The sequence below is a fragment of the Plutella xylostella genome, chromosome 27 (genome assembly GCF_932276165.1).
Source record: "Plutella xylostella chromosome 27, ilPluXylo3.1, whole genome shotgun sequence".
Lineage (NCBI taxonomy): Eukaryota > Metazoa > Arthropoda > Insecta > Lepidoptera > Plutellidae > Plutella > Plutella xylostella.
In genome coordinates, this window is record NC_064007.1 from 1,560,765 (window position 1) to 2,658,954 (window position 1,098,190).

The 1,098,190-nt window shown below is 37.9% G+C and overlaps 27 protein-coding genes, 1 long non-coding RNA gene and 2 other non-coding genes across 64 annotated transcripts; 13 read left to right on the forward strand and 17 right to left on the reverse strand.

Moving 5' to 3' along the window:
* Nucleotides 1-3,838: 3,838 nt before the first annotated feature.
* LOC105390876 (transcriptional activator protein Pur-alpha) lies at nucleotides 3,839-26,733 on the reverse strand. Of its 2 annotated transcripts, none has more exons than XM_048630874.1 (10): nucleotides 26,580-26,733; nucleotides 15,861-15,908; nucleotides 13,334-13,446; nucleotides 11,733-11,897; nucleotides 11,235-11,348; nucleotides 10,680-10,744; nucleotides 8,683-8,788; nucleotides 8,084-8,191; nucleotides 7,710-7,760; nucleotides 3,839-7,372 (listed from the first exon to the last, which is right to left on the reverse strand). In XM_048630874.1, exons 1-10 carry the CDS (start codon nucleotides 26,620-26,622, stop codon nucleotides 7,337-7,339), a joined length of 849 nt encoding a protein of 282 aa, XP_048486831.1. In that variant the 5' UTR covers nucleotides 26,623-26,733; the 3' UTR covers nucleotides 3,839-7,336. The 2 variants fall into 2 exon arrangements, with proteins under 2 accessions (XP_048486831.1, XP_048486830.1); XM_048630873.1 differs by lacking the exon at nucleotides 26,580-26,733 and adding an exon at nucleotides 25,935-26,531.
* Nucleotides 26,734-28,147: 1,414 nt separating this feature from the next.
* Nucleotides 28,148-79,520, reverse strand: LOC105390882 (trithorax group protein osa). Of its 11 annotated transcripts, none has more exons than XM_048631070.1 (22): nucleotides 79,451-79,520; nucleotides 77,452-78,560; nucleotides 66,032-66,260; nucleotides 65,143-65,552; nucleotides 50,610-50,766; nucleotides 49,927-50,058; nucleotides 49,097-49,327; nucleotides 48,425-48,618; nucleotides 45,192-45,363; nucleotides 44,204-44,338; nucleotides 43,189-43,306; nucleotides 42,412-42,523; nucleotides 41,744-41,843; nucleotides 41,078-41,218; nucleotides 40,382-40,549; nucleotides 39,039-39,170; nucleotides 38,460-38,589; nucleotides 37,497-37,575; nucleotides 36,566-36,660; nucleotides 35,883-36,144; nucleotides 34,612-34,725; nucleotides 28,148-34,277 (listed from the first exon to the last, which is right to left on the reverse strand). In XM_048631070.1, the coding sequence occupies exons 2-22, from the start codon at nucleotides 77,487-77,489 to the stop codon at nucleotides 34,112-34,114; spliced, it is 3,315 nt and encodes a 1,104-aa protein (XP_048487027.1). In that variant the 5' UTR covers nucleotides 77,490-78,560; nucleotides 79,451-79,520; the 3' UTR covers nucleotides 28,148-34,111. The 11 variants fall into 11 exon arrangements, with proteins under 11 accessions (XP_048487027.1, XP_048487031.1, XP_048487024.1 ...); XM_048631074.1 differs by lacking the exon at nucleotides 79,451-79,520 and adding an exon at nucleotides 76,440-76,886 and having other exon boundaries at nucleotides 77,452-79,415; XM_048631067.1 differs by lacking the exon at nucleotides 79,451-79,520 and adding an exon at nucleotides 79,127-79,414.
* Nucleotides 79,521-84,380: 4,860 nt separating this feature from the next.
* Nucleotides 84,381-93,302, forward strand: LOC105387422 (histone-lysine N-methyltransferase PRDM9). The gene is made up of 10 exons (XM_048630939.1): nucleotides 84,381-84,589; nucleotides 84,669-84,772; nucleotides 84,888-85,580; nucleotides 85,898-85,991; nucleotides 87,510-87,630; nucleotides 88,544-88,634; nucleotides 89,604-89,840; nucleotides 91,346-91,480; nucleotides 92,269-92,399; nucleotides 92,856-93,302. The coding sequence occupies exons 1-9, from the start codon at nucleotides 84,482-84,484 to the stop codon at nucleotides 92,366-92,368; spliced, it is 1,683 nt and encodes a 560-aa protein (XP_048486896.1). The 5' UTR covers nucleotides 84,381-84,481; the 3' UTR covers nucleotides 92,369-92,399; nucleotides 92,856-93,302.
* Nucleotides 93,303-97,049: 3,747 nt separating this feature from the next.
* Nucleotides 97,050-114,947, forward strand: LOC105397357 (hexokinase HKDC1). Its single transcript, XM_038110377.2, has 11 exons — nucleotides 97,050-97,216; nucleotides 103,896-103,992; nucleotides 108,271-108,424; nucleotides 109,128-109,239; nucleotides 109,772-109,878; nucleotides 110,157-110,377; nucleotides 110,768-110,976; nucleotides 111,276-111,413; nucleotides 111,717-111,874; nucleotides 113,189-113,322; nucleotides 113,648-114,947. Exons 2-11 carry the CDS (start codon nucleotides 103,906-103,908, stop codon nucleotides 113,732-113,734), a joined length of 1,407 nt encoding a protein of 468 aa, XP_037966305.2. The 5' UTR covers nucleotides 97,050-97,216; nucleotides 103,896-103,905; the 3' UTR covers nucleotides 113,735-114,947.
* LOC105387420 (epidermal growth factor receptor kinase substrate 8-like protein 1) lies at nucleotides 113,968-131,302 on the reverse strand. Its single transcript, XM_048630729.1, has 16 exons — nucleotides 131,151-131,302; nucleotides 125,022-125,296; nucleotides 124,511-124,581; nucleotides 123,613-123,833; nucleotides 122,363-122,465; nucleotides 120,510-121,093; nucleotides 120,233-120,325; nucleotides 119,746-119,892; nucleotides 119,332-119,420; nucleotides 118,893-119,017; nucleotides 118,127-118,255; nucleotides 117,629-117,683; nucleotides 116,483-116,569; nucleotides 116,156-116,283; nucleotides 115,735-115,933; nucleotides 113,968-115,392 (listed from the first exon to the last, which is right to left on the reverse strand). The coding sequence occupies exons 2-16, from the start codon at nucleotides 125,254-125,256 to the stop codon at nucleotides 115,211-115,213; spliced, it is 2,448 nt and encodes an 815-aa protein (XP_048486686.1). The 5' UTR covers nucleotides 125,257-125,296; nucleotides 131,151-131,302; the 3' UTR covers nucleotides 113,968-115,210.
* A 30-nt stretch (nucleotides 131,303-131,332) lies between these two features.
* Nucleotides 131,333-132,505, forward strand: LOC119691850 (Na(+)/H(+) exchange regulatory cofactor NHE-RF1). The gene has a single exon (XM_038110378.2). The coding sequence runs from the start codon at nucleotides 131,354-131,356 to the stop codon at nucleotides 131,831-131,833; it is 480 nt and encodes a 159-aa protein (XP_037966306.2). The 5' UTR covers nucleotides 131,333-131,353; the 3' UTR covers nucleotides 131,834-132,505.
* Nucleotides 132,506-157,518: 25,013 nt separating this feature from the next.
* Nucleotides 157,519-160,530, reverse strand: LOC105390877. The gene is made up of 6 exons (XM_011562245.3): nucleotides 160,307-160,530; nucleotides 159,493-159,831; nucleotides 159,119-159,143; nucleotides 158,847-158,974; nucleotides 158,552-158,668; nucleotides 157,519-157,918 (listed from the first exon to the last, which is right to left on the reverse strand). The coding sequence occupies exons 1-6, from the start codon at nucleotides 160,406-160,408 to the stop codon at nucleotides 157,583-157,585; spliced, it is 1,047 nt and encodes a 348-aa protein (XP_011560547.3). The 5' UTR covers nucleotides 160,409-160,530; the 3' UTR covers nucleotides 157,519-157,582.
* Nucleotides 160,531-169,125: 8,595 nt separating this feature from the next.
* On the forward strand, nucleotides 169,126-700,344 carry LOC105382892. 3 transcript variants are annotated; one of them, XM_038110292.2, is made up of 7 exons: nucleotides 169,126-169,439; nucleotides 347,263-347,499; nucleotides 689,579-689,714; nucleotides 693,661-693,806; nucleotides 694,344-694,444; nucleotides 695,007-695,111; nucleotides 695,831-700,344. In XM_038110292.2, exons 2-7 carry the CDS (start codon nucleotides 347,304-347,306, stop codon nucleotides 698,312-698,314), a joined length of 3,168 nt encoding a protein of 1,055 aa, XP_037966220.2. In that variant the 5' UTR covers nucleotides 169,126-169,439; nucleotides 347,263-347,303; the 3' UTR covers nucleotides 698,315-700,344. The 3 variants fall into 3 exon arrangements, with proteins under 3 accessions (XP_037966220.2, XP_048486713.1, XP_037966221.2); XM_048630756.1 differs by lacking the exon at nucleotides 169,126-169,439 and adding an exon at nucleotides 343,179-343,312; XM_038110293.2 differs by lacking the exons at nucleotides 169,126-169,439; nucleotides 347,263-347,499 and adding an exon at nucleotides 670,938-671,498.
* On the reverse strand, nucleotides 220,510-221,127 carry LOC125490780. The gene has a single exon (XM_048631093.1). It carries the CDS (start codon nucleotides 221,125-221,127, stop codon nucleotides 220,510-220,512), a length of 618 nt encoding a protein of 205 aa, XP_048487050.1.
* On the reverse strand, nucleotides 399,479-400,399 carry LOC125490708. The gene is made up of 4 exons (XR_007267856.1): nucleotides 400,289-400,399; nucleotides 400,147-400,212; nucleotides 399,960-400,026; nucleotides 399,479-399,714 (listed from the first exon to the last, which is right to left on the reverse strand). It is a non-coding gene; the product is annotated as an uncharacterized LOC125490708 (long non-coding RNA).
* LOC125490707 lies at nucleotides 504,212-514,801 on the reverse strand. The gene is made up of 2 exons (XM_048630762.1): nucleotides 514,739-514,801; nucleotides 504,212-505,508 (listed from the first exon to the last, which is right to left on the reverse strand). Exon 2 carries the CDS (start codon nucleotides 505,486-505,488, stop codon nucleotides 504,223-504,225), a length of 1,266 nt encoding a protein of 421 aa, XP_048486719.1. The 5' UTR covers nucleotides 505,489-505,508; nucleotides 514,739-514,801; the 3' UTR covers nucleotides 504,212-504,222.
* Nucleotides 621,196-626,930, reverse strand: LOC105392544. Of its 4 annotated transcripts, none has more exons than XM_048630761.1 (3): nucleotides 626,720-626,930; nucleotides 625,799-626,107; nucleotides 621,196-625,157 (listed from the first exon to the last, which is right to left on the reverse strand). In XM_048630761.1, exons 1-3 carry the CDS (start codon nucleotides 626,766-626,768, stop codon nucleotides 625,141-625,143), a joined length of 375 nt encoding a protein of 124 aa, XP_048486718.1. In that variant the 5' UTR covers nucleotides 626,769-626,930; the 3' UTR covers nucleotides 621,196-625,140. The 4 variants fall into 4 exon arrangements, with proteins under 4 accessions (XP_048486718.1, XP_048486717.1, XP_048486714.1 ...); XM_048630760.1 differs by having other exon boundaries at nucleotides 625,799-626,104; nucleotides 626,720-626,920; XM_048630757.1 differs by having other exon boundaries at nucleotides 626,720-626,920.
* A 3,137-nt stretch (nucleotides 700,345-703,481) lies between the features above and the next one.
* LOC105382893 lies at nucleotides 703,482-708,781 on the reverse strand. Its single transcript, XM_011552868.3, has 8 exons — nucleotides 708,454-708,781; nucleotides 708,239-708,369; nucleotides 707,798-707,920; nucleotides 706,792-707,488; nucleotides 706,287-706,464; nucleotides 705,626-705,817; nucleotides 704,955-705,062; nucleotides 703,482-703,760 (listed from the first exon to the last, which is right to left on the reverse strand). Exons 1-8 carry the CDS (start codon nucleotides 708,488-708,490, stop codon nucleotides 703,499-703,501), a joined length of 1,728 nt encoding a protein of 575 aa, XP_011551170.3. The 5' UTR covers nucleotides 708,491-708,781; the 3' UTR covers nucleotides 703,482-703,498.
* Nucleotides 708,782-711,785: 3,004 nt separating this feature from the next.
* On the reverse strand, nucleotides 711,786-711,867 carry Trnal-aag. The gene has a single exon. It is a non-coding gene; the product is annotated as a tRNA-Leu (tRNA).
* An 11,389-nt stretch (nucleotides 711,868-723,256) lies between these two features.
* On the forward strand, nucleotides 723,257-775,685 carry LOC105382906 (solute carrier family 41 member 1). Of its 4 annotated transcripts, XM_048631079.1 has the most exons (13): nucleotides 723,257-723,294; nucleotides 723,447-723,534; nucleotides 738,008-738,100; nucleotides 752,399-752,523; nucleotides 760,269-760,373; nucleotides 761,291-761,357; nucleotides 763,594-763,706; nucleotides 767,663-767,807; nucleotides 768,977-769,123; nucleotides 770,127-770,274; nucleotides 770,518-770,723; nucleotides 771,081-771,229; nucleotides 771,981-775,685. In XM_048631079.1, the coding sequence occupies exons 3-13, from the start codon at nucleotides 738,010-738,012 to the stop codon at nucleotides 772,164-772,166; spliced, it is 1,482 nt and encodes a 493-aa protein (XP_048487036.1). In that variant the 5' UTR covers nucleotides 723,257-723,294; nucleotides 723,447-723,534; nucleotides 738,008-738,009; the 3' UTR covers nucleotides 772,167-775,685. The 4 variants fall into 4 exon arrangements, with proteins under 4 accessions (XP_048487036.1, XP_048487037.1, XP_048487038.1 ...); XM_048631080.1 differs by lacking the exons at nucleotides 723,257-723,294; nucleotides 723,447-723,534 and adding an exon at nucleotides 734,781-734,785; XM_048631081.1 differs by lacking the exons at nucleotides 723,257-723,294; nucleotides 723,447-723,534; nucleotides 738,008-738,100 and adding an exon at nucleotides 744,734-744,816.
* A 29,745-nt stretch (nucleotides 775,686-805,430) lies between these two features.
* LOC105381280 (plasma membrane calcium-transporting ATPase 3) lies at nucleotides 805,431-928,143 on the forward strand. 13 transcript variants are annotated; one of them, XM_048630782.1, is made up of 26 exons: nucleotides 805,431-805,582; nucleotides 851,843-851,910; nucleotides 868,532-868,742; nucleotides 890,026-890,226; nucleotides 890,713-890,721; nucleotides 892,640-892,760; nucleotides 893,269-893,434; nucleotides 896,735-896,828; nucleotides 897,300-897,416; nucleotides 899,394-899,441; nucleotides 900,770-900,930; nucleotides 901,366-901,581; nucleotides 901,869-902,111; nucleotides 902,481-902,602; nucleotides 903,285-903,398; nucleotides 904,288-904,450; nucleotides 905,007-905,108; nucleotides 905,475-905,654; nucleotides 905,915-906,109; nucleotides 906,505-906,711; nucleotides 907,505-907,703; nucleotides 908,737-908,948; nucleotides 913,550-913,701; nucleotides 914,174-914,300; nucleotides 924,960-925,028; nucleotides 926,518-928,143. In XM_048630782.1, exons 3-26 carry the CDS (start codon nucleotides 868,586-868,588, stop codon nucleotides 926,728-926,730), a joined length of 3,588 nt encoding a protein of 1,195 aa, XP_048486739.1. In that variant the 5' UTR covers nucleotides 805,431-805,582; nucleotides 851,843-851,910; nucleotides 868,532-868,585; the 3' UTR covers nucleotides 926,731-928,143. The 13 variants fall into 13 exon arrangements, with proteins under 13 accessions (XP_048486739.1, XP_048486738.1, XP_048486740.1 ...); XM_048630781.1 differs by lacking the exon at nucleotides 805,431-805,582 and adding an exon at nucleotides 815,636-816,094; XM_048630783.1 differs by lacking the exon at nucleotides 805,431-805,582 and adding an exon at nucleotides 847,473-847,701.
* Nucleotides 928,144-928,312: 169 nt separating this feature from the next.
* Nucleotides 928,313-944,872, reverse strand: LOC105381281 (calponin homology domain-containing protein DDB_G0272472). The gene is made up of 20 exons (XM_048630809.1): nucleotides 944,600-944,872; nucleotides 944,123-944,318; nucleotides 943,401-943,514; nucleotides 941,471-941,638; nucleotides 938,660-940,136; nucleotides 937,098-937,235; nucleotides 936,293-936,634; nucleotides 935,630-935,794; nucleotides 934,864-934,999; nucleotides 934,362-934,509; nucleotides 933,550-934,088; nucleotides 932,859-933,182; nucleotides 932,367-932,493; nucleotides 931,764-931,866; nucleotides 931,268-931,407; nucleotides 930,969-931,035; nucleotides 930,620-930,716; nucleotides 929,736-929,937; nucleotides 929,114-929,195; nucleotides 928,313-928,608 (listed from the first exon to the last, which is right to left on the reverse strand). The coding sequence occupies exons 1-19, from the start codon at nucleotides 944,690-944,692 to the stop codon at nucleotides 929,131-929,133; spliced, it is 4,641 nt and encodes a 1,546-aa protein (XP_048486766.1). The 5' UTR covers nucleotides 944,693-944,872; the 3' UTR covers nucleotides 928,313-928,608; nucleotides 929,114-929,130.
* On the forward strand, nucleotides 937,993-955,264 carry LOC105381247 (facilitated trehalose transporter Tret1). Of its 4 annotated transcripts, none has more exons than XM_048630808.1 (3): nucleotides 937,993-938,125; nucleotides 953,405-953,543; nucleotides 953,700-955,263. In XM_048630808.1, the coding sequence occupies exons 1-3, from the start codon at nucleotides 938,102-938,104 to the stop codon at nucleotides 954,986-954,988; spliced, it is 1,452 nt and encodes a 483-aa protein (XP_048486765.1). In that variant the 5' UTR covers nucleotides 937,993-938,101; the 3' UTR covers nucleotides 954,989-955,263. The 4 variants fall into 4 exon arrangements, with proteins under 4 accessions (XP_048486765.1, XP_037966287.2, XP_011549237.3 ...); XM_038110359.2 differs by lacking the exons at nucleotides 953,405-953,543; nucleotides 953,700-955,263 and adding exons at nucleotides 949,867-950,005; nucleotides 950,200-951,504; XM_011550935.3 differs by lacking the exons at nucleotides 937,993-938,125; nucleotides 953,405-953,543; nucleotides 953,700-955,263 and adding exons at nucleotides 949,526-949,709; nucleotides 949,867-950,005; nucleotides 950,200-951,504.
* Nucleotides 945,438-947,568, reverse strand: LOC105381248 (heat shock protein 68). The gene has a single exon (XM_011550936.3). It carries the CDS (start codon nucleotides 947,483-947,485, stop codon nucleotides 945,506-945,508), a length of 1,980 nt encoding a protein of 659 aa, XP_011549238.3. The 5' UTR covers nucleotides 947,486-947,568; the 3' UTR covers nucleotides 945,438-945,505.
* A 1,368-nt stretch (nucleotides 955,265-956,632) lies between the features above and the next one.
* LOC125490776 (facilitated trehalose transporter Tret1-like) lies at nucleotides 956,633-959,097 on the forward strand. Its single transcript, XM_048631078.1, has 3 exons — nucleotides 956,633-956,800; nucleotides 956,987-957,125; nucleotides 957,273-959,097. Exons 1-3 carry the CDS (start codon nucleotides 956,768-956,770, stop codon nucleotides 958,553-958,555), a joined length of 1,455 nt encoding a protein of 484 aa, XP_048487035.1. The 5' UTR covers nucleotides 956,633-956,767; the 3' UTR covers nucleotides 958,556-959,097.
* Nucleotides 959,098-962,051: 2,954 nt separating this feature from the next.
* Nucleotides 962,052-962,124, forward strand: Trnar-acg. Its single transcript has one exon. It is a non-coding gene; the product is annotated as a tRNA-Arg (tRNA).
* A 290-nt stretch (nucleotides 962,125-962,414) lies between these two features.
* Nucleotides 962,415-966,397, reverse strand: LOC105381250. The gene is made up of 6 exons (XM_011550939.3): nucleotides 966,119-966,397; nucleotides 965,745-965,917; nucleotides 965,238-965,416; nucleotides 963,984-964,172; nucleotides 963,040-963,259; nucleotides 962,415-962,826 (listed from the first exon to the last, which is right to left on the reverse strand). Exons 1-6 carry the CDS (start codon nucleotides 966,208-966,210, stop codon nucleotides 962,765-962,767), a joined length of 915 nt encoding a protein of 304 aa, XP_011549241.3. The 5' UTR covers nucleotides 966,211-966,397; the 3' UTR covers nucleotides 962,415-962,764.
* Nucleotides 966,398-967,402: 1,005 nt separating this feature from the next.
* Nucleotides 967,403-967,939, reverse strand: LOC105381252 (protein lethal(2)essential for life-like). Its single transcript, NM_001309117.1, is given in 1 exon segment — nucleotides 967,403-967,939. A coding segment is annotated over 1 exon segment (537 nt).
* Nucleotides 967,940-970,165: 2,226 nt separating this feature from the next.
* LOC105381253 (protein lethal(2)essential for life) lies at nucleotides 970,166-971,001 on the forward strand. Its single transcript, XM_011550941.3, has one exon. The coding sequence runs from the start codon at nucleotides 970,303-970,305 to the stop codon at nucleotides 970,843-970,845; it is 543 nt and encodes a 180-aa protein (XP_011549243.2). The 5' UTR covers nucleotides 970,166-970,302; the 3' UTR covers nucleotides 970,846-971,001.
* Nucleotides 971,002-973,412: 2,411 nt separating this feature from the next.
* On the forward strand, nucleotides 973,413-974,246 carry LOC125490774 (protein lethal(2)essential for life-like). The gene has a single exon (XM_048631057.1). The coding sequence runs from the start codon at nucleotides 973,547-973,549 to the stop codon at nucleotides 974,087-974,089; it is 543 nt and encodes a 180-aa protein (XP_048487014.1). The 5' UTR covers nucleotides 973,413-973,546; the 3' UTR covers nucleotides 974,090-974,246.
* Nucleotides 974,247-976,406: 2,160 nt separating this feature from the next.
* LOC105381254 (protein lethal(2)essential for life-like) lies at nucleotides 976,407-977,208 on the forward strand. The gene has a single exon (XM_048631061.1). It carries the CDS (start codon nucleotides 976,539-976,541, stop codon nucleotides 977,082-977,084), a length of 546 nt encoding a protein of 181 aa, XP_048487018.1. The 5' UTR covers nucleotides 976,407-976,538; the 3' UTR covers nucleotides 977,085-977,208.
* Nucleotides 977,209-979,410: 2,202 nt separating this feature from the next.
* Nucleotides 979,411-980,264, reverse strand: LOC105381283 (protein lethal(2)essential for life). The gene has a single exon (XM_038110386.2). It carries the CDS (start codon nucleotides 980,150-980,152, stop codon nucleotides 979,604-979,606), a length of 549 nt encoding a protein of 182 aa, XP_037966314.2. The 5' UTR covers nucleotides 980,153-980,264; the 3' UTR covers nucleotides 979,411-979,603.
* A 4,681-nt stretch (nucleotides 980,265-984,945) lies between these two features.
* On the reverse strand, nucleotides 984,946-985,892 carry LOC105381255 (protein lethal(2)essential for life). The gene has a single exon (XM_011550944.3). The coding sequence runs from the start codon at nucleotides 985,724-985,726 to the stop codon at nucleotides 985,082-985,084; it is 645 nt and encodes a 214-aa protein (XP_011549246.3). The 5' UTR covers nucleotides 985,727-985,892; the 3' UTR covers nucleotides 984,946-985,081.
* Nucleotides 985,893-993,541: 7,649 nt separating this feature from the next.
* Nucleotides 993,542-1,028,724, reverse strand: LOC105381284. Its single transcript, XM_048631094.1, has 23 exons — nucleotides 1,028,451-1,028,724; nucleotides 1,020,310-1,021,044; nucleotides 1,019,763-1,019,942; nucleotides 1,019,307-1,019,458; nucleotides 1,018,391-1,018,498; nucleotides 1,017,855-1,018,003; nucleotides 1,009,102-1,009,202; nucleotides 1,008,259-1,008,418; nucleotides 1,007,607-1,007,716; nucleotides 1,007,061-1,007,247; nucleotides 1,004,955-1,005,121; nucleotides 1,004,390-1,004,553; nucleotides 1,003,162-1,003,317; nucleotides 1,003,019-1,003,051; nucleotides 1,002,329-1,002,418; nucleotides 1,001,901-1,001,959; nucleotides 1,000,883-1,001,512; nucleotides 1,000,482-1,000,593; nucleotides 999,950-1,000,082; nucleotides 998,063-998,220; nucleotides 995,705-996,603; nucleotides 993,888-994,091; nucleotides 993,542-993,748 (listed from the first exon to the last, which is right to left on the reverse strand). Exons 1-22 carry the CDS (start codon nucleotides 1,028,548-1,028,550, stop codon nucleotides 993,890-993,892), a joined length of 4,785 nt encoding a protein of 1,594 aa, XP_048487051.1. The 5' UTR covers nucleotides 1,028,551-1,028,724; the 3' UTR covers nucleotides 993,542-993,748; nucleotides 993,888-993,889.
* A 13,124-nt stretch (nucleotides 1,028,725-1,041,848) lies between these two features.
* On the forward strand, nucleotides 1,041,849-1,076,527 carry LOC105391616 (tyrosine-protein phosphatase 69D). Its single transcript, XM_048631095.1, has 30 exons — nucleotides 1,041,849-1,041,854; nucleotides 1,042,112-1,042,248; nucleotides 1,043,053-1,043,324; nucleotides 1,043,851-1,044,593; nucleotides 1,045,722-1,045,916; nucleotides 1,047,848-1,047,954; nucleotides 1,048,277-1,048,421; nucleotides 1,048,784-1,048,863; nucleotides 1,049,047-1,049,184; nucleotides 1,049,943-1,050,093; nucleotides 1,050,627-1,050,722; nucleotides 1,052,365-1,052,482; nucleotides 1,056,073-1,056,182; nucleotides 1,057,247-1,057,374; nucleotides 1,057,692-1,057,842; nucleotides 1,060,137-1,060,313; nucleotides 1,061,218-1,061,339; nucleotides 1,061,772-1,061,861; nucleotides 1,062,210-1,062,310; nucleotides 1,064,463-1,064,474; nucleotides 1,066,376-1,066,506; nucleotides 1,067,200-1,067,283; nucleotides 1,067,811-1,067,918; nucleotides 1,068,443-1,068,592; nucleotides 1,069,517-1,069,694; nucleotides 1,070,052-1,070,167; nucleotides 1,070,559-1,070,696; nucleotides 1,072,453-1,072,598; nucleotides 1,075,472-1,075,607; nucleotides 1,076,113-1,076,527. The coding sequence occupies exons 1-30, from the start codon at nucleotides 1,041,849-1,041,851 to the stop codon at nucleotides 1,076,182-1,076,184; spliced, it is 4,338 nt and encodes a 1,445-aa protein (XP_048487052.1). The 3' UTR covers nucleotides 1,076,185-1,076,527.
* Nucleotides 1,076,528-1,098,190: the final 21,663 nt, after the last annotated feature.

Consider the following 1,098,190-nt stretch of genomic DNA (forward strand, 5'->3'; position numbering starts at 1 on the left):
CACAACACCCAATATGCCAAACCTATGTACCTAACACCACATAATTACATTGCGAATGCATTCTAAATTTTACATCTTATCTTTCGCGATCGCTCGCGGCTTTTTCGCGGCGGCGGCCATTTTGCCCGACAAACAAGATGGCGGACAAGATGGCCGCCGCCGGCACTCCTATCTAACGTCTTCCCATCTCGATACGCTACAAAGAACACAACTTGTATCCATCTTTTTTTTACCTAAGAGAAACATTGACTTGCAGGCAGAATGTTCAAAATGCTTGTCGATAATTTTTATTTTGCGCAGAATTTTAATGTGCGAACCGTGATTTTGAACAATATCTTGCCACGAAGTTTTTTTTTTAAATTTTATATCGATACTATACATGAAATATTGAAATATTTTGAATCAAATATTTCCGAAAATTTTAAATCCTACATACTCGTCATCCCTTTATATTACAAACCTATACTCAACTGGCAGTATCATCGCTCTCCCTCCCTCTGATATCTCCGTCTCCTTCTTACTTGTTACAACACTTCCAAATGGCGTTATACAAATGTCATTGATACGATAAGCTTATATAAAAAAGAAACATTTCCTAACCATATCACTGCGATACATTCCCCAACCGTTCCGAAGGCAGAAATTAATCGAAAGCTCTTTATCAAGAAATCTACCTTCAATTGGACGTACACACAAAGATTTCCTTACAAAATACGTATTACTCAAAGCCTACTTATAGGGGTTTTAAAAATTCCAACGCTACATGATTTTATAATCACAATACTTCGTCATTACAAACGTCAAGATTCTGTACAAATGATGCGATGCGGGTGGCACCGTCGCCATCTCCTTACTGTCTGTCATATACCCTCAGCCTTATTACCACAACGTAAAGGATAAATATTGCATCGTAATGCAATGTAGAGGCTGTTTCAAGATAGCCTGAGCGTGGAAAATGGAATTTCTCAAAACATTGTGGTACTAAAACCAGGGGTTCTAGCCAGATATAGCGACCCACCCCAGACAGTATGGCAAGTCACTTGTGTTCCCTTCAACCATATCATTTACCCTAAATTTTAGCCCCACCAAAATGCTCTGTCATATTTCATCGTTCTAGACATTAGACATTCTTATTTTAAGTTCACAAATCAAATATAGGTAGTTATTTAAGATTGCTATGACCCCATCCATTACAATTCTTGTTTTCATTTCTATTTAGTTTAAACATTGCAAATATTTTAGGTATTACGTTTCAATATACATTGTGTCACACAAATACATACTCATGGCTCTTATTCATACTGGGTAAAATTTCCAGTTAAGCGGAAAACGTTTAAACTTCTGAACTCAGCGTTTACAATTAACTTACAATTACAATCGACCATGCCATAGAAAAAATAGTAAGTATACAAAATAAAGTAGAATCCAATTTCATCCCATCGTAACCCAAACCTGTTTCTGTATCTATTTGCAGCGCACACCAAAACCAAAACCACCACAATTCACTTGTTAATACCGATCAAAGAATTACACGATAGATGGCGCTATTAGTTACGCTTAAACTTCTTATAAATCGATATTGCTTCGCAGTGTCCAATCTATTACGTTTTAAATCTTCTTATTTTTTTTTCAGGTACTGTGGTATTGCTTATAGTATGTAAAAATATGTATTATTTTGTGGCTAGTAATTGGTGTGGTCAGTATATTATAGTAATTATGTGACGTAAGTATTGTTTGTGTCATGTGTAGGCCGCGCCTGCGACGACGACCGTTGAACGCAACACTACCCGATAACTAACTCATCTTCAGTATTATTACTTTTAGCAAAACATCAATAACTAATTAATGTCAGAAATATAATTAAAACTAACGCACTATTATAATTCTCTTGAAACTTTAAAGAGTTTTTAAAAATTAGATTTTACGCAGAGTCGTTTCGTAAATGACCTATTTGTAATTTTTATAATAACATTATTGACGTCAGGGGCGGTGGGTGGTCGCGTCAAGTGGGAGCCAGCGACTCCATATTAGCGAGCTAATATTCGTGACGGAAGGTTCTACTGGCTACAACAAGTGTTAGTTCCGGCCGCTAGATGTCGCCACTCCCACTGGACGCGCGATGCGAGTATGAGCGAACAATATAATAATAATAATTGACTATTACTTGCAATCGTCGTAGATACATCGGGATATTATTTGTAAACTAATTTCCAACTCCTTTGCTACTTCACAAAATGTCTTTTTAGTCACATTGTCAGCAAAGAACCAATGAAAGTTTAGTTTACAAATATTATCAATAAAAACACGAGACAACGCCATCTATATCCCTTATGAAAGAAGCTTACTAAGGACGCGGTTGCCGACCGTCGGTTACCAACTATGGATCACCAACAGTCGACCAATCGCAAAACAAATAACTATAACAACAACGGAGCAAAGCGAGTGATTTCGTCGACTAGTGTTTATCGGAACTGTCAAGAGATGGCGTAAAACATAACTTCCTATTATGGCAATTATTCTATTCTACTCCATTAAGGGCATATGGCATGAGGCGTCCACTAGTGCAACGCGAAGCGTTTGACTTAAAGCGGTGCAGAGAGCGGTGGGTGGCAGTAGGGTTATTATATGACCCCGGGGTAATTGTGGGACCCAGGGGTAAACTTGGGACCCGGGGGTAAATATGGGACCCGGGGGTAAACTAGGGACCCGGCGTAAACTTAGGACCCGGGGGTAAACTTGGGACCCGGAGGCAAATATGGGTTCCGGGGGTACATTAGGGACCCGGGAGGCAGCGAGGGGCGCGCGGTATCACAGGAGGCAGCAACACGAGCACTCGGCACGAGACCACTGCTTCTAAACCAACGGCCAAATTAATCAATAATTAACATTGTAAGACCAAGTTACACGCGAAGGATATTTATTGGGTTATCTTACGAAAAAAGGAATATTCCGCAGAATAAACTCGACTGCAAAGTAGGATGAGGAAAATTATCCTTCAGATTTAAAATTGCTTTTCACTCTATAAGTACAAGTGCTGCCATCTAGTAGCACAACTGAGGAACTGAGGAAGCGGAAGGGGGGGGGGGGGGGGGATAAAGCACAAAATGGCCGCCGGTCGAACCCAACGAGAGAAAATCCAATGAAACGCAAAGTTCCTGTCACAGTCGCGCCCGACGGCTAGTGCCGACGTTAATTCCACACAATACAAACACACAACACACTTCAATTTATACATACGTAATATATATTTATAACTATTTAATTCTTTCTGCTCTAAATATAGATTTAAATCTCTCAACTCTATACTTAGGTCTATGGAACTAAATTTATATATCGCTTTTTCACAATCATATATATTTTTGTACCATAAGTTGTTGTTACAAATTAAGCCGCGCGGCTTGGGGAAACCCGCACAGAAATAAACCAAAAATGGAGGATATCGTCTATTTACAGAATAGATTCAAAGTCATAGACAAACCAAACAAAAAAGTTTGCCACCATTAAACTTTGTACACCGAACAGTCCGTCATACGGACGCCATTTTGAAAAACTTGCAACTTCTTTCTATGGACGGAGAGAAATGAAACACCCGACTACGGTAAGGAGGTTATACGTTTGAGGATGTGTGTGCGGGTCCCACCGCATCTAGAACATACATACAATCGTCTTCACACCGGTCCGAAAAGCGCGCCCGCTCGCCGCCATTTTAATAGCCACAAATTTAATTCTAACACAAATATACTTATGAAATATTGAGGCCAATGCTTGCTTATTTGTTTTAAGGTGTTTGTTGATTATATTGGCATATGTACCGTACTGAAATTTAAACAAATTTAAGTTCAAACACTGGCCCCAATGTGTATAAAATAAAACATAACGTTAATGTTTATAACATAGGGGTAGCCGACGGTAGCTAAATATTCGTAGTATTTCATCTATTTTCTATGACTTATATTGAGGAACTAAAATACTCTATCCGCTAAATTCTTTAATACTTTAGCTAGCTAGATACTTAACTCTGAATTTTTATATTTAGTTTTTAAAGAGTGGAAACACTCCCCTCATATTCTTCAAACAACTTATAAACGAACCGTTTTTCCAAAGACTAACTGTCCAGTTTTTTATTAACGTCCAATAATTATTGTGAGAAAGAAAGAGATATGATTTCTTTGAGTTTTGTCGATTGTAAGACAACGGAAGGCCCAAAAAATATGAGGAGAGGACATAAACTTATCAAGAACCTAACAGCATTTTAAATCTATTAATAACATCTGTTACAGCGCCGTCGGCCCCCGTTAGAAATGAATCTATCCTAACTTATGTGTTAATGTCCGCGCCGCCCCTGACGACTCCATAGATTTCTATATTCTGAATTAATAGAGAACTGCATTTTTTATTTATATATTTTATCTCTTTTTTTGTCTTTTTCTCTAGGTATATATTTATATATTATGTAACAGCGGATCGGACGTCACCAGCTTATTTGTTGCGTGATCTGTGTCGATTACAAGGCACGAAATAAGAGTTGGGGGAACGAAGGTTGACTGGTAGAAATCGTAAGACTTACCATGTCGAAAGTTGTGATATATATAAATATGTAATTATTAATAAAAGATTGAGTATAAATTATCAGGATGTGAATTTGCTTAACATTTTTAATGTGATAGCATCTTGAAGGCAGTGGTAGGTATCTTGGAAATATTTAAGTAAATTAAGAAGTTTTGTTCATATTCATATTATATTCCTCCAACTCTACATTTGTAGACTTGTACTAAACAATCACCTATGGAGATACCATATTGAAATCCATTTATTTTCTCGATGGCACAATGCAACTCGATCAAGACAATAAATGAATTTAATCACTATCAACTGATTTGAATCTATGTAGGTATATTCTAAGAGCCTTAATTTTGAAGATACGCTATTTTACAGTTAAGACATGGCTGCGCCAAAATATTGTGGATTTTTGAATAAAGCTGGTGGGGAAAGGCTAAAATAACTGTGGTCCAAACCTAGCGAAAGCGATAGAGGACTCGTAAAGAAAAAAAATATACTACGTATGTATTTAGTTAGTCAAATAAACCTGTTTTTACATGTATGTTGTTAGCTTCCACACATTGGAAGAGTTTTCACAAACGCTCCATGATTGTAAAACACGAAAACTTAGGCATAAAAGAGGTTTTTTCCAATGCGTGAGCACTTAGAAAATAATTTTGAATTTGAGGCGTGAGGAACGGAGCAAAAGGGGGCTAATAAACCGTGTTTGTATACGTAATATTTGAATAACCGTACCCTATCTACAAAGACTTATGTTTACAACTCAAGTGAAAGATTGCCCCGTCCACTTATGCATGACGATGCCAAAGCTACAAAAACAAAAGATGAAAACCCCCAGAGAGTTTAGTTACTTTACTTTTTAATAATTATAAAAAAAAAACAAGAAAAAAAATGCATAAATACATTACAAGGCACGCCTGACGCCTGATGTAGTTCTGTGACTAACATTCTGTGCGTCCGCGCACACACATACATATATACACACACACACACATATCCGACGTGTACTGAGCTGTTATCCGTTATCAATGTGAGATCCGAAACAAATTTTGAATTTAGAACGGAAACGCCACAGCCGCACGCCGGAACCGGAAACACTGGGTGCTTACGTGACCTCACTAAAACTAAACCGACCTCCTCGCACATTCGGTCTACCTGTCTCGCTCCCGCTCACAGCGGCAGACAGAGACAGGCAATCCTAATCTATCAGTCATACTAATATCGTACGGATCTGACCCAATATCACAGCTTTTCTTCACTTATGCATAGATTCGAGATGCACCGCTATAGCTTGACCCTTGACAAAGGTTTTTTAAACCAAAAATAGCCGAGGCTTTGATACAATTTGTAGGATAATAGGCGGGTCAAACTATACTAGCAATTCCATTCCTTGTAAACACCCATTGTCTAAATACGAAGACCAGCCCGATTCATGAAATGGTTCTTTTTACGGAAAATATAATTATGTGCAAAATAAAATTAAAGTTGATTTAAATACAATAAAAAACGTTGGTGTTAAAATGTGATCGTTACGATTTATAAGTTGTAAAATAGGTCTTGAAGCAAAAGGTTTAAAGAATTAAACATTAGACCTTCATTTATCGAGCTAGACCTCAACCACTCCCCTCACATGCCCCAAAAAAGTAAACAGACAAAAACATAGTTAAATAATTGATATTAAAAAAACACACATACACCTACAAACTAGAAAGTGGCATTTTATAATTACCTTAATTTTTTCAAAAGTTTATTTTTTATTTATTATGTATTTTTTTATAGAATCGCTAGTCCAGGCGGGGCTTTACGTATTTTTTCCTTTTTTTAAGAATTTCCTTGCGATTTTTTGCCCGTTTTTTTTCTACTCCTACCGCCCGGACTTTCACTAAAACCTAACAAAAATAAAATGACTTATAACTGGAATTATAATTCCATCTCGATGCGACATCGCTCGGTACATACCCATCTCCCTCGTTGCCGAAAAACAAAAAAAAATACCTTTACACATTAAAAATAAAGCCGCTATCTAATGTAGCCCCACACGTAAAAAAAACCGAATGTGTAAAACCTGCACGTCAATTAATAATTTAGATTAAAAAGGCCACGGTACGTGCAAACTTTCCAAATTAGATTTCATATATACTTAATCAAAAAACAAGGGGTAATTTTAAATTACGAATTTATAAACCAATAAAAAAACGGCAGCACTGCCTTGACAATCCTTATTCTCTGTTCGTCGCGCCCCCTATCACATTGTTATATTATCATATAATTAATTATATTAACAGGAAATAAAATGTATCCCACGAGCGGTTTCACCGACCGCGGGTCAAATACATAATACTCGTCAAATTACACAAAAATAAACGATAAAGCTCAAACATAGTTTGTTATCACATTACCTTACATCTAACAAGTCGAGAGCCACTACAAAGACGAAATTTCGATAAAGGAAACCGAATTTACTTCAACAGAACTGTCATTTAGAGCTGTCAAAACCTTATGAACCAATCACAGGCCTTTCTGTGTTAATTCTGACAGTTCCAAACCGAGCTATTCAAACTTCGAACATTCTCATTTCAAACGCGTACGAAAATCGGAATGTCCCGAAACGGATAGCGGCTAACATACACCTACTACATACATAGATATATACACATATACATACATAACTCGCGAGAGTGCGACGGGGTTCTATAGAGCTGCGACTGTGTGGGTGAGTGTGAGTGTGTGGGTGGGGGTAGTCGTCAGTTCAGTAGAAGAGGTCATCGCCCTCGCATCAAATCCTGTGAGTCGCGCCGCTTGAAAACACGTCCTGGAAAGAGGAGACGGAGTATAAGTTATGGACCATGAACCAAGTACCTATTGTATTATATGATGTATCTTGTTACACATAAAAAGGTTCCTACTACTCTATGCAATCAATCGTAAATTCTTCTCTTATATGGGACTTCATACATGATGAAAAAAAGTTGACGGTCTGGTGCAAAAAGGGTGTAAGCTGAAAGCGTATTTCCAAAAAAATTCGAACAAAAGTTGTTCAGAATTAGGTACTCCCTGAGTTACCCAGTTTCAACGATATTGATATTCGATTTGATATTGCGCCGATTTCCTAAATGAAACATAGATAGAGAAGGACAGAAGATACTCACTATATCTGTGGGGAGCGGGATGGGCTGACCGCTCGAGCGCGCGCCGCCGCCCTGGAAACAACACAAACAATCGATCATTACATCGGACATGCCAATCCTTATAACCACGGTGGCAAAACCTATCGTAAATTTTCTTTAACAAACGAGTACTGAATCGTTTTATAGCTTTGGTATTGGCCCAGGCAATTTATTACTGCGTGGCTATTGGTCCTAACAATGACCCTTCTCACTCTGTCAATATCGGAAATGTGAAAGAGACATAGTCAGTACTAGTTTGTAAAAAAAAACTATAGGTATAGTTGATGCGTGGTGATCCTCCTTTCGTACACCCCAGTGGATGATTTACGGGCTGATGATGATGATAATGATGATACCTGCGAGTGCTCGGGCTGCATCTTGTCGCAGTAGTCGGCCAGGATGTCGCGGAAGCGCGCCCAGCACTTCTCCGGGACAGTGATGGCCGTGCGGAAGTTACTCTTCACCTGGAACGAACAATTAATTAAATTTATTTATTTCAGATAACATGATAACAAAGTACTATCAGAATCTGATATCCTTAGTTGAATTTCATTACAAAACCATGTCTAGCTTCAGACATAGTAGATTCTTTAGCGGCATTGTAGCTTATTTTTTTGTCAGGTATTAGCAATAGCTGACTAGAAAATAAGTTACAATGCAGCCAATATAGTATATTATAGCAATCACGGGATAAAGCAATTACACACTCAAGTCAAGACACACAGGGGTGGCTTCATATTTTATAATTACGTACTTAAGTTTTAGTATTATATTTTTATTGTAAACTTGTATATCGAATTGGTTTAGCTGTAAAGGTATATATAATTTATTAAAATAAATATTCTAAATATAGCATAATGTTGGCGAATGTATATCTCATGTCTAGCTAATCTAGCTTGTATAATATAGTATGATGGTATAATTCAATGGTCAGATAAAATTGTGTAGTACTGACCTCGCTAACTTTCATGTAGATGCCGCGGTTGTTCTGTCCAATGTCGAAGTAGAAGTTCTTGTTGTCCACGCGCAGGTGCCGGCCCTCCGGCAGCTCGCCCTTGTAGCTGCAACGAGATACACACAGACTTAGAGCCTAGCCCAAGGACTTTTTTCACATCGATACAGTCGCGATGCTGTGTGCCCTAGCCTACGTAATCACGATTTAATCGCGATGCGAACGCGATACCGTCGCGATGCAAACGTGATCAAGACACGGTTTTCCACTTACGCTCCACCCTCCCTCCATTCTGTCTCCGATGCCGTCCGACACGGTCGCGCGTTTGCATCGTCACATCGTCAGTCGCGATCTCGCGATGCTGTAGAGCGTTAGCATCGCTTCTGTAGCGTGTTGCAAATGCGACTAACGCGCGTTAGTAGCGATGCGACAGCCAAATTCTCGACAGGGAATCTGCGAAACCCGCGACAGCATCGCTACAAAATATCACCGTGGGCGAGGGCTCTTAGGCCGCGGCCACCGACGCCAGAGATGCGGTTTCGAATCCTGGCCATTTTTAGTAGTAGTATTAATAACAATTAAATTGATAGATTTCCATGAAGCTGACGACGACAGCGTCACGCATCACAACAGTTATTTGAACATTCACCACAAATGTACCTTACGCATAGGAAGAATGTTTGCTTCGTAATGAAATAGTGGTACACGCCAGAAATGCCCAATATTGTACATTTCATAATTATACAACACCGACAGATACCAAAACTCAGCTCCCAGTTCTAGATTAAGAAGTTGTACAATGTAAATTATGTAACTTTATGCATGCAAAAGAACATCATACACAGTAATGATAATATTTTAGCCCCAAAAAAATAATCCGGGAGCATAATATCACATAGAAGAAGACAGATAAGACATCGAATATTATTAGTATAGGTAAAATATCCGTGACATACATTTTGTATCGGAGGCTGGCAGACCTACGGGCAACAAACAATGTATTTATAAGGATATATTTAAAGGTTTATATTTACACATGTTAAATCAGAAGAAACAAGGAGTAATATACATTTATATTTTTAAACATACATTAAATAAGCGGCCAAGTTTGATTTTGACTCGCCCATGAAGGGTTCCGTATGAAACATAAAGTCTTTCGTCGGCAAAAGATACTTGGTAATAGAAATTACAGACGAACGGACGGGCAAGCAGACATGACAAATTATATAGGTACTTATATACGGCTACGGAACCCTAAACAAAAAATAAGAAACTGGGAGCATGTAACATAGAAGAAGATAGAATGAAAGAGACAACGAGACGACATCAAATATTAGTATAAAAATGCGTAACGTACATTTTTTTGTGGAACATGAAAGACCTAGGGGGATCAACAGACGATTGGTATCACACAGTGCAATATCTTGGTGAAACATGAAAAAAACCATCAGTTATTATATAATATAGGGACGATTACATCACAAGATAAAGAGACAAGACAGAAAGTGCATAACCACCGATGTATGTTTGAAATAGTTGATCACGAATGATATAAGAATTTCCGTTGTCGATGAGGAACGGATACAGATTACAGATAATAATATGTAGGTATCTGTAATCGAGAACGGAAATTCTCGTAGTCTTAGAAAGCCCTCAAACGAATATATCAAAATAAGCAGCGACTTTAAAAGCACCACTTTTAAATTTGCGGCGATTATTAATATTATGTGCATATCTGGTCATCATCATCAATCTGCCACGGCATTCTTCATCCGGCCACTACCGGCAACCTGTCTTGTCGGCCTAGCTGATCGGGGTATCATTTTTGGTCAAATCACGTGAATAACAGTATATTTCTATGTTACATAACTTATCAATCTTATCATCATCACAACCCATCATGTCCCCAACTGCTAGGGCTCGGATCTCCTTCAATGAAATAAGGGTTTTGAAGGTAACTTATAGTTTAGTATTATTTTTAGTATTATTGTGTATCATACCCTCCGTCGTCGGTGCCGAAGTCATCGAGTAGATCTGTGAGCGCGTCGCGGAACTCAATCATACCCTGCAGACAATACAGATATTATGTAGTTGGTTCAAACTGTCAATCATGAGGTTACCTACTCCGCAGTGCCAACGGGCTGCGCTGGACGGCCCTCTAAAGCCACGTCCACTGCCAGCTAAACTAAGTCAACCGCCTTAGTTTGCGGTGGGCGCACATGTATGAAAACTGGCTCAACTATGTGAAGCTAAGCTAAACTAACTTAGTTTAGCTCGTAGTGGACGTTCGGCTTAAGACCCTATACAGAAAGAAAGCGCCAAAGATAATCGCTTATCAGCGCTGGTTCCGAAATAGTATTAACATAACAGCATACTGCAACTTCATCATCAGCCTATAGCAGTCCACTATCAGTCAGTACGGGTTGGTGGAGCAAGCTTGTGCTGAGAGAGTTGTCGGGTAAGTGGGCATCCCCACTGTCAGTTGTTTTCAAGCCGCCCGAAGGCCTCTGACTAGGCTTAACGACATAGGTAAGTACTTAATAAGAGTAAGTTACCTGCGCCGGCAGCGCCACCTGGCTGCGCGGGCCGCCGCGCGTGATGGTCTGCGACACGCGCAGGAAGCGCCCGCGAGAGTTCTCCTTCAGGTCCAGGTAATAACGGCGATTGTCCTGCGAACAGAGTGGGAGTGAGAGGTTAGTTGTGGTGCATATTGTAGTGAATGATTCAATTTAATTTAATTTTGAACGTAAAAATGGCATAAATTATTCTTAATTGTTGACAGTTCAGATATGTTTTTAGTTTTTACACTTAAAAAAACAATTTTTTGCCTTCAGAATCGGCTCCAGAAATCACTGGTAGGTATATTTTTCTACTTAGATAACCATCATTATGTCTGTAGCAATCAACCCCATCATCGTTTTGGTCATTCGAGCCGGACCTCAGGCAGCGGCCGCCTACTACAACCTGTTTTTCCCTTCGTCTTTAAACTTCAAACTGATCCGCTATTCTAAAACACATAATATAATAATTTATAAACACACTATCCCAATTACCTTCAGCATCATCTCAGACTTGAGCTTCCCGTCGTCGGGCACGTTGTCGGGGTTGGGCGGGCCGAGCGACGAGTAGTAGTCGCTGAACGAGGACAGGTGGTCGCGGAACTCCGCCGCCGTCGACATGGCCAGGAAGATCTGGCTGCGGCGCCCGTCCGCGCCGATCTGGGGAGGTAGATAAAAAAATAAATATTAATAGATAAAATAATATGTGGGTCTGGGGACTCTCACACACGGCCATCCGATTCCAATGCTGAGGCTAATGTCAGATAATCGCCAACAAACATAGATAGAATAGATACCTACATCGGTCGTAGACCAGTTGGCCGCCCCAAATATCTGGAGCTGAGCGCAAGGACCTGCGCCAACTACAGGCAGGCGACTGGAGAGCGACCGTGCAGGATAGAGACAAGAGGCTGAGGCCAAGATCCGCTTCGGGTCGCTGAGCCAGCGGAGTAAGTAAGTAAGTAAGATACCTACATACAGGATACAGGTCAAACTAAAAACCTCCTTTGAAGTCGGTTAACGGTCGTACCTATTTAAACATTTTGCTATAAAACTATATAACAAGGAAAGTTATACCGAAGGCCGGCGAATTTTATTATTAAGAAATCAGGCAATGTACTATATTCTTTATGGTCCTTCGAGAAGTCCTCTGGAAAGTTACTTATTTAAATATAAGACTTCTTAAATCTACTTTATTTACTTAGTTTCATGGTTAATATTGAAAGTAAGATTGAAATGGGACTTTTAAGAAATACATAAAATACTGATGTTTCTATTTATGCGAATTCCTTAAACGCTTAGAACTAAAGTTTAGAATGACGTCTTTCTAAGCCGTTCGGATTTCAAATGCCTTCATATTTTTCAAACTGTAGGAAATGCTTGAGGCTGCCAAAGACAGATACGATGCAGATACAATGCAGGGGCGATCAATACACGCTTTCAGACAAACCAGAGAGGCACTATAATTAGCTGCCTTAATTAATACTAACAATACACTAATGGATATGCTAGAGAAATGGACTCGTCAAAACGGGTTCCACTAATCGAGCCTTCTCTAGTATCTCCCTGTAGGTACCTTATTTTATAATTTTCTCTGTATTTATAAATCATAGTGCGTAAAAGGAACATCCCCATTGAATGACGTATCAACCGTACTTTCTATATATACAACACCTACATATGTCCGGCGCACCCTGGGCAATCAGCGTTGACGCGAATCTGATAGCGAATCCTTGAATCACGGTGACAAACGCTATTTAGCTATTTATGTATCTGTCACCGACACGATAAGAATGGAATATTGATGTTGCAAGTGGTATAAGCTAACATTATTCAGGCAAACAAAACTATTCTAAAGCTGCTTTCCCAGTAGACAAACAGCTCACTCGCTACGGCGCGCGTAACGCCGCTAATTGCGTAGAGTGAGGGCAAAACTGACAAACTGTGAAGGCTCAGCATACTAAACCGACACGTCGCTAACTCAGCGGCGAACAGTCTTCCTACTGGGGATGCGGCCTCGTACTAAACACGGGCGCAAGACACGCAAAACAAGGCGTGCTCGGTATATGCTGGGAATGTTACTCGTATCTTCTTACCTCTGCAACTTTGATAAACCTCCCCCGCCTGTTCTGCTTCACGTCGAGGTAGAACCTTTTGGACTGGATCTGCAGCATTTTCGTCGCCAGCTCCTGCTCCTGGGCCTGCTGACCTGCGGGGCATCATCATCATCATCGTCAGTTAAAAATGATCAGCACGAGCGAGACATTAAGGTCTAGTTTCATCATACTCTATTAGATCATTATCACCATAACAAGGGATTAGTTGTTGACTTTTGACACGTCTGTCAAGAATTCAATATATAATTTATTTTAGATGACAATGTAACAGCGGTGTTAACAATCTAAAATAATATGGTGAAACTAGGCCTAATGTTTATAATTATCATAGTTTATTACTATTATTTTATACAGTCACGAGCATAGAAAAATTTCCATGTGCCATTGACGTGAGGGTATGAATTTAAAATGAATTTGAAACATTATACTATATATAGGCTAAACTTAATGCTATACTGATTTCTGTTAAATGTGTATTAAATACTTAAGTCATATAATACAGGATTACACGCTTGTTCATATTTTAAAACTCTACATAATGGTTATGGTGGTAGTTAAGGAAGGTTCCCTGTGAACTCCCAGTATAATAATATTAAAAGGCTTGTATTTAAACCTCCACCAGAAATTATATGATACTGCCGCCAATAAATTCGAAATCTCCGCCAAAACGGATAAATCATCACCAAATCATGCTTCCCAAAATATTTTTGAAATGAACCAAATTATTTTTTACTGCATACTGTAAAACTATATTGACACCATTAAAATTTATTTCTAACCAAATAAAGTATATCATCGCTATATAGATGTAACCAATATATTCTTTTATCAGTATCATTTTAATAATCGTTTCTAACCAAAAAAAGTAAAAGTAAATATTAAAAATTAAGTTTATACCAAATAATAAATAGCTTATCCCAAAACAAAGTCACTTTTTAAATTGCTTTATGAATTAATTATATCATTAGTATGTGCCTAGTAAAATCTATCCGTTACGCCATCTCGACTCCCATTCGTGTGGCCGAGGGTTTGAATTTTGCCATGTACCAATAAATTCTATAGAAATAAGGAATTGAAATACAATTTATTATAGTTAAGTGCTTGGTGCTTGGGGTTTCTCTGATGGATCGTATCAGAAATGAGGTTATCTGTCAGAGGACTAAGGTTATTGACATAGCTGTCAAAATATGCAAGCTGAAATGGCAGTGGGCTGGTCATATCTGCCGAAGAACCGATAACTGTTGGGGTAGACGAGTTCTCGAGTAGAGACCTCGAACAGGCAAACGCAGCGTGGGACGCCCTCCTGCCCGCTGGACTGACGACCTTAGGCGGGTTGTGGTTGGATGAGGAAGGCCGAGGACCGAGTGTTGTGGCGCTCCTTGGGAGAGGCCTATGTCCAGCAGTGGATGATTATTGGCTGATGATCATGATGATGATAGGTAAATGTATGTATATGAGTATGCGGGCGCGGGGGGATGGCGCCGCTCAAATTTGACCTTGTCCAGAAGGGGTGAATTTGCCGCGATGTATTGAGGTCGATGTACTAGACATCAATACATTGCGTCCACAAGCATCGCGCAAATTCAAAATTCATGCCGCACCACTCTTAAAGCCGTAAATGCCTACATTTTAAAATTAACAGGTAAATCGATTACCTATATACTATATTTTATATTGTTTTTGGGTAGGATAATTTGGTGATATAAAAAAAATTGAACGCTTAGTTTTGGTGTCAATGTTTATATTTTAGTATAGCATAATTTGGTGATGATTTATCCGTTTTGGCGACGAAAAAGATTTTCTATTGTAAACTTGCAATTATTTGGAGGCGTGTTTATTTATTTTGGAACGTAAACGTTTTTTTTTGGGGTTTCGATTTTGGAGTTGATTTAATTAATTTGGTTTTAATTATTTTTTTTGGTGCAATGTATTAGCGTACAATAATATTTTTTGGTGATGATTTAAATTGTACCCATATTAAAAAGTATTGATAGGATGCATTTTACCTCTATGCCTCTACGCACACTTTAAGACTATTCTATCTAAGCTACAGTGTTCCATAGTTTCATAGGTTACATTTACAATATTAATTCAACATAGATGTAAGTATGAATTATTAATAAATTCATAGAATAAAAACACAGACATTGAGTACAAGTCGTTATTAACACACGTAATCCAACCGGCGCCTCGCTCCATCGAACAAATAACCTAGATACATATGTACTATTGTATATAGAGGCACATACCTAAGCTAACATATAGAGGCACATACCAGGTACTCACGCACCTACATAATATTGTGTTATGTATTTGCACAGAAGGCACCAATCATGATTATATCTAGAGCGCTAGTTAAAGAACAAATGAAATCGACAACCATCCAAAAAAGTATTTGAAGCTGACACGACGTGAGTTTTCATAATCAAAATATTGTCATAGTAGGTACATCTACATAACCAATTTGGAGATTAGACTATGAAGTACATATTATTGTTAAACTTACCGGAGTCAAAATTATTTCCCCCTGAATCCATGCCTTGACCATGATATTCTGAAAACAAATAATGGAAAACCATCAGTAATTAAATTACAATAAAATATGATGTTATTGGTTATTGTGGAAATGGGGTAAAGAAATAAATTAGCTCAATGAAATTAGCCTTCCAGAGTGACGTATCAACTGTACTTTATGTAGGTACATCTCTTTATTTAGAGATTTTATTTAATGGGCTGACAGATCTTTGAAAAAAAAAATTTCAACAATCTAGCAGTGGGGAGGTACTATTTATGGACACCATCAATGTATGATGATATATATTTCAATTGTTTATTTTTCAGTCTGTATACTACAGTGAAAGCATTCCTTTCTGTGAAACAGTCAGTAAAATAAGCCTTTTGAAGGGCCACTTAAACATTTAGATTAAAGGGCCCAAGGGCTTCAGTATTGACCTCTATGTAAGAATAATAATTGCTTAGGATGGCTCCTATTGATTAAAGGATATTATGTTATTTTTGCGTACCTAAGGTTGCCTGTAACAAGTATTTTAGGCTGTAATAAAATCACTTTGACAAAAACAATTTTAGATAAACGAAACCAAATTGAGTCCTTTGTCAAAGAAATAAACACAATATAAAATAATAATTTAAAAAAATAAAAAACCGACTTCAAAAAACCACTAAAATGTAAGTAATAATTTAAGGTTTACACAAATTATATGTGACAGTACATTTTTGTCCTCCGTATACAGTACACGGGACCTCTTTGGAAGAATTATAACTCCATCACTTGGTGATTTAGAGGTGCCGTGTCTGACGGAGGCCAAGAATGCATGGCTGAATGCTGCTGGTCCCGGGCAAGATTTCCCGACAGACACGACGTCACAGAGGCTATGGGACGCGCCACTTTGCGCAAAAAAAGAAAACCAACTATTGGAAACCGCAACCGATGCAGCAGACCGAGCCCGTCTCCTGGCCTCCAGCACTCCACAGTCGGGATATTGGCTGAATGCCTACCCTTCGGCAAATCTAGGCACGTTGCTGGACAGAACTACTTTGACAGTGGCCATCAGCCTGAGACTAGGGCTTCAAACCAATGAGCCACATCGCTGCCGCTGTGGGGAACATGCTGACCGCCGCGGTCACCACGGCTTATCGTGCGGCCGCAGTGCCGGGCGTATAGCGCGCCATGCCGCACTCAATGACACCATCCGCCGGGCCCTTGCCAGTGCAAACGTTCCCGCTACGTTAGAGCCAAGCGGGATCATGCGGGACGACGGCAAGAGACCCGACGGCATGAGTCTGGTGCCATGGAAGAGGGGCCGACTGCTGGTGTGGGACGCAACATGCGTGGACACACTAGCACCGTCCCATCTTCCATCTACCTCCAGAGAGGCTGGCGCTGCGGCCGGGCGGGCGGAGATGATGAAGGGCCGCAAATATGCATCCCTAGGAGAGGGGTACATGTTTGTGCCTTTCGGAGTCGAAACCCTAGGGCCGTGGGGACCGGAGGCACGTCAGCTTTTTAAAGACATCAGCAGCAGACTAATAGAAGTCTCAAGGGACCCTAGGGCTGGCTCTTACCTCGCACAAAGGCTAAGCATCGCTATACAGCGGGGTAACGAAGCCAGCGTCTTGGGTACCCTACCCGACAGTGGCAGCGATCTGGCCAGCATTTTCTTTTTAGTTTAATTTTAATTTTATATTAGTTATTTAGATTGTATTGTGTACATAGCTAAAACACTTGAAACATTAAAAACATTCTGTTTAAAAAGACAGTTCAAATATACCTAAGCAGGAACTGTTCTTTTTTGATGTTGGTGCAGTGACAAAGTAATCTGAAGAAATATGGCACCAACTTCAAAAAAGAACAGTTCCTGCTTAGGTATATTTGTACTGTCACATATAATTTGTGTAAACCTTAAATTATTACTTACATTTAAGTGGTTTTTTGAAGTCGGTTTTTTATTTTTTTAAATTATTATTTTATTTTATAGTTTTTAGTTTATTTGCAATAATTTTTAATCAAAAGTAAGATGCAAATGATACCAAAAAGTCCTACTAATCAATACGAATCATTCAAGCCTAAACACGAGGTAGTTGCTATATACCGTTGAGGAGTTCCCTTGACTGCCTTCCGTTTCCATCATCAGATCAGCTCAAGGTCACCATCATATTTTATTGTTATAAGAACTATATTTACGTTCTTAATTTCATTAGAATCGGTTAATATGTGTCCAAAATGGAAATTCATACCCTGTTTTTACCCCTTTACCCACCCTTAGGGGTGAGATAAAATTCTGAAAAAGGGACCACCTGGAAGCTCAACCCAATACAACAAAAAAAGAATTTTCAAAATCGGTTCATAAACGGCGGAGTTATCGGTGAACATACATAAAAAAAAAATTAAAAAAAAATATATATCCCGACGAATTGAGAACCTCCTCCTTTTTTTGAAGTCGGTTAAAAATCAAATGGTCTTATAGTGATATAGGTACGTTTATCTACGTAGATAACGAACCCGTGCAGCGGCAGCTGTAGTGCTGTAAATATTATTCTATTGTTCTCTGTTATTTGAAAAGTTGTTAAAGCTAGAGCTTGGCTTCAAACGTGAAACTCATTTTGCTCTGAGTTATTTGTCCGTTCAAAGAGACAAAACGCGGCATTCCAACAATACCTACACGAAGTTAATTTCATAATAATTAAAACCATATGCTGGCTGTAACGAGGTATTTTAAATAGGTGTTATAATTCACCTCCGCTCGTAATAACCTACGGCCGGCGGCCTCGCTCGCACGCAATACGCTATGCGTCCCCCCATTACCAGTATATTACTATGTAGTATGTCATGACCCAATGATTTGCTTGTGATAGTATCATTGGATCTCTATGGTTTTAGGAGAAGCAGTATGTCGTACCACCCTCTGCAACATTGGTCTTCGCTCATTATATTTCGTTGTTATTGAGACGAGAAAAGAAGAATCAGCACTGCTAGACCCTTTCCCAAGGGTCACAATGCTTTTGTCTCCTGTCCGTCACTAATACCGGCTGAAAGCCTAGCACGGGGCGCAAGACACGCACGCCAGGATGTGACCGTCTTATACCCCGTGCTAGGCCTTCTGAATGTCATCCAAGGAGCTGGCTTGCCAGCTTGAGGTCTCCTCTCGAGATCTTATCTAACCCTGGTCACTAGACAATCACATTTGCGAATCCTTTCACCATGACCACAAACCTAGCGGAGCTCTTTCACCAGCCCTGTGGGGTAACCTGCTTATCCTTAAGCGGCGTCGCTCGTTTGTCAAATCGAACGTAACTTTTATGGATCTGACAGATGTTTGACACTGCTTATGGATTGTTAATTGCTAATGTGTCGGTGGTGGTACGGTAGCAGCATTTAATCAAGGCTCTGAAATAAATAGACAATTTAAAAAGCATTTTAAAACGCTTACATCTGAAGTAAAAGTTAATTTACAGATAGTTAGTGCTGAAAGCATAAAGCTGACCTAGTTTTCAGAGGTCACCTAACAAATAAGCTTTGTATAATTCGTTTTATTTCACAGAATGATGAAAGGGATAAAGCAGGGGCAAATGGAACTGCGACTTTCAGGAAAACTGATTGTGAAGGCCAGTTAAGCTTAGTGCAGTTTGTGATTTTTTTATTACGACGTCAGATTTGAAAACCTTTTAAAAAAAATCATGTACAGAATTGAAGATTCTAGCAATTTCTCTCAGTCAGTGTCAGTATTGTATGATAATAACCACCAGTCATCCGTGGATGGAGTTAATTGAACAAGTCAATATACTCATTACACTATTCCTTATTTCCAAAGATAAATTTCCCGACATAAAAAAACGCCTTAAAATACTATAACTAAAATCGACTGCTCGATCTAGCCATACACTCGAACAGTGCAAATCTAATGGGAATATCCTTCAAGAGCAATCAAGAGTCCGAGTCTCCGGTTACGGGCGACACCGCAGCCCTAGCGCTTGCATAACGACGCTCAGACCGGTTGCTCAATACTCGGCGGGGTCACACTGAGTTATCAGAAAAAAGTTAAAACCAGGGTACCACCACCAAACATTAGCAATTAACAATACTTCGCGTCGCTCCCTTGTCAAATTTGACGTTGCTTGTATGGATCTGACAGTTGTTTGACCGGCGAGCGACGGCTAATCAGGTTTATCCATGGAAGTAATAATACAACAGGAATGCGCACTGCACCAAAAAAACGAGCCGACAAAGATAGTCAGCACGGAGCCCTCCATCTCTTTCTATTTTTGGTGACCATCATTTTAGGTAATTCATGAGACATCACTTCTAATCTATCATGTCGCGAATAGGTGTCGATGGTCTCAAAGTCACCTATTATTCGAATAATTCGATTGCAATGTAGGTACGAATGTATTTTGGTGATATGACAATTGAGTAAACAAATGGGGTGAAGGTAAAATTTGTATAGATATGTTGTTGCAGCGCAAACTGCAATGTAATATTGATATGTTTTTTTTCCATATCAATTAGATATTCCCAAGGTTTGAACTACCAACAACAATCTGTCTTTTTACCAAATTCTACTAAGATGGACTGGTTTTAATTAGAGAGTTAGGATTGACGTAAATAATAAGAAATCAAAGAACACACATTTTTATAATAAGTATAATACAATGTATTTATTGGATCTTCTTTATTTACACGTTACTATTCTATTCTATTTTCTGTGGGGTAAGTAGGTACCTTATTAAATTAAATTAAATTAAATCTGTCCTTCAATACGCTCCGCAAGGTTAAAGTTTCAACCAAAGAGAATAAAAATGTTCAATATCACTTCTGTCAATCTAAAGTGTAAATATTCACTGAGTCACGATTTTGATGACGTCAACGGCTGCACGGAAGCCAATGACGTCATTAATTCGTCGAAGAGCCGATCTTTAAATTTTTTTATTAAATTAACGAGAGCAGTAAAATAAAAAATATTCAATTTAGTGTCTCGGTATACATCGTACTTAAATTCAAAGAACTCATTGGTAAGTACATGTCAGCACCGGGATTCGATACCCGCGTTCTGGCGTGAGAAGCGGGCGCTTAACTAAAAGATTTCAAAAAAAATATCTTAACCTAAGTGCTTCCGCCGGTTTTAAGCTTGATAAATTATCATATAATAATCATATCTATCACCAAAAAAATCAACAGCTCATAACTCTTTACCAGCCTTATAAGATAACAGCCACAATAATACCTAATGATACTTAGGTATAAAATAAAACAAAAAGTTGAATGAAACAGGTCCTAATTAATGGAAAGTGATTCAAAAGTACGAATGAATGGTCACCCTAACCATAACGTCTCTCACAACAGTATAAACGTCATCCGTCATCTTGACAACTTCGGTCTTGTCGTAAAGTATTTAGAAAAACTACCGATATTTTTTATGAAATTATTATTCATACAAATACCAAATATTTAATTAAAATTACATGTTTATAATGATTTATTATAAATTTGTTTTTGAAAATGATGTGATATACAGTAGTCTATGAGTTAATTTAATATTGTTTTTGCATAGCTCTCTTCGTTCAAAATCTACTAAAGTTTACACAACTAAATCCTGGCAATTGTTAGAAAGAGAGGAAGGGCTCTGTGGTAACCCTCTCTATCGGCTCGCGGCCTCTTTCACTTCAAGTATAAATCTTAAGGTGAATTCGTTAGGTCTATTTTTGTTTGTATCATTTTGGTGAGTGCGCATTCCTGTTGTATTATTACTTCCATGGGTTTATCGGGATTTTGGCTGATGCTTTATGAGATTATGATTTTTCACAGAGCACCGTAACTCTGTGATAGTACAAATAACACGGTATTTAGAACAATAAGTAGGCTCGTATATTATATATAAAATTATTCGGCTACAAATGATAATTAAACTCTCGCACATTGGATATAAATTCACGCGAAATCGAAGTATTCTGGCAATTCTAATAGCGGTATAGTAATAACTTGCTAAACCCATGTTTAATTCATTCATTCATTATGTACTTACTACGAATTGTCCGTAGATTCTGTATGAATGAGGTGTTAAATTATTTAAAAACTTCAAATATGCCGTACTGGAATTAAACCTTTGTACACACTTTAGTAAAACATCCAAGATTCAATAGCAAATTTAATACAATCAATATGATACCGTTCGCTTCGAACGTATCGGTAGAGAGCTCTATTACTAATAATTGAATACCTACGACCTAGGTCTCTACTCAGCTACGACCTAGGTTTCAACTCGGCAACTGTTCATTAGCGTGTATTGATGTTCTGTTTGTACAGAAATAAATCCTAGGAATCATCCCCTGGAGAGGGATTTCTAGGTATTTATTCTGAAGTAGTGGACTAAATAAATTGTGATAATGTTCTCAGAATAATATTTTACAAGGATGATACGATCCCGTGGTACTATTTAAATCTACTTATTTATTTTACTGTTCCAAGAAATTAAACATCAAAAGGTTTGTATGAAAAGAATTAGTATATTTTATTCGTATTATCTATCAGCGCAACGACTCGCTGGGATCTAGTCTAGATAATCCAGCAATAACTTTATGTGAGGTGAGGACATCTCACATACGGAAATCCGACCTCAAAACGGTAGATCCAACCGTGAATACTTTTTGACACCTGAATGCCTGAAGCATGGGGAGCAAGATGCTCGTCAAGACGTGAGAAAAGTTATCCGTCGCACTCGCTCTCGAAGCCGCGTGTTATGAGTGCGCGACGAAAAACATTTGTCATTCCTTGGCGTGTGCGTCTTGCGCCCCATGTTAGGCCTTCCGATAAATATCATATTTATAGATAAATAACAAACAGATTCAAGTGTTCATAGCACGAATGTTGTTCCCTCACTCGGTAAGCAGGTTCCTACCGACTGAGCTGCAAAGTCGTCTAAAGGAAGCTTTGAGATGTACGATAAGGGAAATGTTTTTATTTATAGGTAAAGAAACAAACGGAAAAGCATCGATTATGCAAAGAATCATCATCATAATAGCTACCTTACGTCTAGTACAAGTTTTGCAGTTTACAAAAACGAAAAAAGTTTTCATCTGTCATCTGCTATAAGATTGTACTCGTATGTTTTAAACGAACATTCCTATTCTCAAAATCTCGACCAACAGGTTGGTAGGCAAGTACTTGCCTGAGGATCACATTTATTGCACAATAGCCGTTAACAAACCGTCGAAAGATCATAGAAAATTGCCACAATTTGAGGCAAGGCCACATTCATGTGCAAAACGAAGGTCCGTGCAAGGCCTTGCCAAAAGCTGCTTCAAATTCACTCGTCTGTTGCGAATGAGATAAATAATCGATAAACGTGCACTCTGGGAACAAAGAAATTCGGCAAACCGTTGTTACTGGACTCCACTACGTAGACATAACAAAAAACCATCACATACTTGATCAGTTTTGCAAAAATTCGCCTCTGAAACTGTCAGACAAGGGCAATCCATCAAATTCAATAGAATCGTCTAAATATACTCGTATGTTTGGTGCGCGGGCGGGGGCGGGGCGCGGGGGCGGCGCGCTCAGTTTTGAAGGTCAACGACCCGTCTACGGGTGATCGGACCCTTTAATCGTGATAAATTTTATCACTTCTAAACATAGATTAGCGAAACGAGTCGGCGGCGTTCCGTCCTTCTCTCACGCACAGGATGAGAACGAGACAGCCTGCGTTTTTGAATGCGCAAAAAATGGGCAGTCGCCCGCTAAATACACGAAACTATCAGACTGTATCCAGATGGGTGAAGTCTGCCGATACCTATGAGGTACGGCGAAGTGGTTCAAGGAGGGTCACTGACCCGGGCCCAGACAAGAGCCAGACGCGCAAAAAAGTGAAATCTAGTTTTTGTATTCTTTATGTACCCACCGCAGAGCAGCCTCGGCTCAATTGATGCCTGTTTGTTATGAAAGACCTAGCTCGGACTCGGGCCTCGATTCGCAACACGCGGAATCGAATCAAAATTTTAAATTCGGTTCGAGACGAGCGTTTAAACGTGTTATGTGAATAGATAACCTTGTGCGAACACACAATAACGTTTTAATGTAAGAAACATCTGTATGGCAGGTTTTGCGAAATTATATGTATTATATCTGAAAACTTTATACCTACTTTACATAATACACACACAGGACGTAATAAAGAGAGGGTTGGCCAAAGCAGAAATGACGAGCATATTCATCCAAATTGAACTGTACTTGAAATGTAAATTCTTCATTAACTAATTTTAAATATTTATAAAAAAACACCCTCACTGACAATAATTATGATTGAAAATAAAAGTAAGAAATAGATAGATGGGGTGATGACTTGCAAAAGGTGGCTACTAAAGATTTTATGCGCTATATAGATTGCATCCAGTGGCATGCTTTGGGAGAGGCCTACATCCAGCAGTGGACTGCTATAGGCTGATGATGATGAAAGAAAACATGCATTGGTTTGTAAAACAGCTGGACGGCATTGTTAGTATTGCCACTAATTAGCATTTGTCTGTCAAAATGTTACACTACCATATTAATACTAATGTTACCCAACTGGATATGGGCTATAAGCAAGCTTATTTATGCATGCAGTTATTATATGACTGCAGATATTGGGCACTGTGCCTTTTAAACAGTTTTGGTACTACATTATGTATGCTTTTCATTGCAGTAGGCAGAATCTAACTCTATTTCACCTCTGTGAACCTTTCAACAGCCTACAGTTCTCTGTCAATTCAAAGTTCACACCACTCTGGGTATGTAAACATACACAACATACATCCAGATTCTTTGGATGCAATGAAATAAAGACTACCCTGTGGGTCTGTAAAATAAATATTGAAATAATATTCCTAAAATCCATTCAAAAACCCTCCATTCTCCGAAAATCGTCCCAAATCTACTCTGGTAAAGCTAGATGTACTGAATTGCTCAGGAAAAACCAGTAGCATAATATAAATCACTTCTTGGCAACTCACTGTCTATTATATCCATATTTTAATCTTAGGCCTGGCCTGAAGTTTTCAAAGATAGCCAGTGTCATTAACCTATACACAAAGATAAGCCGTTTAAAGATTATTACTGTAGATACTTGTGAAGACTGGCCTATCACATAATCAGATGGTTAATTTATTTTTACCCCTGCAGAGTGGGTAGGAATGACAGCTTTGGAAGACAATTATACACATTAGGCACTCATGCTAGAAACATAGAGTAATAGTGGAAAGAAATGGGAGCTTTGGAAGGCAATTTTGACATAAAACACTCAGGTATGGTGGAAAGGTTCCATTCAAGTGAGCCAGGTGTAGTTGCCCTTACAGAATAGAGTATAATAGAAGTAGTCCAGTACCCCACTAAAACAGCGGCAAATTCAATCGATGATCATGTTACCTATTATTAATCAGAAGCCAACAAGACTGACCAGACTATTTAGATTCTATATCTATGAAAGAATTGTTAGATTCTATTAAATAAATTCCAGGCTAGGCCTAAAACCCTTCCTTCAATGGAAGGAGACCCATGCCCCAGCAATGGATGGGTTGTGATGAAATACTGGATGTGCGGACATAGTAGTGAATATTGAACAGTAGGTACAATCTATGTGCATGTCTAGAATGAACTTTGCAATGAAATCAGTGTTTCAATAGCCATAACAGTAGGAAGTTGAAATGTTAGTTGAGCATGATATTTATTTTATAAGCTTGAAAATCATGAAGAAGTCCGTAAATCAAAATGTCTGGTTGTATTTAGTAGTATTCATCATCCTACATCCATATTCATACTTTTTTAGGGTTTTCATCATACATTATTTTATTTAGCTACATTTTCAACCGTCAGGGCTGTAGTTGTATTATATCAGCAACAAGGCAACTTCTAATAGCAATCATGTAAGAATTAATCATAGTGTTACTTACTCAGACAGTTGGATGGATTGCACAATATTTCCAAAAACCATGTTACCTCCTTGTTCAAACATAACATGAAAGAGCTCCTTATGAAACAAAAGGATTCCCAAATGTTATATCACAAAGGCAATCCAATACCTCCGGAGTTACCAACCAGACATGCTGCTCCACATGGTGTCCTCCATCTCACCAGCCCCCGAGAGGCTTCCCCGGCGCATCAGTGCTTCCGGCACATCTTCACAACACTTCACAAACACCAGCTGATATGTTTACAGTCCACAGCACTCACTGCACAGAGATTGTGTAACTTCACACTTCAATAGGCGGCGCGCGGCTGCGGCTGCTAATTGGATTGCGAGGGGCTGGCCAGCACCCGGTGACCGCGCCAGGGTGTCCTGGCAGTGACAGCACCGGCGGCAATGGCCGCCGCGGCCTCCTCTCAGCTGACCGCGCGCTGCCAGCGGGGCGCCCGGCCGGGCCGAGGCTCTGACCTGCTGCCGGCTGCAGCCCTCCCGCCAACGGGAGGTCACAGACAAAAAAATCGATAGGTCGACAACCTCTCCCGTCGGGCCCCAGTCGGCCCCGGCCGAGCCTCCCGCCGCGCCTGCTCGTCGCGCCGCGCCAGACCCCTCGCCGGCCGCCGATCCAGACTCACAACCAAACTGTATTCGCCATTTTGAAACGGGAACAATGAGATATTTACTTTTGTAAGACCTAGGAGTCTGGCCGAGAGAACACACACAACGGGCGCGGGAGGCAAGGCGTCCCGGACGGTAAACCACTGTAAATAAATACGTACTCTGACTAGAAATTCCTTCGTCACCGCTGCCGATATCCGACATCTCAATCCACTCCAATTTCTACAAGCAATCCACAATCTTTTCGGGCCAACTCTCGGACAACTTAATTTGTCGATGGTATGAAAGCCATCAAAAATAAGTTTTTCAATGTGCACTGTCAGATTGCGTTTGGAAACTAATGAAAATCAAAAATCATGTACGAGTTTATACATCAAATAATATTTTAGTTAACCGAAAAGAATAAACATGAAGAAAATTACTTGTTTTATTTGAATTTTGCTCTATTTTTGTAAGGAAACTATAAAATATTATTCATATTAAGAATAACAAAATACTGTACTTTGAAAGACCTTCAAAGTTTTTGTTGCTGCGTTCTTTGAATGTGACATCCTTTGTCATTTCTTTGTCAGATGCTTCGTAAAGTTCATAAAGCTAAAATATCAAGTTGTTAACTATTTAATTTCGGTAATTTATGTTTAGAGACTGATTAAAATAAATTTTGCAACTAATAACTAGTCATGTAAAAAATATTTCTGTAATTTTTCATTATCAAAATGATTATTCTAAGAATCTTTGCCTTAAAAATCCATAGACATTTTTGACTTGGATCTCAGAACAACGGCTTCGTTTAGGTACTTGTACTTGGTTTCATCATAGATTCTCTACCTGCAAAGCTGCAAAGCGAGTGAGATGATGAGACCCACTGAACAAATTTAACTAATGAGATCTATGAATAGTTCTTTGTGCTAGATGCTCCAGATCAGATCCAGTTGTAAAGCTTGTTTGCATTGTTTCGGGACTGGTAGTACCAGTCACCGACCGGTAGATAGAGTTATTGAAACTGGCAGTTAGTAACTTTGTGGAACTTAGGTAGGTACACCCTCTACCCGCTGCCGTCGCTGCACTTACTAGGGAAAGGTGAGGAAACTATGTTATTTTGCGGCTGGTATTTTGGGGTAATCGTGAAGGAGAATGCCCCGTTACAACTCGTCTCAGCTACAAAACCATTTTCTAGTAGATTTGTTAGCATATAAAACCTGTCCTAAATGATTCAACCTGGGGGCTAGTTAGCCAAGCCGATAATAATTTAGAAATAGAATCGTAAATAGTTACTAGATGGCGCTACCTACACTATATTTTGTTCTGAGTCATTAAATAGTAGTATCTCTATTTCTTCTTCTTCTTGTAGTGCCTCTCCACTACTGGAAGGTGGCGATCAACTGTGCATACTCCTCGCTATTCTTTGCCAAGCGCATCAGCTGTTCTACGCTGACCACTCCATCTCTATATTTGTCTGTGGTAAATAGACGCTAGATGGCGCTACCTACACTGTATGTATTTGTTAACTTGTCTCAATCAATATAAAAAGAGCGATGTATGATGGATGTATAGTAGTGGCAGGCCAATGCTTAGAGAAGAACTTATGTTCCTTGCCAATTTCACCTTGAAGACAAATAATCGAATAAATAAATAAATGTAGTTTTTTTGTAATTAGGTAACTGCTGGATAGTTCACCGCCTAAAAAAATACCAGTATCTTGGAAAAGGATCAGAATGAAACAAGGATAAATATTACAAATGACTATAATTTTGTCACAATTTTTCCATACAATGTTAATAACTTTTTACCTTACTCCTATTTATAATACATTACTTAAACCATTATTAATGTTGTATTTTAAAATTCTTCCTGTTTAATTAATTACTAATATATTATATTCCACGGAGTCAGTTGCAGATGAGACATTACGTTACTTAAGTTAAATAAAAAACGCACAAAGAATGGTACAAAGTTAAAGAAATTTTAGAAAAACCTCGATTAACTTTATCATACACTAAAATGTAATTCGATTAGATCTTATTATGCTAAAAAATATTTCTTGCTTACATCACTATGAGAAGTATCGTTAAAAACTGTACAAACACGTTACCGCTAGCGTTTCAGAACCGAACCCAGGTACCGCCCGAGCCCAACAGAAGCTATAATATTATATAATTAATAATAGAGGTTAATCAAAATATCATTAAGTTGTACTTTAAAAGCGCGTACGGCGGCAGCGAGCGATAATTGACACGTCAACGTTGAGCCAACGTTGACCCAAAGTTGGGCCGACGTTGGCCGCCCCCAGCACCGTCCAAATGCGAGTTCGTCGAGTTGGTGAGTCCTCCCTAACATGTACGTTCAACAACAGAGTTTAATACAGAAAGAAAACAACTATATTAGGATCAACGGTAATCAACAAGCGAGTACAAATACATAATAATTATCAATAAAATTGAGCTAGAAGTCAACTCCGTCGCCTTACCCACCGAGGGTAGGCGGGACTATAGAATTCAGTATTATTTATTACTTGTACGATGCAACTTAGATCTCTAAGCACTCGGATTTGTAGAACCGACATTGTGGTGGTTTTTACAGACAGCGCCATCTGTTGCAGCCACGACTCAACACGGGAACCCCAATAATACGTTCGGAACACGCTGAAACATATTCTTTAAGATGCTACAAGAACATTGTACGCATTTTATTCATTATAGCTATAAAAAATATTACTAAACAAATAAAATTTCAAAACGAAAATCTTCGCACGTGATTGAAAAATATATTTATCCACGAATTGGGTTTCCCGGTTTTCAATGGCCGCTTTTAACCAAGTGCCACAGTTTCATAGCCGCACTTTATAGCAATTAGTTAACGGTTGGTTAACGGTAACTCGGGTGTACAAAACGCTACGATTGGCCGGACAATATGGCAAACGGCCGGTAAACTGTCTAATTATGGCCGAAAAAGCGCCTAAGCAGTAAGTACGAATGAAATGACTAGCACAAAAAGTATTTAGTTCTACATTTTGTTGTGAAGTTAACTAATGAGTACAGGCCGACGGATAGTTTATTTTTTAAAGATTTATTGCTTATTATCTTGAGATTACTTTACATTGCTCTCAACCTGCGCTGGGTTTCTAAAATTGAACATTCAATTCCTTCCTTCAATACTTTAAATACTCAAAATGTTCATCAAAGAAATATAGAGCTAATTTTTGAGATTTAAAGTAGTTACTATACATATACTAGCTATAAGACTTATATGTCTCAGGGTTGGAATTGAATGCTTAATTTCAGAGTTCGTTTGGCACGCAAAAGTCACCTTAGGTCTAGGTGAGGCTTCAGATAGGGACAGCAAATGTTTCACAACCAAGCTTCGTAGGGCCACCCCTTACACCGTGTTAATACTTTAGAAAGCATTTAGTATACAAAAAAAACTCATAATTACAAGAAACACAGTAACAACAATTGTACTAAGTTTACATACAACATTAGAGACTTTAAAAATTTTCATTTATTAAATATTGCCACCAGTTAGAATGAATTTTACAAAAATATACACACTGTACAAATAGTTGAGCGATCTACGCTGCACCGGCCGGCGCGGCCTGGCTCTTATTGCGCACGCAATACGGCGCATTTCGCCTCGGCGCCTAATCTAGCGGTAATACCTCTTATGACAAGTGGGTAAAGTCTAACACTAACTCGTTGATAGAGACTTATACTAGTAGCTAACGTTACTCCCTTCCGACTCGACACTCGTTTAATATACAATATTATGCACCTCCTAGGAAAGTCGACAGTTCAGACCCGATTCAGGGCCGCCTGGCGGTCGGAAACGCGTCGAACTCGCTATCACATGCTCAAACTGAAATACTGAGTTTTGAATTCGACGCGTCCGCGACCGCTTCGCTACTTGAATCGGGATGAGATTTTACTAAAATCAAATGTCACCTTGATACAGTCAATGTTGCGTTTGATTTTAATAACATTCAATCTAAAAGTAAGGATACTCTAATAATAATACACAAGTAAAAAACCAATGTTAACAATACATAGATATATATATATAACTAATTGTATCAACTGACAGGACTGTTAACTCCCACTTTGCGTCCCGTAACGGGATTGGCCAAGTCTATTTGTGTAGAGAGAGTAAGAGAGAGTGTTAAAAGGAGAGAAAAAACACAATCTAACAATCACAAAGTCTATTCGAGTCTCCAAAGTAAATTAGTGCGTTGACAGCTGCCTGCGCCAAGCCAAACTGGTGTTTAACACTATGGTAGAAGTGTTAGTTTGCGTTGGCACAGAACAGGCTAAGGTAATGGGCTAGCACCGAACTATATAACTTAATGGAAGCATCTATGTAGGCCTTCACTTTCGTTAAGTAAATAGCGCTTATATACAGAAACATAATTGTAAAATGATATTACAGTTTCTTAAGGCAAAAATCTTAAATCGGATCATTTGGTAGGTATGTTGATACCTATTGCCAGATTAAAATGTAGGTTTTTGCCTTGAGAATGCTGAAATGGTTCTGTAGATTGATGTCCAGTTGATAATAACATTGCAAAGGTGTCAACCATTTCACGTATAAAATCATCTCAATACTTTAGATACAGTTGGTTTTTAGGCATTGTTGAGGCAATTTCCATAGTTATAAATACCAAATTTCATCTAACAGTATTTTGTTTTTAACCTCCCTATAGAAAATAAGGGGTGTTACATAATATAAGGTAATTTTTATGTACATTGCATGAGATTTAATATTTAAACATAAATGGTTGACACCATTTGTATAATTTACACAAAATAAGTGACACTGATCATTCACCCGTTCACTAAATATTAATATTGCTTTAAAACTACCCTCATATCGTTGTTATTCGAGAATTAATACTACATTATTTCAGTCGATATCAAAGTTACGTACACATAGAAGGTACATAAAAAGTATTTTTAGTATAACACATTGGATTAACAAAATGATTTTAACAAAAACTATATCATAAGTACTCAATTCATTTAGAAATATTATTAATAAGGTAAAAGGAGCTAATACATATTAAATATTTATAATTATTGGTGCACAGCCCAAAAAAATATAAATGAAATCCATCAAGGTAAATAAACTTATTCAAGTACATAGGTATGATAATTTTCATTTAATTAAGTAACTAAGTCCCAGCTTAAACTCTGATCACTGCCACTTATTCCGCAAAATAGAAACATGTTTTAACCAGATTCTGCTAACTGTACACACAATAATAATATTGTACAAAAAACATTTGATGGAAAATATAAAATACCTATCAAAAAGCGTACTTAAGCACTCGCGAGTTTTATATACAAAAAAGCGACGGTAAAAAAAGTTATAAGTATCGAGCGCAAAAAATCGACAAAAAAATATCATGGTGAAGTTTTTTTTGCTGACTGTAACATCTGAACTTGGTTAGCCATTGCATTTACTGGTTTCAGTAGTTGACTAGCTAATTTAGTTATCTAATACTGTGTTTTGAATCAAATATAAGCACCGAACTAGGTTTTAGGCAGTGACGCAGTTTAAACTAATAAAATAAGTTTCAATGCGTATATTTGAGACCCAACTCTCGCTATTTTCCTAAGCGGTTTTCGAAAATTCATAATAAATCATATGTAGGATTGGTAACTGTGGTATTTACGCGAGATTAGTTTCGTAGTTTTAGAAAAACACAATGGCGACCGATTGTTCAGACAAATTAATTATAAACTAAAAAAAATAAGTAAGTACATAACTCTAGTAACACGAAGCGCGAACGCACACCAAAATATAATCAAAAATAAATATAAAATAATAAATCTTAAGCAATCTTAAATACCCTGTTGATTTCATTTTGAAACTCATTTTTCTGAATCAAAAATAAATAAAATTTACGCCCCGAAACAGTGACGCATCGGCGACTAGGCTACGATCGATTATAGCCACTATCCCAGGGCGCTAAGAGCGATTATCGTAAGATTGAGCACGAGTCGTGGCCACCGATACGGCCTAACATCACACACCATATTATTTATAAATTCTTTCACATAAACCTATTTTATTTAACGTATATGTCTTTCTTACGTATGTTATTTTCGTTTTTTTCACTTACATTTAAGATTTTTTCCCTTATTTGTGCAAAGAAAAGGATTTACTAAGTTTAAAATGGTTTTTGTACAAGTTTTCTTTCTAAACCCCCCCGTTCCCCTTCAATTTAAGGACATTTTGTTACTCTCGGCTTATTCCACAGCGAGTGCGAAACATAAAAAAATACAAACGTATGACTTTAAATTTTTCAAGTTTGCCAACAAAACAGACACGGTGCACTGAGATATAAAACGTCACAAAAAACAAGATTCACTAATCACGCAACACGCAATCAAAAACACACTACACCTCATGAAATTAAGTGTGTTTTAGTTTGATGTTCAATATTCATGGTCGATATTCGAGCCGTACCTAATATGGTTATAATGGTAAATTAAAAATACCCCTCGCGACGAATTGGGCACTTATTGTATAAACGTTCATGTAACTGGTCGGGTAACATTAAGTAAAATGCACATTGCAGATGGCAGAATAGGCTAGAATCCCACTGACTTTTGTCAATAAACAACAACTCATATACTTGCACACCGGCGAAAACAATTCGATAATTAATTACATAGGATATGTAGGTAAGGTATGTATAACTTGTAAATAAGTATACTATAGCAAAACAAAAACTTGAATTCATTAAGTTTGATTTGACAAAAATCAGTAAAAGTAATAGCAATAAGTACATAAAAAACATAGCTCCGTAAAAAGACAGCATGTTTTAAATAAGTACATACAAAAATAGTTCAGTGTGTTAGTTTATAGTTCGGGAGGCGGGGCGCAGCAGCTCGAGACATTGACTAGCCGACATTGTAGTGACTAGAACTAAACAACTCCATTGGCAAGACTCAAAAACGGACCATCCGAGCCCAATTCATAATTTACATAACCACCATTTTCGAAAGAAAACGGCATTCCCTATCACATAATTTTATTTTCACTATTTCATTCACTAATTTAGTTCATTTCCGTTTCCAGAAAACAGATCAAAATCCAACCAATCTCGGAGCCATTTTGTTTTTTTAGATATGGCAATATCCATGGCCATAGACTACGCGATCACAGATCAAACCGAAAAAAATATAAAAAATTAAGTACGATATAAGCGAACCCGCCTCCCGCGCTACTCCTTTAACACATTCCGACAACAACAACAAAACCGCGTGATGTATAAAAAACAAAATCAATCGATTACTAAATTAATCATGTGATGGACAAAGTAAACAATACAATATTTACAAATAAACATCTACAAATTAAGCTCATAGATCAGTTTGAAACACGATTTACAGACTACATTGCTTCGCGACTCCACACAGTCGAATTCACCTACTTACATTATAGGAAACTATAGAAATACTATATTTAGAGATGTACTTAACTAGGCAATTAATTAAAAATATAAACTGTCCACAGTATTTTTCACACCACAATCCTCATCCTCCCCATTAAAAACACAGTTTTCCCCTCACATTTTTATCATTCCACCAGGGTAACTAGCACAGAGATTCATCATCACCACTCACAATCCATTTACCTCACCAATCCTCGTGCCCGGTTACTCCCCGTCCGTCCGGGGCGGGCTGGCACTGGGCTAACAGAAGCCGGGGAAGCCGACACTGGGCACGGAGGGCACGGCCGGCACGCCACCCTCTTGCTTGTGTAGGTCGAGGAGGGGCGGCGCGCCCAGGTACTGCTGGTGGTGGGCGGGCGGCGGGCCCGCGTAGCCGTTGTAGTAGGGCGTGTTGTAGGGGGCGTAGCTGTGGAGGCGATGATCACAGGTTAGGTTCAAGGCTTCTTGGTTGAAAGGATCATTAAACTACATGAGCAGTTGATGGAGCTACTTGCTCACTATCTAAACTTTTAAGATATAAAGAGTGGTTTTCACTGAAGAGCTTATTCGTGTCTAAATCTGCTGATAGTTTTGGGACTGATTTTAGATACAATGGTAATCCTCTGACTGCTGCATGCGTTTACACATTCCACGCTCCCCTAGGAACCTAAAAAGCGCCTTTTGCGAGGCGAATCACCTAATTTCACTTGCATTCCCTTGGGAGGGCGTCCCACGCTACCCTACTCATAGAAGATACATACCCTGGGGCTACTCCAGCTCCATACCCGTACTGCCAGTCGGACAGGTAGCCGGGCGTGGGCCGCATCAGCTGCCCGCCCCAGCCGCCGCCGTAGCCCACGAACGGGGCGCCGTATCTGGAATTATAATGGAGAGAGGTTAGGTAAAAAGTTTCATGAGTGTATAGGAGCCTCGGAATCACACATACAGCTAGTAAAATATAGTCAACTTCAGGACATGGGCCTTCTCTTAGAGCCACCACCAGTCAGAGATGATACTTGGGACTCTCAGCACTGCAGCCTGAGTCACTAACCAAAGCACTATCTGGTCTTCAAATATAATGATGGTAGATTAATTTTGGTTTCTACTGTTAAACATAATACCCCATTTACATTCAGCCCCTGCCGCTGCCCCTCGCGCTGCCGGCAATAATTCCCTAAATATTGCTGTAGCAGGATCGAGAGGAGTGTGTGTTCACATACTGCCCTACCACTCACTTCGCTTTCAAGTGTCGGCAATGGCAGACGTCGAAATAATTACATCCGCCGCGGTCTCATTTAAAGCTGCGTACAGACCGGGCCAACGTACGCCCAACGAACGCCAACGGTTATCCCAACGATGGATATTTATCATACATATACAGGGCAGATTGCAGCAACGAAGGTCAACGAAACTCGTTCGTTGGCGTTCGTTGGGCCGGTCTGTACGCGGCTTTATATAGGGGGAAAAAATGTATAGGCAAAAAAATGAAACGAACACTAAGGAGCGACACAACATTATCTGATGCATTAAAATCGGTTCAGTCGTTGCAATTACCTAAACGATCACTATCCGTAGTAGAAATAAAAGACACATGCGTTACTCGAATGTACCCATAGTACCTACTTAAGAAATTAGCTCTTGATAAAAAATGTTAAAACCCCGAAATTTATTAGACAATCAACTTAAGTCAAGTGAACCTCCTCCAGGCGCTCGGCGAGTACTGAGCGTCGGAGCTGAATGTAAACACGCACTGCCGCTCGCGCTGCCGATCCTTTGACTTCCGCACAAAAAACCGCCATTTAGGGGAGCGCCGGGCAGCGCGAGTGGCAATGTCAGCGGCATGAGAAGTATCGCGTTTACACACTGCCCTGCCCACTTCCCTGCCGCCTTCCCTGCCCACTTCGCTGCTCACTTCGGCTGAATGTAAACGAGGTATAAGAAGTATGCAATAAAAAATATAGTTCATGTCGTTATTAAAATTAGAAGCGCAGTTCTCCATAACAACCAACCAACAAAATTCAATCCAACTCACCCATTATTCCCATACGCCGCGGCAGCCGCGCCCCCATACGCGCCGTACGGGCCGTATATCGACGGCGGGTACTCAGCCAACGCTGGCGGGGGGGCGGCAACCGGCTCCGCCCCCGGCTGCGCGCTCCCGCCCGCCGCGTTGCCGCCCCCATCCGCTATCGACGGGATCTGGTCCACTAGGGATTCGAGACCCGAGAGAGACTTGGACGCTACGTCTTGAGGTTTCGGTTTGGGTTGTTGCTGGTATTCGCCGCCTGGTGAACCTGGGGGTAAGAGATTATATAAGTTAAGGTACTGATAAAGTCGTGTGGGGTGCCGCATTGAGTTAGGTCTTCACATATATACGGCTGACAAAGCCTGGATGTAAACAGGTTCTATGTAATTGTATGCACTGTCGAGCCGTGGCCTACTTCTAGCAGTTCTGTTGTGTTGTTGTTAATAATAATTGTCTTGTGATGATCTAAATGAAGAAAACGGCACCCAGCCCGTTTAAAAGACGGCGACGAAGGACAAGGAACGATTATTAGCTACATAACACATGAGTTCATAAATAAAAATAAGTGAAATAGCTTTTTATCTTCTGAATTATAGTTGAATATGATTAAGTTTACGATTAGCTTTATTTACTCAAGTGAGAAACTGCTGATGATGAGAAGCTATAACTAATATAAATATTATTCTTACCAGGATGCGCATCAGGCGGTCTGAACGCGTGCGCGCTGAACGGGGACCCTACTCCGGAGGGCGTGGCGCCACCGCCTGAGCTCTCGGGGGTCGATCTGTGGAGGGAACGGTCAGGTTATAGAGAGTGTTCCAAAAAGTATAGTAAGCCGAAAAGAGGTGATTCAGGGAGTTATTCTAATAACACTAATTTTGGTCTACGACTTTTGATTCGTGAAGTAAATTATTCCAAAGGTTGTAGAACAAAAGAAAGATTTTCAGAATGACCTCCTGAGTCACGCCCTTTTAACTTACTATACCACTTTAACAAGACCCTATAGAGTCAACGTGTAGCTTGAATTGAATGTGTTTTCGATCTTATAATACGTAATACCCAAGCGATTTTCTAATGGTATCTCTTTCGGATCAGCTTCATAACAAATATTTCATTCAGTGTCCATTTATCTACATGCTGAGTTTAACTTGGGTATACGTATGGTATATGATAGAAGCATGTGTGTGATGTAATATAAAACAAAAATAAGGGTTTATAAAAGGAAGAGGGAAGTTTATGAGTGGCTAATTGAAAGCGAATGGTTAAATTAATCACAAAGTTACATACTTCTCGAAATTCGATCAAATCCAGTAGCTCAAATCACTATTTACATTTTAGTGAAAAAAGTGAAACGCGTACACTTATCAATCACATATTTGACTATATTCTTTGTTATTTAACTATATTTCCAACAATAGGAATTCGTTATATTTACGCATCCACCACACACTACACGTTAAATGAGTGTGCAAAACTGGATAATCGTAACATTTCACATAGCTACGAAATTCACATTTGAAAACCATAATAATTCTGTCTGATACAAAGAAAGCTTGCAGCATCGAAGTGGTATGAAGTATGGGCGTGACAAGGTATGGGTAAAACAAATAATAAAGATACCTGTTGAAATTATTTCCGTACATGGAAGGATGCTGGTGTTGGTGCATCTGGTCTAACTGCGGGCTGCCTGCCACTTGACCTGGGAAACAAGATATAGAGGTTAGTTAATTCATATTTTGATATAGAATAACTATAGAAAGGATATGGTATACATAGATAGACTTTACAGTCGAAGCAGAGTCTTGGAGTGAAATCAAACGCGAAGCTTCAAGACCGGTTGTGATGGAGTCACTGGAAACCCTCTGCCCAATCTAGGGGCATAGGACCAAGTCAAATATAAGTCAGTCATCATACCTTTATCACGACCCATCACGTCCCCACTGCTGGGGCACGGGTCTCCTTCCAATGAAGACAGGGTTGTAGGCCTAGTCCACCAAGCTGGCCTAGTGCGGGTTGGTGGACCCCAACACAAGCAAGCTTGTGCTGAGAGAGTTGTCGGGTAAGTGGGCAACCCGACTGACAAATGTTTTCAAGCTGCCCGAAGGTCTCTGACTAGGCTTAACGACGACTGCCGAAGCAGCAACCGGGACCCACGGCTAAACTTGCCGTCTGAAGCACGGAAGCATCATACCTTGGTTCTGGTAGTGGTCTCGGGGACTGTCGAGGCGCCCGTGGCGGCGGTAGGGAGCGGCGAAGGGGCATCTCACTACTAAACTTACTGACACCTCTGACAAGACGTCACTTAGACATGTCATACATAACTGAGCTAAAACTGTATTACCACGAACCACTTTAAACCTAGTTTAACAGGTGTCTAAAACGAAAAATGTTTAGTGCTGTCAAAAGCCTAATAAATTTCCTAATTTCGTTTTAAACACCTGTTAAACTTGGTTTAAAGGGAATTACCACAAAAGCTTAGACAGATGATGACAGATATTTAACAGATGTTTAGCGCTGTCAAACGCCTACAAACTGTTTTAAACACCTGTTAAACACTGTTTAAAGTGTTTAGTGTGTTAGTACCTTGGTCCTGGTAGTGGTCTCGGGGGCTGTCCAGGCGCCCGTGGCGGCGGTAGGGCGCGTCGAAGGGGCGCGCGGGGGCGGGCGGCGCGCACGACCCGCCCACCGACATCTCGCTGCCTACTGATGACGTCTGTGGAGAGAGGGGAGTGTTAGTGTGTGTTAGCTATAGGTCGTTTGGTGGAAAGTTACATGCTGTATGCAAAATGCATGAGCACTCTGATGAGTTACCAACTATACAACGTCATAGGTAGAACGACGGAGATCTACAGACAATGCGCTCTTATGACGTGCTATATTCCATATATATTATAATCATATTATTATACAGGTTGTTGCAAAAAGAGTATAAAGCCAAAACCTACATGTGCAGCATGTTATATCTAAGTCCGAAAATGGAATTTAAAAATTCGCGTAAAAATATATCAATTTCTATAGAAACTTGGTTGGTCACGTGACTTTTTAAAAAGCATAGTAAATAGTTACTATGCTTTTTTTTCGCGAATTTAGACATTCTGATTTAATTTTCGGGCTTTGATATATAACCCTGTATACATATTTTATACTAGGCTACATCCTGACCTGGTTCTCCTGCTGGTCGGCGGGCGAGGGCGGGGAGAAGTCCAGTGCGCAGGGCGGGGAGCGTGAGTCCATGTCCGCTGATAGCTCGCCGCAGAGGTTGCCGGCGCCCGGCGCGGCTGGGGTTGGGGTTGTCTGGAAATGGAAGGGGGATTGTTTATTACCTAATACACTCTTTGTCGCGAGTTTTATAGTTTGTCAAACGATTTAAAATTTAAATTACCGGAATTCTTTAATAAATTAATATTACGGGGTAAAAAGTATCTATGTGTTAATCGAGAACTCAGCTTGCTACATGCTAAATTTCAGAAAAATTTGTCTAGTTGTCTTTGCGTAGCAAATATCAAACCATCCATCCATACTTACCAACTTTCACGTTTACAATATTTATAGGATGAACCATTTGCTAACCGTAGAATCAGCAACATTTTAAAATGTCAATAAATTTTATCGTCAGAGAACTTTGGTTACCACCTAGGCTATAGTGGTAACCATAGTTCTAAGCTAAGCTATTAGCTTTTATAATCTAAGTAAGCTGAAACAGCAGTGGGCCATGTCTGCAAAACAACCGACGACCTCTGGGGTAGACTAATCGTGGCACTCCTCACGTAGACTAGACGTGTCGTGTCTCAGGAGACTCGTGGAGTGAGTCACCGGCGACTCACCTGCGCAGCGGCGTAGTGCGGGGTCCGAGGCGCGGGCGAGCTGTGCGTCGAGTAGGCGGGCGAGGCGGAGTAGCTGCGAGCTGCAGGCGACAGTGAGCCACCGGCGACCAATGATTTCAAAAGGAAGGAACCTAACCCTTCAGAATCTAACCTTCAGAACCCTAAGAATCTAACCCTTCAGAACATTTTACTCAAACCTTCTTCATACATGCAAAATAACTGCCATCTGTCATAATTTGTTGGAACTATGTCAGAGCCGAGCTACTTATCCTGACGACGCAACCTTGTACGTGCGTTCATATTTTACCGTCACCGGACAGTAGGTACATAATAATGTGAGTGAGTTGCATGCGAACGTCCGTACAAGGTTACATCGTGCGGCCATTGTAGACTTTGGTAGTAAAATAATTATCGCTTTAAAATGTGTTTATTTATTAATTAAGGATGATACGATATTCCATATTCCTTTTTGACCTTCGTATCATAGTTTTTGTAGGCTTTCACAACAAAAATAGACATATTTACACAAGAAACAAAGACTCATCTCTCCGTCACACTCCGTCCGACTGATGACCGTTGGCCCTAAAATGTCTATTTTAGGGACAAAGCGCGGGTGCCATTTTCTTGAGTGGTTTGGCGTGTCCTTACGCAGTAATATATATGTCAATGCCGGCGACTGACCTGCGCGGCGGCGTAGTGCGGGGTGCGAGGCGCGGGCGAGCTGTGCGTCGAGTAGGCGGGCGAGGCGGAGTAGCTGCGAGCTGCGGGCGACATCGTGAACGAGTTGGCGGCGGGCGACGCGGCCGGGAACGGCGCGGGGCCGGGCGAGCGCGAGAACGGTCGGAGTGGCTGAGGGAAGAGATAATTATAAATAAGAGAGGGGCAAACAATCGAGGCGAGCTATAAATATCAGAAAAATATAGATGTTGGGGTAGAAAACATAAAACTAAGAAAATTTATGTATTTATGTATTAACTGGTCGAACTGGGTTCCGGAATAGGTCGAAGTGGCTGCAAAAATAAAAAGGGTGAGAATGTTCACGAATGGTTACATGAAGAATATAGGCAGGATGTTCCTGGTGGATACAAGTCACCGTATCCTATGAAATGACATAATTGAAGAATTGTTTGACGAAGATTAGGGCTCTAAAAAGCTCTGGAGTCGTAGTGCGGGTGGTAAACGGGAGCCGGAAAGTACTGCTGGGGCTATGTCCACTGCAGGGTCTATGTGCTACAATACTTACCAGACATTGATAACCGAATGGTGTAGCGGGCGCCCCTGACTTGCTATGCCGAAGTCCCGTTTTCGATTCCTTCTTTGTATTTATAAAGTTTTTCGGGTATGTTATTGTCATTTTACTATTTTATTATTAGTTACCTGTGGCGCGGGCTCCCTAGAGTCGTAGTGCGGGTGGTGGAAGGGCGCCGGGGGGTACTGCGGGGGGTAGGGGGGCGCGGCGCCGGCGGGGGCGTAGCGCGGCGGCGACGGCTGGGAGAAGGCCGCTGGCGATTGCGGGAACTGTGGGTACGGAAACATTTAGGTATAGTGATTATTTGTAACAGTGTGAGAGAGTAATGTAGAGAGAAATAAGCATTCTTTGGTTCTATGTAGAATTTGCAACCGTGGTGAAGGGATTATAAAGTGATAAAAGTGTTCCGTTTCTTTATAAGATAGGTACACTTGATACATAACCAAATATACCAAGTGCTCTTATGGTGCGGAAAACATCGTGAAAAAACTTACATATCTATAATCTTGAGTGCACTGTAACTATTAACCTCTGTCTACACCTTCTTATTACTTTTTCGTTCTCGTTTCGTTCCGTTTCACGCAGAGGTGCACAGAGGAAAGTTAAGCTAATGTCGAACTTAAATGTATTGCTGCCTTACTTTAACAGGATACGGACAGAAAATGGCAGACATACATTTAGTTGCTTAAAGTTCCTTTCAGCAACCTGGTATTAATCGTTTTCTTGTATTCACAAAATGTGTCTATGATAATATTTGATGGCATTTTTGTTGAGCTAATGTGAAAGTTAGGCACCTGTGGTTGCGGCGTGCCGGCTGGCCTGGGCGAGTAAGTGGGCGTAGACGCCCCCGCGCCCGCGCCCGCCCCGGCCGGGCTGTGTGCGAATTGTGCATGTCTGCAAATAGGAATTAAAAAACATAAATATAAGAGAGTGTAGAGTGAAAGAGGATATGACACAGGGTAACATGGCGTGACATAACGCACAAAGTCGACCTAATTAAGGAAAAGGCTAGAAAGACACAAAAGGAGGAGTGGATTTAAGGCCCTTAGTTGAAGCATTGGTTTTTTCGCCGTCAAAATCTACAAACTCTACGGTTTATATGCCGCGCCGTAACGAAGACACGGTGGTTAATGATCCATTCATTATGAGAGTTTGTTGGGAAAACTACGGCACACACGACAATACATTTATTGTATTGAATAGCAATATGGGCCTTCCGTAAAACCGTTCAACTCAAATCGTCACAGGAATCATCTTAAGCTGCGTACAGACCGGCGCAACGAACACCAACGCACGGGTTTCGTTGACCTTCGTTGCTGTAATCTGCCCTGTATTATGTATGATAAATATCCATCGTTGGGATTACCGTTGGCGTTCGTTGGCCCGGTCTGTACGCAGCTTTAGCTGAATTGAAACGAAGTACATAATGTTTTAGTATCAATGTAGTAGTAGTAATTATTACCTGGGCTGCGCGGGTGAGTAGACGGCTCTCGGCTCGATGTACGACGGTGCCGGGTTCGACGCCGGCACGGGCGTCTGGCGCGCGTAGCCCAGTGAACCGTCCATGCTGTTTCCTGTGGTATAAGAATAAAATAGTGTAAATTATGTTACCGCAGTACAAATTATTTATACTTTGTTATGTTATTAAGATGAGGCAAAGGTTATGAGGATGGAGTGGGAGGATCTCGCAGCCGCTGCCCAAGATCGAGCCAGATGGAGAAATCTTCTCAAAGCCCTTTGTCCCTGCTGAGGGACGTCAGGATGGATGTATGTATGTATGTATGTTATTAAGATAGATTATTTTCTGGACGCTTCCGTGCTTCGGACGGCACGTTAAGCCGTGGGTCCCGGTTGCTGCTTCCTAGTCAGAGACTTTCGGGCAGCTTGAAACATCTGACAGTCGGGTTGCCCACTTACCAGACAACTTCATTGCATTGTACACATTCAAAAACGGCGATACGCGACCTATACAAATGTATCGCGAAAAGCGGGTGACTCTTCTTCTTCCTCACCTCTGACTTCTTCTTCTTCTATTGTGTAAGTAAATGCACTAATCTAACTTCCTCCATTTTATGCTACCCCTTCGGGTATTACAGTCGTGGGCATAATTATGTATGTATGTAGGTACAGTAAGGGGCAGAGATACCTGACTCTCGTCAGAAGCGTTGTTACTATGAGAGGGGGGTCAGGTTTCTCTGCACCTGACCGTACATATTTATGTATGTATGTAGGTACATACCGGCATTCTGCTGCTGATAATATGTGTTGGCGTCGCCGGCGGGCGCGTCGTACATCATGCCGCCCCCGCCCAGCTCCGCGCCGCCCAGCCCCGCGCCGAACGAAGACTGCTCCTGTTGCTGTAGACACTATCACAGACCAATACCGGCGTCCATAGTCGAGCTGGCTTCCGTGACAGTAACTGATCATTGGTGAAGGAACACATGGCACCATTGGATGGGTGACCGATTTCAAGTGGTTCTTTTCTGGACGCTTCCGTGCTTCGGACGGCACGTTAAGCCGTGGGTCCCGGTTGCTGCTTCCTAGTCAGAGGCCTTCGTTCAGCTTGAAAACATCTGAATGTCGGATTGCCCACTTACCTGACAACTTCAGTGTATTGAACACTTTCAAAAACGGCGATCTATCAAGTGAGTACAGCGAAAAGTGACTCGCTTGGGAGTTACCTCTGACTACCTCTTCGGGTATTACAGTCGTGAGCATATTATTATGTATATAATTAGGTACATACCGGCATTCTGCTGCTGATAATACGTGCTGGCGTCGCCGGCGGGCGCGTCGTACATCATGCCGCCCCCGCCCAGCTCCGCGCCGCCCAGCCCCGCGCCGAACGAAGACTGCTCTTGTTGCTGCAACAGAAATTAGAACAATTATTAGTACTATAGAAATCGTAGAGCAAAAGAACTACAATTTAGTAATGGGGAGTAGTTTATTTGACTTTCATTAATAATAAGGAAATAAATACGAAATGAGGTCTCTTTGCGCTACAGTTGTGAACAAATGATAAGAAAGCATTCAAAGCGGCGTAGAACAATAGCACGCGAGCGGCATAGCGCGGACCAATGACGTGGCTTGGGCTCCTAAGAATGATTTTGAGAAGGTACCACCTATACCTACCCACCTTTAATAGGCATTTGGTTTACCAGTTTAGTCGGCCTAAAAGCGTTCGATAACATAGAAAAGCTTGCATAGAAACCATATTTGAGAAAAAGTATTAGTATAGTATTATTATTACTCACCACGTTCTCCGCCTGCCCGTGCGGCATGAGCTGGTGGTGCAGGTACGGCTGCTCCAGCGGCTGCTGCTGCTGCATGAGGAACTGCTGGTCCTCGGGACGGACCTTCTTGGGACGACCGCGCTTCTTTTTTGGGGGCTGTGGAAGTGGGGGTTGAGTTAGTTGATCAAGTTTAATGGTGGAGTTAAAGGTAAATATTGAGAGTATGCAATGCTGCAAAATAACCCGGCAATTTAGAAAATGATGGCAGTATTAAATGATAACGTGTATTAGGATACGTATAGTTATAGTCAGTGCTGTTTTTAGGGTAGCGTTATGGATCGTACAAATTTTTATATAAAATCATAGAGTAACTTTTGCGATGCGGACCGTCGTTAAACCATACACCGCATAGATGAATTAGCTTATTTTTATGACATCGTTTTCGCCTGTGACCGATGTGGCAAGTAGTGTACCTAAGGCCCGTATAGGGCTGTTCACTTGTTCAGTAACAGGATGTGTTGTCTAATGTATCACTCAAAACCCACGGCCGCTGTAACAAAAATCTGCCAAGGCAGCCCCCCTCTCACCTGCTCCCCATCAGCTAAGGGCGCGGGCCTGGGCGGGCGCGGGCGGCACCGCCCCGTTCTCCAGCTTCACCTTCTTGGGCCGCCCCCTCTCCTTCTTCAGAGACTCACCAAGACATCCACATCCGTGATGGTACAACATGCATTTGCGAGATTTATGCTAACTATGCTGCTTTTGTTCTCCGACACTGGAAAAGTCGCGTAATCTTCTATTTTCACACACTGTTGCTTACTTATCAATGTGGGGAGTACATTTTCTACACACCTAGAACGCGCAAGTCAAGACGGCAAACTTTTGCCAGGCGCTCGCTCTATTTGTCTTTTACTTCTTGCACCCCGTTCCTATATTATACAGATTGTGCTTCTAACTCACCCCCTTTCTGCTTACTTTACCACTATAGCACATAATTATCTTATGTTCTCACCTGCTCCCCATCAGCCAGAGGCGCTGGTCGGGGCGGGCGCGGGCGCGGCGCGGGCGGCACCGCCCCGTTCTCCAGCTTCACCTTCTTGGGCCGCCCCCTCTTCTTCTTCAGCGGCACCTCGGTGCCGTCCTCGAGGATCATGGTCTCGCCCGGCTCCGGCTCCTGGGTCAGCCTGCAACCACCGCTAAGTGTTAGAGAAAGATAACGCTGGGTTATTGGCATTTGTTCGGTTGCTACTGGTGTTTGGGTGTGATAGTGTTTCACGGGCACTGAAAGCAGGGATGGGTTTGTAAGTGAATGAACTAGCCTCATTTTCGTGAAAAAAATTCGCATCTTTGTTTATTTCATTATTGAAATACTAACAGAGTCATTAATAATAAACTGATGAGTGATAATAGGCCAATAACAGAGTAATGCAAAAAAAAATGGTATATTTTTGACTTTTTGAAAGACGTTTCAATTTACTTTTTAGGGTTCCGTAGCCAAAATGGCAAAAACGGAACCCTTATAGTTTCGTCATGTCCGTCTGTCCGTCTGTCCGTCTGTCACAGCCGATTTACTCGGAAACTATAAGTACTACAGTGATGAAATTTGATGGGAATATGTGTTGTATGAACCGCTACAAAAATATGACACTAAATAGTAAAAAAAAGAATTGGGGGTGGAGCCCCCCATACATGTAACTGAGGGATGAAATTTTTTTTTTCGATGTACATACCCGTGTGGGGTATCAATGGAAAGGTCTTTTAAAATGATATAAAGTTTTCTAAAAAACATTTTTCTTAAAGTGAACGGTTTTTGAGATATCAGCTCTCAAAGTCGTAAAAAGTATGTCCCCCCCCCTCTATTTTTATAACTACGGGGTATAAAATTCTAAAAAAAATAGAGGTGATGCATGCTAATTAACTCTTTCAACGATTTTTGGTTTGATCAAAGTATCTCTTATAGTTTTTGAGATAGGTTGATTTAACTGTAATTTTGGTTAAGTTATTGTGCTTACACTGAAAACGATGGCTGAACCTTATAAGATAGATCAAAAAATAAATTGACATAATAAGTTTATTATATTTGCTGCTACGGAACCCTTTGTGCGCGAGCCCGACTCGCACTTGGCCGGTTTTTCATCGTTATCCTCACAAAACAAAGAGCTCGTTCCATTCGGATAGTAGCGGTAGTCCGGCCTGCGGTGGATGGGGAATGCGGCTTGCGTGATCAGGCGACAATTTTGAAACATAGGTATATCATTCGCATTGTTTTCGTATAAAGAAATCACGATTAGCGCCTTCCCGCATGCTATACGTCTCGCGCTCCCTTGCCAGTCAGAGAGTTAAACTTAAAGTACACGATGGATCTACATAGACCAATCTTATCTCCATCCGCGATTAAACCATAAACTGATATTTGGGAGTGGATAAAACGATACATATTTTCTTTCTTTCCATACTTCCGTATTTCCAGCTCATCCTGCGGCCGTCGGCTAGTCGTGTCCGGGAACACCAGCTCCGACTCCTCAATATGAGCGACCAGGCCGTTGAGGCAGTCCCTAACTACTGAACTACCGGGTACAGACTACGCGAGCGACTTTATACACGCTATCGAAAAACGCGGGGTGTTTGTAATCTAGGAAACTAATGGTCATTTATACGCGTGGTTTTTGTTAGACTGCTGACTAAATCAAACCTATACCCACCTATAGCTACATTTCATCAAAATCGGTTCAGCACTTCAAAAGATGAGATGAGCCACTAAGCCGATCAGGCAGTCCCTAACTACTGAACCACCGGCTACAGACTACGCGAACGACTTTATAACGTTTGTTTTGATCACGTCGATGTCACGAAATTATTAAAGGACATATTAATTTTACGCCAAGAAATTGCTAATATCAAATGCAATTATGCCACTAACGAACAACTTGAAAACGTAAGAGCTAAAATTAATACGGATAAATCGAGCCACTGTCGATACTTAGGTATTGGTATAGTAGTCAGCGTAATACTGTGAAATGGGTTAGCTCGCAATCCGATGTGTACCGGCTGGAGTGCGGGGTAAGACAGGGGGGGCTGAGCTCGCCCCGCCTCTTCAACTTTTATATAAATAAGCTAATCGTTGAGCTCAGCAGCGCCAATATCGGATGTCATGTTGACGGAGTCTGCATCAATAACATCAGTTATGCTGATGATATGGTGCTGCTGAGCCCATCGATTGAAGCTCTGAATAGACTGATCAGTATCTGCGAGTCATATGCGGCGGCTCAGGGGCTCAAATATAACGTTACAAAGAGCGAGTTCATGGTCTTCAGGGCGAGAGGCATGGAATATGACAGTATTCCGTGTGTCTCGCTCTGCGGATCATCCTTGCGCAGAGTTACCCAGTTTAAATATTTGGGCCACTGGGTGACGGATGACCTCAAAGATAACTGTGACATTGAACGGGAGCGTAGGTCGCTGGCTGTCCGCTGCAACATGTTAGCCCGTAGGTTTGCACGGTGTACGAAGCCAGTTAAAGTAACGCTGTTTAAAGCTTACTGTCAATCATTCTACACCTGCAGCCTATGGGTGGACTTTACCCAGCGGACATACAGCGACCTGCGTGTCCAGTATAATAATGCACTGAGGGTTCTGTTGGGGCTGCCGTGGCGATGTAGTGCTTCGGGGATGTTTATGGAAGCAAGTATAAATGGTTTTGCCGCCATCATTAGGAACAGATGTGCATCTCTGATGGCTCGCATCCGCTGCAGTACCAACAGCATCCTCAGTGTCTTTGCTGATCGATGGGACTCTCCATTGACTCAGAGATGGATGCGGTTACACACCAATTAACATATTCTTGTTGTATATATATGCCTACTAACACTAGATGTAAGAACATTGTATTACTAACTGCTATGGACTTCTTGTCTGATAATAAAATAAATAATAATAATAAAAATAATAATAATAACCGCTATCGAAATATGGGGACTATTTCTAGCCGTGTAGCTCCGAAACAGATACCCCGATTTGGAAGCGGTTGCTTTTGTTTGAAAGCTGTCTAAATCGACACTATTTATATTTCATCAAAAATCGATCCATCCGTAAAAAGACTATTCGCTAATTTGACATAACTAAGCCTACCATTGTCTTTAAACCGAACGAACGAATGAATGAACGACAGTTAAGTTCAACGTTTTTTTTCTGTCTGTCTCCTAAACGGATGAACCGATTTTAACCTTCTCATTTATGACCACATACCTCCGTATCTCCAGCTCATCCTGCGGCCGTCGGCTAGTCGTGTCCGGGAACACCAGCTCCGACTCCTCAATATGAGCGACTAGTCCATTCAGATAGTCTCGGAACTTCTTGAGGGCTGCGTAGAAGGGCACCTTGTCTGCTGCTCGGGGAAGTTGGGCGCAGCGAGCCGAGGAGGACGGCATTACCCACATGTACTGGGAGAGAAAGAGATGGTTAGAGTGCTGGTATTTCCACTGTGTATGGCTGTATGTGGGTTAGAGGTAAGGGGAGTTGAGTGAAGCGGGCAGAGGAGGATGGCATCACCCACATGTACTGTGGGGGAGAGAGATGGTTAGATGTTTAATTGTTTCTACAAATATAATAATATGTAGATTAGACGTAGAAAGTTGGTTATCATATAAAAAAATAATCTCTCCTAGAGGTGTACGGTCAGCTTCTTACACTACACAGACTGAACCTTATTTACATCAAATAGTTAAATAAAATGGATCCTGACCAAGCATCAAGGATTTACTGTTATTTTTATTTTATCGTTCTAGAAACGGTTGGGATTTCGCATGTATTATAAGTTTCAGATGGGAGGGTATTAAAATTCAATAGTTCAGTACTTTTTGTATGAAAGCATAAGAAATACACATACATAATGTAAGAACAAAACCACATCATACTCACAGTATTAGTCCCAGTGATCGTATCCGGTTGCTTTCCAAAACAGAAGTCCTTCTTCCCCGAGAACACCTCATATATCAGCTTGCCATTAAACACGGCGACTTTAGGCCGGAACGTCTGTAGCTTCTCGAGCAGGATCGCGGAACCCTCCTTTATTTCCCGTCTGGTTAAGTCTGCGGAACCCTTGGTGGCGCGCGCCACCATGTTCGTGAAGCCTATGCCGAAGTTTAGCAGCTGGGGAAGAAAATTATAATGTTATTGCAAATATAGATAGATAAACGAAGAGTATTACTAATAGGTTTCTCAAGCAGTGAACCATTAATGTTGTGGAGAAAAAGATAGGTAATGAAGATGCTGAGAGAAAAGTGTTGTTACATTAATTTTAAGAATGGGAAGGACAACTTATGCCGAGTTGCAGAAAGGGACTTTACGCTAATGTCGACATTAAATCTATGTTTATCTCTTTCTGTCCGTATACTGTCAAAGCAAGGCAACAATACATTTAATGCCGACATTAACTTAAAGATCCTTTCTGCAACTCAGTGTTAGGTATTTTTTTATTTACCTACTGCTCGAATATTTAAATTGCTATTTGCAGCAACAAAAATGAAATTTCCATCCATATTGTCAGATTTGATGGAAGATAGCCTCTCTTGTTGTATTGTATTGTTTTATAACTGTGATGAAAGAGTGCTAATGTATACTGTGAACATATCTTTTATTTATGCACACTAATCAAGTCAAACATTATTTGGACGCTATAATATACACCTGCTTAAAATCTGGCAGTCTTTGACCAATGACCTTGGTCGAAATTCGACCAGCAACTTTACCTTATAATCCTCATCAGCGCTCATCTGCTCCCGCGTGAGGCCGGACAGGTACAGACACTTCCAGAAGTGGTTGCCCGGCCCGGCGTAGTGGTGGCCCTTGTACGCCGCGAAGAGACCAGGGTTTATGCCGATCTGTGGAGGTTGGATGAGGTTAGGTGATGTTTAGAGGTGGAGTGTATGTGAGTAAGTCAAATGATATATTTCTTAAATATTAGTATTATTGATTGCCAAAATACTAGCTGTTGACTTGGGGATTCTGGGAAATACTAGGTCATTGTGATAGGTAATAACAAATTTAATGACATAAGTAACTTATTACTTATTAAATTATTTATTGGAAACATAAAAGGTGTTGCAAAAGGATATACTAAGCCTACGTGTGCAGCATGTTATATGTAAGCTCGAAAATGAATCAGAATATCAAAATTCGGCTTAGTATACCCTTTTTGCAACACCCTATATAAAGGGATATAATACTAAAAACATCTTCTACCAGCATACACGACGCCTACAAATATTTCTACAAAGCATGAACAATACAGCTATGCTACTAGAATAACGCAGCACTCAACCGAAAAGCTACCACAGTTTCTAGTCCTACAAAACAAGAACAACACAGCGTGCACACTAAACTACTGCTACAACATTGTACAACAAGAGTATCGCATCGATATCATACTCACAATGATGATATCCAGGTTCTCCTGCAGATGGTCGGGCAGGGTGCGCCGAGACACCTCCTCCTCGCTCATGCCGTTGAACCGGTCGTGCTTCTTCCTCTCCTTGACCACGCGAGGGACTAAGGCTCCTTCCATGCCGGGCTCCACTTTGATCTCCATGCTGGGGAGGTGGGGGGATGGTTAAGAGTTGTAGGTGTGAAGGAAACTTGGAACAAATAAGAGGATTATGTGAAATGGATGCAGAAATGGGTAGAGAATGATTTATTTATTTAATTTTAGAAATAAATGTACAATGGCTTAATGCTAAGAGCTTTTTCTACAAATTATAGATAATGTGTAAGAATTCCGACTAATTCTGTCTCTGTTTCAAAGTTATTCAATATTTTTTTAGAAGACTCGTCAAAGAACTGCAGGAAAGTTAATACTTTTTATACTATTCGTTTAGGTACGTATAGCAAAGACAACTACTAATCTTAAAACAAGACACAAATAGCGCTAATAATTCAATATGTAAGAGTCAAATTTGAACTGGCACCCCTGGTAGCCTATTCAATACTACAGAGTAATTTCAAAGCGATATTGCTTAGCATTAAGCCCACCTTTTGTGCATTTATTATACAGGGTGTTAACTAGAATGCGTTTGAGCGGGAAATGGGGGTTAGTATTAGTCTAACCAAGCACGTTTCTAAGAAAAAAAACATCAGAATCTCGAATATTTATGTTTAAAGTCTAAAGTAAAGTGGAAAGTTTTACCTTAATCAAAAACATGGTCACCCTACACAAACACATAACCAATGAGACATTCGATTGCAAAAGAACACACACTGTAAATTTGTTATCAACTTCACTTTTCATAATTTATTTGATGTAACTATGATTGTAATTAATTACACAGTAAGTAATAACAATTATTAAATAAAATTGAAATTATTCATGGTAATTAATGACATACTAATCAACAATTAAACAGCTGATGTGCATAAAGTTTCATAGATCGTACAGAATATAATTTATGACTTTCTAGGAGCTCAGAACAATAATTAAACCTTTTTACTCAGAATAAGGTAGGCGTTTAGTATTCACCCTTGATACTCACCACGTTTTATTTTTCTTTTAGTACCTAAAGATGCGTACAGACCGGCCGGCCCAACGAACGCCCACCGATGGACATTTATCATACATAATACAGGGGGAGATTGAGCAACGAAGGTCAACGAAACCCGTTCGTTGGCGTTCGTTTGGCCGGTCTGTACGCAGCTAAAGATAAAAGACCACAATGCATAACAGGATGATAACGGGGTCTGGTGGTTTACTTACACTCGCTCATCTCGATTTGTGTTGTGTACTTGCGATTGAGACGTCTTTGATGACGAATAGTACGGAAATCCTCATAATAAGTATGGCCTCACTTTGAATACCAGTAGAATAATAACAATCTCGCGTATCATAACAATCGAGTATTTATAATAGTCATTACCTTCTCTGTGGATCTAGTCTGTCAGTCAGTCATTGTTGTTTACTTGTTTACAATCATTTTTTACAATTATTACCTAAAAGGGAAAAGGTACCTACAATTCTATCTTTTGATTACCAAGCCTTGTTCCTCATCTCGTTTTATGTTGTGCTGTGCTGTGAATACGTGTGACCTATGTTATGAAGCATAAAATGAAACTGTTCTGTATTCATGAAAGATAATTATTGTGTATGAATGAAGTGATACTTATGGAGTAAAATGAAATGTCTACAATTGATTGGGTACTTTGAGTACCCAAAATCTCGGTAGGTACCTTGACGATGTGGCTCCAAGTGTGGTGCTGATGCACGCATACTTTTTTATTGACCTTGGCTTTGATTTTTTTGGCATTGACCTTGGCTTTCAAGTTCATGGTCATTCTGTCAAACGTACCTAAACATGAATAGGGTGACTATGAAATTTTAAAATGAACTAAATAAAACTGTTTTATGTTGGTCAGCTTAAAGCAAATAAAATACGTTTTTTAATGTCTTATCGTGTTCAGTATCATCAGCTGTATCTACCATTTCCCGCTCCAACGCAATCAAGTTAACACCCTGTATATTTGTGCAATAAAGAATTAAATAAATAAAAAATAAATAAATATTGTAGCGAGAATTCGAAGTACTAATTATGTACATCAAGGCCTATTTCCTTTGCAGCAAGAGAGACCATACGAACTCACTATTTACTAATTTATTTACTTTTTAACACTGGTTTAAAATAATTGTACATAGATTGTCTTTACTAGCGTAGTTTTTGAAGTACCGTGGTTTCTATTTGAATTTGTTACCATCATCATCATCATCAGCCTATAGCAGTCCACTGCTGGACGTGGGCCTCTCCCAAAGCAAGCCACTGGATGCGATCCATTATTACGATTACATTATTATTATTATATTTATCGTTTTAGAATCGCCCCCAGTAACCCAGAATAGGTATCCTATTCAGTAGTGAGATTCCGCGCAGTGTTTACGTCGCGGGGTATTTCTGTCCGCACGCGACGACAGCCTACTCCGACGCGGAGGGTGCACTCCGGTTTAGCGATTGTAATGTTGTGCGGCATTGCGTACAAAATAATAATCATATTTGAGTATACCTTTGAGAATATTTGATAAAACATAGCTAGAGTGCAAAAACTGGCAGATAGATATTTTTTTTCAGTAACTGGTGGGCTGTAAATGAATGAAAAAGAGAACCACATCTTCTTCTTCTTCTTCTTCATGTGCCATCTACTATCGTAGGTCGGCTATCATTATGGCCACTTGGGCCCGGGAAGTCGCAGCTCGGAATAGCTCTATGGTGGACATCCTCAGTATCAGAAATTACAAAAAAGTTTATTCAGTGTTGGCACTTGTTTCTGTTAGCGTTTTCGGAGTGTAGCTACGAACACTTTCGATCAAAAGTTTTTTTTTGGTTTGTAGATTTTCTATACAGATCATCTCTACACATCCTTTCGGTCTACAGTACCCTTTTTTAACACCCTACATACATTATACATACCTATGTATATTCGATGAAACGTTCAGTCAGATTATAAGACAGGTTCACCGAACTATTAACTTGGCATCAACCCGACCCAACTACTGAGGTGGCCTAATAACTGCTGGTATTTTGTATCCGAAATGCCAGAACCCATTTTCTGACAGCTCTTAATATGCTCAGCTGAGGGGTGATACACTAAACGTTGAGAAAGGTTATCCTAGTGGAGAGTTGGTATAGTCTGCCAGACAGAAACCTGGCCCCCTCCCCACATGATTTAATTTAAGTAGGTACTTGGCAGACTGTGATTTGCTCTTGAAGAGTCACCAAGGACTCTGGTGACTCAGTAGGGAACTCTTAAGGCATAAATTTCTGTATTATGACTGACTTACTCTCATCATCATCAGCCCATAGCAGTCCACTGCTGGACGTAGGTCTCTCCCAAAGCACGCCACTGCATGCGATCTACAGCTTTCTTGATTTACTCTATGTTCAGTAAATTGCTAAATGTATGTTCTTCGAAGGACTGCAGAAAACTGAGCGGATTGTTAACTTCAGCCCCTATTCTATCATCATCATCATCAGCCAACAGTCAGTCATATCACGAAGCTCAACACTGCTAAATCAGCCGCTCTCTTCTAGTTGTTCTGTCTCTTTAGGTAATCCCTTGTTTATATTCTCTGGTCGTTTCGTTTTTGTAAAGAACAACTACGGAAATTGGAACTTCATCCCAAGAACATCAATCTATGATTTAATATTATTTTACATAGATGTTCCCGCGCGCTTCGCTTCGCCTTAAAAAGTTTTCCCGTGGGAATTCCGGGATAAAAAGTAGCCTAAGTTCTTTCCCAGGGTCTAGACCATATGTATACCAAATTTCATTCAAATCCGTTCATTAGTTTTGGCGTGAAAGAGTAACAGACAGACAGACAGACACAGTTACTTTCGCATTTATAATATTAGTTAATATTTAAAACAAACCATTCATAACAGATGACACGAACTAATCTACTCACGCTTATCTTTCAGTTTCATTCATTTACTTGGGCATTTTATGTTGGGAGCCCACCAGTTCTTTACATACTTGGATTAACAATATACGCACAAGATGAAGTTTAAGTGCAAAATAAACGTCTCGACAAATAAGAAACCACTACTAGCTCTTATTTTGAATTATTTCGGTTAGACGATTTGTGACTTCATTCATTGATACAATGATTGTCATTAGGTTGAAATTAAAACTGAAGGGCTAGCACGGGCCGCAATTAAAAGGCAACAAACGTTTGGATCGCGCTCACTCACATTGCACAGCCTCATGAGTGAGCGCGACGGAGAACTTTTGTCACGTCTTAAATGCGGCCCGTGCTAGCGCCTCTGGTCGACAGTAACCAAAATGGGGACAGTTTTCTGCTTTGTTTTTGTATGTGACACTCCATCTAGTTTGTATATTATAAATCTAAGCATACATCTCACCGCTGTGGCATGTCGCCAACACTATTCGATGTAACCTACGCACTTCGCAGTCATCCAAATACTCGTTTGTCCCAAAATCTAGTGCTGCATTCTGGTGAAATTATTTTTAACTATTTCACATTCAAATTGGATTTGCGATTTTTTTACTCGTCCTTATAAGCTTTCTTTGAATTAAATCGGTTTCCCTTTAAATACTCCTCTTGCCTTTGCCCGGTACACTTACATTGTTTAGAGACAAGTTCGTCTAGTTCTACATTTTAGTCAGAAAACATTTGTATGGAAATAACATCGGAAATTTTTTGGATTCTACCAGAAATTATTCGTTTTTTTTTGGCTAAAAACCATCCTTTGGCTTTAATTTAAACGGACATAAAATTGGTCCAGGCGTTGCTGAGTTATGCGCATACCATAGATAGTGAATACATTATAAAAATGCAATTTATAATTAGTAAAACAATGCAACCAACTCATAACTTTTTTCAACACTCATAGAAAGAATGCTAATCTTAGTTCTTCTTTTCACTTTTTATGCAAATGCGTAGACACAGTAATTGGCTCGCTTATTAAATGTTAATTCTGCACCTGGTTTCATTACTATTGTTATTCTTGACCTAGACAGTTTTTAGTTCTTATCATACAGTCTAAAAGCCTACAACTTACTTTCCGGATATAAAGTTTTAAGTTATTTAATCGGTAACTGAATTAGCTTTAGGTCTAAGGCAGCATCCTAACTAATATTATAAATGCGAAAGTTACTGTGTCTGTCTGTCTGTTACTCTTTCACGCCAAAACTACTGAACGGATTTGAATGAAATTTGGTAAACATACGGTCTAGACCCTGGGAAAGAACTGGCTACCCGGAATTCCTACGGGAAAACTTTTTAAGGCGAAGCGAAGCTCGCGGGAACAGCTAGGTAGTAATATATAAATTAATTAATCCTTAACTTGAAAAATATAATAAAAAAACTTCACTATGAATACTATTATCATGAATGGTTGGTCATTATTACTCTTAAAAACGTTCTCAACACCCATATTTTTTCCATACAATCTATGAAACAGCTGTTTTTAACCTTGCATTCTTAACAGCTATGTTATGCTACGACTTTCATTGCTCGTAGAAGTAATAATAAGTATTAATGTAGGGCAATGAGCTCCCCTAGATATTATAAATAATCATAAGTAGACGTTGTTGTTATTTATAAATGTATATTTATAAACATCAATTGCTAGTCGGCATTAATATTGATGACACCGGTATGTTATTAAGTTTGTGATGCAGTTCTACATTGCCAGCGATTCTCCTTTAAATAGTTTTCCCGTGGGAATTCTGGGATAAAAAATAGAAAGTAAACCCTTGAACCCTACGAACCGGGTGTCAAAAAAACAGCTGATTTAATTTATTTTAATATTACTAAATTTTATGTCTAATTACGTATAAAACTAGTGTTAACTTAAAGAATATAGTGTTATACAGCTGTGCAAATGAAGACAAGCCTTCAAACCCTGAAATAAAACACTTACGGGACTCGGATATTTGAAGCAGCGGCACCTGTCAAAGTTCGAATTTGCCAACGGATATCTATCAGGGGAGTATTGTTAAAATTACATATTTTTACTAGTATGACTCATTTAAAATCATAATCACTAAATTATTTAATCATTATTCATTAGTTTGCTGCATACGTGAAATGTTTTTCACACTTCCTTAACCCACTTTTAGACTTTGTCATTTTCAAACTTTGTTGTTTTCATTTCTAATTTCAAACTTTCTATTAGCTTTTGTATCCCTTATTCCCTATTCTTACTATATCATAGTCTCCACCTACTTAATTGCTATTAGTACTTCATTGAATAATGATCAAGTGATTGTGTTTTGGCTTAAAGTTTACATAATTCTAAGTCAATAATACCACTGAGTACCTATTCATTAAAGTAACATATTATGCATATTACTCCCTCCCCACCCATAGTTTGTGTTCATGACTACATTGTTTATGATAACTAACAAATAAGTTACCTTTTGATCATTTTTACATAGACTTACAATATATTACTTAATAATTATTATAACCTATTGGTATCTGGTTTGATCAAGTTATACCTAAAGAGGGTTATTTTGTGTCTTGGATAATCATCTTCTCGGTTCTACCTATCAAGATACTAACGGGTAACCCCGGGTGGTTTCAGATATGTCGAGGATGACAACCCGGAAGGTGCAGAGCCGTGACCTGGAGATCCAGCTGAGGACAGCTTTGGAGGATCTCAAGGCGTCTCGTGACCTCTCAAGCCAACTGATGGCAGAGCGGGAGGACAACGAAAAGGAATTTGATTCCCTTTTGAAAAAGAACACCGACTTAAAGAATGTCATCGCTGAAATGGACATCCAATACCAAGACTTACAAGGCAAATGTGATGAGCTGGAGATTGTACTGAGATCAAACACAGAGTGTCAGGATTTATATGAAGCTGCCTTGACAAAGATCTGCAGCCTGGAGCATCAACTGGCTGAAGCACACACAGAAATCCAGCAAATAAATGAAGCACATGCAAGCGAAGAAACAAATAAGACAATGGCATTGTACGATGAATTAGTCACCCTACATCACACCCCTATGCCAACAATAGACCTCACCACTCCAAGAAAATCAATCAATATCAAAGGTGCAAACAGGCTTAAAAAATATATTAAAATAAATAAATATATTAGGAAGTCTGAGCGAGCATTGAAAAAGCATAAGACGTACCTTCCATTGAAAAAGGATAGAGTAAGACTACAACTACTAGTGAATAAATATGAAGAAGAGATGTCGGACTACAACCAGAAACTCGCAGACAACAACCAAGAATGCGAGTTCAACATGGCTATGCTACAGTCTAGGCTGGCCACCTTGAAGTCTGTCCTAGACCAGAGAACTGTGGAGTATGAAAACCAGCTGCTGGTGCTGAGAAGTGTGGGCTTAGTTCGGGTTGAGATGCTGCCGGAGAAGTCTTCACCTGCTGAAGCCTCCACCGCATCTCCGGAGGCCACCACCACCACCTCGGAGGCCACAAATAGCATCCCGTCGGCCACCACTGAACTCACCACTGGTCTCTCGAGGACCACCACCGGACTCTCGGGGACCACCACCATCCTCCCGGGGGCCACCACCAGACTCCTGGCGGCCACCACCAGCATCCCGTTGGCCACCACTGGACTCACCACTGGTCTCTCGAGGACCACCACCGGACTCTCGGGGACCACCACCATTCTCCCGAGGGCCACCACCAGACTCCTGGCGGCCACCACCAGCCTCCCGACGGCCGCGCCATCCTCAGAGGTCATCCAGAGCGGATCGGCGGCAGCAGATGTTTTTCAGGCCTCCACTAAGAAATTTCATAGGAAACCCACCTATGCTCAGGCAGCTAGTAGAATAGTAGGTAATAAGCAGTTACCTAAGATGTCACCCACTTCCTTGACAAGGCTTACTACAAGTATAGTAGCAATTCAAGCGAGGATTACAGCTCAGTTATATATTCCGATAGGCTTGGCAAGGATTTCGGGCACATGTTGGGTAATCATGTAAATGGAAAAGTTGTTAATTATTGTTACCCAGAACTTACATTCGGACAAATAGTTGAATTGATTTCAGAGAGGTCACACACTGACAAAACAACTATATTTATTATGGTGGGAAATAGTTTAGGGGTGTCAAAGTCTGACATACATAGAAGTTTTGCTATATTAGAAGGCCTTCCTACAAAACATGTATTTGTTTGTGCATTTCCTTACTCATGCACACTGCCTGACAAATGCAATTATATGACATGTAGCCTCAATAAAACAATGTACAATGCATGTTGTAAATCTGATTGTATCAATTTTTTTGATACTAATTTGTACGTAGATAATTTTAAGTTGACTTGGAACAGTTTATTTTTGTCCTCAAATCAGAAACGACGTCTAGCTACAGAAGTAGCTCATCTTATTAACTCAGTTATAAGCATTATAACGAAGAAAACTTGTGTCCCTATTGACACCGTCAGTAGTAATACTGATAATAGTAATAGTACAGTAGATTTAAATTAGATTCTCAGACAACGGGAGAGCATCATAGCGTTGATATAAAGATTGATTCAGTTCACTGCTCTCTCGGCTCAAAACTATTAAAGGACAAGACATTTAAGAATGAATTTAAATTAGTACATCAGAATATTCAGAGTCTTTCTTCTAAATTGTTAGAAATAGAACTATTTTCGGAAAAATTTAACATTGATTGTTTATGTATCACAGAACATTGGTTAGACGAGAATAAAATGATGTTCCAATTGAAAAATTACAAACTTATAAGCTGTTTTAACAGAAAGTGCAACGAGCATGGCGGGTCACTTATATTTCTTAAAGAAAATTGTAAATGTAAAGAACGAAAGGACATAGTTGCTCTTTCTGTTAAACACCATATAGAAATTTCATGTGCAGAGCTAAACAAGTATATAATAGTATGTACCTACAGGCCACCTACTGGTGATTTCATTACCTTTGAGACTGTCATGGAGGATGTTCTAAGGTTAGCTTCCAATAGTAAAAAGGAAGTAATAGTGTGTGGTGACTTTAATGTTGACCTATTAGGTGACTCTCCTAATAGGTCGAAATTACTGTTACTTTTTAAATCATTTAATCTTTTTAATGTCTTTCTGGAACCAACTAGAATTACATCCACGTCGGCCACTTGTCTAGATAACATATTCTGTAACTGTGAGTTTAAAGACAGTAGTGTGATAAATTGTCTGAGGTCAGACCACAGTGGGCAGACCATTACCTTAGTAAACACTGACAAGACAAATAAAACTAAGGTGAGATGCAGACCGATTACTACAAAGAAAATTGACAATTACTTGAAGAAACTAGACGAAAAACTTCCGAAGGTTAAAGTAGATTGCAATTCTAATGAGATGTATACTAACTTATTTAAGATAATAGCTGATGAGTTTGAGAGTAATTTTGAAACGAAGGAAGTTTTGATAGACAATAAAATTAAATTTTGTGACTGGGCTACAGATGGTATTCGCAAAAGCAGGGCGACATTATATGATCTGTATGAGATGAAAACATTCATACTCCGCCCTGACTTTCAATCTTATGTGAAGAAATATAGCAAAATGTACAAATGTGTCTGTCACTGTGCGAAGACAATTTTTATTAATAACAAGATTAAAGACTCGGCTAACAAATCTAAGGCCATTTGGAATATTATTAATAACGAAACGGGGAAGAATCGAACACGCGAGACTAATTTATCTTTAAAGGTAGGCAATGACATAATAACATCAAATGACGAGGTGGCGAGAGTCTTTGAAGAGTTTTTTACGAACATTCCTTTAGAAACTACTTGCAACCTAGATTCTTCAGCTACATTAGCTGAAACCCTGATGAAGGAGAACGCACCTTCAACCGATAAGGAATTTAAATTCAGATATATTAATACATTAACTATTATAAAAACATTTAAGTCCTTAAATATGAAGAAAACTGAAGACTTGTGGGGAATGTCAGTTAAATTTGTTCTTTCTATTATTAATAAAATCGCCCCAATTTTGGCTAACATTTTTAATAAATGTATCGCTGAAGGTGTGTTCCCAGATCTTATGAAATTGAGTAAAATTATACCTCTGTTCAAGAGTGGGGATATGGAGGACCCTGCAAATTTCAGACCTGTCTCGGTTCTTCCAGTTTTGAGTAAAATATTTGAGAGGGTCATACTCAATCAGATGCTTTTGCATTTCAATGAAGCTCGATTGTTTCATAGCCAGCAGTATGGTTTTACAAAAGGCAAATCAACAACCGATGCCGGTACTGCGTTAATTAAGCACATATTTGACGCCTGGGAAGACCATCACGATGCTATTGGAGTCTTCTGTGATCTGTCGAAGGCGTTTGATTGTGTAGACCATCAGACTTTAATTTCGAAACTGAGATACTATGGAATAGGAGGAAAGGCTTTAGATTTGATAGCTTCATATTTAGACAAGAGGCAACAAAGGGTCGATATTAACAATACTAAATCACAGGGGGCTCATGTAAAGATAGGCGTCCCTCAAGGATCTATTCTAGGACCATTTTTATTCCTCATTTATATTAATGACTTGCCTTTTATGGTTGAAAAATTGACTAATATAGTTTTATTTGCTGACGATACTTCTTTGCTTTTTAAAGTTAAAAGAAGTGAAAATAATTTTTATGAAATTAATTCTATTCTATCTGACATACACGATTGGTTTACCGTAAATAATCTTTTATTGAATTCTAAGAAAACGAAATGTATTAAATTTACACTGCCGAATGTTAGACAATGCGATACTAACATTATTCTAGATGGGAATAAATTGGACCTAGTTAATGATACTGTCTTTCTTGGTATGACTATAGATTCAAAGTTGCAGTGGGGACCTCACATTGCCAAATTGGCTGGAAGGTTGAGCTCCGCAGCTTTTGCTGTACGGAAAATTAGACAACTGACCGGCGTTGAAACCGCCAGATTAGTTTACTTTAGTTATTTCCACAGCTTATTGTCGTATGGCATTTTGCTTTGGGGTAGAGCCGCTGATATTGAAACTATATTTGTATTACAGAAAAGAGCCATCCGCTCTATATACAAACTTGGTTCCAGGGATTCATTGAGAGAACTATTTAAAGAAATTAACATCCTTACAGTTCCATGTCAGTTCATTTTTGCCAATTTAATGTATGTACGAAAGAATATTTCCACTTTTGATACAATTGGCAGTAATCATGACATTAATACTAGGAACAAGCATAAGCTGGCTTTTCCAGCGATGCGTCTGGCGAAAGTTAATAAATCGTTTTTAGGGTACTGTATTAGATTTTATAATAAGCTTCCAACAGAAGTTGCTCAAATGCCAGAGAATAAGTTTAAGTGTTACATTAAAGAGAAACTCAGTAAAAAAGCTTATTATAAAATTGATGATTACTTAGAGGACGTTAATGCATGGCTGTGATAAGTAGTTAGCTCTGCTCATATTATTATAATAATTATTATTAAGCTTATATGTATTGTATACCAACTAGTTTTAAGTCTTTTTTTGAAAAGATGGCTCAGGAGTTTCTTGCCTCCGTTCTTCTCCTTAGACAGAAAGAGCCCCCCCTTATCCGAACGGAGAGTAATTTGTAAAAATTGACGTTCATCAGAAAATTTTATATTTGTACGATGAATAAAAAATTTTGACTTTGACTTTGACTTTGAAGTATATGTTAATCCAGGGTGCCAGCTCCCTACATACGAAATTTCATCAAAATCCGTTGAGTAGTTTTAGTGTGAGAGAGGAACAAACATCCATGCCAAATTTCGCGTTTAGGTATTTTACTTAGTACAATATAATTTATGGCCTAATTGGTTTATTAATAGGTATTACTGGTTAACTATTAACGGCGCTGAGTATTAATTGTTGCATGAGTGTACGCGCGTTTATTATTTTTAGCTCCCATACTGTTTAGAGTAGAATTTTATCAGTTATCGAGCCGAAGGCATCTAACGTCCACTGGTCATCGTTTACCCAGATCAGGAAAAAAACTGTAAGATTTTTAGCTACCAACTGCATTTCACAGAACCCTGGGGTTCTGTGAGAGCACCTCAGGGGTTCCGCACTTAAATCAAGGACTTGTAGCGCAAATAGGTGAATGGCAATAGGTTGAAGGCCTAGGGTTCCGTAGATAAAGTCCTCAGACACCGCTGCCCTAGAAAACTCTCGTTCTGTTAGAGGACCTCAGGGGTTCCGCACTTAAACCAAGGACTTGTAGCGTAAATAGGTGTTAGGCAATAGGTTCAAGGCCTAGGGTTCCGTAGCTAATTCTTCAGACACCGCTGCCCTAGAAAACTCTCGTCTGAAATCTGTGTAAAACAATAATTTTTCGCATAATTTCGGCGGACGCGTAGCTCTTTCGCGCTCGGGCAGTGTGCGAACTGGGTCGGCACTAAATCCGTTCGGGTCGTCGACCTCCACGCTGTGGGCCCATGGCTGCCATGGCTGATCGATGCAGGGAGTCATGAATGAATGGGGGGAGACGGGACGGTGCAGTGGTGATGACTTTTTTTTGTTATTATAAGTTATTTATTTATAAGTTACTAGCTGTTCCCGCGCGCTTCGCTTCGCCTTAAAAAGTTTTCCCGTGGGAATTCCGGGATAAAAAGTAGCCTATGTTCTTTCCCAGGGTCTAAACCGTATGTATACCAAATTTCATTCAAATCCGTTCAGTAGTTTTGGCGTGAAAGAGTAACAGACAGACAGACAGACACAGTTACTTTCGCATTTATAATATTAGTTAGGATTTATGTTTTTAGTTGGATCGCGGCGGCAGCGACAAAACTACTGATTTATTTTTGCTGAGATCTCAAATACATAACTTCACTTTTATTCATACTGTATATAACAGTTAATATCCCTCCCAAATTTATATCTATTATGGATGGCAATGAGCGCGTTTTGAACAGCTGATTTTGATGAATCACTAGATAAGTCAACGCTCAAAATATGTTTCAATGATACGATAACACAGAACTTATAACACTTTATTTTCGCTAGAGGGTAAAGAATCACTCATCATGTTCTGCATCAGAAAACCCTCTCATGTTTGAAATGTTAAATCGTTGTTTTGGGCAATTAATTGTACTGCAAGTGAATGTGTGTCTGCTTTCAGGGAATTTGTTCACTTTGATTCAATTAAAGTAAATTATGTTGGAGCGGTTACTTAGTTACATTTTTAAGTTATTTAAGCAATTTTAATCATTAATTGAATATGATAATTATGTAGTTCATACATACAAAGCTTAGAAGGTCCAGGATTCGATACTCTGGGGATATTCCCAAATAAAACATTTTCAATAGGCATTTCAGAATTAACATGAATTATGTATGACTACTTTTAACACTGACTGACGATAATTGGGTGCACCAATGTTCTGGTAATCCAAGAGGAATTATTCAGCGTCTCGGTGGTATCCTTTGCCTTCCGTCTGATGACTGATAAAATTCAACCTTGTACAAAAAAATAATTCTATTCATACAAAAAAAAACATTTGGTTTCGTTTGGATCCCACAAACAATGGGGGTCAGGCTAACCCTACATATACCTATACCTACCTTTGTATATTTATATACCTAACCGGTTTGAAAGAAACGCGTTTTTATCACAGGAAATAGGTTACAAAGTTGCAATGCTTATTCTGTGCCCCAAATCGATGGTGGAGAGTTCGTATTACATTGCTTCCCAAACAAGCGGTTGCTACTCTTGACTCAACGGTCGAGCGTCGATGTACTCCGAATTCAGGTTACGAAACGCTAAGTATTATACCACTTCTGATTATGGTACCAGGTATTCTATGCTCCTGATACCTCAGCCTCTCTAAAGAGATAGACAATCCTAGATATATCGACGCTAAAGCGTGACAGCGGTTGCAGAAACCTGTATGCCGCGCAGCAATGCACTACGAATTTCAGTATCGCTTAGTAAATGCTGAGTTGGCGGGAATAAGTCACTTGTTCAGTGAGATACGTACGCTTTCTTGCAAGAACGCAACATTTGCATACGCTTATTAGATATGCCATTGAAAGTTATTGTTTTGGCTCGAATTTCCATACGCATTCTATCTATTCTGTAGGAATAATTTATTGAGAGACTCTTGTTGTGAAACCTTCACGGATGTATTTGAACGTTTGGTTTTATCGCCACTGGACTTAGGCCTATTTTGGTTACTTTTGCAAGCTAGTCAACTATTTTTGTACCATTCTCGAAAACGTAATATTGATTCCTCTCGCTTTAAGGCCAATTGTGATAATCATGTCTGCATGTCGGCAGCAAAAGAACTTCATGGGATATTTGTATAGAATATAGAAGTTACACATCAATGTATCACTAGAATACACCTAGAAATACAAGTCTCGTAGACAAAGAAACAATATGACAATGGCGGCCGGACTTATAACTTATCTCCCTACTCGTAGGATCCCTTATGGAACGACTGCCATTCCCATAGTTTCTTCACCTACCTCCTCCAAACAGTCAAAACAACTCACCCATTCTCATCCTTAATCTTCTTCTTCCTCCCCCTCTTCTTCGGCTGATTCAACATCATTTGCTGCGCGTGCATCATCTGGTGGTGCTGATGCGCATCGTGGTGCTGCTGATGATGAAGATGCGGAGGCATCTGACCCTGGGGACCTCCCAGCATCGCACACATCGCCTCCTCCTCGACAAACGAGTAAGGGTCTTCGCACTCCCGTTTGATGCCGTTGTATAGCGGGTCATCATCGCGTTTGGGAGCGTAGTGCTGTTGCGACATGTCGTAAGGAGCATCGTTTTCTCTCTTGAAGTATTGTTCTGGTGCTCCGTATTTGGGGAAGGGGAAGTGGTGGTAGGGCTCGTGGTCTTGAGGCGGCTGCTCGTGCTGTGGCGGCTCGTAAGGTCTGTATTGGGGGTACACCTGCTGGAGGGATAGTGAGGGTTAGTTACAGTTGTGGGGAAGGTTTTTGATGACCGGGAAATTATCTGACAAGATGGATTCTTTTAAGCGGTTCGGAGTCATACACCAGAGCTCGACTGAGGATTGTCGCTGCGGTGGATGGATTAGCCAGTAGATTAGTGTCAGTCGTTGACTGCCCAGGGAACCCCGGATGAATAGTTGGTAGTTGATACACTCTCTCCGGAAGGGACTCTTTTCGTTAACCCTAAGAATGGCTTTTTGCATTGAAGGTTGCCTTTGTGTGTACTGTTTGAGTTATTACCATTCTGGACTAGTTCAGGACAACCCGATGGCTGATGGTCAAAATGCCGGCTTTATGTCCAGACATATTTATTTATCTATATCCAGGTAATTTATCTGTACCTCAGAGGTAAACAGTCTTTGGCGTGTGAGTTGTGACTACGAACAAACATAACTTTCACAAAAACTCCTTCAACCCTCACCTGCTGCTGCTGCTGCTGCTGCTGCATCTGCTGCGGGTGCTCATGCTGCGGCAACATCTCGTGGTGCTCATGATGCCCTGGATGCTCGTAGTGGTGCTCGGGCGGCTCAGGGGGCGCGGGCGGGGGCGTCCCGCGCTCGCTCGGCGGCTTGGGCCGCTCGCCGCTGTTGGACGTCTCGTAGCCGTCGTCTTGGGGTTCCGCCGCCTTCGGCTTGTCGCCGGCGTCTGACCTGGAAGCCGTGGCCGAGGATGTTAGCTAAGGGTTCGGGGTGGTTTAGGAGTGCTGACAAAATGGCTGCCGTCTACTGTTGAGAAAGAAATGGCACAACTTTTTGACTTTCTGAGCCAACATGCGTTTGTAAAATGTGCACGCACGATGGGTGTAAAAGATTGTGATTGATAAAAGAGCAATCAGAGCGCTATAATGCAGCTATAGATACATAGTAAACTGAAGGCGTGGCTTCGTCCTGACGCATTCCGCCCGTGCCTTCAAGGAGAAATAACAATGCCTCCTGCCCGGTGGTCAACATACGTGAATGTAACTGTAATTTGCTATAAAATTATAATCAGCAATTTACACTAGTAAATTAGATTATAAAATGGTATAAATAATCAAACTCAAACTCAAAACTCAAATTTTTTTATTCATCGTACAAATATAAAATTTTCTGATGAACGTCAATTTTTACAAATTACTCTCCGTTCGGATAAGGGGGGGCTCTTTCTGTCTAAGGAGAAGAACGGAGGCAAGAAACTCCTGAGCCATCTTTTCAAAAAAAGACGATTTATATATAATTTAAATCTAAAAGGGTTGAAGGGAAACTCAGCTCGTAAATCCAGTATGCCTAAATACTGCTTGAAACGAAAATAAGAACAACTGAAGAGCAATGGATCAACATGAAATGTGGTTATTTTCACCCCTAATCATCACAGCTAGGGGTGCGAATCCGCCAATGACCCAATAATAAACTAGGGTGATTCTACGGTAAAGATCAAGGGACGTTATTCGTTGTTTCGACGGAGAATGTAAAACGATTATGACATCAGATGGAAAATTAGGGGCGCTATACGTTTGAGGGCATCTTGTTAGCTCCGAAACTCAAGTTATGTGATAATTTGTCACAAACTAGTATGTACACGTTTTTTTTCAGGGACTTTGTGAAAAAATTAATTATCTTTATACCTACTATTTAGTTTACTTTTATTAATAGTCGATTGCGATACCAGTTTACGGAGCAATCCGCGTGATGGACACAGCTACATTTTAGAATAAGCGGAGCGAAACCACATTTCCTTGCTAGGAACTAGTCGGTTTTTGTCAAAGCCACGCAAATTTTCCACCAGCTTTCAATGGTAACGCCAACCAATTTGAATAATCTATATACACAACACAACACAACAGTCCTCCAAGGTGAAGGCATGCAAAATCACCGTAGAGCAGTGTAGAAAAACTTATGTCCACCTATCAGAATACACAACCCGACAGTTTTAACCGGGCTTTAAACACTAATCGGTGGTTTAAACCCAACGAAAGAGACAGAACATAATAAAGGTATTAGAAACACAGCAGACAGTGTAAAACAACTTTATTGGTCACAACAAACTTTTCCTAACACTGGAGGCAATCTAGCTTGACAAAAAATTAAAAACTGCTATGTAATCGGTACGTTCAATGCAACAAGATAGAGTCTTTAACGAAGCAGCGCATCGAAACTTTGTTTTTCGTAATCTAAAGTGACCCATTCAGTCATGTAAATAAAACACACACACCAAAGTCCCCGTGTGTTCATTCAATAAATGGTTTAAAGTTCGCGTCCCGAATTAATTTCACTATCCAACATTGTTGCCGCTCGCGTACGTTAGACATAAACACTTAAAACTTCGCTCGGCCACGATAAACTAGTTTCAGAACGAACGAACGTTGGATATTGAGACTTATTTCAAGGACACGACCTGTATTCCAAAGTTGTAACTTTCCAAATGTACACGAATAGAAGAGAAGAACGCCGGCTACGGCTATTCAGTCTGCGGTCGGTCTAGATTTTACATTTACAAGCGAGCTGAGTCACTGATCGTTAAAAAAACGCTCATTAGAGGAGAGAAAAAAGACGCGCTGTAATTAATTACCTTGCCACAGTGGCGCCCCCACAGGCGCGCTTACGGGAACTAAGAGTATAAAGCTATAAGTTACTTGAAGAAGAAGAAATAAATTCTTCGTTCAATCCATTGACTATCGCACCTTAGTACAATAATAAATTCACGTCGAGTCTTGTATAAAACATTTCTCTGGAGCCGTGAATGGAACTCATTCATACACAAACACTAACACAATTCAACATTCAGCTGTCCATATAAAATAGAGCGGCGGTTCTGTTTGAGAAATATGCGAGCAATAAAGTGTTTTAATATCGTTAATTATGAGTTATGCCCCTATCTGTTTAAGCTAATGACTTATTAACGGCGTATTAATATATATTGATTCATAAAAAAGTTGAATGTCTTATTTAGCTGTCTCTCTCTGACACATGTAGACAAAACGTGTGAAAGACAAGAATTATAAATAAATAAACAATAATTTATATTTAAAATTATTATTATTTCTCAAATATAGGTAGTAAAGTTACGCACACTGGCATATAAAATATAGTAACGTTCATCAACAGTCGATTGTCCCGCAAATAGAACGATACGTCGTAAATTTAGTGCCAATTTCACCATAGCGGGTTAGAGCATAACCAGGGATTATTGGTTGAATTTTGACACATCTTTAATGTGGAGTTGACGTACAATTGATGAATCAATCCCTGGTTACGATCTAACCGACTATGGCGAAATTGGAGTTTAGTATCTGAGATTAAAAAACAGACTTTAGTGGTCTTAACTCTTAATTCCTTCCAGCTATAATATGTTTCTTGAAGCTCACCAGCGGCCCTCGTTGGGCGGAAGCCGGGATATTTTTACAACTAGCCGGCTAAGAATGTGTGCGACCCACGATAACCTTCGCTTTATGACCAGTGCAGTAAGGTTCAAGATAACCGCGTTTGTACAGGTTTTCCTGTTCATGTGGCTTGCAACTAGGAATCCGCGAGGAGTGAGCGGTTTTGTGATATTGACCTATATATTGCAATTATTTAAGTGTTTGCGCTTTTATTATGTCGATGTTAAATCTTAAGTGCGATTAGGTATACACAAAAAATACTATCATACTTCCATAGATTTTGTGTTTAAAACGACTACAAAATGTATTTATCACAAATACACACCTATTAAAATATCCCCACAATTAAACATACAACTTTCTCACGAGTACAAAATGTACAGCGAAAAGCGAGTGGCTCGCTTGAGAGTCACCTCTGATCACTCCTTCGGAGATCGACCATTAAACGTAGCTATGCATTACGAATTCACCACCTATCGCTTTGAAATCCCTAAGTTGGCAGGAATTGTGTACATATAAAGGATATCTATAAATCTATCTATCCCAAGTGACTCAGCCCAACGATATAATCACAAAGACACACCACCTATGAATACTGCATCAAGACCTCTTCAACTCTTCACTACTGCATGCGGAGTGCAAGTTTTTACACGGGTAGTGTATAGTTAACGAATAGGTAAATTTGTAATTCACGGAAGAATCGCCACCTAGCCATAAACTGATTACCTAACCTACCTAGTAGAGTGGCGAATACAGATTACACCTACCTAATAGTAGAGTGGCGAGACAGTATTATCCTCGGCCGAACGTTGTAGTAGTAGTGACAGGTCGAGGGCTACAGTTGAGCTTCAAGAAATATATTACAGTTGGAAGTAATTAAGACCACTTGTATCGCTGAGACGGATATATGTTTGATAGGATGTGGTCGTGGCTAGATGAGGAAGGCCGAGGACAGAGTGTTGTCCAGCAAACAGCCCGTAATCGCCCACTGCTGGACATAGGCCTCCCTCAAGTAGTACTCGGTAGGCGTAATCAGGGTATTACAATCTGGCGTTTATAGAGCTTCCACTATGTTATTTTGATTTTTTCACGTTTCCTTATGTCTGATAAGTAAAGTTGGTTGTCCTTTGCAATCGTCAAATATGTATGGGATTTCGAATGTCAAAAAACCAATAATATAATGCACAGAGTATAGTTAGCACTGTTCACACAGTGAGTAACCCTCCCACCAGCACTGGGCAGCGAGTGCAAGTGATGGTCCTGACGCGGAGGCGACCCACTTCTGCCAGATAACTTGCACCGCGGTATTGACACACTGATTGTGCCATTACTCACGCGGGGCCGGTCCGGTAAACAGTGAGAGGAGGGTTTTGCACACAACAAAAATGGCCACAATAAACTTAAAGTTTTTGAAAAGAATTTACGAATTTTGTTATGTATAGTATGTTACGTTCGTTGTCAGGAAGAAATAAATTTTCTAAAAGGGCTCCTTTCAGTTATATTCATTAAGATATATCAAAATATATATGCGGAATCTTTTCTTCCGTAAACCTTTAAGATTGAATGACAGAATAGGAAGGCATAAGGGTTGAATGAAGGAATAAGGGTTGGAAGGCTGGATAAAGTTGGGCTTGGGTGAAGAAACTATAAATAAACAAGCCTAATTTCGACCTATAGCCGCAATCTTATTGTAGATAAAGACATTACATTGATATAGCATGGAATGGAATCTACCAAACTACACAATACAATTATAAAAATACACACCAAAACCCTAGTTTAAATTCATGGGCATTTAACATTATTCACGGGGCCCTAAGTATATCTTGACAATGCAATGAATGGCCGTAATCCCTGCTCTACCTACCCCTCCGGGAGACAGGTGTCATGCGTTCGTGTGTGTGTGCGTCTTACGCTAGACTGCACAGACAATAGAATAGACCCTACCCACACATAGAATAGAAGGGATCTTTCGCAGAACTTGCTAGACAGTTTTGGCTGGGTTTTGACCTCTAATATGCTTGAAATCGTGGATTCACACTAAAGATCTTTTTTAATATTAATCGTAATAATAAGCCTTATTTAAAGCCTAAGGGAGTTTAATTCGATGCCTCTAATGTGGCACAGCCAAGCGAAGCCTTTGTGGTTGTTCTGACAATGTTATGGCATTTAGGTTGTATTATCGTCTATTCCATTATCTATGGGGGCGTTATAGTCCCTGCTTCTGGGTCACTCGAATGAAACCTAAGCTTGGATTATCTCTCTATGTACAATGGGGTTGCGGGTTGGTGGTAATTCTATCTATGTAGTAATATAAAGGTCCTTTCCTCATTAGGGCATTAATAAATAGTAGAGGCGACTCTAATTCTTGGGGATTAGTCACGATAAGGACACGCATTGACTGCTAGACTATACTTCTTACTTTTTCTACATAGATATCGCGTATTGTGCGCGAATGATTATAAGCAAGAAGTCTTGGTGACTTGGGTGTGATGAGTATACTCAGAGAGAAAAAAAAGCACTACTTTAAGCATACTAATGGAAAAGGGCCAAAGTATTACCGCAGCTCTCCTTCGCTTCACATAATCAATAGTCTTGCGATTTGCGATAGACAGCTTTTCGTGAACGCTATGCTGGACTTTCTTAATGAAATATACATGTAAAAAACCTCCTTCGTCAGTCGGGTAAAGATGCAACACTGAATAGTACACCCAATGACTAGTTAGGACAAAGAACAATAACGCATATTGTTGAAAGTTCAAGGACTATTCTACGTTGGATCTGTCTGATATCGTTAGTGTTGTGGAAGACAACAACGACAATCAACAAACGAATGAAGATTTTAATAAGAAACAAAATCCCAAAAACTGCATGAACCTTTACCACAATCACATATTAATACAAACGTATGTCATAATAATAATAATGAGTGTCAATGTCATGATTACAGTCTTTACTGAGTGAGCACGCAGTGCAACTTTTGCGCAGAAACCACATTAGCGGAATCGCGCCACTTGACACGTACCTACCGCCGTATATTATATATATGTATACCTACTGTTCATGCAGTTAGGTATATACCTAGGTACCTACAGCGCGTTAGGTCATCAACTTGGGCTAATGATGCGAGTCCGGTCAACAAGAGCCAACGTTTTGCTTTTATCTCGGATGGATGACGTTGCGTAGGAATATTATTTTAAGCTTTTGTGCAACGGGGCTGTGATTCTGGGAGTTTCTTAGCTCTATTTGCATACTGTATCTTGAAGGCCCTGTAGAATGCTATGGCGCTTGAATCCTAGTCAAAGTGAACATATTGTTTTGCGCCAGACATGGACTTTCCACTAATCAACTCTGTCAATCTTCACTAGTTATACACGTCCAAATACCGTGTCACACTCCAGTCAAACCAAAGATGGTATTTAGCTTTTTGTTGGAATGGAGTCAAGTATCAGGGAACACAACATTATAATACCTATTTTTTTTAAAGAATAAGGAAGGGCTGAAGACAGTGTTGGTTGTTGCGACCTTTGGGTGAGGCCTATACATGTGGAGTGAACTATTATTGGTTATCTAGATTTTCGGGATTAATACTAGTCTATGTGTTAATGCAAGTTGTCAGATTCTTAGATACCATTCATCGAAATTTCCCCAGCCGTATTTCCGTGAAAGAGAAAAAAACATCAATCCCCATCAATTTCCCGATTATATTTAAGTGTGATGACGAAGGTACCGAGACCTTTGTCACCACAGTCCAGCTAACCTCTGTTGCTCTATCCGATGATTAGAACGTAAATTCTACGCTATAGGACTATCATGGCCCACATTTCATAGCTATTGTTTGTTTTATGGCCTTTATGGGTGGTGTTTATTGGATCACTACCCATAACATTATGTAAGTATGTATCTGTCAAGTCTTCACTCTATCCAATATTGAAAATAGCACACGAAATATTGTTTTTATATCGATAGATTTAGCTCATGGTAGGTATATCCTCTGATTAGTTTTGTAATAGTTTTGAGCTTCAGCCTAACAAAACATACCTACATCAAGATTGTTTACATCTTTTATGTAAGTATTTAAATAAGAAGATGGCTAAACTATAATTAAGGAAGACTAATAACAGTTATTAGAATATAACAACATAGTTTTTAGGTGATATCTGATCACAAGGATCAACATATCAACAACACTAAAATTAAATACACATGTGACAAAGTGTTTATTCATATTCTTGGAAATCTAATTTAAGATTTATTGGATGCTTGGGTTTGGCCTATGACTATTCTTGACATCTGTTAGGTATTTCGATAAGTACTGTCATAAACATGTTTAGTGCCTATTTCTCCATAGTCGGTTAGAGCATAACCACGTATTAGTGGTTGACTTTTGACACATCTGTCAAGAATTTTATATGGTGATGATGTATAATTGATGAACCAATCTTTGGTTGGTTAGATAACCGACTATGGAGAAATTGGGGCTTAACTATTTAAAAGAAGATCAGATGTAATGATTAGAACAGAAAAGTGCTGAAGTTCAATCAGTTTTACCTCAACTTTTATTAATGTATAGCACTTTCCCAAAATACTGGAGCTAAGTATTAACATATTATACGTTCAATGTGTTGGTACCCAGTTTACTGTTTCACATTATTATTACTCTACAATTTACATTGTTATAATACCTCTTTACCTACATCTCAATTTTCAACTGAATCTGAGCTTCACCACTGTAAGGTTTCCAATATCATGTTATTAAGCTCAATATAATCAAAAACTATTTACTGATTCTCCTATACACAATTTTAATGTTAGCACTATCTAAACTTAAAATGGAATATAATGGAAAAAGAGGTTTATGCAGTCAATCATAAAATATTATCCATTTACACAATGAATATAACATTTTGAATTTGATAGTGCTAAATTGAAAATGTGCCCTCAGTATTGCTACCAATAAAAGCAAATAAATATCTTTAAAAAAATAGTGTAAACAAAGTTTATTTAGTTTTACATGAGTTATACATGGTTATACATAGCTTTAGAAAGCGTTAAGCTATTATTCTAGATGGCGTTAGCATCGCCAAATGTATCCATGTACCACATAAATATAACACATCCACTGCAGCTTCTGGAAAACTGTGAGGCTAAAATAGAGACTTTTGTTTAATTTAAGCAAGGCATTTTCACGAAATTATAAAAAGTGCCATTTTTATTTAATCAGCAAAAACTATTGTTTCCTTAGTCATATATTATGTATGTATGTATTATAAATTATAAGATGATATTAAAAAATCTTTTGCAACAAGTCCTCAATCTCTCCCATTCTTTATTTCATTCATTATTGCTCTTTCACACAAAAACTGCCGAACGGATTTTGATGAATTAAGGTATCCAGGAAGCTGACACTCTGGATTAACACAGGCTAGAATAACAACGGAAAAACTTTTTGAGGCAAATAGAAGCTTGCAGGCAAGAGTTAACAATAATGTATGATGCAATAATAATAATGTTTACAAACATTAATATTTCAGGATCAAACTATTTGGCCTAGGGGGTATATTTATCTCTTTGGTTGTCTGTACATGTGAATTAGGCTGTAACAGTACTAAGGTTGGAAATATGACAAGTTCTTTAGGCTCGCCCTGAGGTCACAGCCGTGACCTTTAAGTCATACTTCTCATGCTCAGGGCATTGAGCCGACTCTAGCTGCCAGATAGATAATCACAGGACTGAAAATAGTTCTAAGATAACTGAAGACTCTTGTGTTGACGAATATATACAGACAGAGTTATTGTGAAAGTATGGATTCATGGAAAGGTGACTCAGGGGTTCAGAGATAGAATCTTGTTTGTCACATGGCTTTTTAGTAAGGTGAGTATACTCTTTTTTTTAAGTACCTAATTTCCCCTCTGTTACTGTATTTTGTTGGCTCCATATTTCCAGATACAGATGTATTGATGCAGTCTTCTGTCAAAGGTCTGGGATGACTTTATTATTATTACAGTCGATTTTTAAGATGGTTTCCTTTGTGTTTTTTTCTTCTTCTGAATTTGTTGGACAAATCCAAGAGGTTTTATCACTGTGGTGATAGGATTATGTACTTACTGTGTTTTAGATTTCTTGTATTATGAAAACAGGTCAGACCCCTATTAGAAATGTAATACTGACAGAGATATTGTTGTAGAGACAATTTTATTGAAGATGTGTGACTTTATATTGCTTTAGTTTGTTTTCTATTATGGAAACATAGGCTTTATAGATAGATATGAAACTGGTTAACTCTAAAATTATGTTATTTACTTATGATCACTAATTAATCAAAACTGAATGTAAAGAATTACTTAAATGCCTTCACAATGTGGGTTGCACAATAGTAGAGGCTTGACACTAAAATGTCACATAACATTGAGCAAAGCAATTGATCTTATCCTCCATTTCTTCATAGGAAACCAACATAATCATTTAGATAGGCAGATATCACTACTAACTTAGTATTAAAGTAATTAAAATATGGGTTTTCAAGTAAAGCTTTAAGATGGGATGGATGCTTAATTAAACATTTGTGAAGGTTCCATTTTGAGTGTGCCACACTGAAAATCTACATCCCCTACATTTGAGAATGTAAAAAAGGCTTTGTATCTAGGTATTTATTTTTTGTATCTATGTTACATTATTTGTATAATGTTTGGTAAGATGAAGAATACCACACAATAATCATGACAAATTCTATGAGGGAGCATCAATGTCTTCTGCTTTTGATGATGATTATAAAGTAAAACATGTATGGTGAAGAAAATGGTGCCAAGGGTACTTGGTAGGCTTCCTTGATCCCACCACATTGTCAGTATCATCAAATCACAGTGCCTGGTATCAAAACCCAAGCCGAACACATACCAGTGAGATACAAGAGATGGGCTATTATAAAAATGCTTCTATTTTTAACTATTTAAGATCTTGTGTTATTCTAATTATTCATCAAGATCACACTATACTTGTTACATCAACCTGCATCCAGTTTTGAGATCATTGCACAGGATAAGTGGTTATAATGTCACCAGAAGTCAGAATGCATGACCCGAACACTTGGGTCTTTGTTTAAAAGCCTAATTTTAATACTAATTCACACTAAACCAGTTTCTTTATCTGAACTTCATGGATTACTGATTTCACCACAATATGCCGGCAACAATAGCACAATTAATGGATCACTTGGATTTGAATCACAGTAATGTGTTTACTTATACCCTTGCCATTATGTTCTAATGTTTTGACAGAAAATCATCAGGCAGAGACACTGCAATAGTGTTGAAATAACATTTTCATGCTCAATCTGACATGTTTTGGAATCTATTCACACTGAATAGGCTTAGATTGTATCTGTAGACTAGAGTGGTTAGTTTCAACACTGCATTGTTGCACGGCAAGCAAAGGAATCATTGTCAAGTGTAGCGCAAACATTATACTTCACCTCAGCATGTTGTGTCTCCGTCACATCAACACCAGCAATCCATGAGACATACAAACACACACACTCACTACTAATCACTGTAATCACCGCCACAACCAACTGAAACTTCAATGAATATTCAACATGTAATCACTACTTTTTGTCCACTCACAACACAAGTCACAGAGAAAGCACCCTGCATCTCAACATTACACTTGGTTCTGCACAAAAACATTGTAAATCCACCACAAAGAACATTTCTCATCCTTGCTAGATGTGAACAGTCACTCTGTAGAGAAAACTGTGGAACTAATTCACAACCTAACCTCAAAGTTGACAGTATCACTGAACAATTCACAATAAGACATGTTTGTAAACTGATTAAGGGCTGAGTGACATCAGAGACACTGGACGACACTGTGGGCCCGGGATGCGAGCTCGCGCGGGTCAGGGGGAGGCACTATGGATCTGTGGGCAGAGTGCTTTGTTTGAGTAGGTAGAGCCTTCACTGCACACAACTATACGTCGACGTATATAGCTATACGTGTGTCGTGTAGTGTGCAGTGCAGTATATGCACTAGCCATAACTCAGTCGGGCGGATCGTGAGCGCCGCACTCAAGGACGAGGGCCGAGCTCCCCGCGCCCTTTGTCCGCGGGGCGAGCGCGAGCGACGGACGCTCCAACAAAAACTGTAAACACAGCGTGATTTACGATGTTTACCCTCTTGGGTCGGGGCGCGGGCGCTGGCGCGGCGTCACGCTCCGCCGAGCTGATAGCATCGGGCGCGGCGCCCTGCCTGACGACGTCGCCGTGTCCTCGGATGCGACCGTTTCGTAATGGCGTAACGCGACGGAGGCCGTGACACCACACGGCCGAGAGAATGTCGACGGAGCACGGGGCAAGAGAATCGAGCGCGGACGGGACGTTTCGCAACCTCGGACTGGCTCAACGCGGCCGCGGACCAAAATAATCCGCGACGTAGGCAGCGCTGGTGGAGCACGGCACAGGGCGGCGGGGCGGGCGGATACTCACGGCAGGGCCTGGCGCAGCGGCTCGCCGGCAGCGTCCATCGCGGCCCCAGGCTGGCCTGGCGGCCCACACGAGAGACGCGCTCTCACTTCGATCTCACTCGGGGCGCGACGAAAGGCACCGTCGCGACATCACGACCACGCACCGCGTCCACACCGTCACTTCTATACGCGTATAAACACTCCACGAACGGTGTTTTGTTACATCGGTTGACTTTTCTTTGAAAAATCAATATACATTTTCCCAGAGTTTAGAGATACCCGAGTCGATGTCCAGCGCAGGTTAGGTGCGTGAAGTTTGCAAGCTTTTTTAGCGCACCGGTGTTACCAACATTTTTTTGCCCATTTTTTGTTTTGGGTGCTGTGATTTTTTTTCTTGTGATTTGTGATGCACTTCACACTGGTTCGTACTACTTTGGGTCTTCCTGAATACTCGCATGCGCGATAGTAGCGACAGTGGCGCCAACATTTAATTTAAGACTGCAATGCTTTTCAAATAAATGACTAGACTTTTCCTTCTCATTGCATTGCAATGTATTGTGTTTTCTTTTCCTTACCTAAAGGTGTATTATTTTATTATTTAAATGATTTATCATTATCATCAATAACTCTATTCTTCATCCTTACCTGCATTAACTACTGAGATATCAAATATACAAATATTATAAAGCATATAAAAAGCATGTTAAATAAAAAATAACAAATGAAATTAAATATTTTTATTTCATAAAAAAATACAGGCATACAACATTATAATAAGTCATACAAGTTGTTAATAAAAACGCTGACGATGGCTCCAATGTTCCAATTTTCGACGAATGTGCGAATCCGGATTAAGTTGGAGGAGTTGAATCTCACTTTAATGTAAAAAAGTGAAGAGATCACACCTCCACTTAACCCTTCATGCGTCTAGATGAAGTAGCGTCACGTGAGCGATGATGGCGTGTGTTGATTGGCGGTGGTTGTCGTCTGGCGATGGTGGCGTGGCGCGTCCGTGGGTTGGCTCCACGCGTGAGCTGGAAAGTTAGATCTGGCAGAAGTATGCTGCGAACTGTCTAGATCCCCTGTCCAACTCAGACGTGGAGCCTTGCGTGTCGTCGCCTCCACAGCTCTCTGTAAAAGACAGTAATATTATACGATATGAATTATAACTGGCGCGTGTTTGTTCAGTGTGACAATCGAAGTGCGCCCGATACGGCACCGCGGGGCGCGCTATCACCGCTCAAAAAGGTGCGGCTAACGCTCTCTGATAAGAGCACCGCTTTTTCCCTATCACGTCAGCTATTCGACATGGCTGTTTTATGAATGTATTTTGTAGTATTAAAATTAGTAACAGGAGGATAATTAGATGAAGTCAAGCCTGCGCCTCACATGGAATTGAACACATGTGTGTGAAACAAAGCTACCATATGTCATTATGTAATAATGTTGAACGATTTTATTCAGCTGTAAAAATTACGTTATTATTACCACACAAAAGTAAAGCAGACTATTCTCTTGTCCATGTACGAATATGCACAAATTGAATGAAATATCTACTTTTTGATAAATTAAAATTGTAATAATCACTCTACAAAATAGCTTAATTAACTAGGAAGCTTTGTTACTACGTATTTAACCTGCATCATCAAAAAAGTCTGATAAGATACCACCAATACCACATCACTGTACAATTTTACCAGCTACTCCTGAACAGGATCCACAATCACCAGAAGGCCACAGTCTATTCTAATCACGACTCACACTCCGATAGAGACCCGATCGATCGATGGTCCCATATTTATAGTTTCGATTATATCTCTAATATCATATCAGGGAATCGACACGAGGAGTGAATGTCCACGGCAACTCTGATAAGATTTTGTGGATCAGGGAATCGATTGGTCCCCGTCGATATCGCAAACACTTCACGCGACCAATCACCGGTCTATCGATGATAAGTAGGCACCGATAGTAGGTTGATAAGTTTGATAACGAGTGACTAAAGCCCTGGTGTGACATACCGGAGACTAGCAGGACCTGTGTCCCGGACTCGCGTCTGTAGCCCACTATCTGCCACGCCGGCCCCGTCACAATCTCACAATGACTGCTCGCTGTTGACACTAGAGATACACCTTTATTACGTTATAATCTCACAATCATACATTACACACTTTTTAAAGTTATCCTGACAGTTACAATGAAATAAGAGTTCTTTTCCTACTTCTACGTACCTACTACGTATTACTAAAATTGAGTTGTTATTGCAATAAAATTCTATTATTATTATTTTGGAACCCAACGCTCTCTTTCAAACGTTAAATTTTTCGTTTAATTTATCAAAATATAAGAATCTTTTTTACTCCAAAAAACGATAAGGCTTCGTGAAATAGTAGGATATTTTGATACGTGGAAATATTTCGACATTATAGATAAGGTACTAGCAGGCAAGAACATATCAAACGGTGTCATTAGATAAGACACAAGGTGCGAGCAGTTTCTGGGACGCTTTGATACCAGTACAGGTGTACTATCATAAGCATGTATAGGTATACTTACTTTTATACATTAAAATTATTACATAAAATAGGTATGTTTTTGCAATATCTTGATATTGCAAACATAGGTAACATCAAACTCATGCTTCCCCTTGGGGAGTTAAGTCTATTTAAATGACAATGACTTAGGAATCTTGGGATCGCTTCAATATTGTTCCTTTTACTAGAGGACTAGTTTCTCATTTGGCTAGAAGTTTTGGATTGTGATCAAACACGTGAACTACTTTTGCTGGCTGGGTTTTAAATTGGCTCCATAATCCGTCATTACCTACACTGGACTACCGTCCCCTGGTATACATGCCTATAAAGGTACTTAAGTATATTTATATCATGAAACAATTATAGCTTATAGGTATCGTATCATCGGTGAGTATTCGATGTAGGTATTAAGCAATAGATTATCCGAGATTGCCCCCGATTTTAACCATACAAAAAGAAAGACTTATAACTATTTAATTATTATCACTTAGCCGATTTAAACCCTTACGATATAACATGTACATATTACGTATAATAATAGTTAACGATTAAAACAAGAGGCCTATGCTACGCTGATTATTGAAATTGAATACCACCACGATCTAAAAATACCTATTATATATAGATAAGTAAGTAAAGCATATAAAAATATCAACCTAGATAAATTTAATATTCCTAATGGTCTTCAATTCTATAGGTATCTATCTACTATAAAAACTCTATCCTTAATATCAACTTTGTCTTAAAAAGGGCATTCGGAGAGAATCTTAGAATAAATAACAGTATTAAACCACATTAATAAAGGACATTAGAAAGGGTTTTGTGATATAGACTACATTTACCTAAGTACCTATTGATAATAAAAAAATAAGGTTCGCAGATCCATGTCATATTTGGGTACCTTTTACCTGCTTACAAGATACATTCTATATTATAAACAAAACATTGTCTAAGTATTGGAGCAGCTTCAGCTGATCTTTTCAGTGTAATAATGATCCGTTTAGTTGGCAAGAGTGAAAGCAAACCCTTGCGGGTGGAGAACTTTAGCAATAGCTGGTAAAGTTAGTGAGCCGCGGGTGTGTCGCGGGGGCACGCGGGGGCTGCGCGGGGCGAGGGGTGCCTCCCGTCTCCACCCACTGCCTCCTCCACCACCCCCGCGCACCCCGCATCCCCCGCAGCACCCGCGATGGGTCGCCGTGCGGCCGTGAACTGAGAACTTCGGAAACTTCTGCCGTATTGTGTTTACATTGAACTTTGTTATGTGGGTTAAAGTTAAGTCAGAGTTCAGTGGCGTGAAGTGAGCATGTGTGGCTTCATCTTGTTCGATTTGCGAACTTTAACCTCCGGTACCAACTTTGTCATATCGATTTCCTGTTCCAATTAATTCTTTCAAGGTCATGTACATGGGTGTGCAAGTGGTTCAATATCCCTAGAAGAGAAGTTTCGATGTATGAAGTAACTTATTAAGCAATGCGTAGCCGCGCCGCTGCCGTCGTCGTCGCGTCATATTGCGCAAACGCACACGCAATAGTCAAGTTAGAGATGAGAGATGAGTCCTAATTACTGTAGTTAACTACTGACTTTCAAGTTTCAATTATATAATTACAACAAAAAAACTGATTTAATAAGATGTGGTAAAACTGATGTCCTCCTAATTTATTAGGTCGATATGAAGCTCGTGTTAAAGATAGGTTACTTGTACCTACTGGGTTTACCAAGCTATGCGGGCCATATCAATAATGATAGCAGCCACACCTGAGCCTACTTTTTACTTATCTTTAGGACAGGTTCCTGATAAGTTTTCACACAAAGTGTAAGTGAAATATTATAAAATGATACCTACCTTTTTACTTTTTTAAATAAATTCACTTATATTTCATACAATAAAACTTGTCAATCGTTAACACAGATGCTCCGATCAAGTGCGATCCCATATCATTAATTAATTAATTGGGGTGCACGAAAGTAAATTCCTTCCCCAGTGACATATCAACTAACTGTAGACAGTATGGGGTATGGGCAGTCAATGATTGACACTATTCCAATGTCGAAAGAACACTATTCTTAGTGGCTATCCTTCCACCACGGTGACAAAATGGTCTAGGAATACCAACCCATCAGAAAGAAGCCTCTGGAAAGTCTTAGAAGTCTCTCAATTATCGATCATCAGTATAACTGATAGCTAAGCTGTGGTACCCATGATACATAATAATATATATTAATATTTATCTCGGCCCAGAAATAAGCTACAGATATGACTGTTTTACCAGATTGTAGAGAATGATCAGTAGAATGCAAAATTTTTTTTTTTTTTTTGCGATTTTGCAAAATATGACGGTTCGGATTGTCATGTGCGATATATTATTATAAAATTTACAAACCGTATTCTTTACTTGAGACGAGCGAATAGACCAACTTTGCAGTTCAACACTCTATTCCGACAATATAAGATGGGTACCTAACTAAGTTATAGCACTGAATACTGTCCACTTCCTTGGGAAAGACTTAGGGCAGCAAAGAACAAATACCTATATTAAATTAAACAATAACTACTATTTGCTGATGATGTTTATAGTAAGGTATAAAATCGCTATGCCTTCTATAATAATATGATTAAGAACAGTGCTTTTCCAAATAGGTACATACAATACAAGCAACATTTGTGAGCTTTCTCACACTCAAATTTTCATTAGCTATATAGGTATGGTGGTGTTAGATGGATATCGATAAGTAGGTACCATCAATATAATTTGAGGCAATTTGATTGAAAATTACTCTTTATTTATTACTTTAGGTTGGTATAATATAAGTTCTTCAATATTTAATTTTATTCTATTATAGGATAACATTAAATTGAATAAGTAAAACGATCTCTTTCATACAAAGGGAGATTGATAGGTATAACATACATTATTTATATTTTTAGTGCATTTTTTAAAGTACTTATAAGTTGAAAATATGCTGGAGCATAAGTCACTGCAGCGAATTTTATTGACGATATCTGTGATGAATAATAAATGAGAAATTAGGTAATCTATCAATGAAATATAAGTAACTATCTACCAAAAATCGGTTTAGATAGATGAGTCCTCAAGTAGGAACAGACTATCGTGGTATAAGACAAGTACTTATTCTTGAGCAGATGCATTTTTCAACTTCAGTTGAAGGGATGCTAAATATGTAACGCTAGGTAGTAGGTACCTATTTAAGACTTACCCTACGGCTACGGTAAAAGGGGCCTTTTTATAATCGGTTGAGTTACGCATCAGTTCTTGCAGTACCTACATACCTTGGCCTTATCTCGTATACACTTTATTTGTTGAAGGCGCACGATAAAGATAAAGATAAGTGGTAGTCAACGTCTTTATCGCAAGCTATCGCGCGAAAACAGTTCGCTTTAGGAAGTAACACTATGTTGGACTCTGACATGCTCTATATTAAACAATAATAATTACCTGCCCGCTGACTGGATTCACACCAACGTTATTAATAGGGAACAAATTAGTACTTTAAAGCCCATGCATTCGATATTGTATAGTAGCTAACTATAATGGATAATATAGTTTTAGACCTGATAAAATTATGTGACCTATTTTGAAGTGCCCAAAACGATTCCAAGTTGAAAAGTCGCAATCGTAGTAGTCGTAATAGTATTTATATTTATAAAATTTCAGCCATACCTATTCTCATAAATGACGGGCAAGAAATGCAACAAGTATTTTACGAACACCGATTGTGAAAAGTTTGCAATGTGTTCAATAATTCAGGTTTAGCGAAAGTAAAGTTAACTTTACATCGTATTCATTAATCAAAAGTTTGGCGCAGTGCCGCCACCACCCCTCTCCATCTCCAGTATCCTCCAGTCCACTTTCTATGTCAACTATTTATAGAGAATTTTATATATATTTTAGGTCTTCCTGAATAATGTTTAAAAGAGTTCAAAAGCTGGCAACATTAAAAATGAAAGTCAATATTTTAGCGCAGTCCAAATAACGCAATAAACAACGCAATCTCAAACATGCTTTTTCATAAAGATTTAAATTTATATGCCTTGTATTTATACAGCTACAGCTTGCATATAAGTAGTAAAGTTTGAGTTTTTTGAATAATCACGGTCATAATAATATGATGTACCTTATGATCTTTTTCTAAAATATTAAAACTGCTCTTCCTAACGTAGTACTTCTATACAAAGAAATGTACAATTTATACTTTTAAAAATAAAGAGACAAAACCTATCATCCTCCTCTTTTTAAGCTATATATTTAATGTTTCAATTTAATATTAAATGTATAAAGAATGAATTTTTTCTTACAATTTGGACTGCATTTATTACTATTTTTGAACTACACAGACTTAGAATAATAACAGCCTCACTGCAGACAGATTATACTAAACTTCTATCAACTGACGTAACTAATCTGTGTGTAAAATGGCTGCGGTCTGTCATTGCGCCAGGCAGGACGAATAACGCCGTTCGTAGATTTATTAAAATATAAATTTATGATCTAGTAAACAATGGACGAAATATGCCGACTGTGTTGCTCGTCTGGTTTTGTGAAGAATTACATATTTGATGAGGAGACAGCATTGCACTTGAAGATGTCTCTTTATATGCCGATCAAGGTGAGAGCAGTATTATTTTTGTTACAATACACACAAGTTTTCTATGCTGATCCGCTAATACTTACGTTAATATATGCAGGTATTGAAGGATGATCGTCTGCCGCAGAAGATCTGTGACAAATGCAGCTGTAAAGTGAATGATCTTTATCAGTTTTGCAACGAAGCTATAGAAGTTCAGAACAGGTAAGTTTTGTTCCTACCAGCTAACTATTGAATAAATTTAGTTGTTTACTTATTTCTATCCTGAATGAAAGGTTAATCTATACTTAATCTTATTTGAAAACATGAAAAATTTCAGATTGCAAGCTGCTACAATATTGCCAGGTTTAGTGGAGGACAGCAACGGAGTGCCCCCTGTAAAGCACTGCCTGTCGCCACCTCCGGACACATCCCTCCTGTTCCCTCTCAGCACCATCACTCACTGTGACCAGGGCACGCAGACCGAACTGTGTCCGGAACCACTGAAGGATCCGTATCTTTCACAATTAGACTCAACACAAAACAAATCTGACTTTAAGGACTTGGCAGTAAAAATCAAAGAGGAGCCAGAGGAAGAAGACTACGTACTAGAAGTCAAACCGGAAAGCAGCCCCAACCACTTCTCTCCGCACAGACCGTCTGATGACAGTGATGATAACATGTCACTGGAAACACTAAAAATGCAGAAAAGGAAACGGAAGCATAAAAAAGGCAAGACCTCCTTGACAAACGGTGATGTAAATACAAAAACAAAGAAAAGAAAAAATAAGGCATCAAACGAATGGGAGATGCTCGTGAAGGCTCTGCCTGTCGGTACAACTATAGGTGTGGTGAATAAGTCTGAAGAAGTAAAACTGCCGGAGGTGAAGAAAGAAGAAGATTCTGACGGTCTTGAAGATTTAGACATGTTCCCAGATCTTTCTAAGAAAGTGAAGCAGGAGCCAAAGACTTTCAACTGCTGTATGTGCTTCATGAAGTGTTTTAATAAACAACAGATGCTTGAGCACTATAGGTTTGTTGTTATCATTGTAACATTTTTAAACTAAATAATAGAAATTCCACCTTATTATTGCATATTTTTTTGACAATAAGAGAATCTTTTTTAGATATGCAGGGTTTTTGGAAAAACAACCAGGGCTTGTGTTGACATGGTGCCTAATTGATGGTTTTTAATCACATGACCTCTGTCCTGAAAATGAGGAAGAGCATATTAGCTGTCTACTTTCAATACTGTCTAAAATGTGGTGCCTAACATGGAAAAGTTCTTCTGATAAACATAGTACACTGAAAATGAAATTTTTTCACAGCAAAGATTTGTAAACATTCCAGGTGTCATGCAGATGACACGGATCTAGAGCTGGGGCCTCCGCCGCCGCCACCCATACCCGAGGACGGACCTCCCAAGTGCACTAGGTGTAACAAGGTAATTCAATAATTATGATTCAAAACAGTAGTGTCGACTATTCGGTTTTTTTTCACTAATTTCCAAAAGTCCAAAAACAAGAGTTGTATAGAATGTGTCCTTTACTTTGGCTTTCTATACCCTGGCTTAATGTCTTAACACCTCTCCTGACTGTGTTCTGTCAACGTAACTGCAAGCTTCTCTCGTGTGCCGCTGTTGGCTATTTTTTTTTTTGTCCTCTTTCTCATCTGCCATCGACATTCTGTCTTCATCAGATTGTATGTTCATTATCCCTCGTTTTTTTGGGTGATGGTCCAGTGAACATCATCTCCTTGGTTTCTGGTTTATGAACCGATTTTGAAAATTCTTTTTTTGTTGTATTGGGTTGAGCTTCCAGGTGGTCCCATTTTTTTTTCAGAATTTTATCTCACCCCCAAGGGTGGGTAAAGGGGTAAAAACAGGGTATGAATTTCCATTTTGGGCACATATTAACCGATTCTAATGAAATTAAGAACGTAAATATAGTTCTTATAACAAAAAAATATGATGGTGACCTTGAGCTGATCTGATGATGGAAACGGAAGGCAGTCAGGGGAACTCCTCAACGGTATATAGCAACTATACTTCGTGTTTAGGCTTGAATGATTCGTATTGATTAGTAGGACTTTTTGGTATCATTTGCACCTTACTTTTGATTGAAAATTATTTGCAAATAAACTAAAAACTATAAAATAAAATAATAATTAAAAAAGTTAAAAAACCGACTTCAAAAAACCACTAAAATGTAAGAAATAATTTAAGGTTTACACAAATTCTACTCGTATGTGACAGTACAAATATACCTAAGCAGGAACTGTTCTTTTTTGAAGTTGGTGCCATATTTCTTTAGATTACTTTGTCACCGCACCAACATCAAAAAAGAACAGTTCCTGCTTAGGTATATTTGTACTGTCACATACGAGTAGAATTTGTGTAAACCTTAAATTATTATTCATTAGTATTGAGTAGATATTGTTGCCATCATCATGGTTTTGATGTATTTGGATGTTTGGCTGCGGTCTGGTTGAATCAACAGCTGGTGATGATGATGATGATAGTGGATTTGTTTCTTAAACAGGTTTGTTTATCGTAGCATCTCTGTAGGACATAGCAGTTGTGTTCTTGTTTTGTTCCATGGAGACAGGTACGCTGCTTCTAGATACAGTTTCCTTTACTTTGTCCGCTGTATGCTTCAAAGTGTTACGTTTGGTTTTCCTATTCATCATTTCAACATACACATTGCATCCCTTATAATTGGCCGGGTGTTCGCCTTCACATAAGGTGCACTTGGCAGGGGTGTTGTTACTCTTTGTGCATTCTGTAGTTTTATGATCCTCGGCACATTTTACACATTTGTATGGCCTCTTACAATTATTTTTTGTATGACCATACTTTTGGCACCTTGTACACTGAGGAATACACTATTTTTAAGTCCCATTTTTGTAACTGTGTTTTTTAAGTATACAATAAAGTGTTTATAAATAAATAAATATTTCCCAGGTGGTGGAGCCAGAGCTGTGGGCGGCGCACTGGCAGCGGCACTGGGAGCGCGACAAGCGCCCCTACCGCTGCGCGCGCTGCGAGCGGGCCTTCCGCGACGCTAATGCTATACTGAAGCATGGTGAGTGGACTACACCCTGTATAAACGCTTAAGGGCCACTTGCAGAAACATAAATTTAGTGTTAAATCTCGATTTAATCCATAAATTTTTATGGATTGACGTTCCTTAAATCGAGATTTGACACTAAATCTAGATTTAATATGTTTGTACAACGGGCCCTAAACATGCTAAGGGCCACTTGCAGAAACATATTAAATCTAGATTTAGTGTTAAATCTCGATTTAGTGTCAAATTTTATATGGACTGACGTTTCTTAAATCGACATTTGACACTAAATCTAGATTTAATTTGTTGGTGCAAGGGGCCCCAAGTGTTGTTGAGAATGTCAAGTTTATGGTGGCTGAAGTGGGGGCGCATGAATGAATTATAGAATAGCAGTTGGAGCCCATCAGACCCCTTCACGTTCACGATGAAAATTCATGCTAGGGGGTCAGTGCTGTAACAGATGGCGATAAAAATATGTACATTTAGCTCATTAGTCAAGTTACGTAAATCGACAAGCGGGCCTTCCGCGACGCCAACGCTATACTGAAGCATGGTGAGTGGACTGTTGGGTTAATGGATGATTGCCACTGCAAGGAAAAGAAATGAAGACCAAGAAAAAGTTATGTAGACCAACTGAAGAGTAAGGAAAAGGTAGTTTCATACAAATATATGATGAATGATGATAACAGACCATGGTTATTGCCACAATATGACAATACTCATAGTGATTTAGATCCTTGTTTCATAAGAAAATAATGACTTTGTTAATGATTGATCAATAAACTAAAGTTATACTATTATTACATCTGCAAGCTGACCTGGCAATGAGGCGGCTATAGTCTCATGACTGAAATCCTCCAAGCGATAGTAGTCATAAAATTATACTCTAGTAATATTATAAATATTAATCATTTTCTATAAATTGCAGGCGTCAGTCATGATGAAGAGGCGGACTCGGAGACACAGAGGAACAAGCGCTTCCTGTGCGACCAGTGTCCCGAGGGGTTCTTCTATATGAGGTCAGTGTCCACCATCATCATCATCATCAGTCCCTAAGGATGCCTGTCCACCAGAGTGGAGCTGTGTGCAAGGTAAAAATTTACTAATGAAATTGCGTAAAAACTCTGCTCATGCAAATTAATTGGTCGATTTTTGCATCGCACACCGCTCCGCTAGCCTTCTCTGCTCTGGTGGGGACAGGCAGCCTAATTGTCCACTGCTGGACATATATTATATGATCACCACAACACTCTGTCCTCAGTCTTCCTCATCCATCCACTACCCGCCAGCTGTCGAAGGTCGTTGGTCCAGCAGTCGGGTAGCAATCGGCATGTAAAAGATACTTTAGGGTGTCTGGCTTTGTATTTTTTACGTTTCTATAGACATTACATAAATTGAAACCGTTGTTAAAACCCTGAACATGGCACATAATCGAAAGATTTTTCATAATTGTTTGTAAATCTCTATAAAATTACGCAAACTATGATAACTCTGGTGATAATGTAGCAATTGTAGCATTTTTTCTTCGTACAGGGACGGCACCCCTATTGTTTGTGGTCTCAACTTGTTAACCTAATTCCCAGATTCCTTTACTTACTTACTCAGCAACCCGGAGTAGATCTTGGCCTGAGACACAAGGAGTCGTCACTGGTATTTTCCTAGTCACATGCCTGTTTAATTCCATCATCATCATCATCACCATCAGAATCCCTAATCAGGGACAAAGGGCTCGGAGTGTAGATTTCCGGTCTGACCGGTCCTGTGCCACGCCTTGGACTTCCTGCCAGCTCATGCCGAGGGCGGCTGCCTCCTGCACGATATTGCGACGCCACGTGGTTTATTGGTGGACTGTTTCATCATCATCATCATTAGCCTATAGCAGTCCATTGCTGGACGTAGGCCTCTCCCAAAGCACGCCACTGGATGCGATCTTTAGCTTTCCGCATCCAATCATAACTGCGGACTATTTAATTTAATGTAATTTCCAGATACCTCCTCTCGCACCGAGCTCGCGCCCACCCGGCCGCCTCGGCCGAACCCTTAGCCCTGCGCTGCGCCGAGTGTGACCGCACCTTCGCGCACCTCAACTCTCTCCGCCGCCACCAGAGGGCGCATTCGGGAGAAAAGAACCATCTGTGCAATGTTTGTGGAAAGGCACTGTCTTCTAGGGAGCATCTGAAGTTCCATATAAGGATACATACGGGATATAAACCGAACGTTTGCAAGTAAGTCGAGTTTAGACAAAGAAAAAACCATAAAAAAAATACTTTTGAGTGTGAGGACGACCTACTATAGAGCCTTGATCGTACTAGGTTAGTAATTTAGTCAAATGGAGAGTAATTTAGTTACTACATCATTGGCCAAACTCACGTTTAGTTACTAAATTAGCTGTTTAGATATCAAATTAGCCGTTTAGTTACTTAATTTGCTGATAGCAAGATATAGTAACTAAACTACCCTCCACTAGCCTACATGCCTAGTGTAGTTCCCTCCGCCGCCACCAGAGGGCGCATTCGGGGGAGAAGAACCACCTGTGCAATGTGTGTGGAAAGGCACTGTCGTCAAGGGAACACTTGAAGTTCCATATAAGGATACATACGGGCTACAAGCCCAATGTCTGCAAGTGAGTGTGATGGCCAGTCGACAAGCACAGAGAAAATCGAACGTTGACCTTTGCATCTACAACTAATCACAGTCTTTGCCGCGTGCCGTCAAAATTACTGTGCGCGTGTGACAGAGATAAATATAAAAAGGGCAATGCCCGTTTTTCGCTGTGCTAAGCGACCGTGCTTGTAAGTATGGATGTTTGTTACTGTTTGACGTGAAAACGGCTGGGGTCAATTTTGACATCTAAAGTATGACCTACTTGCTTTAGGACTACAATGCATCTACTATTCTTTTCTACCCAGACACTCCTGACAATAGATGACGACGACGTTGCGGCAATGTATTTTATATCATTAAGTCAAATTCAAATTCAAATTCAAATGGTTTAATCGACGTAAAATTTTACAATTATTTGTCGATAGTCATCTACCACCATTTCACAAAGGCCCCGTCATTGAGAAGGAAAGAAATGGCGAAAGAAACTCCTCGAGCATCTTTTCAACTTGTTTCTTATAATCTATTACAATTTTTACTTATATCTAGTACCTACAATTTTACTTAAGTACCTATATCCATTTCATTTTTTCAATAGCCTTAGCTGAGGTGGACAAGACCACGCGTTCTTGTCGTTTAAATAATCATTTATACTATAGTAAGCTTTACTACATAATGTAGCTTTAACATAATTCTTAAATTTTTGCTCAGTAAGGCTTATTGCTTCATTTGATAATTTATTATAAAAACGTATACAGTTCCCCATGAATGATGTGTTTGTTTTCGAAAGTCTGAGTGTGGGGAAAAGCAACCTATTTTTGTTTCTGGTCTCAATACCGTGAGTGGCTCCTACTTTACTAAATGAATTTAAGTTTTTACGAACATACATAATATTTTCATAGATATATTGGCATGGAACAGTTAGTATACCTATTTCCTTAAACGTATCTCTTAGTAGTCTCTTAGTAGTAGTAGTTCCCACTTTTGCCGTAAGACTTCAGTGGTGGCTCCGAGCAGACTCCACTTCGCTGAGCTACTTATAATTCCGACATGACCGACCTTTGAGTCACCCCCTTACTCTACCACTCTTCCAAAACCCTGTTTATAACAACATCCCTTTTGTCCCCAGAACCTGCGGCAAGGGCTTCGTCAAAAAGTGCAACCTGACGCTCCACGAACGAACTCACTCCGGCGAGAAGCCACACGTGTGTCAACACTGCAGCAAGGCATTCAGCCAGCGGTCCACCCTCGTCATACACGAGCGGTACGTGCTACACCCTGTATATATAGAGACTAGGCCGCACTGTGCCACACTGCAGCAAGGCATTCAGCCAGCGGTCCACCCTCGTCATACACGAGCGGTACGTGCACACCCTGTATATATAGAGACTAGGCCGCACTGTGCCACACTGCAGCAAGGCATTCAGCCAGCGGTCCACCCTCGTCATACACGAGCGGTACGTGCACACCCTGTATATATAGAGACTAGGCCGCACTGTGCCACACTGCAGCAAGGCATTCAGCCAGCGGTCCACCCTCGTCATACACGAGCGGTACGTGCACACCCTGTATATATAGAGACTAGGCCGCACTGTGCCACACTGCAGCAAGGCATTCAGCCAGCGGTCCACCCTCGTCATACACGAGCGGTACGTGCACACCCTGTATATATAGAGACTAGGCCGCACTGTGCCACACTGCAGCAAGGCATTCAGCCAGCGGTCCACCCTCGTCATACACGAGCGGTACGTGCACACCCTGTATATATAGAGACTAGGCCGCACTGTGCAAGCATTTGTGTTTGCACTGAACACGTGGGCACCGGCCAGGCTTCAAGAAGTGTTAAGATATAAAGAACTTTAGTGTCAATTAAAAAAATATGTATAAGAAAAAGAGCTAGCCGAAAGCTTAGTTACCCCTTTTGGCTCAATATTTTTTTTCTCATTACCGAAATCTGCGTACTACAGCACCCTGTATACATATTATTTATAATATTTGTACAATAAAGAGTTAAATTAATAAATAAATATTAATCAATAATCTTTCTTACAGATACCACAGCGGCGCGCGGCCCTACGTGTGTGGTCTGTGCGGGCGCGGCTTCGTGGCTAAGGGGCTGCTCTCCATGCATCTCAAGACCACCTGCATATAGCGACTAACCACGCTCGCTTTTGAGTAGACTTGTACGTATATACTGTATCATTTAGGGCTGATTTTTCAATGGTCAGATATGTAAGTGCTATCTGAAGAAAAAAAAAATTGTTGTCACTGTCTAATACTGACATTCAGTCGCGACAGTATCAGAATTATTCCCTAGATAACCCTTATCTGACCATTAAAAAATCAATCCCATTGTTACGTAAATATTGATGAACAAAACTTTATTCGGTGTCCAACACCACACACTAAAAATACAATAAAGAAGTTAGAGACATCAGTCTTAATGTCTAAGCATCGCTATAAAGCGCCCAAGGCAGTCAGCGACAGACCATAATTCTCATTGACTTTTTTGACCAATTTGCCAAAGTCTTAAAACATTGTTCAGAATAACACCCAGAGTCTCCCTCTTTCGGCTTAGTGTACCTCTTTTGCAAAACCCTGTAGCAAAATTTTACAGATAATATATTATTTTGTTTCAGGCTCAAATGCTACAGCCATTGCCAGTGAAAGTGATGTGAACTACAATTTCCAGACCTCAGACTATTCTGTTTTAAGTATGTGATAATATTATAATACCATAATATTAAATTAGTGAGTTACATTAATTAAGTGAGTTACATTAATTAAGTGAGTTCTTAAATTTGTATATCCGTTGAAAATGGGCACAAGTATGAAGTTACTATGTTCTAGCAAAGACCTTTTATCAATTTATTAATAAAATGTTAGCTACAATGTTACTTATTGTAATTATAATAATTGTAAATAACTATTAAGGAAAATAAGTACTTTTAATTTAAGTTTTTGTTTTTTGTTCAAGAGTTTTTTTAAATGCTGAAACGTACAAAATCATATTAAACTTTGTCATTTACTACCTATTATACCTACTGTGAATCTCGATTCACACAGGATCTCGATCCTACTCTGACTTTTCACTATAACCCGATTCTTTTGACAGCCGTCATATTATTATAGTTAACCTTAAATTAAAAATCCTGGCCAAAAATAAATAGTTATGTTTTACAAGTGCGTTTGTCTGATGTCTGTGTAGCCTTAGCTTTATATCATGATTAAAAAAAAGCCGTAAATTCATTAAGTCAGAGTAGAGTTCTACAATTATGTAGTTAGTAAAAAATAAAAGACCATTCTGCCCAAATATACACACAAAAATAATGTACCTAAAGTAGGTAAACTAGGCATATTACCTGAGTCATTTGAATTATAACTATAATTCAATTTCCAGTTTTAATACGTGAATTTAATTACCAACTAATTTTAGTTAGGAGAGAAAAATTAAATTCCTACCTAAATTAATAAGGTTGACATTTGGCATTTTTCAGATGGTTCTTTATAAGCCACGCTAATAAAGAAACTAATCAAACATGGTGGCCGTACGATGTCCTGTTTTTGTGTACAAATAGTATAGAATATTTAGCTTACTATAATGCGTGCAGATAAAGTAAAATTATTATGAAAATGACGGCTATTTATTACATACGTGGGAATAAGGGTTACTTGCACCAAACATTTAAACGAAATTAATTATATTACTGTCTTACTCTGCCACCATACTGTAATGTAAAAGCAAGCGAGCAATATAATATTTGAATACGTCTACCCTAAGAGAGAAAACCTACTTACAGACATAGCTACGATTACATTCACATAAAGCGAGAGAGCATGAATCCGTCTGTCATTTTCATAATTATAGTTTCTTTATCGCACTCGTTATAGATGTGAGACTCTGAGCAAGTAAGAAGGAATAAATTTGTGAGTGTCGCCATTAAGATTCTCTTCTTTATTGGCGCGGCTTATACGAACATGATGAATGTTTAACATGCGTCCGAATTCATAGAATGAACTGTTAGTTTACAAGATGCTTACAAGCTTTTCAAAGACTCTTTCTGTACTACCACAAAAAACTTTAAACACTGTTTAACAAGTGTTTAAAATGAAATTTTTCAGATAATGTAGACGTTTGACAACGCCAAACACCTGTTAAATACTGTCTTAGTTTTGTGGTTAGGCCCTTTATGTTAGGCAGAAAGTCAAAATTCCAGTCATTTAAAAAGAAAGGATGCGCCCGACAGAACATTTTGCTTGAGCTGCGTACAGACCGGCCAAACGAACGCCAACGAACGGGCTTCGTTGGCCTTCGTTGCTGCAATCTGCCCTGTATTATGTATGATAAATATCCATCGTTTGGCGTTCGTTAGGCCGCCGGTCTGTACGCAGCTTTAAAGTAAATGACACCCGCGCGCTGGCCCCAATTCAAACAAATTATGACAGATATATGAGATTTTAGGACCAGCGCAAAGGTGTCATTTTATTCAGCGGTTGGCCCTGTCGAGACGCACATAATATTTTCACCACGTGTTCTCCTAGTCATACTGACCAACTTTCATTATGGAGCCAACCCTGAAATCGCGAAAAAAAACAGCTGTTCCATACATTTTGGTCGAGTAGGTGTTGACATTCAATATGGAACAGCTGTTTTTTTTTGTAAAGTCACCCAGTATAAGTCAATGCAAAATTCCAAGCCTCTTGTTAACTGACAATACGTTCAATGAATTTAGGGGTAAATATTTTGAACGTATTTACCTACTTAAATAATAGTAGGTAGTATGTAATGGCTACCAACCATCAAAAAGTATATGCCGAGTGGCTACTGTTGTTGAATTTAAAAAAGTAATGTAAATTGAGAAAAACATGTTTTGTGTATAATAGAATAATGTTTTATGTTAAGTCGGTGTCAACAACTGAAAATAAACTAAATGTCGTTGACTGTAACGTTGCTTTTTGTTTAATACTATTTTCCTACCCTTTTTTTTACTTACAATTAGGTACTTACCCCCTTATTCATAAAAAAGTTACTGGACGGATTAGCTATTGAACTGTTTTGTCACTCTCTGTCAAAGAACAAATTGTTCTCTGTCAGAGAGGGACAGAACAGTTCAATAGTTAATCCGTCCAGTAACTTTTTTATGAATAAGGGGGTTAGCCTATAGCTGTATGAAAAGAATAGGTACGTCCGTTACCTTAACTATCGTGCTATTTCTTATTATATGTATTTTAAGTATTATAAACCTAATCTATCTTAAATACCTACAGCACTCACAAACTTACGTAAAATTAATTATCATTTAAAATATAGGTAGGTACTTCGCAGTTGGTCTAAGGGTGACTTGCACCAAATATTTAAACGTATTTAAATCTATTGCCGTCTTGTTCTGCCACTATCCTATCAAGGCAAGAGAGCCATAGATTTAAATACGATAAAATGTTTTGTACAAAGAAAGCCAAACAAAAATCCATTAACACTCGGGTCAAAAAACATCACTATCAACAGTCAAGTAGGTATAGGTACTTATATATTTTAATTTGCTAATGGAATGAACTTGTACTACCTAAATAAAAACAATAACAACCAATAAAAAATAAACAACACGTTTTAAGATAGATTGTCAGATGTTGCGTAGGTAGGTAGGTAGCTTTCGTAAATATTAATTTATAACTACTTACAAGTTATCGTTACATGCTTTAACTAAAATGAATTGAATGCAATTTCTTACAAGTAATGTAACATCTAAATGTACAGTATTCATAGATCAAGTAAAAAAATAACTTGGATTTTCCATAGTCGTAGACCAAAACGTATTTCATAATGACCAACTGAGTCTTTTGTCTTACTATAGTATACAGAATGTTGCAAAACGGGTATTCTAAAGTAAAGTAAAAGTAATTATTCTTTTTTTCTACTTCGATGACTTCGGCTTAGTAATACCTTTTTGCAACACCCTGTATATACCAGTTTTACAATACCCTCTACTAGATAGACTGTAGATACCTTCTTAAGTACCTACCTATGAGTGTCTCAAGAACACCACTTTACTCAGCACATTCCAGTGACACCCACAAGGGACAGGAAAAACCTGCTTGAACGCCATAGGAGCTGCCCTAGCCATAGCCACCATGCTTATTCTATAGGTACGTAGGATTAGTAGTTACTTACGAAATTATAGTGGTTCTAATGTTTATGTAGGAATTGTATGTAGGATTGTTCTGATGTTACACTCACGGGCAATGAAAAGGTTCCACTGAGAAAAGCACCAAATTACTCCTAAACGCAAAAGGCTAGCTTAATGACGCCTTCTGCAACATTGAAGTACATTTAACAGAGCATCAGGATATTACCAACTAAAAACAATAATATTTTATCCTGTCAGTATTTTGTGAGTGGAACTTTTTGATTGCCCGTGAGTGAAATTCTTAGTCCTTAGGTAAGATTTCCAGAAATTTTAAATAATTAACTATTACGAGAAAACTTGTAATTGGCTTTATATTGTTTAAATTTTATACTGTAGACAACCAACAGAATAAAATTAAAACAGTGTAAGTAATTTCAGAAAAGCTTATACTTAAAAGTTTAACAGAGATTTTATGAAACGAATAAAGTACCTAAGTAAAAATATCGTTAATCGTTGCTAAATATATGTACTTACCTACCTAACTATAGCCATTAAATTCAGGATTAATCTAGATTTAAAACTTGCCGGCAACCGGCTTTCGCTACGCAAAGTTGACAAAATTGTTTTCGGTTTTATCGGTCGACGAGTTCACCAATCACCAAACATTTGTGCACGTTGGCTGTTGGGCTCGAGGCGCCACGGCCAATGTCATAGGATATCAGTGCTCAGCTGGAAGCACCAGCTCCAAGTCGTCATTGGCCGTCAGTCGTGCGCGAACACTCACACTAGACACACGTTAAACTACGTTAAATTTTATCTCCGTGCCGACCTTGACGCTATTTCGACGCCACACGCCGGTTCAACGCTTGATCAATGTGAGTATACAAACAGACAACTATAAAAAAATATCTAGTCATCTGTGCAATCGAAATAGTTTTGATGTTTACTTGCAACATCTACAGTGTCGCAGTTTCCTAGCAATCATAGGACATTTTATTCTCATGGTTGAAATTAGACAGTCATGCATTAGAATCGCACCTATTACAGTTTATTTTACATAATTTAAAACAGATTTAAAAGTACTTAGCATGAAGTGTGTGAATTTTCTCTGAAAACAAATTTTTTGGTGTACCTAGGTACCCTTGCAAAAACGCCAACTACATAAATAAGTATATCTGATGATAAGAATATTAATGATATATAGAGGCGGACCTAAACTTGACCCCTGGGGGGAGCCAATGAAAACATTTCACGTAACCGGTTGCTAAATGTAAACAACGATTAACATTCGTTTTATTTATCTAAGTGATTCGAATAATCTACTCATAATGTGAAAAATTATAATGCAAATACTCGTGTTATACTAAAATACATAACACATACGAGTAGAATGCTTTACTATGCGTGTAAAATCGTTTCGATAAAGGTAAATTAGATTTGACAATACTTATCTGAAGAAATAAGTAATTAATCTGCGTCTACCAGATAAAACGGGCCACATTTAGATACCCCGAAGCTATTTTATCATGTGTAGACCATCAGCGAACATTATCGGTGACTGACTTGTTATTCATGTGGTGGCAAACGACAGGGGGTGTACTTACAAAATACGAAGTTTATGATCGCTTAGCACGACTCTACTCTATGATCCCGTTTTCTTAATTAACGTGTTAATCACCCCTTGTTGTTTTTATTAATGTTAGTTATCCTACTTATCCTTAACGTAACCTTGTAAGTACCATGACTTCTCTTATTTCGTAATCATTACCAGACTACTTAGTCCACTGCTGGATATAAGTACTTAGGAACCATTCTCCGAAAGTATTACCACAAAACTCCAGCTTTTTCTCTCATCATCACATCACGACCCATCACGTCCCCACTGCTGGGGCACGGGTCTCCTTCCGATGAATGAAGGGTTTTAGGCCTAGTCCACCACGCTGGCCAAGTGCGGGTTGGTGGACCCCAAAACAAGCAAGCTTGTGCTGAGAGAGTTGTCGGGTAAGTGGGCAACCCGACTGTCAGATGTTTTCAAGCTGCCCGAAGGCATAGCTTAAAGCATTTTCTCTCATAATAAATGTTAACTACACTACACCACACAAATCACAATGCACAGCAATAAACATGGCACTACGGATGTCAGTTAAAGTCCCATATATCATGATCAGTTGATTGAGTGTGGACTGCAGTAATTGAGTACTATTGCACTTAAATAAACTTTAATTGAAAAGGTCCAGTAGAGCAATGGAAGAGGTGTGCTATCTTCCTACAAACACTAGAGTAGGAGTAGGGTTTGTCACCGTAGTAAACCAGTGACATTATTTTTGTCAATCGCTTATAGCTGGAGGCATACCTAACAAGAGGTAGGGCTATGTTATTTATTTATTTACCATCACACTATGACGTTATGACGTATCGCATCACGTTATGTACCTATGTTAGTGCCCTGTACCTGTTTTTAGATGTTACAATACAATAGGCGGCCCTATCGCTAAAAGCGATCTCTTCTTGGCAACCTTGATTGAAACACAAATTGCATAAATGACGTACACGTATTGCATTGGAATAAAAGTACTAGAGACTACTATTGTTAGTGAGAGTCTTTTCTAAACCATAAATACAGGGTGTTGCAAAAAGGGTATACTAAGCCGAAACCTACATGTGCAGCATGTTATATCTAAACCCGAAACAGAAATGAGAAATAAAAAATTCGCGAAAAAAAATATATTTTCCATAGAAACTTTGTTGGTCACGTGACTTTTTACTATGGAAAATGTTTTTTTTTTTCTCGAATTTCCAAATTCTGATTTCAGTTTCGGGCTTAGATATACCATGCTGCACATGTAGGTTTCGGCTTAGTATACCAATTTTGCAACAACTGTATAAGCTAATGCAAGAATCTGCGAAGGCATAGTGAGTATACAGAATGATAACTAGGTACGTAGTAACTAGTAGTAAGCAAACGAAGATGTGCGTGAATCTTGCTACGGGCTAACTAATTTGTTTCAATGAAGCCAAAAATGTTATCGTGAAGATAAAGAAAGTCAAACATTGTACTCGTAGTAAGTACATAGCTTCTTAGTTTTATTTTCTTTCGAACTTTGTGTGCTCAAAAAAATCAGAAAAAGGTGGTGTCTGAGTGTGAGAATTACTATGAAAGTTACACGCAGCACACAGGTATAATCAATTACAAAACTAGTTTGACTAGAGGGACAAGTACTTACCTATTACTTATTTAGCTTAGTGGTTATTCAGACCGAGGTCTTATGGCTAGACTAGTATGGTCTATGCATGCTGAGCCATTGATGTCGATTCTGAAGACAGAAATTCTAATTTTAACGCTGTCAAACTAAAAAAAATTGCTAGCATAAAATGACATTTACGTAAACAATCATAGAGTCGAATTTTAAACAAAGAAATTCAGGTTTTGACATCTCTAAATTTAGAATTTCTGCCTTCAGAATCGACATCATTGATGAGTTAAGTTAGTAGATATTAGGTTTTAGTTACGAGGTTTCACTATAATTTCTGACAGAAAATAGAATAGGTGTAAGTTTGACGTGTGTATGTTCAATTCTGTGTGTCTGTTATCGTAGGTCCAAAATGGATGGACGAATTTATGCGAATATCACAATTGATTCAGCTATTTACCAGATATGCGTGCATTGCTAACTAAATATAGCCACAACTAATTGCGAAATATAAATTGAAAAAAAAAACAATCGTTTTGTTGAATGAAATATTGCAATGAAAACAAAAAATGCATTCCAATCAGAACATCCCATTCAGAGCTATGGGATACACACAAATACTCACGTGAAAAATATAAGACTCATCCAATAATATATATTCTATATGTCAATGGACTCATCTTAATTCTTGGTATACAAAGCATGCAAAAGCAGTTTTTCATCTCCCTATACCTTATTTCACGGGGAAAGACATGTGATACAAACAATAACTACCCTTATTCGAATGTAATAAGGGTCCTGTCAGATATCTTTCCTCGTGAAAAAGGGTATAAGGGTTGGTAAAGGTTTTATACGGAGACTCCGTAACGGAGTGTTGTAAAAATCACGGTGTTATAAGAAGGTTAATTAAGCTCATAGCTTATTACGTCCCGCCTAGGTATTCAATATAACTTCAGAGGCAATTAACCTAGATAGGTACAAGGAATAATGCTTTTTGTTCTGAATGCTTTGTAAGATTTAACAGCCATAGATTTCCGGAATGTTATACCTATTACTTACTTACTTAAGTAAGTATTAAGTATATCATTTTATAGCTATTAATTCAGGTATATTTATTTCTAATTAGCAAAGTTGGTTTTAATTACTTTCTTGATTATCTGCCACAGTAGATACTAATAGGTAACTAGGTACTCAAAGTTGTGAAATGTTTTGAATCAATGTGATCTTGCACACAAAAACTCGCTTAGAAAATGTTTTAAAACAAAACTCTCCACAAATAAAATGTGTGTCAGTCACACCGATATTACCGAAAACTCACAGGAATAGAATACTAAAGAAAGAAACACCCTTTATATTCACTTTGTATCGGTGTGGCCGAAGTTATTTATTACTATTAAGTAACTGATTGTGCAAGTGTCTTTAAAGGTACCTAATTTAATTATTTATGAAATAATCAAATCCACATTTTAGCATCGCACGCAACGGATGCTGCAGCCGGCATGCATCGTATTCAGTATTCTTCGTGCATTCATGCGTTCGTGCGTTTATTCTTCGGGCATTGCCGGCGCCGTTTCTCCATACATTTATGACAATCCGTTTGGTGCGATACGTACGATACCGATAGGTAGACGCTAACCTTAATAGTAGACAGACAAAGTACTTACCTACGTACATAAACCAAATCGTCATAGAAACAAAAATAAGTACCCATGTATCTCGATAAAATATAATTGCTATTATCTGTTCATAGCGATAGCGTACAGATATAACTATGGATTTCGGAAACTCTTATCAAAAACGTTATTTATATTTAAGTAGAATATTAGCATATTTTACCACCAACAAAAAATGCCTCACAGACCTCTGAAATAGTGTTTAGTGCACCTAATTAAAAAGTTCAGAAAAAAAAAACAAAAAACTAAAACATATTCCGCAAAAACACTCAGAGGGTGTCAATAAAACTTGTTTTTCTCCTCCGTCCCCCGCACCCTGGGGTACGACGAGGCAGGGAGGGGGGGGAGGGGGGTCACCAGATAGCAGCTGATAACCCTGACTGTGACCCAGATTGCAGAGACATCAGCGAGGGTCAGGGGTGACAGGGAATCTGAGATGAGAAATGGGAGAGTGGCGCTTGAAGGATTTTTTTGGCACGGCTGTGGCTGGTTAAAGGTTTTTAGAGTAAATAATGGCTCTGGATGTTGTATTAAAAAAAAAAACAGAGTAAATAATTGCAGGTAGGGCTACACGGGTAAGACATCAACGTCCGTTTATAAACTCGTTTAATCGTCAAATTCGTCCTACCAATCACAGTGCCGTATTTTTGATTAATCGCGATATAGTGACGTTTATCTACGTCGGTAACGAGCGCCGTAGGTCTATTATATAGGTAGGTACTGATAGAGATCGGCCTTTTTTCAGCTGTATCACCGATAAATATTCACTCTGTAGGATATTATGTAGGGCACAGCAGTTTTACGCTCTCGATTTTAATTTCAACGTTATTTATTTTTAAACGCAGACAGTAGAAAAATATACAAAAATAAATACTACTTAATCAATTCAAATACATTCAGATTTAAGTACTTAATTCAGTTCTTACGTAAGTTGCTTGTAGACTTTATTGAAGATGCGTTGTTTACGAGTTTTACATTCTATGTCTGTCCAATGTTGGGTCCAGTGTTTGTCTGAGTGTTGGCCCAACATAGTGGGCGGTGGGCGCGCGGTGGGCTTGTTGTGACGTCACAATCGTAAACATGACATGTGTTAAATGTGCATACATTTTCATGGTTTTCCATCACATCAGCGCTCGCTAGACTGTGTGTTGATTAAAAATGATTTATTTATATTGTATGAAGCGGCAATCATTGTAGTACCTAGTGTACCTATGTAATTTATACATGGTAGTCGCTATTTGTAACTAGTATAATAGTAATTAAGTACAAGTAATGATTTTTTCACCTGACTGTACCAAAGACTTCTAGTCCTAGTATACAGAAAGAACTGTTTGAATCTACCATTAGTTTGCTTCAGTGAATCTAGATATACAGGGTGTTGCAAAAAAGGGTATAGTAGCCCCCTGAGTCTAACCACCTTTTAGCTTACCATACCATTTTTGCAACCCTCTGTAGATTAGATACGAGGTCATTTTTCCACGATTTTTTTCTTTCACATGGTTGACCTTATGTTGTAGTTAATTAAGAAACGAGATCGCCGATTCTTCCATCCAATCTGGAGGTTATCAAAAGTTTTATTGTTTTGTTGACGCGAAACAGACATTCAACTTGATAACTAGGAATACCTACGTTTAAAAACAGTGGTGCCTGCGTCATTAATACTTTTATAATTAATTAAAGTGCCCGTCAGAGAACAGAACTTATGGCTGTAAAGAAAAACAGGGGTCGGAAGATGGATGATAGTTGGTGTCTCCTATAGTGCTACCATGCAGGAGTAAACAGTTCCATTTTACTTATACAGAGTGTTAAAAAAGGGCGAGCTCTGGTCTAAACAATAGGCACAAAGGGTTATTTTAGTTTAGACTACCTACGTTAGTTCTACGACTTTTGAAAATTCGCGGAAAACTCGCACTCCGCATGAACTTAATCGGTCTTTAAAATAATAATTAATATTACCTATACGGATTTAAGTAGGTAAGCCGTAGCTAATTATATTTTACATAAAACGTGCCAATTTCATTCTGAATATAATATAGTGCAATAACATACATAACATAGTTAAGTACCATAATATACACAATATCCTACCGTCTGGTGAGTAGATATCCTTGATGCTGCTCTAAGGTCTCGTCTTAGATTAACGATTGACTCAATCAGTTAAGACACCCGTGTGAATCATCGTGACTTACATACATACTTATATGTCCCATCATCCATACGTTATAAGTATAAGGTATAACATAGGTAGGTACTTGAACTTACTACGAAACAACTTTTTTTCTTATTTATTTCAGATTTGATCCATAATGTTTTCTAGAAAAAATCACTGTCAATGATAAGATCATAATTTTAACAAATTAAGTTCTATAAACGTCAGACTGCATTTTTTGTGAACAAATTAAGTACCGTACCTGGAACGGTGGCGGTGGTAGCTCAGTCGGGTAAGCTCCCGTTTCTCACGCCAGAGATGCGGTTTCGAATCCCGGCGCTGAAATGTACCAATGAGTTCTTTTAACTTAAGTACAATGTATATCATGGCTCTTAGGGTGAAGGAAAACATCGTGAGGAAACCTGCATTACTGGATATGCACAAAGATTCTATTCGAGAGAGCCAGGTGCAGGTATCTATACCCCCACAGAGAATAGAATAGAAGTACCTTACCTCATACAAATCATCTGTTCTCCCACAGAGCGGTGGTGATGATGAACGGGCGCGCCGACCCCGGCTGGGACCAGCAGTTCCTGGCGCCGCCGCTGAAGATCAGCGACGCCGTGAGGGCGCAGAAGGTCAGTAGGGGTTCCACTTCTTCAGCCTAATATGTACATTGAAGAGAATATATGACTTTAATAGCTGTTCCCGCGAGCTTGGCTTCGCCTTATAAAGTTTTCCCGTGGGAATTCCGCGTTAAAATGAAGCCATGGTTTAATCCAGGGTGTCAGCTAAGCTCAGTACAAAATTTTGTTAAAATCGGTTCAGCCGTTTTGACGTGAAGAACTAACAAACATACACACACACATACTCACAAACTTTCGCCTTTATAATTTAAATAGGATTGGTCACTCACCACAAATAGCAAAGCATACAAAAAATACTTATTATAAACTAGAATAGAAGCAATGAACAATACGCGGCCTTATCGCTAAGAGCGATCTCTTACAAGTTGTCCCGTAAATAGTGGATCAAAAGAAAGTTTTGTTCTATGACGTCGTGGCCAATTACTGTGGAGAAGTAAATATTTTTTTCGTGAATTTCCAAAAGTCATAGAACGAAAATTGTATCAGATTGATCGCCTGAGTCACCCCTTTCCATTGGACGGGACACACTGTATAGTCGGCTCCACACCGGACAATCCAACGATATCCGTTTGTTTACCTACTTGTTTATTTGTATTAAGTATACTCGTATTAAAACTATTTAAGAATTAAAACATAATACCTACATAGCCTACCCCACCATCATAAGAAGACATACAGATATTAGTAATCCGTTTATGTGTATTGTATTTAAAGTATATTACAATACCTAGTAGGTATAGGCACTATAATATTATCATGCACATCATACAAAGTCACTGCAAGTGATATTTACTTAGATTAACAATATACGAACAAGATACAACAAACTGTCCGCATTTTGTTTATTGTCAAATCATTTTAAGTTTAATCTAAAGAAACCAATAAATAAAGTCACAAATCATTTAACAAAACTAATTCAAAATAAGAGCTCAGTGGTAGAAGTAGGGGTGTATTATTGTTAAGACGTTTCTTTTGTACTGACACTCCATTTATTTATTTATTCTTCATTGCACAATATACAAAAGTAATTATGTACAATTAGATGGACTTAATGCTAAAAGCATTTTCTACCAGTCAACCTACAGGAGGTAACAGGGAGTAAATTGTATGGGAGTGCAAAAAAAAAAAGAACTTAGTTAAGACAATTTCAGCGAGGAAAACTAAATATGTACTACTTAAATATAATATCCTACAACAATTTATACTTAGTATCCATCCATTCCATCTAGTTCGTATTAAAACATCGTTGGGTATTTAGGTATAAAACACAATATATATTATACCAAGTAGCTTTACCACACTGATATTATGATGTTTGTCGCCTGCACTGGTTATAAAACCGTATTATATAAGCCAGTTATAAAGATAATTTTATGGATCTCGTCGGCAATTTTGCGCTTATCAACCTAGAAGTGTTCCGTTGTAAATATCTTTGCGCGACGCGAACTGAAAGTTTTCTACTAAGTATGTGGACTGTCAAATGATATACACAAATACACACTTACACATGTATTATTACCACAACAAAGTTTGAGTAGGTTTATATCGAAGTGGTATTTTTGTTACACTACGAAGAATCTGCTTAGCTAAAATAGCATTTAAGTATGCTTAACTAGATATTGGTAGAATATTTTGATATTTGCTCAAAAAAGGGCGGAAAACTATATTTGTTTTATCGTTGATTACTTGATTCTCTTTTTGCCGAGTGATAAACAGTATAATGCCATAATAACTTACTTTGTATTCGTGTATGACTTCTTGAGCGACACGAGGCAATGTTTACGACGGACTTGACGTGACGTTTCGATTCACTTCACACACCCACACTCACTACACTATAATTATTACTATGACAGACTAGTCATGAGAAATAAATTAAGAAAACGGGTAGTGTTGCCCTTAAGATTTATGAAATATCAGAGATAGATAGTTAGTCAGAGGTACATAGTTAACAACAGTAAACCATAGAACAACGCGGTCTGAGGTGTACCCTCAGTAACCCATACAAATCGAGCACACATTTGTATCATCGTGTATCATTCAGGTTCGAAAGGGATACTAACTAGCGCCTTTAGCGGCCACTATGATTAAACAAATTCCTGAAGAAGTCATGCCAAGGAACAGTACCTAACTACTTCTGTAACGAGAAGAGTCATGCTATGAACATTGGGTGCAGATGATAACGCAATAAATAGCAATATCTATTTGCGTAAATTATTAAAACTCACAAACAAACAAACTGACGACCGAATGGCGTAGTGGTTAGTGACCTGACTACTGAGCCGATGGTCCCGGGTTCGATTCCCGGCTGGGGCAGATATTTGTTTAAACACAGATATTTGTTCTTGGGTCTTGGATGTGCCCGTTACATGGCAATAGGCCCGCCCCCTATTACATTGGGACTAACATAACACTCTGGCGAAAAGTGGGTGCAGCAATGCACCTCTGCCTACCCCGCAAGGGAGTACATTAGTACAAGGCGTGAGTGCGTGTTTTTTTTTTTTTTTTTTTTATTAAAACTCACACTCAAGTTATTAGTAAGTATGTACTTAGGTATTTTTCGTTTTCTGACTGAACCGGTAGGTAGATTCAAAAGTTACAATAATATAATAATAATAATAATAATATGTGGAGACATCTCACACACGGCCATCCGACCCCAAGCTAGGCAGAACCTGTGTTATGGGTGTCGGACAGCTGATATATCTACACAAATACATAGATAGATAGATACTAAATATAAATATCAACACCCAAGACCCGAGAACAAATATCTGTGTTTAAACAAATATCTGCCCCAGCCGGGAATCGAACCCGGGACCTTCGGCTCAGTAGTCAGGGTCACTAACCACTACGCCATTCGGTCGTCGAATATATATACCTACTACAGAAAATCATGAAGTGCTAATATGTAGGCACGTGAAGTTGACACGTTGCAGTAGTTACACACTTTCCCGCGATAACCCACCGCCACGGTTTCATCTTGAAACAGTTACTGCCTTCTGCTTGATAACCCTCGCATCTCGTCAGTTGATTAATAAGTGCGTAGAAACTGCAAGAGTTAAAAATAATTATGTATTAGTATGTATGTTGAGATAAGCTTAGGATTGTCAAGTCATCAAATGTAATGTAGCGATTAAATATGTCCGGTACATAATGTACGTCCGTGTACATAATACATAAACACCATAGCTGCTGTTATCTGATGGATTGTAACTACCAGAGCGCTAATATATTTCAAATAAATATATTTGTATTAGGTAGATGAAATGAAAAAAATACCAAAGCTTCTTCCTAAATTAGATCAGTATATTTGTTATAGAAACTGTTTCTGACGTCATTTTTACATATGCGTTCAGTTGTAGGGGCTCTCGCGATTTTATCAGTAGGTATTGTTTGACATGAGGGTTGTATCTTGACGATCTAGTCGTTTAATGAGGTGACGAATGACGTAGAGGGAAAGCGAAAATAGTCAGCTATATCTTAGCTTATATTCACACAAAAACACATTCCGAAAGGACAAACCAAGGGACTTTCCCATCTTTATTATTATTATTATTGTTAGACCGTATGGGTTAGAAACAAACTTCTGTAAGTATTTCGAACTCGAGTAAATAATGTAATTGATGATGGCATCCATCACCCGGCTACTAATGAGAATCGAAAGTTAAGATTCGATTAAAAATTAAAAGTTTATCGATCCAAGTTTGCTCAACTTGATGTCGCTTTAATATCGCTGGGATAGGAAGGTACTTTTTTACCTACCTACCAAACGGATTTAACTGAGAAAATGCTGACCCGTGTTTTTTTCCTGATTGTACCTATCTTGTACAGAATTTTGCATGTATATAAATGCTGGAGGCCTACTTTTGCCCAGACTGTATTTGACTACCCAATCCTTTGGCTACGGTGAAAAACACAGGCTTAGCAATGGGGCGCAAGACGCGAAGACGTAATAAAAGTTTACGCCAAGACGTTTCAATAGTCAGTAGTAGCTCACTCACATCGGATAACTTTTGTCACGTCTTGACGTGCGCGTCTTGCGTTCCGTGCTAAACCTTCTGATCTAAGTACCTCTTCTGTTTGTCACCTACACAATAAGAATCAAAAGCAATCATGTCGGTACTCCCACATCACTCAACCCTGAATCCCTCACTCCAGATAGCAGTCCAAGAATCCAAAGCCATCATTTCCATACTCCCCACATCAATCAAACCTCAACCAGGGATATGTGGTTTACTTGTCTAAGCCGTCAACTCCTCTCTCCAGATAGCAGTCCGGCTCCAAGGTCTGCAAGTGAATGGTGCAGTGCTCCGGAAGACCGCTGCGGTGTTCGCGGCCGAGCTGGAGGCGGGGCTGCAGGAGAGGCCCTCCAGTCTGCAGATGGAGAACACTTATGTGCCGGAGTTGCCTGATGGCACTGGTAGGTGATATGGAGACTTTATTCATCGTGATATGGAGGAACTCAATTTGACCAAACCCTAAATTATGTCGGCTAATGTTCACAAATACATCCATTTGAATTGATAACGCTGTCCATTTTATATATACAATTTTCTTGTGCGGTCTAAATTTTTAAAGAGTTCTTTAGTATAGCTACTTTATGCTAAGAAGCTCAAATGGCTTTAGACAAGAGAAAAGTTCATGGTCTTATTATAGGAAGCCAGTGATCGTTAGGTACTTAACAAACGATAAGTATCTCTGAACAGTTTGCACGAATAAAATACGGCTACATTTTCACCTACTTATGTAATTTGTGCATTTTTAACTGTTGATCATACTGATCATACATCACATCTCACACACGGCCATCCGACCCTAAGCTACGCAGAGCCTGTGATATGGGTATCGGTCAGATGATACATGTACACAGATACAATAGGTACATATTTTTATACATATTAACACCCAAGAACCGAGTACAAATATCTGTCTTTAAACACATATCTGTCCCGACCGGGAATCGAACCCGAGACCTTCACCATAGCAGCCAGGGTCACTAATCACTACGCCATTCAGTCGTCATGATTAAAGTAAAAGTTAGCTTAGATAACCTTGAACCCCATCAAACCTTCACGGCTTCGGCTCAGTCCCTACTAAAATCCTCACCTAATCTCCATCCTCAGAGCAAGGAGTGTTCCTGGCGCTGGACCTGGGCGGCACCAACTTCCGCGTGCTGCTGCTGGAGCTGGAGGCGGGCCGGCTGGTGCGGGAGGACGTCAAGCAGTACCACATCAGGTGAGGGGATCCTTCGTTTGTTTTGGTACCATTCTAATATGGCGATATCAGATCGATCTATCATCGATATGTTATTATTGATATAGGTAGTCATTATCATTACCATCGTAATGTGGCTAGATCTAAGTTCGATATGGGCAAGCTAACAAGTCAAGATATGGATCCTTCGAAGATATACCGAAGACTACTATGCAAGAAGCACGTCCTACATGTCAGTAGTAGTAGTCAGTGTCATAGATGCTATAAGTACAAATCCAGACATCCAGCTTCGCCTGAGGATCAAGGGTTGGCTGGAAGAAATTGCTTCTTGGCAATAAGCCCGCCTTCGTGTACTTCTTACTTTTTCTGTCTTTGTTTTGTGTATACAATAAAGTGTCTATAAATAAATAAATAAATCTTTCCTTCTGAATGGAGGAGGTTTTTTCTCTTCCATAACTTTGTAAAGTTTTGAGAGATAGAGCCCCTTTCGTTCTGAGCTTGCGATATCATAATGAACTATGCGAAATTATAATTATAATTTGCCTGCTTCCAGTGACGAGCTCCGCCTGGGCCCCGGGGTGGACCTCTTCAACTTCCTCGCCGACTGCGTGCAGGACTTCGTCATCACTGAGGGACTGGAGAAGGAGGAAATGCCATTAGGTGAGTAAAGTTATCAACCTCCTGTCGTAGGAGGACCTAGTCTACACAGCGAAATCTACACTCAGTGTCAGGGATCTCAGCAAATTCATACTCTCTCTTCCTAGTAGCTAGCTGGCTTCATTATAGCATTTCCCCTTACCCCTCCGTCATCCAATGCAATAATCTAGAGTAGACTTACAGTTGCTCGGAGATCAAATAACCTTACAATCTTACCGAACTTATAACACGACTTTTCTATAAAAACAAATTAAATTTCAATTCAACCACTACCATTCCAGGCTTCACATTCTCCTTCCCCATGAAGCTCCACAACATCTCCTCCGGAGAGCTCATAACCTGGACTAAGAGCTTCAACTGCGCGGGCATGGCGGGCGTGGACGTGGCGGCGCTGCTGCAGACCTGTCTCCGGGAGCGAGGGCTGAAGGTCACGGTGCAGGTGCTGCTGAATGATACCACGGGGACCTTGGTTGCGGGGGCGCAGCTGAATCCTGATGTTGGGGTAAGGGTTTTGATGCCATGGCGTGCTAAAACGTCTGACTTCGGTTTTTAATTTTACCTATTTATTACTAAAATCGGCTAATTCGTTTGAGAACTACGCAGGTACGATACTACAGGTGTACTTGTAAATACGACAAAAAATACTCTGTTCCTACAGATGGGTTCATGCCGGGGATTAATAGCCTATTCATTTTACAATACCACTTTAGAGCAGAATTTGGATTTATTATCGTGATAAAAATAATAGCCAACGAGTGAAGAACACTTGCTTACTCTGCTCTGTGGGCGCTGGACCCATGAGATCAGCTTTCGCTCCAGTACGCCATAGGACTTAACTATCCGATCACATTTTACAATAAATTTATCATAATTTTATAATCCCCCATTCCAGATCGGCGTGATCCTAGGCACGGGCTCCAACGGCTGCTACATGGAGAAGGCGAGCCGCGTGACACACTGGGAGACAGAACACGAGAGGGTCAGCGACGTGGTGGTGGACGTGGAGTGGGGCGCGTTCGGGGACAACGGCTGTCTCGACTACCTGAGGACTGAGTATGATGATGAGGTGGACGCGCGGTCGCTGCTGGCTACTAGTTTTACGTGAGTTTGTTGTTTTTGGACTTTGTGTGTGTTTCAGTTATCTTTGATTCCTTCCTTCCAGTTTTCGTTCAATTTAAGTCGCTTACGAGTACTAGTTGGGTTGTGATATTATTGGAAGAGCTATACGCTACGGCTACGGCGCTAAGGTATTAGACACATTCTTGAGTCGCGAATAGTTCAAATCAATTTTATAGATGCAGATAACTCTTTCAGTGTATTATTCATTATTCTATCAGTACGTCCATTCTGTCCTCAGCTTTCCTTTGGTAACTTGTCTTATACTCATGTTAACATTTTAGATTCGAAAAGTACATCGGTGGAAAGTACCTGGGTGACCTGCTGTCTTCTGCTCTCCGTCGTCTAGCGAGAGACGAGCTATTCCCCGCCGCTCCAGAGCGCCTGCACCTTCTTACTGCCCACCTTAGCCTTTTTGAAGAGTACGTACAGATTGTATTGCATGAATTTATCAAACTCATCACGGTCTATTGTTAATTTTACTTGTATATGGAATAAAAGTGGTCCTAAAATCGAGCCATGTGGGACATTCATACTGACAGTCAGTTGACCTCGTTCTGTTATTGGTGTTCTGTCTGTTTCTGAAGTAAATTTTAAAAGAGGCATAATGACTGTTTAGTCTTTACGTAGTATTAACATCTTTTATCATAATTTTATGATCATATCAAATACCTACGTTAGGTCGCAAACCTCTTATCTAATTATAATTAAAATCTGTTTCTCAGAGAGAACGAAGCCGGCGGCACGGCGCGGACACTGGCGGTGCTACAGGAGGTGTGCGGGGCGGAGGGCGCGGGCGCGCGGTGGAGCCGCGACGACGCACTCGTCGCGCAACACGTTGCTAGACTGATCTCAAACCGCGCTGCGCAACTTGTTGCTGTTTGTAAGTGGATCCTCCGTCCTCAGGACAGATTGTTGATGTTGCAGATGTTGAAACTTATGGGTTTATACGTGGTGGGAAATGGCCAAGCTTAGGAAGGCTGTTTAGACCTTGGGGATATGCACAAAGATGCCATTCGAGAAAAATTCCAACGTTACGAACCAATCGTAACCATTACAAATGTAAGATAGCTCGTGTGTGTTTTAAATTAAAATTAAAATTAAAATTAAAATTAAAATTAAAATTAAAATTAAAATTAAAATTAAAATTAAAATTAAAATTAAAATTAAAATTAAAATTAAAATTAAAATTAAAATTAAAATTAAAATTAAAATTAAAATTAAAATTAAAATTAAAATTAAAATTAAAATTAAAATTAAAATTAAAATTAAAATTAAAATTAAAATTAAAATTAAAATTAAAATTAAAATTAAAATTAAAATTAAAATTAAAATTAAAATTAAAATTAAAATTAAAATTAAAATTAAAATTAAAATTAAAATTAAAATTAAAATTAAAATTAAAATTAAAATTAAAATTAAAATTAAAATTAAAATTAAAATTAAAATTAAAATTAAAATTAAAATTAAAATTAAAATTAAAATTAAAATTAAAATTAAAATTAAAATTAAAATTAAAATTAAAATTAAAATTAAAATTAAAATTAAAATTAAAATTAAAATTAAAATTAAAATTAAAATTAAAATTAAAATTAAAATTAAAATTAAAATTAAAATTAAAATTAAAATTAAAATTAAAATTAAAATTAAAATTAAAATTAAAATTAAAATTAAAATTAAAATTAAAATTAAAATTAAAATTAAAATTAAAATTAAAATTAAAATTAAAATTAAAATTAAAATTAAAATTAAAATTAAAATTAAAATTAAAATTAAAATTAAAATTAAAATTAAAATTAAAATTAAAATTAAAATTAAAATTAAAATTAAAATTAAAATTAAAATTAAAATTAAAATTAAAATTAAAATTAAAATTAAAATTAAAATTAAAATTAAAATTAAAATTAAAATTAAAATTAAAATTAAATTAGCTACATGATGTACCTAGTTCAGATTTTTTTTAAAAATGAGGTATGTGACTTCGTTTCTAGCTTATTTTAATAGACACACATGTGAAGGATTATGAATTTACTTTGTTTACGAGACACTGTAGAGTTATAGACTTTACATATCCCGTCCCTCCTGCACATAATAGGTGCTAATAACTATAATAGGCACTGTACCTAAATTAAATGACCAAAGTACGGAAGTTCTTACTAATTTGTACTAACCTAAATACCCGTATGATTGTCACCAGGCATATCGACTCTGATCCAGCGGATGGACCGCGAGCACGTAGCCGTGGCGGTGGACGGCTCGGTCTACAAGCGGCATCCTCGACTCAAGGGGCTGCTGCAGAAGTACATACAACTACTCGCTCCAGACCATTCGGTACGTTAATAGTCTTATTTAACATTAACCGGATTTATTTAGATAGCTGTTGCTTGATCTTGAATAAGGTTTTTATCAAATTGAATCATCGCAAATAGTTCTGTTCGGGAAGTCATCGAAGTTTAGTTTTATTTCATTTATATTTCATATGTGTGGAGATTGATGTGATAAAAGCAGTGGCTAGATATTAATAACTTGTGTTTGATCAGTTTGAATTCATTCAAAATCAAACCTTCCATTTATATGGATGATATGATAATATTTTCCGTTTTCGTTTTGTAGTACCCTAGTACCCATATTAAATTATTCATTTACCCCATTACAGTTTTCCCTAATGAGTGCAGAAGACGGCAGTGGCAAAGGATCAGCCCTGACAGCTGCCATTGCTGCTCGCATTGCCCACCGGAGCTAATAGCTGCAAGACGCAGATGCAATAGAGTAAGAGTTTGAGTTAGAATTGAAACTAGCCGGGCTAAAGGAAGAAAATAATGAGGCGTAACAATCGAACGGAAAGGTACTGTGCTTGTTTAATTCAACTGGACGTTAAGTTCAATTGTTTAGCTGAATCACATATTTTATGGGTACATTATCTTATTTCTTTGTATCGTCTCGTTGGCGCTTTTTAGTTAGGTTGTGAAAAAAATATTTTGGTTTTACGATGATTTGGTTGTACATAATGGATTTGGCATGTATTCGCCTAATCAGTTGTAGTAACCATAGGTACTTTTAAAAATTTTCTTTATAAATAAACCCCGTATTCATAGAACCAATTGCAAGATTAGAAGAGGCTTGCAAATCGCCGATATGTTTGACTTTTTGACTGACAAGACTCTCAAACAACTATTAGTTAAACCTTTTGCAACCTAGAAAGTATATTTTAAACACAAATGTAGCCCTGAGAGCAGCTGTATAGAATAGTAATAAGTACATAATACGTAGTAAAGCAATTGATATATTATTTTGGGTCGCAAAAGCACATATTTAATATGGATACTGTGACTATGTACATGTGGCATTTAAAAATGATGATGATTTATAATACAGGGACAATGTATTTTTTGTAAATGGGAGTTATCTGGATATATGTATAGAAATACTTCTTTGAGTATTGCGTACGCCTGAATATTTTATTTTATATTGTTTATAAAAATTGGGACAGAAATACACAAATAACACATAACTATTAAACATTATATTTACAACAAAATACTCTAGATTATAGTTAGGTATCTAGTTAAATAATATGAAACATATCGTGCCATACTCATTATATTTATATTATTTACTTGTAAATAAGTATATTTTTTGTAGCTGAGTACAAAAGGGTACCTACTTTAAGTTTAAGTATGAATTAAACTATTTTTATAAATCAAGGTAATATTCCATAAAATTTCCTTGATATGTTAAGTATCTAGATAATAATGAGTAAGTCGGGAATAGTGCAATGCACTCTTTTGTTGTTGTTATAGTAAGTAGGTTTGTCTTTTAGTTTTTTTGTTATCTATATTTTTTACTTTTTGTGAAAACATATTATATGTAGAATGGTCACGATCATGAATAAATCTATCTTATTTTACAATATTTTTAAGAGTTTGATACAAATATACTGTTATGTTTTACTGTTACAGGTGTTTTAATTATTATTTATTCATACATGTAATATACTTACAGTAGCAATTTCATTTAATAAAGTGTTATTACAACCAGTTACAACCAGTGGGTTGTCCCGAAAATGATTTTTTAAATGGAATGTTTTGGCAGATTGGATCCCAATTCTGGTAACTTCGGAGACCCTGGAGATTACTTCAGATTACCTCCGGAATCACCAGAATTGGGTCCTTGTACTTAATTAAATTTGTATAAAACCTAAATAATTAACATAAATATGTCAGCAAGTCGACTCCACATCACTGGGTGCATATCGTCTGTCACGTGACTGAACCGCCATCTTTGTTCCTTCACTTTTTGCTCTCGAGGTAATGATACCGCGTATTATATTTACGAAACCTCGACTTTCTCTCTTACTTTCCTCAAGATACTCTGCAGTTCCGATGCTGATGTTGTCTTGTACTGCAATTAAACAAACAAAAACAAATTTAATATTATATAAATCTGCCTTACTAATATTATGAACATGAAATGAAAGTTTGTAAGTTAGGGGGTGGATAACTGGATGTTTATTACCTACTCTTTCAAGGGAAAAAGGATGGTACAATTTTGATCACATTTTCCACGTAGAATGCTTACACCCCCGGGTATTTTGGCTATATACATAGGCTACTGTTTAAGGTAAAGCGAGGCTCTTGGCAAGAGCTAGTCAATAACAACCATAGCGTAAATATGGCTTAAAACTAAGAGGAACCAAAAGACACACACACTACAACAGAGCCGAATAGCTCGCCTATCCCTCACCGTGACTCACCCCGCTCACGTTCCTCTGGACCAGGACCTGGCTGTACAGACGCTTGCCTTCCTCAACTCCAACCAACAGCTCCAGTTGAGCTCGACTCAGTGCGAATAGCTCGTGGCCGGCCATTCGTAGCTTGCGTTGGGTGGCTGCACTGAAGCCCTTCGCTTCAAGCCACGCTGCGATTTCATCTGGACTTGATGTCTGGAAAAAGTATTGGTAATTTATAATATCGTGGAGCGATCGATTTAGAGCTAGCCTGCTGTTTTTCTGCTAGATTTACTAGAAGTTAATTAACCTTTATGGGATCCTAGTACTCTTGATTATTTTATAGGTGAAATCGGTGAAAGAGGTGCATTCGTCAGATTTAAGTATAGATTGAAGTAATTTAGTCATGCTTAGTTGTGGAAATGGCGCATAACTCACTTTTTGTATGAATATGTCCGGAGTTTTCTTTATATCGAGTTTGTTCTTCCTTTGCTGATAAAGTGTGAGTACAGCTTTCAACTCCTCTTGCATATCTCCCTCGCCCATACTTATCATTGAACGTGTTGCTGGAAACAAAAAGGTAAAATTTACTTCCACAACTCAAATTGATTAAAATTAATGTGTACAGATAATTTTCGGAGGTTTAACACTAGATACTAAAGTTGAATGTATTACTGCTGGCTGCATTAAAATTAACTATGGTAAGAGAGGAATAAATTAAAAGAATTTATGCATAAGAAAGGATGGTTCCTAATAAAAACTTACATTTAATAGTATCGGTGTTCCGTGGGGCTGGTTCAGGCGTCGGAGGCAGAGGGGGCGGCGGCGGAGGCGGGGGCGGTACCACGGTGTCTGGAATACACAGCAGACTATGTACACACCAATGGTTAATGAATTAGTTACATAAAGCACAAACAGTTAGCGACACTTACCATACACACACAAGCTTGAAGCTAAACACCACTTAGAATTTATTTTATAATTTTGATATTGGTTTTGGAATGTTGGTAAATAGTGTTGCTTAAATTTAGTGATTAGGTATACTTGAATTAGGTACTTATCAGTTAAAATATTCAAAGAGATAATTATTTATCTTAATCAGTTTATGGGCGTCAATGAGGATTAACAATCACACACAATATTTCGATAAAAAATTTAATGTATAAAATGTAAATAGGTACAACAAGGAGTATTAACTAATTTGTTTACAAGGAGTGGATGCTCTGCAGCTTTGAAAGTTTAAAAATCTACCTTAAATACGATATTATGCTTTAAAATTAAGTACACTTCATTATTATTATTATTTGTTTTATGGTGCAGAGCACCCACCCCGTTACATGATATATTAATTTATATTTTATGAATATAAGTATTATACTCATAAACTATACATTTGCATCAAAAACTTTTTAGCTTTGAATATATTATTGTAATTATGCATCGTAAATAAGTAAAACGTATTTCAGAACAGTGAAATTCAGACAGTAATTAAATTACAGTTTGTAATGATTGTTGTAAATTGAAGACTCGCTTTTATAGAACAAGTTGCCTAGAACACCGCGTAGCACAATCCACATTAGCACACCCACGCATACAAGCGTTGGAAACACTCACAAACGGGCAGCGATGCACACACACACTCTCAAAACGACGAGTCCACATACTTGATACCGCCATTATGAATGCAATAAATAGTTAATCAGGCGTTATAGATAAACTATGACTATGTCTTTATGCTTGAGAGCACTTTGGTTGGCGGCTAAAAGTATCGGAACTCGCCCTTCTTGCCAAGACGTTCGCGGCGCACCCAGTCGGCGCCCGCGTCACCCCCCGCCGCGCCCCGCTCCCCTCCCCTCTCTGCCCTCTCCCCTCCCCTCTCCGCCCTCTCCCCACCCCGCTCCCCCCGCCTACCCGCACCGCCGCTCGCTGTCGGCGAACTGCCGCCAGAACCACGACCGCCGGTATCCTGAAATACACGATATGGATTTAGCTCAAGGTTATTATCAAATTGTAATAGTAGAAGAACACATATTTTACACAATTTACTAGATTTACTCATAAATATTTCTAAACGGAAATACCCGTATTGGTCTACATAGAAGGTAGTCCAAGGAGATAGGTACCTAAGTAAATTTATGTATTAACACAGTCAAATAAACTATTTTTTTAATACATGGATGACATAATAGTTAACGACAACGACATTGAAACATCGCAATCAAATATCGTAACACACATGAAATTTTCGCTCAATCGACATAATCTCAACGCATGATATATTTCGTAAGTTACTTACAATATTTCAGTTCAAATACGAAATAACTTTGAGTAGGTACTAGCAAATGTCGAGTGAGCGAAAATTCAGAGCCAAAAGCTCGCAGTGAGTAGAAGCCAGCGAGCGTGCATTACCTGATAGTGCGTGTAGATGGGGTTGGGGTACAGACTGGGCTCGTCTGGGGCCACGATGGTGTGGGGCACGTGCGCCGTGACCCCGCGGCGGTTGCGCGCCTTCCACCACTTGCGCGAGTCGTCCAGCACCTGCAACCCAGTCGCCTTAGCTGTGGGCCTAAGCTTGCGTGCGCGTTTGTGCTCTCAGATGTACATTGGGTCGTATGTGGATAATATTTATAGGGGTTTCTTTGGTATTTTCAAAATCATAAAAATTATAATAACAAGGAAATTGAGTAATTTTAGATGATCATGATTCATGATTAATAGTTGGTTTACTTGGGGAGAAAAAACGGGTCTTAATAACATTTGCAATGTGAATTCAGTAAAACTATTCAAAGATTCAATAGCAAATGTAGGGATAATCTTTAAAAAACAAATAAAAGGTTCTTATGGGGAGGAATGTTAACAGTTTACTAAAGTTAGTTAAAATAGACATGGTAATATTAGTAATGTAAGAATACATAAATAAATAACCTTCATAAATATAAAAGCAAAAGCGTCTCATATGTAGAAAAGGCGCCATTGAAGAAATAGAGTAAGAGTAAGAGAGTATAATACAGAAAAGAGCAAAAAACTTAATCCTTAATAAGGCAATAGGAGAAATGATTCCACATTGATTTGAACCACACACCAATGATTTGAGGACGAAAACCTTTTTATTTTTTCGTTCCTATGCCTAGGATTAAACGTTAAACCAAGAAGAAGACATCAAACTCATGCTTACCTCAAGGTATTCCCCTCTGACGACAGTAAGTTCCTTGTCATTATTAGCAGTCCGCGGGTAGGTGACGCGCACCACGCGACCGCCGCGCGCCGCCACGCCTCGCGCCCACGCTTCTCCTAGGTCATCTGGAAATGTGGGGGAAAAAGAGGATTAAGAGTTTGTAAAATGGCATCAAAAACAATGAAATGTTAAGTCCAAATTGAAATGAACATATTTGTCATGCTAAAAATATTAATGTTGAAATTATAACCAGCGCCAACGTAAGTATGATAAGTTGAGGAAGAGAGAGAGAGCTAGAGAGATAGGTACTGCAGTGCACGTTGCTGGTGGCTGATAATGAATAAGTACATAAAGCTGTTCATGACATTCTAGTTGAGATTGTTAAAAGTAACTATTATAAACATAAATAGTAGGTATGGTATGTAGTATCTTAACTTACCATCATCTCGATCGGAGCGGTAAGTGGGCTCTCTTTCTGGAGACGACGCTATGGATCCTGAGTCACCTCGCCCAAGGGGTCTCGTATTTCTGTAAATTGATAAAAGCCATACTTTAATAACATATATTTTGTAGTTATTATTCGTAGTAAAATTCTAATAATTTAATTCTTGTTCGTGACCGAAAAGAGTCGCAAATAGTCGCAATAAACCCTACATATGTTCTTAGTAAAAATCTATTTTGCTGTAAATTATTTATACCTACATATGGATATGTTGAGTAATGGTAACATATTTATCAGAACTACTTAAAATTAAGATAAGAGACATGCGTCATACACATTTGAATGCAATTTGCTTACAAAACACAACACAACAAGACACACCGCACAAAACAAACAAAAGACGCCACAAACCTTGGATACGGTGCATACTGCTCTCCATAAAGATCAGGTTCGTCCCTCTCATAGCTGTACCCGGGTTCGGCCCCCGCCCCCGCCGCGTCCCCCGCGGCCGCCCGCGCCTCACCCCCGCGACCCCCGCCCGGGCTGCGTGGTGATGGTCTAGACATACACAAGGACAGTTGTACAAATGGTAGATGAGGCACAAGAGATTTGTTGGGTGGTCCAGATGGTAGTTGAGGGTTATGGTGAAACACTGAACAGACAAGGGTACTGAGATATTTAAAATGACGGGATGTAATGTCATGAAAATGAAACAGTTTTGCGATGATTGCGATGATGGCGAAGAAAAAATAATAAATCGAGACATGAATCACAAAGAGTACTTAATGAAAACCGTAATTCATATTGATTTCATGGGGCTAAAATTTGAAGTGACAGCATTTGGAACACTTAAAACATACATCGAATTCAATCATTATGAAATGGTAAGTTAGGTTACCTGCGTAGGGGTTGGTCATCTACTTGGTAGTCTGGAGACCAGCCATCCATGAATACTGGCTGGTATGGAGGAATCGAAGTCTTCCATTGCTCTCTGGAATAGAAACAACAACAAAATTATCAAAGGCATTCGTTTAATAAGTATCACTTTAGGTAACATTGAGTTAACACGTGTTTATCATGATCAGATAAGTAAACATTAAAATATCTTTAACACAAGTGACATTCCGTGTTAGAATAATTTATGAACTACGATAAAATCTAACCAATAATCTCACCTGGGTATTAACCACGCGTCACCAAGGCTGTGCCAAAGTTCAGTTTCTTTGCTCGTCACGCAGTTTGCTAGTAGATTCAGGGCATCTCTGGTCAGCAAAGGCTGTACCACTCTCGGAGGCAACGGACGTTCTGCAGCATCTTGAGCTGCATCCACAATCAGCGCTAAAGGCGTGAAGAGGAAATGCACCAGCTCCGGAGCATTAGGGTCATGGATGTGCGCGCGCAGTCGAGCGAGCAAATTGAAGGAGAGTTTAAACTTTTGGAGGACATCGACAAAGTCCCGTTCTGGCGGTGGTCTGGTGCGGAGGGCGAGCATGCCGTCTCCTGTGGCCTGTTGTCTTCGGCCTCCGCCTCTGGCACGCCGCCTTCTCTCGAGCTCTCTAGAAGCGGCGGCGGCGTGTTGTAGACGGGCGATGAATTTTTCTATATCATCGAAGCAACGGTTCAAGATGGCGATGTCCTGTTCATAGAGCCGCTCGGAGCCGGTGCTGGAGGCGTCGTCGCGCTCGCCCCCCGCCGACCCGCCCCGCTCCCCGCGCTCGCCCCGCTCCGGACGCTCCCCGCGGAGCTGCGCTGACATTTGCTGGAAACAAAACGGCGAATATAAGTTTTTCTCACATGGCAATTATAACTCTTGCTCTGAAAGAAGGTGACATTTACGTGAATAGAGGCATGAAATAGCTCTTTTATGGCCTGGAAATGTCGCTGAGGCGCCAAACCCTGCCTCGGGCACGAAATAAACGGCTTTGGCCCCTTGGGTGAAAAAGAACTATTGTGGGCAATATAACTGTGGTTCCTAATGATACAGTTAACCTTATTGATAAACCAGATGTTAATCTAGTATCTGACGAGGATGAAATGAAGGAAGAAATCAAAATAGTGATTTTGATGACAAATGGCGGTGAAACTTACACTAAGCACAGCCTCCCATTGGGTCCTAGTGTAAGTGTGGAACATTCGCGCCATGTTGACCGTCTGTTCGATTCACCACACTAAATGATCATCAGTCAGTGCCGTCGTCGGCCCTCGAATGAAGCGAAACAGCTGATAAAACCCCCACTTATCTACTGATATCACCCTCAGTTGATTGTATCCAAAAAGCCGACACGGATCAACGGATTAATGTAAATCCTTTATGGAAATATCTGCTTTAGATTCCGTTCCGAACATTTAATTCAGACCAACCTTTGTGGTGTTCGAAAAAATTCGGTACGATCGAAGAAATATCTGTTTGTGAAATAGACAACGAGTAAATGGGACAAGATATACGTAATATTGGTGCAAATGCTAATGGATTTAAATTTCTCGATTTAAGCTTTATTATTTCGATATAAGTCTCATTATTTCATTTCGCAGGAATTCGAAAGATACTTACTTAAATTTGTTATAATAAATATATTCAAATAACGTCTTCATTATTTAAAAATATACCTATACATTGATCGTTTTCGTAACAGACCTAAGTAAATAAAACTCTAGAATTATCGGTGACGGTTTAATCTTTTATCAGCCGATCGCTCTGATAAATAGTACTGTTGTATATCAACTGAATGAATAGGTACCTATCAAGGCACTTTCAGTTCGGTAAAATACAGGAACAGGTAATCCCAAGTAGATCGGTCTGCATGTTATTGTTTAATTCTTAATTATACCCACTTGGTTAACACACGCGTAACACTAACAATAACCCAATAAACACTTTACCTAATCAATATTATCATGGATGTATATTCCCTATACTAAAGTCACGTGAACAACAAACACGCAAATCATTCCAATCCCAATAACAAAATCATGGCTTACCCTTCTCTAGCAATCAGTTGTTGAAAATGTAATTTTCATTGAAACTCACCTGTCTGCGAGGTCTCTCTATTTCGGTTTCTCTCTCCCTCTCTCTTTCTCTCTCTATGATGAAGTCCCTGGCTCCTTCTCCCGAGCCCCCGCTGCCGCCTCCCCTGAAACAATCAACATTATTTTTAATTTCACCAATTTCCATGTGTACCTATCATTTATTTAGATTGTTGGTGTTTTAAGATTCTACAACAACAATGTCAATCACTTCTTATTCTATTGATGGCATATTTGTTACTTCGCCGTTGTCTGAAATATTTACTACAAAACTATACTCGTAGAAGGGTCTAAACACACTGTTCCGGAATATGGTTAGGCCTCAGAACTTCGCTCACGTCTTTAGACACTGGGGATATTTCCATAATAACATTTTAAAACTCTTAATACTGCCCTACCTGTAAAAAGTATAAGCTGCTACGGGTAATGCAAAGGTGCCTTTAATGTACATCATCTTTCATCTGTGATTTTTCTCACTAAAGTCTTAACACCAACTATTCACTTCCATAGCCACAAAACTACTGTCTTAAGATTACCATTGATCTAAAAGAGGATGCTATAATCTTTTGATTAGATAAAATATAAAACAATTGTAGAACGTTCAAGGCTGTAGGATGCATTTATCTCAGGAATTGACTGAAATGATAATTCACTACATAGGATTGAAGATGATGATGAAGAACATGATTCAAAGTGTGAATTTGTTTGCTGTCATCATATAGATACATCTATCTAGCACTAATTATCAGTTTTCATAATTTATTTCAGCATTAGGCATATAGACGTGACATTATAGACTCTAGAGGTTGTAATCTACTACTCGACAAGATAAAAATTCTGCATTCGGTGTACCACACACTAATAATAAACAAAGAAATAGAAAAAAATAAAAAAAACACGCACTCACGCCTTGTACTAATGTACTCCCTTGCGGGGTAGGCAGAGGTGCATTGCTGCACCCACTTTTCGCCAGAGTGTTATGTTAGTCCCAATGTAATAGGGGGCGGGCCTATTGCCATTTTACGGGCACATCCAAGACCCGAGAACAAATATCTGTGTTTAAACAAATATCAAACAAAGAAATAGAATAGGTCAGACAAAAAACTTATAAATTCTACGTCGCTACGTTTCCCTGTTCGTAGTCTCCACTTCAGAACTTCTGTCTACCCCAACAACGGTTATGACTAGCTGCTACTAGCAATACATATCAGTTACCTAAATCATCCGCCCAATAACCTCATCCCCAAAACTCACTTAAGCGCGTTCAACTCCTCAACCAGCGTATGCGCGGCGACATCGTGACACTGGAAGATGTGGAGTTCCCTCCTTGGCGCCGGAGCGTCCTCAGCCCCTGGCGAGGGGGCCGGGGGGCCTACCACGAAGGCTAACACGTTGTTGTAGAGCTCTGCCGGCTCTGGAGAGGTGAAGGCGGTGGGGGAATGCACGTAGCCTCCGGGGAAACGCTCCATGATTGACTGTGGGTGAAAGGGGAGGTTAGATTGTGTTGGTTGGAGTGGTGTTGGGATGTGAGAGGATGTAAGTAATGATTGTTAGATCGTATTGCTGTGAATTGATCTACCCGAAGATCGATTTAGATCGGGAATCCCTAATTGGTACCTGTTCCATGTCCTGTTGAATGTACCTAACTGTTCTACCAAATTCATGGCAAAACACCTGTGACAGCTGGGTGCTTGAACTTATTGACCTTATCGTTGGCTCATACATGTATTTCAATGTCAAAATACATAACGTTGATTATTTCTTACACATTCATCAATAATGCACATACTTTTATGTAGGTAAGTAACTGGAATTTAACCAATAACTTCGATTATTTTGCGTTGTATACCTTTATGTAGACCTATGAATTATGTTGTTTAGTTAAGCAAGTCACTAACAAAATACCACTCTGTGTAAAGTGAGCGGGGAATATCCTCATTAACAGACTTTCTTTCTGTCGTGGGTCGCGAACGCGACAGGTTTGCTCTCTAATGATGTGTCGGGTAATTGGTTTCTTCCCGACACAAATTCACCACTTTTTGCAGGCTGGAGAGATTGAGTTGTTAAGTGTACGTGTAGAAAATGCTACGAGTATTAAGTTTGCATATTTATAGACTTACTTACCTAGTATTAAAATAAATAAATTTCTTACCCCAGTCTCATAGTCCATTACTAGCACCCACTGCCCTTCCACGCATAATTGCATCTTTTGACTCCATATTCCTGTAAAGAAAGCGATTTGTATTTGTTACTTCAGTAAATTTTTACTTGTTTTTCATTGTCGGATACAAAATTACTCAATGTTTTAATTGCAATATATGGTGATACAATAAAGGTATCTACATAAACCTATACCTACTAAAGTCCTGGGAATTTCATGTCATTCCACCAAAGTTAAGACTCGCTAAAATGTCGGTGACAAACACTGTACCTGAACTAGGGCTTGTCACCGTGCTGAAACGATTGGCTAGTCTGTCCAGGATTTGTCGGACGTATAGGTCACGTCCTCACGACCCATCACGTCCCCACTGCTGGGGCACGGGCCTCCATCCAATGAAGGAAGGGTTTAGGTCTAGTCCATCACGATGGCCGTGTGCGGGTTGGTGGAGACGCGTGGAACGTAGGTACAGTTGGTTAATAAGTTAACTGCAAAAACCTCTCACCATTAGTCTTCTCCAGCTGCAACAGTCTCCTCATGCCATCAGCCGGGTACACGATCCCGGTCTCCCTCGTCACCGTGAAGGTGGCCAGATGCTCCACGCTATACGCCCCCCGCTCCCCACCCCTGTCCGCCCCCCGCAGCCCCGCCAGTTCGTCGAACTCATCGAGCGCGCGTTGCGTCGAACGCGACGTGTCGGTGCGTTCGTTGCGTTCGGTGCGACTGGAACGCAGCGCCATTTTGTTGAGTTCGGCTTATGCAGACATGCCGGTGTAGAAACTGTGGGAGGGAATTGTTGATGGTTAATAATGGTATATGGTTAATATAAAAGAGGATAAGTTGTGAAGATTGTTACTATGATGTTCTAATGTAAAAAAGGAATTGACATAAACAAGTACTGAAATTATTGAAGGTTATTAAAAGGTTGCACTGATTGTGACAACGATATTCTTAAAGGCGGTTTGCGAGGTGTAATATAACATTTTATATATATTTTTGCAGTCAGTAGGTACGTAGTGTTACGGGGAAACCAGCGAGCAACGAGCCGATAATTTATATCACAGCGTTGCGTAACATGCTCGCTGGGAATGTTACATTACAGTCCGTAACGTTTGTCAGTACCTATGTACCTACCTTAATGTAAAAAAAGGGATTGACATAATATTGTAAATAATATTAATATTACATTTGGGTTGAATCTTTGTAACAGGATATGTAATATGTATCCAAACTTCATTTAAACTAGTACATGAGTAAGTGTTGGAACTAAAAAATATGCTAGTAAAAGAGTGATCAAATTGTAGAATTTAAAATCATGAATGAATATAAAAAAACACATCAAGTAGGTACATACATATGCTTGATGAATGATTGATTTCCTAAAATTATTTTTTACAAACACAGACAGCGCGAAACAGATTCACGATAAGAGTCAAATGATTTGACGTAACATTGGAATGTGGTCTGTAGCCTTGGTATAAATGGTTGGAGGTCACGTCTCGTACCGACATTAGAACATAAAACGAACACAACCATCTCCTCGAAATGGGTGTTAAATACAGCTATTTACACAGATTTAGCAAGCTTTCGACAGTGTTGACACGTTACTCGACTATGATGTCATAGCTAACTAATGATAAATATGTAATAGTACGACAACATAGCAGTGTTTTTTTATTGCATAGTATATAGAGGTTCGATTTTATTAAGTTAATTTTTTATATTAATAATTTAATTAATTTATCAATCGATAGCTGAGTATTGTGGCACTCCTTGGGATATTGGGTGAGGCCTTTATGCAACAGTAGGTACACAAGGTTGACTAAAGATGATTTACATATTTATCGATAAAAACATACAAAGGAAATTTATGATTTTAATTATCACAAAGCAAAAAGGACTTCAAGTTATCGTATCAATGAATAAATCAATATGATTAACCTTTATCTCGTAGGTATAATTTAAAATAGTTATTTTTAAACATACATACATGTAAGTATCTAATTAATACTGAGAATAATAAAGTAAGTTATTAAAATTAATAATTTAACTCCAAATAAAATAATAAGTACGAAATATATTACATTCAGGAAGATCCCCACTGTATAACCAACAACTGAATCTCTAAAACTGAGTCATTTCAATAAACTTACTCATTCTATTAAACATAAAGTAAAGCCGTTAGTGAAAGTTATACGTATATGTGTATGGCACACGATTGAAACAAAAATTACCACATTTTCATTCATTTTAGAATAGAACTTACTTTTTCTGGTATCTCGTTGAACTCTTTTACAGGAACAACCAAAACGGTTCCGAATTTAAATATTTTTCTTAACTTTCACTGAGACAAATTGCAAGGAATTTTAAATAATTATTACGTTATCAAATAGATGCGATATCGCAGCGATGACTTTTATCAATGTTCGTTGTTAGTGGCTGGAATGCTACTTTGATAATGTTGTTAGATTAGGTAATGAAATATAGCGTTTAATCCCAGTGCATAAGGGCCACGTTGTGATTGGTCGGTGTGTAGTGACGCAACCACATACCTGCGCAGGAGTCGGTGCATTAGCGATGTCGGCATCGGACGGTGTCTCTCTAAATATCTCGTCATTTCACTAACGACGACGATTCGCCAATACCTACATTCCACGATGATTTTGACGAAAGTTTGCACATTTCACTTAAGATTGCTATGTGTTATTTCTATGGTTATATCATACTATATTGTGCAGTGGGGTTGACACCACTGAAAACTATCATTTAACAATCCTTAAGCAGTGTTGCTCGCTTGTCAAATCTGACGTAACTTGTATGGATCTGACAGATGTTATGCAGGTCGGCGGTGGTACAGTAGCAGTATGAAGTGCATTGACCTGCTCAGCTCGATCACTAGTAAACTACATTTTGGTATATAAGTTTACCTACACACTACACACGATATTGCAAAGTGGTATAGGTACTGAAACAGGCAGGTATTGAAAGGGGGTGACTCATTTACAAATGTTGTTCAAAATCACCAAGCTACTAGACTTTGCACCTTTTGCAATGTAACACCCTGTGTATATTGTTGCGATGGAACTCAAGGGCACAAACACCTATCAACAGGAGATTTAGTATGAAATAAATTCATTGGAAGGGATCGTCGCATAGCTATGCAAATTGCAGGCAATGCCTCAGTATTGAAGGCCGTTTCTACACAGATGTCGATGAGTGTGTCGCGAGTGGGAGATTTATTAGTAGGGTTACCAGAAGTTTTGCACTAGGTACTTGGAACATGGTATGAAAATGAAAATTTAGATTTTTAAATTTTATTTTTGGTTAATGCCAAGGTAGGTATACTCAAAAAAACTATAAGTAGAATGTGGGTAAACAATCCAATCATAGGATAGAATACTCTTCATTTGTACACCAAAAAAAACAATATTTTTTACAAGTTGTAACTTAATTAATGTACAAAAGGCAGTCTTATCACTTAAAGCGATCTCTGCCAGATAACCTTTGGATGGAGGGAATAAGATATTAAGATATCATCTCTAAGAAACGGATATCATTATAGTTTCTGTTACTTGTGTAAATCTGACAGCGCATGGCAATGCAAATATTGTAGATACATACCTTCAATTTAATAAATTATTACTAACATTCATGGACACCCTAGTAATGTGGGAATAACAAGTGAAGTTTGACTGATGTGATGTGATGGATGACTGAGCTCTAGTGGGTTCAACAGTTTATGAGTGTTTACTGAAATGTGTAATACAATAGAACAGATAGCTAGAATTACCGTGGGCTGACTTTTACGCATAATTTAAAGTTATTATTGATTTTACAAGAATATACGTTTAAATAATGTTTTGAAAACATAAATAACTGTGTATTATCGCTACCATTGAGTGTTTATAATAATTATAAAGATAGTTATAAATACATATAAGTACTTAAGCGGTGTTCACATACGAGCGGACTACACTCAACACTAAGACAGAGACCCTTTATCATGTGAAACCGGCTTTACTTTGGTATTTGCGAATAATGATTGCTAAATTACTACTTTTATTGTATTATAAGACGTTGTCTCTATGCTTTTTAACATTATTTATTGCCTCATCTCACCTAATCTCTCGTGACTGACACTTCACGCTCCATAAAGCTTTTCATTCATAATTAGTCGATCAAGAATAAAATTTATGCCTTCGACAAGTCTTAGTAATGTGATTCGCCAAAGATTGCAGACTAAATAAATTAATTTGGCTTTCTTTGGTTTAGTACCTAAGACTTAATACATAAGAAAATGTTGGAAATGAGAGTCTGAAGGAAGGCGTAATGAGAGGAAGACCGAGACAAGATGTGATGGAAAATTGCGTCAAATGAAATATGAAATAGTGTGGGTTAATGAGGGTGTGATAGAGGACAGGGTAAAATGGCATGACATGACGCATAAAGCTGAACCTAAATAGGGAGAATCCGACAGCCATTTATAGCAAAACATTAATTTAAGACAAATAGGATAGGTTACTTGCTAGGTGATTCATAGAAACTCATCGAAGGCTTATCGCTGAATTCCACCAATTTCAATGTCAAAACATAATAATATGAAGAATGTTTTGATTGACATTCGTCGATGAGTCAACAATGTTCTTTTTATAGAATTACCTAGCTGGGTTACTACGATACAGAAGAAAAATCTTTATCAAATCAAATGAAATGCTATATAAATCTTTACAAAGTCAGAACGGTGGACGGAAGCGGAAATGGCTGGTCACGCGGTAACTTGCCATGACACAGACTGACAGACAGTATACATGACACATCATTGAGCATTGAATAGACCTGTCAAAACATCCATGTCGTCTCAAACGCATTCTTTTGAATGAGTTTGTTAACAATGTCAACAATCGTGAGATGTGTCGACTTTAGAATTACATATACGTGAGTAAAAGCTGTATAACTATTGATGAAAAGGTAAAAGTTAGTTTGGTTCATTTGTTTTGATTCGTAGGTACTAGATATCGTGTGTGTCCTTAAAAAACGTGTGTAAATTGTCAGTAGCAACTATCATTAGGTATACAATATTATTTGTGCCATGTACAGACTTTGTGCCATACATAAAGTTTTCCATAGTCAAAATAATATTCATGTCCCTAAATCCATGGGGTGGTAGGTGGTAGATTCCTTTCCTACATTTAAAGTGACCCAGCAAATCAGAGAGAGTGAACGGTAATTATCGATTCTTTTTGGAATTGTATTATTTTTTCACATTCCACTTACTTCCTTACTAACAGAAAACAAAACATGACGAATGGTGATGACTTATCTGCTAAGAATCAAGAGATATCCAACATTAGAGAGAGTGTGCAAACACTCACTAATCTTGTCAGAGTTGTTAAAATATTTCATATGAGAATTGTTATCGGTTGTTAAAACCTCGATGTTGATAAATATGGCATCGAAACATTCCAATATTGTTATCAAATACATTTCACTCGTAAAAGCGTATTGTTTCGCAATTTAGAAATTCATTTAATAAATGGCATTCTCTACGAGGAATTATTTTAAAAGGCCCTTAATAGTGTGGATGCGCATTGTAATTATCATCAACAAGAATGGGGCCTTTCCCTGCTACACTATTAGTGAAAACAAAGGCTGGCGCAACCATGAATTAATTATGTTGTAGCTGTAAATCAACTAGTATCATGAGAACGGTGTACATTCATTAACAAGTTCAACTAAAATTGAGTGAATCAGTTCTTTCGCCAACTGTGTGTGACCCACTGCGGTGGCAGCGTCTATCAGAGGAATCCATCGATTCAAAGAAAATATGAAAGGTCAAGAACTTTCTCATGAAACCAGTTCTCGTACCCCTGTAGACGAAGAAACCACTAGTGCTGTTGACAATATGCACTTGAGCATTTTCACCGCTATCGAGGCTAGTAATAACTATTCAATGAGGTTTCTCCATAGAGGAGTAATCTATATCGTCATTAGTCGGGTCACGTCCTATGCGGATGTCACTGCCGTTAGGGTGTGGGCACAGGAACTGCTTTATGGGCATCCTGGGTGCTGACTACTCCTGACACATCAACGGAGCTTCTTGGAACCTGATTTCTCTCGGTCAGAGTGTTACCGAATTGTTCTCAAAGGCTTCATTATCATCTGGCGGAGGTGAAGTAGGTGCGAGTGAATGCGGAGCAACGACCGTGTGTGCGCCGCCGCGCCATCTAGCGGCCTGAATGCGGCACTAGCTCCTCCCTTGCACAATACACTTTGTTTTCTGCGTGTTTTTACACGAAATCCTCGAACGATAACAGTTTTTCTGGTTTTGACGCGTACACAATAACATTCGTAGTCCTCCGAACACTTTGAAACGCCTTTGTTTATCCTTAAATTGGATGTTTCACAGGGAGCTGCTGATGAGTTGTAAACCGTTAGTATCTGAGTTCACGCACTGTCGACTCCAGCTGAGCAGTTTTCCCCAGGTTCCCACAATTGGTTGCGGGATCCTGGTGCTGTGGGGGCTCGGCGGGTGCACGCCGCGTGTCTCCTGCGAGGGGGAAAGCTCCTCGCGAGCTCTCTCCCGTCCCATGCGCGCGCGCCGTGACGTGTCCCCGCGACCCACGCGTCGACTCACCTGTGACTCCCGTGCGGGTCCCGTGTCCCGAGTGCGGTCAGTCGTCGTGTCACTGTAACTATCACACGCCGCGTCAACAGCTCGCAGCTAGCCGGCGCGGGACACACTGGCGCGCCTCACCTGTGCGCGGGGCGGGGGGGCGCGGGGGGCGGAGGGGGCGCGGGGGCGGGGCTCGGCCGCGCCGCGCTCGCGTCACTCTCACGATGGCGGGCAACGGGACGACGGGCGCGCCGCGGCTGTGCCTCGTGCGCAAGGTGCCCACGTTCGACGGCTACGGCTTCAACCTGCACGCGGAGAAGGGCAAGCCGGGGCAGTACATCGGCAAGGTGGACGAGGGCTCGCCGGCGGAGACCGCGGGGCTGAAGCGGGGGGACCGCATCCTGGAGGTGAACGGCGCGCCGATAGCGGGCGAGTCGCACAAGCAGGTGGTGGCGCGGATCAAGGAGCGCGCGGACGAGGCGGAGCTGCTGGTGGCGGCGCCGGCGCCGGGGGACGCGCTGCCCGACCTGGAGGCCCCCGCGACCCCCGCGCCCCCCGAGGCCCCCGCGGCCCCCGCGCCCGCCCTCAACCTGCACATGACCGCGGCGGAGATGCGCGCGCAGCTCGCCGCCAAGAAGAAGGTCGACCCCAAGAAAGTGCCAATGGACCTCAAGTCCAAGTTTGACATCGTGAAGAAACTGTGAGTGTGTGTGTCGCGTGCCGCTGTTGTTACACGAGTATGTAATGTAATGGTTTGTACATAATGGGTCGTGTTATGTTATTAGTCGGCGACTGTGTATGTTCCCGCCGTGCGCGCAGGGCTCGGGTGGCCGCGGCCACCTGTGCGCGGATTATGTGACAAGTGTTCCACTTTTTGCCTCCGATAAGTTGTAAGGATTTGGAGCCGCCGGTCGTCGGTCGCAGGCTGTTATCAGCTGCTAGGTACATGATATTGGTGTCAAGAGAACAGACTGAAGGTTGTTCTCTTTGTTATCACATCGGTGGTGTGCGTGTGAGTCGTGTGTGCACACGCTGGATGTGTGTGTGTGTGTGGGGAACCTGTCCACACACACACACACACACAGCGTGCGCAGGCGCAGCCTCTGCCTCCAAGCCTCTTTTGAACGCTCAAACGTTCGTTTTCTTTTCATTTCACTTAAACATAAATTGTTGAATTTGTTTTATATTTATACGTAAAAATAAGTACCTTAATTACTTAATAATATAATTGAATGATGTAAGTAAATCAATGCAATATGGAAATTTGTATAAATGAAATTGTTTTACATATAAATATGTAGGTGTATACTTTATCTTTTATTGTGTGATTGTACTGCAATATTTGTAAGTAGACTAATAAATACGTACAAATGAGACATTAACGAGTTTCTGTTAGCTGCTACGACGACAATAGCTTATTTACCTATTAGGTCATTATGTTTCTATGTGTATGCAATAAAGAGTTTAAATAAATAAAGTAAATAAATACCGCAATGCAAGCTGAATATGTCGTCTCGAAGAGAGACACAGAATAATAATGTATTAGTTAGTTAGGATTGTTAGGAACGTACAACAAAAAGTTTAAACCATATTTAACAGCAGTACATAGGTATTTGACAGCTCTATAAACATCTGTTCTACGTGGCCTAGTTTTTGGTACTAAGACCGATATATTGTAATCATCCGAAGGTGTTTAAAAACATGAATAATTCTCACGAAGCCACACCGATTACTGTAAATATTAAGTATTGCTCAATTACTCATCTAAGTCGACCTCGACACAACTAAACCTACAGTAAACTGAAGGTCGAATATCTGCCATTTAATAATGATGCCATAATTATTATCGCTATACCGGCTCGGTGACTCATTTATGCTTCAATACATTTTCCCTTCACAACAAAAAATATGGGTATTCTGGCAGTTTCCACGATAGATTGCATCACCGTAAAGGTGTTATTTGGTGGCGAACGACATTAGCGTTGCAGTAACTTGTCGTCACGTCTCCACTGGTTTCTGTGTCGTCGACTGACATGTCACTAGCCGTCAAATGGATCCTTTGATGAACTAGATGGAGTGTCACTTCTGAAACTACTGAGCTCTCGTCGTCATTACGGTTTGACAGTCAACAAAACGCGGAGTTTTTGCAGATGCTTCTTTTTAGTATGTGATACACCATCTTGTTTGTATATTGTTAATCTAAGAATGAATCCCATTCCCATAGAAAGCAAGAGTTAGTGATAAGCGACACGTCGTCGACTGCAACCTTATGTCGCCGGCTACCAATTTTCACCTTTAGTCGCAGCGGATACTTTAATTAAAATTGTTTGTGTATCGGCTACGTACCTACTCATCCATATCTGATCTGATAAATAGTACCTACCTACGATAATTCGTATCATGTTATTAATGATTTCGAATTGAACGTTGATCAGCATTCCTGACTAATCCGAGTAAAAACAACTAGGTAATCTGGGATTAACCAATTTGCATGCCACTGGTGTTAGGCAATGTATAATGAGCGCTGACAAGAATTAGTGCTTAGCTTAGCAGTTAACAACTAATGGAGTAAACTTGCCACTCTGTAGAACGTGTTATGTTGCAACAATGCTGGTTAGCTTCGTCGAATACGTGGTCAATCTTATTTTCATTGGCATCAAACTTTGTTTTGTAGCTTACGCAAAACTAAATTTGGGAGTCCTTATATTGTAAAGCTAGAGTAAGCCTCTAGTTGCACCTTTTGTTATAACAAAATTCGAATTATCTGAGAGCGCCCGCGCCATCATGCCATCGATAAAATAGGGTAAAAGTTGACTGATAGATAATAAGGCCGCCTTTTTTAACTGTTTTACTTATAGTTGTAATTTTTTAACATTTTATTTCATAGTGCCAACGAACTCAAAATTAAAAGTAGGTATTCCATTCTAGTCTAGGGTAGCAGCTCAAACACTGCGAATTCCGTCAAGCAAGAGTAACCCCGCTGAATCCGCGGAATGTCACCGTGAACACCGCGATAGCTGTGATTTTGTGCCTCAGAATAATGAGCCGGAAGACTGAATGATTGTTGCTCTCTGATGATTGTTTGGGAAACTCGGTGTCCTTCACATGACTCTAACATCCGGCTACTCTCAGGCTGAACCACGTGCAAGGAGGTCACTCTACGTGGCGAAAACGTAAAACTTATGGTCTCTGTTTTTTTCGACGGTTCATCAACAGTCGATTGTCGCGCCAATAGAACGATACGTCACTTAATCGCGGGACAATCGTCTGTCGATGAACGGTTCAGAATCTGTCAATTTAGTATCTGAGATAAAAAAACCGACTATAGATAGGTGTACCAAAAACACTATTTAAAAAAACAGACTGTAGTTTGAGAGCACTCCTGCGCAAGCCACGACTCTATCTCGTTGTTTCAAACGTGGTGAATTCACGACAGAGGCCGCCATAAAAATTTGCCTTTTAATTTCACTTCTCGATAGGTGATGTTGCTCGTTTGTATTTTCGTCAGTATCGAGTAACCCTCCAGATAAATATAAACGCGATAATTAAAGTGATTTCGCATCGGAAATGAGCGCCATTCGAGCGAAAATGAATCTTAAGAGCCGTGGGACTGGTATAATACCAGATAACATGCAATGGTTAGCGTTCACTGCACATCGTATGGTGAGAATGTGGTGACGTTTAAGCCATAAATTAAGTATAATTTTTGCTATGACTTGATTGGCCTGCGATTGGTCATTAAGTAATCCTGTTATAATCTTACTCAACGACTTAGGTGAACAAAAAAATACCTCTCCTTACCTTTATTTTAAGTTTATATGTATATCTGTTGCAGCGTGAAAATTTGGTACACTCACGAGGAATGAAGAATATTGCAGACTTAGTGCCAATTTCTCCAAAGTCGGTTATCTAACCGACAGGGATTGATTTATAAATTAAAAGTCATCTCCATATAAAATTCATGACAGATGTGTCAAAAGTCAACCACTACTCTCTGGTTATGCTCTAACCGACTATGGAGAAATTGGCACTTAAGCTAATCTTTTCCGTTTAGGAGTAATGCGGTACGATAGGTACCTACTATTGTCACTGGAACTTTTTCATTGCTCGTGAGTGTATTTCAAGAGTTTCATATTTTAGCACATCATCATCAGCCAATAATCATTCACTGCTGGACATAGGCCTCTCCCAAGGAGCGCCACAACACTCGGTCCTCGGCCTTCCTCATCCAACCACTACCCGCCACCCGCCTAAGGTCGTCAGTCCATTTTAGCACTGTTATTGATAGATTTGTGAAATTAAGCCAAGACCTTGTAACAGTCGGACCTACATGTTAATTCAATTCAATGTTGCAGTGTTCAACCCAGTTCTGATATCGTCAACAAACATTGCATAAGAAAAGCATTATGTCATGAGTTTATCGAAAGTAAAATTCTTAAATATACAAATATTTAAGATCTATAGACAACTATAGATCTGCTATATTAAATTAAAGTACTTATAGCTAAGAAAATTCGGGTTAACGTTATCTATGATCAGAACGAAAATCAGTAGGTACAGCCGTTTGGGAGCTACCCTACTATAGACAGATTTACAAACACACAGACACGTTATAACACCTAATTATAGCAACTTATAACACCCCAATTTATCCATCGGTGGTTAAAAATTGAGTAAACATAAAGTTAAAACAAATTTCTACCAGCCAACCTGTGACCTCCTAACACAGTGTTTGTGTAGCAAGCCGTAGCGTGCAGGTTCGACATTAAAATTGTAATTCGAATGTTTCAACAACAATTTGCTGGTCAAATGGACAATGGTCGGTGCGACAGCGACCAGTCACTGTGACGGACCGTGGCATACATTGTAGCTGGGGTTACTCTTTACTGACGAAAAACAACGAGAGCTGTCGCTGCTGAATCTGCTGATGCGTCCGTCAGAACATTTTGCCTAAAAAAATGACACCCGCGCGCTGGTCCAAATTATGACAGATCTATATATGAGATTTTAGGGCCAGCGGCAGCGCGAGGGTGCCATTTTATGGACCAGTTGGGCATGTCCTTAGGTATATACGTAAGTAATATATAAGTCAGTGGCTGTCGTGCAATCGGCAGGTTTAAAACAACGAGACAGGGTCGTGGCTCTGACGCGCAGCACTCTGAAACTTTTTTCGTCATATAGAGTGCCCCCCCCCTGGTCAAAGTTACTTATAATATTGCTTACTTCACTATTTCATGCATCACTGGAATGGGCCCTGGCTAGGTCGACAGTGGATTCAGAAAAAAATACTTATTTACTTACTAAAAAGTTGAGAGCTCTTGATCAAAACCAACTGACATCTAGCTTTTCAAGTCTTTTTATAGGTCGGTTTATTAAAAAATATAACAAAAGCCATGTGATAGCTTTCAGTCTTTACATATCTGTTCAGGATAAAGTTTATCTTCTTGCATAAATCTATGAAACATTTCCTATGCAAAAACAAACCTCAGGGTAAAAACCGAATCCTGTCTGACCGATGGTAGTATTATGGTCACCCTATTATAGACTACGGCTGCTAGGTGAGTGATTCTAATTTTATAATTGTATAGCCCCTGGGAAACTCGAGCTATTCATTCGATGACGTCCAATGTCAACTGAATAGTATTGTAATGGTTCAGCTATGCAGCAAGCATCTAATTTTCGCCCTTGACTAACCGGCGAAGTAAAAAGGTGACTACCGGCGAACTGCATGTGTAAAGACGTCGGTCTAGCGGATTAGAGGTCGTTCCAACACTACCCTTACCTGTACCCGTATCACGAAAATTCGAGCTAGCGAATAGAATCGAATGCGAGTGCGACTATTGTCAACTTGACAGCACTTTCGAACACTTTTTACCTTTCGAATGAGTTTCGAAAAGAATGACCACAGAGTACATAATATTATTCTGACAATGACCTATGGAATGATAGCTGTCAAACTTTCGCAAATCTATACACCGCCATTTTGTTGTTGACAGGTTGACAGCACTTTCGAATAGACTATCGAATAGAATGTGCTGCGTTTTTTCCGGATCGCTCTACTGTGCAGCACATAGATTCGATACTATTTTCGAATCTACGCAAACATATGGAAAAATAACAGTATCGTCAACTGTTACTGTCAAAATGTAAGGCAAAGTCAGTTCCAAAAGTGACATTTGTTTTTTACACATGTTTGCATAGATTCGAAAATAGTACGAATCCTGTGATCGCTGCACTGTTCGTGGTCTCCACTCGAGAACTTGTCCACCCAAATCCGACTTACTGCCACATCAGCCCTCAGACTATGCTGGTGACCTTAGTTTCCAGATGACCTTTGAATACAATAGAATAGCCTTTATTTTGCACCACGAAAGAGTCACAACAAACTTAAAGACATCAAGAAAACTGTACAAAAGGCGGCCTTATTGTTTAAAGCAATCTCTACCAGACAACCTTTTGATGGATATTCATTAAGACAACCTCAGTACCTTAAAATTCTTACAATGTAGGATGTAGGTAACACCGATAAATTAAAGAAGAATTACCTATAATTAAACAAACTAGGTAATTAAAGTTAAGTTTTACCGGATAATTGTTTTACAACAAGGTCTTCACTGGACGCCTGCAGACATCTATTATGAATGAAGATCTCTGCGTAGATGGAAATCATTCTTTTACAAAAGAAGGAAATTTTGATACGTCACTCAAAGAAGCTTCTTTTCTGCACCCACCATAACGCCTGAAAGTCTTAAGAATGGGAAGGCAAGTAAGTGATAACAACAAGAAAATTTGCACTTTTTCATAACGAATATCATTAAACGTTGCAAAAAAAGAAATATGGCCGAGTGACATAAATTCTTACATGAGTATAAAATATACTTTTATAAAAACTTATACTTACGTCATGCAATGTAAAATACGATATTTTTCACGTAGGTGTTAGTCATTGTTTCCTAGTGGGTTAGTTTAATATACTATACTTACATTATTATACTTATATGTAGGTACACGCTTGATGACTAACAGTATTGTGCAATTTGTGCAAATAGCGATAATACCTACCTACAGTTTAAAACAATATAACAAATAATTATTAAATGATGATGCTATACATGTTATTGCATACATGTTGTACATAGGATGTTACAGTATATTATAAGAACGGTGCAGTAAAGTTTAAACTTTCGTACCTACTTACTTGTAAACGTGTACTTACCTAGGTCTAGCTACTCTAGCTAGATACCCTACCTAAGTCATGAACCTGACTCCATAGTGAGTTTGAAAACCCACATAATAAATGCATATCTGACTCATCCTTTCATTTTCAAGATGAATTATTATAGAGTCTCATCTCATCCTAACACTGCGGTGTCTTCGTCCCGCGAGGGCGTCCCACTTATGATTACGTTGTATGTGGGTTGCCCCAAGTAGGTACTACAGAATTGGCCTACCAGACTGCTACCGTACAACCACGAACACACTAGCAAATTAACAATGAATAAGATGCGTCAATCGCTTGTCACATCCATACTAAGTGCCAATTTCACCATTCTCTGTTAGAGCATAACCAGGGAGTAATGGTTAACTTTTGACACATCTGTCATGAATTTTATATGGAGATGACGTTTAATTTATAAATCAATCCCTGTCGGTTAGATAACCGAGAATGGTGAAATTGGCACTAAGTAAGTCACATTTGACAAGCAAACAACTCTGCTAAGGATTTTTATTGCTAATTTCGGTGGTAGTAACCCAAAGGGCCTGCCGAACTGGACAGAGTGTTAAGACACGCATTGGCAGTGCCCGTATTCAGTAGTCCACGATATGTGGGAAGCCCTGCGACCCCCTGGATGACCTTAGACAGGTAGCCGGTAGTGGCTGGATGAGGAAGGCCGAGGACAGAGTGTTGTGGCGCTCTTCGGGTTGGGAGAGGCATATGTGTGTCATTGCAGTTTTATATAAATCACGTATTTACGTGATTTTTTCACTAGGTACGTGACACAAGTAGCACTCTTATGCATTTTTTGTGTACAATACAAAGGTACCTACATAGCAACAAAGTGATAATCCATGTCCCGGTATTTTGCTAACAATAGGGTATTTTAGATAAGTACTGGCTACTTATAGGCACTTGAGTATAATTCCTTCAGACATTTAAACTAAACACAGTGTATGAAGTAAAGAGCGGTGGCTGGCTCTTACATACACGTTATTCTAAGTTTTTATTTAATGTACTATACAGGGTGGCTTGCACAACAAAGTTAATCAAAATTAAATGTTTGTCTCTTGCTCTGACAGTATACAATACAATACAATACAATACTCTTTATTTGCACCAAAATAGAACATACAAAAAAAAAACTTAAAAATAAAAACAGTACATAAAGGCGGCCTTATTGCTTATAGCAATCTCTACCAGACAACCTTTGGATGGAAGAGAGAGTATAATGTCAGAGTAAGAGGTCATGTATTTAATTTTGAACTTTGTTGTGCAAGACACTCGTAGACTATGACAGACTAGTGAAGTGGTTGGTGACTCTGACTGAAGTACTGAAAACCTAGGATTCGCTTCCGGGCTGAGACAAATAATGTTGTTCTCAGGTTCTGGATGTCGCTGAAGAATCATATCTTGTCCGGTAGGAAGATTTTGGCAGGTTTTTTTCGTTTAGTTTAAACGTGTCTAAAGCTAGATCACTTATTAGATTATTAGGCCCTGACCACAAAAAATAGGCAGTATTTAGCGGGTGTTTAGTACTGTCAAATGCCTAAAAAATCTGTCAAATTTCGTTTTAAACACTTGTTAAATAGTATTTAAAGTTTTTTGTGGTAGCGCAGTTAGTACTTAACTTAAGTTACACTGGAACCTTCTAGTAATACGATCTATAAGAATAAGTATATCTAGGTATGTACTATAAGCATTATTGATTGCCGTATGTAAGACGATATCATAACACTAAGCGTTATTGATTGAATATGTGACTACACACAACACGTTATCATCAAGTCAGTGAGTACGTACTCAGGTATTATACCTACTCTGACTGATAAGAATGTGTAGTATTATGTACTGAAACCAGTGCAGTGCATTTTCAGCTAAGATGATCGCTGTGACAGATCCAAATTACGCACATTCGTAAATCACAAAACCCGTATATTATAAAATTATTTAATTCTTTATTGCACAAATATTAAAAATACATATTCAAAAGGTGGGCTTAATGCTAAGAGCATTTTCTACCAGCCAACCTACAGGAGTATACTATATGCCCTGTCATCTGAGTAGGTCCTAACCTAAAGCAAAGTTAGCAGGCAAAATTTATAAAATACATAATTTTAAATGCATAGCTTTGATTATGTCTCTGATAATGTTATCGTTATCGAAATGATATGGCAAATGCAATGAACTAAATGGCAAAACAAAAGCATTAAACATAAAAATTGCACACTGACACTTTTATTAGGTAGGTACAGTCAGCAATAGATATTATTGTATGCCACGTCTCAATCTCAATGCATTATCTCCGAAAAACATTCGAATTGTAGTAAGTAACTAGGTAGGTAGTAGAATGAATTTTTAGGCTGACCCATACAAACTCAGGTAATCCAGGAATATACATGCATCATACAAACACAGACAGGGGTTCACTCTAGATTACGAAAAACTTGAGTTTTGTCTGGTAGAGATTGATATAAGCATAGACTAACACACATAAGCAATAAGGCCGCCTTTTTGTACTGTTTTTTTTTTTTTTTATTGTTTCTGTTTTTTTTTGGTGTGTTGTGTACTCTATCTCGTTGCATTATACATACCGACGACTGTTTGTGAAATCTCGTTTATTAGTTTTATGTAAAGATAGAGTAACCCTACACAGGTACCTTGGCTTGCTACCTGTACCCTTCGTGACGTCATTTAGTTCTGAGAAACAGAAAACAATTGAATGTCTAATGTTGCCAGACTGTCTGACAATAGCCAGATATTGTGATAAAACCGTCAAAAACAAATAATCAATGTAGCAAAAAAAAGTTAGATATTTGCTGGTAGATAATAGTAACTAGCCTACGTACGTCATTCACCATTTTCTTACATACAAAGTTCCAGCTGTAGTGTAATGATCTAATGATGATGCTTAGTTAACGGTTATAGGTAGTATAGGTAGTGATTGCTGGTAGTTACTGCTCTGTCACCAGAGGTTTTTTAGAACTTGATATGTATAAGAGTTGGGTAACATTTTAACTATACTGGCCACTGAATTCAACCACGCATTTAACTGGCCAGTTAGAAGAAAAGGAAAAAGAAAGAATCATAATTCTTGTTATAAGCTATAGTGAATCCAGCTTATCTCCAGCCATCAGCTTAATATATCATTTGAGAAAACTGTATAAGTATAAATTGTTGTAGGATATTATACCTATTTATTTGTTGTACTTATTTAGTTTTTTGCTAAAATCGTGTTAAGTTTTTTTTTTGTTTTGCACTCCCATACAATTTGCTCCCTGTACCTACTGCAGGTTGACTGGTAGAAAATGCTTTTAGCATTAAGTCCACCTGATTGTACATTATAATTACTTCTGTATATTGTGCAATAAAAGCATAAATAAAAATAAAATAAAAAAATACACTGCGGAAGACTCCGTAGAATGGCAAAATGCACAGTATTCACGTCAACTAGGGTCAATTCAGACGTACCACAACCACACCACAACCACGCGATGTGGTCGGGCGTATATTTTGTATTGACAATGAATAATCCAATTCACACGTGCCACATTTTGCCGTTGTTATTGACCATCTGTGTAATACGACCACATCGCAACCACATCGCAACCACAACGCAACCACATCGCAACGGCACCGCGGCAACCTGTTCTCCGTATTAACTGCACACGACGACGTGGTTACCACATCGCAATGACAGCGACAACGCAACCACATCGACATTTTGTCGCTGCCACAACGCAATTGCAAAAAGCCGCTGTCACACTATTCACACGTAACCACAGCTTGACCACATTTTGTCGCTGCGACGTGGTGTGGTTGTGGTACGTGTGAATTGACGCTAATAGTTAGAATATTTACATAGGTAATTATAATCATGGTGAAAGACAATGTTAACAAACCTAATAAGATAAAATAAGTACCTACTTACCTATAAATCAATTTAACATAGGCAAAAAAGTCATCAAATTCCATTTCCGATTCCTTCACTTATTTTCCACTTGCCAAGGCTGCGACGAAAGCCTATGTACTTTTGAAAATGAAAGTGAATTTCTCATATCGATTTCCACAACACAGCGTCGCATACCTGCTCTGAAACTTAGAGAAGTGTTTAAACGAATTGGTATTCATCAACTTGACGACCATAATTGGCATGCAACTGGCACAAATGGCCGGGAGTCGAACCCGGAACCTCGAGCACTCGGCGCTCACACACAAACAGCAGACGCGACAACTTTACATTAACATATTTAAGCAATACTTGCAACTAGGCATACTGCTGAAATGTTAGCCGAATTATACAGTGTGTTGTTTTTCGGACCCGACAAACTTTAAGGGTGGATTCTACGAGTAATTTCATCGAGAAAAAACCCCCTTATAACTAAAGCGGGGTCTAAGTAACTTAAATTAGATTTACTTCTTCTTTTAGAAATGTTACATAAAAAAGTTCAAAGCAACATTAAAATGGCCGGCATTTCTAGAATATTGAGATTTGACCCCACATATGGGGTTTTTTTCTAGATGAAATTACTCGTAGAATCCACCCTTAAAGTTTGTCGGGTCCGAAAAACAACACACATTAGAGGTACTTACGTGAAGTTCACGAACGGAGCGGTGTGCGAGGTAAAAATCAACCAACTGCATAAAAACTCCGCTCATGAAAAAAAAGTGGACGCTTAGTTAACTTTAAGAAACAAAAATCAAAATTATCACACATACTTACTAATCAAGCCCACTCTACAAGTCATTCAAATCAACTCACATAGTTCAAAACCAAAACACAGTTTTGATTGATTAATATTTTGACCTCCGAGTCTCGAGTAAAGATCCGCACGATTTTAATTTTAAACCATAGACATACGAGGTACCATAGACTATATCTGGATCTTTTATTCGACGGAATTCTGACAGTTATCTACTTTTGACATGTCAGAGATCACAAACCTTTTTTGGCTGAGCCCTTTTTTCAATACGAGTCTGGAGGGCCACTACCAAAATCAAACGAACGAACGAACAAGAGCTCGGCTCTATCTCGTTGTATTAAGCGTGCCGATTGCGTGACAATTCTTGTTCGTTCGTTCGTCGATTTAGAGAGACCCCCCTGAACATCTAAGTCTAAACTACTCTATACATTTTATTTGTTAGTGAATGTACCTATCCATTTTATTAAGTGCGGCGCTCCAAATTAAAAGGGGATATACCTACGGTGATTAATAATGACGTCCCTTTACATCACAAAAATAATATACTTAATTAAAGTATTAATTAATAAATGAAGAAAAAATATAATTGATTATTAAAATATCTATTCGATTATTAAATAATAATAAGAGCGGTGGTAGCTCTGTCGAGTAAGCGCCCGCTTCTCACGCAAGAGATGCGGGTTCGAATCCCGGCGCTGACATGTACCAATGAGTTCTTTTAACTTTAAGTACAATGTATACCATCGCTCTTACGGTGAAGGAAAACATCGTGAGGAAACCTGCAATATCTAGATTTAGCACATCTAGATATGTGAACCCACCAACCCACAGTGGACCAGCGTGGTGGGAAATGGTCCAAGCTTAGGAACGCAGTTTAGACCTTGGGGATATGCACAAAGGTTCCACTCGAGAGAGCCAGGTGCAGGTACTTACATCCCCAAAGGGAATAGAATAGAATATCTAATCATTATTAATACAAACCGATTATGATGATACTTAGACTGCTCAATGTAAGCCATTAAAAAAATTAATAGTGGCAATTGGTTCAATCGTTTCGGAGATATGCGTGGACAAACATTATAAACATACATACATCTATAAAATTTTGCAAGTATATTGGTTTGTTGTGCAGTCCCAATAATTTTACATAAGTACATACAAGTATGTACCGAATATAGAATCTTTTTTTGAAATCGATTAAAAAGGTTTACTATCCCTGAATTTAGTAGGAAGTGATGCCAGCTAAAGAATAAAATAAAGTAATTACAGTGCCACAAACTTATCTGTTCCGGTGAGAGCGAACTAAATTGATCCATATCTCATTATTTACTAATAAATTATATATTAATATAGATTAGATGGGTTAATTCAAACCACAAGAGCGAATTACCACTACTGGCAAACTTAAAATCTTATAGAATGAAGAAATATTACACATTTACGTGAGCTGTCACCGGAACAGATAAGTTTGTGGCACTATAATATGAATTCCATACATTATCTGTCATTTTATTTTTTTATTGCCCAGAAATGGATCCAAATTTTTCCTTTTTTCGGTTAAGAGCTTTTTAAGTAACATCACTTTTGAAATGTCAGAATTCCGTCGAATAAAAGATCCAGGTATAATACACACAGGTATAGTGCCACGTGCCACAAACTTATCTGTTCCGGTAAGAGTTTAAGTAAATGTCTAATTTTTCTTCATCATATAAGATTTTAAGTTCGCCCGTAGTGGTAATTTGCCCTTGAGGTTTTAATAAAACCATCTAATCTATATCAATATATAATTAATTAGTAAGTAATGAGATATGGATCAATTTAGTTCGCTCTCACCGGAGCAGATAAGTTTGTGGCACTATACTATGTACTGGGGCCATATCGTGAAGACATTTTGAATCCGAAAATCGTTGTCAAATCAATTTCGCGATAGATTAATGGCCTTATTAGATAGACTTATCCCTAGCCATGCCGTCTCGGTATGCGTAGGCCTTAAGAAAAATGATATAAAAATAAAAAGTTTTAACCATTTAGTTTTATTACTGTTATGGTTTCAATTTCAATAGTACTCCTTTGGTAGATTGTTTAGTGACATTGTATGTTGTTTTGTCATCGTGAGAACTTTTGGGTGTGTAAAGTAGGTATAGTTTAGTTTATGTATACAAATAAGTAGTTAATTCGAGGCTAGATTCAATCCACCATATTATAGTATACAATAAGAAAAAGTAAGTGCCTATACCCATTGAGTATGAATGGTCTGGAGACGAAATAGGCAGACGTTCCCCTCTGCCGGGGTAGTGGGCCAGAAAGGCCCACCGATTTATAAAAACTAGTTGCAGTCAAAAAATTTACTAGACTCAATCTAGTTGGCAAAGCGTTCGTTTCATAGAAAATGATTTGTTCACATACTAAAATGACGGCTTTATTTCATAGAATATTCGGATTTCCGGATTTGTTCATAGATTTGATCGCCTTCGGTCATGGTTTATTGTTATTAGCCGTTACCTAGCAACCAATGTCAAAAAAATGCAATAGTGATGTACCGGTGTGCAGATAATATGTATTTATCGACAAAAGGACATAAGTAGTTGGGAAGCGTCCGTAGTCGAGTTGGCTTCAGTGATGGCTGGGGTTAAGCAGCAACTGGCACGGTCAGCTATTGGATGGGTGACCGATTTCAAATGGTTGTCTTTTCTGGTCGTTTCCGTGCTTCGGGTGTACGGCACGTTAAGCCGTGGGTCCCGGGTGCTGCTTCGGCAGGGCAGCTTGAAAACATCTGACAGTCGGGTTGCCCACTTACATTCGACATACCACTTGCATTGTACTCATCAAAAACAGCGATACGGCTTGCGACCTATCACGTGAGTACAAATGTAGTACCAAAAAACTACTGAGTATATGTGCGTCATTTATTTTTTACTTAAGTATTCGTTTTAAGGATAAGTTATTTAAATAAAGGCTTCGTTTAATAATCATTCATAATTTATCTAATTTATAATTAGTATTTCCAACCCATGTTCTCGAATTCATCGATAACACTTATCGATAATTGTTACATCCATTGGCAAGAAAAATGAAAACACTGTGTTCATTATTAAATGTCACTTCGCGTAACTCTTATTGCTGGGAATTAAAACTCATAATGGCATGTCAAATGGGACATAATCAAGGTAAACGGTAAAATTTCCCCCCGCAAAAATTGGCAGACTTTTTTGTATCAAGAAAGATCGCTATGACGCTTCCCGAGGGTACACCCGAGTCCGCGTTGTTCTATGGCCTATACCTATAGAAGAAATGTTAAAGTTAGTCATTTAAACAATGCTCACAACATCTAACTACTATCGACACTATAGCAATGAAAAAGTTCCAATGCCGACACCAAAATAAGCTCAAATTTTAAAAGATTTAATTCAGGATTGAACACAATATTTACGTTTATAGTTGACCCACCTAATACTCTGATGCGGCGCTAAAGTACAGTAAAACTATAAAGTCCTGAAAACGGAAATGGATTCTAACAAATTTTTACAGACCGTATTTAATCGATGTATTATAATTATTAAAGGACAAATCCGCTAAAAAGCCATACCCAAATGGTATTTTATTTTTAAAATGCATGTAAATAACGTTGGACTGTAGGTACATACTTCAATATTACAGACGGCGGCGTTAGTTTAACTTTTTAGTTATATGTGAGTGCATTATATTTACTTCTAGAAGCTATAGGTAGGTACCTAGGTACTACATTGAACAAACATGGAAGATTCAGGGGTGTCCTGTATCAGTATTTATGGCAGGTGGTCCAGCCATGATCTAGATATCCAGATCTAGACTGGCCTCGGCTAGGTAACTGATGTGTATGACCTACTGACGTTAAGATATCCTCTCTTAGATATAAGTACCTACTTATTTAATCAATATATGGGCCATTATTTTATTTTGGGTACAATTTGGCATACGTTTACAGATATTTTTTTCAAAAATAAACTTATTATATATTAACCGTTAAAGTTTTATTTATGTTAATTAATATTTATATTTTTCATTACACACATTTGCAGCGATGTTTTCTTGCTGTTTCTTAAAGATATTGGCGTTTAATCGAGGAACGATGTGAAAAAAATACTACTGCGTTACTTTCATACAAAATATTTTTTTTATTGTTAGGAACATGTATTTTCGTTCGTAAACATATATCAGATAAAAAGAAAGAAAAAAACATTAATCAAACAGTTTAAATTACAAAATGTTCTCAGTCTTGTTATTCATTTTATTATAAAGTTTCCCACTGCGTTACCAATCAATACATTTAAATGCAATTCTTTTCGAAAAAAGGACTAAATCATCATTATTTTTTTATTACATTTTTTAAAATAGCTCCAAAGAAGGTTAATTATTAAAATTATATTTAGTTTAAGTTTTTTTTTAATATAGAATAGCTAATATGTTTGTGAATACTCTCAGGAAACGGGGGACAAATAGATAACGCAGTGGTTAATTGGTAACACAGCGGTATCTCAGTCACAGTCTTTATACTTTCTTCAATTAAAACTAATCATAATGTGAAAAAAACAATCAAACTAAAATAAACAGAACTCTTAGTTAAATAACAAATATTAAAATCGCTGAAAATATAACTACTTAATACTTATAAATATTTCTCTTTTTTTGCGTATAAAGCCGTGGTTTTTCAGCCGCTGTTAACGCCATTGAGTCCGAAATGTTATACTGTAACAATATAATGTGCTCAAATGTTATATTTATACCATAAATTGAGTAACAGATATGTGTAAACTATAAGAAAAACCCCTGAGTTACTATAGCTACAACTGCGTTACTTAAAAAGTAACGAAGTGTAGCGGTAACGCAGTTGTAAAACAATAACCTATTTGGAGTTAGTACTTAAATGAATACACATACATAGGATATCAAAATGCCCTCATAATTGTTACTTATTATTACATATATTGCATGAAACAAAATAATAAATATCGAGAAAACTCACCGTAGGTATGTCGCCGGTAACTCAGTGGCGTCACAATAAATACACGCTCATTTTATCCGTCCCGCTCTCCTTCCTGCACTCCGATACAAATACACAGCCGTTCAAACGATCTTAGGTGTAAGAAAGTGTGAGCCCCTTCGATACGACTCACAACTATAACGAATTCCGGATGGTACGAACTTAAAAGAAAACACCAGTATTACTATCACTATTCACTTCGAGTGTCTCTGGAGAAGTTCACTATTCGAGCTTGATGTTTACTGTTTGACTGTTACTATTAAACTGAACTTAATGTGCGCCGGACACCTCGCTTTATATAGGCCGGCGAGCGATCTTCCCGAAAGTTCCAGAGATACTCGAGGTCACACTATTTATTATTATTATTACTAAGTAGGTATAAACAATCCATACTTATCTACTAACTATAAGTACCTAACTTAGCATCTAGAAAGTTCGCGGACGTTGTGGAACATTCCCTAACTATTGTTCTAGAAGCTTCCAGACTATTGTAGATATATTGAATCCATACTAATCCTTCTAGAACTTTATCGAAACTACTGGAAAGTGATAGAATGTTCCAGAACCTTCGCGAGTTATCTATTCTATCTATCGATTGTCGCGAACATTACTCCCGCCGCAGCTCTTGTAGCTGAACTATCCGCGGTGGCGACATTTTCGTCGATGGGCAGCTCCTCGGTCATCTCCATGGTAGGCGCCCGCAGGATTCATGACGTCTCCTTGCTGCTGAGAATCTCGCACATACTTCTCCATCCATCGTGCCCAATACTTGTCCGTTAATCTCTTGTCTATGAGATCCAGTCTTCTAACTGCCAAGTCACTCTTGCTGCATTCACAATTTTTCCGCAGCAGTCCGGTCTCTCCCGCCGGTAATACCTTAATTTTGTCCTCTAGTAACGGCAGCGCATGCCGTTCTATCTCACTATCTGTAGGACTATCGAATTCTGTAGGGAGATGAACCGTTTTTATGGCACTCACACTCATCCTACGATTCTCTAGACTACGATCTTCAGTCGTGTCTATGGATGGCGTGAGTGCTACGACGACTTCAGCTGAGGGCGGCGATGTAGGCCCCTCACTTTCAGCACTGACTGGCTCACTTGTCGATGTTACACTATTTACAAGAGCCACTCTATTTCCCTGCAGCGGTTCGTTCCGCTGTGGCTCCCGCCGGTTTTCACTGGCGACGACTACTTCCGCAGGTTCAGGCGTAACTCCGCTGGCGACAACATTTCCCGCAGGTTCAGGCGGGACTTGGCACGTGGTGACGTCTTGCGATGCGCGTGCGAGTGCACTTCTCCGAACCCGTGCTTGTTTTATATCTTCTTCTAGTGCAGCGACCTTGGCTTCAGCCAATTCAGCTTTTAATTCTTCTTCCTCAGCTTTAGCTTTAGCTGCAGCTATGGCCACCAGAGCGTTAGCTTTAGCCATCTTCTTTTGTTGCTCAAGAAGTTCCAAGCGGGCCTGTAATTCTCGGCGCCGTGCACGAGAATCAATGGGGAGTGATAAAATTGGTGGATGTGAAGTTCCGTTCTTCGACGATCTAGACTCGTAGACACTTCCTTCTATTTGCTCCTCTTCCGAGTCCTCCTCTAGAGCGGCGACCTTGGCTGCAGCCAATTTGACATCAAACATAGCTGCCTCAGCTTTAGCTATGGCCACCTCTTTTCGTCGCTCGAGAAGTTCCAATCGAGCTTGGGCCAATTCTCTTCGCCGTGCACGAGAAGCAGTGGAGCGCGACGAACATGGAAGACATGATCTTCCCTGATTTGTCGATGTTGACTCGACACTATCTAGTGCAGCGCTGACTGCGGCGGCGGGGGCAACGGCAGTTGTGACACCGGCAACGACTATAGGACAGGGTGGCAACAATGGAGGGGACAGCGTCTCCGTCGTCGGCTCTGACGGCGGTTGTGGACCTGGTGTACCTCCTGTGGTTGCACCCCATGCCGATGCGTACTCCGTTGCATCTGCAGACCTCATCGTGGAGACGGCAGATTTCTCGTCCGTAGTCCTCTTCACTGCGTACGACTTCTGAGACCTCGTTACAGGCATCTTCTTTTCTTCCAATCCGGATGCACGAATGACCATAAATGTAAGGTCACTTCACGAACGAATGCCGGTTCGACTATAACTATCCGGCTCGAAGGACCATAAATGTGAGCCCCTTCGATACGACTCACAACTATAACGAATTCCGGATGGTACGAACTTAAAAGAAAACACCAGTATTACTATCACTATTCACTTCGAGTGTCTCTGGAGAAGTTCACTATTCGAGCTTGATGTTTACTGTTTGACTGTTACTATTAAACTGAACTTAATGTGCGCCGGACACCTCGCTTTATATAGGCCGGCGAGCGATCTTCCCGAAAGTTCCAGAGATACTCGAGGTCACACTATTTATTATTATTATTACTAAGTAGGTATAAACAATCCATACTTATCTACTAACTATAAGTACCTAACTTAGCATCTAGAAAGTTCGCGGACGTTGTGGAACATTCCCTAACTATTGTTCTAGAAGCTTCCAGACTATTGTAGATATATTGAATCCATACTAATCCTTCTAGAACTTTATCGAAACTACTGGAAAGTGATAGAATGTTCCAGAACCTTCGCAAGTTATCTATTCTATCTATCGATTGTCGCGAACAGAAAGTTAAAAAAAAGTTTATTTATGATTGAATTTCCTATGGTAACCTAGTGTAGGTGTAGCTTAGGCTTGGGGACTCGGCCAAGAATATTAATTGACCCATAATATGTTGTTTTAAAATCATTCTTATTACCGTGAAGTGAAGTTTAACTAATGACATATTCGTTATAATATTCAAAAACATTGTTTTCATTATAATTTTTTACACACGTTGTGCTTGTTTCATATGACTCGCTTCGAGGGACAGACAATTTTTATATGAAAAACAATTGCGTTACCAAAAACAACAACAGAGTTACCGTAATTTGTAAATAAATAAAGTATTTTTCTTAAATTTATAATATTTTATGTGACCGGTGTCTTATTTGATTGCTGCAGACGGTAGCTTTATTCCTGAACTTCATTATTTAATATTTTAAAAATCTTTCTTTGTAGGGGACCGATAATGGTACCCAAAATAAAATAATGGCCCATATTACAGTTGCCGAGCACATATCAGCATAACTAGAAACCTTTACAAGTGTAGAGAAAATAGTTGTAAGGATAAATAAAGTTATTGAAGTAAACTTTACTCACCCACCAAATGAGCATCGCTAGTCTCTTAATTTCTAGATCCGCCGTAGAATTTTATTGTTTACTAGCTGTTCCCGCGCGCTTCGCTTCGCCTTAAAAAGTTTTCCCGTGGGAATTCCGGGATAATAATTAGCCTATGTTCTTTCCCAGGGTCTAGACAGTATGTATACCAAATTCCATTCAAATCCGTTCAGTAGTTTTGGCGTGAAAGAGTAACAGACAGACAGACAGACACAGTTACTTTCGCATTTATAATATTAGTTTGGATTAGTTTGGATTTGGATGTCTGCAGTCCGCACCTATGGTCCGAAACTCCGCACATTAGTTGTTGCACAAAAACTTAATAAATAATAACATAAATAATAAAAAAATCTTTATTTCAGGCAATAAACCCATAGTTACATAATTATTTACAGTGTGCCAAAATTATAATATAATAAATAATATTTTTAATTTAAATTTAAAAATTAGTCATTATCTTATCTTAATGTTATCCGCATTACATTTTGAGTCGTATTTACATGGTATTTACTCAGAAAACATATTATTAATTAACACAATGTAATAATTTTCTTAATTTTCCGATGCCGCCAAAAACCGTTCTTCTTTTGTTTCATGAGGCAAAGGATTGTGGCTCACACAGCCTATTGCCCAAGTATAAAGATAAAATATACAAGGCGGGCGAGATAACTAGACACCTGGGTTAAATGACATTTGTCTTTAGTACTGAGTGCAAAAAAGTAATATCGATATTACCAAATATTTCTTTTCATCCTCTTTGCTATCAGTATTTTTATAATGAAGGTCGGAAAAATAATAAACCTCGCCATACTGCGCAGTTTTAATGAACTAATTTTATAAATAAAATAATATACATGTAGCGCCCCGATATTTAAAATTATTCTGGTTATCAAATACCCGCATGCGAAAACATACTTACCTGACTTTTGTTATATTGTAATAAAATGTATAAATATTTGTTTATGCAGGCAAAAAGCTTTTGTTGCAACAAGGGTATACTAAGCCGAAACCTACATGTGCAGCATGGTAAATCTAAGCCCGAAACTAAAATCAGAATTAAAAAAAACCATTCTCCATAGTAAAAAAGTCACGTGACCAACAAAGTTTCTGTAGGTTTCGGCTTAGTATACCCTTTATGCAACAACCTGTATAAGTCCTGGCTGTCCACGACACAGGCCTGGGTGTTGCAATAGCTGAGCCCTTGTTATATCACCACCTTTTAATTTTTACCAAACACTGCAATCTATATTTTTTGTAACTTTCATAATCTTTAGTTTAATTTTTTTTTTCATTTTTTCATTTCAAGTATTCAAGTTGTTACCTACTTGTTAAAGTAGTAACAAAAAGTATGCGATAAAAAATATTTATTGTTAATCGTCTGATAATTCTTATGCTAACGCTACAAAAGGACGAGAGCGGGGCCACGCGCGGGGAAGAGGGAGTGGGTTAGATTTTTTGGCCAGGTGTCTAGAAACTTTGCGCGGGTAGTAGTTATACAGGGTGTCCCAAAAGTCAACGATATGCCTTGGAGGGCTGATAGACCAGCTCATGAGTAGCCAGAATATCATAATATGACGTCAGTAAAAATTCGATAGTTTTCGAGATATTGACACTTAATTATATAAATAACTTACATTACTTACTTACATTAATTTTGTATCGGCGGCACGCAAAAAACTGATAAAAGGTGTCGATTTTCACCAAAATTATAAAAGTGTCAATATCTCGAAAACTATCGAATTTTTACTGAGGTCATATTATGATATTCTGGCTACTCATGAGCTGGTCTATCAGCCCTCCAAGGCATATCGTTGACTTTTGGGACACCCTGTATATTTATAATGAGGTGTTATGTTAATGCAATGTGAATGTGAAATGAATGGAAAGTGTTTATGGCAAGGAACATAAATATACACATTATATACACTCACGAGCAATGAAGAAGTTCCACTTCAAAATGCCGACATCAAACGACCTTAATGGTTTCAAACATTTAATTTAAAATTTTAACAAAATATTACCGTTTTTAGTTGGTAATATCCTGATCCTGATGCTCTCTAAAATGTACTTCAATATTGCAAATTCGTCATCATCGCGTCATTATCATTAAGCTAACCTTTTTCGTTTAGGAGTAGGTAATTTGGTGCTTTTTTCAGTGGAACCTTTTCATTGCCCGTGAGTGTATAAGTGGTACTTCTCTAGTGTTTATGTTCTTTTTAAATTTTACTTAGGTATTATGTGTTTTATGTGCAAATAAACAATTTTTACTTTTTTTTTTTTTTATATAGCCTCATATAAAACTCACACTACCAAAGTTTTATTTGTGCCAAAATTGTCTGATTTTAACTCCACATTTAAAGTTTCACATAGATCCTTACTTATTAAGAAACAGGAAAAGGATATTATCAATGGATGATGTAACGAGCAGTGTGTGGATTATGTAAAGTAGCTGGTTAATAATGTGGTCTGGTATTTACATACTTATTGGCTCAGCAGCTACTTAGGTCGGCCGTACACGACCGGTTTTTTATCAGGTTTTTGGAACTTTTTAGGAGACTGCTTTTCTTCTTAAGTTATGTATTTGGCATCACCTTTCAGTCAGGATAAAAAGTAATTAAGTATAGTACCTACATATCTATGGTAGACTAGGTAGTTACAACTAGGTACTACGTTTGTGCTCTATGCCTTATGACATAATCCACGAGAAACATTAGTAAGCTAGAAAGTGTGTGCAGTCTACACAGACATATTATTTTATCTTGGTATCTTCTGTTCGCATTCCTCACTGATAAAACTGATGATAAAGTTTGCCATACAGTGCCTTAATATTATTCGGGTTCTGGATGATAAATAAACCCTTTCTTCAATGGAAGGAGACACGTGCCCCAGCAGTGGGGACGTGATGGGTCGGATGATGATGATGCTGGACGATATCTGACTTTTGGACCTATCTACTGGACTAAACCCACTGCACTCTGCTTGTAGGTCAGCCATTTAGGATTTCATAAAAATAATACAGATTACAGTAGTAAAAGCATGTAGTTAAGTATCTAGATTATAGCTGCAGATATACCTACATATTATAGCTTCATGAGGATACCTAATCTTAAATAATTAAATTAACGTACAAGTATTTCTTATGACATTAATTTGACGTGGTCTTACCAATCTTTGTCAATGGGTCTTACACCTAAATGTGACAGCTACCTTTTTATCATCCACAAGCATTCAGAATGTTTGATGTAGCTTGCATAGTATGCACAAGTAAGGTTTCATTTTATGATTACTATCAGCATGCCAAGCATAATGACCTTTTATAGTTACGAAGCCACATACAAATTGCAGATACAGTTGCTATGCTACCCATTTATACGCACGTGATATTATGTTTAAAAGAAGGCTTGAATCTCGGGGGTTTTAAACGTTGGCTAGGTTATAAAACCTGTGAGCCAGTGTATTTAACCACTTTGGATAAGTACCATTCAATTCTTAAGAATAGGAGGATAACTATTCATTACCATACTGATAGTATATCATTCACTGTTCTACATGGACCTGATCATCATCATCAGCCTATAATCATCCACTGCAGGACATAGGCCTCTCCCAAGAAGCGCCACAACACTCGGTCTTCGACCTTCCTCATCCAACCACTACCGGCTACCCGCCTAAGGTCGTCAGTCCAGCGGGCAGGAGGTTATACAAAAACATAAATACTTGCATGATTGGGATATCCTCAGCTTTAGGTTTTAGAACATTGTCAAACTTACCAACTGCCTATTCATTCATGCAAACGTTCACGGTTTGTAAAGTATAGGTTGTTTGACAAGGTACAAAAGTGTACAAATTTTGTCGCCTAAAACACGACAACATCTCATCAACAAAATTGATTTTAAATACTTATATTTTATTTGATGACGATTAGGTATATAAATTATAGTTAGTTTAGTATATTTTGTATTATTAGTATGTATTAGGTACCTATATTATAATATAATGTAGGAATATATGTATATGTAGGTATATAATTTGTATCGTTATTATGTATAAGTAAGTATATCTCTGTGTTTCGTTTTAAGTAGATAAACTTCTCTCCTCTCAGCCTATCGGACTACCAACCACTTTCTCGACATCACCAAGGTTAACTGGTAGAGAATGCTACTAGCATTAAGTTCGCCTTTGTACAATGTTTTTTATGTGCAATAAAGAATTTATAACAATAATAATAACAGCGTGTTTTGAAACTATACAAGGCCAGAACGCACCCATAGTGTACTAGCACTGTATACTTTCAAGTGAAAAAAAATAATATCTTACTTGAAAATATACACGATTTGTGCGTACTAATCGCGTATACTTTCAAGTTGGGATTTACTGAATCGTTCTTGAAAATATACATTGCTATTACGCACATTGCTTGATTGGCGTACTTGTCGCATATAATTTATACCTACATGCTGATTTTGATTTACTTAACTATTTCGGTAAATGTACATGACTACAATTTACTTGTTCTGCCTGTCATAGACCTATAGAATGTTAATAAATAAAGATGAACAAGCTCTAATTTGATTGATAAATTGATAATTATAGCAATAATACTTGCAAGTAAGAATACTAATATATTATTATTTATATGAATTAAGAGTAATACCTACTACACTCACGAGCAATGAAAAAGTTCCAGTGATGATAGCTCCTGAACTTAAAAGACTAGCTTAATGACGCCGTCGCCGTCGGCAATATATTAAAGTAAATTTAACAGCGCATCAAAATATAGGTAACCAACTAAAAACGAAAATTTTGATCAAATCCTAAATTAAATGTTTTAAAAAAATTGTGGTCATTTGGTGTTGAGTATTTACTACTTGGACTTATTCATTGCTCGTAAGTGTAGATGGAGTAGGTATTACCCAATAGACCTATTACATACATATTTTTCATCAAGTTTTGAATGGACCATAATTGTATTTTATGAATTGTTCTACACCCTCTTCTGAGATAATTTTTACTATTAACAACAGTTCTACAGTTTAATTTAAATCAATTTACTTTTTAACTGTACGATGTAAACAAAAAACACGTTACGAAAACAATGCCAAGTGCGGAATGATGATACAATGTTTAGAAAGCAATAGACTTATTACTACTTCGCATGAAAGAAAGAGAGAGCAACAATTCAAAAGGGCTACCTGGTAACTAATCACGTATAGTTTCAAGTGCTTGCATTGCCGCTTGGCACTTGAAAATATACACGATTAGTACGCAGTGGTAACTGCTGCAGTATATTTTCAAGCCATAATTTTGGCCCAACTTACTTGAAAATATACGCGATTAGTGCGTAATGGCCTTGTATATTTTCAAGTAAATCATGGCGCTATTTTAATTTGAAAATATACGCGAGCAGTCCCAACCTCTGCGTTCTGGCCTTGTATAGTTTCAAAACACGCATAATAACATCTAAATTGTAAACTGTTTCTAAAAACGTTCACTACAAATTTAATACGAACAAAAGGCACTAGTAATTTTTAAAAAACAGGTAAAATTTATTAACATAGAAAACACTATTAAATTTCAAGAGATAGGTATTATAAAATAATCAAAGATAATAATAGGTACTTATAGCTATTCAAAATGTGATCTAAGTATTTAAAAAAAAACTATTTTTAGGTGCTATGCTGGTAACTTCACACTCGTGAAAAGCCATTCGAGTATAAAAGTCAGAGTTCTAGTAACAGTTTTTCACACTGTTCCAACACTTTGTATAGCGGTTCAGTTCAGACAGTTCAAAGCCTGTACCGATAGATGGCGATTCCCCCACACCACATTAAAATAAAAAGGTTTATTTGGTATAAGTACCTCATTGCTTTACATTTTGGGTTCTTGGCTATAAACTAGGATTCCCTGTGGTATGGGTAGTCGCAGGTAGCCAGGCATTTTTAGTGTACTTAAATCAAGTACTAAGGTACTTACTTACAGGTTCACCACAGAATAGCAGACATTTAGAACTAGTACCTAAGTACATATAAGTATTTAACAGAAAAGTTCACGTTCAAATTCAAATCTTCTGGGAATCAAGGGCCAGACGGATCTAAGTATAATGTAGGGCCGATTTATCAATGGTCAGACAAAGGTTATCCAGGGGAGGAATGGCACTACGGCACTGGACCTGACTGACATGAACCCACTTATGTGCAATGCAATATCCTGTATGTAAGTACTCAAACTTGCCCAAATGTATTGGTCAAAATTGCCCAAAATCTATCAACTAGCTGCCGCTTGCTCTTGCAACAGTCTCTGAACTATTTGCCCCTGAAATTTTATACACGTACTTCTAGGCAGAAACCTCATCAACGCCGAAACGTATAAACCAAACCTGTCTAACCCTTGCGCCCATTCGGATAAGCCTTGGGTGTAACCGCTAATGTTTTCTCTCTGGTCAGTGAATATATTTGTATGGGAGGCCTTGCGTTTTTTTCTAGGAGTGCTTTCTACAGGCATGTCGTCGTTTAAGTAAACCTCTTCCATGTTGGTGTCATCGTTGGATGCAACGCTGGAATTCGAATCGGCGGCGGTGACTCCATTTTCGAATTCTGCATCCTGGAAATTATTTAAGCAACAATGAGTTATAATGAAAATGAACCGACGATTTAAGACAGGTGGCGGGTAGTGGCTGGATGAGGAAGGCCGAGGATAGTGTTGCGGCGCTCCTTGGGAGGGGTCATGTCCAGCAGTGGACGTCTATGGGCTGATGATGATGATGAGTTAGAATTATGATAATATATATTATGCTCTGGCTGCGAGTGGCTCCTACATATTCTTCAATGTGTTTTAACCTTAGATCAATGTCATTAAGTTTAAATTAATATGTTACCAATATTCCTATTGCTCTAAGGTTAAGTTGGCTGTACCCAATAATGTAAAGACTGGAAAAGCTGTGGTGGGATACGGATACACAGATACGGATCAAGTTCTAAGACAAACCACCGTGGGTTCAATTCCTGGCAGGTTTACGAAAGAATTATTTTTAAATAACCATTTTCTCTTTAGGTGAACAAAAAGATCGTGACGATACCTGCACATGTAGATGCTATGTGTGAACTGATGGTGGAAGATGTCCCAAAGGATATGCGTACCATTCGAGTAAGCCTTAGACAATATCTCTGGAGTAGTTAAGCCAATGCCGGCGCTAACTCCACGACAGAGAATATAATTGTTTAAAAAATTACTTACATCATCTTTAAAAAGTGTAGCAGGGTGATATGCAGTCAAGTGATCCTTCAGCATGGATAAATTTGTCCAATTTATTACATCCTTGCAAATTGTACACGTGGCGACATCTACTGATACCTGAAAAATACACAATGACATTAATTTATTACACAAAAACAATAAGGCAACCGATAATTTTTACTTCACAATAAGTTATAAAAAGAGTCAAATGAATTAACTGGCGACATCTATTGACCAATATTGAAACTAAATAACTGGCGACATCTATTGACCAACGTAAGTACAAACTAAATACCTCGAAGTAGTTCCAGTAAGGCAAATGCTGCGAACTCCGCAACGCACAGTCTTGGGAGTGCTCGTTCCCCTCTGCATCTGAAGAAGCCGCACAGTTGCATTGCAAGACTTCACCTTTTATTCGGGTTTCTGTAAATTGTATAGAAAATAATATTATCATACTGAGCGTGTTTTAGTCTGGCAACATTTGTTGTGTTTTGATTTAGTTCGGCTACTCAAAGATAGATGGCGTTTACAATAACCTTTAAAAAATCTGCATACTTTAAATCTTACCTCCTCGATTTGTTGTGCCCGTTTTCTGAAAAAAAAAATTACAGATTAGGCCCAGCTTGGGCACAGCTTAGTTACAAATACACGTGAAGATACTGTTAGGATCTGGATACCTACTTATACCATTACCATACCTGTAAAACGAAATCCATAGTAGACTTGATGAGGTAGACTGTTAAATTTAATGTTATGTGGCAAATATTTGAAAGAGATCTACCTATATGCCGTATAATGTTACCATAGAATAACAAATACAGTAGTAGTACTCGTGCAAAAAATAAATAACTTAACCTATAGGTACATCAGTGGATTTTAGTTGAGTAGCTTAGGAATAATTTATACTTAATAAGTGCATACTCATTTAATGTTACACTTACCTTGTCCACAGCAACATCTTTATCATTCAAATGCTTAGCAATATACTTGGAGGTAATCTTTTTCTTGTCACTGCTGGGAAAGGGTATCAAATTGATGATTTCTCTGAACGCATAGTCATCGAAAAGTGACAGCGGTCTTCCGTGGTGTTTGACTAGGTTCACGCAAAACCGTTTCAGGAGGCTGAAGGTGTCTTGACGGAGTCTAGGCTGTTGGCTGGACCCTGGTGGTTTCCAGTCGGAGCATTCCTCAGGTTTGGCGCCATTTTTTTCGACAATTTCGACGTAGACCTCCGAATGGTGGACGGCGAAGTGGCGTAGCAGGTTGGAACCGTGCTTGCCCTGGAATAGGAGGTAATGGTTGGTGTTAGCATAAGTCAGTAGGTAATAAGTATAATTGTACTTACCTACCTACAACATAATGCTGGTAAGTAAAAGTAGGTAACTACTAACGCACAATTTATAAATATTAAAGGACCTTTTTTATATCTTTAAAAGGGAGTCAGATATTAGGTTCTTCATGAAGTACTTACCTATTTCTAAAGTTTGGCTAATTTATATCTATTTAGTTAGGTATGTACAGGTATGTACTAACTAGGACTACTAGATAGCTAGATTGGTAGACCAGATATACTTACCTCTCTCTCTCAACCTTCTATAATCCACTGTTGGACATATGCCTCTCCTAAACGATCGAGTATACTTACCTACTTGTTGTAAAATGATTTCGGTAAGAGTACAAAATACCGGTTTTTTTAACTGTAACAATAGGGAGAGAAATTATAATGTTCGTAGAAAGAGCACAGAAACGTCTCACCTTCAATACCGTTGTGCAATCTTGCATCAAACATCTCGACGTGTCCATAGCCTCATCGTATTCGACATATTCATGCACGTGATTTGTTCTTTTGCGACCCATTTTCCACGACAATCACTAAACAAAACACTTATTTTCACGGCAAGGAAAACGTTATCAACGAACGCAAAGCAAAGCGTGAAGGAATTGTGGAACCCAAAACCAAAATGGCAGACTCGATACCGAACGTAATTTCACTTAGTTTCACCGGAAACACCCGATCGTTGGCGTGAAAGAGAGAGACTATCAACAAAGGTGTGCGAGCGAAGGAGAAAGTAGGAGGTGGCGCGCGTAGCTGCCAATGACCTTGAATGAGCTAGTGTGGACAGTCGAAAACCGGTATTTGGGTATGGTATAAAATGTTAAGGTAAGGACCTACTTATAAATACATAATAGGTATGTAGTTTTATTAACTTATCCAATCATGTTGTTTAATTAAAACATGGTAGGTCTTTTCTGAAATGTCCAGTAAAAAAAACCTATACTTTAAAGTTTTGGTACATAACACGTCGAGACTACTGCAATGAAAATTTAGAAAAATTTAAAAAATATATAGATAGTCTTTCTTTTTGTGACGTCTACGACTCTAACGACACTAATACTGCCTATAATAAATTTATTGAAACCTTCAAACTCTTCCATGACCTTTGTTTTCCGTTGAGAAAAATAAAAATTTCTATTAGAAAAAAACAGAAGTGGATCTCTGAAGGTATAAAAAAGTGTAGTAAAATAAAAAGAAAACACTTATGGGCATACCGAACGCATCCCACCACACAAAACAAAATGACCCTCACATCCTATTCGAAAAGATTCAAGAAAGTTGTGCAATATACTCAAAGGACTCAAAACAACCATTACATAAACTCAGCTAAATGCAAATCAAGGGCAGTATGGCAAACCATAAACAAGTATAAAACCAGCAATATAAAAGAAAACATAACAAATATTCTTCACCACCAGGAAATCATCACAGATCCGTATAGAATTGCCAATGCCTTCAATGATTTTTTCATTGATGAACCGCAATTAAATACATCTCAATCTATTCATGAAAACTATAAACTTGACAGTAGGCCAAATACCTTCTTTATGGCACCTAACTTACCCACTGACATACTTAAAATAATAAAAAACTTGAATAACACGAATAGCGTAGGTTATGATGACATATCTACCTCAGCAATTAAAGTAGTAGCCGAAGCCATATCATTTCCACTGAGTCATATTATCAACTTAAGCATAACAGAAGGAGCTTTCCCAACTAAATTGAAAACTACGATTATAAAACCTATACACAAAAAAGAAAATAAAGAGTTGATGAAGTATTATCGCCCAATAGCACTAATAAGTATATTCTCAAAGATTTTTGAAAAAACCTACTACAACTCACTTTATAAATACCTAGAAAAGTTCAATATCTTAGTTAAAGAGCAAACCGGTTTCCGTAAGAACGTGTCTATAAATATGGCTTTCTATAATTTTTTACAAAAAACCCTCTACAACATGGACAAGAAAAAGACCACTTGCGCCGTTTTAATGGACATGAAAAAGGCGTTCGATTTGGTTGATCATAGAATTCTTCTGAATAAACTTGAGGCTTACGGAATACGAGGTAATACTTTGAAACTGCTAGAATCTTATCTAAGCGGCAGAAACCAACTGGTGGAAGTAACACAAATTGATTTGCAAACAAAGCATGAAATAAAGTACCAGTCTAAACTAAGAACTATTAATCGCGGTGTGCCTCAAGGTAGTACATTGGGCCCACTTCTGTTTCTGCTCTATATCAACGATTTTCCCTCCTGCGTAAAATATCCAATGGTCCTCTTTGCCGACGATAGCACTCTCATAGTAGAAGGCAACGATTCAAAAAAATACGAGAGAGATATAAATGAATCTCTACAAAAGATTAGTGAATGGCTGGAAAAAAATTCCCTTATTTTAAGCGCAGAAAAAACTAAATTGATGCATTTTTATCAAAGAATAATACCATCCCCAGTAAATGTTACCTGCTTGGGAGTACCAATAGAAACCACAAATGTTGCACGTTTCCTTGGTTTGATGATTGATAGCAATTTAACATGGAGGGCTCATATAGAGCATGTCTGTAAAAGACTAAGTCGGTCTGCCTATGCTCTTCGGAAACGAACACAAGTAGTTGATATAAGTACAGTTATCATTGCCTACCACGGATATGTAGCTTCCATAATTCGCTATGGCATTATATTCTGGGGAAACTCTACAAACAAAGACATTTGTTTTAAAGCTCAAAAAAAATGCCTCAGATCGATGTTTAGACTCAAACAAACTGATTCTTGTAAACCATATTTTATTAAGTACAAACTTTTAACTCTACCATGTCTATTTATTCTTGAAATGACAATGTTTATTAAATCAAATCCAAACCTTTTTAAAACTATGACATGTGTGAATAATAGGCAAGGTCGCGATAGGGATAGGTTATACACGGAGCCATCTAACACCACCTTGCTACGAAAGAGCTTCATCTGTCTAGGACCTAAGATATATAATAAGTTGCCAGAGTCTATAAGAAAACTTGAAATAACTAAATTTAAAACTACACTGACATCAATCCTTCTAATTAAATGTTATTATTCAATTCAAGCGGGCGTAGTCGAGCGGGCCTCAGTGATCGTAACTGATCGCTGAGGTTAAGACCTGGTTTCTCATGATTCTGTTAGTTACAGTCTAAATCACGCATTTGCTGACGACGCGGTTAAGGATTATTACCCCTGTTCATTGGATGAGTCCCATGACGAAAATCTAACAGACCTTTCATAAATCAAGCACTATGTGAATCATTCACTCACACTTCATTCAATATTCTGTCATATTCATTGAAATTGGTGTCTATGTCTCTATAATGTCAAACAACCTCAAACAATCAAACTTTTTGGTTTTGAGGTTGCCATGGTTACTATTTCTATCGAGGTTGTTTTTTGACATCCGTCATTGAAAATAATATTATTACGCCATGCCCTTTGAAAAAGAATACAACGAACTAGATGGAGTGTCAGTGCAAAAGAAACGTCTCAGCTATAACATATCAATTTCCAAGTAAGGTCTTATTTTAAACTATTTTGATAGAAGATTTTTGACTTAATTCAATAGTTGTCATTACGTCATTAGGTTAAACTTCCTGAATCTACCTCTGTGGTCTAGTGGTAGAAGCTCAGCTTCATCACCCAGGGATCCCGGGTTCGATTTCCAGGTAGGGCCATCAATTTGTGTTTCTCTATTGCGGTTCCAAGTTAGGTTAGGACATTAAATTTAAACTTTTATCTCGGTTTGACATTATATAAAACCCAGACAGTATTTCGCTTCATTTTTTATGTCACACAACATCTAGTTCGTATATTGTTTATCAAAGGCTCTGTTCATTTTTCCATCTTGAATCTTGACAGAATGAGTGACAAGTAAACAACCCGTTGCCTGGTTACCGGTCTTAACCAAGTCTTAGCGGAACCCCACAGCAGCAATCAAGTTTATCACCCGATTAAGGGAGTTAACCCCGTGATTTAGCATGGTGGGACACTCACTAACCTTAACGGCCCAAGATGTAACCAAACCGAGGTATTTTTAACCTAACCGAATGGTGTGAAATTAGGCCTAAGCAACAACTGACACGGTCAGCCATTGGATGGGTGACCAATTTCAAGTGGTGCTTTTCTGGACGCTTCCGTGCTTCGGACGGCACGTTAAGCCGAGGGTCCCGGTTGCTGCTTCGGCAGCAGTCGTTAAGCCTAGTCAGAGGCCTTCGGGCGGCTTGAAAACATCTGACAGTCGGGTTGCCCACTTACCCGACAACTCTCTCAGCACAAGCTTGCTTGTGTTGGGGTCCACCAACCCGCACTTGGCCAGCGTGGTGGACTAGGCCTAAACCCTTCCTTCATTGGAAGGAGACCCGTGCCCCAGCAGTGGGGACGTAATGGGTCGTGATGATGATGATGATGATGATTCAATTCAACAATACCTCAATGACCAGACATCTTTTTATCTTGACTAGCCTATTATTTTGTTTTTATTTTGTTTTTTTTAATTGAATACTATTTTATGAACCTTTGACTTGTGTGATATTTTATCTTTTATTATTTTTTTAAAATTATTGTGATTTTTTGTACATTTTTTTCTAATATTTGTCAATTTATAAATTCCTTGTAAATAAATTTGTACGCCATAAGTATGGCAAAACATAGAGAAACTAACAATTTATATTTAAGACCATTGTATTACTAACCTATGTTTACAAATAAATACTTTGACTTTGACTTTGACTTTGACTTTGACTTGTAAAAACTATCACCATAGACTAATTATTAGACTACTTATTAGACATAATATTAGTGTATTAGGTATTAGTCTATGCTATCACTTATAGGGCTTAGAGTAGCCAGAGGCAGTAAGTTGTCCAGATTGTTGTTCAGTTTTACCAGTAGATCATGATAAATATAATAATGTTACTTACTACTCGCGTAATTCGTTACCACCCGCCTATGAGGTGCAGATTTTAAACCTTTAATTAACCATACAGACTGTAGGTGTAGGTTTAAATAAAATGGTCTTGATATTCTTGTTTTTTACTGTCTCACATCACACGTTACTTTAGGTACCTACCTACACATTTTCATTTCAAAAAGTAATTTTCAAAATGTAGATGTCGCTCGCGATACGACGGACGACGACGAAGTTTGTACAGGGTGTCAGGGAGTTTTAAACATGTCTAATTGAAATTCGTCGGAAGTTAATTTTTTTATCAACATCCTGACTGCCAGGACGAGGGTTTGCTCGTAACAATGCGAAATTCCCAACTTTCCGGCGGCGGCACCCGATTTTTTAACAAGTTTCAAATATATTTTGGACGTGTCGACAGAATTTTGCGTGCTACTGTGTAGGTACCTACATAGTTAGGTATTTTGGTGGAGTCGTTGAATCAACTCTGAATATTTTTAATTGGCTGAAACAACACTTTCGGTAGGTAGGTGGATGGAATGTGTTATTGTTTTGTATGATTTAGATTTAAATAAATGTATAATATCTACATAGATACAGTAAGCAAACAAGGAAACCAGAAACCCCTACTCTTGAAAGGCAATGTATTGTGTCTGTCTTGCGATCTTCTCTCAGTAGTCAGTGGAAATGTCACTGTAAGAGGGGTCAGGATTCTGTGCATGCCTCTCTCTGTATACACATCTACTCATCCATAAAAACAAATTGGCATTTGAGTTTCTATGGAAATGTTGACCTAATAAAGAAGATCAAACTAATAACATAAGCAAACTCCAATTAAATAGACTGAATGCAAAAGAAAGAAAAGGAAAAATAAAAGAATTATATCTACCATTGTGAGATTTGAATTATTTCGGGGCAATTTATTTTATTTGAATTTGTTGAGAGGGCGTTAAAGCGGAATTAAGTTGTTGGGGAATCATCCATTTCCCTTCATTTTCCTTCAGAAGTCTGTCTTAAAAGGACTCGGAATTATCGGAATTTACCCTGGAGAACCATTGCTCTTATTTTGTAATGACTAAAATGAACCGTCCAAAATTAAATTCCATAAAATGAAAATAAAAAAAGTTGTCATAATCCAAATTACCTACCAGCCACTAATTCACTATAAGAAAGGTCCATAACTTAACCAACGTTAAAAATCCCCGACATACAACACTACAAGACGGCTGATCCGATTTTCAGGATACATGGCTAAGAATATTAGGGGTAACATTACCTGTGACCCTACAAAAACAAAATAAAAATCTTTTAAAATCGGTCGTTTTGAAGCTATGCTACCACAGACAGACACACTGAAAATACAGATACTTACATAGGCACACTAAAATTATAACATCCTATATACCTTTCGTCGGGGGTTAAAAAGGAATAGAAGTAGACGACAGTTAGACGTAGAACCTTCTGGGTATTTATTCGACTCATTGAGGATTTGTTGATGTGATGTGCGTTGGTGGAAGCATAGAATAACGAGTACTAGTACCATACTACTGTACCTGTTATTCTATGGTGGTAGATACGGTACGGGAGCTTGTATGTAAATTTATCCTGAAAATCTGGGCGATCTGCCGGGATGTTTCATTTCCTGTGCTGGAGAGGAAAATTCATCTCATTTCCCTGTTTGTATATCCCAGTGGTTTGCGTCTCCTACATACTGAGTTGATGGGACAGTGCAAAGGTATATCTACTTTACTCGTAGTTCTGTCTATTGAAGATTGCTCCTTTATATTTAGCAACTTTCACGTGACTTTCGTTCTTTTATTTTGACTTACGAGTACTATACAAGTTTTGCAACACTCTGTATTTTATAGAAATAATAAAATAAGTAGGTACTTAGTTTAATACATATTATTAATTATCATCATCATCAGGGTGGTAAGGTTCAGTCACAGAACATCAATAAGTATAATGAATAAATAAGTAATAAACATATCATTTATAGTACCTAAGTACCTAAATAATAAATAAACAAACATACTCGTAACAAACTCTGTTGGTGTTCCAGTTTAGATAAATAAATATATCTAATTCCCAATAGCCAAGACTAGTTTCAGACACACAATTGACTCAGAAAAGTCAATTTCAGTTTTTAATAGTTCTAACACAACTTTTGTACAACGCAACGAGACGAAATTGGATTTCTAAAGTTTTTGTATAAAATGGTTTTCTAAAGATTATTATTAGTATTATAATCCTACCTACCAATAATAGTTTTTGGCAGCTAAACTATAATTTATAATACTTACCTATATAATTATTGGTATTGTTGTATTTCTTGTTGTTGAACCATCGCTGGCCATCAACCATCTAATAACAAATTTTTTTTTGTTCGATACGTCACATTTCATGACTATGGAGCCACATTGATAAGAACATTAGATCAATTACATTGCTACAAGATATTTACTGCTTGCAAAAACTAAAGAAGTTTACCTAACGTTATCTCGCATACAAAGTGGCGCCTCTAGTGTAAAATTATGAAAGTTTTGAGATACAATGACTGTGTGGAGAAACAAAAACTCGAATGTTTTAGTAAAGATTTTTAACCGACTTCGAAAAAAGGAGGAGGTTCTCAATTCGTCTGTATGTAATATGTATATATTTTTTTGTTTATGTATGTTCACCGATTACTCCGCCATTTTTTTTTATTCCACCCCCAAGGCTGGGTAAAGGGGTAAAAACAGGGTATGAATTTCCATTTGGGTACCTATTAACAGATTCTAATGAAATTTAAAACGTAAATATAGTTCTTATAACAAAAAAATATGATGGTGACCTTGAGCTGATCTGATGATGGAAACGGAATGCAGTCAAGGGAACTTCTCAACGGTATATAGCAACTACCTCGTGTTTAGGCTTGAATGATTCGTATTGACTAGTAGGACTTTTTGGTATCATTTGCATCTTAATTTTGATTGACAAATATTGCAAATAAACTTAAAACCATTAAATAAAATAATAATTAAAAGAAATAAAAAACCGACTTCAAAAAACCACTAAAAAGTAAGAAATAATTTAAGGTTTAGATACCTACCTGATTAGATTTTTTTTTAAACTAACGAAATGGTGGAGTTTTGGATCACCATATACATTATTTAGATACCTATGGAGAAATCGCAAATGCCTTAGTGAAAAAGCCATATCATCATCATCAGCCAATAATCATCCACTGCTGGACATAGGCCTCTCCCAAGGAGCGCCACAACACTCGGTCCTCGGCCTTCCTCATCCAACCACTACCCGCCACCCGCCTAAGGTCGTCAGTCCAGCGGGCAGGAGGGCGTCCCACGCTGCGTTTATCGGTTCACCACCACCCCAACGGTTATCGGTTCTTCGGCAGATATGACCAGCCCACTGCCACTTCAGCTTGCATATTTTGACAGCTATGTCGGTAACCTTAGTCCTCTGACGGATAACCTTATTTCTGATACGATCCATCAGAGAAACCCCAAGCATAGCTCTCTCCATAGCACGCTGAGCGACTTTAAATCGGTGGACCAGTCCTACCGTCAGTGTCCACGTCTCTGCACCATACGTCATCACTGGCAGGACGCACTGGTTGAAGACTTTTGTCTTCAGGCTCTGAGGAATGGCCGAGGAGAATATGTGACGAAGTTTCCCGAATGCAGCCCAACCCAGTTGGATGCGCCTTGCAGCCTCCTTGTCGAAGTTGCTTCTGCCTAGCCGAATAGTCTGCCCGAGGTAGACATATTCTTGCACAACTTCGATTGTTGCCTCACCAACGGCGACCGGCTCCGGTTTGATGTGAGCATTGTACATGACATAAAAGCCATATAGGCAGAGATAATTACATTGAATAACCAATCATTCTCTACGTATACCTCTGAAATGAAATCCTGTAGCCTGGTAGGTACCTATCTTATAGAGAGTGATAAAAAGTTTCCCGAAGTACTATAATATATATCCGAGGTTTAGCCGAAAAGAAAAGTATTATTCAGGCAAAATCAATGGAGATTGCAACACCAATAAATGGTGCAGTGCAGTATTGCCATTACAAAAAATATAAAGTTGCTTTAAAATATTAAGCTTAATTTTAAGTTCATAATCATAGTATTGTCACGTATTTTCCGAATCTATACATAATGTTAGGTAACATAATCTTTTCATAATGAACCCACCCATACAAACAATAATATTTCTATACCAAGGGTTACGTACATAAATAAACACGATGAGAGTTCATATGAGATACATGCACTGCCCTCTAGTGTTCACAATGTGCACTACGTCGCTTTCGGCGAAAATGGCCGACGTGCGCCGAGTGTAGCTCTGCTTGTTTATAGCGAATTTAAAAGTTTTTACGAGATAAAACGTGCTTTATGAATGTAAAACTTGTGGTTTCAAATAATTATAAGTTAATACTGTTACTCTGAGTGAGTTTCTGCCGTGTTTATGTGAAAAAATAATAGAAAAACTGATTTAACAACAGTGAGTGTGTGAGAAGTTACAAGTTTTGTGTGTTACTCAGGAATGCTGGTTTAAAATCTAAGTGGATTGTGTGTTTGAATGCGGATTCTGGATAGCTTTCGTCTTTGAGCATCAAAAGGTAAGTTTATTTTGGTTTCAGCAAGTTAGTGTGAACTTCGGTAACTTTAGTTTGTTTACTTCGTAAAGCTCTACAGCGCATGTGTGCTTCTCTTTGGTAGAAACTTTCGGACTCCTGTGAGTTGGATATAATGTTAATCCTGCTATACACACGCCTGTTGCAGCCTTGCAGGTCATCTAAACACGTAACTTATGCTCAAACCATGTAGCTAGTAAGTTATAGACTCAGAAATTACCAAACAAAAGTTCAAGTAGAAACAGTAAAACTCATTCCTATTTCCAGTAAGTTTCGAAGTAGAAATTCAAAATTAGAATACCTTCCTACTATCATTCCATTTAATTCATTTACGAAGTATGCTATAACTTTAGTTCATTAGTGAGAAAGAAAACAGATAAACCAACTTGAAGTGTTCTAAGGTTCGTTACTGATACATTGTTGTGGCGAGGTCAACGCGCCTTGTCGTGATCGCGTACAGCCTCTTTGGACGAAGCCTCTTTTCTTTCTCGAGTTGTTTCTGCAACCTTGTTTTTTAAAATTCAAATGGTTTTTTACTTCTATAGGCATATTCTTAGCTGTTGGATTAGATATTCCAGTTTAGTTATTGATTAAATTGGTAAGTAGTACCTAGTTATTATCTAATTTTACAAAACAATTGAATTTAAAAACAACAATTAGGCACCTAGTTAGTTAGATTTTAGATTAGAGTACTTATGTATTTAGGTAAAGACCTAGTAGTAGAGAATGAGAACTAGTTAACACACATAAAACTATTTACCCATAAAAATTACAGTATACTGACCAATCTCAATTTTAAATATTTTGCAGAGTCAAACATACCTTCTTATCACAACTAGTACAGTAAATGAAGATGAGAAAAAATAAATAAATTGTATCAAATTCTATTGTTTATTATTAGCTGTGCAATGGTTTTTTTATTTAATGAAATAGTTATGAGATTTATCAATCTTTAACATAAAAAAAATTGTCAAGTTATCACAATTCATGATACATACAACACATTGATCATATAATAATTGCCAGCTCATACAATCCGGTGGATCTATTCATTTCTATGCATCCCATGTATTCTATCACAATTGGTACCCCATAAGTACACTTGTAACCAGCCGGCCTGTCCTGAATCATAATCAAGCAATCATATTTAAATAAAGTATTCTTTAGTTTCCATAAGCACAATTGTTTATTTCAAATCAAGATAAGTATTAAACTTTCCCGGCTTGCCTTGCAGCATTTGGTTTCAGTATCTTAGATATTCTTACAGCCTGTTTCATAATGCTATCACTGACCGAAGCATATATTGTCTTCTACTACATAGTTGATTTTTATTAAACATATACTCACTATTTTACTTCAGTAATAGTAATAGTGTTCAGGGTCTAAGTATGTTGATGATAAACCGTAATCCAGTGAGCTAGGGTATACATAATGTAATAGTGTTCAGGGTCTAAGTATGTTGATGATAAACCGTAATCCAGTGAGCTAGGGTATACATAATGTAAGTTATTTTAGTTCATTGTGTGAAAAACCAATGCTTTATGGAATCATACCAAGCTAAATCTTACTTATATATATATATATAGAGCTAATTAAAGATTTTACATGGACATAATTTAACAATTATTAATTTATTTTATTTCATAATTTTGAATACTAGAGTTTAGTCCATCATAAACTAGGGGTCAATGGAACTCATTAAACTGGTACCCACCTACTATTTGTTTTAGGTATTATTTACCTTTAGTAGGTAGGTAGGTTATTTACATAAAGGTATAAGGTAGCTTTTATTTCAGGTTACTGGAGTTCTCAAATGCCTCAGAAAATTTAATATAACTATGGGCTGCTTTTTCAATAGCCAGATAATAATTATCTGGGAAATAATTCTGATGCCAATGACAGCAACAATCATGTGTTTAAATAACAAAAAATATGTGAACGCCTGCAAAATATTTTTTGTAAGGCACAGTTTTATTAGCTTTGATACATGTAGACAGTGCGTTTGATGTTTTAGAAGCCGTAATTAATACTCATTACTCAATTATTTATTGCATCCATAAGTTTTACAGGTGTTCAATGCGGTTAGGTTAACATTTATTTAGCCTGTAAGTATAACAAGACTATCTTTATTTTGCCTTCCTCTAATTTGAAGCTACCCCAATTTAGATTATCTTCAGGCATTTTAAACAAACTAAAGACGCCAAATAATCCTTTATTTAATTACCTAAAGACGTGAGAACTAATCTGTCAAAGGCGGCAACTTTGAAATGACTCTTGTCACTGTTGAATTAAAGTTTATAATTGAAGGCTAGAGTACCAACGAGTTCCAAGTTGAAAGGCGCTAACTAATTGTTTAATTGGCTTGTAATCACGATTTGTTCCGCGAGCTTTGATAACGACACTGCTTTTTGAATTTCGAACCGAGAGGAGTTTTGTTTCTTTTTAATCTTTCTAGGCTGCCATGATCTACACCAGTACTAACAAAGTCTGTTTTTAAACTCAGATACTAAATTGACAGATTCTGAACGGGTCATCAACAGTCGATTTTCCCGCCAATAGAACGATACGTCACTTAATCGCCGGACCATCAACTGTTGATGAGTCTTTCAGAATCTGTCAATTTAGTATCTGAGATTAAAAAACAGACTTTAATCTACTAACTAACCTACATGTTGTACATGTGATTAGTTTAAGAAACCCGATTATGTGACATGTAGGTACCAAATAAGTTTTTTAAATAAAACTTATTTAAGTGAATGCAAATACGGTTAATGGTTTAAACTTTAAACACTCAAGTAATAAGTATGCTCTTTCCGATCCCCAAACAGGTTTGAGTTTGCGCGTGTTTTGTTCTCGAGCAAAAAATATTTTAATACATTACCCAGTTCGTCTAATGCCTATTGTTTGTTCTAGGATAAGGCTAGATATGCTATGCTATTCACTCGTAATTAACTCGTTTAATCATCATCATAATGATCTGAGCTCCCTAAAAACGAATCATTCTTTTAATTTCACAATTCTTAAGGGAATAAAACATACATAAATAATATGGTCAATTTCTGCAATTATGTTTCATTATCATTATCATCATCATCATCATCAGCAGCCAATAATAATCCACTGCTGGACATAGGCCTCTCCGAAGCAGCGCCACCACACTCGGTCCTCGGCCTTCCTCATCCAACCACTACCGGCTACCCGCCTAAGGTCGTCAGTCCAGCGGGCAGGAATTATGTTTACAGCAGGTAGTTTTATCACACATAGGTTTAACTTCACTCCAGAAATCGTGCATTTATATATTAAATGTAGTTTCTCGTCTTGACTATCTACAAAACGGAAAATTCTACTCTGAATCATCTTTATTTAATCTCAAAAGACGAAATACTTCATCATTAACGCGATCATAATCCAGATTTTGTGTCCATCACAATAATTAATAACTTTGCCAAAAACATGGCATTAAACCTGATACGATCTTTTTTTTTTTTTTTTTTTTTTTTTTTTCACTTTTCATTTGTTTGCATCATTGCAATCTATAGCAGTGGGCTATAATAAGCAATCTCTTTCTCTACTTTGTATCTCCTTGGGTTGTTGTAGTAGCAGAGTGAGGCCCATTGACCTCCATCCTCCTTTTTTGTTACCATTCATGGGAAGGTTCCACTATAATTTCAGTTCAAGTATGTTCTTTTTCTTAAGTCGTGTAAATTTCGGCGCATTATCTGTTAGCAGTGCTGATGCGAGCTCATTAGGGTGATGGAAAAGTCGTGACTGATAGGTCAGGCTGGCTTTCTTTATTTCTTCTGCCACTGTAGGTATCTTTAAGTCCATATACATGAGATTGTTTGCTATATGCCATGGTATCCCAAGTATCCGTCTCAATGTTTTTGTCTGAAACCGCTCAAGGATGGCAATGTTGGACTTACATGCTGTTCCCCATAATTGGATACCATAGGTCCATATGGGTTTAATAATGGCCTTATAGACCAGAATTTTACATTCTGCTGATAATTGTGACCTGCGTCCTATTAGCCAGTCCATGGATCTCAATCTGCAGTCAAGTTGCTTTCGTTTTGTCCAGATGTGTTTTCTCCAGGTGAGTCGTCTGTCTAGATGCATTCCTAGATATTTTGCATCTTCTGCTTTTGGTATGGGTTGCGCATTCAGGTAGACCGTGGGGCAAGTTTCTCGTCTGAGAGTGAATGTTACATGTACAGACTTGGATTCGTTAGCCTTGATTCTCCATTTGTTGCACCATTTTTCCATTTTATAGAGGGCAGTTTGCAGGTTCTGTGATGCAATTTCTGGATCTTTGTGACTAGCAAGATAAGCTGTGTCATCAGCAAATGTACCTGCCACTGTTTCTTCTGTCGTAGGGAGGTCTGACGTGAACAGTATATATAGCACGGGACCAAGCACACTACCTTGTGGTATTCCTGATTCTATTGGATATAAGCTGGATAATTCATCATCATGTCTTACTTGGAAGCATCGGTTGGATAGGTAGGAGTTGAGTACTGAGTAAATGGGGTGTGGTAGTTGGTTCTTTAGCTTGTGTTTCAGTCCCAAGTGCCAAACTTTATCAAAAGCTTGGGATATATCCAGAAAGGCTGCTGAACAGTATTCCTTGTTTTCCAGTGTTGATGTAATTTCATTTACAAGCCTATGCACCTGCTCTATAGTGGCATGTTTCTCACGAAAACCGAATTGGTGCTGAGGGATTATGTCTACCAGGTAAGGTTTTATTCTTGCTAGTAGCACTTTCTCGAACACTTTCGATATTATTGGTAGCAAGCTTAGTGGTCTATAAGAGGTGGCTTCATTTGGTTGTTTTCCTGGCTTAGCTATCATTAATATTTGTGCAATTTTCCACTGTGCTGGATAATGCCCTGTCCTTAAGATAGCATTGATAATAGTGGTGAGCAGTACTACAGCTTTTCGTGGTAAGCGTTTTAGCATTAATGGAGTTATAAGATCATATCCAGGAGCTTTCTTGATCTTTAGGTTCGACAAGACTCTATGCACTTCCGCTGGCCTGGCTGGTTTTATAGGCCTGGACATTTGGAACGGAGCTGTTATTAGTTCTTTAATTTCTTCGGTGTGTTCTCTTGCTTCATCAGTTGCTGGTTCATTAGGTCTAAATACATTAGCAAGGTGTGCGCCAAATGTGTCTGCCTTTTCTTTGCTGCTTCTAGCCCAGCTCCTATCCATGTTCCTGATGGGTGGAATTGCTAGAGTCGGCTGCTTCAACTTTTTCGTGGCTTTCCATATGGAATTATCTGAGCTGGTGTTGGGTTCAACTTTTGACAGGTATTTTTGGATTGTTTCATTTTTTGATTTCTCTATTAGTACTGACAGATGTCTTGAGGCCCTGTTTAGAGCTCTTTTATCTTCTGGATTTCTAGTTTGATGCCAAGTTCGTCTGAGGTTCCTTCTTTCAGAAATCTTTTTTCGAATATCCCAGGGGTAGTCAGCTTGATTGAACGTGTTCTTTACTTCGGGTGTAGCAAGGTACGCAGCTGACACTACTGTGTTGTTCAGGTGCTCTACAGCTCTCTCTATGTCTTCCTGACTTTTTAGTGGAATATTGAGTTTTAGATTATCTTCTATATGGCTTTGAAAGGTGGTCCAGTCCGTATGGTTGTTGGTAAGATGTAATATAGTCTCTTTCAGTATTATTTCAGAGCTTACATTTATTATAATGGGAGAATGGTCAGAAGATAAGTCATCAGCTGGTTGTACTAAACTGTGTTCTTTCGTGATGTTTCTGGTGATGAAAAAATCTAGTAGATCTGGAATTTTATTTGGGTCTGTAGGCCAATAAGTTGGTTTCCCAGTAGACATGCTATTACAATGGTTTTCAGTTATAGCCTCGTATAGTTGTCTTCCTCTATGTAGTGTGAGTCTGGATCCCCAATACACATGTTTCGCATTCCAGTCTCCACCTGCTATGAATTTAGGCCCCAGACTTTTTAGGTATTTGTTGAATTCAGCTTTACATATCTTATGTTTTGGTGGGCAGTACGTTGCTGAGACGGTTATTGGACCTTGGTTAGTCTCCACTATAACAGATGTCGCTTGTAGGAAATCTTTTTCATATTTTTCTATCTCATAATGCTTGATTTTTGATTTTATAATGACTGCTGTTCCCCCATGTGTATTTCCAGATGGATGGTTAGTTAGGTATGTAGAGTAGGCAGGTATCTTTAAGTAATTCTTTACTGTATATCTTGTTTCAGCTATTAATACTATGTCTAATTTATTTGAGTATATGAATGTTTCTAGTTCTTGTCTTCTATCTGACAATCCGTTGGCATTCCATTCTGCAATTCGAAGGAGCTGGATCATTTGGAGTTGATGACGGTGGTGACTAGATGGATCATACGATCCATTATTTTGTCTAACATTTTTTCGAGGGTTCGTTCAAATCTACTAAACATTGCTTCCATGATCTTTGCAGTGTCACTTGTTTCAGTTGGAGATTGTTGTGTTTGAGGGAAAGTAGCACTACTGCCAGCATTCGACCTTGCAGCTACATTTGCATAAGTTTGTGTGGATGTTGGATGGCTATATCTCATTTGTATCAGATTCTTGTCTACAATTGAGGTTGGCTCTGCTGATTGTTCTTTAATATTATTCTGGGTGTTTGGTTTAGGGTTGCTTTTCTTATATATTTGGTTTTTGTACTCATTGTACTTTGTGCATCCTTTATAGCTGGCTGGGTGGCTACCTTCACAGTTAATACAGAATGCAGGAGTATCACGTGACTTGGTGCATGTAGTAGTTGGGTGGTCATTTCCGCATTTTACGCATCTAAATGTTCTATTACACATGTTTTTTGTGTGCCCGAACCTTTGGCATCGCTTACATTGTACAACCTCTTTCTTTTTATATGGTGCCTCTACCTTTACTATCATATTAATTAGGTGTTTGATGTTATAAACATCTTTGTTATTTGGCTTCGGCTCAAGGTTGACATAGTATAGTGGAAGTGGCTCCTTGGTCTGCCTATGAAGTGCATTGGTGACACTTCTGACTGTGTGGCCCAGTGATTCGAGTTCCATCTTGATGTTGTTCACATCTTCTGATGCGTGTATGCCTCTTATGATAACACGGTAGGGTTTTTCATGTTTCAGCTGGTATGTGTAGTGGCTAACATTCATTGAGATGAAATTATTCCTAATGATCTTATATGTTTCTACATCTGCAGGTATTATTTTGATAATGTGGCCGGATCTTAGAGTGGTCAATTTATATTTACTAACATCTTGTAACATTTGATGTAGGCTTTCTTTAAGTTTTATCACATCTGTGACTCCGGTGACAAATATTGGCTCCGGTTTCGGGATAAATAAACTTTCTTGGGCTGAGGTCGGGTCCGGGGATTCGTTGACTTCCAATATTTCAAAGCTATTTGCTGTTGGAATATTGCTTTTGGTTACCTTAGTGTCATTGGTGTTATAATCTGGGCTAGACTCCATTCTTTTGCGCTTAGCATTAGGAACCTGGTCATTTTGCCAAGGCATAGTATTTGCTTGTCTTGTCGATGACGATGATGATGATGATGATGTTGAAGCACGGGGCTCCCCTGTAGGCAAATGTGCCCCTAGGCTGTTGGCTCTCGGTCTAGGTACAAACATGGCTTTGTGAAAGACTTGCTGGATTAGTTTTTGTGGATCTTTGTTGTTAGTACTGGATTTCTCAGTATTCTGTTCGTTTGCAGTGGTATTTCGATTTTCTTGATGGAGGTCTGGGGACATGCTTATTGACTCTTCCATGATGGTAGTTTTTAATTTAGGATGGCAACTCTATCAAGTAATTGGAGTACTTGTTCTAAGGATTGACAACATGGTGGTTAATCTGTGACAAAATTGATTTTGAAACACAGTAATATGTTGGAAAAACGAGGGTAGATTTGTTAGTTTATTTTTATTTTGATGGCATGTATTGTGGGTATAGTGAAGATTGTTATTGGTTTTGTGATATTAATTGTGTATTTGCAGCTGGTTTTGCGCAGAGATAACGTTTGCACTGGTGAATTATCACATCACAATCACTTTAACACTATTTTCACAATCACAACTGAAATGTTTATAGCACAAGGCAATATTTTTCACAGCTATTCAAATTCGTGACTTTTGACAGTTGACAGATATTGTAAATGGTGATACGATCTTGATTAATCCGAACTCAATTAATTGGTTTTGGTTGCGAGTTTTTTTTTAGTAAAACGACCCACTTTTCTGCTTAATATTCAGTTAATTTCTTACTTTGGATAGCCTGTATTACATGTCTGGTTTATATCCAATTCCAAATGCTATTACGATATTAAAGAGCATAAGTAAGTAAGATGTTGAATAGAAAATGTAAAGTAAAGTAACACAGGAAGAAGTATGTGAGGTTCGTGGCACGTGTAATTCCATAGTCTATGCCTACCTCTCTGGGAGACAGGCGTGCGTATATTATGTATGTTAGTAACCTATAAACACAATCAACAAAAACATAATAACCCATCCTCAGCGCAAACAGTTTGAGGATAGATATTAAAATCAAAGAATATTACTTCGACATGTATGTAATAATGGTTGTCCTCTCATACGAGTAATACAGTTGCTGCAAGATTTCGGATCTTAATTAGAAATCTGAAAAATACTCGTAATCCATACAGCGATAAGTCCGAGAGCGGTGGTAGCTCAGTCGGGTAAGCGCCCGCTTCTCACGCAAGAGATGCGGGTTCAAATCCCGGCGCTGACATGTACCAATGAGTTCTTTGAATTTAAGTACAATGTATACCATCGCTCTTACGGTGAAGGAAAACGTCGTGAGGAAACCTGCATATCTAGATTTAACACATCTAGATATGTGAACCCATCAAACCGCAGTGGACCAGCGTGGTGGGAAATGGTCCAAGCTTAGGAAGGCAGTTTAGACCTTGGGCATATGTACAAAGGTTCCATTCGAGACAGCCAGGTGCAGGTACTGAAACCCCCACAGAGAATAGAATAGCGGTAAGTCCACATTTTGTATACTTATACAAATATAACCTTATAAATAATAAAATAATTACAGAAAAAGATATTGAAGATCTGCAAAAAGATCAGAAAAAACTGTCTCTAGGTTCGTCAAGATCAAAAATCAAAATATGTAAAGTTTTAATGGTGTCCAATAAATAACAATCAGCTCTCGTTTTGTCACTGTAAATCCCACAGTTCTAGTTTGTTTATTTACATACACAGTTTGCATTTAAACTTGTTAATCCAAGTTGACTCCCCCGTACCACTCAACATCCATTCGTTTATACAAAGTTTCTAGCAGTCTTATTCTGGAAGTTTTAGAACATTCTACGCTACTATCATTCTATAATTATGTCCCGTTTGATTTTTATCCCTCATAAAAGACGCTGCGATTCGGAAGATAACAGTAAAATGGGGTCAATCCTGATTCAATCTCAATGAATTCAAACTCAATAGTTGGAGTAAAAGACTGGCACGCGCTACGCACTACGAACGTGAATGTTAGTGACGCAGTCAGAAAAAATGTTATCAGGATTCACAGGAACACGATAATTACCTACAGAAACTCATAATTTTAGCAGAAGAATAACCCTTATTGTTGTACATAATTATCATCAGTCCAGTCGTCACTACTGGATATAGGCCTCTCTCTTACACATAATAATGTGACTATATCGCAATAACAATAATTTAAGATAATCATAGACACATTGTTTACCATAGTTGCATATCCAGAATCTATTCTCTCCCAGAATACGGCTGGCATATCTATGCCAGTAAGCGATGCAGCGTTACTTACGACTTTTTAACTAAAACCAGTTTGAAGAGAAACAACTTGGAAGTGTCCCGAGCATCTGTTTTGTGTCAACATATGGAATATGGATGGAGTTCGGGCGAGAGAAGGATGAATAATGTTTTTGAGTGTTTATACTTTGTACGCTCCCGAGCGAGTCGCTTCGATCGCAGTAAAGTTCGGAAGTTTTGCTGTTTGACTAGGTTAAGTGTATGCGAGTTTAAGCGCTGACTGGAAAAGAGTTATAATTCAAGTTGAAATACCTAATGGATTTGTTTTGGTTTATTCGAAAACGAATGGACCTCAATGTGTTTTTGAGGTGACGTTATGGAGGCCAAAAATTATAACTAAGGACACAAAAGGTTTGTTAACTTGTTTACCGCAGGAAGCCTGACTGGCCGAAAAGGGCTTACAGAACTTACAGTACACGTATCAGTGAAGTAATACACGAAATAAAATACCAGCTGAAGCAAAAACTGTGCTAAAAAAAACAACTTAAAATCATCCATTAGATACCCCCCCCCAAAACCGAGTAAAGGCAAACAAAAAAAACAGCAACACTAGCAAAAATCACGCTTCCCCCGAATCTATCCTATTCTACATTCGGTTTGTTTACGGGCGATTCCATCCCAATATTTTATGCAACAGTGGCGACTTGTTTCCTCGGGGTAACTAAAAAGACGTCCAACCTTCCAACTTAGGGGGACTTTGTGGCCAACAAACTTATTACTACCGCACATGTGGCGACAGGACGTGTCACGGTTTTGTCCTCAACAATTTCAGAAGATATTGGCACTTGGAGAGTCGACGAAGGTTTTGTTTCGTTATGAGAACTAGGACCGAACAATCATATTGCTAAAGTTGCGAATTTGTAAACAAATAGGTACATGGACAGATATAACTTAAGTTATTAGTTTCAGTGGCTGTTTTCAAGGAAACCTACAGTTTATATTAAGACATCATGTTATGAAACAGACAATTATTAAACAGTTGAAAAAAATAACCATAACAGAGGCAACCTGTGATATTAAGACAAATTAATGCATATTCTTTTGAGTTCTTTAGGAACTATCTATAATTTTTTGAAATACTTACCTACGTAATAGTCGTTTCGAACTTTTGGATTTTCTTTGAAAGTATGAGTGGAAAATTATAGTAAAAGTATAGTTTCAAAGGCTTCTTAGAACATAAAGAAATGAAATAGCTTTAACAGTTCACTGCTATCTCGACTTGAAGAGAGAGCCAGATTACAAAAGTTTCAATAATGTCTGTAAAGTTATGCTGGAATTATTTTTATGACGACTTCTAGATATTTGAAAAGTTGTCCAATGGATTTCAGCTAGGTAGTAAAATATGTGAGTACTTTTATACATACAAGTATACATATAAATCATTGGTACTCAACATTTTTTTTAACTATTATAAAGCGATGTAAACTAACAAATAATATAAAAAACACATGCCTATATTTCACATACCGATTACTCGGTGAAACATGACTGTCACTTTACTGATTACTGTATTTAATAACTTATGTATACCTTGTTTCTCGTGAATAAATTAATTCTATTCTATTCTATATACTACTCTGTGTAAAAAATATCGAGATTAGATCAATAAAACAAAAAATTGCTAAGATTTTGTATTATTAGAAAGATTGTGCTAAGACTTTTTATCTTTTTCAGTTATTTATTTACATTAATATACATTTTAAAAATAAAATACCAATTGATAATGGCTTTGAATCGATTAAATACGGTCTTAAACAATTAGTTATAATCCACTCCCGTTTTCAGGACTTTATAGGTTGTACTGTACGCCATCACAACATTTATTTAAACGCTGTTTCCAGAGTTGTGTTTAGTACTCGCGGCAAATTTTTCTTTTTGTCTTCTATCGGTTGTTAGTTAAAGTCATGATGACTGTTTTCTTTGACTGTCGTGGTTTTGTGCACTGGGAATTCTTGCTAGAAAATAAAAAGGTAGGAAAATATTATTGTTTGCGGGTTACGTAGAATTTAATACAACAAATTCGACAAAAATGTGTGGAAAAAAAATCGAGAAAAGATTTTGCACCACGATATCGTGCCTTGCGCACAAGGATCATCATTGTAAATGAATTTTTGAGCAAACACTCGACAAATACCATCGAGCATCCACCATATTAACCAGATATGGCTGCAGCTCACAGCTCTAGCTTCTTTTTTTCCTAAACTCAAATTACAACTTCGAGGCACTGTTTTCAATCGATAGAAGACAATACGGAAAAATCGCCACGAGTACTAAACACAACTCTGAAAACAGCGTTTAAAAAATGTTGTGATGATTAGATAATTCGTTGGCGTATGTGTATCGTTTCTGAAGGAGCAAACTTTGAAGGTGATAAAATAAATTTGGACGAATAACAAACATTTTTTGTTTAATGGATATACCTAATCCCGATACTTTTTACACAGAATTATATTCTCTATTATGTCTTATGGCACGCGGGCCACTGATAAAGGCCCGGCGGGCCACATGCGGCCCGCGGGCCGCAGTTTGAGTATAGCTGATATAAATTATATAAGACATGAGTCATAGAATAGTTTTAATGTGTGCAGTTAGGTGTTTTATGGGTTATTATCTACTATTCTCGTTTGGGTTACGGGTAATATACGTATTAACTCCAGCTGATGAAAAATATACATAGCGATGCCTTTACAAATTTCAAGAGTTACGTCTAAAATATCAAAAGTGTTCAAACCATTTCAAACAAAGCAATTACTTTCCTTTCTATCATTAATTCAGCAATGACAGTGCTGAAATACATACATACTCAACTGACATTCTTTTTGTGAAACTGACAGTACTCCAAAAGTATAGCTTTGACTAGGCCTTGACAGTCCAGCTAGAAGGCTAGATCTAGATGCCTGTGAAGACAAAGTTACAGATTATCAACAAACGACACACGCTCCGGAGTTTCACAATAGTAAAACCCTTCTAGTTACAGCTGGCAAAGTATATTCTTATCTAGCAGCCAGCAAAATGCTGTATAAAATGTCGTCGGCGCATTCCGCACAGAGTAAAATTGCGACTCCTTCAGCATCCAGAATTTAGAATATGTGGGTCGCACATGCATGTTTAAACTTTGAAAGTGAATGGTGCAACTTTGTGTCCCACTTCTAACGTTTTCTCATAAAGAAAACCTTCTCCAAAAACATAAATTACGGTTCAAATTATTTTTTTTAATCATATCCGCGAACATTTTCATAATCTCGCCCTAGGCGCAATAAATATTGTATACTATGGGGTTACAACATGTTATTTGCCAAAACTCTCAACCCCAGCTCCTGTACAGGGTTTTGTTTCCATTCATAATACGACTAAAAGTGAAATTGCAAACATTATTCACTCGACACGTACCTTTATATGCTTGGATTTAAAGCAGCATTTGCTGCGAAATGGCGCTCTAGTCTTAGCACCCCAAAATTTATGCTCCTTATTACATTTTACACGCGTGAAATGAGCACGCGTCTGCTGATGTATGCGAATTGCGCCTTTATTTCTATTGCCGTAGAGATTCTGGTCACTTATGCAAAAAATGCTGCGGTTCGGCATCTGTATTGACGTGGCACCCCTTTGTCGTTGAGGTCGTAAATTATCTACTTAGATTTTGATTTGGCGATAAATTAGTTTTTATTCTTTATTCAATCGTGAAATAGTGATATGTCAACACTGTAATATTATATCCTCTTATTATAAACTTACATATAATTAATACGGTTCAGACCAGACGGAAATAATAATAGAACTAAGTATGAAGGTAACTTAAAAGCCAGACAAATGTGGCACTCGCAAACAGAAAAATGCTTTCCATTGTAACATTAGCGTCATGTTAAAGTAAGATTTCAACGGTTCCGGAACATCCGGCCAGTGAAAAAGCGAGTAGACACAAAAAGTACAGTTTAAAAATGCTGTGTCCATTGCAGCCGGACACTGAGCTAAATTACAGCGAATGCGTTCCGTGCCGCGTTGTAGCGCGCGCTCATAAACATATTAATTTCTGGACGAACCGGCGGATTCCACGAGCGTTTTGAAACTCCCCAACTGTTGAGTGCATTCGGAGCAACGGCCGTAAGAAATGCCGATGCTATCCATAAGTTATTAGTCCACGATGCGACTTATCAGCCGCATCAGCTGTACTTGTACTTACCTAATCTTTTCGTCTGCTATCTCGTGGGTCATAGGCCAGACGATACCGTAAGCCGCCGCACAAAGGCGGAACTTTACCAAGTAACAACGGACCGCAGTGTTACGCCACTAAGGTTAATTTTTCTTCGGGCCACAGCTGTCGAAGCAAGATCGATGTGGAACTTTAACTGATCCACATTTCGAGGAGTTCATTTTAAAGAAGTCTGTATGAGGCCCCGACCCAGTTCCGACGTTGATGGATGATAGCTCTCTATATTTTCAGCGGAAGGGTTGCCGTGTTATTGACTTCATTTTTAATAAGTACCTAAGTTCGGTGGTAGAAAGTAGCCTTTAGTATGAAATATAAAATAATAAAGACCGTAATAGTAACATAAATAGGTAATTATTTATGATTTATTTATTTCAGGCAAAAGTAATTGTTTTAATTAAGAACACTATCTATCTTCTTAAAGTAGAATCAATTAAGTAATTATATCGCACAGAACTATAGGAAACAGCATTGTAAACAACGAGTAGGTGGGATTGGCTCAATGATCACAGTCTTCTTGCATTCAAAAAACAACCTCATTACATTATCTGAATCCATTCCTTCATGAACTAGGCATTCAATAATTATTGGCTACAAATTTACATGTAAATCTACGAATCAAGAATCTACCCAAGCGCCTTAACAGTTTTATGTCGCATTTAAAATTCGAAATTAAATAAAATCTGAATAATACATAGTATTGTAAGATGAAGATCCTTTATTTATGTAGCGTTTTATTGTGTATTTATGCGGTCGATTTCTCAGTAGCGTCGTTATGTGTCTAACCTTCACTTTTATGTTCTCAACCGTAAAATTTCTTGAGTGTCGAAAGCTCACTGCTTAATTTCAAATCTCCCTCGCTCAGGCTTATTGTAATAAAAATTAAATATGATATCCAAGACACTGACACACAAGCGGGATTCAATTTAAATATGATGGAGCCGTGCGGAGCTGTCAAGTATATCCTTACCATTTTTCCGGTTGAAAGCGTCCGGTTGTCCAAACAATTAGCCTGTTCTTTCTTGTACTCCGTTTTTTTTTCTCTTTTACTTCCCCGAGGAGTATGACTTAATTTTGTTCAGTGCAAATATCATTATTTTTTATGTTCACGGAGCCGTCTTGCGTTGAAATTAAAGATATGGTTTTGTTGCCTTATTTTTTTTTAAAATAAGTAATGCTTACTCCGGGTATTTCGTAATTATTAATGGCGGGTATTTCGTGATTAACTGAAGTCCTTGAGCTTAGGAAGCAATCTTTAGCTAAGTACTTGATGGTGAGTCATAATATCTTAATCCATAATTAAAGCAGAATCCTTCTAGTACACATAGCGTAGTCCAGTACCTAACACGTCACCCCCACAAAACACTGGATGAGGACACAAAATGCTGTCGTTAATTAAAAAAAACCAACCTAGAAATACTGGAAGATTGAAAAGTTCCCAGTGAAAGCACAATAGATAAAGCGGAAAGCGTTTAAGACGACTGTTCATTAGCCAAGCCATTAACTTCGAAACTCTTAGTAAAGACGAGAAGTTAATCTTCGCCTTCAGAACGTGTTTTAAGTTTTTTAAACCTGAGTTTGACATTTTCTGTGTGCATCGCTGAGTTATTACCACTAAAATAACCGACCCTTGGTTCTATAAATACGGACGCCATGACAGATTGATAGGGTGTTAGGAGTTTTGAGGGTTTAGTGATAGTTTAATTCGGTTTAGCGTATTTTATGAATAGGTAAACATAGTTTAGGATTCTGACGGTTGCTGGATGAGATAGGCCGAGGATATTTGCTGTAGATCTAATTTTTAGCCGTTGTTCAGTAGTGGTGGTTCGTTAATAATCTTTGTATTTAGCTTCCTGGTTACCTTAAAGATTTTTCAGCGAGCGGTTACTGTGAAACTTTCAACTGTTTTCTTTCAGCTTAAAAACGCATTACACGTGCGAGAGAAAAATGTTAAGTTTCTTCTAGTGTTTTTAAAAGGTCATCTTCTCGGTAAAAAATATTGCATCAAGGAAGATAAATGATGCCGAGATTAAAACTTCTTGCTTTGTTTGTATTTGTTTTTTTTGCTTATGGTGGTAAAATTGCTAACCCAGACAAACATAGATGAAAAGATGGTTCAGGAGTTTTACTTCTTCCAATGACAATAAAAAAAAATAAATGAAATTCTACTCCAAGAACGGCGTGGTGCACTCTCGTGAAGGCCCTCTGTACCACTGGGGTACCTTAGACAACAACAACATAGGTACAAAAATGTCGGCCTTATCACTAAAAGAGTTTTTTTCAAAACAGCCTTTGGGTGGAATGATATAGTACTGTTGTTTACCAATAATATCGATACTATCGTGAATTCTTCAACTATCAATAGTAGCCTATCGAGCGGCAACACATAAACACATCATCAGTAATTTATCCATTACTTTGACTGCTCCACTGCAGGCATTGCAGCATTCTCCACTTGGATGAGGACAATGACCTCGAGTTGAGGGGCATTTCTGATCGAAATACTGAAATGTACCGGCTCTCTTTGTATAGTAACTTATCTCATTATAACTATGCACAATAAAGACATAGGTACTATTAATGTTGTGCTAATGTTTTTCTACGATGTCTAACGCAAGCGTCCACGTTTCGGCATCTTACGACAACGAACGCATGGCATTCGGTATTCTTTGTATAGTAATTCAAACAGGTGCGTCCACTTCATCATTTTCTCCATACATTTATGAAAATCCGTTAGGTATTGGATCTAACGATACGACCTGTACGATACCAATAGGCAGACACTTACCTTTCATTGTTCTCTGCTGGGCATAAGGCTCTGCCAAGGAGCACCGTATATTGTTTTCACATCCATTTTCGGATTAAAAAAATTATCATTAATTTGACACGAACTTCGTAAATGTTATTTAGTTTTGAATTCGCGATTCGCGATACCTCCCCTGTCCTCAAGTTTCGTCATCGAGACTCTACCTGGCTATTTTTAGCCATCATTAGTACACAAACCTGAGAGTCAGGCAGAAAATCACCATCCAACATCTGTCAGTCTCTATCTGGTTACGTTTTCGACGTGATTGTGATTGATGACTTCTTTAGGGCTTGAGCTTCTTTAGCTTGAGAAATAGAGAGGGAACACAATTCAAGTAGTTTAGGTACCATTATAATCTTCTCCGGTTACTGATAGTCACATTTCTAATCTATTCTATCTTTCTATTTTTTATTCAGGAATTCCCACAGCTATAAAATGCTGGAGTAACAAGGATGGTTACTTAATTTCATCAATATATTTTTATTTTTACAATCGAATGGTGCTTTCATGCTTTGTTACCCTGACTGTTATGCTGAAGGTCCCGGGTTTGATTCCCAGCCGGAGCCGTCTATGTGTCTGTGTACAGGCTCTGCCTAGCTTGAGGTCAGATGGCCGTGTGTGAGATGCCCTAATATATTATTATTTTTATTTGGGTAAATAGATCGAGTCAGACCATTACCGTATGTCCACTGATATTCATGATAGCCTAGTAGATAAAAAGTATTCAACATTACAATAGTCGTATATCGAGTGTGTACTTTTCGATTCCCGTGAAACGTTCCATTCTTGTCTTCAATCAATATTTGTGTGTTTGAGTTTAGTGCGATAGCGGTTATCGACTTCCATTCAAACAGTTCCATTTCCTATAAGTGCTTGGCAACTTTATCAGTGTTTACCTCTATGTGTGACTGTACTTATTGTAAGTATATTGATTTTATCATGTATATTTAGGTACCTACTAAAAATAAGTTTAAGAAGCTCTTTAGTTAAATTTGACTGTAAGCGGTAACTTGACCTGATGACAAAATAGGTACACGTGCCCTTTCTAAAGCGTCATTATTCCTATATATTAGTCGCTAGTTAAAGCATTATTTGTAACGATCAGGAGCCCAAGTAGGTACGACTCATAAAGGGCGCTTTAGTAACCTTGTAACTTCGAGTCCTCATAAATCCCATTCAAACCAAAGCTACAGTAGGCTCGGTTGGACATGCCTAGAGCATGTAGATGCAAATTTCACATCATTCGGATCTGTTGGCCAATTAGTTTGACAGCTGACGAGGTTTGGAAAGGGCCCTTGGGCAGTTATCGCCCGCTAGGGTTGTGCAAACAGTTTTTACGGCCACTCTGGGGCAGATGGCACCACACGCCTTGTTTGCTAGGGTTATCTTTAAGCCTACAGCTATGTTTGAGGGACGATTTACTTATTAAATGTATTTTGGTACAGAGTTAGAGAACATCATGCTGCACTAGTTTTATTATAATGTGGTACAAATGTGCAATTATGGATGGTGTAACAACGATCAACATTGGCAAATATTAATATTATTATTACTGTAAGAAATTAGTCTAGAAATACAAAAAAAAATTCTGATATTCACCGATGAGCTTACGATGTTTTTTTTGCAGAATCATCCAACAGGCTCCTAGTAACTGTCACACCGTACTTTTAAGGTTCCTTGTACTTATGTAGTAACTTAGCTAGATGTGTTCGGAACTTCAATGACTCAAACTCTCATTTAAATGCAAAGTTAAGAGCAACAACGAAATACCTGTCATCAGAGTTTCTAATTTATGTACAAATTCAGAAGTAAGTAACTCATTTCAAAAGTCGAAAGTAATAAGCTGGGCTTACGTTTTATATTAGTTCCTGAGCAGCCGCTGTATGAATACAGAATTCTGGGGAAAGTTTCATTCCTAAGGGTAACTTAAATATTCCCAGTGCGTTTGTCACTAGTACTCCGTAGTTATACGGTACGCTAGCAGGCACCTTTGTTTTTTGAAACCAAGAGGAAACCACTTTGAGTAAACGCTTTATGTTTCTACATTAAATTTTCAGTTTTTTCCTAGATGAGTTGCCTCAAAAATAGTCAAAAATGAAGCTATCCACAAAGCTTATTTTTAATAAGTATAGCATTTTTGTTGCATACTCATAAGGCACCAAATTTATTACAGTCTAAAACTAAAATGCTTTTTTTCAATATCAATATTATGAGTCGGTGTCTAAAAGTTAGCAAGATATACTTATGACAGTGATAAAATAAAACTCTACGCTTTGAGAATCGCTAGCCAATCATGTCCTTAAATTCTGAAACTAGTTTGTTGCCACGTAATTGAAAACGGCCACAAAACAAAGCAAAACTACTCACCCGCTGGCAACAAAATAAGTAATTATCTCATTTCTAAATTGAATCGTAGCAATTGCATTGTCCAAACAGAGTGGAGCCATTGCAACTCTTGAGATTTCCTCGAGAGGCTCCCGAGAAATCCTTGAAGAATGCGAGATTCCATTTTTAAGGTAAACACTGTTGGAATAGGTAGCCATTGTTCTGAGTAAATGTAGGGGGTAGAAGCCCTTTTGTTAAAGAAGGATTAATTTCCACTTTCCACCAGGATACGGGTCGGGGTCACCATAATTCGGTCTGCAAGGCTTCCAGATTACAAAGCGAGAAGTTATGTCGTTACTTCATTAGAAAGGTACTTTCGACGAAATATGGCGACAGTTTAAGGTCTTGTCTTGTACCTACCTACGGTTTGTTTCGCTGAATTCTGCTTAATACCTATAACTAGTTGGGTAAAGTAGACGGGTAATAAAATAATTTAGTCTGATATTCATAAAAACTTTGTTCTCCATCTGTACCATCTTTTATCGGAGGCTGGCAATCATTTGGGTTGTAAAAGCACATATTTGTGATTCTTACCGATCTTTACATATGTTATTTTAAAATGCTTTTTACTCTATGTACAAGTAAAATGCATGTTAAGATGACACCGAACCATTTTTCAAGCGTTTTGTACCTACGTAGCGCTCTCAAAGATCATCTTAATATTCTCAGAAGAAAGATTTGCATGTCAAAGTTATATGAAACACGCGACGTTTACGCACAACATTTGCTGTGTTATCTCATGAAATATACGAGTGACAGTTACCCCGCAAAAGGATATGTTATGAAAATAGTCGTCTGAGTAACGCTTCGTATGTTTGCAGACAGAATAGGTTTATCTTTGAGGATACATCTGATTTGTGGCGTATTTTTTGTACCGCATAACAGTTATGTGTCTTTTTTACCAGAAAAGAACACGGATTTGATGCTTGTATGATACTTAACTTAGTACTAACTTAAGTAATAATAACTTTTACAGTTTTTAATCTAGTAAGTAAATACTATAAATAAGCTGTTATTTAAATATTTTTTATTTAATTAATGCTTCTATCATCAAATCATAATAGTTATATCCTACTTAACATAATAAAAAAACAACCAACTCTCATCGGCTGCACATTTTAAAAAGAATATGCCGTCTTGAGGTGCACTTAGCAATTTATTGGATCCGCCCGATAGCTAGAACATCTTGGCTGTATACCAAGGGGAATTTGAAAAAATGAAACGGCAAAAATACTCTCATATTCAGCCACTTCAAAAACTTTATTGGGTTAAGTAAGTGCTTTGACTGGTCATTGATAGAAGGAAGCGAGCGAACGCCCGAGATTCTGCCAAGTTCCAAGATTTGACTCTGAAAGCTTGGCATGCCGACGCGTTTTCTCTCTCATTTGTTTTAGATTCGCATCTTTATCATTGTCAGACTCTCGGGCCGACAATTTTCCCAGGGAATTCGGCAAATCGTCGAGCGATTACCTCAATAGCGAGTACCTCCAAGCACGATCAATTGAGGGCGAGTTAGGGTTTTTCTAACGGCACTGCTCAAGAACGAGATACATCGGAATGGGATTTTGGATAAAAACTAAGAGAAAAAAGACAGCACTTTGTAGATACCTGCCGCTGCCACGCCCCTCCCGCCGCCATTATTAAAGAACATGTGTTCCGGGCCAACCTTGTAATTTCCGCCCGATACTTCTCATTATACGCTTAATTTTACGCCTTTATACGAAGCGAGCGTATTGATATCGCCTGTTATTTTCTGCACGAAATTGATTGCGAACGATCGATTTGAAAGGATTCCATTCATTTTTGGTTCTCAAGGGACTGTAAGGAATTCTTTGTGGTTAGCTGAGATACAATGTTGTGTCTGTCCTGTGATCCGTGGTTTTTGTAATATACATTTTTATTTTTTTTATTTTATTTATTAGGACAAACAACAGTAATAAACTTTACAAAACATAAATTAAAAACAAGTAATACATAGTAAGCTTATTACCCTAAACGTTTACCACTAAGACACATATTTATATTGAAAAAAGTTCGTGATACCAAAAAATAAAAATAATTATGAGTATATTATAACTAACATATCCTTAACTTAACAATATATGCTTGGATATTTCCTTTCTAAACATAGTTTTTTTGTTCTTAAATATGTCTATTATTTACATTATACATAGTTTATATATACGATACAAAATGATTGAGGTATACCTAAATTAGGTCATTAGGTGAAAGACGATTTAGTAGCGGTTCTAAATTGTGTCAATATCAACATGGAAGTATTGCTATAGCATGTCATGTTATAGACCATAGGTCTCATAGGTATTGGCTATCCTTAGAAACTTAGGTATATGTATTTTTTGTATTTCATTGATATGATGAGCATTGGTATTTCTTAATTAGTGGTTTGTAATTGGCAGTTAATGAAAGCCGACTGTAAATTCATTGTTAAAAGCAGCAATTCAGACATCACAATATCTAGACTTATAAGGATGTTATAATGAAGATAGAGAAAAGTAAAAAGAACTTCTAGATGAGTACCTATATGTATAGGTACCTACTATTATATCTGCGGCATAATATCATCATCATCATCATCATCAGCCTATAGCAGTCCACTGCTGGACGTAGGCCTCTCACAAAGCACGCCACTGGATGAGATCTATGATTGGATGCGGAAAGCTAAAGATCGCATCCAGTGGCGGCATAATAGCGCGGCAATAATTTCAGATTTGACCAACTGGCCTTTGACGATGGTATTGCAGACTAGCATGGCTGTCAGGATAGCTTGTGACAGACACGTCCATTAACCCTTTGAGAAAAGGGCCACGTGTTCTGAAAAACCCCACTATGGTTAATATTTGAACGGTAAACCCAGGGAGGTTCATAATTGCTACCTTCTATAAATTATAGCAAAAAATATCGAGGCTTGCAATTTTATATCGCTGCTTTTTATTAATAGGTTATACCTAACTACCTATCTATTAGAAGTATAGGTTGGTGTGTTTTGAGTAAGTATTTGAAATCTATTGTAGATACAATTTGAAACCAATATGCTATTCATAGTTTTACAAACTCAAATATTCCATTTCGCTGCCTGGTTTCTTAACAAAAGTTCACATTGTAGAGGATTTTATCTCCGCAAGTAAGTACCTTTTTCAGCTCAGTCAGAATTCCCACGACGGATCGAAAGTGCATCGCGTTCTCTTAGCTCCACAGCCTTAGCTTAAACCTATTTAATTTTTCATCCCCTCAGCTACATCGCCGACTTCATTCGATTTTGTATAATAAAACAGAAATGTTTATTGTTACCCGTCCCTGAGCAAATACCTAGGCATCCAAACAGGTTCAGGCCATGAATACAATATCAATTTCTAACAATATATACTTATCCAATATATAGGTATTTTTATAGACTGCCAGCGTCGCCAATAAAATACTAATAAATCCTCAAAAGTTTAAATATCAACCAAAAAGGTGTATTGTCAATGCATGACTGGCCACTAACAAAAATAGAGCGGAATATTTAGAGAAAAAAAGTGCCATGCATAAAATATTGAAGGGCGATGCCGATGCTAATGTATGAGCGTGCCAAACCCGTGCTAAAGGGGCGGGCGGCCATTAGCATAATGCCTTTCAACGCCGCTTTTCACTAGAATCATATCTCAAACAACTCCTACTAGTCTATGCGCTCGCGACAACGCAGGCGAAATACGTTGGCAAGAAAATACACTGTGTGTTTAGGAAAACATTTGTCGTTTGTGGCGAGCATTACACTGTTTAATTTTGTTAGCTGTTTCTGTTCGTTACTTTGACTCGGGGAAGCCAGTGCTGCATTTTTAGCTTGGTAAAGGTACTAAGGTATTGGTTTTTAGGTAGGCAAGGCATAGATAAAAAGGAAATGGGCCAGGCGGGGATGTCTTGGGCGGATGTCTCTGAGCTGGCCCAAGATCGTAAAGAATGGCGGCGCTTCACTTCGGCCCTTTGCTCCCCAGCGGAGATTGGGAATAAGTAAGTAAGTAAGTAAGGCATAGATAGTTGGTCAATGCGTTTTTAGTCATTTATATCAATTATAATATCAAATCGATGATAGTAAATCGCATTCGACATCGATGAAAATCTATTTGTTGTAGGTACTTATTCGATGTACCTACCTATGTATTTTTTTATTATGCTATTGTGGATTTTATAAGTACATCGTTAATGTTTTAGGTTTATGATTATGTTTGAGGCTTAATTTAGTTATAGAAATAATGGAGTCCTTACAATCAGCGCTTAAAACACATTAAAAGTTATACAATTGCTTCATTAGTATGTAAGTACGAACAATAATTTAATGTTGATCCCAAAGGAATTTCAGTTCAGCGTATACAAATTAGGGACTTGCTTTATTCAGCGAAATTAATGTTTGAAAGCGACGAAGACATAATTACTCCTTATTCCTGTTTCCACATGAAAATATCTTTGATTACAGTAATTAAAAAATAGAGGTCTCATAAGTTTTACGGTTGTCATAATAATATGTAGCCACACAGGTGAAAAATTTAAAATATTTATAGAGTTTTTTTTATCCTATATCTTTTCGTATAGGATCAGATTATGATGTAGGTCTTCAGATAGGTATTACATTTAAATGTGACGTTGTCTTAATAATCTTTGAACTTATTAACTTACATAGCTGAGAAACACTGCAACGTTCCCAGTTTCCTAATTAAGTTTGCCGATGTTGCTTGAGTGGCTGACACCATGTATGATTTCAAATTAGGCACGTGAGGCAATTTGTAATCAAATCATCTACCTTGCGGTATGCTCCGCCATACGTCATACGAGATAAAGCTAATTTTACCGTGAAAAGCTTCGATCTAACATGACATTTTCTTTTATGGATACATTGTACGATAGAGAATTCACGCTTTATTGCAAAATTCGACCATAATGAATTTACATAGAGACGCTCATAAATTGCGTTGCCACGAGCGTAAATTAAATGCTAAATATAAATTCAAAGTCATCTCGCCGTTTTAACATAACGAACAGTCAAACATTTAACGTCGCAAACAAATTCGCGAAGGAGCTGGCAACATTGTGACAACTCTCGCGCCTGATTCAAATTTAGAATTAGAACTCCCGCCGCAATTTAGAGTTTAAACATGGCGCCTGGATTGCCAGCTAGAGAGTCAGCCATTGTCACGTCACGGCGAAGACCGCATATTTTGCGATTATGCAAAACACTGTTAATCGTGTTAAGAGTCGCGCGGCGCAGCCATTACGCGTTCAAAATGTGTTTGACGCGTAATTTCATTATTTTATTGCGGTACAATTGAATTACTTTATAGCACTCTCGGTCGAGTTTTGGCTGAAATTTGATTAAGCTCATTTTTGCATCATTCTGCGCTGAGTTGAATTGTGTTTCGTTCACATAATAGTCGAGCTTCGTGTGGATCCCGTATAATTAATATGGCGTGATGCTTTTGAAATAAACGGAAATTTCGTGTCGGCATATCATTAACTGTATGAATATTTACTCTCCTATAATGATTTTATTGACCTACTTACTTCTGTTTGTGTCGTAAAAGCCAGGTTGGATTTAATTTCATATATACCTATACAACAAAGTAACAATTACAATACAATTAAATACAATACAATGTAATTTGTCTGCATTAAAATGACAGGCAGGACACACATTACTGTAGAGCCTAAACAGTAGAGACGATGCTAAAGACGGCCTTAAGGCTAAGAGTGATCCATTCCAGGCCACCAATTCAATGAATAACAAATTTTACTTTGTGAGTTTAAAATTTAAAATACGTAACGAACTACCTACTCAGAAAATCTAGTTTGCCAAATGTAAAGATATCGCGTGGCAGGAGAGTTAGTTTCGTACTATTAATAGGTAAGTACATAAGTATAGCACGAATTCAGCAGCAGAAAAAAAAATACCTACTTACACTTTTTATGATGTGTATTTATGATTCCAACAATCAATATTTTTCTAGTTTTTCCGAGCTTGTCATCTTTAAAGTTCAGGGAATCCCTGGGAATTCTGGGATTAAAAAATAACTATAAACTATAGGTACTAAGTATTGGTTCCGGAGCCCATACAATACAATCAAATCCCTACACTTTATAGTACCTAATACACTCGCGAGAAACGGAAGTGGCTAGCTTGGTGTCGGCTTCTGCCATACCAAAATACATGTGACAGCGCAACACGCTATTACCAACTAAATATTGTGTTTAAATTTTAAATAAAATGTATTGGGACCATGGCGGATGGATCTTTTTCGCGTGTACCTTACTGATATGTTATGACTTTTTAATCCCAACGGTGTCAATCAAAATGGCGGAAAACCAAATCAGATTAGTGTTGCCATTTGTGAAATTGCGTAAGCCCTAAATCCGGGACTCCCGCCCAGCTAATGCATGACACAATAAGTTTGTACAAATGTGACCTACATCTGTTCATTTGATACAATTATCCGAGCGGATTATTTTAGTGACATGAGCGATGGTTTAACTTCGTTGGAATTATTGAACAAAGTGATACCTGATAATTATGTAGGTATGTGAAGTATCTACTAAGCCAAGTTAACAGTCGTCAAAATAAAAATAAATACTTATACATATATTTATATACATAAATATATGTTAAACCTATATAAATAAATATATATATTTCCAGATTCTATTCTATTCTCTGTGGGAGTGTAAGTAAGTACCTAGTTGTACCTGGTGGATCTCTCGAGTGAAACCTTTGTGCATATGTCCAAGGTCTAAACTGCCTTCCTAAGCTTGGACCATTTCCCGCCACGCAGCTCCACTGCGGGTTAGTAGTATTTATTTGAAGTAGGATATGATGCCCTGACCCTGACATATTTTGTTTATTTATTGATTTATGCGCGCAGCATTGCCACGTCTCAAAGTTTACGCTTTACATCCCACAGAAACACGTTGCTAATTTACAAGCAGAGGTCCATACCCTAACCGAGAGATGGCGTGACAGATCGGATCAGCAATTCAGAACTCTCAATTCCAGTGTCATTACGGCTTTATTTACCTTCCGAAAAATAAACCGAAGTGACCTGTTGCCTTATCCACCGGAGTTAATTCAACACACGACATTACTGCAGTTGAACGACACTGACGGCTGAGTTGCTACGTACTAACTGATTAGCACCACGCGAACCCCACTTAAGGCAGTTAAGGGCTAACGCTGACAATTGTAAAATAAAACATTACTGCTTATCAAAAAGTTGTTTTAGATAGATAGATACGTTATTTATTTACTTAACACAACACATACACAGGTTACACAGCAAGATTACTAACATTTTTTTAAAGGTGTCAGAATGAAATTTATGTAGTAGGTACTTACTTGTCTCTATTCAAATTTGAAGGACCTAGAGCTAAGGAGCTAGAATCTGTGTAAGTCCATATAATTGAAGCAATTTTTGTGTTTTACAGAAAGGGTCTTTAGTGCTAAAAAATGTATTGGCATTTTTTTGGAAACAAGAATTATCAATTGATGTTTTTTTTCAAATGGCGGTTCCAGTTAGCTCTTGCGACCGCCTTAAGTGCAGTGCTCTCGTGATAATGTGCTCGTCAGGGACCCGCACTCTCCTGCTTTCTTTCCTGTGTTTACAACTGGTCCCATTAATTAGACATGCGGGCTTATGCAGTGTGAAGCGTCATTTCTGAACGCGCTTCGTTACAACAACCTATGAAGTGGAAGTAGTAATAACATAAGATAAAGATTATAAACACACACAAACAGACACATTTATTTTTTAAATGATTCTAGTTAGACTTCAAATTATTTGTGCTGCGACCTTATGTGGGGTTGGAACTTTAGTTGTATTTGAAATCAGACACAATAAAAATCTATTGTCTCGTGCGATATCTCGCATATTTGGAAGCTCACTGGTTAAAATTGGTGGCCTCAGAATCGTCCTATTGACTCTGAAATTTCGTTATGAAAGTTTTGCACTTCGATTACAAAACAATCCTCTAAAAATCACCTCAAGTTTATTTATGCAAAACATTCTGAACCCACTTATACTGGCAACACTGAGCACGTTCTGTCAACTGGCAAGTCCGTACTCCAATTATACGACTGCGTCCATTCACGTTCCACCTTGTCCCATAGTGTCACCGGAATCCACACGAAATTGCTCTCTATTCGGTCTTAATTAGAGCGTCAATCGTGAGTCCTAATTGTCTGTGAAAGGACAAGGCGCAGTAAATGTAGAGTATACAAGAGACATGTACAACTTGTGCTCTAATGAAGAGAGGGTGGAGAGTTGTGTGAACGCAGCTTAAGATCTCTGCAATGTCCGGGATACGTCTTAGTGCCTTCAATTTGCTTTCAGTATGGGGCTGCTGTAGTGTAGACCTGTCTTACTGTGTACTATGTACTGGTGACAGCTGGTATTGTGAATCTGAGGACGAGATTGTGGGATATTCAGAATTGTACGCTGTGGATGACGAAACTAAGTTTCGAAGCGCTGCTACACGAGCCACGATTCCATCTCGTGGTAATAAACGTGCCGATTGCACGACAGCACTCGTTTGTTCATTTTTCGTCAGTATACAGGGTGTTGCAAAAAAATATTCATTTTTCATAGAAAGTTGGTCACGTGACTTTTTACTATGGAGAATGAATATTTTTTTTCGCGAATTTTGTAATTCTGATTTCAGTTTCGGGCTTAGATATACCATGCTGCACATGTAGCTTTCAGCTTAGTACCTATACCCTTTTTGCAACACCCTGTAGAGTAACCCGCCAGTCGCAATAAAATACATTTATTTATGTATAATAACCCTAGCGGAAACACTTAAATTTTAACTAACGGGTGACAGGTGTCATGAAAAATACTTAATTGATATATGTAGAATAGAACATGTTTGTAAATACCTACATAGGGATAAAATATTTAAAATATTTGTATATCCATTTATTTACTGACTATAACACTGTTATGTTTAAATCGAAACACAAGTAAACATATTAGATAATTCAGTAGGTAAATATTTACCTAGAAATACTCAACCTCTATAGTTGTATAGTAAGTTATATACAATTTATAATAATAAGCAAGGAACAGCAAACCTCAAAGCTTAATTAGAAAATGGAGATGCTAACCCAATTAACTCCGATATGTAAACATAACAGGAATAATTATTAATTCAACGTGTTTAGGTAGCTAAGATACCAACTAATCGGCTGTTAAGTGATTTCAGCTAAGTTATATTATTATCTAAGTATATTACGCATAGGTTAATCAACATCCCGTATAAGGCCGGATTATAAAGATAAATAGAACTCTTTATTTTACAATTCTTTGTTGACTAGCTGTTCCCGCTAGCTTCGCTTCGCCTTAAAAAGTTTTCCAGTCGTGGGTATTCCGCGATAAAAAGTAGCATGTGTCTATGTATCCAGGGTGTCAGCTAACTTCATACCGAATTTCATTAAAATCGGTTCAGCCGTTTTGACGTCACAAAATTTGTTACATACACACTCACACACACATACTCACAAACTTTTGCTTTTATAAAATTAGTAGGATTTGTCAAGCAAGATGATGAGTCAAAGTAGGCCAAATATTCACAGTTTGCTAGTTTTGCGCTCATTCTACGCAATTCGCAATGTTTATCGTTTCTAGTAGCGGGCGAACAGTTTCCCTACTGGAAAGGCAGCCTAATCATAATAACTAAACACTCAGTAAGCACCTATCCACTTGAATAAGTAAAGATAGCGCGAATCACATTACTAAAGCCAATACGCACAGGATGATTGATTTTGTCAATCTGAATTGTATATTTCGTGATGTGTTTGTAACCTACCATAACATGATAGTGTTGATATGGGATAGATCATTCGTAGGTAATACATATCCGTAATTACAATTTTGTTTGTTATTATATTATACAATATGTATACATACATACATACTATGAGTATTATTAATCAATTCACGTGCAAATTATAACCTGCCACCTATATTAAAATTTGTACGTTGAAGCTAAGTACCTAAATCTTAAACTGCAAGTATTTTAGTTTAGTACCTACCTACTTACCATAGTTATACTAGGATGGTACAGACAGCGAAATAAATTTTATTTAATATGATATCGATCTATACATAGCGTAAATATCGGTGACATAAAAAACCATACATATTTACAGAAGAATTGATAACCTCCTCCTTTTTTTCGAAGTTGGTTTAAACGCAGTGCTCTTACGAGTATAATGGTTTTACTAGCGCCGCGCCATCTATGATTTAGTTCTTTATTTAGAAGAGCTTCAAAAATCTTTTATTATTAAACCGTATTTATTTATAAGTTGGCAACACTGCCCATCTGTCATCCACTCTATTTGCACTCGGCACATCACATCCGGTAAAAAGGACGACAACGAGTGAAGTGTCACCCACGCCTTACTCCAAGTTATAACGACAGAGTGTTAAATGAAATCAGGCACGCGTTTCCCTTAAAATCTCAAGTGAGTTATTTATGAGTATTTGTCGGAGGTACAGCTACCGTGCTACCGATGTTTGTATGGATTTGACACATACCTACGTTTTGTAGTAAACATAATGGCGTTTTACGTCATTTGTTTAGCCGTAATGTGAAATTGGGCGAACCAATTAAATATATAAATTTTTATTTACGATTCTCAAACTAAATCTATAAACTTACATGTAATTAGATTAGATTCTTAATTATCTATAGTTAATGAAGTATTTTCCGATTCAGCTCTGGTTATATTCTTCGTTTGGACAATACCACAGAATAATAACTAGTACCAGGTACAGAAGTCCATCTTCGCAATGGCTTGCAAAGAAATATGACTCCCATAAGCAATAAGATCTAATTTAGATCGCGTTCCAGCCGCACACGTTTTTATTTACTTACCTACCAATTAATTTTTGAGGGAATATGCGCCTTATTTCACTGGACTACGGTGCATAATAAGTTATACGTGGTTATACGCATTGAAAAAGAAGCCACCTTAGGGTTGCCTCAGCACCACAGACAGACTACAACGTTTACTAAGCAACGGTCTGACTTTGTAAAATGAAAGAAGAAGAATGTCATGTTTTAAAACAAAATTTATTTTAATTTAGAATACAAAGCTATTCCAAACTTTTTTTCTATTGGAAATAACCAGTAAAAACAATAACAATTTCATAGTTAAGATATTTTGAAGTAGGTACATAAAATATGTATGAATCTAAGTACCTAAAGCATTTAATTTTGTGAAAACATGTTTTTTTTCGTTATATTATGGATATAATTTATATTATGATACAGAACGTGTTAGTTTCGTTAAGCACTAATCCCACTCAGCGCACATTTTATAATCGATTCATTAATACATTTTGAAGGTGAAGTTGTGTCTGTAAATTTAATATTTTAACGAAAACAAAATTGGAATAGACTTTGTTCAACATGGAGAAAAAAAGGGTTTGTAGTTCGGATTAATTTCATTTCAAATAAGGAACGTAGAAGAAATCAATAAAATACTTAGATTAGTTTTACCTGTCAGCATCTTTTAGTAATCTAAAAAAAAAAATATTTGGATCACGATCCGTATTTAAGCAATTAAATACGGCACAGTAATTTTTTGCTGTTTTTTTTCTTTTTATGTCCGTTTTTCTATTCATAAATTTTAATAAATACCTAAATACGACATTTATAAACTAGTACGAAATAGGAACAAATAGCGCGCGCGTGTATCGTCTTCCGCTTGCGGCAGCCGACTACATTCGCCCCCTCGAGGCGGCAGGCGCCAGGCTGGCGCCTGCGCCGCCCACGCGCGGAGTGACACAGGCCTGACAATACCAACTTCGTTCGATAAAAATAATCGCTTCATATTTACATAATCTATTCTAGGATATTTCATAAGTGTCGGGTTCAAAGTGACTGTATCTTCTTCATCCAATTATCAGGGTGTAGTGTTGCAAACTTAACTTATTCCCGGATTAAGAGATTTGATATGTAGCGAGAATTGACTGAGAATTTCTTGGTACATAATATTTAGTCTGGCGATAACTTGTTGCTTCCTGCGCCAATTTCAATTAGGTATGATAGATAAGTATCTATAGGAAATAAGAAGATGTAGATTGAACAGAGCTTTGAATAAATTATTTGAATAAAAATTGTAGTAGGTACTACGGTTTGCACTATATCATAATCATAACAACACTGTCGAAGTTAAAATATAAAATATTAACTTAGCTACAACATAGGCTAGCTTAGATTAGTTAAACGAAGGTCTTCTGCGGTTTACGAGACTAGGCCACCGGAGTCTAAATAGTGCTCAAGTTTATAGCTGTTGTTAGTCTAGTGTCTAGACTTCGGTTAAGAACTAAAGTTTTGTGTTCCGGAAAGTTTCGTAATATGGTGGTGAGTCGTTGATGTTGGCTTTGTTTCTTGAAGATGTTTCGGTTTACTGGCCTTTTCGACAACTCATTTTAATATCTTGGTGAAGTAAGGAATATACCGACGTACTTAAATTTATAATGTGGGAGTCTTGGTTTAGGTTTATACTATAAGTTACTGGAGCTGGTGCGTATATACAATGTATGGATTCAATGTTGTATCATAACATAACTATCTTTCATCAGCAGTGCATTTAACACTGGAAGGTTAAGTATATGTATACCTATCTTCTTTGCTCATTGTAGAGTTACATATTTGTCAATAAAATAGATTGATTGAAAGAGCTGAGTATTTTTTAAATATATATGTCTCCAAAATATTAAGGAATACTTTATGGCACCGTAAGTACATATTTTGAATCCGAAAATTGTTGTGAAAATAAGTCAGGATATACCTATGCGTCACGGTAATTAGTAAAATACGAAATTGTTCATTCTTACCGCGACCGCCGAGCCGTACGCACGTATCTCAGGTCGCTCGTAAAAACACCCGACACTTTTATTGTCGTTTTTACAGCTCTTTATTGTTGACCGGAGTGTTAAGTAAATTTTCAGACTGTGACCGTATTTATTCGTTTTTTACAGGTTCGATTGTAAAAATCTCGACCCTCTATTACGTTGACGGGGCGGCGAATGTTTCCCGCACGCCGCTAAAAGCCGCCATTTGCATTTTTATTGCGTGTTTTTTTTATTAGAAAAATTGTTGGAGCAACTTTTGGCGATAAATTCAGTGTTTTGGTCGAGGTTACGAATTGAAGATGAAACCGCTGGTTCTTTATTACAACGTGGATCTCAGAATAATGACTTCACCTCATCATCGCTTACGTTCGATGTCTTTTACAAAGATCTCTGGTAGTTAGGTACTTGTAGTTACTGCGAGGTATGGAAAGATATGTAGCAAACAGGTCGATTCAAGAAACTGCGTTGCGCAGCCTTAATGCGTGTTGGTCTTGGTATCCCCCACTCCCACATTTTATCTTATCTGAGGACTTTAGATAACCGTCCATCTCTCGGCATCGTACGCAACAACAGAAGCATCACATTCGGTATTCTTTGTATAGAAATTCACACAAGTCCTTCCACCTCAACGGAATTGCCGACGCTGTTTCTCCATACATTTATGACAATCCGTTTGGTGCGATGTATACGATACCGATAGGTACACGCTTACATTCAGTGGGAGTTTTTACGATGTTCAAGAAGTCATAACTAAACGAGCTAGTAACCACGTAGCATTACACACTGCATGATGCATTAGCGCCGTAAATTTTCGCGGTAATGGGTCGATTACACCTAACGAGTACAATGGCGAGTCCGTGTCCTCGGCCGCGCACTCGGTCACTTGCTAGCCGCTCATTGGTCGAGGATCGGCCGAGGTTACTGTCTCACCACTGTGTAGGTACTCGTTAGGAGAAATAGACCCATAGCATTTCACTGCTCGAACGGTGATAAGAAAACTCCCACTAAGGCTTCAGATGTACTTATTTAGATAGGTACCTACATAACATTTGCGTATATTTCCCCGGGGCACATGCGGTTGCTTCCCACTGGTATATTAAGGTTGAGGGCTCAGTAATCGCGGATGGGCTTCGCAGAATACGCAGGGTGGAAAAAAATCAGTGATACAGCTAGACTAGTTACGTTGACAATTCAGTATTACTACATAATTTATAAGATCATTTACCGGCTGAACTTTTAGCGGTAGTGGCGTAACGTAAGTTCCTTTCATTCGACAGATTGTAGGTTCAAATCCTGGCATGTCAAATGCAATTGTACAGTCTGAGGAAAATAAATCTGACCGCTAGAGGGTTTTTTTAGATGTAATTGGTTTAAACCTAAACAATCTGTGGCCTCTTACAAAGAAAGGGTCAAAATGCACTACCTACAGTCACTGACTAACTAGTTGAATATAATATTATGTAATGTGTATTATTTATGTAAGTATATTATAGTTATTAGATATGTATTTGTTGTTTTATTTATTTAGTGTATGTACTGTTTAAGTAGTATATATTTTATGTATATATACTTGCACCACAACTACCTCACAATCATATAGACTTACTCTCTTCCATCCAAAGGTTGTCTGGTAGAGATTGCTATAAGCAATAAGGCCGCCTCTTTGTACTGTTTTATTTTTAAGTTTTGTTTTATGTTATTTTTGTTCTTGGTGCAAATAAAGTGTTTTGTATTGTAATAGATTTACATACCTATTCATGTATTTCTTTTAGGTTATGCTATTTAGTACCGTCAGGGGCAGAGAAACCTGACCCTCCTGTCATGTTGGATTAATTGGATACATTGAACTTGCCTTTAACTGGAGCACTAATAAAATCCAAGCCTGTAAGTATCATATTATTGTTTGCCGAATTACACATGATGGGTGAAGAAAATGGCCGACAGAATTAAAACGTATATATCTTGTAGGTTTGTTGGTCTAGATTTAAACTAAGCTTTGCTTAGGGTTCAAGTGGAAATGACCTAAATTTAAGACGTATTCAGTTCAGTTTATTATTTACTAGCTTTCATATTAAGGATTTTCCCAGAAAATTCTGGGATAACTAAACTGACATACTTACGGTTTTTATACAAAAAAATGTTTCCTAATTCATATTTATATAAGTATATCCAATCCATACATAAGATTATTAATAATATAATACATAGAAATTTCATCATTATGTTAACGGTAAAGTAAAAGTATACGATTTCAAAGTCCTTTGTTTTTATCCCGAAAACAAATTTTGTGTAGCAAAAACCCTTGATTTATTCTAAATGTGGTTCAGTCATTAGGATTTTACAAAATAAATAGGGGCCGCTGGAGTGAACTGTTTTTTCTCATTAGGCTGAGGTTGATAAAAATAAACCTTTGTTAATCGAAATAAAAGGGTAGAATTTTCCGGGGATTGTTTTACCTTTTAAATGTGTATTGTACGTTATTTATCCTAACAAATATTATAATTGCGAAAGTAACTGTGCCTGTCTGTCTGTTACTCTTTCATGCCGAAACTATGTACTCAACGGATTTGAATGAAATTTGGTATACATACATATGGTATAGACCCTGAGAAAGAACATAGGTTACTTTTTATCCCGGAATTCTCACGGGAAAACTTTTAAGGCGAGAAGAAGCTCGCGGGACCAGCTAGTAATTTATATTATTGCCTAATGACTTGCTCTAATTAAAGCTTACGTTAACTTGGTAGACGAAATTGTGTTCCTTTATCTTGTCTATGGACTTCCAACATGGCTGACTTGTATTTTATCGAGTTTATAATAAATAGCTGTTCCCGCCCGCTTCGCTTCGCATTAAAAAGTTTTCCCGTGGGAATTCCGGGATAAAAATAGCCTATGTTCTTTCTCAGGGTCTAGAGTCTAGACCATAATTATGTATACCAAATTTCATTCAAAACCGTTCAGTACTTTTGGCGTGAAAGAGTAACAGACAGACAGACACAGTTACTTTCGCATTTATAATATTAGTTAGGATTAGAGAAGGGTGTTATATTCTTGATTTAACCAGTTATTTGAATTGGCCCTTTCAATACGTGTTCCTTTGGTGCCAAATGTCCTCTATAACGGTGAGTAGGTAGGTACTTTAAATAAACACTGGAGGTTACTTAGTGAATCTTTTTGTTATGGTTAAACAGTTGGTTAAGTTAATGCCTTTAGCTAGTAGTTGTTGAGCATTACTCATCCAACAGCGAATTTCTAAAGTCAAAAAAGTTACCAAACATAAAAGACCCAACCCATTCGTATACCAATTCCAACTAGCCATCAAACAAAATCTAAGGCATTACGCCGCTCATGTTCATAAGTTAACAGATCAGTCAATGTCATTCACAGAGCAGAAAATTGTGAGAACACAGAGTGTAGGTACCGAAATAATAACATTGTTTGCCGGGGCCCACAAATTGCTTCTTCGGAGAACGGCTACCGTGAAAAATGCATAACTACACACATACTAGCGTGTACTCGTTATGAAAGGTGTTATACAGTAACGGTAACATGGGAGTAAGCGTATGGTGTGATATTCTCCAAATACTTTATGTACGTTTACTATGATTAAATACCTAGTACAGCCAAAATATGTTGCCTTTGGTTGTTTGTTATTTAGTAGTATGTGTAGTGAATTTCGAAGAAAACGAATATTCGTAAAGTGCCTTGAATTATGACTGTAACACGGTGGTACACAATATGATGTTCCGAACGAAATAAGTATATTCTAGTATTTATAGATATTTAAACGAACTTAACTTCTTTCGCATCAGCCTCTATCACTATGTACCTATTACTTTCTCCACAACACCCAAGGTTAACTGTAAGCATTATTAAGGGATATATATGACTAAGTTCGCCTTTGTATAAATGTATTTACAAATGTACAATAAATGATTTAATAATAATAATAACGTGAACTAACATGGACTTATTACTCGGCCACTCTCGGACAACACCGTCCTTTACTAATGTGTTTCGTCTATTACCCATGCTAATACAAGTTAAACCCGAGACAAATGCAAACCATACGAAATCATTAGTGTCTGATGGACATTTTTTTAACTGGGGTTATTATCTTTTTGGTAACTGCTCTTTCGATTATGTTTGTAAAATACGGTAGTTTGGTTTTTTTAATTCTCTCTTATTCTTACATAGTAAACCGTTCGAATTAAATGTAAAATTAATCGATAAAATACAAAAGATTTGTGATGGCAGCATCAGTTGAAAAGAGCGAGCAATGTATGCAATAAAAATGGTGCCATCTTTATGTCATATTGCGAATAAAAATCCCGCTTCATTTACTGAAAGTTTATAGTGACTATTATCAATTTTTATTGCACAATATCGCCAGTGAATCGCTTGAATGAATCTGTAAGGATTGTATAAAAATTGGAATAAAATCGCCATTTTCCTTTATGGTCTATAGTTACGTTTAAGGAAATGTGAAATGTTTCGCTTCAAATCGACTTTTGAAAAAGCAGCAACTTATATTGTGCTACCACAAAAAAACTTTAAACACTGTTTAACAAGTGTTTAAAACGAAATTTGACAGATTTTGTAGGCGTTTGACAGCGCTAAACACCTGTTAAATACTGTCTATAGTGCCACAAACTTATCTGTTCCGGTGAGAGCGAACTAAATTGGTCCATATAATCTATGTCAATTCAATATGAAATTCATTAGTAAGTAATGAGGTATGGACCAATTTAGTTCGCTCTCACCGGAACAGATAAGTTTGTGGCACTATAAGTTTTTGTGATAAGGCCCTTTATATTCTTGGCCCGTTTTAAATTAAGAATGTTAATGTATTTACGACGTACGTATTACGTACCTATCACCACCTTACCTTCTGTACCTACTTCATTTAAGTGACTATTTAGGAGGAAGCTCACAAAACTATGTTTATTATCTGCCGAAATTATCTTTTCCTTAATAAGGTCCCGCCTTAATCTAAAAATAATGGTTCGTTTGTAACAATTATTATTGTGTGCTAGCATTTTTGACCACTTTTTACGGACCGTTGCATATGGAGTCTTCCATTTCGGATCATTGACCATTTTAAAATATATTTTATGGTTTATGGCCGTTCAGTGTCTAACGATACAGAACATAAAAACAGATAATACTGTTAGTCCAACATAAATAGGTAATAATAAATATGTTATTGCTTATAGTAAGTGTATAATAATTTATGATAAAATGCAGGAGACCTTATTACATTTAGCCCCAATTTCTCCATAGTCGGTTATCTAACCGACCAGGATTGGTTCATCAATTATACGTCATCTCCATATAAAATTCTTGAACGATGTGTCAAAAGTCAACCACTAATACCTGGTTATGCTCTAACCGACTATTGAGAAATTAGGAACTTAGGAAGTAAAATTAGTGTCACAGTCATTCCAAATTCAAAATCTTCTTAGTAAAAGTATTCCAATATGTCTTTGGATGCGATTATTTTCTTCCGAAAAGGTTTCTGTCTGTAAGTTTAAAAAGTTCACCGTAATTTGTACCATTTAAGAATAACCCTGAGCCCTTGGCTTTCCGTGGGTGGAGCCGTATTCCTCAAGAAAGGTTGGGCGTCACTAATGTCAGATTAGATTACATTTTATTGGATCGCCTCTTTTTAATACCTTGTCTTGAGTATTTTTTATATATGATAATTGTTTATAAGTAATTCCCTGTATCTCCCAGTAGGGTAGGCAGATTGATACTTAGTGACGCAATTTATGTTTCTACAATCTATGCAAAAGTTTGCTTTGATGTTAATAAATCTTTCCCGGGGAAACGGCTGAACCAATTTAAATAAAATTTGGTTCTTAAGACGAAGTGAAACTCGTAGAACAGTGAACGTGTATCATAAATAATTAATTAATTTAAAATTACTGACAGACCTACTAATGTTAAGAAACTTTAGGAACTGGTTCCTGACACACAGGTCACCCTAGTTTAGGAACCAGGGCTACCCCACCTTGTATGTTTTTACTTATTACAATAAAGATATGTTTATGTTTATGTTTACGTGGGATGAACTGAATTGACTGTTTTTTTCATAGATATTTTTATCCTAAAGATTTTATCTTTGAACCACCAGTTAATTCTTACTTTCCATGCAAATAGATTATTTTATCGTTATTCTTCTCTAAAAGTGGAATTTCTCGATAGAATTTCAATAGAAATGACTTGTCTAATGTTTTAAAGAATCTCTATGTTCTGTTTCCTTTTCGTTTGGGCCAATTTACAATCAAAAGTTTTAGCTTACCTAACTTCGGAATGACAATGCTACGAGATAGGGCAGGTTTATTTGTCAGGACTGTACCTAACACCTTAAACTAAGTACCTACATAAAAGACACGTGCTGTGAAATAGGTATCTTATCTAAATTCTCGCTAAATCTGGCCATCATGCTGTCTGTCCATTTAAAGTTTATAGAAACGTTAAAAAACCCTATCCCTAATTTGTTTAATATTTAGGTTTTTAATCCTAACTATCCTATCCTAACTAATATTATAAATGCGAAAGTAACTGTGTCTGTCTGTCTGTCTGTCTGTTACTCTTTCACGCCAAAACTACTGGACGGATTTGAATGAAATTTGGTATACATATGGTCTAGACCCTGGGAAAGAACATAGGCTACTTTTTATCCCGGAATTCCCACGGGAAAACTTTTTAAGGCGAAGCGAAGCTCGCGGGAACAGCTAGTTGGTAATATTCTGATGCGCTGTAAAGCCAGTAGGTATTGCAGACGGCGTCTTATCTAACTATTTATAACTAATTTGGTGCTATTGTCACTGGAACTTTTTCTTTACATAGCACATAATTATTCATTAGGTCGCACTAACTTTACGTTTAAAACATTTCTGCGCTCTCCACACACTATGTTGCTGCATTAGGGTGAGGCCACATGAGCGTAATTTTGTGAGTTGTGAGTCGCGCATTTTCGGTCGCGTTATATCATAGAAAAGTCCTATTTGACTCACACGGCGACGCAAAATGAATTGTCTGCCGACTCACACGCACAATTCCGACAGAATTCGAGAACACGAGACAACTCACAAAATTACGCTCGTGTGACCTTACCCATAAACGTTGGAAAAGAAAAAAATGCACCCGTTTGGCAGCCCAACCGAATTTCTGCTGGGCAGAATTTCTGCGACCGAAATTACGCGACACACAACTCACAAAATTACGCTCGTGTGGCCTCACCCTTAAACATATCGATTGCATGACAGCTATCCCTAACTTCGTATTTCGTAAATCAAGAATAGCCCTGCTTGTTTCCTTCCCAGTTCCTTAGAATAATACACCTCAATATTTATAATGTTACGGAACACAAAAGATTACTTACTGAGTTACGCCTACATTCATCCCGCGACATGAATAATTCTATTCCCATTTTACGATCGGAATTACGGGAATAGCTTAGAATAATGTATTACTATTGCGTTGATATGTTAGATTGGGATGGATGGTTTGATTCACGTATTAAAATGTAATCTTCCGTAACATACTACTAATAATAGTGAATGTGGATGTACCTAAGTAAATTTTTCAAGGAATGAAACACACCACACATACGAATTTACAAAACTCGTAGAACAAAAGTTGTTCACAATTACTCCCTGAGTCACCCCCTTTCGGCTTAGCTTATACCCTTTTTGCAACATGTATAATTATTATAATAGTCACGATAAATGCACCTACTTTGACTTGTCTACAAAGGAAGGTATAAAGCTGGGTACAGACCGGCCAAACGAACGCCAACGAACGGGTTTCGTTGGCCTTTGTTGGTGCAATCTGCCCTGTATTATGTATGATAAATATCCATCGTTGGCCGTTCGTTGGCTGTTCGTTGGGCCGGTCTGTACGCAGCTCAAGGCTAAGAAATATATAGGTATAGATAATGTAAATTTTACGGCCGGCTTTTCAGAATTCCATCAAAAGTTTCGAGTACTTTGTTATAAGGCAAATTAAAGTATAGCTATAAAAGATTTAAGAAATTCCATTTATGTATCCCGAAGACTTGGGATAACTTAAAAAGTAATAAAGCGTAATTTTACGATTGTTATTAAAAACTTTTCATGTGACATAATATTAATTTGAAGTAAATCTAAGTCAGTAATGCTCAAGTTTCTCATTTCAGCAATTCTGCCTAAGCATGAACTTTAAGATGACAGCTTTTCTGAATATTTAAGTTGTAGATACTTAATTTAAGGTTCTACCTTGTGAAAAATCGAGGGATAAGGAATTAAACTATAAGTATGAAATATAGTCCTGAGTAGAAGAATATTAACTTCCAAAATATCAGCTAAATAAAAATCTATTAATTTACATAAAAATACTCTTGATTTTTACATCAAAGTATTACTTATTCTTATTACTATACTATTACAATATATTTTACAAGTAATCCACCGTATAACGGCACCTAAAAACGTATTTTCTTACCCAATACGTGTCTCCGAAACTTGGGGCCCACTCCATCCCTCATTTGGGTATAACTTGGGCCCATCAAAGAGTCTTCAGTCAAGGAGCTCCTTACGTCATCCAACTGTTGTTTGTACTTGAGTACCTCGTGAGTTTTTCAGGCGAACATGTGTTGACGTACTGCCGGTTTCATAACTGAGAATGTCAAGTTAAGCTGAACTTAGATATGTCGTGTCGTTTGCGTATTTGCCCATATAACAAACTGGGTCTTAAGTATAGATATTCAAAAGGGGTGGTCAGTAGTGGATTCATTATTAAAATCTAGTGAAATACATGTGCTTTTTTTTACTCTTTTTATTTATATACATTTTGTAATAACATATCCCATATCCCTGGAAGTATAATAGTACCTCTGTACTTTCAGTTTGGCTTCCTAGAGTGTTCCCGAAACAGTGTTCATTTCACAAAAGCTCATTAATTTAGTTACGAATAACTTTTGTTTTCGTGAAGTGTAATTCCATTCCATGTATCTTTTTATATTATCAAATAGACTTCCTTATCCATTCACCGAGCGGTGGTAGCTCAGTTGGGTTAGCGCCCGCTTCTCACGCAAGAGATGCGGGTTCGAATCCCTGACATGTACCAATGAGTTCTTTTAACTTAAGTACAATGTATACCATCGTTCTTACGGTGAAGGAAAACATCGTGAGGAAATCTGCATATCTAGATTTAGCACATCTAGATAAGTGAACCCACCAACCCGCAGTCGATCAGCGTGGTGGGAAAGGGTCCAAAACTCCAAACTTAGGAAGGCAGTTTAGACCTCGGGGATATGCACAAAGGTTCCACTCGAGAGAGACAGGTGCAGGTACTTACACCCCCACAGATAATAGAATAGAATATGAATCCATTCACCATCTATCAATACAGCATTCATTGTATCCCACTCCACCAGGTATCATTTGAGCCTGCATACAAATTGGTGGGTTTTAGCGAAAAAATGCAATTTCACCGCTTCTATCCGGCAACTATCCGGTTATTTACCGGGCCGTTGTCTGAAGAATTCCGTTTTCCTCTATAAACATTGACCGGAGAGTGTGGGCCACGCCTCAGGAACTAGCGGGTTTAGGCTTTTGAGGATACGAAGTTGTTAAACCATCCCCACTGGGGAAATCCAAAGGGAGAATCCTACAATCAAAGCCGTACTTACTGGTTTGTAATTTAGGAAAACGAATAAGTTTGTCTTTTCTCCTAAAAGTTTCATGACAGTTTCCGCTAAAGGAGCAACTTTGTATGCGAGAAACGTAAACATATCGTTTTCGGCAAACTATCGAACCTGTACCAGATGTACAGTCCCCAGGTGGTGTTGCCTAACGGACAGCTAATAGCTTAAAATTAATGTTTTAAAGACGATAGGAATTGTCACATTGAAATACGCTATTCTCTTCGCACTTGAAGGAAAACCTATTAGGAAGGAGCGGGAAGGAGGAAAGAAAAAAAAGCGGAAGGCCTCTGCGGCGCTCGAATACAAATCGTACAGGGTAGAGTAACGTTGCTGAAAATATAAATCGTTATTTAACGAAAAGTTGCCGTTGTTGAAAAAATATTTGCTGCTTAAAATAAATATGTGTAAGTACCCCATTAGGGTCGCGGGTTTTCAGATATTTTTAACCGGTTTCGAAAAAGGAGGAGGTTGTCTATTCGTTTATGTCCCATGTCCATTGTCCACCGATTTTTTTGAAAGTTTCCGATTTTGATAATACATATTTTTATTTTGATGTACCTAGGTAGGTAGGTATTAGGTTTAACTCAGGGTTGGTCCCATCTTATTTTTTAAATAACCTTTAAATAGATTCTAATTAAATTTGAACCCAAATATAGTGGTTAATAACAAAACAATATGATGGTGTGTCGCGAGCATAGGATTCGATACTATTTTCGAATCTACACGAAGGGTCACTTTTACCAAACACTAAACGTATTTAAATCAAATTTTAAATACATTTTGTACTAACTGACAGACGTATGACAGGCTACTAAATACGTTTAGCGTTTGGTGAAATTCCACCTAACATATGGAAAAAACAAATGTCACTTTTAGAACTAACTTTGCCTTACATTTTGACAGTGACAGTTGACGATACGCAACGTTAACGGAGGATCGAAACTTGTGCTCACGACTCTGGAATGGATTTGAATGAAAACTCTCTTATATTCTCTTCTAGCCTTTTTAGGTAAATATTATTATAGTAATACGTGTTATATTCCCTGTTGACTTTTCAGATTTTTCTCATTTCCAGTAATACCATTCATATATTTGTCGTTATTTTCATGATTCGGTGAGCCGTTATTACGGTCACAAACATTCAGTCACAATGGAATAGTCAGAACCCAGAATCGACCCCGAATTCCCTAGTGTTTCCTTGTATTTCTGGTATTGTTATTTTAGTTAAACAAGAATTTAGCTAAAAGAGAACGTTAGACTAAGGAATGCTGATATATGGAGACTCCTCTCCTATACTGTCACAGTATTGTTTGTTTTGGCGTGAAGTATCTGTTCTTTGGGATTAAAATTAACTGCAAGGAATTTTTCTTTTGGGAAGGACAGATTTTGTAATACTGTTGGAACGTTAACAATTTTTGTGTCATGCCTTTCTACCCATTGTAGTACAATTTATGGATTTAGTATCAGAAATGTATGTAGTTCCTAGTACTGGTACTAGTACAGTCTGAGGCAAATAAATCTTAACCACTCAGGAGGGGTTAGCTTTATTTGGCGCAGACTGTACATATAAGGTTAGTACTTAATTACAAGGTCCAAAAGTGTACATAAGTACGGTCAGCTGCATAAGTACTACTACACTTCTGTACCATGTCAAACTGACGAACCGTCAATGTTTCAATGAATGGATAGGCTGTTTGTTATATTGACAAGGTACAAAAGTGTATCGCTACTTATGCAGCTGACTGTACATATTTATGGAGTCGACTGTACAATAATAGTGCCATAGCGTGAATAATTAAAAAAATACACGACAATACCTAATACGAGCGATTACAAGAAATAATTCGTAGTTTTGTTTTTCTCGTGAGAATGGTAACATAACGGATTTAACGATTTGCCGCTACTGTCGTGTCTACTCAAGTCATTATATTATTTACTTTAAGAAACAAACTTCTTATATGCTTTTAACAATAATAAACAATGTTCAGTTCAGTGTATGTTTTTTGTATGTCTGATTTATGTGGTGTTCAATAAAGCTATATGCTAGGTATTCTATTCAATTCTATGCATTAATTTATAATATATTTGACAGTTCATCAAATCCATAGAAAAAAAAACATCAAAAGTATCAGCTGTTAGCTAAGCTAATAGCTCTGTATAAGGGTGTACCACAGAATCTTTATAATTAGCCACATATGGGGAGTACGAACGAAAGAAGCCTTCTTGAGTAACGCACTCAACATATATTTTGGACAGTCGGCTACTACCTTACTACCTAATAATACTCATACCTAATCATCATCACGACCCATGACGTCCCTTCCAATGAAGCAAGGGTTTAGGACTAGTCCTAATCTAATCTGACTGGTCAATCATATCACCACGGTGACACGGTGGTGGTATAGTGGAGCTGTAATGTTTGTTACCAATACGCTACGTAAACGCTAAACCGAAATTTTAGTTTAGTTTAGTATAAAGAAAGAAAGAAAGAAAAGAAAGAAAAAACATTTATTGCCACATAATCGGGAAAACACAATAAAACACAAATACAAAAATTAACTTAAGATTAAAAGGTGGCAAAAGGACAAACTCAGCAATGCTGCGAGTTATACCTCGTATAATCTATGCAGCGCTGGTTTTCAGTATGCCCTGAACTTAGGTGCTAAATTATATACTTATAAATTAATTAAACTAGTTACACAAGCTTAATTTGATAATAAATGGTATAGTTTTATATATAAATAAATACTTTATAATAAATATTATAGTTTTATTTACAAATAAATAATAATTACATATACAGGGTGTCCCAAAAGTCAACGTCATCCCTTAAAGGGCTGATAGGTCAGCACATGAGAGGCCAGAATATCACAATATGACCTTAGTAAAAACTCGATAATTTTCGAGATATTGACACTTTTATAAATTTGCTGAAAATCGACACCTTGGATCAGTTTTTTGCGTGCCGCCGGTACAAAAATCCATATTGTTAGAATTTGTTTGGTGTTGCATCACCCTGTATAGCCCTGCTATTGATCGCAGTCAAAAAAAATATCGAGTAATGCTGTATGTTTAAAAAAAACACGGTTTTCAAAGTCATAAAAGGTAATCGTATTTTTTTATAAACAACTTTGACTCTACATACTGTAAAAAAAATATACCACGCAAACCTGGCACCTTATTTGAAAAGATTGCTCATTTAATGCAGTTTCCAAAATGGTATGAAACGTTGCTATTGTTTCAATTAACAAAAACTTATTGCTATTTTAGTACAAAACGACCTCGATGTAAAAATTTTGATGGAAATTTATCTGACTGAATTTATTAGTCCAACAACGTTATGCATGTAGCATGTACATGTATGTAGGTACATTATGTAGATGTATAGTAACAAAGTAGATTAGTCCGTCTGTTTGTCATCATCAAACGAGGCAAATGACGAAGCAACTCGTTCGCTTACGAGCCTCATTTCAATAGAGTTTGGGACTAGTGATGGGAAGTTGCAGTTGTCGATATCGGGATTGCGGGTTAGTTAAAACTTACGTTCATGTAATTTTCTTATCTGGGTGGTCGCAAAATGTATTTAAATATCTATTCTATTCTGGTAGGGGGCGAAGTTCCTGTACGTGGCTCTCTCGAGTGGAACCTTTGTACATATCCCCTTGATTTCAGCTCAGCCAGCCTAGCTCCCGAGTAAACATGTAACGTTTAAATTTCTAATTAATCCACATAAAAATAGGGGTGTTATAATTTTAACATGTTTGTGTATCTATGTGTCTGTGTATTCGTGTGTGTGAATTGTCATATGTCTATCGCGTTGTCAAACGGTTGAACCAATTTTCGATTATTATTTTTTAAATCAAAATCGGCTTAGCAGTTCAAACGTTATGCGACTTTTAGTATTGAATATCGAAGGTTGTTAACGTTGGTTAGGTTATGTCATGCAAAGCCACGGCAATGGCAGGTGGAACTTTTTCTCGTGAGTGAATATGAAAACGGACCAAAGGTTTTATTCAGTAGCCTGTCCAACTTTACTCAATATGTCTGCCATGTCCCATCCCTAGGCATCTATCATTAATGCGACGTCCCCATCAAGTAATCCCTTTACTATGGGCTTGTGTCGTACTAATTGTTTCTATCGCCAACCTATGTACATGCAGGCTAGCACTTTGTAACGTTCTTAATTTGTACGTAGCAAGAGTTAAAATAGAACAAACAAGAGTGCTTTTTCGGTGGAGTTTAGGTTACCTACTGGGAGTTGTAGGTAATTATTTGGAGCTTTCTTTCATTATTTATTTATGAAGGGTCTGGTTGGTAGGGACTTGTTGAGTTGCAAAACCTGCATTACGGTTCTATTCTATATTTATTCTATTTGAGAAACCGGTGTTTCTACCAAAGTGAATATTGGCTTAAGATTTTAAAGACTTAAAGAAAAGAAAGAAAGATAAAACTTTGTTTGACAATGACAGCAATCATACTTAATTATACACCATAATACAGAAGCTACGTATAAATTTGCTGTCCGCCAAAAAAGCCTTCCACTCAGCTATTGCAGCGCCCTTGGCCACAGCCAAGGACTTCCTGATTTGTTACTAGTACAGGTACCATATAGAATAAAATACATAAATACCTATTAGTAACGGCCGGATACCACAGAGAGATTAGCAATCAAAAATTCTAAAGCACATATCTGTCAATGCATATAATTTTTGTCAGTTTTGACAGATTGGTAAGACTGCAGGAATTTTGATTGCTAATGTGCGGTGGTGGCACAGTAGCTATACCATTGTCTAATTACAAATGAAACATGTGAACAGTTATATTAATGTACTTAGGTAGACAAGTGACATTCTAGTACCAACTAATCCTCGGAATAGTCCCTAGGGTCAGGATGGCTCAGGAGTTTCTTGCCTCCGTTCTTCTCCTTAGACAGAAAGAGCTCCCCCTTATCCGAACGGAGAGTAATTTGTAAAAATTGACGTTCATCAAAAAATTTTATATTTTTACGATGAATAAAAATTTTTGACTTTGGTCAGAAGGGTTACTCTATACTGACGAAAAAGTGAACGAGAGCTGCTGTGCAATCGGCACGTTTAATACAACGAGATAAGAACTGTAGCTAGAACAGTAGCGCTCCGAAACTTCGCTCCGTTTTTCGTCACATAGAGTGACCCCCTGTACTAATAAACAGTCCGTGGGTTAACTACATCATCGTTAGCGCTAATGTGCTTTATCCAATATTATCTCGCATCTCCGCCACTGTTACGATTTAACCTGTGATCAATTGTATTTATTACTGAATGTGTTAACTGCCTTAGTGCCAATTTTTCCATAGTCGGTTAGAGCATAACCAGGGAGTAGTGGTTGACTTTTGACACATCTGTCATGAATTTTATATGGAGATGACGTTTAATTTATCAATCAATCCCTGTCGGTTAGATAACCGACTATGGAGGAATTGGCACTTAAGCGGTTTTCACAGTGATTATTGCGTGTCTGAAAGTTTCTTGTTAATATCTCCGTTTGTATAGAAAACACACACACCGAACCACGCTTATACAGATCACGCACAGATATATGCGGAGGGAGCGGTGGTAGCTCAAGCGGGTAAGCGCCCGCTTCTCACGCAAGAGATGCGGGTTCGAATCCCGGCGCTGACATGTACCAATGAGTTCTTTTAACTTAAGTACATTGTATACCATCGCTCTTACGGTGAAGGAAAACATCGTGAGGAAACCTGCATATCTAGATTTAGCACATCTAGATATGTGAACCCACCAACCCGCAGTGGACCAGCGTGGTGGGAAATGGTCCAAGCTTAGGAAGGCAGTTTAGACCTTGGGGATATGCACAAAGGTTCCACTCGAGAGAGCCAGGTGCGGGTACTTACACCCCCACAGAGAATAGAATAGAATAGAATAGATATATGCGGAGAAACACGCACCGACACGCGTAAGTCCCGCACAGTTTTGTTCTAAGACATTTGGAAATTCGCAAACAAAATGCTTCTCCATTTGCTGCACATTATAATTGGAACAGGGCATAACTTTTTTAATTTCCTGGATTATTATTTTTTGGTGGAAAACAACATAAATATTTCGCTGGTCAGATAAAGTTTAGAAGAATTTCATCAATGCAAAATTTACCCTTAGGTTCAGAGGAATTCTAATTTTATAATTCAATCCAAGATAAACATATATTTCATTAGAATTATATCTTTGTATTTACTTTTTAATCATCCATTTGGGAACACTCGCGTACTAGGACGGCAACATACAGGGATCAAAAATGCAGACAGTACCTAGAGGCTGCCCTCAGGGTTCTATTTTGAGTCCTCTGCTGTTTGTACTGTATACTGCCGATTTGGTCAAATGTATTAAGCACTGCAAAGTACATCTTTATGCAGACGACACTCAGCTGTATTATTCTTTCAACCCTAAAAACATTAATGAAGCTATTATTAAAATTAACGAAGATCTGCACGCGATTTTCACTTGGTCTTGTAAAAATTCTTTAGCACTCAATCCGCAAAAATCAAAATTTATGATCTTAGGAACTAAACATCAAGTGAACGCTATACATCAGAATAACCCTCAAATATTGATTAATGACATCATCATAGATAAAGTTATGTCAGCCAGAAACTTGGGGCTCCTTATGGATAGTGAACTACGGTATATAGAACATGTAAATTTAAAGACCAGAAACGCGTTTTACAGACTGAAGGTACTATACGGAATCCGTGAATTTATCTCTGAGACGGTACGGGTTTTGCTAGTTGAGTCGTTGGTTTTATCCCTCTTTAACTTTTGTGACGTGGTATATGGACCTAGAATATTTGCGAAAACCGAACGAGCAATACAAAGGGTACAAAACGCATGTGCACGGTTTTGCTATAAGATACCGAAAAGGGCCCATATAACGCCTTTTTTGAATGAAAAGGGCGTTCTTAAAATGGCTGCCCGTAGGAAACTGCATCTAGCCAACCTGGTGCATAAAATCGTTCACAAAGAAAGGCCAGCATACCTGTATGACAAATTGAGATGGAAAAAGGAAGCTCACCAATATAATACTCGTAGTAGGGCGCGAAATAATGCATGCATACCACAACATAGGACAGTTGGGTTCAAAGGCGGTTTCAAATACGCTGCTTCAAAAATTTGGAACGACTTACCCCCGCCTTTTCAGAAGAATATGTCACGCATCTCTTTTAAATATAAATTAAAAAATATTTTAAAACAAAAACAAAACTCAGATGCGGCAAGGACATATATATTTAAAAAAATAAAAATGAACCTAACTGATAAAACAGACTGGCTTCAATGACACTGCAAGTTGACTTATAACAATCTACTCTACTTCTAGTTGCGTTTATACATATATGAACAATATTTAATTTAATTCATATTTATAAAACTATAATATTTAAGTATTATTATTTATTTGTATATAAAACTATAATATTTATTATAAAGTATTTATTTATATATAAAACGATACCATTTATTATCAAATTAAGCTTGTGTAACTAGTTTAATTAATTTATTAGTATATAATTTAGCACCTAAGTTCAGGGCATACTGAAAACCAGCGCTGCATAGATTATACGAGGTATAACTCGCAGCATTGCTGAGTTTGTCCTTTTGCCACCTTTTAATCTTAAGTTAATTTTTGTATTTTTGTTTTATTGTGTTTTCCCGATTATGTGGCAATAAATGTTTTTTCTTTCTTCTTTCTTTCTTCTTTCTACTAAAGGCTGATTCACACACTGTTTAGTGCGAGTGTTTAGTAGACGTACATTGCTGGGCTTGTTATACAATATTTTCAAAACTTTGGAATCTGCCATACATACTCAGAAATGTACGTCTACTAAACACTCGCACTAAACCGTGTGTGAATCGGCCTTAATTGACATTATCTACAGGGTAGGCAATAGGCAAGTAGTTGTAATTCAATTTAATTTCTGCATTCAGTTTTCGCAAATGTAAAAAGAAGCAAGCCTACCACTTACTATCGGGCACAGGCCTATCTAACGGGTCTCGAATCCCGCAAACCCGGTCTTCAGTCAAAGTCGAGGCCTTAATTGAATAAAACCCGAAAATGGATTCTCAAGGACCGCCAAGATTTTTAAATAAGAATGCCCCGAATCGGGTCTAAGTCCTCAAAACTTCGACGGGGCACTAATAGTATTTCGTAAACTTGAGATTGGTCTGCGAAAATGAGTATTAAAGTACTCTCAAGAGTTCACAACATAATCGCTCTCAGCTAGAAGTATGGGCTTAGGGTAGGGATGTCTGCAGGATGGTTTAGTATAGAAAATATTTTTTTAAATTAGATTTATGTAGATGAGACAATTTACTCAATGGGAAAACATAAAATAATTATTATTTGTTAGAAATTCAACTTTATAAATGACAGCGTGAATATAAAAAACTTAATACTATTTAAGTGTTATTTTTATTATTGCTAACAGAATAGACTGAATCAGGGAGATATAATAAAATTATGTACCAACCTGCACCTGTTAATCAATATTCCCGTAACAAAGGATATGTTTATCACTTATTTTCTATCAGTGTTGGTATATAACAGTGTGTGATGCAGTGAGAAGCCTACAGTCATGTTTCACAACCTTACAACCGCTCTTGCGGTCTTCTGCCTGATACTGGTAAATACTATTAATTTTATTAATCAATTTTGATGTTATTGTAGTAAGTGAAAAAAGTTAGGTTACTGAATATTCAATATGATATTCATACATCATTAGAGAGAGAGATGGAAATATACACAAAGACTTAGGGTGGCTTGCATAACAAAGTTAATCAAAATTAAATCTATGACCTCTTGCTCTGACATTATAGTGTCAGAGCAAGAGAAAAACTATTTAATTTTGATTAACTTTGTTATGCAAGCCACCCTTAGTGATCTAACCGTGATATCTTTAATTTGTGAATTAACAGCAAAAAAAAACATTAAAATTTCAGCTTATGACAGAGTGTGGCAGCGCGGCCTCATGCTATGGCAACTGCGGGTACCCATGCTACCCGCCACCTTTCTTCTACCCATACTACCCGGCCAGTACACCCTCGACCCCGGCCAGTACAACCCCAATCCAGCCCAGTACGAGCATCCCAACCTGCCAGTGTGCCAATAAACTATCCATCCCTCTAGGATGCGGATGCACATATACGATTACTGCAGGTCAACAGTCAGGCCCAACGCCAGACCCAAAGCCCAAACCAAATCCTAAGCCAAAAGACCCAATGCCACAGCCAGTGCCACAGCAACCGCAACTACCTCAACCAGAGCCGGCTCCGACACCAACACCTCAACCAGAGCCGGCTCCGACACCCACTCCTCAACCAGAGCCGGCTCCGACACCCACACCTCAACCAGAGCCGGCACCGCCACCAACACCTCAACCAGAGCCGGCTCCGACACCAACACCTCAACCAGAGCCGGCTCCGACACCCACACCTCAACCAGAGCCGGCTCCGACACCAACCCCTCAACCAGAGCCGGCTCCGACACCAACACCTCAACCAGAGCCGGCTCCGACACCCACACCTCAACCAGAGCCGGCACCGCCACCAACACCTCAACCAGAGCCGGCTCCGACACCAACACCTCAACCAGAGCCGGCTCCGACACCAACACCTCAACCAGAGCCGGCTCCGACACCAACCCCTCAACCAGAGCCGGCTCCGACACCAACACCTCAACCAGAGCCGGCTCCGACACCCACACCTCAACCAGAGCCGGCTCCGACACCAAAGCCGCAACAGCCTGAACCGCAACCGCCACAGAACGGGTCACAACCACCGCCACGGCCACAGCCACCACCACGGCCACAGCAGCCACCATCACGGCCTAACCGGCCTTAATAGTCAAAAAGCACAAAAAAAACCAAATAACCTTAGAAAAAAGAAGAACAAGCCATAGAATAATATGGACTCGTCTTGAAAATAAGTACCTATGTTTTTATATAAAGTTTAAGTAATTATATTTAAATCATGTTTTAATTTGTATACTTATTAACACGATGAAATAGTAATCTAAGATAAATACCCACTCCTTATTGCACGCATAATCCGATTCTGAAAGCACAAAGTTTTCCTGCAATACGCCCGCTCTAACCCTGGCATTCGCAATATTCACATCCCTAATCGAATGAACCCACCAACTTTAAATTAGACTTGTCTCCCTTCATCCACCGAAGAACGGTTACTCTGCGTTTTCAAGAAAAAAATGAATGAAAAACTTATACGTATGAAGGGTTCCTTTCTAAGGGAAAGTTTTCCAACTTATCTATTAATCATAGCGAATATTTAATAGCAAGGGGATGCTGACGGGTGTTTTTGGCAGTAGCCTCTGTGTCCCGGATAAAACTTTTAACTGTAAGCTCTGTTTTGTTTTCTAACTGTTCCCGGGATTTATTTTAAGGTTTGTGTCATATGGATATAGCGCCACGATCCCTTCCAGAGGTGCAGTTAATGCTGTACTGTGATGATGAAATAGAAAATTAAATTATTACAATCGCAGTACAGTGTACATGTACATAGGAGTCCCTCCCAAAGAGGACCACAAAATTTTCATCCTCATCCAAGCTACATGTCCCAGGATTCCATTTCAGACTAGTAGCAGTGAGTTAGAGGGCGAAAAATCATTCATAACGTATCTGCAAAGCCCTACATAAAATCTAAATAAAACCAAAATCAACACGACTTTTACGCATCATCATGCGATCCCTGAAATCCGGGTGGATCCGTCCCGGACCTCCGAGTTCGACCCAGAGGCAGCCAGGCGTTGCCCCACTCGACTTTTATGCATACACAATAAGGGTCCAACCCCGGGGTAATTCCATTTAAAAAAGATGGAAATTCGTCCGAAGCGGGAGCGTGTTAACGCGATTTTAATTTTTGGGTAAATCGAGTTTGTCTCGAGTGTTTTATTTGTTGTTTTTTTAGGTTATACCACGTTATACTTAGATATGTACAATGATGTTGCGATATTTTTGACCGTCCGACCTAAAAAGTGACATAATTTTTATTTGTGTGAGTTGTGTGACCCATAGCTGCGAAACGGACGGACGTGCTGTAAAATATTAAAATTAACCAATTTACAAATACAATATAACTTTATTGAAAAAATACACTAGATAAATTACATTATAAAGAAAGAGTAAACACAATAGGCGGCCTTATGTCGAAAAGCGATCTCTCCCAGGCAACCTTTGGGTGAATGAAAGACTTATGGAGTAAATGAGGAAGGTGTACACTAGGGTTTCGTTTTTCCCGACCTTTTTCTGTTCCCGGGAAACGGGAATTATTTTGAAGATTTCCCGGGAATTCCCGGGAAACGGGAATTTATTTTCAATGCTTAGTTTTGCTATTTTCGGGTATTAAAAGTCTATAAAATAGTCTATTAAAACTCTTACATTAAATCAAATATACTTTTATCACTCGTATAGGTAGCAAAAAGCAACAGTCAGATAAATTAACAACCAAAATTACATATTATGATTTTATGGACATGCCAAATCATTTTTTTTTCTTAATTGTAGATTAAACAATAACAAAGGTATTATAATTAACAGTTTGAAAATAATATTATTATGACATATAAAATAAAAATAGAAAATTAATTACACATGAGGTACTTAATGTTTTAGAAAAAATAATTAATTCAAAGATTTATCGCTCAACCTACTTCTTATTTTGGTTTTTTCTATGAGTTAGTAATTTTATAAAAAATACGCGGACATAAAACGAGGACAGTCATAAAAAAAAATATGACAGGTGTCACACTAGTGTTAGCTTTTACATACTCTTTGGTCACATATGTAAAAGCCGATCAATTGTTTGGTTTTAGGTACGATAAAAGATGAAAGTATTGAATCAGGAAGAGGTGAAACAAGGTGATGTAAATGAGTCATTTATCTTTGCAATGAAGCTGCGCGAAAACAATAACACGTATGATTTTCCAATAATTTACAACAAAACCGAGTTTCTGATCGTAGACGACAAACCTGCCGATATTTTTTTTGTTTTAAGGTAGGAGAAACAGATAGATAAAGACGAAAATATGGCATAAAATCGTTTAAAAAATTAAAACCCGGGAATTCCCGGAAATGCTATTTTTTTCCCGGTTTCGGGAAGGACAAATTCGGAATTCCCGGGAAAGCGGGAACGAAACCCTAGTGTACACGTATTACACGCACAAAAGTCAGCCTCATTGCTTATAGTAGGTAATCTCTACCAGACAATCTCTCACATACACTTTACCTCTATTAACATCAAATTTATTTGTTTCAGGTAACAACCTACTACCCACTACCTACAGATGTAATTCTTGATCGAATCTTCACATAAAAGAGCCAAACTGCGAGGTAACACCGTGTTTCTGTGGAGAAATATTGATACAAGGAGATGCGAGGCCCACCGACACATAAATAAAGAGTAAGCGATGGGCCGAGCGCCGAGCTACCTACACGATCACGAGTCTGGGCTCTTCGCGTGTCGTCTAAACTTTACTTATGTACGGGCTGCTTGCACCAAATATTTAATCAAAATAACTCTATTGATGTCTAGCTTTGACAGTATACTATCAGAACAAGACAGCAATATATTTAATTATGATGAAATACTTGGTGCAAGCTGCCCTAACTGTCTGCTTGTTCTTCTTCGTCTTATAGTGTCTTTCTGAAGCCATTTAGTGAATGACTGTCGCTGGCATTTGCGAGGAGCTATTGTGGTGTGGACATTATTATGAATCCCTAGCTTTATCCGGAATATCCGTATGTGTTTTAGCGTCACTCTAGGGTCTGTTTCACTACGTCAGACATTGTGAAACAGACCCTAAGCGAACAAAAATAATATGTTCTCGCGTAAACTTGAAATTTTGACCGTGACATTAATTTAATAACATGATTCTAGTTTTCTTCCTCTTTTACTGTACCTGCAGTAGTGAAGAATAAACAAGAGAAATATAGTTATTTTATTATTCTTCCACTGTTGCCAGCATCCGGTCCCGTATTTCTTTTCCTTTCATCACATGTTTACTCACACTTACGGCCCAGTTTCAATAGCTTTTCTATTGCCATCTCGACTGGTCTTTTCATTGCTTGAATACGTAAGGCGCGCTTAAATCTGGACCATAGAATAGAGGAGCACAGGAGAAGCGTCCGGGAGTCGTATCATAAAAATGTAAATTTCCGGACTGAACGGCGGACATATTTGTCCGTCAACGATCGGTAATGTTCGGCGTTTCCGAACTAGTCACGAGCTCGAATTTAAAAATAGAATGGGCTAGTCTGCGGGAGATCGAGAAGAGTGATTTGGCAGAAAATTTGCTTCTGCAGTGGTACCAACTTAACCGCCATCACATTAATAACGTTACATCTTTCTGTGGTGTGATGTATTTGCTACTTTCACGGACAAACAGCTGAACAAATTTTTAAACTGTTTGAAAATGACTACCTATAAATTATTTTATTGGCCCAAGAACTCTTTGTAGGTCCTCGATAATAGATTTAGGCCCTGTTCCACAATGTCTGGTTAGTGGCTACTTGTGAGATAAAATACAAGCTGTCACTCTCTGTTATTATATTTTTGACAGTGACAGCATGTATTTTATCTCACAAGTAGCCACTAACCAGACATTGTGGAACAGGGCCTAAGGATTAGGTCCCCACAATCCATTATTTCAATTTGGCAACCGATGCACCAAACACCCTGTATAGAACCCTGGCTTGAAGAAAAGCTATAATGTAATGTCTGACACAGTTTTAAATATTACATGAAGATTAAATCTGGCCCATTCTTCAGTAGCAACGAAAGTTTTACACATTTATTAGGTGCTGACATTTTCAGGAATTCGTTTTTCCGTTTCAAACTGAATTCTTGCATAATATTGATGACAGTTTTATTAAGTTTATTTGTTAGTAGGTAATTCTGTAATATTTTAATAAAACTTATAAGAATCTTAAATAGACAGATTGATATAGCACAGCAAACAGGAGATGATATTTGCCACTTTAACGGGTAAACCGATTTTAAAATACTTGGCCAAGAAAATTGAATTTCTTTATCAGAAAAAAATACATCACCCATCCGTTTTGGAGTCTTCAGATAGACACATAACTATTATAAGAGTATAGTACTCTTTTAACTCTTCTGATGCTCTTAAAGATACTTAATGGTAATGTGAGGCTGTATCGATGTCTGGCTCCGATTAATGCGTGTATTAATTAGATATTATTCTTATTATACGATATGTTAAAATATTAATATAAAACCAAACACAACCCACAAAAGCCCGACGCTTTCAACAAAACCATTTTCCCTCTTGCTAAAACCGGGCAGTTTTCAAATAGAACAATCCTGACTAGCAGACCAAGGAGAGACATAACTTTACTGCAACATACATAAATTATTAACGCGCCCCTAACTTACGCAGTAAAGTATGTATATTTGGCCTGGAGCCATAAGTCTGCTGTTTTAGATATCTCAGATTTTGATATTTGAGGCGGAAAATTGAGGTGGTTTTTACCTTAGATTCTAGATCTATTGTGCCGAGTTGAACAAACGTAAAAGGTAGATTGATCTTTTATATACCTATAGCTGTCACTTTCTGTCCGTATACTGTCAAAGCAAGTCAGCTGTAGATTTAAGGTCGACCTAAGTAGAGTTATGCATTCGTTCTTGTAGTTGCAGAGCAAATGTTGTTCAGATTGAGCACCTGAGTCACCCACTTACGATTACTGTGACACTTTTGCAACACTTTGCTGTAACTACATGCAAATATACCCATATATGTACAATGTAGGTACATGTAAGGATATGTATGTGTATATTTGCATATTACCTGCTTCATTACCAGTTGATTATAATGCTGTGTCGCAGCGTAATCACCTTCGATTAATACATCAAAGGGAACTACTCTATTTAGCGTACTGATCCATTCCTTAAGGGCTACAGAATCCATTACGCATAAACGCCTTACACTCATGCTATGGCACCTCAAGGCTTAGAGCTAAATGCAACCAAAAAGATAAATGTCCTGTCAAAATGACAGTAAAAAGCAAAAAAAAACACAATATTCCGTATTCATATTTTCCTAGGTCTTCCTTTATTTACGCTAGAAATAAAAATTACACAAAATCACCAAATTAAATTACTTCGAATGTATAAGGGCAGGGGCAGATTTAGCGTAAAAAGCAATTTATTAATGGAAATGTCATGAAGGAATCAATTTTACAAATCGCTCGGGGGTGGACCACCCTCTGTGTACAGAAATTTATGTCAAATATACGATCCCCTTCTGCGTTTTTTTAAAAGAATGAATTTTTTGTTTTACTATTACCTACCTAGGTATATTTTTGTTGAAGATTTAAACTAGTACTTAAGTGCGTTTACAGCGAAAGATTTATTATAAGAACTTTTAAGTATCTTCCTGTTTTTGCACAAGTGAAAAGTAACTAGATCTGGCCTAATAAATATATAAATCTCGTTTTAGTCCTTATTCAATTGACTACAGCAGCTAGACAATGTTAATGTTAAGATTTTTTACACAGAAGTTTTCTCTCCCAAAAAGTGAACTTATTAGTCCACCTCTGAGGTAATAAATATAAATAAGAATATTAAAAAAAAATCAAGCTTCTCTTCAACAGAAGGATGATGATTACACAGCTCAGCGTGTCCCTATAATCGATAAAGTATCGACAGCGTTGTAAGCGATAAAGTATCGATAAGTTTACCGCGTCGTCGAAGAGTTATCGACTTGTTTGCCGCCGGCTACAAAAGTTTACAACTTGTGGACAGCTCATCGATAATTTGTTAAATTCCGGTGTCCCTAATTTATTGCTCGACACTGTAACTTTGCAAGCTTGCGATTGTATTAGATTTCTATGACTAGCTGGGTGATGGAGGTTATTATGGGACTAGTGCACAGTGCATTGGAGAAGCCAACGATCTTATTCACAACAGAACAACAATGTGACTTTGTAAGATTTTTTTTTGTAGTATCGTGGTGGTAGTATCATACCTATATTGAAAAAGTTATTTTTAAAACGCGACGCCCGCGAAGTAAAAGTTATTACACCGGTAGGCAAACGAACCTGAGACTTTGAAGGCTTTAATCAGCGTATACCGCTCTACCGTCTCGTCCTCAATACCTATGTATATAATATACCATACCTCGTATAATATAATATACCTCGTCCGTTGCCCTGCACTGATAGTCATCACATTTCGTCACATTCGCCTTAAAAAGTAACTCGGCCTGAATTATAAAAAAATACGATAAAAATCGCGAAAAGCAATCAAATTTTATTACCAATAATTATAGCTCGTTGTATAAGTTGAGTTATCTGTATCAAATAATATTTTAAGCTGAATTTTACATATGAAGTCGGTACAGTCAACCTTGTGCTTATGTTGCGTTTTATCAGGAGCACTCTTAATTCTAGTGTTTTAAGAGTTACATTTATTTTTGCACTTGGGTAGTGTTCACCATATAGGTAAGGGAAACGAGATATTATGCAGGTATATTTTGAACCATTTTTGTAAAAAAAAAAATGAAGTGTCTTTTTGCATCAGAGAAGAAATGCACATAATAATAATATTAAGTACCTAAACCGTCCCTTTCCCGTGGAAATTCTTATAGTAGTTATCAATAGCCCATCCAACATAAAGTTTTACATACAAACTAGTCTCATTTATAAAGTAGATGTTTACCACGTATGTCAACTCTTTATGAATTTAATACGCACATCCGCAGATTTATTGATTGATGTCAAAATCTCGCACAAAATTTTCTCCGCTGCTATAGAACTCTTAAGGGCTTTCCTCTACACTATAGGCTCTATAGTGGCTCTATAATATTCTCTGGGCCCACATTGGAAACCGCGAGAGACTTTCAGTATAATTAACGTGGTACATTAAGTTCCGAATTCGCAACACTGTGCCAAACGCAGTTTAATCTATGGGGAGTTTCTACTATTAAATGGTATGAAGTTAGTGTGCCGGTGGTAACTAGAACACCTACTTACAGTTTTACTACTTTTTTTCTATGCGGGAACCTGTTAATGGCATCAAGTTGTTAAGTATTATCTATACATAATACTTTTCGGATAGCCTCAAAGGTTCAGTTTAGAGTTTCCATTTTCTTATATTGTTCTTTGGTTCCATGTATTACAGGTATTACTATAATCCTAAAAAGGTACTTGATTTATTTCCACAGCCACCTCCTAACTATTTTTAAACCCACTCTTCCGTCCAAAGGTTGTCTGGTAGACATCCCTAAGGCAATAATGCCGTCTTTTTGCACTATTTTCCTTTTTAATTATACTCTTTGTATTTCAACAATTTTTTGGTGCTACGATAAAGTGTAAGTAACCATTGTATTGTATTTTTAGTAGAATGGTAGTGTGTCATTCCCTGAGGGCCCGTTCAAAACATAGTTTAAATTTAAACCCGTTCAGAAGCCAACATATGCCCATTACTGTGTGGATTGTGCTATTTACTTACATAATGGCCTATTTATCGTGCATTTTATGTACATATGATGTGTTTATCAGTTGACTATTTAGGAGTTAAAATCATCATTAGTTTCTATAATACCTAAATCTCTATTTTATCGAAATCTCTACAATAAGTAGGTACATTTAAAGATACTTAAAACTAAATTACAACTGCATACAGCGATACATATGCATATAAATTATACATATCTTATGTAAAATGATATCCATCACAAAACTGCATCAAATAAATTCTACGAAAATCCTTTAAAACAACTCGTATATTCTATCAAATATTCATAGTTAAATTACTCGTATAAAATTGATAGCTTTAGATAACAATCAGTTATTAAATTAACGCCTTGCAACAGTATTCATTGTTATTTTATCACCCTGTACAATCTCGATTACGATGATAATAATATTATTTTACAATTAATTCAGTAACTAAATTGATTGTTAAGTAAGGCTCACCCCTACTTTCTATTGTGAACTGTGCCCTATTGTATAATTTCATAATCGTACCTACTGTGTTTTTTTATAAAATAGGAAGAAATAATTATTTTAGTTTACCTACCTAAAAAGTGAAAAAGCCATCAAATTATGTTATGATATGACTTACTTTATAACACGACTTTAATATAATATAATATGACGTTAATATGCATGACTTGAACGGCTGAACTAATTTTGATAAAACATGAACATGAAAAATATTTGCCGAGCTTCGAAATTCAGAATTGCATTTTCATCGTCAAAATCTGCCGTACAAACCGTTCAAATGAGTCTAAAATATGACTCATTATTATTAAAAGTTCAAGCGATCATATCAGTAACTACCTCCAATGCCATATTGTAACCCGAATCCGAAACCTCTTCTACATAATTAACAAATAATTCCTTCAACAAATTACATCATCAACTCCTACTATCTGGAAACAGTAACAAAGTGAACATTTCCGGGCTTCTGTATCGAGTTGCGATGTTGGGGCGATATGGGGGCATTTTCTATTAATGACTTACTTTCCTTTCCCTTGTTCATTTCAACGCCCCTTATTGTATTCACCCCCTGTAGATTAGAGGTTATGAATTTGAAGAGTTGCCACTGTGTTGCGTTCCGTTCACGGAATAATAACTTCCTCGTGTTATACCTAGGTGATGTAGTTACATTTACACAACAATGAGTGTTAATAAATTTTAATATCGATCTAAACTAATCTAGTATTTTGGAGTCGTGTTGTTGTAGATAAGTAGGTATTGTCTATAAATTCATAAGTACTTATCAAAAAAAGAAAGATGTTATTAATATTTACAAAACTTATACCTATACTTAAGTTTGAAGCCATACTTAGTGATCAGTATCGCACGATAATGTTAATGTAACAATCAATATCAGTACCTATATGTTTTTCTATTTAAATATCAAACTTAAACACTTAGATAAACTGGCCAGCGAATAAAACGATCACAAAACGAATAAAAACACTTTACAAATAAACAAACATTTGTTGCAATTGCAAGTTATACAACGTCGAATAAATATTGAATTTCCGAACGTATATATATGCCCGATAATGATCTTATCTGAATCCAACGATCTTACACCAATACCAATAAAATATCCAACAAAGTCCATGGGTTGGAATCATTGCCGAATTACTCAAAGGAAAAAAAGTTCTTTTTTTCTTCAAAGGCCGATTATAGCGCCAAATCAGCTGTCACTAATCGAAAATTTTGGGGGAATTTAGTTTGTCAATTTTAATCTTTATAACAAACTTTTAAAGCTTAATATTGAAATGACGATTGCGGTGGTTGATTTTAATATCTACATCTACAACAGTCAGTAGTTTTTGATGTTTCCTACACAACCCTACATGATTTGAAGAAATCATTGCGTTTTATGATGAGGAAATCTTTCGATTTTGGCTTTCAGTGTTCAATGAAGGGCATTGGGCTCGTCCAATTTGTCAGCGACATTATAAAAAAAAAGTCTTACTTCTTTAACGCAGCGTCACAATATATTTTATGTACATTTATTCGTAAAAAATGCATCAATTCTGCGAGGGTGGTTTATTACTTTTTATGTAAAAGTACCTGCTATAACTATGTAAGTATATACATATTTACCAACAACAATGAAAGATACCTATGGTGAATGTACTCTAATCCAAATCATGGTATTTTAAACGCAGCCAATATCCAAAGCTTAGTAGGTAGTTAGCATTGCCTCACAGAGCGACCTAAGCCGACTTAACCGTGTCGCGGCGTGCAATTGACGGGGAAACAGCAAAGGAAAGATATCAAAGTAGCAGCAGATTAATATGCTAATTGCATTGCATTGAAGGGTTAACTGGGTACGGATTGGTAGGGGCGTTGCGATTAATTTATTATCAAAAGAAAGTGTATTATTATTTGTAGTTAGATCCGCGAAGTCAGGATGTTTTAAGTAGATATTATTATGCACCTAGGATTCTGTGACCTAGGTAAGTTTACCTAAATATTTTAAATCGTATCCCTAGTTTAAAGTCAATGAGAATTGAGAAAATACCTATAATATAATAATATACCCATACTTTTATCTATGATGTAAATAGTTAAAACTAGTATCAAAATTTATATCAAATTTCCTTAACGCAAACAATACTTTGGTACAGACTGCCGACTAATAATACTAACTACATACTCATTCACACGTCACCCCTGCGTGCATTGTACTACATGAGTACAAGACATTCCTCACTCATCGTACGCCCCCCCATTAGTGTAGGTACATCTACATATCCATGCATAAATGTACATAATTTATCACAATCAAATCGGGGCTGAGTAATCTGAGATAACAGTAAATTGTTTTTGACCCCTACTTGTAATAGAAAAGGCTATGGGCCCGGTTTCAACTTAAGCTAGGGATACACTGTGGGTTGAAACGAGCTTGCTTTTTTTCAAACGTGGACCGACAAATACTGTGGCTAGTAGCTCACATAATATTGTATGATCTTATTAGTCATGTTGTATCGTATGCTTTAATTATTCGGAAGCATGCAGAAATCATCACAAGTTACGTATTAACTGTATATTATGTATATACCATACTGTACATAGTGTACATACGTCCGGCGCACCCTAGGAAGTGAGCCACTGACAAATGCCAATAAGGATGGCTTATCCATTCACCGCAGAGGGAAAATAGTCTGACTGACTAACTGACTAAACTAGTCCAGTTCTTGAATCTTCATTTATTTATTTAAACACTTTATTGTACACAGAAACATAATATAAACACACAACAATTGGAAAACACAGTAAAACATACAATGGTGATTTAGTTGCCGATACATGAAGAAGAAGAGTTTCAAAACTAGTAAAATTTAGGCTAATGGTCCTTGCTTTTAAATAGTAAGAAAGCATGCTACGAGCATTATAAGGAAGCATGCAATTAAATTGCCATTGTATGTCTTGGCTGTTACATTAGAAGGGGCTAGCGGGCCCCATGGCTTAGCCGTTGAAGTGGTACCTTCCCTGACTGACTGATTATGTTCCCATTGATTTATTAATGAGGTTGAACGTTTAATGGATTACGTAGGGTTAATTACTATAATCATATGTGGGTAGGTTCTTAATAATTGTTTATGAAATAGAGTGTTATAGAAATTTAATTGAACCTTACAGGATGTGGTAGGCTTTCAGAGGAGCGCCGATAAACTCTGTCCTCAGCCTTCCTCATCCATCGTCTACCTGTTTAAATACTAGTTACGACCATTTTACTCTATATCTATCGAAGATCTAAAGATGTTGGCTTAATACGATTTGGACTCATAACAAAAGGTTTTAACAAATTGAAAAAATCGTGAAAATCTCACCGAAACTACTATTCAGTTATTGAAACAGTCAGTTAATTCCTCACTGTCAACCTTGTCGGTAAAGTTAGAGAATACCTCAACTATAACCAGTTGTGTAACTGAATCCTTTTGTAACTTGTCAAACAGGCTCTATTGTACTGATGGTTACAATGAGGAGGCATTTAATTATTGTTTAAACTAGTTTTCGACTGCTGTATTACAATTACAAGGTGTTATTTAAGAAAGGTCTTGTTTGCTAAAATATACATTGAAAATTTGCAGATTTTGTAATTTTAGATTTTATAGACTCATATAGGTGATATGTTACCAAGAGTGTTTGTTACTAAGAACTTCTTAGCCATATTTTATCTAAATTGGCTTAGCCGCTTAAAAGTTATGTGTATTTTAGTATTGAATATGTCGGGGGTTTTAAGTTTGGTTAGCTTATTTTTAATCTCCCTTTCCCCTCAACTGAGCCATGCAGAAATTAACATCCAACAGGGAAAAGAATAACCCGTTACCCCAAAAAGAGGAGTGTTACAAGTTCAAAGTAATCAAATAAAATACGCGCGTTGGGCTACACCCGCACTTAGATTATTATTTTTGCGACACGACGTCAAAATAACCCCGGTCATATTATATTCTATTCTATTCTCTGTGGGGGTGTAAGTACCTGCACCTGGCTCTCTCGAGTGGAACCTTTGTGCATGTCCCCAAGATCTAAACTGCCTTCCTAAGCTTGGACCCTTTCCCACCACGCTGGTCCACTGCGGGTTAGTGGGTTGACATATCTAGATATGCTAGACCCTGTTCATATAATTTCCCAGCGATTTTTTTGATTGCATATGCACTCACTCATTTATTAACACATACGTTTATAAAACGTTATTGTTATGTCCGCCAAACCATCCTAAGCAATTCAACATTGGCTCATTCACAACGCCACCGGGTATCGAACCTGCGACCGGCACGGCTCATTAACCGCCGGTCATTAGGGCAGAATTTACGGGCGTCGCCCATAATGACCCGGCGATGGCCGTCAGCGCGATTACTCTATTGAGTGCGTGATCAACATTTTTGATAGGCGTGTTATGGTGAGAATAGCGTACGAATTTTTGAGCATACAGTAAAACTTTAAAGTCCTGAAAACGGAAGTGGATTCTAACTAATTGTTACAGACCGTATTTAATCAATGTATTATATTTATTAAAGGCCAATTCCGTTAAACAAAAGGTATTTTACTTTTAAAATGTATGTAAATGTAAGTAAATAACTGATAATGATAAAAAGTCTTAGCAAAATCGCAGTCTTTATTGTCATCATCATCATCATCATCAGCCAATAATCATCCACTGCTGGACATAGGCCTCTCCCAAGGAGCGCCACAACACTCGGTCCTCGGCCTTCCTCATCCAACCACTACCCGCCACCCGCCTAAGGTCGTCTGTCCAGCGGGCAGGAGGGCGTCCCACGCTGCGTTTGCCTGTTCGTGGTCTCCACTCGAGAACTCGTCTACCCCAATGGTTATCGGTTCTTCGGCAGATATGACCAGCCCACTGCCACTTCAGCTTGCATATTTTGACAGCTATGTCGGTAACCTTAGTCCTCTGACGGATAACCTCATTTCTGATACGATCCATCAGAGAAACCCCAAGCATAGCTCTCTCCATAGCACGCTGAGCGACTTTAAATCGGTGGACCAGTCCTACCGTCAGTGTCCACGTCTCTGCACCATACGTCATCACTGGCAGGACGCACTGGTTGAAGACTTTTGTCTTCAGGCTCTGAGGAATGGCCGAGGAGAATATGTGACGAAGTTTCCCGAATGCAGCCCAACCCAGTTGGATGCGCCTTGCAGCCTTAAGTCTTTATTGTCAGGACTCTATAATTGGACATTACATATACCTAATGTAATCCCCGAAGATGCAGTCAGAGGTGAGTCACAAGCGAGCCATCCGCTTATATGAACTACATGTACAGTGCCACAAACTTATCTGTTCCGGTGAGAGCTAACGTAAATCCTAACTAATATTATAAATGCGAAAGTAACTGTGTCTGTCTGTCTTTCTGTCTGTCTGTCTGTCTGTCTGTTACTCTTTCACGCCAAAACTACTGAACGGATTTGAATGAAATTTGGTATACATATGGTATAGACCCTGGGAAAGAACATAGGCTACTTTTTATCCCGGAATTCCCACGGGAAAACTTTTTAAGGCGAAGCGAAGCTCGCGGGAACAGCTAGTGTCTAATATTTCTTCATTCTATAAGAATTTAAGTTTGCCAGTAGTGGTAATGGTAATTCGCTCTGGTGGTTTTAATAAACCCATCTAATCTATATCAATATATAATTAATTAGTAAGTAATGAGATATGGATAAATTTAGTTCGCTTTCACCGGAACAGATAAGTTTGTCGCACTGTACATTGTACCTACAGCAACTGACAGTGACTTAACTGGCCAATCTGGTCACCACGGAGACAAACGCTAAGAACTAGTAGATGCACTCACGACACGAGCAATGAAAGGTTCCACTTACAAAATGTCGACACCAAATGACCCCAAGTTGGCAATATTCTGATACGCTTTTAAATGTAAGTACTTCAATATTGCAGACAGCTTATTAAGCTAGCCTTGTCCATTTAGAAGTAATTTGGTACTGTGGTCACTGGAACCTTTTCATTGCTCTTGAGTGTATTTTGTAAATTTTCGCTACAACATACCTACCATCATGAAACCAATTTCTTGGAAACAAAAAGGTTAAGCACTCAAACTGACCCAAATCCAGAATGTCTCCTATTGACACCTCCCAGCTATAAATTAGGCGAACTTTCGACTAAAATATAGTTGTTACACAAACTTTAATCCACCAGAGGGCGTTTCGTTTAATTTATAGTACAACAAATAACAAACAAACATAAGAAACTGTTTGCCTTTTCTCGTGTTCTGAGGCTCAGTTTAATATCTTAATTTGATCGTGTGAGTTATTTGACGTGAAGTATCGCTTATTGTGAAACTGAAAGGATCATTTTACCCTTTTATCTTTATTGGCAAGTTTCAAAATTAGGTCAAAAGGTTCAAAATAGTTATTGCATAAATCACGTTTACTATCACAATTATTAATGGGACTCGAATTTGACTGTTCCATGAATAGAGGGGTAGTTTAACATACATACATATACATATGCACTCACGACTGTAATCCCTGAAGGAGTAGTCAGAGGTGGCTCACAAAGCGAGCCATCAACTTTTCGCAGCACATTTGTACTCACGTGATAGATTGCGAACCATATCACCGTTTTCGGATAAGTATAATGCACTTAGGATTCACATCTATAATCTAGATGTGGAGGTTTCCTCACGATGTTTTCCATATAGTATAACAGTACTGACGAGATTACTACAGGACTGAGAGCGGTGGTAGCTCAGTCGGGTAAGCGCTTGCCTCTCACTGCGGAGATGCGGGTTCGAATCCCGCCGCTGACATGTACCAATGAGTTCGTTGGAACTTAAGTACAATGTACACCATTGCTCTTACGATAAAGGAAAACATCGAGAAAAAACCTGCATTTAGGACATCTAGATATGTGAACCCACGAACCCGCAATGGATTAGCGTGGTGGGAAATGGTCCAAGCTTAGGAAGGGAGTATAGAACTTTGGGAAATGCACAAAAGTTCTACCTGAGAGATCTAGGTACAGTACACTCTCACGGAGAATAGAATAGAAATAGAATACAGCACTGACAACTCACCTAAAGACAGCTAGATGTCGTTGTATTTCGAAACAAACAAATTATTGCATTCGATAAGCAACGGTGGTGGCGGAGCGGGTACAGTAAACAAACGTATATTATAGAGTTATGGGTCAATTTTATTGTTATTTCCGTTATTATTGTAACGTATTGGACTTCTATTGTTTTGGTATTGATTAGTTGGTATCTTGGTTACCTGTTGTCTTCCCTTTACACAGGGTAACCTAGATAAAAAGATCTCGAACTTATAAATACTACTTAAAAAATTGTGCCTCTGTTTTAGTTTAATCTTATCTAGAAACCCTAAAAGTGGGTGCAGCAATGCACCTTTGCCTACCCCGCAATGGAGTACATTAGTACAAGGTGTGAGTGTTTATTTTGTTTTTTTTTGTAAACACAGAAAATACTTAACAATTTTACTACCTATTATACTACATACAGGGTGTCCCAAAAGTCAACGTCATCCCTTAAAGGGCTGATAGGTCAGCTCATGAGAGGCCAGAATATCACAATATGACCTTAGTAAAAACTCGATAATTTTCGAGATATTGACACTTTTATAAATTTGCTGAAAATCGACACCTTGGATCAGTTTTTTGCGTGCCGCCGGTACAAAAATCCATATTGTTAGAATTTGTTTGGTGTTGCATCACCCTGTATAGGCCTGCTATTTATCGCAGTCAAAAAAATATCGAGTAATGCTGTATGTTTAAAAAAAACACGGTTTTCAAAGTCATAAAAGGTAATCGTATTTTTTCATAAACAACTTTGACTCTACATACTGTAAAAAAAATATACCACGCAAACCTGGCACCTTATTTGAAAAGATTGCTCATTTAATGCAGTTTCCAAAATGGTATAAAACGTTGCTATTGTTTCAATTAACAAAAAAGTTATTGCTATTTTAGTACAAAACGACCTCGATGTAAAATTGTTTGAAGGAAATTTATCTGACTGAATTTATTAAGGGTAAGTCATGTTGGAATGAGTAAAAGTAAAATAGGTGGTGTGGCCGGGAGTGGGAGAAGAGACAACGTTGTCACAGTTAATGAAAAAAACGCATTTTGAGTATATTTCTCTAAAAAAGTGGACTATAGCAACTCCACATTCCCCATAAATGTAGCGCATGGTAACGTACATTCCTGGGTAGTGCTAATGTGTGATATTGTACAAGTAAAACGCATGTACATTGTACACCCACAGTATCCAAAAAAGGGACAGATCAGTTTGTCATTAACATTACCTCTAATTACTTGTTATTTATTTTAAAGTTATTTTTAAACAAAACCAAACTCTCAAAATTATGATTATGACCATTAATGAGTATTATTTTTTGCTGATTATGTACTTAATATAATAATGTGGTGTTATAATTTTGAGAAATAAAAATAAAAGTCAATAAATGTTTGTTTTTTTTTTCAATAAGGTGTAAAAAACGCAAAATATGTTTTATAAGAGTTTGGTATGTTTTTTCTTAGCTACTTTTGCGTCATCTATGTTGCCACGGCTGACCCCACCACCTATTTTACTTTTACTCATTCCAACATGACTTACCCTTAATAAATTCAGTCAGATAAATTTCCTTCAAACAATTTTACATCGAGGTCGTTTTGTACTAAAATAGCAATAACTTTTTTGTTAATTGAAACAATAGCAACGTTTTATACCATTTTGGAAACTGCATTAAATGAGCAATCTTTTCAAATAAGGTGCCAGGTTTGCGTGGTATATTTTTTTTACAGTATGTAGAGTCAAAGTTGTTTATGAAAAAATACGATTACCTTTTATGACTTTGAAAACCGTGTTTTTTTTAAACATACAGCATTACTCGATATTTTTTTGACTGCGATAAATAGCAGGCCTATACAGGGTGATGCAACACCAAACAAATTCTAACAATATGGATTTTTGTACCGGCGGCACGCAAAAAACTGATCCAAGGTGTCGATTTTCAGCAAATTTATAAAAGTGTCAATATCTCGAAAATTATCGAGTTTTTACTAAGGTCATATTGTGATATTCTGGCCTCTCATGAGCTGACCTATCAGCCCTTTAAGGGATGACGTTGACTTTTGGGACACCCTGTATAAAACTCGAATTAACGTTCAATACTTGGTTTCTGAACAGAAATTGAACGAAACTCGATAGAGTATCAATTTATTGTTATTAATGTGGTATCGCTCGATCTCAATTAGATTTTACACGTTCTTACATAGATCGGAACTGGAGGGTTAATCTAGAATAGAATAGAATGTTCTTTATTTGTACACACACATAAAATAAACTTACATAACTTAAATACTAACACATATGTACAAAAATGAGTGCAATGAGTTGTCATGCAATCGGTACATTTAATATGACAAGATTTTTTAAATGACTACTGCATTTTTTAAATGTTGTTTTTTTTTTTTTGAAGATTTTCAATTTTATTTATTTATTGACTAATATTGTACAACATTACCTACAGAAAAACTCATTCGTTATACAAATAAAACATAAGAATAACCAAATACTAACTAGCTAAAATGGTTTCTCAAGCAATTATTTTTTAAGTTGTAGGTAGTGTATTTATTTTGTAATATTTCGATAAAAGACACACTAAGATCTCCGGCGCCGTGGAAGACCTAGGCGGAGATGGCGGGACGACTTGGACAAGTTCCTACGTGAGTGGTCCAAAGTGGCGGAGGATCGCGATCGTTGGACCAAATATAAGGCATTTGCCCAGCAGTGGGACACAAATCAGGCTATTAAAAAAAATGTTAGTCGACCTTAGTTTCTCCTAAGCTAGAGTGACGCCCTGGTTCGAAGTATGAGCTATCATTTTTCATATCGAATGCCTTTTTATACGTATAAACCTGTCGTCTTTGCTAATAACAGGGTTCTGTATGGAAGTAAAACTTACACTCAAAGCGATAAGACCACCTTTTGTAACGCAAATTAGGTACGGTTGAATTATACAATACAATACAATACTCTTTATTTGCACCAAAAAAACAGAAACAATACAAAAAAACTTAAAAATAAGAACAGTGCAAAAAGGCTTATAGCAATCTCAACCAGACAACCTTTGTATTATTAATGTACCGTAATTATGAATGAATTATTATGTTGAAAAAAATATAATTGTAACCTTTACCCTTTCCTCCAAAAATATCACCATAGACGAACTGAACAAATACACTGGAACTTTCCTCGTATCCTATGATTTGTTATAGCTCAGCCCTATTATTTTCCGCTATTGGCTCGTTTGCGTCTATACCCATGTTTCATGTCTGCAGTTATGCGTCGATTCTTTATTCTTTGATGTCGATTGTGCCGTTTCTGATGTTTACTTACTCTTTGTCATTGGAGCGGTAAATTGTAGCTGTAATCGAAATAGAAGGGTAATTTCAGATGGAATAAGACCTTAGATTAATAATATACGAGATACAGATAGAGTGTCAGTACAAAAGTAACGTCCCGAAAAATAACATCCCATTTGTGCCACTGAGCTTTTATTTTGAATTGGTTCGGTTAGAAGATTTGTGACTTTATTCATGGGTACATTGGTTGTCATTAGGTTAAACTTAAAACGGTCAGATAGTAAACAGAATTTAGACAGTTTTGTGCTGAATTTTTTTAAGTGACTCATCTTGTTCGTAATTTTGTTAATCAAAGTATAAGACTGATAATAAACTATACGTTATATTCCTACCTAATTTAGATAAGATGTGCCGTATGACTAAAAGGCTCCTATTTTATATCGATATCCCTCGGGATTTTATAAGGCGGGAGGCAGTTCAGGGTATCATTTTTCAAAACCTTTGTTAAACAAAAGTTACGAAGCATATACGTTTTATAACTGCAGCTATGGTAGATAAAAACAAGAAAGGAAAGAATTCCTATTAGGTACTGCACTAAAAACAAAAGGTACTATTTCACATTTCAGCAAAGAACAGTCACAGGCAGTCTATAAAATGATCATCTACATTTTAGAAAATTAACTTGTTCATAAAAAATAATAAAAATGGCGGCGATATTATCTGCCAGCCAGCAGCTGGGGTTGCTAGCGGAAAAAATGCTTCTGAGCTATTTTCTTAAATGTAACATTGCTGCGTTTTTGTTTTTTTACGGCCTAGTTTAAATGGTTTTATAAAAGTGCCAGGATTGCAGATAACCTTTTTAAGAATTAAAATTGGATTGTTGCATTTCGTATTATAACAACATAAGATTGGAGTTGTTGTAGACTTTATTATGTTGATTTTATTATATAGTAGGTATTTTATTTATTTCAATGTTAAGTTGTAAACTCTGAGGATTACTTATAAGTAAGTAAATTAATATTTTTTTAATGGAATAAATTATTATGTTGTTTCGGTGGGATCTATTTTTTATTGCTATTACCTATTATTCATCTAATATGATAACTTAAGCCTAAAAATTAAGAAGACACTGTGTTTCAAACTAAACTACCTTGAGAGGGCTATTTAATCTTTTTTCTAAACTAAAAAAATATTAGTTAAGTGTTTTGGAGAGAAGTAGGTACTCCAACAACACAATATTTTTAGAACACTCTCTTCCTTTCTGGAGTTTAATGTAGGTACTCTCTAATTATGAATATTATGACCACTTTCACAGCTGTTGAGATGTAGAACAGAATAAATGTTTGACATATCATATCTAAAATTACACCGTAACGACTCCAATTAAACTTTAAGAGTTCAAACAGACTTTGTATAGAAATTCATAAAGTTTGCGTCCACTTCATCGGCATTGCCGACGCCTTTCTCCATACAATTATGACAATCCGTTTGATGCTAAATGTACGGTGGCCTGCGCCTAAAAGTATACAGGCGGAGTTTTGATAATGAAGGGACCAGCTACATCTGTTATAAATCCGGGGACGTGTGGAGTGTGATGTGTGTAGCAGTGGTGTTTATGTGGATGTGCTTGAGCAGCATGTGAGCTTGAGATCGCTATTTTAAAAACTCCGCCTGTATACTTTTAGGCGCAGGCCACCGTACCATACCTATAGGTGTATGCTTACTAGTCACGCAAATTACTTTAAAATTTATAATATAACTTTTTTATATACTAGGTATTTACTTAAACTTAAAATTTTCAACATTAAACTCTACCAGCCAAGTGCACTTGTCTGAAATTTCCAGGTATTTCAGTAATAGCTACCTCATTATGGAAATAGGCCAAGTACCAAGTTCAAGAAGGAAATCTACATAGACCCACAAGTTTCATACTCTGTTTCAGGTTTGTGGCCATCTCGGTAGGTTTACAGTTAGGTATGTTTTATGATACAGTGTCTTGAAGAATTTGGTTCTTTGCAATTTCGAATTATCATACCATAGAATAGAATAAAATAGAATATAACTTTATTGGTCACCACAAATACTTCATTGTTTCGATTTAAAAGCTAATGACTTAGCTACAAGCAGCATCGCCCGCTTGTCAAATCTGACGCAACATGTATGGATCTGACAGATGTTTAACAGGCGAGCGACGCTGTTTATGGAGCGGTGGTAGCTCAGTCGGGTGAGCGGTGGTAGCTCAGTCGGGTGAGCGCCCGCTTCTCAATCAAGAGATGCGGGTTCGAATCCCGGCGCTGACATGTACCAATGAGTTCTTTTCTGAATTTAAGTACAATGTATACCATCGCTCTTACGGTGAAGGAAAACATCGTGAGGAAACCTGCATATCTAGATTTAGCACATCAATCTAGATATGTGAACCCACCAACCCGCATTGGACCAGTGTGGTGGGAAATGGTCCAAGCTTAGGAAGGCAGTTTAGACCTTGGGGATATGCACAAAGGTTCCATTCGAGAGAGCCAGGTGCAGGTACTTACACCCCCACAGAGAATAGAATAGAATAGAATAGACGCTGTTTATGGATTTTTAAATGGTTATTTGTCGGTGGTGGTACGGTAGCTGTTGATAGAATGCTTAGGGAAGCTGCTTTTGTACACACTAGTATATTTTCAGTACGTGACATCACGATTATTAGTACTACCGAATCGGAAACAACCCTGAAGATTGTGACTGAAAGATTATAAAAGTTACGAGCATGAAAGACATAAAATTTAATCTAAGTCGCAGCAGTTAAACGATTAAATGGTTCCGTAGTCTTCAATAATAGCTCAACTTGGTAACTTTGCGATTTAGAAGCGGAACCCTGAAAATGGAGCGCGCCAATAAAATAACGCCTTCCTATTGGTCCAGAATTCATAGTGGTGTTTAAATGTTGATAAACAAAAATGAAGATTACAAAAAGTTGACAGTTAAGGGGCGAATTGCAAAAACATATAAAATCTACATTTAAGGCCACTTGCACCAACATATTAAATCTAGATTTAGTGTTAAATCTCGATTTAGTGTCAAATTTTATATGGATGGACGTTTCTTAAATCGAGATTTGACACTAAATCTAGATTTAAATGTTTGTGCAAGTGGTCCTTAGTGTTAAATCTCGATTTAAGTCATAAATTTGTATGGATTGACGTTTCTTAAATCGACGTTTGACACTAAAGAAACGTAAGAAACGTCAGTCCATATAAAATTTGACACTAAATCGAGATTTAACACTAAATCTAGATTTAATATGTTTCTGCAAGTGGCCCTAGGTGGTCAAAGTGTTCCCTCTAGTGCCGAAGGTTCCAGGTTCGAATCCCGTTTAGGATCTATATTTGTTTACATTGTAGTGATTTGATGAGTATGGCCGAGAACAGAGTAGGTATAGGTACTTACTTAAACGTTCTTTTAGAAATGACTATGTCCAACAATGGCCGTATGTTAGCAGATGAAAGAATACTTTTCAAGCCTACCTTTAGAAATTTCGGTAAATAAAGTTGAATAGCTATAGCCAACGTCTGTATTTTACTAATTTAGACTTTTTCCCTTCTTTGCAGGTACTTAAACTTTAGAGAAGTAATGAATGAATGAATGAATGAATGAATGCACCCACCCAGCCAGGAGTCACCCTGTATCACGGAAAGTGCCGCGCCTACTGGGGGGCGCTCAGTTTTTAAGGGGGGGGGGAACACACGCTCGAGGAAAGGGTAGGAATGGAGTATAATCGACCGAGTATGCACCCTAATTAGCCAATATAGGATGTTAGGTAGAGGAAGGAGTTGGGTTTTGTGGAGAGCGTAAGTTGGTAGCCTTCTCGGCACTTTCTTCATTTGGAGTTCGCGTCCTATTGTCTTTTTCTTGATGTAAGGGTGATTTGGTCCGTAGCAGCTTCACAATAGTTCGGGCTTGGTTATTGTGTTTTATGTTTCTGATCCTGCTGTGTAGTGACTTTCATAGTCCGATGTTTCGTCGTTACTGTCAGTTTCGCTTTCATTCAAGGCCTCGTATGCTGCAGCCTTGAAGATGTCTCTATGTGGGGCTAGGCTGACCCATTCATCCGTGGTTTTATTGTAGGTAGCTAGGCTTTGTGTTAGTGAATCTTTCCAGGTATAGATGGGTCGTCCTACCTTTTTTTCACGTGCTTGATATTTTAGTGCCGCGTGTAGTAAGTGCGGTCGTTCTCGCCTGAGAACGTGCCCGTAGTAGCATATTCTGTGACATTTCAGCCTTTTGGTTATTGTTTTTCCCTGTAATACATCTTTGGCTTTCCTTATAGGGGGCTTGTCGCGGGCGTGTTGTAGTAGGTCCCAAAGAATTAGTCTTTCGTACCTTCGGAGGCGCGATCTGTTGGCTTTTGTAAGTGCTGCTACCTTCAGTCCGTATAGCATACCGGGCACAATTACCATCTTGTATATGGTACGGACAGTTTGCCAATCCATTTTTGCTTCTTTTACAAACTGAATTAAAGCCTTTCCATTTTTTTCTGCTTGTTTGCAGCGGTTTCTTATTGTACTTTTTCTGCATAGTCCAGATGTTATGTAGGTACCTAAATATTTAATTTCCTCCACTGGTTGAAGGGCAGCGCCGTCGACCGTAATGAATTGCGGTTGTTTTGCTAGAAAAGGATCCCTAATTAGTATTTTGGTTTTTCCATTGTTTACCTTTAGGCCCACGCTGTATAATAGAACTTTAATTTTTTGCATTATCTCTTCGAGTTTGTCGAAGTCGTTTGAGAGTAATATTAGGTCGTCTGCAAAAGATAGTATAATCGGCAGCTGAATTGCATCGTCCTGATTCAGTTTTAGACCTGAGACTTCCTCTTCCAACGTCTTTAAAACATCATCAATTAGAATCGTAAATAGACGTGGCGATAGTGGACAACCTTGCTTGACTCCCTTGCCTTTTGTTATTTCGCTGGTTTGTTGACCTAACCATTTTATAGAGGTGTATTCATTCATGCAAACTTTAACGATGCGGTTTGTTAAGGCTATGTTGGTTCTGGAGAGTAGTATATCTCGTAGCGCTGTGAGATCTACTGTATCGAATGCTTTCTCGAGGTCTATTGCCATTACGTATAGTCTTTTGCCTTCTCGCCACTCTTCGTCGAGAACTCGGCGAAGTGTGAATATGTGGTCGTCGGTAGATCGGTTTTGCAGGAAGGCGGCTTGATAGTTACCTGGTTGTTCGATCAATGAGTCGAGGCGGTCTAGTAAAAAGTTTGCATATATACGGTATATGTTATTGCAGATTGAGATCCGTCTGTAGTCATTTACTAGTTTCGGGTTTGTGGTTTTCGGTATTGGTACCTGTACTGTTCGATTCCATGAGTCGGGTGTTATGTTATAGAGAAAAGCTTGTTGTAAATGTTTAGTTATTTCCTCTATCATTTTGGGAGGAAGTGCTTTGAATAATTCAATAACTATTTGGTCCTCTCCAGGGGCTGTTCGGTTTCGCATTTTTTTAATTATATCTTCTACATCTTCCATGGTTGGTGGGCTGCCTAGCTTCGTTGTGTCTTCATCCGGTAGTAGTGGGACTCTGGGTCCTTCAGATTCCTTTAATTCCAGTTCCCATTTTGACATGGGGATGTAGTTAGGTTTTTTCTTTCTCTTCATGTCCAATTTGTGGTCTCTGTAAAATAGGTAGATAATCTGCATACGTTTAGATGGGTGCTTCTTTTGAAGGTCCGAGAAGAACATTTCACATGCTTTCTTTTTGTCTTCATCTTTTGCTTTTTGCAGCTTTGCTCTGCAATCCTTTAAGATTCTGTTATGTTTTGCATTGGTCGGGTATTTCTTCCTAAGAAATTTTGCTTTTTGTAAGTTAGCCGTAGCAATTCTAATTGGTTTCGAGTTCATAAATCTTATGTTGAGCGACTCCCTTGCTGCTGATCTTATTGCTTCTGTTATTGATTCCCATTCCATCGAAGGATTGTCATCCTCTTTGTTCTGATTAGACGTAGGCATGCGGCTTAGAATTCCACTTTGGTATTTCATTCTTGTTGGTATGTTGGAGAGTGCTTCATAGTTAAATTGCTTATGATTGAATCCTGGTTGTTTATTATTAGGTGTTTTTGGGGATTGGTTTTCTTGCGTAGTTGGTGTGTTGTTCGTTTCAGTGTATAAGGTTTCTCCCCAGATAAGTTTGTGGTCCGATATCGTGTTTCGTTTACCGGCCCATTCTCCTTTAATGAATTTGAATCTTGGGTTGAATGGGTTTGTCGAAATTATATGGTCAATCTGTGATGTGTTTTTGCCAGATTTCCAGGTTGTTTTACAGGAAGGTCGGGCGGTACTGGTTTCTAATAGGAGGTTTTCATTTTCTATGGTATCTATAAGAATATCCCCATTAGGATTGTTATATTCATGGAATAGGTTATTTCCAACGTGTCGTTTCTTTAGTAGTTTTTTTGTATCTACGTAGCCAATGTGGGAGTTGAAGTCGCCTAGGATTATCGTATTTCGATTTTTAGGACTATTTCTTATGAGGAATCTGAGATTATTGAATGATTTTAACGCCATTTGGTTGTTGCTGGGGATGTGTGCCGTAATAATATGCCAATTTACGTAGTTGTTTTTCTCGTTCAAGGTTTTTAGGGAGACATACATAACATTTTTATCTGTTATAGTTTTCTCCAGGGTGATGTTATGGTTTTTACTTATGAGGATAGCGAGACCTCTATGAGCTGTGGTTTTCACTCCACTCAGGTGCCACGTGTAGTTTTTAGACTCGAAGATACCAGATGTCATTTTTGTTTCTTGTATAGCTGCTACGTGTATGTTTCTTAGTGCAAGTTCATGATCAATTCTTGATTTTTTTACTGGTGAGGACGTTCCTCTCACGTTCCATGTTGCTATAGTAAGGCTGTTAACTAGGTATTTTTTGATATACGATGATTTTGTTCTTATTAGTGTATATCCCGTGTTGTCAGCTACATCCTCAGCACTGTTAACTGATATTTGCGTTTCGGTTTGTGTTATTGATTGTGCTTTGATCGGCGATTGGCCGTTGCTTAGGCTGTCAGGTTCCAATATTAGGCTATCATAGTGGTTATTTTCGAAAAATATGTTTATATCCCCTACGGGTTCAGTAGGTTTTTCTGGCCTGTAGGTCAGCATGCAGTCTTTCTGGTGGACGTTTACATTAATTATGTAATAGTTTGCGGCTGCAATAATAACTTCTTCACCTGCCCAAATGCCATCGTTGTAGAGGCTTTTAAGATAGCGAGACCGGCCAATTTCATCCTGAATGTTTATGGCTAATTCAATATTTAGATCTTGGTGGTGTTCGTTAACGTACCTAGCTAGATCTCTTCGTATCGCGGCGTGGTCAAAAGTTAGATGGAACAGTTCATTTATTTGGTGCGCTAAAGCTCTGAACAAACAGTTTCCGTCCCCGAGCATCTTTATGATTTCCATTGTGAATTTAAAGTATTGGTTTTCGTTTTGAAAGTTTTATTGCCTAGGGTTGCGTTATTCCTCTTGTTTGTTAATTGATTTTTCTGGTTATTGTTTTCGTATCGGCAGTGTTGCGTCGCTTTCTTGTTTATGACTTGCAGATGTTGAGCAATTTCTGGGTATTGTTTCGGGTTCTTTCTCTGCTGGACTCTTGGAATGTGTTTATTTTACCTAGGTTCAATGTTGCTTTGTTTTTATTTTATAGTTTGCATCTGGTTAAGTTTGCGCTTTACGTTTTTGTTAATTTTTTTTTTAAATGCTTTTCACTGAATCTTTTTCTGTTTTTGTGTATCTGTAAGAGGGCTTAATACTAAGAAGTTTCTTCGCTGTGGGGTAATACATATTAGTTAATGTTAGCGAGTCTGCACATGTCGCAGGATATTTGTGAGTATAGGTATGTTATATTTCCAGGGCTTGATTAGGTAAATAATATTGTCTACAGAAAGGTCAATAAAACAAAGCGCGATTGTTTAGGGTGTGGTATTGTTTATGTTATAATGTATCTACACACTACTTGTTATGTTATTATCACCACATGAAGGGATGTATTAATAGTTACCTAAGTTAGTATACCTAATAGTACAAAATGACAACGGAACTGAATCTGTAGGTTGTTCGAAAACCTAGTTAAAGGCTTTGTGCCTATTGTCTAGCACGATGTGAAGGTTTTGGTTTTATTTATAGGGGCTTTTGATGAGATATGAGCCGCTGGTATTATGTTTCAGATGCCTGTGACTGTGTTGACGATTTAGTGTTTATTGGCTGCCCTACCTCTTGACTGTTGATTATGTTATTCTGATGGTTGGCTGGCGTTTTCACGTTGTCCTCGGGGGTTAAACATCTAAGGATTCTAAGGTATTAAACAGTATGGATTTATCTTCACCAGCGTTTTGTTTAGATTTGGCGCGTCGCTGCTTCTGGCTGGCAGAGAGTGTCGTCGTATGTCACCCGGAAAGATTAACACTATAATTATAACTAAATGATAACACTACACATTTAGACGGTTCCTAGGAATTTGGGCAGCGTCACCAATCAAAACATCAATTACTAGCGCTACTCCTGATTTGTTCTTCGTAGGCGGTATCTAGATCGTATGTATTGGAATTCTCTCACCAAATTTTCGCACGGTTCTGCTTCTGGGTGTAGCGTTGAGCTGGGTAGAGACCTTCCGTCGCGCCTGTGGGGGAGCTGTATCACTCTGCCCAGGAACACACTTCACAACGAACACTAACACTAGATGCACGATCGTTAAATTGTAGCCCGGTATACAATTAATAAAGTAGAGGACTTTAGTAACATTTACAATCAAGGAAGAGATCACTTTGTTAGCACTTGTTTAGGCGTTTTCGTTTTAGGCAATAAACGAAGGCCCGCGAGACAAAGGGTTTTTTTTTATGTGCGGCGGGTATTGCACAGCGGCCGACGGTTCGCACGTGTTGGGGTCTAGGAGCGGTCAGCGGACACGTCTGTTCACCTCGGCTGTTCGACAGCAAACCCCTTAAACTTTAGAGAAGTAATGAAGAAAAAACCGTCGGAAGGACATTTGGAGGAGTTTTTTTCCTGTTTAAAAAGTTTGTTCAATTTGGTAAGAGACAAGATAATTTGCCGCCAACTTTATAACGAGATATAAAGAATTAGGGAGGCGAGTTTATGAAACCAACCCACGGAGTGTCTTGGCTTCTGGGACTCACTTCTCAGCTAGAAATATTTGATTAGGTTAGTAGGTATACTTTTATGAAGGAATACAATAAAACTTGCAGTTAAAAAACAACACAAATGATTCTACTCGCACTGAGGGAATTTCACTAATTTTTTTTAGGGGAGAAGACGAATGGTTGGCGATATGTATCAAAATTCAAAATTCAAAATTCAAAATCATTTATTTGCATGAACGTAGGTACACAAAGATGTTACAGAAAAACAGAGAAGACCTGCTACATTCTACCCTTGTAGGGCGTGCAAACATATTATTAGTGTGAAATCATGCGTGTCTGAGAATAAAATTGTAAATGTCAAAGATATACCTAAATAATAATAATAATAATAAAAAAAAATGAAAATAATAAACATGCATGTCAGTAGGTAGTATTTACATTAAAATTTGTCATTAAAAAAATCATCTATACTATAGTATGTTTTGGCTACTAGAAGTTTATTTAGTTTATGTTTAAACAAATCTACATCATCAGTCTCTCTTATTTCTTTGGGGATATTATTAAAAATTCTAGTAGCCATCCCGTATACACTTTTATCGAAGAGCGCTGTTGCTCTCGAAAATGCACTGACCTTATATTTGTATCTTTCACTTCTATATGTATTAAAAAGATTAGGATTGTTTTTTACAAATAAGGAAATTTCCAAGATGTACAACGACGGTAATGTGAGAATTGACAGCTTATTGAAATAGGGTTTGCAACTATCTCTTCTTTTTAGCCTACATATAGCACGGATACATCTTTTCTGTGCTATAAATACTCTTTCCTTATCTGTTGAATTGCCCCAAAATATAAGACCATATCTGTCGCAGGCATCTGGTTTAATCTCCTGTTTGATTGAACCGCTAGCCCATTCATTGGATGACGCTATTCAGTTGTATGACTAGGCCGAACGTTGATTGTACAAGCGTCACAAAACGTCCAACTAGTTAGCGGACTTAAAATCAGTCAGGTGGTGAATAAAACAAATATGGCGTCTAACAGCGAACAGCTGACACAAAAAGCACTTGTATTGTTATTTTTTGCAAATAAATTAGCTTTAAAGTGCGATATTTATGTTAAAATAGTGTGACAACATGGATTTCCCTATTATTACACCGCCGGCGGATAGTTTCAAAGAAAAAATGTGCTGAAACTGGATAATTATGAACAACAATATCATGGTACGTTTATTGTTATTGTTTAGTTAAATTGTGAGATGAGAGCTTTGTAACATAGTCTTTTTGTTGACTCTTGTCTGGTCATGTTCATCCTAACCAGACATTACAAAGTTGCTATACTATATCCCATTTAACGACTTCGCTGAATAACGTTCAGTCAAGACGTTGGACGTTACAGTCAACCACTTGACGAGTTGTTCTTTAGTCATTCAACTGAGTAGCGTCATCCAATGAACGGGCTAGCGGTTCAATCAAACAGGAGATTAAACCAGATGCCTGCGACATATCTATGTAGGTTCATGCATTCAGTAACGAAAGAAAAGGCGAAATCCATACTTCTAGTAAGATGGAGTACTCTTTATTAGTACTTACACAAAAATATACTAAATTTAATAACAAATTACAATTTAATTTGGGTACAAACGTACAAAAGGCTAATTAGATTCGCTTTTTCGCATTCCAACCTGAAAGTTTTATCCTTTTGTGTTTCTCACAATAGTAATTTCACAGCTCTTAATTTGTATTATAAAAATCTTGTCCAATACAAACCTGTATAAAATATTTTCACGACAGTTAGTAATAAAATTAATTAGTTTTGCTCTAAATCTATTGCTCTGCGTCTTAATTAAATATTGCGAACAAATCAAGTATTCAAATTTAATATCAGAAAGAGAAAAAAAGACCGAATTAATATTTTTTGGGCAAACATGAAAATGTCAACAAGGCCCTAAGAGCAGCGTACGGTACAATATCGTCGGGAAACATTATTAAAAATTTACAAAACAATCTTCTTTCCACTCCATTTTTACAAAGAACACGAAACAGCGTCGTTTCGTGTGCGAAACGTGGACGAATCCATGTTTTATCGTCGTCCAGGGGAGCTTTCTGTTAACGTGATACGTTTGGACTAGTATTTCCTTAGAATACGGATCCACTATTGTATAGTTAGAAAGCCACATCATCATCATCATCATCGACATAGGCCTCTCGCAAGGCTCTGTCCTCGGAGACCTGCCTGTTTGTGGTCTCCACTCGAGAACTCGTTTACTCCACCGGTCTTCGGCATATACGGCCACTGCCACTCCAACTTACAGATTATAAGAACTCTTTGTAAGAAAGGCACACAACAAATCCTTATAAAAAAAAGTATTGTGTAGTAATTGGCACAATAGTAAAAGTTGTTAGCAATTCTTAGTAAATTACTTGTAGTTGTAGTCTGGGACAACCTGGAAAAACCTCACCCGTCACGTTTGTTTTGCCAGACTGTAGTTACGGTATCTCAGATTTTTAAGTCCACAGATTTCTAAACAATCACAGATTCATAATTGATAGTCTTATATCGTTGGCAGCCCATCGTCAACCGATGCTTCCCTTTCTTCCACATGACTGGTTTTAGAAACAAACTCCTTTCACTACTTTGGTGAACTCTGAATCATGTATGAAAATATACGGATAGTAAATATTTCTAACATCCCTATAACATAACCAACATACATTATTAGTCGGCTTATCGTAGTATCTGACATAATAGCCCACTAGAACCTTCTACGCGCGTAAACCCAGTAATAACAAGGAAAAAGTAATTTATTACATAATGACAATATTATTCAAATGTCTGGGGAAGAATTTTCGGCTATAACTCACTGGGATCTACAGGGGGAGTCCTTAATTAACGATGTAAACTCGCCAAGTTTCACCCTAATCTGTTTTTGTTGCATTTTTGGCGCACCCTGTTTTTTAACCGCTGCGGCGAATGCCCCAGGATTTATTAAATGGGCCAAGTCTTAGTACAAAGCTTATTTTCAAGGAAATTATTCCTCTTTTTATCGTTTCGGTGAGAAATACAAGAGCTAGACTATGGTTTGTCACACCGTGAAAGAAGTGGTTAGTCAGATTAGCGCCAACTGACTGTCCAGGGTGCGGCGATCGTGCTTCGTAAGGAATTACTCTAATAACAAATAAAATAACGCTAGGGAAACAAAAAAAAATGAGATCCTTTTTTCAATTACAAATCGATAATATACACTTACGGGTAATGAAAAGGTTCCATTCAGAAAATCACTAAATTGCACTGAAACGGAAAAAAACTAACTTTGACTCCTTCTGCAATATTTAATTGCATTTATCGGCGCATCAGAATATTACCAACTAAAAACATAAACATTTTATTAAAATTTCCTGTTCAATGTTTGAAAAAATTGACGCCATTTTGTAATTGTAACTGTTTCTTTCCCCGTGAGTATACTTACTACTTACCTATATATACCGACATTTCACATACAAAAAGCCGCGAATGCTTATGCGTTTAGAAACATGAAATATTTAGTAATTATTCTGAAACTTACATAGCTACCTAATTACTGAACGAAAATCACTACACACCTAACAACATTTCTCCGCCTTCCAATGTTTTTGAACGATTCTCCTCTTTCTAGCTAATAACAATAAATATCAAGGCACTCCCCCTCGCAATTGTCACATAACTTATTTCGACAAAGTAAAATGTTTTATTTTTCTGTTCTATTTAATGACACTTTTGTACTAATGCAAGTTAGAAGTTTTCGCTGAAATCCCTATGTTTTATTGTAGAGGGGAAATGCAAGGGGCTGGATAAGGAATGTGTATTTGCCTACTTTTCACTTATACTATGTGAGTTTGTTAGATATAGAGCTCTAACAAAAAATATTTAGGATATCAAATATGTTGTAGGTTCGCTCCGAAACTCAACAATACAAAACCTCTGCAAAACAAAACTGCAATATTATCCATGACTCTATCTCGTTCGTTTGATCGCACCATGTGCTGACAGCAACTGACAACCGTTCTGACTGGCTAATCTCTCGCCACGGTGACAAGTCCTAGTTCAGCCCTGGTGCTTGTCACCGATACTATTAGAAGTGAAAACGGAACGTGCCGTGTTATTGAAAACATCACCTTGTTTGTTCGTCCGAGATTTATTACTGATATACAAGTAATTACCGCTGTGATGTTACGGGAAAGCAATTAAAAATACAGTGACATGTATATTTGTTGCCAATCTATTGGAAGATGGGAAGAAGCAGTACGTTTTAGTGAGTAAACAGGTCATTTATTGAACACTGTGAGAGTGAGCTAAGACAGTAACGGTCAAGAACCAGAAAGGGACAGCGATATTTGCATCTCATCGACGGCCTTGTTGAGTGACGCTGTCAAACCAAGCGGCCAATCAAATCTCTTCGCGCACTGTCAGTGTCACTTGTCACTTGTCAAATTTGACGTCTGTGACGGATGACGCTCCATTCCACGCAGTCAAATATACATTCTGTTGGTGCCTCGGTCCGTGTGATGTGATACCCAGAGATGTCTCGCGGCGAATTCACCCAGTGCCGGTGGGTTACCAGTGCTTTCCGTTGCTATGCATAGACAATGCTTTCTTATGCGGTCAATGCTTGTTTGCTTCATGGACAATGCTTTGATCTTAGTTAGACTCTGATTTTTGGTTTTATTAATTAAGTAATCTATATTGTACCGCCTCTTGCTTAAATGGCTATGCTTTTGTTTTCCATTGTGAATTGACATTTAAATATTATTTTAGAATTTTATTGTTTAATTTAATGAATTTTTATGTATTTACTTAAAGACTTTAATATATTTTGACTTTTTATAATGATGAATGAATAATAATTATATTAGTAATCTGTATTCAGACTTTTTTGGTTTGAGCATAAGGTACTGAAATTCATATAAGTATATATTATTATTATTTTTATTTTTTTTTATGTTTGTGTTCGGTCTAGTTTGACAATTAATTAATGTGACATTTTTGTTAAAAACAAATAGTATAAATATACCTTTTTTGTTATTTATCGAATATTATGAATGTTTCTAGGGCGGTTTGTCCCCACTGCCCCGGCTCCTCAAGACAGTTTGTGATTCCCAGAGGGTTGAATGTTCATATAAGCCGAGTGCATAGGGATGTTGCTTCCCAGCCTTCAGTGGATGTTCAGGGTGATGATGCCAGTAATTCGCGTTCCTTGTTTGAGGATTTGCCTATGTGGAAAAAAAGGGTCCGTATCCTTAAACATATCCCGAAAGGCGCGAGATGTTTGGCTGCAGAAAAGTTGTCTCAGGCTATTGAGAAGTGTATTCAGTCAAACACCACCCAGGATTGGTTTGAATTGCAGTCATTTGCTTACACATGCCTGAGAGTCCCCTCTTCCGCAGACAGGGGCAGGTCTCTGACGTCCAAGGTAAAAGAAAACCTCACGGCTGGTGGCTTGGGTGTGCCTTTGCCCACTGACGTCACGTCGCGGTGTGTATCGGCGAGCGGAAGGGCTCTGTATAAGCTAGTTGAGACCAAAGTTTTCGATGGTGATGTTAGTGGTGCGGTACGTATTTTACTGTCTGACTCTTCTTTGGCGGATGATAGCGATGCTACGGTAGAGGCACTTCGGCTTAAGCACCCGATACCGAGTAGGGACTTACAGTTTCCACCTGAACCGAACCTTTCTAGTGTATTTCTGACTGTGGAGGTGAAGGACGTTGCGCAGGCGATTGAATCGTTCAATAGTGGTTCGGCAGGCGGCTTGGACGGTATTCGCCCCGGTCATCTCAAGGAATTGACTTCACCTGCGGCTGGTGATGCTGGTGCGACTCTTTTACGCTCGTTATGCTCATTGGCGAATTTTATGCTGAAGGGAATGGTCAATAGAGAGGTATGCCCTTTTTTATATGGAGCCTCGCTATGCGCCTTAAATAAAAAGGATGGTGGTATCCGACCCATCGCCGTAGGTAGTGTGTTTCGCCGTCTCGTGGCCAAGCTCGGCTGCAGCGCTGTCAGAGAAGAAATGTCTGAATACCTGCAGCCTTTGCAGTTGGGGTTTGGTGTGCCTTTAGGGTGCGAGGCGGCCATTCACGCCGCTCGGTCTTTTGCCTATTTAAGGGATGGATCGGATAGCATCATTTTCAAGGTTGATTTAGAAAATGCGTTTAACATGGTGGAGCGGGACGTATTTTTAAAAAGGGTCTTAGAGCGCGTTCCGTCTCTCTTCCCGTTTCTCCACCAATGTTACGCAAGGCCCTCAAACTTATTCTTTGGAACTATCCCTGTCGAGTCTCAAGTAGGGGCGCAGCAGGGTGACCCTACGCCCCCTAATTTTTAGCCTGGCCATACATGACGTGGTGTCTTCCCTCCGGTCGCCGTTGAACCTATGGTACTTAGACGATGGCACCGTGGGGGGTGACGCAGATGAGGTTTTGAGCGACATTGAATCTCTGGTTCAGGGCTTGGCTGCATTGGGCTTGCGAATTAATCCACGGAAGTCAGAGGTGTTTGCGTGTGCTGGTCAGTTGTCGCCGGCTACCCAGGAACGGCTGGACGTGTTGGTGCCAGGTGCTAAGGTTTTGGACAGGACAACATTCATGCTTTTGGGTGCGCCAATTTTTCCCGAAGGAGTGCCAGCTCTGGTTCTGTCCAAGATGCGTACGTTGGCTGAAACCAAGTCGCACCTCTGCCAGCTTTCAGCACACGTGGCGCTTTCCATCTTGCGGGGCTGTTTGTCCATACCGAGGCTGACATATTCGCTGCGTACAGCCCCAGTTTGGCTGCATAGAGAGGAGTCCAAGCAGTACGATGAGGTGTTGAAGGACCTCCTGGAGGCTATTGTCAACATCAGCATGTCCAATGAGCAGTGGTCTCAAGCGGCGCTTCCTGTGAGGTATGGTGGGCTGGGTTTAAGGCGCTTGGAGGACACTCAACTGCCGGCTTTTCTGGCGTCGTCGTGTGGGGTGCTGCGGCTTGTCACTCGCATTTTACATGTTAATGGTGATGAGTTCAGTATTCCCCACGCGGCAGAGGCCCTGGAGTTATGGCAGTCTGTGTGTCCTGAGAGTGCTGTGCCGGTGCAGCCTGAGCGTCAGCGTGTTTGGGACGAGGAGCAGTGTCGCTTGCAGTTGAACACGCTGATGCTGCACAATACCGGGGCTGAGTTGGCGCGTTTGCGGGCGGTCTCTCAGCCAGAGTCAGGGTTGTGGCTGCATGCTTTGCCATCGCCGCAGTTGGGAACGTTGTTAGACAACGATTCCTTGCGGGTGGCGGTGGCTCTGCGTCTCGGCTGCACTGTGGTGGAACCCCATGTTTGTGTCTGCGGCGCGCGGGTGGATCAATCGGGACGTCACGGGTTACACTGTGTGCGTAGTGCGGGCAGGTTCTCACGGCACCATGCTATCAATGACATCGTCCGGAGAGCTCTTGTTTCTGCGGATGTCCCGGCGGTCCTGGAGCCACCAGGGTTGTCCCGGGCTGATGGCAAGCGTCCGGATGGACTCACCATGGTGCCGTGGGAGAAGGGCCGCAGTTTACTCTGGGACGCGACGTGCGTCTGCACCCTCGCGCCGTCTCACGTGCAGTCTACAGCGGCCAAAGCGGGTGCCGCTGCTGAAGCCGCGGCTCGGCTTAAAAAACTTAAATATAGCCAGCTAATGCAGCGGTATCTATTTGTGCCCATGGCTGTGGAGACGATGGGGGTGTGGGGAGAAGAGGGCAGGGCCTTCTTAAGGGAAATCACCAGACGCTTGAGGAGTCGTGGTCTGGGATCTTCTTCCGGGGCACACCTGATGCAGAGGCTATCCCTGGCTGTGCAGCGTGGTAACGCTGCCAGTGTCATGGGTACCTTTGGGTCGGGTGTGGCTCGGAGGGGTATTTTTGATTAGGTAGTTATAATAAGTAAGTAGTAAGTATATTTGTAGGTATATTATAATTATTATTAATTTTTTTTTTTGACGAAACTTCTAGTGGATATAATGCATGTTTGTGACTTATATGTTTTTATGAATAAATTATAATTAATTAGAAGTGTGTACAGTGCCACAAACTTATCTGTTCCGGTGACAGCTCACATAAATGACTAATATTTCTTAATTCTATAAGATTTTAAGTTTGCTCGTATTGTTTATTCGCTCTTGCGGTGTTAATAAACCCATCTAATCATTTACAATATACAATTCATTAGTAAGTAATGAGATATGGATCAATTTAGTTCGCTCTCACCGGAACAGATAAGTTTGTCACACTATAGGTATATGCGTCTTAGCTCGCGTAGAAAATAAACAACAAAACCAAACGAAGAAAGGCACCGTTTAATCTACAAATAAGTCTAAGATGGTAAGACATGGATCTTTAAAAGCTTTTCTAGGTAACCTAAGATAAACCTAGAATTTTTCCTCGGCCTATAGATGGTTGGCTTTGCAGATAAAGATTCTTAGGTGAACCAAGATTAGGGTTCAAAAGGTAATGTCGTAAATTTGGATTGGTTCTTCAGGTACGGTTTAAGTGCTTTTTGATGCTTAGTTCCTTGCTAGGACTGTGTACAATTCCTAGGCATATACTTAACTAGGCTGGTTCAAAAGTATAAGATCAAAATAGATTGGTAATTTTGGAGGGGTATTTGCTCACATTAATTCCTTCATTCGGTCGTTAAGCCTAGTCAGAGGCCTTCGGGCGGCTTGAAAACATCTGACAGTCGGTTGCCCACTTACCCGACAACTCTCTCAGCACAAGCTTGCTTGTGTTGAGGTCCACCAACCCGCACAAGGCCAGCGTGGTGGACTAGGCTTAAAACCCTTCCTTCATTGGAAGGAGACCCGAGCCCCAGCAGTGGGGTTGTAATGGGTCGTGATGACGTGATGAATTCCTTCATAAATGCAAAATAAAATAACCCCATTATGCTAATTAAACGTTAACAGACCACAAAACCAATAAATAAAAACATCACTTCATTACTTAAATTCCATTAAAAGGTTCATAGCAAGAGCAGTGTATACTTTGTATCTTTCCGCGCAATTAACCGTGGGCCGGCGCGGTCAGTCAGACCCAACCATTCATTTGTGCAATTTTTAATTAATCAATATCAGATGCGAACGGGTGCTGATACGTGGCGTGTCCCAGCTGATCACTGTCGGCGATAATTGAAGGATATCGTGTTGTAAATGGGTTACAATGTGTTGTAGATTCGTGGATGATAAGATGGAATGATAGTGCCAATGTTTGTAAAATGATGAGTAAATGTAGATTGGTAATATACCTGTTCAGATCGTGTAAGTTTTTAATATACTCGTATTGCACTTACTACAGTCATATTATTTAATTTTTTTTATTACTAACCCCATATTCTGAATTTAAGTGCTATAAAATAAATGGATTTGGGCTAAAGTGACTGATATAATTTTAAACTATAGCATCTTCCCACATTTTCTTGAATCCCATACACAGAATACTCAATTGTTATTCATTAAATACGTACGTATTCTATTCTATTATATTCTCTGTGGGGGTGTAGGTACCTGCACCTGGCTCTCTCGAGTGGAACCTTTGTGCATTTCCCAAGGTCTAAACTGCCTTCCTAAGCTTGGACCATTTCCCACCACGCTGGTCCACTGCGGGTTGGTGGGTTCACATATCTAGATATGCTAAATCTAGATATGCAGGTTTCCTCACGATGTTTTCCTTCACCATAAGAGCGATGGTATACATTGTACTTAAGTTAAAAGAACTCATTGGTACATGTCAGCGCCGGGATTCGAACCCGCATCTCTTGTGTGAGAAGCGGGCGCTTACCCGACTGAGCTACCACCGCTCCAATACGTACGTATCAACGTCTATAAATTTAAAAAATACAGAAAAATAAAAGAGTGAAACCCAAAGAATACAATCCTAATCCGAATTCACAAACTGTACAAGATCAGTCAGTCCCAACCCGTCAGCACGTGTTAAAATTTTAATTTGTCAGATAATATCGGATGGGCGTTGATCAGTATCGGGCCGTGTGCTTCGTGATTTTCGCATAATTAGCCGTTGGCTTCGACGGGTTAATTCCAAATTTGAATTTTTAAATTGGCGGTCAACTGTCAACTTCGTTGATGGTTTTTAATGGAATCTTTTACGCTGCGTTTTGTTGGGTTGTCTCTTGTTTGTATGCTTAATTTGCGGAAGGGTTATGAAATTATGGGTAAAATTATAGCATAGAGTGAAGTAGTGGTTAGGTGGGGAATGCCGAGGTATTATTGCTGATATTGAGAGAGGCCTATGTCAGGAGTGGAGGATTACGGGCTGATGATGACGATGTCAAATTTTAGAAAGAATATTTTTACAGAAAAAGTTTCGTATTTCGCTATAGCTTCGATAAAGCTATTCACTGTTGTACAGGTTGTACCTTGCCAAACTAACAAACCGCGTATTCATTCATTCAAATATTGACGGTTTGTTAGTTTGGCAAGGTACAAAAGTATAGCTACTTAAGAAGCTGGTCGTGCCCTATTTGAAATAGAAAATTTCAATGGAAATTTTAGATTTGCTCGTGCAATGAATAGAGTAACGGGAGGTAGGATCCAGGGGTCACTCTAGATTACGTAGCGCTGCTGAACGACTATTCAATATTCTCCCGTTTTAGTTGTAGGCAGGTTACTAACCTAAGTGCCAATTTCTCCATAGTCGGTTAGAGCATAACCAGGGAGTAGTGGTTGTATTTTGACACATCCGTCATGAATTTGATATAGATGAGGATTAATTTATAAATCAATACTTGTCGGTTAGATAACCAACTATGGAGAAATTGGCACTTAGTCAAATATTCGGCTAAACAGAGAGCTGAGCCGCTCAACACCACGTCAATGCCCATAACGCACCGATTTCATGGCATCTCTCTTTAAGCCCCTACAAAAAAAGGGGTGTTATAGGTTGAACGAGTCCGTGTATCTAACTGTGCTAGTGTATCTCCCAAACGGCTGGACCGATTCTCGATATGTTTTAGGTCATATGTAATGACCTAAAAAAACATCCATAGCCATATTTTATCAAAATCGACTCAGCCGTTCAATAGTTTCATAACTTTTAGTGTTAAATGTCGGGGGTTTTTAACGTTGGTTAGGTTATGCGAAGGTAAAGTAACCCTCCAGTGCAATCTGCGCCCGGCATCTGCCTACAATGGCCCTCAAACCAGTTCTAAGGTCTTCACGCAATTATCTACGCTCAAATGCAGTTGGTCTACCCCATTTGTGCAGAATGTGGGGATATTCCTTGGTGTGGGACGTTTTGTGTGAATGTTGGGTGAATTTCAGGTGTGAGGTATTTGTGAGCGTTTGAGAGCTCAAGTGTTGTGTAATCCTTCGGGGAACAGATTGGAATTTGGTGTTCTCATAACTTGAATTACCCACGCCGAATGTTTTGATATCTTAACTGACTGGCTAATGTTTTTGCTACGGTGTCTGGTCTGGTGGTTTGAATAAGCTTTAAATAAATAAATTATTTAATTCTAAGGATTATTACATTTATTCATCACATTTAGATCACATACCTACATATCTAGGTACATCATAATATATGTTCACGATTCTTACCCAGAAGGGGTAGTCAGAGGTGACTCAGGTGACTCGTAAGCGGGTCACCCGTATTTCCCTGTACATTTGTACTCGCGTGATTCGCGAGTTCGCGAGTTGTTTTTTCTAAAGATTACTTACTACATTATCTAATAATAATGTCCTCCTAGCCGAATTTCGACTACGGCGGCCAATCTCAATTGAGATCAGCCATCTACGCAGGAGTAGATTATAGTGCCCAAGTGTGTGCGCAGTACACAGGAGCACTCTCTGTTCCATCACTCTCATAGCCCAATGGGACGGATTGACCGACACGACTGGAGAGAGCTAGGCGCAGGACCGACTGCTTTACATGCCCATCCGACAGCATGGATCGTTTCACTGTTTCGGACATCAGGTGATCAGCCTTCTATGTCCTAACCAAACTTAGAACCACAATTTAGAAACACAAATTGATGGTCCCACCCGGGAATCGAACCCGGGACCTCTGGGTCGTGAAGCGAAGCTTCTACCACTAGACCACAGAGGCAGTTATCTACGAAACATGTCAAGCAGTGATCACTAAATACAAAAGTAGGCTGCATTATTAAAATCATTTTCATTTCCACCCCATTTAGTGTTTCGAACCAAAACCATACACACATCTAGCCATTAAAAAAATGCAAACTAAATTAGTTATTCGTATAAGCGTGGAGCTAGGAAGTCACTTTAGTTTACGAAAAACAAAGTATCGCAGCCCTGCTGCGCTATCCAAGATTCTATTTCGTCGCGTTAAGCTCCAATTTCTCCATAGTCGGTTGGATCGTAACATGCAAAGGTTGATCAATTAAATGTCATCTCCATATTAAATACTTGACAGATGTGTCAAAAGTCAAGCAATAATCCCTGGTTATTCTCTAACCCACTACGGCGAGATTGGGACTAAACGTGCTAATTATATAACAGTAGGGTACACCACACTTAAGAAGTTAAAAATCCTCGCTTGTCACATGTGACATAACTTGTATGGATCTGACAGATGTTTGACACGGTAGCAGTGCCCGTTCGTTCGTTTTTGGTGAAGCTAGAGAAGCCCTGCTGTTTCGCGGACGAAGCGGCACAAAATGTTGCATTATCATGTTTTGTTGGGCACAGAGTGGCATATTTCCCCCTCCCGGACTAGGGATGGGGGGACTGAGCTAAATGAGCTAGTTTTGTTGACCCACTGTGTCTAGGTCCAGCCGTGGACTGCTATGATGATGATGATGATGACTGTGTCGGGTATTCAGGATAAATTATCTGGTCTAGAGCTGTTAGTTTATTTCATTCCTTATTGCGCAAGTACAACCCAGTCAGCGTAAAAAGTTTCTGCCCAGTCAACCCACAGGAGGTTCAGTAAAAATAAAAAGTGACGCATATGATTTAGATTTGCTTGTCTATAGAAACTTTGAATTTTCAAACATCTTTGAACAAAATTCGTTCAGAATGACCCCCTGAGTCACCCTTTTCGGCTTACCTTACCACTTTTGCAACATCCTGTATACAGAATGGTCATATCTGCCGAAGAACCGATAACCGTTGGGGTAGACGAGTTCTCGAGTGGAGACCACGGACAGGCAAACGTAGCGTGGGACGCCCTCCTGCCCGCTGGACTGACGACCTTAGGCGGGTGGCGGGTAGTGGTTGGATGAGGAAGGCCGAGGACCGAGTGTTGTGGCGCTCCTTGGGAGAGGCCTATGTCCAGCAGTGGATGATTATTGGCTGATGATGATGTATACAGAAGTGATCAGTACCAGTAGCTGCAAGCTGCAACTGTCCCATCCCTACATTTTAATTGCACTTTTTGTCGGTCCGACACTTAATTGGGCGGCACTGGAAACTCAGTTAAAACTGTATGACGGCGTTAATGTGGCCTTATAATTTACATTCAGTTATTTATCGCCGCGTATATCACTGAAATGATGTGGGATGTGGCACGAAAACTGCATATTTGCTCAGGCTGAAAAAGAGTGGTGTGATACGATCAAAATGTTTACTTTGACACCTTTGCTTTTGGCTTTTTTTACATTTTTTATGGTGTTAGTAGGCCTATCTAATGAGCCAGAAGCTCTTTAGCTTATCTTAGATTGGACTAGTCTTCGCTTCGCCTTAAAAAGCCAATGTGTTATAATCCAGGGTGTCAGCTAACTCTATACTTAATTTTATTAAAGTCGGTTCAGCCGTTTTGACGTGAAGAAGTAACAAACATACACACGAAGACATCAAGCAAAATCATAGATTCTATTATTTATATCGTATTTTTTTTAATGAGCTTTTAGAAAACCTCTTATACAATTCGCCTGCTGCAATTTCATATAGCCGGCGGAAAATAGCACCTTAATTTACTAATACTTTGCCATTAATATTTACCAACAATGCCTGAGCACTGGGCTTGCATTTATGACATACATAATTATAAAACGTCAATGTGGTCATTAGGCGGTTAGCTCTTAGTCTAAACTCTAAACCCTGGGCACGATAGACCTAGGCTGACCCGCGTGGTAGAAGATGAAGCGGACAATTAATTTTGTTTTTACACACATAGTAGTTTTTAAATTGTTTTTTTTCGTAACTATACCACCATATTTTGAAAACATCTGACAGTCGGGTTGCCCGCTTACCCGACAACTATCTCAGCATAAGCTTGCTTGTGTTGGGGTCCACCAACCCACATTAGGCCAGCGTGGTGGACTAGGCCTAAAATCCTTCCTTCATTGGAAGGATACATGTGCCCCAGCAGTGGGGACGTGATGGGTCATGATGATGAGCGCCATGGCACAAAAAGGTATCACACGGCGACGGATCACATGAGGTTTCATCATAGAACAACGCGGTTTCGGTCGTACGGTTTCGTCAACATCTCTTTCGAACGAGAGTAATCACATAATCGACACATTTAATCATTGTTTAGTTAATGTAACGAAATAAATAGTTGTATTTGGCTCCTATACGTCGTTTGCCCTAAACTTAGCCCTTATCTAACCACGGCTCTATCTTGTTGTATTAAGAGCACCTACTGCATGACAGCTGCCGCTACACGGATTCGTTATCGACGTAGATAAACGTCACTATATCGCGATTCACCATAAATACGGCTTTTTGATGGGTAAACGGGAATTAAACGAGTTTATCGACGTCGATAACAAACCCGTATAACGGCCGCTGGTCTCGTTAGTTCATTCGGTGTTTTTACTGACTCCCTGATATTTTTTTCCCAATATAACTCTTCCTTCATGTCTTGGACCACCGCCGAAGCTCTTTCCACGTCCGAGCGATAAATAATGGCCGCCTTGGACGCCATTATACCGTCTCTAACTTACACCACACCGGGCACTATACTGATGCCGCTCAACACTCGCTTATTGCACACACATATACCTACCTACTTAATCGGGACACTACAGAAGTCGAACGAAGCTTATACAGAATATAGTGCAAGTTTTTTTTCCGCAACTTTTGACATCCTGATTTCATTTTCGGGCTTAGATATAACATGCTGCACATGTAGGTTTCGACTTAGTATACCCTTTTTGCATCACCCTGTATAGGAAAACTACAACTGCACTAACCACGTTTCTATCTCGTTGCATTACCGTACCGATTGAGTGACAACCTCGTTCGTACGTTCGTGGATTTATAGAAAGAAAGAAAGAAAGAAAATTTATTTATTTCTAACACACACAGAAACAACACATACATTTACAAGAAAAAGGTTATAAAGTAAATATAGAGTTACCCCCCTGTTACTAGCGATAGCGGTGACTATGTTTTTCTCCTTCTTTTCATCATGGCTCTGACTAACAGTAGAGCTTGACTAGGTTTTGTCACCGTGGTGACAGGATTAGCTTGGTAGATTAGCGCCAGTCGCTGACCAACCAGAGGCTGCTACACGGGTTCCTTATCGACGCGTATAATCGACACTATAACGCGATTCGCCGTAAATACTGCGCTGTGATTCGTGGAACACGAGTTGATCGACGTCGATAACGAACCCGTGTAGCGGCCGGGGATGTATAGATCAGAGAAAGAGAGGGACAGAATTACATACATATAACACACGTCTTTTGCAATCAGGGGTTAAAAACGCTTAACCCCTGCCAGAAAAACGCTAAATTTCAGAGCCATTAGGTAAATCAGGTGTAACCTGTAGCTAAGAGGCTATAAAGTAACGTAAATCCTTGCTGATTCAGGGAATTTCAGGACAGTTTTTTATCAGGTCATTTGTTCCTGAATCCTGAACGTAAGGTTCTTTTCAGCCCTTTGGCTACCTATGCTGATTCATTTTATACAAGACTAGTAGTACCCTTAGGGCCAGTTTTTTGATCCCTAGTTAACTCAACCATTGGTCAAAAATGGCGACCATTAGTTAAAAACCAGCCAAATTTGTATGCAGCTGTCATGCTTGACAAGTGACTTGACTAATGGTTAAAGTTGACCACGGATCAAAAAACTGGCCCTTAATTTGATGAATAAGTGTGCTTGTACCAAAAAGTTGGTCAAAATTAAATGTATGATCTCTTGCTCTGACATTATACTGTCCTAGCAAGACAGCATTTGATTTAGGTAAGTTTGGTTAAATGATTGGTGCAAGCAACCCTAAGTAGGAATCTTAAATTTTTCTAAAATTATTTCTAAAAACCATTATGTTGCCATGAAACATGTTTTCCGAAACGTAACATCTTATTACCATACAACTACAGAATGGAATTAACAAACACAAGCCGAAACTCCTCAGACTGAGAACTTTTCAACAACAATGTTACAAAATACTTTAGTACCTGTTGTCTTAAACCAAGAACTTTCAAAACTATTTGGAGAATACCGGGAATTTTATCAACGTCGACGAAATCTTGCCTTTTAAACCAGAGCCGTAAGGTTTAAATTTGTATGTAGATTCGTTGTTCGGAGTAAAATTTAGTAACGCAATAAAAATAGTTAATTTATCTATTCGTTTTTTGTTTTTGTCGTAGGTAGCACGCTCTTACGGAATACCGGGTGTCTCGGGCTAAAGTGCATGTTGGAAAGATAGTGACACAACTCGTCATTCTGAACAATTTTAGTTTAAGTAAGTCTGGTCCTCATAGCACAGGAAATCCTAGTTTTAGGACAAAGTTTATATTAAAACTGTGCCTATACTTAATGTTTTATGAAACAAACATTTTTTTTAATTTATTTATTTTACATAAGTGTGGAAAGTTAAACGAAAATGAAGTGGAAAGAAAAAAGTCACGTGACTAAAAAAATTCTATGAAGTAGAAAAAAACGCGATTTGTAAAAGTCTTACAACAAATATTGTTTTATGGTCATTCTTACTAATTGTGTCACTATTTTTCGGATATGCACTTTAAGCTGGAACAACCTGTATAATGCATATAAGTACATTTAAGTACCTAGTTGGCATGGGCCGAGAATCGAACTAGTGACTCCCAACTGGGAGCCTGACAGCTGTCTGTCGCCCACGCCGGATCATCGCTTTAAATTTTGAACCATTTTAAATAAGATTTAAGCCAGATTTAACCTACTGATAAGTCTGAGATTTATAACTTTAATTTATTTATATTTGATAGTCTCTTATAAATTTTCCTTAGGAGACATTCATTTAAGTACTTGTTATAAGATATTTATCGTGCAGTTTAGATTGAATTTTATATCAGTTAGTAGGTAAGTTATTGCCTACTTATTAAGTAGCTCTTTATCGGCTTTATATACTTCTATGTTATGTAAATATTTAAATAATAACTTGCTAGCTGCGCTTTTCCTTAAGGATTTCCCGTGAAATTAAACATAGATTTCGGGTATAAAAAGTGCATGTCTGTTTCATTTTATAAAAATTGGTTCAGCCGTTTTCCCGTGAAAGATTGAAAAACAAAACATCCATCCATATTATATACTTAGAAACTTTCACGTTTATAGTATGTAGAATAGAATAGAATATTGCTTTATTGAACACCACATAAATCAGCCATACAAAAAAACATACTTATAGACTAGAACTAATGTACAATAGGCGGCCTTATCGCTGAGAGCGATCTCTTACAGGCAACCTTATATGTTGCGGAAACAAAGTGACAAATTAGAGGGCGGTGTACCAATAATAACAAAATAATAATAATATAACTAACTATATACCTACTTAGGTATAATAGCCTAATATAAACTTATAATACTGTAATACATACCATAAACAATACATACTATACATATAATATGTATATATATACATAACTACATATATATTAAATACCATAATTATACGAGTACTATACAAATTATAAAAAGATATATAGACACGGACTACTTACGAGTACAATGACAGATAATGATATGTAGGTATTTGTAGAATTTTTTCAGAACGACATCAAATAAAAACTTTGCGTTTTGAGTGGTGCTCTCAATACAATAGTTTATAAGAAACTACTAGCTGTTCCCGCGAGCTTCGCTTCCCCTTAAAAAGTTTTTCCGTGGGAATTCCGGGATAAAAAGTAGCTAAATGTTAAATGCTAAATGTTCTTTCTCAAGGTCCAGACCATATGTATACCAAATTTAATTCAAATCCGTTGAGTAGTTTTGGCGTGAAAGAGTAACAGACAGACAGACAGACACAGTTACTTTCGCATTTATAATATTAGTTAGGATGTACATTGTACAAAGAGCATTATGGCCGACTATGTATGTATATGGAGTGGGTCTATCGAAAGCTACATTTAAATTTGTAATGAGAAGCAGCGCTTCCTGGTTTGGTAGTCTTCAAGTTGGTTCTGGATCAAATCAATTCTATCCTGAATGTTCCTTTCAAATAAGCGTTCATATTTTAATAGATAATTTTTATTTATTTATTTGATACTTTATTGCACAAATATGAAATATAAGTGTACAAAAGGTGGACTTAATGCTAAAAGCATTTTCTGGCTGGTAGAAAATGCTTTTATATATATATATATATATATATATATACGAATACCAATTATATATTATAATAATACATACAAAATTATAATATTCAAAGAGGTACAAGAAAATGCTACTTATCTAACTTGCTGAGATAATGAGCACGGGTTAGTCGCTTGAAGACATTGCGGGAAGGAGCTTTCCTAATGTTCTCGGGAAGATTATTCCATAATCTTCTCATAGTTTAGGTAATAATGTTATTTCTTTATTTATGTGAGCGGTGGTGGGGTAATGGATAAGGCCTCGTCCTCTCAATCGAGAGGCCTGGGTTCAAATCCTGGCCTGTACCAATGAATTCTTTCAATTGTCTTTTCAATTAAGGAGTTTAAGTACAATAATACCACGTGCTCTTACGGTGATGGAAACTATCGTGAGGAAACCTGCACATCTAGATTCTAGATGTGTATCCCAAGTGCATATTGTACTTATACCAAAACGGCGATATGGTTCGCAACCTATCATGTGAGTACAAATGTGCTGCGAAAAGTGGCCACCTCTGACTACCCCTTCGGGGATACAGTCGTGAGTGCATATGTCTATATATTTATTTAAGTACTTGTGAAATTGATTGATACTATGTCGCCCTTATTGTATTTTAGATTTTAAGTATTAAATGTTATTTTAATTGTTTTATGTACAATAAAGTTATACCACTACTGCTATTAATTTTTTTCTGTTATGTATATATTAAATCATTTAATTTGCGTACTAAACATCATATTTTCGCATAAAACAAACAAAGTGCTCCATAAGCGATGTGTTGCGGATAGGAGGCCCCATAACTAGTCATTCTAATACACGGTTATTCTATAATAGAATTGGCTAAACTTTTACCTACTAACTAAAAAGTAATGTACATATACACTCACGGGCAATGAAAAGGTTCCACTCAGAAAAACACCAAATTACTCCTAAACGGAAAACGCTAGCTTAATGACTCCTTCTGCAACTTAGAAGTACATTTAACAGTGCAACAGGATATAATGAACAAAAATCAATAATATTTTTTTCAAATTTTAAATCAAATGTTCGAAAAAATTGGGGTTTATTGATGTTGTCATTTTGTGAGTGGAACTTTTTCATTTCCCGGGAGTGTAGATAAAAATCGGCTCAGATCGATTCGTAAATTTAAAAATACTACAATAGGTACTATAAAAATACGCTACACTTAAATACAAAGTAGAATAGTGTCGATTTGGGCTATAGTCTTGCTTTTAGAAGCTAGGGCACTATCGCCATCCATTCAGCCTTACGTAGGTGTGACGGCGTCCATTCTAACGCTAGATCGTGCACGAATTAGAATAAACCTTTATTCGACGGTCAGGTGCAGAGAAACGTGACCCCCCTCTCATAGTAACAATGCTTCGGAGGGGAGTCAGGTTTCTCTGCCACTTACTGTACATAGTACATGTACCTACATACTACTACATACCCATAGCATAGACTCATTTTTTCATGGCAACCTTCGGGTGCAAGTATATTTATAAACAAATAGGGTCAAGTTAACTTTTAGGAATTCAAAAATACTATAGTATTAGGTATATAAGTACTATAAAAATACGCTTAAAAACTAAATGTATTAATAATAGTTACGTGAAATTTGAACAGAACATTCAAGCATAGATTAAAGACTCGCTAAGGTTTATACCCGTAAAAAAAAAGCATTCATAAATATAGTATATAGTGCGACAAACATATATTATCTGTTCCGGTGAGAGTGAACTAAATTCATCCATATCTTATAAATTACCTATGGATTATATATTCATATAGATTAGATGGGTTCATTAAAACCGAAAGGGTGAAATACCACTACTATACCTACAGGCTAACTTAAAATTTTATAGAATCAAGAAATATTACACATTTACGTGAGCTGTCACCGGAACAGATAAGTTTGTGGCACTGTAGCAACTTTAGCAGTCTATACAGTGCCACAAACTTATCTGTTCCCGTGAGAGCTCACGTATTTTTTTTATATTTCTTCATTCTTTAAGATGTTAACTTTTCCCGTAATGGTAATTTACCCTTGCGGTTTTAATAAACCCATCTAATCTATATCAATATATAATTTATTAATTAATAATGAGATATGGACCAATTTAGTTAACCGTCACCGGAACAGATAAGTGTGTCGCACTATATACACTGGTCCAGTGTCTATGAATGTCACTGTCCATGTTGACACTGGCTAGTGACAGCTGCAGTACATATGGCAGCTGTCAACTTGAGAGCACGAGCGTCGCTCTGTGGCACGAGCTGTTGAAGAAAAGATGACCTGTTCTGTGGTCCAAGCGACGCGCGAAGACGTTATTATTCAGAGGATCGGACACACACAAGTATAGAAGAATTTCCATTTAAAAATGCCATCACTTCAATTTTGTAAAACCTGAATTTGATTAAAATATTTACGTTTTTAGTTGCTAATATTCTGATGCGCTTTTAAATGAACTTCAATGATGCAGACAGCGTCATTAAGCTAGCCTTTTTCGTTTTGGAGTAATTTGAGGACTTTTTCATTGCTGCTGAGTGTATATCTGAAATTTTTTATAGTTGGTTTTGGCTAAACATAACCGCTGTCTGTTATGACATAAGGCTGTGTTCACACGGTGGTGTAAAACAAGCCGACGACTCACGACATCTTTAATATAAGAACATGCCACTTGTCCACTGCACCCGACATTAAAGATAAGCGTCCACCTATCCGTATCGTACGTATCGGACCAAACGGATTGTCAGAAATGTATGGTCGGCAATCCCGAAGAAGTGGACGCACTTGTGTGTGTGTGTGTGTGTGTCTATACTTACAAATAATACTAGGTAAATGTGATGCGTCCGTTGTACCTATACCTACATATTTTTTTATCAATCTCACAGAGGAACAAAATCGCTACAAATCGCTGAAGTAGATTTGCATGCTCAAAAATTCACAAGGTACCTTCGTAGTACCCACCTGCCTGCATTCAGTGCAAGCCTTACCGACAGCTACTTTAGGCCCTACCGTAGATAGGAACAGTAAAACCACTTTTTCTCTCAAGACTTTCCTATCTTCCATCGCTGTACCGTAACTTGGCTATCACCCGTGGGGTCACTCTCTAAATGACGGACGAACGAACGAGGATTGTCACGCAATCGGCACGCTTAATACAACGAGATAGAGTCGTGGTTTGCGATGCGGTTTTGTTTTTCTGAAGCTTCGGAGCGCTGAGATAACCACGACACCGTTCTTTGCACTATACCACTGCGTCCGACATACCTCGAACTAGTTGTTACAAGTCTGTGGAAAAATGCTTTAAGCGAAGTTACAAAAGAAATTTATAATTTTCTTGAACAATCTTTCCGCTTCATGAAGATATTACAGAAGAAAAGTTGAGACGTTTAATTTGCTTTGTGGTCGTGAAGGGATTCGTTTGTAGTTGATAGCTTGGAAAGTAAAAACCTTCAGGAAATAGTTTGCAAATACTATCTAGTTTTTATTTATCTTACAAGATACGGATGTTGTATTTATTTACAAGAGCAATTAAAAAGATCAACTAACAAAATCACCTCATTTTTTTCAAACATTTAATTTGATAATAATATTTAGGTTTTAATTTGTTATATTTTGATACGCTATAACAGACGGCGTCATTAAGCTTGCCTTTTCCGTTTTGGCGTAATTTGGTGCTAAAGATAAAGATAAAAAAAACTCTGTGCTTTTCTCATTGGAACTTTTTCATTGCACGTAAGTAAATAAATACGGCAGCCGTGTCGGCGGCGGTGGTAAAAGCCGGTTCTCGAATCGTGACGTGATAATCTGAGGCGATCGGTGCATTCCATCGGGTACGAGATCGACTTCTGGACGATATGCGTTTAGAAACAGGACAGAGCTCCTGTCGGCTTGCGTTTAGGAACTGAGGAATTTCTGAACGGGAAGTGTCTTTCTTTCTAGACTGAAATGCAACGTTCTGTTATTCCATCGAGTATAACATAGACTTCTGGACCATATGCGTTTAGAAACGTGACGTGGCTGCTGCCGGATTCCGTTTAGGAACTGAAGAATTTCTGAACTGATAGTGTCTATCTTTTTCCACTGAAGATATTAGATAAAACATTTATTTGTTCCTCTTTCTTACATACACAACAAATCACTATTACAGAGAAAGATACACATAAGTAGTGCTTATAACTAGGTAGTACCAGGCTAAGTGCCAATTTCGCCATAGTGGGTTAGAGCATAACCAGGGATTATTGCTTTACTTTTGACTTCTGTCGAGAATTTAATATGATGATGACGTAGAGAATTCAATATGACCCTGGTTACGATCTAACCGACTATGGAGAAATTGGAGCTTAGTTGAGCATTCAAGCAGATCAAATGGTATATTTTTTTATTAGGTTTCAATAACAAGCTGTTTTCTCAAGGGCCACCGGCCAGCAGCCCACCATCAAAACATAGACACAACGCTAAATCAATCGGGATTGTCGAAAATATTATAAATACATTTTCAAAATTCGTTCTTTGCAGTCTTAACACCCGTTAAACGAGGTTTAATATTTTTGATCTCATCACAGCAGGAAACTAAACTGATTTATTTAACATAACTTTTTAACATAGGTATATACCTACATAATGTACAAAATGAAACAAAAACGGTTTCCTAAAACAAACCATAAACAATAGAAGAAAGTTGCCCGCAACAACGGTTCGTAAGTCCTAGTTCTAGGTACCGCTACCCAGATAGGTAATCACGTGCCCTAGGGCTCCTAGTTTCTATCTAGGAATGTCCATCGAGCGGATACCTGGACGCAGGTCGACTGGGTTAAGACCTAGGGCCTTGTTGCACGGATAATTAGGCTGAGGTCTAACATTTTGATTCCTTTTAGGTGCCGGACAAAGAATTTATAGTCCAATACATTATCAATATAATTTAATGACGCCGTCTGCAATATTGATAAGAGTATTACAAACTAAAAACAAAAACATTGTGATCAAATTTATTAAATGTTTTCAATAATTGGGGCTATTTGGTGTCGTCAATTTAACTTTTTTATTGCTCGTGACTGTCAAATAAAATAATCATAACAAGTAAACATAAGCACTCAACATCGAAACGCTTAAGTAAAATGCAATTTACAGATAACATTTTAAAGGTCAATAATTAAAATGGACGGTCGGTCGTTACACTCAATTTTGCTTTTCATACGCCACCAACGTTACTGAAAGCAAATTAAAATACTTGCAATTATGAGCATTGATCGTAATTCACTGCACCACATGATAGCGCTTCGTCACGCTTCGGCTAGGAAACGAAAATTCGGCTAAGTTTCGACTAGGAGAAATGACTATGAGAGCGGTGGTAGCTCGGTCGGGTGAGCGCCCGCTGCTCAATCAAGAGATGCGGGTTCGAATCCCGGCGCTGATATGTACCAATGAATTCTTTGAATTTATGTACAATGTATACCATCGCTCTTACGGTGAAGGAAAACATCATGAGGAAACCATGCATATCTAGATTTAAAATGATTTTTTTATAAATGCGAGTCTTTGTCTCCCGCCAAACTGAACTGCAGTTTGGGAGTATATATGTAATTATGTAAGTTATACTCTGGTCAATAAATCAAAGTTAAAAAAAATATATGTGAACCCACAAACCCTCATTGGACCAGCGTGGTGGGAAAAGGTCCAAGCTTAGGAAGGCAGTTTAAACCTTGAAGATATGCACAAAGGTTCCATTCGAGAGAGCCAGGTTCAGGGTACTTACACCCCGCCAGAGAGTAGAATAGAATAGAATAGACTAGGAGAAATACAAGAAAAGCCTTCATCCTAAATCCTAAATAATATTATAAATGCGAAAGTAACTGTGTCTGTCTGTCTGTCTGTCTGTCTGTTACTCTTTCACGCCAAAACTACTGAACGGATTTGAATGAAATTTGGTATACGTACGGTCTAGACCCTGGGAAAGAACATAGGCTACTTTTTATCCCGGAATTCCCACGGGAAAACTTTTTAAGGCGAAGCGAAGCGCGCGGGAACAGCTAGTAAGTATGATAATTTCAATGATACATATTATATGAAATCGTAATGTAACACCCAGCATGTCTTTTTTCCGACAGGTACCCATTATCCAGATATTGTGCGACAAGCCCTAAGTATTGTTTAAGATAGGTAATGAATAAAGTAATATAGTAATATAGCATGGAGTCCCGGAGTCCCTAACGCTTCATCGGTGTAAACCGATTTACAGTGCCTAAAATAAGAGATTAAATTTGTAATTTTAGGTATGCTAAATATTGTTATTGTTGAAGGAATAGATAAATGTAAGTACCTTAAAGCCAAGCCCGTTTTTAATAAACTATAAAATGAGAAAAAAAATATGAAGATATTTTTTCGGCCATTTCAAATAAATTAGCCGAAAGTCGAAGCAGTGTCCCACCACCAAACTTAACTATAGTAATTGAAATCATACGAATCGAGTCGGAGGCGCACAGGCGAGTTGTTTCAAACCTGTTTCTTTGTGAATCGAGTACTCGTAATAATAATCGGACGGATCGTGCAGCAGGACAGTGAGATGATGGCTGGTTGTTTTGTACGATTCATTCAATTGCTATTTAATTAAAGCCGTGGATTTTATTGCTGTAATGTTGTTGCCGTACGTATTATAAACAAGCAACGTTTCTCCGTTTTTATCAATATTAGGTAGGTACTAAAGGTTGTACCTAAAACTAAAAAACGCCGCCGCCAATTAAAAAAAATCATAACTTAGACCTACCTGCTCTGCTCCTAATACATAGAGTCTAGAAGTACGTAAAAAAAACATTAAAATGTCCGTTTCTAGCGCTTTGGTTGTTAAGATTAGTGAACCAGACATAATATTTAAACGGATTTGTAAAGAAAAAAACAAGTGAATTGAAACCTCAGCATTATTTAAAGTCAGTTAAACAGATGACCCTGTACACTACACATAAAAATGTAATGTTTGTTTGTTTTGTTGTAGAGAATAGTGTAATACGATACCCAGCCATTCAGACAGGCATAAAATTAAATGTTATTTTAAACTCGACTTTTTATTCATCGAACCTTAATCTTATTGGTTTTGGTTTTATTTTAGAAGTTATACTTATGTTATTATTATGTTTGAGTGCTAGCTTTTGCCCGTGAGCTTTGCAATTTCGTTTGCTAAAACATTTTGCGATTTATCAGGACAAATTCTGTTGTCCAGAATGACCCCCTGAGTCACCCCCTTTCGGCTTACCCTTATACTCTATATTACATAAGTTATAAATATTGTATACCCTTTTACCCTATACCCTTTTTACAACAAAATTTATTGATAATCCTTTCAAATAGTAAGTGTTATAACACTTCCAATTTTCAATCGGGAGCTAAACATATCTTTTAACTCTCGATAATACATCTAAATGGGTAAACTATTCAAAACAAACCCATTGAAATTCCATCCTTGATCGTCACCCCTCCCTAAACCACAACTGGAGGGCTACTCCCACTTCACGAAATGCGAAGTTTCGGAGACCTGTCATGCAATCAAGTGACCCACGACTGATAGTCGCTAATCGACTATAAAATCATCATCATTGGCCACGACATCTTGATCAGATGATAGTTGCAGCGTCAATGCATTCGATGGGAAGAGGTTTGTGCGCATCTTTTTCTATGGTTGTAGAGTCCGATTTGAGTCGATAGAACGTATTGATTGCCATAGTGCAACACACATCATCATTGGTCGCTGCATCTTGACAGATGTTTGTTACAGGGGCTGTGGGTTTTAACAGCCACATTTTTTCCTGTGACTGTACACTGTACAGCCCTATACGGACCTTAAACTGCTTGCCACATCGGTCACAGGCGTAATTCGGCACTCGGGCGGTGCTTCCAGATGTTGGTGAAGCGTCTTTGTTTGTTTTCTAGAAAAAAATAACAAAAATAGTATGTAAGTCTGAAGAATCAGCCAGATTGTCAGTTCTATAAAAGTCAGGCGTGTGCGGGCACCCTAATGCGAAACTTTCTATTTCGTAAAACTAGAGTAGGCCCCCTTGACTTGGCGATAATGCTGTCCCATGGGACTCCCGGGATCGAGGGGGAAACGGAGAATTAAATAGTTATTTCGTGTCAAGTGTCAAGTGAGATTCTGTGGAACGGTTTATATTTGCTTGTGGCAATAGATTTAAAGTGCTCGAGATTTTGAGAAGGTTAGGGTGAGAAGTTGTACGTGAATTGTTGTTTTTATAAGAAATATGTTGTGACTTGAACATTATGACAAATACTTACAACTTTCAAGACAAGGGGCAAATCTGTAAAGAGCTTTCTTTATATTTTCAGATAACATCTGCTACTAACAAATGTTGTGTATAAACCAAAACCAGTCGAACAAAGCACCAAAAACACATTCAACCTAAAAAACAAAACCGCACAAAAAGTCAGCCTTATTGATAAAAGCACTGTCTACTACACAGCAAATTCACTTTGTCCAACAAGCCCCGCGCTTACACCTTACATCCCCTAATAAAATCACTGTTCTCACATCCCATAATCGCGTCATTAGGCTATCAGCTACCGGCACGCGACAACGCATCGCTAACGGTTCAGCAGCGGCTGATATATTTCAGGAAGCTCGTACCATTATTCTGCGTCAGAGGCACTGGAGTACTGAGGACCAGTAGCGCTCAAACTGTTAGGTTTAAAACCCGGAATGATATAAAATTTAGGGAATTTAGGTGTTTGTAGTGTCGCGGGTTTAAAAAAATTGGAATTAGCATGAAGAGGGCGTGGAACTCGGCAGTTTTGGTTTTTCAAACGGAAAAAAAACACACGCACTCACGCCTTGTACTAATGTACTCCCTTGCGGGGTAGGAAGAGGTGCATTGCTGCACCCACTTTTCGCCAGAGTGTGTTCAAACGAAAGTTATGATTTTTTTATACTGGCAGCGCTAGTTTACCTTACACTTAATCTTAAACGTTACGTGTATTACGAATAAAAAACACGTTTACGTACCTATAAGTTTGACAGCTTTAAACATGTGTCTTTGTTTTGATTATTAGAATTTGATAAGGCCCTTCAGGGATTTTTCTTTATTGCATAAAAACAGTACCGTAACTTTACTTGTTCCTTTTTTCTTTCGCAAAAAACAGCTATTTTACAAAAAACGCTAATTCAATTAGACATCAAAGAGAAACTACCGACGTAGAAAATATAAACTGAAACACATAGAGATAAATTTAAAATATATTATGTACACGCATCATTGAGCACATAATTTATTTATAATTTCTCACTTGAATAAACCTAGACTGCTTCTGTTTACACTCCAGTCTAGAATCTAGCTTTATCTAGGTCACGTTTCTTCACGTCCCGCGCTATTAGGCTACATATGACTTAACACATGTTGAACGCATGTTGAATAATTCTGTGTTATTTCTTGTTAGGTCTTGTAAGTTTGTTTGATCTGCGCGGTAAAGCGGAAAATGTATTGTGAATAATTAAACTTTGTTATCAGTAACTGCGTCTTGATGATGGCGGTTCATACATTCTAGGTACATCTATCACTATTTTCATTCAAAAATGTTTAGTGGTAAAAACACACTCACAAGCAATGAAATAATTCCGGTGACATTAGTACCAAATTAGTTCTAAACGGAAAAGACTAGCTTAATGACGCCGTCTGCAACATTGAAGTACATTTAACAGGGCATGCCATATTACCATATTACCAACTAAAGATGTAAATAGGTATATTGTGCTCAAATTTTAAATGAAATGTTTTAAAAAACAGATTATTTGGTGTCGCCATTTTGTGAGTGGAACTATTTCATTGCTCGCTCGCTTCAAAGGTTGAGAACCAGTAAAGCTGGTTACACACGGCGTGGTAATAAGTCTGGATCACCCCCCGGTGTGTCGTGCCTCGCTGTTACTATGTTCTTAGAGATTTGGAGGGAAGTGAGGGTAGTAGAGAAACAGTGGGGTCACTCTATAACGAACAATACAAAAATACGCAATCGGCTCGCTTAATTCAACGAGATAGAGTTGTGGTTTTTCAGAAACGCAGAGCGCAGTTGCTGGCAGTAGTGAAGCTGCTTCCGAAGCTAGGGGCCGCGGGTTCGAATCCCGCCCACGGCAAACTTTCGTGTTAAAAGCACTTGTGTTTGCCTTGTGTCTGGTTGTCGTAAATCTATTTAATATATATCTATCTATGTATCTGTGTAGATATATCAGCTGTCCGACACTCATAAAACAGGTTCTGCCTAGCTTGGGGTCGGATGGCCGTGTGTGAGATGTCCCCAAATACTTAAATACTTATTAAGCGTGCCGATTTCTTGACAATTCTCGTTCGTTCGTTAGTTGATTTAGGCCGAGTTTTTTGATCCGTGGTCAACTTTAACCATTAGTCAAGTCACTTGTCAAACATGACAGCTGCATACGAATTTTCTTGGTTTTTAACTAATGGTAGCCATTTTTGACTAATGGTTAAGTTAACTAGGGATCAAAAAACTGGCCCTTAGAGAGTGGCCCTCCAACATCGGAATCGCTTTTACATAGCATTAAATAAATATCAACGCTGGTGAAATCGGGAACGGTTTCAAGTGAGGTTTTTACTTTACTTTTTCTTTCAGCTTTTTTCTATATTTTAAAGTGTAATACAACTCAAAATCAATTATTTTTGAATGTATCTGGTTAAATTATGACTTATGAAAGAGGGACAATAGTTATGTTTGTAAATAATGAATTATAAAACAGATATTTTTTGATTAATTATTTAATGTCTTTTACAGGTAAGCGAGAAGTCTAACATCGCCCTGGAAATTAGAAAGTATTCAAATCTCAGTACTCTTTGTAAAATGTAGCATGTTAGTCCTATGACAGCTGTCTAATCCATTAATTTTGTCAATCTCTGGCGATATGAAACATTCATCTCTATAATCTATTTTTTCTTACTTTGTAACGTTATTTATTTCTTCCAAATAAATAACTTACATCATAGTAATTAACTTAATAATTTAATTGTAAATTCCCTTTTAAAGTATCGACTTTATCGATAACTTAATCTTCGCGTCGATAATTCTTCAAATTATCGACGCGTTCCCATCCCTAGACAGCGAAGCGGTCTTTTGTTCTTGTCCCCACCTATCGCGGCAGCCCCACTCGGTGACCACTGGCTCTCGATCATTCGTCCACGGGCTACGGCATCGACTGCGCGTGACCCTACCTCACGGCAGTCCTCTAGGTGCCTAGCCCGCTCTAAAGTGTCGAATGACCTAGACTTTACCAGTGGTGCCTTGTGCGTGTCTTCCCCAATATCAGGTAAGTGTGATCAGACTTGCTTAGCTCATTTTAGGAACCTATTTGTGTTTTAAACGTGTACTACTGTATTTTAAAAGTGTTAATTTCAATTTGTTTAACGTAGCTTCCTTTCTTGTTTTATTCGCTTGCTTACGCGCTAGCTAACTTAACTTACTGCGCACTTATAACAGCCAAGATGGCGGATATGCAATTACGCATTATCATTTAGATGTTTCATCAGCGTTCTTGTTTCTTTTATTTTATCTTTTTGAATACGCTAGCTTGCCTAGATGCATTACTTTTATTCAAATTATGCTGCAGCTAGTCTACCGCTTTCGGCCTTTTGTAATAATTTCTAGTATTTCTTAAATTCATGTTAGGTATTCCGTTCTGGTTTCCACTGCCGCCTCAATCAAGCTAGATTAGGTACTCTGCTGTAGGTCTTGATGACGGTATGTGGAACCTAGACGATAACGGTGTACTGATGCGTTGGATTTCCATCTTTTCCAGGGTCCAAGGTCCACGCTACCACTCCAAGGTCCACGCTTACGTCCACGGTACGTGTTTCTACGGCTCGCCCTCTACGTGCTGGTTCGGCAACCCCCTGCCTTCGTGTTGCTGACCACGCCGCGCAGCCGACCTACACGCCACGCGCACGCAACGGCCACGTGACCTGCCTGCCTACCTACCTGGGCACTGGAGAAGAGGACTTCCACGCCGATCGCGTTATCGGGATTCCACGCCGATACTCTTCGACTCAGGGGAGTCCCTATCCGTGCCAACTGAAAATTGACTGATCGTGTAGTGTAGGCCTAACCCACGTTGACCTATAAATAAATTTGTGTCAAGCTGAACCCTGGCTTCTCATTTCTACCTCTCCGTTAGCTAGCCATTTTTTTATAAGCGCGACACTGGCGCCCTCCACGTGGTTCTAACGGTCAGTCATTTCTTGGTTGGTAACGTAGCTTGTTTTGTGTGCGTGCAACTTGTAAAGACTTCTTTTTGTCAATTTATGTTATTCCCGCTACACCTCGTAACTGTGGTACTGTGTTTTTAATCTAGTGCTGTAGTTTATTCAAAACTTCTGATATCGATAATATTTTACTTTTAAAAATATTTATTTGATTGTTACCTTTAAATTTTATTGTTGTTTGACACAGTACAATAGTTGCATTTTCTTTTCAGCTGCATCTTTTATGCTTTGCTTTTATAATTTATTGTGTACTTGAAAAAACTGTCTACTTTAATTGATTTTGTAACAGAACGGAATCAATGAGTTCAGTGGACCTGATCACACAACCTGCGAGTAGGAATTTAATTATGTTCTAGTCTTTTTACTTCATAAAAATGACTACTCCCTTTATCGTTTTAGATTTTCGGATAGAATCCATTTTTTAATTATTTAAAACCTATTGACATCTACCCTATATCCCTTGTTTTAAATTTATTGACTTAAAATCGTTAACTTTCTTTTATAATTGTACCCTCAGTCTAGAATATTTTCTTTTTAAATAATGATTCTACTTGAGTAAGCAAATTATTATATTTGCTGCCTCTTTGAATGAAAGGTGGCCTTATTATTCTCTAAATCTATGATAAGGCTTATTATGATTGAAAGTATGAAAGATTTTTGCAAGAGAAGTATGAATGTGTATGTAGTTTCTTTAGTTACAAAGAAGTATTAAGCTGCGGATTTTGACTTTTAGGAGGTCAAAATCCTTGGGCAGAAAGGGGGGTAATGTAACGTTATTTATTTCTTCCAAATAAATAACTTACATCATAGTAATTAACTTAATAATTTAATTGTAAATTCCCTTTTAAAGTATCGACTTTATCGATAACTTAATCTTCGCGTCGATAATTCTTCAAATTATCGACGCGTTCCCATCCCTAGACAGCGAAGCGGTCTTTTGTTCTTGTCCCCACCTATCGCGGCAGCCCCACTCGGTGACCACTGGCTCTCGATCATTCGTCCACGGGCTACGGCATCGACTGCGCGTGACCCTACCTCACGGCAGTCCTCTAGGTGCCTAGCCCGCTCTAAAGTGTCGAATGACCTAGACTTTACCAGTGGTGCCTTGTGCGTGTCTTCCCCAATATCAGGTAAGTGTGATCAGACTTGCTTAGCTCATTTTAGGAACCTATTTGTGTTTTAAACGTGTACTACTGTATTTTAAAAGTGTTAATTTCAATTTGTTTAACGTAGCTTCCTTTCTTGTTTTATTCGCTTGCTTACGCGCTAGCTAACTTAACTTACTGCGCACTTATAACAGCCAAGATGGCGGATATGCAATTACGCATTATCATTTAGATGTTTCATCAGCGTTCTTGTTTCTTTTATTTTATCTTTTTGAATACGCTAGCTTGCCTAGATGCATTACTTTTATTCAAATTATGCTGCAGCTAGTCTACCGCTTTCGGCCTTTTGTAATAATTTCTAGTATTTCTTAAATTCATGTTAGGTATTCCGTTCTGGTTTCCACTGCCGCCTCAATCAAGCTAGATTAGGTACTCTGCTGTAGGTCTTGATGACGGTATGTGGAACCTAGACGATAACGGTGTACTGATGCGTTGGATTTCCATCTTTTCCAGGGTCCAAGGTCCACGCTACCACTCCAAGGTCCACGCTTACGTCCACGGTACGTGTTTCTACGGCTCGCCCTCTACGTGCTGGTTCGGCAACCCCCTGCCTTCGTGTTGCTGACCACGCCGCGCAGCCGACCTACACGCCACGCGCACGCAACGGCCACGTGACCTGCCTGCCTACCTACCTGGGCACTGGAGAAGAGGACTTCCACGCCGATCGCGTTATCGGGATTCCACGCCGATACTCTTCGACTCAGGGGAGTCCCTATCCGTGCCAACTGAAAATTGACTGATCGTGTAGTGTAGGCCTAACCCACGTTGACCTATAAATAAATTTGTGTCAAGCTGAACCCTGGCTTCTCATTTCTACCTCTCCGTTAGCTAGCCATTTTTTTATAAGCGCGACAACTTGTCGTAGATTTTGAGAAGTCTTTGAGTGTCTTTTTATTTGAATTAATTTAAAAACTAAGTTATAAAATAAAACATAATGACAAATGAAATACTTACAAGAAAAATGATTGATTTCGTAATTAAACCATTTATTTTTCCCGTAGTTTATTTGTTTAATACTTAGTATTTTAATTAAAAAGACACACAATAATTGTTTACCTTGTGTGCCAAATAAGAATGAATACAGTATAGTCTCCATAATAACCAAATAACTTATAACTCTTGCGATATCCGGTCACGCTCAGCATCCGCCACGCTAAGTCTCCTAAAGCCCCGAACACATTAGCAGCTCGCCAAATATGCATCATACGCCGTCGATCATAAATCTGAGTAGCAACATACATACATAGCAACAGCTTAACCCCTGTGCCGCAAGTCTGCTAGTCTGTGAAAATATAATGGTCATAATTCAATTTTATTCAAAACCAACGTTAAAAAGTTTAAAAACCCTCCGAAATTCAACACTCATAGTCATAATAATAATAATAACGACGAAAATCGGTTCAGCCGTTTGGGAGCAACGCAACCTCAGACAAATAAACAGACACTTTAAACTTATAACACCACTCTTTTCCGTCGGGTGTTAAAAAACGCTACCCATGAAGCACCAATTCGCTGCATCTAATTAAAAGTTCAACTATAATAAAGTCACGGGCAATAAAAAGGTTCCACTGAGAAAAGCACCAAATTACTTCTAAACGGAAAATGCTATCTTAATGACGCCTTCTGCAACTTTGATGTACATTTAACAGAGCATCAGGATATTACCAACTGAATACGGCAAAATAATATATTGTGTTCTAATTTAAAATTAAATGTTTGAAAAAATTTGGGCCGTTCGGTGTTGGCATTTTGTGAGTGGAACTTTTTCATTGCCCGTGAGTGTAGATGTGTCGTCGTCGTATCGTCGTCGTATCGTCACAGTATCCTCGCTGAGTCGTTCAAACAGCGGACTGGACACACAGCTTACCAATGTCGGGCGGAGGCCGCGAGAATATGGGATTATTGCCTTCCCTCTCTAATCTGTGATAGTGATGGGTTAACGCATATACTGAAGCTGTTTTTGATGAGTTGTCGACTGAATTTTGACAGACGAAAACTCATAAGTCCAGTATGGCGATACACGAACCTCCGTTTACGTTGCGTATCGTCAACTTGCACTGCCAAAATGTAAGACAAATTTGTTAGTTCCCGACGAATTGAGAACCTCCTCCTTTTTTTGAAGTCGGTTAAAAAATGACATTTCTTTTCAATATGTTTGTGTACTCGTAGTATCGAAAATACATAGTATCTGCAAGTCATTGCTTCGATACGACACAGCTTTTAATGACCATTACTTCGACAGACGATTATACGACACACAATACTTAGACAACACACATCTTCAAATTACCACTTCTTATAATTCTGTGGCGTGACGACCGGATGGTATAGTCTTCTTCTTCTTAGCGTGTCGGTGAGAAACACTAGAGCTAGTTTAAGTTTTGTCACCGTAGTGCTTTAAAAGAAAAGAAAGAAAGAAAGATACATTTATTTGACACACTGGGACGGAATAATAAGACAGAAAAAAGAAAAAGAAACAATAACAAAATAAAGAGAATACTTAATACAGAACAAACAAATAAAGGATGCTGTCCAGAGTGTCAAAACGACACCAGCTCAGCATACAGCTTTCACTATTACAGTGCTGATTCTTTGATCGGCCAGTCAGAAAAGCGTCAGTCACTGACTGCACAGGGTGCGCCGGGAGGAGGTATATATGTATGTATGTATATTGTATACAGACAGTTGCAAAAAAGGTATAGAAAAGGTTTTGTTCTATGACTTTCACATTCAGCTTTTAACACTTTTGCAACAACCCGCATAGATTACGAGATTCTTCAAAAACGCCCAGTTTTATAACTCGGACCATACGCAACAAATCGTGGTCAATCTTTTCGGGGATATCCGGGCAACAGCCGGGTCCATGCGCGCCTCCATCCCCTCTGGCTACTGAACTCTGATGTGCCTTCAATAGATGTGAAAACTGTGCAGGAGGCAAGCTTCTAACTTTGTAATTTTCTTCTACCTAAGCGTGTTGATGACACAATACTATATATTGTCTATTACGGGTTATGCAATTTAAGAAAACGATTACGAAAAAGGTGTTCGTTTTCTTCTGTCATCTGCACACATTATCCGTCAAAAGTTTCATGGTAGTTTCCGCTAGAGGCGCAACTATATATGTGAGAAAACATAAACTTTTATAGCTTTCGACAAACTATCATATCTGTTCTAGACTTGCAGTATATTAGCACCCACATAAGTTTAAACTCTGGATGTAAGCTCTAAAGTGTTCATAAATAAATAAGCTTAACTTCTGTACTGTCTCTGTTTAATTTGCCTTAAATTTGTTACAGCCACATAGACTAATTGCATGACGCAGCCATAAGAAGATTATGCGGGGAGGGTTATAAGCAATTTTGGCCGACTGTACTTGGGGTTGCAACAGGGGGGTCGCTCTATAAACATGCGAATGAACGTGACTTGTCACGCAATCGGCACGCTTAATACAACGATATAGAGCCGGGTTTCGCGAAGCTTTTAAAAAACAAATGCAGAGCTAACCACGAGCTGTCTCGTTGTATTAAGCGTGCCGATTGCGCGACAATACTTATTTAATATGCATGTGATTCAAATAAAGGTCAAATATTATTTTTAATCAAATTTGTTATTTCAGAATTATGCCTCCATCAATTTTTTTCATTATAATTCATTTTTGAGCGATTAAATAATTGAAAAGTATCAAAAAACTTCGGTAACTCTTTGAAACGTGACGGATTTTCTTAGAGCGGATGTGACGATGTGCCAATCTCAGAATTATCTATGCGCATAGAACTGAGCGTCGCACTCTCACACAAAGTTTTGGGCGTTTATAGTGGAATTGGTGGTTATACATTTTTAACTTTCTTTAAAATACTTACCTTAAATTACTTTTTTGGCATTTTTTTTACTATAATAAAGCGATGTAAAACTATCAAATAAGAATATAAAAACATATATGCATATTCCCTATTCTCGTTTGTCGGTTTAGAGAGTAACCCCAAGATTAGAAGTGTAAGTAGCTTGTGTAGTTAGCAGTTGGTTAATTTATGGGCAGGATTAATTTGTGGTGGTTTGTCTTGTCTATGTTATGATTATGATGCAAATAAGAGGGAGCGCCGCCTCTAGTTACAAAGCTGTTGCTAAGTCTGTGGTATACGTTTTTGATTAGGAACGTGATTGATTTAATTATCTTAGATTTACAATAAAAGTCAGTTTTTAAAGTCAAAACCAGTAGCGTCAATTGTGTACTCACAAACACAATTCCAACAATTATGAAAACGGCTGAACTAATTTTGAAGCTTTTAGCTTTTAAACTACTCGGCAAAAAGCCTTATATTTTAAGAAAAAAACCGCATTCAAAGTCTGCTATTGGTTAGTTTTCAGGTTAATATTACCTAAGAGCAACTCTTTTTTCGACGCGAGAGCATATTTCAGCATTCAGCAATAAAAAAGCAAACTGCAATTGGGTAATAATAATAATACATTCGTTCTACCAATCGGATCGCTGCGTTCCGTTTCATCGCCGCATAAAAAAAAACGAAAGAGAAACTCAATTAAAATAGTTCCCGGTGAAATCCAATAAAAATTATGCAAACAGATAGACGGGCGGAATGAAATAGTTATAGCTGGAGACAATGGGCGGGGTGAAATTCGTTTCGTTGTATTGTGCGCTGCTGGCTGGCTGCAGTCTGACCAACGTTTGTGTGATGGCGGAGGTTTTAAGCATTTCTTAACCCATCACGCCCCTATTGCTGGGGCACGGGTATCCTTCCACTGAAGGAAGGATTTTAGGCGTAGTCCACCAAGCTGGTTTATTGCGGGTTGGTGAACCCCAACACGATGACAAACGCAATTCCTGTGGGGTTATCACCAAATAACATTTCCGAAGTAATTATTGATACAACACTGTAGAACTACCCTCATTAAGGGAACTGTACTCTGACCAAATAGTTAATTATCTAGAAGTATGGCGCTGAATCGAATGTGTCAGTAGCAAACTCTAGAGCTGGCCTCTATCGCAAAATTGTATGGAAAACGATTTTCGAATTCAAATTTTATTAAATTTGCCACCATCAATTTTGAATTCGAATTCGAATTTGAATTCGAAAATCGTTTTCCATACAATTTTGCGATAGAGGCCAGCTCTAGAGTTTGCTACTGACACATTCGATTCAGCGCCATACTTCTAGATAAGTAACTATTTGGTCAGAGTACAGTTCCCTTAATGAGGGTAGTTCTACAGTGTTGTATCAATAATTACTTCGGAAATGTTATTTGGTGATAACCCCACAGGAATTGCGTTTGTCATCGTGTTGGGGTTCACCAACGCCATCAGATTCAATTAGTGGCAAATTTAATAAAATTTGAATTCGAAAATCGTTTTCCATACAATTTTGCGATAGAGGCCAGCTCTAGAGTTTGCTACTGACACATTCGATTCAGCGCCATACTTCTAGATAATTAACTATTTGGTCAGAGTACAGTTCCCTTAATGAGGGTAGTTCTACAGTGTTGTATCATCCGCTTTTACTGTACAGGTGTTTGAACTGCTCGTCTTGAGAAGAAGACAGGCTTATGGACTGACCTGAAGGATGAAAGAGATAGAAATACAGTGGCAGTCAGATAATTAGTGTCATTTATTTCATGAGAAGATGTTATTCTTTTATGTCAACGTTGGCGGTTGTCATACACAGATTTGTTGTTATGAGTACAAAGGATTTTTGGGGAAACGTACATACATACATAACATGTTGCTTTTGATAATAATTATTTTTATTATTTACCTACAGGAGGTATAGGAAAATTATTTATAAGGCGTAATATTGTTAATAGCATAATGATTATTCATTATGGTATTAACTATATTAATTTCATTCTATCAATAATCACATAAATGTAATCTGATAATTAAAATGGTTGCAGTCACTCTCTAATATTAAAAACCATTCAGATGCGACAGTATTAGATACATTCTCTAATAATCCTCTTATAATTTTTATATCTGACCACTGAAAAATCAGCCTTTAGATACATAAATTTATAACCATTAACCGTTTTAGGACCTTTCCCTCATTGGAACAAGGGATCGACTCACCGTAGTACCTTAATCATGTTATATGCATAATCATAACATTAGGATCCGCTCATAAATACAGTGAAATTTTGATTTCAATCCGAAAATAATACTTATCACTCCTGAAAAGTCTAAAAGCCCTTTCATCAAACATATACATTTACATACAGGACCTGACAAACTTATAAAATTATGAGGTTTCAGACTAGCGTATTTATACGAGCTTAAAAGCACGTATTTGAAAGCGCATATACGCGTCTATACACGCGTGTTTTATTCGTTGCTTTCCGGCTGCATTAGTTTTTCATACATTACCTATTATGCTTTTCAAACAACGATTTTTTGTAGCGCTATATTTTTGTCGCAAAAATATGACATAGGTATGAGTTCAATTATGCTTTTAGCATTAAGTCCACCTAATTGTACATAATTACTTTTGTATATTGTGCAATGAAGAATAAATAAATAAATTATGTAATTTATGTATGTCGATATAAAAAGGCGACATATTCGTGTCGCAAAAAAAATCGCAGTCAGCCTTAGCCAGAAAAGAGTCTCAATATTCGCTGTAGAATATACCAATATAATTTATAAAAAAAATACCTAAATTTGTTTGACTATGAATCGAAAACCCGTCGCCTTTTTGTCCCTAACGATGTTTGTGGACAAGAATTACCGTAAATTTCAGGATTTCAGGTTACGATGTGTCCGGTGCGGACCAAGGTATTGGACCCTTTCATCCACAAGTTATTAATAATAATAATATGTGGGGACATCTCACACACGGCCATCCGACGCGACACCAAACAAGGCAGAGCCTTTAAATATGGGTATCGGATAACTGATATAATATATCTACACACATAGGTACATAATATACCTAGATAAATACATAAAACAAGTTAAACATTCCGATTGCATGACACCTCTATAAAACTACAACAGTACAGTTGCATAGTAGCAACAGTTGTCCCTTATCAGGTCCAAACGGGTCCACTTCTGGACCATCTCACAATTGCGTTAGTTCTCTTCCGGCCACCTGATTGATCCCCGAGGGCCTGTGTTGGCTTAAATAAAATTGTTTCGTCAAACCTCTATTGGAATAACCTTTGATCGCAAATTGCGTTTGCTAGTCTTGTAGTGACTACAGGTTGCCTGGTGGAAAATGCTTTTAGCATTAGGTCGAGGTACGTCCTTCTCATATTAGTCCTCGGAAAAACTTACAAAGACATCTTATATCCTTTTTTGAAGAAGCGATCTCTTCCAGTCCACCTTTGTACGGAGAAAATAGTTGCATACGGGATTATCATTATCTTCACCTATCATTATTTGAAAGGCGTCGACCTTTGATAGAAGCGTCCGACGAAATACAATAAAGAATTCTAAATTCACACTAAAGCTTAGAATATATTATAAAAAACGCTTGTAAAATGAGATATAATTAATTTAATTATTCGAACAAGTGGCGGTGTCATGAAGAAAAACTACGGCTTTTTCATTCTTTTAATTAAAACGTCATCTGTGTTTCTCCGTTATTTTTGTCTAAATATATATTTTTGCTTTGCTTGACTTTGACATCATCGCGTGGCTGACCAGGGAATCGATTCAGTGAAATGCCCTGTCGCCATGGAACACGCTGTATATAAACCTGTGTACTTACACTCAGGAGCAATGAAAAAAAAGTGCGGAAAAGCCTAGTTCATTGACGCCGCCTGCAATATTGAAGTACATTTTACAGCGCATCAGATATTGAATATTACAAACTAAAAACGTAAATATTTTGGAAGTAGGTATTTTTTCAACATTTTGTACGTGGAAATTTTTCATTGCTCATTAGTGAACATAGCTTTACTTTTATGCATCAATGCATGCCATTTCTAGTATTTCAAAGTCATTTCTTATTGTGTTTCTTCTTCGGTATTCCAAATTTGAAAATATTCTCGCCACACGGTGGCGTTCGGAAGCGCTTATAAAATACCGGAGCGGATCTTTCGCCTTATTTCTCCTGTAAAGCATTTACGCTGGAATGCCTCCAGTGTTGCCAGCACCAAAAATAAAGAAAATTGCAGAATTACCGGCTGCCCGTGTGAAGTATAAAATTGGATGTTTACGTTCGTTTGTTTTCTAACCACGTTTAAATAAAGGTTTGCGATATTGTTCACGCCTGGTTGAAATAGTGCTATAACGGGTATATATAGGGGTTTGCTGCCATGAACATAATTTTTGTATGATTGGCTCCATATTTTGGTGTATGTGTTAGGGATTTTTGCCAGTTTGTTCATTTTAAATATATAGACAACTCTTATTCATAATCTTTATGTATTTCTCACTAAATTTAATAAATAATTAGGTCTGAGTAGGTGGCAATCATACTATAGTACAATTTGATTACATAAATATGGTACAGGGAAAATTGGATCAATGTTATCGTTAATATTCAAAGGGTCATTAATATCATACTTTAGTTGTCAAAGAGCAGAAAACCCCTAACCGTATCCCTTTGTTCCCAGCCAGTCACACCTCAACCAGTCACACTGTTACTCGTTGGGAATTTTATGTATAAAATTCCCATCAGTCCACACTCTGTTACTCGTTGAAACACCCTTTTTCCTTCATTCCCAACGTGTCACATACAACTGTAACACTGTAACTAGTTGGGACTATGAAAATAAAAATTCCCAACAAGTCACAGTAACTTGTTGGGATTATCAATTTATAATTTTCCACCATAGACCAAACCGATTATAGAATAGAATACACTTTATTTGTACACCCCAAAAGAATAATAAAATATACAAGTTGTAACCTAATTTGGATGCGGAAAGCTAAATATCACATCCAGTGCTTTGGGAGAGGCCTACGTCCAGCAGTGGACTGCTATAGGCTAAAGATGATGAACCTAATTAGGGTACAAAAGGCGGTCCTATCACTAAAAGCGATCTCTGCCAGACAACCTTTGGATGGAGCGAATAAGAGATTAAGGTAGATGGCGCTAGTGAAACCTCATCATGTCTTTTGAGCCAACACAAGAGTCCAATGGATCTGAATTCCACCATATGCGATAACTATAACTACTACATGGCTGTTATGCAAATTAGTAATATTAAGTTTTAACTATAAATAAGTACGTAAGTACTACATCGGTGTTGGTCCCCATAATTTTCGCCATTATTTTGAGATCATCTGCATCTTCCGTCTATGTCCGAGGCGCGCCCGCGGTGTAAGCCCCAGATCATCATTAATCTGCGGTAGTTACTTCGGAAGTACCTAATTATTTCTTCACCAGCAGAGCAGATATGAGTCGATAAGTAAATATCAAACAGCCATAAAGTCACCTCCACGCAAAATTTGGGAAATGAAAGTTTTCATTTTCTCTATTATTTTGTGGCTACTGCTGTACTACCCACCCAGTATCTATCTATCATTCATAGAAAAAAAATGATTGGATTTTACAATTCGGTTTTGATTTTATAATTTTATTGTTAGTTAACTAGTTTAATAAAACTTATTTGATTGTTCGGAATAATTATTTCTATTTTCATACTTTTTCAAGAAACGAAAATAAAAAAAAATCGTAATATTAAATACTTATACAGTGTGTTGTTTTTCGGACCCGACAAACTTTAAGGGTTTCTACGAGTAATATCATCGAGAAAAAACCCCCGTATGTGGGGGTCTAAGTAACTTAAATTACATTTTCTTCTTCGTTTAGAAAATCATCTCGAGATTTAAACGCCTTACGGACATGAAATAAAATGCTATTATCCGCAAAAAGTCATCTCTATTCATTTAAAATATTCACAACTGCTTAAAAGTTACATAAAAAAAGTTCAAAGCAACTTTAAAATGGCCGCCATTTCTAGAATATTGAGATTTGACCCCACATATGGGGGTTTTTTCTCGATGAAATTACTCGTAGAATCCACCCTTAAAGTTTGTCGGGTCCGAAAAACAACACACTGTATAAGTCACAGTACCTATCACTGGTTAGGCATCATCATCATTCATCATCACTGAACCAATCTTAACGAGTAACGGGAGAACAGTTGGGAATTTTCTAGTTTATGTTCCCATCCAGTTACAGCGGCTGGTTTGGAATTCAGAAATAAATCATTCCCAACGAGTAACACTCCCATCGAGTAACACTGTGACTAGATGGCACACTTTTCATGAAGAATTCCCAACCAAGGTGGTATTAAGCACTAAGTTTTTCATACGAGCTTTACACGGCCGTTTAAGGGATTCCCGTGGATTTTCCGGGATAAAAAATAGCCTATTATAGCATTCAAGGTTATTAGCTTCTTCATCATCACCCTGTACATAGGCCGCTCCCAAGGGCCATTACATTCCATCAACGATGTTGTTGGTTCAGCGGGGCGGAAGGCGCCCCACGCCACGCTTGCCTCTTCGTGGTCTCCATTCGAGTACGCTTTTACAGGTTAGACGTCCATCTTACGGCATCAAACGCAACGGAAGCATCACATTTGTTTCATATCGATATCGTCTTCATAAAGGAATAAGGCTGTCAGTGCAATATCATACATTTCTTTTAACCGTTACTTTTATTTATCAAATCCTTTTATTTTGTAATTAATTGAATTCTTATGTCGTGGCTGCAATTATTATGAAAGCTCGGAAAGTATAACTCAGAGTCGAAGAATATTTATATTACTTATTGCTTAGTTAGCTTGCTCGAAAAGGAAGTGACCATGCTTGGTGAATGGTGTGTTTCACTTTCAACCTTGATATTGGACCCAAGGACCGATATAATAAGATTTTTTACCCTTGGGGTTTTTGTCCTTTCAATTTAATTATATTATCTGCGGGTGTGGTTAGTGCCTTGAAAACTCCAAAAAACAATTGCGCAAAATCGCTTAAGGTCTAATCTGCCGTCCACCAAGTTAAATTGTGGTTCGTGGGTTCATACATCTATCTATGTATGTATTGAATATGTTAAATCTAGATGTAAATGTTTTCTTTTGAGCACGGACTTCAGTTTCCATTTGAAAATAATTCTTTGGTATATTGTTTAAAAACCACAGCCTTTCGTAAAGTATTTCAGTATTTCCGGACCACGGATAAAATAATGAATATAATACGTAAAAATACAGATAGAATATATGTATCTCTCTCTAACATAAGAGGTATTTGCCCATCAGTAGGATACTGTAGCTACATAAAAAGCCTTCCATTGCCATGATGGGGGCTCCTTTCATGAATTCCAATTATTTATAGGACGAACGTTGTGGGCCCAAGAGGAACACTGGCCAAGTTTCGCTTGAACATAAATTCGATCAAGAATTCCTTTGTTTTGTCTTAAGCTTATTTATACCGTTCAATACGTTCGAGTCACTTCCTTTTAATATTTATTATTTTCTTTTTTTCCCTCGTTCCGTTCTCTGTAAAGGAAGGCGATATGTTTATTGGGTATTTGTCAGGAACGAAGATTTTAATGCGATTAATTTTTATTGTTGTAAAACTGCGAATTTCGACTAACAGTAGGTACCTTTTCAGGTGTTTTTTTTTTGTTTAAGTGCCTGGTAACTAACTTCAGTACCAGCAAATACAAGAGAACAACCGAACACACATACCAGGCAAACATAATAACCCTCCTAGGTTCGCAGTAGCCGGTTAAAAAACTCGCAAGTCTGTTTCCTAACAAAAGATTCTCTACAAGAGCCCAATATATTGCGGAACCACTCCAGGGGGTCACTCTATTTGAAAAAACTAAGTTTCGGAGCGCTGCCGCTGCTGCGCGAACCACGACTCCATCTCGTTGTATTAAACGTGCTAATTGCACGACAGCTTTCGTTCGTTTGTTTTTCGTCAGTATAGAGTGACCCCCCAGCTCTAGTCTTGAGATCATAATTATTTCACAAGATTAGATCTCCTTCTGTATGCTCTTTGAGAGGACTGTTCCTGTATTCTGCAGCCTTTTATTTATTCAATTCGCTTAGCGATTAGTTTACCATTGATCTAGCGGAGAAGATAAAAAAAACAATACCGTATTGGAAATGGACGTAGGTACTTAGCAGTTTATTTGTTACCTTTTTAAGTTATTGGAAACTGAACTTTTTCCAATGTGGTGGTAGGTTACTTGTTTATGTAAATGACATTTTTGAATATTATTTTGTTACCAATTAATTATTTCAATGTGATAAACAGATTATAATTTACACTGTAAAAGATGTTTATAAAACAGTTCTGCAAAAATCAGACATGTAAAACACAATTATGGACAATAAAAACTAAACCTCTAGTCTGTCCTCAGCTTTCCCCATCGATTACCCCTCATCTCATTCCACAACAATATCCCTTTTTGAATTTTCCCCAACACCGTTGGAGCATTACAGCGTTACCCGAGCGTAATGTTAAAATGGCTTCTTTATTTATTCCCTTTATCTAAGTTTTAACAAAGCGCTAGACCGAGTTTAAAACTCAGTTTGAAACTGAGTCGAGATACGGCGCGGCGTAAACAACAACCCAGCTATCACTCGTAACTTCTAGACTCACTCGCCTTAAGGGGAAGTTATGCGTAAACTGTTCAAACTGCAGGTCTTCTGTTGCTGCCAGTACAGACTACACCTGCCTCTAGTTCTTTCTTGTTGAAAACTCTATTAGTTCGGTGCGTTTGTTTGAAGCTTCGATTGAAGTTGTGTTGTCTGTACGCAGATCATTGTGGTAGAACGAAACCATATTTTTAAGCTAAGGTATCACCTATGTTAGTACCTAACCCCCTTATTCATAAAAAAAGTTATAGGAAATGAATATTTTTAAATAAATGTTTTGTCCCTCTCTGTCAAAGAACAAATTGTTCTCTGTCAGAGAGTGACAGAACAGTTCAATAGCTAAAGCGTCCAGTAACTTTTTTATGAATAAGGGGGTAAGTCTTTAAAGCTAGATACGACAAATATTAACTTTTTTTACGTCAAGGGTAAATTAATAGCAATTTATCAAGGCATGATAGTTAAATAACACCGTTACATTTATTTAATACTGGCAGTTGCTCACAAGCTCCGCTGCGCCTTAAATTTGTCCCGTGGGAATTTGGAGAAATTAGCCTATATGTCAATCCAGCGAGTCAGAAATGTTGAATTTCATCCAAGTTACAAACTTTCGTGTTTTTAATACCTACTTATTACAAGTATTTTTACCGTACTATCCCTGCGTCCTGTTACCAAAAACCTAAAACAACTGACTCTTAAAACGATAACAGCTAAAACAGATATTAAAATTCATTCCGTTATGTTGACGGCTTCAACTTCCGTTTCCGGGTAAAGCATATTATTAAAAGTTTCCGTTTATTTAAAACCTCTTTTTTATTTCTTTTTCTTGTTTCTATATTACGCGAATGCGCATTTTTCTACACTTTAAGTTTGACCTATATTGTATGATACCCTGTCTCCCAAACTTATATAACTTAAACATAATACTAACACCAAATAATCCCAATTTTTAAAAACATTTGATAGAAAATTAAACGAAAATATATTTACGTTTTTAGTTGGTAATATTCTGATGCGTCTTTAAATGTACTTAAATATTGGAGACGACGTCATTAAGTTAGGTACTTTTTTCCGCTTAGGAGTAATTTGGTGCTTTTCTCACTGGAACTTTTTCTTTGCCCGTTCTATTCTTTTCTATTCTATTCTCTGTGGGGGTGTCAGTACCTGCACCTGGCTCTCTCGAGTGGAACCTTTGTGCATATCCCCAAGGTCTAAACTGCCTTCCTAAGCTTGGACCATTTCCCACCACGCTGGTCCACTGCGGGTTGGTGGGTTCACATATCTAGATGTGCTAAATCTAGATATGCAGGTTTCCTCACGATGTTTTCCTTCACCGTAAGAGCGATGGTATACATTGTACTTAAGTTAAAAGAACTCATTGGTACATGTCAGCGCCGGGATCGAACCCGCATCTCTTGCTTGAGAAGCGGGCGCTTACCCGACTGAGCTACCACCAATAATAACTAATGCAAGTTAGGTATGTTTATTGTTAAAATATAGTTGATAAAAGTTACCAATGGTATCTAACAACCGTAAACCTACTTAGGTAGGTATTACTTTTATTATCATAATTATTGATGTTACAAACGCATGTTGTGTTAAACAAAACGTGTGTACCTACCAACTCAGCAAATTATGTTAGTTAAAATTACTTAGTAGTTTCTATACATGTATATGTCGCAGGCAACTGGTTTAATCTCCTGTTTGATTGAACCACTAGCCCGTTCATTGGATGGCGCTGTTCAGTTGTATGACTAGGCCGAACGTTGATTGTACAAGCGTCACAAAACGTCCAACTAGTTAGCTGACTTAAAATCAGTCAGGTGGTGAATAAAACAAATATGGCGTCTAACAGCTAACAGCTGACACAAAAAGCACCTATATTGTTAGTTTTTTGCAAATAAATTAGCTTTAAAGTGCGTTATTTGTGTTAAAATAGTGTGACAACATGGATTTATCTATTATTACGCCGCGGGCGGATAGTTTCAAAGAAAAAAAGTGGCGAAGCTGGATAATTATGAACAACAATATGAAGGTACGTTTATTGTTATTGTTTAGTTTATTTGTGAGATAAGAGCTTTGTAACATAGTATTTTGTTGACTCTTGTCTGGTGATGTTTACCCTAACCGAATAGTACAAAGTTGCTATACTATATCCCATTCAACGACTTCGCTGAATGATGTTCAGTCAAGACGTCGAATGTTACAATCAACGACTTGACGAGTTGTCCTTTAGTCATACAACTGAATAGCGCCATCCAATGAACGGGCTAGTGGTTCAATCAAACAGGAGATTAAACCAGTTGCCTGCGACATATATACCCTTTTTATATTATCAGTTTAAAGTTTTAATAGACATTGAGGGTCTTACCACAAAAACTTAGACAGTATTTAACAGATGTTTAGCGCTGTCAAACGCCCAATAAATCTGTCAAATCTCGTTTTTTCACTTGCTAAACAATGTTTTACCTTTTTTTGTGGTAGTACTATGAATGTCTAACTATTGTCTAACGTTGTTACCGTAAGTTTTGTTGTTTAATCTTATGTCACATGTAACTTTCTATGCCAATAAAGATATTTTAAAAATAAAAATCAAATAGCATATCACTACTACGAATACACGGAGAGGAAGAGGTAGTCCATGAATTGTTTATTTATGTCAACAGTTATAAATAAATATATAAATATGTGGGGACATCTCACACACGGCCATCCGACCCCAAGCTAGGCAGAGCCTGTGTTATGGGTATCGGACAGCTGATATATCTACACAAATACATAGATAGATAGGTACTAAATATAAATATCAACACCCAAGACCCGAGTACAAATATCTGTCTTTAAACAAATATCTGCCCCAGCCGGGAATCGAACCCGGGACCTTCGGCATAGCAGTCAGGGCCACTAACCACTACGCCATTCGACCGTCAAAGTTGGTCTGGTGAATAATGCGATCCGTATCATTGTGTATAACCAGCACCAGCGCTTGGTTTCCAAGACACTTAATTCCAGATCCCATTTCGCTGTGTCTTGATAGAATAAGATAGCGGGCTATGAATTATTCAGTTTTTTTCCCGTTGACAAGGTGTTTGCCGAATTACAAAGAGGGTCAGGTGTTCAAAGTCATAGACCAATTCATCGTAAAAAAATCGTTTTGGCCAAGAACTGGCAAACGAGGAATAGGCAGACCGCCCGCCCGATGGTCTGATGACATTGTTAAAGTGACACTGGACTAGACTCGCACAGGACCGGAAGAGATGGCGTGATAGGAAAGAGGCTTATACCCAGCAGTGGGCAGATACGGGCTGAAAATGATGATGATGATACATACGTATACATTACATTATACTCACGACTATTATCCTCGAAGGGGTGGACAGAGGTGCCTCGCAAGCGAGTCACCCGCTTTTTGCTGTACATTTCCACTCACGTGTAAATAATTTATTTAGCAAAGCGATTTCATAACGCAAATCAGCAAAAATATGTTACGCAGCATGTTTAGCATGTTACGTTTGCAAACTTTTTGCTTTTATTTGAAAGCTTTAGGTAAATTTATTTTGTTTGAAGTTTATTCTTGTTGTGTGTATTATCCGCTATTTTCAGCAATATTTTGTATGTTGTTTCAGGCTGTTTGACCTCAACCTTTGCATGTTTGGCGGACGAATGGAAAAAGCAATGATTTTTCGGTCAAGGGATTCTATTTTTGTACATAACCGAAAGCCATATTTGGTTTCTTTTAAGCAATATTTTCTTCTATCCGTTACTGATGGGATACTATTGATGCGTGCATTCCGTAAATCGCTTTTCCTCTATTCAAAGTTTAGTTTGTAGTTTTTACTTACGAATATTTTTTTCATTTCACGTATAAAGTAACTGTTCTTTATATTCTATGTTTAACTAAATTTGTAATTGTGCATTTATTATGTACTAGCCGTTCCCGCGCGCTTCGCTTCGCCTTAAAAAGTTTTCCCGTGGGAATTCCGGAATAAAAAGTAGCCTATGTTCTTTCCCAGGGTCTAGACCGTATGTATACCAAATTTCATTCAAATCCGTTCAGTAGTTTTGGCGTGAAAGAGTAACAGACAGACAGACAGACAGACAGACAGACACAGTTACTTTCGCATTTATAATATTAGTTAGGATTTGTGCAATAAAGAATTAAATAAATAATAATAATAAATGTTTTCTAACAAACCAGCTCGATGGCTTAATTCGCTAATGCACTTTACACATTAATATTACTCAGTAAACTAAAGCCGTATTAAAATCAGTCCCCTAAATCGTCTAGCGAAATGGCAGTGAGCCCAACTTGTTAAATCTTAGATAGCTAAATCCAAGCTTAAATTACTTAGGTGCCATATATCCAGTTAAGTTGTAAGCTAAGGTCCTCTGAAGATAGTGTAAATCCCCCTTTATACCTGCGATTCCGACTGTTTTATGTGATGTACGACCTTTAGGTCAAAGAGCGTATAGTTTTCAGATAGGTCATGGGAATATAATACACTCACGGGCAATGAAAAGGTTCCACTCAGAAAAGCACAAAATTACTTCTAAACGGAAAAGGCTAACTTAATACCGTGTTCTGCAACATTGAAGTACATTTAACAGAGCCTCAGGATATTAACAACTAGAAACGGTAATATTTTGTTCCAATTTAAAATTAAATCTTTGAAAACATTGGGGTCTTTTGGAATCAGAATTTTGTGAGTGGAACTATTTCATTGCCCGGGAGTGTAAAATTGTACGTATAACTTTCAATCAATCATCGGTGCCATTAAAAAAAACATGACCTAATGTTCTTGGACTTTCCAAGTAGGTAAAGTAGGTATCCGCGATTAGTCATCGTGAATCGTGAAAACTTTACAGTAAAATATTCATTTTCTTGTCCGGGAACCATACAGTTCTATTACACAGATTACACTATGGGTATGTAGGCACACTTCCAACAGAACAGTCTATGTAAAAGAGCGCCACAACACTCGGTCCTCGGCCTTCCTAATCCAACCACTACCCGCCTAAGGATGTCAGTCCAGCGGGCAGGAGGGCGTCTGTTTACCTGTTCGTGGTCTCCACTCGAGAACTCGCCTACCCCAACGGTTATCGGTTCTTCGGCAGCTATGACCAGCCCACTGCCACTTCAGCTTGCATATTTTGACAGCTATGTCAAATCGACTGGCGCTATATCGAGGAGTCTATGTGCCATCTGCAAAATCGGTGATCTATATTTAATAGAGTCATACACTGGGCTCACGGTACGGTTTACTACCAGAATAAAACTTTTATAGACAACATGGAACGGCTATGTTGATTGTTATATTTCATATATAAAATAGTTTTATATACGAGTTTACTAGATTTCTGTGCATGGCCTCGGAATATTTAATTAACTAGCTTTTCCAATAATCTAGATAATTATGTATCAAAAATATGTATATCAGTTATAATCAGCATTTTTTCCGCGTCCGGCAATTATAATATATTACCTTCAAATTACGAAAAAATATGCCGTTCTATTTAGATATTATATTCGTTCCCTCTTGTTGTTTAGATCTTGTTAAGACTTTTAAGTTTTTCACAAGAATATCTTTTACTTAAGTTCTACGTACCTACTTACTTCCGATACAATCGCTTGTTTCCCCCTTAATTTCGATGATCGGATCTCAATTCGTTTTCGGAATTTATGACCGATACGGACACTAAATTTCACGTTGAAACGTCGAGAATTTTCGCATTCTCGTTTATAATCGATTCAGACTCGATTGCAGGCTGGAGATTAAAGAATCGGGACGCTGTTTTTCTTTATTTAAATTTTTTCGACATTATAAAAACTGTTTTAAGCTCCACCTAATGACAAACCATTATAACAATGAATAACTAGAAAGAAAGAAAGAAAAACTTTATTTGTCTTAGACATCAATATTCATTTACATATACAAAGGGATATAAATATAGGTAATTAACTCTCAAAACTTCTAACCGAACTAATCCTAATCCTAACTATATTATATAATATAATATAATATAATAATATTATAAATGCGAAAGTAACTGTGTCTGTCTGTCTGTCTGTTACTCTTTCACGCCAAAACTACTGAACGGATTTGAATGAAATTTGGTATACATACGGTCTAGACTCTGGGAAATAACATAGGCTACTTTTTATCCCGGTATTCCCACGGGAATACTTTTTAAGGCGAAGCGAAGCGCGCGGGAACAGCTAGTTATAAATAAGACCTCAGTGGTGCAAGTGGGGTGTTATTCATCTAGTTCGTAATAAAATATCGTTGGTTATTGCTATTTGCGTAACACTCGTTGGGGCGTTTGAAAAGTAAAATTTACTGAGAAACTTACCGGGGGTATTGCTGGCAAGTTTCGTGAAAGAATAGTGATGGACGCTTGAGTCTCTCTGCTCGCTGTCTAGGGATGGGAAATACCTGTCTACAACATTATGGCACTATTTAAAGTATTTACCTACAATAAGAGGGCTATCGCGAAGTCAAAATCCAGTAATACACTCACGAGCAATGAAAAAGTTCCAGTGAGGAAAGCACAAAATTACTCCTAGACTGAATAAACTAGCTTAATGCCGCGCCGTCTGCAATATTGAAGTACATTTATGAGGGCATCAGAAATAATGAGAATAAGAAATAATGTTGCCAACAAAAAACTTAAATATTGTGTTAAAAATTCAATTTACTAAATTTATTGAAGATTTCGGCCATTTAGTGTCGTGATTTTGTTAGTGGAACGTTTATAGACGGCTGAATTGTGTAGTGGTTAGTGACCATGACTGCTATGCCGAAGGTCCCGGGTTCGATTCGTGGTTGGGGCAGATATTTATTTAAAGACAGATATTTGAACTCGGATCTTGGTTGTTGATATTTATATTTAGTATCTATCTATATATGTATTTGTGTTGATATATCAGCTGTCCGACACCCATAACACAGGTTCTGCCTAGCTTGGTGTGTAGCCGTGTGTGAGATGTCCCCACATATTACATATATTATTATTATTACATTGATCGCGAGTGTATATTTTTCTGGCTGACGTGTACATTCTTTGTTTATGCTTCCAACACTATTTGTCCGTAATGCCTCGACGGGCTATAATTGCTGCAAGTTTGCAGTGGAAAGCAAATTGCAACTTCGAAACAACTTAGTTCCACGGACGTCTTACTTAGTAGGTAAGTACTTACTCCTATTTATGAATATTTTATTTTTTCTACCGACTTCAAGGAAGGAAATAGCTCCACTTTTGTAAAATTTGGTTTCGACGGAAAAATAGATGTTATAAGTTTAACATGTCGGTGTATATCTGTGTGTGTATCTGTCTGTGGTTGAGTAGCTTCCAAACGGCTGAACCAATTTAAGTTTTGTTCAGTTTAGGGTGATCTTGACCCGAGTGTTCTTAGCTGTATTTTACTCAATTTTAAACAATCTTTAATTTAATTAGTAGTGTAAGTAACGTATAAATAAATAAAATGACCACTCCCTTAAATCTTCTCATTGCATTGGAATCTACCAAACGACTGACATTCAATTTGCTATAAAAGGAAATACAGAATTACAACTGCATAACACCATTAAATGTGTATAACGATAATAGATATTGTTTCAGAGATATCTTTATAACTCTATCATCATAATAGCCAGTCGGGAAGTAAATAGCACACAACTGTTATTTAATATTGTTATTTAGCCATTAAAGTCTAGATGTAGGCAGAGAATAGTAATTTGATAGGATAATGCATGGTCTGTTAACTAGAATTTAATGCCATTTAAAGGGATGTTGTTTAATGTTGACTATAAAGAGTGAAGTCATAGATACTTCCGCCTTTTGTACTGTGGATTAAGGGGAAGTTACCAACTCTTTTTTATTATGAATGTATATAAACATTAATTACTACCAAAAGTTTTATAAATATAAACCATATAAAAAATATTTTTTATGGTATTATATTAGAGAGATCTTTGCATAGCAGTGGGACATAATAGGTTAATTAAAAACTGTAAGCTTTAGGAAACACCAAATACAATAATCACTTACACACTAGGTTAATTTTTACAATATATAACTCACGGGCAATGAAAAGGTTCCCCTGAGATAAACACCAAATTACTCCTAAACTGAAAAGGCTAGCTTAATGATGCCGTCTGCTATATTGAAGTACATTTAACAGAGCCTCAGGATATTACCAACAAATAACGGTAATATTTTGTACAAATTTCAAATTAAATGTTTGAAATAATTGGGGTCGTTTGGTGTCGACATTTTGTGTGTGGAACTGTTTCATTCCCCGTGAGTGTAGTATACCCTAGGTTTAAATAATAACTTGCCCTTTATAAAATCTATATCCTTTTAGGTTTCACACTAAGTAACTCGATATTAGTCTTTCTTCTAGTGTCAATCTAGACTTGTGTGGGAGGACGCTGTTGTGACGTGAAAGACCTAGGTGCACTAATGGGTCAACTTGATACTTCCTTGTTTAGTTTCTTCATTATAGTGGAACTTTTCTGATTCATTCATTATAGATACAACAAAGGAAATGGAAAGCTTTCAGAACTCTGGAAAAAAACATAAAATGTACTTACTACTTATAGGGACGACCATTACACCCGAGTCCGTTTTGTTCTATGGTGACGACTTCTTCTTCTTCTTCCGTGCCTTATCCTTATTTAAGGTCGGCTTTGTTCGTCATGTCACGCCATTTTACCCTATCCTCTGTCATAACCTCATTCGCTCCACACTCTCACGTCTTTCTTGGTCTTCCTATCTTACGCCTTCCTTCGGGTCTCATTTCCGCGTGTTTTGAAACTATACAAGGCCAGAACGCACCCATAGTGTACTAGTACTGTATAGTTTCAAGTGTAAAAAAATAATATTTTACTTGAAAATATACACGATTTGTGCGTACTAATCGCGTATACTTTCAAGTTGGGATTTACTGAATCGTTCTTGAAAATATACAATGCTATTACGCACATTGCTTGATTGGCGTACTTGTCGCATATAATTTATACCTTAATGCTGATTCTGATTTACTTAACAATTTCTGTAAATGTACATGACTACCATTTACTTGTTCTGCCTGTCATACCTATAGAATGTTAATAAATAAAGATGAACAAGCTCTAATTTGATTGATAAATTGATATTTATAGCAATCATACTTGCAAGTAAGAATACTTATATCTTATTATTTATATGAATTAATAGTAATACATACTACACTCACGATGAATGAAAAAGTTCCAGTGACGATAGCTCCTGAACTGAAAAGACTAGCTTAATGACGCCGTCGGTAATATTTAAGTACCTACATTTTACAGCGCATCAAATATTATTATATTAACCAACTAGAATCGTAAATTTAGATCAAATTCTAAATTAAATGTTATAAAAAATTGAGGACTACTACTACTACTACTAGTACTAAATATAACATTTTCTTAAACTTCATAACATTTATAATACCATCTTAACCGAAACTCATTACTCTAAAGCCTATTTACTAAACAATAACAGACATAATAAAGTTTTAAACCTTTCCTCTCAAGCTACGAGCTAAAAGCTAAAACAGAAATGTTAAGTCGCGTGCGCTTCATATTTATGAGCATATATTTTAAAGCCAAAAGCTACAGTGCCCTCTGGCTAGTTCTCAGTCCTAGGGCTTAAGAGGGAAGTACTTGCTCGTCCATACAAAAAGAGAAAACGTTTAACTACTTCTAAATATTATACAATCTCCATGATTTTTTAGTATGTTGTTGACACAAGGAATGACTAGGTTTATAGCTTTAAAATCAAAGAGATTGGTTGATATTTCGTTAGTGTAAAACGTTTTCTCCCGTAACCAGAATTTCAGCAAGAAAAGTACCTATTGTCAGTCGCGTTATGCTATGCAGTGCATCTCTATCGCACCCGTGCCCGGGGCATAAGAGCACGAGCGATACCAAATGGTTTCCTAAATACCTACGTAGCTATTTCGCTAGAATCGAGTTGGTATACCTACTCTCCTCTTAATCCAGGATACATGGCAGAATGCGCTTTTAGACTGAAGAAAGAAAGGAAAACTCCACTCAACATTTGCTTAGTTTCAGTGGACACTTGGTTATCTAATGTTTCAGTGGACACTCTCATCCTAAAACGAAAATTAATCATAGTGGGTGGAAAATGTTGTGTTGCTGGGCTTAACATAAGTAAACTCTTGCTATATCCCTTTACGGTGCTAGGCAAAGATAATTTTGGCTGGTTTGTTTATAAGTGTATAAAATTTGAATAAGCAGTTATCACCTAATTAAAATGTAGGTACTTTTCAAATGTTGCACCTTTTAAGTCATCCGGAAGGAATCAACGAAAGCCTCCTTAGACAGTTTCCAAAAACATGGCAGCCTCGTTCAAACACCGCGGTAAACCGGAAAATATACGGAAATGGGATAAAATTCCTGCTTAAATACCGTGAAAATAAATACATAAGTAATCCGTATTACACTGCTTGTATGTGAGTAGGACGTGCTAGGCGCTAGGGATGGGACAGTCACGGGTAATCGGGATTGTATAAATCGAAAGACAGTTCTTTCGGTTTTTTAACGTAACGTTGGAGGATTTATTCACAAATACACCGTAAAAATCTAGGATTCGAACCAAAGACTTCGTGCTGCACAGCCAATTACCAACCCAACAACATACAACATGAAATAGTATTTGTAATCTGCGTGTATACTGCTTGATATGCACAATAAAATAAAACAGTTATAAAATTTCCGATTGATAACGTACAAACAAACGGTGATCTTTTAGCTTATAGTGATCTCTTCCAAACTACATTTGCATCTATGGACTCACGGAAATGATAAATAACTTAGTAAATAGTATAATTTAAATGAAACCCTGTAAACTAATATTCTTTTTCTGACGTCACCTAAAAATATATAATTTGTTATTTGACGTCTCATGTCGTGCCAGCTGTGGCTGTGGGTATTGGGGCAATACCATTTTTCTGCGCTTATAAGCATTAATACCTGTTTTCCCGGTATTCGTTTCCCCATCACTACGGTATTTGGTCGGATCAGAAGTTGCTCGAAGGGATTTCACGTGTGGATCTCCACAATCCCCTTCTATCTTAATAAGCTTTTGTTTTCATCCTGTATTTCTTTATTAATACCACTTTTAACGCGCTGTGTTTGGCGTGACCTAGTTTTGTCTGCTATAGTCCTAAGGTTTACGCTTAGTGTCTCTATTGTTTGTTTCGTTATAACAAAATGGGGATTAAATAAAAAAAAATAGTAAATTTAAACATAAGATAATGACAAAAAACTACTTCTTCATATTTTGTTGTTTATAATTAAATTGGTGTTGTAATATTATGTTTTTTGTGTTTCAGGTAATTTTTAAAGACATTGACGTCAAACCCGTAATCCTCGAATTCAATCAACATTCTGGTAATGTATGGCAAGATATTTGATAACCGCAAGATATGTTTTTTTCCAAAAACAACGAAAAGACAAAACCTGTTATCTGACACCATCTAGAATCGAATCAACAGAATAAAAACATTCTCTGCAAAGGATACGATATAAAAAAAGTATTTGTATTTATCTCTATCGACATAAATCGATATTAAACCGATTTTCGAGGGCGCGAAATGTGATAGTTTTTTTCATTGCTTAGCGATTTTTGTAACTTGATATTTTTCGCATTGTTTCTTGTGGTTTTCTCTTCTAGTATTTTAGTATTCATCGGTATAGGTTTTTAATAAATCGGCTGCTTGACATACATGTTCTAACTGACTTCAAGAAAGTAGATAGATACCTATAGAGTAAATTACATAATTGAGTATTAAGAGTCTACCTACAAAGAAAGTTATGACTTGAAAATATATTTTGATTATATATATATATATATATATATATATATATATATATATATATATATATATATATTTCTTTAGTCCATAAATATAAATTGTGACAAAAAAGTGACGCCTAGCTCTAAAAATTGGTAAATTCTTTCGTTGGCAATTCCCAACGCTAACAGAAAAACACTATCCAGGTAGTTAGTGCCCGAATAGAAGCCACTCATACAAAACTAACAGTTTTTCATTTGGTCAATCCAACGATATTTTGATACGAACTAGATGGAGTGTCAGTGCAAAATAAACGACTCTACAAATAACACCCCACCTCTACCACTGAGCTCCTATTTTGAATTAGTTCGGTTAGACGATTTGTGAGTTTATTCATTGGTACAATGCTTGTCACTTGAACTTAAAACGGTTTCCCAGTAAACAAAGTACTGTTTGATAGTTTTTTTGCTTTATTTTTGTATGTGACACACCATCTAATTCGTATATTGTTAGTCTGAGGGTCCATCCATTCGTTGTGCACCAGTTTTTGTTTCAGTTATTTAGATAAACCGCTGTTCGTTCTCATTGGTCGTTTTGAGTCCGGCGACTGAGTTCACTCAATTAAAATGGCGGCCGCGGGGTGAAACTAAAGCGAAAAAATGGTCGCCTCCTTTCTATTCCGTGGCGAACGACAGAGGGTGGTATAAGTTTGACTGTCTGTGGTGGACGATGTCAGATGGTCACCCTCCTTGGGAAAGATCTGTATGCCAGCTACCCAGCAATGGAAGATTACGGGCTGATGATAGTTAAACTATCTTATTATAAGTTCTTCTTCGTGTGATTGGAATCCTACGGCCTACTAAAAGTATTTACAGTATGTTTCAATAAATCTGCCTTCTAATGGCTACTGACGTTAACTGCTAGTCATCGGTAGATAGCTGAAATTTTATCCCGAAACTTTTAAAGCAAACCCCACGAGTTTACCAATATTTTTGAATATCAATAAGATGACAAGGATTTTGTGAAAGTACCCTCGAAATAAAAGCAAATTGTTATCTAATAATATGCCCTTTTCCTAAGCCACGTGGATCAAATTCTAGTTTATTATTTTATTGTTATACTCCCTCGAAGGTTCGTATTACAATTTTATTGATGCTTTGTGAAATTATTGCTGGGTATATTAGATTTCATAAACTATTGAATGGCCGACGCATAATAAGTGCATGGTAAATTACCACTGTAAAGATGTCCTGTGAAGTTACCTAAGTACGATTCGGACTTGCGCGCAAAGGGTTCCTTCCGTACCGAAAAGTAAAAGTAATTAAATATGTAGGTTTTACTTTTTTTTCTCTCAGTGGGCTGAGTCACACCCTTTTGGCTTAGTATGCTCATTCCAACACCATGTATAAATGAACCTTAGGCAGTACCAAGTGTGTATTTTGCAGTTACCATGCTGGTATAAAATATATATAAATATGTGGGGACATCTCACACACGGCCATCCGACCCCAAGCTAGGCAGAGCCTGTGTTATGGGTATCGGACAGCTGAAGGGCTAGTACGGGGCGCATTTAAGACGTGACAAGAGTTTTGCATCGCGCTCACTCACATCGCACAGCCTCAAGAGCGAGTGCGATGGAGAACTTTTGTCACGTCTTAAGAGTGCCCCGTGCTACATGGCCTGATATATCTACAAAAATACATAGATAGATACCTCTATACATATACATAATATATATGTATTCAAAATACAAACACAAATACTTGTCCGTTATTTTGAATTTGATAAAGCGAATATGCATTGTTAAACTTTTGACACAACTCACAGGTGGGTACGTGGACTCTTATACCATGAAGGTAGGACCCATGGTATTTTAAATATAAAAATAAAATTAAAGATAACAGGAAATATTTTATAAACCCTTACCATGTTGGAATACCCGTTTGTAGAAACACCAAAATAAAATGCCCATTTTGCAACATCCTACATGATATAAGTCTAGGTTTTTGTCACTTTTCAGTAAAAGTTGAAAAGTTGTTTTTCAGTCGACGCGTTGCTTCAGCCATGGTAAAGCTGTGGAAGCTCGACAATAAACTCACCGTCTAAATTTAACTCTTATGACTATTAAATTAAGAACTACATAGTCTATTGTTTGTTACGTGTAGTGAGTCTCTGCCCTGACTGTACCTGGTTTGACGGCTGTTTTAAAAACACGAATGCTACTGAAATGGGAAAGTGAAAAACATTGAAACTATGCACCCTCTATTATGAAATTATTAACTGAACTGAACTATTTCGTTATTGCATACTTACATTATTATAATAATTGTAAGATTTACATATAAAACACATACCTACCTAATACACAAAAAACGACGTCGTAAACTATAGGTAAATAAAAAAGTTATCATCCTTTCTTAGGATCCTGTAAAAGTCACAAAACATAAAATAACGCCATTTTAAACAATTTCTCCCCAGGACACGACATAAAATATTTTCTGCCAATCCTTATACAGAATTTAATCCACCCAGCAAGGCGGCACGCTACAAAAGAATACTTTTCTTCAAAAGACCTCGAACATGAAAAAGAGCTAAATAATAGAAAAACCTGTCTAATTCTGTAACAATGTAAAAAAGACTTCGAACATCTGTATGGAAATTATCTAGCTCAGACTTCCACCGAGCTGTACTAGACTTTAAAACAATGGAGGAGAGATTGAGTTAGCATGCGGGCTCCCCCGCTTCACAGATTAAGGAACGGTCGTGCATGGTCTGTGGAAAATAACATAAAAGGTGGTCTGTGAAAATAATACAAAACTTGGCCGCCTGTTGCGGCGCTGCTGTTCTTGTTTTAGTCTTGTACCGACGCTCGATACGTAGGGATGTGCTGTGGCTGTCGATGCTTTAAACCAAACATATTCTATGTAGGCAATGATAGGTTTAAGTGGATTACCTAAATAAATATTATACGGGGTTGCACAGGAGAACCTTTGAGCCCTCACAAGTAACGTATTACTGTGCTTTAAACAGTGTTAGTAATAAAGCTGCGTACACACCGGGCCAACGAACGCCCAACGAACGCCAACGGTTATCCCAACGATGGATATTAACATACATAATACAGGTCAGATTGCAGAAACGAAGGCCAACGAAAAACGTTCGTTGGCGTTCGTAGGCCCGGTGTGTACGCGGCTTAAGTAGAATCTTTTTTTTCCTGAATTTTCTTATGTCGTCAAAAGTATACCTATGTATAAATAACTCTGATAATTCCTCATGTGAATAACGATAGCGTCGCTATACCGCAAAAAGTAATGAGGTACATCCTGTGGTATAAAAAACAAGATCTCACTGTCTAATGTACAATTACATAGTTTATCCGACAGGTAATCATTTTTCAGATATTGTGAAACAGGCCCTAAAGAGCGTAAACACCGAAGTAGTACTGTACTGATAATTAGTTTTGAGCAAATTTCGAGATAAACTGCATTTATACTTGGCACAAAAGATAACAATCTTAGTGCGTCTTTTTATATAAATTTATTTAAAATTGTATGGCTAAGATTGTTTTTATCGATATCGATAAAAAATAAACCCCATCACTAGCGACACAAGCGCACATTCTTACAATGCAGGTGTAGTGCTAAAGCCTTCGTGATGTACTCTTTAGCTGTGCAATTAGTTAGCTACTTAAAACATTATGTTACGTTATAGCAAGCTCAGATTAGCTTCATCATCATCATTGTAATTGCGAAAAGCTATTCTCTGTTACACCATCAGTATACGGCTATACAGGGTGTAGTCAAAGTGGTATAAAAAAAACACACACGCACTCACGCCTTGTACTAATGTCCTCCCTTGCGGGGTAGGCAGAGGTGCATTGCTGCACCCACTTTTCGCCAGAGTGTTATGTTAGTCCCAATGTAATAGGGGGCGGGCCTATTGCCATTTTACGGGCACATCCAAGACCCGAGAACAAATATCTGTGTTTAAACAAATATCTGCCCCAGCCGGGAATCGAACCCGGGACCTTCGGCTCAGTAGTCAGGGTCACTAACCACTACGCCATTCGGTCGTCTGTAAAAGTGGTATAGTGAGTCGAAATAAGGTGATTCAGTGAGTCATTCTAAACAACTTGTATGCTAGAACTTATTGTGTGTAATTCGTGAAAATAAATCCTCATTCTCGATTACTACAGCTTTTTTGCAACTTCCTGTATAATATGCGTTTACAAAAGCCCCGAGAAACTATTTTCGTGAATAAATCGATAGATATTTCTCGCCTAAAAACGTATTTTCGTAGGAGTTAATCCTTTTTTTTTTTGCTTTTGGCCAATTATTATTAGTATTAGTTATTAAAGTATACATAATGTCTTTCGAATTCAGAATATTACATTTACAGTTGTTTGTCTCACAAAACTGTTTTATATAGTTTGTCTGTTTAGTCAGAGTCTCTTGAATACACAGGACAAACGTTTAACACCTCTCTTTCTACCGAGGCACAACATTCAATGAAAAATAGCTTATTTCGTCATCAGAGCTCTGGAATCGATGGCGCCTGAACAAATATTTACTCTATCCGACTTATCTATATTTTATTGCGAGCAATCAAATTAGTTGCAGTACTACGTAAACACCCGAGCTTTTCTTGCTAATATATTCGATAAAATACCGGCTTTTATACATAATTTGTTTGCTGCATGGAAAAAAAATCTTTAGTCCATAAAGTTGTACAATTATTTAATATTCTGTTAGTTTAATGTTAAAGTTATTTTATGAGGATAAGAAGATAGGCACTTTATTGCGACTTATGAAACACGCGAATCGCTTATCAAACCTTAGAATGGACCCATTAAACTCAGATAGTATACATGTCAAATTTAGAAGACCTCTCTTTGTGGACACAAGGTTAAGTTATGGATGATCGGACGGACATACTGATAATAACTATTTGCTTTTATAGACCACATCAAACCAAATGTGTTTTCGGTTAATGTAGGATCTGGTTGAAGGTAAATATAATTTTATATGTTTAGTTTGCGTCATCTTAAGCGGGTCATCCTCATCCAGCCTCTTTGGGCAACCTAATTATGTAAAATAAATAAATATGTGGGGACATCTCACACACGGCCATCCGACCCCAAGCTAGGCAGAACCTGTGTTATGGGTGTCGGACAGCTGATATATCTACACAAATACATAGATAGATAGATACTAAATATAAATATCAACACCCAAGACCCGAGTACCAATATCTGTCTTTAAACAAATATCTGCCCCAGCCGGGAATCGAACCCGGGACCATCGGCTCAGTAGTCAGGTCACTAACCACTACGCCATTCGGTCGTCGTATGTCGCCGGCTGTAGGGCATCCCACGCTTGCTTGTTCGTGGTTTCCACCCAAAAACTCTTTTACCTCACCAGTCATCGGTTCTTCAGCAGATATGGCCGCCCTACCGCCACCATTTTAGAGCAATCTCCAGATTTTAAGTCAGTAAAAAAACACGACACTAACTACAACTCATAAAAAGTTCGTATGTGTCTTTTTGGTCAGAAAATCAATTTATTTTAGCCAACCAAAATTGTCATGTCAGGCGCATGTTTAACGATCGTTGGACGTTATAATTTTTGTCTCTAACGAGCAGTGTAAATGTAAATTATTCGTTAAGTCGTAAAACTTGGCGATCGCATGCGGTCTTTGTAAATTGTCGTAAAGAACTTTTTATGAGAAGCGAAGAGATGCCACTGTAAAGAAAGAATAAACATTGAATTAAGTATTGACAAAATATATGGTTTTTTATTTTTTATTTATTCTATTCTATAGAAACACAAAACGGTGCTATATACAAAACAATACAATAATGACAGGGTTACAGCTTAGATCTAGTATCAGAACGTATATATAACGTATGTATGAACTGCCTGACTAAGTTAGTACACAATATAAATTAAAAATTAAAACTAATTAACTCAGGTTAATTGTGACCGTCCACCTATCAGTATCGTACGTATCGCACCAAACGGATTGGTCCAATAACCTAACCAAGGTTAAAAGCCCCGATATTCAACACTAAAAGTCGCATAACTTGGAATAGCTAAGCCTATTTGGACAAACATAACTAAGAACACTTGGGATAAAATACTAAAAAACAAAACTGAAATTATTGGTTCAGCCGTTTGAGACTTACCACATACAGATACATACTGACACACATACACAGAAGCGTTAATCTTATAACACCCCTCTTTATCCATCCAGGGTTGAAATGAGTAGTTTTTAGGGTTCCGTAGCCAAAATGGCAAAAACGGAACCCTTATAGTTTCGTCATGTCCGTCTGTCCGTCTGTCCGTCTGTCACAGCCGATTTACTCGGAAACTATAAGTACTACAGTGATGAAATTTGATGGGAATATGTGTTGTATGAACCGCTACAAAAATATGACACTAAATAGTAAAAAAAAGAATTGGGGGTGGGGCCCCCCATACATGTAACTGAGGGATGAAATTTTTTTTTTCGATGTACATACCCGTGTGGGGTATCAATGGAAAGGTCTTTTAAAATGATATAAAGTTTTCTAAAAAACATTTTTCTTAAAGTGAACGGTTTTTGAGATATCAGCTCTCAAAGTCGTAAAAAGTATGTATGAAAGTATGTCATAAATATCAAAAACCGGCCAAGTGCGAGTCGGGCTCGCACACAAAGGGTTCCGTAGCAGCAAATATAAAACCAAAATTACAGTTAAATCAACCTATCTCAAAAACTATAAGAGATACTTTGATCAAACCAAAAATCGTTGAAAGAGTTAATTAGCATGCATCACCTCTATTTTTTTTAGAATTTTATACCCCGCACTTGGCCGGTTTTTGATATTTATGTTGCATGTATTAGTTTAGCGTCGGTGTGGTCGCCTTTTAGTTGATTTTATGAAACTTTTATATCTCTCGTTAGCGGCTGGATTACAAACAAGTTTTTTTTAGCAATTTTAGCAATTTCGGTCGAACTTTTTTGGATGAACTTGGGTAAAAAATTTTAACTATCAAATTTTGCTTTATGTTTTACTTGTTTGGATAATATAGAGTAGGTACGTATAATTAATTTGTGATGTGTAATTGTTAATTATTTCGTATATCTATACATTTTTTTTGTTTCGATTCCCGGCTAGGGCAGATATTTGTTTAAACACAGATATTTGTTCTCGGGTCTTGGATGTGCCCATAAAATGGCAATAGGCCCGCCCCCTATTACATTGGGACTAACATAACACTCTGGCGAAAAGTGGGTGCAGCAATGCACCTCCTGCCTACCCCGCAAGGGAGTACATTAGTACAAGGCGTGAGTGTGTGTGTGTTTTTTTTTTATAATAATATTGTTAACTGTTGTACGCAGTGTTGCAGGTTGTCATAATTTTGTAAGTAAAGCATTTGTCTTGAAACTTTATTGAATGCGGTATTGAAAAAAGGTAAATCTGGAAACATACAGTATAGAACAAAACGAGACGAATAGAATCAATAACCCAAATTTCAGAAAATATGGTCTTAGGTGGGATTTTACAATCATGTATTCGGTTAACATATGTTGACAGATTAACCTATGTGTGTACATGTGTATGCTGAGTAGTTAATTGTCAGTTAATTTGGTAGGCACATGAAATTATGCGCAGATAATGGGGTGAAGTATTGCATTTTAGATACGGCATTCTAATGCATGGAAGCTGAAATTTTGCAACTAAAAGCAAAACATTCAAAGTAGTATACTTCTACATATATCTATTGTATGTTTTATATTTTAATAATTGTAACTATAAATCACAAAATATCAGTTTCAAACTGTCAACTGAAAGTACATAATTTATTTGTTGTGTGATGCTTTTCGATCATATGTGTGATGAGACTTCTCAAAAATCTAAACATTATTAGATGGTGCATTCCCAACCGCCCCCCGATCTCGTCACCGCTGGCGCGCCACTCCCAATATTTGCGATGACGCCCGCGGCTGCAAACATTTAGGTTAATAGCCGCGGGGAGCTGCCAGAATTTACATACAACTGGCTGGAAGCAAGGCTTTCTGGACGTGTATGTATTGAAAAAAAAAAAATTTTTTTGTTTTTTTTGCCGTTTGGTTCACAAATCTGTTCAAATTAATTATTCTTATTATTATACAAGGTGTTGCACGAAGGAAATACTAAGCCGAAACGTGGTCAAAATTTGCGTTTTTTTGGGTTGTCATAGGTAATGTTACGCCGAGTGCTATTAACAATAACTTATTAAAATCGGCCGTTCAAAAGTTCTGCGTTTTTTAGTGTTGAATGTCGGGAGTTTTAACGTTGGTTAGGTTATCCAGGTATTCAGTGGGCCGGTGTAAAAACCGTGGAAGAAATATTTAAACTGGCCAAGAATAGAGAGCCCTGCAAAGAGCTGACTGCCAACCTCCAATGATGGAGAAGCACTATAAGAAGAAGAAGGTTATTCAAGCTAGAGTACCTAACCCTCCTATAAAGTGCGTACGTACGTACGGTAGTGAACGGCTGTGGTTCTCTCGATGGGGAATAAATGACCGAAAGATTTTTACTACCACTTTTAATTACAAACGCATAAAATGGTCCAGTCGTAAAGTGCAACTGCATCCTTCAGGCTATTTACCCAACTGGTCAAAAATAGATACTTAGAAGTTACGTTTCGTAATGGAAACGTGTGCCAATGGTGAGATATATTGTATATACATAGGTTTCGATTAAAAATATACGGACATGATGGAGTATCAGTGAAAAAAAGGTCTCGGCAAATAAAACCCCACTTCTATCACTGAGCTCTGTTCTGAATAGTATCTTTAGGTGATTTTTGACCTTATTCATTATTTGTCAGAAAATAGAAACCACGTGAAGTCCAAAGTGAAGTTTCCCCCCCTGTACTAATAAGTGTATCACAAAAACCTAACAAAACGGCGCACCCTGTAAACGCATTAACCCTTTAACAAACCCGCCTTTGTCACCTGATATGAGTTTCTAACTCCCCGAATTACGACGAGACAAATTAACAACACCGACGGTTCTAGGGTTAAGTGTGAAGGTATGCGAGTTTCAACTCCATTGCTATCGACTTAAGGTCGGTATTACATTAGGGGTTTTTGAAGGTTGCTCCGAATGAGTTTACGGAACTTGTTCTAAGATTAAAGGAGATTAAAATTGTATTTACTAGTTTAAGCTTGTGAATGTTTTAATGAATATGTTATTTTCCACAATCGGCTATGCAAAAGAACAAACCGGGAGAATGCACAAAATCCCATTCTCGCCATTACAAAAATAAACAGTCTTCAGAATTAATTATGCAATTGGAACCACCCACGCTCGGGAACACCGTAAACTAAACTGAATTCTAATGTTAGCGTCTTAAGGTGGAAATTGTGCTTTCTCCTTTGATTAACCCATCTAGTTTGCACACCTTAGAAGTTTATTATCAAATCAAACAACGTAAGTGAGGGTTGGCAGGCTCGTGTCGTGACGTCACGCCTTGGCTTTAGTAGCTGTGCTTCTTTTTATGGTCACAGAGCCCCTATCACAGGCTAACGTGGCAAAACGCTAGCGTTGTACGATACTGCACAAACATATGGAAAAAGAACAGCACCAACGTAGTCACTTTTGGAACATTATACATTGTGACAGTGACGAAGTGACATAATAAAGGTCACCGCACATATAAACGGATCCGTACGCTTATAGCCTGAAGACAGAAGTCTTCAACCAGTGCGTCCTGCCAGTGATGACGTGTGGTGCAGAGACGTGGACACTGAGGGTAGGACTGGTCCACCGATTTAAAGTCGCTCAGCGTGCTATGGAGAGAGCTATGCTTGGGGTTTCTCTGATGGATCGTATCAGAAATGAGGTTATCCGTCAGAGGACTAAGGTTACCGACATAGCTGTCAAAATATGCAAGCTGAAGTGGCAGTGGGCTGGTCATATCTGCCGAAGAACCGATAACCGTTGGGGTAGACGAGTTCTCGAGTGGAGACCACGAACAGGCAAACGCAGCGTGGGACGCCCTCCTGCCCGCTGGACTGACGACCTTGGGCGGGTGGCGGGTAGTGGTTGGATGAGGAAGGCCGAGGACCGAGTGTTGTGGCGCTCCTTGGGAGAGGCCTATGTCCAGCAGTGGATGATTATTGGCTGATGATGATGTACGCTTATATGTGCTGTGACCTTTATCGTGTCGGTGACAAACACTAGAGCTACTAGAGTTAGTCATGAATGCCAGTTCTATATAGAGAGCAATTGAAAGGTCAGTCACAAAATTCCGACACCAAATGGCTCAAATTTTTTCAACAATTTCAATTTAAATTTTATCACTATCTATATTTATGTACTTCAAATATGCAGATGTCGTCATTAAGCTAGTTTTCTCCGTTTTTGAGTATTTTTTTGGTATTGTCCCTGGAACTTGTTCATTGCTCGTGAGTGTAGAGTGTAAATATTGAAGCCAGAATACTATTCAAATAAAATCAGTAAGTGGTTTTAAAAAGCAACCATTTAATTATTATTCAGCAGGTACAGTCGTCGACTGAATGCAATCATTGGATTTCTTTTTAAATGCAAATCCACCTGCATATCAACGCAAATGAGAGCTGTTTAAAAAAAAACGATCTTTTTTATCGTAGGTACTTTTAGGGTTCCGTACCTCAAGGGGTAAAATTACGTTATAAAATCACTTAGTTAAATATAAAAATAAATAAATATGTGGGGACATCTCACACACGGCCATCCGACCCCAAGCTAGGCAGAACCTGTGTTATGGGTGTCGGACAGCTGATATATCTACACAAATACATAGATAGATATATACTAAATATAAATATCAACAAGACCCGAGTACAAATATCTGTCTTTAAACAAATATCTGCCCCAGCCGGGAATCGAACCCGGGACCATCGGCTCAGTAGTCAGGTCACTAACCACTACGCCATTCGGTCGTCAGTTGTCCGTCCGTCCATTTGTTCGTCTGTCTATCAAGACGAGATTAGCATTGCAGTGCGGTAAAATAATAATTTATGAGGGTATATACCTACTCGAGACAAAATTTTACTGTACTTACACTTAGATAATAAAATTTTCAAATTATTGTGATAAGAGATAACCTATCCCAATCTTAGATTTTAGAATAAGATAAAAAATAAACACATTTAGGGCTGATTTTTCAATGGCCCGATAACTTTTATCTGACAATTGAAAAATCAGCCTTTAAACTAATTTGATTTAATTTAACCCTATCAGGTATCAGCAGTAAATTTAAAAAAAAAACTACAAACGTGAAGCAACCCGCCGTGACGAACAGGAATGCTGCAGTTAAAGTTATAGCCTTCGCCCAGACATTTATTAAAAAGAACAAAATAGAGCACCGACTGCAACACGCTGCGCTGATGTTATTAAATTATTGTAAACTAGAAAGTTTTTGGAATTGTTGCAGAAACGTTTGTTTATGAAAATTTCATAACTTTTGTAACGCGACGACGAATAGTATTTTTTTAACAAATAGAATAGAATTTTTCTTATTACCGTTTGTTGCTAAAAGAATATCATAGCCGAACGAATAACATTCTATATCTATGTATATTAATAATATTACTTTATATACTTAATAATCTACGACTATAAGTTAATACCATAAGTACCGAGCAACATATAAAACTAAAAATAATAATAATAATTTATTTATTTAAATTGACAACTTAGGCCAAATGCATACAATAGTAAAATAAATTACAATACAACAATGTACATATGCAATGATAAAATTTAATATATAACAGCCATCTCCCAACTGCCAGGTTAATTTAGATATCCTTATCAGTTTTGGCCAAACGCCTAAACCCCTAAATTTACATCTTAGGTCAGCTCATCTAAAACCATCTTAACACTCTATTAAGTTTGTGTAACTTGAGGTTTCAACTGTATAAGGCAATATATTCATGTTGGTATAGAGGTGCACTAAGTGAACAGTTTGGAGACAGCTTGATATTTATTTACAAAGATAACTTCTGTATAGAGTATCATGAAACTTTTGACATTTGATGACTGAGCCTTTATGAAATGGTGGTAGACTTATAGTCTTGATCAACAAATTCCTAATCGTATAATAATAATTGAATTAAATTATATCCTTTTGTAATCTTTTCTAAAAAGTATCTTTTTCTGTTTAACTATTTATAAGTCCGGCTACAATACTAACACGGTCTCTTAACAGCAACCGTACCACCACTGAACATTAATTAATTAAAAATCCATAAGCAGCAAAACTCGCCTGTCAAACATCTGACATGTAACTGATGTTACATGAAAGTTACGTCACACTTAACAACCTTGACACTGCTTATGGATTGTTAATTACTAATGTTCAGTGGTGGTACGGTGGCACCGTGTTAATAAACCGTGTGTCAGTATTGTAGCCTGCCCTATAATTTGTAAACAGAAAAAAAATACTTTTGAGAAAAGTTCAGTGGTGGTAGCCCCACTGTTCGTGCTTACACTCATCTGTAGCCGTCCACCCGTCTAAGGGAGATAACATCTGACCGCCTCTCTAGCTGCTCCCCGCGGCTTGGCCTGTCGCCAGCTCGGCTATACTTTGTACATTAGTGTTTATGCTTGCCACTGGACTATGTTTAGTTGTAAATTGTGTAAAGTAGGGGGTCACGACCAAGCTTACTATACGAAGTTGTCATTACTTACTTACTTACTTATTCCCAATCTCCGCTGGGGAGCAACATTGCATGACGAACTTGTCATACAATGACAAAATTTCAGAAATCACCATTTGAATCACGCACTGCTGACTTAGTATTATCATCATCATAATCATCACAGCCCATCACGTTCCTACTGCTGGGGCACGGGTCTCCTTCCAATGAAGGAAGGCCTTAGGCCTATTCCAAGGCATGTCTGCGGGTTGGTGGACTGGACTTCAAAACAACATCAGTCTTCGGAATGCAAAGTTTACAAAACCAACACTATGTTGTCTCACAACCTAATTAGTTGTAACTATTCCAACTCATCAGACTCCTCATAATTCCATTAACGAGCACAGCGAACCAAGCAGCATCGCCATCACAAGGGGTTCACTCTATACATATAATGAAAAACTAAGTTTTGAATCGCTACTGTGTGAACCACGACTCTGTGTCGTTGTATGAAACGTGCCGATCGCTCTCGTTAGTTTTTTTTCAGTATAAAGTGTTGGGATTATTTCAGTGGACTATATCCATAGGCTTCAGATCCGGCTCGAAGGACCAATCTTAGGATCTTCTTAGTGGACTGTAATTAGCTTGATAGATGAAGAAAACTGCACTTTTATAATTTAACTATTATTTATTGCTAGCACAGTTCAATGGGTTGGTGGTAGAAGAGAATGTTGCCCGATATGAAAAATCCTAGCATACTTTATGTAACATAATTATTTGTTTCCAATATAAAGTAACCCTCCAGGTCCATTATAGAAGCCATTTCATTGATTGGTGCATGTCCATTTATCGTTACTGCGAACCGAAACGAGCGATCATGAATCCGCTGCGGAAATTCATTACGCCATCTTAACCACCGGTACAATAGTACTGAGATATGGTAGAGGAATAAGGGGTAGATTCGTAGAATAATAATATAATCCTTTACACGTAAACCCTTACAAATAGCCACTATTCTTAATACTTACCGAAAAGTGTGCAAGTTTATACAACCTAACCTAACCAACCCCCAATTGGCTTGAGCCCGTGTTGTTCATTATACCAATTATGTTTCTTAAAGGAAAAAAAAATGTTGGGACACCTCACACACAGCCATCCGACCTCAGCCATACGGCTATCTGGTCTGTAATATGGGCATCGGATAGCTGATATAAATAGCTGTCTTTAAACAAATATCGGTCCCTGCCGGGGATCGAACCCGGTACCTTTGGCATAGCAGTCAGGGCCACTAACCACTACACCATACGGTCGTCTAGAAAACTTTCTAGCATGTAAGTGTAGGGTGCTGGACTAGGGTTAAGGGGATAAAGGACTATAGATAAGCACAAGTCACACGCCGATATACAGGATGTTGCAAAAAGAGTAAACGATGCGAGTAACTCAGAGGGTCATTCAAAATATCATTTTTTCGAGGACTTTCGAAAATTAGCATACTTTTTTTTTGAGTCAGTGCACCAGTGAAAGGTCTTCTTAAGGCATGTGTGTAAATATTTTTTTTGAGTAACCTCTGTAACCCAGTAGAGAAACGTCACAAATACATAAAGTGTATGTTTATTGTCCTCAAAGGTACACAGTTTTTTAGCGACTCCTCAGCTTAGCTCATACAACCTATCTATCTCTCCCTAATATCATTATCTTTAGCTATCGCAAGCAAACAGGCATTTGCGTATACGGGCACGCCAAATGTTCTTGGCGGGCAGCCAACGCTACCGCGTCCCCAACTTGGATGGGTGTACCGGTTTAAGACCAAGGCTTTGTAGGTTTTACGGTAGTTTCCTGTAATAGACTTTTTCTGATGAGTCGCGATTGCTGACGTAAAAATCTTGTTTATTCCGGTTTACTCTCTGATTTTTAATTGGAAAGAATTCTGACATTTTATAAGTGATGCTACTAAAAAAGTTCTTTACCGAAAAAATGAAAAATTGCGATCCATTTCTGGGCAATAATTTTTTCTTAATATTTTTATACAAAAAGATAAATCTAAATATTTACTTGCTCAAGTAAACTAATACAAAAATAACCAATATTTCAATATAATAGCTGTTCCCGCGAGCTTCGCTTCGCCTTAATAAGTTTTCCCGTGGGAATTCCGCGATAAAAAGTAACATATGTGTTAATCCAGGGTGTCAGCTAACTTCGTTCCAAATTTCATTAAAATCGGTTCAGCCGTTTTGACGTGAAGAAATAACAAACATACACACATACATACATACATACATACACATATACACTTACAAACTTTCGCATTTATAATATGAAGTAGGATCACGACTCACGACCCATGTATCGAATTAATTTTAATTGCTTTATTTTATTCTTTAGCATGGCATCACTTCCTACTAAATTCAGGGATAATAAACCTTTTTAATCAATTTCAAAAAAAGATTGTCTATTCGGTAAGTACATATAATATGTTCGGTATGTATGTAAGATTATTGGAACTGCACCATATTGACATATGACAATATACGAGTATTAGGGCTAATAAACAAATATTCAAAATTTTATAAATGTTTATGTACCTATGTACGTTTATATGCTTGTTGGTATGTATGTTTGTCCACGCATATCTCCGAAACGATTGACCCGATTGTCACTATTCTTTTTGAGGGTTCCGTACCTCAAAAGGAAAAAAAGGAACCCTTATAAGATCACACTTTGTTGTCACCACCTTTTTTCTCGGAAACGGGTAAAGATATCAAGCTGATATTTCGTATAGATGTACATAATTATGATGAAATTAAAAGGAAAACTACCTCAGGTAATTAAGTATACTTGTACGGAACACTCACTGCGCGAGTCCAACTGGCTCAGTCGGGTAAGCGCCCGCTTCTCAAGCAAGAGATGCGGGTTCGAATCTCGGCGCTGACATGTAGGTAACAATGAGTTCTTTGAATTTAAGTACAATGTATACCATCGCTCTTACGGAGAAGGAAAACATCTGTGATCATATGTGAACCCACCAACACCGCAGTGGTCTTCTCGTCGCCCATACCACAAAGTCTCAAGACGAAAGTCTTTGATCAGTGTGTCCTACCGGTTATGACCTATGGGGCTGAAACGTGGACACTTACAGTGGAACTGGTTCACAAACTGAAGGTCACTCAGCGAGCTATGGAAAGAGCTATGCTCGGAGCTATGCTTGAAAGATCGCATCCGGGACGAAGTAATCTGACAGAGAACTAAAGTCACCGACATAGCTCACCGAGTTAGTAAGCTTAAGTGGCAGTGGGCTGGTCACATCTGTCGAAGAACCGATGACCGATGGGGTAAACGTGTTCTGCTGTCAGCGATGAGTCGCTGACACAATTTCACCTGTATCGCTAATTTGGTACCTCCACCGCACATTTTAGACTCACAGTTTGCTGTGACGACACGCAAGCCAGTCAGTGCACACAATACAATTTTATAGAGCGACATCTCTTTTTTTTACCTCTATTCAAATACGAACGCAACATCGCCCTGACATCGGCGCGGCTACCGTTTCAAAAATAATTACTAGTTGTTTTAGATATATTTTCTACGACAGCGATAATTATATAAGATAATTGAGATTATCTTTAATTGTATTTTTCACTGTTTGTAATATATTTAGGTAGGTACGGTAATTATTTCTCACCGTAGGTAAATCCCCTTTTAATTTGGAGCGCCGCACTTAATAAAATGGATACAGGGACTAAAAAAAATATATTATAGTCTCAGATGTCCAGACTCGTATTGAAAAAGTGCCCAGCCCAAAAAGGATGGGATCTCTGATTTGTCTAAAATTGATAACTGTCAGAATTCCGTAAGATTACTAATAACAGTGTAGGGACTCTAAGTGGCTTGTAAAAAAATACTTCCCTGCTTACCCTTGTTTCATGTAAGAAACTAGCTATTTTGTGGCAGGTATATTAGGTGAAATTCTATCAGTGATATTGCGGATCCGAGGGCAAATGTACCCATAATGAAAGTTAATCAGTAAGACGGGTAAAGTTAATCAGTAAGACGGGTAAAGTTAATCAGTAAGACGGGTAAAGTTAATCAGTAAGACGGGTAAAGTTAATCAGTAAGACGGGTAAAGTTAATCGGTAAGACGGGTAAAGGTAAGCGTCCACCTATCGGTATATCGTACGTACATCACCAAAAGTATTGACATAAATGTATGGAGAAACGGCGTCGGCAATGCCGATGAAGTGGACGCACTTGTGTGGAAATACTGAATGTGATGCGTTCCGTTGCGTACGAAGCCGAAGGGTGTTTACTTACTGTTAATTACTGTTAGGCTTCCTATACATCTATTTAGGTATTTTTCGGAAGCAAGGAAAACCGCTGGTTCGCTAAACAATTCCTATATTAAATAAGATTGTAAAAAAATAACAAAAACGTAAAAACCATAAATACAAAATGTCAATATTATAAGTACTTAAAAAATATAAAATATATCAAAATAATGATTGGCAACACTTACCTTCAATGTATATGTACCTACCCATAATGAAAAATACTCTGTCAGACGGGAAAACGTGTAAAATTCGGGCAAAGTATCCATACTAAGCGCTTACTGCGCTTATAAGTTTCCAGATTTTTTCTTTCTATATAGTGCCAAAAGGTTTCTTTCTGTATACGGATAACGGATCCCACGAAATCATCTTCTAAAACGTCAGCCGTCGCTTATTCAGTCAAATGAAAAACGAATAAATAATCGAATAAATATTAAAACGCTTGTCGGTCAGCTCCGGATCATGTCTAAAGCCGATCAATCAACGTCCCTGGTACAGAGGAATTTGTTCAATCAAATTATACACGGGCACAGGTGATGAATTAATTTGTTTAATTTGTTTAACCCGTAATTAAAAATTGTGTGCACTTGAGTGTTTTTCATTTGTGTGTTTCGTCTAAACATTTTTATGTTTTGTTTGGTTAGGGTACGTTCGTTTATATTATTAAATGGGTCCAGAAATATCATAAAGAACACCAGAAACAATAACATACATTTACGTATATTTAATCCATCTTAAATCGTGAAAATAACAGCGATTGTTACCTCGTCAACGCAGCGGCAATAATCAAATGTATATTTACTGAACATAAAAACATTTTCATCGACGCATAAAACATCAGCATCATAATAAAAAGCCGCAAATAAACCTCGTTGCAGATCGTAATATAGCTCATAAAGTTTAAATACCCAGCAAACCCTGCAGTCCGCAGCCCGTGAAGGCATTGCGACGTCTTATCTGGCCCAAGTGAATTATAAGTGCTTAAATTGCGAAATTAATTTACTGTGCAGTGTGCATCCTCACGCGAGTGTCATTTATAGGGGCTTTTACCCTATTTTATTTGTTTGCCAGTTTCGTGCTGGGCTTTTATGTTTAATTGATAATTTAAAAGATAAAAATATGTAACTTTTTTTATGTCTACACATTGAGAGTCTCGCTAACAACAACAGCTCTTCGACTGTTCATAGAATTATTATACCCTACATAATAAGCATGCCTTGTGTCATAACCCCTTTGCGTGGCAGGCAAAGATACATTGCTATACTTTTCGCCGTGGGAGTTTTTACACCATATACATCTTTTTAGCGTTTCAGTGACAAATACTATTATAGAGCTGGATACAGTATACTATCATAGTTTTTCATTACAAAACCCCAACCTACCTATCGAGAACTTGTTTTGAATTTGACAGAAATGACTTCGTAAATGTTATTTCGTTTTGACTTCGCGATAGGGTCCCAGTTGTCAGTCTCGGATATCTACCCAATCTAAACAACCAGCGATTTAATAACAATACGTAATCTAAAGACTACAAGTGCGGATAGAAGAGGAACTTTCCCAACACCACACAGCAAACAGGAGCAAGTGAGGGTAGTTGTGAAGTCTCAAAGTTCAAACAGGTTAACCCGCGAGTTACCAACTCGCCTTAAGTAACCCACGCTAGAGCGGTGAGCTATTGAGTCGATCAGTGAGTGAGTGAGTGAGTGAGTCAATGAACTAAATACCACAACTCGCAAGATATCGTCGTGACTCGTAACGGAATCGAAAAGGCATAGCAATTGCCAGCTGAAAAACAGGATTGTTGCCTTATTGTCCACAATACATGCTGAGCTGGTACCTTTTTAACGCTCTGTCAATCATTTTCTGTTTTGTTGGGTCAAGTAAATGTTTCGTTATTTATTTCATTGTATCCATAACCACTCACAATAACAGCCCGGACTCGCTGCGATTGCACAACGAGCTCGCAGCGATGTTATGACGTTTCGTGCGCATTCAATCACTCATCGCATCGCAGCGATAATATCGAGCCTTCTATGAGAGTAAACAAATGAAGCATGACGATATAGTATCGTGCCGATTGCGTGACAACTCTAGTTCGTTGGTTGATTTAGAGATTGACTCACCTGAATCATTCAACTCTTCGTCGCATGTTCCCAACACTAGCCCGGACGCGGTAGGTTGCAACTTATAATTGTGTAATTGATTTACGAAGTTCTCTCCACTGGATGCAGTTTAGTTCCGACCGCATACTTAGCGGTGTTGAGAGTTTTTCGCACTTCCCAGGACTACAAAGGTTCGGTACAGTGCAAAGTTTTTCGAAGAGGTGATTTGTTGATGTAAAAAATGCTATACTGATTTCTAATACCTACTACTTCTTTTTCTGCTTAGTGTGTCGGTGATTAACACTATAGTGCGGTTAAGGGTTTATCACCGTGGTGAAAGGAAGCCTGTCAGATTAGCCTCGTTCGATAAATCTAACTATACAGCCAATCACAGCCCTGCATTCCATACAGAAGTTCTCAGGTTTAAAACTTATGAATACATATATTATATGATGTATTCACCTTATGATGTTTTCTCAGAATTTCCGTGGGAATACTTCGTGAGGTAAATCGCAGGCACTAAGGGTACTTTAATAAAGTTATGAGTAGATAAATATTATTCTATCGTATGCCTACCAGTCATTCATAAGCATACTTTTCTGTTCGTACAAAGACATGTTTTCGTCCAGCTGAAATTATAAATGCGTCCTTTCAAGGACCTTGTTCCTCTGTTGAATATGTATCACGTAGAGGGATGGTCGAGAATGGAATTATTGTAATGTGACATGGTCCTTGGGATTCCGGGGTGGTTAAGGCTTCAGAAATGCGAAAAATTGTATGTCTAAATTAATTCCTGCAATTTCATAGAATCAACGAGTATTTATTTTCGAAAACTGACAATACAATACCTGAACACCCTACCCCGCAAAGTCATACGAAGCATAAATTTAATATGTTTGTTTATAATAAATATCATTTTTTAAATTATATTTTCATTTGTTCTCAGGTAAATAAGGAAACTGCGCTAAAACTGGAGTGACCTTCCTAGTAAGTCAGGAGAAGAGCCCAGGCTTAATACATATATCCTATAGATAAAATTAATATAGGTATCCATTCGCTATTGTCTTGAGATTAATTTATATGTACCTACTGATATTTCAAATCAGACAGGCACTTTCCACCCTATAATACAACTAAGGGCTGATTTTTCAATGGTCAGATAAATGTTATCTGAGGAATTAAATTGTTGCTGTCACTGTCTAATACAAACATTCAGTTGCGACAGCATCAGAGTTATCCCTCAGATAACTTTTATCTCACTATTGAAAAATCAACCCTAAAACATATATTTAAGTATTTAAAAAGAGGTTTTCTTTCTTTTTTTAAATATAGGTTGTATTTCCATTTTCAAACTGGAGCAGACAACTCGTTACTCAGTCCGTTTCCATAAACAAATCAAACAAATGAATAGATTTAATCCACTTTGTGGCCGTTGAGGAGAACCGAGCCAGATTAGTTGATGCATTTAAAACATCTACATAATATAAGGCTTTTAATAGAATATAAGGCTTATTGAATTGCCTCTGTGGTCTAGTTATAGGATCTTTCCTAGAAAACTGGCTCCCTTATTATAAAATGTAGACTACATGCCTGTTAAAACCTATCTAACAATGTGTTTTCAACAGAACAAGATGACCTTTCCTCCGACAAATCTTCTGTGTGCCTTTTCCTAAATAAAAGCCAATAAAAACAAATTCGCAAAGCCAAAAAGCTGCCACCCTTTGCAACGCAAACCTATTCGACCAATAATTTAAACAAAACATTTTAAACCGTAACCAGGAAACCGAAGTTTCGCGCCAAAATTTACTGCACCACATACATCTCAGTTAGTGTAAAACCACAGACAAAATGTTTGAGCACTCAACACCTGTTCCGTAGTAAAGTGTCCGGTAGTGATGCCGAAAAGTCGATAGTTTTGCAATAGTTTGTTCGGCCCTATCAGTGTGCCAATCACGAATATTGTCGACTCTAGTCGATAATTTGTATGATATCTACACCAGCCCCCATCGGTAACGTTAGAAACTAATATAAAATAATACAAATATACATTTAACAGAGAATCAGGATACTACCAATTGAAACGGTAATATTTTGTTCAATTTTTAAATTAAAAGTTTGAAAAAATTGGGGTTGTTTTGTGTCGTAATTTATTGAGTGGAACTTTTTCTTTGCCTGTAAGTGTATATTTGTACTCGTATACCATTTAGTCATCATTAAAAATATGGCTGTTTAGTTGTTTACTTAGCAAGAATATGGATAACATCGATAGACGATACATAATACTATCGTGATTCCCTGAACTATCGATAGTCGATAGTGGACTATCGATAGGCAGCACTAGCTCGTTTGTTACAAATCGTTTCTAGACTGTAACGGAGATGGGGAGGAGCAGGGTGCGGGTAGTTCAGGTCTTTGATCAATATAAAACATACCCTGAGAATTGAGCTCTTTCGTATTTATTCAGGGTCTAGACCATAAAATATGTATACCAAATTTCATTCAAATCCGTTCAGTAGTTTTGGCGTGAAAGAGTTACAGACAGACAGACAGACAAACACAGTTACTTTCGCATTTATAATATTAGTTAGGATTGCACAATTTACTAAAGTAATAATGTACAATCAGGTGGACTTAATGCTAAAAGCATTTTCTGCCAGTCAACCTGCAGGAGGTACAATTAGTAAATAGTATGGGTGTGCAAATAAAATAATAATAATATCAAAACATAATTATGATTGTGAAATTCTACCTAACCTAAACCCTAAATTCTAACCTAAACCCTAAATCTATGTAACTACATATGTGTACCTACTATAATACTAATACTAAAGCTTTCGTAGCTGGATGTAAAAGACTTATGTCCTGTAGTGGATGATAAGGTGCTGATGATGATAGCTTTGAAACACGATTAAATCACTTATCCTCTAGAAATTCAATAAAATTAGGCCATGATTTTGGTTGTAAATTTATAACACCCTTCTCTTCTGTCTGGCATTATTCACAGTAGGTATAAACATTTTAATACGGAGAGTCATGTGATGAATAATAAATGTATGATAAAGTAAGGCACTATCATAATGTATAAACTTTTGTCAAAGACATTGAAAACCGAAAAAATATTTTCTCTAACTCAAATGGATTTTCAGGCAATATTTTATATATTTCTAACTTCTATCTTAGAAAGCCAGACAGATAAATCTAATGTGTACCTTAGCTTTTCTATCGATCACAATTCGGCTTTATTCCATATTTTTTAAGTTTTTTCTATGTCATTGATTTATTAAGCTTCGTGGAATGAATGAAGATATCGGCTCTAAACCTTTTTGAAAACTGAAAAGTCGCGATATTTTTTTTTATTTTCGTGATTTTACTAAGTAAGTTTTTATACTTTGGTTGATTTCTAGTCAGTTTATTTGTCTGGGAATTGGAATGTATTATTTTGCGGCTTTGTTGGTTTGTCGTCAATACGCTAAGAAGAAAAAAAAAAACAACACTCACACCTTGTACTAATGTACTCTCTTGCGGGGTAGGCAGAGGTGCTTTGCTGCACCCACTTTTCGCCAATGTAATATGGGGCGGGCCCATTGCCATTTTACGGGCACATCCAAGACCCGAGAACAAATATCTGTGTTTTAAACAAATATCTGCCCTAGCCGGGAATCGAACCCGGGACCTTCGGCTCAGTAGTCAGAGGCACTAACCACTACGCCATTCGGCCGTCTCGTTTTCAAGATCCCTTTTGCTTTATTATATAGTCACTTCATCTAATTTATATTCCGCCTAGCCGTTCTTTGGTAAACAGACAGAAACAACATTCAGACGATCAGTATCATTAGTTCTACCCTCTAATTGAAAATCGGTGTTCAATGCAAAGTAATATGTACTTAGGCCCTTAATAATCAGGATTCGAACCCGGGCCGGCTTATGCATATTCAGTACAATGCAATTATTTGTATCCCTATTTATGTATAAGTAAGGATATAAGGATTTAAATAATTGGATTTGTAGATTAAGTTGGTTGGAAGATCTTAGACCATAGAAATAAATACATAATTAAATTACGCAAATTTTTGTATTTGTGGCCTGGGCGGGATTCGAACTCGAGGCCCCGTTCTCCGGAAGCATTGTCACTACAGCCTGAACTTACTATTTCAATCTGCAATGAAACTTTTTCTAGTAAAAAGTCACGTTTCAATCAACAAAATATTTATTTATTTATTTAATTCTTTATTGCACTAATTTTTTTAAAAACACAAAAGGTAAGGTAGGCTTAATGCTAAGAGCATTTTCTACCAGCCAACCTACAGGAGGTACAGGAAAACTGGTACAATGATGTACAGAAAAAAAGTGTGTAAGATGAAAGAACTAAAAACGTCACTCAATAATTAATTAATTAATAATATTCTGAGATAGTAGATACTGTACCTATTGTATCTACCTGAAAATAATGAGGGTTCTCTCATGAAAATTTCAGCTCATTCTCTCGCTACATTTATAAACAAACTGTGGCATTAGAATCATTAGCATCCAAACACTCCATTCGGAATTTAACTATTCATTTATACGAAAACTCGGTGTTGTCCAAACTGATCATTCAATAAATTATTGCCTTTTGTCTGTAACAATATTCATTTGGTACATAACTAAATGTACTAAGTATGCTGTCTGTTTTTCAATAGGTAAATAAATAAATATCCAACCTCATTTTTAGCCAGCATGTAGAATCGATTTCCCCACATATGACCAGATAAATTTGAACAAGGGGTTGTAGTACTGCTCAGTAACAGAAAAATAGCTCAGTAAGCCGAAAGGTGGCTCAGCTTATAATTATATACAACTTTTGTTCTACGACTTTTAGGCTCCATTGCCATTATTGCCATGGCTGAGAATCTCAGTTCATGGAATTATTATTATTATTTATTTACCTTACGGTTTTCATTGAAGTATTTTTTTAGTCTCCGATATTTATTCAGGCTTCATTGTGTCTTTACTCGTGTTCAACTCAAAGAAATAATATCTCACTTACACTCAATGCATTGCATTGAAGCGTCCGTAGTCGAGCGGGCCTCAGTGATCGTAACTGATCGCTGAGGTTCAGCAACAACTGACACGGTCAGCCATTGGATGGGTGACCAATTTCAAGTGGTGCTTTTCTGGACGCTTCCGTGCTTCGGACGGCACGTTAAGCCGTGGGTCCCGGTTGCTGCTTCGGCAGCAGTCGTTAAGCCTAGTCAGAGGCCTTCGGGCGGCTTGAAAACATCTGACAGTCGGGTTGCCCACTTACCCGACAACAGCTCTCTCAGCACAAGCTTGCTTGTGATGGGGTCCACCAACCCGCACTAGGCCAGCGTGGTGGACTAGGCCTAAAAGCCCTTCCTTCATTGGAAGGAGACCCGTGCCCCAGCAGTGGGGACGTAATGGGTCGTGATGATGACTCAATGCATTCATTGAGTGTAAGGAGTAAGTGAGAGGTATAACAGGGAGTATGATTGGGTTGATATCTCAGTGATACAACTGGGATATATTCGTTACTCAAGTCTACTTCCATCAGTACAGTTGAGTTTGAAAAACATTATAATCGCGAATTGAACTGAATGGCGTAGTGGTTAGTGACCCTGACTACTGAGCCGAAGGTCCCGGGTTCGATTCCCGGCTGGGGCAGATATTTGTTTAAACACAGGTATTTGTTCTCGGGTCTTTGATGTGCCCGTAAAATGGCAATAGGCCCGCCTCATATTACATTGGGAGATTGGGACGAACATACATAACACTGGCGAAAAGTGGGTGCAGCAATGCACCTCTGCCTACCCCGCAAGGGAGTAGGTACATTAGTAGGTACAAGGTGTGAGTGTTTGTTTTTTTTTTCAGTACAGTAGAGTGTTTGGTCTCAGATATTAATGCTACTAATCTACGGCCATCAAAGGAAGCACAGAAGCAGGTGTGGATAACTGAAGACATTCTAGAATTGATTCAGAAACGCCGACTCTACAAAAATTCAGACGAAGATAGGTACAGAAGTCTACAAAAAGAAATTCGCCGTAAATGTCGTAATGCTAGATCGAAATGGTACGAAGAACGATGCGAACATGTGGAGTCCTTGTTAGCGAAGCATGACTCATTTAATCTCCACAAGGAGATAAAGAATATGGCCGGCATTCACAAAAAGCGCCAGCAATCTTTCCTGGCCGATGGTAGTGGCAAAATTATACTGGACGTGCAAGTTAAGAAACAACAATGGGCACAGTACATAAAAGAGCTTTTCAGCGACGATACCCGAAGCTGCACTCAAGACTTAGGTGTTGCTGAAGGTCCTAGTATTCTAAAGTCGGAAGTGCTCAGCGCCTTGCATAAAGCCAAATCGGGAAAGGCAGTTGGTCCAGATAAAGTTAATATAGAAATCCTGAAACTACTAGAATCAGATAACATAGCTGCTCTTGTAGATCTCTACAACTACGTGTACGACTCTGGCGATATACCTGAAGACTGGTTGAAATCTACCTTCATCACTCTACCTAAGAAACAGGGCGCAAAGAAATGCCAAGATTTCCGTACCATAAGCCTCATGAGCCAAGTGTTAAAAGTGTTTTTAAGCATTATACACAATCGCATCAGAACTAAATGCGAAGATCAGCTCGAGGAAAGTCAGTTTGGTTTCCGCGCTGGCATGGGTACGAGAGAGGCTCAATTCGCACTCAACGTGCTAGTTCAAAAGTGTAGGGAAATGCAGCAAACTGTGTTTCTTTGCTTTATAGACTACGAGAAAGCTTTCGACCGTGTACAACACGAGGTACTTATTAAACAACTCGTAGCTATCGGCCTAGACAGCAAAGACATACGCATCATCAGCAACCTATACTGGAGGCAATCAGCAACGGTATTGGTGGATGGAGAGGAAACAGGTGCCGTTGGTATTCAACGAGGTGTCCGTCAAGGATGCATCTTGTCCCCGTTGCTCTTCAATCTATACTCCGAATCAATCATACGAGAAGCACTGGAAGACGTGGAAGCAGGAGTCGTCGTCAACGGTCGCGTGGTCAACAACCTGCGTTACGCGGACGACACTGTCCTATTAGCATCCACCCAAGAAGGTCTCCAACAGATTGTAGACAGAGTTTACGAGTGCAGCAGAAGAGTTGGGTTGAACATGAATGTGTCCAAGACGAAGTTTATGGTAGTCGCGAATGAGCCCAAAACGACGACAGACTTACGCATAGGAGCGAACATCATTGAAAGAGTCGACAAATACAAGTATCTTGGGTCATGGCTGACGGACTCATGGGGGAGTGATACTGAAATACGAGTGCGTATCGAAATTGCCCGAGCGTCATTCATGAATCTGAAAAAAGTTCTGTGTTGTCGACAACTTTCTATAAAACTCCGTACCAAGATTCTGAAGTGCTACGTGTGGCCCATCGTCCTTTATGGGTGCGAGTCATGGACCATAAAGGAAAACTTCAAGAAAAAACTTGAAGCTTTCGAGATGTGGTGTTACCGACGCATGCTTCGAATCAGTTGGACCGATAAAGTCACCAATGTCGAAGTTCTGAAACGAATGCATAAGCAAGTGGAACTCGTGCGTACCATTAAGCAGCGCAAAGTAGCCTACTTAGGACACGTTTTGCGTAATAAACGATACCAGCTGCTACATACCATAATAATGGGCAAAGTGGAAGGAAAGAGAAGGCCTGGAAGGAGAAAATTGACGTGGCTGTGCAACATCAAAGAGTGGACCGGTGTAAAAACCGTGGAAGAATTATTTAAAACAGCCAGAAATAGAGAGCGCTGCAAAGAGCTGACTGCCAACCTTCAATGATGGAGAGGCACTATAAGAAGAAGAAGAGTTTAAAAAGGGTAGCAATAAAACGAGTGACTGTAAATTACAGTTCTAAGTGTCAAAAATAATTAATTTGGGTTATAGAATTACTAAGTGAGCGACTGACTGCGAGTGACGAGAAATCAACAGAACAGCAACTTACAAACATTAATTTGAGTTACATAAAATACAAAATGAGCAGCTTCATAATATTTGAGCGACCTAATATTTGTTTGAGTGTCAACTTTACGTCCTGCTTTTTTTTCAATATTTGGCAAATGTATTTTTTATACTGAGCGGCATTTTATCTTAAATGAAGTGTTTCGAATACAAAAACCACTTTGAAAAATACACTAATGAGCAGATGATACTCTGCGTATAATGAGCTCACATTTAAAAAATAAAAATAATATGAAATAACTATTTGAAGAAACACTATTCTATTAGTTGAGAAATTTTATTATTGAAATATAAGGGTAATTAAATAAAACAATGTACTCCGTAAAATTAAAGTAATATGCATGCATTTATTTCAATCAAATGAACAAAAAATAAAATAAGACGCTTCAGTCAACTAAAAAAAACTTCTTATTAATAGTAAGAAACATTGATAGGTATAAGGAGCCCTACTACAACTCATCTGACTGCAACGATTCGTCGCCCCGCCCGCGCCCCCATTGGAATTCGCGCGCATTTAAAAATCTGTAGTTTTCATTAAAAAAGCGTATCAAAATAAAAAACATAAGCCCTCAAATAGAATATCAGTAACCAATAATCATTAATAAAGCAGCATACACAACTTTGCTCAAAGTGAACTTTTTAGTAGTTCGATAGTATAACCTCACTTAGAAAAATCGAATCTATCTTAATATTGAAGTTGCCCTCTCTGTATTTCCAGTCGCTCACTTAGTAATTAAGTCGCTCGGATATAATTTTAATATCTGAAATGGATATATCACAATCCACTTTTTGTAAGCTCGTTCTGGATTTTATTATAAATCAATATTCGTCGTCAGTTTAGTTAATTTTTCGCTTACTCAAATTCATACCGCTCAAGTTATTAAAACAATATGTCATCATCAGTCGCAAAGTTTTTTTTTGTTCGCTCGTTTTATAATTCCCCGTTTAAAAATACCTTAGGTAATTTCGATGATCAGTTGGGACGGCGCAAACTTGCTCACTATTTAGGCATTCCAGATTACCCGTACATTTGCATTCGCTCCGCACTTCTGTTTGCGGACTACTCGAAAAAGCAACTTCTTAATCCGACAGGCTGCTCCGATGGTAAATTGTAAATTGCAGCGGTCTCGGACGCCTTGAACCTCGAGTTTGGACCACATTTTTTTTAAAAGGACCTAAGACTTATTTGTTTGTGTTTAACTGTACTTGTGTTTTACTTGTCTTGAGGTTTAAATTTGCTTTAAACCCTTTACTTTTAAATCGAATCCAATTTTGACTAGATTATATTACTTATCTAGTCTATGCTCATAAGCTAAGTTGACACCTTTTTGACGATGAGAACAAATTTAATCAGTTATTTATTTATGTCTTATGATATTTGTGTCTGTCTAAAATAAAGATTTTTCTTTCTTTCTGTTCTTTCCTTGGCGCTGCAGGAGTTGTAAGCTAGAGTGGACCCTCTGCCCTACTTTGAAGTCATTCGTCAGCTAGCCCATAAATCAGTAGCCGACCAATCAGTAGGCTCAGCGTGACCGTAATGAGTTGACTGAGCAATTAGAGCCACGTGATTGGTCACTCGCTAATCAGCTACCGTACCGCCGTCGCACAATATCCTTAGATTAACAATATACGAACAAGATGATCAGTAATTGGTCACATACAAAATCCAAGAAAAAAGCTGTCAGGATTTTATTGACTGTCTACTAACTACATTCAAACTACCTAATGAAAACCACTGTCTTCTTCTTCTTCATTCCCGCTACTCCTTCGAGGAGTCTGGGGCTAACACCAGGTGCTTCCATCCTTCTTTGTCGGTGGCCAGCAAGTTGAGCCACTGTACCAATTAATAAAGTCACAAATCTTCTTTCGTATATTGTTAATCTAAGGCTCCTAAGCTGGTGTCTACCAACTTATTTTGTTTAATACACTATCAGCAAGACGGGACTTACTGTGAAAGTTTAATGGAGTGTTAGGTTTTAGTGGGGCAACCACGAGTCGGCTACTTCCCAACGTCTGTGCAGAACAATCTATTATGAATAATATTAGTTTCTTATTTATAAAAAAATATATTACACTAGCTGTACCCGCGAGCTTCGCTTCGCCTTAAAAAGTTTTCCCGTGTGAATTCCGGGATAAAAATTAGCCTTTGTTCTTTCTCAGGGTCTAGACCATATGTATACCAAATTTCATTCAAATCCGTTGAGTCGTTTTGGCGTGAAAGAGTAACAGACAGACACAGTTACTTTCGCATTTATAATATTAAATTAGGATTAGGATTGATAGATGATAATAATTTTAATTTTGTGATGATAGTAAATACGAAAGACGCTCTACGTACTTAAAGCGATTTGCAATGGCATGACTTTTTAGTTACTATTTTTATTAAAAAAATATTTAATAAAGATAAGATTGTAGTTAGGTGCTGAGTTCAGGAAGTTCCTAATAAAAGTTTCAAATAATTACTTAGATACATGACTCATATTATTATATTGTTAGTCTTGGTATGGAGTTAAATGACATAATTGCATGATACATCTGACAATGACATGGTTTGATAAAAGTAAGAGTTCTTCTGAAGAACTCTCTTCAAAAATCAAAGCGAAGCGAAGCTAAGTGACTCTTTCTCTTACAGTAATGAACCAGGCAAAATGCCTACAATACGTATGGAAGGAAAAACCAAACCATACCGCGATGTAGACGGCGCCTCTACAGAGCCATCTAGCGACAATCCTCAGTACTACAAATTTATTTTAGTTCAGTTGTTGGAGTTTTAACTGATTTTGTATGAGTAGGTACTATAAAACAGCTGTGTTTAGAACGTAGGTTGATCTCAACTTTCTTCATCCAGTCTATGGCTAATATAATTATACAGGGTTTAAAAGAAAGGAACAGTAAGACAAGCGGTCATTCTAAACAAAAAATGATATTTTTATGACTATTACTATGAAAAGTTTTTTTAATGTATTTTTCTGTTTAGAATGAACTTAGAATCAACTCCTGTATTATTTGCCCTTTTTAACATCTCGTATAAGCTTTGGGTCCTATACTTCGAATAGGAACCGCCCATATCTAAACTATAGGGTCGATATGGTAATACTATCATTGCAATGTTGCAGAAAACTAGATTTTAGCCAACTAATGCTATCCAATAAAAGTTGGTCAAAGTTGGTGCTAGTTGGCGTATGTGCCCAACGTTGGCCACAACAATTTCTGACCTCAAAGCTAGTTAAAGTTTTTCTCTTTAATTTAGCAACGGGAGCACTAAAACTTTTATAGCGCTTTTAGCGTTTTTGTATTGCGTTTTACGACTAGTTGTTTTCAGTGAGTTAAAACTGCTGATTACTGTTGGAAATGTCGGAAATGTCAAACTCAGTTTAGTGCCAATTTCTCCATAGTCGGCCATCTAACCGACAGGGATTGATTTATAAATTAAACGTGATCTCCATATAAAATTCATGACAGATGTGTCAAAAGTCAACCACTACTCCATGGTTATGCTCGAACCTACTATGGAGAAATTGGCACGAGTTGAAAAAAACTAAACAGATTAAAACTATTATTAAAATCAATCTATCTTTTTGTGACTATGCCTCATACCACAGGTAGGTAAGCGTCCACCTTTCGGCATCGTGCTCAACGGACGCAACGGACGCAACGGATTCAGTATTCTTTGAATAGAAATTCACATAAGTGTCATAGTTAATTTTATTTCTTAATTTATTTTACAGTATTAGGTAAACTTAACTAATTTAATATGTAGGTAAATATGAAAAAGTATAAAAGATGTTTTAACTTTAAACAGTCTTTTAATGAGTTAAAATTCACAGCGAAAAGTTTTACAAAACAACAATCATATTCTTGAGAGTTGACAGAGATTGAGTGAAAAAACAACCATAGACATTCCTAGAGCGGGCGGGGACGTGTAGCTGTCATGTGTGTATCTATGGTTTGGGCGGCGATATTATTCTGAGGGAAAGGCTCGCGTTACAAAAGTTACACAAGTTTCCACCTCAAGGTATATGATTTTCAAGTATAGAGAAACGGCGTGGGCTATGCCGATGAAGTGGTCGCACTTGTGTCAATTTCTATACAAACAATACTAAATGTGTTTCCAAGAATACATCTGTAAGTATAACAAACCCAGCTGAAAGCCACTTCCTGAAAACATTACCTGAACAAGGTAGAGGTGATAAATGAGATTTTCTTTATTTTTTACTCCTTGCCCCGTAGAACCCATTTATCAGCCTCCCAAGTAGACGTGACAGGTTCGAGCCCGGCCCAGGTCGATATGTTCGGCTCTTAACGAAAAACAATCGGGGATAGGGAAGAAAAATGTGGCGAAAAAAATGAATTATGGAAAGGCGAATGTTATCTGGGAACTTTCGTTTGCAGTTAAAAGTCAAAGTACTTAAAAAAAGCTCTTCTTCACGTTATTTTGGGAGTTAGAAGAGACTTGAGTCAATGGTATTGTAATAGAAACTAGATGGAGCGTCAATGCACAAGAAACGTCTAGACAAATTACACCCCACTTCTAACACACAGCTTTTATTTTGAACTAGCTTTCCCGCGAGCTTCGCTTTGCCTTGAAAAGTTTTCCCGTGGGAATTCCGGGATAAAAAGTAGCCTATGTTCTTTCTGAGGGTCTAGACCATATGCATACCAAATCCGTTGAGTAGTTTTGGCGTGAAAGTAACAGACAGACAGACACAGTTACTTTCGCATTTATAATATTAGTTAGGATTAGTTCGGTTAGAAGATTTGGTACAATGTCATTAGGTTGAACTTAAAACGTTTTGACAGTAAACAGAATGCAAACAGTTTTTTGCTTTGTTTTTGTGTATGGTACACCGTCTTGTCAGTATACGTATACGGTTAATCTAAGCTTGCAATATCCTAATCCTAACTAATATTATAAATGCGAAAGTAACTGTGTCTGTCTGTCTGTTACTCTTTCACGCCAAAACTACTGAACGGATTTGAATGAAATTTGGTATACAGATAGTCTAGACCCTGAGAAAGATCATAGGCATACTTTTTATCGCGGTATTCCCACGGGAAAACTTTTTAAGGCGAAGCGGAGCGCGCGGGATCAGCTAGTACTTAAATATATTTGAATTTGGAATAGAACAAAGATTCCTCGTTTGACCTGTTTGTTATAATTTATAATTTCCAACATTTTATATTGTGAACTCCAAATTAACCGACGAAGTCATAAAATGAAGTGCCCATGTCCAGGGTACTCTAGAGTATGTCACATAATTATGATTGTGTCACGGTGACTCATATAAAGGAGGAGTATGTTAGTGTAGGGTGACCAAAACTCTGGTTTTCTTTGGAACTTACCTAATTTTATCATAAACATGGAAAAAAAGTTACACTCAGTATCACATTCTCACACACACAGATCTCAGATACATTCGGTATCATAATGAAAACCTTAATGTTAAGTAAAATGCAAATAAATTAATTACTATATCTCCTTTCTTATAGCAGTGGCCGTTTGTAAGTTGAAACTTCATCACATCATCATCACGTCCCTGTTAGTTAGTGCGGGTTGATGGACCCCAACACAAGCAAGCTTGTGCTGAGAGAGTTGTCGGGTAAGTGGGCAACCCTACTGTCAGATGTTTTCAAGCTGCCCGAAGGTCTCTAACTAGGCTGAAACATAATACCTCAAAATTAATGCGATCCGCCGTATGGTTAGAAAAAAAGACAAATTGCTAACGTATGGTTACCCTACACTTCGTTTCGACTCCATAATGGATGGTTCACGTTGTTATTAGAGATGACTTAACAAAATTATAACGGTCAGAGCGAGTGACCGTACACGATCGATATTTTCAAATTTAGAACTTTGTTCTCTTCGATAAAGCTGGTGGCCAGTGAGTGTCGTAAATCGTTGTTCGAGATTCGAAATGTGACGTCTAGAACTAACGGTTTTTTAAAACATTACATAAATATGATCATAAATATAACTAAATAGCCTACTTAAATACCTAAACTTACCTTCTTAAAATATAATAAAAATAAAATATAATGGAAAACAACCTTCCTAAAATAATTAACGATATTGACAACTTTGCGGTATCTAAACCATATATATGTAGTCCAGATAACTGTAAAACGTATTTGAATAATAATAATAAACACTTTAATATACTTACACAAAACATTCGGAGTATATCCTGTAATTTTGATGGTTTCAACCTCTTCTTAAACCAACTACAGGTAAAAATAGGGATTATTGTTCTAACGGAATGCTGGTTAAATAGCCCTACTAATCAAACAGTTCCAAATATTGAGGGTTACAACCAGGTTGCAACCACAAACAATAGCAACCAAAATGAAGGTGTTGTAGTTTACATAAAAGATGACCTAATTTCAACTAGTTATGAACCTACCTTTTCACAGGGAAATTGCCTCATAACAATATTAAATAAAGAAACTGCCATCGTATCAATATATCGATCACCTTCATATAAAAAAACGGATAATTTCATTGAATCCTTAAATAATACCCTAAATGACCTTTGTATGTACAAAAGTATTATTTTAATAGGCGACATAAATATTAATATAGAAAAAACTTCTGACGACAACAATGCCCAACCTTACCTGGATCTCCTAGCTTATCATGGATTGTTACCAGCTCACACGTTTCCAACCCGTAAAAAGTCGTGTCTCGACCACATCATGCTGAAAACAAATATTCAGTCAACTACTTTGGTGATTAGTCATAGCTTAACAGACCATGACTCTGCTCTACTATCACTGGATTTAAAACAACATACCACCCAAAATTTAACCATCACTAAGGTGAACCTCGAAGGTGTCACCGATGATATTAAAAATACAGACTTTCAGCCTATAATGGAATGTAATGACTGCGATGCCGCTGCAGACCTATTTACAACCAAATTGATGACCATTATTCAAAAAAATAGTAAAACCGTAAATATACCTAAAAGACGTGTCACACTGAAACCATGGGTTACTCCTGGTCTCCTAAGGTGCATTAAAAACCGAGATCGTATGCACAAAAATCTTAAATCTAATCCTAACGACCTTACTCTGGCTACAACCTACCGTCGATACCGCAACTTTTGCAATAACCTCCTAAAAAAACTCAAAAGACACTTTGAACGTTCCGAACTTGATAAGGCTAGCAAATGCAACATAAAACAAACCTGGCAGATAATTAACAATATAACTAATTATAAAAAAGTTAAATCATCATCGCGTGACCTACTGTCGTCAGCTGACACCCCCAAAAATGCTGTAAACCTGGCAAACAAATACTTCTCGCAGGTGGGTGAAAAACTTGCTGCTGCAATCAGAGACAAGCATAAAAAAAACACACAAACGACCACACCTAAAAAACAAATTCAAAATTCATTCTTGTTATTAGAAACAGATATTACGGAAATAATTGGAATCATAAAATCTTTAAAAAACACAAACTCTTGCGGCTGGGATCTAATATCAGCCAAAATACTAAAACTAAATATTCACACTCTTGCTGCAATAATTACACATATTTGCAACCTAACAATAAATACAGGCGTATTTCCAAACGCTTTCAAAAAATCAATCATAACACCGATACATAAATCGGGGGACAAATACAACATTAATAACTACAGACCAATCTCAATATTGCCTACTTTATCAAAAATCATAGAGCGTGTCATAAACAATCAACTTATTAAATACCTAGAATCATACAAAATCCTATCAGAAAACCAATACGGCTTTCGAAGCGGCAGATCCACCTCTGATGCGGTCTCTAAATTAACTGAATCTATAGTAGCAAGTCTGGACAAGAGTGAAAAATGCCTAGCAGTGTTTTTGGACCTTCGTAAAGCTTTTGACACCATATCAATTCCTATCCTACTTGAAAAGTTAGAGTATCTTGGAATACGAGGACTGCCGTTGAAACTACTTTCCGACTACCTCACAAATAGAAGCCAATGTGTAAAACTATTTAACTATACAAGTGATTCTTTGCCAGTAAACTATGGTGCCCCTCAAGGCAGTGTATTGGCTCCGACGCTATTCTTAGCGTATATAAACGATTTATGCGATCTAAATATTGCCAACGGACAAGTAGTGTCTTTTGCTGACGACACAGCACTTGTTTTCAAAGGTGTAAACTGGAACAATGCGTTTGAAAATGCCCAACGCGGAGTAAATAAAGCTATCGAATGGCTAGACAATAATCTCCTGAGTTTAAATGAGGAAAAAACTAAATACCTTACATTTTCCATCACGGATAGATCACAGCCGAAAGCTAATAAACACAAGATAACCATACACTCTGGCTCCTGCCAAGATCCTCCTTCATCTAGCTGCGTAAACTGCATTGACCTTGAAAATGTGAAATCTATTAAATACCTTGGTATAATAATAGATAACCAACTAAACTTTAAAGAACACATAGCTGCGCTGTCAAACCGTACTCGGAAACTAATAGTAATTTTTAAAAAACTTAGACATATTGCAGAAGTCAACCACCTAAGATTAGTATATACATCTCTGTGTCAGTCAATTCTAACTTATTGCATTGGAGTATGGGGCGGAGCGGCTCAGACCCATCTGATACGACTGGAGCGCGCCCAACGAGCTCTGCTCAAAGTAGCTCACTTTTTACCAATGCTGCACCCTACCTCACAGGTATACAATAAAGTTCAAGTCTTAAGTGTGAGAAAACTGTATGTGCTAAATATAATAACAGGCCAACACAAAAAATCACCAGACACCAATCTTAAAGACAAGCGGCGAAAAGATTTAGTTTTCAACATTGCTAGATGTAATACTGTGTTTGCACAAAGATTTAAAACATTCTTAAGCGCTCATGTTTATAACAAATTAAATAGAATATTAAACATTTATAACTGTAATAACTTAGAATGTAAACAAACTGTGCATAAGTATCTGTTAGAAATTAGCCAAGTAGATACGGAAGATCTACTGCATACAGCTAAATAGTGAGTGATACACCACACAACACAACATACATCCAAACACAAACATACCCACACCCACACACATACACACACACACACACACACACACCCACACACACACACACACACACACACACACACACACACACACACACACACACACACACACACACACACACACACACACACACACACACACACACACACACACACACACACACACACACACACACACACATACCACTTCAAAAACATCTGAAAATAATTTATACCACTAACTAAACAGAAGCTACTGAGCACAACATGTACGGTATTGTCTTAACGTAACTAAATACTTCACATACAAGGCTTATTTTTATATATTTTTTGTATCACAAGTTTGGGGCACCAGCAGCTGTAACACAGGTTTCCACCTAGTACGGTTGCTGGAAGCTACATCATATCTGTATAAATACAGCCTACTTTGTTTTAACCATGCATATAGATATCCACTCAATTGTACAATAGCATTGTAAGTTGTGTTAAATTTTGAAATAAAAATATATTCAAATTCAAATATTCAAATATGTGATATTATTTTACTGGCCAGACACTGACTGAACTCGAATATACAGGGAGTCTTTAGTTTGTCTCTGCCTTTCCAACGGGACGATACAGACAGACATTGGCTTTAAATCATATACTTTTGTGTATATAATAATTAATTTAAATGGTTTTCCAAAAGGTAAAACAAGAATTATAGGCAACTTATATAGACTGATAGCTTATCTGAGTGGGTAATATTTTCACCACGGTGACAGACCCTGTACCAGCCTAATGTTGGTGACCGACACGCTTAGATGAATACTAATTATTAATTTTAATTGATTAAGTAATTCCATTGCTTTGTATTATTATGTCACTGTCCACTTGCTGTTTGAGTGAAGGTCACTGATGCCTATCTTACAGCTTATAACCTAGTTTACGAATCAGAGTATTACACTGAAATAATCACAGTTCATCAAAGTCATACTTTAACATAATCCCATGCTTGTGCTTCGCAATTGTTTATGTACCTACTTGTAGTATAATATAAGATATAAGCAACATAGGTATAATTTCCATTTAATTTTATCTACTGTGTCTACCTTTTGGCCAATAAAGACTTATTTCTATTACTATTAATTTATACGCAAGTACATTTGTGTTGTTTTTCAAAAGAAAAAATGCATTTTAGCCACATATTTTGTCAGTTCTAATCCGTTGTAAATACAACCTAAAACCTCAAGAACTTTTAAGCTGAATAAGTTAAATTAAGTTCATTGTAAAAGGCTTCTATTCGAGTAAGTACCCAATTCAGTTTGATAATCCTTTCGTTGGAAAGCGATTTAATCGTTCTTAAAACATACTGTGACGATGACGACATAATGCGGTGAAGTATTACAGAAAGTGGGTTGGAAATGTTAAGTTAAAAGTTATGTTTTTAGTCAAGGGCATCGAAAGTTGAAGAATTCGCAGGATTTATAACTCACCCAAAGCACCGAATACAAGCTTATACCTACCCAACTATCACCCAAGTGGGGTATTCCTTATATATATAAAAAAAAACAAATGAGCCCCTTTACGGTAAATACACATGGTCCAAATTCAAACCATCTTCCAAATTCGAACGTCAAAAAAACAAAAAAGGGCCGCAGGCAGGTAGAAATCCCGGCACAAAAGATGCGTTCCGTTCAACAGACAATACTCTGCACCGACGAAAAAGTCCGGAATCGTCAACAAAAGCGTCCAATGAGTTGTATGTGTAAAGGCGTAAAGTTCATTTCTGTCTGCATGTAATCGATACTAGCGCCACTCGGGATAGTTTGGCTTCGTATGGGACTTGTTGAATTTGGGAGCATAAATTTTTACGGCCCCCAAAAGTTTACGTTCGGGATGTGTGGTAACGGAACGCAATGAATGCACATTTTTAGGTTAGTTTCCGTCCGATGGCGTCCTAGGGCGATGCGTCTGAGTTTTTAGTGTTGTTTTTAATCAGTTTCAGTGGTATTCTGTGTGAAAAGTGCTTGTGTTTTCGTGTCTTTGGATTGATTATAACTTTATCAAGGTATTGTAAGTGTTTTCTAAGGTTGGAAGTTAGTTTGTTGGGCTAGAACTTAGTTTTAAAGTGGGTATGGATCTACTGATCGATAGTTTTTTTGTTGATAATGCAGCGGAGTGCGTTCTGTATCTAACGTTGCATGGTTGTTGGTTTATGATTTCTGTATTAGAGATAAGTAGGTGGTTGTGCCATAAAATATATTTTATATCTGTATTTGAACTCACTACGTTTTGCCTACAAATTCAATGTTTTGTTTACATACTTACTTACCTTTACCGATATCATGAGATATAGGTAACGTGTAAGTATACGTTTAAATCTATGACTTCAAGATTATTACATTTAAGTAAATATACCGAATTCGCTTTTCTGATTAAAATCATATGAATTGATGATTTAAATACTTATAATATAATATATAGAACTAAGAATAGGTGCTGTAATGTACTTACTGATGTAAGTACATAATATATCAAGTTTGTATATAGGTGAGTATTATTATATAACTATAAGTAACCTATGAACATGAATCAGATAGTTAGATAGAACACTCCCTATTAGTCCACCAAAAAGTATAATGAAATTTACAAGTTGTAACTTAATTAGGGTACAAAAGGCGTTCTTTCAGATAGATTTCATATGAAACTTATGTATATTGATATTTATTTCATGCCTAATTAAAACGAAATTTGTCAAGTCTTGTATGTAACTTGTATATAAATATTGTATAGGTACATATCGCTAATACGACCTACAGACAACTTTGCCTAACCAACCCTTAATTATATTAAAATTTGGTTACAAGTCTTCAAAGTTAATAGAATTGGGCTTTTGCGTTCGAAGCATACCTAGCTACTTACACACACATTAAAAACATGTAGGTAATAGGTAGGTATACTTAGGGTCTTGAATGTTTTGTGATCCACATGAGGACTAAAATATAATACATAAAATGTCCAATAATATAAAATAATACAGGGAATAATTGTTATTTAAACGACGTAAATCATACGTTTTTTTTTTCAAAAGTCTCATGATGATTACACTTGCAACTATTGCAAGTCTTTTGTCAACTGATCAGTTCCTTCTAGTTATGAATTTGCATGTAAAGCTTATGTGAAGGAATTCCATCATTACTTATCAGTTATCAGTTATGATGGAATTCCTTCAAAAAAGCTTTTATATTTACATAGGTATTATACAGGGTGTTGCAAAAAGGGTATACAAAGCCGAGTCGGGCTTAGAATACCATGCTGCACATGTAGGTTTCGGCTTAGTATACCCTTTTTGCAACAACCTGTATATATATACACAGAACACATTTCTACATTAAAAATATCAAATTGTAGTATCTAGTGAAGCGCCAAGTTAAATTAAAAGGAGAAAGTAAAAACGGAAACTTAACTTACTCAAAGAAAACGAAGAGAAATTTAATATTCATTACGAACAAACGTTTGTGGTTCCGATGAAATGGGGCATGAGACGGGAAAATGTTTCCAGATATTTATTTTAAACGCTAGACCGAAAAAAGATGCTATAATATAAATATAGAATAGAATAGAATAGAATAGAAAAACTTTATTCGACACAAAAACAACAACATGGACAGTAAAACAGGTAACAAAAATACTTAATTACTAGAAAAATAAATATTAATAAATTAGTAGGTAGGGTACACTAGGTGCTAGTTGCTGCTAAGTGTCGAAAAGGACTCAAGACTCAGCATGTGCTATAATCCCGGGGACTATAGCGCTGGTTTTCAGCTGGATCCTTTGCGAACGGAACGCCGTAGAGTAGGAGTGCGATCGTTTGAATTAACCAATTACAAAGCATACAACAAAAAATAAACAAACAAGTAAGTGAACAAACAAGTGTTAGTTAGGTACTACAATAAAAGATATTATAAACAGTGAAACAACAATTATACATTTAGATTTAAGGGTAGGTTTAACATTTTGTGTAGGCACATACATATTATATAGGCATTAACCAAACTCAAAAAGATGTAGGTACTCATGGAATACTTCATGACTGCAACTTTTGTAACAAGATATAAATATGTTGGGACATCTCACACACGGCCATCCGACCCCAAGCTTGGTAGAACCTGTGTTATGGGTGTCGGACAGCTGATATATCTACACAAATACATAGCTATATAGATACATACTAAATATAAATATCAACACCCAAGACCCGAGTACAAATATCTGTCTTTTGAACAAATATCTGCCCCATCCGGGAATCGAGGACCTTCGGCATAGCAGTCAGGGCCACTAACCATAACCACTACACCATTCAGCCATCCATTATGCTCAGCTACCTCCAGTGTCACTGTGACGTGCCACTTATGAGACACCCTGTATGTATGATACATAATGGCGTCCGCTCCCAATTTTCACCTCAATCGTGATAACACGACACAAATTCGGCGCGAAATAATCTCAATGATCTTTCATTTCTTAATTGAGTTGATGCATAACAATGTTCGTCTAAATGGTCGACAACCAGCAGTTAATAAAAGCGATCCTAAATGAATTTATTCAGGACGCTGCCCATTTCTTCAGAGAAAAACGTTTTGCTTTCTGAACATAGAGTTTGGGAGAAGTGACTTAGTGCGCCTTCAAATTTGTTGAGCAAAGGCGGTCGCGTTACTAGAGGGGGTATCGCGAAATCAATACGCAGTAAAATTTATGAAGTAATTAGTGTCAAATTCAATACATTTTGTATCCAAATATCATTCACAAAACAATTTTGCGATCGAAACGATTTGAGAATAGATCGATAAATTGAAGAGCGGCTATAGCAAGTCTTATTCAGTAAACTTCTTTGTATTTTCGTCATAATTATAAAGCCTAGGAACGGACAGGAGTTAGTAATAAATATTGAACACCAACAAAAAAAAATATTTTTCTACGATGAATATGAAAAATGCATTTTACTTCTCTCTATTCTATTCTATTCTATTCTCTGTGGGGGTAACAGTACCTGCACATGGCTCTCTCGAATGGAACCTTTGTGCATATCCCCAAGATCTAAACTGCCTTCCTAAGCTTGGACCATTTTCCCACCACGCTGGTCCACTGCGGGTTGGTGGGTTCACATATCTAGATGTGCTAAATCTAGATATGCAGGTTTCCTCACGATGTTTTCCTTCACCGTAAGAGCGATGGTATACATTGTACTTAAATTCAGAAAAGAACTCATTGGTACATGTCAGCGCCGGGATTCGAACCCGCATCTCTGGCGTGAGAAGCGGGCGCTTACCCGACTGAGCTACCACCGCTCTTACTTTTGAATGCATATTTTTTGTCGTGCTCTCTTCCACTGAAGCCAGTGTTCCGGCCATAGCCCTGTTTAATATTAAACGATTCTCCTTTGATGATGTTATCACCATTTAATTACGTATTTAATTTCGCCAAGGAAAAAAGGCAAGGCCTGAGCTGTTGACGTGAAAGAGATAGTTTAGATAAGAAATGTTAAGGCCTCCTTGTGCCGAATTCCGAGATTTTTCGGCAAATTTTCGAGTAAAATCGGTAGTTTCTTGAGTAAGATTGCGGGGAATTAATAGTCCTGTATTTAAGAATTAGCATCGCTTTATTGTTGGTGTTAAATATATTTATGCTTATATATTAATTAGGAGGGTGAAATTGGAAGATATTAATAATTATATATGTGGGGATATCTCACACACGGCCATCCGACCCCAAGCTAGGCAGAGCCTGTGTTATGGGTATCGGACAGCTGATATATCTACACAAATACATAGATAGATACATATTAAATAATATCAACACCCAAGACCCGAGTACAAATATCTGTCTTTGAACAAATATCTGCCCCAGCCGGGAATCGATCCCGGGACCTTCGGCTCGGCAGTCTTATGATACATGAAAACTGCCGAACCGTTAATGCAATTCCTTTCTCTAATCCAACAATAATTTCCTTCTTTCCAGATGGCCCGTTCCCTACAACGCGCAATGTAGACGGCCCAACAATGGCGATCTTGCCAATGTTTGTCCCAATATTGGCCGGAAGAAACAGGCTTGTGTTTGTGTGTGTGTTGGTGCTAGTGTTGGTCAGTGATGGTGCTAGTGGGAAACAAATGAGTGAGACGCTGCAGAGGGCGTTGTCGGCGGTCCGGGGACCCAGTCCTGGAGCCAAGAAGCTGCTCAACATTCCTGAGGATGGAGGTGAGTGGAATTGTCTGTCACTAACTTACCATACGGTAGAACGGTTCCTTCTACTAGCATTATTGAGCATTTAAGGCATTAGGCTACTAAATATAAATGTTTTTTCCCTTATTTTTTACCTATATATATATAAATCGTATGAAATAACCCATACATCGACTTAATTTAAACAATAATGACAACACACAAACACAATGTTAACGTTCAACATAATTTAGGCTCCCCTATATTTTAGGCTAGGTGTAGGGATACACCGACTACGGGTTAAATAAGGTTTGACATACGTAACCCTCAGCCATAGTAAGTTAGCTTATCTCCTTTAAATTACACAGTCATGTAACTTCTGCCACGGAACGGGTCACTGTTTAAAGAAAGAATAAGTTTTAAACGTCTTCTGCAATCTTGGGCGTTCTGTGCCATTTTATTTTCCCGCAACACAATTCCATTAGCTAGGAATAACAGAGAAACACCCGCGTTGCAGCTAGTTACAATAACTGGGTAATTTTCAATTTGACCAGCGACCGTTTAGTTGGCGAAATGACCAGCTTTTCTTGCTAGCGAATGACTGCCGCATTTTGCTGTGTATGTAGGTTTTACTTTTATGTTATTAAATGAAATGAAATGGATTCAGTATAAAAATCTCTAATGCGACTAAAATAAGAAATCTTTTATTTTAAAAAACAAATTACAGATTAAAAATACTTTACCCATTATATAGGGATTTTTCTTTTTCATTTCGTAGGTGTGGTCTTAAAAAGACCAATTACCATAATGCCAAAACCAACTGAACTTCAAATCAGTATGCAAAACACCTAATAGTATTGTCTATCTAATCAAAAATATCAAAGAGGAAATCGGTCTTATGACTTACACACTCGTAGATACTCGTACACAGTACAGAAGATGTTAGACGCTGTCAAATTGCGTATCAAACATCATTAAAACGTTGTGGTATTACAGAAAATGTTTAGTTTACTACATGACATAAACTATAAACTAAACTAAATATTAAATACTTTCCGACTTAACGTAAAAAGGGTCCAAGTGCTCTTAAAACCTTACAACGGTATTTACCGACATCCAAAGCTACCGATGGCTAATATTTACCAAACTATTCCTAGTTTAACTTTTAACTGTCTGTTTACATATTTACCTTAACATTTACCAGGTCAGTGAGGCACATGTCAGCACCGTCTGGCCAGTGTAAACACGCCTTTATTTATAGGGATGTGTTGTGTGTAGACGTAGCTTTATATTTATAGGTCGTTGTGAAATGTATTGATAAGTTGAGATACAATATAGCTACCCTTTGAAGTCTGGAAAATATGAACCTATTACGACAACGACGACGTTACACTACTTACACTCATTGACGTATAAAATACTCACAAGCAATGAAAAGGTTTCAGTGACAATAGCACCAATACATTATTTATTTATTTGATACTTTATTGCACATTACTCCTAGACGAAAAAGACTACTTTAAAAACGTAAATTATACACATGTGCAATAAATAAATAGTTTGAACAAATTCATAATTAAATGTTCTTAAAAATTTGTTCATTTTGATGTCAACATTTTGTAAGTGGGACTTTTTAATTTTCTGAGTGAATTTATCCTCGGGTGTTATCTTGTTATGATTATGAATACAAATCACACTAAGCGGTTCTTTAATAAGAAATTTTTAAGGTTGAATTACAGAATGTACAAAGATTTATAAAGTACACATTTGCGGAAATTCTTAGAATTCTTCCGAAAGTTTTCCCCAAAAGCCAGCCATAGAGTTGAGAAATGTCTCACTGTAATGTCGAACAAACAGGCCGGGGGCTAACGTTGTATTTAACCCACGATCCAAAAAGAGGAGTATTACAAGTTCGATTTGTATGTACAAATGTGTGCCTGTGACTTCAAATTCACACCCCTGACAATCACACATGATTATAACCTATATTTTTTTTAACCACACTTAATTAAACTTCTATTTATCTATCTATCCATGCCATAAGCGGCGACAGACAGATACATTTCAACTCGAACTTTATACACCTATTTTTTTGCACCGTGGTTAACTCCCGGACTGCCCTAATGCAGTTCCGCACAATACGTATTTGAATGAGATGAATGGCTCAACTCTCGGCTTCTACAACGTATATTGGTAAAACGTACTCCATCTTACTAAACCCAAACTGTTCAATTTTGACCCTTATGACCCATAAATTAGGAACCAAGTAAAAGCCCCAGTCACTCGCAGTACAATCCGACATCCTTCCTCTTACCAAAGAACATAAGCTAAAAGATATTGCTACAAGGCTTGGTAAAGAAATTTCGAGAAAGCTGTAAAATGTTTAAAATTTTGGCAAGACTTTGCAGGCCTGATTTAGATGGGATGACTGTGTTACATGGGTAGGTACGTGTAGGGATTATTGTGCCCTAGATTGAACTCAGTTAATACTAAGCCGGCATTATACAGGGTGTTGCAAAAAGGGTATACTGAGCCGAAACCTACATGTGCAGCATGGTATATCTAAGCCCGAAACTGAAATCAGAATTTGAAAATTCACGAAAAAAAAATTTCATTTTCCATAGAAACTTTGTTGGTCACGTGACTTTTACTATGGAAAAAAATATTTATTTTTCGCGTTTTGCCAAATTCTGATTTCAGTTTCGGGCTTACATATAACATGCTGCACATGTAGGATTCGGCTTAGTATACCAATTTTGCAACACCCTGTAGTCCTTGAAATATAGCGTGATACGAGTATCTGACTGCTGTCATTAAAACGAGACCCGTGTTGTTTTGTTTTGGATGACGTGTGTGATGTCTGTCAAATAGGAACAAAAATTTATACCTACTATAAAATCAAACTATAAGATTCTTTAATGACATGTACCTATTGTGTCACCGAACTAATATAAACGCTTTTTCAACAATTTCCAAAACAGATTCAGAATGCTACTACCTACTGGGAAGGCACACATGATCGAGTAAAATTTCAGCCATTTCGTACATTTTAAGTCAACCTTCTGTTGCGAAAAAGGTCAGAAACCCTTTGGATATTAATTCGTTTTATAAAGAGCCTTGTGTCGATAGAATTAAGTATTCTCAGGCAAGTATTAATCGGACCAATGTGTTTTTGTCACGGGAGCCGAGGAAAGGGAACGCGAATGTATTCTGGATCGTTTTGTGGATCGGAACGCATTATTCGTAAATATGTCGCACAGAGAGGCGTGTGATCCTATTTAATATCATAAATGCGAAAGTAACTGTGTCTGTCTGTCTGTTACTCTTTCACGCCAAAACAACTGAACGGATTTGAATGAAATTTGGTATACATATGGTCTAAACCCTGAGAAAGAACATAGGAAATAGGAAACTTTTTAAGGCGAAGCGAAGCTCGCGGGAACAGCTAGTCTGAAAATAATTGACTGTATGACCTTAATTTTAATTATTTTTAATTAAATCATCAGCATCAATCTCAAAGTAGGATAACCTTCCAAACGTTTAGTTCCGTCCTTTTGGTGTGGTAGTAAGTTGCCGTGTCGTTTTATTTTTCTTTAAACAAAAAAATACATTGTACCTATATGTAATAGAGTGGCATAGTTGCTTTTTAACATAGAAGGTACAGAATAACCCTTCAGCTCATAGATAAACAAGCTTTAGCAGAAGCCTCGAAGCCTTTTGGCGCCGCCGCATACTAAATATGGCACTATTTGTCTAGTCTTTGCACTTTACACTTTACTTTACATTTTGTAACAGTTATGATTTTAGTGGAATTCGGCACTGAACATAAAGCCAATGGTTTTTAAACATTATCATATCAGTTTTTCATTTTTTTCTTTCAACTATCCAAATGCAGCTAAATTTAGTAATAAAAAACTATCAAATATATGTGAAATGAAACTGTAATAATTAAACAGAACCCGAATAAGTTATTTGAAATCGAACCCAAATTGTGTTTCGCAGAAAGAAATGCCCCGTGTCCGCTCGTGGGGTCTAAATAGGTTCAATTGATTTCTGGACTCAGACGAATGGGGGTATTATGTGTGTTCCCTTCGGTTTCCGATACAAGTGTGAGTTTTCTTACTTTATTCTCGATCAACGTAAAGTTTACTATACTTCAATAAATCTGTAAAAACAATAAAAACTTGGTATAAAAAAACATAGATGATTATATTATGTTTTTTATTAGAAAGAAATATAGATTGAAAGGGTCAACCATCTACTTATGTTATCTATTAAGTTTCATATACATAGAAAATATAGAACAAAACACTTATTTATTTAATTTTTTGTACTTACAAAAAATAGAGATATTACAAAACACAGGTTAACAGACTTCCAATAATAACAAGCCAATCTTATTCTATCGTGGAGAACACAAAGTTACAAAGGTAACGCATATGCGTAAGTATGTTACAGAGCTCTTCATTCTGAACAACTTTTGTTATACCTTGGGATAAATCGAAAAAAAAATGTTTGTTTACGAGACACTGTGTATGGGGAGTAGATTTTTTTTTTTCAAGAATATCCCAAGGTCATTATAACAAAAGTTGTTCAGAATGAAGAGCTCTGTAACCTACTTCCGCATATGCACCTACGAAAGACTCACCCTGTATTATCGTACTTACCTAATTCCCGTTTCCCAAAGAAACCATCCAATAAATGATTACCATGGAAATCTAATTACAATCCTTCACTGAAGTTATCTTAGAGAGCCTCTCCCAAGACTTGTATTTACCAAACAGATACGAAACAATTCACTTCAACAAAGTGGAGAGTCCCCAAAAATTCCCAATTCCGATGTTAACTGAAAACTTGTAATTGGATGATTAATTAATAGGCAAGTGTAAGGCTGGTTCACCAGTTAAAGCTATACTAGATAGGCAACGATGACGTAGTAAGGTTTATATTGTTTATGGAAGTGACAGTTTTCTTATACTGATGCGGTCTGTACAGTGCCACAAACTTATCTGTTCCGGTGAGAGCGAACTAAATTGATCCATATCTCATTACTTACTAATGAATTGTATATTATAAAAGATTAGATGGGTTTATTAACACCGCAAGAGCGAATTAACAATACGAGCAAACATAAAATCTTATAGAATTATGAAATATTAGACATTTATGTGAGCTGTCACCGGAACAGATAAGTTTGTGGCACTATAACCTTAAATTAACGTTAGGATGCATAAATACTTATTTCCATTGACATACTCGTATAATATAATACTTGACTTGTTTCAAATTAAATCAATTTCCAATAAGTATTTATAATCGAATCGTACAAAAAACTTTACGCAAGAATCCTCAAATATATGTACCTACTTGAGTTTATATCCTTACTAATATTATAAATGAGAAAGTAACTGTGTCTGTCTGTCTGTCTGTCTGTTACTCTTTCACGACAAAACTACTGAACGGATTTGAATGAAATTTGGTATACATATGGTATAGACCCTGGGAAAGAACATAGGCTACTTTTTATCCCGGAATTCCCACGGGAAAACTTTTTAAGGCGAAGCGAAGCGCGCGGGAACAGCTAGTTAAAAATAAAGATTTAAAATTACCTGGTTATTTACGTAGTAAATACGTACGTCGCGTCGTCAACTTTAATACGAAAATAACATAGTTTAAGCTCACTCTGGACACTGTCCCGTACACAAATGAATTAAGCCTTCGTTTATGGGATTTATTTTGTTCGAACCCTTTATTTATTACAAGATTAGCCGAAGGATCGCCGAATACGACAACTTTCTAATGACAAATGTCACTTCTAGTTAAATTTTCGTCCGCCAAGTTTTGATTTACTTCATTTAGGGGATCAAGTTTTTAATTATGTCAAATGATTGTTTGGGTATCTGTCGGAATAAGTTTGGGATTTCGGGTACTTTTCCATTTAATTTGGCGGATTTATGAAAAACATTATTTACAGGAGCACGGTTATTGGATAGTGTAGTTGGTGAAATCTGAAAGCTGAAGTGTTGATGCACAGTATGCATGACACATTATCAATTAAAAATCCATAAGCAGTGTCGCTCGCCTGTCAAACATCAGTATCCATAAAAGTTACTTCAGATTTGTCAAGCGGGTGTTGAGCGGGTGACGCTGCTACTGACGTCAATTGGTAACGTTTGGTAGTGATACCTAACCCCACAGCTCTCAATTGACCCATTAAAGGTAGCGTGGGACACCCTTCCTCTGAAATCCGAGGACAGTACCTATAGTGCAGCGCTAACATTCGCTATCCAGAAGTCAGATACAAAATTATATACTAGCCTTCATTAATAACAGCGCCGAATGAATAATAAATGAAATTGAATTTTCAAACAAACGTTGGTTCATTAATGTAGTTAATACAACTAACTCTGCACAGCGCGGCGCCTGCATTGCTAACAATGCAATACGCAATCGGATACGTTTTGTCATAATAAATAACAAACATACCGGGGTATTAATGTTGCACACAGTAATACAACTCAATACATGATGTATTGGATACTGGATGGTACATTTAGGGCTGATTTTTCAATAGTCAAATAAAAGTTGTCTGGGAAACAATTCTAATGCGGTCGCGTCTAAATGTTTGTATTAGACAGTAACAGTTTTATTCCTCAGATATGATAGTATTTATAAGATGTTATAGGTACTTTGAAAAAAAGGGGATGATAAATTAATATTTTTTACCTATACCTATATCAAATTTTAAAATTTAGAATTGTTTTTTTTGTCCATCCCATTCTCAAAGAATGTAGTTATTTATGCATAAAACGCCGGTACAATAAGTTTAGCTAAATCGAAAAAAAAACAGAAACGACGATGACTATACAAACACAAACAAGCTAGCTAGCTTTAAGCTTAGGGTTTCTCACTACGGCGAAAAGACTAGCTACATTAATTCATATTTTATTTTAGTTTTTTTCTATTCCAAATGGCCTTACAGTGCCTTAGACCATGTGAAGAGTGACCCTACTGCCATCTCATCGGGCTACTCAATGAACGTGTCTCCCGGCCCAGTATATCATCTCAGACTGAATTATCTAGGAAATAATTTAGTTCTGCACGGAAGCATATTACGGCGTTCGAGATTAATGCTTTCAATCCGGCGCTATTCTGGGATGGGGTTCTATTTACTACTTGAGCTTGCTAATTTTCACACGTATGTTGTTCAACCTTAGCAGTGGAACTCTAGAGCGGTTAGCAATAAAGCGATTTACAAAAACTACCCTCAGACCTGGACTAAGGTTTGTCACCATGGTGAAAGGATGGGCCGGTCAGGTTAGCGTCAGACGCTGGCTACCCAGGGAGCGCGGTATGTGTTATTTGGAACTGTGGGTGTTCAGTTTAATAAATTCATAGTAACTAAGTCTCATATATAGTGCTCATAGATGGCGCTGTAGGTAGTCGTCTAGATCGCGGTATGGTTTCGTTTTAGCTGATGTCTTTATTTTTGTGTATGAGTTTGTAGTAAAGTCCTCGAAAACAACCAATAAACGACTATATTCTAAGATACGAGGTTTTATTGTGATATGGTTCTTAAAAGCTTATAATTAGAGTTTACAGTGGGGTTTCCACCACCGAACATTAAGCAATTAACAATCCACAAGCAACGTCGCTTTCCTATCAAATCTGACGTAGTTTTTATCTGACAGATCGTAAGACAAACGAGCGACGCTGCTTAAGGATTGTTAATTGCTAATGTGTCGTTGGTGGTACGGTAGCTGGTTTAACATCATTGTAGACGTCCTTTTGTCCATAATTATATCCTACTAGCTGTTCCCGCGCGCCTCGCTTCGCCTTAAAAAGTTTTCCCGCGGGAATTCCGGGATAAAAAGTAGCCTATGTTCTTTCCCAGGGTCTATACCGTATGTATACCAAATTTCATTCAAATCCGTTGAGTAGTTTTGGCGTGAAAGAGTAACAGACAGACAGACAGACAGACAGACAGACAGACAGACACAGTTACTTTCGCATTTATAATATTAGTTAGGATAGTTAGGATTAGTTAGGATAGTGGCCGTATTTATTTAGGGTCCCGTGCACCAGAATACCGCTCCCGGCTCCGTACACAGAATAATCCGAACACGAATATGAACAAACGTGTTAAGGAATAAATTAAGACTCCTTTGATACACTGTGCCGGTATTGTTATTGCATTGTTCTAGACTTCAGCGCTAGTCTAGCTTAGACTTTACGCTCTAGTAGTTCTAGATTCGGGTGGGGTTATTCAGGGTTGTGCTGAAGCTTTTTAAAGATCTTGTGGGTTTGTGGATCCTTACACCTTGCAAAACAGATATTCGATTAGACTAGGTAAAGTGATCATCATAAGTATAGGCTATACCTACGCTTTTCTACCTTGTCAAACTCACAAATCTCTGTTAATTCATTCAAACATGTCACAAAATTGGTCACCACAAATAGTAAAACATACAAAAAATACTTATAAACTAGGTACAATGAACAATAGGCGGCCTTATCGCTAAGAACGCACTTTATGTATAAAAAGGCGTAAAAAACTAGCTATATTCTGTGTTCTTAATAATATCAGAGTACACTGTCCAACAAAACTACTCAAACTTAGATCGCCACAATTTTTCGAAAACTCGCAACTTCGAAAGAAACACTTATGTTTTCGATTGTTGACCGGATTGTCCAATTTCGACGATATATTGCGAATATCGTCTGTAACACTTTCAAATACACTTAAAAGTTAGAATCGTTGCGGACCATAAGGGGCCCGCAGAAGGCAATAAAAGTTGCCGTTTTTCACATGACGCCGCCCGATTCTGGACTTTCTGTGGGTGGGTATGGGGAATATTGAAAATCCTATGGGAAATACGGGGTTTTTAATCTGTGTGCCTCTTTTAGGCCACATAGAAGGTACCTAGCTTGTTTTATTTCATTCAACAATAACATCATTCTGTCTCATCATAACTGAGCCTAGATACTTGCAAATTTACTTTGCTAAATACTATTTATTGACAGTTTCAAAAACTCTTTCGATACTTTCATACGAAGTTGACAGAATGCAACATTTTATGTGTCAAAATCGTATGTTAGATACAGTTATTGAAACTGAAAGTTAATAGTTGTCATAGGGAGCTCGATCAGACCTAAGGTTAGGCTATTTTATTGTGAGGAAGCGTAGTCGAGCGGGCCTCAGTGATCGTAACTGATCGCTTAGGTTAAGCAACAACTGACACGGTCAGCCATTGGATGGGTGACCAATTTCAAGTGGTGCTTTTCTGGACGCTTCCGTGCTTCAGACGGTACGTTAAGCCGTGGGTCCCGGTTGCTGCTTCGGCAGCAGTCGTTAAGCCTAGTCAGAGGCCTTCGGGCGGCTTGAAAACATCTGACAGTCGGGTTGCCCACTTACCCGACAACTCTCTCAGCACAAGCTTGCTTGTGTTGGGGTCCACCAACCCGCACTTGGCCAGCGTGGTGGACTATGCCTAAACCCTTCCTTCATTGGAAGGAGACCTGTGCCCCAGCAGTGGGGACGTAATGGGTCGTGATGATTGTGAGGAAGGAGACTATAGGTAAAGAAAATTTCATAACGTAAATACATTAGTCATCTGATCACTTAGACTCGTCAAACATATAACACTTCTATATCTCCATCAGAATTAAATCTATTTCATAGCAGAATAGTCCCGGCAACTTATCGACAACAGTTGCAGACTTGTTCTTTCAAGTCTAGGGACATCTGCTAAGAACTTTCGCACGCGACTGTCCGCCTGCGTGTGACGATGTCGCTTGTGCACTCGACTGTACCAACAGCTGACGCTAAAGCTGGGCTATTTGAATAAGAAAACGCAGTCAGCGTGTTGAATGTTGATGTTGACCAACGATTTTTTATTTTTTTTTATTTTACACGAACTAGATGGAGTATTAAAAGAAACCTAACAATAAGAAATTCTACCAATAAGCTCTTATTTTTTGTAATTTGTACTATTATTGCTCGCCAGTCAAATTTTTAGTTTTCTACCAGTTAAAGGCGTTGCCCGTTAGCATAGCGTATTCCATGGAACAAGTTAACTTCCGGCTGGGTATTTCAATTCATGTATTCATTCAAGGGTTAAAATCCATTTAAAAGTAAAATTGCACTGCGGCGTCTAACACAAACACACAAAAAACACCTTAGAATGGCTACCGAGCGAGCAATTTCCGGGGAAAAACCTCAACAAACAATTTGTTCGCTGCAACGATACCGTTCCTGATTCAAAAACGTCGATGACTGAAACGCGCTCGACGTTGCTCGTCAAAGGCAACGCTAGGGGGTCACTCTAGGTTGCGAAAAACTAAGTTTTGGAGCGCATGTCTCTCTATTCTTCTATATTGTACTTGTACAAATTTAATACAGACGTACATAAGTGTACAAAAGATGGAATTATTGCTTAAAATCAGTAACATAATTATATGTACCTAATGTTATTGGTTAGGTTATTTATTGTATGTACATTTATCAATAAATTGATTAAGATACAGAATAAAGGGGCTGGTTCATTAATTTTTTGTCAAGGTAGACTAACCCTCGCCCCGATTAAAAAACGTCGACAAACGAAACGCGCTCGGCCCGGCTCGACAAAGCTCCGTTCATTAGAGGCACCTTTGCAAAACAGGTCATCTGTCTACTCTATTGTTTTCTACGTTCTCTTGACAGACTGTGTTTTTTTTTCGTAGAGATATTATTAGTGGAGATGGGTTGGTGGGTGAAAAGGGAGGTTGTAATTTTAGACGTACGCCTTTGTGACTGTCTGTAGCCCGTTCATTGTGTTTTTGACAACAAAATTCATTCATTTCAAACACACACAACAGCAACAACACAAACTTAAGTAATGAAAATACATCAAAAGTGTAAGAAGTAATTAAAAAATAATGCGTGAGTCTTGCTTCCCGCTGCTAAAACGAGTCTAACTCAGTTTGATACTATGGTAAGCCATAGCGCTGGTTTTCAGCTATATATCACATATCTTTGTGACAGCAATCCTCGAGGGATAATCAAAACAGAAGAGCTAGCATGGGGCGCATATAAGACGTGACGATTAATGCTATAAGTAAAGAACGATAATATTCGCGCAACTGTGTTTGTGACATGAGAATCTAAGCTCTGACTAAACGCAACACCAGTACAACACGACATCTCTGGCAGTGTCGTGACACACATTCGCTTCGGTACTCGTTCAGGCAAAACTGCTCCTGAAACGAATAGGCAGATTAAAAACACTTTCAACGCCTGAAAAAGAGTATGTTCCTGAATGTGTGAACGCATTTTATAGAAATTAAAAAGCATTTTAGCAGGGTAGATTTTAATGAGTGACATACCCATTATAAAGAAAGTTCCTTAAAAATATCACTAGTATTTAAATGCAATACGTGTACACCTTCCTCTTTTACTCAATAAATCTCTCATTCACCCAATGGTTGCCTGGAAGAGATCGCTTTTAGCGATAAGGCCGCCTATTGTGCTCACTACTTTTGTTATTTAATGTATGTTGTGTGTTTTGTTCAATAAAGTTATATTGTATTCTATTGTTCCTCAGTGTGACGTCACAGTCACATGGAAACAGGAATATCAGTGATAAAGTTCCATCCCGTACAACAATAATTTACGTATGTTTTTTGAGCTGTACGCTTTCAATTCCATTTCTGAAGACCCCTAGACCGAATCCAGGACTAAACGCAGCAAATAAACCTGGAATCTTAAAACGAAATCGAATTACATTCAACGCAAATTGGGGTCAATTCTCGTAGCGAAGAAATCAGGCCCAGGTTTATTCGTTTGTGGTTTTTCTTAGAAATGTCGGGCGTAGGTCGTCATTGAGAGACGACACGGCTGGCTGCGTGTCAATAAGGCCTCGGAATACCCCCCTTTTTGTGAAATTAGATTGAGTCCTTTGGACCTGGCCTCGCTCTGATTGGGACCTATTTGTTGGAATGTTTGTAATATTTATTATTTGAACAATAATTAGGAAAGAAAACTTTTACGAGGGATATACCTATTTAGATGAATAACGGTTTTATGTTAGCGTTGTTGCTTTTGTCAACAATATTTCATTCATTTTCTTAGACTAAAGCTGAGAAGCACATACTTAATACTTTGAGGCATCAGCCATTTTGCACTGAAAGGACTAAACACAAAATATTTATGCATAATATTTGGACGATTGAACCATTTCCAGATAATCCTACCGGTCCAAACTTTACCTTTAACCGGAAAAAGACCTGGACCTTTTTGTGGAACCCTTTCTATTCTGTCCCTCGGGAGAGATCGCCCCCTAATGGCGGATAGTGTTGTAGACAGCTCTCATTGTATCAATAATTAAGTTGAGTTTTATAATACTGGTCGTTTTCGGCCTCACGGACCTTGAATGCCTTGTTAGTAAACAAACGGAATTGATTATAGGGCGCCCCACGCTCCGGCCGATGTGATGAGGATTCGGCGATGAATCGGGGTGATTTTGAAAAATAATACAGTGATTTCATTAAATCACCACGGGTGTGAAGTTAACATTGTAAAGATTGACATGTTTGTTGTGGTTGATGACACTTAAAAGAATAAACCTTGGGTTAAATAACAAGATAAATGTTATAGCTACTTGAGTTCTACTTTATTTCGCTTCATAGTTTATTAAATAGCTCTAAATCAATAGATAAGGTTTTATAAAAATCGAAAACGCAGTTAACAGGATATTTTACAATACCTGTACCATGTTCCGTTCCTAAAAAGTAAAAAAGGAATCCTTTATAATGAAATAACATTTAAATTACGATTACTTTTAAAGTTTATCCTGAAAACAATGTACCACTTGCGAATTACATCATCAATTAATTATATTATTATTTAAAAATACGAGATGATTCAGAAAATACGATCCGTACACAGCAGCCCGATTTAAACACAAAAGTACTGGCCAGCAAAATAAATAATAAACCATTGAACGTTTTCTGAAACCACAATTAATTTACGCATAAATTTAATTCGACTTTACCGGTAAATCTGAATCACAACCTTTATTCTGCAAAAACCAGCCAAGAGCTTATTAAACGCGTTGGGTTCTGTACTTAAAATCCAGTTAATATTATAAAAGCAAATAATAATACTGTATAATGTATGTATTGTAGTAAAAATGGTATGCCGTAGACTGATACGCACAACAGATGAACTGAGTTTATGCCGAACACTCTCGATCAAGCTGCATTCAAACTGATCCATCCGTTCCGAAGCTACATCCTAGTAATCCAATTTATATTCTCTGGTACTCTATTCTATTCTGAGAGGGGGCTTTGTCATGTACGTGGCTCTCTCGAGTGGAACCTTTGTACACACGGCAACGTTAAATGGTTGGCAGGGCACACTAACTTAGGTAGTGTATGTGTGTGTCAGCGACGTCGACGTAATTATTTAGTTCTGGGCAACCCACACACGGATATTGTAAGCATGTAGTTGTGCCAGTGACAATGATTCATTGTTTTTATGATATGAAGCAAAATTTTGCAAGGCATTGTAATTGATTGAATGGCTCAGTTGGTATGATACAAGACTTACAATGATCGGTATGGTGGTTCAAATCCCACTGATCTTTACAATATTCCTTTTTTGTTTTTTTTTATAGATTTAATTTATTTTTAAGATGGTTAATAATAGTATTGTAGTATATACGAATAAAAGCAACACAGAAAGTAAATGAAACAAGTTATTAAGTGTTAAAATTAATGGACGGTCGAATGGCGTAGTGGTTAGTGGCCCTGACTGCTATGCCGAAGGTCCCGGGTTCGATTCCCGGCTGGGGCAGATATTTGTTTAAAGACAGATATTTGTACTCGGGTCTTGGGTGTTGATATTTATATTTAGTATCTATCTATCTATGTATTTGTGTAGATATATCAGCCGTCCGATACCCATAACACAGGTTCTGCCTAGCTTGGGGTCGGATGGCCGTGTGTGAGATGTCCCCACATATTTATATTATATTTATATTATTTATAAAATTACCAAATTTATTCTTGCCGTAACATAAACATTAAGGATGTTACGTTTTAGTTGTTTTTCGTTTTAAAACATAGTTGTAGTTTATATTAATAAGGAAAATATTCAATTAGCAGTTTTAAATCATAATAAACATCAGAAAAGGATGGACTGGCTGTTTTTCTAAAGTAAATAGGCAAGTCATTAGTTATATGAATCAACATGTTAATTAGCTAGAAATAAGATAACTTATTCCAACCTCAGTAACAATAACATCATTAACACATTGGCTTACCCATAATTGTAAATAATAATAAGTCTTTAACAAAATAACTAAAATCTTATACAAATGGAAAAATAAAAATTACTGAGCTAACCCCAATAATTATAATTTTCACCACTTTTTCGCCATAATGTCTTACGTCCATCCTTGTCTGACTTAAAGGACTTTTCATCACTAAATATCACCACATTGTTGCACCAATCAAAGTTTAAAATAGTCAGTCGCAAAACGCACTCTGTTTCGACATCGTCGGATCTGATCGGTTAGAGCAATTTTCTTCGTCGGCTTCCGACACCGCAACCCAGCAGCACGCAAGTGAACCCGTACGGTTTGTAGGGATAGATTATGTGTTGTGGCCGTAGAACGGGTGCTGCAGAACGGATCAGCGCTATGTGCAGCTACGATATCTCGATGGCGTGGTGATGCATCCGTATAGACGACTACTGGCTACATGTCCCGAATCTGCGTATCGGTGAACCCATAATTGAACAGTTCTCCTCTGCAAACAAAAAAAAACAAATACTTAGCTTATACAAATACAAATATTCTAACAGTCAAATAAAATATTTACAATTCTATGTTACTTACCGTTAAACGTCTTGCGATTTCACTAATTGTAATGTTTTGTTCATATAAATACGATTATCTCCGCCTTTTTGAACATGGTTAAGTGACTTTCCATACTGACTGCGAAGAGTAATTAATTAAATTGACAAATCACAAAGTGAATCACTTTGCAGACGCAGAGGTGAATTGTCACTAAAACTAAAAACAAATTTCGTTTATTCATATTGTATGAGGGTAGAATGGTTTTAATTCTCAAATGAAGAACGAATCATATATTTTTGGCGAAGAGAAATAGTCGACAGCTATGCAGCTTGTAGTCATTTGTCAGTTTCAAATATATTAATTTTATACTCAACAGCGTTTAAATTAACGCAAAATTTGAATTAAGTTAAATAAAAATAACCATCCGTGGACTCGAACTCACGACCTATGTTTCATTAGTCTAACATTCTACCAATGAGCTACGAAGTGTATAGACACAGGTAGTGAAATTTTGCTTCACATCAATTTTATAACTATTTCACTAACACTACCGGTTGATATTTTTATGTCACAGCTGGTATACGGGCGTTTGCCTACGCGCAAACTCGTTTGTGCTGTTGTGTGTGTGTGTGTGTGTGGTTTGTTACTGGTGTGTAAACCGATTTCTGCGTTTATGCACACATAGACAACGTTAGTGTGCACACATACACTACGTTAGTGTGCCCTGCCGACCATTTGATGTTGCCGTGTGTACATATCCCCTTGATTTCAGCTCAGCCAACCTCTGTGGTACTCTTTTTCGTTAGGTTTAAAAACTAATTAAGAACACATTGCGTGCTAGTGTTTACTGCAAGCACTGAGTAATAAATCCGCCTCGTAGGACCAATAAAATGGCTCTACAAAAGCGCGGCAAGTAGCATCCGCCCTTAGATTTACAATATACTAACCAGATGGTGGGTCACATACAAAAACACAGAAAAACTGTCGGCATTTTGTTTACTGTCAAACCATTTTATGTTCAAGCTGATGACAAATTGTATCACAGAGTAAAATCACAAATCTTCTTACCGAACTAATTCAAAATGGAGAGCTCAGTGGTAGAAGTGGGTGTTTTTGTCGAGACGTTTCTTTTGCACTGACCCTCCGTATCCGTATCTAGTCCGTATATTGTTAATCTAAGCATCCGCCATTATTAAAAAGTATGACAGTGTGACCAGCGCACGAGAATTGTAGGGCGCCGCGTGAAATGTTGCCAGCTTTAAAGTTGTTTATTGCTTTTGTTGGTTGAATTGGTTAGCTTTAATTCTATTGTGATTTATGTTTTGAATAAGTGAAATTGTTCACTTGTAGAATTCAATTTAAACTCATGTGCATTGGTAGGTATCTGTATAAAGGTGCGTAATTTATCTGGTAGTTTGTAGGAATTGTTGGTTTTTCGGTTGCTGCTTCGGCAGCAGTCGTTAAGCCTAGTCAGAGGCCTCCGGGCGGCTTGAAAACATCTGACAGTCGGGTTGCCCACTTACCCGACAACTCTCTCAGCACAAGCTTGCTTGTGTTGGGGTCCACCAACCCGCACTAGGACAGCGTGGTGGACTAGGCCTAAAACCCTTCCTTCATTGGAAGGAGACCTGTGCCCCAGCAGTGGGGACGTGATGGGTCGTGATGATACAGTTATTTTTGTACGTTGAAAAAGCATCGGCTATTTATCCCTAAAGACGCTATATTTCTCGGTTCTAACGCCAGAATTATATTTTAAATGATTCATGAGAATCTTGAGACAAATTATGAGGTCGCGTGCGGGAGCGCTATTCTTTCCTTCTCAGCGTGTCAGTGACAAACAGCTGAGCTGAACTAGTCAGTCATCGTGATCACAGGATAAGCCAGCCAAAATAGTTATCGGACTCTTTGTGAGTATATCGGGCGTATGATACATAGATACATACATACATACATACATATGCACTCACGACTGTAATCCCCGAAGGGGTAGTCAGAGGTGGCTCACAAAGCGAGCCACCCACTTTTCGCAGCACATTTGTACTCACGTGATAGGTTGCGAACCATATCGCCGGTTTGGAATAAGTACAATGCACTTAGGATACACATCTGGAATCTAGATAATTATTACAATTTACAGGTGATACGTCATTCAGGGAGGCTACTTTAGGAACCAAATTTGTTTAAATACAAAAATATCATAAAGACAACCTCCAATGTAATAGACAATCTATAGTTCCTAAGTTCACTTGTAACTTGTGAAGTTTTTTTCACGTGGTATTCCAACCCTGGAAGAGATGATCAATAGTTTCCAAAGTTGACTTGAAACTTGTAACTTTTTAAAGTGATAAGACCTATGAATATTCTATCTATCTAGGTATCCAATCTATCTAACATTTTTTCACAAAAAGTTCTAGAATAAGGCCGCCCGCATAGGCCCGATGGTCACGTCCGTCGCCGGTGATTTATCAGGCAAGTTTCGGCGAGCGCTCGTCCTTAAAACTCCTTATTGCTGCTACAGATCCGGCGGATTGAGTTTGCGTTTTTTTTTACTGGTAGCCTTAAATAGCAAGGCTACTTTGTTATGTAGGTCAGGATGCCAACTCGTGGATGTCAAATAGAATAAATCAAAAAAGGTAATAAAGTCAGTTTTGATATTTTTTTGAAAACAATAAAAGTCTAGGTTTTCTCGCGCACAGTGGCGCCTCTAGCGGAACCTATCAAGAAACTTTTGCCCGATAATGTATGCAGATGACAGAAGAAAACCTAATCTTTTTTTGTTTTCGTTAATTGCAACAACCCGTACTAGAGAATCTGTATAGTCTCAATGTCATGACTTTTTGAGTATATTAGCCTTGAAATTAACCCTGTTGGCTAGTACATTCTAACTAATATTATAAATGCGAAAGTAACTGTGTCTGTCTGTTACTCTTTCACGCCAAAACTACTGAACGGATTTGAATGAAATTTGGTATACATACGGTTTAGACCCTGGGAAAGAACATAGGCTACTTTTTTCCCGGAATTCCCACGGGAAAACTTTTTAAGGCGAAGCGAAGCGCGCGGGAACAGCTAGTAAGATATAATCGCTATATACAGCATGTTCATGGCACAAGTATCGGCTCCGTATGTCTAGTGTACGATTTCACAGTCGCCCGATCTCGTTCCAAGTTGCCCGTATTAAATTCTAATATGTTTGTCGGAGTCGCGATTGGGTCTCCCGTTCGTAATACCAATTATATCGAACGGTACCCATATATATTTGAAGTTGTTCGGTTTCCGGAGGGTTACTCTACAGGGTGTTGCAAAAAGGGTATAGTAAACCGAAAAAAAACATTCTGCATAGTAAATATTCACGTGACCAACAAAGTTTATATGAAAAAAATATTTTTTTTCGCTAATTTTGAAATTCCGATTTCAGTTTTGGGCTTAGATATACCATGCTGCACATGTAGGTTTCGGCTTAGTATACCCTTTTTGCAACACCCTGTATATTGATGAAAATCGAACCAGAGCTGTCGTGCAATCGGTATGTTTAATACAACGAGATAGAGTCGTGGCTCGCACAGCGGCGCTCCGAAACTTAGTTTTTTGCCTTATAGAATAACCCCCCTGTTTTCGGGTTCTTTTGTGTTGTGGAAAACTTTAGATTTCCCGGAGATGGAGGGGAGTTGATGAATTTGTTGTTTTTTGAGTTTTTAACTTTTAATAGCCTGTCGAAAAAAAAACGTATCTCAGTCACCTTTCTAAGCTCTGTAAATTATACTAGAGATAATAATTTTATTCTTGCATCAAAATATTGTAGTCCCAAATATAACTTGACTTCTAATGACTTCAACTTTCCACCCACAATGTAAATTACGTCAACCGTTTCCAAACCCAAAATCCTAACTCTAGTTTACCTAGCGTTTACACAAAGAAAGCTAATTTACCACCTACGTTCACGTCAAAATCAGCTCAGCACGTTTCCAAAACAAATACACCTACTTACGCAACAGTCGAGTCTAATGGAGGTAGAGGATTTCATTTCCAAGATATTTCCTCGAAATCAGCATAACTCTAGATGTGCGCCCTGATTCCAGATGCCGTCAACTTGTGCAGGTGTAGGAAGTGGAACAGTGAAATGGTGCAATTGAATATAATTATTATAGTCAATATAAAACGAGCAAGGTAAATGTTCCAGTTTAAATACCTAGGTTGCACTGTCACGGATACGAACACTCGCGACGAGGAAATCGATACCCGCATCCAAAGCTTCCTGCGCTGCAGTGCCGCTTTGCATAAAGTGTTGACGTCTAGGCTTCTGAGCAGAAACACCAAACTCAGAATTTACAAAACGGTAATAAGACCGATACTGATGTACGGGTGTGAGGCCTGGACGTTAACGCAGAAAGAAGAGAGCGAACTGCTGGTGGCGGAACGGAAGGTCCTAAGGAAGATCTTTGGCCCAAGACAGAGACCCGATGGAAGCAGGAGAGTCCTGAAAAACGCCGAACTGGAAGATCTGATGGCGGGGGCTAACATAGTGGGAGAAACAAAAGCCCACAGACTTCGCTGGCTAGGCCATCTCCAGAGAATGGGAGAAGATCGTAGCGCAAAAAGAGCCTACATGGGCCGTCCGACGGGGTGCCGACCGGTGGGCCGGCCCAGGTACCGCTGGAGTGACGCGGTGGAGGCGGACCTGCGCGAGCTACAAGTCGTTGACTGGCGGGAGACTGCACTGGACCGTCAGAAGTGGCGATCTCTTGTACCTATCGGAGGCCAAGACTCACTTTGGGTCGCTGAGCCAGCGGAGTAAGTAAGTAAGTAAATGTTCCAGTTACAATAGCACTGAAATACTCCTAAGCCGAAAGCCGTAACCACTTAAAAATTCTAAATTACAATTAATTTTTAAAAAATAGCCTTATTTGGTGTTGTTATTTTATAAGCGGAACTTTTTCCTTGCTTGTGAGTTTATAATGATATAACAATGTTCGTTACTGAAAGCGCTTACCTTACCATGTGATATACAAGTTTTGCGGCGATAAGTGAAATGGTATCCTCTAATTTCGGCTTTTATCTAAATAGGCCCTGCACTTACATATATACATACGTATATACGTAGGTGTATACCATTCATATTGATTATTATCTACGCTTTAAACTCACTGTCCGCTGACTCCCACTCAGCCCGCACTGCTAGCTCCGTTTACGGATCTAATTTAAAACGAAAACTTACTCCTACGTACAGTCGGCTCAGATTCCTTCAGGTTCACGGCTGTTGGATGCGATGCATGTGATGATGCATCCAACTGTCTCTTACTACTTCCACTGGATGTATGACTTTTTTTTAAGAATAAAAAAAGTTGTTTGCAGCTTGTTGTAGAAAACTTTGTGCAGCACAATAATTTTGCTTTAGCTCAAACACGGCAGATATCAAACAGGAATTTCACAAAATATAACACCGTCAGCACTTGCTGTTCTGAGTTATTCAAACACTCGAAATATTTCATTAGAATTTGCCAACACCCGAGTGAGGGACGACCTCAAAAATTTACATAATACCGTCTAGTATATGTGACATTATGAAAATCGAGCGTAGTTAAGTAACTTCGCAATTATTCTGCGTCTGAATTCTAGTTATTCCGGAGGGTTACTCTATACTGGCGAAAAACGAACGAAGGAAAACCGCCATGCAATCGGCTTGTTTAAAACAACGAGATAGAGTCGTGGCTCGCGCAGCAGCGCTAAGAAACGTAGATTTTCGTTATGTAGAGTGACCCCACTTGCCGGCGTTAAATTTCCATCATGTTTCACCTCACTTCCTGAGATGCCTGGCTCCCTGGTACCTCGCGTAGGCAACCGTATAGTTTTGAATAGTTTCCATCTTAGCACAGAGTAATTTGGCGATGATGCCAGAGTCAATCAAAAGGTTCCACTGAGAAAAACACCTAATTAATCTTAAAAAGGAAAAGGCTAGCTTAATGATGTCTTCAACAACATCGAAGTACATTTAACAGAGCATCAGGATATTACCAACAAAGTACGGTAATGTTTTGTAGAAATTTTAAATTAAATGTTTTAAAAAGTTGGGGTCGTTTGGTGTCGCCATTTTGTGAGTGGAACTATTTCATTGCCCGTGATTGTATTTAATGCAATGGTGGTAATATTTCAGCCCCTGTCTGTAGAAGTGTTAAACCGATGATATAAGGCAATTGAAAAAATATTGGGTAGACATGGTGAATGTGTTACATAGAAACATCAACAAATTTATCACTCAAAAAATAATATCAGGCCTTTGAAAAATCAGCCGTAAGGCCTGTTTCAGTAAGGGAACTATATTTCTTGCCAGCAAAGTTTATTTTTGTCATCAACTTGTATCAGCAAATTAATAGATCAACCGCAACAATATATTTTTGTCCTCAAATAAATAAAAAGTGTCCTCTGGTATGAATCAGCAAATAATATCAATACAAAAATCTAAAATAATAGATGGATTGCCAAAAAATTTGAGTTCATTACATAAATAAAAACTTTGTATGCAGAATATTATTTTTGCTCCTCAAATAATAACTGCGCCCGCAGAATAGTAGATTTGCCAGCAAATATATTGACTCTTGGTCGCATGTTGCGATTTCTTTTTAATTCATATTTTATCAGCATTGCAGTAGTTACATTATGATTGGTCCAGTTATTAAAACATTATAATTCGTTTGCAATTTAATACATGAGTTTACAAATTAGCGGAGACGGTGCTATGGAGAGAGCTATGCTTGGAGTTTCTCTGATGGATCGTATCAGAAATGAGATTATCCGTCAGAGGACCAAGGTTACCGACATACTTAGCTGTCAAAATATGCAAGCTGAAGAGGCAGTGGGCTGGTCATATCTGCCGAAGAACCGTTAACCGTTGGGGTAGACGAGTTCTCGAGTCGAGACCACGAACAGGCAAACGGAGCGTGGGACGCCCTCCTGCCCGCTGGACTGACGATCTTAGGCGGATAGCCGATAGTGGTTGGATGAGGAAGGCAGAGGACCGAATGTTGTGGCACTCCTTGGGAGCGGATCTATCCCCACCAGTGGATGATTATTGGCTGATGATGATGATGATGAAAAGAGGAAGTTTAAGTTTTAATTAAAATAAGATTGCTTTTGATTAGAAGAAGATTAAGGTTTAAGTTATAATTAGAAGAAGGTTGTTTATGTTGTTTTTAATTAAGAATATTGATGATTTAAACTTAATTTTTTGTTTCATTTAAATATTAAACATAACATCGAGTTATGTGGACATACCTATTAAAATATATACATAAATGTTAACTTGCCACTTGATCATAAATCCCGGCAATTTTAAGTGATTAATTGTTGAATTGATTTAAAATTGTTTGGGGGCAAAAATTTGCTGGCAAATCTACTATTTTGCCTTCAAACCTATTATTTAGCAAATTCAAAACGGATTTAATTGGCGATCGTTTAAATGACACCCTTTCAGTAATCTCATTTATGGTCTTCTTATCGCGATTTTAGAGAGTAGGTATTATCACCACACTTGTACTTACCTCAAAACGGCGATATGGTTCGCAACCTATCACGTGAATACCTCTGACTACCGCTTCGGGGATTACAGTCGTGAGTGCATATGTATTATGTATGTACCTATATGTATCACCACCCATCACCATAATATAGAGTAGCCTGTGTTCCTTCCACCATATTCTGTGTTCTAGAAAATGACGCATGAGTAAGTATAACTCGCGAATAATGCGATACAGCTCTGTCCCGCAACTACCGTCATTGTTCTAAGCTGGGCTTTTCAGACTTTGACTTTCTCTTCTACCTGCCTGCAGCATGGCTCTGGTGAATATTTTATATGTAAGTTACGGGTAAGGCGCCACAATGATTGGTTTGAGGTCGAAGCTGCTTGAAGACTTTAAATTATTTAATGAGTTTGAAAGTCTTTCGAATGGAGTGATCAAATTTTGATTCGTTGTTCTAGGGTGAAATATTTCAAAATTTAGATTTTTATCGACCTTAGGATAATAAAAATGCAAGTATAATATGAGATTATTATAAAATATTTTGGTGGAAATTCTCAATGTTATCTTTAACGACCGAATGGCGTAGTGTTTAGTGACCCTGAACAGTAGCCGAAGGTCCCGGGTTCGATTCCCGGCTGGGGCAGATATTTGTTTAATGCGGGTTCGATGCCCGTAAAATGGCAATAGGCCCGCCCCTATTACATATTGGGACTAACATAACACTCTGGCGAAAAGTGGGTGCAGCAATGCACCTCTGTCTACCCCGCAAGGAAGTACATTAGTACAAGGCGTGAGTGAGTGTTTCTGTTATCTTTACTTCACAAATAATGTCAAGATGTCGACTTAAAAATAACATAGCGAAAAAAAAAAACATCGTTAACCAAAATTTCTAACTTCAAACTTTTAATAACTCAGAACAAAACTTCAAACATTTGTCCTTTTAACAGGAAAGTGTTATATTACTTTTCTCGTTATTTTTACGATTTTTTGCAAAAGTCGGGGGTGATCTTCTTACGGACTTTTGAGGTTGAATTTTATCAGTGATTGGGCAGATTATTATTCCAATGGATGTCAGAAAACACCTACAAACCCGTGATTGAGTCATACAATCGGTACAGCTGCACAAGTAGCTGTACACTTTTGTACCTTGTCAAACTCACAAACTGCCTATTCAATCATTGACGGTTTGTTATGTAGTCAGTTTGACAAAGTACATAAGTTTTTAGCTACTTATGCAGCTGACCGTAAATATACCTAGTCGTGGTTAGATAGTCTAGACCCTGGGAAAGAACATTAGGCTACCCCGGAATTCCCACGGGAAAACTTTTTAAGGCGAAGCGAAGCTCGCGGGAACAGCTATTACGTTATATATATCTCTTCCCCTTATCTCGCCTAAGAAAAGCCGCGTCAAAGTTACTTGTTGTAACTTGACTTATTTCGCCGTGATTTCAGCGACTTTGAGTCCTTATTAATTAACAAAAGTCTTATAATTAAGGCTACAGGTGACCTCCGGGCTTCTCTTGTAAATTAGTGATTCCAACTTTCGTCAAGACTCTCTCCTTTTCTTGTGACACTCGGATTTCTTAGCCAAATTAAAAGGTTTTGTTGTACACTGGCCTGCCAAATTAGGTACTTAGTACATTTTTTATTTATCTTTTTCTCCTAAACCATAGTAGTTTTTACAAAAGTGATTGCATTAAATTGTCAGAACAAAGCGCATAAACCAACTCGTAACTCGAAACACCGACACTGTGAAGTGTGTTTTGAAAAACGTATCAAACGTTTTCTTCATAAAAAATGTTTCATAAGAACTTTTAAAACATTTTTTTAAAACATTATTGAATGGTTTTTTCAGTCCTTTTTATTTGAAAAGCGTATCTTTCCATTTTAAAGTGCATACTTATTTTTCATGCCAGTGTAGTTGAGGCTTAATGCTTTGTTTTAATAATGGCTTCTGCGTAATTTACTTAGTAGTTCGCTGTAGTAACTAGATGAATAGATTTTATATGTGAAAAACTGTGAAGTAATTACGAGGAAACACCAAGGAATAAATTATTCAGGGGCAAATTCAGTGAAAAGTGTTTTGCGCGTAGATATTCAGGGTAGGTATTTATTATTAGGGCAAACCACTCTCCGTATTAATCTCCGACTACACTACTTAATCTATGCTAAGAGCTGATTTTTCAATGGACAGATAAGTGTTATCTAAAGAATAAAATTGTTGCTGTCACTGTCTAATACAAACAGTCAGATGCGACAGCAACAATTTTATTCCTCTGATAACATTTATCTTCTGACTATTGAAAAATCAGCTCTAAATTAATGCAAGGGTTGTTATAAAAAGTTAATACTTACATTGTGTACGCACAGATTTCATTTAATTTAAAACCATTTTAGGCTAAGCAAAGCTCGCAGGCTACAACTAGTCTTCCCTATATCAGTATTCCACACTCGCATAGCCATAACAAGCAATAGGGAATTTATGGCATTCCCTTCCCTCTCATAGTTCAAAATATTTACGACTCTTTAATTTAGCAGTCATAGGTTTTAACTTGTGTACTTTATCGGTGATATTTAGTAGTCATAAAGAACTTAAAAGCCGTTATAACCTACGTGTATATGACTAAGCTTAAAATATGTTGTGTCGTATCTTGCAGCGCTGGACACAATCTAAAGGTTAGGCTTTAATACCTGTAGGTATTATTATTTACGTATTGATGAGATAGTACCGCTATTTTCACCTGAAGTACATCATACATCAAGGGTGAAAATCACAGCATTTCTATCAGCTATTTCAAAGAAAAAAAATACTAAGATATAGGTACTAATCCCAGAACGTTGGCTAATACAATAGTGTCCCGGGTTCGAATTCCAGGGCAAATATTTGTTGAAAGTAATTTATAGAAACATATTTTGTTATCATGCCTTTTTCTTAATTATAATAAAAGTCTTAAGTGTTATCGCTAAGAAATTAAATTACGCATACTAACTCTGAGGCAATAAAGTTAATAACTTGACAAAGTAGGAAAGTTTAGAAATGATGTCAAAAGTAATATGTTTAAGAGGAAATAGCATTACAATTATAAGTTGAGAGTTCTTCCATGTTACTTTATGACAACTAGCTTTTGCCCGCGAGTGTCGCTTAAAATATTTTTAACCCGACTAAAACGAGTGATGTTATAAGTTTAAAGTGTCGTGTATCTGCGTGCGTGTGTGTGTGTACGGTTGAACTGATCTCTGTTTTTTGGGTCCCGAATGACGTTGGCCTTAATTTTATCAAAATCAGCTTAGCCGTTCAAAAGTAATGCGACTTTTGTTGAATGTCGGGGGTTTTTAACGTTGGTTAGGTTGGTTTATTTCTACTGTAAGTATCGAAAACTCTTAGAACTGTAAGTAACGAAATCTCTTTCGTTTAGTTCTCTGCTGCTTAAAGACTTATCCTAAGGAGCTTCATTTAGGTACTTTCTGTTATTATCATAATAATATACTGTTGGTCTACGAATTGATAGTGCCAGAATAAAAAACCAACCATACACTTATACAGTAAATTATTTACTAGCTAACGACTCTTACTATAAACCTACCGTAGTTTAACGTCCTATAAGTGGGCCTTTCGAGGAAAAATAAATAAATAAATAGTTATCACTTACTAATGGTTCTTTTATTTGTTGTTGTTTGCCGAGATTTAGAGGAAAAGTTTAGTGGGGGCTGGCAGTAGTTTTGTATAAAAAATAATAATTATGGCATGTTTACAATTCCATGTGATATTGTTTCTTCCTTATTTTGAAGAATAGTTAAGTTTTTTTATTTATTTAACTTCATTTTATTGCACAGAAAATTTAATTTTACCCAAAAAGTTTTGTGAACATACTTACATAAATATCGTAGCATTCGATCTTCTTAAAACTTTTATAAAATGTACTAAATAAAATAAAATGCTCTGCTAAAAAGCTCTCCCACATTTATCTTCTTTACACTTGATCAGCAGCAAAGCGCAGGGATCTTTTAAATGGATTCGCCGGGAATCGAACTTGTACCCTACTTTACGTCGTTGACAGATTTAATTGAACGCGTCTGTCTGAATACTTTGTAAGTACTCTGTGTTATAATATCTGAACAATAGAGTCAAAGGCATTTATTTGCTAAATATAGGTGACATAGGTCATAATTAATTGTAACGAAGATCTAATATACAGGGTGTTGCAAAATTGGTATACGAAGCCGAATCCAAAATGTGCAGCATGTTATATCTAAGCCCGAAACTGAAATCAGAATTTGGAAAATCGCGAAAAAAAAAAAATTTTTCCATAGTAAAAAGTCACGTGACCAACAAAGTTTCTATGAAAAAATGAATTTTTTTTTCGCGAATTTTCAAATTCTGATTTCAGTTTCGGGCTTAGATATAACATGCTGCACATGTAGGTTTCGGCTTAGTATACCCTTTTTGCAACACCCTGTATACTACCAATATTTCATTAATACAAAACAGAAAAAGAAGACAATATCGAGATTAAAAATAAAAAAACATTTCTATCAACCCTATTCACAGCCATAAAAAACATAACTGATATTTGTCTGATGAATTGTACCTAATTGTACATATCAAATTCCAACATATAGCATGTTGGTATAAAATTGAAAGCGAGATTGATTTCCGAAACAAAAACAAAAATTGATTAAAAAATCACTACAATACAATCAGATAAATAAACAAAAAAAAATGTCTCGTCACTCCACTATTCCTAATTTGAATAAAATCCAAGCCGCGTCTATTCCAACAAAAACTGGTATCTGAAAACCGAAACAAACACAGAACAAAACAGTGAAACGTTGAAAAAAAACTATCGATTAAACAAACAAAGCTTTGTAAAGCAAAACGATCGGCGACTCGTTAAGCGACAGAAATAACGGAATAACGGTTTTTCAGTTATTTTTTAAAACGATTTCTCGATTCACAATAGGATTCTCTTTAAAAGAATTGCGTTTTTCCGAGGTAGGGAATGTCTTTCATGATTACATTTCGTTTTGAAATACATTGTTAACGAATTCTGATCAAGTTTTATTTAAGTATTTAGTTCTACAGTCGTGTCCTTATATTCACTTATTTGTTCAAATACTTACGTTCTAAATTGAATATCTGGCTTACAAATTTTCGGTTATTGGTAGGTATTTAAATCGTAAATGGACCCTAAAAATATTATCAGACTTTGATTTGGACAAATATGGCTCAAAATGATTTAGATGGTCTATACTAGTGCTTAATGCTTTGCACCCAGCTTCTAAACATCATGTATAAGTATCCCGGATATCCTAAAGAATATATATACAGGGTGGCCCAAAGAGTGACGTCCAAAGGAAAATGTTTGATTCCTTAGGTCAAGGGGTAGCCAAATCACCCCCATGTATGTTCAGCAATTTTTAGTAGTTTAGGAGTTATGATTTTTTTAACTAATTTTCTACGAAAATCGACCTCAGTGGATCAATTATGTTTTATTATTTTTTTGGATAACTTTTTTAAATTATTTTTTATTTTTGTGTCATCCTCTTAAGTTGTTCTTTTAACCATAAAAGTTTCAGCTTCCTAGCTGTAATGTAAGTTAGTTATTTTTATATCGAAAGTTCAAATTATATCATTGAGCTAGACTGCTCTGAATTTTCAACTTGAAATTAAAAATTGAACTAGATATTCTCATGGTGCCTTATTAATTTTAAAAACTCCGCAAGGTTCCAATATAACATTAAAATAAAAATAAACTATTGCTTAATGGGGTATTATTTGCAGAAAACAGCCTTCAAAGGTACTTGGGTGGAAATTACCTAATTAGTAATTTTTTCAGAAAGTTGAAAGATTCCTGTTATGTCATTACTAAGGACTAATTCAGTTAGAAAATGTATCAAATTAAAGGGAAAATAAAATTATTTACTATTATTTTTTATTTAAGTTACATTTTTGAATGTAAATTCTTAGTAAAATGTTTATGTCTGAGTTGTAAGATTTATGAGATAATTGTATTATTAATACTAAGTAAATAAACTCAAATAATTATATTACACATTTACTCACAATAAATTTTCAAAATGGCGACCTCCCACAGCAATACACACTACCCACATCTACGCAAGAAACGGGCTAGCGTTTCAATCAAACAGGAGATTAAACCAGATGACTGCGACATGTATGTCGTGAGTGCATATATATGCACTCACGACTGTAATCCCCGAAGGGGTAGTCAGAGGTGACTCACAAGCGAGCCACCCACTTTTCGCAGCACATTTGTACTCACGTGATAGGTTGCGAACCATATTGCCGTTTTTGGAATAAGTACAATGCACTAAGGATACACATCTAGAATCTAGATAATATGCAGGTTTCCTCACGATGTTTTCGATCACCGTAAGAGCACGTGGTATTATTGTAATTAAACTCCTTTAATTGAAAACACAATTGAAAAAAATCATTGTTACAGGCCAGGATTTGAACCCACGGCCTCTCGATTGAGAGGACGAGGCCTTATCCATTACGCCACCACCGCTCTAATATCCTAAAGAAAAACTATTAATTATTTTCCATATATCAATCACAGAGTCTGACAAAAGAGTTCCGTAAACAGTCTGTGAATTCCGGAGATGACTTGAGGGCTGAGACTGCGGCTCTGAAAGCGGAAAAAGCTTTGATAGACAATAAACGAACTAGATAGAGTGTTAGTGCAAAGGAAACGTCTCGACAAATACCTAACAAAAAACACTTTCCAACTGTTTTTTTATTAGTTCAGTTGGAAGATTGCTGACTATTAATTGGTGCAATGGCTGTTATTTATTAACCTAATGGTTGAACTAAAAACATAATTATTATTTATGAACACAGTGTTTAGCTTGGTTTTCTATATGATACTCTATCTTGTTCGTTTATTGTTTGTCAAAGGTAATCTAAAAAAGTCCAGAAACAATTTCCATGTAAGATTAATCTTTCAGTCGACGTCAGCTTCTCTCATGCTTAAGTAGTATGCAGAGTGTATCTTAGGGTGTGGGCCAAGTTAACAGCTATACGCAATAAAGTTAAAAGGCTAAGGGCTGATTTTTCAATGGTCAGATAAGGGCTATCTGAGGAATCATTCTGATGCTGTCGCGTCTGAATGTTTGTATTTGACAGTGACAGCAACAAATTTATTCATCAGATAACGTTTATCTGAACATTGAAAAATCAGCCCTAAACTAAATAATGACAAGCAGTTCGGTGTGTAAATTAATTAGACTTAGGGCCTGCTTCACAATGTCTGGTTAGTAGCTACCTGTGAGATAAAATACATGCTGTCACTCTCTGTAATTAGAATTATATAGAATATTAGACAGTGACAGCATGTATTTTATCTCACAGGTAGCCACTAACCAAACATTGTGAAACAGGTCCTTATAGTTATTCATTGCTACTTCGTCATTCAGTTCATGTCAATTAAAAGTAAGCATCCACTTATCGGTATCGTTCGTATCGCACCAAACGGATTGTAATAAATGTGTGTAATAAATCTATATTAAGAAAACTGAATGCGATTTGTCCGTTGCGTGGGATGCCGAAAGTTGTCTTGTCGCTTACCTATATAACTCTAAACTACGCGCCAAAGCCGAGAATAAACAAACAAAATCCCTACATCTACTTACTTGGACCATCACCCCTTCAGTCCTAAGGTACTCCCATTTACCCTCCCACCTGCAAGTGACTCCAGGGCCCTCTGAAGGGCATTGTGCAAGCCAGACACCCCCACCCCCCACAACCCTTGTGACATGCGTGAAAAAATAAGAGGGGGGGTCTGAAGGAAGTTTTTGAGGATAAAAGATTGATGTGATGAGTTTTTGAAAGGTTTCAGAGATTCTTTACTGCGTTCGTTGTTGCGTAGGTGTAATGATGTGTGCGTGTTTTTTTATCTACTTTTAATACTTATTTCTAGTCTTCTATTACATATATGTATGTTTCGGTTCATATTATATTTATTTATATGCAAAAACACTTTGTCACACACAAAATTGGTAAAAAATACACAAAAGAATGAATGAGTGAATGTAAAACGATGACGACGAACGACAACCAGACAACTTTTCTTTGGCACTACTTATTATTTTGGCTGTAATTGTTATTCTAATAGCGTCTTAAACGTACTGTTTTATGTTTTCAGATCTCAGTATAAATTCACCTACTAATATTTTTGTATACGTTGGTACATTATTCATTTTTATTCAAAGTCATGTTCGTTATAAAAACGTAGATTTTTACAAATAACAAAAATAAAATAAAACCTACCTACCTGAAATTTTGAAACAAAAAGTAGACAAATTCGTCGTTCACTGACCGTGTAGCCCCCAGGCGCTAGTCATCAATGGCCAGCAATTTAAACTAAAATACAATTCTGTATTCCTAACTAACAAACCGCAAATTTATCTACAAAACCGAACTATAGCTAACATCTAAGCTGCAAATATTCTACTGTCAACGCATTAAGTCCACCTGATTGTACATAATTGCTTTTGTATATTGTGCAATAAAATAAATAAATATACGCCCAATAATAGCGACATTTTGTTGTTTAAAATGATGTGTCTCGACACTTGAATAAGGAAATCGTAGGAGGCACCTACTCGGTACAGTACAGTATAGAAGTCAGCAAAAATCAATAATATAGGTATTTTTATATATTTTTATGTATTTGGTCAAAATCAAACTTCACAAGCTACTAATGAAGTAAGTAATATACCAGCGCAGTGTCCTTTGACCTAGCCAAAGGCACTGCATTAGCTGAGTGGACATCTTTTTGACGATGACAGCAAATAATTTATGTATAAATATAATTTATGTAGTTAACTTAATTAGTATTGCTGTCTGTGTCAAATAGAGTTTTTTCTTTCTTTCTTTCTAATAAAAGTTTTATATTTCGACAATGTACAAAAGTGTCCACTTATACTTGTGGTCGACAGTCCTCGCCTGGAAGGGACGCAGGTTCGATTTCCTGTCTAGACGGTTTGCCGCTCGTCTGCCGGTCTTGTCCACTGATTTCCATAGAACAAGGATCCTAATTTGAGAACTGGATTGGTGTTCCGGGGGATTACCCGTATGGACATCATCATTTTAAGGCCATGTTTTTCTTACCCTCTCAGGGATTACATGCATAATGTAGCTGTTATTCAGTAACAATACGAAAGTATAGTCTGATGAGTGTCAAATTCAAAAGTTTTATTTTGAATTTACAGGGTGACTTTTAAGTTGCCATTTATTGTGTAATTGAATTTATATACACTCGCGAGCAACCAAATCGACTCAAGCCTTGACGGCGCAAACATACATTAATACAAGTAAAATTATGAATAGAAATAATAAAAATGATATGTCATTTAAAAGCTTAAGATGTCAGCTTTAATTTGATATCATTATTATTGAAATCCATTCATCATTTTTGAAATAAATGATGTCTGAACGCAATTGTAGGAAAAACGGGAATTTAGGAAAAAAGGGTATGGGTATCGTATTATACAAATTAAACAAAAAATGTTAAGATAAAAATTTATTTATTTAAATCAATACTTTGTATTGCCCCCTCTTGCCCTAATTACAGCCTGCAGCCTGTTTCTCATAGACCTTATCAACTTTTTGACAGTTTCCTGAGGAATGCCGTCCCACTCCTCTAATAAAGCTGTCTTCAGCTCGTCCACGCTTGCAGGGACTGGATTCCTGGCCCGAACTCTTCTTTTGAGCTCGTCCCATAAGTGTTCGATGGGATTCAGGTCAGGACTGAGCGCAGGCCAGTCCATCGTGCGCAATTCCTTCTCTCTCAGAAACTGCCGACTGACTCGTGCCGTGTGGCAGCGGGCATTGTCGTGCATTAGCACGAAGTCTTCACCGACAAATTCTGCATAGGGCACAACATGACCGAGTAGAATGTCGGTGATGTACCGATCAGCTGTTAACCCGCCTCCTCGGCCGCCTCCAGGCACGAAAACAAGTGCGGTTTTTCCCTCTAGAGAAATACCAGCCCACATCATGCAGGAACCGCCGCCATATGCTACTGTTTCAGCGAAACAACATTGGGCAAATCGTTCCCCCGGACGCCGGTAGACCCGGCCTCTCCTGTCACTGCCATGCAGACACACTCTGCACTCATCAGTAAACAGGACCGACCGCCATTGCGCAATGCTCCAATCGAGATGCTCTCGAGCAAACTGAAGACGCGCTTGTCGGTGGCCTGCAGTCAATTTGGGGCCTGATGCAGGTCTTTTTGGTGTCAAGTTGGCTTCCTTCAAGCGTCTTCTCACTGTCCACTCGCTGACAGCCACTTGTCGTACACGTCTCAGTTCTTGCTGCACATCAACGCCCGTAAGGTGTCGATTGCGCAGCGAGGTTGAGACAATGAAGCGGTCGTCTCTCTCTGAAGTGCAGCGGTGGCGGCCCGTTCTTGGTCTTCGATTGAAGGCACCAGTCTCTTGGAACCGTCTGTATACTCGGGATACAGCAGACTGGCTCAAGTGGAGCTGGGCAGCGACTGCTCGCTGACTTAACCCTTGTTGCAGCAAGGCAACAACTTGAGCAGCTTCTTCTGGTGTGGTATCCATGGGTTTGCGAAAACAAGGAATACAATGCAACGAGATGTGTACCGGTCAACTTGCAACAAGCGACTGATAAGGTACACCGGATGTGGAAAGGTTTTATAGCGGGATCAGGTAGCGCAAGGCGTGGATTCCTAATGAGGTAATTAACACTGACGGGCAATTAAAATGCGTCATTAAATCTGCGCTTAGTTTTTTTTTATGGTATTGATCTTAATTGAAAGCCTAATTCTTCAGCTTTCGAATGACATATCACTTTTATATTTACCATTTATCGTTTTAGGAAAATCAATGTATATGTGCGCCGTGAAGGCTTGAGTCGATTTGGTTGCTCGCGAGTGTAGAATAATGGGAAACACCCTTCATTACCTTTGCAACACCAAATAAGTTCATTAGAGCAAGAATTATTTGTGTAATTTTTGACACTGACGTGGTATGTCCCTTCCCTCTTCATTTTAAGGGTTATCAGTAAATAAATAAAAAAACTCCCATTTGTTACCCGTTCCAAAGTTAGCGTTGCCGGTCTCTATATAATGAATAAAACTCTGTATATTTCATACATAAAAATTGCATAAAATACACATTAACCTAGACCACTTGCAATGTCCTAGTTGGTCTATCCCCGACAGTTTCGGGTTCTAATGTGACAAAGTTCCAAAGGGTTGGCCGCTTCGTACTTCCGGCCTGTGACGTCACTCGTTGACTTCCGGTTTGCAGTCGCATTATGTTGTTGTGGCCGGATTCGCTTTGATTTTAATCGTCCTGTTGGTATGAAACTAACTCCATGAGTATTAATATATATTTTAATATGTTATATATTATGATGCTAGGTATATAAATTATGTATGTAAATATATTCTAGGTAGTATGTTTTGGTATATTAAATATTTATAGTATATTCTTTATTCCTGCTACACTTTACCCTTTACATCTAAATATCCTTCCACCCAAAGGTTGTCTGGAAGAAATCGCTTTAAGCGATAAGACCGCCATTTGCACATATGTGTTAGATTAAGTTTTGTATTGTTGTCCATATTTTTGTGTGCAAATAAAGAATCTCTCTCTCTCTCTCTCTCTCAGCCTTCCGTAGTCCACTGTTGGACATAGGCCTCTCCTAACGATCGCCACCCCAAACGGTCACCCGCCATCTGCATCCAGCGGCTTCCCGCTACCTTCCGCAGATCATCAGACCAACGGGTTGGGGGGCGACCGACACGCCGTTTGCCGACACGGGGTCTCCACTCCAGAACCTTTCTACTCCAGCGGTCGTCGGCTCTGCGGGCTACGTGGCCAGCCCATTGCCACTTCAGCGTGCTAATCCTTTTGGCTATGTCGGTAACTTTAGTTCTCCTGCGGATTTCTTCATTACGAATCCTATCTCGCAGGGACACGCCTAACATAGCCCTTTCCATAGCACGCTGAGCAACTCTGAGCTTGTGGATAAGCCCTTTGGTGAAGCACCACGTCTCGGCTCCGTAAGTCATCACTGGCAACACGCACTGATTGAAAACTTTTGTTTTCAGACACTGAGGTATGTTTTCAGTGAAGATGTGTCGTAATTTCCCGAACGCTGCCCATCCGAGTTGGATTCTACGAGCTACCTCTTTATCGAAGTTGGATTTTCCTAATCGGATCACTTGTCCTAGGTAGGGATACTGATCAACAACTTCGATGGTGACACCTCCTACAGTTACGGGCGATGATGAAACATGTTCGTTCGACATGACCTTTGTCTTGTCCATGTTCATTTTCAGCCCAACTTGTTTAGAGGCATCATTGAGGTCTGTGAGCATTTCGCCTAACTCCTCCAGCGTTTCCGCCATAATAACTATGTCATCAGCAAATCGTAGATGAGAGATATATTCGCCATTGACGTTAATGCCCAGTCTTTTCCACTCTACAAGCTTAAAAACATCTTCCAGTGCACAGGTGAACAGTTTCGGAGAAATAACATCTCCCTGTCTCACGCCCCTTTGCAACTGGATCGGTTTTGTGCTATGTTCGTGTAATCGAACTGACATTGTGGCAGCATTGTACATACATCTCAACACCTCGATATAGCGATAGTCTATATGGCACCGCTGAAGGGATTGAAGCATCGCCCAGAGCTCGATAGAATCAAAGGCTTTCTCATAGTCCACAAACGCTAGACATAAAGGTAGATTACACTCCTCGGTCTTCTGTATAACCTGCCGAAGCGTGTGTATGTGATCTATGGTACTATAGCCTTTTCGGAACCCGGCTTGTTCGGGTGGCTGGAAGTCGTCGAGTCTTTGCTCGAGACGATTCGTAATAGCTCTCGAAAACAGCTTGTACACATGGCTCAGAAGTGCAATGGGTCTATAATTCTTCAATAGGGCTTTGTTGCCTTTCTTGAAGAACAAAGTCACTACACTTCTGCTCCATGCCTCCGGGCTTGTGCCTTCGAGTATGACGGAATTAAACAGCCTCCGAAGTGCTATTAAAATCGGTCTACCGCCGGCTTTCAGAAGTTCTGTCGTTATTCCATCATCTCCCGGAGCTTTGTTGTTTTTTAGCTGTTTGAGAGCTATACTAATCTCGTCTAGACTGACGTCCGGAATATCTTCGGTATAGTGTCGGGTTAGTGGCGCTCGGCTGTCGTGAGCACCGCTGGTAATAGGGTTTTGTGTTGTGGTGTATAACTGTCCGTAGAATCTCTCAATTTCTCCCAGAATTTCAACAGAGTCTGCCGAACAGATCGATCTCTAGCAAAGACTTTGGAGCCCTTGTTTTGCTCTATTGCGCCGCTTGCAATTGTAGCGTCTCATATCGCAACGTCTTGCTTTGGCGATCTGTCTGTTTAGACGTCTGTATTCGACCATATCAACTGAAGACTGCAACCTCATTTCTCTCCGTTCTCTTATGAGACTCAGAGTCCCATCTGAGAGTTTTTGAGGTCCTCGGTTGGTTCGGGACGAAAAATATTTCGATCCTACCTCTCGGACAGTTTCCACAAACCTATTATTAAATAAAGAATATCTTATCTTATCTTATCTTATCCATGAGCGTATAGTTGTTGCTTATACAGGGTGTTGCAAAAAGTGTATACTGAGCCGAAACCTACATGTGCAGCATGGTATATCTAAGCCCGAAACTGAAATCAGAATTTCAAAATTCGCAGAAACAAAACATTCTCCATAGTAAAAAAGTCACGTGACCAACAAAGTTTCATTTTTACAACACCCTGTAGAATAGAAAGTTATACACTTTATTGAACAAAAATTAAGTAAAAAAAATATACTTAGGTAGTTTTCTTCAAGTTTCTTAGTTTTGTCTCAAAAAACAAATACTAAAACATTTTTTGTTTTTTTCAGGTATGTAAGATTAGCCAATATATTATGGTCAAAGAGTTCTGCAGTACGAGAGTCAGGTAATGTAAGCCTATATTAAGTCCACCTTTTGTACACTTATATCTCATATTTGTGCAATAAAGTATTACTTAAATCCTAACTAATATTATAAATGCGAAAGTAACTGTGTCTGTCTGTCTGTCTGTCTGTCTGTCTGTCTGTTACTCTTTCACACCAAAACTACCGAACGGACTTGAATGAAATTTAGTATACATATGGTATAGACCCTGGGAAAGAACATAGGCTACTTTTTATCCCGGAAATCCCACGGGAAAACTTTTTAAGGCGAAGCGAAGCTCGCGGGAACAGCTAGTAAATAAATAAAGGTGTAACTTTCATATACTGTAGTTAAATACCTTAGTGTGAATCCAAGACAATCAGAAATCTTAATCCATCGAGACGCATCAACATAATGTAAATAATATAATACATAAGGTACCAACAACCCAAGACATGTCCCTGACATCCCCTCACTGTCAGACAGATAGGCAGATTGTCAATTGTTCTCACGTAGGGGGTGTTGAGGGTGCTTGAAAATTTTGATAATTTACATTCCCCTGTCTCCCCTTTACCGCTAGACTTATGAACTATTCAGACATTCGCTATATAAGGTATAGGCTATAATGTGCACGGTGTTTTTCTTTTTAATATAGCTGTTAAATAGGTTATAGTACCTAAGCGGAAGGGCGGTGAGGTAGGTTTGGTTAATCTAAAGAACTTTGTTTCTAAGATTGTTGAAAAATTTCTTTTTTATCCAGCAATTACTCCTTGAGTTATTTTCTTTCAGCTTGGTATACCACTGTTGTAACACTCTGTATAATCCATTGAATAGAAGAATAGAATAGAAATCATTTATTTGACACACAGAAAAAAAAAGAAAAAACAAAAATACATTTACTTTCAAAAACAGCTAAGTATATATAAAGAGAACTGAAGTAATAATTAAATTAAACAAAAAAATATATATATTGTAAAAATTGATATAGGTACCAGTACAAAACAATGAACAATATGCTGCGTGTCAAAAAGGCACATCCACTCAGCTATTGCTGCGCCATTGGTATATCTAACACACGACCTCTGGAATGAGACGAATATATCAAATCTGGCAATACAGCTTCGCACGAGTATAGGTGTGTGCTTACCCTGGCTGTAAATATTTTTATCGAAATAGGTTCAGCGATATTTCTTGTATTTCTGACATGCTGCCCTACCTGTCATTTATTTCTGTAATTTTAATAAAAAAAACTCATCAGATATTTGCGAGGAATCCACTTTTCATGTTATTTGTGCATTTTAGGAAGGCCGGTGCAATATGTTCTTATATTAACATTGATGAAGATACAGATGTTATTTGATTTCTTTGTATAAAGGTCACTATTTTTATATTGTTTAGATTTAGAGGTATTATGTACGGCGCAGTTCGAATAAACAATTCCTGAGGCATCGAGATTTTTCTGAGTTTCAAAATTGCCACAGACTTTAAAATTTAGATAATATAACGATATTAGCTGAAAAATATGAAGTGAACAATATTATTAATTGACCCTGTACCTACATTATTGTCAGAAAATACATAGTCCGAATGTAATCCCATACCTCTAACTTTCACAACTTAACCATTACCTTTAAAAAAAACCCTTTACCATTTACTGTCTCTCTCTCACTCTTTCAGCCTGATTCTTATTCCGAGGGTTATACCGAACAGCCGCCATTACAATCCCTCGGCATCAAGAATCATGTGAGGTGGATATCAATTTTCGTTTACACGTAATAAAACAGATTACGACCGACGCGGCCAGGGTAACCATGATTCTGTGCTTTGGGGAGACACCAGCGATATTTAATACGCACTAGATGGAGTGTCAGTGGAAAGAAACGTCTAGACAAAAATAAAATGTGTGTGTTTTACTCTCTCTGCGGTAATACCGCGTTGTTTTATGCATAGCTTCGTAAATTCAACTGAGTTCCGTTTTGTGGTGACAATAAAATAAAGTGTGAGAAAAAAACCAATGAGTAATCTTTCTCAAATGAGTTTGAAGAATAATCCACTTTTTATGTTAGAAGGAGAGGTTTCAAATCACAGACAATGAAATAATATAATGGCGACAATATTGCCGATACGCGATTATGCGATAGTAGACGCTGTAGGAAACGTGCATAAATATATAAATCCTGTAGGTTGGCTGGTAAAAAATGCTTTTAGCACTAAGTCAAAAGGTGTACACTCATATGTCATATTTGTGCAATAAAGTATTAAATAAATAAATAGGTATACAGTAATGCACTATAGATTATCATAAAATTATTTAATGTTTACGTCAAAGTATTTGCCTGTCAGTGATTCAGTTATGTCAAAACAGATAATTTCAAAATCCAAATATAATGTCACCCTAACACACTTTTCAATTTTACACCAATCTGAACGATATCAGCTATAAGGATATCTGGAATAGAAAAATGATCCATTTTGAGTAAAAGTCATTTTATTTTACACCTTATCGATGATGGTGCAGACACAAATTGAGAAATCCTTTAATAGTGGTATAATTTTTTTATCTTTATCTTTAAGCAGGAACTAGTGAAAATTTTATATGTAAAAGACGAACCTACTTATGTATTAAATATTGCATAAATTACTTACTAGTCTTACTACTGACACGATTTTGGTGACCCAATAACTAATAAGATAGAATAGTAATAGTCACAATCGATAAAGTTGCCATAAATCGCATCAAAGTAGATTCATCCCAAAAAGACACATACTTCAAAATTATATCACCTCTTTTATTCCTTCAGGAGTTAATGAACTGAAAATTCCGTTCATTATTATAACGGTTATTCTCCATCATTGCATAATCGAATGTACTCGTTGTTTCATGATGTAGTGGATAGATGAAAATTAAAGTATTTACCGGCGAGCAGTCCGCACTGGTTTCAGCTTAAAAATAAACTTAAGATACGTTATTTCAGGGCATTATCACGTTAAATACACTCACGGGCAATGAAAAGGTTTCACTGAGAAAAGTACCAAATTACTTCTTAACGGAAAAGTCTCTAGCTAAATGCCGACTTCTGCAACATTGAAGTACATATAACGAAGCATCAGGATATTACCAACTAAAATCGGTAATATTTTGTTCCAATTTTAAATTAGTTTTTTTTTTAAATGAGGGTCGTTTGTTGTCGTAATTTTGTGACTAATTAAATAAGGGACCATGAGAATATCTATTTCAATTTTTAATTTCAAGTTGAAAATTCAGAGCTGTCTAGCTCGATTATATAATTTGAACTTTCAATATAAAAATAACTAACTGACATTACAGCTAGGAAGCTGAAACTTTTATGGTTAAAAGAACAACTTAAGAGGATGACACAAAAATAAAAAAATATTTAAAAAAGTTATCCAAAAAATAATAAAACATCATTGATCCACTGAGGTCGATTATCGTAGAAAATTAGTTAAAAAAATCATAACTCCTAAACTACTAAAAATTGCTGAACATACATGGGGTGATTTGGCTACCCCTTGACCTAAGGAATCAAACATTTTCCTTTGGACGTCACTCTTTGGGCCACCCTGTATATATATGTAGACTTGAATGTATGGTTAAAATTTCTTAATTTCTCATATAGTCTTACCCCTAAATTCATAGAGCTTTTTGACAGTTTACAATAGGTTTCAAATTGACGTTGTGATAAACGAATTTCAACTTTTAGATCGACGTAAAGAGCTGAAACTCGTGTGTAAGTTTTAACCATATTATTGTAATATACAATACTGTCTATGAATTTGAGGGTTAATTTACAAGAAACCTTAAAAATGGCCACCATTTCTCCTGCAACGTAACTCCAACGTTGCATCTCTGTGTTTGCGTCGCATTTTAGATTATAAAATGCAATTTTCCACCTTAATTGTCTAGAGGAAATACCCCGTTCGGGAGCTTTCTAGTTTAATTCGTAATTTTAGTCCATTGTTAGCTGTTCCGAGCGAGATACCCGACTAAGTAACAACGATGTTACCTACTTCCCGTTACTGACTAAATAGGTAACAGTTTTAAATCAGAAGGGTTACTTTTTACTCGACTCTCAGTCGATTCGAATGCTGCTATGGGATTCTGTCAAAATAGTAGAGTATCGTAGAGTCATCGATAATGTTATAAAACATTGTCATATATTTTGCTAGTGACACTGATGAAATTAAGCGACATGTTATGTCATTAAAAAATACAGAAGGTCGGGTGACATACGGTTTCAAATGTTTCTAGCAATTTTTAATAAAAATTCTAAAGAAAACAAAAAATATTTCACAGATTTCTCTGAAACCTCGCCATAATCGGAAAGGCCATAAAAACAGTGCAACATCAACATTCCTCATCGTTAGCAAACAGAGGCGACTTCCGAATCGCATAGCGTTGCGTTCACAATTCCACCGTTGGCCCACCGTTGGATTTGGGCCAGATTTTTGCCCTACTTAATTGATTCGGCTTGGCCTGCCAAAATGCGGTTTACACGGTGTTTGGGGGCGTGTGGATTGGAAATTGGAAATCTGCGATGTTATTATATTACGTGCTGACTCTAACTGCAGCCTCTTTGGAGGCTTGTGGGAAGCTGGAAACTGTTCGGCGGACATTGCAATTGGCTTCATCGCAATAAGCCATATCTCGGCGCCATTTTTGTTTTAATAAATTTTATTTTCGCTGTATATCTGTCGTCAAATATAAGTAGGTAGTGTAGGTACTAGTGATGTAACGAATGTGTGTTTTTGGACATTCGCGAATGCGAATGCGAATGCGAATATCTGAAATCGACATTCGCGAATGCGAATGCGAATGCGAATATTCAGTTTGTGTTCAAATTTGGCGTTATTTGTATGGTTTGGTGGTAGCCTCGTACTGAACGAGGTACGTTCCGGTCTAGGCGCATTCTGAATCAGAATAAACAATACTAGACTCAATTTTTTTTTAAATGTTATTTAGCTCCGTAACACTTACGACACATTGCGACTGTGTGCAGTTTCTGAGGACGATTTACACCAAACATTTAAATGTATGGCTGTCTTGCTCTGACTCTATAATGTCAAAATACGCTTTTTGTTTGTTTATTTACACTCACGGGCAATGAAAATGATCCATTAAGAAAAACACCAAATTACTCTACTTACGTGTGTGGACTGAAACTGAATGATAGGATAAGGAATAGTGTTATAAGAGATCGAGTTGGAGTAAAAGAAGACGTAGTGACCAAAATTGAAAAGGGAATGTTGAGATGGTTTGGTCACATTGAAAGGATGGATGAAAGAAGACTGACGAAAGAAATTTATTGTGCGGAGATGTATGGTTGTGTCGGTAGAGGACGTCCTAGGCGAAAGTATGTCGACCAGATAGGCGACATACTCAAGAAGAGCCAAATTAGGAGTTTCCGAAACCGACGTGCGTGTATGAAGAGACTTATGAATGTGGAGGAAGCGAAAGAAGTATGTCAGGATCGTGGCACGTGGAGATCCATAGTCTCTGCCTACCCCTCTGGGAGACAGGCGTGAGCATATGTATGTATGTACCGAATTACTCCTAAGCGCAAAAAAAAAAACTTAATGACGACTTCTGCAATTTTTAAGTTAATTTAACGACGAATCAGAATATTACCAACTAAAAACGTTAATATTTTATTAAAATTTTCTATTAAATGTTTAAAAAAATAGGGGCTATTTGGTGTCTGTATTTTTTAAGTAGAACTATTTCTTTGCACGTGAGTGTATGTTTAGGTCTTATGAAACTACAAGGTGGACCAATAGAAGTCATCCGATGTTGTTTGGCTCTCATTTTTTTATGAAAAACTTGGATTCTGTTTTTTGATTATGTTTATTTAAACCTTTACAATTTTATTGGTAAAGTCTAGAAGATGATATCGGAAAAATGGGCGCCGTCACAATTGATTGCCATACGGGCTCCTTTTATGGCATTTCTCATCACTCCAGCGAGAACTTCGGCCGAGAGGTTCTCGCACTCGCCTTAGGGCTTCCAGAGACACGGGATTATTCACATAAACACGGGTCTTCAAAAAAACCCCTCAAAACCGTCACAAACGGCAAAATCGGGCGATTTTGCAGGGAAAAATTACAGATAAAACAAAAAAAAGGCGTCCCGAAAACTGATTAAGTATACACAATTATTCCGCGATCTTGGGGAGTATATCACTCCATTGGCTCTGAACTTGTATTCTGCATTTGTCTAGTCCACCAATATCAAAACAAATTTGAAATTGGCGTCCATTTGTACAAATGAGAGCAACTTCCAATATGGTGATTACTTTTGGCCCACCTTGTATTAACTATTTCTAAAGTTTCATTGCCCAAAAAAATAATGAAATAAATACCAAATGAAAAAAGTACCTAATGAGATTAAGAGGATAACTTGTAATAAATGGTTATAGACGAATGGATTTTGATTTTGTTAACCTACCATTATTTTAAAATACTTTTTCTAATAAGTACTGATATTCGCAACACATTCGCACAAAATTTTGCGAATGCGAATGCGAATGCGAATATCCAAAAATGTGCGAATATTCGCGAATGCGAATGGGAATGCGAATATTCGTTACATCACTAGTAGGTACCTATCTAATTATTATTTATTTATTTATTTAATACTTTATTGCACAAATATGAGATGTAAGTGCAATATTTACCTACCTATGTAATGATAAAATAAAACTTTATAATTAATAAAAATATTTGTAGTTGGTAGATTTTGGGGAATGTGATAACAATTTACCTATCTGTAATGTAAGGTAATGAAAATTTAATAACATAATCACAGCGAACGCTCTTAATTTTTGTAAAGTAAAAGCGAAAGAAAAATTTAAAGAAACCATGGGAAAACCATTGAAGCTCGCGCAAAAACCTATTAAAATATAAAACGCTGAATTCTAACGCAGATTATACTCGTACGTATAATTATATTTAAGTTTATTTAATCAGTGTAACAGAAGTTTTCCGTTTCTGAGATACATTCTTTTCCATTCTATTTGGACAGTACACGGCTGCTGTTGCATACACAATAACATCGCACTAATGAACAAAGCCAAGCCAAACAGAATGGCGGATTGCACAAAAAATATCCCGCCCGAATTACTAACGAAGATTCGAATGGAGAAGAAACAAAAATAATTTACAAAAACCAACTAAAACCCCGAGCTGTTACAAATTAAACGAATCCCACGTTCGACAGAATTTAAACTCAGAAAATGGTAAACCAATTTTATCAAATACAAAGTAGAGAAACAAATCCACTTACGCTACTTTTTGAATTAGTATTTTTGCCGTGTATGCTAAATGTTAAACCTAGATTAAAAACCCCGCCGATGAAGAAGCATAGGTAATCAAATTAATTACCTATGCTTCTTCATCGGCGGGGTTTTTAATCTAGGTTATTGAATAACCTGAGCAACTTTAAAAACCCTTGAAATTCAACAATAGAAAATATTTTTTATCCATTAAGGTAGGTAGTTAGGTAGTTTTATAATATCTTAACATTTATAGGTACTATTTTAGTTTAGGTTTATTAGTCGTAGATCACATTTTATTCCGTTTTATTTAATGAATATAATAAACAATCGAAGTCGCATAACTTTTGAACGGCTGAATTGAGTTTAACTTATAACACCCTTGTTTTCTGTGGGGGTTAAAAAGCACAGTTAAAACAGATTATTCATACTTGTAAGAAATTATTTGAACACCATACTTCCTCCAAACTCCGTTCCGGGGTGTACAAAAGGAGTCACCTCGAATGATGGATCACCGCTTCCATACATATATATATACAGGTGTTGCATTAGTGATATAGTGAGCCGAAAGGGGGCGACGAATCGTAGTCTAGCTATTGTATTTTCCACACTACAAGAAGATTCCATAAAACTAAAGTATGTGCACAACAATAGTAACATTACGACCATAAAAGTATACCACAAACACTGACCATTTCATCTCTACAAATACTATATTTACCTCAAACATTATTCCCCTTAAACCCCGGCTGACTTAAACACCAATAACACTGTACCATAAACAGCTTAGTTACATTCGCGCCTGCGTTTCCTGGGGTTTTCTACGGAACCCTTGCATTAAAGCGAAAACTCCTCATATATCGAAGGCATGGGCGCTGTAGCGTAGACTCTTCAGTCGGTAAATCATAGCTGGGTTGTACAGAGATAGGAAATATAGTATACATAGACATGCCACGTGAAAGTAGGTACATGTAAGATATTTTTTTTTGTAAATGAATTGAAAGGTAATCCTATTTTAGGATGGTTAATTATTTACAAGGTGGTGAGTAGGTACCTACTCCTGTTTTTGTTAAATCCTTCCTTTCCATAGTGCATACTTACCCTCTTATTCATAAAAAAGTTAGTGGACGCTTTTATTTGAATAAGGGGCCTAGTCATTGCGTCAAAATGATAGTTGATTGATGTGCCATAGAAAGATGACACTAGCTGGCTAGATAATAGTTAATAGCATATAGGTACAGCGTCAAAAGCATTATCCAGGAAACTCAGAAAAAGAAAAAGTGCCTTTTGTATCCATTTTTATAAAATAGAAGTAGTTGTCCCTTGTACCAAATTATTTTACGTCCATTCTATAAGTTACCATAGTCTGTGGTATGTGAGCTCGACCGCTAAATTAGATTCCGGATCTGGTAGGGAAAAGCCATGGATTTATTTTTTGTACCACTGGTTCAAGGTTACTTAATATAGCCACTTTAGTTACTTTTTTAGTCACTCATCTACATATTTTCCTTTCACTAGTAAGAAGCTCGATGACCAACTTTTTTATTATTTTGTTTATCTTGTACGATGCTGCATAAAAAAGCTCTTTCTATCTTTTCCGATTTATAAGGTTAAAAAAGTAGCAAAACACTGGAGGAAGCTAGCTTAGTGCATTTTACACGATAGAAGAAGAAGAAGAAGAAGGTTAAGTAAGTTTCGTAAAACAAACTTTTTGTTATTACAAAACTAAAAAAAAACACTCACACCTTGTACTAATGTACTCCCTTGCGGGGTAGGCAGAGGTGCATTGCTGCGCCCACTTACATTACAAAACTAACTTCCACATTAGCGTGCCTCTAATGTTAAAAGATAAGCCTTGGCTAATTAAAGTCCTCTTTAAACTTTCAAGTACCTATTTTAAACATTACCGCCATCTACTGGCAAAAAGAGAACTAATTACTTATCACCCTCGGTGAATATTCTATAACTAGCTGTTCCCGCGAGCTTCACTTCGCCTTTAAAAGTCTTCCCGTGGGAATTCCGGGATGAAAAGTATATTTCTTTCTCAGGGTCTAGACCATATGTATACCAAATTTCATTCAAATCCGTTCAGTAGTTTTGGCGTGAAAGAGTATCAGACTGACAGACAGACAGATAGACAGACAGATAAAGTTACTTTCGCATTTATAATATTAGTTAGGATGGGCCCCGAAGTTTAGCAGCTATCGCCATACTTACTATAATCGTTTTGTCGGCCTTCCTGTCGGATTATTTAATTTTCTCCAGTGGCTATTAGCTCTTAACGACTAGTGCCTAAAGCTTAGTTTCCTACGTAATGGTTATGGGGTAAGTTTCTCGGTGCTTATGTCTGGACTGTGGTCTGTTTTTGAAACGAGTTTTGAAAGGATACTTTTTAGATTATTTTAGTTATAACGTTGATTATTATTTAGTTTTTCTATTTTTGCATGGGTAATATTATTTAAATTAATATAAAAATGTATGCATTACATAGAGTAAATCGCTTGAATAACTGCAATTTTTTTTGCAACACCCTGTATATTTGAATGCTTTTATCTTCTCCTTTTAAATAATACACAGTATGATAGTAGTACCTGTTATTTTTCTTCATTCATTCATTTATGGCTACCAGAAAAAAAACGTTGCGATCTTTTTCTATAGTGTAGGCCCTTACGAGATAAAGTTATCCTTATTTGAACCTTTCTGTCGTGTTCTGTACCTACCTGGATAATTATAGGTAGTATAAGATGCGAAAGACATTTGGTGGCCGGGCCATAACGGCTAATAGGGCAAGTTTCACCTATTCCCTGTTATTAGATACACAATGGTTTGTTTGTTTTGTTAATAAACCTTTTTTGTAGGTGTGGGTATACAAATAATAAACTAAACTTAAATTATAATTATACATTTTCGATCACCCATATAGTATACATTTTCGATCACACATATAAAGTTTTGTAGCCACAAAAAAATTTGTGTATTCGATAAAAAATATTGCAAGGGCATGTTTTTTTTCGAAAATTACCGATATAGCTAGCTAGCCTAGTGCCTTAGAATAACAAGAACAGTAGTAGTAGTACTCGTTATTCTATGCTATAGTGCTTATAAAAACTAGGCTAGAATCAGACGATTAAAGGCTAAATGTACGTCCCTAGAATGAGACAAATGGCGGCTGGAACTATTTAGTGGATCCTAAATCTGTCGAGCTGACTACAACGTTTATTTCGGCCCGGTGCGGTATTCTTTTAATTAAAACCATTTCAATGCGATCGTAATACGATACTACTCATCATGGACACCCCTAGTGTGTATTTTTATGTCTCAAGATTTAACCCGAAGTTTTACAAATTATAGCTGACTAGGAGTATATATTCACTCGCGAACATTGAACTAGAGCAGGGACGTTGCACCGAATTACTACTTATCGGAAAAGGCTAGCTAAATGATTCCGCCTACAATATTCAACAATATTAAAAATATCTAAAGGTTTAAATTTTAAAATTAATGTTTCAAAAAATTGGGCCTATTTGTGTATGGAACTCTTTTGTTGCTTACAACATCAATTTCGCCCAAAACGCATGTTTTCGCCTAAAATTCATTGTCAAATACTTGCGACAAACGTTGGAGAGTTTAAAGTTATTGGAACAGATCGCTTTAAAAATGCAGAATTCACAACAATCGCGTTGAGGTCTCAATACATCTGCTTCACTCTACAGAATAGCTTTTCTGCTTTATGGCTCACTATAGGAAATCCCTGTTTTAGTCCAGACAAAGTGCTTAATCTAAGCTCTAGTATGTATAACACAGCTGACATGTATTAGGTAGGGGGGGTATTTATCAACGAGTACCTACGTACTTTTATGTGTACTTACTTACATAATGTTCCTAGAACTAGAACAAATTTTGACATCCATTATCAGATCCGAAAACAATCAATAATGTTCTTTACAATGCAATTTTGAATTTGGAATCGCTTTGACAACTTTTTAGATAATTTGTGGGTTTGAATAGGTATTTGATGGACCTCCTGATATAGAAATCTCTATGTACTTATGTAATAATGGTGGATGGTAATAGATCGACAAGTATCTGTCTAGGACAGTAATTGAATCTTGAACCTTCAGCGTTTTAGTCCAAGCAATATACGTGCCACCATAGGATCAACAAATCCCAACCTTTTTTTATACACGTTTTTAATTAATTGGTTCGTATTTTATAAATTAAATTAAATCTGTAAAGGTCCGCATTGGACGCCCCTGGATAATCTAAGGTAGGTATTAATTAGAAATTGTTTGAAGTTAATTACTAAGAAGTAAATTAAATTTGTCGTTTCTATTCAATTTAAACCTGTCATTTGTTTTTCTGGAATCTTATGTTTTTTTTTATTTAAGTAAATTAAGTGTAGTGTACTTGATGGCAATAAAATATTTGATTTGATTTAAGCATAAAATTCGTAGTGAAAAATCCCTTGATTTATCTAGTTTATGGCAAAATAAACTCCTCAAAAACCTTCTGGTATTGGAGGAGGATCATATCCTGACGTGAACATTACGAAATTAGTAAGTTTTTTGGTTGTGTTGGATGATACTGTTATAGTTACATTCAATACAGGTGTCACATGAAAAACTAAAACCATGTCACAGATAAATCATATTTTTTCAGCCCAAGGTAACCCAATTTGGGGGGAAATTGCAACCCTGTCGCTTTTTCTCCATTCCCAAGGAGGCGTTCATTTTTCTCCATAAAACAAATGATACTAAGCGTCACATGGTCATCACGGGAAAAAAGGTTGCTGCCTTATTTTTATAAAGAGTTATTGCGTGTTTTTTTTTGTATGATACCCACGTAGAGTGAAGTGGAGGACCTCCACTGGAGGTGTGATGAGCGTGGGACACCTCTCGGTGGGATGAAGACTTGCACAATATACAGGGTGTAGACAACAGTGTGACACTACTTTAGTATTGCCAATCAAATTATCTTACTAACATGAGGCAACGCTGCTAGCGCCTTAGGGACCTTTTGAGTCTAATATCTACGAATTTCTCAAAAATTTTCACAATTGCAATTTACGGAATTCGATATTCGAAAAATAATTTATTATTCGTTGACATTTTACTTATTTCAAATAAATCAAGCATTAACATGACAATAATTCCGCCATAAATGCCCTGTAATTAATTTAATTTGATCGTTAAAATGATCATTGTCAGCCGGCATAAAATTATTGTTCCCAATTAAATAAGTAATGTGCAAATTATTTATTAATCGTTGAAACCATAAAAAGCATTTAATAAAATCATTATGAATGCAGGATAACCTTAAGGCGAAAAATCGTTATTTATGTGTTGTCGAATTCGGGCAGATAATTATGATCTAAGTGTACAGAAAGGTACCTATTTGTTTATTTTTTTTTACTCTAGAACTTCACTGTGGCTGAACATTTAAAAACTAAAATGACTCATATCTCGGTTGATCATTAACTGCCTAGTTTATGTTTGTAAAATAGACTCGCCCCTTTTTACATTTGTTTGGTAAAAATTGTTGAAGATATTATCACAGAATATAGCCACATGCATTTACAAAAATCCATAGAGTACCTATTTTTGAAAATGCGCCGGTGGTGATTCACAAGTGAGCCATTCACTAGCCGTTGAATGACTTAGTGACGATAAGGTCTATTATTGGTACTATTGGGGCGAGGTTGGTTTGCTAAATAAATTCTTCCGCGTTTGGTGGCGCTGCTGTCTTTTTAGGGTGACGTTTACCAAACGCTAAAATTATATTCAAATTTTTAATAATTTTTGTAATAACTTACAGACTTTTGACAAGCGACTTTATTTGTTTAATTTTTGGTGTAAACTTTAACTTTGTCTTAACCAATATGTTTGTTTATAAAATGAAAAATACCTAACTACATATGTATAAATCAGTGATTGGACTTAATTTTGTGTATACCTAGCAAAAATAAGTGAGAAAATTTTAAAGCTATTTTACATTACTCCCTAACCCTTCTTCTTCTTCTTTCGTGTCAGTGAAATGCGATTTTTTATATTTGTCCAGACCAAAAAGAAGCAACTTTGATAGCATTCTGGTTGGCCTGGAGTAAGTCTTCCCGTGTGCAGGTGGAAGGGCACAGGGGACAGGAGAGTAAATGCTCCATAGTCTGGGGGGCGGTACCACAGTCGCGTACCGCAGTCCCTAACCCTTTTAAATAAGTTACCTAATTGCTTATTATTAAAAAGTAGTTAAATCAACTCTACCATAAAGTGGCAGCCCCGTTGATCATAGTAATCAGACTGAATTCTTGAATTGATTGCAGTATGCCTTTTTTCTCGGAAAATCTTTATTATTAGGTGCAGCTTGTTATAAGCTAGTTAAATTTAAATATCAAATACATAAATAGCTTCATCATCATTAGCCATACATCTACTTCTGGACATAGGTCTCTCCCAAGGAGCGCCACAACACTCGGTCCTAAGCCTTCCTCATCCAGCCAGTACCGACTACCCGCCTATAAAGTCGTCGTTCCATAAATAGCTTCCACCAACAAAAAAATAGCCTTAAATTAATATTGTAACAAAAAAAAATAACCCTAAATTAATATTGTAATTCTTAATTAAATTATAATAATAAAACATACTGGTTTATTTTTAATACACGTTTGCTAATTTTCGCCCATATTACACTATTTCATTTTAAATAATCTTAACCTCTAGTTCCAAGTCAATCCGTTATGCACAATCGTTGGTCAACCTATACCTACATACACTATTGTTGATAATTCCGTTGGCATTGTCCCGTGGGCTTGGCAGGTAGGCTGGAGATATTTTTGGTTCAAAGTCCTTACTTGTTTGTGTTAAAATATCTTTATTGTATTTCCCGGTACCTGTATTGTAAGGGAGACGTGGGCTTCATTGTAAGTCATCGCTTTGTAATAACTTCATAAATAAAATTACCGAGAGCTGGTTTCGTATATAATAATGTTAATAATATGAATCGTAATCACTTATTGTGTTGTGAAGTAGTAGGTAGGTAGGTACTAGGTTATGAGAAGTCATTTCATTAAGGTCTGAAACGAAACGGAGAGTTTAAAAGCTTTTTGGTTATAGACACACATGTGATCCAGGTATATCAAACGCATAACACCTCTGTTTTCAACGTTTGTGCTTGACACCGTTATAAAATATGTTTCAAACAATATGAGCAATTCCAGATAGCTATATATTAATAGCCTCAAGCCGGCGTCACAATAACTTACTAATGCGATAATCTTGTTCCATTGTAATGAAGTATTTTTGAAATATATTTTATTTTTTTGTGAACGATTTCAGCTGATTATGTTTTTAATGATACGTCTCTCTCTGAGACGTGGACTAAAATTCGTAACTAGAACTAGAATTACTAAGACATATTTTGTGGTTAGTTTAGCATTTTTAGGTTAAATTTGAATGATGTAAAAACTGTAATGAAATATAATATAGGCTACGTTTATCCCAGAAAACATTACCATTTTTTATTATTTCTTCAGTTTTCTGAAACATCAATGCATAAAGAGAACAAATCGTTTTTCGTTGTATTAAACAAAAGTTGTTCAGTTTGACCACCTGAGTCACCCCCTTTCGGCTTCCTATACCAATTTTGCAACACCCTGTATAACATTTAAGTTACGATTTTTAAGCACATTATACGTTCACATTTCGTAAATAGCACCTTAGTGGACACCTCACACGATCGGTTACATGATAATTGGTTACAAACCACGACCGAAACCGAATGCAATGATATGTATGTGAGGAGAACGGGTAAGTACGTCACGATTCTCGTTGGGCTATTCTGCTGTACAATACATTAAAGTTGAGGAAATTTTCGAGTTTACTACTTGAGTTTTGAGTTTTAGCGTCTGGTACTACTACATGTATTAGTTATTATTCTATGGTAGCGTCTAGAAAAAGAGAAACTCATATACTACTTAAATGAGACCAGGGATTAAGTCCTTATAATTGTCTGGTTGAAGTACACAAGGTATTGCAAGGAAATTATATAAGAGTGGAGAAACCAAGGTTCTACCACTGCGTTTCACGCCACAGGGGTAGAAAGATGGTATTAACCACAGAGAAACTCATACTACTTAAATGAGACCAGGGATTAAGTCCTTCTAATTGTCTGGTTGAAGTACACAAGGTATTGCAAGGAAATTATATAAGAGTGGAGAAACCAAGGTTCTACCACTGCGTTTCACGCCACAGGGGTAGAAAGATGGTATTAACCACAGAGAAACTCATATACTACTTAAATGGGATAGCAGTAGAACGTTAAGGCCTTGTGAACAAAGGACGTTGACAGCCCAGCGCCTACAAGATGATCAAAGTGTAATTTAGACACTACCGCCCGTTCTAACGGGGCTCCCTAAGTAAAGAAAAATAAAATAAAAGTTTTAACCCGCTAGAGTCCACCCGGGTTCTGCCTTTGCAATCCTACATTCAGCAGCGGCGTTAGAAGGCTGATGCCGCTGAAGATTAATGGAAATCCTAAGGAAATTCCTCAGTATCCGCTCAACGAACATACAACGGCCAACCTGGACTGCTGGACGGGGCCAGGACAGGAGCTCCGGACGGCTCGTGGCTCGCTGACGGCTCTGGTCACCAACGACACCTTCTGGAATCGCGAGAAACAGCCTTGGGTCAAGGATGGGTCGGTAAGTACAGCGAAGGCCTAGCTAACATGTCTCAAGTGACGTGTCTTGAATGGCCCCTGGGTATTTCTAACCTAAAACCTACGGTCAATCACTAATCAAACGATTATGGGAAGGTTAGAGCTTGTCTCAAAGGCGGTAGCTTTGCTGTTTAAACGTGACACTTGCAAAATAACCTAATTGACACGTGGAAGGTCATGGCGCTTACCTTGGAGGTTGGGGTCAGGTGACACGCGTCTGGCAATCGCACGCTTCACCGGGCAGGATTGAAATTGCTGTAAAAGAAATACGCGAGAGTTAGACGTTGCTACGTGTAGAGATGAAGACAAGGCAGATGGCTTTCGAAATCCAAAGTCATCGGAAATCGAATAACAACGAAATGCTAGTTTACTCACTCGGCAATTCTGGTTAGGTACACGTGGTGTGATGCTGCGTGGGTGTCTGTGGCACGTATCTGGTAACTGCAAAGAAACAACTTAGTCAGAATCTATCTCGTAGACCAATCAGATAACCTGAACCCACGATCGAAATACACACCAGGAAATATGAAGCAAGGAACTTGGTACCAATACGGCCTGTGCCACGCGGACCGGGAAGAAAAATCTAACACACACTCACTCGAGACGTTCTGACAGAGAATGGCTCGCCTCCTTGCCAGTTCCGAAAAGCCGTCCACCGGGGATGCCAGCTCGTCGTCGGGACCAGCTCACAAAACTACTCTGTGGCCAGTCAACACCATCATTGTTCTGAGCGTCATATCGCCACTGACCACTGTCCGATGACGATCTAGCACGAGTTTTCTCAAAAGACCACAGACAACAACTGAAACTATATCCTGTGTGTCGAATTTGACAGCTGATACTTGACAAGACTAACAAAGTAAACAACAAACAGAATGTTTATTGTAAACAATAAACGAAATGTTAAGTTACAAAAATAATGGGGTTACAGTACCTAACGTTAAACTTTGGAACTTCTGAACCGATTTTCATGAAACATGGCTAAAAACACTCGAGGTAACTTTATCTACGACCCTAAAATTACAAAACGAACATCGGCTCAGCCATTTTGGAGCTACGCTACCACTGACAGATACACAGACACGTTAAACTTATAACGTTACTAGCTGTTCCCGCGCGCTTCGCTTCGCCTTAAAAAGTTTTCCCGTGGGAATTCTGGGATAAAAAGTAGCCTATGTTCTTTCCCAGGGTCTATAGACCGTATATATACCAAATCTCATTCAAATCCGTTCAGTAGTTTTGGCGTGAAAGAGTAACAGACAGACATACAGACAGACAGACAGACACAGTTACTTTCGCATTTATAATATTAGTTAGGAAGTTAGGATTAGGATTAGTTAGGATTAGTTAGGATTAGGGTAACACAATTTTTTCTGTCGGTGGTTAAAAGTTGCAGAATGTCCCCGCTCCAGCCCAGGTAACTAATGGTGTTGTCCGTGCGACAGCCGTCGTGACAGACAGACGGACCGACACACCGACACGCCTGATTAACGGTGCGGGTTCGATTTTTGAATTACCATCGCTCTTGCGATCGTTATCGCGCTTTCCGTGGCGACATTTTGAATTTTGACGTTCGGAAAGATGTGTAGTATTGGAGATAGTCATGAAGTTATGTAGCAAAAATATAATAAGGGGGTGACTCAGGGAATCCATTAGAACTTTTGGAAATTCACGAAAAAAAAAACCTAATATGTCACGTGACGTAAAGTTATTTTTTTCGAATTTCCAAAAATCGTAGAACAGACCCATAACGTAAGTAACGTGGTTTTTAACGACATCAAGAATCTATTCCTTATCGTAACGAAATAACGAGCTAACCTGGCCCTGTAGCACGGGACACTATTAAAACGTGACAAAAGTTCTCCGTCGCGTTCGCTCTTGAAGCTGCGCGATGTGAGTGAGCGCGATGCAAAACTCTTGTCACGTCTTAAATGCGCCCCGTACTAGCCCTTCAGAAAGTTGTACGATAACGATACGATACGGCAGCCAATTACGATAAATAAATAAACAATAAACAAACACTCGCACCTTGTACTAATGTACTCCCTTGCGGGGTAGGCAGAGGTGCATTACTGCACCCACTTTTCGCCAGTGTTATGTTAGTCCCAATTACGATACGATCACAAAATCGTGCGTTACATAACAGTTGTCAGCCACCCGCTTTAACATACAACATACTTATCATAATACTTTGGGTAACCCCTCTAATCTCCCGTCACACGCGTGAAAGTCGGTTAAGCTGTATTCTTATACTTCTGATCATCGGTTTTTGTTATCAGGTGGGAAATTTTGGGAGGACTAGCATTTTTTTAATGCAAACTTTGATTTGGTAACAGTAACACATGGTCCTTTGTCGACGTTGCGCTCTAATTTTAAAGATATCACATATCACATAAAAATTAAGATTCAAGACCCGAGAACTAAACTTCTAATAGGAATATGCCTCGGCCGGGATTTGAACCAGGGACCTTCAGCACAAGAGTTAGAGTTACTAACCGCTGCGCCATCCAGTAAAAACTCTGCCAAAACCAGATAAACATGATCCGTTTAGACATTGCGTTTAAAACTTACAACAAACAAAGTAGCCGTGCCGTATCTCTGATCTTGTGAGACATGAGACCGTCCTTTCTGTAATACATGGATACCCTACTGGTAAAGTGTTGGGAATTACCTCGTAAGTCAGTTTTCTTGGTCACCCTACTGAGGCGGGGTAGCCTTTTCCAATTTAGCAACGCTATCGTCAGTGTTTGTTGGTGCTTCTTTTGTGGTGTTATAATATTTAAAGCGTGGCGAGATTCTTGGTTGAAAGTTAACGAATTGGTCGCTTGCTTTTCTCTAAGATGATTTGTCTGGAGATTTGATCTAATGAATTAAATTATAAAATTTCGAAACAAAATGTAGAAAAAAATTTCGCCGGAGGTATTTTTAAATATAAACTTAATGAAATAAAAGCATTACAAACGAATGCTTCAGGTTGTGACGTGAATGTCAGTCGTTAGTCGACATCAGTAGCAAAAAAATAATAATATTTTTGTGAAAATATTTTAATAGGAGTACAATACAATATGTCCGCACATGTTACCGTATTTGAAACAAATATTTTAAAAGGGCTTTGTTTGCAAAAATATGTACCTGCAGGCGCAATTTTTTATACAGCTATATTGGATTTTCTATCGGAGTGAAAAATAAAAATAAATATACATACATAATTATGAAAAGTAGTGACACTTTAGATTACAGGACTATAGTTGGAGGTGATAACCAATCGATTAATCATAGGTATACCTCCACTTTAAGTATAAATCTAGAAAGTATACCTAAGTAAGTTTAAAGGTTTCCTTACAATGTTATTTTCTTAATAACTAACCCCCTTATTCATAAAAAGTTAGTGGATGCTTTAGCTATCGAACTGTTTTGTCCGTATCTGTCAAAGAACAAATTGTTCTCTGTCAGAGAGTGACAAAACAGTTCAATAGCTAAAGCGTCCAGTAAGTTATTTATGAATAAGGGGGTAAGTCTATTGCTTCATGAGTACGAGGCAGCATAGAGTAAGACTACCCTAGTATTTTTGTCATCGTGGTTAAAGAATCGACTAGTCAGATTAGCCCTCGCTGACGTATTCAAGTGTATAAGTAATCCTTACGATGCTTCCATCATCATACTGTTATCTAACTGACATGGAAGATATCGCTTTTAGCGATATGGCTGCATATTGCGTTGTATCCACTGTATTATAAATTGTTATTTGTGTCCTTTGAAGTCAATAAAGTAGTATTCTATTCTATTCTATAAATTTCAATACCTAAGCATATTATTATAGGTTCAAGAACAATATCGTTGTTAAGCATTCTTTATTTCATTTATCCATCTGAAATACTAGCTAAATTAAATACCACCTTAATAAAGCATAAAGCATTTTACAAAACTTAATTCATGCCGTCCTCAAAGAGCATCTCATCCGCACGGCACAACTTTTCGGACGTCACAGCGCATTTCGCTGGCTATTCGACAAACTTTAGCGAGCTCCGTAAACTGGGGTCACTCTATAAAGCTGCGTACAGACCGGCCCAACGACCACCCAACGATGGATATTTATCATACATAATACAGTTCAGATTGCAGCAACGAAGGTCAACGAAACCCGTTCGTTGGCGTTCGTTTGGCCGGTCTGTACGCAGCTTAAACTGACGAACCAACGTACAAGAATGAGCCGTTTTTCTTGACAGCTGCCAGTTGAGTTTTCGTCTTAGTCAAAAGATGGCGTAGGAGGCAAAATGTAAGAACAATACTGGTAGTCACTCAGAATAAGGTATGAGTGACCGAACACAAAATTTTCAATTTTTTTAAACATACGCGTCATTGCTACTTGTTCGTCACGCTTAATACAACGAGATCGAGAACGCTGTAAAACTTCGCCAAATTAAATTTGCAGACAGCGCTAACCATGACTCTACCTAGTTAAGGGTTGATTTTTCAACACTTATCTGAGTGTTATCTGAAGAATAAAATTGTTGTTGTCATTTTAAATTGTCTAATACAAACATTCAGTCGCGACAGTATCAGAATTATTCCTCAGATAACTTTTATCTGCCCTAATTGTATTGCATTGAGTGACAGTTGTCGTTCGTTCGTTCGTCTAGACTCTAGACTCTAGAGAGTGACCCCACTGGCAGCGTTCGCGGAGTTGCCTAGACGTTTGTCAGCGGCGGATTGTCATCGTGCTCCGTACACGCGACTTGTTCCTCACCTGGAATAGTTTTGGCTCTGTAAATGCACATTGCACGGGTACAACTTCGGCCCTACCGCGGGTTTGTCGGTTTGACGAATAAGTATTTATGACGTCTTTTGCGTCATCACACATTCACAACCCATCACGTTCCCACTGTTAGGGCGCGGGGTCTCCTTCCAATGAAGGAAGTGCTTTTTAGGCCTAGTCCACCTGGCCTAGGGCAAGTTGGTGGCCTTTTGCATAAATAAAAAAAATTAATGTATTCTAAGTTAATAAGTTAATAAATAGTATTTTATAAACCTTTTCATTTCAGTATAATATATGTCCTGTAAATAAATATAAAAAAGTACTTAACAAACATCCATCCACTAATACTTACAAACTTGCGCGTTTATAATAATAGTAGGATAGAATATTCTATACTACTTTGTGCAAGAACAAAAACTGTAATAAAAAGTCATCTAGCTAGACGATTCGAATCGAGTTCAGAAATGTTGGTAGCGGCAAAATCTAGATCTCGCTTCAAATTTGCATTCTGTAACTTTCGCAAGAGTACGTCGACAGTCGTGATACCGGCATTTTATATACAGGGTGTCTCCTAACACGTGAACCGAGACTTTATTAAGGACTCAGCATACCGTATAATAATACCCAATATACGTTGTTGTTGAAATACAGTATATTACACCGAAAATTACAACATCGCTTTAGCAACAATCTTCATAATATTATCTCATCGATCTAGTATTGTACTTATATTATAATAATTATGCCCCTTAAATATATTATTTAGATTAGGGAAACTTAAATACTCATTTTGCGCCAAACTAGGGTTTTTTCCAACAACGTTGGTTATGTAAACGATCTATTTATCTAATAGTGGTGAGCAAAGCAAGTAGGCGATCTAGGTGACTGAAGGTATTTGTCAGTAAAGGTATCACCCTGTACATTTTCATAAGCAAACGCGAAATTTCATACACCTCGCGCGGCGCGGGTGCGTTTACGGACTAAACTAGTCTTTTTGCAGAAAGTCTAGCACTAAACTAGTCTTTTTGCAGAAAGTCTAGTTTACTAGCTGCAGCACTGACCTTATTAGAGCGGGGAAATGCACCGTAACATTTGCATTCGCATCTCTGCTACTTTACAGTTTATTTATATGATACAAGCCGTTTCGCACTGTGAGCTGAGGCATTTAAAGATTTTCCTCTAAGAATTCTGGAAAACTTCTCAATGTATCAGATTTGTGATTAACGTGTTATGACATGTAGACAGGTTATTACAAAAGTGGTATACTAAAAGCTGTAAGAGGGTGACTCTTGGGGTCCTCCTGAACAACTTATCGCGTAAAAAGTCACGTGACCAACGAACTTTCTGTGGAAAAGCAAATAAGTACTATATTTTTTCGCGAATTTCCAATAGTACCTATAGTATATGTACCTAATATAATTGATGTTTCCCTCTCTACATAAATCCTCCTCAAATCATACCCAATAATAACCTATCCCGATATTTAACCTAAAAATTTTTTTTTCGCCGCCAATTTGCGAAATCAAACAAATACCCCGTTATCGCCACTGCGAATCGTCGCGCAAATATAAAGCCGCGACCACACTCGCGCCGCCGTGATAAGGCACGAACACCACTCGAAAAGTTTAATTAATTGAGCACACTCCACACACGTGTGAACGTGACCTAACAAATTGATAGGACTCATAGATTCTAGATAGGTTGTGATGTGACGTGGCTACGGTTTTTTGATTTCATTTTTAAATGGTTCTTTATTAATATTAGTTTAACATGTCATAGTATAAAGCTTTTTGGCTGTAATGATAATAATGCCAGTCGATAAAAAATATTTAACATGTCATAGGTAATGTTACCCAGTGTTCTTAGCCATATTTTTAACCGACTTCAAAAAAAGGAGAACTTAATGAACTGAAGCTGCCATTTACTCGATACATACTTTTAAAGAAATAATAGTTAATATAATCGTGGTTGGCTCAGCAGTGCTTTGAATTTTCGTATTTCGTAAGGTAAAGAGAGCCTTATGGCTATACGGCGGCGTTTGGGTTAAAGGTGTGAGTGTTTCATGTTTATATTATGCAATGATCTGACTTGTAGCCAGTGAAACCGCATGTCCATAGCCAGCTGCATAGTAAGTAAAGTTAAAGAAATATTTAATTAACTCACTGACACCAACAATTAAAAATACAGAAAGTAATACACTATACAAAACTTAAAATGACACTACAGGTGGCTGTTCAGAGTGTCAAAAACCATAATCATAGCGAACTAATTCTTATACCTACCGTTAAACTTCTGTAGTGTCTTCCATAGTCCATATTTCAAAGGTATTGAATTTTAACAAAACGGCAAGGTGTGCCTTGGGAAAAGCTCTAGCGAAGCACAGCACGTGAATTGGCTGGTAATGCTGAAATAAAATGCTTTTTTACATTTTTAATTAATAAATGAATTGAGTATTATTATGAGGCTGTTATTTACGTTGAAAATATGAACTATGCGGGAAAAATTAATAAAATACATTCGTTTTTTGTTTCAGGTATGTAAATATTTTGTTCTGCTGCATTATGGATACAATAAAGAGTGAGTAAACGTCAGTTTTTGCTGGAAAAATCTCTCTCTGTGTGTGTGATGAATGATGCATATTGCATTTCGTACGTAGTATTTTTATTGTTCCCTAGAACTCTACTGAAAAATTAAAAACATGGTCATCGATACTGCAATACTTTTATTAATAACTTATATAACAAGCCTGTCAACAGTACCAGGAAAGCATAAAGCTCAAGAACTATTTCTTGGTTCAATTTCCAAGTTTACATATCACTATTGGTCGACTGCTCAAACGTAAGGGACCTAACCAACCAGCCTCCTCTACTATCCTTTACTCCTGGTACATTCATGTATCAGCATTGTTATTATCCGCTTGCGGTTGAGCCTGTTGACAGCTTGTGTCTCCTGTCAGCACCTCGGAGCTTAACTGAAGCAGTACGAGTGCTTTGTGCAAAGAAATACAGTTTAAATTGCAATGAATTGAGGTTTCGAAATTGGAGTCCGTTATTTTAGAGTTGGATTATTGCTATGTTCGATATTTTCGACTTGAACGGTCTAGTGGTGTAAAAACGGCTTCGTGTAACGTAGCTTAAACTAATAGGATTTACATGGCATACACTTACATGAACAAACGCACGGACTCATTATCATCACGACCCATCACTTCCCCACTGCTGAGGCACGGATCTCCTTTCAATGAAGAAATGGTTTTAGGCCTAGTCCAGCAGTCCAACTGTGCGAGTTGTTGGACACGCACACAACGCACGGACTACTGGCTGTAAATAAAATGAATAGTGGTTTCAGTACTGTCTCATTTCACATGGTATATTCTGCCGTAATGAAATTTTAGTCAGCGTCGTTATGGTTGCATCACTGCAATATCGGGTGCCGTTGCTTCTGCTTTATGAAAGCCTGTTCGTTATGTAACGGGTCGGTCCAACGGAAATTAGCTTACACATAGTGTGGTCAATGATCCTTGATGTGGAAGCTAAATTTCGTATTATTCGCGTTGAAAATTCCAAGCGAATTGACCTGAGAAGTAATGATCTGAAATGAAGGGAGAAAAATATGTGGTCGTATCCTTTGAAGAGCTCTATCTACCTGACATGAAAAAATGCGCTCGAAAGTTAATAAAAGTGAAGTTGTGGTTTCATTACCTCATTACGGGGGAGCTTACCATATTAAGCATCCTCATGATAGAACTCTCCCAAGGAACAACACAACTCTGTCCTCAGCCTTCCTCATCCAGCCAGTACCGGCTACATGTCTAAGGTTGGTTGATCGTTGGTCCAGCGTTCCGGTTCGTGACCAGATAACTATTATAGACAGACTCATACTTACGACCTTTTCTGAGGTGGGGTGATCTGTTTTCATAATAATTACTCCTTAAATAAATACTCCTACTATCTAACCTATCTGTATTTCCATAATCTATATTGTATCTGTGTAATCTTTGACTTATTAATAAAGGAACCGGCGTTGAATAAGGCCGTATCATTTGACCCAACTTAGCAACACCTCAATATACACCATATCATCTTATAAAGACCTAACTCAACACGTATTTTAGTATTCAAACATACCTAGGTATTCTAGACCGCACCTCCAATGCGTTTGAATAACCTTTGACAGCAGTAAATGTTGAATATGCAAGCCGTAATGTAATGTAATGAATGACTGATCGTTGCATTCATTGGGCATGATTCGACATAGTAATGACGGCGAGATAGCATTACGAAGTCTATCATCGACGTCGAACACTATATCGTGATTCTAGATGCTTATCTAAACTTCCTAGATTGCAAATCGGCTTTGTACGATTAGCTGGTGCATATATAGTTTGACAGGTGTCCATGATGGTTATGCGTATGTATGTGGGTATACATACCCACATACATACTACATATTCTATGATGGGATAGGATGACTAAGAGAAGTAGAGAAGAGCCACCAAGTAAAATTCATTTGTTCACAAGTGGTCTAAATAAATACATATGTATTGTCCCCGTATTCATAGACCGGCCAGGTTTCAAAACTTTTTCCAGGGGACAAAAAGTGTTATTATTTACATACCTTGGAAAAGAGATATGGTCTAGGTATCTATAGGAATAGGTATTTACATTTTAGGTACACTACACCTCTTATGGTCGCGATACCTGTTCTTATATTATGAGTTAAAATTCATTGCAAACTTCTCTCATTGTACCTGCTTACATGTTGAAGAACTGTTTGCATACACACGCTTTCTGTACTTCAAAAGATGTTTGCTATCATTTATTTAAGTATTTCATGTGCAGAACGAAAAGGGAATACAAAACAGGCATGGGACAGGACAATTTGAGTTCGAAACTAGCACCATGTGCTTTCGCTTTCAATTCGATACTAGTTTTTGTGCTTTCACATTATATAACAGCCATGGTACATAGGAATAATTATATATTCGCTGTATCAAAATTGGGAAAAGATCGGGAAACACGGAGGCCATATCTTGGTAGTCATAGATGTTACGCATCTTGACGCTTTTCGAAAAATTACTTCTGTGTAACTTTCACTCTAGACGTCAAAAAAAGTCATCACGTCCATTACGTCCCCACTGTTGGGGCACGGGTCTCCTTCCAATGAAGAAAGGGTTTAGGTCTAGTCCACCACGCTGGCCCAGTGCGGGTTGGTGGACCCCAACACAACCAAACTTATACTGAGACCATTTTTTTACAAAATATTTTACTTTATGTGCAAAAAACATTGAGTTTAGTTCGAGAGCGAGCAGTAGCGCTAGTTCAGTGACATCATGCAAAAGAGCCAGTTCGATGCCCGTCGCCGTATGAATATTTAAGAGGGCAAAATTTACAGTACAACTCTTTCGCGAATTCCGTGGGATGCCTGCGCAACGCACGCGCGAGTTGACTGACAATGATAGTCAAGCAGAAACTAAGCAGCTTTCATGGCTTTACCTAAGTCACTTTAACCTTTAGCTAGCAGAAAAGTTATTTCATTGGCTTTGGACCTTAGGGCCGGTTTTTTGATCCGTGGTCAATTTTAATCATTAGTCAAGTCAATGTGTCAAGCATGACAGTTGTATACGAATTTCGATAGTTTATAAGTAATGGTTGCAATTTTGAGCCAATGTTTGAGTTAACTAAGGATAAAAAAAGACTCTTAATAGCATAAATATCAAAATATTGTGGCTATATTTCGACCACTACCTTCTAAAATAGTTGTCGTATGATGTGCTGAGGTCACTTTACTAATATCTATAACTGAAATTTATAGTGATATGACTTAATAACAGACCTATCACGTGAGCACAAATGTACAGCGAAAAGCGGGTGGCCCGTATGTGAGCCACCACTGACAATCCTTTCGGGTATTACAATATTATAATATTATAAAATTCTCTGCATCATCGATCGAATGGCGTAGTGGTTAGTGACCCTGACTACTGAGCCGATGGTCCCGGGTTCGATTCCCGGCTGGGGCAGATATTTGTTTAAACACAGATATTTGTTCTCGGGTCTTGGATGTGCCCGTTAAATGGCAATAGGCCCGCCCCCTATTACATTGGGACTAACATAACACTCTGGCGAAAAGTGGGTGCAGCAATGCACCTCTGCCTACCCCGCAAGGGAGTACATTAGTACAAGGCGTGAGTGCGTGTTTTTTTTTTCTCTGCATCATCACACCATCGACTAATAGTCTTCCATTGCTAGACAGGAACTCCCTAGCTACGTCAGAAAAGGTCCTCAATAGCTGAATAAAACATCAAAACGACTTTCTCTCCATTCATCTTAAATAAATTGCTATCCTCAACTATATCATGAAACTCATGAATGATTAATTCAAGCATCCACTTTTGTATTCACAAACAAATTGTTATTTTGATCCTATTTATTCACCTAAGAACCTACCCTTGCTGTATTTCCTGTGTCAACGAAACACATTATCCCCTTCTGTGAATGTTTAATAAACTAGGTATTTGCCCTTGACCGCTCTGCCAGGTTGCTTTTGCGTTTCCCATCTTTATTTTATTTCGTTTTATCGTTGTTTCTATCTCGATTTTCCGAAAAAGGAGGTAAGTAGATTATTAATATAATAATAAGTGGTGGGAAATGGCCCAAGCTCAGGAAAGCAGTCTAACCTTGGGGATATGCACAAAGGTTCCATTCGAGAGAGCCAGGTGCAAGTACTTACACTCCCGCACAGAATAGAATAGATTGGTAGCTAAGACTGAACAACGGAATAGTTAGTATATTGTAAAACCTAGGTTTTTTGTAGACAGAATTGTGTCTAGACTCTAGACGCATGTAAATGCGAGATTAACTCGAAAAGCGATTTAATCTCAATCAGACGAGAATCACCATGCAACTGCACGTGAGTAAAATACATATATGAGTAAAGTGTGAATAAAATAAAATCAACCTTATACTATACAGGATGTTCAAACACTGGTATTGCAAGCCAAAAGGGGGTGGCTCAACTCTCCACTTTAAAAATGTTGTCTCCAGCAGATTGCCCAGTAGAAAATGCTTTTAGCATCAAGTCCACCTGTTTGTAAACTACCTATTACTTATGGAAATTGTGCACGTTAGGTTACACTACTTTCACGTAAAAAAAACTGTATTATGATCTATATAAGGGAATACACCAGCTTTATTTATTTTATCTATATAATGCCTATAACCAAATAAAGCCTACACATCTACATGATCACATCAACACTAATAAAAACCTGTATAACCAGCTAAGATTAGACTCGCGTATCACACCATAGTTTTTTGTACGAAATTTCTTATTTTCTGGCCATAAAAGTCATAACATGTCACATTAATTACCAGATATTGCTCGTATTATCTTAATAATGCTAGTTAAGATAACTCTAGATTGCGAAGTAGGTACTGTTAATGTTTCTGATTCTAATAATACCGTTATTAATCTACATAATACTAATATCATAACGAGGAAATATTTGTTGGTTTGTTCGTATTGAAAAGGGTCTCAGCACTGAAAAACACGGGTGCCGTCTCCCGGGATAACAAGTAGTTTTTAATACTCAAGAATGTGTCATTATAAAATAAAAAAAAAAAATAAAAAAATCGGTTTCTTTATAACTATGCTATGTGATGCCCGCGACGTAAAGCTAGTTCAATATACCTATAATATGATGAGTACTTCCCACGCAAAAGCTCAACTCAACGTATGAATAATTGAATAATTCTTATTCGTTAAAGAGCATAATATACTTTCTTATTCGTACAAGATGGAAAGCTAAAATAAACTTCCCACTCTATTATGAATTTGGATTAAAAATCATTTTCCATGCTTACATCATTTGCAATATTATTTTCAAGTTTGTCAATTCATACAATATGAATTTTATTAAATAATTAATAATCTTTTTTTACGATATAAGTACAATGAAAACGCACACATAATTTTAATTCCGAATTTAAGCTGAACTAAGGGCCATCGTATTTATTTATACAATACCCCTTATATTTAGACAATACCCCTTATGCAACACCCTGTATATAGTAAGTCAATGTAATTCGTGATATTCTTCACGAATTGCAACAAATTGTATATGTAGTTATCAATATCATACAAGTAATGTATCATCATGTTAGCACAAGTTGCCCAAGGAGGCTGCATATTACCTCACTGTAAGTGAAAGGAACTAACCTCATCTGACCACGACCTCTGACCTCACTGCACTGGCTGGATGTACTGTAGTTTTGAAATAATAGTTTAATAACATTCACTCGTATGGTGTACGAACATAGAGTTAATAATGGGTTGTAGCTTTGGTTTGCTGCGAAAATGTTTATGATGGTTTTGTTTTTGTAAATGATTCGGATCTTTATACCATTGTCTAAAGTGACTCAAATCTGGTATTTTTTCAAGACCTTCTGATTATTAAAGTTTTTTTAATAAGTATTCTAATTATATGTATAAAGCTTTTCTCCTCAAATCAACGTTTTATTCATAATTCATATTCTAGTCACAACTAAAAAACTAAGTATTCAACCTCAACAGTGGCTGTTCTATGGATCAGTCTACTAAAAATTTCATTAGCAAATAGATAGATGATTTTTTTTTGCACTCCAAGAAAATCACAATATTTTAGATTACAGCTTAATTAGGGTACAAAAGTAGTTCACCAAATGTGATACAAAACATGCAAATTTCCAGTGTCAGCTCCAAATGGCTCATATCGCATAAAATCTGTTTAATTCACGCGACTAATTAGCAACAGACAGACGTAGACTGACAGACGTTATGACGAGTTTTATGACGCTAAAGAATTTATGTACAAACGCACTCTGTTCGGATTCAACTGGTCTTGGACCGTGGAGTTAGGCCTCGGAAATTAATAAAAGATCTATCTAAGGTAGAATTAATTTTTATGGACACTAAAAAAAATTCTAATAACATTGTAAATTATTATAATAAGTTGTAACTTAATTAGGGTACAACACTAAAAGCGATCTCTGCCAGACCACCTTTGGATGTTGGAAATAAGAACAGAATTTGTGGTGCAGCAAATAGTAACACGGGGCACTATCGCCAAGTCAAAACGAAATTACATTTACGAAGTAATTAGTGACAAAATGAAGCAATATACTTTGAATCCCAAAATGGCCGTCAAAAAAAGTTCGTAGTACTTACACTGACTCTTATGCCGAAGGTTCGGTTTCGTTCGCGTTCGAATGGAACTTTTTCATTGCTCAGGATTGTACAATGTACATGGACCAAGAGTTTATGAGTGTTTGTGGCAGCTTCGAAATGTGGCCACACAATAACGAGCTGTCAAACTAATTGTACGACCGCAAACTTCGACAAAACACGTTTTTGCATCACGGTGGGGCAAAAACCACGTCCCAGTGCGTCCAACTCCCTATTCATGTCACCGCGCTTTGTTTGGGAACCTTTTAGGTTATAAAATGTTGACATCGTTTGTCATCCTGATTTGGATCTTCGTTTTTGTGTTTGCGCATTTGTCGTTGTTTTATTTTGACTTCGCGAAGTTTAGATAAAAGAGTGGACTGAAATTTTAAAGATAAAATGGTCGAGATAGAGTTGTACACATACTACCGACATAGGGTCAAATAGAAATATTAAGCTTAACTAGGCTAAGCTAATATCTAATTACATAAATACATATATCTGTTTGGGTAATTCTCAGGTTACAGAGCTGTAACCTGTAGCTCAACATTTTCAGCCCGTTGCAAAGTAAACGTTACCAGACCAATCTGGATACTTAACAACACAACACTGCTTCTAGAATTTAATACATTTAGCTATTAATGTTGATCATGTGATCGGTATTAACTTAACTAATGCTATAAATTATGGCCACATACGGCCAATTGATTATGTCAAATTAGGCCATAAATTATAAAACTACACTACTGTATGCCAGTAGCGGCATATGGCAGACATTGCTATAATATTGGGCTAACAATGAAGATAAAAAAATAATAAAATCTTGTGGAAAATACAGAATGAAATTTTATTAGTAACCTTCCCGTTGGCATGTATGTACCTGAGATATTGATGAATTTTTATGTATTAATCGGAATAAATACGAAAAATTTAATCAAATCTGAGTTTATAAATGTAATGAGTTTAAGTTTGAGTTTAAATTTCTATAGTTTTTATAAAGTTTAAATAAACCTTAAACTATTTATATATTTTACAAATAAAAAAATAATAATATAAAATATGTACTTATAATAACATCCTGGCCTGGAAATACCTACCCTACCCTTAATAAACAGGAGTTGATGAAATTAGTTTAAATATGTATGTTATTCGTTGAAATTAGTCAATGATTTCATTTTGAAAAAGAAAAATCTTATATTTTTATTTAGTTATCTACCATTTTTTATGTCCATAATTGGTCTGAATTATTAAAAATTCTCAAATCCATCTCAATGTTTAAAAGCTTACAGATGATATAGCGCAGCAACCTGCCGCCATATTGGATTCGAAGCCAAATGAGTTCATCCATAACGATTCCCTGAAAAATCCTCATTTCCGAAAATTTATCACATTTTTCTAATTTATCCATAGAAACAAAATAGATTGAGCGAAAAATTCTACGGCGTCTTAATCAGAATTTATTATTCATCCTCTACACTCTAATGTGCACTTTATCTATCTGGCATAGGGTTGAGATTGCCTGATAGTGATAAGGGGCTGTAGAGACAAAATTTACTACTACGGTGTGTATGACCTTAAGTGAATGAAATATGGGGTCAATCTTTATTCATAAGAATAGAACCTTATGGCAATTTGTTTTGGATCGCCCCATAGCGGTTGTCAAATGTCTGAATAATGTGAGACGAATTATGGGAGAATTTATTAGTACCTATTAACAGTTTTTATATGACTTTTGATTTGACATTTATATCGATTTTATTATGATTTGGGCGTTAGGATGATTAGGTATATTGACATTAATATTATACCGACTACGCGTACATACTTTAAATTATAACATTCAGCATGTCATAGAATTCAATAATTAATTGTACTAATAGGTCAATAAAATTACTTGCCTATTTTTTATCCAAAAATTTCTCCAACTCCAATGAAGACCTATCCTGTCGCCCAAATAGTTCCAATTGACCAATAAAATCCAATTTAAAAGTCCAATCAAGTTCCAAAGACCAAATTGCCGTACTATGACGTCACGCATCAGTTACGTCCTATTGTGCTCTAAGAACTTAATTCTCTATTGTTTCTTCATTATCAATTGTTTTCTGACCCAAAACATGCCTTTGTCGGGGTCGAACCCCGGACATGCCTGGCTGGTAATAAAATTACTCATTTATGTTCAATAAATCAGCGCCATTAAATCTAGTGAAGTACTGTCAAAGTTCAAAGGTTTAGGCTGAGTTCACACATTCTGCATAGAGTGAACACAAAACTACCAAATTTTTGCGCTCGACACACTAATCCGAGACCACCATCCAGTCAACATTTTTGAACTTAATGCTGTCAATGTACATTACACTTTCCGTTGATCCAAAGGTCCCTGGGTCCCAGGTACGCGATCCCTATCGGGACAGATAAAAATTCAGGGCGATTATGTAACATCCTGTATATGTTAAAGACACACGTACACAAACACTTCTCCTTTAAGCGTTAGCCAGTTTCAAATCAAACTAGGTAAGTATTCGAAAATTATTGTAATATGAAGTCTACTATAAATATACTACGATCGTTTTCTTCGCATAGTACATTTATTTCATGTGTTGCGCTAAATGGATCGTTAAATTGCTATAATTTATGACTCGTTAGTTTAACTTTGCACCAAGTTTTATATATGGTAACAAGACGTATAATACATATAAAAATAGTTTTAAGTTTTAAAGAACCCCACGAATAGCTTAAATAAACCAGGTTGGGTTGCATTAAATCCTTATCGGCGTCACCTTAATCCCGCGAATCGCGATATAGTGACGTTTATCTAGGTTGATAACTGTGCCGCGCAACCGGACAGGGGTACACTCACAGGGGGTCACTGTATATGACGAAAAACCAAGTTTCGGAGTGCTACTGCACTAACAACGACTCTTAACCCTTCACCTGTTAACCCCGAGTATACTTGGGATCGGCAGTTGGCGCTATTTGCCAAGCACGAGAATTCTCGGGCCACTTTGTGACGATCTATATATGAAAAGCATTTAACTTTGGCAAAAAATTGAAATAAAACAATAAGTAATTGAAAAATATCTAATTAACTTCCAAAAAAAAATAATCAACTTCTTATTTTACAGGTAATTTAGTACCAAAATTCACGAATTATTTAGCTGTATCACTTAATTATGGATAATGGTGACGTCTGAAACAGTCGTGTAAACAAAAGGGAGGCCTGCTTGGACAAAGTGGGCAAAAAAAACTATTTTTTTGCCTTTAACTATGTATAGCGCGGGCTAGGCATTGAGTGAGTTTTTCCATCCTATTGCCAAGCCCGAGTTTTCTCGTGGTTACTATTTTGTACTGTGGCAATTCAACCAAACAACCATAAAAATGTTGGCAGCTAAAGGGTTAAGTCGTTGTATTAAACATGCCAATTGTACGGCCGCTCTCGTCCGTTCGTTTTTCGTCAGTATAGAGTAACCCTTCAGGTCCGTAACCTTTTGTCTAACAGTGCTAAGTATGTACATACATAACTAGTTCCCATTCGATATCTCAATAAGCCTGAGGGCTACAATGGCGGGGCCATACTCAAATGGACGTTCAACTGGCATGGCCTAAGGATATTTAGCTACACTAGTGATGGGCGAGCAAGGTAATGTCGATAATATACATTACATGTTGCAAAGAAAGTGTTGGAAATTAGACCTTCAGGAAGGCGTAAGAGAGGAAGACCAAGAAAGACGTGGCTTGATTGTGTGAAAGAAAATATGAGAGAGTGTGGAGTGAATGAGGATATGACAGAGGATAGGGTAAAATGGCGTGACATGACGCACAAGCTGACCCTAAATAAGGAAAAGGCTAGGAAGAAGAAGAAGATACATTACATGAAGTAGCCTCCCTGCGTGATATCATTTGGGGCCCCATCACGAAGTCAAAACGAAGTAAGATATACCAAGTAATTACTGTCAAATTAAATAATATTTGAACCCGAAAATCGTTGACATATTCGCGATTGGAGTCAGTTCCTTATATACAGCCTGCGCACCCTGAGTAGTCAGACTGAAGCTGATCTGACTGGCTAATTTATTGAACGCGGTGACAAAACCTAAGCTTTAGAGTTAGACTTTGTCACCGACTACCTGAGAAGGATAATAAACATTGAAAGTGGAGGGTTATTATGAACTAAAATAAATAATCAATGGTGCTGTAATTGTAATCATAATCATTAAAATAATGACAAATTTATAATTGATGTGCTTCACATGTTCATGGATTCGAACTCACGAGTATTTTTCGGGAAGCCCGTAGTTCTCCGGCTTTCCCATCGAAAACCATTTAAAATTTTAATAATATCGATAAATCTACATGTCTTCTCTACGTATTAGTTGAACAATATGGATGTAATTCTATATTCTGAAGTTATTATAATGTAATGCCACATGTTTGTCTACTATAGACTAGCTCTAGGTCATAATATTATGAATCTAACTTAATCAACTACCAAATTGGATTATTAATTATGGTGAAGTTAGGTTTAAATAGAATACCTACCCGTATACTGTTTTGTAAATTGTTGTGTCAGAATATTACATAAGTGTATGCTATTTTCTTTTTTCTAAGATCCATAATCGTTAGTAACAAAATACATTTATTTTCATGACAACATCAAATTTCATTATTCAATTTACAGCCAAAGCGAGTCACGACTCTAATAAAACTGTGATACTATAATGAGGATGAAAAACTTCGTTAGCATGGACTTTTATAACGCCATTAGGCAGCACTGGCCACTGAAAAACATAGCATAAACGTTAAACAAAATCCAAATTCAAAATTCCCGCTGACTCATGCTCAGAATGCAATTCGAAAATTGAAATATTATTTGTTTTTAATTCTTCACAGAGCATACCAGCCAGGAAATTAGCTGTAAATCATTATTGCGATACACCTGCCCGGATCGCTTCGAGCGATTCCCGATTCGATTAACTGCTCGATAACGAGTCAAATCGATGCATCGAGTTAAGCAATGCATTGTTTATACGCCATTTGCTTTTGTTGTGACTTTATTGCGTTGAATTGTTGCGAATTGCGAGCTTTTTTTTTCTGAGTTTTGGTATTTTGCAAAGGCCAGAGTTGTTGTTAAGCGACAAAGGCCTTCGTAACTTTAGTTAAGGTTAAGCCACGATAATTACAGTGTAATATCACATAAAGTACCTAGAGTAAATTTTATTAGTTTTCCTAATAAACTATTGTCGCTATATTGTTTACCTATTTCTTAGCTCTTTTCACGTCCACACTGCCTGGCTAAATATGATTCTTTATGTTGACTTCATTTATCAAAAAGTTATAAATAGAACTCTAAATAATATATAGATATATAGAATTCTCTTTGTTCACCAATAATAATAAGTTCTTATAGATAGTACAAAAGCTATATTTATTTAAAGTTGAATTTAGATACTTAACATTTTTTAATTATCCTTTAATACATTTTTTGCGTATTTCACAACTATGAATAAAAAGTGAAGCTCCCCGGCAACTATTTAAGTTATAAAAAGTTCAAACAGTTTCGCCTTAATTGAGCAGTGACCAGGAGGTTTGGATTCTTAAAATAACTTGCATGTTATCGCTCCTTCGTTTCGAAATAATCGGATTTTAATGTCACTTGCTAAGTTACAAAGCTGAGTTCCTTAAACTTAACCCTCGCAGCTTTAATGAATCTAGGTTTTACGCTTGCCTATTCCTGGTCTATCTTCGAGAACTCGTTTACACAATATTTATCACTTTTTCGGCAGATAAAAGACACAACCTGTACTACCACAAAAACTTTACACACTGTTTAACAAGGGTTTAAAACATAATTTGACAGATTTTGAAGGCGTTTGACAGCGCTAAACACCTGTTAAATACTGTCTAAGTTTTTGTGTTAAGGCCCAACAGGTCTATAGATTACTAACTTCGTTACCTACCTACGACCTAAAATCGAAAAGATGCGCAGTTTCAAATTGAACGCATCGCTTCGCAACGCAACGTTCTAAATTTCTGAACGTATTCAATATCGGTTCGGCTTTCAGCTCACAAAGGGATTGCTAGACGTGCCCGTTTCAGAACTGAGCTGGCCGCTATGAAAACACGAGCTTGGAACAATGACAGGACACTGGCCGGTTGGAACACTGTTCTTAATTTGAATCTCGTGTTGAATTTTTTACGTTTTTTGTTTTATTGTAAAGTTTTTTACCAATATGAGTATATTTTGTGCTTTTCTAAGGATGAAAAACTACATATTTAAACAAATTGAAAAAATAACAATAAAATGTATTTGTAACCATATACCTACTGTATATTTGGTATGACGAAATCGTAGTAGTCTCAGGTTTCTTTAAAATGTAGGTATAGATATGTGTGTTGATAAATATTTTATTTTTTAGCTGCAGGATAAGATATGATTAGATTACTCTCAGTGCCATAACTATAACAAAAGTTCTTACCCCCATGTTGTTCTTCTTATTACATAAATATATTTCTGTTATTTAACCAGAAACTTACGCGGATTATGTACAGGTTATATTTATCTTCCGGTACTCCTGGGACTGTTCTTGTTTTCTATATAATATTGAACAAACATAAACTATAACATAAGCTTTCTCCCCAAACCCCAACGCTTAGATTAACGATTTACGAAGAAGATGGTGTGTGACATACAAAAACAAATAAAAAAAACTGTACGTATTTTGCTTACTGTCAAACCGTTAACCTGTTAACCTACAGACAAGCATTGTACCAATGAATGAAGACACAAATCAAAATCTAGAGAATGTATTTTGGGAAATAATATTTAGAGAAACAGATACTTAGTCAGTTCGGTAAGGCGCGTGTTTCACCCCCTTGCATTTCTTTTAGAATACAGAAACACAAAGCTATATTTGTGTACTATATCAGAATTGGAAGAAACCTTTACGTTTGAATATCAGGCGTTCCCCAGGGGCTGTCGAGTTGAGGCGGGTTAAGGGGTGTAGGCAGGCAACGTGTTAAGAGCACGTGTGTTACAGTACACATGCGCCGTTAAGGTGTTAATTAAGAAACGAAGATGTGAAAAAACTAGATTTGGTTTGACAGACGTCAAATACAAACGAAGTGTAAATTCATTGACGACCGAATGGCGTAGTGGTTAGTGACCCTGACTACTGAGCCGATGGTCCCGGGTTCGATTCCCGGCTGGGGCAGATATTTGTTTAAACACAGATATTTGTTCTCGGGTCTTGGATGTGCCCGTAAAATGGCAATAGGCCCGCCCCCTATTACATTGGGACTAACATACACTCTGGCGAAAAGTGGGTGCAGCAATGCACCTCTGCCTACCCCGCAAGGGAGTACATTAGTACAAGGCGTAAGTGCGTGTTTTTTTTTTTTGTAAATTCATTGACCCTATCTGCATTGGCAGATAGGGTCAATGAATTTACAAAAAAAAAAAATCTGGTGCCTAGTGTTTCATATTTTTATGAGTTTATACTCTCAACCAAATTCCCGATAATCACTTGTCTCAAGAGTGAAACCCGTTTGAATTTGAGTCGAAAAGTGTCAATGCGTTGTTTGTCCATTTATTAATATGCCGTAGGTACCTACCTACTACTTAACAGAAAAATAACATGATTAAGACAAAAATAAAAATGAATATTTGGAATACCCCTAAACTTCGAGTATAATATCAATGATATGACACTCAAGTTTTAAACGTTCCCATGGATGAAAACCAACTTTTGACGAATTAGTGATTCGACCAACACGACCTACTATAAATCTTACAAGACTGACACGTATATACAAAAGCTAAACTTATATACCCCCTCTTTTTCGTCGTGTGGTAAAACGCCCATTCTTCGCCCGCATGTGCTACACACACATAGCTTGCAGTGCTTAGGCATTCATAGAATAGTGATATTCAGAGATCTTTTGCCTTCCATATACATTTGAAATTCTCGAGTACCCCGAATTTGAACCCTACGCCCCAAGTGTTAGGGATAGTGCTCCATTGGGCGAGTATAGACGGAATTGGTTATATTCAAAGGGGCAACTATCGGGGAATCCTTACAAATCCTCAGGTTATGAAGTCCGAAATGTATTGGTTGGTAAATAGCGGTTTTTGAACCCCAAACGAAAAATAAGGAGTGTTGGTTAGTTTCTGTGTGATGATTTTTATTTTATATTATACAAACAAGATAATATCATTCTCTCGCCTTGTATTGATGAAATAGCACTGCATATTTTAAAAAAAATGAACTTGAAATTCACGGTAAAAGGTAGTAAGTAGGTATTGTACGAATTTCTATCAAAACTTTTCTCGTTATCAGCTAAAAATAACATGAATTTAAAACATTATGTTGTACAAAACGCTAATATTGTTTTTTATGTTTGTTTCAGGTTTGTAGAAAAACACATAATTAAGCTGTTTCGACTGAAAAAGAAAAACGGTAACCTCAGCATTTAGGAAATATTAATTGGGATATAATTCTATTTATTAAAAGGTAGGTATATAATGATTTCAATTGTACATATTTACATTGTAAATTTCAGCAATGAAATCTTTGCCAAAATGAATAAATAAATAAATTAATGGGGCAGAATAAAACAGCATGTGGCATAAATGCTTTTGTAAGCCAAAACGGTAAGCCATAGCTAGTAACTGTGTAAATGTTTTGTTATACAAACACACCCTGTAATGGGGACTACCGTTTTTTTGCTCACCAGTTGGCGCCACTGTTGACTGAGGTCAAGAGGTACCATAGCTGTCAAACTTATCAAAGGCGACGAAACCAGCGCCCCTAGCGGCAAATTCACACGCGTTACTCCCCATTAGTCAATAGCAGGACACGGCCCTCCGCCAAGACGGGAGGGTTATTGTCATAAGCTATGGCCCCATGGCGGACAGACCCCTTAGCATGAATTTTCATCGTGAACGTGAAGTAGAATTCATCGAGTAATTTTGTATGAAAATATGAACAGCGCCCCTAGCGGTCGGTAGCAGAACTAAAATTTCCCTACAAAATTCATCGAGTAATTTCACGTCACGTTCACGATGAAAATTCATGCTAAGGGGTCTGAGTCTATGAACCCGGGACTAGTAATTTATCTCGGGAAGGATGAGTGTCAACATTTTTGCGACAGCGTCATTAATATTCGGTTATCGCGAGACACACCTGGCTAGCCGAACGCAAGGGTTTGGGGAAGCCATTTTCTTTGTGGAAAACCGGAAACAGAAAACATATCCGTTACACAAAAAGATTATTCTTGTACTTAGTATATTTACTTATGTTGTCGATTCAGACAGAAGACTACGGCACAAATAATAATTTAAGCAATTTGAATGGAAACTATAGGTATATTTTGTTAAAAGATTTACGGAAATATTCATACAGTACTTATATTTTTTGTATAAAAAAATCGTTAAAACTTTAACATTTAACGTTAAATTTAAAGTTGTTGCCTTTTAAATCGACGTTTATAACGTAATAGTACAGTTAATTAAAAGTACGTATAAAAGTTATGTTTTTAATCAAAATAACGTAGTTTAATCCCAGCTTATCAAGAACTGTTAAATGCATATTTATCAACATTCAAAAGCGCAGTCCATAGAGCTAGGGCGGTGTAGAAATGGCATACAGAAGCCCTACAAAGCCTGATAGAGGCGGCACTTAGATTAAATTCCTTTGATCGCATACACAAAAGGTGGCAAGATTTCTTTACGCGTTTTATCTTGAGGAAGAGTTTAGCGGCCATTTTGTGAAATCGTCTTTTTATTTCGCAGTTACGGCCTCAATTGGGTGGAATATTGAGACGGATGTGTTTTAGGCACGGTTCATAAAGCCATGTTTGGGCAGGTAGAATAATATGTTGAGTTAGAATGAGAAGAGTTAGCGAGAATAATATGAATAGTTCGAGTATGTAAAATCCCATATATCCATAGTCCGAAAGTTCTACAAAATAATAATAAATTAATTGAAACAATAAAAACCCTACCGAAATAAGTTTTACGGTATATTTTTTATACATTCAACCAGTATTCATGAGACACTCAAAAAAGTCATTCAAATCAGTCCTTCCTATTTAAAGAAAAAAACATAACCACCACCCACTTTTCGCAGCACATTTGTACTCACGTAATAGGTTGCGAACCATATCGCCGTTTTGGAATAAGTACAATGCACATCTAGAATCTAGATGTCCAGGTTTCCTCACGATATTTTCCATCACCATAAGGGCACGTGGTATTATTGTACTTAAACTCCTTAATTGAAAAGACAATTGAAATAATTCATAGGCCAGGATTTGAACCCACGGCCTTACAATTGAGAGGACGAGGCCTTATCCATTATGCCACCACCGCTCTAACACACACGCATCGCCAATAAATCAATATGGAAGTATTAAATAAAATTCCTAACCCATATATTATATTACGGGCCCTTTGCACACCCCAACTTGCCCTATATTGTGTGTAGGAAGTGAAATTGGTGATTTCTTCCACTTTATTGGTCATTTTGATAAATTGATACGCATTAGGAATAAGCGTTAAGCTACATACCCGTGGGAGATAGTCGAAAGCACTTGCACTTATTAACCTATGGCTACAATCAAACCAAGCACATCAGTTCTATTTATTGGAATAAATAAAACTTATGTCCTTACCAATGAATGAATTACAATGATACCACATTCTCTTACGATAAAGGAAAACATCTTGAGGAAACCTGCACATCTAGATGTGTGAACCTACCAACCCGAACTGGCCCAGCGTAGTGGGAAATGAGGTCCAAGCTTAGAACTATTAGCTTATAATATGCACAGAGGTTCCGCTTGAGAAGTCCAGACCCGAGACCCAGAGTACTTTCACACCCTCAGAGAATAGAATAGAATACACTTCTATGCAGTTTTAGCTGTAACAAAACCCCTGAGGACCAAATAAATTAAATGACACAGAATACAAGTGACCAATTTTGTAAATATCACTGCAGTATATAGCAATATTCCGTACAGTAATTTACAAAATTGTTTACAATCACGCTAATAGCTTTATTATAACAATTCAGTAGTCAGTCTTTATATTACTTAAAAGGTCAAACAGAACTTGTTTTTAGTTTTTACCCTAATGTTCTTTTAATAACGTGTCTATAGAATTGGGCTGTAAAGTGTGATTTAGTATCATGGATTAATTAACTTTCGTCATGGTTGTTAACGATTTTATACGGGCTTACTACACTATTAATAGATGTACCGAAAGCGTTTTTTACTGAACATGAATGGATTATTGCAAGATCTCTATAAATAAAAGAGGTAGATGTAGAACTAATATTATTTGGGTAACAGCTTTCTTCAAAGTATTAACTTATTATTATACACGCACTCACTCACGCCTTGTACTAATGTACTCTCTTGCGGGGTAGGCAGAGGTGCATTGCTGCACCCACTTTTCGCCAGAGTGTTATTTTAGTCCCAATGTAATAGGGGGCGGGCCTATTGCCATTTTACGGGCACATCCAAGACCCGAGAACAAATATCTGTGTTTAAACAAATATCTGCCCCAGCCGGGAATCGAACCCGGGACCATCGGCTCAGTAGTCAGGGTCACTAACCACTACGCCATTCGGTCGCCTTATTATTATACCTATCTTTATATCTTCAGGTATACAGAGGTGGCATTTTTTCAGTGTCTTTCTCGTCTTAATATAGCCATAATATTGAGCAATTGGCACTTAGACGGGTATCAGTGACACATCTACATAAAAGTTCACCTGTATAAGACATTATTTCGTAAGAAGTCAATGATCTCTGCCCATTACCGTAAGTCATTGTCTTAAACTTATTCTGGCAATAAATATCATTAAACAAGGTATACACACAACGCATGCATATTCAAATGGGTACATAAGCTCTTCTCTACATCACCATATAAAGAAGTGATTATTTTTTTTGGATAAGGCTTTCGTACTTTAAGACAAAGTATACCCATGATCCTTGGGTCTGACCTATGCTATGCTGTGAATAATGTAGTTTATGATGATGATGACATAGAGATTACTCCTTGATGGATATTTTTCCTACATACCTGATCAGAATTACGTTCTCTAATGAAAACCAAATAAAAACATTGCGAAACTTCTCTAAATAAGTCTTAACATAATTATAATAATTAAGTAGGTACTTACACATTTTTTCACTGCTGCTATGATAATCCTATTTTATTTTTATTTTAAACTCTCTTCCATCCATAGATTCTCTGGTAGAGATTGCTATAAGCAATAAGGCCACCTTTTTGTACAGTTTTTATTTTTATGCTTTATTTTGTTTTTTTTCTGTTTTTGGTGCAAATAAAGAGGATTGTATTGTATTAAATTAATAATTCCTGCGGCCGCGGCACGGGTCTGTCGTGTTGCGGCAGCTGGTCAATTTTTGAGTTCATTTCCATCAAATAACCTGCTGCTCAGCATATCTTCGTTTGGTCACCTCCCTTCGTATCTCCACGTGTTTCTCCTACTGTTGACTATTAATTAATTCTGTAATTTATGCATTTGGGTAAATTGCTACGACTATGTGCGATCTATCACGCAGCAGTGATCTATGGTAGTCTGTGGTACCTATCTCCGACTTCTAGCAACATTTTCGTTTTAAATTCTGTTTCACTGGCAACAGCGTTTCAGCGCGTTCGTGTAAACTTATATTACCTATTGTGGCTATGAGTGGTGAAGTAATGTTTTCATTAATATACTATTTCATAAGCAAATAATAGCATGCAGCCCGTTACTTACTTTAGAACGAAGACTGGATAAAGTCAAGCCCATATAATACGGGTTTATTGGTATAAATTGTCTATCTGTGTGTTAGTGTTGTTTTTACCCGACTGCCGAAGGAGGAGGGTAATTTTTCATTTTAAAGAGATTTAATACTAGGCAAAATAGACAATGGGCTTGTAGATAGATTAATCAAAATCGGCAAAGCCATTTCAAAAATTATCTTCATTTACTTTTTAACTTCGGTAAAAATATATTGTCACTGAGCTGGCTAGATGTTTAAAGAAGAATAGAATAGAATTCATTTATTCACCAGAAACAAGGTATACAGTTAGTTCTTCAAGTACAATTTGTTGAGACAATCATGTTTCACCGAGCAGTCGGTATGTGAAAAACAACTTTTATGTTAGTATAGGTACAATTTTAATTTCATGCAATTTATTTATACAAGGTGTTGCAAAATGGGTATACTAAGCCGAAAGGGGGTGACTCAGGGAGTCATCCTGAACAACTTTTTTTCGGACTCCACCTTTGGATTAGTATACATACCCTTTTTGCAACGCCCTGTATAATGAGTTAGAATAGGGCATTACAAATACGCAATCCTCATTACAATAGGGCGAGGACCCCACACGGGTGCTATTCTGGTTAACTTGAATTAATCGCGAATAACAATTATCGAATCGGTCCGATACGAGATTTGTTAATGCAAATGGCTCATTTGCATAGTCTCCAATAGGTGCCGCTTTAGTGCCGATCTGCAATTATAGTGGCCGGCCATTTGTTATGTTGCTTAGCTCTGGAATGAGAATATATAATCCACTAGCTGTTCCCGCGAGATTCGCTTCGCCTTAAAAAGTACCCTTTGTTCTTTCTCAGGGTCTAGACTATTTATATACCAAATTTCATTCAAATCCGTTTAGTAGTTTTGGCGTGAAAGAGTAACAGACAGATAGACAGACACAGTTACTTTCGCATTTATAATATTAAGTTAGGATGTTAGGTCGTATTACAAGGACTATAATAAGCTCAGAGGAAGCCACAGTACCTATGCTCTTGATAAAATATGTTTTTTAAGATTTTAATTCCAGTAAGTTCTTTTCTTGTTCGGATAACTTAGGATACGTAGGTACTTACCACTTTTTTAACATCCTGTATAAGTGCACAACCCATAACACAGTCATCAGAATCAGTACAAGCTAATTTGTCACGCACAAACACACAAATACATCAACATCTTTCGCGTCGTTAAAATTATTAGCTTTTATTTTTCCGCAAACATTCTACAGAAATGAGTTATGGGGACACGGAATTCAGAATATTTATTCCGAAGCGACATTTTTCGTGTTTTTCGTTTCTAGAATCGGGCATTATTTTTGTTTCATTACAAATTTGTTTGTTTGACCCTTTATTGTGATGATTTGGGGTGTTTGTTTACTTTTCGTAGGTGTATGTTTGCAGTATGTATACATATCAGACGTTGTGGACTTTTCGTGATTTTCATTATAATTCACTTGGATACAATACATATAATAATTTATGTAAATGATTTATGTTTTATTACATTGAGCAACAACTATAATTAGTTAGTGCAATTTAGTGTTAAAAAATAAAATAAATAAATAAAATTAACTATCTGGGATTTACATTTACTGTGGAAAAATGCCATCCATCATACCTACATTTACATATTTCATTGAAATTATTTTACTCTCATGATGCCCAAATTCAGCTACATGTACCATCGGTCTCTCATATTCGTCCGGCACATCCTGGGCAATTAAAGTGCGACAAACTTATCTGTTCCGGTAAGAGCGAACTAAATTGATCCATATCTCATAACTTACCAATGAATTATACATTCATATAAATTAGATGGGTTTATTATAACCGCAAGGGTGAATTACCATTACAGGATAACTTAAAATATTATAAAATCAAGAAATATTAGACATTTACGTGAGCTCTCACCGGAACAGATAAGTTTGTGGCACTATAGCGACTGACAACTAGTCTCACTGGCTAATCTGTCACCACGGTGACAAGACTAGTGTTTGTCACCGAAACGCTATAAGAAGAAACGACCTGTAATACCATAACGTAATGCACCACGAGTCTCATACTACACTGTGGTGTCTATTGACTTGGAAATGGTACCTTATACCTACTCTCTTCAATTCAACCTTACCTTAGATTAAAACAATGATAATGTGTCATGTCACATAAAAATACTCAAAAATCTTCTAACCGAACTACACTGCCGGGCAATGAAAAGGTTCCACTCAGAAAAGCACTAAATTACTTCTAAACGGAAAAGGCTAGCTAAATGCCGTCTTCTGCAACATTGAAGTACATTTATCAGAGCATTAGGATATTACCAACTAAAATCGGTAATATTTTGTTCCAATTTAAAATTGAATCTTTGAAAAAATTGGGGTCGTTTGTTGTCGGAATTTTTTGAGTGGAACTTTTTCATTGCCCGGTAGTGTAATTCAAAATAAGACTTCAGTGGTAGAAGTGGGGCGTTATTGTCAATCTGAGAATTCGACTGAAAAGCCAAATTTGATTTAAAAACCACCAACCTTCGACGGAAAAAGCCTTGTTTACTTTCTTCCGTCTCGGCGTTTTTTTATAGGTTTAAAAAAGACACCACTCAAATCACGGGAATTCATTTATCACGAGGAATAAGGAAGTCGTAACTCCATTCCGAATGATAAATTCATCTTTTGAAACTTTGTAGACGATTTCTCTTAGTGTCAGAGTTAGGTGTCCTTTACTACTAAAGGATATGTACATGTATAATATAAAGTCTTGTACTTATCCCGAAACGGCGATATGGTTCGCAACCTATCACGTGAGTACAAATGTGCTGCGAAAAGTGGGTGGCTCGCTTGTGAGCCACCTCTGACTACCCCTTCGGGGATCACAGTCGTGAGTGCATGCATATGTATGTATTATAAAGTCACAGTTTTTGCTGTTAGTAGGTAAATACCTATATTTTAATGGTTTTTTCATGTTCATTCGCAGTGGGTCATAAACAATGCAATATAAAGCGCATTAAAAAAAAACAGTTGGTGTGTTTGACATGTCTTTCAGTTTTTCCTCATTGAATTTGTATTTTTTATTTTTACCGAAGGGCACAGAGGAATACGAAATTCATGTAGCATCTTTATCTGACAGTTTAATTTTATCGGTACATACAATTATTTTTAAATCCTTTGTTCCACGTAAGCAATACAATCCTTTAATTCCATACCTATAAAAAATATATTTAGTATAAATTTTGGCCTTTACTATTGTAAATATCTTTTTAAAGAGTCATTTTCTTGTTATATTTCTTAAATTCAAAATTCTCATTCACATTTCTGTCAAACGAGTCATGCTTTTGACCCACCTTCTCTTTCAATGACGAACAGAACAGAACAGTCACAAACTCAAATAACTATGCTAATTGAGATAAAAACTCAATTGAATTCTTCGGTTAGTAGCGAGCAACAATCAAAAACAATAAAAAACCCTATGATTGATGTGGCCCCATGAGTCAGGATGAAAATATACGTTTTTATGCGAAATACAGCGAAACAGTTTATCTGAAATTGGCAACAATTTGCGTCGACCGAGTGTGACTAAGGCGGCAATTCGCTTTGCAATCACGTTTTTAACATCGTTCATTTGGTTTGAGTGTACTTTTGAGTTTCGTATGACACATAAACGTTCATGGGGTGATGAGAACTTTTAATGGAGTAGGTTTGTATTGCATACAGATGCGTGACCGCCTGTTTTAGCTCAGTACCTACTTATTCCTTTTTTAGCCCATCACAAAAAGAGGGGTAGGTATATGGAATACTAGCTGTTCCCGCGAGCTTCGCTTCGCCTTAAAAAGTTTTCTTGCGGGAATTCCGGGATAAAAAGTTGCCTATGTTCTTTCTCAGGGTCTAGACCATATGTATGCCAAATTTTATTCATATCCGTTCAGTAGTTTTGGCATGAAAGAGTAACAGACAGACAGACACAGTTACTTTCGCATTTATAATATTAGTTAGGATTAGGATATGTCATTGGAACTTTTTCATTGCACGTGAGTGTATAGTGCGTCAAACTTATCTGTTCCGGTGAGAGCGAACTAAATTGATCCATATCTCATTATTTACTAATGAATTACTTATATATTTATATAGATTAGATGGGTTTATTGAAACCACAAGAGCGAATTACCACTACTGGCAAACTTAAAATCTTATGGAATGAAGAAATATTACACATTTACGTGAGCTGTCACCGGAACAGATAAGTTTGTGGCACTGTATTTCAGAAGAATATGTCAATTTCGCACACTATAAGCATCCGTAGACAAAGACTGCCTCAAGACAAGATCTCAACACAAACATTTCATTCTAAATAAGTATACGTACAACATTTGAATTGTAAATCTGAGCGTATTTCAATTCGCACTGCCTTTGATTGCCCATGTGGATACAGTGTACCTAACTCACGTACACTCGTGAGCTATGATAAAAATCCACTTACCACCATTATTGTTTTACTTTTAATTTAAAATTTTAACAAAATATTTAGTTTTTCGTTGGTAATATTCTGTAGGCAATTAAATTTACTTCTGTTTCAATATTGCAGACGACGTCATTAACCTAGCATTTTCCGTTTATAGGAATAATTTGGTGCTTTTCTCACTGTTACTGTTTCATTGCTTGTGAGTGCATATTTTCAGGAAATACCTGTTAAATTATGTATTTCCCCCTGAATCATGAAAGTCGGCAGCACAATTACAGGAAAGGTGTGATTATAAAAAGCTATGAGTCACAGGTTTTGTTGGAAAGTTTTATATGGAAACGTTTTTCGATTGGTGATTGATGTGAGAAGTCGTGTGGTATAATTTGCGTTTCGCGATAAATACCAATGGAGCCTTTTTGTGTTCACAGTGTGTTGCATAAATAGTATAGTAGGTAATCTGAAAGGAAGTGACTCAGCTTGACATTGTGAATAACTTTTGTTGTACGACATATTTGGCACAAGTTGACAAGTCACTTGGGGTGGCTCCAAGTATACATATACCAAAGTATAAAAACCTTAACAAATTTTGCGCGATCGAAACACAGGTACCTACATAGTACAAACCGCCCACTCTCTTCATCAATCCTACGTTATGTAAATACTTCGTAACTCTTTGTAATGTAACTTTAATTACAGCTTCTTACAAATAATAATTAATTGCAAACATTCTGCTCATGTGGTGTGTGACATTCATAATGTTAAAATAATCATACACCGTGCAATGCAAGAAAGTTGTACATTTTATAAGGTTCGTCCTCCATTTTAATTAATTTATTATGTGGTTCTCGCTTCTGTGTTTGTACTATGTTATTGGCAATTAGTTATTGAATACTCCGTAAGTTACTAGTGAACTCGTACTAAATTTATAAGTCAGTGTTTTTTACATACATACAGTTCTCGTGGCTCTGCTCTGACAACCCCCTCGGGGATTACAGTCGTGAGCATAATATATACATGTAGGTGTGTATTTAAAATTACTTGGTGAAGATTTGTGCTTTGTGGTCACCCTACTATGTCTATAAGAACCAAGAACCAATTGAGATAATAAACATTCTTTCTGAGTTCATCGTTCTATTGACAGCGATGTGTTGTCAGTTATCGGCGAGTCGCGCTGCCACGGACGCGGCCTACTAGCTATAAGCGGAAGCGTTTTTAACTACCTAACCATATACATATAAGGCTTTATCAGTATTAGGTACCTATATCGTGACAGCGGACTGTACATTTATGCTGAAGCACCGATGACAATATAGAAACGAGTTTTTGAGTGAAGACCACGATCAGGCAAACGTAGCTTGAAAGTTTTAAAAAAAATATCATCATAGTGTACCTATTTAAATATTTTACAAAAATACTAATCTACTTCAAACCGTATTGAAAATAAATTGATTTCAATTAACTAAATATAATTCAATTAACTGAACGAAATCACTCTACATTAGCCTAGTGCTCGAAATAGGAACTCAAAATAATTATGACTGGCATTTTTATAAATTGTATCCAACTTTGTACATTTCGCTATTTAAAAATAGATAGATAGATAATTACCTACTCTTTATTTGTACACCAAGAAATAATTAACAATTTTACATAGACACTTAACTAGGGTACAAATTCGGTCTTATCGCTTATAGCGATCTCTTCCAGTCAACCTTTGGATGGATGGACTAGAGATATAAAAGGGGTACAGTGTACTTACTTAAGGAATATAGTTTAATTTAAGAAATTATTATCTAACTACACACTAAATAAAAATATATATTCTAGCAACATGATTATAATGTATCTAGCATTTATACGATCACTTAGTGTTTCTTTTATCGATCTTCAAGAATTTAGGTAGGTGTCGTTTAATGGTCAATTCATTGCCATTCAGTATTTTACTGTCGACGAAATAAGGCTCAAATTACAACTACTTGTTTAGGTCTTTCTCGATTGACAGATTTATTAATGGTTTAAAAATCGTTTGTAAATTGTTTAAATAGGGCTAATGACAATTAAATCTTCTCTTATGTGTTTTTGCTTAGGTTTTTGGTGTCTTATAATATCACGAGACACATTTTTCAAAGTTTACAAATAATAGAATAGACGGCATTATGGCTAAAACCAATCCATTCCAGCCCACCTTTAGCTAGAGGAATAACTTATTCTATCATATTCTATTATATTATTGTCTGTGGGGTGTAAGTAGCTGCACCTGGCTCTCTCGAGTGGAACCTTTGTGCATATCCCCAAGGTCTAAACTGCCTTCCTACTGCTGGTCCACTGCGGGTTGGTAGGTTCACATTTATCTAGATGTGCTAAATCTAGATATGCATGTTTCCTCACGATGTTTTCCTTCACCGTAAGAGCGATGGTATACATTGTAGGTACTTAAGTTAAAAGAACTCATTGGTACATGTCAGCGCCGGGATTCGAACCCGCATCTCTGGCGTGAGAAGCGGGCGCTTACCCGACTGAGCTATTAACACGATAAACTAAGCCATCAGACTTCTCAGAACCGGGTGAGGTTTCTGGAGCCTTATATAACCCGAATTATGCCTTCGGATTGAATTAGTGAACTCTAGTTGGTTGTAGACAGGGAGTGGTATCGACTTGATTAATCTAATAGTAAGATTTGTCAAGATATAGATCTATTTCAATGTTTCCTAGAAGGTAAAGGTCAATTTGTAAATTGTTGGCAGCGTAGCCACAGGAAGGTGTATAAATAAACCTAGATGACGAAACGCAGAGTGGGACGCCCTCCTGCCCGCTGGACTGACGACCTTAGGCGGGTAGCCCGTAGTGGTTGGATGAGGAAGGCCGAGGACCGAGTGTTGTGGCGCTCCTTGGGAGAGGCCTATGACCAGCAGTGGATGATTATTGGCTGATGATGAAGATGAAGAATATAATCAGATAAAGACTAAAAGCATTTAATTTAATTTTTAATTTGAATTTACTTCACGTTTACATCACCATTCATTATTCGTAATTCAATTTTAATAACTGTAATTTTAGTAAGTGACAAAACATTAAAAAAATTACCATGAAACGCCGGAGGGGTAACACTGAAATGACGGGTTTACATTTACCTGAACCGGTTTATATAATCCTTACTATATTATTATTATTATTATATTATTATATATAATCCTAACTAATATTATAAATGCGAAAGTAACTGTGTCTGTCTGTCTGTCTGTCTGTTACTCTTTCACGCCAAAACTACTGAACGGATTTGAATGAAATTTGGTATACATATGGTATAGACCCTGGGAAAGAACATAGGCTACTTTTTATCCCGGAATTCCCACGGGAAAACTTTTTAAGGCGAAGCGAAGCTCGCGGGCACTCCTAGTAATATAAGTGTGAAAGTAACTGTGTCTGTCTGTCTATCTGTCTGTCTGTTACTCTTTCACGCCAAAACTACTGAACGGCTTTGAATGAAATTTGGTATAAAGATCGTCTAGACCCTGAGAAAGAGCATAAGCTACTTTTTATCGCGGAATTCCCACGAGAAAACTTTTTAAGGCGAAGCGAAGCTCGCGGGAACAGCTAGTAAATAATATAAGTCAAAAATATCCGAAAACGATACAATATACGCTCACGTAAAAAGAAACAGTTCCAAAATACAGACCAAATGGACCAAATTTTTAAAACATTTCATCAGAAATTTGAACAAAGATTTTTTCATCGGTATCCTTTTTAGTTGGTAATATTCTGATGCGCCGTTAACAAGTAAATGCGCTTTTTATTGAATGAAATATTAGTATGAGTAGCGGAAACATGAAAGAGTAGTAACTCTTTGACTTGTCAGTGCCAAGTTCCTATATACTAGTGATGAGAATATTACCCTGTTATAAAACGATAAGTACCTACCTACTTATCGTTTGGTCAGTGGGTACGTGTGGGATAAAATACATGCTGTCACTGTCAAAAAATAATAATAGAGAAAAGAACAGCATGTATTTTATCTCACAGGTAGCCATTAACCAGACATTGTGAAACAGGGCCTAAATGTTGTAATGTTATAATAATATTTATTCAGAAAGCACTAGTAATTAACAATAATATCCACTTTTAGTGCTAAAGGTAGGTAAAAGTACTGTTTTTTGATAGGAAATAACAGTTTTTTTTCCTGTATTTCAGATGGAAAAGCTCTACATTTTTTTTAAATGTCTTTATAAACAATCCTTTACATATAAGATTTTTTTTCCGAAAGAGAACCTACTTAGTTATATTTGACTTTCGTTAAGAATTGTTTTCTTTCTACAATAAAAATAAATATGTTTTACTTTGTTCTTTCTTTCTTTCTCAATATATTCCACCCCTAACGCAAATTTCTTCAGAATATGACGGAGAGTTTAAGGGTTTTTCACCTAAGATTATACTCGTGGCTCCGACATTGTTGAATTGCCGAGTTATTCCAGTCTTGCGACCATTAACCCGGTACCTCCAAGTACCTCCAAGGTCTCATAGATTAATCAAGAAAGTGGGAGGTAGATGTGACAGTCGTTAGGAATACATTTAATATGTAAATTGTACGCTTCGACCCTGAGAGGAAATGGTGGCTATTTATAACAATTTTATTGAATGAATTATTTGGTTTAAATACACATTTGTGTTTATTGATATGTGCACATGTTTAATCATCATCAACAACCGTGAAGTTTAAAGGCACCATGCCATAAACAGTCATATACAGGGTGTTGCAAAAAGGGTATACTAAGCCGAAACCAGCACGTGCAGCATGTTATATCTAAGCCCAAATCTGAACATCAGACTAGAATCAGATTCAGTTTCGGCTTAGTATACCCTTTTTGCAACACCCTGTAGGACATCGCCGCTTAACCAGTTTTAAACACATAGACAGTACGTACAATGTGCAAACTTAAAAGACCAAATTTCAAAGCAGTATCTAATCTACATTTTTTATCCTTCCACTCTTTGCCACCAGTTTAAGAGGGCGGTCCTTAACAGATAAGGGGGTTTTAATTAACTCCGAATTCTCTCCAGAGAAATATATACGTTGTATCATGTAATTAAAGATTCGTGCGCTCGACAACGCAGGTTCGAATCTCGTGAGGGACTAAACAGTGGGCAGACACTTTTTGTTGTTTTTTTCGGTAACTGTATCGATTTAAATACGGGTTTAGGTGTTGTGGCTGTTATTAGTGAAGGTAAATGGGGCTTAAATGTGTTTTTTCTTTAGATCATTAGAGTAGGTATACGCTTATTTAGCCGCAGATAAAAGCCTGATGTAAGAGTCATTATAACTTACTTTAATACTAAACTTTTTTTAAATAAATCGATAAACCCAGTCGATATGATCAATGTGAGACGTATCTAGATATAACCTTAATATTTTTATCGTTGCACAGATGATAATATATCTAAAAGAACAAAACATTGATATTTTCTTATGTGTGCACATATTTACTGTGCTCAGTGTGACAGGGTGTTCAAGACGAAGTTCGGACTTGCCAGCCACATAAGAGCACATAACAGAGTGTAGCAAGAGTCGCTGTTGTCGGATACGACGAAGAGGACATCATCATCATCATCATCACATATTTACGTACATATTAAACATTCTATAGGTACAACGACAATAAACAGATGCCATCTTACCCTTTAAACTGGACATACGTAAAACCGACTTTACGTTCTGGATGCAAATATACACATATCGTGTCAAACTCCCGTAAAACCAGGTTTGGCTTCTCCTGTGGTAATACAGTTGATATTTTGTTTCTGACAAACTGAAGGACCCAGCTTATCCCACAGGATTTACAACGCATGTTTAAAGAACCCTTCCGAAGTCAACAGAGCCTTAAGGGATAACTGCCCCATGGGACTTTTAAATAACTTGAACAAAACCCGACAAGCGAGGATATATGCTACTCTTGTATACTCCGCGAAACCTTGGCGAACTCTCCTGAAGGGCTAGCACGGGCCGCAATTAAGACGTGACAAAAGTTTTGCATCGCACTCACTTACATCGATCAGCCTGAAGAGCGACCGCGACGGAGAACTTTTGTCCCGTCTAAATTGCGCCCCGTGCTAGCCCTTCTGGTATAATCTTAAAAGACAACGCTGGTGGATGGATATTGGAATGGACTTAAATATTCTGCACTGTTGATGAGTTAATCCACACCTTCTAACATACAAAAAACCCCAACGAACACATCACTTAACAAAAAGACGTCGTCCACAAAGAGAATAACAAACAAAAAGCTCATTTTTTCACGACAGGAATTTCATAATCCAGTTTTTAAAATGTAATACCGGCGCCCGTAAAGTTTTAAATTGTTGTTACTCGCGCGAAGAGGGTTCCGTAAGTATAACAATGTGTCGTAAAACGAAACGCGTTTTAGAGGTCCGCAATCAAATGGAGGATCGTAAGGATGGGACAGGGCTACAGGTGAGCTTGTCTATGAATGGTGCATCATGTCAGTAACCGAAGCGATAAAAAAAAGTTGTATAGATTCTAGGGTTAAATATCTTTAAAGTGCTAGTCTGTTCGTGATGATTATTCTTTAAACATAATAGGTATATCTCGTACATATAATTCAGACTTTAGATATATGTAGGTGTTTTGATCCGACCTTATGTATGAATTAAGGGCCAAGGTACTAACCTTTGCCTGATGTCTATAAAAACAAATATCTGTTGTAAAGCCTTTTAACTAACCATTTGGCAATTAATTATTTTAACATTTCAACGATTTTGAATGGCTAACAAGAAAATGTAGGTATACGAAAAGTCACATAGTAAGATCAATATTTATTTAAATTATCGATAAATTCGCCGTTTTCTGATTCCCATCACTATCGCAAACCATGAACAGTTGGTTCACAGCTGTAGATTTTCATGCTCAAGACGCTACGCCTTTTATTTTGATTGTTTAAAGTATTATAGGGTTCATTTTTAGAGTTGTAATAATCATATTTTGAAACAGCTTTCGCTACACGTATTTAAGGGCATGCCTAAGAGTAAAGTGCTGTACCGTTAGCCGTTTCATCCATACCTTTATTCGTATCTCTAGAGTTTAACATCCAAGAGTCTCCCCAAGTATATCAACTGTACCTAATAGGTATACCTCCGCCGCAGCCTGAGCAATCAGCGACTGACGTTATTCTCACTGCTTATTTTTTCAGCACGACAACAAACTGAGCAACAAACCCTAGAACAGCTCTAGTGTCTGTCACCAATAAAAAAGAAGAATATCTGCATATTTTTATAAAATTTTGTACCATCAGAAAGTAGAAAATTAATTATGAAAACTTCATTAATATGTAATATGTGGGCACATCTCACACACGGCCATCCGACCCCAAGCTAGGTAGAACCTGTGTTATGGGTGTCGGACAGCTGATATATCTACACAAATACATAGATAGATACTAAATATAAATATCAACACCCAAGACCCGAGAACAAATATCTGTGTTTAAACAAATATCTGCCCCAGCCGGGAATCGAACCCGGGACCTTCGGCTCAGTAGTCAGGGTCACTAACCACTACGCCAATTCGGTCGTCTTAGGCGTTGGCGGTTAGAATAATAATTATCCACGTTTGTTAATTTCAATACGGGGTATGATATTATTGTACCTAAAGGACATGATGGCTGGTTTAGACAGTAATAAGGCCGACGATTGTACTATTTATTTTCTGTTCTATATTATTTATGAAACTGTTTCTGTTTGTGTTCAATGAAAAATACTTTAGCTTTATCTTTATAAGTGTACAGTTTTAAATTGATGTAGAGTAATAGAGTCCATCTGCTCTCTTTTAAATCGTTACAGAATACAAAATATTTATCATTACGAATTTTCCGCGCAAGTTCTAGTGAATACAGTGTTGCCAGATAAAACCTCATTAATCTGAGTCGGTCAGGTTCCTTCATTATAACTTCAGCGTTGCCCTGATTTATTCGAGTTCTGTGCGAATTTTCGACCCTCGACTGTAGTATAGAGGAGGTACAGTTTGGCACTTTTCGATTCGCATTTTTTTAGTCATATATGTTTTATGGACGTGGTCTGAATTTTTTTTATTCTATTCTATATATATAACCGTTATGTGTATTAGAGGAAATATTTTAAAAAAAACGTAGAACTACCATTTGGGCATGTCCCTCAACTTCTTTATTTATTAGCATGGATTTCTTTCCATATATTTTAAAAACTGTATCTTAACTGCAAATTCATTTTATTTTAAACAAAAATAGTTTGGTATAGCTAAGCTTTGTAATTTCTGTGTTTGTGGGCAATAACGAATTATCTATCCGTCTGAATATGCAAGTAACGAGTAGAAAGTAGTTTATAAAAAATTGACGTTCATCATTTAACATTACGCATCGTACATTTGACTTTTACTTTTACTTTAAGGCTAAAGTACTGTAACTCCACTATATAGTCTCTAACTCCAGGACACAAAAGATATTCTTGCTGGGAGTATCGGGTTTGCGGCGAAACAGCTTCCAATTCAATTCATAGATAGGCAATTATGCCGACCAAGTTCTGCCTGGGTCCGTCGCGTTGTATTTTTGTATCCCCAATCGAAAAAGAGTGGTGTTATAGGTATAGGTAGATTTTGGAAGGTGACCAGAAATTTGATTGGTTATGTTCCTCAGAAAAAGGTCAGGCAAACGCACCGTGGGACGCCCTCCTGCATGCCCGCTGGACTGACGACCTTAGGCGGGTAGCCAGTGGATGAGGAAGGCCGAGGACCGAGTGTTGTGGCGCTCCTTGGGAGAGGCCTATGTCCAGCAGTGGATTATTATTGGCTGATGATGATGTTGATGTTTTAAGATACATGTTAGACATTAGTACAATCGTTCCTTTTCGTCAAGTGGTATACTAAGCCGCAAAGGGGTGACCTGGTGGTCAATATGAACAGCTTTTGGAAATACACGAAAAATAATGGGTCATGTGGCTTTTCCTCAGAAAAAGTCACATGACCATTAAAGTTCACGTGATCATAAAGAAGGGATATTTTTTCGATAATGTACAAAATATGTAGATCAATAATTGTTTAGATTGACCACCTTTCGGCTTAGTACCTATACCACTTAGGCAACCCCCCATTTTGTATTGTTCTTTAACAGTTATTGCAATGAAAGTCAGCTGATTATAGTAACTTCCAACTTACTCGTATCTAAGTTTGCTGGTTACTTCATGTTGCCTCTACATAAGCTTCATATTAACTTTAATACAGGGGGTTCGATAATATTCAGCGGATCTCTAATAACTAGGGAACACCGCCGATCTATTGAGCACGTATACGAAACCACTTGCAGACCAACTAACTATTAGCACTAGTGTTGGGGTAGAAGTATTTTATATCCGAATTTTCTTTCAATGGCCGAAAAGATATTTTTTGTTACAAATTGGTAAAAAAAGAGATTTACAATGCGATTTTTATTTGTGTTTTAACTATTGAACTGTCCGGATATTAATTTGTCGTCAAATTGAACAATTTTCAGTATGAAACCAACTGTATTGTACTCATCATCATCATGACCCATTACGTCCCCACTGCTGGGGCACGGGTCTCCTTCCATGAAGGAAGGGTTTAGGCCTAGTCCATTATAGTCCATACTATACTCGTACCAGTGAATAAAGTCACAAATCAAATTCTTATCTCACTTAGAAACCAACTCTAAAGGTACCATTCCGTGCATCGCGACAGTAGGCCGTGTAGCGTAGGCCGCGAATAGTACCTTAAAAGCTATCCAATGCGTCAAATTGTGTCCAAATCAACCGATAACCGTGGTTTAATTTTTAAGATGCTAATACGGTTATGATTTTAGCCGAAATGAGAATAATAATACGCAACTCTAGTACCAAACTTTGCCCTAACTTGTTCCGCCAAGCTGGTGAAGTTGGTAACACTTTTTGTTAAACGAAAATTAGCATGCGTAAATTGAATTGTCAAGTTCGTACCACTGTTGTGTGTTTTGGCTTATTTCTCGCTCAAGAAAGAAGTTTGTAGGGAAAAACAAGATAAATTTCTTTCTTTCGGCCAAATTAAGTAATCAAATGAGGATTTCTCTCACGTTTCTGCTTAAAAACGTGCTATTTACCCTACTAGGTGTTTGTTGAATGAAATAAATAATTACATAATGTTAAGGTTCTATAATGAATAATTTGTATCAAAATCTCACCCTATTATCTCAACCGTTTTCATCTAGGTAAAATAATTATTAATCATCATAAATCAATTAATTTGATGATTTCATGTAAATTTTATGTCTTTTCCAAAAACGTCGTTTTTCAAATATTTCAGTTAAAATGGTTGAGCTGCTAGCCGAATTTTGACCACGTACGCAGTCGGACAATATAGGTGTCCCGACTATACAGGAGTACATTATAGTGTTTACACAAGAGCACTCTCTGTTCCATCGTGGTCCCATCACTCTCATAACCGGATAGGACGGATGACACGACTGGAGAGAGTCCTGAGTACCTATACCTACCGAATATATACCTACAGGGTGCTACGAAAGTGGTATACTAAGCCAAAGGCGAGGCTCATTCTCCCTCTTCAAAAAAGAGGGGAGCTATAATGATGTCTGTGTATATGTGTACCTGTGTCTTTGGTAACGTAGCTCCCAAACGACTAAATCAATTTTTGTTTTATTTTATAATGGTCGTAGATAATGTTACCCCGACTGTTCTAAGCCTTGTTTCATGAAAATCGGATCAGCAGTTGAAAATCTATGCGACTTTTAGTTGAATGACGGGGTTTTTAACGATTCTTATTGTACTCGTATCTACGATCCATCTATATCTGTGCTTGCCGTACGTCAAATACTCCAAACACTAAGGCCCTGTTTCACAATGTCTGGTTAGTGGCTACCTGTGAGATAAAATACATGCTGTCACTCTCTGTTATTAGTTTTTTGACAGTGACAGAATGTATTTTATCCCACGGGTAGTCACTAACCAGACATTGTGAAACAGGCCCTAAACCTTTTCTTGGACACTTCGCATTATTGCGAGCAGTTTAGTCGGTCCTAAATGGCTAATTCGGCTATTAGGGGACGGAAAAACTACTATTTATCGTAGGGTCAGGTTTATGATCCAGAGGGGTGGTCGGACACGATTCTGTAGTGATATAAACATGTGTAGTTGTAATTGAACTCTTAAGATACCCTGTATTAAGGACGGTTAAACGTAACACCCCAAAAACCTTTATATATTATTTTTTTTGGACTATTTACCGATACTGTTTTGGAATGTCATAAAAAGGCGTTGAATAAAAATTCCGGTGAACTGCATATCGAATTACCTATCGACGAGTGCCTATTTTTTAAATACACTATATTTATTATTTATTTATTTAATTATAGGTAAAATACATAAGAAAAAACAAGCTTAAAGATACTACAATAATCCTCGCAGGATTGTGCGCAGCACCTTCATTCTGCGTATAATTTATATACAATTAACAACTTGTGTCTATTAGTAGGTATCTATTTGAAAGTTTGTATAACATGATTCAATTAGGTAGGTACTTAACATTCATAGCAAGCAACAAAGCAATATATTCGGCCTTCCTTATGCAACCACTACAGGTCACATGTCTAAGATATTAGCATTAATATTTAATTATTCTATAGGCTTACTAGTAATTCATGATTTTAGTACTGAGCCGAGCGTCTTGTACAGAGCTAAAAAATAAATATTAAAACTTATTTATCGTGGGAAGATGTTTGCTAAATAAACGCCCAATAAGGGCTGAAATTACACAGGAACGAAGGCTGTAGAAGAAAACGTGTGAGGTATTTGCCCAGCTGCGGGAAAACATATTCATAAAACATTCTATAAAAATAAAAACAAGAACATACTTCAGCAGGTAGTTATTGCAACAAAACTGTAGGTACCAACTTAAAAGAACAAAATAAACTAATCTCAAACTTTTCCCAGTGTTCTACTTGAAAAGATCTCTTTTTTCAAAAAGCTCGTTTCAGGTATAAAGTTGGGAATATCTCTGTAAGAATTCCTTCACTCCAAAGCGTTTGGCAACCGTTTAATATTTATTCATTTCTCTTTTGCAGGTAAGTTGGAGTTTAATTCGTCTGTTTTCTGCAAAGCCTTTTATGTAAGTTGCGAGTGAATTATGAAAACGCTACTGTTTCGAGAGATTATGAGGTAATTCCTATGACTATTTACCCTTTGCTGTTCTCTTTAAAAATACGGTTTGCTGAATAAAAACTGCAAACCAGGACGCCCGCGGCTATTCACCGGTTTAATCCTTACACTTGCCCCTCCAATGAAAGAGATCGCTTTTTGCGATAAGACTATAATATCTTATCTTTCTTTGGTGTCTCATCTCTTCTTCTTCTTCTTCTTCTTAGCTTGTCGGTGACAAACACTAAAGCTATCGCAGCAGCATTATCGTCACCATGGGGAAAGGATTTGCCTACTCAGTCCTATTTATACCATCATTTGTGTATAACTAGCTGTTCCCGCGAGATTCGCTTTGCCTTAAAAAGTTATTCCAGGGTGTCAGCTAACTCCATACCAAATTTCATTGAAATCGATTCAGCCGTTTTGACGTAAAAGAGGTAACAAAATACAAACACACACACACACATTCTTACAAACTTTCGCCGTTATAATTTTAATAGGATATACAGCTGATACGTCACTCAGGGTGGCTCCTTTTATGCATAAAGTAGTTTTAGCTCTAGGATTCAATGTTTTTTTCGATTTTGGTTCGCACTGAACAACTGAGCACTAGGTATAATAACTTCACATATTGGGTATGAGCTTAGATTAGTGCATATAATTATTATAAACTCAACAAAATGCCTAATGAGATGCATTACGAGTACCACCCGTCACAAATCAGATTTAGCAAAATCTAGCGCAGCCACATGTCAAATGTTTGAAATGAATTATTAATATGCAATTCGCTAATTATAATTAGCTGCTCTCGCCCCAAGGGACGTATGACAATGTAATTTGTCTAACAACGAATGCTTACATATAATTATCGCTACGGTGAGTTTGCGACAGAAAGTCGGACTTACATGGAGTTATATGGTCAGTTCTAGCCTGTAAAATAATGATTATATTAGAGGCTATACCGTGTTTGTTAATCTTAGATACTAAATTGACAGATTCTGAACGATTCATCAACAATCGATTGTCCCGCGATTAAGTGACGTATTGTTCTATTGGCGGTATAATCGACTGGTGATGAACCGTTCAAAATCTGTCAATTAAGTATGTGTGCTTAAAAACTTAAAAACAGACTTTAGAGCTGATTTCTTTACGATGATTTCTTTCACCGTAAGAGCACGTGGTATAATTAGTATATGGCTGGATTAGAACCCGCGACCTCACGAATAAAAGTCGAGAGACTTATCCGTTACACCACCACAACCATTAAAAAATATGTCACATGAAATCGTTTGAATCATTTAGGTAATTTAAAAACTAAACTTATTTTGATGCAACATAAATCGCAACATATTAGTAGTAAGATAGACTAGAAGACTGTAAGATAGTATAAGTAGTTAAATAAATAAATAAACATAGCGCCATGTAAACCGAACATTACATTTTAGAATTGTGATAATATATGTGACTGCACAGTAGGTACAACTCTGATATTGTTATGAAATGCATTTCAAATTGCAATTTAATTGTTAGAATCCGCGACGGTATTCGCCATTTAGTTTTTGTTAAATTACTCGTAGGTACTTCTAATGAATGAATAAAATGTGGCGTATAGGTAGCAGGGATTCTGGGTCATAATACACTCACGGGCAATGAAAAAGTTCCACTCACAAAATGCCGACACCAAACGACCCCGATTTTGTCAAACATTTAATTTAAAATTTAAACTAAATATTTCCGTTTTTAGTATTGGTCTGTTAAATCCTGATGCTCTGTTAAATTTACTTCTATGTTTAAGAAGGCGCCATTAAGCTACCTTTTTTCGTTTAGGAGTAATTTGGTGCTTTTCTCTGTGTAACCATTTCATTGCCCGTGAGTTTATATACCATTTTTATCCCGGAAATTCCACTAAAATCTTTTTAATTGGGATATATCAATCACAACGTTTTCGTTCCCTCCAATGGTGGATAACCACATCTTAGGAATTCGAAAACAGAATAATAAATGATATTAAAATGGAGTGAAATTTGTACAGAGTGAAGTCTATTTGCGCGGCATTTTCAAAAATAGAACTCCGTTTTTTTACTTCTTTTCTGTGAAGGCTGGTTTTTCAACGTTTTCGAGTCTCTATTAGTGGTTTTAAAAGTGTTTTTGCTTCAGTTTGTGTAGGTATTATTTATTCAATGAGAGGATTTTAGTATGTTCCGTTACTACATACAGCAATGTATGTTAACATTACTTATTCCCGCCAAGCATTTTTTGCTGATGGGCATTTTTAAATAATTATATGTATTTTTAATACATTTTCCTTTTAGTAGGTACCTATATAGTCTTGAAAACTCAGTAAAAAGCAGCAAACCCAAAGAATTCAGCCCGAAAACACACGTCGCGAACACAAGCACTCCCTTTCAGCATACGGCAGTACGTGAAAATTGTGATATAAAATTTTATCAGCTGTTCGGGGACATTCTTGCTGAATTTCATGCTCCAGGACAAGACGGCTGAAATGTGTACTGTTAGTGGGGGGTGGGGGTGACACTGGAGGGAAAGTGTGGAGGTGGCATTTTATTTTGGTTTTTAACCTTAGACTGAAAACGAGGGGTGTTATATGTTTAACGTGTTTGTGTATATCCGTGTGTGTATCTGTCTGTGGTAGCGTAGCTTCCGAACGGTGAAACCGATTTTCGATTATTTTTTAATTTTAATTGGTTCAGCTTTTCAAAAGATATGCGACTTTTACTGTTGAATGTCGGGGTTTTTAACCTTACTGAGTTAGGTTATTTACCACAGTATACCTACGGATTGTCCCTTAAAGCCTATGCAAAGCAGAAAGGCTAGTCAAATATAGCTGTGTTATGTGTCTATGAACGTATAGTGTACCTAGATAACAAGGACTATGCATGCGAGATAATCTGGGATGATTAGCCGTCCAATGTACTTACTCACACGGGTTTGAGCTGATGTCGTTATGGCGGGCATGCATCGATGCATACATACATTATGTTACATTCATCATCACGACCCATTACGTCCCCACTGCTGGGGCACGGGTCTCCTTCCAATCAAGGAAGGGTTTCGGGCCTAGTCCACCACGCTGGCCAAGTGCGGGTTGGTGGACCCCAACACAAGCAAGCTTGTGCTGAGAGAGTTGTCGGGTAAGTGGGCAACCCGACTGTCAGATGTTCTCAAGCCGCCCGAAGGCCTCTGACTAGGCTTAACGACATGTTACATTAACGTTGTTTATTTTATATCTACGTTAACTTTGACTTTGCCTTCTCCAAGCCTTCCTTCTCCCTGCTCACGACCGCAGGTGCATGCTGCCAACAGTTTTCATGGCCCGGTGACACACTCTCCCCCCTACCTTGTAAAATGTTTGTTTACTAAGTATGCCGGTGCCTTTATTAACATGTTAGGACAGGTAAAGGTTGATTGGAAAGGAATGCTGATTGCTTTACCGGCAAGCCACTATTGTTTTGTATGATATTAGAGGGGGGTTATTTGTCAGATAACCTTCATTGGACATGGACAGTATTAGAATAAGGGCCTGTTCCACAATGACTACCTTTGAGTTTATCCCAGTGACAGCAAGACAGCAGTGACAGCATGTCTTTGACTGGCCGTTTTTTTATCCCAAAGATGTTTTAGGTATGGACATAGTATAGTGAAAAAAGTGGCTTATTCTTATAATTGGTTTCTATTCTCAGTACAAAAACTTTCGCTTTTGACCAAGCTTTAAGTTTTCAGCTTCAAACTCCAAGTTAAATCTCGTGAAGACTCTGGGGGGTCACTCCCTAAATTCACGAACGAACAAACGAGAATTGTCACGCAGAGATTGTCACGTAGAGTGCTGGTTAGCGCTGCAGTTTTGTTTAATCCAACGCTGCGCAAACTACGGCTCTATCTCGTTGTATTAAGCGTGCCGATTGCGTGACAATTCTCTTTCGTTCGTTTTTATCAGTATAGAGTAACCCCCTGAACCGACCGCGGAACACTTAGTTCCGGAACCTCACTCATTAATTTGGCATAACCTTTTGAAACTTTATGAAGATTGTGCCTGAACAACCATTCAAATTAAGTAAGCTATTTTAGGAAAATGTTTAGAATACTTATCGAATTCAGACAATCAATTTTACCTTTTGTGCCTGTTTCTTTCAGAGTCAAGGAAAAAATGTGCAGCTCAAATTTTAAATACAAGAAACAAAGCATTTAAGATTACTTGTTTTTCAAATTCTCCATTTGTCATTTTGGGGACAAAATACTCGTACCTAACTAACTTAATACCTAATCGCGCACAAATACAAATACTTACAGGTCAAAAAGAGAACCTCCTTTTTTGAAGCCAGTTAAAATCTCGCTCAACTTAAGCCACAAAATCAATCTTTCAACATCAACTAGAAGATTTATAGAAACACGGAGTGGGCAAAGGCCAACAATCGTCCGAACAAATGTTCTCCAAATGTTTCTATTGTACTATACCTCATTAACACCGTCCATTATAACCTGAGCTGGGAGGGACGAGAAGCTATCAGGAAATGGCTGGAGAATGAGAGTGGACAATGCCGAGTGGCAGGTCCTTATTAGCTGGCTGTGATGACTGTTGTACGGAGAGGTTGTTGGTAAGAGGCGTTTGTTTTGGTTGCTAAACGTAGGTTCTTATGTCGGGGAAGCTTATTGTATGTCTTCTATTGGCAGTGATAATAATGATTTGCATCCAGTTTTTTCTTGGTTGGATTTCTGTTTGTGCCTTTTTTTTCAACCCTTAATTAATTGGGCACAACAATTTTCATTGGTTTTCGTCGTTAACTCTATCGCGATATAATGACGTTTATCAACTTCCATAACGAACCCAAGTAACTGTATGAAATGGACTTGAGCATAATATTATGAAAATTCATAAGATCTTTTCACACAAACACACAACGTTACTTAACACCACACTCTCTTTACTATGAAAGGAAAGTTTTTCGAATTCACTTCCTGAAGATAAGACCGAGGTTTCGGGGTTCAGTCGTAAAAGTGCTATTTGATGAATGGTCTGTTTTCGTTCATTTGCATTTTGGTACGGCCTTTTTCCCGTGCGCCGTCGACTGGGAAAATAAGTTAAGCCCGGTTCACATCGGGCCGTCATTCGGCCAAATAGTCTACGTAATATACATTTATGTTTATTAAAAGAAAAAAATACAAATATTATCACTGTTATTTTCATAATATTATTATTTAAGCCGGTATTAGATAAATGGAAATATAATGCTTATGTAAATAACAGTCAAAATAGAATAGCACACTTTTTCACTTAAAAACAAGTAAAACTAACGCCTTGAGACATAATTTCCCGATCTCTTCAGCCCTACAATGTTAACAAGAAAAAAACTGAAACGTTATCCCTCTCTAGGGGAATTACTGTCATCCAACATCATGTTAGATAATACTGAAACATATTTAGAAAAAAATCCCAGGCCTCCCCAAGCAAATCTTGGTTTTGAAAAAACTTGCCACGGAATCGTAAGCCGTACCCGTTTGGATTTGAGATTGTTTTTCTCTGGATTTTGTTGTATTTTGGAAGTGTGTAGTGAAGTCAAGGGTACGTATTCGGGAAACACTCGTCGAAATTGCTCTTGTTGATGTTTTGTATTGGATATTCGAGACTATTCTTGAACATCGGACATCGAATTATGTTACATCAAATATCTATTGGAAAACATTTCCTTAAGTATGAATCCACCAAACCAATTCTCAGAAAACCGTTAATCATTTATCTATTACCCTCCTGACTTTTGCAGGCCTTAATAGTAAATGCAGCATCTAGACAAGACTAGTAAAGTTATTGATGCAAAGGAGAATACATAAAATATAAATTAAAACTTATATGCGCCGAAATTAAGTCACTCCATAGTACTTTTAACATGAGTTACACTTGCTAGCAGTATTTCCTTATATTTTTTTTTTTTTTTTAAGAAATTGTTATCACTCCACAGACTTTATGTCCGTGCCTTTTGAAGAGTGGTAATTTTTATGAGATAGTTTTTAATTCTTTTATCTACTTTCTACTCGGTAAGGAAGTTTCATTTATATATAGGTATATATATTCTATCTTTTATATATATATTGTTCTTTTTTTTTTTCTTTTTCTTCCTTTTTTTTTTCCACTGCTGGGGGAAAATCCACATGGACACCTGGGAAGAGGACCCAGGTAGTGTCGGGCGTTAACCGACTAAAAACCCCCAGCCGTGTATCTCATTATACAAGATTTTTTTTTTTTTTTTTTTCCTTATATTTTGTGAATAACTGTAATATTTTTTATCATATGTAATTATATAAATAAACGGACGTAAATACGATAGTGTTCATAGTGTTGTGTGTGTTCTACCTGCATTAAATAGATTCAAAAACGTAAAAAAAATATATTACTGTGTATATATGAAAACCATCGCTATATAACATCTCGTGATTATTAACTATTCACGCCAAAACACTTAACAACTAAGCTTAAAGTCTAAAATGCATTTCGCAACCTCAATACACCGTTTTTAAAACGTAGTTGCAACAGAGGTCAGTTTAAAAGTGTTATACCTAAGTGGTTCCTTTTGTTTACCGTCACGGCTCCGTTATACAGCATCCATTACGATCATGATACTGATCAGTTATGATCATGATCACGACTTATCTTGAGAATCTACCGATCGTTTCGAACCTGCATATTGGAACTTCTTATGTAGGTCAAGCAATTGATTGTTGATTTGGCGTTGGCCGATTTTAGTTTTTAATGTTGTTTTTGCGTCCTAATAAGACGTTCTATGATTTAGGCTTTTTATTGTATAACTGAGTAGGTGTCTGTAGACCGATAAATTGAATTTTGTTGGTTGTTTGTTGATCCAAAATTTTGTAATCCATATTTCATTAATTTCTTTTAGTAAACTTATGAGTATAATATCTAACTAGGTACAATACACTTAGGGTACACTTATAGAATCTGAAATCTGAAAGTGCAGGTTTCCTCACGATGTTTTACAGCCCACTTTTTCACCTACTGAAGGGGAGTATTCCAGTAACTTTTATACAAGGTATCGAAGGTATTGAAACTCAGCTCACGCGAATGTCGAATGGGGAACCTCACTCAATTATACACGGCTTTGTCCGCAAAGGAAAAAATCACATTCCAGTTTTAAAATGGCTTTCGGAATTTTTTGAACGGAATTTAAGTCTGAGGGCTCTGTTGTGTGGCGATAGGGGGTGTAATTGTGGGGTGGTCATGTCTGTCTGAAAACCGATAATCGTTGGAGTAGATAGACTCTTAGGTGCCATGGTAGATTTGTTTGTTTACAGTTAATAATTACCTAACTGATCACAACACAACACACGCACTCACGCCTTGTACTAATGTACTCCCTTGCGGGGTAGGCAGAGGTGCATTGCTGCACCCACTTTTCGCCAGAGTGTTATGTTAGTCCCAATGTAATAGGGGGCGGGCCTATTGCCATTTTACGGGCACATCCAAGACCCGAGAACAAATATCTGTGTTTAAACAAATATCTGCCCCAGCCGGGAATCGAACCCGGGACCATCGGCTCAGTAGTCAGGGTCACTAACCACTACGCCATTCGGTCGTCTTTTGTAAGTAAGTAAGTATTTTGTAAGTATTTTGAATTACTTTGGTTACATACAACATAGTACAACAGTATATTGTACTTGATTTGAATATTATGTATCATCTTCTGTTGCTAAGTTAAGTTATCTGATATGTTTCGAAGTCGATCACAAGGACATAATGTATAGTATTACATAACATACATGGTAACATTAATGTGCGATGAGGTAACTTACTCAGAAGTTATAGTATTGTTATCTACTATCTACGCATAAAGGGAGAATCCAATTTCGAGATAACTATTGTAATATTAATTAATGTGACTTAAATTACAATTATTCAATAGTAGATGCTTTGTGATTGGTGCAGAGGCGCTAATTACAGTCAAAAAGGTGTATGTATGGTAGATAATATACAATGACCCTTTTATAACAGACAGAATGCTAGCTAAAAGTGGGACTAGTAATTTAACTCTTTCTAGCCAATATTTATTAATTTATTTATTATAACACTTTATTGTATACTAAATACATACTTAGTTACAATAAAATATGAGGAGAAATAAACTTAACTACCTAGTATACAATAAGGGAGTGCATTAGTCAAATCGTGAGTGCTTTACAGGGTGTTGCAAAACTGGTATAGGTACCTACTTAGCCGAAAGGGGGTGGCTCAGTGGGTTAGTCTTAACAACCTTTGTTCTTCGATTTGCAAAAAAAAATAGGTTTTGCATTTATCTATTTATATAATCTAACGATTACAATGGCATTTCTCATTCGTCTGTTTTTTGCTAAGCTGGTGTTGCCCTCCTGACCCAAAGATATCTTGGATATGTACCTATATACGTAGCTGTTATGTGCCTCTAACCTATACGATGAATTGTGATAGAGTGGAAGACAATTTGTATACGATACGCTTCGGCTAAACTTTGCAACGGGCAAAATATTGAAAGCGGTTTCGGATTTAAAATTTTGATCAATATGGTATAAATTCGGTTTTGGATCTTAGTAGCTGGATTTAAGTAAGTATTTTATTGATCCTAGCCGAAAACTAAAACAACACAATTTCACGTAAATCTTTAATTACATATTATAAATATCTCAGCAACACTCTACAATATAATCTAAACCTCGTCAAATATTTTATAAACGTTTTCAAAAATAAATTGGCCGAAGGAAGCCGAAAACTAAAAGGTAACCTTTGACAACTCTAAACAGTTTCGATAGATTTAAATTCGAATTTGAGGGTTTGGGTTTGTAATCGAATTAGAGTAAGATAGATCCAGGACTAACCTTTGTTTGTGGTCGGATAATGACATGGATTAGGTTCACGTGATGGATTACGTACTGTCCGCAAAATAGATACATATCCACCCGGGTGCAAATGTTTTCCTATCAAAATCTACTGTTGAATGTTAGCTGATACGAAGAGCACTTATTTTGAAAGAAAAATAAGTTTTTTCAATAGTATTCTTTATTTTCGACTTATTTATATTTCTTCTGTGATTTTTATGATTATACTGTTTGCACTGGAGGTTTATCTTTTGTTGATTGTACAATGTAGGTACATTGTATATACGGATTCTGTAATACATTTTACATTGGCCTTAGAATGAGATTTTAAATCTGTCTGTCTGTTACTCTTTCACGCCAAAACTACTGAACGGATTTGAACGAAATTTAGTATACATATGGTCTAGACCCTGAGAAAGAACATAGGCTACTTTTTAACCCGTAATTCCCACGGGAAAACTTTTTAAGGCGAAGCGAAGCTCGCGGGACCAGCTAGTATTTTATAAAAACGACCACCAAGTTTATCAAGCCGACCGACCAAAAAAAAGTTTGTTTCTTTAAGTCGGTTCAAAGAGGCGTAAGTCCAAAATACCCCGCGGCGGCGGGTCAGGCGCGCGCCTCGATAAATCCTGTCGGCGTTGATCGCTCTCATTAATTATTTATGTATTTTCGAAATACGCTTCCCGTCACCCGAGCGGCGAGCGGAGCGGGTGAGGGTTTCGAATTTACCCGCACTTAGAAACCGATAATTGTAGGAAAAAATAGGATAAAATTACAAGCATAAATTGTTTAAATTATTTTATTACCATGGCTACTGCAATCCCATGTTGTGCTCTGAAAAATGGCACCTTAATACGCAGCCTTATAAATTACACCATCTCGCATCATTTGGGTAACAATTTACCAAGGTTCGACCAAGAAACTAAAAACTTAAACTGACTTAAGTAGAAAAGTAAAACCAAAAACATTAGTATTGGACGTTAAATTAATTAATAGGACAAAGTAAAAAACATGATATATATGCCATATTTTGAACACTATACATAAGGGTTTTTTTATATTATTTTATTGCACAGTATACAAAAGTAATTAGGTATATACAATCAGGTGGACTTAATGATAGAACCATTTTCTACCAGTCAACCTGCAGAGTTAACTCGCTAACAACTTAAGTCCATAGCCTCTGCAACATACGTAGACTTCTCGCATTACTCACAGATGTACCGTCGGCCGGTCTGTCCGTTTGTTTTGTATGTAAAGAGGTAAAAACCAACGAGGATTGTCATTGTAGCTTTCTGATGCGCTTTGAAGACGCTTTGTTGGCCTTTTGTGGGCGTATTTTACGCACTTACAGTGGGTGTAGCTGGATTAATGGAGTCGTTTTGTTATTTCAGTTATTTGTCATAATACACTCTCGGCTCACGGGCAATGAAAAGGTTCCAAATTACTCCTAAAAGGAAAAGGCTACCTTAATGACGCCTTCTGCAACATTGAAGTACATTAAACCGAGCATCAGGATATTACCAACTAAGAACAGTAATATTTTGTACAAATTATAAATGAAATGTTTGAATATTGGGGTCGTTTGGAGTCGGCATTTTGTGAGTGGAACTTTTTCATTGCCCGTGAGTGTATTATGGATACTTACCTATCTATGAAGGATAACAAGAACGATTGCAAAAATAAAATATGAATTTGATTTTTCAGCGAAAGTCGTTAAAATCAAATAGATTAAAGCTGTAGGTACTTATGAGAAAAAATCATATGCCTAAGCTGTAGAGCTTCCACTATATTATTGTATTTTTGACGTTTCCTTATGTCTGGTAAGTAAAGTTTTAGTTGGATTTGGAATGTCAAAAAACCAATAATATAATGGACAGAGTATAAAGTCTCGGTTTTTGGCTTAATACTAAGATACTTCAGTAAACCACGAGCAAAATTATTCCCACTGTCGCCATCTTGAATCTTACGTCAACTGGAATATGTGTCTTTGTTCCATCGATTAATGGCGACTCTTGCATTTTATTTGTCAACCCCGTTGTCTGATGTCGACCTAATTGCTGCCATAAATAAGGGCGAGAATCCCTCGTGTCCAGTATTAGCATTCCTGCTTTGATACTTAAAAAAGGTTGTTTGATACAGACGTAGAATAAAGATGGCATTTGGCCGCTGTCTATACAGGATGTTGCACTTTGTCCACAAAGGCTTAGAAAATTTTGAAAAGTCTCGACTTCAAGACCTTGACGTGAAACGCCACTCTCGGAAGACACGCTCTAAGCCCTCCTACAACTACACATACAACAGGATGGGACAGCTCTACTGTGCTCAGTGTGACAGGGTGTTCAAGACGAAGTTCGGACTTGCCAGCCACATAACAGAGTGTAGCAAGAGTCGCTGTTGTCGGATACGACGAAGAGGACATCATCATCATCATACAGGATGTTGCAAAAAGGGTAAGTATACTAAGCTTTTGCAACATCCTGTATATGTAGGTATAATAATATGTTACCTCTTACCTCCTAAACGGTAAGGTTTAGTTTGTGGTGACCTAGAAAGTTCTTAGCCATGTTTAACATAAAATATTCCAAGTACATAACAGCTGTTGTACTATGTCACCTGTTAGTATTGTGTTACAAATAGGGCTCATTGTTGGTCAGAGTTTACACTTGCCAATATATGGTTGCAGCTTTCAAAACACAACATCTATAGAGAGATGCACGTTACTTTGCGAGTTGTCGACAGTGTCAAATATGTCTGAATAATCCTAATCCTAACTGATATTATAAATGCGAAAGTAACTGTGTCTGTCTGTCTGTTACTCTTTCACGCCAAAGCTATTGAACGGATTTGATTGAAATTTGGTATACATATGGTATAGACACTCTAGACCCTAAGAAAGAACATAGGCTAAAATATAGGGATAAAATCCCGAAATTCCCATGGGAAAACTTTTTAAGGCGAAGCGAAACTCGCGGGTACAGTTTGTTTATAATAATCATGGGCTTTTTAAAATACCCAGTTTTCCGTCCAGAAAAACAAACGCAGAAATGATCTAAATGGGACAGAGATATATCAACGACTAACTATGATAGTTTCAAACATTATCGCGTTATATTTTCTTTGCAACTTTGTGACAACTATTCCAACTAGTGATGCACTTTTAGACTCTTATCGATCATTCCATTTCGAAACTATTTCATAATTAATAATGACTATTATGAAAGCAAATATATAAAATACTATATTTATGTATTCTGCTACTACTGCATAAATGCATCTTTCTTTCTTCTTTCTTTCTACTGCTAGAAAACAACATTTATAAAATAAAATACTAATATACCTATTTATTTACGTTTTGTCATACTTAAGAATCTAATGGTGCCTTCAAAATTGCTACCAATATTTTCCTAGTAAAAAAACGCTACCCTCTTGTTCAATTTTTAGGGTTCCGTAGCCAAAATGGCAAAAACGGAACCCTTATAGTTTCGTCATGTCCGTCTGTCCGTCTGTCCGTCTGTCCGTCTGTCACAGCCGATTTACTCGGAAACTATAAGTACTACAGTGATGAAATTTGATGGGAATATGTGTTGTATGAACCGCTACAAAAATATGACACTAAATAGTAAAAAAAAGAATTGGGGGTTGGGCGTGTAATATGTAACTGAGGGATGAAATTTTTTTTTTCGATGTACATACCCGTGTGGGGTATCAATGGAAAGGTCTTTTAAAATGATATAAAGTTTTCTAAAAAACATTTTTCTTAAAGTGAACGGTTTTTGAGATATCAGCTCTCAAAGTCGTAAAAAGTATGTCCCCCCCCCTCTATTTTTATAACTACGGGGTATAAAATTCTAAAAAAAATAGAGGTGATGCATGCTAATTAACTCTTTCAACGATTTTTGGTTTGATCAAAGTATCTCTTATAGTTTTTGAGATAGGTTGATTTAACTGTAATATTATATTTGCTGCTACGGAACCCTTTGTGCGCGAGCCCGACTCGCACTTGGCCGGTTTTTAATATTAATGCCAAACAACCGAGGAAAAATAGGGGGGAAATATGCAATAAATACGTTGTATACTCAACAATTTCTCAAGCCAGGGCTATCTGGGCGCCGCAGTCAGAAATTATTGGTGATATTTTTCACGCCACCGACCGAATGGCGTAGTGGTTAGCGACCCTGACTACTGAGCCGTAGGTCCCGGGTTCGATTCCCGGCTGGGGCAGATATTTGTTCTCGTGTCTTGGATGTGCCCGTAAAATGGCAATAGGCCTGCCCCCAATTACATTGGGACTTACATAACTCTGGCGAAAAGTGGGTGCAGCAATGCACCTCTGCCCCCGCAAGGGAGTAGATTAGTACAAGGTGTGAGTGTTTTTTTTTATATTTCACGCCCTCATCGTGTCAAATACATTACACTCCCGACCCGACTGAAGTTTGCTTGTCCATTATTAATCTGTGGCGCAACATCGATAAAAACAAGGCTTGGGGTCACAACACTTAATCTCCAGTGTTTTGAGGTACTAAAAGTAAGGGGGGGGGGGGGAGTTTAAGGAAGGGATTTCTTTAAACTTGGGCGGTTCTTGCGATGATTTTTGTGCGAATATAGGTACCTACACAAGAAGTTTTAATTAAATTATGTATATATATCTTTGAGGTTTAGCACCTTTGTTAAGGGATTGGTAATAATTTCTATATAAAGTATCTTATAATTCACTGTTACAGTAATCACTATTTCATATCCCTAAAATCTTTGTAAATAACATTTTCTACGTACGTGTATGTATAAAAAATATATGTCTATGTACAAAACTAACGTAAACATAATATATATTTTTGATCGCTAAACTGTACTTGTATAACCCCGCCTGATTTTGCGAAAACTTTCTCAAGTTCAATATGTCCCTAAGGATTCTTGGTTTAGCTTGCTTTTCAAAGATACATTTTGATAAAGTAAATATAAATATAACAGACAGCCATAATCATAAATATTGCGCGCAAACACAGTTACACGGATAATGACGGCTAGATTGAAAGCGTGGAGCCCCAAGGGAAGAAAGGGTAACAGAAAAATATCGATATCGATAAATCGCTCATCCCTAGTGTTCGGCCATCGCCGGAGGTAATGAAAAATGTTTCTCGCGAGTCCCTTGACAAATGTCCCGCTTCAACTCTGGGGGGTCACTTTACCTTACGAATAACCTCCACGAAAGTCCACTGTTGGACATAGGCCTCTCCTAACGAATAACCTAACCAACGTTAACAAACCCCGATATTCAACACTGAAAGTAGCATAACTTTTGAACGGCTTTGCCGATTTTGATCAAATACGGCTAAGAACACTCGGGGTAACATTACCTATGACCCAGAAAAAACGAATCGAAAATCGGTTCAGCCATTTGAGAGCTACGCCACCACACAGATCCACAGACACGTTAAACTTAATAATAACGGGTAATAATAAGACCGGGTAAAAACGTAGTTTCATAGTGATGCTGCTCTTTCCACGACTCTATCTCTTATCTCTATTCTATTCTATTCTCTGTGGGGGTGTAAGTACCTGCACCTGGCTCTCTCGAATGGAACCTTTGTGCATATCCCCAAGGTCTAAACTGCCTTCCAAAGCTTGGACCATTTCCCACCACGCTGGTCTACTGCGGGTTGGTGGGTTCACATATCTAGATGTGCTACATCTAGATATGCAGGTTTCCTCAAGATGTTTTCCTTCACCGTAAGAGCGATGGTATACATTGTACTTAAATTCAGAAAAGAACTCATTGGTACATGTCAGCGCCGGAATTCGAACCCGCATCTCTGGCGTGAGAAGCGGGCGCCTACCCGACTGAGCTACCACCGCTCCCGACTGAGCTACCACCGCTCCCGACTGAGCTACCACCGCTCCCGACTGAGCTACCACCGCTCCTCTCTTATCTCTAGTAAAGGTAGTGTTTGCATGACAGTAAAGTTCTTCCTTCATCCGTTTCTTGTGAAGCTAGAACAAGGCTCTAGATCCGAAGTGCAATTTTGCGACTGCAATTCCCGCCGAAGTTTTTCAGTATTAATCATTGTACTTCTTGGAGAAAAAAGGAATACAATTTTTGTGCAGAGCAAGGCGAAATGATGTTTTTGATGGTTGCAATTTTTTGTGCAATACCTATTTGTTAGCGATATTTAAAATTACAATTGTTTTACATAATAACTACCTATCAAGTGTATTGATGCTGTTATGAATTCGTCATGTGTATTTTGCGAGCAAATTAAATAATAAGGTGTCTGTATGTATAACATATTCATATAATAAATATAATTACCTATTATGTGAGGCAGTACAGAAGCTACAAATCAATTTTGCCAAAGAAACTTCTATCTCAACTAACTGAAAAATTTGTTTTTGTTATTGTGAAGTTTTTTCTATTTATAATTGCTTACCTATTGTCCTTAGCTATCTTGGGCAATGCTTCAAAAATAATCTTTTATTGTCCAATATATTTATTTTCCGGAAACCTAATATTTGTATCCTCTTAACCGTTAGTTAAGCTTCTTATTGAGAGCATCAATATGTTTACAGTTTAGTTTTTGTGGAATCTAAGGAACAAGTTTATTATAATAATCACAAATAAAAAACATAATAACATTTCAGGACGGATTGTTACGGAAACAGTAATAGTCAATAATAGTAGGGTAACATGTATGTGTTGTTTTTACTGTTATCTCTCACATTGTTAGGTTATTCTTTAGTTTAGATTAAGTACCTATAATGAGGCTTATATATGAGTATTTTATAATAAGAAATACCTTTGTATTATTTTCCTTAATAAATAAATAGTCATAATTATGTAGGTCATTTATATACGTTAATCTGTTTCAAATAGAATAAAATTGGGACAGTTGAGGGGTTAATGATTTTCGACTAGATACTAGCAAAGACATTACAAGTGCTGATCTGAAATCAAACTTACAATAAAATATTACTTTATTGATCAAACAGAACACAGAAATATTAAAATACAGTTAAAATTACAGAATATGCGAAAGCGATCCGATTACTGACACTATCAATAACTCTATCTACCTATGATTAACGGTACTTGTACGGTTTAAATACTCATACATAAATAACATAATTCTATTCTATTTCTATTCTATTCTCATAGGGGGTGAAGTTCCTGTACGTGGCTCTCTCGAGTGGAACCTTTGTACATATCCCCTTGATTTCAGCTCAGCCAGCCTAGCTCCCGAGTAAACTGGAGTAGCAGGCCTGGGTGTTGTAATAGCTGAGATAAATTACATAATATTATGCTTACGACTGTAATCAAGCAAGCAAGCGAGCCACCCGCATTTTCTGCTGTACTCACGTGATAGGTCGCGAGCCGTATCGTCATTTTAATGAGTACAATGCTCTTAGGGTACACATCTAGAGTAAGGATATGCTGGTTTCCTCCCAATGTTTTTCTGCACCGTAAGAGTACATAGATACATACATAAATAAATAAGGTTGGTTGGAAGAAATTGCTTCTTGGCAATAAGCCCGCCTTTGTATACACTACTTTTGTCCCATTTTTGTAACTGTGTTTTCTGAGTATACAATAAAGTGTTTATAAATAAATATTCTATAAGCGCCTCGCATCACAAAGTGCCGTAGTATGTATACAGGGTGTTGCAAAAAGGGTATACTAAGCCGAAACCTACATGTGCAGCATGGTATGTCTAAGCCTGAAACTGAAATCAGAATTTGAAAATTCGCGATTTTTTTTTTTTTCATTTTGCATAGAAACTTTGTTGGTCACGTGACTTTTTACTATGGGAAAATAATATTTTTTTTCGCGAATTTCCAAATTCTGATTTCAGATTCGGGCTTAGATATAACATGCTGCACATGTAGGTTTCGGCTTAGTATACCAATTTTGCAACACCCTGTATATACCGTCACGTTTTGTCTACGTGCATAAAAAAACACAATATTCTCCTCAGTAACATGTGTTGGGGCGGGGGCGGAAGCTGTATATTATATATTGTGAACGCCCCCTGTCAAGTCGACGCTTGTCCCTAAGGTCCTTCAGGTATACAGCGACTGTATAGGAGTCAAGCTCCTTACAGCTTATCATACTTTTGTCTTTTAACTAAGCCCAGACGGAGAAAGAGGTGTTTTTTGGGTGATGATTATAATATTATAATCCCATGCTTCATGAAAATCGGGTTAGCCGTTAAAAAGTTATGCGGCTTTTAGTGTTGAATGTCGGGGGTTTTAAACGTTAGTTAGGTTATTCATAGAATCAAACTCTTAAGACCTATAGGTATTTGATTAGTGTAGACAACAAAAGCTACAGTAGTTGTACAACCCCAACGCCTCTGTTAAAAAGGCGTTCTCAGCTTCTCAGATTATTGCCCGCTCCTCACAGCTAAAGTTCAGATATTTCACGAATTTTTCGCACTATTTATTTCAAGCTTGACTTCTGTATTCCGTCTGTAGTGCTTCAACGGTCCTTCGAGCGAGATTTTGTATTTATTTAGCTTATTATATCGACGCTCAATTTATAATTTCAGCGAGTGGGCGTTCGTTGTTTTGTGATAATTTAACAGGTTTTAAGTATTTATTGCGCGTAGGTGTGCTCAGAACGTCATCTCGGGCTATGGTATTTTAGAGTTATGTCACTGTTGGTAGGTATAAGGTATAATTTATAACCTGTAAAAATACTTTTGTTTTTTTAAATTGTTTATTTTTAGTGGCTCTTATAACTAAACGCTCTGTCCTACTATATGTGACCCGCGGATGCTATGAGCATTTTGTTGTTTTTAAAATATATCCGAAATGATATAATGGCCGCCAACCCTCTAAGCTATATTATAAACACTCACGGACCATAAAAAGGTTCTATTGAGAAAAACACCAAATTACTCCTAAACGGAAAAGGCTAGCTTAATGACGCCTTCTGCAAAAATACACATAACTGTATGTGTCCTTCCTACAACGCAACAGTGCACCTTTCAATAAATAAAAACGGTAAACAATTCCTTCACTGTTAGTGGACCGTTTCTGAGCGTCATAGTCGGGGGTCGCAATCTCTGCCCCGCAGGCACCCGGGGGCATTTGCGGGGGCACCGTGCACCCGGGGCAGTGGGGGCACTGCAGGCAATAGCCAATGTACATTTACCTTTATTCTTCAGTATACAAAAGTAATTAGGTACGTACAACGTACAATCAGGTGGACTTAATGCTATAAGCATTTTCTACTAGTCAACCTGCAGGGGGTACAGAAAGGAAAATGTATTATAGGAGTGTAAAAGTCATCTTGAACTTCTAGATCCTAGATAAAGAGTCATGTAAAGAATTAACTCTGTGTTTCCAATATGTGGTTAATTGATTTCTGAAAATGATGGTCAAAATAATTACTATCAAAATTATACGTAAAATGCAATAAGCATAACAACAGATATTTTTAATTTTTACCTTGAGTCGTTCTACTGTTTCGGTTTCACCTCGATATTGCATCGTATTGGGCGTTTATTTAGCTGCAAAATTGAAATTTAAAAACGATGTTTTGTTCTTGCTCTCAATAAAATTTAGCTTAGACCCTGGTTTATGAGGCGTGTGCTATTGAACTAAAACTCAATTATATTTCACGATCCAATTGCTTTTGAAGCTTTATCATACAACATATTGTTATGTGTATTGTATACCTACTGACTTTTCGGCAAGATCCGTTTTGGTTTAAATGGTTTTCCCGTGGAAATTCCTAAATATAAAGTAGCTCTTTCCCTTTCATATGAATTTATATTCTAAATCTTTGACTATCTATGACTTTTAAAGCTCCGATGATGTGGTATTTAAGAGCAGATTCATCATTTGTCCATACTGATCTAAAGCAGCCACCCTGTACAACTGAAGAGGACCTAATAATCGTCCCAACAGATCACATTATTTAGTCGGTAGCAGTCACGATCACGATAAACCCGGGTGACGTAATCTGACCCCGATTCACGCACGTCGACACTGTGACAGCCTGTGATCCGTCACGAGAACTCCAATCTTGACAAGTAGGTGCCGTATTCTGGGCACAGGTGCTATAGCTAAGCTAGAGTTGGGTGAATCACGAATTTGGTCATCGGCATCGTTACTATATTACAGATAACATTTGAATTTGACAAGAATTTGACAAAAAATATGGTCAAATTAATTAAAATAGCTATCGATATTGATACAAAGAATCAAATTAAGTAAAATTAAAAATTTGCACTGTATTGTTTATGAATTATGTTACATGAGAGCATATTGTATAGATGTATGCGTGTGTTATGAAAAAGCCATTGCTTATACCATATACATATTTATAGGTACTCTCTGAGGACTCTGAGCAATATACCTGGATGATTTCGGTTCTATGGCAAACTCCTGTCTGAATGTCAATGTCCTTACGTTACAAAATATTGTTTATCGTTTTGCATATTCTCTCGTGTCCTGAATAGGCTGAGATTCCTCGAATGACACAGTCGGTTCAAGAGGCTGTCAGACAGAAGACAGAGCTGGATTGTGATTGGCTGTTAGATGCTGGACTCTGATTGGATACAGCCGTGTTAATTTGTTTTGATCTTCGATTATAGACGTGAATGGAAACTAGATGTTATGGCAATTAATGTCTTTGAATATTAGCGAATGGAGGTGTTCTGTCGCGGGAAAATGTCTCCAAAATATAATTAAATCGTGGGTATGTTTGTTGTTAGCATTGTAGCTCTAAAACGGATGGTCGGATTTTAATGTCACAACATAATCTAAACACTCAATATGAGTACATAGGATGCGTGTCCTAATGCAGCTGCAATAATTATCACAACGTTAGGTATATCCGCACCTAGTCATGTTAGAATAATGATTATTGAGCCGAAATCACCAGATTCGAATCCCGCTCGGGCATTTAATATATTGTTTCAAGTGTAGGAGACTATGTGTGCGTATATACGTATCGTGTATGTATGTCTGTGTGTGTGACCTATAAATAACCGAACTGAAGCAACAATTTTAAATGATCGGTTAGGAATTCGTCCTCATATCTCATGTGTCATGTCAACTCGAAAATGAGTTGCTTCTGATCACAATCAATCGATGATGTATGGACACGCTTATAAATATGTGAAAAGTTATGTTCGTTGACATTTTTGTTAATTATCTTGTCACAGTGCGTTGCTTTTGCTGTCGGTACCGCATTTCGTTCTCGATAATGATCTCTACTCGCTTGCATATAGAGGTTATTACGAAATGGCGTTATTATATCGAAAGTTTGTATTAAAATCTCGGCGGGAACTGCCTTTTTGTTTACTCTGGCGAGCGTAATGTCAAAAATAATGAACGATAATAATCATATGATTATAATGCTTACCGCTGCTACCGTAATTTTCATTAATATTACCCACTCATAAGTCAGTATAAGTGGGCCCTCAAGGCAATTCGCATTTTTTACTTAACGTCATTAGCCTTTTTACTCACTGTTTTACACAGGCAACTTTTTTTTTTTGCCAGAAAAACGAAAGGTGTTATAAGTTTGACGTGTGTCGTACAAACGCCACGTAAAACTAAAATAATTTTGGACTTTCGTTATAAAGGAGGCAAGAACCACATTTATCAAAAACACCTCTCAATCAACAAACAAGTGAAAAGGTACGGACAAACACACATAAATACCGTTCGTTAAAATTATAATACTATGCTTTTTCGGTGGCGGCGCGGCGGTCTTAAAGTACAATGACACAATAATGAACAAGGGACTTAGCTCCTTCAAGTGACTATCACTCAATTGTCACTCCCAAGTTGTTATTAAAAAGTAATCAATAATAATGTGGGGTTGACACATCTGTGAACTGAATTCAATCGCTGATGCACTCTAAGTAAATCCTTAGATTAATAATATAGGAAGAAGATGGAGTGTCAGTGCAAAAGAAACGAATAGACACTAAGGCCCCTTTCCGGACAGCGAATATTTCGCCGCGCGAATTTATTCCGCGTTCAAAGTTCGTCTGTTCACATGGCGATTTTTTTTCCGCAAGTGCCCAGCAGTGGGATACAAATTTGGCTACTTAAAAAAATAATTGCGTATACTCCTATAGTATTCAATGTGTTACAGAATTTGCGAAAAAATATTCGCGCGGCGAAATATTCGCGGTGCGTACAGGGCCTAACAACCTGGCCATGTAGCACTGGGCGCTATTAAGACGTGACAAAAGTTCTCCGTCGCGCTCGCTCTTGAGACTATGCGATGCATGTGAGTGAGCAAGATGCAAAACTCTTGTCACGTCTTAAATGCGCCCCGTACTAGCCCTTCTGAGCTCTTATTTTGAGTTGGTTCTGTTAGAAGATTCGTCACTTTATTAATTACAGTACAATGGTTGGTAGGTCGAACTTAAAACGGTTTGACAGTAAACAAAATGCAGACAGTTTGGACTTTGCATTTGTATGTGACACACCATCTGTTCGTATATCGTTACTCTAAAGTAAAACCGGTTTAATTCATCTGGTGAATTGAAAACTGTCGCTCAGACCTCAAATAAATATGATTGAGACTGCGTCTGGGGATAACATCGGCATTAAAAGCATTTTATATTATTAATAATAAGTAAAAAATGCACATTTTATGTATGTTTAATACTTACATTACCACAAAAAAACTTTAAAAATTATTTTGCATTTGTTTAAAACGGAATTTGACGGATTTCTTAGGCGTTTGACAGCGCCGAAAATCTGTTAAATACTGTCGTAAGTTTTTGTAGTAAAGCCCTGTAATTTTTTAAATTTAGATATTAATTTAGATTTTCAGTAAGAATAACCATCACTAAAATTGCAGGTTGTTTTTAATATTTTCCAACCGGAAAAGTGTCAGTGTTACCAGCTTTTCGCTCGTTAAAAACATAGCTTTTAAAAAAAACGCAACAGCAAAAAATGTCTTACTCCTTAAGATTCAACAAACGGATCTAGTAAATCCAAAGAGCCAAGTCATATTTTTTTACGGAAAAATAAGGTTGCGACCTTTGAATACAGAATACTTTCAGAAGAGCCATTTAAAGGTAAGCGTCCACCTTTCGGCTTCGTACGCAACGGACGCGTCGCATTCAGTATTCTTCGTATAGAAAAGTACGTCCACTTCAGTGGCATTGCCAATGCCAACGCCATTTCTCCATACATTTATGAAAATCCGTTTGGTCCGATAAGTGCCTCCCACGATTAAGCTTGCCGTCAAGCTTGCAGAATATTCTATTCATTTAGGGCGACTTGCACCAGATTTAGTGTCTAATCTGGATTTAAGAAAAGTCAACCCATTCAAATGGCATAAAAAAAATGCATTAAATGAAACATTCCATATTTGATATAATTATTACAAGACTGCCCATGAAATGTGCCCATTCTGTAGTTATTCCTTATTCTGAGGTTGTGACTGAAACCCCGTTTCTCAACGCTTTAACCGAACTGGGGGGCGTCAGCAAAAAGGTTACTACGATTGGTGGTGAAGTTTATTTTCCTCTTTTTATATTGCCTTTTTATTTTATCTCACTGCAACGTAAGTATCGTTAGCGGAAGAGGAATAAAATGTGGAATTTATTTTCACTGGAGAGTTAATGTGTGTAGCGGTTAAACCAATGTGTGCTTAAATGATTTTTTAACGGCACAAATAGCTTTTGGCGATTTTAAAGTGGAATCCAAAAGTATACTGTAGTATCACTTGAATATGCTGGTAGAAAATACCAATAATTTATTGCAAGGAAGATATTGCTATTAGATGTAAGGCCAACAGTATTTTATTGTAATATAAGTATTGTATTGTATTTCTATGAACCAGTCAAATCCGGTTATCATCGTTGTTGCGTCCAGTACTTGTCAGCTTGGCATGCCCACCACACCTCAGGGTGATCCATCTTTCGCCATCATTTGTCACGGCGGGATCACGCAGTTTTCACAACACCCTGTGTCGCGGTGCAGGCGCGATTCCCGCCTGTTCACGATGTGACTGGGTTTCAAAACTTTACCGCGACGTGGGATTAGGGCTTAGACTTAGTTGAATTCTGGTGAAATAGTAAACGCCTTGTGTAATGCGATTCACGAAAGATGATCAAAAATTACAATAGTATAGTATAATATATAATAGTACCTACCTGAAAAACCTGCCTTCGTGAAACTCACACTTTGGGTGGTTTGTAGTCCGTGGTTTGTAGTCCGTTTTATAATTGATTTTATATCTACTAGAAACTACGCACAAATTCGTTATTGTAATTACTATATGCCAAACAGTACTAATTTGTTTATTTTTTGTTCCAGGTATGTCAACACAAAATGATATTGAAGTTTTCTAATATGGATACCACTTAGAAACGTACCTGATAAATGTGTCGAGGTAGGAATAATTTAAGTTCTTAGGTCTGAAAGATAACACGGATATGCCAATTAAAAAAACATGATGCTTTCCCATCTGATCATAAAATTGACAAAAGCAATTATAATAATATTTAGTAAATGGCTAACTTTGATGATTTGATCTTTGGTGGATAACCTGATTTAAATTGACAATGGGCAGATTGGGACCACCCTCCAATAGCATTAAGACTAACATCGTTGGATAGGTCTTGTCAATAGGAATAACTTTTGCTATGACAGCTTTGTTGTCACAGTTGTCCGTTCAGAGATATTTGACTTATAAGTTCCGATACTCGTCAGTTCATCTTACTGCTATTAGAGGCTGGACCACCCTCCAATAGCAGTAAGACTAATGTCGTTGGATAGGTCTTGTCAATAGGAATAACTTTTGCTTTGACAGCTTTGTTGTCACAGTTGTCCGTTCAGAGATATTTGACTTATAAGTTCCGATACTCGTCAGTTCATCTTACTGCTACTGGAGGCTGGACCACCCTGCAATAGCAGTAAGACTAATGTCGTTGGATAGGTCTTGTCAATAGGAATAACCTTTGCTTTGACAGCTTTGTTGTCACAGTTGTCCGTTCAGAGATATATGACTTATAAGTTCCGATACTCGTCAGTTCATCTTACTGCTATTGGAGGCTGGACCACCCTCCAATAGCAGTAAGACTAACATCGTTGGATAGGTCTTGTCAATAGGAATAACTTTTGCTATGACAGCTTTGTTGTCACAGTTGTCCGTTCAGAGATATTTGACTTATAAGTTCCAATACTCGTCAGTTCATCTTACTGCTATTGGAGGCTGGACCACCCTGCAATAGCAGTAAGACTAATGTCGTTGGATAGGTCTTGTCAATAGGAATAACTTTTGCTTTGACAGCTTTGTTGTCACAGTTGTCCGTTCAGAGATATTTGACTTATAAGTTCCGATACTCGTCAGTTCATCTTACTGCTATTGGAGGCTGGACCACCCTGCAATAGCAGTAAGACTAATGTCGTTGGATAGGTCTTGTCAATAGGAATAACCTTTGCTTTGACAGCTTTGTTGCCACAGTTGTCCGTTCAGAGATATTTGACTTATAAGTTCCGATACTCGTCAGTTCATCTTACTGCTATTAGAGGCTGGACCACCCTCCAATAGCATTAAGACTAACATCGTTGGATAGGTCTTGTCAATAGGAATAACTTTTGCTATGACCAGGGGCGTATTTAAAGATTTCGCGCCCTGGGCTGCTGTAGTTTTCCGCCCCAAAAAGAATGAATGAAAACCAAAAGAGCAGCCAGTGTAGAGTACCTACCGATCTACATAAATGTATAAGAACATTGTGGTGATAGATTTGCATAGATAATAATATCTTCCGAACAAAAAAAAAGATTTTTCTGCATAGACGAGTAGTACATTTTAGAACGTTTAGAAATAAACTTGTACAGAGCGACTGAGTGAGGCAATTTCTTTTTTCTTTAGATATCCTTCAAAAAAATACATAGGCGGAAAAAATATACTATTCCACCGGTTCAGAAAAGAACAAATGCCGGCTTTCATACTTAAAAAATCCAGCGCTGCTCGTCACTAAAATACCTCGGAGTGATCCTGGATAGAAACCTCACATACAAAACTCAGTGCCAAAACACCAAGAAAAAAGTCAGTTCCCGAAACAACCTTCTGCTGCGACGGCTTACGTCTATCAGCTGGGGCGCCTCTCCGCAAGTTCTACGAACAAGTAGCCTAGCACTCTGCTTTTCAGCCGAATTTGCCTGCCCCATATGAGCAAGATTCCCATTCCTCAAAGCCTGAAGACAGAAGTCTTCAACCAGTGCGTCCTGCCAGTGATGACGTATGGTGCAGAGACGTGGACAGACGGTAGGACTGGTCCACCGATTTAAAGTCGCTCAGCGTGCTATGGAGACAGCTATGCTTGGGGTTTCTCTGATGGATCGTATCAGAAATGAGTTTATCCGTCAGAGGACTAAGGTTACCGACACAGCTGTCAAAATATGCAAGCTGAAGTGGCAGTGGGCTGGTCATATCTGCCGAAGAACCGATAGCCGTTGAGGTAGACGAGTTCTTGAGTGGAGACCACGAACAGGCAAACGCAGCGTGGGACGCCCTCCTACCCGCTGGACTGACGACCTTAGGCGCGTAGTGCCGGTAGTGGTTGGATGAGGAAAACCGAGGACCGAGTGTTGTGGCGCTACTTGGGAGAGGCCTATGTCCAGCAGTGGATGATTATTGGCTGATGATGATGATGATATGGGCAAGGTCCACGCATGCTAGAGAAGTAGATTTTGCTCTTAACGACACAGTTCGTATAGTAACGGGATGCCTCTAACCGACACCGCTCTATAGAAAGTCTACTCTCTGGCTGGGATAGCATCCCCTAGCATACGGCGAAAAGTGGCATGTTCTGTTGAAAGCCAAATAAGAAGCGACTCCAGACATCCACTGTGAGTAATCACATACTGCCGCCCTTCCCGCTTTAAGAGCCGCAAAGCGTTTCTAAATAGTGAGGGATCCTTAACGGATGAAAACACACAAAACGCAGGGCTAAAAGCAGCCCCAGGATCCTTTCCTACCTCTTGCTCCCGGTAACAGTCTCCCCTGGCACATTTGGAAGACTCTAAATCGGTAGCGAGCAGAGGTAGACTGCTGCAAGGCAAATCTTTGCAAGTGGGGCTATACCGTTGGTACCAACCTATGTGACTATGTGGTACCGCCCCCTTAATATGGAGCATTTACTCTCCTGTCCCTTGTGCCCTTCCACCTGCACACGGGAAGACTTACTCCAGGCCAACCAGAATGCTATCAAAGATGCTTCTTTTTGGTCTGGACAAATTTAAAAATTCGCATATTCACTGACATGAAAGAAGAAGAAGTCTAGTGTGTACCTACCGACCTACATAAATGTATAAGAACAAATGCAAATCTATCACCACAAGTGATAGATTTGCATAGATAATGATATCTTCCGAACAAAAAAAAAGATTTTTCTGGATGTCTATCCAGAGTACGTTTTAGAACGCTTAGAAATAAACTTGTGCAGGGCGACTGAGTGAGGCAATTATTTTTGGCTTTACGTTTCCTTTAAAAAATACCGAGGCGGAAAAAAATTTACTATTCCAACGAAGGCTGGTCAACATGTGGAAAGATGGCTCAGGGCCGTTCTAGGCTTACGACCTAAAATATTGTTCTGTACTTTTTTAATCCTCCAACCTAAAGTCTAAGGGCGGCCTGCCGGCCGCCCCTGGGCCGCCCTTCGCCGCCTGCCGCCCCGGGCTGTAGCCCTTTTAGCCCTAGGGTAAATACGCCCCTGGCTATGACAGCTTTGTTGTCACAGTTGTCCGTTCAGAGATATTTGACTTATAAGTTCCGATACTCGTCAGTTCATCTTACTGCTATTAGAGGCTGGACCACCCTCCAATAGCATTAAGACTAACATCGTTGGATAGGTCTTGTCAATAGGAATAACTTTTGCTATGACAGCTTTGTTGTCACAGTTGTCCGTTCAGAGATATTTGACTTATAAGTTCCAATACTCGTCAGTTCATCTTACTGCTATTGGAGGCTGGACCACCCTGCAATAGCAGTAAGACTAATGTCGTTGGATAGGTCTTGTCAATAGGAATAACCTTTGCTTTGACAGCTTTGTTGTCACAGTTGTCCGTTCAGAGATATTTGACTTATAAGTTCCGATACTCGTCAGTTCATCTTACTGCTATTAGACGCTGGACCACCCTCCAATAGCAGTAAGACTAATGTCGTTGGATAGGTCTTGTCAATAGGAATAACTTTTGCTTTGACAGCTTTGTTGTCACAGTTGTCCGTTCAGAGATATTTGACTTATAAGTTCCGATACTCGTCAGTTCATCTTACTGCTATTGGAGGCTGGACCACCCTCCAATAGCAGTAAGACTAATGTCGTTGGATAGGTCTTGTCAATAGGAATAACCTTTGCTTTGACAGCTTTGTTGTCACAGTGGTCCGTTCAGAGATATTTGACTTATAAGTTCCGATAGGGAGTTAATTAAATATTTTCTTGGGAAATAATACACGGTGATTATTTAATTATTTATTATTATAATTACACTATCTACACTATCAGACGACGTAACAGAAGTTACGGGCAGAATACACCTCCACCGCGGCCCTTTTTGTTTTTTATCGTCAGTTATTGTCATCCAATATGCCCAGATCTCGTCTGATAGTGTAGATAGTGTTATTATAATAATAAATAATTCCCATATATTTTTGCCCATCCTCTTTTGCGATATAATTATTATGTTAGCTTGCAATGTACTATCTAACTAATATTGTTTTACAATTAAGTATTTATTCAGTTCTGCCGTAGGAAACGGGCCAGTACATAAATAATAACATGAGATATGAACTACATTATATGGGAGATTTATTATTCTTGTCCCAAGCTCAGTGTAGGCGATAAATCTAGCAGGCGTTTAGGGTGAAATAAAGAGAATATTTGATTTTACGCTGTTACCAGTAATAATGCAATAGAATCACAAGCATATTTCATTTTGGCGACTCTGTCATCGCTAACTTTAGCGAGTTATAATGTATTAATTTGTACAGTTAGGATTTTGTATGCTCTTTGACAATATAAGCTTCATTTTGATGAGTCAATTTTATTTTAACGTGCTAACATAAATAAACCCGTTATATTTTCGCCATAATCACATCTATTACATGACGTAGGGTTCAACCAAAAGGAGCCTGAATACTCTTAAATGACAGATTTCTGTTTCAGCTGGTAGGTACTGTAAACCTGTGATGGGAAAAAAAGTATTTTATTTATTCCACTTTTTTCAAGTTTTTTTAATGACATTTTTTTATAATTTAATAGATCCCACTGCTGTAACGAGAGTCTATGTCGGTACTCATGCGTTCAGGCCTCGGTTTTCGTCTTCTTAATGAGATAGATCGGATGTCCAGATACAACCTTGTTCTTCTTCACACACTCAAATGAAAATACAGACTTTGGTCTGAATTGTTCGCAAATATTCGTGTTTAGACAACATTGTAACAATAAAAATCGTACATTGTTTTTGCTTCTATTATGAAATTATGATAAGTATTGAATTTCTGGTGTTGTATTATTAGGCAGCTTTTTGATTATAAATATATCCAAGATAAGATTAATTGTATTGATATATATTTTGTTTAATTCAATCTGCTTCTGTAATATTAATGTTATTTATAAATAACCTACAAAGGAACCCTAAAATCTCGTTTGAGCAAATGCGCAAATAAAAAATAAAATTCTCATTTCGTTTGTAAAAGATTAAACTTACTGTCCCTGGCAGATATTATCAGACGATAACGATTTGTTGTTATCCGGTAGCTTTATTCTTTCCAAGAAAATAATGACTAATATTTTTTTTGCTAAAAAAAACGTTATTTTAAGCGTTTGTTTAAAGCTCTTGAGAGCAGTGAATCAGGAGTATTTGTAGGTTAAGGCAAATGAGTCGATCGATGGTTTATCTACCAATCTCTAAGGCCACTTGCACAAAAATGTTAAATCTCTAGATTTTGTGTCAAATCTCGATTTTAGAAACGTCAATCCATACAAATGTATGGCTTAAATCGAGATTTAACACTAAATCTAGATTATATGTTTGTGCAAGTCGCCCTAAATTAAAATATACTGGGAAAATCAAACTTCCAAAGCACTTTAATTCCACATAGGTATAAAAACTATTGTCCACAGTAAGAGTATTTTCGTCGTTCCCAAAGAAGCGAAGTGCCCTTAACAAAAAGCTACGGAGAAAAACAGTTTTCCCGTCAAAAGCTGTGCAAACCTACTTTGTTGTCTATTGACTTTTTTCAAAGAATATTTGCACAGTTCGCTCACTGTCACACGGTTTTAGTTCTCTCGATGTTGAAGTAGGATATGACTGGAAAGAAACATTTTATTACCCTTTGAATTATGTAGATTTGAGTGTGATGCAATGTGCTGTTTTGTATGTACCAGAGTCGAAGTGAAGCTCGCTACCTCCAATCCAACTTTAGTCTGTATGCGATGTATTATGTTACTGGGCTAACATAGTTTACAGGTGGACGCTATTTTGGTCAATTTACATGGTAGCTAGTGTAACTAAAACAGGATTCGGGAGTTATCTGGGTGATATATGATAGGTATCAAGTGTCAGATCAAGAGTAGAGAGTAGTATTCCTTAAATCACTGGCATGAATAATCTGCCTTTCCTAGAGATACACTATTTCATCTTGAAGAAAGTGTAAGAAGATAGGTCTCTTAAAAAAGAAGTAGAATAGAATACTTTTACAATAATTTGTTGATTGTCAAGATTATAAGTCTACCACCCTTTCACAAAGGCTCAGTCACTAAGGAAAAGACAGCGCCGTGCCACATGATATCGTTTAACAAAATAGTGCACGAACTGTAAGTGCGTATTTAGGTTAAGGACGAATAGAAATGGAGTTTGTCATTCAATATTAGTGTCGGGTGATGCAGCAGAGCCGATAGTAAACCCTGAAGGCTATAACTATTGGCAGATGAAATTGGATAACCCAATCATAACACGACAAAGCACGTTATAGAGAATGCTTTAATACACGTATCAAATCTAGGCTTAGATTTTTTTACAGCTTTATAGCAGTTTTTTTTTTGCTTTTATGAAGCAAGTAATATTTAATTTTGCGGTTTTGCGTCGCGGATATGTATGAACAGTCGGTGTAGGGAATTAAAAAGTCCAGCTGGGTATGAAATATGTGGGAGAGCATAAAGCCGTCTCACAGTATGCCCATTGCCGCGTCATAAAAGTGAAATATAGTGATGTAGAGAAATCGGTTTAATCTGTCGATATATTATTGTATCGATACTCCCGTATGGGATCTGGCATGTTTTTATATTCTTGTAATATGTATAGCCATTGTACGTGTATATTGTTTTCTATGGGAGGCATAAAAAATCAATAACGTTTTGCGATTTTTGATGGGAATGCCATTTCTATTACATGTAAGAAACATCAGAATAAACATAAACATTTTATGTACAAAAATAATTTCATAAAATCATTATGAAATAAAATTAAAACACCTCGCTTCTGATATAATGTAAATATTTATCGACAAAATATCTAAAGAACCACCCTAAGAAACAAGTAAAACATAATATATATTTCGTTACGCTAATTCGACAAAAAGCCATAGAGTTTTAACTCCAACATAACATTTTCGACCTCGCGTTTGAAAACATAAATCATAGTGACTTTTCCTTTTTTCGTTGTCTAAGGATGTGTGTGATGAAACGTTATTTTTCGCTGCACCAAAAGTAAGTTCAAATATAAGTTTTAAAACTGTGGTTTCATAAAAGAGAGTGAATTTTACCGACAAACTTTGGCACGTCTCGGTTTAATGTTTCGAGTGTTGAAGAAAGCTGAGTGAATGGTACCGAATATGCTTTTAGATTGAAAATTGGTTTCTTCAGAAGTACGATTATTATGCATGCAGAAGTCTTATTTGAATGCTATAAACTATAAAAGATATTCTTTACATGTTTTGGAGTATGAAGTTAACTTTGAATATGATAGTTGCTTTCGTTCTACCTACTTACCATAGTTACCTTACTAGTAATTTATTGTTTCAAAGACAATTGACTTTTTGATTGATTGGCGGCCAATGCGGGTGCCGCTGCTGAAGCCGCGGCTCGGCTTAAAAAACTTAAATATAGCCAGCTGATGCAGCGGTATCTGTTTGTGCCCTTGGCTGTGGAGACGATGGGGGTGTGGGGAGAAGAGGGCAGGGCCTTCTTAAGGGAAATCACCAGACGCTTGAGGAGTCGTGGTCTGGGATCTTCTTCCGGGGCACACCTGATGCAGAGGCTATCCCTGGCTGTGCAGCGTGGTAACGCTGCCAGTGTCATGGGTACCTTTGGGTCGGGTGTGGCTCGGAGGGGTATTTTTGATTAATTAGTTATAATAAGTAAGTAGTAAGTATATTTGTAGTTATATTATAATAATAATTATTAATTTTTTTTTGACGAAACTTCTAGTGGATATAATGCATGTTTGTGACTTATATGTTTTTATGAATAAATGGACTATGAGTATTGACTTTTCTATTCATGCCTGCTAAGACTACCTATACAAGATAATATAAAAGGTGTCAAAACATGAAAGGTAAAACTTTATGTCGACTATAAAGAAAATCGTTCGATGTCCGCAACGCGACGTGGGCGGGTTTCCACACTGATATTATATTTGTAACTTTTGATGATCAGATAGGACAAACTAAAAAATATATTTAATCATTGCACGAAAAAATATTTAAAAGGAAATATGTATTAATTTAATAAAATTAGGTACCTATATTATCTCGATGGATATAGTCACAATAATAAACTCTATTCCATCTGTAATGTTAGTCACCGTCACCGTGATGCTAAGTAAAATTAATTTTTTTATCCCTTCTTGGTTCTGATGGAGATATTATTTTATTTAAAATACCTACTATAATCGAGTCACTATCGCGATCACGGAATTCGATATCGGATTAAAATGATCGGAAACATGATCCGTTCGGATATTTTATCAGATTTTTTACGAGATGTAAAGGACATTTTGTTATGGTCGTGTAATTCGACCGTTTTACGAAAGGATATCTAAATTTTACATCGTAAATTTTTATGCCGTTAAAGTATTTTGAGCATTTAAACTTGAACAATTTCAATAAGCGTGACAAATCGAGACACGGATAATTTAAATCACGAAATGAAAGAATGTTTTAACTCCAGGCTACAAAAGTAGGATCTATTCTTTGTCTTATATATATTTAGTGGTTTAATAGTCATGCTTTTCACCTAAGTAGATGGTTTTGGTTTATTAAATGCTAAATTTTATTACCTACTGTAACATTTTTGCCGAATTTATTCTACAATGGAATTCAGCCAATTTAATTTCAACATACACTATATAATAATTCAGTTAAGGGCACATCCAATATGGTGTAGCCTAATGAAATAAAATTCAGAATCACCCTAAAGGTAAGCGTCCACCTTTCGGGCATCAGTATTCTTTGTACAGAAATTCACACAAGTGCGTCCACTTCATCGGCATTGCTGACTCCGTTTCTCCATACATTTATGACAATCCGTCTTGTCAGATACGTACGATACCAATAGGTTTAACGCTTACTTTCACACATACACCTTCAACAAAGTCTAGCACTAGCCCAGACTTGTTCTATCGGCTGTCCGGGCCACGTCCGTCCGGTCCATATCTGTTTGACCCCAATAAATCGCGCTCCAAATATCGACTAACGCCTGCACTGGTCGACTGTACACACAATTCAACTTTTACATAAATTTGGGGCCACACATAACGGACTAGTTGGATCCGCGCCAAAGCCTAGACCGACGCGGGCGACAGTGTTTTGTCTTCTAAATCATCAGATAGCGTCCACTGCTGGACATATAAGCCTTTGGAGTGTTAACGCGAAGTCAAAACGAAATAACATTTACGAAGTAATTAGTGTCGAAACGTCTCAAAAAATAACACCCCGATTCTGCCTCTGAGCTCTTATTTAAAATAAGTTTGGTTAGAATATTTTGTGATTTTATTTATTGGTCCAATTGTTGTCATTACGATGAACTTAAAACGGTTTGACAGTAAACAAAATGCGGACTGTTTTTTGCTTTGTTTTTGTATATTAAAATCTCCATCTCGTTCATGTATTGTTTCTCTAAGTGTGCATTTATTGAAATGGATGTTTGAACATGTAACACTGACCTCGCTTCACTGCATCGAGAGTAACTTTTCATTTTAGAATTGTCGCCCGGTTTTTTTCTCTTCTCGCTGGTCCACTGCAATGATTAAGTGTCTTTGTCCAATTATTTCCATTCTCGATGGTGTTCAGTGTTTCTCGTATCTCTCTTCCATCCTAAAGTTGTCTGGTAGGGTTTTCTATAAGAAATAAGGCTGGCCATTCCTTTCTCCATGGTGACAAACCCTAGTATATAGCCCTTGTGTTTATCAAAGACACGAACATGATGGTATGGCTTAAAATTTAAGGAGCTATACAGGGTGTCAGATAAATTGTAAGCCGAAAGATGGTTCAGGTGGTCATTTCAAACAAGTCTTTTTCTATGATTCATTGTAATTCTTGAAGATCTGAGTGATCCATTTTTTATACCATTTTTGCTATTCCAAGTTTATAGGTATTTATACGATCCCATTTCATGCGCATTTGTTTTTAATTATGACCATATTGTCAATCTTAAATTCAACCACAATTAAACGGTACAAACATGTAAATCCCTTGCGCATTCACATACAGGGTGTGACTGTGAACACAGCTCGAAACAATCGCACAATCAGCGGCGCATCGCTCGCATCGCCGCCCGCCATTGTCCGGCGTATCATAATCGATAATCATAATCGGTTCTCGCACAATCGAGTTTGCCTTGTCTCGATTCTAATTATACGCTTCAAAACGCACGAATTAAGCTTCGTTAACTAGGCACGTAATTGCATCAGTGCTTGTGTTGGTACTGTAGGGACATGGGATAATTACACGTAGGTTTGGGTGAAAATATGTTAAGTGTTGGTGTAATATTTTGTGATCTTTACTTGCGTTACCACAGGTAAACAGTATTTTGCTTCGAAGCATTCCTGTGGGGTTACAACCACCAAACATCAAACATCTGTCAGATCCAAAAAGTTACGTCAGATTTCATAAGCAAGCGATGCTGCTTAATGATTGTTATTTGCTAATATGTCGGTGGTGGTGCGATCTTCTTCGTACTTCTTAGCACATAACATTTTTATACTTATTTACCTGTTATACATGCAACTTTTCTTTAATATCAGTTACATTAGGTACATAAAGTATTGGCATAATGTCGTTGTTGTTTTCTCACTTTAATATCTATTGCGATTGCGAAATTATGCATTTATGATGTAAGTAGTAACCTATGTGTAAAATAAACATCCGAATGACCTTCAAATAAAAAGATCTTCCCTTAAAAATCCAATAACTATCATCACACTTATTCCATCTACCGAGCTTTATGTAGCTATATACAACTAGCTGATCCCGCAAGCTTCGCTTCGCCTTAAAAAGTGTACCTGTGGGAATTCCGCGAAAAAAATGGCGCACTTTATTGTGTTAATTCAGAGTGTCAGCTAACTCCATACCATATTAAAATCTGTTCAGCCATTTAACGTCAAGAAGTAGCCAACATACACATACACTCACAAACTTTCGCTTTTATAATATCAGTGGGAAGTACCCAACAGAGTACAATATATTATATAAGCATTGCTCTCAAACACGCTAAGGTTTGTTTCTGTTTCCAAAACACAATTTTGCACACCCTGTGTGTGGCGGCGGCACGCACCATTCGATATATTGTTTCGCGCATCAAAGTCTAGAGATTTCGTACTTAAGATGCGTTATTATAAAACATAGACTAAATAGTCCAAATTTTTCATACAAATCAGGAGTCTAAAGTCGTGTTTAAACCAGATCAGCCTATAGTCTTCTTTTTATGATAAAAGGGGTTGTGTCCGTGTTTTCAACCGACTTAAAAAAGGAGGGTGTTCACCATTCATCTGTACCTATGTATTTTTGTGTATGTATATATACGTTCACTGCATGGTAGTTGCTAGAACTGGTATACTACCCAGCCATGGTCACCCTGAACAAATTTTGAAAATTCACGAAAAATATATTAGTTCCCCATAGTGAAAAGTCACGTGTCCAACAAGTTTCAGTTTCAGTGGAGAAATAAAAGTAAAAGCTAAAAAAACTAACGCATCTAAACCGGGTCGGTTAAAAATCCTAGAGAGCGAATAGATGCGAAGATGGAATACACTTCCGATTTCCCCCGTGGCTGTCGAAATCGGGGCGTGTGTATAAATGAATTTTGTGACGATAGAAAGGTTATTTGATCCTCTCGCCAGCCTCCGCAGTCTACTTTACAGCTTAAAGTGAACTTTGTGTCAGAAAAATATCGAAATATCAGAATAACGGCTTCGATCTTTAATCCCTCTCGAAAGATTTGACAGGCCAAAGTCGAGCGATTCAAATCGCATTTCATATTTCGAAATTCGAATGCTCCGCGGGTATTTTTACAACCGCTAACCGAATTACTGGACGGAAAGAATTCGCGCGCGTTTTTTACTTTTTTATTTTAATTTGTTGCCTGCCTGCGACGTTTATGAACGTGCTGTCAATATTCAATTTTCAGTTTGATATACACGGGCCGCGGGGCCGCGGGCTGTCGCATGTATAAATTCTTTTTTCGAATTTCGCAACGGCCAGTGCATCTGACGTTTCAGCCGCAAAGAGGTGACCCAAATTTGTACCAATGTGCGTTCGACGTGTCTGTTCTTTTTTCTGTAGGTGAAAACTCTTTTCTAGTGTGCCAGTGTCATATCCGTTGCTACGCCTGTATGCGAGTGATTTTCACTTGCGTTTAACTGAAGCCGTGCCGTGCAGTCTATTATCGACTGCAAAACTTTCAGGTATCGAATCGACACCGAATCGGATCTGAATCCATCGAATCTGCAAAAAAAGTTACGAATTTATAAAAATAATAATATACAATATCTTCCATTCAAAGGTTGTCTGGTAGAGAAGAGATTGCTTTATGCAAATAGGCCGCCTTTTTGTTCTTTCTTTTCAGTTTATAAGCTGTTTGTGTATAGTATTGTAAACAGTATTGTATTGTATTTTTCCATAAACGTACTTGTGTATATTTAACAAAACACCTTCAGTTCAACACTGAACTTTCCAACAATATGTCGGCTACCGCATTAGTATGACTTGCAGTGCGGAGTGTAGACCCAATTTTCATAAGTCCCACACTTAATTTCCCAGTTGGCTTACCGAATTGGCTGCCGAAATTCTTGTGTTCTACTCTAACCTTACCGGTTTATGTCCGTTTTGTTTTCATGGTTTGTTTTACGGTTCTCACTATAGTTGATCGGTCCATAATCGTCGACGATGCCCGTGGGATTTCTGGGATAATCTACTACTAGGGTTGGCCGATCGATTAGGCGTAAGTAATACGATTGACAAGGTGATATATCTAGTGACTTTAACAACGGACAGAACTTTTTTTTTTTTAATTTCACCGCTTTTTCAACGCTTTAAACAGAAAACAATGCAATTCAATAATAATATTTAGTTATTAATTTTAAAAACTAAACCAAAAGTTGGGTGACTTTTGGTTTTGTTTTTAAAATTAATAACTACATAAAAAACCGGCCAAGTGCGAGTCGGGCTCGCGCACAAAGGGTTCCGTAGCAGCAAATATAATATTACAGTTAAATCAACCTATCTCAAAAACTATAAGAGATACTTTGATCAAACCAAAAATCGTTGAAAGAGTTAATTAGCATGCATCACCTCTATTTTTTTTAGAATTTTATACCCCGTAGTTATAAAAATAGAGGGGGGGGGGGGACATACTTTTTACGACTTTGAGAGCTGATATCTCAAAAACCGTTCACTTTAAGAAAAATTTTTTTAGAAAACTTTATATCATTTTAAAAGACCTTTCCATTGATACCCCACACGGGTATGTACATCGAAAAAAAAAATTTCATCCCTCAGTTACATGTATGGGGGGCCCCACCCCCAATTCTTTTTTTTACTATTTAGTGTCATATTTTTGTGGCGGTTCATACAACACATATTCCCATCAAATTTCATCACTGTAGTACTTATAGTTTCCGAGTAAATCGGCTGTGACAGACGGACAGACGGACAGACGGACAGACGGACATGACGAAACTATAAGGGTTCCGTTTTTACCATTTTGGCTACGGAACCCTAAAAATGGTAGACGCGATATTTTTCCGTAATCTTTGTTTAAGCCGGTATTATTAAAAAGGGGGAACTGCTGGGTATTCATAATAATTATTTCGCTATTATCGTTGAGTGTTCGTATAAATCATGGCAGCCTTTTAGGATGGGGGAAGCCATTTTTTTATAGTAGGTACTGTGGGTCAGTACCTAGGACCTATAACAAGGTCGTGGTTGGTACGGTTCGCAACCACGAGGTAATGAAATAAGTGTTCTCGAGTGACATACCATGGTATGGTATCAGCTGTTAGGGTGAGGCCCCATTGCTGCGGTGCTATTTTTTATGCAAGAAACAATGCAGCGCAGCGACGCACCGCAGCAATGGGGCGTTGCCCTTACTCTAGTTAATGGCTGATAGCTTATCTGACTGGGTAATCCTTTTACGTGAGAGACGCGTATAGTCTCCGAATTACTGTCTTTGATAATATAAATAACAATTTAAAACACAATGTTTACCTGGTCTTCCTTTAAATCGTACAATATCCTTAATGTAAGGCCAATTAAATAGTAGCAGGCTCTGCAAAGTGCAATATAGGCAGCTTAAAGGTGAGGCTTCAGTACCAATTTTTCCCATCTAGCGACCGACGCATAAAATCCCGTAATATTCTGAAGAAAACTTAATTTATTCATGGGTGATATTTAAGTTTATGGTCCGCCATTATTAAGCGGAAACATTTTGATTCGTATCTCCTTGCAGTAAGGTAGACAGTGGCTCGCTGTAGGCTTGGTTACCTGTACACTTCATTATAAATGATAGAGGTCTCAAGTCCGTCGGTGTATAAAGGAAAAGTTTCAGTGTAATGTAGAGGAGGTAAATTGTTCCAAAAACGTATTACAATTACAAATTAACACATGGCACGGTCACTCATTGGACCATTGGATGGGTGACAGATTTCAAGTGGTTGTTTCCTGGACGCTTCCGTGCTTTGGACGGCAACCTTTAAGCTTAGGCCTTCGGACAGCTTGAAAACCTCTGACAGTCTGGTTGCGCACTTACCCGACAACTCTCTCAGCACAAGCTTGCTTGTGTTGGGGTACATCAACCCACACAAGGCTCGCGTGGTGGACTAGGCCTAAACCCTTCCTTCATTGGAAGGAGACCCGTGCCTCAGCAGTGGGGACATGATGATGACATGTAATTGAAATCTTCATTCATCATAAAATATTATATTTTATGATGTTTGACATCGACCAAAATAGCATACTTATCCAAACCAACCTATGCAGGTTCGTAGCTCCACAATGCTCTATTTTAATATCCTCCTCCACAAAGGAGGCATGGAAAGGTCTCAGCCCCTTCAAAGGCCGACATTTTCGTCATTTTTGACATGAAACTACTCCCAGAGATATTAGTGACCGAATGCGAGTGACATTCGACAAACTACTTTATTTGACAACGGGTGTTTTACCGTCAAAAAGTGAGAGGTTATAAGTTTTATCAACATCCAAGTTGCAAAAATCTTTTTAAAAACTAAGCTTGAAATTAAGTCTATGTATTGCTGTCATGCTTTGAATGTACTTATTTCTAATTCAGACAGAAAGTGCCGGAAATAGACGTTTAAAGTAATGAACCCAGTGTAATCTAGGGTTACTTACAATTGTTTCCAATGTATTATATAGTAAGTACACAATAATATAAGTTTTTTAGCGACATTGTAAGACTTGTAAAATGGACACAGACTGGACGGAAGGAACCCCAATATTCGCCAACCTGTCTAAGGTTAGAGGTTCGAAGGCTTCATTCGGGATTTATGAATTGTCAATTTGCGTTGAGATAGGTTAAGGTCAATAAATCAGCCACATAAATTATTACTTTTCTTAGAAACCAAAGGAAAATTGGTTTCCTATCACGATTACTAAAACATTATGTTGTAATCATATTTAGTATTAACAAGTTACCCGTGGGAATTTCGGGAGAAAAAGAAGACAAACCTTCACGTGAAAGACTGTGTCAATGCCAAGTATGAAAAAATGCAGTACGTATACAAAAGCATCCACAAAACATACACGATGCAGCCAACACAAGCCATAATGGAAGTAGACTGTTGAGCTTCAAAGAGATAATCTAATATGGCCTTATTGATAGGCATCCCAAATTGTGAATAGTTTGATGGGTATTTCGTATTAAATTCTCTCGTCTAGCTTTTAGTTAGGGGGAGTGAACCGTAATTTCAGGCTTAGGTACAGGTGAAATATTTCACCGTAGACGAAATTGGCATTGACACACTATAATATAGTTCGATTACAGTTTATCGTTCTATAATATGGTGTAGAACCGAGCTTTACCGCAGGCCCAAAAAAGATGTCTTATCGTATACCTATTATGATTTTAAGTAGCGATATTCCGGTCACTCCTAAGCGGGCCTATCATTATCAGCCACCAAAGGCATCACGTTGACTTTTGGAAAACCCTGTACAGATCATAAGTCTAGCTGTGGCCACATAATGGCTTTATGACAGTAAATCAATCCAATAATAGCTAATATGTAAAGTTAATAAAAAATAAATATAATAAGTTTTTTCTTTTATGACTTTAGTGTGTGTTAGTCCATAATAAAAGTATCTCAGTCTGCGAGTACATCTATCTAGCCACGGGAAGTTCATTCATAAAATTCCAGCCTGTATAATGTCTGCCGCACCTAGAACCTAGGTTTGTGAAGATATTTACCTAAGTATTTGTAGCCTCGAGGCGCGCAGCGTGTGAACACAGGCTAGCCAAGCGGGCGCGGGCTATACGTTCATGTAAAACTGTCTGTCTGTCTGTTTGATTACAGACAACTCGATAAGTGTGATTTTTTTCTCTAACTCCACGATGAGCAAAGGCCCCCTCAGTCCTTCTCCAGACATTCCTTGGGATCTACCACTCGATGGTTGGTATAGAAGTATAGACACATAATTTTGGAATCAACAATAGGCTAGCGATGGTGAAGGTAGGCTAAAATACCTATTTTATTTTTTTCATAAAATAGTAGGTTCTTTATTGTTTTGCGGTACAATGCACTACTTCAATAAATTAAAATACTAGTAAAAACTGAACTTTTTGGATTTTGAATTCGATAATTTTTGCTATATTTGATAAAGGTGTTTTTCGTAAAATTTATTACTTATTTCTTAATAACGCAAAACCGACTGAATAGCTTAGTATCTAAGAATAATAGACAATAAGTATAGATTATTATGCAGGTGTTAAGCAGATAGGCAATTTGTCGACAATTTGTATCGTTCTTTGACTGAGTGTATTATTAGTACAAATCTAGTGGTTTCAGCGCATGGCTATTGTACTTTAACTTTATGTAATCTTACATGTATTAAATAAATAAAGATAAAAAAAATTGTACTCAACTCGTTTCTTCACGTAATCATCATCATTATGTCATTTAACGAGCGATAATTAATAGGATTGGCTGTGGTTGTAATAAAAAAGATTTAGGTAAAGTACATCTGATTCTGTAGACGCTTTTTAAATAATTATTTTAAGGATCATACTGATTGATCCTTTGCACGGGTTTACCTAATCTGCTGAAAGACTTACTTTATTTATTTACTTTGGATTAACAAATACATTTTTGCCAAATCTCCCAAACACACACAGTGATAAATTTTGTATGGGATATCACGTATAAAAGATCGCAAGAAAAAACCTGCATAATTTTTATTAAAATAAATTAATTACAAAAACAAACAAAAAAGAAAAACTATCACCTTTCTTCTTCCATGTACTAGGAGCGCATAAATCACTAGGAGGAACGCAAGCAAATGTCGTGTGGATTTTAAACACTGGAGGTGAAGCTGATATGGCTAATGACTTCTTTCCACAAGAAATTTTCCATCCTAGCACTTGAGACTTAAAGTTGGTTTTCCTCGAAAGCCTTGTGGGTGGGGTAACCGATAACCTAATAGGTCTGTGCTATTTTTCGCGCCTTTTCTTTATGGTGTTTGCCGCCATTTTGTCGCGTCCGTAACGCGGTTTGTTCGTATTAGAAAATGTTTTATACATTTTTCAGTTCATTCTTTCCACCTTGGTGTATTTTTTGTTCTTTTGAAATTGAATAACAGTTGTTAGCTAAATTTGCTTAGCTTAGGTATTCGATATTCAGAAGGTATTTGTGTAAACACCTGTAAAAATTACTTATGGATGCAATAAACGATTGAGTATTGAGTATTGAGTGGTATGGTTCCGCACTTGGGCAGCTTAGTGAACTAAGTCCTAAAACCCTTCCTTTATTGGAAGGAGACCCGTGCCCCAGCTGTGGGGACGTGATGAGTTGTGATGATGATGCATAGGTAGCTAGTTGCAATAATGTCATCGTTGGATCTACAGGTATTCTCATTGTATAGTTACATACTTACCTCTGTGTATGAATAAATAAGTAACATTGTAAAAGTTATAAAACATAATATACTTTCAGCTTTATAAAGAGCTTTTATGACATAACAGAGAGAAACTTTAAACAATAGAACTAAAACATGATAGCTATTGTTCAGAACTGTCAACTTCAGGCGAAGCGAAATACACATATTATTATATGTATATGCATTGAGTATGAATGGTCTGGAGACGAAATAGGCAGACGTTCCCCTCTGGCGGGGTGGTAGGCCAGAAAGGCCCACCGATTTATAAAAACTAGTTTCAGTCTCCATTTTCACTAGACTCAATCTAGTTGGCAAAGCGTTCGTTTCATAGAAAATGATTTGTTTACATACTAAAATGACAGCTTCAATTCATAGAATATCCGGATTCCGGATTTGATCACAGATTTGGTCATGGTTTATTGTTATTAGCTGTTTCCTAGCAACCAATGTCAAAAAAATGCAATAGTGATGTACCGGTATGTAGATAATTATGTATTAATCGACAAAAAAGGTCATAGTTGGGAAGCGTCCGTAGTCGAATTGGCTTCAGTAATCGTAACTGATCACTGAGGTTAAGCAACAACTGACACGGTCAGCCATTGGTAGGTACAGCATGAGTTACCGATTTCAAATGGTTCTTTTCTGGACGCTTCCGTGCTTCAGACGGGACGTTAAGCCGTGGGTCCCGGTTGCTGCTTCGGCAGCAGTCGTTAAGCCTAGTCAGAGGCCGCCCGAAGGGGCGGCTTGAAAGCATCTGACCGTCGGGTTGCCCACTTACTCGACAACTTCAGTGCATTGTACCTACTCATTCAAAAACGGCGATACGGCTCGCGACCTATCACGTTAGTATAAATATACAGCGAAAAGCGGGTGACTTCGTTTATTAATCATTCCTAATTAAATTTAACTATACCTAATTAATTTGAAATTAGTATTTCTAACCCATGTTCTCGAATTCATCGATAACACTTATCGATAATTGTTACATCCATGGGCAAGAAAAATGAAGACACTGTGTTCATTATTAAATGTCACTTCACGTAACCCTTATTGCTGGGAATTAAAACTCATATGTCCCATGAGACATAATCATGGTAAAGGGTTAAATTTCCCCCCGCAAAAATTGGCAGACTTTTTTGTATCAAGAAAGATCGCCATGGCTTCCCGAGGGTACACCCGAGTCCGCGAACTTTTGACAGATATAATGTATGCAGGTGACTGAAGAAAACAAAAACTTTTTTCGTTTACGTTAATTGCAAAACCCATACTAGAGGCCCAGTTTACGTTTTTTGCCATATCAAGTGGAGTCTCTAGTGAAAACTATCATTTCCGTTTGGCAGAAAAAAATACCATAGACAGAAGAACACTAAGGTAAACTTTTTAGTTAGATAAATTGAACAGTGAACCTGTAAACAGAATATAAGTTGATACTTTGCTTTCCTCATCCATCCACTACCGGTTACTATCTTCGGTCTTTTGAGCCTACGCTCTTAATTCAAGCGTCGTAAGAGTTAAGTTAAGTTTTCAAATACAAGTGCTTAGTCCCTTGTCTGTACATTACAGTATATATGTCGCAGCCGGATCGTATAACCCGCCGTATTACATGACGGCTAGCCGCATTACAAGACAGGGCCGCTTTGTAATGAGGCGTATCAACGTTTAGCCGTATTGAATACGGCTGAATGAAAATGCGCCGGATTGTATTCGACATCATACGTCATTCAATACGGCTGGCCGTTATGTAATACGGCGAGAGATTAGCCGCCGCTTTGAAAGATTTTAGTTTTGATTTTTAACACTCGTGGCGCTGCTTGACATAACAACAATAATGGCGTTGGATACAGATATTTGATGATGATTAAAACGAAGAAATCGTGTTAAATATGCTAGTAAACAGTACTTCAAGAACAATTTTCACGTGAAATTAAATAATTTCTATTCCGATCAATGCGGTACAGTGAAAAACGTACAAAAGATATAACGCACATCAATCAGCTAAAGTGACCATGGATTCTGCTGGTCGGCGGATTTCCAGATAATACTACTGGGTCAAAAAATATAAATGTGGTCGATAAAGGTTATTTGATCTTGAAGAGACTGCGACGAGGCAAACGTAGTGTGGGACGCCCTCAGGCTAAATGGGGTGATGACTTGCGACAGGTGGCTGGTTATGATTGGATGTGGAATGCTGTAGATTGCATCCAGTGGTGTGCTTTGGGAGAGGCCTACATCCAGAAGTGATGTTGATGATGAATAATAATAATTCCGAAGATCCTACAATCCGAGTAGTGCCCATTAACAGTATTTTGATACTTTAATGGAAGTCCATATGATAGATTTACTCTATTATGATTACAAAATAACCTTCACCTGTAATGTCATGCTTAGTATGGACATGGCTACCCTACAATTCAGTAGTAGTACGATGCGGCTAAACGTGGGCCGCCGTATTGAAGAACGTATTGAAATGACAATGCGGCTAAACGTTGATCCGGCGCATTACAAAGCGGCCCTGTGTTGTAATGCGGCCAGCCGTAATGTAATACGGCGGATTATACGATCCGGCTGCGACATATATATCACGGTGCGACCACCTTAGATTAACAATATACCAACAATATGAAGTGTCAGTGCAAACGAAACGACTCGACCAATAACATCCCTCTTTAACCTATGAGCTCTTATTCAAACTAAATCATTAGTTCGGTTAGACGATTTGTGACTTTATTCATTGGTATAATGGTTATCATTGGTTGAACTTAAAACGGTTTGACAGTAAACAAAATGTGGACAGTTTTTTGTGGCATACCATCTGGTTCCTATATTGATTGTCTAAGGCTACCACCATTATCCTGGTAAACGCGGGAAGTGCGTTTTTCTTTTCAATTTACGACCCTCGACGATATTCGGTAATTAATTGCCGATCCCTTGTTGGTGTTGGGAGTTTGTTTAAGAGCGGTGGTAGCTCAGTCGGGTAAGTGCCCGCTTCTCAAGCCAGAGATGCGGGTTCGAATCCCGGCGGTGACATGTACCAATGAGTTCTTTTGACATAAGTACAATGTATACCATCGCTCTTACGGTGAAGGAAAACATCGTGAGGAAACCTGCATATCTAGATTTAGCACATCTAGGTATGTGGACCAGCCTGGTGGGAAATGGTCCAAGCTTAGGAAGGCAGTTTAGACCTTGGGGATATGCACAAAGGTTCCATTCGAGAGAGCCAGGTGCAGGTACTGACATCCTCACAGAAAATAGAATAATAGAATGGATAATTGCCGATCCCATGTTGGTGTTGGGAGTTTGTTTGCCTTCTCTCTGGTTCGTTTCGGTTGGAGTCGCCGAAAACATCGTTTTGTCTTGCAATGCCAATGTCTGTTTTAGAGGTAATAAAATCTGACTCTCAACAAATATTTGCCCGAGCCGTGGATCGAAACCGGGACCTTCGAGTCCATCGACATAGCAGTCAGGCTCACTATCCACTACTACATTATTTGTTCGACAATTAATATAAAAAATACATGCAGTCGAATTGAGAATCTCCTCAATTTTTCGTAAAAAGTAGCTCACTAGCCACTACTACATCATTTGTTCGACAATTAATATAAACAAAATACATGCAGACGAATTGAGAATCTCCAAAATTTTTCGTAAAAAGTAGGTATGCATTTGAATAGCATATTCAGAGCTTTGAAAAAAACTACCCTTCTCACATCTTATCGCGTACGTTTCACAACAAGACAACCGCTTTAAACTTGCGCAGTCGGGTAAGGAGATAACGTAACGTCTTTTGTCTTCTGTGGCCGAGCCCTTACCTTTTCCACAGAATAATAACTAGTACCAGACATTTTCTCATATTTTAATATGTATATTTTGGGGCTGAAATAGTCCGGGTCATTTTAACGTGGCCGTTACGTGGGTGGCTATAAGCGTAAGGGTTTTAACAGTTTATCTTACTTTGTAACGTAACAAGAATCTCGTATAGGTATGTTAGTATTTAAGCACTCAAATGTTTTTCTCAAAAGGGTGGATGCTTTTCTATGACCTAGACAGAGTCTGTAATATGGGTGTCAGACAGTTGATAATAATATATTATCTACACAGATACATAAATAGGTATATACTTAAGTAGCTAATCCTTACACCACTGTGACAACAAACCCAATATCAGCTCTATTAAGCGTCCACTTATCGACATTGTATTACATATATCAAATCAAAAATATTTCCATAAATGTATGGAGAAACGGCTTGGGCAACGCCGATGAAGTGGACGCACTTGTGTGAATTTCTATACAAAGAAAGCTGAATGCGATGCGTCCGTTGTGTACGATGCTGAAAGGTAGACGCTTATCTTAAACCCCCTTTTTTAACTCAATGCTGCATCAATCATATACTCTAGAAACTGCTGTAGACTTTGCATAGAAGACAGATTTTGAAAATTACTTTTGAAACTTACTTCTCTGCCCTCGCAGTGACATAAAACTCAGGGCCCATTCCACCATCCAGAACACGACTGTCAAATAAATCATGTTTTATAGCGTTATCAAGTTTAATACACCCCTAATTAGGGTCATTTTACCTTGCAGGGGTAGTAAACCTGAGGTTAGGGTGGGACACTGGGATTCTACTGTCTCTTCTCTAAAGGTTAAGGATTAGATTTGTGTGTGGTTTTTTTATTTATGCAATGTGTCTTAAGGGATACTATACCTTGATTGGTTTTTTGTTGTAAAACTTGGTGGGAGGTATTTTATTTTAAATATTGAGTTATTTGGGCCATGTTTCCGTTAAAAATATATCTATCAAGGTATTTTACTAGGGTTTTTAACCTTTTAAAACTACTACTTGGGTGTGTTCGTATAATTTCGAAGTACCTAATATTAAAATAACCTAACTAACCATTTTATGTTAATTTGTTCACAGGTAAGTCAAGTTTTCTCTACAGATGAACCGCAATCAATTTATGTAAGTTAAGAAAATACCTAAGTGCATTGTGCTCATTCCAAAACGGCGATACGGCTCGCGACCTACTATCACGTGAATGTACAGTGAAAAGCGGGTGACTCGCGAGTGATTTCTCTGACTATATTATACAGGGTGTTGCAAAAAGGGTATACTAAGCCGAAACCTACATGTGCAGCATGGTATATCTAAGCCCGAAACTGAAAGGAGAATTTTTAAATTCGCGAAAAAAAAAACCTCCATAGTAAAAAGTCACGTTTTTTTCCGCGAATTTCGCTGCACATGTAGGTTTCGGCTTAGTATACCCTTTTTGCAACACCCTGTATAATTCCTTATAGCCTTCGGGAATTACAATCGCGAGCATGTGTATACAATTATGTATGTGTAAATTAACCTCATACACACACTCATGAAATTTTCACTCATTATGTGTCAACTTAATGTCTTGCCACGTTGATGACGTCATCATCCCTGATGTACGACGTGTGACGTCATAGTCGTGCCTTCCTAAGTAAAGTACCTACTTACAGAGTGTGAAAAATAGGAAATGACATTGATAACTGGGCAGTTCTTCTTTTTAACCTACATAATGGATAAAAAATTATCCCGAATTTGAAAAAAATAACTTTAGCTTTTTGGTGAACTCTTATAATTTTTATGATAGCTACATTTCTATTCTATCGAAAAAGGTGGTTGGCCGCGAAGTTTAAGTATTTTTTCAAGATTTTCAGAACATAATACGTGGATAAGGCAAAGAAAATTACACCTTCGTCACAGAATCTTTTATTTTATTTTAACGAAATAGTCTTCGTCGATTAAAATGAAACTTTTTTGATACGTTAATAAACAAAATACCATTTTAGAAAACATATGAAAGAATGGATTTTTAGTTATAACAAAATATTTATTAAGTAGTTATTACCACTCTGTCACAATTTCAGCTAAAATGAAGCTTGTTTTTGCGATAAATATTTTTTCGCTACTAATTACAGTAAAAAATTAACAGCATAGACGTTAACATCAATGACTAAATTTAATATGATTTTTCCAAAGTTGCACTATTTATAACATAACATATAAACGACCAAAAATAAGTTGACTACCAGGAGACACCAATCGTTACAGAGTGGTAAACGATGTGACATAGTTGTTATTCTATTAAATATGCGGCAGCGTTTTGGAATAAAACAGTTTTATTTAAAAATATTAATTTAGTAACTTACATATAAATCATTATGGTTTCAAGTTAGTCAAAAAAATTACTGGAGATATCTTTATTATTAGTATAACTAATGAAATCACACTTGAGAACCTCTGGAGAGTGAAATATCCGTATTTCAGGAACTTAAAGGACAAATTTGTTCCAACTACATAAAATAAGCACAATTAATATTTTCGGCAACCTAAAATTTAAGTAACATAATGAAAATTACGTAATTTGTTAAAGTTTTAATCAGCCATATTTCGAAAATACAGCAGTGGCTCTTAGAACTTGAAAAAAATACTCTTTCCTTTTTTAATTACCTTAGAAGCTGGAAGGACTTTAATGTTATCATCAAACATCCGATAAATCATTCTCCACCATATTAAACAGTCTACCACATTCATCGTCTGTTCTTGAGAACAATAGCACGAAATTAGCTTTTTCACTAACGAAACTTTTTATTAATGAAGCGCAAGTGTATTGGACGTTCTTTTCGCTTCGTACTTTAACCAAAACGTGTAGTTTCTCTTCAATTTTTCTTTGATGAATATTCTCAGGTTGGAGTGTTTGGTAAGAATGTGACAGATTTGTCGTGTGACAGAGGGGTAAAATGTGTTGCAAAGTCGATTAGCATTTAAACAGTAACATAAAGTGTAATATTCACATGTTGATTTCAAAGTAATTGTTATTACTAATGAGTAAATAACAAAATAATAATTTCATTGTATTTTATTTTAACGATTACCTACGTGACGAAGCTGTCACCGAATAAACACACGCACCTCCTGTCACACTTTGCGGGTGGCCGATACGCGGTGTCTGGATCTCAAAGGGGAAATCTTACCAAGGGGAAAAGGAGACCTTAAACTCAGATCGATGGCAATAAGCACGAGTGGCTCAAACAAATATTTTAAATGGCAACCTACGTGACAGAATGCTACTACTAAAACATTAGGTAGTAAGAGACAAATTTTCAACAATTTTTTTAAATATTTCAGAAATCATTTAAAAATATATATTTTGTTTTACTAAATAGGTAATATCTTCTGGAGTTTAAATAAATTTTTATATTTTATGTTGTCATATATATTTTTTGTAACATTATCGAATATGCGCAGGATGAAGTGGCGGGAGACAGCCAAGATTCGTATGAAATACTCCTCTGTCACGCGGATTTACCACTCTGTAACGTAATTTTAAATACAAAAATATAAATTTATATTTTTGTAAACGTGCACAGCCGTTGTGTTTTTTGTACAATGCACGCTGAAATATAAATAAATAAATAAATATTTGTAAAACTCATGTTTTTTTCTTCACAACTGATGGAGACCAAGTTATGTAGGTTAAAAAGAAGAACTGCCCAACTCCCCGCTATGGCTGCGTCTTATCTAAATTACATGTTGTGACATGTAAAATTACATAGCATGTATGAATTTGGCAGATGGCTATCGTTTTTGTATATATATACATATATGAATCGTTAATCGCAGGACAATTATTTACAGGCATTATTACACAAAGCGATACTCTATATAAATAAAACAGCGTTAGATGGACATGCGCGTCACCCTAAACAGATTCAAACTAAAACCACTTAAAACAAACCATGTAGGTAGGTACCATACCAACACTCCATCTAAAACTCAAGAAAAATCTTAGCCCACAAAACACGAATAGACAAAACCCTTCAACAAAAACTCGTTTCTGTTTGCGGGTTAAAAGATGAAATCAGTATCTGAAGTCGCGCCTACCGCCCAATCAGCGTAAACGTGGTATCGCGGATCGCACACATGTCTTGCAGAGAGGTGTATGTGCAATTTCCACGATAACATCTAGCCGCAGGCTGAGGAGGTGGAGGCGAGGCAGTGTGGGAGCTTTGGAGTCCTTTGGTAACTTATTCATATGAAATATTTTGCTAATGCGTAATAGTTTTGAACTCAAGTATAAAGTTGCGTTTAAATAGAGGTATTTGTCCAAGCTATCAAGCTAAGTGCCATTTTCTCCATAGTCGTTTATCTAACCGACTGGGATTGATTTATAAATTTAACTCCATCTCCATATAAAATTCATGACAGATGTGTCAAAAGTTAACCACTACTCCCTGGCAACACTAACCGACTATGGAGAAATTGGCACTAAACTGACTGGATAATCCTTTCACCACGGTGACAAGAGTTAGCATGGGATGCAAGACGGAGAACTTTTATCACGTCTTGCGCCCCGTGCTTGGCTAGCAGCTCTAGTGATTGTCACTCACACGCTAAGCACGCTGGAAACAAAAATAGGTATTAAAACGTTAATATAAGCTGTATTACTGTGACAAATTTACCACTCCGAATTCGTATAAGCGCGAAAGACGATGGCGCTTATTCAAATAAGACCTGGAGCATATCTGTGATTGTACATTTGTAAATTTTCGCGCACGCAGCTGTATTTGTACAGTGGCGGTGGGAAAAATGGAGGATTTTTGCTGAAAACATTGATATTTGCCGTGTGCTGAAAATTCGGAGATTGCACGCGCCTTTTCAGTTTGATAGTGGCCTCGAGGCTTTAGCGGAACTGCTATGAGAGGTTTTAACATTTTGTACGTATGTTTACTGCGTGTTATACGGTTTTCAGGTTTTGAATGCCCGTATTAGACATAGCTCAAATAGCTCGATAGACACAAATGTAAATATCTCAAAGCGTAACAGCAATTCAATTGACTAACTCAGATTCATAATTATAATAAGACATCACAAAATTTGCATACCTAGGTATGTAAATAAATAAAATAACCACGAGTGCTTGTTACACGATGGATTTCAAGAAACAATTCTATACGCCATGCGTGAGAAACAAGAACACCGTATTCCCTGCAAACTGCGTCATCATAGTCTGCGTGAGCCACTTGCGACACGCAATATAGAGGGGTCACTATATAAATCGACGATCGAACGAACGAGAATCGTCACGCAATCGGCACGCTTAATACAACGAGATAGAGCCGTGGTTAGCCGAAGCTTAGTAACAACAAAAACTGATGCGCTAACTTCTACTCTATTCCGTTGCATTAACCTTGCCGATTGCGTGACAATTCTTGTTCGTTCGTTCGTCGATTTAAGCTGCGTATAGACCGGCCAAACGAACGCCAACGAACGGGTCTCGTTGACCTTCGTTGCTGTAATCTGCCCTGTATTATGTATGATAAATATCCATCGTTTGCCGGGCCGGTCTGTACGCAGCTTTAGAGAGTGACCGCCCTGTAGTCCTGTACCGTATTTTATATCCTGTGGTTTTTTAGACACCCCGGAACGTATAATTAAAAAATAAAAGCAAAGGTGGCTATTTGTCTGCACGACAGTGTACAATTTTCTGGCAAGACAAAGGCCGTGTTGTTTTGACAGCACCTGTATTGTGTTCCGTTATGTTTGTACAAAATAATTATAATATTTCTCTCTGATATCGTCTTGAGACCTGAATTATTGTTTGTTTCCTAAAATATACTCGTAATTTCAGGCTGTGATCCTGAGAGACTTCCGAAATATTTCTTAGGACATTTTCTTTGTCAAAAAAATGTAAAGATTTTTTCTGTACAGAGTGGTAGACTAACATAATTATTATGTACTTATATTTCAATATAACGTATTTATAAACGAGTATTTATATCCAGCAGTGAAAGGTAACGGGTTGATGATGATTATGTTTATTTTGGTAAGTTAAGTAGGTACTTACATACTAATTTATAGGCCCAAAACAAATAACATAGGTAACTGACAAATGTCTCTCTGAACTTAGAAAGTTACTGGACCTCCCACAACGCATCAAGTTAGTGGCCCCTTTATAAATGAAGTTAGTCCACTACTCCTAAAGTTAACTTTGTAAGCTTACCAAACTGTTAAAGAGGGCCAATTCTGGTAACAATTTTACGTGTTACATTGAGGGAAAAAGGGCATAATTTTCGGTTTTTAATATTTTTTATCATGCACATACTTAACATTTTATTTATAGTTATGTAGGTACTTATATAAAAAGTTAATTTAGTTATGGATAGCGAATTTATTTGATTTATTTTTGTAATATTTTCGTTAATGGTGCAAAATAAAGAGTATATTCTATTATATTTCATTATTTAAATCTTTTATTCCTATCTAAGTCGTGTCGTAAGTTATAAACACAACATAATATGTACGTCGTCCATCAAAACCCCTTGTGGTTTGTACATAAGCCCATTAATTTGTGAGCTGAGTAAATTGAGCAAAGACATCTCGAGTAATTAGTGGCTGAAACTCGGCCATATTAGATCACGTAAGTTAGTGAGACGAGGAAACGCGACGTTAAGTACAGAGCCAGGAGTCCAGGTTTGATTCCCGGCCAGTGGAGTTACCACCACCGAACATTAGCAATTAACAATCCTTAGTGCCAATTTCGCCATAGTCGGTTATCTAACCGAACAGTTATCATTCATCAATTATACGTCATCTCCATATAAAATTCATGACAGATGTGTCAAAAGTCAACCACTGCTCCCTGGTTATGGTCTAACCGACTATGGAGAAATTGGCACTTAAGGTTATAGCTCATTAGAACCACCCAACTCCAACTCCGCACCGCCTTGACGTCACTTGTGCAGATCTGACATATGTTTGTCATGCGAGTGATGGATTAATAATTCCTAATGTGTCGCTTTTAGCACGGTAGCTGTTGTGGTGTGTACCTAGGTATTAAGATTAAGTATTCGTAGGTAGATAATGAAACAATAAATATCAAAATCACCGAAAATGGGTCAGCAATGACAGGCGAGCCCCGATAGAAGAGAAATTGTAGGCGTCCCAAGCAACAATATTTCCTCGCAACCCTAATAACCTGTTCCTAACAGAGATTTATTTGTCCAATATCATGGATACAAACAGAAAGTCGGACGTTACTCTTTATATAATAGTTTTTGGGGATTTGCGAGCGAAGAATGGGGGTCGCGGGTAGGCCATCGCATTAACTGTTGAGTTTTGTTTACGAGCAGATATGTTATTCTGAGTAAAGGTGCAAATTGGGGGCTCGACGATGTGAGGTTTCACTAGACGGCATGTCAGTACGTCACTACTGAAGGCATAGCACGGGACCCAAGACGCGCACGTCAAGACGTAACAAAAGTAGGTATTCCGTCGCACTCGCTCTCGAAGTCGCAAATCTTTTGTCACGTCTTAGCGTGCGCGTCTTGCGCGCCGTGTTAGGCCTTCTGGTTACTACGTTTATATTTCTATGGTAAGGTTTATGGTGTATGGTTTAGATTCATATGGTAGGTGATACATATATGATTATGTACCTATGCATCGATGCATGCCCACCATAACGACATCAGCTCATACCCGTGTGAGTAAGTACATTGGACGGCTAATCATCCCAGATTATCTTGCATGCCTAGCCCTTGTTATCTAGGTATACTATATATACATATACATACATAGACACATAGCACAGCTATATATTTGACTTGCTATTCTGCTCTGCACAGGTTTGAAGGGCTTTAAGGCGTAGATATTCTGGAGTAAATAACTTAAACAACATTAAAAACCCCCGACATTCAACGCTAAAAGTTGCATTACTTTTTAACTGCTAAACCGATTTTCATGAAACATGGCTAGGCACACGGGGTTACATTGCCAATCACCCTAAAATTCAAAGCTTAACTAAGTTTTCGTAATTCGTTGCAATTATGCATACCTACACACACAACTTTGAACATTAACTCTTAACGCGTATTTGGTGATAATAGTGTGACTTAAACCCTAAGGTTTTACATATAACAACTCTATGTGTCTTAAGAATTACATTCAAACGGTATGCTATGGCCATTAGATGAAGGTCCAGTGTACCCTCCCTAATTCGGTTACGTGTAGTCAGTCACAAGACGTGTGATGCGAAATCGAGAGGCTGTATTGACGCCACATAACAGTCGTGTCGCTTATGTGCCGTCAATTATAGACATCGCTGGACTAGTGTGGATGTGGTCACGTAGTCACTATACTATTAAATAAATAAATAAATATGTGGGGACATCTCACACACGGCCATCCGACCCCAAGCTAGGCAGAACCTGTGTTATGGGTGTCGGACCGCTGATATATCTACACAAATACATAGATAGATAGATACTAAATATAAATATCAACACCCAAGACCCGATTCTATTCTGAGAGGGAGCGAGTTCCTGTACGTGGCTCTCTCGAGTGGAACTTTTTGTACATATCCCCTTGATTTCAGCTCAGCCAGCCTAGCTGCCGAGTAAACTGGAGCAGCAAGCCTGGGTGTTGCAATAGCTGAGATAGGCGCTCTGTTAGTCCAAGAATAGATACTCTTGTTTTAGAATAGAATAGAATATAAATCATATATTTACCAGAAACAAGGTATACAGTAGTATAGTTGTTCAAGTACAATTTCTAGAGGCTTTTCGGTATGTGAAATAAGTACAATTATAGCAATGAATAATGTCAAAAATCTAACCGAATTTAATCAAAATAAGAGCTCTGTGGTAACTGGTCAATAGTACCGGTACTGTATAGCAAACAATGTGTTCTAAACTATTTAAAGCTCAACAAATATATCAGGATAACCTGCCAACCTCCATGACGGCTGAATGGCGTAGTAGTTAGTGACCCTGACTGCTATGCCAAAGGTCCCGGGTTCGATTCCCGGCTGGGGCAAATATTTTTTGTTTAAAGACAGATATTTGTACTCGGGTCTTGGTTGTTGATATTTATATTTAGTATCTATCTATCTATGTATTTGTGTAGATATATCAGTTGTCCGACACCCATAACACAGGTTCTGCCTAGCTTGGGGTCGGATGACCGTGTGTGAGATGTCCCCACATATTTATTTATTTATTTATTAGAGTATTCCAAAGGAGTCGTATCTCCATTCGGCCATCGTCGGAGTTAGGCCCGCCAGTCCGAAATCACTATGTAAAGCTAACGACGTCTAGTACAGTCCGGTGGGTAATCAAATGTACTAATCAATGGAAATTGTGCACCAATGTGGGGACGTAATCTGTTGGAGCCGACTTGCGTGTGACTGTACCTTGTGTGTAGAACTGTGTGCTGAATGTACCTATGGTTTGCGTGGGGAGGTTTGGATTTGAGTTTAGTGTAGAATAGAATAGGCTAGAGTACTCTTTATTTTACACCATTAAAGAAAACATAACGAAAACACAACTTATATATAACATAGTACAAAAAGGCGGTCTTATTGCTAAAAGCAATCTCTACCAGACAAACTTTGGATGGAAGAGTCAATTTTAACATAATTAATGGGAGTAGAGGTGCAATGTATACTACTTAAACACAAAAATATACTGTAACTTATGTGTTTTTGTAACTTAGCGTTCGCTTCTTTTTCGCGTGTCGAAAAACTAGGAACCTCGATAGCTAGGGTTTGTCACTGTGGTGATAATCTTTTCAGTTATTTATGTTAGAAACTTTAAAATTACATCCTATGTGTGTTTTTATAGTGAATGTATGTTTTTTTTCACGAATTTGACATACCGATTTTAGTTTCTGGCTTAGATATAACATGCTGCACATGTAGGTTTCGGCTTAGTATCCTTTTTGCAACACATCATCATCATCAGCCAATAATCATCCACTGCTGGACATAGGCCTCTCCCAAGGAGCGCCACAACACTCGGTCCTCGGCCTTCCTCATCCAACCACTACCCGCCACCCGCCTAAGGTCGTCAGTCCAGCGGGCAGGAGGGCGTCCCACGCTGCGTTTGCCTGTTCGTGGTCTCCACTCGAGAACTCGTCTACCCCAACGGTTATCGGTTCTTCGGCAGATATGACCAGCCCACTGCCACTTCAGCTTGCATATTTTGACAGCTATGTCGGTAACCTTAGTCCTCTGACGGATAACCTCATTTCTGATACGATCCATCATTTTGCAACACCCTGTATACTATTACTACGGGAGAGTTATATTTTCGTTTTCTTTAAAAATCACATTTCCAGCCAAATTCTATCGAGTCTCATCGGAACATCGGCATCTATGAGAGAGGAACTAAAACGACTTCGCAAGTACAAACGAAAATCTACTTTAAAATCTTTGCACAAAATTCAAACTCGAAAGAACTGTTCAAATGCAACGCAAATTCAATATCGAAAGTTCGATTAGGAATCCTTAATCGAGTAATGCCTTCTGGTACGGTTCGAATAGTTAATTTGGACCTTATTTTCTCTGTCATTAGAGGAAATTTTCCGTGACTAGTAGATTAAACTTTTAGTATAGGACGGCCACTGAAAGCTTGGTCGGAGTCTATTGTGTTAATATTGAAAAGAAAAGTTAGCGCTCAGCCGTATTTTGAGGTTTAAAAACATGTTGAGTTGATAGGAAGTTTTTAACGAATATTACAGTTTTACAACTACATTTTTTTTGCAACGCTAAAAAGGAGTTTAAGATGGGCCTTTACACATGCGAAAATTGTTTCACAGCGCTTAACACCTACTGAAGTTATTTTAATGCTTTGCTATTGGTCCACGTAATTTAGTATTGCGTTGCTATTGGTCCTAACAATGACCAATCTCACTCTGTCAATATCGGAAATGTGAATGACGGTACTCGTTTGTTAAAAAAAATTAAGTATAGTTCAAAAGCCCCCGTGTTTGACATATAGTCGTGGTATAGTGAGTTTAGAAATAGTCATCATCATCATCATCATTAGCCTATAGCAGTCCACTGCTGGACGTAGGCCTCTCCCAAAGCACGCCACTGGATGCGATCTTTAGCTTTCCGCATCCAATCATAACCAGCCACCTTTCGCAAGTCGTCACCCCATCTAGCCGGAGGGCGTCCCACACTACGTTTGCCTAGACGCGGCCTCCACTCCAGAACACGTTTCATCGGTTTTTTGACAGATGTGACCAGCCCACTGCCACTTAAGCTTACTAACTCGGTGAGCTATGTCGAAATAGTGCTATTGTATTATTTGCCATCTCTACGTGAACAGACTATACTACACTAGTTTTCGCTCAGGAACTCCCGTCCGATGGACAATTGAAATTACTCCTGTAAGCTTCATTACCCAGCCCATTGTAACATCACCTCTACGGCTCACACTTACGGCTAATTCTCGCACAACACCCCGCCCGACACTATCCCTTCTAGTCGAGAACGATGTCAGTGTAGGAAGTGGGTTTTTAATTAAGGCGAAGTCTAAAGGTGCGAGGCATATCGGTTCGATTCCCGACGTGGGTCTGATTTCAATTTCCTTTGCCATCGATTGAATGTTAACAAGAGTGGGAAGTTGGAAAAGTCTCTGTTTGATAGGATGCGGTTGCCTCGTGTTTGTTGCGTAATTAAAAGACGCCATTTTTGTTTTTTACGCGGGAATAGTCTGGGTATTATTATTGATTTTTATATTAATTATTATATAGGTAATGATTAACTATTTATTGCTACTCACTTTTTTGCAAAATCTTTCTGTTTTTTTTTTTGCTCTGTTTGTTCGTTTTAATGCTACGGTTTGTATGTTTATTAATGATTAGAAGGGATTTAAATTCATATTAGGTGTTTTTCTCTAGGTACTGACTACTGAAAAACATCTCAATAATAGTATTAAAAATTTAAAGCAACAGCTGTGCAAAATGTAGGGGCCCGTCGATTTAATAAATAATTTAAAGCATTTACGACTAAAGTACTTGTTGAAAGCTGAAAGTTGTGCCAATGCTATTTATTTCTTATTCATTCAATGAATTTCAATGGAAATTTCAAAGTATCTACTTCAATGAAAACTCTTGTTCTGCAAAAGAAGTCCAGTACAATTTCCTACAGAAAATTATGAATTTGTCGCTTTAATATTCTGTACAAGTATTATTATATCGGTGCAAGTGATCAACCTTAGGGTATGGGAGGTTTTCAAAATTCTCATTACATAGTAAAAAGTCACGTGACCAACAATGTTTATATTTAAAATGATTATTTTTTTTCGCTAATTTTGATATTCTGATTTCATTTTCGGGCTTAGATATAACGTGCTGCACATGTAGGTTTCGGTATGGTAAATCCATTTTGCAACACCGTGTATACAACTATACAATATTTTATGTAGCTTGTTTAGTGTCCCACTGCTGGGCAAAGGCATCTTTATAAACTGACCACCGTACCCGAGTAATATAGTAATACAACTAACAAACCTAAGTGCCAATTTCTCCATAGTCGGTTATCTAACCGACAGGGATTGATTTATAAATTAAACGTCATCTCTATATAAAATTAATGACAGATGTGTCAAAAGTCAACCACTACTCCCTGGTTATGCTCTAACCGACTATGGAGTAATTGGCACTAAAGTTTAGAAGCCTTCGGTTAAATTTCAGTACTTACATTATATTATTATATTTTAATTCGGATTTAAATAACCTTTGTTGTAAAATAATAACCTACATTAGCTATTGACCTTCCGTAACCTGCTATACTATTATCGTAAAATAGCGATGCAATCGCTCCCGCCTGCAGTTAAATTATAACGTAAATTGCGTCATTACTCAATACATTCCCACGTTTTACGATAATATCATTAGTACTTATAAGTAGTATATACCTATATCATTCAAGTAATATTAAATACAGTATACATGTATAACATGTCAAAATATGAGCCGAAGAACCGATAACCGTTGGGGTAGACGAGTTCTCGAGTGGAGACCACGAACAGGCAAACGCAGCGTGGGACGCCCTCCTGCCCGCTGGACTGACGACCTTAGGCGGGTGGCGGGTAATGGTTGGATGAGGAAGGTCGAGGACCGAGTGTTGTGGCGCTCTTTGGGAGAGGCCTATGTCCAGCAGTGGATGATTATTGGCTGATGATGATGATGACATGTATAACACTTACTCCTTAAAGGGTAGGCAAATAACCATTTCGCCACCGTCATTACGTTTATTTCTAATGAAATAGGGCCTATAATCTCGCCTATTTGCATCATAAACTATATAAAATACACTCAGGGGCAATGAAAAGGTTCCACTGAGAAAAGCAACAAATTACGTTTTAACAGAAAATGCTAGCTTAATGGCGCCTTCTGCAACATTGTAGTATATTTAACAGAGCATCAGGATATAACCAACTAAAAACGGTAATATTTTGTTTGTCAAATTTAAAATTAAATAGTTGTAAAAATTGGGGTCGTTTGTTGTCGGTATTTTGTGAGTGGAACTTTTTCATTGCCCGTGAGTGTATAAAGGCACATTTAAGGCAAAATATCTGTGGTCAAAGGATTTTTTACTATACAGGGTTATTGGTAAGTAGACCGGATCCTTTCAGGAGGTGATAGAGGAAGGCATTTCCAGTCGATTGAACCTTATTATCCTAAAGTTAACCATTTTTGAGATATTTAATATTTTATGTTTTTTTAATTTTTTGCCAAAATTTTATGCTTAAAACCGAAAATAAAAAAAACTAGCCACATTTCAATATTTTTTTTGGTTTTTTTGCATAAGTAACACCATAATAAACTAATTAAAATAATCAAATGTGCACTATTCGACTTCAATTAGACATACATAATACCTCAAAATAGTGAAACATTTTGAAAAAATATTCAAAACGCAAAAACAAATAAATTAAATTAAAAAAGATTTTCATATGACATTTTTTTGTGCACTTCGGCTTAAAAACATGGTCAACTAATAAGCTTTCAAACAAGATGATTCAATACCAAATCAATTAAGGTATCACCAAGATATGGCCAAAACAACCAGAGAAAGCGGAGAAAACTGAGCAGGGGTTTCCATACTAAAGTTAACAGGACTGAAAACAATCACACTTTTTACCTTTAAATTGGGCTAATTTTGTTAGTTTTCCTGTTGAATTTTGTCCGTCTGTGCTGGTTGTTTTGGCCATATCTTGGTGATACCTTAATTGATTTGGTATTGAATCATCTTGTTTGAACGCTTATTAGTTGACCATGTTTTTAAGCCGAAGTGCACAAAAAAAAGTCATATGAAAATCTTTTTTAATTTAATTTATTTGTTTTTGCGTTTTGAATATTTTTTCAAAATGTTTCACTATTTTGAGGTATTATGTCTAATTGAAGTCGAATAGTGCACATTTGATTATTTTAATTAGTTTATTAAGGTGTTACTTATGCAAAACAACCAAAAAAAATATTGAAATGTGGCTAGTTTTTTTTATTTTCGGTTTTAAGCATAAAATTTTGGCAAAAAATTAAAAAAACCTAAAATATTAAATATCTCAAAAATGGTTAACTTTAGGATAATGCATTATTGGGTTCAATCGACTGGAAATGCCTTCCTCTATCACCTCCTGAAAGGATCCGGTCTACTTACCAATAACCCTGTATAGTGTACCTACAATTTAACTAACGAAAAAACTTATGTATCCTAAAATTGATACCAGGAATTACTTTTAGGATACATATACGGAATCTATTAGGTTACTTACGGACATTTGCTTCGTAAATACAAGCACCTATGAATTCACATGTTATTTTTTGGTTGAAGTGGTTTGCTACAATAGAACTTCCAATACAACAATATTTAACTCATAATTCGTATATTGCTAATCTAAGTTTCAAAAGCATCGTCATATCTGTAGGTTTATTACAATATTCAACAAAAACAATGTGCCAAATGCCGAGGTAATAAGGTCTAATTTACAGTATCAACTATCTTGAGTGCGTCCGAGTAATGATCTCTTCTATTACAATAAATATTATCTATGTTCTCGATCGCTGGAGGATTATAAGCTTTAAGTTCAAGCAACAAGGTCCAAATATGTCCAATTAAGGCAGGGGAATGTTCGTTTAATGATGATTACGTCGCATCTTCCAAGATGGTTGGAGATCCAGACACCTGTGTTGCTATTACTTCGTGGTATAGTTATCATGATGTGCTGTAAACATAGCCACGATAAATTAGGTTGTTCGCCTAATACTAGGTTTAGTAGAAAATATCTGGAATCTGGATGCAGCTCAAATCGATCTTTGAGGATAAGACTGTAGCCATGTTGAAACTCTGATGCTTGGAAAAGAGGTTGTTAATAAAAACTAACTAATTTAATTTATTTATTGAATACTTTATTGCACAAATATAAGAAATAAGTGTACAAAAGGTGGACTTAATGCTAAAAGCAGTTTTTACCAGCCAACCTACAGGAGGTAGTCTTTTTTTAAAGGTAGAAAGGTGCAAAAAAAAGATAAGTATATGAAAGCAGGAAAAACTAAAATGTCACTTGATAATTAACTTAACAGAATTACATAAAATATACATATTACATAACTTCATAGATACTATCTTTTTATGTATGTACAGTTGCGTTTTTCTAACAACCTATTGTGTCCCGCTAGTGATAAATATAATAAAAAACACATTAATCAACCAATCATTTATTTGTTTCATGAAAATTAATGAGTAAGATCGAAAGTTACTTCTCATCCGACGATTCGTATAGATCAAGTTCGTTAGAAATAATGTCTGTATCTAAGATCTCTTCATCCATAGCCATAGCTATAACCTGGTCTAAAATATCTTCAACCAAAGCGTCGTCTTTGAGACAATCCTCTTCTTTCGTAGCTAACTTTTCTTCAGTAATTTTCCAATATGTCTTCTCAAGTCCACTCAATATATTAGAAAAGAAATTACCCGCTAGACTGAGTGCATCCGATGTTACCAATTCTACCAGTTTCTCATTTATGTTGCTGATACCATTGAAGAGTTCATATGAATAACAAAAGTCCGACATCCATACGGGCCGGAACAAATAATCGATGTCTTTCGCTTCTAATTTAATCTCTAACTGGCTTCTAGGTTCTTTGTCCAGTTCGTGTTTAGTTACTAGATCAAACAGGTGACTTTTATGCATAAATTTATCATAAGGTATATGGTTTTTCTCTAGGCAAGCCATCATATCTTTTCTGGTGCTCAAACTGTTGATGATGTCCTTGTGTTCTTTCTCTAGGCCGACTAGCTTTGGAATAACTAGAATGCTGTTCTCTGGAACTATAGGAACCACTTGCTTAAAAACCCAGTCTTGAAAACCTTTGCTGCCTTCTGTACCGTCACTCAAAGATCCAACTGTTTCATGAAGTAAACCATATTGAGGCGAGAAAGCACTGTATACCACTTTATTTTGCTCAAGCAATAAGTTTCTGTGTTGTTCGAATAGCTGTGGTTGTCGACCATTGATTGTCTGTCCCGTGATTCTGATGACGTAAACAATACCTCGCTTGTCCGACCTATACTGTTGGATTTTCCTCAGGTAGCGATGTTTGGCTTGTATAAAGTTAGGTTTTTCAACGATGAATGCGTGGTTGTTGTTTGGTAGTTTCTGCCACTCGTAGCCAAGGTCCTTCATACATGCCATTGTCAATGCAGTACTGCCAATTTCTTTATGTAATAGATTGAGCGAAGGCAGCAATCTGTTTTTCAAAACCATGTTAGTGAAGGTTTTTTGAATTAATGGCCGTATGTAGAAGGCATCTGAAGATAATGGAAATGTGGGTTGGGGTATTTTCTCTGCTGGAATAATGGTTCCAGTGTAAGCATTAGCTCTGCTTTTGTCAGTTACAGGTAGTTTCAGCATTCCCGTTTTGGCTTCATTGATACATAATTGTACCACGCTGCTGGCAATTTTGTTAATCTCATTGACATCTTTGACAAATTGTGGGCATTGCAATATTTCTTCGCCCATTTTGTATCGAGTTGCACGTCCTGGAAATAATGACAAAATATACATAAGTATAAATACAATAAAATAATTATTTTTAAACGTTGTTAAAGCTGTCATTATTATATGTCAACTCAAGTGCACCCTCTTCCTACACATAAAAATATAATATGTTTTTAGCAGTAATGGTAATATTCCACCCCTTATAATGGTAAAAAACCTATTTATAGGCAGACGCACAGTCATATTAAAGCTGTTGTACGATTCAATATCGCACATTTTTATGTTGCTGACTTAGCAACCTACGTTGCCGCGACTTGCGACACACACACTTAGCCATAATTTTATATTATTATAATTAGAGTACGAACAGCTACCATAGAGAGCAGTCGCCACCTATAACATAACTTGTGTTTACGTCAATAAACGGCCATATCTGTGAATCTCGATCTTTCTACTCTCAAGCCAACTCAACTCAACTATAACTTCAAACTATCAAGCAACTTAACTTCTCAATAGTGTACAAACTGTACATTATTTTTGGTCCTTCGAAAGTGAAACTGAAACCAGTGACCGGCGATTAATTCTTCGTGAGTGAAAACACCCGTGGAGAAGAAAAGTGGTCCTGCATAACTTATCAGGTATCTTAGCGTTTATCCTATCTGGTGATAGCGGATCGGTTTGGCTGGCCTTCCACAAGCGGACCTCCCCAGTCAGATTGAGAAGTCGCACATATTGCCGGGGCGGAGACTGCGCTGAGGACCTTCAACTGACCACTTCTGAGAACTACAACGGATTCGTAACTGCGGCTGCCGTTGCTGTGAAAAATTAGAAGTAAGAAGACTGTAAACTACAGCTTCGGGTCATAACAACTTTGAACTTGAAAACTTCAACTAACTAAGGTAACTACCTACTATCTAACTACAACTTCAACATCGCTATGTCTCAATCAACTATCTCCAATCTGAAGCTTCAAGAGGAATGCTTCGAAAAAATTAAAACTTTCTGCTCTAACTATAAAAAAGACAAGCCATCTGTGAAAAATCACGCATACCTAAAGAAGCGGTTGCCGATTCTAGAAGACTACTGGAATAACTTCGCCGAGCGCCACGTCATCATCGAAAAGGAGTTTCCTGACAAAACTATCAACTATTACTCCGATGACGTGTTTAACAAAACTAAACTACTTGTTGAAACAATAAGATCTGACATGATGAAGCAACTCCAGCGCATTGAGGAAGTAAACCGAACTGTGAACTTTGATTTATCCGACATAATAACGGATGAGATGGATACCAGCATCCAGGACCTGCTCACCAAACAACATTGCCAATTTCAAGCTTTGGATCGCGCGATGGCTAAAATCAATCTCGAGACCTCTGCTGAAAAATGGGTTTTAGAAGATCAACTGTCTACTCTGAAGTCTAAATGGGCCCCCATCGACAAGCTACACTTAGATATTCAAGCTCAACTGAAAGGTGAGGACAGAGAATATGAAAACATGTTCTTTGATATCGAAGATAAATATGACGAAACTCGCAAAAGAATTAGCAGCAAGATCTGGACCACCACACACTATGAGAAGACGGCGCCCCGTATGGAAATCCCTGAATTCTCTGGAAACTATAGTCAGTGGGTGTCATTCAAGGATCTATACATAGAAACGGTTCACAACAACCCCATGATCAACAAAGCACAAAAAATGCAACACTTGAAAACTAAACTGCGAGGTGAGGCCGAAAGACTCGTCCAGCACCTAACTATCAGCGCCGAGAACTACGAGTCATGCTGGGAACTCTTACTCCAGCGCTACGACAATCTACGCTCTCAATTTACTTCATATCTCAACGCGATCACGAACTTACCTGTCATACAACAGCCGGACGCATACAATCTCAAAAGGATGCATGACGTCATACAAGAAAGCTTAAACGGACTAGCCAACATAGGCATCGATACCGTCGCCTCTGGTCCAATTATCTCCCACCTTATGTATCAAAAACTCGATGACAAAACTTTGGATGAGTACATAATGGAAATTCGCGAGCCCAGGCAGGTGCCCAACTTAGAAGAACTTCTACATTTCCTGGAAATAAAATTCATGGCATACGAAACTAAGAAAAAATCTAAGAAAGAAAGCAGCGTGAGCAAATCCTCATCAAATAACTTCAGCTTTCGTCCAAAACAATCATTCAATAAAACGTTTCCTGCGAAAAAACATAACTACGAGCAACATAATATCAATACATTCTCAAACTCATATTTCACGGTTCACGGAAAGTGCCCATGCTGCGACGAAAATCACGTGCTCATGCAATGCCCCACGTTTGTCGGCGCGGACACAGCACAGCGCAACAACATTGTTGCAAAACTGCAAGTTTGTAAAAACTGTCTATTTAGCCATGGAAAATCAGAGTGCAAATCAACTAAAACTTGCAAGGAATGTAACATGAACCATCACACACTGTTGCACAATCCCAACTGGGTGAGGTCTACTCCGGTAAACAAAAATGAAAAAGGCAACTTTAACCATCAACCAAGAACTTCTGGCCAGCAGCACCACACACGACCTTCGAGCGCCAACCACCTGTCCAGCAAAGAAGTAGAAGTACTGCTGACTACAATTCAACTTAAAGTTAAATCAGCTGACGGAAACTACGTCATACTTCGAGGTCTCCTAGACCAAGGTTCTCAAGTGAATCTTATAACTGAAAATGCTGCCCAACTTCTCAAACTACAAAGAAAAAAACTGCACGCAACTGTATCCGGAGTAGGGTCAACAACTGCTGAGGACTGTAAAGGAAGCCTCCAATTATCATGCAAATCAATTCACTCCGACTATACCTTTGAGATCGATGCAATTATCATGAGAAAACTAACTAATAACTTACCGACCGCAACATTTGAAAAACAAAACTGGCCGCACATTGAGAACCTCTGCCTTGCGGACCCCCGCTACAACATCTCCCGCCCGGTGGACCTGCTGCTGGGCGCCGGCGTGTACTCCGACATCATGATGGAGGGCATGCTGAAGGGCGGACTAACTGCACCTATTGCGCAACAAACGCAATTAGGATGGATCTTATGCGGAAAACTACAAACTCTTAACTGTCACGTGACACTCGTTGACCTAGAAGAGATAACCAAGTTCTGGGAAACTGAAAATATTCAAAATGAAAACAAAGATCTGCCGAGAGGTGACCAATGCGAAATCTACTATCAACAAACTGTACAACGAGAATCAAGCGGAAAATACACCGTGAAAATGCCTCTGATCCCCGATGCTGAAGAAAAGCTCGGAAAATCTAAAGCAATAGCTACTTCTCAATTTCTACAACTGGAAAAGAAGTTAGAAAGAAATAAAAAACTCGCCATGATGTACAAAGAGTTCATCAAGGAGTACATCGAACTGGGCCATATGACGTCATCAACTTACACTCCCGATAAAATGCAATGCTATCTTCCGCATCACGGCGTCCTGAAAGAACACTCAACTACCACTAAACTAAGGGTGGTTTTCAACGCTTCTCAGAAAACTTCGAGTGGCTACAGCCTAAACTGCCTACAAGAAAAAGGTCCTAACCTACAAAAAGACATTCAAGCACTGATCTTAAGATGGCGAACTTACAAATATGCTTTTACGGCAGATATCGAAAAAATGTATCGCTGTATTGGAATAGCTGAAGATCAGCAGAGTCTGCAAAAAATCATATGGCGAAACTCGCCCAATGAAAAACTCCAGGAGTTTCAGATGTGTACCGTGAGTTATGGTCAGAAGAGTGCTGCATGGCTTGCACTGAGAACCCTGAGGCAACTAGCATCCGACGATCAACACAAATTTCCGGAAGCTGCAGAGATACTACAAAACGAATTTTTCGTTGACGACCTCGTCAGCGGCCACAACTCACTGGAACAAGCGCTGAAACTACAGCAAGACCTCATCAATCTCCTCAAGGGAGGCGGGATGAACCTCCGCAAATGGACCAGCAACCATCCTGCTCTTCTCGAGAACTTAAGCGACAACCAAAAATCAACAAAACAGATGTTCGATTTCAAAACTGAAGAATCAACAAAAACTCTCGGACTAGGCTGGAACTCGAGCGCCGACACATTCTTATTCAACTGGAACTTACAAGAAAATAAAGATGATATAACAAAACGCTACCTACTCTCAGAAATATCGCAACTCTACGACCCGCTCGGATGGCTAGCACCGATCACTGTAACAGCAAAACTGTTATTTCAACGAGTGTGGGTGGATAAACTAAACTGGAATGATAAATTACCTACTGAAATCCAAAAAGAATGGAGAAAACTAAAAAACGAACTTCCTGAAGTCAAAAACTTCAAACTAAACAGATGGATCGGCGGAACAGGAGACATTGACCTACTGGGTTTCTGCGACGCAAGCGAAAAGGCATTCGCTTGTGTCGTGTACAGTCGAGTGCAAGATGAAAACGGCCAAGCGATTATCACCCTACTCGCAGCGAAGACAAGAGTATCGCCTCTTAAGCAAAAAACCACGCTGCCGAGGCTAGAACTAAACGGCGCACTACTGCTATCTCAACTTATCCAAAAAACTATGGAATCGCTGACTAACAGAAACGTCACCGTCCAGGCGTGGTGCGACTCGCAGATCGTGTTGGCATGGATACAAGCCGACGCATCTCGCTGGGAACCCTACATAGCTAACCGAACTACAAAAATCAAGGCAATCATACCTGCTGAAAAATGGAACTACATAAAGTCAGATGACAATCCAGCCGACTGCGCGTCACGAGGACTGTACCCAAGTAAACTCAAGAACCATGACCTCTGGTGGGACGGACCTCAGTTCCTGCGTGACACTGATGAATCTAATGGCCAGAAGACATTGAATTGCTTGTACACCACAGAAATGGGACAAGTAAACACAACTGAACTCAAGACATCTCCAAAATCAGAACTAAATAATAACTTCACTAATGAGCTATTAAACAATAACAGTTCATTGGCGCATGTAACTCGAGTCACCGCGTGGGTCGCCCGCTTTAGTGCGAACGCACTTAATAAGCAGCCGCGAGCGGGCGCCTCATACCTAACTGCGGCCGAGCTTATCGCTGCAATGGAAATAATAATTAAATGCGAACAGCGCGTGGCTTTTGAAACTGAATACAAACAACTAAGTAAGAAAGAACCGATCACAAGCAAGAGCTCCATCTACAAACTGAATCCATACTTGGATGAAAAGGGAATCATTCGGGTTGGTGGAAGACTCAACAAATCCAGCCTATCACCTGAGATGAAAAATCCAGCAATACTTCCAAAAAAGGGAAGACTAACTCAACTCGTCATCGATCAAGCTCATGCTAGAACACTTCATGGAGGAGCTCGACTAACTCTAGCACATATCCGACAGAAATTCTGGATAATCAGCGGAAACAGAACTGTCAAGGCCCAACTACGTCATTGTGTACGATGCCACCGATTCAAACCAACTGAGAACGTTCAACTCATGGCTGACCTGCCTCAACAAAGAACCTCCCCGTCTCGACCCTTCACTCACACGGGCATGGACTTCACAGGTCATGTCGACGTCAAACTGAACAAGGGGAGGGGCGTGAAGACTTCAAAAGGATACATCGTTATCTTTGTGTGCATGGCAACAAAGGCCGTGCATATGGAACTGGTCTCCGACCTTACAACTGAAGCCTTCCTTGCGGCATTCCAAAGATTCTGCCACAGAAGAGGGACGCCAAAGCATTGCTATTCCGACTGTGGAACTAACTTTATCGGAGCATCAAAAAGACTGAAAACAGAGTTCAATGAATTCAAGAAAGAACTAGCTCCAGAATTCTTCACTGAGATTGGAAAAATGGAAGTGGAATGGCACTTTAACGCACCAGCCTGGCCAACAGCTGGCGGTGTGTGGGAAGCTGCTGTGAAATCTGCAAAGTACCACCTGCGGAGAGTCCTAGGAGACCAAAAGCTAACTTATGAAGAATTCCTAACATTGTTAACTCAGATCGAAGCCTGCCTAAACTCAAGGCCACTCTGCCCCTTAACTGAAGACCCCGAGGAGTTCTACAACTACCTAACACCGGGACATTTTCTAACTGGAAGTCCGACACTGTCACTACCACTATCAGACTACAGTGACGATAGAAACATGAACTTACAACGCAGATGGCAACTAACTGAACACATGGCTCAACAATTTTGGAAAAACTGGTCAACTGACTACCTACATCTTTTACAAACACGTTGTAAATGGAATAAACCAACCACTAACATCAAAGAAGGAGAGATTGTGCTTATCAAAGAAGATAACTTACCTCCTGCAAGATGGGCGCTAGGCCGAGTGCTGAGAACACATCCTGGCACTGACGGCCGTGTACGAGTAACTACTCTGAAAACCAAAAATGGGATCATGAAGCGGCCGGTAACAAAATTATCCCCGCTTCCGATTGAAACATCATCAGCTGAATCTGAAAACAAAACTGAAAAGAATGATCAAGGTCAAGGACAACAAATACCTCCTGAAAACTCAAAAACTAAACCAAAAACATCAAGCTCAAAGATCGGAAAGGCCTTCGTGTATTTATGTACACTATTAACATTGTGTTCCGGTACCTACGGCGAAGAAACAATAACAAGCGCTCAGATTACAAGCTTTGAATCCGACCGCCCTGTATATTACGACACAGTTGGTAACGTCCAAATGATACATGATGAGTGGATTTTACTAATGTATTGCAACTTAAGTAACTACTGGGATGGAATGGGAAGAATTAAAACTTACTTTACCCGACTAAATGATCTATGCGAGAAAACTGACCCGAGGTACTGCACAACGACACTTACTCAGCTTCAAAGCGAAATGGAACTATTGGATCATTATAACAGCATCCTCCTCTCACCTAACTATCACCTCATGAAAAGGAAAAAACGTGGCCTGATAAATGGAGTCGGCTACGTAGCGAATAGCCTGTTCGGTGTCCTTGACCAAAGGTTCGCGGACAAATATCAAGAAGATATCGAAACTATGCAAAATAACCAAAACTATCTCTTACAACTCATCAAGAACCAGACATCTATCGTAGAACTAGAAAACGCTATACTGAAGAAAAGCGAAAAGAACATACAAAAGCAGTTTTCCATAATAGACGACTATATGAAACAAACTGACGAAAACATTGCTAAGATTGAAACTCAATTAGAAGAAGTGATGGCCTCGAACTACTTCAACTCAGCATCTCTAGCGGCTTTTCTACTCATGAACAGCCTACGAAGAGTACAGGAATTACTATTTGATTCCGTCACGAGCATCTACAAAGGACATATGAACGCAGAGCTCCTCTCTCCAACTGAACTAATTAATCAACTGCACAAAATATCTGGACGCCTGCCTAAATCTCTATCACTACCGCTGCAGAACATCAACGATGATATCAAAGATTTATATCAACTACTCTACGTGAAAGCACGAATAACAAACAACTACTTTCTGTTTGAGATACACATTCCATTGATAACTGACGAAGACTTCATATTACACAGAATTATACCTATACCGATAAGAACGGAAAATGGAACAGGAATGGTGCAACTTAGCTCAAACTACATCGCTGTGGATTTAAAGAGAAATAAATTCATAAGTTTATCATCAGAAGATATGCAAAAATGTACTCAACTGAAACAAGGAACTTACACATGCGACAAAAACTTACCAGTATTAACTCTCAGCGATAACAACGCCCCGTGCGAAGCAAAACTGCTAGCGCAGCAACAGCCATCGTCATCGCCGTGCGTCACCGCCGACACGTCATGCAAAGATGCTTGGACAGAGCTACACGCACCGAACAGCTGGCTCACGGTGTGCTGCGATACCTGCACTCTACGAATAATATGTAACAATGACGTCACTACACACGTCATCACTACGCCAGCAATAGTATCACTAGCCCAAGACTGTGTGCTACAATCAAAGGAATTAACCATATATTCGCATAACATCTACAATACTAAAATGAATATGGGATTGAGCTTCGACCGACTGCCTACATTCAACAAATCTATTAACAAGATTGTCAACTTTCGACACGACAAGAAGTCGCTAACTGCACAGCTGCTGAATGCAGACCCGGGTGTGGAAGAAATCGACAAGCGATTGGCTTCTCAAAAGATACATGAGACTTCACTCCCAGCTTCAGTATCAAGCCACGACTTACATCAAAATGTGATAATATACACCATGATGGGTACACTGATAACGATCATTACCGTATGGACAATAAACAAACGTTGTCCCATCCGCTGCAAAAGGACCGAGCCAGAGATGACCAGAAACAATGCAGCGGACTACAACCAGGGAGACCTGGAACTCCAGCCGGCGCCCCCGCGCCCGCGCCCCCGCCGCGTGCCCCCGCGCGCCGCCGCCTGCAAGCAACCCGAGCCGCGGCACCCGGCCGTCTATGATAACGTCGTCTTCGATTTTGATGACTTACTTTAAATTTAATAACTCACTTACTTATAATTTTTATACTTACGAATTCTTTGCTTTGTAATGGCACTGCTCACTATACTTTAACTTTTATTTTTAACTGAGATATTTTTCTCATCTTTTGGGGTTGCCAATATGTACGATTCAATATCGCACATTTTTATGTTGCTGACTTAGCAACCTACGTTGCCGCGACTTGCGACACACACACTTAGCCATAATTTTATATTATTATAATTAGAGTACGAACAGCTACCATAGAGAGCAGTCGCCACCTATAACATAACTTGTGTTTACGTCAATAAACGGCCATATCTGTGAATCTCGATCTTTCTACTCTCAAGCCAACTCAACTCAACTATAACTTCAAACTATCAAGCAACTTAACTTCTCAATAGTGTACAAACTGTACAGCTGTTGATCATAAATTCAAATGTTACTTCTATGGTAATACCTACATAATCCTACTAAGCGTTTTTATTTATATATAATCTTATAGGTACAATTTATTTATTTATTTAATACTTTATTGCACAATTTACGGATTCGATAGGGATAAACTTTAAACCATTTATTGTTTACCAGCATTTAATATAGGTACCTAGCGCCTCTCCCTAACAACATCAATAGCACACCACGCAACTGTAATTAGTACCTAAATTGTACCTATGATCAATAGGCATCTAAGCATTAAGTACTTAAATATACAAACTACTCTTATTAAATCTTACAGCAAGGAGCAAAATATACAACAGGCGGACTTATCGCTAAAAGCTAACGATCACAACTCACCGAAACACAAAGCTAAAAACCACGCGCCACGGTAGTGAAAAAACACAACCACTTTTAACACAGTTCGTCAACACACTGTCAGGCAGGCCAGGCGAGCGCGGCGGGCGGCGGGTTGAGGTAAAGGGGCCCTCTCCGCCCCTCGCCTCAGTCCCCGCAGTCGCCCGGTCGGTCGGTTGTTCCCCCCCTGCCCCGCAGCACGCTACACCTCCCCGCTGATAACTGGCTTCGTCGCGCGATTGTGAGAGTAATTTATTTGACAGAAGTTGGTGTTGTTGTATTTTTTATAAGTATGTACCTACTTATATAAGTAGGTACATACTTATAAAAAATAGGTATGGGTTACTTACATGTACTTAGTAGGTTAAGGACATAAGTTTGTATAATTTAGTGCCTAAGTATCTTTTGTTAAGTAGCCTATTTAATTACATGATTCGAAATCCCTACCTAAAACGTTCAATTTTCGAATCTCACGAAGAAATAAATAACTCAACTAAGGGCTGATTTTTCAATGGTCAGATAAGTGTTACTAATCTGAAGAATAAAATTCTTACTGTCACTGTAATACAAACCTTCAGATGCTATCTATTGAAAAATCAGCCCTAAACTCAATAAGTAACTACAATTTGTTTGCATTTTATAAAAATATAATAAATAAGTAATACAAACCTTCAGATGCGACAGCAACAATTTTATTCCACAGATAACACTTATCTTGCTATCGAAAAATCAGCCCTAAACTAAATAAGTAACTAAAATTCGTTTGCATTTTATTAAAAAAATATAATAAATAATACGATCATACATCAATTTGTTTATCAAAACGTTGTAAGAGTAGGTATTCCATAATCATTGCAATGCTTAATATTTTACAAAATACATAGGTTAGAATAAAAAAAATGTTGAAAAAACGCTCATGTTTAGTGCGTGCGTATAACGGTATAATACCAGTTCTCTTCCACCCGCCCCCCCGCGCTCCCCGCGCTCCCCGCGCCCCCGCGTCCGTCTGCCCCGCGCGCGGGCGGGGGGGCGTGCCCACTGCGCAAGTGCTCAGTGCTTCTTTTACTGTGATACCGGACGCACGTCAATTTTATCAGTCATTTATTCTGTTAAAACCTCGTGCTTGCTGTTACTAGTGTACTTACATATTAATAGTGGAAGTGTTGTTATATGAGTCACGTTTTTTTTTAAAATTTATGCCAACGAAAGGTGATAAAATAATTATTAAAACACAATATGAAACGAAAAGTCAAACCAAGTACGTCGCTGGCGGTTGAATCGCCCACCGAGCTAAGAACCGTTGACCCGAATTTGAAAGAAGCTAACGCTTTGATAGCACATATCGCTGGTCAAATTGAAGAAGAGGGAAGGTTGGGAGGTATTTTTATTTCATCGAGTAAAATATGCAGTGCGAATTCCGATGTGAAGGAAGAAGCACCCTACAAGAAGGCTATCAACCGCGCCATCTACTACACTGGCATGCAGAAAACCGCATTGTTGATCCACCGCAACTATTTGTCCGCACATCAAAAACAACCTATAGACTACAGATTGGAAGATGTGAACGAAACATTTGAATATCAAGTCACAATACGAGACATCATTTTTAAACTTTTCTATGATGGAATGTACCCAACGGTCAAACTGATATTTAAAAGGTTAAGTCAACTGGAAGGACTACCGATTTATTGGTCAACTGTCATGCTCAGGAGGTATTTGAAAAATAATGGCTTTCTGATAATAAAGGCAGAGGGGCAGATTCCCGAGTACGTTGTAGAGAAGCCGGAACTCACGTTCGAGAGATTTAGATACCTGGAGAAAATTAAAAATTTCCGATGCGCGTTTCGACCAATCTTCTACATCGATGAGAGCTTCTTTGACATATCTGGTCGATACTTGCGCAAGTACTTAGAGTTAGATGTTTACAATAAACTGTACGAGAATGAACCGAAAGGCTTTGTCACGTTCGCAATATCGAAAGATGGCATTTACGCTCTATCGTTTGAAGAAGACTTTGAGACCTGGCTTATCGACGAATTGATTCCAGTGCTGCCAGCTTCCAGCGTGGTGGTGTACAACAATCCTGAACACTTCGCTAAGATGTTGCCCAGAAAACCTACATATTCTAACCTCAAGAGCGAAATACAGGCTTTCCTAGACAAAGAGGACATTCCATACCATTCCGACATGACTAAATCGGAGCTGATGGAATTAGTAGATGCGATTCCTGTCTTGAGGCAGAAGTGCAAAGCGATTGAGCTACTGAACCAGGCCGGGCATGAATTTCTGGTTCTACCAAGAAGTATGTACACCCAGATGTACTCGACCAAATTGTTATACAAGCGGATCAAAGGGCACTTTAATACTAAGTCTTCTTATAGCTCTCTGAGTGAATGTCACCGTTTTCTAGAAGGAGTAATGAAAGTAATGGGGGTAAAATGCGAGTCGTCCTATGAGATGACGAGGTCTCTCGAGTTTGAAATGTTTAATAAAGAACGACTCATTGACGATCGCATTGAATATATTCAAACAGATCCAAATTTCAAGCCAAAGAAAGATTCCGATAACCCAGATGATGCACATTATGTAATGTTAAGTGATTAACGGATTAATGGAGTGTTGGTCATTGTTCTTGTTTTATAAATAAATGCTTCATGAGTATTATTTTATGTTTTAATTTTATTACTAACTTATTATACCTACCTAATAAAGTAGGTAATGATCCTTGTTCTTTTAAAAATTATGGTAATACGTATCGGCAAAGGTTACCCTGGCTTACTAACTGAAGCCAAGTCAATGTATATATTTAAATTATTTTTAAACACATGATTTTTTTTTGATATGGTACTGGTGGGTACTGGTATGTTTATTAAATTTTGACCAAAGAGGTTGCATCGGAAAAGGAGGTTGTAGGAAATAGGTTAAATATCTACGACGTCAAAATATTAGGAATAATGAATAGGTACCTATTATAAAGATAAAAAAACACAACATGATAAGTACATTATATTTTTACTTAGAAACTCTATTTTCTACTTAAATAAAGAAATATGTGGGGACATCTCACACACGGCCATCCCACTCCAAGCTAGACAGAGCCTGTATTATGGGTATCGAACAGCTGATATATCTACATAAATATATAGATAGATACATATTAATTACATAGATAGATACATTTTTGCTCCTACCGTGAATCGAACCCGGGACCTTCGGCTTAGCAGTCAGGGTTACTATCCACTACACCAGTCGGCCGTCTACTTGTATGTATGTTGAACGATTTAATTTAATTCGTCCGACTGCCATCTTGGGCGTACAATTTCGTCTGTCCCTTGACATCGCCATTTTGTTTCAAGATTAACTAAGACATGTAACTTCGGAAGATGCCTAATTGTTTCGGATTGTGTCTGTAATTCCGTCCCTACGGTTGGGACAACTTGGGTCGGACCTTCGAAGGGTGACCACAAGTGTCTGAAAGATGGGACAAGTCGGTTTTTTTTTACTTCTTAACAAAAATGTAGACTGGTAGATAACGCTTTTAGTACGTCCACCCTTTGTATTCTGATTCATAATACACTCACGGGCAATGAAATTGTTCTACTCATAGAATTCCGATACCAAACGACCCCAATTTTTTAATTATATAAAAAAAACGACCGAATGGCGTAGTGGTTAGTGACCCGACTACTGAGCCGATGGTCCCGGGTTCGATTCCCGGCTGGGGCAGATATTTGTTTAAACACAGATAAATTTGTTCTCGGGTCTTGGATGTGCCCGTAAAATGGCAATAGGCCCGCCCCCTATTACATTGGGACTAACATAACACTCTGGCGAAAAGTGGGTGCAGCAATGCACCTCTGGCTTAATTCATCATAATTAATCATTTAAAATTATAACAAAATAATATTGTTTTTAGTTGGAAATATCATGATGCTTTGTTAAATGTACTTTAATGTTGCAGAAGGCGTTATTAAACAAGCCTTTTCCGTTTAAGGAGTAATTTGGTGATTTTCTCAGTGGAAACTTTTCATTGCCCGTGATTGTATTTGTGCAATAAATAATGTAATAAATTTCCTACATGTGGATGTTAGTGTCTGACTTGTTATAACTGAGTTTATTCTCAAGTACCTAGTTCTCAAAGCAATGGACTAAGTGAAAGTGTATTTTTTTTTGTTCAAGAGATCGATATTGTTACTCTATGTTATTTTTTAAATTAAAATACTTACATATTATTATAACAGTTACAAAATAGGTAAGAATTAAGAAGTATAACTATAAGTTTATATAAGTATAAGTTTTGTTATTTAACATGTAAAAATAAAACATTTATGATCAATGGTGTGGCAAAATTCAGACCTTGGTTCCATTATAATGGTTACCCTACTACGACTTAAACCCAACACCTTAATTTATGAAACAATTGACGAAAGGTTTGGGTACGAAACCCGAATTAGTCAATATCTGATGTTTCCAGAAATTTGAACCTTATGGTGTGCTTGATAAGAGAGATACGTAGGAATAGATGAAGGGCGGGTATAATGATAGAAAATAGATAGCATTAAACATGAAAATACGATATACGGCCTAACCAATACATGAGTAGACACCAAAATGGCAATCCAGTCATTAAAGATGGTATTGGCAGCTAAAGGTTTGGATCAATATGACTGTGTTTTTTAGGCAAATTAAAAATAAAATAAATTCACTATAAATTAAAAAATAATTTAGTTATTAGACCAATTATTCTATGTTACACAGAATAGATACAGACTAATTGAGAAATCCCCTTTTTTTAAGGGGTTAAAAATACCGGTTAAAAATAGGTCTATAGGTCTATGTGAACCCACCAACCCGCAGTGGACCAGCGTGGTGGGTTATGATATGATTCAAGATTCCAAGCTTAAAAGGCAGTTTAGACCTTGGGGATATGCACAAAGGTTCCACTCGAGAGAGCCAGGTGCAGGTACTTACACCCCCACAGAGAATAGAATAGGTTTTAGTCGTTATTCTCATGGCCTCTCCAGAGGAATGGTTCAATAAGCTATCCTCAGCGTTCCTTATCCAGCTACTACCCTGTAAGCAGTGTAACATCAGAGTAGCGAATTAAAAGTTATCGCGTATTTCACGATCATCATTGTGGGTTTTTCATTGCTTAAAACATTAAAAGAGCAGTACACATTAATTAAAACACTTAAAGTTTTTTAACGTTACATACTTAATGTTACGTCTTAAAAGTTTTAAAACACAAACAAACACACAGGCTGTAATAGTGCATTTTATTGCTATTAGTAAGAGTCAGTGTACTTCGCCGAAGGTTCCGGATTCGAATCCCGTTCAAATCTAACATTTGTTTTAAGACATAGTAAGGCAGGAATGTTAAATGTTCGTGCTGTGAGCTGATATCTCCATCCAAAGTCATATTTCAGTCTTAGAGGAGGCCCATGTGCACTGTTATGTGTGTTTTAACAAATACATAATATATGTACCTATCTATTTGATTGTGCCCTTATGTTCTGTCTGAACTCACTATGATGTAACATCTACTTATGCAAAATCTATCACAACACCAGTCAAACAAAAAAAGACAAGTATCTTTTTATTCATACATAAGTACATAGTTATATCTTATATCCTATATATCCTATATTTAGGCGCTACATGGCTTTATACACATGCGCAGAACACAATAAACTTATAGCACCGCTTTATAGGTTAGAGGTTAATAATGATTACACTTCTCGTTAATTCCCTATAAAACGGTAAGGCTGTACATTTCACATATCAGAATTCCTGGCGGGGTTCAAACCTGGGTCACTTCCTCGATCAACCGGTCCTTGATGATATGACTGGTTTCTACGAAGATTTTAAGCTTTGTTTTAGTTAGGCCTTTGGATTTCTTTGATTAATCGTTAGTTACTACATGTACATGGGTAAATATCGATTGTGGAGGCGTAATATTATATGTATATAAGTAGGTTTCTAATATATCTAAGGTATATTAGAAACCTACCTTATATATTTGTGGCCATATTATGGAGACATTATATAATAATATACGAGTACACTCAGGAGCAATAAAAAAGTTCATCTTACAAAACTTCAACACCCAATGACTCAATATTTTTAAAATATATATTTTCTGATGCGCTGTTAATTTGTACTTCAATATTGCAGACGGCGTCGTTAAGCTAGCCTTAGCTAGCCTTCCGTTTAGAAGTAAATTGGTGCTATTGTCTCTGGAACTTTTTCATTGCTCGTGGCTGTATAATAATAATAGCCGTACAGTGCCACAAACTTATCTGTTCCGGTGACAGCTCACGTAAATGTGTAATATTTCTTCATTCTATAAGATTTTAAGTTTGCCAGTGGTAATTCGCTCTTGTGGTTTCAATAAACCCATCTAATCTTTAACAATATACAATTCATTAGTAAGTAATGAGATATGGATCAATTTAGTTCGCTCTCACCGGAACAGATAAGTTTGTCGCACTGTACGTCTCTTTTGTCGTCTAAAAGTTATCCCGGGAAACTCACAAAGCCGGCCTACATTTGGCAAAGAGTATGTCTCTCGTATGCAGAACAGTATTTAAGAAGCGGGCATGTATCTAGGACGGGCATTTGAAATTCAGATCCGATCCATAGCAATGAGTAACCGCGGGCTAGCTGTTGACTTGGTCAAAGATTAAGCGATTTAATCTCTTCACGCAAAAAGAGGATTATAGTTTTGGTGTTTGTTAGTTAGTGGAACAACAAATTCCTGAATAGGCTACCAATGTGATGGAAATGATTTTTACGTCTAACGCGTGAATTAATTAAAAATCGTGAATGCTTCACTGATAACCGGCTGAACCGATTTTTATGAAGTATGTATGTCGGTCACGACTTTGACCTACCATGTCAGAGCTACGCGGTTAAACATATTACACCCCTTTTTAAATCCCAAATAAAAAATCCCACCTGCCAATAAAAAAGCAAAAAAACATTATGCAACACCCAAGGACAGGTCAAGGGTTCACAAACGGTTGCACGTTCACTCAAATATAAACCTTGTCGACTCTATTAAGAGATTGATTTTGCCTCGCGCGCTATCGCCGCTTCGTATCACAGCGGACAAAGGCTCGCCAAAACTTGGTGTTAATACTGCAGGTGCAGGAGGACTATTCTGGGTACTAGCTGTTCTTTGAGCGTTATAGAAAACTAGCTGTTCCCGAGAGCTTTGCGCTTCGCCTTAAAAAGTTTTCCCGTGGGAATTCCGAGATAAAAAGTAGCCTATGTCCTTTCTCAGGGTCTACACCATATGTATACCAAATTTCATTCAAATACGTTCAGTAGTTTTGGCGTGAAAGAGTAACAGACAGACAGACACAGCTACTTTCGCATTTATAATATTAGTTAGGATTGAATCCATGAGGCAATAATTGTCTATAGGCTGCTGGGCACAGGTCTCTAGCAAGCACACAACACTCACTGGCTACCAAACTAGGCAAAAAAACTGCATAAGGTGTTTCAGAAATGGTATTTCCAAACTAAGGACAAAAAAAACTTCATAACATGTTTCAAATGGTATTGTAATGAAGCTTAATCCATTGTTTTAGAGGTTATTGTAAATTTAGAAAAAAAAGCTTTACAACAATATGTCCATTTCTTTGGCTTGCGGCGTTAAATTAACTAAGCTATTCCGAAAAATGGGCCCAATGGGAAGAATTTCGAACCATGCGCTACCAACTGCAGGGCGTCCCACGCCACGTTTGTCTCCTCTGGTCCAGAATTAGGATCCACATTTCCATCTACCGTGTCACAGTGTGCACCCCCGTTACATATTTTTTGCATACATTTTGACGCTTCGCTTGTGCCATATGGGACCGCTTTATTTGATATTTTTCTGACACTTTTCGAGAGTTTGTGATGGAGAGTCCAGTGACACAAAGTGATAGTAATTTTAAGTTTATGTATTTATATGTGTATGTATGTATGTATCATGTATATAATTATTTACTTTAAGTCTTTTTTTGAAAAGATGGCTCAGGAGTTTCTTGCCTCCGTTCTTCTCCTTAGACAGAAAGAGCCCCCCCTTATCCGAACGGAGAGTAATTTGTAAAAATTGACGTTCATCAGAAAATTTTATATTTGTACGATGAATAAAAATTTTTGACTTTGACTTTTGACTTTGACTTTATTGTATAGGTATAGTTATATTAATATTTTGGTTATGTACTCAATTTAGACCATCTTCTATCGTAAGCACTACCAATCACTTTTTCAACATCACCAAAGGTTAACTGGTAGAAAATGCTGCTAGCATTAAGTTCGCCTTTGTAACCATTTATTTTGTTCAATAAAGAGTTTAATAATAATAACACAATATACACTCGTAAGCAATGAAAAAGTAGAACTTACAAAATGCGACACCAAGTGACTTAAAACATTTCATTTAAAATTTGAAAACAATAGGTATTTTTTACGTTTTTAGTACTATTCTGTTGCGTTGTCTTTCCCATTTAGGAGTAATTTAGTTTAATTTAGTGCTTTTGTCACTGGAACTTTTTCATTGCTCGTGAGTGTATTTCGATTCAACCAGCGAAAATATAGGTTGAAATGAAATGAAATGAAATAGTTTTATTTGCACGAAAAGTGGTACAGTATAGGTGTTTAAAGAGTTTACATTACAATAATATAGGTTCCTCACAATTCACCTGTTAAGGCATGCAAAAATTTGTCACAAAGCTATATATACACTATAATTCATGTTAATTTTAATGTTAGGTATCTTAAACTAACATTATTTACATAATTAAATCTTAAGTAGGTGTATTAGAATTTACAGTTATTTACGGTTTCATTTGTATTGGATTGAACTAAAGAAGCCCTTTTGAGTGTCGTAACACATTATGTTCCTAATTTCCTATTCTAAAATGGTGGTTTATTTTGTTTCAGGTAATAAAACCAATTCGCTACAGTTGAAGATGAGTATTACATTTTTTAAATCTTCACGGACCTGGTAAATAAGTAATTTGGTTAGTAACTTGATATACCTACTTATTGCTTATTTGAAGTAAAACGTATGGTAAAAGCGCAGACGGAGTACGAAGATAAATCCTCCTTACCGGGTCAGTGACAGACTAAGGGCCACTGGCAGAAACATATTAAATCTAGATTTAGTGTTAAATCTCGATTTAGTGTCATATATGGACTGACGTTTCTTAAATCGAGATTTGACACTAAATCTAGATTTAATATGTTTCTGCAAGTGGCGTGTAGGACGTGTTACGAGGATTAGCCATCGGATATTCTGTCAGTCGCTGACAACCCTAACAAAACCTGTTTGCATACTTCGAACGTATTAAACCCCTATTTTCTGGATAGGGGTTTTAAAATGGTCTCAATATTTAAAATACAAAGGTACGATAGATATATATAATATATCAGAGATATTCCGATTGGGGATCATTTCATTAGACTTTGATTACAATATCAAAAGAATACATTTGGTATCCAGGACAGGGGTGCTCGAGCGATTGTTTTAATTTTAGGGTTCCGTAGGTTGATTTTACTCATACAATGACTTAAAAATTCGCTCCAAACCTTAGGGACTCCGGCTGTAGCTACTGCTCTACAGGGTGTTGCAAAATTGGTATACTAAGCCGAAACCTACATGTGCAGCATGGTATATCTAAGCCCGAAACTAAAATCAGAATTTGGAAATTCGCGAAAAAAAATCTTTTTTTTCCATAGTAAAAAGTCACGTGACAACAAAGTTTCTATGGAAAATGAAATTTATTTTTCGCGAATTTTCAAATTCTGATTTCAGTTTCGGGCTTAGGTATAACATGCTGCACATGTAGGTTTCGGCTTAGTATACCCTTTTTGCAACACCCTGTATAGTCACCCGGAGATGCTTCAGTCATGTACTAAATAATAGCCCTTATATTATAATAATTAATCACTGTAAACACACATATTGGTAGCAAATTAATATTTCACTCATATTTTAATGGAAAAAAGTAACAGCTACGGGCCCCATTGACTATACGAATGGTAGTTTTTTTCAAGATTAAAAAGTATTCGTTCCTTTTTCAATTTCTAATAGACGGGAGGATATTCAAATCGAAGTCAGCAACGATTTTTATTGGTTCCAACCGAATGAAGATCAAAAGTGTATCGACGTAATATCTAATCTTACTTCTCTCTGAAAATTGTTAATGTTAGACAGATAGAATATTATTTATTTGTACACACAGGAGAACAGAATATGTACAAAGCTTGTAGGTATACCTACAAATAAATAGGTACAAAAAATGCGGTCTTATCGCTATAAATTATAGGTTGGTTAGTTAATGAAACAATATTTGCACACAAATTAGAAACAACAGAGCAACAACTTCTATTAAATCTATGAAAAATTATCAATAGTTTCTATTTCGCAAAACATCACTTTTCCAATTAAGTGCATGTTTATTGATTTCTAGTTGTAGAGCTCTGTCGATTCAATTTCAACACGTTTTCAATTTGTTCTAGTATTAACCGTGTGACTTAGAGAGAAAATTAAAAGTTATTTGAAATTTTTTAATCGGAATTTCTTGCTATTATTTACTAGCTCTTATTGTTGTTTGCGGAGTAAAATAACGTTAGTGCGTCATACTACGGGCCTGTTTCACAATGTCTGGATAGTGACTATCTGTGGGATAAAACACATGCTGTCACTCTCTGTAATTATTATATTTTAGACAGTAACAGCGTGTATTTTATCTCACACGTAGCAATTATCCGGACATTATGACGCTGGCTCTAAAAATAACAAGAGGTAAGTACGTGCGTTTTATTCAAAGGCTTATCTTTAAACTTCAACATTACACCTCATCTCAATCCAGAATATAATTATAATGTGAATAATCCATCACAGTGTAGGATGAAAGTCGCTCATGGATATAATTACCATCGTAAAATATAACATTATACGGAAACATTAATAATAAAAACACGGAACGCTGTTTTTACGAGAAAACAAATGACTCCTAAGCCTGTATATTTATTATCTTATTTATTACCTAGCTCTCGTCATTGTTATGCTGTGCCTTTAGCTTTTATATAGTGGGAAATAACTTGAATTATAAGTAAACCACCCAGTGATGTTCGGTATATGGAATACTAGCTGTTCCCGCGAGCTTCGCTTCGCCTTAAAAAGTTTTCCCGTGGGAATTCCGGGATAAAAAGTAGCCTATGTTCTTTCCCAGGGTCTAGACCGTATGTATACCAAATTTCATTCAAATCCGTTCAGTAGTTTTGGCGTGAAAGAGTAACAGACAGACAGACAGACAGACAGACAGACAGACACAGTTACTTTCGCATTTATAATATTAGTTAGGATGGAACAACTTTTTTTTGGTCCTAGAAATATTTTTCTTCTGACACCATTTAAATGCGTGAGTTTTTAAACATGTCACTAAATTGGCAGTCCCCACCTCCCAAATTCTACAAGTTATTACGACCCTTTTCCTCAAAGGATATTTAAAGGAAAATTTGACACAATCTCTTCAGTCGCATTTTTCACTGGCCCATAACTTTTTTGGCTCATCAAATCTGGCGCCATTAAACGATGACTCGACGGAATTGTCATTCGGCTAATGAAGTGTAAACGTCAAAATTCTCCGTCTATTTTGGGACGAATGTACGGTCAGCTGCATTATTAGTAGCTATACACTTTGGTACCATGTCAAACTACCTTATTAACAAAACGTCAATGTTTGAATAATTGTTAGTTTGTGAGTTTGACAAGGTAAAAAAGTGTGTAGCTATTTATGCACGTACCTAGGTACGTAGGTATATAGGGTCCAGTCATCAACTATACAATCCAAGATAGGAGAGGTCACTGAGCATGAAAAAAAATTTTTTCGGCGTAGTTGAACTGCATCTACTTTTTGCTAGTGATAAATAAATAACTATCATTTGTAAACATACTGAAACACATGATCGTAATTATAAACATTCTTCTGGTATTCATATAGGTCTTGACCACTGCCTATCTCGTACCTCTAACAAAAAAAATGTAACGTTCATAATATAAAAGCAAAAATATAAAATCATAGCAAAAAACCTTTCATTTAATTACTCCACTCCGTCTTAATTTTTCGACGAGCAGCCGTCCCAAATTTTCATATTACCGACTAATTTCTTAAGACGCGGTCATATTTATCTCTGAACCTCCTGAAAAGCGACAGACGAAATATCTCATCTGCCAATTGACCATCTCAACTTGAACCTTGACACCTCACTTGACTCCTTCACCTAGGGGTGTTCTACACTGGAAGGTCACTCTATGTGACAAAAAACGAAGTTTCGGAGCGCTTCTGCGCGAGCCACGGCTCTATCTCGTTGTATTAAACGTGCCGATTGCACGACAGCTCTCGTTCGCTCGGTTTTCGTCACTATAGAATAACCCTCCTGACTGGGAGGTCAACGTAAACTGGTGCAGTATATCAGCCTAAGGGATATTACCTTAGATTCCGGGGAAGTCCCTAATGTTGCTTGGGCGTAATGCTCGAGGACTTTGACATTAAGTACAGAGATAGCTTAAGTATGGACGCTTATTTTGTGTTTTTCCTGTTGAACCCGTGATCAGAAAAAAAGGTTTTTAGTGATATAAATAGTTCTACAGATTTGTAACGAAACCTTTTATTAAAATTAAGGCTCTAACCAAAAACTAAAGAGAAAAGTCTCTTTGTTTCAACATTCTGGATTATAGCCATCACAGACCAACTTTTAATTCTGGCCACAGAGTGCGCAAATGGGTATCGAACAGCTGATATATCTACATAAATACATAGATAGATAATATTAATTACATAGATAGATACATTTTTGCCCCTACCGTGAATCGAACCCGGGACCTTCGGCTTAGCAGTCAGGGTTACTATCCACTACACCAGTCGGCCGTCTACTTGTATGTATGTTGAACGATTTAATTTAATTCGTCCGACTGCCATCTTGGGCGTACAATTTCGTCTGTCCCTTGACATCGCCATTTTGTTTCAAGATTAACTAAGACATGTTACTTCGGAAGATGCCTAATTGTTTCGGATTGTGTCTGTAATTCCGTCCCTACGGTTGGGACAACTTGGGTCGGACCTTCGAAGGGTGACCACAAGTGTCTGAAAGGTGGGACAAGTCGGTTTTTTTTTACTTCTTAACAAAAATGTAGACTGGTAGATAACGCTTTTAGTAGTCCACCATTTGTATTCTGATTCATAATACACTCACGGGCAATGAAATAGTTCTACTCATAGAATTCCGATACCAAACGACCCCAATTTTTTTAATTATATAAAAGAAACGACCGAATGCCGTAGTGGTTAGTGACCCGACTACTGAGCCGATGGTCCCGGGTTCGATTCCCGGCTGGGGCAGATATTTGTTTAAACAAAGATATTTGTTCTCGGGTCTTGGATGTGCCCGTAAAATGGCAATAGGCCCACCCCCTATGACATTGGGACTAAGATAACACTCTGGCGAAAAGTGGGTGCAGCAATGCACCTCTGCCTTAATTATATATATAATTTAAAATTATAACAAAATAATATTGTTTTTAGTTGGAAATATCATGATGCTTTGTTAAATGTACTTTAATGTTGCAGAAGGCGTTATTAAGCAAGCCTTTTCCGTTTAAGGAGTAATTTGGTGATTTTCTCAGTGGAAACTTTTCATTGCCCGTGAGTGTATTTGTGCAATGAATAATGTAATAAATTTCCTAAATGTGGATGTTAGTGTCTGACTTGTTATAACTGAGTTTATTCTCAAGTACCTAGTTCAAAAACCAATGGACTAAGTGAAAGTGTATTTTTTTTTTGTTTAAGAGATCGATATTGTTACTCCTTGTTATTATTTAAATTGAAATACTTACATATTATTATAACAGTTACAAAATAGGTTAGAATTAAGAAGTATAACTATAAGTTTATATAAGTATAAGTTTTGTTATAACATGTAAAAATAAAACATATTATCAATGGTGTGGCAAAATTCAGACCTTGGTTCCATTATAATGGTTACCCTACTACGACTTAAACCCAACACCTTAATTTATGAAACATTTGACGAAAGGTTTGGGTACGAAACCCGAATTAGTCAATATCTGATGTTTCCAGAAATTTGAACCTTATGGTGTGCGTGATAAGAGAGATACGTAGGAATAGATGAAGGGCGGGTATAATGATAGAAAATAGATAGCATGAAACATGAAAATACGATATACGGCCTAACCAATACATGAGTAGACACCAAAATGGCAATCCAGTCATTAAAGATGGTATTGGCAGCTAAAGGTTTGGATCAATATGACTGTGTTTTTTAAGCAAATTAAAAATAAAATAAATTCACTATAAATTAAAAAATAATTTAGTTATTAGACCAATTATTCTATGTTACACAGAATAGATACAGAGTTATTGAGAAATCCCCTTTTTTTAGGGGGTTAAATATACCGTTTAAAAATAGGTCTATAAATCTGGTAACCCGCAGTGGACCAGCGTGGTGGGTTATGATATGATTCAAGATTCCAAGCTTAAAAGGCAGTTTAGACCTTGGGGATATGCACAAAGGTTCCACTCGAGAGAGCCAGGTGCAGGTACTTACACCCCCACAGAGAATAGAATAGAATAGGTTTTAATCGTAATTCTCATGGCCTCTCCAGAGGAATGGTTCAATAAGCTATCCTCACCTTTCCTTATCCAGCTACTACCCTGTAAGCAGTGTAACATCAGAGTAGCGAATTAAAAGTTATCGCGTATTTCACGATCATCGTTGTGGGTCTTTCATTGCTTAAAACATTAAAAGAGCAGTACACATTAATTAAAACACTAAAAGTTTCTTAACGTTACATACTTAATGTTACGTCTTAAAAGTTTTAAAACACAAACAAACACACAGCCTGTAATAGTGCATTTTATTGCTATTAGTAAGAGTCAATGTACTTCGCCGAAGGTTCCGGATTCGAATCCCGTTCAAATCTAACATTTGTTTTTTAAGACATAGTAAGGCAGGAATGTTAAATGTTCGTGCTGTGAGCTGATATCTCCATCCAAAGTCATATTTCAATCTTAGAGGAGGCCCATGTGCACTGTTATGTGTGTTTTAACAAATACATAATATATGTACCTATCTATTTGATTGTGCCCTTATGTTCTGTCTGAACTCACTATGATGTAACATCTACTAATGCAAAATCTATCACAACACCAGTCAAACAAAAAAAGACAAGTATCTTTTATTTATCCATAAGTACATAGTTATATCTTATATCCTATATATCCTATATTTAGGCGTTACATGGCTTTAGATACATGCGCAGAACACAATAAACTTATAGCACCACCCTTTACAGGTTAGAGGTTAATAATGATTACACTTCTCGTTAATTCCCTATAAAACGGCAAGGCTGTACATTTCACATATCAGAATTCCTGGCGGGGTTCAAACCTGGGTCACTTCCTCGATCAACCGGTCCTTGATGATATAACTGGTTTCTACGAAGATCTTAAGCTTTGTTTTAGTTAGGCCTTTGGATTTCTTTCATTAATCGTTAGTTACTACCTGGGTATCTTGCGATTCTAGAGGTATTAAGGTAATCACTTGATATTGGAAAGGTATACACTCACGGGCAATCAAAAGGTTCCACTTAGAAAAGCTCCAAATTACTTCTAAACGGAAAAGACTAACTTAAAGAAGTCTTCTGCAACATTGAAGTACATTTTACAGAGCCCCAGGATATTAAAAACGTTAATATTTTGTTCCAATTTTAAATTAAATCTTTGAAAAAAATGGGGTGTTGGAATTTGGCACTTTTTGGAACTTTTGCATTGCCTGGCAGTGTGACGTAAAAAATCCACTTACCAAATATTGACACCGAATATTTTAATTACAATTTGAACACAATATTTACTTTGGTAATATTCTGATTCGCAATTAAATGTATTTCAATATTTTGATCCCGTTTAGGAGTCATTTGGTGCTTTTTCTTTGCTCGTGGCTGTATAATAATAATAGCCGTACCTCTCTTTTGTCGTCTAAAAGTAATCCCGGGAAACTCACAAAGCCGGCCTACATTTGGCAAAGAGTATGTCTCTCGTATGCAGAACAGTATTTAAGAAGCGGGCATGTATCTAGGACGGGCATTTGAAATTCAGATCCGATCCATAGCAATGAGTAACCGCGGGCTAGCTGTTGACTTGGTCAAAGATTAAGCGATTTAATCTCTTCACGCAAAAAGAGGATTATAGTTTTGGTGTTTGTTAGTTAGTGGAACAACAAATTCCTGAATAGGCTACCAATGTGATGGAAATGATTTTTACGTCTAACGCGTGAATTAATTAACAATCGTGAATGCTTCACTGATAACCGGCTGAACCGATTTTTATGAAGTATGTATGTCGGTCACGACTTTGACCTACCATGTCAGAGCTACACGGTTAAACAAATTACACCCCTTTTTAAATCCCAAATAAAAAATCCCACCTGCCATTAAAAAAGCAAAAAAGCATTATGCAACGCCCAAGGACAGGTCAAGGGTTCACAAACGGTTGCACGTTCACTCAAATATAAACCTTGTCGACTCTATTAAGAGATTGATTTTGGCTCGCGCGCTATCGCCGCTTCGTATCACAGCGGACAAAGGCTCGCCAAAACTTGGTGTTAATACTGCAGGTGCAGGAGGACTATTCTGGGTACTAGCTGTTCTTTGAGCGTTTTAGAAAACTAGCTGTTCATGCGAGCTTCGCGCTTCGCCTTAAAAAGTTTTCCCGTGGGAATTCCGGGATAAAAAGTAGCCTATGTCCTTTCTCAGGGTCTACACCATATGTATACCAAATTTCATTCAAATCCGTTCAGTAGTTTTGGCGTGAAAGAGTAACAGACAGACAGACAGACAAGTTACTTTCGCATTTAATATTATTATAAGTTAGGATTGCATCCATGAGGCAATAATCGTCCATAAGCTGCTGGGAACAGGTCTCTAGCAAGCAGCATCACAACACTGACTGGCTACCAAACTAGGCAAAAAAACTGCATAAGGTGTTTCAAAAATGGTATTTCCAAACTAATGACAAAAAAAACTTCATAACATGTTTCAAAATGGTATTGTAATGAAGCTTAATGCATTGTTTTAGAGCCTATTGTAAATTTAGAAAAAAAAGCTTAAAAACAATATGTCCATTTCTTTGGCTTGCGGCGTTAAATTAACTAAGCTATTCCGAAAAATGGGCAAAATGAGAAGAATTTCGAACCATGAGCTACCAACTGCAGGGCGTCCCACGCCACGTTTGTCTCCTCTGGTCCAGAATTAGGATCCACATTTCCATCTACCGTGTCACAGTGTGCACCCCCGTTACATATTTTTTGCATACATTTTGACGCTTCGCTTGTGCCATATGGGACCGCTTTATTTGATATTTTTCTGACACTTTTCGAGAGTTTGTGATGGAGAGTCCAGTGACACAATATACACTCGTACAGTGCCACAAACTTATCTGTTCCGGTGACAGCTCACGTAAATGTGTAATATTTCTTCATTCTATAAGATTTTAAGTTTGCTAGTAGTGGTAATTCGCTCTTGTGGTTTCAATAAACCCATCTTATCTATATCAATGTATAATTCATTAGTAAATAATGAGATATGGATCAATTTAGTTAGCTTTCACCGGAACATATAAGTTTGTCGCACTATAAGCAATGAAAAAGTAGAACTTACAAAATGCGACACCAAGTACTTAAAACATTTCATTTAAAATTTTAAAACAATAGGTATTTTTTACGTTTTTAGTTTGTACTATTCTGATGCGTTGTACTTCTTTCCCATTTAGGAGTAATTTAGTGATTTTGTCACTGGAACTTTTTCATTGCTCGTGAGTGTATTTCGATTCAACCAGCGAAAATATAGGTTGAAATGAAATAGTTTTATTTGCACGAAAAGTGGTACAGTATAGGTGTTTAAAGAGTTTACATTACAATAATATAGGTTCCTCACAATTCACCTGTTAAGGCATGCAAAAATTTGTCACAAAGCTATACACTATAATTCATGTTAATTTTAATGTTAGGTATCTTAAACTAACATTATTTACATAATTAAAACTTAAGTAGGTGTATTAGAATTTACAGTTATTTACGGTTTTATTTGTATTGGATTGAACTAAAGAAGCCCTTTTGAGTGACGTAACACATTATGTTCCTAATTTCCTTTTCTAAAATGGTGGTTTATTTTGTTTCAGGTAATAAAACTAATTCGCTACAGTTGAAGATGAGTATTACATTTTTTTGAAATCTTCACGGTTCTGGTAAATAAGTAATTTGGTTAGTAACTTGATATACCTACTTATTGCTTATTTGAAGTAAAACGTATGGTAAAAGCGCAGACGGAGTACGAAGATAAATCCTCCTTAGCGGGTCAGTGACAGACTAAGGGCCACTTGCAGAAACATATTAAATCTAGATTTAGTGTTAAATCTCGATTAAGTGTCAAATTTTATATGGACTGACGTTTCTTAAATCGAGATTTGACACTAAATCTAGATTTAATATGTTTCTGCAAGTGGCCCTAGGACGTGTTACGAGGATTAGCCATCGGATATTCTGTCAGTCGCTGACAACCCTAACAAAACCTGTTTGCATACTTCGAACGTATTAAACCCCTATTTTCTGGATAGGGGTTTTAAAATGGTTTCAATATTTAAAATACAAAGGTACGATAGACATATAATATATCAGAGATATTCCGATTGGGGATCATTTCATTAGACTTTGATTACAATATCAAAAGAATACATTTGGTATACAACTTTTAACCAGCTATGCTTGGGGTTTCTCTGATGGATCGTATCAGAAATGAGGTTATCCGTCAGAGGACTAAGGTTACCGACATAGCTGTCAAAATATGCAAGCTGAAGTGGCAGTGGGCTGGTCATATCTGCCGAAGAACCGATAACCGTTGGGGTAGACGAGTTCTCGAGTGGAGACCACGAACAGGCAAACGCAGCGTGGGGCGCCCTCCTGCTGGACTGACGACGGGTAGCCGGTAGTGGTTGGATGAGGAAGGCCGAGGACCGAGTGTTGTGGCGCTCCTTGGGAGAGGCCTATGTCCAGCAGTGGATGATTATTGGCTGATGATGATACAACTTTTGCAACACCCTATATAGTCACCCGAAGTTGCTTCAGTCATGTACTAAATAATAGCCCTTATATTATAATAATTAATCACTGTAAACACACATATTGGTAGCAAATTAATATTTCACTCATATTTTAATGGAAAAAAGTAACAGCTACGGGCCCCATTGACTATACGAATGGTAGTTTTTTTCAAGATTAAAAAGTATTCGTTCCTTTTTCAATTTCTAATAGACGGGGGGGTATTCAAATCGAACTCAGCAAAGATTTTTATTGGTTCCAACCGAATGAAGATCAAAAGTGTATCGATGTAATATCTAATCTTACTTCTCTCTGAAAATTGTGAATGTTAGATAGATAGAATATTATTTTTTTGTACACACAGGAGAACAGAATATATATGTCGCAGGCATCTGGTTTAATCTCCTGTTTGATTGAACCGCTAGCCCGTTCATTGGATGACGCTGGTTAGTTGTATGACTAGGCCGAACGTTGATTGCACAAGCGTCACAAAACGTCCAACTAGTTAGCTGACTTAAAATCAGTCAGGTGGTGAACAAAACAAATATGGCGTCTAACAGCTAACAGCTGACACACAAAGCACCTATATTGTTAGTTTTTTGCAAATAAATTAGCTTTAAAGTGCGTTATTTGTGTTAAAATAGTGTGACAACATGGATTTACCTATTATTACGCCGCGGGCGGATAGTTTCAAAGAAAAAATTGTGGCGAAACTTTATAATTATGAACAACAATATGAAGGTACGTTTATTGTTATTGTTTAGTTAATTTGTGAGATAAGGTCATGTTCACCCTAACCAGACATTACAAAGTTGCTATAATAGTATAGCTGGGATATATATGGGATATAGATCCCATTCAACGACTTCGCTGAATGACGTTCAGTCAAGACGTCGAACGTTACAATCAACGACTTGACGAGTTGTCCTTTAGTCATACAACTGAATAGCGCCATCCAATGAACGGGCTAGTGGTTCAATCAAACAGGAGATTTAACCAGATGCCTGCGACATATACAAAGCTTTTAGGTATACCTACAAATAAATAGGTACAAAAAATGCGGTCTTATCGCTATAAATTATAGGTTGGTTAGTTAATGAAACAATATTAACACAAATCAGAAACAACAGAGCAACAACTTCTATTAAATCTATGAAAAATTATCAATAGTTTCTATTTTGAAAACGCAAAACATGACTTTTCCAATTAAGTGCATGTTTATTGATTTCTAGTTGTAGAGCTCTGTCGATTCAATTTCAACACGTTTTCAATTTGTTCTAGTATAAAACGTGTGACTTAGATAGAAAATTAAAAGTTAGGTATTTGAAAATTTTTAATCGGAATTTCTTGCTATTATTTACTAGCTCTTATTGTTGTTTGCGGAGTAAAATAACGTTAGTGCGTCATACTACGGGCCTGTTTCACAATGTCTGGATAGTGACTATCTGTGGGATAAAACACATGCTGTCACTTTCTGTAATTATTATATTTTAGACAGTAACAGCGTGTATTTTATCTCACACGTAGCAATTATCCGGACATTATGACGCTGGCCCTAAAAATAACAAGAGGTAAGTACGTACGTTTTATTCAAAGGCTTTAAATCTTTAAACTTCAACATTACACCTCATCTCAATCCAGAATATAATTATAATGTGAATAATCCATCACAGTGTAGGATGAAAGTCGCTCATGGATATAATTACCGTCGTAAAAGATAACATTATACGGAAACATTAATAATAAAAACACGGAACGCTGTTTTTACGAGAAAACAAATGACTCCTAAGCCTGTATATTTATTATCTTATTTATTACCTAGCTCTCGTCATTGTTATGCTGTGCCTTAGCTTTTATAGAGTGGGAAATAACTTGAATTATAAGTATACCACCCAGTCTTCTTCTTCTTATCGTGTCGACGACAAACGAACAAAGTCGCTAAATTATACATGCCCAGAACTGGGCCACTGATACTGCACCGCTGGTAGCGGTCATGAGCTCTTCCCGCGTACAGGGAACCACCCAGTGATGTTCGGTATATAAGTACAGGGTGTTCGGTATATGGTTCAACTTTTTTTTGGTCCTAGAAATATTTTTCTTCTGACACCATTTGAATGCGTGAGTTTGAAACATGTCACTAAATTGGCAGTCCCTACCTCCCAAATTCTACAAGTTATTACGACCCTTTTCCTCAAAGGATATTTAAAGGAAAATTTGACACAATCTCTTCAGTCGCATTTTTCACTGGCCCATAACTTTTTTGGCTCATCAAATCTGGCGCCATTAAACGATGACTCGACGGAATTGTCATTCGGCTAATGAAGTGTAAACCTCAAAATTCTCCGTCTATTTTGGGATGAATGTAGGTATCTACGTATATAGGGCCCAGCCATCAACTATACAAACCAAGATAGGAAAGGGCATGAAAACATCAGAAAAAGAGGGGTGTTGCAATTTTAACGTTTCTGTGTATCTGTGTGTGTTTATCTTTCTGTGGTAGCGTAATAATAATATCTTTCTTGTATTACTGCTTCTCTCGCAACTCTAACAAAAAAAAAGTAACGCTCATAAATTAAAAGCAAAAATATAAAATCATAGCAAAAAACCTTTAATTTAATTACTCCACTCAGTCTTAATTTTTCGTCGAGCAGCCGTCCCAAATTTTCATATTACCGACTAATTTCTTAAGACGCGGTCATATTTATCTCTGAACCTCCTGAAAAGCGACAGACGAAATATCTCATTTGCCAATTGACCATCTCAACTTGAACCTTGACACCTCACTTGACTCCTTCACCTAGGGGTGTTCTACACTGGAAGGTCATTCTATGTGACAAAAAACGAAGTTTCGGAGCGCTTCTGCGCGAGCCACGGCTCTATCTCGTTGTTTTTCGTCACTATAGAGTAACCCTCCTAGTTGGGAGGTCCACGTAAACTGGTGCAGTATATCAGCCTAAGGGATATTACCTTAGATTCCGGGGAAGTCCCTAATGTTGCTTGGGCGTAATGCTCGAGGACTTTGACATTAAGTACAGAGATAGCTTAAGTATGGACGCTTATTTTGTGTTTTTCCCCGTGTGTTTGAACCCGTGATCAGAAAAAAAGGATTTTAGTGGTCTAGTTCTACAGATTTGTAACGAAACCTTTTATTAAAATTAAGGCTCTAAACTAAATAGAAAAGCAGGTAAATCGCCTGCGAGTCTCTTCCTTTCAGGGTTATCATTCTGGATTATAAGCCATCAACAGACCAACTTTTAATTCTGGCCACAGAGTGCGCAAAGATAAAGAGGGGCCTTATGTTAGCGCGCAGATATTAAAAGGCCCAGAGCAATCTACTAAGGCGCGCCGCACACATTCACATAGTATCCAATTACAGAGCTGCCCGTTTGCGGTGAGCCTATAATAATCTGCTCTCTCTATTAAAAGTTTTTTTGCCAAACTCAGTTAGTTTGTTAGTGGGAATATTGCGCCAGGATAACTAGATTTGGGCTGTTCTGAGAATAGCCAATAAAGTTTGTGTTTATTCACTTTTGGTCCACGTGTCAGTTACCAGTTAAGCGGTTGCCTTAGTTTTCTGTTCATGCAGCTGATTCGCCGAAACATAAGCTTAATTCATATCGCATTTAGGTCTAAAGCTAAACTCTCTTCTTAAGCTTGGACCATTTCCCACCACGCTGGTGTACTGCAATTAATAAGTGCCAAATCTAGATGTGCTCTAAATCTGGATGTGCAGGATTCCAAACCGGGATTTGAACCTCGGCCCTTCGGACCGGTGGTCTCATTTCTATGATCTATCAGTGAAACCACAAGCTTTAATAGAACGCTGGAAATTATGGTCAGTTTAGATACATACCAATGTGCCATATGTGACGATGGTCTGCTAGGTTCAAGCGTTTCTTATACTTTATTTGATACTAATATTAGTATTAGTGAAAAATTATATTTAAATTCAATCAAAAACTACGAATTTAAAAAAAAAATCACTATTAAAATGTATTCTGGATGCTGAATAATATACATATATGTAGGTAGTTCGTAATTGAACTTCTGTCATGTTAATAAAGAACATAAAAGAATTCTTCAATAGCTACGACTATACTTCTTTTATTACCGTCGTCGTCTCTGCTGTATTAAAGGACAAAAGGTAAAAAATACTTCAAGAGTTCTAACCTTGGGGCACGAACACGAAAAATGGCACTTATTCTGAACAGATGTGGTATACGGGTGTAAAGCTTTACTGCTATGGATGACGAGAAGATAGAACTGTATCAGTCGGGTTGCCCACTTACCCGACAACTCTCTCAGCACAAGCTTGCTTGTGTTGGGGTCCACCAACCCGCACTAGGCCAGCATGATGGACTAAACCCTTCCTTCATTGGAAGGAGACCCGTGCCCCAGCAGTAGGGACGCGATGAGTCGTGATGATCTGTCGAGGACCAAGTGTATTTTAACGGATGGGTTGATTTGAATACGCTCGATAGGGATTCAATCTTTAAGTTTTAAGTCGAGTTTCACAGTCTTACCTACAAACCTTTTAAAACTTAATAAGTACCACTACTTCAAATCTTAACATTTTTGAGTGTGAATTTTCACTGAAGTGTCACTTCTGTAATCTCTGTCCTATGTGTACATTAGTAGTATAGTCAGTCGTCTTTAAAGGTAAAAAAAAATATCGCCTGGCTTTTCTTTGAAACTAATAGCTGTAGTGTAAATTTAAGAGTAATTCTCATTTATACTTATTATTATTTCATGTTATTTAAGAAATAGCGTGCTCTTTTCGGACTTTGAGACAAACACTAGAGCTGAATTATTTTCATTATTATTAAAATATTTTACAAAAGCGAACCTTATATATTTTCTACATGTTCACCATGGGTCATACGATGGATGGGAGATACTGATTGATAAGTAGTGAGAAAAGTTTGGGTTTGTCATCGTGGTGAAAGGATTAGCCAGTCAGATAACTAATTGACCAGGATGCGCCGGACGTATATACTATACAGGGTGTTTCAAAAATGGTATACAGAGCCAAAAGGGGGCGACTCAGGTCGTACCAATCGTTAAAAGTTATTCAGAGTGCCTTTTGTCCTGCAATAGTACTTCAAGTACTTTTGTTGCATATGCTGGATACGGTACAGTTCATAAGTCACAAAGGAAGGCTCTTTTCTTGCAACACAAGATATTTTGATAAGTGTAAAAATAAAATAACTTATTTGTAATATCAGTAATCCTAAGTCCTACGCAAAAACCACCCAAACCATAAGCTACTTTAATAGCAAGCTGAGTTAACCATTTAAAGAGAATACTTAGGCTACCTAGGCACTAGGCTAGTCTGTTTAGACTACCTAGGCACTAGGCAAGTCTGTTTATAAGTAACAAGGGTGGACAAATCCCCGGGCATGTTGCAAATCTTCACCTACAAGCAACGAGCTTTTCTGCGTCAAAGAATAAGTAAGGTTATAGATGGGACTACTGTTTGGTTAACTTTTAGATATTGTATTAAGTATGTTTATAAGACAGTTCCTATAGAAGACAAGATTATATATTGCGAAATTAACTTCTATAAAAAAGGGGTGTTATAATCTTAATTAAGTTTATTTATTTACCTGACCTTCCGTGCTTCGGACGGCACGTTAAGCCGTGGGTCCCGGTTGCTGCTTCGGCAGCAGTCGTTAAGCCTAGTCAGAGGCCTTCGGGCGGCTTGAAAACATCTGACAGTCGGGTTGCCCACTTACCCGACAACTCTCCCAGCACAAGCTTGCTTGTGTTGGGGTCCACCAACCCGCACTTGGCCAGCGTGGTGGACTAGGCCTAAACCCTTCCTTCATTGGAAGGAGACCCGTGCCCCAGCAGTGGGGACGTAATGGGTCGTGATGATTTACCTGACCACAGAGCTTGTATGTGTATATTTCTTTATTCAGAAATATAGTACCTATTTTAGCTATCTTTATTAAAATAATACTTGCGTTTATATTTATAAAAAACAATAAAATTTACAAGTGTAATTGAAATATTTAATATTTCGTTTGTTGATACATATTTGGAATCATTATGTCACTAACGCCTCTTCACCTGAGCAAAGCCTTGTCCCTTCTGTCCTTCTGTCCCTTCATAATCTTTGCGGCGTCGTAATTTACCTCGTACGACAGGGATCTACGTATAAAGTTGCCGTTTTCAGGTTTAATTAAATTTGGAGTCGTGTGGTGACACGTGGAAGTTACCCCACTGTTATTTATTTACTGAGAGCTAATGGGAGTAATAGGGTCAGAAACGGTAGTAGCTCTGCCCACTTCTCGCTAAAGTAAAATCCTAACTAATATTATAAATGCGAAAGTAACTGTGTCTGTCTGTCTGTCTGTCTGTCTGTTACTCTTTCACGACAAAACTACTGAACGGATTTGAATGAAATTTGGTTTACATACGGTCTAGACCCTGGGAAAGAACATAGGCTACTTTTTATCCCGGAATTCCCACGGGAAAACTTTTTAAGGCGAAGCGAAGCGCGCGGGAACAGCTAGTATAAGATAAAGTTAGCTCAGTCGTATTCCATATTTACCCCAGATGGAAAAAGGGGTGTCTGTGTGCGTGTGTGTCTATCTGTTTGTGGTAGTGAAGCTCTCAAACTGCTGAACCGATTTCCGTTTTGTCTTTTTAGGGTAATTGGTAATGTTACCCAGAGTGTTCTTAGCCATGTTGTCAAAATCAGCTAAGCCGTTCAAGAGTACTAGTAGAGACTACTTTGTGTTCAATATCGGGTGATTTAACGTTAGTTAGGTTATCTCACTATAGATCTGAGAGGACTCAAATCCCTTGCCATTTACCAATGACTGTTTTGATATTTATGCATTACTGGCTTTTTTGCACGAGCTTCGCATCGCCATTGAAGGGTTTCACGCACTCACGCCTTGTACTAATGTACTCCCTTGCGGAGTAGGCAGAGGTGCATTGCTGCACCCACTTTTCGCCAGAGTGTAATGTTAGTCCCAATGTAATAGGGGGCGGGCCTATTGCCATTTTACGGGCACATCCAAGACCCGAGAACAAATATCTGTGTTTAAACAAATATCTGCCCCAGCCGGGAATCGAACCCGGGACCATCGGCTCAGTAGTCGGGTCACTAACCACTACGCCATTCAGTCGTCTAAGGGTCGCCATTGAAGGGTTTCTTGTGGGTTTTATTTATTTATTTATTACTAGCTGTTCCCGCGAGCTTTGCTTTGCCTTAAAAAGTTTTCCCGTGGGAATTCCGGGATAAAAAGTAGCCTATGTTCTTTCTCAGGGTCTAGATCATATGTATACCAAATTTCATTCAAATCCGTTCAGTAGTTTTGGCGTGAAAGAGTAGCAGACAGACAGACAGACACAGTTACTTTCGCATTTATAATATTATATACTTAGGATAGGATTAGGATTATAGATACACCATAAAGATTAGGCTAATATTCAGGGTTAGTGTAGAATTATAATAAGTTTAGATTTTTTAAATTGGTTCTGTTAACATACGTACATCTGCTAACATACATACATATTGCATACTTTAAATGAGTTCTTAATTCGTGAGTCGTAAGAGTTAAATTGAACAATAACAGACTATAGTAAGGTATCTCCCTGAATGACAGGTTGGATATATTGTGAAAATTCTCAGAAGTGTTAGAGTTGGTTTGTCAGCTTCACCGTTTTCTCAGAATTATTAACGTAAATTTCTGTACGATTTCCAAAACAATTTTGAAATTATTAATTGAAAGGAAGCCTATTCGTCCTTGTGGAATATTGAATAATAATATAATAATAATGGTGTGTCTTAAAACAAAAGCTTACTGAAAAATTCAATAAATAGAAAGACAATAGAATATTACCATTTTGTATTGTATTGGTTACCAAAATAACAAAACAGACCAAAAATACTTATAGTAGTTAAGAAGAATAGGCGGACTTATCGCTATAAGCGATTTCTTAGAGACAACCTTGAATGCCTGAAGATATATCATCTGATTCCTCACCCTGATGTATTACTTTTGTGTATAATATACTATACCTAATGTATTATATATAAGAACACTACGTGGTTATTTATTTACTAATATTAGAACTAACTAATATTAGAAAGGTCCATAATTCCATGAATTTGCAATATTGATGCCATTAAACCTCATCATCCTACCTCCCAAAATTACCTCCCATTTGTTACTCGGCCAAATAAGGAAAAAAGGGTAGAAAAACAGTCGTTTGCTTCCAAGTAAAGCGTGTTTCCCTTCGAAAACTACCGTTTCCGTTGGAAAATAGCTAAGGATTTTTATAAAGGACTACCGTTTAGTTCCAGCCCTTTTTTGCATAGAACTCGGACAGTTTTAGTAAATTGCTCTGCAATGGTAGGTAATTCCGTGTGTCAATGACAAGAATAATGTTTTATTTACTAGAGTCTAGATTTCTAGACCATTTTTTAACAAGCCAGTCATAGGGGCTTTGGCAGATATGTCCAGTCTTTTGCTACTTTTATGTATTTCATTTTAAGCCTCTGACAACATCTGACAGTCGAGTTTCGCCCTTTCTATCTTAGCACAAGCTTGCTTGTGTTGGGGTCCTCCAACCCGCACTTGGCCAACGCGGTGGACTAAGCCTAAACCCTTCCTTCCTTGGAAGGAGACCCGTGCCGCAGCAGTGGAGAAGTGATGGGTTGTGTTGTGATGAGATGTATTAAATATATTAAATTCAAAGTATGGAGCCGTCACAGTGACGAATAAACATTTCTTCCTTTCTTTCAGTAATCGTGCGAAGTACTACCTCAAAACTCGAAGCATTATTAAGTTCTGTTATTGTAGTTTGGAAGCATCAAGTTGTTTATAACTGAAACACGGAATTATCACTGCGGGCCGACACACCGCGCGCTGAGTGCCAGCGAGTGCAATTATTGCGGCTGCTGTAAGGGTGCCCGCATGCTTGCGTCTGGCGCTTTCTATCCTTAATGCCCGGGCTTCACAAAGCTAGTGTAAGCTATCAAGTTTTTTGAAATGAAGATATTTTTGTTTTCATGAAGCCAACGGCCGCGACACGGGTCGACCTCGATAAACTCTTTAAACGCTCCACCAATCACAACGTCGTATTTATGGTGAATCGAGATATAGTGAAGTTAATTTACCTACGTCAATAACGAACCCATGAAGCGGCAGCTGGTGTCTATTAGCTCGCTACCGCAACCAGAAAATCAATTTTTGTTCAGCCCGGGCATGAGTTATGTATGCTGTTGTTTTATCTAAATAAATACTTACCTATGAAATTTGTCTATGCACCTAGTAAGGTTACGTTGGTTACCTTAGCTTCCAACATTATACTCGTAAAAACATCAACGTTAGTTCGGCAATCTTGGTGCTTTTATATTAAACGCAGCAAATATTTAAATCCATGAAACGAAATGGTTCAAAGTCCATCCGTAAAGAAGGATTAGCAAATCGCAAGCTCTGGGGCCGCCCTAACCGGCGCCGCTTGCGAGATATTGTGTCGCATCAGGAACCGCACTTAGCGCTTCCGCCTTTGTCTTCGCGCTCCGAACGTAATGCGAGCTTTTTAATGAGCTGCCATTGTTTTGTTTTCTTTATAGTTTTTTTCTTCTTTTCCGTTCAGTTTTCGTTTTCGGCCAGCGCGCGCGAGTGACGTGTGTAAGGACTCATTACGGTGAAACCTATTTTTCGCGTGCCAGTGACGCCATTTTGTGGTTCGAAGATTTGAATATGGAATTTTTGTTTTTTATTTATTATTAGTGCAATGTTGTATTTTCTTTGTTTCATGGCCAGTTAATAATTATGGTTTTCTTCGTCCATATTGTCAGTTTAAACTTTCAACACATTTCGTTCGTATAAAAGCAACAAGGCAAATAAAAAGAATAAGCATAAATGCGTGCTTTCTGGCGATATGCCAGTCAAAATAAGGATTTTAAAGTTTATAAGAATTTAAAGTTTCCACATTTCTGCTTAGCTTCGTATCTCAAAAGATTTGCTATTTATGAAATGTGCCAAAAACCTCTCTATAAACGATGGCCTCTATATGTGATGAGTGTTCTATGCCACTACAACCATAAGTCCGTAGACCTCTACTAGTATTGCATTACGATAAAATTCCTCAAACCAGGAGTTTTACGATAAAAGCCATCGTTTTTAGACAGGTTTCTTCGGCACATTTAATAAATAGCTATTTTACAAATACAATATAATCCATAATATTATCTATTTTAAATAAGATCTGCCTTTTAAGGGGGGGGGGGGGTTGTAGTAAACGAAAACCATTCCCCCCCCCCCTTTCAAAAGACAGTCCCACGTGTCAAGACGGCAGTGCCTAGTGTGACGGGGGGCAATTATCGGAGACGTGCGATAACGAGTTGCGGCTGCATCGTCATCTGCGGCCGTCTGGAGCGCTGCCAGAATCGGACCCGCAAATTTTGGGGGGGTTCTGGATGTAAGAGGAGAAATATGGGGGGAGTAAATAGGTTGGTTGGTTTTAGGCTATGTGATGTTATTTTGTTTATGAATTTTTGGTATATTGTTGTGGTATTACATAAGCTTAGAAAGCTTTTGTCTGTAACTGACAAAACAAATTTTTATACAATAACGTCTAATTATTGGATGCGTCTAATTTCAGTTAAAAATTACCGATACATATCCTCCCCTTTTTAATCAACTAAAAACCGTTAAAAAATTTAGTTTTTATAAAAACTTACTCCGTATTAATCAACAAAAAACCGTAAAAACAAATCGTCGCAGTCGTAGAACAGTGACGGATCTGATTTTTTTCGATTTTCGGATTATTGCAGATTCGTATTTAAAATTTCATTATTTACCAATACAACAAAAGTTTTTATTTAAATCTTTTATAATAAGGGAAATACAGAGTCGAACACTGACGGTTTTGATTTTTTCGCGTAGAACATGGGCGCTTGTAACGACCCGTCGATGTTCCGCGGTGACCCTCACCCCCCGCGACCCGCCGCCGCGCGACGGTTTGTTTGTTCTGTCAGTGTTCTATGTAGGAGCACATGGAACACGTAATGAGTACTTAAAATGGTTTTATGCTATAATTATTATTTAAAAAGTTCTGTTTTCCAAGTAAATATTTTTTTTATACTTCTCCCATAGAACAAAGACGGTCTCTTTAATCCGTCGTTATTCTTGGGACTTTGTTTTAATAAAATTAAATCCCTGATTTTCGCTAAAATCATTGAGAAGTTAGTTATAATTACGTACGGTGTTCTAAAAAAGTAATATTATTTGTTTCTTATATTTAGTGACGGTATTTAAAATGCGACGATATTCTATGTCCTAATTGGTCCTAACTATTGGTGTTTTGTATAAACCGTCATTGTTCTATGGATAAGTGGTAGACGTGTGTAACCGTCGTTATTCTTTGGGATTATTTTAGGATACGTCTTTGTTCTTTAATAATATTACGTATTTTCAATGGAAAATTAATAAATTTATGATTTTTGAGTAGATTTTTGCTAATTAATATTGTCTTTAAAACTATTTGCTGAAAAACAATGTAAAATTATGTAACTACTTGGCAGTTTAGACCTTGGGGATATGCACAAAGGTTCCACTCGAGAGAGCCAGGTGCAGGTACTTACACCCCCACAGATAATAGAATAGAATAATAGAATAGAATATGTAACTACTTTTTTTGTGGAGCTACGTTCATCACCCCTACCGTCAGAGGCAGGTGATGAATTATGGGAGCACAAAATCATGCTAGATGTTTGGAATTCTGTTTTTCCAGCGATTTTCATGAGTTACCAAACATACAAACCAACTCAGTCGCAGAATTCATATCAAACATAAGTTTTCTGTATTATCAACCAAGCATCAACCGAATGCTGGTGATTGTCAAACAGCTGAGGATAATGATCATCGCGAAGCAGTTTGAGAGGATCCTTATATGGCTACGGATAAGATGACAGCAATTTCCTTCATTGACTGCCCACAATCAGTAAATTCTTTGTTTCTAGGGGTGAATGGCATCGCCGGGGAGTCAACGTGATCGGGCAGCAGTTTACTGCTTGCGGGCAGTAAATAATTAAGGAAATTGGTATCACCTTATCCGTAGCTATGTCGGATCATCTCGAACTGCTTGGCGATGATCATTTTCCTCAGCTGTTTCACAATCACCAGCACTCCATTGATACTGGGGCTTTCCCTCTTAAAAATAGGTAAGCCCACTTTATTCATGTTTTAGTTTCAGGAAAATTTCTCCGTAAATTCTGTAATTTTAACAATATACTTACCTACTTCTCCATAAAAAGGGTGAGAAATCAGACTTCGGAAACTATAATAGACCGTTAGCTCGACATCACACAATTGTAAAAATCATTCATAAAAATAATTCACAATCGCATCCGTTCTCTGCAGGACTAACATGAATCACCAGAGCAGGTGTCTGACCTAGTTATTTCACCACCAACATACGCTCAACCAGATTATAAGTTATAGTTAAATAAATAAGTTCAATGAGTTTAACCCACAATCACAACTTTACCTTGCATTTATTGATGATATTGACTATACCAAAGGATTCGACAGTATGCACCACTAAGCAATACTTTCCACCCTTAAAACCACAAAATTCATCCAACCTACATCTACCTACCTACTCGTTGGTACTATCTACAGAAACAGCTCAGCCAACGTTTATTGCCGATTGAAAATGGCATCGTGCAAGGTACCCACTGTACACGATTTACAAGTTGCCTCGAAGAGGTCTTCAAGAAGTTGACACAGTCCTTGGAGGACAAGGACATCAATGTCGGAAGTAAATAATTTACAAATCTCAGTTTTGCTGACAAATGTTGCGAGAGCTATCCACGGCAATCCTTGAAGTTGGACTAAAGATGAACCGCTCGAAGGCAAAAGTCATGACCAACAGCACGAAATGTACGGTTGAGGTTGATAGGCAGGAAATCCAATATGTCAATGAGTAAATTACTTGGGCGAGATAGCTTCCTTCGACGTGGGTGATAAGACCGCCAAACTGAAGTGGGACTGGGCGGCGTACGTCTGTCTTATGCAGCCGGATAGGTGGGGTAAAACGCCACCGAATGGATAGCCGATAACGGCCGCCGGCACAGGGGCAGACCCAGAAGATGATGGCGGGATGTCCTAGACGTGTTTAGTAGAAACTGGAATGAGGAGACCATTGACAGGGATATCTGGAAGACCCAGGAAGAGACCTTTGCCCAGTAGTGGGTCACAATTGAGTTGGGAAACTCTGTTACATATTCTCCTCGGCCATCCCTCTGAGCCTGAAGACAAAAGTCTTCTTCAACCAGTGCATCTTGCCAGTGATCACGTATGGGGCAGAAACGTGGACACTGACGGTAGTACCGGTCCACCGATTTAAAGTCGCTTAGCGTGCTATAGAGAGAGCTATGCTTAGGCTTTCTCTGATGGATCGTATCAGAAATGAGGGTATCCGTCTGAGGACTAAGGTTACCGACATAGCTGTCAAAATGTGCAAGCTGAAGTGGCAGTGGCCATATCTGCCAAAGAGCCGATAACCGTTGGGGTGGACGAATTCTCGGGTCACAATCAAGGACAACCTTAGGCAGTTAGCCGGTAGTGGCTGGATGAGGAAAGCCGCGAGGACCAAGTGTTGTGGTACTCCTTGGGAGAGGCCTATGTTCAGCATTGGATGATTATTGGCTGATGATGGGACACAATAGGGTCTTAATAAACATTTTATAAAAGAATTGTATTTTGTTTAATATTTAAGACCTAAACAAAAAATTATATACTGCAATCAGCACCCTCCTAAATAGGTTCTTTAAAGATCCGTCATTGAATTTTTCCAAATATTCCCTAAAATAACGACGAAAAGTATAATACGCCATTAGATACGCACTTATAATCCGTAAAAAAACGACGTATCATATAATGCGACATAGTTGGATCCATAGAACAATGACACATCTGATTTTTCAGGAAACCTAGACTTATTACAGACTCATTATACAGCCTATATTGCAAAAGACCATTCGTATAATAATGTGACCAAATTTCAAATCAATTGCTTCAGCCGTTTTCATTTTATTGAACAAAACGTTGTTTAAAAACTTTAACTGGCTCTCCTGTAAAGTTGCTGTTTTGCAGATCCGTCATTGTTCTACGACTGCGACGAAATAATTTTTATAACAACTTGTATGTGGTTAAAATATTTAGGTATATCTTAATCACCTACAAAAACACAAATAACACTTGGTCGCAACAGAAAACCCCCCCCTTAAGCTGGTGTTACTACGAAATGGATACATTTGACGGGCGGCTGCAATTTATGCAAGACTTTCAGGATAAATTGGCGGGGCCGCCTGAATCGCGCTAATGCCGTATTCAGCCGCGTCCTCACTGAATTTCACAGGAAATACTGTAATCGCGCCGTTGAGAACTGGCCTTAATACGAGTAGGACTGGATGTATAGTGCCACAAACTTATCTGTTCCGGTGTCAGCTCACATAAATTACTAATATTCCTTAATTCTATAAGATTTTAAGTTTGCTCGTATTGTTAATTCGCTCTTGCGGTGTTAATAAACCCATCTAATCATTTACAATATATAATTCATTAGTAAGTAATGAGATATGGATCAATTTAGTTCGCTCTCACCGGAACAGATAAGTTTGTCACACTATATATATAGGGGTTGAGATAACAGTGTTGCAATCTCACTGAATTATTTTCAAAAATTCATAGAAATGTATACTTAGTAAAAAAAAATATTTTTGGTTATACCTACCTATGTGTAGATATTATTTAGAATTACAATTAGTATTTTTGTGATACCCTGTAAATGTACATAATTAAAAGTAATTGAAGTTGTAGTTATAAATGATGGCGACGTACACGTACCTACTCTATTTGGAATTGTTATTATTATTAAATTATTAAACACATATAAAAAATAAACACATATTGCACAATAATAAAATTATGTACATAGGCGAACTTAATGCTAACAGCATTCTCTTCCAGCTAACCTTGGGTGTTGTGGAGAAAGTTATAGGTAGTGCGAAAGACTGAGAGGAAAGATAATTTTGTAAAAATACCTACAAACACTAGAATACACTTACTTGTATATAATACATGTATAATAAATATATACCTATAAGTTACTGTTAACCTTTGACACTACCTTTACCTATAGTTTTTTTCTGTAAATTCTTCTAATACTTAAAGCTCATTTCACCACCGGAAGCTAGAACCTCTGGAAAATTCCCAAAGCTTGAATTTAATATGATATTTCTATTAGCAAATTAAGGATCACAATAAATTAACTTTACTACCAATTTCCTTACAGGCCAGTTGAAAACATTCGTGCTATTACATCGTTTGTCAGCCCTGAAATTGATACCCCCATATTCCCTTCCAAAGGCCATATCCATTAATGATTGACCTAAATTTGTCCTTTTTGGCATAAAAGAAAGGAGCCACCTAGGGTTGCCACGACGCGTAAAAAGGAAATGAAATCTGTATTTACTATCTAGTTTTGTAAATTAAATTATAGGCACCTACTATATTTATACAGGGCTGAATTTTATCAGTATATACTTATTATAAATTATAATACATACATAAGTATGTGTTATCGGGGAAACCGTCTGTCTAGAATTGGGACATAACGAATACTTATATTTAGATAAAGATTTTATATTAGCTGCCCTTGTGTAGGAATAGGAAACTACTGAAGAGCCTAGTACTATAAAGTGTTGAGTCGGCAATCGGCATCCAGTGGTTATTTAAGCATGCATGTTTTCGAAAATATTTTAAGTAATTATTCTTTCAGCCATAATCAGACCAAACTTCTCTTGGCAACGAATGATTCGAATTTGACACTATAATTACTACGCAAATTTCACATATTTTTGACTTCGCGATAACCTCACAGGGGTAGTGCGGAAAAATCCGGTCGCATGGTAATTCGGTTCCGGATGACCAAACTTGTCATATCAGGTCATCTTTCCAGCTGTATGAGAAATATGGCCGTCCAATTTTCCAAGCCATCGGACGTTGTTATATATCCAAAGTGGCCATTTTTGATGAAACATATCTGCCTTCGTCGTAGGATGAAAACTGTGGCTTTACCATCACGTTTTGTGATTTTAACGCTGCGGTTTCTAAGATGGATATTTTTAAAGGACTCTAATATTCTATTGCAAATAAGTATTGTAAGTGTTTTTTTACTTTAAACGTGTGAATTTGGTTGGCCGATTTTAGTTGTGTAGGATTACTAACATGCTGATTGGTTACGAAAAAATTACAATGATAAAAACCTATGATGTTTGTTACTCCTTCACGAGAAAACGGCTGGGCAATTTTTTATGAAATACGGCATATAGTAAGCTGACACCCTAGATAAATACATTGGCTACTTTTTGACCCGGAATTTCCACGGGAAAACCTGGAAGATCACCGTACATGTACGCGTAACGTACACTGTCACAAACTTATCTGTCCCGGTGACAGTTAACTATAGTCGCGTCACTGACGAGATCATTGCTAGTCGTGTCCGCAGCAAAATTAATATTAGTTTTCGGATTACCCTCATTTTAATTCCATATTTAAAATGGTAAAATGTTCAAAGTGTTCCAAACTGGTCAGCAAGAAGAGTCCGGGATTGCAGTGTAATAAGTGTACGAAGTGGATCCATGGACCCTGTGCTGATCTATCAGCGGAACAACTGACTGTTTTGTTTGCCACGGAATCTGAGTGGAAATGCCGAAGTTGCGTGGGTAATGTTAAGCAAAAACGCATATCTTTCATCATGCCAGAGCCAGAGGAGGAAGAGAACACCGACACGGACCCTCAACCTGCTACCTCGACTAAAACCATTATGTCGGAAATAAGGCGGGAGGTACGGGAGGTAGTACGAAGCGAGTTGCAAACGGTTCTCCAATTTTATTCAGACAAAATCGACGAATATGAAACTAAGATTAAATTATATGAAAATCAATGTACTGAGCTGAAGAACACCTGTAAAAATCTCGCACTAAAAAATGATGTGTTAGAACAAAAAGTAAATTACATCGAGCAAAATATGATTAATCACTGCGTGGAGATAATCGGAATAGATGAAAATGCAGATGTGCAAAACACCGTCAAGAGTATTTCTACAAAAATTAAACAAAACCATTCAGACATTATCAAAGTCTATCGAAAAAAGGCAAGTCGCCCGTCAGGAAACAATAAGCCGTCACCTATCATAGTATCACTAGCTGAAGGATGCAGGGACAAGTGGCTGGAAGCAGCAAAAGCGACCCGGATCAGCAGCAAGGACCTAGGAATGCAGGGGGACTCACAGGTCTACATTCGTGAGTCACTCACCCCCAACAACGCGTTCTTACTTTGGAAAGCTAAAATGGCGCTTAGAAACACCGAAATATGTCGGTTCGTCTGGTGTAAAAATGGTATAGTGATGGCACGAAGGGCCGAGAAGGAGAAACCATATGCCATTAGATCTATAAAGGACATAGAAAAACTAGAACACGATCTAAAAAAATAAACACCTTAACAATGATAAATACCTACCTACTTAGAAATCAACTCGTAGATATAAAATGGATGAAGATGAAGAATTTAACTCAACTATTCTAGAAGAAAATAAAGAAAACTGGAATGCATTTGTTGATAACATTCCTCAAAATCATAACGCCTTAACCATTCTACACGTAAATATCAGATCGATGATTAAAAATTTTTCACATCTGGAGTACATTGTTACGAGCAGTCGGAGCCTGGTGCAGGTCGTCGTCGTCACGGAGGCCAACATCAAAGACTCCTGCGCGAGTCTGTTCGAGCTAGATGACTACGAGATGCACACGGAGCTGAGAAGTCAAAAGAAGGGAGGTGGTGTGATAGTGTATGTGCATAATAGTGTAAAGTTCAACCGTCAAAATCAGTGCGCCATTAGTTTCGAATGCATAATTGGCGAAGTGATTACTAAGAGTGGTTTCAAAACACAACTGTGTGCCGTGTATCGACCTCCAGATCTCAATAAGTACCTGTTTTGCAGTGAGTTATCCTCCATAATTAATAGATCTTTGTTACGAATGAACTATATATTAATTGGCGATATGAACATCGATCTTAAGACAAACAGTAATATTCAATCGCAATATTTAAACTCACTAATGGAATTAGGTTTTGAATGTGGCATTAATCAGTACACCCGTGTAGAAAAAAAAGAAAATATCATATGCAAATCTTGTATTGATCATATATTCATACGCTCGGTCGATCATCGAAATCATAACAAAAACTCAATCGTTAAAACAGCTGTTATAAACAATGCGATAGCGGACCACTTTATAATCGGTCTTACGGTGATCGACCCGGCGATAGGTGAATATGGCAACTACAAAACTGTAACAAGGTTAGATAATAAGAAGGTGCAGTCGGAACTGATGACTGGAGTGAAGCACTTAAATATGATAATCCAAATGATGTACTAAATTATATACTCGAGAAATTTAACTATGTATACAAATTATGTGAGGTAAAACATAAAATATCGTTAAATAAAAGAAAATCATGTAAATGGCTAAGCAATAGAATAGTAGCAATGTGTAAAAAAAGAGATGAGCTGTTTAGCATTTGGAAAAAAGATGAAAGTGATTTAAAAAATAGATTGTTATACAACATTTATAGAAATAAAACAAATAAACATATTCAAATGGAAAAAAATAACTTTATTAAGCAGGAACTTACTACAAATTTTCGTAACCCAAAAAAAATATGGGAAATTGTAAATAGGCTTACCGGTAAAATAACTAAATCAATTGACGATACGATCTTAAAGTGTTTTAAAATGGATCCAGACATCCTAACAAATAAATTTGCCAATGACTTTAATAATAATGTTAAAAATATATGTTCTAAGTGTGATATACCTTTATTGATCTCAGAAGACTATGCTAGGCAACCAAATGTATCAATGAGATTGAAAAAAGCTCATGAAAGTATAATTTCGACTATAATTAGACACATGAACGTAAATAAAAGCCCGGGTATCGATCTCATTCGAATGAGTGATATAAAATGTATAAATTCTAATATAACACCAATTATTACGCATCTGATTAATACCTGTATATCAACTTCTTTATACCCTGATAAGTTAAAGATAGGTACTATAAGGCCTATATTTAAAAAAGGTAGCCACTCAGATACTAACAACTATAGGCCTGTCACGATATTATCTTGTATTGACAAAATAATTGAAAGGTACTTCGGTGACCAGATTAATTCATTTCTGAGAAAAAATATGATTATTAACGACAAACAATATGGTTTTCAACAGAAACGAAGTACCTCTGAATTATTACATAAGTTTACCAACGAAGTTAATTGCCATCTTAATGATAGAAAACATGTTCTGGCCGTTTTTATAGATTTTAGCAAGGCATTCGATACCTTGGACCACAAGACACTGTACACCAAGCTGGAGCAAAATGGTATACAGGGCCCTCTTCTACAGTGGCTGAAAGATTACCATACCAACAGGTTTACAACCGTAAAGATAGCTGATCGGTATAGTCAGATGATACCCACTGAAGAGGGAACGGCCCAAGGATCTATAGTCGGTCCTACAGAGTACCTACTTTACGTAAACGATATGTGCAACATCTTTCAGCAGGGCTCTGTATATCAGTTTGCAGATGATACCTGCCTGGTAGTGGCTGAAAGTGACATTTTACAAGCGCAAAAGGTCATGCAAAACAACTTTGACTTATTGTGCAAGTGGGCTCACGACATTGGTCTAGTATTAAATGCGCAAAAAACTAAAATTGTCCACATTCATTCTCCTTACCTGAAATCAAATGTAACACCATATGTGGTAGCCCATGAGCATCGATGTTTCCATGACAACCATATTCATTGTAAATGTAACAATTTAGAACTTGTACCGCAACATATGTACCTAGGTCTTATAATTGACAGCAATTTCAACTGGAAACCACATATTAGCCATATTTGTAACAAGTTAAGGGTCAGCAATAGGTAGGGTAACGTAACGTACCTTGGGACGCTTGTACCTCGGGACATTGATTGTATTTTACAAACTGGCTAAATAAACACAATAAAATTCTACCCTAGGCATAGTATTTTACTCGCTTGGCAAAACTAGTGAGTCTCGTGATCATACCAGCATCTAGTGTGTGGTGAAGTCAGTATGAAGTTTTTTGGAGTCAAAAGTAGCTTTTGTATAGTTTTTTGTGTTGCTTTATCTCATTGAGGCATGCTCAAAATAAAGACATGGATGTCACGTATAACTTTTCAGTTATTTAATTTATGACATGGCAATTATCTGAAAGATTCCTATTAATTAAAAATAAACATATTTAAAGTTTGGTTAAATATTGCTTTTTTGTACCTTGGGACACGATTAAATTTGTACCTTGGGACACTGTTTCCTGTGGCTTTGTACTATGGAAAATGCAAACATCTAAATAACGCCTTATATCTCTGTTCTTATTAGTGCCAGAGTGAAACTAGACAGAAGAGAGATGCAGTAAATAAATAAGAACAGAGATATAAGGCGTTATTTAGAAGTTTGCATTTTCCATAGTACAAAGCTATAGGAAACAGTGTCCCAAGGTACAAACGTGTAACGTACCTTGGGTCAAAACAAGCATTTTTACTTTTATCTTAATTTAATAAAATCTGGCCACACTAAAGCTTAAGCACAAATACTAGTGATAATAGATTATATATCCTACCGAATAAAGAAAATTTCACATTAATATCTTAGTTGTACGCTGCGATAGCTTCATTCAAAGTAGGGGTAGTCGAAAATGTCCCTAGGTACGTTACCTTACCCTAATCGAGGGTTGGCATTGTCATAGAATTATGTAGTAAATGATGCTCTACAGCCTTGAAAAAAATCACACCGGTAGTCGAAGAGTCTAGCTAGGTGCTGAATCATTCGAATTTAAGTAAATGCTTATGGATAACTGTAAATTAAATTCAGAATATGACGAAAAACCACTCCCGTATTGTAACAACTGTGTCGTAATCATCAAGAATTTTCATATGATTCTTATCAAATTATAAAGTTAAAGGCTTGGACTAGGCGCTAAATACCTTGTTTTTTAATAAACATACACTTATTTTGTGTAAATTAATCCCAAACTTGAGCAATTTTTTTCCCTCAAATCTTCATACAAATATCTATGGCGGCTTTCTGTGTTATAAAATCATAAACACAAGTGACGTTTGACTCAGTTGGCCGCTGGCCTCCAAAGAAGGGTCACGTCGGTTTAGGCAGCACTGACAGCTCGCGATCTTATCGTGTACAGATACAAAATCACTGCACATTGGTTGTCATTGCACTTTTTCAACTTTTATGACACCAACATAATTTGATTTGAAATTGAGGAAGCATAATTCTTCCAGTATATTCAATACATTAAATTAAATTAGATAGTGTGCAATATTCTCGTGACATTACAGTCTCGTAAAGGTCTGATGAGGAGCAGGAATATAGCGAATGGATCTAAGTGATGACAATACGCACGAACATTAGGTTAGGGATCAAAAATACAGTCTCTTGGTGCTGGTTGAGGTATGGTTTCGTGAGGATCTGATGAGGGCAGTAACACGGTGGTGGCTCAATTTTATTTCAAAGATGTTAATAGCTAAAAGCATCGAGTTTGGGCTATTAAGTATGTTTTTCAGAGAGAGAGAAAGAGATTTTATTTTTCCTCTGGATGTGTTAGGTTTACTTGGTTTACTAAGTTCATTCTGTTAATGGCATCAAGTTGTTATGTGTTCATAAGTAATAATTATTTATTAACAAAATGCTGTTGGTTCTCCACGAAAATGTAAAAATAAAAATAAAATAAATAAAAATAAATTTGTAACGTAAAATTGTCAATGACGGAATTTCTTCTATAGACAGTAGCCACAAAAAAAACAAACGATAGATAGCGTGACTTGAAGATAAAGATACATTTATTCGACACATAGACAGCAACAACAAAAAAAATACAGATTTAAAGAAAACAAACACATACTTATACAAAACAACAAAGAAAAAAAAGGATACACATCAAAATAACTGGAAAAAATATAAGCCCCAATTTACTTGTGTGGGACAGGGAGTACCATAATATTTTTTTTGGGTTACTCCCCATCTATGTGAAATATCAGCTTGATATCTTTACCCGTTTCTGAGAAAAAGGGCGGTGACAGACGGACAACAAAGAGATCCTATAACGGTTGCTTTTTTTCTTTTGACGTTCGAAACCCTAAAATTAATTAAAAATATTATGCTGCTACCAAAAAATATTACTTACTTACAGGTATTGAAAAAGCGGCATATAGTACTAAACAAATTATAAACAAACAAAAAACCCGACTGCACGCTAAAAATATGAAAACAAGTCCCAATGTTAATGGAAAGTATCGTAGGCGGGGACCAGCAGAGGGTTCACCATTTAGCTGAATGTTACTTAGAAAACGGCCTTGAGTGGCGGTCAAGTTGGTCCCCGCCTGCGATACTTTCCATTAACATTGGGACTTGTTTTCATGTTTTTAGCGTACAGTCGGGTTTTTCGTTTGTTTATAATTGTATTTTTTTATTTGTAACTTTTTAGTTGTTTTTATTTTATGAAATTTTACGTCAGTAGTTCATGATCATTTTTTATTTCAATAATTTTGGTGTTGTTATTTAAATACCTTCAATATGCATATTTTTATAATGTGATTGCTATAAGCAATAAGGCCGCCTTTTTGTACTGTTTTATTTTTAAGTTTTGTTTTTTGTAATTATTTTTTTTCTTGGTGCAAATAAAGTATTGTATTGTATTGTATTGTGAAAATCAAGCCCTTTCATTTGATACCTTACACGGCAAAGTTGAATTATTATTTTTTCGATCATCACGTTATGTCCTCTAGAGGACGCTATGTACATTTTAATAGAACGTCACATAGCCTATAACCATCACGCCATCAATACGCTTCTAACAATACCTCATACATCAAAATCTATCAAGCCGTTTAGGCTACAGGAGGGAACAAAGAAACAGACAAACATACAATCAAAAAACATTACCCTCCTCTTTCGGCAGTCCGGTAAAAAGGAGTAAGACAGGGGGTCATTCTGAACTTTTGCTCTACGAGTTTTGGAAATTAACTTTGTTGGACATGTGACTTTTTACCATGGAAAACGAATATTTTTTTTCGCGAATTTGCAAATCTCGTAGAACAAAAGTTGTTCAGAATGACCCCTTGAGTCATCCCCTTTTGGCTTAGTATAGCCCTTTTGCGACACTATGTATTTACTTTGCTTTGTCGTCGGGGTTCAGTTGGCTGGAGGATGCCCGAAACTTATTATCTACACTTTCATACTTGTAGTTACCTTTCTACAAGTGAATACCAAATTTGTTTGAGAAAGCTAATCGGGTTCCGAGTATAGAGTAAAGTGGCACCCCTATTAATTTCTACTCTTTCCTGGTGCCTACCAGTGTAAGTAAGAATTATACTTACTTACCCTAAAATCACCCAAAATGTACTCGAACATAATTGTCAATAAAGTTGGCGAGTAAAAGTTTATCGACCCACTGTGCAAACTTACATGTGTGCGTGTCACTGCGTGTGCTGTGTGAAGAGCATTGAAAACCCAAAATTGGCGCGGCACGTCACCCTGTACGGGCCCTTAAGATCAATAGCATGTAAACTTTCAATTTTAAAATATAAGCTGCCATATCATATAATAAGAATGATGTACATGTCAATTGCCGACTCATTGATAGGATATGGTATAAGTAGCTATGGACGAACATTTTCATCTAATATTCAGCCAATTTACAACATCCAACTTAGACTATTAAAGTTAATTGTTCCCACTCGTATCAAGATTCAATTTGAAGGTGACGATGCTGGCCTATTTCGTTACTGTAAAGTAATTTGTGTCCATAATAAAATTAAAATAGCAACCATTTCTGAAGAAATTTGTAAAGAAAATACATTAAAACGTAGAAATCGGCCCGCTCAGTTACGAAAACTAAATTACCTATCAAGGTACGTGTTACCGCATTATAATAACTTCTATGGGAAAAGAAAATGGGAATATATGTTGTCAAAATCACTAAACGAGTTACCTACAGAAGTGCTAGACAGTCTAGATACAAATAAAAATAAAGTAAAACAGATCCTAAAACAACACTACCTAAAAGTCGATTATTGATTAACAGATTTTAGGTGGTGTTTAGAAATGTATTTCAAACAAGTAACTATGTATAAGTTAACATAAGTCGTGCGAAAATGGATCGTAGTATTTGATACTGGGATCCATTGTCGCATGACAAACAGCTATATAAGTTAATATTAAATTGTGATTTCTTTTTGTATGAACAGCGATTCAGCTACCCCCATATAAACCTCGCGGTTTTCGAGGGGTGGTTTTTTGTAATAATTACTGTACAAACTTTTTGTGAAAGTAAATAAACATCTAAAAAAAAAAAAAAAAAACTAAATGGATCCATATCTCATTATTTACTTATAAATTATATATTGATATAGATTAGATGAGTTTATTAAAACCACAAGGGTAAATTACCATTACCGGAAATCTTAACATCTTAAAGAATGAATAAATATTAGACATTTACGTGAGCTCTCACCGGAACAGATAAGTTTGTGGCACTGTAGAGGGATCGCCTCTTTTTCTTCTGTCAACCAGTAGAACGCGAGCTCGCGAACGCTTGGTTTACGTTACGCATAATTATGTCCTGACCGTCTACACCTACAGGTTTGATAAATTGACGAAAACTATAAAAGTTTCAGTTTTCTCGCATACAAAGTGGCGCCTCTAGCAGAAACTATGATGAAACTTTTCACAGATAATGTATGCAGATGACAGAAGAAAACCAAAACTTTTTTCGTTTACGTAATTTGCAAATCCCGTACTTAAGGCCCAGAGACCCCTAATCTATAAAATCATGGTAGTGCCACCGAACTTACACAGCATTGAACAACATTGAACTAAGGAAATTTTAGTCTCTTTGAAAATTTAAACAGAATTATGCTCAGAGCTCATCAGGTTATACTCGTATCGTTGTTGTTGATGCATTATCGATCTTACTGCATACAGCGTAAGAGTGTTAATTACAGTAAGTGTGTTAAGTTAAGTAATTTTAATGCGATGCTGTGATAATGGCTTTTTGTGAAGATGTGTCAGTTTTGCTATTATCTATTTTCAAAAATAAATTAATGTTAGTTAGTTTATATGAATATCTACTTTATTTTCTATCCAAGATCGCCCAACCCTGCAATTTTTACGTATATTGTTTTCACGTAATAATAAGTTAGTAACTTATTCATAATCTGTGCTGTTACCTATTCCAACAAAATGTCCTATTTAATTACACTTTATGTGAGATATTCTCTTAAAATAAACTTAAAAAAAACAAAAGCTCCTTTTTGCCTCTGTTTTTTTATAGCATTCTAATTACGCTTTCCCGGACATAAACTAATTGAAACCTGAAACAGAGTACTGCCTAAATTAAAATGGCTCCCCTCTCTTAATGTCCTAAGCAATGATGTACCACTGGGAACATTAATGAAAATTATAGTATTAACATATTGCTCTTTTTGAATGTGAAAGGGAAAATATGTATTTAAAAAAAGCTTAACAGTAACAAAACTATTATAATAAAGTTGGAAACGTTCTTCTGAGTGCAACAAAGTTAATAGCTTTGTCAAAGTAACTTCCGTAAACACGAATTATTTCGGAATCGACTTCGATGTAGTTATGGCCTTTCTTCGTATAAAGTGACGACATAAATAGGTAGTTCCCGGTAATATTCATAGAAAAAAAAGAATTAAAAAAAATAAATAATGCCCAGATTGTCCACTTGACGACTATTGCGATGGTCCCGGGTTCGAACCCTAAATATTTGTTCTCGGGTGTATTTGAGTTGTGTGACATAAGTATCATTTAAGTCACCACAATCTTTTTAAAAAGCTGGAACCTCCTTTTTTGCACCCTCTTTTTAGGTTATGACCAGTGTTTCCCAAAGTGACCAGCAATTCAAGCAATATTGCCGTAACATTGCCACTTCCTGCCATATAGCCAGGTCCGGTACATCATTAGCTTTAAGTAAAAAAAACATGGCCTCCCGCACTGACCACTTGACAATTGACGAGGGACCAGCTGAGTTAGTAAACTGGGAAATGAGGGTACACCAGGCTTTTGGAGGAATATTCTGGAAAGCGAAGCGATGGTGAAGCGCTTGAGAGACTGGAAATGCCATGCCAGTTTGTTTTTCAGCGTCTGATTCGTATAGTAGATAATTAGATAGAGTATTATTAGCTGAGGATGATAACCTTATTACTATAAAAAGTCGAGGCGTTTAGCAGACGCGTACATCTGACCACACTTTTAATTATGTGGCGTTGCCAGATATGGACTCATTTTTTTCCCTTATTTTTTATTTTAACCGACTTTAAAAAAAGGAGGAGGTTCTTATATAAATATGTTTCAAAATAGGTAATTATCCTCTCGTTCTACTTGTTGATAAGATTACATCAGTTCAGAATCTCTTCAGGAACGTTTGATTGCCCCGAATAGGCGGGCACTTGTGCAGAGCGGGCCTTCGAATAAGATTAGTTTTCGTATACAATGGGGAAATTGGCGATTGATTTCAACCGTCTGCCCTGGTGATACGGGTGACTTTCGAGTATCGGTAGTACATTGCCCTACAGGTTGATGGTCGTCTGTTTTTGCAGGATTAGTGTGTGTATACCCTGAAGGCTGAGAAGGGCTAAATGTCAAAAACTTTGGCTTGTTATTTTAGCATTTAGTGGCGTAATTCCGTGTTTTTAAACTGGAAAATGGGCTAGTATTTATTTATAGGTATGTTTGTCGCGTATCTATGTAATTTATCTATCACTAGCTGTTCCCGCGAGCTTCGCTTCGCCTTAAAAAGTTTTCCCGTGGGAATTCCGGGATAAAAAATAGCTTATCTTCTTTCTCAGGGTCTAGACCATAATATGTGTATCAAATTTCATTTAAATCCGTTCAGTAGTTTTGGCGTGAAAGAGTAACAGACAGACAGACACAGTTACTTTCGCATTTATAATATTAGTTAGGATTGGCTAAAAACACCTTGGCTTGGTTTAACCGCGTTACTGACCTATTTCTCTGAACGATGGCCCAATTTTCATTCATTTCCATAAAAGTTACATCCCAACATGTAATTTCTTTAGTCGAAAAACATTAAATTTAATCCTCTCTGCATATAAATTCAATTCCAATAAAGCAATATGTATACGAGTAGATGCAAAAAATCAACATCCCATTCACAAATACAGTTGGTAATAAATATCTCAAAATGGCCTTCGTTTATACCGGTCAGGATGGCTTGAGAGATGTGTTTTTTTTTATACACTCACGAGCAATGAAACAGTTCCAGTGACAATAGCACCGGAAAACGCCTCTGAAGAGAAGTTATGAACTTTTTAATGTTGAGTACGCAAGACAGATGCAATACATTGCCCAAGAGTAGGGGGCTGGAGGGTTACCTACTCTATACTGACGAAAACCGTACGAAAGAGAACTGTCGTGCAATCGGCACGTTTGAAGGAGTCTACACACCAAACCCGCCGACCCGCCGACACAGCCCGGCGGCTTGGTGTCGGCGACCCAAACCCGCCAACCCGCCAACATGTGTCATGGGGCTGTGTCGGTGAGTTAGTCGGCGGCAAGAAATCAGTACAACTTTTTTAGTTAGTGATTGCAGTGTGTACGAACGTGGAGTGTCGGCGGGCAACTGAGCGTGCGCGTACGCAAGTCGCCGGCCATGCCGCCGACTTGCACGCGCGGGTACGAGTCGCCGACATGATTCTTGAAACAAAGTCGCCGACACCAAGCCGCCGGGCTGTGTCGGCGGGTCGGCGGGTTTGGTGTGTAGACTCCTTAATGCAACAAGATAGATTCGTTGCTCGTGCAGCGGTGCTAAACTTCGTTTTTCGTCATATACAGGGCATACCATACCACTATTGCAACACCATGTAGAGTGACCCCTCGACACCCAGATAAGACAGCGACTGTAAATCTGGAGGCTGCGACCTGCGATCCGTTTCAAGTCTGATTTATAAAGAACGGTCATTGTTGTAGGTACTTGGCAATAAATGTAACTACTTGTAGGCTTGTAGGCTTGTACTTATATATTTTATGGGGTGGGTTCAGCTTAGTTTTCACTGCCTTCAGGGTAAGGACTTTAGAGGCGTGATTTTTTGTGTAGGACTATGTACGTAAATTATATAAATGTAAAGATTTCATTGAGAGGATGAGACCATATCCTCTACACTACCACGGCTATGTACCTACTTACGTAATATGATTCGGTCCAAACGACAACAATATTCGTGAAGTTGGCTGCGATTACGCTTTTGTGCTTTGTCAAACTAACCAAAGCCAAAATGAAAGAATGAATAGGCGGTTTGTTAGTTTGAAAAAACACAAAATTTTAATCCCAGCCTACTTCAGGAGCATTCATGTTGTTTGGACGGAACTGTACCTATATACAGGGTGAGTACTCCCCATACACAGTGTCACGTAAATGACCAATTTTTGTATGGGGAAGCATCTTTTTTTTCGTTATATCCCAAGGTCATTATAACAAAAGTTGTTCAGAATGAAGAGCTATGTAACATAATTCCGGATATGCACCTACGAAATAATCATCCTGTATACGACTTAAACCACGCGTCGTCGTCTCGTATAGGGTGAATGCACCTCAAGTGGGCACGGCACATCTGCTGATCGCAAACCGAATACGGATTACAAGTTTTAATGCGACTGCTTTGGCATTGATCAAGGGCCTCTGTCATCTCTCTGTCGGTAAGATTGTTAATATTGCATTTATTACGATCAAGATTGTTAATACTTACATATTAGTATCTGTAACATTTTAGTTAATTTTAAAATTTCATGATTATCATGTCGATTGTGAAGGCACAAATTCTAATTTCAGTACTGTCAAACCCTTATATTATTTGTTTGAAATTCAACTATTTTTGTTTGTTTGTTTCCGTAAATTTTATTTTCCACTGGCAACATTTCAGTTTAACTTGGCTAAAAAAATGAGTCTTTGAAATCTACATCAATTTACCAACAATTTCCACAACTTAACTATTACACAAACTCATGTAGTGATATGATAGTCAAATAAGTAAGTTCATTATTTTAAAAGCAGTAATCAATAGCAAACGCAGCGTGGGACGCCCTCCTGCCCGCTGGACTGGCGACCTTAGGCGGGTGGCGGGTAGTGGTTGGATGAGGAAGGCAGAGGACCGAGTGTTGTGGCGCTCCTTGGGAGAGGCCTATGTCCAGCAGTGGATGATTATTGGCTGATGATGATGATGAATCAATAGCAATAGATAGAAATAATAGGGATGGTAAAAAAGCAAATCCATTGAAATGACTGTCAAATCTTTCGCAAAATAGCCACAATTCTCTTTTATTTAGTTTCCATTACGCGAGTCCCTTTGGGGGATAAAGAAAAATGCGTAAATAACCCACTGTCCGGGTTCTATGCAAATATCGGTCTTTTAGACCATTCGGGACTATTCTGTTTGCACATTGAGCAACTATTGCCGAGACACTAAAGTTATTGAGGTAAGTGCACATCAGTTGCGACTAAAATATCATACAAAAAAAATATCTATCCGTTTCAGTATCAGCACTGACAAATAGCAATTAACAATATTTAAGCAGCGTCGCTCGTCTGTCAAACATCCGTCAGATCCATACAAGTTACGACAGATTTGACGGGCAAGCGACGCACAATCCTTAATTGTTAATTGCTTATGTTTGGTAGTAGGTAATAGTTAGGATAGATATCAATCGGCCAAATTCATAGATTTTTAATTTATACTATGGACTATTCATAAGACACTTACCTAAGTAAAATAGACATAAGCTTGCTTTAAGTACGAAGAAACATAAAGTTTATTTACAAACCTAATATATTGCAAGACTTGAAAAGTTCTTAAACAAACGATTTCCAACGGGTTGGCCGTGAAAACTAAAGCAACACAAATGTGAAACCAGCTTTACCAATAAGGCGACCATTCGCGACGTACCAAGCAAACATGTATCACAATTGATCGTGTACGAAACTGCTTATGTATGCAACTGTCCCCCACATAAAACATCCAGGACTGGGGGGTTACTCTATACTGACGAAAAACGAACAAACGAGACCTGTCGTGCAATCGGCAGGTTTAATACAACGAGATAGAGTCATGGCTCGCGCAGAAGCGCTCCGAACTAAATTTTTCAGTATATAGTGTGATCCCCCAGAACTGTAGCGGGGATACTTTAGTTTAGTTTACTACCTCGCCGTTGAAGCCGTATCGCTGCTTTTCTATTACTTTACTGACACTGTAATTCATATAATATTGAAGACGACAAAGATCGGAGGAACTACTTTTTGAAATTTTTTGCTTAAAATGATAGTTTTTAATTTTGTACTTATAGAAAAACTACAGCTATGTATACTTCTTAGCTTCTCGGTTAGAAACATAAACTAGACTGGGTTCTCTCACTATGGTTAAAGCATTACCCCATGGTTTCTATTCACGCAATCAAGTCGTTTTCAAAAATATTCAGCTTTGCTACCACCAGATCTTTTTGCTTCTGCTTTTAGTAGCTTATCAAAAACCATGCAATTTTTTTATATCATTTATTTTGTAAACTCAGTTAAAAATACAGTTATAAATAAGTCTTCTAAGGTATCAACATCAAGCTAAGAGCAGTGCTCGGCTGGAAAGATGGAGGATATAATCCATTTCGCGGCGACGTGTGAATATAAACTGTAAAGTAACTCATTTGTCGCGTGGCGTCGTATAATGGTGCTCTTACCCTATTTTTATGAGAGCAATAGATTAGGTATATTGTGCAAAAAGTCTTCAAAACTAGACCATTTTTTGCACGATGATCACGAATATACAGGTGATTGCGAATATATCCAGTTACCAATAACCCTGTATAACTACTTTACAAATAATAAAGAGCCCTGTGTCACTCTTTTGTATTGGGAGAGGCCTATGTCCAGCAGCCTTTTTGAGGTGTCGACTTATATGTGGATTATAAATCTTTCAACAAAAAAGATTATCATTTACCTTTATGACTCTAATAATAATCCAATTACAGACTAGGTAAATAAGAACGCTTATCAAGAAAATTATACTATTAAGCTGAATTATTGTTAATTACAGTAGTCAAATAACACATATATTCAATTATGGTCGAAACGGGCCACCCACTAGAAAAAACAAATAAATAGTAAATTATTCGCCCACACACTTCACACGTTCGTAATTTATTACCGCCACATCACCCTGTGTGTCGTTTGTCAGCGACCGGTTTGGAAATGGAGCAGCCTGTAGATTAATTGTTGTTTGAGTAGATTGAGTTCACACTTTAAAAGCAAGCTTTTTATTAATATTTTATGACACTTTTTGAATTTATATTATGTATATGTCGCAGGCAACTGGTTTAATCTGCTGTTTGACTGAACCACTAGCCCGTTCATTGGATGGCGCTATTCAGTTGTATGACTAAAGGACAACTCGTCAAGTCGTTGATTGTAACGTTCGACGTCTTGACTGAACGTCATTCAGCGAAGTCGTTGAATGGGATATAGTATAGCAACTTTGAAATGTCTGGTTAGGGTGAACATCACCAGACAAGAGTCAACAAAAAGACTATGTTACAAAGCTCTTATCTCACAAATTAACTAAATAATAACAATAAACGTTCCTTCATATTGTTGTTCATAATTATCCAGTCTCGCCACTTTTTTTCTTTGAAACTATCCGCCCGCGGCGTAATAATAGGTAAATCCATGTTGTCACACTATTTTAACACAAATAAAGCATTTAAAGCTAATTTATTTGCAAAAAACTAACAATATAGGTGCTTTTTGTGTCAGCTGTTAGCTGTTAGACGCCATATTTGTTTTATTCACCACCTGACTGATTTTAAGTCAGCTAACTAGTTGGACGTTTTGTGACGCTTGTACAATCAACGTTCGGCCTAGTCATACAACTGAACAGCGCCATCCAATGAAAGGGCTAGTGGTTCAATCAAACAGGAGATTAAACCAGTTGCCTGCGACATATATATTATATTTTTCAGCCGACTTATATTTTTGCAACACCATGTATAAATGATTCTCGTAAAATAACCCTTCTTCTTTGCTGTAACAGTCAGTGTTGCTGACTCATTTGTTATAAATGATTTCTTTACTTGCGAGCAATGATAAAGTTCCAGTAACATTGTATATGAAACAACAATGGCAGGTGGGACTTTTTCATTGCTCGCAAGAATATTTTACAACGTAGTAAATTTAAAAAATATGTGCTAATGTTTTTTATTTTTGTTTCAGGTAATAAAATAAACAAACGCCTAGAACAGGTTTCAGTTAAACAAGTACCTAAGTATATTAAACTTACACAAGGTAAAATTAAAATATGTTATATAACGTAGTAAAATTCTCCATACAAGTCTCCATACGTTCAACTAGGTACCTACTCATTAAAAGCGCAAAAAAAGCTCAAATAAAGAAGCAATATAAAATGGCCAAGACCTATTACAGCCTTGCAAAGCTCCATAATAAAACTATGGAACAAAAGAATAATAACTCCAAAGCTATTAATTTAATACCCTTACCTGAAGTATAGAATTATATTCGAGCTATATTCAAATCTAGCTTGTATTGCTATGGAATACGGACGCCACTTGCTTATTTATGGAAAATCATATAGGTACTGCAGGGTCTTTGTTAACGACCTAAGACCTTAGCAGTTAAATGGTTTTGTTAGGTATTATTAGGCGTTAAAGTATTAGACTTAAGGGTATTTTCATTTTATGATCAGAAATCCTAAAATTACTCGCTAATCCTAACTATCCTAACTAATATTATAAATGCGAAAGTAACTGTGTCAGTCTGTTACTCTTTCACGCCAAAACTACTGAACGAATTTGAATGATTTTTATACATATGGTCTAGAGTTCTAGACCCTGAGAAAGAACATAGGCTACTTTTTATCCCGGAATTCCCACGGGAAACCTTCTTAAGGCGAAGCGAAGCTCGCGGGAACAGCTAGTTAAGTATAGTTTATACGGATAGTATTAAAAATGTATGTCTTGACGTTAGAAAGACATATACATAGAAGACTAAATGAAACACTTGTATGTCTTCATCATCGTCATATCAACTTATAATGATGTCAGCTAAATGAATAACCTAAACAACATTTTAAACCCCCGACATAGAACACTGAAAGTCGCATAACTTCTGAACGCCTAAGCCGATTTTGATTAAATTCGGTTCATTACCAAACAAATACACAGACATATCAAAATTATAACCAACCCTCGAGGGTAAAAAGATGGAAGATGGAGTTACAACGCTATATATGATAATTGTGTAGTGATTATTCCAGTGCTTCTTTCAGAAAAACCAACGATTGAATAAACACTTTACTTAATTAATCCGTTAAGCTGGGATTGCAAATGAATACGTTAACCGACGGATACATACAGGGTGGTACGTAATACAAAGAAATACAGGGTGTCCTTTTTATATCTCGCTCATTTCCCGTAATACCGCAAGCGATGAGGTGTTTCATGACAAAGCTAGGGTTGTTCCCTCATCACTATCTATTTTCATTTAAATATAAAATTAAAAAAGTACTTAAATAAGATTTAAATATTGATTTTTAAAAGTCAATTTAAACAAAATCCTTTAAAAATGAATCATATTAAGAAAAACATTGCATTTGTTTAAAAAAAGTGATATTTGGAGTGTTCTATTTGAATGTATGAAGTGAAAAAAAACACTATTATATTCCCGTGACCTCTATTGAAAAACCCGGGTAAATACGAATGGGAAGCATTTCTTTAGAAGGTGAATTACCGGACTTTTTTCTAGTGTTATTAATGTGATGTACGATATCTCTTCCCGCGTATTCCTAGAAAGCCTCGCCAGCTCCACAAAGGATGCCCCATATATGTTAAACCCTATTCTTTTCCTGACAATGAAGTAGAAAAATACACAGAGACCCGTTCACAGAGCCTTTGAGATAGTTTATGTTTAAGATTTTACATTATAACCCCGACTATAGCTTTGCCGTATTGTTGTAGTGATACGGTTGGTTTTCGTTTGCGCCGGATGTTGGAGGTTACAGGGTTAAATGATATTTTGCGACATCCTGTAGATTGGATTTAAAGATCTAGGTTGTCAAACAAGAAAAATTATTACAAAAAAATCAACGAAAAAAGGATAAGATCAAATAAAAATAAATAGACTAAAATCAATCCCTATAGCTCACCTCAGGAGAGGTCTATGAGCAGTAAACTGTAATTGTAGAAAAAAATACACAACAATATTACAATATTTTCAGAAAATAATATGCTTAAAGAACATTGTGTTCCTAAATTACATAATAACCGTTATGTATGTTCCATTCACTTTTATATTAAACGTTTGTGGTGGCAGCTTTACTTATAGAAATGTTTGATGGTTTTCGTTTTACCATTTCATTTGGTCCCTGTTTTCTATAAAATACTTTAAGGGTACATTATTAAAGTAAGAGTAAATTATGTCTAGACCTACCATTGAACTTATGGTGTTTATGATGGACTAAAAATCACTTAAATAACGAATTAAGTTTTGGTAATTTTTATCGTATCGTAAGTAGCACTTTACATAGATACTGTTTTAAACTGTTCACGTACATAGTTATAAAAAGAAGAAACAATACAAAAATAAATATCGGTCCACTGTAAACGTACCTACGGGGACAAACGAATGTCAAGCCTTTTAATAGGATTTATGAAAATAACAAAACCATTTCCCCATTGTGCTGGCCTCCTATAAATAAATAGGTGGTGGCGGGTTCTATACAATACTATACATATATAAACTTTACTATTTATAGTTATAAGAGAGAGCGGTTTCGAAGACTAGCGTAGTTTTCGCCGCCTGTAAGCGTCCACTTTTCGGCATCGTACGCAACGGACGCATCGCATTCAGTATATTCTTTGTATAGAAATTCACGGCATTGCCGACGCCGTTTCTCCAAACATTTATGACAATCCGTTTGGTCCGATACGTACGATCGGTGAAAGTTTCATGGAAGTAGTAACATTGCTCGCACTTCGTACCGAACGATTTTGATGTAAGTAGGATTGAAGTTCAAACGTGATACAACTACAAAACATTGGGATTAACAGAAGATATATATAGAAAAGTGATATATAGAAAGTGGTATGGAACTTTGGATGTCTTAAGGTCATTACCATTACTATTATGGGTCTAATATTTCCATATTTCGGGTATATCCGACTAGGGAAAAATTACTTAAAATCTGGGAGCACGGCAGTGCCCCAGCCAAGTCTCGAGCAAAACGGGCACGGCCGTATTTTGATGTAATACTATATTACTTTATTACTTTAATGGAATACTGGATTTGTATTTTTTTTCTTAATGATATATGTAATTCGTTGTGTTAAGAAAAAAACAATAAGATATTCTAAGGGGCCGTCCATTAATCACGTGAGGCTCAAAAGGGGGGGGAGGGGGTACGGAAAACCTCACGAAACATCACGTGGGGGAGGGGGGGTCTCGTTAGATATCACGTGTATTAATTTTTTGCCAAAAAGCGCTAGGTATTTCTAAACCGAAATTTTGAACGGCGCAAAAATTTTAACGATTTGTAGTATTACCTTGATTGACTCGCCCGCCGTTGCGTTTCAATTCAAAACGCAATTTTCGTTATATTTTTTCTAGTCAAAAATAGCCTTTACATAGACTCCCAAAAAATACACGTGATCCAAGGGGGGGAGGGGGGGTCGGTCCCAAACCTCACCAAATATCACCAGGGGGGAGGGGGGGGTCAAAAAATGAGAAAAACGACCTCACGTGATTAATGGACGGCCCCTAAAACATATTTTCATACCATAAAATAAAACTTTTAGATACTATAAACTCCTCAAAGAATTATTACGAAGAAAGTCTCTTTGCCCCGAATAGGAGAGGATGATTTAAGTTCCTCTTTTGGAAGACTCTAACGATGGTCCAAAGTTCCAAACTAGCGTCTTCTCTAAAAATACACTTTTATTTTCTCAGCAAACAAAAGGTGGACTCGAGATTTTTATTATTTGTATAAATACGAAGGTATCCCTCCGAAGTATAGCTATATCTGAACCACAGTGCATACAAGGAACAGTAATTGTAGTGGTGGACATCGGGCCTCTACGTCTGAAATAGCAAGTTTTATTTATGTCAATTGGATGTAAACACTAGAAAATTTCATATTTGACAGTTATTGGGTAGGCAAATATCTACAGTCTATACATATATCTATAGTCTATATAAAACTTGTTTAGAATCAAGAGTTGTGTACGACGAATAAAAACATTTCACTTGGCCTTAGACGTCAAATTCATGGCACATACAACACACGCACTCACGCCTTGTACTAATGTACTCCCTTGCGGGGTAGGCAGAGGTGCATCGCTGCACCCACTTTTCGCCAGTGTGTTATGTTAGTCCCAATGTAATAGGGGGCGGGCCTATTGCCATTTTACGGGCACATCCAAGACCCGAGAACAAATATCTGTGTTTAAACAAATATCTGCCCCAGCCGGGAATCGAACCCGGGACCATCGGCTCAGTAGTCAGGGTCACTAACCACTACGCCATTCGGTCGTCTAAAACACATACAAAAACATACTTATAGACTAGAAACAATGCTCAATCGGCCTTATCGTTAAGAGCGATCTCTTACAGGCAACCTTTATCTCTTCTACACGCCTGTGTGGCTGTGCGGTCGCTGCAGTGGTCCTCAGAAGGTGCCAATCGGATTGTCTCTGTTGACCTAACTAGAGTTTTGTGCAGAGGCGTCCAAGGCTTGCCAGCGGTGTCCACTGAATTACCCATTTTATTATACTAGAAGAAATTACTCTTAGTAATAAGGTAGCCAATTGTACCGTCTATATAGTGGATTACTTTTGTAATTTCTGTGTTTGTGTGCAATAAATATCTATCAATCTATCTATACTATCCCTAGTTGTTGCCCGCTTAAAAATCCCCTGGGGAGTCCAGGGTAAAAAGTACATGATAATCGTTCCTCTTTAAACACTATATTTATCATCAAAGGTTGAGTAGTCTAAAGATCTATGCATACATAATGATGTACACTAGATACAGAAAGACGCGGAAAGCAAGATGTACCATAGTACGATTTTACACACCTTCGTACGAAACTTATAAGTAATTCTTTTTTATATTATTTCGCCTTTATAAAACACTACCTGTTCCCGCGCGCTTCGCTTCGCCTTAAAAAGTTTTCCCGTGGGAATTCCGGGATAAAAAGCAGCCTATGTTCTTTCCCAGGGTCTAGACCGTATGTATACCAAATTTCATCCAAATTCGTTCAGTAGTTTTGGCGTGAAAGAGTAACAGACAGACAGACAGACATACAGACAGACAGACACAGTTACTTTCGCATTTATAATATTAGTTAGGATTATATTTTTATGGGTAATAATTTAGTTTTCACCTGGTCACCCGCCGCCGTCCCACTGTGATTGTGTTTGGCAAGTGCACAGTCAATAAGGCTTAATTCCCCGCAGCGCGCGTCTCTCCGCTAACTTCATTTGTCAATAATAATACAAGACGGCGGAAGTAAGCGAAAATGGACCGTATTGTTGTTTTGATAGGTAATTCAGCTGAGTTTTCTTATTTAGCTGCCAATAAAAGTTACAATAACATATTATTATATGGGTTGTTGACGTTGTTGTGATGTAATTTGGATGGGTTCGTTAGGGTAGATGAGATATTTAATTACCTGTTTCTGAAAAGTGATTTTGTTAGAGGTAACCTAACTAATCCTAACTAATATTATAAATGCGAAAGTAACTGTGTCTGTCTGTCTGTCTGTCTGTCTGTCTGTTACTCTTTCACGCCAAAACTACTGAACGGATTTGAATGAAATTTGGCATACATATAGTATAGGCCCTGGGAAAGAACATATAGGCTACTTTTTATCCCGGAATTCCCACGGGAAAACTTTTTAAGTCGAAGCTCGCGGGCACAGCTTGTTCATGATAAACAGGGTGGAGTTATTAACATACTTAAATATAAACATGTACAGGTTGTTGCAAAAATGGCATACTTACCTAGTTAGCCGAAAAGTGTGACTCAGGGGCTCATCTAAACTTCTTTCGTTCTAGAAATTGTGTTTTAGAAATTGAACTGTGTATTAAAGTATTGTCATTTAAGTATGACACACTTTTTCTCCAAACTACCTGTATCGTGTTGTTTATTAACTTTAATCTGGGAACAGATTACTTACCTCTTTTTCGTATGCTAGGTAACCATATTAGGTAGGTAATCATATTCTTCAATTTATCAAACGGGAATCCCAAATATAATATCAAAACTTATCGATAAAACCATTGATGTTTATCGAGACGAAAAAAAAGCTGTGCAATAATATAAATTATAAAATTTATGTCAAACCACCGATAACAGCTTCCTTATAAGACGTTTATTTGTTTGAAACTCAAGTTCAACGATGTATACAACAAAACGATACCTACACAAAAAGAGGAGGGTTCTAAGTTTTTATACATTCGGGTCTGTGTATGACTGTGAGAATGTGTTTTATGAACCTGTGACCGATTTTAATGTTGTTCTTTTTGTTTCAATAAATAACCGAGCGTTGTAGATACTATTGTGAGTACACTCACAATCATTACGTTAGTACAAATTAATTACAAAACCTTCATATTATTAACTTACTTAGTACGTACCAACCAATATTATGAACATTAATTAAACTAATATTCTGAAACAGCGGAAGCGGATGCCATGTTGCCCCACTTCAAAGTGCCGTTAAAAAGCTTTGTAAATTATTTCTAACAGTCGCAATTAATTTTATCAATTAAAATCAATGAATCTCCAACTTAAAAGACCACCCACAGTTCACTAGGGTATCAGTAAACTATACACTTTGTACCTACTACCCACCATTCTAATCTAAAACCTAATTAACATACTTTAAGAGTCAATTTTAAACTATGCTAGTGATGAATTTAGTATGGTGACTTAGCCATCACTGTATAAAATGACAAATGGTATTACTCCCACATAGTATTTGAAACCTGTTTTGCTGTATTAATTATTTAATGAGTTAGGTTATGACTGATTCAGAATCTTTTCTGCTATTGCACCCAAAGGTTTTCTGGAAGATATCGCTTTCAATGATAAGACCGCCTTTTGCGCTTTATATGCTAGAATAAGTTCTGCAACTGTGTAAAAATAGAAGAATACTACCTAATTCGGAATTATGTAGTACCCTTAAAATTATATGACTCTTTAAATTCATTCCGTATATAAATACCTCTAAGTTTTAGAAACAACCGTAACTAAAGTTTTAATCTGTGACGTAATTGAAACCACTAATTAATCTAATAATATAATACACTAATGTATAATGAACGGCTCTTTAACCTCTTTGACAAATCAATGCAAATGCAATCAAACTATCACACATGATTACTTCCATACTGGTACAGTGGGCGAAAACTAAATGTGTCACTCTTACACGTACTATGGTTCCTAATACGTACGTTGTAAGAATCAAATTAGAAGTGTAAACGAGGGAACTACCGTGGATCTAACAGTAGGCAGAATTATACAATTCAATTATTTGGGATTTTAGGCTTTGAATTCGACGGTTAAAATTAGGTAGCAAATTAGGTGGCCCTAATTTAGAATGTTCAGTCACTGTGACTGTTTCATTGGACAGCGCTTTCAGGCATACACACACACACACACACACACACACATACACACACACACACACACACACATATGACAGACAATTAACGTAAATTAGTAATTAGCTAAGCCTTATTTTAAAACCTACACAGACATAATATTAGGCAGGTGATACGTCGCTCTATGAAGTTCTAGGAAAAGTTTTGACTCGGCTCGTACGGATTTAAACGCATAATGAACAGAATATCTTAGAGCTATGTACCAATATTTTAGTCCATGCATCCGAAGGTTGTCTGGAAACAATTGCTTTTGAGCCTTTTTTACCTTAATTGAGCAGTATTTTTTCACATAACTTCTTAATTTTCAATTAAATAAAGAGTACTCGATATGTCTATATAATTACCACTAAGTTAGTTCTTTGTACGGTCAGCTGCGAGCTGTGAGTTTGACAAGGTAAAAAGTGTACAGCAACTAATGCAGCTGACTGTACCATACCTAACTGTAGTACAAAATACTCGTAATCCCAACAAGGCTATACCAGATGACTCCCCATAGAACCGTAACGAATTGGCCCTTGCCCCCCAATAAATATATCCTTATAAGTGCGATTGATTCATTGGGCCCACTACAGCTTGAATTACGGCGGTTTTGGGGCAGACTCTGATGTATGGATGGAAAGGAAGTATTGAGATTTGTTGGTGGTGACTTGTTTTGCTTTTAGTTAGTAGCTAGGTATACTTTTTTTAAACTAAGCGATTAACATTAGATTTGATCAAGTCTGTGTTAGTTTGAAAAAGACATACATATACATACATATGCACTCATGACTGTAATCCCCGAAGAGGTAGTCAGAGGTGGCTCACAAGCGAGCCGCCCACTTTTCGCATCACATTTGTACTCACGTGATAGGTTGCGAACAAGTACAATGCACTTAGGATACACATCTAGAATCTAGATGTGCAGGTTTTCTCACGATGTTTTCCATCACCGTAAGAGCAAAGAGCACGTGTTATTTTACTTAAACTCCTTAATTGAAGACACACTTGAAAGAATTCATTGGTACAGGCCAGGATTTGAACCCACGGCCTCTCTATTGAGAGGACGAGGCCTTATCCATTACGCCACCACCGCTCCAAGTTTGAAAAAGATCACAGTCATAACATAAATACGTATTAAAATATTACGTTTAATTAAAGCTAACTTCAACCATTTCTATGTAGATTCACAAATTTCAGTTGTCTTTGAAGCTTTTCACAAAATACAATTGAGAAATGTCCTTTGATTTCTTGTTAATAAAAGCTAAACGTAGTACTATCTAGGTTTACACAACTACTTTTGAAGTGAGGGGAATAAAGCAACAATAGTTTTTTTAAAGACGTAACTCTACTTTCAGCTAAGTTATAAGACGATATGGAATATGTTAGTATAAAATACATATTTAAGGATTAAAACAAATCTAAGATTCTTCTTAGGGTGTCGCCGAAAATCACTATAGAGCTAGATTATAATTTGGCCAGTCATATAAGCGTCAGTTGCTGACTTCCCGAGGTATTCCAGACGTATATTTTACGGTTTACCAACTACATATTTATCTAAAATCATGAAAATCCAAAACATAGTTAAATATACGTTGTCTTACAGACTCGCTTTATTTTATTGCACTCGCATATCGCTATAACTAGCTTGACTAGCTTCGCCCCCCGTGCGCCGCGGCCCCGCCCGACCCCCCGCCCGCCCCTCTGCAACGGCCAAATTCAATTTTGGAACGCGCCGTGTTCTCTAACGAACGCGCCACTGTTTGAACTTAGAACTGGCTGAAAAGAAGTAAAAGAAACGACGTACCTATCTACTATAGAATCAAATTAGGTACCTACCAGATATGTCATGGAGTTTAGATTTACTATGGGCCATGGAATTACGAACTATGTACTCGTATGTACATACAATGTACTAATACCAATATTTTATAATACTATTTCTGTGAACAAACAAACCCGCCATACTATAGGAAATGTTATTTGTTTCGTTAAGAATTTCCACCACGAAATCTTTTAAGGCGTTTGTTACGGATTGCAACGATTTGTGGCAGAACGCTCGAACGAACGTGATTGGTCCAATTTCAGTTCACGACCAATCAAAGAGCGCGAAAACTTTTGTGACGTCACACTCTCTAAATTACGTACCTACAACCAAGCCTGCATAGCGTGGAGATTATGGCAATAACCCTCCTCTCTTGGAGGAGGCTCATGTCTAGCAGTTGTAGGTAGGTATATTATGGACTCTGCGTTTGATATTTTACCAAGTAAATATCACATCACTAGTCCTTTATCTTATCTCTATTTGGACCAACAATTTGTGATATGTACTGTGGTTGTATTAGCTGCATTAGGTATTTCAAAGTGTGCTATTTCTGCTAAACAAATACCCCGCCTCTGTTGTCAAACACCAAAGGAACCACAGCGATGGCCGTTTAAAAACCTAAAAGAGCTCTACTTCTAAACCACCTTTGTCGATTAAAAACTGCCAGTAACACGCTAGCACAAAGCCTTTTCAATACAGACTCTTTTGCTTGCACAATACGGCTCACTTTGTCGCGCTCAAGTGGTTCCCGCGTCTTTTTAAATTTAGAACTTGGAAGAAACCGGCGCCGTCAATTGTTTGAGTAGCGTTCGGAAACGGAAGGTAAATACAGAATAGGATTCTGCAAGGCATGCATCCTTGCTGCTCAGAGATTTTCAACTTGGCCGGGTAAAGCATATGGTGCGAATTTTCTAGAATGATTGGTTCAGAAGATAGGGCACGTCTGCTTGATGTAATCCTAGGTGGAATTTCACCAAACGCTAAACGTACTTAGTAGCCTGTCAAACGTCTGTCAGTTAGTACAAAATGTATTTAAAAAATTTATTTAAATACAATTTTAAATACGTTTAGCGTTTGGTAAAGCCTTTTGAAAAGCCCCCTGTTTCAATCGGAAGTTAAAGTACACCTGTAAAACTATGTCAACGGAAAAATAGCAATGGGCGTTTCCTTAAAGAAACCTTCTCTTGAAACAAGCTTTTGGCACAGAACACAGAACACAAGACAAGACCAAAGTGACAGCTCCTTTGTCCCGGCACCGGATTCCGATTCACTGGTCATAATTTTCACGCCCCAGAAATTAGTATGTTCTCGAATTTTCCTGTGTGTTAAGTACGCGCCACGTGTCTATGTGAGAGACGTTTGTGAGCTTATTTGTGTTATGTATGTATGTACTTTCTTACTAGATTTGTGTGTATTAAATTGCCATGCATTCATTAAATAAATAATGTCATTACATGATAACTGAAGATCAGAATTAGACGGAAGTTGTAATAATGAAACCTCATAATTTGTATTGATCAGTACATTAGCCATATTGAGCGGTGGTGGCGTAATGGATAAGGTCTCGTCCTCTCAATCGAGAGGTTGTGGGTTCGAATCCTGGCCTGTACCAATGAATTCTTTCAATTGTGTTTAATTAAGGAGATTAAGTACAATAATAAAACGTGCTCTTACGGTGATGGAAAACATCATGAGGAAACCTGCACATCTAGATTCTAGATGTGTATCCTAAATGCATTGTGCTTATTCCAAAACGGCGATCACGTGAGTACAAATGTGCTGCGAAAAGTGGGTGGCTCGCTTGTGAGCCACTTCTGACTACCCCTTCGGGGATTACAGTCGTGAGTGCATATATGTATATGTATGTATGTATTAGCCATATTATGTTCGCCTGTATAAAAAAAAACAACTCGTACAACGTTCTACACAGTTCTTCTGTATTTACGAAGCTAAAACAATTCTCAATGCAATTTACAGGACATCCAGAGTGTACTAAGAGAAACAATACAATATCGTTTACAGTTTAAAACTGGATACATTCAAGTTGCTTTGCATTTTCTACCGGCGATATTTACCGGGACACTGAGTTGCGAGTGTAAGGGGACACACGGGACAATATGTTCACTTGTATCCGGGGAAAAGTTCACCCGGGTTGATTAAAGTTGACGGAATAATTGGGTACATAATTGTATTATTGTGATTATATTTATTGCGTTTAGATGAACAAACACAATACAACTTTACAGATTTTGCTGCGATATATCACAAAAACAAAATTGGGACCAGTTACCAATTCAATGATCAATTATAATAATAATAATTACCAATTAATTTGGTAACCCAACTCAATAATAAGGCCGTAACAAACACAACCTATACCTATGCCTAGAAACTTACAAGCTTTTAGAGTATTGCCATGATATATTATTGACCTATGTTTGGATTCACTTATTTTCACTAAAACAACTGCACAACCCCGTATGTATTCCACATAAACACAACCCTTAGCCAACGTCTGCCAAACGTATTCAATGAAAACGCGGTATTCTGCAGAAAATCTCGAAAACTTTTGCCTTTCTGTGCCAAGATATAATTTGGACGTTTTAGCATCACTGATTTTTATCACCCTTTCATGTTTGCATTAACGTTGGCTTACTCTGTGTGTTTGACAGTGCGTGCACTGTGCTGGTTTATTGGAATCACAGATAATGCAGTGGAGAAGCTCTGTTCTGTGAGAAGATTGGCCCCATTTTGGATTATTTTCTGAGCTGTGATAAGATTTTGTTTTTTGTTTCCGCTACATTTGATTACGTTTCCTATACCTTAACCACCTTATACGTAGGTATTTCTGTATTTGCATCAGGGCCTTGAGTGCGAGTTTTTTATCCTATCGAGAAGATAAATCGAAAACGCAGATTTGTATGGCGAGGAGCTAGTACAGCCACTTACCGCTAGGTGGCGTGTCTCCCGCGCCATACAAATTTGCGTTTGGATTTCACTTCTCGATAGGTGAAAAAACTGGCACTGAGGCACTGACAGCTACTTACGTCATTATGACAAAAGTGCACTTGTTTTTTTCTACCAAACTCCAATCTGTATACAAAGCTAAGCAATTTCGGCGCGGCTTTACCCGGTTATAGGCTAACACGTCTATCCGATATCCGAATCCTAGCCATTACTTCATCAGACCCGGTTTAGTGCTATCCGAATGTCTTGCTGCCACGCGAGTCGCGTAAGTCCTCGGAAAACTGAATTTGACAAGTCCAATCTGATCGTGTTTAGTGATCAGCTGATTAGTGATGAAGGAAGTTTGAAGGAGACTCAACGAATTCAAATGCTATGCAGCAGCTATGATTTAGGGCTGGCTTCCTCACGATGTTTGTCTTCACAGCAGTTAGAAAAATGGAGAAAAATTAGATGATTTGGAAAAAAATGCCAGGATTTGAGGAGAAATTCTAAAAGGAATCTTCAAATAAGAGGACCTTGTACGTTACGCCACCAACCTTGTCATCCTTTTCCAACTGATCATCCTCGTGGGATGATCAGTTGGGAACTTCGCCAATTCGTGTCCCGAGCCCGTCGCTGCCGGGATATCCGGGGAATAACCTCTCCTCAAGAATTGGCGACGGATATAAATGTGTTAGGGCGTTCGACGGCGATCGTTCAATTTTCGCTGAAAGCTAGTTTATGCCCCAAATAATCGGGCGGGAATTTAGCCACAGGGTGATCTGCCGGTAATAGCAACGCGCTTACACATAATTTAAATGGAAAATGTTGGGAATCGAATTTGAGGAGATTTTTCATACCTGACAATTACCTAAATCCTTAAACCTTTAACCAAGCATAGATGTTTTTTATTATAAAATAACTATTTGTGGCATAGTCAATTGGCTAGATACAAGAAATGCACTTCTTCATTTATTGTTTTATAATTTATCTCCTGATATCTATCTGGTTTTCTTCTCAATTCACGTTGAATTTTAATGTGCTAAATTTAGTTACTGTGTATTTATATTTCTACTACTAACGAAACTACTCGACATAATTTAGTTATCTCTTCATATGGAATTTGCATGACATTAGTATGTTGCGGTTGGCAACACTGCACTGAAATCCCAATGGTTGACGAAAGAGGCGCTCGTCATCACTCACTCTGCCGTTGTGATTTACGATCAGCTTCAGCAGCCGGTGTTGCCAGCTCGCGTGTGTTGTTGCCAGCTCGCGTGTGGTGTTGCCAGCTCGCGTGTGGTGTTGCCAGCGCCGCGATAAATAACTCCTTACATGTCTGCGTTTGAAAAGTATTAGCTTGGCTGTGGATTTTATTAATTATTGCGTTTTGGATGGCGTTGCGGTTATTGTTTGGGGTTGGTTTATTGAGGATATAATAGGGAAAAATTGACATTGGTTTGGCTGTGTGCATTTGAGTCATCATCATCATTTAAATGTGACTATGATTATGATAATCATGCCCATAATATGGCCACGGTCACTTATACCAATGTATTATTCATAATCTTGACAATAAGTACGGTCAAGTGCAGAGAAACCTCACCCCCTTCTCATAGTAACAATGCTTCTGAGGGGGTCAGTTTTCTCTGCCTCTTACTGTTCCTATAATGTTAATGTTATAGTTCATACTTTTGTAAACACACTGAAAAATATACTTATAAAGCACTTATTTTTAACTCAACAGATATCTTGATTTTTATTTGAGATTGCATATCGAAAAATATATTTTTAACACCCTATACATGGGTATTGAGTGGCCCAAATTTTCCAAGTTCTCAACTCTAGTATTTATTTGTTGCAGTGGATACGAAATGTCACGTTCCGGGGCCATATTTCTGAACTTTACCCTTCGCCCCGCGGCAAAGTTTTCACTGAAATATTCACTCCTGAAAGGCCTTGTTAGTTTTTTTTTTTGTAAAATATAATGGAAGTATGATATAAAAGAAAGTGATTAAGTAACTGTTTTCTAATCTGTGATTTAAAGAATGAAAAGGACAAGTTTCGATATCTATTTGCTGACGATACTTCTTTGCTTTTTAAAGTTAAAAGAAGTGAAAATATTTTTTATGAAATTAATTCTATTCTATCTGACATACACGATTGGTTTACCGTAAATAATCTTTTATTGAATTCTAAGAAAACGAAATGTATTAAATTTACACTGCCGAATGTTAGACAATGCGATACTAACATTATTCTAGATGGGAATAAATTGGACCTAGTTAATGATACTGTCTTTCTTGGTATGTCTATAGATTCAAAGTTACAATGGGGACCTCACATTGCCAAATTGGCTGGAAGGTTGAGCTCGGCAGCTTTTGCTGTACGGAAAATTAGACAACTGACCGACGTTGAAACCGCCAGATTAGTTTACTTTAGTTATTTCCACAGCTTATTGTCGTATGGAATTTTGCTTTGGGGTAGAGCCGCTGATATTGAGACTATATTTGTATTACAGAAAAGAGCCATCCGCTCTATATACAAACTTGGTTCCAGGGATTCATTGAGAGAACTATTTAAAGAAATTAACATCCTTACAGTTCCATGTCAGTTCATTTTTTCCAATTTAATGTATGTACGAAAGAATATTTCAACTTTTGATACAATTGGCAGTAATCATGACATTAATACTAGGAACAAGCATAAGCTGGCTTTTCCAGCGATGCGTCTGGCGAAAGTTAATAAATCGTTTTTAGGGTACTGTATTAGATTTTATAATAAGCTTCCAGCAGAAGTTGCTCAAATGCCAGAGAATAAGTTTAAGTGTTACATTAAAGAGAAACTCAGTAAAAAAGCTTATTATAGAATTGATGATTACTTAGAGGACGTTAATGCATGGCTGTGATAAGTAGTTAGCTCTGCTCATATTATTATAATAATAATAATTAAGCTTATACATGTATTGTATACCAACTAGTTTTAAGTCTTTTTTTGAAAAGATGGCTCAGGAGTTTCTTGCCTCCGTTCTTCTCCTTAGACAGAAAGAGCCCCCCCTTATCCGAACGGAGAGTAATTTGTAAAAATTGACGTTCATCAGAAAATTTTATATTTGTACGATGAATAAAAAATTTTGACTTTGACTTTGACTTTGACTTCGAGGTAAAATTACTAATTTACCGTCGGACATTTTGGAATTTACTTGCGTTTTAGAACCCTTTATTTACCGATACTGGAAAGACAGTCAAAGCAGGAACCATTACCTAAAACTACATTCATAACTTGCTCCACAATCACTCATTACGTTCGTCTCAAACTAACCCCGTATCAAATCATCACCCAGAAATTAGACTCTCCATACGCGGACATATTTCTTATTCTAAGAATTGATTATTTCTCAGAATACTGCACGTACGTGAGACTGTAGGTAAGGCTGGCAAGAATGTGCGCGAGCAAAGAGGCCGCTCGCTATTTGAAACTCTTTGGGACATTTTATTACGAGTATTTGTTTTTAAAATTGCACGCGGTCTCCTTTGATTGCTGGCTGGTTAAATAATAAGCTCAAATTTCGATTTCGAACGAAAAATAAATGAGTTTAAAGAAGGGTACCCACATGGTACATTCTAATTCAAGTATTTTGGCCTTTTTGGCAGTTGGACAAACAAGTTGGTACTTACAAATATTTTTTTTCTGAGCCATGGAGAATGTTCTAGATGTATCAGTCAACATGTAAAGTACTATAACATACATACCTAACTAGATGTAATTTGTTACCACAGCAACTATGTAGTATTTCTTAGTTTATGTTCGCTCGAAATGAGTCATATCCTTTCTTTAGTAAACCTCTAGTGCAAGATCCATAATAGTGTTCAGTATTTTATTAACATGGATATTTCTCGACACTTTACCACTTTGTGGTTTATGGTTATGAGACAAGACACAATGTACTTATTGTACATAAGAACTTTTGTATATAGCACTTAGGTATTACAGTTAACTTGTGAGGGACGTGAGGACACTTTTTTATGTTAATACTTTATGATAATGAAATAAAAAATATGTATGAAGTAAAGATTCGGTCGTACTACTCGTACTTAGTGCAATAAGTTTACACTATGGTGAGTTATACAAAATTAATGTAGACTCATATTTTTTCTCGGAATACGAAACAAACAAGTCCATTCGCATTTCAAAAACGTCTTAATTTTATTCAAACTGCCTTCAAGTCGCTATCAAAGTTAGGAGAGTTGGGGACTCATCTTGTTACTAAAACAGGATTTACAAATTACACGAAAATGCGTTATATGCTGATCTCGTACTTATCGTCCGTGCTAGCCTAGCACGGGGCGCAAGACGTATGACGGGCAGACGTGACAGAAGTTATCCTTTGTATTCGTTCATAAAAGTCGCGCGATGTGAATGAGCGCGACGCCAAAATTTTATCACGTCTCGGGATGCGCGTCTTGGGCCCCGTGCTAAGTCTTCCAATAGTTAGATTTAACTCAGCCGGGAAGTACAGTACTGGGACATAATTTTGAGAAATAATAATTAGATAACGGCATGAGAATATTACAGCTTTGAGTTCCCTAGTTATGTACAGAATAAAGCTCCTTGCCCTTCGTAATTTTAAAGTTTGGTGTGAATTTTAAATTCTGTGTAAATTACTTGAACTTTATGGGAGGAATTCTAATAAGTTTTTGTGTCGTTACTTTAAAATAATTCTGTTCTATAATTTTATTTTCTTAAGTTTCATGTTGAAGCTAATTCATGTATTATTAATAGCTTTGTTTAAATAATTTATCATTATAAACCAGTAATCGTAAGTATAATAGTAAAGTAATAATAGCCCTTTCCTTTCGCCAGTTTATGAATTTATTTGTTTTTAAATTCTGGCCATTTCATAATATATTTTTTTGTAAAATTCGAGTCTGAGTCTTTTGGGGACTCCTTTAATCATAACTTTATTTATCACTAGATAAATGTCAGTCTAGCTTAAAAGATGAGAAAGAAAATGCTTAGATATCATAAGTCTTCATGGCACATGATAAAAATATAAAAAGAGCGACGAAATATCTCTCTACAGTAATATTGTTAATGAAATGTGAAAGAGGTTTGCCACAAAAACCTTTTTCATTGAGTTTTGACGCTGAAAAATACTTTGTCATCACATCAAAAATTTATATTATTTTATAAGAATGCATAGAGATAAGAATGATAACAAAAACTTGCATTTAAAATGTTAAAATATTTTAAGTTAACTTAACAAATGTATTATTTAGCGACTTTTTTTAAGTTTATAAAGTTTTGTTTGTCTCGACACGATAAGAAGATGAAGTTAACAAACTATATTACTTTTATTATAATACTTAATGATTATATTCTGAATACCTAGTATAGATAGACATTATTTAAAAAGTTTTTATTGCTAACTTTGTATCTATTTATGGTATTTATAAACACATTATTAAAAGCATTATTATCACGATTTTAATACTTCGTAATAAATTTTCTGAAACAGAAAATAAATCATCAGACGTAACCAGTAAGAAATACTGTGGTCTACTTTTATCATTTGAGATAAATCTTTTAATAAAACGTATTTTGCACTAAGAAGATATATTTACGGGTCAAAGATCTCTTGAGGTTCTCTTTCATTTACTCTCATACTTTTATCAACTGGATATATATACGCAAATATATAGCTACCATTTATGTATTAGAAGGTATATTTACTCGTGATATTCGTTATCGGCAAAGCCTTTTTTCTTGTGTGGATGTCACTTTATATAAATGTAATTTGTATCGAGTATGAGCAATGGATCATATTAAGGAGCTATAACTTAATAACATTAAATGTTAGTTCTTTATACTTCAGTACCTTATCATACTTGGAACAAGTTTTAAAACTATGAGTTACACCTAACTGGTTAATATTAGGTAGGTAAATTTAGTTTCGACATGGGACATGAAATATAAACGCACATGAATGTAGGTACAAGTAGACTGTGTTTTTTAAAGCGGTAAAATACATCCGAATAATTTTTGTTCCAGAATTAGCCTGTCAAATTAACTGCACTGAAAAACAAAGAGACAATAAAAAACATAAAATTCTTTATAGACGTCAAGCCATAAAATATATTTTGAAATGGCGGTGTTATCGCTTACCGCGATATCTTCCAAACAACCTTTAAATTAGTTTAAATAATAAGTAACCATAATCTGAAAAAACTCTCACACTTTCCTCCACGGGGTCCCCTTTTCACGGGATTTTCAGGGATTTTTCGCATAATTGCCAATCTGCCCCGAGTCATACTGGGCCCACTCCCGAGGGTCCAGTTGGTAATTGCTTTCTCTAATCTATATCTTGATCAATTTCGGCAAACTTCTTCTTGGGACTTGTAAAAAACAGGCGTAATTTGGAGATTGAATTACGTTATAATATTTATTTAAACGGATGATGTTGTGTTGAATTTGTTATATTTAATAACATGTTTTTTAACGCGATGATGATGATATTATGTTGTTTTGACTATAATAGGTATATTCTATTTTAATGTTACTAGGCACTTATCATTTTTTTTTACTATACCTTTATGAATGCCTAGACGACTGTAGTTAGAATAGAACCCTAATAAGAAACACATCAACCTGTCTGTCATTGTTCGTGGAGTTCCATGTTATTATATGCAAAAAATCTGCATATGACATTGCGAAAATACCAAAAATCTTTTTCATCATGAATAAATGCACTGAAACTTTAAAATAACTATGAGCAGAATAGCCCCCCAACGTTTGAATTCTAAATCCTGCTGTCACCGATCCGGAATAGACCCCAATATCCGGTGTGCACCGGAAGTGACAGAAATTTAACTTTTTCAATCATGGCCGCCTATTTCAATACGTTCTGTGATTTCTGGACGAATAAAAAAAACCTATGTTTTTTCAATTTAAATTTTTACTTGATATTGGTAAAAAGCAGAGTTATTAAACTATATTTACCTGCTACTGTTAAAATCGGTTTTACCACAAAAACTTTAAATCTATATAAGTACAGACCTAGGTATTTTAATTTAATTTATATTACAGTTAGGTACATAAAATACTTTTTGAAAATTTCCACCAATTGTGTCAAAGTGCCGTAGTAAACTGAAAATATTTAATCACTACCGTACTTAACAGTTTCGTAGAATTCTACATCATTAGGTACGATAAGGCGCATAATCCTATGAAACTCGCCAGCTTAACTGAATACACGTTGGATATCAAAGTCATGATTATCTTCATCGCATCTTAGCTACTGTTCGCTGAGTCTAATCTCGTTCATCGTATAGTATTACTTTATTATCTAGGTACGCTGAACTTAGTTCTTATGCACTTAGTGCACTTTGAGACATAAAACCAAGGAGAATATTGTTTTCAGAAAGGAAAATAAGGTTAGTTCTATGATGTGGTTTTAAAGTTGATAACTAATTGTCATGGGGTAGTTATCAATTTTTATTTATGCTTTTTGCTTTTCCATTACCATCAGCCTACTTATTTCTCCTGCTGGATGTACCTAAGCTTCATCCAAGGATCGCCATAACACTCTATCCTCGACCTTCCTCATCCAGCCATAACCCACAACCAGCCACCTGTCTAAGGTCTCTAACATGTTTGCTACTCCATGGTGACTAATCTTCATGACCAACTCTGTCAGTAAACAGAACAGAATTGCAATTCAGGAAAACCACGAAACTTAGATTGGACAGGGAGTTAGGATCTCTAGATATACGAGCGCGGCATTAAGCAAACAAATTAAAATTCAAAGCAGATATCCAGGAAGATAGACAAGCAACAATGAAGCAAACTGTACCTCTATCGAAGATACAAAGATCAACACAAGAAAATTACATTCCGACCGTAGACAATATCGAACCCGGGACCGTCGCCCAGAACAAGCGAGCGAGCCCTAAAACAACAACTAACAAACCTGCATGCATAATGGCGCTAAACACTTATGGAAATGGTGGTAGGTTGGTGTATACAGGGTGTTGCAAAAAGGGTATACTAAGCCGAAACCAGAATGTGCAGCATGTTATATCTAAGCCCGAAACTGAAATCAGAATTTCTTTTTTCAGTTTCGCACTGCTGGTTTCGGCTTAGTATACCCTTTTTGCAACACGCTGTATTTTGTATACTGTATTGTACTGTTCGTTATTAAGCGTAACAGTAGTAGCAAAACGATTTTTTGCATTATGAAAATATCAGTGATAGGGATATTAGGATCAACAATCGTACAAAATCGATTGCTATAATCGATGCCGTATATGAATCCTATATAACTAATATTATGCGAAAGTAACTGTGTATGTCTGTCTGTTGCTCTTTCACGTCAAAAGTACTGAACGGATTTGAATGAAATTTGGTAAAGGTATAAAGGTGCATGAGTTGCATGACTAAATATGACTATAGCAAATAACTTTGAAAACTAAGTAAAGGAATATACAAAGAACTGTAATATACCTATAGAAATAAATTTAATATCCTTATGCGAAACAACTAAATACATTTCTTTGAACTTCATAACTTCGGAAAAGAATAGGTTTTGTCACAAGCTTTACGTGGAAAAATTACAAAGCAGATTCTATAAAAATATCATAGACTTCATTTCTCCGAATAATAATAATACGGACGTTCAACTTGTCAGATTTTTTTAGAAGCACAACCTACTGTCCCAATTTTCCCAGATTTTTATAATGTTTCTTTCTTTTCTGTCTTTTGAATTGACAATATACCAATAAGATGAAGTATCCGTGCAAAAGAAACATCTGACATATCAACCCCAATTCTACCACTGAGCTCTTATTTTGAATTGGTTCGGTTAGAAGATTTGTGACATTATTAATTGGTACAATGGTTGTCATTAGGTCGAACTTAAAATTGGTTGACACTAAACAAAATACAAACAGTTTAAGCTTTGTTTTTGTATGTGACATACCATCTTATTTATATATTGTTAATCTAAGCTAGTCACTACTAACGAATATTCTCAGTAAGGTGAGTGACATCGAAGTTCAGGCTAAACGATTGAACCTTTACATGAGAATTTCTTACATCAGTAGCTTTTACGAGGCAGACAGATTTTATTACGGGATTGTTTTCGATCTTACACTAGATTATAAATTTGTCTCTGTCAGAGATTCGCTGTTTAATTTCTATAGTTATTTAATACACTCAAACTACAAACGACAAAAGTTCTCTATCGCGCTCGCTCACATCGCGCAGCCTCAAGAGCGAGCGCGATGACTTTTATCGTGTCTTAAATGCGCCCCGTGCTAGCTCTTCTGAATGAGAACCATTATACCAATGTTAGTCACAAATCTTCTAACCACACTAATTCAAAATAAGAGCTCAGTGGTAGAAGTGGGGAAGCGCTGGATGCGGTGTGGGAAGTGGGGAAGGTTGAAATCATTGGGGGAGGCTGAGATGATGATCATGATGATGATGATAATGGTAGAAGTGGGGTGTTATTTTTCGAGTGGCTTGAAAACATCTGACAGTCGGGTTGCCCACTTACCCGACAACTCTCTCAGCACAAGCTAGCTTGTGTTAGGGTCCACCGACCCGCACTAGGCCAGCGTGGTGGACTACGCCTAAATCCTTCCTTCATTGGAAGGAGACCCCCAGCACTCCAGCAAGGGGGAACGTAATGGGTCTTGATAATTTGTCGAGACGTTTCTTATGCACTGACACTCCATCTTTATCCTTTAAATATCGTTGTGTCTACATTGTCATAAATAAATATACTTCATCATCAGGTCTTGGAATCCCTAATCAGGGACATAGGGCTCGAAGTGTTGATTTCCACTCTCCACTTCCATAAATATACAATCACTCCTAATGTACTCCCTAGTGGGGTAGGCAGATTTGAGTTGCTACACCCAATTTCCACCGCATTATCTTTGATTATTTGGGCATATTGCCATCCTTCTTGCACATCCTGGTCTCGAGAACAAATATCTGGTTTTAAACAATGCACATTTTGCACTAAACTACTAATGCAGATGGATAAATATAAAATAGTCCTAAAGTAAATGTCTGGCCGAGTGGTCGTGACATTCAATGAATTCAAATACCGGAAATAGAATGGCTGGTGTTGCCAGGGTTGACTGTTTATCGAAAAAAAGGTTATATTTTCCTAATCCTAACTATCCTAATCCTAACTAATATTATAAATGCGAAAGTAACTGTGTCTGTCTGTCTGTCTGTCTGTCTGTTACTCTTTCACGCCAAAACTACTGAACGGATTTGAATGAAATTTGGTATACATACAGTCTAGACCCTGGGAAAGAACATAGGCTACTTTTTATCCCGGAATTCCCACGGGAAAACTTTTTAAGGCGAAGCGAAGCGCGCGGGAACAGCTATATTATATAAATAGAGATACATTCTGGGTTTGGTAAATGATACACGTTGTGTTCAGAAACAGGGTGAAATTTTAGGAGTGCTGCAGTATAAGGCCGGTCAGATATAAGAGTCCACCAACCCGCACTATGCCAGCGTGGTGGACTAGGCCTAAAACCCTTCCTTCATTGGAATGAAACCTGTGCCCCAGCAGTGGGGACGTGATGGGTCGTGATGAAAGAAACGCTGTAATTAAAGTAAGTTTTGTCCAGTTCAAAAAGTCCAAAGGTTTTTTCAGGTACATAATTATGTGCACATTGAACATACATACACACACGTTTGAATGAGTGCAATGCACTTAGGGTACATATACACATCTAGAATCTAGATGTGCAGGTTTTCCTCATGATGTTCTTCAAATTATGTGCACATAAAAAGGCTACCTTTTTGAAATCATCATGTATTTCATACCATCCTCTATTTCAAAACTAGATACAAGTTCGTGTCGTCCGATAAGAGGTAAGATACTATAATATTAGTTTTTTTTCCAGCTGTGTCAATAAAATAAAAGAACTATCACGAGCACTGTTACAAATTTCTAAGAAACGCTCTTTCAGTGAAAAAGACTGGAAAGGAATAGTTATATTTTTTACCTGCTTGTTTTCTATGGATCGTCTTCTCATTCTAAATGGAGTTACATTATCGCAGTTTAAAAACAAAGACGGGTATTTTAAATATACAAAAATGTTACTGGTAACTCTGTGTGGAAAACAAGTTTGCTAATGATTTTGAGTTGTATCTGTGCGTTCGAGAAAATTCTAATCTTTCTTCCTACAAAAAGATAGTCTATAATCTATAACCAGTAGTATCTTATGACTGTAATCGAAACACAGTAAGGAGCAATGAAAAAGTCCACTTACTTACAAAATGTCGAAATGATCCAAATTTTTCGATATTTAAAAATGTTTAATTTTTTTAAGGCGAAGCGAAGCGCGCGGGAACAGCTATATTATATAAATAGAGATACATTCTGGGTTTGGTAAATGATACACGTTGTGTTCAGAAACAGGGTGAAATTTTAGGAGTGCTGCAGTATAAGGCCGGTCAGATATAAGAGTCCACCAACCCGCACTATGCCAGCGTGGTGGACTAGGCCTAAAACCCTTCCTTCATTGGAATGAAACATGTGCCCCAGCAGTGGGGACGTGATGGGTCGTGATGAAACAAACTCTGTAATTAAAGTAAGTTTTGTCCAGTTCAAAAAGTCTAAAGGTTTTTTAAGGTACATAATTATGTGCACATTGAACATACATACACACACGTTTGAATGAGTGCAATGCATTTAGGGTACATGTACACATCTAGAATCTAGATGTGCAGGTTATCCTCATGATGTTGTTCAAATTATGTGCACATAAAAAGGCTACCTTTATGAAATCATCATGTATTTCATACCATCCTGTAATTCAAAAGTAGATACAAGTTCGTATCATCCGATAAGAGGTAAGATACTATAATATTAGTTTTTTCCAGCTGTGTCAATAAAATAAAAGAACTATCACGAGCACTGTTACAAATTTCTAAGAAACGCTCTTTCAGTAAAAAAGACTGGAAAGGAATAGTTATATTTTTTACCTGCTTGTTTTCTATGGATCGTCTTCTCATTCTAAATGGAGTTACATTATCGCAGTTTAAAAACAAAGACGGGTAATTTAAATATACAAAAATGTTACTGGTAAATCTGGGTGGAAAACAAGTTTGCTAATGAGTTTGAGTTGTATCTGTGCGTTCGAGAAAATTCTAATCTTTCCTCCTACAAAAAGATAGTCTATAATCTATAATCAGTAGTATCTTATGACTGTAATTGAAATTCACTCAGGAGCATTGAAAAAGTTCCACTAAGTAAGAAAATGTCACAATGATCCCAATTTTTCCAATATTTAAAATTGTATACTTTTTTCGTGACTTCACAACTGGCATCCCTAGCGCAATTTCCGAAGCGAGATCCCTATAATAGGCCGGGCGATTGCGCGGATAACAATCGTTTTAATTTATACCGCAACATCGCGCATGCGCCGTTTCACCGAATCATCGATAATACTCATATAGATACAATAATATATCTGCTTTTTAAGTAAAACATTTTTATAAGGGTCTGTTCCACAATGTCTGGTTAGTGGCTACCTGACGGATAAAATACATGCTGTCACTTTCTGTTATTATTTTTTAGACAGTGACAGCATGTATTTTATCCGACAGGTAGCGACTAACCAGACATTGTGGAACAGGGGCTTAATCTAATAAGATTGCGGGTAAGAGCTCTATCACATATAGGTCATAGACTCGTCCAGTCAGGTGACTGGCTAGTCCTCGCAGTACAGTCAAAACCTAAAGTCTATTTATTAACAGTCGATTGTCCCGCCAATAGAACGATAGGTCACTTAATCGCAGGACAATTGACGTTTGAAGAACCGTCCTAAGTAGAATTGTGAAATATTAACAAACTCTCACATGTTATCATATTTTTATGGTTTCGCATACAAAAAATTAGGTCAGTAATAAATTTCAAAAATAAATATACTTACCTATTTATGTTTTTCAGAATTGTTACAATACAAGGTTTTGGTTACACACCTACCACAAAAAAAAAAAACAATATTCATAAATCCAATTATATATCCGCGAATCGTAATTCCATTGGTGATGATTTTAATGGAACAATGGTTTTTCTAGGAAAAATAATTCATATCAGTTAAAGGTCCGTGCCCATTAATCCCTGGCCATCGATACGACCGGTTTTCATCCGAAATACGATGTACCTTCGTATGTACACATGTGTATGTGATTTTAAACAAAATAAATGCCTTTATACTTTAATTACACGGGATTATAAAGACATTTTGGTGTAGCAACAAAACAGATTAAAATTAAATCACATGCAACTTTGTACGGGTAAAATATTAATTATTTATATGTGGTGGATGGTTTAATTATTAAATGAGGGGATTTTTGACTAAGGATTATTGCGAGTATCCACGTTTGCATAGTTAAAATGATACAACATGTATTACACATTGTGGGACGCCCCCCCTGGCCGCTGGACCGACGATTTTAGACATGTGTCTAACAGGGCTGGATGAGCAAGGCCAAGGACAGAGTGTTGTGGCCCTCTTCGTGAGAGGCCTATATGTCCAGTAGTGGATGATTAGGGGCTCTGGCGATGGCTTATAGGTTTATAATTAATTATACTAAGTACCGCAGGTACCTACCTAAATACTAAATAAATCGTGAATTAGGTAAGACAATTCGCTAAGACCAACGGAGGGCAAAAATCTCGACCACCGTTCAACCCTGGTCTCAACGACCAGACAGTGTTTACGACCAGTTACCCTGACTGTGTTGCGAATAGGTCCTAAAGGCATACTTCTGTGGGCATCAACTCTGATGGAGTGCGGTTCGGGAAATTATCGGCATATTTTTCTGTTTAAAACAATCCTTTTTCGATGTTTTGGAATAAAAATAGCATTCTTCATCACACACACACACACACACACACACACACACACACTCACGCCTTGTACTAATGTACTCCCTTGCGGGATAGGCAGCGGTGCATTGCTGCACCCACTTTTCGCCAGAGTGTTATGTTGGTCCCAATGTGACCCGAGAACAAATATGTTTTAATTTCTAACGTATGATACCGAAAATATACTAGCTAGCAATGAAAAAGTTCCGGTAGCATATGGAATGGCAATTGCAGGTGGAACTTTTTCATTGAGTGTATATGCCATATGCCTAAATGTAATAATATATCCTGTATGCCTCAGTATTTTCTTTAAATTTTATAAATCCACCTCCACATATAAACAATAAGAGCAAATGCAATTTATTTTCTTTTCTCTCAATTTCGAGATAAATACACTGAATCCAGACTTCAGTCGGGAGCTCCCGAAATCCTAGATCAGAATGCTTTCCCGAAATCCTCTCAAATATAAATGGTGCTGGAAGGAATAAGACTGAAAATACCTGACATCGTCTTCAGGGGGGTAGTTTAGTGGTGAACGGAGAAACAAATATTCGTTCTTTATTTCGTTTCTGTAGTATTTTTTAGCGCCGTCTCTCCTTTTTTAGTGGTTGCAGAATTTTTTTATGAGTTTGTGCGTGACTGTTTTAATAGCCTTAACAAGTGATAAGAGATATCAGGTAATTCATTTAATGAAAGAGAGTGCTATTGTAATATTTTTTGCAGTTTCATATGTGAGTAAGAGGGTTTCACATTTAGAGTCGGCATTTTATAAATGGAACTATTTCATTACTCGTGAGTGTACATACTCATATAAGTTCCAATCTTACAGGTTATAACCTAGATTAGGTATCAGAGGATTCCACTTAATTAATCACAGTTCATCAAAGTCATACTTAATGCCATGCTTTTGTTTCGAAATTATTTATGTTACTATATGTACTTGTAGCACAAGCAAAATAGTTATAGTTTCCTTTAAATTTTCATCTTAACGAATTTATCTACTGTGTTTTGGCCAATAAAGACTTCTTATTATGATTAGGTAGGTAGAAAACGCCCGCTCAACTATCTAATATAACCTCGCCCGTGGAGGCTTTCCCGACGTGACTGCGAATGCGACATCGCCTCTCAGCCACAACATTGACGCGCCATTTCTCATACAAACCTCCTTGTTTCAGGTAAGCGAACCTTTTTCAGCAATTTTTCATGAACACCGCAACGCGTAAGTACCGTGGACAATTTGTTCTACATTTCACGTGTTCTAAAGGACTGTGGCTGTCATTTTTCTTTAGAATTGCCGTGTTAAATGCAGAGTATTTTCTGTTTTTTATAAGCCTGCGGACCCTGGAGGCGTTTGTTTGATAAAATAATGTTCTTTTTTTGGCTCCAGGTATTTCAGGCAGCTTTTTTTATCATGTTTTTATATGTAAATAGTGTATGTAAATATGTGTTTGACGTAAATACATATCACAACAACAATAAATATACTCTTACTAGTTAGTAGCTTTTATATCTATCTATTCGGCATATGCACCTAACTACCCAATTTTTTGTTGACTTTAATCTCTATACACAGAAACACCTACGTATGTAACCTATTATTTTACGGTTCAATAATAAAAACTCACCCAGATATTTTCAAACAATAATTTATTTTGATTGTACTCACAGCGAAGGCCACGCGATACTTTCGATCCACTCGATGTACCTCGAGACGCGGGTGTAGACCCCCGGGGCATACTTCCTCCCGCAATCCCGCCCAAACGAGGTAACCCCCACCACCACGTGCAGAGGAAACGACACCTTACAGTCCACATGGTAAGGCATCATTTGTAATGGCCCCCCCGAGTCGCCTTGACACGTGTCTTTGCCACCGTTCTCGTAATCACCAGCGCATAGCTGATCCTCAGTGATACCAGCTTTTAGGATTCCTCTCTTGATCATGGGCTTCATGCTTCGGTTGCATACCTCGTTGGGTATGACCTCGACTTCCACCTTCATGAGGGTTTGGCTGCCGACAGCGGCTCCAGAAGTCGTGGTCCCGAAACCCGTCGCTGTCACGTTTCCACTGACATTGTCCGTCAAACTGAGGCATGCTATGCGGATGTCTCTTCCTAAAACGAACGGTACATTTGGTTTCATCAGCGCTATATCGTGGTACTTAGACGGGGGTTTGTACTCAGGGTGTGGTATCCTCACAGAAACCGTTCTCTCCTGAGCCAGGTCTTCTACTTCATCGAACTCAAAAGTCGCTGTACCAACTCTCAGCACTTTAGCCAGTCCTTCTAAAGGATCTTCAACACAATGCGCTGCAGTCAAAACCCAGTTTTCGCTTATCAATGTCCCTCCGCATTTCCAGGTGGTATGGTTAGGTTCCTTCTGGAATCCTATGAGCACCATGTGGGGGTATAGCAGCAGGTCTATAGGCATACGGCGTCTGGTGGCTGGATGTAGAATGTTCTGGCATTCCAGCATAGTCGTTGCGAAGTTCTTGCACGCTTGGAAAGCTTTTTCGCCGATGGTTGAAACGGAAATTATTCGGCAGACTATAACAGCGAATATTAATGTTTTTGTCAACATTTTTAAATATATTTTTATTCGCGTTTATATCCGTCGTTGGTTGGCTTATCACTGATTCTCTACTGTTGCACGCGTAAGGTGATTTTTTTATTTGTGAACTGCTGACTGCGTGACGAATTTCGATATGCTATTTTGTTTTGTGTTAATCGTTTAAATATGCCGTTTGGAATTCAAGTGGATTTTCATAGCAACATGAATACAACAACTAATCTGGATTGGGTTAGTGATAGGTATATAGGTAACTATCTTTTTTGGTTTAAACTGCGTAGAAGGTGGAATAAATTTAAGAAACTTTAGTATAGTGGTAATTCCTGAATTTTGATCAGCTTGACCCTCCGGGTCACTTTGTTTCGGCTTACCTATAATATACTTGTACCATTTTTAACACCCTGTATAACCGGAGAATCGAAAAGCAACCACTATAACAGGATCGACACTGACACTTGTACAGTCGTCGTCACAAGGCTCTCGAGTGGTAGGCTCTCGGTGTTTGCCTTGTTCAACCACAATCAGTTGAAAAGTGCACGAGTACAGTCACAGAGGAAAGTGCTGATTAATGTTTACTCGAGGGGTGTTCAGTATCTTACTGTTAGTCCAACTGAGAGTATTGAACGTGGCTCGATTCGTGAAAACTGTTCAGCAGATAAATTCATGCATTGGTATTTAAAAAAATATGCACTATATTACACCAATAAATGTAAGTTTTAGCTCAACGGTTTTTTAAGTAAAAAATATTTACATTTGCGAACAATTAACTTCTACAGTCTACCCTACAATTATTGTATCTATATATAGGTTAAAATCTAAGTTGCTTCAGATAAAAATAAGCATGTAACTGGTTATTTTTATTTTTGTATCAAGTAAAGTATGTTTTACTTTTTTTATGACCGCGAGCAGTGTCCCGAACGCACCCGGTGTCTGATTGCGCTGTCGACATCTTTATTTGCTGCTTCTGCATTGTTGTCTTCGATTGCACTTGCTTGGGGAAAATTGAGACTACCTACCTAAAGTCTGTTTCTTAATCTCAGATACTAAACTGACAGATTCTGAACGGTTCATCAACAGTCGTTTGTCCCGCCAATAGAACGATACGTCACATAATAGCGGGACAATCGACTGTTGATGAACCGTTCAGAATCTGTCAATTTAGTAGTATATTTAGATGAGAAAACAGACTTTAGTAACATAAAACTTCATAATTAAATTATATGAAGGGTTATTTTGACGTAATTAATGGATCATTTTGTATTTAAAAGCTAATTTTGATAATATCATGTCGGGTAATTTTAATATTGCCATTAAAGTTTATTAATCTGAATTAATTATGAGCTATTACTAGCTGTTACTAATTGGTCTCTAATATTGATTATATTTGAATATTTGATTTCTCAACCATTCCTATCTATTCATAAGACTAAGCCTCTGCCAGGGTAAACTTTATTAACAGGGTGGATGGCCCTATCTTGAGACACTGGGTCCGTACTTAACTGGAACAGGGTAGGATCAGTACACAGTGTTTCAAAATAGGGTGTGTAAATAATTAGATAATTGTGTTTGTATTTAGCCTAACCTAGTATTAAGATACATTGTTACTAACACTTACTATGGACTATGTGGTCTGAAAGTAAATATTTATTATTATTAACGAAAATATAGTCATGTCTTAGGACGAGAGATGACGATCACGGTCTACAGCTAGTAATATAAAGGTACGGTGGCCTGCGCCTAAAAGTATACAGGCGGAGTTTTTAAAATAGCGATCTCAAGCTCACATGCTGCTCAAGCACACCCACATAAACACCACTACTACACACATCACACACAGCACGTCCCCGGATTTATAACAGATGTAGCTTGTCCCTTCATCATTAGGGATCGCTAGGGATATTCACGACTGTAATCTCCGAAGGGGTAGTCAGAGGTCAGAGGTGGCCCGCTTTTCGCTATACATTTGTTCTCACGTGATAGGTCGCGAGCCGTATCGCCGTTTTTTTAAAGAGTACGATGCACTTACGGTACATAATTATCTAGAATCTAGATGTAAAGGTTTCCTCACGATGTTTTCCTTCACCGTAAGAGCGATGGTGTACATTGTAGGTAGGTACTTAAATTCCAGAGAACTCATTGATAAATGTCAGCGCCGGGATTCGAACCCGCATATCTGGCGTGAGAAGCGGGCGCTTACCCGACTGAGCTACCACCGCTCTCACAATAAACATAAGTACCTAAAAAAACTCGACAATTTCTTCCGCACACTAAATCACAATTACCGTTATAATAAGCGTCAAAATCGGAAGCGGCGAGTCCACTCATTACCGTCATCTTGAAGCCAGTAATTCGGTAACATTTACTCTTCCACTAGATTTGCTTGGCAAAAATCTTCCGTCGACCACCAGATTAACTTGCCCCTCTCTGCACCGCTAGCAGGTACTAATACCAGCAGTGGAGTGGTAAGTCAGAGGTCATGTTCCACTGGTTCAACACGGACTAAGCATTAGGCGGGCGGCCAAAAGTTTCAAGCGATTATAAACCTAATAGCCAGCCGGTAGCGTTAGCGTAAATTCGAATGTGTTTCAACTAAATAATTATTCTCGTCTTAAATTGCAAGGTTTGAATTTCTGTATTTTTTCCCAGGATAGATGTCAATTCAAAGAATAGAAAAATGGTTTTCATAATACCTATTTATAGGTTGTAAGGCATTTAAGTTAATGATTCTCACCTGCTGGATATATGCCTCTTCCTAGAGTGCCTCAACTCAAATATCTACTGGCTACTTATCTATATACTCTTAGATATTGACAATTATTATTAATCATCATCAGTCCGACTACTGGACAATCTGAGCATAGGCCTTTTCTTTAGAGTTCTCTCATTTCTAACGACCCCGGTTGCCCTTTGCAATATACCGACACATATTTCCATAGTAAAGGAATTGAGCCCAATCCAGACTAATCTACGTGCCGACCGTAGGTATATTATACTAGTATCTAGACGGGTCTAGATTCTAGAAATGTTCTAACAACGAAACACTGGACAGGGTAAAGGGATATATGGAAATTTGGAACGGCGACTCCGAAAATTTCGGACTAGATCGGTCTTTGTTTGCACTGGCTGAAATAACACAGGTTTGCACCAAAGAATGACAGTCTGACTGTTGAAGACTTTAGACTATCAATATACGAATATATAAAATTGTTAATCTAAGAAGTAAGGTTTAGAGACTTTAACTATTTATAGATAGAGATTAGGTAATGAATCGACATTCTGATAGTTTATTTTTTAAACGTAGGTAGTCAGACGACCGAATGGCGTAGTGGTTAATGACCTGCCTACTGAGCCGATGGTCCCGGGTTCGACTCCCGGCTTGGGCAGATATTTGTTTAAACACAGATATTTGTTCTCGGGTCTTGGATGTGCCTGTAAAATGGCAATAGGCCCGCCCCCTATTACATTGGGACTGACATAACACTCTGGCGAAAAGTGGGTGCAGCAATGCACCTCTGCCTACCCCGCAAGGGAGTACATTAGTACAAGGCGTGAGTGCGTGTGTGTGTGTGTGTGTAGGTAGTCACCCCGGGTCCGCGTTGTTCTATTTAATAAATTGTCATAGAGCTATCTCATTTTCACGATCTTATGAAAGCAAAGAAAAGATTTTTCTAAAAAAATGTGGTTTAAGAATTTGTAGAGTATTGTAAATAATTATGTATATTTGATTTAAAGTAAAGTATTAAACATACAGCCGTGGTCCCATATTTGTCCTCTCATTCAAGAGGCCGTGGGTATCTTGCAATGTATGAATGAATTCATTTTAACTAAGGATTTAAATATAAAAATAATAGTAATATACATATAAATCAATAATAGTATTCATTCAAAAGCATCGACACGGCTCGCGACCTATCACGTTGTGAGAATGTTTAATAATTATAACTCAGATGAGTAATGAACATATTATTATTACTAAAGGTAAAACGTACGTAGGTAGTTTTATATTCATACCAGATAAGTTAGATATAATTGACTCATTATCGTTGCGTTAGTGTATAATTTCCTTTCTTCCCCCTATGAAAATTAATACGTAGCAAAAGCAAAAGCTGATTAGTATGTCAGTTTAACTGTATACGGACAGTCCAGGACTTCACTTCAACGTTATTTAATAGGCCAAATACGTAGCTTTTTCCCTATGTTATGGTGTCCTGACCAGTTCTTCTTCTTACCGTGTCGGTAACAAACCCTAAAACTGGTCAGGAATGAGAGACTATGCCACCGTTCTAAAAAGATTAGCTGGTTTTCCTGTACCTCCTGGTGGGTTGGTTGGTACAATGTTATTTTAGCGTTAAGCCCTCCTTTTGTACACACCTTTTATTTTATAAGCCTGTCATTAATAATTAGCCTGTCAGATAAGTGTCAGTCGCTGACTGCCCATAGTGCACCGGACGTGTAGTAAGTATCTGGTGATATTATCAACCATTCTGTCATCTCTTATCAATCTCAAGGCGTCATAGTAACTTTAACTCCACAATACAGTTTTTGTCCGTACATATAAAATGAGTTCGTGAATGTCTGTAGATCCCCGACTATAGGCCTTCTATTCCGACAAACCATGATAAAATATGAACATGTGAAATCCAACAAATGTCCCAACACCACACTATTAATTTTATATGACCTGTGTGATTGTGCTAAGTTAAGTTTACTAAGAATGATATATCGTTTATTTTGTGTGATACGTTTAACATACCGTAAGATTACCGTTCTTAATAAACTCTAGTTTGTAGAAGTTAATGTTTTAAACAAGTGAAAACCCCTTATAGGGGGTTTAGAGGGGATTTAATAATGTATATGTCGCAGGCATCTGGTTTAATCTCCTGTTTGATTGAACCGCTAGCCCGTTCATTGGATGAAACTATTCAGTTGTATGACTAGGCCGAACGTGGAATGTACAAGCGTCACAAAACGTCCAACTAGTTAGCGGACTTAAAATCAGTCAGGTGGTGAATAAAACAAATATGGCGTCTAACAGCGAACAGCTGACACAAAAAGCACTTGTATTGTTATTTTTTGCAAATAAATTAAATTTTATTAACCTGTAGCCTCTAGCCTCCTAACCCCGAAAGGTATAAATGTATACACTGTTATTAAATTTAAAAAAAAAAAAACTACTGAACTGTTTTGTCACTTTGTCAAAGAACAAATTGTTTAAGGGCCCGTACAGGGTGACGTGCCGCGCCAATTTTGGGTTTTCAATGCTCTTCACACAGCACACGCAGTGACACGCACACATGTAAGTTTGCACAGTGGGTCGATAAACTTTTACTCGCCAACTTTATTGACAATTATGTTCAAGTACATTTTGGGTGATTTTAGGGTAAGTAAGTATAATTCTTACTTACACTGGTAGGCACCAGGAAAGAGTAGAAATTAATAGGGGTGCCACTTTACTCTATACTCGGAACCCGATTAGCTTTCTCAAACAAATGTGGTATTTACTTGTAGAAAGGTAACTACAAGTATTAAAGTGTAGATAATAAGTTTCGGGCATCCTCCAGCCAACTGAACCCCGACGACAAAGCAAAGTAAATACATAGTGTCGCAAAAGGACTATACTAAGCCAAAAGGGGATGACTCAAGGGGTCATTCTGAACAACTTTTGTTCTACGAGATTTGCAAATTCGCGAAAAAAAATATTCGTTTTCCATGGTAAAAAGTCACATGTCCAACAAAGTTAATTTCCAAAACTCGTAGAGCAAAAGTTCAGAATGACCCCCTGTCTTACTCCTTTTTACCGGACTGCCGAAAGAGGAGGGTAATGTTTTTTGATTGTATGTATGTATGTTTGTCTGTTTCTTTGTTCCCTCCTGTAGCTTAAACGGCTTGATAGATTTTGATGTATGAGGTATTGTTAGAAGCGTATTGATGGCGCGATGGTTATAGGCTATGTGACGTTCTATTAAAATGTACATAGCGCCCTCTAGAGGACATAACGTGATGATCGAAAAAATAATAATTCAACTTTGCCGTGTAAGGTATCAAATGAAAGGGCTTGATGTTCACATTATAAAAATATGCATATTGAAGGTATTTAAATAACAACACCAAAATTATTGAAATAAAAAATGATCATGAACTACTGACGTAAAATTTCATAAAATAAAAACAACTAAAAAGTTACAAATAAAAAAATACAATTATAAACAAACGAAAAACCCGACTGTACGCTAAAAACATGAAAACAAGTCCCAATGTTAATGGAAAGTATGGCAGGCGGGGACCAACTTGACCGCCACTCAAGGCCGTTTTCTAAGTAACATTCAGCTAAATGGTGAACCCTCTGCTGGTCCCCGCCTACGATACTTTCCATTAACATTAATAATAATAAATAAATAATATGTGGGGACATCTCACACACGGCCATCCGACCCCAAGCTAGGCAGAACCTGTGTTATGGGTGTCGGACAGCTGATATATCTACACAAATACATAGATAGATAAATACTAAATATAAATATCAACACCCAAGACCCGAGTACAAATATCTGTCTTAAAACAAATATCTGCCCCAGCCGGGAATCGAACCCGGGACCTTCGGCATAGCAGTCAGGGCCACTAACCACTACGCCATTCGACCGTCTACATTGGGACTTGTTTTCATATTTTTAGCGTGCAGTCGGGTTTTTTGTTTGTTTATAATTTGTTTAGTACTATATACCGCTTTTTCAATACCTGTAAGTAAGTAAAATTTTTTGGTATTAATTTTGGTATTAAATTATTAATATTTTTAATTAATTTTAGGGTTTCGAACGTCAAAAGAAAAAAAGCAACCGTTATAGGATCTCTTTGTTGTCCGTCTGTCACCGCCCTTTTTCTCAGAAACGGGTAAAGATATCAAGCTGATATTTCACATAGATGGGGAGTAACCCAAAAAAAATATTATGTTACTCCCTGTCCCACACAAGTAAATTGGGGCTTATATTTTTTCCAGTTATTTTGATGTGTATCCTTTTTTTTCTTTGTTGTTTTGTATAAGTATGTGTTTGTTTTCTTTAAATCTGTATTTTTTTGTTGTTGCTGTCTATGTGTCGAATAAATGTATCTTTATCTTCAAGTCACGCTATCTATCGTTCGTTTTTTTTGTGGCTACTGTCTATAGAAGAAATTCCGTCATTGACAATTTTACGTTACGAATTTATTTTTATTTATTTTATTTTTACATTTTCGTGGAGAACCAACAGCATTTTGTTAATAAATAATTATTACTTATGAACACATAACAACTTGATGCCATTAACAGAATGAACTTAGTAAACCCAGTAAACCTAACACATCCAGAGGAAAAATAAAATCTCTTTCTCTCTCTCTGAAAAACATACTTAATAGCCCAAACTCGATGCTTTTAGCTATAAACATCTTTGAAATGAAATTGAGCCACCACCGTGTTACTGCCCTCATCAGATCCTCACGAGACCATATCTCAACCAGCACCAAGAGACTGTATTTTTGATCCCTAACCTAATGTTCGTGCGTATTGTCATCACTTATATCCATTCGCTATATTCCTGCTCCTCATCAGACCTTTACGAGACTGTAATGTCACGAGAATATTGCACACTATCTAATTTAATTTAATGTATTGAATATACTGGAAGAATTATGCTTCCTCAATTTCAAATCAAATTATGTTGGTGTCATAAAAGTTGAAAAAGTGCAATGACAACCAATGTGCAGTGATGTTGTATCTGTACACGATAAGATCGCGAGCTGTCAGTGCTGCCTAAACCGACGTGGCCCTTCTTTGGAGGCCAGCGGCCAACTGAGTCAAACGTCACTTGTGTTTATGATTTTATAACACAGAAAGCCGCCATAGATATTTGTATGAAGATTTGAGGGAAAAAAATTGCTCAAGTTTGGGATTAATTTACACAAAATAAGTGTATGTTTATTAAAAAACAAGGTATTTAGCGCCTAGTCCAAGCCTTTAACTTTATAATTTGATAAGAATCATATGAAAATTCTTGATGATTACGACACAGTTGTTACAATACGGGAGTGGTTTTTCGTCATATTCTGAATTTAATTTACAGTTATCCATAAGCATTTACTTAAATTCGAATGATTCAGCACCTAGCTAGACTCTTCGACTACCGGTGTGATTTTTTTCAAGGCTGTAGAGCATCATTTACTACATAATTCTATGACAATGCCAACCCTCGATTACCTATTGCTGACCCTTAAGGGATAGGTACTTTATAAAACTTTAAAGGAATAACAGGGATACTCCATAAAACTTTTAATATATGTATTTTTAAACTATATATTATATTTTTTTTCAATGTCCTACTCATAGCACGCCAGGTGTCAGGAGGATAAGATAAGACTGTAACATATAGTTTCTAAGAGAACAATACATGTCTCATATTTAGTAAACTGGCCATATATTTTAGATGTTCTAAGCGAGAAAAATATGGTGGAAAGATTTTATATTATACGCATAAATTGCGAATGTCTCTACACCCAGCACGGAAGCCAGTTCTATTTGAATTTAAAATTTTCAATGTAATTTACAGCTATTGAAACTAGAGATTCTGCTTTAGGACTTGTTTTATTTTTGCACCAGATGCGCGAAATGTTGTGGACATACGACATAAGGTCTAAAGTATTTTATAATTCAAAATAATGCTTAAAAAATAAGCTATAGGTACTTATGTAGTTATAAATAATTAAAAAAAAATATGCGGGGACGTCTCACACACGGCCAGTTAGTGCATTTAGCTCAGAAATAAATATTTGCAACTTGATTTTCCCGCGAGCTTTGAGCATTCATATATGGTTACAAGTGTACTCCTCGAAGGGGTAGTCAGAGGTGACTCCCATACGAGTCACCCGCTTTGATAGGTCGCGAGCCGTATCCACCCGTATTACCCGTGTGAATTCTGGGATGAAAAGTAGCATAGCCAGTGTATTTGCACGGTTGATGTTAACTCACCCTCTATAAACGACACTACAGTTTCTAATAACATGTAATAATGATAAGAAAAAACATTGACATTAAGAATAGAAGGAGCATAAAGGATACAACGAAAAAAAACCGATAGAACAGGTTTTTTTCAAGGCAAATTCTTAGGGCTTGGGTAACCTTTCACATATTTTATTGATCAGCGGTCATCTAAAGTCTATAGTCTTCAAGCAATCGTCATACTTTTTTATGTAGCCTGGTTAGTGTCCCACTGCTGGGCAAATACCACTTATTTATGTGAAATTTAAATAAATGTTTTCTTAAATTCGGAGCACTCACAGAATAATATTATAGTTAGATACTTAACCCTTTCACCACGGTCGGTTGTTTAACTTGTTTAGTAGGGTATTCTAGTGTTAATCACCTTCACGTTTAGAAGATCTTTATCACGAGAATCATTGAGATAGGTACTTATATTATTTAAACAAAAGAAAACTCACACCTTGTACTAATGTTCTCCCTTGCGGGGTAGGCAGAGGTGCATTGCTGCACCCACTTTTCGTCAGTGTTATCTTAGTCCCAATGTAATAGGGGGCGGGGGTTATATTATTACTTAATACCTTTATATGGTACAGATACACATAGTAGGATATTCCAAGTAAATTTACATTTATCACACACACACAATTTGTCACAAGAAGAAGTAAATTTCAATTTGATCTTAAAATATACCATTAAAATATTTATAACAGTTTTATCTTAGAAAACCGTTTACATTATCTAACTAGGTAGGTAACTATCTAGTGTTTAAATTCGACATTTTATTTTTTAATTCGGTTAAGGGGAGGCCAGCTGTTGCGGTGTTCCGCTCAACGGTTTCGTAGGCGGTTGTTAAGGGGAAGTCCTTTTAAAAATGAAGTTGAATATATACATTTAAACGCATGTAGGTTTCCTGTACTATCCTAATCGCAGATTACTTAAGAAAACTATAATAACAAATATATGTACCTAGATAGCTTTAAATACACAAACCTATCCAGTCCATTTGTTCTTATCTATCAATCAATAACTTACCTAAGTTTTGCATGCTAACCTAATAATAGTTTAAGTAACTTCTTAATGTACTATCGAACAAAAAAGTGAGTTGCCACTTTTAAAACAAATCCTTTGCAATCCCAAATTTGCCTTTGCCTGTCTTTTTAACCAACCGCATTATTTTAAATTTCTCCCTTTGTATTATTTATTGCTTTCGGACTTTCGCGCCTTTAAGACAATGCAATGTTGTTTTGTGTTTACACATCTGGTGGCAATAGAGACAGTAACTTTTGGTCAACTTGTACCCCATTGGTCAAGAGCGAGTCATTGATGGCTGATGCCTGCAAAGGAAAATAATCCTTAAGGGGGTCCACACTTTTTTGTTCGATAGTACCTATGTTTTTACTGACTTGTGTATTTGTAAAATGTGTGTGAAAATGGGTCAAATAAATATATTTTGTATTTGTATTTGTATTTGTATTTGTATTTGTATTATTTATCTACTTGCCATAGGCATGTCATAAGGTCAACGTTTACACCCCTCCGTTCCACAAAAAGAAGAACTTGGCCTTAAATAGTTTTTACGGTTATTAACAATGTAAAATTGGTATCTGTTGGTTTTAAATAAAACGGTAGGTGTGTGTCAACAAGATTGCTCACATTATATTGTGTTTACTTTTTACGATTCATTAAATATGTATGAAACCCAGTTGCTTTGTTGTTTTATTAAAATGAGAAAACAAATATAGTAGTGATGTATGGATTTGTCTGTGGATTAAAACATTTATATTTAGGTTATTTATGGATAATTACATATTTTGAACTTGAATAATCTTAATGAGTATTGATGAATATATAGTATGTAAGTATGCAATAGGTCCTATTTAATTATATTATAGGATATACAGGTGAGAATGTTTTTAAATAGTTTCCTAATTTCATTTACTTTTCACTTTTCAGGTAAGTGTCATCTGTTACAATCGTCATTTTACTTGGAGATTCGGTAAGAATAGCTAAGTAAAGTAAAGTAAAGTATTGTTTATTTGCACTATAATATAGCGTTGGACGCCCTGCTACACGCTGGACCGACTACGATAAAGAAAGAAAGAAAGAAAGAAACATTTATTTGACAAACACGGTTGCTGTCCAGAGCGTCAAAAAGGCACCAGCTCAGCGTGTGCTGTGCCCAGAGAGGCCACAGCGCTGGTTTTCAGCTGATAGACAGGTGGCTGGTAGTGGTTGGATGAGGAAGGCCGAGGACAGAGTATTGGGGCGCTCCTTGGGACAGGCCTATGTCCAGTAGTTGATGACAACGTTAACTACGGGTGAATGGCGATGAAGAATTCTGCTCCTCAAAGTAGGACAGTAATACCTACAATTGTTAAATGTTGATATGCCTGTTTCTTATAAATAAAAAAATATAAATAAAATAAAACCTTAGTCTTGATTTTAAGAAAAATAAATATATTATATATTAATGAGATCACAAGAAGAAGCACTTTCACATAAGTGTTAAAAAAATAAACTGCCAAAAAACTGGTTTCAACAACTATGCCACTTATGTGCTCGTTTTTTTTCATATAATTATTAAAACATATTCTAAATTCAGCAGTACGTATATTTTATCCGAAGGAAAATCTCACCCGGGTGTTGTTGGTTTCGTTATTGTTTCGGAGTCTCCGACATTTTATTTCACTTTTTTTCCTACATCGCGTTATGTTGTAGTAGAGGTACCATCAGATAATGTAGGCTTTGTTTCAGAAGAATATCCCGTGCGTAATTCTTCGTGCTTCTATAGGTCTAAGAATCTATAGGTTTTTAACTGTATGGGGTTGATAAAAGCTAACTAGAGCCGTCTATTTAAAAAATAACTTTTGATTAGAACCGTTTTTCCAAAAACTGCCAGGACAATCTGGTTTCATTTTTTTATCTGCCCCTTAATACGTAGTAGGTAAGTAGTAAGTACCTACGGACGTTTCTTTCGAGAATTAAATGAACTTCAAGACTCTAAAATTAGAATAACCATGACGAATAGATTGTCTGAAAGGACTTGAACAGAAGTCATGTTTTTATTTTCAATTTGCGGCGCTTGTTGGCCTTACACTTTCCACCGCCAGTTTCCCCGACAGTACCTACTCACAGTAAAAAGAAAGTATCATGTGATGTTTCCCGCCTACTGTACCCTGTGAAGTTTTGTTTGGGGGACAATAAACTTTGATGGCTTTCCGACTATGTTTTTGTGTGTTTGATTTTAGCTCTGTTGATTTTCATATTTTTTCTATATAGGTAGTTTATGTTTATGTGATCTCTCCTGTGTCTTGGTGTCGGGCAAAGCCACCCCGTAATATTGTCGATAAATAGTAAGTATACAATGACACCTAGTCACCATCATAATTAGCCCGTTATTTTACTGTTGCTGGACATAGGCCTCTCCCACGGGGCGCCAGAACACTTTGGTCTTTTGGCCTTCTTCATCCAGCAAATACCTAACATACAAACCACGAAAGAAGAAATTATAAAACTATCTCTAGGTATACCTATGGAAACTACGAAGTGGCAACCCTATTCCACACCTTCTTTGACTATCGCATATTTGATACCATTGTTATTTCTTTTAATAAAAGCCCGCAGTCAAAAGATATCGAAAACCCTGGCCCCGTTTGAACCACAACACCCGGCCCTAATGCGAATTAATGGGCACCGAACAATATTTATCATTATTAATTTATACGATTTAATGGATCGGAAAAATCGATGGATTCATTTTCTTTTTTTTTCGCTGGACTGCCCAGCCGGTACTGGCTGTTAATAAATTGTTTATTTTATTAAAGAAAACGATAATTGATTTGGATTAAAAGTTTGTTTGATATGATTTATTTTTGTATCAGATTTCTTTTTACAATTAATTTGTCCGAGGATCTAAAGTTTATGATCATCTGATAAATATAAACATGCTCATACGTGAAAGAGAAAACATTGAAACAAAAATATATTTTTATTGCTCTTCGGGTCATCTCTTATTTGTTAGCGATGGGGGTGGATCGTTCTCTCTTTTGCTTAGCTTTGTAATAATGAACAACATAAATACATCACATAAATTATATATATATTAGCTTAGTATACCAATTTTGCAACACCCTGTATATATTAATACATACAAGAGCACAATTTGCGGTTCCTATTACGCGGACTCATCAAAAACAGAAGGGGCCCATTCTCAAAACTCAAATTACAGGCAACTATAAAAATACATACTGAATATAATATTTCGCCACCCTCCTTTCTAATACTCAATTCAAAATACAACTTTAATATATTTGGCCCCAAGCGCAGATGCTGTGATGGAATATAAACAAGAGATGAATGAAATCTTCAGTTGGTTTAGGTTTTGTGCAAACATAATGACTAGTGTTGCCCAAATTCAGTCTTGGTCTTGCAGTCTTGGTCTTGTTCTTGCGTTTTTGCAAGACCAAGACCAAGAACAAGACCGCGTATTTTTAGCAAGACCAAGACCAAGACCTGACTGTGCAAGACTTGAGCAAGAACAAGACATAGCCTGCAAGACTCTTGCGTCTTGCAGCTAGGACTTAGCGCTATTTTACTGAGTAGTTAGGTGTAACAGTTCAGTGTATAGGTAGGTACGCTTAGGAATTCTATGAGACGCAAAAAACTGTATCAAAGAATATGAAAAACTGGACCTATGCGCATTACGACTAATACCATAAACATAGCGAATAAAAATATCTATTAAAATCAAAAAGTAAACTTTAATAAATAGTAATAGACTAATAGGTAATTGCAAGACTTGCAAGACTCTTGCTGCAAGACCAAGACCAAGACCAAGACTGAGAGCGCAAGACCAAGACCAAGACCAAGACCAGGTGTATTGGCGCAAGACCAAGACCAAGACCAAGACCAGGTGTATTGGCGCAAGACCAAGACCAAGACTGGCTAAGTCTCGTCTTGTTCTTGCATTTGGGCAACACTAATAATGACTATGGGGTTGTAATAACAATAATAATAATAAAGTTCACAGTTGTCGTATCGTATCATTATTTGCAAGATTTTTGGGGCTACTTGGTGGAGTATTTTGGTAAAAAATGCATTTATACGTTTGTCAGTAGGTTACGTTTGTGCATGAAGAGAAGAGAACAATTTTATTACTTTATCTTCTTGCTATTTTTGTAAAATTACATCATTCTTAACGATAATCAAATAAACAAAATGCGCCCTAGTCGGAAAAAGGTCTGTTTTCGTATCAATAATTTGTTAAAAAACTTTTAACATAAAAAATATCACAGCTCTCTGTAGTTTAGACTAGAGTGGGCGGGTACTTATGACTATGAATGTACAATTGTACATTCTTATTATTGCGTGGGGTATGTCACCCCCCCCCGTTTCTTGTAAAATGCGTAGCTGGAGTCTAATCATTTTTGTCCCCTAATAAATTCGGATGGTTCCAATAACATTGGTAGCATAAAAAAACATTTGAAAATTAAACTTTATTGTAATACGTAATTAGTAATTATCTAGAAAAGAAAATAAATCTTTTCTGTATACCTATAAGATGGTTTCTAAGTATTTGCCGTATAATGAAATTGAAGTAGCTAGTCTAAATGAAACAAAACATAGACATAAATAATTTGATTACAGATTAATGTATAACATAAGTAATATAATATAACATACAAGAGAGATCAATAAAAACTGCATCGTTTAGGAAGATCCCACAGCTAAGCCGACTAGGGTGCACGCGCCTATTGTTGACCTTGCCTCCTCGGATCCACTAATATATTGCGTCACGCTGCCGCCATTTGTCCAGCCGCGACCATATTGGGAGGGGGCGGATTTAAAAACTAGATTACTGTGTTCCTGAGCTGGGTGATATGGTCTGTATAGCGCTAAATTTGTAACGGGTTACAGATGGGGGCCTTCCTTCTCCTTTCGTTGAACTGGTAGCCCTAAATGAATAAAAAATAATAAGACGTACAATTAACCTCATCGTCAGTGACGAATAAACTGTTGGCCCAAAATATTTTTTATGCCACACTTGTATCTGTTGTTGAAAAGTTACGTATGTAGGACTCTAGGTGAAAAACTATCTTTTTTGTTAAATATTTCTTGAAGTAGTTTCCTTATTACGAGGTAGGTAACCAGAATGAACGATGTCAAAGAAAAATATCCTAACCCCCCCCCCCCCCCCCCTTAAAAATGAAGTACAATTTCCATACATTCATTTCTTTCACTGAATGCTCGCCGTGATGACATTATTACTAGCTTTTTTTCTCGTTTTTATAACCATTTACTCACGTTCTTTTCACGGCTTTCGTCGACAATTTACGAGTCCACATTAGTTAGCTCGGGTTTTTCCGACATTTTGACGCGTCGGTGCAGCGAGTGATATTAATATGTCGCGTGCACGCCTTTTACATTTATATTAATGCTTGTATTAAAGAACTGATTTTATCATTCTGCTGTGTAGGAATAGATATTTTATCATTTAGCAAAAAAAACTACTTTAAACACATAAAATGTTTGCTATTGAAAAAAAAAACAGTTAGAAGTGTTTTACTTAAAAATATAAAAAAAACAGTAGAAAATATTTTTTATCTATTAAGGTAGGTAGTTAGGTAGTTTTATAACATCTTAATATTTATAGGTACTATTTTAGTTTAGGTTTATTAGTCGTAGATCACATTTTATTCTGTTTTGTATAATAAAGCCCCCCACTTACTTAAAAAAAAAAACAAAAAAAAAAGTTTTTTTATGGTATTTTTTTTCTGAACTCCAAATAAATTGGTGTCTTCATGCCTAAAATTTACAACTTAACTTACCGCCTTTCCCGCCAAGTGAGTGAGTACCATTCAGCTCGTACCTCAACATATTTCGGAAACAGACCGAATTTCGGTGAAACCGCATTCGAACACGGGCTGTCTTAGAAAGTTGCGGTTTGCGGGGCCACATGTAAATTCCTGAAAGCCTGTTAGCCGATCCTGAACAAACAGATAGACTCGAGGTCCCAAGTTCGAAACTTAAGCCGCAGAGTGACACCCGGATTATACCTGGAATTCGCTTCACAACCTAACTTACAATTTATACAACGGATATTGGAATGCGTTTTTCGTTTGATTGTAGTATGAGTACATATAGTTAGAGTGCAATGGATTCCTAGGAAATCTGGCTATAATGCTTTCAACACGGTGACAAACTCCAGATCAGCTCTAGTGTTTGTCACCCACAAACTAAGAAACACCACTAAGAAGAAGAAGTATAGATATAGATTTTACGCCTTCGAGTAAACGCAAGGTTGTATGGCGCGAGAGAGCAGCAGACGCGTTGCACTATCTCAGCATCATACGAATTTGCGTTTACTTTTCACTGCTCTATTCTTTGTATAGAAACTCAACTCAACTCTGTCAACTTTCTCGGCATTTCCGATGCCGCTTCTCCATACATTTACGAAAATCCGTTTAGTCCGATCGTACGATACCGATAGGTGGACGCTTACCTTTAGCCCTCTGTATTCTAGGCCTTGTTTTTATAAAAATTGTGTCTAGCTGTTTAAAATATTAGCTCTCACACACATTTTATAATTGGTGGCTATTTACAACTTTACATTTGGATATCAATAAATGTTATTAACTGAACATAGCTGTTAATTATAGCGTGGGTTAAATACCTAATTACTCAATACCGATGACCACAAACTATTCAAATACTGCCATATCACATTCAGGTATAAACCGATAAATAAATTAGTGTTTTATAATAACTTCACTACCTATCGGGGAATTTCAATGAAATTGTTTCAGTAATTTGGAGCGCAAACGAGCCCAGACCGCAATTCGGTCTAGATTTTATGCAGTGCCTAGGGCTACGGCCTGCCATTGGCCGGGAAAACAAGTACCTAAACCACTGACAAGCCAACCAAATTCTTTACTGGTTATTTATAATTACACCTGCTTTCCTGTATGAAAATTATATTGTCGTAGGATCGGCCATTCCGTTTTTTTTGAGATTTATGTACCGTCGTGTCCATCAGAACCTATGTATATTGGTAGGTAAAAAACACAGAAAACAATACACTGCATAGCTTCTAGATTAAATGAAGGGTAAATGTGAATTTTTGTATCTAATTAAAAAAACTATAATTTCCTGAACAAAAGACGATGATGACCCTATCCTTGCTAGGGGTTGGTTTGTCGACCTATTTAGGCAAAGCAGGCAGTATTGTGGTGTAGTTAGTGCACAATTTAGGCTGTTCTGGTGACTGACGTCTGTTGGTCTATGCCTCGTTCTGACCGATGGGATTACACATGGAAAACGCGAAAAAAATATACTTAGGCCCGGGTCTCCTATTTACTCCGTAGGTCGCGTCAAGTGTCACCGCCGTAGGCCGCGTCACAATGCTCATTATGTCTACGCGCCAACGTCGGCGTGTGAGGGAGACCGCATCAGTACATTTCTATAGTGAGCATCGTGACGCGGCCTACGGCGTGACGCTAGACGCGACCTAAGGCGTAAATAGGAGACCAAGGCCTTACTGTGGTCTTTAAATTTGATTAGTGATTACAAACAATGACTACGTAGGAAACGTGACTAAGAATTATCATTGCGAATTTAAATGAATTATTATATATAAAGGAGGATCTTCTATACCTCCTATTGACTGACTAGACATGTAAAAGGCATCTATTGATATTAAATTTGGCTTTATTGGCCAGTTTACCGAAAACAATTGGACTATACAAGTATGCATAGTTACATTAGAAGAAGACTTGCCTTTCTACTTGCCCTGCTACTCGCTTGCCCACTCCCCTTCTTTGTAAACGCACTCCGACTATTACAATCAGATACAATTTTCAATGGCAGCTGATTTCGGAATTCCATTAAAATTGTGTTTTGGACGCGACTGCGCCGGTCGAAAATACGCGTTTAGCCACCGATGAATAATTCATGACTTCACTCTAATTCGATGCCAATATTCACGACTAACATGGCTAATTAAATCAGTGTACCTATACATACAAAGAAAGCTATACGACCGAATGGTGTAGTGGTTAGAACCTGACTGCAGTGCCAAAGGTCCCGGGTTCTATTGTTTGTCGATCTGTGTCTCGAAACATGCAAAGGTTGCCTGTAAGAGAGGACTTCAAGTGTAAAATACAGTGTTAATAGCACGTCTTTTTTATTTCTCAGCCTCTTGAGTCCCTCTGCTGGGCAAAGGTCTCTCCCTGAATTTTCTACTTATCCTTTCTTGGGCCTTCTCACACAATTCCTTGCTAAAATTGTCCAGGTCGTCACGCCATCTCCTTCTTGGTCTGCCTCTACTTGATAAATTCTCATAAATAAATATATAGGTAAATCCGTAATTGAAATAAAATTAAGTTTGTACTTGAATCATTCCGTAAGTGATTCACTTCAGAATTACCTTCAATAACACTTTATCTTAATCAAGTCTTAAGCTACGGCTAATTAAATTTTCATAATACAATCCTATCAAAGGCCCCAGAATCGATAAAATATAAGCACGAATCGAATGATATTTCATCGGTTATGAAAGCTATGTGGTTCCGAGTAGAATAGCGACGATGCGAATCGAATCGCTGCTTTGAGCTATAAAATGTAACGATAGTTACCACGATATAATCGATATTGTATAGCTTTGAGGCTTTTGTGTAAAAAAGCGAATAGGCCCTCGCGATGTGCGAAATCGATAATTGCTAAGCGATAGGATCGAAGGATTACGAGCAATAAATACTGAGGAATTTTAATTTGCTTACACACAATGGATTCTGGTGATCGCCTTAAAATTGATGGATTAAATAAGATGAAGATATATTGGTTGGGAAGCTGAACATGCATCAGTGTTTATTATTGTTACGTTTTTAACCGAATATATTTTATCAGGTATAGGTTTACTTAAACAATATGGATTCACTCTAAGGGTCTCACCACAAAAAACTAGAAACACATTAAACTGATGTTTATTTACTAAATTCTTTATTGCACAAAGTAAATTGGTACAAAGGCGAACTTAATGCTAGCAGCATTTTCTACCAGTTAACCTTTGGTGATGTTGAAAAAGTGATTGGTAGTGCTTATGGCTTTGAAGAAAGAAGATGGTTTATATTGAGTACTTAACCGAAATATTAATATCTTAATATATACCTATCTATACAATATAAATATACACGTGATACCTAAATAAATACACTACATACATACATAAATATATACATAAATACATACAAAAAATTACTATCATCATCATCATCACACAGATAGGGATCAGTTAGGCAGAATGTTCTGCTCTTGGAGGTAGTGGAGACGAACTTTAGATTTAAAAAGATCTATAGACTTAGTTTGTCTTATATCCAGTGGTAACTTGTTCCACAAGCGAACCGCTGTCACAGTGAAAGAATCAGAATACCCTGCCGCATTATGCTCTGGGGTACGAAAGAGAAGATTGGATGACGACTTGACCGTTGAGGACGGTCAGAAAAGTCGAAGAACGTGAAGCGTTCTGTTAGGTAGGATGGGGCACAAGCATTGTAGACTATACTATGAACGAGAGATAGAATATGAGCATTCCTTCGGTGACGGATATTGAGCCACTTGAGTTTGTTACGAAAATCAGAGACATGATCATACTTACGCAGGCCAAAAATAAAGCGTATGCATAAGTTTAGCAGACGGTCGAGTTTATGCGATGTTTAGGCCTAAGGTATACCTCTCCTCTATACCCTCTCGTCAAACCTAGTTCCAATATTTTTTTTGGTGGTAAATAACGTTATAGCGCTGGAATTTGCAACGTGTGATTTGGCGACATCATATCGCTTTAAGTGATAAGACTGCCATTTCTGTACATAATGTGGTAGTATATTAGTTATGTAAGTTTTGTTCATGTGTGTGTACACAATCCTCTAAATACTAAATCCAAAGTGTGTTTATAGGCTGACTTAGGCAGCGTTCCCACTACGCCGGACCGGCAGATCTGCCGCGCCGGTAAATCTGCCGGAAGAGCTAGTGGCTGTACAATTTATATGAAGCTATTCACATTATCCCGGGTCCGGCATTTTTGCCGAGCCCGGCATTTCTACCGAACGTTTTGTCACTACGAATTGCCGGTAGAACGACCGGGCCCGGAGTAATGTGAACGAGTTTGTGCCGGTATCTGTCCCCCGCTCGCCCCGCTCGTGCTCCCCTCGCCCCGCCCGTGTTCCACTCACGTCATTCGGCTCGCATGTTCTGGTAAAAGTAGACGTTTAGCATGGATATTCAAGCAGAAACTTTAATTACGCTTGTCCAAGAGAGACCTGTTCTGTGGGATAAGACCGAAGACGTCTATAAAGACAAAAACTTAAAGTGCGCGCAGGTCCAAATTCAACTGAGGACTGTCTGAATTTCTTCCGGGATCCGATGTAATGTGATCACTCTGTCCGGTGTCCGGTTTTCGGCAGATCTGCCGGTCCGGCGTAGTGGGAACGCTGCCTTACACCTTAACTATCATAACACAACATAACATGTATTCAAGTTTCTAATATAACCCCAAAAACTTCCTCACAAAGGTATACAGAGCAGAGTACATCCAAATAGTGACGGGAGATCTGACAGTACAAGTACAATAATACCACGTGCTCTTACGGTGATGGAAAACATCGTGAGGAAACCTGCACATCTAGATTCTAGATGTGTGTCCTAAGTGCATTGTACTTATTCCAAAAAACGGTGATTTGGTTCGCTACCTATCACGTGAGTACAAATGTGCTGCGAAAAGTGGGTGGCTCGGGCTTATACATATACATATACATAATATACATATACATACAGTACATCCAAATAGTGACGGCAAATCTGACAGTGAGCGCAGATTATGCGCTAAGATGAGGTGATTAATGCCGAGTGCGAACTATTTGGTGCGGAAAAGAAACTGGCTGGTAGGATTTTACTTTTCTTTTACACTGACGATTCGAAAATAAAATGTTTTGGATTCTGCTCAACTGCCTAAATACTTTTTAGCCTTATTGGCACTAGGCTAGTAATGTTTGCCAATAGCAAGGGATTTAGTTACTTACTAAATTACTCTCCACTTGATATTTTTGTGTTTTTGTTTCATTATAATTATTTGAGTGAATAATGTGCAGTGAAATACAATGTTAATTAATACTTAATACATATTTATATTATGTATACGTAGAAAACAAGCAAAAAATCGTAAAGATGATCGAGGTTGTGTCGAAATGAACTCAATTCTGTGTTTGGCCAAAGCAAAAAATATTTACGTTACCTACAAAGACGATCCAATTTATTCTACCATGGACACATTGGTCTCTCATTTGACGCCATGTTGTTTGTCATTCCAATTTCAAAATCGTTGAAACAGTTAACGGTTTTGCAGAACAGTATTGCATCATTCGAAGGCACAATATAAAACGCATGAAATAGCGCCTCTAATTTGAAAATATTTGTAAATATTCTATTTCACAGTTTTTATGTTATGTTATTTAACAAAATTCCTATTTCTGATAGAATTATTTAACAGTCTAATAGTTATTAATAAGAAGAAAAGAAAGGCATCGTCGGAATGAAACTCAATAAAGCAAAACCTTTTATAGCCCAAAGTGATAATCCTAGTAGGCCTTTGAGGGAATTCTCGTTGAAACAGTCAAGGAATTATTTTCCAAAAACTGAAATTTTCCTTCGGAATTCCTTTGCAGCCTACTCTTCTATCTCGACATCGAAAAAGATTGGAATTCTTCATCGTCTAGGAAAATAAATAATGTTTTTAGAGATAGTATTGTTTATAGGCTACTGGAGAAAATGAGATATATTATGCTATACTTACTTGATGTTATTACCTCCTCCTTTTTTAACCCCCGACGAAAAAATAAGGTGAAATAAGTTCTGTGTATAGTGTGTATATTTATATGTTAACATTATAACACCCCTGTAAACCAGGGGTTAAGAACCCAGCCTCTAACCGTGTTTTTAAGAGGCCAATCCACTTCTTCTAAGTCGTATAACTTTTTAATTATCAAAAACAGGTCAAGTCTGAAACAACCAATTACACATTTGGAAATGTTCCAGCAGCAATATTGGTAGTATCGTCGCAGTTCATGCGAATCATAAAGACCCTACTTTTCATTTCTTAATAGTAACGATAATACTTACCACGCCCGCGAGTCTAGACAAACACTAATACTGAAACTAGGGATCTATGAGTCCTTTGACATAATAGTAATATAATATAATAATAGGAGCCACTGGAATTGTTGCAAAAAGTCTACATAGATACTGTAATAAGTTAGAAGCAAAAATAAACATACATATCATGCAGAAGCAGGCAGCCATTCACACATGCAGTATAGTTAGTAAGGTTTTAGGAGATTCAGTTTTTGTACACGGGGACACTGATGCTCCTCTTCTCTGAAGGTTTCAGAGCGGGAGTATTAGTTTTAGAAACACCAACCTCAAAAGTCGAGATAAATATACACAGGAATATAATAATAATAGTAATATGTGGGGACATCTAACACGGCAATCCGACCCAAACTAGGCATAGATAGATTCTAATTGGTTCTTCGTTTTCTAATAACATATATTTCAAATAAGAAATTGACAATATTGATAATGTAAGGGTTGACTGGAAGAGATCGCGTTGAGGCGATAAGTCCGCCCTTGTATACTAGTCTAGTTTAATTCTCTCCATTTTTTTTTACTGTTATACCTATGTATATTGTATACAATAAAGTGTTAAATAATAATAATAATGTAAAGTGCTTACCTTTTATTCATATTTTTATTCGTTTGGTTTCATCCCTCATAATATGCAAAAGTTATATTACATACATGAGTTCAAATCCAAGACATTAGACAGGATATTTTGTTGTTGTAAATGTTATTGTATTTTACCTCTTGAAACTTCATAGAAATACAATTTAGTTTTATACTAATATAATGTACATTTATAATGTAAAATAAAGAAAACTTATTTAATACACAAAATATAGTTAAATAAAAGCTAATTGAATATAGATAAATAATCTCCCAGCCAACCTTTGAACGTTTGAAATTAACCAAATATACTTCCACCCTAAGGTTGTCTTGAAAAAGTCGCTTTAAGCGATAAGACCGCCATTTTTGTACATATTTGTTAGTATTTAAGTTATGTAAGTTTCCTTTATGTGTGTGTACAAATAAAGAATATTCTATCTATCTATAGTTCTGTTGTACCTATATGTTATATTCTTCAGAAAATCTCGATGCCTGAAGGACCACTTGAGACAGATCTCAATGTCTGAGTTCAAAGGCCACCTAAAAAGGCTTTTAGTATAGTAATCTAGTTATTGCTTCCACGGTTTTTAGGGTTCCTATGGGACCCTGCTACTATATACCTAAGCCTTCAATACTTCATTTTTCGGAAGTTAGTGTGACCCTGTTTCTGATTAGGTAATTAAATGTAGCCCCTAATAGGAAGGTGAAATGTGGGATTATTAACGAAGGACTTGTTTGCATATATCAATATATTATATTAAATAAATTATTACGACATACACACGGTATATACGTAACACACACACTCACACCTTGTGCTTCTGTAGGCTCTTATGGGGTATGCAGACCCGAGAACAACGGGATCGAACCTGAGACCATTGGTAGAACAGTCAGAGTTACTAACCGCTCGGCTAATCCACATGTTACCACCGCAACAATGTAACACTAAGTCCCTTTTACCATGAACTAAACTCGATACGCCGAAAATTCAAAACATATTTTGAATCGCATAGTTGAAAGCCCATCCCAAATACGATATGTTTGGCTAACAAATATGTGCCCAGCCTATGTACAACCAACATTTATATTAGCTAGCAAAATTATTCAAAAGCCGACGTTACAGAGAGAAAATCTAATATTAATTCTAAATTCTGCCAATATTTAGGTTTACTACACGTACCTACTATGATATTGTAGCGAAATTATGTTGTAGTAGAATCGATATTTTGACCTTACCTATAATTTATTTGGTTCTCTTTAATAAACTAAACTAAACTTTCCATGATTTATTTCTTCCACGTTATAGAATAGGCTTAACTACCTACAGTGACTAATTAATACCTTAAATTGCCCAAAATAAATTGCGAAAAGGTACCTACATACTCCCACACAACGATCACGACGCTTCATAGCTATTACAATGTGTAAAGACTTGTGTGTTTTATTTAAGTACTTATAGTACCGAAATATTGTACGTACCCAAACATTTTTATTTATGACGGTCGAATGGCGTAGTGGTTAGTGGCCCTGACTGCTATGCCGAAGGTCCCGGTTTCGATTCCCGGCTGGGGCAGATATTTTTTAAAGACAGATATTTGTACTCGGATCTTGGATGTTGATATTTATGTTTAATATGTATCTATCTATGTATTTGTGTAGATACCCATAACACAGGCTCTGCCTAGGTTGGGGTCGGATGGCCGTGTGTGAGTCCCCACATATTTATTTATTTATTATTATTTAATCAGCTATATAAATGTTAACCCTTTATCTACCGTGCGTCTCAAAAACACGTCCTAATTAACTCAAATCTTTCGCGTTTTCATACCATAATGTTGTAGTATATTTCTTTCCATACAATACACCGTATACAATACACTTGGCACATTTCGTGAGCTGAAACTTGACACTGCTTGCTTCAAATACGCTTTCTGCATATCTCCATAATGGCTTATTATTCGAGCTGGTGCGATACTAACTTGGACTGTTTAGTTTTATTACTAATTATTTTTTTTAAATCCCTGACCGAAAAATCGGTGTTTAGTTTGTAGTTAGACTCGTGTCTTTTTTTTATTAGAGTTGAGTTTTTTTTTATAGTCATTACTTAACTACATATTCACTAAGTATGAAATTAACCCATTATGTTATCGGACTTTCGATTCGATTGGTTATTCGAAAATAGAAGTCTCTTTCACCAATTTTAAAATATATGGTTCAATTCTGACATCTGTAATTGGGGTCCAATTCGGAGTCTCGTCGGTAGCTCCCCACGGATCCAGTGTAGTATTTCAAAGCTTTAATATTTGTAAAATTAACAATATAATTGGGCACTCAGTCGAGTCTTTGCCTGCACAATGGCTCGCGTTTTCAAACATCTGGTCCCTCGAAAAAAGGGCGGATATTCGAACAGTGTTCAATAGGGACGCCTGTCCCAAAGGCGATCTTTTAGTCCCAAAAACAAGTACTTAATCCCCCAATTTGCTGCGCGAAAGCAAGTTGTGGTGCACTCGACTTAAGTATTGATTTCGGTTGCGAAAAATCTCATTTAGAGCTCTAAGTCGCAACGTAAATGGTTGCATCTGTACATCCCTTAGCGACGCATTCATTTTATGTCTCCATTGGTAAAAGGTCGTAAGTAACCGCATAAACCAAATTGAGTTTTGCTCGGACAGCGATAAAGTATACTTTTGTACACCAATGGCTTTGTATAGAGAGTACTAAATAAAGTCTTTACCCTTTGTGAATAGGAGGTGTAGCGTGTAATTAGCGATTTTATGAAATTGCTAGGTAAATAGTTAGTTCGTATTTCTTGTGACGAGTCCGTTTGTGGAAGGCAATGTTTAGTTACGCCTATTTCGAGTTGCTCGTTAACGTTTTAAGTTTTGCATGTTAGCTTTTTATGAGTTATTGTAAAGGGACAAATGGATATTCAGATTACTGAGGTTGTTTGGAGAGAAGGAGAATGAATAGTGTATGTTGCGTGGACTGTAGGTTTGGCTGGCTGGTCTTCTTCATTAAAACCAAAGTTTCACAGTGAGACAGTATTTATTTTATCACAACACAAGAGCACCGTACAGCAGTTATATTGTAACAGTATAGGATACGGAAGTAACCATAAACAATAAATTAAAAATATACCTGTGTTGCCATCAACATATTGCCGCCTAAGAAAGAGCAAACGATAAATTAACTCAAGAGATAACATTTGTATGACCAAATAAAGTGCAATCATGCTTAAACACATATACCTAACATAGTTTACATAGTATTTACTTAGGCATTTCGTACATTACATATTATGTCAACTCTAACTTGAAAGATACCTATCGAACAACAAGTTATGAAAATAAATTTATATAAACAAAGCTGACCGTTTTTAATTTATGTATTTACCTAACAAACATATTTTATGAATACCTACTATAACCATATAGAAGAGTACTTAAGTATATAATAGTAAATCTAACTATAACGATTATGCAGCTAAATGTAACTAATTTCAACTGTAAACACACATGTAAGGCATATACTTTAATTTAACAAAATATTATTTAACAGCATCTTCTCAATCAAGTATGTAAGTATATAACAGCATTTTACTAAATCTTAATCAGTAGTAAAACTTTATATAAGGTAAGCACAAATTTAACTATAGTAACGTGTATCTAACAATTAAGGTTGTAATTTCTTTACATTATACAAACAACTTAACTAATTTTTAACTATAAGTACCTATTCATAACAACAATAGACATAGTCTTAGTAGTATCAATGACATACAATGAAACAATCTTAAATCTATAAACAAAATACTTATTTATAATCATTTTTCAATAGGTAAAACGCTTATGCTCTGCAATGACCTAGTATACAATTTACCATCAGCTGTTTTTAACTGAAAGGCTCTGACCTTGCCATCATTTCCAGGGAATACTTTCACGACCCGTGCCATGGGCCACACCAAAGGTGGAGAATTGGGCTCTCTCATAAGAACTAGTGAACCTTCAGTTACATTAGGCATAGATTGACACCACTTACTTCTATTTTGCAAAGTATTTAAATAGTACTTATACCAAGCCTTCCAAAACCTTTGTTGCAACTGTGTACATTGTTGCCAGAAGCTTAGCCTATTGTTCCTAGTTTCAGAATTATCTACCTCGGGATACATAGTTAGAGACGTGCCTATAAGGAAATGCCCCGGAGTCAGGTAGCAGTAATCATTTATATCCTCAGAGAGGGGCAAAATAGGGCGTGAATTTAGCACAGCCTCTATCTGACATAATACAGTATTTAACTGTTCATAAGTTAATGCAGCATCTAACACAATGCGCTTTAAATGATATTTCATGCTTTTCACAGCGGCTTCTGCAAGCCCAGCGAACACCGGTGCATAGCTAGGTGTGAAATGAAACTTTATGCCTTCTTTGGCAGTATATGCTTGCACAAGTCCCTGATGATCAGCAGAACTATTAAGTTTGTACAGTTCCACCAGCTGGTTCCTTGCTCCTCGAAAGCAACCACCATTATCACAGAATACCTCGCTGGGCAGGCCTCGTCTACTTGAAAATCGTTTAAAGGCTGCAAGGAACGCCTCAGTAGTGAGATCAGAGGTCAATTCCAAATGAATTGCCTTCGTGACAAAACACACGAATATACATACATAACCTTTGCTAATGATAGCTTTTCTAACACGCGAATTTTTAACTTTGACAGGCCCAGCGAAGTCAATGCCTATTTTCTGGAATGGTCTGCATGGTGTGACTCGTTGAGGAGGCAAGGATCCCATTAGCTGCTTCGCTGCACAAGCTTTGAGCCTAAAACAAACCAAACATTTATGAGTTATCTTTTTTACTTGTCGCATTCCATTTATTAACCAATATTTTTGATTTAAGTTAGCAAGAAGTGATTTAGGCCCGGCATGTAATAACCTTTTATGCTCACTTTGTATAATAAGTTCAGTTATTCGGGATTTTTGAGCTAAGATGATAGGATGTTTTTGTGATAGCGGTATGTCCGAGTTATCAAGTCGCCCCCCTACTCTGATCAAGCCGTCTTTATCTAAGAAAGGATGTAGAGATTTCAAGGGTCCTCGCACGCAGTTGCCCTTTCGCAATGAGTTTATTTCATCACAGAAATAAATAGATTGCTCATGCTTTATTATTAAATGCAACGCATGTTGTAACTCATCAGGAGTTAGTGTTTTGTCATGAATTTTTGTACCGCTCTTTAAGTTATTACAAAACCTAAGGATATAAGCTATCACCCTAGTCATTTTATCTATATCTGAATATTTATTTAAAATTTCAGATAATATGTCCTGTTTGATACCTGTAGTAAGTACCACTTTAGCAGGCAGTGGTGTGGTCTTGGATTTCTTCATCTCTGGCAAACTGACAGGCAGATCTAAGTCTTTACTTTCAAATTTGTACTCTGATTGCAGGAACTCTGGCCCCTCCCACCAGAGGGCGCTGTTCGGAAGCTCCTGAGGACTTATACCTCGACTTATGAGATCAGCAGGGTTAGCTGTGGATGGCACATATAGCCAGGGCCACTTATTAGTTTTCTGCTGTATTACCCCTACTCTGTTCGATACATAAGCTTGTAGTTTAGTTGTTTCAGTTTGAATCCAAGCCAAAGTTATTTTAGAATCAGTGAATAAGTACACATCATAAATTTTTACATTTTCATGCAAAGTGTTATACACTCTCTCCATTAAAGTGGACAAAAGCAAGGCAGCATTTAGCTCTAACCTAGGTATGGTTAGGGGGTTCGCGCGTGGGTTAACTCGCGACTTTGAACAGAGTAGGTATAATTTAGCCTTACCTGTTTTGTCGACCACACGATGATAAATGCAGCACCTGTATCCCGTCGTACTGGACGCATCAGCAAAACCTATTAGTTGCTCAGTTACTGCTGTTTTCGTTGGAATGTACCTATTTATATTGATAGGCTGCATAGCCGCTAGACTCCTAACAAATTGAAGCCACTCATCAGCTAGCTCAGCTGGAATACGTTCATCCCAAGCAGTATTATTAGACCAAATCCTTGATATTATACTTTTAGCTTTTATAACTATTGGACCCGCAAAACCTAAGGGATCATAGAATTTAGATATGTAGCTAAGCACTTCCCTCTTCGTTATGACCTCCTCATTGAAAGGCACTGGGCTGTTTATTATAAAACAGTCCTTCTGTACATCAAGATTAAGCCCCAAAGCCTTCATACTATAGTTACCTTTTTGAAGTTCAAGCTGACTAAATTGCTGCTCAGCCTCCGGTATGTCAGCCAATATAGAGGGTGTGTTAGAAGCCCATTTATGCAAACTAAAGCTCCCATAACTTAACATTTCACACAACTGCCGTTTTGCTTCAATTAATTGGTTTAAATCCGAACATGAATATATAATGTCATCAACATACGTACAATTTTTTATTATAAACGATGCTAGAGGCAGGTCATGCTCGTGGGTTTTTGCAAGCTCAAATAAACAGCGCGTAGCTAAATAGCTTGAAGATTTCATACCATAACTGACGCTATCAAGACGAATACACCTTATAGCCTGACTAGGGTTATCGCGCCACAGAATGTTCTGAAGTGAAGTGTGCTCCGGGTTTACCAGTATATTGCGGAACATTTTTTTAATGTCAGAGCTCAAAGTGTATTCCCCATATCTATACAATAGCACAATGTCAAACAATTCTTTTTGCACTGTAGGCCCATTGAGTAAAATATCATTTAAAGATATTTTTTTATTTGTTTTCATACTACAATCAAATACAACCCTCATGGGCGTACTTTTACTATTTTCGTTTATTACCGAATGATGCGGCACAAAATAAATTGGATCCTCATTGAAATTGTATGAGTTAATATCTACATAGTGCCCATGCCCCAGGGCTACATAGTCATCAATAAACTTTTGATAATTTGTAAGCAAATTGATGTTCTTTTGCAGTCTTTTTTCTAGACTGAGAAACCTGTGTAATGCTAGGTCAAATGAGTTGCCTAGAGTTTCATTAATGTTGCCGGTTTCTATTTTCAAAGGTAAGTCAACAGTAAACTTGTTATTTTCAAGCTTTACTGAGCTTACAAATAATTTTTCTGCCAACTCTTGCTCTGAATCCCGCTCCTTTAGTAACTCCGGAACACTCTCCACTTCCCAAAGCTTTTTTATATTGTCGCTTACATCTGATTCACATTTAGCACAAAAAAGAGATACAACCTGATCCTTTATAATGGTATCTGTTAATGCTCCGGCGATGACATGGCCAAACTTAGTGTTGATGATGCTTGGAGATGAAGATGGTAGCTGATGGTTGGTTGAAGGCGAGCGTTGGGCCTCCTCAAGCTGCAGCAACACCTGGAAAAATACACCAGCACCAATTAGCATGTTAATCTCGGATGGCTGATTGAATGACGGGTCTGCCAAGGTGATACCAGCAGGGATGTTCAAGTTTTTTAAGTCTACTGGTGACTGTGGTAATTTGCATGTGATCTTTTCCACCACATGACAGTCCACCAGGGTACTAAAGTTAGTTGTCAATGAATGAACTTGCAATGGTAAACAATAGCTGACTTTATTATTGTTCCCAGCCACTCCAATGAGGTTTAGATTGTTTTGCTCGGGTGTAAAGCCCAAGACCTCAACGGCTCTTGCTGTAATGAGTGACACCTGTGAACCGGAGTCAAGGATACATTTTATATGAACTTCCTGTCCATTTTTCGCAAATACTTTGACCCGTGCTGTTGGGATTAATATATCATTTGCAGAGTCTCCAGAAAGGAGAACTACTGACCCTGGGCCACTTTCTTCGTCGAGGTGGAGCAGTGTGTTGTGATTTTTTTTGCATTGCCCACACCTAAAGTGGAATTTACATTTGCCAGGATGTATATTTAAACATGTGTTACATAGGTTATTTTTTCTTGCAAATGACACTCTGTCTTGGGTAGATAGTAATTTAAATTTTGGGCAAGTATATAATTTGTGATTGGTACACTTACAGTATAAGCACTCCATTGTAGAATTGGTTGTTGTTGCCAGAGTAACTTTACTCTTTGTTATGCTTGCCGGCTGCCGTTTCCCAGATGTGGCTGTCTCGCTGTGATCGGTGTTCTCCAAAGCAAGAGCTCGCCTCTCCAGATAGGAGAGGAAATCTTGAACTGTTGGGTCATTCTCCAGGTTTCTCTCCAGCTGATATGACCTCCAGCTGTATGTGTCTAACTTACGCTGCAGAATACCCAGTAAAAACGGGTCTTTGTCATCGACATTCACCTGTAGATTGGTGAGAGCGCTCATAGTCTGGTTCACTACTGAAACAAAAGTCCTTAAATCGTTAGCGCCTGCATACTTGGGCAACTTTTCCAAGTCTAACAGGGTGTTAACATGCTCGTTTACTATCTGATATTTGTTGTAAAACCTTTTGCTTAACAACTGCATGGCTTCCTCGTAACTCGCTGAGTTGAGTGGTAAATTTTTTACTAAGTCGAAGGGCTCACCCTGAAGGTAAGATCGCAGGTAGTATAATTTCTGTACATTGTCTAGGGATTTGTCATTATGAATGACTGACTTGAAAATCTCAATGAACGTTACGTATTCCGAGTATTTACCTGAAAAACTTGGAATGTTTATACTTGGTAACTTTGTCCTACTAGAAATGCTACTGGTACCTGACTCCGGGGTTTCACTAGCACTACTATGCGACTTAATGCTTTGGTTTAATACAGTTAAACAATGAAAATATTTATCCTCGACTTCACCAACATCCTCAGTGTCTGACAAGTCTAATGCCAAAATATCCTTATTAAGCTGATCATAATCAGCAAACGTGGTTGTCAACCTATCTCTTTTTGTAATGAGAGTTTCCACTTCACTTGACTTAAAATTTTTGCTATTTACAAATGAAAACAATCGCGTTACAATACCTTTTGCATAGCCTCTTTGGGCCTTTAGAGCTTTTAGTTGTTCCTCCATTATGATACACAGTTAAATTACACAATTTATCGTATTTGTTGCGACTCTAATGTTAGCTATTTACAATTACAGTTATTTATAGCTAAACTTTGCACTAGAAATCGAAAATTAAAAGCAAATTACAAATTGTTGCAACCACCACGCCAAATAAAATAAGATGGCGAATTTGTTGACGTCACATACGCCGTTCCGCTAGAGGGCGCAAGTTTCGCAAACGCAGCGCAGGCCTGCCAACCTAACTATTCTTACTTGACGTATGGTATGAACCAATGAGACTCGTCCGCTGCAGACTCGGAGTTCTTTGACGCGACGTGATTGGACGATGGTCGCTTCCCACGTCCCGTTGTTGATTCCGTCTTCGGTCTTCACCGCTCGAGTGGGACGACTGGCACGATGCTATCTTCTTTCCCTTTCTCTCTTGCCGCGATATGAATTGGAATGGCGGGAATTGTTCTTGGTTAAATGTTCTAGATTCTGATGTTATTTCTTATTTATTGCAACAACTTCTATCCTGAAGTTGTCGAAAATATATCACTTTATGACGTTCGGATGATTTCGCAGATACTTGATAGCTTGATTTCGCAAGTATACTGATCCTCCCGCCTTTTTAGTTCTTGCTGCATGCACGCATTGCGGCTCCCGTGTGCAATTTTATCTCGCTGTCCTTTTGCACAGGAAACTCCGTCGGATCGTTATGGACCAATGTGTGTTGCGTGGACTGTAGGTTTGGCTGGCTGGTCTTCTTCATTAAAACCAAAGTTTCACAGTGAGACAGTATTTATTTTATCACAACACAAGAGCACCGTACAGCAGTTATATTGTAACAGTATAGGATACGGAAGTAACCATAAACAATAAATTAAAAATATACCTGTGTTGCCATCAACAAATAGCAGAAACGGATTACTTTTAAACAGCTAAATGTATTTAGACAATAGGTATATGGATTACTTCATTTGTGAGGTGGAATTTTTAATTATCCATTATTTATTATTTGTGACAATTTTACATTTTAATACAATCCATAAGTGGCCAAGTATATGAAACAAAACCGTCAAGACTTTTATTGAAAGTTACAAAATTAATTTCTAAATCATACAACAACACTGTAGCCCGAAGAGTACTAAAGTATGTTCATGTATTTTCACAGCTATTATTTTAGTAACAAAGTTGCAAAGTTTATGGAAAGAAAATATATAATAAAATTGCGAAGTCCTTTGTCGAACTCTACAAAGGGTGGATGACACGAAAGTTACTTGCAAAGTATTAAATTTTATTACATGAAGAAGTCTTGAGTCAAGGATGCACTAGACTAAACCGAATACCAAGGTTACCAAGTTTTTCACCGAATTAAAAAAGGAGAAGGTTCTCATTTCATATATAATATATGTATGTATATGTTTTGAAAGTTATTTTGGAAAGTCATATTACTGTTAGTGTTACCACTAAAACTTGACAAATACCACACATTACGAAGAGGTTGTCAAACGCCTTATAAATGTGTCAAACTTTGTTCTAACAATGTTTTTTTTTTCGCAAGTTAGTCATCAGTTTGAATGTCTTGAACCAGAATTAACCAGTTTATCTTGTTCCGATCGTATGCGGTTGAGCGTGGGAGCACCTTCTAGTGATCTAAGAAGGTTTAACTTTGAGCCAACAGAATTCATTTTGCAACTTCATTCGTTTATAACATGATTATGTGTGAGCTAAATTGAACCAAAGATATATTACATAACAAGTGATTAGAGTAATATATATACTCGTATTTTTAATTGAATTTCATTACCAAACATTCAATTCATAGGTAATGCAGGAGTCTAAAATATAACTGATCTAAGTTACGTTTCTACTTTATGGATATACTAGCGGTACCCGCGCGCTTCGCTTCGCCTTATAAAGTTTTCCCGTGGGAATTTCGGGATAAAAAGAAGCTTATGTTCTTTTCCAGGGTCTAGACCGTATGTATACCAAATTTCATTCAAATCCGTTCAGTAGTTTTGGCGTGAAAGAGTAACAGACAGACACAGTTACTTTCGCATTTATAATATTAAGTTAGGATTAGGATGGAACAACGAAGGCAGCTGTCCATTGAAATTACCCCACAAAAATACCTGCTCATTACTATCTCAAAAAAAATACTTTTTATGTTCTCAACTTTGTCTCAACTGATATCAAATGGTCTTAGCTACTTTTAAATACGCCGTATTTTCAACACACAGCTGGGGGTGCTGCCTGGCTCTTCGGCTACGGAAGGCATTACCATAGGCATCATATTTTATGGGTCCAACCTATAAGTCCAACGGGTTTAACGATTTTTTGCCTGTTTTTTTAAATATTTTATTAAATAATATAAAATCAACGGGACTGTTTCTTGTAATGAATACCTAAATGGGTTATAAAAATATGTGTTTTCAATAAAAAAAACAAAAGTTTATTTGTTTTTTGTGGTGCAATGTGACATTTTATTAGGTTCGAATACGTTTTTCTATGTCTTATGTCTACAGATGCTAGTTTCTTGATAAAATATTGTAATTTATATTGAGTAGGGTCATGTGATGTCAAATAATGTTTTATTGAATTCCTATTCAGTATACAAAATCTTTACTCAGCTAGAATAAAAAAGTAGTAATACCTATATGTATTTAATGAAAGTAATACTACTATACACACATAAGTTGAATATGTATTTGATAATAAATTTTACATAAGTACATATGTATGTATAAATAAATATTTCTTTCAGATTATTTGAAAAAAAATTACTTCATGATTTATATAAAAACAATAAACGTATTTCCCTCTTAAGGTCTCTTTTATAAACATAATACCTACTGCTTTTACATAAAAGATCATCCGTCTTTTTCGTCGTTGATGGATATTCTCTCAATCAATAATGTTTATATATATACTGCCGGATTAGAAGATACACAGGCTTTTATTATATTCATAAGTATACATAATAAGTAATAATGTACTTCATATATATAGGTAACAAACCCTAAGGCTGGTCTAAGATGCTTTCACCGTGGTGAAAGAATTAGTCACCAATATAAAAAAAATATATATATTTATTTAAACACCATAGAATTTAAAAAAGTTAGTAGGTACAAACAAATAATTTTAGGAAATTAAATAAAAGGGTGAGAGATTATAAATTATCGAAATTCGGTGGCTTCCACACTAGGCTCAGCCTGTGTCGTGGATGCCAGTGTACCTGGTTACAAATAAAATGATTAACGTATAACGTGTATAGTAGTATATATGCTATAGAAAGGTATAATATAGGTCTTGCAAAAGTTAGTGTTCTGAGCTTTGGATGAGAAATAAAAAAATATGGCTCAATTTAACTACATATACAATGATACAAACTGAGACGTTCGCAGATAACCTTTGACTTGGAATGTTGGCAACATTAATTACTTATAATTATGCTGACACAATGATTTAGGTCATGTAATCATGTATTTATTTAACTTACAAATATTATTAACTACATTATTTACGCCTTGTGCATCTCACATCTAATTATGTCTTATAAATTGAGATGTGGCGTATTTGTGCGTAAAGGCCAATAAATTAAGGTAATTATTATAAAATTATTATCAAAGTCTACATAAGGTCGCTTAATGTGGTTCGGCGAACATAGGTGGGTAGATTCTATACATACCTAAAGAATAAGAAATGTAGGAAACATCAGGAAAACCCAGTATAGTGCCCACAATTACTAAATAGGGAATATGCGTATTTTTTTTTAATACTTTTATTGGATAGTTTCACATCACTTTATTATAGTAAAAAAAAATTCAACGCAAAAATAAGTAATTTAAGGTATTTTAAAGAAAGTTAAAAAATTACAACCATCACGACCACTTTGAAATTCCCGTCAGGATGGCGGGCTGTCGTGACGTCATAATCGTTTAATTTCACGGCTCAGAATAAGTAGTCCCGTCAGTCGGCATAGATTTTTTACCTAATCAAGTAATCACAGAGTACTTTTGTATTTTCAACAAACCAATGTTGTCATGGTAACAAACGAAAAAGGAAGTGTATAAAGTGTGATCAGTGGCTGTTTTGTAATGGTAATAAAGTGTGACCAGTGGCTGTTTTGTAATGGGAGCTCGTAATTAGCTGCTAGTAGCTCTTTTGAAATGGGAGCGCGCAAACCAAAGGACCTTTGTACACAATATTACGCTATTATGGCAATAAGAATATAAAGTAATATTTGTATTGTATGTAAGTACTTACTGTAACTTTGGTTCTCAGTAAGAGAGACTAGGGTTAGTGGGTCATGAAAAGGCTTGGTAGCCTTATGTTCGGATCGCTGGTAGTAGAAGCGACGTTTATTTGTATAAGAAGAAAGGTTATTAATATGTAAGAACTCTTAATACCGAGATACAGATTCTGGCGCATAGTGACATCTATGTAAATACATAAAAACTACTTGATAACTGAACATACCGCCCGACATTGTGCGCATTTATGGAGTGACAATGGAACAAACTTTGTCGGAGCCGCCAGAGAGTTAAAAGAACTCTTTAACGAAAACAAGAGTGCTATGACCAAAGAAGTGGCAGAACTGCTAGCCAACGACGGCACGACATGGCACTTTATACCACCTAGAATGCCAACATGTGGCGGATTATGGGAAGCAGGTGTACAATCAGCGAAAAGGCACTTGACCAGGGTAAATAAAGATACCAAACTCACGTATGAAGAGATGTCTACCCTGCTAACACAGATTGAGGCATGCCTTAATTCACGACCAATCTGTCAGATAGACAACACTACAGAAACGCCGCTAACACCGGGACATTTCTTAGTGGGAGAACCTCTAATAGGTGTACCTGGTCCAGACTACCAAACTAAGAAGATCGGATTGTTGACAAGATGGCAACTCATTCAACGAATGACAAGTGATTTCTGGTGCAGATGGCGAACAGAGTATCTCAACACTCTGCAACAGAGATTCAAGTGGCAAGTAGCAGTTCCATCACCAGAGATAGGCGATTTGGTAGTCGTCAAGAATGAAGACATGCCCCCGACTAAATGGTTACTGGGTCGAATCAAGTATCTTCACCCAGGAGAAGATAACATAGTCAGAGTAGTGACGGTACAGTGCAAAGGAAATAAAGAATTGAAGAGACCTTTGTACAAGATAATACCACTGCCGAAACAACCTGAGGCCGAGTAATTCATGGTGGGCGGCATGCAAGTACAATTGAAAGGAAGGAGAAACTATAATTTTTTATGCAGTCCATTGCTATTTATAAGCTATATTAAGTTAGTTAAGTATATTTGTTTAGTTAATTTTATCTTAAAAACTATGTTTTTGGTGGGCGGTATGTCCGATTCACTATGGTATAAAAAGAAGAAATTGGTGTGTCAAAAGTGAAGTTGAGAAAATAAAACAGCAAAATAAAAAAACGTGTTTCAATATAACAAATCCAATTTATTTAGGCAATTAAGACCACGAAATACAACAAACAGTCTATTCTATTATCTGTGGGGGTGTAAGAACCTGCACCTGGCTCTCTTGAATGGAACCATTGTGCATATCTCAAAGGTCTAAACCCCCTTATCTAAACTATCGAATAAGAGTATAAAAATATATGCATATTCCCTAATATTTGGGCACACGGCTCTCGACTTTTTAATAGTCTTTGCTGTCCTTTTCCGCAGCTGGGCACAGTTTACTCGTTCATACTGCGTAATAAATTTAATGTGTCCAGTTCTTCTGATTACGAGAATTCTTCCATAACTTAATTTAGAAAAAAATAACAACTTTTGAAATATACTAACGACTGCCATTATAACCTAAAAGTAGAAACAGCAACTTGTGTCATGTTCATGTCATAATACTTACAATACAAATTTAATTTTATTGTGTTGCAATATGGAGCATATTTGAGTGGCTCGTTGACTAGCGAATGGCTGTTTACGCCTTATTACAATAGAACAACTAGTGGCAGCCCATACACTACCAACAAAAAATATAAAAAGTTCTAAACTTTGCAAACAAACAAGCATATCAAACAAGAAGTGGAGAGGTTATAGGAGGCTAGGATCTACTCGTATTGGAAGAATTTTTATGTGATCCATCGTATCTGATCACAACGAGCATCACAAATACTCGGTGACATTAACATTTCTTTGTTTACACTTGACATTTATTTAACTACGCAAACGCAAAGAAGTTATTATTCTGAGATTGATATATAAAGAATTATGACGTCACATCCGCCCTAAGAAAATGGGTGACGTTTCTCGGAAGTTAGAATTTACCGAAGTTTTTTTGTACTTTTCAACTTCATTTACTTGCTCAAAAATAAATTATAATCAAAAATAATGATGGAGTCGTAGTTATGAAACAACAAAGTTTATTATAAATAATATTTGACCTTTATTTGAACCACTTGCATATTCCCTATTGCGGTAAATTAAGCTACTGATCTTATTTTGGCTACACCTAGCGTCTATAATAATCTACATTATACAATGCACTAAAACTGGCCATTACCAGTCAACTTGCAGAAAAATTTTATACACACAATTTCAAAAATCGAACGCTGTCGGCCATTATTATTACAGTCGACCAGAAAAATCTAAACCAGATATTTTCAAAAATCGAACGCCGTCCGAATGACTCTACAAAACACATAAATCAATGTCCGTATTCTGCACGCGCGGCCAAGACCGCATTAGTCTCGCAAACAGATCGCCGGCCAGGTGATCGATCCGGCGGCGCGACCTCGATCAGACTCTATTGTCGTTGATACTCTTTGTCGTATTTTTTTCTTTTTTTCCACCGCCACCAGCCAGCATCGAACGCATTTACAAGATTAATTTAGGCGGTGTACAGACCTCGCCAATACAGTCTATTGGCGGTTGAAACATTCGGCGTTTTTGTTTAAAGCTTTTTTGTGTTTCTAATATGAGGTTTGGTTGGTTAAATTGCGATCGGTTCGTGTTAAAAAGCGTTACTAGACAATTTGTTACAGATTTTTGTTCGCGTCATTTAATTTAACTTTGGTGAACATGTTCAGCAACGCCTAAAATAATATCGTTAATTTTCATCTATAGAATGTTACGTTTGGATAATGATAAACAGAGCGTGTAAGTCATCAGATTGGAACATTTCTATAAAAAAATGATAATATGTTTTAGAAAATCGGTCAAGATCTTACGTTCTCGGGTGGTTTTAACGCATGATTCACTGATAGTCATACAAACAACAATTGAATTGTCTGTCCTCGACCTTAATTTTGCATGGTGACAATTTGCTACAGCAAGCTGTTAACAATTTTCAAGTAATTACGCAATATCTTCAAAAAAAAACTAACACACTCTGCCATCTGCTTTTAAAAACTACATTTATACAGTTTAAAATATTGTATGTCTTAGTTTATGATGTTGCGTAATTGTATTTTAAAAGTATAACACCTGGTTGCGTAACACAAATAAATAGATAAGTAAATAAAGTAAAGGCAGGTTGAGAATTGCCCCTCCGCCCAGCCAACGCTTAAAACTATAAAACTAAAGTTTCACACAATGCAGACCTATTCTGAACTAATATTCGGAAAGCTATACAATAAGCGGGTAGACAGGTAAGGGGACCATGAAATTCGCACTCAATCCCGATGTCACACTTACACGGGTGTTACCTGGCCTGCGAAGGACGTGGAGGGTTGTCCACGTTCCTAAATACACACAGAATAGAAAGAAAGAAAAGTATAAGTAAAGAATAGTAATTGTATTAATGATTTAGATTTTTGTTGTCGCTAGCTGAGTAAATTAAACTTAGATCCTTATTAGTTTCATTAAATAAATTTCCAAACTATATCTGGATATAGCAAAAACTGATGAACGGATTTTGATGAAATTCGACATGATCTCTCATCTCGAATTTCATCAAAATCCGTGACCAATGAATCTGGCCGACACCTACAATTAACATTGGCTATATTGCTTTAACACATAGGCTACTCAAAGCAGAGTGGGCAACAGCTAACAGTAATAGTATAAGGAGTGAGTATAAGTATATGGAAAAACAAGTCTGTATTCTTTTAATTTTAACCTATTTTGGCAACCCTGTCCGGTCGGATGTGACAAAGGAGTATACTGTCGAGAGATCCCTTTAAGGTGGCATTCCAAGGAGGATGTGACGAAGCGTGAACTATTCCGAGGCTCAATCGATACGTGCTTCGTATTGTGACAGACAGAATAGGGATGTTTTCGAAATCGCCCGTGTGTGACAGAGTTGACCTTAATACGGACTGGACCTAAAAATCCGTTCGAATACCTACAATAGGTTTTGAAATAAGAATATAGGGTTTTTTATATTAATAAGGATATGAGATATGATGAATGATTGCAATGAATGGCTGAATATGCCTGTATGCCATCTGCAGGGCTAGCACGAGTTTTCAAAAGTTTCTTGCCGCACTGGCTCTCGAAGCCGCGCGATTTAGGGCGTGCGATGTGAATCTTTTTAAGGTCTTATCGTGTGCGTCTTGCGCCTCGTGATAGCCCTGCTGGTGGACTTTAGAAAACACTTACCCAATTAGTTATATGATGAAAGCAAACCAACCCACTGCTACATTAGTGAATTTACTATGTGAGCTTTATTTATTACGTTACGGATTGCTTGGTTATGATTACCTATAAATCAGAATATCATAAAATGTAAAAGTACATACATGAAATACCTACCTAATAAGCTATTCGACTCACAGAAAAACCAATAAATAAGATCGAAGCAAGCCCTCGGAATAGATCAAAGGCATCGCTAGTGATGTGTTGACGGGATGGCTGAAATTAGGCAAAAAATAACGGATTTAGGGTAACCGCGACTTCCTAACGTATCGAACGCTAGGGTTGTCAGTTTTCACTAGAAATAGACATGTTTGTAAAATGCATTTCCTCTTATAACTTTTTTGACAACCATCGTTATAAAAGTAGTTGTAATGGAAGACGTAAAGATTTCAACATCACCATCAGCCTATAGCAGTCCATTGTTGGACGTAGGCCTCTGCCAAAGCACGCCACTGGATGCGATCTATATATATAGCTTTCTGCATCCAATCATTACCAACCAACTTTCGCAAGTCGTCACCCCATCTAGCCGGAGGGCGTCCTACACTACGTTTGCTTAGTCTCCACTCAAGAACACGTTTACCTCATCGGTTCTTTGACAGATGTGACCGGCCAGTAAAGATTTGTAACTTCTATATTACTTGACTAGGTCCTAAAATAAAATTGTGCCTAGCGTTGATGTGGCAGCCCTAGGGCGATGTGCCGATCTCGACTCTTCGTTATTTTTTCGTGTGACAGGCGGCTCATCGAATTTTCGGATTACGAATGTAAATGGTGCGGATTTGAATTCTAGAAAATAGGAATAAACACCAAGGCTTCCATTGCTGTAGATATGTTTCGATAAAACCTCCGATGAAAGAGAGCGGTGTTGTAAGTTTAAAAAACGTGTCTGTGGACCGTCTGTGATAGCGTGCTCTCAAACCGCTGAACAAATTTTCGATAAGTATTTTAAGTTTTTTTGGTTATAAAGTTGTCAGTAATGTTAGTGTTCTTATCCATATTTCATTAAAATCGGCTGGGCCATTCAAAAATTGTGCGACTTTTATTATTGAATATCGGGGGGTTTTTAACGTCGGTTACCTATTAGATTGATAGATAGATAGAATATTCTTTATTTGTACACACACATAAAATAACCTTACATAACTTAAATACTAACAAATATATACAAAAATGGCGGTGTTATCGCTTAATGCGATTTTTTCAAGACAACCTTAGTGGAAGGATATTTTGATGATATATAAATAAAAACTTGAATAGAAACGAAACCGAATATGAGTAATCTTTCTAAATAACAACAATGCGTCGGCCTTGTCACGAAGCGTCGCAGAAATTCACCTTAAGTTATTTTATATGTTAAATAAAATATGCGGAAAAGAATTTCTGCTTACGAAAAACAAGAAAGCGACATGTACCTACGGAATTCCCCAACCAATTCCGGTGGTATTTGCTGAAAATATCCGCTAATCCTATATGTTTGGTTTGCCTACAACATAAACAGGTCTTGTTTCACAAAACTGTTACGTAACTTGAGACAATTTCAGTGATCCCAGAGGGTGCTAACCTAAGCGAGTTTCGTTACTTTTCTGTGTAAGTTTACATTTATTTTTACCAATACTTGGAATAATGTTCTACCATGTAGAATGTATATAACTTAGCTTGACAGATACTTTTGTATGGTAAACAAGAGAAAAAGTAGAAGTAAGCATAAGCTATGATATGTGGTTGGTACAGTCAGATTCATGCTTCATAAGTATGTATATGTAGCACATTATTCATATTCATGCATTTGAACCTTTTTCAACAAACAACCCTTAATTATTGAATAAGAACTATGAAAAAGCCTATTTGTGAATTTGACAGGGTGTAAAAGTGTGAGTGTAGTGTGTAAAACCATCTCGAAACGGTAACGAATATTTGGTATAAATATTTTAAATGTTATAACAACCTAACGTTAATCTCTTCTCTTATTTTAGAGGTGCTAGTTTTTATTGGAATATCCTTAAGAGACGCATGTTAAACTTCGTTGTTTGCCCACGTCACGGCAAGTACCTTCGTTGTGACAAGTTAAATGTGTAGAAAAGCTTGAAATTATACCTTTATTTATACCTAATGGTACTAATAATCATTGTGAAAATTGCTAAGAATAAAAGTGACTTGGACCGTGACTGACAAGGGAAAGGAATGCACGTAAGTAATCGAAACTACCATCAAAGTAGGTAGATTCTTGGAATGTGTGGGGTGGGTAGAAGGTCATTAATATGTTAACAATAATTGTGTACCTTTTTGCGATTAAAATTGATATCAAATGCAAGACTTGAGGGATTATTTGACCGAATACGTAAGCATCTTAATGACAATGGATCGTGTCAGTTTCAGTGAACATACCACCAAATTACTCCTAAATGGAAAAGATTAGCTGACTAATGATAATGACACCGTCTGCAATCTTGAAGTACATTTGAGAACCAGGATATTACTGATTAAAACGATATTTTAATCATATTCTTATTAAATGTTTAAAAAAATAGGGTCATATTTGTTGATAAATTGTGTGTGGAACTTTTTCATTGATCGCGAATGCATGAAAGTCTATTGGTTAAGTTGCTATAATTATACTCTTATCGAAAACCAACAGCTATGCAACTTAACAGCCAATGACACGAATCCTTGTAAATGCTGGCTGGTAACAAAATCCGCGCGAAGCCGTGTGTGGCAGCTTTACCGGGCAGGTGCGTCTGGCGCGCCGTGTGCACGCACTTTACTTTCACTTACTTCTTTTTTTCAAGATGGCGGCGTATGGTGAGCGAAAAGCAGATGAATTTCGAGAAAGGTGTAGAGCGTGTGTGCATTAGATTTGATGGGGGATTGGGTTCAGATTTTAATACTTATTGTTATTTTTATCGAATGAGTTGGACACATTTTTGGTTGCAGTTTGGTGAGTATTATACACATTAGTTCGTGAGTACATATTATGTTAGGTAGGTACGTATTATTTATGATTTTATTAGAGGTATTATTTTGGTTCATTATGTTTTCTTTAAAATGGCTTTTACATAGGTAATTCATTCTTCAAATTACTCATGTATTAAGTAACTGATACATTAGTTAGGCAAATGTAAAAGCTACCTTAATTAATTGCATGAGAAAACTAACTTAACCAATTTATAAATAAAACAATACTTAAGTACATGTACAATTGTACATGTAGCTCCCTTCTTACAAATTTACTGTCCATTGGCCGTGTTTGCCGTGTCCATCACTCACTCAAGTCTAGGGCATAAATTTAATACGACCTAGGTAGCCTAGGTACAAGAGGAATGGTCGGACAGACTTATGGCTATTGTATGTATATTATGCAATTTATACCAGTACCTACGGTATAGGATTTGTGTTCAATTGCTGAGACCTGATTGGGTGTTAGTGTCTGTCTTGATTTCTGAATGATTGGTTTGGTAAAATTAAATTTACTTAAATGTTTATGCTTTCTCCCTCTTTCCTTCCTTCACATCGTTGTACATTGTGTAGGTAGGCACTGAACAAACAATGATAGAAGTAAAAAAAAAATATGCATATAAACTACGTACCGATTTATTTATAAAATCATTATCACAACAGAACTACTTTCAAATGTTTTTGTAGTCTGTAGTCAATAATTTAAACGAAACATGGCCACAACGCATTAGTCCGTATCGCAAAACTGGCAACACTTAAAATTCAACGGCCAACGCAAACTTTTCTTAATTCGAACATGTGCCCAACAGTTGAAAACCTAATAACACAACAATTAGGAAGTTCCATTATAATTGAATCAGGCTTACGTGCCTATGTGCTATTGAATATTACGAGACGAATACCTACTCCACGTTAAACCAGCAGGTCTAGTACAGGTTAAATATTTTGTCGAAAACTATAAAAGTTTACGTTTTCTCGCATACTAAGTGGCGCCTCTAATGGAAACTATCATGAAACTTTTTGACAGATAATGTATGGAGATGACAGGAGAAAACGTAAACTTTTTTCGTTTTTTTAAATAGCAAAACCCTACTAGATACTTCAAATAGTACTAGAGGGTCAGGCCAATTGGTCTAGTATAATTAAATTTGCTATTTAGATAAGTATATCGACTCGACATGAAAAAAACGAAGGTCATTTAGACAGCAGTGGCATAGACTAATTACTTATATGTATTATTATGTTTAATATTTTACAAATTATATTATTTCATGGCAGTGGAAACTACATAAACCCAAACGAGGACTTACGAATTTTAAGAATATTTATACCTACATTATTCCTTGTTTTTTTTTCATTACCATCGTAATCCCATATGTAACTGTGTAATTTGTACCTTAGCAGTCTCACTTACAATTTTGGTATTTACAATCTCCTTACTCATGTTAGTTTTCCGTTAAACACCAGGCAAATTCGAGACCCAAACCATATCTCATAGAAGATCACAGAGCAAGCATCAAGTTCTAAATCGCTTTACTGCTCCCTAAGTCCCGGGTTCGATGTCCGTGCGCGGCTTATATTAATTAAACTGAAACATTTGAGGCTTTCCCCACTGACTGTTCACATTGTATTGTCCCTTGACGCTAACCAACAACATAAATACTAAACTAATACCAACCTTATGGCAGTACAACGTAGATCTAAACAAAATGTTGTATTCATATTTCAAAGGTCTGTTTAGGGAACGGAGCGTAATTTGCTATTAGAGAAGTGACGTCTTTGGAGAGAGGAGTAGGAATTATGATATTATGGAATTGGAGGACTTTGGTAGTTTAGATTTAAATCCAGATTGCTGTAGGTAGAGTCCTTATATTTAACTGAAGATAAGGAATAGTGCAGATAGGTTTGGTTGTTTGGAACAACATATAATGTTATACCTAAACGTAGCCCGCAACATCCGCTTCGCCTTAAAAATAACCGTGGGAATCAAGGGTATTGTAAGTTTTCTACAAAACCATTTTTATCAAAATTGCTCCAGCCGCTGAAAGTCCGCGAAAGATACCAATATCCAGAAAAGTTATTAATACATATTACTTAACAGACCCTCTAGTACGGGTTTTGCTATTTATGAAAAACGAAAAAAGTTTAGGTTTCCTTTTGTCATCTGTCAAAAGTTTAATCATAGTTTCCGCTAGAGGCGCCACTTTGTATGCGAGAAAACCTAAACTTTTATAGTTTTCGATAAACTATCAGACCTGTACTAGATGGGCAGGCTGTATTGTTCAGAGACTGTCTTCCCTTTCCGAAGTAGACCACCATAATGCCCACTTAATCAATTCATAAGTACTCATTTACTCATGCCAATCAAGTTTATTACGCTCTATAATTCATATCGTAATCGTCCCGCGCCGCGGTAATAATAATAATAATAGCAAAGCATTTGACAAGTCAATCAATTCGACAAATTAATTAATTATCATATTACATGTTAATTAGTTGCGACAGTTTCACTGTCATATAGTTGTGTGTTAGTGGAGGCATATCGTATTCACATGGGTGCCTTCTGCCTTATCATCTTTGTGTAAATATGTTATATTATTTATTTTATTCTTATTATACACATACACGTTGTTAAAAAAAGCACTTACGCTTTTTTGGAAATATCGAGTTACACATGGATCATTTATTAAATTTTGTTTTTATTATTGTCAGAACAACAGGTGTGACTGGACCAAAAAAAAACTTCTTACAGATTTTAAAGTAATTTTACCTCTTTTAGTGTTCTCTCTCCCATTTTTGCTGCTGTTTTCCATAGTAAAGCTAGGTTTTTTCGGGATTTTAAAGTTTTTTACCATAATGGAAGTGGCTAAGTATGGACCAGGGAAGTTGGTTCACAACTTGATTTTGTCTGCTGAAGGGAAGCTCACTAATAAACGTTTACTCTATATCTAAAATGGATTTGAATTGATAACAAATTGAAATTAGTTCGTGAATAATTCTAAGGTTTAATTTGGCAATTATCGTTAGTAAATTATAACCTGACATAATTTCTGATGAAGTTATATTTAATATTAATCTTGGTAAATTAAGTCCCAATATAGGTTGAATTTGGTTGAAGTTATTATATTATTTTTTAGTCTTCATTTAGCCTCAAAATATACCGAAGTAATTTTTGTTCTTTTACATTATATATATTTATACAAATTCATGGTAGAATGTTAAAATACGTTTGTTTATATTTATTAATGATGGCACTTATCTACTCAGATTTCCCTAGAATGACCGCTCGTATGTTGTTTTCCAATCAAAAGAGCCGTTATTGACAAGAGCCGCCATGTTTGTTCGAGTTCGATTTTCGAAACTGAATACGCACACCGCCGCCTGGAGGGTTACTCTATACTGACAAAAAACGAACGAACGAGAACTGTCGTGCAATCGGCACCTTTAATACAACGAGATAGAGTCGTGGCTCGCGCAGCAGCGCTCCGAAACTTCGTTTTTCGTCATATAGAGTGACCCCTCTGCTCCCTACGGTGTATGTTTTTTTAGGCAAAGGAATCGAAAACGAGCCTTACAGAATGTGTAGTGAACGAAAAAGTTTTAGTAGAAAAACAAATCGGGAAAAATAATATTTGGACTTACCAGGATCGCACGCATCTAAGGAGGCCGCCTCTTAACGATTTCAAAACAAATATTTTTTTCAAGACTCACTGGCCGGTAAGAAAATAAATCCTTTTTGCTTGTTGTTTTAGTGTTATTCTTCATATTATAGGTCTGTTACGTTCGCAGGTTAAAAACGTGAGAATGTAGCTAGATTTATATTTAGCATTAACCTTAGTTTTATTAACTTTAGCATTATTTTAGAACCCTTATATTGAACAGTAACTATGCCATACAAATAAATATAGGTATTATACAAATATTATGTTCCAAGTGTACTTACATCTTCCTAGCCATCCTCACCCAATTAACACTTATAGTGTTTCTTTAAGGACAGTATACACTCAACTAATACCATAAAGGAAGTAAACAAACTTGACACAATATCCTAATTGGGAACCATACGGTACGCGAAAGCCCTTGGGTTGAAAAAAGGGAACCATATTTTGCGGAAACAGGCCCCAAGTTTTTGTCAAAACAAAAACTGTCAACGGCATCGTAAATTAAGTTAAGAAAGCGATTAAGTTACTCTATTCAAGGGTGCATTTGAGAATGCTCTAATGGGCTTTTGGGGTTCCTACGGCGAAATGTTATGAGCGATTGAGCGTAGAGTGAGAGAATATGATTTAATAATATATACATTTATCAGATTTGGGAAAAAAAATCTCCTCAGCATCTTCCTGAACAGCTAGACCAATTTTGTTTTCTTATACATATTTTGAATAAAAGCTCAACTCTGCCATTTGTCTAAAACTTCTAAAAGTGATTGGTTAGATTGCTATTTGAACAGAGTTATAGAAAAAGATAATTACCTACGGAACCCCTTTTGTGTGTGTTCTGCATCGGACTTGCTCGGTTTTTTTTTCTAAGTAAGCGTCGCATAGCGGAACCAGAGATTTAAGATGCATGATAAATTAAACGCATTCTTTGCTAAAAATATATTTGTTTGTTTAGGGTTTCCTACCCGCCATGCTGCGGTTTGTAGCAACTTTTGAACTTACAGCTTTTAATAAAGGCATAATGGAAAATGATATTAACCTATGCAAATTTTGCAGTAATTTATTAAAAAAACTATACTCTGTCTATTTTATTATTGGTTTTTTGACATTCGAAATCCCATACATATTTGACTGCAAAGGAAAACCAACTTTACTTACCAGACATACGGAAACGTCGGAAATGCAATAATATAGTGGAAGCTCTATACATAGGAACCTACTTGTTACTTTTTTCGACGACTTTATCAAAGATTCAAAATTCAAAAATGGAATTTTTCCACACCAGTGGACAGTCACGCATAAAATGCGATGTTGTCGACAGTGCATATTACTTACTGGCTAAGCGTACAGCTTTGCATTTGGCGCGCTGCTGACCCCAACTCACTCTTGAAAGGCAATGTACCTATTGGGCCTGTCTTGCGTTCCCAAAATTAAAACTATCATAAATTCTCTTCAAAAGCGTTTTCCCAAAAAGTTAAAATACAAGTATGTTCAGCTAGGTAATGCTTATTTTGAAAACCTAGAAACAAGAGCATAATTCCTACAATTTAGAAGTCACTTTGGAAAATGGTTAAAAAATGCTGTTTCTCGCCGGAAAAAAGTTACTAAAATAGGCATTGCCTAGTTAAACATATTTATATTTTCTTCTTGTAAAAAAGATTTTGAATCTAGAATTTATTATGGTTACTTTTTATGTTGAGAACGCAAGACAGACGCAATACATTTCAAGAGTAGGGGTACTGGCCCGGAAGCCAGCATAGAGCCCGGCCGCGCTTGTACGCGAACACTTCTGCCAGCGATTGTACTTTTAGAACGAAAACTTTGCTATAATACCGGAATTTATTGCTGTGGAGACAGCTGCTCGAAATTGCACCTTGTCACCAAACGATAAGATTAAAAACGGTGTGGTTCGTTTTATTATGCACCTGAAATAAGTTTTCGGCGAGGTTTTGTTAGTAAAATATACATTTCGCTGTTCCGATCTTTATGAAACTGTTACGTAACATTTGGAGAGGTGTTGATTTGATGGTCCAAATTTTATTTTTGTTTTATTGGTTGTTTTTTCTCTACTCGACTTGCATATACTGTGCACCAATAAACGTTGGGGTGTATAATTATGTTCTTGACATAGAGATACTATGTAACACTATTACATAACAATGCACTATATACTATATCCATAGTTCTTGGTAGGTGACCACGATCCGTTGGTCTGACGAACATTGATAAGGTGGTTGGTAGTGGCTTTATGACAGGGGTCAAGATAGATTGGTAGGGCGCTTCTTGTCATCCCATTTCGAGCACTCAATGAGTAAAGGTTGATAAAAATACTCAACGAATCTAATGTAATAAATATGGAAGTAGAAAAAAAGGCGGAAGGAATCTCGCTTACTAAAACACTGAAGCACCACAATGGCGGCGACATGAGAGTGTGTGGGTGCGACGTGATTGGCGCGCGGCGGCAAACTGACTTACTTTGAGTATGAATGTGTGTGAGTGTCGGGCTCGTAACAATGAAACTGACTTACTTTGGGTGCTTCACTTTTTAGTTAGCGAGATTCCTTCCATCTTTTTTTCTACTACTTCCATGGTAATAAAAAATCATTTCCATTAAATTCTGAACGTAGGTAATCTGTATTCTAGCTGCAGGAATCTCATATTATGAAAGAATCCAATCCTAACACCAATAACAACAAAAGCTAAAGAGAAGCTAGATTAAAAACACATTCTTATGCTAATCAGATCGTGTAAGTACAGTCAGCCAAAGAGATATGTAGGCCACTCCAGCTCAAACACTTAAATTTTATGATTCACTGAAGCTGACATGAAAAATACTTAAACTATATTAGATACTGTTTGTATGTTTCGATAAAATGAAATTTGTTGAAATAAATATCTGTGTTTTAAACAAATATCTGCCCCAGCTGGGAATCGAACCCGGGACCTTCGGCTCAGTAGTCAGGGTCACTAACCACTTCGCCATTCTTTCGTCTTATTACGGCATATTATTTGTGCTTACAAAAATACTGAAAAAAAGTTCGCCTAGTGCGGAATTTGCAGATGAAACCACTGTAAACATGTTTTATGGAAATAAATGCTTTTTTTACTTTTTACTTTACTTTACTTTAAAGTTAATGCAAAATCGCCATAAGGGATAACTGGCGTACCTGTTTAGTAATTGCAAAATGAGCAGGGACCTTAGATCTAGCATCTAGATTTCTAGATTGCATCACCCCTCGCAAAGGTGTTAGAATACCCCTCTTTAGAATATCAGTGGAGATTCTAGATAGGTATTGTAATACAGTCATATTATGAACTGAACTAGCTTAAAGATCTTTTTGTGAAAAATCACACAATTGGAGTCAACTTTTGTATAATTGGGTACTAGTAAAATATATTATGTACTTACTTATATCGATTTTTTTTGTTTAAATTCATAGGTTTTTTCATAAATATTTTATAATTTATATGAACTGAAATCATAACAGTATGAATTCTAATATGGTGCTGGACATAGGCCTCTCTAGAAATGAAAACATGGCAAATTCCAGAGCAATTCGTGCATCTAATAAATTGGTCACTCCATCGCTCTTGTCAGGTCCACCCAATAGACCCCGACCTTTTATCACACAATTATTTACGTCAGCCGACCCGCTTCACCAATTACTACGCCATTTATATAAGCTAAAACCATATTAAATTAAACTACCAAATTGCGCTCCAAAACGCTTCTATTAACTTGTACCAAGTCCTAAATAATCCCTTCAAATTACCCCCGAAACAAATGACAAAAACAATCGAATTTCACAGCCGTAAATTTGAAAATCGAACAAAAATTTAGGTCTTTCAAGTGTCAAGTTTGGAACAATGTCATTCCGTTTAAAGTCATTATTAGAAGCACAATGGACACGTTCCTTTTTCAAATTGCATGTGTTTATGGCTTTTCTACGAAGGTCTTATACCTGCCAGTGTTTTTTTTCTTCGCTTTTGTGTCTTGCGGTATCACTGTTTTGGAAATAATGTGGCCAGTGCTTTTGAATTTGGTGCAGTCTTTCAAAGAAATTTTATTCATGGTGACATTGAGATAATACTCAATTTAGATCAATAAGGTTAAAAGTATTGTAGTGTTAATTTCTTAAAATGTTTGAACTAAGCATCCCCTTATTTTATCTACAGATGCCGTCATTTTCATTAGAAGACTCGATACGAATCACATTTTTCGAAACTACCTAATGTATGATAATCTCTTTTCCTATAACTATACCTGTATACCAACCAATAATATACTTTAACTGCCCGGAAAGGATTTATTCTAGACTTATTCATTGATTATAATTAAGTATTATTTGTTTTCTTTACAGGTAAGCTAGTGGTCCTACGTCAACGTTGCTGCATGGTATCGTTAAATAATTAATACATATTAAGGACAGATAAATGTTTTTATACTGACTGTTGGCAGGTAAGTAGGTATACCTTTATTAAATAACTATTCTTTAAAATATACCTAGATTTTAAGTACTCAGTAAAAATATAATATTGATTGCCGAGTCAATGAAATGAACAAACTTTTCTTAAGTGTTTAATTCGCACAGTACTAAGGCATCAGCATTCTACAGCAAGTACCAAAATTATTATCATACCCGCGCGCCATTCTCAAACAATATGGCAAATTTCGCATAATTCCGCTCAAGGCTCGTTGTAAAAACCATTTAAACACGGAAATAGTTACGTATTTTATTCAGATGCCTATCTTTAGTACCCTATTCTATTCTCACAGGCCCTTTGTAAAGCTCTAAAGGGAATCTCTAATTAAATTCTGCACGCCTAGTACCTATAATTAATTTGTATTCGCGAAATAACGGTATAAAGAAAACGTTTCGGAGAAAAAAACGTTTGGAGCATGTTTTTGTTCCTAATTTAAATTGTCTTGGGTGTGTTTGGATAATTGATTTGATTATACATAAGAGTTTTTAATTAATATAAGTATATATTTAGGCCTCCTCCAAGGACTAAATACTACCTATCTATTTCTTATTTATAATAAACCACAATCCTTCTTTTAGGGAGCTTAGCTTAACTTTAAATCTTATAAAAGCTTAACTGGTATCTCCTACAATAATGTTAAATTTTGATCGTGTAATTACCTAATAGGTGCTTATTTTAAATGATGTGCCAATATCTAACCAACATAGTCACAACTACATAGATCTATACTGTCAAACTTATTCCACCCCTCGGTTTCGCTCGTGAGTTAAAAACTAGAGGGACTAGCAATCAAGGAGGGGAATTATTCATAAGTAGCTTTAAAACGCAACTAATAAAACAACCAACCGCACAATTCCGTTTGATAATATCCTCAAAAAAACGCCCCCAAGTCAACATGCAAAATCCTTTGTTTTTTTTTCAAATTTCTAACCACAGTGTCTCCCTAAATTTTTTTAAGTTCATACTTTTTCGGCTCCTTATTCTGGGGTATTAGGGTTTGAAATCCAAGTTTAAGGGGTTAGATATACATGTGGCTGTGGCGTATTTATCTGGGGACAGACCACAGGGTCTGGCTTGCAAATGACAAAGTCTGCAGGCCCAATTAGCCTCAGAACCCTTCGCCCCGAAGGCATTGAGTGAATTCGGTTTGGCTTCTCATTTGGCTGTTATATCGCTAAGTTTGTAGCGCAACTTTGATTTATGACGTAGTTATTAATCCTAATCCTAATTTTCCTAATATCCTAACTAATATTATAAATGCGAAAGTTACTGTGTCTGTATGTCTGTCTGTCTGTTACTCTTTCACGCCAAAACTACTAAACGGATTCGAATGAGATTTGGTATACATATGGTATAGACCCTGGGACGGACATAGGCTACTTTTTATCCCGGAATTCCCACGGGAAAACTTTTTAAGGCGAAGCAAAGCTCGCGGAAACATCTAGTGATTAACGAAATGTGAAGGCTCTTCTAAACTTTTACAATTAGACTTGTATTCTCTCTAATAAGTTGTCATTTTAGCCATTAACACAATATTAAATAAAAAACTTTTATCAGCCAAAAACTCAACAGTCCCATTCCAAATACCGATTTCCTTAAAGATAACTCCCGAATATCCAAAATATCACACAAAAAACTGGGATCCCCATATTATCATAACAACTAATGCATAAATATGCCATCAATATGATATTTTGGGCATCTTCAAAGGCACAAAGACGTATAATTCCTGCACATCTTAAACAAAGAAGAGGGTACCTCCTGCTGGCCATCGTATAATTTCTTTTTAGGGTCGAGCAGGGATAGTAGTCGTAGCTAAGACGGTAGTGAAGCTGCTTCCTAAGCTTGGGGCCGCGGGTTCGAATCTCGCCCAGGGCAAACATCTTTGTGATGAACATTTGTGTTTGCCTTGTGTCTGGTTGACGTTTATCTATTTTGTGTGTATCTATCTATCTATATAATTATCAGCTGTCCGACACCTATATCACAGACTCTGCCTAGTTTGGGGTCTGATGGCCGTTTATGAGATGTCCCCACTCCCCACATATTTATTTATTTATAGTGGTGGACTGTTTGAGGGATCGGCGCATGTATTATGATTCTGTAAATCATAATCTCGATTTTCTAACTTCTCATTGCGTTGTCCGAGTTGCCTGTTATATGGACCTGGTTAGTCATGAAGCTTGTGACCAGATATGGCTAGTAATGACTGTTGTGTAGGTCCGATGGCCATGTCTTTATATGACTTTAACCGCTCCACTTGTGTTGAAGACCCTTATTTGTATCGTCAATGTCAGGTGGAACTTTTTCATTGCTCGTGACGTGAGTGTATTAGGCTTTAAGGGCGACGCCCTAAATCTAGATTTAAGATTCTTGTGCAAGTCGCCCGAGTAACTGAAAATCACAACACCAAATTAACACTGTTAGTTCCTACCAGTCAACATATCCGTGATATAAATATGCTACAACATCTCAAGTAAACTAAAGATATGCTTAGTGAAAACCATCAGGGTCTAGAACCCTCTGAACCTTAATTATAAATGGAGTGATCAGACTTGGCCGTCCCAAGGGCTACCTTTTAACAAAGAATGCCCTCTGAGAATTCCTGACTGATATTTCATTAGAAAACTCCTTTATCCATTGTTTATGATACACCCTTTTATAGGGCTCTGACTTATTTGGGAACTGGATTGTTAATAATTGATTATATACAATTAAGAGTAAAGAATTGCATAAAAAGTACATAAACATAAAGGTATTATTTAGTAATCTGATGCCAATGTACATAGGTATTAGGTACATTGAGATCGGCTCAGTTAAACTATCGGCCATAATGTGCGCACTTTATTTGTAGTCTGTAGTTTACTTGTATTACTTAGGATATTTTTATACAATTAAATTTTTTCATACTTGGCATAAAAGGTAAACAATCTTAATGTGCCTTTTAAATGAAAATATTATTAAACAAATAAACTACAGTTACAATAAATGGTTTATAATAGTTACTGGCACACTCAAGCAGTTTTTCCGCTTATCTATTTAGCAGTATTTCTATAAAGCGATTTTGATCCCAAACTATTTATTCTTTCATTCATTTTGTCGCTACTACATTCTTCTACTTGCACTTCACAGCCGCTGCCATTGCCACGTAGCCTAGACCATAACTGCGACCCATAACCATAACCCACTAGCTCGGCGCTTACCTCAAAACTGAATGAATATTTCAGCACCGGAGTGCCAATAAAACCATCTAAACTAAATGATCCACCGTAAAGTGCTGAAATCAAATGAAATAAAATTTTCAATCGCAACCGTCGAAGCTGTGTTGCCAGCTGTCGCGACACATTTTCCCTAAATATTTTCACTCTTTTTAGTAAACACTTAAAGCGCGAATGATGTCTGAATATTAGGAATCATTTTATATGAAACTGTTTGTGTTCAGTGTTATTGGGTTTTCATATTTTTTTAGAGTAGAAGGCAAAAGCAATATCACTGAGATACCTACTTACCTACCAACTAAATTTTCAAAGTTTTATATTTTTTACTGTCCTGCTGTTAGTGTACTTACAACAATATTTTAGGTAAGTATCCAAAATTGAGACCACTTAAATATATAATTATACAACTTAACGCCTTATTTACCGGGACTAATTACGACTACAAATAAGTCCTATTCAGCTCATCAGAATGTGCCTTAAAATACACTGTAACAGAGGCTATTATTCTTTGGCAAGTGGCTAACAAGGTGTTTCACTCAGTAAATATCGATACTGACACTTAAATACGTCGATAAAAGGCGCAAAAATATCCTCAGGCATCGCCTTAATGAAGTGTTCAGGGGAGGGCCCTTAATTAATATGATTATCGCATGACAAAGCTACTGATTTTCTATAAAAAGCGACTGCATTTTGTTCTGCTTATTAAACCAGTTTTGGAGATAAAATGGCTTTAATTTTATGTAGTTTTTCGTTTATAAGTTGATAGTGACTTACTATTACACCAACAAAGCCCTATTGAAGAATTATAGACCCATTGCACTTCTGAGCCATGTGTACAAGCTGTTTTCGAGAGTTATTACGAATCGTCTCGAGCAAAGACTCGACGACTTCCAGCCACCCGAACAAGCCGGGTTCCGAAAAGGCTATAGTACCATAGATCACATACACACGCTTCGGCAGGTTATACAGAAGACCGAGGAGTATAATCTACCTTTATGTCTAGCGTTTGTGGACTATGAGAAAGCCTTTGATTCTATTGAGCTCTGGGCGATGCTTCAATCCCTTCAGCGGTGCCATATAGACTATCGCTATATCGAGGTGTTGAGATGCATGTACAATGCTGCCACAATGTCAGTTCGATTACACGAACATAGCACAAAACCGATCCAGTTGCAAAGGGGCGTGAGACAGGGAGATGTTATTTCTCCGAAACTGTTCACCTGTGCACTGGAAGATGTTTTTAAGCTTGTAGAGTGGAAAAGACTGGCCATTAACGTCAATGGCGAATATATCTCTCATCTACGATTTGCTGATGACATAGTTATTATGGCGGAAACGCTGGAGGAGTTAGGCGAAATGCTCACAGACCTCAATTATGCCTCTAAACAAGTTGGGCTGAAAATGAACATGGACAAGACAAAGGTCATGTCGAACGAACATGTTTCATCATCGCCCGTAACTGTAGGAGGTGTCACCATCGAAGTTGTTGATCAGTATCCCTACCTAGGACAAGTGATCCGATTAGGTAAATACAACTTCGATAAAGAGGTAGCTCGTAGAATCCAACTCGGATGGGCAGCGTTCGGGAAATTACGACAAATCTTCACTGAAAACATACCTCAGTGTCTGAAAACAAAAGTTTTCAATCAGTGCGTGTTGCCAGTGATGACTTACGGAGCCGAGACGTGGTGCTTCACCAAAGGGCTTATCCACAAGCTCAGAGTTGCTCAGCGTGCTATGGAAAGGGCTATGTTAGGCGTGTCCCTGCGAGATAGGATTCGTAATGAAGAAATCCGCAGGAGAACTAAAGTTACCGACATAGCCAAAAGGATTAGCACGCTGAAGTGGCAATGGGCTGGCCACGTAGCCCGCAGAGCCGACGACCGCTGGAGTAGAAAGGTTCTGGAGTGGAGACCCCGTGTCGGCAAACGGCGTGTCGGTCGCCCCCCAACCCGTTGGTCTGATGATCTGCGGAAGGTAGCGGGAAGCCGCTGGATGCAGATGGCGGGTGACCGTTTGGGGTGGCGATCGTTAGGAGAGGCCTATGTCCAACAGTGGACTACGGAAGGCTGAGAGAGAGATTATACCTTCACTGTTACAAAAATAAGTACTTATAAAGACTAACTACTTAGTGTGTGTGTACAAATAAAGAATATTCTATCTATCTACTTATATAAAATAAATTCCTATCGAAAATAGAGGCATTGTTAACAAAACGGAGTTCGAAACGAACTTAAATCCCCTTAGTTATATGGTACTTGTATTTTATTACGGCAATTTTAAATCGAGATTATTTTCCCGGATGTTTCGTTTGAAAATTAAATTGGACCGAAATTGGTTTCGTCGCGACATCGGACTCGAAATGAGCTTCAGATAAAAACCTGAAAGAAACAACTTATTACTACACCTTCAGTCCTGAAAAGAAAACGCGAAGATTGCTTTTAGCCTTCCATAATGAGAAAAATCACTGCGGCACATTGGAAATTCATATCCTATAAAAGATTCTTATGACTCAGACTCGGCACTCTATCTTAGCACAAATTATTCAACCAGCCAGCTCCTTCACTACTCGATCAATCGATATTCATTCCATATTCTCATTTAAATGGCTTCTGCAGTATCCAATAAAACCCAGTGCCAAGACGGAGCGTCGCCTCCGAAGGCCCATACAATAGTGATAATGAAACATGCATGCGCGCTCTATTTATACCCCCCACCCCGCGGCCGCGCTGCATACCAACCAATCAGAATGCGTCCATTGTTAAGCCGCCCTTATAATATTCAGATTTCTTCGGCTCACGTGCTGCCAATACCGATGTTTCCTTATGGTGCTCGAAATTCAATTTGGCGTATAATATCAAACTAGAAATGCGGTATCGAACATGGGAGGGTAATAACTAGATTTGTAATTCGTGACGCGAACGGTACTGAGATTGCCGACCGTCTATCGATATTTTCTCGCAGGGTTGTAACGTATGCATGCTGATTGATTTGCTTGTGGGTTAGCGACATTTTTATTTCTATGTTTTGTGGCTTGAAAACCAAACAGAATAATCTACCATACACATACCTACCTATTTACAAATGAATATTTGCTTTATCTATAGTTCTGTTTATGATACCTGTAGGCTTCACAACGATACAAATAAATTATCTCTATAAATCTCAGAAAAGGAATATAACGGCATGATATAACGCTACCCTAAGCTAGCATCATCAGTATTTCACCTCCATCTTTCACCACCTAGGCTAGCAATCCAGCTTTTGATAACAACAACTACACAATTATAAAGCCGTGCCTACACAATAACATCGGTAACCTCGAAACAGGCTCATCTAAGGCCCGTTACACAATTTGCGGTGGCAAGAGACAAGACGGCTTGATATTACAGTTTGCACGAGGCCTAAACCGCAGTCGACTATTCAATCCCGTGATCTCAATCCAATCGCGGTTGCTTCCGATACGGTGCAATTTTAATGATCCTTATTAATAACTGCCTGGTTTGGATTAGCTAATTGGATTTTGAATTGGTAATTTATACCAACCTAAATTTCCAATGCCAATTTGTCGTTTTCACAAAGTGACTTAATTTTAAGTAAATTTTTACTCGATCACTACAGGCAGTACGCAATATGAAGCAACGGATTTGACAACTCCTTGCAACGAACCAGACCCAGATGACAGCCCCATCATCATCGACGGCCAACAAGTCATCAAGTGCGACCAATATAAGTATTTGGGAAACATGATGCACAGTTCTGGTAAAGTGGAATACAACATCCAACACAGAATAGCTGCCGCCTGGCTAAAATGGCGCGAAGTAACTGGTGTTACTTGTGACAGAAGAATGCCGGTAAGGTTGAAAGGTCTTGTGTACAAAACCATCATACGCCCGGTCCTAATGTATGGCAGTGAGACCTGGGCAGCGACGCAAACGCATGTCAGAGCGGTCCAAGCGGCTGAAATGAAGATGTTGAGGTGGATGTGCGGGGTCACAAGGCTTGACAGAATCCGCAATGAGTACGTTCGCGGCAGCCTGGGAGTACGCGACATCGCCGACAAACTCCAAGAAAACCGCTTACGATGGTTCGGACATGTCAAGAGAAAACCACCTGACTATGTTGGAAACGAAGCACTGCGCCTGTCCGCCCCCGGTCGGAGATCCCGAGGAAGACCTAAAACCAGATGGATAGACGTAGTGCAAAAAGACCTACGACACTGCCAAGTCTCTGAAGACGACGTTGGAGACAGGGCGAAGTGGAGAGAGAAACGAGGAAGGCAGACCCCACCACCATATGGGACACATAGCCTGAAAGAGAGAGAGAGGATTTGACAACTCCTTGCTGTGAGAATCAATTCTTACCCTTCCTAGGTCCAGTCCGCTGGTTATAATGCTCACCTCACTGAAATGCAGACGTTACAACTTTCAATATAGAGTAGATTTTTGTAAAACCACCATAGGCCGGTGTTTAGTGTTGCAGTATCGTCTGCTAGCAGCCGTGTGTTCGGTCGGAAAATTAAAAATGTTGGCATGTGTCGCCCGCCGATTGTACCCGCTGCACAATAGCAGTCCTTATTCTGAGATCCAACGCCTGCGAGCCGTAGATAAAGATTCTTTATTTAAAATTAAAGGAGTTTCCTTGGGTGTAATATGAAAAAGGCTTCATTGAGGAACTTCGTTGTTAAGAAAGTGTAATAATACCTATTTGCTTATACTGAGAGAGATTTAGAAAAGTTAGAATACATTGGTGTGTGGTGGTGCTATTTTTAATTTTAGAAAACAAAAATCATTTATTTTGTAAGTACTGACAGTTTTACAGTGGAATTTTATGTTGTAACAATAACTGTATTATTAGTAAATAGATAATACTTGGGTTATTATTCCAGACTGGAACCACCCTCGTCGTTTCGAATGCAGACTGTAGAAATGTCAATTGATCTTGACGGTAGGAATGCTCGCCTCTCAGTATATTAATCTGAAAATAGGCGTACTTCTGGATATCCTGAGTATATCTTTTTGACTTTTACATATCCTAACATAAGTTAAAATAATAAGTTAAATTAAAATTGAATTAATATGACCTAATGGGAGAAAAAAGAGGAAACATTTTCCCAGCATTAGAAAAATAAGTGGGCTCTATAAAAAAAGGTACGGCATATGAAGCCTACATCTCATCAGCACAACAATGAAATAATGGTGATTCACAGCCACAGACCACCAAAATATTGTGCATTACACAGAAGTCATTAGACTATGTAGGTGTCAAGATAAAAAACTGACCAAAGAATTACGTGTCAGTATGAGTAATTTGTACCATATTTCAACAGTGGGAAGATAGGTTTTTTGCAGTAATCACTAACTTGGTTATCTAACGTAATGTGGTAAAAGTGAAACTTGAGGAACTGACTGATTGCCAAAAAGTAATTTCTTCTAGCGAGATCCAAACTTTTTTTCGCTTCTGAAAAAGTACCTTATTCTTATAACTTACCGTAGTCCCTATTTCTAGCGAGATAAAGTATTATGTTTCTGTGTTAGCTTAGGAGATTAGATCTTTACGTAAAGATCTAAACTTCACACCATTCATATAATCTAAATAATTCTAGAATACCTATCAATTCACTGAATTTGTCAATCGCCAGGCTTCGTGGCCTAATCGGATTGATAATTTGAATCTGGTTGTTGGAAACCCTATAGATAAACTATGCGGGGTGTGGGGTTGTCGGGGGTTTTATTATCGTTTAAACACCTACTAATACATATTAATACCTACATTTTACTTTGTTAATATGAAATTCGAATCCGACTAGGTACAAAATATTGTACATTCACGAGCAATAAAAAAAGTTCCAGTGTCATATGGCATGATAATGGCAACTTCAACATTTATCAAAAGTTAATTAATCTTTAATTTAGGTACTTATTATAACCAAGTTTAATATTTTTATCGTCACTTGAATAGCATCTCGGAAATGGTCCATTAGATTCCCTCTTACCAATTTTGATTATTTTGTCTTTAATAATAACCTAACCCCTTTCTTCTGTTGCAGGTAATTTTGGGCGGTTCCGTAGCCGCGTGCATTTAATGAGCGGTATGGTTTAAATTGATTCAACGGTGGAACCCTAAATTTAAACAAACCCATTAATTTTACGTCAGAAACATAGGCTAACTGTGTTCGAAGCATTACAATCTTTATCTAGGTTGGCGTAAGTTGATTTTCGTTTCGTTCCATTATTGCATCAGACATTCTACGGTACATTTTGTTTGAAGTTCCTTGTAATCATTTTCATTTGTTATTATCTTTAAAATAATATCAAAAATAGAATAAAATTTGAGTAAATATTCTGGGTATAAATAACTTTTAAGCACTTGTTCATCTTTTAAAAGACCTGCCCTCTTCCACTGGGCTTAGAGTGTGAAAACCTCGATTACATTCAACCCTTACAAATCACTACGCATTTTGTGTCCAATTTGACCCACCATGATGGTTCCATTCAAACAACCCATACACCTAAGTGTGGGTATTTCCTTTTCACTTTCCCCAATGGCTTTTACGGGTTACAAAAGACGTCATCTCGAAGTATTTTAAGACACTTTACGGTACCCCTTTTGTCAAACATTTTTTTTGTCACTCAAGTATTTTATATACCTTTTCGTGCGGGGCAAATATCGTGGGGTATTTTTTCGGTAATAGCTTAGGACTTCTGATAGATAGGGGTATGGGAAATGGCTTTTGTGAGAAACGCAGCGCTTTTTTATGGGAAACGTAAATAGTTTGAGGAATTTTATTCATTGAATCCTAAGGGCCGGTATGTATGTGATTGGTGTCCCTCAGGGTCCGATATTGGATCCTTAATTATTTACTGAGATCTCAAATTAGGTATAGATTTGAAATCTTTACGATTCAACTTATAATATCATTTGGGTGTTAATATGCTGCTGAGATCACTTTTATGGTTCTCATATTGAATCAATTTATCACTCTAGCAGACACATCCTTTGTTGACTAATGAATAATAGCTTGTTTTTTAGTAGAGGATTTAAATATCCTTGAAGACCTTCATAGACTAACCAGACATTTACTGCATAACAATGGGGTCGATCGTAGATGAATAAATCAACTAATGAGTTATTTGAATTTAAGAATATACCTACATTTTATTTCCATGGCCGAAAGTGTAGAAACTTAAACCAGATTAAAAGTTTTGTTACTAATTTTTTTACGATCATACCGATTTATATCTGCCTATACTTAGGTATAGGCTTATCTCTATGAATAAAAATTCAGTTTTGACAACAAAATTTCGACTTAAATAATAAACCTTATCAAATTTTGTCTTTATTGATGCATTCCTCCAAAAATGACTAAGAAACGAGTTTCAAACATACCAATTTTCATGCACAACTAAACCGAAGTGGCCTGCTATTTGTCTCGTGACTTCAAATATTAGTCTTATTTAAAGTAAACACGCGGTGCCTTAAGTCGTGTTTATTTATTGTTTACACAGAATCGAACGTGGGCCGTTGTTAGTCATTTGTATACGTTGTGTAAACAAGACATGGAAATCTCTCTGATTACAAGAAATGGCTGCTTTTACCTGTGACTGGAGTTCGATTCTATACAAGGTGTTAAAAAAAAATATGGTAAGATAAAAAGGGGTCAATCAGATTTGATGGTCATTCTAAACTAAATTCGGCGTATATATTTGACATTAGCCACATGTTGTTGGCTACACGTTTATTGTAATAACATCATTTATAATTTAAAATCACTTTTAAAAAGTTACCAAAATCATGAGCACTTATTGCTAGAAGAGAAATCTTCCAGGTAGCTTTGGTGTAAAGTAGAATCTTCTCCAAGACCTGGTAAAGCAATTTGATAAAAAATATAACTTTACCACTTGCAAAATGATTTGCAAAAGTAAAATAAAAACGAAGCGCATTTGCAAATCAGGTTTCAGGTTGCAAAAAGTGTACAAATCGCCTTACGTGAGAGGTAAGAAGATTTGCTTGAACCCGCCCGCTGCGGCACTATGGAGACCTATGGACCACTTATTTATATAATTCTTTATAACATAAATATATAAATAAATGTACATAGGGTGGACTTGGTGGATGGAGGTGGTGGTGTAAGCGTCCACCTTTTGGCATCGCACGCAACGGACGCATCGTATTCAGAATTATTTGTACATATATAAATTCAAAAGTACGTCCATTTTATCGGCATTGCCGAAGCCGTTTTTCCATACATTTATAACAATCCGTTTGGTCCGATACGTACGTACACTACGTACGGTACCAATAGGTGGACTTTTACCTTTTCAAGACTTTACCCAAAATCTTTTTGATTCGAGAACTATTGGTGCCGCATTGAGGTCACCTCTCAACTTTATAGGCTAAATCAATTGGCCCCAGGCATTCTGTGAATTACCAAGTTACTGCGGAGAGGTACGGCAACAATAAAGTAACAACTTAATAGAATTAGCTAGGAGTGAGGAGTTATGGGGGGACCAATGAGGGTAGTGGTAAGTCTTCGTTATAATACACTGAAAGAGCAATGAAAAAGTTCCACCAACAAAATGTCCATATGACCCAAATTTTGTAAAACATTTACTTAATTTAGAATTCAAAATATTTTTTACCAGCGTAATTTTTGATAAGCAGTTAAATGTTCTTCAATATTGAATACGAAGTCATTAAGCTATTCTTAACCGTTTAGGAGTAATTTGTTGCTATTGTCACTCAAACTTTTTCACACTTATCTATTCATTATCTTTTATATCAACCCTACTTTCTGCCATTCACGACTACCTCAAGATTAGTGTCATTTTAAGAGGTGCGTGTAACTATCGCCATCTTTATTCCACATCATAATACGATCCCTACTTTGTATTTCGGGATCAACATAACTTACTGCCACCAGTTCACCTTCACTTTGAAATGGAGTTAATAACAAATTAATTTAAATGAATTGCTTGTTTGAAATCTTATCAGTAGGAATGTTTCGAGTGATCGAAGTATTCGAATTATCCGAGAATCTTAGCGAAATTTTCGACGGAATTTTCTACGGCGATTTTTATGTAACTGTAGGTAGGTTACGCTTACGCCGTGTTTTAATAAGAATATTGTTTCTTTAATATTATTTTCAAATGCTGTTGAGTAGAATCAAAAAGTATAAAAGTAACATGAGTATGTGAGTAAGTATGCCTTTAGTTTGCTATCTATTAAAGCAAAACACTACACTGCAGTACTTAAAATAGGTAAAAAAAACTAATTCAAATTATCGACAGTCGACAATATTCGTGATTGGCACACAGGTATTCCTAGCAGCAAGTCCCAGGTGACAGGAACTTTGGTCAAGTGTCGTCTATGTCCGGCATTCGGGTGGGCGGGGGTCCACAAATATTTGTGCCAAGTCACAATGTTGGCTGTCAGTTTAGAAGGTACTTGTAAGGGATCCACCTCAATCTAATACTGCGTTCCCAGTAGGAAAACTGTTTGTAAGGCTACTGCCTTACTTTTTTTAAATGTTATTATGTATACTAATAGTATGTATGTTTGTTTTATGTCTGAACCCAAAAAGGAAGTAAAGGTGAGTACACTTTTATTACGAAGTTAAATAGTTAACCTGACTTTGTGTATGGTCATTAGGCTATTATCTCAAAAATTGTATCCGTATCCTACTTTCGGATATGCACCGAAAGACTCATCCTGTATAAAGCAAAACTAAACTAAAATCGACATATGCGCTAACTAAGCAAAACTGGGCTAAACTCATTAAAACCACACTCGCACTGCAAATAAAATTGTCAGCGACCGCCGACATAGGGTGGTTTATTTAGGGTATCACAATCAATTCTAACTCTAACAAATGTTTGACTCACTCGGCCGATTTAAGTTGCTTTCCGGCGATTGGTTGTCTATTCATCGTAATAATAATAATATGTGGGGACATCTCACACACGGCCATCCGAACTCAAGCTAGGCAGAGCCTGTGTTTGGTGCAAATCTATTAAACATGACATATTGTGCATAGCTCACGAACGGCTGAACCGATTTTCCATTTCTTTTTTGGGGTCAAAGGTAATATTACTGCAAGTGCTCTTAGCTATGCTTCATCAAAATCGGTTCAGCCGTTCAAAAGTTACGCGACTTTTAGTGTTCAATGTCCCGGTTTTTAACTTTTGTTAGGATACGTTATTTCGAACATTCATTTCAAGTATACTTATCATTGTGTCTATCAGTCAAGCAGGTTATAGGGTGGAACCCTATTCTCGGTACAAGAACGCCATTTGGTTCAATATTGTTTTGCTGTGTCATTGCAAATTGATCACCGACTGACCCATTTTTGAAAAGAATTCATTTAGGAATGGCTTCGACTTATATAAAATGACATGAATACTAGTAGAATCGAATAAATAAATAAATTTAAAATATAACCCTCTCTTTTTAGCAATCGGACTTCTCTTAAGCTGTTAATATGAATAAAACATTTGTGTTTTAATCTACCCTTAACATAATTAAATTCTCTCCGTCCATTGTACAACCCAATCACAGACAGCACTTATAAATAAAAAAGAAAACTCAACATAAAATCTGAAGGACATGACTTGGCAGTCAACTGAATCAGTTTGTGCCGACGTCGCGTCAACGAAAAAAGAAAAAAACCGACAAGGACCTCTCATCTGAATGCTTTAGGCCGATTCTTTATTCAAACTTAGTTCATTAAAAAGGAGGTCGGATATTACGTACTTTTTTCATCAACAAGCGCTGGCCGAATATAATTCGCAGATGGGTAAACCGCGCTCGCTCAGGCATAACCCATTATGAGAACTCAAATTTAAAGTTCGAACAATGAAAACGAAATAACGATTTTTATGAATAGCCACTTCTGTACAAGTTTAGATTATAGTGGTTGGCGGCTCGTAAATAATAATTGAAAAGTTTTGTACGCATTCAATGGAAGGTAATTTGTGTTTAAATTGCGAATCCTCCTGTCAAAAAATAATATGCCTGGGACCTCAGAATAAGTACTGGCACTATCCCATAACTGGCTCTCATTTGAATTCAACTCAAAGTCAAAGAGCTAGGAGTGAAGTAGATATGATTTTGCTTTGATGCAGAGATTGCTCACTTTGCTCCCGTGGACGGAAACTAAACTGAAAATTGACAGTTTATTAATGGCAGATATTAGCCCGACACAATATCTGGTTTCCAAGATAGATTTCTAACTTTAATTTAAGGAGCTTAGGATCCGTTCGCATAGAAATTTATTAATTAAATATGGATCATCAGCAGTTTACACCACAGACATAAGTATGTAATAGTTAATTGTACATTAGTGTAAATTTTGTTTCTGAAAACACACAATAATTATGTAGGTATACGATAATAATACAGATTATCTTAAAGACAACAGCGACTTAAGATTGAAGTACCTATCTAAATATAAATATTTTATAAATAACATGTACTATACAAAATTAATTGAAATTAGAGAATGTAAATCTCATTTAGTTTTTAAACCCGAATAGAAACCCTAAACATCGGCATTGCTCAGCCAGCACAATTTATCTCGTCTGGACAAATGAAAGCCGAACCAAAAGCAAACAATTCTTACCATGTTATTCGATGCGATTCCGATTCGATCCGAATTCAAAAGAATCGAATAAACGTTTTTTTTAATCGAAACTCTCAACTCTATTTTGTTTTTAGGAACCGATTCTGATTTGTTTACTGATTCGATGTGTTTTTATTGTATTCGTTACAACTAGTGTAGTACTCAGAACCAAACATTACCTTTAATTAATAAGTAAGTACATAGTATCTACATGTCGTTTTTAACTTTTAACATTTCAAAGGTGGGAAAAATTACGTGCAACAGCAATTATACCAATTTATTAATAACATATCCTTCAAACGAACCGTCATTTATTTAACCCGCATTTCAACTTCATACCTATGAGAAAACGTGCCCAGCATTTATCTACAAATTCCTCTGGAAGCGTTTAAAACACCAGTCTCGAAACGCAAGACGGGTTAAAAAATCCACAACTAAAACAACTCGAGAAAAAATTAAATATATTTAAAAAAAGAACGGTCGCCCAACTGTAACCGACCTATTTAGTAATAAGGCTTCCTTGCGCCTAGTCATTATGAAAAAAGGCGACTCAAATTACTAAGTCCTGCCAAAAAAATTGCACCTTGATGCACGTAACGCATGGTCTTCGCATATGTTCGATATCGCGTGCGTCCCACGCAAACTGCGAACATCACTATAGCCAATGAATTATCTCGCTTAAGCCGTTGTGTTAAAGACGCCGGTGGCTGCATGATAGGGTTGTGCTCGAGTAATTGCGAAGGGGTTCGAGGTGCGTGTGCTATTTGCAAATTGCAGGCGAGGTGTGGTGCGATGTAGTGCGACAATGCGTTCAGGACACAGATAGGACGCGGGATAGCGCCGTGCATGCAATTTGCGTTCGCATAACTTTGCAACAATTGATTGTGCTGCTCTTGCGTTGTTCGGGATGCGATGTTATTTAGTATTTCAGTTACTGTACATTTAGGTGGCAAAGTTAGTTTTTCAAATAATATCTAAGTTAGTATCGGATCTTTACAGATGTACTTAAATATTTTATCTGGAATTTATTTACTTTGTCCAAACACAAAAATAGGAACGCGGTGTCGGTATTTACATACACCAATTTTCAGACTCCATTTGTAATAGGTATATAATTTATATTAAGTAGGTATGAAAGTTACAATTAATCATAGAAAAAAGGTCACAGTTTTCAGTGTTATCTCTCGATTCATTCACAAATAAATACAAGTAACTTACCTACCTACAATTTCGATTAATATTTCGAGAAAATTTGTACATATTATGTGTAATATAGGGCCACGTACAGGAACTTCGTCCCCTCTCAGACTAATAATATAATCAGTGAGAACGTACTGTAAAAAACCAGGACTCGTGGTCACCCTACCACGGAGAGGTAGCATATGCGGAGTGCAGGATCTCATCACGATCTCAGCACTTTTAATATATCCTTTAGAATTCTTAAGCTGTAAGTGCCGTAATACACATCCATTGAGGTTACTAAAACGTTGGATTTCGGTGTAATTTGTGGTAATGTTGTATGTGGCATGTTGCGATTTGCGTTCTCATTACTTTGTTGCATTATTGTCCCGAGATTTTGATGCTGCCGCCATCTTTAAGGTCAAAAACATGTACTGTATAATTTCCATAGAACCCTTAATCTTTGTCATCGGTTATTTTATTATGTTTAGTTGTAATAATAATAGTGAGGTCTGTGGAGGACGAAGCAGTATGCAGAATAAATTATTTATAAATACAATATACCAACTTTATTGTTAAAACAAACAAAATGTATTGAAGCTCTTCAGACCTTAACATTATAGGAATGGTTGAATACAAACATAAAAAGGGCACAAATACACGAACTTATAATTCTTAGTTTATTTCTTAGTTCAATACTCAAACGACGTCTATATCGATATAAATAAATAATTAAGTATCAATTTCTTAACAACGTTATTATAAGCGTTTTATAACTTCATCACTATTGCGCTTCGTAACTGCACTAAAATTATTTTGTGAGCACTAAAACATTATAGCCTTAGTTAGCGATACCGATTTCATTTTACATACAACAAAATTATAAAAAATTTATAGCCCAGTAAAAAGCAAACAATGTTTCTTTAAGAAGGCCGATAAAAAAACTGTTATTACTTTTGCAAGTGGGTCGACTAATCTGGCTTAAAGTGTTAAAAAGACCTAGTTTATTCCGGTCAATGTAATACTGTAAAGAAATGTATGGTACGAGGTTATTTTTATGAGAATTTACTAGGCATTTTCAATAGCCATTGATATTCGTTTGAGATTACAAAAATAAAAATAAATGGAAAAGTAATAAATAGGCTACTATACAAAAATGCGTTTGTATATATGTAGGTATATTAAGTGAAAAAATTGTGTGCCATTATGAAAAAAAATACCTAAGTCCGTCTGTAGAATTTGATTCGTGTATACGCACTCTCTGTTTCTTTATAAATTCCCGTTCCCTTTGCCACATTGTATCTCATTCATTATGATTGCTATGATAATTTACATATTAGCATATAGGTACACATCTGTCCCAATTTGCCGCTTGTAACGTGTGAAATGGGTAATGGCATACCCTTAAATTCTAACGTCAGAATCACATGGCATCCTTCTCAAGCAGCGTATGAACGAAAGGGACAGACACAAATTCGGAATTCAAATTTGAATTAAGAGGGCGTGTCAGGGTGGATGTTAGAGGCATAATTGGTATTTTTTGAGCAGGTGTTTCTTTAAAATACGGGTAATAAATTATTTTGAATTTTTGTTAGGAATCAAAGCACACCTACTAACAACAGCTAGGTATCTACTAAAATATTAATAATGACATATATGTGTACGTACCGATCATATATTATATTAAATTTTATTCGATAACGTGCTTCCTATCTGGGGGCACGGCAGTGCCCCAGCCAAGTCTCGAGCAAAACGGGCACGGCCGTACCATCTTTTCTCGAAGCGATTCGCGGCAGTTTCGCACCCCCTACATCTTCGATGTGGACAAAGCTAGGAGTTTAGCTTTTAGTTTGTGCTCATTGCCAAGTCACTGTAATTATAATAATATAAAGAAAACTATTGATAAAATTACTAAATGTTGATTTATAACTACAAAATAATTTGAATACGACTTGGCTTCTATGAGATCTCATAACTTTTTACGATAGAAAGACTGCATTGAGAGACTTGGCATTTTTTTACATTTAATGTTTTTGGTTGGATTCTTCTTACCGTTACGGTGATAAAAAACGTGGAATATAGCCTAGAGTTTGTCACCGTGGTGAAAGAAATAGCCAGCCAGATGAACCTCAGTCCCTTTACAAGTTTGGCCCGGTCGATACAATATTAATTTATTTTATGACAAAATAATATAAAAAATACAGATTAGGCATTGAACCATTCTGGAAGTTGCAAAATCTATGACCAAATTAACGGCCATTTTGCTACGGAGCACCAACAGTCCAAGCGTAAATTTCACGGTTTTAAAAACATTTAGTGTCAATACAACTAACTTATTTTTGTAAAGGTAAAGTACTTGATTAAATTTGAGATACGGTATTTAAACTATTGCGCTGCTTCTGCTATGTCTATACCAGTTTATTGAAATAGGTTAGTTACGAAATTAATCGTGCTTGATGTTATTTTTTTCTTTATTTTTTTTTCTTGTAAATACAGTTGGTATTTTCTACTTCAGTGATGAAAAGTTAGTTATAATTTTAAATGAAAAAGGATTTGTAACTGGAACTATCACTAAATCATCATTAGAGTCCTAAGAATAAGGACAGTATCTTTAGAATAGAAACTCTATGCCTTAATATCCCATCCTAACTAATATTATAAATGCGAAAGTAACTGTGTCTGTCTGTTTGTCTGTCTGTTACTCTTTCACGCCAAAACTACTGAACGGATTTGAATGAAATTTGGTATACATATGGCTACTTTCTATCCCAGAAATACCCACGGGAAAATCTTTTTCAGGCGAAGCGAAGCTCGCGGGCACAGATAGTGGTAAACATTACTGATTACTTACGTATTTTCGGTAATTACTCATTACCCTAGGGCAGAAACAGCGAGATATTATCCCGTAAGGCCGTAAAGTTAGTAAGTCCATACCCGTGAGGGTTTTTCTGCTAACTTATTTATCTTATCGGAATATCCCGCGAACTCGTATACTCTTCGGGGATACCGAATTGTTCCTAAAGTTCGTCTGTACTTAGGCTAGGGTTGGCAATTACACTTAAGAAATATGTTGGTACTAAGATCATCACGGTAGAACGTTAAACTCAAGTTATAATTTTTCAGGTCCACAATAAGAAGACTCGAAACCTATAATACCTACTTAAAAAGTACTTATGCGATTTTTTTAATTATATTCAAGTACTTATGTTATATGCATTTCAGATTACAGGCCTAAAAATGCTAGTACAGTAAGAAATATAGATTTAAGGTCTATATTAGTAAAAGTTCCTTCACACAATTTAAAATAAGCGTACAGTGGCATAAGGGAGTGTTTTAACCGACTTACCGAAAGGAGGAGGATTTCAACTTGTCTGTTTGTATTTTTATTCGATTTGGTAACAGACAGCCCTAGAAGCACCTTGACCGAGCGTCCCGCAATTACAAAGTTCCCAACAACTGGGCTAATATCGAAGACAATATTTTACACGAACACCGCAATAGAATAATAGATTCGATACTTTCGCTACGTGTCTGCGAACTACGAACTAGCTAACTTGACGATCATAATGTATTTTTGTGAAAAGTTAGAATAGTTTGTCTATTTACTCCGACTATTTTGACACATGACGATTCTTTGACACATGGCTGATCCGATACATTGTTACTACAGCGCAGATAGAAAAATACGGAATCGGGCGCGCGTCAACTTTGTGCCAATTTCTGTTATAAAAACCTTGAAATCAAAATAAAAATTGTCTATGATTAGACTGGTCATAACATCAGCATTACCAGTGCTGGGCATAGGCCTCTCTCAAGAAGCGACAAGCGCTCCATAGAAGCGTCACAATACTCTGTCCCCTGCTTTCCTCATCCACCCACAACTGACCATGTCAATCCTCGTGTTTAAATCCAATTGCCATGCTATTGACATCTGTAAAATTAATAAGCTATTTCCGAACCAACGTAGATAAAGCGCTTATCAGCTTATGGAACTGACAGATCGAAGCAGGTAACAAGCTGTAGCCAGATTCATTTCTATACAGGGTGTTGCAAAATTGGTATACTAAGCCGAAACCTACATGTGCAGAATGGTATATCTAAGCCCAAAACTGAAATCAGAATTTGGAAATTCGCGAAAAAAATAATTATTTTCTATAGTAAAAAGTCACGTGACCAACAAAGTTTCTATGGAAAATGTTTTTTTTTTTTGCGAATTTTCAAATTCTGATTTCAGTTTCAGGCTTAGATATACCATGCTGCACATGTAGGTTTCGGCTTAGTATACCCTTTTTGCAACACCCTGTATAGGTAGCTTGCTTGTGTTGGGGTCCACCAACCCGCACTAGGCCAGCGTGGTGGACTAGGCCTAAACCCTTCCTTCATTGGGAGGAGACCCGTGCCCCAGCAGTGGGGAGGTGATGGGTCGTGATGATGGTCCTTAGGTGGCTGTAATGTTGTACTCTTCTATAATTCCGCAAGCTTTCGTCCAACAGGGGAATATCCGAATATTGCTCAACATTATGTCACCCGTAGGGTACTAATACCAAGTACGTTGTTCTCGTGTTGTGTACAGTACTTATGTACACATATTGCGAGACACGAGAGACTTAGCTAGGCTCGCTATGTTAACACGTGCTGAGGCGCACATCTATTGGAAAGACACGGCACAGATTTGGTTAACCTAACCGACGATGTTTTCAATTTCAATTCACACTCGTATAATAAGGGCACAACTCAGTAAATCAGAGTGTGGGAGTTTTTAAATTTAACAGGCACATCATTCGAACTCTATTTTTTGGAAAAATAATACAAAAAAATCATTATTTTTTTTAGTTCTGCCACTATTTTGTTGCGATCTTGACATTACGTTGAATAAATGATGAATAACAATTTGAAAAATGCTGAAAGTCAGTTTGAATTCAGAATTCTTTACCCTCCTCATCCTTACCAGTTACCAGTTATCTCTTTTGTTTATGTATTCTTTCCATACCCACCTACAACTAGTTTTGAAAACTTATAAGTATATTATGTTGCTAAACAAAAAAATACAAACTAGTACCTATTTCCAAAAAACTAATCTACAATATCATGCAGGTAAGAAGCTAAGCAAGCGTGAAAATGCGCCATGACAGGATTTGATGCGTAGAAAAAAATGGCCGACAGATTGGTTCTTTCAACACGGCTTGATAACTCGATAGTTGCTCAATGAACTCAGATGTCTGCCAAGAATACATTTTAAAAAAATCTCTCCGACATTATATAATTTTGGGTTAGGTGTGACATAGTGTGATTTGTTCAAAATAATTTATTTATTCTCCGCTTACTGCTGTATTCTTCATCTATAGGTTTCTCTGATTAAAATAAAGTAAAGGAATAAAAACATTCTTAATATAGTGTACCATTTATAGTATCTAAAATAGACCGGTTAGGATGTAGGAGGACTGTAGGAAGATTGATGCCCTCCTACTAAATACAATACTAGCTACTACGTAGTATGAAAATATTATGTCGACCCAATAGGCGAAATACTCAAGAAAAGCTACATTAGGAGCTTCCAAAATTGATGAGCGTGTATGAAGAGACTTATGAATGTAGAGGAATCGAAAAGATCATGCACGTGAAGATCCATAGTCTCTGCCTACCCCTCTGGAAGGTGCTATGTGTGAACATGTGTGTGAATTTTGGGTACCACGAAGGTAATGTATACGTTGTATGTTAGTTGAAGTATAGTAATACCACACCGTTTCGTTTACAATAATGGCCGAAGTCCTAACTGATCATATAAAAATGCAATTATACTTTGTAATAAAGAGAGCAACACAACAATGGCGGAGGCGCGACCATTTTAATCACGAGTTTCCTGACTGAGGGCGCCACAGTACGCGCCGTGACGAAAACTAAATTTTATGCGCGTCAAAATTATAGGATATTGAATTCGTTCCTAGCGATGTGCCGAGAGTCCGGGTCTTTTACCTGCTATTGTTGTATTTTTTTCTTTTCTACGTTTCGGGCCGCATCCAGCCAGTCCTTTTGCCTCCATAGAGTTTTGGAATAGTTCGTGGCATGCTCGTTCAGAAATGCTTTTTCTTTACGTTCCAATTTCGAAATTTGTGTGACGTTTGTGGTATTTATTGAACCGTACCCAACTGTGACTTTGTTTAACACGTTAAAATCATCCGCAAACTGATATTATAGGCAATAATATACCTACTAAAACGCAATACCTACATACTTAATAATTATATTTATTTAAATTTAGATGCTTAAAATACTATTAAGATTGTCAAAGTTCAAGAATTGTAATGATTGTATCTGGCTTTTATATGCCACACTTGTCATACTTTATCATTTATAACAGATCTATCAAAATGTTAACAAAGAATAATATTCAAACTTACAACCACTAAATTCTCTGTCATACAACAAAAAATGTCGCTGTCCATTAAAAAAACTTGTAACTATCTGTGACATCAGTTCTTGGTCCAACCGACCCTACAGTTTTAATTTAATCAGAGTGATCCCAAGTCCCTGAGAACTTTCATTATTAAACCGTAGTAACTGACAACAAAGTAGGTTTTACAACGCCACAAGCTGTCGTCAATAACGCAAGTGACATTGTAAAACCAATTTTGTCCCGAATTATTAAGTTTCAAAATCGGCAAACGAAGCCAGCTCTATTCTTTGTTCAAAGTCGCTTTTATTTTTTGAAAATGGAACCCAATTTTTTGGATTTTTTTTTTGCTTGTTTTTTTCATCGTTGGGGGTGGATAATAGATACGTTTTTGTTTTAGATGCTTCCGATAAAGCCGATCGGGCGTAGTTAAGTTTAGTAAAATAGCCTTGGAGAATGTCTAAATGGGACATTAGGGGCATCAAATTTATATTGACCAGACGACATGTTGTGGAATTTTCTCATGAATTTGTCTAATTCAGTTTTATTAGTAAGTAATTTTTATTTTAATATCCTATCTGATTACGATCATTGAATTGATGAAATAAATATTAAGTTATTACACAAATTGTTAGTAGTTATTAGTATGTAAGTAGCTATATGATTTTTATATATTTAAATAAATATCTATTTAGTTTAAACCGTAGCAGTATGCATCATAAAATAAATTAACTTAAACAAAAACTTCTAAACAAATTCAAAATATTCCAAACGGATCATTACTTTACAATCTTTACATAGTAAACAGACTGAAATAAAGTACCTTCACAAGTGAACCCTGTTTTACGAGAAATAGAAAACCGTAAAATTACACAGGCATTATCCTAAGCTTAAAAGCACCCAAATACAATATGTAATACAAATCAAATCCCAGTAAAAAAGGCAAATCCTGTAACAAACAAGAGGGCCCTAAAACGGTTTAAAATAAATAACGCGGTGCTCAAATGCGGTTTACCAAATAGCCGAAGTAATAGGGTTGGGCTACTCTATTAATCGGTTTTAATCGCAAAATTCGATACGGGTCCAGATCTGTGTATTTGAGGGTTACGGAATAGTGATGTAACCGCTGTACAGAGCCCATCGCCGTCCGACCATCACGATTATAGTTTAGTACTCACTGGAACCTCGCTACATTAAATTTATGATTGCCGTTATCATGTTGTGCTGGGAGAGCAGTAACTTGTAGGTATATGTATATGTATAGGTTCACTGTCGTAGAGTATAGCAGGATGCCGACTTTGGTAGTATAATTTAAAATAATAAGTAGGTACGTAGGTAGTTACGAGTCCATCAAAGAGTTGAAAAGTTATTGAAAATGAATCGTAAAGTTTGTTTATGAGAAACGATTCAATTTATAAGTCAGCACTGTTTTTTACATAAAGTGTGAGAACCTACAAATTATTATTAATTTGGTTAACTGGAAACTTCAATTAATTTGCGTTGCTACATTATGTTTCTCTCGAACTTTAATCAATATAAAGCCAAAGTCGCTTATAATTATTTTCGATACTGAAAGGCAAGCCAATATAACATAATTTAATTAACTTATTGATTATAGTTTAGCTCTGGCTGTAGCCCGAAGCAATTACGATGAAGTATACACCGCGCATGCCAAATAAGTGTTCTCCAAAATCTCGCACAATACAAAATTGTATTTGCATATAAAGTACAAGCGCAAATATTTGCATTCGCGGATTTGCATCGAAATACGGTAATACGGAATCGGGCGACGCATGTTCCAACCCAAATTTTGAAACTTCACAACAACACGAGCGCTCGAATAGGCCCCGAGATCGTGTACCTGTTATTTTTTGTTATCTCCAAACATCATCACGTTTAACCAGACAGAGACGGAACATTCGTAAACCGTAAAGACGATCCGAATGTTTATGAAATTCACGTCGAAAAAGCGGTCGGGACGAAGGGCGATGCCACCGCCAATGCACGACCGTAGCTGGTTCTATTACCCGGCGATTTTGAAAACACCGTCGAATTATTGTAAATTGGGTGCTCAAGACCGCCTCTTCGCTTCGTCTGGCTGATGAGCCGGTCTGGCGACTAGCAGGCAACGCTGCGCCGCGCATTCCTCACCTCTCCCCACAAACTTCATGCCAGTTGCAACTCGACCTCCGCCGGCGTCGGACCGCTGTCCGTCCGCACCAAAAACTATCGTACATTTTAACAGTTCTGATCAAAACCAGTGAAAAATTACAAATTCGAATTATGAGTTTCAATTCAATAACGGCCAGTGATATGAAGTGTTTCTGTGAAAGGTGACTGTGACTGGATCGGATCACGTACGATGACCAAAAGTTAAAGTTGGGGAGCGGAGAAAAAGTTGTAGCCCGATGCAGTCGGATGCTACAAAAAATATGTGCTGGAAATGTTATTAGTGATGGGATCGTGTGACCACGTCCACGTAGCTAGGGATGTGAACTGTGATATTGTTAAAAAAGTGCGACAATCACGTAGATGATTGTCATTATTATTTGTGATATTGTTAGTTTATTATTTACCAAAGATTCCTGATGATCTTGTACATTAGTTTGTGTTTTATATTGGTAGTTTTAGGTGAGTCAACCTTTTTTTACTTATTCTTCCCAAGTGATCATAACCAGATAATTTACGACGGCAATAATGTAGGCTATCATTTATTCGAGTGATTTATTTGTAAACTGATATCCTTATTGGTATTCATAATGAATATTAATTTATATACAACAGATATCGAGCCAAATGAATTACAACGATTAAAGAAAGATAGAAATAATGGAACTAAAATTAAAATGAATCTTGGAATATCTTAAAAAGCATTGGTTTAAGGTTTCTTGCAATAAATAACACATTCGACGATTTAATGTTGATATTTAAATTAGCACGATAAGAAATCAAAATGGAGCGAGAATCGTTAAAATTGAGTGATATTGGATTTCGTGAAATAAATAACAACGTTTATTACATCAATAAAATAACATACGTTTTATCTTAAGAGAATAACAGATTTCCAAGTCAGAGAAGTCGATTGAAATGTAATGAACAACGACCGATTCAATTTTAAGAAGCTCTCATGACATTGGAATAACTGTCGTACAGAATTGAAAACACCCATTAATTTTATCACTAAAAACTTACCCGCATCGCATTTCCTCCCATAAATTTTCGAATCTATCGCTCCCTCTCACACAAACTGACAGGCATGTTGTCATTTAATACTGTCAAAAACGTTTCTATCGACTATTTAGTGTCAATTAGGAGAACATAACTTAACATTACTGTCACGAAAATGCCTTTTGACGACCGTAGGCCACACACAGAGACCGAATTAAAATTTCAAATCTCATGCTTAATTTGTCATCAACATGTTTTCGCGTGCGTAGCTTACATTAGTGGACACAAACCATAAATTTTGCATTAATTTGATTCAGCTAGGTCCTTTTTGGAAATATATATTATACCTACCTAAATATAAAAAACAAAATCTCAATATAGGTTTCTTATGAGATGAAAAGCTTTATTTATAGTTTTTGAGATCAGTTGATGCTAATTTTAATTGTGCTGTGAAATAATTCCTTCAAAAGTAATGAATTTATAGAAAATACATTAACTTTTGCATTCATTCTAAATTACATTTTACGATAACAAACCGATAGGTATGCCAACTTATAAACTTGTAATATATTAACTGTAACTATTAATATATCCACCTGGGTGGAACCTGAAAATCAGTGGTTCGTTACTAAGATCCTACGCTTAGTTACCTATAGGTACAGAGGTATTGAACCCTTTTGGTGTGCTTCAATAGAAACACTTCACCACTCAACTTCCATTCCACCTACTCTATGTAGAACATGCTTCCATAATTTCAATATTTTGTGCGTAATGTTTAATGGATAAAATAAACTTTTTTTAACAATCAATCGGAAAAAATTGATTTAAAAAACAGTACTTTCTACAAACAATACTTTAGCTTCTTTTAATACACAAATGTTTCATAAATTTACAGTATTTTTTAAATTCATATAATATACACTAAATATCGAATTATATTTCGTGTTCGGTAAGCTTTCAATATTTTATGTCGTTGATGGTACGTTTTTGAGAGTATTCGAAACTCAAAAGCCGTGACCAAACTGAATCAGAAGACGTGACCGCGGTGTAAAGTTTATTTCACTCCAGAAATCGTTTCAATTTTTACTTCTCCCAAATGGACGCCAGAAATTTCATTGCTTATTCTAATTAAAACTTTGTAACAGTTGATGTGGAAGAACGGCTTTAAGATAATAAGGATGTTTTTGTCCAAGATCAAAGCTCTAGTTTTAAAAGTATTTATAAGTATTTACCTACCTTTGTTTAGAAAAGCATGATTAAACAAGAAGCCATATATTTAATTTTAAACTTGTGGATACAATTAATTTTTTAAATCGTTTAACGTTAGGTCGGTACCTTCTCCAAAATTGAATTCAATTATCTCTGTGACACAATTTTCAATCTTGAAAGCTAATTTGGTTAACTGGGCTGGGTCCAAGTCGCTGTAAAGTCTTTAAATAGTTTTCATTTTAAATCTAATTTCGTGGAAAGTACGTGCTTGCTGAATGGGGAGTTGCCTCGATTTTGCGGTTGGCAACGCCATCTAGTGTTGGGTAGCAGTAACGTGAGGATGTCTTCTCAAGTTAGTGCTTTTCCAGTTTTAATGTCTCCATTTAGGTAAATGTCAATGGACTATTATTTTAAACCGGCAATGAAATATAACTTTAATTTAGGTGTTCACAAAACACTGAATACTAAGCGCTTTAGAGATGCAAGAATAGAAATGATGAACAATGCGCTGGGAACGTTGCTAAATTTATGTTGCATAGTCGGAAACATTCATTCATATTCTCATTTGTGAAAAGGCGCAAAATGTGTTGAGTGTTAAATCCTTTGTTGAAACAAAACAAATACTTAGAGCGTGCTCACTCAATAACGGTACTCTATGATTTAGTTTCGGTGCGTTTTCGAGGCGTGGTATTTTTAGAGATGGACGGAAGTACGGATTTTAGGGGCCGTTAGCGTGTTATACGGATGACTTATAGATTATGTTGTTACATTAATTTATGTGCGGCAAAATATATTTTTCTTAATTATAGCCTTGAATAATACGCTCTTTTATCACGAGTAACGATTTTACACAACGCTTAAGTAATTAACTGTTTTAGGAACTTCTATTTTAGACGTTTCGAGATTAATAGCGGTTGAAGCTTTTGAATTTGTTGTGTTATAATTATAATAAAAGTTTATGACCCTGTGAGAATTCAATAGCTATGAAAGTAATACAAAGTTTTACATGTAACAAAACGGGATGTTTCATGACATGAAAACAGCAACTCAGTGTTATGTCGAATCTCACTGATTAAACAAAATGTCTCAGCATTTTCACAGTTTTGAACTCCCAACAGTTATAAATAATAATTTATTGCTTGCCTAATTCTTTGTTAACTAAGAGTAAATATTATTATTAAAACACATATGCAATTTTATAAAAAGGGCATCGAGAGACAAAGTCTTAATCACTCTAGACGGTAATTCTGTACACGAATTACATAAAGTTGTAGACCAAAAATTCATCAAAATGACGAGGTGTGCTCTTTTGGCTTTCTTTGACTATCTGTGGAAGTATAGTATAGTAAGGTGGGGTAGACAGTCACCGGGGGAAGACTATCAATGTGTAATATCTAGTTATAAGCAGCTTCCTTCTCTAGTTTGTCACGCTGGTAAAGTGGTCCACTGGTGGTGGTTACCACCATTATATTTTCACTTATATTTTCAACCACATAATATTATAACCTTACACTTTTTTTTGTTTTTTAAAAAAAACATTTTTAGATAAAATGATGTTTAGTAGGACCTACATAGTATCTACTTCTTACGTTATCCAATATATTTTTTGCCTGTAATTACAATCATAACCTTAATCCGTTACGACGGAGCACCTGACAAATGTATTTAACTTTTTATTACTCAATTTTATTTGTGAAAGTTTAATCAAGAGGCGACTTTTTGTACTAATTTAGGACAAAGCGCTCTTAATCAAATTTTAGTCATTCACTCGACCTGCTACTAATAGTACCGTAACATAGGTATATAGTTTATGCTTGGTATCAACTGTCGAATTCTTATAATGTATTTTCGTGATCTCCAGATAAATTATTGTTTTAAACATTGCACGTATAAATATCATTACGAATTCTATCAGTCGCAGCTATAAAATCAGTGTTGAAGTTTTTTTTAACACTGAATCTACATAGCAAGCCAAACTTTTGACGTGAAATCTAAATCTCATTTTCATTTATAAACAATGGCAACACCAGCTGCCGGCAAACATTAGCACAACGTAGATCACAGTTAAAGTTGTGAGGCAAGTAGTTACCTAGTGTTAACTTTTAACTAGTGTAGAACACGGGGCTAAATGAGTTTGCTTGCACATCACTAGTGCTCCCGCGGGGGCTAAACTTTGCCGTGATCCGTTCGGACACTTATTTTATACTATACGATGATCCGTTGGGACGCTTAAAATATTAGTCAACATTGGAAGCTCGTAATTTCGGTTCGAAGGTTCGAAAATGTTTTCGAAGAAAGCGAACGAGACTTAGTTCGGAATTTTATAGTCACGTTTTGAAGTTATAATGGAATATTGCCCGTTACGCACGATTGCCCCAGATCCAGTGTTGCCACTGCAATTATTGTGGAGTTGAGTTGTTTGCTGCTTCGTTAATAACTTTTTCGTTCATCTATTTCGTCCGAAATCTCCCGATACGAATGAGTCATTATCGTTATGTTTGTTTTTTGACGTTGATTAATTACTTTCTGTTGTGGCTGGAGAGGTACCAATTTATTGCATTATTAGTTGGAAAGTACTAAAGTACTTGCTGAAGAATATAAACTAACCCATACCAAAAATATTCCGGTCCAGCTATAAACCTAAATGTTCCTTAATTAAAAGGAAATTAGCTACCTACTTGACATATTAAACTCCAGTAGCGAAGTAGCCGAAATAATTGAAGTTTTCAGAAAATTAAGAGATTTTTACAGTAAATAACAATTTATATATTATCTGTAGGCGTTGTTACCTTTCCAAATTATGTAGGTAGTAGGTTCGTAATCTGAAGCTAAAAACTATTGGGTAGACAATTCTCGCGTGCCAAATTGGAGCAGGGGGTTACCACCACTGAACATTAGCTATGGAATATCTTTAAGCAGAATTGCTTTGCATATATGTATGTATGCTTTGCTTATCTGCCAAATCTTATCTGACGATCGCTGCATCTAATTAATAGTCCAACTATAAGTTCAGCAGGTCTAATGGTAGAACTACAATGATCAGTTGTAACTAACTAAAGGCGAAACCAAAGTTAGTTTTACATTTCAACATATGTTCCCACATGGAGGAATTAGTTTGGGCGAGTGTAATTAGTTTTTTTATTGCGACTTCCGAAAATGTTCATTCTAAAGCAAAATGGCCGCCTGACAGTAAATGTTTCCCAGAATGCCTCCGTTTGTTTATGCTTCGTAAGGTTTGTAAGCTTTTCGCGTTTAGTTTATTTATTTTAGTTCGGTTTTTGGTAAACAAAAGTGAAGTGTGCTTGACGGGCACCTAAATAAATACAAGTTAAAGTGATACTGTACAGTTACAAAGTTGGTTCAGTAGTTTTAAACGTTAAAATATTTACTTACTATGTTATTTTTTCTAGGATTCGCTTAAATTAAAATTATGAAGCCATGCGCAATTTATGCTTGAGAACAAGATGCCGGTAAACGTCAAAAATCGCCCACACCATAGACACCTTTCTTCTGTTCTGTGTTTTGTTCCTCCAAATAAGAATGTAGACCACATAGGGTATTATGATAAATTTCTTCTAACAGTTCGGCCATCCTGAAATTCCTCGGTCCCCGAGGACCACTGGAGAGGCCCCATAGGCATAGCTGTCAGATGCTTTTGTGCTGTTAGGCCCCGAAGGCAAGTACACTTATGCTGTGTAGGCCCCGTAGGCAAGCATGATATGGTTTTAGTGCTGTGAGGCCCCGAAGGCAAACACACTTATGCTGTGTAGGCCCCGTAGGCAAGCATGATATGGTTTTAGTGCTGTGAGGCCCCGAAGGCAAGCACACTTATGCTGTGTAGGCCCCGTAGGCAAGCACACTTATGCTGTGTAGGCCCCGTAGGCAAGCATGATATGGTTTTAGTGCTGTGAGGCCCCGAAGGCAAGCACACTTATGCTGTGTAGGCCCCGTAGGCAAGCATGATATGGTTTTAGTGCTGTGAGGCCCCGAAGGCAAGCACACTTATGCTGTGTAGGCCCCGTAGGCAAGCATGATATGGTTTTAGTGCTGTGAGGCCCCGAAGGCAAGCACACATAAAGTATTTTGTATAGGAATCATTGCTCAGTCAAGTCCTCTTCTGAAGAGGAGCTTCCCTCACGGGGTTTCCAAACTTTTAGCTTGTCTCGGGCAATTGTGTTTTTGTACATCCTCTTTCCCTTAGTAACTGACGTCACTTCATAGCGATCATTGGGTAACACTGCAGTCACTTTATAGGGTCCCGCATACCTTGGTACAAGTTTACCACTCATGAGTCCTGGTCGCATTATTTTCCGTTCCACCATCACCATCTTTCCCACCGGGATTGGTTTAGTTACACGCCGACCTTTATCGAACCTGGTTTTCATTTTATTTGCATTATCCTCAATAGTTTTAGATGCATCATCCCTTATTTCAGATAGGTTAGAGTCATGCACAGCAACATCTAGTTCGCCTGCTAAACGGGGTCGCAAACCACACAGTAGTTCCATAGGAGACTTGCCGGTTCCCTGACTAGTAGTCGAATTTATACCGAGTTGAACTTTAGGCAGATACGCATCCCAGCCTTTACGCTCCTCGCCCATGTGAGCTGTCAAAGAGTTCAACACTGTGCGGTTCAGACGTTCAACTTGACCATTCGCTCGAGGTGTTGCCACAGCATTCAATACATGCTTTATCCCATGGTCATTGCAGTAATTCTGAAACTCTTTGGATGTAAATGCCGTCCCTCGGTCACTGACAATTCTTGCAGGAAATCCAAAAATATGACACAATTTGTTCAATGCAGTGATAGCTCCTTTAGTGTTTGCACTCGTAACTGACTCTAGCCAGACAAACTTAGTAAACCCATCAATAATAGCAAAAATATAAGATTTACCATTACTTTTACAAAAAGGGCCTAAATGGTCCACATGTAACGTGTGGAAGGGCAAAGTACCCTTAGGAATAGGATGCATTAGCCCAGGCTGTTTTCCAGTTGGTTTCTTAGCAAACTGGCAACCAATACAACTGGAAATATACTTTTCTACAGATTTTCTCATTTTTGGGAACCAATATTTCGCCTGTATGGCTTCAAGACACTTTTCAAGGCCAAGATGCCCATGATCATCATGGTATATTTTCATAATGTGCCACCTAGCACCTTTGGGCAAAACAGGTTTATTATTACCATTTACTATGCGGTACAAGATCCCATCTACTATTCTGAAGTCTTTATGTAACCCATTCTTCTTGTGTTTGTTGGCTTCTAACTCCAGCTTTAAATTCAAACTAAGGGATTGTATAGCTTCGTCTCCAGCCTGAAGTGTTGTTACTAGGTCTTTTTCTTCTATCTGTCTTATTTCGCATAATACTGGGTTTCTGCTGAGAGCATCCACATGAACCATAGATGTTCCTGGTCGGTGTTCAATCTCAAAGTTATACTCTTGTAAATCTAGCCACCACCTTGCTATTCGCGGTGACAAGTCCCTTTTAGACCATGCTAATCTCAAAGCAGAACAATCGGTGACCACAACAAATTTAAGGCCAGTCACATATACCTTAAACTTCATAATACTGAAGACCACAGCCAAAGCTTCCAATTCAAAACTATGATAGTTAGTTTCAGCAGCAGTTGTTTGTCTACTGGCGTAAGCGACTGCCTTCCATTCTCCATTATCTTGACGTTGGAGTAGTACGCCCCCGAGACCCAGCTTTGATGCATCAGTATGGATTTGTGTCTCTCGGTTCGGGCTGTAAATTGCCAGTACTGGATCAGTCGTGAGTATTTCCTTCAATTTATCCATAGATTGAGCTTGATCAGAGCCCCAACACCACTCTACATCCTTTTTGGTTAAAGTTGTTAATGGTTTGGCTATAGTTGCAAACCCACCGATAAATTTGCGGAAGTAACTTGCCAAGCCTAAAAATTGGCGCAGTTCATGAACATTTTCTGGTGTTTTAAAATCCTTGACAGCTGCTATTTTATGCGGTGAGGGACGTAGTTCTCCTTTAGAAATATCATAACCGAGGTATTCCACTTTTTCAGTGAGGAAAGTGCACTTGCTGCGTTTCAATTTTACTCCTGCGGCTTTAATTAATTCCAACACTTTTCTTGGATTGTCCAAACAACTTTTAAAATCATCTCCCCATAATATAACGTCATCGATGTAAGCTTCAGCACAATCATGGATTACAGGTGCAAGTATCTCATTCATTGCCCTTTGAAACACAGCAGGGGCATTACACAACCCAAAACTCATCATTCGATATTGAAAATGCCCGTCAGGCGTTATGAACCCTGTATATGGCCTGGACTCTTTTGCAATCCGTATCTGATGATAGCCATTAGCCAGGTCTAGACAGCAGAAGACAGTCTTATCCACAAGTCGGTCAAGTAAATCTTGTATAACAGGTAATGGGTACCTTTCCTTTTCAGTAATTTTATTCAGCGCCCTGTAGTCGACACACATTCTGTATCCTCCATCCTTTCTTTTGACTAAGAGTACTGGACTTGCATATGGTGAAGTAGACTTTTCAACTATACCAGCTTCTAATAATTCAGATACAACATTTCGTACTACTTCTCTTTCATGATATGACATACGATATGGCTTGTAATTTACGATCTTATCCTCCCTTAGTTTAATCACCATCTCAATGTCACAGTTACCAAGCGCCATAGCACTGCCAGAAAAACAGTCATCATAGTCCCTCAGGAGAGATATTACTTCTTTTCTTTGTTTATCTGTCAGTTGTTCTCCTATATTAGGCATTGCTTCAGAACACTCTGGTGTTTCTACTAATTCAGCTCTTGCTATACATTCCTCACATTTAATTTTGATTGGTGCATTTGTTCTGTTAATAATTTTAAGAATTGCAGAACCATTATCACTCTCAACTTCTTCACATACAACATCCTTTTCATACATTGGCTGCCGTTGTTCACTTTGGTTAACTTTTAGGGTTGCATTTACTGCTGGGGTGGTCCACACAAATACTTTATTAATACCAGGTTCCAAAGTAACATCTTCTTGTGGATGTAACTGCACTTTTCCAGTATCCTCGCATAGCTCTGCTAATTCAAGTGCCATTTCCCTCTTGAAGAAACTCAACTGTGAAGCAGTCTTAATCACCACTACATCTGCGGCTTCTGTAAATGGTTGACCCACCAATACATCAAACTCCTGTACATTGTCTGGTACTACATAAAAATTGGTCGTCATGTCAATCCCATCCACCATTATTTTGGCTGTGACTATACCTATGGGTAAGGTTAAAGCGTCTCCATAGCCCTTAATGACAATTTCATCATTTGCTGTAAAAGCCAAGTTTTGTTTTTGGCAGTAACTCTGTTTTATTGTATTACAGGAGCTCCCAAAATCTAGGAAAGCCTCAGCAGGAGTGTCATTTAATAGCACTGTTTTGAAATATTTTCTGTCTGAAAAATCACAACAGACAGTCTGTACTTTCCGGACTACTTTATTTTGAGGCGATGACTTAGATTTCCTGCACTCCTCCAAAGTGTGGCCCTTCATATTACAAAATGAACAGTGCTTATTCATATTTTTCTTTCTAAAACAGTCCATCTCTGTGTGGCCCAATCGACCACAAAAAGCACATTTATTATTTTGTTTATTTATCCCAGCTTTCATATTTTCTTTATTCTGGTGACACCTGGAAGCCTTGTGTCCTGGTTTTCCACAATTAAAACATTTTAAAGGAGTATTATTAGGCTTTCTTTCACTGGTACTTGCTTGATACTTATTTACACCAAAGTTTGATGTACTCACACTGGCTAAGTACTTTAATAGTGTTGTTGTGTTATGACAGCCAGCTGATTTTGCACCTACTTCTAACAACTGATTCCCAAGCGTCCCTATGATGGCTTCAGTTATAACTTCGTCACACATCTGGCATGACATGCCAATGCCCAATTTATTATAGTAGAATTCTATGGGATCTTCATTTGGTAGACGCATTCTATTGACTAGTTCCCTGATCTGTGATAACTTGTTCTTGGTAAACGGAAATGCTTTGATAATTTTGTCTTTCCATTCATCCCAACTCATTTCAAATGAGGCTTGCCGTTCGTACCAGCCCTTTGCATATCCACTTAGCTTACATGTACAGTTGCATATGAGAGTACGCTCATCCCAACCATGCATCCTAGCAGTACTTTCTAAATTTCTGATCCAGTGTTCGACAGGGACGTTGGTAGTCTGAGGATCAAAGTCAGGGATGAAGTCATTCCGCCCAACATATCTCACTATTGGTAGACTAGCATTACCACCACTACTAGGTCCAGGTACTGCTGTTGGCACAGATGACACAGATTCAGTACCCTGCTCATTGTTTTCATTTCCAGTATGGTAGCTATTTCTCAACACCTTAATTATATCTTCTAGTGCATCAATGCGCCTCTCTTTTTTCTTTAATTTAGATCTATATCTCTTCCTATCACAACTGCTTGAAGAGGATGAACTAGAACTGCTATGAGAGCGCTTCTTATTTTTATTCCGCCCCATTATTTTTAAATAATCACACCCACTAAGTAATTGTTAATTTAAGCTTAAGCTTTGCCCACTTAATTAAATGTTGCTCAAAACTTACTACTTCAAGTATGTCCTAGTTATTTAAGCACTAAGTTAATAAAGTTCAGCAATTATTGTTAATTTATGCACACACTAAGTAGTTTTTTTAGAAATAGCAAGGGCACAGTATTTACAATTAGGCACACACAAAATAAGGACACAGGCAATCAATTAGAACACAGTCAATCAATTAGAACACAGTATTTACAATAGGCACACGAAATAATTGTCAATGATCTTTCAGAAGGCACAAGGTATTTACAGTAGAATAGTTAATAGGTTATTTACAGCTCACCAAACTTGCATGGGCAACTCAATGCAATAATAGCAACAATCCAACAGTCTTACTGTTTCACCACCAGCAGGTTAAAAGCACAATTCACAATGCACAACACAAAATAGGTTAGTAACTTTAAAGGTTAGTTCGTCGTGATCGTAAGATATTTTATTTTTATAAAATAACAAAGCGTCTATTACCGCACACAGGATTGGTTTTTAAATTCGTATTACACACCAAAATGCACAATGTAAACGTTTTATTACTGAAATTAGTCTTTATTTTACCAAAACAAGAAATTATTTTTACGGTTTTAACACAAATAAGGAAACTGATGAACTTTACTTTTAAACTTGAAAATTTTAGTGGCGGAAGGCCCAATCTCACTTCTGAATCTTTTAAACGTTAAAATATTTACTTACTATGTTATTTTTTCTAGGATTCGCTTAAATTAAAATTATGAAGCCATGCGCAATTTATGCTTGAGAACAAGATGCCGGTAAACGTCAAAAATCGCCCACACCATAGACACCTTTCTTCTGTTCTGTGTTTTGTTCCTCCAAATAAGAATGTAGACCACATAGGGTATTATGATAAATTTCTTCTAACAGTAGGTATATCCAAATTATTATGATACTTTACGCTTTTTTGTTTACATAAGCACATACCTACTTAACTCAAAAAGCATCCAACTTTCGGCTCGTAAGTAGATACATAGGTACCTACTTACTCTCATACAATAAATCCATATGCTTGAATTAAGCAGAATACAATAGTTTGGTTACTAATATTTTAGTTTTGGATAATTTAATACTATTCTGCCTAGTCTAGATTGCGTAATCTAATCACATATTCACACGGTAGAAAGACACAAGTCCATTATTGCGTACTTTTTAGACAAAAAAAATTAACTCAGCATCCAAATTAACTTTCAGCCTTTCACTTTAATTATATTTTAATTTTTTATGACTTATATTAGAGTCTTTTATGTAATTATTAGAAGGCAAATTAATGTTATCATTATAACGAAGACTTTCACTTGTACTAATCTTATTGTTACCATACCTAGTTTTAGCTATAGGATGGTTATTGATTGATTATTGATTATTGATTATTGTTACGATGAGCAATAATAAAGTTCCACTTGGGTACAAAATGTCGACACCAAATGGCCCCAATTTTTTAAAACATTTAATTTAGAAGCGAAGCAAAAAGGAGGGTTATTCGTTGTTAATATTCAGATGCGCTGTTAAATTTACTTTTAATATTGCAGACAACGGCAGCGCCATTAAGCTAATCTTTTCCGTTTAGTTTCGGAGTAATTTAGTGCTAAAAGTGGGTGCAGTGCAATGCACCTCTGCCTACCCCGCAAGGGAGTAGATTAGTACAAGGTGTGAGTGGTTGTTTTTTTTTTATTTAGTGCTGTTTTCACTGGAACTTTTACATTGCTCGTGAGTGTATTTCTGTCTCAAGTTGTTTAAAATAATGATTTGTGTCACGGTCTTTCGGAAGAGGGACTTACTAGTGAGTAAGTTACGTTTAAATACGTAATAATAGTGGTATAAAAGCTTTACATTTGAATGAGTAGCCTTACGATAACAAACTTTCATAGGGACAAAAACCACACACAATACCCGAAAAGGTAATAATTTTATTCAGACATTTTCCTTTGATGTACGACAGAAAACAAAATAAGACATTGTTTCGCCGGATATTCGCTGTTCTTTTAATATTAGTGGAATTTTTCATATTATTCCGTTTACCACCAGAATTTTTATGATATTTATGTGAGGTTTCGCACCCGTGCTCGAGTGTAAAAATAATAGGTAAAATACAAAAGGAAGCTGAGGAAATAATTATCATATTGTCCCGCCATTGAATCATGAAATCATTGTTGTTTTTTTTTATTTTAAAAATGAAAAGTATTTTCTTTTTTCAATTTAATTATCTTTTACTTTATATTTTATCAATAATTATACTACTGATAATGAATAGGTACCAAAATGTATAAGATCCATCCAATTCGTAAGACTACTATTCAGTACGGTGGCAGATACCAAATTTTATAAAATTTAAGTCAAATATAACACTTACTATCCATGAAATAAAGACGATACGTAGCAACCTATTCCCTAAACCTAAACCATAAGAACAGTGAGTCAAAAACTTTTTGATTTATACACGTTTTAATAGTTTATAGGATAATTACACTATAATTACAGGTTAGGGACTAATAAATGGAAGTTGCTTGTTCACGATGATCTTTTTTAATTAAAAAACATGCGTCTATCGGCTCGTGTTATTAAATATAATTTATACCTATCCGACTTTTTCGTTTTAAGCATGTTTTTTTTAGATTGCTGCCGAGCCGAAGCGTCTTGGTTTAAAATGAGGTTTTTTGAAACATAGCGTGGGAATTGTGTTAAAAATTTATAGGTAGGAACAGGATTGAATTTTATCCGTAACTTTGAAATGAGTAGTAGTATAGTATAATATGTAGGTTTTAAGTAGCTCTAACTACTTAGTACATATAAAAGATACATTATTTAGACTCCCATAAAAAAGATGTTTAGGGCTCCCAAACGCGTTTTAAATATTAATATAATAAACAGGTGTTAAATACATATATATTTGTGGTAATACAGTAAATACTTAGGTACTTCAAACAAGTATATTAGGCTATTGTATGGGACAGAAGAGGTTAAGTGTAGTTAATTTATATTTTTTATTAACATTATAACTAGTAAACTTAGCGAACTTACCTAACCTTAATTTCCATTAGTTTAACATATAAATAAGCTAAGATCCTTAGACTAGACCTAGACTGTCTACTTTTATTTTTTCCTTTCAAGTACTTTGTTATTCTTACAAAAGAAAATGATTTCTCAGCATTGCTTTATAATTATTATGAATTCTGAGAAGCAATAATATACCCTACCTAACCATCTCTCAATTTTATTGATGTTCGCATGGTTACAAATACAAAGTATATGCCTACGACCTACAGTTATTGTTATTAACTTCTTATACATATAGGTAGGGTACAACCTAGGGCATGCAATACCGGAACAATTTTCAATACCGGTATTGAGTTCCGGTATTACAACTCAATACCGGGATCCCGGTATTAATACCGGTATTAGACTTCCTTGTAATAAATGGCATATACTGTGTTTAAAGGTCGTATACATCAAAATAAAACAAGAAAATGCAATCATATTCTGTATTTTGTTGTAGATTTTTACGAGAAATCAGTTTTAGAGTTTAAATTTTAGAATAAACTATTTTTTTACATCCGGTGCCGGTTTACGCATGGTCAACAGTAGATTTCTAGCAGCCGAAAACTGCATTAAACGGTTAGGAACAAGTGCGCTTTCACAGTATATACACACACAAGGCTAACTAAATCTTAATCGCTTTATTTATAGCCTAAAAAAGTCCGATTCCGGTATTACTTCAATACCGGTATTAACTTTCAATACCGGTATTGAAAAAAGCGGGAATTTTGTACGGGATCCCGGTATTACGAATACCGGTATTGCGGTATTGCATGCCCTAGTACAACCAGGTTCGTAAGTTAAGCTATAATGTATACCTTTTGTACTTACTTTGTTAACCCACAAACGGACATTCTTTTAACTATTTATTAATTTAATCTTTGGTGTATATTATATGGTAGGTACTATAAGATTATAACCTACCTTTTATAAGCTAAGACAAATCCTTCTTCTTTTATTGCCTAACTTATATTTTGTATAAAATGAAACTGTCCCTACTTCAATGCGATAGATAGCTACCTTATCACCACCTCGAATTAGCAATCAACAATCCATTCACAGCATCGCTTATCTGTAAAATCTGACGTAACTTGTATAAATCTGACAGCTGACGGAAATAGCGGAACAGGGCCGGTTCACAGATTAAACGACTTGGGAGAGGATCATTGCGAGCATTCGAATCATGCCGCTCGAATAACTTTGTATCTGTGACCGAAAACTTGCCTGTAAACTTATACAATTAGACGAAATTCTTGTTAAGTTATTCTATCTCAGTTTCGCCTTCGAAATGAGGGTTGGCTTTTTGTCCCAAGTGTATGGAAATTACGTGATTTTACAGTAACTTCATTACAGCGACGCCGTGGAGTAGATAGAACTTGAGGTTTTTAATTTAACCATCATCGTTAATCACTGTGACGCTCAGTCCTAACCTAACCTCAGGCAATAACGTAAAACGTAAATAAAAAATCAGGAAAGAAAACATCCCGTCTCGAAATTGGAACGAAAAACGAAACATCCAATTTTACAAACGGCCAGCCTTCAAATGTAATGTCGGGGCACACTTCCGAAAATACCGATATTGGCTCCTCACATAGAGTTTGTATACCAATGAGTTTTCATGTTCCATCCACGGAATAGTCGATCTCATTTATTATTTACGCAGCGATAGGCTGTGAATTGTGGATATTGGTTGACGCGGCAGCCATTTTGGAATATAACGGAAACGGAACACTTTATTCAAAAACGGAACGAAGTCTAGACGGTCAATTAAGTGCGTGCCCAACTTGAATAATGGAGTTAGGGATTTATGAAATCGCGTTTTTTTTCTTTTTTCCTGATCCCGCTTGATTTCGCCTTTATTGGATTTCGTGGTGATCGATAAAGTTGATTTCTGTAACTGTAATTATTCTGAAGGCTTTGGTTCAGATCAAATTATGGTTTAAACCTTTTTTACTTGATAGGTTAGGAGTCTAGTGTTGCCCAAATGCAAGAACAAGACGAGACTTAGCCAGTCTTGGTCTTGGTCTTGCGCCAATACACCTGGTCTTGGTCTTGCGCCAATACACCTGGTCTTGGTCTTGGTCTTGCGCTCTCAGTCTTGGTCTTGGTCTTGCGCTCTCAGTCTTGGTCTTGGTCTTGCAGCAAGAGTCTTGCAAGTCTTGCAATTACCTATTAGTCTATTACTATTTATTAAAGTTTACTTTTTGATTTTAATAGATATTTTTATTCGCTATGTTTATGGTATTAGTCGTAATGCGCATAGGTCCAGTTTTTCATATTCTTTGATACAGTTTTTTGCGTCTCATAGAATTCCTAAGCGTACCTACCTATACACTGAACTGTTACACCTAACTACTCAGTGAAATAGCGCTAAGTCCTAGCTGCAAGACGCAAGAGTCTTGCAGGCTATGTCTTGTTCTTGCTCATGTCTTGCACGGTCAGGTCTTGGTCTTGGTCTTGCTAAAAATACGCGGTCTTGTTCTTGGTCTTGGTCTTGCAAAAACGCAAGAACAAGACCAAGACTGCAAGACCAAGACTGAATTTGGGCAACACTAGTTAGGACTAGATTCTAAGAGCTTTGATTTGTCTTAAATATATAAAAAAACACTGACATCAAGATGTTATCTTTGTCGAAATATACCTGATTACTTTATGTGCTTTGGACACTCGATATCAGCACAGGAATTAGTTATCAAAAGTTGCGTAGGTAATATTTTTTTTGTATAAGTTTGTTTGATAGCGAAGGAGATGGAGCTATTTATCCACATAATAGATATACATATTTATATTCCCTACTTAGTTCTCTGTTTCTTTGTACCACAATATTAATAAGTTTTGCCAAAATGAGGCAGGAAAAAACAGGATAATACTGCCAAGCCCGATTACCTCGTCAAAGTCAGAAAGACAGAAAACATCATTTGCGGGTAGGAAAAGCCGTTGTCCATTTGGAGATTGGTCTTAAAATAAATGATTAAATAACTTAATTAACTTCGTTTCTCGGGCACAATTCACGTGGAAATACTTAGGTTTAGAAACAGCTGGAGACAGTCATGATTATTCATTATTTTTATTATAAATCCGTGGCAGGTAGAATTTTTATACTCATATTATCTCAATTACCTGTTACTTTCTTAACGTAATTGCTCGTGATGATGACGTGACAGTCTCCTGCAGTTGGTACAAAAGACTTAAATAAATCCTAAGATGTGCTCTAAGTATGATACATTCACTTACGAGCAATGAAAATGTTCCAGTGATATGGAACAGCAATGGCAGCTAAATTTTGTCATTGCCTGCATGTAAAACCTTTCTTGTTTTTTATCTACTACTATGTTATATGTATAATATGTACTTATAATATTTATCATTTTGGAACTAATTATGAGGTTGATTAACCAGCGACTAACAAACTTTAAAATTCTGAACATGTATACCCACCAGCAATACACCACTCAGTTAAACAACTGTTTCGCCTAACTTTCATTGAAACCGAAACTGAAAAATACGGAAAAACTTTTTGGTCACAAAAAAAACAAAACAACGAGAAAGCGTTATCCGCCAATAGACAACAACACTAACTTTTTAAAACGGCTTATTCCCAGCTCATTGATGTCAAACTGTAAATCCTGGCCGCTTCGATATCATAAAGTTGGAGCACACTGCCGCAAAACGAAAACTTTTGATAACCCACGACCTCACACTATTATAGACCCACAACTCTTTACATTGTGACCTGAATAGAGCTCTTTGTCTCTCGATATAAGGCTCAAAGTTCAATTTATTTAGTGAAGATACCATATAAATGCTTATCCTTGGGTAGGTTAGTTTTTTGCACTTTTTTCTGATAAAAAACGGCATAATCGTCTAGATAAGCTGAGGTGATACATATTCTATGTTACGTATCTATATTTTTTTTAATGGTTGCATACATACCTACCTAAGTAATTTAGTATATTTGCAATAAGGATTTATGCTCTTTGAATTGAATAGAATGACTTTCTTCACTCACAAAAAGGTTCAAATTTCAACCTAATCTTAATTATTCAGAAGTACTTAACTGAAATTTTAACGTCTTCTCTTTGAAGTTTTTTTTTTATTTCCTCCACAAAGCCAACACTTTCGAATCCTTTATAAATTGTCGACTTGGTTGATTTCGTACTTGAAATGGAAGCACTTTTATTTTCGTAACACAAAGCGTTCTCCGAAGCGAGTGAGCTAGAACAATCGGCTTTTATCTTTGCTTCGAACTTCGAATTTGATAGTCCGTGGGAAACGCAAATAACCGGACTTGATACTGGCCAGTTCGGTGCGTCTTCGGAAAAAAAAGAAATTTAAATAATGTCAGTTCTTGCAGCCAGTACTTTATAAGAGATTTTACCAATGCTTTTTGAGATGACATCTCTTCGGATATCGGTATATCTGCAATGCGTTTGACAGTTTTGAAATTCGAAATTATTCTTCTACGACATAGACATTCTCGGTATGTTATGTGATATTGAGAAATACATCTACGCTACCTATTATTTAGCGTAAAGTATTTACGTTTAGTCTTTTCCGTTTCCACTGCCATACCTTGCAGAATCAGAGACTATAATAATAGTTCTGATTCCCAATTCCACCCAACAGATGGCGCTAAATCGTAATTTTTCACCTCTAACATTTTTCCTAACCAATTTTTTTTCTTTTTTTTAGCGGATCCTCTGCCCGGCAAGCATGTCCCGCTCGAGAGCTACGAGGCGGAGCTGGAGCGCGAGCACGCGCTGCCCACGTCCGTGCCCAACGCCGACATCCTCAAGACTAACAGCAACCCCACTTATCATAAGCCACGGTGAGTTTTTCTTTCTTTTTTCTTGGTGGCCAGATATTTTTTATATTTTTGGTTTTTTTTTTAAAATAAATGTATGGCGAGGATATAGCTGGTTATACGTTACGTAGACAGGTACAAATATAATATTAGCTATAAGTACATACGCATTTAGAAACTTCTTCTTTTTCGAAGTTGGTTAAAAAGGGTCAGCCGTTTGCAAAAACATGCACGGTGGAAGATAATAAATGATAATAATAATCCAACATTATATCTCCTTAACGACAGCCAAGATAGAATCCTACAAAGCATTCCACATATCGCACGCAATAAAAAGAAAACGGCGCGAAATTAACCGGACCACACGGTTACGACCCAAAAAAACAATCCACCAACAATAAAACCGTCTACATAAAGCCACTCGCTCGCGTATTAAAAGTGCCATCCCCGTCTACCCCATTAAGTGGGCCCCGTCGTAAAATTACGCATAAATTCCGTATCTTTTCCGACGGCCGACTTTGACCGAAGAGATTCGTGATAACCGTACTAATGTAAAATCATTATGTCCGAATAATGTTGTTCCAAATCCTAGAACATGAATAATAGAGACGGTTTGTTTCCAACAAACTCGGAATACATATTCATTTTGTTATGAAATATTAATGGTAAATACCTGAGTACACGTTTATGTTGGTAAAATTATTTAGGTGAGCCAGTTAAAAATAAATTATTAACTGAGATAATTATGTAGCTTTTTGGATTATTGCTTCTTAAAAGTCAATGACCCAAATCGATACAATCTCGGCGAAAAATATGATTGTACAAACAAACAATAGATTCCTTCTTAAAAACTTTCCCCTATTTCAATCAATCAAACTGCCAAATATACTAAAGTTCGCCTTCACTCCAAATAAAGCGGAACTGCTGACTGCTCGAGTAAATACATGCCTTATTTGCATACAGAGAAGTTCGTCTTTTATTCGCTGCAAATAAGCAATATATTGAAATAATAATAATACCTACAGTAAACGCAGATTTCAGTTTATCATCAATTCATCACAAATGCCTAATATACTTCCTTGGGTTTTCTTGATAAGCTTCACAGAAGGAGACATTAAATGAAGAATATTACTAATTTAGGTATTTAAGTCTTTTTTTCTGATTGTGATTCTTTTTTGGATCGACGAAATATTCGGAATAAAAAATATATATAAGTACTTCGTCGAAAAACCTTGGGATTGGACCCAAAACCAAAAGGTCCCTTCTCCGTTTCGTTTAAGGGGATTATTCAAAGTGGCCAAATCTGCCAAGTTTCCAGTTTAACTACACTCCTGTTATCTCTGAAGCTTTCTGTAACTTTGTATTGTTTTAATTGTTACGTTTGGAATGTCTCAAGTGGGGCTGAGTTAGGAAAGCGGGCCGATACTGGGCCAAGTTTACAAAGAAAATGGTTGCGGTGCAAATATGCCCGCTTTTATGTTTATTTTAATTGTACCTAATAAGTACGTACTTCACCCAAGTTCTAACGAGTTCTTTCTTCTTAATTAACAAACCAATGTTTCCATGTTTCGATCCATAAAACCATGTGCAAAATTACGTAGGTACCTACATAAAATCATTCAATGAACTTTATGGTAAAAAACTAGCTTCTATAAAAAAGTGGATAGCCGTAATAATTCAATTGGCCAATCGGCCATCTTTATTTCAACCCTTCCCTTTCTGCCAAAATTGGCGGCATGACCGTGCATACTAATATGCCAATGGTTTTTTCACATAAATCCTACGCTTTTTGCCGAATCGTTTTTATAGATTAAACTATTTATTCCAGAGCGAATATTAAAAAACAAACTGTGAACTTAAAATATTTCATCGCTTGCTTGATTGTCGCAATGCAGTTATTTATTTTAAAACTACAAAAAATGTATCCTAAACAGTTTTTCATCCTCCATTCAGTCCATTTAAAAGCCTTATGTGATCTAAAAGCAAAATAATCCAATTATGCACCGCTTGAAATACGTACGATGCAAATTGTGATGGACAATTTAAAATTAATGTAGAAATAGATTTTCTACTCTGGCACTGGCAGCAAACTAATATCGAATGGTTTAAGTCTACCTTAATAGAAGTGATTTTATTAGAGACGTGCTTATGGATTAAAATGTAAGGTTAGTTTTTCGATAAATATTATTTGTTCTGCTAGGATATATTTTTATATATTTCCTATGTTTTAATAAGCGTACTTTTAAATATCACCAGGATGAAATAGGATAGTAGAATAATATCATTAGTAATAACATCTTTCTTTTTCCGTCGAGGTTTAAAACTATCCGTACTACCAGTAGAATTCTGGAATTTATGCCCGTTTTGGCGTTTATGCCCGTTTAAAAGCGTAAGGTAACGCCATCTATCGTCGAGTAGACGAACTTTATAATGTGTTCGCAAATTTCTTGTCTCCGGATCACAACTACTTAAATTCATACAAGAAGGGTTCTTGATACCTAAACAAGAAATAATAGTTATAGGAAACTAAGTATTAAGTATCGGGTTGGTGTTGGCATAAATTATTATAGGTAGGTCCTTCTTTAAAAGTTTTTGGGCAGCCATTACGCGTGAAAGATTTGTCAGTAGTGTAGTAGCTAGTTCATAACCTAGCTCTAGTCATTGATAAGGCTGTAATGTAATGCAACTTACTTCCTTTTTTTATTTAACAATAATTGTATCTGATGTTGTAGGTAAAATTTCTGAATGTTTAGCTTGTGTTTAGATACTTTTATTTTATTATTTCATGTTATATTTAATACGTCAATATTCGAGAATAAACAGTATATTTAAACCATTTACGCACCACAAACCAAAAGCGGATATTCAAATAAATAATAGTTTTTTTGTGGGCTCCATTAAAATGCAGTTTTCGTAGCAAAAATAAAGCTAAAGGGAAAATGCGGGCGCAATGCCAATTTTCATTATTTTACATACCTATAGATAAACCACTAGCCATGACCTCTTTGCACAAATACTCTTCTAGTAACCACAGACCTATGTTCACTGGTAGTTGAAATATTAAAGCATAGGTCAGCAACCTTTGCGAATAGAAAACAAAACTACAATATTGTTAATCTTAGCAGAATACACAATTATCAATTTCAGCTAAATTTCATTTTGCTTACAAACCTAACGGGGATTGTTAGCAATTTGCTTGTTAGGTGTAAAATTTAATAGCTGCCATTGTATTTCAGTTTTGAATGCAAACAAGCTATTCGGATGAAAATCGTAGCGTAATCCTATCTAATGACTGGGTAATTAGGTATTTTAGTAGAATGAGCTCGTTGAACCAAATCCTAGGTTGTTTAGATTAGCTGAAAGTGGCAACCACACAATTTTTTTTTTTTTTTTTTTTTTTTTTTTTATTAGAAGAGAAAACATACAGTGTATATTCTTAAACTTACAAATATAAATCTATATCTAACACACACACCAGTAAAGTTTTCAAAAATAAATGTAGGCAGCTATTTTAAATGTGATAGGTGCATACAGTACTGCTAAATTACGAAACAGCTTCGGATTTACTTTATCATTATAACAACAAATAGGTATATAGGGAGATATTAACGAGCAAGTAACATTTACTCAGATATTTCTAAAAGATTTATCTACAGTAGGTATATCTATCACAAATTTACCACCCTGAAGTGCCTTCTACACACTCTAAACCATGTTATAAGCATTTATGTTTGTAGTACAGTATTTGGATATGCCAGTGAATGCGTGCAAATCAAACAGCGCAACTTACCCACTAAGTCCAGTTACGTATTCAGTACTAACATTTTTCCGCCCCTCTCTTTGCTTAAAAGGAGGCACCAATCACTGTTAACGAATGCGTGTTCCTGTTTATCGAAAATAAACAATTTTCTTTTTTTTTAAGTCGAGAGTCGTATTCAGTTCTATCTTTTACCGCCCCCTCTTTTCTCAGGCCACCTCAGCACCACGGCGCGGCGCTGCTGGCCGGGGTCGGCGGGGGCGCGGTGCCGTCGTACGCGCCCCCCGGCCGCGCCTTCTTCACGCCCCCTCTGCCGCCCGAGTACCGGAACCCGTTCGCTGATAAGCCAACGCTTAGAGGTGAGTTTTCTTCTGTTTTATTTTTATTTTTATTTTATTTTATTTTATTTATATTTATTGTATTTCAAGGATTCAAGATTTCAGTGTGGTGTGGATACAAAATTACATAATTATCCTTTGGCCTTTTATATTCATACAGATTTAAAAGACACTGCCGCAGGGAACTTGAGACAGAGAACTAATTACTCTTTAGAGCGAGAGATAATCAATCACTTGCCGATGAACAGTTTTTGATTCGATAGCCTGTATTAAAGAGACGAATCCATCAGCCCTAGCGTTCAGTAGCAAGACTAAACAGCTCACACTTTAGACCTTAATAGAATCGATTATTCAAATCTAGTAAGTAATACATAAAATGCTATTCTCTCAACACTACCACCATAAACGCAACACCTCCATAGCCCTCCACCACATCATCACGACCCATCACGTCCCCACTGCTGGGGCACGGGTCTCCTACCAATGACGAAAGTATTTTTTCACCACCACACTCTCTCCCTAATCCATAACTAACCCCCCACTCTCCCAACATTCCAGGTACGAACACGGACGGCACGTCGTACCTCAACCGACGCCCCATCCCGCCGCCGTCCCTGGGCCCCGGCCACGAGCGGATCCCCATCCGGCCTCCGGGACAGGTAACAAACACTTAATAACTAGTTAGTCTATTGTTGCTTTTAAATAATAAGGAGATTGGATTGGGAGATGTCTGAGTTTAGGGACAAAGAGTCCTAGGGAGCTTTTTTTGAACACTTGACATGTATCTCGTGAGAGGATAGAGCTAAACTAAAGCCATAAATGTGTTGCGGACCACGAGCGTAAACCCATCAAACTTTCGTCATTATTCTATTTCATTGACATAAACTTTCACGGTTATAATATTACTAGTTAGAGACTATTCTCTATCTATCTTATGATACTGTCGACTTCTAGGTACCATCTAGGTTTTTTCACCATGGTGAAAGGATTAGCCAATTAGATTACCGTCAGTTGTCGACTGCCCAAGGTAAAGGTGCGTTGGACGTACATACATATACAGGCTGTTGCTGCACACGTAGGTTTCGGCTGAGTATACACTTTTTACAACACCCTGTATAAAGTATAGTAGATACATGACTCGGAGATGCTCCATTCGACAATAGCCCTTCAAACAATAACACCTATAATTATATTCCTGTAACCTGAATTTTGTTTTTCCAGGAGACCTCATCCCCACAAGTGCCGGCGCCGCCGCCCGCGCCCCCGCTGCCTCCAGTGGGGCTCGAGCCACAGAAGAAGAAGGCACTCAATACCCCTAGCCATAAGGTTGGTATTCATTAATCTATTTCATGTAATCGCCAGGCAACTCGATAGGTGATAAGATAGAAAATGAAACAGATATTTTATAACAATTAGGGCTTTCTAGGGTAATTTCTGGTAATTTGTATGACAGCTGTGGACTGACCTTAAAATGTTTTCCGTGGGAATTCCGGGATAAAATATATCAGCTTCTTCCAAAATTAATCGAAAATATTCAGTCGTTATTCCGTGAAAGAGTAACTAACAAACATCCATACTCACAAACTTTCGCATTTTTAATATTTCTACCAAAACGTTGGGCATAAAAAGGTGCTCACATATTTCCATACTCAAGTCAAAACACTCCTTGAGTTAATCGGCCACTTGACAAGCGATCAACTTGAAACGAAATACTCGAGTGGCGACTCACCCAAGCCATTCGATACATTTGACGGTTAAAATGCATCCTGTAGCTCTACCCCAAGTTGATAACTTGCATGTGTTAGTACGACCGCTTTCGTATCCGGCAAGGCTTCCCCTTGTGGTTAAAGTGTATCTATATCTACCGCGAATATGAAAGAGATTTAGCGGTTTCGGTATTGGAAGCCATAGTACAGCTAAGCTAGTTTCACACCGAAACTGGTTGGTAAATTATCGGTGGTTTCGCAACTTACTGAACTACTTTTACGAATCCTTTTTGTACAGTAAACTGCTCGGACTAATGGTTTTTTTTATCCTTTTTCCAGCCCGATGCCGATCTAGACAGCGACATCACACCACACGGCACCGACCAAGCCAACTTCACTGACTTCGTGCCCAACTCGCTCAACATCCCGACCATATCCAGGATCCTATCCGGGTCTAACGGACGAAAAGAGGATATCCCGGATGTCCTTCTAAGGACCGTGACGGCCAAGCCTCAACAAACGCAGGAGAAGACTTCAAAAAACGACATCTACGTCACAAAAGACGCTGGCGTCACGCTCAGCGATGCCAGAGATACCTCCACTGAAGGTGCTTTGGCTGTCATAGATCCAGAAATGAACAATCTGGATCGACCGCTCATAATAGATCAAAATGGAGAAACGAATACTAAGAGGAATCTTCAGTATGCTACCAACAAAGTCAATGATAGCAGGAAGGATGAGTACATTCCAGCTACAACGATAGGGTTCGAGTTGAGAGATCCAGAAATGTCAACGGAGCGATATCACAATCTTGCCGTAAACTCTGACAAGAAAATGTCGAAGGAAAAAGGTGGAAGCGGGGTGTCCAGGACTGGAGTTACTTGGCCGTTTGCGTGGAACGTCCATATTTATTTAGCCACTATCATGTTCACAATTCTAGCGGTCTTCTCCATTTTCAAGATCATCTGCTACAACAAATTCACACACCTATTCACGCAGTACTACTTCATCATCCTGCATTTGATCCTAGTGTTTGTCTGTCTCATGAGAATATTTTACATGTGCTACGATCCGTATAACATCAACAATTCGTTGCCGATCTTCATTAGTGAAATCCTACTCCATGTCCCGGAGATTTTGCTTAGCGTTGCCTTCGCTAGCACCATCCTGTTCCTTCTCACCACTAGCATTAACTTCAAGAACACTTGTTGTTCTTTCCTCTTTAGGTCCAGGACTGTCATCATCGGAGGCTGCGTCCACCTCCTCTCGTGTTTAATGTTGCATATCTTTGAAAATAATAGTACTATTTATAGAACTCCGCACGGAGTCGAGAAAAGGGTATTAGGACTTACGTGTCAAATTATATTTATTATGGCGTGCCTCACTTTGGGGTTGTGCTACCTATATGTATATAAAATGCTCAAAAGTATATTACAGAAGAAGAGTCACACTTACATTCACGGGTTCCAGAACCTGTACCAAGCCATCCACATCAACCTGGCCACAGCCTTGCTTTTTGTTCTCATGGCGATGTTGCAAATCTACGGCATCTTCGGTATCAACCAGGTCAACATGACCAAATTCAACTGGCTGCAATGGGGATACCAGTTCTCCTTGCGCTTGCTAGAAATCAGCATAGTAGCTCTTATCTCGTGGGTGATCAGTCTGAAAGTCGGTATCGTCGCTTCGTTGCAACACGAAAAGACTGATGGCCACAAGATCTCTGGTTTAGGGCTCTTCTCCTGCAATGCGGGATCCAGCAACGAACAGTTCGAGTCAGACTACCCCGCCATCTGCAACACCAACACCAACCTTCACACATACACACTGAGAACCGGCAAACCGATATACGAGACCGCTGGACACCACCAGACTATCCCTGAGCAGTTCTGTGGCCCGATGCCCGACCACCAGAGGTATCCCCTCAACACGCTAGCTGGAGTCTGTGATAATAACTCCGGGACCGAAAACTACTCCGGACACAGCTCCATCGCCAACGCTGGCCACAGCAGCTCCACAGAATCCAGCAACGCAACGTCCAGCCAAGGTGTCACCAACCATTTGATCAAACACCATCCCAACTTAGCCGGCTACAACGGGGTGGAATCCGCCTCAGACGACCATTACTCCAACTGCGACCCAGCCATCCAATCCTTGCAGGGAGACGACCCTCTCGATCACGAGTACAACGTGATCCAATACGGCAGCAACACCGACTTCATCCGGGACATAAAGAACCAGAACTACAACGCCGGGTCCAATCGCAGCTCTCACAACTTCAAACACATGTCATACGACCGAGTGTCGTCTCGAACCAACAGCAACCCTCGCAAGAAGCACCGGATCAAGAACAAAAACGTGCAAAACTGCATGACGATGGGCTACGACGCACACCACTACCACCAACCCCATTTACCCGACGAATACGGGAACTTCAACACTGAAAACGCGTCGTACCACACGTCTGGCATCCAAACTCTGAACCCTAATAGAAGTTACTGTGAGTCGCAGCCGTGCCAGCAGATACGGAACTCGCAACGGAGAAACCAGTCGCCTTCCACGTCCATGGCTAATTCCAGTGGAAGCCAGAAGCGTGGGAAGACAAACGGGTTCCCAGATCGGCCGAAATCGACGGATTTGTATGGCTTCGCGCCAGAGGCTAGTGAGCGGGGCTACCCTCAGCCCGCGCCGCGCAACTGTGGCTATGAGGCGTCGTACTCGCAGCCGCAGGACGAGATGACAGAACAAGATGGCGGCAGTATGCTTGTCGCTCAGGACGGCTTTGTGCGGTTTCGACCCATCGAAGACGCCTCGCAAACCTGATTCACCATCACTCTGCCCTCGCAGGCAGATAACCTTAGCTTCTGATCCCGTCGGCCGAACAGTGATTCTTATTCGTAAAGGATTACGCGAAGTTGAATGTGATTTCGGCATTCGTGGATTTTAACAGTGAGTGTAAACACGTATTAGACTGGGACTAGTGTTTTTACTGTGTGGGACGTCACGAATGCTTTTGCTCGTTAAAAGTGACATCGGCTGACGAAAGTGTTTGTCTGAAATCATGTATTGTAAAGATATTGTAAATGTTTAGTTAGGAGGTAATTAACGATTTTAAATTAAAGTTAAGTGACAAAAACGGCCTCTTGTACATAGTTTTTGTAACGTTTAATTTGTTTCAGGCCTGATGTAAAAATATAACGCACGCCTCACAAGGCTGGTTTTAGATATTCACGATTTTTTAAAAGCTTAATTTGGAAGTTTTTATCAAGCGTTGATGTCGATGTGTAAAATTAAAGTAACAAAAATAAATAATGTAACATTTATCAATTAAAATTTTCTGCGTTCTAATTTTGTGGCGATATTTTGATTTAAAAAAAATACAAATTAACTGTGACGAAGGAATTGTCCCATACAGCCAACCGTAGTTTAACGAAATAACTAATAGCTACACATTAAATATTGCTGTTTGGAAATTTAAATGTAGCCAGTAAGTAAAACGACCATTTACGTCTTGGCAAAACTATTGGTACATCTGCAAAAAACTACCTACAGTGTTTGTAAAAAACACTATCAACCGTCTAAATCACTATAAATTATTATATCTTTTACGGCCTTAGATGTAACAATTAATTTGTCAAGATGTGACTGTATGTGATATCGGTTTAAAAGTTTGTTTCAAACAAATCTGTCCATAGTTAAATAATATTGTATTATCTATAATAATATGTAATAACTATTCAAGGATTGCACAGTTGCACTGAAATCATAAATATTTGTAAAAAATATATGGTTTTAGTGCGATTGTGGATGCTAAGTACCTATATTTATATCAGATGAACATTTGTCTGATTTTTTGTTATTAGTCTTATATTTCCTGTCCAAGATTCAATCTACCTACATAACCGTGTCCTAATAATGATAGTTTATTTATAATCGAATTTATTTTGCATTCTAATACAATTCATCAATTTATTATCACATAACATACTTATTATTAATTGTCCAATTTCTTTGTGTTGTCTTCTACAAAACTCAAAGAGCTATATATTTTATGTCCCATAAAAGTACCTTCAAATTAATATAGTGGTGTTGTCATTCATAAAATAGATTTTAAATATCCTATTAAGTGTTACCACTTTAGAATTTTGTACTAGATTACCTACACTGACACACAACCGATTTAGAAAAGTAACAAAATACTCAATAAAAAAGCATTTCTGCCTAGTCAGCACAAATAATACCACATGCTGCCATGTTTATAGTAAATAATATACCTATCTTAATGTGTTATGGCCATTTTGTAAAATATCTACATAAAATACATGATAAATACCCTATCTCATTGTTAGAAAACCAAACATATTAAATGAAAAGATACAATCACAAAATGTATTTATAAAAATGCCTATGAATGTTGGCACTAAATAAAAATAGGTAGTTAATAAAATGTAAAAATAGAAAAAAAAACCTGTCTAAATATAAAGGAAGCAAGTACCAGCAAATTTTGACATTGTGGTTTTACAAAAATGTTACTTAACTGCTCACAAAATATAATTCCTATGTATATAGATCGTTATTAATATGCGTAGGTATATATGAAAGTACGGTAATAATACCGTACCGTATTGCCACTTTTTAATTTTATTTTTAAATAATTATAAGCCTATGTACATAAAACTGCGGGATACTAAATCGTACCCAATTTAAGAAAAAAAAAGAATGCTGCGTGCATTCCATTTGTTGTAAATGTTTAATATTTTTCATTTTAATATTTCCAAGACTGTACTTTATCATTTAACAAAATGACAACTGATATATTACTATGTATAAATAAATAAAGAAACCGTATTGAATTTGTTGTTTCATTTGATATTTTCATACATTTTACACTATTGGTTTTACTTTTTTTGAGAATGATGTAGAGCTTGGCCAACAAAATGTGACCACTGGAAAAAGTTTTTTATTCTTTTTATAAATAAATAAATTAAATAAACATAAAATCACCAAATTTTTGGGGAAGCTTATTATATATTTTGTGGCAACACTAAAAACCATTGCTGCTACTGCCAACATCGTTATGTTGAAAACTTTAAAAGAATAAAAAGAATAAAAAACGGCACAAATAATAAATTAATAACCAATGAAACGCACTCCTAAAGCCTACTTGCTGTGTATGGTCCCTTGGTACTTTATTACAACATGGAAGTATGGAATCCTTCGATCATATTATTAAGATGAAATCCTAAGATCCCATCGTCCCGCATGATCCCGCTTGGCTCTAAGGTAGCGGGAACGTTTGCACTGACAAGGGCCCGGCGACGTCGTGTCTGTCGGGAATCGGGATATCTTGCCCGGGACCAGCAGCGTTCAGCCACGCATTCTTGGCCTCCGTCAGACACGGCACCTCTAAATCACCAAGTGATGGAGTTATAATTCTTCCAAAGAGGTCCCGTGTACTGGATACGGAGGACAAAAATGCGGGCAGTGCTACGGCTACGTCAGAGGCTTTGCGTATCCCAATGCCAATTAAGCCTTTGGCTATGCGGCAATTAAGAATTTCGGTTAGGGAACGTCTAATAATTTCGTCTAAAGAAGTGGGAACTTCCATAGATTGGAGCATCTCAACACGTACGTTAATTTTGGCACGAACAAACAAAACTTCAAAATGTGCATCGCCATGTGTGGGTTGATGTCACACATGCGGGTGTATTATTCCTCGAATTTCTTAATTTGGTCCTGGACGTAGCCGGGGATGGATTCGTCCAAGATGGGGGCACCTAGGAGGCGCAGATCGTCTCCATTGACAATTTTGATATTAGGGGCCAGGACGTTGAATTTGTAAGTAATATCGTTTTTTTCTGTGTCTCAAAGGGAATTGTTAAGGTAGAGTTCACATTTTCCAAAATTTAGTTCTAAGCCAATTGTACTGAATTTTTGAATAATCGAATTTAGGTCTTGCAGCCCTGTGGTAGCATCGCCCCCTAGGGTCCCGTCGTCGAGGTACCATACATTGAATTTTGAATTTAGATTCGAGATATGTGGATGAATGCCCAGGCTGAATATTGCTGGTCCCAATGGGTCGCCCTGCTGACAGCCAGTGGCAGAAAGGATGTGGTGGTTTTTGTATGAGAGCTTTGATGGTTTGCTAAAGCATTGCCACAGATAATTACATATTGGGTTTGCGTGGGTACGGATTTCTGTCAGCAGGGCGCTTCTATCGATGGAGTTGAATGCATTTTTAACGTCCACCTTCAGCAGCACCTGAAAATTTCCCTCGGTGATAAAGGTTCGGCCAGCCTGTACCGCCGCTTCACAGCCTCCTTTAGTCCCGAAGCCGAGCTGAATTGGCTGATGCCGCCGTCTTTCTTGATGAGTGCGACCAGGTTGGCTCCGTACAGGATGTCGGTAATCTCCTCGCAGACGGAGCCGGACAGCATCAAGCCGACCAGCCTGGTCAGGTCCGCCAGCAGGGCCTCGCCTGCCGCCCCCGCGGACCCGCAGAGGAGGTCCTTTAGGTGTTGGGGTGATAAGCTATCCAAACCACCGGCTGATCCATTCTTGAAAGATAGTACTGCAGCAAGGACCTCGTCAGATGTGACCACAGGGGTGCACTCGGAGCCATCCGGGGCATCGGGGAGATATTACGGATCAGGCAATAGTAACAGTTTTCAACCTCCTAGACAGGTGCGATGTCGAGCAAAGCGAGCAGGAGCATGTTAGGTGCACATACTACACAAGTTCGTCAAGCAAAGCGGAGGGACACCTAGTAAGTATAGAAATGAAAATGTTTTATAATTTTATTCAAATATTATATTTAATAATAACTTATGATCATGTATTATTGTGTACAAATGCTTAATAAATCAATGTAATTTTCAAAGGATATTAATGGGAGATTTTCAACTATAGACAACTACCATAGACAAAAACCAATTATAGATGGCGTTAGTAAAACTTCATCAACAGCACTGCATTTTTTTTTGCCGGCATGGATTCCAGTCCTTTCAGCCAATACAAAAACTCAATGGATGGTTTTGTACCATTTATGACATCTTCCGTCCCCTCAGAAGAAAGCCTGCAGATCATAAAAAACGACAGCCGGATGCCATCTATTGGTCGATTTTGGAACTTTTTAACGTCAAAAGAAAATCTCCCATTATGTTTGCAGGCCGAATTTGGACTAACCTAATTAAAGGTTAATTCATACTAGGCCCTTTTGACTAAACAAAATACAGTATTTACTAAAAATATACATACTACAAGACTTATGTACACAAACTTCATAAGGGAATAGAACTTATGAGTAAAAAGTTAGTATAAAATCTGATTTTCCTTAAAAAAATCGTCAAAATGATAAAGAACCAACATTTTACAAATATTTTGGTACAATTTACATAAAATCAGTCTACCAGAGATTGAAGTCCTAGCATAAAAAATATTCCTAAGAACCTAACAAGTTAGGTAAGTAGTTGTTTTAAAATTCATTATACAAATAAAATTATTAAAAAAAACATCTACTCACCGTAAGACTTACATAATCTTAACTATTCATTGTCAATCGACTATAAACAAAGTTTAGTGCTTGTTTCACAATGTATGGATTAAGATTTTCTGTGGGACGAATTCGTTTATCTGAAAATAGGTACTTATATGTTATGGACATTGTGGAACAGGCTCTATCTCTCTATAATCTGGTGTGAAAAATAACACAGTTTTAATTTACACAAGTAGGTATACCTATACACGATGCGATATGTAGTACCATAGGTTCAACCTTGTCACAACATTTATTAATATTAGCTACCTTAAAAATTTAAGCCAATTTTTTTTCCACAGTCAGTTACTGGATATCCTACATTATTGTAGGTACAGTTTAAATAACAACGACACAATAATAATTAGAATAAATATTCCGAATTTGTCACAGTTAAAACAAACACGTCACAACTTCACAAAACATGGAATACCTAGTCCCCCAAAAATCATTTATCTACAATCACAAAAGTATCAGCTATCAACAGCTTTATTCTTCTTAGCCGAAAACTGTTCTCCCAACATTTTCATAACTTGAGCATGAGTTCTGCCGCTTTTTAACGTTCCGTAGTTTTCTTTCACGTATTTAGCGAACTGGTTGGCTTCCCCTTGCCTGGCTGGGGTGGATATGACGACGCCATCTTTGTTTTTCTTGTTTAGAACGAGTTCAAATGTGCCGCGGCAGTAACCGCAGCATTTTTTCGTCACGTCTATTGATTTGGAGTGCCGGTGGATGCTGTGGAGCAAAGAATAGAGTATTATAAGATAACCAATAGATAAATTATAGGTAATGGACAACATTTCAAAAAACTAAAGCTGCTATAAATCGAAAACCATTTCGAGATTTAGCTCTAAAGGCCACAAAAAAAATGTTTTTGTATTATTTGGATGTATCATTTTTGAGAGAATCATAAAATAGTAAAAAAGGGCTGATGACGTCATGCATCAGGTGCGATGCATTTTGATGATCAAAGCCTATAGATTTAAAAACATAGTAACTGTCACTTTCATCTTTGATTGACGTTGACGTTTTATCGTGACGTTGTTGTTTATTTGGGTCATTTTCATAAATTCTGTTCTAACACTTTCTGACTATTTTTTTTATTTATCATATAAAATGGTTAGTACGTATTAAGAGATGACCTCTATATAATATGTCCCAGAGCATGCCACCGCCTATATAGCTGAAAAAATGCTTCTGAAAAATGCTTCTGCTTATTTTATACATGATAAGTACTTTGTATCGATCAGAAATATCAATGTCATTTGAAAATGACCCATTTGTTGGTTGGCATGTAAACAAAGTTTAAATGTCACTTGTCAGTGTCATTTATGTTTTTTTTCGAGACTAAGGCAATAGACAAAAATAAAAATTGAGCCTAATATGTGATGTCACTTCCGGTTTTAAAATAATTAACTTTAAAGTTAAAAATAACATGCAAAAATTAATGTATTTACAAAATAAAAAAATACGGGTCCTCTAATTTTTTATAAACTTTCCGAATAGTTAATAAAAATATAGGGTAAAGAAAATGAAATGTTGTCCATTATAGGTATTAAGAATCTAGGCTTAGCTAGCTTCTTTTATTTATCTAGGTTCCCGTTGCAAAATAAGCCTTGCCCGGCTCCGCTATTTCTATTTAATATCATGGCTTCGGCAGCAGTCGTTAGGCTTACTCAGAGGGAAGTAAGTGGGCAATCCAACTGTCAGATGTTTTCAAGGTTGCCGAAGAGCTTGAAAACATCTGACAGTCGGGTTGCCCACTTACCCGCCAACTCTCTCAGCACAAGCTTGCTTGTGTTGGGGTTCACCAACTCGCACTGGGCCAAAACCCTAGGCTTAAAACCCTTCCTTCATGGGAAGGACACCCGTGCCCTATCAGTGGGGATGTAATGGGTTGTGATGATTACAGTATAAATATGTACTCACGTATATCCGCATTTCCCACACTTGTACGAGTACTTGAAGTGTATCTCGAGGTCGTGGCAGCGCGAGATCTCGCCCAGCTCAGGATACACGGCCAGTGCTCGTGTCGCCCTGGAATTTAAACAAATATATAATTAATTATATTCAGTGTGGAAACATTGCTGGGACTGCGGGGAACCTTGAATATTTTTTGAAAAAGCTCCATCCACTAATTAACTGGAACTTTTTGTACAAGTACCTACATAGTGCCTGATAGTGCGCATAATATGCAAGTGTATTTTTATTTACCTATTTATTTATACTTTTATTGCACAATTTACAGAACTTTATACCAATAAACAGAAAGCTTTTTGTTAAATACCTCGACAAACCTGGACAGCGCCATCTAGCGACTAACTGCTTTAGTCGAGACTAGCCACTTACTTGCTATGGCATAGCTGTAACATGCGCCATCTAGCATAGTAAGTTATTCGCCTTAAAAAAGTATTCCAGTCGGAATTCCGTGATAATAGCCTATGTTTCAATCCAGTGTATAAGCTTCCTGCATAACAAATGTCATCAAAACTGCTCCAGTCGTTTTCTTGTGAAAGAGTCAAACAACCATAATCACAAACATTCGCGTTTATAATATTACATAAAGTATAATAGCGCCATCTAGCGGCCACTTCACTCACCACTTCCTCCACAGCGGCCCATGCCCGGCTCTCAACTCCTGGTCGATGACCCAGGTGGCCGCGTGGCACATCTCGTGAATTAATGTGTCTCTCAGCCGACAGGGGGCGTCCAGCACTTTGAGAGATAGTTTTATTGAGCTGGTTCGTGTTCTGACGCCTGTTGAGGTTTTGATGAGGCGGTTCGTTGTTGTGCTGGAATGGTTAGGGATAATTTTATGTTAATACCTAGTCTATCAATTAGGATAAGGAGGATACGCATTGTTTTACAGATAAACAGGTTAAGTCATGACAAACAATGCGATGACATATTGATTTCTACTTGGAGTTGGCTATATGCTCAGCTACTATTGTCTAGTGATGATGAGGAAAAGCCGCGAACAGATTTATTTGATGGCAACAAAATGGCTAATCCATGTTTTAAGACGTTTAGGGAGTGGACGCTTGGTTTTCCATAGATTGTCTACATAGCTTGGTTTTCCATAGATTGTCTACATTTTACAGGACATATTTTTGATCCACAAGTTCCACAACTCATAGACAACAGGATGGGTATTCTAACTTTAATATGTCTTTTGTGGTAATCATAGCTCCCAAACACACAAACCGAATTGTATTTACTTTACTTTGTGTCATACATATTTTTTATGATATTATGCCTTACCCAGCAGTGCTTCTCAACTTAGAGTCCCAAACCACAGGCATGTCGGCCTCCAGTCCGTCTGCAAACACATTCTTGTTGAAGTCTTCGAACAGTCGCCTCGTGAGCTTCTCCCGCAGAGTCTTGTAGTTGTCGCGGTATTGGAACGCTTCCGGGTGGCAGCGCCAGTTGGGCACGTTTTCTGGAATATGGGGAAGTATGGAGATTGAAATAGTGTGGTTATGTATGAAATATACTCTATTATAGAAAATTATGGATGATGACATAAACAAAAAGTAAATAAAACCTGTACCTACTAGACCTAATGTACTAAACCTAGTGTTTTTTTATGCGCTGTTGAATTTGTATTGTCTTGGAAAGGGATGCTGGTTTTAACATTTTACTCATAAGTCTTATAGTAATAATATCTGTAAACAACTCACTGAAAATACATTTTATGGCGCAGCAAAGCTTACGGGAAAAGCTAGTTACGAAATAAAATTGCATAGCTATAAAACAAAATATTTACCTCCCAAAGATCCAATAAAGCTGAGTCGTTTCACACTTTCCTGTACTGGAGTTGCGAAAACTGGGTTTTTCAATTGGACTTTCTCGACTTTCTTCGTCAAATCATTCACATCAAATTTATCCTTTATAATGTCAACTATTTCAGTTACCGACTTTCCTTTCAAAACTTTTTTAGATGTTGTATTTGCATGTCTTTTCACTTTGTGTTTAGTTTTTGTTGGCTCCGGAGTGCTCGGAACTAATTCAGTGTACAGTTTCTTCTTAGATTTCCTCTCAATCTCTGTATCATCGACCCTCACTTTTCGTTTAGCATCAGAACCAGTCAAATACAGCTCTTTATTAACTTTAATATGCTTTCTTATATTATTTTCTTTGTCACTGTCATCATCATCAAAGTCTAGTTTCTTCGTACACCCGCTATTATTGTCATTTCTCTTTGCTGTCTTAAATAGATTTGGTATTGATTTCCATACTTCTCCGTATAGTTCATCTAAGAGTTTCTTTTGTGACTGATGTATTTTCTTTATAGAGCATTGTTCTGATGATTCGTTGGCTCTATCTCTCGGGGTGGACGGTACTGTCTGTTGTCTCGGAGTGGCACAGATGATGCTCTGCGCTGGAGACCAGCATGCGGCAAGACTTGGCCTGGACTCGGTGATTTCCGTTGAGATGTTAATTTGTGAATGGTTGAAAGATACCTGGAAATATGTTTAATAATAATTATCTTAAGAATTGCTCTTATGCTTAGAAGTATAATAAACATTGTGAGTTGTTCCTAGTGTAGTGTGCATACAGTTTAACTATAGATCATAGAGTAATAAAGATCCCCTTATAAAATTATAAAGGAGTCCTCAGCAGTTAGAAGCATGTTTTATAAGCATTTAAGTTCCTGTTCGCTTGCTAAGAATCATAGATAAGGCTCTGCTCAGCAAAGTAAACCAAAATTGATTTAATAAATTAATAAATAAACTATATGGAGGGGAGACAGTACTAAATAAACCACTTACATTTCCCATTTTGCTGGGTGTCTTTGTTCCTGATGTGGAAAGTGAGATCTTCGGTAATTCCTTCTCAAAGGATACATCTGTAGAGTCATCTAGAATTATTGGAGAGTATATTTTCGGTGGAGACTGGAAGGTAAAATGCAGACATAAGTATTAAATGTGAATCTGTTACGTTTATATGTAGGTATATCTAACCAATAGGTGAACTTCTGCAATTTTTATTCCCAGTGTAAATAGCTAGATAAAACATTTATTCCATACACAATAAATCACTATTACAAAAGATATACAATAGATAAGTAGTACTTATCTATACAATTAAATCAGCTTTTGTGGGTAATTGTGTATCATGGACATGATAGGCAGGTAGTTTTTTTATTTTATTTCATTACTATCATGGAAGTAGTACTTCCATGATTACTACACAGCATTTACAAAACTTACCTTCTGAATATTGAGACTGGCCCTCAGTCGGTCAAAAGTATCGTCAAGTGTGATCACCTCTGGGCTGCTTGCTTTAGATATATCTTGTATATCTTTCGGTCTATTCTTCTTTAATGTTAACTTATTATACCCTGAAAAATTCAGATGAATGTGGTAGTTTTTAAACGTGTATTTTTTTTCCAGTTTTGTGAGGAATTTAAATAGATAGTACTTACGACTTTTCTTTGCGTTTTGAGACATAGTTGAGGCCATTATAGCCTATATTCCTAGCCGAAAAATAACCACATTTACCAACATAAACACATTTTAATAAAATATTCAAAAATACCACCGTTACAAAATTTGAGTTTATTTTGAAGACATTTTGACATTGACACTGACAGAACATCGACTGCTTTCGACTTTTTTAATTAGGATTGCCATACGCGAATAATACTTTTTTTAAATGTTTTATGTCATCTATCGGATGAAAAATGTACTATTAATTAAAGCTATTCGACGTTAGATGGCATTGTGATCGCAATGGGAGTTTTAAATTAAATAGGTATTAGGTTAATAGATGGCGTTAAAACTAATAAAATAATCAGCTGCAACAAGCAATATAAGAGCGGTGGTAGCTCAGTCGGGTAAGCGCCCGCTTCTCACGCCAGAGATGCGGGTTCGATCCCGGCGCTGACATGTACCAATGAGTTCTTTTAACTTAAGTACAATGTATACCATCGCTCTTACGGTGAAGGAAAACATCGTGAGGAAACCTGCATATCTAGATCTAGCAAATCTAGATATGTGAACCCACCAACCCGCAGTGGACCAGCGTGGTGGGCAAATGGTCCAAGCTTAGGAAGGCAGTTTAGACCTTGGGGATATGCACAAAGGTTCCATTCGAGAGAGCCAGGTGCAGGTACTTACACCCCCACAGAGAATAGAGAATAGAGAATAGAGAAGCAATATAAGAGTTTCGATATTCCTCGTTTGAGTGGTAGAATGGTCTTCCAAGATCGACGAGGGTAAAAATCTTTCAAGATAACTCTAACCATTTTAATTATACTTCTTGGGAGCTACGCAACAGTAACATGCCAAAATCCACATAGGTACAGTGATAAAGAAACTTACCTAACTAGGTCGTTTTGCTTAGTTTTTTAGTAACATATTTTTTTATTGGTTGAACGTACGAGTAGCTCGTAGAGTCATGAAATAATAATTAAGTATAGGTACTAAACTGTTTGTCACGAGGGTAGCGTGGCCGGTAGAGGCCGGATGAGGAAGTCCGCGGAATATGGTGGTGCAGGTGCACCAAGGCAGAGACCTATGTCCTGCAGTGGACGCTTGCGGGCTGATAATGATGATGATAACGTGAACACTTACAGTGGGACTGGTTTATAAACTGAAAGTCACTCAGCGAGCTATGGAAAGAGCTATGCTTGAAGGCTCTCTGAAAGATCGAATCCGCAACGAAGTGATCCGACAGAGAACTAAAGTCACCGACATAGCTCACCGAGTTAGCAAGCTTAAATGGCAGTGGGTTGGTCACATCTGTCGATGAACCGATAACCGATGACCCCACTCCTTTACCCAAACGAAAGACCGCGACTTGGCAAACGTAGTGTGGGACGCCCTCCGGCTAGATGAAGTGACGACTTGCGAAAGATGGCTGGTTATGATTGGATGCGGAAAGCTATAGATCGCATCCAGTGGCGTGCTTTGTAAAAGGCCTATGTCCAGCAGTGGACTGCTATTAGGCTAATGATGTGATGTGATGATGCAATGATGGTAAAAATATGCAGAAAATTACCTCATATAATAAATAACTTTTTTTCAGTATGTAAATAGGTAGGTTGTATCCCTTTACCTCTGTCTACATCTTGAGTTTCTGTTCATTGTCACCCAGTCCTTGCTGTGCCCTTTGACCCTTCATTCACGCGCATGCGTAGAAGCAAAGAGCGCACTGAATAACAAACGAAGAAAATGGCGCCTGTCTAGGAATTTCTAGAATCTATTTCTGGAAATATGTCGTAAAAAATCATTCTATGTTTAAATCAATTACTTTTTAATTTTAAATATCCGGCCGGCTTTAGGTTATGAATCGATTTTCAAGTTTGGAACGACAGTGACCTCTGACCTCCACTCACCACCCATTTTATGAAGACCTCTAGACGAAGCGATTCCGGCTTTCGAACGTCTGCTATTCGCAATTTCGCAAGGGGTGAGACGGGTCAGGCTTAACTGGATACAGACAGCTGTTCTGAAAAATCGAATTTTGTGTCTAACAGAGGCAGTTTAGTGCCAGACCTTGCTCCGTGCACTTCGGTGGTTTATATCAGCCATGTGATGGTGAGTTCGAAATCCGCCGAATAATGCAAACCTAGTGGAAATTTAGTTTCAAAACGTAGTGCACTGTGTTATAACTGTAATTACTAGAGGAATGCGGAACTGTGCTTTAAAAAATTATAATTATTTTCTTAGTGAATGTCGTCGGTAGAAACGTCATAGAATATTTTATTTGTCAGTGTTGTGCATAATTAGATGGTTTTAGAGTTTTATTTTATGCGTTTTCTTAGATTGTCGATGACTAGTTCGTAAATGATTGTAGTGTCGGCGAATTTATCGATGAAACGAACACGTTTCTTTGACATTTCCCACGTGGTATCTGTCAAACAAATAATGCAAACTTACCATTCAGATATTTTATTGTGTTATAATTTATAAGGTGGGCAATTTTACTTGAATTCCTTTTAGTACTAGACACGTAGGTAGGTAGGTAAGTCAATACCTACCGACAAACCTACTATAACATAAAAATTACGAAATGTTATGAAATACCTTGCGTTGGTGCCAACTTAGGTTTTCTAAAGAACGCTGAAATAATTACCAATAGGGTCAATGTATCTAATCATAGGCGAGGATTAGTGGATCTATACATACCTACTTACCTGCAATAACTTACTCATGATGACATAGCAATAGCAACTACGGAATATCAACAGTGCAGTGGGATAGTATACAGTCATTGTATCCATAGGTAACTACCTACCATAATATGTATCTTACATAAAAGTAATGACGTCTTTATCCCATTCATTTTAGAATCCCTTTGAAATTTAAATTGTCGCCACGCAAGAAGTAGGTAGGTACTTACCTAGTAGCTTAGACTAATTGCTTAGGGGAGTAAGTACTTAAGGTAGTAAAATTTGAGAAATGCTAAAGCGCCACAGTAGACCATGGCTGAAGCAAAATGTAAATTTTCCAAGGCTATCGGATAAAATGGCTTAATGCGGTAATCTATTTTTATATCATTATTGGAACCAAGCTACCGAGTATCTACGAGGTAACCTAACCTACTTATTTGCATCGCATGACTATCATAATCAATAAAAGCTTGGATATATTATTATTTTATTTGAGTACTTCTATTAGATGATAATTGGAATAGTTATTATTGATTGATTGAAGAATTACATAATAATATAATTATCGTCTTTAAAAATTTAATGATGACTATAACATAAATAAAACATTATAATAAAAATACAAAACTAACCAAAAGGATTGGCAGCGGTGGGATTCGAACCCACGCCTCCGAAGAGACTGGTGCCTTAAACCAGCGCCTTAGACCGCTCGGCCACGCTACCACTTATGAGCAGTGGCGAATTTACCGTTCAGTGTCCATAGTCATTGCTATTTATAGATAAAGTGCGATGCGATGATAGGAAATCAAGGCACGCATATAGATTGTATTTTGTATTGTATTTTTATCTCGCACTATAACGTTCCGCCCCGGGTTCGCAAGAGGTCAATACAATTTAATTTTAACAAAAATATTAAGTATAAGTAACTAAATCCTTGCTCTTGTTCTCTTCGAATAGATTTAACATATTTTATTTGTTTTCCTATAAGTAACTCAATTATGTATTATGTGACATTTTGAGTTAAGCCTCTTTCACCCTGGAGGTGCGCTGTTATTTTGGAGACAATTTGGTATTAAAAATCAGTGGCGGATTTACCTATAGGCCAAAAAGGCCAGTGCCTAGGGCGGCAGATTTAGAGGGGCGGCAAATTTAGCATTTTTTATTTTATAGATTTTTTTAATATAAATTTACGTGTACACAATCTACATATAAATAAACGCACTGTCATATCGACGGTGGAAAGGCAGAATGTTTTATCCGCCACTTTTGGCGAATATGAGTTATATACACCGTTGGAATCGCCTGATTTTTCTCTTTCGAATGGTGCGGGTCTCGTTTCGATCTGAGCACTTTTTTGGCGCTTAAGACATCGGTGATTTTGGAAATCTTAATACTTTTTTCTTGTATTAAGAGCCACTTTTTTAGTCATTTGTATGTTCAAACATACATGATCAATAATAAAGTTATATAAAACATTTTACCCTTACTAAAACAGTAAAACACTGTGACTTAATTCATTTTGCATGAATGTGAATTTGTATCATTAGTTACTTAAGCGACCTACCTGATTGCAAAATAAAACATAATGGATATAAAACTAAATCCCTTCTTGTCAAAAATAACATAAAAGCACTTAATATATTTTACGTAATTGTAATTTAAGCCTCACTGGCACTTAAACCATTTTACCGGTCAGTCTTACTCGCGGCGTTTGGCGGTTAATACAACTTTACCTAAATCTGTTTAATGGTACAATTGGCATTTAAGCGGTGTTTTGCGATTTGTAGATAATTGATATAAGTGATATAAAACAATTCAAAAGAATCGCAATGAAGCGGTTTTTGGTGTTTAAGCTGTTATATTATTATTATATTCAGAAGGATATTGCGTGAAAACGCCAATATATAAATAGGCCCGGTTGGAATGGTGTCGCTTCAGTACCCCGCCGGGACGTTCATTCGGAGAGGACTGGCGTCTATGCGACAGTTAGCGCTGCGTGCGCAGCGCAATTACGTAGGTACAAACTCAGATTCTTTCGCCAGTATAAAACTATAAATATTTTTTATTATATCACCAAATAACTATATTAAATTATAATATCTAGGTATTATATTACGGTTCTAAATAATAGTGTTGCTATAATTAATATTTATTGAGTTATTAATAAAAATTTGCACTTGGATCCTTTCTCCTAAATTGCTGTTTCTATGCAAGTAGGGAATTTTAACGTTTCTCTAAAAGGATCAAACCAAATATTTATTTTTTATAAAATATTTTTTCTATGACAATATGGTTCTTAATGTAAAAAAATTTAATGTATAACATTACTTTTTATACAAAATAAAAATTATATATCAAAAATAAACTTATTCTTAAATAATTTACTTACATCGAAATCTTGTCAGAAACAGCATTTCTTATCTATATAAAAATCTAACCAAAAATGTGTTCCCAAGCGCAAAACTCTGGATGAACTTAACCGATTTTGATAATTGTTAGGTAATTATACGAAATAGACCAACAAACCACGTTTTAAGTGAGTGACCACGAGTACCACGACCTGTTTGTATCCCATAATTTTCAGAATAAAGTATTTTAACAAAAAGCAAACCTTATAGGAAAAAGTTGGACATGAATTAAATTAACTTTTACTCTAACTTCACTTCATCATCCTCCATCGCTTAAGAGTGCAATATCTGGTATATTGCATCTATCCTGCTTTTTATGCCTTCGTAGGAAATCCATCGTTCCCTGGTACTTTGCCACTCTTCAGCGATCGTATGGTCCGTATCAATTCGTCTTAATTGGGGGTTGGATATTTAAGTTTCTGTCAAGATGCAGGATAGTCATCAATCTCATCATTAATCATCATCACGACCCATTACATCCCCACTGCTGGGGCACGGGTCTCCTTCTAATGAAGGAATGGTTTAGGCCTAGTCTACCACGCTGGCCTAGCGCGGGTTGGTGGGCTCGAACACAAGCAATCTTGTGCTGAGAGAGTTGTTGGGTAAGTGGGCAACCCCAACTGTCAGACGTTTTCAAGCCGCCCGAAGGCCTCTGACTAGCCTTAGCGACCTGCCGATTTTATTAATCATAATGATTACGATTATGCATCAAGAAACAAGATGATCCTGGTATATTTACATCTGCATCCAACTCCTCAGGTGGTGGTTAGGATCATTAAAAACTTCGGCAATGTAGCCATACCATCTTGAAAGTCAATCTTCCATAGTAACAAGGCTATATGTGTTTTGTTGCAATGTTTTTCAAGATGCTTTGTATAGATCCTTCATGTTTTCTATGGCAGCTGATGGTTGTGGTCTCATTTCTGGACATAGAGTCACCCCTAGCAGCGTTTGTCTTTTTAAATTTCGTTTGATATTAAGTTCACAAACAAAATACTCGTACGCAAGTGCTTCTTTAGAACGGTCGTCTAGTTCGACGTTAAGTCTTCCTTGATGGTTGATCATATCCCATGTTTCTTTAGACATACCATTCATTCTTTAAGTGTTCCTTGTGCCTTATTATTTCTTCGCAAATTTTTAACAACACGTCTTTGATGCCAGACCTTTGATCTTTGAATGAGACCTCGTCCAGACTTAGTAGATGGTATTTGTTGTCGATCTGGATACTAAGTTATCTTCTAACTTGTGGGTCCTGCAGCTTATTTACACGACACAACACCTTTGGCAGATCTTGTGGCCTGCTCCTAAACTCTCACTATCTTCAAGCAGATTTTTCCATCGACTAAGTGGAGATCACTATTGACATCAGCAACCCTCTTATTCCTAACATCTAGAAGTGTCTCCATTTTCGACTAATCGTCGGTCTATTTGGTTCTCGGTCCGGCTGTGTGGTGAGACCTAACTCACATTGTGATAGTCCTTTGGGGTTACTACCACTAAACATTAGCCATTAACAATCCTAAATCATCGTCGCTTGCTTATCAAATCTAGCGTATCTTGTATGAATCTGACAGATAGTTTAAAGCGAGCGACGCTGCTTATGAATTGATAATTGCTAATGTGTCTTGCCTACACTAACATAGGTGCCGATACATGGACGCTGACCAAGGAAACTGTGCACCGAATCAGAGTTGCACAGAGAGCTATGGAGCGTGGTAATTCGCCAAAAGACAAAAGTCTTCGACGTCGGTATACAGGTCACTGAACTGAAATGGGAGTCGGCAGGACACTTGGCTCGAAGGCAGGACGGAAGGTGGACAAAGGCGGTGACAGAATGGTGGCATAGAGACGGAAGAAGAAATGTCGGTTGGATTATGATTATTAATTGATGAATAAGTAAACCTGATCACTTGGATCTCAATCTCAAAGTGATTTCGAGGTGAACAATATATTAATAAAGTTTATAATAAAATAATGCTTCGAGAAAAGGATGGCACTGCCGTGCCCCCAGATATTATGAAATTTTTGTTTTCAATCTAGCTGACCCTTCTTACCTTTTATACCTTCCCTGGACTTCCACAAATGTTTCTAGACCAAAATCTGTTCAGCCGTTCTCGAGTTCTGAGGTCCAATTATAAGTTAATTTATTCTTTAAGTCATTCATCTTAGATATAAATTGCCTTAGTTTGGCGGTTAATTCATTCTTATGGAATGTTTCAAGTAACTTAAATTATTATAAAACATTATGCTGGTGTGATGGTTAAATCTCCTTGGTCTTTAAATTGTTTTTACTTATATTTTATTAAGATGTTAATGTCGTTTAAGCCAATTTTACCTGACTGAGATTTCAGATGCCTATGTCTTATGTCCCTTATTACAGTAAATAGAATATGTTCATTCATTTTATATACAGAATTACATAGAAAACTATTTAAATTTTACGTATTTAAATTTTCAAAGCCATAGCTAGAATAATTACAGAGATATGATTTTTTTTCGAAAATTTCAAACTTTAAATCGCTCTGGTGAACATTTTATGTCATGGCGCTTCAAACATTCTGCCTTTCCACCGTCGATATAATCAGTACAGTTCTCCCATCTTAATAATGCGCATGCAAATCTTCGCAAACTGTCGTATTCCCGGAAACACCCGAATCAGTGCCTTAAACAAAGCACTTGCATTTTGATCCTTGTTCGAAAGAAATAGTAATCAATATCATGTGACACATAATCGAAAACAATTTGGGCGGTCGGTGGCTGTCACCGATCAGTCAAGGGTCTCAAGGTCAAGATCAGTATTACTTTTGTGGAATTATAAAGAGCTGCAATTACACATCGTTCTTGTTATTTTTTTCAAATGTGAATTTAATTTCAACTTTAATTATTTTTGACGATGCCATATTATGAGGCACATTTAAGAATAAAATATGCGTCACATTGATAGACTTCACTTTGCCAATAAAGCCACACCCAAAAGACCAAGTTTGTAATTGTAATATTATTGTGAATGATCAGCGCTGTAAATACTTTTGAACTGAGATTTTAATGTAAACATTTTTATTAATGTGAAATAATCAGTGCTGTAAATACTTTTGAACTGAGATTTAAATTTTTTTATATAAACCTGTGTTTGAAATCCATTTCTCCTTATAATATAAACCTTGTGTTATTCAAACCTTCTTTCATCCATCTTTACATCAGCTTCAGTAAGACACTTGAAAAGTACCTACTGTAACATTTTCGAAGTAAATTTTAATATTATGGAATATTATGAATTATCGAATCAAATTTCGTTACTGATAAATCAATTATCTCTTTTAGCACCAATTACATAATTCTACTAAAATTTCATGAAGAAAATGCACTTAACCACTCTAAATACATAATAGTTTTATAACGCTCGGGAATACGACCGTTGCCGAACAATGACGAAGATTTCTATGTGCATTATCAATTTTGGGGAACTGTATGTACCTATATTCTTTGAATTTAGTGGCAACTGTGGCTGCTGAATCATGCTCAGAAGGGCTAGTACGGGGCGCATTTAAGTCGTGACAAAAGTTCTACGTCGTCGCGCTCGCTCTTGAGGCTGCGCGATGTGAGTGAGCGCGATGCATAACTTATGTCACGTCTTAAACTAGCCAAGATTGACGCTTTTTCATGCTGCTACAGTAATTTTTTGTAAACTCGACAACGCTGGCTTAAATAAATCAGTGAAATCGGGAAAGGCAAAACCCGGAATAGAGTGAATTTGAGCATCGTCTCAATCGTCAGCCAGAAAAGAAGCATGTAATAGTTAAAGAGATTCTTGGCATGCATATTCTTTGAAATCCATCAAATATGATATTACTAAAAAGCCTGCAACGCTACAAGAAGCGGCGGAAATACTTTCGAATTTGGAGAAACTGGAAACGGCTGTAATGGTAGTTAATGTATATGTGGATAATGTGGAATTTTGTCATATGTACTAAGTACATCAGTGATATTTTTGGACCAAACAGTCACTTGAGTCTACCAAGAATTCGCAATTTGAAGCTTAATATTTCGCAAACCAGTAACTGAATAAAAAAATGGTTTGAGAAGACCTTTGATATTTTGGAAAAAACTGTACAATACCTTACCTTACAGCCTTACACCAACGAAAAAAATCATCCCCATTTTACATGTATGGAAGGTAACATTATTTTTTTTCATTAATTTATTTTACCAGTTTGTCGATGCCGTACATTTGTACAAGGTGGATCAAAAGAAGTCATCCTATCTTGATTGGCTCTAATTTTTTTCTAAATGAAAAACTTCGATTCTTTTTTTTTTATTAACTATGTTTATTTAAACATTTAAAATTTTATTGGTAAAGTCTAGAAGATGATATTGGCCAAATGGGCGGCGTCACAATTGATTGCCCTACGGGCTCCTTTTATGGCATTTCTCATCAATTTAGCGAAACTTTCGGACGAGATTCTCGCACTCGTGTCGAATGTTGTCCTCAAGGGCTTCCAGAGACCCGGGCTTATTCACATTAACACGGGTCTTGAAAAAACACCCACTATAACTGTCTGAAACGGTTAAATCGGGCGATATTGCGGGGAAAAATGACATATAAAACCGACTTCAAAAAACCACTAAAATGTAAGAAATAATTTAAGGTTTACACAAATTCTACTCGTATGTGACAGTACAAATAATACCTAAGCAGGAACTGTTCTCTTTTGATGTTGGTGCGGTGACAAAGTAATCTGAAGAAATATGGCACCAACTTCAAAAAAGAACAGTTCCTGCTTAGGTATATTTGTACTGTCACATACGAGTAGAATTTGTGTAAACCTTAAATTATTTCTTACATTTTAGTGGTTTTTTGAAGTCGGTTTTTTAATTTTTTTAATTATTATTTTATTTTATAGTTTTTAGTTTATTTGCAATATTTTTCAATCAAAAGTAAGGTGCAAATGATACCAAAAAGTCCTACTAATCAATACGAATCATTCAAGCCTAAACACGAAGTAAGTAGTTGCTATATACCGTTGAGGAGTTCCCCTGACTGCCTTCCGTTTCCATCATCAGATCAGCTCAAGGTCACCATCATATTTTTTGTTATAAGAACTATATTTACATTCTTAATTTCATTAGAATCGGTTAATATGTGCCCAAAATGGAAATTCATACCCTGTTTTTACCCCTTTACCCACCCTTGGGGGTGAGATAAAATTCTGAAAAAAAATGGGACCACCTGGGAGCTCAACCCAATACAACAAAAAAAGAATTTTCAAAATCGGTCCATAAACGGCGGAGTAATCGGTGAACATACATTAAAAAAAATATATATAAAAAAAAAAAAAGATCCCGACGAATTGAGAACCTCCTCCTTTTTTTGAAGTCGGTTAAAAACGAAAAAAAAAGCGACCCGAAAACTGAATATACAAAAATATTTGGCGTTCTTGGGAAGTGTGGCTTCCATGGCTTGTCAACTTGTATTCTGCATTTGTCTAGTCCACCAATATACTTTAATATATTTTGTACAAATGAGAGCAATTTCCAATAGGGTGATTACTTTTGGCCCACCTTGTATATCTTTGCGAAATGTCAGCTTTGATATTTTTACCCGTTTCTGAGAAAAAGACAGCCGGACAACAAAGTGATACCTATAAGGGTTTCTTTTTTCCTTTTGAGGTACGGAACCTTAAATAAGATTTGATGAAACATTTGAAGTTGGTGACAGATAGACATAGAAATATCCACATCACTAAGTTCACAATCTTACTAATAACGGGATTAAACTAACAAATTGAATTTCAGAAGTCAGTAGGGACGGCAAAAATTTAATGGCCTACGGGCGGCAAATTTGTAAATCCGCCACTGTTAAAAATACCTACGTAAAAATTCTGCAGGTTTTTCCCCTGTTTCCCAATACCCATATGGTTGAGTCTTTGTGTTGGGGAATAACAATACCATTAAATCCATTTGTGGTTTTCCTTCAGCTAACTTATTGTATTGAAGATATTGTACCATTGCTTATGTGGATCACGTAAAATGACCGCTAGGATGATGTTGAGGAAAATCTATAGTACGCTCGGTAGGCCATATTTTATGTGGGGTAAGGTAAAAAACCCCAGGTACCTGCGGCGTATAAAATATATTTTTTTATACTTATAAATTATAATTATACACCTACTTAATTACATACATTTTAAGTCATTTGAGCCATGGATCCCCCCCATGAATCAATATTATAGAAAATATCGATTCATTTTTTATAAGTACCTACGACCTACACCAATAAAATTATATTGACTGATATTCTGCACATTGATAGGTCTTACCTTTATCATTATCGTGCTTTTACCTGCCAAAGTACCTACATATATATACCTACCTACTTATTTATTGACTCAGCTCTTGGATAGGAATCCCCTGTATTGAGGTCAAGTCTGGTGTGTATCTTTATTGGGTGTAAGACAATGTACCCACATATACATACGTCATAGGTACAATACATAAATGTTTATGTAAGTAGAAGGACTCATACATTTAAATGGGGAATTATAAAACGAGCGAACAAAAAAAAACTTTGCGACTGATGATGACATATTGTTTTAATAACTTGAGCGGTATGAATTTGAGTAAGCGAAAAATTAACTAAACTGACGACGAATATTGATTTATAATAAAATCCAGAACGAGCTTACAAAAAGTGGATTGTGATATATCCATTTCAGATATTAAAATTTTATCCGAGCGACTTAATTACTAAGTGAGCGACTGGAATTACTAAGTGAGCGACTGGAAATACAGAGAGGGCAACTTCAATATTAAGATAGATTCGATTTTTCTAAGTGAGGTTATACTTATCGAACTACTAAAAAGTTCACTTTGAGCAAAGTTTTGTATACTGCTTTATTAATGATTATTGGTTACTGATATTCTATTTGAGGGCTTATGTTTTTTTTATTTTGATACGCTTTTTTAATGAAAACTACAGATTTTTAAATGCGCGCGAATTCGAATGGGGGCGTGGGCGGGGCGACGAATCGTTGCAGTCAGGTGAGTTGTAGTAGGGCTCCTCATACCTATCAATGTTTCTTACTATTAATAAGAAGTTTTTTTTAGTTGACTGAAGCGTCTTATTTTATTTTTTGTTCATTTGATTGAAATAAATGCATGCATATTACTTTAATTTTACGGAGTAAATTGTTTTATTTAATTACCCTTATATTTCAATAATAAAATTTCTCAACTAATATTTGTGTGTGTGTGTGTGTTCTTCAAATAGTTATTTCATATTATTTTTATTTTTTAAATGTGAGCTCATTATACGCAGAGTATCACCTGCTCATTAGTGTATTTTTCAAAGTGGTTTTTGTATTCGAAACACTTCATTTAAGATAAAATGCCGCTCAGTATAAAAAATACGTTTGCCAAATATTGAAAAAAATGCAGGACGTAACATTGACACTCAAACAAATATTAGGTCGCTCAAATATTATGAAGCTGCTCATTTTGTATTTTAAGTAACTCAAATTAATGTTTGTAAGTTGCTGTTCTGTTGATTTCTCGTCACTCGCAGTCAGTCGCTCACTTAGTAATTCTATAACCCAAATTAATTAATTTTGACACTTAGAACTGTAATTTACAGTCACTCGTTTTATTGCTACCCCATTTAAATTGACAGGTTATCTCCCGTATTTTTTGCAGTAAAAAGCGCTTGAAAGGCAAAAGGGCATAACCTATAAAATTACAACTTAACAGGGGTAGTCCCCATACTATATCCTAACTAATATTATAAATGCGAAAGTAACTGTGTCTGTCTGTTACTCTTTCACGCCAAAGTTACTGAACGGATATGAATGAAATTTGGTATACATATGGTCTAGGCTCTGAGAAAGAACATAGGCTACTTTTTATCCCGGAATTCCCACGGGAAAACTTTTTAAGGCGAAGCGGATCTCGCGGGAACAGCTACTATATATATTTTTTAAATGATAATTGTACTCAATTTACTTATTTAAAATTAACCGGTGGGTGTCTGTACTCTGTAGATATTTTATTTATGTAATATCTATAATTAAATAATAAGGCCTTAAATATTTCTGCTGGCTCGACGATAGGACACAGGTAGTAAGCTAGTAAATACGTAAATAAGTAGGTAGTCGTGGTAGTCTTATTTTTCCTCCGTGTTCCTTACACGCAAAAAATAAAAATTTAAAAAATTAAAAAGCCGACTTCAAAAAACCACTAAAATGTAAGAAATAATTTAAGGTTTACACAAATTCTACTCGCATGTGACAGTACAAATATACCTAAGCAGGAACTGTGGTGCGGTGACAAAGTAATCTGAAGAAATATGGCATACGAGAGGCCTATGTCTGGCTATGGGATATCATATTTTTTATTTAATAATTTAGATAGTTTTATAATAGATAATTATATTTATAGGCGCTCTTTTAGTTTCGGTTATTAATTAGTTTTAGAGCTTATTACTTCAATTTATGGTTTATTTAATAAAGTTAAAGTGTTATTTCCAAAATAAACCCTGGGAATCCTGGGATATTATTGTTCTACTATGAGCTCAGATAATTACAATACTACTCAGAAGAGCGTACGGCGTACTGAGAAATGGCCGTAAGTAAGACTCACCAGTACTTACGTGTCGGGAGCAACAACCGCTGAAGGGGCAGTTAGGACAAAGAGTGAAATTTCCAGTTACGATATTTTGTATTTTCCTCATTAATGGGCCTTTACCCACTTACCAGTGAGACCAGTGACTTTCCCTTTCTTTCTTCCTTAGCCCAAAAGGGGTTTTTAATGATGTAGTGCATCACGGAATGTCGAGAGATACCAACTGAGGATAGTGAGATGGTATTTCAGTAGTACCTACCTACATAGTTATGCCTTTTTTTTCTCTAAGTATAGTGAATTGACTCCCCAAATCTTTTAAAAATAATAATATTTACGTTTAACACCTACACACAATTTATTATTTTTTTATGTTATTATGGCCAATAAATAAGGTATTATTAGTCTATGGCCTGGACAATATTTGCTGAACGACATACGATGTTGTTGTGAATTTTTTATTGGTAATTTGTATGAATTTTATAAATCTCTATGTAGGTCACAAATCGCGACATACTTAACCGAAATATAATATAACATCTATGCATTAAGTGATTAAATAAATTGATACAGGGAAATGAATTAATTGTTTTCAATTATTATCAGTGATAATAATAAGTGATTATGATTAATCTTTTATAGTCCGTAGGGTCAGGACAGGAAGGGCACCTAGAAAACTGGCCACTTTTCCGCCATGAGTCGCATATAACTCATGATTAATCATTTGTAATAAAATCCTGCAGTAACGATCACCAAATCCCTATCCATACGATAACCCCGCTTTCATAAACTGACCAACAAGAAAAAGGTCAGGTACAGACTAAAATTAAAGCGACAATACGTCTGCCACAAAAAACGCTCCCGTCAATGAAATGGTGACCGGCGGCGGCGGCGGCGTCGGGAACCGGTTACACCGCCGGTTCCTCACTGCTCCACCACAGCTGTCGCCCTAGCGAGCGTGCATTGTATTGTTATCACTAACTCAAGTTGCCCACCTGATATATAACACAATAAAGAATCTACCTGAGCGCGCAGTTGGCTTTTTACAGCGATACCGAACGCACCTCTGCATGTCGGCGACTGCGGCTGGCTGGTCAGAAACACAAACGCGCAGTCTCAAATCGAGGAAAAAGTAATTCGGCCTTTTTGGAAAACGCGCGCCGAATGGAATGATTTCGAAAAACGAACGAGAATTTAAAAATAAATAGTGATTTAATTGAGCGGTTTGCAAATGATAAAATAAGTGTAGTGTGTGATATTAAAAATTTTATATTTTTATTTAAGTAACGAAAAAGTTAGTTTAGTTATTTTTTAAACGGATAAAATCCTGTGATATTAGTCGTTTAAGTGGACCAGCGAAGAAGAATCGCAAGTGAGTATCAAGTATTATTTTTTAATTATACGTTCATTGTTCGCTTTCAATTAGTGTACCTACTTGCACAAAAAATGCACTAAGTATAAGTAATGTAAGTATCCAATATCGATGAAATGCCATCGTTATTTATTACCAATGACTTACCTATTTTGTGTTTTTTTTATAATCACATCACGCAACGGCACAATGTTAAAAGAAAGGTGTTTATAAAAAAGATATTTATTCACTATGACTAAGATTTTTTAAAATATTTAAGTACCAATTTCTAAACGTACCTTACTATTTTTATTTTCCCTTTAGCATAATCTTAAATATTTTCATACCTATTAGTTACTAGTTACTATTATTACCCAATTCATCCATTACGAATCATCCAATAAAACCCAAGTAGGTACCTAATTATACTAAAAGTAACACAGGTTGGTATCCAATACTTATTACTACTTAAAATTATAGGTAACACTTAACTCAAAAGGATAGTTACTATCTACACCTCACAATGTATTTATTATTACAGGATGAAAATCTATGATCTATCCTAACTAATATTATAAATGCGAAAGTAACTGTGTCTGTCTGTCTGTCTGTCTGTCTGTTACTCTTTCACGCCAAAACTACTGAACGGATTTAAATGAAATTTGGTATACATATGGTCTAGACCCTGGGAAAGAACATAGGCTACTTTTTATCCCGGAATTCCCACGGGAAAACTTTTTAAGGCGAAGCGAAGCGCGCGGGAACAGCTAGTTGATAATAAGTTACTTTACTGAAACATCAACACATCTTTGATTTTCAATTGTTCTTTGACTAATGAAAGATATAAAAGTTAACAATGTAGGTACTTAACTAGCTAATTGAATAGAAATGTCTATACTTTATTGCACATATAAGTGAGAACAATGCACTATTGGCAGTAAGGAAAGAGCGTAATTTTATATAAACATCTCTTTTTAAACCGTAGTCACAATTCCGTATTTTATGGGCAATTTTACAAAAGAAGGTACGACTTTTCTAGGATAGGTACCTACTTACGTACTTACGTAGGCTTACAGTGCTTTTTCTCTCACTCACAACGCAAATAACATGGTAACTACTCGTATTCTATTATTAAAATAAGTTTCCAATAGGCTCAGTGGATTCAGACATTACAGCCTCACAAATTACATAAGTATTAGGTACTACATACTTCACACCTAACGAGACGACGGTGGACAAGTAAAAGGGCCTCTTTTCATGATAATTAGTAAGTATAATATAATATAGTTCAACTAGTCTTATTTTTCGATTGGGGTAGGTTTCCTGTAAATTTGTCGCTTATGCCTTTTTACCTTACAACTGTAGTTTTTTTTAATTATATTATATGCATTTTCATCTCGACTGTGAAATATTGTATTGACCCATCTCATCACCTTGTATTAACACCCTGTATTTGAAATATTTAAATGTTAGTGTAGGCAAGCAAGTAAGTCTGTTGCTAGCCAGTTTCGCCTATGCATGGATTTAACTTAGATAAGTTACGTATTGTCATCAAATTATATGTTGCTATGATTGTTACTAGATGCTTTTTTAAGTTAAACTTACATTTGTAATTAATTGATTACATTATAAGGTGTCAGCTCATCCATTTTGGAGCTCGTGGCCATAGAGACCGGCAACACTAACTTTCCAATGGAGTTCTTTAACTGATAGCCCTAAATGAATGAACAATTTCCAACGTAATAATAATGTCTTCCTTGCCGAATTCATTGAGATCAGCCTTCTATGCAGGAGTAGATTATAGTGGCCAAGTGTGTGCGCAGTACACAGGAGCACTCTCTGTTCCATCACTCTCATAACCCAATGGGACTATGACAGTGTAGGAACAGAGCTAGGCGCAGGACCGACTGCTTTACATGCCCATCCGACAGCATGGATGGTTTCACTGTTTCGGATAACAGGGGATCAGCCTTCGTCTTTGTTTGTAATCATCACGACCCATTACGTCCCCACTGCTGGGACGGCACGGGTCTCCTTCCAATGAAGGAAGGGTTTAGGCCTAGTCCACCACGCTGGCCAAGTGCGGGTTGTTTGTAATCAAATAATCATAATATAAAAAAACTTAGAAACACAAAATGATGGTCACACCCGGGGATCTAACTTGGGACCTCTAGGTCGTGAAGCAGAGCTTCTACCACTAGACCACAGAGCGTCAGACGTAGCACGTCAGTGTCAGAAATTAGGATGCCTTTTTTGCCATAAACTTGTTTCAGTTACAAAGTTCAAAAAGTACAAAGCTTGTTGGACTCTAGACAGAAATACAACATTGCACTTCGTAACGTTATACTTTTGTTAACGTTATGTTTTCAAATTGAATAAAATTAAGGGGTACAAAGTCCAAAATATATGAAAAAAACAATATCAATTTAATCTTGTTTCCTTTACTTTTCTAATGCCAAAAACATCAATCAATCATTCCTGCCTAATCAGCAAATTAATCTATTTTAAGCTTATTAAAGGTAAAAGCTCTGATTATGTAGGTAAAACTAATACTTATAATCATTAGTAAGTAGGTATATCTTCAAAAAGTTTAATAAAAATATAGAATATAAATAGATAGTGCAAATTTTGTATCGCCCCCACAGTCAGGTGTTTCACTCATTGTACTGTATGTTCTTATCAGGATTTGTACTCTCGGATTAACCGGTATTTATTAGTCAGATCTCTTATCTAAAGCTGATAGTAAAATGTGACTGATTGTACTACATTTAATTGATGCCTCAAAATAATTACTCCTTACGGAAAATATTCCGCTAACAAGGTCCATTCTATTTGTAACATAATTCGCCCGTAGCTAGCTTCAGTCATCGTAACTGATCATTGAAGTTAAGCAACACGTGGCACGGTCATTGGATGGGTGACCGATTTCAAGTGGTTGTTATTTAGTTCGCTTCCGTGCATCGGACGGCACGTTAAGCCGTGGGTCGCAGTTGCTGTTTCGGCAGCAGTCGTAAAGCTTAGTCAGGCTCCTTTGGTTAGCTTTAGAACATTTGACAGTCGGGTTGCCCACTTACCGGACAACTCTCTCAGCACAAGCTTGCGTGTGTTGGGGTACTTGGGGTCCACCAACCCGTACTAGGCCAGCGTGGTGGACTAGGCCTAAACCCTTCCTTCATTGGAAGGAGACCCGTGCCCCAGCAGTGAGCAGGGACGTGATGGGTTCTGATGATGACTTTAGCAGGTTTAACTGAAACTAGACCTACACTCAGCTGTCAGTAGGACATTACCAAACGTCACATATCCGGTCTCTTCCGATCGAATCAATTCATTGGTGACCACTTTATGACGTCATTGAGGCATTGTTAATTCGGACATCTCAATGGTATGTCGATTTTCAGTTGACATTGAAAGTAATTATGTCTGGTTCTGTTTGATTAGCTTATCGCTGTTATTTTACAGTGCCTAATGTGATTTTACTTATCTGAGGAGTTATAGTTACATTTTTTAAATGTGTAATTAGGTACACTACTCATTTAAAAATCGTTCCATTGGCAACTTCATGAAATGGACGCAAAGGCGAAATTTGAAGCGTCCGTAGTCGAGCGGGCCTCAGTGATCGTAACTGATCGCTGAGGTTAAGCAACAACTGACACGGTCAGCCATTGGATGGGTGACCAATTTCAAGTGGTGCTTTTCTGGACGCTTCCGTGCTTCGGACGGCACGTTAAACCGTGGGTCCCGGTTGATGCTTCGGCAGCAGTCGTTAAGCCTAGTCAGAGGCCTTCGGGCAGCTTGAAAACATCTGACAGTCGGGTTGCCCACTTACCCGACAACTCTCTCAGCACAAGCTTGCTTGTGTTGGGGTTCACCAACCCGCACTTGGCCAGCGTGGTGGACTAGGCCTAAACCCTTCCTTCATTGGAAGGAGACCCGTGCCCCAGCAGTGGGGACGTAATGGGTCGTGATGATGATGTGATGATCGAAATTTAGCGAGAAGCGTTTCTCATTTTGTATAGAAAGTACGCACAGTCCAATACATAGAAAACTCATACACCAGACGGCTGATTGGTGTAGTGGTTAGTGACCCTGACTGCTATGCCGAAGGTCCCGGGTTCGATTCCCGGCTGGGGCAGATATTTGTTAAAAGACAGATATTTGTACTCGGTTCTTGGGTGTTGATATTTATATTTACTATGTATCTATCTATGTATTTGTGTAGATATATCAGCTGTCTGACACCCATAACACAGGTTCTGCCTAGCTTGGGGTCGGATGGCTGTGTTTGAGATGTCCCTACATATTTATGTCGAATGATTTTATTAACAATTACTATTAATATCACAGTTAAAATAACTACTTATTATCCTGATAAGCGCAGGCAGTTTCACACTTCAAAATAGGCAAGTATTCTTGAAGTATTTTAGCTATACTTACTACAGCAATAACTGATAACAATACAGTAACTTTGTAAGAAGCAATAGTCTATTTTATACATTTTACTACTTTTGCCATGTGGCTAGCCAGAGCCTCCCTGATAATACCTTATTTCGATAATTAATTAAATTGAACCTTTTTAATACACCTTATTTCGGTAATTCTCATAAAACAAATCTATCCATATAAATAAATAAATAAAAATATTTTTTTTATTCCAAAAAAGCTTATCTAATTACAAATACACTATACAATATATCTAGATAATGTCTCTTTAATGATCATTTCGTCTTAATAAATTTGCCCGTGGCAATTCCGGGACAAAAATAGCATTATGTATGTATACCTAATGTCGGTTCTCAGCTTCGTGCGTTACTTACAATAAAATTTCGTCAAAATCTGTTCAGTAGTTTTTCTTGAAATAGGGACAGTCTGTACTCAACTACTCACAGACTTTCGCGTTTTTAATTTTTGTAGGCAATTGGTAGGATTATTACAAGGAGGTTTTCCTAATGAAATTACAGTTTCCACTCGATAATTCGTCTACCCCAGCTATAGGTTCTTTGGCAGATATGCTAGCTCTCTGCCACTTCAGCTCACTTCGATAATTACAAATAATAATATTATTATTACATTATTGTACCTACATATCAAGCAAGACAATAATTGTATTTCAGTGCAAACGCTAAAGTTACTTATTGATCAATCTACAAGTGGGTATCGTAAATAAATGATAATACTAACATTGCCTACTCATATCATTTTCTTTCTGATTTGATATCAAGTATTGGCAAACCCAGTGCGGGTTAGCCTGATACAATAACCCATTTCACAATCTAAAACAAATGAGTCACGCTATAACGTTACAGAGGGGTTACTCTATATTGAAGAAAAACAAACGAACGAGAGCAGCTGTCAGAGGGAGCGGTGGTAGCTCAGTCAGGTAAGGGCCCGCTTCTCACGCCAGAGATGCGGGTTCGAATCCCGGCACTGACATGTACCAATAGTTCTTTTAACTTAAGTACAATGTATACCATCGCTCTTACGGTGAAGGAAAACATCGTGAGGAAACCTGCATATCTAGATCTAGCAAATCTAGATATGTGAACCCATCAACCCGCAGTGGACCAGCGTGGTGGGAAAATGGTCCAAGCTTAGGAAGGCAGTTTAGACCTTGGGGATATGCACAACGGTTCCATTCGAGAGAGCCAGGTGCAGGTACTTACACCCCCACAGAGAATAGAATAGAATAGAGCAGCTGTCGTGCAATCGACAAGTTTAATACAACGAGATAGAGTCGTGGCTCGTGCAGCGGCGCGGCGCTCCGGAACTTAGTTTTTCGTCTTAGAGAGTGACCTCCCAGTAACTGCACAGGTACTTAATTTTGTTACGAATATTTATTTCAAAAGTAACAGCTATAAGCCGAGGAGCAGACTCACCATTCTGGACAACTTTTTTGAAAATTTCGTGATTATAATTAGTTAATTATTATCACAATATTTAAAAAAAAACTCCTATCTTAAGTGAGTTAGCCATAAAGTTTGCGAACATTTTTGCGAATTTTCTGATGTAGAACAAAGATTTTTAGAGTTGTTTACCTTTTACACCCCCTTCCCCTCAACTTAGGGTGTAAGTATGTGATAATTAATGTCTTCAGTTTTTTTGCAGGACAAAAAAAACAGAAATAGGTTTATTTAGCTAATTTTTCGAGCGATCCGACACACTTGTAGCTTATATATGTCGCAGGCATCTGGTTGAATCTCCTGTTTGATTGAACCGCTAGCCCATTCATTGGATGACGCTACTCAGTTGTATGACTAGGCCGAACGTTGATTGTACAAGCGTCACAAAACGTCCAACTAGTTAGAGGACTTAAAATCAGTCAGGTGGTGAATAAAACAAATATGGCGTCTAACAGCGAACAGCTGACACAAAAAGCACTTGTATTGTTATTTTGTGCAAATAAATTAGCTGTAATGTGCGTTAATTATGTTAAAATAGTGTGACAACATGGATTTACCTATCCTTACACTGCCGGCGGATAGTTTCAAAGAAAAAAATGTGCTGAAACTGGATAATTATGAACAACAATATCAAGGTACGTTTATTGTTATTGTTTAGTTAATTTGTGAGATGAGAGCTTTTTAACATAGTCTTTTTGTTGACTCTTGTCTGGTCATGTTCATCCTAACCAGACATTACAAAGTTGCTATACTATATCCCATTTAACGACTTCGCTGAATAACGTTCAGTCAAGACGTTGGACGTTACAGTCAACCACTTGACGAGTTGTTCTTTAGTCATACAACTGAATAGCGTCATCCAATGAACGGGCTAGCGGTTCAATCAAACAGGAGATTAAACCAGATGCCTGCGACATATACATAAGTAATTATTTATTCACATTTCACTAAAAATATTCATCAAAATACCTCTACTTAAAATATAAAATACTTAGAAAGATAGCACATATACTTACATACCATAATATAGAACTATAATACCTATGGACAAATAGGTAGTAATCTATTATTCGGCATGCGTAAGTATAGTATAGTTTAAAACAATAGATGTAGCGTCTTCCTACTTTTGATGAATGCAGCTATAATATTTAATTTGTAACTTCAATACATTGAACCGGACAAGGCCAAATTACTTTACTCCTAAAGTAGTATAGTGACCGTAACATCTCAAGCTAGGAAAAGGAAATAGTGTTTGACAGTTCCTGTACTAAAATTATGACAGGTTGTCGTCAACATTTAGTTAGTTCCTGTCGTAAAAATGTCGCAATTTTTATAATTTTGTCATAGTTTTTTATGTTCATAATAACACTGATTTTTTAATTTTTTGTAAGTAGGCAGATATTATTAGTCCAAGTTAGACAGTCAGTTGTACATCTTTGAGGTATCTGAACGCACGTTGATGCGTTTTATGTGTGCGTGTTTTCTATACGAAGAAGATACAAGCAACATGCAACGTGATGTGTGTACACTCTGTAGGTACAAGTTACGGCTGATAGGCTCGGGGAGGCTCTAGTAATATATCTTGTGGTGTTAGAAAAAGTAACAAATTCAGCATGTACCATTTTATACTGCATCGCTTTGAGCCAGAGGGAAACTATTTATACCCCACCTGTAATCCCTATATGTAAATAAGATTCATCAAAAGACTGCGAAAACAAAAAAATATTGGGGAGGGGTCAGATATCTGCATATTAGACTGTACTATCAGCCGTAAAACTAACCATAACACTGAGGTTGCCAACCAGAAGCCCTTCAAAAGGAAAAAAAAACTTAAAATAATATTGTGAAAGCCGGTTTCAACAGCCGTAGAGCGTGGACCGTGAAATCTTACGACATTTTCACGTCACGAAACAAATTATATTCTAAACAGACTCCAGAACTGGGGGTCACTCTATATTATGACAAAAAACGAAGTATCGGAGCGCTGCTGCACGAGCCACATCATCATCATCATCATCAGCCAATAATCATCCACTGCTGGACATAGGCCTCTCCCAAGGAGCGCCACAACACTCGCTCCTCGGCCTTCCTCATCCAACCACTACCCGCCACCCGCCTAAGGTCGTCAGTCCAGTGGGCAGGAGGGCGTCCCACGCTGCGTTTTCCTGTTCGTGGTCTCCACTCGAGAACTCGTCTACCCCAACGGTTATCGGTTCTTCGGCAGATATGACCAGCCCACTGCCACTTCAGCTTGCATATTTTGACAGCTATGTCGGTAACCTTAGTCCTCTGACGGATAACCCCATTTCAGGCACGAGCCACGACTCTAAATAAATAATAATAAATAAATATGTGGAGTGTGGACATCTCACACACGGCCATCCGACCCCAAGCTAGGGAGAACTTGTGTTATGGGTGTCGGACAGCTGATATATCTACACAAATACATAGATAGATACATTATATTAAATCACTCTCTCTCGTCTCGTTCGTTCGTTTTCGTCAGTATAGAGTGACCCTCCTGGGCCTCTAGTGTAGAAGGGCGAGTGATATTCTCGAGGCGCCGGCGCCGATCTTGACCTCAAATTCTGCTGGAGACTAGCGGAAATGAAATTATGTTCATTTTAGTCGTGAAAAGAAAAAAAAATCGGTAAGTATGGCTCTTTTTCTTAAAGACGATTGGATCAGCATTTCAATATATGATTATAGATTACTTCGCTTCGCCTTAAAAAGTTTCCCGTAGGAATTACGGGATAAAAAGTAGCCTATGTTCTTTCTCAGGGTCTAGACCATGTGTATACCAAATTTCATTCAAATCCGTTCAGTAGTTTTGGCGTGAAAGAGTCACAGACAAACACAGTTACTTTTGTATTTATAATATTAGTTACGATTAGTAAAGATTCATTCTCAGAAATTTTCATAATCGTAATCTCATAACCCTGAATTGAATGTTATGTATTTAGGTAAAATACTTTACATTGACCAGCTATGACTGATAAAAACTAGAATTCTAGATAATACTAATTGTTACGGCAATTACAGGTAGGTACTAAATGGCTTGTTTGTGCAATCAGTTGTGTTAAAATTGTTGATAATATAAAAGTATCGAATCTCGTGCAATCTATTAATTTATACTGTTCTTATGCAACTAACTATAGATCGATCGGAATAATTTTAATGCGAAATATTGGGACTCTTTTACCCAACGACGGGAAACAAAATACTTAATATAGAGTGTTGCAAAATGTGGTGATTAGTCAAAAGGGGTTAGGGGGGATTCGTGAAAAATATCACATCCCCAAAGGAAAAGATCACGTAAGTAACAATTTAGTTTTTAGTTTTCGTACGTTTTCAAAATCCATGAATTTAAATTTGTTCAACATGATCCCAGTCATTTCCTTTCGGATGCTTTCGGCTTACTACACCCTTTTTTATTTTTTCTTATTATAAAGCTAGTAGCTAGCTTAGTATCTCGAAAATATTCATAATCTAAAGCAGGGTTTATTGGCATACTGGGGATTGTCTTCTGTCGTTTAGGCATAATGCGGAAATTAGTAACCTGTCTGAAATAGTCTGAATTCGACATAGAATATCGACATCTAGGTATTTAGTGAGTAGGTTATTCATTTCCTGTTCTGTCGTACCGGAAGTTGAGTACTTACCTAAATGATCAATTAGGTATTTTGTTTTTATGGTCATATTATAAATTATATGAATCCAAATTACTGGAGAAGAATAAATATTTAATGTAACACAGCCATCACGTCAGCGTCATCGTCACGACCCATCACGTCCCCACTGCTGGGCCACGGATCTCCTTCCAATGATGGAAGGGTTTTAGGCCTGGTCCTTTTTAGGCCTAATGTAACACAGTAAAATAACGAAATACTGTTTGTTGACTTTTACTAAAACTGACTGTGGTGTGTTGTTATATTTACTATAAACTAGATGACTTAAAAAAGTCTACTTACAAAGTTTCTGCAATGAAAAAAAATCATAAGTACCTATTGTTAACTACTGCTTGCTTTAAAAAACCTTTATTTTCAAATGATTTTGAATAATGTTGTTGAGCAAATCGGGTTTCTGCAGTAGGAACTTACCTATCTATCTGCTACTGCTCGATAAATTTACATTTCTACCCTGTATTTCCACTCATTTCCTCATAATATATTATATCTACCGTCACTATGTCACATAAAGAATAAAGTAGGTTATTTAACATAATAATAATAAATAACACAGACCTTCATGGTAAGTACAGGAAAATCTATTTCAAAAGTGAATTGCTCATTGTCTTTGTGTTTTTCATTTGGATAAATGTAGGAAAATGTAGCAATAAGTACATCTTTCACTTTTAGTTTGGCCATTGAGTATGATGTATGGTCACCCGAGTCCTGGTTGTTCTATGAGTTTGGTATAAAAGTATACATAATATATACTATGTATATATACCTACCTAGGTATGTGGGAAGTCGGGGACATCTCACACACGACCATCTGACCCCAAAGCTAGACCGAGCCTTTGATATGGGTGTCGGACAGCTGATTATATCCACACCTAGAAAGATCTTAAGACAAGTAAGTACAAATATCTGTCTTTAATAAATATCTGTCCCGGCTGGGCATCGAACCCGAAATTCGTATCGCATAATCTCTTCATAAAATTATGGAACCCGCTGTTCATATCTGTTGAAGAACCGATGCCCGATTTAGTGCCAATTTCTCCATAGTTATTAGATCCATATAAAATTCATGACAGATTTGTCAAAAGTCAACCACTACTCCCTGGTTATGCTCTAACCGACTATGGAGAAATTGGCACTTAGTCGATTATTTCGCTGATGACGAATAAGACAAAATGACGGTAACAATACCGTTTCACAGGCTCGTGTTTCGTATACTTACATAGCTCAGGGAAATATTTACAAACTCCAGTCGTTCTTACGGTCGGCGCGCATCGCTATCTGACACCACGTGTGGACACGGAGCAGTGGAAGAAGAGAATCGGTGATGGGACTCCCTCCAGGACTAGCATGGTTCGCAAGACGTTACAAAACAAAAGTTCTCCGTCGCATTCGCTCTGGTCGCGCGATTCAAGTAGAGTGACATAAAACTTTTGTCTATGCCTTCAGACTTATGTAGCCGGTAAATGTTTTTAGGAAAAAATACTTAAAAGAGTTATAGTGCTATAGGAGACGCTAGGAGTATAGAATGAAGTTGCTGTTTTTTTACTTGTGTATAAATGGTATTTATAAACCTCGATGATTACATTCACCAATCCGCTGTAGGCCAGCGTGGTGGACTAGGCCTAAAACCCTTCCTTCATTGGAAGGAGACCCGTGAGCACTGGGGAAGTGATGGGTTGCGATGTGATGGTCACATCTCCCCTGTTTCCGTGTTCCGAGGACACTGCAGCTCTGTTAATAAGCCGTTGTCGTGGGGCTTCCCGGCGGGTTGACAACCCTGATGGCCTACAAACCTAGTTTTACATTTTGGCGCCCCCAGCACTTTTTTGCATCAAGGAAACAACCGCAATCTTGGGAGGTTTCTTTTAGAGCCTCTAGTTTTGGTTTGTAATTTACATTTTTTTTTTGAAATGCAAAAAAGTTGAAGTTTTCTTCTGTATTCTGCATATATTATCTCTGTCAAAAGTTTAATGTTAGTTTCCGATAGAGGCGTTTTCGACAAATTACTTATCAGGCGAAGTTTCTTTTCATTTCACGTCTGTAGGTGCTTATTTTTTACTAAAAAAGAGTTTTGATTGTATACTTATGGCATGCGAGCTCCTAAACGGATCTAGACAGTTTTTTTATAAGTTTTACCATTGTCTAATATTAGTATACCATGAGTTATACTTACTTAACTACTTAACCAGATTTTTCACATTGGTAACAACTGCATCTTCAGAACAAAGTCATGGCCTTAAAAAATTGGTTAAACGTACATTGTTATGTTACGTTATTTTATATTGTTAGTAAAGTATGGTAATTATTTCAACAACTCGTGTATTTCATGAATGTCAATTTTTCAATACGATCAATTGTCGTCATAGACGCACATAATATCTATAGAATAGGATGTCGTCAATACTCACTTGTGTATAGGGGAACCCGGGGTAAGACGGGGTCACGGGGTAAGACAGGGCCACCCACATATATGCAAAACTATACATCTTAGGAATCTGAGTAATTAGCCAATAGAAAGGCTTAAATGATTGACCTTTAGTGCGCCAGTGACTGCAGGTGTGAGCGCGTGCGTTTTTTCTCATAGCTCAATTGTTTGTTTTTGCGTAGTGTCCATGTTATTTTTGACCGGTAGAAACAACGTCACAGCTCAGTAAGTAAAATAGTGGCATTTTTGGTAATTGTGTGTTTTTATTTAAGGTTTGGTACGCTTTGTTTAGATATGTGCAAAAATCACTTTAACATTAAAAGTTTTTTTTAATGAATTATTTTTTTTTAAAATATAACGTGGGGCAAGACGGGGTAATTTTGGAGGGGCAAGATGGTGTATGGATCAATCTTGGTGAAGTTTTTTTTTTCTCCAACCCGATATTTGACATTGAAAAAGGGCTCTAAAAGGGCTACAGGGAAATTGGCTAAAAACACAAAGCAGATACTGCCTACGAAGACGAATAACAACGAAGATGACTGTGTCTACCTCTGCTGTGAGGATATCAACAGTTCTACTGTAAATATAAGGAAACTGGTTCGGATGTCAAAGGTGCAGGCGTTGAGCTCACACTGCAGGTGCTGGTGTTGACGATAAAAACACAGAAGAAGTGTTGTTTGTATGTTTTGTGCCCCACATAGTATACTTACCCCATCTTACCCCGTACATGGGGCAAGATGGTTTATTTCCCATTTTTTACATTTCTTAAAATAAGTCAATTGTAATGATTACTTTTTTGGCAAAAGCTGTGTCAAAGTGTTCGTCATTAAGTTCCTAATGAGCCATAAATAATTGATAACGTTGTGGTTATTAATACCTGTTGTTTTTTTAATTTTCCCTTAGCGACCCCGTCTTACCCCGGGTTCCCTTATAATAACATTTATGTAGGTATGTACTTATATTATAATTTCAAGTGCAAGTTTATGTAGAAATTTATTTACAAAGCGAGAGTGGTCATGGGAAAATGGTGGCGAAATTTATGCTAGCACCACCATGCTATGCTAGCGCCACCACTGATGTCTTCCGGCAAAATCGGAAACTAATCTGACGTTTAGCATTATGAGTAGGTACAGTAAAAGAGTACATAACTACGAGTTGAGTACACGAGGGTTACTCTATACTGACGAAAAATTTATGAATGAACGAGAGCAGTCGTGCAATCGGCAAGTTTAAAACAACGAGATAGAATCGTGGCTCACACAAAGCTTAAAAACCGTGTTAATGAAAACACAAAATCCAATAAATTATCTGTAACAGACGTAGACGTATTTGTCATCTTCCCAAAACAAATAAACATGATAGCAATCTGAGCAATCGACAAGACATTTACAATAATAAATAGCTGATAGATTATTCACCTATGATACTTATCTGTAGATAACTCTATATTTTGATTGATAGATTGTAGATCAGCAGCATACGATCATGGATAGACATAATTATTTATACTGAACTAGATGTTCCCGCGAGCTTCGCTTCGCCTTAAAAAGTTTTCCCGTGGGAATTCCGGGGTAAAAAGTAGCCTATGTTCTTTCTCAGAGTCCAGACCATATGTACCTTTACCAAATTTCATTCAAATCCGTTCAGTAATTTTGGCGTGAAAGAGTAACAGACAGACACAATTACCTTCTCATTTTTAATATTAGTTAGGATAGGATTAGGATTGTACTGAATGCTATTGGCTTCGAATAATGGGGAAAACATACAACCATACTATACAGCTCACGACTGCAACTGTAATCCCCGAAGAGGTAGTCAGAGAGGTGACTCGCAAGAGTACATTTGTACTCACGTGCTAGATCGCGAGCCGTATCGCCAAGTTTGAATGAGTACAAAACAATTAGGGTACACATCTAGAATCTAGATATGCAGGTTTCATCACGATGATTTCCTTCAACGTAAGAGCGATGGTATAAATTGTACTTAAATTGAAAAGAACTCATTACTCCATATCAGCGACGGGATTCGAACCCTCATCTCTGGCGTGAGAAGCGGGCGCTTACCCGCCCGAGATACCACCGCGCACCGCTTTACTAAAAATGATAACTAATGGAGCTTACATAGAGAGACTGGGTTCACTATATCTACAGAAAGAGCCCCCCCTTATCCGAACGGAGAGGAATTTGTAAAAATTGACGTTCATCAGAAAATTTTATATTTGTACGATGAATAAAAAAAATTTACTTTGACTTTGACTTTACCCGTACCTGTAACCTGCTGTTTATCAGTGCGCTAGAGCATTTCCCGGTTTTAAATCTCTCAGTGAGCGCTTTCGCATACCTAATCAAGTTACCGGTACGGGTAGATACAGGGAACCCGATTCTTTATGTAAGCATCCTTAGGTACTATATTTACCACTTTTGCAAACACCCTTTATAACAAATAACATATCAATGGTCCTCAAACCTTGGTTTCCTTGTCCACAGGCATGGTGGGAGCCCCGGATGCGTTCAGACCCCCGGAGAAGATCAGCGACCACTCGCCGCACCTCAACGGAGCGCCTCTCTTCACTATCAGCGGTCAGTTCGTTGTTCAAGAGCCTCGACGAACGGACGAACTAGAGTTGTCACTCAATCGGCATAATCGGCTTATTAGTAGTAGTAGTCTAACTTTATTGTACATAAAACACTTAAAATAACATTTAAGACTTAAAATCTATAATATAATAAGACCGGCCTTATCGCTAAAAGCGATCTCTTCCAGGCTTATTACAAGGAGATAGAACCGTGGTTCGCGCAGCGCTCCGGAACAGCAAATCTCGTTCGTTCGTTCGTCGATTTATTGTGAGTGATCTAAGTCAATAACGGATCCGTGCAGCGGGGGCAGAGGGCCCAGTGGCAGATTTTCACACCGTTCGAGTGAAAACTAAATACGAATTCTTGTAGCGCGGAAATGTAACTTCGCTGCGTCAAAACTCCCACTAGACCCACAATTGCATATTTAGCTTAGGTATACTTGAATTTGATCCCTCCCTTTCCCTCCCTTACAATACAGGATACAGCTACAAAAGTGGCATACGAAGCCGAAAGATGACTCGTCATTAGGGTTCATTCTAAACGACTTTAATTCTACAACTTTTAAAATTTGGCTTGGAGTACCCTTTTTTAACCCACTACAGATAGAATCGCACCACAACTTCACTCGTAATATCTCCATAACATTATTATGTAGTTTCTCTTTTGGCCTCCATCAATACCGTACATAAGTGATGTCTCAAGCATGTCATTTGCTTGCACGAGAGCGGTAAACGTGTAGTCTCCGGCACAAAGACGTATAAAGACATACAATTTGTTCTGATTACTCAGTAGGAATCGCCTCAGGGGGGTCTCTCTAGTATATAATGACAAACAAAGTTTCGGAGCTGCGCGGTCCACGACTCTATCTCGTTGTATTAAACGTGCCGATTGCAAGACAGCTCTCGTTCGTTCGTTTTTCGTCAGTATAGAGTAACCACACTGTGATCAGTCCCTTACAGGGTTACATAGGTACTTTGTGTAAACTATGAAAAGTTATGTACGTTTTCTCTCATACAAAGTGGCGCCACTATTTATTATTAATCCTTAAACTTATTACTTACCGTTACCGGTACATACATACCTGTACCGATAACCTGATTATGCGAAAGCGCTCATGACATTTAAAAATCCGGGAAATGCTCCGTCGTGAGTGAGCGCTTTCGCATAATCATGTTACCGGTACAGGTAGATACAGGGAACCCGATTCTCTATGTAAGCATCCTAACGAAGGAAGGTAGAACAAACATTTTATCAATAATAAAATAAATAAGTGTAGGTACTTACTTATCGTATTTTCTAAAGAGTGCACTTGTGATTGCTCTCTTTTTCGCAATGTTTGTATTTTTTGTTCGACCTACTTTTTATTGTTTATAGATAGTGATCATGTACCTTGTTACTTAGGCCGAGTTTCTCGTTTTTATGAAGTTAAGTTATGGCTATCATTGCGCTGCTTGTTATATTTAACTTCTGCTTAACCTTAACTTTATTTAAATTTTAAAAATCTAACACATTTTAAATATTCAGCTAAATAAAAATACTTATCTTACGTAGTAACTATTTAATAATCTAAGTTTATACTTTATTAACGCAAATTGTTTATAACAAGGTAGGTATCTACGCAACAAACCACTGATATATTAACGCTATTTTCACCGGGTTTTTCTCATCAGTTTATTGATCTTTGAGCTAAGAAATAAAAGGTCACTTAGTGTTAGTGCCATTGTCTTAGAATGAGTGTTTTCTTGTAACTGCTTTATCTATATAGTAATTATAGAACGGATTAGCGTGATTTAACGTTTTTTTACCTCATGAAAAGTAACCCTAAGTACCTATAGGTAATTCATAGAAAAAATTAAGACATCAAATCTTTACATAATTATGTAGTTATACTTAATCGAAGCTATACTTTGTCAAAGGTTTAAAAGTGGGGATTTTCATTTTAAAACTGTCAAAACTTAAATTTGGAATATGGAAAATTTCATTTAATACAACCAATGACACAGTCGAGTTTTGAGAAAAGATACGACATTCCTAAATTTAAACTTATGCCTTCAGAATTGCTAACAAAATGTCGATAGTAGAAATTCATCCATATTCATCTGCATAACTATTACTTAGTTCTGGGTTATTTATGTCCTGAAATAACTTAGATACGGCTACAACTACAAGGTCAATTTCAAGTATATTACATGGAAATTAGATTAAAATAACTTACGTGCTGGAGACACGAGGCTAGGCTTTCATCTAGGATAGCTAGCTACATGTTTGTAATGTTATGTAATAAGTTTGTAAGTGCGGTGGTAGCTCAGCAGTCGGGTAAGCGCCCGCTTCTCACGCAAGAGATGCGGGTTCGAATCTCGGCGCTGACATGTACCAATGAGTTCTTTTAACTTAAGTACCATCGCTCTTACGGTGAAGGAAAACATCGTGAGGAAACCTACATATATAGATTTAGCACATCTAGATTTGTGAACCCACCAACCCGCAGTGGACCAGCGTGGTAGGAAATGGTCCAAGCTTAGGAAGCCAGTTTAGACCTTGGGGATATGCACAAAGGTTCCATTCGAGAGAGCCAGGTGCCAGTACTTACACCTCCACAAAGAATAGAATAGAATAGCTACCATTTACAGAAAATAAATTAAGTACCATATTTTACCCACCCATTATATAGTTTTCATTGTCAAACTCTAATCGCTGTATCTTCGTCGATGTGTCTGTGAATAGGGTCATTCTGGGTGACATCTTTGCACCAGCTAACGGCTTGTTAACTAATTAGTTTATCTATTTAAACATGGATTTCAATTATCTTTATTGGCAACATTGTTATCGTGCAACCTTGCAGTAACCCGAATCACTTCATAATATAGACGGCTGTCACAATGGAAACATTACAATGTAATTGATTGAGGTAATAATATTATGAAATGTGTAAAAAGTATAGTTAAAATTCCTATGGTATTGGGTAAAGTGTAATCATTGTTTCTTGTTATAAACATGCTATAACTCTACTGTCGGGTTACCACCACCAAACATTAGCTATTGTTAAATCTGACGTTACTCGTATGGATCTGACATAATATGTTTAACAGGCGAACGACGTTGCTGACTGTGTCAGTGGTGGTAAGGTAGCTGTAGGTACTCTATCTTTTAGATACTTACCCACTTTTGTTCTTTCTCAGAGTCTAGACCATATATATGTATATGTATATGTGCACCAAGTAGTTTTGGCGTGAAAGAGTAACAGACAGACACAGTAATATACTTTCGCATTTATAATATTAGTTAGAATAATAATAAATAAGATAGTTTCCTCACGTGATTACGTCTAAGGTCCGAGGCTCGGCGTGCGGGCCCCCTCGATGCTTGTGAAATCCAACTGAATCTTGAGGCTCTCACATAAAAATCACTTGGAAATATGGAGAATATTTCCAAAATACACAAATATTCCGATAATCGCGACCGCGCCGAATACCAAAAGCAAGAAAACAACCTGACCACGACTGACAGCTTGACAAAAATAAATTAACCTACCCACATACAAATATTAAAGTGTTCGACCGGTACCGAAAACAAACATGTTATACATACTAAACCTATCTACCTTCTTAAGTTTTTGTTTGGGAGCATTGGGCCAATGACAAAGTAAATAGATCGTATACAAATTATATTAAACAGTATGTTATACCCACAAAGCAAATACCATACCACTGCAGCTGCTTACCTCTACGGCAGAACGAACAAAACTATGCGAAATTGTTTCTCTATTTTTAGATACCCGCTTTCGTAAGACCAAAGAGAGCAATAGGCCCACACTCCACTATTAAGGCGAGCGGAGCGATGATATTTCAACAACACACACACACACACACACGCACTCACGCCTTGTACTAATGTACTCCCTTGCGGGGTAGGCAGAGGTGCATTGCTGCACCCACTTTTCGCCAGAGTGTTATGTTAGTCTCAATGTAATAGGGTGCGGGCCTATTGCCATTTTACGGGCAAATCCAAGACCTGAGAACAAATATATGTGTTTAAACAAATATCTGCCCCAGCCAGGAATCGAACCCGGGACCATCGGCTCAGTAGTCAGGTCACTAACCACTACGCCATTCTTTCGTCAAATCTCAATATTCTAGAAATGGCGGCCCCATATATGGAGGTTTTTTCTCGATGAAATTACTCGTAGAATCCCCCCTTAAAGTTTGTCGGGTTCGAAAAACAACATGTTGTATAAACGCTAACAAAATCTCTTTCGGATAGCTTCGATGGATTGACCCGAGCTGGAAACATCTTGAAAAGTCTTTTTACCTTTGTGCTTATATAAGATCAGCATATAGGTATTCTATTCTCTATTAGGTATATGTATATCGAATGTTAGTATTAGTATAGTTAAATGAGTTTTATTTTTGTGTACAAATAACACCTTAGTATCTATCTTATTTCGCTTATGCTCAGTTTAGATATCTCCTCTTCGCATCCCCTGGAGTGTGTTCCTGATAGACATAAAAATGTGACAACACGGCGCCGCTCGGGCTCGTATCCGGGAACTAGCAGTTGTCGGGACGACTTCTTAACTTATTTGCCGTCGGCGCCGCATTAGCTGTAATTCTCCGAGTAATTTTAGTGCTAAGGTTAGAGTTACGGGAGTCTCTTCACGGTCGCGGTCAATGATATCTTATACGAACTAGATGGAGTGTCGGTGCAAAAGAAACGCTTCAGCAAATAACACCCCACTTCTACCAGTGAGCTCTTATTTTTAATTTGTTTGGTTTGAAGATTTGTGACTTTATCCATTGGTTTGATACAATTGGTTGTCATTAAAAACGGTTGGCCAGTAAATTAAATGCGGATTGTTTTTAGCTTTGTTTTTGTATGTGATACTATTATTATTATCTAGTTCGTACCTATAACGATAATTTTAGGTCGTGGTATACCTACGTGGGTAACTAAACATACAAATAACATACAATTTACAATAATAGCCCGCGTTTCTGGACCTCAAAGTAAAAGTTATCTGTGTGATAAAAATATTTATTCCACGTATGAATCCGCATAACAAACATAAAATTGAATAAGCCTAAAATTATAATCTCTTTGCTTCCCATAATGTGATAACCGATAATACTTATGGTTAAACTGTTAGTTCACTATTAAATATGAGATAAACCTTGCTATTAATTTAATGTAATTTAGTGCAAATATGTATTTAGGTAGATATAAATACTCTATTTATTTTAAACCTTATTTATACTAACACACTTTTGGTTCTAGAAAATACGACAGTTCATAAAATAATTTATCATTTACTATTGGCATTTCTTGGGAAATTACAAGGTTACAAAACAGCTGTATCAATAACACATAGTTACTCGAGTTTTCGAACAGACAAACGTAGTGTGGGATGCCCTCCGAACGGCTGGACCGAGAATCTTAGACAGGTAGTTAGTCGGTAGTGATCGGATGAGGAAAGCCAAAAAGTGTTGTAGGGCTCCTTGGGAAAGCAAAAGGCAGTGGATTTCTTTTATGCTGATGATGATGATGACGATCTATTGTGTAAAAACCTAGGAAGTGTAGAACGGAAATAAGATGTCGCTTGGCTTGGGAAGTAATGTATTATTTATCGAGACGTTTATTTTGCTCCGACATTCCATCTAATTTGTATTGTTTATCAATGTGTTTATTGGAAAAAGGCCATTATAAGCCATTATGTACTTTATTAGTTTCTCCATCCTATTCTAGCAATATAGAGTTTTATATACTTACCTGACTCTTTCGCACTAAAGTTTAAGCTTATGATATTTTAAATGCTATCTTCATATTCCAAAAGTCTCTTTCTTTTGTACCTATGTAGTTTACAAGATCTGTGGGGTTACCACTACCGAACATTAGCAATTAACAATACTTTGATCCATCTTTGATCAAAGTATTGTTATAAATCGTATTTGTGATATAATGAGTCGGTGGTGGTACGGCAGCTGATATTTCTCTTCTCTTTCTTCTTCTGATACCTACTGTAGGTACGTCACAGAGTCACAGAGCAAAACGTATCAAAATGATTTGTTTGCTCGACAGTCAAGAGCAATTGTAGTCTGACCAACTATTCCTGCCCTCCCTCCATGCTAGGAACTATTTGCTACTCTACTACCCATTTGAAAAAATAATAATAAGAACTATGTTTATATCGCTTTAACCTATTTTCAAGACAGAAAGAAGACTAAAAACTTATGAGCTCTTACTTTTCCAAACTTAGCCAAACCAGCGCTGATAAGGGCGGGACAATATTCAAAGTAAAGTAAACGCTTATAGGTTTACGGCTTTCTTTTTGTATACGACATAGCGCCATCTACAAAAGACATAAGATATTTAGTCAGAGTATTTGAGATATGTATGTTCATAGACTACTATATGATATGTTATCAGATCGGTTTCGAGGCTGCTTCTTAGTTATTTTAATGCAATAAACATTGTAATTTCTTGTTCAGTTACGTTTAATTACTAACAATTAACATTTCCGAGTGTCTCCAAGAAAGTAAGAAAAGTGTGTGCCAAATAGGAATGTACCTAAATAAATAAAGTTTTGATATTTTTGTGCGTGTAAATAAACACTATTTATAGAACTTGTGGGTGATAAATTTATATAAAAGTTATAGTAATGTTCAGAGCGTGGTTTCAAATGGAGAAGCAATGGCGGAGGTTACATGGATACAGTTATTTATCAGGTAATGCTTCACATTATCATCATCATCATCATCAGCCCGTAATCTAACACTGCTGGATATAGGCCTCTCCCATGGAGCGACACAACACTCTGTTCTCGGCCTTCCTCTTCCAGCTACCTTATAATAATTTACAATATTTACATACACGACATCCCATACAGTCATGGGTAGTCGCTGCCCTGATTTATGGATATAGCCCCGGAAGAGGCCGGTAGGTTTCCTATTGCGGTCTAGGTCCTAGAGGTTACCTTGGTTCAGGTTATGAAGATTACGATGGGTTGTCGATTTTTCGTACGTAGATGGAGTGTCGACGCCGAACAGGCAAGCGTGGTGGTTGCCCCGCAGCCTGATGGGCCGACGACCATAACGCCTGGCTGGATAAGGATCCCGTGTGGATATAGTATAGTGTTGCCCAAATGCAAGAACAAGACGAGACTTAGCCAGTCTTGGTCTTGGTCTTGCGCCAATACACCTGGTCTTGGTCTTGGTCTTGGTCTTGCGCCAATACACCTGGTCTTGGTCTTGGTCTTGGTCTTGCGCTCCCAGTCTTGGTCTTGGTCTTGGTCTTGCAGCAAGAGTCTTGCAAGTCTTGCAATTACCTATTAGTCTATTACTATTTATTAAAGTTTACTTTTTGATTTTAATAGATATTTTATATTTTATGGTTTTTATAGTTTATGGTATTAGTCGTAATGCGCATAGGTCCAGTTTTTCATTTTCTTTGATACAGTTTTTTGCATCTCATAGAATTCCTAAGCGTACTTACCTATACACCGAACTGTTACACCTAACTACTCAGTGAAATAGCGCTCTGCAAGACGCAAGAGTCTTGCAGGCTATGTCTTGTTCTTGCTCAAGTCTTGCACGGTCAGTCTTGGTCTTGGTCTTGCTAAAAATACGCGGTCTTGTTCTTGGTCTTGGTCTTGCAAAAACGCAAGAACAAGACCAAGACTGCAAGACCAAGACTGAATTTGGGCAACACTAATATAGTATCGTGGCGATACTTAGCTTATATTAGCGATACGTTCCCTACTAACCCGGCGTTATCCTGCGGCCGCTACACAGGTTCGTTATCGACGTCGATATAAACTCGTTTAATGCGCTCTTCACCAATTACAGCGCCAATTTATGGCAAATCGGTAATATAATTACGTTTATCTAAGTCCATAACGAACCCGTGTAGCGGCAGCTGAGTGGTATTTTTCGGTAAAAAATATCCTTTTGCTAATTTACTGCGTAGTTCGTAGGTCTGCAGTCTGCACTGCAGTGCTAAATAATTAAGTGAGAAGACAAAGTATCATCAATTTACTTTTGCGGGCAAATTTACGTACTTACATGCATATAGGTAATTTGATGGTTCCACCTGGAAATATTAGGACCGAGTTGTTATCATAATTACTTAAGTAAATAAATACGGCTTTAATTCTTTATCTTGGAAGTAAAAACTATTTATTCGGTCGTTATGTGAGTATCATTAACTCAACAAACAAATAAAAGCATCAAATAGGGCACTTGTCGCAAACTTAGTAGGTACCTACTTATATTTTTATTTTTACCAACGGTTATTAGGGGAAAAGAACTTCGTTTAGAAAATGTATATCATTGATTCATCATTATGTATTAAATTCACGCATAATTTTTATTGAATTCTTTCAAAAAAGTTGAAGTAACTGTATCAATATAAAAATGTTCTGTGTACTTACTTATGTATACTGTACATATATACAGGTTTGATTATTAGGTAAAAGGCTGGCCCGAGGGTATTCCGAAACTGTACTGTACCTACACTACGCCTATTTATCCTATTCCTATCGTAGATATAGGTAGATATATCCTACTTTAGTGATACACATATATATCTCTAAGGAAATAAGTTTTATAACGAAGCAAATTGCATAATCCCCTACTACTGTGAGTAAGTAAATCTAAATCAATGTGACGAGAACCACAATATAGTCAATATACTTACTGCAAAGAACCAACAGTTTCCTACTCTTCAGAAACTAACCTAAAATAACACCTAGTACAACAGCAATAGAGTCAAAATTACAGAGCCCCAACGAAACGATTGATGAACCGATAGTATTGTTAACTTGACCTAGAATATTTTTTTTAAAGGAAACATTCTACTATTCCGTAATAGGTTGATTGAAGTGTTGCGAATTAAACTGCAGTACATTTGTGATGTCAGTGAGAGCAGCTAGTGCCTTGAAGTTTTTGGAACAATTTGCAATTTCTTAATAATTATTGTGTGTTTTGTAGAAGCAAATTGTTTGTTGGTTGAGTGTCGCCAAAATGGTCTCTTTAGTGGAGAAATTTTGGAAAAAGATGCAGGGGTACGTGTTTTTGGGTAATTATGATTATAACAAATAATGTATTTAGGTTACAGGTAAGTACATATAGTGACGTATTTTTTGGGAATAATAAAATTTTCCCGTAATTTCTTACCTCTGCACATGACGACTATGACGAGTAATAACTTCTTGGGCACCACGGTGTACCAGGTGTACCTTTTTAGCCTTGCGTAGACGAAGTTCTATCCCATAGGAACTCTCGCCCGTTGATATTATACCCAGATCTCTTATAAATTGTATGGAAAAACGCAAACAAAGGTCAAAAAGTACCTCTTATTAATAAAAGATCTATTTTGGCGGTCAATAGACCCTTGTTTTGCTTTTAACTAATGAATGAGACAAACTCATTATTTTAACAAGCAACTTGACCACTCTTTTCCGATAGTAAAATAATTCTACTCGTTCTCTTGTTAACTCTAAGTACAATGTAAATCCTTATCTATTGAGTAATATTTATGAAATTTATTGTACAGGGTGATCACAAGTACGTTGTTTTCCAAGCCTTCTAACAATAAAAATTGTAGAAGGTACCTTATTACTACTAATCACCTGATTTTAATATGCAGAATAATTGCTCCCAACATGCAGTTTAATGAAGTACTTATACTTACGTAAGATCAAAATTATTTTTAAGTATTTCACCCTTTCATTAACTTAATTGAGACCTTTGGCACATGTTTGTAAATTATGTACTTAGGTACAAAATGCAAATATGAATTGTTATTGTTTACCTTGTCTGCTAAAGTTGGCAGGAATCTATGTCAAAATAATTAAAAAATACCTCTTAAGTACCAATATAGACATCAAGGAATAAGAACAACATACTTAATTTAATTACCTGTAATCTTGGATTGGTAGTTAATGAATCTTTTAATTATGAGGATGTCTTATGTTGGTATGTAAATTATATGAACAAACCGAAGAAATAAATTAATTACAGACCTTACTGAAGTTACCGTTAATATAAAGAATTTCGTTTTATCGAATAAAAATATATCTTACAGTTGGAAGAGAAGGACATACTCTGCCCCTACTAAACTTGGCAAACTCAATGCAAAATAATTGTGTGAAATGAAATATTGTAACAAGACTGCTAACCGTTTTCCCGCGAAAACAAATCGCGCGCCGAAAACGGTTAGCGTCCCACGCCGCCGCGCCGTTTTACTGCGCAGCTCTACTGCGCAGACCGCGTCCCGCGTCCTCCCCTTCACCCGCGCGCACCCCGCGCTCGCGCCACCGGCCAGCGAAGCCCGCGCAGTCAGTCGGCGCCAACCCGTTTCCCGGCTACACGCTCGCTCGCGCTCCCAACGGACATTAGTTTAGTGTTACAATAAGATTACCTCACTTGCATTATTACGTGTCTGTAGAACCTTAAATACAGTGAACTTGTATACCCTGAGATTGTGTTATTCCCTACTACTCCCACGATAGGACTTTCTCATAGTGGCGCCCAACTCGCGGAGACGCGTGAATGTAAGTGTGTGCGAAGAAAAAATATGCTGCCGAAAAGGGAAGAGCGAAGCGTCGTGACCTCGAGGAAGACGAAAGCAGCGGCACCGCCGGCGAGACCACGGTAATGCCCCCAGGCGGCGGCGCGCCCGCCGAGCATGCGGCGCGTGGCCCTCCCGCGGCGAGCGGCCTCCATGCCGCGCCCGGCGCGCCCTACGCGCACGAGGAGCACGCGGCGTGCGGGCCCCCTGCGGTGCCCGGCCGCCCCGCCACGCCCGGCGCGTCCTACGAGGACGCAGCGCGCGGTCGCCCCGCCTCGCCTGGCCCGGCTGGCCCGCCCTACGCGTCCTATGAGCACGCGGAGCGCAGCCGCCCCGCCTCGCCCGGCGCGCCCTACGCGCACGAGCAGCACGCGGCGCGCGGGCCCCCTGTGGTGCGGCCCCCCCGCAAAGCCCGGCGCGTCTTCCGAGGACCGAGGACACTCGGCGCGCGGCCTTGACGACGATGACGACCGCAGCTGCACCGGCGAGAGGAAGGTGACGACCCGCCCCGGCGCGCCCAGCGTGCCCGCGGCGCGCGCTCCCGCCGCCTCCCCTGCCACGCACGACGCGCCCGCCACGCACGACGCGCTATACGAGTACGCGGCGCGCAGCCTCCCCGCTACACTCGACGCGTTCGCCTGCGTGCTGCTGGACACCGTCGCCAAGGCCGCCAAGACCAACCGCGTCTGTATGGAGAGGACGGTGATGACCCGCCCCGGCGCGCCCAGCGTGCCCGCGGCGCGCGCTCCCGCCGCCTCCCCCGCCGCGCCTGATGCGCCCGCCACGCACGACGCGCTATACGAGTACGCGGCGCGCAGCCCCCCGCTACACTCGACGCGTTCGCCTGCGTGCTGCTGGACACCGTCGCCAAGGCCGCCAAGACCAACCGCGTCTTTATGGAGAGGACGGTGATGACCCGCCCCGGCGCGCCCAGTGTGCCCGCGGCGCGCGCTCCCGCCGCCTCCCCTGCCACGCACGACGCGCCCGCCACGCACGACACGCCCTACGAGTAAGCGGCGTGCAGCCCCTGCGGCGCGCAAATTCCGCCGCTTCCGCCGCTACACTCGACGCGTTCGCCTGCGTGCTGCTGGACACCGTCGCCAAGACCGCCAAGACCAACCGCGTCTTTATGGAGAGGACGGTGATGACCCGCCCCGGCGCGCCCAGCGTGCCCGCGGCGCGCGCTCCCGCCGCCTCCCCTGCCACGCACGACGCGCCCGCCACGCACGACGCGCCCTACGAGTAAGCGGCGTGCAGCCCCGCGGCGCGCGCTACCCCCGCCGCGACCGCCGCTATACTCGACGCGTTCGCCTGCGTAACGGCGGCGCAGCTCTCTGGTTTCATGGAGAGGACGGTGATGACCCGCCCCGGCGCGCCCAGCGTGACCGCGGCGCGCGCTCCCGCCGCCTCCCCTACCAGCACACGGAGCCCGGCCGCCCGCCTCGTCAGGCAGAGCTGGCCCGCCCGGTGCCTTCTGGGAGCACACGGAGCCCGGCCGCCCGCCTCTTCAGGCAGAGCTGGCCCGCCCGGTGCCTTCTGGGAGCACACGGAGCCCGGCCGCCCGCCTCGTCAGGCAGAGCTGGCCCGCCCGGTGCCTTCTGGGAGCACACGGAGCCCGGCCGCCCGCCTCGTCAGGCAGAGCTGGCCCGCCCGGTGCCTTCTGGGAGCACACGGAGCCCGGCCGCCCGCCTCGTCAGGCAGAGCTGGCCCGCCCGGTGCCTTCTGGGAGCACACGGAGCCCGGCCGCCCGCCTCGTCAGGCAGAGCTGGCCCGCCCGGTGCCTTCTACCAGCACGCAGCGCGCGGCGCGCAGTACCCCCGCGCGCGCAGAACCCCTGCGCAGACCACCCCACCGTCCGACCATCAGTGTTCTCGAGGACGACGAACAGTTTAGGGGGAGGACCAGGGCTGTCACCATGCTACTCCGAACGCGAGGGCGCTTAGTTCGGACTAGAGGGGGAGGATGTAACAAGACTGCTAACCGTTTTCCCGCGAAAACAAATCGCGCGCCGAAAACGGTTAGCGTCCCACGCCGCCGCGCCGTTTTACTGCGCAGCTCTACTGCGCAGACCGCGTCCCGCGTCCTCCCCTTCACCCGCGCGCACCCCGCGCTCGCGCCACCGGCCAGCGAAGCCCGCGCAGTCAGTCGGCGCCAACCCGTTTCCCGGCTACACGCTCGCTCGCGCTCCCAACGGACATTAGTTTAGTGTTACAATAAGATTACCTCACTTGCATTATTACGTGTCTGTAGAACCTTAAATACAGTGAACTTGTATACCCTGAGATTGTGTTATTCCCTACTACTCCCACGATAGGACTTTCTCATAGTGGGCAAGTAGGTAGTCTTTGTGCTTAAAACTATTAACTATTTCCGAAGCGGCGCAAGAGCGAGCGTGTAGCCGGGAAACGGGTTGGCGCCGACTGACTGCGCGGGCTTCGCTGGCCGGTGGCGCGAGCGCGGGGTGCGCGCGGGTGAAGGGGAGGACGCGGGACGCGGTCTGCGCAGTAGAGCTGCGCAGTAAAACGGCGCGGCGGCGTGGGACGCTAACCGTTTTCGGCGCGCGATTTGTTTTCGCGGGAAAACGGTTAGCAGTCTTGTTACAATATTGTTTATTGGACGTAAAATTTTAAAATTATTTGTTTATTGTCATCATATATTATTACTCTACCACCATTTCACAAAGGCCCCGTCGTTAAGGAGGAAAGAAATGGCGTAAGGTTTAGTTGTTTTCATATTCAAAATATTATAAAGTATCATCCTGTATATGTTTAGATTCTGGAGATCTCTCTCTCAATAAACGCCGTATCACTCACGTACAATTGAGATCGATTTGTGTTGTACCCCTCAAGATAAAGGCTACTTCACTTACCTATAAGTACATATACTTATAACATGCTAAGATTGATTTAAAAAACAGTCATATCTACGATGGCCATAGCCGGACTCACAGTTAAAGGTATTAAAGCTATATTGAAGATCTAATGTACACTTGATTGCAATAAATATTTTGATTTTGATTTTGAAGGTAATAAAGTCGTTGTGTGATTCTGAAATCGATTACCTATGTTGTGTATTGAAGGTGTTATTGAAAGTGTATTTGTGTTTGCGTTTGAAAATATAATTAACTAATTGCAGTAAAATTTTAAAAAGACTCGGTAGAGATTTTTTAAATAGGATTTGCCTCAAGTAAGGCTGAGTGTATCAACAGTGAGAGAGTGTGTTATCGTCGGTTGTTTCGTTTCCACGGTACTGCAATTTAACGCAGAATTGTCACATTTTTTAATAACTTGTATTTTTTTTTACTATGGTTGACGGACGTAGTTTAAATATTATTGCAACAAACTTCTGCTAGTCCTGCTACAGTAGAACGACAACCTAAAGACCAGAACTCGCAGCATGGCACCTTTATCTACGTAGATAAACTCTCCCTAGGCACAATCACATCGCCGTGTTTAACGCAGATGACGGCAGTTACCTTTGTCTACGCAGATAAAGATGCAATGCCGCGAGGGCATACCATACAAGTCTGAGGGCTTTTTGCAGGTTTTTCTTAACCGTCACCGATCGAGCAGCGAAACCTAACACCAAATTGGCGTGGGGTTAGTGCAGCGAATAGTGTAAACACTCGCACTCCTTTGCTGAACTCAACACTGGCAGTTTCCCACAAAAAAAGAAAAAGAAAACAACATCACCCTCAGAATAATAACACGTTGACATGCAAACTATTCCTTTCGACAGATGGGAAGGAGGGCATCGACCTCACCCACAGCATGGCGTCCATAAACTCGTGCGCAGACGCCGCGGCCGACCCGCCCGACAAGAAGGTCAACGACGTCGACGCCGAGAAACAACCCTTGTCCGGGGTGAGTTACAATTTTCATTATACAGGTTGTTGCAAAAAGGGTATACTAAGCCGATCGAAAGGGTGTGGCTCAGCTTCGGCTTCGTATCCTTACCCTTAAGTAACCTTTATGCAACACCCTGTACATTATTTCAAAAACTATACTGAATAATATCGAAACTATACTTAACTAGCTGTTCCCGCGCGCTTCGCTTCGCCTTAAAGAGTTTTCCCGTGGGAATCCGGGATAAAAAGTAGCCTATGTTCTTTCCCAGGGTCTAGACCGTATGTATACCAAATTTCATTTAAATCCGTTCAGTAGTTTTCGCGTGAAAGAGTAACAGACAGACAGACAGACAGACACAGTTACTTTCGCATTTATAATATTAGTTAGGATATGCGTCCGCGTCCGTAGTTTAGCTAGCTTCAATGATTGTATCTGATCATTGAAGTTAAAAGCAACACATGGCACGGGCAGCCATTGGATGGGTGACCGATTTCAGTCATAAAGCCTAGTCAGATGCCTAGGGCAGCTTGAAAAGAAAACATCTGACAGTCGGGCTGCCCACTTACCCGACAACTCTCTCAGCACAAGCTTGCTTGTGTTGGGGTTCACCAACCCGCACGAGGCCCGCGTGGTGGACTACTAGAACCCTTCCTTCATTGGATGGAGACCCGAGCCCCAACAGTAGGGACATGACGGGTTGTGATGTGGTCACAGTTTGCTAGTTTTGCACTCTACTAGGCAATTTGTAACGTTACGTGCTGATAGTAGCGGGCGAACAGTTGGTCAACTGGGATCGCAGCCCCTAACTCAACGACGCCTCATACACACATACATAAACAGGCAGACAATGCGTTATACCCGGAATATAATACTTACAATTATAATTTGACAATACGACAGTGTTATTTATGTCAGACCAAAAATATCATGCCATGACGTCATAATAAAGTCATTACAAAAATTTAAGTCGCCAATACAATAGGACCAATTACACGCATGGTTGCAATAATATTACACTTTAATCCCACGATTAAAATGTATTTCAGGAAATAAATGTCAAAGATAATAAACGCATCGCGTATTAGTAACGCTAGTTTAGATTTATTGTTACCTTTGATTAACTATTGTCGGACAAGATGGCAACAAAACAATGTTTACTGTCAGTCCGTTTTATGATAAAATCACAAATCTTATACTTAACCGAACAAATTCAAAATAAGAAGTCAGGTATAAGTGGGGTGTTATTTTACGAGACGTTTCTTTTGTACTAACACTCCATCTAGTCCGTATTAAAATATCGTTGTTATTTATTTATTTGTAAGTGATTGCTCACATTCCTGATTTCACTGAGTGAGTGAACCTTGTTATCTACTGTTTGTATAAATAACTCTGCAATTATTCCATTGTTGTGGTACGGGTGGGTCTGGGACCAATACATAAGTGGTACCTATATAATATTATATTATGTACAATTGTGCATATTACAAGAGGTATATAGCTACTTATGTTAAGGATTACATCACACTCAATAAGATGACCGCTTCTATGCAATAGAGCGTTTATAAAAAAAATAACCCACTTCGAAAAAAGGAGAAAGTTCTCAATTCGTCTGTATGTATGTATGTCTTTTTCAGTATGCTGTTGGATGCCTTTCCATTTAAAATAAGTACACACACAATATTTTTCAAAAAGGTAGGCGTGACTTGTAGGCTTAGCTTGTAGTAGGTCCATATAAGGGTCACTGTGCAATCCTTACTAAAATATTATAAAAATGTGAAAGTAACTTTGTCTGTTTTTGTTTACTCTTTCACGGATTTGAATGAAGTTTGATATACAGATGGTCTAGAGAACCTGAGAAAGAACATGGGCTACTTTTTATCGCGGAATTTCCACGGGAAAACTTTTTAAGGCGAAGCGAAGCTCGCGGCAACAGCTATAATCATAATTTCATAGAACAATATAAATCCTAATCCATATTATTGTTACATCAGATAAGATATCAGCGAGGCAAATATTTATTTCAAATCGTTTGGTATTAATCATAAATAATAATGATTAATCTGTATTTAAGCAAGCGGAAAATGCCAGCGTAAATCCTTTCTATTTTCAGTGGCTAGGTAATAAAAAAGCATATGTATTGTGGTACTTGTTCATTTTTTTTTACTATTTGCCCCATATTAATAATATTTTGTTTTGTTTTTACCGGTAGTCCTTAGGTACTTACTACAACTTAAAAAAAATCTTTTTACACACCACTTATCCAAATTATTCAAACTGTACAAAATATTCAAAAATAAAGTACGTAAGTAATATTTATTTTTAAATTCTTTGGCTGAGGTATTTTTTTAAAATAAGTAAAAACAAAATCACCTTTCAGTAATATGCCCTATATTTTTGAACTGAAGGTGAGGCGCCATGTATAGCTAAATTGGCTGTAATAATAATAATATCTGTACCTCAGAGGCAAACAATAACAAGTTCACTTTTTTGAAAATCGTTTTTTTACGGATTTTGATATTTCAAAGTGCACTCTATTCAGTTGTAAAAATAAATATGTCGTATCTGCAATATTTTTAAATTTTCTTAGAGTGAAAAAGTAATAAATTATAATCAGATACAGTTTTATAACAATTTAAACAGATTTACAACACGCCATTGATAAATGATGTCGTATCGAATACCATGTTAAACTAGCAATTGACAAGATGACAAGTCGAGATTTCATCTTTCGGACAGTCAAGTACCTATACTTACTGATAAAATCTACAATACTCGGAAAATATTTAAAAGAAGCGCGAGGCCGTTATTAGGATGAGACCCCGTTGGTGCGTTATTTATGGGAAAACTTCGAAAGTCAATGGAGTCGCACTTCTAACGAAGGCGCCCGGTCCACTGCTAGAGTCCAAGCGTCGCGTCGCATAGTTAGGTTAGGTACTTACCTAATACCTATGTCTCATTTACTGTATTCGCCTGATAGGTCGTGAGCCGTGCTTATCAACGTTTTAGAATGAAAACAATTATACACGTAAGGTTAACTAGACATTAAATACTTCTCACATAATATATTATACTACTTATATAGTCCACTAATATCCTCAAAGCTTGTGCTTACTCATAGTGTACGCACGAGCTTAATCGCCGGATAAAGTAAACTGCTATATTTATTTATAATGGCGTCTGTAACGAGATAATTCTGTTCACAATTGAACATGATGGGGTGATGAGTGTGATGATTATTTGATGACTTTTCAGTGAGATTTCACGCTTGCGGGAATGAGGACTAAATTTAAATTATTTATTATTAAAAAAATAATAAATGAAAATCAGTTTAGCCGTTGGAATTGCGAGCTACTCAACCCCAGACAGATATATGCGAGCTTGGTATAGGTACTTACACCCCCACAGCAAATATAATAGAATAGCTCATAATATTGCACTGCAATTTCCAGTATTCAAAACCAACAGTTCAAAATTGGATTGGCCAATATTTAGTGAAAACAATACACAGCGCATTTCGCATGCGACGTCAATACAACATGCCTGTTTGTGGAAGGCCGTGAAGCCTTGAACAGTTGCCCGATGCACGTGTCGTATTCAGAGCACCCTGTACAGTCAGCCAAAGAGATATGTAAATCCCCTTCAGCGCAAACACTTAAATTTTATGATTTACAGAGCCGCGACCACAGGATTCGAATCCACCGTTTACGTTGCGTATCGTCTAATGTCACTGTCAAAATGTAAGGCCCGGGTCTCCTATTTACGCCGTAGATCGCGTCCAGCGTCACGCCGTAGGCCGCGTCACGATGCTCACTATAGAAATGTACTGATGCGGTCTCCCTCACACGCCGACGTTGGCGCGTAGAATGAGCATTGTGACGCGGCCTACGGCGTGAGTCGTGACGCTGGATGCGATCTACGGCGTAAATAGGAGACTCAGGCCTTAGGCAAATTTGTTAGTTCCAATGGTGGCATTCGTTTTTTCGCATTTGTATTTATTACTTTTTCACTCTAATATGTTTGTGTAGATTCGAAAATACTATCGAATCCTGTGCTCGCGGCTCTGATGGTAAATAGATTATACACTGACGAGCAATGATAAAGCGACAGACATACATATCTTGTGTCGTTCTGACAATGGAAGATGGAACTTTTTCATGGAGCGATTAAATACGGGGTGAAAGTTAGTAGAGAAATACACTCACGGGCAAAGAAACAGTTCTACTAGCAAATTCAGACACCAAATGGCCCCATTTTTTTTATTAAGTATTTAATTAATAGGAAATTTGATCAAAATATTTACGTTTTTAGTTGATAATATTCTGGTGCTTCGTTAAATGTGCTTAAATATTGCAGAAGACGTCATTAAGTTAGTTTTTTCCGTTAAGAAGAAATTTGGTTTTTTCATTGCCCGTGAGTTTACCTACCTACCCCTCTGCCGAAGATACCCAGCAATTTATGTAATGTCCACAGATAACAACCTTATATTTACCTTACTTAAACTATACCCGTGCCAGGAAAACTGACAACTTCATAAATAAATAATTAAGTTAAAAGTTTACAGGAAAATGTGGAAAACATAACAGGTGTCCTATTCCGGCTAACTCTCCGTTTCTAAAGCGATGATGAATTTGTATAGTACCTATATACATACTATATACCCTCGCGTAATCCATGGATGCTCAGGGTTTCCACTTCCGGCTTAGCAATAAAATAATGATTTATTAAGATATTATTTAATTATTCCATATTCGGCTATTATACATAGATTTTAAAACAATGATTTGGAAAGACCAGTTTGATTTTAGAAACCAATAAAATTACTTATCGGAACCTATTGAATTTATTTCTTGCCTATTCTATTATGTTATGAATGAAGATAATTGGTTTTCTTAGTGTGTGTAGTAAGTAAGTAGTAGTAGTAAAATCTCTCAAAATGCTTTTAGAATCAACTTCACTAAAAAATTCTTTGCATATTCAATTGACTATCGCTTTGGAATCGCAGTTGAATGTAAGAATAGGGCTCCTATGTTTACATTGCCATGGTTATTATTACTTCCCTTCACAAGGTGCTTTACTTTATGTGCTCAATAAATATGTCAAGTTGTTAAGAATAATATTGCACATAATCATCTAAGGAAAGATTTCACAAACTAACCCGAGTTAAGTAGGGATAGTTTCTATTAACATATGCAATAGATTGAATATTATTCATTTGTACACAAACAAGAACATAAGTTACCGACATTATTTATGGAGTTGACTGTTGATACTAAAATTAAATTAAGTATTATGTTTTTATTATTATGGCTGATTGCTGATTGTTCTTTACATGCAAATCGGAAGGGAGCTTCAGTGAGTTTTGATAATAATAAGTATGTTTGTATGTTCACAATTTTCATTTATTGAGTCCGTTAATGAGTTCGTTTGTTCATGTCCACGTGTAGAAAATGTTATTGAGTCGACAGTAGTTCACTCAGAACAATAACTGCACCAAGTGACCTCCTAGAATACGGAGTCGGAAATGTCGAAATATCTCCTCTAGCATCCCTCCACTCTTTAGTCTATGTCACATTGCAAAGTCAATGCCAGTTTGTCAGACATCAGAGGTTATGTTATGAAAGAAGTAAGAAAACAAGAACACGAAATATCCAAAAACTATTACAACTTAGTACAGCAACGCATGCACGCACTTTATTACACTCTCAGTATTTCTCCCTGCATCTTGACCATCCTGGAACCATTCCAGTCATCATTAGCATGTGAATTACATCCGAAATTCTACATAAACGCATCAACCTAGGGTATCGGCGACAAACACTTGACCTGTAGTCCAGGGTAGGTCACCTTGGTGAAAGGAGCGTCAGTCAATGACTGCCCAGGAAGCGGCGGACGTGTAAAGGAACCGGGCCAAGCCACGCAAAACTGCAGCGCAGAGCTAACCACAACTATCGTTGTATTAAGCGAGCCGATTGCATGACAATTCTTCTTAGAGAGGCTAGGCCCAGAAGAGCTAGCAGAGGGCGCATTTAAGACGTGACGAAAGTTTTGCATCGCGCTCACTCACATCGCGCAGCCTCAAGAGCGATTGCGACGGAGAACTTTTCCTGCAACCACAATCGCAGTGACATGGTGAAGCAAATGCAAGAGATATTGATCTATCTATACGAGCAGCATGAAGAGACGGCCGGCTCCTACTGGAGGGCATTGTTCATGCACACTGACACAGTGCTGCTGAGGTTCTACCCCGGAGGGTACCGCTGGAGACCGTGGCTCGTGAAGCTGACGAATCCAGAACTGGTAGATATACTATATGTCTTTATGATGAGCGACAGCCACGAGCAATAATAATTGCCTAGGGATAGTAGTGTTTTCTTCTAGACAGATTGATCTTTCGAGCAAGTTTCAATCTTAGACACTGAGAAGAACAAATAGGGAGTACTTTTAAGGTAAGTATAGATAGAGATAGGTGAAAACCAAAAGCACTGTTTTGCATACGTTAAACACATACATTACCAAAAATTATATAAAATGAGCTATGGTTGTTGATCTCATAGAGGTTGTTGATCTCATGCAAACCAAGCTAGGGCAATAGTTTCGTTTAGTTACTAGGTAGGTACCATTGTTTGATGTACCGTACACTAACACAATGATAGCGCATGGTCTATCACTCTAATAGACAAATGGAACGAATTACCAGCACATTTATAAACTAAACAATGTTCAGAAGCAGGTCTGCAGGACTGCCCATTTTTAAAACCGATTCTAGTGTTATGTATTTCATTACATCACTCGAATGCATACTCGAATGTACTTATCGTGCAACATCATCATCAAAAAATATTAGAATTCGCTATGTGCGATGCGATTAGGTCCACTTTGTTCAAAGAATTAAATCTAACAAGAAGTTGTATCCATTAAATCATATTTTATTCAACATTTTGCCTAAATTCGATACGCAATACGTTATTACAATCAACACACCTTCATAACGTCAGAGCATTATTTGAGTAAATAATACTTATCATAACAATTCCCTACTATTATTTTGTATTACGTAGATATTTTGCTAGGTGGCACTGAAATCTATACGTAATTGCTGATAAACCAAACTATCAGGTACAATTAAGACCGTAATATTTCATTTAGCATACATCAGACGAGTTCAATTAAGTTCTAACTTATTCAAGTAACAGATTACTTAGGCGCAGGTTCCTATACCTAAACCGACAATCTTTGATTTGTGGACCTGGATCGTCTGGCTTGACAAAACATTAATCCCTTGTTTACCAGGAAACTTTAAAGTATCCGCACTTAGGCAGGGAGTAGTTAGGTTACTAGCGGCACTAATTATATTTCGGGGCATTAAACTTACCGATATTCAAGTTAGAATATGAATGAATTAGTTAATTTCACCACACCCAACCAGGAGTTACCCTGTATCATGGAATACGCCGCACTTACTAAGGACCCTCAGTTTTTAAAGTAATAAATCGCATTCTACCAAATTAGGGCCCCTTTATACTGGAGGCCACCAAATGGCAAGCGCTCCCGTGGACGCCCTGTCCAAACATGGTGCCGAAGCATCGAAAACAAGCTGCGAGGCGCTGTACTAAGCTAGAGCGTGGCCAAAATTACAGCCAAAGATAGACGGAAGTGGCGGACGTTAGTGGAGACCTTCCGCATTTCTGCACTACTGCAAAACAGTCACCCCTTTATAATGCTGTCTCCCTCTATATTCACGAAGTTGTGCTTTGTTACAGAGGAAAGAGGAGAAATGGTGGACGACGCTGATGCAGGTGGCGGTGCCGTTCTTCATAGCGGGCTGCGGCACCATCGGCGCGGGGCTCGTGCTGGGCACTGTCAGGGTGAGTGGCTACTGTCATCTTTAACAACATCATCATCATCATCATCATCATCATCATCATCATCATCATCATCATCATCATCATCATCATCATCATCATAATCATCATCAAAAACACCATAGTCATCTTCAACATCATCAACAGGGTGACCGTCTACCGCAAGACAATTCCTCTTTGATCACCTTCAACGCACTTAGTAACTCTTACGAGGAGCTCCATAAACTTAATTTCCTAGTTCTGTTTAGTTCTTCTCGGTTCTGGGCTGGACTTCCCAAGCTGCAGTTGCCTGTTTATGGCCCTCACACTCTCTCTAGGAACGTCGTCATCATCATCATCATCTCAGCCAACCACATCCAACAACTACCTACGACAAAAATGGCCTGCCAATCACCGCTTGTATTTATGTTTTCACGATTATGTTGGATTGTTTATAATGGGAAATTGAAATAGTTGCCTATGTCCCTCTCCAAACTAAAATATAATAATACTAACCCCCTTATTCATAGAGAAGTTACAGAACATTTTAACTAATAAACTGTTTTGTCCCTCTCCGACAAAGAACAATTTGTTCTTTGACAGAGAGGGACAAAACAGTTTATTAGTTAAAACGTATTGTAACTTTTCTATGAATAAGGGGGTAAGTATATATATCTTCGAACCGTTTCATGCGACATAAAAGCAGGCCAGACAAAAACATGGTTGCACTCAGAGCATTTGTATAAATAAATATGTAGGTGATTGGATCACAACTGTTTAATTTGGAGCATTGATTTCAGTTGATTCGTCCCCAAATACGTTCACTGTAACTGAAAGTGGATGAGTGCTGTGTGCTGTGAGTGCTGTGTTGATTGTCGATTTCAGGCGATTGATGATGTTCATGTTATTTAATTTACAATAATTATCTTATTTTTTTTCAGGATTGGGATGTCTTCGTCAACGTGTCAGCTATATTCGTGCTAGTGCCTTCATTATCAGGACTGAAAGGTAAATAAAACACCAATGTTAATTCAACATACAATGATTATATAATCATTAATCATTCCGATCTCAATAACTTCTATAGGGTAGTCAGCACTTTACAAGTAGTAGCTGATTATATACTCTTTTATAGATTGCAAACTCACAAACCGCTTCCTTCATTAAAATATTGGTGGTTTGTTAGTTTGATAAGTTACAAGAGTGCTACAGTTATTTCTGAAATCGACTTTTCACGCATTTGTACCTTCTTGCTGAGGGTTTTTTTAATCTCATACTTAATCGGTAGGTACTAGGTACAATGTCATTTATACCTCAACAATGTTTTCGATAGCGAGTAGTGTCGCCTGTAAACAAGACATTACAAAATCACACATAAGCAAATTATAAATATTGCCATGTCACAAATATAAGTACATTATGTAATTGTTAGTGTCCGAGCTATATTTATCTAAATAATGTTGACCTTAGGTACATTTTAAATAGATCGTAGGTATTTCCTAGTTAAGTACTTAGTTATTAAGTAATGTAATACGGCAATTACTTAGGCTCTCTTTAGGATACGATATCCCGCCGGAAATCTATATAAGTAATTGAGTAATTTCGTTGATACTAAAAAGGATAGGTAACTTTCTCCTTTTAAAAATTGTTGGTCACGAGAGTAGGTACCTAAGTTGTCCAGAATGATAAGCTGAGAGCTATGAATGAGCCTTCAGCTTATTATATTTACCCCTTTTCACTGTGTTATAAATTACTTAAGTGGTGTTTTTTTTTCGCATAAATGCCAGCTTTGTAGGCTTGTTCTCTACGGTTCCACAGTTACCGGCCGTGTGAATGGCCCAATGTATTTTATACACACCACATTTATAAAGCTATATTTATCCTTTTTGCCAATCAACAAAAACTACAGGAAGCATGTAAAAATTGTAAATCGTCTGAAATGTACGGAAAACGTCGGAAATTGCTCGTAAACACCAGTTACTCGCGTAATGACGGAAAATGACAGATTTTAATCATTGCCTACTTAGGTACTTAGGTACCTACTCAGCACTCGTACTGAGGTCGTTAGCAATAGTATACTTATGTACTTGGGTATGTAGCGCTATTTTTACGTTTTGGTACGTTATCCTCTTATGTATAGGTAGGTAGATCAAAATAATAATGGTATCCTTATGTGTTTATGGAGACTTGAACGGTTCTCTCCCCTTCCAACTCATAAGACTGGGAAAGATATGTGAAACCTGAGAGAGAATAATGAAGGCATAGTGAGTTTTATTGTACGAAGCAATGTCCAATATTAGACGCCTGTTGCCTGATTAATGATGATGATTAAAGTAAATAAGTGAGTTTAAATTTATCTTTGTTATACATACATACATAATATTGTGTTTATAATGTTAGTCTCAGGAAAATCAGGAAATCCCAAGCTGCTATGTGTGTGATAATGATAATTTCATGAGCTCTATCAATAGTACTACTACATAGTAGGTACGTTACTAATGTTTACTCATTAATTTACCAGTGAATTGCCACACAAAAAACACTCATTTTTATTGCAAGACAAAGTCGTCTAGACAAACTGAGATAATGGGGATAGCTGTGATTAAGAAATAATAAACAATCACAGAGCCTTGTTGTGATAATCTCTTTTATTGTATTGTGTTACATTGAATCTTACAGACTGAATGGAGACTGAAAGACACTGTATATTTTTCTTAGGAAAATTCTTGGATTGCGTGAGGCAGTGTCGTTTGTCAAAAATAATAATGTTATGAAACTATCTAGACGATCACAAGTGGCTATGAAATTATAAAACTGGTAGTAATACAGATTATATTGCTATCAGTTTCATTATTTTTTCAGCGGTATTTCATTAAAATAAAATTTATACGGTTCGCAACCTATCACTGCGAAATAGGGTGACTAGCTTGCGATTCACTCCTGACTACCCTTTCGGGGATGACAGTCGTGACCGTACGTATGTATGTCCCATCTGAACGTTAAACCAGAAGCCCACTAGTGCCGCCAACTGTGAGCGTTTTCCCCTAAACTACCTCGATTCACGACATTTTCATGATAATTCAAATTTTTAGAACCTATCTCCCAATACCCAGTGCCTAAAATGTCGAAGCTAAGGTCATTTCAGCCAAAAGCGAACATTTTTTTTTCAATACGCAGCGCTAGTTGGCCTTGGGTTTTACCCTAAACAAAAGCATGCACATTCACACTACCTACCTCCCTGCAGGCAACCTGGACATGTGCCTGGCGTCGCGGCTGTCCACGCAGGCCAACCTCGGCAACATGGCGTCCGCCAAGGAGGTGGTGTCCATGGTCGTCGGCAACATCTCGCTGGTGCAGGTCAGTACACATATACTGTGGCTAAAGTGGTATCATCACTACCCATCACTTCCCCCCTGCTGGGGCCCGGTTCTCCTGCCAATAGAATGAAGGAAGGGTTTTAGACCCAGTCCACTACGCGGGCCCAGGGCGGATTGGTGGATCCCAACACAAGCAAGCTTGTGCTGAAAGAGTTGTAGGGTAAGTGGGCATCCCGACTGTCAGATGTTTTCAAGCTGAAAAGGGCTGGTTCAGGTCGTCATGTTGTAGAACTTTTGTTGTGCGTCTTGGATATTTGTAAAAAGCAGGTTACGACGGTAGCTTTATGCCAAGTTTCACCATAGTATCTTAGATGATTAACACCCCTGTTACATTGTAATGGCATCTCCATATTAAATACTAGACAGATGTGTCAACCACTAATCCGTTGTTACGAGTATGATCTAACAGAGTATGGTGAAGATGGGGCTTAGTGTGGTGGAAAGGAACCTCCACGAATAACGTATCACCACTACCTTCACTACACTACACGTTAGTTAAATAATGATACAGATGGCCGGCAAACCGAAAGTGTTACGTTTTGTTTAAATTTTCAGTTTCCTGGTCACCATTGTTTGAGATCAATGTTGAGTAAATATGTGAATATGTACTATAGTTTCAATGTAGGTTGGTAACTTGGAAAAACAAAAATGATTAGTAGGCACTTAATTACTGATTTGGAAGCGTGTAGGATAATTCACAATCAAAGGTACACTTAGTGGAGATATATCCAGAAGGTACGTTCCTACATATCTCTGAAACAAACTGGTTTCGATCGCGATTCCTTATCGCATATCAATCTGAAAGTTGGATACATACTATCTTATCGTACATTAAGATTTAGGTACCTACATTACAATCATCAGTTGATAAGTCACCGGATGATACAATCTGTAGGTACCTACTTAATCTAAATTTAGTGTTAGCTCGTGCACAAAAACAAGTGTTATAGACAATTTATCTATCATTGTTATTAGAAATAGGTGTCACGTTTTTTTTCATTCAAAATAATAATAATGATACCGTAGTGCGATGTTTGTTGGTATGTGTCTATGAAGTTCCATGTGCCTACCGACTTAACAGATGAAATACGCTAGCAAATATATTTTCTCTATTCTTTACAATAGTTTCATGCACTGCACAGTGAGTGAGAGTGAAAAAATTGGCAAGTCAGATTATAGTCGTCCCTAGTACGTCGAACGTGTACACACGGCCACGTCAAATGGTTGGCAGGGCACACTAACGTAGTGTATGTGTGCACACTAACGTTGTCTTTGTGTGCATAAACGCAGAAATCGGTTTACACACCAGTAACAAACCACACACACACACACACACACACACACACAACAGCACAAACGAGTTTGCGCGTAGGCAAACGCCCGTATACCAGCTGTGACATAAACATATCAATCGGTAGTGTTAGTTAAATAGTTATATAATTGAAGTGAAGCAAAATTTCACTGCTTGTGTCTATATACTTCGTAGCTCATTGGTAGAATGTTAGACTTATGAAACATAAGTCGTGAGTTCGAGTCCACTGATGGTTATTATTATTTTACTTAATTCAAATTTTGCGTTAATTTAAACGCTGTTGAGTATAAAATCAATTTATTTGAAACTGAGAAAAGACTACAAGCTGCATAGCTGTCGACTATTTCTCTTCGCCAAAAATATATGATTCGTTCTTCATTTGAGAATTAAAACCATTCTACCCTCATACAATATGAATAAACGAAATTTGTTTTTAGTTTTAGTGACAATTCACCTCTGCGTCTGCATAGTGATTCACTTTGTGATTTGTCAATTTAATTAATTACTCTTCGCAGTCACTATGGAAAGTCTTAACTTAAACTAAACCATGTTCAAAAAGGCGGAGATAATTGTATTTATATGAACAAAATATTATAATTAGTGAAATCGCAAGACGTTTAACGGTAAGTAACATAGAATTGCAAATATTTTATTTGACTGTTAGAATATTTGTATTTGTATGAGCTAAGTATTTGTTTTTTTTTGTTTGCAGAGGAGAACTGTTCACTTAATCACTTATGGGTTCACCGATACGCAGATTCGGGACATGTAGACAGTGCATATGATACGGATGCATCACCACGCCATCGAGAAATCGTAGCTGCACATAGCGCTGATCACAACACATAATCTATCCTCTATCCCTACAAACCGTACGGGTTCACTTGCGTGCTGCTGGGTTGCGGTGTCGGAAGCCGGCGAAGAAAATTGCTCTAACCGATCAGCATCGTCGAAACAGAGTGCGTTTTGCGACTGACTATTTTAAACTTTGATTGGTGCAACAATGTTGTGATATTTAGTGATGAAAAGTCAGACAAGGATGGACGTAAGATATTATGGCGAAAAAGTGGTGAAAATTATAGTTATTGGGGTTAGCTCAGTAATTTTTATTTTTCCATTTGTATAAGATTTTAGTTATTTTGTTAAATACTTATCATTATTTACAATTATGGGTAAGCCAATGTGTTAATGATGTTATTGTTACTGAGGTGAGAATAAGTTATCTTATTTCTAGCTAATTAACATGTTGATTCATATAACTAATGACTTGCCTATTTACTTTAGTGAAACATCCAGTCTATCCTTGTCTGATGTTTATTATGATTTAAAACTGCAAATTGAAAATTTCCCTTATTAATATAAACTACAACTATGTTTTAAAACGAAAAACAACAAAAACGTAACATCCTTAATGTTTATGTTACGGCAAGAATAAATTTGGTAATTTTAACACTTAATAACTTGTTTCATTTACTTTCTGTGTTGCTTTTATTCATATATACTACAATACTATTATTAACCATCTCAAAAAATAAACTAAAGTTATTAAAAAAAAATAAAAAAGGAATATTGTAAGTTCAGTGGGATTTGAACCACCATACCGATTCATGTAAGTTTTGTATCATACCAACTGAGCCATTCAATCAATTACGATGCCTTGCAAAATTTTGCTTCATATCATAAAAACAAAGAATCATTGTCACTGGCACAACTACATGCTTACAATATCCGTGTGTGGGTTGCCCAGAACTAAATAATTACGTCGACGTAGCCGACACACACATATACTACCTGCGTTAGTGTGCCCTGCCAACCATTTAACGTTGCCGTGTGTACCTTCAAAGGATAGTTGATGAAAAAGGGCTCTTGCTCTTCAAGTGATGTCATTTTTAATTATGTATGTACCTACTATTGAATACCACTTTCATGTAAGTAGGTAATAATTACAGTGATTCCCTATCACATCAAAAATTGCCCACATCATTAGGGATTTTTCAACCTGATACCGCATACCGGTGCAAAGTGGTATGACATCATAGATCGATTACTATTTTAGATTTGAAAATCAGATAGGTTCATAAATATGTGTAGGTCTATACCTACACATATTTATGAACCTATCTGATTTACCTATTCTTTTCTATTCTATAGTAAGCCTTTGTACCTATGTACAAAGGCTTACTATAGAATAGAAAAGAATAGGTACAAAGAATTACTAAGGGTTACTATAGAATAGAAAAGAATAGGTACTGGGGGACACACTAAATAACAAAAAAAAACTAATCCCCTTAGTAAACAGTCACGTGATATTTGAACAACAAAGTAAGAGACATGGCTCAACCAATTTGTTTTCAGAGAATTTTCAAAGGTATCAAAACAAAAGTTGTTCAGAATGACCACTAGAGTCACCTCCTTCGATTTTTACCCGCAGACCACACAAAACCCCTCTCAACCCCAATAACAACACTTTTTTGCACTCCTTTTTACTTGTTTTCCTGTATCTCCTGTAGGTTGGCCGGTAGAAGATGCTCTCAGCACTAAGCCCATCTTTTGTACCTACATTTATATCTTATATAACGTGCAATAATGACTTAAATTAATAACAAAACCCTCCAAATTCGCAGGTGCAAGCCATCGTCGCCGCAACAGTGGTATCAATATTCGCGATCGTGGCCAACTCCGTCACCGACGGCGTCGTGAACGGAGACAACGTGCTGCTGCTCATCTCCTCGGCTGTCTTCACCGCCACCACCACCTGCTTCGTGCTGGGTGAGTCGAGAGAGGTGGTGTTCTCTCTTTCCCTCTTGTAGGAGGGCTCTATCTACCGGGAGGGATGTCCTGTTGTCTCTTTTCTTCTTGCGGGCGGGGGGAACAGTCTACTGGGAGACAACGTGCTGCTGCTCATATCCTCGGCTGTGTTCACAGCCACCACCACCTGCTTCGTGCTGGGTGAGTTGAGAGATGTCGTGCTGTCTCTTTCCTTCCTGTAGGAGGGTGGGGAATGTGGTGTGGTCTCTTTCCTTCCTGTAGGATGTCTCTGCCTACTGGGAGACGTAGTTGTGCTGCTCATCTCCTCGGCTGTGTTCACCGCCATCACCACCTGCTTCGTGCTGGGTGAGTTGAGAGATGTCGTGCTGTCTCTTTCCTTCTTGCAGGAGAATGGCATTGTCAACTGGGGGATATAGTAGGGACTGTCTTAAAGAAAGAAAGAAACATTACATACAAAACATACAAAGGTTCCTGTCCAGAGCGTCAAAAAGGCACCAGCTCAGCATGTGCTGTGGTCCCATTTTTTTTAAGCCGTAGCCAAAGTTGTTTTTTAAGGTGAAAGGGGGTATCTCAGCTCGTAGTTTAGAACTACGTACTGACTGGTTTTTTATGACGTCTGAAAATTCATGATGTATTGACCGAGAAGTTTTGCATGAAAAAGTATTCTACGAGGTCAACAACAAACGTTATTCAGAATTTGTAACATAATGACGTGCGTATATTTTACTTCTATGATATTAATAGAAACACTTGTGTCATAGAAACCTACTTACGGCCTTACGGCCGTGCCCAAAAATATAAGTACTTAAATAACAATAACAATAAAACGGACCAAAAACTCAATGCACCAAATTTAAGTCATAACAAAGTCCAAATACCGAAGCTAAAGAATAAAGGAGCAAAAGATATATTTTGCCATCAGCGCCTTATAAAGTGTACTTAGAGCCACTTTTTTGATCCGAAGTTAACTATAACTAGTAGTCATGTGTCAAGCATGACAGCTGTATAAATTTTGTTGGTTTTTGACTGATGATTGTGATTTTTGACCAACGGTTAAATTAACTACCTACGGGTCAAAAAACTCACTCTGACTCTTAATGTGTTCAGTTTTTAATCACGTTTTACGAAAGTTTAGCCGCCGCTTTTTAACACAACGCCGTTGATTGCAGACTTCGTGATGGTGATGGTGATCTACGGCTCGCACCGGTTCAAGGTGAACCCCGACAACGTGGCCACGCCGCTCGCCGCGTCCATCGGAGACATCGTCAGCAATACTGTCCTGGCCGTGACTGCGCAGTACATGTACGAGCAGATTAGTAAGTTCACGGCAGTTCTCTTCAGTGACTAACGATCATTAGCAATTCAAAAGCGTTCAGTATAATTACAGTGGCCTTCGGACACATACAGGCTTTTAAAGAAAACTTTTGCAAGTCGTACTCAAGTCATAGAACGCGGACTCGTGTGTACCCTCTAATATAAGTGGCTCGTGTGAATCCTGTGACGACAACTTATGAGATTAAAGTCACGAGTTTCTGCATTATAAATAGACTTGGTGAAGCCAGTGATTTCTCTATTTTAGCTAGCGCATTGTTCATAAGTATGGTTTGACAATAGACACAGACATACAAACTTACTCAATTTCTGTCTTTATAGATTATTTCAAAGGTTTGGAATTTGAGGTGTGCCTTTTATGTATAAACACCGATTACGTAACTAGCATGTGCCAGATTAAATAATAAACATTGGAAAGTAATTAGTGATAGAAATCTCGCTACAGCTGTAACTATCATAAGCCTTAACAATTGACAGTATCTTCGCATTAATCAGATATATTATATCGGAAGGTTTCTCTACATTTGCGTCATAAGTTTTATCTCAATACCTAATCAATTAGTAAATAATATTGCATTTTTTATGTACCTGGGTAGTGCCTAATGTTTTTAAAGCTAGATTTTATCATTATCACTTATTCACGTGTTTCTTGCATTATTCTGATATGTAAAATAGCATGCTTACTTTAATCTTATATTTTTAGATTGATATCTATCTCAATTCTATTTAAAATCTTTTATCGGACAAGGACATCCAATTTTGCATTGAAGTCCTTGTATCCTTGGAGTGAATTTGAGCTTCAGTTAAAATACAACCTGATGTACAACATATCATCATCGTCATCCTTAGGGCACATACATCCACTAATGGCTTATGCCATTTCCGTGCGACATTTCCCTTTATTTACGTGATTAAAAAAACTGATCTGTTTCATCTCCGCTACGATTCAATACGTTATACCTAAATACATATTTGTATTATTTACAGAAATATCGTTATGGCAGCCTATAGTCCTCATCTGCGTCTACTACAGCATCCTCCCCATCTGGGTGTACATCGTGTACAAAAACAAATACACAAAGAAAGTTCTCACTACTGGTTGGACGCCGGTCATTTCTGCACTTTTCATCAGCGGGTATGTACCTAGTCTATATCAATTTTATTGTTGATTATCTCTCTCTCTTGCTTTCTCTTAAGTGTTTAATGGAGAGTAGCCTAGTACTAAGCAATACGGATCCTGTGTCATAATTTTAGTCTTCTTGAGATTGGAGAGACCCTAAATTTCAAATCTTTAGACCCTTTGGTGATACTAGTAGCTGTTCAGCGAAATTCCAGATCAAGTGGCTTCTAATCCGTTTTCCAACATCTTATATTCCAGTGTGGGCGGCATAGTGCTCGACCAGGCCGTGGACAGGTACCGAGGCTACGAAGTCTTCCAGCCGATCGTGAACGGTATCGGAGGCAACCTGGTCTGCGTGCAGTCCTCGAGGCTGGCCACTCACCTGCACCAGACCGCCATCCCTGGAGTGCTGCCTGAAGGGACGAGGCTGATCGAGTGGCCATGGAAGACGCTGTTGTTCGGAAGTGAGTTTTGTGAAGCATTCTTCTTCTTTTTTGTTGATAGACTAGCTGATTGTTTTGACAACATGATTTAGAGATGTCGATGGCTAGATGATTTGATAAGTAATTGAGAGACTGAGAAGTGCGTCAGAAAAAAGGGGAGGCTTTTAACCCGTAAGTGAAAACCTAACATAATATAGAAACGAAATTTATCAGAGCTAAACTCAGACCAATTGTACAGTAAAACAAATTGCAACACATAAATAAACCTGTACCTTACATTTTTAATCACTCTTTCGCATTTTAACCGACTTTGGAGAAGGCGGTTCTCAATTTGTCTGTACTTACACTATTTTTAATCATTCAATTTGAATGTTACAGCTGCGGCAGCTAAAGTGGCTCGCATGTTGCTGGTGCTGGCGGTGGTCGGTCAGATCATCTTCATGGTGGTCGCTGACTTCGTGTACCAGGGCCTCGTCACCATCCAGCTCGCCTTCGGGCTCACCTACATCATCTGTTCTGTGTTCCAGGTATGTTATGGTGATATTTATTTTATTACCGCTGAAACCAAGCCTGTGGGAACATGAATTCCACATTTATTTGAATTGATTACCTTAAAAATGTATTGTAGTCAGGCGTGATATCTTGATTTCGGACGAAGAAGTCGATGCATTGATTTAAGGTCAATAATCGATGTAAAAATTGTAACATTCATGCCCGTTATTAAGGATTAAATTAAGTTTTAATTCCACAGTAAGAAGATTGTGTATGTAGCTGCTCTTATTGCATTAACTGATACTGATATGTCATTGAAAAGTTATTCAATTCAGTGGAATGTTGTTACAAATTCTTGTTACTTGATATATATTACAAAAACAGGAAAATAACTTAATTTGCAGAAATCGACATTTGTTTAAACAGGTGCTGTAAGAGTCATGCGCAGATATGTACTATTGTGTTTAACTAAAGAAATAAATTATACCTATGTTGAATCGTATTAATTTCCATGTTTGAACAATAACAATGTCAAAGTCACTAAACTGAATATTGATTAGAACTAGAGTTCAATATCTGAAGCAGTATATGTTAGGTACAGTATTGTGTGAATCATAGAATAATTGGTACTTGGTTTAATTATACACAACACACAAGGTACCTAAATAGACTTTCAAATTGTGACTGAAATTTTGAATCAGATCCCACTATCCAACAGATATTATGCAAAGTAATTATTAGTCAATTAATTCATACGGAACTAATAAAATTTGTTTGAATTTCCAGGTAATGGTATTGTTATACTTGGCATACATTCTGGTGCATTACATGTGGAAGCTGAAGAAGGACCCAGACAACGCAGCCATCCCTTACTTGACGGCACTCGGTGACTTACTAGGATCAGTCTTCCTGGGCCTGGCATTCGTCATACTATCACTATTCGGCTTAGAATACGGTAATAATGCCCAGTGAATCCTTTTTATGTATATTAGGATAAACTAGTACACTCGACCTGACTTCAGGGTATTACCAGATCCCAGTAGACAATGATTAAGGGAAGATTAATTGAAAGGTCTTCGTTAAGACTAAGAAATCCAGATGGTACCGTGTTTTGGTACAGATTTCTGTGCAGTATAGTATTTCATCAAGTGCCAAGAACCTTGAAAAGTTCCTCACAAGAACAGTATTTTTATAGACGATATTATTGTTGATGGCGTATAGACGCATTCCATTTTTACTTTATTTAACATGAAACATTTTTATTTTAACGATTGGCTTCTTATGAAAGTATTGTGATGTAAATGCAATTATTTTAAAGTAGAAAGAGACTTGACAAGATTAAGAAATCTTGAAGTAGACAATAATACCTAACGTTTCAGATATCAGTGATGATGGTGTAGTTAAGAGTATTTTTTATGAGATTCCATGTCATTTTTACAACAAATATTGACATTTTATTATATTTTCAGGTGTGAAATATTAATTATCCAATCCAATAAGGTTTAATTTCATTTTATCATCAATATATCAATCATGAAATTTAAAATATTATAGGTAGTTGTGTATATGTATTTAGAAGTAGCTAATTCTAGTGTATAGGTAGACCGAGAGTACAATAATGCAATTATTATTATTAGCTAAGTAAGATACCTAACTTAAATTGTAATTATATTAACTGCTAGTAATTTTATAAGTTAAGAAATATTTTTAAAACCATCAATATTTTTTCAATCATTTGATTTAGGCCTTTAAAGAATTCTATTGTTAAAATTATCACGACTGTCAATTTCTTACTTGTTTATTAATTCATACTTTAAAAAAATGTTATTTGGTCTGTCTTTAGAATAATTTCCGATTCACATTTTTTTTACAAAAATTTCTAAAATATTACTTAAATTTTTACCACAACCACAAACACTAAATAGTAATTTTTTTCTTTTGCAAATTTGCAAAACCATAATGACTGTGTTTCACTATTTGTGGAATAGTCTGCATAAAGGTTATCTTACTTTTAAAGAGATTTTGAAACCGGCTCTTATTTTGTTGTATCAGATATAACCAACGCAGATACAGAATCAGTATGAAAATTAAAGAACAGAAGCACGAACTAAACTGTAACAGCTAACTTTTCATTTTGATTTTTCATCTGCGACCGTTATAAGTACGGTCATGTGCAGAGAAACCTGACCCCCCTCTCATAGTAACAATGTTTCTAAGTGGGGTCAGATTTCTCTGCCTTATACTGTACTTCTTAAAACAACGAACTTCATAATTTGTACTTGATGCCTTTCTGTAACGGTTATGATGATAGAGTTCCTAAATGTTATGAATTATGAATCAAATGTTTATACTTAATACAAAATCCATATTTTTTGTAACTATAAACCACATAACGCTTTGCATTTATGATTAAAGGAAAAAGTTATACCATATAGAAAATGGGAAATACTTATGTAAATAAATTGATAAATGTTTATTATTAGTGATCGCGTATTTTTACACAATGTGATAGAATTTCGGTTGCACAGACGTTGAACAACAAAACGGACACATTGATCATCTTTGAAGTCGTTCACTGATTTAATTTCACCCTGTAAACGAAGTGAAATGATACAAAGAATTCAGTCAGAAATCATCTTATACAAGTCTTGTATATAAAATGGTACGAAGTTAATGATTTAATATTTAAACAGTCACAAAAGTTCAGGCGCATTCCTGTAGTTAAATTAGCAGATTTAATTATTTACGATTACACGATTCTTGTCCATATCGGGAGGCAATGTGTTTAGAAGATCAGTTAAAATTACTGTAATTATTTGATAAATATGAGACTCGTCTTTAAGGTTTTTATATCCAGCGTGAAAAAGTGAAATATAAATTTAAAAAAACTAATTCTTTGTAAAATACAGCATTAGCCCTATTTGATAGACAGATCCTTATGCCTGGTGAATCAACTTTTGATTTTCCCTTGAAAACATACAAATGACAAATATAATGTATCTATTTGACAGCAGCGGTCATAGGGCTCATTATATTTTACAAAGTAGTAAGGGCTTTTAGACAAGGGTAACATTTATTGAATAAACCGACTAACTATACCTATACCGACCCTTAAAAATTAATTATACTTGGGGTCACTTTTACCAAACGCTAAACGTACTTAAAATTGTATTTAAATCAAATTTTTAAATGCATTTTGTACTAACTGACAGACGTTTGACAGGCTACTAAATACGTTTAGCGTTTAGTATAATTCCACCTTAGACAAGGGTTACATTTATTGAATAAACAGATGAATTATACCTATACCGACCCTTAAAAATTAATTATACTTATTAGTAGATTAACAAAATCTTGTGTTAGGTATATTGAATGAATGATGTGATATGAATTATGATACATTAATGTGTATTTTTTTAATTAGTTGTGTAAATAGATAATTGTTATGTAGTTTGTAAGTATGTTTGTTGCCTGATGATAATGACAGTATACTCGCATTAAAAGAAATATTGAAGAAGAAGTAGGAATTAATTAGCACCTACGTGTAGGTAGTTTTTAGAATTTTATTGAAACTTTGATGTACAGTTTACAGCGAAGAAACCTGACCCCCGCTCAGTAGCATTGTCACTCAAAGGGGGGCAGGTTTTTCTGCAGTCCACCTGTACATATAGGTACGGTCAGCTGCATAAGTAGCTATACACTTTTGTTCCTTGTCAAAGTAGCTACGTATAACAAACTGACAGTGTTTTAATAGGCAGTTAGTGAGTTTGACAAGGTAAAAAGTGTACAGCTGCTTATGCAGCTGACTGTACATTCAAAGTTAGATTGTGGCATTCAATTTTTCGTTGCGTTGGTAGTGACTATATTTTTCTTTTATAATAACATAAAAACTCATGCATGTTTATTGTTATGATTTTATTACCAACTTAACGATTGTATCAAATCTTAATCAATAAATTAAAGAAAAAAGTCTAGTTATCAATTCAGTGTCACTGTGGCACCAAATTTATAATTAGCGCTATAATAAGACGGTTTTAAAATTACGACAAAATCCATAGAGGTAATGTTAGTTTTTATAGCCATGTCTTAGTTTCAGCATCTAAATGTAAAAATACCTATATTGATTTCTTAATTACATTTAGGCCTACTTTCACCATAGTCAGTTAGATGTTAGATTATTAACACCTAAGTTACATTGTAAGTGTAATCTAAAATAAAATATCCATATTGAATTCTTGACAGATGTGACAAAAGTCAACTATTCTCTTGTTATAATGTAATGATCTAACAGAGTATGGTGAAACTAGGCCTTACCTGTATTTAAAAAAATACGAATGTATTGTATCTACAGAACCTTGTTAACCAATGTTTAATAAAAGCATCACTGTAAAGTCAATAACAATTATAGTTATTATACATAATATACAAATTATTGTTTAATGTAGTTCATGTTAGGCGGCTTCTGTGATAAAATATCATAATTTAATTTAATTTAAAAAAAAAACCTCTGGTCTAAATATTGACGTCCGAGAATATAATAAAAAAATGTAACTATTATTATTTTAAATAAATGAAACTTTAAAAAATCCTTTGTTTGATTTTTACGTTCGATTGTTTAACATACCTACTTATCGGCAGATATGTCAGCACTCATAATTATAAATAAGTAACAAGAGACAAAAAAAAACAAGAATCGAATCCGATGAGAGGATTAATGCGCTTTCATACAGAGATAAACTCGTTTAATGATTTCTACCACCACAGATACATATTTATGGTGAATCGCGTTATAGTGACATTTATCTACGTCGACAACGAACCCGTGAAGCGGCAACAGTAATTTTAGTAATTTCACAAATCTACAAGTGGCGCCGTCTATCTACATTTTCCGAATCTCCCTAGTCGCGGAAAATTATTCTTACATTCAGAGTTTCAGAGTAACTAAACTAGATGGCGACACATGTCACGTATAAATGCTGTACTGTAACATAATGGCTGTAATGTAACCATCTGTAACAGCATGAAAAATCCTATTACTAGGTATTGTAAAAGTGATATCCGAAAAAAACTCGGGCAGGAAATGACAAATTTTCATGCCTTTTTTCTACTTTCAGAGCATGAGTGGATAGATTTTTTTTCGTGGGGCCGCCCTGTTACATTTTGTAAGTACTTGCATGTATTTGAGTCAAACTGGGGAATTAATTTCAATTTTGTTAGTTAGAATTGTAAGGAGAGAAGATTACATCTGTGGGAACTGGCCCCTGTGCCAGGAACTAAGGGGGTAAGTATACAAATTTTCCAGTTGAATGTGCCAGGTAAATGTACATATGTATAATTACATACTATACATAAATACGTATAACTCTAACAACGACAACATTAATAATAGTATTTTTTTGCCAGTATCTCAGGTTTACATTGATCTTAAGATTTGTATACACACACCCATTTTGTGGTTGTTCTAGGATTATACCCTATCAACCATAATTACAGCAAAATGTACTTAATACCGATTAATAAACAAAAACTAAATAAATAACTCACAGTCACAATAATTAAAACGAAATCTAAGTAGTTAAAACATCAATAACAGCATAGTTAATTACGAGTATGTACAAACATTTCCTAATGGACCATTTCTTTTCCTTATCGTTCAACATTATAACTAGGTGCTTCAGTTATTTTACCGTGTCAAGGCTCTGTGAAAACAGTTAACATGGCTGAAAGAAACTGTGCCGTAAACACTCCAGCCACTTGACCTGGCACTGTGGCCTTGAATACCTTCCTCGCGGCACCGCCGCCGCCGCCCGGCTTCAGACCTGGTGTAGGGCGGCTGCTGTTCCCTGGATCCACCTCCTGCGTGGCAGCACCAGCTCAGCTGGAGCCGATCGTTATGTGCCGAAGTGCATGAGGCTGTGACGACGCGACGGCGACCGCCGCCCGCCCACCACCACACTCGATGGACGTACTGGGCCGTGCAGTTTACCAGCCACCCATTGACCGTTGCAGCTTTGGACTCCAGCTGAGGGTAAAAGAAAGCCAGCAGTGGATGGAAAAGAAAAGCGTCGATGGAAAGTTTCGTGGTGTGGTGTTGGAGTGATGCGCGCATGCGCGGCGGCGCGGCGGCGGCGGGCGTCAGTCGGTCGCGAGCCCGCGACGCCGCCTGCCGCCCGCCGCCCCCGCCCGGGCCCGCCCGCCCGCGCCGACCACGTATCGATTCTCCGCTACAAATGGAACGCTCTGCCGCCGCTCCGCCCCGTATCTAGGTTAGCCGGCTAAAATTAGTGAAAGGTGCGCGTCCACGCACCGGCCCAAGGTCCCGCATCCTCGGCGCTACCGAAATATTACCGAGGCCCCCTCGCGCCCCGCGCCTGTCTCCAGCCGCGGCCGCGTGCGCCGCCCGTTGTGAGCCCTGCGTGCACGCGATAGGGTCGAGAGCCGCGCGCCGCGCCGCAGCAATGGCGGCCAACTGAATTATGTAAGAATCGCGACTTATTGTTTGTCGAAATGCTGATGGGTGCTGCGGCGGCGGCTGCCCCGGCTGCCCCGGCTGCGGCCACCACGCGGGTATCGATTCAGCACCGGCCCGGCGGTCACTCGACGGTGCTCGAGTGCAGTGAATCGGTTCACGAACTCGATAATTAATTTCCAGGAAGTGTGTGTGGAAGGCATATGAGATTGGGCCTTGTTTTTTGTAACAATAAGCTCGCTAGTGGGCTGGCCGCGCGGCTCCCAGCGCAAGTTGCTATTCTCGTGCTCGATCTGCACGTAACGAGCTTTCCTCTCCTCTGCCTAGGTCTATACTAGACTCTAGTTTCCCGCTGAACTCACACACAAGCACTAGTATTATTTTCACACTGAGGATTTCAGAATTCTTGAGCATAGCTATTGGTAGTCAAGGTAGTGGTAGTAGCTTATAGATATAGGTACTTTAGATAACATAGAATATGAATAGTTTAAGGAGACCAAATCACATATAAAATTATATCACCTGCATCTGAAACTGAAATCATGAATAACGTAATTTTACCGTCTACATAATCTAACTCCTTTTTACTTGCTAATCGTTGTAGTACAGTAGAATAGAACAAATTTCCTGAAAGCTTCATATAGTAATATTGGCAGTAGGTAGGTATAGGTCATCGAGGAAAACAACAGTGAACATTCACTGGACCACGGATAGATGGCGTTAGTGACGATTGATTTAATCGCGTATTTCAGGAAAAGTTTAACTAAATAGGTCGTTAGCAACAGTAAAGTAAGCATTTATCAATTAATTTAATTATTATTATATAAATCTAAGTAGGTACACAATATTTGTTGCCTGTAAATTTCAGTTCATTTCGTTTCAGTGAAATAGATTCTTATCTGCACGTGTTTTATTTGAACGTTTAATAAATGCCTTTATAATTTTAATTTATTAACGGTAATGCTAACTTTCAACAGGAAATTTCTAAGATCGAATTATTCAGGAAATATGATAAAATGTAGGTAGGAAAATAAGTGGTACACTGTAAAATCTGTCAATTCACAGTGAAAAAGATAAAAGCATAAAAGGATTCTTTGAATTGTATACTTACCCCCTTATTCATAGAAAAGTTACAAGACGTTTTAACTAATAAACTGTTTTGTCCCTCTCTTTCAATTAACAAATTGTTCTTTGTCGGAGAGGGACAAAACAGTTTATTAGTTAAAACGTTTTGTAACTTCTCTATGAATAAGGGGGTAAGTTATTATTTTAATGTTAGTTTAGCACTAACTAAATTACCTAATGTTCAGTTGATCTAAAGATATTTTTCATAGGGAAAACTGAAGAGCAGTTATAAATTAACACTCAGATACATCTAATAGATATTTAGGCTTAGTTTTAATTAGATGATATATGTAGGAAAACATTTAACTCAACTAAGTATACTTATGAGAAGTCTGAAACTATGGCACACGAATAGAATTAGTACTACAAGTTGCTAGGAAGTCTAGGAACCATGTAATCGATTTTTAGTAGGTAGGTACTTACCTTAATTCTTAATTATTCATATTAGTACTTTCAAAAAAACTACCCCCACAGTCCCCACACTTCATTACTAAATAGTTTCATTGACCGTTCTTAAACTGCTTTGGTATAGTAAGAACCCAAGTAACATTTCATTCGAGCTTAGGTTGTAAGAAATGCCTTTAGGTTTTATAAGGGTTGTGAAAAGGTTAATGCTTTGCTATCTGGTCATATTGAGTACTTGAGAATGATTAATAAGTCCTAAAACTAATTGTTTATTAGTACAACCTTGGAGCTGCTGATAAGAGTTTAAATTAACGTTATTTTAACTTGTATTTCAAGAGCATATAGTTCTAGGATCTTATAGTTGTCGTAGACTCCTGATAAGGTTCTAGAAAAGCTAGCATTTATGCTAAAGTGAGAGCTTAAGGTTAAATTTTTAACCTCAATACAACCATAAAGTTATGGAATGTTGAAATCACTTATAAGTAATTTTTAAAACCTATCTTAAACCTTTAGGCTGATGAGAGTTGTCTAGGCAAACAAATTAGGGCTACTTGGTGAAAACCAAAAGCATTAAGCACTGGCTATGAGCTAATAGCATGATTTAAGTCTTTCAATAATATTTTAAAGCTTTAGAGGCATTCTCAAAATATGTTTAATGCTTTTTAGTAATTTCCTAACGGCCGCCATATTTTTTCACTGAAATAAAAAAAAAACTTAGCAAAAAGATACATTTTAATTAAGTAGGAGAAAATTCAGTAGCGTGTGCTATACTATTCCAAATATATGTTTTTTATATAGACACTACTTTTATTTCTAATATAACTTTACACCAAACATTTTTTTTTTCTATTTTTTTTTAATTAAAATATCTTCAAATTTATTATTTACAAAAGGCCCGTCACGTACACAGAACTATTATTCAAAAGTACCACGATAAAGTGCTAGTCGCACAAGTTTTTCATATTTCCTGACTTCAGCCTAACTACTTACTATATTTTGTATTAATACGACACTTACAAGTTAGCCATTTTGAATCTTGGAAAGTGTCAGGTAATGGCGCCATTTATTATAATTATTATAAAATCTTACACAGAAACATTTTAAAACCCGAGAGTCCTGGAAAGGCATTACAAATATCCATCAAATATGTTGCAAGTTATAGAAGAGTTACATCCATGACTAATTTAGAACTTAAAAGCTGTCTTCCAAGGTTATGTTAACGTTAAATTAAGGTTGTGCAGGTTGTATTTAGGTTCTGTGTAAGCAGTTCAAAAGGTTCTGGGTTTGAGCTATAGGTTTTGCTGTAGCTCTCAGAAAGGTTCTAAAACGTGGGCCCTTTTTGCACTCAGGAGGTTAATATAATGTTAATATAAGGTTATCGAGACTTCTAAGTCTCACGAGTTGATTTCCATACAAAGGTTCTAGAACCTTTTCAAAACCTTTCTAAAACCAAAAATGTTACTTGGGAATAAAGTTAAATCTAAAAGTTTAAGTAATACTTAAGAATGAGGGTGGCCGAGAGCTTTTGGCAAGCTCATGCTATAAGTACTCATAATAACAATTTTTTTTCTTTTTTTAATGAACACATTTTCTTACCCCTACCGCTAGGCAAAGGTCTCTCTCTGAACCTTAATACCTATAAATAACCTTAAAAGTCAACAAAATATGTAAGTGTATATAGAAAGTCGGTATTGTGATGGCTACAAAATCAAATAGAATTTGAGATCGAATAAAGGACTGAAAGCAGATAAAATCAGCTGTTTCGTAGTAAAGTTAACCTACAAGAGTTTAATGTCTTCCTTCCAGTGGGGGATCATTGTATACAACTTTGGTCAAGAAAAAAAATTGCCACTATAATAAGAAGAAAAAGACATGAGACCAATAAAGTTTCTATGGAGACCCGAATGTCTCGCCCAAATGTATTTTTTTGCGATTTTTTAAAGTCCTCTAAAGTGATCTCCACATAATCACCTATTTTCGGCTTACTAAGTACCTGCCTATAACCTATTTAAAACTGGCTGTATAGATTATAATATATTAGAAGTAAATGTTTGCTTAGGGTCATTTCAAACTATATTCTTAAAGTAAGGTGCCACCCTTACTTTACCTTACTTTATCCACGACCAAATTAGATAGCCGGTAGGATAGATTTTTCTTTCTTCTGATTTACCATACCATACCATAAGTACCATATATACTAGCGACCCGCCCGGCTGATACTTAATACACTACAGAAAAACTGTTATGTTACGAGTATTATCTGTATAAAACTTCCTCTTGAATCACTCTATAAATTTAAAAAAACTACAACAAAATCGGATGCTTAGTTTTAAAGATACAAAGCTAGAAAAAGCTACTTTTTTATACTATGTAGTGATTTCTGACCGACTTTTTGTTGCATTGCGTTGCACTATTGCAATCAGTAAGTTCGTTCTATTTTCCTCCTACAAAAAGTCGGTCATCGATTGTCGGTAGTGAGTCGTGTCGTGTGTGCATGGAAATTCTTGACCACTATCGAACAAGTCTGTAACATCTATAAAGTCATCTTTGAGGAACTAAAATAATGCGTCTAAGTATATGTACGTTACAAAATAATATAGTTAAGACCTACCGTCCCACAGATCGCCTTTTAAACTTGCACCACCATTTTTTCTGTCAGAGATTCAAAAAAGACTAACCTTTAGAGCAATAATAATAAAATATGACTAACGTATTCATAAGGTGTAATTGAATAATACTATAATACCTACCGTATTCGTAAGCTCACTTCAGGAGTAGGTACGTAACCTTTGGCATTTACGTCAGGGGTCGAGCACCGTCCACGCCCATCGCACTCAAACTTTCAACTATATTTGCCAAAGGTTTGTTACGTCTGAGTTTTTGGCGCTAAATGTAACAATAGTTTTTACTTAAGGTAAGCGTCCACCTTTCGGTATCGTAAGCTACGATGTTTATTTATAATAATATGTTGGTCTACTTGCTTGTCTCGGCTGGGAATCGATCATTTTTTTAAAGCTATCTACTTAACTACTTTTAATTCGATAGTTCATCTTCATTTATTTAGGGCTAGGACGGGGCGCAATACACGTACGCCTAGACAAATGTTTTACGTTGCGTTCAAAAGCGAGTGCAACGGAAAACTTTGAAAAGAAAATAAATATATTTAACCCGTTGCAAAATTTGCGTTATCAGACTTAGCCCTAGTTTCACCATACTCTGTTAGTTCATTAACACCACTATTACCTACAATGTTAAGAGTCATCTAAAATAAAATTTCTATCTTATTGAATTCTTGACAGATGTATCAAAAGTCAAAAACTAATCCCTTGTTATAATGTAACAGAGTGAAACTAGGGCTTAGGTTGGCCCATAGACTTAGTATATACTAGGGTTGGCCCATGGGCGTACCCAGGTAGGGGCAGGGGGGGACAGCTGCCCCCCCCTAGAAGATAAAATAAACGTAAATTTTCCTGGCAAGTGGGAATTAAAAACGTGTTACGTTGTGCAAAATGAAGTGTTGGAAACAAAATAACTTTTCTTTTCAGTCAGATATTTTGATTTCATATTCTTTTATCTATAAATAAATATTATACAACATTCGTTATAGTAGGTAAGTATACTGTTAGCTACGTAACCTAATTATAATTGCAAGAATTTTATGACCAGAGATCTTGAAACTTAAAAAAAAACTTGTTCTTCTCTTCAAAATCGATTTTACAAAAAGTAAAAATAGATAAATGTTCATCAAGATAACGCCTTTTTTAGAACCTAGCACTAAGAAACAAGTGCCTAGAATGTAGAATTTCTTTTAGATTTTGGCCGAAAAAGCCTTTTTTGGCCTTTTTGCTAAGTAACTTCTAAATTGTAGGCATTATAATTATTATTGTTTCTAGGTTCTCAACAAAAATAGGCATTTCCTAGCTGATCATATTAGTATTTTTACTTTTTAGAAGACGCCTCTGATGATAAGTTATTATTAGGCTTAGAGGCACCATGGGTGAGGAAAGGCTTACAGGTTTATGTCTGATGAGCGTACATCGCAATTATTTAAAAGAAAACAGAGAGTTTATTGAAAAGACTGTCATCGACAAAGGACATTGGGAATTCTGTATTACTATTTGCCTCGCTTTTTGAAAAGTCGAGAAATGGGAAAACCATTGTTTTGACTTAAAATAACTACAGAAAATTAAATCTGGCTTGTAACACTATGATTTAAAAGTATTTTGGTTTATGTTCGCGACTTTTCAGTAAAGCGGGGCAAAAACACCCGATGTCCTTTTCGGCAAATCCGAGATTTCTTTTAAATTAATATTTTGTTTTGTGTCTTACTCAATTTTCATGATTTTTAGGGTTCAGTACCTTAAAAGTAAAAAAGGTCCGTCCGTCCGCGTCTGTCTCTCACCACCCTTTTTCTCAGAAACGGGTAAAGTAAAGATATGAAGCTGATATTTCGCATAGATATACAAATGTACGGCCTCGACAAAGTAACAAAGTGAAGTATAAAAAATAAAATTTTGGGCTACCTGTAAAGTGGGGATGATTTATTTTTTTCAGTGTTTCTACGACGGTGTGGGGTATCGTTGAATAGGTTTTTTAAAACTAGTATAGGTATGCTCAAACCAATTTTTTATGCAGTACTTAATTGGTTTAGGAAATATTAATGTGCTAAGTGGTATTTTTGTCCCCGCCCCTGCTGGCTAAATGGTTGGTACAAAAAATATGAAAAAATTCACGGATGTAGTACATATGACGAAATTAAAAGGAAAACTATCTCAGGTAAGTAGACTTGTACGGAACCCTCAGTCCGCGAGTCCAACTCTCACTTGGCCGGTTTTTTGTTTCATCATACCCGACCCGACCGACCATCATCTCGAAACAGGTATGAGCTGCCCCCCCCCCTAGCTGAAATCCTGGGTACGCCAGGCGCGGATCCAGACCCCAAAATAGGTGATGGGCAAGTCTAAAAAAGTGGTGAAAATAAAGTTTTTATTTTATTTTCATAGGTAGTAGGTATTATGGTTTTGCTAAATGCAATGTTTGCATCCCAAAAGCCATCTGGATCAAACATTCTTAAATAATTCGAAACTTTGAAATTTTCAGTTATTGAAAATGTGTTGCGGGAAAATTAACTAAGTACACAACGTATACAATACAACTACACTAAATTCTCATGAGGCTTATTTTATCTATAGGCCAAATAGATTTTTTTAAATGATTCCACAGCAATTTAAGAAATTCTTACTAATAAAATTAGAAATATTTTGATAAAATTCTAAATTAATTGTTTAAAAAAAATTTGTCATTCGGTGTTGACAGTATGTAAGTGGATTTTTTTTAGTGCTCGTGACTTTCGTGACTGTATTGGGAAGGCTAAAGTTTATGAGTTAATTTTTCTATATCCATTATCTTTCACGAGAAAACAGATGTAGAAAACTTACTTAAATTCAGGCTACTTTTTATTGCAAAATTCGGAATGGAAAACTTTTTAACACTAAGCGATGCAGGCGGGAATATTCAGTTCATTTCAGTCATACATATATACTAAGACGAAAAAAATATCATTATCGATGGTAAAAAGTCACGTTACTAACAAAGTTATTATGGATAAAATAATAATTAAAAAAAAATAAAAAAACAACTTCAAAAAAACACTAAAAAGTAAGAAATAATTTAAGGTTTGCACCAATTCTATGTGACAGTACAAATATACCCAATCAGGATTTTTGTTTTTTAAATTATTATTTTATTTTATTGTTTTTAGTTTATTTTCAATAATTGACAAACAAAAGTAAGATGCAAATGATACCAATAAGTCCTACTAGTCAATACGAATCATTCAAGCCTAAACACGAGGTAGTTGCTATATAATATACCGTTGAGGAGATCCCTTGACTACCTTTCGTCTCCATCATCAGATCAGCTCAAGGTGACCATCATATTTTTTTGTTATAAGAACTATATTTACGTTCTAAATTTCATTAGAATCGGTTAATAGGTGCCCAAATGGAAATTCATACCCTATTTTTACCCCTTTACCCACCCTTAGGGGTGGAATAAAATTCTGAAAAAAAATGGAGTTTCAAAATCAGTCCATAAATTGCGGAGTAATCGGTGAACACACATAAAAAACATACATACAGACGAATTGAGAACCTCCTCCTGTTTTCGAAGTCGGTTAAAAATGAATATTTATTTTAGCGAATTTTGACATTCTGATTTCATTTTCGAGCTTAGATATAAGATGCTGCACACGGAAGTTTCGGCTTACCCTTTTTGCAACACCCTGTATAGATTTATTTATTTATTTTAGGAAAACTTACAGCACAATTTTAAGGATTAACAATAGATACTATCTTAATAGCAGTAATAACGGTGTCGCTGCATTTTTGGTACATAACGTTGTTTGGGATCCTGCACAAAGTAGGTATAATTAAAGTTATTTTATTACCTCGCGTTGAGTTATGATTAAAAAACCAGTAAAAAAAATAATGTTTTATCTAAAATTGCCAAAGTAGGAACTGTAGGAAGGCTCGCATAAGAAAATTATCTTAAGATTTAAATAACTGTATCATAAAAACTATTTGGCTTATCGAGATCAACTACTCGTTATACGTAAAATAGTAACTTTGGCCGTAAGCCGTATTCGCATGACTGAAAATTGTATGGTTTTTGAATCCTTTAACAACGAAAAAACTTATTTAGGATAACCAGAAATCATCATCACAAGCATATATTATGAAAAATGGTCATACCTCTAATCTAAATTGATAAAATATCTAAATTATAATATTAAATTCCCATGATGTGATATGGCAAGTCATTTAGGTGATGGGCATGCCCACCTTGCCCATATGGGTGGATCCGCGCCTGGGGTACGCCCTTGGGTTGGCCACTTGACATGTTATGCCGGGAGCCACTGATTCAAGGAATGTAGCTCAGTCCTCACTCTAGCTGAGTTGAAGCATAGCTGGCTCCGCGGCACGGGTGCGTTACCGACGTCGATAAACTCATTTAATGCGAGTTCCATCACAACGCTGTATCGCGATATAGTGACGTTTATCTACGTCGATAACAGAACCGTGCCGCGGGGACTGGTTCGTTAAAATATAGATACCTATGTATGTAGGTAAACTGAAGCAAATCAAATCAACAAGTTCGGTTAACGATTCATCAATCAGACGCCATTAGAATAAACAAAATAAAAGAACAAATAAAAGTTACTGCTCTCCGCCGACAGATGGCGTGAGCTATTTCAAGATGGCGGCTAATATTTATTTCTTTAGCGCGAATAAAAGTTTACGGTCGCGGTTAACTATTGTACGTACGGTAGGTATCTTGCGGCTTTTATTTTGGTTTTAATTAGAGATTAAAAGTTTGCTGTAATATAGCAAACATAATAGGTAACCTCCGTTATAGGCATTTTTTAAACTACTTTTCATACCTTCATACATAATAATTTGTTCACGACTGTAATCCCGAAGGGGTAATAGGTCGCGAGCCTAATCGCCGTTTTTGTATGAGTACAATGCACGTATGGTACCTATACCTACCTACTTACAATTATAATCTAGATGTGCAGGTTTTCCTCACGAGGTTGAGGTTTACTTTACCATAAGGGTACGTGGTATATACGTAGGTTAAATTCCTTAATTTTTGTAATTCATTGGTACCTAGTAGGAAAGAACCCTCGGCCTCAGGAATGAGAGCCCTTATCCGTTACACCACAACGATCCTAATAAAAAATATCAAGGTTGGGATAAAAATATAGCTATAAAATAGATACCTTTTTACACTGAAATAAAATACTTTTACTACTTATACCTAAGTACATAGTTACGATATTTTAATCATAGATTATCTCTGAGTAGCTTTCAGCAAAATAATGGCTAAGTATTACGTAAAAGTACATATTTATTTCATAGTGCATCTGCTGCATACACGGCAATATTAAAAATTCTTCCTACATTTGCTTTTTCGACATTTCCACCACACATTTTATCTACAACGTATCGTCAGGCCAATGAACTGTGACATTCAGGCTGGCAATTGCAAAATGAACCTTCCCACTTTGCAATAAGCACTGGGACTGCAGCAGTTTTATTGATTTTGTTGATATAATCTTGCAGCCGGTGACAAGCGGACGGCACCGCCAATCGACTACTTCGAAGTGCCTTTAACAGAAACTAGGCGACCATTTTATATAAATCGCTCGCTTTGTTTGCATGTTGAAGTGTGACAGGGGTCCGGATGTGCTGGTTCGTTTGTTCACTGCTTATAGGATCGCTGGGAAAGATCTATTAGTTGAGCTGTATAGAGAGAGTGGTCAGTCTGCGAATATCGATTATTGTCGAGTAAAGTCGATAGTAATTTGAATGACATCTCGATCAGCGCCCCTGTCGGCAACATTAGAAACTTACAAAAGGCATGTACAAACTTCAGAGTGAGTCAGGAATGCGGAACACGAAGCAATAAAAAACGCAAAATTTTCCAAATTCACAATACAAAGTTTTCAGATTGACCACTGCAGTTACACTAGTTTGGCCAACATATACCCCTTTTGAAACATTCTGTAGAAATATAAACATTTTGTAACAGTCGTGTGTAGGCTATAATAATTACCTAGCTAAAGTGTTGCACCAGTGAATATGATTCTAAGTAGGTATGCATAGGACAACACGTATTATAGACATAATACGATAATATAATGGTCCTAACGATTAGATACTGACTGTAGAATAACCCCCTTATTCATAGAGAAGTTACAATACGTTTTAACTAATAAACTGTTTTGTCCCTCTCCAACAAAGAACAATTTGTTCATAATAAGTATATTAAGTATATAATAATTATAAGTATATAAGTATATAATAATATAATTTATATAAAATTAATAAGTATATAATAATTAAGTATATCATAATAAGTATATTAGTTTCAGTACGACCGCCTAAGTCACTGATTTTTATAATTTCCTGTCTCACCCATATTTTTATATAATTTGATTTCTAATTATTTATTTTATAATTTATAAGCAGCCTATTTTGTTATTTTCCTAAATATGTATTTTTGTATTTTCAGGTACGTATTCCAGAATAAGCAGTTTAACGGTAAAAAGTTTTCTGTAATAAAAAAAAACTCCTATCAATGTATCAGCTGTCCCATACCCATATTACCCATGACAGGCTCTGCCTAGCTTGGGGTCGGATGGCCGTGTCTGAGTGTGAGATGTTCCCACATAATATATTATTATTATACCTATGTAATTTAAGTCAATAATAGCAATAATTTCTACTAAACTTCTCATCTAAACTACTACAAACTAATCACATACTCAATCAACAAGATCGACACTGAAAAATCGCTTCAGCCTAATTTAACGGTAGCTTTATCTCCTTCACTCCTGGGTGCCAAACGACCGTGTGAGAGTGAGATGCCAATAGCTTCGGGGTCACTCTCCAAATCGACGACCGAACGAGAATTGTCACGCGATCGGCACGCTTCATACAACGAAATAAAGCCGTGGTTAGCGCAGCGCTCCGACGCTTAGGAAAAACAAAACTGCAGAGCTAATCACGACTGTATCTCGTTGCATTAAGCCTGCCGATCGCGTGTCAATTTTTGTTCGTTCGTTCGGAGTAGCCCCCCGGGTGTGAACGAGGCCGCTGCTACTGAATTGATTGAGATCTGCCAAGCAGAAGTATACGTATAAACCTGGCATAGGTTAGTGAACAAACAAACATGCTGTATATAAACAATAATATTATTAGCTATTTGTAGACACCGCTAATTGGTTATGAATTTATGAGGCATGGGAACTGAAATACTGAAATTCTCGTTTATTAATAAATAAAATAAAAAAACATGTCAGCTTTAGTTGCTAGTTCCCTAGCCCATTTCTATAGACATATATACAAGATGTCAATGTCCTGCCTCTGAAAACTTTAACCACATGATCTACTGGTCAATCTAAACAACTTTCCCCACTTTATTTCGTGACAAGTGTAGTCATAGAACATTAGTAGTTCAGAATGAGGAGTCACCCCTTCCGGCCTAGTACTTACACATTGCTAACACTCTGTATACAGGGTGTCCCAAAAGTCAACGTCATCCCTTAAAGGGCTGATAGGTCAGCTCATGAGAGGCCAGAATATCACAATATGACCTTAGTAAAAACTCGATAATTTTCGAGATATTGACACTTTTATAAATTTGCTGAAAATCGACACCTTGGATCAGTTTTTTGCGTGCCGCCGGTACAAAAATCCATATTGTTAGAATTTGTTTGATGTTGCATCACCCTGTATAGCCCTGCTATTGATCGCAGTCAAAAAAAATATCGAGTAATGCTGTATGCTTAAAAAAAACACGGTTTTCAAAGTCATAAAAGGTAATCGTATTTTTTTATAAACAACTTTGACTCTACATACTGTAAAAAAAATATACCACGCAAACCTGGCACCTTATTTGAAAAGATTGCTCATTTAATGCAGTTTCCAAAATGGTATGAAACGTTGCTATTGTTTCAATTAGCAAAAAAGTTATTGCTATTTTAGTACAGAACGACCTCGATGTAAAATTGTTTGAAGGAAATTTATCTGACTGAATTTATTAAGGGTAAGTCATGTTGGAATGAGTAAAAGTAAAATAGGTGGTGTGGCCAGGAGTATATACTACTGTAATACTATATACTTCAAAATACATAAGTAGATAAGTACCGACATTATATTTCACGATTATGGCATTCTGGCATGTCGAAAATGTACGTTTTATATTACTCACACTTGCTCACATTCCAACATATTGGTAAACATTGATAAATAATTATAATTATTAGAAATGTTTACACATAATTTGTAGTAAGTTCTTAGGAAATTATTTTGTAAATAGGTACCTACAGAGACAGATGTTAGGGCTGATTTTTCAATTGTGACATAAATGTTATCTGAGAAATCAAATGATTGCTGTCAGTCTGTCACTGAATAAAGGTATAGTGCGACAAACTTATCTGTTCCGGTGAGAGCGAACTAAATTGATCCATATCTCATTACTTACTAATGAATTGTATATTGTAAAAGATTAGATAGGTGTTTATTAACACTGCAAGAGCGAATTAACAATACCAGCAAACTTAAAATCCTATTGAATTAAGAAATATTAGACATTTATGTGAGCTCTCACCGGAACAGATAAGTTTGTGGCACTGTAAGCGTTCACATTTCGTTTAACTAGCAACGGACACATCGCATTCATTCATTGGAGTATTTTTTTCATATTTTTTGACATCAGTTCGATTCTATATATTTTTTTCATAATACGGAATCAGAAAGAATCCTCATCACCCATCACGTCCCCACTGCTGGGGCACGGGTCTCTGCCCATGAAGGAAAGGTTTTAGGCCTAGTCCACCACGATGGCTGCGGGTTAGTGGACTAACAGAACAGAAAGAATGCGTTAATTCAATTTCCGAACGGATCGTCAATTAAACAGTAGTTGTGCGTCTGCACCGGCGCTGGCTATTTCTGAACTGAACTCTAGCTGGACATCGGCCAGAGAGTTGACGGCGAGAATGATACGACACTCTCAGAACAATCTCAGTATTACTAATAAGAAAAAAATAAGATAAAGTTAGATTTGCATTTGCATTGGACCGGGGTAGGTGGTAAACTAAAGGGATGGGTGGTAAACTATTTGCCTAACAGTGAAAAAATATATAAACTTAGAAAAAATATGTAGGTATAAATACAAGGTTATAAAAAACAGTTCAATAAAAGTCAAGTTCGAGTTAGACTCGCGCACGAAGGACTCTGTACCTTTAACTACAGAGGGTGTTAAAAAAGGGTAGGCCTAGAGAGGAATATCAGGTGATTATACTTAACAACGTTCAAAGTATGACTGTTTAAAAATCGCGATAAACAATAGACAATTGCTTCTCCATACCAATTTTTTTGCTCACGTGACTGTTTACTATGGGGAGTAGTTATTTTTTGAGAATTTTCAAAAGTCGTAGAATAAAGGTTGTTTATTTAAGTAGAATGACTACTCCGATTCATCTGCATTTAAAATAATGTATACTTATATAAAATATGGTGGTAGGTTAAGTAAAGAAACTTAAATCGTAAGATGCCTATTAAATTAACTTTTGATTTCTATTCATGATGAATATGGATATTGTCCATAGAATAGAAACTTTGTTAGTAACGCGGCTTTTTCCATGCGTAATCGTTCTTGTTGAGAATGACGAACTGAGTCACCCCCTTGCCTATTCATAATCTGTAAAGACTGTAAGTTCAAAACCGGTAATGGCTCGAGGAGTTTCTTTCGCCATTTCTTCACCTCAGAGACTCTGAAATGGTTTTAGACTCATAATCTTGACATTCAACAAATTCTTGTAAAATTTTACCTTGAATGATGAAGGGATGCTACGTATCTCGCAATTCATTTAAGCTGCGTACAGACCTGCCCAACGAACGCCCAACGATGGATATTTATCATACATAATACAGGGCAGATTGCAGCAACGAAGGTCAACGAAACCCGTTCGTTGGCGTTCGCTTGGCCGGTCTGTACGCAGCTTTACAAAATCTTTACCCGATCGAACACGGCAGCCTAAACATTAGATCACTAAAACAGGCCGGTGTCGTCAATCTATTTCTATTCTGTACAAAGGCGTCTATTCGAGTATCTCTGTGTGTGTCTGTTCCATCTCCGATTGTTTTATAGACTTGACGTTTGACGTGATGAGCAGATTCTACTATTTCTGGTTCAGTAATGTGTGTTCGGTTGATTTGATTGACATTCTAACGCGCAAGCGTTGTCGCTCCGTTAAATACACGCAAAAAAATAGTTGATAAAACTAACATTTGAAATTCACATTACTTTATTCATTACTAGCTGTTCCCGCGAGCTTCGCTCCGCCTTAAAAAGTTTTCCCGTGGGAATTCCGGGATAAAAAGTAGCCTATGTTCTTTCCCAGGGTCTATACCATATGCATACCAAATTTCATTCAAATCCGTTCAGTAGTTTTGGCGTGAAAGAGTAACAGACAGACAGACAGACAGACAGACACAGTTACATTCGCATTTATAATATTAGTTAGGATGACATTTGCTATCTCAATAAGAGTTCAAATCGAATTACCCATGTGGTGTGTATCACCGAATTTCCATGGGTACCCTTTTCCTTACAGGACCCCAATTCTCGACCACTAGTCTTTAATGTCTACTGTCAGTGGCGCGACGTACCGCCTTGTAAATAGTAACCATTTTGCAATGAATTCTAACACTAGACATTGAGAATTGGGGTCCTGCTAGTGAAGGAGACATCGTGAAGAAACCTTTATATCTAGATTTCGCACATCTAGATTTATGTGAACCCACCAACCCGCAGTGGACCAGCGTGGTGGGAAATGGTCCAAGCTTAGGAAGGCAGTTTGGACCTTGGGGATATGCACAAAGGTTCCATTCGAAAGAGCCAGGTGCAAGTACTGATACTGATACCCCCACAGAGAATATAATAGAATAGCTTAAAGTTCCCTTGTCCAACTCTCGCTCGATCAGAAATTCAGAAGACCTCGATGACAGGTCGTGACGTCACGATCACGATCCCATGCGCACGCGCCGATGACGTCATTGCCGCGACATAATTATTGGGACTGAATGATTTATTGTCAGTTTTAGATTTTTGTTGAAGATTATGACTCGTTTTAATGAGTCTAGTCAGTGAAATTTGGTGTTTTTGAAAAGAATACTTATAAAATTAAGTACTTATACGTATTCAGTTACATTAATTGACTTGCAATGGCTATATATAAATTTATTCATAGTAGGACCAGCTAAAAACCATAATTAATAAGACTGAGATCAGTCTTCGCTTTGGCTGATCTATAAATTGAGGTTTCTATATACATATACGATATATTTGAATGGTAATGTTACCTCTATAATTGAGAAAGCTAGTGTATTTACCTCTATAGCTGAGACAATAACTATGTTTTAATGAACTCTTGTTAATTATTGAAATCAAACTTTAAATATCTTTACCTGTGTAACTGAGATTCATACATTCATAACCTCTATATCTGGGACTACATGTAATATTCCTGTTTTTGTAATCGCATCTAGTATGAGAGCCTCTGTAAATGAAATTGATATTATTAAAACCTGGATATCTGAGACACTGTCTTAGTGGAATGCCTCTATAGGTAAGTGGGACAAAAATGTTGGTCCATTGGAGTCTTACTTATCCAGGTTTCACTGTACATATAGGCTTTATAACCATTTGCGTAGCGTCAAATGCACGAAGATTATCCACCGTAAAATAAACCACCTTTGTTTTACGTAAGTATGCAAACGTATACTGAATAAAACATCTACCGGCTCGGTGGAACAATTGTTTGGATAAATTTTAATAACTGAATCAAAATGATAATTAACTTATGCTTTTCATTGTGATTAGCGGTTCGTATGAGCGCCGAGGGATACCTAATGGTGGAGTTAGCGAGGTTTATAACTTACTGTAATAAAAAATTTAAGCAACTTTGTTTTTAAACAGTCATTTCTAGAGGTTGAAACAGTCGTTTAAATACGGCTGGCACGTACATACCTAAGTATAAGTATTATGTGTAAGTATACGAATCAGGTTTTAAAAACTATCTTAATTATCTCCCAAAATACAAATAGCTACTCATACTTTCGTGAACTTTACCTTTGCCCTATTCTATTTATACAATAGAACTCAAACATTTTCAGCTTGAAAACAAATCTGTTTTATTTATTTGTCATTTGCACTGGTTTATTATGCATACACTTTAGTAAGTGGGTAGGTATGCCACCCTGATCTCTTTTCCATGAATAATAACAAATTCTTAAAATTAGGTCTATTTAATGCAGGTTCTTTAAATACAGGACATGATGACTTTATTTTCGCAATGGATCGTTTTCAGGCAGATATAGTTGCTATAAATGAGACGTGGCTGGGCCAGGGACAGGGGGCGTGCGCGCCCTCAGTGCCGGGCTACAGGCTACGCCATGCACCCCGCCCCGCACACATGGGGCGCTCTCGCGGGGGCGGTGTTGGTTTTTATATTAAGAATAATATTAATGTGCGTTACCTAAATCACCCTTCAGTTAATGTAGAACAATACTGGATTTCAACGCGAGTTAAAGGATACCGTATAGCTATAGGTACGGCTTATAGACCGTCGTGGATAAATCTAGATGTATTTATTGATGCCTTAACAGAATCAGTAACTTCTTTTTCTAATCATGATCAAGTGGTCCTACTAGGTGATTTTAATGTTAATATGATGGATATGAGTACTAATGAAGCTAAAAAAATTAACCAATTTATTGATTACCTACATTTAAAAAAAGTAGTTACTCAGCCTACACATTACTCTGTGGGTAATGAGACTCTTATAGACCTTGTTTGTACTAATATAAAAGTTATTAGTGATGTCACTGTCACCAATATCACCGGGTCGTTGGGACACGCCATGATAAATGTAACTTTAGCCATAAAAAAAATTAAACCCCCAGTTAAATTCTTAACTTTTAGACCTATAAATCATATAAACTTAGAAAACTTTAACAGAGATCTTTTTGCATTAGACTTCGAAGCTTTAATTAGTTGCTCTACAGTGGATTTGGCAGTAAATCAATTTAACATCTTAATAACATCACTCTTTGATAAACATGCACCTGTTAGATCCATTAGGGTTCGAGAGGGTCAGTCTCTCCCGTGGGTGACTGACTCTTGCAAGCTAATGATTGACTTACGTAACAAAGCACATGAGAAATTTAGACTAACTAAATCCGATGAACATAAAAAGCACTATAAAGATTTAAAAAACTTGTCGTTACTAGTATAGCCAATGAAAAACGCGCCTATTTTGATCAATTTATTAATACCCAAATTAATGAACCGAAAAAGCTTTGGAAAAATTTGAAGAATAAGGTCTTAGTCGATCCTTCTAAAAGTGACAGCTTTCCAGATTCTTTTAATGATCCAAACAAAATTAATGAGCCTTTTTTAGATATTCCTGGTACTAACGATGTTCCTGTTTCCAACCTTGACTTTTTTACTACTCACCGTTTTGGTACTGCTGTGTTCGAGCTTAACCCAGTCTCTGAAACTGAGATTGCCAGATATATTGTTGCTATAACATCCAATGCTACAGGCATAGATGGTATTAACCGGGATATGATTTTGCTTACACTTCCACATACTTTAACAGCTATTACTGCTATCGTTAATAGGTCTATTACTGAACAGTCTGTTCCGAAGTGCTGGAAATCAGCACTAATTAACCCACTGCCTAAGGTCGACCAACCCACTTCACTTAAGGATCTAAGGCCAATTAGTATTCTACCTTTTTTATCAAAACTAGTAGAGAAAGCCGTCTACACCCAACTTATAAAATTTATTGAGGAAAACAATATACTTCCATCCTTACAGTCTGGATTCCGCAAGAATCGTGGTACAATTACTGCATTGCTTGATGTTACAGATAATATTCTGGCTGAACAGGACATAGGTAATGCGACGATTCTATCGTTGCTGGACTTCTCACGTGCGTTTGATTGCCTGGATATTGATCTGCTTCTAGCTAAATTAACTTACTATGGTATAAGTGGTCATGCCATTGATTGGTTCAACAGTTATCTGTCGAATAGAACCCAGTCTGTCAAACTAATGCTGAATAATGACACTAGCATCACATCAAATCCTTTACCCGTTAGTCGTGGGGTACCGCAAGGCTCAATCCTTGGTCCCCTTTTGTTTATAATTTATAGCACGGATCTAACCGCTGAAATTAAATATTGTAAGTACCACTGTTACGCTGATGATGTTCAACTCTATGCATCAGTCGCACCGGATAATTTGCAAAAAGTACTGGAGGGAATCAATGGTGATCTTGATAACATAGATAACTGGTCTAAAGATAATGCGTTGGTGCTGAACCCATCTAAATCGAAATATATGGTTTTGGGCTCCACTATGCAGGTCAGAAACATTATTAATACTAATGCTTTAACTATAAACATGAAAGGCCAGAGTATTGAACGCGTTCACGAGGCAAAGTGTCTGGGTTTGCTCCTTGATAGTGGTTTAAAATTTGAAAATCACATTCAGAATATTGTCAAAAACTGTTTTTTCCGTCTTAAAGTTCTATATAAAATCCGCTCCTTACTAACAGAAAAAGTACGCATTACGCTGTGTGAGACTCTAATCCTCTCTAGGCTGAATTATGGAGATACTGTTTACGGCCCTTGTCTTCTTGAGCGAACTCGGCGTCTAATACAGCGGGTGCAAAACGCCTGCTGTCGTTTTTGTTTTGACGTACCACCTCGAGGACACATTACTCCTTTTCTAAATAAAGCATCCATGCTAAACATGGAGGCCCGAAGGTACCTGCATACTTGTAGCCTAGTTTTCGACGTGTTTTCTAAACTTTGTTTCTCCCCTTTTCATGACAGGTATGGTACTAGATCTTTCCGCCCAATTTTGTCTGTCCCTAAACATGTTAGCGCCGCGTTTGAAGGAAGTTTCCGTTATCAAGCAACAAAATGCTGGAATAATATTCCACCACCTATAAGGCTCTTAAAAAATAAAATTAATTTTAAAAATAAAATAAAATTGTTTCTTCTTATTAAGCAAAAGACTTGATAACAAATTTAGTTATCTACAATAACTATTTATTCATTACATATTTTCTATATTTTTGTTACATCCGGCGCAGATCGTCTAACAATAAATACATTCATGCAATATTAATACTATGGTGGGTGCTCTGTCATCCACTGAGTACGACCCTGTGTCTCTTACTGGTTAGCTGCACACCTTTACAACATTATCAAACTAAAATAGGTAATTTTTCTTCAAAACAATATATTTTAAGTAGTTTTTTTTGCTCACAATTTATGTAATTCGGCACCCTTGGAACAATTAAATGGGAGGTAACTGAAAATCAGCGGTTTGCTCCTGGAGTAAACATCCACGCTGAGTTACTTCACCCTTTTGGTCCGCTTCAACACACAACCTGCCAAGTACAAACCTGTCTTTATCATAGCTACTATTTACCTAGTTATAAGTACAAATGTGTATATCTGTAATTGTGATTTGTTGTGTATGTAAGAAAGTGGATCAAATAAACGCTTTATCTATCTATCTATCTATCTATCAAACAAAAGTATGATTCGGTTGAATCTAAACATTCCTATGTTTAAAAAACGGTCTAAAAATAAGTAATTTCCGCCCCGACAATTCCTGAAAGTTCTGAAGCCACAGGATACGGAAGTGGTGAATGAACTGAATAATTAATTAACATTATTTTGCATTCGCTAAAACAACGGCGTATATTTTATTAAAGAATAATTTCTACGATCTATTTATAAAGTTATTTATTTCTGCTTTGAGCGCCAGAAGCTTAGTAGGTGAACAGACGGCTTAGTGTAAAGAATAACCCGGTTCGATCTCAATCTCAACCCACTATTATATGGCAAAACTTAAAATAAGATATTGTTCTAAAAGTACGATATGACGGCACTTATATATTTTTTAAATAGCGCCTTCCATTTTTTACACTGCTGGGCAAAGGCCTAATCATATTTCTTCAACTATTTAAGACTTTATTTATAAAAAAACACATTCCTTACTCGTTCTCAGCTATTGCAACACCCAGGCTTGCTACTCCAGTTTACTCGGGAGTTAGGCTGGCTGAGCTGAAATCAAGGGGAAATGTACAAAGGTTCCACTAGAGAGCCACGTACAGGAACTTCGCCCCCTCTCAGAATAGAATAGAATAGTCGTTCACTCGGCGCCTTTAAGGCTTTCTCTCTAATCCTTAAATAATTATAATAAGTATTTGGAATAACGGGTACCACTAACTAACACTGTTTTCTACAAATAAATACCTACCTATCTATATTACTTACATATATTAATTGAAGTTTTCTATAATGTATTTCACCATATTAATTCCTAAACCCAAACTGAGTGGGTTCAAGTTGTACTGGCTTTGCTCCTGAAAATACAATTTTCTTAACAAAATGAGCAACAACAGGGGTCCCGAACATGAATCTTTTATCCAGCAAACGCGCCTCAAAAGGTCCACCGACGCCACTTATGACCAACGCTAAAGTCTATTATCCCCTAGACCAAATGTGATGTTTCAGGTGGTTTAATAGGAACATACTCGTATAATAATGCTGTTGAAGGGAAATTCAGTTTTATATATAAAGCACAAATTTTATTATTTACTTAGTAGTAATCTGTTTTAAGGGTGCATTGGTATTTATTGAAGTAATAGTAACTTACTAAAACATTTATTTTACTGATAATTATATTTAAGTTTTAGGTACAAACCGAAAATAATATTATAGGTACATAAGTAGCGGTTTTTTTGTCAAAAAATATGGCCAGCCAAAATATCCTGCAGGTAACAGGAAGCAGGCGGGCGCAGGTGTCATGGCCGCACCACTTCCGGTCGCCATGTTTGTTCGTGCACATTACAACCGCAACGATATAATATTCAGCGTTCTGACACTTATATGTAGTAGAAAGAACAGGGACCAACGGTAGCAGGCTAAGATTTTCACATTTGTTAAAGAAATATGTTTATTTTATGATTACCTAGCAAAGATGACGTAATAATATATTATCCTAATCCTAATCCTAACTAATCCTAATCCTAACTAATATTATAAATGCGAAAGTAACTGTGTCTGTCTGTCTATCTGTCTGTCTGTCTGTTACTCTTTAACGCAAAAACTACTGGACGGATTTGAAGAAAATTTGTTATAGATACGGTCTAGACCCTGGGAAAGAACATAGGCTACTTTTTATCCCGGAATTCCCACGGGAAAACTTTTTAAGGCGAAGCGAAGCGCGCGGGAACAGCTAGTATAGAATATAAGCCTCTTCGAGTGACGTCCCATCATGATCATCAGCCCGTGATAGGATAAAAAAGGCTTTATCGAACAGTGCACGAATGCTTGATACCTAGCCTTCCAAGGAGCCTCGGCCTCTTTCTTTATGTCGGGAACAGCTAGTTTAGAAATATAGAACGGCTGAACCGATTTGGTAGGTAGGGAAGTAGCGAAAAACCAGGTGAAGGACACTTTTAATCCAGGAATTCCAACGGAAACCCAAAGGTTGTCTTGAAAAAATCGCTTTTAGTGATAAGACCGCATTTTTGTTCCTATGTGTTGTGTGTGTGTGTGAAGCTTTGTATAATCGGTTCTTGGGTAAAAATGAAGAATATTCTATCTATCTTTTAAGGCGGAACGGGGCTCGCAGGCAACAGCTATGTACCTATAATTGTAGCAAAAACGTGGAGGAATTCAGCCGGCCAATGAAATGTTTGTTTCATCGTAATAGTTGCTTTAAAAAACTACCCTTACAGTAGGAAACGCATGTGGGTTCGTATTTATTAATGCAATAAATTACTCGCTTCCCGCACACGCACACACGGGAATTCAACACATGCAAATAACTTACGAGTGAATGTTTCCATTGTAGCTAGTTTTTAACTCGCTATGGAATAGTTGGGGCTTATAATGTTGCCGTGTGAATTTGTGTGTTGTTTGCATTAGGCGCCCGGTCATCTTGAACCACACGGATCGGCTTTTTCCAAAACTATAAAAAGAATTTATCTTAGTTTACTAAGATAAATAAAATTGTTCCAACTACTTTATTTACTTACCCAATTTCACAAACAGCATAAAATGGAGTTTGCTATAATACGTACCCGGTACTTTTCGGTACTGAATGCCCGATCTCTTATTAATTACTAGCTGTTCCCGCGCGCTTCGCTTCGCCTTAAAAAGCTTTCCCGTGGGAATTCCGGGATAAAAAGTAGCCTATGTTCTTTCCCAGGGTCTAGACCGTATGTATACCAAATTTCATTCAAATCCGTTCAGTAGTTTTGGCGTGAAAGAGTAACAGACAGACAGACAGACAGACAGACAGACAGACAGACACAGTTACTTTCGCATTTATAATATTAGTTAGGATTAGGATTAGGATGATAATCCCACCTATAGCAATGGGCCCGCGCTCAGCACGGACTGGTCACAGGAAAGACTTAATTGCTGGATTATTGTGCGTGTTAATTCCCCCCTTTACCTCCTACCTAGCGACAATATGCCCAGTGAATACTGAAAACCTTATAAAATGCATCGTAGAACTATTTCTGTGAATGATGTGTGATATTTAAATTTGATTGAAAATTCAGTTTAATTTTACTTAATAAAATATATGTGAGTTTTTTCTTATATTGTGTGTGTGTTGTGTTGCTGTCCTATGGTACCCCAGTGGTACAGAGGGCCTTCACAAGCGTGCGCCACTCCCTTCTGTCCTCAGCAACCGCTCTTATATTGGTAAGAAAATACTATACACCTAAGACACAGGATTTTAAATAATCGTGATGCATCAGCTATGCCATAACGACATCGTACTTAAAACTAATCAGCCAAAAAATAACAGTTCTACATACAAAAAATACAATTTATTTGAGTGAAAATAAAACGGATCCTCGGAGTTGACGAATGGACTCATTCTTGAAGGATCGACGGAGGCGGCGGGTGCTATCATTGCGACATCTAACGGTGTTCTTCCGAACTATAGAAGACGAAGGAAGAGATATTAAACGCTTTTTATTTCACACTTACCACTTTTGCAACGTGCTGTATAAGCAAAAACGTATATAGCACATTAAATTTGAGGCCGTAGCATATAAAATTTATGTAGGTAGGTACCTACTCTTATTTTTATGTATAAAAGTTATAAAATCTCATGAACCATCACGATAAAGTGCAAATAAAATATACATTAAACTTGTATGCAGAGCTTGCTGGACCAATACTACTTAGCACTACGCATAATTTCGGTCATGGGTCACTTAACAGAACTACTTACATAATTAAAAGAAGTGCTTACAAACAATATAGGCAGATACTTAAATCTTTTGTAATTAATCTTATAAGTAATAATGGACGACCGAATGGCGTAGTGGTTAGTGACCCTGACTACTGAGCCGAAGGTCCCGGGTTCGATTCCCGGCTGGGGCAGATATTTGTTTAAACACAGATATTTGTTCTCGGGTCTTGGATGTGCCCGTAAAATGGCAATAGGCCCGCCCCCTATTACATTGGGACTAACATAACACTCTGGCGAAAAGTGGGTGCAGCAATGCACCTCTGCCTACCCCGCAAGGGAGTACATTAGTACAAGGCGTGAGTGTGTGTGTGTGTGTGTGTGTGTATAAGTAATCTTATATTATAAATAAAATAACGATTGATTATGGAGTTTTAACGGAATTGTCTTTTAATAAATATAACAGATCGATTTAATACGATCTTAAACAATTAGTTAGGATCCACTTCCGTTTTCACGACTTAATAGTTGCACTGTACATAAGTAACAATATTTAGAATTTTAAGTTCTCATTTTGAGTGAATGTTTTTTATAATGTTCATTATGAGAAATAAAGTAAGTATGTTAAACCTTTATAAGTACAAATTGTAAGTTAATTACGAGGCAAACGACGATACCTCAAAACAATGTCTAATTCTATCCGTGCCGTCAAGCTCTCTTCAAAAAGAAACATCTTTCGAATCCGTCACCATTAGGGCATGCAATACCGGAACTATTTTCAATACCGGTATTGAGTTCCGGTATTGCAACTCAATACCGGGATCCCGGTATTAATACCGGTATTAGATTTCCTAGTAATTAATGGCATATATTGTAATTAAAGTCGTATAGGTCAAAATAAACCAGAAAAAGCAATGAAATTCAGTATTTTGTAATAGATTTTTACGAGAATTGAGTATTAGAGTTTAAATTTTACAATAAATTATTATTTTTACATCCAGTGTCCGTTTACACATGGACAACAGTAGATATCAAACGACCGAAAACTGCATCAAACGGTTGGAAACAAGTGCGCTTTCACAGTACATAGGGATACTATATTTTAATCTCTTTATTATAGCCTAAAAAAGTCCGATTCCGGTATTACTTCAATACCGGTATTAACTTTCAATACCGGTATTGAAAAAAGCGTGAATTTTGTCCCTGATACCGGTATTACGAATACCGGTATTACGGTATTGCATGCCCTAGTCACCATTACATCACTCATTCGATCCTCGCCACAATCACATCTCGTATTCCCTTATCTCAAGGGTCATTCCTGAAGTACCCCCCCCCCTCCTATTCCTTACCCCTCACTCTGGGGGAGGGGGTAGGGGGGGCCTGAAGGAGGTCAAGGCCTGCGACACAGCGTCGCTCCGTCGCTTCTATCATCTTTAGATATTTTTTATTATCATTCTTTTATGGAGATTATGCCAAATGTTGTGTAGGGTTGTCAGGATTTGTATCGATAGTATTAGGTAGTAAAGTCTAGATACTTTTGTAAGAATTTCATTGGCGAATGATAAATCCACCTAACCTATATTAAATTATATCAATAGTTTATTCAACGTCAGCCAGTTCTTTCCATTTCAATAAAACAAATTGAATAAAAATGGATCTGATATAATCACTGAGTACTATTTGACACGAACCTGCCAAATTCACAAAACAATTCACGCAACGATCATCAGATGTCGCCCTAATACTCGCAAATCCTACATCGCGGTATCAATAAAACGTGCGCGGTTAAGTCTTATACCAAATTTTCGGAGCGTCAATCGGGTGGTCCGTTTCTACGCAGTCAGCCAGTCACCGAGGGGCTGGTCTAAACCCTCGGCACTCCTTGTTACTACCTAACACTTGTCAATTACTAAACGTGTTCGAAAAACCAGCCAAAATGAAAAAAAAAGGTACTTTGACCGATTTAGAGAACATCTCACCATCACTGACGTAGAAGATTGACCGCTTTTTTTGTACATCATACTTAGAAAACACAAAACACAAATTAGTTACAAAAAGGGGACTTAAAAATTGTGTATACAAAGGCGGGCTTATTGCCAAGAAGCAATTTCTTCTAACCAACCTTTCTTTGGTGGAGAACTAAAGTTTTTAAATTAAACTATTTTAATACAATAAATAGCTATAAGTAAGTTAATTTAAACATAATTTGTTGTTAATTCAAGCGGAATGTGGAGTAGTCGTCTAACGAGGCTTAGATATTAAGTGAATAAACCGCCCCGAGACATAACTGACGAAAATGTGCCCATGATGCTCGCAGCATTGCCTCGCTGCACAGCCAGGGATATTCTTTGCATCAGGTATGCCCCAGAGCGGTTATCCAGAAGTAGGTAGTCGTCATGATATGATAAATGTACGTTCAAAATGTTTGCGTTATTATTATGATTGACGAAGGTATGTTGATATATGTTAAAAATAATTTTCTACTAAATTACAGTTAGTACCTAGCTGTTTTAATTAAGTTTGCAGGCATAAGTACTTACGAAGTTAGTAAGAATACGTTAACAGTGGGCAATTGGGCAAAGTGATAGTAAAAAAGGGTTTCCACAGCTGCTATTTATGTTGTTTATCAAAATACAGTATTTTGAAATGGTGAGGTTCAAAATGTTTAATGAAAGAAAAATACATAGTCTAACTACCAGTCATCGGTAGATAGAGTTACTGAAACTGGCAGTAAATCTCTCTCTCTCTCTCAGCCTTCCGTAGTCCACTGTTGGACATAGGCCTCTCCTAACGATCGCCACCCCAAACGGTCACCCGCCATCTGCATCCAGCGGCTTCCCGCTACCTTCCGCAGATCATCAGACCAACGGGTTGGGGGGCGACCGACACGCCGTTTGCCGACACGGGGTCTCCACTCCAGAACCTTTCTACTCCAGCGGTCGTCGGCTCTGCGGGCTACGTGGCCAGCCCATTGCCATTTCAGCGTGCTAATCCTTTTGGCTATGTCGGTAACTTTAGTTCTCCTGCGGATTTCTTCATTACGAATCCTATCTCGCAGGGACACGCCTAACATAGCCCTTTCCATAGCACGCTGAGCAACTCTGAGCTTGTGGATAAGCCCTTTGGTGAAGCACCACGTCTCGGCTCCGTAAGTCATCACTGGCAGCACGCACGGCAGTAAATCATATTAATATTAACCTATATTAAATATATATCTGATAACAGTATTGACGTTTGCATTGGTTTGAAAAAAGCCTATGTCCAGATTATTTTAAAGTAAATATAACTTAATTAAAGGGCTCCTATGCTTATAGACGGCTGTTATGTTACAAAATTGTTCTTGTGATAAAAATAGCAACTCACATGTTATTTTCTCACGGTATTAAGTAATGCAAAATATACAGGCTGTTGCAAAAAGGGTATACTAAGCCGAAATCTACATGTGCAGCATGGTATATCTAAGCCCGAAACTGAAATCAGAATTTGGAAATTCGCGTTTTTTTTTCCATAGTAAAAAGCCACGTGACCAACAAAGTTTCTATGGAAAAGGATTTTTTTTTTTCGCGAATTTTCAAATTCTGATTTCAGTTTCAGGCTTAGATATACCATGCTGCACATGTAGGTTTCGGCCTAGTATACCCTTTTTGCAACACCCTGTATACGTACTGAAAATACTTTCTCTTTAATTTATAAAAAGTTTTATTTACTCATATACATGTGTCGTAAATAACTGAAAAGTAGTTAATAAGTACTAAATCATACGTATTAATTTTGTGCATTATGATAATTCGTCATAGGTATATAGCAGGTTCTTGTATATTCTTACAATATTAATATTTTGGTATTTTATTCGTTAAGAGCTTGTAAATAAAGTAACCGTAAAAAATCAAAATCGTAGCATGCGTAGCCTCGTAGCAAAATTTCGTAGCCGCTACGCGATGCTACGAAATTGCTACGAGCGTCGTCGTAGGCCCTAGTCCGACCTTACTTTTCAAGATGTAATGAATGTGTATTTTTTGTCCGTACTGACATTATTTTTTTTGGATAAACCATGTAGGTACCTTGTACTGCTAGCCATATTTTATCGAAATATTCCTACTTATTCAGTTTAATATATTATATGCAACATTTAACTAATAGCATTTTTTAGAAACGTGTCCTAATCATCGTCTCTTTTGTTGCAGATCTCACTAAAGCGCGACAGAGACGCACAGACCGAGCGAGACAGGCGTAGTGCGCGAGGTGCGTCGCCAAACAACTCACACGTTCAAAAACCGAACGCCTAACCGGCGCGGAGAATAACAAATTAAGAAACAAAAATTATTAGAAACTTTTTCGTGAGTGGCCTGAGCTGATGTTAGTTTGTTTCTAGGTGTAGCCTTAGTTCTGGTAGGGGCGCGTGCGGGTCAGACCGTGGTCAGGTGATCGTTTGTGATGCGGCGGCGGCCACGGCGGCGCACCTCGGGGCTTACGCTGCATCCTAAGCTGGTGGTGTGACGAAACCGCAAAGGTGAGTGCGTTTGTATCCTCTTTTTTAAGCATCCTTATTTTGCCACTGCTGGGCAAAGGCTTCCCCTTTTTTTTCTAATATACTCTTTGGTATACAAAAAGTTTTATCGTGGTTTAAACACTGACTTTCCGTTACGCCTACTCAATATACTTTTACATACTGATACATTTTAACTAACGAACCAATTTTATTTTGGAACAGCTGGTTATCTTAGATATAACATGCTGCACATGTAGGTTTCAACTTAGTATATATGTATACCCTTTTTGCCACACCCTGTATTGTTCGTGATTAGATTGGTTCAAAGAACATAAATACTTCTCTAACGAGAAGTTGGTTGTTTGGATTTGTATTTGATAACATATTTGTTTCACCCTGAGTTTATGTTTTAATTTGTTACTATACTTAATCTAATCAGTAATCACACAAAGGCAAATCTATTATCAAAACTGAAAAAATATTACACATCTTAAAATTTTAGTACAAACATACTTTTTACATTGTCTTTCCATAGTTAATTATAAAAAGGCTTCGTCTAAACCTGCTGAAATATAAACTTCTGTTCAATATTTCCCTCTTACTAAGGACCTTCATTAACTAAAAGCATTGCACTGACACTAACGCCATTAATTTCAGTAGAAATAGGCTCAGCCGAGGCAGCGAAGCCTTCACTAAACTAAACCGCAAACTGTGTTGGCACAAATTTTAGAGCCGCCAGCCAAAGCATCTGTGTATGCCACTGAAATATTTTAGGCCATTTAAAATAAATACCTACCATACTACGAGTATAAGTAAGTAGCACACTGACCTAAGGTTCAAGGGTTAGAACAATTTTCTTAAGGTAAGCGTCCGTAGTCAAGCGGGCCTCAGTGATCGTAACTGATCACTGAGATTCAGCAACAACTGGCACGGTCAGCCATTGGATGGGTGACCGATTTCAAGAGGGTCTTTTCTGGACGCTTCCATGCTTCGGACGGCACGTTAAGCCGTGGGTCCCGGTTGCTGCTTCGGCAGCAGTGCTTAAGCCTAGTCAGAGGCCTTCGGGCAGCTTGGAAACATCTGACAGTCGCGTTGCCCACTTACCCGACAACTCTCTCAGAACAAGCTTGCTTGTGTTGGGATCCACCAACCCGCACTAGGCCAGTGTGGTGGACTAGGCCTAAAACCCTTCCTTAAATGGAAGGAGTGGGGACGTGATGGGACGTGATGGGTCGTGATGGGACGTGATGGGACGTGATGGGTCGTGATGAAGCGTCCACCTTTCGACATCGTACGTAACGGATGCATCGCATTCAGTTATTAGAACAGGGAAGAGATCCCGGGTTCGATTCATTCGCAATGAGTTTTAAATCATTATTGTTTAAATATTCTTTACTCTCTCTTTAAAAAAAAAACAGAAAATATTTTTTTTCTTGAAAACGGTTGTAAGTGTGTATGCTATTTAGTAAAAACGTAGTATGATCCCGTGACGGTAAACGTAGTATGAAACTGTGCAATGTAGTCTCGTAGTTTAACATCAAAGAATAACCCAATTCCATGGCATTTCAGCACTAAACCGTAATCGTATTTCCTCGAGGTTAGGGGCGGTATTCGCCAGTCACGATGCTAATTGCTCATACGTGATTTTTGCTCTTTGCGCCGCCATCTTGAAAATGAGGTCGGATATTTTAATATTTTTATAATAGCTGTACAGTGTACACTCAGCAAAAGATACATGTATACGCCCTAGCCTGGAGTACAGACCAGTGATAGATGCCCAAAAGTATACTTAAATATAGGTTATGTGTATGTATCGATAAAATAATAAATAAGTGCGCTGGCGGGATATCTTATATTTTTTTACTATAATTTGACGGTGAATGTCATAACAGTACAAACTTATCGAGCTTAAAAGTTGCATAAATATAAGTATGTAGTATGATTTTTATATATGTAGATAGCCATAATCATTAGCAATCGTGGTCGCAGATATATACCTACCTAATCAATAAATGTAAAACTTGATAGTTTCTGTTAGATGTCACTAGTGGTAGTTTTTATTTAGTACAATATTAATTCCATGGTTTTCAAATTAAATAACCATAATAAAGTAAAAATAATTCTACCCACAACAGGTTCTATACGATTATTTCTCCAGAGGGTGGGTTTGTAGCCTAAAGAAATCTCGAAAGTGGGTGGAGAATAGAATAGAATAGTTTTCATTTTGCAACATTAAAGAAATATGTTAAGCTTCAATTTCTTCATAGCTGGTTAAATCGTAACCAGGAAAAGGTTGATCAATTATATGTCATCTCCATATTAAATTCTTGACAGATGTGTCAAAAACGCCTGGTTATGGTCTAACCCACTATGGCGAAATTGTCACTAAATTTTAATATAAGTAAGTACTTAATTAACTCACACTTAATAAAAAAACGGTCAAGACATTTATGGCCAATTTCGAATTACAGGCCACGGCAATTTAACATTTACATAATATATCAGTCGCAATTCCCTAACTACAATAAGTACTTAAGTAAAAGGTAGGTACTAAGACAAATGGAGTCTATTCCATGACTGCTACCTCACTGTCCAAGCAGTTTATTCGTCCAAGATCCCTGGGGGCCAATAAAAGCTTATTTCGTTTGAAAAAGGTCTTGCTACAGAACCTACGAAAATGGTAGTAGTTAAAGTGAACATTTCTAAAAAACAATACGAATATAACTAAGTACACTGGCTTTTTCGTGCGAGCTTCGCATCTCCTTAAATTATTTTCCCGTGGAAATTCTGGCATAAAAAATATTCCTGTAAAATTTCTGATGCTGAGTAAAATACCTGCATGTCCGAGTAGTAGCGAATAAACGCGCATTTGTATTGCCACTCCCTCTCGCGGTGGTAGCGGTTTAGACCTTGGGGATATGCACAAAGGTTCCACTCGAGGGAGCCAGCTGCAGGTACTTACACCCCCACAGAGAATAGAATAGAATAGAATGGCCACACTCCGCCACACAGATAGCTTACCTTATACACCACCAATATTCAACAACAAAAGTCGCAGACGCGGCTAGGCCGATTTGGATAAACTATGAATTAAAATATTCGGGGCAACATAACCTACATACAGATACGCACATACACAGATACGTTAAACTTGTAACATCCCTCTTTTTCTGTCGGGGCAGTCAGCGTGAAGAGTGTGAGAATAGCCATATAGCCTGTGTGGGGCGAGGCTATATTGTAGCTTCTTTCGCACGATACTTCGCGTGTAAAGTATTGATGGTTGTGCTGTTTAAAATGTATTATGTACCTACATGCGTTAAGATATTACGTCATAGATGCTTTACTGAGCATCACACCCCCGACAGCTTAGGTTGAATGAAGTAAAATTATGGATTAAGTATTTATCCAGCCCACTTATACAGAACAACATTTTGTATAATATAAGTTTCACGTAATTTCAAAAGTCGTAGAACATTGTTCAGTATGTCCTCCTGAAGGCCTAGCACGGGGCACAAAACGCTGACGTCATTATGTGTGTGAAGAATATTCTGTGTTTTTGTGTACTGTACGTACCTATCTACATATCTTTTACTACAAAAATAAGAACCCAAATAGGTAACCTATGAACATTTTTCCGACGTCCTGAAAGAAAATTCTGCCACCAATACCTTGCCTTACAAAGTAAAACATTTTCAGCGAAACAGCTCAAAATGCCCGTGTAACCGACGTTATGTAAGCATGATTTATTTCAGCCAAGAAAATATCGGTACAACCTTGCTACAAAGTAGGTTCCTATATACTTAGGCATCGGTAGGTAAGTTAAGAATCTACAGCCGAATTTCATCTATGTATAGGTAGATTTACTGAATCCTCTCTCTGCAGTATTTCATTAATTTGATTACCAATCCACAACCGTACATTTCAGCCTATTTCCTTTCAAGAAAATAACTTTTTTTAGATAACCTCACAAAAATACATTACAGAACAATTAAGTAATATCTTACGGGGCGAATCGCAGCTAAGCTCTTAACGCCCTAATTAGCAATACACACTCAATAATCGCGGGACCAACGTTGACATTCTACTGGTGGGTTGAAGGTACTTGTGACCTTTTTCCGTGATCTAGTTTTGTTTAAGCGCTTGAAGCGCTGCGGGCCGGTGTATGAAGTGGGGCGTTCAGTGGCGTGTAGCGCTGCAGCGCTGGACGGACGCCGGGAGCGATCGATGCCGCCTGCGCGCGCACCTCGTGACGTCATCAAGGCCCAGAGCTGAGGTGCCGTCGGCAAATAAAGATGTACAGTCGCACTCATACTTTTACTAATATTTTAAGTGAGAAAATGTTGGTTTGTATGTCCGGTAGGTCCTTAATTTTGAAGAATACAGGCATAGCAAAGGATAGATTGGGACCTTAAGATCATGACATACAGCTACTGTTTTTCTATATATACTGGAAATCCCTTAAAAACCTTGCTCCTGATAACCTTCCTTGGTTGATTCATAGTTGTAAAAGCTTATATTTAAAACTTTACCAAAATTACATATGGAAGCAAAATTAATCAGACTACTTCTGTACCTTGCCTTTTGGCAATCATATCACTTACTTATAGCGATCTCTTCCAGAAAACCTTTGGATATAGTATGTCCTTAAAGCGATAGATAAATATTATTCAGATAGATTAATCACTTTTCACCGTGCCTGTCCTGTAACAATCGACATTTTTTAAAACCGCCACTACAAAAGTGTGAAATTAATTTTATTTCCTATTCTTTCCTTGCACTTTTATCAGTCCATGACCCAGTGTTTTCTTGTTTTTGTAATATCCAAGGTCTAGGTGAAGTAAATATCATCATCATCATCATCATCAGCCAATAATCATCCACTGCTGGACATAGGCCTCTCCCAAGGAGCACCACAACACTCGGTCCTCGGCCTTCCTCATCCACCCACTACCCGCCACCCGCCTAAGGTCGTCAGTCCAGCGGGCAGGAGGGCGTCCCACGCTGCGTTTGCCTGATCGTGGTCTCCACTCGAGAACTCGTCTAACCCAACGGTTATCGGTTCTTCGGCAGATATGACCAGCCCACTGCCACTTCAGCTTGCATATTTTGACAGCTATGTCGGTAACCTTAGTCCTCTGACGGATAACCTCATTTCTGATACGATCCATCAGAGAAAACCCAAGCATAGCTCTCTCCATAGCACGCTGAGCGACTTTAAATCGGTGGACCAGTCCTACCGTCAGTGTCCACGTCTCTGCACCATACGTCATCACTGGCAGGACGCACTGGTTGAAGACTTTTGTCTTCAGGCTCTGAGGAATGGCCGAGGAGAATATGTGACGAAGTTTCCCGAATGCAGCCTCCTTGTGGAAGTTGCTTCTGCCTAGCCGAATAGTCTGCCCGAGGTAGACATATTCTTGCACAACTTCGATTGTTGCCTCACCAACGGCGACCGGCTCCGGTTTGATGTGAGCATTGTACATGATTGTACATACCGAAGTAAATATGGACATAATAGATAAATAATAACATAAGGATAAAAAACCTATCTTTATGATCTTATTTAATATTGAGCGGTGGTAGCTCAGTCGGGTAAGCGCCCGCTTCTCACGCCAGAGATGCGGGTTCGAATCCCGGCGCTGACATGTACCACGGTGAAGGAAAACATCGTGAGGAAACCTGCATATCTAGATCTAGCAAATCTAGATATGTGAACCCACCAACCCGCGGTGGGAAAATGGTCCAAGCTTAGGAAGGCAGTTTAGACCTTGTGGATATGCACAACGGTTCCATTCGAGAGAGCCAGGTGCAGGTACTTACACCCCCACAGAGAATAGAATAGAATAGAATGATCTTGTTGAATGATATTATATTGGTCTAGCTGCAGTATTTTCATGTAACTTTGTCGAGTCACGTGACCTTATACTATGAGTAAGTAATTTTTTCACGAGATATTTTTTTTACTACAATTGTCGTAGACATACAATAATTCCCTGAGTAACCACCGGTTTACTACACTTCTTTTACACAACACCCTGTACAATTCTAACCGTTCGAGGTTCGAGAAGTGAAAACTTGTAGGAAAATGAGTTAGTGCAGCGCGATTGAATGGACTGGATGGAATGGATGGATTTGACCAATTTGACGACTGAATGGTGTAGTGGTTAGTGGCCCTGACTGCTATGCCGAAAGTCCCGGGTTCGATTCCCGGCTGGGACAGACATTTGTTTAAAGACAGATATTTGTACTCGGGTCTTGGGTGTTGACATTTATATTTAGTATCTATCTATCTATGCATTTGTGTAGATATATCAGCTGTCCGACACCCATAACACAGGTTCTGCCTAGCTTGGGGTCGGATGGCCGTGTCTGAGATGTCCCCACATATTTATTTATTTATATTTATTTATTTATTGACAGGTAGGTGGCTATTTCCCTACGTGATAAATAAATAACAAAATAGAAATATCGCAGGCCCGCATCCATCATGGCTGCAAGATGTCTGTGTTTTTTTTATTATTAATAAAGTTGGTGTGTATGAAAAAAAAAGCATCAGAGTATCGAAATTTTGCGTCCGACGCACCCAGCAACTGACGATATCATTACAAGCTCATTCGATAGCATTTTGTGTCTGTGTTGTCGATTGGGCATGTAAAACAGCCGTGTCGGACATCGGATAGGTACTGCTCTGTCTGTTGTAGTGTTCAGTGAAGTGCTCTCTGACACTACATTGAATCAAATGCCGTGTCGTTGCCTGTTTTCAATGCGATTAGCCGTGGGCCGTGCCCGGAAATTCATCCCGGGAACTTAGGCGGGGTTAGAACAGTTCAGTAAAAAATATGAAATAAAAATGTATTGATAACTGGACTAGGCCTTAAACCCTTCCTTTAATGGGAGGAGACCCGTGCCCCAGCAGTGGGTACGTGATGGGTCGTGATGATGATGATTGATAACTATAGCTCATAATTGTTATTAATTACCGCGGTGAAAAACACAGTCAAGGGCAAGGCTCTTTCAAAAAATTAAGAAGAAGAACTATAAGCCCATAAAACCTTAATATGAAGTGACAGTGGGTAGGTAATAGGTATGTTACATCTGTAGAAGAACGCATACCGTATTAACGGATTCACGTATACCGTATACGGCGTATAGTATACTCCACTTTTAGTATGGTAACTATAACTATAGGAGCAAAACAGCACTATATTTAATTTCATTCAAATATTTTAAGCAAGGCACCGTAATCTTTAAAATAACCTGAATTATTCCGCCTGAATTCCATAAATATAAGTGATATAAATACAAGTAGCTCCTCGCTATCTAGGTAGGTACCTAACTACATTCTTTGCGCAACATTTTATCTGTGTGTTTACGTATTTATTTATTGTTTTTATCTTTCTGACATATTATGGAAATATGTGAAAGATACCTGCTTACCTTGTGCGTCAATTTAGTTACTGCTGTCCATCTGCTGTCTATTATGCTGACCCAAAATTAGGATGAAAGTACTTACTTAGGTACCTACATACTTATACTTATATTCCGTTGAGAATGTGGCACTGTGCTGGAGTGTGTGTTTTTAGCCTTTATAGTATGTACTATGACAATATGTTTCCTTACTTATATAGGATATTCCAATCTGCACCTATAAATAGGAGTTGATTACGTAGGTATACCTTCCTACCTACTCACTATTATCTAAATAATTTGCGTAACGGAAAATCTTTGTACTTATCCTTACTGACCAAATAATGTTTTCGCTAAATAAATTAATACGCATTTGAATGTTGTCTAGATAATGAAATTGTTAAGATCCTTTTACTTACAATTTTATTTCCCCGTTCCCACTATGTCATCTGTCGGGCCGATTATTTATATCTTTGTCGGATATGTGTTAACGGCTTCATATAAAATGTTCTGCCACTACGACACACGACAAAAAATCGTCCCGACTAACGAGCTCTTAGTCTGACCCCTTAGCATGAATTTTCATCGTGAACGTGAAATAAAATTAGTCAATGAATTTTCTAGAAAAAATTTTGTTCTGCAACCGACCGCCAGGGGCGCTGTTCATATTTTCTTACAAAATTACTCGATGAATTTTACTTCACGTTCACGATGAAAATTCATGCTAAGGGGTATGAAATAAATCGTATACGTAACTACATACATATAAAACGATACTCCAAAATACATGTAACGTCGTTAATATACGGTGATCAATCTAAACAATAAATTGATAGGTATACAAATGTAGGTATCTATTGTTTAGTCTAGAGAACTGTTTGATGTGGACTATTTTAGAAAATCATCACAACAGCAAGAAACTTTTACGAAAATTGTGTATCGGTCTGTCACAGTATTTAGAAGGTACCTATGATAGTTACTAGATTTATAACGTGCCTTTTATTAAATGACGATGCCTATTCTATTCTCTGTGAGGGTGTAAGTACCTGCACCTGGCTCTGTCGAGTGGAACCTTTGTGCATGTCCCCAAGGTCTAAACTGCGTTCCTAAGCTTGGACCATTTCCCACCACGCTGGTCCACTGCGGGTTGGTGGGTTCACATATCTAGATGTGCTAGATCTAGATATGCAGGTTTCCTCGGTTTCCTCACGATGTTTTCACCGTAAGAGCGATTGTACTTAAGTTAAAAGAACTCATGGCTCAGTCAGGTAAGCACCCGCTTCTCACGCCAGAGATGCGGGTTCCATTTCCATCCCAGACATGTTACCAATCAATTCTTTGGAATTTATGTAGATACAAATATGTAGACCATCGTGCATCGCTCTCGATTATGGATAACAATATCATAAGGAAACCTGCAAATCAATGATGGGAAATGGTCAAGCTTAGGAAGACCAACTAGTACCGACCTATCAGGTATCTAGTTACTTATGTAATAAATGAGGAAAAATTTATAATTATTAGATGAAGTCAGAGATTTTTATAATATATTATTGGTAAAGAAGATTTTAGAAAATATAAATATCAGCGTCATCTGTTGTCCAGTAGCGAGCAACTTATTTAATCCGGTGACAGCTGACGTAAACTTGAAGTTATTATTCCGAGAGTACTACCAACTTAACCATAGACTTAAGAGTTTAGTTCGTTTTAGAAATGGCAAGATCTTTTAACTAGATTGAAAAAATATACAAAGTGGTTAAGTACTGTATACAAAATAAATAGGCAGGCATAAAAAAATAACCGTAAACGCTACTTCGTCGTAAATAAGTAGGTAAGTACCTGCAAATTATGCTAACTGTAGTTAATATTAAAAAGTAAACTAAGTATGTAATATTTTCCTTTACAAGTATTATGTAAGTACCTAGTTTGGATCTTAACCTCTAATAAATATTTATGAATAAAATAATGTAAGCGCTCACAAGGCATCTGAAATATGACGTTTAATTTAAAATGAATGCGGCATCATTTTAATAAAGGAATGCAATATCAGAGTGGATTATGCAGAATGGGGCCAGTAATGAAGTTAATATTGTCGGATATAAACCATGTGAAATGTGATTCTTAAGTTTTGTTTTCCCTTTCATTCTTAACATACAGCAATCAGCTGAGGTATAGGTAGGTATGATATGAATAATCGTATACTTTTAGTACCTACCTACGTATCAAATATCCAAAAACAGTGTTAGTAATAGTCTACCACGACTTGACTATAGTAAGTTGTCGTTCCGTGGTACGTAATAAAAAAATAAAATAAAGAAAAATGCAAAGCAAATGAAAAAGCATTGAATTTGACGGTCTCTTTTTAGTCTTTAGCATACCGGCTACTAGCACAAGTTGTCATTCACTGACGTCGCGCAGCGGATTGTGTGACGCATGCGCGTGGTCTGGCTAACGTCTATCCCGAACGAATATAGATGAATATTGCCTGTTCGTATTTTCGTAGTTCCCCGCCATCTCTTCAATGCGGTCGCCTAACTTATACCAAGAATTCACATTCGAGCGGTTATCTCGTTTTGTCGCATCGTGATAACGTGGAAACTTCACTCATTGCCAATGAGGTGATAATGGAATTGGTGCTAGTATTATATAAACGAAAATTAAATGCGGCGGAAGTATGTCGCTACTTTAGTGGATTGCCGTGTCGTGTCGTGTCGTAGTGTGTAGTCTGTGGCAGTCGCGCGAGTGTGTTGGGAACGCGAGTGGCGGCCCCCGTCCTCTAGCAATTTACGTCCTCGTTCTGAGATCTGGCAGTCACGAAAGCGGACTCGGACCGCGCGGTTGCGTGGCGCGTTGGTGCTTGTAGTTTTTTTTAGTTTTGACAGTTGGCGCGGTTTTTGTTACAACTAGATATTGTGGAAAACATAGTTAGATTAGAAGATAAGTGTAATCCGTGTTTTTTCTGTTTTTATCTAGTGTATCACTAGTCCTCAGTGAATTTTCCACGCCGGCTGTGAGTTGAGTGATTACTCGGCATATCCACCCGTGTTTGAGTGGATATTTTGTGTGTTCACATTGGAGGATAAGTTTTAGTGGACTTACTCCCTGGTGCTGCTGGAAACGACAAAGGTTAGTGCTGTTTCTCGCTTAGATTCTTGTTCGAATCACGCGGCATACCCCATACGAAGTTACAAAAGTAGTTCGGTGGTTTCTACGTCAAGTCTCGGTTCCAAATATAGCTAGTCTTGTAGAGAGCTAATTCTAGTTTCGAAAGTGTTGTCGAGTGGTTACATTGCATATTTAGCTCTAATTTAATGGGTTTAGATCGTATAATCGATGATAGATGGTGGATAGGCGCGGGCGGCCGTGTGAGAGCCGTGGCAGACGTAATGAATAGAAATAAATACATGAAGTATTTATCAGCGGGCACCAGCCGGCTTCGCGTCGGGAGGACAACAAGGTGCCTATTAATAGTGCTTATTATACAACACGCTTTAGGTTAGAATTGTGCATTTTAAACAGATAGACTGGAGATAACCTCTTATCTGTACTGCTCCCTGGCTGTCTGTGACATAGTAGGTATACTTAGGTAAATACTTATAGATAGCACTGAAAATTACCTGAATGTTGGTTGGAAAGTTTCTGTATTACCGCAAAACAGTTTAAACCAGGTTTAACAAATGTTTGGAGTGGTATTTGACCGAAGTTAAGATGATACATAGACAGCACTAAACATCTGTTTTACATTAGTTAGTTTTTGTGGAAAGATAGTTCGAAGTAGTTGTCATACTATTCTAGTTGATGTCGGTAGCATTTCCAAAACTTCTATTGCAATTTCTAACCTGACAAAAGAATTCCCCGGCATTCTTTCTAAAATCTAATTGCCAATAAGATTTGAGATGAATAGCCCCTGAAATTAATGAAAACACCTTGATAGGAGTGGCGGGAATTCATAGGATGCTGTAGAATCAATTAATGAAATCAGTGGTCAATAACTGCAGTCACTTCTACATTCTAGCTAAAAACTACATCATTATAGTAACTACTTACCAAATTGTAAAATAGTGCAAACTTTGTCTCTATACATTAGTGATTTTAAAAATTAATTACTTATTCATTCTTGTTTTATATTATTGCTTCATTAGTATCGACAAATATTTAATTAAATCTCCTACCTATTATGTTTGGCAATTAAGAAAATGATGTTACTATCATTTACAGTAAAGTAATGTGAGTAAGTAGGTATGCAGAGCAGCTGGTCAGGTTCAATATAATATTTTTCATATGATGTGTTCCATTTTAAATCTTGTACTTAATAAACATTAATTCAGTAAAAAGTTGTTGCTTTTGAATTTATAGGAGGTTACCACTTGGCTTTTCTATGATGTGTGGCATAGCAAATCACTCTGTTAACTTATTGTTAGCATAATTAAGTATGAGTGTAGGTACAATCTTGTGTTCTTTATTATGTATTAAGTTTTGTATCAGTGAAAACTGATAATTGGCTTTTAGCTATACATTTTAATTGCTATCCAACTATTAATAGCTGTAAGTTTTCCGTAAATGTAAAATAAAATAAAATAAGACACCTGCATTATATCTAAATGTGTGATCACGGACCCACAGTGGTCCAGTGTGGTGGGAAATAGTCCATGCTTATATACCCTCGTTACACCTACTGAGTACAGTGGTAGAGACAATATCCTTGACCAAGCACTCATTCAATTGCTAGCTGTTCATTGGCCGAGAGTCAGCTGTGGATACTGTCTCGCCACTCTACTTTGAAGGTGTAATCAGGGTTTTAGGAAGGGAGTTTAGACCTCGGGGATATGCATAAAGGTGCCATTTGTGAGAGCCACAAGCCACTTACAATGAATAGAATAGTTTTTCTATACAATGTACAATGTGGGTAGATATAATTTATGAAGCTAAACACTCATGATTCTCGGCATGTATTGCAGACCCGCCCACACTGATAACATTATCATTTAATATTGTAACTCATTGTTGTTATGTGAATCAGAAGCTATACTTATGGGGCTTTTTATATAATATAATTAGGGTTAAAAGTTCCTATATTACACTCACAGGCAATGAAAAGGTTCCACTGAGAAAAGCACCAAATTACTCTTACTGACAGTTTCTATAACTCTATCTATCCATAACTGGTAGTTACTTTCATACGATTTTGACATAATAAAAAGTAACAATCTGTCAAAATCATATGAAAGTAACTACCAGTAATCGATAGATAGAGTTATAGAAACTGGCAGCTAAACGGAAAAGGCTAACTTAATGACGCCTTCTGCAACATTAAAGTACATTTAACAGAGCATCAGGATATTACCAACAAATAACGGTAATAGTTTGTTAAAATTTTAAATCTAATTTAAAAAAATTGGGGTCGTTTGGTGTAGAAATTTTGTGAGTGGAACTATTTCATTGCCCGTGAGTGTATTAAGGTATCACCATTATGGCTGCCTGTCCACTAGACCACAGTGAGCTTCTGGAATTTCCAAAAGCCGTCAAACATAAGTGGTTCATGATGACCCCCTGAGTCAGTCCCTTTCAGTTTCTTAGTTTGTACATACCACTTTTACAACACCCTGTATGTATACATACATATTATATACCATAAGATAATTACTATCCTACACTATAGTTGACTAAAACAAAATTCACAATTCAAATATAATTATTGATAGATAGATTTAAAACCGAATGACGACCGAATGTCGTAGTGGTTAGTGACCCTGACTACTGAGCCGATGGTCCCGGGTTCGATTCCCGGCTGGGGCAGATATTTGTTTAAACACAGATATTTGTTCTCGGGTCTTGGATGTGCCCGTAAAATGGCAATAGGCCCGCCCCCTATTACATTATTGGGACTAACATAACACTCTGGCGAAAAGTGGGTGCAGCAATGCACCTCTGCCTACCCCGCAAGGGAGTACATTAGTACAAGGCGTGAGTGCGTGTGTGTAGATTTAAAACTTTACTTGAATCAGGCAGCAATATTCGTACATAAAAATGCAGCGCCTTTGTCAAATGTGGATTAAGGAGTGGTAAAGCCCCAAAAGAGCCTGTAGCTGTCATCACTACAGATGTGGTGGTATGTGAGGTCAGTACAGCAAATTGTTCTAAGATCAAGATTCAAGACAAAAGTTTAATTATTATGAGTTATAGCCATGAACTAAATTCTAACAGCCAATTCCCAGACATTATTATTATTACACTACTTGCTCTTACTCCATTTTCTCGTAAAACATCTCACTTCTATGTTTTTATTTCCGTACATATTGTTAATTATTTCGCTTGGCGGTCTGCCAAAGTAATATGTATATGGAAATACATTGCGGTCGGTATGAACGATTCCAACTTGGCTACAACTAGGAACTTTCGTATTCGTGTATGGTGAGCAAAATATATTAGTTACTAGGCCCAAAGGCAACATAAGAGCTCAAAGCTTCAAGCTGGGTTTTGGGCTGACCGCACAGTCTGAGCTACTTTTCGAATATTGTTCATAACGTCACAGAATACCTAATGACTGGTAACTAGATTAATATTATGATCTCTAATCTCAACCAATCACTAGAATTGGATCATGCTGATTCATACGAGCAGGTTCGGATTGATCGCTCATCTTTCCGATTCCGATTTTCGAGTAGATTACTATGGAATTTGTTTTTAAACTACAATAGATGTTTCTACAATGTAATATTCCATTAAAAAAGATATATTACATTCTTTATATACCTACTGATAAGTGCACAAAATTGTTGCATCTGTCAAAGCGTCATACACACCAACATTCTTCATCAAAACCATCACGTTCCCACCGCTAGGCGACAGGTTTCCATCCAATGAAGGAAGGGTTTAGGCCTAGTCCACCAAAATTCCCAATCTCGTAAGTATGTAAGGCTAATAAACCACGTAGAGCGTTTCTGTAAAGGCATCTCATGTCCACTCACGTTGCGTTCTCTGCGAATCAGGAAGCGTCAGCGTCACTGCCTCTGTTCCTTGCTTCCGCCCCCATTGGCTACAATAATTCCGGCCAATTTGGCACTGTTTCTGCTCTGTACAGACTAAATACTGGGTTACGAGCTGTAGTTCTGTAGTAGAATTATTGAGAAGCCCTAGAGTAGTTAAGATCCATTCGAATATAGCAGATAGTATATTTGGTGTATTATAACCCGGCAAAGAGCAGTGGTAGCTCAGCCGGGTAAGCGCCCGCTTCTCACGTCAGAGATGCGGGTTCGAATCTGGGTGCTGACACTGTACATGTACCGATGAGTTCTTAGGAATTTAAGTACAAAATTTTGCACATCTAGATGTGGATACCGACCCATCTACTCGCAGTGGACCAGCGTGGTGGGAAATGGTCCAAGCTTAGGAAAGCAGTTTAGACCTTGGGTGCTATGCACAAATATTCAATTCTAGAGAGTACTTACACCCGCGCAGAAAATAGAATAGAAGTTGTAGTTACGACACGTCTGCTGCAACCTTTTGTCGTCAAGTCATTGAGGTCATAAGACATCTGCGTCAGATTGACGAAACAGTTGACCTGATGACGTCACGGGAAGCCGTGTCTAACATCTATTGTTACGCTAGAGAACGTTATGTTACACGACTGAAGAGGTGGCCTTCATTAAAGCATTCCTGGAGGCCTAGCACGGGGGGCAAGACGCGCACGCTGATATGTGAGAAAAGTTTTGCGTCGTACTCACTTACATCGCGCGGTTTCGAGAGCTGGTTCGGCGGAAATCTTTTGTCACGTCTTGACGTACGCGTCTTGCTCCCCGTGCTAGGCCTTCTGGTGAGATAACCAGCAGTTACGGATGACCTGGTTCCGCGAAGAGCCGCTTTGCATTCTGCTGCTCATAATGCCTTGACTGACCTTGGGGATTATTTAAATGTTTTTCGGTGCAGACATTTAAGTAATTTAATAAACTCGACCCAGTGTTATAGCTGTGTTATTTTTTGTCTCCTAACGGAAAAGAGGGGTGGTATAAATGACAATGGGCAGATTGGGACCACCCTCCAATAGCATTAAGACTAACATCGTTGGATAGGTATTGTCAATAGGAATAACTTTTGCTATGACAGCTTTGTTGTCACAGTTGTCCGTTCAAAGATATTTGACTTATAAGTTCCGATACTCGTCAGTTCATCTTACTGCTATTGGAGGCTAGACCACCCTCCAATAGCAGTAAGACTGATGTCGTTGGATAGGTCTTGTTAATAGGAATAACTTTAGCTTTGACAGTTTTGTTGTCACAGTTGTCCGTTCAGAGATATTTGACTTATAAGTTCTGATAGTCGTCAGTTCATCTTACTGCTATTGGAGGGTGGTCCAGCCTCCAATAGCAGTAAGATCCTCTCTCTGAACGGACAACTGTGACAACAAAGCTGTCAAAGCTAAAGTTATTCCTATTGACAAGACCTATCCAACGATGTTAGTCTTATTGCTATTGGAGGGTGGTCCCAGCTCCCATATATTTTTGCCCATCCTCTTTTAACGCCATTTTGTAGGTATATTATGTGTGTGTATCTGTCTGTGGTAGCGTAGTTGATAAACGACTGAACCGAGTTTATTTTTGTTTTTTTGAGTTAAGGTTGAGGTAATGCTACCCTGACTGTTCTTAGCCATATTTTATTAGAATCGGCTTAGCCGTTCAAAAGTTATGCGACTTTTAGTGTTGAATTTCGGGGGCTTTTAACGTTGGTTTAGGTTAGGATTTAGCAGCACAAATTAGCCTGCCAATAGTCTCACAACTCGCAAATATATGCATAATGATTTGCATTTGGTATTCAGCATAGGTATAAAGTGAAACATCAATCGATTATCAATTTATGCTGAAACAAACGTGTGAATTGTATCGCGTGTGCCACACTTGTAGGTGTTTCTTTTTTTCAACTGAAAAATGCTTCAGACAGTACACGAAAGCTTAACAGCTCAATTTCAGAAACAACTTTACTACTGCTGTTGCTGCATTCTGGAAACCTACCTTTGCTTACATGAGTAATACCTATGTGGTTAACATGGCAAATATGTAAAGCATGAGGCCGGCACTGTAATATTTACGCCAGAATGTACACATTGCCTGATGTGTGTTTTTAAAAACGTATCCATGAGTACGTAGAATATCGTTTAAATCATTGAAAAGACATTTCATATTTTGGATTGGTAGATGTATGTTTTATTACATTCATCATTATTAATTAAAATTTAGCCAATACACCCTTTCTCGAGGAACTCCACAACACTCTGTGTCCACACCCTTACTTAATCCAGCCACTACCTACCATCTACACTTCTACGAATTAGAGTGCGACAAACTTATCTGTTCCGGTGACAGTTTACTAAATTGGTCCATATCTCATTATTTACTAATAAATTATATATTGATATAGATTAGATGGGTTTATTAAAACCGCAAGGGTAAATTACCATTACGGGAAAACTTAACATCTTAAAGAATTAAGAAATATTAGACATTTACGTGAGCTCTCACCGGAACAGATAAGTTTGTGACACTATAACAATTCTTAAGCAACGTCGCTCGCCTGTCAAACATCTGTCAGATCTACAAGTTACGTCAGATTCGACAGGCGAGTGACCCTGCTTAATTGCTAATGTTTGGTGGTGGTAACCCCACTGTACTATCCTGTCTAAAGTCATCGGTCCACCGGCCGCGTTCGCCCGAATCCTAAACTATAAATACAATTTACTGCTCAGCTTATCACCGGATGACGTAAGTATCACCGGTTTCTTATGAAAATAAATATGTAGACATTTATCAATTAATATGCTAATAGTTGGTGTACACATGTGAGTCACGTCCCGACGGGGTCAGCGGTAGTCATCGCTTGTACCGATGTGATGTCATTTTGTGTACATATACGTACTGTCAAGGACTTATCGTAAATAACATAGACGTAGGATTTTTTTAGAGTGACGCGGTCAATAGTTGTAAGAGTGAACGAGAGAATATAAAGTGCCCAAGGTAAAACCTGCGAAAATATCTAACACAAGTGGGTAAATAAGTTATTCCTAGATTTAGTTTGTAGGTATGTAATAATAACTCTTAAATACATATAATGTTAATACTTCAGAATTCTTTAGTACACTTGACCCTATTTGTTCATTTATAATAAATATCCTTTCACCAACTGGTTGGTTTGAAAAATGCAGCAAAATAGCAGTAGTAAAAATGTTCTCTCTCATAAGACCGCATTTTACGGGTCATGTACAGTTCCCCAAAATTGATAATGCACATAGAAATCTTCGTCATTGTTCGGCAACGGTCGTATTCCCGAGCGTTAGAAAACTATTATGTATTTAGAGTGGTTAAGTGCATTTTCTTCATGAAATTTTAGTAGAATTATGTAATTGGTGCTAAAAGAGATAATTGATTTATCAGTAACGAAATTTGATTCGATAATTCATAATATTCCATAATATTAAAATTTACTTCGAAAATGTTACAGTAGGTAGGTACTTTTCAAGTGTCTTACTGAAGCTGATGTAAAGATGGATGAAAGAAGGTTTGAATAACACAAGGTTTATATTATAAGGAGAAATGGATTTCAAACACAGGTTTATATAAAACAATTTAAATCTCAGTTCAAAAGTATTTACAGCACTGATTATTTCACATTAATAAAAATGTTTACATTAAAATCTCAGTTCAAAAGTATTTACAGCGCTGATCATTTACAATAATATTACAATTACAAACTTGGTCTTTTGGGTGTGGCTTTATTGGCAAAGTGAAGTCTATCAATGTGACGCATATTTTATTCTTAAATGTGCCTCATAATATGGCATCGTCAAAAATAATTAAAGTTGAAATTAAATTCACATTTGAAAAAAATAACAAGAACGATGTGTAATTGCAGCTCTTTATAATTCCACAAAAGTAATATTGATCTTGACCTTGAGACCCTTGACTGATCGGTGACAGCCACCGACCGCCCAAATTGTTTTCGATTATGTGTCACATGATATTGACTACTATTTCTTTCGAACAAGGATCAAAATGCAAGTGCTTTGTGTGTTTCCAGGAATACGACAGTTTGCGAAGATTTGCATGCGCATTATTAATATGGGAGAACTGTAACTACTGTCTTGTATTTGAAGAAATAAAGAATATTCTATCTAGGTATTTATTACAATCATATTTTTAGATTCCTCACTCGTTCTATTATTTTTTTTAAATACCTCATTCCCATGCAACTGTGGTATAAAGTGCAAAGGAAAACCGCTCTTAAATATCATCATCGTTTTTAATGACGTGTATAAATTCTTATTTTAATATTATTTTATGTAACCAGTAAAGCCATACGATAAATAAATAAATATCATGACACAGTTTATAGCAGGGCGATGATCATGTCATGACTTATCAATGTTGAGGTCACGGGGACGTCATCGTCAGATCTGAGTGACGGACGATTATATCCACTGAAGCGTGTCTTTTCTCGCATCTATTGTATAGTTAGGTACATGTACAATAGAGCCTCGATAATCCGAAATACCTAAAAATAACCCCTGTTCGGACTCACGGATTGTTCGGAATATAGTACGTAAAAAAATCACATATAATTTTGATATACTATATGTATTGAGGTTTACTAAGATACATATTTAAACCATTTTTGGTCATGGTCCCAAACCTCACCAAATATCACTAGGGGGGAGGAAGGGGTCAAAAAATGAGAAAAACGACCTCACATGATTAATGGACGGCCCCTAACGACAAGTCGTTTTCATCATCAAAATCAAGTTCGGATTACAGCGGCGTTCGCATAAGCCTAGGTATGGATTAACGAGGCTCTACTGTACTTGGGCCCTATCGCGAAGTCAAAACGAAGTATCATTTACGAAATAATTTGTAGTGTAAAATTCCGTGAAACAAAAAACCCATTCTAATCAGCCCACCTGTTTGTATGTATATTTATTATTTAACTCTTTATTGCACAAATACAATGTCAACTTAATGCAAAAAGCATTTTCTACATTATGTACTAAGATACAGTCAAATCTCGTAAAATCGGCTTTGCTTAGATAGCTTAGCTTAAGTAGTAATTATTTAAACTCTCAAACTCAAACTCAAAATTTTTTATTCATCGTACAAATATAAAATTTTATGATGAACGTCAATTTTTACAAATTACTCTCCGTTCGGATAAGGGGGGGCTCTTTCTGTCTAAGGAGAAGAACGGAGGCAAGAAACTCCTGAGCCATCTTTTCAAAAAAAGACTTAAAACTAGTTGGTATACAATACATATAAGCTTAATAATTATTATTATAATAATATGAGCAGAGCTAACTACTTATCACAGCCATGCATTAACGTCCTCTAAGTAATCATCAATTTTATAATAAGCTTTTTTACTGAGTTTCTCTTTAATGTAACACTTAAACTTATTCTCTGGCATTTGAGCAACTTCTGCTGGAAGCTTATTATAAAATCTAATACAGTACCCTAAAAACGATTTATTAACTTTCGCCAGACGCATCGCTGGAAAAGCCAGCTTATGCTTGTTCCTAGTATTAATGTCATGATTACTGCCAATTGTATCAAAAGTTGAAATATTCTTTCGTACATACATTAAATTGGAAAAAATGAACTGACATGGAACTGTAAGGATGTTAATTTCTTTAAATAGTTCTCTCAATGAATCCCTGGAACCAAGTTTGTATATAGAGCGGATGGCTCTTTTCTGTAATACAAATATAGTTTCAATATCAGCTGCTCTACCCCAAAGCAAAATGCCATACGATAATAAGCTGTGGAAATAACTAAAGTAAACTAATCTGGCGGTTTCAACGTCGGTCAGCTGTCTAATTTTCCGTACAGCAAAAGCTGCGGAGCTCAACCTTCCAGACAATTTTTCAATGTGAGGTCCCCACTGTAACTTTGAATCTATAGTCATCCCAAGAAAGACAGTATCATTAACTAGGTCCAATTTATTCCCATCTAGAATAATGTTAGTATCGCATTGTCTAACATTCGGCAGTGTAAATTTAATACATTTCGTTTTCTTAGAATTCAATAGAAGATTATTAACGGTAAACCAATCGTGTATGTCAGATAGAATTGAATTAATTTCTTATTTTTTATTTATAGTAAAACCACCAAACGTACACGATATAGGTTTATTTCCATGACTTTCAGCATTATTCATAGTTTTAGCAATAAATTACATTTTTATAATTCACACCTCGAACCACCATTTTTCATCCCAAAAACCCAATTGCCTCCTTTTTCTGACATCTCGCCTGACATCTATTCCCTTCTGTCAATCAAATGTCAGTCTCCCTCAAGAGCGGTGTTGCCACTATTCCTCGTAACATAATAGAATCAATTAAAATATGAATTAATGTTGTGAAATAATACCCAATTTAGGATACTTTCACAGTGAACCTTACACTCGTCCATCCTGACCTCGTGTATGTCCTCATACACGGATCAAAGTAGATACAAAGGCACCTTACACTCGGCAAGTGAGACTGACTATCGATAGTATTAATTATACCTAATATCATTAAGTAGGTAGGTCTACTTACACTAATATAATGAAATTATTAACTTTAACATCAGACAAAATATTTGTATAAAACAATGTCTTAACAATCAATCAACAGTTATCAGTGCAAATTGTAAACGTTAATGACTACTCCTTGTACATTGTAATAACAATTTCATAAAAATGGCCATAATAAGACGTTATTTTTATATAAGTAAACGAAGAGATAACAATCTGATAATCCATCCATTTCTAGTAGAGAATCGTGTATCCAGTACTTGCTAACCCATCCATTCTAGCAATACTGGATACTTAACAAATCAAAATCTGCTAACCCATCCATTCTAGCAGACTTCAATTATTCCTATCTTGAAGGGAATCCAGTACCAGCTAACCCATCAATTCTAGCTGTACTGATAGAAAACTCATTAGTCCTGCAAACCCATTCTTGCAATACTGCAAACCCATTCTTGCAGGACTAAGATATTACTAAGTTACATCTTCTTAGAGCTTGAACTTAATCCATCATAATTCAACATCGATTCATTAAATGACCTTGGTCCTTAAAATTCATCCATTAAGTATTTTTTACAATAACATTCGTCTGGATCCTTGGTCCATATCTTAATACCATGATTAACTTTAAATAACATTAACTTTACTTTGATAACTGTTGTTCTTCAAATTATCCATTTAAAATCCATCAATCCATAATATCCATATATATATCTATCAATATTATTAAATAATTAAGTATATAATGTTAATATTAATTCCATAAAATTCATCCATTAATTATTTTTACAATAACAACCTTCTGGATCTTTGTTTTGTTCCATGATTAACTTTTACATAACATACTTTGATACAGACCAACTATAAAGTCCTGACAATAAAGAGTGCGATTTTGCTAAGACTTTTTATCATTGTCAATTATTTGCTTACAGTTAGGTACATTCATTTTAAAAATAACATGCCGATTGATAATAGCTTTTAAACGGATATGTTCTTAAATAAAAATAATAAATCGATTTAAATACAGTCTTTAACAATTAGTTAGGTTCCACTTCCGTTTCTATGACTTAATAGTTTTGCTGTAATTGATATTCTTCAAATCATCCATAAAATTGCATCAATCCATATCTATTATATCCATCAAAACATATATTACTTACTCCTTACAGATTAAACTACAATGTCACGCATTAATATGAAACTCTGAAAGTTATTCACTCCACAACTGGTATTAAGTACTTATAAGAATCCTTAAATAATGTTTAAACAATGAAGTATATCAGAGGAGCAATCGTAAGTAAAAACCTAGGTACCAATTAACCTGAGATGTCAGAAAAAGAACTTACATATTATTATTTTTTTGTGGATTTTGATGTCTATCCAAAGTCAAAGTCATTTTTTTTGATCGTGTACATTTTTTTTTTTTTTTTTAAATTACTCTCCGTTCGGATAAGGGGGCTCTTTCTGTCTAAGGAGAAGAACGGAGGCAAGAAACTCCTGAGCCATCTTTTCAAAAAAAGACTTAAAACTAGTTGGTACTTATACAATAATTATAAGCTTAATAATAATTATTATAATATGAGCAGAGCCAAGTACTTATCACAGCCATGCATTAACGTCCTCTAAGTAATCATCAATTTTATAATAAACTTTTTTCAAATTAATTATTACCTATTATCATGAACATAAAATATATCAGATGCAATCTGCTATTAACTGAAAAGATACCATTAAATCCCAAAACTATTATAATTACATATAAGTAGGTAATTGCAAATTGCCGAAGATGGAACTAGGTAAGTACCTATACAATACAATGTAATCCCTGAAATCCTTTGCTGAATGAAGTTATCATTTCACGAGCATTTGAGAGCGCAGAGAGAATTAAGCTTAGGTACTTATCCAAATCTATTAAGGGAAAGTAACAAGTTGCCCTATATTTTTATTCAAACAAAAGTTGCTCCAGATTTATCCAAAACTTTTGATTTAACATAACTGTTAGCCAATGTAAATCCCATTTAAAATAAATATTAAATAACTAGGTACCCTAGTCCTTCAGATACCTTGTTTTGACTTTTCGATACCGCTCCAACTTTATCCATAACTTTTAATTTTAACATAAGTACTTAACTGCTAATCAATGTAAATCCCATTTAAGTTGAATATTTATAATCACAAAATTTTAATACTACAAGCTTCCATATCTAGATAACCCATCCCCTCGAGCTGCCATCCATGTATGACGATATTCAGCATATTAGTCCATCAATCCATTCATCCTTGTATGATCATGACAAAATAATCTAGTCTCATTTGTCCTTATAGGTCAACTTTGTTCAAACAAATATATAAAAACGACAATTTAAGACAAATTCGACTGATTGTACTATTCCATAGAATGATCATGTTCTAGAGAATATTTAGTAGGTATACAATAATAATAATCACAGCAGAAACCAACGGGCAAAACCTATCTGACATATTATTATATAACCAAGTCATAAAATTTAATAAGTAGGTAATTAATCATGTTTTTAATTCGAAGCCGGTCTAACTTCCCTGGATAAAGAGTACTTTAATAAGTTGAAAACTCCACTCTCCTACGCAACAGTTCGAATATACATTAACTACAACATGTAGTAAATATATACATCCATCTTTTCCTCAACTCCATCTCCGTGTAAAATTCCAGACGCTCACACTCAGAAATGTTCACATACCTCATGATATTCATATCCACATTAAGCGCATCCAGTAATATCCGCAGGTCACAATATTGAACTGTGGAAACTTCGAAAAACACACGAGTCCTGTTGTAGCAACCGCCATTCGCCAATGGCCACATGGCAATATAAGTTCAAAATTCCCTAGGCAACAGAAACTAATCCATCTCTCAATATCCGGTCGTCACTTCAATGTAAGCCACCTTTAACCACCTATAACAGCAATACTAGATAGGTACCGTCTAAGTCACTATATGCCAAGTCTACAACAATTGAATATTACGTAACTTCTTATAAGTAGAACTTTGCAAACCCTCATAGACTGCCACAAGTTGTAGTGGCCCCCAACTAACTATCTTTGGAAAATCATAACATTAGTCCATAAGATTTTACCTACTAGATAAACTATAGGTATGGGTGAAATAGATCCGATAATTAAGTATGCAATGCTATTAGCGCACAGTCATGATCCATACTTTACCCATTAGAGAAAAGTAGAGTCATCATCATCATTTCATCTACTATACCTACCATACTAAATTATATACCTAATAACTATAAGTACCTTAATTTGGCTGGAATCCTTAATATATTATTAATAAAATAAAATTATTAGATCCAACTATAACACTTGAAATGCAACATATAAGTATTTATGACACACAGTCCCAGAATCGCAAGGCAATGACAAAAGGCATACAGTATTCCGTATTGTAGCTTCATTTGAAATCATTGCGAACAGACTCAATAATGGCTTAGGAATTTTAAACTCAAGTAAATATATGTAGGTACCTACTGAATACTTGTTAGGACATAGCGTCATTCAAGTCTGTCGACAACAGCTGATTGATAGGTACCTACTACACAGATGCTGGATACAAGATTCGCTTCCACCTACCCCATCTTCATGGAATCAACAGGCCCACTCAACAATAACCTCTATGTGAGTGGGTAGACATACTAAAGGTCTACAGAAGGTACATGAACCCTTCAACGTGGTCGAGAACGGATGGAAAACCAAAGAGTCTCGCCCTGCCGGACATCAGTCCCTGCCAGGTCACTTTATTTCCTTCTTTACCACCTTATTTCCCACCAATACTGAAAACAACAACAATGTTCCTTTCAAGTAAATGTCATTAGCTGAAGTAGGTAGGTATATCAAATATTTTAGATAATGAATCAAAATCAAATGATGCCCTTGTAAAACTGAGTACATTTATGAAACAAAGAATTATTCAATCACAAAATGAATTATAGCACCCATGACACCATATCACATGCCATATTTTAAGAGGAGGACTCTAAGAATATAATTATCGTTTCGGTTTAATATAGGTACACCACAAAAGAGAACAAAGCACTTAGGTACTTTTATACCTATTGTGACTTTACTCCAATTCCATATCAAAATTAGTTACGCAATTATTATGCGCAAGATTCCCTTTTTACATTAGAATAATTAATATTTAATTGGAATATACAAAGCCCGACCAACAAATTAATTACCCCTCCAGTGCAACCCTTCTGTGACTCACAGCCAATGCAATCAAAACCATCAAGACTTCCTCAAATGAACATTCCATCATCAAACTTGAAGCAACTGTAAAACCTCCAAAATCACTATATCAAAAAGCAATTAAGTATAAATAAAACATTGCAAGATAACTGTGCAACCACCATTCAAAATTAAGTAACAATTAATTAAGTAACAATACCAATGCAATGGAATTCATCCAGGTTTCAAATTAATTTTCCCTTTCCTTATAACCATAACATAGGTACTTCATACCTTTATTAACCTACATTACGAGTAACTTTATGCACCTGATCAAAACTAACTAAATAATATGTAAATAACACCCAGTTCGGTGCTCCTTATAATAATCATGGTGATCATGCAACTGTAGATGTAGCTCCAGTCCTGTTGATGACAGCGTCGCCACTGCCGCCCGTCGGCCATTGAGCATGCGAACCGAAGTTCAGACTCCCGCCTTAGTCTGTATGGTATGGTCTGGTGTCTTCGGTCTGGGTACTGACACCACTGATAGCCATCTCCTCCACTGTTCCTCCAGCCTTGGTCCGGTTGATATTGATGTTGACAGCCCTGACAGCCGCTGTCACCACGGCTCCAACTCCAGGCCTGCACCCGGAGATGTAGACGCTGGCAACCCCAGCCGCACCACCTCAGCCACAGGCACAGCCCCAGCCGCACCCCAGGCACAGCCGTACCGCAGCCTCATCTTTGTCCATCTTCAACTGAATCTGCTGCATCCCATATATCCTGGGTGGTCCAGTTTTCTCGTCTTGTCTCCAACTCAAACAAAAAGGAATAAATTTATATTAGTAGGTATACTTATTATAATTTTATACACAGATATTATTATGTATAACCTTCAGGGTACATTAATTATAATATACATGATGACAGATAAGGTGGATATTAAATAGATAATCCTAATTTAGCAGTCTTCAATACTTAATATATTTGGTATCTTTGGCAACTAAAATAAAATGATTATATAGGTAATGACCCATAGTAATTTTCGGTAGTAAGTTTAATGAGCCCAACGGTATAATCATGCCCTTGTTACACCTAATGTTAACATAGAACATTTTCATAAATAATCATCATTTATGAGAATTTAATTTAAGACTTATAGTCAATAACAATGACTCACGTTTATCATATTAGGCTATCTAGTATTTATGAATAATATCTACCACACGATAGGTAGTAAGCGTAACATCGGGAAATCTTTGCAGAAACTAATAATTCGTAAAACCCAATAGTACTTTACTCAGAATAATAATGCTAATATTTTGAAGTAATCAAGGCATCGTTTTTGAACGCTCCCTGTAATGTCAACACTGTCAGATGATCAAACTGTCAGTGTCAATGTCAGATGTCAATTGAATCTGGATAGTTTCCTATATTTATTTTATAGATGTCGCTAGCATATCGCAATAAAAATCTTACGAAAATGATAAATATGAGTAATATGACTATTCCGAACATTTCCTTAGTATTACACGACATAATAACATAACATTACTACTATACGCGTGTCATCTACTGATGAAAAACGCAATATTTTGATATTATCATTCATCTCGGCCTAATGCCGACAACAAGAATCACAACAAAATTTATGGGAGAAGGTTACTCACCGCTTCTGATCTATAGTAAAACCACCAAACGTACACGATATAGGTTTATTTCCATGACTTTCAGCATTATTCATAGTTTTAGCAATAAATTACATTTTTATAATTCACACCTCGAACCACCATTTTTCATCCCAAAAACCCAATTGCCTCCTTTTTCTGACATCTCGCCTGACATCTATTCCCTTCTGTCAATCAAATGTCAGTCTCCCTCAAGAGCGGTGTTGCCACTATTCCTCGTAACATAATAGAATCAATTAAAATATGAATTAATGTTGTGAAATAATACCCAATTTAGGATACTTTCACAGTGAACCTTACATATTTTATTTATTAACAGAATTAATTTCATTAAAATTATTTTCTCTTCTTTTAACTTTAAAAAGCAAAGAAGTATCGTCAGCAAATAAAACTATATTAGTCAATTTTTCAACCATAAAAGGCAAGTCATTAATATAAATGAGGAATAAAAATGGTCCTAGAATAGATCCTTGAGGGACGCCTATTTTTACATGAGCCCCCTGTGATTTAGTATTGTTAATATCGACCCTTTGTTGTCTCTTGTCTAAATATGAAGATATCAAATCTAAAGCCTTTCCTCCTATTCCATAGTATCTAAGTTTCGAAATTAAAGTCTGATGGTCTACACAATCAAACGCCTTCGACAGATCACAGAAGACTCCAATAGCATCGTGATGGTCTTCCCAGGCGTCAAATATGTGCTTAATCAACGCAGTACCGGCATCGGCTGTTGATTTGCCTTTTGTAAAACCATACTGCTGGCTATGAAACAATCGAGCATCATTGAAATGCAAAAGCATCTGACTGAGTATGACCCTCTCAAATATTTTACTCAAAACTGGAAGAACCGAGACAGGCCTGAAATTTGCAGGGTCCTCCATATCCCCACTTTTGAACAGAGGTATAATTTTACTAAATTTCATAAGATCTGGGAACACACCTTCAGCGATACATTTATTAAAGATGTTAGCTAAAATTGGGGCGATTTTATTAATAATAGAAAGAACAAATTTAACTGACATTCCCCACAAGTCTTCAGTTTTCTTCATATTTAATGACTTAAATGTTTTTATAATAGTTAATGTATTAATATATCTGAATTTAAATTCCTTATCGGTTGAAGGTGCGTTCTCCTTCGTCAGGGTTTCAGCTGCTGCAGCCGAAGAATCCAGGTTACACGTAGTCTCTAAAGGAATGATTGATTATTGAATGATTTATTAATCTGTAGCTTTGGTTAGTCTTCCAGAAAACCTCCATAGTCGGTCACGTCCCGAGACAGAGTTCACAATACTGATTCATGTAACTGAAGCGCAGTCGCCTTGAACTTGTCACACGTATTAGCATGCGCGCGCGCACTGATAATGAACCGGTTTGACGCCTCAAGCGATGCGCGCGAGCCGTCGTTGCAGCTTAGTGGTTAATAACCGAGGAATATCGGGCTATTCGTCTAGGTTTCAGGACTATTGAAGCAAGAAAAGTTATAAATATATCGCACCGCACCTTAAAACGACGTAGTCAAAAGCGAAGCGGACTTTCTTCAAATGATATTCTTATCGTGTCCTTATTCACCTATACTTCAATGTATGTAGCAGTTAAACAATAATAGGAATAGGACTAAACTAATACCTAACTCTGTCATCTTTAGGTGCGCTACCAAACATTCTTAGATCCAAACTGTCGTGGTTAGATTGGCAAAGCTATATTCGTATTATTTGAGATTAGCGAAGCCAGCCACATTACTTATTCAATACGGCACGCCTACAGCGTCACATTAATTTGTATATCCTATTCGCTAAACAATAGATGCCAGAAAGAGACAGTGTATGGTGTGACTGACATCATACTTATAATGTTAGCAGTTACCGATGATGCTATCGTGTTTTTACGTACGATTTAGAGGAACAAAGGTATTTTCAATTTATTTTCAATTTCAATTCAAGAACTTTTGCACATCTCTAGATAAACTTGGATATATCAGAGAGTTATTCAGAGGTATCAATGTTGGATTTTATGTATTCTATGATCTGAAGCTCCTCTAGCGTTCAGTAGCAGGGAATTCGACCGAACATTCAAACTTTATTTTGTTGCAAAATCGGGTTATTCACATAAAAATATCCGTGCTGATCAGTTAAACACCTGTCAAGGCTGAACTGTGAATATTCCCATTATACATTGGTACTGTCAAGAAATTATGAAAGGCCCATAATAGTAATGACTATGTACCTACTACATACATAGGTACGTTGCTTGGAGAACATCCGTTGAGGATAATTGCTTATTGTCAGCCCTCATTATAGTGAGTCATCGGCCGGCCGTGTTCCGACGCCGCGGTGTTGACGAATCAATTTGCTTTGCCGTCGTTCAACCGAAAATATGTTATTCTTTAGCCCAGGCAGAAAACAGGGGTGTTATGCGTAAGGTTGTTTCGTTGGCTTGCTCCGAAACAGCTGACTTGTTGTTGCATGTCTTTGTAAAAGTGTTACTGATGTTTTCATCAAAATTGGTTGAGTCTACACTGTTGTGACCGTAACTGTAGGGTAAATAAACACGATTCAAGCCCACTTATTTACCATACAGGACCACAAAGTACGTCATCATGGACAAAAGAATCTAGATCTAAATACCAACAATTACTGTATAAAATGAGTCGACTCATGCAGCGGTTTTCGGAGCAGTGATCGCGTTATGGAGGCCGCAGGTTGACGGCCAATATTACATAATTATGTGAATATTTTGCCTATTTATGTAAGCTATTATTTATGTCCACTGCTGTAATTTTTCATTTGTTTTCGCCCTTAGATCCATGGGCTCTATTTTACGATACAACAGTTTCATGAGAAACATCCATACACTAAAAAATAAAAATGTTGGTGGTCCGTCTGTAAAAGTCCATGCAATAAACCCTACGTGTGCATTTTACATTTCACCAGCATCATTTGTTTGCCAAGCCGTTAAAATTTTATTCATGAATTGATAAAAGGCGCGGCAGAGCTAGCTGCGTAAAAAATAAACCTTCCAAATTCAAAACGTGAAACCAGAACCGTTCGTTGTGATTTTTGCGACTGGTGAGTGTTAAAGCTGTAATCAATAAACAAACGTTGGCTTCAAAGCGTCTATTTCGCGAATAAAACTCGAGTTGAAAATGCATTGGGGGGTGTTAATCCCCCTTTGTTTGGCATTCCACTCTTTATTTGCCCGGAGCTCGAATAAGGCCAAACGCTGAAGAGCTACGATTGTTTCCAAGTAGCTCAGTGGCCTTATTCTGGTAGCCCCAGCAATGCTGTTGCGATACTTCGGCCAGTGCTAACTTTGAAAGTATCAGTTCCAGAATAGAAATGTATTTAATATTGTATGACAAATGTCGTGACCCTCGATTCAGCTACGAAAGTAAATTTAAGCTAATACTAGACAATAATTTCGTGAATTTTCTTGCAACAGTTATCCTAAACCGTAACTTTACAAAGTACACATATTTCCCAGCTCTTCTATGTCCAAGGCTGATTCTTCATAGGCATGAAAATGGAATAGCGTCCCTGCCCTTTAGATTTTACTACTTGGAATTCTTAACAATCGAGTCATTTCTATTCAGATCACACAATACATTTGAATATGACAATGGGAGCGGTTCGGCTTCTAGAATACGGCCAGGCATGCAAAGTCTTGTTGGCACAGCGTGGGGAAAATTTCTTTGTGACTCGCCCAAGTGGGGTTTTATGTTGTACTTAATAGGCCCAGAATACATTTCTGGCTGTCACTTCAAAGGTATAGCCTTTTTAGTGTTAACTAGCACTCGTGTGGCACTACATGTGTGGTAGAGGGTGCCTTGTAAAAGATGGCTACATTGAAGTTATAGATGCGGAAAGTTATACATCGCATATAGCTACTAGGCTAAAATATTTTGTAACGGCTTCAAAGGGGGTTCTCAGTTTGTTGCTGGAATAGACAGGAAAAGCTTACCTTTGGAAAAACCCTCCGTTTCTATTATAAAACCGTGATTTACGCAAGCAACAATTCCTTGAACGGAATTGAAAATGAAAAAGATGAATTTCCAAATTGCTATACGTGTCATGATTTCAGCATATGTTTATGGCTTAGACGTGACCGAGTGCCTCCGTTGATAACGATGCTATTTGTGAACCACTGAAATTGTTTTAAAATGCATTCCTGCACTTGGTTAATATGTAGCAAGTTTGTTTTGTAAGCATGTATGTATTGTTTTATACATGTGATTAAGTAAACATGTTTTGTGTAGGCTGTTTGGTAAATAAAGTATAAACATACTAAACTCAATAACAGGGCGGCATCTGGAAAAAAAACGACAGACAGAAAATTTAAACTATGTATATAGAAATAAAACGTATGAAAGCTCCAGTATGATTATGAAATTAGGGATAGTTTAAGTTATTTATATTTTAGGTGTAATTTGGCCTATACAGTGAAATATACACGTGACCTTATAAAATGTTATTAACAAACACTTTTTTTTCTTTTTCAGGTAATTCACCTAAACACCCCCCTGTGATTTCGTGGTTCAGCCATGAAATGACCAAGGTTTTGTGTGTCTGTCCCGTTAATTAGCAAGGGTTTGTAATATGGAAAGGACTGTTAAGGTGTTACACTTACCACCTTTCTCAATATTCTGTGTCGCGGTCACACGATTTGTGCAGGGTAATGACTATAGTTAGTTATGAAAAGTAGTAGACAAGATTATTATGGATAAAAAAAAAAGTCGGACACAAGATCCTTGCGATTATCATGTTCAAAGGGTAGCGGTGGTCATACATACATATATGATACATATACACTCACGACTGTAATCCCCGAAGGGGTAGTCAGAGGTGGCTCACAAGCGAGCCACCCACTTTTCGCAGCCCATTTGTACTCACGTGATAGGTTGCGAACCATATAGCGGTGGTCAAATTAATATAAAATATACATTCCAATCCAATGGTTCCTAACCGTGAGAAAGTGGCATAATAACAAAATTGACATTTCTATTTCCCGATCCGATTTTGCCGCTTCCGGGTTTAAGTTTTCGGAATTTTTTTAAACTTTATTTTTGCTATCTTTGAATTAATTATTTCAGACTTTATTTGTTCAATGTTTACGCCTCTATTATAGTGTTCCACTTGGTCTGCCGTGCAGAATTGCACGTAGCAAGGTTGCATGTTCCGTACGGATTAATATAACTCTTTACTGTCCGAGGTTTCCGAAACCAATGATTTAAAGTAGAAAGCAGAATGTAGGTCAGTAAGACTAAGTAAATGGGGTAGTCACGGTTACGAAGCAATAGGATCAAAATTTCAGGAAAGTAGATAGGTACAGGAGGGAATATTCTCCCTCTAATCCCAATAATCTCCCTCCCAAAATCTCCACGTTTTAAATGGGGCACTTTTTGTCACTAAAGTACTTATAAAACCTAAAAAGATAACATCAGTAACGTCACACATCACACAACGTTCTCACGACCAACAATGGAATCATAAAACGTTCGGATTTTAAAACACGGAAGCCGTTTGACAGTTGAGAGCTAATACAGCGTTCGAAAATCAAATTCGTATCCTAATTGACGTTAAGCGCTTTAACCGACCGACGTTTTCGGAATGACGTTTTGAATTTGCGCCCGTGTTGCGTATTGACATAATTCAATTGGAAGTAGTTTGCGCGCTCGGTCCCGAATTGGGGTTTTGTAAAGTCGCGTAGAACAGTACATCAACATCGATCAACAAATGGCATAGGTTTTGGATGGCCTTTTTGTCTAAAGGTGCCATTTGGCAGGGGACGAAATGAGGTTGCAGCAAACGACGTGTCGCTACGACACTACTGGTTTCTGGGTATATTATTTGGCGGCTATAGCATTTACGTTCGATTACACGTCCATAGAAATATTGACGTTATGAATCGTCGTCGTCGACGTCTGCTGCAAAAGAGAATTTCATGTCGCCGCCTATTTGCACCTTAATCCCTTTATTATGAAATTCCGTGCGTTGCTGTCGTTACTATCACCGGCATGATAGTACACACAACATGCCATGTGCGTGTAAAAGTGTGGTTTTGTGAATACGCTGTTACGAAATAGCGAGTGAATACTTGAAGTAATGAGTGTGGTTATTAGTGTAACAGGAAATGGCTATTAACTGAACTGTGCTGTCACCTAAATGTGGTTTAGATTTCTTTGTTTATCTTTGGGCTGTGAGAAAAGTGGGAAATGTGCCGGACTGATGTCCGCCGGACTGATGTCATGAATACCCATTTTTTATGTATTTCAAAATAATGTTCTTTTAAACGAAACTTATGATTGGCTAGTTGGCTTTAGAAACGGATCAATCAAGTGCCGACGTTTGCTCAAAATCCTCGCTTCTCGTTGGTTCAATTTGATTGACCCGAGGTGGACTAGCCACAGACAATTGTAAGATTGGCCCTGACACAGACACTACGATAATAAGATTAATAAAGATTCCGAGATGACCTTAAAAACTACATAATCTTGGCAAGAGCTTCGGATGTTCACCACTTCGGTTTAGTGGAACTATCAACGTTTTAAAAGCAGTTTATAAGGATCACATCACTGGTTCTGTAAATATGTGTGAATGCTGTTATAAGTATATAATATTAACTGTCAAGTCGTTTCTTTGCAAACCAGTAGAAAATATATAACTGGACATTTGGACTTGCAAACAAAATACTAGATTGCTCTACTCCCCTTCCAAAAAAGCCCAAGTCATTTTATTTGAAACAGACAATTTCCCACTAGTGCAATTAACAAAAAACAAATGTAAAATCAAACGTAAACTAAATAAATGAGTTTTCCTTCTTTCAATGTACTAACTACAACTTGCTTATAAAACCGCACTCATGTCACAGACATAAAGCGGCTACATAGAATCGGTTGGTGAGGGCACCAGCTATTTCTGTCCATCCATGCTAGTCGGCTCGCCCACATAGCTACACTACTGGTTGGATAGAAAGATAGTCGGTTTTCGAACGCGTCCCAACGGATTTATATCTGTTATGTTTGTGCTGTTTTTTTACTCGCCCGACCAATAGATGGGGATCTCACACACGGCCATCCGACCCCAAGCTAGGTAGAGCCTGTAATACTTATGGGTATTGAACAGTTGATATAATATACACAGATACGTATTACACACAGGATCCTAGTACAAATATCTGTCTTCTGGTCGGGGATCGAACCCGAGACCTTCGGCATAGAAGTCAGGGTTAATAACCACTACACTAGTCTTATTTTTTTAAATAATATAGCGTATAGTCGTGATTCGCCACCCAGGCAAACAGCACGACAACTCGGCAACAATGGCGGTCCATTCAGCGCTCAAATCACACGCACACAAAATGATTATGAGTGACAATGATCGTCAAATCCGTTTGTCGCGCAACTTATTGACGCAGCGAACTGAAGCGTCAGACGGCAGCCCCTGGGCCGGATCTAGGGTGTTGGATTAGAGGAGGCTTGGCCCTAAGGGCCTCTTGCTCCTCTTATAAACGTTGTGTATGAGATAAAAATGATAATGTCTTAAATGTTATTTGAGAAACAGTACACAATTTCACCTTATCCTGCCTGACATTGTGAAACAGTCACTATATATAGTGCACTAAAAAACTAATGCTATGTTTTAAAAAAATTTGAACAGCTGCGGTCAAAATAACTATGCATAATAGCCCCGGGGCCCTCTTCCCTCCTGGAATACCCCTGGAGGGTTACTATATACTGACGAAAAGCGAACGAATGAGAGCTGACGTGCAGTCGGCAGTATCGGGACGATACAACGACATAAAGTCGCGGGTCGCGCATCAGCGCTCCGAAACTTAGTATTTCGACATATATATGACGGACATGACTATACAGGGTATTGCGTAAAAAAATGCGTTTTTTTTAAATTATTTTCAATAGAAACTGTTGTTCACGTGACTTTTTACTATTGAGAAAGACTTTTTTCGCGAATTTTGGAATTCTGATTTCAGTTTCCGGCTTAGATATATGTAGGTTTCGGATTAGTATACCCTTTTTGCAACATCCTGTATAGGCTGATCCCGAGGCACTCTTGCCCCCTGGAATACCCTGAATCCGCCCCTGGACGTCAATTGATTCGAGTTCGTCGGCACATATTATGACGGTTGTTGGCCCAATGGCTCCACTGTGATGGATTAGTCGCTGTTAACGCTCATCTTCAATTGCCAGTTGCAATTGTAGGGTGCATGGAAGGACCCTCGTCGAGTGAGAAATCAACTGTAACTTATACAGGGTGTTCGGCACATGGACTGACAAAACAATTCGATGATTAAGGACGAAGAGATCGTGGGACGTATTTTCTTCTTTGAGATCTATGTCGAAAACCCAAAAGTTAATTATTAAAAAAGTCAATTTTCCGAATATTATTATTTCGATGTTTCAAAAGTACGATTTTTTTATTATATTATTACGTATCTCTTCATAACTTTTGGGTTTTGGACATAATGTCCCCATATTCTTTAATTATAAATTATATAGATATTTTTATTGCGTTTCGGTTGGTGTTGGTATCACCCAAGTTAAATATAGTAATAATAATACTTAAATTAACACGGAAACGTCAACTCGGTGGCAAACATGTCAAGTCTAGATATTTGCACTAAACATTATGTTACGGAAACAAATATTTGTGTGAATATAGCATAGGCATGTTAGTTTTTTGACATTCTCATTTTGATTGGTTACTGCGGTTTTACGTTGGTACATTTTACGCAAACGTTTTACGTACTTAACACGTTACTAGAGGGGTGAAAAGTCCTGGTTTTAAATTACGGCCAGGGAAATTGTTATTGGTCTTATATGGTATCGCTAGTATGTTTAATTCTTCCAACCTCTATGAATAAAGCTACCGTTCCACCACCTACACAGCAATTAACCATCCATAAGCAGCGTCGCTCGCCTGTCATACATCTGTCAGATCCATACAATTCACGTCACATTAGATATTTAATAATGTTTGGTGGTGGCAACCCCATAGCATCTTATTACTGCGGCGTCACTGCGGCATAGCCGATCGTGTTGGTGAAAAGGTTTCTTTCAATCCCGGATAGCATCAGTCAAGTGCTTACTATAACGAGGCGTCGTGATCGAGCGTGTGAGGGCCCACTCAAGGTCCCGACGATGTCAGAATCGCCCCCCTCAGTATGGGGAGTGCGACTTTTTTAGAGAGAGAGAGAAGCGGCGAGTAAACGTGAACTTGTATCGCGCGGGAGAGACACCTAGCGGTAAGTAGCTGCACTAGCTCCGCGGCTCACAAATTTGCGTTATGTTTCAGTACTCGATCGGTAATGAAAAATCTGGCCCTCAGAGCGCGTAGTGTAGGTTTTTCTTAAACGATCGAGCAGTGAAAATCGACTCTTTTTCGTATGGGGCGGAGCTAGTGCAACGCGTAGGTATTATACCGCTAGGTAGCGACTCCACCGCGCCTTACTCACCACTATTCGAATGGAGTAAAAACTCGCACTCCCCATACAGATCTAAATTGCTTGTATCGTTTTCCTATACGATGTTCTGTTTATTACTTTCTATTTCGAGCATTATTGAAATCACTCTTGAGTGATGTATCGCATGAGTCATGGTGTACCTTATTGAGCGCGCTACCGAATTATAATTTATTTAGTTTACCTTACAGAGAGTCTTTAAAATAAAGGTGTGTAAATATTTGTTACGCGGAGAAGTTTACCAGAATCGCGCCCCGTTTTTGTGCTTCCGGCCTCGTTCTGCTAACTCAGTTTACTGAGAAATCGAAGCTTCAGTATACAATTCAATTAAGCTAGCTTAGCTATTCCTGTTTCCCATTAAATAATTACCTGAGTAAATTAACAAAAAAACATTGAACAACAATAGAGATATTCATTATGTATCAGCAGTTATTTAATTTTCCATACTATCGCCTCTATTGCAGTAGAGGTATGTAAGGTATGTTTCTATTTTTCAGCTACGTTTCCAATAAACAGCTGAGTTTTACAGCAAGAACATTTGATAAAAGCACATCGTGGCTTGCAAATTCTACACACCTAGCCGTTACCATTTATCTAAAACCTTTTATAAAACATAAATTTCATTCCAGGGTACCCTAATGATGCGAAATAATTTAATGACCCTCCCGCCACGAAGATATCGTCTAACAAACGGACCAAGCCACACTTAAACTTTAGTGTTGAGCGTATTAAATAGTAAGGAAGCATAACAAGAAATAGTTTGGCCAGTAGAAACAATTTGGTCGGACTCTGTGCCAAGTTTGCAGTTTAACTGTGCTTCTTCTGAGAGCTAACGAGTCGTAACCTAGGCAGGACATAAACAAGCATTTGCCTAAATGCTATTTAATGCAACTATAATAGGGGGGACCGCATAGGACCATCCTTTATGGCGGTAATTGGGAAGCGGCGTCTTTGGGCTTCCTAAACAACCAGATCTAAACTAAGTACTACTACCACATTGGTAAATATCTCTAGAGGTATAAAAACGGACTGTAGTTGGTAAGAATAATCTTGACCGGAAAGTAGGCGTTATACGTTTTTATGCTACTTATGTAATTATATGATACAAAAATACAATAAATACAAAATCTTATGAATACCAAAATATATTTTTTCAGGGGATCAATTTCGACATTTCTATTTTAAAAACCTCAGTATTTTAATGAAACGCAGAGGCATCCCCGAAGCATATCACCACCACATTCGTTACAAAGACATCGTCCCCGTAATATGCATTTGCACTGAAGCCAAGTAAATCAACAGCCTTATTCACCGAGCATACCGAGGCTGGGAATACAAAAATTCTGCGCATATTTTCTCCAAATTGCTCTTATATTTTTGTCAGCGGAATGGGAGTCTAAAAACTTTGCAGCGTGTGCACATTTGGCCCGAGTTTACGGGAAGCAGGCGGACCTGCGGGGTTACTCCACAGATCCAAATCTCCTAGAACTAAAGGTTTTCAGAATGACCCCCTAAGTCATTAACTTTCGGCTTAGTACCTACCATTTTTGCAACACTATAAATTACGAAAAACTAAGTTACGAAGCCATGCTCCGCGAGCCACGACTATCTCTTTATATTGAACGTGCCGATTGGACGACAGCTCTCGATTGTTATTTTTTCGTCAGTATAGAGTTAACCCTCTTGAATGAGTTTACGGGAAGCAGGCGGACCTGAACTTTTAAATTGTTAGACTCCGGATAGTGTTTTTATGCGGGAGGAGCTCAAAAGGTCTGGGAACGCCTTGTTCACTGTAAATGCGTCTCGTATTTTTTCGAGGTGCTGTCTAGATTAAGGCCAGTAGTTTACAAAATTTAATAGATGTCAAAAACACGAGAAAATTACATATTATCTACCAAATTTCCTGGTGTTTACATCCAATTGGCATCTATAAAATTTAGCGGACTTTGGGCCCTGCAAACTAAACAGTCGTATGAAAAAAATGAGTACATATTAGGTAAGTCTTTGTTTTAGGCGTGTGTAACTGTAAGCCATAGGCCAAGGTCTTCCGTTTTGGGGTGGGCTTGTCACGCCCAGCCATACATTTTGTTACCGTGGCGGTAACCCTTACTTAGCCACTTCGAATATTGCTTTAATGGTCGCATGCAAGGGCTTAAATGCAAAGAGTTTATGGCTCGGTGTTACATTATTACGTAGCGCTAAATTGTAGTGTTGTTGTCGTCGCTTTTATTGTTTTGTCGATTGGATTATGATTGAATTAGGTAAATCTTATTTTTAAAAACTTAGATTTTGACATATAAATACCATAGTCAGCTATACTTAAAACTCTAGTGAGTATTTTATAGTATTTACTTTAACGCTGCACTGTGAAGAAAGCAGCTTATTATGAAGCCAGTTGAGATGTTCCCATAATCTATTGGCACCCAACATGGGACATAATTGGCGCCCAACTAGGGATCTAAGCCAACTGAAATCGAATACAATATTTTTATAATTCTCTTACCTATCCATAATATGTAATGACATAGAGAGTTTCGTTAGATTTAGCTCTGAGTATATATTATGAATGTGTATCCACATCGTAAATTGACATTGTACTCGGTAAATAATAAACTAACTGCACAAAACAATGTGTAACGTACTAAAACACGAACGTCAGTTAATAAAACCGGGAAATAAAAATGAATTTTATGGTTTCCGGAATAGAATCGAGCCACGATGTGACAAACATAGCGTGGGACGCCATCCAGTTTAAGTGGCTGAATGCGAAAAGCAGAGGCATATACCTACTATACATAAAGCAGCGGTGTGAGGCCTATGTCCAGCTGTGGACGATGGGTGGTTGTTGGCTTTGATTATGGTTCAGACAACTTTATTTTATAAAATAATAAGAGGCAATTTTCCTCAATTCCTTGTTAGCTATAATTAGAAGAAGTACCTATTTAAATACGGTAAACAGAAATGTGAAAGATCAATTTCCGTTATTATTAAAAACATTTATTGTTTTCATATTTTTCATTTAATTATAACCTATTTATTGCTTACCTATTGATTTTATTGCTTTTATACATTTATTATCTAATTTGAGACTAAATACGAGTTCTTTTTTAATATGAAAGGATACATGGAAACCCAATATGAACTTCCTAAAATAAAAATAATGGTAAAACAGTAACATTTTCTAAAAATACTCCTTCTTGTATATTTATTTCTTTACACAATATGAAAACAGCAAAATTACAGTAATATTGTGAGAGCAGGTCAAGGCAAACTCCTCGCCTCTTATATGTGAGTGAACTTTTACACGTGGGCCTGGGGGGTCACTCTTTACACCGACAAACGAACGAACTAAAATACATGCAATCGGCACGCTTAATACAACAAGATAGAGCTGTGGTTCGCCCCTGGGATTTTTATTCTGTTCTGCTGTGCTATGGCCGGTTACGGTATTTACTAACCGAATTTTGATACCTACTGTTTTTTGGATACAGTATACTATTACTACAAAAACTAGATTAAAAAGACTAGAAGTAAAACGTAAGAAATAATTAAACTTTGAGACCAATTCTATGTAACACTTCAAAAATCCTAAGCAAGTATATACATAATTTTTTTGCAATGGCACTAAATTGAGAACCTCCTTTTTCGAAGTCTATTTTTATTTCTAAAGCCGAAAAAAAGTATATTCACAGAAACCAGCTCCAACTTATACCGGTTAAAAAGGGTGGAAACCGGTTAAAATAGCATGGCACTGAAACTATATTTAGTTCACCCGCTAACGAATAAGGGCTCAAGGTAAAGTTGGGAACGAATTGTGTTATGTTTATAAAAATCAATACCATATTTCGGCTCGATCTGCCCGCTTTATGCAAATAGGGGCCGTGCCAAAAATATACAGTGGATTCTACAAAGTGACATCTTGCTTTCCGTGGCTGTAATTTTAACTGTAACACACAACAAAACCTCTTTTGGATACCTCCGTACGAAGTTCAGTGAACGACAGTAGCATCCGCGATTCTGCACTCCACAGCAATAAGCGTAAGGGAGGAATTCGCGTAACAGTAGCACGTCCCGTGTAAGCTAAACTGTACGTAAATGTCAAGGGTTCTCTTCCCGAGATTACGACCGGCTTCAGATTAAATTAGAATTTTATTTTTTGCACGAATGTTTGTTTTATATTTTATCCCCCCGGAGTGGCGGTCCTTGTTTGCCCAGGCGTGTTGTAAATTGGTGAGAGTGTGACAGCATGTGTTATTGCTGAAACGTATTAAAGTTAATGCCGTACAGGGTGTGAATATTTAATGCTAGAATTTGTACTTTCTCCTCAAGTTTATGGGTTTTGTTAAGATGCCTGAGGGGCCTGTTTTGTTTTTATTTATTTTATTTATCACCGTTACAGATTGATAGTCGGTCTCAGTGTACAATTTGCGGACATAGCACGTAGAAGTTTTTTTTTTCAAAATTAATTATTATAAATTACTTTTGAAGTGTAACAGCTTTAAACGTAGGTATTGCTAAGCCTCACACAACCTTTTGTCGGCCGTTTTCTGGCATGAAAATTACATAATATCAAATGAACTTTATAGTACGTTTGTTATGTCATGTGTTTAAAAAAGTCCAATGTCTTTATAGATTTAGGAGACCTTTCTTAGAACTCGAGTTAAATAGCTGGCTGATAGCCATTCATTAAATCTAAAACTGGCGGTAATTCAGCACTATCAATCTATGCGTCAGTCGGTTAGACTTAAAATACCACAACTGCCGAGCACACGGCATACTCGTAAACATTACTGCAAAAACCCATTAAACGTGCCACAATGAACCTGTAACCCGCTCCACGAACCCAGTAGCTAGCTAGTAACTCACGTAATCGCACACGAAAAGGCCAACATGCGCTAACTTATACAGACTTAAAGTCGATTCGCATTCATATACTACCAAGATATCGTTTAGGGTAGGACCTCCCGTCTCACGTGCTTGCCAGTAGGTCACCGTTACGTAACCTTTACCGATGCGGCTCTCGAGGCACAGGCATAGGCGCAGGCCGCCTGAGCCCATGTTTAATTAAAAATGAAAAGTTCCATGTCCTCGCATGACGTAACTTGAACCCGGTGAACTCACCGTATCGACTTGCCCAACCTACTTTACGCTTGCCAAAAAGACATGGAATTATAGATTTTTCGTCCCCGCCGTACTCGGCGTTAACTGGGCCTGACAGATGACAGTTACAAGGAGTGCAGAAGTATAGCTATGTGGCGGTAACCTTGATGCTGCAGGCGAGCGGCGCGACTGCCCGGGCTGGCGTTCGATTTTCACTTGGAGCCTCGCGCGCCCATGTTCGCCCGGTGGGCGTGGCCTGCGAGCCGGTCAATAGCACAGCACGCGCTCGCTCGCTCGCTCTCTGCCGCGCGGCATACCTCCGTCCCGCTCGCTCCGGGGATGATTGAAACGTCTGATGCCGCAGGCGCTCCAAGCGCCCCCTAGCCAAGGACGTTCAGTGAATCCGTCCCTGTCTGCCGCGAGAGCACGTGTCTCAGATACTATGCTGTGATGTGTGCTGCCCTAGTACCGCGAGATATTTCACAACCAATTATGACTTCAAGTGCCTGATGTATGTGACTAATTTGATGCCTGAAAGGAATCCCCTGGAGCCGCTGCGAGCGATGTGCGAGGCGCGCCGAGGACGCTCAGTCGCCACCACCAAGTGATATGGAGATTAGCGGGCCCTCTCGATCATCACCTCTTCGTGTCTTCCGTCCTGTGAACCCTATCGCCTTGTTACTAAAGCTCTCGTCAGACTCTCAGGTAATCGCTATTTAATGTCCGTAGTGTCGGGTCGGCCATTTCTAACCTCAAAATTTTCCGATCGCTCGTAGTCGTAACCGAAGTGTGTCGAGCCCGTAAAACGTTCCTTTACGGGCCTATACATATATTATGATTTCCATGTCAGGAGGCAGCCGCCATCCTGTCGCCGGCAGTGCTCTAGTCTAGACGGCACGTAAAAACATCCGAATTCCTATTTGTAGGTTAGCTACCGACATGACTCATTTGCTAAATACTCGCCAGAGGAGAATCGATCGCGGCAGAGCCTCGAGTAATCGAATACAAGGCTTTGTTTAGGATAACAGCTACCGATATCGGATACTCGTCGTTCGATTCTAATGGCTACTGACGTCAGACCCGCGTTTTCTTTAAAGAACAAGCGAATTCTTGAGTCAAGTTTATGAAACCGAAGACTTTCAAGTGTGTTTGCGGAGCTTTTACTTGAGGCAGGTTTATAATTAGTTACATTATCAATGTATTGAATTGGGTATTATTTATTTATACTCGTAATCTGCTCTACATTTAATATTCTTTTAGAGTTCCGTGCCTCGAATAGTAAAAGCGGAACCCTTATCGGACCAGTTTGTTGTCAGTCTGTCTCTCAAGTACCGGCAACGCTGAAGGGAAAAATCTGAAAGCTAGACTTTAATCATTGTCTGAAAAATTGGAAATTGAACTTTGTTCTTCAATTGCTATTAAAAAAACAGAGAAAAAACTAAATTATGTTTGAATAATACATAAATTTACTATTATTTAGAATTAATGGTACTGAACCTTTGTGCGCGAGTCCAACTCGCATAGCCGGTGTTTATCCAAAAAAAGATAGTCATATTTCCTGTTCACAGTTCGCTGTCCTAATCTTTCTTTTCTCTAGACCTTTCCATTATAAACCGCTGACAGCGAAGCATAACAATAGACGATCAGCAAGCCGGGTTGATGCAGCAATTCTTGAACTTTGCCACCCTCGACCCGGTTCTCAAGTGATGTCCCGCAGATACATCCGCAACACTGAAACATAGCCTCTATCCCACTCGTTCTGCAGAAGCCTAGAGGAAAACTTATGCTGAACGTATAGACTTCCTAGCGTAGCAACGGGGATTGTAACCAGGAAGAACTATTTATGAATTTACGGTCCATTTGTCTTGTGACGTCACGTTGATGATGTCATGTCGCCCTCAAGTCCCTACATTATGAGCCGACTGGCGACGCTCAGAGCCGCCGTGCTCGTTAACTGACTGATTATCCTGGCGGTGTGATCGTTTCCCATCCATTACCAGCTAAGCAAGTGACCCACATTACCAGCCTTTACGTTAAAATTTACTTTCATCGAAAAGTCGCACGTCATTGAAGGTGTACTTTTGAATTTGATTGGGAAATTGAAACGTTGATAACGTCACCCGACTCAAAAACTAGCATAGCGTTTTCAAAAAGAACGGTGTCAAAGACGAAAATACTTTTTGTACCTCTAAATACATAATAATGAGAGGTTGACTGAAAACTTTTAAAGAACAAACTGTAATAGGACTTTAAAATTTTACATTCTTTACTTACACCAAGAAAAGTTAAATAAAAATAAAAAGCTACTGTGAAAGAGTAAACTTAGAGCTTTCTTCTTGTACTTAAAGCTTTTCATTTCAAACGACATTACTGAGCACTTTACCGGCTTAGTTCTCACCCATTAGTGCGCCACCAATAGAAACCTTTTAGCAATTAAACATATCCATTCTAACACACCCGAGTATTCCACCACGTACCTTTTGTGTTACTTCCTGAATACATATTGTATGTATGCTCATAATTATTTTATTCCCCTACCCACTAGGTTTATTTTACATGAAACAGTACCTAAATCAACGGATTTCATGATAATTGTACTCTAAAATAGGCTCCCTCAATTCGACGGATTACTGTTGATTTTATTACATATACATAACGGCTTCCTCGATAAATGTGTCAGAAAGTAATATGTATCCACATGGATACTCGGTTTTATTTAATGTGTGCACGAAATGGCTTCTTTCGTTTTTGAAGATACGATTTTGTTATCGTTATTGAAATAGATATCAGGAGTAGCCCGCAGGGCATATCGAGTGGTCTATCTTTATTGAAAATCGAAGCAAAATATCTAATACGGTACCAATATGGCTCGCCAAATGATTCGTTCGCAGATTGCATTTTGGTGATATTGTTGTCTGATGTACCGATAACCAACGTTGCCATGGAATGTTTTTTTGTACCTAAAAGTCCTACAACAACTTCTGCATGTGTAGTATGAAATGTTTCTTGTATTTCAAGCTTTCTTCATAAAACATATTTTAATTGTTTAGTTATAATAGAATCATCATAACCCTGTGCGATTAATGTGGCATTTCGAATTTAATTGTTCAGTGAATCATACACTCAATGCGGTATATTTTACGACATCGCATAACTTTCAGTGCAGTAGGTAACCTAAATGTCAATACTTTTAATTTATTTTTAAAGCCTTGACAAGTAAATACCCCGAATTACATAACAGAAATTATTTTGAGCAAAAGAATTTTAATAGACCGTTAATAATTAAAAAGCCAGAGCGCTTAACACTACAAATACGGTAACATTTTGGCCTTCATACCTCAGGCTTCAGTGCTATCAGTTTATCACGATAACTTTTAATTAAACACATCTATTTGCACGCGTGATAACAAACGTTTATCGTTATAAAATTTTATGTCTTACGACACTGATTCTGTGTTTGCAGTCTGATAAGCATATCAAAAATAAATCCTATCGCATTTGATAGGAACCGTACTAAGCTATACGACATTGTCATAATGCAGTGTTCGGCTTCCCTCGGTCGAGGAAGTTGATATATCTCAGTCGCTGTGAATCTCCGCGCGGGCGCCTACACTCCTCACTGTCACTGCCGCTTCAGTGATAAACAACTCGGCCAGATTCTCGAGAGTCTTGCAGAGCAGTGCAACTGTTCCATCCATAGTTGGTTCATCCCAACGGAGGTTCTCAGTCCAGGATCCGGTCTTGTGTTGTGAAGCAAGTTCTACAAGGCGCAGACCTTGTGGAAGCTTGCAGTGCTCGTGGTTCCAGCGTTGGTATTTGCGCAGCCAACACCCACGGTGCGTGTCAACGGCAATGTTTACTTTTCCATCCAGAGACGGCATGTTAAATACCTTCATCAATTAGTGCGACGGTAGTAGCTGCCTGTGTGGACCCAGTAACTCGATATCGTGTTAAAGGATTCCGTCTAGACGGATTTGACAATCTCGGTGCGGTATACGGTGTTTCCCGATGTGGTTTTCTTCATTAAGTTTTGTGGTTGATCGAGTTTGATGCCAGTATGGGTGTCGGTTGTGTTTGTCGGGGTTTAATAAGTCACTATTTGACTACTTCAGTGGAGTATTCTGAAGGCTTTGTGATCTCATTAATGACGTTCATAACGAGAACTTCCCCGTACCCGGAACACACTCCGAAAATACGAATAAATCATCTTTGATCGCAAGCTTTCTTTCCGCCCGCGTTTCCTTTTGACTTTCAATGCTCTGGATTTCAAAGTAGCGCCTTTGATAATCCTCAAAAATTTCACCCTAATCTAAATATTCAATTCGATCAGTGAACCGAATAAATAAATTGCCAAAACGAGTAAGAACATACCGGTAATCTGAACAATGGGAAAGCCTACACAATCGATAACTTTCAATCCAAAGCAGAACGGATTGATCTTCAATCTTAATGTTGGTTAAACAGAAGATGCGGTTGCTAATACTGTAAATAACACTGAGCCCGCATAATCCCTTAAGTCGGCCTCGAGTAAACCGAAATCGATGCTTCCCTTTGCTAGTTCCATAGTGAAGTAAATTAATGTGGTTCTCTGAGGCTGGTTTCGAGGATAATGGGATCACTGTTCCGTTGAACTACATAGCTAGAATATTTTTTATTTATACACAATCAAGAACAGAAGTTACATAACTTATATAGGTACTAACAAATATGATTCGGTATAATAACACATCGTTATATTTTTGGTCGAAATATTTTTATTACTTCAAGTAGTAGCCTACACTTGACACTGTTAATAGTAAATAGTTTCTGTATCTTATATTAATTAATGTATTTTGGTTGGTTCCAGGTCGCCACCTGCAGCATAATAGGGAGCCATACGCCGCGGCAGAAAGACGGGTGCGACACGCACTCGTGGTATGTAAACCCTTCTTAATAACATTTGCAACTTCAGACCCTCCTGTAATCGAATGAGGTTCATGGCTCAATCAATTACTCTCGCTGTTACCGTTACTCCTACCCCGAAACTCATTGCCTACCTTATCCTTATCACTCATGTGTAACCTCTAAGTCACCTGACCCTGAGTAGTGATTAAAGATTGAATTGGAGATTAAAGATCTGTATCGACGGTATTATCATCATCAGCTTTCAACGGGCTCGTTTTATTAATCAGTGTTTTGTACGCTTGCTAAGGAAACTGGTTTTATTCAATGCGATTTATGTTAATCGGTGTGACTGTTCAGTCCTTGGGTTACATCATGCATTTGCATCCAATGCAATGATTCTTATCACGTCAATGTTGTATTTTGGCACACGGCACCCTGACACCATTACCTTTTAACTTGATTCACATTCTGTGCATATTCCCTGTTTTTATTTCTGCGTTTTGTTCATTGTATGTGTGTTTACAAAGAAGTATAGCATTTTGTAGCAACAATAATACTGTCCTATTTGCAGCATGAAGTCTTGCCGCCGCTGAATAGTTTCCTGCGTGTAAACTTTAGTATTTTACCGTGTCATAAAACTGACTGAGTGATAAATTTTGTACACAGTAACTAACGACGCCTCTGACTCAAGACCTAACTATGTTTTCATTGTCTTGCGTGTTCTGTTACTTTTTATAAACGATGACTTCCATGATGTCATTCTGATCATCAGTCTATTGGCAGACACCTGGGTGATATAATTTCTTTCTCTATGACGTCTGTAGTTCTACTTGAAAAACCAAGCAAGACTGAATTCCCTCGCAACTTTTGTGTCGCTTGAATTATTTCGCTTTACAAATTCCATTCGTATCTTGTTTTGCCTTCAGGCGTTTAGTTCCGATGCAGCTGAAGATTTGTTTCGTTGAATGCATAGCGGATTTGTGGCTTCCGGGGTATAGACCTAAACTAGTTTTTTATACGATTGTTTTTTTTCACTATTCCAGATATAAAACTTGGGAAAAGCAACCCCGCTCTATCATTCATAGCGCTATCTATTCAGCCATTTGAATTAGCGGTCTATTGTCCTCTGATTCATTGAACTGATTGAATTCAACTAGCGCCTACCAGTCTGCTGGTAGGTCGGTTACTCGTCTATTTCACCTCCGACCACCCAATTAAGGCTTTTGTTGGGCTGAAATGGAGCTGCAGCTGGTAGCTCTAGATATATTGGGCGTTCGGGTCATGTCCGAAAACCGTTTTGCGGCGGTTGGAAAGCCTCACCTGCAAATCGGCACAATCTATTTGCTCAGTCGCTTCTGGAATGGTTTTACAGTGTTCGTTACTTTGTGAAAGTCGTTCAGTTACATGAGCCAACGGGCCGACATGAAATACAATTTTGAACGTTTTTGCCGCATTCCTTTTGTTTTCAGATTTCGGTTTTTATTTGGTATATTTGATTTTGATAGGTGTTTTAGTTCGATGGTTTTGATTCGCTTTTGCAACGCCGCCTTACACTTATCGGTTGATTTAAATACACGTACGAATCTAGAGAGAGATACGTATATTTTCACTCCGCTTCTAATAATGTACAAAAATACCTCGGCAGTTATATTAAAAAGAAACACTCTTACTCTTTACATTGTTAAAGTTGGAACTAACGAGCTCATGTTTATTGTTTTCAATGGTAATTTGTTTTTATTATTTGTTTATGTTTGCGCTCAATGTGCACGGACTGGCATATTGTATAGAACTTTGGTTACAATATTAGCGCTTTTAAATGCATTGTCACTAATGAGATATTCTGTCTATCTGTATATATAAAGATAAAGATAAAATACATTGGTTATTATCTAAAAAAAATGTACGAATGTTCACTGTTAGACATACCAATATTCCTGCTATAATCGCCACGCCTAATATATTTATTTATTTAATATATTATGTCCTGATACATTAAACATAGTTTACATTGTAAATCTGCCCAGTCCGGGATTACTTAAACAAACCACGCTAACTTCTCTACCCACTGAACCAACCGGTCGTTGCATAAGCGCAGTATTGTCTAAAGCACATTTCGTGGCTTATTGTTTTTGTCGTTTTTTTTTCGTCCCGTTTCCCCGCGCGGTAAGCGCTTCGTTTTTCAGCGAGTGTCTGGCCAATGTCGGAACAAAGCATGCCCTGTATATATTTCACATTGACCGGGCTATTCCGAATATTTCGCCGGCTCGTTACCGCCCGCTATTCTGCAAATATTACGAAAACATTCGATTAATACTGCAAAAACACTCAAAAGGGGGATTCTGGCGTGATTTACTCAATTTATCGTGGCTTTAAAACGTCACGGGCAGGAAATAAGAGCGTATTGGCGGCGCTTATGGCCGTTTTGTTTGCCATGTCTTGTTTTTTGCCAGCATCGGAAGTTTAAAGGTGCGAAGCGATTTTTCCCGGAAATTCCGAGTTATTGCCGGTATAAAATAATGAAATCAGCCATTCTGCACCGTTTTTAATTAACCTGCCCTACAGCTCGGCATAAAACTTTTCCGTTAATTCACAAAGTGCTATTTCGACAGCTCGAGTTTTAATGGATTTTAAAATGTTAAACTGAAATTATTTAAAACATATCGGCGTGCGACTTTGCTTGCTTTCAACAATTCGCTTGCTGCTTCGGCATTCTGAACGGATTAATTTGATTTCTAAACTTTGATTAGTAAATTTATCGTTAGCCCTTGATTTATAGGGCTTCCTGTTAATTAAAGAGCATAGATAGATCAGCCGCTAATCCTGGGATAATCTCTGAATTCGATTATAATCCAAATGAACTTCTAAGTAACGTATGTATAGAAAAAAATTTTTATTGTATAAATGTTGCAGGCTAAAACAACGTATAAACTTGGTTCGTTCGTATCTTAGTGATTAGTTACCTCTGGGGGAAGCCAGGAGGGTTACTCTATACTGACTAAAAACGAACGAACGAGAGCTGTCGTGCAATCGGCAGCTTTAATACAACCGGATAGAGTCGTGGCTCGTGCAGCAGCGAAACTTAGTTTTTTCGTCATATAAAGTGACCCCCCAGGACGCTGCAAACGTACGTGGTCAGAATCGCATAATAAATCCAGGTTCATTTCGAAATTTCGCCTCTGCGCCACTGGTAATAGGCGCTTTGCAATTCTGTGCTGACAGCTGTTTTAATTTCAGCAGCTTCTGCCCAGTCTGGTGGGGGGTGCCCGCTCTAATAGTTAACTCACACACACAGAGTATCAAAGAATGCAGAAAAGTGATCAGTCTAGTAAAAGTTATTTTAGAAAGTGTCATCTGATGATGAGTCTGACTCTGATATAGCTTTTATAGAGATGCTGGAGGTGTTGGAGCATCCCCATGCAAAGGGAGGATCCTCCGACCAGGCCGGGTGGTGTGGCCTGGCGGGCAGCTGCCCAACGGTTAGCGTTGGGGATTTCTATATATTGCAGAGTAGGTGAGAAACTTCGAATGCGCGATGTAGGATTTTCATAGTAATTTGCGTAGTTCCCATACATCTTCGCTGTATTGCGTTCCGAGCGCCATCTGTTGATCTTCGTCTGAACTAGTGGCTAGGAGTCCGCCACATCACTCCCCCACCGAGACCGGAGGGCGATAGTCTTCAGTGCAGCCGAGAGTCTTGATTGCCAGCCAGTGCCGCGTAGTCCGCAGTGAGTCGGGACTGTGAGTGCGGTGAGGAGTCCCCAGTGAGTCGGGGTGATGCTGCAGTGGCGATGTCCACGGTGAGTCGGGATGAGCCTGCAGTGGAGCATGGTGGCAGAGTGCTGCGTCGACCAGGAGAGGATGGCTCCGCTTGCTGACCGGCCGAAGTGCAGTGGTGCTGTGCCAAGTTGCTGGTGTGGGTCGAGGGTGTGACCAGGCCTGCGCGTTCGCTGCATGCTGGTGGTCATGATGCCCTTTGAGACCGGATGCTGGCTGGTTGGCTCCAGGGGCTGCTTGCTGAGGTTTCTGCTGCGCGGCTGTTGAGGTGAGGAGAGAAAGTCGATGGAAGATGGCGTGGAGGCTGCTCTGCGGGTCTTCAGAAGGCTGCGCTGATGTTCTTCACAGGGTCACCACTATGGAGATGCTGGAGGTGTTGGAGCATCCCCATGCAAAGGGAGGATCCTCCGACCAGGCCGGGTGGTGTGGCCTGGCGGGCAGCTGCCCAACGGTTAGCGTTGGGGATTTCTATATATTGCAGAGTAGGTGAGAAACTTCGAATGCGCGATGTAGGATTTTCATAGTAATTTGCGTAGTTCCCATACATCTTCGCTGTATTGCGTTCCGAGCGCCATCTGTTGATCTTCGTCTGAACTAGTGGCTAGGAGTCCGCCACACTTTTATTGCAGCTTAGGAAGGCAGTTTTAGACCTTCGGAATATGCACAAAGGTTCCATTAGAGAGAGCGAGTACCAGGTACTTACACCCCCACATAGAATAGCCCTTATTGCAGATAACCGCCACCATACCACAGAAAACACTTCAAAAAACAAGTTCGTATGTGTAAGTGAACCATTGAAGTTTTTCTATGAAGCGGTCTCTACTGTTATTTTACTCTGCGGGCAGTGGATAACGGCGCAGCTCTAGCTCTGGTTAAACTTTGAGCCTCTCTTTTTATTGTCCAGGTAGCTCTGCCTTTTCAATGGTCTTGTTTCAGTGATTTTAACTAGTTTCTGCGGTTCAGTTTTCATCTGAAGCGCGTAGCTTCTCGTTCAGAATGTCATGTCTGCGTTATAAGTTGGAACTGAGTCTATCTATCCTTTCTATTACTTGCCGATCGTTTAGTGCGTGAATTTTTCTTTCGATTTTTGGCAGTAATTCTTTGTATTTTATCTCTTTTACCTACCATAAATATTAGTTAATCCTGCAATTCCTCTTCGTTATTGGCACACAAACAGTAAGACCAAAGTTAAATCCTAAATATCGATAACCTTTGAAATACCTTACACCGCCGCCGTCCTCATATAAAACGATGTCATCACGATACACAATAATACGCGCCAGAGGTGAGCGGGTCAGCTCTCCAATTAGCCAACCCTTGCAAGTGTCAGGTCAATTACTGGATGGGGCTGCGATCATCACGCCAGCCGCTGGTAGCCTATTCGCTAGGACTACTCTATTGCGATAAGCATTTGATTTTTTGTTTAACCTCACATGCTTCTCCGTATAGTGTGGATTACCATTCAAAAATTATACAAATTTTATATGTAGGTATGTTAGTGAATAAACTCACAGACTTCTAGACCATTTAACAAAAAAATACGTATTATGTTGGATTCCCACGAGAAGCCCTTAAAGACAAGGCATCGCTGACTCGCGTTTTAGCTAGTAACTTATAAGCAGAGTCTGATTTTGCAGACCCTAAAAATACCGATCAAAAATGAACATACCAGAATACCAGAATAGTCCTCAACTAGATAGTTATTAAGCAGATATGGAATGAAGTCATCAAGATATAATGGGTTTTAGCAAGTGGGTGTCTGAAGGCGTCCCCTTTGTAATTGACATTCGTAAAGGTAATTGTCATGTCTTTTAGATATTATAAATAGCTGCTATTATCTCCATATTTATGATAGGTATTGTAATTTTACATGGAACGGCGCGTGTTTTGAAACTATACAAGGCCAGAACGCAGAGGTTGGGACTGCTCGAGTATATTTTCAAATTAAAAAGGTGCCATGATTTACTTGAAAGTATACAAGGCTATTACGCACTAATCGCGTATATTTTCAAGTAAGTTAGGCCAAAATTATGGCTTGAAAATATACTGCAGCAGTTACCACTGCGTACTAATGGTGTATATTTTCAAGGGCCAAGCGGCAATGCGAGCACTTGAAACTATACGTGATTAGTTACCAGGTAGCCATTTTGAATTGTTGCTCTTTCTTTCTTTCATGCGAAATAGTAATAAGTCTATTGCTTTCTAAACATTGCATCATCATTCCCCACTTGACATTGTTTTCGTAACGTGTTTTTTGTTTACATCGTACAGTTCAAAAGTAAATTGATTGAAATTAAACTGTAGAACTGTTGTAAATAGTAAAAATTATCTCAGTAGAAGGTGTAGTGTAGAACAATTGATAAAAGACAATTACGGTGAAATCAAAACTTGATGAAAAATATGTCTGTAATACCTACTACACTCACGAGTAATGAATAAGTCCAAGTCAGTAGCAAAAAGTCAATAGCAAATGACCCAAATTTTTTTAAACATTTAATTTAGAATTTGATCGAACTTTACGTTTTTAGTTGGTTATAATAATATTTTGATGCGCTGTTAATAATGTACTTTAATATTGCCGACAGCGTCATTGAGCTATTCTTTTCCGTTCAGGAGCTATCGGTACTAGAACTTTTTCATTGCTCATGAGTGTAGTAGGTATTACATTTAATTCATATAAATAATAAGATATTAGTATTCTTACTTGCAAGTATCATTGCTATAAATATCAATTAATCAATGAAATTAGAACTTGTTCATCTTTTTTTATTAACATTCTATAAGTATGACAGGCAGAAAAAGTAAATTTTAGTCATGTACATTTACCGAAATAGTTAAGTAAATCAGACTCAGCATGTAGGATAATAATAAATTATATGCGACAAGTACGCCAATCAAGCAATGAGCGTAATAGCAATGTATATTTTCAAGAACGATTCAGTAAATCCCAACTTGAAAGTATACGCGATTAGTACGCACAAATCGTGTATATTTTCAAGTAAAATATTATTATTTTTCACTTGAAACTATACAGTGCTAGTACGCTATGGGTGCGTTCTGGCCTTGTATAGTTTCAAAACACGCTGGAACGGCATGGTAATATGAAATTGCGCGTTTAAAACTAATGTCTACTGGAATTACAAAGTTATGACTAGCAAATTGTTAGACCTAACATTATTCAGCTTCTAACTAAAAGTTCTCTTTCTCTAAACAGACATATTTAGGTACTTGAAATAATGTAATTTCTCGTGATGTTGAACGCTAAATTCCCTCACAACGAATGAAACAATACATTCATTAACAGAACTTGAGTTTCTAATTCAGAGGTAGTTCACACAGGGAGACCCCGATATCTGCATGACAAGATAAAATGGCTGGGAAATGCACATAATATCTTCACCAGAAGCAAACTATCACGTAGAATGGAGATTCCTAAACATAAAACAGCTAACTTTAAAGGAAGTTTCAAATATGCAGCGTCAAAAATATGGAATGATTTACCACCACCATTGCATGAATTTATGTCCTATCTATCTTTTAAAATAAAATTGAAAAAAATATTATTAGAAAAACAATTATCTGCGTCTAAGGAAATTTACAAGCATAAACATAAAAATAAGTCTGCATAATATAAAATATATTACATATAATCATACCAAAGCACACATTCTCACAACACACACGCATACATACATACATTCACACTGACACACACCACTCACATATAATGTTCTATTTATTTAGTTAACACAACACCCAGGGACGTGCTGAAAAACAGCGCTGTCACAAAACATCTGTTTACGGCAGCATATGCTGAGCATGGCACCTTTTGCCGAAAGTCTGTATTTACATATAGGAATAATTATGTTTAGAAATAGGATTAGTACTAGTGATTCTTTCCGCATGTTTGCAAATGTTTCGGCAATAAATATTATTTTCTTTCTTTCTTTCTTTCTTTCTTTCAATTCAACATTCAGCTGTGGAATTGCCACCACCATTTAAAGTGCATGGGAGTGCTACCCAGGAACGGAATTCAAAAAGGCTAAACACGCGATGTGGCCATATATTACTCAGGTTTGCCGCGAATTATCGAGGAGGCCATGTTTGTTGTGATTGCAATGCAAGGGAAAGCGGAAGTGTGGTATGAAATATAGCTGGAGTTTTGACCGGAACTAGGTGGACCTGATCGAATTTTGTCTGTTCGATTGTTCTTGTAATGGAACTGTCATACAAATCTAGAATAGAGAAACACTAGCACAATTTTTCGAAAAGTAAAGTAAAAGATGTAAAGTTTGCAGGATTCATAGAGGTATTTATTGGGTTAGCTTGGATACTTTTATAACTGATTGAATTTTTTTACTGTGAATACCTTAAAATTTTACTTTTTATTGCTTTACATTTCTGAAAAGTTTCTAATATCCCGGTTTTACAAAAAGAAAGCTGCAAAATCATCCAGCTAAAATGTCGGAAGTCGCCATAAATTTCACTTCTTACAGCTAGAAAATGTCCTCATTTATGGCATAAAATTTGAAATTCCTCCTTCGTTCCTTTTAACGTATCCTTTGCTGCCATTTTCCGGACGTGACGTCATCGGCAAAGGCGTCCGCGAGGCGGAAGTGGCGCCATGATCCGATTTCGATTGGACTGCAATTTCTGTACAACATAATATCTTCCTTTGAAAATTTTAAGGAAGCATCCAGGTGGTGGTTTGAATTTCTACTTGAGATTTAATGTCAAGTTTTATATTCAATTTCTAGGTGTCCGCAACCAAAAGTAGCTGGCTTGCAATTTGTTATTCCGCCTTTGTCGCCATGCCACCGCTTCTTTTATAGCTCGGATATGCTTTGGGTCAGGTGAGACTTTCCAGAATTTATTACTCTTGAAGCACATTCTATAAAAAACTCACGATAAATATTGAAAGAAAGTTTCTGCGATGACAAACCCTAGATGCCAGGGAATAATGACAATCGAGGAGCTATTTTGAATTCAAATTCATTTCATTTATTCACACTAATATACAACAATACACAAATCATGCTATCATTTCTTACTCAAAGTGGCGAGAGTTCCCAACCAGTATGTCGTCCTGGTATTCTTCAAAGCCTGGTCGCTTCATCCATGACAGAACCCGCTTCAGATAAATTCATAGAGGCATGGAATGACCTTTTTATTGATTGGCCTGTGACATGAATTCAGATCTCAAGAAGCACCGGAGTGAAAATGTTTGCCAAATTTGAATAACATTGCACAAGCTGCCAACTTTGCCGTTTTTATGACTTAATATACTCACTGTGAATTTTGAAAAATGTAGCTGAGTTATGAGTAAAACGTTTGAAGTTCATAGAATTTTGAGGAAAATGAGCAAGTAGCCATTTTGGATATAAGCGAATTAAGTGGAACAAATCGTGTTTTTTTGCCAAAACACAATCCTTTATTATCCTAAAACATATTTTTTTCAAGCAAAGGTGTTTACGCATTAATGATTTTTCCCAGTCTGACATTAATATAATAAAGGATCTTACAATGATAACATAATCACGGGCTACAAAACACCTTTCGAGCTCAAAAAGATCACGGAACTTGTATAAATGAAGCCACAAGTCTTATGCTGCGTACAGACCGGCCCAACGAACCCCAACGAACGGGTTTCGTTGACCTTCGTTGCTACAATCTGCCCTGTATTATGTATGATAAATATCCATCGTTGGGCGTTCGTTGGCAGTTCGTTGGGCCGGTCTGTACGCAGCTTTAGAGTCCTCGGTGTGAATGTATCCAAGATGGCGGTCCACCGCGGCTGGTGTTCACATATTCTGAGCACGGACATCCTGCGGCGATGGTGCCACTGATTACGGCGTCATGGGCACGCGGCCACACTAAGGGCCACTTGCACCAACATATTAAATCTAGATTTAGTGTTAAATCTCGATTTAGTGACAAATTTTATATGGTTTGACGTTTCTTAAATCGAGAATTGACACTAAATCTAGATTCAAATGTTTTTGCAGGTGGCCCTAAATGAAAGCACAATGACACTTTAAACTTTGTCCCCGCTGTGGGACAACAAAGTTTTCTGTTATGTTAAAAAGTTTTAGGTTAAAAAATACGCCATTTAAAGAGTCACGTCGCCTTGCAAATAACCCTGTATCATACATATAAATTATATATGTGCAATAGATAAATAAAAGCCAAGACATGTACAGTTATCTTGTTGTAGCCAATGTAATTAAAATTATATCACCTAATAGTCTTTCAGTAAGGCAAAAGGCTCAATTAGTAAGAACACCCAATTACAATTCCAAGTCCTTAACAAACGCAACTACATTAAACATCATTAAAGTTGGCTTTGATCAAGCTTAATTTGGCCCCAGGTCATAACTACTCGGAACAGCTACAAGCAAGGAGCAGGTGTGGCCAAGATAAAACTGCAGGGAGCACGCGAAAGCCTCATATTTTACAGGTTCTATGAGCTTTGTCCCGCTACCTTCGCCTAAATTTCCAGCAGTTTTAGTCTTTGCAGTTCTGGCAATAAAGACTAGTATGATATTGCGAACGTCGCTACTGGAAAATCCTCCTTGTACCTCAACCATTAGATCATCATATTATTTACCCTCAAAAATATTATGTGGAAGCTTTCTAACTCTGGCTTCACCTATACCGTCATAGGCGGCCTTCAAGCATAATGGGCGTATTTTTCATATATAAACTATTAATGGGATAAATTATTGTCTACCGAAAGACTGTTTGAAAGCATTTTCGCATCGGTAATAAGAAGCAATTTACTGCTAACCTTTGATCAAGGTGAGGTTTAGGGAAAATGCCGGGCGATGTATACGCCGACGCTTGATTCATTGTTTCTGAACCGAAAAAACTATTTTTGCTTTCTGAGCTACCGTCGTAATAAAATATAGCTGGATTATTTTTCTGTATCATTTATCACTGTAGAGAAGACATCTTATTTTTTGCCTCAAAATATAACGCTGACAATGGATAAAAAAAAGACACAAACACACAACCCGTCAAAATCCACTGCAGCATATGGGTATCCTCCAAGATTGGATTGGATTATGGGCAACATAATCTTTATATTTGGCAGTATACCGTTTTGGGCTCAACCATAAGTCCCTGACTCTGAATTCAATGTAAAATTTAACTTCATCTCGGTTCCCAATTAACATATTATTGTGATAGTTTTTTTTTCTTCTTATGCAATAAAACTGTCTTGCAAGTAATGTTGCGGTTTTATCAAATGTTCTCCAGAAACTTCTTAAGGCGCCATGGAGTTTTTAATTAGTTGTGACTCCAAGAAATCATAACACACACGCGACACCATGTCGCCCCGAACCCACACTTTCATCGCTCACGCCGCCACTAATCCACTTATTTGGCAACACTGTCGATTACTCGGAACGTATTGGAATCGATTAATCCTGACTCGGTCGCCCGTCGATTAGGGAGTATGCGGCTTTCAATCAAGATTGTTTGCCAGCTAAGTTTACAGAACTCCGGTATACGTCTGACCCAGTTGTTTCGCTAACCAGTATTCTGGAAGCAGTGATGAAACGCATCTACGTTAACTGTGCCGTACGAATTGATTCGGCTATTTTAAACGAGACAATAGCATTATCCGGTTGGCATGGTGGCAAGCACCGTAAGGCACCGTTTGACGCCATTGTATCAATAAGTTCTTGGAACTTTCGCACCCAATATTCCTCTTTTAATAATTAGGTCACCTCTTGTTTTTGTGTAAAAAAATATTGTTCCGTACTAGGTATATTGTCAGACCCTTTTCAGTGTCCGCTGTAATAGCTAAACTTAGCGGTAGGGTCTTACCAAAGCAATAATACAATCTCACCTCGGACAATGGGGAAAATGTTTTTCGTGCCATGTAAAAGGTTGGATTCTGAGGTCGTGTTACATACATGCGTCTATTGTTATGAAACCTTTTTCGTTACATAACCTTTTTAGATCATAATTATCTTTGATATTTGCAGTTTTCTATCAATAGTCCTTTTGTGTGTTTTTTCGTGTTTCACCACAGAGACAAACGTGTCAGCTACCGTACCACCACCGACCCATTAGCAATAAACAATCCATAAGCAGCGTCGCTCGTCTGTCAAAAATCTGTCAGATCCATAAAAGTTACATCAGATTTGACCAGCGAGGCCGAGGATTGCTTGAGGATTGTTGATTGCTAATGTTCGGTGGTGGTGACCTCACTGATCTTATAAGTCTGTCCCCATCTGCGCGGTAACAGAGTTTGCGGAGAACCTTCGTCGACCTAATTGCTGACCGTTGAATGCCACTCAACCCGGATGTTGCTGCCAACTAAGCCTTATCTCCTCTCAGACCTCATTCTTTGATCCCAATTCTCCTCGTCGTTGGTTTCTAGATCTATGCAGTGGATTTGTAGCGTACACCCTCGATTACGGTTCCAGAGTCACTGATATTTATCAGCCAACGTTACCGTTGACAAAGCGAAGTAATTGTTCTCATTACGAGTATTTATAACTAAATAAAATTACTTCCTACATTATTAGTTGAATAATTTGTTTTTTATAGCAGTAAATTAAAGAGTCTTCGATCCCACATACAAACTGGGCAAAAGTTTTGTGGCACAATCTGTAAACCTAAATATATTATGTATAAGTACTTTAATAAATAAACAATAAAAAGTCCGAGTAGTAAAATAATTTGAGGTCAAATGGGCAACGAGCCATGTCTGTAGCTGCGAAGCTCATCCCCCACGTTGCAACAGCGTTTTAATAAGCTGCAACGTCATATATTGCTGCTGCAATGTCACCGGAACTAACTCTGTTTTAGATAGTTTAATCTGGAGTTTACTATTTGAGTTATTGTTTCATTCACAGCCGTTGCCAGTTGCCACCCTTTGTTCCAGGTGACGACGTTTTCATTTATAATGCTTTCTTATTATTGATTCTAACTTATTTGTCTTACAGACGATTTTTATTTATTGAGAAATATCGACGAAAATTGAATATCACAGTTGTTTATGTCAAAGAAGAGACCCAATAAAATACCCTTCGGCAAAACGTCAAAATCGTCTCGACGTCCCAGTAGCTTGTGTTTGTACATCTCATTGTTTTCCTTACATAATTTTCCTAATGTTCTTCATAAAGCAACGATACGCCCCCCTCCGTGTATTTTCTGTTCGTTTTATGAGGTACTTAACCCTTTTTGTTTTGACAATTGCTTTGAATTCCGCCACCCTGTTAGCTGTGAAGGAACCAGATGTTCTTCGACATTTATGACTTTAATGAATATCTTAATGTAAACGTTTTGAAGTTTTTGATGAATGTTATTTTGAAGACGATGATTTTTAATGGTTTAGTTACTTCGAGTAGGTCAGTGAACCCATTTATTTTTGAGACCTAAATTTCATGCCTATCTCTGAACCATTTGGCGACAAGCCATCAAATATCTGTATGGAACAATGTCTTCCAAAATTTTGAAGTGATCTGGGATAAAATTAATGACTCAATGGAAAATGCCTTATACAGACACGTTCTATTATCTCTCAGTTCCAAAATTATGCACGATTCGGCTATAAAGCGCCGAATGAGTTTATAGAGCAATAAATGTAGGTTACAACTTTGGCTACAGCCAACATGAATAAAGATCAAATGTACCGAAAGATGTTCAGGGTCTTAAGCATCGTTCGAAGTTAGCGGCGTCTTTTGAATTAGGGGTGGCGTTCTGTGTTATAAAAGGTCGTCCAAAAGAAAAGGTTATTATCGACCGTTGACCAATCAATTCATAAAGTCACACCCATCTACTTATAAATAGCTACATAATAGTTTCACCCCACACTTCTGATGTCAAACATATTCATCAGTTTCTACACGTGGCGATTAAAACTCATTGGCGATTAAAAGCCAAGCCTAATCTTGGCATGTCGGTGCGCATAGTCTTCAACAACATCCTGCCTTTTGTGCCATTTAAACCGAACTTATTACATCCCACCTCAAGAATAAACTGCGAAACTTGCCACCTCATGAAGCGCGACCATAGACACTAGCGCCACTTTTCAGATTAGATTCCTTATCGTAACTTTCTCAGACCCGTGTGACCTTTGTCGTGGAATTTGAGCTTTAGCCTCTAACGCTATAAGGTGTATAAAGGTTTGCCCACGTTTGAATGTGCCCCCTACTCTTCAGCGTTTAATTATGCACGGTAAAGTGCAGCCGGCGGAAACTTTTATAGTGCCATAAATAGTGGCTGTTTCCAGGGATGCGCTCCGGAGCGGGAGGGTCACTCTATACCTACAGACGAAAAACGAACGAACGAGAGCTGTCGTGCAACCAACGAGGTAGAGTTATGGCAAGCTTAGTTTTTCGTCATAGAGTGACCCCCCGACTCAGGGAGGGCTCTCCGCATAAACTATCGGTTTGTTTTGTTAATTGATTGATGCCCCACTTATAGTTGATACCGCTAATTGCAAGTTTTACTTATTTTTGTTATGAAGTGATCGAATTATTGTGTCTACTTTTGCCGTGTTTTTCTATGGCTCTTATTCAACCTTTATTTGAACTGCCTCGGCTGTCGTCACGCAATTTTCTTTATGTTAATATTATACTGTTAATATTAAACTCGACACGAAAGGTGACCATAAAAGTTTGTGGTTAGAAAATCTCGAATTGGCGCTCATTTTATTTATTTTTATAATTTGTAGAATTCCACTCAAATACGTCTGTCTTATAAAGGCTTGAACAAGCATCATTCAATCAACGTCACGCGCTCACGTACCTACATCACGGCTCGAAGCTCGAACGTCGTTAATGTGAAGATGAATTATCTTCCTCTTGTTCGAAACTCTTCAAATTACCCAGCCTTTTCCCTTTATTTCCGCTCCATATAAGTACGATTAATTGATTAATTGTTCCGATGACAGCGATTTCTTTCCGTAAACGATCGTTTAAAGTATTTATGTTGCGCAGCTAGTGAGTAATGGGCGGTCGGTTGCAGCTGGATCCACGTTTATTGCTCTTCCAGGGTGCATGGATCATTTCCAGTCAGTTCGCTTCAGTATTAGGGTTTTATTTGCATTCCAGGCTGTGTTAATGAGGTTTCCGGACGCTGGAATGTTCAGACTCTCTTATTGAATATCATAGAATCATATATCTTCGCTAGCGTTTAACGCCGGTCGGACTATTCAGTTGTTCTATTCTAGCGCTTCCTGGGTCATTGTATTACACTCCAGCTATATGCCTATTCTTATATTTTATTGCAATGTGAATTGAAATCCTCAGCTTAGATAATCTTCCAAAGAGCATGGAAATGCATTCCAAACTTTTCATGTTTTTTTAATCATCATTATCCACCAGCAAACGTTAACTACTGCGGATATGCCTCTTTTAAGGATCGCGATCGCCACAACCACTATTAGATCGTCAAATTCCCCTTACAGCTCACCGCTGTCAATCGTACAATTTGTCTGTAAATTGTAACTGCACATCATTACAGAGAACTTCATCTATCAAATATTTAGGCATAGTCATAGATCAACATCTTAACTTCAAACCACACATTAATTTATTATCCAGTAGAGTCCGTAAACTTATTTTTATTTTGAAAAACCTGAGAAATATTGCAGATCCTCATATTTTAAAAAGATTGTATTATTCCCTATGCCAATCACTTCTCACTTACTGCATAACATCTTGGGGTGGAGCACCGAAAACTAATCTCCTACCACTTGAAATTGCACAAAGAGCTGTCCTTAAGGTATGCACTTTTAAAAACTTTTTCTATTCCACGCAGCTACTTTACGAACACTGCCAAGTTCTTTCAGTTCGAAAACTTTTTATTCTTAATTTAATTTTAAAGCAACGCTCTTTAACGCCCTTTATAAAAAAACTCAACTCCAAAAGAAGAAATTACCAGGTATGTCAGCCCGATCACTCTAATACTGCTTTCGCTCATAGGTTTTTTCCTTTTCTTGGCCTCTATATTTACAATAAAATCAATAAAATTATTTCTATCCATAGTCTTGTTAAATCTAGCGCAAAAAAAACTATTGTAAATTATCTTTTAGACCTAACATATTCCCATACTGAATTAATACTAGAAGTCCAGCAGTGAGTAAGGTATTTTTATTATATTTATTTGTTATGCATTTTTTTTTTTTGTAAAGTACTTATTTAAGTAAGTAAATCATGTTTTTCTAAGTTATTTCTTGCCACTTGCATATTTCCAAATATCAATGTTTATAATTGTGTTAAAAATATTACTTAAATTTAATATCCCCCGTTTTACCTCATGTTTTACAGCAATTTTAGCATAGTTTGCATGTTAGTATAGTAATATTAAGAATATAACACACCTAGTACCAATGCTTGTAATTACCAATAAGTGCCCTAATTGGAAGAGTCTGTCCTCTGAAATACAGAATTATATTCTAGTTCAGATGGCAATACTCAACACATTTGTACCTTGTAATTGGTTTAATAAATAAATTATTAATTAAATTATTAATTAAATTATTAATTAAATTATTAAAAATTATTAATTATTATTAATTATTAAATTGTCAATCAAATGAAATACATACATACATACATTTATTTACCATCAAATATTTCTTACAATAAGTTACCAGGGACCCTAAACTAGAAGTAATTCCTATACATCAGTGTCTCTTTGCTCTTTCATCCGTGCATAATTACAGCTGACGTTTAATGTAGTCATAAAGAGTAACATTCGGATGTGACCTGCCAGGAACTCACCAAGTGTCGCAATCGACGCTCGTCGATCTCAACCACATGTCTTTCCTCGTTTATATCTTTATCTAACCTGTATGCTCACCAACTCCTTCATCCTTTGTATCCTCTATTTAACCTGTATCCTCCTCTTGTTGCAGAGCTAGAGGAGGGTTGTCGGGCGTGCCGCGGGCGGTGGCCGCGAGCCCGGCAGCATGGCGACAGTGGAGGGCCGGCCGGCGCAGTATGGCGTCAGCCTGCGCCAGCTGCGCGAGCTGATGGAGTCCCGGGGCGCGGAGGGGCTCGCCAAAATCAACGCGGTCGGCGGACCGCAGGAGTTGTGCAAGAAGCTTTACACATCGCCCACAGATGGTGAGTCATGGCACCCTGGTAGACATAGACATATACACTTACTTTACTTGCTTCATCACGACCCATCACGTCCCCACTGCTGGGGCACGGGTCTCCTTCGTGCATCACAGTAATCACAACCACAATGCCGTAAAAATTTTCAATTTGTTTTACTGACCATTTTACTGACTTCCAGGATGAAATGTTGTTGACTAGACAATTCTCACGGCAATAACTTATTTTATAGATTTCACTTTGTTGTTTGTCTCTAAAGTTTTGTCTGGCCAATGTCAATGACTATCTCGCTACCCCTGGGTCGAAAGTCTTAAGACCCATCTTGTTATTTTCAATGGAGTGAGAAAATCGAATGCAATATAAAACATCCATTCCAGTACATTTTGTATGTGATTTGACTCCGACAGAAACTGCCACTGGCAATAGTTACGAGTAAGTCAGGGTTTATTGGCTTTTTCCTCCGATGTAGAAAATATTTTTACAGACAAATACAAACGTACATGACATTGGAATTGGTAGCATTTCGACGTTGACCAATCAAAACGCTTCAATATCACCGTCAAATTGTCCTTGGTATTTCTACCAATGAATAGCTGCAAACACACAGTAGGTACATGATGTATCCAATCTATTCAATGTAGCTTGCTTTAATGGTATGCATAGCACAGTCAGAAGTGCCAGGAGAGCCGTAAAGCATTGCTGCATGGTGTGTTAGCCATAAACAATTGCCCGTATTGGGCGTTGGACTGAACACTTTTGTACAAAGGCATTCGATGCTACGGTATTGAAATCCATTGTTTCTTGGACTATTGTAGGAGTAGCTACAGCAAACATATCGCTGCCAACTGCAGAGAGTATTGACTGTAAGTACACTGATGGTGACACGGCTGACTTTGAAGAATTCAGACGAAAAAGACACATGATTTGTAAGCTTGTGTCGGTGCTTTGTATAGAAAATGTACAAGTCTAACAGCCCCCATGCTATTTGATTAGGACTACTCTTTGCCCTTTTTCAGTATTTCATAGGATCACTTATAGATGGATTTGGGTGAATGGCATCGGTCTTAAAAAGGAGGTGGTACCTTTGAAGAGCTATCGATTTCACCGCTATTTAATTATGGATTCTAGGAGCATCGTCTTCTACCGAGCTTCCTGAGTCAATGACTGCGGTTCGTTGTACTGTAAATGATTGTACCCTGACCCTCCATTATCTAGTGAAATTATTTTAACTTTTCCTACCAGTAGGTATTATTATAAAATGCTTCTAACTCGAAATAACGAATACTTTTTCCGAGTCGTACGTAATTACAGTAAAAATATATCATGAAAGGCTTTTTCATTGAGAAACGAATAATATGTACAAAACTTCTTGAAAAAGCTTTTCGTTTGTAGGTATATTCATTTTCTTGTTATTCTTGTAAGTATTATGAATGTCTATAGCTACAGTTTTGTTATGATAGACTTCCTTTATTGTAGACACAATAAAAATATCGGAATGTGAGGCGCCACAGCTGATCATATAACTATACTGAAACTTTACAAGTACAAATAGTAGCACCACCAAAGTTTCAAATCCTTACATCCGAATATGGCAATCAAATCTCAATAACCAAACCTATTATATCTGACTTCAGTCTTGTTCCATCGCGATAAAGGCTACATTGCCGGCAAGTTTACGTCCTTCACCGTAACCTCAATATCCAGAAGTTGAAATGGGTAAATCCCACAGGATCAGATACGTGCGTTCCCGCTTAGATATCGTAGATCCTTTGAGGCCATACATTATGGATGTCCAACCGCGGTAGCCCCGTCATATACTTCGTTTTACCGCTTCTCCAACCCGATTAGCTGATAAAGGTCAGGTTTTATCCGTGTTATGCTCTTATTCTACACAAATACATAGATAGATATTTTTACCCTTGTTTGTTAGTTTATTGCTCTGGATATGCGGAGGTCAACCACCAAACAAACCTGTGAGAGACGGGTGTTATCCTTTGAATAGGAATTCACACAACATATGGGTTTTATGTAATATAATGTATAATAATGTCGTAATTATGAATAGCTAACAAACATACGAAACTAATTATTATTCTGAAAACATCAAATCTGAGATATTCAGTAGCTTCACCTATGACTAACAACGTCAGAAAACTCAGCACTGTGTCCAATACATTCAATGGCTTTAAGAGTACCTTTGAATTTGCCATAGCCTTAACACATTTGTCACAGGCGAGGATAATGCGACAGCCATATCACTCGAGTGGCTTCGTCACAAAAGTGTCAGCCAGCGTCGCAAAGGACGTACGAGTGACAGTATCTGACTATCAGTGACGGCACGGAATGCCCAACATGTCACTCTGACAAAGTTCCAACGTATTCGGATTCACCTTGACACTTCAGAACCCCTATTATTCCTCGGAAATCGATATCATTTTCTTAATTGGAGGGTGTTTATCACTGTCGCGTTTAGTTAGTCCCCTGATTGGATTTGTTGACTAGTAAATAAATTATTTTATTCTATGTATTGTTTACCTTGTGGGTTGTGGGACATAAAGGTCCAATAAAATGTAAAATATTTGAGCGTTAGGAATACAACCAGTCACTGCAATGGCACTGCACCTAGAAAAAAAACCTAAAGAAGTATTCCCTGTTTTCTGCTCGTTCTTGCTCTCAGAAGCGAAATACGTGTACCCGTAATGCCCCTGGGATTACTTATCCAACTTACTCTGAGTAAAATTTTCACTGGCAATTTGTAGTCAAGACAAAACGTAATACGTTGGAGGACCCGAAAGTCATTGTATTAGCATCAGCAACAAATGTCCAACAATTTGCTGATAGTATCCCGGTCAAAGCGAAAACTTTCAGGCCACACTCAAGATTGAACAATAAACGGCCTTATTACAAACGCCATTGATTCTAGATTGGCCTCAGTGGCTGCCGAATCAGAAAGGTCCAAATAAAACTTCATAAAATTGGGCAACGAAAGCGATTCCGCTGAACGGTCTATCCGTAAAGGTGGGATTACCATTCCTGAATAAAATCAATAGTTTTGGTAGTTCTTGATGTTCTAGCAAAGTTTACAGAGCGGATGCGGACACCACGGGCCACTTTACTGGTATTTCTCTAGTAATAGCATCTATTATTCGGCGTGTTTCACGTTAAATGGATGAATGTTGCCGTTTGAGGATCTTAAGAATACTTTGTGCTTTTTATGCGTTTTTAGGGTAAGCCGTGAACTGTCATACCAGGTTTCTTAATAAGCCACTTTAAGAACATAAAACTGCTGTAAATACCTCGCGACATAACAGACCCTTCTTAAACAATAATTTAACTACGGCAAATTGCAGCCCGCAGCCAGAAGTATCTTCTAAATATTTATCAAACTCCATCATAAAAGATTAGTAGTACATTTCAAATTCTGTTTTACAACGTCTCGTTCCACAAATTAGCGGTCACGAAAATGAGCTCAAGTTTTGGGAACGTCGAGATTATTAGGCAGTTCTTTTGCCTAAACAATGAAATTTGCCTGACGCTAATGGCTTAATACCTTGACTCCTCAAAGAGGCCGGAAAGCACTCAAAGGAGGATTAATGAAACACAAAGAGTCTTTTACACAGATCGTAACACCTCCAGTGTGTTTAATGTTGGGCATGTGTTGCTATCGCCATTGCAGGGTATTTTCGTTTTTATGAAGGTCACTTAAGTATGTCCGGTTGAGAGAAGAGATTTATCAAGGAAATAACGTTGCCAGACTGTCTGGTTATTCTGAACTTAGAATCTAAATATAAACCTTGCCTTAAATTATAATAATATATGACATACACAATTATACACCACTTTAACTAGACATATAGATGTAAAAATCTTACCTATGTATTTGTAGAGCGGGCATTTTGCACAAAACATCTGACAGATGAGTACAGGTGATAATTTATTTATAGAAACGTGAATGCCACTCGGAATGTGGCCGCCCACGCATCTAAATCCTACAGCATGTGGTTTATTAAACGCGATTGTTTCAAAGTTAATAAAGAAACGTCGATATTGTTTAAACCATTTTTTATAACGGTTTTCGACCACTGGAAAATTGGGAGTAAAAGCTTTAAGGCATAAAAGCTTCACCAGTATTCCTGCATCAGTAGACTTTACCATGTCAGTGTTGTGAGCTAACGTATCTTAAATAGATTTCGCTAAAGAAGTAACCAAGTTACTATGTTCCTCGCTTAGTAAAGTCGGTGGTTAGAAGTTTTAGGCGTGGAGTTAGGCGCTATGTGGACATGAAGCCATCAGACCCAGGTTCGTTGAACCGCCCAGAATCTAGATCAATACTGCGCCTTTCTGAACTGCTGGGCGGGCGGTGCCGGCATGAAATAAATATTAGGAGGGGCAAATTTTATGTCTTTGATTCCTTTAAATAATGCTTCGCCGTCCGTCGCTCGGTTCAGGATTGATTTCTGGGAGTATCTCGAGTTGGTATGAAATCTTTTGATGGATTTCCGGAGGGGTCTAATAATCGTGAGACCCAATCAAGATCTATAAGTTGTCTAGGCATTTAAGACTACACACAGACGGAGTTACATTCGCATTCGTAATATTAATACGCATGGAAATTGCACGTGAAAAGTAGAATAAACGTCTTCAGGCGACCTTGAAATTGTGATACCCAAGCTTATGTGTAGTCTAAACATTTTACAGCATAAATTATGAACTTATTTCGATGGAGAATTTACGCAGATAATAATAAAGAATCATTCATTGTACTACACATTTGCATCATATTTTATGCATGATTATTGTTATTGATTCGCTAATATATGTTTTACTATTCAATGTACATGGTTATTTATTACTAAATATTACTTAAATGCGCTGTCCTTTGGTGTCGAATATATTGTATTCTATATTTAAATTCTATATGAGTAAATAATCAATTTCTGAACATGTAAGCATGTGTAATCCTGAATTGGCATGGCTTAAGTGTTAAGATAAATATATTCTATTATATTATATTCTAAATTTGAATGCTACATAAGACAGCAAAAAATTTAATTAATAATGATTTGGCATGGTTACATTTTGGAACTTCCGTGTAAATTCATTTATGGAGGAAATACGAATGAATGATTCTGTATTTAAAGACTACATACCTCTAGTTTACACTTAAGACTATGTACCTACAGCTAGTTTCTACTGAAGACTCTGATAATAAGTTCTATAACTCACGTGACCCCGCGTTACTCCAACACCATTGACCCGTCGAATCACTTAATAAATCACAATTAGTATCAAATCATCGACCTCGATATAATTATACAGATTGTCTAATAAAATGTATCCATAAAACAGCGCCAGTTTTATTGTCTATAAATGGTTGATTGTCGTATAAATTTTCAATCACATTAACGTCGTTAGTATTGACTTTCTTACATTTGAAATTCGTTTATTAGTAACTATTTTTGTAAACATAAAATAAATGCAGAAAATGAAATTTAATGTACAATCTTATTCAGTTTATTCATATCACTTTCGGTTAGTACCTAACTAAGACTAAGTTAAAATTGATGAAAAGCCTTTTATAGATAGCAATAAATAGCCAGGTTGATTACACTAACCAAGTCATCTGTTCTATTCAATCTCGTCTCTTTGTATTTAAATTTGAAGTTTATAGTCGCTTGCAGTCTTTACATTCTGCAGACGGTGATATATCGTTGTTGTCAAGAAGACTGCTTGGAAAAATGATCCAACCGCGCCCCGCGAAATAACAGCTTCATCTGCAACAAGAATATTTTCCTCTCCCAACATTTTAAACACCTTCCTAAAATACTGCTGGTTTTGCTCCCCATTTTATATCAGCTCCGAATGGGAAGCGAGCCAAATGTGACATTACATCATGTTAGTCATCTGGGATATCGTAAGGGCAATTATGATCATCATTTTTATAACATAAATATTTAGCACGTGTTTGGAAAAAAAGCAAGACATTAACGTTCTTGGTTTGACTTTGTTTGTCGTCTTTCACCGTGAAGTTGGTCTTAAATTCTTTTCGAGTAAGTTCAAAATCGTTTGTTTGATCATCACATGATGTGTGAGATGCTTTAGTTGGGATCGGCAGTAATCGAGCAATTTTTATGAAAAATGTCTCAGCTATTCCCTCGGGCACGTGCTCTGTAATAACCAAAGGGGCTTCTCTTGCTTAAGGTAATACGAAGTTTTGGAGAGCTGTCATGCAATCTGTACGTTTAATGCAACGTTATAGAGTCGTGGTCATCGCAGCAAATCTGTGAAACTTCGATGAATTTTGCCAAGTAAGAGCAACTCCTCGGTAAAATTTTGCATTTATACGAAGGTTTGATACCAGAACGACTGTGTAAGTTCATAAAGCGCTAATAGAACTGTGTATAAAACAGAAATTACTAGATTGCAAGCATGAAGCAACGTTTGCAACCATCCATCAAAGTCTCAAATTAAGCTGTTTGACGTAGTTCACGGGTAAATAACTCCTGAAACACCCGACCTTTATTTAGGACATCCTGTGTAATTAGTAAACTAGCCCGGTTTAGGGAGAGGGTAGTAGAAGACATGTTTTGTGATTACTAAAAGGGGCAAGACCTTTATTAGCCGGATGGGTCGGTATTTAGTGCTGTGCTAAGAAAGCCCAGAAATATTAATGTGCTAACGGCTTAATTGCTTCATTCTGTATTATCCTCTTATGTCATTGAATAAACGCTAGCATGGTGAGTGCATCATAATTGCTATAAACTGATATTGTCACGTCTCAATTATATCATCCTTGCGCTACAATTTTAATTGCGGTACCCATTTCAGCTGTATACATGTGCTCAATTTAATATTTTCCTTGTATTGCTTACTGCCAATAATACCAAGTAAATAATAAAAAGAGTGTTTATTATATAAGAATCTCATTGGCATTCGGTATTTTTATAAATAGCTGTGGCGGTTTACGTAACATAACTAATAAAAACCGGAATGGATCGAGTTCAATCGCATTAGCGGCCGAAGTGTCATGTGCATGATGTGCATCGCCCGAAGGTCGGCCGAGGACTGGCGAGGTCGCGACATAGACGGTGGCAACACTTTGTGGACTACCGTCGAATTTGATCGATGCATTGACGTTTGTAATGTTGTCGTTTCGGCTGGGCATATTGACATGCCCACGGGCAGTCACCGATAAAATTCTACCTACTGTAATAATATGTGGGGACATCATAATAATAATAATAAGTGGGGACATCATCTCACACACGGCCATCCGACCCCAAGCTAGGCAGAGCCTGTGTTATGGGTATCGGACAGCTGATGTATCTACACAAATAAATAGAATAGATAAATATTAATTATAAATATGAACACCCAACACCCAAGACCCGAGTACAAATATCTGTATTTAAACAAATATCTGCCCCAGCCGGTAATCGAACCCGGGACCTTCGGCATAGCAGTCAGGGTCACTAACAAATACGCCATTCGACCGTCACTTCACTGTAAAGTATAATTTATTGCTTGCTTAGTGAATGTATCTGGATCCTTCTTTTTTTAGAGTCTAACTAACGGAAGTAACACATCATCTAAATACTTTATTGTAGCAGCATTAATCGAAGCTAACCAATAAAGAAAAAAAAATACACTTTCCTAATAAAAGTCCGAACAAAAAAAACTTCTCGTACAAAATAAAACGGACAATCTACAAGCTTAATTTATGGAGGGCTGCTTTCAACTTTTTAGTGAAAAAAAGCCTTTCCGTGCCTACCTCCGCGCTGAGTTGGGACATTAATCATTGCCTCTGTGAAAAGCTTCACCAGTTCTTGTCTGCGTCGTCCTTCATTTTGGTTCATTGTCTTGTTTAATAAATTAAACTAATTAAAAGTAGTCATGTAATTGATCATGTACTGGCATTTTTGCTTCGCTTTCTCCTGCTGAAGTTATATTTAGTTCTTGAACTACCTTCTTTAAATCAGTTATGATAGTGAACCTAGCTTTGTTACACTTTTCCTCTTCAAACTTTACATGAACTTGTCTTTTTACAGCTTAACCCTGATCTATATTTACATTTTCAGTTATGCCATTGTTAGCAACAGCCATCCTCTATCTTATCTGTGCCTCTGCGGGCTTATCGCCGTACTCGTGTCCCTAATCAGCTCTAAATGCCAAATTAATTTCGAATCATTGGTTTCCACATCGATTCGCCGTACCCACCGGGTTGGACCGGCCAATTTGAACTCTATTGCCAACAGGCATTTTCAGCCGTGTTGTAGCAGTTTATAGTTTTAAACCGATACATAGATTGATATTTTTTTATTGCACACAAACACAGAAATAAAAAAATAATCCACAACAAAGGCAATTGGCGGCCTTATTACTACAAGTAAGATGAGAGACTGATGTAGTAATCAGAAGTTTATGTCATATGAATGAAAGAAATAAATCATAAATGTCAGTCTAGATGATTTGACATGAAAATTTCAGACCAACTGAATGTAGCAAACATCGCATAAAACTAACAGTACTTACGAAGAGTACGTAAATTCCAAAGACAAGGGTCATCCCCTGTTCTGTTTTCTCATTTAGGAAAGTAGCCATTTATTATGTTTAAACAGTAACAGGCTAAACCACGTTATGCTTCCAATAAAATAATCCAGTACTGCATAATAGTATGAAATTATAAGAAGCTCTATTATAAAGGGCCCTGTCATTTCAGAGGTCGTGGCACAGTCTAGGTAATCCTATTACAGCATCACCACAGTGACGCGACACACACCTACGTATCTACGTACTATGCCCTAATACCATCGTGCTATTTTCATCCCTAAAAACTTGGAAATGGAACTTTGTTTCGATTGGATTTATTCTGATCCCGCTTTTTGATTCGGCGTAGCGTAGACCTGACGGATTATCTAGTAAGGTTGAAAATACAAAGAACTTTGCAGCGAATTCGCGTGATATTTTTTGTATCAACATTTTAGGATTTGTCCCAAAAAGTAGCCATGCCAATGAGAATACAGAATTGTAGTCACTATGGCCAAGTAGTTTTTATTGTCCACATTCTAGGCTAACGGTTTTATCGTCCTGTCTACTTCGCCAGATTGCCTGTTTAGGGGAGATCGAGAGATACACTTTTGTCTAGATTTCACGACGTCGTTATTACCAGAAGCCTTGAATATGGACTTGCGCATTAATTTAGATGCTTCTTTATGATTGTCTCGTCCCATCTTGTGCTCAGTCATTATTTATTCTTATAATTTTCCACGGGCTCGATTTTATTCTTGCTGCTCTTTTAGTAATTTGATATGAAGTTGTTTTGTGCACACGATGATTAAACTCTCGAGGACGCTGAGGTGATTCATACGGTGACGATGATTGTCACACTGACGTCAGACCTTGAGTAATTATTATTAATTGCACTGCGCCTAGTATTGTCTAGAATTTAGAAGAGTGGTTTCAACACCTTCTTTCTTTACAATTTAAGTAAAATACAAATTAAAGTCAAGCATATCTTTTTATTTCTTCACTTAATTTGTTTTAATATCTTCATAATTTTTCTTGCACCTCCTGTGGCTTTACTGTCAAAAATGCGTTTAGCATTAAGTCTACCTTTTTACATCCACGTTTCGCTGGTATAGCAGTAGTTTTTTTTATTTATACCTACCTATTCGTCAAAGGCAAACAAGTTCGAAAGGTAATCCAAAAATAACTATGACTCACGTGAAACACAAACAAAACTAAACAAACATAGTGAACCCCGTCTTTTCCAACAACGAGTCGATGAAAACATAAATAAATAAATAAACCGTTTTCGCTCCCCTGACATCTGTTGGGAATTGATCACAAGATAACTAGGTGAAGAGAAGCGGCAAACTACAAGGTTAATCTTTTTTACTACTTGTGTTCAAAGCGATAAAAGTCCTGCAATAAATACAAAAGCGGGCACGCATGCGACACTTATCCAATTAAATCTTATAATGTACGGAAAGCGGCATTCATAAGTTTCGGATCGATATGCGTCAATGCGATATTGTATTCCGAACGTCGCCGCCTCGCCTGGTCCCGGGGACATGAGGCGTCGTCTCCGCCGCTGCCAGGGAGTGCTGTAGTGCCGACTAGTGCCGGCGGCTTCACAACTAAACTAGTAATTTATGCCTCGACAACGGCCGGCGCCGGCTTAACTGCGGCCTCGTTTTTCGCCCTCGAATCAATTTCCACGATGACGTCACCCCGAAACCTCCCTCGCCTCACCCCTCGCAGCCTCGCGTCTGTCTCTGTCGCACAGGAACAGGGACCCTTGCTCACAATACGGCTATTTCCGCTCCTTACAAAGCCTCGTCTTCTACCGTTCTGTCTCGTAAATGCCGGCTCATTTTTCCACTCGAGCGTTAAGAAAAACGCATTTACTGTCGCTTTGTCCTTCCAAACTGCTATCAATTATCCGGATTCCATTCTCTCTCGCGTACACTTTGTTGTGCAGCTATCTCTAATGCATTAAGTAACCGCACCGCAACGTCTGTTGAGAGCAGTTAAAACAGCTGTATAAAACCGAATCGTAAACTTAGCAACAGAAACAAACCAGGTACGCTAGCGTTATGATTGAACGCCGGTTTATTTTAGAAGAAGGCACACCACCACTCGACTCATATTAATATAAGCCGGCCGGGATTAAAATAAATGTTGTAGTGAAAGACGAACAGCGTGGCAACACCGAACTGAATACCGCCAGTGAAAACAAATAAGCAGGATATAGGTAATACACAGCACGTGTTACTCGAGGGGAGCTTACGGTTATTAAGGTGCTTCATCATTTTATTTGCTGTTCTTGCAGGTTAATGCTGCGGTTATGAAGCGGCATGCGTAAACGGACAGACACAATCGCCCTATTTATACACCTCACTGTAATGCAAACTGCACCTTTTCCATTTGTGTTTGGCGAATTGGCTTATCGGGAGTCTCAACACATGATACCGTTCTGGAAAGCCAGCAATAATCTGTTATTGGCTCGTCAGAAATATAATACTCAACACGATGCTTTAGCAACATGGAAACAGTGCATATGATCCGGAATTGCAGCGGCGATGCATGCAAATGACCCCGCCGTGCCGAGTTAATTGTGTTCATCCGTTAGCGGCTGTTCTGTTTAGACGCATGGATCATTAGTCACATGATTTCTAATATTCCCAGACACATAGTGAACGGATTCCGAGACATGTTCCGCGACGCACCGAAATAGAATAGAGAAGAGAGCGGGCACTAGGTGAGCTCCCTGAGTGACGCCGGCCCGAATTACGTCCTGCTCGTACTTACAAGTTGGCTATATGGCTTTCCTGTTTTTACTCGCTCAGTTCATTGTTTTAGCGCGTCAGCTCGGCTGGCCGGCGGACTGAAATAGGTCGGGAGCGTCCGAATACACTGTTCGCACTATCGAAAGCCGTCGCGAGGTCACTACCGCAGCTTTGTGTCACAGTAATTGCTAATCTATTCACTTCTGAAATTAACTCTTAATATTATTAGAGCGTAATAAGTTTAATCATGTACTGTATAATCGATAAATAACCACGTATCTGGTACAGGAACGACAATACCGCACATGTGTTGAATTGTAAAATATTTCCACCGCGGCGAATGCCGCAGGGCTCTAATCGACCCACATCGAGCTCGCCCTCGCGTTTCCTCCTAATTGCCATCCCTGCGTAATCCTCAGCTATTTTTCTCCGAGCACAAAAAATTACAAGTAAATGTGCTACATCCTTAATGAAACAATATAAACACTCTGAGATTGTATCAAAGCTTTGATAAATGACACCTTTTATGTCCTCGTAGGTATATTCTCGTACGACCTCATAAATGGAATGGTATGTTTTGTCCGGTCAAGTTTATTTTTCTGGTTTCTCTTGTAAATCCCCGTGGAGCCTTGTTCTAAATGAAGTGCATTTACTTGTAACAAGACCGAGCTCAGAAACGGAAGCTTAGTTCAAGCTCCAGAGAAGCAAAGTGCTTTATTTATTTTACTACAGTTGTAAAGTTACTTCTTTCTCTATAAATATATATGTATTGTAACATATCTTTCAGTCGTTATGATTTCATTTGTCGTGAAGACTATTAAATCTAATTTAACTCCCCAATCCAAATTCCTATCACCTGAACACCTTTAACTGTTTCCTGTTATTTTTATCTTTAGATATATTTGGCTTATGGCGGATTCGTTACGGCATTGAATAGTCCCTTTATGGGATGCCGTGCCACATTATTTTTATTTATTGCTCTAATGAATTGGACGTGTCAGTGACCTAGTGTTGCAAAGGTCATCTAGTGCGTATGTGTGTGCATTGCATGAATGAGCACATGTATTATGATGGACAGGCTCGCTAGTAAATTATGTAACAGCGTTTCCCGTGTTATCTGTCACTGCAGACACAAGTTTGCAGGTTTACGGCGTTTCAGTATTACTGATTTGTGAGGCACACGGCATCGACCAAAATGATATCACAGTTGCATGATATTTAACTGACCGACTTCTGGTGGATGGCCTTACCATTACGGACAAGGAAAAATCTGAGTAAAAGCTGTTTATGATTGTCTCTTTAATAAGCATAATAGTCCTAGTTTTGTAGCACTTCAAATTCCATGCGGTTCTGGTATAGTATGTTGTGTGCGATAGGTATGTAATTAATTACTGACCATTTTCATGGTATATTTGTTGACGTAATAAATTTTTTTTTAATGCGGGAGGTTAATTAAAGTTCAGGCTAAGGACTTTGTGACGTTCACATTCTACCCTTTGTTAACCTTTGAGTAATCCATGTCATTTAAATTATGTACATTTTTGAACATTAACTTACTTAGGTCATTTGTCCATATTTCATTTGTTGTCTCGCCCTTTAGTGATTTAAATATACGACATGTACGGTATCAATGACCAAAATAAAATAATGATCTAATTGACCTTGCTTTGTTACGCATGTCGTCAACATAGCATCATTTTTCTATACGGTCTCCCACCCGGCGACATTGCCAAACTTTAGTTCTTTCATGTATCACCATACATTCGTAGATCACGTATAGCGGGGTAACCTCGCCCTCCCTTTGGCAGGCGCGCTTGCCAGTATATGCTCACCAACCTAACTGGGCCTCTCACCAGTTCATTGGCTTTCCCCTCCACGCTCTTTGTCGCTTCTGCCGGCGGGCAGGGCGGTGGCTCTTGTTAATTTTGCCATCTGTACAGTTGGCACACGCACGTCCTACGTCTGCCCGCCTCGATTAATGTTTTGTTCCTCCCCGCTTGTGTTGCTAACTCTACTTACGTGTGTGCTTGTTGTATGCTCATATGTGTTTCATCCACGATGATATCGACTGCCAAAACTTTCCAACAGTTGTTACTTTAATTAAACTTGTGCTGATGTCCTGTCATCTTTGGCTTACGTGACTTCATGGCGGCGTGTGTGTCATGTGACTACACACCGGGCGTGTATAGGTGGGCTCCTACACGCCTCGGGTCGCGTGTGTACATTAGAAGCTATGTTTGTGTATTTATTTTCGTCGGTTCGTTAGCTTCTGTATCTAACATCTTCCGAACTATATTTCTTATATCTTAGCTAGGATTTGATGTAATGTCGCTAAATGAAAATATTCGTAACCTACCCTAGTCTAATGGTTATACATTTATTCATGTCGTATCTCACTATCGCAGCCAATCATCTTTTTTCCACTACTTTAATTAAAATATTGAGTATCACGCGATCTCGCAAAACGTGAAAGCGTTAGCTCGTGCTGGGAATCGCCATTTAACTGAAACAATTCCAGACCAATGAATAATTTAAAAGGATATTTCTTCGTTCTGTTTAAAGAAAGATTTAGGAAGAGTAATGAGATTTTATGGAATCCAACGTTATTTGTAATTTCATCACTCTGATTATACTCACCGACTTCGCCTATAATTTGGTGATTATCTCATTCTTAATGGACGAATAAAGCTGTTGTCACCTCCGAAATCCGCGTTGAGTCGATATTGGCGTAAAATATTGGCCCATCAACATTCTCTCTCTCCACGCATGTGATCCGTGACGTCACACGCGCATGTTTGACGTTAGTTCGCAGACGTCAATGTGGTCAGCCTCACCTCAGCCCCGACAGACACCAAGAAACTACCGTCTATTCGTGGTCTCTAGTAAATAATAATTAAAATAGCAATCTCATGTATGACGTCGGCTATCGTCTCAGTGTATTTTTGACATGAAATCGTCTCGCTTGGGCTTCAGCCGGCTTGACGTCACCACCTCTCACATACACGGCTCAGATATTTATTATCATTGTTGCTAACATTGCAGGGAATCTAGTATTTGAAATACATGGAATAAACCCACTTCAAGAAATCCTACTCTATTATAGTAAAACAGCGGTATACATCAGAATTGGGAGCATATTCAACAGAATTGATGGGCGCTAACTGAAAACTATTTGTGTACGTTCGTATTCCGAATAATCCGAATGTCAGTGCATAGGCCCGCGTGTTCCCGTCTCCGCCGCAATTTCACCGTAGATTGGATGCGACGTTCTCTCTCTTGGAATACATTCGCGTTTGCCGCAGCCGTTTTGATTTCGTTCGGAAATTAAGACAGTCCCAGAGTTCTGTCTTCGCTGATTTCAGCTAATGGACTGCGGTTCGGATCTTTTAACTCTGTCAACAGATTCCGAAGTTTTTCGTCGGCATTACGGAGTAAGGTTGAACTTATCGGGAGTTCTGTGAGTTTATTCTTCGGGTTTGTATGTTTTATGGTAACTTAAACATATAACTCGAGAAGAGTAAACAACTCCGCTTTGTTGTAGTAAGGGCAATTTCCGTTATTATTCAGGCGTCGCTGAAGTCCCATGTCTGAGAAACATTCATTAAAACTGCGCTCTTTTAATACTTTCGCGTTGCAGCCTCGATTTTCTTTTGTTGTTTGTTCTTATTTCTATATTATTTTTTCAGTATTTCCTTTATTGCAGGTTTGTTCATTCTGGTAGGCAGTTCAGTACCAAGCAATGCCTGCTTTTTTAAATTCCTTAATCCAATTTCGACCGGAGCTCCGCTGATCTTTTCATTAACTTTATTATTATATTTTATTATCAACACTCTCCTCCGTTTATGTGTACGCGTGCTCACTAAACGGAATTATATTTGATGTGCTCTCATATTTCTTTCATGTTGCACGTTTTATGTTTCGGTCGTTTTGTCTTTATTTGTCGTAAGTATGTAAGATACCTTTAAAGTGTTTCCATGTAAATGAATAATTCCCGAATTCGGGGTTTATTATCACGTAATCATTATAATGAAGTATGTTAATAAAAAATATATTCTATAAATAGCCCTAAACTTACAACTAATACGTCATCAAAATATAAACACTATTTTTAGCTTCATTGTCTGCTAATATCAGTCGTATTTTCGTATATGGTAAATATTATCTAACATCTCTTACCCTCATTGTAGCAGGATCCTATTTGACAAGATCAGCTCTTTCAGATGTTTTCCTTCAATTCCATTTCCATTGGGGTGTATTGATTCTTCGCTCAATTGGTTTTAGATTCAATATTCCGTGCGCATCAGGTCAGGCTTTTCCGAAAACTTTACAATGTTTGATATAAAGTTTATCAGCTATTTATATTCCTCTGGATGAATAGTGCGACAGAGTTAGCAAGTACTTTAGCCGTTTTAGTATGAAATAGTCATTAATACTGTAGTGTAATCGCAACTGAACTGGATTCAGATTAACCGATGTCAAATCTTTCGGACGGTATTTGTGTATAAATCGCCCTTGGCGCCAATAGCATAAGGTCGTTTGCATCCAGATGAGTGGATGTAAATTGCGCTCGTCATCAACATTTTGGAGCCATTACATTTTGACGTGCTCATAAGCTGGTTGTTTCTATGAATTTTCGATTATAACTTTATGTACTACCATTCGAATCTATTGGTTCCCCACAAAAACTCATTGAATTCCTGCATGACCAAAGTCTTGTGGTTGTAAAAAAAAGGCGTGATTCTCCAGAGCATGACCAACTTAAGGGGTCAACGGCCCTGATCCGCTTAGGTTGGCATCACTGAGACCCGATTATGTTGATAGCAGACGAACTTAGCCAAGTTTTATGCTCCTCGTAAAAATGAACCCCTAAATAACGCTTTCAGCGGGCTACGCATGTTTCGGGAAGTAGCTAGCTGGTCTACATCATCAATCTTGCATGTATATTTATAGGGAACAAAATGGGTTGACGCTAGACGACTTTTCGTCGAAGGAAAATGCTGTGTGTCGGTTAAGCTTTTAAAGACTTGATAAATTTACTAGATCATTTCTTATACGCACAAAATCTAAATCGTCTTAATTATAATATGAATTTATGTCATAGCTGAGTCATAAATTTAATATTCTCACCCATTTTATAAGAACACTAGTGTATTAATGTCACCACCACCCACGTTTGCATCGGCAATGACCTATTTGTGCTACTTTAAAAAATCCATTAATATCCCCCAAACAATACCGACTTTCTTGTTCCCGTTCACTCGTTGGAAGTGTGATTAACTTTTAATGAGAGAAGGGTCCGCCAGGCGCCTGTATTAACAAAGTTTAATCATCCTGTATAATAGGGAAGTTACTAAAAGGTTTCGAAGGAGCATCGGCACAGATGGTCTTCAAGTCAATTGGAATCTCATCACTGTTTCATCCCTAATTTAATGTTAATCTTCTGCGATGGTTATTTATTAATAAGTAATCTTTTGCATATTAAAACTGTACTTCATCTTCAAAATTAGTGTATTTTTTTGTAAATAAAATTCAATCATAATAATTACTATTTCTACATAGTCTGTAGACCAATGTATGAAAGCACAATTAATGCATATAGCCAAATTAATAGTTCTAGACGGAAAACATCTCACTATCCCATCCAAACCTATTGGAATAGGAAGCCGGTCACATCGACCGACTTACACCTAGCACGTCAGCTATCACAATGAGCAGCATTATAACAGCATAAGATAATTCCTGCGTCCGTATACCGCGGGCGGCTCTTTGGCCGGCGTATCGACATGACGTCTATTTCTGTCCGCACCGGACCGGACAGCTGTTCCGACGTTCCACCCTCATCAGTTATTCACGAGGCGGACCATTGTCGTCGTCAGCGCCTCGGGCCATCCAGCCTGAGATTAGAAATCTAGGTCTGATTAAAAACCTTCGTGAGCCTTGACGCGGCTCGTTCCCTGTTTTGGGTGCCATTTTTTTTGACGCCTCTGATAGTGGTTTTGGGGCCGCTTTTTGGATCTATTTACGTTGAGTTGTCGCGGTATGATAATATCGATCGAGGTATGCAGTGTGTCAAACAAACACGCCCATCATTCGTTTTCACCGATGACCTTCAGTTTAGCTTCGTCCAAGGTCAATGACGTCACACAAACTCGTGTCAGGGATCACGGGACATTTCCTGAGTCTGTCAATATTTGGGTTATAGTGTAAATGCGTTTTGGTCGATATTGGGGCGCGGTCCAGACCAGTCCCAAGTTGTTACAGTGCAATAATCGTCAAACATTATGGCAAACTTAGGTATTTGTTGTTAAACTGCTTTAGAGTTATTTTTGTGTCTATACCCCGCAAGGGAGTACATTAGTACAAGGTGTGAGTGTGTTTATATATTTATTTTTAGTTATTTCTGTTACATTTTTGGTCACTCGTATTTTCCCTTTATTAAGCTTTAGAATAGATAAGACTATAACTTTATTATACACCACATAAATTAGACTTACAACGAATATACTTACAGACTAGAAATGTATAATTGGGCCCTTTTCGCTAAGAGTGATATTTTACAAACAAACCTTGATGAAGCGGAAAAAAAGTAACAAAGTAGAGGGCGGTGTACCTGTATAAAAAATATTACTATACTTAAAATACCAATGAAATATCTTATATTCAGTTTCGAACAACCAGTCATTCACTACTGTATAATAGTAAAACTTTAAAGACAAAATTATACACTAATAAGGCTCCGACCGGCTTAAATACTGTATCAGACATGGCTGTTCGGTATTCTCTATGTAGTTAAGGGCAATTTTCTTCAATATTTCCCGTTTTATGCAATCATGAAACACTCCAAGTTAGAAATCAATAATGGCAGCAATCATTAACCTATTTCATTCAGTACTGAAGCTGAAGTAAACGATTAAGTCTAGCTTGCTCATCGAGACGGATGGACTGCTTTAATAATATCTAAAAAATAGTAATTGTCTTTTAAAAAAAATTGGCGGAGCAAACTTTTTTATGATCTTCCCTAACTCAATAATTTATGACGTTCAAATATATTTTTAATGCTAAAGAAGTTACGAGGTGCAGACAAGACTGATTTTATCGTAAAAAGCACTCGTAAGAAGTAAACCTATGATGTTATTTATATTTTATATTCAGCATTAGTTCAGTCTGATGGCACAATGTTAGAGAGGAATTCTCACTGACCACTGGTTACTGCAAACAAAACGTATAAATTTCAACCTCCTACATAAATTTCTGTCAACTATGTCCTCGGTCTTCAAGTGAAACAAAGTATGTCCAACATGCAATCAAAGTTTGCATAGTTCGTGAGAAGTGCCAGCTTGAAACTAAAATAAACCATACGACAGGTTGCATGTAACTTTACACTGGAGAAAAAACACGATAAAAATCAAGAAAATGCATGAAAAATTTAATTCTTTTCACTTGACGACGTACGGCTTTTGGCACTATGACATTCTTTACACAAGTTCGCTCGAGTTATTTCCAAAAGGTAATGCCGTGGCTCGCGGTGGAATGCATTCGAATACCCCCGAGGGGGGGAATCCGAAGAATTTAACACCTTCGAGAATAGTTCCTTATTTTTGTTCGTTGCTGCTTTATCTTGGAGTGTTTCTGCTGCTAGTTCGGGAGCCTGCATTTTATTTAGCCGTTTATTTTTATTTGCAAACGTGAGTAGATGGTAAAGTGCAGCTTTTCCATTGTAAGCGTTTCCTAGTAGTATGTAAGTTTTCGTGTTTGTATATGTACACTAATATTATAAACAGGAAAGCTTTTCATATTCTATGTATTTGTGTAGATATATCAGCTGTCCGACACCCATAACACAGGTTCTGCCTAGCTTGGGGTCGGATGGCCGTGTGTGAGATGTCCCCACATATTTATTATTATTATTTATTATTATTAATTATTTCAAAAGTTCATTTACATAATGCCCTTTCAATATATTTAAGCGCGTTACAGGCGCCCCATCGTCGAATACAACCGACATTAATACTTATATGGACTTTTTCATTTACCGCTGGATCAAAATCATGCCATAACAGGATATTGAATATATGCATTTCCACTAGACGGTTTTAAAGCGATGTGAACCTTGTCCCTCCATGAGCATTACGGTATGAAAACACTTAAAACGGATGGTGGAATGCCTGTAAAGTTCAGGCAGCACTTCGCCCCGTCTCAGCCGTTATCTCTCGTATTTGTTGTTGCGCTTATCTAGCGTAGCGTTTACAGAATTGCTGTACTTAAGGTCTTTTCTAAAGCTCCTGTGTATAATGGATTCTCTATCTTCGCTTCTATTTTTCTATTTGTATACCTTAGCTGTTTAACTCACGAGAAAAAAGACGTTTATAGATACGTATGTTTGCCTATTTAGGGTGTCTAACTTTTATACTGAGATCTGTATCTGAACTTTAAGTTATTTCTGACACACCAAATTTTCTGGCCAGGAAGGCCCAACCCTCTTACTTCTTTGCGCCCATAAATATTAATCAGACACAACTCAATGGCGCCTGTTCCCAAGTTTTTCCACCTCTTTTTGTCGGGACTAATGAATTCCCAGTCTCCTGTTTAAACAAACATGTTTTATTTATACAGCGACGTTGCTTTCCTCAAGTTTATTACGAAAATGGATCTCCTGTTTTGGCGTTTGTTGATTATAATGAAGAATTTGGTTAGCACGCGCCGCTTTCATCTTTGTTTTTTTCTGTCAAACATAAGATTTTTTAAAGTATTTTTATGCACCCGCGTCTTCTGAATTTTTGTTTGCCCAACTTTATTACCGATTTCCTTTGTAATCATCATAACATGTCGATGGTCTTTCTCTTTTTTATATAAATATTTTTGTTTTAAATGCAGGTTTAGTGGCCACATGTAATACATGCTAAGTGAGTCATGCAAACGTGTGGCGCCGGTAAACTTTAATACAATCGCGAATCGAGGTCCTTTTCACGGTTGGCTGTGCGTGTTATTTGCCGCCACCTTTATTCCAATATGTTGAAGTTATGAATGACAAGCAACGTTGCCCAGACCCATTTGTAGTAATGGGGCCAGTCTGTACACCCTACTATGCTCATGTTAGATACTAGGTTTGCCTGCACTGGATTCTTGGATAGGTAGTACCGCGATCGATTCTGGAACGCAAGCCATAACCGCCCCTACAGCGAGCTAGGAAGTTCGGTCGTTTGGTTTCAGGAAGAAATAAATTTCGGTTACGTTCGAAATTAGAAATGCTTTCTGCAGCTGGCGTAAGCCGTCGCCGGAGCTATTCTTGCTTGTTTCTCTGAACTTAATTGATCAATGGAAATAGCTTTGTTAGCTCTCGCGTTTCGCACTTAGGTATGCATGCTTTTGTATTGTGTTAATGATGTTTTAACGTTTCCTTTTCCTCGTGCCATTTGATATGTTTCTGAAATTTTCACGAGGGCAAGTTGTACAAGTCTACGTTCTTCTCCTTAGACAGAAAGAGCCCCCCTTATCCGAACGGAGAGTAGTTTGTAAAAATTTACGTTCATCAGAAAATTTTATATTTTTACGATGAATAAAAAATTTTGAGTTTGAGAGTTTGAGTTCTGAAAGGTCTGAAGCGAAATATTGCTTCTGTGAAAAGCAATCATATTCATAAGCAGCATATAAATATGATAATGACCACAACCTATCCTCTGCAATCCACAACATTATTATTAGTGAGTTATTCTGTTATGATTATGATGTAGGTACTAGAATTCAGTTATTATTACAATCTTAGTAAACAAATTATCTTAACTGAATTATTTCATAAATCTTCATTCCTCATCTTTACCATGATTTTAAAGGCAGAAATATGTACCTAATCTATTTTCTGTTCTAAGGTTTCCACAACTTACCTACATCTAAATTCCTATCCTCCACCCTGTTTGTTCCAGGTTACCTACTTATTTTTTTGTTGTAAGCTTTCTATAACTTATATATACAATTCCTAACCTCCTTACTCCTTGTTCCAGGTCTTAGCGGTACGGCAGCGGACCTGCAGCACCGGCGGGAGGTGTTCGGCTCCAACCTGATCCCCCCCAAGCCCCCCAAGACCTTCCTCACCCTCGTGTGGGAGGCGCTGCAGGACGTGACCCTCATCATCCTCGAAGTGGCCGCCGTCGTGTCGCTCGGTCTAAGTTTCTACAAGCCGCCCGATGACCCCACTGATCTCGGTGAGTTATGCGCGCCTGGTACTTTTGGGTACGAGTATGTGGTTTTACGGAGTGTAATGGGTGGTTTCGGAAGTGTGTCTTGGTGAGTTATGCGTGCCTGGTACTTTTGTTTTTGGGGGTGGTTAAAAATGTGCTGTGTGTGTGAAATGAAGGTTTGATTTTTTGGGATGCAAATGTAACTAATGAGAGTAATAAGTAAAATAAATAGTGATTAATGAATTCCACAATCAGAATTATGGAATACTGAATTCGATTAATTAATACAGTAAATACCTTTTGTGGAAGGAAATTTTACTAATGAGAGTAATGAGTGGATAGTTTGTTAATTTGTGAGTGTATTCCACTAGTAAATATATCCACACAGCAAAATAAATGTTTGCGGAGAATCATCCGTCCCATGCACGGTGTGACAATTTGAATAACAACTTCGTAAATATAAATTAACAAAGTGTATTTTCTTTTTCATTGACAATGTGGATTCTTTAGATGACCCTGGTAAGATATTTCAATGTGAAACGAATGATATGGGATTGTTCGTCGTTATGTACTTAGTCAATGTACTCAAGCTGATTGGCTGAATTGATTGGGTTATCCCACTAACAGACGTATTCCAAATTTGTAGTTGTTCGTAACTGAATGGCAACTAAATCAATATCTGTGCTACCGGTGTGTTTAGCATAGAGTGTGTCAATGTCCTTCCACTTCTGTGAACACTGTCTCTTTTATGTGCCACGGGAAAAAAACTGAAAACATCAACGCTAAGTTATGGACGGTGTCCCGAGATCAAAACTTTGTGATACTTTTTGACTTAAAATTTTAACGCTTTGTTAATTTTCCGGGACCTCTACAGGGATTTAGAAGACGCCAAATGTTTCTAATTTGGTTTTCGGGCTCCATAATTTAGCGTTGCCGTGGCGGCATGACTCCTTCTAGCGTTTCCTATTGGTTTAGTTGCGCCAGTGTTCTTGAGTACAGAACTCAGAGTAGACCCCCGTAGCTCCTATTGTCACTTTTATCTAGGAATGTCCCCGTCCCGCTTGCTCTAGTTCCATTCTGTGTAAACTACTCTGTGTTGTTTGGAAAATGTCAGTGTCGTCTATCTCCCTCTACACCGTTTGTTAGACTGCCACCGTCAATGTACCGTTAGACATAACGCGGTTCGAATAAACGTTCGTAGTTTGTTTTGTTATTGCTATTCAATCATATACATGTGTCAACTTTACCATCAATTTTCGGTTAATCTACAAATAAACGGTATCGATTGCACAAGTGTGGTTTGGTAGTTAATATAGCTATTTCGGTTGAGTGTAAAATAAACGGTGGCGAATTAAACGCGAGCGGGTGGGTAGCTGGAAACGTCATCCGTACCGGTATGCAGTCATGCATGTACCGGTATTGATATTTTCGCAAATAGAATGCTCGTTTCCATTGATGAATGATTTTATACGGGCAGCTGGGCCGCCTCGGGTCACTGGGCAATGGGCGTCCGATGACGTATTACAATGTGCTGTATCGCGTACTGTAACCCTATTATCGGCAGTTAGCTATAACAAGCGGGTATCGTGAGCCCTTCAGCTTTATGACGGATAAATACCCGTTTATCTTTACAACTCGGTAGGACGTAAAGTTTCCTACGATAGCAGTTTTAGATTTACAGCTTACGATTTTTATAAACGCCGAAATTATATTCTTCAACGTGTCTTTACAAACAATCTTGCAGTAAGCCAGTTTGTAACTATAACATACCTACGGATAAAATTAAAACGCAACGTAAAGTTTGTAAATTAATCTCGAACACAGCAGAATAAGCAGTTTTGCAGCTGATCGCTCCAACATCGCTATTGGACGGCGACAATGCGAAGTAACGATGCGTGCGCTTCCGCGATACGATACGGCGCGTGCTATTAAACTTTATGACGTCAATACGTGCGAACTAATACGCTGTTTGTCGCGATACGGCAACCCTGAATAGGTGCATTTCTGGCACGTGCCCGCTTCGAATGGTGTAGATTCGGAACCAATAGAAATTGAATTCTTAGTTGCCTTGCAACGAAAATAAATACAATAATCGATATTTTAATGACGTAAGCTACTACTGTCCGTGTAGAAATGAGCTATATTTCGTGTAGTTGCAAGCCAATAATCAGAATTTTATATAAAAAAGTATATTTAGTATTTTCGGGCGAGGTAATATCAGTAAGAATTGATAGGGACCTGTATGAATCTTTAGCTTTTAATTTATTCCCTTGCAGTTTATTCATACCGTATGCATACAACATTTAAAACCGATTTCAGTAACACCATTAGTAGAACCCTCGCACATCCTTACCCCTCTTCTATCTCTCTTCCTCGACGAACTTTCTCGCACGGCAGACAAGGACGGCGTGTAATCTGGTGCCGTCTGATGTTTCAGCTCACTTAGACGAGGAGGAGGGTCACTACCAGTGGATCGAGGGTCTGGCCATCCTGATCTCGGTCATCGTGGTCGTCATCGTCACGGCCTTCAACGACTACACGAAAGAACGGCAATTCCGGTGAGTCATTTCTTCATCATCGGAGAATTAATAACTAGTACTGGACATAGGCACCTCCATAGAAGCGGCAGCCACATAATACAGAAAGTCTAGTACAGGTTTGATTGACAAACTATCAAACCTGTGTGGCGAGAACTATCATGAATTTTTTTGACAGATTATGTACCTACAGAAGAAAACATATACTTACTTTTTTCGTTAACGTCATTTGCAAAACATGTTGTAGACGTACGGACTTGTCCGTTCCTTTTTTGACTACTTCATCGAACCTTTGAACTAACCAGGGGGGTTACCACGACCGACCATTACCAATAAAAAATCCTCAAGCAGCGTTGCCGGCTTCTCAAATCAGACTTTACTTGTTTGGATCTGACAGATGTTTGACAGAAGAGCGGCGCTGCTTATGGATTGTTAATTGCTAATGTGTCGGTGGTGGTACGGTACCATTCACCTTTTCTGATTTTACTATCAAACCAATCACCCTAACCCCCCCTTTCCCCCGTTCCAGAGGGCTCCAATCGCGGATAGAGGGCGAGCACAAGTTCGCCGTGATCCGCGGCAACGAGGTCTCCCAGATCCCGATCAGCGAGATCGTGGTCGGCGACGTGTGCCAGATTAAGTACGGGGACCTGCTGCCGGCTGACGGGATCCTGCTGCAGAGCAATGACCTCAAGGTGAGGCTTGAAAAACGTTTATTCATTAAATAATGCAAATAAAAACATACATTATACCCCAAATAGCATTACTGTTTCTCGGGGAGATAGACTCAAATATACTTTATACATAACTATGTAGCTATTCTACCAAAGCCTACATCTAAATCGAAGTTCAAAATAAATAAACTGTGCTAATACAGTATAAATTTGATTCGTGCAAGTACAGTTTATTAGCATCATGAAATAGGCTTTGTAGTAATAATAACGGTTCACAACTGTCCTAAGAAATGAATTTTAAGCAACTTTTTTAAGTCTTCAGTGCCTTATCTTGACCGGTAGCTGAGATATTTTGTCTCACAATATGTATTTCCCAAAGTTGACAACGGAATTTTACATTAAACTGTGGTAAAAATAACTGTAGGAAGCTACAAATCTTTATTTAAACAAAACTTACACAAAACACTAAAGACATGATAAAAATATGATCCGTCTATCAAATCAAATATTTAGATAGAATCTTTTCGCATTTTTTTGATAAGAATCAGGAAGGTTTTAACTTTATCTTACTAGGTTTATTTACTTTGCCTAGTAACTTTATTTTTGCTCAGATAGCAATATTTTTTCAGCTTCGAAATATTATCTTATATGTGTTTGTATGTCTACATATGACTATATAATGACTGAATTGATTAGTAATGATTAAAGCGACACTATTCATATATTTTGCATTTATTATGTAACGTATTGAATTACTGCTGAATTACTAAAAAAAATACTACCCAATGCTGCAAATAAGTAACATCCATTTGCATTTGATACATACACACAAGCTATACTAAAGTAGTCGATAAATTTTAATATCATAATTTAGGCATTGGGAATGGATAGTGTCGCACATTTAGGTATCTCATTATTTCCCTGTGTACAGACCTAATGCCCAACCACTCCTTGAAAATCCAACCCATATTCTGTTCGTATCGAATTGTGCCATCGCTGCATCGAGTGAACATAATCTATATAATTATAAACGCGCTATATTTCTTTATCTATCCATATCTGATGGCGGCAGTGGTATCGCGAGCCGTGTGCGTCACACACGAAAATTTATACACCTAGCACTAGGAACAAGGATGTGTGATCGGTATTACATAATTATTTTATGGTAGTAACCTATTAAGAACCGCAGGATATTATAACTGTAAGTACCAGGAACGCTTTGGCTGCACCGATTTTGATTGAACATGACTAAAGATTCTCGGTCAGTCTAATATAGCTTTCAAAGAAGAAAAAACGCATTAGAGTAGCTAGTTCTATTCAGTTTGAAGCTTCTTGGGCATAGTCAAACACAGAAAGAAAGTTTAAATACATAGGTTTTATTTTATATCTACCTACTTATATTTTACATTCGAGATACCGTACCCATGTATATATACTTATACCTACGTAGAAATTTGTCTTTCAACGACCGTTAAAAAGTTTGTTCACACTGAAAATTAACATACATTATCCGACATTTAAATTCTAAATAAAAGTAGATAGCGCCAAAAAACAACAAACCATGCAGTTTCATTTCCTTCTCTACGGATGACTAATGTTTAGTGATTACTACGAGCCAGGGGGGTCACTCTAAATCGACGAACGAACGAACGAGAACTGTCACTCAATCAGAGGCGCGAGCATAGGATTCGATACTATTTTCGAATCTACACGAAGGGTCACTTTTACCTAACGCTAAACGTATTTAAATCAAATTGTAAATACATTTTGTACTAACTGACAGACGTATGTCAGGCTACTAAATACGTTTAACGTTTGGTGAAATTCCACCTAACATATGGAAAAAACAAATGTCACTTTTGGAACTAACTTTGCCTTACATTTTGACAGTGACAGTTGACGATACGCAACGTTAACGGAGGATCGAAACTTGTGCTCACGACTCTGCACGTTTGATACAACCAGATAGAGTCGTGGTTAGCTCTACAGATTTGCTTTCGCGAAGTTTCGGAGCGTTACTCTAACTACGGCTCTATCTAGTTGTATAAAGCGTGCCGACTACGTGTTAATTTTAGTTCGTTCGTTCGTCGATTTCGAGAGTGACCCCCCCAGTTTGTATCTTTATTTTAACTGAAGTTTACTGCCAAAGCAAATATCGTTTAATTGCACAGCACAGGAAGTCGTTCTTGGTGGTACGAGATGTATGACTAACCCGCGTTTCATTTAGAATGTTGGCCTGATGATTATGTTCGAGGAAAATTATTGACTCAAGTCTGTATACATTTATTACTTTTTATCCGTCATGCAAAAAGTGTTAAGAGTTAGTAGTCTGTGAACATCCAACTGATAAACCAATTTTGTAGAAATGTAAATGAATGTTTGTCTGTGTCCAATATTAATCATCATTTCAAAGCCAAAACTCATAAAATAGTGAATGTAAAGAATAAAAAAAGCATGTAGGTACCTAAACGTTATCGATAAATATTTGTAACTCATGTTTTCTTAATAACCTAGCGTTATACATAGATACTATATGGCACGACGTCATAAACAATTAAGTAAAGAGATAATTAAGATATACATAATTAACCTTGTCATGCGAAACGATACTTACTTACCGATACAGCTAAAAGAACGTATAATGACAAGGTTCCAAGTAGCCAGGTGTTAATACGGCTAATAGAACCATTTACGTCAAACTCAAGATAGGTACGGACCGGCTCTTATTATGTTAAGATAACAACAAAACAATTTGTTGGAATTTGAGCACTATGCGGCATTTTTATCGCTTACCCCAGTTTTAGGTATGATAGATAAATCTAAGTGCGCAAGCAAGATAGTAGTATAATATTTTTAGATTGAATGATTGATTTCGCAATGTATGACGTAAGATTTATATTTAGGTATACCTAAACACTAAAAATTATATACTATTTGCCCTACCTGTGAAGGTTTGCGCGAATTAACTTTTATCCCTTATAGCAGTTACTACACTTTAACCCACTTAGGTAAGGATTAATAGAAAAAAAAGTGCAGCCATTTTCAGTCTGACAAGAGTATATTTCACTCAATTATGCTGGGAGGGGTCCTTTCCTTCATTCCATGTAGCCAATACTCAGACACACGATTTTAAAGTCGCCTGCTATTGGCATGTCTAGCAATGTCTCATAGCAAAACAGTCGACATTTTGCAATGGACTTCCACACACCCCCCGAAAGGCGTGCTACTGAGAATTGGCTTATGTTATAGTTATGTACTAAAGTATGTTTCCAGAATTTATGGATTATGTTCTATGATAATAACACGTGTATATTGTTACAGGTGGACGAATCCTCGCTCACTGGCGAGTCGGACCATGTCAAGAAGGGGGAATCTTTTGATCCCATGGTGCTATCTGGTACTCACGTTATGGAAGGTTTGTACCCAGGAAAATAATACTGATTTTAAGTACTACAATGACTCTGAAGGCTAATAAGGTACAATAAACTCTTCATCATTTTATTCATCCATAGGTAAAGGTTCTAACCAGCAGCATTCAATAAATATCAAAATAATAAGTTGTTGAGTATGATAACGTTTCAAATATTTTATGGTTTTTCAAGTCATGAGGACATGACAAACTGTTAAAAGCTATTTGGTATTCTTCTGATATAAAAAAAAACATAACACGTTTTTATCTTACCTCACTTGTTTTAAAAAATATTGTATATGGTATATTAAAAATATTAACTGATGTAGTCTCACTCTCAACTATTATGATATTTTAACCGTGGATTACCTTGAAAATGTGCCATTAATTGCTTTGTCAAGATTTTGTATATTTCACTGCTTACCTACTTATATATTCTTCAATGACCAAGTGACATAACCCATCGGCGGTTCTCAGGCTCAGGAAAGATGTTGGTGACGGCGGTGGGGGTGAACTCCCAGGCCGGTATCATCTTCACTCTGCTCGGAGCCGCCGTCGAGAACCAAGACAAGGAGATCAAACAGATGAAGAAAGGTCAGTGTCACCGGAATACGCCCGCTCGCTAGCGCCAGTCCGCCATAATCTGGACGGATTTTGAACTTTTTCGTCAACTGAAGTGGTCTTTATTCGAACGGGTGTTGAATTAGTTCGGTCGTCGTCGCATAGATGGCGTGACTGGCTACAGTGGGTGGTTTAGTGAAGGTTAAAAGTAGAAAATAGATGAAGTTAAATCCCTTAGGGGTATCATGATTACAGATGTTCCAGAGATGATTACTATGAAATTATTTGTATTAAATATTTAGCTGTTCCGTGATTTAATTTCATAGAAATTGTCTCTGGATTGCATCAAGGATGTCCTTTAATCAGTTAGATATTCAACTCTAAAGTCGTTGACATAAAGTTTTGTTTTCATTGAAAAGGACATCCTGCATTTATAGTGGACCCCTTGCAATATTAGTTTGTCCCTTTGAATGTTGTCTTACTACCTTGCTCATGTATACCTTAACCATTATTATATTAAAAGCCATATGCCAAAGCTTATGGAAGCTAAAGCCGCTTAGAAATATACAGCTTAGCAACAGCAGCAGCTTATAGTTTAAGCTTGCAGAGCTAGTTATAATGAATGAAATAAAGCTCCGACAACTTTCAATGCAATGAAACCCAAATAGATGGCGTACACAAAAGTATGGGAAGAAAATAAAATGTGTCATTGATAAAACAAATGTACCGGCATTAACAAAAGAGACTAAACGCCACCTGCGCAGACCTATAAAACTGTAGTCTCTAGAGGTGGTTACCTATCTCTTTCGTTAACTATACACAAAGGATCAAAATGAGCATAGTAGTAAGGCTTCCCCGATGCTTCTAGGCATTCTAGAGCCGCCCCAGACCCTGCGGACACCTGTCACCGCACCCTCCTCAACCCGTGTTTTGTTTAACCTTGGTCGAATTTGGTACACTTATGAGTTTCACACATTCGGTGTAGAAGAAAGAAATAATCATTGTACTTACATTTATCTATTATCTAAAAGAAGACAAATATTATTATGTAAATTAAAACGAAAATGTGTGGTTTGCAATGGAATTTAAGTCATGTTGTATGAATAAAAATATGCATTAAGCATTAATTTTCAATTATGTAACTACAGACTTTCACAAAGATTCCATCAACCTTGAATCTATTTCCGTTAATAACAAATGGACTTTTAAGATCACTAGAGACCCAGTAATAATTGGAAAATGTAAGAGTTACCGAATTCGATCAAATCAAGAGATTATTTTCTTTATTGATAATATTTTATGGTACAAAATTGTTTGACTTAGTTGTATTGGTGAAATATGTATTCTATGTCGTATGTATTGATGTTGACTAATAGCCTGTCCTAAATGGAGCATGTTATATTTGTATTTAATCTGTATTATTTATCAATAAAAGAAATAATCTCGTCCGAAGCAATAAACTCCTTAAAACAATACCCTTAAAGCATACATTTGTAAATGCAATTTAGTTTGCTTAGCTCGAACACTTGCGGACAGATAATTAAAGTCACTTTTAGAAATTTACAAGAATTTTTATTTCCACCATAAATTTACAATTTTAATACAAAAAAATATACCATACGGTCTCAAAGATTGAAGCAATCTATATCAGACAATCTATGGATGGAAACAATACTTTTATTTTGTTTTGTTTTTATGCCCGCATCTGTTCGACCAAGCGTAACCTCCCCATAGTTTTAGCGCAACCAAACATTCTAGTGTGACCCATTCAATGACATCCAACTTTTTTTTTCTCCACCCCGGCCTGCTGCACGCCCCACCTCCATGTCGTCGATTGAAAAAAAAAACAATTAAAAAAAACCATACACATGACCCTGCATCGTGTAACTGTCGTTCAACGCATGATGTATAAAATCCGATTTAAACTTGGTTGTCATAAATGTGTATGCTTGTATGATAATCAATGACACCTACGTAAATTGGACGGATAATATGGATTGAACCGAGTAGAAGCTAAAAAGCAACAGAAGAAGGGAACCCAACGCAAGAGCCTTACGGGTAAGTTGTCCTTGGCTACGCCCCGCTTGAAAACACACCTTATACTCAAGGCCAGAAGAGTTATTTTGCTGCTAGTTATTAAGATTCAGTTTCCAACACTGATGCTAATATTCATACTAATAAAATGTATGACTTTAAAAAAAAAGTTTTAGAAATGTAAAATTTATTAATAATTAATTGTTTTAAAACGTATGAATATTAGTCAAAACTGAATGTTAATGATATATTTCTGCTCTATATATTTGTTCAAAGCATTAAACGTCTATTATTGTAGTGACTAATATTCTGGCCTTAAGTGTACGCTGACGCAAATTACAAAGTGCCGTCAAAACCACGAATACTCCAAAACACTCTCATACATCATTCGCATTCAAACAATAATTTAGACTTAGCTTAACACTAGAATTATTAACAACGAGTAGATAAAATAGTGTAGATGACACATCAAGAAAAAAATGTTTTATACAAACTACACATCAAATTATTGTATTATTTTAAAATACAAATCACGTACCTATCAGAATTTTGTCCAATACTCGTCATTTGGGCTAAATTCCCCGACTAAACAAAAACATACACGGTACGTATAATTCAAACCACAAACACCCATTAAAATTTGTAGCCGTTTACCATTAAGGCAAAATTACAACATAATATTATAAGTAATAGCTTCTTGAACCAACCACCCACTTACAATCATATCTGCCTTAGGGATCTTGAGCACCCGACCAAATTAAAGTTACCAACTCTAGCCAACATACTCCCGAACTTGGGCAGTTAACCATATTAGTGTGATTAGGACTTCGAAACTTTGCAATTCGGTCGGGTTTCAGTACGAAGTTGACTTTGTGAATTGCCATCTGGTTTTGCACTATAACGTATGGCTTAGCTACTTCGGAGTTTGTGTGCCAAAAAACTTTATTTACGCTACTATCTCAAATGAATACCAGTCTTATACTAATTAAATTCAAGACTTTGTTTTAGAACTATGTAGGTATTCATGGGTTTTTAATAGCACTATGTAGGTACGTTTGTTACATTGACAGGATTTTGAGCTTTGCAAAACATATAACAACACAGTTTTACTATAAAACTATAAATACTTGTACAATACTACCACCATCCACTACCACAATCCACTGCGACAAATTAACACTATCATATCTTTGAAAGTGTCTAACTTCTAACTATCCAATCCCTCTTATTGATTACAAAAACCTTAAACAAACTTTTAAATTCTTTCCTTTTTTTAATCTCTTCCTAAACTTTCACTTCTAAACCAACCTATCTTCAACACCCCATATCTCACCCCCCCATCTCATCAACAGAGGAAGACACGCTCCCAGCGTCAGGAAACAGCCACGGAGCGAACCACGCGCGGCCCGACGACAACCACGTGGCGGCCCCTAGCGACAAGCCCGCCCCCGAGTCCAGCCACAAGAAGGAGAAGTCTGTGCTGCAAGCTAAGCTGACTAAACTCGCTATTCAGGTGAGAAAATGGGGCTAAATGGGATTTTCGGCAAAAAATATCTACTTCGAGGGACAAAATGGGTCTAAATTAGTAAATTGCTTGATGGTATCTTCAGAAACAGTATTTAAAGGAAGGAAAAAGCTCGCTATCAGAAAATTTGTGAAAAACAGGCTTTGATGGCATCAAAAAATGGTGTGCTACCATAGCTTGCTATTCAAGCGAGAAAATTGAAATAATTATTCTAAATTGGTATTGATGCCTTGCTAGAGATGATTGAACATATAGGCTCTGTATCATCCACTATATTGCATGTATCGGATATTCTTTCTCATAAATCCATTTGAGGGACATTTCCAAGGATCACCGTATCCTCCCAAAAACCTCCTAAGTTATCCCAGTTCTTACATCACACGAACCAACAAACCTCTAACTAACCTACCTCTCTTCCAACAGATCGGTTACGCCGGCTCTACAATAGCCGTGATGACGGTCATCATCCTGATCATCCAGTTTTGCGTGCAAACCTTCGTCATCGAAGACAAGCCGTGGCGCGCGCAATATGTCAACAATCTGGTGAAGCATCTCATCATCGGTGTGACGGTGTTGGTGGTCGCCGTGCCTGAGGGTCTACCGTTGGCTGTTACGCTGTCTTTGGCTTACTCTGTTAAGGTGAGAAAGAGTTAGATAGTGTGGGTAGGAGTTTATGGATACAATTTACAGATTGACCGGCTATGTAATAGTCCATGAGCTTTCTTCGACTATAAGCTTTATAGGAATGCAAAAATTTAATTTAAAGTTGTAGAGACTTTAAAGTTCTCTTGTGATTGGCTAACTCATCCGCCATTTTGTTTTTAAAATTAGTTGATCGGCCAGTTTAATGTCATCATAGTTTCTAAACCCTTCCCTAACTTGCCATCCTAATAAACAACCAACTAAAACGCTCCAAACTCTTGCAGAAAATGATGAAAGACAACAACTTGGTGCGACACTTGGACGCTTGCGAGACCATGGGCAACGCCACCGCCATCTGTTCGGACAAGACCGGAACTTTAACAACAAACAGGATGACAGTGGTGCAGTCGTACATCTGCGAGAAGCTGTGCAAGGTCACTCCGAACTTCCGGGATATCCCGCCAGAGGTCGGTGAGGCGCTGGTCGAAGCTATCTCGGTGAACAGCGCCTTTACTTCTAGGATTATGGTGAGTTATCCGTAATTTTTGTTTCTATGTAATTTTGTTGGATTCTTGAATAGTAATTCACGGTGTAATTATGTGTTTTGATGATAAAATAAAGGTATTACAGGTCACTAGAATTGTAATTGAATTATTCCAATAAATTCATACAGACTTTGTTCGCTAGATGGCGTTAGAGCCTTGCTATCCATTCTATGTCTGTATGAGCATGGTCACTTGACAAAAAACTACTCGTATGTTTTCTTAGTATTTCCGATTACAATCTCAATTTGTGTCTACCCATATTTCTCCTTACCCAATTCTGTTCTTACCCTACACACCGTCAGTCCATAAATCACTTTCAGACTTTTTTTAAATTTCCTATATTTTTTCCAGCCTTCCCAAGACCCGACAGTAACCATGCAAGTCGGCAACAAGACCGAATGCGCTCTCCTCGGATTCGTGCTAGCCCTAGGCCAAAGCTACGAGGCGGTTCGGGAGAGGAACACCGAAGAGTCGTTCACTCGAGTGTACACGTTCAACTCGGTGCGCAAGAGCATGAGCACGGTGGTGCCGCACAAGGGCGGGTACCGGCTGTACTGCAAGGGCGCCTCCGAGATCGTGCTCAAGAAGTGAGTATTGTGACGACTATAGCATCGATGTAGAATCATTAGGTAACTTAAAATGGCGGCTATGACAATGTCATCGATGTAGAATCATTAAGTAACTTAAAATGGCGGCTATGACAATGTCATCGATGTAGAATCATTAAGTAACTTAAAATGGCGGCTATGACAATGTCATCGATGTAGAATCATTAAGTAACTTAAAATGGCGGCTATGACTATGTCATCGATGTAGAATCATTAAGTAACTTAAAATGGCGGCCATGACAATATCATCGACGTAGAATTATTAAGTAACTTATAATGGCGGCCATGACTATGTCATCGATGTAGAATTATTAAGTATAATTAAAATGGCGTCTGAATAGCAAACCAGCGGTGCTATAAATGCGCGTTATGTCATTCGGTAGCTAACTTGTCTAAAATACCGTAACACTGTTAAAGTGCGCAGATAATGAAATTATATGAAAATGGCGAACGAGCTATAATTAGGGCTTCCTTTCTTATGAAACGACCTCCATTATCTCAAAGCTTCTTTATCCGCGTGCGTTATAACAAGACACCCAGTAGAGTGGTTCACTCGAGTGTACACGTTCAACTCGGTGCGCAAGAGCATGAGCACGGTGGTGCCGCACAAGGGCGGGTACCGGCTGTACTGCAAGGGCGCCTCCGAGATCGTGCTCAAGAAGTGAGTAATATAGTAGAATCATTGACTAAAAGTAGCCAAAATTCCGGCCGTCACTGGCTTTTCTAAAATACCGTAAATGTCGAAGCGCATTGGGGGTACCTACTGCTGAAGAAGAAGTAAGTATTGCGGTAATTAATAAAGTTCAATTTATGTAAGGTTATAAAAATGGCGGCCGAGTGTCATAGCGCGCTTTGTGCGGTCTTGGCTGGCTTATAAAGTTAATTCATGAATATGAGTAGAATTTTATCAGTAGGTATATAGTAGTCTCATCAACGCCGAAACTTTTGGCTCTTTACTCACTAAGAAACGTATAAATCATAAACATATCGAGTAAACAAAAGATACGCCTGTACAAAATATACGTAGTTGATTGATGACTGTTCACACTGCGACGCGGACTCCCTTCAATAATTTTAAGTCGCTCCGCTGTTCGCCATCTCGTTGCTAAGGCCCGGGTCTCCTATTTACGCCGTTGGTCGCATCCAGCGTCACGCCGTAGGCCGCGTCACGATGCTCACTACGTCTACGCGCCAACGTCGGCGTGTGAGGGAGACCGCATCAGTACATTTCTATAGTGAGCATCGTGACGCGGCCTACGGCGTGACGCTGTACTCGACCTACGACGTAAATAGGAGACCCGTGCCTTATTCTCGCTCGAAGCTCGACTAGGTTCTCGTTCGTCGTCGGCGGTGGAATAGCTGCCAGTCATAATCAGGAACTGTAGGGCTCATAGGAAAAGGCAGATAAATCTGAATCCTCTCAGAAGCATTGTTACTATGAGAGGGGGGTCAGCTTCCTCTGCCTTGTACTATGAGCCCTACAGTTCCTGATCATGACCGTACCTACCTATGCTTTACTTTTTTACTAATACGCTACTTCTCCCCCCCAGATGCGCCTTCATCTACGGCCACTCCGGCCGTCTGGAGAAGTTCACCCGAGACATGCAGGAGCGTCTGGTGCGACAGGTCATCGAGCCCATGGCGTGCGACGGGCTGCGCACCATCTCCGTGGCCTACCGCGACTTCGTGCCCGGCAAGGCCGAGATCAACCAGGTATGTGTAGACCGCAAAACATGCTCATGACTGTAATCCCCGAAGTGGTAGTCAGAGCTGGCCACCCGCTTCTCGCTGTACATTTGTACTCACATATGCAGCAGAATTCAGATATAATGCCAACCAGAAACTACGGCATCTTGTTTTTATGAAATGATGAAAAGATGGCGTCGTGCAATTCAGATACATTCTACCCCTGTAACTGGAATCTAAAACATAAACTTCAACTTTGCATTCCCTAAAGCCTAGAGAGCCGTGCACAGCGAGGTGATACTAACCTTACTGGCATTTTTAAAACCCATAAGAGCCGAGCGAAGCGAGGCCATACAAACAAACCCTGGATTTCTTAAAGCCTAAAGAGCCGAACAAAGCGAGGCCATAGATAGCAACCCCGAATTAATTAAAACTTAGTCAGCCGAGCGAAGCGAGGCCATACATCTCTACCCGACATTCCCTGAATCGAGAGCCGAGCGAAGCGAGATATATATATATATATATATATATAAACTTTACCTGCAATTTATAACCATCTTAATGTATAATCTCTTTCCCCCAGGTGCACATAGACCAGGAGCCGAACTGGGACGACGAGGACAACATCGTGAACAACCTCACGTGCCTGTGCGTCGTCGGTATTGAGGACCCCGTCAGGCCTGAGGTATGATCGGAAAACTAAGCGTTTTGGCTATAATTTAATATGTTTTTATTAGACACATCAATAGTAATAAGATATACCTACAGCAAATAATATAATAGAGACCACAATTCCATCAAAAGATTCAATCCATAAAGGAAAAAGACTAATAAATGGCGAAGCCTTACATGACTGTGTGTATAGTAAGCCGAAAGTGGATTATTCGGAACCAATTTCTTTATCTTTTGTTCACACCCTGTCGGCTTACTATACTACTTTTGCAACACCCCTTGTATACAAACTTTAGTATGTATCGTATTTATCACGGATTAACAAGACTCGAACAAACGCTCTTCAAAATCACCCCTAAATATCCCCCCCAACCCACAGGTGCCAGAAGCGATCAAGAAGTGCCAGAAGGCGGGCATCACGGTGCGCATGGTGACGGGAGACAACGTGAACACGGCGCGCTCCATCGCGGTCAAGTGCGGCATCCTGAAGCCCACCGACGACTTCCTCATACTGGAGGGCAAGGAGTTCAACGCACGGGTCAGGGACGCTAACGGAGAGGTGAGGAGAAATGTCAGGACTGAAGGACTGAAAATGTTATAGGCATCACGGAGCGTTATGGTTACCGTGACCTCATATTGAGCAGGAAGAAATGAAAAATTATAAGTTACTGTTTACATTTCCAACCACATCAATCATATTTAGTCACTATAATTAACCCTTGGAACGCTTATGCGTGTATCTACACGAGACACAACAAACTTAATTGTTTCTGATTTTTCGGTATATTAGCAACCTAATCAACCCCTATTTTTCCACAGATCCAACAAAGCCTGCTAGACAAGGTGTGGCCGAAGCTGCGAGTACTGGCCCGGTCTTCACCCACAGACAAATACACGCTCGTGAAGGGAATGATTGAATCGAAGGCCTTCGACACCCGCGAAGTGGTGGCCGTGACGGGTGACGGTACTAATGATGGACCTGCGCTGAAGAAGGCTGATGTCGGGTTCGCTATGGTGAGTTTGTTTTAAATATTTGTAGACTGTCTTAAAAATTGAAGGTTAAAAACCGGTAATGGCTAGCACGGGGCGTTATTAAGACGTGATAAAAGTTCTCCGTCGCGCTCGCTCTAGAGATTGCGCGATGTGAGTGAGTGAAAATACATAGATATTATATTTATAGTATAAAACATTGTCATGAAGAGATCCTAAGATTAGCTGATAATAATCAGACTGATCAACTTTTCACCCCTACTTCTAGTATTTGTCACCGACACACGCAGAAAAAAGATATGATCAAATCCTAATTTAGAAACCAACACGCTCCCAATCAATCAATGCAGTGCACTGAATAAATGTCTTTCTTTATTCTTTCTTTCTTTCAATTCTAACCCTAACCCTCCAACCCACAGGGCATAGCCGGTACCGACGTGGCCAAGGAAGCCTCCGACATCATCTTGACAGACGACAACTTCTCCTCCATCGTGAAAGCCGTGATGTGGGGCCGCAACGTCTACGACTCCATTGCCAAGTTCCTTCAGTTCCAGTTGACTGTGAATGTGGTGGCTGTTATTGTGGCGTTCATTGGCGCTTGCGCTATCCAGGACAGTCCTCTTAAGGTATGGTGGACCTTATTTTTACTTTTATAAGGTTGAATGTATTGTTGAGTCAAACGTTATGACACGCTGATCCTTTCGTGATTGTTTGAAGTTTGAAGAAACAAAACCATATATCGTTATATTAACAATCTGTCTATAAACTTTAGAGAGTCGAGTTAGAGGCACACTGGTATCGCTTTAGCGGTACCGCCCCCAGTAAAACGGTATTACCACTTAAGCCTCGTATTCACTAGGCGACAAATTGTCGCAGAACCTGTCTAGGCACATGTCGTCTACGTGTCGCCGCAACGTCGCGCTCTGTTCTGCGACGTCGCACGCGACTATACAGCGACATCTACGTGTCGCAGAACAGGTTCCGTGTTTTGGCTCGCGAGACAGAACTTCCTGCGACATCAGTCTAGCGCATAGAGTATATTTTTTTTACTAGGTCTAGCGACCGCTGTTGCAGAGTGTGGACGCGTGCGCGACTTCTGTATCACGACATGTTACCAAAATGTTCTGAGAACACGCACCGTAGATGTTCTGTAACAGTCTCAGAACTTGTGCCCTAGTGAATTCGAGGCTTTAAACTAGACTGATATAAAACAGAATACTGTATGCATCTGTCAAAGACAAGAGAAGTAGAAAACATCTGACCAATATAAACAACAGTCGCAATTTTTATAATGATTCTTTTTCTGCATTTTACACAACAAATGGACGTACGTAAAATACAGTTTGTCATCATTTGATACACCATTTTCATACATTCTTGTACCATTTCTACAATTCTAACAACAACATCTCCCCGCAGGCCGTACAAATGTTATGGGTAAACCTGATCATGGACACACTCGCCTCTCTCGCTCTGGCCACGGAGATGCCCACGCCGGACCTGCTGCAGCGCAAGCCGTACGGACGCACCAAGCCGCTCATCAGCCGCACCATGATGAAGAACATCCTCGGCCAGGCCATCTACCAGCTCTTTATTATCTTCTCGCTGCTGTTTGTCGGTGAGTAGGGTGGAATGGTCTAGAATTAAAGACGTTTAGCAAGATACATAGTTGCTACGCCATGGCACGCTAAGGCGCTTGGATTACAGCCTTCGTTTGTTTCGACAAAATAGGTATGTAAATATAGCAAAAATTTCCGTCCCCCGAACCGGATATTATGACAAACCGGCGCAATATAATGTCTGCGATGCATTAAGAAACCTTCAGGATCCATTAAGGTTTGCTCCAGATCAAACTATGCGTCCTAGCGACATACGGGTTCAACATACAGTCAACAATAGACACAAGCACATAGACCACTGGTCCCCGGCGGTACACGAGGGTCGCCGGACCTGCTGCAGCGCAAGCCGTACGGACGCACCAAGCCGCTCATCAGCCGCACCATGATGAAGAACATCCTCGGCCAGGCCATCTACCAGCTCTTCATCATCTTCTCGCTGCTGTTTGTCGGTGAGTGGGGGGAGCAATGATTTAGAGCCATTTCTGCGGCATAGCTACAACAGACGCCGGAAAAGGTTAAAATGGTATTGATAGTGCTTGGATCACAACCTTTGTTTGTTTTGACAAACTTAACTTTAACAACAACAAAATTCCCGTCATATGCCCTAAGGCTTAAGGGCTACGGAACAGGAAGTGGTTACAAGACCGTTTTTAGCCCAAATGGTATGCCAACCAATATAATATAAGGTTACCTGTAAGAGATCGCTCTAAGCGATAAGGTCGCCTATTGTTCATTGTTCCTAGTTTATAAGTTCTCTTTGTATGTTTTAATTTGTGGTGTTCAATAAAGATATATTCTATTCTATTCTATTCTATAATATGCCATTTTATGTTTTTGTTTATGCCTATTCTTGATTTATGAACCTTTGTAAGAATGTTCATTTACGTTAAGGCTTGAAATAAATATGTAATTATAATTATTTATCAGCCTCTTCTAAAGAAGTTAGCTTTCTCTTCCAATCTAAAGCTGAATATTAACAACAAACACGATTACTATTATCTACCTATGGACTAACAAAGCCCTTTATTCCAGGTGACCGCATCCTAAACATCCCGTCAGGCCGAGGCCAAGCCCTCTCCACGGAACCGTCTCAGCACTTCACGATCATCTTCAACACGTTCGTCATGATGACGCTGTTCAACGAGATCAACGCGCGCAAGATCCACGGCCAGAGGAACGTGTTCCAGGGATTGTTCACTAACCCGATATTCTACTCTATATGGATTGGGACCGCCGCTTCGCAGGTACGTGTGGGGTTACGGTTGAACCTTTTGAAAATTTAACACTTTGCTGTCAACTTTGGCAGCACAATCGAGTGTGCCTTTCAGGTTCTGACCATTATGACATTATTGCGGAGTAAAAATGGCGACTAAACCAACCAATTAGAAATTAGCTTTTACTTTTTCTCCCCATTGGCAAAGTCAGCTTCATATCATTATCATTAGGGGCCGTCCATTAATCACGTGATTTCGTTTTTCTCATTTTTTGACCAATGAAGCTGACCGTACCTTACACGAGATATAGTACAGGAATAAAATAACGTTTAAAAAGGAAACCTTACCCAACCTCCTATAACCATCTATGTGTTTTACTGGTTACCTGTTTAGACCCAAAGGGTAGAAAGTTAAACACTTGTAGCCACCCCTGAAGCAGATAGATCAAGATTGAGGAAGACAATGGAAGCAATTCCAAAGCAAAATACATTTCGTAGCAAAGGAATTTGAATAGCCGTTTAGTCTTAAGGGGATCCCTAAAGCTAAAATGCTAAAGTCGGCTTGATATACTTGATTAGATTGGAAAAACGGTGGCTTCTATCACATTGATAAAAATATATTTTGTAGCAGAGGGTATACTGAACATGTTAGTTGCTTATAAATTGGTGCAGGATTATAATAAGTATGTTAAAAAAAATTGCAAACACACCATCTCTTTTGCCATTTTTTGACTTATTATGAAAAAACCCTCGAAATCAGAGGGCCCATTTTCATGGAATCTTATATGTATGTGTAGGTAATTAAATTCTTAACAAAGTTACCTTAAAGAGTTGGATTTAATGGACCAGAAGTCAACTTTTTTTGCAAAAAACTAATAAATTCCGGTTTAAAAATGATGACACCGTGACAGATTTCAGATTTCTTCAGTCGTCGCCCTGGTGGCGGCCTGTTAGGAGCGATACCCACGCCATTTTATTTTTTATCAAATATTTCACAAAAACTGATTAAATCAACAAATTATGACTACAAGTATTATAATACATATGCATTTGCTATGGAAAGTTAATTTTCTAATCATTTTAGATGCAGAAAAGCCGAAAATTCTTAGAAAACATTTCGCCTTTTCGATTTGTTTACATTTTTTACTATAGAGTTACAGATGCATAGATAAAGGTAAACATTGCACATAATGACACTTATTAGATTCTCCGAATAAGAACTATACGGTCAATGCAGTATGCCAAAGCGCGAGCCTGTTTATATTCTGAGGGGTAATTTATTTTATTTTAACGGTTGTGTATGGTAGGTAAGCTACACAATATACAGGGTGTTGAAAAGTAAGTTCATAATTTGTTTTATTTGAAACCAAAAACCGTAGTTAATTAAAAATATATATATTTTAAGATGTGGTAGTCTGTACACTACAGGTTGTTAAAAATAAGTAAGTATTTTTAAAAATTGAAGATCTAAAATTTACATAATTTTTTAAATCTATTTAACAAGCTTTGCAAAAAAGCGGTTAAGTGCGACTGTATCTCGCCATGAAAAAAATGAAATGATTACTGTAGCTATGAATTTTATACCTATACAGAATGTTGCAAAAAGGGTATACTGTGCCGAAAGGGTTTGACTCAGGGGTTATTCTGAACAACTTTTGTTCTCCAAGTTTTGGAAATTCTCGAAAAATAAATTCGGTCTCTATAGTAAAAAGTCACGTGATCGAATAAGTTTCTATGTAAAAGGTTTTGTTACGTGAATTTTCAAAATTGTAGAAGAAAAGTGGATCAGAATGGCACCTAAATCCACTTTTGGCTAAGCTTTATACCCTTTTTTCAATACCTTGTATAAAATATCGTCAGCGTCACCTTAGATCGTAATCATCGTAACTCCTCGTGACCAAATTTTAGAGGAGACAAAAATACTGTTTTATTTGTAGTTCTAGTTGGCATACTACCCACCTAAAGTTTTTTTTAACTAGCCTAAAAATGATTTGTTTAGACAGTCTATCTTCCTGTTCAACCGCAGCCTGAGTGCCAGTGACTCAATGACTGAAAGGAGGCCATTAGTGCTCCTAAATAAATAAAGCAGGCCTGTAGATTATCTTTCAGTGTACCGACACATCTGATTGCTGTAAGAGCCTGATAAGCTCTTCGAACGAGTCATACCTCTGTGGTGGTACGGTTTCGACCTTTCGGACAGTCAGTTTGGCATCCGAAATGCGGATTCGAATAGTGGGTACAATACTTTGCGTTCGTTCACTGTCGGAGCAGGATAAGAACCACGGGCGAGTTGTTGCGCTGGCTGTTTGCTTAAAAATAGTAACCGCGTTCAACTCTATCCCCTAGAGGGCGAACCTTTAGGGCGGCTCTTGTATACCATCACTTGTCTTCTCTATCTCGTCATCTGCAGAAAATTGACAGAGGTCATACGTGTCTAACAAGTACATTAAGGATGCGAAAAGAGAGGGTTTGTTTTCACTGAAGAAGTTCAGTTGCGGAGTTCCACAGCGGTAGGTCTTGCGGTGGAACTTGGCATACAACGCGGTCCTGCAAATCAAGCTCGCAAACGGCGTTAGCACAGTGCATTTTTCTAATGTCACACAGGTCGTGAGGTAGGCTGAGAGCCTCCTTCGGGGATGACATCCCAATGATTCATTACGAAAAAATTGCTGCAGCTGTGCTCGCCATGCAGTGCATGGGCTACTTCCGAATCTGGGGGGCTGTTGCAAAGGAGTCCGTTGCCTCTATACGGTACGGGTTCCGTGCGATCTATGATCCTTCCGGGAGCACCTGTCTTGTCAAGTCGAAGAGAATGGCTCGTATTCGACGCAACCTGCAGTACTGTACCCGTATCATGAAAATTCGAGCTAACGAATAGAATCGAATGCGAGTGCGACTATTGTCAACTTGACAGCATTTTCGAACACTTTTTACCTTTCGAATGAGTTTCGAAAAGAATGACCACAGATTACATAATATTATTCTGACAATGACCTATGGAATGATAGCTGTCAAACTTTCGCAAATCTGTACACCGCAATACACCGCCATTTTGTTGTTGACAGGTTGACAGCACTTTCGAATAGACTATCGAATAGAATGTGCTGCGTTTTTTCCGGATAGCTCTACTGGTGGGATTGGTTGGAGGACAGGACAGCAGGAAGCTGCAGCAGCCGTCATGCTGTGATTCGACGCATAGATGCAAAAAAAAGTTGAAAGTAACTTCATGTTAATAAAATATTAGATCTTAATTTAACAACATAACATTGCAAAAAAAAATTAACATTGTTGAGTATGTTATTGTAATTTACTAAAGTAGTAATAAAAACAAAGGCTTATTGCATAGTTTTCGTTCACGTTCGCCTACATCGCACGTTGTATATGAGAATAAAGGGTATAATTACTAAGTTTTCTTGTTTAAAAATCACGGTTTGGGGTTTAGAGGAAAACAAATGGTAAAATGCGGAATACAGTTTTTTTTTTTCGAATAAAGAGGAAAACATGTGAATTCAAAAAACGTTTCTATTGACACCAAAGAGTACTTTTCGCCGAGAAAAGTGGAGTTACAATGTTTGCGATCTAAAGTGATGATAGAACTAGAACTTATTTTTTCAGTTCACCTGCTGTTGAGTGAAATCGTAATTAGGTAAATGACTCCTTGACATGAAAATAACTTTTTTTTTATAATCGTTATAACAAAACCGTTTTTTTTAATACAGCAATATTTGTAGGTGTACTTACAGTGAGCAAAAGAGCGCAGCAAGGTGTAAATTTTTTGGTTTTTAAGAAACAAAAATATTATTTCTATCATATCCCAAATACACATAAGTACTTAAAAAAAAATACACACTCTCGCCTTGTACTAATGTACCCTTGCGGGGGTACTTACATGTTATTATTTTTCTGGTGACCTCCCCATATCCCTTTGCCAGCTACGTAACCTTTTGTGACACCCTGTATATGCAGAGTTCTGCAAACTACTGTTCTGCTTTTGAAACACCAAAAAAAAAAACAGGTCGTCTAACTAAAAGGTCACGTGACCAAAAAAAAATTATATGAAGAAGCGTTTTTTTCATGAATATAAAAAATTACGTAGGATAAAAGTTTTTCAGAGTGACGCCTGAGTAACGCCCTTTCGGCTAACTATACTTTTTTTATTACACGGGGGCAGAGTTTAATACAACACCCTGAACTATTAAACTCTGATAATATTTTCGCGATTTTTTTACATTCTGATTTCATTTCCTGGCTTAGAAATAACATCAATAACATGCTGCACACGTAGGTTTCGGCATAGTATTAAACCCTTTTTGCAACAACCTGTATAAATATCGGCACGGGTACGACTTTATATATAATTAATTATTAAATATTAAAAATACTTTCAAATAAAAATAAATATTTTCGTATCACAAAACAATATTACTTAGTATATTTTTAACAAAGTGGCATGTCTTCACTTTTATGTTTTCGAGTACTATGTTAAAATTTCATGTCATTGTCCGTAGAACGCCCCGCATACCTCAACCCCCCCTCACTAGATTTGACAGATTCTGATTTTCTTCCAGCTTTAGTGACAGCCTTAAGAGACTTGTCAATCAAAACTGACCCTCCTTTCCCCCCAAATTCCAGGTGGTAATCATCCAGTACGGCGGCCTCGCATTCAGCACATCAGGCCTGTCTCTGGACCAGTGGCTCTGGTGCCTGTTCTTCGGAGCCGGCACCCTGGTGTGGGGGCAGCTCGTCACCACCGTGCCCACACGGAAGATACCCAAGAAACTCTCGTGAGTATTAAGTGGGGGTTGTTGGTTGGTGGTGGAAACTGTGGTAAAAATGGTTGGCTATGGCTGCTTTAAATATAGCAGAGCTTTAATTTTTTAGTTAAATAAATTTGGTCAACGTTAGATGAGGACATACCTAAGAGAAACATAATCATATATATAACATAGTCATTGGTGGCTACAAATTGACTTCCATATATGTCAGGTCACTCCCCTCTCTTGGTAAGATCGTCAGGTTTATAAGAGATCTTGACCTGAGTGTGATTTAACTTATTAAGAAGATTCAAACCAACTCAAAAAACGCTCTATTTTTGTAACAGAAATGTTTTAAGAATATATATGACAGGCTGACCTAGACTACATAGTCTGGCTTGGATATCAACAGACTTTTATTGCACGGTTCAACTTTCGGAAGGCTATGTCATACCTCTTATTATTACAATATCATTGATTATAACGCAAAATCGCACACCAGATGGGGTAGAGGCCAGCCGGACCCCGAGACCATCCAGTCCGGGCCCGAATACGACAACGACCTGGACAAGAAGCCTCGCGCCGGACAGATCCTCTGGATCCGGGGACTCACGCGTCTGCAGACCCAGGTATGTGCCCTCAGGGGACCACACGCACATGATACAGACAGTACACGCTAGGGGTTAAGGGGATTTTGGTGTTGTACGGATTTTGTGACGTATGAGGGGTTAAATAGTTTGCGTGATGTGAAGAGTGTCTTTTTAGGTGAATGTTTGTTGTAATGTCGATCTATTTGATGCGTTACAATAAATAGATTCGTTTGAAAAGGACACTTGAGGATGTCATGTATAAGGGGAAATCCCGTGCGCGTGATGAAATCCGTACGATGTTAAAATTACCCTGAAGGTGTTGTATTTCGATTGGTATTGATTTTTTATACTGAAATTAAATAAGTATAAGTGCTATAAGCTGCCTTCCAATGAGTATTCTAAGTAAAATATATAAGTTTTAGGTATAGTATTTTACAAAAACAATTATTATTGTATTATCACGACAATCGAAACACAACTGAATTAACTAGAAAAACATTTAGAAGTTTGCTTACCTTGTTTTAACACTAACATCTACAGTGGTAGTTGTAAGCCTTAAAATGTTAGTGAGCTAACTTTCATCTGTTTTTCTCGTAACACTGCTCTAAGACTAAAGTTCAAACTTGGGCTAAAAGTCTTAGAACATCTTTTTCGGATTAATACACGAACACACGTCCTATTTGGTCTTGAGAAATAGTAGTTTATAGATTCTTGTGTAAACAGAGTAAGTAGTTTTGCATTTTGAATCTTAACTTCTATTTCTTGAGATCTAAATTATTTTGTAGTCTAATTAATTTAATTGATATCACTTACGGCCTTATGCTCGCGTCACAAAGTCGCTTCTACTTGAGTAGTTTGGTACCAAAGAGTTTATAAATTTTCGCATACGGCCGGAAGCTATTCCAGATCGATGTGATAAATTTCTACCTTTTATGAACTACTCTTTTCAATTTATCACATTGATCTGATGTTATGATATAAGAAACTAGGTATATATTTTATTGCACAGATGAAATTTAAGTTCATTAATTACGTGTCTTTGCAATAAAATACTTATATTTAAATATGTTTAAATCAGTATTATGTATGAGATTATATCTAAAGATATAAGAATTTAATAGGAATGGCAGAAATATGATGATATTTAATAATAAAAAGAGGGATAAGTGTTGAGTTTACAGCTATATGTATATGATATATACTATTATATACAACAAGAAGATCAGCGACCCGCAGTTACTTGGGCATCCTATGCTATTGACAGTAATATATAATATATACTTTTTCTATTTTTGCATAACAACGATATATACCACCATTTTCAATATACTATGCATCCATATTCTTTATAGTTGATTAACGTAATAGATAAATAAATAGAAGTTCCTTTTGCATACACATTTTTAATTTATATATAATTAAGCCGATTTTCACAGTCGATTTTATAAAATTTCTACAAAACACAAAAATAATTGTTCTAAACTTTCATGATGATGTTTTCTTTTCTTTTTATTATTTTCTTTTTTGTTTAATTCATTTGTTTCTTGTCTCGTTTTTTCTTTTATAACGTTTAATTTTCCTATACTTCTGTTCTTGTTAACTGTTTAGTTCAATATCCACTACAGAGAAACACTTCACATATAAATTTAATGTAGTACGCTATTATTTTGGCCCATCATTAACGTAGATTTTTCTGTTGTTCGGTCATCAATTTACCAAAAAATCTATACACTGTATTTATATTTATTGTATTAAATATATGAACATAATTGGCTACCGAACAACAAGCTTTGAAGTATTAGACTTTTGATTTTTCTAAAACTATATAATCATCCGTTTCCAGTGTCTGGTTTCATGACTTTTCACGTTTATTTTCGTTCAGTATTCTCTTCAGAAAACAAAACTATATTTACTTACGTACGTATATATTTCCTGTATAACTCTGTAGATCTGAACTGTCTATTTATTTTGGTCATGAAACCGGCCGCCTTAGTGTCGTAGTGGCGAGTATCGGCATGCTATGTCAGCAACCTAATATATAATCTGCTTCCAACCTTTACCCCCTCCTTGAATATCTGTTCTCTTACCCCCATGTTACCCCACTCTGTACCCTAGCCTGAACCCTATTGGCATGCTGGTATGTAGGCTGTGACGTTACTTATCCCTCGAAATATTTATACAAACAGTGACTATGACTTCAACCCTAGCTCATATTTAACAACGTATATATAAATTGTATATTCACTCAGTACTACATTACCCACAACGTGGTATGAATATGACTATCTATCTTTCTCTGTCTTTTATTTACATCTAAGTCATACTGACTGTTTGTTTTATTTATTATTTTTGTTTTTTTTTTACATATACTGTTTTTTATTTTTATATTTTTTGTATGTTTTTTTTTGTGTTTACTTTTACGAAGAATAGATTGTGTTTTTTTGCTTGTGGAACGCCCTTTGACCCGCTACTGATCCAAAGCTCCGAAACTGATATTAGCAGTAACAGTTCAATTATCCATTTGATTTCTTATACTTTGGAGTTCAGTTACTGCCGAGTTTTTAATTTCATTGAGTGTGGAGTGGATTTCTCATGTGTGAGCATGCGACGTGCGTTCGCAAACTAATTTTTCAGTTTTTTTAACATGCAATAAGTCTCGGTGAAGCCGCCACTCCCTGTGTTGTCAGTGTTTGTATGTGCGCGTTTCTGTTTTTGTTATGTTTTTAACTTTACGTTTGTGAATGTTGTCCCGTATTATTTGTAGGGTCAGGGTACATGTGTGGGTGAAGGTAGTGAGCCGACTGTAGCTGCTGTGTTTGTAAGCTAGGCTGTATGTAGCTGTTTCATTTAACCTGTATAATGTAGAGTAGCCGGACGACGCCCGCCCGCGGTAAGTATCCGTAGACGAACAGTAACAATGAGGACGGTGAACTGTTTAACTAATGATTAATAATTGAAATAACTAACGTGATTTGTGAGGCTTCCTTTAACAAATGATGTTTTTTTTTTGTTATCCTGTGCGGTTCTATTGTGGAAATATTGTTTTTGAGAGCCTTATGTATGTTTTCTTACTACTTGACAATCGTAATGTTAATTTAAATTTGTAAAGCGCTGAAGTGTCGCTATCTAGCGGAATGGAAGCGAGACAAATGAGAATTAACTTTGATCGATTAGTAAGAAAACGAGACATATGCTAAGTAAAAGTGCATATTCACGCAATAGCGCCGCCAACTAAAACATACTAATAATAACCTAATACTTTCCCCAAATAATCCCTCCGGCTATCCGAGTACCTAGGTTTTTTAGTTGTTTTTATTTTCGTTGTTTTGGTTTTCTTTTAATCAGACATTCCGTAGCATGGTAGATGTTGTTTAGATTAAGACCGAAATGTAATGTCACACGTATAAAAAAAACCTCAATAAATAAAAAAATGCGAGCCAACGTTGGATGTTGGAGTCCTTTAAACATGCATTTTAAATGAAACGTTTTAAACGAGTGTTGTTTAGTCGGTGTGAGGCCCTTACACTGTGGCATGAATTGTATAGGTGTGGCTTTAGTGGCCCCTACTCCCGCATCTAGGCTAGTCGAGTGGTCTACCGTTAGTTCTGTCTAGATCCGACATCGCTAGGCGTCAGTAGCAAACCTCTTCGACCCCCATTATGATTTAACCCTCATTTGTTTTATTATCGCATTCGTTCATTTCAGTTCCGTTCGCACTTGAATACTTCAGTCATATTCGTATCACGCGTTTGGTGTCCATCATCTCCCGAGGGGGTTATTCTCACTTCGCCGACGTAGCGTCGGTCGAACTTCGCCGAGAATCGCCCCGACACTGTCACTGACATCGAACACAGACACTACAAGTCCGATTACGTCCGATCGCCGGCGATAATATCTGTGCTGCCCTCGAGACTTTCAGTTTATTCTATTTTACTATTTTCCGTTTTATTGTTTTCTGTTTTTTACTATTATTTTGCATACATGTGCGACGGGGCGTGGCCCCATTACTGCCTTGCTCACACAGTTAGTGGAAACGGTAGATAGCGAACTGATCCGTGTAACGTCTGGCCTGTGAATCGCACTAGCATGTGGAAAGTTAGCCCGTGAGCTATGTACCGTGAGCCGTGTGGGCTGGCAGTGCAGTCCGATGCACGTAAGTTGACCACGACCAAGGCATTTTAGGTCTTAGAAGACGCGGACAAACGTCATTGTCGTGATTAGTCTATATCTCTCTCTAATCAAGTGCGGCCGCGGTTTCTGGTCAACTTGCGTGAATTGCGCTGTAACGATGGGTGTGCTTAGGAAGGCGAGTGGCCGGGCGACTGCTGGCAGCCTCGCGTCGCCCTCGAGACGGAGGTGTAGTGGCGGCGGCGGCGGCGGACTACCACGGTACTATAGCTGACCACCCGTAGCGACCACCCCTCCCCCTGACACCTACCGCACCCCCCTCCCCGTCTCGTCTCGCTTCGCATTCGAGCGTTCGTTGGCCCCCCGGCTAACTGTAGTGAGGAAAAGGAGTAGTTTTGTGTTTGGTTTTGTTTTGTTTGAGTTTTTCATGGACGAGACTATTTTAAAGTGATATCCGCCGCTCAAGATGTGAAAGGGTTCAAATCACATGTTCAGTGATATATAAATAGCGTGTCTGTCTTTTAGTAAAACTAGCTCTAGCGTGTTGTGTAGATGGTAGTGTTTAGTTTTGTTTGACCCTGCAATTCACTTCTCTCGTTCCTTAACTCCTTTAGAATTCACCCTCTTCGCTACTCGACTTCCATCTCGTTCAGTGTGACTCACGCGCTTCGACGCCGCGTGCGGACGCGTGTAGCGTAGGAATGTTTCGGCGCATGGCGTATGACACCGCATGGGTACTCCACACCACACTCGTAGGGCGCGACGTCAGCTGTCTGTCCCTTTCAGCTGCGCGTGGTGAGAGCCTTCAAGTCTACCCTGGAGGACCTTGAGGAGCGCCTCTCGGCCCACTCGGCCGCCGGCCTGCGCTCGCGTCTGCGCGCGCCGCCCACAGACATAGCCTACATCGACGACGACAAAGAAACCACCATCTTCTGAAAAAAAAAAACACCCCACACAACCCGAAAACCCCCCCACGTACTTAAAACTTAAATCTCCCCCACAAAACCCGGTCCCTCGGTCCCGACAGTTATTTATATTAATTGCTTTGGAATTCTGTTCTTTAGCCGTTAAGTTTTTTTTTTTTGTGTAAGTGTTGAGAGTTTAACGCTAGGTTTATGTAGATGTAGCAATAATGGTAGGCCGTGGTGTAGACCGAAGCGTGCCTCACACTGTTTGTGTCGCGGGCTGTGTTGCGGGGCGAGCCCGCGACTGTTAGTTGTTGATCGTAGCGGTCGGATGATCGATGTTAAAAGTACGGACGTATAGTGATTGTACATAAACAGTGGACGTCGAGCTAACTTATTGTACATTGGAACAGTATTTTTTATAGATCTAAACGAAAGAGATTGAATCTTCTCATCTTTATTTAAATGAAAGAAACTTAAATTTAAACTTTTTAAATTATCTCATTCTCATCTCTCATTAGACTTTGAAAATTTTACTAAATTATAAACAAAAAATATTTTAAATTTTTACTCTTAAATCTCACTAGCTTTTTGTGTAAGTAGGTTGTTATCGAGGAGTTAAATATATTTAAAGGAGAATGTTATCGGTATCAGTAACGAGGTGTTTCTTTCATAGTAAATTTTGGGACCACTGACGCTACCCCGTCTTTGAAAACATGCTGGGACTATCGTTCTAACTTATTCTAAAAGAAATTAACATATTAAATGATATATCTTTGAACAAATCACTATATATAAACTATTAAAATTATATATTATTCTGCCTAAAGTTTAATATGAATAAGACACTCCACGCTTATTAACCTAAACATGAGAATTCTAAACTATGTATGTTGAAAAAACTTGGTTTTTGCAAAGTCATAATAGTAAGAAGTATACAAATAAATACATTTTGAAGCAAAATCCATAGCATTTTATTGTCCATTCGCTATGTATTTTGGGGCCGTCTTTCTGAGTGAATCGCTCTATTTCAGATGTTGACGGTAAGTTAGGTCTCGCTCGCATAGGGACACCCTTATTGTAAGTATATAGAGGCTACATTGCCGTGACACCGCAGCGCATATACACAATGTAATAGTACGGATAGAGCATGGGTCGTCTTGTGTGCATGAAACGATCCGATTACATTTGACGAGAGAAGCTGCTTACAGCTATTTATTAGCTGCTATCGAAATAGCAGTTTAGGTTAAAATGCTATTTTATCGTCAAAAAATCGTTACCCGACCACCTCGGAGGTAGGTGAGGTTTATTGTATTTAAAAAGTCGCTGTTTTTTATAGAAAATGGCGGGTTTAGAATCGTAGTTGTAAGAGATGATGTATTAATTGTTTTGTTGGTACAAAATGTTGTTCTTTCTTTATTTGCTTCGCATTTACAGTGTGACCATGCTTATGTTACAGTGTTGCATGTATACAGTAATGTTTGTGAGTATGCACAATTTGTTTTTTTTATTATTTTACTAGATTAGTTGTAAATTTGAGGCTCTGATAACATTCCCACTTTTTTATAAGTTAACTTCTACTTGTAAAAAGTTTTTAATACTTAACTATTCAAACTAAATTAATTATTTTATAACTAATCTGTTATCAGAACCTCAAAAGGGTTAAATATGCGAATTTTTATTTTTTTTACCAATAATGTTACTGCCAATATTTCATTGTTGAAAAAAATAATCCATCACAATATATACCAGACTTTTAACACGTAGTACATAGGCAGCGTTTTAAAACCATAAAATAACGTATCTCCACTAGTATTACACCAAAAAGTAAAAGTGAAATATCATACAGCAACAATTTATTATATTAAACCACATTTTTTAAAGTTTTTATTTTTGATTTTATCAGTTTTATATTTTGGTTGTGTACGTACTTATTCTTAAGCTGAGTTAGTCTTTATATTTATTTTAGATTTTATTTAGTAACAATGATTAAGTTCTTATTTGTTAAATAAATACATTACTTAACCGGCACTTCGAACTATTAAAACTCATTTTAATAAAAGCATATTTTGATTCATCGGATATTTTATTTCTGTCAAATCCTGAAATATCTTTACGCGGGTTTTATATATAAAAAAACACAGAACAATTACAAATAAAAACCGAGGTATTCGCCGCGCTGTAGCTCACATACCAGATTTTTATTTTATTTTTCAATTGCATAGTAGTAGCTTGTGGCCCCACACGGTATTTTCTTTCTATAAAACTAGTTCTTCCTAATGGATGCCCTCGAGTTGCCCCTATCACCAGCTAGTGTGAATGCCCCTTTACCCTCATAGTTAACTATAGACCTTGACTCACTAACTGAACTGCTTTTGGTAACAGTCACTAACAGCTTTACAAAAATAGCAGTTTAAAAGTAGCAGTTATCAAGAACAGTTTGAGTGGCGACCGTAGCGGTGGCGGTAGGCGATCTGACGCGGTCCTGATGTTTCGTTTTACAGCAAAAGGCGGACATTATGGCTGGCCGTCGAATATATGTGAATAATTATTTGGCGGAGCACCGAAGAATCAGCGTCCAGTCGGGAGGAAGCTCGCTGCCCGCTCTCAGTCCCGTCTCGCATCAAAGCGATGATAATTAAAAATATATTTAAAAAAAACAAACGTCAACGAAGCCCGCACAAAAAGTACCGCGAAAAACTTTGACAGCTACAAAAAATATGAAAACTTAAAAGTAAAAAACACAAGAGACACCAAAACATTCCTCGGACTTTTCCTAAATCTCATAAAATGAGACGAAAGTTTAATATGTAAATCTCATAGTGATAAGTATTTATTTTGATTTAACATAAATGTAAGAGTAACAAAGTAAACGTAAAATTATAATTCGCAAAATATATAAAACTAGAAGTGATGTGTAATTGGTGCACCATTATATTTTATAGGTTTGATGTTATTAGTGACACGTAATCGTTTTTATAACAACATATTTACATTTAAATATAAAAGATGTGATAGGTTTTTCTTTTACAAAACCATAAATCAAACCTCGGCTTTCTGTAAATAATAACGTTTCTGTGGTTTTATTGTTATTGTTAAAAAACAACATTGTTTTATGTGTTGTCTAAACACAGTAAAAACATTTTTCATGTGCCATTTTTAAATATATAAAAAACACGATATGTGCTACCCAAGTGCTTTTATAAACAGTTTATAAGAAACCGATCGATATTTAAATTTGCTTGTTTATTTTTCTTTACTCTCTTTAATTTTTAAGAATGAATGCTATCTAGATTTTGTCTATGTGTGTTAAAGGTTGAAATGGGAATGGTTTTTTGGTGTTATATTATTTATTTAGTATCTGTCTATATAATAGAAGCTCGTGTTGTCTTATGTAATCCTTTATATATGTGTGAATGTATGTGTTTGCTATAAACACTACAGATATTTACACACCTCACACTTTATATATTTATATGCATAAGTATACTTACTATTTTGATTTTATTTAACTTCTCATTATATATTATTTATAAATAATTTTAGAATTAGATGATGCTATAGAAAAGCTGCAGACTTTTTCGAGAGTATTAGCACAAGTTGGCATCGCAAAATAACTAGATGCATGTGGTTTTGACTCTAGGTCGAGAACTACCGTTCGAATGGAGAATTTCTTCTTCTTTACCACTATTATTTCCTTCACCTATGTGTTTTGGTAGAATAAGATAGCCGACTTGAGCATTTATTGTATTGAGTCGCTATTTTCTGCTATCAAAATACCCTTAGCCTAACCTACTTCTGTTTATCTACACACTACTTTATACTAACCACACCCACTCTCTCTGGTCTTCCAATATTTCTTCATTTTCCTTTCTTTTCTCCGTCTTGAAGGTTTCGTGTTCAAGCAAATTTAATTATCCATCGCAAAAGTGGATATTATAGTGAATTTTAATATGTTTATATGTTAAGCAACCTACTTAGATTATATTTAATGTTATACCAAACGTGTACTGACTCGTAAAGTTCATATTAAATGCACTTCGTGTAGAGAACATTTAAAATCATTGCCTGCTATTTATAAATGTTAAGATAGAATCTAAAAATATTTATATATATAAAATATATATATTCTTAATTAGCTAAAAATAATTTCGTGTCTTGGTGTACACCAATTAGTTATTTAAAAAATCAACTAAGCATAAAATTTTCCAAAAATTTTAATATACTTACGCTTATAGTGGATAAAGTCACGGCGATTAGTGAAAAAATAAATCTTAAGGATCCACTTTAAAATTATTACGCAGCATGTCTCTTGCTAATATACTGACTAAACTGGTTCTGTCTATCCGTTACTCTATGCTTCTTGTCTCTATTAAACTTTAGTAATAAAGTATCTATACTCCAAAGTTATTTTCATTTCGCCAACCATTGCGGAGCTGACTGACTAAGGTAACTCTACGGAGGTGTTGTGTAAATGTTGGTCCAAATGTTTGTGGTTTGTGGCCAACAGGGGCCAACACTGGTTGTCGTGCGGTCTAGTCTTGATGTTAGAAACGCTTAGCGCTTACACTGTTTAAGCTTAGAGTAGAGTAGCTTTCACCCTACCATAGGAATACTAGGGTAACCGCTGTTCTCTGACTTTCATATAAATATACTGCATATATAAAAAGTTATAGAACAGTGTTTGATGGTTCGTCTTAGTAAGAGCCATTTTTCCAACTCTAAGCATGTTAGAAAGATGTATAATAATAATATAGTGCTTAACGTCTCGCTGTATATAGAATATGTGTAAACTATGTGTATAAAAGAGACTTTAGGGTTTGATTTTATCCCGATTCCATTAAATTTGTTTGCAAATCACAGCAGCTTTTCCCGATTTTTTGTTCAATTTAACTAGTTTTACTATAGGGACAGGAGATCTGGTATGTGAGCGACCGTTTTTATTTACTTAAACACGATCACGTGTGCTTTTATATATAGAATTGTAACATAGCTGGCATGCGGAGAAGACTACAGTAAAACACACTACAGTAATGGGTCTCCACACACCCATACACACAGGCACAAACGACGGTATCCCGCACAGAACACTTATCAAAAAATGTGTAAAACCTTTTACTGTTCGATGTTTTTCAGTTGAATTTTGGTTTATTTATTTTTAACGGATTCCAAGGAGCCCTGGCCAATAATAATGTGTAAATGAGTTAGGATATATTGCACATATCATGAACGTGCTTGTTACGGTCTAGGAGAATACCCTGCGTTATCTATATTTTGTTTACTCTATATTTTCGAGCCCGCTTCGTGAGGAGCACTGCTACGGAGGACTCCAGTTGATACCTCTGTATTGTAACTTTCAAATACACTATGTTTGTCTTTAATACCTTTCACTGCAAGGGCCAAATACGATTCTTTCATGTCCACGAAAAAAATATATAAGTAATTTTATATATATTTTGTAGAGTATATAAAAATGATGGCAAAACAGAATCGTGTTTGTCCAGTAGCACTGGCGATGTTATCTATGTATATTGTATACCTTAGCGCCCTCACAGCAGGATGACTGTGACTACCTATCTCTTCCTCTCTTGCGTGCCGTGTATACCTCTATTTCATATTCTCGTTTTTATTTTCTTTTCCATGAAACCCCCATTGCACACGGAAGGTCATAGGTGGCGAGTTACAGGAACGCCTCATACCAGTGCCCTATAGCAAGACATCGACAGACCAAGCTGTAAGATTTAAACAACCTTTTTTGGGCAGACGTGGTGTCTCGCTCGCTCACACCTTTGTACCGTTTTTTTTTTGTTTGTTTCGTTCCGTCCTTTTTTATTAAACCTCTCTTTTTTAATACTGTACTGACTATCTTGTCTTTTCCATCCGTCTCTTTCTATTTCTCCGTTTGCTGAGCATTTGTTTTGTAAACGGATTTTATTAACTGATTTTTATATGAAACAAATGGTCAGCAAAATATATAAAAATGCATGACATCATCCGCATGGATCCTATCGCATGTGCCTATATCATATTTTTATATGTTTATAAATATGAAAATCTAAATAATCATATGGGTGTTTTAAATATTGATGTGAGCATTTGATATTGATGTTTTGTGACACTTTGTGTGTATTTTCTGTAAATATATTGCCTGTCTCTAACAGTAACGACTATTAATATAAATGAGTGAGTTTGTCTGTGCACCAAAGTACCTACCACATAATGACAGGATTTTTGCACACAAGAAATATGTGTCCTGTAAAGTTTTACATGGGGTTAATAATTAAATAAATTTGATATAAAATATATAAAGTTAACCGTTTAAATATTAGAATTAGATATACCCTAGCTTTTTATTTATTTATGCGTCATACATCATTGCAGTAATAGTAATATATTTGCTTCACACATTTTGCACTCTATCAACGACAAAATTAGTGAATTTCCCAACTCGAGTAATCCAGGGGTTCATCTCTTCTAGCAATCATAGCTTTAAAAAATACTTAGCAAAAAAAAAAAGTATGGCGTCATCTAAACATATAGTTTCACTTCTTAGGTTGAAAAAAAAAACTCATTATTCCATTTCTGTAAGGCTTAGGACCATGGGCCATGGTGGAAGATCTTGTCTTATATTGGCGATACATTGGTGAATATAACTGCTATGGGCTTGTAAAACGCTTTCCGAGACATGCGTTGAATATTGACAGTAAATGTTGCTTCCCTGATGTGTGTAGCCTAGTCGTAGTCCCAGGATCGAATACAGTCACAGACGACTCAGATATGCATGACCACACCACACCAATTGGCACCAATGGAAGAACAAACGAGTTATAACCCTACCGTGGACACAGCGCACTGCATGTCCACTGGATCTGTGACTGGGATTGAACGACCTAACGCTTTTCCGCCTCCTCTATATGGCTCGATGTGCTTCATGGGTGTTGATGGCCCGTTGGCGCGAGACGAGACGGGACTTACTAACGCAATGCTCTGATTTTTAACACTGCCACCCTAGCTTCAGTGCAAACTTGCAATTTAACGTCACCTTCCTTAGTATCTTTTACCGATTAGCCAAGTCAAACCTTTTCTCTATTAGCCACCTTGATCATGTAAATACCTGACCATCCTAAACTTGAGAACCGTAGTTTCCAGTCACACAAGAATCAGAGCATTGCGGCGCCGCTGTCACCGTCACCTCATTCTAATCTCGTGTTGTTGGTGCGTAGATCCGCGTGGTGAACGCGTTCCGGCAGGGGCTCGACTCGCGCGGCTCGCTGGCCGACGCGGCGCTGGCGGAGGCGCTCCGCAAGCAGACGGCGCTGGCCAAGCGGTTCTCGCACTCGTCATCCGTCGAGTACGAGCCCCGGGAGACGCTGGCGCCCGCTGACCTCGACGTCGAGCGTCTGTCCTCGCACAGCCACACCGAGACCGCCGTCTAACCGCCGCGAACGCACTCGCCGCTCGATTATTGTTAACTAGTGTGTTTAATTATTCGATTGTTTTGAAAATATTTTATTATTATTATTATACGCGCGCGACGCGAGCGTCTGTTGAACAAATAAAAAATATTGTCTAATTATTAATTTTAGATTTAAGCGCAAGCGTGAGCGAATGGGAGTGTGTTTTTTGAAACAAATAATTACGGATACATTTACAAAAAATACTTGGTTAAATAAATAAAATGCGTAACATCCGCGCCTCGCTGCCGGGGCCGGGCGCGCGGGGCCTTGTATAAAGTTGTTTGGTTGCGCCGCCGCGCCCGCACACATATTACATTGAAGTATTAGTTAAGGTGTTTGTTATAAATTTCAATAACTTTCTTTTTGTTTTTACGACCTTTCCCCTAAGTGTAAGTGTACATGTAAGTCATATCTCGGCGTAGACAGTTGTATGCAAGACCCACGACCACTTGTGTATTAACCGACGTAGTCCACTTAAACATCTTCGAAATGTTTAAAATAGAAATAAACTATAAATTGTATAGCTGAAGGTATTTATTTGTAATGCTAGTCTCTTATGAAAAAACAAAATAACTAATTATTCAATTATTATAATGTACTTATTGATTATTGATAAATACTTCAAGTTTATTAAACCAAATATAGTCTACGGTGTAACGAATTGATTTTGGAAATTTTCTCTATGAGCAATACACGGTGCGCGGGCGGGGCCCAGGGCGCGGGGGCACCGTGCCTCGTGGGTCCCCGTGCCCCCGCGGGTCACGTGCCCCCACCGCCCGGGCCGCGCCCCGTGCCTCTAGGCGACGTAGAATCGCAGCAGTGGCATTTTCAAGTTATAAAGTAAGACATGTACTTATTCGAGTTAGTGAAGATTGCGAGCGCCGCTCCCGCCCACGTGACTTTAGAACTAACGATTTAGTGAATCGGCATGTTCAATTTTGTATAGAACGTTTCATAGTAGTATTGAATGAGATGGTTGGATCGCGCGGGGCTCACTGCCATCGATACTGCGCCCCGCCGCTCTACTATAAACAAACTATTATACAATCTTGTAAGTAAGTATTAGCTTCGAATCAATAAAAGCCTTTTTAAAAATTAGTTAAAATGAAACTATTGAAACTTCACATGTTTAAATAATATTAGTTGTGGAATCAATGATTATTAGAGAGGTCATGGTATCGGTTTGTGTATTATATAACTATGTTTTGTTGATATTCGTTGACACAGTTCCCCAATGAAAGACATAAATTAGGAATGCTGCGACCGCGGCATGTCTGACCTAACAACATTGTTTTGACACGACAGTCTGCCACTAACCATTCTAGGTCATAAGTCCCATTGTTGTATTTTTCGTCTCACAATAAATGAAAATCTATTTTATTGTTTTTAAAAGTGTGTTTCATTTTTCGTTTGCCCTCTTCTTACTGTAGAAAATACCTGTCTGTATAGGTTTTATTATTTACTTCTACTACTATGTATTTAGAGAGAGTGAGAACTACACCTACTCTTCTGAGATCTTCCAAAGCTTACGTTATGAAGAAGTTAAAATTAAACAAACATAGATAATTTAAAAATATTCATGTCATATATTCAAAATAATATTCTTAACTTATTAACACAATTCAAGTTGACAAAACAACAAGACACAGGTCTCTATTGAAGATTCACATTCAAACTTTAATACTTAACATAACAGAGCTTTGCCCACAAAAATACTGTCTCATTCATACCTACATAAGACACAGGAACGAAATATTGAAGCACAATTTGGTAGATTCAAATGTCAATGCACTGGGTACCTTTTAGTCTCTGTACGATTTCACTTTTATTCTTACACTTTTCACATCTCTGCTACATCTGAAAGGAAAAGAGAGAAAGGTTAAATTAAAAATAGCGGGCTACTTAGTTATTACTAATAAGTACTAAGCATTTAATAGTGGTTAGGGACCTTGACTGCTATGCCGAAGGTTCCGGGTTCGATCCCAGGCCGAGGCAATTATAAAGACAGATATCTGTACAGGTGTATGTATCTGTGAAGACATCAGCCCAAATTACATGCTCTGCCTAGATTGAGGTCGGGTGGCCGTGTGTGAGATGTCCCTACACATTATTATTACATGGAACTTCTTAGAACAGGCCTATGTCCAGTATTGGAAGTCGCTGATGATGATAACTGGCGTCTAAGTGCCAATTTCGCCATAGTAGATTAGAGCATAACCAGGGATAATTGCTTGACTTTTGACACCTCTGTCAAGAATTTAATATGGAGATGACGTATAATTGATCAACCTTTCCCAGGTTACGATCTAACCGACTATGGAGAAATTGGAGCCAAAGCTAGTAGCATACAACTGCCACTGACCGTGGATGGTGCACTCCTCACAAGGGCAGGCGCATGAGCGGCGGAGGCTCGGGCGGCATCAGCCCCGGCAGCGACGACGGGTCTGAAACGATACAATAAGTATTTCAATTTAATTTAATAATTAGCTGACGTTGTGATCTGAATTTGAATTAGGTTAAGTACAATGACGAATGAAATTGTTGCAGAATCAAAAGTAGCTGTAAGTATTTGAAGTGGAAGTTGGCTAGTTATTATGTAAATGCCTGGCCTCCTGGTTATATGTTATGTTGGGTTAATCGAGGCCACGAACAGGGAAATGTAGCTTGGGAAGGCCTCTCCGGATTGACGAATAAGGGGCACCCCGAGTGTCGTAGTGGACTTTGGGAGAAACTACATTTATGAACACATATATGGTCGTACTCGTATTCATATTGCTTTCTTCAGCAATAGACGAATAGTGGCCGAGCGGCATAACGCGCACCAATTACGTCTCTTTTATCACATTCCAACCGCACATTCAAAGGGACCTAAAGTGCCTTTTAGGCTTCTTTCAAGATACATTTTTTTTTATTTATCCCTCTCATTCGACTCATTACACTTCCAACGTTAAATCCCTACACCAATACCAAACGTCCCAACTCACCAAACTTCCCATGAAAGTGATGCGGCGGCGGCCCCAGCCCGCCCTCCTGCCTCACACTGGGCAACAGCAGGGGGGGCGCGCGGCGCGGGGGCGGCGACCCGGGGGGCGGGGGCGGGGGCGGGAGGGCGTCCCACAGAGGGACGTGGTCGGGGTGCTCCGCCGGGCACGGCCACGCGGTGCCGAGGCGGCGGGCGCGCCGACGCTGTTGGAGGGAGGATTTTGTGAAATTTGTTACCTCTACCAATCTTAACCCCTTACTGTCAGTTTCTATAACTCTATCTACCGATGACTGGTAGTTACTTTCATAATATTTTGGCAGATTAAAAGTTACAACCTGTCAAAATTGTATGAAAGTTACTCTACCAGTCAGATAGATAAGAGTTATTGCAACTGGCAGTATATCATATAAAAGTTGTAGAATCTTTTACTTATTGAACTGTTTTGTCCCTCTCTGTCAAGGAACGAATTGTAAAAGCTCAAAAACGTCCTACAACTTTTCTATGAATAAGGGGGTTAGAATACAGGGAAATTTGGGTAAGTGGAAAATACCCAAATCTAGGACTCATGCTGAGGTCCCGGCACTTTAGCATTCAATTACAAGTTGTTCAGAAAAGAGATATAATCACGATAAGGCTGTCGTGTAACTATCTCACTCTTTCTCATTGAACACATGCCACTGCCAGTGGGAAGGAGACACGACGTCGCATCGTGTTTATGTTTGAGAGCCCTCACCCTTTTTCGGCTTTCTATGTCAATTTTGCAACATCCTACACTATAGCTAATTCTCCAAACAGCTTTCGAATAACAGCACCAATCAATACTAATGTAATACAAAAAACGGGAATCGGGGGTGCTCACATACATTTGTGGCAAAAAAGACATACCTTCTTAACCGGCGGTTCTTCTGTATCGGAGTCCTGTCCCGGCTTGTACCCGTCCGCGAAGCTCACCCGCTTGCCCGCGCGGGGCGCGTCCGGGACACTGTAGGATAACAATTAACAACGTATAAACAATAAGGAAAATATACAAACCTAACTACTAACAATTTGTTCTAATAATCATAATTATAAAACTTTTATGCACCAAAAAGAAAAGAAATATACAAAAATAAAAACAGTACAAATCCATAAATCTATGAGGATAGGTTAATTAAACAGCATTTATTGACACAAATGAAATAGGTCTTAGAACAGTTTGTAACACAAAAATAAGCAATCATAATAAAGTACGTACGTGGTCTGCAATCTGTTGGCTTTCTCTTGTTCAGAGGGGTCATTTTCCTTCGCCACTTCACCGAGAACTGAAAACAGAATTTATAGCCTTTATAAAGATATCTGCGATATCTGTCTGCGGCCGCGGCACGGGTCTGTTATCGACGACGATAAACTCTCTAACTCAGAACAAATTTTGACAGGGAGAGATAAAACAATTCAATAAAATAAATAAATAAACGTCCTATTACATTTCTATGAATAAGGGGGCTTAAAATTAATTAGCGACATCTCGCGGCAAATAGCGGAACTACTACATACCGGAGTCCCTCAGCGCGCGGTCTATCCTCTTGTCCAGCGCACTCCGAGTGTCCACGGCAGCGGGCGCCGGCCGGTCGAAGCAGTCCCCGTATTGCAGCCGGTCCGATGCGCCGTACATGTCCGCGTATGCTTCATCGTAGCTGGAATGGGAAGGGTTTGTGTGTAAGTAAAAAGAAAAACCAAAATTAATGACCAAAATAAAAGTAAGATTCTTAGATAGGCAGGCGATGAGGAAGACCTGGGAGAGGACTATATCCACAATGATGATTACCACTATGTTCTACATTCACTTACCAGGTGTGGCTGTAACAGTAAATAGATTTCGACTCACACATTAGGTGGCGCTGCACAGTTAGTTCTAGCGTGACTCTCGAGATGGCGCTGTAGTAAGACGAGTTAGTTCTAGCCTGATTCACTAGGTGGCGCTGCACTGTTAGTTCCACATAACCACACTAGATGGTGCCCCAGTAGACTAGTTAGTTCCACATGCACTCACCAGGCGGCGCTGTCGTCGGGCGCGGGGTCCAGCACGCTGCGGATGCGGTACACGGACTCGGTGGGGCTCGTCAGCACGATGTTCACGTCGCTGGGCTTCAGACCTGATGGAGGTGGAGAAGAAAGACTTTTACATTAATTTATTTTTAATCAACTTATTAGACCGGAAATAGTTCAGAGATACATGGCCGCTTCTTATGACAGATGCATTCTTCTAAGACTGCAGACTTTTAGTCGGCCGATAGTTTGGTCGGGCTCTTAATCAGTATGGAGTATCGGCCGATACATAATCGTTGAATGTGCGCACTACCATACACCTGCATTAGGTCTCCATTCCATATAGGAGAAGGTTGGGAGAAAGACTACGAGATATTTGTTTATTTACAAGGCCGCGCTCAAAATATTCTCGTCATTGGCCGAATTTTTTGTCAAGATATGAGTATGACTTTACTTTTTGGTTATGTCTGGTAAGTTAAGTTGGTTTTCGTTTGCAGTCATCAAATATGTATGGGATTTCGAATCGTATAGTGGCGTGATTTGGGAGAGGCCTTCGTCTTGCAATGGACTGCTATAAGCTGAAGAAGAAGAAGAAGAAGACACTCACCCCAGCGCGAGGGCCGGCCGGGCGGCGGCGCGGAGTCGCCCGCGCGCCAGTCGCACTTGATCTCGCCGCGCGCGCGAGACACCACCGTCTCTATGCGGGACGTGATGGGGGACGGCTGCGACGGGGGCTGTGGAGGAGGGGGAGAAATATTCAGGTATTAGTTCAAACATACTTAACTAAATACTCTCCGTTCGAGGACCCTTTGTTTTGGGAGAGCGATACTCTCAAGTTTACGGAAGCAGACTGATTTGGACAAACATATGCACGTATAAAGAGTGCGGGTTACACATGTCGATCTATAAGCCTCATAATTTACGCCGCACCAATGGCTGAAGAAAAGAGTGGAAAATGAATGTTTCCGCACTAAGTTAAGTTATAGTTGTGTTATACCGCTATCGAGTCAATCGCCATATTTATATACATATATTATATATTTTTGACGCAATTAAATTCCAAAAGGGTACATAGCTTCATAAATAAACATATCCTTACCTGACTAGCAACCCCGCTCTGGTACTCCATAGCCATCTGTTCATACATCTCATAGTTCTGGTACTCATTAGGTTCATTGTCGTCCATCTTCGGATAGAACCCGCTTTGACTCGCACTGATGACGTCATTGAAGCTGTAATTTGAATTCTGTGAAGACGGTCGTAAGTGGCTTTCGTCTTTCTCGTATTTTTCGTCCTTATTGCCGAGGCTTACGGTCGATTCTTGCGAGGAGGCTTGCGAGGATTCCTCTGGCAGTGGTATTGTTTGTTCGGGGTCTGCATCTGGTTCTTTTTCTGGTTCTGATTGGATTTGGGCCTGTTGTTCCTGTAATTAAGAGTTAATTTAATTATGAAATGATTCCTTAATAGTAAGCACCTATAAAGGGTCAGCAAATGTACAATTTTATTCCATGTTAGGGGCAGATTCACAGGTAATAGGTATTATTGTACGTGCATATTAACATCACATATTTGAACGTAGAAAAAAATCTGATTTGTATAATTTAAGAGTAAAGAAAGTTTGGACTTGTTTGAGCAATATAAGGTTATTTTTGTCCCGGTATTGCCACGGGAAATCAAATACTAGTAGGTTAACCATAACTCGAGTATTATTTATGGACTGTAATAGTTTGTCGTCAACAAACTTAGAAGAAGCAGAAAACTCACTGTAAAAAACTTAAATAAATACTTACAGCCGCCTGTATCAATTCATCTTTCTCCTCTCTAGTAGGCGGCTCAGCAATAGGAGTATCCACATATTCTTCACTAGTCTCAGCCGCTGGCATCGGGACTTCTATCTTCTCCAGCTTAATACGCATATTGCTGATCTCGAAGTCATTCTGTAACTCTTTCATGTTGATAATCTCCGGTTGAATTTTCAGCTGCCTTCTAGGCGAAAAGTCTTGGATCTCCTCGAGTTTTTTATGCGCTTTCTCGTCTTCAACTTTTTCTGTCTTTATGTTGTTTAGAATGTTCTCGTCGAATTCTTGGTCTGAAGATTCTGAAGTGGAGCGCTTTCGCTTTCTCTTTTTGTCTTTCTTCTTCTTCTTGCTTTTCTCTTCTGCTTTCTTCTTCTTCTTTTTCTTGTTCTCCTTCTCGGACTCGGTGTCGGAGTCGCTGGAAGAGTCACTGGAGCTGGATGTGGAACTGCTGGAAGAGTCTGGTTTCTTCTTCTTCTGTTCCTTCTTTTTCAGTTTCTTCTGCTTCTTCTTGCTCGGCTTCTTGGGTTTCTCTGTGGTTAACATTAAATGGTGTGTTAAAATGTTGACAAAACAATGGTTGTTTGATCCTATAGAAATATTTGGATGTACTTACTTAAAAACTACTCAAATATATAATTGATTCCAAAATCTAAGATTTACCCTAAAGTGTTCAACCGGTCTTTATCTATCAAATTCACCTATAAATCTGTCAAATATCACTATAAACACCCGTTAAACTTTGTTAATACAAAGTTTTAATTTTTTTTGTGATAATGGTAATACAATAAACATTTTAAACTCACCCTCAATCATCTCTTCGTCGGACTCGACGTGTATTTTCTCAGTCTTTTGTTTCTTGGCTTTCTTCTTCTGCTTCTCCTTGAGTTTCTTCAAGTATTTCTTCTCTAATTTGCGACGTTTTTCCTCTTTAGCCTTGTTTTTCTTTTCCAGCTGAAAAAAAATTAACATGCAGACTGAATTATACGAACACATTCAAAACGATATGGCTCGTGACTTATCACGTGAGTACATTATGTAAGACGAAAAACGGCTCGTTTGCGAGTCACCTCTGACTATCCCTTCGGGTATTATGACTGTTAATACATATATCTAAGGGTCTAATTAATAGCTGGCGATTTATCTGAAGGAGGAAGTATTTCAGAGTCGTACGGCGTTGTATTTAACCATTTTACCAGTAGTGGTCGAAATATGGCCACCATATTTTTATCTTTATGCTAACTTAGGATCCAAAACCAACTAAATATTTTAACTATTTTACCAGTTAAAGAGTAATCAATGAAATACCTTTTTCTTGGACAGTTTCTTCTTGGACTTCTTGTCGGCATCTCCCTCCGAAGCCTCCGAGATGGTGGAGCACGATCGCTTCCGCTTCCTGCTCTTCTCCTTGTCAGCCTTCATTAGCTTCATTTTCTTACTGCTGCACGATATAATGTGGAAATGGAATAAGGGTTAGTGGAGGATTTATTTCATTTAAATTATTTAGAAAGCCCTATTTAAATAATATTTTTACAAGTTGTGGTGGACTTCCAGTTGTTTTCAAAATAATATGCCAAAAATGACATAATACTTCACTGTCAACCTTTGACAATACATTTTGACAGCTGGCGAAAGGCGAGGTCGTTAATATTCCAAGGGTTCCCGATAAACTCAGAATAAAGAATCGTACCTAATACAAAAGGATTTGGGTTTCTCTTTCGTAGATATTTATACAGAGTGTCGCAAAAAATATTTATTCATATTATTTCCCTACGCATTTTTTATTGCTATGGGCGCACCAAAATGTTATCTAATATGTGGAAAATAAGACCTTTATTTATTAAAGTGAAAATATAGCTCTACAAAAAAGCTATTGTCTAATTTCTCTCCTCCGAGGTAGTCTGGAAGAAATTACTCTTAGTAATAAGGCCGCCATTTGTACCGTCTATGTTGTGCATATTCTATTGTAATTTCTGTGTTTGTGTGCAATAAAGAATTATCTATCTATCTATCTATCTATTGTCATTGCTACTAAGAGGGGGTCAGGTTTCTTTGCACAAACCAATATAAATACCTCTTCTTCTCCACCTCAGCCTCATCGGTCTCCTGGCTCCACCGCTCCGAGCGCTTCTTCTTCTTCTCTTCTCTCCTGTCCGGGGTCTCCTTCTGTGTCTCTCTGTCGGGCGTGGTACCTTCGTCTTTGCGGTCGGATACTTCCGGCCAGACTAGGTTCATGAACCTGGGATGAGAGAAATGGATATTTTTTATTTAACCTACCCAGAGACCACATACCATGACATAATGTGGAGACCCATGACAGGGTTGAGACAAGGACAAAGTTAAGTTTACAGCCGCCGAAAATTGAAAGTTGTGTGAGAGGTCTCAGGGTGTTAACAAGTTTTTAACATTTCGTAGGAGAGGAAGTAATTATAAATGCCGTGTTGTAAATTAGTTTTAACGGGTGTTTAGAATGGCTTTTCGCGCATTTGACAACGGTAAACATCACTTCAACCCTGTGTTAAGTTTATGTTTACCAAAAGGTCATATTAATTGTATTTGTATCAGATACACTCTAAAAATCAGATCAATATGAGAAGAAATACCTTTTGTTAATCTTACCATTTGCGTCACTTGCGTGATCTAGTATTTTATCAGCTTTCTAGGATAGTGAATTATTAACTTACCCTACCTCATCGAACATACACAATGTTTGTAATAACATAATATTTCAACTTACTTCTGATACTCTATATCTAAAGTCAAGTCTTCGTGCTTGGCCGCCAATTCATCTTGCTCGGCCGAAGACTTCTGTTTGCCTTTCGGCGTATTGTGGCTCGCCTTTTGAACTCTTTCTTGAGTCACCCGTTCTGACACTGACTTCTCTTGATTGGCCGATTTCTCCCGGTTTGCAATCTTCTCTTGAGCGGCCGATTTTTCTTCTGAAGCTAACTTCTCTTCGGTTTTAGACGCGCTTTCGATGTCCCACTCGTTGGATAGCTGCACTGGTTTTGTTTCGGTCAAGCATTCGGCGAATGTCGGATACCAGCCGCGTTTGTTTGTCTCCGGGTAGTCGGCGATCCTGTGGGGTGGGAACAAGTTTTGTGAGACGACCGGATGGTACAGTGGTTAATTTTAATAACACGGGGTTTGATTTCCGGTCAGGGTAGACTTTGTTTGTGATAGAGCTAGGTCTCAACTAGGCCAGGACCTATACAGGGTGTTGCAAAAAGGGTATGCTAAGCCGAAATGGGGTGGGGTGACTCAAGGGGTCATCCTGAACAACTTTTGTTCTACGAGTTTTGGAAATTCGCAAGAATTCGTTGTTCAGAATGACCCCCTGAGTCACCCCTTTTCGGCTTAGTATACCATTTTGCAACAACCTGTATAATAATAGCATACGTAAATGTAGGTTTCGCCTGAAAAATGGGTGAAGTCTATATTTTAATTAAAGGAATACCACATTACTGTACGGAGTTATTAATTTAATGCAACCTATTATTTCTGCTCGCTCACTGATAAACTGCCAACCTGTGAATACTCACTGGTCGCATCCGTAGACCCTGTCCACGAGCCCCATCTTGCACGTGTCCAGCTCCTGGTACACCACGGCGCGGTCTCGCACGCAGCCGCAGCGCTTCGGACTCGCAGCGAACCAGAGTTTGGGGGAGGTCGCCGTTTCTCTGCGGAGAAGAATAATTATTATGATTAAAACATATGCTCACTTTAAAGCCCGAAGGGGTAGTCAAAGGCATAGAATAACGAGTACTAGTACTACTACTGTACTTGTTATTCTATGGTCAGAGGCCACTCGCTTTTCGCTGTACATTTATACTCACGCATAGGTCGCGAGCCGTATCGACGTTTCGTTTTTGAATGAGTACATGAGTACAATGCACTTAGGGCACACATCTAGAATCCTCTCGTATTCGTACATTGTATTTAAATTCAAATAACTCATTTGTACAATGTACATGTCACCGCCGGGATTCGAAATATTGTGATTAAAATTGGTGGTAAAATGCGGGATGTGGGGTTTCATCACGACCCATCACATCCCGCTGGGGCACGTGTCTCCTTCCAATTAAGTGTTTAGATCTAGCCACGCTGGCCCAGAGCGGGTTGGCTAAGATGCGGCGTTTAACCGGTTGAATATTGTTTTTCGCCGTGATATCGCGACTACAGGACGCAAAAGGTTAAGGCTCGAGGGTTTTAGGTGATAAAAAGTAAATACCATTTTTGTTTTGAGGGGGTCCAGATATCTCCGTGGCAGACTGTACATTAACTTCATGACAGTAAAGTAGATGTTTCCATTTAAGAAATAATGTAAATATTAGTCGAGTATTCGCTACAAACTCCATCATACCTACAGTTAATTACCTACTTATTATTTAAGTCTTATTGTTATTACTTAATGCACACGATATTTTAACAGTCGGTACATAATTATTATACATATTACTTACAGTTTTCATAGCGATTATGGAAAGCGTGGATGTGTTTAATTTATTTCTTTGAAAGTCTGTTTTAATTGAGTTATAAAATAAAAATGATGTCACCGAAAGTCAAACAGGTATGTAAATTATGTGTAACAATACCGTTAATTTATAGCAATAAGTCAATCCATACCTACGATCTAAAATGTTCTACTCAGAAGGAGTATTGAAGCCATTAATTAACTAAAATTTACTATTTATTCGTGACACCCGAGCCCGCGTTGTTCTATGATTCGTGATGTTAAAAATACTATTTTACTTGCAATCGGTTCATAACTTGGTAGCCGATAAGACAAAGTTAAAACACATCCGTTCGAAACTACTATAGCTACAGAATGTTGCATTTTCTGCTTAGTATGCCACACACACACATAAACACATAAATACACATGTGAAATCTATAAAATCAAAGGATAGGCCGCGCATATTTCGTCGGAAAAAAATCGAAACACTTGCGCTTCGGTCCTAACATGCACCATCATCATAAAAAATATATGTCTGGCAGAGATCCCTTAAAGTGAAACTTGTTAATTTTACTATTCTTTTTGGTGCACAAATAAAGAGCATTCTATCTATCATCGTAAAATATATACAATGTATAAAAAACTCACTTGTAGCACTTGTTCTTGTCATGCCGGAACAGCAGCGGCTGGCAGATCTTCAGCACGAAGCTCCACGTCTCCAGCGAGTCGATGGTGGACTTGGCCATGCGCTCCGTCATGGATTCTGCTACCTCCCTCTCCCCGTCCAGCCTGAACTCGTCCACACCCTCCGTGGACTTGTAAACACTCTCCGTTGACTTGTAACTGCTCTCCGTTGACTTGTAACCACTCTCTGTGGACTTGAAGCTCTCTGATGACTTGTAAGCACTCTCAGTCGACTTGTAACCACTCTCTGTCGACTTGAAACTCTCTGTTGACCTGAACCCTGAGTCGGAGTACTGACTCCGCTGACTTGAGCAGTCTTCCTTCATTTCTGGAGTCACTGTGCCGGATGCTATGGAGTCCTCTGCGTTGGAAAATGATCTGGTTGCTTCGTTTTTCTCTTTGTCTGGTGATAGATCGTATTCGACTAAGCCTTTGTCGTTGGATATGGACATATTGTCATCATCTGACATGGATTCTTGTTTTATCTCCCTTATTACTGACTCTAAGAAGTCTTCTCCCATATTGTCCATTGACATGTCTTTGGATGATTGCGACAAAGAATCTTGATCAATGTCTTTGACTTTCTTAAGCCTTTTGGACTTTTCTGATTCAGCAAACTTCTCTATATCGATCGATTCATCGAAAATGTCCAGTACTTCTTCATCATCAGGGTCTATTTCGTATGTGAAAGAGTCTATCACAGGTTGAAGTTTCTCAATTTTGACAGGTTTTTCTTCAATCTCCTCTACTTTCTGTTTGGTTTTGCCGAGACTCTCCCTGAGCTGTTCCATGGGGTCTTTGAATACATTCTCTATTTTATTTTTAGCATTTTCCACCTTTTGTATTGTTTCTGCGAGTTGGGACTTTTCGTCCACCTGCGACTTTTCGTCCACCTGGGACTTTTCTTCTACCTGAGGGCTGGATGTTTTGTCCTCGTTGTCTAGAGACCAGGAATCGCAGACTACAAAATCTTTCAGATCGACTGGCGTTTCTTTAGGGTCTTTATCAGATTTGTCTGCTAGCTTTTCCTCATGAGGATCAACTTTATCGTCTTTCTCTTTGCTAATTTCTTTACTTTTATCCCTATCTTTGTCTCTCTCCTTACTTCTATCTTTGTCTCGTCCTTTGTGTCTCTCCCTGTCTCTGTCTTCCTTACTTTCTCTGTCAGACTTTCTGTGTTCGGAACTTCTTCTGGAGTTGTACCTGGATTTACCTCTAGCCATGTCACGTATATTTAATTTATCTAATTTAGATAAATGACGGGGTCTATCAAAATGTTTGTTTTCTTTTTTGGCGGGTGTTTTTCCTTCTGGTTCTTTAGGTTTCTTCTGGAACGGGTTGTCGTACCCTGGCAGTAGTTTGTGGTAGTCAAATTTAAATTCTTTGCCTTCCGCTCTCGCCTTTTTAGCTTCTCGGATTATTTCGTCGACCTTTTCGGGTTCTGCAAATATTTTAGTTTATATAATTAATATTTGTTATTTGGTACCTTAATTCTTCTTCACAAAGATAAGTGAAATTTTGTGAATGTTAGTAGTTTTTTTTAGTTAGTGGTAGTAAGTGTTGGTTCTAAAAAATACAATGGGTTAATTATTCGATGCCTGACTGCAAGTGGATGATAGCCAGTTAGATGATAGGAAGATAATTTATTTGCTTCTTGCTTGCACTCATGGCTCTAATTAAATACAAGTAGGACTTAAATAAAATAGCGACCATTTTACTCGCAAAATACCAATGATAAAGTCAAAAAGCAATCAAACGGACGAAAAATACAATCACGTCACTAAATGAATAAATAACAACAAACATATTACCAAGTAGTAGGTATATGTTTAATTGCTTTCGACCGTATATAATACACCAGATAACAAACTTACTCAGAGTAATTCTGATTTTCTTACTGGAGCATTTCGAGGCACATAGACACGAAACTTCTAATGCTGTATAATGGTTCAGTTTCATGCACACATACAATGAAAAGCAAACAAAACGTGATTAGTTGCAGTTATAGGAAAGCTGTGATAGGTAAAGTTAGGTTAGAGGTGAAACACAAGACAAGTTAAAGTAAAATAATAGTTAAAGAGTAATTAATCTAGCATTGAAACAAAACACAACAGATGCGGGTGGATGAAACAAATAATAAAGTGCGATATCGTGTGAAGGTGAAATCTCTAACTGCCAGTTTCTATAACTCTATCTGTCCATAACTGGTAGTTACTTTCATACGATTTTGACAGATTTTTACTTTTGATTGTGTCAAAATCGTATGAAAGTAACTACCAGTTATGGATAGATAGAGTTATAGAAACTGGCAGCAAGAGTCCTACCGGTGGCCATAACAGAATCTCTATGAAGGATTAATAGCACTATATTAGAACCGAAATTGATAGCCTGTTTCAAAATGTCTGGATAAAGGCTTCCTGTGGGATAAAAGACATGCTGTCACTCTCTGTAATTATGTTTTAGACAGTGACTGCACATCATCAAATCCACATTGTCAAACAGGTCCTGCTTGAGTCACAAATTGATGGTAGACCACAATATTGCTGATTCCACCAATCAAAGTTTTTCAGCTTCTGCGTCAATTCCTTTCGGATTACTTCAACTTTGGCAAGGCTATGCTTTACCTCTTTTTACATACCCTTAATTAGGCATAATGATTAGATCCCACACCGTTTTGAACTTTATCACATTCAGTTAAGGACAAAAACCAAAGAAAATTTTGAAAAAATATTAATTAGTCATGTCCTACAAAGGTTTAAAATATCAAAGACTTACCCAGAAAAGACTTAATCGGTGGCATAGCCTTAGTGGGCATGGCTGTCTCGCTCCGCTCCGGGGGACAGATGAGCCCGAGAGGGATGCCCAGCTCGATCATCTCCATTTTTCGTTTCATGTCTTCTATCTCTTGGACCGTCTTCTTCTTTACCTCTGTGTATGATTCCACTGGGGGGAGAAAGGGCTTTTTAAATTGGTTGGGTTATAGTTTGGTTTTGGAACACGCAAAGCTTTTTTATTTGTACATAATATTATAGATTATTAAGTTATGTTTTGCACAAATATACATGTATACCTGAATAAGTGTATCTATGATAATAATAGGTAATAAGTTTACATTTAAGAGATGATAATATGAAGAATTTACAATGTGAAGGACAACAAATTACAATTTTACATAGTAGTAAGTACATAATTTATACATAAGTACTTAGTTAATACTGCATACTGCATAGTTTTTTTTCTTATACTTATGTACTTATTATATTTGATAGTAATACATTAAGAAGAGTTGCGTTAAGTACCATGCTATGATATCTCAGATTTGCTTCAGTATTTTTGGAAGTAGCATGCCTCTTATTTCTATGTATGTGTAGTGGAAAAACAACCCATGCACCAGTACAAATAAATTTGGTATAATGTTGAAACTGACTATGACAAGACTTCACAAGACTAAGGGCTGATTTTTCAATAGCCAGATAAAAGTTATCTGGGGAATAATTCTCATACTGTCGCGTCTGAATGTTTGTATTAGACAGCGACAGCAACAATTTAATTCGTCAGATAGCATTTATCTGACTATTGAAAAATCAGCCCTAAGAATAATAAGTCAAATGTTTGTATACCATATTTATTTGTAAGGCTGTTACATAAACTAACAACATCAATTTATTCTCATGCGCCAGTCTTGTTATTTATATATTTTAACATGTATTATACTTAATTATATATATTAACATTTATACCATAATCCAAACAGCCGCAATGCATTATAACCACCATTTCTAGAAGTTCAATTATTGAACTTCAATAATGTAATTTCTGTCTAATTATTACTATTTTTTAATAATATTTATTACTTACTTGGTATTTAAAAAGCATTATGTGTGTATTGAACTTCTAGAAATAGATACAAAACTCAGAAAAGAGCAACATTGAACAACATAATGGTTATTGCAAAATTATTCTTACATTGTTTCACATTCAAGAAGGCATGAGTACATAAAATAAAGTATTTACACTTTTTCTTTTAAAATTTAATTACTACACAGTATTTCATAATGTGGACCAAAGTACAAATCGGTAGGTCTAACATTTCCACCACATTTTCTATACTATAGTAAACCTAAAATAAGTCTGTATAAGATAAACTTGGTCATACTAAACGGACACCATCTTATGCAGAATTATGCTGGGTTTACTATAAAACTCTATTACTTAATCAGATAATCAGTACTTAATAAAATTAGAATATTTAAGAAATATTTATTCGCTTCTGCTGTTATATTTAGATTGAATTAATTCTAAGTTTTCTTTTATCTTAATTGGACATAGGGCCCTCCTACATAGCATAGCTCCTCAACACTCTGTTCTCGGCCTTCTGATTTTATCCGCTTCTGTATGCACTGGTTTAAGGTAGACCATTTAGCTTTAGCTTGGAGTTGCTTGAAGCCTGCCCCCTTGTTCTCTACAGATATTTATGTACAGTTAGCTGTGCCACCCTAACGCACAGCCTGATGCTGTCACTCATGGGTTTAAGATAACATTTTATCAATTCATTGAAACAATCTCTATAGGTTAGTATTTTTCATGTCACTGGATCATAAAAATAAAGTTATCTCTGAGGGGCCAATGTAGGTTTTTTTACTGTCTGTTATTTTAAAACAGATTAGCTGTGTGGTATACTTACTGTGTAGTATAAAGTATGTACCTTTGTTGCCGCCGGGCTTGGGTGGCTTCAGCAGCTTCCTCTGCTCCTCCACCTCGGGCGGCGGCTTTGAGGATACCTTCGCGCTGCATAGCTTGCCGATCAGCACCGTGCTGCCTGGAATATTCAAACATTGCTTTGTACCCTATTAACGTTTTTTTTAAAGTGGTGGTTTTTTTTGCTAACAGCTTTAACTTTGCAGGATAATGATATTTATTGATATTTAGTGTAGTAGACGGCCGAATGGCGTAGTGGTTAGTGACCCTGACTATTGAGCCGATGGTCCCGGGTTCGATTCCCGGCTGGGGCGGATATTTGTTTAAACACAGATATTTGTTCTCTGGTCTTGGATGTGCCCGTAAAATGGCAATAGGCCCGCAACCTATTACATTGGGACTAACATACACTCTGGCGAAAAGTGGGTGCAGCAATGCACCTCTGCCTACCCCGCAAGGGAGTACATTAGTACAAGGAGTGAGTGCGTGTTTTTTTTTATTATTTTTTTTTTATTTAGTGTGCCTGGACAGTATGACAGTATGATACTAAAAAGGAAGTGTAAAAAAATATGCTACTATCTTAATGATATCTTAAATTTTATTTTGTCATTATTCACTACACCTGAGTAATATAATATCAGTGAAAGATCCTGCAGAAGAGTTGCCAGAAGAGTTAGGTACAATATAGAATTAGGTACTGTATAAATAAAATAACTTTAGTCTTATTACCTGTCCCAGAAGTAATCTTAGGCAATGCAGATGGTGTGAGCGGAGGCTTCTTCTGTATAGAGAATGCTCTCAGCCGCTTCTTGGCATTCTCCACTCCCTTAGATGATATTTGCAGCCTCGGGGTGGACTGGTCCGGTGTAGAGTTGCTAGATTCAGGCTGCGGGGAGTTGCTGTATGTATATGGGCTGGGTATTGGCTGAAACATATTGATAAACTAATTGGTCACTTATTTTTTAATACATAGAGAAGAAACATACAAATTACCTCATATCCTGCAATTACCACACTTTTTAGATAAGTGAACCCAGGAATACATGGGGGATTACTGTTGTGGAGAATGTTCCAAGCTTAGGAAGGAAGTTCAGACCTTGGGAATATGCACAAAGGTTCCCCTTCCATCCACAGAGAATAAAATGGATTGGAAAGCTGCATATGTTTTATAAAGCATGTATATGAGTGGTAGGGTCAGTGGCTCACCGAGTTGGTGTTGGAGCTGGTCCCCGGCGGCGCTGGGAGGTCAATATTTTGGAACCCCGAGCCGGTGAGGCGCCCAGAGTATCCTCGAGACATCTTCAATGGCGATTATTCGTAGATTCGTAAGGAAACTTCACAGTCACTACATGTTTGTCTAAAGATTAAAGTTACAGGTATTACAGTCAGCGTAAACGTTGCTGAATTATGTAGTTTGAAAATGTAATTCACATCACAAACACAATACATTTACAAACAACCTCGTTTTCGTCTGTCAGTCTGCCATTACATTACGTTTCGTTACTCAAGTTGTTAGTTTTTACTTCAAACGTTATTATTCCCTCAGAATGATGATTTACTCATTGTATTATTTTACGTATAATGAAACATAATAGAAAGTAGTTCAGCTACTCACCGCTAGATGGCAATAAATGGCAGTTTTTTTATATGAAATTTACTACGAATCTTGCCTAAATATCTCCTATACATTTTGTTGTCAACACAATGCTTCTATTCGGTCGACCTAAGTAGCTAGCGAAACTTTAATAAAATCCTAACTAATATTATAAATGCGAAAGTAACTGTGTCTGTCTGTCTGTTACTCTTTCACGCCAAAACTACTGAACGGATTTGAATGAAATTTGGTATGCATATGGTCTAGACCCTGGGAAAGAACATAGGCTACTTTTTATCCCGGAATTCCCACGGAAAAACTTTTTAAGGCGAAGCGAAGCGCGCGGGAACAGCTAGTAATCAATAAAACAACTTTATTAATTTTAAGAACATTTATTAAGTAAATAGGATAATTTGCAACAAAACGATCGTCTGGTTAGTTAGGAGCTTACAAAATAAATCAGTCTTTGGAATTAAAACATTGACAAAACAATAACTTATGCAAAATGGGTTAACAATTTAATCAACTTCTTCAATCGTTGGGCCACTGTTGTTGCCGTAGTCACCTTGCATGCCTCCCATGCCTCCCATGCCACCTGGCATTCCTCCCATGCCTCCAGGCATCCCACCAGGCATCCCACCAGGCATGCCGCCGCCATTGCAGGCGTTCCCTCCGCCGTGCATCCTCGTCATGATTGGCGAACACACACGCTGCAGCTCCTTCAGCCTGTGCTCGTACTCCTCCTGGTCAGCCAAGTTGTTATTGTCCAGCCATTTTAATGCCTCTTCACACTCCCGCCTGGCCGTGCCTTTATCTTCATCGCTGAGTTTGTCTCCTGCTTCCTCCACCGCCTGCTTCACACTGAAGATGTAAGCCTCCAGCTGGTTCCTAGCAGCAATCCTCTTCCTCTGCTTCTCATCTTCGTCCTTGTATTTTTCAGCGTCAGAGAGCATGCGGTCAATCTCGGCCTGCGACAGGCGGCCTCGGTCGTTCTTGATCACGATGTTCTTGCTTCGGCCGGAGCTGTTATCCTTGGCTGACACGTTCAGGATCCCGTTAGCGTCCATGTCGAATGTCACGTCGATTTTGGGGACTCCTCGCGGCGCCGGCGGGATGCCCGTCAGGTCGAAGGTGCCGAGCAAGTTGTTGTCTTTGGTCAGCGCTCGCTCGCCTTCAAACACCTGGATGGTGACGGCTGGCTGGTTGTCCGCGTAGGTCGTGAACGTCTGCGACTGCTTGCACGGGATCTTGGAGTTGCGCTCGATGATCTTCGTCATGACTCCTCCGGCCGTCTCTATGCCCAGAGACAGGGGAGCCACATCCACCAGTAGCACATCTTGGATTCGTGTGTCGGTGTTGCCGGTCAATATGGCGGCTTGCACGGCGGCTCCGTAAGCCACGGCCTCGTCAGGATTGATGGAGAGGTTCAGCTTCTTCCCACAGAAGAAGTTCTGCAGCATGGTCTGGATCTTCGGGATGCGAGTCGAGCCTCCGACTAAGACCACATCATCGATTTGACTTTTATCCAATTTAGCGTCTTTGAGAGCCTTCTCCACGGGTTCTAGGGTTCCTCGGAAGAGATCCGCGTTCAGCTCTTCGAACCTGGCGCGGGAGACCCTGGTGTAGTAGTCGATGCCGTCGTACAGGGCGTCTATCTCGATGGTGGCCTCGGAGCTCGAGGACAGAGTTCGCTTGGCGCGCTCGGCGGCTGTTCGTAGCCTCCTCAACGCGCGGGCATTGCCCGTCAGGTCCTTGTGGTACTTCCTCTTGAACTCCTGCACCAGGTGGTTCACCAATCGGTTGTCGAAGTCCTCTCCTCCCAAATGCGTGTCTCCGGCCGTGGACTTCACTTCGAACAGCGACCCTTCATCAATGGAAAGTATAGACACATCAAACGTGCCGCCTCCCAAGTCGAAGATAAGTACATTTCTCTCGCCCTTTAAGTTCTTGTCCAACCCATAGGCGAGAGCTGCGGCTGTGGGCTCGTTGATGATCCTGAGCACGTTGAGACCTGCGATGGCTCCTGCGTCCTTGGTAGCCTGGCGCTGGGAGTCGTTGAAGTAGGCCGGCACGGTCACCACGGCGTCTCTGACTGAGGTTCCGAGGTACGCTTCGGCGATTTCCTTCATCTTCGTGAGCACCATGCTGCTGATCTCCTCAGGAGCGAACCTCTTGGTTTCCCCTTTGTATTCCACCTGGATCTTCGGCTTGCCGCAATCGCTGACTACCTTGAAAGGCCAGTGCTTCATGTCTGCTTGTATCTTGGGGTCGTCGAACTTGCGTCCGATGAGTCTCTTGGCGTCGAACACGGTGTTGCTGGGGTTCAGCGCCACCTGGTTCTTGGCCGCATCTCCGATCAGCCGCTCCGTGTCCGTGAAAGCCACATAAGATGGAGTAGTCCTGTTGCCCTGGTCGTTCGCGATGATTTCCACGTTTCCGTGCTGCCACACTCCCACACACGAATACGTCGTTCCAAGATCAATTCCTACAGCTGGCATTCTGTTATACTTTTGTTTTAATTCGCTTCGTAAATAACTCGTAGAGTTTCCGCTAAACTTCTTCACTACTCTTTTCGCTTTGATTTCTCAAATGTTTATGATTTCGCGCGCCCCACGCCTGCCTTTTATACCCCGAGTGGCCGACCAATGAACTTGCAGGAATAGGGTGGAACTTTCTAGTCCTCCAATCAAGGGCCGTCCCGAATGGAATGGTCGAGAGCCCTCGGGAAGCTCGGCCTGGATTCGATACTGTAGACAAGGACAGAAATACAAGTAAGAGTGAAAAGGAATATTTAGTGTTGCAAGACGGATTTTTTTCCCTTTATTTAACCATAATCACATCATAGCATACGTCAGCACAAATTCTGGATACGTGAAAATAGAACAGAACTCTTACCACTTTGTTCGCTATGTTTTCTGTTTATTGTTGATTTCTATCTATAACGCGTGGAAATAAAATTTATATCACTACAAAATAATGCATTTTATAATTAAGTGTATGGTCCCTTGAGGCTGTGTTTTTATTTTATAAGTCGATTTCTATATTAATAATATATTATAATGGTTATAAATATACTCATGGGAAATAAACAATCAGATACCTTTTACAATATTTATTTAATTTATTTAATACTGTTTGTGAGGAGATATAGTCAATTTAGCTGACAACACTGAACACTGAATAAACATAATGTTAGTACCGATTAAAGAGATGCACTATAGATTAAACTCATGGGTGGAAAAGAGAAAGGTATATTTTCTTTCTGCAATATCCAGCAGTTTCTCGAACTCAGGACACGGTTGGAAAGCTGTGTCTTGCTCTATCATACAGTTTGACTCATATCATTTGTCTCATTCACAAATTGCATGTAGTTAAGTACCTAATGTAAGTAGGTGGGTACATGTTGTGTACATTTTCGGTACAATTCTAGTATCTTCGTGGTCCTCTTTCCTCTAAAATATTACGTCCAGCTAAGTGCAGCATACAGAGCGATGCAATGTTTTCGTACTTACATAATGTGAATGAATATGAATGCACGGTGTAGGGAAATGTAAAAAGGAAGTAAGTAATACTTAATTTATATTTAGTCATTCTTATCTTCTTTTTGCATTAACTCTACCTACCTGTAATATTATTTTAGAAGGTAGTAAGGTACGGTGTACAGCTACTAACCTTTACAACATACAATAAAGGAATCTATCCTACCTGACTTCCTAAAAAAACAAAAGACAATTCAAAATTTACACGGATAGCAGCTTGAAAGAATCTTATTTCATCCCTAGGCATAACTGCTAAATAATAAAGAGACGACTCCATTGCCAGTATAAACCACGCGCTAGGTAGGTAGGTAGTTATCTAAAATATTTAAACACCTGTAATATCAAAAGAATGAGAAAATTATGCAATGCAAATGTTTAGGAATATATTTATTTCATAATGTCCAATTCAAGGAATCTAAATGTACGAAACCAAAAGGCCACTTTTCAAAATACCAAAAAATCTTAATAAAACTTAAACATTTTATAACAAATTTTATGGATTTGAATTATCTGAAATAAATGAAATTATTATTATATAACCATCCAACATTATTGCCGTAAGCTTTTTTTTATTTTAAATACAATATTTTCGAGTAAGTCGAGGAGGAACATTGAAGATCCATTATAATTTATCTTTTCATCTGAAATAATTTTGATTTTTTGTGCTGATTTAGGAAGCTTATCTGATTATAATAATGTCAGCTACCTATGTCCCAAAAAACCTAAGTACCTTCTTACTCACCTACTTTAAGTAAAATCTTCGAGTAGAAAAAAACAATTAAATATAAATATGTATGTAGGTAAGTATCTACTTAATTAGGCATTTTCATTCAAGGTAAGTAGGTTTTTTTTGTACCTATTAGGATAATTTAACGGTACCTATAATAAAACTTGTATTTGGTATTCTGGTATTGTGGCTATGGATATTGTGGCAAAATTACGAATTATTATTTATATTTATGTATCTGCGGCATGGCAGGTAAGCTAAACAGGCATAAGAATCGCACAAGGTATAATAACATACTCAGTTACTTGTTTTTATTTAAATTCTGAGTTAACACTTCACAAAATGACAACTTTTTATTTATAAAAACCAATATTAAATACAAAAGTTTGAACCTAACATCTTAAAAAAAAAGAATAAAATAATATTGAGATGGCACTTCCGCCGAAATTTAAGCAGGTGTGTATAAGTACCTTATCTTTCTTCTTAAATCTATAAATACATCAAATTTTAATGAATATCATTTATATTCATTAAAATTTATGCAAGTTATTTTAAGTTACATGGCAAAATACTTATACCTATATCATTATATTATGCGTCACGTTGTTTTCAGACGCTGTTTGCGTTGCCGGCTCATCTGAGCATGATGAACTTGGGCATGATGTTTGGCTTCCCCGCCATCCTCACACCAGCACTCCTGAGCGCAACAGACGATGAGTTGAAGGCTGATAAACACACTGCTTCTTGGCTTGGTGAGTTGCGTAAACTTACATCTAGATTTCAATACAAAATACAATCTCGTGCGACAGTGAGTAGCTCACGTGCGACCTTCGTATAACTCATCATCACAGACAGAGTCTAGCTAAACAGTCGTGTACATGCACATACATTATAATTAATAAGTAAGTTGGATATATTTTACTACAAACCAATTCTTGTTTTTCAGCGTCACTACCAGGTTTCACGGCCTTGGTAATGGTGGTGACAGTTGGTCCCCTGATGCATTACTACGGGCGCAGACCCACACAGCTCATCACCACCACTCTCGTGCTCACCGGTTGGATAGTCACCGCTTCTGCCTACTCCATGCCCGTACTGTTCATTGGGAGAGCCCTTCAAGGAGTCTTCAATGGATGCACTTACTTCAATTCTATTTCAATCGGAGAGTACTCCAGCCCATCAATTAGAGGTCTCTTGTTAAACTTTAAATTGGCATCAGTGTCTTCGGGTATCCTGATAATCCACAGCTTCGGGTGTGTTCTCCAATGGAGGACCTTAGCGTGGGTTGGCACTGTGCCTTGTTTAATAAGCATAGCAATAACTCTATGCGCACCGGAAACTCCTGACTGGCTGGTATCCAGAGGAAGATTTGAAGAAGCAGAAAAAGTATTCTTTTCTTTAAGAGGAAGGTCAAACGATTCAAAAAGAGAAATAAGAAAACTTATAGAATCGCAAAAACAAAAGAGAAGACAAGAGATTGGATTAGGAAGAAATAGTGTGATGGCAATTTGGGATCAGCTTAGATCTAAAGTGCTGTGGCGGCCTGTAGTCCTACTATGCTGTGCTATTATTGTTCCTGAAGCTGGAGGAAGACATTTCTTTCCATCGTACTCCGTCCAGCTAGCGGAACAAATTACAGGAGACAAATCTAAAGGATTCCTTTACACTATTGTCATTGACGTTGTTTCCGTGCTGGCGGCATTAATTTGCAATGTCATGGTACAAAAATTTTCAAGGCGAAGCTTAACATTTTCCTGTGGATTCACAGCTATCACATTTTTGGTATTATCTTGTATCTTTATGTATTTACAAAAGGCCTATTTTACTTATGGGTTTTTGATGTGGTTATCAGTGTCATTATTGGTGATATATTTCATTATAGTGTACGCCTCAGTTTTTGGGGTTTGTTATGTATTGATGGGTGAACTTTTGCCTTTAGAATTTCGAGCTACAGGAGTTGTTCTAGATGGCATTTTATCCTCATTCATGTTGACATTGGTCATTAAAGCTATACCATATCTCAAAGATACTATAGGAATTGACGGTATGTTATTAGTTTTTTCTCTTTGTATGACTTTGGCTTTGAGTTACATGTACTACGACTTGCCTGAAACTAAAAATAGGACACTCCATGACATAGGAGAGTATTTTAGAGGTAATAGCTCTAAATTATACAGTGAAGAGACTAAAGTTGATAATGATGAAACTGACACATTTGTAATTAATAGTACTAAATAAAAGATATTATAAACAAACCCCACTCCGGCCCTAAATTAGTTACTTTCACGCCTTGGGTATAATTAAGATGTAATCCAGAGTGTCAACTCGTGAACATGTTGACAGCGCCATCTATGGGATTGTCTCCGTATTGGCTGCAATCATAGATGACTATGATCATGAATATGTTACAAGAATGCATGATCTTGGATCGATTACCGATTGGTTAAGTTCACAGGTCCTCCAATAGAGGGCGTTATAATTAGTTTTATGAAATGTATCTTATAGTTAGTGGGTAATTAACTAGCGGTAATTCACTTTTCCAATTATACGCCATACAAGAAACACACTGTATTTCTCTGCTCCATCTTACCTGCTCACCTAACCTCAACCTCCGACCACGAGTATACACAGAGTCTTTGTCACTTTCTTTTAGATAAGTAGGTACAAAACTAAAGTAGGTACCTATCTACCTACGCAACCTTTGCGCGCTGGCATTCGAGCCTGCATTGTATTATGTATGATAAAATATTAATATGTATAAGTACCTACTTGTATAATAATAGCTGCTGACTAAATATAAGACATGTATTGTAACTCTGTATGATAAATAAATTCGTACAATTCAAATGAAGTAAAACAAATTCATTTTTGTCATACCTACCTAAGACACAATACCGTGCTAAGCCAGCCTCTCTAAAAGTAGCCAACAATATGGTGTTGGTTAGTAGGTGTTTTGATTTTTTTTTTAAATCCAATGCGCACCCACCGCTCCTTATGACTTATGAAGGACTTAGGTTACCTATGTTCCATGCAATAAACTAAAATAAATAAAAAAATGTATGACGATTCCATGGCTTCCTTCCAACCGATGCTAATTTGTGTCCTTCAAATTCAAGCCAAATTTATTTACTAGAATTTTCTTTCATCGTCCACCTGCCACAGCGTCGGTCTCTGTGAAAGTGGACGGATCAATAAATTATCTAAGCCAAATGTATTATTATGATAATTTTAACTAATTTCTATACCAACAGACAATAGCATTGGCATCATGCAGAAATTTACTGTATCTACGTATTTTTATATATGTCATAATGTCCAAAACCATGTGTTTAAGTCAAAAACCAAAATGCCAGAATATCAAATCCTGGAAATATTATTAAAGAACATTATCAAAATCAGTTCAAATTTAATACATAAGGGGCAGGTAAGTATATAATGTACTTAGTTACATTTATAAGATATTTCTATTTCTGTTTATATATCTTAGAAATGTTAGTAGCTACCTAGGTAACGAAAAAATAATATACCTATTTAAAAAAGAATTTATTGTCAGTGTAATGTGTGAGTTACTGACAAACTGTAATTTTTAACAAAAACATAAAGCTCGACTCAATCTACTTGTGACCCACCCAACATGGATTCTATTCATGTTTCGAAATATTTTAAGTGAAGACAATACTAAGTTTTTTTGGGTTAATTTAATCTTTTGGTATTTTGCTATGCCATAAATTTAAATACTTGTTCGAGTTGGAAGTCTGATTTTACAGATAAGTCCTTTCACTACACTAACAACTACTCATCAGACCTTTTATTTCACAAAATCAAATTTAAAATAGAAGTCTTAATAAAATAAAAAGTGTATAAGTATTTAGGCAATGACACTACAGCCCAAATTCAAACAGGTATGTCGGTAGCGTAATAATATCTGAAAGTAGGATTAAACTGCCTGAAAAAAAGGATGAAAATAGCTCTTTTAGTCCCTAGGGAAATTATCTTTCTTGCATTTCGATTTTAAAAGTAGTAGTAGTAGTAATGCAAAGTAGTAATTATATACCTCGGGTGAAAACCTAGAGTAGCAATGTTGGTACTATTACAACCATCAAACTCAAATATTAGTTACTTTTAGTGACAAGATATCACGTTGTTTCCAGACGATATTTGCGTTGCCGGCCCACATGAGCCTGGTGAACATGGGCATGATGTACGGCTACCCCGCCATCCTCACGCCAGCGCTGCTGAGCGCCACGGGAGATGAAGTGAAGGCTGATAAACACACTGCTTCTTGGCTAGGTGAGTTGGAATTGTCATCTTACCTTATCGTGAAAAGTTAAAGTGCATATTATGATAGGATGGTAGGTGAATTCGTTGGATATAGTACGTAGGTATTGTAGCATTGTAGGTAACACATAAGTTTTGTAGTAAAAATGTGTTTTTATTCTTTTTCAGCGTCATTACCAGGTTTTACGGCCTTAGTACTGGTGGTGGTGGTTGGCCCCCTCATGAGTGCCTACGGGCGCCGGCCCACCCAGCTCATCACCACATCCCTCGTCCTCGCCGGCTGGTTAGTCACGGCTTTTGCAACCTCCATAACCGCCCTGTTTGCGGGCAGAGCACTTCAAGGTGTCTGCAATGGATGTCTCTACTTCAATTCTATATTAATTGGAGAGATATCCAGTCCATCAATAAGAGGAGTCCTGTTAAACGTTAAATTAGTATCAGTATCCTTGGGTATCCTAATAATACACGGATCTGGGTGCATTCTCCAATGGCGGAGCGTGGCGTGGGTAGGCACCGTGCCTTGTTTAATAAGTATAGCAATAACGCTATGCTCACCGGAAACTCCTGACTGGCTCGTGTCGAAGGGAAGATTTGAGGAAGCAGAAACAGCATTCTTTACTTTAAGAGGAAGGTCCAATGAATCAAAAAGGGAATTGAGTAAACTTATTGACTCACAAAAACAAAAGAGAAGGAAAGAGATTGGATTACAAAGAAATAGTTTTATGGCAATTCTGGGACAGCTGAAATGTAAAGCGATGTGGCGGCCTGTAATTCTGCTTACCTGTGCTACTGTTATTCCTGAAGCGGGAGGAAGACACTTCTTTCCATCGTACTCCGTCCAGCTAGCGGAGCAAATTACAGGGGACAAGACGAAAGGATTACTGTACACCATAATCATGGATGTGATTTCCGTACTGGCGGGAATAATTTGCACGCTCATGGTAGGAAAGTTTTCAAGGAGGGGTTTAACATTTTACTGTGGATTCACAGCTAATGTACTTTTGATTGTGTCCTGTTTCTTTATGTATCTTCAAAAAACATACGTTACTTATGGTTTTTTCATGTGGTTGTCTGTATCATTTTTGGTTTTATATTACATTATAGTAAACGGGTCAGTGTTTGGAATTTGTTACGTATTGATGGGTGAATTATTGCCTTTAGAATTTCGTGCTACAGGAGTTGTTATAGATGGTATTGTGTCTGCATTCATACTCACATTTGTTATTAAAGTTACACCATATCTGAAAGACAGTTTAGGCATTGACGGTATGTTATTTGTTTTTGCTCTCTGTATGGCTTCAGCTTTGATTTACATGTACTACGACTTGCCTGAAACTAAAAACCGGACACTCCATGACATAGGAGAGTATTTTAGAGGTAATAGCCCTAAGTTATTCAGTGACGAGGCGCTAATGGATAACGACGAAACTGACACATTTGTTATCAGTAAGGAGTAAGTAATAGATAACTAAATAAAAGGAATGAAATAAAGGGACTAAAGCCTCAGAACTCTGGTCATAATCAGCAATCTAACAATATTATTTTTCAAACTAGCTGGCCAGGCTTCCTTATGTGAATCAGATTGTATGAAAGTTGTTGTAATATTATTTTTTATGTGTATTTACTTAGTTAAATATAAGATTTTCCAATAAGTTTTTGATTGAAGACTTTTAATTAATTTTATCATACTCTTAAATTACGTCAGTGGTACCTAGCTCTTAGGATCCGAAAAGCGGGATGAAAGTAGCTCGTTTTATTCGTTGTTCTATTCCTAGTGTTACTTAATTGCTTTCTTGATAATTGTTGAAATCTTTTATAAAATTGTTTAAAAAATTGCCTAGGTAGGTACCATTTATCTTTTCTATTGAACTTTATTTAAAGTTATTATGCATATGAGTTATTATTATAAGTAGGTATAGTCAAAGATGAAAGTTTGAGTCCTTCAGGATTCAAACTGCATTGCTGCTGGATTTGAAGTAAAGACGTAAGTACTGCGTAAGTAATAAGTATTCTACCTCGTAAGTCTCGTAACTACTCAATAAGTCTCTCCTTCACCCAAAGGTTGCTTGGAAGAGATCGCTTTTAGCGATAAGGCCGCCTATTGTGCTTACTCCTTTTGTAATTGAATGTATGTTGTGTGTTTTGTTCAATAAAGTTATATTGTATTGTATTGTATTGTATGTCGGTTTTTTGGTGGAATATCCGGGGAAAAATACTTTTTATATTTTATTTTGATAACGATGTTTTGCATTTAGCTATTAAATTTGTACCTACCTACATATTTTTATTTTGCATAAGTAGTGACGTTACGGTGCGGTATAAGATTAAAGGTGCTATTATAATAATTACAATTTGTTTTGCTTCACTCACTACTTTTGTTTTTTAATTACACGCTTTGGAAACGAAAAAGTCACGGAAGCCAAATTTAACTAAGTGCCTACGTTATAACTACCTACATAGATATGATAATTTTATCTATTTTCATACATACAGCGAATGAACAAAATTATACAAAGAAAATGAATAAGTAGATCATTATTTATTGCATAATGTCCAAAATCAAAAGCCCCAAAACCAACATAAATAATAATAACTTACATTAGATGATAATACCTAGGTTCAATGTCTTCCGAACACTTCATTATTACTATTATTAGATAACTAGGTAAAAATAAGTAATAAATAGCTTGCGTATGAAATATACATTTATGTATGTTTTCATGTAAGTAGGTACTTGTAAAGTGCAGAAATTATGGAGTAAGATTTTTGAGTTATTTACTTAGTTCATTATTTTTAAATTTGAGTATATGTATAGGTATTTTGGTACATACCTAACGTATACAAAACGATAGCAGATGTTTTGGTTTTGTATTAGCGGTAAAGTAAGCTACAGACAGCATGGGGAGTGCGAGTTTTTACACCGTTCGAGAAGCGGCGAGTAAACGTGAATTTGCATTTGCCCTGTGAGCGTAGTGTAGGTTTTTAAATACCGATCGAGTAGGGAAACTCGGCACTTCTAGGTGCCGAGTGCTGCTGCTGACTCTCCCGCGCCCCATACAAATTCACGATTACCTTCCGCTTCTCGAGCGGTGTAAAAACTCGCACTCCTCATGATGTTTGGGGCGTGACTAATTAAACCTACTTTTGTTTTTTTATTACCAGTGTCTCAGCTCCACTAACAACTACTTACTGAACATTTATTAAACCCAATATTAAATAAGTAAAATATTTAAAAGATGGCAGTGGCCCTGCCTCCAAAACTTAAGCAGGTAGGTAACCTAATCTATTCGATACTTAACCACATTATGTTTTATGATCATGCGAAATCTAATCTTATTTCCAATGTGGTCTTTCGGAGAAACCCCGCTCATAGTTCTTTCCTTTTCCGGGCGACTTTAAATCGGTAAACCAGTCCGATCACTCCGATCTGAAGTTTGGTGATCTTTTATTTTCAGACGGTGTTTGCTATGCCATCACATCTTAGTATGGTATGCAAGGGCATGATGTTTGGCTTCCCTGCCATCCTCACTCCAGCACTTCTGAATGCCACGGGTGATGAACTGAAAGCTGATAAACATATTACTTCTTGGCTTGGTGAGTTGAAGGTGAAATTATGATTAAAGCGATGGAAACACATTATACCTTGTATATTTCTCGATCGTTTGAATCTACTCGTATGGCCTCAATTTGATAGGCTGGTAGGTGATATTGTAATAATATAACAAATTTATTCTTTTTCAGCATCATTACCAGGTGTGACAGCCTTGGTTATGGTGGTAACAGTTGGTCCCCTGATGCATTACTGCGGGCGGAGGACCACACAGCTCATCACCACGACTCTAGTCCTTACCGGTTGGTTAATTACGGCGTTTGCCTACTCCATTCCTGTCCTATTCATTGGGAGAGCTCTTCAAGGTGTCTGCAATGGATGCACTTTCTTCAATTCTATTTCAATCGGAGAGTTCTGCAGTCCATCAATAAGAGGCGTCTTGTTAAACCTTAAATTAGTATCAGGGTCTGTGGGTGTCCTGATTATCCACGGCTTCGGGTGCATTCTACATTGGAGAAGCGTGGCGTGGGTAGGCACCGTGCCTTGTTTAATAAGTATAGCAATAACGCTATGCTCACCGGAAACTCCTGACTGGCTGGTGTCGAAGGGAAGGTTTGAAGAAGCTGAAAAAGCATTCTTTTCTCTAAGAGGAAAGTCCAATGAATCCAAAAGAGAATTAAGTAAACTTGTAGAGTCACAGAAACAAAAGAGGAGAGAGGATATTGGATTACAAAGACACAGTTTTAAGGTGATTCTAAAACAGCTGAAATGTAAGGTTCTGTGGCGGCCCGTACTTTTAATTTCCTGTGCAGTGATCATTCCTGAAGCAGGAGGAAGACATTTCTTTTCATCGTACTCCATCCAGCTAGCGGAGCAAATCACAGGAGACAAGACTAATGGATTTTTGTACACTATAATCATCGATGTTGTTTCTATTCTGGCCGGCTTCGTTTGCATATTCATGGTTAAATCATTTTCAAGGCGAGGCGTGACGTTTTACTGTGGATTCACAGCGAATGTACTTTTGCTGATTTTTTGCTTCTTAACTTATCTACAAAAAACATATTTTACTTATGTTTTTTTGAAGTGGCTATCTGTGTCAATTTTGGTTTTGTATTATTTTATAGTAAATGGGTCACTATTTGGGATTTGTTATGTATTGATGGGTGAATTATTGCCTTTGGAATTTCGGGCTATAGGAGTTGTTATAGATGGTTTTTTGTCTGCTGTAACGGTGACAGTGGTGATTAAAGTAACGCCATATCTGAAAGACAGTTTAGGTATTGACGGTATGTTATTTGTTTTTTCACTCTGTCTGACTTTGGCTTTGATTTACATGTACTACGACTTGCCTGAAACTAAAAATAGGACACTTCATGACATAGGAGAGTATTTTAGAGGTAATAGCTCTAAATTAATAAGAGAGGAAATAGTGGAAACAGATGAAATAGACAAATTTGTTATCAGTAAGTAGGTAACAAATAATAACAATAACCAACTAATGAGAGTTCCAATACAGGCTTATTATAGAAGAAAACTATTAAAATACTAACAACTATTCCTACTTATAGAGAGTACAGTAATAATAATAAAAAACATTGTACAAAGGCGAACTTAATGCTAGTAGCATTCTCTACCAGTTAACCTTTGGTGATGTCGAGAAAGTGGTTGTAGAGTATTCTTTAGTTTCTAAGAAAAAATATAGGTATAAGTATATACTAAATTTTCTGACTATCGCTATTTAATTTACTTACCTATTACCTTATGCTATTATGTATAGGTAGTCAGTCAGTATACATCGGCAATATTGCTCCAAAGTATCCAACCCGTCTGCAAAGGGTGGAGACCTCCAGTCTTGGTAGAGGTCCTACAGTTTATATTATTTAAGTTACTACATTGGTTTTGCTTAATTTTACCTAATCTTATTCAATAAATACCTACCTACATTATAAACATACCTTAAAATCAATAACTTAGAAGACAAATTTTACTTAAGTATAAATAAGTTTTGGACCTTATGGGACTTATTAGTTAGTTAAGATCTTAAGATTTACGATAACAGAATTAAAGTAAATAGATGATTATTAAATAAATAATAATAAGTAAGTATTTTATAAGAAAGTAGGTACTTCCTAAAATTTTGGTCATTTTGATACCATTAAATCTTTATTCTAGTTTTGGACGTTATGAAATCTGCGACAAACTTCGGGGGTCCGGGGTTCCTACTCCTAGTAGTTCCTACTTATACCTACCCAGGTAGCACAAAATTGCTGCTTAAGCGCTGAACAAGTGCTGTATAAGAATACCAATGCTGCAATATAGTATTTAAATTGGCTGTATTATAGCTGTAGTGGCTCTGTTTCAGCCAAAAAGGGCCCCAAATTAACCAGCCTTTGGTATTATAATGGCTGAAAATTGGCTGTGGTTTACGTTAAAAAACCGGCCAAGTGCGAGTCGGGCTCGCGCACAAAGGGTTCCGTAGCTTAAATCAACCTATCTCAAAAACTATAAGAGATACTTTGATCAAACCAAAAATCGTTGAAAGAGTTAATTAGCATGCATCACCTCTATTTTTTTTAGAATTTTATACCCCGTAGTTATAAAAATAGAGGGGGGGGGACATACTTTTTACGACTTTGAGAGCTGATATCTCAAAAACCGTTCACTTTAAGAAAAATGTTTTTTAGAAAACTTTATATCATTTTAAAAGACCTTTCCATTGATACCCCACACGGGTATGTACATCGAAAGAAAAAATTTCATCCCTCAGTTACATGTATGGGGGGCCCCACCCCCAATTCTTTTTTTTACTATTTAGTGTCATATTTTTGTAGCGGTTCATACAACACATATTCCCATCAAATTTCATCACTGTAGTACTTATAGTTTCCGAGTAAATCGGCTGTGACAGACGGACAGACGGACAGACGGACAGACGGACATGACGAAACTATAAGGGTTCCGTTTTTGCCATTTTGGCTACGGAACCCTAAAAAGGCTTAATTAAAGCTGCAATAAACTCTTCCTAAACGTTTCATTCTGCTTGAGATTATCATATCCAGCCCTTGTGCAGCTTTTGAAGTACGCGGTATCCAATTACAACTTTTTTTGCAGCTTTCCATATGAAAATATTTATTATTTTAATATTTCCAAAGACGTCACGTCATAACAAGAAAAAGAAAGAAGTTGATATTATTTAACAGTGCATCCATTTTGAATAAAATATTGTGTTTGGAGTTACGGTAAGTTGAACCAGTGAATATAATAATAAGTTCAGATTCTGATTGCGAGTGCAACTTTATCGTGTAGTTTATACTTACTTACTTACTTATTCCCAATCTCCGCTGGGGAGCAAAGGGCCGAAGTGAAGCGCCGCCATTCTTTACGATCTTGGGCCAGCTCAGAGACATCCTCCCAAGACATCCCCGCCTGGCCCATTTCTTTTATTAAATATAAAGAAATACTAGCTTTACTAAAATATAACCTATAAAGAAATGTTTGATTGAACACAGAAACCGCCTTAATTTTAATTAAGAATAGTGTTACTTATAACAAAAAGCACAACTCGTATTTTAAATAAAACTTTTTTAATTTCTATAAAGCAGTGATAATGATGTACTCGTAAAAAGAATACAAATTAATTTACTATTTTTATTATTATTTAAATAAGTGTAACTTTCATGCCTAGTATGACGTTAACGGAATAATACATTACCTTACTAATTGCCTATTTTTTTCAGCTCACTCATGCGATGCCGATCAAAATTCTGAAAGCTTTTGAAGATAGTAAAGCTAAACTGTGTACTGTCCCCAACCAGTGAGAGAACAAAGGAATTTTAAAATATCCTGTGATATGCTTTGAATAATTACCGCTTAAGTACCCTAATTACATCATTTTTGAAATGTCGTTAATTAATAATAAAAGAGTTCATCAAAGTATAATTTTGTTTTATTTTAAAATAATTTAATTTAAATAGGTAGGTAGGTATGGAGAAGAGGTAAAAGAGGAACTTTAAAAACTATTTCTACGGAACACCCGTTATTAATAATTTTCTGCTCGTGCTTGACCTAATATACAGTCTTTAAAAAAGATTATAGTAATGTTGGGAAGAAAAGCTGTAAAAGGGAGTCATTAAGAGCAACAAGTTTCATTGGGGTTTACCGGGATGTCAAAATCTTTATAATAGTACGCATAAATGACACTAAGTTTCTATAAGAATTATAAGCCACTTGTAAAATTACACAAAACAGCTTTGCAACCCAAGCTGTTAAAATAAACGATTCGATACACGTTTACAGCTTCAAGAGTAATAAGATTATACTTTGACGTATTTTAAGCAGCTGCAGGTTGTTTAAAGTATTTCTTTTACAGTTTTAACCAGACGTCTGGCTATTGGTTTTAAAATAAACCACAAGTAGTGTAAAGGCTTGATAGAAGATGCACTCAAGATGATACACCAGCTTTTAGCGTTAGAACACCACTGGTCCGTACTGTTAACCAGTTGGCGTTATATAATAATATTTTTCAGCCATTCAACAGCAAAAAACGTTATAAAACACTAAATATGAACTCGTATACAGCCCATAGCTTAATTACGTATTTTAGATGTACCTTTTACCAACCATTTTTTAACTAACTTATTTCAAAGCGTTATAACAGCCTATGGAAGGTACGAAAACCATTAAACATCTTATATAACGTTTTTACACTTAAATAAGAGGCAGGTTCGACATCTAATCAGCCAGTGTGCTACCTGGGTAACTACCCTAACTACAACTTGTACGGCTTGTACGTAAGTTGGTTCTACCTGCATTTAGCACTACAATCTTTTGTATTTTTGTAGCTTTTTTTTTCTAAAAATTGGTTTTAGAGACTGATATCTAAATTTATCTGTAAAGAGCAAGACCTAACAATCAATCTCCAAATAAATGTTGAGCATATGAGCAAAAATTTCGCTTGAGCACTCATCGGCCTTGTGGCGCAACGGATAACGCGTCTGACTACGGATCAGAAGATTCCAGGTTCGAATCCTGGCAAGGTCGCAGCATACCTTTTTGTGTTTTTTTATTCATATTATTTGTTTAATGCGAGTTGGACTGGACGTAACTTTATTAAATAGTATCGTGTTATCTACATATAGTAATTAAATATATTTTTTCCACCATCTTTATTGAGAAAGACAACAACGAGATTTTGAGTCAATATAAACATTTATTTCAATCCCTCAAAAACGAACGAAAATCGACGGTCCTTCCTTAGATAGATTTAGCTATATATCGGCTAAATATTATAATGTTCCTCTTTATGGGACTTTCATACCTCATCAATATCAATATAAATCTTTTTTACTCCTCTATACTTAGTGTAGGGGCTTGTCATCTTCTGTTCACCTGGCTTATTCCACCAGATCTTTTAATCTTAGGTCTTTTCGCCTAGGTCATAGTCTTCACTACCTATGACCTGTTTTCATCACTCCAGTCCACCTTGGTCCACTGCCTGCGGGTTGGTGGTTCAAATGTCTATGTTTCTTAAGATGCGTTGTTCTTCCAAGCATATCATACCAGTTGACTCCACTCCCCATCATCATCAGGTAAAAATGGCGCACTGCTGGGCATATAGGCGTTTAAAGGAGCGTACATGTCTTTACTCTTTTACTCTATTCTATTTTCCATTATCCCGTTCTCATGTTTTTTTAATTAAAAATTCGGACAGAGAGTCGGCAACTGATGTGATTGGCTGGTCCACTGAAAAATAAAAACAAGAATTATACAATTAAAGGGCAAAACTAGCACTAATGAGCGCCGCTATTAAAAATACAACATAACTTCTAATAACCATAACTTCTTTAAGTTGTAGAACATTCTGTTTATCATGATAACCTAGAGTAGGGTAGGCCGGCCGATTCTAAGTAAGTAATGTCGTTAAAAATACTATTTTAACAAAGAAACAAACATTACCTGTTTGCACTAAATCCTCATGCTTCACAACAGGCAAGCAAGTCGTGTCCACAGAGACATTCGCAAACTCCACTGCTTGTACTATACGGTCGCTCCTCAGGTAGCTGACGAGCAAATCATCTAGATTTTCATTTTCCCCGGCGTTGACTAGTATTTCTGCATTTAGTACTTTGTCATCAGCTGCCTCCTTGTTGATTTCAGACTCTAATGCACGGACAACCTGCAAAAGACAGTAAGCCCATATTAAATAATATTGTAAAATACACTTACCCAGGACCCCTAGTACAAGTTTGATAGATTGACATAAACAAAAAAAAGGTTTTCTCGAATACACAGTGGCGCTTTCTAGCGGAAATTACTATGAAACTTTTGACAAATAATGTATGTAGATGCCAGAAGAAAACGTAAAAATATTTCGTTTTCGTAAATTGCAAAACCCGTACTAGATGCACTGAAGTTAATTTTTTACATTCATCATTTATTTTTGTAACAAATGGACAACATTTCATTTTCTTTACCCTATATTTTTATTAGCTATTCGAAAAGTTTATAGAAAATTAGTGAACCGAAAATGATTACGAAAATGATACATCCAAAAAATACAAAAACATTTTTTTTGTGGCCTTTAGAGCTAAATCTCGAAATGGTTTTCGATTTATAGCAGCTTTAGTTTTTTGAAATGTTGTCCATTGCGATTGTAGCCACGAAGCTACCTGCAGTAAGTAGTACCGAAGACTACCGACAGATGGCAGTTTAACAAAATACGAACATAAGTAGATTTCATCTTGATGTTTTTCTCACGTTTGCAACACAAAAATCTCATATTGGTAATTTGCAAATCTCGTTTTTATGAATATTAATTATAAATTAACAATTAAAGAACCTCTTCAGTCAAAATTCAGCAGAGAAGACATTTCAAGTTAACAATATTAACCACAATTTACCTCTTTCCGTATCCTCCTCTTTACATCTTCAGACAAGTCTATTCCTTCATCATGTTTCCTCTTCATGAGGTGGGTGATGGGTTCATCGTCGCTGCTTGCCTCGGCATTGTTCTGGTCTGGCGGTGCTACATCCTCAAACTCAGCTTTGATAAGTTTTCTGGACTCCTGTGTTAAGTTTTCTATATTGCCCTGTAACATTCAAGTTTCAACACTGAATACTACTTAAAACAAGACCATAAAATAGAGTTTGGCACTGTAAAATATCTCACTCATCAATCCTCTTATCCCTAAGAAAGAACGAATTATTTATTTGATGATTATAGGTAAAAGAAGTTGTTAACTATACACTAATTGAGTGCTACATACTCTATATATTCCTCCTGCACTGTATTGAAATAAGTTCTATAATTGGCTGGTTCATGCTTCAAACTTAAACCCTTTTTTTTCATCATATAACATTTTCTGATGAACATACTATTTTTTTAGGGTTCCATAGCCAAAATGGCAAAAACGGAACCCTTATAGTTTCGTCATGTCCGTCTGTCCGTCTGTCCGTCTGTCACAGCCGATTTACTCGGAAACTATAAGTACTACAGTGATGAAATTTGATGGGAATATGTGTTGTATGAACCGCTACAAAAATATGACACTAAATAGTAAAAAAAAGAATTGGGGGTGGGGCCCCCCATACATGTAACTGAGGGATGAAATTTTTTTTTTCGATGTACATACCCGTGTGGGGTATCAATGGAAAGGTCTTTTAAAATGATATAAAGTTTTCTAAAAAACATTTTTCTTAAAGTGAACGGTTTTTGAGATATCAGCTCTCAAAGTCGTAAAAAGTATGTCCCCCCCCCTCTATTTTTATAACTACGGGGTATAAAATTCTAAAAAAAATAGAGGTGATGCATGCTAATTAACTCTTTCAACGATTTTTGGTTTGATCAAAGTATCTCTTATAGTTTTTGAGATAGGTTGATTTAACTGTAATTTTGGTTAAGTTATTGTGCTTACTACGGAACCCTTTGTGCGCGAGCCCGACTCGCACTTGGCCGGTTTTTATTTTTACCAACAACTCTCTGCATGCACTTATATGCTTTACCACTGATTAGACATTACTATAATACACGCTTCAGGCGTCACAGTAAGTTAGGAGTCGATGGCAGCTGCCATGGCCGAAATCGGCCAGAAGGTCATCATCATCATTATCATCAATACACATAGTACTGTGTTGTATGTATTAAAGCCACTTACAAACTTGACAGGCCTGGGTATCCTGATCATGTGGTGCTCGGGGTGCGCCTCCAGCGTCTCGCACTTGTTGCACAGGTCGTAGTCCACACACGAGAGACACTTGTAGCGGAACCCGGTGACCGTGGACTTGCAGTTGTTGCAGACAATGCCATCATGCTTTACCGGTGCCATGTCTGGAGCTGAAATGTTGATAGATGAAAATGTTAAGCAGAAGTTGTAATTTGATTATTTTTAATTAGTTTGGCTGATTTTTTTAAATATCAATCAGTAAACAAAAACTAATTAGGTGACAAACCCTCCAGTTTTTGTCACCAACTTGCTACTTCTCCTAAACAAGCCTGTGCGAACATTGAAGCTAGTCTTCGGTTTTCAATGAAGTGAAAGGATTAGCCAGTTTGGATAGCTATAAGAATCAATATGCTAACAAATTTGCAAAGAGATATTTGATTTAGAATGGAATTTATTTAATATCTTCTGCAATTTCGTTTCAATATCATAATTACTAACCTCCTTTAGACTCCATAATGTGCAACGTAGGCACGGCATGTGGTGACAGGCATTTGTTCTTCACACTCGAAGTACTGAAGTGTCGAGAGCAGATACGTCTGGAGGTGAGAGCCTTCTCCCCGACTGACTCCAAGAGGTCTTCGCGCCTCACCGCCATCAGCCATTCTACTTGCCTGGAAAATTGGAAACAAGTATTTTTAAGTCTATAAATACCTACATGAGTATCTTATCTTGTTTATAAATACTAATTTCTGCATCGAACTTGAGTCCATGAGCTTTAGCGTCAGTGTTTGGACCAGACTGTAGTTTTATGTGTGAATTCATAAGTATTATAATAATAACTCATAGAAGAAGTGAGAAGTTATGTTACGAACCTGTGCTTCTCTTTTGGAAACGTGTAGAAGTTGAGGCGACTGTGGGTCTTGCTGTTCCGACCACAGCCATGAACGCAGCAGTAATTCACCATGGTTTTTTAACTTGTAGCTCGTAATATGAATAATAGGCGTATTGAATTGTACCTACACCACGATAAAAAACTGATTCTGACTGTAATTGTATTGTTCTTGAGTCGTTGGGAATATGCTCAAAACTATTGTTTTATTAAGAAAAACGAGGATTCCTAATAAATAAAATGCAAACATTCAAACAATAACAAAACTGAAAGTATTATTTACTCTGTGAAATGAGTGACAGTGAGCACAGACTACAGACTACTAGAAGCCATCCCCACGCAAGCAAGGCTGTTATTATTCCGAGTCATTAGTGTAAGGCCCCCCGTGCACTAGGCAGCCTGGCTGCACAACCAGGGTTGAGGCAGCCAGTAAAACATATGCTGTACTACCACAAAAAACTTTAAACACTGTTTAACAAGTGTCTTAAGGCCTCTACACACCAAAGCCGCTGACCCGGCGGCATAGCCCGGCGGCCTAGTGCCGGCGGGTTAACATAGTACAAAATGAGGCATGATTGTACAAAATGAGGCCGGCGGGTTTGGTGTGTAGAGGCCTTACAACGCAATTTGACAGTTTTTGTAGGCGTTTGACAGCGCTAAACACCTGCTCAATACTGTCTAAGTATTTGTGGTAAAGCCCTACATGTTGTATAGGAGCCCGCTCACTAGGCAGCCACGGATTCCCATATATTTTACTGGCTTCCGCAACCTGGCTGCGCAGCCAAGCTGCCTAGTGTGCGGGGGGCCTAAGGTATTGAAATTTATACTTTACTATGTTTTCCCGTGGGAATTCCGCGATAAAAAGTAGCCTGTGTTAATCCATTGTGTCCGCTATCTACATACCAAATGTTATTAAAATCGCTTCAGCCGTTTCGACGTGAAGAAGTAACAAACACTAAACAAACTTTATTAACTTATTTTTTCTCTATGGTGGTAGGTACTGCCTAACTATAAAAATAAAGAGAGGGTAGAAAATAGAATAACGGAAATTAGGTACAATTAGATTTTTATTTACTTAAAAACCTTAATTATTATTAAATACCTATCTTAACAACTAAACATAGGTGTTGGAGAATCAGTCTTGAAAACAAAAATTAAACTCGGAAATGCCAATGCAGTTACACTCACTGGAATGATACACAAGTACACAACGTATGAAATAAGCAAAACAAATCACTAATCAAACAAAATCACAGTTGACTAGAGTTTACTTCTCAGCTCCGTTGGTTTGGTCCTTGATTTCCTTCCGTACCGGGCCGGTTTGCGCGATGGGCACGGCCCTCTCTCCCTTGACCGCGTCTGGAACCTTCCGCGGAGCCACTATGGTGAGCACTCCGTCTGAAGACAGCCTGGACTCGACGGTCTCTGCCTGGCAGCCCTCTGGCAGCGCGTACCGCCGCGTGAACTGACGAGACACGAAGCCGTGGTCGTCTTGCTTCTCCTCGTGTTTGCCTTCGACGATGATGTACCCGTCGGCCGTCTTGACAGAGATTTCTTCAGGGGCGAAGTGCTGCACGTCCAGGTTGACTTGGAATTTGTCTTTGTCGGCCTTGATGTTGGAGCCGACGTCTCGCAGCGCGGCCGCCATGTGTCTCCAGGGCCGGTAGTAGTCGCGGGACAGCTGCGGCGCCGGGGCGGCCATGGCGAGGAAGTCCTGGGGAGTCAGCGCCAGCCCGAAGTGCTGGTCCATCAACCGGCGGGGACGCTCGATCTCGTAGTCGAACAGGAATGGCAGAAGAGACATTTTGCTGCTTGAGTTTTCTTCTTGCTTCGGAAATGCAAATGACAGATCGCAGTGCGTTCGCACCAAAGAGTTTTCAAGATTCAAGTTCTTCACTTGAGCGCTTCTCAAAATTTTCTGATGATCGGAGTGGGGAGCGCGAGTATTTATACACCTCGGCAGCGCCACCTTCTGGCCAATAGAGATGACTAGAAATATCTAGAAACTTCATTATAGTGAGTTTAGCGCCATCTAGTGTCGAGTAGCTAACTATACATTTCAAACTGAATCTTCAGAAGTACGAAACCATCTGGTACCTAGCTTTTTATAACATAATGATCTGCTAAATGAAAATTCATTGTTATATACCTGTGACTATAATGATTTAAACATTAAACCTAATTATCATGTTTTTTGGGTTTCATTGAAAGATTTACCAACCTAAGCCAATTTTTGTGAATATTTTATAAAGACATCTCATTGAGAAAATGATCGCTGGACATATTTAAATGCATAGTAGGTACTTAACTTCATTATAAATTACCAAACATAATGAAGTTACATACCGATGAAAGTCATATTGTAAATGTAACTTATCCTTATTATTTATCGATTGTTGTGAGGTTATGGTTGCGTACTCCTGACTGTATTGTGAACTCAACTCTAGATGCGCGGCGAAATTTCTGGAATAGAATAGGTGTACGAGAAGGTTCGAGTACTTTCTAGAATACCCTTTAGACTAATCTTTTAGTCATAGGTTCGTTTTTATTAGTTGAATTTTAATGTTTAAATCCTATTTAATAAATTGTATAAGAAATAAATATAAAATTTTGGTAAAAATTGCGTAAAATTTTTAGAAGAACTATTTGAACTTTTTAAAAGGCAAATTAGGGTAAATGAGGGGAAATAGGGTCTTTGCTTGATTCGGGAAATTGGGTGATAGAAATGTCAAAATTCTTCACTGTACAGAAAATGAAATTGACAAGAAAAGAATATAGGTTTTAAGTAGGTATTTTTTGTTTATAGGGTTTACATATTTACATCTTACCCGAGATGCATAGTCAGAAACCTATCAGATTTAAAAAAATATTAATAAGGTAAGTACTTACTTATTTCGAGTATGTACTTAAACATGAATAAATAATCATAACGGAAAGCAAACGTTCTTTCTAGCTATTACAAAATAGTAAGCAATATAAAAATTATGGCATCTAATTCTTTACATCCATTGTGGTTAAGCATACTTAACTAAAATACCTAGGTATCTACAGGCTATCCAGACGAGTTCAACAAACCCTGCAAGGTTAGTGCATGTTGCGTACCCGATCAATACCAGTGTCTGTCAGCTCCCAAATGCATTGCACTATGAGATGTACCTATAATTAGACTTAGGTACACTAGGTACCTATCATACGTTCTGTCTCGCTAGTCCATCAACTCCATACATTGAATAATTATAGTTTAACCCCCTTATTCATAGAAAAGTCACAATACGTTTTAACTAAAAAACTGTTTTGTCCCTCTCTGTCAAAGAACAAATTGTTCTTTGTCGTAGAGGGACAAAACAGTTTATTAGTTAAAACGTTCTGTAACTTCTCTATGAATAAGGGGGTTATTTTGTATGGACCTTGTAGATGAGCGCAAGATCATGGGCATGGATAATAAACAAAGTACTTACCTAGATACTTTACTTTATTATTTCATTCATACATTTTTAAAATAGTAGGTACTTTTTAATGTTTATGCATTTAACTAATTTTAATAGCATAGTAATATAAGTTCAATGTGTTTTTGTAAATTATATTAATCTCATATATGAAGATTAAATCTAAAATACATAAGCAGATACAATACAAACATTATTGTACTTATTCTATATTCTATTTTATCCTTAAAATCATAAAAATACTACTTAGACGCAAATGTTTTACTTTAGTAAAATAGCTGACGTAAGTGTAAAGTAAATGAAATCATTAATAATCTATCTCTAATAAAAATAGAATAATACTTTCTCGATCATTTGACCTAGCTTTAACCAGAACCTACGATAACAAAGACTATTCATCACAAAAATACCAGAATCTTCACGCGATCAATAAACAACAGTGACGTCAGCGTCGAAATGTCTAGACACGATTTTGAGGTTACCGGCCGGCACTCGTGGCAGCACATTGTATATGTTGTGATGTTCGCGAAACTTCTACTAGTCCCTAGGTGTCGCTGCTCCGCGCATATAAAAGCCGGGCCAATGTGGCGCCAGTCATTCTGATTTGAACAAGCGGACAAGAAAGCAAACTATTCGGTGCGACAGCACTGCGACTACAGCGACTGCAAAATCTGCGTTTTTTCGACTGCAATTCTAACTGTGTGAAGAAGAATCTATCGCGATGTCTCTACTACCATACGTGTTGGGCTACAACTACCCTCGCCGCCTGCTGGACCAGGACTTCGGTCTGGCGCTGACTCCGGACGACCTTCTGACCGTGGTGGCGGCGCCCATGATGTCGGCGGACTACTACCGGCCCTGGAGGCAGCTGGCCGCGGCCGCGAGGGACGTCGGCTCCACCATCAAGGCCGACAAGGACAAGTTCCAAGTGAACCTGGACGTGCAGCACTTCTCTCCGGACGAGATCTCGGTGAAGACTGCGGACGGGTACGTCGTGGTCGAGGGCAGGCACGAGGAGAAGAAGGACGAGCACGGCTACATCTCCCGCCAGTTCAGCCGGCGCTACGCCCTCCCTGAAGGCTGCAAGCCGGAGGCGGTGGAGTCCCGGCTGTCTTCTGACGGCGTGCTGACCATCGTGGCGCCAAGGAAGTGCCCGGATGCCATCAAGGGTGAGCGCGCGGTGCCCATCGCGCAGACCGGACCCGTCAGGAAGGAGATCACCGACAACACCAACGAAAAGTCTGCCCAGAATGGATCGAAGTAATTCCTCGCCAGATCTGTAACGCTTATCAACTACCTACATTCAACACCAAAAATGTTATGTTTGTAGTTTACTGTGATTCACTGTACATAAGACTGCTGTTTTGTATTATTAATTCTATTTAGGCTAATTTAAAATAATAAACTCAACAAAACTTAAGTCGTGTTTTTTTTATTATTTATTTTTAGTTAAGGTATATATTTATGCTAAGTTAATATTCTGTTTCTCAGCGGTAGACAAACAAGAAGTACACTTTTTTATAGAAAAACTTACTTCGCTAGAAATGAGCCATATCACATAGTGATGAAAGACACGCCCAAAAAGATAACTTATTACTGTCTACCACTGAGTTACAGATATACATATTTGTAAGCATATAAACATATGAAAATAATAAGAACGATAAAGTGATATGATAACAGTATGGTACAAAGAAAAAAAAAACAATCATAGGGTTTTTTCGTATGGGCCTACATTTCCCATATCTACCCTATTAGGTACCTATACATTATATAAAAGGACAGATGGATAATAATTTATTTAATAATACTAACACACGCAAGTCAGAAGTCAGAAACTACAATCAACGACTTGATGAGTTGTCCTTTAGTCATACAATTGAGTAGCGCCATCCAATGAACGGTCACTTTTACCAAACGGTAAACGTATTTAAATCATTGTATCAATTTTTTTATACATTTTTACTAACTGACAGACATTCAATTTGACAGGCTACTAAATACGTTTAGTGTATGATGAAATTCCACCCTACTCTCTAATATTTAGATATAATACATGAAAGTTTATTTAAATATTTGTATATAATTCACACAGAAACTAATAATGTCATCGGATTTGATGAAATTTTGTCCCCCTAGGCAGGTCACTTTTTGTTGGTATAACGCAACGATACATCTGCATAGTGTGTCATCTCATCTTCATTAGCTAATAATCATCTACTGCTGGACATAGGCCTCTCCCAAGAAGCATCACAACACTCGGTCCTCGGCCTTCCTCATCCACTACCGGCTACCAAACTACCAACCTAAGGTCATCGGTCCAGCGGACCGGAGGGCGTCCCACGCTGCGTTTGCCTGTTTATTTATTTATTTAAGTATTTATTTAAACACTTTATTGTATTTATACAAAAATTACACAGTTTAAAGTAGAAGTTACAAAAAAATAATACAACAACCTGTTCGTGGTCTCCTCTCGAAAACTCGCCTACCCCAACGGTTATCGGTGCTTCGGTAGATATGACCAGCCTACTGCCACTTCAGCTAATACATTTGGACATGAAATCTCATCAGTAATAAGTAATTTAAAAATAAAATAAAAAACCGACTTCAAAAAACCACTAAAAAGTAAGAAATAATTTAAGGTTTTGACCAATCCTAGGTGACAGTACAAATATACCTAAGCAGGTACTGTTCTTTTTTTATGTTGGTGCGGTGACAAAGTAATCTGAAGAAATATTTATTTATTATTTATTGGAGAATCAACACCATGTTCTTACTTATAATAACTTAAAATAGCTATTTAATATATTATTAGACATGCCAGTAACATAATAATATTATAGATAACTTCATACTTAACAGCACTGCATTTTTTTTTAGATGACGGCTAAAAAATCTATGGTTGTTTGTCTATGGTTGAAAACCTCCCATTATGCTGAATTAATGCCTTTAGTCGCGTATTTTGTTCTAGTGTGTTTTGTCACTTTAGCTTTACCTACCAACAATTTTGAATGTATTTTAGTACCTAGCTATATATTTTTCCTCGCTACTTCTTAGCGTATGGGTGACAAACACTAGAGATACTGGGGTTCGTCACCGTGGTTAAAGGATTGTCAGAGCGGCGTCAATCGATGACTATTAAATAATTACCTATGTGCGAATAATAAAGGCGCCTAAGCCACAACCTACCTACTCATCCAACCTTAATAAAACGAAAGGATTTTAACAATCTTCGATTTCCTCATGATAAAAGTATTATTTTGAGTAAGTACCTAACATAATAGTTATTTAATACTGTTATGATCACTTGCTACCAAAAAAATCCATATAATGGCATGAAGTAGAGGAAGAGAATGGCATTAAAATAAAGTTATAGGTTAGAATTGATAAATTTCGCGGTAATTGATTACAAATTAAGTAAATATAAATTAGTATTACACAATAATACAATGTTAATTAGCTAACCATACTATTCAACACGAATGAAAATTGAAATAAGAGTGTGCCATAATTAAAGTTGTTGTAAAACGTACGGCTCGTCCCTCCTTGACCCTGAATTTTTTCGCTCCCAAAAATTCATTACCACTACCCGGCAATAGATGCCACGACTGTGCTTACGGTCAACAATGGCATCTAGCGGCGAAGAGATATTTCTAGAATCCTTATGAAGTATGTTCTAGTTTAGTTTAGCTTTCAGCGCCATCTAGCGTCGAGAAGTATAAACAATTTTCTGAATGTAATTCGCATTATGGAATGACCGAGTAAATTCTAGTAGCTTCTACTTGTCCCTAGGTGTCGCTGCTCCGCGCATATAAAAGCCGCACAACGGTGGCGCCAGTCATTCTGATTTGAACAAGCGGACAAGAAAGCAAACTATTCGGTGCGACAGCACTGCGACTACAGCGACTGCAAAATCTGCGTTTTTTCGACTGCAATTCTAACTGTGTGAAGAAGAATCTATCGCGATGTCTCTACTACCATACGTGTTGGGCTACAACTGCCCTCGCCGCCTGCTGGACCAGGACTTCGGTCTGGCGCTGACTCCGGACGACCTTCTGACCGTGGTGGCGGCGCCCATGATGTCGGCGGACTACTACCGGCCCTGGAGGCAGCTGGCCGCGGCCGCGAGGGACGTCGGCTCCACCATCAAGGCCGACAAGGACAAGTTCCAAGTGAACCTGGACGTGCAGCACTTCTCCCCGGACGAGATCTCGGTGAAGACTGCGGACGGGTACGTCGTGGTCGAGGGCAAGCACGAAGAGAAGAAGGACGAGCACGGCTACATCTCCCGCCAGTTCAGCCGGCGCTACGCCCTCCCTGAAGGCTGCAAGCCGGAGGCGGTGGAGTCCCGGCTGTCCTCTGACGGCGTGCTGACCATCGTCGCGCCCAGGAAGTGCCCGGAGGCCATCAAGGGGGAGCGCGCGGTGCCCATTGCACAGACTGGACCCGTCAGGAAGGAGATCACCGACAACACCAACGAAAAGTCTGCCCAGAATGGATCGAAGTAATTCCTCGTCAGATCTGTAACGCTTACCAACTACCTACATTCAACACCAAAAATGTTATGTTTGTAGTTTACTGTGATTTCACTGTACATAAGACTGCTGTTTTGTATTATTAATTCTATTTAGGCTAATTTAAAATAATAAACTCAACAAAACTTAAGTCGTGTTTTTTTTATTACTTATTTTTAGGTAAGGTATATATTTATGCTAAGTTAATATTCTGTTTCTCAGCGGTAGACAAAAAATAAGTCCACTTTTTTTTAAAGAAAAACTTACTTCGCTAGAAATGAGCCATATCACATACCTGTGATGAAAGACACGAGCAGAAAAATAACTTATTACTGTCTACCAGTTACAGATATACATATTTGTAAGTATATAAACATATGAAAATAATAAGAACGATAAAGTGATATGATAACAGTATGGTACACAGAAAAAAAAACAACCATAGGGTTTTTTCGTATGGGCCTACATTTCCCATATCTACCCTATTAGGTATACATTATATAAGAGGACAGATGGATAATAATTTATTTAATAATACAAACACACGCAAGTCAGAAGTCAGAAACTACAATCAACGACTTGACGAGTTGTCCTTTAGTCAAACAATTGAGTAGCACCATCCAATGAACGGGCTAGTTATTTAATCAAAAAGGAGATTAAACCAGATGCCTGCGACATATAATAACAACCTACGGTCACTTTTACCAAACGCTAAACGTATTTAAATCATTGTATCAATTTTTTATACATTTTTACTAACTGACAGACATTCAATTTGACAGGCTACTAAATACGTTTAGTGTATGATGAAATTCCACCCTACTCTCTAATATTTAGCTATAATACATGAAAGTTTATTTAAATATTTGTAAATAATTCACACAGAAACTATTAATGTGATCGGATTTTGATGAAATTTCGTCCCCTAGGCAGGTCACTTTTTGTTGGTATAACGCAACGTAACATCTGCATAGTGTGTCATCTCATCTTCATCATCATCATCAGCTAATAATCATCTACTGCTGGACATAGGTTTATCCCAAGAAGCATCACAACACTCGGTCCTCGGCCTTCCTCATCCAGCCACTACCGGCTACCAACCTAAGGTCGTCGGTCCAGCGGACCGGAGGGCGTCCCACGCGGCGTTTGCCTGTTTATTTATTTATTTAAGTATTTATTTAAACACTTTATTGTTATGTATACAAAAATTACACAGTTTAAAGTAGAAGTTACAAAAAAAAACAATGCAACAACCTGTTCGTGGTCTCCTTTTGAAAACTCGTCTACCCCAACGGTTATCGGTTCTTCGGCAGATATGACCAGCCTACTGCCATTTTAGCTAACACATGACATGACATCTCATCAGTAATAAGTCATTTTAAAAAGTACATTGCAGGCGTAATCATGCCGAAACTTCGGTCGCGTATTTTGGTCTATATAGTGTGTTTTGTCACTTTAGCTTTACCTACCAACAATTTTGAATTTATTTTAGTACCTAGCTATATATTTTTCCTCACTACTTCTTAGCGTATGGGTCACAAACACTAGAGATACTGGGGTTTGTCACCGTGGTTAAAGGATTGTCAGAGCGGCGTCAATCGATGACTATTGAATAATTACCTCTATGCGAATAATACAGGCATCTAAGCCACAATCTACCTACTCATCCAAAATTTATAAAACAGAAGGATTTTAACAGCCTTCGAGTATTTCCTCACAACTAAAGTTATTTTTGAGTACGTAATAGTTATTTAATACCATATAATTGCATCAAGTAGAGGAAGAGAATGGCATTAAAATAAAGTTATAGGTTAGAATTAATAAATTTCGCGGTAATTGTGAACACTTATACCGTATAGTTCCGTACAATAATAATAAATTCTTATTTCAGAATAAATCCCATAAAAAAAATATAAATTAAATATACCTAAATTAGTATTACATAATAATCAAATATAAATCTGTGTAATAATACAAATAGAATTCAACTAACACGAATGAAAATTGAAATAAGAGTGTGCGATAATTAAAGTTGTTGTAAAAAGTACGGATCGTCCCGACCCTGAATTTTTTCGCTACCATAAATTCATTACCACTAGGCAATAGATGCCACCATTCGGTACGGCCAACAATGGCATCTAGCGGCGAGGAGATATTTCTAGAATCCTTTTGAAGAATGTCCTAGTTTAGTTTACCTTTCAGCGCCATCTAGCGTCGAGTAGTATAACTTAATGACCGAGTAAATTCTAGTAATTTCTACTCGTCTCTAGGTGTCACTACCCCGCGCATATAAAAGCCGCACAACAGAGGCGCCAGTCATTCTGATTTGAACAAGCGGACAAGAAAGCAAACTATTCGGTGCGACAGCACTGCGACTACAGCGACTGCAAAATCTGCGTTTTTTCGACTGCAATTCCAACTGAGTGAAGAAGAATCTATCGCGATGTCTCTACTACCATACGTGTTGGGCTACAACTGCCCTCGCCGCCTGCTGGACCAGGACTTCGGGCTGGCGCTGACTCCGGACGACCTTCTGACCGTGGTGGCGGCGCCCATGATGTCGGCGGACTACTACCGGCCCTGGAGGCAGCTGGCCGCGGCCGCGAGGGACGTCGGCTCCACCATCAAGGCCGACAAGGACAAGTTCCAAGTGAACCTGGACGTGCAGCACTTCTCTCCGGACGAGATCTCGGTGAAGACTGCGGACGGGTACGTCGTGGTCGAGGGCAGGCACGAGGAGAAGAAGGACGAGCACGGCTACATCTCCCGCCAGTTCAGCCGGCGCTACGCCCTCCCTGAAGGCTGCAAGCCGGAGGCGGTGGAGTCCAGGCTGTCTTCTGACGGCGTGCTGACCATTGTCGCGCCCAGGAAGTGTCCGGATGCCATCAAGGGGGAGCGCGCGGTGCCCATCGCACAGACTGGGCCCGTCAGGAAGGAGATCACCGACAACACCAATGAGAAGGCTGCAGGAGACAAGAAGAAGAAGTAATTGGGACTACAGTATTATTAGGTTACTTATTACAATTATTTGAACTGATTCCTACGAAGACTGCCAATTTGTGTTAACTACTTGTTCCTATGTTTAAATAAAGTACTTTTTGTATAAAATATAACTACCTCATCTTTTATTTTATCTCTTTTATAAACGGAGAGGGATGTACTATCCAAAAGTGAACCATTTCTGAAATAATTAATAATTATGTAATTAATAATTTTAGAATTTCATAAAAAAAATATTTTTACGAAAAAGCTGACCATTTTTACCACTTTTTTAATGGTTTTACATGATTTAAGTTATTGAAAAATAATAGTAGCTATTAAATGAACATAACTAACGTTATCTTAGGACATAGGCTTCAAAACATCAAAATTAAAATAAAATAAAACAGTCACTTTACTGACAAAAACCTTTTACTTTCGGATAGTACTATAATTAAATCGACTAAACCTCTTCTATATCCCCTTAACGGCTCCCTCCGCCACTAATTAATTTCCAATCACACTGTATATGCAGTACATACTTAGCTATATACAGTTCCGCACATTTCGTTGAAAATATCAAAGAATAGCAGAAATTTCTTGAAACTAATTAAGTACGTACAACGAATGGTCGAATGTTCGGAATTTACACGATAAACACAAACAATCACTGTTGTTTGCCAAACAATGCACGCAATCAGACGATTGTATTATTTGCGGAGATTTCAGTACCGAGGAATGCAGGGATAAGTAGTGTAAGTACTTGAGCATGTTGTAAGGTAGGTATCTATTTGCAGCAAAAGGTATTTGACTAGGGCTAGTGTTGTAGTTTTAAATAAATAAAAGTTGTTCTTTGAAGGAACCATCCGTCTATCCATCCATCATGTCAGTTGAGTAAACAAATTGGGTATGAACCGTCAACCGAGTCCGCGTTGTTCTATGGTTGAGTAGGTATAGGTATAGGTAGGTATGTTCCCACATACACCATCTCCTAAAACCACAAATTGTGCCTAAAACCAAGCGGCGGCACGTGCCGCTCGGCAAAAGCTTTGAGAGATTATAGGCGTTTGAAGCGTGCGCTTTGGGGTATAACATACAGGATGTAAATGACATGCTCCCGAAAACTGAAACCACGTGGTCACATGGTCACGTGGTTTGTATAGTAATCGAAAAAAAGTAATCCCAGTGTTTGTTTCTTGGGGAAAGTTGTTCAGTTTGACCAGTAGATCACGTGGTTTCAGTTTTTGGGAGCATACCATTTACACCCTGTATAGTTACTTACTTGAAAGTCTATTGAAGGCGTGCACAGATGCACACGCAAGCTCGTTACCCTAATCCGCTATAGGTATCTATCTACCCCAAAGCACGAGCTTCAATATGCCTAATAATGTGTACCTACCCGAGGTTAGCGTCCACTGTCCATCTATAGGCATCGTTCGTACGCAAATACCTAGATATTCACACACTTTACATCGGCATTTATTGCGTCGGCTACTAGCCGACGCCTTTTGTCCATAAGTACCTACATTTATAACGATCCGTTTGGTTCGATACCTTTGCGGCGGACGCTTGCTTTTACCCTAATAATTTATAAGAGATCTACAACTTCTACAAGGTGTTGCAAGAAGGGTATAAGCAGAAAGGAGATTACTAACAGGGTTCTCATTCACAACATTTTTTTGACCTAAGTGAGACTTTTGTAAACTTTGTGATTTGGACTTTGCAATCGAGTGGTCTAGGCCTAAACCCTTCCTTCATTGGAAGGAGACCCGTGCCCCAGCAGTGGGGACGTAATGGGTCGTGATGGAGAATGGAGTGGTGCAGTTTTATTGGTGAATTTCAACCAATTATTGGTAAATTCACGAGAAAGAAGAGTTGAGTTTAAGCCAGGTCCAGACGAGTGTAACGTGTTATGTAATTAACCGTGTAATGTAATACGAATTCTATGTGTGGACGTCACAACGAGCATGACATGTAACGCTCGCGGTTGATCCATCGGCAGTCGGTTTTTCTCGCGAACACAAAAGCGCGCGCAATGCTCGTTTGGTTGAGTTTGCGTGTTGACAATTAGGTACCTACTAATTATTAGTTACACGTAATGTTACATTTCAAGTTACACTCATCTGGACCCGGCTTTAGAATGACCCCCAGAGTCACCCTCTCTTTTACGACGAGTTACTACTTATAAGTACAACTTTTGCCTGAATATTGACGGACTAACGTTTTGGAGGCAAGTCCCTCTTACGCCTACCTTATCTACTAACTTCTTGAAATAAAGAAATCCTACGAGGTTTTTAAATAAAAAACAACGCGTTATTTATGTAAGTTTTTTTACCATTTATTTTAGTAGGTAACGAGTAACGACTAATAAACTATTTATCCTAAAACGTAAACGTTAGAAATTATACAGTAAAAAATATGGCAGTCTTGAAAATACAAACTAGGTTACAATGTTACAAATCACAGAAAAATAGTAACTCAAATATTTGGTAATTAGAGCACTTCCATTTAAAATTAACACAAACTTAATTACTTCTGAGATCCATTTTCCACGGGCTTGTCTTCGGCGGTTTGGTCTTTGATCTCCTTCCTGACGGGTCCAGTCTGTGCGATGGGCACCGCGCGCTCCCCCTTGATGGCCTCCGGGCACGTCCGGGGCGCGACGATGGTCAGCACGCCGTCAGAAGACAGCCGGGACTCCACCGCCTCCGGCTTGCAGCCTTCAGGGAGGGCGTAGCGCCGGCTGAACTGGCGGGAGATGTAGCCGTGCTCGTCCTTCTTCTCCTCGTGCTTGCCCTCGACCACGACGTACCCGTCCGCAGTCTTCACCGAGATCTCGTCCGGAGAGAAGTGCTGCACGTCCAGGTTCACTTGGAACTTGTCCTTGTCGGCCTTGATGGTGGAGCCGACGTCCCTCGCGGCCGCGGCCAGCTGCCTCCAGGGCCGGTAGTAGTCCGCCGACATCATGGGTGCTGCCACCACGGTCAACAAGTCATCCGGGGTCATCGCCAAGCCGAAGTTCTGGTCCAGCAGCCGGTGCGGGCACTCCAGTCCCAATACGTATGGTAGAAGAGACATCTCGATCGAATGTAGTTTCACAAGACGATGATAACTCGTAGGGTTTGATTCGCAGAGAGCTTGCGCTTTCTAGTGTTCGCTTCGCGTTTAGTTTCAAAACTGAATGACTGGCGCTCCGATCGCTTGGCTTTTATATGCTTGAAGCAGCGGCATCTAGCGGTGAGTAGAAGTTTCTAGTAACTCTCAAACAGTAAACACGGGAGGCGGTGCCCTAGAGATAATATTCGAGGTCGCCCGGTCGTTGAACGAACAGCTGACTTGGAATAGGGTTTCGGGTGCGATTGCGAATATTCCAGACTATCGTTCGTCCCTTTCGTTTGCGCGCGCTGCGGATCAATAATGGGTTCAATGTGCGGTGTTTGTGAAGTAATTTAATTGTATAAGTACTTATTGCTACCTCTATGGTATTTTATGTAGGTCCGCCTGCTGAAGACAGCCTCTGTGCTTAAAGATGCGCTTGCTTCAATACCCAGAGGTCCTGGGTTTGATTCCCTAATTGAAAGCTCAGGGTGGTCATGGTCAATTAAATAACTTTCGATAACCAATAAAAAGAAGGATGACAATAGCTCTTCTGCAAAGTTTGCATACTTATCTAATAACCTCTAGTCTATGCCTCAAGTATTTAGTATTTAGTACCTACTTACACTTAAGTAATTTAATACTCCGGCGAACCCCTTATTTAGTCCCTCGGGCTATTAGCACGTGATTGACACCCTTGCTTCAGGCAGGCCGCAAACCATCATCATCATCAGCCAATAATCATCCACTGCTGGACATAGGCCTCTCTCAAGGAGCGCCACTACACTCGGTCCTCGGCCGTCCTCATCCAGCCACTACTTGCCAATGTCAATCTTCAAGGATCGCCACAACAAGGCCTTCTCTGTCAGCTACTACCAGCTATCAGCCAGCTGATGGCCTTGGCTGGGCACGCTTGGCTTGCGTGTGTCTAAAACATGTTAACCCTACACCAGTCATCGGTCCTTCGTTATAATATGTCCGACCCACTGCAGCTCTTTTAAGAGCTATGACGTTTACTTTATGAATGATCTAATTAATGTGGATCTTTAGTTAAACCCCGAGCATCGTTCTTTATGCGAAACCATAACATCACACATGCATGGGTAGGTATTAGGTACCTACAAATATTATGCTCACGATACTAATGTAGATAATCCCCGAAGGGTCTGAGGTGACTTGCAAGCCACCCGCTTTTTCGCTAGGAATTTATACGGTTTTCGTTCACATACATTAAATTTATACTCACCACACCATAAACCATAATTAGGTAAGTAATATAATATAATAATAATAAGTAAGTATGCATTATAAGACCCACAAAATTATATTGGGGTCTCTACCATCAATGTTATACCGAGTGTCCCAAAAGTCAACGTTATCCCTTAAAGGGCTGATAGGCCAGCTCAGGAGTGGCCAGAATATCAGAATATGACCTTAGTGAAAATTCGATAGTTTTCGAGACATTGACGCTGAAAATCGACCTTGGGTCAGTTTTTTTTTAATATTACTTCACCTGTATAGTCCTGCTATTGATATATTGTTAAAAAAACACGGTTTTCGAAGTCATAAAATTTAATCATATTTTTTAAGTATAAGCAACCTTTTAAGCATTTAAGCAACTTTTTAAGTATAAGTATAACTTTTTAAGACCACACAAACTTGGCAACTTATTTTAAAAAAAATGCTCATTTAATGTAGTTTTCAAAATGGTATAAATCGTTGCTATGTTTTAATTAAGAAAAAAGTTATTGCTGTTATAGTACAAAAAGAGCTCGATGTAAAATTGTTTGAAGAAATTTGTCTGACTGAATGTAGGTATTAAGGGTAGGCCATGTTGGAATGACTTTAAAGTAAAGTAGGTGATGGGGTCGGCCACCGGTCACCGGTGTACCGGTCGGTACATAATATGTTATGTGTAGGTATGTGTACTTCAATGCTATGGTGCTATTATTTTTTGTGTACTGGCTCACTTGTGCATTCTCGTCCACTTTGATTTGTACGAAGAATTTGATATAATTATTTAACAGCTTTTATCAAGCAATAGGAGCGACTATTTTTGAGACATAATTCAATTCGATAGTCATAGTAGTTTCAAAGATATTCGATATTTTCAAAACCTCCAGCTATAATCCTCCACCGGCTGCAGCAAAGTACCTTTATATCTCTGCATCTCTGCTATCTTTTGACGACTACCTATTTCTGAAATTTGGCATGTCATTACGACTATCTTATAGGCCTTACCGTTTGTTCTGGAGAGACTGGAGGATTATAACTGGATACCTCCAGCTATAATCCTCCATAAAGTATAGCTTTAACTCCTAAAGCCCCATCCATACGCTTGCTGTTTGTCACAAACACGGCAAACAGCAAACAAAGTCCCAAACACCAACCACAATCACCGAACACAAACAGCCATCCACATGCTCGGCCAACGCTCATAACATTCCGAACCGGCAAACACGGCGGACGACGAGCTATTACTTTCGGGTTGACATATTTTTATTATATAAATTAAAGCAAGAGAAAGATAAAAGGAAAATAAGAAGAAAGCAAAGACGATGGTGGGATAATAAGAATAAAAAAAAACTGACTTCTTCTTTTTAATTATTATTTTATTTTATAATTTTTAGTTTATTTGCAATAATTTTTAATCAAAAGTAAGATGCAAATGATACCAAAAAGTCCTACTAATCAATACGAATCATTCAAGCCTAAACACGAGGTAGTTGCTATATACCGTTGAGGAGTTCCCTTGACTGCCTTCCGTTTCCATCATCAGATCAGCTCAAGGTCACCATCATATTTTTTTGTTACAAGAACTATATTTTTGTTTTTAATTTCATTAGAATCGGTTAAAATGTGTCCAAAATGGAAATTCATACCCTGTTTTTACCCCTTTACCCACCCTTAGGGGTGAGATAAAATTCTGAAAAAAAAATGGGACCACCTGGGAGCTCAACCCAATACAAAAAAAAAAGAATTTTCAAAATCGGTTCATAAACGGCGGAGTAATCGGTGAACATACATAAAAAAAATGCGCGCCAACGAAAAAGTGTAGCAAGTTGATACGTCCGCCTCCCGCAATGCTAGCGCGCATACTGATCGCTGCCAGACGTGTGGATACGTAACGAACTGTTTGCCGAACATCCTTTGATCTGGCAAGAAAAACCGACACCGATGCCGAACACTGGCGAACACAAACACAAACAGGCAAACAACGACAAACACCCATCCACACGTCAGTGTTTGCTGTTTGCTGTTTGCTGATTGCCATTGTTCGCCGAGCGTGTGGATGGGGTATAAGTTACGACAATTTTTTTAGCAAACACGACTATTTGACGCTTATACTTAGTATACAGGGTGTTGCAAAATTGGTATACTAAGGCGAATTCTACATGTGCAGCATGTTATATCTAAGCCCAAAACTGAAATCAGAAATTGGAAATACGCGAAAAATATTTTTTTTTCCATAGTAAAAAGCCACGTGACCAACAAGTTTCTATGGAAAATGATATTTTTTTTCGCGAATTTTTAAATTCTGATTTCAGTTTCGGGCTTAGATATAACATGCTGCACATGTAGGTTTCGGCTTAGTATACCCTTTTTGCAACATCCTGTATACTGAGTATATACTATATAAGTCTATAGCCCCATCCACACGCTTGCTGTTTGTCACAAACACCGCAAACAGCAAACAAAGTCCCAAACACCAACCACAATCACCCAACACAAACAGCCATCCACATGCTCGGCGAACGTTCATAACGTTCCGAATCGGCAAACATGGCGGACGGGCTTGTGGCAGCTATTACTTTCGGGTTGACATATTTTTATTAAAAGGAAAAAAAAACCTTGACACTTTTATCCTAATCTTAACTAATATTATAAATGCGAAAGTAACTGTGTCTGTCTGTCTGTTACTCTTTCACGCCAAAACTACTGAACGGATTTGAATGAATTTTGGTATAGATATGGTCTAGACCCGTAGAAAGAACATAGGCTACTTTTTATCCCGGAATTCCCATGGTAAAACTTTTTAAGGCGAAGCAAAGCTCGCAGCAACAGCAATTTTTATTATAATGCTGAGGCGAGTCGTAACGTAGTGTTTTTTTTCCTCAGTGGCGAGTCCATGATGCATCATTAACCTTTTGCCGATTTTTTGTGATCGGCATCTTTGGAATTCCAGAAACATGGTTCAGAATCGTAGGTGCTGTCCAATCAGACATTTTTTACGCTTTGCGCGCCAACGAAAAAATGTAGCAAGTAAATACGTTCGCCTCCTCCAAGCTCAGCGCGCATACTGGATCGCTGCCAGACGTGTGGATACGTAGCAAACTGTTTGCCGAACATCCTTTGATCTGGCAAGAAAAACCGACACCGATGCCGAACACTGGCGAACACAAACACAAACAGGCAAACAACGACAAACACCCATCCACACGTCCGTGTTTGCTGTTTGCCATTGTTCGCCAAGCGTGTGGATGGGGTATATGATTTGACGACTATTTTTTGGCATCATCAAAAATAGTTTCTATTGAGTTTAAATTTTGGCATGATTTTGGCGGATTGTAGCTGGAGGCACATAAAACCGGGCGTTCGGCCCGATGACCGTCATAGAAATCGGACGTATATATTTTTTTCTCTGCGTGGGGTAAGGGGTTGTTAGGTCATTCCCTACCCTACAACTTCAACTACCCTACTATATACGTGGATGGAGTTGCGAATGAATGCTAATCTCCAGTAGAATCTTAAGGAGTACAAATAAAAGAAGTTTGTTATTGTTATAGTGAGTCATTTATTTAATTTATCAGTCTTGCATAAAATGAAACATTAAATAATAAGTATAACTAAGTACCTAACCTAACGGAATTTGGTAACAAGGAATTACTAAGTCGCAGCACCAGCATCAATCTACCCGGTCTGACCGTTGCAGGAGCCTTCCACCCCGTCTCCTTCCGCCTTCTTCACCTTCCGCACCGGCCCAGTCTTCTCAATCGGCACCACCCGGAGCCCCACGGCGGCACTCGGGTCCAGGGGAGCCGTCACCGTCAGCACCCCATCAGCTGATATACTCGAAGACACAGTCTCAGGCCTCGTCCCGCGCGGCAGAGAATACTTCCTGACAAACTGTCTCGCCACCATCCCGTGGTCGTCCTTCTTCTCCTCATGTTTCCCTTCAACTATGATGAATCCGTCGTCGGTTTTCACGGTTATCTCGTCGGGCGTGAAGTGCTGCACGTCTAGGTTGACCTGGAACTTGTCTTTGTCGGTTTTGATGGTGGAGCCGAGGTCGTTGACTGCTGACAGGCGCCAGGGACGGAAGTAGTCGCGCAGCATCCAGGGAGATGAGAATGGAGACAGCATGGTGGTGAGAAGGTCCTCGGGAGTGAGGGCCATGCCGAAGTCTTGGTCGTAGAGCGTGTTGGCGGCAGTCTCGGCCTTGTCCGTCTTCTCCTTGCCGGCACACGTCTCCTCTGCCATGATGTGTCGCGGTGATATGATGAGGAATGTAACGGCAGCAGCCAGCAAAAATGATTTTCTTCCGAAATCTCCCATTTTTATGTGTTTTTCCGTGTATTTTTTACGAAGCTGACAAATTAATCAATGATGTTCTTCTTCAGAAGTAGCGAAATATTAACCTCTTTGGTGAAAAAGAAGCAAATTGAACTCCTTTCAGTCGCTAGAAACCTCCTTGATGCGCTTGTACGTTTTGTATTTTGACTTGAAATGCAGTCGGAGCGCGAGTTTATATACCCGCTACGGCCATCTAGCGGCGAGTAGATTCTAGAATGTTTACGTGGTCCGACCTTAGTTGAACACGTATTGCACGGTTCGAGAACGGTCGAGAGATAACGGGAATATACGGGATATTTTCATGAATTATTTACCAAACACAATATGTTCTCGATTAAATTATACACAGATGTACCTACTTATCCCATTTGATAACATACCTAAGCTATTTTGTGTTGAATAGGTAAGTAAATAAGTTGACGTTAGTTTATTTCATTCGATGGGTAGCTTTAACTAGTTACTTAACTGATATTTTTTAAATTGTACTTTAATATGTTTGTATTTATTTACGCCGGAAATCGCACATGTAACCCTTAGAAAACTTTAAAATTATTACAATATCTTTTAATACTTTGCAATTCCTAACGCCATCTAGTGTTGAATAGCAAAAATTCACATTCCTAACAAAGATTACATTGGAGTAGGTCATGTACCGTCATACCGTACGTACTTATGTAGATAATCATTGATCCATGTTCAACTCCCGCTCGCGTCGTTTTCAGGTTGAACGTGATGTAACTGATATAGTTTGGAACTTTCTAGGTTGTTCTCTCTCCGTACCTACTAGTGATGTAACGAATGTGTGTTTTTGGACATTCGCGAATGCGAATGCGAATGCGAATATCTGAAATCGACATTCGCGAATGCGAATGCGAATGCGAATATTCAGTTTGTGTTCAAATTTGGCATTATTTCTATGGTTTGGTGGCAATATGCATATTTCATCAACCTCGTACTGAACGAGGTACGTTCCGTTCTAGGCGCATTCCGAATAAGATTAAAAATACTAGACGCATTTTTTTTTAAAACTTTATTTAGCTCCGTAACAGTTACGACACATTGCGACTGTGAGTTCGTTTCACAGAATCATGATTTACACGAAAGATTTAAACGTATTTAAATGTACCTATGTCTTGCTCTGACACTATACTGTCAAAATACGCTTTTTGTTTGTTTATTTACACTCACGGGCAATGAAAAAGATTCATTAAGAAAAACACTAATTTACTCCTAAGCGCAAAAAAAATACATAATGACGACGTCTGCAATTTTTAAGTTCATTTAAAGACGAATCAGAATATTACCAACTAAAAACGTTAATATTTTATTAAAATTTTCTATTAAATGTTTTAAAAAATAGGGGCTATTTGGTGTCTGTATTTTTTAAGTGGAACTATTTCTTTGCACGTGAGTGTATGTTTAGGTCTTATGAAACTACAAGGTGGACCAATAGAAGTCATCCCAAATTGTTTGCTCTCATTTTTTTCTAAATGAAAAACCTGGATTCTGTGTTTTGATCATGTTTATTTGAACCTTTACAATTTTATTGGTAAAGTCTAGAAGATGATATCGGCAAAATGGGCGCCGTCACAATTGATTGCCATACGGGCTCCTTTTATGGCATTTCTCATCACTCCAGCGAGATCTTCCGGCCAGAGATTCTCGCACTCGCCTTAAGGGCTTCCAGAGACACGGGCTTATTCACATAAACACGGATCTTCAAAAAACCCCTCAAAAACCGTCTCAAACGGCAAAATCGGGCGATTTTGCAGGGAAAAATTACAGATAAAACGAAAAAAAGGCGTCCCGAAAACTGAATAAGTATACTCAATTATTCCGCGATCTTGGGGAGTATATCACTTCATGACTTCTGCATTTGTCTAGTCCACCAATATCAAAACAAATTTGAAATTGGCGGCTATTTGTACAAATGAGAGCAACTTCAAATAGGGTGATTACTTTTGGCCCACCTTATATTAACTATTTCTAAAGTTTCATTGCCCAAAAAAATAAATAAATAAATACCAAATGATAAAGTAAGAGTGGTAATGTGATTAAGAGGGTAACTTGTAATAAAAGGTTATAGACGAATGGATTTTGATTTTGTTAACCTAACATTGTTTTAAAATACTTTTTTCTTATAAGTACTGATATTCGCAAAACATTCGCACAAAATTTTGCGAATGCGAATGCGAATATCCAAAAATGTGCGAATATTCGCGAATGCGAATACGAATATTCGTTACATCACTAGTACCTACTCATATTCTTCCATCTTCAGTTTCACCGGAAAATAGGTAGGTACGGTTGGTACTCATCGCAACATGTGGTTAGTTAATCCGAAGGTAGTCAATGTAATGAATCCATATCAGTCTACTACTATGTGCAAGTCATCTTTAGGCATGGGCATGGTGTTGTTCAGTTTTTATAGGTAGGTAGTTCATTCATTACGTCCTACTATTATTGTTTATGTAATATTTATTGCTATATAGTCACGTAGCCACGAGTGCCCAAGTAAAAGGGACATCGATTATTATATTAACTACCTACACCACTATCAAATTATCATAGAAATGAAACCAGTCAACATTATTACATTGTATTTTTTATTATATTTTTTACATTTAAAATAATACAGGCGGTTAGATAAAAATAAATAGTATCCATGTGATTTTACATTATCCTCTCACACTTCGTGATGTCAATATGTTAAAATAAAAAGATGTCAAACTAAACTAATTCCATTTATAAACATAATACGTGCAACTGTACAAAGAAAAAATAAAATTATAAAAATTCTAGAAAGAAACTATATATCATTAAAGTTACAAGTAATTAAATGTAGACATCTTATTAGCTTGCAGTCATTAATTTAATAAGTATAGCTGTAAGAACTACTAGCTACACCTATCCATTAGAAAATGTTTACATTTAATTACCCTAACACTTAAAAATGGATCACAAATCTTCAACATTAACTATATTATAAGACTAAAGTAATTGTGATGAAAGATTATTATTTGTGCTATTTTATTTTTACACATTTTTGCGCAGTTCATTTGCAAACACTTTTCATATTGAACTGACTGGCTAGGGTCATCAAACTCATCAATAAATCATGCTTAGTATACATTTTGTACACCCAATGTACGTATCAAAATGCGGTGTATAAACATATTTATGTTTTTTACCCATACCTATACAACTTAAGTGTATGTTTGAATGCATTACAGTTATAAACCTGGAAAGCAACTTATACAATACTTTAGGGAAGATAAAAAAATTGGCACATTTCGTTTAATTACAGGCGGGGTTTTTTAATGAACGTTACAGCTGTCCTGTATTTGAAATTTATGAATAATTTCTAGCCTATTGTAGAAAAAAATGTAGTTTCATTTGAATAACTACATTTTAGATAAAATAGACAAGAAATTATGGATGAAACATGTTTCCTGAGTTGTAAGCTTAAGTCGATTTTAACTTTAAACTTTAATTTCTAAATATTCAGAATAATCTCAATGTAATCTCTGACTAATTTAATTTAGGTACAGAAAAGTTTACAATAACTGCCAAATTTTAAGGGGTAAGTTACTTTTAAATTTAATGTTACATTACTGGGCATCTAATTATGTTGACAAAATGTAAACAGGTGTATGGAAGAATGAATGATATTGTGGACTTTATCGACTATACCCTGGTCAAAATTACATACATGATCATGAAATAATGAGATTTCACATACCCAAGTTCTCTTTCAAATGAGGAAAAGCAAGCGATGGAATATTTATACTTTTTTAAGGCGTCTATTTAAATCAAGTAAGTTATAAAAATTAAAATATTTTGCTAATTAAAAGCCATTAGCTACAGGACGTCAACATTTCTAATCGTTGATTATTTGTTTGCACTGCGCAGGTGTAACAATACCTATTATTTAATGAAGGCCATTTTTTCTTTACATAGAAAGTAACACCAGAAATATGCATCAAAGATTGTATGTATATGCGGAGTTTTAAGTCAAAATTACACTTCACATGAAACAAAGCCGAAATTCAATTACATTTCCTAGCCAATGACGACTCTAAGTTACGAAATTACATAATACCTAGCCTAAACATTATCTAGACTTTTTGAGACACTCCATTTTGCGTACATATTTTCCTTCTATTTAAATTACCAATCATATTTTATACAATAAAGCCTATACAGTTGGAAATGGCGGACGCAGAAACAGACAGCGCACGGAAGCATGCGTTAGAGCGGGATAGACGTATATCTCTGGCTGCCATCTTCAAGTGGTCGGCCTATACAGTATACACTATACACAGACGCTTCTTTGGTTAACATTTAAGGCGGGAATGTTTGCACGCAGTGAATATAAACCATCTTTCACTTAACTGGGCTGGACTTTCTAAACAAAACTGTTCAATATACATTCTTTACTCTTAAATTATATGTTTAGATATAATATTCTGCTAAAAAAAAGTTACTGGACATAAAAATCATCTAAATCTCTAATACGAGTATATGAAATAACTAACCTATATTTATGTAGAGTCAACTATAAAAACCGAAGCTAAAAACGTAGTCACATGGTTACAAAGTGTAACTAAATAAATATAATATAATTTTACTAAATATTTATGTAACTATACCTAGTAATAAATGGCACATCGTGAGTAATGGGACGCACAAACAAGACCCGCCTGGACAACTATAATATCGCCTCTATATTCAAGTCGGTGAAAAATATATTTTTCATGGGGTTTTGATTCACTTTACATTGAAAATCCTGTTTAACACAAAATTACAATCATCACTAAGTCTTAGTTATCTTTATACCTTTTCCAGACTTAGTTATCTATAGTACCTATATAACTTCGTAGTCAAAATGCTTTGAAAATACCTAAAAGTTTTATGTCTTTTTACGAATCTTCATACAGTCATATCTCCATATGACTCTTTTAGTCACTACTTCAATATAGAGGCAGTAATTCACATAACACATACTAGCATACAGCCATGGTTTATCGTTACATTCACATTAATACGTGGTAATATACCATGAGTCAAAATTATGCACAAAAAAACCTTAATACAAGGCCTGCCCAGACGAGGTAATATCCCAAAGGATACTTTTTTGTCCGTCGATATGCATATCTAATACATCGAATAAACAATAACACATAGATTATCGAAAGACTATCCGCATTTTGTTTACTTTCAATCCGTTCTGACAACCATTGTACTAATTAATAAAGTCACAAGTCTTCTAAAAGAACTAATTCAAAATAAGTGCTTATTGGTAGAAGTGCGGTGTTATTTGTCGAGACGCGAGTTCGTATATTGATGTTGATTCTGAAGGCAGAAATTCTAATTTTAACGCTGTCAAACTAAAAAAATTGGTAGCATAAAATGACATTTACGGAAACAATCATAGAGTCGAATTTTAAACAAAGAAATTAAGGTTTTGACATCGCTAAATTTAAAATTTCTGCCTTCAGAATCGATATCATTGTTAACCTAAGATATTGACGGACCAAAAGTACCTGCAGGTCTAGTACAGGTTTGATAGTTTGTCGAAAACTATAAAAGTTTACGTTTTCTCCCATACTAAGTGGCGCCTCTAATGGAAACTATCATGAATCTTTTGACAGATAATGTATGCAGATGACAGGAGAAAACGTAAACTTTTTTCGTTTTCATAAAAAGCAAAACCCGTACTAGAGGATCTGGTGGCTAGTACCTCGTCTGCGCAGGCCTACAAGCCACATTTCACTGGCAACTCAATGCCTCGCGCTACATCCCTTACATTAATTGACAAAAACCCACGTTAAGCAGTCTTAACACATTTAGTCATATTACTATTCATAATAATCATAAAAAATACTGGACCATAAACTTGATTTAATAGGAATTACGGTTACATTTTTTTTATAATGAACAAACAGGAGCTAATTTTGAAGATACTTCATACTCAAGGTAGATTAATGGATGCCAAAATTAATATTTGGACCGATCAAAATATAGGAAATGTTCCATCAAAATCAGCTCCTACAACTATTCGTATTTATGTAAAGCTACATTAGTAGCTATTTACTAAAATGAGATAATAAACTCCTTACCTTACGAAGGAAGAGTACATTCAGTCAGTAGATATAATGTACTTTTTTTATTTAAAGGGAAGTTTTTTGATTAATACCGCAACAGGCCATTGTACACCAACACTTGTTCAAAAATAAGAAAGTTTGAACTAAAAATTACGGGTAACATTTACTAAATAGATCATTGCAAAAGCCAGTTGCTTTTATCTATCGCTATCAGTCTATAACTGAAAAAAATACTATCACATTCGTAAAAACATGGCGTTTTTTAAAATACTTTCAGCAACTTCTTGTTGTTGGGCAATCCAAAATTTATGAGACGAGTGTAACGATGGCAAACTAGTTTAGAGAAACATTTTCTGATTCAAAATTATTTTGTTGATTTGTTTTGAATTTGACACTAATTACTTCGTAAACTTTATTTCATTTTGACTTCGCGATAGGGCCCCAGCTGACAGCTCCTTTCAAATTAAAAGTGATAGCGATAAATATATCAATCTGACGATATGGCTGCTACTGTAAGTATGCATTGGATAACGAAAATTGGTTTCCTTATCTCTCAGAGTGACCAAAGCATATCTAAATAACAGTAATTGCATAATAATAATGATTTTTATATTGTACAAACTGTTACCAACAAGATTCGATAGTAAAAATATAATTATACTGACTCATTCATTACAATACTCTAGAACGGTTTGAAAATAACTATTGCACATCTATGAAAAGTTTAGTTACGCCACAACTCTATATAATATTGCATGGCTATTGCATTCGGTAACCTAGAGGACACAATTTCTATAAAATTAGTATTAATTTCTCCCAATATTTTATCATACTGAAGCACACAACCACATTCATAGTTCATAAGATAATTATACAACAAAGCTTTTTAATTATAAATTTTACGCGGTACATTTCTTGAAAACCTCTGATAGAAAGAAAACACCTATAATAAAAACAGTCAAAGTAGTAGAAATTATGATTTAATAAGCTGTATATTTTATTTGTCTCTTATTTGAAAAGTTATGTCTAAATCCAATGTAGGCCAATTTGAACTCTATCGGCATTGATTTAAACTTAAAATAGTTTTAAGAAATGTACGTTGAAAATACTTTTGAGCATACCGGCTTATCGAATTAATTGTGATGTGCTATTGAGTGGAACAACCTAAATTGAAATAAATGCGAACATTGGTTCTAAACTTAAATACTGTACATGGATTGGTCGACCTCTCTACAAAGGTCACGACAACTTGTGACAAGACAAGATAAACGGTAAGAAATGTGAAAAAAAACTTTTCAGCTAACAGGATTAAATATTGTGTGCATTTATAAAAACTATTAGGATTATTCCTATACACCTAACTCCTATATATAAAAACAAGCATATTACGCTTAGTAAAAGTCTTTTTTTTTTGCGAATACTGAACTGTATAATGTATGCCAATGATCTATCGATCGTTTAAACAGAAATATTCCTATCATGCAGAATGACAATTTACAAGAACAATTTTAGTTAACAACAATAAGTCTCATAAACGCCAATAGCATATAGTTTATTTCTATTTGACGACCATATTGATAAAACGCCGCTTTAACTAACTAACGAGTATAACTTGTGCGATTCACGAAGGTCCTTCAATTACATGCTTCTTTAGTTGCCTCTTCTATCAACATTTGTACAATCAACTTCGTAAAACACATAAGCAGCGTTAATATCATTGGCATACGGTTCAAATTCGCATGACTATTTTGGATACTCAACATTTAGTTCAGGTATACTATACACACAACGCTTTGAGTATTATACGTTACTCTGTAAGCCGTCAACATTCAATAAATGTGCGACATACGTGTCTTATTCACTCTCGTTTTGTCGTGGATCAGGACTTTCTGGACACCTGAAAAAGGAAATAAGTATATGTATTTTACTTTGGTTAAGGTAAGACATACGCACGTAAACAACAATGAGGAAAAGTCTATTTATCAGAATAAAAAATCGCATATATTAACAAAAAATCTATGTCAACCCTTCCGTACCTTCAAGTATTAGCATGATAAGTCGCCAGCGCCGCATACTGCGCCAACAGCGCAGAGGGCGCTACCACCGCCTTCCTTGCGCGTGCGCATCTCGCGTGCGCCCCGAGCGCGCAGTAGCGGTAGATGTCGGCGGGTTCGGTCGCGCTAAGGGCCCCGCAGGCTTCCGACAGGCTGCAGAACGACATGGCTTTCCAGTCGCCGTTTCTGGGGAGGGGAGTGTATTATAAGTGGATTGTATGTGAATGTTTTATAGTACTGTCAGCTGCAAAAGTAGCTATACACTTCTGTATCTTGTCAGAGTGCCGAACCGTTAATGATTCAATTAATGGATTGGATAGGCAATTCCAGATTGACAAGGTACAAAAGTGTATAGTGCCACAATCTTATCTGTTCCGGTGGTCAAAATGTGCAACTAACGAGACGTCATTGTCAAACGTCATGTCATTTCATACTCTGTGCGTTACTGCGTTATTTGAGTTGTCAATTTCTGGGAAGAGCAGTAAATACTAATTAAATAATTTGTTTTGTGATTTTCTGGGTGAAATAATGCCAAAAGCGCTGTAATGTGATGCAAGAAAAGTAGTACTATATATTATATTGGCTTGGCTTTTATGCAGGAAGAATAACATATTCAGGCGCCTTTAATTCCTTTTGAAAAATTGGAAGAACGAGTTGCAGCGGCTACAGGTTAGTGTTGCCAAATATGACGAATAATTTTACCCATATACTCCATGTAATTTTATTAAATATTTTCCCGTGAGACCCGTACCCCAGCAGTGGGTACGGGATGGGTCGTGATACTGAAAAGTATATAACCTTTATTTTTCTTTGATTACAGATGTGAGGACATGACATGATTACTTTAAATCTTAGGCAGTATACCAAGAAGAATTTCGCGCACCTGCAGCGATTTTAGACGAAATAATGATGATTTATGACATGTCATTGTTTTCGCAACCTATCAAGAGTTGGCTGAAAGAAATAGCTTTTTGGCAATTAGCCTTTGGAAGGAGACCCGTGCCCCAGCAGTGGGGACGTGATGGGTCGTGATGATGATGATGATAATGAATTAGCCTTTGCACACTGTCTGAATTTTCTTTTAATTGTATATGCTCTTGTTTCTTGTTACTATAGAAAATGTAAAATAAAGTGTTAAAAAATAATAATTAATAGTTTTTTTTAAGTCGTATCTCCTTATTCCCCCGACCCAGATATATTACCTATACCATTGTAATCTAGATTTAATCTCCTATATCAGAACGAATTTTATTTCTGTTCGCCGTGGACAAATTTTCCATACAACAAATGTCGTTTGATATATTATATCCTCTTTCATTTACTATCGACCCTATATTTTGATTTATCTATACTTATGAATGTACCTAATTATAACAATAGGTAATAGCAGAAATGCATTGTCGTTTAAACCAGAAATAGGCAAAATTTTATCGAAAGCAACACTGGATTCGATCACAGCGACGTCGCCACCGGAACAGATAAGATTGTGGCACTATATATCTACGTATGCAGCTGACAGTACATATACAATACATGAATAATCTTCTGTCATCTGTCTAAAGATTTATGGTAGTTTCCGCTATGCGAGGAAAGGTAAACTCTCAAAGTTATGCAAGCTATTATCATAGTGACTCAGGTGACTCTACTGATTTTCAAGGCAACAAAAGTCTTACAGATGGTAAGGTAATGTAATACACTATCTATTACATACTAAGGATCAAAAATCTTCCTCTTTTACCCGGCAAAAGTTTTGACTGTGAATATGAGCAACAATAAATAATGACAAATGCCATACTTACTTGTCAACAACAACGACCGGCCCGTTCTTGTACTCCATCTGGCACCCAGCCACAAACTCGACCAGCGCAAACGAGTCTTTATACGGTTCCGTCAGTCGATCCAACGCCTCCCCCCTCTCCTCTTCACTCTTGGCTTCCATCACCCCCCTTATAAACTCATTCTCTTCCGGATGACCGAGAGTGTAAGCCGTAGTCTCCCCCTCTAACCAGCCACTACACCGCATGAATTTAACACTCAACTGGTAGTCGTCTTGTAAGGAATGCACGCTAACATTTGTCACTTCGATTATTCGGTCTAAAGGTACGTCTTCGGGGATGGAGGTGACTTTCTCGAACATGTAGACGGGTCTTCGGAGTTCCGTCTCTTCTTCGACGGTGAGCGCGGGGGCGACGGGGGGCGGGGGCGGGGCCGTGTCCGGGGGGGAACCAGCCGCTCGAGACCCCCAGTCGGGGAACTTAAACTTGGTGGGAGAGCTCAGTTTAAAGTTTTTGAGCGACATTTTCGACGGCGATCGCGGCGATTTGGGGCCCGATTTTCGCGTTTCGGATAACGAGGAGAATAGGTCTCCGTTGGCTATTGATTTTCGGGCTGATAAGTCTTTGCTGCCGCTGCTTAGACGCTCTAATCTTAGCTCTGTTCTGTCGAACCTGTAGGCTGGTTCTGAGTCTAGGATAGGTGAGCTATTCTCTGGTATAAGTCTTTCATCGTCATTGCAGTCTCCGCTCTCCGACCGGCGATGGCCGTTCATTTCCGGTTTCTCCGGTTCCGGCGTGACGACCGGTGACTTCCGGTCCGACTTCCTGTGCGCTACGTAGGTGTCTTTGGAGACGAAGCTCGCCCTGAAGTTGGCAATGAATAGCTCCTTTTCGTCCTCAGTTGGCCAGAAGATCTCGCAATCCTGAAATGACATTTGAAGGTTAGCTTTACATAGCAAATATTTATGAATCCGTGTTGTTACGCAGTAAATGCTGCATTTAAACTTTCAACCAATTATTTGAACTATCCGTGTTTAAAGTATGGCATCGTAAAACTGCCCTAGCAAGGGATCATTCACGGACTTTTCACATTTCATTTGAATTTATAACTACACGAATTACACTCTGATTAGTATATTCTGGGGATGATTATTCTAACATTACACTGTCAGTCTCTCAGCCACTGAAGTAATCTACTAGGTATAACTTCTTGATATGATAGATCCGAAGTTATTACTACAGTCATTACGGTGGAAAAACCCACCGGGAAGTTATATACTCACATTTTACACGTCAGCAAAATTTGCATCGACAAACAGTACACTCAAATTGAGTGGTGTAACAGATTGCGACAGTACCAAAGAGTTCGAGGGAAAAGTATTATGACGCTCCTAGATATAGACAAAGACGAATCTAATAGAAAAGACGGAATAAACGCCTTAAGCTCATATTCATATTCATTTTAAATTTACACCAACACACATTACAATCATAAATATACCGGATCCCACAATAGTCCTTGACTCCTTACAGGTCCACAGAGTATGTCATTGTTGACCACTTTTGGCCGTATGAGCGGGAAGGGTCGCATGTCATGCTACATTACAGGCCTACTCTTTAAATACCCACTTCACCAAAATCTACACCAGCACACATTTCACTCAAAAACGAAGTAGGGAAATTTATAAACGATTTCATTTCATACACTCACTGGATCATCATCCCACAACACGAGCACAAGTCCACAGAAGCTGACGGTAGCTATAGGTACTGTGTCCCTACTTGGGAGAGGCCCATTTCGCCTAAATCAACAACTACACACATTAAAATCATCCACAATTTCACATACCGGATCATCATCTCACAACACTTGCAATAGTTGAGCGGTGTGGTCCCACAGCATAAGTCCATAGAAGCTGACGGCAGCGATACTGCGGCTCTACTTGGGAGAGGCCCATTTCACCTAAATCCACAGCTACAAACATTAAACTCATCCACAATTTCACTCACCGGATCATCATCCCACAACACCAGCACGAGCTGAGCGGTGTGGTCCCACAACAGTCTCCACAGGTCTACAGAAGCCGATGGTAGAGGGTGCTGCGCCACCGCGAACTCACGGAGGCAGTATGACATATACATTTCACCTAAATCCACATCAACACACATCACACTCACCGGATCATTGTCCCACAGAACCAGCCCCAGTTGGGCGGTGTGCTCCCACAACAGTCTCCATGAGTTGAGAAGGCAGCATTTATAATGCTCTAATGGCATACGGGTAACAGAGATCCTAAGCCTTCCAGCATCCTCGCAAAATCACACCAAAGAATCGCCTGACGCTACTTACTTTAAATCCACAACAACAAACATCACACTCACCGGATCATCATCCCACAACACCAGCACCAGCTGCGCCGTATGGTCCCACAGCAGCCTCCACAGGTCTACAGAGGCTGACGGCAGAGGGTGCTGTGCCACCGCGAACTCACGGAGGCGCCGGCGCCCGCACACCCACGAGGCGTTTATGTATTCACTGCCTGTTGGGGGGAAAGGGTTTTGGGGTGAGTTGAGTGGTTGAGTAATTGGTAGGTGGAGGTGTATATGGATGGCGATATGGATATCCGTTAGCTAATAAAGGAGATAAGATAAAATAAGGTGTATGTTATGTTTCGCTTGTGCTATGTACCTATATCTATGTTTGCCTATGTCACACAATATATTTTCGTCTAAAGTACCTACGTCAATAAACAACAGAATTGCGTTTAAAGAAGTACAGACAGTAAATGCAAAAAGATTTTACAAGATATTTTATCAGATACAAAGGTTACCGTAAGTTGAGCAAGACATTGTGGAACAGACCGGGTTACAGGGCATTTTTATCGACGTAGATTATATTTTCATCCACGTTTCACTTCACAATTACGTGTTTATCCCGAAATGCGATATAGCAGTAACAATTCTCTGCCTCGAAACTGTTATCCATGGCAACGGGACAGGATATATAGATCTTCTTCTTCTTCTTTCGTGTCAGTGAAATGCGATTTTTTATATTTGTCCAGACCAAAAAGAAGCAACTATGATAGCATTCTGGTTGGCCTGGAGTAAGTCGTCCCGTGTGCAGGTGGAAGGGCACAGGGGACAGGAGAGTAAATGCTCCATAGTCTGGGGGGCGGTACCACAGTCGCATAGGTTGTTACCAACGGTATAGCCCACTTACAGAGATTGTCCTTGCAGCAGCCTACCTCTGCCCGCAACCGATTTAGAGTCTTCCAGATGTGCCAGGGAAGACTGTTACCGGGAGCAAGTTTTTCCTCAACAGGTAGGAAAGGATCCTGGGGCTGCTTTTCCTCCCAGAGCCTTAGCCTTGCGTTTTGTGGGATATATAGATAATAACACTTACCTTCAACACCAGGTTTGGGCACCAGCATGACCCTGGCGGCATCAGACGGCAGCATCCTAGCGGGTCGGTTCTTGTCCACGTTGTGGGCGGCGCGCGCGCAGATAGACGGCTCCACGCACCACACAGATATTAACTAACATAATCTAGAGTATTTAGCTACATGGGCAATGACTTAGATTCCACGGGATCGAAGCCATTCTATCTATCTAAGGAAAACCGCATAAATAGTAGTTCAGCTGAAATCAATATACCTAAACGCGGAAAACCCCATAAATACCGATACTATTACATACAGGTAAAATTGAGAACAATGAAAACACGTCGCACCTACACACTCTCATGTCGCCGCCATAGTTGTGCCTCAGTGTTTAGTTAGCGAGATTCCTTCTGCCTTTTTTACTACTTCGATGGTGGTCAATAATAACACTAACCTTCAACACCGGGTTTGGGCACGAGCATAACCCTGGCGGCGTCAGACGGCAACATGCTGCCGGGCCGGTTCTTGTCCACGTTGTGGGCGGCGCGCGCAGATAGACGGCTCCACGCACGACACAGATATTCACTAACATAACCTATTCCACGTGATCGAAGCCATTCTATGTATCTGACCAAAACCGCATAAAAACCAGTTCAGCTGCACGCTAAATGGAAGAAGATTTTACAGGATATTTTATCCGAATCAAAGGTTACCGTAAGTTGGGTAAGGCATTGTGGAATAGACCGGGTTGCAGGGCATTTTTATCGACGTAGACAAACTCATTCACGTTTCACAAATCACAGTCACGTTTTTATTGCGAATCGCAATATAGTGCTTTTATGTACGTCAATAACGAGCTCATACATTGGCAACCGGATATAACACTAACCTTCAACACCGGGCTTAGGCACCAGCATGACCCTGGCGGCGTCAGACGGCAACATGCTGCCGGGCCGGTTCTTGTCCACGTTGTGGGCGGCGCGCGCGCAGATAGACGCCTCCACGCAGGATCGGGATATTAACTGTGGATCAACGTTGTTTTGGATTAAAATCTAGGACGTTATCGTTAGCAGGTGAACAAACTGTGAAAAACAAAAAAATCAAGTGTACATACTACATTGAACTGGCAACGGTAACGTCACTGATTAAATTAACTATGTACTTCCCCGGCATACCTAAAGGCTAAAGGCCAGTGCGCGATGGCGATTTCACCTATCAGCACCATAAGCCATCGCGAACTGGTTCACCGATTTAAAGTCAATCAGCGATATGAACGAATAAATTATGCTGTAACTACAAACCAAAGTAAATCATAATAAGGATAGTGATAAAAGAGCTCCGACTAAAATCCAAAACCACAAAACTTGCCCACTACTACTAAAATCGACTGTTTATAGTCGTAAAAGAAAAGAAAAACTTACCAAATATTGTTTCTCTAATAAATTACACGGCGGGGGTCCCTCGAACTGCTGCGTCCTATTCGACAGTGATCGCATTCGCTCCAGTATCGCGTAGTTTTCCGCTCGGTTCGCCCTGAAAATTGCAAAATAGACATAAGTAATTATTATGAAAAATATACTAAAATTATAGACTGTTTCGTGGCTAAAGTTTCTCTAGGATTCTCTACTGAGAGTTTATCCGTATTACAACAAAAAAATTAAACACTGTTTAACAAGTGTTTATAACGAAATTTGGCAGATTTTGTAGGCGTCTGACAGCGCTAAATACCTGTTAAATACTGTATAAGTTTTTGTGGTAAGGCCATACAAGTCTAAGTGCTTTTATTTTACACAAAATGTTCGAAACAACAAAGCAAACTCACCGCCTAATCTCCTCCTTCTCCTGTTCACTCAAATTGTTATACGCCGCCATTTTTTTACTATACGTATCCGTCGCTCGCGGCGCCAGATCATACACCCCCTCCGAGTCATCCCCATTCCCATTCACCATCCCCTCCCCTCTCTCCTCCTGACTCGTGGATTCCCCATCCCCATTCTCCTTCACCGATTCCGATTTACTCTCCGACAAATCGTCAGTCTTCATCGATAGTTGACTCCCGTCGCCGTTCGGCAAATCTGTTCTTTCGGACTCAATCTTACTCGACTTTAAACTGGACGTTTCTGCGTGATCGAAGCCATTTGTCAAGTCGTTAACGCTTTTATTCTTAACAGGATTTAGGTCTAACACGGCTAATTCTTCCTCCGTGATCGGTTGTAGTAATTTGACTAGATAATCTCTTGCTTTTTCTGGCTCTACCTCTGTGTTTCCTGATCTTACGTGTTCTAACAGAGCGTCGTGTACGAATATGTATTGTTCTTCAGTTTGGACCAGGTGGTTTCGTTGCGTCCTGGCCCGACAGAGGAAGCCCAGAGGTGACAGTGTCCCGGTCAGTTTGAGCTGGTTGAGTTGTGCGTCCAGGACTATGTAGGTGCCCGTTCGACCGACGCCCGCACTGAAATAGAAGTTGAAGTTTTAGTATTGACTCTATAGGATGTCCAATAGGTCGATACACACCGTGTAAAATGCTTTTGCTTTTGATAATGTGACGTATCTTTAAAAGATTCGAGATGAACGCACAATTTTTGTGCGCTAATCCGCGCAATCACTATTCGTCGCGGCATTCACGCTGTCCAATATCTGTTATTATTCATTCACTCGTGTACTTTACAGTAGAAATCACGTATCTTGACCAAAATTGTGGCCACCTGTGTGTTTTGCATTTATAAAACAAATGAAATTACAGATTATTCGGGGCGTCCGCAAAAGATTATGTGTAGCTGTCACTGTCATAGGACTCATGCTATATGTTTAGTGTTTACAGAGTATAGTATAGAGCTGACCTGCAGTGCACCAGAACGGTGCGCGGCGCGGCGGCGGCGGCGCGCACCAGCGGCAGTACCTGAGTAGAGTAGAATCGTTTATTAGTATGAAATAGAAATACTATTATGTGGGGGCATCTCACACACGGCCATCCGACCCCAAGCTAGGCACAGCCTGCATGGATATCGGACAGTTTATGTAAGGTGTTGCAAGCAGGGTATACTAAGCCTCTAATTCTGGACCACTTTTGTTCTACGAGTTTCGAATATTGAATGACCCCCTGAGTCACCCCCTTTCGGATTTGTATAACCTTTTTGCAACACAGTGTATATCTACACAGATACATATTAACACCCAAGACCCGAGTAGAAATATCCGGGATCGAACCCAGACTTTCGGCTTAGCAGTGATCGTCACTAGCTACTGCACCATTCGGTCGTAATATTACCTGCAATGGGTGTCGCGGCGTGCCGTGGTCGGGCCACACGGTGTAGTGGAACTGGCTGATGATTCGCTCTTCTGGCGGCGAGTCGGAGTCCTGGAGAAGAGAAGGAAATATAGGTTAGAAGGCTAGAACCCTACATACAGTTTAAGCAATAGCCGTAGGTGTCTGAATCGTAATCTGATTTGGCTAGGTATCTGTTATTGTGTATCTGTATTCAGTATAAAATATCTAATTTAGTAACTAAGGTTAGCTTGCACGAAACATTTAAACGTATTTAAATCTATTGCTCGCTTGCTTTGGCAGTATACAGACTGAGCAGGACAGCAATAGATATAAATGCGTTTAAATGTTTCGTGCAAGTCACCCTAAATTATAATGGGGCCAACATGTAGTTAATATGATCTTTTTCAGCTTATTTGAGTATTTAAGTTATGATCTTGAGGCGCAAGTTTTCACAAGTCTTTCGCCACAAACACCTTGTTGGCCGCGGTGCGCACGCGCATGGTGCGCACGGTGTACGCGGCGCGCACGTCCTCGTGCAGCAGCGTCAATACACGTCGCACTGGCGCCGTGCAATATGTAGCTGCTGAACAAAGGTCACTCCCAAGGAGCGTCACAACACTCCACTGCCGGCGACCCGCCTAAGGTCGTCGGTCCCGCGGGCAGGAGGGCGTCCCACGATGCGTTTGCCACTGGAGAACTCGTCGATGAAGTCGTTGATGAAGCCTATTTATTTATTTTCTTTGAGTATTACGTCTCAAGTTCGTAACATGAATAATAAAATAAGCTGAAAAAGTCCATATTACAATATGTTTGCTCCATCATGATTTAGTTACTAGGGATGTTGTGACCTTGTTCGCCGCGGTGCGCACGCGCATGGTGCGCACGGTGTAGGCGGCGCGCACGTCCTCGTGCAGCAGCGTCACGTGCACGCCGCCGAAGTCCGCCGAGCTGCCGCGCCCGCCGCTCGGCCAGTACATGTCGCACTTGCGCTGTGGAAAATAAAGACATTGGTAAAAGTAAAAGCCATTTTTGTACCTATGTATGTGTTAGTATATAAGTTTGTGCGGATCACCTCAAACCGTTTCGGGGAACTATTACTGTACGGTTCGAAGGAAGTGGCAGTGCACCTGTTGGTTCTATAAGAAGATGAGGAAATGCCACTGTTGAGGTAGCTGTTAGCCTGTAAAGTCTTCCAAAGAAAACACCGGTAATACTGTTCACTGTTGGCTTCGGGTGTCTCTGGAGATCTTCACTGTTAGGCTGTTACTAGTGGACTGTCTGTTGTTTACTGTTCCGCTGTTACTATTAGACTGACTATAATATTCGCCGGACCCGTCCCTTTATATAGTCCGGCGAGCGATCTTCCCGAATATTCCAGAGATACCCGAGGTCACACTATTTATTAGGTATTATTACCACAGTAGGTACAAACATAAACAATACATCGAACGACTATAAGTACCTAACTTAGCGACTAGAAGGTTCGCGGACGTTATGGAACATTCCCTGGCCATTGTTCTAGAACCTTCTGGACTATTGTCGAACTATTTATTCTATACTATACTATACTATAATGTAGAACATTATGGAAAAATCACGAAAATTATGGAATGTTCCAGAACCTCCGCGAGCGTAATCGAACTAACTACTGTATCTAGTTATTTCTTTGAACTATGTAGTCGTTCCGTACAAAGTTTTGTAATTTCTTTTCTGTTTGTGTACAAATAAAGAATATTCTATCTATCTATCTAATTACAGATGGCGCCTTAATGGTAATGGCGACTGTGTCTGTTTCCCCAGTTCTAATCGGTTGGTTCAGTCGCCATTTTTTCTCCCCGATAATGTATTGGTCAGAACCTGAAAGGCACACTCGATAGTGCTGCTAAAAGGTTCCCCGTGGGAATTCCGGGATAAAGAGAAGCCTATGTGTTAATCCAGTATACCAAAGCATCGCACTTTTGAAACATGGCTACGACTGGATTATGTGATTTAACGTTGGTGCCATCTCCATAACCATATTTTGCCGCCATTGTGGTCATTCCCACTACACAACACACATACCCGCCCCCTCTCCACGAGGTTGGTGATGCAGACGAGGGTGCGCGCGCGGTGCTGCCACACCATGCGCCAGAAGGACGCGAGCGTGGGCGGGGTGGGGCCCTGCGTGGCGATGTAGCGCCGCCGCCAGACCACCCATTCCAGCTTGATTTGAGTAGGTTGGCCTTCTGGAAAGGGGTAAATTGGTATGGCATATTAGAAGAGGATTTAGATCACCGACACAATAAGAAGCAGAAGGCCTCAAAAGAGGCTATTCTTTGAGACCTTCTTATATGGCACATTAGCAAAGGTTTAGCTCACTTCTAGCCTGCTTTTAGTCGGCCTTCTGCTTCTTATTGTGTCGGTGATAGTTACTACAGTTATACTAGGGTATCTCCGTGGAGAAAGGACTGGCCAGTCAAGATAGCGTCAATAGCAAACCGCCCATGGTGTCTGGTGGTATCTAGAACTAGTCATACGTTACTTCCACTAGTCAATAGTCATAAGTCCTTTCGTCCACAACTCATGTTGTGGAACGCTGACTCAATGGGGCACTGAAAATAAACTATAAGCTACTGATAATACTGACCAATATCGATAACAACATCATCCAGCTCAGGGTCATCGTCTTCTTCACTGGAACAGTCGCCGTCTCGCTCCCACTCCACAATGCCACTGAACTCTATGTTGAGGAATGCGGACTCTATGCCTTCTGTCAGGTTTGGCGGCGGTTTGATGGGCTTCACTGATGGTTGTCTGTGGATGAAAATGTGACGATTATAGTAAAATTTTACAGTGGACCAGACAGGCACAGGACCGGAAAAATTGGCGTACAAAACAGGAGGCATACGAGGGCGATACCGAAATGATCGGGAATAGAAAAAAGTACAAAGATATCATAATATTATTTACTTTTATTGTTTTTCAAAGTAGTCTCCGTGACATTCAATGCACTTTTTCATTCGATTAAACCAATCATTGAAACAGTAATTCCAGTCTGAAGTGGATACTGTCAAAACAGCTGATTTGTAAGCTTCGACCGCCTCTTCTGGGCCGCTAAACCGTTGACCACGTAGCATATCTTTAATTCTTGGGAATGTAAAATAATCATTGGGGCTCAGATCAGGGCTATACGGAGGATGGTCCATCAACTCCACGTTTTCCATATTTAAAAACGTTCTTGTTTTGCGAGCGGTATGAGAGCTTGCATTATCGTGGTGAAGGATTATACGACGATTCGGGTTAGTTTTACGAAGTTCTCTTACGACTTCCGGCAAACAAACTGTTGTGTACCAATCAGCAGTAACCGTCCTTTGTTCTTGTAATGGAATCGTAGCCACATGGCCAGTTTTCGATACAAACGAAGCGACCATTTTTTCGACACGCTGCGTGAGCGAATAACTTTTGTTGGCTTGACCTCACCTTCGAAGACCCAAACTGCCGATTGATGTTTTCTTTCGGGCTCATATGAATAAATCCACGATTCATCACCAGAGACGATATTGTAGACAGCATTTGAACTGCCTCCATTGAACCGTTGCAGAGCAGATCGACACCAATTAACACGAGCCGACTTTTGTTCCTCGGTCAAACGGTGGGGCACCCACCCTCATACCAATGCTGAGAGAAGCCCGAATCTGCTCGTATGTCACATGTCTATCTTCTTTTATTAACTGGCGTACAGCATCGATGTTATCTTGTGTTACCGCTGTTTTTGGCCGACCAGTAGAAGGGACTGTGGTAAGAGAGGAACGTCCACGGCGAAACTCAGAATACCAACGATATATAGTCGTTTTACTTGGTGCTTCAAGTTTATAAATAGAAACAAGCTCGGCGAGACATTGTTCTTGAGATAAACCTCGACGAAAGTTGTGAAAAATTATTGCACGGAAATGTTCCCGCGTAAGCTCCATTTTTTACACCGACTTGTCAAATTCAAATGGTCAATAATCTTTTATTTTTTACTTTTTTTAAAATTCGAAAATGGAATTATGTTTGAAAAAACACTACATTTGATACACCAAAAAGGTTTCACTCTAATTTCTTCCTAAGTATTCTATTCCCGATCTTTTCGGTGTAGCCCTCGTATACTCGACAGTGGGAGATAGAAGGTGATGATGACGATGATAGTTAAATTAACTGAGCCAGTAATACTGTTATATACATGTTATATGGATTGGTGGTTTCAAATCTAAAAGACAATGGGATACCACTAATATATTTGATTCGTCCAACGCTAGTGACATTCAGGTATAGTGTTGTCGTTAACTTAATTACACCCTTCTTCTATCTAACGCCACCCAAATAATGACCTTACTTCACATACCTTTGCGGCTTATTCCGTCGCTCAAGTTTCTTCTTAATATACTTGATCCTCTGCTCGTCCAAAGCCCGTAGCATGCCGTCTATAAAGTTGCTATTGATTTTGATATAGTCACACCCCCCTTTTCTAACGCCACCCAATAACAACGATCTTCACAATAAAGACCACCTAACACCACCTTTATTTACTAACCTTTGGGGCTTATTCCGTCGCTCAAGTTTCTTCTTAATATACTTGATCCTCTGCTCGTCCAAGGCCGGTAGCATGCCGTCTATAAAGTTGCTATTGACATAGTCACACCCCCCTTTTCCAACACCATTTAAATAACAACGAACTAGACAAATAAAGATCACCTTTCATTGATCTACTCACCTTTGGGGCTTATTCCGTCGTTCAAGTTTCTTCTTAATATACTTGATCCTCTGCTCGTCCAAAGCCGGTAGCATGCCGTCTATAAAGTTAGCGTTGACGTAGTCGCAGCCGCCCGCCCCCGCGCCGCCCACGCAGCCGGGCGCGCCGCACCGCCCGCCCGAGGACACGCAGACGCGGGAGTGGTCGTCTGGGGGTAGAGGGGTTTTGTTGTATTAATGTACTTACCGTATTAAAGTAATAAAAAAGTTTAGACAACGTTTGACGGGTGTTTAAAATGATATTGACACAGATGTTTGGGCATTTGGCAACGCAGATATGGAGGTGGACGAAAAGAGCCTCAACGAGGGGCGTATCAAGTTTTCATCTGAAATCTCGGCTCTTGGATGTTAAATGATACCTCCGACCCGTCTGCCAAGCGTAGCGAAGTACTATTAAGTACAATAAGAACCCTTCTTAGAGGAAGCCCATGTCCTGCAGTAGATTATATAAATGAACGTGTGTGAGTGGGCCTCTCTATGTGTGTATGTAATTAATTAAAATACTCACAAGCTGTAATGTTGAGGTATCTGTTCTTGAGCCGGTTCTCTGGGCGGTGGCTGTAGTGGCTCGTGTGACCCAACGCGGCTGACTTGGCCACCACTATCTCGTACTCTTTACTGTAAATATATAACAAGGTAGGTTAAATATACGTAATATAAAATCAAGCTAGTTTTTACCGGCCATATTTGTCAAAGAACCGGTGATGATGATTGGTGGCCTGGTGGGGTTAACAAGTTGTACCGGCATAGACAGGTTACTGTTAGTGGCTGGATGAGGAATGCCGAGGACCCTGTGTCTTGTGTTGTGACGCTCCTTGGGTGAGCCCTATGTCCGGCAGTGGGCGATTCGGGGCTGATGATGATGGAAGTGGAATCTTGACGCATTTTAGGCATGAAACGAGCCTTCCTGAGTCACGTCCGAAGGACTCAGGGCAGTTAGCGACTGACAATCTAACTAATACAGTGACGAAAGAGCCCCTTATCCGAACTAAGAGTAGTTTGTAAAAATTTACATTCATCAGAAAATTTTATATTTAATACGATGAATAAAAACATTTGAATTTGACTTTGAAACACTACTCTATTGGACCGCAACCTTGAAAAAATTTGCTTTCAAACTGTGCATTCGTCATGGTTATGCCACGTGAACCTCACAGTACCTGAACCCAACATCAGAGTCAGCGTGCAGCCTCATGACGTGGCGCACGAAGTCGCGGGGGGTGCGCGCGGGGTGCGCGGGGCGGGACATGCGCGGGGGCCGCGCGGGGGGCGGCAGCGCGGGGGCGGCTTCGGGCGAGATGGCGGGTGGGGGCGATACTGCTGTAGGGGGAAGATGGTGTTAGTTCAATAATCTGTACCTTTTGAACTGTTTTCTGCTAATGAACTGTTTAGTCCCTCTGACAGATAACAATTTGTTCTATGAAAGAGAGGGATAAAACCGTTCAATAGCTAAAACTTCCTATTACTTTTCTATAAATAAGGGGGTATAGGTTCTAAACTGTGGTAAAGTGTAGTAAGTAACTCAATAACTCAACCATGATTCGGCATACATTATCGCGTTCATGTAATACCCTCTACATTTAAATGTGTTTAAGCGTGACCTAAACGCTTCCATATGAAAGTTATACGAGCGCGAGGCGGTAATTCAGACTATGAATTAGAATCGGGTTCGAAATAACAGGTGACAACCTATTCTGTTTAACTATACTGGATGTCAAAATTTCTACAGTAAATTGTTAATTACTGTAGAAATTTTGAGAAGGACAGCCTATTTGGCTTTCGAAAGGTAAAAAATCCTACTAAAATTATAAATGCGAATGTTTGTTACTTCTTCACGTCAAAACGGCTGAACCGATATTAACGAAATTTGGGATGGAGTTAGCCGACACCCTGGATTAACACATAGGCTACTTTTGATGGCGGAATTCCGAAGGCAAAACTTATTAAGGCGAAGTAAAGTTCGCGAATACAGCTAGTAATTAATAAATTATATTTTGACATACCAGGTTTCTTAGCATTAATAGGCGCGTTGGCCCCCCTCTCCCCCCCGTCCTCCAGGAAGCTGTAGGCGGCGCTGATGCACTTGCTGAGCCGGGAGCGACATCTGGTGGCAAAACATTAACAGGTTAATAAATAGATCCACTAGTTACGTATCACTGTTATGTTAGTCTCAATAAGTGTTTGCATAATCTGGTTGGATATTCAGCACAATCTCATATTTTTAGGCATATGGTCCCTCGCATAGTACTTGCCTGTAGTGTATGTACACTATAGGGTATGCCTATGATTGTGTAAGACGAACATGTGTGGGTAGGAGGCGGCGCTTATTCATTCGATAATAAAGAGTCTAACAACTAAGACCTGTCTTTATATTTCATTGGCTAACGAGGAAAATAAGTGCAATTAAAATGTCGATCGGGAAGATAGGCGAGTTCGACATCCGCGGCGGCAACTGGGAGCTGTACGTGGAGCGCCTGGAGATGTTCTTCAAGATCAACAATATTGCGGAGACGGCGCGCGTGCCCATGTTCATCACGGTGATGGGAGATGCGGCGTACGAGCTGCTGAGTGACCTGCTGAGTCCGGCCAAACCGTCAGATACAGATTACAAAACAATTGTTTCAACGTTACAAAACCACTTGCAACCGAAGGTGTCAGTAATGGCGGAGCGGTACAGGTTCCGTCAAAGAAGACAAAACGTGGGTGAATCTATCAAAGACTATTTTACGGAACTAAAAAAGTTATCGCGAAACTGTGACTTTAAATCGAATTTAAATGAAAACCTACGTGATCAACTGGTATGTGGCTTAAAAAGTGACATGATAAGACAGCGTCTTTTCGTCGAAGATAACCTAACATTTGATCAAGCGGTCAAGTTGGCATGTGCATTGGAGGCAGCGGAGCGTGATGCGTCAGCAGTGGAGCTGTCGGCGGAAGGCGCGGGGGCGCACGCCGGCGGCGGGGTCCAGGAGGCGGGCGCCGTGCACGCGCTGGCTCCGTGGCCGCGTGGCGGAGGCAGGAGCGCGAGGGGGCCGGGGGCGCCGGGCGCGGCCCAGGCAGCTCACTGCCAGGCATGTGGAGCGAAGAACCATGTGTTCAAGGACTGCCGGTTCAAGAAGGCGGTGTGCAGCAAGTGTGGCAAGGAGGGCCATTTGAGGCGCGTTTGCTCAGACTGGGCGGAGAACGCGGGGCGAACCTACAACCGCAGTAGTGGCGGTGGCTACAGCAAGGGGAATAACAATGGCAGAAGGGCGTTTCATCATCTGAAGGCTGAGGACACGTCCTAGGTGAGGTAATGTACTGAGTCTTATACAATCATATTTAAACAACAGATCTCAATACACGCAAATAACAAGACTTTGTCCCGAAACCAAACAAGAAATTAAATATTACTCTAACAGTAGAAAGATTGATTGCGGTGTACCACAAGGCAGCGTGCTTGGCCCATTGTTGTTTATTTTGTATATTAACGATCTACCTAATAACGTTTCACGCCCAATGGTGTTGTTTGCTGATGACAGCACTGCTATAATAAAATGTACTGACATAAATATATATGAAATCGAAATTAATGACACTTTGAAAGAAATAATGACATGGCTCAATGAAAATAATTTAATTGCAAACTTGACTAAGACTAAAATAATACAATTTCACCAAAGGACAATCAATCCGGAATTGAAAATTGAATATAACGGGGTACAGATTGAAGAAGTACAATCGACAAAGTTTTTAGGTCTCAAAATGGACAATAGGTTAATATGGAAGGAACATGCGAACGAAATCTGCGAAAGGCTCAGTAAGCACGCATACATGCTGCACAAATTAAGTAAAATTGTGTGTCATGACACAGTTCTGAATGCTTATCACGGTTTTGTATCATCAACTTTAAGATATGGGATAATTTTTTGGGGCAACTGCACTGATAAGGATGTAATCTTTAGGGCGCAAAAGAGATGCTTAAGAGCAATGTGTGGTCTTAGAACAACAGACAGTTGTGCTCCACATTTCAAAAGATTAAAATTACTGACCATGCCATCTCTCTATATATATGAAATAGCAATGTTTGTTAAAATAAATCCATCTCTCTTTAAAAAAGCACCCCAAACATACTCAAACCGAACACGTTTTCTGCACAGACATAGACTGAGCATACCAAAACATAAGACTGCTTTAATGGGAAACAATGTATCATGCATGGCTCCATTAATTTTTAATAAAATTCCAAATGTAATAAAAGACTTAGATACTGTACAGTTTAGGAAAAAGCTTTTCAATCTTCTAGTCGGAAAATGTTATTATTCTGTCATTGAATTTTTATCTGACATTTCATTGTAATTAATTAATCATACTTATATTCTGTTGACATTTCCTAGTATTATTATTATTATTTTGTTTTTTTCATTATATAGATTTATCTGACATAATTATGGACTGTTTATATTTTATTTTTATTGTAGGAATGAAAGCTATATCTAGATGCATGCTTTATTTATACATAATAGGAATAATTTAAAAGATATGCATGTTTTGTTTATGTTAACTTGTATACTTAATAAATTTTGTATGCCTACGTGCAGAACATAGCGCAACAAATACTGTAAAACACCTGTTATGACTATACCTATGTTCACAAATAAAATGATTTGATTTGATTTGATTTGATTTGATTTGTCCGACCAAGAAGAATCAGAAAATGACTTCTCGGAAGAAGAGAATCTAAATCAGCTGAGCTTAAGTGGCTACAGGCCGGTAAGCATACCTATAAAAATTGATAACAAACAGGTTTTTATGGAGGTAGATACAGGCTCGTCAATTTCGTGTGTTAGTAAAGTAACTTATGAAAGATTGTTTAAACATAGGACTATTGAAAAGTGTGACTTGACCTTGAAATTGTATGATGGTAGTAAATTACGCCCATTAGGTGTTATAAAACCGAAAGTTCAATATAATGAAATAAGTAAACACTTAGAACTATTTGTTATAAGCGGGGGAACTACGTCATTACTAGGTCGACACTGGTTATCAGAGCTAGAAATTTCTTTGCCTAAGTTTGGTAATAATAACAGTAGGTCACTGCAATGTAATCAATTATCAGCGGGTGATGAGTTAAATGCTTTACTCGACAGACATAAGGAGTTGTTCAGCGGAGGACTGGGCAGGTTCACGGGTGGTGAGGTGGCGCTGCACGTGCGCGAGGGCACGATGCCGGTGTTCTGCCGCGCGCGGCCGCTGCCCTACGCGCTGCGGGGGCGCGTGGACGCCGAGCTGGACGGCATGCTGCGCGAGGGCGTCATTGAGCCCGTGGCGGCGTCGGACTGGGCGACCCCGCTGGTGCCGGTGAGTAAGGCGGATGGTGGACTGAGGATATGCGCTGACTATAAGATAACCTTGAACTCTGCCTTGTTGGTTGACAGATATCCTTTACCTAGATTTGAGGACCTACTGGTCACACTAAACAACTCAGTGATATTTAGTAAGTGCGATTTATCGCAGGCGTATAACCAGCTGGTGTTAGATGAGTCATCAAAACAGTACACAGTGATAAACACACACAAGGGGCTTTTTAGATACAACCGTTTAGTGTACGGTCTGTCGTCAAGCTCCGGTATATTCCAACGAACAATGTCCAATTTATTAAAGGGAATACCATTTGTAGGAATATTCATAGATGACGTCATCATAGGCGGTAGGAATATAACGGAGCATTTACAATCGTTAGAAATGGTCATGAGTAGGTTATGCGAAAATGGACTTAAACTAAAAAGAAATAAATGTGAATTTTTAGTGGACGAGATTAAATATTTAGGCTATATTATTTCTAAGGATGGCGTGAAAACTGACCCAGATAAAATTAAAGCGATGTCTGAAATGGCTCAGCCACAAAACGTAACTCAGTTGCGATCGTTTCTAGGTTTAGTGAACTTCTATGGTAGGTTCGTTAAAAATATGAGCAGTATATTATCTCCACTTTACGAGTTGCTAAAAAAGAATGTAAGTTGGGTTTGGAGTGACACTTGTGCACGCGCTTTCAATGAAGTGGAACGAATTTTGTCTAGCTCGGAAGTTCTTGCGCATTACGACGAGAGCAAGCCGTTGATACTGAGTTGCGATGCGAGTGCGCAGGGGGTGGGGGGCGTGCTGACGCAGCGCGGGCCGCGCGGGGAGCGCCCCGTCGCCTACGTGTCTAGGACACTCAATGACGCCGAGAAAAACTACGCACAAATACATAGGGAGGCCCTAGCTATTATCTTTTGCTTAAAAAAATTTCACCAGTATCTGTATGGTAGGAAGTTTACTCTGCGAACCGACCATAAACCATTGGTTACTATTTTCGGCCCCAAAGCAGGTGTCCCGGCCATGGCCGCCAGTAGGTTGCAAAGGTGGGCGGTTATCGTATCGGCGTACACATATGACATAGAATATGTAAACACCAAGGATAATGTAGCTGATAGCTTCTCTCGGTTACCTATAAAAAGTAGGGACTCTGGATATCATAGAATTCCAGAGCAAACCTATCTGCACTTCGTGCAGGACACCTCGTTGATAGATTCAGCTCACATTAAAAAAGAAACTGCTAAAGACCATATTTTAGGCAGAGTTGTTAGTTACATTCGCGATGGTTGGCCAAGGGATGTAGATATGAAAAACTTAAAACCTTATTTCAACCGTAAAAATGAATTGTATTTGGAGTTGGGCTGTGTAATGTGGGGACATCGGGTGGTAATTCCCGAGAGTTGTCAGGCAAAGGTGCTTAGCGAGCTACACGAACCCCATATGGGCATTGTTAAGACTAAGTGCATAGCGCGCAGCTACGTCTGGTGGCCCGGGGTGGACGAGGCCGTGGAGGCGGCGTGCCGCGCGTGCGCCGCGTGCGCCGCCGCCAGCGACGCGCCGCGCGCGCACCAGCCCTGCCCGTGGCCGTGGTGCCCGCGCCCATGGACTAGATTACACTTAGATTTTATGGGACCCATAGATAATAAACTATACTAAGTGCTAGTAGATGCCACATCAAAGTGGCTCGAGGTTTTCCAAGTTCCGAGCACCGGTGTAGCTCACACAATAGATAGATTAAATGAAGTATTTGGAAGGTTCGGTTTGCCAAAAACATTGGTAAGTGACAATGGCCCCCCCTTTACCAGTAGTCAATTTAGTCAGTTCACTCAATCTAACGGCATAAAACATATGTTTTCCGCTCCGTATCACCCAGCCTCAAACGGTGCCGCAGAAAATGCGGTAAGAACACTCAAAAAGGTAATTAAGAAAGCTAAATCGGAAAGCGTAGATATCGCAACAGCCTTGAATAAATTCTTATTACATTATAGAAATACCGAGCACTGTACAACTGGTGATAGTCCGGCGCAATTGCTGATGGGGCACTCGTTACGTACTAAACTAGATGTGTTAAAACCAGATAGGGAAAATAAAATTGTTCATGCTCAGATGAAGCAAAGTGAGAATAAGGGGGGAGAGAAGCGGGATATGAGACCAGGAGATCCGGTGTGGTATAGACTGTACCAAAAAGGTGATAAATGGACTGCAGGTGAGGTATCAGAACGGTTAGGCGCGACGGATTATAATATTCGAAACCCTGATGGTACACTGACACATAGGCACGTTGACCAATTAAGGCAGAGGTCTAGGGTTTCTTTAGCAGGTCCACTACCGTCTTGCGCGCCGGAGCAGGCGGACTCGCCAGCGCAGTCGCGGGCTCATGACGCAGGCGACAGCGCGGGCACGAGCGACCTCGCACCAGACAATCATCAGATGTCATCAGAGTCAGCCGCACCGCCCGAGCCCACGGAACAACCGCCACCGCCACCGGTGAGCCTGCCACAGTCACCGTCCAATGCCCCGAGACCGCCCCGGGTCACGAGGAACTTGAATCCAAAATACAAATAACCATAGCTGTAACTACTAAGCGCCCATGGGAGCTTTTTCGTCTACATGTTAACGTTAATTAATACTTATCACAGGGGTATAATCGTGACAGTTCTGACATTGCGAAAAAGAGACGCTTAGCTACATTAAGCGTAAGAAAGAAACGTTAAGCTGTAAATATTTTTTGTCCTTTTTGCTGTGGCGCCTGTTTACGTCAGTTCTCTGTGCCAAACAATGAAACAAATGAAAAATCTGTGCCAAACAAAGGCTGACAGTTACAACAAAATTTTCTAAATGCTATTTATTTTTGATTTGCTAGTGATTTGTGGGTGTTTATTAAGTTTATTAGACTATTATCATCACTTAACGAGTGTGTGACATGGGTGGGTGGATTTTGTTCGGTTGTACAGAGCATATTGAACGAAAACACGATGGAATGATGGATGAGATATATTTTCACATGTAAGTAGATACTATCAAGTTTAACAAGCTTACATTCATCATAGTACTATCTATTGGCTCGATTTTAATATAAAACGATACTAATTTTAATACTGTAAGGTCTTTTAGTATCAGTTTTAAGTAAAAATTACGAGGTACCATATCATAACAAATCACATGGGGTTGCAAGTTATTGAAAATTTATTTTACCCACAAATATTATAGTATGCAAAGAAAATACTAGAAATTGTAACGGACTCGGGTTGGGTTTACAAATGGGGCGCACGAATTCGGTTTTTGTGAAGATTGTATTTTGTAGAAGTCATTCTCCTCTTTCAAATGAGGTGCCTCTCATTGTGAGGAAACGTTCGTTTCTTTTTTTTTCTTCCATGTGTGATTTCTTCTGTATAATATAAAGTTTATTGTATTGATACGAAATACGTGTTTCCTTTAAAAAAAACCCCATCACATATTTGGCCCACGATTATAATGCTCATGCTCATCCATTTATCTCTTTCATAGGTTTCCGACAGAAAAAAAAAAATATCAAGAAAATGGATAGACATTACCGGTCGCACAAATTGGGAACCAAGGAAACATACAAAAATTGTGTTCGGCACATTTTGAAGAGGATTGTTTCGATTGGACGAAGACAATGAATTATACAATCCACTCAGTTTGTGTATATTAAATAATTATATTGAAATCAAATAAGTATGAGTAAAGTTTTTTTTCTTATATCGTCGGTTGACAGGAAAAACTCACTAAGGCTGATTTTTCAATATTCAGATAAATGTTATCTGGGTAATACAAACATTGAGAAACATTGAGACGCAACAGCATCAAAATTATTTCCCAGCAAAACTTTTGTCTGGCTATTGAAAAATTAGCCTTTAGTGTCTTTTTCCTATCAACCGACGATATACTCAAGTTTTGTTTTTGTTATTATGATAAGTTAAATTTCCCCATATTTAGGTTTTATTTTTTTGTCGGCAACATCTATGGTTTGAGTGAGAAAGAGAATAGTGCACACGGCGATTGCGAATCTATTTGTAGTTGATCTGAGATACTTATAGTATACCTAAATTATTTGTATTGTCTTCTGTCAAGTTAGGGCACAGTAAATAATCATGTGTGTTAGTATAGACTTAAATTAATAAGATATGTAAGTAATATTTATGTGAAGAGGATTGTAGTGTATGTACACTATAGGGTATGCCTATGATTGTGTAAGACGAACATGTGTGGGTAGGAGGCGGCGCTTATTCATTCGATAATAAAGAGTCTAACAACTAAGACCTGTCTTTATATTTCATTTTCCTCAACTCACCTACAATACAGTATGCCGGCAGCGGCTGCGGCCACGACGGCACGACGATGCCGACTCCAGCTATTCATATAAAGCTTACTTATACCAAAACCTTTCTGCAATAGCAGCGCACTACTATCGACACTATCGATTTCTCAATCTAATGCATAAAGTTTAATATTCTTTGCCCACAATCCCCAACTCACCTACAATACAATATGCCCGCAGCGGCCGCAGCTAACACGACTATGGGCACTATCGACAGCACCATGGTGCCGACGCCGCCTCGCGACGACGCTCGGCCGTCGGGCGGCATCGCCTCGGAGTAGGGGGTGCACGCTTCACTTGATATCTCCTGTTATCACCACTAGCGAACTGCCAGTACGACTATGGGCACTATCGACAACACGACCGCGAATGCGTCTATAAGTCTTTATCCACAAAGCTACCAATCTACATGTAATACCAGCTCGACAATCAAAACTATCGCTAAAGATTCTGCATTTCTTCATTTGCATAAGGTCCAAATAGATAGATAGATAAGTTATTTATTTACCTAACACAACACATACACGGGTTACACAGCAAGATTTCTAACATTAAGTTTAAGATTACATAAACACTAACATTAATATAAGACAGACAGATAGATGAGCAACATGTGTATTTATCATGTTAGAAAAGGGTTCTGTATCAGCACAATACTATGATTTTAATCAAATAATCACAGCGCTGGTATTCTGCCAGGACCAATTTACCTTTTTCACACTACCCAACTCACCTACAATACAATATCCCAGCGGCTGCAGCAGCCAGCACGACTATGGGTACTATCGAGAGCACCACGGTGCCGACGCCGCCTCGCGACGACGCTCGGCCGTCGGGCGGCATCGCCTCGGAGTAGGGGGTGCAGGCTTCACTTGATATCTCCTGTTATCACCACTAGCGAACTGCCAGTACGACTATGGGCACTATCGACATCACCACCGCGTCTATACCGTCTTTATCCACAAAGCTATCAATTTACATGTAATATCAGCACGACAATCAAAACTATCGCTAAAGATTTTGCATTTCTTAATTTGCATAAGGTCCAAAATCCCCTGCCCTCACTCCCCAACTCACCTACAATACAATATGCCCGCAGCGGTAGCAGCCAGCACGACTATGGGCACTATCGACAGGACCACGGTGCCGACGCCGCCTCGCGACGACGCTCGGCCGTCGGGCGGCATCGCCTCGGAGTAAGGGGTGCACGCTTCACTTGATATCTCCTGTGGGAAAAGCAAGTAATAGTTCAATATTAGTAATATGGTAATCGTGAGAGATTTTAAGTATGGATGTCATTGGATGTATGTTTGTTTTTCACGTCTTTCACAGGAATACTGGAGGTGCAATTATTTTTATGAAGTTTTCCATGTTGTAAGCGATTAACTTATTGGCAACCTGTTAAGGGGTAGTGAAGCCTACAAAGGAAAAGCTTTATTAATAGAGATATGTAGGAGCATTTCACACACGGCTATACGGCCCCATGTTAACAGACAAGGCAGAGCTATATCGTATAAACTGTGTAAAAGAGCTCAGTGTGAAAAAATTACTAATAAAATAACACATCAAAAAGACACAAGTGTGAAATATGTAACAATAAAACAACTGCATACCGCTGGCGTAGACTCGGATCCATTGACGAGGTACTTCGGCCGCACCACGGAGAGAGTGGCCGCCGTTATCTTCACCTCGTAGCTTGTCATGTTGCCTAGTTCAGCGTCCTGGAAGAATTAAAATAGATTTAAATTACTTTGAGTTCTATAGTTGGTCGGTGGTGGTCTAAATTGTTGATTACTGACAGAAGAGAAATGGGAAAACAGTAGGAGCAAGTTCAAATTATTGAACGAACTGCATACGTAGCACGCGCCAAGGCGCGCGCGATAAGATGTGATAAAGTGTTCGCTCTTACTCGACGCGTGACTTTTAATGTGTTCTTTCAAGTATGTATGCAGTTTCGATAGCTTATCACAGCTACAACTTTGAAAGCACGCTATGCGACTGTAGGTACATGTCAAAAGTTTGTAAGCCATATTCGGCCTGTAGAGAAAAAAAATGTTAGAGTTTGCTCAGAAATAGCACATTATCCATACACACCACACTGATAGTAGTCTCGATATCATCTCTATTCGTGGGCAGCCGCAGCCGCGTCCGGGGCTGCAGCTCCGGAATCTTCCTCAGCGTCACGACATACTCGTCCAGGGTGTTGTCACACTCATTCACACATTTCACATCAATACTCACGAAACCACCCAGACACGTATACAGGCAGGGTGTTACAAAAAGGGTATACTAAGCCGAAACCTACATGTGCAGCATGTTATAAGCCCGAAAATGAAATCAGAATTTCAAAAATCGCTAATTTCTCGGTAGTTTAATACCGCTTTGAGAAAATTCGATGCGACCTATACCTACTTGTACAAATAATAAATTTATATGTCATATTAGGCCTAAAGAGGACAATTACATAAACAGCACATTAGCATCGAAGGATTCAATAAGATCGCTTAATAAAATCGTTCATAAACTCACCACACTGATAGTAGTCTCGATATCATCTCTGTTCGTGGGCAGCCGCAGCCGCGTCCGGGGCTGCAGCTCCGGGATCTTCCTCAGTGTCACCACATATTCGTCCAGGGTATTGTCGAACACCATCGGCTGGCGCCACTGCAGGTACAGGATGCCTGGAAGATGGATGAAGGGAAAGTGTTAGTGGCGCCAGTGTGACAAAAGTTTTTCATGGCGTTTACTCACATCGCACAGCCTCAAGAGCGAGCGCGACGGAGAACTTTTGTCACGTCTAAGCAAGCCCTTAAAAAGCATTGCCGGTTAAAAACTTTTACCTATAGGTACGTTGCACACTTAAAACTATTGAAAAAACAAACAAGTTTAACGGGTGAAAAAACACATTGATAAGGCGTTTGACAGCGTTTAGTTTTCCGGTAAGGGCACTAAAATCTGTCCATCGACAATAAAACCAACACTCACCATTCCCCTGATCGCACGTAAAATTCAGCACAATCGGCGACGACGGAGCCCTCACATCGGTCAGCACATACAGGGGCTCCGACTGCGGGCCCAGCCGCTCCAGCAGGTCTGAGGACTTGACGCCTTCGAGGGAGAAGTTGTAGAACGCGCGCACCCATATCTTGTACGGGGTGAACGATTCTGCGGGAGAATTGAGATGATTAGTGAGGGTAAAGAGTTGGAGGTGAGAAAAGTGGGTGCAGCGCCATCTGTAATTTGTTTAGGGAACTATGGTAAAAAATGGGAATGAGAAAACTAGGTGCAGCGCCATCTTTTGTGTGTTTAGGGAACTATAGATCAATTTTTTTAGCCAAGGAGTACAATGAGTACTGGAATTGTTGTACTGCGTTTCTATTGGTTCCAGTAAATTATTACTGCCTAACTGCCTAAGAATCTCACTCTTTCAAAATAGGAAATGTGCCAGAGACATTGTTAAAAAAAATCCATATATCTACGGTTTGTTTTTAGAAACTAGATGGCGTTGTTTAGTATTTCAAATTAAACTTACTCAAGTTCTTCAACCGAAAGCCGACGACTTTGGCCAGTCTCCCAGCGGTGTTGAGCAACGTCAGATTCTTGGCTCCTTTCGGGTAATCCTCCATGCCAAGGTCACTGGGGAATACGTTCATACTCTTCACGTCATCTGATGTCTGCACCCCATCGATTTTAGCTGCGTCCGTCCTTGGATGACCTTGCTCGTAGTATAAAACATAGGCCACTTGGGTCACGCCTTTGTGGGGTATTGAAGGGGTTGATTTCTTCATCATCACTTTGGGCATTTCGAAGGCCTGGTGCGTCTCCGAACCCTCCACCTTTTCAGCCTCACCGGTCACCTCTTGCCGTCTCTTTCTGTGTCTATGTCCGTATCTCAGATCCCGTCGAGATCTGTACGAGTCATTCAGAATATCCGACGGATACTCGTCAGTTATTTTCTTATTATCGTTTAGATACCAGTCGCGTAGAGACGACTGATATTCCATTTCCTTGTCCAACTCCCTATCCGCCATCATATTAGGAGATTTAGCGGGTTCGAGGACGTCGTTGATTGGTTGGTCCGCCTGAGCGGTGTTGTCATTGGTCGCCGGCGGGTCGGGGGCGGGCTGGTCGTTGGCTGTGATTGGTGGCTTCGGCTCCGGGACTACGCGCGGCACGTGCAGGGTGAAGGTGGTGGGAGGGGCCCATGATAGGTGGATCTCGTCTGACGTCACACGATTCGCTGTCAGGTTTTGCGGCGAGGACGGAACTGCAATAGAAGAATGTTATTTATAGGTTTTCTGGATCATTAAAATAGAACTGTATGTCTATCTGAAGTGTAGGACGAAACAGTATTCATGAGATGACTATACCATTTAAAAGATTATTAACACATTTTATACATAATTTGCAGCTCCTATAATTGGCACATGTATGAGTTTTCTTCATCATAATATGTTATATGAAATATATTATGGAAGGCTACATAATCCTTACCTTATGCTTCATGTTACCTATACATCTACACTAGTGACTAAGAGCGACATTTAAAATAAATTAATACACCAAGTGCAGGTAAATTGAGGTCAGGTATGATTGTATGAGGTCGTCAGTAATAAACACACATAATGTCTAAGACACCTATGTATGTATTGTATACTCATGTAAAATAATAAATAAATTTATAGTTTTCATCAAAATATAAGTATTTATAAATTACTATTTATTGCGTATTGGCTTATTTGGTGTGTATTCAACAATGTAAATATCAAAGTAAAAAAGACATAGATTATTATAATAATATCTTTCTTTGATTACCAGTGAATAATTGGTAATATTTTTTGCTCTTTTCATGAATAAATTGGGTAAGTAAAGTTAAGTTAGTTGATCTTCTAAATTTTGTTATAAACGCTGGTGTTTTAGCTTTGGGTCATGGGTGACCATAGGAAAGGCTGATAAAACAAAAGCTTTTATAAACCAAAACAATAATTAAAATAGTTGTAATAATGTAATATAGGTTAAACGGCGATACAGTTCATTTTTGAAACAATGAGAGGAAATTAAACAATCAATGGCGATTTTTAACAATGGCAGTTAGATTGCCAAATAACTTGCATTGATACTACAAAGTAGGTAATATGAATAACTTGTAAGAAAACCTGATAATCAGAGAATCATGAGATATTACTCACGTTTCATGAAATGCCAATGCTAGAAAAACTATAATCAGCCTGCCTTGGAACCTGCCTTCTATTACCTAGGACCTAGGGAGTAACATCTCAATGGTAAAAGTGGATGCAGCAATGCTCCTTTGCCTACCTTTCAAGGGAGTACATATAGGGCGTGACTGTTTCTTTTCTGTTCTATGCGAGAACATAACACACACACGCACTCACGCCTTGTACTAATGTACTCCCTTGCGGAGTAGGCAGAGGTGCATTGCTGCACCCACTTTTCGCCAGAGTGTATGTTACTCCCAATGTAATAGGGGGCGGGCCTATTGCCACTTTACGGGCATATGATATGTGATAACACAACAGTAGGTACTATTGAGGAAATCTATACTTAACTGATTTAAAAACAATATCCCACCCGTGTGCCACTCGTAGTGTGAGCGTGTGTGTGCGTGTGGTTTGCGGGCATTCTAAAGCTTTAAGGTGAAAATAGGCGGCGAACGACATAAGGTTGCAGCTCACAACGCATCGCGATGTGCTAGCTATTGGCGACATGTCAAAACCGCCGCCAATTTTCACCTTAAGTTTCTCCACTCCACAGGTCGATTGTGCTCTAGTAGGTATGACTTGACCCTACAAGTGATGAAAACAAGAACCGTCCATGTGGGCTCAGTGACGTGCTAAGGTCAAATCCATTACGGTAATGGAGCGAATTGCCTGATGATTCAGCGTTGAGACGCCCTATTGCGCCCACCAGTGGACCACAGGGATGGCAACTGATAAGAAATTTTTTAATGTTATTTTGGCATATTAAAATGAGCTTTGAGCCTGCCTCCGTTGCATGGGTCCGTTATCGACATAGATAAACGTCACTATACTGTCATATGCCATAAATACGGCGCTGTGATTGGTGGAACGCGAGAGTTTGTTATTAGGGAGTCTGTGGGTTCAAATTTTGGCATTAGCAATACATTCTTTGTAATTATTGAATTTAAGTAAAATTTTATCATACATGCACTTACAGGGAGCTTGTAACTCTAGTAAATCGACAGTATATACAGGCCATAGTAAGTTCAATCATTATATGTAGATCTATTATACCTACTAGAGTGCAAGTTTAGATTTTTTATGATGAAAACATTAAACATTGCTTATTCTTACATTAAATTCAGCACCGAACACCAGCACCGAAAAGATAAAACAGTAACTTACTACAGTTTCAAAATAACACAAGAGGAATAGGGCGCCACTGATCCCCACAATACAGGTCACTCGAGGTGTTTACCAATGACCATTACATACTACTTTATAGCAATTGGATTAGATTGATTTGAAGAAAAGTTTTGGAATTAAAAATATTGCACTTACCAAACTTTGCATTTTATGCAGAATTGATGTTTTACACATTTTTTCAATTTATTGTTAATTTGTTTAAGAAAGAAATTAGAATAGATTTTTTTCATATGCAATTAAGGCATTTATGGAACATTAGGATTAAAAAAAAAACATAGATAGACAGGAAATTAAACATAGCAATCAGAAAAATCTAAATTGCAAAGAATCACTCATGATAGGGTGGCACAATATGTATAATAGGCAGGTACCAATTAGCATGTATTTAAACGAAACTAACAAAATTAAAGTTATACAATAAGGGATCTTATGAAACAAGCCAGACTATTGTAGCTTAGTAATTGCAAGGAAGTGTTAATGAAAACCAATTATGTATGTATGGCTAACATTAATTTTACCTCTACTTTAACTGCCAGTTTCTATAACTCTATCTATCCATAACTGGCAGTTATTTTTATATGATTTTGGCATAATCAAAAGTAACAATCTGACAAATTCGTAAGAAAGTAACTACCAGTTATGGAAGATAGAGTTATAGAAACTGGCAGTAAATGGTTACAATACATCATGTGAACTACATGTACAAGTAATAATAATATGTACACATGTTAGGCAAGACATGTAATAGTGGTTAGTGTGGTTATAATGTTACAGTTTTTCAGTAAAAATACTTGAATGGATACAAATTAAATAAAAACTTCCTAATACTTAATGAGTTAAAACAAATTTTCCATTTCAATAATAAAAAAAATTCTTGCTTTTTAAAAAATAAGCATATTTTAAATTCATAGAGGAAAAACAGCAACAATATTGCTATTAAATAGCTAATTGATAAACTGTGAGATGTTAGTAATCTTACCATAACAATTATTATAAATATGCAAAAGTTTTTAAGTATATGGATGGATGTATGTTAACTCTTTCATGTAAAATCTACTGAATGGATTTGTATACAGGGTGTTAACTTGATTGCGTTGGAGCGGGAAATGGTAGATACAGCTGATGATACTGAACACGATAAGACATTAAAAAACGTATTTTATTTGCTTTAAGCTGACCAACATAAAACAGTTTTATTTAGTTCATTTTAAAATTTCATAGTCACCCTATTCATGTTTAGGTACGTTTGACAGAATGGCCATGAACTTGAAAGCCAAGGTCAAGGCCAAAAAAATCAAAGCCAAGGTCAATAAAAAAGTATGCGTGCATTAGTGATGTAACAAATATTCGCATTCGCATTCGCATTCGCGAATATTCGCATTATTTTGGATATTCGCATTCGCATTCGCATTCGCAAAATTTTGTGCGAATGTTTGCGAATACCAGTACTTATTAAAAAACTATTTGAAAATAATGGTAGATAGGTTAACAAAATCTAAATCCATTCGTATATAACTATAACCTTTTTATTACAAGTTACCCTGTTAATCACATTTCCAGTCTTACTTTATCATTTGGTATTATTTATTTACTTTGGGAAATGAAACTTTACATATTATAGTTAATAGTTTCATAAGACCTAAACATAATAAAAAAGCGTATTTTGACAGTATACAGGGTTATTTGCAAGTAGACCTGATCCTTTCAGGAGGAGATAGAGGAAGGCCTTTTTCAGTCGATTGAACCCTATATTGCATTATCCAATACTTAACCATTTCTAAAATATTTAATATTTAAGGTTTTTTTATTTTTTTCTCAAATTGTTATGCTGAACACCGAAAATAAAAAAAAAATAGCCATATTTCAATATTTTTTTAGTTGTTTTGCATAAAAAAGTGTAAAATAATCAAATGTGCATTAATTGACTTAAATTAGACATAATACTTACCTCAAAAGAGTTAAACATTTTTTTTAAATATTTACAACGTAAAAAAAAGTTTATTTTAAAAATAATATCATACGACGATTTTTTACGCACTTCAGCTTTAAAACATTATCAACTTATAAGCTTTCAAATAAGATATTTCAATATCAAATCGATTTAGGTATCACCAACATATGGCCAAAACAACCAGCACAGGCGGACAGAATTCAATAGGAAAACTAACAATATTAGCCCAATTTAAAGGTAAAAAGTGTGATTGTTTTCAGTCCTGTTGACTTTAGTATGGAAACCTCTATTGAGTTTTCTCCGATTTTTCTGGTTGTTTTGGCCATATCTTAGTGATACCTAAATCGTTTTGATATTGAAATATCTTATTTGAAAGCTTATAAGTTGACAATGTTTTTAAGCTGAAGTGCACAAAAAATTGTCGTATGACATTCTTTTTTAATTTAACTTATTTGTTTTTACGTTTTGAATATTTTTTTAAATGTTTAACTATTTTGAGGTATTGTGTCGTCTAATTTAAGTCAATTAATGCACATTTGATTTTTTTTATTGGTTAATTTTAGGTGTCACTTATTTATGCAAAACAACCAAAAAAGTTATTGAAATAGTTTTTTTTTATATTCAGTTTTAAGCTTAATTTTTTTGAAAAACATAAAAAACTTACATATTCAATATGTTAGAAATGGTTAAGTTTCGGACAATGCATTATAGGGTTCAATCGACTGAAAATGTCTTCCTCTATCACCTCTTGAAAGGATCAGGTCTACTTTACCAATAACCCTGAAATGTCAGAGCAAGACAGCCATAGATTTAAATATTTTAAATGTTTCGTGTAAGTCGTCCTCAGAAACCGCACACAGTCGCAATGTGTCGTAACAGTTACGGGGCTAACTAAAGTGTACTAAAAAAAAAACTGCGACAATTATTGGCTAGTCTGATTCGGAATGCGTCTAGAACGGAATGTACCTCGTCCAGTACTAGATACTAGATAGTCACCAAACCATGCAAATGGCCCCAAATTTTAACACAAACTGAATATTCGCATTCGCATTCGCATTCGCGAATGTCGATATCAGATATTCGCATTCGCATTCGCATTCGCGAATGTCCAAAAACACACATTCGTTACATCACTAGCGTGCATCAGCACCACACTTGGAGCCACATCGTCAAGGTACCTACCGAGATTTTGGGTACTCAAAGTACCCAATCCATTGTAGACATTTCATTTGACTCCATAAGTATCACTTTATTGATACACAATAATTATCTTTTATGAATACAGAACAGTTTCATTTTATGCTTCATAACATAGGTCACACGTATTCACAGCACAGCACAACATAAAACGAGATGAGGAACAAGGCTTGGTAATCAAAAGATAGAATTGTAGGTACCTTTTCCCTTTTAGGTAATAATTTTATTGGAAAAAATGATTGTAAACAAGTGAACAACAATGACTGACTGACAGACTAGATCCACAGAGAAGGTAATGACTATCATAAATACTCCATGGTTATGATACGCGAGATTGTTATTATTCTACTGGTATTCAAAGTGAGGCCATACTTATAATGAGGATTTCCGTACTATTCGTCATCAAAGACGTCTCAATCGCAAGTACACAACACAAATCGAGATGAGTGAGTGTAAGTAAACCAATTCGTCATTGAAGTAGACCCTGTTATCATCCTGTTATGCATTGTGGTCTTTTATCTTTAGCTGCGTACAGACCGGCCAAACGAACGCCAACGAACGGGTTTTGTTGACCTTCGTTGCTCAATCTGCCCCTGTATTATGTATGATAAATGTCCATCGGTGGGCGTTCGTTGGGCCGGTCTGTACGCATCTTTAGGTAATAAAAGAAAAATAAAACGTGGTGAGTATCAAGGGTGAATACTAAACGCTTACCTTATTCTGATTAAAAAGGTTTAATTATTGTTCTGAGCTCCTAGAAAGTCATAAATTATATTCTGTACGATCCTGAGGTACGATCTATGAAACTTTATGCACATCAGCTGTTTAATTGTTGATTAGTATGTCATTAATCACCATGAATAATTTCAATTTTATTTAATAATTGTTATTACCTACTGTGTAATTAATTACAATCATAGTTACATCAAATAAATTATGAAAAGTGAAGTTGATAACAAATTTACAGTGTGTGTTCTTTTGCAATCGAATGTCTCATTGGTTATGTGTTTGTGTAGGGTGACCATGTTTTTGATTAAGGTAAAACTTTCCACTTTACTTTAGACTTTAAACATAAATATTCGAGATTCTGATGTTTTTTTTCTTAGAAACGTGCTTGGTTAGACTAATACTAACCCCCATTTCCCGCTCAAACGCATTCTAGTTAACACCCTGTAGACAAACCTCACACGCTGAATCATATGGTTACTTTATACCCAACATTTCCAAGGGAAAACTTTTTTAGACAAGCTAATCCACTGCTCCTAAAGATTATTCTGGAGCACAAATGTAAAGTATGAATCATACTTTACATTTTGTTTTAAATTTATCTTCTTCTAGTGCCTCTCCACTACTGGAAAATAAATTAAATTTATAATAATATACATAATATGTATATATTTTTAACTTCCACTATTTCAAAATTCAAGATATTCATGAAATATGTATTTTACTTTTGTACTGTATCATATTTTATTATTGTATTACTGCTATTGCTTCACACCATTAAACCAAAAGAGACCAAAAACCTGATGAAAGTATGTTTAAAATGTAAAACTATTGTAATAGTAAATGATAACCATGTCCTTTTAGTAAATAGTAAATAAACCATTAAAGCTCCACTCAACAAAACTCACTAAAAGTCCATTAGTTGACTCTAAATGAGACACTGCTTTAAATTATGATAAAATACACTTAACATTAGCAGTGGTTGTTCCATAAAATGTATAGGTACTTTAAAACAAAATGGTTTTTATTTATCTCTACATAGGTATACAGCAGCCTACAAACTGTGAACTACTATAGCAAATCGTGCATAATTGCAAAAAGAAAATTAAGTAAATAAACAAATTAAAATTAAAGCATTGTTTATAAAATAAATCAATCACAACACAAACAAAGCATGGTGAGTGTTATCTGGAGTGCGATACGTTATAATATTATAGATAATATTGATAAGTAGAATCTAAATATATTTAGAAGAATCTGAAGGATCGTAGAGATTCGAAGAATAGCACGAAGATGGGCGTGTAGATAATCATGATTTTTCTCATAAAAACTCATGTTTAATGGGTTCCACTACATAAAGAAATACTAAATAACAACAAACTGTAATTTACTCACCGTAAATCTTCTTAATTTCGTTGTAAATAGCTGCATTATCACAATGAACGCACAAAATAAATATAACTAAAATGGCTCCTAACGTGCACTGAATATGCATTTTTATACTATTACGCACGACTCCAGCGTGCGCTGACGGCTTAAAAAGAAGTAATTAGCCACATTTTTACGAAATATTCGTTGAAAAACTGAATAAATTCGCTATAAAACTAAATTATACGCGTAAATTATCGGAAGCTTCCCTTTTCACATAAACTTTCGACTGTCAACTATCGTTTTTAATTTTCCATAGACAACAGTTTTTGTTGAGTTGCCATAACAAATAATTATTTAGCAGGAAGGCTTGTCAGCGGAAAATAAGATGGTGTGTCGTTGTTTTTGTACGGGTACGTTGTAGGTACTTGGTACTTTGAACTTTCACACCAAACAGTATACATTAGTGTTATAAATTTATTTGAGATGTATATATAATAGAGCGTCGGCAACGCCGATGAAGTAGACGCTCTTGAGTGAATTTCTATACCAAGAATGCTTTTTTCTTTGAAACCATAGAGTTACTGGGATGTATGTAATAGCATAAGTGGTTTTCTTTGAATAAATAATTATTCTATTCTATTCTAAAAACTTGAAACCTTATTCTTACGATCCTTAGAACATTAACGGCCTCGCTTCTTTCAGACCTCAGAACAAGTAAGTTTCATACGAAGTAAAAAATTTTTTGTCTATGACATAAGCATGGACAAAATAATGTTGCTATTGTTAAGCTTCCCATAGAATAAGGAGTCCAAGTGAGCATTTATTTCAATCAACCACCTCTCCTCCATATTTTTCGTCTAAAGCCCCATCCATACGCTTGCTGTTTGTCACAAACACGGCAAACAGCAAACAAAGTCACAAACACCAACCACAATCACCGAACACAAACAGCCATCCACATGCTCGGCGAACGCTCATAACATTCCGAACCGGCAAACACGGCGGACGACGAGCTATTACTTTCGGGTTGACATATTTTTATTATATAAATTAAAGCAAGAGAAAGAAAAAAGGAAAATAAGAAGAAAGCAAAGACGATGGTGGAATAATAATAATAATAATTAAAAAAAAACTGACTTCTTCTTTTTAATTATTATTTTATTTTATAGTTTTTAGTTTATTTGAAATAATTTTTAATCAAAAGTAAGATGCAAATGATACCAAAAAGTCCTACTAATCAATACGAATCATTCAAGCCTAAACACGAGGTAGTTGCTATATATACCGTTGAGGAGTTCCCTTAACTGCCTTCCGTTTCCATCATCAGATCAGCTCAAGGTCACCATCATATTTTTTTGTTACAAGAACTATATTTATGTTTTTAATTTCGTTAGAATCGGTTAATATGTGTCCAAAATGGAAATTCATACCCTGTTTTTACCCCTTTACCCACCCTTAGGGGTGAGATAAAATTCTGAAAAAAAATGGGACCACCTGGGAGCTCAACCCAATCCAAAAAAAAAGAATTTTCAAAATCGGTTCATAAACGGCGGAGTAATCGGTGAACATACATAAAAAAAATGCGCGCCAACGAAAAAGTGTAGCAAGTTGATACGTCCGCCTCCCGCAATGCTAGCGCGCATACTGATCGCTGCCAGACGTGTGGATACGTAGCGAACTGTTTGCCGAACATCCTTTGATCTGGCAAGAAAAACCGACACCGATGCCGAACACTGGCGAACACAAACACAAACAGGCAAACAACGACAAACACCCATCCACACGTCAGTGTTTGCTGTTTGCCATTGTTCGCCGAGCGTGTGGATGGGGTTTAACACGTCACAGGTAAAAGCCGGCCGACAGCCGGTCGGCGATAAAAATAAAAATTCTATCTTAATAAATTCTTTTAGCAGTTACATCTTTTAAAATTTTGTTACAATAAATAGGTACTATTTACTAGTTATATCTAAGATACTAAGCAAATGTAAAATTCATATATGAAAACAAGTTTATTAGAGGATGGAGTTAATTTATATTTTAGTTTGGTGACAGGCCTAGCCGTAGGCGGAATGGATCGGGCAAACTTTGGCATTCGGAAGATTGGGTGGCAAATTTATATTAATTACTTGCAACACCAAATGCAGAATTTGTTTGTTCGGCTTTGGGTGTCAGCCGCTTTGTGATTTTGTGTAATTTTTATACAACTATTCAGTGATAAGTTAAAATAAGTGAACGCCGAATGGTCTTACAATGCTGCGATGTATTTTGCATCACAGTATTTAGATAAGTTTGTGTAAAAACTGCAGCTTCCGCCATGGCCATGGGACACTTGTTCAGGAAGTGCCTCGTACTGTGTCCCGTGTATTTTGTGTTTATCGCCTCTAATTATCATGTTTTCGGTGAGTATCAACATTTATTTACTATCCTGTGTAAAACTCATTCGAAATAAATAAGCTCCCAATGTCTTTTTACGGATTTTATGTGACAAAATGTACATGTACATCGTATATTTCGCTACGCGCATTTTTTTCAATTGCTCGGGTTTCCTGATTACTAACTTGTCCTGTAAAGGAAATGGGATGTATACTATCGTTATCTGTATCTCTATAACGTGTTTATGTGTTATTTGGCCGTCTCCCCTTCAGTTAACGTTTTCAACATTATTATTTCACAAAAAACTCGTAAGTACGTATTGTTGCTTCAGTCGCTACTAAATCTAAATATAGGTAGTAAGGGGGCGAAAGGGGGCAACTTCTGTCTGTATTACCATGACAACAGCGTTGGCGTATACCTTTTCAGTGAGCATGAATAGGTTTCCTGAAATAGATTGAGATTATCATAAATTAAGGTTTATTTATTCACTTGGTAATCTTCAACCATTTATACAATAAAATACCTACATGCTGTCTTATGTTTTTATGTATTATCTTTAGGTATATACCTATCTTGTAGTCACTGATACATACAGAGCATGGATGCACTAAGAGGTAGTAGGTTTTCATAGAAACTGTACTTCATAAAAACTGCCTTGCATCTTAACACACATGCCATATGGCTGTTGTGATATTGAACCTCAAATATTCTCACTGGCTTAGTGTACTTGACACTAGAATAAAATATATAAATAGTATTACCTAATTTTTATTATCAGCATTCTTCTTAGTGCCAGCGGAACTAACAAAACACAAAGAAGCAATGCTATCTATTAAAAATTCATAACTCCAACATCTAAATTCTTACCATTGAATTTTTAGTGACCTGTTTCACAGAACAGTCACCTGCATAATAAAATGGGTCTGCCTGACCTTCTAACTGACAGATTCTGCATTGGGGAGAGGACTAAATGCCCCTGCACAGTCTCTGTATCTGTGAGGCCATAAATTATTCAAGATTTTTGAGTGGCTACAATGGTCCTCATTGATGTTGTTGCTATGTACGCTAATGCGATAGTTGGACGTGTGCTAAGCTCTAAGGCAATTGTTTTTAAATTATTTTTTAAAATTTGTGATTGGACAGTTGGTGTATTTTTTGATTCTCGCTTACACCTGTGGACTTCTTATGGGTTGGCTCCTCCCATTGGGCGGAGTTAAAGTGAGACAGATCTATTTCTCTCGACTTTTATTTTGGCGGTCAATATTCGTGGGAGCTGTGTCAAGATCTTTTGTGATTTTTGTGAAGATTGTGGGACTCGAACCCGCGGCCAGGAAGCGTGGTGAGGGATTGATACCGGGCGTGTTAACCGCTTGGCCAACTGTGCTGTGACGCGCGGTCCGAAATTAATCATCCCGTGTTGCTGAGACCTACGAAACTTGTAGCAGATCACTAATTCTACGGCGTAGGCTTCGCTACGAGTTGACATATTGTTCGAGAAAAAAAAAAAAAAAAAAATAAAAAAAAAATTGGCCACAACTGTTTGGGTTCTATTCTCTATATCCTCGAACGTGCCTTATTATGGATTTTTCCTGCTGCCAGTCTACTGAGAACACCGGTGTCGTGTTAGATTGTACACAGTGCCGGGGAAAGTTCCACGGCCAATGTGTGTTATCAAATTTCGACAACAAATCATTGGATTCGGATGCGCTGGCGGCATGGCTATGCCCTAATTGTGTTAGAAAGGAACCAAAAAGAGATAACACTCCGATTCGTACTGGAAATAATAATAATAACTCTCGTCCGTGCAAACCTGAAGCTGCGAAGGTGAATAAAGGAGTGAAGACTCGGTCTCAGCTTCAAAAACCTGAGGCTTCTGGGACGCAACCTACCGCGACACCTGCTGCCGATCTTAGAGGTATCATACGAGAGGAGCTTACAAAGTTCAGAAGTGAAATGACGTCAATGATTAATACAGCCATAACTTCGGCTCTTGCAACCTTCAAACAGGAAGTGGATGATCTAAAAGCTAGTATAAATATTATATCGGACGACTACGCTAAATTAAAATCCAGTATCCAAAACATGGAATCCAAGGCGAAGGTACACGAAAAAAAGATATCTGTCTTGGACACTCTACAGCATCAGACTGATATATTGATCAAGCAGGACAATGAAAACCAGCAGTGGTCTCGAAGATCTAATATCGAAATATTTGGGATACCAGAGAGGAAAGATGAAAATTTGTTGAGTGTGGTTCAGGACTTGGCTAATCGTGTGGACTTTCCACTTGATATTAATAGAGATGTTGATTTTGTTACTCGTGTAGCTTCTTCCGACAAGGATAATAAAAAACCTAAGCCAATTGTTCTGCGCCTCTTGGCCCGCTACAAAAAGGACGACTTCTTGGCCAAATTAAAGAAGTTAAAGGGACTAAAGGGATCTGACATAGGTTACACAGGTAACAGTGGTCTGATATTCTTTAATGATCACCTGACTAAATCCAATAAGTCCCTTCTCTATATGGCCAAAAAACGCGCGAGAGAGTTGAATTATAAGTACATTTATGTAAAGAACTGCTCCATTCGCGTCCGTTTTTCTGACACGAGTCCTGTTATCGTAATTAATAGTGAAGTTGATTTAAACAAGATCAAGTAGAAGAATTGGCTAAGGTTAATATACTCATTTTCTTTGATTTGATTAGTAATAACCTTTTATATTGGGCACCGGTAATTAAAAATAATCAAATTTACATAAAGTTGAAACATTTTGATCTCTCAGCGGATAATAAGAAAACATTTAAATTATTTTGTAATTCAAAATTAATCGTATTATTATATGTGGACCATTGTCAAATAACTAGTGGATAATACGTTTTTACTATATTACCAGAATGTAAGAGGACTTAGGACTAAGACTAATATTTTTTATAGAAACTTAATTAATACGGATGCACATGCTGTATGTTTAACTGAAACATGGCTTTTGGATGGTATATCAAATAATGAACTGTTTGACTCTAGGTTTAATGTTTATAGGGCCGATCGCAACTACGCAGTACGTGGTGACACTTTGGGTGGGGGTGTTCTTATAGCCGTAAATAGTAATTATACAATAATTTCTTCTACTCGCATAGTGTTTGAGGCTGAAGCGGCTGATGCCATAATAGTCTCAATAGCATTGAACCCTCCTGTTAACACAAGAAAATTACATATTTTTTGTGGATACTTTCCCGAGTGCCCCTTGCAATTTGACTCTCTATGTAATTTTTTTGATAGAGTTTCACAGTTTATTCTTGATAACCCGAACGATTACTTTACTGTCATGGGTGATTTTAATATACCTATGGCAAAATGGTCTGATCCAACTTATGATAGTTCTGTAATTATTGAAAATATTGACAGTAATAAAGTAATAGATGCATTAGGAAGTTTCTTGGCATTTAATGATCTAAAACAATACAATAACATTGATAATGTCAATGGTAGAAGATTGGACTTAATAATTAGTAACATGATGTGTAGTGTATCCCGTTGTTCAATGCCATTAATTAAGGAGGATAAACACCACCCAGCACTTAACATTAGTATGAATTTAAGCATTAATATACTAAAACACGCTCCCCGCATAATAAAATTATTTCAAAATGCTAATTATCAATTAATAAATGAAGCAATCTCAGCAGTTAAGTGGTCCGAGATTCTAACTAGTGATGATATTAATGAAGCTGTAGACTTATTCTATAACGAAATAAACAATATTATTCTATCGCATGTCCCCTCTAAAATGATAAGGACTCAAAATCGATATCCCATTTGGTACAGTAAGTCATTAATTAAAATAATTCATGAAAAACTTAAATTCCATAAGAAATGGAAACGATATGGTAGAATATCCGATTATGATACTTTTAAATTACTTAGAGACAGACAGAAAAAAGCCGAGTTACATTGTTACAATCAATATATTAATCATGCAGAATATAATATTAATTCATGTTGTAAATACTTCTGGAACTTTGTTAAATCTAAAAAAAACAGCAATAGTTTACCTGATTCTATGCATTTTAATAGCCATTCTTCTTGTAATGGACAGGATATAAGCGACATGTTCAACAGTTATTTTCAGTCGGTATTCGAAAATGACTCTGTATTTGATGATACTTGTCGTGTTAATTCATTGAATGCGGTGAATTTGTCCTCCGTTTCACTATCACTACATTGTGTAAGCAAATACTTAAATAACTTAGATATCAATAAAGGTTCGGGTCCAGATGGTATTCCACCGGTTTTTCTAAAAAAATGTTGTAAAACAATTGCGTTGCCGTTATATATTTTATTTAATCTATCCCTGAAATCCGGCCATATGCCTATAAAATGGAAAAAAACATTTGTGGTACCTGTATATAAAAGTGGAGATACTCACAATATAGAAAATTACCGTCCCATAAATAAATTGTGTATAGTTGCTAAACTATTTGAAAAGATGGTATATGACATAATTTTTCCCATTATTCGTCCTTTAATAATTGAACAACAGCATGGCTTTGTTAACAAGAAATCGACTGAAACCAATCTTTGTCATTTTGTTGATGTAGTTTCCAATGCCATGGCTAATGGATATCAAGTGGACGTTGTATACACTGATTATTCAAAAGCCTTTGACAAAATTTCACACGTCTTACTTATACAGAAGCTTTACTCAATTGGTGTTCATGGTGTCTTTCTTAGATGGGTTCGGTCTTATTTAAGTGATAGAAGCCAGGCTGTCACTATTAAAGGTTATTGTTCCTCGTTTGTACCAGTAACTTCTGGCGTCCCACAGGGTTCGCATCTTGGCCCTCTTTTGTTTAATGTGTTTATTAATGACATATTTAAAATTTTCCAACATTCGAACTTTCTGCTATATGCCGATGATAACAAAATATTTAAAATTATTGATAGTGAAATCGATTGCAAAAAATTTCAGGATGATCTTAATGCATTATGTTCCTATTGTAGTAATAATCTTTTGAAATTGAATGCTAAAAAATGTAATATTATATCTTTTACTAGAAAAAAAAAACCTATATTATTCAACTACAAATTGCAAGATGAACCTTTGGTTAGAGTGACGGAGGTCAAAGATCTGGGTGTTTATTTAGATCATAAACTTGTTTTTAATAAACACATTGAGACAGTATCAGGTAAAGCTTATAGAATGCTTGGTTTCATCTTGAGAGTTGGTAGAGACTTTAAACAATCCTCTACTTTGATAAAACTATACAACTCCTTTGTCCGCTCGGTTCTTGAATATGGGTCCACTGTATGGAATCCACAATACGATATTTATATAAACACTTTGGAAAGAATTCAAAATAAATTTTTGAAGCATATTAATTTTAGGTTTAATAATATTAATACAAATAAAATTGATAGCCTGTCCGATAGACGCAATATGAGAGATCAGTTGTTTCTTTATAAATTACTTAATAATGAAATTGATTCATCATATCTTTTAAATAATATATGTTACCGTTGCCCTCGCGTTAATTCTAGAAGTAAACTCTTCTTTAGTTTGCCCGCAGTCAAAACTAATTACGCTGCAAATTCATTTTTATATAGAGCTTGTAAGAATTATAATAATAAGTTTAACCATTTAGATCCACTTCATTTCAGTTTTAATATTTACAAAAAACAAATTATACTAAATTTAAGAAATTAATTTTAGATGTAATTTAGTTTCTGTTTTGGTAAAAAGTACTTGTATTTACAACTTTGTTAATATTTTTTTTTTTTTTTTTTTTTTTAATAATTAACTTATTGCCTTAGTTTAAGTTCTATCTAATAGTGGAAACTTTACTGGTCTATGTATTAATTAAGAACTTTAATTTATTGTATTATGATACTGTCTGTTTCCCTAATACTAATAAATAAATAAAATAAATGTTAAAGTCTCTCCCTCCTGCTAAGATCTCCAGGTTTATAAAAGATCTTGCCGCCGTTAGAAAGACATACTAGATGATGTTTACAATGTTTTTCCACAAATTCTGGTCAGTTTTTTTCTTATCATTATCAGCAAACATACATCTAGTTCTGTGCTGAACATAAGACTCTACCAAAAAGTATCAGAACTCCTTTGTACAGCTTTATTTATATAAAAAAACTCAACTCCAAAAAAAGTAATTTAAGGTATTTTAAAGAAAGTTAAAAATTTATGTTAGTCCCAATGTAATAGGGGGCGGGCCTATTGCCATTTAACGGGCACATCCAGGACCCGAGAACAAATATCTGTGTTTAAACAAATATCTGCCCCAGCTGGGAATCGAACCCGGGACCATCGGCTCAGTGGTCAGAGTCACTAACCACTACGCCATTCGGCCGTCTAACATAACACTCTGGCGAAAAGTGGGTGCAGCAATGCACCTCTGCCTACCCCGCAAGGGAGTACATTAGTACAAGGCGTGAGTGCGTGTGTTTTTTTTTTTTTAAATTTATAACCGACAGACCACATAAAACACACAAAACTTTGTGTGACGTCATACCCCCGTTATTCGGCTCAGAATAATGAGTTTCGCCGCTCGTCGCTCAGTTCTATGGGCATAGATTATTCTGAGATTGACATATCAACATATTTTACGTCACATACGCTATGAAAATGCATCATGTTTCATAGAATTCACGAAAGTTTTTTGTAGTTTTCAACAATTATTTACTCCGTCAAAAATAAATTATAATCAAAAATATTGATGGAGGCATAATTTTGAAATAACCAAGTTTATTAAAAATTATATTTGACCTTTATTTGAATCACATGCATATTCCCTATTGTACAATCCTTATTCAAAAGATATGATGATTATGTCATGAAACTTTAAATATTTTATGTGTATGTCGCAGTCATCTGGTTGAATCTTCTATTTGATTTGAATGAATCATTAGTTCGTTCATAGTTTTAATTTTATTTATTTGGGAAACAAACAGCTTAGAATAGAGATTACTTTTTACGTTTATGCCAACAAAGTTTCCTCAGCTTAAAAATACACATTAAAAGTATTTGGTGAACCAAAATATGAAATAAAAAATGATAATAAAACAAAAAAAGAAACAATTACGCAACAAATATGAGAAAGTTAAATATGTAGTTATTGTTGTTATAAACTCTTTAAAATGGCAGTAAGAAAGGTGGAACAAATCTACATCTACGAAGTTATTATTGTATTGGCGACAGGATCTAAAAGAAGTTCATTGAATGCCACTATTTTATTGAATGACTAAAGGACATCTTGTCAAGTTGCAAATTCAGTGCAGTCATTGAATGGGATATAGCCGCCTTTGTAATGTTTGGTTAGGGTGAACATGACCAGACAAGAGTCAACAAAAACACTATGTTACAAAACTTTTTTCTCACAAATTAACTAAAAAATTACAATCAAAGTACCTTGATTTTGTTGATCATAGTTAGCTAGTTTAGGCTCAATATTTGTATTTAATAGTAGGCAGCATCTTAATATTAGGTAAACCCTTGCTGTCACACTATTTTACCACAAATAAGGCACTTTAAAGCTAATTCATTCGAAAAAAAATATTAATACAGGTGCTTTTTAGCCAGCTGGTTGACGCCATATTTATTTTGGTGACTACTAGCGGCGCAGTAGAAAAACATTGAACTAAATTTGAATCACTTGACTGATTTTAAGTCCGCTCTCTTCAAACGGCTATGTTACAATGCGCTAACTAACATTTATTGACACCTGTTCAATCAACGTTCAGCCTAGTCATACAATTGAAGAGCGTTATTCAATGAATGAGCTAGTGATTCAACCAAAAAGGAGTTTCAACCAGATGCCTGCGACATGTACATTTCTAGATTATGTCTTTGGACCAATGCACGGTTGAAAAATTCCATTCAGATTTTATGTTGTTTTTGACACTCAATTCTATTTCTATTTTCAAAGAAGATTTTATTTAAGGATATGTTAGTTCTCTGTTTATGCTAAAGGTAAAGGGTCAATACTAAATATTTAATTCAATCATGTAGCAGAAACATATCAAGCAACATCAACACTTCATCGCCACAGCCCTTTCATTTTGTGCAGCCAATTATTCTGTATCTTGTTCATACTGGACTGGTCCAGCCAGTTGACACTTTTCTGCTCCTTATTAAAGTAAATATCATTAGGTATCACCTTCATGTAGTCTTCCTTCGAACTAGCACCTAAAACTAGAAAGGCAGGACTATCAGGATTGTCACTTTTTTCAATGTAGGGCTTTTTTTGTATCTCTAGATCTCCGTTCTGTGATTTGGATAGTTCTGCCTCAGCCATCGCTGCGTGGTTGCTTTGCGGCGGTATGGAGTTTCCATTACCGTTGACGGCTTGTCTCCTTGAAGGTGTGCCCAGAAAGGAATGTCTGGGGTTTCCAATAACGATAAGAATGTGACGCAAGTTGTTGCTGGCATGTAGTGGTGCGGGATTGCTGTTTGTTGCTATCACTAGGGCGATGAGCAGTGTAGTCTGAAAATTCCAAGTAGAATTTATTATTAGGTGTGTATGTGTTGTTATTGATAAATCGTCTCCATATGCGAAAACCTATAATTAGCTTTTTGTCTATTTATGTTTTAAATAAGGTTTTCTTGTTTTTATTAGTATAAAGCTGTTGGTTTTCCATGCAATAAATAAAAATAAAATAAATGGTGGGTTAAAATTTGCGTTAAGTACCTGGTTCATTTATATGTACATGGTTTTAAGGAATGACTGAAGAACTTAACTCGAGTTCTTCAGTTATTCCTTAAAACCATTTATTAAAATTGGGCTGTGAATTAATATCCTAATAGTCTCAATATGGATTATCTGCTAAAACTACTAAAGTATTAAAAGACGTATTTTATTTATAAAATATCTTGCACTCACACAAAACATGATGTCGGATGGTCGTGAAATTCTGTTGATGATATTCACGACAAGATCTTGTCAATTTAGGAAAAGATTGGTTTTTCTTGCGAGTCAAATTCATTTACTCATTCATCTACCATGAAATTGAAAAATTTTAGTCTTGATAAAGATGGTTCTACGTTTCGTTACACTGAATTAAAAAAACGATAAGTTTGTTCACGATTATGCTATCAACAGTAGTAAATAACAGGTTATTGTTGGAAATAGGCCTCATCCTAAACAGGAGGGACTTAGCACGTTTACGCTTTTTAGCATATTTTCTGGCCTTCGAACATTTAAATGTAGGAATATATACGGACGACCGAATGGCGTAGTGGTTAGTGACCCTGACTACTGAGCAGAAGGTCCCGGGTTCGAATCCCGGCTGGGGCAGATATTTGTTTAAACACAGATATTTGTTCTCGGGTCTTGGATGTGCCCGTAAAATGGCAATAGGCCCGCCCCCTATTACATTGGGACTAACATAACACTCTGGCGAAAAGTGGGTGCAGCAATGCACCTCTGCCTACCCCGCAAGGGAGTACATTAGTACAAGGCGTGAGTGTGTGTTTGTGTGTGTGTGTGTGAATATATACGTTTCGTTGCTACAGTCAACATCACTTAAATCTATGCAATGCATCTCTCGACAAAACTAATACCCGAGACGCAGCGAATACGAGAGTGTAGAGAGCCTATTTTGCAGAACCCGCCAGTAGTTTTTATAGTGATAGTTTTGTCGAGACCTTAGACAATAACTCTCGCTGGCTTCAATGTCCTAGGGTCTTAGATTGGGGCATAGGGCTTCTGCTGTGACTCTCAATCGCGAGCGATCGCGCCCAGCCCAGGGTGTGCCGGGTGTATACATACCTACATACAGTGATACGGCAGTGATGGTACGGTAGGTGTATCGCTGTATGTAGGTGATGGTCCATCACCGATCCATAAGCAGCGTCGCCCGCCTGTCAAACATCTGTCAGAGCCATACAAGTTACATCAGATTTGACAAGCGACCGACCCTGATAAAGCTAATGTTTGGTGGTGGTAACCCCACAGGACCGTCACTGGTATTTTTTATTTTATTTTATTTTATTTGGAAGATACAGCACAATAAATGAAAGTAAATGTAACTTATATAAATAACTTTAAGCCAATTACAAATCTTCACTTCTTAATAACTAACATACAATTTACTAAGATCGTTGACATAACAGGTATAGAAAAAAATAATATTTTAAAAGTATAATAATCATAACTCTCCGTCCCCAGGTGAAGAGGTCCAGATCCTCACGGTGTCCGGCAAGGGAGCCGTGGGGCGCGACGCGGCACTGGCCTGCAGCGTTCTGCCAGAGAACGCGACTGTCGAGTGGGTGTACAAGCAGGTGCCGGTCAAGTTGAGCGACAGGTGAGTTGTTGTTACTGATGACTAGAATTGGATTACCGGATTGAATCTGCGTCTCAAGCTATATATGCTTATGCCACTTCTTCTTACAAGTCGTTTGCAATAGAAACCAACAATCATGTAAACAACAAACACGGACTGACATTGACAGCGTATTGTTTATGCCCATAGTGATGTCATAGTGTTCTAATTAGATTAAATATATAAGCCATAGACTATAAAATAAAACTGATTATATATAAAAAATGTGTTTATTAAAACTAATTTAAATCTTCGTCATCATCACTATCAGAAGTGTCGCCGGTGACCGTAATTATAAATGGAACCACTATGTCATCGCTTGCCATGTCTAAAATGCCGTCGAGCTTTTTCATTTCTTCCTCTTCCTTTTTTCGTTTTGGTTAATTATATTAAGCTCTTGAATTTTTTTTAAATTGTATTCAAATAATATTAAATTAAAATAATTTATTAAATTAAAAATAAAAGATAACTTCAGATTACGAACAACACTAACTTTTCAATGACTTATAGAGTTCGATGAGTAAAAAACTAAGATGACAGCTTGTCAAATACTTCGAAATTTTTACGTTGCAAATGTTTTAACAAATTTAACTTATAAATACAAGTTAAATCGTGTTGAAGATAATGTGAAAACATGTGTTCGTTGAAATCAGACTATGTTCATAAATTGATCGAAAATGTATGTGATTACGGAGTAATCGTGACAATTTGGTTTGTTTACATGATTGCTGGTTTCCATTGCAAACCACTATAGAGTGTATCTAATAAGCAACGGTGGTGGCGAATCGTGAAAGGATTAGCTAGGCATATTAGCGTCAATAATTGACTGCCGATTTTGATTGTGGCTCATTTCGTGCACCATTCCAGTGGGTTACTGATTTTACACTGGTTACTGATTTTGTATAGCTGGATAGACTTCAGTTCAAGTTACCTGTTTAGTTGAGTGACAGGTGTGTGACAGGTGAGTTGTATATGTCTGAGTAGGACAGACTAGTCCAGGTCCTCACGGTGTCCGGCAAGGGAGCCGTGGGGCGCGACGCGGCACTGGCCTGCAGCGTACTTCCAGAGAATGCGACTGTCGAGTGGGTGTACAAGCAGGCGCCGGTCAAGTTGAGCGACAGGTGAGTTGTAGTTACTGATGACTATAGAACAAGCCGGATTGAATCTGTGTCTCAAGCTATATGCTTTTGCAACTTCTTCGTAGCGTGTTGGTGGCAGGAAACATAAAGGATTAGCTAGGCAGATTAGCGTCAATAGTTGACTGCCGATTTTGATTTTGGCGCCTTTCCTGCACCATTCCAGTGGTTAATGGTTTTACACTGGTTACTGGTTTTCTATAGCCGGATAGGCTTCAGATCCGTTAAGGTTACTTGTGAAGTCGTAGATGTCTGAGTAGGACAGACTAGTCCAGATCCTCACGGTGTCAGGCAAGGGAGCCGTGGGGCGCGACGCGGCGCTGGCCTGCAGCGTACATCCAGAGAATGCCACTGTCGAGTGGGTGTACAAGCAGGCGCCGGTTAGGTTGAGCGACAGGTGAGTTGGTGATGTCTGATGAGGATATGGGGACAAGCCCGGTTTTTTAAAACTCTTTTATTGTATTCATTCTTAAAGCATATTCTACCAGTCAAAGTGCAGGAGGTTCAGGGAGCAGAGATTACGGTTGTCTCGAGCAGAAGTTATGCTTTGCATCTCCTTCTTCTTAGTGTGTTGCTGACAAGCAACGTTGGTGGCAAAGGTTGAATGGATTAGCCTGTCCGATTAGCGTTAGTAGATGACAACCCAAGGTACGATGGACGTATAATATGCATAGGTACAGTTGATACGTCATTAAAGAGACTCCTATCGTGCACTCATCTAAAGTGGAATTACCCCTGCAAACATTTGCATCTTACTCAGATTATTTTAACCATAACTCCCCCCAACAGAATCAAACAAAAAGACGAGGAGCGCGCGCTCCCAGAAAAAGACGTCGACGGCAACGTGAAGAAGTTCAAGGTGTCCAACTTGACCATCAGCAACGCCACCTCGGCGGACGCGGGCAACTACAGCTGTGTGGCGAGGGTTGGGGACCAGGCGGCGGAACACTTGGTCGTGCTGGACCTGGCCTTTCCAGGGAAGCTTGTGAAGAAAACTGACGGCCCGATTAGGAGGAATTCTACGGACTCGAATAATGTCACGCTGCAGTGTGTTTTTGAAGGTATTTGTAGTTTATTTTCAAGTGTTTACGTAACGTATGTTTTATCCTTTGTGTTAATACCTAGAAGGTACCTATCTACTCTCTAAATATCCGAGTTTCATTTCAGACTATATGAGTAAGGTTATATGGAATATATCTCAGAATTCTAAATTAAAACACTGATCATTCGAATAGGATGATGATCAACATAAACGTACAATGCTGGATCCTCTGCCCCTCTGCCCCACAACACTCTGTCCTCAACCTTTAGTATTTATCTACTACCGAATAGCTATCAAAAGTCGTGGTTCCAGTAAGCTGGATGGCATCCCACGCTTTATGTATAGCTGCGTACAGACCGGGCGGGGCCAACGAACGCCCAACGAACGCCAACGGTTATTCCAACGATGGATATTTATCATACGAGTACATAATACAGGGCAGATTGCAGCAACGAAGGCCAACGAAACCCGTTCGTTGGCCTTCGTTGGGCCGGTCTGTACGCGGTTTATAAGATACGTCACTAAATCTAATGTCTTGTTCACAGTGTACAAATCAAGCGAAGTGAAATGGTGGAAACGCGACAAAGACGAAGACACCATCGACTTAGAGACGAAAGTGCCGAAGCAACTCAACCTGAAACACATCGAGAGCACATACGAATTCCCCATCAAGCGGCCAGAGGATAACGGCACTTATGTGTGCCAAGTCTACGATTCTGTCACCGAAAGAAATATATCTGGCGAAGTGGATATAATAGTTCTAGCAGCGCCTAAGGTTATAATTGACTCTGTCAAAGCCATAAGCGCTTCCCAACTATTTATCAACTGGACAGTCCACGCTTACAACCTACCAATCAAAGGGTATAACCTAATGTACCGTCGACTGCCATCTTCCGACTACAACCAGTACACCAGAGAAAAAATCGGGATAAAAAACACTTCGTTCGTCATGGAAGGTTTAGATAACTCCACTGAATATCAGCTTAAACTGGAAGTGACTACAACGTACGGGTCAAGCAACCCATATGTCTACCCTCAGATAGTGAAAACATTGGAGAAGAATCCGATATTTGTCCCGAATATCTCTATCAATGGCTTCTCGGCCACGTCAGTGACGATTGGCTGGGCGGCTCCACCTGAAGACATAGCCGAGTATATCCACTACTACCTTCTAGAAGCTCGGAAGAAGGACGAGGGGGTGCCAAAGAAGGCGTATCATTCGCGGGACAGCAGAAATTTGCCGTACATGTTTGATGATCTGGAGCCGCATAGCACTTATGTTTTTAGGGTGAGTGTTTATGTTTTTATTTTCTAAATGAAGTAGAGGAGTGGATGATAAAGGTAAGTGTCGACCTTTCGACATCGTACGCAACGGACGCATCGCATTCAGCATTCTTTGTATAGAAATTCACATAAGTGCGTCCACTTCATCGGCATTGCTGACGCCGTTTCTCCATAAATCTAGACAGACTTCAGGAAGAATTTTATAATGTACCTACTTAATACCTATCGATCCTGACCCAGTTTACTAATAAATGATGATACAGTCACCTCTGCACATTGTACATATTATATAATTATTCAGCAAACAATTTTATTTCTACTTTGCACATTCTTTGCACTTTTTTTTACATAATTTTGCCTTGTTTAAACTTATTTATAAGATGTTTAGTAACTAAGATTATTTAATTAGATGCTTAAGTTCTTCTATGTAAGATCTTTTTAATCTGAAACACAGGAAAAACTCTGTTATTTCCTAGTTCAGAGCAGTATTTCATCTACATTTAGCATTAAGATTTGACCTATTTTTAAAATACTACCTATAGTTTTCTGAATAAATATTATTCTTATTCTATTCTTATTCTTATACATTTATGAAAATCCGTTTGATCAGATTCCGATAGGTGAACGCTTACCTTAATGCTCAGATTGTATTGAAAATACACATTCCAACACACAGAAAACGCATCTATGTTCATACAATTCACGAAATGGTAACTATTTCCGATGTCGTCAAATGAGTCACCCGTAAATAATTAAAGTAGGTAGCATCGTAACTGATTAAATATACACTTCTTCGGTATTCTATTGTTCCACTTCAATGTACACTATGTTGCATTGATAAATGCTTTGTACGTAAAATACGTAGCTATTTATATTCATCATTTTTATATGCGTAATAATTCGTTTTAAGTAGGTATACAATACAACTATACATATTAAGTGATATGTTTTGCATTGCAAGCATTTCTGACCTTGTTATTGTACACTCTCGAGCAATGAAAAAGTTCCAGTGACATATGGAACGAAAATGAGAGATGGAACTTTTCCATTGCTCGTGAGTGCATACACATAAAAGAAGAAAATATCCATGACTTTCAAATGCCACTAATTTTCCTCACCCCCCTCACCCCAGGTATGCGCGTGTTCAGAATTCACCCAGAAGTGCGGCAACTGGTCCCTAGAACTTGAGGCGGTGACTCTGGACGGCACCCCGGGCCGGCCCAGCGACGTCTCCGCGCGGTGTTATGAAGGGGACGCCAGAAGTCGGTTTTTGAACCTCACCTGGGCCCCGCCGCTGAAGCCTAATGCCGAGATCAAGGGGTATACGGTGAGTTTCACCTCTAGTTCTATAAACATACATACGACTGTAATCCCCGAAGGGGTAGTTAGAGGTGACTCGCAAGCGAGCCACCCGCTTTTCGGTGTATTAGCGTGTATTCATATACCGACCTATACTTATGTGCATAGGTAACTTATATTGAAGATGCGTGAGCATGACGCTTTTATTTGTTAATTACGCTTTTATTTGTTAATGTGTTATTCCTCTCATTTACTTTGGCTAGATTGTGTTTTATATTTAACATTTTCAAATATGTATTGGTCTTACATTTTGTATTGTATTAAGAACTTGTATTGTACCTTTAGATACCTACATAATACCTACCTACTTAACTATGAATGGCAACCATGAGTGATGTGTGCCCATTCAAACCTTAATAGGTTTAAGAGCACTGTATATATTATTAAGAAATATTATAAATAAATGAACAATAAACAATAAACAAACAAGCTCAAAAACGGCGATACGGCTCGCGACCTATCCTGTAAACTGGGCAAAACGCACTCAAAAACGGTGATACGTTGGGTCTGTATTTTTGGCAATAGGTAGCATAATTCACTTAAAAACGGCGATACGGCTCGTGACCTATCCTGTAAACTGGGCATAACGCATTCAAGAAGGTTGAAACAATACGGATCGCGACCTATCCTGTAAATATTGCGCACTCAAAAACGGCATACGGCTGGGGACCATCATCATTGAATCATTGGGTCTGTATTTAATTGGCAAAAGGTAGCAAACCTCTCTCAAACACGTTGATACGGCTCGCCTATTCTCTAAACATGGCACTAGATAGCTTGAGGTTCATATGCGAATGGAATGCGGCAATTTGTCTCTCTCGCTGGAGGCGGTGGCTCTGGAGGCGCCCCGGGCCGGCCCAGCGCCGTGGCCGCGCGCTGCTCCGAGGGGGACGCCCGGAGCCGCTTCCTGAACCTCACCCCAGCGCCGCCGCTCAAGCCTAATGCCGAGATCAAGGGGTATACGGTGAGTTTGAACTCTGTTCCTGTAGATATACATACATGTGCTTAGGACGGTAATCCCCAGAGGTGACTCGCAAGCGAGCCACCCGCTTTTCGGTGTGTTAGCTCAAAAACGGCGATACGGCTCGCGACCAATCCTGTAAAGTGGGCATAACGCACAAAAAATGTCGATACAATACGGATCGCGACCTATCCTGTAAACTGGGTAAAACACACTCAAAAAACGGCGATACATCTCGGGACCTATCCTATCATCATTGAGTCTGTATTTCATTGGAAATAGGTAGCAAACCTATCTCAAAAACGGTGATACGGCCCGCGACCTATCCTGTAAACATTGGGTCTGTATTTCTCTGGCAATAGCTAGCATAGCTCACTCAAAAACCTTAATACGGCTCGCCTATTCTGTAAACATGGCAATAGATAGCATGAGATTGATATAATGGAGTGCGGCTTGTGGTCTCTCTCGCTGGAGGCGGTGACTCTGGAGGCGCCCCGGGCCGGCCCAGCGCCGTGGCCGCGCGCTGCTCCGAGGGGGACGCCCGGAGCCGCTTCCTGAACCTCACCCCAGCGCCGCGGCTCAAGCCTAATGCCGAGATCAAGGGGTATACGGTGAGCTCCATAGTGTGATCAAAGATCGCTGGTTCGTGTCCGGCTCGAAGGACCACTTTCGCATGTATAAATAAAATGCAAAGTGGATTTAGTGGACTGTATTTTATTATTTTAAAGAAAACGTGCCGTCCATGACAAATAGAAAAACGGCAGTTTCAAATTGCCACATGCAAAAAATAAAGAAACATTTTTGAACACTTCATCTATCCTATAAACGTTGGTACTGTATTTGATTGGAAATTAGTAGCATAAGGTTCATATTCAAACATGAGGCTTTATTTTACGAGATCTATCAGCTGATTTACTATTATTTTGTTTGTTTTTCAGGTGGAAGTGACAGGCAATGCGACGTACATCGATCGGTTCGGATTCCAAAAGTTCGACACCTTCGGGCCTATTCCCAAGTTTGTCACGAATGCTTCTAGGAGCGTCAGGTATGTATTTATTTATTACATAAAGTACTACGCATAACTATACTCTGCCTACCCTGTAAGGGAGATTTTTTTGTATAGAACGTATATATTTATAAGCTGCCCGTGAAAGAAAGGATACCCAATCCGTCTTCGTGCTACAGGGTTTCACGGCACGTGGCCTCAGTTGAAACAAGTTTCAAGCGTCAAGTTTCAAGAGACATTTATGTCTGGAAAGCGATACCTAGGCCGCCGTACAATATTTGATTCGTCTGCTTTAGTCCACATGCATTTTACCTTTTTTTTCCACGCCATCATAATTCATCTTCACTTTTATCCCCACCAGATTCGACGACCTCAAACCGAACACCAACTACACCATAAAGCTGAGCGCCATGACCCGCACGCGGCGGCGCGGCGAGGAGGAGACGCGCCACTGCCGCACCGCGCCCGCGCCGCCCGCGCAGCCGCCGCGCCCCAAGTGGTGGAAGGTACACACTAGACACTAGACTAGGTACACTACACATAGAGCTGAGCGCCATGATGATGTACATTATGAGATGAGTGTACATTATCATAATCAGCCCGTAATAGTCTACTACTGTTAGACAAAGGCCACTCCTAATAAGCGCCACAACGGTCTGCCTTCGGCCTTCCTCAGCCTATTAGTACCAGCTGCCCTACATGCCATCGATTAAGATTGCCTTCCAACCTGTTCGTGCTATCCACCCGAGAATCTTTACTAAGACAACCCAATTAAGTTTTGAGAAACTGTTATACATAGACTAGAATCGTAACCAATTCCTCATCTAACAAACTTTCTTGTTATGAACTGTTTGTTTTTGTATTGCAGATAATAGAGAACGATAGATTCATGTTCAAGATGTTCCTACCGAGGATATCTGAACGCAACGGACCTATCTGCTGCTACAGGTGTGTATATAGAAGTTTTTTTTTTCAAATGCACAGTAATTAACAGTTTTGTGCTGATACAATTCGACTATGTATAAATTGAATTACGAGTATATGCAATAAATATATTTAAAAAATTAAATGGAGAATAGTACTAAATCATTCGTCGTACTTTCACAGTAACCTTTAAACCTTGTTTTTCAGAGTTTACATGGTCCGGCTACCACCAAACTTTGACTGGAAGAACTTGACGGCGCCAAAAGACCTCCAAGTTATAAGTTACGAAGAAGCGCATTCAGTGCAACCGACCTTTGGAGCTTACATGACCGATATATTTAACAAGTAAGTCCATACATAATACTATTAAATAAAATTTGAATTTATTTAGGCACTTATCACACTTACATACAAATAGTATAAACTTTTTCACGATTTCAAATCAACACAATGCTACATTCAACTGACTTCCAACTTTATAACCAATAGGCTATGTCTGAAAAAATTAAACAACGCTCATAATTTTTCTGATGATAGGAATAACCCTCCGTATCATCCTAAAAAAATCTCAGATTTTTCCTATGCGTCAGTAATTTTATAAAAATAAAAACATTTTAAGTTTCACAAAACGGGGATATGATGGCACTTCAGGACATTTTCCATCGTCTCTATAGGCATTAAAAAAAAAATATGACAGGTTTTGATGTGACGTTGTAGGTCTATGGATAGACGTGTGACCAAAGAGTATGTAAAAGCTGACGCCTGTCAATTTTTTCTTTTTTATTGCCCATATATTTTTATAGAGACGATGGAAAAAGTCCTGAAGTGCCATCATATCCCCGTTTTATGAAACTTGAAATGTTTTTATTTTTATAAAATTACTGACGCATAGGAAAAATCTGAGATTTTTTTAGGATGATACGGAGGGTTATTCCTATCATTAGAAAAATTATGAGCGTTGTTCAATTTTTTCAGACATAGCCTATTCTATTCTTATACCTCATTGGATTAATTTAGCGTATCTAAAGAAACAATGTGAATGAGGCTGTCACATAAGTGGTAGTACCTACTCTGAAATAAATCAAACTTTCTCCACTCCTCAGTGAAAAGTACCCCCCGGAATACGAGCTAATAATGGGCGATGACAAGACGATGGTGGTGAATGGATTGTGCAATAAATGTACAAAGCGCCCGCGCAGACCTCCGCCGCCACCGCCGCCGCAAATATACACTACCCCGGCTACCACTACCAAGGTATGTATTGTGTTCATGATCACGAGTCTTGTGTACGTTTACCCTTTATATCTTTTGGACCTTAAGTCGATGTATAAAGTTCAAAATATGATGGTCATATAACGTCCAGAGCCTTATAAAGGGTTAAAGCAAATCAATAGGGTCTGCGAAAGAGCCTTCATGAGTGGGGTAGTACTAAACGAATGACGCTATTTTAACTGGTTAATCCTTTCACAAGGGTGGCAAAGCCTAGACGGGCTGTAGTGTTTGTCACCGACACGCTAAAAAGAATGTAAATCAATGCGGCCCGAAAAAAATATCTAGTATGTAACTAACTGGTCTTGCGAGCGTGTGTGTTTAGGATACTCGGACCGAATTTATGTCGCTTTGTTGTTTTTTAAATATAAAGTGCCTCCACCGCAAGGATTATAGTCTAAACATTTATTATTCTGTTCGTGTTTTCCACTCGAAATCTAGCTTTTCTAATGAAAGGCACACAACCACTAATCAATATCAATTATTACAAAACAAACTTATTCTTATGTCTACAGGAGGACGAGTTTGCGCTATTCGAAGAGAGCGACACAACGGCGGAACCGGAAGTGGAAGAGAAGAAGGAGAAGAGGTCATTCAGGAGCGAGAATAGACACATCTATCTGCTGAAAGATAGGTAAGAATTATATGGTTACATACTTGCGGGGTGTAAGGGCGTAATCAGAAAACGTAAAAAAATAATTAGGATGGATGAATGAGGGGCAAATGGGGTAGATGTTACTAGACATTTTGAAAGTCTTCAAGTATATTTTTTTACTTGAAACGGTTTCAGTTGTAGCCCTTTTCCGTATGAAACATCCATCCGCTCCATACTTACAAAACTAGCTTTTGCCCGGATTAAATTCGTAGTTATTTATTTATCGTATGGCTTTACTGGTTAGGTACATAAAATAATATTAAAATAAGAATTTATAGACGTCACTAAAAACTACAATTATTTAAATATGCAGTAGCGCTGCTGGTGAGGTTGGTGAAGTCATCGGCAGGTCCGGCATATTTTGTGATAGGACACTCGAAGACGATGTGGTCTATGGTCTGCTGTGGGTGTCCGCATTCGCAAGCTGCTGACTCGCTCCACCCCCACTTATGCCAGAGGTATGCACAGTTGCCTACTCCTGTTCGCAGGCGGTTAAGTCGGCACCAGACACTCCGCGGTTCACAGAAGCCAGCTGGGCGTTGGGTTGTGCTTGGTACAAATAGTTTGCGAGATGGTGGGTTTTCGCTCCATTCACTTCTCCACGCATCGCCAGCTTTCCACGAAGGGTTGTATGTGTGGAAGCTCTTGGCAGGAGGGTCACGTGACTTAAGCCGTGTCTTTTTTAAGGGCTCAAGATCCTCGTTGATTGGCAGGGTAGGGTTTCCCAGGATCTTAACCATCTCAGTAGTAACAATGGGTCTCCTTCCAATGAAGGCTTCTCTAATTATTTTACATAAATCTTCTTCGTAAATCACTCTATTTACCCCCAGAGACCCAAACACCTCATACGATGACGTAATGTGGAGACCCACGACAGGGTTCAGACAAAGTTAAGCTTGTAGCCGCAGAAAACTGAAAGTTGTGAAATTTTAAATCTCTGGGTCTCAGGAGGTTATAAAAAACCGGCATCAAAATCCGTCCTGTAGTACATCTAAGCATACATACAGACAGACACAGAAAGCTATTTCGCTTTATACTATGTAGTAATTACCTCCTTTCTTTTTAGCGGCGACTACGGCAAAGACCCGATGATGAGCGACCGTCTGGCGGAGGACTTGGAAGAAGACGCGGAGGTGCGGGACGGCGCGCTCGACTCACACTCCAACTACACGCTGTTTGTGGAGCTCATGCGTGAGTATAGTGTAGTGCACAAGGCGGACTTAATGCTAAAAGCATTTTAAGGGCTACACGAGCGTAATTTTGTGAGTCGCGTATGTAATTTCGGTCGCAGAAATTCTGTTAAGCTGCCACACGGGCGCATTTTTTTTCATTAGCTTTCCAACGTTTGGGTGATTTTGTGAGTTGTCGAATTCTGTCCGAATTGTGCATGTGAGTCGGCAGACAACTCATTTTGCGTCACCGTGTGAATCTAATAGGACTTTTGTATGGAACCGAATGCGGCAGATGTTACGCTACCGATAATACGCGACTCACAACTCACAAAATTACGCTCGTGTGGTATCATATCACCCAAACGTTGGAAAGCTAATGAAAAAAATGCGCCCGTGTGGCAGTAGTCGTGTGGGACCCTTAGTGGTGACTACAGCAAGGACCCTATGATGAGCGACCGACTGGCGGAGGACTTGGAAGAAGACGCGGAGGTGCGCGACGGCGCGCTCGACTCACACTCCAACTACACGCTGTTTGTGGAGCTCATGCGTGAGTAGACTATAGTGCACAAGGCGGACTTAATACTAAAAGCATTCTCTACCGGCCAACCTACAAGAGGTACAGGTGCAAAAGACTCGCTCTCGAACTACACGCTGTTTGTGGAGCTCATGCGTGAGTATAGTGTATTGTACAAGGCGGACTTAATGCTAAAAGCGTTATCTACCGGCCAACCTACAAGAGGTACAGGTGCAAAAAGACTCGCTCTCGAACTACACGCTGTTTGTGGAGCTCATGCGTGAGTATACATATATGTGGGGACATCTCACACACGGCCATCCGACCCCAAGCTAGGCTGAACCTGTGTTATGGGTGTCGGACAGTTGATATATCTACACAAATACTACGGTAACCGGTCATTTTATTCCATGCCTAATTATTTACAACACTAATTATTTATAACACTGTAATGTATAACTCCTTTTAACATTTTGATTTGTTTTACGACTCTTGACATGTAATTTTTTTATTTTTATTTTTATTTTATATACTTAAGTTGAATAATGTGATGATGATGCATTAATGGGATGACTGAATCTCGGGCCGTTTGCCCGCATTGCCCCGGTTCCTCAAGGCAGTTTGTTGTCCCACGGGGTTTAAATGTCCACATTAGTCGGGTACATAGGGGCGCGCTCCCCCACCGGTCTCAGGCGACTGCGCAAGATGGGATTGACGATGGCCCGCCACAAAGTCCACAATCAGCGCTGGGCAATCTTTCTCAATTACGCAGAAATGTTCGCGTGTTGAAACATGTCCCGAAAGGTGCGAGAAGTTTGGCGAGAAGTAAATTATCTCAATTAATTGAGAGATGTGTGCAGTCGAATGATACCGGTGATTGGTACGCCCTGCTTAGTTTTTCTTATACCTGCTTGAGAGTCCCATGCCCTGGCGATAAAAGTCGATCCCTGACCTCAAAAGTAAAGGCCAATATTTTGGCTAGCGATTTGGGCGACTCGCTTTCACAAAATGTGGCACCGTCGAATGTAGTGGTTGGCCGCCGCGCACTTTACAGAGCTGTGGAAACCAAGGTCCATGATGGGGATCTAAGCGGTGCGGTAAGAATCCTCTTGTCTGACTGCTCCATTGCGGAGAACAACGAGGAGACTTTAGAGGCTTTACGCCTCAAGCACCCGGCGCCTGGACGTTCTATGAATTTCCCGCCTGAGCCTACCTCGTCTGATGAATACCTGGTTGTGGAGGTGGGTGATGTTGCGCGTGCTATTGGCTCATTTAATAATGGCTCTGCGGCGGGGCTAGACGGTATTCGGCCCGAACTGCTGAAGGAGTTGACGTCGTCAGGCGTTGGAGACAACGGTGCCACTCTGCTGCAATCTATTTGCAATCTGTCAAATTTCCTGCTCAGAGGTTTGGTCAACAGGGAAGTTTGCCCGTTTTTATATGGCGCTTCCCTGTGTGCTTTAAAAAAGAAGGACGGCGGCATCCGACCCATCGCGGTGGGCAGTGTACTCCGGCGTTTAGTCGCCAAGCTGGGGTGTGCCGCAGTGAGAGACGTCATGTCCCAGCGTTTGCAGCCTCATCAGTTGGGTTTTGGCGTACCCTTGGGCTGTGAGGCTGCTATACACGCGACGCGGTCTTTCGCGTTTTCCCGCGATGGTTCGGATGACGTGATCATCAAGGTTGACCTCAGGAACGCCTTTAACACGGTTGAGAGGGACATAATTTTGGCGCGGGTTAGAGATCATACCCCAGCGCTGTACCCTTTTCTCCATCAGTGCTATTCGAAACCAAGTAATTTATTCTATGGTGATAGCCTGGTGGAGTCAAGGGTGGGTGTTCAACAGGGCGATCCTTTAGGCCCTTTGATCTTTAGCCTGGCCACCCAAGATGTTGTGGCTCACTTGCGCTCTCCTCTCAACGTGTGGTATCTAGATGATGGTACCTTGGGGGGCAGCCCAGAGGTAGTTTTGGCTGACATTGAGACCCTGAAACAGGGTCTCAGTAACTTGGGACTGTGCTTGAACACACAGAAATGCGAGCTGTTTCCATGTTCGGGGCAGCTGCCTAGCGATACCCGCATGCGAGTGGAAGCCGCGGTCCCGGGGGTGAATTTGTTAGTCAAATCGGACTTCACTCTTCTGGGTGCTCCCATCTTTGCTGAGGGTGTTCCTGGGGTCATCCTTTCCAAACTCAGGAATTTGACAGACACTAAGCCCCACCTCAAGCAGCTCTCTGCGCATGTGGCTCTAACCATTTTGCGCAGCTGTTTGTCCATCCCAAGGCTGACATATACTCTTCGTACTGCGCCGGTCTGGCTGTGCGGAGAGGAGTCCTTGAGGTATGACAACATGCTCAGAGAGTTGCTTGAGAGTGTTCTCAACGTGGGGATGTCAGACCTCCAGTGGTCTCAGGCGGCACTACCCATCAGGCATGGGGGTTTGGGCATTCGTCGCCTTCAGGACATCGAGCTGCCGGCTTTTCTGGCCTCGGCGAGCGGGGTGTTGGAGTTAGTCACTCGTATCTTACAAGTCAATGGTGATGACTTTAGCATTCCGTTCGCTGAAGAGGCCTTGAGTCTCTGGCGTGCTCGTTGTCCTGGCTGTGATGATCCCGACTTTCCCGAGCGACAGCGCGCTTGGGATGAGGAGATCTGCCGAGTATCCCTCGATAGCCTCCTAGGGCATAGCTCGGGGGCTGAGCGTGCGCGTCTGCTGGCTGTATCCCGCCCTGAGTCCGGGCTGTGGCTTCACGCTTTGCCATCGCCGCACTTAGGGACTTTGTTAGATGACAATTCCTTGCGTGTGGCGGTGGCACTTCGTCTGGGCTGTGACGTATGTCAGCCGCATCGCTGTGTTTGTGGTGCAAACGTTGACGTGCAGGGGCGCCATGGGCTTCATTGTGTCCGAAGTGCAGGCAGAATCTCACGGCATCACGCAATAAATGATATCGTTCGGAGGGCTCTCATTTCTGCTGACATTCCGGCGGTTCTTGAGCCGCCGGGGTTGAGTCGCAGTGATGGGAGGCGTCCGGACGGTCTCACCTTGATACCGTGGGAGAAAGGTAGGACGCCACATGCGTCTGCACATTTGCCCCATCCCACGTGGGGCACACTGCTGGCACGGTGGGTGCGGCTGCCGAGACGGCTGCACGACAGAAGTGCGTCAAATACGGCCAGTTGATTGCGGGTGGCTATATTTTTGTGCCTCTTGCCATTGAGACCACTGGGGTTTGGGGGGAACAGGGGAGGCAGTTCGTCAGGGAGATTGGGCGACGCTTGAGGAGCCGCGGTTTTGACTACCGCTCTGGGGCGTACCTGGCACAGAGGATCTCCCTTGCCGTGCAGCGCGGCAACGCAGCTAGCGTTATGGGGACTTTTGGGTCGGGTGCGTCCTGGGGTGGTTTATTTAGCTAAGTAAGTTGTGTTTTGTTTGTTTTAATTTTTTATTTTTTGTATTTTATTTTTGACGAAGCTAGGGTGGATTTTATGTTTAATGTTTGATAAATTTTGTATTTTATTTAATAAATGATTCCTTTAAATACTCCTTTTTGTCCCTAATAAAGTTAAAAATAATAATTTAATCACTCATCACCTTATTATCTTCTTACTATCTATCTTTCCACAGCGGGTGGTGATGATGACGAGCCAATGTACAGCGAGTACTTAAACGTGCTGATGCCGGCGCCGAGCCCGCCCGCGCCCAGACCCGTCAACGTACTCGAAATTGTGTTGCAGGTAAGAAATAAAGAAAGAAAATTTTAAGCTTGTGCTTGTGTACGGAAGCGTCTTGAATCGGTGACGTTATGGACATATTGGCGTGCCATAGTCTTCATCATCTTAATCTTCATCAACAGCCACAATGGCTGGATATAGGTCTCTCACTCTATTCTCTGCCTTCCTCAATCTTTACTGTCTATGTACAATGTACATAGTAGTATCTAAACGTGCTGATGCCGGCTCCGAGCCCGCCCGCGCCCAGACCCGTCAACGTGCTCGAAATTGTGTTGCAAGTAAGAAAAACATACATACATATTATGCTCAGGACTTTAATTCCAAAGGGGTAGTCTAGTCATCCGCTTTTACATTGTACATTTATGCTCACGTGATAGGTCGCCGTAGTATCGCCGTTTTTGAATGAGTACAATGCACTTAGAATATACATCTAGAAAGGTGAGAAAAAGAAATACTGTTAGAAATGTATGATTGTATTGTATAGTAAATGTGAAAGCAAGGGTCATGATTCAGTAAACGTTATAGACATACGAGTATTAACATGCGATAGTCTTCATCAACAGCCACAATGGCTGGATATGGTATCTCACTCTAATCTCGACCTTCATCAATATTTACTGTCTAAGTACAATGTACAGCGAGTATTTTAATGTGCTGATGCCGGCGCCGAGCCCGCCCGCGCCCAGACCGGTCAACGTGCTCGAAATTGTGTTGCAGGTGAGATAGAAATAGGCTATCTTCAGCGTATAACCATCACCTGTTAGACACAGGTGGGTTCCTCTATACTGACAAAAAACGAACAAACGAGAGCTGTCGTGCAATCGACAAGTTTAATGCAACGGTATGGAGTCGGGGCTTGCGCAGCAGCCCTCCGAAACTTAGTTTTTCGTCATATAGAGAGACCCCTCAGGTCCTATGGACCGCCAAAAACGACTATTCTCATACGACCACACAGTGACCTACAGTGTCCTTAGTTATCTGGTATTGGCCAATCATCTAGAAAAAATATCCTTACATACTAAACATAAGCTGGTTCAGATAATTATAACGAATCTACTTTATTTCAGATAACATGCGGAATCCTAGCCCTAGTCCTGATAGCAATGATAGCATTCTGCATCATGCACACTCGGAAAGCGAGGAAGATGCCGCCTCACGCGCACGTCGAAATGAACCCTATACAGGTGGCATTAAGGTTGGTTAAAGTGTATTATGATGCTAATATTTAATTATTTATATGTTCTGAGCCATAAAAAGCCTTTCGTCGCCGTGCTAAGTTACGTAAATCGATGCACTAATATATTTTTAAAACGATATCTTTCTCGGATTCTGGTTACACTAGTGGAACTTATAAAAGGATTTCTGTACAGTCCATGTATTTAGTAGCTATACCATTTGTTCCATGTCGTCCTCACATACCGCTTATTCTTTCATCCAAACATAATACACCAACTATTTTGGAGTTCGCCAAGGGTTGTTAAATAAAATCCAATTCAAATCTTCCCCTTCCAGATACGTAGTAGAGCAAGTGCTAAGCAGCCGCGGCGGCACGCACACGGGCGCCCCTCCCCCCGACCTGCCGCCCATCCCCCGCGCGCTCCTCCCCGCCGCCTGGGCCGAGAGGCACCGCGACACCGACCTCGGCTTCCAGAAGGAGTTCGAGGTTAGTGTTGTTACGAAGTAGTACCGACGAGTGCCGATAGATGGCAGTAAAGTTAGTGTTGACACGACGTAGTACCGAAGAGTGCCGATAGATGGCGCTAAAATGGAATACGTCATACTTCGAGGTTAGTGTTGACAGGAAGTAGTACCAAAGAGTGCTGACAGATGGCAGTAAATACGAGGCTAGTGTTGACACTATGTACTGTAGTACCGAAGGTTGCCGACATATGGCAGTAATATGCAATATGGAATGTAGAGCGCGGGGGTATAGACACACGGGGCCCCGCCCCCCGACCTGCCGTCCATCCCCCGCGCGCTCCTCCCCGCCGCCTGGGCCGAGAGGCACCGCGACACCGACCTCGGCTTCCAGAAGGAGTTCGAGGTGAGTGTTGTAACGAAGTAGTACCGACGAGTGCCGCTAGATGGCGCTAATACGGAAAACATCGTACTTCGAGGTTAGTGTTGACACGAAGTAGTGTCGAAGGCTGCCGATAGGTGGCAATGAAGCGGAATACGTACATCGGTTTATGTATTCCTACATCGCCATACAGAGGTTCCATTCCCGTAAATACAACAAAATGTATAATGGACAACATTTCATTTTCTTTACTCTATATTTTTATTAGTTATTCGGAAAGTTTATAGAAAATTAGTGGACCCGTATTTTTTTATTTTGTATATACATAAATTTTTGCATGTTATTTTTAACTTTAAAGTTAATTATTTTAAAACCGGAAGTGACGTCACATATTAGGCTCAATTTTTATTTTTTTCTATTGCCTGAGTCTTGAAAAAAACATAAATGACACTGACAAGTGACATTTAAACTTTGTTTACATGCCAACCAACAAATGGGTCATTTTCAAATGACCTTGATATTTCTAATGATGGAAAGTAGGTACTTATCATGTAAAAAAATAAGTAGAAGCATTTTTTCAGCTGTGTAGGCGGTGGCATGCTCTGGGACATATTATATAGAGGTCATCTCTTAATAATAAATAAAAAAAATAGTCAGAAAGTGTCAGAACAGAATTAATGAAAATGACCCAAATAAACAACAACGTCACGATAAAACGTCAACGTCAATCAAAAATGAAAGTGACAGTTACTTTGTTTTTAAATCTATAGGCTTTGATCATCAAAATGCATCGCACCTGATGCATGACGTCATCAGCACTTTTTTACTATTTTATGATTTTCTCGAAAATGATACATCAAAAAAATACAAAAACATTTTTTTTGTGGCCTTTAGAGCTAAATCTCGAAATGGTTTTCGATTTATAGCAGCTTTAGTTTTTTGAAATGTTGTCCATTAAATCTGTAAAAATCTTGCACAATTATATAGTTATCGTCCTCTTTCTGTCAAGACAATCATCAGTTTTCAGACTCCTTCTGACTGAAGACTTCCGATAGATCATAGCTTACCCAAACATTTACATTGTTACAATGGACAACATTTCATTTTCTTTACCCTATATTTTTATTAGTTATTCGGAAAGTTTATAGAAAATTAGAGGACCCGTATTTTTTTATTTTGTATATACATAAATTTTTGCATGTTGTTTTTAACTTTAAAGTTAATTATTTTAAAACCGGAAGTGACGTCACATATTAGGCTCAATTTTTATTTTTGTCTATTGCCTGAGTCTCGAAAAAAAACATAAATGACACTGACAAGTGACATTTAAACTTTGTTTACATGCTAACCAACAAATGGGTCATTTTCAAATGACCTTGATATTTCTAATGATGGAAAGTAGGTACTTATCATGTAAAAAAATAAGCAGAAGCATTTTTTCAGCTGTGTAGGCGGTGGCATGCTCTGGGACATATTATATAGAGGTCATCTCTTAATAATAAATAAAAAAATAGTCAGAAAATGTCAGAACAGAATTAATGAAAATGACCCAAATAAACAACAACGTCACGATAAAACGTCAACGTCAATCAAAAATGAAAGTGACAGTTACTTTGTTTTTAAATCTATAGGCTTTGATCATCAAAATGCATCGCACCTGATGCATGACGTCATCAGCACTTTTTTACTATTTTATCATTTTCTCGAAAATGATACATCCAAAAAATACAAAAACATTTTTTTTGTGGTCTTCAGAGCTAAATCTCGAAATGGTTTTCGATTTGTAGCAGCTTTAGTTTTTTGAAATGTTGTCCATTATAAAACTACATTAGTCTAAAATCACGTCAGCCTTAACAACTCATTCCAACTCACACTAACTAACACCCACCGAAACTAACCTCCAAAAACAATGGTTACAAAACGACCAGTTATTACAGATGCTGCCCGACTGTTTCCCCGACCGTACTACGCATGCGTCGGAGGCTCGGGAGAACCAATCAAAGAACAGATATCCAGACATCAAGGCCTATGACCAGACCAGAGTGAAGTTGCAGCAGATTGATGGGATTGTCGGATCGGATTATATAAATGCTAACTATGTGATGGGGTATAAGGTTGGTTTCGTTTTGTTTTTAAAATAGAGAAGAATGTAAGAGTACTATAGTATTGGTATTATCAAATTTCATGTCTACACATTTCACATTTATCAAGGAAAAATAAGTGTGAAATGTGTAAACATGATGCTGTTATTTCTCGTAGGTAAACCGGATAAAAGTAGACTTCGATATCTACAAATAACGTAGCCTTCAATTCATAAAACAATATCATCAAAACCGGATCGTCATATCCGTATATTACCCCCCAAAAACTACACAAACATTACTTCATTTTAATATTTCTATATTTATTAATATCCCCCTATTGCTATGTCCTATAATATTTCTGAACTATCGCTTACTGTGATGCTATCTCTGTCTTGTGCCGTGTCTGCTACTGTGTCTAACTTGGTCTCTTTCACTCCTGTGCTTTCTAAGGACCCCGCGGATACTAGTCAGGTATTGCATGGCACATAACTCTTCTAATATTATGCTGAATCTTTATAATTTACATGGTGTTTATTGCTGTATTGCCCCTCCCTTACGGATTTTGACTGGTTAGACTTCTAAGCTCTTTTAAGCTAATTTCTTGTGATATCTGTATAAGATTAATGATAACTTAGTAGAATCACGTGTACGCGAGTAAACTAAGTAAACTCCATCAGGCATTATAATAAAGGTAACCTTTTCTGAGTTATAATGGTAGGCAAAAGAATACACCAAAGAGAGCATTGGAAATCTTTTGAATATGGGAAATGAGATAAAACCATTCATTAATTAAGTTCAATCAACTAAACTAAGTAACTAGATTAAGTAAAATTGGTACGTTCAGAAATGCTACCAATTTAACTCAACAAACACCAAAACACCGAAACCCGCCATCCCGGCCACCCCACTAACCACTTCCTCCCCTCACACACAGGAACGCAAGCAGTTCATCTGCGCCCAAGGCCCCACCGATGCCACCGTGGACGACTTCTGGCGCATGGTGTGGGAGCACGGGCTCGAGCTGATCGTGATGCTGACCAACCTCGAGGAGTACAGGTAATGATGACGAGGTATTGAGTGATAATTACTATATATATCTGTTCTCATAGATAGAGGTTCTGACTGGTTCCGACTGTGTAGCTTACTGTTGTAGTCAGTTTATTCCACAGTGAAGTCAAGTAAGTGCAGAAAATAGTGGATACCTGGATAGTTATTTCTTTTCGTGTTCAATAAAGTAAGGAGCACACCAGAACACCGATGACCATTTTACCTCTACCTCCATGACAAAGATCACAGTATCCTATCTCCCATTCAATTCCACAGTAAAGTAAACTGTAGCAAGCATTGCATAGCTCTTTCCCTTTGTGTAAAGTAAGGGCTGCATTATGATAACATTTCCGGAACAGCAGAGGCTACCCTCAGCGTATACCGTTTTAAATCTTTATGTCCTTTACGACAGTAATCATAATCATCAATTCTCATCCACAGTAAAGTGAAGTGCAGTAAATACTGGCCGGATGAGCTGCGCGGCTCGCGCGCGTTCGGAGCCATCACTGTGACGCACGTTGAGGAGAAACGGTGAGTGCGATGAATGTCGGAGTAAATACTCGAAAGTATAAATAATCGAAACACGATAAGTATAAACTAGCTAAAAAGAAATATTTTTGGACTACATTTCTTTTTTTACTTTTATGTAGCTTGGGCCTCTCTCGCTACTTTTCACCAACAATAATGCATTGCCTGGCCTACCCTGATAGAGAGTACACTAGTACAAGTCATAAGTGTATTAATGTCTGTGCCTGAAGAAAAACGAGAATGAAATAGTTTTTAGTTTGAGTTACTTACAAGGTGCCATAAATTAAAACTATTTTAGCTTTTTTGAATGACTATGAAACTGCGTGTGAAATTGTGTTATTGTATTTTCAGGTACTCTGATTACGTAGTGAGAGAGCTGAAGATAAGCAAGCAGCCGACCAACTCGGACGGACAACCCATCATGGAAACCAACGGGTTCAAACGGAACGGTGGTATGTTATATGTTCACTATTATGATTTAATTATAAGCAAGAAAAGCCGTAATACCTTATCCAACATGCAACCTTATGGATGTGATCTTGTTACCGTTAATATAAGAATTCCGAGGACCATTTCTACGGAAGCATAATATGATGCGTTGTGGTGCTGCACCGTAAAGTTTGTGCCTTTTCATTTCGACGATCAAAAGATGATTTTTCAAAATCTATTACAACAAAAAAATATTTTCAATGCGGTTCCACAACGCAGACTGCGTGTGACTGTGCTTTCTCACTATAGATTACTTATTGGTATTAGCCTGCCTTTCCAGCAAAGTAACCTTAGTTTTTTGTGTGCCGAGCTACACGGCATGCCCCGGCAAGCATACCTCTTTACAAACAATAGGCCTTTACGTATGCGTTTTATTCTTCGTATAAATATACAGAGTTACAGAAGTGCTTTAAAAATTAAAAAACCGACTTCAAAAAACCACTACAATGTAAGAAATAATTTAAGGTTTACACAAATTCTACAACACGAAGTAGTTGCTATATACCGTTGAGGAGTTCCCCTGACTGCCTTCCGTTTCCATCATCAGATCAGCTCAAGGTCACCATCATATTTTTTTGTTATAAGAACTATATTTACGTTCTTAATTTCATTAGTTTCGGTTAATATGTGCCCAAAATTGAAATTCATACCCTGTTTTTACCCCTTTACCCACCCTTGGGGGAGAGATAAAATTCTGAAAAAAAATGGGACCACCTGGAAGCTCAACCCAATACAACAAAAAAAGAATTTTCAAAATCGGTTCATAAACGGCGGAGTAATCGGTGAACATACATAAAAAAAATATAAAAAAAAAAAAAAAATATCCCGACGAATTGAGAACCTCCTCCTTTTTTTGAAGTCGGTTAAAAATGACTCCCTAATCCCTGAACCCTGACTCTATGACAGCCAAAACGGCTTATTTATACCACTTTTGCAAATCTCTGTATTTACATAATATCTTAACGTTAAGGGCCCGTACAGGGTGACGTGCCGCGCCAATTTTGGGTTTTCAATGCTCTTCACACAGCACACGCAGTGACACGCACACATGTTAGTTTGCACAGTGGGTCGATAAACTTTTACTCGCCAACTTTATTGACAATTATGTTCAAGTACATTTTGGGTGATTTTAGGGTAAGTAAGTATAATTCTTACTTACACTGGTAGGCACCAGGAAAGAGTAGAAATTAAAAAGGGGTGCCACTTTTCTCCATACTCGGAACCCGATTAGATTTCTAAACAAATGTGGTATTTACTTGTAGAAAGGTAACTACAGGTATTAAAGTGTAGATAATAAGTTATACTAAGGGTATACTAAGCCGAAAGGGGATGACTCAAGGGGTCATTCTGAACAACTTTAGTTCTACGAGTTTTGCAAAAACGCGAACAACTTTAGTTCTACGAGTTTTCCATGGTAAAAAGTCACGTGTCAACAAAGGTTCTATGATAAAGTTTTTTTTTGGTTAATTTTTAAAACTCGTAGAACAAAAGTTCAGAATCAGTCTCACTTGTTTTAACCCGACTGCCGAAGGAGGAGAGTAATGTTTTTTGATTGTATGTATGTATGTTTGTAAGTATATTTTTTGGTGGCAGAATAATATTTTATTTTATTTTTAGGGTTTCGTAGCTCAAAAGGAAAAAAGCAACAGACCTCTTTGTTGTCCGTCTGTCTGACTGACTGTCTGTCACCGCCCTTTTTCTCAGAAACGGGTAAAGATATCAAGCTGTTATTTTGCATAGATATGGGGAGTACCCCAAAATATTGGGGTACTCCCTCTCCCATACAAGTAAATTGGGGCTGATATTTTTTCCGGTTATTTTGATGGTGTAGGTAGGGTATCGTTGAACAGGTCTTTTAATATAATAGGTATAAAAAAGGTTAAAATATTATTATTTTGCTTTTACCCTTAAATTTGGGGACCACACCATAGACAAATCCTAAATAAAAAATGATTTCAATAGATGGCGTGTTTTTATGTTGGGTAACTCAGAATAAGAAGTGATGAAATCTCAGAATAATAATGGTCAATGGTGCTATTCCGCTGAGCACTGAAACCGGTGGGACACAAGTGAAAAGTGGTCATGGAAATGCACTAGGGTAGACCCTGCTCCTAGAACAAGGCATGAGTTTGTGATTTGTGTGCGAGGATGGAAACTTTGAATATTTTCTTGTTTTTTTTATTATTGATGCAATAACATATAGTATTTTTTCTGAGTTACCAACCGAAGTCACCCCGTGACAGGGTGACTAGATAGGTACTTCTGCAAATTACACCATCTATCGTTGGTTTTTAGGGTTCCGTAGCCAAAATGGCAAAAACGGAACCCTTATAGTTTCGTCATGTCCGTCTGTCCGTCTGTCCGTCTGTCCGTCTGTCACAGCCGATTTACTCGGAAACTATAAGTACTACAGTGATGAAATTTGATGGGAATATGTGTTGTATGAACCGCTACAAAAATATGACACTAAATAGTAAAAAAAAGAATTGGGGGTGGGGCCCCCCATACATGTAACTGAGGGATGAAATTTTTTTTTTCGATGTACATACCCGTGTGGGGTATCAATGGAAAGGTCTTTTAAAATGATATAAAGTTTTCTAAAAAACATTTTTCTTAAAGTGAACGGTTTTTGAGATATCAGCTCTCAAAGTCGTAAAAAGTATGTCCCCCCCCCTCTATTTTTATAACTACGGGGTATAAAATTCTAAAAAAAATAGAGGTGATGCATGCTAATTAACTCTTTCAACGATTTTTGGTTTGATCAAAGTATCTCTTATAGTTTTTGAGATAGGTTGATTTAACTGTAATTTTGCTGCTACGGAACCCTTTGTGCGCGAGCCCGACTCGCACTTGGCCGGTTTTTTTAGTAACTACTGTCTATAGAAGAAATTCCGTCATTGTCAATTTTACGTTACGAATGAATTTAGTAAACCCAGTAAACCTAACTAATCCAGAGGAAACCTAAAATATCTTTCTGTCTCTCTGAAAAACATACTTAATAGCTCAAACTCGATGCTTTTAGCTATTAACATCTTTGAAATAAAATTCAGTCACCACCTTGTTACTGCCCTCATCAGATCCTCACGAGACCATACCTCAACCAGCACCATGAGACTGTGTTTTTGAATCCTAATCTAATGTTCCTACGTTTTGTCATCACTTAGATCCATTTGCTATATTCCAGCTCCTCATCGGACCTTTACGAGACTGTAATGTCACGCGAGAACATTGCCCACTATCTAATTTAATTTAACACATTGAATTCCGACTACGCAATATTGCGTAGTACGTACCATGTGGATAGTGACATTAGGTACCTTCGGCACTCAATGGGTTAATGTATTGAATATAGTGTAAGAATTATGCTTCCTCAATTTCAAATCAAATTATGTTGGTGTCATAAAAGTTGAAAAAGTGCAATGACAACCAATGTGTAGTGATTTTGTATCTGTACACGAAAAGATCGCGAGCTGTCAGTGCTGCCTAAACCGACGTGACCCTTCTTTGGAGGCCAGCGGCCAACTGAGTCAAACGTCGCTTGTGTTTATGATTTTATAACACATAAAGCCGCCATAGATATTTGTATGAAGATTTGAGGGAAAAAAATTGCTCAAGTTTGTTATTAATTTACACAAAATAGGTGTGTGTTTATTTAAAAACAAGGTATTTAGCGCCTAGTCCAAGCATTTATCTTTATAATTTGATAAGAATCATGTGAAATTTTTTTATAATTACGACACAGTTGTTACAATACGGGAGTATCATTTCCTGGTTTTTCGTGATATTCTGAATTTAATTTACAGTTATCCATAATCATTTACTTAAATTCGAATGATTCAGCACCTAGCTAGACTCTTCGGCTACCTGTGTGATTTTTTTCAAGGCTGTAGAGCATCATTTACTACATAATTCTATGACAATGCCAACCCTCGATTCCCTATTGCAGACCCTTAATAACTTACAAACTATGTACTCTCTAATCATATTTTAACCCACCACATCTCCCCCCACAGACGTAAAAGAACCAGCTACCGGCAGCGCGACGGCGTCCCCGCGCTCGGGCCGCGGCGGCGCGCGCAGAGTGCGTCAGTACCACTTCCTCATGTGGAAGGACTTCGCCGCACCTGAGCATGCTCACTCGATACTCAAGTTTATCAATGTGAGTATTACTTACTTACTCCTCCTATAGAAGAACTCGCCATTTTACTCGGTCCTCTGCTGTGTCCTGTCAGTCGGTACCGTACCGCTATATGGCGACACATCCGCGCTGTACTAATTTAACTAATTTATGCTGCGTAAAGGATGTGAAAGCTAAATAAACTAGGGGATGTTACTCGATTCTACATCGTCTTCATACCAGTGGTAGATAAAAGTCATAGTTTGGTAAAAGTCCCCGCGCTTGGGCCGCGGCGGCGCGCGCCGGGTGCGCCAGTACCACTTCCTCATGTGGAAGGACTTCGCGGCTCCTGAGCATGCTCACTCGATACTCAAGTTTATTAATGTGAGTATTTTGTTGAGTTTTCATTGGTCGAACGGCGCTATACTCCTTTCAAAACTAATACCTGTAAGAACTCACACCATGGCTATGTAGCAAAACGTCACACGCGCTCTCTACTGTAAGTATTGACTGTATTTGTAGTCGGGTAGTTCAGCGCGTTTTCCGCTAGATGGCGATAGTTTTGATGGATGGTGTAAAAAATCTCAGTTTGCATGCTGGTCAATGGCTAAACGTCAAGAGAGAGGAGGTGAACAGACTGATAATCTAACTCAAGAAATATGTTTTTATGTGAAAAATTATAGATTTTTTCTTTTGTTTAACAGCAAAATATTAAATAATGTTTCCTCTCCACAGCGCATGAACGAAGCGGCGGCGGCTCTGAGCGGGCGGCCGATAGTCGTGCACTGCTCCGCGGGTGTTGGCCGCACCGGCACATTGGTATGTCATCGCTTTATAATCAATATTCATGTTTACATATTTTACACTCGTCGTACTTTTACACAAGAGCATCTTATTAATATTAATGTTTACACATCTTACATTCGTCTTAGATTTTCCGCGCAAGCCAGGCAAATGAAGGTTTTTTTGTGAAAATTGCGGAATAAGAAATGGGATTTTACCAATCAGAATTTTTAAATTGGTGCAGTAGTTTGTTAGCCTATCTATTCAATACACTCCAACAAACAATACGTGTCAACAAGTCGATATTAATATTCATGTTTACACATTTTAAACGAAACTGTTGAAGTCAACCCTTTCTTTTTATTGAAGTTGATTAGATAAAGGGTCGTTACGTGACACGGGGACCGCAATGTATTTTAATTTGATATTATAAATCAAATAGATTAAAATCACTAATGCTAAAAATCATATTTTTCTAACAAATATTGATACATTTTTATAGTGCTAAAATCAAATCAATTTCCTTGCCTTCATCATATTATTAACTATGTACACAACCCCAGGTGGCGCTGGACTGCCTGTTACAACAGCTACGGGCGGAGGACCAGGTGTCGGTGTTCAACACGGTGGCGGAACTACGGCGGCAAAGAAACTTCGCTGTGCAGTCTTTGGTGAGATGATATTAGATAAATAGATAAAACGTTCATTTGTTCTACTTAAACATAACGCAGATATTTGCTCATAGGACGAAACCGCTGATTTGAAGTAACCTCCCGTTTAATTTCTTCCGAGTAGGGTGCCAGTAATTGTCCAATTATTATGATTCTTCTTGTTGGTGGCGTCGTTCGTCGTGATTCAATAAAAAATTCGTCGTAGCCGCTGAATCTAATGTTGATAAAAATATTGTGAAATGATCAAAGAAAGGGCTCCTAGCTGTTTTGCCCTACATTTTGTCTGTAAAGTTGTAAGAGTAAATTTATAAAATACCTTTCTTTATCAGCGTTCTATCGTCTGCTGTTTGGGTTGACCTCATTGGTCTTAGATGCATAATAATATATCCAGCAGTAGACTGTGCGTGCAAACATACTCCTATTTACCACACTTTTTGCCCACAGAAACAATACGTATTTATTTACACATACTTTGTATCCACAGAAACAATACCCATATTTAACACATACATTTACCTCCACAGAAACAATACGTCTTCGTGTACCTCGCCCTAGTCGAATACGCCCACTTCGGCGACACGGAGATCCCGGCGGCGCGGCTCAAGGCGGCCGTGGACCGTCTCCGCAACACGCCCGAGGGGCAGGACAAGTGCCTCATGGAGCACGAGTTTGAGGTGACCACACCGCTCTATTACTAGCGACATAAGGTACATATTGCTACATCACACACGGAGATCCCGGCGGCGCGGCTCAAGGCGGCCGTGGACCGTCTCCGCAACACGCCCGAGGGGCAGGACAAGTGCCTTATGGAGCACGAGTTTGAGGTGACCACACCGCTCTATTACTAGCGACATAAGGTACATATTGCTACATCACACACGGAGATCCCGGCGGCGCGGCTCAAGGCGGCCGTGGACCGTCTCCGCAACACGCCCGAGGGGCAGGACAAGTGCCTCATGGAGCACGAGTTTGAGGTGACCACCCCGCTCTATTACTAGCGACATAAGGTACATATTGCTACATCACACACGGAGATCCCGGCGGCGCGGCTCAAGGCGGCCGTGGACCGTCTCCGCAACACGCCCGAGGGGCAGGACAAGTGCCTCATGGAGCACGAGTTTGAGGTGACCACCCCGCTCTATTACTAGCGACATAAGGTACATATTGCTACATCACACACGGAGATCCCGGCGGCGCGGCTCAAGGCGGCCGTGGACCGTCTCCGCAACACGCCCGAGGGGCAAGGCTTATTGTTAGTAAGTAACTTTTGCGCAAGGCTTCGCTCTCGATAAATTTGGCGTAAACTTGGTGCTCACCTACACTATCTCAGGAGCTTACGTGCCAAGTTTCATGATTGTAGCTTGAGCCGTTTGGGCTGTGCGTTGATGTCCCATCAGTCACTTTCTTCTTTTATATATGAGTCTGAGTAGTGATTTTTGGCTTGTATCCATACTTTTCAACATCTGTGTAAATAAACATATTTAATTTCTAACAATGAACTCTAAATCCGTATGATTTCGCTTTGTGTCTTATTTATGTGTGTCTACCACCTCCACCATACAATTCCAAACCAATAACCTTCTATTCCCACTCCACAGAAGATGCTATCCAGCCCCATAGCCGAACCTCTCAAGTCTTGCGCAGCGGGCATGGGGGAAGAACTCCGGGCCAAGAACCGCAGCCAGGAGTTCCTGCCGTACGACCGCAACCGGGTGATCCTGACGCCGCTGCCCGGCCAGGACTTCTCCACGTATATTAATGCGTCTTTTATTGAAGGTAAGTTAGTTTATAGGTATAATTATAAAGTCTGGTTTAGACTAATTTGATGCCAGAATACCCATAATGATCAGCATAGAAAAAATAATACTCATTTGATACTGCAAACTGGTGTCGTAATAGGCATCACAAATGGGAAACTATCTTTCATGATGAGTTAACTCTAGTTTGACAAAAAACGAATGTGACCCATTTGAACGAGACCTATCATGCAGTCGAGTCAGTATGTTTAATAATCTCTTTGCGCGTTTTTGTTAGAGTGACCTACCTGGCTATTTTGATTATGTAATCCTTAACTGAATGATTAAATAATGTAATTGAAAATTTCTAACCTACTTACTCCTTGTTTTCTTCCAGCGTACGACAACTCCGAAGGCTTTATCATCACGCAGGACCCACTGCCGAACACCATCACCGACTTCTGGCGGATGGTGTCCGAGCACAGCGTGTCCACTATTGTGATGCTCAGCGAGGTTAGTACGCGTAGTGTCTACTCATACTCTTATGTCTATTATAGGCATGGCTAGTGAGGTCAGTACGCGCAGTGTCTACTCATCAGTAATCATAGTGTCTATTATATAGCCAGTGAGGTGTCTACTTTACGCATTATGTCTATTGTAGACGTATGTATTTTTAAAAAATTAAGAACTCCTATTCGTTCTTATTTTGACGTCACTTATCGCAAACAGTAGCTATGACAAATTGTCATACCTGCTGATTTTGGAATCATAGCTTCATAGTTTGTCTTGAAGGAACAAAATCAGATATTTTAGGTCTTTCTATGTTTGACATACCTTATAAATGGATTAAAAACCAGAATCACTGAAATTTCACCATCTACTCAACGTAAATTTTCGCCCACAGATAGGCGAAGGCGATCGCAAGTGCCCGCGATACTGGGACGACAACACGGCTACATACGACCACATCTCCGTGCAGTATGAGGACACCGAGTCTCTGCCGTATTACACGAGGAGGCAGTTCCGAGTCACTAATAATAAGGTAATAAAAGACATTATCGTGAAGCAGTAAGCTCTCGAACGGTGGTCGTTATAAAGATCTCTTACTAACCGCTTGGCTCATGGTACCCCCACGCGTATTATCCTAGAGTAGTATCGAATAGAGTCTTTTGCTATCATCTGCCGTGCTGTAATATGCGGCAGTGATAAGGTCCCTAACCTAACAACAAGGTAGTAATGACCATTATCGTAATACACTTTCGAGCGGTGGAGGTTGTAGAGAACTCTTAATAACTTCTTGACTCCTGGTACTAGCGCGCGATTTGTGGGAAATTATTTTTGATTCTATGTCAACTGTTGTTGGTCTATATGAATTGAAAGAGTATTTAGATCCATTTTGACCTGATCGGGTCATTATCATCATCATCATCAGTCTTCTATGGTTTCTGTTGGGTATGACAACACGGCGACATACGACCACATCTCCGTGCAGTATGAGGACACCGAGTCTCTGCCGTACTACACGAGGCGGCAGTTCCGAGTCACTAATAATAAGGTAATAAAAGACATTATAGTGAAGCACTCTCGAATCGTGGACGTTATAAAGATCTCTTACTAACCGCTTAGCTCCTGGTACCCCCACGCGTTTTATGCTAAGAAAAGAGTCGTTTATTATCATCTTCCGTGCTGTTATAATGCGGCAGTGATAAGGTCCCTAATGGCAAGGTAATAAGAACCATTATCGTAAGCCACTTTCGAGCGGTGGAAGCTGTAGAGACCTCTTACTAACTTCATGACTCCTGGTACTCGCGCGCGATTTGTGATAAATTATTTTTGATTCTATGTCAACTGTTGGTGGTCTTTATTAATTAAGGGAGCATTTAGACCTATTTTGACCTGATCGGGTCATCATCATCATCATTATCATCATCATCATCAGTCTATGGTTTCTGTTGGGTATGAGAACACGGCGACATAGACCACATCTCCGTGCAGTATGAGGACACGGAGTCTCTGCCGTACTACACGAGGCGGCAGTTCCGAGTCACTAATAATAAGGTAATAAATAAATAAATAATAATAAATATGTGGGGACATCTCACACACGGCCATCCGACCCCAAGCTAGGCAGAACCTGTGTTATGGGTGTCGGACAGCTGATATATCTACACAAATACATAGATAGATAGATACTAAATATAAATATCAACACCCAAGACCCGAGTACAAATATTTGCCTTCAAACAAATATCTGCCCCAGCCGGGAATCGAACCCGGGACCTTCGGCTCAGTAGTCAGGGTCACTAACCACTACGCCATTCGGTCGTCAAATAATAAGAGATATTATCGTGAAGTACTTTCAAATGGTTAATGTTACAGATATATCTCTTACTAACCGCTGGGCTCCTGGTACCCACACGCTCGATATCGTAAGAAATTAATGGTTTACCATTCTTTTACCGCGTCGCTATATGCGGCAGGTATCAGGTTACAAATAACAAGGTGATAAGGACTGTTATAGTCAGTTACTTTAAAGGGGGGGCTAAGACCTTTTACTAACCGATTGGCTCCTGGTACCGGCGTATGTATTGGGGTAGTTAGGTTTATGGTTCATTCGTCATTTCCCTATTATTTATAGAGTATTTGGACGTATTTATGACGAAGGGAATATGGAACCCAGATAGTTTTTGAACACCCCTTTAGTTAAGGGCGAAAATAAATATAAAATTTAAAGCAGCCATGCCCTATATTTAGGCTAAGTTAGCTAACATCCATTAACCACTATCCCACCTCCACAGACAGGCGACGTGACCCTAGTAAAACAACTCCAATACCACGGCTGGCCCACGGCGCCGGGCCACGTGCCCGAGGTGACGCGCGGGCTGGCCGAGCTCGCCGACGCCGCCGCGCCGCGCCCGCACACGCCGCTGTGCGTGCACTGCACGTGAGTACACACACACACACACACACACACACACACACATTACATACCATGTCAAAGTCAAAGTCAAATTTTTTTAATCATCGTACATATACAAAATTTTCTGATGAACGTCAATTTTTACAAATTACTCTCCGTTCGGATAAGGGGGGCTCTTTCTGTCTAAGGAGAAGAACGGAGGCAAGAAACTCCTGAGCCATCTTTTCAAAAAAAGACTTAAAACTAGTTGGTATACAATACTTATAAGCTTAATAATTATTATTATAATAATATGAGCAGAGCTAACTACTTATCACAGCCATGCATTAACGTCCTCTAAGTAATCATCAATTTTATAATAAGCTTTTTTACAGAGTTTCTCTTTAATGTAACACTTAAACTTATTCTCTGGCATTTGAGCAACTTCTGTTGGAAGCCTATTATAAAATCTAATACAGTACCCTAAAAACGATTTATTAACTTTCGCCAGACGCATCGCTGGAAAAGCCAGCTTATGCTTGTTCCTAGTATTAATGTCATGATTACTGCCAATTGTATCAAAAGTTGAAATATTCTTTCGTACATACATTAAATTGGAAAAAATGAACTGACATGGAACTGTAAGGATGTTCATTTCTTTAAATAGTTCTCTCAATGAATCCCTGGAACCAAGTTTGTATATAGAGCGGATGGCTCTTTTCTGTAATACAAATATAGTTTCAATATCAGCGGCTCTACCCCAAAGCAAAATGCCATACGACAATAAGCTGTGGAAATAACTAAAGTAAACTAATCTGGCGGTTTCAACGTCGGTCAGTTGTCTATATGTTATATGTGTTATACAGGGTGGCCCAAAGAGTGACGTCCAAAGGAAAATGTTTGATTCCTTAGGTCAAGGGGTAGCCCAATCACCCCCATGTATGTTCAGCAATTTTTAGTAGTTTAGGAGTTATGATTTTTTTTCCAAATTTTCTACGAAAATCGACCTCAGTGGATTAATTATGTTTTATTATTTTTTGGATAACTTTTTAAAGCATTTTTTATTTTGTGTCATCCTCTTAAGTTGTTCTTTTAACCATAAAAGTTTCAGCTTCCTAGCTGTAATGTAAGTTAGTTATTTTTTTATCGAAAGTTCGAATTATATCATCGAGCTAGACTGCTCTGAATTTTCTACTTTAAATTAAAAATTGAAAAAGATATTCTCATGGTCTCTTATTAATTTTAAAAACTCCGCAAGGTTCCAAAATTACATAAAAATAAAAATAAACTATTGCTTAATAGGGTATTATTTGCAGAAAAAAGCCTTCAAAGGTACCTGGGTGGAAATTACCTAATTAGTAAATTGTTTCAGAAAGTTGAAATATTCCTGTTATGTCATTACTAAGGACTAATTAAGTTAGAAAATGTATCAAATTTAAGGGAAAATTAAATTATTTACTTTTTTTTTTATTTACGTTACATTTTTGAATGTAAATTCTTAGAAAAATGTCACATTTTTGAGAAAAGGTACTTTTTTTACATGTTTAACCTTTTGACAAATGTCATATTTTTTACATTTGTCACTTTTTTGACTTAAAGAAAATTTATTGCGTAGATGTAGGTTGTGTATTGCTATGGGAGGTCGCCATTTTGAAAATTTATTGTGAGTAAATGTGTGAAATAATTATTAGAGTTTATTTACTTATTATTAATAATAAAATTATCTCATAAATCTTACTACTCAGACTAAAATATTTTTCTAAGAATTTACATTCAAAAATGTAACTTAAATTATAAAAAAAGTAAATAATTTAATTTTTCCTTTAATTTGATAAATTTTCTAACTTAATTAGTCCTTAGTAATGACATAACAGGAATATTTCAACTTTCTGAAACAATTTACTAATTAGGTAATTTCCACCCAGGTACCTTTGAAGGCTTTTTTCTGCAAATAATACCCTATTAAGCAATAGTTTATTTTTATTTTTATGTAATTTTGGAACCTTGCGGATTTTTTAAAATTAATAAGAGACCATGAGAATATCTTTTTCAATTTTTAATTTAAAGTAGAAAATTCAGAGCAGTCTAGCTCGATGATATAATTCGAACTTTCGATAAAAAAATAACTAACTTACATTACAGCTAGGAAGCTGAAACTTTTATGGTTAAAAGAACAACTTAAGAGGATGACACAAAAATAAAAAATGCTTTAAAAAGTTATCCAAAAAATAATAAAACATAATTAATCCACTGAGGTCGATTTTCGTAGAAAATTTGGAAAAAAAATCATAACTCCTAAACTACTAAAAATTGCTGAACATACATGGGGGTGATTTGGCTACCCCTTGACCTAAGGAATCAAACATTTTCCTTTGGACGTCACTCTTTGGGCCACCCTGTATGTATGTTAAACATACCATGAACAGTCAGCGAGTTCAGTACGTTAACTGGTTAATGCCAGATTGTTTCCTCACTCCTCACGATGACTAAGCAACCGTTAAGTTACTTCATGGCTGCAGTGTAAGCACGGGGCGCAATTAAGACGTGACAAAAAATTTGCATCACGCTCACATCGCGCAGCTTCAAGAGCGAGTGCGACGGAACTCTTGTCACGTCTTAAATGGGCCCCGTGCTAACCCTGCTGGAGTGTGCCTACAATGAGTAACATTTAAGAGTTGTACAGTATGGCATGTAGCAATCGTGGTTGGCAATCACACTTTTCTCCCCTACTATTTCACCTCAAAACTACTGAAACTTGGTTTCTGCCAGGACTTTTACCCACAACGTACAGACGTTGATAAGACTACCTAATGTTATATCTAAGCCATAAAATTAAATCAATATTTCAAAATTCGCGAAAAACTCTGTATAATTATGTTATAACCAGTATCTCACACACCCCTATTTTCCGCCAACAGCTACGGCACAGAACGCTCGTCCATGTTCGTGGCGCTCTGCATCCTCATCAGCCAGCTGAGGGCCGAGCGGCGCGTGGACGTGAACTGCGTGGCCAGGAAGGTGCGGAGCCAGCGCGCCGGCACCATCGACACTGTTGTGAGTATGCGCTGTGGCCTGGGATGAAATATACAGGGGAGAAAAGGAAGTGGGCAATGATTTCAAAGTTAAAGATGCGTCCGGCAGAACGTTTTACTTATTTTTTATTATTTTATTTTAGGAAAACTTATAGCACAATTTTATGGTTTAACATTAGAATGAGCAGTAAAAGGCCTTTTACAAGTTTCCACTTTAAAGAAAATAACACGAAATTCAAATAAACGATGACAGTTATATGAGATTTTAGGACCAGCGCGAGAGTGCCTGTCTCTTGAGTGGTTGGCCCTTACGCTAATAAAATACGAGTCCATGGAAGTGGGATTTAAAAGGTTTGGAAGATAAGTTATTCATAATGACTCCCAGAGTTACCGCCTCTCGGCCGTAGAACAAACTATAACTATAAGCGACTGAACGGTTCTTAAACAGTCGATTTTCCGCCAATAGAACATAGAGAAAAAACAGACTTTAACTATTTGCGTGACTTTCATAATATAATTTGTTTCAGTTGCAATACGAATTCCTCCACCGTGCCATACTGAACTACGCGGAGCTCCACAATCTGATGGAAGACAGCTAAACGCGGAGACGCATCCAAAACGGTACAGTAACGTCATTTATAAAATGATAACTTTAGTGGCCACTTAAATGTTCAATGTATGACATTGATTGTCTGTTTTTAAACATTTGTAGTGTCTATGGTAAACACTTTGTTCGTATACCGATGGGGCTGAAGTAATTTAATGCAAAAGTGTAATTTAAATATAATTTTTCAATTTATCTTTGATCAAATGCCAAATTGGTATGCCCCAATAAAAAAACGTACTACTTTTTGTATGAATATTTTTTTACAAACAATCCATGATGATTGATGATTTTTGTTGATTTTATAAAATAATTATACAGTTTTGTTTCTAAACTTACTTACAGTTCCCCAAAATTGATAATGCACATAGAAATCTTCGCCATTGTTCGGCAACGGTCGTATTCCCGAGCGTTAGAAAACTATTATATATTTAGAGTGGTTAAGTGCATTTTCTTCATGAAATTTTAGTAGAATTATGTAATTGGTGCTAAAAGAGATAATTGATTTATCAGTAACGAAATTTGATTCTATAATTCATAATATTCCATAATATTAAAATTTACTTCGAAAATGTTACAGTAGGTACTTTTCAAGTGTCTTACTGAAGCTGATGTAAAGATGGATGAAAGAAGGTTTGAATAACACAAGGTTTATATTATAAGGAGAAATGGATTTCAAACACAGGTTTATATTAAAAATTTGATATCTCAGTTCAAAAGTATTTACAGCACTGATTATTTCACATCAATAAACATGTTTACATTAAAATCTCAGTTCAAAAGTATTTACAGCGCTGATCATTCACAATAATATTACAATTACAAACTTGGTCTTTTGGGTGTGGCTTTATTGGCAAAGTGAAGTCTATCAATGTGACGTATATTTTATTCTTAAATGTGCCTCATAATATGGCATCGTCAAAAATAATTAAAGTTGAAATTAAATTCACATTTGAAAAAAATAACAAGAACGATGTGTAATTGCAGCTCTTTATAATTCCACAAAAGTAATATTGATCTTGACCTTGAGACCCTTGACTGATCGGTGACAGCCACCGACCGCCCAAATTGTTTTCGATTATGTGTCACATGATATTGACTACTATTTCTTTCGAACAAGGATCAAAATGCAAGTGCTTTGTTTAATTCAATGATTCGGGTGTTTCCGGGAATACGACAGTTTGCGAAGATTTGCATGCGCATTATTAATATGGGAGAACTGTACATATTACGAGTATTATGTAAAGAATGATCATTTTTTATGCAATTTCATTGTATTGACATAGCCAGGTTTAGGTTTATAAACTTTTAAAAGTACATTACTTAATAACATCACTTATACAACAATCAAACGTATTAATTGAAACGTTGAATTTCTAATCTCCTATTTTGATATTTCTACTTTAATTCTTACACGTAGTTAGTAAGTTTACAAAACGCCTGACGCATAGACTGTTTAAGTTTTAAATACATATACTTAAATCTTACAAAATTGACAACCCTATCAACCGGAGGGGTAGCTTCTCGAAAAAAACCTTACTACACGAGTTTAAGGTTTATAATGGCTTGGGGAGTTCAGACTTGAAGACGTGCTAGGTTTAGATATTTAGAAATATTTAGCAGAGTGTCTCCAATAAAAAACAGGCAAATGGATTTAGTTTTGGATGTTCAATTAATAGCACATTTGTTTAACACACAAAATGTTTTGAATTTTATTATATTACCAGCTATAAATAACTTAAACTAAATATTTACTAAGTGAAACTCAACTTTGTGACTTAACCCTTCTACAGACAGTAGCTGAAATATTAAGGCTGACTTGCACGAAACATTTCAACGTAAATAAATCTATTGCTCTCTTGCTTTGACAGTATACTGACTATTATAATATATTTAATTTCCTCATACCCGTAGATAATAGATCTGACATGTAATCCGTACTGTAGTTATAAATGTATTAATATTGTTTGGTATATACCAACGAAGCAAGTCCAAAGAGAAGGCGTTAATTTAATGTTATTTTATAAATAAATTGAACTCTAACTAGATAACATTTGTAATACCTATTTCCTTTATTTTAAGTATATAAATTACTGGGAGTCTGTCTATGTTACTCTTCTCTAGCTAAAGTTCAAATTATTAATTTTATACAATCGAGAGGCCATTATTTGCATTTTATATAAATGTTCAAGCTTCATGTTCACTATTTTTATTTTGTAATGTAAATTGAACTTAGGGTCTGTTCACACACTCGCGATATCTGTAACTGTGTCGACGATATAAGAATGGACTAGGTCGCTTACAAACTTACATTCAATAAATGTAAATGCATGTCTATCCGTACAAAATCTTCAAAATGATAATTGTATAACCTTTTTTAAACCTGTATATCTGTATAATACCAGGTAATTATTTGTGCTTGCATTCGAGACTCAGTCCTATAAAAATATAGAATGTATAGTAACTATGCACAAACTTAGTCTTGGCAGCATTTTTTCGATGTGTTTATTAATTTAGAAATAACATGTATTTTATGTAATTAAAATACACTAACATATTGATTACAAAATGATGCCATAATAATTTAAAAAGTACTCTGTACTGGATTTCTATGGCTATGAAACATTAACGATTTGGGACATTTCTTATTAATTTTACCCCTTACCATAAATTCATAGACACACTGGTTGATTATGCGTATGTGTCACGATGTTTGCATAAGGTTTTTAAGTGATGCTGACTCTCTGAAATCATGTTTTAGACATAATATAACTTTTATGCAAGCATCAAAAACAAATATATGCTCGGATCCATTGAATTGAATTCTATTCTATACTTTCATGATAACGGAAGTTCACCTTCGTTACTTTTAAATAATGTTTCTTTATACCTATTTCCATAGAAATACTCAACAAACTACCAAGAATCTTGGGCACAAACTAAACAATGCATAGTTAATTTCTGTAACTAACAAACATTATTTATTAATGGTAAGGTATGATGTACAGATTTGTCCCTGATCGTACAAGGCGGCTGTCTTGATATGTCCTCGACTGTCCAGGGGGCAACGTACTGGTATTTTAATGTAGGCTATATACATACTTTTAGATTTTGTATTGAGATAAACTAAATATACAATATGTTGATAATTTTTACCAAAAAAGATGAGAATGCATGAGGGTAGATGTGGCTTTGTGATGATTATTTCATTTTCAATCGTTCTAATATTTAATTTTTCATTTAATGATTTCTATTCGATTCTAACTAACTTGTGGGTACTGAAATAACGACACATTTGGCTTTTGGGCATAAATGGAACCAGTTTGTTCAGATTTGTAACAATTCTTATATTTTTTTTCATATATAATATAAACTTTATAATACTTGTGAAATAAACATCACAAAGTCATAAGTTTATTGACGGAGCAAACTGTGCTTTAGCGTTGATTGTTATAAAGATCAATGTCGTATGTGAAGTGATATGATGTGGACTGCAGGAGGTATGGACTGGTTTTGTATATAAATGTGTAGGTAAATATTTAGCGATCACTTTAATTGATAAAACGAAACACACATGGACCGTGTGCCTTAGTAATTATAATACGTAAATAATCATCTTATTCTCATTCATTAATATTATTGGGCCTGTTTCACAATGTCTGGATAATGGCTACCTGTCGGTTAAAATACAAGCTGCCACACTCTGTCATTATTTTTTAGACAGTGACAGCATGTCTTTTAACCGATAGGTAGCCATTATCCAGACATTGTGAAACAGGCCCTTAATGCCATACATAGCAGAGGCACAACGGCTCAATTTGAAACTGATACAATTTTGCCTGATCGGATTCATACACAGATTATCTTCAGACCAAATTAAGACACGGATTTTCTTCCGTTCAGACAGAACTGAAGGTAAAACTGTCCGTATATAGGGGCACTTTAGAGGTCGATATTATAACATGGGGAATGCATTCATTTTTTTGCCATCATTCGGTAATCATATAACTAGTATTTCACACGTACCCCTTGTAAGTTCCTATTTCAGAGTGTCTCGATAAAATGTCTACGTGATAATAATCATTATTGTCACAGTCCAAAACATCGAGAGGGACTCGAATGTTTTTTTTATCCCTCGGCTAACCATTATCTAGATTTCAGACATTGTAAAATGGCACGTAATTTAAACGACATTAAGGTATCATACATGATTGTCTTGTAAAAAAAACGTAAGTATTCAAAATCAGTCCATAGGTGAGCGTGAAGTGAGGAATGTTTTTAGCTTTTTGTATATCGTATATTATATAAGTTGTAGGTACGAACCCACTTTTTTATGGACTGTAGATTAAGGTTAGGTTAGGTCAAAATTGTTGTTTATTCTGGGCCCCTTTCCAAGCGACTTTTATATACATATATCTTTCGAAGAATATCATCAACTTATGCAAACGTAGATTTTCTAAATTATGTACCGATTGTATGCTTTTCGTTTTGGAGTAAAACATTATTATCCGAGTAGTCTTTGGAGGAAAGTTTACTTTTAATACCTAATTGTGTCTACAAGGTGTTGCAAAAACGGTTTAGTAAGCCGACAGGGGGAATTTCTGAACAACATTTTGTTGTTCAACCACTTATGCAACATTCTGCGTAAGAAATGACATGAAGTAAGCTTACAAGAAGGGTGAATGCAGATTTGAAATCATTTCCAGAATAATTTAGTTCTAAGGGCCTCAATTCGCTTATAAGTAGAACAATCAATGCTTTATGAAATAGTTTTATAAAATGCCATACATACATATTTGTCGTTCGCTGAAGCTGACTTTTATACAATTTTTTTTACATTTTTGTAATAATGCTCATGAATCCATAAGTTATTTTTACTGTAATTCATCTGAATTGGTTTGTTCCTACTAAAACAATTTCGGCGAATGTTTGAGCTCGCTATTTCATCCAGCTGTGTAATAAATACTAAGAATCAGAGAGTAAATTTTTCAAGAGAAGTATAAAATTTAATTATAAAATTTGCATGATATTTATTCAAAATAACGGATGTAACGAAAAAACTTCTAATTAGAGAGACACCACAAAAACAGAAAATAATTCGTTCATCAGAAAATTTTATATTTGTACGATGAATAAAAAAAATTGACTTTGACTTTTGACTTTGACTTTGACTTTAACATAACTACATACATCGCGTACGCGTTTAAAAAAAATCACACTAAAGTTACGGAAATCAGTTTTTGGCATGTTATACAGTCGAATGAAATAGAGATCTCGAAATGTTATGTTTAGAAAGTGATAATCATGGAAGTTACAAATAATTTTGTAAATATTTACTCCTGTATTGTATAAGTTTAATTATATTTTTATGTACCTTAAAACGCTACGGTGATGAAGCAGTTTTATTATTATTTTAGTTTAGTTTTGACGGCTGTACAACTGCTACCGGAGGATATAATTTTGTTTGTTTTATTTTTGTAAATAGATTATGCAGGTCATGTAATACGATATTTTTGAAAATACACCACTATTTAGAAAGGATTGTGTTTTATTGCATCTATTATTTGCGTACAAAGTTTTTACTTGTGCCCATCTTTCTATAAGGTATTAGCAGAATTCGATATTTCAGGAAAAAACATACATATGTACGTTTAAAATGAGATAGATAGATGGAATATGCTTTATTTGTACACACATAAGAACATAATTTACAAAAGCTTATATACAAAAACATACGTACTTAAAAAAAAGCCGGTCTTAGCACTAAAAGCGAATACTTATCTAGCGTAGTTATGCTATCAAATACTAAAATTCCATATCGCCTCACGCCATCCATCTCGAACCTGAAGCATAAGGAAACTACTATTACTTATGCTATCGAAATCCATCCCGACCATTTTTATCGTATAAAATATGGAGAAAACAGGCACTTGTGTCACGTACTATGCCCCAATACTTCGCCGCGAGAGTTTGCAAACTTCCATCTATCGCCGTGTATTTCTGTAACGTGGGTGTAAAAAAACCTTCCCTTTTTTGATAGATTTTCAGGGTTCCGCGGGACACAGGAGCGAAGGGAAACCTTGTAAGTATGTCTAGACTATGTAATCCCTGTACCTCGGATGTTTTTAATAAGTGCTGCGGCCACCCCTTGACTAGACTTATCGAGTTATAAATAGCTTTTTTAATATTCCTGTCATAGAGGTAGGTACTCTTTCTACTACATAATTACGAATTGAAAGAACGAATGTTGAGGCGGTTAACAGTGAAGACCGGGTTCGATCCTCGGCCGGTGCAGACGTTTTAAACATTTTTTAGCCGATATACCTAGACGATCAATTAAATTGTGCAATATAATTCAACGTCTAGGGTTAATATTGAAGATTGCGCAAACGTCATTTGGATTAAAAACTTATTGCACAATAAATATATTGCACAATATTATTGTAGGTCTAGGGTCCGCCTAAAGCTGTCTCCACAGGCGCGGAAATCGCGACGATAATATCGTCTTGCCACGTAATTCTGTATTGTAGTATGGTAGTACATGTATATGTATGTATAGGTAAGTACCTACTCCGTCGAAGGTTAAAAAGAAACATATCACATAAAAATCGAACTCGAGTGGAAAATACAAAACGATCCCCTACGGAGCCCTTCCCGAAAATGAACTGTCACCAGCGTGGATTTGTGAGCTATTTTTAGAGCTGATTGTGGGCGGGCGGGCCACCCCAGCCTATTTGCATACAGGGGGGTCACTCTACATGATGAAAAACGAAGTTTTGGAGCGCTGCTACGACTCTATCTCGTTGTATTAAACGTGCCGATTGCGCGACAGCTCTCTTTCGTTCGTTTTTCGTCAGTATAGAGTAACCCTTCAGGCCCCTACACTGAGCTGGCATGTGGTGTGGTGGTGTCCCAACTTGGTGCGCGGGTGAGTAAGTACCGTGTCACCTACCTATCACGCTGAGTGTGTTATGAATGTTATGATGACGATGAAGTTTAGAAAGTTTTATGACTAAGGGCTGATTTTTAAATGGGCAGATAAACGTTATTTGAGTAATAATTCTGATGCTGTCACATGTGAATATTTGTATTAGACAGTGACAGCAACAATTTTATTCCTCAGATAACGTTTATCTGAGGATTGAAAAATCAGTCCTAAAAATAGTATTGTAGGTAAGTATACTTACTTAAGAATTATAAGAGCATTTTCCTGCAGGCGTGCTACGTATCCATATACCTACACTCAGGTGCAATGAAAAAGTTCAACTTGCATAATATACCGACACCATTTCCCAGTTATTGTAGGTAGGTAAGTACCATGGAAATAATAAGTACTTATTACTTCCATGGTAAGTACATAATGACGTATAGGTATATAGTATGGTCACATTGCATCTCCATGGCATGCAAAACCCTTTTTAATTTGTCTGTGACGTCATTCAGAAACCGTTTATAATAAATTTTAATAACAAAGTTAAGTTACCGGAAACTCAACGTTTTATATCCGCTTGCCGCTGAAAATTGCTGTTCGTTTTCAGAAGTTTGTTTTCGCTTAATTTCAGAGCTGAAACAACATACCTGGGCTGCGATTCTGCAAGTATAAGTCACATCATGCCGTTGGGCGCGATTCTCAAGGTACCAAATTGAAATTTAATCAAAACAAAATATACAGGATTAAGTAGGTATTCTTTTGTTCAAAATGAGACGTTGTGTAAGTTTAGTATCTCGCATTGAAACAGTATCGAATGTGGACATGGAATTAGCCATTCTCCTACTGTATAAAATGATAAAAAACGCATCAGCGAACAGTTTATACATGCAAGCTTTAGCTGTTGTTGTTGTTATTAACTGTTTTTTATAAGTATAAGTCCCGTGAGCCCGTGATATGCTATTGCGCCTGGCCTTTATTTTTTTCGTCTGCTGGCGCGTCATATTACGTCAAAGAACAGATGTCATCGGTACTTTACACTTTCCGGTGACGTCATTATTAGGTCCCTGCGCATTCGCATTTTACTGGGCTCTTATACCGTAGATCTGTGCTATATTCCGATTGTGTTTGACTATCAGAATACTTGCACCTGGGATCAACGTTTACTTCTATATTGCAGGAACTTTAATTAAACAGATAAATAAATGGATTCTTTACTCAATTGAAACTCCAACTGTAGCCTCACTGTACAGTGAGTGTACGCTATTTTATGTTATTACTAAGTGTGCTTAATGACTTTATTAGGTACACTTTTCCCATTGAAAAGACATTCCATGTAGTATACTTGTTCGGGTCAACCGAACACTTACCTCAGCAATTCGTATTTCTTGCGAGTCGGCCGACTCAGTGCATCGCGGAACGTATTGCCGGGCGGCAACGGGTGCATTCATCATTATCATAGTTTTAACGTAATTAAGTATCAGTGTGGAACTTGAATAAACTTTAATATATCATTTATCAGTGACTTTATCATTTATAAAATTATCATTAGTTATGTACGGACTTACAACCCGCACAATACTCATATACAAAGACTGAACCGATTTGACTGAAAATTGGTAGCTATGAACGGAGAGCGCCCAGGAACTTTTTAGGCTCGCCGGCTATATAACTATTAAAATAAGTATTACGATGTAAATGGCAGAGATTTTTATAAGTATCCTCATTCGTGAGATAAACATACTCCCACACCGCAAGCAAATGTTGTGACAATAATAATTTGTTAACTAACGACAAAATACCTACGAACTAGATGGAGTGTCAGTGCAAAAGAAATGTCTCGACAAATAACAGCTCACTTCTACTATTGAGATTAGAATAGTTTTGTGACTTTATTTATTTGCACAATGGTTGTTATTAGGTTGAACTTAAAACGATTTATCAGTAAACAAAATGCGGATAGTTTTAGCTTTATTTTTGTATATCTAGATATAGTATCTAGTTCGTATATCGTTAATCTAAGACTAGCGACCACAAGGCGACCACCCACGCCGCGCCATCAATATTGTACACAATGAACCAAACCAACGCTGCGGTACAATCCGACAAAGCTACCTTTGAAACGGAAACAAGTTCATAGTTCATAGTTAGTTCATAGTTATTTATTCATAAACAATATACATTGTGTGTGAATTTTTTAAAACTAACTTAACCTAGGTAGTTACACAATTTAATAAAGTTTTGTGGTATCCAACCTATACTTTACAATATGCAATCAACTTTTTACGATTAATATAATTTGAAAAAGTCATTAAAATAATAATTATACCTAATACAATTTGTCGAAATTACCAATTTAAATAATTATAATATCATTTCAAGTCAAAATAGATGTAAGTAGGTAGGTACAAAAATTATTAAGTTTCTTATGTAGGTAGGCAGTCACTTAAGATATTCATCTAGACTATAGAAGCACCCCTTCAACAAAAAATCCCTTAGTTTCGTTTTGAAGCTGCTATGGTTAATAAGTATTTTTAAATCGAGTGGCAATTTGTTGAAAACGACCTGGGACTGATATGAGGCCGAATGTTTAACGACTGTAAATTTTGGAACAAACTTTATTGGTAAGTCTTTTCTTCTAGTATTTTCCCTTCGTTTTTTTTCATCTTCACTTTCAATTTCATGTCTGGTTTTGGCTAATCCCGTTAGTAACACCAGAATGTAGAGTGAAGGCACCGTCAGTATTTTGAGTCGAGTAAAATGAGGTTTGCAGGATTCAGTTTGAGGTATGCGGACGATAGTGCGAATAGCTCTTTTTTGTAGTATAAATGCTCTTTTTATGTTATAATCGAAACTATTTCCCCAATGTTTAATGCTGTACCTCAATTTTGACTCTACGAGGGCGTAATAAATCATAGTTAGTTGTTCTTCATTGATCTCGTCTCGAAGACTTCTGAGTGCAAAGCACGCCGAGCTCAGAGTACTATCTATTGATTTTAGTTCTGATTTCCAATTCAGTAACGCATCTATATGGACTCCCAGAAATTTCACGGAGTCTACCATGTCAACTTTTTCTCCGTCTAATCTTATATGTAGGCTATCTTTATTTCTAATAGTGGATTTAAATAGTAAAGCACTGGTTTTCGAAGTATTTATTTTTAAATTGTTGGCTTTAAACCATAAACTGAAGTTATCAAGTATGTGCCACCACCAAAACAAGATTCTTATTTATTTGTTACATTACAGTGAGTTACTTCGATATACTGACATGGGTAAGTATAGTACATTCACGAGCGATGAAAACGTTCCAGTGACAATAGCACCAAATAAGTAATTCCTTATCGGAAAAGACTAGCTTAATGGCCCCCCGTCTGAAATATTTAACAGCGCCTAACTAAAAACAACAACAACTTTTTTTTTATAACAGTATTATATTTGTAGGTGATCTTATTGTTTACGTTATTAATTAGTAGTAGATCTTATTATTTAAATTTCTGGTTATAAAAATATTTTGATCAAATTCTAAATTAAATGCATGAAAGAATTGAGGTGTAGAAATATTTCAAGTGGAACTTTTAAATTGCTCGTGAGTGTATGTTTTGAGAGAAAATTAAGCCCTCTTTTTTATTCGAGCTCGATGAAAAACTTTTTCTCCAACTTCTGATTGCGTCTTGAGTCGTTTTCGTTTAATTAAATTTCGATATCGCCGTCCCTAGGATGTATATTTTAGAGTAGCTATTTTATTCAAGCAAATATATTGAGAAAACTTTATTAATTTAACATCATTTTGGTCCGCTATCTGGTTACGAATATATTTTCCTATTTTAACTCCATCCAATAACGGGTGTTATTAGTTAGACACATTAATAAGCTGAATGGACTAAGTGACCCACTCAGGGGTCATCTAAATGAAATTTGTTTTACGACTTTACGTAATCCATTTCATAAAAAAACAGTTAGCTTTGCCTTGTGTTTTATGTCCCTTCTTCTAAATCTCTCCTGTTTCCTTTAATGGAAAATGTTTGAAGAGTTTTTATCAGATACATTTATATTCATATACCTTTCCATGTAAGTTAATTCTAAATTGCTTTTTTGCGTTCATAATATATTTTTCTTCCATTCGTTTTCATAGAATATTTATTGCTACGTTTATTGCGAGTAGAATATTTTCTCGGTAGGTACATTCAAATATGGCATTAATCAGCAAACTCTGATTTACTGAAAATGTATTTCTATATAAATATACTATTATATTCTATATAAATGTGATACATCGTCTTCTGCAAACAACAAGTCGTGGGCGGCCTGTTCATACCCTTACATTGATATTGCTAATTAATGATAATCACGACTATTCACGGCTGTAAGCAGTATGGATGTATTGGATGCCTTCACAATAGTGTTTAACCAATGTTCGCAGACACAAAGCTAATCAAATCCACGTGAAATTCCCTTGAATGTCAAATTGATCCGGAATTCCGATTCACTCCCACACCTTCGGCGGATCACAAAACTATGTTCACCGACATTCCGACTACTGCAGGGTTTATACATGGTGTACATTTATTCAAGTACACATCCTCATCCTATATAACTACAAGGTGAAGTTGTCAGTGAGCGCTTTGTAATATTGCGGTGTTTGCAGCGTTGTGTAAAGGATCAAAACTCTAACTCAAATATTTTTATTCATCGTTCAAGTACATTTTTTTTACAAACTACGTTTCGTTATGAAAGGGCCGAGAATGAACATAACTCCTGTGCCTTCTTTTAAAGTTCTTTACTAAAAACCTACGATTATAGATATTAGTAGCGGTGGTTATAGGGTTCTATAGCGATATGCTCCCCTGATTATCTCCAAAACGAGCTCATGGGTTCAAAGCGTGAGTATTATAATAACCAAATACCCAAATAGTGACGTGTTGTTGAATCAGTTTGTTTGTATAAAGGTCTAGGATAAGGATCCTACCCGGAAAAAAATATAAAAATATTTTTTCCTTACATATTATGCGAAAATCCTCTTTGTTCCGATGCCTACGCCGCCGCGTAGCCGCTACGCCGTAGGCACTACGCCGTAGCTACTACGCCCCGTTGTAGCATTTAAATTAAACAATAAGTGCCAATTTCTCCATAGTCGGTTATCTAACCGACTGGGATTGGTTCATCAATTATACGCCATCTCTATATAAAATTCTTGATACATGTGTTAAAAGTCAACCACTAATACCTGGTTATGCTTTAACCGACTATGGAGAAATTGGCACTAAACATGCCATAACGAGCGCAACGGCCTGAAACAAGAGATACCGGTTCGAATCCTCTGACATGTCCCAATGAGTTGTTTGCAATTTATGGAAGGTTGCATACCTAATTAGACCCACAAATGCGAAAGAACTAGGATGCTAAGAGGATGTGTCTTCCATTTATCCCTGACCCTCCACATCAATATCCTGTTATGCAAGGGAAGTACTATTTTTTTCTGAGTTAGAAATAGGGAAGCTTATTATTATATTTAAAAAACCCGATGTTATTTTACAGATAACCTTACATAGACATCTTAAAACAGGCTCAAATAATATGTAGATCTAACAGTTTGGACCGTTTTCAACACACTGATGGCCGATCTTTCTTCTAATATTAAAAACGAGAAAGTTTGTAATTATATACATACTTAAGGCTGTCACTAAAGCTGGAAGAAAATCAGAATCTGTCAAATCTAGTGAGGGGGGGTTGAGGTATGCGGGGCGTTCTACGGACAATGACATGAAATTTTAACATAGTACTCGAAAACATAAAAGTGAAGACATGCCACTTTGTTAAAAATATACTAAGTAATATTGTTTTGTGATACGAAAATATTTATTTTTATTTGAAAGTATTTTTAATATTTAATAATTAATTATATATAAAGTCGTACCCGTGCCGATATTTATACAGGTTGTTGCAAAAAGGGTTTAATACTATGCCGAAACCTACGTGTGCAGCATGTTATTGATGTTATTTCTAAGCCAGGAAATGAAATCAGAATGTAAAAAAATCGCGAAAATATTATCAGAGTTTAATAGTTCAGGGTGTGGTATTAAACTCTGCCCCCGTGTAATAAAAAAAGTATAGTTAGCCGAAAGGGCGTTACTCAGGCGTCACTCTGAAAAACTTTTATCCTACGTAATTTTTTATATTCATGAAAAAAACGCTTCTTCATATAATTTTTTTTTGGTCACGTGACCTTTTAGTTAGACGACCTGTTTTTTTTTTGGTGTTTCAAAAGCAGAACAGTAGTTTGCAGAACTCTGCATATACAGGGTGTCACAAAAGGTTACGTAGCTGGCAAAGGGATATGGGGAGGTCACCAGAAAAATAATAACATGTAAGTACCCCCGCTAGGGAGTACATTAATTAGTACAAGGCGAGAGTGTGTATTTTTTTTTTAAGTACTTATGTGTATTTGGGATATGATAGAAATAATATTTTTGTTTCTTAAAAACCAAAAAATTTACACCTTGCTGCGCTCTTTTGCTCACTGTAAGTACACCTACAAATATTGCTGTATTAAAAAAAACGGTTTTGTTATAACGATTATAAAAAAAAAGTTATTTTCATGTCAAGGAGTCATTTACCTAATTACGATTTCACTCAACAGCAGGTGAACTGAAAAAATAAGTTCTAGTTCTATCATCACTTTAGATCGCAAACATTGTAACTCCACTTTTCTCGGCGAAAAGTACTCTTTGGTGTCAATAGAAACGTTTTTTGAATTCACATGTTTTCCTCTTTATTCGAAAAAAAAAAACTGTATTCCGCATTTTACCATTTGTTTTCCTCTAAACCCCAAACCGTGATTTTTAAACAAGAAAACTTAGTAATTATACCCTTTATTCTCATATACAACGTGCGATGTAGGCGAACGTGAACGAAAACTATGCAATAAGCCTTTGTTTTTATTACTACTTTAGTAAATTACAATAACATACTCAACAATGTTAATTTTTTTTTGCAATGTTATGTTGTTAAATTAAGATCTAATATTTTATTAACATGAAGTTACTTTCAACTTTTTTTTGCACCTATGCGTCGAATCACAGCATGACGGCTGCTGCAGCTTCCTGCTGTCCTGTCCTCCAACCAATCCCACCAGTACTGCAGGTTGCGTCGAATACGAGCCATTCTCTTCGACTTGACAAGACAGGTGCTCCCGGAAGGATCATAGATCGCACGGAACCCGTACCGTATAGAGGCAACGGACTCCTTTGCAACAGCCCCCCAGATTCGGAAGTAGCCCATGCACTGCATGGCGAGCACAGCTGCAGCAATTTTTTCGTAATGAATCATTGGAATGTCATCCCCGAAGGAGGCTCTCAGCCTACCTCACGACCTGTGTGACATTAGAAAAATGCACTGTGCTAACGCCGTTTGCGAGCTTGATTTGCAGGACCGCGTTGTATGCCAAGTTCCACAGCAGAGGGGTCCAAGACCTACCGCTGTGGAACTCCGCAACTGAACTTCTTCAGTGAAAACAAACCCTCTCCCCTGTTAAACACGTATGACCTCTGTCAATTTTCTGCAGATGACGAGATAGAGAAGACAAGTGATGGTATACAAGAGCCGCCCTAAAGGTTCGCCCTCTAGGGGATAGAGTTGAACGCGGTTACTATTTTTAAGCAAACAGCCAGCGCAACAACTCGCCCGTGGTTCTGCTCCTTCTTATCCTGCTCCTTATCCTGCTCCGACAGTGAACGAACGCAAAGTATTGTACCCACTATTCGAATCCGCATTTCGGATGCCAAACTGACTGTCCGAAAGGTCGAAACCGTACCACCACAGAGGTATGACTCGTTCGAAGAGCTTATCAGGCTCTTACAGCAATCAGATGTGTCGGTAGACTGAAAGATAATCTACAGGCCTGCTTTATTTATTTAGGAGCACTAATGGCCTCCTTTCAGTCATTGAGTCACTGGCACTCAGGCTGCGGTTGAACAGGAAGATAGACTGTCTAAACAAATCATTTTTAGGCTAGTTAAAAAAAACTTTAGGTGGGTAGTATGCCAACTAGAACTACAAATAAAACAGTATTTTTGTCTCCTCTAAAATTTGGTCACGAGGAGTTACGATGATTACGATCTAAGGTGACGCTGACGATATTTTATACAAGGTATTGAAAAAAGGGTATAAAGCTGAGCCAAAAGTGGATTTAGGTGCCATTCTGATCCACTTTTCTTCTACAATTTTGAAAATTCACGTAGCAAAACCTTTTACATAGAAACTTATTCGATCACGTGACTTTTTACTATAGAGACCGAATTTATTTTTCGAGAATTTCCAAAACTTGGAGAACAAAAGTTGTTCAGAATAACCCCTGAGTCAAACCCTTTCGGCACAGTATACCCTTTTTGCAACATCCTGTATAGGTAATATCAGGTTTATAAAAGACCTGGGCCTGTAGAGTGAGACTCGGCATGGGGAGTCATAATTCATAATTTATAGATCTTTTAGGTTGCAGTGGCGAATGGGCACTGGTAGCCCTGCCCTTTTCTATAACTATAACTATAGGTACCTAATTTTATGGCAATTTAAAAATGGTATAACATTTATCTATTTGAAAAAATCATTAAAAATATACATTACCTATCACCCTAATTTAAAAAAAAAATTCAGCCCTTACTTTAAACTTATAACACCCCTCTATTTCCTTCAGGGGTTAAAAAACCTGTGTATTTAATATTTTCTTATGAGTTTTTTTTTAAACTAGGCTCTTACATAGTTGTACATAATATTATGCGGTATTTTATTCCACTTGTAACGCATAAAATTCATAGCTACAGTAAACATTTCATTTTTTTCATGGCGAGATACAGTCGCACTTAACCGCTTTTTTGCAAAGCTTGTTAAATAGATTTAAAAAATTATGTAAATTTTAGATCTTCAATTTTTAAAAATACTTACTTATTTTTAACAACCTGTAGTGTACAGACTACAGACTACCACATCTTAAAATATATATATTTTTAATTAACTACGGTTTTTGGTTTCAAATAAAACAAATTATGAACTTACTTTTCAACACCCTGTATATTGTGTAGCTTACCTACCATACACAACCGTTAAAATAAAATAAATTACCCCTCAGAATATAAACAGGCTCGCGCTTTGGCATACTGCATTGACCGTATAGTTCTTATTCGGAGAATCTAATAAGTGTCATTATGTGCAATGTTTACCTTTATCTATGCATCTGTAACTCTATAGTAAAAAATGTAAACAAATCGAAAAGGCGAAATGTTATCTAAGAATTTTCGGCTTTTCTGCATCTAAAATGATTAGAAAATTAACTTTCCATAGCAAATGCATATGTATTATAATACTTGTAGTCATAATTTGTTGATTTAATCAGTTTTTGTGAAATATTTGATAAAAAATAAAATGGCGTGGGTATCGCTCCTAACAGGCCGCCACCAGGGCGACGACTGAAGAAATCTGAAATCTGTCACGGTGTCATCATTTTTAAACCGGAATTTATTAGTTTTTTGCAAAAAAAGTTGACTTCTGGTCCATTAAATCCAACTCTTTAAGGTAACTTTGTTAAGAATTTAATTACCTACACATACATATAAGATTCCATGAAAATGGGCCCTCTGATTTCGAGGGTTTTTTCATAATAAGTCAAAAAATGGCAAAAGACATGGTGTGTTTGCAATTTTTTTTAACATACTTATTATAATCCTGCACCAATTTATAAGCAACTAACATGTTCAGTATACCCTCTGCTACAAAATATATTTTTATCAATGTGATATAAGCCACCGTTTTTCCAATCTAATCAAGTATATCAAGCCGACTTTAGCATTTTAAATTAAGGGATCCCCTTAATGTATGTTTTTACTATTTCATTTCAGAAAGGCAATTTTTATTGTGAAAAACCTTTTAAAGCTCGCGCAAAACATATAATAATAAAAAGACCCGAATTATTTAATCGAAGTTCTTAAATTGCTGGCACCATTTTAAATCCGTTTCCTTAATAGTACGACTTATAAATCTGCTGAGAAATTATTACTTAAAACATACCAACACAAGGGCGAAAATGCCTTAAATTTCCCACGGAACCCAGGGTTAATCGTTTTACGCCGGACTCAGTGGTTCAGAAGCGTTCACGACGTGCCATTACGGACCCCTGCTGCCTAATGTCTTAACAAAATAAACCGCTTCTTATTACACTACATTTTATCCCAACCGAAAAACAGTGCTTTACTAAGTGTAAAATGTATGCTTTTTGCGAAATGGCGATACGGTACGTGACTTATCACGTGAGTATAAATGTTATCAATTTATAACAAAGTCAAAAGCTTTTATTCATGGTATAAATATAAAATTTCCTGATGAACGTCAATTTTAACAAGCATTCATTTTACTTAGTAAAGCTCTGTTTTTCGATTGGGATAAAATTTAGTGTAAGTAATAAGAAGCGCTATATTACTTATTAATTATTGTAATCCGTTTTGTGTTTTAATAAATAAAATACCTGCAGCGGAAACTCGTTTGTGAGCTACCTTCGGGCATTACAGTCAACATTTTTTTATTTTTATGTAGCCATTTCAGTGTCCCACTGCTGGGCAAAGGCCTCCCCATGTTCACTCCACACCTCTCTATTGACGACCACCTGACGCCAATCCGGCAAAAATCTGTCCAGGTCGTCCCGCCATCCCGTCAGTCAACATTATGTATGTGAAATATGTCTGTGTCATAATACCTACTCATAATATTATACCAACTGACAAGCAATGAAAAAGTTCCACCTGCCATTACTAGCGCTTGTATTGAAATGACTTAGGTCCAGCACACATGGTGAAACGCAACTGAAATTACTAGTTACTTATGAGTTTATGCCATAGGTACCTTTGAGAGACAGCACACGTCGTCGCAACTGGTTTGAAACCGGTTTGAGAAGGAGAATTCCTTTCACCTATAATTTCAAAAGGGTTTCGTTGCCGTTGCGTTTCACCATGTGTGCTGGGCCTTACAGTCCAACTATAAAGTCATGAAAACTGAAATCGTAAAACCTCGTGTTACGAGTATTATTGTGTTTAATTCATTGATACATGGAAGGATATGAACCTACAATCACTCGTATCAGAGGAAGATACTATATATATCTCTTACGCCACCACGGTTTAATATCTACATCTTGTGGTTTTATGTATCTTTGAAATGTATAGAATGATTTGCTTAAATTGTATTTAAATACCTACATACAGAGGTGATGCAAAAGTGGTATAGTTAGGTATAGGTGGTGTATTTTTTTGTTGTCGTAATTGTTAAGTATTATCTCGTGAGTACCCTTTCGCCTTACCCTTACGCATAACCCTTTTGGCAACATCATGTATAATATGTGGGGACATCTCACACACGAACATCCGACCCCAAGATAGGCACAGCCTGTATTATGGGTATCGGACAGCTGATATATCTACACAAATGTCACAAATGGGAACACCCAAATATTCCGAAAAACTTTTTTCCGAATTTGAAAACACCGAATATGTAATTTACGAAATATTGCAATACCGATTTTTTAAAATGCCGAATTCTAAAAATCACGTAAATTATAATTTCGAATATTATAATCACGAAGATTTGTTATTACGATTGTCAAATACACGAACGTTAAAACATACGATTACTTAAGCATACGAAAAATAAAATACCGATTTATTATAATCACGAAAAATTCAAATCCCGATCGAAAATGTGATAATTCGTGATTTTGACAAAAAAACCATAAACGTCTTAAAAACCTTAGACCCAAAACCTAAAGATAGGTGCGACGACGAGCAAAGCGAGGAGGAGCGTGTTAGGTGCACATAGATAACGAAAAACAAAGCGGAGCGCAGCGAAGCGGAGCGGAGCGTTTCAAAAATTGAGCAAGACAATTGCTCGGAATTTTATGGTGTTTAACCTTAAATACCTTAGGACCTAAACCTAAAGGTAGGTGCGACGACGAGCAAAGCGAGGAGGAGCGTGTTAGGTGCACATAGATATCTAAAAACAAAGCGGAGCGCAGCGAAGCGGAGCGGAGCGTTTCAAATATAGAGCAAGACAATTGCTCGGAATTTTATGGTGTTTAACCTTAAAAACCTTTGGACCTAAACCTAAAGGTAGGTGCGACGACGAGCAAAGCGAGGAGGAGCGTGTTAGGTGCACATAGATATTGAAAAACAAAGCGGAGCGTTTCAAATATAGAGTAAAAATATTGTAAATAGAAAAGTATTTGTAGTATTTGTTGTTTTAATTTAAGTAAGAAATTAAATTGCTCGGATTTTTACGGTGTTTAACCTTAAAAACCTTAGGACCTAAATCTAAAGATAGGTGCGACGACGAGCAAAGCGAGGAGGAGCGTGTTAGGTGCACATAGATATCGAAAAACAAAGCGGAGCGCAGCGAAGCGGAGCGGAGCGTTTCACATAATATAGCTTAAAAAATATTGTTAAATTGTATACGGATTATGCTGTTAATAAACACACTATTCTCAATAACTATTTCTTGTTAACTAAGATACATTCGGGAATTTGTATTTTCGGAATATTAAAACTTCGGGATTCGTAATTTTAACAATTCGATATAATAAAACGTCGTACTTTTAAAACATCGAAATAATAATATTCGGAAAATTAACTTTCGTCATTTTAATAAATATGTTGTTTGAAATTTCGTTTATTAACTATTCGTGATTTTCGTTATTCGGAAACTTAAAATTCGGGATTGTGAATTATTCGGAATTATGAATTTCGTAATTTTGAAAATCGTTATTTTCATATTCGTAAAAAAGTAATTATGTAGTGTACCCGTCACAAATACATAGATAGATACATTTTAATTATAGAGATATCAACACCGAAGAACCGAGTATCAATATCTGTATTTAAACAAATATCTGCCCCAGCCGGGAATCGAACCCGGGACCTTCGGCTCAGTAGTCAGGGTCACTAACTGACCCTGACACCAGTCGGCCAGGGTAAGTTATAATAATATGTATACGTTTAGTTGATCTTAGGAGTACCTGTGGAATACAGACTCCGCCTAAAATGGGACACACCTAATTAAATTGTTACTGGATAGTTGCTCTTACCGATTATATAATAAATATACATATTTATACAATATCTCTTATGTATGTGTGAGTGAAAGTATTCATATACCTACCCACCGTCACCGCATAGCCGAAAAACGTAAGTTTCAACAAGGGCCGTTCTCCACTGCTCCTCCGTGTCGGAAAATTATTACCTACATGTCCCAGAAAGTTCACGAGCTTATAATCATAAAATGTAGTTGCACAAGTTGAATTAAAACTTATACTGTGCTACCACAAAAAACATTAAACACCGTTTAACAAGTATTTAAAACGAAATTTGACAGATTTCGTAGGCGTTTGACAGCACTAAACATCTGTTAAATACTGTCTAAGTTTTCGTGGTAAGGCCAAGGTAAGGCCCATAATATTTAGTGTTGCGAGAAGACATTATGTTTGTGTGCTTTTCCTCCAGAAATGTATTATGCTACGTTGCTATGGATGCGTTTGATATCCACCAATCATATTCATTGCTCTACATGGCATATCACTAGTGGGAAGACATTTCTATCACACCATCGAAGCATAGCTGTATAGTACACAGCACAACCCTGGCGGCAAAGTCTCCTTATAACCCTACAGGAGCGTATAAAGAACATTTTTTACAGGATCTTAAGCTGCGTACACACCGGGCCAACGAACGCCCAACGAACGCCAACGGTTATCCCAACGATGGATATTTATCATACATAATACAGGGCAGATTCCAGCAATTCGTTGGGCTGGTCTGTACGCAGCTTCAGGCAACGTTAGGCCGGCCGCTTCGACATACCCGGAGGGTTATTCTACACTGACGAAAAACAAACTAACGATAGCCGCCGTGCAATCGGCACGTTTAACACAACAAGATACAGTCGTGGCTCGCGCAGCAGCGTTCTGAAACTTAGTTTTCCATAATATAGAGTGACCCCTGATTCATTCACGCTGCCAGCCGGAGTCCGACACCACATCTCCAGTGGACCCCGTCCCCCCCGCGCCCCGCGAGATCGATGCCGCGCCTGCGCCCTGCCCCCCGCAGTATTGAATGAACCATTCACAAGCAACTAGTGCCCACAGAATGGAAAGCTATACAGCTATAGTACAGCTATAGCTACTACAGTAGACCTCAAAGGCAGTTCTCAAATAGATGTTTTTCCGAGTGCCCCGTCTTGGATTTGTTTGAGAGCGTAATAAGCTTTGAGATGCTCTCGAGCTGGTTCATATTGTCGAGATTCCGTGATTGTAATAACGTTATTTTGTTGTTATTCATTCTGTTGCGTACTTTATATACGATGTAGATATTTAAGTATCATATACATTACATGCGTATATGTATATTATTTATGAATTTATTGGAAGCGGCTGTGTGTTGAGTTTGATCAATACGTAACGACGAAGTTTATTGAAATTATATATTTCTTACAAATCAAAAATATTTAAAAGTTAAAGTACGCGGATACACTTGAGTTTTATATCTTAGTTTTTATATACTTTTGATATTTCGTTAATTTCACACTAGCAAACCGCTTGCTGGTAAGAAATCTTTCTTGCATTGATAAATATCCAAAATAAACCGTTAGCACTGCAAATTTGCCGTTCTTAAATATAGCTTTTAACACTATAGGAAGAGCCCTAGCCCCCCCCCCCCCCCCGCCTAGATATTCGAGCCTCCCACGCAGATTACTATAATACTATACCTAGGTACCGACGTCATCATGTAACTATTTCATTCATACTCTGAAACCTTTATTATGAGTATTCATGGCCACTTGAGTATCAGGCTATGATGTAACTTTTACATTGACATAACGTGTTTATCCCACAATTTCATATCTATACCTACTACCGTATTTTAAGTTTAGAGAACGTTTACAAATGACTTCGTAACACAGGAGTTTATACTCTTTGTGACAGTCAAAAAGTCAAAAGTCGTATATCATGATGATGTTAATTCTGAACCAAAAAAATGTTTAAGAAACT

What these genes read in the sequence shown, in the direction of transcription:
- LOC105390876 (XM_048630873.1), bottom strand. Translation starts at nt 25,998, where the DNA reads ATGCGCCGGGGAAGCCTCTCGGGGGCTGGTGAGATGGAGGACACCATG. An exon ending in AGTCTGAGATGATGCTGAAG is followed by an intron (nt 11,349 to 11,732) that starts GTAATTGGGATA and finishes CTCTGTTCGCAG; the next exon opens with GACAATCGCCGTTATTACCT. An exon ending in AGGTGGCGCTGCCGGCGCAG is followed by an intron (nt 10,745 to 11,234) that starts GTAACTTACTCT and finishes TATTGTCTGCAG; the next exon opens with GGTATGATTGAGTTCCGCGA.
- LOC105390882 (XM_048631070.1), bottom strand. Translation starts at nt 77,489, where the DNA reads ATGGACGCTGCCGGCGAGCCGCTGCGCCAGGCCCTGCC. An exon ending in CCGCTGCGCCAGGCCCTGCC is followed by an intron (nt 66,261 to 77,451) that starts GTGAGTATCCGC and finishes CACGGCTTCCAG; the next exon opens with GTCAGACGCCGGCGACAAGC. An exon ending in ACGGGCAGGCGGAGAACGTG is followed by an intron (nt 43,307 to 44,203) that starts GTGAGTAATAAT and finishes TAGTGTCTACAG; the next exon opens with CAACAGGAGCAGTCTTCGTT.
- LOC105387422 (XM_048630939.1), top strand. Translation starts at nt 84,482, where the DNA reads ATGGACGAAATATGCCGACTGTGTTGCTCGTCTGGTTTTGTGAAGAAT. An exon ending in CTCTTTATATGCCGATCAAG is followed by an intron (nt 84,590 to 84,668) that starts GTGAGAGCAGTA and finishes TAATATATGCAG; the next exon opens with GTATTGAAGGATGATCGTCT. An exon ending in AGTGCACTAGGTGTAACAAG is followed by an intron (nt 85,992 to 87,509) that starts GTAATTCAATAA and finishes AATATTTCCCAG; the next exon opens with GTGGTGGAGCCAGAGCTGTG.
- LOC105397357 (XM_038110377.2), top strand. Translation starts at nt 103,906, where the DNA reads ATGATGAACGGGCGCGCCGACCCCGGCTGGGACCAGCAGTTCCTGGCG. An exon ending in ACGCCGTGAGGGCGCAGAAG is followed by an intron (nt 103,993 to 108,270) that starts GTCAGTAGGGGT and finishes TCCTCTCTCCAG; the next exon opens with ATAGCAGTCCGGCTCCAAGG. An exon ending in TACTCGCTCCAGACCATTCG is followed by an intron (nt 113,323 to 113,647) that starts GTACGTTAATAG and finishes ACCCCATTACAG; the next exon opens with TTTTCCCTAATGAGTGCAGA.
- LOC105387420 (XM_048630729.1), bottom strand. Translation starts at nt 125,256, where the DNA reads ATGGCGCTGCGTTCCAGTCGCACCGAACGCAACGAACGCACCGACACG. An exon ending in CAGTATGCACCGTATCCAAG is followed by an intron (nt 119,421 to 119,745) that starts GTTTGTGGCGTC and finishes ATCAATTTACAG; the next exon opens with AAATACGAGACCCCTTGGGC. An exon ending in CGGACATATTCATACAAAAA is followed by an intron (nt 115,934 to 116,155) that starts GTGAGTTATGCG and finishes TACTTTTTCCAG; the next exon opens with ACATCAAGTCCAGATGAAAT.
- LOC119691850 (XM_038110378.2), top strand. Translation starts at nt 131,354, where the DNA reads ATGGCGGGCAACGGGACGACGGGCGCGCCGCGGCTGTGCCTCGTGCGC.
- LOC105390877 (XM_011562245.3), bottom strand. Translation starts at nt 160,408, where the DNA reads ATGGGTCGCAAAAGAACAAATCACGTGCATGAATATGTCGAATACGAT. An exon ending in GGGCACAACAAATCGAGGAG is followed by an intron (nt 158,975 to 159,118) that starts GTAAGATTTAAA and finishes TACAATTTACAG; the next exon opens with AAACCCGAATAAAAGGTGAA. An exon ending in CTTACTGGAACTACTTCGAG is followed by an intron (nt 158,669 to 158,846) that starts GTATTTAGTTTG and finishes TGTATTTTTCAG; the next exon opens with GTATCAGTAGATGTCGCCAC.
- LOC125490780 (XM_048631093.1), bottom strand. Translation starts at nt 221,127, where the DNA reads ATGGTGGCTGCTGTGGCCGTGGTGGTGGCTGTGGCCGTGGCGGTGGTT.
- LOC105382892 (XM_038110292.2), top strand. Translation starts at nt 347,304, where the DNA reads ATGGCGATCTTGCCAATGTTTGTCCCAATATTGGCCGGAAGAAACAGG. An exon ending in CCCACTTATCATAAGCCACG is followed by an intron (nt 689,715 to 693,660) that starts GTGAGTTTTTCT and finishes CTCTTTTCTCAG; the next exon opens with GCCACCTCAGCACCACGGCG. An exon ending in TGATAAGCCAACGCTTAGAG is followed by an intron (nt 693,807 to 694,343) that starts GTGAGTTTTCTT and finishes CCAACATTCCAG; the next exon opens with GTACGAACACGGACGGCACG.
- LOC125490707 (XM_048630762.1), bottom strand. Translation starts at nt 505,488, where the DNA reads ATGGGCGAAGAAATATTGCAATGCCCACAATTTGTCAAAGATGTCAAT.
- LOC105392544 (XM_048630760.1), bottom strand. Translation starts at nt 624,584, where the DNA reads ATGAGGGTTGTATTTGATTGTAGTATGAAAACAAATAAAAAAATATCT.
- LOC105382893 (XM_011552868.3), bottom strand. Translation starts at nt 708,490, where the DNA reads ATGGCCTCAACTATGTCTCAAAACGCAAAGAAAAGTC. An exon ending in AAGTTGAGAAGCACTGCTGG is followed by an intron (nt 705,818 to 706,286) that starts GTAAGGCATAAT and finishes TAACCATTCCAG; the next exon opens with CACAACAACGAACCGCCTCA. An exon ending in TGTGGGAAATGCGGATATAC is followed by an intron (nt 703,761 to 704,954) that starts GTGAGTACATAT and finishes TTTGCTCCACAG; the next exon opens with CATCCACCGGCACTCCAAAT.
- LOC105382906 (XM_048631079.1), top strand. Translation starts at nt 738,010, where the DNA reads ATGGTGGGAGCCCCGGATGCGTTCAGACCCCCGGAGAAGATCAGCGAC. An exon ending in GCAACATCTCGCTGGTGCAG is followed by an intron (nt 763,707 to 767,662) that starts GTCAGTACACAT and finishes CCAAATTCGCAG; the next exon opens with GTGCAAGCCATCGTCGCCGC. An exon ending in TCTGCACTTTTCATCAGCGG is followed by an intron (nt 770,275 to 770,517) that starts GTATGTACCTAG and finishes CTTATATTCCAG; the next exon opens with TGTGGGCGGCATAGTGCTCG.
- LOC105381280 (XM_048630782.1), top strand. Translation starts at nt 868,586, where the DNA reads ATGGCGACAGTGGAGGGCCGGCCGGCGCAGTATGGCGTCAGCCTGCGC. An exon ending in AGGACCCCGTCAGGCCTGAG is followed by an intron (nt 905,109 to 905,474) that starts GTATGATCGGAA and finishes CCCAACCCACAG; the next exon opens with GTGCCAGAAGCGATCAAGAA. An exon ending in AAGATACCCAAGAAACTCTC is followed by an intron (nt 913,702 to 914,173) that starts GTGAGTATTAAG and finishes ATCGCACACCAG; the next exon opens with ATGGGGTAGAGGCCAGCCGG.
- LOC105381281 (XM_048630809.1), bottom strand. Translation starts at nt 944,692, where the DNA reads ATGTCTCGAGGATACTCTGGGCGCCTCACCGGCTCGGGGTTCCAAAAT. An exon ending in CAAGCCCGGCGGCAACAAAG is followed by an intron (nt 941,639 to 943,400) that starts GTACATACTTTA and finishes TTCTCCCCCCAG; the next exon opens with TGGAATCATACACAGAGGTA. An exon ending in AAGAACCGCCGGTTAAGAAG is followed by an intron (nt 929,938 to 930,619) that starts GTATGTCTTTTT and finishes TCCCTCCAACAG; the next exon opens with CGTCGGCGCGCCCGCCGCCT.
- LOC105381248 (XM_011550936.3), bottom strand. Translation starts at nt 947,485, where the DNA reads ATGCCAGCTGTAGGAATTGATCTTGGAACGACGTATTCGTGTGTGGGA.
- LOC105381247 (XM_011550935.3), top strand. Translation starts at nt 949,683, where the DNA reads ATGGCACTTCCGCCGAAATTTAAGCAG. An exon ending in TTCCGCCGAAATTTAAGCAG is followed by an intron (nt 949,710 to 949,866) that starts GTGTGTATAAGT and finishes CGTTGTTTTCAG; the next exon opens with ACGCTGTTTGCGTTGCCGGC. An exon ending in ACACACTGCTTCTTGGCTTG is followed by an intron (nt 950,006 to 950,199) that starts GTGAGTTGCGTA and finishes CTTGTTTTTCAG; the next exon opens with CGTCACTACCAGGTTTCACG.
- LOC125490776 (XM_048631078.1), top strand. Translation starts at nt 956,768, where the DNA reads ATGGCAGTGGCCCTGCCTCCAAAACTTAAGCAG. An exon ending in TGCCTCCAAAACTTAAGCAG is followed by an intron (nt 956,801 to 956,986) that starts GTAGGTAACCTA and finishes TTTTATTTTCAG; the next exon opens with ACGGTGTTTGCTATGCCATC. An exon ending in ACATATTACTTCTTGGCTTG is followed by an intron (nt 957,126 to 957,272) that starts GTGAGTTGAAGG and finishes ATTCTTTTTCAG; the next exon opens with CATCATTACCAGGTGTGACA.
- LOC105381250 (XM_011550939.3), bottom strand. Translation starts at nt 966,210, where the DNA reads ATGGTGAATTACTGCTGCGTTCATGGCTGTGGTCGGAACAGCAAGACC. An exon ending in TTTCCAAAAGAGAAGCACAG is followed by an intron (nt 965,918 to 966,118) that starts GTTCGTAACATA and finishes CCAATTTTCCAG; the next exon opens with GCAAGTAGAATGGCTGATGG. An exon ending in AGAGGAGGATACGGAAAGAG is followed by an intron (nt 963,260 to 963,983) that starts GTAAATTGTGGT and finishes TGTCTTTTGCAG; the next exon opens with GTTGTCCGTGCATTAGAGTC.
- LOC105381253 (XM_011550941.3), top strand. Translation starts at nt 970,303, where the DNA reads ATGTCTCTACTACCATACGTGTTGGGCTACAACTACCCTCGCCGCCTG.
- LOC125490774 (XM_048631057.1), top strand. Translation starts at nt 973,547, where the DNA reads ATGTCTCTACTACCATACGTGTTGGGCTACAACTGCCCTCGCCGCCTG.
- LOC105381254 (XM_048631061.1), top strand. Translation starts at nt 976,539, where the DNA reads ATGTCTCTACTACCATACGTGTTGGGCTACAACTGCCCTCGCCGCCTG.
- LOC105381283 (XM_038110386.2), bottom strand. Translation starts at nt 980,152, where the DNA reads ATGTCTCTTCTACCATACGTATTGGGACTGGAGTGCCCGCACCGGCTG.
- LOC105381255 (XM_011550944.3), bottom strand. Translation starts at nt 985,726, where the DNA reads ATGGGAGATTTCGGAAGAAAATCATTTTTGCTGGCTGCTGCCGTTACA.
- LOC105381284 (XM_048631094.1), bottom strand. Translation starts at nt 1,028,550, where the DNA reads ATGCATATTCAGTGCACGTTAGGAGCCATTTTAGTTATATTTATTTTG. An exon ending in CTTTCGGTTGAAGAACTTGA is followed by an intron (nt 1,019,943 to 1,020,309) that starts GTAAGTTTAATT and finishes ATTCTCCCGCAG; the next exon opens with AATCGTTCACCCCGTACAAG. An exon ending in CCGGTCGTTGTTGTTGACAA is followed by an intron (nt 994,092 to 995,704) that starts GTAAGTATGGCA and finishes TCCCCTCCCCAG; the next exon opens with AAACGGCGACTGGAAAGCCA.
- LOC105391616 (XM_048631095.1), top strand. An exon ending in GCTTCCAGAAGGAGTTCGAG is followed by an intron (nt 1,057,843 to 1,060,136) that starts GTTAGTGTTGTT and finishes CAGTTATTACAG; the next exon opens with ATGCTGCCCGACTGTTTCCC. An exon ending in CCGGCACCATCGACACTGTT is followed by an intron (nt 1,075,608 to 1,076,112) that starts GTGAGTATGCGC and finishes AATTTGTTTCAG; the next exon opens with TTGCAATACGAATTCCTCCA.